This window comes from Mobula birostris, chromosome 8 (genome assembly GCF_030028105.1).
Source record: "Mobula birostris isolate sMobBir1 chromosome 8, sMobBir1.hap1, whole genome shotgun sequence".
Taxonomy (NCBI): domain Eukaryota; kingdom Metazoa; phylum Chordata; class Chondrichthyes; order Myliobatiformes; family Myliobatidae; genus Mobula; species Mobula birostris.
In genome coordinates, this window is record NC_092377.1 from 23,686,605 (window position 1) to 24,840,037 (window position 1,153,433).

Sequence of the window (1,153,433 nt, forward strand, 5' to 3'; positions counted from 1 at the left end):
TCAATACGCTGTGTTTGTATGTATTAACAGCTGAAGCATCCAAAATAAAACAAGGAACCATTCAATATAAAAACCAGAAATTCTGCAGATGCTGGAAATCCATAGTAACGCACACAAGATGCAGGAGGAACTCAGCAGGTCAGACAGCAGTTATGGAAATGAATAAACAGTCAATATTTCGGGCTGAGATTCTTCTTCAACTGGAAAGGGGGAAGACGACAGAATAAAAAGGTGGGAGGCAGGGAAGGAGGATAGCTGGAAGGTGAAGTCAGGTGGGTAGGAAAGGTAAAGAGCTAGAGAGAAAAGAACCTGATAGGAGAGAGTGAATCATAGGAGAAAGGGAAGGAGGAGAGAAACCAGGGGGAGGTGATTGGCAGGTGAGAAAAGTTAAGGGGCCGGAGTGGGGAATCGAAGAAGAGGGGAAGGGTAGGGAATTTTACTTTAGCCAGAAAGATAAATTGAGATTCATGCTTTCAGGTTGGAGTGCTGGTAACTAGACAATCATTATATTGTCTTGTAAACAGCACTTCCAAAATGTTAATGAGCAGCAATGTTTGAAAGTTCAGACCCATTGTCAGCACTGGACCAACAGAGGACAATATTTTAGGTGCTGTAATGTTTGATGGTAAGTCTTCTGATGTGCCTCCCTGTGGTGAGGTGTATTTCATACCAGAAGCATAAATGAGATGAAGGAAGCTGCTGCTATCTACAGAACAATAGTTGTGATCAGGCAGCACTATTTCCTCATTGTTAACACAGGACCCAGTCACCTCGGAGGGGGATGGAAAAGAGCAAGGGGGGGGGTGGAGGGTATTGCTGATACCTGTGAATTGCTTCACATAAGAACAAAATTACATCCAAATCCTCACAGGCCTCATTCCAAAATAAATGATGAGATAACATAAAAAAGGAATTTGCATGACAATGTTTAAGAGTAGCTGCTTTAGCCCCTCCAACATGTATTCTTTTGAATACGAAGAGGAGACCAGTGTAGAAGTAGGAAAGGTTTTGGTCAAGTATATAGTGACTCTGTAGTTGTATCTTAGCTTCCAGCGTAGGTGTGGGCACGTGGCCAAGTGGTTAAGGCATTGGACTAGCGACTTGAAGGTCGTGAGTTCGAGCAACGTGTTGTGTCCTTGAGCAAGGCACTTAATCTGCAGCAACACTGGTCCTAATGCCTTTCCCTTGGACAACATTGGTGTCGTGGAGAGGGGACTCTTGCAGCATGGGCAACTGTCGGTCTTCCATACAACCTTGCCCAGGCCTGCGCCCTGGAGATTGAAGACTTTCCAGGCACAGATCCATGGTCTCACAAGACCAACGGATGCCTTTAATGTAGGTATGCATGTGTTCTGCTGCTTCAGAAAGCCAGAAGAGTTAACTTCTTGCATGTAGCCGTTTTCTTCTGTGCAGTAAGAGATATTGTCAGTCAGATCTCCCAGAGGCTTCCAAAACGAGCTGTCAAGGTTGTTAAGGTCAGCCGGGGTTTCACTTACAGATGAGCTCTGTCACTTGGAAAATGACTCAAAAGGATCCACAAGCAAGATATCCTCCAAAAACACAGCAGTGTTCTGCTGGATTTTGAAAAATCTAATTGCTGCTACGCTGTTAATTTTATCTTTCATAAATAGAAATCTTTTCTTGTAGAATTTTAAATCATGGAGAAGAATTAGAGATAACGATTAGCTTTATTTGGCGCACGTACATTGAAACATACAGTGAAACACACTCAACACACACAAAAAATGCTGGTGGACGCAGCAGGCCAGGAAGAGGTATAGTTGACGTTTCAGGCTGAGACCCTTTGTCAGGACTAACTGAGCTTTCAGTTAGTGATTAGTGACAACTCACTAATCCTAATCCATACTCTACATTTTTGGAATGAGGGAGGATATCAGAGCACCCGGAAGAAACCCACATGGTGGTTGTGTATTTAATATTTCAGTTGTACTTGAGTGGAAGGAAATTGCCTTTTAAACTCACAAGAGAGCACAGGCCATCAACTTTTTGCTGTTGATGTTTCTGTAGCAGGCAATTTCTTTTTTACGGGGTCGAGCTGCTAGCTCGATGCTCAACCCAGCGCAGGTGGAAAGCGTGCCTGGGGAGCCGGTGGGTTCGAACTCACGAGCCTTTGCTCCGAAGTCCGGCGCTGATGCCACTACGCCACCAGCAGGCTAGTATTTGAGTAATTGTGTAAAAATATTGTTTGATTAAGCTCTCTTGTTCATTTAAATAATTCACTATGGGTTAAAGGTAAAAATACATGTATTGCCTATGTCATCACCCTACCATGTGATATGTGCACACCTCGCTTAAAGTAAACATGAATTCAGACTTATGAACACGAGCTAATCGGCAGATGCTGGAAATCCAGTGCAACACACACACAATGCTGGAGGAACTCAGCAGGTCAGGGATCATCATGGAAAAGAGTAAATATTAACGTTTTGGGCCGAGACCCTTCATCAGGACTGGAAAAAAAGATGTGATGTCAGAGCTAGAAGGTGGGGTGGGGGGAAGAAGAACAAGATGGCAGGTGATAGGTGAAACCGGGAGCAGGGAAGGGCAAAGTAAAGATCTGGGAAGTTGATTGTTGAAAAAGATAAAGGGCTGGTGAAGGGGGAATCTGACAGGAGAGGGTAGAAGACCATAGAAGAAAGGGAAGGGAGAGGAGCACCAGAAGGACGTGATGGCAGGTAAGGAAATAAGGTGAGAGAGGGAAACGGGAATGGGGGAGTCGTGAGTTGGGGGGGGGGGAATTACTGGATGTTCGAGAAATCAATGTTCATGCCATCAGGTTGAAGGCTACCCAAGCGGAATGTAAGGTGTTGCTTCTCCAACCTGAGTGTAGCTTCATCATGGCAGTAGAGGAGGCCATGACTGACATGTTGGAATGGGAATGGGAAGTAGAACTGAAATGGGTGGCCACTAGGAGATCCCCTTTTTTCTGGTGGACTCGGTAGATTTTTGATTTTTCTCTCCATTTAGAAAATTGTCTACCCTTTTATTTCTTCTATCAAACTGTACGACCATACACTTCCCAACACTGTATTCCATCATGTCTTCTTTGCCTATTTTCCTAACCTGTATAAGTCCTTCTGTAGCCCCTCTAGTTCCTCAAAACTGCCTGCCCCTCCACCTATCTTCATATTGTCTGCAACCTTGGCCACAAAGCTACCAATTCTGTCATCCAAGTCATTGACATATAATGTAAAAAGAAGCGATCACAACACAGACACCTGTGGAACATCACTAGCCACCAGCAGCCAACCTGAAAAGGCTCTCTTTCTTCTCACACTTCCAATCAGCCACTGCTTTATCCATGCTAGAGTTTTTCCTGAAATACTGTGGGCTCATAGCTTGTTATGCAGCATTACGTGTGGCACCCTGTCAAAGGCCTTCTAAGAATCCAAGTACAAAACATCCACTAATTCTCCATTGTCTATCATATGTGTTACTTCCTCAAAAAATTCCAATAAATTTGTCAGACAGAATTTTTCCTTAAGGAAACCATGCCGACTTTGGCCTATTTCATCATGTGCCCCCAAGCACCCTGAGACCTCATCCTTAACAATTGACTCCAACATCTTCCCAACCATTGAGGTTGGGCTAATTGGTGTATAATTTCCTTTCTTCTGCCTCCCTTCCTTCTTGAAGAGTGAAGTGATACTCGCAATTTTTCAGTCCTCTGGAACAATACCAGAATCAAGTAAATCTTCAAAGATCATTACTAATGCCTCCACAATCTCTTCAGCTACCTCCTTCAGAACCCTGGGGTGTACACCATCTGGTCTATCTATCTTCAGACCTTTCAGTTTCCAAAGAACCTTGTCTCTAGTAATGGCAACTTCACACACTTTTGCTCACTTGCACTCTCGAACATCCGGCATACTGGTAGTGTCTTTCACAGTGAAGACTGATGCAAAATACTTATTTAGTTCATCGACCATTTTCTTGTCTCCAATTACTACCTCACCAGCATCATTTTCCAGTGTCTGATATAAACTTTGGATATCATTTTTAATATTATTGGCTAGCTTACCTTCATATTCCACCTTTTCCTTCTTCATGACTTTTGAATTGCCTTCTGATGGTTTTTAAAAGTTTCCCAATCCTCTAACTTCCCACTAATTTTTGTTTTATTACATACTTCTATGTTGGTTTTGACTTCTCTTGTTAGCCACAACTGTAAAGCATTCTTGCCTTTAGAATGCTTCTTGGTCTTTGGGATGTACATATCCTACAAAATACACCTTTCCACAGAATCCCTCCAACTTGTGCCAGGAGGTAACCATCAGGAACAGCTCTCCAATCTTGTTGATTTGCTTGAACTACTGTTGGTACTTGGCCTTCCCTGGCTATCTTGACTCAACCCACAGATCGATTGGTCCCTAAAGGTGCTTCAAGAGGAGGGACCAGCATGCCTGTCTACCTGTCTGGGTCCAGCTCAAGCCCCTGTAAGCATATCCCCTCCAATGCCAACTGCTGGTGTCAACCTGTCTGACATTCCAGCTGAATATGCTGACCTCCTTGAGGTTTTCAGTAAAATGAAGGCCACCTTTCAGCCTTCCCACTGCACCATTGATCTCTTACCTGATACCAGTCCTCCCCAGGGATGGCTCTTTTCTTTTTCTTATCCTGAAATGGTGGCCATGGAAGAGTACATGAAGGAGGCATTGGCTTTAAGATTTATCTGTCCGTCAAGCTTGCCTGCAGGAATGGGCTTCTTTTTTGTCAGTAAGAAGGATGGCAACCTCCATCTCTGCATTGATTATCAGCTGCTCACAATGAAGAACTACTACCCTCTTCCCCTGCTTTCTCTGCATTTGAACATCTCTAAGGAGCAACTATATTCTCCAAGATAAATCTGTACAATGCTTGCAATCTGGTTCATATCAAAGAAGGGGACGAGTGTAAGAAAGCACTCAACACCTCAACTGGCCACTATGAGTACCTTGTGATGCCCTTTGTTCTGGCCAACGCCTTTACTGTTTTTCAGTCCCTGGTGTGACGGGGTCCTGAATTACCCCTATGAACTGTGTTTTTGAGGAGAGAGAGAGAGGGTTATTTAACACAAACACCTTGTTGTTGTTAAAGAGAGAGACGAAGACTGCTTTGAGATGGTGTTATGGTTTTCCGGAAGCATGTTTACACTTTTGTAAGGACACCAGCAGCTTTCAAGTTCTTACAGAGAGAGAAGGGAGGAGCTGCTTGATGGATAGCTGGTGTTCAGCATGGTGAGATAAATAGAAGGTCAGCTGTTAGACCAACAGACACATGGTTTTGGACACTGAATGAGCTTTGTTGCGCCCACAGAAAGGTGGGTTTTGGAGGATCGATCAAGCGGATCAATCAGTGGCTCTCACAGTGTGAAAAGGGTGTGACCGGTGGGGAGCTATTTGTGTGTCCAACCCTCACCTGGGTTGATATTTCCACCGCAGGAGTACGGTCCCTTTGTTGTGGTCACAGTCGGTGACTTCTAAAGGATTTCAGAGGACAACAGGAAGATCGATGGCATCAGCTCACCTGAAGACTCAAATCTCTCCCTCTCTCTATCACTACTCAACTCAATACCACGAACTGAACTGAACTTTACCCATCATTGTAAGACTGTATTCATTTACCCCTAGACTTAAAGAAGCTTGATTTTCAAATATTTCCACACTTACTAATATATAATCATTGCTAACCTGTTTGATTTATCTGCATTTATATTACTGTATTGCATAGTAACTAATAAATACCATTATTTAATAGCAATACTGTACTCCAAAGTGTTTTCCATCTCTGCTGGTTCTTTAACTCGTCACAGAGTATGTAACACTGGTCAACGATGCACCTGGGACATGTTGAATCTATTTCTTTTTGTGTATTTGGATGACATTCTTATCTATTCGCACTCTCCACAGGAACACATCCAGCATTTCTTGAGATTATCAGATAGCTCCTCAAGCACAATATTTATGCCAAGCCACAGAAGTGTGAGATTTACAATGAGCAGGTATCATTCTTGGGGTATCTCCTCACCCCTTCCAGTGTTCAATACGTACATTTAGTGTCAGAGAAATCTTTACAATATACATCCTAAAATTCTTTTTCTTGGCAAACATCCATGAAAACAGAGGAGTGCCCCAAAGAATGAATGATAGTTAAATATTAGAATCCCAAAGCTCCCCCAACTCATCCCTCCCATACACACGCAGCAGCAAAGCAACGACCCCACCCCCACACCCACTAGCAAAAAAAGCATCGGCACCCTCCACGGAGCACTCAAGTGCGCAGCAAAGCATCAACAAAGACACAGCCTTGCAGTACCTCAATGACTACTCGTTCACCTGGTATTCAACAGACCACAGACTCTCTTGTTCCCTAATAAGGGAACAAGAGATGTCCCCGTTTCACAGCAGGAGGGGAGACATAACAAAGCAACTCGCTGATTTATGGTGTTAAAAGTTTGTTGCGTCACTTTTACCGAGCTCTGAGTCCAAAGAACTCGGGTCCCTGGGCACACAGCCAGCAGCCAGCTCGTTGCTTTTGACCTTACGTGTACTCCCACGACGCACCAGGCGGCAGCAGCGGCCTTGGGTCTGCCTGTCTCTAGAGTCACAAAAATCTGGGACCCTGAAGGCACAATTCTACTAGGCTGCATCCTTGGCATATCGAAAAGCGGCCAGTCGTGAGGCCCTGACAGTGGGTCCCATTTCCGCAAAGGACCAAAGTCAACATGTAACTCCAGGTCAGGTTCCTTAAAAGAACCTTGAAAGGGGGAAAAAGAGAGATATCAAAGATAGAAGTAAAGCTGTTTCTGAAGTGGGCCAAAATGGCGACGCTCAAACAGGTGAGGCACTTCATGGATTTACAAACTTTTATCGCTGTTTCATTAGAAACTTCAGTTCCATCATGGCTTCCATAAATGCACTCACCAAGAAGACCACTGCAGGATTCCTGTGAACAAATGAAGCAGACCAAGCATTCTCATAACTAAAGCGACCTTCACTGCCCCATTACTGCCCTGGTGCTGTGACAACCAGATGTCAGCATTGGAGCTGTACTCTCCCAGTGCCCTTCTGTGGGTGACTGGCTGCACCCCTGTGCCTTTCTTTCCCATCGCTTGTCTCTTGCTGAGTGTAACTGTGATGTTGGGAACTGAGAACTTCTGGTTATCAAGGAGGCCCTGGAAGCATGACGACTCTAAAGGGACAGAGCATCCCTTTCTGGTATGGACAGATCACAAAACCGTCTCCTATATTCGGGACGCCAAGAGACTCAACTCCCGTCAAGTCCATTGGGCTCTCTTCATCGCCTGGTTTAATTTCACCCTCACCTATCATCCTGGCAGCAGGAATACGAAGGCTGATGCCTCTTCTGCCAATTTAACATCTCTGAGGACAATGCCAATCCAGAGCCCATCCTTCCTCACTCGTACATTGCTGTTCCAGTAACGTGGGGAATAGGAGCAGAGGGGTCCAGGTGGGGTCCCCCCAATGGCTGTTAATCCGTGCCCTTGTACGCCCCAGAGTATTCAAAGTTCCAAGTATATTTGTTATCAAAGTATAGAGACAGTATGTTACCATATATAATCCTGAGATTGATTTTCTTATGGGTAATTACAGTAAATACAAGAAACACTATAGAATCAATAAAAGACTGCACCCAAAAGGGCAGACAATAACTAATGTGCAAAAATAAACAACAAATGGTGCAAGTACATAAAGAGAAATAAATAATAATAAGTTTAATAATAATAATTAAATTCATAAATCATACCTTACTTGAAATATAAGGCTCAACCAGGTTTAGAGTCAGAATCCCACAAATTGTATTATGACCAATACGTTATTACAGATAGGACAATCGATAATAACCATCTGGATATAAAAATACAGGACTAACAAGCAAGAACAACTTATTCCATAGATATAACTATTCCAAATAACTTACAGAGAAACACCAGAAATATGCTGAATTGAAAGAGGCAATTAAAAGACTTTGGAACATGAACATGGTTATTGTGCTGATAGTAATATCTACAACTGGTATCATCCCAAAGACACGACATAATAGCATTAAACAATTTGGGATACACAGCAATATCTATTTAAAACTTCAGAAAACTACAATACTAAACACCACTAGAATAGTCAGACAATTCCTAGCAACTGAGAGATGAGTGTCCTTGGCTATGCCCATACCTCAGGTTTTACCAGCTTGAGCTGAGAGAAAAACAATAATAAAGAAGAGATATTGAGAACATGAAATGAAGAGTCCTTGAAAGTGAGTACAGTTCAAAGGGAACAGTTCAGTGATGGGACAAGTGAAGTTTTCTCCTCTGGTTCAAGAGCCTGTTGGCTGAGGTGTAATAGCTGTTCCTGAACCTGGTGGTGTGGGTCGTGATTGCCCTGTACCTTCTTCCTAATGGCAGCAGTGAGAAGAGATTTATATTTTTATAAATGACCTGGATGAGGAAGAGGAGGGATGGCTTAGTAAATTTGCTGATGACACTAAGGTTGGGGTGTTGTGGATAGTGTGGAGGGCTGTCAGAGGTTACAACAGGACATTGATAGGATGCAAATCTGGGCTGAGAAGTAGCAGCTGGAGTTCAACCCAGGTAAGTGTGAGGTGGTTCATTTTGGTAGGTCAAATACGATGACAGAATATAGTATTAATGGTAAGACTCTCGGCAGTGTGGAGGATCAGAGAGATCTTGGGGTCTGAATCCGTAGGACACTCAAAGCTGCTATGTAGGTTGACTCTGTGGTTAAGAAGGCATATGGTGCATTGTCCTTCATCAATTGTGGGACTGAGTTTAAGAGCCGAGAAGTAATGTTGCAGCTATATAGGACCCTGGTCAGACCCCACCTGGGGTACTGTCCTCAATTCTGGTCACCTCACTACAGGAAGGACGTGGAAACCATAGAAAGTGTGAAGAGGAGATTTACAAGGATGTTGCCTGGATTGGGGAGCATCTCATGAGAATAGGTTAAGTGAACTTTGCCTTTTCTCCTTGGAGCGACGGACGATGAGAGGTGACCTGATAAAGGTGTACAAGATAATGAGAGGCATTGATCGTGCGGATAGTCAGAGGCTTTTCCCCAGGGCTGAAATGGCTAGCATGAGAGGGCACAGGTTTAAGGTGCTTGGACGTAGGTACAGAGGAGATGTCAGGGGTAGGTTTTTTTATGCAGAGAATGGTGAGTGCGTGGAATGGGCTGCCAGCAGTGATGGTGGAGGTGGAAACGATAGGGTCCTTTAAGAGACTCCTGGATGGCTACATGGAACTTAGAAAAATAGAGGGCTATGGGTAAAGCCTAGGTAGTTCTAAGGTAAGGTCATGTTCGGCACAGCTTTGTGGGCCAAAGGGCCTGTATTGTGCTGTAGGTTTTATCTGTTTCTAGTGCATGGCCTGAATGGTTGGTGTCCTTGATAATGAAAGCTGCTTTCCTGCGACAGCGCTCCATGCATATGTGCTCAATAGTTGGGAGGGCTTCATCCGTGATGGACAGGGCTGTATCCACTACATTTTGTAGGATTTTCCTTATAACGGTATTGGTGTTTCCATACCAGGCTACGTTGCACCATTCAATAAACTCTCTACTACACATCTCTAAAACACATGTTTGTCGAAGTTTTAGATATCATGCTGAATGGTTGCAAACTTCGAGAAAGTAGAGGTGTTGCTGTTGTTTCTTCGTAATGGCACTCCAATGTTGGACCCAGAACAGATTCTCTGAAATGCTAACATCGAGGAATTTAAAGTTGCTTTAAATTTAAATTTAAACTCTCTCCATCTCTGGCCCCTCAATGAGAACTGGCTCATGGACCTCCGATTTCCTCTTCCTGAAGTCAATAATCATCTCCTTGCTTACGTAGACTGAGAGATTGTTGTTGTGGCACCACTCAGCCAGATTTCCAATCTTCCTCCTGTATGCTGATTCGTCACCACCTTTGATTTGGCCAATGACAGTGGTGTCATCAGCAAACTTAAATATTGCATTGAAACTGTGCTTAGCCACACAGTCATAAGTATTATGTGAGTAGAGCAGGGGGCTAAGTATGCAGCCTTGTGGCGCACCTATGCTGAGGGAGATGTTGATGCCAATCCAAACTGACTGGGGTCTGCAACTGAGGATCCATTTGCACCAGGATGTAGTGAGACCAAGGACTTGAAGTTTATTGATTAATTTTGAGGCGACTATAGTATTGAATGCCGAGCTGTAGTCAATGAAGAACATCCTGATATATGCATCTTGATGATCCAGATCTTCCAGGATTTAGAGAAAAGCCAATGGAATGGCATCTGCTGTTGATCTGTTGTGATGGTAGGCAAATTGGAATGGATCCAAGTTGCTTCTCAGGCAGTAGTTGATATGTTTCATTACCAACCTCTCAAAGCACTTCATCACAGTGAATGCAAGTGCTACTGAACAATAAACGTTGAGGCATGTTATCACATTCTTTTTAGGCACAGGTGGAATTGAAGCCCGCTTGAAATGAGGGGAGGTGGGAGTGGTACTTCATATTGTCGGTGAGAGTTTAAAGATATCAATGAACAGTCCAGCCAGTTTGTCAGCACAGGTCTTTATTAATTGGCCAGGTACCCTGTTCGGCTTTCCATGGGTTCACCTTCCTGAAGAAGGCTCTCATGTCAGCCTCAGAGACTGAAATCACAGGGTCATCGGGGTCTCTGGGAGTTTGTAAAGCTGTCTCCATGTTTTGATGGTCAAAGTGAGCATGGAAGCCACTAAGTTCGTCTGGGAACAAAGGATTATTGTCATCTATGTTGCTAAGTTTCACTTAGGAGTTGATAGCATTTAAGTCCTGCTGCAGCCTTGAGCATCCTCCTGTGTGATTCGTTTGGTCCAGAATTGCCACTTTGCACATGAGGTGGCTTTTTATAGATCGTACCTGGATATCTTGTATTTAACTTGGTCATCAGACCTAAATGCCACTGGTCTGCCCCTCAGCAGATTATGGATCTCATAGTTCATCCAGGGCTTCTGATTTGGGAAGACTGAATGGTTTTGTGGGGGCACGCTTGTCTACAACTGTTTTTATAAAGTCTGTGACAACTGTGGTGTATTTGTTCGGATCCTTTGAACACAGACCAGTATACCGACTCAAGTAATCCCACAGCCGCTCCTCAGCCTCCCATGACCACTCTTTGTTGTCCTAATCTCTGGAGCCTTGCCCTTTAGCTCTGCCTGTACGTAGGTAGAAGGAGTGGCAGGAGTGGGGTTACTCCTCCTGTCTGTTGCCCAGCTGGAATTCAATGGACCCTGGAATTTATAAAGAGACGATTTTGGTGGCTTTCTATGTCCCAGGATGTCCTCACCTTCATCCTTGCCTGCCCCACTTCTGTCCAGAACAAGATGTCATATCAGTGATCCGCAGGCCTGCTCTTCCCACTGCCTGTGCCTCACCACCCCTGATCTCACCTCTTGATGGAGACACTAACATTCTGGTAGTTGTGGATAGATTTTCCAAGGCTGCCCATCTCATTGCTCTCCCTAAGCTCCCAATTGGCTCGTGAGACTACAACCCTCATAGTTCAGCACATAGTCAGGTTGCCCAGCTTCCCTCAGTACATAGTGTCTGATCGTGTCCCATTTTTGGAAGGCTTTTGATTCCTTTACAGAGCCACTGTCATCCTCTCATCCGGTTTCCACCCCTAATCTAATGGCTAGACCGGGAGAGTGAATCAACAACAAGAGACAGCTCGCTCTTCCAACCTAATGACCTGGAGTTCCCAATTTGTTTGGGCGGGGATTGTTCACAATAACCTTCAGTTGTTCTCCACTGGCATGTCCCCCTTTGAATGCTAGAAGGAATTCCAGCCACCACTATTCCCTGACTAAGGGATTGGCATGGGAATTCTTGCTGCTGAGCAGCTAGCCCAATGCTACAAGTGTATGTAAAGACAGGCCATGGCTTCTCTGCTGTTTACTCAGAAACAATATTCTTGGCAAGCAGACTCTCAACCAAGGGAGAAAGGATGACCGGTGTCTAGAGATCTTCTTTTGAAAGCTGAGAGATGCAAGGTGCCCTCATACTATGGGGAACCATTCACAGTGGAGAACGCTATCAACAAAGTCTAATGCAGTTTCACCCACCATTATCAATGAAGATTCACTTCACCCAGTTTTCCATGTTTCCCAGCTCAAGCCCATGACTTCCTTCCTTACCAAGACAGCTACTCACAGAATGACAACCCGAACCCAAATTGAAGTTTGTGGTGGAGAAGCTAAGATCAGTAAAGAATGGGTTGGCAGAAGTGTCTTGCATCGTGCTACAACTACTTTCAGAGTGACAAGCACATTCCAAGCAGGGAGAACTGGTGTCAGCCCTTGCAGCAACCATTCAGCAACTCACCACAGACAGCCACAATCAGGTGGCAGCCAATACTGCTCTCGCTGCCACAGTTCAGTAGCCTCAGCCAGGTCAGTTCCATGCCCAACATCTCCCACATTCTTCTCTTTATCAGCCTCAACAGCCTCACTCACTAATGCCTGATTCCTGTACTGCTGCCACAAAACACACTGGATATCGGTGATTTAAACCCGATTCTGATTCATCTCAGAAGCAACACAGCTGGAGTGGAAGCTTCAATCCCAATACTTAATCCAAACTTCTTCAAGTTCAAGTTCAGTTTATTGTCTTTCAACCATACATATGTATACTGCCGAATGAAACAGCGTTCCTCCAGACCAGGGTGCACATACTGTACATATAACACACACATACACAAAGTAATATTGAGTGAGTGAATGAGAGCCTCTATCAGTCAGAGCTGACCATGGATATTGCATCCTAACAGTCTATATACACAAGCCTGGGCAGTACGATATGGAGAGCAAGCTGTTGCCCATGCAGCAAGATCCCCTTCTCCACACATCTGATGAACCCAAAGGAAAGGCAGAGACTGGTACAGTTTGGTACCAGCAGTGTCACAGGAGTTGCCAGTCAGCATTGAACTCAATGTAGGACTGCCTTAGGGAGGACAGCTCCAGATTTTTCCCTTGGGGTTTACTCCCCAAGCCTTCCCCGTGAGTGGGTAGAGCTACAAGGCAGTGGAGGCTTGAGAACAGAGTTTACCTTATCCTAGATGAGCTGCCAGTCACAGTTGAAAAGCCCCATCTGCCCAAAGAATCTATTTTTAAGTTGCCAGTAATCTGCCTTTGCCCGTTCTCCTGTCAGTAGAAATGGTTCCACTAGGCTTAGTAGCTAAGCCACATGTGAAGGCCAGGAGCTGGACTTGGTTGTCAGAGGCTATTTGAGGCGCACACCATTGGGAGCATTTAATAGGTAGTGGGAGCTTGTCCTCATTACCACCCCCCAACTATAACATCCTGAAGGAAAAACAAAGTAATATTACCACTAGTAAATTAATAAATAGTAAGGTGAATTTATGACATAAGTTAAAAAGTAAACAGTATAATGCTACTGGTGCTTCATGTGTGATGAGACCTGGGTGGTGGCAGGGAGTTCAGTCATCTTATGGCCTGAGATACAAAGATGTTTCCCATCCTAACTGTTCTTGTCCTAATGTTATGATACCTCCTACTTGATAGATGGGGTCAAAGAGATTGATAGACATTTTTTTCTAATGATGTACTGTACTTGTAAAACCAAAGTCATTGTCTCATCCTTCTCTCTAATATCTCCCATCTCTGCAACATGTAGAGTTATCACTGCCTTTTGAAATTCCCCTGGATCCTCTCAAATTTAATCAGCCCACCATTGCCTTCAACCGTCAAAGACTTAACATCTGAAATTCTGCCCCAGCGCATAACCTCTCCCAGATCCTTCTCTCTATTCCCCTTTCCACTTTTAAGATTGTCCTTGAAACCAAAATCTATCAAAGCTCAAAATTCAAAGTAAAATTTATTATCAGAGTACTGATAAGCTGGCTGGTGGCATAGTGGCATCAGCGCTGGACTTCGGGGTGAGAGGTCCTGAGTTCGAATCTGGCCGGCTTCCTTGCACGCTCTCCATTCGTGCCTGGGTTGAGTGTCGAGCTAACAACTCGACCTCGTTAAAAAAAAACCTGGAGAGGGATGGGCTCTGCCATGTTTCAGATGCCCAAGACACGCCATACGATGAGCATACCAAAAAAGCTTGTCATAACGGCGCCCCAACGACTCCACCAGGAGTTAAGGGCGCACACACGCACACACAGAGTACATACACGTCACCGCGTGCAACGCTCAGATTCTTTTTCTGCAGGCATAGCAAATCCATGGAATAGTAACTGTAAACAGGATCGATGGACAACAAACTGTGCAAATGCAGACATACAGTGGCATGCAAAATTTGGGCACCCCTGGTCAACATTTCTGTTACTGTGAATAGTTAAGTGAGTAGAAGATGAACTGATCTCCAAAAGTAATAAAGTTAAAGATGAAACATTCTTTTCAACATTTTAAGCAAGATTAGTGCATTATTTTTGTTTAATGCAATTTTAGAGTGAAAAAAAGGAAAGGAGCACCATGCAAAAGTTTGGGCACCCCAAGAGACTTGAGCTCTCAGATAACTTTTACCAAGGTCTCAGACCTCAATTAGATTGTTAGGGCCATGGCTTGTTCACAATCATCATTAGGAAAGGCCCTCTGACGCAAATTTCAAAGCTTTATAAATACCCTGACTTCTCAAACCTTGTCCCAACAATCAGCAGCCATGGGTTCCTCTAAGCAGCTGCCTAGCACTCTGAAAATTAAAATAAATGATGCCTACAAAGCAGGAGAAGGCTATAAGAAGATAGCAAAGCGTTTTCAGGTACCCGTTTCCTCAGTTCGTAATGTAATTAAGAAATGGCAGTTTACAGGAATGGTGGAGGTCAAGCTGAGGTCCGGAAGACCAAGAAAACTTTCCGAGAAAACTGCTTGTAAGATTGCTAGAAAGGCAAATCAAAACTCCCGTTTGATTGCAAAAGACCTTCAGGAAGATTTAGCAGATTCCGGAGCGGTGGTGCACTGTTCTACTGTGCAGCGACACCTGCACAAATATGACCTTCATGGAAGAGTCATCAGAAGAAAACCTTTCCTCTGTCCTCACCACAAAATTCAGTGTCAGAAGTTTGCAAAGGAACATCTAAACAAGTCTGATGCATTTTGGAAACAAGTCCTATGGACTGATGAAGTTAAAATAGAACTTTTTGGCCATAATGAGCAAAGGTATGTTTGGGGAAAAAAGTGTGCAGAATTTCATGAAAAGAACACCTCTCCAACTGTTAAGCATGGGGGGTGGATCGATCATGCTTTGGGCTTGTGTTGCAGCCAGTGGCACGGGGAACATTTCACTGGTAGAGGGAAGAATGAATTCAGTTAAACTCCAGTCACACCATCTGTAAAAAAGCTGAAGATGAAAAGAGGATGGCTTCTACAACAGGATAATGATCCTAAGCACTGTGGTAAACCATGTATATATGTTGTAACTGGGTTACCTGTCTGGACACACCCCTCTGCTGACTGCCCCTGTGACTCCTCCCACAGGTCCTGTATAAAGGTGTTCGCCTTGCCCCTCCCCCTCAGTCCGGGGGCAGACACTCACTGTGGAGGTCGTATTGTACAGCGAATAAAAGCCTTTCAGTATTTTACCAAATCTCAGTCTTTTGGAGTAATTGAAGGTGCTTCAAGCACACCTCAAAATCCACAATGGACACACCTCAAAATCCACAATGGACTACCTCAAGAGGCACAAGCTGAAGGTCTTGCCATGGTCCTCATAGTCCCCCGACCTAAACATCATCGAGAATCTGTGGAGGACCTCAAAAGAGCAGTGCATGCATGATGGTCCAAGAATCTCACAAAACTAGAAGCCTTTTGCAAGGAAGAATGGGTGGAAATCCCCCAAACAAGAATTGAAAGACTCTTAGCTGGCTACAGAAAGCCTTTACAAGCTGTGATACTTGCCAAAGGGGGTGTTACTAAGTACTGACCATGTAGGGGCCCAAACTTCTGGTTCGGGCCCTTTTCCTTTTTTGTTATTTTGAAACTGTAAAAGATGGAAATAAAAAAGTAACCTTGCTTAAAATATTAAAGAAATGTGTCATCTTTAACATTATGCCTTTTGGAAATCAGGTCATCTTTTACTCACTTTGCTAATCACAGTAGCAGAGATTTTGAGCAGGTGTGCCCAACTTTTGCATGCCACTGTAAATAAATAGCAATAAATAACAAACATGAAGTAACCAACTGCCCTCCTTAAATGAATGTAGTTATCCCCTTTTGTTCAAGAGCCTGATGGGCAAGGGGTAGTAACTGTTCCTGAACCTATGCTTCAGCTGATCCTCTTATATGACACAAAGTCAAAATCAAGTTCAAAGTAAATTTATTATCAGAGTATGCGTCTGTCACCATATACTACTTTGAGATTCATTTTCTTGCAGGCATTCACAGGAACATGAAGAAAACAATTGGATTTCTGAAAAACTACATATCAACAAAGACTGACAACTAATCCACAACAGAAGAGAAATTGTGCAAATAAATAATACTGAAGTATGGGATGTAGAGTCCTTAAAAGTGAATGTGAAGGTTGTGGAATCAGCTCACAGTTTTGGTTAGAGAAATTATCCGTACTGATTAAAGAGCCTCATGTTTATAGGATGATAAATGTTCTTGAACTTGGTGGAGTCGGACCTAAGGCTCTTGTACCTCCTGCCCAATGGTAGTTGCAGGAAGAGAGCATGGCCTGGATGGAAGGTGTTCTCAATGACTGATTCTGCTTTCTTGTGGCAGCACTCCTTGTAAAAGTGCTCAATGGTGGGGAGGGCTTTCTGTAGCTTTTACCATTCCTGGCTATTGGTGTTTCCATACCAAGTGTGATGCAACAATTTAACTTACTTTCCACTGTACAATTACAGAAGTTTGTCCAAGTTTTAGGTAACATGCTGAATCCGTGCAAACTTGTAAGAAAGTCAAGGTGCTGCTGAGCCTTCTTTATGATGGCACTTACACACTGGGCCCAAGCCAGACCCTCTGATACAATAACATCAAGTAATTTAAAGCTACTGAAGCTCTCCACCTCCAATCCCTTAATGAGGATAGGCTCATGGCCTACCAGCTTCTTCCCCTGTCATCAACGATCATCTCTTTGGTTTTGCTGACCTTGAATTAGAGGTTGTTGCTGTGGCACCATTCAACCAGATGTTCAATCTTCTTCCTGTATGCTGATTCATCACCACCTTTGATTTGGCCAGCAACAGTGGTGTCAATAGAAAACCTACATATGGCTTTGGAGCTATACTTAGCCACACAGGCAGTAGGTGACAAGCGAGTAGAGCGGTGGGGTGGCTAAGCACACTGCTTTAGGGTGCACTTATACTGACGGTAATTGTGGGGGAGATGTTGCTTATCCAAGCTGACTCGGGTCTGCAAGTGAGGATATCAAGCATCCAGTTACACAGGGAGGTATCGAGGTCCAGTTCTTGAAGCTTAGCAATGGGTTTTGAGGGGATGACAGTGTTGAATGCTGAGCTGTGGTTAATGAGGATGTATCCTGATGTATGCACCTTCATTGTCCAGGTGTTCCAGAGCTGAATGAAGGACTAATGAAACATCATCTTCTGTTGATCTCAGGATTAAAAGTTCTTTGCTTTTGCTCCTAATGAATATCCTTAAAATGTTTTGCTAAACCAAACCCACAAAACAAATACAAATTATTGATATTGTAATTCCATAACCATGTTGTGTTTGAGGTCAGACATTTGGAATTTGTGGGAATTCAATTATGCAGTACTATTTGACATATTTGAGAAAATGGTTCAACAGTCAACAAGTGTTTAAGAGGGTGGCAATATTACCTTCTGGTTATTAATGCTTGAGGCCAAACTGCTCAGACCATTGAGAAGGGAAAGACTGAAAGAAATCAGTGTCCAGAGTGTCCCTGCACATGAGTCATGAAAGTTAATGTGCAGTTTCAGCGATGAAATAGGAAGGCAATGTTCATCTTTATTGCAGGAGGATTTGAGTACAACAGGAAGGATGACTTGCTTCAGTATATACAGTCCTGCTGACACTGCACCTGGCATACTGTGTACAGGTCTTGTCTCAGCAAAATTCACTAATAATTACCTGGAATGGTGGGTTGGTCATGTGATGGGAGATCAAACAGTTTTGTCTGTTTTGGGTTTATCAGAATTTGGATTAATGAGAGGAGGTCTCAAACTTATAAATTTTTTATTGGCCCGACAAGCTAGATAGAAAGTTGATGTTTACCCTGACTGGGAAATCTAGAACAAGTGGTCACAGTCTCAAAATAAAAGTTGGCCATTCAGGACGGAGAGAAGAAATGTTCTTCACTCAGAGGAGAATGAATCATAAAACACAGAAAAGTGTAGCACAGTATGAACCCTTCAGCTCATGATGTTGTACCAAACTTTTAACCTACTCCAAGGTCAATCTAACCCTTCTCTCCTACATAGCCCATAACCCTCCATTTTTCTTTCATCCATCCGCCTTTATAACTGTGTCTCTTAAATATCCCTAACATATCAGCCTAAACCACCAGCCCCAGCAGTGCATTCCAGGCATCTACCACTCTCTGTGTAAAAAAACTACCTCTGACATCGCCCCTAAACATATAAAATTTGATCCGAAGAGAAAGGCCTAGCTCGCTCAACCTTTCCACGTGTCCTCTAATCCAAGCTGAATCCTGGCAAATTTTCCCTGCTCCGTCTCTACTGCTTCCAATGGACTGAACACAAGAGCTGCTGAATAGTGTTTATGTAACACACTTGAATCCACAATTGTCTTGCAGCAATCGTGATGATTGATTCCCTATCCTTTGCTATCTCCTTGGAGACTAAGGTCATAATGGGTAACAAGATAGAATGCTTCTGTTAAGCCTTGGCATCAGTGCAAGTTTGCTTTTGCACTCAGTGAAATTATGACTTAATCCAACCATCTGTTGGAGAAGAACTAGTTTCATTACCTCTGGTTAACAGTGACACTCGTTAGGCGGAAAAAAAATACCTCTTAAATGCACTGAGGAACCCTGTTTTCCCAGTATTAAAACAATGTGAATTATTGCAGGTTTTTGATGAGCCTTGTAAAGATGATGGACCATCGCCAGTTAACTTCAGAGAGCAGCATGTGTGTTAATCACCACAGTGTTCTTGGAGCGCTCAAGAAAGATTTTGAAATATGCTGACAATCTAAGTTGTTTTCATCAATAACCTGTTATGATCAGACATTCTGAGATTATTCAGAGTAGATACTCAAATCTAGCATGCAGGTGAAATATACCAAGTGCAATAAAGCTCTCAATAATCAGAATCAGAATCAGGTTGAATATCACTGGCATATGTCATGAAATTTGTTGTTTTGCAGCAGCAGTACATTGCAATACATAATAATAGAAACTGTAAACTGCAGTAAGTATTATCATCATTATGTGCCTTGTTGTATGATGCAAGTGAGCATGGTCTACATGACCAGGATTGTTCTTGGCAAGTTTTTCAACAGAAGTAGTTTGCCATTGCCTTCTTCTGCACAGTGTAATTACAAGACCCCAGCCATTATCAACGCGCTTCAGAGATTGTCTGCCTGGCATCAGTGGTTGCATAACCATATCTTGAGATGGGCACCAGCAGCTCATACGATCATCCACCACCTACTTCCATGGGTTCACGTGACCCTGATTGGGGGGATAAGCAGGTGCTACACCTTGCTCAAGGGGTGACCTGCAGGCTACATTTAAAAAGTTGAATTAAATAAGTAGTGCAAAAATAGTTTTAAAAAAAAGGAATGAGGTGGTGTTCATGAATTCAATGTCCATTCAGAAATCTGATGGCAGAGGGGAAGAAGCTTCAGGAAGGGTAAGACGAAGGAGAGGGATCAGAAGTGGAGAGAGTGAGCAGCTTCAAGTTCCTGGGTGTCAAGATCTCTGAGGATCTAACCTGGTCCCAACATATTGATGTAGTCATAAAGAAGGCAAGACAGCGGCTATACTTCATTAGGAGTTTGAAGAGATTTGGCATGTCAACAAATACACTCAAAAACTTCTATAGTTGTACCATGGAGAGCAGTCTGACAGGCTGCATCACTGTCTGGTATGGAGGGGCTACTGCACAGGACTGAAAGAATCTGCAGAAGGTTGTAAATCTAGTCAGCTCCATGTTGGGCATGAGTCTACAAAGTACCCAGGACATCTTTAGGGAGCGGTGTCTCAGAAAGGCAGCTTCCATTATTAAAGATCTCCAGCACCCAGGGCATGCCCCTTTCTCACTGTTACCATCAGGCAGGAAATACAGAAGCCTGAAGGTACACACTCAGCGATTCAGGAACAGCTTCTTCCCCTCGGCCACCTGATTCCTAAATGGACTTTGAAGCTTCGGACACTACCTCACTTTTTTTAATATACAGTATTTTTGCTTTTGCACATTTTTTAATAACCCATTCAATATACATAATTGACATACTTGTTTATTATTATTATTATGTTTTATTTTATTTATTATTATTATTTCTCTCTCGCTGCTAGATTATGTATTGCATTGAACTGCTGCTGCTGAGTTAACAAAATTCACGTCACGTATCGGTGATAATAAGCCTGATTCTGATTCTGAATTGTTGAGTGTGTGCCTTCAGGCTCCTGTTGCTCCTCCCTGATGATAGCAATGAGAAGAGGGCATGTCCTGGGTGATGGGGATCCTTAATGATGGATGCTGCCTTTTTGAGGCATTGACCCTTGAAGATGTCCTGGATACTGGGGAGAGTAGTGCCCATGATGGAGCTGACTGAGTTTACAATTTTCTGCAGTTTACTTTGATCCTGTTCTGTGCCCCGTACCTCCCCCCACCCCCCCATACCATCTGATACACAAACAAGAGAAAATCTGCAGATGCTAGAAATCCAAGCATCACACACAAAATGCTGGAGGAACTCAGCAGGCCAGGCAGCATCTATGGAAAAAAGTATAGTCGACATTTCGGGCTGAAACCTTTCGGCAGGACCACATACTCTCAGGATTTTGGTGGAGCCGTATTTGCAGAGCTTCAGGGCTGTTGGATGTTATTTCTGTTAATACCCTCAAATAATTTTTATACATTTTTTTTCACATGCTGAACAGTCTTTTAGTTAATTTCCCAGTGAACCAGGTCAAGGCAGCACAGAATATTGGACCTCAGCAAGTTTAAAGAGCGCATGGAAAATGGGGCCATGGTCCCAGTGAGCATGGGACAGGTCGCCTGGTGAGCCAGATGCTAAATCATGGGAATTGTCCAATATTTGGAAACAGGTTCTCGAACTTTAATTTATGACGTGTGAGCCATGTTTTGTAGGTTTAGATATTTGTTATAGTTCATCTATTTGACCAGTGTCACCGATAATTGTGTTACGGAAAGGACAGAGGGACAGAGACAGGCCTGTAGGTGGGAGGGAACAAAAGCAGAGATAAAGAGAAAATCAATGGTACAAAAAAGAATGTTGCCAAGCAACATAGTTCTGACATGTTATAAGGTTAAAAAAAATGCTGAATCCAATTTGAACCAAGTAATACAGAGATCAAAGAATGACAGATTAATAAACACATTAACATGGGTTGTGATGTTTCTTTCTGGGGTTTCCCGGTGCATCTAAGGCACTGAAAGCATCACTTTTAGGCAGGCTGGTGCATTGTTTATCCCTGTAAAGATTGGAAGAATTAATCACTGAACTTCTCCAACTGAAGAGGAAGAGATCATCATCAGATGACGGGAATTACTTTGTGGCTGCTGAATCTGTGGAGTAGATGATACTAGTCATAAATCAAAAGGAGGAAACTTCAAAGTTCTCTGACAGATGAGGCAAATGGCTCTAACAATATTTGTTAAAGGACATTTTTTTCATGGAATTAGAAAACGGAGGAAATATAGAACTCTATAGGTTGCAGAATGTCATAGATTACCAGAGCACAGAAACAGGCCTTGGGCCATCTAGTCTGTGCCAGATTTAGTCTGCCTAGTCCCCTTCAACCTGAACTCAGACCACTGTCCTCCACATCCCTCACCCATCCATGTACTTATCCAAACTTCTCTTCAATGTTGAAAACACAACCATATCCACCACTCATGCCGGCAGATCATTCCACATTCCTCAGACTGAAGAAGTTTCCCTCATAATCCCTTCAGATATTTCACCTTTCACCCTTAACAACTATAGATGGAAATGTAGATTAACATCTTACATAACTACATCTGTAGATTCAGAAGTTAGTTAATATTTCAGGTCAATGGCTATTCTTATTATTGTATTGTATGCAATGGCCATTTTGGACACTTTCTAAAACACTCTAGAAATATTCAGTGGGTCAGGCAGCATCTTTGAAGAGGGAAACAGTGTTTCATTTCAGGTCAATGACTTGTCAGCAGAACCAGGAAATGTCAGAAAACACACATGTTACGTTAGTTGCAGAGGAGGGGGAGGATGGAGAGAGCATCCTCCCTCTTCTCTGGAATAGAACTCTGGAGGGCCATCTCCAGACAGGACTGGCAGCTCCATATTCCGGGGTTCCATTGTTTTAGATGTGATAGAGCAGGTAGGATGAAAGGCGAGGGGTAGCATTACAAGTCAGGGAAAATATCAGTGTCATTAGGACAGACCGGTGAACTTGTCCAGTGAGGCTTTATAGGTGGAAATGAGGAATAAGAAAGATCTGACCATGCTAATTCGGCTATATTAGAGACCACCCAACGGTCTGTGGGATTCAGAGGAACAAACTTGCAGAGTGGTCGCAGACCGTTAGCTGGCTGGTGGCGCTGTGGCATCTTCGAGGCGAATGGTCCTGGGTTTGAATCTGACCGGCTCCTTCATGCTTTCCAACCCTGCTGTGTTGAACACCCAGCGAGTTACTCGGCCTCGAAAAAAAAGATAAGTGCTGAAGAGATGGCAAGGTTGCCGCCCGATGCACCACAAGGCGCGGAGAACCCAACTCAATTCACAGACTGTTGAAAGAAACAGTTTCTTCCCCCAAACCATCAGACTCCACAATACCCAGAACCTGGACTGACACCAACCTAATGCCCTCTACTGTGCCTATTGTCTTGATTATTATTTATTGTAATGCCTGCACTGTTTTGTGCACTTTATGCAGTCCTGGGTAGGTCTGTAGTCTAGTGTAGTTTTGTGTTGTTTTATTACGTAGTTCAGTGTAGGTTTTGTATTGTTTCATGTAGCACCATGGTCCTGAAAAATGTTGTCTTGTTTTTACTGTGTACTGTACCAGCAGTTATGGTCGAAATGACAATAAAAAGTGATTTGACTTGACTTGATAAGGTCGTTATAGTAGCTGCTTTTAACTTTCCCAAATTGACTGGGACTCCCATACTGGAAAAGGGCTGGATGGGAAAGCGTTTGTCAAACGTGTTCAAGAAAATTTCGTTTAATCAGTACTTAGAAGTTCTAACTAGAGAGTGTACAATACTTGTTCGTCTTGAAGGGAACGAGACAGGGCAGGTGACAGAAGTTTGTGTAGGGGAACACTATGAATTCAGTGATCAGAATGCCATTAGTTTCAAGGAAGTTATGGAGAAGGATAGGTCTGGTCCTCGGGTTGAGATTCTAAATTGAAGAAAGGCCAATTTTGATTGTAACAGAAGAGATCTGGTAAATGTGGACTGGGACAGGCTGTTTTCTGGCAAAGGTGTACTTGGTAAGTGGGAGGCCTTCAAGAGTAACATTTTGAGAGTGAAAACCTTGGATGTACCTGTCAGAATAAAAGGCAGGGATAAATGTTTGAGGAAACCTTGGTTTTCAAGAGATATTGAGATCCTGGTTAAGAAAATAGAGGAAGTGCTTAGCAGGTATATACCACGAGACTATAAAACATAGGAGCAGAATTAGGCCATCCAGCCCATCATTCTATCATGGCTGATCCCTGATCCCACTCAACCCCGATCCCACTCAACCCCATACAACTGCCTTCTGATTTTCCCAATCCTCTAGCATATTGAAGTTCCTATTACAATTGTGTCATTGCCCTTACTAAATGTCTTTTCTAGCTCCCTTTGCAATCTCATCCCCATATCTTGGCTAGTAATTGGAGGCCTATATATGATTCCAATAATGGTATTTTCACTCTTGCAGCCTTTTAACTCCACCCACAATGACTCAACATTCACCAAAGCTGGTAGGAACAAATGAGGTACTTGAGGATTATCAGAAATTCAAGAGTACACTTAAGAAAGAAATCAGGAGAGCTAAAAGAGGCATGAAGTTGCCAAAGCAGACAAGGTGAGAGAGAATCCTAAGGGCTTCTACAGATATATTCAGAACAAAAGGATTGCAAAGGAGAAAACTGGTCTCTGGAAGATCAGAATGGTAATCCGTGTGTGGAGCCAAAATAGATGGAGAAGAACAGAGGGATTCAGGAACAGAGGCCCATAATTCATTGGAAGTGGTGTCACAGGTAGATAGGGTTGGAAAGAAAGCTTTTGGCACATTGGCCTTCATAGACCAAAGTATTGAGTACAGGAGTTGGGATGTTATGTTAAGTTGTATAAGACATTTGTGAGGCCTAATTTGGAGTACTGTGTGCAGTTTTGGTCACCTACCTACAGGAAAGATGGAGATAAGATAGAAAGAGTACACAGAAGATTTACGAGGATGTTGTCAGGCCTGGAAGACCTGAGTTATAAGGTAAGGCTGAATGTGTTAAAGCTTTACTCCCTGGAACATAGAAGACTGAGGGGAAAATTAATAGAGGTATACAAAATTATGAGGGGTATAGATGGGGTAAATACAAGCAGGCTTTTTTAACTAAGCTTGTATGAGACTACAACCAGAGGTCATGCGTTAAAGATGAAAGGTGAGAAGCTTAATAGGAATATGAGGGGGAACTTCTTCACTCAGAGGGTCCTGAGAATGTGCAATAAGCAAGTGGTGGATGTGATTTTGATTTCAACCTCTAAGTTTAGATAGGAACATGGATGGGTGAGGTATGGAGGGCTATGGTCCTGGTGCAGGTTGATGGGACGAGGAACTTCATAAGATTCAGCATGGACTAGGTGGGCAAATCAAGGGCCTGTTTCTGTGCTGTAGCTTTCTATGACTCTAACAAAGGAAATATCTGTAATAAGGTGGTAACGTTAGATGGATAAATTATGGCTGGAGCTCTAGAAGATGACTGTACTGCCCTTTGGAAGCAAAAAGCCCTTCTACGTCTCATCAAAACGATAGCTTCTCTCTTGGTACGTGCCTCGCTGCTGCACTGAGGTATCAACATTGAATACTTGTTCATGTTTCTGGGGCAGGTCTTGTAAGAACAAAAACAAAAAAAAAACTGCAGACACTGGAAACAGGCAGCATTTTGTGCTTTGAGCCTAGAACCTTCTGATTCCGTAGAGAGCTGAGGGAAATCATTGCAAGGGAACTCATAAGCATTGACCTGTTTCTTAATGCTCTGCAGTGCAGTACTGTGTCATTGATCTGCTTGTTATTTGTACCTCCAGGATTTCCTGCCTATTCATTGTACATATTTCTACACTCCTTTGTTCCCCCAAATCCCAGAAATAATACAATGAAAATAAATCTAGAATGTATTACTGATCATTTTTAATATTAAATTTTAATATCATTTTTATTGCTTCAGCTGTCAGGGAGATAAATAAAAAATGAACTTTAAATAATTGCTTTGATATTAAATAAATGAACCCATACAGATATTGAATTAACAACTAAAACTCACAACCTCTCAGGTCGATGAAAAATTTTCCTGTCAATTACTACTGTCAGTAATGGTTTTAATTTACATGAGGTGGGCTGAGCAATTCTCATTACGGAAAACATGAACACTGTTCTTCACTCATTCGTTAATCTTGGTCGATAACTTTTAAAAAAAGAAGAAAAGTGGCTATCTGTGTACTTCCACTTCACAACATAAAACTCCGGAAATCACTGATGTGCCCCTGATCTTTGCAAGAAAATGCAAGCAACAGCTCTCAGTTTTCCAAAGCTGTTTTGAAGCTGTTTAGAAACAAAGAACATAGAAAACCGACAGCAAAATACAGGCCCTTCGGCCCACAATGCTGTGCTGAACATGTACTTACCTTAGAAATTACCTAGGGTTACCCATAGTCCTCTATTTTTCTAAGCTCTATGTACCTATCCAGGAGTCTCTTAAAAGACCCTATTATACCTGCCTTCACCACCGTCGTGGGTACCCCATTTCATGCACTCAGCAATCTCTGCATAAAAAACCTACCTCTGACATCCCCTCTGTACCTACTTCCAAGTACCTTAAAACTGTACCCTCTCATGTTAGCCAGTTCAGCCCTGGGACTATCCACACGATCAATGCCTCTCATCATCTTATACACCTCTATCAGGTTACCTCTCATCCTCTGTCGCTCTAAGAAGAAAAGGCTGAGCTCACTCAACCTATTCTCATAAGGCATGCTGCCCAATCCAGGCAACATCCTTGTATATCTCCTTGGCACCCTTTCTATGATTTCCACATCCTTCCTGTAGTGAGGCGACCAGAACTGAGCACAGTACTCCAAGTGGGGCCTGACCAGGGTCCTAGATAGCTGTAACATTATCTCTTGGCTCTTAAACTCAATCCCATGGTTGATGAAGGCCAATGCACCGTATGCCTTCTTAACCACAGAGTCAACCTGTGCAGCAGCTTTGGACCCAAGATCCCTCTGATCCTCTACACTACTGAGAGTCTTACCATTAGTACTATATTCTGCCATCATATTTGACCTACCAAAATGAACCACCTCACAGTTATCTGGATTGAACTCTATCTACCGCTTCTCAGCCCAGTTGTGCATTCTATCAATGTCCCGCTGTAACCCTGAGAGCCCTCCATACTATCCATAACACCTCCAACCTTTGTGTCATCAGCAAATTCACTAACCCATCCCTCCACTTCCTCATCCAGGTCATTTATAAAAATCACGAAGAGAAGGGGTCCCAGAACAGATCCCTGAGGCACACCACTGGTCACCGACCTCCATGCAGAATATGACCCGTCAACAATCACTCTTTGCCTTCGGTGGGCAAGCCAATTCTGGATCCACAAAGCAAGGTCCCCTTAGATCTCATGCCTCCTTACTTTCTCAATAAGCCTTACATGGGGTACATTATCAAAAGACTTGCTGAAATCTAGAAACACTACACCTACTGCTCTACCTTAATCAACCTGTTTAGTCACATCCTCAAAAAATTCAATCAGGCTTGTGTAACACTAGCTTTGCCTAGCAGCTTAATATAGGGGGTGATAACCCCCTGCCCGGCCAAACTTAAGAAATCTCGTTTGGGTGGATGCTGCGCGATGTGTCCCCTGTTACAAATCAGTACCCCGAAATAACAAACAGTACACAATATGCGATTAAACAATTAAGCTTTATAATTCTTACTTTGACTATATGGTCAGTAGAGAAACAAAATATATATATTAAAAAAGGGCCCAACTCTTAGTAAACAGTCTGTGCACAAAGTTGGAGCTCACATGTGGGCCGATCGGTTCCCATCGACCTCCTCTGATCGTTGCTGCCCTTCGGACCCTCGCTCTGAGTCCACCCCGTCTGGTGGTCTACCACATCTCTCCATTCATGTCTTCTCTCTTCATCTCTCTCTCTCTCTGGCAAGAGCCTGCAAAATCAACTGCTTCCAGATTCACCAGACAGGGCAACAAAATTCTGATTGGCTAACATGCATCTACAGTCCTGTTATATCCAGCCATAACCCAAACATTGCTGCTTCAGAGAAACCATTACTTCAGCAGTGAACATGACAAAAAAAAACATTACATTAGCAGTGAAACATCACAGCGCATTATACTCTCTCCCCACTAAATTTGGTCATGTCCTCATGACATTGAGATAGTTCGCCAACCCTTCCTGCGAAACACAAAGCCCAATCCAAGTGTAAAAGGCAGTGACATAGCTCCCCAAAACAGTAGAGATCATGTCCTGCTCCCCAGGTGCTACATGGGCCAACCTATCTGCTGGTCTCCTAATTCTCTGAGACCTCCATACCTCCTCACCTAACTCTTCAGGCTCAGACGCTACTGGGGATACTTTGGGTCTACTTGGCGAGTCCCCCCCCCCCCCCCCCGGTCTATCACTCGTGTCCCCCTGCAACTCAGAACCCTCTGTCCCGTATCCAGGCCCCGATTGCTCTCCTTCAGGGTCCTGCTGTAACCCAGGCTGCCCACAGATAGGCCCTCCCACTTCACCTGACTCAGGGGGAGAAGGGCCAGGAGTCTCTGCCTCAATCAATGGGAAGTTAGCGAACGGCAGCACGTACCACACATCCAGATCATCATCCTCCGAATCAGTATCCCTCTCATGGGCAGGGCCTGGCCCAGCCTCTCCCGCTGTGGGCCCTGCAGTCGCCCTGCATTTTCGCAGAGTCCTCTTACTAGGTGTAGGATCCAAGTCGGGCTCTGGGTCTAACTGCACCTCTTGTCCCAGGGGCAACAGGTGTTTCCAATGGAGAATCTTGACAGGGCCATTCCCTTTCTCTGGTTTCACCCAGAAAACTGGTAGGTTTGGCATCTGACTCTCCACCACATAGGGTGTGGCCGCCCAGCGGTCAGCTAACCTGTGCTTTCCAGGTAGCCCCAAATTCCTTATGAGAACTTGGTCTCCCAGCAGGAGTTGGGAGAACCTCACTTTTTAATCATACCTCCTCTTATTTCCTTGATTCTGCTTGGCAGCTGTGACCCCAGCTAATTTGTAAGCCCTTTTCAGCTCTTTCCTCATATCAGACACATACTTCAGATAATGCTTCGGTGGTAAGTCACCCTCGTCAGTCCCAAAACAAAGGTCAATGGGCAACCTCGCCTCGCGCCCAAAAATCAGATAATATGGCAAGTATCCAGTAGCTTCATTTTGTGTACAGTTGTAACAGTGAACCAGATGCCCAATATGTTGACTCCACCTGCTCTTCTTGCTGATCTCCAGGGTCCTGAGCATGTCTAGCAAGGTTCGATTCAACCTCTCAGGCTGGGGATCACCCTGCGGGTGATAGGGCGTGGTCCGCAAAAGCCAGCACCGGCACCTGGGTCAGCAGCTCCTTCAGCAACTGAAAATCCTCCTCACATTTTACATCCCACCTCTGTCTAAAGGGCTCTGATGGGTTTAGATATTCTCCACCCTCCTGTTCTTTTTCCCCCTCCCTTTCTTCCCCAAGGGAGGGTAACCACACAGAAGCTGATTGAAGGGGTGACTCACTTTGGCGTAGCCCTTCACAAATCTATGATTATAACCACAGAACCCAAGGAACGAGCACAGAGCACTTACAGTCTGGGGCCTTGGCCAAGTGGTCAACTGCTTCTATCTTAGCCGGGTCTGTAGCTACTCCATTTCATGAGATTATGTGTCCGACACAGCTAACAGACGTTTTGCAGAACTGGCACTTGCCCAGGGGAAGTTTTAACCCTTCAGCTTTCAGGCAGCCAAGCACCTTCAGCAGCCTCACTTCATGTTCTTCCAAGGTGGATCCAAATACTATGAGGTCATCCAAATACACCAACATCTCAAGCAAATTCATATCCCCCACTGTCTTCTCCATGACCCACTGGAAGGTTGCAGGGGCTCCTGATATGCCCTGGGGCATCCTTTCAAACTGGAAGAATCCCAGGGGACATATAAATGCCGTCTTCTCTTTGTTGGCCTTACTCATCAGGATCTGGTAATATCCACTCCTCAAATCCAGCACACTAAACCACTTCGCACCACTCAGACAGGCCAGTGATTCCTTGATTCCTCGAGACCATATACTGGTCAGGGACAGTGCGCCTGTTCAGAGTCCTATAGTCTATACACATGTGTACCTTCCCGTTCTGTCATGGTCCGATCCATGAAGTCTGCATTCCGGTTCACGGTCTGGTCCATTGTTTCTTATTCCAGGATTTCCGGTTTTCCCTGTGTTCTGTTGGGTGCTCTAATTGAGGCACCTGATTCTCATTTTGGACTGGCTACATAAATAGCTGTTGGGTTCAGCTTCATTTGCTGGACTGTTCCCTTCCCTTCCCCTTCCTTTGGAAGCTTTTGCCTGAAGCCTTGCCTGCAACCTTGCCTGTATTATTGTCAAGTTCTACCGCCGGAGCAAGACCGGAGCCTTGCTGTGTCTAGATAAGGAACTGTTTGTCGTTGTTTGGACCTGTCTCTGTGTCCACGCCTTTGCGAGGTAGATCTGGCTGTTTGCCGCTACCTTGTGTTGGGAACCGTCTCTGTGTCCATGCCTTTGCTAGGTAGGTCCGGCCGTTTGCTGCTACCTTGTGCTGGCAACTGTCTCTGTGTCCATGCCCTCGCTAGGTAGGTCTGGCTGTTTGCTGCTACATTGTGTTGGGAACCGTCTTGTTGTGTTCAGCATTCTGTGTTTGAGTCCTGGCCCTACGTCCTGTTCCCAAGGAGGGGTCCCAGCTCTGTGCTCTGTGTCCCTGTGTTCCTGTCTCTCCCAAGACCAAGCCTCCGTGTTCCTGTCGCTTCAAGTCAAGGCTTCGGGGTCTCGTCCTGTCCTTGTGCCTCGCCCAGCCCAGGAGTACCTTGTCCTGCCCAGGAAAGCCTCAAAGAATCCAAGCCTCGTCCAGTCCTGTGGCCACATCATGTCTTCGCCTAGTCTGGAGTCCGAGCCCGAGTCAAGACCCAGTTTCTGGGTCCTTGCCCAGTCTCTGGCTCGGAGTCCATCCCCAAGCCTCGAAAAACCCAAGCCATGTCCAGTCCTGTAGCCATGTCATGTCCTTGCCTAGTTCCGCGGTCCGAGTCCAAGTCAAGACCCAGGTTCTGGGTCCTTATCTAGTCTCTGGCTCGGACTCCATGCCTAGGCTGCTAGTTCCCAGTTCCTAGTCCTGGTCCCACTCTCCTAGCCAAAGTCCTAGCGCAAGTGTGTGTTCTTGTCCCAGCTCCTAGTCACATCCCGAACTTGAGTCCTAGTCCTGTTCCTAGTACTTCAGTGTCAGTGTCTTGCACTTGGGTCTGCTCCCAACGCCACTCCCCCTCCCCCCCCCCCCAACCCCCCGTTATGACACGTTCTTCTCCGGGCCACTACTATTGGGGACGCATAGGGGCTGCGGGACTCAGTGATGATCCCAGCTTCCTTCAACTTACACAAATGCTGCTGCACGCCTTCCACGTCTGCAGGGGCCAGTCGCTGCGACCTCTCTCTAAATGGGATGTCCTTGGAGTGCTCTTGGAACAACCCACATCAAACTTGCCAATGGAAAAGACATCTTCCAGCTTCAATGTCTTCTCTACCAGCCTCCTTTTCCAACCCGGCGGCACCGGGGATTCCTTAAAGTTGAGTGACTCAGCAGTCAACTTTCCCCCCTTTTCCAATAGTTTCTCCTCGGCATGTCTCACAGGGGCACTAGCCATTACCGTCACCAGGAACAAATACGCCAGGGGCATCCTCTGCTTGAAGATCACCTCCCTCTTTGTAGTGTTCCTGACAATCACTGCCAATCTGCTCGCCTGTACAACCGAGGGCTTCTGCAATTCGAGCCTCACCAGTAGCCAAGCAGGAAATCCTGACTCCCCCTTGTGGTCTTCCAGAGCGTCCACTAAGAGGGATTCACCCTCAAGCACTCCGGGAAATTTGGGGGTCCCCATCACTCTCGCTACTTCCCTGGACCGTACCACCATTGGCTTCGACTGGGTGAACCACACAGTCCCTCGTTTAAATTCAGTATCCGGCCCAATGCTGCCACGCACTTCCTCAAAAGTAGCCCGAAACACTGGGCGCACGGACAATGTCCCCAAAAAGCTCTCACCCGCCTTCTCCTTGCAGGCCCCCATGAGACTCCTCACAAGAGGGGTGTTGGTCCCCACCAGAATTGAAACGCCTCCCTTCTCAACAGGTTCCGAACAAACCAGCACCAATGTATCAAGGACTTCAGACACTTCCACATTGGCCTCTGAGAACTCCAGTTCCACTGACAAGTAACCGTCGTATGGATAATCACCAGCACTGAGACCCCAAATCTCCAGCGCACTGAATGGTGTCAATGGTAAATGCTTCAGATACCAGTTGTAAAACCAACAGTGCAACAACGTGACCTGCGACCCGGTGTCGAGTATGGCTTTAGCATAAATACCCTCTATTCGTAGCAACACACTGGAGGGTCGTCCTAATAAGCCTTCAGGAATAGGGTCTTTTGCTTTCGGGAGTTCCTTGGTACATTGCTGGGAACATGTTCCCTCAGAGACACCAGGCTGTTCCCTCACTGGGTCTCCTCTAAGTTTTCCCAATAACTCTCCCTGCTGAGGTACCCAGGGGCTCACTCTCCTTCTGGCGTGACACTTGCTGCCAGTGGCCCTCTGCATTGTTTGTACCCTTGGGGAATCTGCCCCCCCCATCAGCTCCATCATATCGGGGGGGGGTCACACCCGCCGATAACAGCTGATGTATCTCCGTTCTCAACTCTGCCGCAATCTCCTCTACCGCTCCCTGGGGTAGGCTATCTGGGTCACTTTACCGCAGGGGACTACTACCGAGAACTGTACCCTGCTGAGCCCTCCCATGCCTCCACCGCGTTCTCCTCTTCCCGTACCTCTCTGATCAGTTCAACAAAAGATGGAGGGGGCCGCATCTTACAAGACTGTCGGAGACCCCAAGCAATCAGGTCATGGGTTGGGTGCCCTTGGCTATCTGATCCATTCTTAACTGATCCACCTCAGCCACCTGAACGACCCCTCTGCCCCGCAAACAATTTAGCTGCCTCTCCAGCCGAAAGGCAAGGAGAAAGCTTCTCCCCCTTCTCCTGACGCATGTTTTGAAACCCCACCAGGATCTCCATTGGGCTTCCAGCTGGACCAAAAGCATTGTCCAGTGCTTGCAGATAATTGACAGCTGTCGCTACAGGATAATTTAACCTGACAGTTCTGACAACGTCAGGGACCTGCACATTCAAACTTTCGACCAATCTCTGTTGCTTTTCAGCATCCGGGCACTGCCACTCATCTAACAACTGAGAGGTCCATTCCGCCCACGCCTCATACTCCTCCTCCCCTTTAGGAGTGGGCGTTATTCCAGAGAACAGGCAGAGCCTGCCATGGCTGGGACTTTGATTCTGATTTTTCCATTTATTTGTCAGAGAAGTAAGGGCGGATACTAGCTCAGAATTCTCACTCTTCACTGGGGGACGTGGACTAATTAGACATTCTAAATCCGACCATTCTTTCCCATCATTCATCAGAAATGATAGAACACTGTCTTTGAAATCTCCGCCCCCCCTCCCCCCCCCCAGCTACCTCAGCGCTGGTCTACATCAAAACGAGAGCTGCGTCTGCCATTTTACCAATCCTCCGCACACAATCGCAACTTTAACAGTACTTAACAGTGGAATTAACAATTCATCTGGAGTACGAATATCTGCCACTCGCTTCACCTAGCAGCTTAATATAGGGGGTGATAACCCCCTGCCCGGCCAAACTTAAGTAATCTCATTTGGGTGAACGCTGCGCGATATGTCCCCTGTTACAAATCAGTACCCCGAAATAACAAGCAGTACACAATATGCAATTAAACGATTAAGCTTTATAACTATTACTTTGCCTATATGGTTAGTAGAGAAACAAAATATATATATTTTTTAAAAAGGGCCCAAATCTTAGAAAACAGTCCGTGCACAAAGTTGGAGCTCACACGTGGGCCAATCGGTCCCCATCGACCTCCTCTGATCGTTGCTGCCCTTCGGACCCTCGCTCCGAGCCCACCCCGTCCGGCAGTCTACCAAATCACTCCATTCGCGTCATCTCTCTTCATCTCTCTCTCTGGCAAAAGCCTGCGAAATCAACTGCTTCCAGATTCACCAGACAAGGCAACAAAATCCTGATTGGCTAACATGCATTCACAATCCTGTTATCTCCAGCCATAACACAAACATTGCTGCTACAGAGAAACCATTACTTCAGCAGTGAACATTACAAAAAAACCATTCCATTAGCAGTGAAACCTTCCAGCATGTTACACTTGTAAGGCACGACCTGCCTTTGACAAAGCTGACTGTTCTTAATCATATTATGCCGCTCTCTAAATGTTCATATATCTTGCTTCTCAGAATCTTTTCCATCAACTTACCAACCACTGAAGTAAGACTCACTGGTCTATAATTTCCTGGGATATCTCCACTCCCTTTCTTGAATAAAGGAACAACATCTGCAATCTTCCAATCCTCCGGAACCTCCCCCGTCCCAAATGCCAGAGGCTCAGCAATCTCCTTCCTCGCCTCCCACAGTAGCCTGGGGTACATCTTGTTTGGTCCTAGAGACTTATCCAACTTGATGCTTTCCAAAAGCTCCAGCATATCCTCTTTCTTAATGTCTACATGCTCAAGCTTTTCAGTCTGCTGTAAGTTATCCCTACAATTGCCAAGATCCTTTTCCGTAGTGAATACTGAAGCAAAGTACTCATTAATTACCTCAGCTATCTCCTCCAGTTCCATACACACTTTTCCACCATCACACTTGATTGGTCCTATTCTCTCACGTCTTATCCTCTTGTTCTTCACACATATTTGTAGAATGCCTTGGGGTTTTCCTTAATCCTGCTCACTAAGGCCTTCTCATGCCCCCTTCTGGCTCTCCTAATTTCATTCTTAAGCTCCTTCCTGCTAGCCTTATAATCTTCTAGACCTCTATCGTTACCCAGTTTTTTTGAACCTTTCGTAACTTTTTGTCTTGACTAGATTTTCAACAGCCTTTGTACACCACGGTTCCTGTACCCTCCCATCCTTTCCCTGTCTCATTGGAACGTATCTATGCAGAACGCCATGCAAATATCCCCTGAACATTTGCCACATTTCTGCTGTACATTTCCCTGAGAATGTGTGTTTCCAATTTATGCTTCCAAGTTCCTACCTGATAGCCTCATACTTCCCCTTACTCCAATTAAAAGCTTTGCTAACTTGTCTACTCCTTACCCTCTCCAATGCTATGGTAAAAGAGATAGAATTGTGATCACTATCTCCAAAATGCTCTCCCACTGAGAGATCTGACACCTGACCAGGTCCATTTCCCAATACCAGATCAAGTGCAGCCTCTCCTCTTGTAGGCTTATCCACATATTGTATCAGGAAGCCTTCCGGAACACACCTAACAAAGTCCATCCCATCTAAACCCCTTGCTCTAGGGAGATCCCAATCAATATTTGGGAAATTAAAATCTCCCACTACGACAACCCTATTATAATTACACTTTTCCAGAATCTGTCTCCCTATCTGCTGCTCGATGTCTCTGTTACTATTGGGTGGTCTATAAAAACACATAGTAGAGTTATTGAACCCTTCCTGTTCCTAACTTTCACCCACAGAGACTCAGTAGACAATCGCTCCATGACTTCCTTCTTTTCTGCAGCCGTGACACTATCTCTGTTCAGCAGTGCCATACCCCCACCTCTTTTGCCTCCCTTCCTGTCCTTTCTGAAACATCTAAAGCCTGGCACTCTAAGTAACCATTCCTGCCCCTGAACCATCCAAGTCTCTGTAATGGCTACAACATCAGAACTCCAAGTACTGATCCACGCTCTAAACTCATCTGCTTTGTTCATAATGCATTAAAATAGACACATCTCAAACCATCGCGTGCCTTCTCTACCACCTGTCTATCCTCCCTCTCACACTGTCTACAAGCTTTATTTTTGAGCCAACCTCCCCTTCCTGCGTCTCTTCAGTTCGGTTCCTACCCTCCAGCAATTCTAGTTTAAACTCTCCCCAACAGCTTTAGCAAACCTCCCTGCCAGGATATTGGTCCCCCTCGGATTCAAGTGCAACCCGTCCAGTGATCCGGAAATCTGAATCCCTGTCCCCTGCTCCAATCCCTCAGCCACGCATTTATCCTCCTCCTCATTCTATTCCTATACTCACTGTCACGTGGTACAGGCAGTAATCCTGAGATTACTACCTTTGAGGTCCTGCTTCTCAGTTTCTTTCCTAACTCCCTGTAGTCTGTTTTCAGGACCTCCTCCCTTTTCCTACCTATATCATTGGTACCAATATGTACCACGACCTCTGCCTGTTCTCCTTCCCACTTCAGGATATCGTGGACGCAATCAGAAACATCCCGGACCCTGGCACCAGTGAGGCAAACTACCAATCGCATTTCTTTCCTGCATCCACAGAATCGCCTGTCTGGCCCCCTAACAATGGAGCCCCCTATTACTGCTGCCATCCTCTTCCTTTCCCTACCCTTCTGAGCTACAGGGCCAGACTCTGTGCCAGAGGCACAGCCACTGTTGCTTCCCCAGGTAGGTCATCCCCCCCAACAGTACTTAAACAGGAGTACTTATTGTTAAAGGGGACAGCCACTCTCTAGTAGGGATACTCTCTAGTATCTGACTCCTGCCCTTCCCTCTCCTGACTGTTACCCACTTACCTGTCTCCCAAGGCCCTGCTGTGACAACCACTGCTTGTTTTTTTTGTACAAATAAAACAGAACTATAAGCATCTAAACAAAGCAGCTACCGAGGTTATTAACAGCTAAAGTTTATTTATTTGTTTATTTAGAGATAAAGTGTGGAACTGGAAGAGGTCCTTCCGGCCCAATAAGCTGCACCAACCAGCAACTTACCTAATGGACAGCCGCCTAATCACGGGCCACTTTACAACGGCTAATTAACCTGCTAACCGATACGTCTTAGGACGATGGGAGGAAACCGGAGTACCTGGAGGAAACTCGTGTAGTTTATGAGCTGAGCACGTAGGCTCCTTACAGATGGCGATGGAATTGATCTCCAAGACACACTGAACTGTAATAGCATTACCTTAATCGCTATGCTACTATGGGTTAATTCTTTGATTCTTCTCCACAGATGCTCACTGTTCATTCTGGCTCAACAACCTCTCTGACAAAGGACATGCTTACACACCTGTACACAAGGAAATAAGTATGCTTACACACATACCAACATTTATACAGGCACAGCCACACGTACATACCTACACAGCCCTTACACACATGCACACAATGACTTTTTTGTTCTTTACTAACTTGGAATAGAAAGACAACATTTTGTGCAGGTCACAACAACAGTATGTCATCGCAGAATATATCTTCAGTATATAGAAATGCACGTGGATGGAAATTAACCCTCAACTGTTTTTGTGTTGAAATTGAAATGTAATGGCATCTGCAGGTTAAACACCAATTCTAGAATTTGAAATTGATGGCCTTGAATTTCAAAAGTATAGTTCAACAGACATTCTTTACTATATTGGGGGTTGAGTACAGTCAACAGATGACAAATTTCGATCCCGTACTCTCTTAAAAACAAAAATGCAGAACAAATAACGTAGAAAAGGGACACATAGGTAAATCAGTTTTTTCAGCACCTGTTGTCAATCTTAACCACATTTATCTGACAACGTTTCTTATGCCTGCATCCCCACTTCTAGCTTCAAAACTGAGATATGGGACACAAATAGAACTGCAAGAGAATCAAAACTGGATGGGGTTTCTGGTGAGGTGGTTCTTGGTTGTCACCAAAAAATGACAAATTAACCACACAGTTTTGTGGTGTCCACAGAAAGCGGGTTGCTGTACGTTGGAGATTCAGGTTGCTGTGATGAAATTTAAATGTGCTGGAATGGGAGACCAGCCTAAAGTTAAATCTACTCTTTTCCATAGATGCTGTTGGCCTGCTGAGTTCCTCCAGCATTTTTCTGTGTGTTGCTTGGGTTTCCAGCATCTGCAGATTTTCTCATTTGTTTCTACTGAGTAGAGACTTTTCTAATGTCATCTATGGCAGGAACAAAGAAGCCAGATGTTGTTTATTTAACATTTCAGTAATATTTGAGTAATATTGCAAATATATCATTTGATTAAGCATTCTTTGTTGTTTACATAATTCATTACAGTTTATATGTGAAAGTATGTGAATGGCATACATCATCATGCCACCATGTCGAAGGTGCCCTGAGTAAAAACAAAGTAGAAACATGCTTATCCATGGGTTTTTCTTTCACTTAGTTTTATGTTCTGGAGTATGAAACACAACAACAGCCACCGACAAGCATTCAAATCATGGCCCCCTATTTGCCTGTTTGGATTTCAACAGGAGAATTTGCTTTTCAGATTGATTTTCTAGTATTTATTCTGCTTTTGCACCCTTTCTAAGCACTCATGTTAGGTTTTGTTGTTACTCGTCTATCTGCTGATGTGAATTATCATTTATTTACTTAGAAATACAACATGCTAACATGCCCATTCAGCCAACGAGCCCAAGCCACCCATGTGACCAATTAACCTACTAATCTATGTCTTTCGAATGTGGGAGGAGACTGGAACATTGATGGAAACCCATGCACTCCTGGGGAGTACGTGCAAACTCCCTGCCGAGAGAAGTGGAATTCAACCTGGGTCACTAGCGCAGTCATAGGGTGATACTGACTTCTATGCTGCCATGCCACCCAAAGGAGAGGGGGAGGTTGCTGATAAAATTCATTGATTGTTCAGCTTCTTAGAAGTGATAGGGTGTTGTTTGTTAGTGGCTTACCAGCTCATCTCCGATTGTCCTTGTGAAGGAGCTGGTGGGCGTCTTAATGAACGACTGCACTAAATGTAATGAAAATATTTGGTGGAGGATAAAGAGAAAAACATTATATTCCAAAGTAGATAGTGACAGCCAACATGATTTTGGAAACTGCTTGTGAACTTACAATATTCAACGTTAAGAGCAAACATTTGCAAAGCAGGTTGTAAGGAAACATAAAAATTATAAGGAAAAACATAAAATAAGCTGGGACACAGTTATAATGGCTTGGAAATCTGAACTGCTTTATTTCATAAAGACTGTTTTTAAATAATTTTTAATTCATTGATGTGTGCTTATTTCAGAATTTAGTCACTTCTTTTAATGAATGCTGTTTGTTCAGCTGAAAAATACACGAATCCCAGCTTAGTGCCACACAAGGAGTGCTTTTCTTCCCCCCGATACTCGAGGTAATTATGCATCACAACAAACTACATTCACTGGGACAGAGGTTATCTTGTGATTGGTGGTAGTTATCTGTGCTGCAGATTAAAGTGTGCCAAACATATGAAGCTAACGGAGAAAGAAACGGAGAACTGAAGAGTTCCTTGGTAAAAATACCAAGGGCCAAATACTGGAGATATTGAGTTTACAACCATGTACACTGAGAGAAAATAAAGACTTACATTTACAGGCAGAACTTCTTACGTCACTTCCTTGCAAAGTATTTGTAACCAAATGTGCACTTTTGATATGTGGTTGCTATTTCGGAAAACTAGTAAAAAATTGTGCATAGCAGGCTCCCAGAAATTATACTCTTCTAAAGTTAAATCAAAGAATCAGCTACTAAGCCAGCATTTAGTGCTCATCCCTGACTACCTCTGAATTTTCAAAGCGTAATTAAGAGTTCATCGCATTGCGGTGGAATCAGGTGTAAGTTAGACTAGGCAAAGGTAGAAGTACAATGTTGGAAAGTGTATGGTCATGCACTTTAATGGAAGAAATAAACGGGCAGACTATTATTTAGATGGGGAGAAAATTCAAAATGCAGAGATGCAAAGGGATTTGGGAGTCTTTGTGCAAGATGCCCAAAAGGTTAACCTCCAGGTTGAGTCAGTGGTGAAGAAGGCGAATGCAATGTTGGCATTCATTTCTAGAGGTATAGAATATAAGAGCAGGGATGTGATGGTGAGACCACACTTGGAGTATTGTGTGCCATTTTGGGCTCCTTATTTTAAGAAGGATATATCGATATTGGAGAGGGTTCAGAGAAGATTCACAAGAATAATTCCAGGAATGAAAGGGTTACTGTATGAGGAGTGTCTGGGAGCTCTTGGGGTGTATTCCCTGGAGTTCAGGAGAATGAGGGTGGATCTCATAGAAACATCCCATATGTTAAAAGGCCTGAGTCTCTTGGGTATGGCAAAGGTATTTCCCATGATGTGGAGAAATTACTTTAGTCAGGGGGTGGTAAATCTGTGGAGCAAGATCTCTCAAACAACAGTGAGATGAATGATAAATTAATTTGTTTTGGTTAGTGTTTTGTGAGATCTTGCTATTTTGGAATCTGTTGCCATTTACATTGATGTGAACAGGGGAATTGGATATCCTGTGAATCATAGGATAAAAAATTCAATTACTTCCACGAGTGCTGATGTACATCTTTCATTATTTTGTACCTCTATTTTGTAGCAAAGTAAAAGGTTCATTAGAAATGCTGGCTGTTCCATATTATGAGCTGCAGAGACTTACTCCTGCTGGGTGCCAGAAAATTCAGGGTTCTTGCAGAAATGCTAATTTGCTGACTGATGATTGCAGGCGATTTGTTACTTGTCTTCCAATACTGGATTCCAGCAGTGGAGCAGGAAACTTGGGATATTACATCAAAGAATCTGTCCATTGAACCTGTGCCAGGGCTGGCGACTCCATTCTTTACAATGCAGAAGAATAGTAATTCATTACAAATAAAGTGTCAAGCACTAAGCTATTTATAACTTTTTGAATTATGAATTTGCTTTAATGTTTTAAACTACAAGTGATCATTTTAAAAGTGCAAATTAATTTTGTTTCAATAATTTCTGGTAATTTTTCTCACTTTTCTCTTTCTCCTTTTTTCCATTCGCCTCTCACCCTTTTTTTTCTCCTCACCTTCCTCTGGTCCCCCTTGTCCTTCACTTTCTCTCATGGTCCATTGTTCTCTCCTATCAAATTCCTTCTTCTTTAGCCCTTCTCCTCTTCCACCTGTCACCTTCTATCTTCTCACTTTATCTCCCCTCCTTCACCCACCCACCTTCCCTTTCACTGGGTCTCACTATCACATGCCAGCTCGTACTCCTTCCCCTCCCCGCACCTTCTTATTCTGGCTTCTGTCTCCTTCCTTTTCAGTCCTGATGAAGGTTCTCCACCCAAAATGCTGACTGTTTCTTTTCCTCCACAATACTGCCTGGCCTGCTGAGTTCCTCCAGCATTTTGTGCACGTTGCAATGGATTTCCAGCATCTATAGAATCTCTTGTGTTTATAATTTTAATAATTGTTGCATGTTTCTGGACTTCAGAGGTATTCAATATTTCTGACAGTTGGCACCAGAGAGATGTGTGGCTTCTGTAGCTGTCAAAAGTTTCCTCAGCTGTTTTCATTGTAATGCTTATCGTGGCCTGACAACATAATGATGGTTACATCAAGAAAGGCCATGATCAGGACTTTGCCATCTTTCATTGGGAAAGCACTTAGCAGAGGAACAGATCAGGGATATAGGTCCACAGTTAGTAAAGAAGTCATCAGTGAGCAAGTGTAGAAAATTATGGCTGATTAACATGAACATGATCAACACTGTGGAATGAGCTTCCAGCAGAAGTGGTTGAGGCAGGTTTGATGTTGTCATTTAAAGTTAAATTGGACAGCTATATGGACAGAAAAGGAATGGAGGGTTATGGGCTGAGTGCAGGTCGGTGAGACTAGGTAAGAGTAAGTGTTTGGCACGGACTAGAAGAGCTGAGATGGCCTGTTTCCGTGCTGTAATTGTTATATGGTTATATGGTTACTGGCGTACCTCAGGGGTGTGTACTTAGCTCACTGCTCTACTCTCTGTATACACATGACTGTGTGGCTCGGCATAGCTCAAATACCATCTATAAATTTACTGATGATACAACCATTGTTGGTAGAATCTCAGGTGGAGACGACAGAGCATACAGGAGTGAGATACGCCAACTAGTGGAGTGGTGCCGCAGCAACAACCTGGCACTCAACGTCAGTAAGACGAAAGTGCTGATTGTGGACTTCAGGAAGGGTAAGATGAAGGAACATGTACCAATCCTCACAGAGGGATCAGAAGTGGAGAGAGTGAGCAGTTTCAAGTACCTGCGTGTCAAAATCACTGAGGATCTAACCTGGTCCCAACATATTGATGTAGTCATAAAGAAGGCAAGACAGTGGCTACACTTCATTAGGAGTTTGAAGAGATTTGGCATGTCAACAAATACACTCAAAAACATCTATAGTTGTACCGTGGAGAGCATTCTGACAGGCTGCATCACTGTCTGGTATGGAGGGGCTACTGCACAGGACTGAAAGAAGCTGCAGAAGGTTGTAAATCTAGTCAGCTCCATCCTGGGCACTAGCCTACAAAGTACCCATAACATGTTTTGGGACTGGTGTCTCAGAAAGGCAGTGTCCATTATTAAGGATCTCCAGCACCCAGGGCATGCCCTTTTCTCACCGTTACCATCAGGTAGGAGATACAGAAGCCTGAAGGCACACACTCAGCGATTCAGGAACAGCTTCTTCCCCTCTGCCATCCGATTCCTAAATGGACATTGAAACTTTGGACACTACCTCACTTTTTTTCATACACAGTATTTCTGTTTTTGCACATTGTTTAAAATATATTCAATATACATAATTGATTTACTTGTTTATTTATTATGTTTTATTTTATTTATTATTATTATTATTTTCTCTCTCTGCTAGATTATGTATTGCATTGAACTCCTGCTGCTAAGTTAACAAATTTTACATCATACGCCGGTGATAATAAACCTGATTCTGATTCTCTGGAATTGATACACTATTTTAAATTTATCAAAATAATTAAGCTGGTGGCATACATGGCAACTATTTGAAGTACCCAAAATGTTTGACCAGAAGTTTTGGACAGGTATATGGAGCTCAGAAAAATAGAGGGCTATGGGTAACCCTAGGTAATTTCTCAGGTAAGGACATATTAGATTTCTTGCATTAAGAAATGATACAATGTTCCTCCAGAGTGATATCACAGAAAACAGGACAAACCAAAGACTAACACTGACAGAACCACATAATTATAACATATAATTACAGCAGCGCAAAGCAATACCATAATTTGATAAAGAACAGACCATGGGCACGGTAAAAAAGAAGTCTCAAGTACCGATCAACTCCTGAGTCCCCGATAACAGGCAGCAAAAGGGAGAAGCTCCCTGCCATAAACCTCCGGGCACCGACAACTTGCCGATGCGTTGGTAGCACCTGACAACAGCCGACATTGAGTTCGTCCATCCGAAAACTTTGAGCCTCCCACCAGCCCCTCCAATACAGCCTCCCAAGCGCCATCCTCTGCCGAGCGCCTTTGACCTCGCCCCGGCCGTCGAAACAAGCAAAGCCAAGGATTCGGGGCCTTCTGCTCCGGAGATTCCAGTTACCACACAGTAGCAGCGGCAGCGAAGCGGGCATTTCAGAAGTTTCTCCAGATGTTCCTCCGTACTCTCACGTCTGTCTCCATCAAATCAGAATTGTGCACAGTCCCCTACTTGACAGGTTACAGATATCATTCACCGGAGAGGTCGCGCGTGCTGCGTCGCGCCACCATCTTCTCCATCTCCTCCTTTGTGGGCCAAAGAGCCTGTATTGTGCTGTAGGTTTTCTATGTTTCTAACTTTCTTTTCAAAGAGGATTTTGATGCAAGGAAATATATAAAATATTTATTTTAAATTTCTTATCCTTACATTGAAGGACCTGTTTATTTTCAACTCATACATTTATCTTTTAGAGCTATAGAGAGACACAGGCCCTGTTTTGGGTATAGTCTGGAGTTTGGGTACATTGCAGATATTAACTTCACCAGCAGCCAATCTTCAAACATGAATGTGGACTGTAGAATAAATTTGAAATGCAGCCCTGGAGAATAATTTCCTGGAGCGGTGGACACCAGATGATTGAAAACCCAGACAACGCTGATTTTGGGTGTCAGTGTGGGTGCGATGAAGGAAGTGTGTGAAAACTATGTGGAATTCAAAGGAAGTATTGTAGATACATTGTAACTACAGAATTGTCCTGGTGTTACCTTTGATCTTTAACATATTAAAAGTCATGTAATATTGGGTCATAAAGGCTCCAAGACTGTCTCATTTTGTTGAATAAAATACTTCTGTATCCACTAGACACAAAATGCTGGAGTAACTCAGCAGGCCAGGCAGTACCTATGGAAAAAAGTGCAGTCGACTGTACTTCTTTCCATCGATGCTGCCTGGCCTGCTGAGTTCCTCCAGCATTTTGTGTGTGTTGCTTGGATTTCCAGCATCTGCAGATTTTCTCCTGTCTGTATCCACGAGCTTCAGTGTTTCTCTGGTGACTTTGTTCACATTACAACAGACCCTTTGGACCACTGAATCAATGCCAACCCCAACCCATCTACATGAATCCCTACATTAATCCCAAATTTTACTCTCCCTTTTTGCACATCGACTTCCTCCAGAGTCTATCACTTTAGGGACAATTTACAGTAGCCATTCAACCCACTAACCAGCACATCTTTGGATAAGGAGAGCTGCAAACTCTACACAGACAGCTCTGCAGATTGAGATCGAACCCGGTCTTTGGCAAAACAGTGGCCCTGCCAACTGCACCACTGTGGCCTCTACCTGCTGGCTGGCCAGCCCTGCTTTAAATGGGCAGACAGTAACCGCATGTGTTCCCTGACATCAGCAACAGAGGATCCATCTCGTGACAGGCAGTTTCCTGAGCTTTCTAGCATGTGTTCATTGGCAACTTTTTGAGGCAAAACTTCTGCTCTTCTTTTCTGTTCTCTTGAGCCTTTACCGCTGTGAGAGAGATGGATAAATTACTCTCGGAAAACACACATTCTTAAATCGGGGCAGTTCCCATAGAAGCTATTCCTTTATGACTGCTTCTGTCACTACAGCAAAAAGTTCGGTCTTGCTCACAACTTGAGCAGCAGGACTGAGACTCAAGAATTTGACAGCTGTGGACACTGAACTTGTACACTCTCTTGAATATGTCTTTTTTCAACTCCACAATACATTCTGATGCCTGCTTTCCTTATGCACAAGTCAGGTCTGCTGATCATTGTTGCTGATGCCACATCCAAACTTGCCACTAGGAGGTACACGAGACTAGTCTGATGCTCCAACAAGCTGCCAGTTACAATCCACTAGGCTCCCTGTGAAATTACGTTCAAAGGACTGTGTCAGAGTGCTTAAACATAAACACTTGTAAATACAGTAAACCATTGGTCACTGTCTTATATTACTGACTCAAATCCCTTGGCATTTTATGATTATTGTGAATAGGGATAAAAACATAAGAATTGTTTTAAATTTTATTTTTATTTACAGATACAGCTTAGAACAGGCCCTTCCGTCCCAACGAGCTGCTGTGCCCAACAACTCATCTATTTAACACCAGCTTAATTATTGGATAATTTACAATGACGAATTAATCTACAAACAGGTATGTTTTTGGACTGTGGGAGGAAACAGTAGCACACATTGGAAACCATGAGGCCACAGGGAAAACTTATAGACGGTATCTAATCAGACATAGGAGCAGAATTAGACCATTCAGCCATCGAGTCTGCTCCGCCATTCTATCATGGCTGATCCCGGATCCCACTCAACCCCATACACCTGCTTTCCTGCCATATCCTTTGATGATCTGACCAATCAGGAAATGATCAATTTCTGGCTTAAATATACACATGGACTTGGGCCCCACCGCAGTCGGCGGCAGAGCATTTCGCAGATTTACTACTCTCTGGATAAAAAAATCAGAATCAGGTTTATTATCACCGGTATGTGACGTGAAATTTGTTAACTTAGCAGCAGCAGTTCAATGCAATACATAATCTAGCAGAGAGAGAAAATAATAATAAATAAAATAAAAGATAATAAATAAACAAGTGAATCAATTACGTATATTGAATAGATTAAAAAAACGTGCAAAAACGGAAATACTGTATGTTTAAAAAAAAGTGAGGTAGTGTCCCAAGATTCAATGTCCATTAGGAATCGGATGGCAGAGGGGAAGAAGCTGTTCCTGAATCGCTGAGTGTGTGTCTTCAGGCTTCTGTACCTCCTACCTGAGCGCTGGGCAGCAGGCTGAGGGTAGCAGACACCAACAGAATCAACAAACTCATTCGTAAGGCCAATGATGTTGTGGGGATGGAACTGGACTCTCTCACGGTGGTGTCTGAAAAGAGGATGCTGTCCAAGTTGCATGCCATCTTGGACAATGTCTCCCATCCACTACATAATGTACTGGTTGGACACAGGAGTACATTCAGCCAGAGACTCATTCCACCAAGATGCAGCACTGAGCGTCATAGGAAGTCATTCCTGCCTGTGGCCATCAAACTTTACAACTCTTCCCTTGGAGGGTCAGACACCCTGAGCCAATAGGCTGGTCCTGGACTTATTTCATAATTTACTGGCATAATTTACATATTACTATTTAACTATTTATGGTTCTATACTATTTATTATTCATGGTGCAACTGTAACAAAAACCAATTTCCCCCGGGATCAATAAAGTATGACTATGACTTTGTAATAGTGAGAAAAGGGCATGCCCTGGGTGCTGGAGGTCCTTAATAATGGGTGCTGCCTTTCTGAGACACTACTTCCTAAAGGTGTCCTGGGTACTTTGTAGGCTAGTACCCAAGATGGAGCTGACTAGGTTTACAACCTTCTGCAGCTTCTTTCGGTCCTGTGCAGTAGCCCCTCCATACCAGACAGTGATGCAGCCTGTCAGAATGCTCTCCACGGTACAACTATAGAAGTTTTTGAGTGTATTTGTTGACTTAGCAAATCTCTTCAAACTCCTAATGAAGTATAGTCGCTATCTTGCCTTCTTTATAACTGCATCAATATTTTGGGACCAGGTTAAGTCCTCAGAGATCTTGTCACCCAGGAATTTGAAACTGCTCACTCTCTCCACTTCTGATTCCTCTATAAGGATTGGTATGTGTTCCTTTGTCTTACCCTTCCTGAAAATTCCTCCTTACCTCTGTTCTAAAAGATTACCCCTGAATTTTGAGGCTGTGCCCTCTAGTTCTGGATACCCCCACCATAGGAAACATTGTCTCCACATCCACCTATCTAGTCCCCCTGCATTCTTCTAAACTATATAGTTAAAATTTTAGATAATTTTGTTTAGATATTTCTGAACAAATACACATTGAAGGCAGATTATACACAAAAAGATTTGGAAAGATTGTTAAGTAGTTAATGAACGCCTAACACAAAATGTTCAGCAAAGGACAAACATTTTAATCACTACTGTTTGCAGTATTTGTTATTTTATAATTATATTTAACAGATTATTAAAGAAAGAAAAGATTTACATGTATGTGCATTGTGTGGTAATGAGCTTAATAATCCCACCTGACAAACTCATCTTTCAACCAATTATGGGAGTCTCTGGCTTCCCCCTTTCTCTGGTCATTGACCTCCCTCAGCCCCTTCAGGACATACTGATGTCCCTACATTTCCCTTCTGATTGCTCCCAGGGCTCCTGATATCTCTCTCAGGTCTCTGGTTAACTCCATTGCACATTGTTTTTAGAATTCTTTGCAATTATTAGTGTAAGTATAACTTCTTCATACTTTTATGTCCTGCCTGCAATGCAACCAGAATTCTCTGAAATTCATTCTGCAATTTTAGAAAACTTCCTGCTACCTTTACTCAAGAGTTTATTACCTGCCAGGAATCACCAAACACTGCTGGGTATAAACTCGACCTTTTATGATGATTATCAATATAAGTGTGAATGGCTGGTATGAGCATTGTTTTGGTGGAATCATAAGGTACGTACATACCAATTTGTATTCTTCATCTCAGGACATGATACATAATTCCTTTCCACATCCTCCATTTTAACAAGACCCTTGCTCTCTTCCTCTATATCTGAATTTAATCACTTTACCATTGACAGATGCACCTTCAGCTGCCTAGACCTTAAGCAATGGGATTTCCTCCTCACATCTGACTAGCTCTCACTTCTTTTGAGATGTTCTTAATAGCCATGCCTTTGTTGAGATTTTGTACGTCTCTCCTCAGATTTGCTTATGTAACTCTGTTAAACATCATGCCTTCTGAAGATACTACATTAATCTCAGTGGCTACTTTATTAAGTACACCTGTTCATTGATGCAAATGTCTAATCAGCCAATCATGTGGCAGCAACTCAATGCTTAAAAACATGCAGACATGGTCAAGAGGTTCAGTTGTCGTTCAGACCAAACATCTGAATGAGAAGGAAATGTGATCTAAGTGACCTTGATTGTGGAATGATTGTCGGTGCCACATGGGGTGGTTTGAGTATCTCTGAAACTGCTGATCTCCTGGGATTTTCATGCACAACTGTCTCTAGTTTACAGAGAATGGTGCCAAAAATAAAAGACATCCAGAGAGCGGCAGCTCTTTTGGTAAAAATACCTTGTTAATGAAAGAGGTCAGAGGAGAATGGCCAGACTGGTTCAAGCTGACAGGAAGGTGACAGTAACTCAAATAACCACACATTTTTAAAAGTGTACGTATCTCCATTGGCATGGCTGGAAGAACACCAAGCCAGGCTGAGATGCAGAGGCATAAAACTCCCTCACACCCAGCACCTTGTTAGCAAATGTCCAGTTGCTGGAGAACAAGATTGAGGACCTAAAGGCACGATTGCTGTATTGCAGGGAAATGAGGAATTGCTATGTTCTGTTTTTCACAGAGGCATGGCTTACTCTGAACATGCCAGATGCATTGGTAAGACCCAAAGGCTTCTCCATACTCAGAATGGCCTGAACTGCTGATTCAGGGAAGGCAAAAAGTGGGAGTCTGTGTTTCATGGTAAACATTTTGTGGTGCTCGGACGTGGTGGTTTTGTTGTACTCTAGTTCACCCGACCTAGAACATCTAACCATGGTGGTGCATTCAGATGTAGCGACCTCTCGGGGGCCAACCAAAGGTGTTTTTATCTTCTTTACGATTGCAGAACAATGCTGGACATCAAGAACTTCAGGTCCTGCAGATCTACCACATCAGCAAGCTGTTCATTGGTGGAGCAGCTGGAATTGTTGTGGTATCTGTTACTGCCTGCTTTCAGAAGCCAATAGAGTTGGTGCGTGAAGGTGGTGTGCAGTCTGATTGCGAGCCATTGTCTTGGACATTTTCTTTGTGATCACAAGATCCTATTGAACATTGATAATGTAAAGTGCCAGAAGTCCACTTCCCTTATTTATTGGTGAGACAGACGTCGAGGGAGATGTGTGGCCTCTGAAGTAGGCCTCAAGCTGCAGGGAGTTAGACAATATATCTATATATATATATATATATATATATATATATATATATATATATATATAGAGAGAGAGAGAGAGAGAGAGAGAGAGAGAGAGAGAGAGAGAGAGAGAGAGATATTTGATAAGTCAACAAATGTATGGAGGGGCTAATGCACAGGACCAAAGAAGCTGCAGAAAATTGTAGATCTAGTCAGCTCCATCTTGAGTTCTAGCCTACAAAATACCCAGGACACCTTTAGGAAGCGGTGTCTCAGAAAGGCAGCACCCTTTATTAAGGACCTCCAGCACCCAGGGCATGCCCTTCTGTCACCGTTACCAAAAGGCAGGAGGTACAGAAGCCTGAAGGCACACACTCAGCAATTCAGGAACAGCTTCTTCCCCTCTGCCATCCGATTCCTAATGGACATTGAATCTTGGGACACTACCTCACTTTTTTTTTAATAGACAGTATTTCTGTTTTTGCACGTTTTTTTCAATCCATTCAATATACGTATTTGATTTACATGTTTACTGTGAGGCTAAGCACAGCTCCAATGCCATATTTAAATTTGCTGACACCACCACTGTTGTTGGCAGAATCAAAGGTGGTGACGAATCAGCATATAGGAGGGAGACTGAAAATCTGGCTGAGTGGTGCCACACAACAACCTCTCACTTAATGTCAGCAAGACCAAGGAGATGATTATTGACTTCTGCAGGAAGAAATCTGTGGTCCATGAGTCAGTCCTCACTGGGGGATCAGGTGTGGAGAATGTCCACAACTTTAAATTCCTCAGTTTTATAATTTCAAAGGATCTGTTCTGGATCCTGCACATAAATGCCATAATGAAGAAAGCACAGCAGTGCCTGTATTGCTTAGAAGTTTGTGAATATTCAGCAAGACATCTGAAACTTTGACAAAGTTCTATGGATGTGCCGTGGAGAGAATTTTGACGGGTTGCATCATGGCCTGGTATGCCCTTGTGGTTACAACTCAGTCCATCACGGGTAAAGCCCTCGCCACCACTGAGCACATCTACATGGAGTGCTGTTGCAGGAAAGCACATCCATCATCAGGGACCCCCACCATCCAGGCTCTCTTCTCGCACTACCAACGTGAACGTGGTACAGGATCCTCAGGGCTCACACCACCAGCTTCAGGAACAGTTATTACCCCTCAACTATCTGGCTCTTGAACCAGTGGGGATAACTTCACTCACCCCATCACTGAACTGTTCCCCCAGCCTATAGACTCACTTTCAAGGACACTTCATCTCATGCTCTAGATATTTCTTGCTTATTTATTTTTATTTTTTATTATCTTTTGTATTTGCAGATTTGTTGCCTTTTGTTTGTCTGTCCTGTTGGGTGCAGTCTTCCATTGATTCTATTATGGTTATTGGATTTATTGAGTATGCCCGCAAGAAAACAAATCTCAGGGTTGTAAATGGTGACATCCATGTCCTTTGATAATAAATTTGCTTTGAGCTTTGTTACAATGGTGGTGTGCAGAGGAGCATCTCTGAATGTACAACACATCAAATCTTGAAGTGAATGGGCTACAGCAGGAGAAGTCCATGAACATACAGTCAGTGGCCACTTTATTAGATACAGCATGTACCTCATGAAGTGGTCACTGAAGGTAAGTTTTGTATGCTCGCTCTGTTGAACTATTTAACAGGTGGCCTTGATATTTTAGATTACATTATGCCTTTCTAGTTGGAGGTCACTCCTAGTCCCTCAGACCTATAACCCCCTAAATACTTTAGAGTAATTAATGTTATGATTGCAACCTGCTGCTCTTCAGTGCTTTCCAACTTCCAGGAAGTTATTCAGCATTTAACTTGGAATGGCTCCTTCTTTTGCTTTTACTATTATTTTCCAGGATGATCAAGATACCTTTCGGTGAATCACAATACTCCTGATGTTCAGAATCATTTCTCCACCTAACTGCAATTGCTATGATTATCGGTGGTCCCTGCATTATGGAGAGGGGCAGCACTTCCCAAAAACTATCATGATTTTCTGTAATGAAAAGCCACATTGTCCGTGCTTGCACCAGAAATGTTTAGGGAAAAAATGGCAGTGAATTTCCATCTTCTGAACTGCCATAACATATGGGGGTTGCCTGTATATAGGCCATAGTGAGTCTGTACATGGAGAATTGTGCAGTTTTGTCAATGAAAGAATGCAGAGAAGATTCACCAGATTGGTCCCAGACATGTGGGCTGCCATATGAGAAACTGTGTATTGTGCATAACTTGTGTTTTTCTTGAGGATGTTGCTTGTCTGACGCAAGTAAAGTTTTCATTACACCTGTATATACATACAGTATATTTGTGCATATGACAATAAATTCGACGTTGACCTTGAATTGAGTGGAGTAGGCTTGTATGCTCAGGAGTTTCGAAGGATATAAAGCAACTTCATTGAATTTTGCAAAATTCTGACTGGACTTGACAGGTTGGATGAAGATATTTCCCCAGCTGATAACTACAGGTTACTGTCTCATAATAATGGGCATATCATTAGAGAGTGGACTGCGGAAAAATTTCTTGACTTGGTGAGTAGTATATCTTGGGCATTCCCTACCCTGAGGACAGTGGAGGATCAATCACTCAAATCAGATTTCTGGATGTTAGGGGAAACAAGGGATAAGGGGATGGAGCAGAAAAACTAGAACTGTGGCAGATCAGCAATGATCTGGATGAATGGGACAATGCACTCTTCCCCTCCTATATTTCTTGTAACAATTTAATGAAGAGCATTTGATTGTGTATTTGGACTGGTTGTGATGGGGGAGGGATACGGAGGCCTCTTTTACAATGCACGGTTAACATCTGAAGTAGGAGCAGGAGTAGCCACTCAGATCGTCCATTCCTTGAGACCATGGTTGATCTGACCACTATCTCAACTCCACATCTGCCCCACCCATGACTCAAGGGCCTGAGTTACAGGGAGAGGTTGAGCAGGCTAGGACCTTATTCCATGGATACTGGAAGGATGTCTCCTCAGCTGAGAGGAGTTCATATGGAGACGTATAAAATCATGAGGGGTATAGATAAAGAGCATGCACACAGTGTTTTCCTGGGGTAAACTAAACAGCGTAGGTTTTCAGTGAGAAGGGTAGATTTAAAAGTGGCCTGAGGGGAAACTTCTTCACACAGAGTCCGATGCTTACATGTTATAAACTCCCAGAGGAACTGGTTTGAGCCAGGTACAGTAACAACATTTAAAAGGCATTTGGATAAGAGCACAGTTTAGAAAGGTTTCGATGGATATGGGCTAAGGGTAAGCAAAAGGCATTATTTTACCTGTGGACACCAGTGACTGCAGATGCTGTAATCTGGTGCAACAAACAATCTGCTGGAAGAACTCAGAGGGCCAAGCTGTACTGTATCGGTGGGCGGGAAGAATTATTTACCTTTCCCGTGTGAGAACCAAAAACAGGGCCAGGATCAGTTTTGCTGCAGGGTTCTCACCCGGAAGATGACCAATACCTTTCCTCCCACAGAAGCTCTTGGGCCCGCTGAGTTCCTTCCGCCGACGGTCTGTTTCTGTAGTTCGGAAGGTTTCTAGTTGGGAACGTACAAGCTGGGCCGAAGGGCCTGTTTCCGTGATTTATAACCCTCAGCCCCGGTAACCTTTCACTCCTCCAACCAAAGAGGACTTGCTGTGGTGGAGTTGTGGTTGGTTGGGAGACCCACCTGCCTGCGTTGCAGGTCTTTCCTCACTGCGGATGAGGTCTCCTGAGCGGCGCTTTACATTGCGACAAAGTTTAAAAGCACAGCAGAGAAGAGGGAGGGAGGGAGGGAGCGAGATAGAGAGAGAGAGAGAGTGACGGGGAAGGAAGGCGGGCGCGCCAGTGCGCGAACGCGCGCACGCCCACCAGCAGGCAGGCGCGTTCTCGACCCACATACACACCAATACAGTATTTCTGAGCTGGAGAGAGGCGATCAGAGAGCGAGGGAGGGAGGGAGAGAGGGAGGGGGAGAGAGAGAGAGAGCGCAAAGGATTTGCAGCTCTTCTGTTAATAGGAGCCCGTAATCCAGCAGACAGGCAGCGAACTACAGCTTCTCTCCCGGTTCCTCTGCAGCCATGGCTGAGGTGGGAGAAGGAGAGGACGAAATCCAGTTCTTGCGAACTGTAAGTACCCAGTTATTATTTATACTTATCCCTTACCTTCACTCCTTCCCCGTCCATTAAATAATCACACCTCGGCCACGGTAAAGGGCAGTGAGATACACGCGTGGATTTATATCAGCCGCATTTGAATCAATGGGTATTAGTGTTGCACTGCACTTAACTGATGCGCTGACACCAACTGCATGCTTTTAGCTCCGTTCGCAGTGATTTCATATTTAATTATGTTATCAGCTTTTACTGTTTTCTGCATTTTGAGGGAAAATATTAGCATAAATAAAGTGTCCTCTGCCCTTCCTCCTCTTGTTGAAGACACCTCTATGTCCCCAGTGAAGATGATGTGACAATCAGCAAATGTGTTTAATTTAATTTTGTCATTGGCTGGAGTTAGTGCTGCTGTGTTATTTTAACCCCCTCCCCCCCGCCAAAAGACAGCGCGAGGCTACTGAAAGAGTTGGTGGAATGCTGTTAATTCTGATAGCCTGTCAGGGAATGCCTCCGGTGATCTGGGCTGTGTCAGATGGACAGAGGTAAGGTTTGATGCTCGGCGTTGCTCTAATGAGCGTGTTTCATGCTGCAGAGACACACATACGGTCACCGTCTCTGCCGATGATAGCTCAGTTTATAAGCAATGCAGTTGTCCCATTTCCCATGCTGCAAACATCTGCCTTGCAAGCCAATTGTAACAACCGATCCATTTCTTGTTTAGTCGCTTTTGCTGGTGTTGTGTTCTGTCGTAAGCCGATGCAGTTAATTTCCACAGAACATCGACTGCCAAAGCAGAATGGCCGTTTGTGTTTGACTGTCCAATCTAAATGCTGATCACTTTCCTCAAAGATACCTGCTTGTGCAAAACACATAATCTATGTAATGTCAAAATGAGTGGAATTTATTTAAAATTTATCATTAAACAACGAGTTGTAAAGTGCTAGTGTTTTGGATTTGGATTTGGCATGTCATGCGCACGTATCTTTTAACGGGACGTCTGTGCTTCTGTGCCAACATTTAGGGACTTTAGATTGGATATTTACTAGTTTCTGAGGGTCGGGGTGAAAAACGACTCCACGAAAGTAGAGGACCGTACATAATTCGAATGCTTATTGAGTTAGAAGTTTTCGTCCTCTGCCGTATGTTCAAAGCAACACCAACGCTGCAATACTTGGCAGCAATTAGATCACACAAGCAAGGCGAAACTAATGAAGGTTTCGGTGCGGGTAGCCCCCTCTTCCCCCGCACCCCCCCCCCCCGCACCCCGACCCAAATTTTACCAAACTTAGTGAAATTACCTTGAACCAGAATCTTTTAAAGATCTGCAAATAAAATCTTCATAACCTCTGGCGTGTGTTTGGAATATTAAATGACAGATGCTCAGGCTGAAGACAACTGGACGCAGCAGAGATAGATCGTTTTATTTTATTTGGATGAACGTTATTAACATTGCTTTACAGTTGAGGCAGAAATCACTAGAAACCGCTTTTCAACGTTTAAAATTGCCATCCTGTAAATCATCTCTATAAACACCGGCCAGTTTGGGGGAGAACAATGCTGAAAATGAGGTGGCTTCTCAAAGTGTCTATTAAAATCCGACATCGTGCTTGGTTTATCAGTCAATACTGTAGGTTAAATATGTAAAGCCTCTTTTAAAATATGCAGGTATAAAAGGTAAATATACTGAAATCTGGTTAAATTTTACCAACAATGTTTCTCCTGCTTTTCATATTTTTTATTCTTGTCAGCCAATATGCATGCCTTGGGCATTGATAAGTATATACTGTAGGCACGACAAATGAACATGTGAAAATGTTCCTCTTTATAATTGCATTCACATTTTATTTGTCAAGTAATCATCACCTATCATGCATAAAATTAGCACCTTTTTGCCACCCGGGAACAGGAATCTGCAAATCATTTTCTCAATTGTGTATTTCTACCAGTGACCTTGGAAACACTCCGGTGATGCACTCAACTTGGCGTGTCTGCATCCTTTTTTGTTCCTCAAGGATTCCCACTGTGTTGACTTTAAAACTAAATTCTCAATGATCTGAGTGGATTGAACAGCAAAGATGCAAGGGAACTAAGCCCAGATTGATGAGGTTTGATGTAATATTTGACCTGTGCAGAAAGATGATTTTCTTTGGTCCTTGATGGAGATGCCCTCCCTCACAAAACTTCAAGATGAAAGCAATTAAGTTTTCCCTGCACTCATGCTTGTTTTCAAGCTTGGAGACGAGTGGGAACTGTGTCAAGGAACTGATGTACCAGTTCTCTGTGCTTCAAGCTAGCTTGAGGCTTCTCACTGTTATTGCTCTTGGTATTCTTAGAAATAAAAGTAATTTCTAGTGATGGTTCATGAATTTTAAATCAATAATTGTATGCTATGTTAAGCAATTGCCCCTTGATTTCCATTGCATGGAGTAAGTATGTGTAAAATGGCGATGTGGTAACTTAGTGGTTAGCACAATGCTTTACAGTACAGGTGATCTGGGTTCATTTCCCGCCACTGCCTGTAAGGATTGTGTATGTTCTCCATGTAACCTCGTGCATTTCCTCCAGGTGCTCCGGTTTCCTCCCATAGGCCAAAAGTGTACTTGACCAGTGATTAGGCTAGGGGTAAATCAGGGGTTACTGGGCAGTGCAACATGAAGGCTCAGAAGGGCCTATTCCACGCTGTATCTCAATAAAATAAAATAATAAAGTGTAAGTATGATTTCATAACAATGTGTTATTTTGTTGTGGGTAAAACATAACTGTTTCCATAAAATGATAAACAAGCTGGGTATGCTGAAGACACAAGAGATTGTGTCTGCTGGAATCTGAAGAAACACATCTTGGAGATATTCAGTTGGTCAGGCAGCATCTGTGGAGGAAAACACTGGGTTTTCAGCCTTCAAATGAAATAAACTTCAAACAAAACAATCTAACTGCTCCTCAGCACTTTCAGTCCCTTATCTCTTTCACTGAATAGTCTACAGCAGTGGCCTCATCTTTGTCCCTCTCTATCCCCATCTTAATCAATTCTAAGCCAAATACGAGGGGTGATTGATAAGTTTGTGGCCTAGGGTAGAAGGAGTCAATTTTAGAAAACCTAGCACATTTATTTTTCCTACATTTACACACTTAGTTCAGTGGTCATGTAGCATATGGATCCCTTTTTTGTACAAGTTGGCATCTTGGACCTCCAGAAGTGGTCCACAGCAGGGGTGATTGATAAGTTCGTGGCCTAAGGTAGAAGGAGATGAATTATTAAGTTCAAACTTTCTGCATTTTCACTCAAAGAGTTGAACTGTATGTGCATGTAACAAAATCTGTATAACTCATCTTCCTCTACCTAAGGCCACAAACGTATCAATCACCCCTGCTGTGGACCACCTGGAAGTCCAAGACGCTCTCGTTACATGCACGTGCAGTTCAACTCTTTGAGTGAAAATGCAGAAAGTTTGAAATTAGTAACTCATTTCCTTCTGCCTTAGGCCACAAACTTATCAATCACCCCTGCTGTGGACCACTTCTACAAGGAAGGGATCCGTAAGCTCCACAACCGCTGGACGAAGTTGTCTACGTGTAGGAGGGGACTATGTTGAAAAATAAATGTGCTAGATTTTCTAAAATTGACTCCTTCTACCCTAGGCCACGAACTTATCAATCACCCCTCGTATGTAGGTGAAATCTTCTTTCATGGCCCCTTCCTCAGTGCTCATTTCTCTCGCCAAGGGGTTTTAACACAGACCGTGGACCATTTTACTTGTCTCCAGAAATCATGGTCCACTAGCCGCTTACCCTTCTGAATTGTGTATGGTTTTTTTGCTAACTGGTGACCCACCATTGTATCTGCCTTGATACTTTCACTCTCCTCACTGAGCTTACAGCACCCTCTCACCAAGAACTGACACTGATAATATCACCAACATGCTGATGAGGTTAGTGCTGTTGTGATATGGTGAACAGACCTCTGACAAACATTGCATTAACGTTTATCTTTAAAGCCAAATGTTAGCTCACAAGTACATCACCATATTTCCCTCTAGACACTGATCTGGTTCCACAACCTATGGACTCACTTTCGAGAACACTACAATTTATCTTCTGTGTAATATTTATTTATTATTACGTGTTTCATTTTTGTGTTTGCACACTTGGTCTTCTTTCGAACTTTGGTGGCCTTTGTGAGTAGTTTTTCATTGATTTGATTATATTTCTTTGTTCCACTGTGAATGCCTGCAAGAAAATGGATTTCAGGGTAGTATATGGTGACGTGTTCCTTAAGGTTGTTATAGCCGGGAGTGGTAATGGGAACAAGCTCCCAGTACCAATTAAAAGCTCTCAATGGCGTGCCCCTCAAATAGCCTCTGACAACTAAGCCCAGCTCCTGGCCTTCACGTGTGGTTTAGCTGCTGAGCCTGGCAGAACCATTTCTACTGACAGGAGAAGGAGCAAAGGTGGGTCTCTGGTGCTTTAAAGCCAGTCGCTTCGGGCAGATGGGGCTTATCAGCCGTGGTTGGCAGCTCTTCTAGGAGAAGGAAGATTCTGATCTCAAGCCTTCGCTACCTTGTGGCTATACCCACTATTGGGGAAGGCCTCGGGAGTAAACCTCGAGGAAAAATCCAGAGCTGGAGTCCAGAAGGCAGTCCTACATTGAGTTCAATACTGACTGGCAACTCCTAAGACGCTGCTGGTACCAAACTGTATTGGTCTCATTGACTTCCTCAGAGAATAGGCTTGTGACAAATATATATTGCAGGCCTTAGACCCCCACATCTATCTCAACTACATTTAGTCTCATCCTACTTTCTGTAAGGATTTCATTCCTTCACCCAGTTACTGCCTCTCTATTGCATTTGCTCCAACAAAGGTACTTTGGGCACAGGTGCCTGTGAGATGTCCTTCCTTTTTCCAGAACCATGGTTTCTCCTCCTCAATGGTAGACTAAACCCTTGGCTCCTTTTCTCTGCCTCAACCCCCACCTCTCCTGGACAGAACAAGGTTCAGATTCTATCCTTATGGCCTTCTCATTCAGATCTTTTTTCCATCAGCTCCAACAGAATTCCATAACCAAACACATTGTACACTTGCCTCCCTTTTCAGCATAACAACAAGAACTCATGGTCTACTCTTCTAAGTTCACCAAATATTCACCTTACATTATTTTCCCATGCAATTACAGAAAATCTACCCTTTCCACCATGCAACGACCCAAACAATACTTTCTGATGAAGTAGCAATTCACTTGCATTTCTCCAAACCTCATGCATTGCATACAGTCTTCACAATGTGGTCTCTCAAAATTTGGAGAAATGAAGTGCAGAATAATTGGCCTTTTTGCTGAGCATCTATTTTCAATCTTCAGGGACAAATCTGAGCTCCTGGCTGCCTGCCACTTGAATTCTCCAATCCATTCCCACTCTGATCTATCTGTCTTCTGCACCATCATAATGATACTCAACGTAAACATTAGAGACAGTTCCTTATTTTTCAATTTGGTGTTGCAGCCTTCTGTACTCAATATCAACTTCTTTAGTCTGTAAAGAGGCCCCAGCGGCCTCAATGACTACAGACCGGTGGCATTGACCTCCCACATCATGAAGACCCTGGAGAGACTTGTTCTGGAGCTGCTCTGGCCTATGGTCAGGCCACACTTAGATCTCCTCCAGTTCGCCTACCAGCCCCGACTAGGAGTTGAGGATGCCATCGTCTACCTGCTGAACCGTGTCTACGCCCACCTGGACAAGCCAGCGAGCACTGTGCGGGTCATGTTTTTTGACTTCTCCAGTGCGTTCAACACCATCCGCCCAACTCTGCTGGGAGAGAAGCTGACAGCGATGCAGGTGGATGCTTCCCTGGTGTCATGGATTCTTGATTACCTGACTGGCAGACCACAGTACGTGTGCTTGCAACACTGTGTGTCCGACAGAGTGATCAGCAGCACTGGGGCTCCACGGGGGACTGTCTTGTCTTCCTTTCTCTTCACCATTTACACTTCAGACTTCAACTACTGCACAGAGTCTTGTCATCTCTGGAAGTTTTGGGATGACTCTGCCATAGTTGGCTGCATCAGCAAGGGAGATGAGGCTGAGTACAGGGCTACGATAGGAAACTTTGTCACATGGTGTGAGCAGCTTAATGTGAAAAAGACTAAGGAGCTGGTGGTAGACCTGAGGAGAGCTAAGGTACCGGTGACCCCTGTTTCCATCCAGGGGGTCAGTGTGGACGTGGTGGAGGATTACAAATACCTGGGGATACGAATTGACAATAAACTGGACTGGTCAAGGAACACTGAGGCTGTCTACAAGAAGGGTCAGAGCCGTCTCTATTTCCTGAGGAGACTGAGGTCCTTTAACATCTGCCGGACGATGCTGAGGATGTTCTACGAGTCTGTGGTGGCCAGTGCTATCATGTTTGCTGTTGTGTGCTGGGGCAGCAGGCTGAGGGTAGCAGACACCAACAGAATCAACAAACTCATTAGTAAGGCCAGTGATGTTGTGGGGATGGAACTGGACTCTCTGACGGTGGTGTCTGAAAAGAGGGTGCTGTCCCAGTTGCATGCCATCTTGGACAATGTCTCCCATCCACTACATAATGGACTGGTTGGGCACAGGAGTACATTCAGCCAGAGACTCATTCCACCGAGATGCAACACAGGGCGTCATAGGAAACTTTACAACTCCTCCCTTGGAGGGTCAGACACCCTGAGCCAATAGGCTGGTCCTGGACTTATTTCCTGGCATAATTTACATATTACTATTTAACTATTTATGGTTTTATTACTATTTATTATTCATGGTGCAACTGTAACGAAAACCAATTTCCCCCCGGATCAATAAAGTATGACTATGACTATTTATAAGACCATAAGATATAGGAGCAGAATTCGGCCATTTGGTCCATCAATTCTTCTCCACCATTCCATCATGGCTGATTTATTATCCCTTTCAGTCCCATTCTGCCTTCTCCCCGTAACATTCTAATCAAGAACCTATTATGCTCCACTTTAAGGAAGTCTCAGGTAGCTTGCTTTTTCTGCATCTAAAGTTGTGATTTCTATTGTAATTGAGCTTTCTGTGATACGAGCTGAATTTTTCTCTCTTCATTTGCTCAGTTTAACCTAGGATAAGTTCTCGTTTTGTGATTTGAAAATCCTTTGTCAGTACTCCAACTCTCTAACAACCCTCGTCTGATAGCTTTTGCTCAATTTTTCTAGCTCTAATTTCCCCATGAATCCCTTGATCAGATGACCTCCATACATATCTCCACGGCAACCCTGTTCTCATCCTATCATACATATTTCCTTTGACCTACCTATCCCTTCACCACCTTCTCAGTAATGTATAACTCAATTGATTTCTCTCTTTCCCAGTTCTGGCAAAGGATCCTCCAATTAAAATGTTAACTCTGTTTCTCTCCATGGATTCTAGCCTGACCTGCTAAGAGTCAGCAGCATTTTCGGTTTTTATTTCATATTTCCAAGGCCTGCAGTATTTTTCTATTTTCATATATCCAGCTGTACTTGCAGTCAGGAAGCAATGGAAGCTCTAAGTGCATATTTGTCATCTGATTATGTGTTTTAATAATCTGCCAAGAGATGTGACAGTAACTCTAGGCTGTCTTTGTTTTACCCAATCAACCCACTTCAGCTACAGTGTAAGCTCATAATTTGTGGTGATAATATCACTAATCATATTGTTTAGATGCATTGATTTATCTGTAAAGGATAAATCCTCTCTACTATCAGATTCAATGTGCTTCCTTTTCCACTTCATCAGCAAACTTGTGTAAAATCCTCAGAAATAATATAGCTGTAATTATCTCTAGTCTTAGGTCAAACTAAAAAGAATGTACACTTTATTGACTCTGTTCTAGATAAATGTGTTTTAATTGACTTTTTAACGTATGTTGTCAAATTGGAACTGTAGGAGGATGGTGCTTAATCTATTAGAGCAGAGGTTCCCAACCTTTTTTTATGCCATGGACCCCAACAATCAGCTGAGGGCTATGTGATGCCAGGTTGGGAACCCCTGTATTTGTCAATGAAGGTTAGTTGGTTGAGGTTGAAGCAAACTAGTTCAGTGGAGGAAAAGATATTGGAAAAGCTGACGAGTGCCATGAATAAGGGAGAGAAGGAGCCAGAAGCCATGTGTGTACAAGAGGAGAAATGAAAAGGCGAAGAGAACATGTTTTTTTGGATTTTCTTGGTATGCCACTACAAGGCAAAACATGGCTTTGAAATCCATTTGCCTTACAAAAGGAAATAAGGCTGTTTTGAGATTAAAAATTGTTGATTGTAAATGAGAATAGCATAATAAAATGTGCTTAGCTTTTGTTATGTGCATGATAAATTGTATTTCAATTATCGATGAGCAAGTGCATGAACATCTTTAAAATATTCAATATTTAAATCAATGCTAGTTGATGCGTAACATAATATACTCCAATAAGCAACAAAACCCTGAATATCCAAAGAATACGGGCTACAACATGGAGCTGGTATAATAAACTGGCATTTTAAAATGCAGTGGATTCCGGTTCATTGGAATATATGGAGACCAGTTCATTTTGGCCGAATTAAGCGGCTGCCCTAATTAGCTGCAGTTTCATGGAAATAGTTAAAACGGTATAAAAAAGATAAACTGATTAACGAATTATGTATTTAAATGAAATACAGAATAATTTAGAACAATAACAATACTATAAAACCGTGTATTAATTCCTTACAATAATTGACGGAGGAAGTCATCCGCATCACGTTCTCTTTACTGTAAATGAACAAAATCAGCGCAGATACCCAGTGCAGATAATGGACTGCCTTCATACAATGCTGTTGATAATTGCATTCTCCAAATCTTCATTTTCACTGTAATATTCAAGATGATTGTCGATACCTTCAAATTCTTTGTAGCTTCTAATTTGTTGAAGTAGTGAAATCGTTTCATTTTTGCACCTGGCCATTTCTGACATGTCCAAGCCTGAATGCTTGAAACCCCAGTGAGCAAAACAGTTCTGAATTATCTTACAGCTTATTCCTTGCCAAACATCAGTGACAAAAATCGCTGCACTTTGAACACAAACACACACTGTTTAAAACCTATTCGCTCGAAGCAGCATTGTGTCTAACGCCCACGTGAGTGCACATGACTGATGCTAGATGGAAGCCGTTCACCAACACTGTCCTGTCCCAATTAAGTGGTATAGTATCCAAATACATGACGGGAATCCAGCTATTTTCTTGATTAATTTTTGTTGTCCCAAATAAGGGGTACCCTGATGCTCCAATTAACCACAATCCACTGTTTTTAAATTTAAAAATTGAATTTTATAACAGCAGTTTAAATTTAAATTTAATTACTTAGAAACTTGATGTTGACTTTGGCTTGTTTTCTTTTTATGATATTTACTTCATGTTTCTTTAGGTTCTTTTGAGTTTGAAACTGTTTGTCTTAGGAAGATATTCATATGATAAGAACTCTGTGCACTGCAAATAGGCTGATAAGGACAATTTAATAATCTGGTTACATGCCATTGAATTCCTAAAATGTACTTACAGGACAATTTGTACTGATAATGAGCATAAATGTTCAAACTGTTAATTTGCAATGCCATTTTATTTCAGGAGTTTTTTAAAAGATTGCACTTTGAATCAAATAAGCATTGATGTAGAGGGATCCATGCACGTGTTTTCTTGAGAAGCATTTTGGGGAGTGAGAAGGTTAATCTTATATTTGTGTTGCATAAAAGGTTTTGAATAGTAAGAATAAGCATTTAACATTTATGCAGTAGCATTCCTGCCTTTGACTCACACATAATACTTTGCAGCCAGGAAAATAGTTTTGAAGAGTAGCTATTGTTGTGACATGAAATCATAGGATTAGCATTTGTGTTTGTAATAACCAGTTTAAATCACTTTAAAAAGATAATAATCGGCTCACTGGGAGAACTCTGTAACACTGTGTCAGAAAGTGACATTAAATCTTTTACATCATCAGAGAAGAGAGGTGGAGCCCTGGCTTAATGATGGATCTGAAAGTTGGTATGTCCATTGGGGCATCACTCCCTCACTAGGTGTTGTTCGTCCATCGTCGACGTCGATGGGGACCTCGACACCATTATGATGGTGTCGAGACTAGCGCGTGATTTGGATTTAAGTGAGGGAGAGTTGCGCAGCGTCAGCCTCACTCTCTCTTCTCAATTCCCATCTGGATCCAGTGGCAAGACAGAGTCTAGACGGCTGGAGATGGAACTAGGCGTAGTGGATGACCAGGACGTCTTCTGTGTCTTGTCCTGCTCTACACGTTCCACGACGCTTGCAGAGACTACCTTCTTGACCGTTGGACCTTCCATAGGTCTCGTCCGTTCAATCCGCGGGAGTCTGTCTTCACATGCTGGGATAGACAACTCCCTATCTCAGCAAGGGTTTGAGACCCGTCGGCTACCCTCACCTGGTTTAGCCGGCTTGTCGAAGCCGTTGCCCGGGGTGTGGCTGCTGTCGCATGCAAACAGCTACGGGGAGCCACAGGTGAGAGCTGAGTGCCAGGTGGGGACCAAAGGTGGACTAACCGCCCTGAAAAGGACGTGACATGTTCCCCCACCAGAGGTGCTACCCCTCCCTGACACCCCAGACACCTCACTAGGTAATACACTAGATTACTGGCATAAGCCTGTACAGTGCCACTTGAACCCTCAAGCTTATCGGGGAAGTGTGTGACTGACATCAACTGACTCTGTGAACTGTTACTCAAGCACCAAAGTTTACTTTGCAACGGATGTTAAATTTAATTTCCTATCAAGTATTATCCAACATTGCTTTAGAATAAGGAATACAAGATAGAAATTCAAAAGATCTTTAAGATAAGCTTTATTTGTTACATGTACATCGAAACACCAAAACATATTGTGAAATGCATTGTTTGCATGAAATCAAATCAGCAAGGATTGTATAGGGGGCAGCCTGCAAGTGTAGCTGTGCTTCCAACGCCAACATAGTGCTCCCACAACTCACTAACCCTAATCATAACCGTTGATTTTTGGAACGCAGGAGGAAACCGGAGCACCTGAAGCTCATGCGCTCAGGGGGAGAACTCCTTATATACAGCGACGGGAAGTGAACCCGGGTCAGTGATCATCGATGCTGTAAAGCTTTGTGTTAACTGTTAACAAACATATATTTTCTTTCAATTAATCAACTGGCTCTGGTATTGTTCTTAACACAGAGCCTCTGAACATCACCTCAGAAGTGTGCTGATCAAGATTCTATGTGGATTGATTAATACTTACTGATTTTTATATACTCCAACTCTTTTCATAAAACCCACAATCCATTAAGTTGAGTCAGTTGAGTTACTGCTTTAAAATGTCGTAAACTTGAATCCTCAGTTCCCTCTGTTTTTTGTTTTATAATTCAACTTCAAAAGTAAAGGAATGTGACCCTTGTCTTTCTATCTTTTGTTCTTTCTCCCTTCTTCTTTGTAGCCTCATCCTGCTTCTTCAATCTTCATTATGCCATACTTACATTTTCAGTTTTATTTTGAAAATTCAGAAACTCCCTGATCCAGATTGGCTTAAGACCAGCTGAAGTTGACCCAGGACACAATTAAACAAAATTATTCTGTATAGTTAGAGACATTCAGAGGCCCATCTCTGCCACTGACTATTCTGAGTCACCTTGTTTAATCCCCATTCTCTTTCCCCTCTAACCACTTGTGTTTAATTATGCCACACATGAGGCTACTTAACAAGATAAGAGCCTATGGAATTACGGGAAAGTTACATATGTGGATAGAGCATTGGCTGATTGGCAGGAAACAGAGAGTGGGAATAAAGGGATCCTATTCTGGTTGGCTGCCGGTTACCAGTGGTGTTCCACAACGGTCCGTGTTGGGGCTGCTTCTTTTTACATTGTACATCAACGATTTGGATTATGGAATAGATGGCTTTGTGGCTAAGTTTGCTGACGATATGAAGATAGGTAGAGGGGCCAGTAGTGCTGAGGAAACGGAGAGTCTGCAGAGAGACTTGGATAGATTGGAAGAATGGGCAAAGAAGTGGCAAATGAAATACAATGTTGGAAAGTGTATGGTTATGCACTTTGGCAGAAGAAATAAACGGGCAGACTATTATTTAAATGGGGAAAGAATTCAAAGTTCTGAGATGCAACGGGACTTGGGGGTCCTCGTGCAGGATACCCTTAAAGTTAACCTCCAGGTTGAGTCAGTAGTGAAGAAGGCGAATGCAATGTTGGCATTCATTTCTAGGAGAATAGAGTATAGGAGCAGGGATGTGATGTTGAGGCCCTATAAGGCGCTGGTGAGACCTCACTTGGAGTACTGTGGGCAGTTTTGGTCTCCTTATTTAAGAAAGGATGTGCTGATGTTGGAGAGGGTACAGAGTAGATTCACTAGAATGATTCCAGGAAAGAGAGGGTTAACATATGAGGAACATTTGTCCACTCTTGGACTGTATTCCTTGAAGTTTAGAAGAATGAGGGGAGACCTCATAGAAACATTTTGAATGTTGAAAGGCATGGACAGAATGGATGTGGCAAAGTTGTTTCCCATGATGGGGGACTCTAGTATGAGAGGGCATGACTTAAGGATTGAAGGGCGCCTATTCAGAACAGAAATGCGAAGACATTTTTTTAGTCAGAGGGTGGTGAATCTATGGAATTTGTTGCCACAGGCAGCAGTGGAGGCCAAGTCATTGGGTGTATTTAAGGCAGAGATTGATAAGTATCTGAGTAGCCAGGGCATGAAAGGTTATGGTGAGAAGGCGGGAGAGTGGGACTAAATGGGAGAATGGATCAGCTCATGATAAAATGGCGGAGCGGACTCGATAGGCCGAATGGCTGACTTCTGCTCCTTTGTCTTATGGTCTTATAGTCTCTCTTCACTTGGGTGGAAACTAGTGTCCATGTATGATGTATTTTCTCTTGCTGTCTGTTCTTCATACAATTCAACAAGTTTGTCCTCAAGCATAGTTCTATTTTCTGAAATTTATTTTGTCCACTTAATTATTTTCCTGCATTGCTTATTCTTAATAATTTCATATTAAGGACCACTAAGAATTACAGTGTTTTACTGAGGGGAAGAGAAGGTTAACAGAGGCTGCATAACCAAGTGTGTATACTAAAAAGTCTGTGATACTGAAAAAAACAAAATTGAACAAATATCTTCAGTTTTGTTAATTGACCAGACGTAGAGTCGATAACTTTAAAGATTTTGAGTTACATTTTCTTCACCAATTATTGCTGCATTGATATATTTAGTTGTGATTGCTGATGCCTGATGTTTGCTGCTCAGTTGACGTGATTTGTTGTAGTCAGTAAGCTGGCAGTATTTGAATGTATAATGTTAGTATTTTCATCAATATTGGAGTGCAACCAGGTCATTGTTGTGTTGAAACTGAGGAGCTGCTTTTGAGATCTTTTAGCAGTCCCAGGATAGCTTTAATTTTAATCCTGTTCATGGAATGTTTTTGAATCTTAAGTTTAGTTCAATAATCCAAGCTTCTACTATGGTTGCAATGTAAGTTTGTGCATGTTTAAAAGAACCTTTACTCGAAGACTAGAATAATAAGGTAAGGTTACAGAAACTGGGTTGTATTCATTAGCGTTTAGATGACTAAGAGGATAATGTGGTTGAAGCTTTTAAAATATGAAGGGAAAGTAGTAGGGTAATAAGAGAAATGGCTATTTCTGTTGGTTGGGAGCTCAGGGTGATTGGTCTTAAAATTACAACCAGGTCTTTTGTAATTGAAGTCAGGAAAGAGTTTGATGCCAGAAAATTATATCACACTTGCACAAATGACAATGAGTCATTCATTATCAGCCCACTCATTATCATTACGATGCACAAGACTTGATGTGTAACAGCCGGTGTTTAGAGGGCAGTGCAAGAATATCCAATTGTTCTCTTTGCCTTTCCAGGAAGATACTTGAGTTTAGTGCCAGGCAGGCTTGTAGATTTTGTCTCCAACTTCTGTAGTGCAAAATTCCATTCCTAGCACAGATGAGCCTAATGTGGACAACTTAGTGCTTGGCCTCTTTGAATGTAAATAAAATATTATAACTGCAATATGAGGAGACTTTATTTGGATGCATTTTTCCTTCCCAAGTTAGCAACATAACAATGCTTTCCATGTTTTCTGTCTGTAGGTTTTGGTAACTGTGATTATTAAATGGCAGTCTTTGTTCAAGCTTGCTTGAAAGGCTGCTCCTAGTTCTAACTAAGTGTTACTTAGCATCTAGCCTGTCCCTCAGAATTTTGTACATTTTAATGTGTCCCATCATCCTAGGAATTAATCTGGTAAAACTTTGATGCACTTCTTCCATGGCATGCATATCTTAGGTAAAGTGACTACATCTTCACACAGTACTCCAGATAGAAGACCATAAGAAATAGGGGCAGAATTCGGCCGTCTGGCCTGTTGAGTCTGCTCTACCACTCTATCGTGGCTGATTTATTATCCCTCCCTGTAACCTTTGATACCCTTACCAATCAAGAACCTATTAACCTCCACTTTAAATATACCCAATGACTTGGCCACCACAGCTTTCTGTGGCATTGAATTTCACAGGCTAAAGAAATTACTCCTCATGTCTGTTCAAACTGGACATCCCTCTGTTCTGGTCCAGTATAGGAAACTTCCTCTCCTTAATGGCGCTGCATAAATGTAGTAGGACTTCCTTGCCCCTGTGCTGAATCTCTTGCAATGAAGGCCAGGATATCATTGGCCTTCTCATTTGCTCCTATGTTTTCAGTGTTAGTTGTACAAACAATCGGAACCCATTTCCCAATCTGTCACCACTTCAATAAAGCTCAGTCTTTCAGGCTTCCAGACCAAGTGAACAATCTTACATTTATCCACGTTGTACTGCCTTAAGCATGTATTTTTATTTTATCCAGATACGGTGCAGAAAAAGCCCTTTGATCTGCACACACGGCCCAGCAGTCCCCGACAACCCTAGTTTAACCCTAACCTAATCCTGGGAGAAATTTACAATGACCAGTTAACATACCCTTTACACCTTTGAACTATAGGAGGAAGCTGGAGGATCTGGTGGAAACCCAAGCATTTCACGGGGAGGATGTACAGACTCTTTACGGAGGTCGTCAGGATTGAACTCAGAAATCTGACAACCTGAGCGATATTAGCATTGCATTAACTGCTGCCCTACCGTGGTACAATCTATCTACCGTACTTACACTCGTTCAGCCTCCAAATAATCTCGTGGCCTCTTTGCATCTTTTGCACCATTATGAAAAATTAAGTCATTAGTTGAAGCATTTCTGTAAATAACCAAAATGCATAGACCTTTAAAATAAATAGTTTCAGAAGAATACTCACAGATATTAATAACAAGTTTTGATTATTGCAGGGGATTGTCAGATTGTTCTGAAGCAAACTTGCAGAATTATTTTTTTCCAGAACAATTTAAACAGCCCATTGCTCTGAAATCGCCGCACTAGTAGATTTCAGTTGGATGAGTTGAAAGTTAATAGAAGATCGGAGAGATATTTCACATCACTCACCTTTCTAGGTGAGAAGGTGATAACTTCATCTGGTAAGGGATTAACAGGTTGCTTAAGAGAGAAATTAATGGTCATGCATGAATCAGAAGTAACTAGCCTGATAGGCTGAACAATATATAGTAACTACAAATATGAACTTTTGCTTAATCTCTTATTGACTATTTTGGGTGCAATTCTTTATCATACAAAGCAATTATTCATTTCAGTGTATACATTCTCCATGTTAGCATTTCACTGAACTGGAATGCCCATAACAGATTTTGCCCACTCCTTTTGATTTACCTACTTGGGTACATATGTAACCAATTGGGTACTTGCTTACAAAATATATTCAAGGAACATAACTCTTCAAAAATCACAGATTGGCTGGGGTCTTCCGTTTTCTCTTCAGATGAAATGAATAAGAGGTGCAATGTTATTCCAAATATAAACTGTATTTTTAAAAATTTCTCTGTTTTGTAGGGACTGATAAGTTAGTTATCACTGTGGATTTTTTTTATTAAGCTGTTAGAATATAATAACAAGTTGTTGGACTCCTATCTGGGGGCCTGGGTTATTAATCCACTGACAACAGTAGGAATTCCACTGCGGCAGCAAAGTGAATTTATGGAATATAATTTTATTTATTTATGTAGAGGTGCAGGATGGTGCCAGGAATGTCCTTCCCAAATAGTCCACGCTGCATGGCTACATGCATGTGACCAATTAACCTCTCTCGCGTACGCCTTTGGAATGTGGGAGGAAACTGGATCACGCAGAGGAAACCCATGCAGGCCTGGGGAGAACGTACAAACTCCTGACAAACAGTGTGGAATTAAAGCCGGGTTGCTGGCAATGTAATAGCGTTGTGCTAACCGTGCCACCGGATCGTTAGGACCAGTAATGATGATTGACAATCAGGTTGTTGTTAAAAACTCACGCAGTTCACTGATGTCCTTCTGGAAAGCGAATCTGTTACCCTTATCTGGCATGGTATGCATGTGTCTCCAGATCCACTATCATGCATCTTAACTAGCTTCAGAAATGGCATCCGTCAGAGTTAGACGGGAATTGATACCTTGTGGACATCCTAACCTCTATGCAACTGAATGAAAAAAAATCAAAAGGAGTGGGAGCAAAGTAGTACGATTCATGCAAGTTTTGTTAACCTTGCTAATAAACAGAATTATCTCACTGAGACATACCAGTCCAAAAATGTTTTAATTCACTGACTAAGCAGCATTTATTTTACATTTAATTTTTGCTGTGTCCTTCAAATTTTGCTTACACAATCCAAAATTAAAAACAAAGTGTCAAATAAAGTTATTCATTTTGTTTGATTTGAAGTTCTTTGACAATTTTTATGGGATTTTATTACATATATATATTTTATACCTACAGTATTTCTGAACTTCCATCTGAAGCCAATTACTGCTAGATCTTCATCTCTTCATCTGCCCCTTCCCCTGTTGTTGGGACTATTGGTCTCAAAATAATCCAGAAAGAGAGAGAGAGAGACAATGTTTCATCAAGCATGAAAAGTGGTGGCCTTAGAAAGTGCTAAATTAAAACAAGCCATTTGTAGCATGTCGGATGACCAGGAACACTTTCACAGTTGTTGCGGGGGGTGGGGTGGGGGAGTGACACAGTGGCGAAGGTAGGTGATGATTATCTGGACAAGGGGCATTTGGAAATGGACTGTGAGCAAATGAAATAGTAACGTTTTCCTGAACGGCATTACTATGCCAGATGACCGGATGAATGGATTCAAAGGCAAAATTATTATAAATCAGCTTCTCAGCATGTAATTTGCAACAAAGCTTAAAGGTAAGTGAATCAAAATGATTTGAGCCAAAGTCCATTTGCTCAGATAGCTATTGTAGCTTTTCCAGTTATTAAAATGTCTCATAACATTTTATAAAACCCTTGTCATTTTTGTTTATAATTGAAATATTTACAGCACTGGAGCACAGAAGAATAGCTTATGGACCATTGATATTGGGACAAGGGGATTCTAACTTGTTGGCGTTGACTCATATGATTTGTTGGATGGGTTCCCTTAGTCAGGGAGACAGTGCATAGATTCCACTGTTGGATAAGAATCCAAAATTGTTTTTTCTCTTGTAGTTTAACCTACTTTAGGTTTGCTTATATTTTCTATAATGACCTATATTTTGTGCAATTGTTCAGTGAATTTTCAGTAATTGTAGTATGGCTAATCCTGTATTTTCAGCAAGTTTCACTGCAGTCTATATCATAGAACATAGGACAGTACAGTAGAGTACACAGGCACTTTGGCCCACGACGTTGTGCTGAACTTTTAACTTGTTCCAAGACAAATCTAATATTTCCATCCCACTAACTCTCCCATTTTTCTTTCACTAATGTGCATATCTAAGAGTGTCTTAGTAGTCCCCAATGTATCTGCCTCTAATACCACCCCTGGCAGTGTGGTTCCTGGCACTTATCACTCTCTGTATAAACAAAACTACATCTGACATTACCATCCCCCCCTTACTTTCCTCTAATCATCTTTCATATTAGCTATTGCCACCCAAGGGGAAAGGCACTGGCTCTCCACTCTATCCATGCATCTTATCATCTTAGACATCTCTCATTCTCCTTTGCTATAAAGAGAAAAGATGCAGCTCAGCACTGAACCTCATTTTTTCATTGGTTACTTCTCATCAACGGAATGGCCTTTTTCTTTCTAGCTTGAGCTAGTTTTTAGTATAATGCAACTGCAAATCCTTTCTTCCTTTTCTTTGTTTTCTGTTCTCTCCGTTCCTTACAGTCACGTAAATTGGTTACTTTTATTTCCTTGTTAATAGAACAGCTATAACCACAAGATTTACATCTCATTCTTCACTTCTGGATTATATCATCCCCAGACGACACAACTTCTACCTATAAAATTTTATGTGAAATGTTAAGCAGCATTCTTGATGGGCCAAACAATCTCTCCCATATTATCCCTCTGCTGTGCTTTAGAATAGTGGATGGACACAAGCCTTCGTGCAGTACTTCCTGCACCTGTAGATGGTGCCGTAATGATAATTTTCAACAGATTCTTTAGTCAAATAAACTTTTCTCAGGCTCCCAGTTGGGCACAGGTATTGCTTTTAACCAACATTTCGATGACAATCTCTGCCATCTTCATTGTGAAGGTGGAAGCCCGAGAAGAGCTTTTTGTCATATATGCTGGGAAAGTACTAGCTCCTTTTCAGGTTCTTTAGTGTCTCTATAGAACATAGAGCAGGCCTTAGCCCACCATGTCTGTGCTGAATAAACATGATGCCAAATTAAACCAATTCTCTTTTGCCTGTACATGATCCATATCTTGCCACTTCTTGCAAAGCATTGCTTGATATTCTTCTCCATGCTACTTTCAAACATGTATGCATGTTGAGAGAACAATGGCTTGTACTTCCTTTCCCACTGTGAGGAAAATTGGAATGTTACCAGCAAATGCCCTCTGAAGAGCAATATCTGAGCTCACCAGATCCTTGACACTGTTACTGCTAGCTTCCTCAGAGACTAAAAGAGCTAAGGGGTTCACCTTTCCAATGTCCCCAATTCCTTCATTGAGATAATTATCAAAAATAGTCAGTGAAATTTGTTACTCTGAACCCCTTTCTCTAACTGAGTGTAAATAATTTTTGTTGCTCTGCCCCTTTCCCTCACTTGTTCACTCTCTCCTCTCCCCAGCGTCATCCATCTGGCACCTACCTGGACCCATCATATCAGTGCAATTGCAGAGAGAGCATGAAAGTGCATCAGGAGTCTGCAGAGATTTAGCATGTCATCAATAGCCTGGACAAACCTGCAAATGGAGGGGAAGGTAGTTCTGAGAAAATAGAAAGGCTACAGAAGGACTTAGATGGATTAGGAGAATGGGCAAAGAAATGGCAGATGGAATACAGTACTGTATCAGGAAGTGTAAGGTCATGCACTTTGGCAGAAGAAATGAAAAGTTTGACTATTTTCTAAATGGAAAGAAAATACAAAAACTGAGGCGGAAAGGACTTGGGAAGATTCCCTAAAGGTTATTTTGCAGGTTGGGTCTGTGGAGAGGAATGAAAATGTGATGTTAACATTTATTTCAAGAGGACTAGAATATAAAAGCAAGGGTGTAATATTGAGACTATAAAGCACTGATGAGGCCTCACTTAGAGTATTCTCAGCAGGTTTGGGCCCCTTATCTTAGGGAGGATGTGCTGAAACTGAAGAGGGTTTAAAGGAAGTTCACGAAACTGATTCCGGAATTAAATACCTTCTCATATGGGCCTGCATTCACTAGAATTCGGAAGAATGAGGGATAACCTCATTGAAACCTATCGAATGGTGAAAGGCCATGATAGAGTGGATGAGGAGAAGATGAATTTCTTATGGTGGGAGAGCTTAAGACCAGAGGACACAGCCTCAGGATAGAGGGGCATCCTTTTAGAATGGAGTTGATAGGGAATTTATTTAGTTGGAGAGTGGCAAATTGGAGGAATTCTTTGCCACAGTCAGCTGTGGAGGCCAAGTCTTTAAGTGTATTTAAGTAGAAATTGATAGATTCCTGATTGGTCAGGTCATGAAGGGATATGTGGAGAAGGCAGGAGAAAGGGGCTGAGAGGAAAATTGGATTACCATAATGAAATGGCAGAGCCGGCTCAATGGGCAAAATGGCCTAATTCTACTCCTATATCTTATCGTTTTATGGTCTTATGTGTGGTGGAAAGTGTGCTGACTGGCTGGCCTGGTATGGGAACACCAATGCCTTTGAGCGGAAAATCCTGCAAAAGGTAGTGGATTTGGACCAGTATATCGTAGATAAAGCTCTCCCAACCATCAAGCACATCCCTCATAGGGGCCACTGAGTTCATCTACCAATTTGAGCATTGCTCTAGATTACTGACATCTGCAGCTTCTCTTATGCTTCCACCTTCTCTTTTCTCTCTCTTCTGGCTCCCTTTCCTTAGCAATTCCCTCATTTCCCACTCGTTCTTCTCTCTCTTCCCTTTTTCTCTCTAAATCAGTAAATTATCAAATTTATTTATTATTCTCACATGTACCAAGGTACAGTGAAAAACTTGTCTTGCATACTATTCATACAGATATCAACAGAAAAAGTTGTATGTAGCAGAAGTAGGCAATTTGGCCAGTTGAGGCTGCTCCACTATTCAATAAGCTGATGGCAGATCTGGCTGTGGACTTGCCTTTTCTTTCCTTCTTTTCTCAATATTATTATTTATTAAATTTCATATACATAAATACAGAATTCATAAGGCTACTTGTTATAAATTAAAACAAGGTAGCACATAATGCACTATATATAAATCACATTGATACAATCAAGGTATCCCATATTCATGATCAATCAAATAAAATAAATTGAATTATGAAATACAATAATATGGTTAATTATATTATTTAAAAAAATCTACACCCACTACCAAGACAAAGCTGGTTGGTTAAAAAAAGAGTACTTTACTATATAGTGTTTTATAATAATAGCCCAGATCTATATTTTAATAACAATATCAATTCAAAGATCTTCAAAATAGTTCAGAAAGGGTCCCCGTAACGTTTGAAAATCTTCATTAGAATCAGAAATTGAACAAGATTCAAGATTCAAGATTCAAAAAACTTTATTGTCATTCTAACCATACATCAGCTCTGCAGGGCAGAATGAGACAGCGTTTCCCAGGAGCAGTGCAATCGTAACATAACAAACGCAACACTAAATAATAAACATAACAATAAATAGTAAAACACAACAGCTACATGTCAGTTAAAATCAGTTATAAGTGTCCAGTGCAAGTTAAAAGTGTCCAAAGCAGAGTCAGGTAGAGCAGCTATTTAGCAGTCTGACTGCCTGTGGGAGGAAGCTGTTTAGTAGCCTTGTGGTTTTAGTTTTGATACTCCTGTAACGTTTGCCTGATGGCAGAAGAACAAACAGTTCATGGAGAGGGTGCGAGGGGTCTTTAATGATGTACCGTGTCTTCTGGAGGCATCGACTCTGTAAGAGGTCTTGGACAGAAGGTAGGGAGACCCCAATAACCTTCTCTGCTCCCCTAACCACCCTCTGCAAGGCTTTTTTGTCGACAGCACTGCAGCTGGAGTACCAGGTTGTGATGCAAAAGGTCAGCACACTCTCAACCACGCTTCTGTAGAATGTAGTTAAGGTGATAGTGGGGAGTGATACTTGTTTAAGCTTCCTCAGAAAGTGCAATCTCTGCTGGGCCTGTTTCCCAATCCCAGTGGTGTTCCTGGACCAGGTGAGATTGTCCGAGATCTGCACCCCAAGGAACTTGATGTTTTCCACTCTCTCCACTGTGGAGCCGCTGGTGCTGAGGGGTGTGTGCTCAGGCTGAAACCGCCTGAAATCAACGATCATCTCCTTGGTTTTGGTGACATTAAGCATCAAGTTGTTATCCCTGCACCAGCTCTCTAGGTGTTTGATGAATCTTCTCTAAATTTAAACATGACATAACATCGCATAACCATTGAGCATGTGTGTTGGGGGCGGGGGAGCAACCTCCTTCCGTTTAAGCAAGATCGCTCTCCTAGCCACAACCCTTAATTCCCCTGCTATGCAAAAATCTATTTAACTGTCTCTTAAATATATTTAGTGACTTAGCCTCTGCTGATTCCCTGTGCAGAAAATTCAACAGATTCACTGCTCTCTGGGAAAAGTAGTTTCTCCTCATCTCTGTCCTAAATCTATTGATCCAAATCATGTCTCCTAGTTCTAGTCTCTAGCCTCTAGGCACAGGAAACAACTTTGCTGCCTCTATCTTATCCATCCCTTTCATAATTTTATGTGTTTCTCTGAGATCCACTCATTCTTCTGAATTCCACTGAGCATAGTCCCAGGCAATTCAATTTCTATTCATAGGTTAACCACCTCATCTCTGGAATCAACCTAGTAAACCTCCTCTGCACTGCCTCCAAAGCCAATATATCTCTCTTCAAGTAAGGAGGATAGAACTATATGCAGTAGTCCAGGTGTGGCATTACCAATACCCTGTATAGTTTAGTATGATCTCCCTGCTCTTAATTCAATCCTTCTAGCAGTGAAGGCCTACATTCCATTTACCCTCTGATAACCTGTGGCAAACCCACACACTCCCAAGTCCCTCCCAGAGAAACACCCATTTATTCTAACTATCTTCTATTGGTTAACCAATTCTCTACACATGCCAATACATCACCTCCAATTCTAGCAACACACATAAAAGTTGCTGGTGAACGCAGCAGGCCAGGCAGCATCTGTAGGAAGAGGTGCAGTCAATGTTTCAGGCCGAGACCCTTCGTCAGGACTAACTGAAGGAAGAGTTAGTAAGGGATTTGAAAGTTGGAGGGGGAGGGATAGAGCCAAGAGCTGGACAGGTGATTGGCAAAAGGGATATGAGAGGATCATGGGACAGGAGGTCCGGGAAGAAAGACAAGGGGGGGGGACCCAGAGAATGGGCAAGAGGTATATTCAAAGGGACAAAAAGGAGAGTGAGAGAAAGAATGTGTGCATAAAAATAAGTAACAGATGGGGTACGAGGGGGAGGTGGGGCCTTAGCAGAAGTTAGAGAAGTCGATGTTCATGCCATCAGGTTGGAGGCTACCCAGACGGAATATAAGGTGTTGTTCCTCCAACCTGAGTGTGGCTTCATCTTTACAGTAGAGGAGGCCGTGGATAGACATGTCAGTTTGGGAATGGCATGTGGAATTAAAATGTGTGGCCACTGGGAGATCCTGCTTTCTCTGGCGGACAGAGCGTAGATGTTCAGCAAAGCGGTCTCCCAGTCTGCGTCAGGTCTCGCCAATATATAAAAGGCCACATTGGGAGCACTGGACGCAGTATATCACCCCAGTCGACTCACAGGTGAAGTGTTGCCTCACCTGGAAGGACTGATTGAGGCCCTAAATGGTGGTAAGGGAGGAAGTGTAAGGGCATGTGTAGCACTTGTTCCGCTTACACGGATAAGTGCCAGGAGGGAGATCAGTGGGGAGGGATGGGGGGGACGAATGGACAAGGGAGTTGCGTAGGGAGCAATCCCTGCAGAATGCAGGGGGGGGGGGAGGGAAAGATGTGCTTAGTGGTGGGATCCCGTTGGAGGTGGCGGAAGGTTACGGAGAATAATATGTTGGACCCGGAGGCTGGTGGGGTGGTAGGTGAGGACTAGGGGAACCCTATTCCTAGTGGGGTGGCGGGAGGATGGAGTGAGAACAGATGTACGTGAAATGGGGGAGATGCGTTTAAGAGCAGAGTTGATAGTGGAGGAAGGGAAGCCCCTTTCTTTAAAAAAGTAAGACATCTCCCTCGTCCTATTATGAAAAGCCTCATCCTGAGAGCAGATGCGGCGGAGACGGAGGAATTGCGAGAAGGGGATGGCGTTTTTGCAAGAGACAGGGTGAGAAGAGGAATAGTCCAGATAGCTGTGAGAGTCAGTAGGCTTATAGTAGACATCAATGGATAAGCTGTCTCCAGAGACAGAGACAGAAAGATCTAGAAAGGGGAGGGAGGTGTCGGAAATGGACCAGGTAAACTTGAGGGCAGGGTGAAAGTTGGAGGCAAAGTTAATAAAGTCAACGAGTTCTGCATGCGTGCAGGAAGCAGCGCCAATGCAGTCGTCGATGTAGCGAAGGAAAAGTGGGGGACAGATACCAGAATAGGCATGGAACATAGATTGTTCCACAAACCCAATAAAAAGGCAGGCATAGCTAGGACCCATACGGGTGCCCATAGCTACACCTTTAGTTTGGAGGAAGTGGGAGGAGCCAAAGGAGAAATTATTAAGAGTAAGGACTAATTCCGCTAGACGGAGCCGAGTGGTGGTAGAGGGGAACTGATTAGGTCTGGGATCCAAAGAGAAGCGTAGAGCTTTGAGACCATCCTGATGGGGGATGGAAGTATATAAGGACTGGACATCCATGGTGAAAATAAAGCGGTGGGGGCCAGGGAACTTAAAATCATCGAAAAGTTTAAGAGCGTGAGAAGTGTCATGAACATAGGTGGGAAGAGATTGAACAAGGGGTGATAAAACCGTGTCGAGGTATGTAGAAACGAGTTCGGTGGGGCAGGAGCAAGCTGAGACAATAGGTTGGCCAGGACAGGCAGGTTTGTGGATCTTGGGTAGGAGGTAGAAACGGGAAGTGCGGGGTGTGGGAACTATAAAGTTGGTAGCAGTGGATGGGAGATCACCTGAGTGGATAAAGTCAGTGATGGTGTGGGAGACAATGGCCTGGTGCTCCTTAGTGGGGTCACGATCGAGGGGTAAATAAGAGGAGGTATCCGCGAGTTGTCGCTGTGCCTCGGCAAGGTAGAGGTCAGTACGCCAGACTACAACAGCACCCCCCTTATCGGCGGGTTTAATGGTAAGGTTAGGATTAGTGCGGAGGGAGTGGAGAGCAGAGCGTTCCGAAGGAGTGAGGTTGGAATGGGGACAAGGTGCGGTGAAGTCGAGACGGTTGATGTCCCGTCGGCAATTAGCGATAAAGAGATCCAGAGCAGGCAGAAGACCAGAGCGGGGTGTCCATGAAGAAGAGGAGGGTTGAAAACGGGAGAAGGGGTCATCAGTGGGGGTGGAAGAGTCCTTGCTGAAGAAGTAGGGTCGGAGACGGAGACAGCGGAAGAAGAGTTCCGCATCATGGCGAACACGGAACTCGCTGAGGTGTGGGTGAAGGGGGACAAACGTGAGGCCCTTACTGAGAACAGAGCGTTCTGCCTCCGACAGTTGAAGGTCGGAGGGGATGGTAAAGACCTGGCACGGATGAGAGCTGGGATCAGAGGCGGGAGGGGGGAGGCTGGGGGTGTCAATGGAGAGGGGAAGGTTGGGGTGAGAGGAAGATGGAGCCCCTGAGGGCCCAGGAGTTGATGGTGGGATCTGAGGAAGATGGGGCTGCGGAGTGGTGGTGGGGGAAGGGGAGACGGGAGTCGCAACAGCAGCACATAAAGACCCGGCCTGGAGTTCAAGGCTGGAGTTCAATTCTATGTACCTTCATCTTATGGATAGGTCTTTCATGTGGCACCTTCTGGATTTCCAAGTATACTATATTTACCTGTTTCCTTTAATCTGCCGTGCTTATTATATCTCAAAAGAACTGCAGGTAGTTTGTCAAACAGGGCCTGCCCTTCCTGAATCCATGTTGTATCTGCCTGATGGAACTACTTCTATCCAGTTGTCTCACTGGCTCTTTCTTTAACGGTAGCTTCATTCATTTTCCTGTCTACAGCTATTAAGCTAACTGGCGTATAGTTACCTGGCTTTTGCCTACATCCTTTTTTAAATAGTGGTGTGAATTTCACTGTTTTCCCATCCACTGGGACATGCACAGAGAATCCAGGGAATTTTGATAAATTATCACAGACGTGTCTACTATAACTTCGGCCATTTCTTTCAGTACGTTGGGATGCATCCCATCAAGACCAGGGGACCTGACTACATTTAGGCCCACTAGTTTGCTCATCACTGCCTCATTAGTGACAACAATTGTATTGAGGTCCTCACTCTTATTGCATACATAACATTTCCTTTTGGCATGTTAGATGTGTCCTCCGCTGTGAAGACTGACACAGAATATTTGTTCAAGGCCTTGGTCATTTCCATATTACTCAATGTTAATTCCCTCTTCTCATTTTCCAAGGGATTGGCATTCACTTAGGCCATCCTTATCCACTTTACATAATTATAAAAAACATTTAATATCCACTTTACATAATTATAAAAAACATTTAATATCTGTTTTTATATTTTTTGCTAGTTTATTTTCATGATCTATCTTCCCTTCGCTTATTGCTTGCTTTGTGGTTCTTAGTTGCTTTTTAAAACTTTCCCAATCTTCTAGTTTCCCACTACTCTTGGTGACTGCATGTCTGAGCTTTTAGTTTGATGCCTTCTTTTATTTCCTTCGTTATCCAAGGCTGGCTCTCCCCATCCTTACTGTCCTTGCTTTTAACTGGAATACACTTCTGTTGAACACTCTGAAAAATCTCTTTGAAAGTCTTCCACTGTTCCTCAACTGTTCCACCATATAGCCCATGTTCCCAGTCTACACCAGCCAGCTCCTTCCTCATCTCGTTGTATTATCCCTCATTTAGGCATAAAATACTGGTTGTAGGTCGAACCGTTGCATCCTTCATGTGTATGAGAAATTCAGTCATTCTATGCTCACTCTTTTCAAGAGGATCCCAGGCTCTTGGTGATGTTCGCTCCTAGGAACTTGAAACTGTCAACCTTCTCGATCTTAGCAGCACTGAACTTCTCTTTTCTGCTCAACAAATCCACAGTCATTTAACTTCTGCTCTTGAAGTCTGCTTGACAAATTAATGTACTTTTAACCTGACCCCTTTCTAAAGCAACATGTTTCCTGTTCCTTTGCTTAACTGCTTACACTCGTGGATTGAGTCGCAGATTTGATGTACGGAGAAGGTCTCAGAATTTTTCACTATTTCACTGTCAAACCTTTCATTGTTGGCAGAGGGCAGTTTCTCAGAAGAAAAGCTGAAGCTGAATCTTCAGTGCTGTTCCATGTCAACCTCAAGGTTCAAGATGCAGTGTGTGGTCTCCTCCCAGGAGTTGTAAATGGAGACAAAGCTGAATTATTATGACAGATTGCTTCTAAGTCTATTCTGTGTAAACTGATGGCTTTGGGATTGTAGTTGTGTAAATGGTTGAAGATATCACTGGTAACTGCAGTAACAGGCATAATGATTTAATGGTATTTCAGGTAACGTGTACTGACTCACATTTTCTTCATCATCGTTGGCATTGCGAGTTAAGAAATGCATTCTACAACACTTAGGTCACTACCCCCTGGATTAAGGACAGTCAGATAAGCTTGAGTGAGGGCTTACATATGCCTTCCCCTGCAACACTATTGATTTCCTTGCTCTTTCTTTATTGAGGCCCACTCCTTCCTCAGCCTCAGCTGCTGATAGACAAGTCGGGAGACAGCTGTTTCCTCCTCAGTATCACTGCTGATGCTGATAACTTGTGATTGTGGCCATGGATACCACAGCACGTTCCTATTCCTGTGCATTCTATTTGCAGCAAGACTTGTGTGGGAGTGGGATCAAGAAGAGAGAAACCAGGTCTTATTTTCACTGGTTAGTTCAAACAAGTAAGCCTGTTATCCAACAGACTGAATATCAAGTGTGAAATATGTAGGTTATCATCTACACTAATGGGCAGCTGATCCCACACAATGTGGGAATTGGGTATATTGTTGCCACTGGTTCACTGAAGAGTCTTTGTCAGTGGGTGATGTTGGTCGGATCAGTAAGAGTGAACTTTGTATGAGTCTTTTACATGATCTTAGCATCGTTGATACTGTCAGAAGCATAGAAACTGTTCCATTCCCTAGTACTAGCTTTCCTTATCCTAAGGAACATAAATAGTTACCATTTTTAATAAAATATTTTTTGGACTGTCTCGACAAAACTTTTTGGCACTTAACTATTCTGTTATTGTACAGACTAATTAAGCCCAAGGTACTTTAATTACTTTTTACATTAATCCTTCATTAATCATTGTAGTTGATGGCTTCCTGGCCACTTTCATTTCGGCCTTGTAGATTAAGATTGCCTGGCCAGGAGACTGAGAATAAGTTGTTCAGTCTGTGGTTCCGCAACTTCACTGCATTTGAATTTAGAAACATGGTTCATTTTATTGCCTAGATCTGTGGGTGGAAATCTGAAAAACAGTTATTTCAGTATTTTTAGTCACATTTTTAATACAAACTTTTGATATTGATTAATTGAGGTGCCATTGTGCATGAATACATATATTTAATTACATTATGGTGTAAAATTGCCTTTTTCAAATCCATTTCTTTAAGCATTATTGTTTCTGTTGGATTTCAAGAAATAAATTCCATTGCCTTTAGATCAAGCCAGAGGTGGATGGACTTTTATCTATTAAGGAAATGAAAGTATAATGCAGTTGGTGCAGGCAAGTGACACTGAGATCAGCCACAGGGTCATTGAATGATGGGGCAGGCATAAGGGCTTGATGGCTAATCTTGTTTCTATTTGTTATGTTGTTGTGGTCACTGCTCACACAAAGGCGTTAATCTGATCCTAGCAATTCAGATCCAATCAGCATAGAACGCCCAACTGGTCCATGCCGACCTGGGGTCCCATGTAAGCTAGTCTGATTTGTTTGTGTTTATCCCATATTCCTCTAAACCTTTTCTATCCATGTACCTATCCAAGTGTCTTTTAATGTACCTATCTCAACCACTTGCTCTGGAGGTTTATTCCAAATACTAACCATCATTTGAGTGAAATAATTTTCCTTCAGGGTCCTATTAAGTCTCTCCCATCTCACCCTAAACTATGTCCTCTAGTTCTTAATTTCCCAACCATAGAAAAAGGTCTGAATGCATTCACACTATCTGTGCCCTTCATGACTTTATACGGCGATACGCACAACACACTGGCGGAGCTCAGCAGGTCAAGGGGCATCTATGGATGGGAATAGCTGTTTATTCTCATCCATAGATGCTGCCTGATCTGCTGAGCTCCTCCAGCACATTGTGTGTATCGCTCTAGATTTCAAGCATCTGCAGTACCTCTTGTGTTTATGATTTTATACACCTTTATGCACCTCCATAATGTCAGCTCTCATCCTCACATTCTCCCAATCTGCTCTACTGTCCTCCATTACTTAGTCCCCTCAAGACCCAGCAAAATCCTTGTAAATGTGCTCTCCTTCAATGACATCTTTGCACTAGCAGTGTGACCAAAGCCAGACACAGCATTCCAAATGTGGCCTCACCAATGTCTTGTAGGACCTGATATGCCATTTGATTATCTTTCCTAATCTCTAATCCCTAATTGATCCTACATATTCAATTGACAATGATAGGTGCAGATTGCAGTTAATGAGAAGATCAAGATACACTTTAAATATTAAATGTGGTAATTTGAAATAAAGAGGTAATTTAAGAGTCAGAGAATGTGAATGAAAATGTAATTAAGGTGAAATCAATCAGGTAGATACTTAATTCATATGCAGTTTTATTGTGCAATAAAAAGTCAGGTTATTTAAATTGATTCTCATTTTTTAAAAGTCACGTTCAATTAAAAAAAGTGTTGCCTTTGGAAACTTGAAAGCAGAAAATGTAGATCACAATGTGGAGTGACACCATCGGATAATCAGCAGAAAATTGCCAGTGAGTGGTTTCATGGCAACACTACTAGAGAAAGGTGTGGGGAATGCGGTATGTGTCACTTCACTGGAATACTATATACTTTGGTTATCTCCTGCAGGGTCAGGGTATCCATGAAAATCTCACTCAGACCCGAATGCACCATTTTTTTTGAAAGCAGTAAATCCAACTGCAAACACAGTTCTGCTGTCAAGTTATCTGGAGCAAACATCACTATGTACAACCTTGCTCCAATAAATATTATTACGTTCAAAAGCTGATGTACATTTCTTCAAGGGCAGAAAATTTTCCCTTTCTTTCCCCTTTATTGTTTTCTCTTATTAGTCTTATGTGCTTTAGATGTCATTTATTACCACTCTGCGGAGGAATGTCCACTGTATCAAATGCTTTTTGTGTATTTTTTGGCGCGGACATATTCAATTTAAGGAAGCCATAATTACTCAGGGAGAGCCTGTATGGGTTTCCCAAGGTGGAAAGTAGGAAAATGTTAATTTTATCTGTAAGGCAGATTGCTTGTAATGTGAGTGTTACAGTTATGCCTCAAGTTTACATTGAGGACTTAGTATTTTGGATTTAAGGGTCTTGGTACTCACAGGTCAGTGATATTACATCAGGACAGGGAAGAGGTAGAAATGAATCAATTTTGTAAAGATAATTTTAGGTAGCAGGGGAAAACAGGAAAGGTCTGCTTGTAGGTCGGCCTTTATGTAATTCCAGACCCACCACTGTGGTTAACTTTGAACTGCAAGTCATTGACAATTTAGGGACAGACACTAAATTCTGTCCTATGAGCTAATAAACAAAGCAGCAGTTGACATTAGGATGGTCTGAGACTCCAGTCCATTTTTTCCAGTGAGCGACTTGGAGATGCTCAGCTGGCATCTGCAACTGGCCATTCTTAAGTGAGTCAGGCTCTCGGGCCATTTGCTGTTTCTCCCTGCGAGGCACGTTCCACAGGGCTGTTCCCCTGTGCCCAACTTCTAACCCAGTTTCCTTGCTATATTGGGCAAATCCCTGGAATCCAGTCCGCTTTAAGCAGTAAAATAGGGTTGTTACCATCCTTTATGATTGCACTCTTAGCGTGCACCTATTAACGCTATCCCTAAATGTGAAGTGAAAATCAGTTTTCAGAGTAATGAGCAACAAATACTTAATGAAAAGAATCACAGCTGTTCATGGGTCTCACCAGATGCTCTAATTGCAAGTTAAAATGTGAACAAATGGCAAGCAATACATTGTAAACTTAAACAGTTGTTATACACCCCCAACATAGTCACATCAGCCAATTTCTAGGTGATTGTCTTCTGCTCGGGCATAATTCACTAAACATCCATTAAGAGGCACCGACAAACCAAAGGATGAATCACAAACTCTGTCAATCTTATATATTCATACATGCTCAAAATAAAGCTGGTGGGATCTGTACACTTAATGACTTTGAGCATTGAACTTTGGTTGCATGAAACGATGGAAGACATTTTCTAAAGTCTCAGGGGGCCATAGACAGCATGGGGAGGGAGGGAGGGAGGGAGGGAGGGAGGGAGGTGGAGGGGCAGGGGAGAGAGGGAAGGAAGGAGAGGTGGGGGGCAGGGGAGAGAAGGAGGGAGAGAGAGGTGGCGGGGGGCAGGAGAGAGAGGGAGGGGGAGAGAGAGAGAGAGATAGATATTTACATTTCAGATCAATAACCTATTGTAAGATAAATCTGACTTCTTCCTCTTGAAAAGATTCATTCTAGTCTAATTTAGCACCCAGACATAGTTTTAAAAGTAAAGACATTTTTTTTGGGATAAGACATGACTTTAAGGTTAGAAGTAATTTAAAATACCTCTGGGTTCAGCATATTCTGGAACTATTGATTAGATCTCTTATACTGTGGAACCTGTAGTAATGCACCTTGTTATATTGAGGTTTCAGATATACTATAGATATTATCACCAAGACAGAAATTGGGTAAGTATCACTTATAAAGTGGGCAAGTTATAATGTGAGTGATAAAATTGTTCCCCTGGTACCCATACAGTACTGAGTTGGTACGATATTTCAAACAGTTTGCATGTTTACCGGTTAGAGAGGTATTTTCCTGTGATTTGAGAATGACGGAAAATAGCCAATGTAAATTACTGTGAATGATGGGAATAATGTCACTTAAGGTGGACTTTTTATCCCTTGGGTGTTGAAGTGAAATAGACTAATAGAAAGCTTTGAGTGGATTATACTGGGTACTTGCTGATGGAGTTTGGGGGCCGAGTAATTTGGGTAGATGGTGGGTAGAAGGAATTGGGTGGAGAAGGGGAAAGAAAGAGTCTACCTGGAGGAGTTGGAAAGAAGAGGGCTTCTTTCTCCCAAAATGCGGATCGTCTCTTTGCTTTAACAGATGCTGCCTGAACTGCTGATCCCTTTCAGCAGCTATTTCCAATGGGAGAATTCTACAAAAGCCCAGAATGTCAGAAAGATTCTGCAGAGGGAGGGGAAAAGCCAAAACTAAGTTAATACTGTATTCTGGATAGATAACCTTAGAGGAAAACTTGTCAGATCTAATAATAATGGAAGAAAGAAGTTATCACAGATTGTTGAACAGGATACTGAGGCCCAAAATCTGAAGCCCAAAGAGGAGAGGAGATGCTGTTGCTCCAATTTACGTTGGGCCTCACTGAAACAGTGCAGGACACCACAGAGAGAAAGGTCAAAGTAGGAATGGGTGGATGACGTGCCAGAAAGAGAGGCAAAATTGCATTTCTCTGGTGCTTCTCACTATATCAGACATTCTAAAGTGCTTTGTTGTCCATTATCCATACAGGCAAGACTAATAAGATGGAAAGAGTACAGAGAAAATTTACAAGGATATTGTCTAGTCTTGAAGACCTGAGTTATAGGGAAAGGTTGAATTGGTTAGGACTTTCTTTCATGGAAGTGTAGGAGAATGAGGGAAGATTTGATAGAAGTATACAAAATTATGAGCGGAAGAGATAGGGTAAATTCAAGCAGGCTTTCTTCACTGAGTAAACACAAGACATTCTGCAGATGCTGTAAATTCAGAGTAACACACACAAAACACTGGAGGAACTCAGTAGGTCAGGCTGCATCTATGCAGAGGAATAAACAATCAATGTTCTGGACTGAGACTCTGATAGAAGGTGTTGGTCCGAAACAGCACCTCTTCATTCCTATTTATAGATGCTGCCTGACCTGCTGAGTTAGAGTTATAGAGAAGTACAGCGCAGAATCAGGCCTTTGGCTCATCTACTCCATGCTGAAAATCATTTAAAATGTCTACTCCTAAAGTCCATAACCCTCCATACCCTACCGTCTGTGATGCCTTGGTTAAGATTTCTACTGCTATGCTGTGAGCTAATTTTGATTTAGCAGTTTTCTGCAAAAGCAGTGTCTCAGCTAAAGATAAGGAGCCATTTTGTCCAATTTAGGAAAGTTGTGTCAGCCAATCGGGGTTGTCTTGGTGTGTGTTGAAACTTTCTGCCCGGTGGGATGCTATGGAAGGTTTGAGAGAGCTGGGTGGGATCAGATTGCTGAAGAACAGTAGCCTGGTTTGGGGTCTGTGGCGAGGAGCTGTGGAGCACAGGGGAGGATGCCTGCAGAGTGCCGTTGGAAGGAGAGACCCCGTTGTAAGAAGTGCTTTGTACAGATGAATGGTTCCAAGGAGGAAGTGCCTACACTCGTGAGTTAGTCAGTTCGTTTGAGATGGTCTTCGAGGGAAGTCTGCACTGTGGCTGGTGCCTTTCACACAGAGCTTGGGTTCAGCGTGAGTAGAGTGGTACAGCTGACTACCTCAGATATGAACTCCAACGTTTGTGTGTACATTGGACTAGTTTAACTCTAATGGGCACTTTTACTTTTCTTTGTCTTTTAGTTATTTGTTGAAGTTGAAATATTGGTAAATATATTTTCTTTGTAATTTTTTGCCGGTATATGATCTTTTTTTTTCTGGTGAACAATAACTTTGTGGGAGGCAGTTTTTTAATACAGTATTCACAACAATCATGTTCCTCCCTTAAACATTCCAACTTTCCTTTTTGATGAAACCCTAAATCATACTGACCCTAGACGTACATTGCTTTTGAAAAGTGGCCTTCTGAACGCTGTCACAGGGCTGTGAGCCGAGTTAGATAATGCGCCAAGTTTGTATACGAGCCTGGTGAGAGGGTTGCATATCCGTGTACCTAGCCGAACTTCACTTAAACATTGAAATCAAGCTCGCATGGATCACTTGTGCTGGCAGCGCATTCCACATTCTCATGACCTTCTGAGTGAAGAAGTTTTCCCTCATGTTTCCCTTAAACTTTTCACCTATCACCCTTAAACCATGACCTCTGGTTGTTGTCCCACCCAACCTCAGATGAAAAAACCTACTTGCATTTACCCTGTCTATACCCCTCATAATTTTGTATACCTCTGTTGAACCTCCTCTCAATCTCCTACGATCTAAAGAATACAGTCCTAACCTACTCAATCTCTCCTTATAACTCTGGTCCTCCAGAGACGGCAACATCCTTGTAAATTTTCTCTGTACTTTTTCAACCTTGTTTACATCTTTCCTGTAGGTAGGTGACCAAAACTGCACACAATAATCCAGATCCAGGTCTCACCAATGTCTTATACAACTTCAACATAACATCCTGTCTCCTGTACTCAATGCATTGATTTATGAGGACCAACGTGCCAAAAACTTTCTTTATGACCCTATCCACCTGTGATGCCACTTTCATTGAATTATGCCCTACCATTCACTGTGTAAAACCTACTCTGGTTGGTCCTACCAAAGGGCAAAACCTCACACTTGTCGATATTGAATTCTATCTGCCATTTTCAGGCCATTTTCCCAGCTAATGCAGACCCCTCTGCAAGACATGATAGCCTTCCTTGCTGTCCATTACAGCCCAAATCTTGGTGTCATCCACATATTTGCTGATCCAGTTAACGACATTATCATCCAGATCATTGATGTAGATGACAAACAACAAAGGACCCAGCACTGATCCCTGCAGCACTCCACTAGTCACAAGCCTCCAGTCAGGGAGGCAACCCTCTACTACCACTCTCTGGCTTCTCCCACAAAGCTGATGTCTAATCCAATTTACTACCTCATTCTGAATGCTAATCAACTGAACCTTCTTGACCAGCCTCCCATGTGGGACCTTGTCAACTGCCTTACTAAAGTCCATGTAGGCAAAATTCACTGCCTTGCCTTCATCCACTTTCCTGGTTGCTTTCTAAAAAAAAACTATAAAATTGGTTAGATGTGACTTACCATGCACAAAGCCATGCTGACTGTCCTTAATCGGCCCATGTCTATCCAGATAATTGTATATCTGGTCCCTTAGAATACCTTTCAATCACTTTCCCACAACTGATGTCAGACTCACCGGCCTGTAATTTCCTGATTTCTGTTTAGAGCCTTTTTTAAACAGCGGGACAACATTGGCTATTCTTCAATCTTTTCGTGTCTTTCCTTTCAGTAAGGATGTTTTAAATATCTCTGCTAGGGCCCTGGCAGTTTCTACACTTGCCTCCTGCAGGATCCAAGAGAACACCTTTTTTGACCCTGGGGATTTATCCAGCCTGATTTTCCTCAGGGTAGCGAACACCTCCTTTTCTGTAATCTGTACAGGATCCATAAATTTGCTGCTTTGTCTTACTTTTATAGACTCTGTGTCTGTCTCCTGAGTAAATACAGATGCAAAGAATTCATTTAAGATCTCCCCATCTGTTTTGGCTCCACACATGGATTACCATTCTGATCTTGCAGAGGACCAATTTTGTCCCTTGCAAACCTTTTGGTCTTGAATCCCTTAGGATTCTCCTTCACCTTGTCTCTCGAGCAACTTCATGCCTTCTTTTAGCCTTTCTGATTTCTTTCTTAAGTGTTCTCTTGCATTTCTTCTGCTCTGTAAGCACCTTATTTGTTCCTACTTGTCTATACCTGCTAAACACCTTTTTTGCTCTTAACCAGGGCCTCAAAATCTCTTGAGAACCAAGTTTCCCGACACTTGTTATCTCCACCTTTTATTATGACAGGCACATACAAGCTTTGTCCTCTCAAAATTTCATTTCTGAAGGCCTCCCATTTTGCAAGTATGTCTTTGCCAGAAAACAGCCTGTCTGAAACCACACTTGCCAGATCATCTGACAGTATCGAAATTGGCCTTTCTCCAATTTAGAATCTCAACCCATGGATCAGACCTATTTCTTTATATATTTACTTTGAAGCTGGATGCAAAATATTCCCCTTCACAATCTTTTAGCACCTGCCTTGTCTCATTCCCAGCATTGTGTGTGTGTTTTTCCACCAAGGTTGGATGAGACTAAAACTAGATGTCATGAGTTAAGGTTGAAAGGTGAAATGTTTAAGAGTAGCATGAGAGGGAACTTCTTCACTCAGAGGGTGGTGAGAGTGTGGATTGAGCAGCCAGCGGAAGTGGTGGATGCAAGTCAATTTCAACATTTAAGAGAAGTTTGGATACATATGTGGATGAGAGGGGTATGGAGGACTATGGTCTGGTCGCAGGGCATTGATGCTAGGAAGAATAATAGTCTAGTCTAAATGGACTAGATGGGCTGAAGGGCCTGTTTCTGTGCTGTAATGCTCTGTGACTCCCAAAGCACTGGCATGTTGCATAGTTTAGAGCAGGGCTCATTTGATCTGGCCTGGGAATTTCCAATTAGCCCAAGGATAATAAAGCAACTTGTATTGGTTCTGTTGCTTGAAGAACCAAGAATAACTCATCCAATGACCATCCTTTACATGTAACAGCTGGGCACCAATATTTACTGCAGTGAGTTACTGCAGGAATAACTAAGGCTGGCACAGTGTTTTGTATTCTGCTGTTTTTATCCTGCACCTTCCTCTACATATTGGTGAACTCTGAGGAAGGATTTCTATCATTGTATTTAAATTTAGATTGCTCGCATCTCAGCTTCCTCCACAACTTCTAGAGGCACTTTTTTTAGATATTTATCCAACTGTTTGGGAGGTTCTTGGATTAGTTTTAGCTATCACCTTGTGTTGTTAATGGTGTCAGTTACCCTTATCAGTAGTCTATATGATTACCTTTTATGGAAGTTGGTTCGCTCTGTCTTGAGTCTTTTTTTGTGTGAAGTAACCCAGTAAGTGAAAGAGCATTAATCTCCTGATGACTCTAACCAGATATTTGCCTTTCAGCAGGCGATTACATACTCAGTTCCTCCTATAAAAGACAAAGGGAAGGCTTGGTGAGATGTGATGTGAATTGTTGAGACAGTTAATTTTGCAGTGAGTGAACACGCAGAGAAACAGTTACAGTCAGATTCACTTTGTTAAATTGGCACAAAATAATGTGAAGTATGTACACATTATTCTGCCTAACATTGGTGATTCACCTGGCTTGATGAGCAAAGTGATGTCAGACAACTTGCCCCTGCCTTCCAAATTTCTTGTAGCTTGCTGCTTCGCTCACGGCATTCAGTTTTAGAGGATGACTGTGTGTCTTGTGTTTATCTTTTGCTTTTCACAGCCAAAATGTGACTGCCAATCAAACAGCTTGCTGAGAATCCAGACAGGTGATTTTTATTTTCCCCCCTACCACCTTCACCTGTTCAACTCTTCAGAGACTGCTTGACATTTCCATGGCTGCCCTGGACAGTTGATTAGCCTTAGGTCTTCTGTGTCATGCTTTGTGGGACCTATTTTAAGGTGTTTTTCTCATAAGTAGAACAAACAGAAATAACCAAAGAGGAGGTTACATTAATAAAAGAAAGACAATCACCTTCCATTGTGGGAGTGAGGATCAGCTCTGTGGACTATGACGGTGTTGATTAAGTCTAGCCAGGATACACTGGACAGCAATTTTTTTCAAAAGTGTTGCTGCCTTAGAATTTTTTTTCTTTGTGATAGTTTGAAGCTGAACATAAATATAATTTAAGATACTACTTGTATCATATAGGAATTTGGAGAAACAAGAAGTTAACTTTTATTGAATATAAGGTGTTTAATTGCATAATGGTGCTGATGCTTTGCAATTGTTTAACTAAGCTAAAAGTGTTTTGTTGATGATTTTCATTTGCACTCATTAACTGAGGCTTCTCACTTGTGTCCAACAATAATCAGATAGCATTGATGGATTCCATTTGCTGTGATACTGTTTCTCCATGACCACAATGTCCTGGTGAAACCATTCACCATGCTCATCACTGATAGTGCCAAGATTTGCAGGGAAGAAATCTAAATGGGAATGTAGAAAATGAATCCTTAGTGATGTGTTGCACTTCATAGTTTTGTATGCTTGAAGCATGTTGTCAACCACCTGCAAGTGGATTGGTGCTCTGTAGTTGCCAAGAAAATTTTCAACATCCTTGAATGCCTTCCATGCAATTTTCTCCGGTCCCGCCAGAAGTTCTACGAATTGCCTGTCATTGATGACCTCTTTGATTTATATACCAGCAAAAATGCCTTCCTTAATCTTGTTATCAGTTATTCTGGGAAACATCTGTCTCAAATATCAAAATTCTTCACAAAGTTATAGCCTTAATTAAACCTTTCCTGCCATGCAGCATCCTCCCTGCATAAATATGCCATGAGACAAGATAGAAAACTTCTCAGCTTTCATTGTGGGCAACATTTTAATTGACTTGAATAATGAATTGAAATAACAAATACAGGCGATTTGAAAGAAATGGCATGTGAGAGGTAAATTTCATGGTGATTTTCATGATCACCAGCCCAAACTCTATAAGATACACCAAAACATACTCAGGAAGCAAAGTTCATGTCCAGTGATATTTTTGTCTACCATTACACCTGTTACTCTTGCGACCTGGCTTAGTGAATCATTTTACAGTGCCAGTGATCAAAGATCAGGATTCAATCACGCTGCTGTCTCAAAATGTTTGTACTTTCTCCCCCTAACTGCATAGGTTTTCTCTGGGTGCTCTGGTTTCCTCCCACATTCCAAAGACATACAGTTAGGGATAGTGAGTCATCGGCATGCTATGTTGGTGCGAGAAACATGGAGATACTTGTGGGCTTCCCCCAGCACAATACTCGCAGATTTGATTTGAAACAAACAGCATATTTTCACAGAATATTCTGATGGAGCTCAGCAGGTCAGGCAACATCTATGGATGGGAATAAACAGTTGATATTTTGGTCTAAGACCTTTCATCAAAACATTAATGATCATCTGTTGGTACTGGATAAAGTTTTTAAGTAAAATAAACTTCAACTAATACTGTATGAATGGACAACCTGCTTAAGTTGCCATGCACATTTAATTTGTCTAATGAAGTATGCATGCAGAGGTCTGTAGCATTTTATTGTAGGTGAAAGTCTTCAGAGAACTTTGAAGGTTAATGCTGACCTTTCTTTATGTTTTGTTGAATCACTGACATGAGAAGACAGTGACCTTTACTAATATTTATGCATTAGTACATAGAACAAAGACTTGCTTTTGAATAATCTATCTTGTCCTTTACTTTAAAGGAAATAGTGGATTAGCTTTTGACAGAGCATATGTGTATTGCATTTTTTGGGAAAGTTGTTCAGAAGTACAGTAAATGTTATTGCATCATCGGGGTTTCCAATTTGCTCATTGTGAAAGATGGAATCTGAATATAGTCATCTCCCTTTGTGGGAGATGACAATATGTTTGATGCAAATATACTCAGTGGCCATTTTATTAGGTGCAGGAGTGGAACACGGTGTAGCCCTCTGCTGCTGTAGCTCGTCCAATTCAATGTTCTACATGTTGTGTATTCAGAGATGCTCTTCTGCACACCACTGTTGTAATGTGTGGTTATTTGAGTTACTGTTGCCGTCCTGTCACTTTGAACCTGTCTGACCATTCTCTTCTGGCCTCTGTCATTAACAAAGCTTTTTTGCCCACAGAACTGCTGCTGACTGGATGGTTTTTTTTTTGTACAATTCTCTGTAAACTCTAGAGACTATTGTGGGTGAAAATCCCAGCTGATTAGCAGTTTCTGAGATACTCAAACCACCCCGTGTGGCACCAACCATCATTCCAAGGTCAAAGTCACTTAGATTGCATTTCTTCCACATTCTGCTGCTTGGTCTGAACAACAACTAAACCTCTTGACTTTTATGCTTTTATGCATCGAGTTGCTGTGACATGATTGGCTGATTTGATATTTGCGCTGACAAGCAGTTGTACAGATAAAGTGGTCACTGAGTACATGTCACAGTTACAAAACGTGTTCGAGGGAATGATCTTAAAACTTCCACTTCCTTGAATTCCACGTGCAAGTTGTTTTTCAGTTTCTCAGTGAATACTTTTTGTATTTCTTATTGTCATTCTGCATGTTTATTTAAATAAAAAGTGTTAAGAATGTTTTGTTCCCACTCCCATTTTGATGGCCACCCCAAAGGGGGCCCGACCACCAGTTTAAAAATCCTGGCACAAAGTCTTTGATCTTGAAGAGCTACTTGGTGATGGATAATCCATTAAATCATTCTCACATGGATTCTGATAGCTTGTTTGTTTGTTAGTTAATTTTATGGAACAGAGATTCTTATTGACAGCAACCTGTTGGCTGAGTTTGTTTGAAACTATTGATTAGTTTATGTTGCTCTTTTTGTTGGGAATGAATTAATTTTATGTTAACCAAGCTCTATCCACAGGTTCCCAAACTTTTTTATGCCACAGATCCCTACCACTAACCGAGGGGTCCAGGGACCCCAGGATAGGAACCTCGAACATTCCTTCTTTAACACATGCTCCGAGAACTAATCGAGACCTGCCGGATTATTGTGGTGTAATGAAATGCAGAATAAAGCCCAAATTCAATTACAGTTGATCTCAATGGCAAATTTCATTTTGTAAAACTTAATATAATTTTTATGACATTTGCATTTGGTTGCTTTGGTCATGACTACATGTAATTGTGGCAGGATTTAACCAATGCATCTCACTTAGAAGGAAAAGGGAAACTATTGGTTTAATCTGGATGGAATTGGCAGTGATTGTGTACGTCAGTCAAACACAGAAAACAGGAATGTCTTGCATTAAATTTCTTCTAGTCCTTCGGAAGCTTTTTTTCCCAGAGACTTGACACTGCATTGCATACCCACAAAATATGTTGGAGAATTGCTGGTGGTTGTTTTCACATGTAAATAGATTTTTAATAACATAACACATAATAGAATTAAATGACTATTTTCTTTCTCTTTTCACCTCTTCCATCTCTGTCTCGGAATCGAATCGTACCCTCTCTCTTTTGTGATTTGACATGAAGTATACTTTCCTTGCTTCAGGCTCTGCAGAACTTTGAAAGGATTGTTCATTTAATTAGTTAGATGGACACAAAGTCACTAGTCTTATGAATATGGGTTCCTGGTCCCCCAAAAAAGTCCCAAAAGTGTGTGGTTGATCAAAATGGATTTAAAGTTCCTACAAGTTGCAAAATAGAAGCCTGCAGATGGACTAGGATGTAACTAATAACTTGATGTGGCTGGAGTTAAGCAATCTTTTTACAAGTAACATAAGTCAGCAGGATCAGATTTTCCTTGGGCATCTACTGCAGTATGTGCCGAGACAAAACAGAATATGTGTGACTGCTTACTAAAATCCATTTATTTCATTACTTATGTGAGGTTCAACTTTTTTTGTAAATTTTCTGGGGTGAATCTGTAAAACTCAGTCATTTCTGCAGCATTATACTAATATGTGCCTCACAGCCGTAAGTTTTTGTCAATTTCAGTACCACTGATGAATAAATGTGAAGAATTTCATATGAACCCAACATGTTCATTACCAACATCATAGAGCACAATCTCAAATGAATTTTTACAGTGTGGAAGGGAGCAAAATAATAGAAAAGGATTCTGTTGTCTCTTGTTGCTCGACAGGACGGCGATTACTTCTCTGCAGAGAACTGCAGTATTCTTATGTAATCTGATTGATCGGGAGAAGCAGTATGCTGGGTATAAAACGGTTGATGGAAGGCATGTGGGCGCAGCAAACTAACAGCAGTAGTTTCTTTGCAAAATATCCTTTCACTTGTGGTTTTTAGTGAGTGAATTGCCTCTCAAGCAGTATTTATCTTCCATGATTTGAGTGCTAATTTGTTGGAAAATGGGCTTCATGCAAAGTCCATGAGAAGGAAATCAGTGTCTGTGTAGTGGAAATGTAACAGTCTGTTGTTGCTCTTGTTCTGTAACAGTGATTTACAACAGCAAAAGACAATACACTCGGGGAAAACAAACTGGAGACAAAAGTGTGCAAACAGTATTTCCTAGTAATCAGCTGTATTATTTTGAAAACAGAAGTCCTGATCATAATTTGCTGGAAGCCTTCAGTTACTGCAGATTTTGAAGGAAGTTACTGTGACAGTGGAAAGATCTTCTGCTTAATTTCAGAAGATAATTCTATTCACATTTTTGTCTGCTGATGGCTGACGTTATTACCATAATTCCTGATCTAAACTATTGGATCATTAAACTTGCTGTCAGCCAACATTTCAGTTACAATCTCCTATAAACATCGGGGAAACTGTTAATAAAAGTATTAAAAGATTGTGATCATCTGGAATTCCATCTCATGCCAACCTGTTTGAAGAGGTTCAAATGCCGTCATTCTATTTTCAATGATTTAATTAAGTCACTGTGGATTCACTTTTACCTGCCTAGAGTATTTGGCATTACAATTGACACACCGCGATTTTCTTTTCCAAAATCGATCACACCCCAGGCTGTGTTCTGAAAAGTACTCCACAACCTAGACGTAGACAAATGCTCATCAGACTACCAAGGAAGATGACAAGGAGAACAACTGGGATGAAAGCTCCTCAAAGCCTCTTCTCCTTTAAGCAAATAAATGCAAACATGCTGGGGATGTGTGGCTCATTTAGTGCAGTGGTAGAACTCCGGATACAAACACGCGGTGACTCAGATTCAAACCTGACCTCCCGTGCTTTCAAGACATCCTCGAGGAGCGGTGCCACAGAAGGGTGATGACCATTATTAAAGACCCCCCCATCACCCAGGACATGCCTACCATCAGGTAGGAGGTACAGAAACCTGAAGGCACACACTCAGCGATTCAGGAACACCTTTTTCCCTTTGCCATACGATTCCTAAATGGACATTGATCCTGTGAATACTGCCTCACTTTTTAAAAATATATATTACTCCTATTTTTGCACTTTTTTAATCTGTTTAATATACATATATATACTTACTGTAATTGATTTACTTATTTATTCTTTTTCTTTCTATAATATCATGTATTGCATTGTACTGCTGTTGCTAAGTTATCAAATTTCACGACATATGCCGGTGATAATAAATGTGATTCTGATTCTGATTCCGATTCTGTGTGAACTTTATGTGCTTTCGTCCAATTGCCTAAGTTTGCCTTGGATGCTTCTATTTCCTCTCCTATCCCAAAATGTGCTGATCGGTAGATTAATTGGTTACCATAAATTCCCCCTAGATTATAGATGAGTGGAAGAGTCTGGAGTAAGTTGATAGGAAGTTGGGAAATGGGAATTGTGTAGGATTTGTGTAGATGGTTGCCTGATGGTTGGTACACACTCAGTTCGTTAAGTGCTGCATGGCTGTGTGATTCTAAATGTATTATCAGAGCAGTCTGTTAGTAATAAACACTGTTGCATGCCAACAGGACCATCTCAGATGGCTGCTGAGTGAGCTTCCAGATGGCCATGGATCAAGATGTGTGACCCATAAACCAATGTTGCTGGGACACAAGCCAGGGCCTGATCAACCCTGGCTGGGCCGCCTGGGTGAAGGTGTCTGATGTTGAAAGACCGAAAACACCCGATGACCCCAGGTTACATCTCTGATAATGTGTCCCAGGGCACCCCGGGATATATCTCAGCATCATGCAATGAAATAAATTCACAGATCAAGTCATTCTCTCTGAATATAACCTCCATTAAAACCTTCACACCAGCACATGCCTGTCCCCCCACCTCAGCTCATTTATACCAAGTAATGGTGTACAACCTGCCTTTGAACTTACCTCTTCAGTATCATTGAAACCTGACAGAATTTGCGCTATCTACAAAGATCTTATCCCTCATATTACTGACTACTTTGCTAAATCTTTCCTCCCCTCCATTCTCAATTAGTTCAGTAGTGTCAGGGATATTCAGTTCCTTCCCACTTCCAGAGTCAATGTCGAGTTTTTGTCACATGCACAAATACCTGTATGTACAGCTACAATGAAAAACACCTGGAATCAGATAAGTAGCAACCACAAGGAAATAACATACATTAAGCATGAATTATATACAATTTTTACAAGGAAGAATGCAAAAAGAGAGAAATCCATGGTGTGCAAGGTGATCAAAGTGGTTGCAGTGTTGCTGTGCTGAGGTAGTGATTAGGGTTATGCTGGTTGGATCACAACTTGAACCTGGTGTTGTGGGACTCTCCTTGGCATGTCCCTTCCCAATTCCTCAAATAACTATTGCTTGTTTTCTGTCCTTCCATCTCATGGAAGTTTGCCTTCCCTTCTCTGCTATGCTTGCCAAGTTATTGATTCCCCTGTGAATGCCTCTCATGTGTGAGGAGGCATCTTGTCCAACTGCATGCACCTGGAGCAAGGAAGTGTAGGGTCAGTGGGTGGGGCCTGCGGGCTGTTGATCTGATCATGGACAGGAAGATCTGGCCTGTTACTGGCCAAAATCTCAGCATGGCCTATAGTTTTGGATACATTGTGTTTCTAATGTGTTATTTAATCCCATGGTGTATCAGTTTAGCTCACAGAACACAAAAACAGACTCTGTGATTTGTTCAGTTCCTGCTGATCATCAAGATCAATCTATACCAAGGATTTCCAACTCTTTCAAAGCCATGGACTAATATCATTAAGCAAGGGGTCCATGGAGCTCATGATCTATACTAATCCTACTGGTTAGCTCCTGATTCATAACCTATGATTCAAGTGCGTATCTACATCTTCTTAAATCTTCACCATGTCCTATGCAAAGTGTACCACATTGGGTACAGAAGTTCATTCAATCAACTTTATTTCACACCTCCGAAACAATCAGTATCTGATCTTCAGGTGACAGTCCTAAAGTTCATGGGCTGAAATAGATGAGAACTGTAATGTATCAATCTATTTCTTTTGCAGCAATGACCCCTCACCCTTAGAACTACGTATTGATCTGTTGTCTGTGCATGCGCTGTTGTCCACACATGCACACTTTTCTCTCTCTCTTGCTGCAATGTGAATACACCAGCTAAAGCCATCTCCCGCATGCTTGCTTTAATTTACTTGATATGTGGCTGTGCACAGACACTACAAATTGGCACCGAGTACGAACCTGAATGTCATAAAATATAATGAACAGCACCCGCAGTGTGCAAGGCAGACAAAAATCACAACTGAGTGAAAAGTCTCAAACACAAAACTAAGCAAATGCATAAATTTACCCAATGTAAAACAGAATCAGACAACATAGAGTCTGACAAAGGTTAACCGTCATGCCTAGAACTGCATTGTATAACTGAAGCTGATCACAAAGTCATTTGGATCACAATAGATGTGTCCGGTGTAAAACTGAAAATAGAGCTGGATACAGGGTCAACTTTGTCCATAATTCCAGAGGCTGACTACAACACGCTGTTTCCTAAGATATCATTAGATAAGATCTCAGTGATGCTTAAGACCTACACTGGTGAAAAAGTGTCTCCCAAAGGTGAACTGAAATGAATGTGACGCATGGAGTCCAAACACAGCAGTTAGAGCTTTACGTATTGAAAAATGGAGGGCCAGCACTTTTCAGATGTAATGGTTGAGAAAAATCAAACTAGACTGATACTCAATCATAGCTCTCAGTGTGGCATCAACAGGCAATGGCAGCCCAAATGGTAGCACTAACCAGAGACTATCACAGCCGCTTAATGCTAATGAGAAGGTGTTTGAGAAGGGGACTGGTAAACTCAAAGGCACGAAGGCCAGAATTGAATTGAATGAAGCAGCAACACCAAGATACCGCAAAGTGCGTCTAGTGCCTTATGCATTACATCCTAAAGTGGATGCTGAACTGCAGAGCTTGGAGGCATCTGGAATTCTCTGCAAGGTTGAGTGGAGCGATTGGGCCATGCACATTGTCCTGGTGATCAAAAAAGGGGAGGCCGGAGCCGCTCGCATTTGTGGGGATTTCAAGCTGAGCATCAACCTGGTGGTGTGTACTGTGCAGTATTCCCTGCCATAAATATGAGATAGTTTTGCATCTTTCACAGGTGGGGATAGGTTTTCAAATATTGTCTTGTCACAAGCCTATCCGCAAATGAAGTTCCTCACAATCAACATTCACAAGAGACTGTTTCGGTATAATCTGCTCATCTTTGGTGTGGCATCAGCTCCAGTTATTTGGCAAAAGAAATGGACCAGGTGTTCCAAGATATCCTAGGAACACAATGTGACCTTGATGACAGCATCATGACTGGCAAAGACGATGAAGAGCACCTCCAGAACCTTGGTGAAGTGCTTACCGGGCTGTGTGAGTACGGTCTGCATGCAAAGAGAGACAAATGTGAGGTTTTCAAGAATGAAATCTCATATTGTGGACATATCATTGACAAGCATGGCATACGTAAGTCATAAGAGAAGATTGAAGCAGTGCTACAGGCACCCAAACTGGAAAATGTGACACAATTCAGCTTATACTTGGGCCTTGTAAACTACTACCACTGGTTTCTACCAACCATTGCTACAGTGCTGCACCCATTGAATGCACTGTTACAGACAGGAGCAAAGTGGGAATGGTCAGAAAGATGTGAAAAATCATTCAAGGAAACAAAGACTCTAATCACATCCAATGAACTGCTCACACATTATGACCCATGCCTGCCCATCAGACTGGTGTGAAATGCGTCCCCTAATGGCATTAGAGATGAATTGTCACACATTACAAAAGATGGATCTGAATGTCTGATTGCATTTGTTTCAAGGTCACTGATGAACACAGAATGCAGCTACGCACGGATCGAGAGGCCCTTAGTCTAGTAGGGGGAATAAAGTTCCACCACTACCTCTATGGATAAAAGTTAGAGATCACCAGCCCCTTGTGATCATTTTCAATCCCAGGAAGGGAATTCCAGTAATGACTGCTACCCAGTTACAACGTTGGGCATTATTCCTAGGGGCCCACTCTTTGGACAAGGGTACCAAATGACAAAGCTGTGTTGATGGCTTGTCATGTCATCCACTTTTGTTAACTGAACAAGAAAAGCCTTCATGACACATGCCAGTGATAATAAGCCTGATTCTGGTTGTTATTTTGTGTATGTTTATGATGCCCATATCTGGTGTTTATTACTTTCACTTCTGTTTAGACATGGAAGTATTTTAAGCTATTGTCTGTGGTGCCCTTGTGTTTATTATTAAATAATATCCTATTTCCTGAAGCAAAAAGGAATCAGGTCAAACGCTGCTATCTTAAAATTAACTGCACAGAGGAACTCGGTGTCTTTGAATCCCAGGAGAATTCAGGAAAAGCACATTCTGCTATGGGAAATGTTCATTTGCTTGTTATCTCCGAAATCAGTGTTTTACTTAAAACTTAAATCAATGTTATTGTATATTTTTAATTAACTCATGTTTTAACATTTATTGAGTAGTCCTTAATGTGTAAGGAGCTCCCTCTTTAAGAGCGAATATCAGAGGAATAGAATGAAGCCATTTTGCCCCCAAGCCCTTCAGCTTGATCTTAAACCATGCTTCACTTTGATTTAAACACATTTGCTTCATATCCCTTGATAATGTTGCTGAATAAACTCTATCTTCTTCTTGAAAGGTCTGGTTGTAATAATGTGCATACAGTTCTAGGGTGGTAGTTCTAAATTTATGTGATCTTAGCGCAGAAAAGAAAATGCTTTCTGGTTTACTCCCCTTTCTTTGATTACCACCAGAGAAGTTGTTTATCTTCATTTGTCTTAACAATATATTTTAATGCTTTGGTTAAGTCAGGGTGTAAACACCTTGATCAAATCACTCCTCAGTGCCCAATCCATAAGATATAGGAGCAGAATTAGGCCATTTGGCCCATTGCATCTGCTCTGCCATTTCATCATGGCTGATCCAATTTTCTTCTTAGACCCATCTCTTGCCTTCTCCCCATATCCCTTCAAGACCTGACTAATCAATGATGTATCGACCTCTGCCTTAGATGTACATAAAGACTTGGCCTCCACAGCTACCTGTGGCGAAGAATTCCACAGATCCTCTGAATTCAGGTCAGTGCAAGTTAGATTAACGCTCATTACTGTACCTTCCCAACTCAGGTGGGATTCCACTGAGTTTGTATTACACTTGTTTCACGGCACCATTTCTTTGCTGAAGATTCAAAGCCAAAAGCCAAAAGCAAAACCCAATTAGAGATCGAGGTGTAACTTTTTAACTGTTGTCATCCACTCTTTTCTTCCACTTTAACATCATGTTCCATCTTCTCTTTTAAAACCTTGCTGCATTCTTTCATGTACTTTTCAACTGTTGCATTCCTTTGACCGTGATCTTCCTCTTTCAATGCCATGTTTTAATAGTTTCTGTGAGCAAAAGTCAGTGATGCCTCTCCTTAACTGGAAAGAGTTAAGGGGTGGTACGATAGTGTAATGGTTAGCGTGATGCTATTACAGCGCCAGTGACCCTGGTTCAATTCCTGCAGCTGTCTGTAAAGAGTTTGTACATTCTGCCCGTGATCACATGGATTTCTTCCAGATGCTCTGGTTTCCTCCTACATTCCAAAGACCTACAGGTTACTCAGTTAATTGGTCACACGAGTGTAAATGGGTGGCATGGACTCATTGGGCCGGAAGAGCTTGTTACTCTCAATAAATAAATTTTAGCTGCTGCCATGAACCTATAAATCAGATGTTCTTGTTTACAGCCTATCCTCAAGGCAACCTCGGCTACACTATAGCCCTATCAGTGATATTCCCTTTCTCCTGTCCATCCTTCTACCACACTCCCTGTAACTTAATATGTGTTTTTTTCTCACCCTGCCCAATTGTGACAAAATGTCTTTGATCTGAAACATCAACCTTGTTTCTCTTTCCACGATGTTACCTGACCTGCTGAACATCTCTACCATTTTTTATTTTTGTTTCAGATTTTCAGCATCTGCACTTTTTAAAAGATTTTGATGGCCCATATCCTCTCCTTTCTAACGTAACTGCTCCCCTATCATCCTTATCATAATTATACTTCTTCCTCCTCTTTGTATTTTGGCCTCTTTTCTCACCAGTTCAGCCCTTTATTCTGAAGGACGTGTTTTTCCTTCATTAAATCGCTTTGCATCCATTTACTTGCTTCAGTACTTTCTATTTCTAATCTCTTTGTTCCTCTGTGGTGTTTCATCTTCCTATTTGCAGTGTTCATTAATTTTCTTGTGCCTGAAAAGGTTGACTTGACACCTGTCCACAATTAACACCTTGCACACCTACTTGTTTTCTGCTCCCACTGCCATTCATACCACTTGCATTTCCTCTGTACTTAATCTTATCTGTGGACCTGGATATAAAAACTCTCTATTGTGATAGTGTTAGACTGAACAGCCACAGGAAACTTGGCTGCAGCATAAATCTTTTCAATTTATTTTGCTATAAAGATGCATGATTATTTAACATTAAAATTACACATGCAGAATTAAATCAATAATAACACCCATCGGCCACTTTATTAGGTACACCTGCTTGTTAATGCAAGTATCTAATTAGCCAATTATGTGGCAGCATCTCAGTGCATAAAAGCATGCGGACATGATCAAAACATGTGATCTGAAGTACCTTGTCAATGGAATGATTGTTGGTGCCTGATTCCAAAGACCTACAGGTCTTTGAGTGGTTTGAGTATCTCAGAAACTGCTGACCTCCTGGCATTTTCATGCACAACAGTTTCCAGAGATAACAGAGAATGGTACATAAAACCAAAACAAATATCCACTGAGCATGGGTGGAAATGCCTAGCTAACGAGAGAGGTCAGAGGAGAATGGCCAGACTGGTTCAAGCTGTCAGGAAGATGACACTAACACAAGTACTCGCGTGTTACAATAGTGATGTGCAGAGAAGCATCTCTGAATGCACAACACGTTGAACCGTGAAGTGGATAGGCTATAGCAGCAGAAGGCCTCAAACATATACTCAGTGGCTACTTTATTAGGTACAGGAGATAGTACCACCTGAAGTTTCAATTGACTTTAACAGCTCTGTTGTGAATGCTGATTGATAATTGCGAGTAAGGAATTCAAACGTATACAATTTACAATGATCAATACCCATAACTGATAAGCCAATTCTGTATAAAAATAGCAGTTTTCTATCCTGACTTCAGAATGGTGTGGGTGACGGGGGCCCACACTGTTCTCCTTGTGCACGAGTAAAATAAAAAGATTGCTTGAGTTGTAAGAGAGTGTGTGTGTGTGTGTGTGTGTGTGTGTGTGTGTGTTCTGGGCCCAGTTATTTCAGTTATCTTAGTTATGTTATTATCACAATGACATAAGGAAACAGCCTCTTGTATCTACTATCCTTCAGAAGCTAGTCAGATTCCCCTGCATACCTCCTCCCTCAGGGGACCTTCCTCTCTACTCTCTCTTTGTTGCAACATGCACTGATTTCTTGGGACTCTCCGTTTCAGTTTGGAATTGGAAGTGGTTCATTATTGTCACCTGTGCTGTGATACAGTGAGAAGCTTTTCTTGCACACTCTTTGTACAGATCAAATCACTACACAGCATTGAGGTAGAACAAGGAAAACAACAACAGAATGCAGAATAAAGTGTACCAGCTATAAAACAAGTACAGTGCAAGTAGACAGTAAAATGCAAAATCATACTGATGTAGCTTGTGAAGTCAAAATCCATCTTAGCATACCAGGTAATAGCTTATGGTTATGAGGGGAAATTGGATTGGCCGAGCTTGTTTCTGTTGGAGAGGTAATGGATAATGACTTGATGAAATATTCAAGCAATTGAGGAGCATTGAAAAGGCAGGCAGGGAGAGACTCTACCCCTGCAGAGGTATTTATTACAAGGGCATGGGTTTATAGCAAGGGCAAGGAGGTTTCGAGAGCATTTGAGAGAGATTTTTTTTTCATTCTGAGGATCCCCAGAATCAGAGTACACCACCCAAGGGAAGGTGAAGGCAGGTATTCTAACAATAATTAAGAATTATTTAGATGAGCACTTGGAACCCCAAGTCAACACTGAGGGTCAGTTACTGGAAAATGGGATGGCTGCTTGGCGACTAGCATGAAGGTGATGAGTGGCCTTGTTTGTTTCCAGCCGGTAGTACTTTATGATTACATGACAATAGTCCTTAGTAGCTTAGGAAGCTCATGTTGTGCTATGACCCCCCCCCCCCCCCATGAGGTAGATGCTGAGGTTAGATTGATGAGGAAAGGTGCTCCAAATATGGAAAATTAAACCACCACTAGGGGATGTTCTTGAAGCAGGGTAGCATTATATGAAGGAACCCACTCACACCGTCTTGGAAATGGTGCTAAGGTTTCGTAGAGGTTATTTTGGACATTATTAAGTCAGTTTTAACAATTGAATAACACTGCACACACTTTTCATTATCTTTCTGTCCTAGCTGGAAGCAACATACTTTGTAAAATGATTCATGTGTGCCTTGGATCCACAGTACTTGAGGCAAAATATTTGTTATTGAAGGAAAGAGAAAAAGTTTGATTCCATTGTTCAAGGTATATACTTGTTTCTTAGCCAAATTTGATCAATAGACTACTTCATGAATTTAGTTATGTTTTGTTCGTTCAGCAACAGATTATGCAATGACTAAGGATGCTGTTAGTGCATTAGCACTGGGAGTGAATCAGCTGCACCCTGAGAACTAGGTGGCCACAAAAGGGGTCAATTGGCATGTGGAGGTGGTGGGACAGAAGACACGGAATTGGGCACAAAATCAAAAATTATGGCATCCACAGCTAGTAGAACTGAAGTGTGTCCTGAACATGAGTGATATTACAGTATTTTCTTGCATTACATGGAGGTTGCATTCCTGGAGAAGTCTCCGTATTATGATTTCCTGTCATGCAAAATCAATTGTATTATACTTTGAGCAACAATAATTTGAAATTGTTTGCTAATTGTAAGGATTTTAAAAAATCTGCTGGAACGATTCAAAGCTTCCTGTCAAAGTAAAGTTTCTCTCTCCTACTCACTGGAAGTGAGAGGATGCTATCCTTAAAAATTTCCAAAATGACACTGCTGTTTGGTAGTCAGCTTTTCCTTGGGACCTATTTTTAATTTTAATGTCATATTTTGTAGCATCTATTGTTAGAACATCTTATGCATGATTGGAAAGCTCAAATCTTCCAGGATTGCCTTGACATTTCCCGGAACTAAAGACAAATATCTGGAATCTCCTGCACAGGTTTCCTATCATCATTGGACATGATGGATAAGCACCACTACAAGGAAGAAAGAATCTTGAGGGCAATAAAACGTTATAATGTTCTGTATAACAATGTAAGCTTTGAGATAAAAGATTTCTTTGTTGTTGGTCACAGAGTTTTGCAATAAATTCTCTCCAATGTGTGATTGGCTTTGGTGGTTGAGAGTGGAAATGTCATGGGTGTCAGACTGAAGACACTGTGGTGGAAGGTTACGTGATAGCCTCCAGGAATTGGGATGCTTAAGCGAGAGTTGAGAACCCTAAGCGAAAGGCAGTCATCTGTGCCTGTTCTGGTTGATAACATTGCAGCAGGCTGTGCCAGAGCATGAATCCTCTGTTGTCACTGTGTGTTGAGCTTTAGCGATTTGGACATCTGCTAAGTCAGGTTTGCGCTGTCAGCTGCTGAACCAAGTTGGTGCTGACAACTGCTCAGTCAGGTTTGTTGCGGCATTGTTGCTCCACATTCATTGTAACAGCTGCTTTTCCCGCGTTTTATTGTAACAACTGTGCAACCAGGTTGAATATAGGCAGTCCTTTTTGACACATGCCAACCCATTTTGTGACTGCTCTGTGACATGCTTGAAGAGAAGAGTAATTTGTTTCCGGTGACACAGTAAAATAAATACTTTTGTAAAGTGAGATCCACTCTTTAACCCTGAGAATACACCAGTATATCTGTATTTTATGTTGACCCTTACAATATCAGTGACAGTACTTCAAAAGTGAGTCATTGAAATGAAAACATTAGATCAAGATTATCCTGAAGAAGGGTTTCAGCTTGAAATGTCAACTCTTTATTCATAAGACCATAAGATAATAGGAGCAGAAGTAGGCCATTCGGCCCATCGAGTCTGCTCCGCCATTCAATCATGGGCTGATCCAATTCTTCTAGTTATTCCCACTGCCCTGCCTTCTTCCCATACCTTTAATGCCCTGGCTAATCAAGAACCTATCTATCTCTGCCTTAAATACACTGACTTGGCCTCCACAGCCACTCGTTGCAACAAATTCCACAGATTTACCATCCTATGACTAAAGTAATTTCTCCGCATCTCAGTTCTAAAAGGACGTCCTTCAGTCATGAAGTCGTGCTCCCTTGTCCTAGAATTCCCTACGATGGGGAGTAATTTTGCCATATCTAATCTGTTCAGGCCTTATTCCTTTCCATTGATGCTGCCAGACCTGCTGAGTTCCTGCAGCGTTCTCTGTTGCTCTGGATTTCCAGCATCTGCAGAACCTCTTGTGTTCAAGATTATCTTTGATAAGGTACAGCTCCAAGGGGAGGTTGGACAAGCCTAGATTGTTTCCTTGGAGTGTCAAGGCTGAGGCGAGACCTGATAGAAGTTTTTAAAGTTATGGGAGTCAGAGATAGGGTAGATACCCAGAATCGTTTTTCCAGTGTTAACAAATGCTAAATCAGAGAGGGCATGGCTCTGGCAGACGTTCCCAACCTGGGGTCTACCGACCTTTGTTTGAAGGTATTAATCCAGGCATAAATAAACGTTGGGAATCCCTTCCCTCAGGTGAGAGGGGGAAACGTTAAAGGAGATGTGCAAGGCATGTTTGGTTACAGAGAGAGAGAGAGGGGAACGTGCTGTCAGGGTGGTAAGAAATCGGAGAGAGTGGAGACATACCAGTGATATAGATCACGTACAGACAGAAGGGATGAGTTTAAACATAGAACATAGAATAGTACAGCACAGTACAGTACAGGCCCTTCGGCCCACAATGTTGTGCCGACCCTCAAACCCTGCCTCCCATATAAGCCCCCACCTTAAATTCCTCCATATACCTGTCTAGTAGTCTCTTAAACTTCACTAGTGTATCTGCCTCCACCACTGACTCAGGCAGTGCATTCCATGCACCAACCATTCTCTGAGTAAAAAACCTTCCTCTTATATCCCCCTTGAATTTTCCACCCTTTACCTTAAAGCCACGTCCTCTTGTATTGAGCAGTGGTGCCCTGAGGAAGAGGTGCTGGCTATCCACTCTATCTACTCCTCTTATTATCTTGTACACTTCTATCATGTCTCCTCTCATCCTCCTTCTCTCCAAAGAGTAAAGCCCTAGCTCCCTTAATCTCTGATTATAATGCATACTTTCTAAACCAGGCAGCATCCTGGTAAATCTCGTCTGTACCCTTTCCAATGCTTCCACATCCTTCCTATAGTGAGGTGACCAGAACTGGACACAGTACTCCAAGTGTGGCCTAACCAGAGTTTTATAGAGCTGCATCATTACATCGTGATTCTTAAACTCTATCCATCGACTTATGAAAGCTAACAGCCCATAAACTTTCTTAACTACCCTATCCACCTATGAGGCAATTTTCAGGAATCTGTGGACATGTACCCTGAGATCCCTCTGCTCCTCAACACTACCAAGTATCTTGCCATTTACTTTGTACTCTTCCTTGGAGTTTGTCCTTCCAAAGTGTATCACCTCACACCTCTCCGGGTTGAACTCCATCTGCCACTTCTCAGCCCACTTCTGCATCCTATCAATGTCTCTCTGCAATCTTCGACAATCCTCTACACTATCTACAACACCACCAACCTTTGTGTCGTCTGCAAACTTGCCAACCCACCCTTCTATCCCCACATCCAGGTCGTTAATAAAAATCACGAAAAGTAGAGGTCCCAGAACAGATCCTTGTGGGACACCACTAGTCACAATCCTCCAATCTGAATGTACTCCCTCCACCACCACCCTCTGCCTTCTGCAGGCAAGCCAATTCTGAATCCACCTGGCCAAACTTCCCTGGATCCCATGCCTTCTAACTTTCTGAATAAGCCTACCGTGTGGAACCTTGTCAAATGCCTTACTAAAATCCATATAGACCACATCGACTGCTCTACCCTCATCTATATGCCTGGTCACCTCCTCAAAGAACTATATCAGGCTTGTTAGACACAATCTGCCCATCACAAAGCCATGCTGACTGTCCTTGATCAGACCATGATTCTCTAAATGCTTATAGATCCTATCTCTTAAGAATCTTTTCCAACAGCTTTCCCACCACAGACGTAAGGCTTGCTGGTCTATAATTACCCGGACTATCCCTACTACCTTTTTTGAACAAGGGGACAACATTCGCCTCCCTGCAATCCTCTGGTACCATTCCCATGGACAACGAGGACATAAAGATCCTAGCCAGAGGCTCAGCAATCTCTTCTCTCACCTCGTGGAGCAGCCTGGGGAATATTCCATCAGGCCCCGGGGACTTATCTGTCCTAATGTATTTTAACAACTCCAACACCTCCTCTCCCTTAATATCAACATGCTCCAGAACATCAACCTCACTCATATTGTCCTCACCATCATCAAGTTCCCTCTCATTGGTGAATACCGAAGAGAAGTATTTATTGAGGACCTCGCTCACTTCCACAGCCTCCAGGCACATCTTCCCACCTTTATCTCTGATTGGTCCTACCTTCTCTCCTGTCATCCTTTTGCTCTTCACATAATTGAAGAATGCCTTGGGGTTTTCCTTTACCCTACTCGCCAAGGCCTTCTCATGCCCCCTTCTTGCTCTTCTCAGCCCCTTCTTAAGCTCCTTTCTTGCTTCCCTATATTCCTTAATAGACCCATCTGATCCTTGCTTCCTAAACCTCATGTATGCTGCCTTCTTCCACCTGACTAGATTTTCCACCTCACTTGTCACCCATGGTTCCTTCACCCTCCCATTCTTTATCTTCCTCACCGGGACAAGTTTATCCCTAACATCCCGCAAGAGATCTCTAAATATTGACCACATGTCCATAGTACATTTCCCTGCAAAAACATCATCCCAATTCACACCCGCAAGTTCTAGCCTTATAGCCTCATAATTTGCCTTTCCCCAATTAAAAATTTTCCTGTCCTCTCTGATTCTATCCTTTTCCATGATAATTATAAAGGCCAGGGAGCGGTGGTCACTGTCCCCCAGATGCTCACCCACTGAGAGATCTGTGACCTGACCCGGTTCATTACCTAGTACTAGATCTAGTATGGCATTCCCCCGGTCGACCTGTCCACATAATGTGACAGGAATCTGTCCTGGACACACTTAACAAACTCTGCCCCATCTGAACCCTTGGAACTAATCAGCTGCCAATCAATATTAGGGAAGTTAAAGTCACCCATGATAACAACCCTGTTATTTTTGCACCTTTCCAAAATCTGCCTCCCAATCTGCTCCTCTGTATCTCTGCTGCTACCAGGGGCCCTATAGAATACCCCCAATAGAGTAACTGCTCCCTTCCTGTTCCTGACTTCCACCCATATTGACTCAAAAGAGGATCCTGCTACATTACCCACCCTTTCTGTATCTGTAATAGTATCCCTGACCAGTAATGCCGCCCCTCCTCCCCTTTTTCTCTATCCCTTTTAAAGCACTGAAATCCAGGAATATTGAGAATCCATTCCTGCCCTGGTGCCAGCCAAGTCTCTGTAATGGCCATAATTCCATGTATGTATCCAAGCTCTCAGTTCATCACCTTTGTTCCTGATGCTTCTTGCACTGAGGTACACACATTTCAGCCCTTCTACCTTACTGTCTTTACGCCGTTTATTCTGCTTCTCTTTCCTCAAAGCCTCTCTCTATGTTAGATCTGGCTTTACTCCATGCACTTCTTTCACCGCTCTGGGTCCCATCCCCCTTGCAAATTAGTTTAAACCCTCCCGAACCCTGCTAGCAAACCTACCTGCAAGGATATTGCTTCCCTTCGAGTTCAGGTACAACCCATCCAATCTGTACAGATCCCACCTTCCCCAGAAGAGATCCCAATGATCTAAAAATCTAAAACCCTGCTCCCTGCACCAACTCCTCAGCCACGCATTCAACTGCCATCTCCTCCAATTCTTACCATCACTGTCACATAGCACTGGCAGCAATCCTGAGAACACCACTCTTGAGGTCCTGTTCTTCAGCCTTCTGCCTAGTTCCTGAAACTCACACTTCAGGACCTCATCCCTCTTCCTGCCTACGTCGTTGGTCCCAACATGTATCACAACTTCTGGTTGCTTTCCCTCTCGTACCAGGATGTTGTGCACCCGCTCAGAGACATCCCGGACCCTGGCACCCGGGAGGCAACAAACCATGCGGGTGTCCTTCTCACGTCCACAAAATCTCCTGTCTGCTCCCCTGAGTATACAGTCTCCAATGACGACAGCTCTCCTCTTCTCCGTCCCATCCTTCTGCACCACAGGGTCAGACTCAGTGCCGGAGGCCCTGCCACCATGGCTCACACCTGGTCGGTTGTCTCCGCCAACAGTATCCAGGACGGTAAACTTATTATTCAGGGGACTGGCTACAGGGGTGCTCTACACTACCTGTCTGCTCACCTTCGCTTTCCCCCCTCTGACTGTCACCCAACAACCTGCTTCCGACAGCCTAGGTGTGACTACCTCCCTGTAGCTCTCATCTATGACTGCCTCATTCTCCCTTATGAGTCGAAGGTCATCCAGCTGCTGCTCCAGATTCCTTACGCGGTCTTCCAGATCGCCCAGCCGTATGCACTTCTGGCAGATGTGACTCTGCGGGAGAGGGGCGTTCCCCCAAGACTGCCACATCTCATATGAGAGGCTCATCACCATCTCAGGAGACATTGTAAAAACTAACTGCGAGCAAGCTTGTCCTCTGCCTCTTCTCGTCGAAGCCTCAAAGCTCCACTCCTTCACTGGCCCACTCACGCACTGATACAGCACCATGATAGGCAGAGACAAGATGGTTTGAAGTAAGGTGGTTGACAGAAACAGAAAATCGAGCATTTAACTTGGTATTAGTTCAGTAGTATTAAGTGTTATTTGGTAATTGGAAAGACATAATATGCAATACTGCCTAAAAGTGTTAGGCACATGTATATAGCTAGGGTGCCTGAGACATTTGCACAGTCCTGTATATTGGTTAAAAGTGGTTGGGAAACAGAAATGAGTATTTAGCTTTGTATTAGTGCAGCAGTATTAATTGTTATTTGGTAACTGGAAAGACATAATATGGGCCGGCTGGTGGCGTAATGGCATCGGCGCCGGACCCGGGAGCGGAGGTTCCCGGGTTCGAAACCAGTCAGGTCCACTCCCGAGTACGCTTTCCATCTGTGCTGGGTTGAGTGTCGAGATCGCAACTCAACCTCGTAAAATAAAGGGAAAATACTGAGAAATGTCTGTGTGAGGAGTGACGTGCCACGCAGTCTCTCTCTGTCTCTCGTTCCGCACCTTGTAAAAAGCCATGAAAAGGGCATCATCAGGGACGCATGCACGCACACGCAGACGCACAGACTCGCATGCATACAGGCACAAACCAAAAAAAAAAGGAAAGACATAATATACAGTCCTGTGCTAAAGTCTTAGGCTCCCTCGTTGAATTCTGTGATTCTCTGCCTTCCTCCTACGTTGCATTGTTGGGTCACTTTTAATGAACAAATATCGGAATGTCCACTGCATTTTAATGCTATCTGCATCGAGTGTTTCTCTCCTCACAACTGCCACTGAACATGCTGTGTATTTAAATCAGTTACTACCGTTCATAATATTAAGTCAATACATATTTTACTGTGACGTACATAGTTTTCTATTGTTTACAGAGAAAATGCAGTACAGCTAGATAATGTGATACAAGGTTATAACAAGGTTGATTGTGAGGTCAAGGTTCCATTTTATCATACTAGGGAATAATAAGCTTATAACAGTAGGACTGAAGCAGTGCTTGAGCCCAGTGTTATGTGCCTTCAGGCAATCGGCCAGTAGTGTACCTGTGTGAAGGTTAGAAATATTGTTTTGTGTTAGGATGTTCAGGCATCCCTTCAGACTTGAGGCTGGGAGGGTTGGCGGGATGGGGTGGGAAACAACACCAGAACACCCTCAGAATTGTGGGAGAAGTCGCCTAAATCTGGCATCAAAAGAAACAGAAATCTGTCTTTTTTTACTTTTCCTTTGAAGGCCTTGGTTATTAAAATGCCATCATTTCTTCATAAGTCATAAAGGTCTGGAAATGCAATATCATTATGTCTCTGATATATTTCTGGGAAGGATCCTTTATCCTGTGTAGGTTTTTACCCTTGAGACATCTGAGTGTTCAGATCGTTCAACACAATGACATAATGGTTTTGACTGTTGGCTAGAATAATTGTATTGAATGCTGTATTTTGGATAATTGTTGAAACTTATCATGGTTTCTTGTTTTAAGTCAAAACTTATTTTTTACTCACAAACAAGGGAAAATCTGCAGATGCTGGAAATCCACGCAACACACACAAATTGCTGGAGGAACTCAGCAGGCCAGGCAGCATCTAGGGAAAAAAGTACAGTTGATGTTTCAGGCTGAGACCCTTCTGAAGAAATGTCGACCGTACTCATTTCTATCGATGCTGCCTGGCCTGCTGAGTTCGTTCAGTGTTTTGTGTGTGTCACTTTTTAAAAATTCTTTTTCAACACACCCACAGGAACTCATGAAGTCAGGGAGCATCTATGCAAGGGAGTAAGCAGTCAATGCTTTGAGCCAGGACTCTTTATTAGGACAGGAGGGGAAGGGGGATGAAGACTGAGTAACAAGGTGAGGGAAAGGGGAAAGATTTACAAGTTGGCAGGTGATAGGTGAAACCAGGTAAGGTTTGACTGAAGGGCTGAAGAAGAAGGAATCTGACAGGAGTGGACAGTGAACTATGGAAGAAAGAGAAGGAAGGGGGGCACAAGAGGGAGGTGATGGGCCCATTGGAGAAGAGAAGGGGTGAGAGGGGAACTGAAATAGCTCTGTTTTGTTGTGAATGTAATATATCAGTAATATTTGAGTAATATTGGAAATACAATATTTGATTAGGCATGCTTTGTTTAAATAATTAATTTCTGGTTATATGTAAAAGTACGTGAATGGCATACACCATTACGCCACTACATCAAATGTACGTGCCTTGCTTAAAGTACAAACAAAGTTAGACTCGTTATTCCTGACTCTGTGTTTTCCTTTCAATTCATTTTGTGTATTGGAGTTACAAAACATAACATGTTTTTTCAGTTTTGTACACCTATTTTACTAATGGCCAGTTTATTTATTCACCTTTATCTATCTGACCTCTATCTATTTTTCCATATTTATCTCTTCATCACTATCTCTCTCTATCTACTCATCAGTCTCTCTCTCTCTCTCCCTCTTTTCCTGTCTTGCAAGAAAGGAGAAAGGCTGACAAAGCTTCATTGCAAGTGCAAGGAGGCAATTTCAAATTGAAATGGAAGCACAAATACCCACTTGACCGCTGTGGCAGGGCCTGCACAATATAATGCCAGCTGCTTCAATAAGACATCTATTGTACTGGTGCTCAAGAAGAGGATGGTGACCAGTCTTACATCAACTGTAATGAAGTGCTTTGAGACGTTGGTTATGGTGCATATCAACTCTTGCTCTACTGCTGCAGTCTAGCAACATTATGACCACTCTGATCACTTTGCACTAAAATTGTCTGTTGTTCTAATTATGTTGCTTTTCTTGTAAAAATTATGCATTATTTATGTCTTTCTTGGAAATGCTGCTTATATGATGTTATGTGTCTGTGATAATACTGCAAGTAAGTTATTCATTGCATCTGTGCATATGTGTACTTGTGAGTATGACAATAAAATCAACTTTATGATGTGACAAATTTCCTTTACTTAGTTGCCTAGGTTATACTAATCATCCTCTCCAGCAACATGGGTGTTGACATTGCTACTCCCTAGATTTACAGAAGGGTTATTAGTACAAACTCCTCAGCTTAGAGAACTGAAATTGCAAATGTTTGGAGAGGTTTATAGACAAGATCTGGCCGGCTGGTGGCGTACTGGCATCAGCACCAGACTTTGGAGTGAAGGCTCCCGAGTTCGAATCCAGCTGGCTCCCTTGCATACTTTCCATCCGTGGTGGGTTGAGCGTCGAGCTAGCAACTCGGCCTTGTAAAAATAAGAAAGTCTGCTAAAAAACGCTGTCATTACAGCGTCCTGATGACTCCACTCGGAGTTAAGGGCTTTCTTCTTCTGCATAGACAAGATCACTGACCTGAGAAGAATTTGGGTTAAAAATGGGTGAAGTGGTTTTGTAGCGACCTGAGGTGCGTTGCTTGGGTGGATGGAGAACCACCTACTATCCAACTGTCAAATATCAGTGGCAAATAACTGGTCAAACTCTTAGTATCTCTGGAAGCTCTCAATCATAGTAAGTCTTGTAGGAACTCATGGAAACTGTTAAACCCAAGGACAATTCCTCTGCCCACAGTGTTTGTGTTTCACAGAGGGGCCACTTCAATTGCCTATTAAATCAAACTTCAAAGTACATTTATTATCAAAGTATATATACTATATAAAACCTTGTTACAGGCAGCCACAAAACAAAGAAACCCAATAGAACCCATTAAAAAAGGAGACTGTCAAACACAATCTGCAGAAAAAACAAGGGAAAATCTGCAGATGCTGGAAATCTGAGTAACACACACACAATATTGGAGGAACTCAGCAGGCCAGGCAGCATCAATGAAAAAAAGTACATTTGACATTTCTGCCTGAAACATCAACTGTACTATTTTCCATAGATGCTGTCTGGCCTGCTGAGTTCCTCCAGCATTTTGTGTGATGTGCAGAAAAAAGCCCAAATCATGTGAACAGTAAAAGTAAGCATAATACATTCAGAGCTGAAGTTCATAAAATTGAGTCCAGAGACATGAAGCCAGTCATCACTACAGCTGATTCAGGAGCCCATTAGTTGCAGGCCATAGGCTTAGTTCAGCACAGAGATGAGTAAACCTCACGGAGCAGTGAGCTGAATGCTGTCCTGTCCCTCTCCTTTGGCATTGACACCCTGACCTTTTCAGTCTGGCCTGTCGCTTAAATTGGCCCAATCTGGGGTCATTCCTCTTTGTTGGTCCCAGGTCCTGCCACTTTGAAATGCTTTTGGTCCCAGGCCCCAGTGCCTTGACTCAGTTGTACCTGACCGTTTTCCAGTCTGGGTCAGTGCTTAAATCAGTCAAACGGCAGGTGATTTCTTGCTCTGGAGTCTGGGCCCCACCACCTTGTCACTTCAAATCGCCTCTCAGACTGCTCCAGCAATGGCCAAACATTGGCTCATTCCCCCACTCTCGGGCCTGGGCCCCGCTGCCTCGATGTGGCCTGTACCAGCCACGCCACAACCATCCTGCACTTCCAGTGCTTCAGTTCACACCGCAATAACGCCAAGTCGTGCAGGCAGCTCAGAAACTCAACTCCGAAAGAGAGGTTACAGGCTATTGATTGCATTGATCGTTTCCCAGAAGAAATGAGATTAATAAGGTCGTTAATAGTTGTGATTGCTACCAGCAAGTTGTTGCTGTGCTTCACCAGCGCCATCTTAAATTGGTTTAAGTGTCAGCAAATCAATCTGTTTACGTCCAAGAGTCATCTATAACAGCTTATTGTTGGGTCAGGTATAGCTCACCCTTTTTTCCCTTTCATTGAGCTCAGTCTGAAATATGGAAATTGGGTAGAATATATCAATTATAGATGATTCAACATTGCCTGATTTACACCATGGCTATAATGACTTCAGCCAGACTCTATGACAATCAACCTATAACTTTGGTGTAGGGTTGCTTTTACTGTTATTAGGAGACACTTGGTTATTGAATTTCTCTTTGGTCATTTATTCATTGAACAAGAGAATGGAATTCTGTTAATTTTCATTTGCATTAGTAGCTTGGACTTGACCTGCCACTTGGAACTGCGTGTGGTCCCCACACACCAGCACTTGTCTGGACCAGATGCACAGGGAGGTCTTGCTGTCACTCCACACCCTTTGGAGATGGGGATCCCATCCCTGACGGAGTTTGACAGAAGGCAAAGCTCTGCTTTCTGTCTCAGCTCTCAGGAATTCTGACGATTTTAAAGTGGCATTGACATTCAGAAATAAAAAAAATAAAAGCACAAAAATTTTAAAAATAATGTTTTACTTCAGAACAATAAGCCAAAGCAAAATAATTGAGATAAAAAAGAAACTTACCATTTCCTTTGCCTCCCACAGAATAAGATTGTTGTCTGGTTATGTGCTGGGTCTGACTGGTGTGACGTGGAGAGGCAACAGCATTGGGAAATCCCAGCAAGACTGAGTCCAGCCATTGGACTCCATGTGGAGACCAGTGACAGAGTCGAGTGACAGATGCAGCACCATCTGTCCGTCAGTACGCTCGGACACTTGTGTTACCTTGGAATCAGCATGCACAGTCAGCACGACCCAGCTCGCTATGCAGGGATAAAGCTGAGGTTCCTTTTCAATATGCTCATTTCACAATGTGGAGAATGGTCACTGAATCTAGATTTGAACATTCTAACATCAGCGACCCCAAGGTGTGACCAGGTAGGTGATGGAAGTTCACCCAAACAAAATTCAGGAATCACTACCCAAAAATCCGAGGTGTGGAATAAAATTAATTATCATCGAATTTGTAAATAAATCAATACAAAATTAATTTTTTCAACTTGCGTCTCTTGACACGTGCAGCTCTGATGCAGATTGACATTACAGAAGGTTGTGATATGATTCGTTTTCTAGGAATGCACTTACCCACTGTAATGTGAGGATACAATCCAGACTTCAGCATTCATGTACAGTATAAGGCTTCAAAGTTATCCATTATATAATAGTGGATTCAACACACTCCTTTTGAGTCTTATTTTCTTCTCAAGTTGTTTTAAAACATTGTAAAGTCAATAGTGTTTTAATTAATGTCTACCTGATATGAAAATATAACTTGAACATGCTATTTGATACCAGCCCTATTGGTTACATTGCTTATCTTGACAATATTGTCAGCTGACAAGGTGATACTGATTTTATTGTTTCAAAGTTCGGGCTGTTTATACTTCATCACACATGTCACAAGTTGGATTCAAAGCTATGTGTTCATCCATCAGAATATTTTACCAGCATTTCCTTGAAATAAATTCAAATTAATTTAATTTAATTTGTTTAAACCAAGAAGTCCAAGCAAAAATAACAATTGCCACAAGACTAATCAACTTATAAATTCTGATATTATGAAAGAGATTAACAGCGATGTTAGGTGTATTTAAGCAAGAGTGCCATTTTATCTGCTGCATGGTGCCAAAATTAGAAAAAAATGCTGGACTATGTTCTTGGTTTAAGGGAACTGTGGCACCTCACTGGCCACTGGTATTTATAGAAAACACAGAGACCATTCATCATTCAGCACAGGATGAATATTTGAAGCCAGCTTTTACTTTTCCCTCTGTCTCTCATGCCCTCCCCCTTCCCCCTCTCTCTCTCTCTCCTCATCTCCTTCCATCTCTTTCCATCTCCTTCCATGTTCCTTCCTCTCCCTTCCTTTTTCTCCCTATCCTTCCCGATCTCTCCCGATCCCTCTCTATTCAAGCTATCTCCATTCACCTCTATCTATCTCTGTCTTTCTATCTCATTGCTCTTGACCTCCATTCTTTCTAGTATGGCGTAGGTGAGGTGTTGCACTAGTTCCTACTCTGAGCCAAATGTGGAATAGCATCTGATGGGTATTAATGTAGTGATCATGGTATCAAACAGTTCGTTCTGCTGCTGTTAATAAGAAAAATAGAAATTTGAAATCAGGTATCTGGTTTAATTAGAATTATAAAAGCACATTGGAAATATATTGAAAAAAAGTATTTTACAGTTTCCTCTGTCACTTAACCACACTAGTTAAAGCAGTAGCCGCATTCTCAAAACAGATGACACAGCCTGTTGTGAAAAGCTCCTCATTCTCACTGCAAAATGCACTCAGCCAAAAAAGAAAATGATAAATACTTGTAGCAAAAGAGTTTAATTCATTTAAAACAGTTGCACACAGCATTCCATTGCGTACACATGCAAGCACCCATTGGGGTGGCATGGTGGCACAGGGGTTAGCCCAGCGCTTAACAGTACCAGCAACCTGGGTTCAAATCCGGCTACTGCCTGTAAGGGGTTTGTATGTTCTCCCTGTGGCTGCGTGGATTTCCTCCGGGTGCTCCGGTTTCCTCCCACAGTCCAAAGGCGTACCGGTTAGCAGGTTAGTCGGTCACTGTAAATTGTCGTGTGATTAGGATGGGGTTAAATTGGGGAGTTGCTTGGCGGCGCGGTTCAACGGGCTGGATGGGCTTGGTCCGTGCTTTATCTCAATAAAATAAATCAATAATCATTGGCAAATTACTGACAACCCTTCTCACTGAGGCATAACATTAACAGTATAGTCAGTCGTACAGTGTGATGCTTGTTGCCTACTGTATATAATGCCAGAGATCAGGGCATTTAGTCCAATATTGTAAATACAACTCCAGAGCATTGAAGGACAAACACAATGAGATGCAAGAATGTAAACACAAAATCTTCATTGTAATCTCAGCAGTTTAATATCTGTTGCTACATAACAAAATTGCTTATACCTGTCAGGAAAAAAATCATATATCTCTGATTACAGAGATATAGTACAATAATGGTCATCCTTGATCTGTTCTGTCCCTAATACTGGGCCACCGGTTTTCATCAAGATCACATAGAATGTGCTCCCTAGCGACGCAGCGGGGGACATACCTCCTGGAATGCCTAATGCAGCCTTGGCAGTCTAATATGATGATTATCTGACAAGACTCTGTCATAGCACCCATCAGCGGGATTTGGTCAAAGAATGCTTATCATAGACTTTCCATCTCTAGGAGGAAAAATCTTCTCAGTAGGATTGAGGAACATGGAGGCATTTCATGGGTACGTGTGCATGAGCTTGAAACGAGTCTATCATTGCAGATGAGTGGTGGATAGGCACATTGTCCCGTATGATAACACAGTGTGGGCAATTGATCCTGGCATCCTGTTTCTCCTTGGACACCAAGACTTGTTTGTAAGAATGTGAAAAGGCATGGGGTGTTACAATGTATGGCCCAGTCATTGAGATGTATGCCAGAACACCAGTGACTGATATGACTGCACACGTGGGAGTGTCGAACCTCCCTGGCATGGTACCGGGACTGTCATCGTTTGCTCTTTGCTCAGACAAGGTTGGTTTATGAACAGATTTGTAATGATTGCTTATTTCCTTGCAAAATGGAATCACTTTGAGTCAATGATTTGGGATTGATTGCTGTCAGCCGGGGGTATTTAATTGTGTTTTGCTTGACCTGACATTTTCAATTGAATGTTTGTGTGTTCTTTGCGTCATCTGATGATCTCTGAGTCTTGTGTTTTGCAAGAAATTCATTAGCAATTGAGACTGGTGAATTTGCAATGAGAAATGGTTGACTGTTGTGCTGAGGTGGTTGCTGTTTTGTTTAGAATTGACTACGTGCTTGATCAAAGTATTTAGCCAACTGAGAAAAGCTGTAATATCTATTGCTGCATTACAGTCTGAGAAAATGGAACATTGCCACCAGGGGTCCTTTACCAACGAGTGATGAAAGTGGAGAAGGAGTATTTATGGTGTCACTGAAGCCCTGTGTAAACAACAGAATGTATGAATCCTGAACTGCCTCTCACCTGTCCTATTAGGTACCACCAGACCAAGGTGTGTAAAAGCCACAATCACCACCTGAGAATTCAAAGAACAAGAATTAAAACAAGTTGTCCTCCATCCCGAAAGACTGGCTATGAAAAGAAAGGAAGGAGGTTTTGCCATATTTTTTCCAGTGGACAATCAAATCTCAATTCATTAGCAAGGGCAAATAAAAATAAGGTAGGGACAAGTGGAGTGGCCATTGTTGCAGAGGACCTGTGTTAGAGTGGGGAAGTTTCTTCTTCATTCTTCGTCTGTTAGTGCATAGTTAGAGCAGTGAGCATGGTTTCAGAAGCTATGTTGTGTTCTTCGTGTGAGATGTGGGAATTCTGGGAGGCCTCCAGCCTCTTGGATAACCATATCTGCAGCAGGTGCATTGAGCTGCAGCTCGTCAGAGAACGTGTTGAGGAACTGGAGCTGCGACTCAATGACATTCGCCTCATATTGAAAACCAAAGAGGAGCCACAGGGAAGTAGTCACCTTTAAGTTGAAGGAGGGTGATTGTGAGGAGAGGGAGAGGAAATGGGAAGCTAGTACAGAGTACTCCTGTGGCTGTTCCACTCAGTAATAAGTACACCGCTTTAGATAGGTAGAGGAGGGTGACCTCCTGGGGGGGGGGTGTGGGAGCTGCAGCATCGGGGTACCTGACACTGTCGCTCAGGATGGAAGGGCGGGGGTGGGGTGGGGAGAGGTCTGCAGTAGTGATAGGGGATTCCATAATTAGAGGAGCAGACACAAGATTCTGTGGACATGAAAGGGATACCCGGGTGTTATGTTGCCTGTCAGGTGCCAGGATCAGAGATGTTTCGAATCAGGTAAAGGGGAGGAGAGGTGATGAGCAGCCAGAAGTCTTGGTACATATTGTCACCAATGACAAAGGTGGAAAAAGGGAGGAGCTCCTGAAGAGAAATTTTCGGGAGTTAGGTAGAAAGCTGAAATATAGGACCCCCCCCCTCCCCATCACCACCCCCAGGGTACTAATCTCTGGATTGCTGCCTGTCTCATGTGCAGTGAGGGTAAGAAGAGGATGCTTTGGCAGATGAATGCATGGCTGAGGAATTGGTGCAGGGGTCAAGGCTTCAGATTTCTGGATCCTTGGGTCTCTTCTGGGGAAGGCATGACCTGTAGAAAAGGGACGGGTTACACCTGATCCCGAGGGGGAACCAGTATTCTTGTGTGCAGTTTTGCTAGAGCTATTTGGCAAGGTTTAAAGTAAATTGGCAGAGAGATGGGAACCAGAGCAATAGAGGCTGAGGATGGGGCAGTAACATAATTAGATGCAGTGAGACTATCAAAAAGGACAGGCAGATGAAAATGGGTGACTATCAGGAGAAATGGGCAGCCAGTACAGAGAACCCCTGTGTCCATTTCCCTCAGGTTCCCCTGTGAAATGTATGACCTGTACAAAAGGGATGGATTACACCTGTACCTGAGGGAGACCAGTTTCCTAGCAGGCAGGTTTGCTGGAGCAGTTGGGGAGGGTTTAATTTGGCAGGGCAATGGGAACGGGAGAGACAGAACCGTTGGTTTACAAGCAGAGACAAGTAGGACAGGCAGGGCAACATAAGAACATAAGAAATAGGAGCAGGAGTAGGCCATCCAGCCCGTCGAGCCTGCCCCGCCGTTCAATAAGGTCATGGCTGATCTGTCCGTAAACTCAGCTCCATCGACCTGCCTTTTCCCCATAACCCTTAATTCCTTACTATGTAAAAACCTATCTAACTGTTTCTTAAATTTATTTAGTGAAGAAGCCTCAACTGCTTCCCTGGGCAGAGAATTCCACAGATTCACCACTCTCTGGGAAAAACAGTCTCTCCTCATCTCCGTCTTAAATCTTCTTCCCTGAATCTTGAGGCAATGTCCCCTAGTTCTAGTCTTACCTACCAATGGAAACAACTTTCCTACTTCTATCTTATCTATCCCTTTCAAAATTTTGTATGTTTCTATCAGATCCCCTCTCCTTCTTCTGAACTCCAGAGAGTATAGTCCCAGGCGACTCAGTCTCTCCTCATAGGTTAACCCCTTTATCCCTGGAATCAACCTGGTGAACCTCCTCTGCACTGCCTCCAAATCCAGTATATCCTTCTCAAGTATGGAGACCAGAACTGCACACAGTACTCCAGGTGCGGCCTCACCAGTACCCTGTATAGTTGCAGCATGACCGCCCTGCTCTTGAATTCAATCCCTCTGGCAATGAAGGCCAACATTCCGTTTGTCTTCTTAATAACCTGTTAACTTTTTGTGATTCATGCACAAGCACTCCCAAGTCCTTCCGCACAACAGCATGGTGCAATTTTTCACCATTTAAATAATAATCTGCTGTTCTAATATTCCTTCCAAAGTGGATGATCTCGCATTTACCAACAATGTATTCCATCTGCCAGACCTTGGCCCACTCCCATAATCTATCTATATCCCTCTGCAGACTCTCCACATCCTCTGTACAATTTGCAGCTATGGGATCAGTTGCAGTGTAACATGGGGACAAAATTGAAAAGGGTGACAAACACAGGACTGAAGGTGTTATATTTGAATGGATGTAGTATATGGAATAAAATAGATGATCTTATTGCGCTGTTTGAGATAGGTGGTAATGATGTTGTGGGCATTACTGAGTTGTGGCTGAAAGAAGATCATAGTTGGGTGTTTAATATCCAATGATACATATTGCATCAAAAGGATAGGCAGCTCGGCAGAGGGGGTAATAAATGAAATCAAATCCTTAGAATGAGGTGATATAGGATCAGAAGATGTAGAACCCTTGTGGGTAGAGTTCAGAAACTGCAAGGGTTAAAACATGATGATGGGAGTTAGATACAGGTCTGAAAAATAGATAGATTGTGAGCTAGAAATTACAACGGGGAATGGAAAAGTCATGTTAAAAGGGCAATGTTATGATAATTATGGGGGATCTCAATATACAGGTAGTTCAAAGTTCAAAAGTTCAAAGCTCAAATTAAATTTATTATCAAAGTACATGTACAGTATGGTAACATATACAATGTTGAAATTTGTTTTCTTGCAAGCATACTAAATAAATCCGATAATCATAACAGAATCAATGAAAGATCACACCCAATAGGGTGACAGCCAGTGTGCAAAAGACAATAGACTGTGCAAATACAAAAGAAAATAAAAGATAAATAACATATAAATGAATAAATAAATAAAAAATATCGAGAACATACGATGAAAAGTCCTTGAAAGAGAGTCCATAGGTTGTAAGAAACAGTTCTATGACGGGGCAAGTGAAGTTGAATGAAGTTATTCAAGAACCTGATGGTTGAGAGGTAATAACTCTTCCTGAACCTGGTGGTTTGCATCCTGAGGATCCTGTACTTTCTTCCTGATGCAGCAGCAAGAAGAGAATATGAACTGGGTGATGCGATCCCCGATGATGGATCTGCTTTCCTGTGACAATGCTCTGTGTGGATGTGCTCAAAGCTGGGTAGGGCTTTACACACGATGGACTGGGTTATATCCACTACTTTCTGTAGGATTTTCTGTTCAAGGGCATTGGAGTTTTCATACCAGGCTGTGGTGCAGGCAGTCAATACATTCTCCACCATACATCTATAGAAGTTTGTCAAAGTTTTATATATCATACCAAATCTTCGGGAGCTTAAGGTAAAGGAAGCTTTAGGAGGCAGCGATCATAATGTGATAGTCTTCACCCTACAATTTGAGAGTGAGAAGCCAGAGTCAGATGTATCAGTATTACAATGGAGTAAGAAGAATTATAAAGGCATGAGAAAGGAGCTCACCAAAATTGATTGGAAGAGGACACAAACAGGGATACTTTATAGTTTATCCTTTATGACAGCCAAACAGCTGTGGCTGGAGTTTTTGGGGAAAATTCAGAAGGTGCAGGATATGTAAATCCCAAAAGAAGTACTGTAAAGGTAGGATGAGGTAATCATTTCTGACAAAAGAATTCAAAAGCAGCATAAAAGCAAAAAAGAGAGCATATAATAGAGCAAAAATTAGTGGGAAGTTAGAGCATTGGGCATCTTTTAAAAAGCAATAGGAGGTAATTTAAAAAGGCATAAAGATGGAAAAGATGAAATATGAAGGTAAGCCAGTCAGTAATATCAAAGGGGAAACCAGAAGTTTTTTTCAGATCAAAAAAGATTAAAAGAGAGGCGAGAATGAGTAGGTAGTAATGGGGTACAAGGAAACGGCAGAGGAACTAAATAACTATTTTGCATCCATCTTCACAGTGAAAAACACGAACAGTACCGGAAGTTCAAGCACGTCAGAAAGTGCAATTGCTATTACCAGCGAGAAGCTGCTTGGGAAGCTGTAAGGTCTGAAGATAGATAGGTTCCTTGGACCAGATGGACTACGCCCCAGTGTTCTGAATGAGGTAGCTAAAGAGATTGTGGAATCTTTACGTAGAAGCAAAGAAAATCTACAGCACAATACAGGCCCTTCAGCCCACAAAGTTGTGCCGAACATGTCCCTACCTTAGAAATTACCAAGGTTACCCATAGCCCTCTATTTTTCTAAGCTCCATGTACCTATCCAAAAGTCTCTTAAACTACCCTATCGTATCCCCCTCCACCACCATTGCCGGCAGCCCATTCTACGCACTCACCACTCTCTGCGTAAAAACTTACCCCGACATCTCCTCTGTACCTACTCCCAAGCACCTTAAACCTGTGCCCTCTTGTGGCAGCCATTGTGCCCTCTTTAGTAATGATCTTTCAAGAATCATTAGATTCTGGCATGGTTCCAGCCGACTGGAAAATTGAAAATGTCACTCTACTGTTCAAGAAGGGAAGGAGGCAGAAAAAAGGAAATTATAGGTCAGTTAGTCTGAATCAGTGGTCAGGAAGATGTTGGAGTCGACTGATATGGATGAGGTCTCAGGGAACCTGGAGGCACATGATAAAATAGGCCAAACTCAACAAGGTTTCCTTAAGGAAAAATCTTGCCTGACAAATCTGTTGGAATTCTTAGAGGAAATAACAAGCAGGATACACAAAGGAGAATCAGTGGATTGTTGTGTGCTTGGATTTTCAGAAGGCCTTTGACAAGGTGCTGCACATGAGGCTGCTTAACAAGGTAAAAACCCATGGTATTATTGGAATGATACTAGCATGGATGCAGAATTGGCTTATTGGGAGGAGGCAAAGAGAGCCTTTTCTGGCTAGTGGTGTTCCGCAGGAGTTGGTGTTGGAACCATTTCCTTTGATGTCAGATAATGGAATTGATGGCTTTGTGGCCACGTTTGCAGGTGGTACTAAGATAGGTGGAGGAGAAGGTAGTCTTGAGGAAGCAGGGAGGCTGCAGAAGGACTTAGATCAGTAGAATGGGTAAAGAAGTGGCAGATGGAATAAAATGTCGGGAAGCATATGGTCATACGCTTTGGTGAAGTAACAAAGCAAAGACTATATTTAAATGGGCAGAAAATTTTAAAAAATTAAGTTGCAAAGCGACTTTGGAGTCCTTGTGCAGGATTCCCCAAAGGTTAACTTGCAGCTTGGCAGTGAGGAAGGAAAATGCAAGGCAAGCATTTATTTCAAGAGGTCTAGAATATGAGAGCAAAGATGTAATGCTGAGGCTTAATAAGGCATTGGTCAGACCGCACCTGGAGTATTGTGAGCAGTTTTGGGCCCCCATATAAAAAAGGATTTGCTGATGTTAGAGAGAGTTCCGTGGAATGATTTCAGAAATGAAAGGCTTAATGTATGAAAAGTATTTGAAGGCTGTGGGCCTGTAATGGCTGAAAAATGAGGGGAGGATCTCATTGAAACATCTGAAATATTGAAATATAGGTAACATGGATGTGGGGAAGATGTTCCCTATGATGGAGGAGTCCAGGACCAGAGGGCACAGCATCAAACCAGAGGGATGTCCATTTGGAACAGAGATGAGGAGGAATTTCTTTCACCAGAGGGCAGCGAATCTGTGGAATTCGTTGCCACGGACAGCTTTGGAGGCCACGTCCTTGGGTGTATTCAAAATGGAGGTTGATGGGTTCTTGATTAGTCAGAGTGTGAATGGTTATCGGGAGGAAGCAGGAGAATGGGGTTGAGATAGGAAATGGATCAGCCAGGATGAAATGGCAGAGCAGACTCGATGGGCTGAATGGCCTAATTCTGCTCCTATCTCTTATGACCTCAAGGTTTTATATTTAAAAGTCTTTACCAAGCAAAAACATGTGCAATGTGTTTGAGTACTAATTTTATGGAAGTAAATTGATTGTATCCTTACTCACTTCCAAGGTGATTTGACACAGCTGAATATACAAGGGTTTTCATTTAATAAATTCTGTTTCTCCTCTTTTAAGTTCACTCGCCATGATGACTTTTCTTATCCATATTTTAGAGATGATTTACATAGTTTTGGCTGTCACTGTCATTCCCTAAGAGTAATGTAATCACAATGAGTTAGAAACAGGTCTCAAACCTTGCCGATGTCTTTCAGGAGATGTATAACTGTCACAGTTTTATCTGTGAGTTTAAAAGCCATTAGGCAAGCCTCTTTACTGGCTGATCCCTCATTTATCTCACACTTGAAATGACATAATGGTGGCAATTTCATTTCTCTCCATCTTCTCCAATGAAATTACAGACAAGTAGCATAAATATCCATGTCTATCCCAATAATTTATATCCGGTCCCTTAGATTCTGGTACCTTTCCTGTAGCTAAATATTTCTGCAAGTACTCCAACAATTTCTGTGCTTGCCACCTGTAGGGTCAGAGAGAACACCTTGTCAGGCCCTGGGGATTTATCTCAGGATAGCAAACACTTCCTCCTCCTTCATGTGCAGGGTCCATGAAGTAGATGCTGCTTTGCTTCATTTCTATAGACATTGTATGCATTTCCTGAATAAATGCAGATGCAAAAAAAAATATTTAGGATCTCCCCCATCTGTTTTGGCTCCTGACATTAATTGCCATTCTGATCTTCCAGAGGACCAATTTTTTCCCTTGCAATCCTTTTGCTCTGAACATCCCAGTAGAATCCCTAAGGATTCCCCTTCACCTTGTCTGCTAGAGCAACTTAATGCCATCTTTTAGCCCTCCTGATTTCTTTCCTGTGTCTGTTGCGTTTCTTATACTCCATAAACATCTCATTTGTTCCTACCTGCCTATACCTGCTATGCTGCTCCTTTTTTCTCTTAACCAGGGCCTCAATATCTCTTGAAAACCAAGGTTTTCTACACTTGTTATCTTTACCTTTAATTCTGACAGGCCCACACAAGCTTTGTACTCTCAAAATTTTGCTTTTGGAGGCCTCCCACTTTCCAAGTACACCTTTGCCAGAAAACAGCCTGTCCCAGTCCACACTTGCCAGATCATTTCTGATACCATCAAAATTGGCCTTCCTCGAATTTAGAATCTCAACCTGTGGACCAGACCTATTTTTTTGAATATTTACTTTAAAACTGATGGCATTATGATAACTAATTGCAAAGCGTTCCCCTATACAAACTTCTGTCACTTGCCCTGTCTCATTGCCTAATAGCAGATCTGGTATTACACTCTCTTCATTGGGATTTCTATGAATTGATCAAGGAAACTTTCCTGGACACATTTGATAAACTCTACCCCGTCTAGTCCTTTGACAGTATGGGAGTTTCAGTCAATTTGTGGAAAATTAAAATCAGACATCCCTTCCTGCAAAAACTCATTTCAGGGAGGTAGCACCATCAATTTGTGGGAGACTCTGGGAACTTCTGGGAGAGGTGGGATGTCTGCAATAGAGTGGCTCCTTAGCTGCTAGCCAGCTAGTTTAAATAATGTTAGCTATGCTAATGAACGAATGACACCTGTTAAACTCACCTCAACATGTCTTTTACAGTCCTAACCCACCATGGGCAATAGAAAAGTCATAGTTGTAAACAGTGCAGCGTGCAACACTGTCATTATTTTTGACCCCTATTAGGCAGAGGTTCACTTTAGTGTAGTCTGGGGTGACGTACGTTTTATATTTTCTTTTTTTGGAATACTCTGCCATGGCGCGTGCGCGCGCTCTCTCTCTCTCTCTCTCTCTCTCGCACTCTCTCTCGCTCTTTCGCTCTCTTGCTCTGTCTCATGCTCTCTTGCTTTCTCTCGCTCTCGCGCTCTCCCTTGCTCTCTCTTTCTCTCAAAAAAATCGATTTTTGGGATATTGTATATAATTTGCGGGCATCAGGGAGCCGCTATCAATAGGCGGGAGACTCCCAGAACCTCCGGAGAGGTGGGATGTCTGTTAAAATCACCTACTATAACAACCTTATGTTTCTGACAACAATATGCGATCTTTCCACAAATTTGTTCCTTTAAATCCTGTGGACTGTTGGGTGGTCTGTAATATAGCTCCATTAATGTGGTCGTACTTTTCTTATTTCTCGGTTCCACCCATAGCACCTCACAAGACAAATTGTTCAATCTGTCCTGACTGAGCACTGCCATGACATTTTCCCTAACTAGTAACACCAGCCTTCTCCTTTAATCCCTCCCGCTTTGTCACGTCTAAAACGACTGAACCCCAGAGTATTGAGCTGCCAGTCCTGCCCCTCCTGCAACCAAGTCTCACTAATAGCTACAATAGCATAATTCCAGGTTTTGATCCATGACCTGAGCTCATCCACCTTTCCTACGATACTTCTTGCATTGAAATATACGCAGCTCAGGACACCAGTTGCAACATGCTCAACCTTTTGATTCCTGACTTTATTTGAGATCTTACCAACATTTGACACTCTGGTTCCCATCCCCCTGCAGCTCTAGATTAAACCCCACCGGGCAGCATTAACAAACCTTCCTGCTAGGATATTAGTCCTCCTCCAGTTCAGGTGCAAACCGTCCCTCCTGTACAGGCCCCACCTTCCCTGGAAAAGGGCCCAATGATCCAAAAGTCTTCTGCACTCCCTCCTACACCAACTCCTTAACCATGTACTAAACTGTATAATCTTTCTATTTCTGGTCTCACTAGCATGTGGCACAGGTAGCAATCCTGAGATCACAACCCTGGTGGTCCTGACCTTAAACTTAGTGCCGAAGTCCCTGAATTCCCTTTGCAGAATGTCATCACTTGTCCTACCCATGTCATTGGTACCTACATTGACGTGTAGGTTGTACACCCTTCCACTTGAGAATGCTGGGGACTCCATCTGAGATATCCCAGACCCTGGCACACAGGAGGAAACATACCATCCAAGAATCTTGTTCTCACCCACAGAACCTCCTGTCTGTTCCCCTAACTAATGAATCCCCTATCACCATAGCTCTCATCTGAGACACAGAGCCAGACGCAGTGCCAGAGACCCGACTATTGTGACTTTCCTCTGCAAGGTCATCCCGCCCAACAGTATCCAAAGTGACATATCTGCAGCTGAGGTGGATGGCCACAGGGGTACTCTGCACTGTCTCCTTAACCCCTTTCCCGTTCTTGACTGTCACCCAGTTTCCTGTGTCCTGCACCCTGGGTGTAACTACCTCTCTAAATCACCCCTTCAGCCTCCTAAATGATCTGGAGTTCATCCACTTCCAGCTCTGATTCCTTAACACAAATGCTAGAAGTTGCAGCTGGATGCACTTCTTGCAGGTGAAGTCATCAGGGACACTGGATGCCTCCCTGCCTTCCCACATCCCGCAAGAGAAACATTCCACACCCAGCCTGACATCTCTACTGTTTTAACTGAGCAAATATGAAGAAGGGGAAAAACTTCACCTACAGCTCTTTTGGACTTTTCTGACTGAAGCCTCAAAGTGCTAAAGCCTCAGGATGTCCACTCTGATGATGGCCACTCTGCTTGCCCCTGCTTTACTTTAATTTGTTCTTGCTAATTAATCCCAATTGCCAATTGGCCACTGCTCAAAGCTCCAAAAAAAAAGCCCAAAATCGTTGCCTTTAATTGCCAGTCAGCAAAAAAGCTTCTGATCTCTCCAATTGTTCATTGCTGAAGCTGAGAGCAGAGCCAGAATTCTGTGAAGATGCAGTTTTATTGAAAGGAGTAAGTTAATGTTTTTTGGACACAAGGGAGACTGGAGATGTTGGAAATCTGGAGCAATGTGCACAGAGCGCTGGAGGAAGTCAGCTGGTCAGGCAGCATCTGTGTAGAGAAATAAACAGTCGATGTTTTTGGCCAAGACTTCTCATTGGGTTTGGAAAGAAAGGAGCCAGAAGCCACATTAAAATAGTGTAGGAATGGGTGTGGGGGAGAAGCATGAGCTGGCAGGTGATAAATAAATCCAGGTGAAGAGGGAAGGTTGGAAGGTGGGAGAGGGAATGATGTGAGAATCTGGGAGGTGATAGGTAGAAGAGGCAAAGGCTAAAGAAGATTGAATCTTTGAACCTGATTGGAGAGGATTGTGGACTGTGGAATAAAGTGAAGGAGTGGAGAACCAGAGGAAGGTGAAGATGAAGAGGATAAGTGCGGAAGGTGAAGGAGTTAGGGTAAAGGGGCCGGAAGAATAAAGGAAAGCAGAGGTAGCAGAGGTGGCAGTGGGGGGACAGAGGGGAATTGTTACTGGCACAGAACTCAATGCCGATGCTGTCAATTTATCCATCAATACGTCAATCCACACGTTCCTTCCTCCCTCCTTCTTTCCCAGAACAGGTCCTTCCGGCCCAATGAGATACGTAGCCCAGCAACCCACTGATCTAGTCCTAGCCTAGGACAATTTACAATGACCAACTAACCTACAGTACTAACCAGTACATCTTTGGACAGTGGAAGAAAATCAGAGGAAACCCGGAGGATGTTCAAACTCTTACAGAAGGTGTCAGAATTGAACTCCGATCTCCAACACCCTGAGCTGTAATAGCATTGCGTTAACTGCTACACTACCGAGGCACCCTTGGGAGGTTGGAAACAGAATTTGAGGTTCTGCTTCTGCAATGTGTGACGGCCTCAACGTGTGGTAGAGGAGGCAGACTTCTCAGTGTGGGAATGGGAAGTGGAATTAAAATAATCGCTTTTTTTTTGTAACAGGGCTTTTTTTTTGATGCATGCTTGCCCAATGATGGAACATAAGTATTTTCTAGTATCCAGCTTTCATTGAAACCACTTTCTACCAGGCTTTGGTCCTAGAGTGAATCCACTCCAATGAAAATCTGCAAGCTACAGCATGAAACTGGGTCCAGCATGTTTAAATGTCTGTCAGTGTTACTATCATGAGACTATTCTTCCACTGCAATCCCTTTTACAAAGAATTCAGAAAATATGTCAAAAAGGAGAAAGGGGAGATTACAATATTTTTAATTATAAACTTACAGAAGTATACCTGTTCGATGATTGCAACAGAAATTGGGAGTCCGGAACTTTCTCATTTAGACAGTGCTGTATTTATCTCTTGCTGCCAGAGGCATATTCTGGCTTCCAGGAAGTTTTTATTAAAGTGAGAAACAGCTTCAGAAAATCAAGGTGAGAAGAAATGAAGGAACAACATAAAAGGAGGTTTGCCCCTCAAGCTAGAACTTGCACACAAGCGAATTTCAAGACATGCAGGTCTTGTGAAGATCTTCATAAAGGGAAGTAGATAAGCAATGAGTGTATTTGAATGAAGGCAGGCATAATTGTGGGTTCTCTGTCAACCCCAAGAAAGGTGAGATGGTATAAACACCACCTCTTGTTTTTTTTATGTGGAAGTAGATTGCCACCACTGTAGGGACGAGGGCAGCATTTACTTTCTAAATTGTGATCTGTCTAATGTCATCAGGAGCCTTTGGACAACATGTGACCAATTCAGTTTCGGTGGAGTTGGGAAATTTATCCGATGTTCAAAGTTCAAATTTCAAAGTAAATTTATTAACTAAGTATGTACATGTATGTCATCACATACTATCCTGAGATTCATTTTCTTGTGGGCATTCACAGTAGACACAAAGAAATACAATGCAATCAGTGGAAAGTTACACACAAAGGGAGACAAGCAACCAATGTACAAAACAAGACAAACTATGCAAATACAAAAACAAATTAATAATAAATAATGTGGAGAACATGAGTTGTAGAGTCCTTGAAAATAGTCCATAGTTCGTGGAATTAGTTCAGTATTGAGGTGAATGAAGTTATCCATGCTGGTTGTGGAAACTGCAGCCTGCAATCTACTGAGGGTCAGATTGGAGGCCTTCAAGTTTAGCAACCAAGAAGGTTGGAAGAGGTCATTTCATAGACGAAGTGCAATGCTGGATGAAACTTGAATCAGTGAAGGATGCTCGACAGATGTGCAGGGCTTGAATGCTATCAACTCTGACAAAATTAAATCAAGCAACATAGTTGACAACAGAGCTTCACTTCCAGGTGAGCTTAATGCCCTCTATGCTTGCTTTAATTGTCAAAACGTAGAGGAAACATTATGAACTCCTACAGTACATGATGATCCTGTGATCTCAGTCTCTGAGGTCAATGTGAGAGCGTCCTTCTGGAGGGTGAACCTACGGAAAGCATTCAGCCCAGATGGGTTACCTGGCCAAGTACCAAAGAACTGTGCTGTTCAGCTGGCTTGAGTGTTCACTGAGATCTCTAACCTTCTGCATTGGCAGTGTGTAGTACCCATCTGCTTTAAGCAGGCTTCAAATATACTGGTTCTGAAGAAGAACATAGACTCACAGAGTCATGGAAAAGTACAGCACAGAAACAGGCCCATCAGCCCATCTAGTCCATGCTGAACTACTTTGAACTGCCTACTCCCATTGACCTGCACTGGGACTGTAGCCCTCCAGATCCTTCCCACCCATGTACCGATCCAAACTTCTCTTAGATGTTGAAATTGAGCTTGCATGCACCACTTGTGCTGGCAGCTCATTCCACACTCTCACCACCCTTTGAGTGAAGAATTTTCCCTTCATGTTCCCATTAAACTTCTCACCTTTCACCCTTAACCCATGACCTCTGGTTGTAGTGCCACCCAACCTCAGTGCAAAAAGCCTGCTTGCATTTACCCTATATATACCCCTCATAATTCTGTGTACCTCTATCAAATCTCACTCTCAATCTTCTACATTCCAAGCAATAAAATCCTAACCTATTCAATCTTTCCATATATCACTGGCCCTCCAAACCTGGTGCCATCCTTATAAATTTTCTAGGAACTTCTTCAAACTTATTTCCATCTTTCATGTAGGTAGGTGACCAAAACTGCACACAATGCTCCAAATTAGGCCTTACCAATATCCGATACAACATCAATTTAACATTCCATTTCCTGTACTTAGTACTTTGATGTATGAAGGCCAATGTGCCAAAAGCTTTCATTACGATCCTATCTACTTGTGACACCAGTTTCAAGGAATTATTTATCCGTATTCCAAGATCCCTCTGTTCTACTCAGTGCCTTACCATTCACTGTGAAAGACCTTACCTGGCTTGTCTTACCAAAGTACAACACTTCGCACTTGTCTGCATTAAATTCCATCTGCCATTTTTCAGCCCATTTTCCCAGCTGGTCCAGATCCCACTGCAAGCCATGATAGTTTTCTTCGCTGTCCATTACACCCCTAATCTTGGTGACGTCCGCAAAATTGCTGATACAAATGGTAATCTGCCTCAGTGATCATCATCCATTGGCACTTAATCTAGAGTGAAGTGTTTTGAGAGACATTTCAATTCCTGCCTGAGAAATGACTTGGATCCACTCCAACTTGTCTAGCAGCACAACCATTCTAAAGCAGATGCCATTTCATTGGCTTTTCGCTCAACACTGGGACATCTGGACAACAAAGATGCATACACCAGAATGTTCTTTATCGAATAGAGCTTGGCATTCGATATTATTATCCACTCAAAACTAATCAATAAGCTTGAAGACCTTAGCCTCAATACCTCCTTGTGCAATTGGATCCTCAATTTTCTCCTTGCAGACCCCAGTCAGATTGGATTGACAGCAACATCTCCTCCACGATATCCAGTAGCACAGGTGCACCTCAAGGCTGTGTGCCTAGCCGCCTGCTCAACTTGATTTACACTTATGACTGTGAGGCTAAGTATAGCTTCAATGCCATATTTAAGTTTGCTGACAACACCACTATCATCGGTCAAATCAAAGGTGGTGGTGTATCAGTATAGGAGAGGGAGATTGAAAACCTGGCTGAGCTGTGCCACAACAATAACCTCCAACTCAATGTCAGCAACACCAAGGAGCTGATTATTGACTTCAGGAGGAGGTCCATGAGCCAGTCCTCATCAGGAGATGAGATCAGGTGGAGAGGGTCAGCAACTTTAAATTCCTAATTGTTATCATCTCAGTGAACCTGTCCAGGGATCCACACTTAAGTGCAGTAATGAAGAAAACACCACAGCACCTCTACTCCTTCAGGATCTTGCAATGATTTGGTATGACATCTATAACTTTGACTAACTTCAACTTTGACTAACTTTGACTAGCTTGACTAGCTTTGTGTCTTGGAGAGTATATTGACTGGCTGCATCACAGCCTGGTATGGAAGCACCAATGCCCTTGAATGGAAATTTCTGCAAAAGGTAGTGGATACGGCTCAGTTCATCATGGATAAATCCCTCCCCACCATTGAACACATCTGCATGGACTTTTGTTGCAGGAAAGCAGCATCCATCATCAGGATCTCCCATGATTCAGGTCGTGCTTTCTTCCCACTTCTGCCATCAGGAAGAAGGTGCTCACACCACCAGATTCAGGAACTGTTATTACACTTCAACCATCAAGTTCTTGAATCAGAGGGGATAACTTCACTCAACGTCCCTTGTCCCATCACTGAATGCCATTGTGTAGCAACTTTCTGGTGATACCAGTTGTAGATATTACTATTGGGACAATGTATTTCCTGTTCATATTCCATAGTCTTTCAATTTCCTCTTTTAATTCTGCATATTTCTAGTGTTTTTCACTCTAAATTCTGTATGTTATGTGTGTTTGGAATTGCTATATCTATTAAGTAAGTTGTTCTTGCTTGCTTATCCTGTAATATTATATGTGGATGGATATTATGGGTCATCCTATGGATCGGTCATAATATAATTTGTAGGAGCCTAACTCTAAAACTGGATCAGGCTAGTATTTATAGTAAGGTATTTGTTCTAAGGCAAGATTTTGGTGAAAGAGGTTTGCCACTTGATCGTGCCTGTGTAAGTAATCAGATTGAGTTAAACTGCTGCAGGATCCTGTAATGCGTTGGATTAATTCTAGTTTCTCTTTGCATTTTCTGTATTTATCATCTTGAATTTGTTAACCTTTTATTTTGTATTTTTGATCATTTTTTATGTTAAGCACCTGGTTGTGTATTGCCGCAAGGAGCCCCTCTGTTTCTGGGACAAGCTCTCCAGTTCTGAGCCAGGTGTTTGACATATCCTTGTTGACATCTAGTCCGGGGATTTTATTCCTGAACCTAGTGGTGTGGGACCTAAGGGTTCACTACCTCATTCCTGATAGCAGCAGCGAGACAAGAACATCGTCTGGATGTTGGAGTCCTTGAAGATGGATGCTGCCTTTTTGTGGCAGCACCCCTTGCAGATGTGCTCAGTGGTGGTGAGTGCCTTACTTGCGACGGTCTGGGGTGTATCAGTACATTTTGTAGGCTTTTCCATTCATGAACTTTGATGTAGTTATAGTGAAATGGGGCTATAAAAATGTACAGATTGCATGGGTTCATATGAATTAGACTGCACTTCGTTCTGCAGTTAAACAGCATTTTATTTCCTTCTATTTCCAACTTCCTGGACAGATGTCTATGACAACATTTAAAGAATGATGTGCGGTGATATGAGATTTAATACTTTAAATTCAACCCTTAAGTCCATTACTATGAAGTAAAAAGCTCATTGAAATGTATATGGTATATTATATACATGTCTCTGACATTAAATTGGACCGTTGAACCTTTGAAATAAATAAGTTGCGGGTGATGGAGTGTTCAATTTGGAGAACGAACCTTTGGAAGAGAAGTAACTGTGGAGTCATCAGTGAGACCTTCTTCCTAGTAGATGGTTATTGACAGAAGTGTTGGATTGTTAAACGTGATCTTACGCTGTCTTCATTTGTCATCAGGAGCTCCACAATATGCTGCAATTCAGTGCAAATTGATGTTGTCAATTTTCAACAGTACAACCCTGGACAGGCCATTTGTCTCACAGTGCTCTGCTGATTTTGATGCCAGTTCAGACTGAGTACCCTCCTCCTATGTATCATAGATATCCCACCATTCCTTTCATATTTGTGTGCCCATCTAAATACCTCTTAAACATCACCAGACTGCCTGCATCTGCAACCACCCTGGTATCCCATTCAGGCACCGACCACTCTCTGCATAAAAACTTGCTCTGAATGTCACCTTTAAACTATCCCCCTCTAACCTTAAAAGCATATCCTATGCTGTTTGACACTTGCACCTTGGGGAAAAGATTCTGAATGCCTACCCATCCATCGCTCAGAATCTTTATCCCAAATTCCGAACCATGGATTTGCTGGGAAGATGCCTGCTGTTTTTTGGAGTGGTTTCACTTAAGTCTGTGAAAATGGCTGCAGGGTGCTGACTAGAATTTGAAATTATTGCAATTGTATCTGTTTTAGGATTGTTTTTCACAAATGTCTTCATTTTTCTTATTCTAAGAAATAAAGAATCCTTTAACTAGGGACCCATCTTAATATATATCAGATGTACTTGTATCTACTTACTGTAGTTGTGCAAATATTAACCATTTGATTTGAGCATGCCATCATATAAAAATAAGTATTTTTTAATTTTTCTGTGGAATTGAAATAAAACTGTGTGACTTGAATACATTTTCTCCTTCAACACATGGGATCAAAATCAAACTCTTATTTTTCCATACACCCTTTCCTAATTTCATGCTACTTACTTACTTGCTGCGTGTTATGCCACTTGCGTTTAGGCCGGCCATGAAGGTCCTCCGTCTCTGGTGGAGTGAGTTCAGCGCTTCCTCATCATGTCAGTAGCTTCCTCTCAGTTTTCACGACTGACAGCCATGCAAGTTCTGGGTGGAGACTCAGGAATACCATGACACTCAGATGTAGAAGAATTATTCATTGCTGTTTTTTTTGTAACAATTTTGTTTTACCGGTCAGGGTTGTTAGCCCTGAGCTGAGCCCCCTGAACCTGGATGACCAGTGGACCACTCTTAGTCTGGCCTCTACTCTTTGACCTGTTTGGCATGGGTGACCCTACCGAGAGCCAAAGCATAAGGCCCCGACTCCAGCCAACGTAGCTCTCCGGGTCATTGAGGTACACAAGCCTCCAAATCCAACGACAAGTTTGTGGTCCTCTTGGAGGATTTAGCATCTACGTTAACGGCTATTTCCATTGGCAAAAGCAATTTGAGATAGCATTCCTGAGAGGTCCCCATTAGCTACATCTGTCAGAAATTTGCCAATGGGGGAATATTGACCTATCATGGCCTATTCGCAAAACTGCACTGCCTTTTTTCCCTTCAATTAGATTTTGGAGTCTTATGGCAGCTGTTTCGTTTACAAAGAAGACGTTATCTTTCCTTTCTTTCATTGATTTTTCAGATATGTTTTTGGGTTGAGATCCTTCGTCAGGGCTCACACTTTTGCTTTTTTCTGTGATGCTGCCCGGCCTGCTGAGCTGCTCCAGCATTTTGTGTCTGTTGCTTTGAGCTTTCATGACTTTGATCTGGATAGTGTACTGCATCTCAGTCGATGGTCATTTTTACATGTTTTGCTTTCATCAATGTTTCAAAATTCAGCATTCTCCAGTAACAAAAAGCAACTGTATCATTAATATCCTATCCAGTACCCCAAACATTAATTCTCTTTTTACCAAGACCTTAGTCTGAGCTACTTTCAATATGCACTTCAGGGACTTAGAAAAGTTTCTTTGATCATGCTTCCCAAACTCTTGATCTCTGCTGTCTTGAAGGATGAAGGAAGCACACACATATCATCTTGACTTGAAAATGTTTTGGTGATCCTTCATTATCAGAAGTCCAAATCCATCACAACTATTCAAGAAGATTGATGACTGCTATCCTGCTGAGGACAAATAGGAAATGTTATTAAATAGTCGCAAACTGTGAATAAATTAGAAAATCACCAGGCTTTCTGGCTTACAGGTTCTTCTGCTATTTATTCACTAGATTCATGGTTCAAGATTCAGGTTTATTTACCAGAAGTACATTGAAAAGAATTTACGAAATTTCAAATGGATTGAACAAGCTGGTGCCGAGCTGTGGTCCCCATCGAGGTCGTGGCTGAGAATTAGTTCTTTTTTTCAGTTATTTTAGGCTCGTAGGGATGGTTTTGGGGACAGAGAAAGCAGTTAGGGGTCCGGTTAAGGTTTATGGACATGGATGTGGGGGAACTAGAGGCCAGGCTGGAGTGTGATCCTCCACTCTGCGTTTTAAGGCTAGCGATGTATTTGGTGATCGGCGGGTTCTAGGGTCGATGTTGCGGATTGAAACCGGAAGATTGATCAGAAATCTGGAGGTTGAGGCCTGATGGACAGAACCCCAAGCATGCGAGTCTCTGCTGGGCCACCAGGGAATTCGAAGGCCCTCGAATGAGTCAGAGCCCATTGGAGGATGGAAGTTGAAGATGCCCTGCCCTGGGGTTGGAGGAGTGCATGGGTGGGTGGAACAGGGTTTGTTTTACTGTTGTTCTGTTTTATTTGTGCTATTTTGTTCTGTCAAGCATTATGGATATGCTTTGTTGGTGGCAGCAGTTGCAGGCTTCTCCCAGTGCTTCCTTGGGTACCGCAGCTTTCAAACACGCAGAAGTCATAAGTTGGATCAAGGATGGAATCCATAATATAGGTTAACATTTCTGTGCAGTGCTGATGGTGCTTCACCCTTGGATATGTCATTGACAGTCAAAATGTGAGGGAAGATCCTGCCTGTAAAAACATACCATGATATTATCTGTAGGAATTTTCCTGTTCTTCAGTCCATCCCTCAAATAGCATCATAATTATAAACTATTCAGTTACTTACTGCCAGTAATTGTACTGCAAAATTGCTTAAGAATAAAAGGTGTAAAAGTTTTTTATGCATAGCTTTCATCAATGCATGAGCTGTGTGTTATATTATTTTTAGTGTTGATAAAGCTTCCACATTTGAAATGATTGCTGCACAGCTCTTTAGTCACCTTTGTGTCCTACCAGCTTTTGAATGTTCTTTCACAGTGAGTATGTCCAGATTTAAACTTACTTCATCCATTTTTTTGGGAATTAACATTAGGGAAGAGTGTGCCATGAATATACAAAGATTTGTATGAACTTAGATCTAATGTTGCAGATGCTACTTGTCCACACTCCCTTTCAGTGCCATTGCACAGAAAAAAGTGAGAATCCCAGAGCTCACAATCTGAACTCCTGAGATACATTATATTCACAGTAGGACAGCTATTACTCTATGTAAGTATTATTATCTGTAAAGCCGTTTATGATTAGAGATCCGCAGAAATGAGATGAAAGCATAGTCATCAAGAAATGATTGGTAGCTCTGAAGTCTGAATGGAGAAATTCTAATATTGCACCTTTATCTCCTGATTTATCTGCTTTATTCCTTCCACTTCAGGGCAGATTCTAAATTAAGTCCCATCTCACATGTGAATCTGAGAAAGGAAGCAAGAAAGATTATCTTTATTGTCACCTGTACATCGAAACATCAAAACATATGGTGAAATGCATTTTGCGTTGACGACCCTCGTAGTCCAAGACTGCGCTTGGGCAGTCCATAAGTGTCGTCATACCTTGGGTACCAACATAGTATGCCCATAGCTCACTAACTCTAAATGTATGTCTTTGGAATGTGGGAGGGAACCCAGGTGGTCATGGGGAGAACGTACAAACCTCTGGTGAAACCAATCTAACTGAGGCATAATTGGAAGGTGAAAGCCAAGTAAAGGAGATTCAGTAGCCCATATGATGTGCAGTAGTGTGGTGTGAGGGAAAGGATATTCATGCTGGAGTAAAATTCTCTCATCATGTACATCCAGATCTGCGTTCAAGGCATCAAGCTTAACTCACTAGGTCTTGCTGGTGATGTAGATATCACAATAAGTTTGATACAGCACAAAGACAATTTACAAGGGAATGCCAGGTCTTGAGGACCTGAGTTATAACAAAAGATTGAGTAGTTAGGACTTTGTTCACTGGAGTGTGTGAGAATGAGGGGATATCTCTTAGAAGTACACAATATTATGAGAGTTATAGATAGGGCTGGCCGGTGGTGTCGTGGTCTCAGCACTGGAATTGAGTTCGAATCCGGCCGGGTCCCAACCTGGGAAGCAGCAGAATCTGCATGGAAGAAAGGCCTGGCAATCAACTTCCATATCTTGTCACGAAAACATGAGGGACGACTACAGTGTCCATAGGGTCGCCATGAGTTGATGATGACTTGACAGCACTCAACAACAACAACAATAGATAGAGTGAATGCTTGAAGGCTCTTCTCCCTCAGGTTGGGTGTGAAAGGTGAATATGTTTGGGGAATCTGAGGGGAACCAGGATGGCGCGACTGTGGAACAAGCTGAACTGTGGAGGTGGTGGTTGAGGGTTCAATTGTCACATTGAAGAGAAGTCTGGATAGGTCCGTGGATGAGAGGAGCATGCTATAGAAGACCATGCTGGCAAGGGCTGAAGGGCCTGTTTTTGTGCTGTACTGCTCTATGACTTAAAGTGTGGGATAACAGTAAACCAGCGACTCCTTGCTTGGAAACATCATCTTGGCATTTAGAATTTGTGCCTCCTCACTGCAGCTATCTAATTTATCAATAGACAGTAGGTGCAGGAGTAGGCCATTCGGCCCTTCAAGCCAGCACTGCCATTCACTGTGATCGTGGCTGATCATCCACAATCAGTTGTCCTTGTCTTCTCCCCATATCCCTTGACTCCACGATCTTTAAGAGCTCTATCTAACTCTTTCTTGAAAGCATCCAGAGAATTGACTTCCACTGCCTTCTGAGGCAGAGCATTCTTCAAATCCACAACTCTCTGGGTGAAAAATTTTCCTCAACTCCGTTCTAAATGGCTTACCCCTTATTCTTAAACTGTGGCCTCTGGTTCTGGACTCCCCCAATATCAGGAACATGTTTCCTGCCTCTAGCGTGTTCAATCCCTTAATAATCTTATATGTTTCAATCAGATCCCCTCTCATCCTTCTAAATTCCAGTGTATACAAGCCCAGTCACTCCAATCTTTCAACCTATGTCAGTCCCGCCATCCTGGGAGTTAACCTTGTTAACCTACACTGCACTCCCTCAATGGCAAGAATGTCCTTCCTCAAATTTTCCTTTCCCTTACTGAACTCTGAAAGATACCACACAAGGAGGGGGCTGCATCAGATTTCTTCAGCTGTGGATTTCCTTTTCGGTGATGCTAATTTTAATCTACTCTTTTCATTCATCTGTAAGAATGTCCTTAACGCAGTGTTAAAGTGAGAAAAAAACATATATTTAAAACATATTGAATTGTTTAGGACTTTATAATTATGATTAATTGTGCCAGTGGAGACCACCATTTCAAATTACAAATACCTGGGGATACGAATTGACAATAAACTGGACTGGTCAAAGAACACTGAGGCTGTCTACAAGAAGGGTCAGAGCCGTCTCTATTTCCTGAGGAGACTGAGGTCCTTTAACATCTGTCGGACGATGCTAAGGATGTTCTATGAGTCTGTGATGGCCAGTGCTATCATGTTTGCTGTTGTGTGCTGGGGCAGCAGGCCGAGGGTAGCAGACACCAACAGAATCAGCAAACTCATTCGTAAGGCCAGTGATGTTGTAGGGATGCAACTGGACTCTCTGACGGTGGTGTCTGAAAAGAGGATGCTGTCTAAGTTGCATGCCATCTTGGTCAATGTCTCCCATCCACTACATAATGTACTGGTTGGGCACAGGAGTACATTCAGCCAGAGACTCATTCCACCGAGATGCAACACAGAGCGTCATAGGAAGTCATTCCTGCCTGTGGCCATCAAACTTTACAACTCTTCCCTTGGAGGGTCAGACACCCTGAGCCAATAGGCTGGTCCTGGACTTATTTCATAATTTACTGGCATAATTTACATATTACTATTTAACTATTTATGGTTCTATTACTATTTATTATTTATGGTGCAGCTGTAACGAAAACCAATTTCCCCCAGGATCAGTAAAGTATGACTATGACTATGACTATGACTATTTCATAAGTCAGTGCCCTATTTTGATGTGACATTGTGTTATCTGTGACAGGTTTAATTAGTATTAATAGGAGGCCTTGATCTTAATAAACAGGACATTTCTATTTTGAAGCAACATTTCTTTGAGCAAGAATGGGATTTATAAATTTCACAAAACTAATTTGGATATAAAGGGCAATAATTAATAATTAAGCATTGGTGTTTTGCAGTGTGAGGAGACGTTTTATGCATCCAATTTTCTCCTATGTTGAAAGGATTAAAAAAAAAATTTGCGAAGTTCTTTTCACAAGTTAAAGATCTTGCAAAGTATTTTGCATTGTAATAGAGGAAACGAGGCATCCTCCTGAAATGTGACGATAACCTGATTGTCAGCAATGATAATGGAGGGATTAAGTATTGGTCAGGAGATCCAGGATAAGTGTCCTGATCTTAGGGATGGTTCCATGTAATGTCCACCTGAGAAGGTTCACATTGATTTAATTGTTAATTCCAAAGATGTCACTGCCAGCAGTGCAGAATGCCTGCAAAGTGCTGCTGCAAAGTCCTGAACTCAGCATCTGGAGTGGGGCTCGATCTCATAATTTGGGTGGGTTTGGCACATAGCATAATGGATTTACAGCATCAGTGATCTGGGTTCAATTCCTTCTGCTCTCTGCAAGGAATTCGTACGTTGTCCCAATGAACGCATGGGTTTCTCAGGTTTGTTCCTACATCCCAAAAACATGTGGGTTAAAGTTAGTAAGTTGTGGACATGCGATGTTGGTGCTGGAAGCATGGTGACTCTTGCAGGCTGCCCCCAGCACATTCTCGGATTGTGATGGATGTTGATGCAAAATGACGCATTTCAGTTTCGATGTGCAAATACAGCTGATCTTACCTTGTTGAACCTGTGGTGCAAGTAGCCCCAGGGAAGGGACTGCTTCAGGAGGGTGGCAAAATCCTGGGGAACATTCATCTTTGAAAGTGCACCTAGTCCAAGGGTGAGTCTTTTGAAGATTCTTGTGCTGTGGAAGCTTGTAGCAGATGGTGATATTCAAGAAGAGCGTCTCAAAAAAAAAAAAAAATGCCCAGCTCTGCAGGCACAATGTGGGTACTCTCATGGTGAAATTCTATGATTCATTTTCTCAGCTGGATAAAAAAGCCCAAAGTGTTTTTCAAAACCACCCCCTCCATCTACTATGCAATTGCTCTCTCTCGCTCTCTCCCCCCTCTCTTTTTCCCCTCTCTCTTTCCCTTCCTCTCCCCCTATTTTCTCCCACTCTCTCTCATCCTCTTTCTTTTTCTCCCTTTCTCTCTCTACCCTTCTTTCTCTCTCCCCCTCTCCACATCTCTCTCCTCCTCTCTTTCCCCGTCTCTCTCTGTCTCTCTTTTCTCACTCCCTCTCTCTCTCTCCTCCTCTCCCTCTTCTTCCCTCCCTCTCTCCCAGAGCTTGTTAGGCGACTTGACATCTCCCTGGCTTCCAGGCGAAGTTATTGTGAAATCCAAGGAAGAAACTCATGAACTTGTCAGAAGTAACAGAAAGCCTGAGGATTGGAGGCAGTTTAGAATTTGACAGAGGAGGATCATGAGCTTGATAAAGGGCAAAACAGGTAATGGGAATATACCAGCATGAAACACAAAAATGGAGGAATTGGAAAAGTAGATGGCTCAGAGAGAAACATATAATGCCAAAGAATGAAGTGGCAGAGACACTAACAACTACTTTGTGTCTGTATTTATAGACTGTCACAAAAGTACTGCCAGCTATAGTAGAGAACCAACTGTGAGAATAAGGAAGCAAAGGATTTAGTATTAGAGAAGCCAGTGAAACTGCAAGTTGATTAGTAAAAAGGCTCTAATGAACTACATTGTGGATATTTGAAGAAGGTCACTCAGAGTGGGTTCTCTGGTTGTCATCTTTCAAAATTCTACAGATTCAGGAATTTTCCTGTGGATTGGAGCTTACCGAATATGACCTTACAGAAAAAAATGAGAGAGAAAAGGAGCGGTTAATGTTTGCCTCAATGTCAGCTGTGAAGAAAATGCTGAAATCTATCACGTAGGATGCAATAGCAAAGAAATCTTGAAAAAGTACTGATTGAGAAGACTTGGCATGGATTTATTAAATGAAAAATTATCTTTGACTAACCTGCTGTCATTCTTTCAGTATATGAATAATGGAATAGATAAGGAGGAAATAAGTGGATTTTTATAGAAGGAGAGCAGTTAGCCCATTTGGTCTACACTGGCTCTCAAAGTATCATCCTCAATCCCATTCCCTCATTTACTTCCCACTAACCTAATTGTCTATTTGGAATATAATGTGGAAAATATGAAGTTTATCCATTTTGATGCAGAAAGTAGAAAATCATATGATTTTTTAAATGGTGAGAGATTGGGTAATGTTAATGTTGAGGGAGATCTAGGCATTTCTGCAGAGGTGCCTAGAAATTAGAAGGTTGTTGATCTTCATCAAAAAGAATTTGTTTACACAAATAAAGATGTCTTACTGTAACTAGTTGCGAGTCTAGAAATAGGGATCACAGTCTAGGAGTAAAACACAAGCCATGTAGAATTGCTTAGTTACCTCCTGTTATACCACTGGCGTTTAGGACAGCAACGAAGGTCCTCCATCTCTGGTGGTTTTTCAGGGCTTCCTTCATCGTGCCAGTAGCTTCTGCTTGTCAGCCATGGAAGTGCTGGGTGGAAACTCAGGAATACCTTTACAGTCAGATGTAGAAGGATTCTTCATTGTTGTTTCTGTAACAGTTTTGTTTTACTGGTCAAGGTTGTTAGACTTAAACTGAACCCCTGAACCTGGAGGGCTGGTCGACCACTCTTAGTTTGGCTTCTACCCTTTGATCTGTTTGGCATAGGCGACCCTACTAAGAATGAAAGCATAAAGCCCTGACTCCAGACAACATAGCTGTCCAGGTTGCCACATAATCTTCCAAACCACAACAAGGTTGTGGTCCTCTTGGAGAACGTAGAATTGAGATGAGTTGATATTTCCCAAGAGTGTTAGATCTTCAGGATTACTCCTCATAAAACTGTGCTGGAGTTAACCATCCAATACAGTAAAACCTGTAACACTCAAATTAATAAAATACACAGTTCTACCAGAGTAACCATTAATTCACCAATATTCATCATGTCCATCTAGAAGGCTCTGGAGGTTCAGTCATGAGTTTATTCAGAAATTATGACTGATAGGCATTAAGGATATTAAAGGATATGAGGGTAATGTTGGTCAGTGGTGCTCAGGTATAAGATCAGACATGAACTTGATGAATGATGGAGCAGCCCTGAAGAGCCAAGTAGCCTATTCCTGCTCCTATTTCTTCTGTTTTCCTATCTGATCAATTAAGTAACTTGTGACCCGAGCAACGTGGTTGCCTCTCAGATGCTTTTGATATGTCCCCTGCAAGCACCCAGTCCAATGATGATCAGGGACTGGCAGTAAACTTTAAGTCCCACACCGCCAGGTTCAGGAACAGTTTTTACCCTACAACCACCAAGCTTCTGAACCAGCGTGGCTAACTTCAATCACCACAACTCCGAACTGATTCTACAACCTACAGTTCACTTTCAAGGACTCTTTACAACTCATATCCACGGTGTAATTTTGTGTTTTCACAGCTTGTTTTTCTTTTGCACATTAGTTGCTTATCAGTCTTTGCTTAGGTAGAGTTTTTCATAAATTCTATTGTATTTCTTTTTCTTCTGTAAATGCCTGCAAGAAAATGAATCTCGAGGTAGCATACAGTAATACCGTGTATATGTGCTTTGATAATAAATTTACTTTGAACATTTGATATCTACACCTCAGGGCTGAATGAATGGCTGAGTTTATTTACAACAGGCCTGCAATATAGAACAAACATCTTCAGAATCCTTGATAATAAGAAACATATTTTTGAATTTATTTGCTCTTATTGTTCTCACTTTAGGCTTTGTTAGAGGTTCTTCTTTGCATGGTATAAATCAAAGTATATCTCCGGTTAAAAGCACTGAGCAGCCAGCACAGTGACAACTGTGTGTTGCAGGCACAGCATCATGACATGTCTCTCTGTGGAAATTGGGCTGAAATTTGTCACTGTGCAGTCCTGATCTGCATCACATCATGTGAGGAATTGCTGGCTTTTATGGTGCTTTCCCCTCTAAGTCAGCTGCAGGCACTGGTGTGCAGAAGCGGCAAAATTGTGGTGACTATTCTGCAGTGGATATTGGGTATCTTAATGGAAAATGTGTTTCATATGTAGCCTGGGGAAAAGTACACGCTCAGGACAACAAAGACTTTTTCGGGTTTTAATTCCTTTATTGGTTTTTGATGTTTAAGTGCCAGAAGAGGGTCGCGAAACAAAACGAACGAATTTACAACCAGTTCTTGCCGTTACAATCGCAGTTTAACTTTCGATCCACACCCTTGTGTATGAACAGAATTGCATATGCAGTATAAAAATACCAGAACTAATACGGTACAAATATGGTAGTGGCAATCCTGAAGGAACACAATACAAACAACATTAGAATCCCATCCACCCTGCATTTTATACATAACAATGAAAAATGTAAGCGAATACATCTCATCTCAGATGTACACACGTGCTGAACTTTTGAACAGAGACTAAACATTCACGTTCCGCGGTTACATACACAATCAGTCCTGGTTCGATAAAGTTAGACAAGAGGTACACTTTGGCACAACTTTTACAAGGTATTGCCTGGTAGTTAATTTACTGGGAGACTGACCTACTTGGCTGGTGAGGAACTTTGCCCAAGCCACGCGATCCAGCGTTGAGTCACTTACTTGAGAAAATCTAAAGCATCCACATGTAAAACATGTCAAATTACCGATATTCTCGATCTGCCAACAAGCATGAACGAATTCACATGGATATTGTCAATTAATGCTCACCTTTCCTCACCATGCCCAGCACACTCTGGGAAGAACCCAATTTCCAACACCTAACCACGTCTTCAGCAGAAAGCAAAATGGTCTCCCCGCTATCCCGCGCGTGTGTAATGACATCACCGTCTCCCTTAAAGGCACAGACAACTATTCTAGCATTACCCGGATGGCTGCCTAAGTACACTTATAACGATACTGAATAAGATCCGACGGTCACCCGGTTACACATAGGTTCTGTTCTTGATAATAAACCAATAAAAATTTCCAGAGACGTGGTCAGATAGATTATTTGAGGTTCCATAATGAGAAAGAACCACACTGATCTGATTTGGTAGTGTTGTGAGGAAGGAATGGGATAGAGTCTTAACCAACAGTGAACAATTAATGTGCTGAAAAACAAACAGAATGTCTTCTATTTATTGTGACCTTGTTATATGCAAATTGATTGGCATGTTTGCTTACAAGACTGCAAAAGCAGTATACTTTGAAATAAAGGTGCTTGAGAAATGCTCTTGGCAGTTCTGGGTTTGCTGAGGTTGGTATATAACTGAATTATTCTTCAGTTTATTTGTATGTAAATCAGAAGTGATTTTTATTATCATCAGACCAAATATTCACTGTGTTCTATAATCTGTCAACTAGACATGCATGAATTTCCTCATTGGCTCTATTGTACTCTTGCTAGCATTGGGCATGTCAAAAAAGAAATTTGGGTATAAGTTTTTCATTGACTTGATAACCGATGTAATGTTGGTTAAGTTATCAATAAAACCATGAGACTATAAGATATAGGTGTAGAACTAGGCCACTTACCACTTAGCCCATCAAGTCTGCTCTGTCATTTCATCATGACTGATTCATTTTTCCACTCAGCCCCAATCTCCTGCTGTCTCCCCGTATCCCTTCATGCCCTGACCAATCAAGAACCTATCAATCTCTGCCTTAAGTATACCCAATGCCTTGGCCTCCACAGCCGCCTGTGGTAATGAATTCCACAAATTCACTACTCTGTTCTGAGGCTGTGTCCTCTGTAACCTCCAGAACTCTGGAAGAATTATCCTGCTATTCTTCCAACTGTACTACAGGCCTTTTATATTCTTCTAAGAATAAGGACCCCCGTGAGAGTACACAAATGCACAGTAATTGGTAAAGAAATTAGAGGAAAATGAGAATTTTGTTTCAATACAGTAGATCTATGTTGCAGTGCCTGAAAGAGAAACTGGTTCATAATACATTTCAGAAGTGAACTGGGTGAATATCTGGGACACAGCCAGGAAAATTGTCATTGGTATAAGATTCATCACTATGAATGAGCTTGAATTTTTCAGGCAGAGTTTATATCATGCTTGCCATCTTTGTCCACTGAGCTGTGTTGAGCAAAAGAATTTATTGAGAGTCAAATAGTGGTAGGTAAAACTTATGGGTGCAAACACTATTCAAATAGTAGGAATATACCTTTTAACATAAAACAAGAATAAAAGAAAAAATGAAATTCTTAAATAATTACATCAAAGTAACCATCAATTTAAATCACTTAAGCAGTACATAATAATAAGCAATAAATAATTTAATATATAATGTAGGGAAACACGGTAGCGAAGTGGTTAGCATAATGCTATTTCAGTGCAAGTAAATACCGACCATTGGTGCCAGTAATCAATTCCTGCTGCTGCCTGTAACAAATTTGTACGTTCTCCCTATAACTGTATGGATTACCTCCGGGTGCTCCGGTTTCCTCCCACACTGCAGATGTACAGTTAGGGCTAGTGAGTTGTGGTCATGCTATGTTGGTGCCAGGAACACGGCAAAACTTTCTGACTGGCCAGCACAATCCTTGCTGATTTGAGGTTCTGTAAACAACACACATTCCACTGTATGTTTCAATGTGCGTGTGATAAATGAAACTAATCTTTCTTTAGAAGATAATAAATGCAATGGGCTCTCTGTTTGCAAAGGCTGCATTCACTTTTCAATATTTGGTAAGTTACATACTTAATTTGTAATGATTAATAAGATACAGGAACTACTAGAGTTAGTTAACATACCAGGGAGTTCTGTAGAGAGGGAAGGACCAGGGCTAAATGATCAGCAATGGATCTACGTGCAAACATGACAAACTGAGAGAGAGACCATGAGAAGTTTAAGAAGAGAGATGGGAGAGCAGATGCTTATTACAGTGATTATCATAAAATTGTTATTTGTCATTTTATATGGATTATATATTTTTGGTAGGCTTCCCAGATTAATGTCCAGTCACCTTACTCCTTTTTTAAAATTATTGTGTTCTTTATCTTAATTGTGTTTTTTTTCCTGTGCTGGAGTAACAATTCTTTCGTCCTCCTTTACACTTGTGTACTGAAAATGACAAAGAATCTTGAATCTCGAATCATGAAGTGCTCTCAAGAGATTTGAACATAGCATTGCTTGGGGATAGAGTGTTCTTCCCTTGGGTTTCTAACAGTTGTTGATAGGATGTGGTGAAGGAAAGAGGATTCCTTGTGAAAGTTCAGTAGAGACCGGCTGAGCCTTTTTCAGTGCATAGAACTCAGTAAAATGTTTATTATTTTATTAGTTTGAATGTGATCGAAGAGTCCTCCAAATCACAATTAGAATTCAAGAGGAATGTTTGAAAAATTTGTACTGAATGTCAAAAGTAACAATTGGGTAACCTAGATTCAAAAATCGGCTGTCTTCAGCTGATTAAGAAATTAATCTTGATGGACATTCTTCAGTGGACCAATAATACACCTCCGAAGAAGAATGTCATTCTTATTTTTACCTGCTTTAGATGATGTTGCTCATTGATGTTCAGGAGAATGTTAGAGTAAAAGCGAACAGTTATACCATCGATACTACGTTACAGAAATTATTTTTATCTCATGATTTGGATGGGTTTCCTTCTGAGTGAATAACTCAAATACTCAGCTAATCATACAGTATTTGGTTCGTGTTCAGTGGCACTTTTAGGCAGCCATTCATCAAAGGTATGATGGCCAGCAAAGACAACAGATTGATAGTTAATTATTTGTTACTCTTGAACTTTCCAAGTTCAATGGACAATCAGTGCAATATATGGTCAATAAAATCATACTTTATGCTGATATACTGGTGCTTTTGTCATTTGTGTGATGGATGTGTGGGATTTTCTCAAGAAACACTCAAAATGAAGGGGACTTGCAATAAATACCATGCCACAAACCAACAATTGTTATTGATTGCCTATCGACAGGATAATATGAAAATAACATAATGCATCTCCAACATGTGAGAAACTCAATCTGTAACCAGTTTAGAAAGCTTTATATCTACAGTGACTCAGTGTTAACCATATCTAAATGCAAAGCACATGAGATATTTAACTGTGGTTGTGATCTATGACTCAGATTCATTTTCGACTGAGAAAGATTTCCATTTCAAAATCTACTTGCTTGGATCATTTCCAGCTGATGAAGTATATAGTTCAATGAAGACCTATCAGCTAGTTATTGATGTATCCTCACAGATTTTATTCTGCATTCTCAGTACAGATTTTATGTAAGACACTGGCAGACATCAACTCATTATTTTGGTATCCTTTTTTATGCCATTGTCATGATATGTGGTGGGGAATTTAAAAGGTTCCTTTGGGAGACATTAACCATGCGTTGATGTTACAATATGGAATCATTTAAAATAACTGATTTCCATGCTTGAGTATTCAGGGATCTGAAAGAAAAACCCAGATGAATGCTTCGGATCAGATCTGCATTTATGATTCATGCACATCTCACGTGCAGCTGAATCAAAAGCAGTGACCTACACTTTACATGAGAAAAAATACTTATTAACCCAAAGCAAAATGCTTCTAGAGTCTGATTAAGCCTTCAGGGCTCAACACTGAAATCAACAAATTCAGATAATTAGCCTTGCATATCTCACATAATCAGCCTTGTGTCTCACTTTTAATTTTTAACATATCTTGTAGTAATTTTAGATTTTGGAATTAATTTCTGTTTACACACTCCCAGACACACTTCTTGTTGTTCACTAACTTTTACTGCCCTGTTTCAATCAGCACCACCACCCCTTGTGTCATTCAGGATCTACTGTTCTTCACCCTTCTATAGACCACCCTTCTATAGACACCCTTCCATAGATCATCATTCCATAGAACGTCCTTCCATAGACCACCCTTCCATACGCCATGCACAGACTATCCTTCCAAAGACTACCCTTCCATAGACTACCCTTCGATAGACCATCCTTCCATACATCACACATAAACCATCCTTCCAAAGGCTACCCTTCCATAGACCACCCTTTCATAGACCACCCTTCCGTAGACCATCCTTCCATTGACCACCCTTCTATCGACCACCGTTTCATAGGCCAGCCTTCCATAGACCATCCTTCCATTGACCATCCTTCCATACACCATGCTTAACCATCCTTCCAAAGACTACCCTTCTATAGACTACCCTTTCATAGACCATCCTTCCACAGATCACCCTTTCATAGACCACCCTTCCATAGAACATCTTTCCATAGACGACCCTTCCATACCCCACACACAGACTATCCTTCCATAGACCACCCTTCCGTAGACCACCCTTTCATAGACCATCCTTCCGTAGACTATCCTTCCATAGACCATCCTTCCATACACCACACATAAACCATCCTTCCAAAGAATACCCTTCCATAGACTACCCTTCCATAGACCACCCTTCCATAGACCATCCTTCCATAGACCATCCTTCCATTGACCACCCTTCCATACCCCACACACAGACTATCCTTCCATAGACTATTCTTCCATAGACCATCCTTCCATACACCACACATAAACCATCCTTCCAAAGATTACCCTTCCATAGACCACCCTTTCATAGACCACCCTTCCATAGACTATCCTTCCATTGACCACCATTCTATAGACTACCGTTTCATAGACCATCCTTCCATAGACTACCCTTCCATAGACTACCCTTCCATAGACCATCCTTCTATTGACCACCCTTCCATTGACCACCCTTCTATAGACCAGCCTTCAATAGACCATCCTTCCATACACGATGCTTAACCATCCTTCCATAGACTATCCTTCTATACACCATGCACAGACCATCCTTCCAAAGACTATCCTTCCATAGACCACCCTTCCATAGACCATCTTTCCATAGACCATCCTTCCATTGATGACCATTCCATAGACCGTCTAGCCATACACTACGTATAGACCATCCTTCTTGCACCTGACCCATTCAAAACCTATGCATCTCCTTAACCACCCATTTCAATGTGTTAATATCCTTCCTCTCTGGCTTCAGTCTTTGCTGTCCCCTTTTTCCATCTGGGTTCACTACTACACTTGCCAGTTTCACTCATTCAATTTGAAAGGAAGCAGACTTGAGTATACCTGGCAAACAGATTGTTTAATCCTCTTCACTTGCTTGTTGCACTCCTTTGACGACTATTAAAATCATTTAATACCCTGTGAGGGCCCTCAAATGTATAGATTATCTTTATTTCTCAACTCTATCTTCTCCCTTAAATCCAGCCTCTTCGTCCTCATTTCCAACAACTGCACAGAACTTATGGACATCATTTCAGTAAGACTGGGACTATTTGTTCAAACTTCAAAGTTAATGTATTATCAAAATACATATACGAGGGGTGATTGATAAGTTTGTGGCCTAAGGTAGAAGGAGATGAGTTATGCAGCTCTCGTTATATGCACATGCAGTTCAACTCTTTGAGTGATTATGCAGACAGTTTGAAGTTAATAACTTATCTCCTTCTACCTTAGGCCACAAACATCAATTGCCCCTACTGTGGACACTTTCTGGAGGTCCAAGATCCGTATACTCCACGACTGCTGGACTAAGTGGTAAATGTAGGAGGGGACTATGTTGAAAAATAAATGTGCTAGGTTTTCTAAAATGGACTCCATCTACCTTAGGCCACGAACTTATCAATCACCCCTTGTATGTCACCATATACAACCTTGAGATTTATTTTCTTGCAGGCATACTCAGTAAATACAAGAACCATAATGGAATTAATGAAAGACCACACCCAACAGGGCAGACAAACAACCAATGTGCAAAAGACAACAAATTAAGCAAATACGAAAGAGAGAAAAAAGTAATAATAATAAATAAATAAGCATTAAATATCAAAAGCATTTGATGAAGAGTCCTTGAAAGTGAATCCATAGGTTGTGGGAAAAGTTCAATGATGGGGGAGAATGAAGTTATCCCCACTGGCTCAAAAGCCTGATGGTTGACGGGTAATAACTATTTCTGAACCTGATGGTGCGGGCCCTGAATCTCTGCCATTTCTTCACTTTCTCCTTCCTGCTTCATCGATTTTTAAATTAGGGCAAAATTATGAAGCTATAAGAAGAAGGTTAATTGATAATTTGTCCTTCATTATTACATCTTCACTCATGGAGTATTAGGGTGTTGGACTATCTTAAAATCTCCTTTGATTGAATGTGTTCTGAAATCAAGGGTGATCAACCACATTGTCACATGGAGGGCATATTAACTACAGATGGGAGATGCTTTCCCATTCATGAACAAGCTGGGATTTTTTTGTGACAATGCGGTACTTTCAGGGGCACCATTTTAAATAATAACCTTTTTATTCTATATTTATTTAATTACTTTCAATTAAATCTCGGCACTGTTTTGGTGAGATTCAAACTCAGGATTCTAGATCAAATGTTCATGTCTGTGAATAATCACTCAGGAACTGCATGAAATTCTTTCTTGCAGTTCTAGAGAGTGGTGATGTTTTTGGTTATGATATGTTCCAAAGGCAGCTAAGGCACTTCTGATTACTTAGCTTTTGAGACTGGGAAGTCATCTGAGGCAAAGCAGGTTGAGGTGGAACTTGTTAGAAATTTCTTTTACAATAACCATCAAAGTAATAAGATTACTCCTGTGGGACTCTGAATGACTACTGTGGTAAAAGGACGTACCTTGTCAAATATCTTTGCTGCTGTTCTTTGTAGTCCTTTACTTTGTTTTGGAACAAAATGCTAATACTTTCTGTACCTTGGTGTGATTTGAACCACATTATGTTCTCATTTCTTTAGTTCTCTCAAGAAAGCTATCCATACTATAATACTGCCTGATCTGTAGTGTGTCCCTGCTTCTGTTTCAATACAAATAACAATCAGATTTGAAAAAAATTGTGCAGGAGTCCTAATGTTGATTGTTAGAACAGCACCTACAGCAGAGGAATCAGCACAATTGGGCCAACTAGTTCACACTAACCCCATGGTGTTGAAGATCATACTTTCACCCTTCACTATCCAAGGCCAGCAGTACATCCTTTGTCACTGTTTTTTTTCGTTTAACATTGCCTCAACTGCATCATGGATGGTCACCTCCATTATACCCAGCAGGAGCAAATTCATCTGTCTATCTGTCTGTACTAACAATTTTCTTTTGCCAGCAAGTCCAAGGAGGTGATTATTGACTTCAGGAGGAGGAAACTGGAGGTCCATGAGCCAGTCCTCATAGGGGGATCAGAGGCAGAGAGGGTCAGCCAATTTAAAGCCCTCGGTGATACTTTTTCAGCAGATCTACCCTGGGTCCATCAAGTAGGTGCCATTATGAAGAAAGCATGGCAGCACCTCTACTTTCTTAGAGGTTTGCGAAGATTTGGCATGTCATCTAAAATTTTGACAAACTTCTAGAGAAATGTGGTGGAGAGTATATTGACTGGTTGCATCACGGCCTGATATGGAAACACCAATGCCCTTGTGTGGAAAAGCCTACAAAAAGTAGTGGATATGGCCCAGTCCATCACTGGTAAAGCCCTTCCCACCACTGAGCACGTCTACATGGAGTGCTGTCACAGGAAAGCAGCATCCGTCATCAAGGATTCTGACCCTCCAGGCCATGCTCTTGTCTCGGTTCTACCATTATGAAGAAGGTGTAGAAACTGCAGGATGTGCACCACCAAGTTTAGGAACAGTTATTAACCCTCAACCATGAGGCCCTTGAACCAGTGGGAATAACTTAAAGCAACTTCACTTGGCTCATCACTGAACTGTTCCACTTTCAAGAACTCTTCTTCTCATGTTCTCAATATTTATTGCTTATTTATGTATTTATTATTATTATTATTTAGTTTTTTCTCTTTCCTTTTGTATTTCCAGAGTTGGTTCTATTTTTTTGCACATTGGCTGTTGTCCATCCTGTTTGGCACAGTCTTCCATTGATTATTGTGTTTCTTGTATTTACCGTGATTGTCACAAGAAGATGAGTCTCAAGGTTGTATATGGTGACATATATGTACTTTGAGAATAAATTTACTCTGAACTTTGAACTCTAGACTGGATTTATTAGTGGCAATGTTGGGTTTAAGGGCACTTGTCTTATTTTCTATAAGTGAGCCCTCTTAACATCTACCATTCAAATTTCTTTCATTGTGTTCAAGCTGAGTACTTATCTGTTTACTTTGCTGTCCTCTTACAGAAGTCTAAAATTGGTTTGCAGTGAATTTGAAAATGTGAGTAATTTGTTCATCCTCGTAGAAGGTGTTTTCCAAAAACTTCAAGCAAAAAGCATGACGTCATTTCAAAATGCCTGATAGATCTGATGTTCATTACAAAACATTAGATCTTGAATCATATCAGATGGGAAGGGACTTACTCTATATTTGATGTTATATTTACCACATTTTCTTTTTCAGATCTTTGAATTTTTTTCTGGCTTTTAATTTAAATAATGTTAATTAATTTTCCTGAGTTCTAATTTTAGGCAAGTGATTCAATTCACTAAACTTAGATTAATTAACATTTTAAATTGTTGTGAAAGCTGTTGTGTAATACTGTTGGTTACTGTCTGAAGAGTCTCTCCTCTGGAACTATGGATCAGGATGAATTCTGTCGGAGAGCCGTCCAAATGATATGGTGTGAAAAGCATCCTGTAATCTTATTTTTTGAATAATGACTGAAAAAATTGCTATTCCTGTATTGCATTGGTTGCAGAGTGCTTTGAGAAGTCCTGAGATTTTTCAACAGTTTGATACAATTTTTATCATTTAGCCATTTTATTAAAATTAATCTGGTAAAAATTGTGTGCCTGTACTCTCTCTTTATCATTCAGGTAGTGAAAATGCTCACTAGTTTCCTTGACCACAGTGTAAACTGGTATGAAATTGGTACACTTGCATTTGGTTTACTATTCTCACACGTACTGAAGTACTGTCATGCCTCAGTCTGACAACCTGGGGCTGCCAGATTCCTCCAGGCTCCAATGCCCCTGGTCCCATGATTACTATTTGATTATTTTCACCTGTGTCATGTTTCAGTTATCAGTGCGCCTGTGCCCTGTTTTGTCTGTCTTTGCTCAGTTGTCTGTACTGTCCTCGCTTGTGTTCTCGACTAACTAAGCCGTAAGTAAAGATTGTTTGTTTGATTCCATCCTCATCTCTGGTCTCCTCTGCACTTGGGTCCACCTGGTCTAAGTCTGTCCTGGTAGTCCACGAGTTAAAGATACAGAGCTTCACTACAACAATCCTAGTTCAAATCCAGTCTGGCAGCCCTACACCCCTTCGCCTGTAACAGGTACGTTGAGAGCCTGTTGTTTTTTTTGAGATACAGCATGGAACAGGCTCTTCCAGCCCAGTGAGCTGAACTGTAACCTGTCTATTTAACTTCAGCCTACTCACAGGACAATGCACAATGACCAATTAACGCTGAATGGAAAATCCTGCAAAAAGTCGTGGATATGGCCCTGTTCATCACGGATAAAGCCCTCCCCACCCCACATCTACAGGGAGAGTTGTCGCAGGAAAGCAGCATTCATCATCGAGGACCCCTGCCGCGCAGGTTGTGCTCTCTTCTTGCTGCTGCCATCACGAGGAAGGTTCAGGAGCCTCAAAACTCACACCACCAGGTTCACGAACAACTATTACCCCTTAATTATCAGGCTCCTGAACCAGAGGGGATAATTTCACTCAACTTTACTGCCCCATCACTGAACTGTTCTCACAACCTATGGACTCACTATCAAGGACTCTTCATCTCATGTTCTTGATATTTATTTATTTATTATTATTTCTTTTTTTCTTTTTTCGTATTTGCTCATTGTTGTCTTTTGCACACTGGTTGTTTGCTCTGTTGGTGTGGTCTTTCATTGATTCTGTTATGGTATCAGAATTATTGAGTATGCCCACAAGAAAATGAACCTCAGTGTTGTATATGATGACATATAAAACAGCACATCAAATGCTGGAGCAACTCAGCAGGTCAGTCGGCATCTATGGAAATGAATAATCAATCGACGTTTCAGGCAGAGACCCTTTGCAGGACTGGAAAGGAAATGGGAAGACACCAGAATGAAAAGGTGGGGAGGAAGGGAAGGAGGATAACTAGAAAGTGAAAGGTGAAGCTAGGTGGGTAGGAAAGGTAAAAGTGGACCATAGGAGTAAGGGACCCAGGGGGAGCCTTTTGGCAGGTGAGAAGATAAAAGAGGTTCAGAGTGGGGAAAAGAGAAGAGGAGAGGTGGAGGGAAATTTTATTTTACCAGAATGAAAAATCGATATTCATGCACTCATTTGGCGGCCACCCAGATGGAATGTAAGGTGTTGCTCCTCCACTCCGAGGGTGGCCTTATCTTGGGAATCGGTATTAATGTGTTTGGCCACCCGGATGGTCCACTTTTGGCAAATAGAACGGAAGTGCTCAATAGAGCAGTCCCCCAGTTTATGATGGGTCTCACCAAGATAGAGGAGGCCGCATCAAGAGCACTGGACACAATGGATGACCCCAGCAGATTCAGAGGTGAAGTGTTGTCTCACCCAGAAGGACTGTTTGGAGACCTGAATGGAAGTGAGGAATGGGCAGGTGTAGCATTTTGGCCATTTGGCAGAGATGTGGGACATAACCAGTCTCTCCAATCATTCCCAAGAAATGAAGATTTCAACCCTCTTGACCTCAACAGCATTGATGTAAGCAGAAGCATATGTACTCTCCTCTCTCCTGAAGTCAATGACCAGCTCTTTAGTTTTGCTGATATTGAGGACAGGGCTGTTTTTATGACACAATTTCACTTGGGTCTCGATCTCCTTCCTGTCGTCTGACTCGTTGTTATTTGAGATTTGGCTCACTATGCAAATTTGTAAATTTGTAGATGGAGCTTGATCAGAATCTGGACAGCAGTTGTGAGTGCATAGAGAGGAAAGGGCTGAAGACACAGCCTTGTAGGACACCAGTGTTATGGTTTGCTGCCAACACCTATTGATTGCGGTCTGTTGGTCAGAAAGTCAGGGGTCTAGTTACAAAGAGGAACGCTGAGTCCCAGTTCCAGGAGTTTGGAGAAGAGTTTGCTTGGAAAATGAAAAATAGTATTTTGAAAAACAAGCTATAGTCAAAAGTAGATGCCTTTGCTGTTCAGATGTTAAGAAATTTCTTTAGGGCTAGGAAGATGGAGTCTTTTATGGGCCTGTTTTGGTGGTCGGGTAGTTGCAGTTGACTTGAGGGCAGAAGTTGACGTGTGCCCTCACGTCTCTTGAAGCACTTCATGATAGAGGATGTCAGAGCTACTGTGTGGTAGTCATTAAGACACTTTACCTTATTTTTATTATCTACTGGGATGAGAGTGATCTTTTAAAGCTGGTGGGAATCTCGGATTGAAGTAAGGAAAGGTTAAAAATGTCTTGAAGAACCTCTGCTAGCTCATCTGCACACCAGCTGAGAACATGAGGAGAGCTTCTATCCAGGCCAGATGCTTCCTGTGTGTTCACTTTCTGAAAGAGTGATCCTATGTCTTGTAGTAGTGACTGTGGATTCAGGAGCATTGAAAGGCTGCTGGGGCGGGTGGTGACATTCTATTCCACTTCTGTTCAAAACAGGCGCAGAATGCGCTCAGCTCATTAGGTGGGGATGTGCTGTTGTTGCCAATGCTTCCCAACTTTACTTTATAGCTTACTAAAGCATGAAAGCCCTACCATAGCTGAAAGTTGGTCTGGAACTTGACTTTGGACTGGCCACGCAGATCCAAAGTCAGTGTTGCAATTACTGGTGACCTGAGAAGTGAACCACATAGATGCAAACCTTTGAAAAAGTTCACTCAGTATGTTACCCCAAATTCAGTGATCAAAGTTTGGAGCAAGTTTTTTGCGTCCAGCACTATTTACTAATTTTCAAGTTTGGATATTCAGGATAAAGCTTTCAAATGTTAAAATGCCATACAAAAGAATGCAGGATTACACTTTTTCACTTCTCACTTCTTTGCAAAATTCCCTGTGTAGGTATCTGTACGGTTGAATAGCAAGGATGAGCGGTTGCCTTTTGCTTTGTGTAGATTCTCCTTGCAGCTGGGAAGATGAAGTACTTGAAAATCACTTTCAGTAGTTGCTTCGATCATTTTGCAGGTCAACAGCACTTTGCATTTCTGAAACATCTTTACTGCTGCCAGAATGGGACTTCAGAGGAACGTTACCAAGCAAACATGGGTGTTGGTATTCTGTTGGGAGTGTTGCTACATTCAGTTCCAGTTGCTGACCACTCAGAGTGATTGGAAAGGTTAAGAAAAGCAATGATGAGGTAGCGCTGGGGTTGTTAATTAGCCTATGTAGACTCGCTTTCCAGTGTTGGTGCTGATAGGTAGTAGGGTGATGATAATTGGGAGGGTGGCTCCCAAGGCTTCAAGGGACACCAGAGCTCCCAGCTCTGAAGCCATGCTAAGGGAAGCAAATGCTATGATTCTGTGGTAATTATATGATAGAGGAAAATGTAGTCAGGTGACTGTGTTCCCATACCAGCAGAAGGTGGTGGAGGAAGATCAGGCAAGGATATTGTGGCCAATTGTACCACAGGTTGCGGACAGCTGAGAAGGACATGGAGGATCAGATTATCTTTCTCAAACATCTCTGTATGCCATTAGTGATTTAATCAGACCCATTTTTTGAGGCAAGAAATGGAAATAAGGAGTTTAAGTCAAGAAAATCATGAATTTGGGAGGGTATAGCTTGTTCAAGGAGAGCAGTAAATTTTCCTTTAAACATCACCCCATACGCCATTCCTTTCGACTTCTCTTGAATTATTCACTTCTCCCTTCTCCCATTTAAATATTCAGATGAAAAATAATAGCTTTAACCTAAAGAAATACAATGATCTAGCTTCAGCTGAGGTTGTAATTTAGGCCTGGAATCCTCTTGATTGAAATTCAGCATGATACTATCAGATTTAAATGTAATTGAGTGGAGAATGTGAGATAGGTGGCATCATGTGAATTCTGTACAGATCCTGGTATTCTACATGGTTCTTGATATGTTTCACTGCTTTTCTGCCTAGATGTGCACTTTATTCTCTTTGCTCATTGTACAGGCCACTGCTGCATGCAAAACCTTTGTGAATTTAGCCTTGGAAACAAGAACCAGTCTTTTAACTTTTCAGCTCGTGCTCATGTTTTAATGATCTCATTTTGAAAAGCCAATATTTTCACCAAGCATTAAAATATTCATGCTATAGCTCCACGTTAGATGCATGTTTCTGTTCACTGATCTTCTTCTTGTTTAAATAATCTCTAGCTACTTGATGTCACTCTATGTTTATGCATAAGAACAAATTGGTGACATTTTCTCTATTACTCAGCTGGTAGGATCACAAACACAAAGGATTTTGCAGACGCTGGAAATCCAGTGTAACATGCTGGAGGAATTCAGTAGGTGAGGCAGTATTTAGGATGAGGAATAAAGAGTCAAGGAAGGGCAGGCAGATGATACGACAAAATTGTAGCCAGCAGGGTGAGTATCAGTGCATTAGGGATGCCGAATCAAAAAGGGTAGCAAATACAGTACTCAAAGTGTTATATCTCAATGCATGGAGTACAGGAAATAAGGTGGATGATCTAGTTGTACTATTACAGGTTGCCAGGTGTGATGCTGTGGTCATCACTGAATCGTGGTTGAAGGATGATTGTAGATGTCCAAGGTTACACATTGTATTGGAGGGATAGGAAGGTCGGCAGAGGGAGTGGGATTGCTCTGCTGGTAAAGAATGGCATCAAGTCAACAGAAAGCTGTGACATAGGATCGGAAGATGTTGAATCCTTGTGGGTTGAATTAAGATACTGCAAGGGTAAAAGAACCCTGATGGCAATTATATATAGGCCTTTAACCACCACTTGTAGAACACCACTAGTCACGGACCTCGAGGCAGAAGATTCTCCATCTACATCCACCCTCTGCTTCTGTGACCAAGCCAATTCGGAATCCATGCAGACAGGTTTCTCCAGATTCCATGGCTGCTGGCATGCTGAGTGGGCCTACCATGGGGAACCTTGTTGAATTCCTTACTAAAATCCATGAACACCACATCCGTTTCTCTACCTTCAACAACTTATTTTGTCACTTCCTCTCAAAAAGTCTTTCAGGCTCGTAAGGCATGACCTGTCCCTCATAAAGACATGCTGTCCACTCCCAATCAGACCATGCTTCCCTAAATGCTCCTGAAACTTGTTTCTAAGAGCCCTCTCCAATAGTTTGCCCCATCACTAATATCATACTTACTGGTCTTATAATTCCCACATTGCATTTCTTGAAAAAAATGGAATATCATTTGCAATCCTCCAACTTTCTGGTCCCACTCCTGTAGCCAGTGAGAACACAAAGATCACTGCCAATTACACAGCAATACCTACCTGCACTTCCTGTAGTAACCTGGGGTACATCCTGTCCAACCCCAGGGACATACCTATCCTAATGTTTCACTTTGGAGGATTAAGAGCGGGAGTGAGATTTGTGCGAGAGCCGGAACCATTGAAAATGGCAAGTCTCACTTGGGTCAATGAAAGGAAGTTGGGCTGAAGAGGAGCAGCCAGAATGGGGAACAAAGGCTTTGATGAGAAGAGGTGGAGACCAAGGTGAATCCTCTTGCACAGTGTGGGATGTCAGGGTGACCTCCATTGTCCCTGATGGCTACAAATGCAAGAAGTGCATACGGCTGCAGTTGGGAAACTGGAGTAGGAATTCTGGATCATTTGGGAAAATGAGGAGTTGATAGATAGAAAATACAGGGAGGCATGTCACAACTAAGCTGCAGGAGGAAGGTAGGTGGGTGACTTTCAGGAGAGGGTTAAGGGAGTCGTCAGATATACATAATACTGCTGTGACCATTCTGCTCAATTACAAGTATACTGCTTTGGATACTGTTGGTGGAGGTGACTTACAAGGGGAAAGCCACAATGCCCAAATCTCTAGCATTGAATGTGGCACTGTGGTTCAGAAGGGAAGGGAAGGGAGAGAAGAGGAGAGCAGTGATGGTAGGGGATTCAATAGATAGGGGAACAGACAGGAGATCCTGAGGATGTGAAAGAGATGCCTAGATGGCACGTTGCTTCCCGGGTGCCAGGGTCAGGAACATCTGAGATCATGTGTACAGCATTCCTAAGGGGGAGGGAGAGCAGCTAGAACTTGTGGCAGATATTGGCACCAACAACACAGATAAGAAAAGTGTTGAGGTCCTGTTGAGCGAATACAAGGAGCTACAAAGGGAGCTAAAAAGTAGGATATTAAGGCCAGTAATCTCGGGATCACAGCCAGTGCCAGACACCAGTGAGGGTCAGGGTAGGATGACATAGCAGATCAGTGAGTGGGTGATGGTGCAGGGGGCAGGGTTTCAGATTTGTGGATCATTGAGATCTCTGATGGGGAAGGTATGACCTGTGCAGAAGGGAAGGGTTATGCCTGAGCTCGAGAGAGATTAATGTCCTTGCAGGAGGGTTTGCTAGAGCTGTTAGGGAGGGTTTAAATTTGACTTCTCCAACTTCTGGTAATTTCTCACCCCTCCCTCTTCTCTCCTCCTCCATTCCGGCTCCAGTCTTAACACCTCTTGTCTCCTCACCTGCAGATCACCACCCTCTGGTGGCCTTCCTCCTTCCCTTTCTCCAATCTGCTCCTCTCCTATCATGTTCCCTTATCTTCAGCCCTTTACCTTTTCCACCTATCACCTCCTGGCATCTCACTTCATCCTCCCTCTCCCGCCCACCTAACTTCCCCTCACTTGCCCATCACCTTCCAGCTTGTACTCCTCCCCCCCCCCCATCTTCTTAATATGGTTTCGACCATGAGACCACAAGACATAGGAGCAGAATTAGGCCCTTTGGCCCGTCAAGCCTGCTCCGCCATTCAATCATGGCTGATCCTTTTTCCCTGTCCTCAACCCTACGCCCTAGCCTTCTCCCCGTAACCTTTGATGCCATGTCCAATCAAGAACCTGTCAAACTCTGCCTTAAATACACCAAACAACCTGGCTTGTAGTAGCAAATTCCACAAATTCACCACCCCCTGGCTAGAGAAATTTCTCCACATCTGTATTAAATAGCTGCCCCTCTATTCTGAGGCTGTACCCTCTTGTCCGTGACTCCATGGGAAACATCCTTTCCATATCTACTCTGTCTAGGCCTTTCAACATTTGAAAGGTTTCAATGAGATATCCCTCATCCTTCTAAATTCCAGTGAGTACAGGCACACAGCCGTCAAACATCCCTCATATGATAACCCATTCATTCTTGGAATCATCCTTGTAAACCTACTCTGTACCCACCAATGCATCTTTTCTTAGATGAGGAGCCCCAAAGCTGAGATTTTATAGGTATATAAGATGATAAGAGGTGTAGGCAAAGTGGACATCCAGCACCCTTTTCCCACAATGACAATGGCTAATGTGAGAGGACATACTTTCATGGTATTGGAGGAAAGACTAGGGAGGATGTTGGGGTAGGTGTTTTAGAGAATGGTAAGTGCATGGATTGCTCAGCTGGGGCCGGTGGTTGAGACAGATACTTTAGAACCATTTAAGCGACTCTTAGACAAGCACATGAATGAAAGAAAAGTGGAGGGCTATGTTGGGTGGAAGGGTTAGATTGACCTTGGAGTAGGTTAAAAGTCAACATAACAGCATGGGCCAAGGGGCCTTTACTATGTTATACTTTGCTATGTTCTCTGATCTCCTTTGAGCCCTCAGAAAACTGGAGGGACTCCTGAAGACGAAGTTCCTTGTGGTCAACATTTTGGGAAAACTTCAGTAGCCGTGTCTTTTGCTGTGAGCTGTGCATGTTTGTTGGTGGATTCATGCCAAAGAAGGGCTCGCTTTCCTTCTGAATGTAGCAGACAGTAGCAAGATATCCTGTGTACATTATTTCCCATCAGTGTCTTAGGTGGCACAATTGATCAAAGTCCAGGATGTGGTGGTGTTCACTGCTACTAATAGTGGCACAAATGACTGCCTGTTTATGAACCGGTGAATCTTGTAGCTCTCTGTTTAGTCTTAAATAACCTTGACCTTCCTTTGGTGAAGTTCATGCCATGGTAGAAAGAGCTCATTCCATGAATCATGTGCCTCTGATTTGTCTGGAGAGTACAATCTCCTGAACCTGCTACCGGTCTATTTGCTTTGAGCAGTAGTGACATTTCTAAACCTTTCCCTTCATTCAACTGACTTTGATTGAATGATGCCTTAACCTTTTTCCTGACTGAGGTAAACTAATTCAGCACAGACTGGCAATTAGTCATGGAGGTAGACTGTTCCATTAGCAAAATTACCCATTTTTGTCCTGGTGTGTATCAATCCAAAGATTTGGAATTTGACATTTGGACTGGTTAGATTGATCACTGATCCTTCGATTCCAGCAGTAATAGCATTATCATGACTTGGCTTTAATTATTAAGGAAGAGATAGGTGTGTTTGAACCATAAACAAATGCTAAATTGGTTCATTGGTAAATTATTTTATTGTTTTCACATGTACCGAGATGCACTGAAAAGCTGTCTTGCATATTGTTCGTACAGATTTGACACACGGATGTTTGAAAAATAGAGTGATCAGTACTCTTGATTGATCCTAGAGTAAGTTCAGAGGTTGGCAGAACATCGTGGGTCAGAGGGCCTGTACTGTACTGTAATATTCTATGTTCTTCATCCATCATCAAGAACTCCCACCATCCAGGTTGTGCTCTCTTCTGGGCCCACAGCACCATTTTCAGGAACAGTTATTACCCCTCAGTCATCAGGCTGTTGAATCAGAGGGGATAACTTCATTCGTCCCATTACTGAACTGTTCCCACAACCTATGGACTCACTTTCAGGGACACTTCATTTTTTGTTCTTCATATTTATTGTTTATTTATTATTATAATTTTGTTTGGTCCTTCTTCATTTTCCACTTGCACAAATTGTTGTCTTTTACCCGTCTTGCTGTTTGTGGCTTTTAATTGATTATATTGTGTTCCTTTATAATTTACTGTAGATCACAAGAAAATGAATTTCAGTAGCGTATGGTGACATTTGATTATAAATTAACTTTGAACTTTTACCTAGATCAATTCATTACAACAGTACAATGTAAAAAAGGAACTGAATGCAGAATACGCGAACAACAGGAATTCTGCAGATGCTGGAAATTCAAGCAACACACATAAAAGTTGCTTGAATGCAGAATACATTCTGTTCTTAGGTGTCATGGTAACGTAACGGGACACTATTTTGGCTTGGGGCTTTGGAGTTCAGAGTTCAATGCTGCAATCCTATATAAGCAGTCTCTGTGCATCCTCCCCATGGAATTCATTGGTTTTCTCCAGGTCCTCTGGTTTCCTCCCACAGTCCAAAGATGCATCGAGTAGGTTCGTTGGTCATTGTAAATTGTCCTGTGATTAGGTTAGGGTTAAATTGGGGTTGTTGGGGGATTCTGGGTGGTGTGGCTTGTAAGGCCGAAAGGGCCAACTCCATTCTGTATCTCCAAGTAAAATAAAATACAAAAATAAATTGCTACAGTTGCAGTGCAGGTCAACAATGAGGTGCAAAGTCATAGTGAGATAGCTTGTTAGGTCAAGGGTTCGTCAATACTTAGGAACCATCAATAGTCTTACATCAGCAGGAACGGAAGCTGTCCTTGAGCCTGGTTCTATGTGCATTTGGGCTTCTGTATCTTTTGCCTGATGAGAGAGAGAGAAGAAGAGAGAATGTCCCGGGGTGGGTGGGGTCTGTGCTGTCTGCTTTCCTGAAGCATCAAGAACTGCACAGAGCCCTTGGAGGGGAGACTGATTCCCGTGATGTGATGAGCTGTATCTACAACTCTCTGCAGTTTTTTTGCAGTCATGGGCAGAGCAGTTGCCGTACCAACTTGTGACATGTCCAGATAAGAATGCACTTTCTATGGCGCATTGGCAAAAAATGTTGAGGGTCAAAGGAGATGTGTTAAATTAAAGCTGCACACAGTATGCCAAATGTGGCATAACCAAAGTCTTATACAGCTGCAACAAGATTTTTCAACATTTATACTCAGTGCTCCTACCAATGAGAGGCTGAGTAGGTTAGGACATTTTTCCCTGGGATGTAGGAGAACGAGGGGAGCTTTGATAGAGGTATACAGAATTATGAGGGGTATAGAGAGGCTAAATAGAAGAAGGCTTTTTCCCGCAGAGGTTGAGTGCGACAAGAAATAGAGCTCATAGTTTAAAGGAGAAAGTTGAAATATTTAAAGTGAACCTGATGGGGCACTTCTTCACTCAGAGGGTGGTATAAGTGTGTAACAAGCTGCCAGTGGAAGGGTTTGATTGTAATGTTTAAGAGAAGTTTGGATAAGTCTGCTTATGGATGAGGTATGGAGGGCTATAGGCTGGGTGCAGGTCAATGGGGCTATGCAGAATAACAATACGGCACAGACTAGATGGGCCAAAGAGCCTGTTTCTGTGCTGTAGTGCTCTATGACTCGAATGAATGCAAGTGTATCCTATATCTTCTTGCCATATTGCTACTGTGGCCACTTTCAGGAAGCTAGGAACTTGCATGCAAAGATCCCTCTGTGCTTCAGTGTTGCTATTTCCAAAGGGCCTTGCCATTAACAGTATACTTTCCTCTTAAGTTAGTTGATTTTGGTAAAACCTCATTGAGAGTATTATGTTCAATTTGGTTTCCTTCCAAAAAGTGATGTACGTTGCATAGATGGAGTGCAAAGAAGATTCATAGATTGTTTCTACAAAGACAACAGGTTTGTCCAGTGAGGACAAATAAAGTAGACAAAGCCTATATACTCTGTGGTTAGCAGAATGAGCGATGTCGTTAAAATTTATCATCATCATCGTCAGGTGTCATGCCCAGATTGAGCTTTGACTGCCATGGCCCACACACTTCTGTTCCGGGTCAAGTGGATCAGTTCATTGGTATTCATTTCCAGTTCTCTGGCTGCTGTCTCCATCATCATTGTCTTTGTCTTCCTCTTGCTTTCTTTCCTTCAATCTTTCCTATAATTACCATGCATTCTAACTCCTCTTCCCTAATCACATGTCCAATGAAGTTACGTTGCCTTTTCATGATCTCATACATTATTTCTCTTCTTGTGCTTGCTCTGTTCATGACATGCTCGTTAGATATTCGTTTTGTCGATGATATTCTTTGCATCCTCCTCAAAAACCACATCTCTGCTGCTTCAGTTCTTTTCCTCATGTTACTAGATATTGTCCAACATTCTGATCCATGTAACATAACTAGATAAACTTGACGTCTCAGTGCTCTGAGGTGGGTTGTCATGCCTAGTTTAGTATTGGTCAGTATACTCTTCATTCTCGTAAAGGTATCTTTTGCCATCCCTATTCTTCTTTTGATATCCATGTCACACCTGCCATCTGATGTCACCCAGCTTCCTAAGAAGTAGCACAAGTACTGTATTTGTTTTATGTCTTCCCCGTTTATTTTCAGCCTGCAGATAGGATTCTCCTTCTTTTTGGATATCACCATACATTTCGTCTTTTTGCGATTGATAGATAGACCCATTTTTGCACTTTCTTCAACAACTATATCAATTAACTTTTGTAGTTCTTCCTCCGTACTTGCAATTAATAGTGTCATCCACATATCTGAAATTATTGATGTTTTCACTGCCAATTTTGATTCCCAAGATATCTCTTATTTTTTGTAATATTGTTTCACTGAACACATTAAATAAATCAGGGGAGAAAACACACCCTTGTCTAACGCCGCTCTTGATTTTCATAAACTGACTCACTTCTCCATCTATTCTTACAGCGGCAGTTTGTTCCCAGTACAGATTTCTGATTAGGCAGAGGGCTTTCGAATCTAGATCTAGAGTTTCCTGTAATATTTCAAATAACTTTTTGTGCTTCACTTTATCAAATGCTTTTGTGTAGTCAATAAAACAAACAAACCAATTAAAATTTATACTTGGCTGTTCCAGTGTCCAAGGAGCCGGGAGCAGGGGCCAGAATAAAGTTTAAAGGCCTTTTAGGATCATTTCTTTTCACTCTCAGACGGGGTGAGTTCTTTGAAATTGTCTCTCTGGGAGGCTGTGAGGTTCACTCAGTGAGTTCATTCAAATCAAGTATGATAGATTTCTGGACATGATGGGATTCAAAAGCCACTGGTATTGTACAGGTAAATGTGGCTGAAATAAAAGGTTAGTCATGAAATTGATGAACGGTACAGCAGACTTGATGGGCCAGGTGGCTGACTCCTGCCTCTAATTCATGTGTTCTTACTGCTCAGAGTCAGGAATAAATGAGCAGAGGTACACTGTTTATGATTGAATCATGCATTACAGAGGGTAGCACACATCTTTGAAACTCTTATTCCTGAACTTGTAAACCTAAATCTCCCCAGGTAACACTTTGGTCTATTTCAGATACTCAAAAATATGTGGCAACATACTCCAGCCTGGAGGCATCTGCAAATTTCAAGAATGCGATCTAGAATGCATAAGTGAGGCTGAACCTCTGCTTAAATATTGAGAACATTTAATAAACACAACACATTCAATCGTTTACTTCAATTGCCAGACAAGTTTTGGAAGTTGCAATCAAGGATGCAGACGAGCTGCACTTCCTATTTAATAACCTTTTTACCAATGTTTAATTTTGCCAGGACCATCTGGCTTCAGACCTCCTTGCAATCTTGCTCCAAATATGGACCAGGGAGCTGAATTGCTGAGGTGAGGCCTGCTATCTTTGACATCTAGGCAGCACTTGATACGAGTGTGGTGTCAATGAGTCCAGGCAAAACTAAAATTGTTAGAGATTTGCTGGAAGTCAATCATTCCAATCCCAGGATATTTCTGCCCCACCATCTTCAGGTGCTCATTAATGACCTTCTTTCCGATGTAAGTTAAGTACATAGGTAGGAGAGGTTGAGAAGGCAGATGGGACTAGCTCCCTGGGCAACACAGCCAGCACGGATGAGTTGGGCCAAAGATCCTGCTTCCATGCTGTGTGACTGTGACTCATCATAAGGTCAGCTGATGAGTGCACAATGTTCTGTTCCATTGGCAACTTCCCAGAAAATGGACAGGACCACATCTGCACAGAGCAAGACCTACTTTCGATCATGGGCCCGAAAGGGTTAAGCAACATTCACATCACAAAAGTGACAAGCAGTGGCCAACTCCAGCGACACGCAGTCCAATTTCCTACTCTTGATACTCAGTGGCTGAATCCTCCACCGTCACTGTTGTGTCAGTCACCATTGACCAGAAACTCAGCTGGACCAGCCTTTCTCAGGATAGCCATGGAGTACCTTTATGAGAAAATCTACATCAATTCAAGGAGAGTAAGGGATGGACAATACATGCTGGCATTTGCAAGCAATGCCACATCCTGGGGAAAGAAAAAATAATCAGAATCAGGTTTATTATCACCGACATGTGACGTGAAATTTCTGATCCCCCTATGTGGATTGGTATGTGTTCCTTCGTTTTACCCTTCTTGAAGTGCACAATCAGCACTTTCATCTTACTGACGTTGAGTGCCAAGTTGTTGCTGTGGCATCACTCCACTAGTTGGCATATCTCACTCCTGGTATGCCCTCTCGTCACCACCTGAAATTCTACCAACAATGGTTGTATCATCAGCAAATTTATAGATGGTATTTGAGCTATGCCTAGCCATACAGTCATGTGTATATAGAGAGTAGAGCAGTGGGCTAAGCACACACCCCTGAGGTGCGCCAGTGTTGATTGTCAGCAAGGAGGATATGTTATCCCCATTCCGCACAGGTTTTGGTCTTCCGGTCAGGAAGTCGAGAATCCAATTGCAGAGGGAGGTACAGAGGCCCAGGTTCTGCAACTTCTCAATCAGGATTGTGGGAATGATGGTATTAAATGCTGAGCTATAGTCGATGAAATAAAAGCAAGGCCAGATGGAAATACTAGAAAAAGGCAAATATTGTGTTTCAAAGCTTAACACCACCTCAAAAATCTATCAGGATAATTCACTAGGTAATAAAAGATACAGAAAATAACAAGAATTCACAGTTCCCTTCTGGAAATCGCATAAAGTAAGTCAAATGTTTCTGTCAACAGAAGCAGAGTGTGTTACTCTCCTGTATTGTGGCTACCATTAGGAGTTGTGTTTTTAAATGTTAAGCAGATGTAACTAATAAGTTTCTAAGGAAGTGACATAACAATGCATGCATGTATCTGTTGTTTGATAACATTTATTGAAGATATATGAATAAGACCTCATGAAGGGCCTCGGCCCGAAACATTGACTCTTTATTTCTCTCCGTAGATGCTGCCTGACTTGCTGAGATCCTTTAGCACTTGGTGTGTGTTAATAAGAGAGTATTAATAGCTTTGAGAAAAATCTCTCATTGGACTTAAATTAAGAATGGTAATATGACCACAAGGCAAGTTTGAAAGCTGGAAGTAATGGGGAGGAAGAGGGAAAGGGCTGTTGTTTCATTATATACATGGAAAATCATCCCAAGGTTGTTCTGATCATCATTTTTACCATTATCTACTGTATCCATATTAATTTTTGGGAATACAACCTGTTATATCTCTCCTTTTCCCATTTCACAATAACCAGAGGACTTGTTCCAAGATACCAACCAGGCTGCCAAGTTGAAGGCTTGGGGCATTTTGCTGTCTTTCAATTTTCCATGCCTCCCTCCAGTGGGAAGTTGTGTTCATTTCCTTTGCCAAGAATGTACATTGGCATTATCGGCTTCATGGTGTGGCACCTTATCGCCACCTTACGTATCTGATTTATGAAGGCATCAACACAAAATACTCCATCCATGATAAATCTCTGCTGTTTAATCAATACATAGTTCATTTGATACCAAAGCTCCTTTGATTGCTGCCTGCAGTGAGAGATTTATGATAGCTCTCCAAATGTATTAACAGTAATTTGTTTTTTTCTTTTACCGTTGAGCAAAGATATTATCTGCAACTTTCTACAGCCCTATTATTTAGGAACAAATATTAAGCACAGTCGATGAAAGGAGTGACTTTCTGTTTTACAAGTATAATTAGGACAGGATCCTCAGAAATTAATCTAAATATTCTCGATTCACACGGTGAAATAAAAAGGACTGCAGGCACATTTTGTTATGAAGTGGATTGATTCAGCAACTTTAATTTAAAAGGTATTAATATTGGAAATATGTGTTACATAGTTGGAATGTTTTCTCGTAATCATCTTTTCTCCTTGGAGCGACGGAGGACGAGAGGTGATCTGATAGAGGTGTATAAGATGATGAGAGGCATTGATCGTGTAGATAGCCAGAGGCTTTTCCCCAGGGCTGAAATGGCTAACACGAGGGGGCATAGAAGAAGATACAAGGGAATGTCAGAGGTTAGTTATTCACACAGAGAGTGGTGGGTGCGTGGAATACACTGCCAGCGACAGTGGTAGAGGCAGATACAATAGGGTCTTTTAAGAGACTCTTAGATAGGTAAATAGAGGACTATGCGGTTGGGAAATTCTAGGCAGTTTGGGTTGGTTACATGCTTGGCACAACATTGTGGGCCGAAGGGCCTGTAATATGCTGTAGATTTCTATGTTCTACACCTGTACTGTTATAATTTGGGGTGGATCCCAGTTGATTGATTTTGGATTATAGGTCTCAGGGTCCTTACAGATGTTGAAGGGATCTTCAAAATTTAAAAGGTTGCATTTACCTTTCAGACCAATTGCGATACCACACGGATATTTGTTTCCCCTGGATTTGTTGGGCTATGGCTACGTAAAAGCAGAGAAACAGTGTGTAATAAAAGGGGAATGGGATAGAATTTAAGACTTAATTACTGATCCTATTACTGCAAAGAAAATACTGCATTAATTGAAGAAAGGTATCTAGCTGTGTGGAATGGATTGTGGTAGTTTGAGATTGTCCTTGAATGGAAAATAACCAATTGCCAGTGCACTACAGCAATGTCTCCACGACGTTTTCAGTGGATCCCAAATTTGGGATCACAAAGATAAAAAGTGTAGCAGCAAAGACACTTTGACAATGCAATATTATTTTGATTTTTTTCCACTTGACAGGTTATCTGATTAACTACCACCAGTGAAAACAGCAGCAATATTGTAGGCAGTGATGTTGAACTGAGGTCTGTTTATTACAGTTTGATCTTTTTTTCCCCAATGCCTCACTATAATGTAGTTATCCATAAAAATTTTTGACAGTCTTTGTTGAAAATCATGAAATTCACAACACAAAAATTTTAGAAATTAACTTACAATATAAAGACCATGAAAATCCCCATGGTTCTAGTGACTTCAGTACTGTCTCTGTGGAGTTTGTTTGGACTTCTATTGATTGCTTAGGAATCTTCTGAGTGCTCCAGTTTTCTGTCCTCCTCCCCCCTTCCCACCGCCATCCCATCCCAAAGGTTGATGGGCCATTGTAATTTTCCACCATTGCATAGAGATAGAAATATGGGGAGAGCTGATGGGAAATGTGGAGAGAATAAAATACAGTGATTGGTCTTTGATAATTGGTGTGGACTTGATCAATCAAAGGCCCCGTTTCTCTGCCTTATCACTGTCTCTCTGTAACTTCATGCAGTGCAGTGCATATAGATGACATGTTGCTTGCTGGTTGATGGCATCATTAAACTATGTTTCATAGTTTAACTGGAGCAATTGCTAAGGAAATCTAGTACTTTAAGGAGGGCATCATGTGAGCCCAGGGGACAAACAGTAGAAGAGTAAGAGTGCCACATTTGCTTATCTGTATGTTGCAGAGCAGTCAACAAAGAATCAACCCTCCCTTATGTTACTTTGAATGTTTTCTGCTTTCAGGTGATGACAGTGAAAAATAGATTTATTATCTGCTTAATATTTTCCTACAGCCTTTCTTGATATGGATAAGTATTTATATTTAGTCTGAAATTGACATAGATTTTGTTTTTAGATGCAAAAGATTCTTCAGATTCTGGAAATCCAGGTCAACAGACAGTATGCTGGAGGAACACAGATCAGGCAGCATGTATGGAGGGGAATAAGCAGTTGATGTTTTGGGCTGAGACCCTTCATTAGGACTAGAATGAAAAGGGGCAGAAGACAGAATAAGGGAGTGGAGGAAGGGAAGGAGTACAAACTGGCAGATGATATGTGAGACCAGTTGAGGGAGAAGATGGGTGGGGGTGGTAGAAGTAAGAACGTGGGAGATGATTGGTGGACGAGGTAAAGGCTGAAGAACTGGGAATCTAAAGGAGAAAACAATGGACTATGGAAGACGAGAAAGGGGGAGGGAAACCAAAGGGAGGTGATGGGCAGATGAGGAGAAGAGAAGGAGTGAAAGGAAAACCAGAATGGGGAATAGAAAAAGAGAAAGGGAGAGGGTAGAGAAATCACCAGAAGATTAAAAAATCGATGTTTTGTCTATTTCTCCCTTCCTTTTCAGTTTCAGCTTGAAATATCAACAGTGTATTCCCCTTCATATATACTACCGCACTCTTCCTTTCCAGTCTTGAGGAAGAGTCTCGACCAGAAACGGTGACTTTTTAATTCCCCTCTGTAGATGCTATCTGACTCTACTATTAGATTCCTTCTTCTTCAGCCTTTTATCTCTTCCATTTGTCCCCTCTCAGCGACTTACTTCATGCCCTTTTCGCCTCACCTGGTCTCGCTTATCACCTGCCAGTCTGTACTCCTTCCCCTCATTAATCTCACTTCTGCCCCCTTTCTTTCCAGTCCTGATGAAGGGTTTCGGCCTGAAAGATCAACTGCTTGTTCCCCTCCATAGATGCTGCTTGACCTGCTGAGTTCCTCTCACATCTTGTGTGTGTTCCTTGAGGTTTAATTGTCACCTGGGACCAATTGGTGCAAAATGAATTTTGCACAGTCAAACTTAATATTCGTTCATGTGTTTCTTGGCATATTATCGGTGACATTCACAGGACCCCAAGATTAAAATGAACATAGATTAATCTTTGAAACTCCCAGATAAATGAACCTGGTAATGCCTGTCTGCAAGCTGCTGAACTCTGCAGTGGAGCAGAGCTTGTCAGAGAGCGCCGACGCAGCTCTGCTTCACCAGCAGCCTACTATTGCCACGGCTGTTTGACACAGATGCATTCAAATGCCCCTTTCTTGCTTTAGCGCACACTGCAGTGAAAGCATCAAAAATTCCCACTTATCCGACCTTTGGCGCTACAGCTCTTCTGTTTGTGATTAGACATCGAATTCCACCCTCCCCTCCCCAGCTCAAAGAGCTGCTGAACCATTCGTCAAATAAACATTTCATATCTTGACACTGTTCGATGAGAATTAGTGAGTTACATAATGATAACACATAAATATTGAGCAAACATTGTACAACTGGATAACAGAAGAAGCTAGCGGACCTGAAAGGCTCATGTCCTTGTGCTTCTTATTAGTTGTCTTGATCTGATATAAAATGAGGTGAAACTATATCAGGTCTTGTGTAGATCCGGGGAAGGATTTCCTTCACCTGCTGCGGTTTGTTAAATTATTATTAATGTTTGGATTCACTATTTAATTACTTATTGAGATGCAGCTCGGAATAGGCCCTTACAGCCCAGCGACCTCCAATTTAACCCTAGGCTAATCACGGGACAATTTACAATGACCAATGAACCTACTGACTGGTATGTCCTTGGACTGTGGGAGGACACCGGAGCACCCGGAGGAAACCAGAGCACCCAGAGGAAACCCATGCTCACAGTAGTAGAAATGTATTTAAAAGAAGAAGTGGTTTTGTGAACTGCCTGAAGGATGTTGCTGCTCGTTGCATTGGTCACTGGCGCCATCTTGCTGGTGATGATATTGATACAGAATTGATAGGTTTACTTGGTATGAATATAACATTCATTCAAAAAGTGGAGCAAATGCTTGCAACTGAGAGTCATACCTTGCACAAGGTATTTATACTCTATCATTGGTTCTTGGATGGAGAAAGCCAATTATGTGGCGGTGATGTACTCTTGCAATTTCTCTTGCTCTCATGCAGGCATTTACCTTAACCACTTGAAAATGGTAGTTTTTCTGTAAATGTATCTCTGCTCAAGAGTACAACAATAGCTAAGGAATGTTTTAAAGTGACAGCGCCCTCAACTGTAATTATACCAACACAAACACTCAGTGGCTACTTTTTTAGGTAGAGCTGTATACCTGCACATTAAAGCAAATGTCTAATTAGCCAAACATGGGGCAGCAACTCAGTGTATAAAAGCATGCAGACATGGTCAAGATATTCAGTTGTTGTTCAGCCCGAACATTAGATTGGGGCAGAAATGTAATCCCTGTGACTTTGACTGTGGAATGATTGATGGTGCCTGATGGAGTGGTTTGAGTGTCTCAGATATTGCTGATCCCCTAGGATATTTATGCACAACAGTCTTTAAAGTTTACAGCGATTAGTATGAAAACCTAAAACATTCAGTGAGTGGCAGTTCTATAGGTGAAAATGCCTTGTAGTTGAGGGAGGATGGCCAGACTGGTTCAAGCTAACAGTAAGGCAACAGTAACTCAAATAACCACATGTTACAACAGTGGTGTGCAGATGAGACTCTCTGAATGCACAACACTTCAATCCTTGAAGTGAATGGGTTACAGCGGCAGAAGCTCATGGACCTATACTCAGTGGCAGGAGGTACCCATGGTCATGAATCATGATAACCTTGTGATTACTGTGTACCCAGAGTTTAACATGGAGATCTCAGAATTGCCGCTGGTGAATCAGCCCTCCATCAACGATTTATTATCAACCTTAAGAATAGTAGAACCTTCTGTATAACTTGCATTGCCATTCCATTGTTATCGATGCCCTCTCATGGTCAAGAGGAGATAAAGATGGTTCATACTTGAGAAAGTGATTGTTGATCTTGTGGTGATCAGTCTTTATCTTATTTAGTGATGCTTGAATTCATTGATGGATGGCCATATAGTATTTCCTAACCAGTCTCTGAAATGTTGCTGTATACTTTACACCATGAAGTCTTGCTGAATATTAATAGCATCTATGTGATAATAGTTTCTTCTCTGATCATGAGATTTATTTTACATGAATGATTTGAAACTCCATTGAGTAGATACCTTTTTATGATATTTTAGATTTCACCTTAATCATTGGTGTATATTCCAATCTTCATAAATTTCTCCTGAAGTTTAAAGATTAATTAACAATGGTGGCCTTCCCCTGGTTTGATGTCCTGTGGGGATTCTTTAATCTGATTGGCTTTTGAGCAAGTTCACAGTTGATAAATGTTATCAGTTTCATACTCAAGCTTGTAACCTCAGGAGCATTTGTTAAGGTTTTGATACCAGAAACGCTTCATGTTAATTATTAGAATGTGTTACATTCTCGTGTAGGAATATCAACTTACAGCTCTCAGCTGTGGATAACAAATGATTTAAATAAAATAACATCTCAAGAAAACAATGCTTTCAAGACTCAGCTATTGATAATTAGAAATTCTAAGAATAGCGCGAGGCAGGAATTATCAGCGACTTCATGGGGCACAAGGGAACAGATTTTTACTTCCACGTTCTTGAAGTGGCCTGGGCAAGGGGGCTTGTTCAGTCTCTGGAGATGCTATCCAACCATCATGTCAGTGATTTCCATTTCAGGCGCAGTCAGTGTTCACAAGTTCATTCTGGGATTGAGTTATGGGGGGTGGGGGATGGTGGAGTGGTACTATCCCGTGAGGAGAGATTAAGCATTCTGGGTTCATGGCAGAATGAAAGGTGATCCTATTTAGACAAAGTTCTCATAGGATAGATGCATTGATGATGATTTCTCTGGCTGGAGTGTTCAGAATTAGGATCTTCTTTCTCAAAACTAGGAAATTATAGGTTGGTAATCCTTGTAGCGAGGAAAGGAAAATTACTGGAGAAGATTCTTGGGGAAGTGATTTCCTCAGATCTTAAATAGGTTGGATTTATTAGAAATAGCATGGATTTGTGCAGGGGCAGTATGTCTGACAAATGGACTTATGCACAATTACACTGATGTTCAAGTGCAGTGGAAAACTTACTTGCAACAACATCACAGGCACAGAGCATCAGATAAACATTATTCATAAGAAAAATAAAAAGAAACAACATATTATACACAATCTTAGCAAGAATGAACACGATTAGAACAAGAATAGTCCATTATAGTGCGATATACTCAGCAGTTATAGTGTTGTTATATTGAGTTAGTGATAAGGGTTATGCAGGTTTGTCCATGAATGGAATAGTTGAATGGAAGTAGCTGTCCTTGAACTTGATGATATAGGGCTTCAGTGTTCTGTACCTACTGATGGCATTCGTGAGTAAATGGCTTGGCTGGATGGTTGGATATTCGAGGAAAGATGCTGCCTTCTTGAGGCAGACATACTGTCAATGGTGGGGATGGATGTGCCTGTGCTTTCCCAGAGCTCATCAAAACTTGTTCTAAGCTGGCCAAAAGATAGTGCGTTCTTGTGAGATTCGTCACATATCAAGGCAGAATGTGAGCAGGGAGCTGTGGTGGAATGGAGGTGATCTCTCAAACTGAGCTCAGCTGTGCTGGCATTATTTAAGGTCCAGGGAAGGTCATGAGAATGAATGCAGGAATGATAGGGTATGCAGAGCGTTTGATGGCTCTGGGCCTGTAGTCAATGGAGTTTAAAAGAATGATGGGGGATCTCATTGAAACCCATTGAATATTGAAAGGCCAAGATAGTGGATGGAGAAAATATTTCTGATAGAGGGGGTGTCATAACAGGGGGAGCTGGGAGCGGACCCATGCAAGACACAGACTCTGAAGTACTAGGAACAGGAATAGGTGTGGCAAGCAAGCAAGGGAAGAGGGAAAGAAATAACGCTGGACAAGACACATGCCCTGGACGAGGCTAGGATATAGGGCCTGGGCTAGGACTAGGGATTCATACACAGAACACTGAGAGACAGATCTCCACTCAAGGTAGCGGCAAACGGCCGGACCAACCCAGCGGAGGCGAGGGCACAAAGAGACGGCTCGCAACACAAGGTAGTGGCAAACGGCCGGACCTACCTAGCGAAGGCGTGGACACAAAGAGACAGTTCCAAACAACGAAAGACAGTTCCTTATCTAGACACAGCAAGGCCCTGGTCTTGCCCTGGTGGTTGAACCTGATGGCGTAACAGGCAGGGACACAGGCGAAGGTAGCAGGCGAGGCTTCAGGCAAAGGAAGGGGAAGGGGAGGGAACAGTCCAGCAACTGAATCTGAACCAAGGAGCTGTTTATGTAGCCAGCCCAAAATGAGAATCATGTGTCTCAATTAAGGCACACAACAGGAGAAGGGAAAACCAGAAAACCTGGAATAAGGAATGACGGACCAGACCATGAACCGGAATGCGGAATTCATGGACCGGACCATGATAGGGGGAGTCTTGGACCAGAGGGTACAGCCTCAGAATTCAAGGATGTCCCTTTAAACAGAGATGAAGAGGAGTTTCTTTAGCCAGAGTGTGGTTAATCCTTAGAATTCATTGCTGCAGACAGCTGTGAAGGCCAAGTCAGTGGGTAGGTTTAAATCAGAAGTTAATAGTTTCTTGATTAGCAAGAGTGTCAAAGTTTACAAGGTGGAGGCAGGAGAATGGGTTTGAGAGGGACAATAAATCAGCCATGATGAAATGGTGGAGCAGACTTGATGGTCTGAATGGCCTAATTCTGTTCCTTTGTCTTATGGTCTAACTTTGATTGAGCTCTTTGACGGATGTGAGGGTACGACAGTGAATATTCTCGACATGGACTTCACTGAAGCATTTGACAAGGTTCTTCATGATAGATTATTTCAGAAGGTTAAGGCACATGTAATTCATGGAGACTTGGCAAATCTGATTCAAAATTGGCTAGATTTGGGGGTATGTCATTCTGATTGGAGGTCTGTGGCCAGTGATGTTCCACAGGGATCTGTGCTGGGACCTCTGTTTGTAAACGATTTGGACAAAAGGTAGGTGGTCTGATTTGTAAGTTTGCAAATGACACAAAGATTGGTGGGGTTCTGGAAAGTAAAAAAAAAAGTTGTCAAAGGAAGTAGATAATTTGGAAATAAGGACAAATAAATGGCAGATGGAGTTGAATCTGGACAAGTGTGGGAAGATGAACACTTTGGAAGGTTCAATGCAAGAAAAAAATACTGTAAATGGTAGAACCATTAGGAGGAGTGATGTACATGGGGATCTCGGCATGCAAGTCCATAGCTTCCTGAAAGGGATGACACAAATAGATAGGATGGGAAAGTACGTGCATGGTATATTCATATTCATCAGCCAGCACACTGGGTATAAAAGTTGTCAAATCATGATGTTGCTGAAGAAAACATTAGTTCAGCCGCATGGGGAAGTTTGTACAGTTCTGGTTGCCACATTACAGAATGATGTGGTGGTTTTGGAGAGGATGCAGAAGCGGATAATCGGGATGCTGCCTGCATTGTTTCATTACAGCTGCACCAACCAATAATAGAGCATAAATATTCTTTGTGGTTTTTGTATTGCTATATTTATGCTCTATTCTTGGTTGGTGCGGCTGTAACGAAACCCAATTTCCCTCGGGATCAATAAAGTATATCTGACTATCTATTGGAGAGTATTAACTACAAGGAGAGGTTGGACAAAATTGGATAGTTTTCCGTGTGGTGTTGGAGGCTGAGAGGAGACTTGATTGCAAGTTTATAAAATTATGAGAGACATAGATAGGTTCGATAGCCAGAGTCTTATTCTCAGGTAGAAATTTCAAATACTGGAGGGTGTACCTTTAAGGTGAGGGGGGAAAGTTTAAAGATGATGTACAATGAAAGTTTTTTTACAGAGTGAGAGGTGGGTGTTGCTAGCAGAGGCTGTGGAAGCTGATATGATAATAACATTTCAGAGGCATTTAGACAGATACATGAACAGGTGGGTGATATACACACAAGGGCAGATGGGATTAATTTGGATACCATCATGGTGAGTACTGACATTATGGGCTGAAGGGCCTGTTCCTTTTCTGTATTGATCCATCCAATATGTTCTATGTTAAACTGCGGGGTTTGCTATTCAGAACAAAGATGAGAAGGAGTCCTTTACATCAGTGCAGATTCTCTCCGCAGGAGGACTGTGGAAACCCAATTACTAGTGTATTTACGACAAAGATTACTAGATGTTTGGATTTTATGGGAACTGAGTGGGAGCCACGGTAGTTGTAGCTGTTAGTACGACACTAGACAGCTCAGGGCATTTCAGAGTTCAATTTGGAAGTAGTGATCATAATATGATTGAGTTCAGTTTCAAATTTGAAAAGGAGAAGCTGGTATCAGGTGTATCGATATTTCAGTGGAACAAAGGAAATTACAGTGGTATGAGAGAGGAGCTGGCCCAAGTCGATTGGAAAAGTGTGCTAGATGGAGGGACAGTAGAGCAGAATTGGATGAAATTCCTACAACTAATAAGGAAAGTGCAGGAAAAATATATTCCAAGAAAAAAGAAAATCATGAATGGAAAAATGGCACAAATGTGGCTAACAAGAGAGGTTAAGGCTAAAATAAAAGCAAAAGAGATGGCATACAAGGAAGCAAAAATTAGTGGGAAAACTGAGGACTAGACGCATTTTAAAATCTTACAGAAGGAAACTAAGAAAGTCATTAGGAAAGAAAAGATGAGTTATGAAAGGAAGTTGGCAATCATATAAGTTTGCTGATGACACAACAATTGTAGGCCGTATCTCAGGTAATGATGAGTTTGAGTACAGAGAGGAAATTAAGAACCTGGTGGCATGGTGCGAAGACAATAACCTATCCCTCAACATCAGCAAGATGAAGGAATTGGTTGTTGACTTCAGAAGGAGTAGCGGACCGCACGACCCAATTTACATTGGTGGCGCGCAAGTGGAACAGGTCAAAAGCTTTAAGTTCCTTGGGGTCAATATCACAAATGACCTGTCCAGCCAAGTAGAGTTCACTGCCAAGAAGGCCCACCGGCGCCTTTACTTCCTGAGAAAACTAAAGAAATTTGGCCTGTCCCCTAAAACCCTCACTAATTTTTATAGATGCACTATAGAAAGCATTCTTCTAGGGTGCATCACAACCTGGTATGGAAGTTGTCCTGTCCAAGACCGAAAGAAGCCGCAGAAGATCGTGAACACAGTGCAGCACATCAGACAAACCAATCTTCCATCCGTGGACTCACTTTATACCGCAAGCTGTTGGAGCAGTGCTGCCAGGATAATCAAGGACACAACCCACCCAGCCAACAGACTTTTTGTCCCTCTTCCCTCCGGGAGAACGCTCAGGAGCTTGAAGACTCGTACGGCCAGATTTGGGAACAACTTCTTTCCAACTCTGATAAGTCTGCTGAACAGATCCTGACCCGGATCTGGGCCGTACCCTCCAAATATCCGGAGCTGCCTCTCGTTTTTTTTGCACTACCTTACTTCCCATTTTTCTATTTTCTATTTATGATTTATAATTTAAATTTTTAATATTTACTAAATTTAACTGTTTTTAATAGCTTTAATATTTAATATTTGTAATCCAGGGAGTGTGAAGCGCAGAATCAGATATCACTGTGATGATTGTACGTTCTAGTACCAATTGTTTGGCGACAATAAAGTATAAAGTATAAAGTATGATTAACATTAAAAAGGATACTAAGGGTTTTTTTTTAAATATATGAAGAGTAAAAGAGTGACACAGGTAGATATAGGACCGATTGAAAATGATGCTGGAGGAATTATAATGGGTAACAAAGAGATGGCAGAGGAACTAAATGACTATTTTGCATCAGTCTTCATAGCAAGATACCTGATAGCCAGAGGTCTCATGGAACAGAATTAGGTACAGTCAAGATTACTATAGAGAAAGTGCTTGGGAAGCTAAGTGGACTAAGAATAGATAAGTCTCCCGGACTGGATGAGGTGCGGCCAGGGGTTCTGAAGGAGGTGGCTTTGGAGATTGTGGAGGCATTGGAAATGATCTTCCAGGAATCAATAGACTCTGGCATGGTTCCGGAGGACTAGAAAGTTGCAAATGTAGTTCCGCTGTTTCAGAAAGGACGGAGGCAGCAAAAAGAAAATTACAGACCTATTAGTCTGACATCGGTAGTTGGAAAGTTATTGGAGTCAATCCTCAAGTATGAGGTTATGAAATACCTCGAGGTGCATGACAAGATAGGCCCAAGCCAGCATGGTTTCGTGAAGGGAAGATCCTGCCTCACCAACCTATTGGAATTTTTTGAGGTAATGTCGAATAAGATTGATAAGGGAGAGGCTGTGGATGTTGTGTATTTGGATTTTCAAAAGGCCTTCGATAAGGTGCTACATAAGAGGCTGCTTAATAAGGTGAAAGCCCATGGAATTACAGGAAAGATATTGGAATGGGTGGAGCATTGGCTGATAGACAGGAAGCAGAGGGTAGGAATAAAGGGATCCTATTCTGATTGGTTGCCAGTGACTAGTGCTGTTCGGCAGGGGTCAGTGTTGGGGCCGCTTCTTTTTACAATGCATACCGATGATTTAGATTATGGATTAAATGGTATGGTGGCTAAGTTTGCGGATGACACCAAGATAGGTGGAGGAGCAGGAAGTGTTGAAGAAACGGAAAGGTTGCAGAGAGTCTTGGTCGGTTTAGGAGAGTGGGCAAAGAAATGGAAGATGAGATACAATGTTGAGAAATGTACAGTTGTACATTTTGGAAGAAGAACTAATCGGGCAGATTATTATTTAGATGGGGAGAAAATTCAAAAATTGGAAGTGCAAAGGGACTTGTGGGTCCCCGTGCAGGATACCCTAAAGGTTAACCACCAGGTTGGATCGGCAGTAAGGAAAGCGAATGCTATGTTGGCATTCATTTCAGAGGAATAGTGTATAAGAGTAAGGAGGTGTTGATGAAGCTCTATGGGGCACTGGTGAGACCTCATTTGGAATATTGTGTGCAGTTTTGGGCCCCCTATCTTAGAAGGGATGTTCTGATGTTGGAGAGAGTTCAGAGAAGATTTACGAGGATGATTCCTGGAATGCAGGGGCTAACATATGAGGAGCGTTTGTTGGCTCTTGGACTGTGTTCATTAGAGTATAGAAGAATGAGAGGGGGTCTCATAGAAACATTTCGAATGTTGAAAGGGTTGGACAGAGTAGATGTGGAAAGGCTGTTTCCCTTGGTGGGTGAGTCCAGGACAAGAGGCCTCAGTCTTAGAATTAGAGGATACCCAGTTAAAACAGAGATGAGGAGAAATTTTTTTAGCCAGTGGGTCATGGATTTATGGAATTCGTTGCCACATACAGCTGTTGAGGCCTGGTCATTAAGGGTGTTTAAGGAGGAGATTGATAGGTATCTAACTAGTCAGGGTATCAAGGGATATGGGGAAAAACGTGGAAATTGGAACTAGATGGGAGAATAGTTTAGCTCATGGTGGAGTGGCGGAGTAGACTCGATGGGCCGAATGACCTACTTCTGCTCCTTTGTCTTGTGATCTTGTGAATTCTGGCACTGTTCTGTAAGGAATCTCTGTATGTTCTCCCCTGATGCTCCAGTTTCCTCCCAAAGTCCAGAGGTGTACCAAGTAGGGTAATTGGTCATTTTAAATTGTCCCAAAATTAAGTTAGGGTTAGTTGGAGTTGTGGGGTTGCTTGGCTTATAGGGCTGGAAAGGCCTGCTCTGTGCTACATAAGGACATAAGAAATAAGAGCAGGAGTAGGCTATCTGGCCCATCGAGCCTGCCTCACCATTCAATGAGATTATGGCTGATTTGTCCGTAAACTCAGTTCCATCTACCTGCCTTTTCCCCATAACCCTTAATTCCCTTACTATGTGAAAACCTATCTAACTGTTTCTTAAATATATTTAGTGAGGAACCCTCAACTGCTTCCCTGGGCAGGGAATTCCACAGATTCACCACTCTCTGAGAAAAACAGTTTCTCCTCATCTCCATCCTAAATCTTCTCCCCTGAATCTTGAGGCAATGTCCCCTAGTTCTAGTCTCACCTACCAATGGAAACAACTTTCCTACTTCTATCTTATCTATCCCTTTCAAAATTTTGTATATTTCTATAAGATCCCCTCTCATTCTTCTGAACTCCAGAGAGTATAGTCCCAGGCGACTCAATCTCCCCTCATAGGTTAACCCTTTCATCCCTGGAATCAACCTGGTGAACCTCCTCTGCACTGCCTCCAAAGCCAGTATATCCTTTCTCAAGTATGGAGACCAGAACTGCACACAGTACTCCAGGTGTGGCCTCACCAGTACCCTGTATAGTTGCAGCATGACCTCCTTGCTCTTGAATTCAATCCCTCTAGCAATGAAGGCCAACATTCTGTTTGCCTTCTTAATAACCTGTTGTGCCTGCAAGCCAATTTTTTGCGATTCCTGCACAAGCACTCCCAAGTCTCTCTGCACAACAGCATGCTGCAATCTTTCACCTATTAAATAATAATCTGCTCTTCTATTATGCCTTCCAAAGTGGATGATCTCGCATTTACCAATTTTGTATTCCAACTGCCATACCTTGGCCCACTCACTTAACCTATCTATATCTCTCTGCAGACTCTCCACATCCTCTGTACAATTTGCTTTTCCACTCAGTTTAGTGTCATCAGCAAATTTTGCTATGCTACACTCAGTCCCCTCTTCAGAATCATCAATGTAAATGGTAAACAGCTGTGGGCCCAGCACCGACCCCTGTGGTACCCCACTCACCACTGACTGCCCACTGGAGAAACACCCATTTATACCAACTCTCTGCGTTCTATTGGTTAACCAATCCACTATCCATGCCAATATACTTCCTCTGACTCCATGCATCCGTACCTTATTTATAAGTCTATTGTGCTGTATCATTAAATAAGAATAAATAAATATGGGGTTAGTGCAGAGACATCATTGAGTAGAAGATCAGCCATGAACTGAACGGTGTAGCGGGTGCAAAGGGACAAATCCCCTTCTCTTGTTTCTAATTCTTTGAGTTGTTATACAGTAGCTGGATGAGTATCTATATCCATTTATACTCCCGGCAGGGTAGGGAGAAATGTGTCCCCATGTTGATGCGAGCTCTGGAAGGGTGGGCGAGACAAGAATACTTTCCAGAGAACTATTAAATATGGAGATGTGAAAATATTCATGGTCTTTGGTATTCAGGAGGCACAAAATAAACATGCACCTAATTAAAAATGGTTTTGGTGTACTTGTATAATTTTTCTGGCGGCTTTTCTAGAATTATATCTCAGTTGGTAGAAACTGATCGTTCCCAGTGACAGAAGGACTTAATTACTTTGCTCTGCAGATATTAACGTTTTCAGTTTGGTTGAGTTTTGAATTATTCCATTCAGAATTTTGTTGCAAGTATTGCGAAGTGTTTGCATCTCTCAACAATATTCCTGACCCAAGCTGTACCTAATGCCCGTTATACTGCTGGCGTTTAAGGCAGCAATGAATGTCCTCCATCTCTTCCGGTGTTCAAAGCTTCCTTTCTCGTGTCAGCAGCTTCCTCTTGGTTTCACTACTGTCAGCCATGTAAGTCCCAGGTGGATACTCAGGAATACTGTCGCGCTCAGAGACAGGAGGTAGAAGGATTCTTCATTGCTGTTTCCATAACAGTTTTACCAGTCAGGGTTGTTGGCCTGAGTTCACACAGGCCACTCTTCTGAACGCAGATGAGTTCCACAGTGAAGGAATTGAACAGAGGAATAGTAAGTTTTAGAAAGTGACCAAATCCTCTTCTGCCAATTCTAAGCCACACTTTTTTTTAATGATCGTGTGGCATAAAAGAAAACTGCAAATGTAGGGTTCTTAGTAATATTAGATGGACTGTTACCTGTTAATTATCTGGCATCAGCAAGGGAGATGAGGCTGAGTACAGGGCTACGGTAGGAAACTTTGTCTCATGGTGTGAACAGAATTATCTGCAGCTTAATGTGAAAAAGACTAAGGAACTGGTGGTAGACCTGAGGAGAGCTAAGGTACCAGTGACCCCTGTTTCCATTCAGGGGGTCAGTGTGGACATGGTGGAGGATTATAAATACCTGGGGATACGAATTGACGATAAACTGGACTGGTCAAAGAACACTGAGGCTGTCTACAAGAAGGGTCAGAGCCGTCTCTATTTCCTGAGGAGACTGAGGTCCTTTAACATCTGCCGGACGATGCTGAGGATGTTCTTCGAGTATGTGGTGGCCAGTGCTATCATGTTTGCTGTTGTGTGCTGGGGCAGCAGGCTGAGGGTAGCAGACACCAACAGAATCAACAAACTCATTCGTAAGGCCAGTGATGTTGTGGGGATGGAACTGGACTCTCTGACAGTGGTGTCTGAAAAGAGGATGCTGTCCAAGTTGCATGCCATCTTGGACAATGTCTCCCATCCACTACATAATGTACTGGTTGGGCACAGGAGTACATTCAGCCAGAGACTCATTCCACCGAGATGCAACACAGAGCATCATAGGAAGTCATTCCTGCCAGTGGCCATCAAACTTTACAACTCCTCCCTTGGAGGGTCAGACACCCTGAGCCGATAGGCTGGTCCTGGACTTATTTCATAATTTACTGGAATAATTTACATATTACTATTTAACTATTTATGGTTCTATTACTATTTATTATTTATGGTGCAACTGTAATGAAAACCAATTTCCCCCGGGATCAATAAAGTATGACTACTACTACTACTACTACTACTAATTGCCTATTACAAAATGGCTTCTCTGAAGTGTTAAAATAAAATGGTTTCTTGTACTGTTAACTGCTGAGTAAGGAGTTCTCTGTGGCAGTGTGTTTGGGTTATACTTAGTGATAATGGAAATTGTATTCGTTTGCTAGCCAATGGAAGTCATGGTATGCTATGTTGTATGCGTGTGCTGAGCTGAGAATTGCGGGTTTTTCGGGAGGAGAACCGAAGAGGAAGGACGTGCTGGATGCATGCTGGTCGACCACCCTGGTTGGTCCAGGTGGAGGGTCGAGGAGGTTGGAGGGAATCGAATGGTGGAACGAAGACCCTGTTAATTGAGCTCCAACGGTTGTGCACGAAGTGGTTGAACTCTGATAAGTTTGGCACTTTTTACTTTCCTTTTATATTGTATCTATTAATTACATAGTTCCAGTAAGATCTATAAAGTGTACTCTGTAAATCGTACATTGTGTGCTGTCTGATATTTGATGTGTGAGTTTGTACTAGGTGGCATTACACCGCAACTACGCAAACGTGAGACATGGTTTGGCGGGCAGACAGGGTTTCCCCGAGATAAACAGGAGCCGATAGCCCTGAGCGATACACAAAAATAAACTGAATTTCTCATGGATCAGTGAGCCCAGTGGATTATGCTTTTGTGTGTAGCTATTTGACCTGATGTGACTTGTTTGAGGATTTTATTTGAAAGCACCACAGTTCCCATATTATGTGCATGATTGCTTCATTGGAACCTGATATATTATGTGAAGACTTGATTCTACATACTGTGTATAATAATTGCTGCTGGTTTACATGCTGAATTAGTGAGTTTAGACTTTGTCACTAACTTTTTGACTTTATTTTCTCTTAGAATTCATCATTATTATGTGCCATGTTGCATGATGTGGGTGATTGTGGTCTATCCATTACCATGATTATTCGTGGCATTTTTTTCCCCAGAAGTGCTTACCATTGCCCGCTTCTGGGCAGATTCTTTACAGGACAGGTGAGCCCAGCCATTACCAATACTCTTCAGATATGATCTTTCTGGTGTCAGCGATTGCATAACCAGTACTTGTGATATGCACCAGCCGCTCATACAACCATCCGCCACACCACCACACCAGTGGGGGTGGGGGGTGGAGGGAGGCTAAACAGGTGCTACACCTTGCCCAAGGGTGACCTGCAGGCTAGCGGAGGAAAGGAGTGCCTTACACCTCCTTTGGTAAAGACCACCTCCACTCTTAGAGTTATATTTTGATAATTTGTTTTCTGTTTGGTGTCAGGAGATTGATGAATTGTTACAAGGCTGAAAATGAACATACTACAACATGCTGTTGGCCTTTCTTACGCTTGTAGGTTGTTTTCTCTTCACTCTCATTGTTTGATACGATGGACTCTTGACCTTACACCTCATTATTTGCTTGCTCTATACTTTTTCTGCAACTGTAATCGTTCATTCTGCATTTCTTGTTGCTTTTCCATTGTACTGCCTCAGTAAATAAATGTGATGAAATGATCTTTTTGGATGGAATGCAACACCTAGTTTTTCACTGTGCCTTGGTACCATGTGACAATAATAAACCAATTTAACTTCCATTCACCTTAGCATGAGAATCAATTGACTCCCCACATTGAGTGATGGTTGTGTGGCCTGCTTGGTGCACACATTTACCAGCTATTTGTAAATGAGGCCCATCTTTAAGATGGTATATCTGCCTCCCACCAAATGCTGGGAGGTTGTAATCATTCTCCGTGAATATTGATGCAGCTTCTATGTTTTCTTCATTTCTGAGGCTTTGCACACCATGGGGGTCTCTCAAATGTTCTTTCTGTCGCAAGGAAATGGTTGACGAAACCATAGAATATTGAGACAGATGGTTTGGATATGCTGAGCAACTATCCTTCATAACCTTTTTCGACTCTTCCCTATGAGTTGATGTACCAGCAACTTCCAGCACTGAATTTTGTTTTCTTGTATTGAAAACACAAACTGAAGGTTTCTGTATTGATGGCGAAAGACACTATTGAGAAAGTATTGAAGTTGAATCGAGCAAGTGGGACAAAAAATGTGGATGCTAGAAATCTAAAATAAAAACAAAGATAACGCTGGAAATACTCAGCAGGTCAGACTGCAAATGTGGAGAAAGAGTTAACTTCTCAGGTCAAAGACCCTTTGTCAGAACTGTGAAGAAGCCAAGATTTGTTTCTATCTTGTTTTTCTATGAAGAATTGAGGCAGCTTTATTTCTGTTGATAAAAGTCTACCAACAAACTTTGCAGCAGCAGATGGAGGACAGAGGGTTTGCAGGTGTTCTATATTTGTCAATGGCCTCATTTTTTGTTGAAGGGAAGGCTGAGCTAAATCCTTGGGGAATTGCATTCAGTGCAAACCTTTTGTTCTCCAATATAATTAAGATTGCACAAAATACCAGATTTGATTAGCTTAGACAATGTGAATTATTATCGGCCTACTGTGGGCAGAGAGTGTATGTTTATACAAAAACGAAAGTTTCAGAACAAAATAGGAATGGACACCCTTTTTTACAGCATTAAAATCTATCAGCTGCAAGATTCACAAGCAGGTATTGTTCGGTGAAGAGCCTGGTAAAGGAGTTTCAGTCTTTGCTAAGTGGGTATCTTGTGGCAAGGCTGGCGTTAATTTACCATCCCCGATTGCATTTGGGATGTGGCTGCTGATTTACCTTCTGGATAAATCAACATTTTCCTTGGCATTTTGGAGTACAACTCGAAGTCAGTACAAGTGCATCTGGAATCAAATATAGACCAGTCAGTACAGATGGTAGGTTTCCTTCTCCAAAAGCAACCAGATGGATTTGCACAACTATCTGGCAGTTTCATCGCCATGTTTAATGGCACCAGCTTCTTATTTCAGACTCATTTACTTAACTTTTTTAAAATTTTCCCAGCTGCTGTGAATTTGAACTTGTCTATCCAGATTGTTTGGCAAGACCTCTGGAGTATTAGTCCAGTAACAACCAGGTGTTATGTTATATTCCCTAAACATAGAGAGAAGATTGGCCACGATATCCAATCCTGATTGAGATCGTCAGTGGTACACTTTGTAGCTGGAGGCTGTTTTACTTGCCGTCAAAGTTAACATAATGGAAGTTAGCATGGCTGGTTTCATTCTGTGGCAAATGAACCAATTCAATACATTTACATTTCCCAATGACTTTCTGTGGGATTTTGCATTGAAGCTTGGGTGTATTTGGAGTGCTATTTCAACATATGCCTTCAGCAGATGAGCTCTGTCCTGGCTGAAGAGTGCAGGCAATCTTCTACCTTTTTAAGCAACCACACTAAGGAATTGGTAATGAACAAATACAGGATTAGAATCAGGAAGTATAGCTTATCTCAAATAGCAACAGAAAATGAAGAAGAGTAAAGATCAAGAAAAAGGGTAGATAATTAAAAAGTAAAAAGATCCTATTTTTTTGAAGTCATCAATAATGATTCGCTGTACTTCTACATGAATGAAGGAATCAACATCGAAACATTCAACTACCTCTCTGCGATTTCCCTTGGTAGCGATGAGGCACCTTCCTGAACTGCTGCAGTGTTGTAGTAAATATTTTAGCTTGCCCGCTTATCAAAAGCCACGCTGCCGTGGGAGGTAGGGACTGGCTTTTAGCTGATGACATCATGGTGCCGGTGGGTTTTAGCTCTGATGTGCAGTAATCATGCGGTCTCTCTTTTATGTTGGGTCACCATGGATCAGGTCGATGAGGGTGCTGCGAAAATGGTAAACATTTGGGGGTATGCTGTAGTGCAGAAGGCCTGTGTGCACCCTCCTGTTAAATGTTTGTCACTGCGTGGATGTTTAGTGTTTGTTTTGTCCTGTCACTTCAGATGCTCGGTTTGGATAAGACATTGTAACTGAGGTTAGCTTGAAGGGTCATTGACTGTTCAGTGTTGTGGTCATAAAACTTAGTGGGCTTAGATAAGTACTTGTTTGACTTGGAAGTATGGTTGAGTGTTTTACTGTTCGTCTTGTAAATAAGTAGCTAATGTGCTTACCCTCAGTCAGAGTCTTCTGTCCTGCTCACCAAATGTGCGAATCTGCTTTTCCGCAGCATAAAGTCCGTGATAAAGGTATGTTGGGTTATGAGGTATAATGTTTAGATCTGGCAGTGAAAGGGAATGTTGAAATCTATCTGCTCCCCTATCTTCTTGTGGTTGGGTGGATTTCGAGAGAGAAAAGATGCTCTGCTTGACCATGCTCTTCCTATGATTGAATGATTTAGCAAAGGTTTCTGAATTAGACCATAGACCATAAGACAAAGGAGCAGAAGTTGGCTATTTGGCCCATCGAGTCTGCTCCACCATTTTATCATGAGCTGATCCATTCTCCCATTTAGTCCCACTCCCCCGCCTTCTCACCATAGCCTTTGATGCCCTGGCTACTCAGATACCTATCAATCTCTGCCTTAAATACACCCAATGACTTGGCCTCCATTGCCGCCTGTGGCAACAAATTCCATAGATTCACCACCCTCTGGCTGAAAAATTTCTTCGCATCTCTGTTCTGAATGGGCACACTTCAATCCTTAAAACATGCCCTCTCATACTGGACTCCTCCATCATGGGAAACAACTTTGCCACATCCACTCTGTCCATACCTTTCAACATTCGAAATTTTTCTATGAGGTCTCCCCTCATTCTTCTAAACTCCAAGGAATAGTCCAAGAGTGGACAAACATTCCTCATATGTTAACCCTCTCATTCCCAGAATCATTCTAGTGAATCTTCTCTGTACTCTCTCCAACATCAGCACATCCTTTCTTAAATAAGGAGACCAAAACTGCCCACAGTACTCCAAGTGAGGTCTTACCAACGCCTTGTAGAGACTCAACATCACATCCCTGCTCCTATACTCTACTCCTCTAGAAATGAATGACAACATTGCATATGCCTTCTTCACCACTGACTCAACCTGGAGGTTAACCTTAAGGGTATCCTACACGAGGACTCCCAAGTCCCGTTGCATCTCAGAACTTTGAATTCTCTCCCCACTTAAATAATAGTCTGCCCGTTTATTTCTTCTGCCAAAGTGCATAACCATACACTTTCCAACATTATATTTCATTTGCCACTTCTTTGCCCATTCTCCCAATCTATCCAAGTCTCTCTGCAGACTTTCTGTTTCCTCAGCACTACTGGCCCCTCCACCTATCTTTGTATCATTAGCAAACTTAGCCACAAAGCCATCTATTCCATAATCCAAATCGTTGATGTACAACGTAAAAAGAAGCGGCCCCAACACGGACCACTGTGGAACACCACTGGTAACCGGCAGCCAACCAGAATCGGATCCCTTTATTCCCACTCTCTGTTTCCTGCCAATTAGCCAATGCCCTATCCACATACGTAACTTTCCTGTAATTCCATGGGCTCTTATCTTGTTAAACAGCCTCATGTGTGGCACCTTGTCAAAGGCCTTCTGAAAATCCAAATATACAACATCCACTGCATCTCCCTTGTCTAGCCTACTTGTAATTTCTTCAAAAAATTGTAATAAGTTTGTCAGGCAGGATTTTCCTTTAAGGAAACCATGCTGAGTTCTGCTTATCTTGTCATATGCCTCCAGATACTCTGTAGCCTCATCCTTGACAATCGACTCTATCAACTTCCCAACCACCGATGTCAAGCTAACAGGTCTATAATTTCCTTTTTGCTTCCTTGCCCCCTTCTTAAATAGCAGAGTGATATTTGCAATCTTCCAGTCCTTCGGAACCATGCCAGAATCTATTGACTTTTGAAAGATCATTGCTCATACCTCCGCAATCTCCACAGCTACTTCCTTCAGAACACGAGGGTGCATTCCATCTGGTCCGGGAGATTTATCTACCCTTAGACTATTCAGCTTCCTTAGTACTTTCTCTGTCATAATTGTGACTGCGCACACTTCTCTTCCCTGCCACCCTTGAGTGTCCAGTATACTGCTGATGTCTTCCTCAGTGAAGACTGATGCAAAATACTCATTCAGTTCCTCCGCCATCTCCTTATCTTCCATTACAATTTCTCCAGCATCATTTTCTATCGGTCCTATATCTACTGTCACCTGTCTTTTACTCTTTATGTACTTGAAAAAGCTTTTAGTGGAAGCCAAACACCTCACATCATCAAAAACACACCATCCCTACTATGAAGCATGGTGGTGGCTGCATCATGCTGTGGGGATGCTTCACTGTAGCAGGCCCTGGCAAGCTTATGAAGGTAGAGGGTAAAGTGAATGCAGCAAAATACGGAGAAATCCTGGAGGAAAACCTGATGCAGTCTGCAAGAGAACTGTGACTTGGGAGAAGATTTGTTTTCCAGCAAAACAATGACTCCAAGCATAAAGACAAAGCTACACAGAAATGGCTTAAAAACAACAAATTTTATATCCTGGAACAGCCAAGTCAGAGTTCAGATCTCAACCTAATTGAAAATTTGTGACTGGACTTGAAAAGGGCTATTCACTCACTATCTCCATGCAATCTGACAGAGCTTGAACAGTTTTCTAAAGAAGAATGGAAAAAGTTGTGGTGTCTAGATTTGCAAAGCTGAAATAGACCTATCCACACTGACTCAAGGCTGTAATTGCTGCCAAAGGTGCATCTACTAAATACTGACTTGAAGGGGTGAATACTTATGCAATCAATTCTTTTGTGTTTCATATTTGTAATTAATTTATATCATTTTGTAGAGATCGGTTTTCACTTTGAAATGAAAAAGTCTTTTTCTGTCAATCAGTGTCAAGAAAAACATATGCCATTCATTTCTAGAGGAATAGAGTATAGGAGCAGGGATGTGATGTTGAGGCTCTATAAGGCGCTGGTAAGACCTCACTTGGAGTACCGTGGACAGTTTTGGTCTCCTTATTTAAGAAAGGATGTGCTGACGTTGGAGAGGGTACAGAGAAGATTCACTGGAATGATTTCGGGAATGAGAGGTTTAACATATGAGGAACGTTTGTCCGATCTTGGACTGTATTCCTTGGAGTTTAGAAGAATGAGGGGGGTCCTCATAGAAACATTTTGAATGTTGAAAGGCATGGACAGAGTGAATGTGGCAAAGTTGTTTCCCATGATGGGGGAGTCTAGTACGAGAGGGCATGACTTAAGGATTGAAGGGCGCCCATTCAGAACAGAGATGCGAAGATCACTTTGTAGAGAACTGTTTTCCCTTTAACAAGAAAGAGTCTTTTTTTTTGTTGATCAGTGTCAAAAAAAAGGCAGGTTAAATCCATTGTGATCCAAGGTGTTCGTGTGGGCACGTGGCCAAATGGTTAAGGCATTCGACTAGCGATCTGAAGGTCGTGAATTTGAGCCCCAGCCGAGGCAGCGTGTTGTGTCTTTGAGTAAGGCACTTAATCACACAGTGCTCTGTGACGACACTGGTGCCAAGCTGTATGGGTCCTAATGCCCTTCCCTTGGACAACATCGGTGGCGTGGAGAGGGGAGACTTTTCAGCATGGGCAACTGCTGGTCTTCCATACAACCTTGCCCAGGCCTGCGCCCTGGAGATTGAAGACTTTCCAGGTGCAGATCCATGGTCTCGCAAGACTAATGGATGCCTTTATTTATTTATTGATTCAATGTTGTAAAACAATAAAATATGAAAACTTCCAAGGGTGGTGAATGATTTTTATAAGCACTGTAAAAGCAAGGATGTTAGCGTTCATTTCAAGAGGACTAGAATATATTGACACTTTATAAATCACTGATGAGGCTTCACTTGGAGTATTGTGAGCTGTTTTGGGCCCCTTATCTTAGAAAGGATGTGTCAAAATTGGAGAGGGTCCAAAGGAAGTTCACGGGTAAAGCTATCCTCACCATTGAGCAAATCTACATGGTGCACTGTCACAAGAAAGCAGCATCCATCATCAGGGACCTCCACCAACCAAGTCATGCTCTCTTCTTGCTGCGCCATCACGAAGAAGGTACAGGAGTCTCAGGACTCACACCACCAGGTTCAGGAACAGTTATTACCCTTCAATCTTCAGGCTCTTGAACCAGGGAGGAAAACTTCACTGAACTTCACTTGCCCCATCACTGAACTATTCCCATAAACTAAAGGCTCACTTTCAGGATCTCCTCATCTCATGTTATTGATGTTTATTGCTTGTTTATTATTAAGATTCCCTTTTCTTTCTTTATGTATTTGCACAGTTTGTTGTCTTTTCCACTTTGGTTGTTTGTCCAGCCTTTTGGGTGCAGTCTTTCATTGATTCTATTATATTTCTTGGACTTACTGAGCATGTGAGCAAGAAAACGAATCTCAGGGTTGTATATGGTGACATATATGTACTTTGAACTTTAAGTGTCAGGATAACTTCAGTGTACCATGAAAATTTCAGAAGTATAGCACGCGCACTCCATACCAGGAGTGGAAGGCTGCCCTTCAGTCTGGGTGTCCTGAGTATCTGCACACCGCAGAGTTGAGAAAATCCTAATGGCTCTTGTGTTTTTCAAGGAGAGGGAGAGGGTCTGACGAATACTGTTTTGAGTATACTTGCCATTTTCTTTATATCATTTTATCGGTTGATTTATTCTTTTTTGTGTGGAATTTATTGTCACAGGCAGCTGTGGAGGCCAAGTCTTTATGTATATGTAAAGCAGAGGTTGATAGATTATTGATTGTTCAGGGCACCAAGAGATACAGAGAGAAGGCAGGGTACTGGAGCTGAGAGGAAAATGGGAACAGCCATATTGAAATTGCAGAGCAAACTCGATGGGCCAAATGGCCTAATTCTGCTCCTATATTTTATGGTCTTATGAAAGTGTGAGGAGAAGATGGCAGCGTGATACAGCGCGTGCAGCTCTCCGGTGAAATGATATGGTATCTGTTAAATAGGGGCTGTGGACAATTCTGATTTGATGAAGACAGACGTGAGAAGCAGAGGAACATCTGGAGAAATTTCTGAAATGCCTGGTTTCACTGCCGTTGTTACTGTGCGATCAAGAATCTCCGGAGGGAAGGCTCCAAAATCCCCAGCTTTGCCAGCTGCTGGCAACCGAGGCTGAGGTCGAAGCGTTCGGGTAGAGATGGTGCTCGGTACTCGGTGTCTGAGGGCTGATCAGAGCTCGAAGCTTTCGGACGACTCAGAGTCGGACTGTGATCGGGCATGGCAGGGAGCGTTTTCTTCCTTCTCCCGTCTGCGTGAGATGTGGGACTTTTGAGAGACTTTGAACTTTTTTACTGTGCCATAGACTGTTCTTCATCAAGTTATGGTATTGTTGCACTGTTGTAACTATAGGTTATAATTATGTGGTTTTGTTAGTTTTTCAGTCTTGGTCTGTCCTGTGTTTCTGTGATATCACGCTGGAGGAATATTGTATCATTTCTTAATGCATGCATTACTAAATGACAATAAAAGAGGACTGTGTGTCCTCATAATCTAATCTAATCTGATCTAATCTTATTAGAAATATCTCCTCCATGTCCACACTATCCAAGCCTTTCAATATTTGGAAGGTTTCAATGAGATGCCCCCTTATTTTTCTAAACAACAGTGAGTACAGGCCCAGAGTCATTAAATGCTCCTGATATATGAACGTTTAATTGGAGGCTGTTATCAGTAAAAGTAGATCATTCATTGGAAGATGGTGACAGCGAACAATGCAACTATGGTGACATCCTAGAGGTAATTCACGAAACTACTTCTTTCACTTCCTTTACATCTTGTTCTTCTTTCGAATGTGGTTCTGCTACTGTTGGAGCCTGTGATCTACATACATTTTGGCGATGTGTTTTTGAGCTGATTGAGTGAACTCGTGCTTTGCTGCTTCTGAGAGGATTCCGTGAAACCTTGCGTGAAGTGTGTGGCCTCCAGGCCAAGTAGCCCAGAGATGGGGCACGAGCCCATGATCGACTTCATTTCTTGCCGATCTCACTGATTAATGCTCTGTGGAAGATAGAAATCATCGAGGCGGGTGCTGTTGGTGAATGGGTGTTCAGCGCTGTCTACCAGCCTCTCACTGACTGCTGTGGAAGGAAGGTATCTGCGTGTGACAGTCTTTCTCTCTGCCTCCTGCTTGCTGCTCCCAAAGAAAGGTCCCTGCATTCGAATGGTCTCTCTGTCCCTCAGTGCTCGGTTTGTGGACTCCAGTTCACAATATAACCTGTTTCTGGTTTCTGGTCGCTCCTTTTGTTGTTGCTAATTTGGGCGATTTTGATCAGGGCAGCCTGCAGAAATGAAGTGAGCTGAACAGGATACGCTTGGACTCTTTCTATTTAGTGTTTCATATTCTGTGTTTTCGCTCTTGTGGCTGTTTGCATGATATTTTTGTGTGTGGGGGGAGCACATTTGATGTCTTTCTTTGTGTTATGGCAGTCCATGGGGAATACAAGTCACACCGTGTATATTGCACACATACTTTGATAATAAATATACTTTGAATCTTTTATGGTGAGATGGTGTAGGGGCCCACCCATGTTTAGGCTGACTCTTGGCAAATCATCGGATGCTGCAGTCTCAACTTGACGTCTCTCCAGCAGACACAGTTTCAGTTTGGGCATAAGCCCCAATCAAAATCATGCTATCTTTTTTTTTAGAAGAGCGTCAGATTTTGTGAGAAGCTTTCAAGAACATTCAAGGCAATCTCATTTAACATACATGCAGAAACAGTGTTTTCACCATGAAGTTCACAGCAGACCTTCCAAGCCTAAACAAGCACTCCACAAATGAGAAAAAAAGATTGCTTGAAGCTGAGGTTCTGGATTCTACTGAAAGCATCCTAATTGTGATGTATGAATGTGATATGATCCGTGGAATTAATTTTCAATATTTTAAGTGGTTATTGCATTTCAAACTGCACTTTTATGTCTTGATTCTACCCATTAATCTAAATATAAGCAGTGTGACAAAGATTAACATCTTGCATTGTCATCATCAGAGTTTTCATCCTTGACTCCTTCATCTTTCTCATTTATCTGCATTATTTCAACGGCATCACAGCTTGTATTAGTTTCCTTAGTTTACTAATGAAATCTTTCTCATCACTGTATCACTTCCACCACTGGCTGTCACATATCAGGTTCAAAGGTTCATTTCATTACCAAAGTATACAACTCTGAAATTCCTTAATTCTCCAGGTAGCCATGAAACCAAGAAAGAAAGGAGAAGCAGCATGAACATCAACCCCCAAAATCCCCCCTTCGGCACAAAAACGGAGCAAAGCAGATCAGGCATATTGACACCCAAATCCCTCAGCCTGCAGAAAAACCAAGCAAAACAGATCAGGCACATTGACCCCCAAATCCCTCCTCCCTCAAAATAACCAAGCAAAACAGATCAGGCACATTGACCCCCAGATCCCTCCTCCCACAAAATAGCCGAGCAAGACAGATCAGAATCAGGGTTAGAATCAGGTTTATTATCACCAGCATGTGTGGTGAAATTTGTTTACTTAGCAGGAGCAGTTCAATGCATAATATAGAAGAAGAGAAAAAAAAATAATACTAATAACAACAATAATAAATAAGTAAATGAATTACAGTATACATACATAGAGTAGATTAAAATTAGTGCAAAAACAGAAATAATATATATTAAATAAGTGAGGTAGTGTTCACGGGTTCAATGTCCATTTAGGAATCAGATGACAGATGGGAAGAAGCTGTTCCTGAATCACTGAGTGTGTGCCTTTGGGCTTCTGTACCTCCTTCCTGATGGTAACAGTGAGAAAAGGGCATGCCCTGGGCGCTGGAGGCTTTCTGAGACAACGCTCCTTGAAGATGTCCTGTGTATTTTGTAGGCTAATAGCCAAGATGGAGCTGACTAAATTTACAACCCCCTGCAGCTTCTTCCGGTTGTGTGCAGTAGCTCACCAACCCCCCTCCCCCCATACCAGACAGTGATGCAGCCTGTCAGACTGCTCTCCACAGTACATCTATAGAAGTTTTTGAGTGTATTTGTTGACATACCAAATCTTTTCAGACTCCTAATGAAGTATAGTGGCTGTCTTGCCTTCTCTATAACTGCAGCAATATGTTGGGACCAGGTTAGATCCTCAGAGATCATGACACCCAGGAACTTGAAGCTGCTCACTCTCTCCATTTCTGATCCCTCTATGAGGATTGGTGTGTGCGTCTTCGTCTTGCCCTTCCTGAAGTCCACAATCAACTGTTTTGTCTTACCGATGTTGAGTGCAAGGTTTCTGCTGTGACACCACTCCACGAGTTGGCATATCTCGCTCCTGTACGCCCTCTCGTCTCCTTCTGAGATGCTACCAACAATGGTTGTATCATCAGCAAATTTATAGATGGTCTTTGAGCTACGCCCAACCACAAAGTCATGGGTATAGAGAGAGTAGAGGAGTGGGTAAGCACACACCCCTGAGGTGCACCATTGTTGAGCATCAGCGAGGAAGAGATGTTATCACTAATCAGTGCAGGTTGTGGTCTTCCGGCCAGTCACATTGACCCCCAAATCCCCCTCCCTGCACAAAAAAACCCAAGAAGATCAGGCGATAAAACACAGAATATAAAAACTGTGAGAATGAAAAAACGATTTTATAGTCCAAGTCCACGTCACAGATGTGGGGGAAAAAAACCTGGGCACAACTTCCCACAGCAGCAGGCTGTCCCTTCTCTGGTAGTATAGCATAGAGATCAAAAGACAGACAGCTGGTGCTCACCCTCTGTTGTTGGACGTTAGAACTCCTACCTCATTGGTGTTTAGAAAATATGTGATCTTATTGAAACATAGGGGATCCCATGGAGCTTGACAGGGTAAATGCTGAGAGGATGTTCTCCTAATTGGGTTCTTAAGACTAGGGGACATGGTTTCAGAATAAAGGGTAATTTAAGAAAGTGATGAAAGAATTTTTTTCTCTTAATCATCATAAATCTTTGGCTGAAATATTGAATATATTCAAGCTTGGTAGAGACTAGAGTTTCTATGACAAGAATTGAGGATCATGGAAAATCGGCAAGAAAGTGAAATGGAGGCAAAGATCCCACTGAATGGTGGGGCAGAATGAAAGTTTTGCAACCACCGGCTTCTGTCTGTTATGCTGCAAGTTGCAGGGGATGTATGGACACTGTTTTAGTATCTGCTGAATTATCTACTCCCTTTCTGCAGATTCCACCCCTTCAACTGGTCACTCATTCTTGATCTGAGGATGTAGTGTCACATCCTGTTCACAATGACTTTCAGGTTTTGGTTTTTTATTGCCAGTTTGAATATTGGCAATTAGTTCTATTTTAATTCGAAGTGTTGGAGGGAAATCTTTAAATGAAGAATCTTCACTGATTTTCAATATACTGAAGAAAAGGTTCTGTAGATGTCTATTGTCAGCAAGTGATTCTAGATTAGTTTTCAGCACATTGAGTCCAGTCCATCTCCTGTAAGACTTCACCCAATCCCTTGTTCTTTGACCATAGCCCTACAAATTATATTCCCTCAAGTAACTCTCCAATTCTTTTTGGAAGGCAGTGACTGATTTTATTTTTCTCCAACTCCCTTGAGGCAATAAATTCCTAATCTTAACTAACTTTTAACAACTCAAGATATTTTCCCTCATGTTGACATTCACCCAAGATGCAGAATTGAACACAAGTGTCAGCTGACCATTCATAATCAAAGATACATTATATTTTGTCTCCATTTCCAATGTATGTACACATACAGTTAATTTGCAACTTTGATTGAATTACTCCATGCCTTTATCTTACCTTAGAGTAAGTTCTAAATTTGCTGTTTATTGAACACTTGTTACTTTCTTGTTAATTTAACACTTTTTAAAAAATATGTCCACTTCTCCTGCTTCAAATTCTTGTTCTCCACAGTTGGTCGAAACTGTGCTCTAAGAAAGCGGCACTCTTTGCAAAAGCAAAATCCACTCAGATTTGGATTCAGATTTATTTGTCACATGTATAATTGAAACATTCAGTAAAATAGATCATATTGTTAACAACCAACAGACACAAGGATGTGCTGGAGGCAGCCCCAAGATTTAATATATATCCCCTGGGAGAAAAAGTTGGTTTTTTTTGTAATCATTAACTTGTTTACAATTAACACTGCAACTGCAATATAATGCTAAGAAGTTCCAACACAAAACTCAGACGAAGTTTAGAATTAAATCACTCTCATAAATTCCCTTGCTCTCTAAATGCCTCCTCTGTGCATGAGTAGAAGCTGCACTCTGTGGATAATGAATGTTGAGCTGTCAATGTTGCTTTCCTTTATTTAGATTGCTGAATATCAATCTAATTTAATAGTTTCAAATCACAAAGCCCGAAGAAGATTTATTTTCCTATATGGACATGGAAATGCATCTCTATGTTGGCATTCAACTTTCCTTCCTAAGACAGCAGAACTAAGCCATTCAGCCCATCAAGTCTGCTGTGCCATTCCGTCATGGCTGATTTGCTCTGCCTCTCCACCCCGTTCTCCTGCCTTCCGCCCCCATCATAATTGACACACTGGCTAATCTGGAACTTATCAACCTCCACCTTAAATATACTGTATTCAATGACTTGATTCTACAGCCGTCTGTGGCAATGCATAACACAGGTTCAACACCTATTCTAAGGCTGTCCCCCTGGTCCGAGACTCACCCACCGTAGGAAACTTCCTCGCCACATCCATTCTATCCAGGCCTTTCAATAATCCATAGGTTTCAATGAGATCCCTCCTCCATGCTTCTAAACTCCAGTGAGTACAGGTACAGAGCCCTCAAAAGCAAATTATCTGTTAACCCTTTCATCCCTGGAATCATGCTCGTGAAACTCCTCTGGATCCTCTCCAATGTCAGTACACCTTTTCTTAGGTAAGGGGCTCAAAGTTGCTCACAGTACCAATTGTGGTCTGACCAATGCCTTATGAAGACTCTGCATTACATCCTTGTTCTAATATACTAGTACTCTCAAAATGAATGCAAACATTGCATTTCCCTTCCTTACCACTGACTCAAACTTCAGGTTAACCTCCAGGGAGTCTTGCATTCCCCCAAAGGACCCCCAAATCCCTTTGCACCATTATCTTTTGATTATTCTCCCCATCTGGAAAATAGTCTACACTTTTATACCTTCTACAAAAGTGCATGATCATGTACTTCTCTACACCACATTCCATCTGCCATGTTTTTGCCCATTCTTCCAATCCATGTCTTTCTGCAGACTCCCTGGTTCCTCAACACTACCTGCCCTTCCACCTAGCTTTATTTTGCCTGAAACTTGGCCACAAAGCCATTAAATTCATCATCCAAATCATTTACATCTAATGTGAAATGGGGTTGTCCCCAATACTGACCACTGTGGAACACTAATCACTGGCAGCCAACCAGAAAAGGCCTCCTTTATTCCGATTCTTTTGCTCCTGCAGTCAGCCAATCTTCTCTCCATGCTAGTATCTTTCCTATAATAGCATGGACTTTTATCCAAGTACACAGCATCCACTGACTCTCCTTTGTCTATCCTGCTTGTTACTTCGTCAAATAATTCCAACAGATTTGTTGGGCAAGATTTTACCTTAAGGAAACCATGCCATATTTTATCATGTGCCACCAAGTACTCCGAAACCTCATTCTTAATAATGGACTGCAACATCTTCCCTAACACTGGAGTTAGGCTAACTGGACCATAACTTCCTTTTTTCTGCCTCCCTCCTTCTTAAAGAGTGAGTGATGTTCGCAATTTTCCCCTCCTCTGGAACCATTCCAGAATCTAGTGATTCTTGAAAGATCATTACTAATCCCTCCATAATATCTTCAGCTACCTTTTTCAGAACACTGGGGTGTAGTCCAGCTGGTCCAGTTAATTACCTACCTTCTCCTTAGTAATACAACAACATTCAGTTCTTCCCCCTGACAGTATCAAATTTCTACCAAAATGCTAGTTTCTTTCATAGTGACAACTGATGCAAAATATTTGTTTGTCTGCCATTTCTTTGCCTGTGTTACTACATCTCCAGCCTAATTTTCCAGCAATTTGATATCCACTTTTGCCTTTCTTTTACTCTTTATATATTTGAAAAAGAACTTCTGTTATCCTCTTTTATATTATTGGTCAGCTTCCCTTCATATTTCAGGTTTTCTCTCCTTATGGCTATTTTGTTGCTCTTTGTTGGTTTTTATAAGCTTCCCACTCCTCTAACTTCCCACTAACTTTTGCTATATTATATGACCCTCTCCTTTGCTTTTATGCTGCCTTTGACTTCCCTTGTTATTCACAGTTACCTTCTCCTACATTTAGAATACTTCTTCATCTTTGGGATATATCTATCCTGCGTCTTCTGAATTGTCCCCAGAAACTCCAGCCATTGTTGTTCTGCCATCATCCCTGTTAGTGTTCCCTTCCAGTCAACTTTGGCCAGCATCTTTCCCATACCTCTGTAATTTCCCTTTCAAACTGCAAGGTGGATTCTATCACATTATGATCATTGATTCCAAAGGGTTCCTTTACCTTAAGCTCCTAGTCAAATTTGGTTCATTACACAACACCTAATCCATTTCTATATATAAGATTTCTATATCACCTTGTAATTTGTATCCCACCTCCTGGTTACTATATGGAGGCCTGAATTCAACTCCCATCAGGGTCTTTTTACCCTTGCAGTTTCTTGACTATCCATAGGATTCTACATCTTCTGATTCTATGTCACCTCTTTCTAAGGATTTGATTTCATTTTTTATTAACAGAGCTACCCACTCCCTCTCTCTATCTGCCTGTCCTTTCGATACAAGGTGTATCCCTGGATGTCAATCTCCCAACTATGATCTTCCTTTCAGCCGTGTCTCAGAGATGCCCACAATGTCGTACCATCCAATCTCTAATTCCACTGCAAAATCATCTACTTTATTCTGTATATTTACTGTGTGCATTCAAATATATTCATTACCCTTTTCGATTTTATCTATGTCACACTTCAACTCAGCCCACTAACCGAAATTACCCGTCCTCCCTCACAGTCACACTGCACCCCGAACCTACTTGTATACTAACAGGCCCATCCTCAATCCCACCTCTCCATTTCCCATCTGGAGTTTTCACTTTTTGAAAATTGACTTTTATTTGGAATGTCAAACACAAGCATTTCAGATTTTTTGGCATTCAGAGCAATTCATTGTATTTATCCAAAACACCAGTAGTTCCAGCTCTTTGCCGTTAAAGAGAATTTTACTCCCCTATTCCTGCAAGCTGTGTCATTATTACAATTTGATTGAATGCTTACCTCTTTAAAACTTCTCCAAACATCTCTCAGTCCCAGATGGAAGAGGAATTAGTGAACCATTTGCCACTTGTTACTTAATGATAAGTATCTGGGAGTCAAGGTCAGGCAGCAAGTGGGTGGAAGTCCACCTTCTGCACTCGTAACAAGGTTTCTTCTCTCGTTGCGGTTCATTGCCAAGATGTGTCCTTCCAACAGACAGGCTACCCATTTAAAGCTAATTGTGATACTTCTGTGATTCGCAGAACAATTAAATCATTATTGCTGATATAATGCAAATTTCCATATTTACATACAGCATAGGAAGAGGCAATTGAACCTTTCTTCCAGATTCTTCCATAGATTTCCCTTGTAGGCAGTCTTCCACACATTCACAACAGTTCTATTGCGCACCTGCAGCGGTACAGTTTGCAGTAGCTGATTAACCCGCACATCGTTGGGATGTGGGAATAAACTGGAGGACATGGAGGAAATCCACTTGAACGTGCAGACTCCTTACAGACTGTCCAGCAGGTCAGGATTGACTCTGGATTGTTGAAACTGTGGGGCAACAGATCTGGCAGCTGTGTCGTGTCATCGCCTGAAGTTAAATGAAAAGCAATAGACAATAGACAATAGGTGTGGGAGTAGGCCATTCGGCCCTTTGAGCCAGCACCGCCATTCACTGTGATCATGGCTGATCATCCACAATCAGTATCCAGTTCCTGCCTTATCACCATAACCTTTGATTCCGCTATCTTTAAGAGCTCCATCCATCTCTTTCTTGAAAGCGTCCAGAGACTTGGCCTCTACAGCCTTCTGGGGCAGAGCATTCCATATATCCACCACTCTCTGGTTGAAAAAGTTTTTCCTCAACGCCGTTCTAAACGGCCTACCCCTTATTCTTAAACTGTGGCCTCTGGTTCTGGACTCACCCATCAGCGGGAACATGTTTCCTGCCTCTTGCATGTCCAATCCCTTAATAATCTTATATGTTTCAATAAGATCCCCTCTCAGCCTTCTAAATTCCAGTGTGTACAAGCCCAGTCGCTCCAATCGTTCAACATATGACAGTCCCGCCATCCCGGGAATTAACCTTGTGAACCTATGCTGCACTCCCTCAATAGCAAGAATGTCCTTCCTCAAATTTGGAGACCAAAAATGCACACAATACTCCAGGTGTGGTCTCACCAGGGCCCTGTACAGCTGCAGAAGGACCTCAGAAGCAATTTGATTTTCATGTGATATAATCTTTCATTTGGATTCTGAATTAAGCCTTGGTAAAATGGGACTGTATCAATTTGAAAGCTTTGAATTTTCCACAAAACTGAATGATTGAATAATAAAACAGAACAAAATGAGTTGTGTCTGTAATATTCAGTGATTAACGCAGCAAAATTGTTTCACAATTACTGCTCAGATTCGGGCCATTTGTTCGAATGTGTTCTAGTTTATGTCCAGAAGTCAATGCCTGAACAAACACAGGCACAATGTCAAAGTGTCCTTGTGCTCCTCCCCCACTCCCCTACCCCTGCCTTGTTCTCCAAGACCAGAGCAAGTGCAGCTGGCTTTTTTCTCAGGTTGAGCTTAATTGAAGTCGTATTGAATTGAGACTGACAGCATGAAAGTGGAGTTTACCAGGCGTTGAAAGAGAGCTGATCTGACCGCTGAGATACACGCATCAGTGGACATCTGAAGTCACTTTATATTGATTCAAACAACATAGGTATGACTGCTCTTTCACTTTTAAAAAAAGAACAATATTGTGGCAGAATTGTGTAGGGTAATACACTGGGAGACATTTTAGATGGTGTTTAAAATGATCATGGAAACAGAATTAATAGTTCAAGGTTTTTAAGTGGACACACAAGTTCAAGGTATGCAGGAATACGGATCGTGTGCAGGTAGAAGAGATTAGTTTAATTTGGCATAATCGAGGCACAGACATTGCAGGGCTAAGACCTGTTCTTGTTCCACACTGTTCTCTGTTCTATGCATTCATCTTGTAATAAATGTTAGCACATCGCTTGCCCTCTAAATCTCTTACTGCATCTGCATGCAAACAAGATAACAGAACATTATAGAGATGATAAGAATACTAAATCATTATTCAGCTTTGGTATTTATCCGGGCAATGGAACAAGCAAACATGAAATTGGATAATGAGACCTAATGAAGTAATTACAATTGAAATGAGATGAAGAGGATATATTAAACAAGTTAATCAAACTGAAAGAGTCTAAAATCCTGTCCAAATCGTTTGATCCACACATTTTAAAAGAATATAAGGAAGAGATTGCAGAAATATTGGTGTGCACATCTAATAATTTGTTAGATAAAAAGGTGGTGTTTTCCCAATATTTATATCTGAGAAGGGTTGCAGAACATGTCGGCTAGTCAGCTTAACAATGGTGGCTGAAAAAACAAATCATGGAATCTTCCCTAGGGGAATGAATAGAAGAACCTCTAAGTTTCAGGAAATGTAGAGGAGGCTTCACCACAACATAGAGCAGCAGAGCCAATTTAGCGGTGAGCGATAACTTTAATAATAAACTGCAAAATAACAAGCCACACAAGGCCACAAAGCAAGGGAGAACAGATACATAACTCGACAAGGTAACTGAAGGCTTGGAGCAACTGGTTAAGGCTGGCTGGTTCAATGGATGAACAAGGGCTGTGGATGAGAGCTGGGATTAGAAAGACTGCAGGGAATGAGTTGGAAATGAGTGGCAGGTGACTCCTGTTCACTGGGTGGAGACAGGAAGGACCCCACTTGTTCAGGCCTGTGAGAACCCCCTACCCCCCCACCACACTGACTTGCTGCTGATGGCCCATGATGATCCAGGTGGGTCTGGTGGAACCCCTCGATCATCAAAGGTATAACTGGATGACACCCGAGATCTCGCCTCCTGGTCATATTCCTTCCTAGTTGACCAGATACTGCACACACCATCCACGACAACATGCATCCTTCAACTGGCGAACCATGTACACTGGACTATCTTCCACCATCTTTGGTTCTGGAAGTGTAGGCTCAGGTGGGCTGAGTAGTCCAGGGACAACTGGCTTGAGGCAGGACACGTGGAAAGTGGCAGCTAGAGACACTGAATGACTGGATTGAGTCACTGAGTCCCAGAGGGCCACTGGTTTGGAGGAACTGGACTGAGCACAATGAGGATAGGCAGCAATGAACTGACGTACATCTGCGATCATGGTGGGCATCTGGAACCTGTGTCGCAGAGGATCCAGAGTCCACCGTGTGCCTGGACGGCCAGAGAGGGGTGAGGAGTGGATCCTCTGGAGTGCCTCAGAGTGTATAGCTGCAGGCACGAACATGCGGTTGTCAGGCGTGTTGGCTAGAGCAGGCTCTTGCTGTAGGCCCCCGTGGATCTGGTTCTCAAGGTCCTCGGTGATTGGGGCGAGGATGCAAAGATGGGCTGAGGGTCAATCTCCATTTCAGCTAGGTCAAGCTGTCGTGACAGGGCGTCTGTGCTTATGTTCTTGGAGCCGAGTCAGTAGGAGATTCTGAAGTTGAATTGCTGTAAGGAGAGGGCCCAATGAGCTTGATGGGGGTTAAGTAGCCATCTGTTGAATGGATATGAGGTTCTGATGATCAGTCCAGATCAGGAAGGGCTCCTCAAAGGCCCATTTGATGGTAAGTAGCTCCCTGTCTCCTGCTCCTTAACAGTGTGGTGTAGATTTTAACTGGCATGAGAGGGGGCATTAGGGTGTGTCTTTCCATCTGGTCCTCACTGGGAGTGGATCGACCCAGCACCCACATCAAATGTATCCACATCTATCACAGAAGTTTTGGGGGGTTTGGATGGTGGAGAATGGGAGTGGTGGTTAAGTGTCTCTGGAGCCCCATGTAGGTGTGGTCTGAGGCAGCAGACCAGGTTATCCATGAGGTAGGTGACTTGGTGAGGGAGGTGAGAGGAGTGGTGATTAGGCTATAGTTTCTGATGAACTGGCGCTAAAAGTTCAAGAAGCCCAAGAAGCACTGTAGCTGTTAGAGGAACCGTGGTTGAGTCCATTCAAAGATGGCATGCACTTTCTCTGGGTCCATGGTTCTGCCTATGGTGAAAGGATGTAATCCAGGAAGGAAATGACAGGGGTGTGGAACTGGCATTTTTCTAACCTGCTGTACAGTTGGTTTTTGAGGAGATACTGAAGGACTGATCGGCTATGACTGACATTGTCTTGAGGGTCCTTAAAGAAGAGGAGGATGTTGAGCACATACTTGTGTAGCATGTTCCAGAAGATCTCATTGAAGAAGGCTTAGAAAATGGCTGAACTCTTGGGAAGTCTGAAAGGCATCACCAAGTATTTGTATTGGCCAGTTGGTGTTACTGATGCAGATCAGGTTGTACGCACTCTGTCGGTCCAATTTGGTGAAGCTCTGAGCCCTGCGAAGTGTTTCGAGTGCACTTTCTATTAAGGGGAGAGGGTATCAGTTCTTAATAGTGATTCTGTGAGTCTATGGTAATCAATGCAGGGACGATGTTCCCCGTCTTTCTTCTTGATGATGAAGAATCCTGACCATTCAAATGAAGCCGTTCTGTAGTGCTTAGCAATGTGCTCATACATGGCTTGGACCCCAGGAGGGGAGAGGGAGAACAGGTGACTTTGGGGAGGGGTAGTGTCCAGGAGGAGGTCATTTGCAGTCATGTGATCAATGAGGTGGCAGGTTGCTGGCCTCTGTTTTACTGAAAGCGATGGCTAAGTCTTGTTATTCATGAGGGAGTTTGGTGAGGTCGAGGGTTTCCTCTGTCTCCACAGATTTATGGGGTGAGTTCAACTGAGGTTGCTGGCAGGTGGTCTGGCCAGGGGCTCCCCAGCTCAGCAGTGAACCGGATGACCAGGTGAAGTGAGGGTTGTGAGTGGAGAGCGAGGAGGAACCCAAGATGAAAGGCATCTTGGGTGCGTTGATCAGGAGAAATTGGATGGAGTCATGCTCATCGATTTTAATTATATCCATTGAGACGACAGCTGCTACTCGAGTCGTGCCTAGGCGCCCTGGAAGTACGCCGTCAGGATAGATCTATAGGGTCTCTCAGAAGCAGAGGTGGAAGAGTATGCCTCATGATCAACTCTTCTAGGTGCATAGATATATCAATGCTGTCCAATTCTGCTCACCAGACCTGGAATATGTAGCTGTAAAGTGCTGTCCTTTTTTACCTACCACAGGCGTTCTCTGGGGTCATTTTGGTAGCAGTTTACATTCTACCTCAGGCCAATGTCAAGCAGGCTTTGGATAATCTGAGTAATAGGATCAACATGCACGAAACAGCGCACCCTAACGCCTTCACCATCATTTTGGGAGATTTTAACCAGGCCAGCCTGAAAAAATCACTAAGCAACTACCATCAACAGATCACTTGCAATACTAGAGGAAACAACACACTGGACCATTGTTACACAACTATCAAGAGTGCCACCTGTGCTATTCCAGGCCCTCACTTCAGGAAGTCTCATCACCTGGCTGTACTTCTACCCCCTGAGTATAGGCAGAGACTGAAGACTGCAGCACCAGCAATGAGGACCAAGAAGGTATGGACAAGGGAAGCACAGGAGCTTTGTGTCGGTGGACTGGACTGTATTCAGGGACTCACATTCGAACCAGGATGAGTATGCTGCAGTTGCTATCGACTTCATTAAAACCTGTGTGGATGAGTGTGTGCCTACAAAGACTTACTGTACATTCCCAAACAAAAAAGCCGTGGATGAACCAGGAGGTATGTCATTTGCTGAAGGCTGGATCTGTGGCATTCAAGTCTGGCGACCCAGGCCTGTACCAGAAAACCAGGTATGATTTGTGGAGGGCCATTTCAAGGACAAAGGGACAACTTTGGATGAGGTTGGAGGTGAGATCAGATGCATATCACCTCTGGCAGGGTCTGCAGGACATTACTTTCGACAAAATGAAACCCAATAGCATGAATGGCAGTGATGCTTCAGTACCAAATGAACTCAATGCTTTCTATGCACGCTTTGAAAGGGAGAACACAACCACAGCTGTGAAGATCCCTCCTGCACCTGATGACCCTGTGATCTTCGTCTCAGAGGCCGATGTTAAACTGTCTTTAAAGAGAGTGAACCCTTGCAAGGCAGAAGGTCCTGATGGAGTACCTGGTAAGGCTCTGAAAACCTGTGCCAACCAACTAGCGGGAGTATTCAAGGACATTTTCAACCTCTCACTGCTACGGGCAGAAGTTCCCACTTGCTTTAAAAAGGCAACAATTATACCAGTGCCTAAGAAGAATAATGTGGGCTGCGTTAACGACTATCGCCTGGTAGCACTCACATTGACAGTGATGAAATGCTTTGAGAGGTTGGTCATGACTAGACTGAATTCCTGCCTCAGCAAGGACCTGGGCCCATTGCAATTTGCCTATCACCATAATAGGTCAATGGCAGACGCAATCTCAGTGGCTCTCTACACGGCTTTAGACCACCTGGACAACACAAACACCTATGTCCGTCCTGACGAAGAGTCTCGGCCTGAAATGTCAACTGTACCTCTTCCTAGAGATGCTGCCTGGCCTGCTGCGTTCACCAGCAACTTTGATGTGTGTTACGTCAGGATGCTGTTCATTTACTATGGCTCAGCATTTAATACCATCATTCCCACAATCCTGATTGAGAAGTTGCAGAACCTGGGCCTCTGTACCTCCCCCTGCAGTTGGATCCTCAACTTCCTAACCGGAAGAACACAATCTGTGCGGATTGATGATAACATCTCCTCCTCGCTGACAATCAACACTGGCGCACCTCAGGGGTGTGTGCTTAGGCCGCTGCTCTACTCTCTATATATACATGACTAGGCATAGCTCAAATAACATCTATAAACTTGCTGACGATACAACCATTGTGGTGACGAGAGGGCGTACAGGAGTGATATAGGCCAACTAGTGAAGTGGTGCCACAGCAACAACCTGGCACTCAACGTCAGTAAGACGAAAGAGCTGATTGTGGACTTCAGGAAGAGTAAGACGAAGGAACACATACCAATCCTCATAAGGAGATCAGAAGTGGAGAGAGTGAGCAGCTTCAAGCTCCTGGGTGTCAAGATCTCTGAGAATCTAACCTGGTCCCAACATGGTGATGTAGTTATAAAGCAGGCAAGACAGCGGCTATACTTTATTCAGAGCTTGAGGAGATTTGGCACGTCATAGATGTACTGTGGAGAGCATTCTGACAGGCTGCATCACTGTCTGGTATGGAGGGGCTGCTGCACAGGACCGAAAGAAGCTGCAGATGGTTGTAAATCTAGTCAGCTCCATCTTGGGTACTAGCCTACAAAGTACCCAGGACATCTTTAGAGAATGGTGTCTCAGAAAGGCAGCGTCCATTATTAAGGACCTCTAGCACCCAGGGTGTGCCCTTTTCTCACTGTTACCATCAAGTAGGAGATACAGAAGCCTGAAGGCACACACTCAGCAATTCAGGAACAGCTTCTTCCCTCTGCCATCCAATTCCTAAATGGACACTGAATCTTTGGACACTATCTCACTTTTTTTTTAATATACAGTATTTCTGTTTTTGCACATAATTTTTTATCTATTCAATATGCGCAAATTATTATTGTTTATTTATTATTATTTATTATTACTTTTTTTTTCTCTGCTAGATTATGTATTGCATTGAACTGTTGCTGCTGAGTTAACAAATTTCACATCAGATGCCGGTGATAATAAACCTGATTCTGGTGCTCTCTGATGCTCGTGCACAGGCTGTGTGCATGCTCTGGCCTTCCCAGACACCAATCTACAGTCATGCCACTCAGGGACTTGGGCTATATATATTTTTTTCTTTGTGACTGTCTGTTTTCTGAAATTGTAACCATATGTGCTGTTTGTGCTCTTTGCTATTGGCAATTTGCAGTCTGCCGTTGGTAATGTGTTTTGCATCTTGGCCCCAGAGGAACACTGTTTTGTTTGGCTGCATTCATGGGAATTCCTATATGGCTGAATGACAATTAAACTTGAGCTTGTACTATTTGAGCGAGGAAACAGCCAGCAGAATGGATTGTGAGCTGGCTAAAGGATGGTAGAAGGGAAGGGTTGCTATTCGCAGCAACTGAAGGTGGGTGGTGGTGTTCTGCAAGGATCAGAATGGGGGCCAGTGCAGTTCATAATATACTTTCTCAACCCAGACTCCTGAAACAAAACAGCAATTTCTAAATTTGCTGATGGTAACAAGTCATTCAAGTTTAAGTTTTATCGTCATTCATTTTTGAGCAATACATGCACATGTGCACAAAATGCTCGAGGAATTTAGCAATTCAGGCAGCATCTATGGTGAGGTGGTTGTTTATTCCTCTCCTTGGATAGTGCTTGACTTGCTGAGTTCCTCAAGTATTGTGTGTGTGTGTGAGATGCAACAGGTCACTTTTGTGCTGTGCAGACACAGAGCAACCTTGTAATGCATTCACGCAAATGTCTTTTTGATCCCAGCTTAACAACCTATGCTTAGATTAAATGGAGTGTTTTCTCGCTTTTACAATGTTTATAAAAGTGAACAAAAATATGCCAAGAGAAGCCTGTTTCATTTGTAGAGATGCGACAAGAAACTGAGAAACTTTAGAAAGAGAATTGCAGGTGGAAAGAGCAATATTTGTTCAAGATTGCATCACCAATCAGGAAGCTGAGAGAACAGGTTGGGAATTAGACTGGTTAGGCAGAAGGGATGTGTCCGTGAAGTATTGCCCTGATTCTTTGATTATTCATTCATTCGTTATGTGCCATGTTGTATTACGTGGGCGATCAAATGGTCTTTCCGTGATTGTTCTCGGCAAGTTTTTCTGCAGAAGTGGTTTGCCATCACTGCTTTCTGGGCAGTGTCTTTACAAGATGGTTTACCCCAGCCATCATCAATACACTTCAGAGAGTCAGTGGTCGCATAAGCAGGACTTGTGATATACACCAGCTGCTCATATAACTGTAATGCCCTGGATAAGATTTCTACCACTGTGCTGTAGGTATTTCATTTTAGCAGTTCTGTAAGAGTAGTGTGTTCTGCTTTCAGTCTCTTTGGGTTTGAGCTTTACTGTTCAACTTAGGAATGTGGTGTCAGCCAGTCTGGATGGTGGAATTGGGAAAAGGTTCTAGAAAATGTTGGGTTGAGGTCTTTTATGGTGAGGTCTGGGAGAAGGCAGGAGGGAAGATGGCTGAGGATGCCATCCCCGTTGCATAAGGTGCTTTGTGCAGATGAATGGCTTCGAGGAGGAAGGACCAGTACTCCAGTGGGAGAGCCCGTTTGTTCGAGATGGATTTCGAGTGACATTCGGAAGGTGGCGTGTGCTTTCACGCAGACTGTGGGTCCACGCGTGAGTTACAGACAAGTTCAAGATGAGCTCCAATTTAAGGGCATATTTGTCTGTAATTTTAATGGGCCATTTTTGTTTTTTTTTTCTTTTCTTTAATAACTCTTTGGTTAAGTTAATGTTCATAAATATATGTTCTTTGTAATTATATTCTTTGTAATTATATGCAGTGTACATTCTGATATTTCTTGCTGATGAGCAATTACAGGGGAAGGTAAATCACACAGCATTCTCACAAACCGGGGTTTGTGTGGGCAGGACAACCCAACCTCACAGGTTTGGCGGGACCAAAGTCGTATACACCCTAGTTGTACGGAGCCTGAGAAAGGTGGATTCTCGCCGCGGAATCCAGTGGCTGTTAGTGAGGGGCTAGTGAGCCACATTTCCAGAGACGCCCAGTAAAAGGGGGTTTCACAACCATCCACCACCTGCTCCCATGGCTTCATGTGACCCTGATCAGGGGGCTAAGCAGGTGCTACACCTTGCCTAATGGTTATCTGCAGGCTAGCGGAGGGAAGGAGAAACTTATACCTCCGTTAGTAGAGATGTATCTCCACCCTACCACCCAACTTTGATTGTAAGAGTTGAAATGTTGTTGAGTTCAAATTAAGTCCTGTGGCTAAAGAACAATTCAGCCCTCTTGCTTTGGCCTCCCATTCACATTCCGTCCCACCATCACTTTTGTTCACTGGTTTCAGTGTACTTCATCAACAAAACACATTATAGGCACCCAGCTACTTCACGTCAAAAGCCCAGGAACTCAATCACCAATGAGGACAAGATGATATTACCAAATGCAGGTTCCTGTCCAAACATACTCCATCTATGAAAAATTTCTCATTGTTGGTTTAAATCCTGGAATTCAGGAATACCTTCTTCGAACGGATGGCAGTGGTTCAATGTGACAGCTGACCATTGCCTTCAGGTCAGGGATGGACGATAAATCTTGTCTAGCCAGCATGTTCCTATCCAGTGAATGAGTGAGGATGAGAAGAAGGGATAGGTTCAGGCCGCAGGAAAATTTGTACAGTAACTGGCAATTTGCAAGCTTTGTATTATAAAGGAGACAGAAAAGAAATAAATGTTGAAATTCAGTTTGATTTATGGAAAATTAATTTCAATAAGCATAATGCTGTTGATATCAGCAAGCACTTAACCTGTTTTATATGGACTGTAACATTGCCCTATAGGGTCGTAGATCAGAAGCATAAAATCTATGATATTGCACGTGTGCCCAAGTGGATTTCAGTTCAAACCCATTTCACACATAATCTCAATGCAAGACAGCGGTTATATTTCATTAGGAGTATGAGGAGATTTGCTTTGTCACCTAAAACACTCAAACTTCTATAGATACACCATGGAGAGCATTCTGACAGGCTGCTTCACCATCTGATCTGGGTTTAGGGGTGCTACTGCACAGGATTGAAAGAACCTACAGAAAGTTGTAAGATTATTCAGCTCCGTCATGGGTATTAGCCTCCATAGTCTCCAGGACATCTTCAAGACGCGGTGCCTTAGGAAGGCAATGCCCATCGTTAAGGACCCCCACCACCCAGGACATGAAATCTTCTCATTGTTACCATCAGGAAGGAGGTACAAAAGCCTGAAGGTGCACACTCAATGATTTAGGAACAGCTCCTTCCCCTGCCATCCAATTCCTAAATAGACATTCAACCTATGAACACGGCCTCACTTTTTTATTATCTCTGTTTTTGCACTACTATTTTTAACTTAATTATTTAATATACATATATATACTTACTGTAATTGATTGATTGATTGATTTTTTCCCTATATTATCATGTATTGCATTGTACTGCTGCCGCTAAGTTGACAAATATCACAACACATACCGGTGATATTAAACCTGCTTCTGATTCTGATTCGGATTCTGAATAAAACAAAAAAGTAAGAGATATACAGTAAATCAGACTCTATCTGTGCAGAAGAAACAGAGATAATATTTTTCGGTTAGAGGTAAAGAAAATTTTATGTCAGGAAGAAAGTGGCAGGGCTCAAGAAACGAAAAAGATGAAATGAGCGAGAGGGTGATGATCTGGATATTTGGTGGTGGAAGCAGGTCAGGCTGGTAAAGGACAAACTGTATGGCAATCCTGGCCATAAGTAGGGGTGGTGAATAAGATGAAATTACACAAAATGAGAAAGGAAGCACATTGTAAAAATAAGAAATGAGGCTGGAATACCTGTTTGGCTATTGAATTCGGAGCCACACAGGGGAGAGCATTTATATAGGCTCTATTCTCTCTTGTTCTCCACTTACCTTTGGGAGGAAGGTCATCAGTGCACTCTTCTTGTCAGTTGTAAACGAATTGAACATTTTTCTTCAGCCTCTGATGCTACTGGAATTGATTGTTTATTTATTGTGCGGGATCCAGGTTTTGCTGCCACGCCCAGTATTTGTTATTCATCCAGAAGGTGGAGGTGCTGAGTTCTTCCAGCATTTTTTTGTGTTTTGCTTAGACTGCTTAGTCCTGGATTGAGATTTGGAATTGCATTCATTCAGGGAGAATGCAAAACATCACAGGGTTCACTTGGGGCTTGCAGATGGTATAGCTCTACCTTTAGAAAAAAATTACTGAGGCAAAAGGATATTTTATAACCTGAATCATTTACTGTATGATACCGGCAGGATATATAACCTCTAACGCTGAATGGAGTCATGAGAGATTCTGCAGATGCTGGAAATCTTGAGTAACACGCACAAAATCTTGGAGAAACTCAGGAAGTCAGGCACAATCTAATGAGGCAAATGAATTGTCAATGTTTCAGCCCAAGTCCTTTTAATGGGTCTCCAAGGACCCTTCATAAGGACTGCTACCAGTTCTGATGAAGGATCTCAGACCAAAGCATCGATTGTTCATTTCTCGCCATGGATACTTTCTGACCTGTTAAGTTCCACCAGCATTTTGTGTGTCACGGTCTTATAGCCACTGCCTTTCAATGGCTGGTCTAGTTGAATTAATGGTGAACACTATGTCATGGATCACAGGGGACTCAGCAAGCGTCATTGAATGTCAAGGGCAGGGTGTTGGACCTTTTCTCACAAAGTGGTGTTTGTCTAGTATTTCTGAGATGTGACTGACACTTCCCGCTTATCAGCCCATGCCTTAATGAATCAGAATTAGGTGTATTATCACTGACGTATGTTGTGTAATTTGGTGCTTTGCAGCAGCAGTCCAGTACAATACATAAAATTTATTATGAATTACGATAAGAGAACAAACAGAGAGCAAAGGAGTGTTGTCCTTGCCTTGCTTCATGCAGGCATGGATAGCTTCAATCACTGGGAAATTGAGGCTACAGCTGAACATTGTACAATTATCATTGATCATCTCTCTTTCTGAACTTACTGTTGAAGTAAAGTCATTAGTGAAGCAAACAAAGATTGTTAGACCTTAGGCTTGCCTTAAAGAACAAGTGGATCTCTTGCAACCTCAACCATTTCCCTTGTGGACGGTGTAGCTCTAACCAGTGGAATGTTGACAGAGGATCTGGTGCTTTCCCAGCATATATGACAAATAAACTCTTCTTGGCCTTCCAGCCAGGTACAGGTATCGATTATAACCAATGTTTCAAAGACAAACTCTGCCATCTTCATCAGGGATGATGCCGGGGCATGTCTAGTCCAGAGGTATTTGTACCCCCTTAGTCTGTCCCTCCTGATTGGTTAGTCCTCAACCAATCAAGTTTCTGCTCTCCCACCTTGTTTACAATTGAATTCCAGTTCTTACTTAGAGTGAGACCTTCACCTTTGTTAAAATTCTTTTCCTCTAGTTTTATTTCAATGGCTTCCTTTACCAGGCCCAAAAGCCACTGGTGATGCACATTAGTTTTGTGCCATCGTATTTGATCCTATGGCCATTGCGAATGCAATGTTCTGCTACTGCCAATTTCTCTGGGTAACCCAAATGGATACACCTCCTGTGCTCCTTGATGCGGGTTTCCACTGTGTTTCCCATCTGGCTGATATATGATGCTCCACATTCACAGGGAATCCTGTAAATACCAGCCGACCTGAGTCCCAGATCATCTTTGACCTGCATAACCTGTGATATGAGCTTCCTTATGGGTTTGTGGGTGGTATCAATCCAGTATTTTTTCAGGATCCTGGCGATCCTCCCTGACAGTGTGGAAATATAGGGAAAACAGGCAGTAGTGATGGGTTTCTCCTCGTTGTTAGGTTTCCTCGTTTTTCCATCACGTCTTTTAAGGGCCCAGTTGATTTCCTGCAATGTGGGACTCAGGTTGGCTGGTGTTTACAGGATTCCCTGTGAATACGGAGTAGCATATATCGGTCTGACAGGACGCATGTTGGAAACTCACATCAAGGAGCACCAGACGTGTATCCATTTCGTTTACCCGGAGAAATTGGCAGTTGCAGAGCATTGCATTCTCAATGACCATAGGATTGACTTCGGCACAAAGCTATGGTGTCACGCTTTTGGGATCGCCTGGTGAAAGAAGCCATTGAAATAAAACTAGAGGAAAGGAATTTTGACAAAGGAGAAGGTCTCGCCCTAAGCAAGAACTGGAATTCAATTGTAAACAAGGTGGGAGAGCAGAAACCTGATTGGATGAGGACTAACCAATCAGGAGGGATGGACGATGGGGGTATAAATACCATTGGACTAGACATGCCCAGGCATCATCTCTGATGAAGATGGTGGAGCTTGTCATTGACACATCCACTGTACCCAGCTGGAAGCTTGAGAGGAGTTCATTCATCAGTGGAATGCTTTTCCCTTGGCACCCAGTGACTTGGTTTTACCAGCATTCCTTGATGCCACCACACTCAGTCAAATGTCATCTTGATGTCAAAGCCTGTCACTTCCACCAGCTTCACTAAGGTAGCACGTACTTTTTAGGTATTATAAATTCTTGTAATTTTTGTAATTCTTCTCTCACCACATCACTGAACGAATCATTGACACATCCTATAGACTCACTTTCAAGGACTTTACAACTCATGTTCCCAGTATTATTTATTTACTTATTTTATGATTATATATTTTTATATTTGCATAGTTTGTCTTCTTTTGTGCATTGGTTGCTTGTCAGTTTTTATTCGTGTGTAATTTTTCATTAATTCTTTGTTCTACTGTGAATGCCTGAAAGGAAATCTCTTGAACTTACTTTGAAGTTTTTGAACTTTATTGGTGATGTCCTTGGCATGACCTACAGTATTTCTTTGTTCCACTGTAAATGCCTGAAAGATAATGAATCTCAGGGTAGTATATGGGGCTATATACATAATTCGATAATAAACGTACTTTGAACATTTGCCAGTTATGTCCAATAACAGGACTTTGTTATTGTTGCTTCTACCTAGAAGTTCTTGAAGATACTTTTGATATTTCTATTACTTCTTTCAATTATAGTTCACATTCTACGGCATCTGCCTCATTATGAAGTTGCACCTTTCTCTTTATTGTACTGCACTTTCTGTAACTGTAACATTTTATTCTGCTTTCTGCATAGCTTTACCTTGTTCTACCTCTATGCATTGTGCATTGATCTGATCTGTATGGACAGTATGCAAGATAAGCTTTTCACTGTATGTCAGAACATGCACCAATAGTAATTGAATACCAATTCTAATTTCAAAAGTTGTACGTGTGGAGTTAACCATCAGAGGGATGATGGTACGGTGGGGGTATTTTGCAGAAGGTTCCCTTGTTCATTTCTGACCTAATAACATGAGATTTTACGTGGCCCGGATTCAAGGTTGAGTATTCCAGTAGCTACTTCATCCCTCCTGTGTGCTACCTCTGGTGTGTCTGCCCTGCCAGTGAGTACGGCATACTCAAACGTTGTGATGGAGGTGTCTGGCACATTGACCTTGTAAATTATTGATGATCATCAATTATATATGCAATCGCCCATATATAGGCTTCAGACTGTAATGTCATCTCCTGCTATAAAAGGCTTAGGTCTATACAGAACTACTTTCTATATAGAGCATGTCTTTTTTTTAGCTGGAGATGACATTTGTTTCTTCCCTCATTTTCTTATGAGCTGGATACCTTTGTTGTTCATACAAAATACTCTGCAGTTGCTGGGGTCAAAGCAACACTTAAAACATGCTGGAGGAACTCAGCAGGTTGGGCAGCATCCGTGGAAACAATCAGTCAATGTTTCGGGCTGAGACCCTTCATCAGGACTGAAGAGGGAAGGGGCAGAGGCCCTATAAAGAAGGTGGGGGGAGGGTGGGAAGGAGAAGGCTGGCAGTTTCCAGGTGAAAAACCAGTAAGGGGAAAGATAAAGGGGTGGGGGAAGGGAGGCAGGGAGGGGATAGGCAGGAAAGGTGAAGAAAGAATAGGGGAAAACACAATGGGTAGTAGAAGGCGGCGGAACCATGAGGGAAGTGATAGGCAGTTGGGGGAGGGGGCAGAGTGAAATAGGGATAGGGGAAGGGAGGGGGAGGGAATTACCGGAAGTTGGAGAGCTCTATGTTCATACCAAGGGACTGGAGACTACCTAGACGGTATATGAGGTGTTGCTTCTCCAACCTGAGTTTAGCCTCATCATGGCAGTAGAGGAGGCCATGTATGGACATATCTGAATGGGAATGGGAAGCAGAGTTTAAGTGGGTGGCAACCGGGAGACCTTGTCTACTGTGGCAGACGGAGCGGCGGTGCTCGACAAAGCGGTCCCCCAATCTGCGTCGGGTTTCACTGATGTAGAGGAGGCCGCACCGGCAGCACCTGATGCAATAGATGACCCCAACAGACTCACAAGTGAAGTGTAGCCTCACCTGGAAGGACTGTTTGGGGCCCTGAATGGTGGCAAGAGAGGAGGTGTAGGGACAGGTGTAGCACTTACGCTAACAGGGATAAGTGCTGGGTGGGAGATCTGTGGGGAGGGACGTGTGGATCAGGGAGTCGCGGAGGCACCGATCCCTGCGGAAAGTGGAGAGAGGTGGAGAGGGAAAGATGTGCTTAGTGGTGGGGTCCTGTTGAAGGTGCCGGAAGTTGCGGAGGATAATGTGCTGGATCCAGAGGCTGGTGGGGTGGTAGATGAGGACAAGGGGAACTCTGTCCCTGTTGTGGTGGCGGGAGGATGGGGTGAGGGCCGAAGTGCAGGAAATGGAGGAGATGCGGGTGAGAGCATCATTGATGGCGGCAGAAGAGAAACCACGATCCTTAAAGAAAGAGGACATTTGAGATGTCCTGGAACGGAAAGCCTCATACTGGGAGCAGATACAGCGGAGATGGAGGAACTGGGAATAGGGAATGGCATTTTTGCATGTGGCAGGGTGGGAAGGGGTATGGTTAGGTAGTTGTTCCTTGTTCAGGACCATAAGGCCATAAGACACAAGAGCATGAAGTCTGCTCTGCCATTCTATCATGGCTGATTTATTACCCCTTTCAACCTGATTCAACTACCTTCTCCCCAAAACCTTTGATGCCCTTACTAATTGAGAACCTATGAACCTCTGCTTTAACTATACCCAATGATGGCCTCCACAGCCACCTGTGGCAATGAATTCCAGAGATTCACCACTTTCTGGCTAAAGAAGTCCATTTTCATCTCTGTTCTAAAGGGACATCCTTCTATTCTGATGCTGTGCCGACCATACCTAGACTCCCCCATGACAAGAAACATATTCTCCTTGTCCACTTTGTCTAGCTATTTCGATATTCGAGAGGGTTCAGTGAGATCACTCCCTCATTCTTCTAAACTCCAGCAAGTACAAACCTGGAGTCTTCAAATTCTCCTCATACATTAACCCTTTCATTCCTGGGATAATTATCCCGAACCTCTCCAAGAGCAGTGGCTGCATTCTGAAACTGAAGGAAGTGGGCGCTTGTGACAGATATTCACTGTCCAGAGCCAGGGGGGCTTTCTTTTTTTTTTGCCAAGCTTGGCTTTCTAAAACCAGCAGCTGACACTTCTAAAGATCTAATTGTTGACATTGAATAAGTTAAACTTCAGACAAATATTCTTTTTTAGTTGCTTGTTCCAAACAGAGCCAGACTTCAGTCCTTAATATAAATGGCAAAACAATAATCGTAGCACCTGGGCTAACTACTGAAGAAATGCAGTGTAATTCAACTGGGTATGTTAATTTGACTTGTTTCAAACCAGAATCACTGGCTAAGTTATTTAGTTCAATGTAGCTTGCAGACCAGATTAATATCATCAGATAGCATATAAAATTGCTGATCTATTAATCGTTGTAATGTTTGTATACTCAAACAAGTCAACTTCACAGCATTAGTTGTAGGTATCTGGGATCACTGTCTCTATAAGCTTTCAGATCACTTGTGTAAAGCGGTATCTGAAAAACTATCACGTGTGTGGAGTCATTCAGGTGACAAAGAAATGGTATAAATATAGAGAACATTTCAAGCTTTTTAGGAAAAGTCAAAGAACATCAAGAAGAATGGCAGAAACATGGGGCGAATTAGAATCCCCCTCCTTTGAATTCTGTGACGGATGGCTTGTGGGCATATCTTTTTAGCTTATAGAAGTTGTACTTGTGTTTTGGAAATGTTTTGTGTTTTAAAAATAGCTTGTAATTTGGAAGTCTTTTGTAAGATAGAACCCCACTGTGTTTTAAATGTGTTTTTAAAATGACCTGCTGAGTCTCTCCAGCATTTTGTGTGTGTTGGGTTTGGATTTCCGGTATCTGCAGACGTTCTCATTTTTAAGAATGTAGTTTGGATTTAAACATGTATCACTAAAAATAAATGAACTGTGTTTAATCTACATTTGTACTTTATTAGCTGGAAGTATCTCTTCCTTGGTAGTGGTGAGTGGTGGGGGGGGGGAGCTCACTGCTCAAATAGTGGGTATTGGCACCTAAACTCATGAAGGATAAACAGGGAAGTGAACTAGTCTCTGAAGATTGGATAGTCACAGTACAATCTCCCTTTTGTGAGAGTGCTTGTGGCTATTAGACAAAGATTTAAGCCCCATCTGATATAAAGTCTTTGTTTTGAGTATAGAACTTAACAGTCAGCAAACTCAGTACAAATGCACCCTGAAATTGAATGAATACCCGCCAATCATTTTGAACAACATGCATGGAGAGAAATCGTAACGAACATGGTACAATGGAAACCATAGCATGTTCCCAGCTTTTGGAGATGAGAACATTCACAATGCACATATTTCAATGAAATTCCTTCAATGGAACAATGTGGCCCACCTTTTTGCACAGATTTTATCGATCATGAAGTAGCATCAGATTTGGCTTTTTTGAGTTGTTTTGTTGCTTATTGATTGCATCTCAAGTTTTTCAGTGGCAGGGGTTTTGTCACCATTGAAAAAACGCGATTGTAGATCATGTAGAATGCACAGTTGTCATAGTTTTCCTCATTATACCTATGAATGTGCTGGAAAACTAATTGGTTGCCAAATGCCTCGGGACATGCTGAGGCCAGAAAGAGCAGTGTGAAAATGCCCGCTTGAGCTTTTTCATCAAAAGCTACGTGCATGAAGCCTTACTTCAGCCACTGAGCCAGTGGATACAGTGGCAGAGGGCGTCTGCAAAACCATCATCCTTATGCCATGAATAGCCAAAGCAACTATTTCCCAAATACGTGCTATTTATGTATTTATACAGCTTTTCTAGATCTAATAACATAATTTCTGCATAGGATTCAAGGATGTTTAGTGAGTGATTCAATGAAAGTGTGAATGTGTACGTTTGGCTGTGCTTGCAGTGTCTTCAACATGTGTCTGAACTGCATGGAAATAATCTTGGGACTGTGCCAATCTCAGTGAAGAATATGAGGGATTACAAATCGCACTTGCTCTGCCATGACTGTTTACTGCAATAATCTTCAAAACAAAATGAGATAAACTTTGTCCAAGTCAGGGAAGATAAATTATATTTTCTCCATCTTAACTAGTGCACATTTAGGGGGGGAAATAAAGTGCTTCTGAAAGTCAGATCAATACCTCTTGTGCCTAGAGCTCTGTAAAATTAGATATAACTCTTTGATTTATTGCCTCATTTTTGCTGAAAATCAAGATAGCGACAGGCGAATGAGTTACATACTGTAGGTTTCAAAATGTGTCACAGATAGGAAATAACTGTGTTAGGAATTGCATTCTTGTTCTGAGGCTGATAGTAATGTAACCCTTTCAGTGTATTTGTCAATATATGTTAGTTATAAATTTAAATTATCACCACACATCGATCAAAAGCAGAGAGCATGCATGATATGCTTAACAACTTGTCCTGACCTTGAGTACCAGAGGTCTGACAGAAACATGTGTCTATGTCTCATTATGCTCAGGCTTCAATCCTTCATTTTTGTGATCCGGATGCCTTTGGAAGATCATTATTTATTGCCTCTTCCGAACTGCTGTTTCGAAAGTGTTGGTCAGTCATGTTCCTGAATTGGCGGCAACTCTCAGACCCCATACCTGACCATCAGGAAACTGTCTTAAGCACTATCACTGACCTCATCCACTCTGGAGAACTCCCATCCATAGCCATCAAACTCATAATTCCCTTACCCCACACTCCTTCCTTCCATCTCCTACCCAAGATCCATAAACCGGATGGTCTGGGTAGGCCTGTTGTCTGTCCCTACTCCTGCCCCACTGAACTTGTATCCTCATATCTCGATCCCATTCTACCCCCTTTGGTTCAGTCCCTTCTCCCCTACATCTACACTTCTTATACCCTCGATCTCCTCAGCAACTTTCAATTCCCTGGCCCTGACTGCCTCATCTTCAGCATGGATATTCAGTCGTTATACACTTCTATCCCTCATCAAGAAATCCTCAAAGCTCTCCACTTTTTTCTTGACAAGAGAACCAACCAATCCCCCTCCACCAGCACCCTCCTCCATCTGACAGAACAGGTCCTCACTTAAACAATTTTTCCTTTGGCTCTTCCCACTTTCTCCAAACTCGAGGGATAGCCATGGGCGCTCACATAGGCTCCAGCTATGCCTGCCTCTTTGTTGGCTACAAAGAACAATCCATTTTTGAAACCTTCCCCAGTTATACTCTCCAACTCTTCCTCCATTACATTGATGACTGCATTGACGCTGTTTCATGCACCCATGCTGAGCTCATCAATTTTATCGACTTTGCACCTAACTTCTATTCTGCCCTTAAATTCATTTGGTCCATCTCTGTCACTCCCCTCCCCTTTCTCGATCTCTCTGTCTCCATCTCTGGAGGGTAACTGTCAACCGACATCTTTTATAAACCTACTGATTCCCATGGTCATCTTGACTATACCTCTTCCCACCCTATCTCCTGTAAGAATTCTGTTCCCTTTTCTCAGTTTCTTCATCTCTGCTGCATCTGTTCCCAGGATGTGGCTTTCCATTCCAGGACATCAGAGGTCCGACCACTAAACATATCTTTACCTCCCCCCCGCCCGACTTTCCACACAAATTGCTCCCTCTGCAATTCCCTTGTCCATTTATACCTCCCCACTAATTTCCTTCTGGCACTTATCCCTGCAAGTGGCCTAAATACCACCTGCCCATACACCTCCTCTCTCACCTCCATTCAGGGCCCAAACAGACCTTCTAGGTGGGGCAACACTTCACCTGCAAATCTGCTGGGGTCATCGATTGCATCTGCTGCTCCTGATGTGGCCTCTGCTACCTTGGTGAGACCTGTCGTAGATGGGGGTACCACCTCATCGAGTACCTCCGCTCCATCCGCCACAAGCAGGACTTCCCAGTGGCCAAACATTTCCATTCCAATTTCCATTCCCATTTTGACATGTCGGCCCATGGCCTCCTCTCGTGCCAAGATGAGGCCATGAGGCGACCCTCAGGAGCAACAGCTTATATTTCATCTGGGTACCCTCCAACCTGATGACATGAATATCACTTTCTCCCCACCCTTCCTTTATTTCCACATTCTGACCTTTTACTTTTTCTCACATACCTATGACTTCCTCTTGGGTCCCCTCCTCTTTCCCTTTCTCCTATGGTCCACTCTCCCCTCCTATCAGATCCCTTTGTCTTCATCCCTTGACCTTTTCCACTCACCTGCCTTCACCTCTGACCTTCCAGCTGGTCTCCTTCCCCTCCCCACACCTTTTAATTCTGGCATCTTTCCCCTTCCTTCTCAGTCCTGAAGAAGGGTCTCGGCCCCAAAACATCAACTATCTATTCACTTCCATAGATGCTGCCCGACCTTGAGTTCCTCCAGCATTTTGTGTGTGTTGCTAATGTTTCTGAATTGCTGCATTCCTTTTGGTGAAGGCTGATTGACTCTGTAACCCTAAGGTACTGCAACAGTATTGGTGGTTGTGATGTTCCAGGATTCTGACCTTATAACATTGAAGATTTGCTGATGTAAGTAAATGGCAGGATACTTGGTAGTGTGGAGGAGCAGAGGGACCTGGGGGTTCATGTCCACAGATCCCTGAAAGTTGCCTCACAGGTGGATAGGGTAGTTAAGAAAGCTTATGGGGTGTTAGCTTTCATAAGTCGAGGGATAGAGCTTAAGAGTCGCGATGTAATGATGCAGCTCTATAAAACTCTGGTTAGGCCACACTGGGAGTACTGTGTCCAGTTCTGGTCGCCTCACTATAAGAAGGATGTGGAAGCATTGGAAAGGGTACAGAGGAGATTTACCAGAATGCTGCCTGGTTTAGAGAGTATGCATTATGATCAGAGATTAAGGGAGCTAGGGCTTTACTCTTTGGAGAGAAGGAGGATGAGAGGAGCCATGATAGAGGTGTACAAGATAATAAGAAGAATAGATAGAGTGGATAGCCAGCACCTCTTCCCCAGGGCACCACTGCTCAATACAAGAGGACATGGCTTTAAGGTAAGGGGTGGGAAGTTGGGAAGTTCAAGGGGGATATTAGAGGAAGGTTTTTTACTCAGAGAGTGGTTGGTGCGTGGAATGCACTGCCTAAGTCAGTGGTGGAGGCAGATACACTTGTGAAGTTTAAGAGACTACTAGACAGGTACACGGAGGAATTTAAGGTGGGGGCTTATATGGGAGGCAGGGTTTGAGGGTCGGCACAACGTTGTGGGCCGAAAGGCCTGTACTGTGCTGTACTATTCTGTGTTCCATGTTCTATGTTCTATGTAATTCCAAATGAGGATTGTGTGTGAAGCTACGGCTAGTGGTGTTCCCATGCTCCTTTTCCCCTTGCCCTTGGTGGCAGTGGCTATTGGCTTTGGCGTTGCTGATGGCAGAGCCTGATTAACTGCAGTGCATCTTGTAGATGTTACACACTACAGCAGCTGTGCATGCAAGGAGCAGCGGAAGAAGCCCAGGATGGTTGGTGGGGTGTTAATCAAATGGGTTGCTTTGTCCTGGAGTTTCCTGAGAGTTCTTGGTGTTGCACTCATCCAGGCGAGTGGAGGATACTCTATGACACTCCTAACTTTGTGTTGCGTGGATGGTGTTAATGCTAATGGTAGGAACTCCGCAATTGTAATGTAATTGAACTGCAAGAGCTGGTGCTTTGATTTGCTCTTGTTGGAGACTGTTAGCACTTAACATTTCCTCTTCTGCATATTTCTCCACTTGGTGCCGAGAGGTGAAGAAACTTCTCCTCTGTTCTGTCCTGATTGTCTAACCAACTCAGCCCCCGGGACAATCCAGCTAATAGAATCTCTCGACTTGTTCTTCCAAACTCCAGTGCTACCGAGTCACTCAGCCTAGTACAGTTCATTAATCCCAGGAATCAATTTAGTGAAACAATGCTGCACTGACTCGAAGGCAAATATGTCACTGTCACGGTGCATGGACTAAAACTGCCTGCTCTATACTGAATATTACTGGATCCATGTACTGCTCAGTACATACGCTGCCTTAATGACTATCGCCCAGTAGCGCTCACATGTACAGTGATGAAATGCTTTAAGAGGTTGGTTTTGACTAGACTGAACTCCTGCCTCAGCAAGTACCTGGACCCACTGCAATTTGCCTACCGCCACAATAGGTCAATGACAGACGCAATCTCAATGGCTCTTCACATGGCTTGAGGCCACCTGGATAATACAAACACCTAAGTCAGGATGCTGTTCATCTACTATAGCTCAGCATTTAACACCATCATTCCCACAATCCTGATTGAGAAGTTACAGAACCTGGGCTTCTGTACCTCCCTCTGCAATTGGATCCTCGACTTCCTAACCGGAAGATCACAATCTGTGTGGATTGGTGATAACATCTCCTTCTTGCTGACGATCAACACTGGTGCACCTCAGGGGTGTGTGCTTAGCCCACTGCTCTACTCTCTCAATACCCGTGACTGTGTGGCTATAAATACCATCTATAAATTTGCTGATGATACAACCGTTGTTGTCAGAATCTCAGATGGAGATGAGAGGGCATACAGGAGTGAGATACACCAACTAGTGGAGTGGTGTCACAGCAACAACCTGGCACTCAATGTCAGTAAGACCAAAGAGTTGATTGTGGACTTCAGGAAGGGTAAGATGAAGAAACACATACCAATCCTCATGGAGGGATCAGAAGTGGAGAGAGTGAGCAGTTTCAAGTTCCTGGGTGTCAAGATCTCTGAGGACCTAACCCGGTCCCAACGTATCGATGCAGCTATAAAGAAGGCAAGACAGTGACAATACTTCATTAGGAGTTTGAGGAGATTGGTATAGTCATAGTCATAGTCATACTTCATTGATCCCGGGGGAAATTGGTTTTCGTTACAGTTGCACCATAAATAATAAATAGTATGTCAACCAAAACAGTCAAAAACGTCTGTGGATGTACTGTAGAGAGCATTCTGACAGGCAGCATTACTGTCTGATATGTGGAGTGAATGCACAAGGACTGAAAGAAGCTGCAGAGAGTCGTAAATTTAGTCAGCTCCATCTTGGGTACTATCCAAAAAAGTACCCAGGACATCTTCAAGGAGCGGTGTCTCAGAAAGGCAGCTTTCATTATTAAGAACCTCCAGCACCCAGGGCATGCCCTTTTCTCACTGTTACCATCAGGCAGGAGGTACAGAAGCCTGAAGGCACACACTCAGCGATTCAGAAACAGCTTCGTCCCCTCTGCCATCCGATTCCTGAATGGATATTTAACCCGTGAACACTACCTCACTTTTTAAATTTATATTACTGTTGTTTTTGCATGATTTTAATATATTCAATATACATATACTGTAATTGATATACTTATTTTTACTTTTTTTCTTGTATATTACGTATTGCATTGACTGCTTAACTGCTGCTAAGTTAATAAATTTCACGACACATGCTGGTGATATTCTGATCTTAAAAACAGCGAGCACCAATTTGTGTCTGGGCTGATCCCCTACATTATTCTCTGTGTGGTGGAATGAGATCAAATTTAGCTGCTTGAAATCTTGATCTGACATAAATTCCTCTGTGCTACAAAAGGAACTGCACGGGTCTCTGGTTATCATTACCCAGGAACTTCCATGAAGATACATAGATGTAAAATTACCAAAATTGAAGGAAAAAAACGATGTGTTTAATTAAATGTACTGTATATATAACTTTTACACGGAATTTAATAAGCAACATTCCTCATTTTCTCTGGAGACAAATCAAATTCCTTAATGGAATGAGTTTTTCTGGAGTGTAGATATCAATTAGATAGTTGAGTAAACTCAGTACACAAATCAAACAGTTTTTGTAAAATATGCCTTTAAGAATTAATTCCATTAAAGAAAATGAAAAACAAAATTAAAATTTCTGGAAGATTTAATTAGGATGATGGTAAAGTGATTTCTCCTGCTGTTTTTGAAGATGTTGCTGTCTGGACACAACACAGAAGATGTATTCAACAGCAGACTGGAGACTGCCCTTTATGATCCAAGTGCAGCCCCCAAATCTGAAAATTTCAGCAAGGTTCTTCCTCTCTCTCTCTACATTTCATTAAAATGTAAGAATACAACCTCCAGATCTGGAGAAATGAGTTTCTGTTGCTGCAGCCTGAAGTACCTTTTCCCTGAAGCCTGCTCCTGCACACCTCCTCTGGCAGTTCACTTTTGCGTGCCCAAAGTGCTTTCTACATCATCCACATGTGAGATGCCATCAGTTCTTGTCTCACACTCCTTTTGAAGAATAAGAAGCAACTTAGCTTTGTTTGTCACAAGCACATCAAAACATACAGTGAAATGCGTCGTTTGCATCAACGACCAATACAGTGTGAGGATGTGCAGGGGTCACCATGCATGTGTCACCATGCTTCCGATGCCAACTTGGCATGCCCACAGTTGAATAACCCTAACCCGTCTTTGGAACGTGAGAAGGAAACTAGGGCACTCTGAGGAAACCCACGCAGTCATGGGGAGAACATACAAAACTCCAGTGGACAGCGGCAGAATTGAAACTGGGTTGCTGGTGCTGTGTAAGGTCGTCAAATGATGGCAGAAGAATAAAGTTGAGAAGGAAAATAAAATAGCCATGATTGAATGGTAGAGCAGAGTCGATTCCTTGTATGGCCTAATACCTCTCCAATATCTTATACTTTCATGGTCTTACCCATAATTGGCAGAACACTGCGGAAGTGGAGAGATCTGCAGATGGCCTTAGAGGATAACCATGAGCATCTCGGCTAGAAGCCCTAGCCTCACAGTTTGCTATCTGCTGTGGAGTGCTGTTTGAGCTGAATTGATCCAGGCAAACGGAGAGCTTTCTATAACACTTCTGACTAGATAATGGAATGCCTTTGAGAGTCAAGAATTGGAAGTCCTTTGCTGCAGACCTCTGAGTCTCTGCACCCTGATAGGTACAATATTAATGTGACTGAGGGAGCCAAGTTTCTGGATACTAGTGGCACTGCAGAATATTAATGGTGGTGTTGCTGCAATAACAATGTTGTTGAAATTAGCTTTATTTTGTCTTGTTGAAGATGGTGATTGATTGGCACTGTGTGGCTTGTAGCTTTCATAATTTATTGGCCCATTACTTTTCTTGTCTAGGAGAGGGAAATTCAAAGGTAATTGTAAAAACTGGGTGAAAAACATTACAGGTATTCTGCTGGGTGGAAAATGGCATGTGAAAAATACATTTTGTAAATTGGAGAAATGTAGTCCAAGGTGTCTGTGGCATTATGGTGAAAATTCATAAGTTGAACACCCATAAAGTCAGAGAGCCATAGAACACTACAGCACAGAAACAGGCCCTTTGGCCCATCTGGTTTGTGCCGAACTATCAATCTGCCTAGTCCAATCAACCTACACCCAGACCATAGCCCTTCATACCCCTCACCCCCATCCATGTACCTATCCAAATTTCTCTGAAGTGTTTTAATCAAACCCACATCCACTACTTGCACTGGCAACTCGTTCCACCCTCTGAGTGAAGTTTCCCCTTAAACATTTCACTTTTCACCCATAACCCATGACCTCTAGTTGTCGTCTCACCCAGTCTCAGTGGAAAAAGCCTGCTTGCACTTACTTCAACTATACCCCTCATAATTTAGTATACTTCTATCAAGTCTCTCCTCAATCTTCTACATTCTAGGGAAATGAAGTCTGAACTGATTCAACTCAGGACCTCAAGTCCCAGCAACATCCTCGTAAAATTTCTCGCTTTCAATTTTATTTCCATCTTTCCTGTAGGCAGGTGACCAAAACTGCACACAATGCTCCAAATTAGGCCTCACCAATATATTATACAATGTTAACATAATATCCCAACTCTTATACTTATTACATTGATTTGTGAAGGCCAATGTGCCAAAATCTTTCTTTATTACCCTCTCTACCTGTGGTGCCACTCTCAAGATATTAGGGATCTGTATTCACATATTCCTCTGATCTACCGCACTCCTCAGTGCCCTACCAATCATGATGTTAGAGCTACCCTGGTTGGCCGTCCCACAGTGCAAGACCTCACACTTGTCTGCTTTAAATTCCATTTTTTCCATCTGGTCCAGATCCCACTGCAAGCCATGATAGTCTTCCTTGCATTCCACTACATTCCCAATCTTGGTATCATTTGCAAATTTGCAGATCCAGTTTACCACATCATAATCCAGGTCACTGATATAGATGAGCCAGCACCGACTTCTGCGGCAGCTTTACTAGTCACAAGCCTCCAGTTAGAGAGGCAATGATCTTCATCCACTCTCTGGCTTATTCTATGAAACCAATGTTTAATCCAATTTTGTACCTCATGTTGAATGCCAAGCGACTGAACCCTTTTGACCAACTTCCCAAGCGGGATCTTGTCAAAGGCCTTGTAAGGTGCATCTGCTACCCTGCCTTCATCAATGTACCCGGTAACTTCCTTGAAAGACTACAAGTTTGATTAGATGTGACTTACCAGGCACAAAGCCATGTTAACCATCCTTAATCAGTCCCTGTCTATCTAAATACTTATATATATGGTCCCTTAGAATACCTTCCAGTAACTTTCAGATCACTGATGTCAGGTTTTCCAGCTGAAAATTTCCTTGCTTATTTATAGAGCCTTTCTTAAACAAAGGAACAGCATTAGCTTTCCTCCAATCAACCGGCACCTCACCCCTGGCTAAGGGTGTTTAAGATATCTGTTTTAGGTCCCCAGAAATTTCTGCACTTGCCTCCTAGGTCTGAGGGAACACATTGATAGACCCTGGGGATATATCCACCATAATTTTCCACTAGGCAGTAAACACCTCCTCCTCTATAATCTGTATCGGGTCCATGACCTTGCTACTACGTTGTCTCACATCTATAGACTCTGTGTCTGTCTCCTGAGTAAATACAGATGCAAAAAATAATCCATTTAATCATTCTTTCGGCTCCACGCATATAATACCACTCTGATCTTCCAGAAGACCAATTTTGTCCTTTACTATCCTTTTGCTTTTAATATACAGTTGAAGTCAGAAGTTTACATACACCTTAGCCAAATACATTTAAACTCAGTTTTTCGCAATTCCTGACATTTAATCCTAGAAAACATTCCCTTTCTTAGGTCAGTTAGGATCACTACTTTATCTTAAGAATGTGAAATGTCAGAAGAGAGAATGAGTTATTTCAACTTTTATTTCTTGCATCACTTTCCCAGTGGGTCAGAAGTTTACGTACACTTTGTCAGTATTTGGTAGCACTGCCTTTAAATTGTTTAACTTGGGTCAAGCGTTTTGGGTAGCCTTCCACCAGCGTCTCACAGTAAGTTGCTGGAATTTTGTTCCATTCCTCCAGACAGAACTGGTGTAACTGAGTCAGGTTTGTTGGCCTCCTTGCTCGCACACGCTTTTTCAGTTCTGCCCACAAATTTTCTATCGGATTGAGGTCAGGGCTTTGTGATTTCCACTCCAATACCTTGACTTTGTTGTGAGACGGGGTCTTGAATTACCCCTATGAATTGTACTTTTGAAAAGAGAGAGAGAGTTATCTAACACCAACATGTTGTTTTGAAACGAGAGAGAGAAAAAGAGAGAAAGATGAAGACTAACTGTTGGACTGTCACTTTAAGGCATGAGAAAGAACTGGCTAACTTTTAGACTTCTGCTGAGTTGGAGACAGCACCGAGCAGCTAGTAAGTTGCTATGGTGATCGAGGGCGTTATTTGATGGAAAATCGATGTTATGATTTTTCGGCAGCGTGTTGATACTTCTCAAGGACATTTGCCTGCTTGCATTTCTTACACAGAGAAAGGAAGGAGGAGTTACTTGAATGACAGTTGATACTCAGTACGGTGAGCTAAATAGGAGGTCCGATGATATAGACTTCAGGCACATGTTTTGGACACTGAATGGGCTTTGTTGTGCCCGCAGAAAAAGTGGGTTTTTGGAGGATCGATCAGGCAGATATCAGCGGCTCTTGAAGTGAAAAGGAAAGGCAGTGACCGGTGGGGAGTTGTCCATGTGTCCACCCTTGCCTGGGTGATAGCTCCACCACAGAAAACCGGTCCCCTTTGTTGTGGTCACAGTCGGTGACTTTTAAAGGATTTTGGAGGACAACGAGAAGATCGACGGCTCCAGCTCACCTGAAGACTCAAATCTCTCCCTCTCTCTCTCCCTCTCTCTCTCCATCACTACTCAACTCAATACCATGAACTGAACTGAACGTTACTCATCATCCTAAGACTGTATCTTTTTACCCCTAGACTTAAAGAAGCTTGGTTTTTCATACATATATTTCCACACTTACTGATGTACTTACTTACATGTAGAATCATTGCTAACCTGTTTGATTTATCTACATTTGTATTACTGTATTGCGTAGTTACTAATAAATATTATTAGTTAATAGCAATACTGGACTCCAAAGTGTTTTCTATTTCTGTTGGTTCTTTATTCCCGTCGCAGAGTACGTGACAGTTGTCCGTAAGCAATTTTGCCACAACTTTGGGGGTATGCTTGGGGTCATTGTCCATTTAGAAGACCCATTTGCGACCGAGCTTTAACTTCCTGGCTGATATCTTGAGAGGTTGCTTCAATATATCCACATAATTTTCCTTCCTCATGATGCCATCTATTTTGTGAAGTGCACCAGTCCCTCCTGCAGCAAAGCACCTCCACAACATGATGCTTCACAGTTGAGATAGTGTTCTTTGACTTGCAAGCCTCACCCTTTTTCCTCCCAACATAATGATGGTCATTATGGCCAATCAGTTCAATTTTTGTTTCATCAGACCAGAGGATATTTCTCCAAAAAGTAAGATCTTTGTCCCCATGTGCACTTGCAAACTGTAGTCTGGCTTTTTTATGGCATTTTTGGAGCAGTGGCTTCTTCCTTGCTGAGCAGCCTTTCAGGTTATGTCGATGTAAATACTTTTTTTTATTATTATGTGCAATTGTGAACAATAGCAAGATCAGAAATATACTTGTCTAAAGTACTTGTCTACCTGTTTCCTCCAGCATCTTCACAAGGTCCTTTGCTGTTGTTCTGGGATGGATTTGCACTTTTCGCGCCAAAGTGCGTTCATCTCTAGGAGACAGAATGCGTCTCCTTCCTGAGCGATGTGACGGCTGCGTGGTCCCATGGTGTTTATACTTGCGTACTACTGTTTGTACAGTTGAACGTGGTACCTTCAGGTGTTTGGAAATTGCTTCCAAGGATGAACAAGACTTGACATCATTTTTTGACCTCAATCCGATAGAAAATTTGTGGGCAGAACTGAAAAAACGTGTGCGAGCAAGGAGGCCTACAAACCTGTCTCAGTTACACCAGTTCTGTCTGGAGGAATGGAACAAAATTCCAGCAACTTACTGTGAGAAGCTTGTGGAAGGCTACCCTAAATGTTTGACCCAAGTTAAACAATTTAAAGGCAATGCTACCAAATACTAACAAGGTGTATGTAAACTTCTGACCCACTGGGAATGTGATGAAAGAAATAAAAGCTGATATATATTATTCTCTCTACTATTATTCTGACGTTTCACATTCTTAAAATAAAGTAGTGTTCCTAACTGACCTAAGACAGGGGACGTTTTCTAGGATTAAATGTCAGGAATTGTGAAAAACTGAGTTTAAATGTATTTGGCTAAGGGATATGTAAACTTCTGACTTCAACTGTGTCTGTAGAAGCCCTTGTAATTCTCTTTCACCTTGTTTGCTAGAGCAACCTTATGTCTTCTTTTTGCACTCCTGATATCCTTTTTAAATGTTCTCTTGCATTTCTTATAGTCCTCAAGTACCTTATTTGTTCCTGCCTGCCTATACCTGCTCTGCACCTCTTTCTTTTTCTGAACCAGTACTTCAATCTCTCTCTAAAGCCAATGTTCCCTAAACCGATTATCTTTGCGTTTTGTTCTGACAGGCACATACAGGTTTCGTCCTCTCAAAATTTCACTTTGGGAGGCCTCCCATTTACAAAGTACTCCTTTGCCAGAAAACAAGCTGTGCCAATTCACACTTGCCAGATCCTTTCTGATACTATCAAAATTGTCCTTTCTCCAATTTAGTATCTGAACCTGAGGACCAGACCTATCGTTTTCCATAATTACCTTGAAACTCATGGCACTATGATCAGTCCATGCTAACACAAACTTCTGTCACCTGCCCTGTTTCATTCCCTAATTGGAAATCTGATATCACAATCTCTCTGGTTGGGACTTCTATGTACTGATTAAGGACACATCTGACAAACTCTTTCCTATCCAGCCCTTTTACAGTATGGGAGTCCAGTCAATATGTCGACATTTAAAATTACCTACTATCACAACCTTGTATATCTTGCAACAGTCTGTGATCTCTCTACAAAATTGCTCCTCTGAATCACGTTAGCTTTTGGGCGGTCTATAATATAATCCCATCAACATGGTCATATCTTTCCTATTCCTCAGTTCTACCCTTAAAGCTTCATTAGACGAGCTCTCAGCCTAGCCTATGACATTGACATACTGTGACTTTTTCCCTGACAGGTAATACCACCCATCCCCCTTAATCCCTCCCACTCTATCACGTCTAAAACAACAGAACACCGGAACTCTCAGCTACTTGTCCTGTAACCAAGTCTCACTAATAGCTACTACGTCATAATTCCACTTTTTGATCTATGCCCTAAGCTCATCCGCCTTCCCTACAATACTCCTTGCACTGAAGAACATTAGTTGTACAATGCTCGACCTTTTGATTCCTAACCTTGTAAGTAGGCTTAACAAAACTTTTCTCCTCAACCACTCCACTACCTGTTCTGCTGGGTCTGTTTCCATCCCCCACAGCTCCAGTTTAAACCCCTCTTTGCAGCAGAGTCAGACTCAGTGCTCGAGACCTGACCGCCGTTGCTTTTCTCTGCCTGGTCTTCACCCCTTCACAGCATCCAAAGTGTCATTCCTGTTGTTGAGGGGAGTGGCTACATGGATATTCTGCACTGGCTGCCTTTCCCATTTCCCCCTCCTCAGGGTCATCCACTTACCTGTGTCATTCACCTTAGGTGTAACTACCTCCCTGTTTGTATTTTCTATCAACTTCTCAGCCTTATGAATAATCCAAAGTTCATCCAGTTCCAGCTACAACTCCTTAATGTGGTCGTCTGTTAGAAAATGCATCTGGATGCACTTCTTGCAGTGAAGTAAGTAGATACTAGAGGCCTCCCTGCCTTCCCACATCCCACAAGAGGAATATTTTAGTATCCTGTTTGGCAATATGAAAGAACAAAAGAATAAATAATTAAAAAAATATCTACCTACAGCTTAGCCTCTCCTCTTTAAAGCTTTGTTGAGCTGAAACCTCAATTCTCCATTCCAACACTGGCCCACTCACACAATGGCCGCCCCACTTAAACCTAACTTCTTTTTTTAGTGCCTGCCAAGTGCCTAATTATGCATAATCCAACGTTTCCTCAGGACTTTGGTACACAAAATGTGCTGACTGGCCACACTTGCTTCTTTTACATGTTCTCTCCCTCTACATAATCTGGTGTTTCCTCAGGGCTGTAGCACACAAAAAAGTTGCCGGGTTTGAGGGACCTGAGTTATATCAGATTACATACAAAATTATGAGGGGTATAGAAAGAGTAAATGCAAACAGGCTTTTACCTCTGAGGTTGGGTGGGACTACAACCAGAGGTCATGGGTTAAGGGTGAAAAGTGAAAAGTTTAAGGGGAACATGAGGGGAAACTAGGGGCTGTGAGAGTGTGGAAAGAGCTGCCAGCACAGGTGGTGCATGTGAGTTCGATTTCAATGTTTAAGTGAAGATTGGATAGATACAAGGTTCGTCCATCGTCATCGATGAAGACCTCGACACCATTAGTACTTCTTATGAAGTCGAGTTGCTAGCTCGACACTCAATCCGGCACTGATGGAAAGCGTTCCTGGGAGCAGCTTGACTGGATTCGAACTCGGGAACCTTTGCTCCCGAGTCCGGTGTTGATGTCACTGTGCCACCAGCTGGCTTGATGGTGCCAAGACTAGCACTTAATTTGGATTTAAGTGAGGGAGATTTGTGCAGCGTCAGCCTCACTCTCCCTTCCTGATATCCATCTGGATCCAGTGGCAAGACAAGAGTCGAGACGGCTGGAGATGGGACTAGACGCAGTGGATGACCAAGACATCTTCTGTGTCTTGTCGTGCTCTACACGTTCCACGACGCTTGCAGAGACCGCCTTCTTGACCGTTGGACCTACCATTGGTCTCGTCCGCTCAATCCACTGGAGTCTGTCTTCACATGCTGGGATAGACAACTCCCTATCTCACCGAGGGTTTGAGACCCGTCGGCTACCCTCACCTGGTTTAGCCGGCTTGTCGAAGCCATTGCCCGGGGTGTGGCCACTGTCGCATGCAAACAGCTTCGGGGAGTCACAGGTGAGAGCTGAGTTCCAGGTGGGGACCAAAGGTGGACAAACCGCCCTGAAAAGAACATGCGTGTTCCCCCACCAGAGGTGCTACCCCTCCCTGACACCCCATACACTCCACATGTTTGGATAGATACATGGGTGGTAGGGGTATGGAAGGCTATGTTCCGAATGCAGGTTGATGGGAGTAGACAGTTTAAATGGTTCAATACGGACCAATGACATTTATTATTTTAAAGTGGTGTCTGATGAAATTTCACTTCATTTTATTTTGACTAGTGTTCATTTCTGTGATGATTACCTCGCAATTTCGTAATAGTTTGCAGAGCTGGCTGATTTAATGCTACGTTAACTAAAGAATTCAGAAGAATGTGTAGCTTTATATTTGATACTTCCTGGATTTGTGCATTGATAAATGGCCATTGGATGAAATAATGAAGGATTATTGGTGCTTGTGGAACCAAAGATGGTTCCAAAGGAGTGAAAAGACTCAGATAAATAATGTTCATGTATGATTAGCTAATATTGAGGAGATCAGTAGAACTTATGAAAGGATTGATAAGGGACTGTTAGGACTCATGTAGGTTTTGACATCAGAGGTCATAGAGTCATACTGCTTGCAAACTGCTCCTGAAACCTATCAAATCCACAGTGACAGGACCTTCACACGAATCATACTCGCATCCTGCACTATTCCCACCTTATTTCCTCCACGTTCTCGTTAACTCTCGCCAGATTCTATCACACATCTACACTCAAGGAGCAAGTAACATGTCCATGGAATGTTGGGAGATATGGAGCACCTGTGGTCACGGGGAAAATGCATAAATTCCACACAGACAGTTCAAGAACGAACCCAGGCTATTGGAGCTATGAGCCATTGGTAATGTGGTTACATTACCTGATGATCGATCTGTGGAATTCCCCACCACAGAAGGAAGCCAGGTTGTTAATTCAAGATGAGTAGATATATTTTTCAATGTTGAAGGATCAAGGGATATGGGAAAAAGTGGAAACGGGACTGAAGTGTTTGGTCAGCCAAGGTCAGGTTGAACTGTGGAAAAAGAACAAGTGGCTTCACTTGCTCCTATTTTTCCTGCTTCTAAATTATGCAGGAATTATGGCTTTCAGTAGAGTGCATTCCTTCCTGACGTCGATAATTACCAGCCTATTAATTGCAAACCATTGATCAAATTTCTGTTGCCAGCAAATGAATGGGGCCTCAGGGTGAGACCTCAATAGGAGATGAGAGTAAACAGATCTGAGTGCATGAAATATATATAGAATGTCTATTAAAAATATTCAACCTGCTTGGAAGTTTTCACATTTTATTATTTTACAATGTTGAATCACAGTGGATTTAATTTTGCTTTTTTTGACACTGATCTACAGAATAAGACTCTTTTGTGATAGTTTGTGGTCCTCTATAGTACTGTGTAAAAGTCTTAGGCACGTACTGTATACCTGGCTAGGCTGCCTAGGACTTTTACACAGTTCTGTTATTGTCAACATGGAGCAGAGAGCAAGTTTGTGAATCTGGCAGGAGCAGAGGATGTTGGGGATGATGAGGGTGGAGTGCCGCAGGAGTGGTGTGGGACAGATGGCAGAGGGGGAGTGCCAAAGTTGGGTGGGGTGGCACGGGTGCAGACACACCCAGTCCTGAGACACCAGGCAAGGTTATTTGATTCCAAACAATTGGTTTATTGGTCATTACAGAATGTCTCTCTGGTGCTCCCTGCTCCCTCCCCTCTCCTTTCCGTTTGTCCCAATCATGATTCCCCTGTCCTTGTCCCCTTCCCCCTCTCAGTCTACAACAGAGACCCAGATCAGAATCAGGTTTATCATCACTCACATATTTCATGAAATCAGCTTTTTTTTTGATTGGCAGCAGTACAGCGCAGTGCGATATATAAAATTACTCTTTTGTGAAAATGCAACACAAATGGATCCATTTTCTTAGCGATAACATTTGAGGTTTGGAAATCGATGGGTCTCAGCAAACAAGATTCATAAAGGAAGGATAATTACACTAAAGATCTGCTGAACTTACAAGTTGTCATGCAGAGAGAATCATTATTGGAGAATAACCCTGTGCCGTCTGTGCCTACTGTCATCAGAGGTACTTTAATGTATTGAAGGTATCAGTGTCCATCCATGATAGTTGATAAATTCCCAGTTGTGATATTAAACAAAGGATCAGAAACTTATTTATTTACAGGATGTGTTTGACACCACTGACACGCTCAGCAAAAATAGGTAATTGCTTTGAATTAAAGTCGTCGCTCAGAGTTATGCTGAATGCTGTAAATGGGATTTCAAGAGTCGTCTGATTAGGGGTCACTCAAATGGATATATTGTTCTGTATTCTGGATACCCAGATTCATTTTACAATGTTTGTGTTTCAGTATAATCTGTGCAACAGGAGTCAAATCAGGGCTACCTGATCTATATTAGCATAAATCATACATCATCATCATCATTATTAGCATAAATCATACATCATCATAATCATTAGCACACAAAACCCTGTACAAATGTTACCATCATTAAATAATCAATAACTTTACCATTTTGTTTCCTAATGGACATCTCAATACATATTGTGATACTATGTGATGAACATTTGTTTTGATGATTTGTGGCTTTAAGAAGATTGTGGTGATCCAACATCTTAAACCTTGGTGTTCTTCTTGCAAGTGCACTCCCACAATATTTGAGTCAGGATTTCCAGCATTTGGCCCGAGTGACAATGAGAGAATGTTGATAGGTTTTCACTTCAGAATGAGGTGTGATTGGGAAGGAATTCCAGGTGATAGTGTTCTTCTATGTCATTTGACCATTTGTCATATCACTTCTGTAACACAAGCCTTACTTCTCACTTACCAGTCCACGCTAGAACCTTGCTGCCTGCAGTCATGGACTATGTCATTTGTTGACATCCATCTCCAGCAGCCACAATCACCTATTTCTGTACAAGTTATGATTCCAACTATTTGAGTGCTTTTCTCTTGATGCCCATTGGCTTCAGTTTTACCACGGCTCCTTGCTGTCACACAGGGTCAAATGAAGCATTGATATTAAAGGGCATCACTCTGAGCTAGCCTTAAGTTCATGCTCGGACTAAGGCTGAGGTGCTATCTGGAGTTGAGAACTCCTGACAAATCCCAAACTGACATCAGTTGGCAGGTTATTGGTGAGAAGGTTGCATTTTCCACCCACTTCCCTTGAGAGCTCATTTGTACAAAAAGGTTGCCCCTCACGGTTCTATTACACCTTTCCCCTCTCACCTTACATTTTTCCCTCTACATCTTGATTCCCCAACACTGGGGGGGGGGGGGGGGGTGGGTGCGGATAAAAGACAAAATGCCTTCACCCTATCTATACCCCTTCTGGTTTTATACACCTCTATCAGCTCTCAGTCTCCAACATTCCAAGGACTCTCTGGCCTCCTTCAAGTCTTGCCAACGTTCTTGTAAATATTTACTGCACTCTTTCCAGTTTAATAAAATCTTTCCTATAGCAGGCAGGGTGCTTGTGGGAAAATAAAAGTTTGTTGGGAAGGGGCTGAACAGCTTTAATAGAATTGTGAACTGTTAGAGATCACTCAGGCTTCATTTGGTCTGCACTGTTTAAGCATTGTTGACATTTTTTGATTGGGTTGGAAAGAATTTAATAATTCATCCGTCAGGTTCTGGTCTTTTGGGGTAAGAAGAAAGTGGCAGAAGAAACAACTAATTAATTCAGTCCTAAAGAAGGGTCTCGGCCTGAAACATCGACAGTTTGTTCCTTTTGACAAATGCTGCCTGACCTGCTGAGTTCCTCCAGCATTTTGTGTGTATTGCTCTGGACTTCCAGTATCTGCAGAATTTCATGTGTTTACAACTAATTAAAGCTCATTTTCCAAAACCAACACTCATCAGAATTTGCTTTAAATTAGTGATACTGAAACCCTTGAGTAAAACTGTGCAATTAAGTCAAACACATCCAATGGAGTTAGAAACGTTATATATCATGTTTGTGAAATACTTAGGTCTAGTCAGCAGTTTTGGAGCTTTTCTACATTGTGTCATAGGTGAAGATGTTAATTCAGAAGACAATGCATGCAGCTCCAGATTAATAAAACTATTTCTTTCTTTATTTGTTGAGATAAAGCGCAGAATTGACCTTTCCGGGCCTTTGAGCTGTGCCGCCCAGCAAACCCCCGATTTAATCCTAGCCTAATCTCGGGACAATTTACAGTGACTATTTACCCTACCAACTGGAGTGTCTTTGGACTGTGGGAGGAAACCAGAGCACCCGGAAGAAAGTCACGTGGTCACGGGGGGAACATCATGGGAAGGAATTGAACTCGGGTCACTGGTACTGTGAAGTGTTGTGCTAACCGCTACCTGCTCTGCTGCCTCACGGGATCTGGATCTGGGCATCACAGACAACATTTATTGTCCATTCCTAAAAGCCCTTGGAAAGGTCATGTTGAGCTGCCTTCTTGATCCTCTGCAATCCTGCTGCTGAAAGTATTCCCCTAGTATTATTGGATAAAGAATCCGAGGACTTTGACAAAGTGATGATGAAAAACTGATGGTGTATTTCAAAGTCAAGTTAATGAGCAAACTCTGTCGGTTTTAAAAAAGATGGCCCGTAGTTCCAGGAGAGGGATGGGTTCCTCCAGGTTTCAGGTGCCCAAGACATCTACGATAAGCATACCAAGAGCTTGTCATGATGGCGCACCAATGACTCCACCAGGAGTGAAGGGCGCACGCACACTCACTCACACACACACACACACACACACACACACACACACACACACACACACACACACACACACACACTGTTTCCAGGGGATGCTTTGAAGACTATGTTTAATTATAAGGTTAGCAAGCGTTTTAAGAAGGCAGCAATGGTACTTAGAAACATTTTCTTGTTAAGTCTAATGTAATTAAGTTTCTAGATTGTATTCGGTTTATAGATTGCTATTTATTAATTTATTGAGATACAGCGTGGAATAGGCCCTTCCAGACCTTTGAGTCGAGCCACCCAGCATTTAATCCTCGCTCAGTCATGGGACAATTTACAAAGGCTAATTAACCTGCCAATGGGTACATCTTTGGACTGTGGGAGGAAACCAGAGCACCCAGAGGAAACCCACATGGTCAAGGGGAGAATGTACAATCCCCTTACAGGCAGCGGCGGGATTATACATCTAAGCGTCATCTATACATTTGTAGAACCTACACACACATGCACGCAACACACACACAACTGAGCACCACTCCACTCCCTTTGCAACTTTTGCTCATTTCTTTCTCAATTCCTGCTAAAACATTGTTTACATTTACATTTACATCATGTATTATTATATTGTAATTTGTCCTTTACTGTGCTTATTGTCTTGTTTATTAATTATTGTGCTGTCTTGCACTGTTTTGTGCACTTTATGTAGTCCCATGTAGGCCTGAAGTCTAATGTAGTTTTGTGTTTCAGGTCGTCTAGTGTAGTTTTGTGTTGTTTCCTATAACACCATGGTCCTGGGGGATCGTTGTTTCGTTTTTACTGTGTACTGTACCAGCAGTTATGGTTGAAATGACAATGAAAGCGACTTGACTTGACTTGAGCTGGATAACTTTGGACATGTTGCAAGTGATCTGAGGTAATTTGTGAAGGAAAGAAGTCACTGCTTCTGGGTCTCTGCCAGCCGTTAACCAGCACAAGACTGGCAAACCTCAAGGGTGTCTGTAAGGTGGAGGCTGTGATGGGGTTGAAATCAAGCAGAAAACATCTTCTCCTCCTGCCATAATAATTTGAGCAACGTGTTGACATGTTCACCCATAATACTGAGGATGCAGAAGCCTGCCTTGCCAAAGGCCAGCAGGCTTATTTCCCTACATATGCCTGTGGCAAATTCAGCCGAGTGTAGACTAACTCTGGGATTTAGTGGACTTTAGCACTTGAAATCCATTACATTCAAAACAATACAGCAAGGATGACACTGAGGGATTCCTACTATATGTCTATTAGATTAAAAAGTGGAAATCACATTTAAGTTTCTGTTTATTTTAAATCTGGTATAACATATGCTTGTGTAGAACCAACAACTGGGATTTCAGGACCTATGGCTGTTATTAGGAAAGAAGTAGAGCAATTGGAGGCAAATATCTTCAAAATTTTAAACAAAAATCTGTTCTCTTTGCAATAATATGACATGTGTCAGGATATCTTGCAGGGTATTTCTTTAAATTTCTTTCAACCATCAGGCTCTTGAACCAAAGGGGATAACTTCACTCAACGTCACTTGGAACATTCCCACCCTGTAGACTCTTCATCTCATGTTCTCAATATTTATTGCTTATTTATTTATTTATTGTTCTTACTTCTTTCTTTTTGTGTTTGCAGTTTGTTGTCTTCTGCATTCTGGTTGAACATCCAAATGGGCTGTTCTTCCATTGGTTCTGTTACGGTTATTATTTTATAGAGCTATTGAGTATGCCCACAAGAAAATGATTCTCAGGGTTGTATATATGTACGCTGATAATACATTTATTTTGAACTTTAAATTTTGGTTTACCCTCTTGAATGTTACTCTGGATTATTGGCTGCAAACCTTGACTATTTACCTATTATGACACATAGGAATTCAAACCCAAGTGTGGTGTTCAGGAGAAACAGGGCTCGAGGCAGATGAGAAGGACCCATAGAGGTTATTTGGATCCAATGCAAATAGTCTTCTATTCTTAGTTTTATACTTCTGCTACCATTGGCTTAGTCTAATCCTCTTGCCCCTTGTCTTCTTGTAGATTAATCCTGTTCTCCTGTCCTGCGTGACATCACAGTGCCTTCGTTGAAAGCAGGGCACAACTCAATATGGTATTTATGTTTTCCATTCTAAATATGGTCATGTGACTGTGATGCTAATCTAAACTGATCTATTTGCCCAATGCATACCTCCATACACCTTTCCCATCCAGTACATCTCCAAATGATTTTTGAATACTGTAATAGAACTGCCTCCACTACCTCCTCTAGCAGCTTGTTGCAGATATTCATCACTGTCTATGTGGAGAAACCTACACTCCAGATCACTTTTAAGTTTCCCCCCTCTAATCTTAAACCTTTGACCTCAAGTTCTAGAATCCCTTGTCCTGGGAAAAAAATTCTGACAATCTGCCTTATCTATGCCCTTCCTAACCTTGAAAACCACCTCAAGGATGCCCCTCAGCTTTCTATATTCCAGTGAGAATTAATACAGCCTATTTAAACTATCCTTAAAATGTCCAACCCATAGGTTCCAGGTATCTGAAATTTTGGTGCAGCTGAATTAAAATGGAGCTGTTACTCTCATGGCGCTCTGTCCCCATCTTTCCACAAGACTAATCAATGCAGTTTAAGAATTAATGACATGCATATGTCACGTCGAAACAGCATTTTACTAGAGTATTTTGGGCTGTGACATCTGTAGAGATCCTGACTTGTGAGAGTGAGTATTATGGATGGAAGTTTTGAGTAATTAATGTTCAGTTATCTTGAGAGCTAAAATATTTGAGTACTTGGGCACTCATCCCATAAAAATCCTTCTTTCAAGTAATTTAACATCAGTGCAGATAAAGGCAAATGATAAGCTGAATATTTTGAGGAAATTTCCAGGAAAGTTGATGAAGGCAAGGCAGTTGATGCTGTCTACATGGACTTTAGCAAGGCATTGGACAGGGTCCCGCATGGGAAGTTGGTCAAGAAGATTCAATAGCTCAGCATTCAAGATGAGGTAGTAAATTGGATTTAACATTGGCTTTTCCAGAAAAGGCAGAGGGTGGTAGTAGATGGAGCTTATTTTGCCTGGAAGTCAGTGACCAGTGGTGTGCCATAGGGATCTGATCTGGAACTCCTGCTTTTATGATTTTTATTAATGGCTTGGATAAGGATGTGGAAGGGTAGGTTCACAAACACAAGAAACTCTGCAGGTGCTGGAAATCCAAGCAAAACACACAAAATGGTGGAGGAACTCAGCAGGTCAGGCATCAGGCATCTATGGAAAAAAATAAACAGTTGACGTTTTGGGCTGAGACCCTTCATCAGGACTGGGAAAAAAAATGATGAGAAGTCAGAGCAAGAATGTTGGGGTGTGGAGGAAAAAGTACAAGATTGCAGGTGATAGGTGAAACCGGGAGTGGGGAGGGGTTGAAGTAAAGAGCTGGGAAGTTGATTGGTGAAAGAGATAAAGGGCTGGAGGAGGGAGAATCTGACAGGAGAGGGTAGAAGATTATGGAAGAAAGGGAAGGAGGAGGAGCACTAGAAGGAGGTGATGGGCAGGTAAGGAGATAGGAGAGAACAACCAGAGTGTGCCACACCTGCCCCTACACCTCCTCCCTCACTACCATTCAGGCCCTCAAACAGTACTTCCAGGTGGGGTGATTCACCCCTCCCCCACTTTCCAGTTTCACCTATCACCTACTACCTTATATTTCTTCCTCCGCTCCCCACACCCCCCGACCACTGCTCTGACTTCTTATCTTTTTTTCCAGTCCTGATGAAGGGTCTCAGTCTGAAACATCGACTGTTTACTTATTTCTGTAGATCCTGCCTGACCTGCTGAGTTCCTCCTGCATTTTGTGTGTTTTTGAAGTAAGTTTGCAAATGAAACAAATGTTGGTGGTGTTGTGGATAGTGTGGACGGTTGTCAAAGTTTACAAGGGGACATTGATGGAATGCAGAGCTGGGCTGAGAAGTGGCAGATGGAGTTCAATCTGGAAAAGTGTGATGTGATACTCTGGAATTTCAAACTTGAAGCCAGAGTACAGGGTTAATGGCAGAATTCTTAGCAGTGTGGAGGAACAGAAGGGTCTTGGGGTCTGCATGCATAAATTCCTCAAAGTTGCTGTGCAAGTTGATAGGGTGGTTAAGAAGGTGTATGGTATGCTGGCCTTCATTAGTTGGTGGATTGAGTTCCTGAGGTGTGAGGGAATGTTGCAACTCTACAAAGCGCTGGTTACACCACACTTGTGTCAGTTCTGGTTACCTTATTATATGATGGATGTGGAAAATTTAGAGCGTGGAGAGGAAATTTAGCAGGACGATACCTGAATTTCTTCCCCCAAGCCATCAGACTCCTCAATACCCAGAGCCTGGACTGACACCAACCTACTGCCTTCTACTGTGCCTATTGTCTTGTTTATTATTTATTGTAATGCCTGCACTGTTTTGTGCACTTTATGCAGTCCTGGGCAGGTCTGTAGTCTAGTGTAGTTTTTGTGTTGTTTTTCGCAGTTCAGTATAGTTTTTGTATTGTTTCATGTAGCACCATGGTCCTGAAAAATGTTGCCTTGTTTTTTTCTGTGTACTGTACCAGCAGTTATGGTCGAAATGACAATAAAAAGTGACTTGACTTGAGAGCATGTCTTATGAGGAAAGTTTAAGTGAGCTAGGGCTTTTCACTTTTTAGCAAAAGAGGATGAGAGGTGACTTGACAGAAGCATGAAAAATTAGGAGGAATAGGGTGAATGCAAGCAGGTTTTTTCCACTGAGGTTGGGTGAGTCCAGAACTAGAGGTCCTGGGTTAAGGGTGATAGGTTAAAAGTTCAATGGGACCTTGAGGGGGAACTTCATCATTCAGGGGGTGGTGAGAGTGAGGTATGAGCTGTCAGAAGTGGTGGATATGGGTTCGTTTTCAACATTTAAGTGAAATTTGATAGGTAATGGATGGAAGGGATATGGAGGGCTGTTGTCCGGGTGCAGGTTGATGAGACTAGGCAAATTAATAGTTCAGCATTGACTAGATGGGCTGAAGGGCCTGTTTCTGTCCTGCAGTGTTCTATGACTCTCGGTACATATAAGATAATAAGAGGTATTGATAATCTGGACAGCCAGTGCCTGCCTTTTCCTCCTGGGCAGAAATTGACAATACGAGAATGCATAATTTGAAGGTGATTGGAGGCAAGTACAGGGTGCCTGTCAGAAGTTGGCATTTTACAAAGAGTGGTAGGTGGAATGAGTTCCCAGGGATGGTGGTAGAGGCCAATATATTAGTGATATTTATGAAACTCTAAGAAAGGCACATGGATGAAAGAAAAATTGAGGTCTGAGTTGGGGGGGTGGCGTGCACTTTGATCTTGGAGTGGGTCAAGAGGTCGGCACAACATCGTGCACTGAAGGGCCAGTACTGTGCTGTACTGTTCTGTGTTCTCTGTTCAAAGAAGGTTGTGTTTCCTTAGCAACGGTCACAGTGTTATGGCAGGAATATTTTCTAGTTAATGTACGAGGAAAAGTATCCCTCAGGGCATATCTCCTCGACAAAAAATGATTTTAAAGTAAAGAACAGATAATGAAAAGATTATGCAGATGTACTAAACAGCACGTTCAGAATGGCTGTTTTCTTTGTGATTTATTTCAAAACCATGCCTCTGGGACAAAAAGACACTGCAGGTGGTCTTTGACTTTAACACGTTGAACAAGGGTGAGGACAGTTCCAGCAACCTGAACCTGAATTGCTGGCAGATTGCTTACAAACATTTCATGAACTTGTTCAGTGCTATGTCTCCTAGGTAGTTGAATAAGGTTATGCTGAGTTTACTCATGAAGAGAAGGCTAATTGGTATAGGTATTGGTTTATTACTGTTGGATGTACCAAGCTATCACAAAAATCTTTTATTTGATTTTCAATTCAGACAGATACTGTAAACATAATTACGTTGATGTGGAAAACAGAATGCAGGATATATTGTTTCAGTTATAGAGAAAGTGCAGTGCAGGTAGACAAATGAAAGTATGAGGGCCACGATGAGGTAGATTGGGAGATGAAAGGCTCAAGAGATGCACTATACTCAGTGTGTCGGAGGGCTGGTCAGGTGTCTGATAGCAGTGAGTCAGAAGCTGACTGGTGTTTGTATTCTCAGACTTTTGTATCCTCTGTATGATGGTACAGCGAAGAATGGAGGATGACTGGGATGGGAGGAGTCCTTGACTATATTGAGAATTGACTATATTGAGAAGAGACTATGCTGCTCTGAGGCATTTGGCGTGTAGACAGAGTCAGTGCAGTGGAGGTTGGTTTATGCAATGGACTGCATTCACAATTCTCTGCTGCTTCTTGGAATTCAATCTTTGTTTTGTTGAACAAAAAGATACAGGTTGTAGTCAGCTGAATAAGAGTGAGGACTGGCTTTCCTGTCATCTCACCTATCTTAGAGACTGCCGACATCCCTTCTTTCCTCAGGATTTAAAAAAAAAATTCTCAGCTGCAGTTTTAAGACCAATCTATCCAGCCTGTGGCTGGATGAAGAGAGTATAGCTGATGTCAAACAGAACCAGAGACACAGGTTCGATTCTGATCTTGGGTGATGTCTGTGGGAGTCTGCATGTTTTCTTCTTAATCAACTGGGGTTTCCTCTCACAGTCCAAAGACTTGCAGATTTAGTAGGTTAATTGACCAATTGTAAATTGCCTCTACTGTGCAGGTGATTGGTAGAATACATTGGAAGTTGATGAGAATGTGGGGGAGGTTAAAAAATGAAATTAGTGTAGGATTAGTGTAAATGGGCAGGCAAGTGCAGCCAACATTAAATATCTGGAGGTCTGTGGGCCAGAGTTAACTGCCATTAAAAGGTGCATCAAGATGCTTTCTTTGCTGACCGTGAATCCCAAAAGTGTTTCATGCTCTAGATGGGGAAATGGAGGGAGAGGATGAAGGCCAGGAGAGCGAAAATGTGAGGCTTGCTTCTGGTGGTCTTCTCCCTCAAGAAACCAAAGAATGTTTTTTTTTTGGGTTCTCTTCTGTCATTTGCTGTAGGCTTTGCTCATCTAGGAAACCCATGTTGCTTTCCTGCTTTGACTCAGCATCAATACAGTGTCTTATTTTATTCATGAGGATACCTCTTCTGGGAAAGCATATTCTTGCCAGCTACAATCTAAAATTGTAGTCAGCTGAGATAGTTGCCATTTTAACTGCATTAGAAATGGCTTCAGCCAGCAGAGTAAAATAAAGAACTCTGTGCTCTATTCTAAAATTCTCTTGATCATCCCACCAGCCAGTGCCTCAGTTTATATTGATACTGTCCAAGGTAAGACAGTCTGCATAACTGGCATCCCTGTCACTGAATGCAACAAAATGTGGGAATTTTCCAAGACCTTTTCAACAGTATTTCCCACATTCTTAGCTGGTAAAGTCAAAGTCCGGTAAAGTCAAGTGCATTGTGACACCACTAAACCATAGCCCTTGACTTTGAAATGTTTCGTTAAACAACCTTCCATATCTGGCACTGGACATATCAGCCCTTTGGAAGTATCTTGACTGTAAGGTACCCAGCTTCTGTGGGGTACTTAAGGATGGACAATAAATACTGGTACGTACAAATTGAAAATAAGTGGCTATTTAGCTACATTCAAATCTCTCCAAATGTCATACCCTTTAAGGAGGTTCATGAAAATGATTCTGGGATTGAAAGGCTTGTCATATGAGGAGTGTTTGACGGTTCTGAGATTCAGAAGATTGAGGGGAGATCTCATTGAAACCTCTTGAATGTTGAAAGGCCTTGATAGAGTGAATGTGGAGGGGATGTTTTCTATGGCGGAAGAGTATAAGATCAGAGGACACAGCCTCAGAATAGAAGGACATCCATTTAGAACAGAGATGAGGAGGAATTTCTTCAGCCAGAGAGTGGTGAATCTGTGGAATTTGTTGCCACAGATGGCTGTGGAGGCCAAGTCATTGGGAATATTCTCGATTAGTCAGGGAATGAAGAGACACAGAAAGAAGGCGGGAGACTGGGTCTGAGAGGAGCATGGATTGGCCTTGATGAAATGGCACAGCAGACCCGATGAGCCAAATTGCCAAATTCTGCTCTGATAACTTATGTATTTATGGTCTTAACACACTCATTCTGACGGCCCAAGTTGATATGACCATATTATGAATTTAAAAATGTTATTGTGCACAAGTGAATTAATGTGGCTTTGATAATTTTTCTGCTGAGATTTTGAAATAGGAGGATCAGTCACAGTTTTCATTTGGTTAGTTGCCGTGCTTTAATTTGGTTCCTGAGACTGCTTTGAAAGGGTTTCTGTCTATTAAGAAAAAGGAAAAAGCTTGTATTCCCATGTTAGCTTCCATGACCTTGGAGCATCCAAAAGTGCTGAATGGTTATGAAGCTCTGTTGAAGCGTATTCGCTGATCCAATGTGGCAAAGATTATTTAATACCGCCTGCTGATTTGCATTGATAATTGCACACAGTTTCTTCTGGTTTTTGCATAAGTATTAATTTACTGTCAGACATAAAATTATAGAGCCTGATCATCCTTAATTTTAAACAATATCTGTTGCTTTTAGATTCAATTTAGTAATTTGCTTGATAAAATAATTGTTTTCATCAAATTGCAGTTAAAATTCTCTTCAATGTTAGAGTTGGCACACATGCCAATATTTCATGATTAAGTCTAAAAGTATTATCAGATTCATGTTTCTGAAATTCACCACATGATCCAATTGAAGAAGTTTTAATACATTGACTCAGTGTGTAATATTTTGGGTTATGTATTTTTTGTGTTATATTTTATCTTTCTTTATAAGACCATGAGACATAGGACCAGAATTAGGTCACCTGGCCCATTGAGTCTGCTCCGCCATTCAATCATGACTGATTCATTTTCCTTCTCCTCTTCAACCCCAGTTCCCGACCTTCTCCCTGTAACCTTTGATATCATGTCCAATCAAGAACCTATCAATCTCTGCCTTAAAAACATCCAGCGACCTGGCATCCACAGCTGCATGTGGCAACAAATTCCACAAGCTCACCACCCTTTGGCTAAAGAAATTGCTCCGCATCTCTGTTTTGAAAGGGTTCCCCTCTATCCTGAGGCTGTGCCCTCTTGTCCAAGACTCTCCCAACATGGGAAACATCCTTTCCACATCTACTCTGTCTAGGCCTTTCAACATTTGAAAGATTTCGATGAGATCCCCCCTTCATCCATCTGAATTCCAGCGAGTACAGACCCAGAACCATCAAATGTTCCTCATATGATAACCCTTTCATTCCTGGAATCATCCTTGTGAACGTCTCTGGAGCCTCTCCAATGACAGCGTATCTCTTCTAAGATGAGGGGCCACAATACTCAAGGTGAGGCCTCACCAGTGCCTTATAAAGCCTCCACATCACATCCTTGCTCTTGTATTCTAGACCTCTTTGAAATGAATGCTAACATGGCACTTGCCTTCCTCACCACCGACTCAACCTACAAGTTAACCTTTAGGATGTTTTGTACAAGGATTTCCAAGTCCCTTTGCATCTCAGATTTTTGGATTTTCTCCCAGATTAGAAAGTGTCCACACATTTATTTCTACTAGCAAGGTGTATGACCAAAAGGAGACAGCAAAGGATATCACTCCACCCATTCATTCCTATTCCCACACTCATTTTCCATCAACCTATTCTCTTCCTCATGCGCAGAAACTTGTTGCTGCTTTTCCTATCAACTAGCGACACTAGGGTCAATACAGTTTCAATTAACCCACCAATCTTCTTGCAATTACCATCAGGCAGGAGGTACGCTCACACCACCAGGTTCAGGAACAGCTACTTCAGTTCAAACATTTGGTCCTTGAACCAAACTGCGTAACCGTAACCACTACCACTGTATACCAACACTATGACCATGACTACCATGTTGCACTCACATCTTTCATCATGAAGTGTTTCGAGAGGCTCGTCATGAGGCACATCAAAGCCCTGCTGCACCCTTCACTGGACCCCCTGCAGTTCGTGTACCATCCCAACCGTTCAACAGACGACGCCATTGCCATCACCCTCCACCTGGCCCTAACCCACCTGGACAAAAAAGACACGTACGTTGGAATGCTGTTCATAGACTTCAGTTCAGCATTCAACACAATCATTCCTCAGAAACTGATTGGAAAGCTGAGCCTACTGGGCCTGAACACCTCCCTCTGCAACTGGATCTTAGACTTCCTGACTGGGAGACCTCAGTCAGTCCAGATTGGAAGCAGCATCTCCAACACCATCACACTGAGCACGGGGCCCACCAGGGCTGTGTGCTCAGTCCAGTGCTGTTCACTCTGCTGACCCACGACTGTGCTGCAACACACAGCTCGAACCACATCATCAAGTTCACTGATAACACAACCGTGGTGGGTCTCATCAGCAAGAACGATGAGTCAGCATACAGAGAGGAGGTGCAGCGGCTAATGGTCTGGGGTGCAGAACCAACAACCTGTCTCTGAATGTGAACAAAACAAAAGAGATGGTTGTTGACTTCAGGAGGACACGGAGTGACCACTCTCCACTGAAGATTGATGACTCCTCTGTAGAGATCATTAAGAGCACCAAATTTCTTGGTGTTCACCTGGTGGATAATCTCACCTGGTCCCTCAACACCAGCTCCATAGCAAAGAAAGCCCAGCAGCATCTTTTCTTTCTGTGAAGGCTGAGAAAAGTCCATCTCCCCCTGCCCCGCATCCTCACCACATTCTACAGAGGTTGTATTGAGAGCATCCTGAGCAGCTGCATCACTGTCTGGTTTGGAAATTGCACCATCTCGGATCGCAAGACCCTGCAGCAGATAGTGAGATTAGCTGAGAAGATCATCGGGGTCTCTCTTCTCGCCATTACAGACATTGACATCACACGCTGTATCCGTAAAGCAAACAGCATTATGAAGGACCCCACGCACTTCTCATACAAACTCTTGTCCCTCCTGCCATCTGGCAAAAAGCACCGAAGTATTCGGGCTCTCATGACCAGACTATGTAACAGTTTCTTCCCCCAAGCCATCAGACTCCTCAATTCCCAGAGCCTGGACTGACACCAACCTACTGCCCTCTACTGTGCCTATTGTCTTGTTTATTATTTGTTGTAATGCCTGCACTTTATGTTGTATTTGTTATAATTTGTGCACTTTATGCAGTCCTGGGTAGGTCTGTAGTCTAGTGTAGTTTTTGTGCAGTTATGGTCGAAATGACAATAAAAAGTGACTTGGCTTGACTTGACTTGACCAGTTTGTACGGCATTGGAACTTTAAAAAAATCTGATTCAAAGTTCAAAGTAACATTTATTATCAAAGTACATTTCGTCTCCATATACAACCCTAAGACTTATTTTCTTGTGGGCATACTCAGCCAATCTATAGAAAAGTAACTACAACCTACATTAGAAGATTGGCATGAAATCATTTTGGAAATATTTAAAATAGAAAAGATGACCTACTCTCTGAGAATTAAAAAGGAAAATTGTTTATCAAATTTGGTATAAGTGGATTGAATTTATAACCCCAGAGCAAGCAGACTTTAGATGACTCTCCGAATGGTTAATACTGTTTGTCTCACCAACATAGTAATAGTGTTATTGTAAGCACCCTTGGCTTGAATGTTTACTGTTTTTTTTTTGGAAAATGTGGAATAAACACAAGTAAAGAAAAGATCTGGGGAAATTTTGGACCAGAAAGAAATGGACCAGAGGAGATACATGGAAATTAGTATTCAACCACTATTATTAATGTTTTTATAACAACTATTATCATTATTTAGTTTAATAGAGTGGAATTACAATTGCACATAAACATCTATTTGAGTGCCTAATTATTTTCTATATTATTTTAATGTGCACTTGTGAATGTACAAATTAATATAGATATACTCACATATTGGAGGGAGCAGAAGATGGCGACGCAATGCAGCGCGCGCGGCCTCTCCGGTGAATATCGTATTTGTAAGTAGGATGCTGTGCACAATTCTGATTTAATGGAGACAGATGTGAGAAGCACAGAGGAACATCCGGAGAAACCTCTGAAATGCCCGGTTCGCTGCCACTACTACTGTGCGATCGAGAATCTCCGGAGGGGAAGGTCCCAAATCCTCGGCTTTACCTGCTGCTGGCGGCCAGGGCTGGGGTCAAAGCACTCAGCAGAGATGGTGCTCGGTGCTTGGTGCTTGGTGTCGGAGGGCTGGCCAGAGGCTCGAAGTTTTTGGATGGACTCAGAGTCGGACTGTGGTCGGGTGCATCCAGGATGCTGCATCGGCAAGTTTGCGGCGCTGGAGGTTCATGGCAGGGAGAGTTTTCTTCCTTCTACCGTCTGCGTGAGATGATGGGACTTTTGAGAGACTTTGAGACTTTTTTTTACCGTGCCCATGGTCTGTTCTTCATCAAATTATGGTATTGCTTGCACTGTTGTAACTATATGTTATAATTATGTGGTTTTTATCAGTTTTTCAGTCTTGGTTTGTCTTGTGTTTCTGTGATATCACACTGGAGGACCATTGTATCATTTCTTAATGCATGCATTACTAAATGACAATAAAAGAGGACTGCGTGTCCTCATAATCTAATCTAATCTAAAATACAGAAAAGGTTATATATGTAAAAAAGTTTGTGTATTACTTGTGAATACCTTATCCAAATAAAAATAAAATTTAAAAAAAGAGAAGTAACTATAACAGTATCAATGAAAGATCAACCAGAGTGCAGAAGACAACAAACTGTGCAAATGCAAATTTTAATAAATAGCAATAGATAATGAGTTAAAGAGTCCTTAAAGTGAGACCATTGGTTGTAGGAACATTTCAATGATGGGGCAAGTGAGTGTAGTTATCTCCTTTTGTTCAAGAGTCTGATAGATGAGGGTCAGTAACTATTCTTGAACCTGGTGGTGCAAGTCCTGAGGCTCTTGTACCTTCTACCTGGTGGCAGCAACGAGAAGAGGGCATGACCTGGGTGGTGGGGATCTCTGATGATGGATGCTGCTTTCCTACAACGGTGTTTCATGTAGATGTGCCCAATGGTTGGGAGGGCTTTACCTGTGGTGTACTGGGATGAATCCACTATCTTTTGCAGGATCTTCCATTCAAGGACATTGGTGTCTCCATACCAGGCCATGATGCAGCCAGTCAATATATTCTTCACTGCACATCTATAGGAGTTTGTAAAAGTTCTAAAAGTCATGCCAAAACTCCGTAGACTCCTAAGGAAGTAGAGGCGCTGCCATGTTTGCTTGGTAATTGTATAATTTAAGTTAAATTTATGTTTTTCTTGAAAATGTTGCTTGTCTGATCCTATGTGCCTATGGTGCTGCTGCAAGTAAGTTTTTGTTGTATACTTGTGCATATGACAATGAACTGGACTTTGAGATTGAATCCGTGGGAGGAAGTTGGAACACCTGAGGGAAATCTAAGTAGGTGTAGGGAGAATGTGTATGATCCACACAGCCAGCAGTGGATGTCAGGATTGAACCTATGTCACTGGAGCAATGAGGCAGCTGCCTGGCTTTAGATGTTTGATAAGCAACAGTTAAAACCTGTGGGAAATTTGCCTGTGGTTGCTTCCTGCTGTATGCTGTATTAGTGAACTCTGGAGTGTGTTTGGGGAACAGTAGGCCAGAGGAGACATTATTCTGAAATTTGCTGCCAGAGACAGTCCAACTGTGGTCACTGCCAGCATACTGTGTAGACTGACCACGCATTTACCCTTCCAGCATCCTCCCAGGTCGTCCATTTACAAAATAATGAGTAATTACTTCCATCTTAAATGCTTCTGAATGTTGCTGACATTCAGAAACACTGAAAAACTATTCATTAATTTCACCATATACATTCACAAAAAAGGATGAAAGCCCTCATTTAAGTATCAGTGTGGTTTCAAGTCCCTTTGGAATGTTATGTGCATCTTCAGGAAGTTATTCTGTTCTGTCACTATTAGATTTCCTGTGGTTGCTGACTGGATGCCCACTTATTGCTTTGTTGCTCACTGTATTAATGCATACTTATTACTTAATGTTGGCTCAGATGTAATGGTCAAATCCTCACTGAGTGACATTGTGATCAATGCAATCACTGGTAGTCATTATCATTATGAACCGTGATATGTAACATAGAGGATCATGGTTTTATCCATGACCATAATTGTTCCTGGTGAATTTTTCCACAGAAGTGGTTTGCCTTTGCTTTCTTCTGGGTGGTGTTTTGACAGGATGGGTGTCCCCAGCCTTTATCAATACTCTTCAGAGATGGTCTGCCTGGAGTCAGTGGTTGCATAATAACCAGGACTTGTGATATGCACCAGGTATTCATTCGAGCAACCAGCACCTGCTTCTATGGCTTCACCTGACCCTGGTTGTGGGAGGGGGGAGGGGAAGGCAGGTGCTACATCTTATCCAAGGGCGACCTGTGGACCAGCAGAGGGAAGGAAAGCCTTACACCTCCTTTGGTAGAGACATATCTCCACCCCACATTGATTGTACCTTAGTAAAAGTTATTTGTGCTATGCATTTGCTTTTGATACTGTGCTTGGGGTTAGGTTCCTGATATCTTACGTTGTACATTGCAAAACAGTTTGGTCTTAGTCACCGCTGTTAAAAGGACAGGACAAAACTCTCTATTCCAACATTTAGTGATCCATCAACTCCCATAGTTCAGCATGTTTTGAACCTGTAGTACAAATCTTAATGAATAATTAAGATGAACAAAGATTCAAAAAAAATTCTCTGTTAATCTATTAATTATTTTAATCGAGAAACTCCTGCAATCTCACCTGACAAAGCTTCTGACTTACAAAAACTTAGACTTACCCACTGCTTATGGAACCCTTATGAGACCCAGGCAGTCTCTACTCAAAAGGAACAGTTCTCCTTCTCAAGGAAGATGATTAGGAGCAATTTCTGTGGGTCAGGTTTACCTGTGGACCGATACCAGTTAGATGTTAAGGGAGCTGGAGTAGTATTTCAACCTGTATTTTATCTATACACCTCCAGAAGCAGACCTCAATCATGCTGTTTGAATTCTGGTCCACAGCAGAGGCAATGACGCATGGAATTTTTCAGACACACAGAAGTGCGCAGGATTGTAAGAAGGTTGAAGACTCAGTATATCACAGGCACAAGCCTCCCTACCATTCACAATGTGCAAAGGAAGTGCCTGAAGAAGGTGCATCCATTACTACGGACCCTGACCGTCTGGGGCTTGCCCTCTTCCTACTACTACCATCAGGGAGGAGGCACAGGAGCCTGAAGACCCTCACCCAACATTTGAGGAAGCGCTGCTTCCCTTCTGCCATCAGATTCCTGAATGATCATGAACACCAGCTCATTATTCCTATGTTTATTTATTTTTTTATTGTAGCTCAGAGTAACTTGTTATGCGTGCACTGTACTGTTGGACCAAAACAGCAAGTTTCATGACCAGTGTCCGTGATAGTAGGCCTGATCCTGATTCTGAAGGCTCCATATTGACAGAGTCATGGAGTCACACTGTGTGGGAACAGGTCCTTCGGCCTGCTCTGTCCGTGCTGACCAGTTGGCATTCCTCAGTATTAATCCTGCCTTTCAGCGCTTAGCCCATAGCCTTCAATGCCCGGGAGATCCATGTGCTTGTCTAGATACTCCTTAAATGCTGTCAGTAACTCTGCTTCCACTACTCCTTCAGGCAGGTTTGGTTATGGACTCTCCACTCTCTGATTCACCCTTACTCTAAATGTATGTTTTCTAGTTTTATCCATTCCTGATGTAGGGAGAAGTTTACTGCAATCTCTGCTATCCAAACCACACATGATTTTATATACTTTAGTCGTAAACCCCCATAACCTCCTGCTGCAGGGAGAACATTCCCACCCTCTCTGCTCTCTCCTCATAATTAAAGCCCTCTAACCCAGGCAACGTTCTGGTGAATGTGAGGCACAAGAGATGCTGGAGATCTGTGCAAGTGCACACAAAATGCTGGAGCAACTGTTGAGTTTTTTTTTTCGCGTGTCGCACCAGACAGTCAGCCATTCTTGTCTGGCGCATGGTGTCAGGATTGGTTTCCTTTCAGATTAACCGGGTCACGATATGTACGTCCTGACTCGACCCTTTTTTTTTACGAGGTCAAGTGGCTAGCTTGATGCTCAACCCGGCATGGATGGAAAGCGTGCTCGGGAGGTGGCCCGACTTGGATTTGAACTCGGGAGCTTTCGCTCCGGAATCCGGCGCCGATGCTACTGCGCCACCAGCTGGTAGAGTTGATCCTGGTGAATCTCCTCTGCATCCACTCTCTGTTCTTCATGTCCGCTGATTTCTTCGTAATCCGGAAGCTAGGTATTTTCATTCTTGCCATTCCCTTCAGTGATTGGTTGTGTTTAGGAGAGCAGCGAGGGCTGATGATGCTGAGAGTCCCAAATTAGATCGAGCTGATGAGACATTCAGAACATATCCTCTCAGAAGGATATATAATAGGTACAGTGGGAGATATAGGAATGGGATATTGCCCAACAAAGAAACATTGCAAAGAAAGCACAGAGTGAACAGAGTTAATTTTACCCTGCTCTGCTGGGACCATTTCCATTCACATCAATGGCATCTGGCTTTGACTTGGTGGATTGAAACATCTGTCTCTTTGACCTTTAACTCAATGACGCCAAATAATTTCAGTGATTCATTGTTCTCTGAGAAGAGGAGTTGTTCCTCATCTTCATCAGCAACCCCCCCCCCCCCATGAGAGTTATTCTAGGACTTTTAAGTGTGCCCACTTGACTAGATTTTCCTGCTTCCAGCCAACTGATCTCCATGTCTGGTCTCTGATAAAATAGGATGTGGAAGGAAGGCTGAGCATCTAGACTAACACATACAAGATGCTGGAGGAACTCAGCAAGCCATGTAGTATTTATGGAAAGGAATAAACAGTCGATGTTTCAGGCAGCATACATAAAGAGGTATAGAGTCAATGTTTTGGGCCAGGCCCCTTCATCTGGACTGGAAAAGAAGGGAAAAGAAGACAGGATAAGAAAGTTGGGGGAGGGGAAGGAATATAGACTAGAAGGTGACAGATGAAGCCAGGTGGGTGGGGGAGAGGCAAAGAGTGAGAAATTGGGAGGTGATAGGTGGAAAAGAAAAAGGGCTGAAGAAGAAGGTATCTGATTGGAGAGGAGAGTGGACCATGGGAGAAAGGGAATGAGGAAGGACACCAGAAGGAGGTGACAGGCAGCTAAGTAGAAGAGAAGAAGTAAGAAGGAGGGGCGGAGTAGGGAATGGAGGAAGAGAAAGGGTGATGGGGAAAATAATCAGAAAATAATAGAAATCAATGTTCACGCCATCAGATTTGAGGCTACCTAAACAGAATCATTTCATGCTGGTTCCATATTTATAGACCAAGCAAGTGCGGATACTTGAATTAAAAAGTTTTGAATCAAGAATATTTTCCAAGGTAGTCTCATCATAGTCGTAGAGGAGACCATGGACCGACATGTCAGAATGGGAGTGGGGATAGAAATTACAATGGTTGGTCACCAGGAAATCCTGCTTGGTGATGTCTGTGCCAACTCTGCACAGCATCTGGGGCTGGCATTAAACCTGGGTTGATGGGGCAGCGAAGCAGCTGGACAACCTGCTTTTCCCTGTGCCACTCGACTGCATTGCACAAAACCAATTCATGTTGTTTGTGACACAATGTTAAGAGGACGAGCAAGGGTTTCAGTCAGTGCTGTGAATACAGCAGGAATTGACTGCCATGTGCATGTGTATAATCTGGTCCGAACATCGCACTGTATTTGCTCATTGTGGAAGTGGGCTGTGAAAAGAATTAAAGACAAAGGCAAATGATGTAGAAAAGTAGATGTCCCAAACCAATGAAACATTTTCTTTGGAGGAAAAAAAAACATGGAGAAGGAAAAGAAGCTTTCCTTTGTGTCAGGTAGAACTAAAGTTAAGAGCAGAAACCTCCAGTATTTACTTTTTAACATGCTTAAAGACCATCAGGATTTAAAAAAAGTTATGCTAAACCTGTATCAAACTTTGCTAAGACCACACTTAAGAGTAATGTACATAGAACTGCTTGCAACAGCTTGAAAAAAGATCTAGTGCAAGAGTTCCCAACCTGGGTCCACAGACCCCTTGTTAATGGTAAGGATCCATGACATAAAAAAGGTTGGAACCCCTGCTTTATAGGGACAGGAGGGAGTACAGAGAAGATTTACAAAATGATGGCAGTAATGCATGGGTGTACATATCAGCAAAAGATAAACAGTCTGGGTCACTTTTCTCTTGAGGAAAAGTGGAGGGGTTACCTGAAAGATGTTTAAATAAGAAAAGATTTTGATAAAATGCAGACAGAGTGAATATTTCTACTTTTGCAGAACAGAATAACCAGATGGCAAGAAAGGAATTCAGAAGAAACTTATTTCCCAAAAGAATGATAAAAATGTTACCACAGGGGAGGTTAGAGTGATGCCATTCCTTGCAGAAGAGCTCAAGTTTGATCTCTCTCATTGCATTTATGGTTTCATCCTGACTCTGGATGCTGTCCATCGACATCACTTCCATGTGTTTCATGTTGCACACTCCCTTCTCCTTTCACATCACTAAGTGCTGGCTTAGTTGGCTGCCAAGAATTACTCCTTCGTGAAGGTTAGTGGCAAAAACAATTGGAGGGGAATGGCCTGTTGAGGGAGAATAAATTTTAGTGGTGCAAGGAAATATGTAGAGGGAGAATGGGACTAATGGAGTTGCTCATCTGGGGTTCAGAACTAAGTTTCTGTTTCATTATCTAGAAAGTTCCACCTCTACATACAAACTCTTGCCAAGATTAATTCGAACTATAGGGGCAGGTTTTGTCTGTGTAGCTCTCAATAACCTTAAAAATCTGAAGATTAAATGTTGTTCTTTTGGACGCACATTTATCAAAACGTACAGTGATATATGTCTTTTGGGTCAAATCAAGTCATCAAGGATTGTGCTGAGCAACCTGAAGGGTCACTACACTTCTCCCACCATTATAGCATGCTCACAACCCAATAACCTTAACTGTACATCTTTGGAATGTGGGAGGAAACTGGAGCACCCAGAGGAAACCCACATGGTCATAGGGAGAATGTATAAAGCTCCTTACAGACAGTGGCGGGAATCGAACCCTAATCTTACAGCTGGTACTGTAAAGCAATGTGTTAACTGCAATGCTGCTATGCCTCCCTACAGACCTGCAGACCTATGCATTGCTATTCAACAGCCTTTTTACCTGCAAAGTTTGACGAAGCTTTAATTTCTTTCCTTAGAACGTTTGTAAATCCTTTGTGCTCCTCGAGGCCTCTGCTCCAATAATCCCGCTCACTCTAAACACAATTTGAATCTGCTGGTCAAGATGGAGGAGAGCCCAATGTGCTGTGACTGATCTTCCTTTGGGTCTGAATATTGTCAGGTATTGGGTGTTAGGTTTTGTAACTCCAAAACATTAAACCAATTCAAAGGAAGGGGAGGGGGGGGTCCAAAATCAGAATCAGGTTTAATATCACCGGCATATGTCATGAAGTTAGTTGTCTTTCCATAGAAAAACTGTGAATTATAATAGTGAAATAAGTAGTGCAAAAATCATCATCCTCATCATCAGGTGCGGTGCCCAGTTTAAGCTTTGACTGCCATGGCCCACACACTCCTGTTTCAGGTCAAGTGGATCAATTCATTGGTATTCATTTCCAGTTCTCTGGCTGCTGTCTCCATCATCATTGTCTTTGTCTTCCTCTTGCTTTCTTCCCTTCAATCTTTCCCATATTTACTATGCATTCTAACTCCTCTTTCCTAATCACGTGCCCAATGAAGTTATGTTGCCTTTTCATGATCTCATACATTATTTCTCTTTTTGTGTTTGCTCTGTTCATGACATCCTTGTTAGATGTTCATTTCATCCATGATATTCTTTGCATCCTCCTCAAAAACCACATCACTGCTGCTTCAATTCATTTCCTCATGTTAGTAGATATTGTCCAACATTCTGAGCCATATAACATAACTGGATAAACGTAATATTTCAGTACTCTGAGGTGGGTTGTCATGCCTAGTTTAGTATTGGTCAGTATACTCTTCATTCTCATAAAAGTGTCTTTTGCTATCCGTATTCTTCTTTTAATGTCCAAGTCGCACCTGCCATCTGATCTCACCCAGCTTCCTAAGTAGCAAAAGTTCTTTACTTGTTTTATGTCTTCCCCATTTATTCTCAGCCTGCAGATAGGATTCTCCTTCTTTCTGGATATCACCATGCATTCTGTCTTTTTGCAATTGATAGATAGACCCATTTTTGCATTTTCTTCAACAATTGTATCAATTAAGTTTTGTAGTTCTTCCTCTGTACTTGCAAAAATAGGAAATAAAAAAGTAGTGAGTTAGTGTTCATGGGTTCAATGTCCATTCAGAAATTGGATTGCAAAGTGGGGAAGAAGTTGTTCCTGAATCGTTGAGTGTGTACCTCCTTCCTGATGGGAGAAATGAGAACAGGGCATGACCTGGATGATGGGGATACTTAACGATGAACATTTTGAGGCATCACTCCTTGAAGATGTATTGGATACTATGGAGGCTGGCACCCATGATGGAGCTGACTAATTTTACAATTCTCTGTAGCTTATTTCGATCCTGTGCAGTAGCCCCCCCGTGCCCCCTGCCAATACCAGATAGTGATGCAGCCAGTTACAAGGCACTTCATGGTACATCTGCAGAAATTTGTGAGTGCCTTTGGTGACATAAGCATGAATTTCAGAAATAGACACATCATTGCTCCTTACATTAGAATTACATTCTTCCTGGAATTCTGGACCACATTCTTTGACTACCAATAATGTATCTTAAGGGGAGTTTGAAATAGATTTTAATATATGAATAAACCAAACACAGCAGAGTAGCAGAGACCACAGAATTATGCAGTGTGAAAAATAAATGGCACCCAAAGACAGAGCTGTAATTGCAATATTCTGAATGAATTTATAATCATTTTTATAATAACAAAGTATAAAATCAGAGAAATAGAATAGGCAACAGTTAAATGGGAGCATCATCTTCTCAAGTTTCCCCATCTGACTTAGAAGTATGTTGTTAAATCTCTAAAAGCAATTTGCCGAAGATTTTGAGCATCCAGTCCAACAGTGAGAAATAATTCATTGCATGAACTGTTACGATTCAATAAGGCAGCTCACAATTAGCTCCTTCAAGTCAGTGAGGTGTGGATATTAAAACTTGACCTTTCCAGTAATGTCCACATTCCAAGAGCTGTTGAAGAATACTTCGTTCATCATACAGGTATAAGTGAGATCAAAACAAATGCCAGCAATAATGCCAAGTACTATCGAGATTACTTATCAATGGTGCATTGGAGATCTTGGTGTGCAGGAAAAATAGCAGAAATGGGGTATGAATATCGAAAGCCCTAGATAGAGTGGACATGGAGGGGATGTTTCCTCTGGTAGAGGAGTCCAGGAACAGAGGCTACAGCCTCAGAGTACAAGGACATCCCTTTAGACCAGAAATGAGAAGGAATTTCTTTTGCCAGAGAGTGGTGAATCTGTGGAATTCATTGCACAGATGGCTGGGGAGGCCAAGTCATTGAGCACATTTAAAGGAAATGTTGATAGGTTCTTGATTAGTAAGGATATCCACTGTTATGGGGAGAAAGCAGGAGGATAAGATAGAAAGGAATAAAACTTCATTGTCATTGCTCAAGGCAATGAGATTGTGGTGATACTCCAGTCCGTGTAAAGCAGATACTTACAATGCATGTGATATTACAATCCCATAATTACATGCAACAAGTGACTTTGATAGTCCATACCACTCAAAGGCCATTGGCAAGCTGGGGTGGTTTCAGCAATCAACAGTGCTCGGGATGAAGCTGTTATTCAGTCTTACTGACTTGGCTGATATTTCTGTATCTCCTCCCAGATGGCAGGTGATTGAACAGACAGTGTCTGGGATGGAATGGGTCTTTAATGATGTTACGAGTGTGCCTTAGCGATCGAGAGTTGTAGATTGTCTCCAGGTCTGGTAGTTGAGTCTCAATGATGTGCTGAGCTGTCCTAGTCACTTGTTGGAGTGCTTTGTGGTTGGTTTTGCTGCAGCTAGGGTACCACACTATCATTCCGTGTGCTCTCTATTGCACATCGTTAAAAGTTGTCAGATTAGCTCCCCTTCAGCACCTCAGATAGTATAAGCGCTGTTGTTCCTTCCCTACTATCAAGGTTGTGTTTTTCGGACCAAGAGAGCTCCTCAGTGATGTTCACCCCAAAAATTTGAAACTGAAGTCTCTTTCCACTACCTCACCATTTATGAATGGTGGGGCTTGTTCAGGAAATCATGCCTTCCTGAATTATCATTTCCTTTGTCTTCTTGATAAGGAATGTTAGGTTGTGGTTCCTGCACCAATCCAACAGTTTCAGCACCTCCTCCCTGTATGCAGATTTGTTATTGTTTGTGATTCAGCCAATTACAATTGTGTCATTTGCAAATTTGATGATTGAGTTTGTAGCATGAGCAGTCACAGGCGGAGAGAGAGTAGAGAGGTGGGCTCTGTACACACTCCTGTGGGGCACCGGTGTTCAGGTTTCAGGGAGTTGATGGGCACTTGCCTAGTTTCACCATCTGACACGATTAATGAGGAAGGCTAAGGTCCAATTACAAGTTGATGTGCTGAGATCTAGACTCTGGAACTTGATTGTCAGCTTGTTCAGTAGTATGGTGTTAAAGGCAGAGTTGTAATCAATGAAAAACATCCTGGCATAGGTCAGGATGCTTTTCTATTCTGTTCGATTCTATTGGAACGTAAGGAAGATGATTGACTTCTTCCTCAAGGAAGATTCTGCTTTATGGAGATACAAGAGGCTGCAGATGTTGAAATGCGGAGCAACAAAAATATGCTGGAGAGAGTGCAGCAAGTTGACCTGCCGAGTTCCTCTAGCAGTTTGTTTGACATAACACACAAAATGCTGGAGCAACTCAGCAGACCAGGCAGCATCTATGGAAAGAGCAAACAGTCGACGTTTCGGGCTGAGACCCTTCTTCCGGATTGGTGAGTTCCTCCGGCATTTTGTGTGTGTTGCTTTGGATTTTCAGCATCAGCAGAATTCTTGTGGTTGCTTGATAGAATAGCTTGTTTTAGATCTGCCAACAGAAACATCTCACTGTTAGTTCGAGGTTTTGCAAATATAGCACAGGTATTAATAGAAAATGTTATGGCTATTGTTATATAATGGTGTACAAACCTTATAGGTAAACTGAGAACCCATTCTTTTGCATTTCCAATGATTCACTGTTGGAAGCAATGTGAGGTTGTAATATTTATAGTAAAAATGATGCTTTTTTTTGCATTTGTGTGAAATACCAACCATAGAAAGTTGATTTGTTTCCATTCATTCACTGACTTGGATATCATTGACATTTATTGTCCACATCTGGTAGCTTCCAACTGAAACAGGTAAGAGCTAACCCCTTTGCTAGGTCTGAAAGATAGGTTGTCCAGGATGTCCCTTGAACAATATGAATGACCCAAATAGGGTTTTAATCGCAGTCCAATAGTTTCATTGTTGTTGTTACTGAGCCTAGACTTTGTATTAATTGCATATTGAATTTAAATTCTTTACCTGTCATGAGAACTCATGCCACTGCATCAATGGACTCCCTGTTAGAACAGTGACTTTACAAATTGTATTGCTATTCTATAAAGCTTTCAAATGAATGGACATAATGTTCTTTAAGTGGTTCCACCTGTTATAAATCACAAGTAATGGGAAAAACGGGCTTTTATTATTCAGCCCATTAAACTATATGCAATTTTTGCTCAATTTCTTCTGGTCAGCTTCAAACATTGGTTTAGGTAGTAGAGCCACTGCCTCAATACTCCAGTGACTGGATGCCATACTGACCTCTGGTGCTGTTTCTTCGGAGTTTCCACCTTGTCCCCATGACCACATGAATTCCTCAGGTATCCCCAAATACCAAAGGCATGCAAGTTCGTAGATTAATTGGGCACTCAGCGATTCAGCAACAGCTTCTTGCCCTCTGCCACCCGATTTCTGAATGGACATTGAACCCATGAACACTACCTCACTACTTTTTTTATTTCTGTTTTTTGCATGACTTATTTAATTTATCCATTTGATATATATATTTACTGTAATTCACATTTTTTCTATATTATCATCTATTGCATTGTACTACTGCTGCGAATTTAATAAATTTCACGACATATGCCAGCGATGTTAAACCTGATTCTGATACTAAAGGCATGCAGATTGGTAGATTGATTGGACACTGTAAAATGACCGAGGCAACTAGGCAAACAGCTGTTTTTGCAGGATGGTCATAAGATGGCATTTTGCATATTTAATTGATGCCTCATCGTTGCAATTGCTTCTTTCTGTCGGTATTCTTGTGTTTGCTATATATTGCCATAGTTTGAAAATTCAACACTTCACATTAATTTGTTTAATATTTCAATACTTAAAAAGTAAATTTAATAATCTGGAGGTCTAATCAGTGGCAGGAGCAGAGCACTTTGACGAGGTTACGTGCAGGTCGGCGAAGCTTGATAAAAGGAGAGCTTCGCAGGTGTTCATATATTCCTGAGGCGCAGTCAGCGGCAGGAGCAGAGCACTGCAAAGTAAATAAAAGTACAGAAGGGAAAAGTGAGGCGGCCATTGTTGGGAGTAGGCCAGTGGTGAGAGTAGGAGCGTCAGGCTTTGACTAAAGTGGCTTTGACGAGAAGAAGCTGAAGCCAAAAGAGACAGGTTAGAAGGGTCAGTCTTTCCTTTTGTTATTGCTGATCTGGTCTTGGTTGCCCATTGTACAATGCAGGCAGGATGGCAGATATGGCAGTGGAATGCTTCTCCCGTAGGATGTGGGAATTCATGGAAACTGATGGCCTCCCTAATGAGTACAATGTGGGAATTGCAGCCAACTCCAGCTCCTGAAAGACCACGTTAAGGAGCTGGATGAACTAAGGATCATTCGGGAGGCAGAGCAATTGATAGATAAGACTTTTGAGCAGGTAGTTACACCCAGAGTGCAGAATTCGGGGAGTAGATGGGTGAACACCGAGAGAAGCAAAGGGAAAAGGAAGTCAGTGCAGGCTATTCCCCTTCGCAACATGTATACCCCTTTGGATACTGACGAGGGGGATGACCTATCTGGGCAAGGCAGCAGCAGCCAGACCAATAGCGCTGTGATCGACTCTGAGCCTCAGAAAGGTAGGGTGAAGTCAGGCAGAGCAATAGTCATAGGGGACTCGATAGTTAAGGAGACAAACAGGAGATTCTGCTGCTCAGAAGAGACACCAGGATAATGTGTTGCCTCCCAGGTGCTAGGGTCTAGGATGTTCTGAGCAGTTGCAGGATATTCTTGAAGGGGTGGGTGAACAGCTAGAGCTTGTGGTACATATTGGTACCGATGACACAGGCAGGAGAGGGGTAGAGGTCCTGCGCAGTAACTTTAGGGAGTTAGGAAGGAGGCTGAAGAGCAGGACCTCCAAGGTGGTAATCTCCGGGTTACTTCCTGTGCTACGAGCTAGGGAATGTGAGAACAGGAAAGGGTTCAGATAGGGTGGCGATTGTTGGGTGTGTTCAGGAAGGTTTCCTGACGCAATATGTAGATAAGCCAAATAGAGCAGAGATGATGCTTGATCTGGTATTCGGAAATGAACCTGGTCAGGTGTGAGATCTCTTGGTGGGAGAGCATTTTGGAGGTAGGGGTCACAACTCTTTCTCCTTTCCCTTCACGCTGGAGAACATTTGGGAAAACATTTACTTGGGGTAGGGGGAAATATGATGGTATTAGTCAGGAATGTGGGAATGTAAATTGAGAGCAGATGTTCTCAGAGACTTACAGTGGCTGAAATGCTTGAGTGTATAGATATTAAGAAAACGGATGTGCTGGAACTTTTGAAAGGTAGTAAGTTAGGTAAGTCAGTGGGAGTGGACGAGATGTATCCCAGGCCGCTATGGGAAGTGAGGGAGGATATTACTGTGCCTCTGGTGATGATCTTTGCATCATCAAAAGGGATGGGAGAAGTTCCGGAGTTGCAAATGTTGTCCCCTTGTTCAAGAAAGGGAGTAGAGATAACCCAGAAAGTTATAGACCAGTGAGTCTTACTTCAGTGGTGGGCAAGTTGTTGGAGAAGATCCTGAGAGGCAAGATTTATGAGCATTTGGAGAGACATAATCTAATCAGCAATACTCAGCATAGCTTTGTCAAGGGCAGGTCGAGCCTTACGAGCTTAATTGAATTCTTTGAGGATGTAATAAAACACATTGATGAAGGTAGAGCAGTGGATGTAGTGTATATGGATTTCAGTAAGGCACTTGATAAGGTTCCCCATGTGAGGCTCATTCAGAAAGTAATGAGGCATGGGATCCAAGGAGACCTTGCTTTGTGGATCTAGAATTGGCTTGCCCACGGAAGGCAAAGGGTGGTTGTAGATGGTACGTATTCTGCATGGAGGATGGTGACAGTGGTTTTCTGCAGGAATCTGTTCTGGGACTGCTCCTGTTTATGATTTTTACAAGTGACCTGGATGAGGAAATAGAAGGGTGGGTTAGTAAGTTTGCTGATGACACAAAGATTGGAGGTGTTGTGGATAGTCTGGGGGGTTGTCAGAGGTTACAGCATGACATCAATTGGATGTGGAACTGGGCTGAGAATTGGTAGATGGAGTTCAATCTAGATAGGTGTGAAGAGGTTCATTTCAATAGGTCAGATTTGAAGACAGAATATTGTATTAATGGTAAGACTCTTGGCAGTGTGGATGATCAGAGAGATCTTGGGGTCCGTGGCCTTAGGACACACAAAGTTGCAGTGCAGGTTGACAATGTTGTCAAGAAGATGTATGGTGTGGTGGCCTTCATCCACCGTGCCATTGAAGTCAAGAGCCGTGAGGTAATGTTACAGCTATATAGGACCTTAGTTAGACCCACTTGGAGTACTGTGTTCAGTTCTGATCACCTCACTATGGGAAGGATATGGATACTATTGAGAGAGTGCAGAGGAGGTTTACAAGGATGTTGCCTGGATTGGAGAGCATGCCTTATGAGAATAGGTTAAGTGAACTCGGCCTCTTCATTTTGGAGCAACTGAGGATGAGAGGTGACCTGATAGAGTTGTATAAGATGATGAGAGGTATTGATTGTGTGGCTAGCCAGAGGCTTTTTCCCAGGGCTGAAATGGTTAACACGAGGGGGCATAGTTTTAAGGTGTTTGGAAGTAGGTACCAGGGGGATGTTAGATGTAAGTTTTTCACACAGAGATTGGTAGGTGCGTGGAATACACTACCAGCGAATTTGGTAGAGGTGGAAACAGTTGTTTTTTTTTAAGAGACTCTTGGGTACATGGAACTTAGAAAAATAGAGAGTTTGTGATAGGGAAATTCTTGGCAGTTTCTGGAGTAGGTTACATGGTTGGCACAACATTGTGGGCTAAAGGGCCTGTAATGTGCTGTAGATTTCTACGTTCTCTGTTCTAATAGTGCAATGACCTATGCCATTATACTGCTAAGCAGATGATACGAATTTAGAGGACACTACTTAGGTTCAAATATAGGATCTGCTGTATGTTTAGAGGTACACTTGAGAGGAATTAAATAAAAGTGCTGATAAAAAGAACTGCAGGTAATGTAAGTAGATTGATGCATTCTCCCATTTACTATTATGGTTGCACAGAATGTTTAATATTGATTAATTAGATCTGAAAAACTTGTAGGTCAGGAGTACTGAGAGAAAATAAGAAGATAATCACTTACATGGCATTTAATTTCAGTGGTTTTTAAATGAGGCCAGACACAGGCAAAACTTGCATTCAAACCTCGTGTGAAGGAGAACAGGACGTGAAGTGCAGAAGGCATATTTGAAGCTTCATGTTGGGTATCTTTTGTTTGTTGCAAGGCAGCCGTCTGACATTATAATTAAAAGCTTCAGACAATGTAATTAACCATTATCTGCTGTTAGGGAGGGTTTCTTGCCTCGCAAGTAGTTCTGGATACCAGACACACAAGTAAAATCTATCTTCAAAGATCTCAGTTGGTTTGAATGAGCACCTGAAGTAGTTTGGAGTTGTGGTCACTGTAGTAATGAGAGAATGGAAGGCACTGGTTTGCCTGAACAATGTGACCCATCAGACCTTAATGAAATAAATGATTGGCGTAAGTATCAATTGACCACAGTCTGTAGCAGTTGTCTCCTGTTGCTAACTGATAAAGGAAGGGAAGTTTATCTACTCCAGAGAAAGATCATCAACTTCAACAGGAAAACCGACCAATACTCGTGCATGGACCGGGGCGGGTTCTATTCCTATCGCACAAAGGCATGCTGTCAAAGATCACCATGGGAGAATCTAAACTCCAGCATGGGCATTCAAGAGCATTACCATCACTGAATCTTCTATCGGCAACAACATCTTAAACCAGAAACTTAATTGGACCTGCTATGTTAATATTGTGCCTACAACAGCAAGTGAAGTGTTTGGTATTTGGGGAAGAATAACTCATAGATGACAGCATGAGATCATGACTCATGTGCAGTTAAAGAAGGAGACTGCCCGGAGTAAGATGTAGGAGAGCTGAAACATGTTGGGCTCTTTAACCAAACACCAAAGGTTCAACCATCTGGCTGCAGCCTGTTTTATTCCTTGAGGTCTATACCACTCCCATATGCACAAAGGTGCAGTGTTTGGTTTGAGTATGCATGTTCAGCAGCCTCCATGTTACATGTATGGGAACTGTACTGGAGTGATATCAATGCACAAAATATCGGATAGTATAAAAATATTGCTTGTGATTAAAATTCTATTGTGTGATGTATAAAAATATTGGCACTGTGATATTGTTCTCAGGGGCTTTATTTTCAGGCTCCCTATCAATGTTTACGGGGCCAAGTAATTTTTAACTATTGTGTAGGTAAATAGGTGAATTCCCTGGAACGTAAAAGCTAGAATTGAAAATCATCATCTGAAGTCTAGTTATAATAACTGAAACAGACCATCCATCTGAGGGATTTCCACCAGCCCTGGAGTATTTCTTTCTGAATTAATTAACAAGCGTTTTTCGATGAACATCCGACAAAATCCGCTCTGACATACAGTCTTCACCACTGCAGTCTCACTCAGCCTCTGATATTATATTTCCTGCATGCCCAGGGAGATTTCGGAAGCAAATACACAATGTCATCATTTCCTTGCATTGGACCAATTAAAATGTAATTTTCTTGTTATAAGACAATTAAATATGAAATTGGAGTTTAGCATGAAACTTTGCTTCGATCTTTGGTTATAAATTGTTTTAAGTTTCAAAAAAATCACGAGGATGAACTCATAAATATGAAGATGATATTGAGTTCAGGGTAAAACTCGTCTTCATTTCCTGTAGGATGTTAAAGACTCACCATTATTCTGCAAATTTAGTATTTTTTTTTGATATCATGAATTGTTTTATTCGTAGTGTTTAATAACATCCAACAAAATGAAAATAAGTACTTTTAAATGAGATAAAAAGTAAAAGGGTGCATTTTTCTTTTTTAAGAAAGTTTCAAAAGCAAACCAAACACTGGTAAAGATCAAGGCCCATTTCTGTAGAGAATCTTGCATCAAGACGAGGGAATATTCATTTCTTATTCTGTTGATGCCTCGGGGGATAACTGCTTCTTGGCAATATTGTCAGCCAAGCTGACTGAGAAAAATCATAAGGATTCCTCACCAGGTGAAATGGGTCTGCTGTGGCTCAGCTGGTAACTCTGGTATAGTTGTGTGTTGAAGCCATTCTCCAGAGGATTTAGGGTGATGCACCAAATCCCAGTTATTGGTGTAATTTTGAAACAGTAGTCACGATTGCACTCCAAATTGTTCTGATTATTGGAACACACTACAGTGATGCTTTGGCAGCTGCTTTGAACATTGGTGCAGCACACAGATGCATGTTAACTGGCAGCAATGTAATCATCTGAGTAGCTGCTCAGACTATTGATGAAGGCTGTCTGTGGTGCAGTGTGTGGAAATATATCTGTAACTTTGAACTTTTTATGAATTTGTAACTCTTGTAAAATGTAATGTAACGAAATGTGGTCTATGAAATCCCAAGGTGCTTTGCCGGTTTGGGCGAGAAAAATTACAAGTGTGTTTCCATTATATGAGAACAATCTATTTTTTTTTTGATGACAGACAATATGTTTTATTCTCAGAGGGGATGTTTTGATAAGGGAGGGAAACAGGATGGAGCTTCCAAAGATCAAATGTGAGAACAAGATAAGGATGAAGATAACAGAGGAAATGTAAAGTTATGGAATGGAGCAACCTAATCACTGTTCTTTGTTTAAAAAAAGTATAAAATTTGAAACAGAAGATTGGAGCTATGTTTCCAGACAAAACTTGACTGGAAGTATATCTCCCCTTGCAAGTAAAATAATAAGTGCATTAATCATGTGATCCACTCTGAAATTATTGTAGTTTGTTTCTTTATATTAGAAGACCAAGCTGAATGGTACACAGCAAGTGTAAACTGTGACAATACCCATCTGGGTTCCACAGGTGTGTTGATGGAGGTGACTTCATGGAAAAGATGGCAGCAGATTCTGTGCAATGTTCTCTGGAAAGCTGGTGTTAAATTCCTTATTACTGAACCCATGAGCACTACCTTACTTTTTCATATTATTTATTTTTTTGGACTATTTTAATTTAAATACTTAGTATACAATACATATTGTCACAAGGGCGGGGGCATTGGGAGCAAGGGTGGACCCAAATACAAGACACATCTTGTGAGGTTAATTAAATTCAGTTTATTGTTCGAAACCAGGAGAGCAAGGCAGGAGTAGGAATAGCGGACTGAGGACTACGACTGGACTGGGACCAAGGGTCTGGGCTAGGACTCGGAATCGGCTCCCAGAACTAGAGGAGACATGAAGAGGCTAGGGTATGGACTCCGAGCCCGAGACTGGGCAAGGACCCAGTACCTGGGTCTTGCCTCGGGCTTGGACCCCAGAACCAGGCATGGACATGACATGGGCTTGGGAGAGGAGGAACATGGAAAACAGAGCCTCGGTCTCGGGACAGCAGGTACATGGAACCATGGACACATACACAGAACACAGAGTCGGGACCCCTCCTTGGGTACAGGACATACGGCTGGGACTCACACACAGAACACAGAGTCGGGACCCCTCCTTGGGTACAGGACATAGGGCTGGGACTCACACACAGAACAGAGAGCCGGGACCCCTCCTTGGGTACAGGACATAGGGCCGGGACTCATGACCCCCCGCGGGGCAATGGCAAGACGGCCAGACTTACCCCACGGAGGCGAGGACAAGACAAGACAAGACATGACCCACCCTCGCGGGGCAACGGCAAGACAGCCAGACTTACCCCACGGAGGCGAGGACAAGACAAGACAAGACATGACTCCGCGCGGGGCAACGACAAGACGGCCTGACTTACCCCACGGAGGCGAGGACAGGACAAGACATGACTCCCTGTGGGGCAATGGCAAGACGGCCAGACTTACCCCACAGAGGCGAGGACAAGACAAGACAAGACCAACACGAAAGAACACCAGACAGTACCTATCTAGCTCCGGCAATAGAACTAGACCGAAGTGCAGGCGAGGGCTGCAGACGAGGGCTAGAGACGAGAGGGGCAGAGAAGGGATTCAGACAGGGGGATAGGACAGGAATCACAGACCGCCAGGCCCAGGACTTGACTAGGTACTCAGATGCCGCCAGGGCCAGGACTCGACTTGGTACTCGGATGCCGCCAGGGCCAGGACTCGACTTGGCACTCGGATGCCGCCAGGGCCAGGACTCGACTTGGTACTCGGATGCCGCTAGGGCCAAGACTCGACTTGGTACTCGGATGCCGCCAGGGCCAGGACTCGACTTGGTACTCGGATGCCGCCTGGACCAGGACTTGGACCTGGTACTCGGATGCCGCCTGGACCAGGACTTGGACGTGGAACTCGGATGCCGCCTGGACCAGACTTGGACGTGGTACTCGGATGCTGCCAGAGCCAGGACTTGGACGTGGTACTTGGATGCCGCCGGAGCCAGGACTTGGACGTGGTACTTGGATCCTCCGGGTAGTGGCGAGCTCTAGACTCGGCCCAGGAATAGTAGACAGTGGCTTCTGATTCTCTCCGGCGGGTTAACTGACAGACCCATCTTGATGAGGAAACTTTGCAGGCTTGCTTCGGCGAGGTAACTGGACAGGGTTGCTCCAGTGAGGAAGGGCGAATTACCGGCACTCGCTTCGGCAGAGGCTAGGCTTGCTCCGGCCAGATGACATCGGCACACCGTACCTTTGATGACTTTGCAGATGCTCCCGCACCGAATGGCTGAGAGCTGGAGACTATAAACTACCGGTTCAGCTGAGCGTTAATTGCCTCTAATCACCAAAGCCAAGGGACACGGGAAAACAGGGAATCAACGGTCTGGATCGTAACATCAACGAGGTAAATTTAAAGGGACCCCGATCCGGACCATGACACATATATTTACTTGCGTAATATACCTTATTTTTTTGATATTGTGCTGCTGCTACTAAATTAACAAATTTCACAACATATAATGGTGATATTAAACGTGATTTTGATTCTGATTATTGAGTGCTAACTCTCTGTTGAAATTTCCCATTTCTCAAAGAATTTGGGTGTGATCATGGCGTAGTTTCCCCTCCGTAAACAATGCTTACTTCATTGTCATGGGGGCGGGGGACGGTTCGGTAGCATTGTAGCACATTAACATGAGCTTATTACAGCTCAGAGTGTCAGTGGTCAAAGTAAGAAGTTTGTACCTGTTCCCTGTGAACGCAATGGAGTTCCTCCCGATGCTCCAGTTTCCTTCCACATCCAAAGATGTTCAGGTAGTTTGTTTGTGTACTCCTCAGCATTTTTTCCCCGGTCCTGCCATAGGCTTTTGGCCTGAAACGTCGACTGTACTCTTTTCCATAGACACTGCCTGGCCTGCAGAGTTCCTCCAGCATTTTGAGTGTGTTGCTCAGGTAGGTAGAGTGATTGGCCATTGCAAATTTCTCCGTATGAGAGGTAGAAACTGGTGGAAGATGAGGGAATGTGCTATGCTTTCCTCCCACAGTCCAAAGGCATCTCAGTTAGTGGGTTAATTGGTCATAGTAAATTGTCCTGTGACTAGGCTAGCGTTAAATAAGTAGGTTGCGGGTGATGCGGCCTGTTGGTCTGGAAGAGCCTGTTCCACGCTGTATCTCTAAATAAGTAAATAAATCATATGCTTCATGCTTGACAACAACATTTTGCAGGGAGTTAAAGGAATACAATCACATTTACCTATTTTTCCATCTATTTTGCTTTTGGGCACTTTGTTAGATTATTTCCAATGCTCTGATGCCTTCCCAGAGTCCATTGACTTACTCCATTTGAATGCCCATGCACTCACTGTCATAGAAATTAGTCCTTGGGTGACTGCCAGTGGCTGTAGAACTGTACTGCAGTGTGATTCAAGGACACATACTGATCAAAACAGAGTTATAAGCAAGTTCCAGCAGCCTGCTCCCACTGTGCAAGAGTACGTTCAATGTAATTCATTACATTGTAAACTATTACAGCGTCAGGTTGAGGTGATGCTGTCTCATCATTGTTAGGATTCTCAGTAAAATATATTGTTATTTGATGTCTTAATGCAGGAATATTTCGTGGAATGGGTGCAGAGAGATTGTTAGGCAGCAGTGGGAGGGCTGGATTGCATTGTCTGCCCAACAGGAAGATTGATTTTTCTTTTGGTCTAGAATCATTAATGAAAAGTCAGTGAGCTCTTGGTACCACAGGAGCACATTCAGGCAGCTAACCAATCTCCAAGACAGGCTGTTTAGGAAATCCAGTTGTTCTCTTTGTTGCTGAGACAGGAAACTCTATTGAACAGGAGGTTAGAGGGGGTGAAAGGGGGCAAAGTAGACATTTCTGACAACAGTATTTTTTCAGTCTGGCCTCTCGGTTCTCCAGAAATTATTGAAAAATTTGCTAATGTTGTTGCCAAACTGGCATATGTATATCTGATTGCTGATTTAGTTGTGTATAGCAGGCAGGGTCCAGCAGTAGATGAGAATCCATCTCTTGACTCCAATTTATTTGGTTTAATGATTTCGCAAGTTGGTTTATCTGACATTTATTGACTTACTCGTTTAAAGATACAGCACAGAGAATGCTCTTCTGTCCTTCAAGCCCAGCAACCCTTGACAAACCCAATTTAACGTAAAACCTAATCATGGGACAATTTACAAGGATCAATTAATCTACCCGGAATGTCTTTAGACTGTGGGAGGAAACCGGAGCACCCGGAGGAAAGCCACACATTCCACGGGAAGGACATACAGAGACTCCCTTCAGGCGGGCAGGAATTGAACCCTGAACTCCAATGTCCCGAGGTGTAGTAGCTTCTCGCTAACCGCGACACTACCGTGGTGATTTACTTATTTTTTTGGTCACATAAACTGAAGGCCACTTCAAAGTCACAGAAAAACTAAATGTAGATAAGGAAGTGGTTAAGTAACTGAATCAGATTCTTGAGGCTCAGATCCAGAGGTAGGAGTTTGAATCACACCATGACAGCGTTGAATTTAAATTTAGTTAAATGAATCTGGGATTGAAATTTGGCATTAGAAATGGAGACTCAAGACTCCATTTTGCAGCGAATGGAGTGAGATGCGTTTTTCATCGCGGCTCTACTTTTTATATCTTACATTCCACTGATAGAGCTGTTTTAAGTTTGAAGATTCACTATTTTTGTTGAAGGAATTATGACTTAACTACGATGGCAGGAAGTCAATCCGGTATTGAATTCAGAGGTGGCAAGACCCTTCCTGAAACAGAACAAACGGAGCAAACAAAGAAATCGGAGGAACTTTCTACTCTCTTCAATACAAGATATGAAACTTGAATTTGGTTTGCTTAACACTAAGATTGATAAGCTGTTGGATGCTAACAGAAAGCTTGAAAAATCCATCTCTACTGTTCAAGAAATGGAGACTCAAGGACATTTCTGGTTCACCAACGCCCTTAAGGGAAGAAAACCTGCCATCCTAATTCCGTCACATCTGAATCATTGTTACTCCTGATGCGAAACAAAAACAAATCACAATAAGATAAAGAGCACAATAATAATAAGAACACCATAAATATAAATACATAAGAAAGCTTATATTCATTGGTTGTTTGTCCATAAAGTGACACTAGGCACAGGAGTATCAGTAGTGTATGTTTGTGGTCTTTTGCTGGTCTAGCCGATCCACTTCAAGGCTTGATGTGTTATGCATTTGGAGATGCTCTTCTGCACACCATTGTTGTAATGCCTGGATATTTGAGTTGCTGTTGCCTTCCTGTCAGCTTGTACGAGCTTGGCCATTCTCCTCTGACCTCTCTCATGAACAAGATGTTTTTGCCCACTGAGCTGGCACTAACTGGATGTGTTTTTTTTTGTTTCTTGCACCATTCTCTGTAAACTCTAAAGACTGTTGTGTCTGAAGATCCCATGGGATCATCTATTAATGAGATACTCAAACCACTCCATCTTGCACCCCAGTCGTTCCATAGTCAAAGTCACTTAGATCACATTTTGTTCCCATTCCGATATTTGGTCTGATCAATTACTGAACCTCTGGACCATGTCCGTATGCTCTTATGCATTGAGTTGCTGCCACATATTTGGCTGATGAGTTATTTGCGTCAATGAGCAGGTGCATTAGAAAGTAGCCGCTGAGTGTACGTGTATTTAAACAGAACACTTAGGTTGCCTCTCACTCTAAACCTGAGCACTCACACACAAAAAACCATGGGCTTATTGGGGGTAGTCAGCAAGCCTTCGTGTGAGGCAGGTCGATGGCTGATGAAATTGCTCAAGTTTCCTGAGGAAGTGACAAAGGAAATCAATGCATGCTGGGGTAATGAGTGTTGCCTGTGTGGACCTCAGTAAGCACACATGGGAGCTGCAGGTTGGAAGAATAAGGGGGGAGGTTAGGTTATCCTGAATCCAAGTTGAAGAGGGAGGAGCAAAAAACATCTTCTGCAGATCAAAGTTTCTTATAGTATCGTCTTGCAAATTCTGTATCAATTCTAACAGTATTAAGTGAAAGCCATACAGCATTACAAGTCTTTTACACCCGGTTTACTTTCACTCTCAGAAACTATGGAATAAAGCAGCAGGCTCAGTATAACCATTGTCGGCTGGTTCTGGAGAAAATTAATGTTTATAAAGGGACTGGGATTCCAATCGAGCAGATGTTTTGCTTACGCTGGTGTTAACATCTCTGGGTGTTCCAAGTAGAAGGTTTTCTGTTAAGCTTTCTATGAATTGTGCATTGTAAACAGTACCTTGTTAATGGTTTTGGGGTGTCAGTGGGGGAATCACTTGCCATAGAATATCCAGCCACAGATCTGATTTTTAACCAAAGTAATTCTGTGGTTGGCTGCCTTTTATTTATTACAATAGATAATGTTGTTAATTTCAAACATCTAGCATATGAGTTAGAAAACTACATTCCAAAGACATGAGCATTATCTTCAATGTTTACTGTGACTTCTGTGTTAAGATGCCACATGATCAAGGTTGTTTTTTTTTTGATGAGATAAATCCACATCCCTGTCAATGGGATTGTTAGAGAAAATCCTGCCACACTTCTGAAAGAACACTATCAAGATTAATATTTGATAATGTGTCTCTATTTGTTTGTGCGGGTTTATTATTTACAAATTCCTGTCACAGTTCTACATTAGAAAATAAGGAAACTTTCTTAATTGGTCAAGGATACGGGGAGAAGGCAGGAGATTGGGGCTGAGAAAAAAATTGCATCAGCCATGATGAAATGGCGGAGCAGACTCGATGGGCCAAAAAAGCTTAATTCTGCTCCTATATCTTACAATCTAATAGGTAGTCCTTAACGTTAAAGCACTCTTTCCATCAGTGGTGCAGCAGTGGAACTGTGAGCAGGTTCAAACTTCTGGGAGAGCATATCACATACAACCTTTCATCATTCCAGAACACATCCTACACAATCAAGAAAGCTCACCAATGCCTCTACTTTCTGAGGAAGCTGAAGAGACCATAAGAAATAGTAGTAGAATTAGGCCATTTGGACATTGAGTCTGCTGTGCCATTTCCCTCTCAGCCCCAATCTCCTGCCTTCGTTCCGTATCCCTTCATGCCCTGACCCATCAAGAATCTATCAACCTCTGCCTTAAATATGCCCAATATCTTGGCCTCCACAGCCACCTGTGGCAATGATTCACCATCCTCTGGCTATAGAAATTCCGCCTCATCTCCGAGAGCCAGACTACGCACATCTGTACTCACATCCTTCTACAGATGCGCAGCAGAGAGCATCCAAACATGCAATTTCATTCCATTGATTTCAATGCAAAAATCGATGTGTGCCTTCAGGCTCCTATACCTCCTACCCGATGGTAACAACGAGAACAAGGCATGCCCTGTGTGATGGGGGCCCCGAAGGAGAATGTGTGACTCTGAAGGAAATAGTACAATTTTATTCCTTTAAATGGGAAGAATACTGGATGGCTGGCTTCATACCCAAGTGGTTTGACTTGTTACAATGTCCAGTATTTGTCATAGTCAGCTGCACACTCAGGAAAATACCCCTTCCTCTGTGTTAAGCACATATAAAAGAAATCTGTTGGGCATGGTGTGAGCTGCAAGGTTCGCAGGCAGCAGTAAAAACAACTGCAAGCAGTTTAAAAAGCTAAATCAGCCTTGTTTCCTACAGGTTAATAAGTGTTTCTTTATTATTTTTTAATCAAAATTGTAGGGAAATCTGTAAAACCATATGTAGTTCATGCATGTGCTTTAGATAAATGGGATTGTTCGTGGGTCTGAAAGATAACTTCTCATTCTGCCTTTTATAATGAGTTTTAAACACCCACTAGGGTGTGCAGTACTTCTGTCGTCAGTATGCAGAGTACAGGTTTGCTGTTATGATCATTTAGCTCGATATTGAGCAATAAAAATCCCAGTTTGGATCCATAAGGATGAGAGACCCGTGTAGGGGAATAATTGGTGATATTCATCATGAGAAAATTATGACCCCGTATATCACTGTCACATAATGTGAAATCACCTCCTGCACCACTATGCATCCATTACTTCAAATGCACTGACTGGGATTACTGAGCGAGGAACGTAGGTTTACAATTTTAGTCTTGCTGAGGTGAGACACATCACCAGAAGTTTCTTTACTTGATGCAATGGATGAAGGAGTGTAAATCACTGCCCTTGAAGAACGTGTTGTACCCGGTTGCTCTATACTTGTCTCAGCACGTGAAGCATCCACATATACACAGTGATGTCAACTGGCTGTATCACATTTTGTCATCACTTGCACGTGATTGTCCCTCAAACATCTTAAAGGGAACCGACCTGGCCTAGTTCCTGAATTTAATGTTTGCCGTATTGAGCTTCCCTTTAAAATTTGTGAAGCATCATTCCCAATGCATGATGCCCTCAGGTCAGAGGTGGTGGGGAAGAGATGTTCACCCACTTTGTTGCAGACTGTAGATGTGCTAACAGAGTATGTAGAAGGATGCAAGGGTCCTTGTCTCAATTGATCCCAAGCAGCTACGTTAACAGACTCTGATGTATGAGCTGTTCCCAGGGCACACACTGACATAGACATCAAGTGCTGCTGGAAGATCACCAACTCTGTGCATAATTCTCTTTGGTCTGCCCAGAACTTTTGGGTCTTCCAGCACGTTGATATGTCCCTATAAGATGGCTGCTGAATGACACATTCCAGTCTGCAGGAGTATGTCCCAAGAGATGCACTTAAGCTTGGTGTAGCCAATGCAAATTTTCGGTGGGGGAAAGAACACATTCTCAGGCTTCCACTGCTACACATGGAGGGACTGAGTTGGGGGAAAACCCCTCAGATATTGAAATGGTATATTACACTGGGAAGCTGCAAGAGTGAGAGTGGTGCTGTTTTAGAGAAAAAAAACAAACAGAATGCATTGACCAAATAGCAGTAAAATCTTAAAGAGTATCTGCACTGATTTTTTGTGTTATATATGTGTTCTTTTTCTTTTTTTCTTTGTGTTTTTTAAATATATATATCAAAATGCTCTGAAGGCTGTGTGGAGGAAGGCAATGATGGTTCCTCTGGGATGGTTTTGCGAGCAGGTTGTCTTTTGGTAGAATGCCTCATCACCAGATATTTCAAATAAGTGCCTTGCTTGGCTGGTGGTGAGAAAGGCCCTCCTTGTCAGGTTGCTCAAGCACAGCTAGAGCCCAGCACAACTGTACTCTGACCTCATGAAGGCTGCACTGGCGATGAGTGCGTCGTTCCTTACCTTCCCAAATATATGGCTGTCAAAGTGCAGAAAAAGGTGCAGCGACGACTTTCACGCTGGGCTTGCCAGTGCAGGTTTGCATCAAGGACTGTTTCATGCAGCTGACTAAAAGTCAGGCTCAGTCAGTGCCCATGGCTACGCTTTTGCAGACAGTGGGTGAATCAAACTGTAAGTTGATGATGGTAAGAACAAGTTCCGCCCAGGCTGTTGAGAGTGTTAGTAAAAGGGAACTGTATGGGGCTTTGTTCCAGAATGAAGTGAAGGGACTAAGACCTTTCTGATGAGGGAATGGGCATGTACTGAGACACATAAAGATGAGGTGAGTAGGACCAGGGAATTTGGAAGTTTTCAAAATGGTAGAGAGCTGAGAGGTATCCTTGATGTATGTAGGGAGAGGCTGGACAATGGACTATAGGAAGGAAGACAGAGTTAAGGTAAGATATGATAAGTTCAACGGAGCCAGAGCAGACAGAAACAGTTCATGATTCCTCAGCCAAATGCAGCATGACTCAGAGAATATCAAGTGCTTGGCTAGTATGTGAAAAGTCACATTCTGGTTTTGCCTTCTCTTCCATGAACGGTATTTCTGAGTTAATGAACGTTTTTCTTTTAAGATTGTACGTGTCTTTGTTAGAATGTGCTGATGATTGTTTTGGAATTTAATAGGTTGCTGTTTCTAAATGACTTTAAATGAATGTTCTGTGTTTTGTGTGGTGTGAGCCAGCTGGATGGAGAACCCTAAATCATGTGTGTGTTTTGTTCCTCTTCTTGCAGAATGACGAAGTTGTGCTGCAGTGCAGTGCCACTCTCCACAAAGAGCAGCTCAAATTCTGTCTCGCTGCTGAGGGTTTCGGCAATCGACTCTGTTTTTTGGAGTCTACCTCAAATTCTAAGGTGAGCCTCGTTGTATCCTCATTGCACCTTCAACACTCACAGTGGGTTTCGGCGTCCGTAAATGACCATGTGTCAGGACTGGATCCTTAAGGCCACGTGTTACAGACTGGAGTATAATCGCAATCATATTGCAAGAGAAGTCAGAAGTAAATTTATTGGTGATTGAAAATAATGAACAGCTACATTTTCAAACTTAATCTTGATGACCACAGTTAACTATTTAATGATTTAAAAAGTAAATATTGAAAAGGATTTCTTGTTTAGTTATACAGCCTTTGTCTTTCGGGTTCATTTTTTATTGCAAGGTGGAGGGGTGCAGACTGTTCCCTTTGTAAACTGAATAAAGCTATGCAGACAGGCAGGATAAAAGGAGGATCATATAATGTCATAGAATACTACAACACAGAAACAGGCCCTTCAGCCCATCTAGTCTGTGCCAAACTATTAGTCTGCCTAGTCCCATTGAATTGCACCTGGACCATCGACATCCATACCCATCCCATTTATGTACCTATCCAAATTTCTCTTAAATGTTGAATTCATCACTTGTGCAGGCAGCTCATCGACACTCTCACCACCTCCTAAGTGAAGAACTTCCCCCTTATGCTCCCCTGAAACATTTCACCTTTTACTTTGAGCCAATGCTAAGAATGTGCCTTAATAATGTTTGCCTTTCTGGTTTATCTCTCATAGGAGAATCAGATGCAAGAAAGGTTGGCTGAGACATGCAACAGTATGAATGTGTTCTCTTCGTGCAGCTGTATTGTTTTTCATTGAGATTTTTTGAGCTCTTTCCTTCTTTCATAGATATTGACTACTTTGCAATGAAATGAAAATAGAAAATGATTGAAATACATGACATGTTGGGCAGAATATGAGGAAAGGCCAAATTCACTCAATTTCACTTGCCCCATCATTGGAATGTTCCCACAAACAATGCACTGACTTTCAAGGACTCTTCACCAGATGTTCCCGATAGTTATTGCTTATTCATTTGGTATTGTTCTTTCTTTTTGTATTTGCACAGTTTATTGTCTTTTGTACACTGATTGTCTGCCCTGCTGGTGCAGTCTTTCATTAATTCTATTATGGTTATTATTCTATGGATTTATTGATGGTATATGGTGACATATATGTACTTTGATAATAAATTTACTTTGAATTTGACCTTCCTTGAAACATCAACTCTCCACTTATTCATTATTTGAAATGAAAATACTCCAACATTGATTCCTTGCTTGTCTTTAATTCAGAAATTATATATCTTCTCATACTTTATCGCTGTGGCCATGATACACTCAGTTGTTCCTTTTCACACCTTATGGCACATTGGGTGGCAATTTTACTGTTTCCATAGCATTTGACTGTTTTTACTAGGCCAAGTTGCTAGCTCGACGCTCAACCCAGCACAGACGGAATGCGTACAAGGAGCCAGCCTGATTCGAACTCAGGACCAAGTCGGGTGCTGATGCCACTACACCACCAGCTGGCTATTATACACTCACTGGGCCCTTTATTAGGTGCATTTCATGGTCTTCTGCTGCTGTAACCCATCCACTTCAACGTTCAATGTGTTGTGCATCCAGAGATGTTCTTCTTCACACTATTGTTGTAATGTATGGTTAATTGAGTTACTGTCGCCTTCCTGTTAACTTGAAACAGTTTGGCCATTCTCCAGTGACCCCTGTCATTATCAAAGCATTTTTGCCTACCAGACTGGATTTTCTTTTTGTTTCTCACACCATTCTCTGTAAAATCTAGAGACTGTTGTGTGTGAAAGTCCTGTACTGGATAGGTTTTCCAGTTTTGCACACATCTCTACTTACCGCTGGCGATGTAGCATTGTATTTTTTTTCCAAACACTGGGTGTGTGGCAGTCTTTACGTCTTTCAGTAAAATCAACAGTGGCTGTGAACGTAAACTTAGTGCCTTTCTTACAGCACGATCTCCATTTTTCTCTAGGTTTATCAGGCAATTTACTTACGACAATCCTCATGCTAGCAGGCATGTCCAACTCACACATGTCCTGCACTTCTTCCATGGATTTACAATAGCTTTCAAGAAAAAGACTGTAATCTTGTAGAGGTTTCACATTTTCTGATTTGATAAATGGCCTTTTTCCATGTAGGCCTCAGCAATTTTGTGCTCATCACCAAAATGTTCCTGCAGTAAAGCCTTTAGATATCTTTGCTCCAGGCTGGCCTGCTGATAACTTTTGACAAGCTCTCTAGGGTAACCGCCAGTGAACTGTTCGAGAAAATAGAGATGGTCATCATAAATATCAGTCAATGCTATTCTTGAAAGCCCTCATAAATGAATGGTACTGCAATGCATCGCTGTTGAAGATTTCTAGGCAGAGATGCAACGCACTGTTCATGCATTACTATGCTTGTTATTGCCTTTCACGCCCTTATGGCTTCCAGTGCAACATTCAGACCTATATCATCTGAAACACGAGTGTCATCATTCTGTAAATCAATGTTCTCAGAAGCACTTTGTGCTTTTGGATATGGCATAGATTCAGAGTGCCTCCTTGGTACAGGCTAAGAGTAAATACCCTGAATTTACCTCTTAGGGTTCAAAGTCATGGCTTATAGACTTCTGATTCTCAAATGTATCCACCTTGACATTGAATAGGCTGGATTTCCTCTGTTCCATGTCAACATAGGAACTCTCACTGTAGAACTGTCCTGCTGGAGCATGTTTAGCAACCACAGCACTTGAAGCCCTTAGCACTTTAACTCGGCTGTCTTGGCCACAGTTTCTTTCTGTAACTTAAGCTGCTCCATCTTTCTCAGAAGTTGCTCTTCCACCTGTTCCTGGTTTCTTCGAAGCTGTTTCGCCTGTTCTTCCAATGCGTGTTTATCCCTCAATATTTGTTGTCTTGCTTGATAGTTCAGCTAAATCAGTCTGGTTCTAATGCGTGCTGCTGGGTTATCAGATGTAGATGTGTATGCACATTTGACACACTGTCTTTAACTTTGTACTTATTCATACCCTGTCCTATGGCTTTGTAAATATTTTCATTTCTTCCAGAAATCTGAACTTCAATATTGCATGTTGGTTTAATTTCTCTCAGTCTTGACTTCATGGCCACTGCTTCCAACTGGACACATGTTGTTTCACTGGCGCATGAAGCAGACAACACAGCAAATTCAATTCAACTGTCGGTGGCCCAAGTAGTTTCAATTTAGCATTTCAAAAGAACCAAGGGTTGAAATCTTCAGTCAAGCACCACTATACAGCATATAGCTTTTGGTCCTCAATTGGACAAGCAGTGCTGGCCATTCAAAACCATGTTTCAACCCCAAACACACAGCACAAGCCAACAAAAGGTCATTACATGCCTCAAGCTTCTCCAGGCTGTGGTGTTCCTAAATATCACGGTCACCTCCGAATCCTGCTGTTCATTTGATATACCTGTTGAAAAACGTTTGCTGATAGAATGTAATGCCAAAATTCAACCTAAAACTAAAACTACAACTAAATCAATTGCCACTGCCTGCGACCCTACAGATCTGTTATACTGGCTTGTCCCTAAGTGTAAGCTAAGTGAAAGAAAGGTTATTGAGCAATATTGAGTGGTCAGCAAAAGATATGACATCCTCTGGTCCCAAGCTACAAACGGCAATGAAATAAGCAAGGAAATGTGACTTATTCCTTTTGCTTTTACCACGCTATAATCGTGATTAGTTACCAAAATAAACCTAATAAATGTAAAATAAGGAATACAATGCAGATAGAGAACAGATGTGAGGCTCCTACATACCTTAAGCAATGATACTTAGTGAAATACTGTACCTGTTTTGATATTTGAAATCAAAAGACAACAGGAAAATTAAAAGTGGAGAAGTGATTGAGGTTACCAGGCCTTCAAGTTAGTTTGAAGAAGCCAGTTTTAAATGTTCTTAACACTAATGCTTCACTGGTGCACATTTTGTTCTGGCTGCTTTGTTTTACACACTGAGTGACAATAAGTCTCAACTTCCATGCATTATGGTAAGCTGCTTTCTGCAAGTGGGTTTGAACTGTCAACCAGTATTAATTCTGCAAAGGAATATCACAGAGACACCGCCTGATGATGATGGTGCAAGTTGAGAACGTGATTTTCACTCTAGTGGAACCAATGCTTTGCAGTGGAAATGCTTTTCTAATGTGGCAGCTTTCTGTTGACAGCAGGATCAGTTGGAAGTGACTAACCAGGAAAATTATAATTCAACAAATTCTTGGAAATCATACCATTCTAAGTTAGAAAATGTTATTGCCCTTGAGACTGTTCGGATGTCAAAACCTGATCTGCAGTGTTTGCTTACGGCCACATTTTATTTAACAGCCGGTTGAATCGGTTATAACTCAGTGCATTTAGTGGAATTTGTTCTTGATTTCACTTCCCATTCCCATTCCCACATGTCGTTCCATGGCTTCTTCCATTGCTAACCTCAGGTCAGAGGAGCAAAACCCTCGTATTTTACTGGGGTGGCACGGTAGCCTAGTGGTTAGCACAACGCTTTGCAGTAGCAGCGACCCGGGTTCAATTCCCACCGCTTCCTGTAAGGAGTTTGTACGCTCTCCCTGTGACTGCATGGGTTTCCTCCGGGTGCTCTGGTTTCCTCCCACAGTCCAAAGACATACTGATTGGTAGCTTAATTGGTCTTTGTAAATTGTCCCATCATTAGGCCAGGGTTAAATTGGGGGATTGCTGGGTGGCAAGGCTCAAAAGGCCTGAAGGACATATTTTGCACAATGGTTGATGGTTGATTGCTGGCTGGCTGGTAATTCACTTCCGAAGATCTGGAGGGACGAAGAGTCCTCAGGAATGGCGACACGATTGTTAGTGATTGTAGAGGCCAGTTCTGGATCTGCAGACTCTGGAGCAGTAGGGACATGTGAACAGCTGGATGCAGGCGCTTGGGTAGTAGGATCCTTCCTGCATCTCCTCTTCTCTTCAACAGTTGCTCTTCCGGATTCCTCAGAATTCCTGGCTGCTCCATGGATCAGCATTTTACAGTGGTCTCTGTTACAAACCAGCTGCCACTCATTGACCTCGATATTTCCCTCAGAGAGCAGCTGCTTAAGTTGGTCTTTGTACATCTTGCGCGGGGCACTACGATCTCTCTTGCCCTCAGAGAGTTCTCTGTGGAGTACTGCTTTTGGTAACCAGGAGTTGTCCACATGGCCTGAGCAGCAACTTGGCTTCAGTGCTTGGAAGTTGAGCCTTCACCAGGACCTCATTGTTGGAGACACGATCCTGCCAGCTGACACCCACAATGAAGCAGAGGCAGCACTGACAAAGTGCTTGAGCAACCATATTTGCTTGCAGTATAAGACCCAAGCTTTGGAGCTGTATAGCAGGGTTGTGACAATGGCAGCCTTGTACACGTGGACCTTTGCAAACAGATGCAGCTGGTGGTTCTTCCGCACACGTTTCTGGAGGCGCCTGAAGGCATTGCAAGCTCTTGCAAGTGGATTGTCAATGTCCCTTACTGGTGTAGCATTGTTGGAGATGATGCTGCCCAGGTAGGGGAAGTGCTCACCCGTGGTGAGAGGTTGGTCGTCAGTGGTGATCCGGGATGGGTAGTAAACAGACGAGGGGGCTTCTGGTGGAGGATCATTGTTTCCGTCGGACTGATCATTAACCCGAAAGCCCTTGTAGCCTCGGCCAACTGAGTGACTGCAGCCTGTAGCGTGTCCTCTGTGTGCGTGAGAAGAGCACAGTCATCTGCATGTAGTTGCTCGAGAATGGGCTCTTACATGGTTTTTGTTTGGGTGAGAAGGTGGCAGAGGTTGAAGGTATTTCCATCCAGTGAGGAACCGAATGTAGATGCCCTCAAGGTGTTCACTTTCACTTCCTGTAGCATCATGCTGAAAAAGATGACAAAGAGCACTGGTGTTAAACACAGCTTTGTTTCATGGCGGTACTGATGGAGAATTGGTCAGACAGGTCACTGTTGTGTTCAACCTGACCACTTTGCCTTTATGAAGCTACTGCAGTACGGTGAGGTATTTTGGGGGATAGCCGAGCTTCGACAGAATCTTCCAGAGTTCTTGTCTCCTTGTACAAGAACAAAGGGGAGAAATCAGAGTCGTAAACCTGCTGTCTACCGCCGGGAAGATCCTCGCCGGAATTCTCTTGGACAGAATCATCCCTATCATTGCGGATGGCAGCCTCACGGAGAGTCAGTGCGGATTCAGAGCAAACAGAGGCTCATCCACCGCGATCTTCGTCCTGCACCAGATACAGGAGAAGTGTCGTGAACAGGATATGGCACTGTCTGTGGCGTTTATTGAGCTGACCAAGGCCTTTGATACAGTCACCTGCGATGGTCTGTGCTGCACTGTAATAACAAGCAAACAAATAAAAAAATAATTATTCCATTTGGATAGCTTCCAACGTGACAGTATGAGCAGTGATTTTTCAATTTCTAATAATTTCTCCATTTCCTCTTCTCCGAGGTGGTCTCTTTCTCTCCTTTTCCATTCTTAATTATGACACCTCTCTTAACTCTTCTCTTCTCCTCACCTGCCTATCAACTCCCTCTGGTGTCCCTTCTCTTCTCTGTCTCTGTCATGGTCCACTTGCCTATCAGATTCCTTCTTCTTCAGCCCTTTACCTTTTCCAGCTTCTCACTTCATCTCCACATTCCCGACCCACCCACCTCCCTGGCTTCACCTATCATCTTCTAGCTTGTACTCTTTCCCCTCTCCCCATCTTCTTATTCTGGATTCTTCCCCCTTCCTTTCCATTCCTGATGAAGGGTCTGGCCCAAAACATTTATTTCTTTTCCTCTCCATAGATGCTGCCTGACCTGCTGTGTGTTACGCTGGGCTCCCAGTATCTGCAGAATCTCTTGTGTTTTTTTCCTTAGTCACTGAACTTTATCAATAGAGAGCACTACACAGTGTGTTGGAGGGACTCAATGGTCAGGCAGCATCTGTGGAAGGAAATGGACAGTCAACATTTCAGGTCGAGACTCTTTGTCTGGGCTGAAAGAAATATAGCCAATATTAAAAGTGGAGGGAAGGTGTGGAACAAGAACAAGCAAGTGACAGATGGACCCAGGTTTTGGGAGTGTGGTAGGCAGGTGAGGAAGGGAGGGGAGAGTGGGAATAATGGCAGAAGCTGGAGATGATACAAGTGGCGAAAGGCTGAAGGTGATGAAATCTGATAGGAAAAGAAGGTGGAGAATGAAAAAAATAGGGAGGGTTCCCCCTGGATCCCCTCCTCCTTCTCTTTCTTCTACAGTCCACTCTCCTCTCAGATTCCTTCTTCTTCAACCCTTTACCTTTCCCACCCACCTGGCTTCACCTATCACCCTCCAGCTGGCCTCTTTCCTCTACCCCCACCTTTTTATTCTGACATCTTCCTCCTTCCTTTCCAGACCCGAAGAAGGGTCTCGGCTTGAAACGTGGACTGTTCATACATTTCCATAGATGCTGCCTGCTCTGCTGAGTTCCTCCAGCATTTTGTGTCTATTACTTTGGATTTCCAGCCTCTGAAGAGTTTCTCATGTTTCTTAAGGGAGGGAGATGGGGAGGGGAAACAGTGGGAGGAGTATGTGAGTGGTGGGCAGATGGAGAGGAGGGGAGGGGAAAGAGAAAGCTGATATTGGCTAGTTGGATCAGGAAGAGGGAGAAAAGGTAAATGGGGAAAGGGGACAGAGGAGAGCAGTTATTGAAAGTTTGAGATCTCAAAGTTCATGCCCCAATATAGGAGACTGCTCAGTCAAAATGGAGGTGCTGTTCCACTCATTTGTGTTTTTAGCCTGGACCTGGGAATGGAGGAGACAACAGACAGACATGTCAGTATGGGAATGGAAATGGGAAGGGGGAGTGGAATTAAATTGGCTGGCCACCAGGTGATTAAAGCTGAGAGACAGAGTCAACAGAGTCAGGTTGCTTGAGTGGGTAGGGGAGGGAAGGGGGAGGAGGGAACATCGACTCAGACCATGAGAGGCCTGCGTCGGGCATTTTCATGCCTTACAAGGTGGGTAGAGATCTCCATAAACTGAAAATGTCTGCATCCAAACCAAGAGCACTCCCAATATGAAAATAAAGTGCAGTTTCTCAATCGTGATTTATGATTAAATGAGCATAATCATATTGGGAGTGCTCTTTCTAAAAAAGTAAATATTTGCCAGAGGCTAGCTATTAGCAGAAGATGGATGGATTGTCAATTCTGCGCTTGACGGGCAGAGCAGTCCTCTGCAAAGTGAACATCCAAGAGAGAAATTGGTCTGTAATAACTACAGTGAGTAAGTCAGGCTGGTGCCTGGAGCTTATGAGCTGCCTGCAGGATCCCTTTCAATGACCCAGTAAATGAGCAAGGAGTTATTTTTGAAGTTGACAGCACTGTCATGTTGGGATATGCAGCTGTCCTTTTGTGGAGAATTGGAGCAAAGCTCTGGCTCTTCGTCCTGCATGGCACTTTCTTATCACCACACTGTTTTAAAGCTGCATTGATATGTCTTTGAAGTGGTCAGGGTGGTGATGTGTAACCTAATTCAGTCTCTTGAAACATTCCAAGTGAAGGAAAGCAGTCCTTTGTAATATAAAGCAACACACACACAAAATGCTGGAGGAACTCAGCAGGTCGGGCAGATGGAAACAAATAAAGCAGCCGACATTTTGGGCTGTGACCCTTCTTCGGGTCTGGAAAGGAAGGGGAAAGATGCCAGAATAAGAAGGTGGGGGGGTGGGAGGGGAAGGAGCATAGCTAGAAGGTGATAGGTGAAATCTGGTGGGTGGGAAAGGTAAAGGGCTGCAGAGGAAGGAGATTGGACCAAAGGAGAAATGGAAGGCAGAGAGGACCCTGGGTGAAGTGATAGGCAGGCAAGGAGAGGCTAGAGTGGGGAATAGGGTAGGGGAAGGAAAAATATTTTTCACCAGAAGGAGAAATCGATGTTCATACCATCACTTTGGAGGCTTTCTACAGTAGACAGAATATAAGGTTCTGCTCCTCCATCCTCAGGGTGGCCTCAGGATGGAATGAGAAGGGGAATCGGAATTAAAATGTTTGGCCACCAGGAATTTCCACTTTTGTCGGATGGAGCGGAGGTGCTCGATGAGGCGGCTTCCTAATTTTATAATATAATTAAATAGCTTTACGAAGAAAGCTTTACAGATATCTCATGCAGCATTAATGTGTATAATTTAAGTGTTAGGTAGTATATAAAAATATCTGAAAAGCAAATAGTGTTACTAGTTTAGATTTTTGTTTACTACTCCAAAGGAATTCTACCCTATAACAAGTAATGCTATTTACTTAGTTCTTATCAAAGTTCAAAGTAAATTTATTATCTTCTTTTCATGTTATATGTCAATGATTCAGATGGTGGCTTTGCCCACAATACAACGATAAGTGGAAGGGCAAGTAGTGTTGAGAAAGCAGGGAATCTGCAGAGGGACTTAGACAGATCGGGATACTGGGCAAAGAAATGACAGATTGAATATAATGTAGGGAAGTGTATGGTCATGCACTGTGATAGGAGGAATAAAGGTGTGAACTATTTTCTAAAAGGGGAGAAAATTCAAAAATCAGAGGTGTAAAGGGAATTAAGTGTCTCTGTGCGGGATTCCCTAAAGGTTACCTTAACAGGTTGAGTTGGTGGTAAGGAAGGTAAATAAAATGTTAACATTCATTTCGAGAGGACTAGAATATAGGAGTGAGAATGTAATGCTTTATAGGGCATTGGTCAGACCACACTTGGAGTATTGTGAGCAGTTTTTAAGATCAAAGTTCGAAGTAAATTTATTATGCAAGTACTTGTATGTCACCATATATAAACCTGAGATTCATTTTCTTGCAGACATACTCAATAAATCCAATAACCATAATAGAATCAATGAAAGATCACACCAATATGACGGACAACCAGCCTAAAAGTTAACAAACTGTGCAAATACAACCAGAATGAAAAAAAATAATAATAATAATAAGTAAATAGGCAATAAATCTTGAGAATATGAGATGAAGAGTCCTTGAAAGTGAGTCTATATGTTGTGGGAACAGTTCAGTGATGGGGCAAGTGAAATTGAGTGAAGTTATCCCCTTTGGTTCAAGAGCTTGATGGTTGAGGGGTTGTACATTTCCTGGATCTGGTGGTGTGAGTCCTGAGGCTCCTGTACCTTTTTCCTGATGGCAGCAGTGAGAAGAGAGCGTGACCTGGGTGGTGGGGGGTGGATCCCTGATGATGGATGCTGCTCTTCCTGCGACAGTGCTGCATGTAGATGTGCTCAATGGTGGGGAGTGCTTTACCCAGGATGGACTAGGCAGTATCCGCTACTTTTTGTAAGATTTTCCATTCAAGGGTACAGTATTGGTGTTTCCATATCAAACAGTGATGTAGCTGATCAATAAATTCTCCAGCACACATCTATAGAAGTTTGTCTAAGTTTTAGATGTCATGCAAAATCTTCACAAACTTCTAAGGAAGTGGAGGCACTGCTGTACATAACTTTGTAATTGCACTTAGGAAGTACAACGAGATCTCGGTGTCCTTGTTCATCAGTCACTGAAAGTAAGCATGCAGGTACAGCAGGCAATGAAGAAAGCTAATGGCATGCTGACCTTCATAACAAGGGGAATTGAGTATAGGAGCAAAGAGGTCTTTCTGCAGTTGTACAGGGCCCTGGTGAGACCACACCTGGAGATTATTTATGTCCTCCTTAGTGAAGACAGAACCAAAGTAATTATTCAATTGGTCTGCCATGTCCTTGCTCCCCATAATCAATTCACCTGTTTCTGTCTGTAGGGGACCTACATTTGTCTTTACCAGTCTTTTCCTTTTTACATACCTATAAAAGCTTTTACAGTCAGTTTTTATGTTCCCTGCCAGTTTTCTCTCATAATCTTTTTTCCCCTTCCTAATTAACCCCTTTGTCCTCCTCTGCTGAACTCTGAATTTCTCCCAGTCCTCAGGTGAGCCACTTTCTCTGGCTAATTTGTATGCTGCTTCTTTGGAATTGATACTATCCCTAATTTCTCTTGTCAGCCACGGGTGCACTACCTTCCTTGATTTATTCTTTTGCCAAACTGGGATGAACAATTGTTGTAGTTCATCCATGCAACCTTTAAATGCTTGCCATTGCATATCCACCGTCAATCCTTTAAGTGTCATTTGCCAGTCTATCTTAGCTAATTCACGTCTCATACCTTCAAAGTTACCCCTCTTTAAGTTCAGAACCTTTGTTTCTGAATTAACCATGTCACTCTCCATCTTAATGAAGAATTCCACCATATTATGGTCACTCTTACCCAAAGGGCCTCTCATGACAAGATTGCTAATTAACCCTTCCTCATTGCTCAAAACCCAGTCCAGAATAGCCTGCTCTCTAGTTGGTTCCTCGACATGTTGGTTCAAAAAACCATCCCGCATACATTCCAAGAAATCCTCTTCCTCAGCACCTTTACCAATTTGGTTCACCCAATCTACATGTAGATAGAAGTCACCCATTATAACTGCTGTTCCTTTATTGCACACATTTCTAATTTCCTGTTTAATACCATCTCCGACCTCACTACTACTGTTAGGTGGCCTGTACACAACTCCCACCAGCGTCTTCTGCCCCTTAGTGTTATGCAGCTCTACCCATATCGATTCCACATCTTCCCGGCTTATGTCCTTCCTTTCTATTGCGTTAGTCTCTTCTTTAACCAGCAACGCCACCCCACCTCCCCTCCCTTCATATCTATCCCTCCTGAATATTGAATATCCCTGAACGTTGAGCTCCCATCCTTGGTCACCCTGGAGCCATGTCTCTATGATCCCAACTATATCATAATCATTAATAACAATCTGCACTTTCAATTCATCCACCTTATTACAAATGCTCCTTGCATTGACACACAAAGCCTTCAGGCGCTCTTTTACAACTCTCTTAGCCCTTATACAATTATGTTGAAAAGTGGCCCTTTTTAATGATTGCCCTGGATTTGTCGGCCTGCCACTTTTACTCTTCTCCTTAGTACTTTTTGCTTCTAACCTCACTTTACACCCCCCTGTCTCTCCACACTGGTTCCCATCCCCCTGTTGTGATCTAACCTCCTCACGCCTAGTAGGGGACAGAGGGTCCAGTGAGATGGAGGAACTGAGCGAAATACTTGTTAGTAGGGAAGTGGTGTTAGGTAAATTGAAGGGATTGAAGGCAGATAAATCCCCAGGGCCAGATGGTCTGCATCCTAGAGTGCTTAAGGAAGTAGCCCAAGAAATAGTGGATGCATTAGTGATAATTTTTCAAAACTCGTTAGATTCTGGACTAGTTCCTGAGGATTGGAGGGTGGCTAATGTAACCCCACTTTTTAAAAAAGGAGGGAGAGAGAAATTGGGGAATTATAGACCGGTTAGCCTAACGTCGGTGGTGGGGAAACTGCTGGAGTCAGTTATCAAAGATGTGATAACAGCACATTTGGAAAGCGGTGAAATCATCGGACAAAGTCAGCATGGATTTGTGAAGGGAAAATCATGTCTGACGAATCTCATTGAATTTTTTGAGGATGTAACTAGTAGAGTGGATAGGGGAGAACCAGTGGATGTGGTATATTTGGATTTTCAAAAGGCTTTTGACAAAGTCCCACACAGGAGATTAGTGTGCAAACTTAAAGCACATGGTATTGGGGGTAAGGTATTGATGTGGATGGAGAATTGGTTAGCAGATAGGAAGCAAAGAGTGGGAATAAACGGGACCTTTTCAGAATGGCAGGCGGTGACTAGTGGGGTACCGCAAGGCTCAGTGCTGGGACCTCAGTTGTTTACAATATATATTAATGACTTGGATGAGGGAATTAAATGCAGCATCTCCAAGTTTGCGGATGACACGAAGCTGGGTGGCAGTGTTAGCTGTGAGGAGGATGCTAAGAGGATGCAGAGTGACTTGGATAGGTTGGGTGAGTGGGCAAATTCATGGCAGATGCAATTTAATGTGGATAAATGTGAAGTTATCCACTTTGGTAGCAAAAATAGGAAAACAGATTATTATCTGAATGGTGGCCGATTAGGAAAAGGGGAGGTGCAGCGAGACCTGGGTGTCATTATACACCAGTCATTGAAAGTGGGCATGCAGGTACAGCAGGCGGTGAAAAAGGCGAATGGTATGCTGGCATTTATAGCGAGAGGATTTGAGTACAGGAGCAGGGAGGTACTACTGCAGTTGTACAAGGCCTTGGTGACCACACCTGGAGTATTGTGTGCAGTTTTGGTCCCCTAATCTGAGGAAAGGCATCCTTGCCATAGAGGGAGTACAAAGAAGGTTCACCAGATTGATTCCTGGGATGGCAGGACTTTCATATGAAGAAAGACTGGATGAACTGGGCTTGTACTCGTTGGAATTTAGAAGATTGAGGGGGGATCTGATTGAAACGTATAAAATCCTAAAGGGATTGGACAGGCTAGATGCAGGAAGATTGTTCCCGGTGTTGGGGAGGTCCAGAACAAGGGGTCACGGTTTGAGGATAAAGGGGAAGCCTTTTAGGACCGAGATTAGGAAAAACTTCTTCACACAGAGAGTGGTGAATCTGTGGAATTCTCTGCCACAGGAAACAGTTGAGGCCAGTTCATTGGCTATATTTAAGAGGGAGTTAGATATGGCCCTTGTGGCTACGGGGATCAGGGGGTATGGAGGGAAGGCTGGGGTGGGGTTCTGAGTTGGATGATCAGCCATGATCATAATAAATGGTGGTGCAGGCTTGAAGGGCCAAATGGCCTACTCCTGCACCCATTTTCTATGTTTCTATGTTTCTATGTGTACAGTTTTGGTCTCCAAATTTGAGGAAGGACATTCTAGCTATTGAGGGTGTGCAACGTAGGTTCACGAGGTTAATTCCCGGGATGGCAGGACTGTCATATGTTGAAAGATTGGATCGACTGGGGTTGTATACACTGGAATTTAGAAGGATGAGAGGGGATCTGATTGAAACATATAAGATTATTAAGGGATTGGACACGCTAGAGGCAGGAAACATGTTCCTGATATTGGGGGAGTCCAGAACCAGAGGCCACAGTTTAAGAATAAGGGGTAGACAATTTAGAATGGAGTTGAGGAAAAACTTTTTCACACAGAGGGTTGTGGTTCTGTGGAATGCTGTGCCCCAGAAGGCAGTGGAGGCCAACTCTCTGCTTTCAAAAAGAGTTAGGTAGAGCTCTTAAAGATAGCGGAGTGAAGGGATATGGGGAGAAGGTAGAAAAAGGATACTGATTGTGGATGATCAGCCATGATCACAGTTAATGGTGGTGCTGGCTTGAAGGGCTGAATGGCCTACTCCTGCATCTATTGCCTATTGTCTATTGTCAGTTGCATATTGGGCCCAGGACAGATCGTCTGAAATGATAACACTGAGGAATTGAAGTTATAGTGGTAGTATTCTCATTTCTGAGTCAGAATGCTGGTATTTTTGGATTTGTGGCATGTGCTTCGGAAGTGCAGAGGAGGCTTGACCCAAAAGTAGAGCAGCAGAGACGATTTAGCAGTGAGCAATAATTTTAATAATAAACTCCAAAATAAGCCATGAGGGGGCCACAAAGAAGAGAGAACAGATGCTAATCACCACAGGCAATAAGGTGACTGAAGGCCAGGAGCAACTGGATGAGGATGGCTGGTTGGATGATTGAACAAGGACTGTAGTTGAAAGCTGCGTTTATATAGGCTGCAGGTGATGAGTTGGAAAAGAGTGGCAGGTAATTGCTGTTAGCTGGGTGGAGACCGGGAGGTGCCTGCCTTTGCAAGCCTGACACTTGCAGTAGCCATCTGCTGTTGTTTTGGAAGAGACAGGTAGCTGAGGTTGAAGCTTGTGGAATCAAAGGCTATTTATTGACAGCTGGGAATCTGGCTGAGTTGTAGAAGGCAGGCTAAAGATATCAGTGGTCTAAAAAGCAGTATGTGACTAATAGTATCCTGCAAGGATCCGTGATCAACAGATTTATAAATAACTTAAATAATGGGATAGAAAGCCACAAAGCCTGTTGACAACACAAAGGAAGGTGGTATTGTAAGCTGTGTGGGTGGCAGTATTAATTACACAGTATTATTAATAGGTTGAGCAAATGGGGGAAACTGCAGGAAATGGATTTCATTATCGACACTAATGAGATCATCCATTTGAGAATTAAAAAGGATAGAAGGGAGCTCTTTCTAATGAGGGAAAAGTGAGATGTAATGGATGGGAGACTTGGTCCTTGTACAATGAATACTAAATTGACATGAAATGCTGAAAACAATAATGGAGGACGCTAGTTCACCAGTCTTTATGCTTGGAAGACTGGATCACAAGCAGATATAATTTAACTTATGTAAGGTCCTACTTAGACCATAACTGGAGCATTGTGAGCAGGTCTGTGCTCTAAGGATAAAACAGTACAGGATAGGAACAGGCACATGATCTTGTGGCAAACTAATTAAATTAGTAATTAAATGCCTAATTAAATAAATCCTTCCTGCCTACATATTTTCTATACCCCTTCATCCTCTGCAGGCACCTAACATTCTCTTTATTAAAAAAAAGTCCCTGTATCACCATAAATGTATGCCTTCTTGTACTGATATTTTGCCTCTTGGCTGTCTACTCTGCCTATACCTTTCAAAGCCTTATAAACTTCTATCAGATCTCCTTTCAGTCTCTGCTGCTCCAGAGAAGACTACACAAGTATGTCTAACTCTCCTCAGAGCACGTGTTTTCTAATCAAAGCATCCTGGTATCCTCTTCTCCTCCCTCTCTGAAGCCTTCACGTCCTTCCTATAATGGGGCAAGCAGATATGAGTGCAATGCTCCAGGTGTGGCCTAACTAGAGAGTGTAAAAAGCTGCAGCATAACCTCCTGCACATTGCACATTTAGATGGAGATGTAACATAAAGATTTTTACTCCTCATGTATGTGAAGGATGTAAGAAATAAAGTCAATTCAATTCAAGTCAATTCTAATAAATGCAAGCATGGCATATGCAACACTCTCAGGAAGAACTCAGCAGGCCAGGCAGCATCTGTGGAAAAGTAAAAACCAGTCGACATTTCGGGCCGAGACCTTTCTTCAGGTATATGCCTTCTTTACCACCCTGTCAATTCGTGCAACCACTTCCGGGGAGTTCTGACTTGGAAACTAATAGTGGCCTTGAAGGGAGTGCAAATTCCAGAGGTTAAATCACAAGGAGAGATGGAACCTAGTATTGTATTCCCTGGAATTTAGATTAAAGGGTAACTTAAGTTAAATATTTTTGCTATAATTAGATAGAGAAACCCAGTCCAGATGAAGGGTCTCGACCTGAGACATCAACCATCGATTCCTTTCCACTAATGCTGCCTCCACTGAGTTCCTCCACCAGCTTGCTTTTTGCTTTGGATTCCAGTCTTCTGTGTCTTCTAGATGGGCTGGAATGAAATGAGGAAACACTTCGGCACCAAGACGGCAGGAGGAATTTGGAACACAGCCAAATGTTAATTTTAAACATTGTTAGACTTTTTTTTGTCAGGCAGGGAAAGGGCAAGTTATTTTTATATAAATCTTCTACTTAAGTATTTTCAATTATTGTGCTTTTACTTAACTTTTTTTTAAGTTTAAAAGACTTTTTTGTTTAATTACTAACTTAAACTTTATTAGATTATAACTATACTTCATTAGCAGCAGAACGTTTTGGGCAGAACTGAGAGTGTAGAGATGCTATGTCAATGAAGATCTTTCTTTAAAACAAGCTGAAAACACATGAAACTAGTCAGTAGTATGGAGGATTTTACTGGGTTGGAAGGAATTAAAAGCCACTTTAAGTTGCGCTTTCTCTAATATGAATCCTTGTATTTAATCTTATATCTTGTTGCTTTTATTACAGAATGTTCCTCCGGATCTCTCTATCTGCACCTTTGTGTTGGAGCAGTCCCTCTCTGTCCGAGCTCTTCAAGAGATGTTGGCAAACAATGAAGAGAAAGCAGAAGGGGCAAGTAATTTTAAAGCCTGGAGTAACATTTACCATCTGAAGTGTAGAGGCTGACATTATGTTAAGAGGCCATTCAGCCCCCCCCCCCCCCGGGTCCATCCCTACAAAAATATGGGCTTTCGCTTAATCCCATATCCCAAATATGTTCATAACCCTGCAGGTTCTAACTCTTCAAGTGTTCATCTAGATATTTTTTAAATGAACTGAGGCTTTTTGCCTCCATCACCTCATCAGGCAATGAGTTCCAGACCAGGACTACGTGTCCTCAATTCTCCTTTACTCTTTCTATGAATTAAATTAAAGCCAAGGTGTTGTCCTCCTTGCTGAAGGAAAGAATCATATTGTCAGGGTCACTCATCATTTTATACACCTCAGTCTATTCTCTCCTCACTCGCTTTTGTTATAAAGTGAACTAATCCTGCCTTTCACACGGTTATTCCTCAAATTCTGATGACTGGATGTAATTGTAAGTCAACTGCATGCCACTGAATAGAAAACAATAATTGCCCTTCCAAGAAAGGTGGGGAACAACTGAACTGAAAGGGAATGATCCCTTTAAATTCAAGATGAACTAATGTACAGATGTTGGCCATGTTTTCTGCTATTAGGACCTAGAACACAAAGTTTTATTATCCCCGATTGAACAGTAGTATCAATGCTGGAGTTCTAGTTCAAGATAAAGTTCAAGTTTGTTGTCATAGTCATACATGGTGGCTTTCCATCATGTCTGACAATGATAGGAAACCTGTTCTGGAGAGTTTTATAACATGGAAAAGCTGTTGCACTTGAGCAGTTCCACTTTCTCAACCTCAGAAGTCTAGGTTCAGTGGTAGGAGGAAACGTCACAAACTGGGGTCTTCTTTGGTTGCAGTGGATGGCCATGACGCCTTCCATGGCTTGTCATGTCCTTCGCTCTCTGCGGAGTGTTGCAATACCGTTTCTCCGGCATTCGGATCTCACTGTATAGATCCCATCTGCCCAATCTGCCGAAGCTGACTTGCATGCTGGGACAGGCATGTCTCCTATCTCACTGAGGTATGAGGCTGCCAGCTACCCTCACCTGGTTTAGCCCGCCTGCCTAAGTGGTGTACCGGGCTGTGGCAGCTGTTGCAGCTATTTGGAGCTACAGGTGAGAGCTGAGTGTCCAGTAAGGACCAAAGGTGAGTGAGATGACCTGGAATGGACATGACAAGCATCTTTACTGGAGGTGCTGTCCCTCCCTCGACACCCCTTACACCCAACAGACATACGTACATGGACTATAACTGACGTGGAAGTTAGTTGTTTGCAGCAGCAGCATAGTACGTTATAAATATGATGAGCATAGGTTAACGTGAACTTAAATTAACAAAAATTATACATAAGTTGCAATACAAAATAAACATTCTGACACTTTGTGCAAGTTGAAAGAGCGGAGAAGGAATATAGCCCGAGGAAGTATTACAGGCTTTCAATTTGGTTTGAGAATCTGATGGCAGTGGTGAAAAAGCTGTTGTTGAACATTGAGGCATGGGTCTTCAGGCATAGGTACTGTGTGCCTGATGGTAGACTCAAGAAGAGAGATAGGACAGAAATGATGGAGGGGGTCCCTGATGATGTATGTCTAGGGACATCTTGATCCATTGCAGTGGATGTTCTTGGTGGTGGAGAGAGCTGTACCCCTGATGGACTGGCTGAGTCCACTAATTTCCTCTGGCCACTTGTGTTCCTGTGCACTGGAGTTTCACGATACAACCAGTCAGAATACTTTCCTCTGTACATCTAGAGAAATTTGTCAGAGTCAGTGATGACCCATCAAATCTCCTGAAGCTTCTAAGAAGCCTCCTTAAACTTCTAAAAGTAGTTTTCAGTTAATCATGATTGTTAGTCTCAAAACCCCAGGTCTGCCACAGGCCATCCACCCCAATCTGCAGCTTCTGTGCAACATGTGGTGATAGTCAACCAAAGGTAACAAGTTTAGGACACCAGCAGTATGCTTATCGACCAGCCTATAAACATGGTCATGGAGAACAGAAGACTCCAGAATGGCACTGCAGTTACTCCCCAGTATACATGATACACAGGATGAAAACCTTGGTAAATCATGAAAATATTTGTGAAAGATCTCTAATTTAGTCATACATAAGAATGAGCAATGGAGTGAAGTGTGAGCAGTTACCCACCTTTCAGCATAGTCCACCTTCCACAATGTTTTGTAGTGTCTGTTTGAAGGCCTGATCATAAGTTAAAGCCCAAGGCTTGGGGGGTTGGCAATTCAACACAGAGGAAGTATTTCCAGTGAAAGATCAGAAATGAGGATTAGAAAATTAAGAGCTTTTGCAAGGTTTTGAATTGAGATTTTTAATAAACGGGATTAAAAGACCTTCAAAGGACATTCTGATTTTTTTTTCACAAAGCAGAATGCTGGAGAACGTGCTCAAGGTATTAATTATGCCATCTTTGTATTCTGGTCCAATAAATAAATAAAGTTACAGGAATGGGAAAACATCAGATATACAGTTACATGCAAAAGTTTGGGCATCCCTTGTCAAAATTTCTGTTACTGTGAATAGCTAAGTGAGTTAAAGATTACCTGATTTCCAAAAGACATAAAGTTAAAGATGGCAGTTTTCTTTAATATTTTAAGCAAGATTACTTTTTAATTTCCATCTTTTACTGTTTCAAAATAACAAAAAAGGAAAAGGGCCCGAAGCAAAAGTTTGGGGCACCCTGCATGTCTCAGTACTTAGTAACACCCCCTTTGGCAAATATCACAGCTTGTAAACGCCTTCTGCAGCCAGCTAAGAGTCTTTCAATTCTTGTTTGGGGGATTTTCGCCCATTCTTCCTTGCAAAAGGCTTCTAGTTCTGTGAGATTCTTGGGCCGTCTTGCATGCACTGCTGTTTTGAGGTCTATCCACAGATTTTTGATGATGTTTAGGTCAGGGGACTGTGAGGGCCATGGCAAAACCTTCAGCTTGCACCTCTTGAGGTAGTCCGTAGTGGATTTTGAAGTGTGTTTAGGATCATTATCCTGTTGTAGAAGCCATCCTCTTTTCATCTTCAGCTTTTTTACAGACGGTGTGATGTTTGCTTCCAGAATTTGCTGGTATTTAATTGAATGCATTTTCCCTCTACCAGTGAAATGTTTCCCGTGCCACTGGCTGCAACACAAGCCCAAAGCATGATAGTTGCACCCCTGTGCTTAGCAGTTGGAGAGGTGTTCTTTTCATGAAATTCTGCACCCTTTTTTCTCCAAACATACCTTTACTCATTGTGGCCCAAAAAGTTCTATTTTTACTTCATCAGTCCACAGGACTTGTTCCAAAATGCATCATGCTTCTTTAGATATTCCTTTGAAAACTTCTGATGCTGAATTTTGTGGTGAAGACGCTGGAAAGGTTTTCTTCCAATGCCTCTTCCATGACGGTCATATTTGTGCAGGTCTCATTGCACAGTAGAACAGTGCACCACCACTCCAGAGTCTGCTAAATCTTCCTGAAGGTCTTTTTCAGTCAAACGGGGGTTTTGATTTGCCTTTCTAGCAATCCTACGAGCAGTTCTCTCGAAAAGATTTCTTGGTCTTCCAGACCTCAACTTGACCTCCACCGTTGCTGTTAACTACCATTTCTTAATTACATTACGAACTGAGGAAACGGCTACCTGAAAACGCTTTGCTATCTTCTTATAGCCTTCTCCTGCTTTGTGGGAATCATTTATTTTAATTTTCAGAGTGCTAAGCAGCTGCTTAGAGGAGCCCATGGCTGCTGATTGTTGGGACAAGGTTTGAGGAGTCAGGTTATTTATAAAGCTTTGAAATTTGCATCACCTGGCCTTTCCTAACAATGACTGTGGACAAGCCATGGCCCTAACAATATATTGAAGGCCTGAGATCTTGGTAAAACTTATCTGAGAGCTCAAATCTCTTGGGGTGCCCAAACTTTTGCATGGTGCTCCTTTCCTTTTTTTCACTCTAAAATTGCATAAAACAAAAATAATGCACTAATCTTGCTTAAATGTTGGAAAGAATGTTTCATCTTTAACTTTATGACTTTTGGAGATCAGTTCATCTTCTACTCACTTAACTATTCACAGTAACAGAAATTTTGACTGGGGGGGGGCCCAAACTTTTGCATGCCACTGTATGACCTAATAAATGTTATTAAATTTCTCTATTTTTAGGCATGCGGGAAATGTAATTATGGACTTTGTAAGATGAGTAGCATTATGTACCTATGAGATATTCCAATTCTTGCTATTTCTGCTATTGCTGTGTTTAATAATTAAAGCTGGTAGGCGTTGTTTGGCTCATTGCAGTGCTTAATTCCATTTCAAATAATGTCAATTATCCACATTGTCTCAGCTGAAATTATGTTAAGCTTTTGTCTCAACTTGGCACCTTAGCTACTGAACTTTAGCCAAATTATCTGATGTAAGTTAAATTCATTCGGTTGAGACTCTGAATTTGACAGTCATAAGTAATCTTTGAGCCTTTGTAAATTTAATATCATTGCATGAATAATAAACATTTCTTTCAGATTTTTCATTTGCTATTTGGAAACAAGGACTCAATTATGTTGATGTTTTGACGCAACAATACCAATTCCTCATATGTTAATTTTCTAAGTTTCTGGGTTGTGAATTTTCAAGGTATTAGCTCAGAGTTTATCATTCAGAGATGATGGGCAAGCGCTTAATATTTTCTAATGAAATTCTTCTGTTTAGTCATTCTGCACAACCTTAAGTTTGATTCTATTAAATGACCCAAGGCAATGGATGTCTGGAGTGTTTGATAAAATCATTGTAGGTTCAACTCAATTGTTAAAATTTATTTTAGGCAGTTCCTAACCATAAGAGGTTTGCCAAAATCTGCAACTGATAGGATTTTCCAAATGTATGTTGGTCAAATTTTCACCCTTGGTATGTCGTTTTTGCTTGCACATTTTAAGTCCTGGTTTTGCTGGTGCTGGAAGCACCCTGAACTGAGAAAACAAAAGTCTATGCAGTCAAGCCTCACTTCAGTGAATGGAAGGGTGTTGAAAATGCATTAGGTTGAGCCACTAAACCCTGGACCTGTTAAAACCACTGTTCAAGGAAGTGCGGTGGGCTCTTCTCCACTGTCCTGGTTGGAAGTTATTCCTGAGGCACTCAGTAAAACAGATTATTTAGTTTTGCTTCACATTTCTGTTAATATAATTTTACTGAGAAGAAATTGTTTCCCTTGTTTCCTTAAATACAATTGTACACTTTCACAGAGTCATAAAATTGTTATGGTATCAGAGGAAGCTTCTTTTAATACATTTACTTCTGTCTTATTCCTCTACTGTTACCTCAAACCATGTGAGTTATTTGCTTTCAAGGATTAATTCAGTTCCCTTTCAATTGATTCTTTTTTGACTACTTCTAGAAGAAGGAAGTTCAAGATTGAAATTCCAAAATAAAATATTTCTCTTTACTACATCCCACATTATCTCTCTCCCCATATACCCTTGGGCCACAGTTTCAAATCTGCGTCTCATGGTTCATGAATCATTCATCAATAGGAACACATAACCTTCACTTACCATGCCTCAACTAATTGTGATCATGTACCCTTTCATCAAACTTCCTAGTGATTCTCTTTGCTTCGAGGAGAATGACATCATCTTCACCATTTTAACTTTTAAGATGAAATCTCTGATGCCTGGAACTATTTCAGTAATTTCTTATCTGTACGTTTGCCAGGGCCTTCACTTGTATCCTAAACTCAGGTAACCACAGATGTTTAAACTTAACTGGATTTTGCCGACTTACACTTTGCACAACATAACTTCCTTACATTTGTACTCTATGCCTCTGTTTATGATTAAAAAGGACATCATAAACTTTTCAAAATTATGTCAGTAAACAGCTTTGCAATTTTATGAGGATGTCATAGACCAAAAATAATCAATTCTTTCCTTCCTTGTTCCTTTCACACACTGTTGCACAATAACTTAATGTCCCATTTTAACTCTTCAATCCCTTTGGGTATTGCATCTTGTATTGATGTCAAATGATGCACTCGGGCTATTTAACCACAGGGGATAACTTCACTCAACTTCACTTGGCCCATCTTTGAAATGTTCCCACAACCAATGGATTCTCACTCAAGGACTCTTTAACTCATGTTCCTGATACGTATTGCTTATTTATTTATTATTATTATTATTTCTTTTGTTTGTATATGTGCAGTTTGCTGTCTTTTGCACACTGATTGAACACCCAAGTTGGTGCCGTCTTTCTTTGATTCTGTTATGGTTATTAATCTATAGATTTATTGAGTATGCCCGCAACAAGATGAATCTCAGGGTTCTATATGGTGACAGATATGTACGTGATAATAAATTTACGCTAAACTTTGAAATGAACTGCATGAACAGTTCTCTCCATGAACTGTTTGTTCTCCTGCCATCAGGCAAACGTTACAGGAGCATCAAAACTAAAACCACAAGGCTACTAAACAGCTTCCTCCCACAGGCAGTCAGACTGCTAAGTAGCTGCTCTACCTTGGACACTTTTAACTTGCACTGGACACTTACAACTTGATTTTAAATGACATGTGGCTGTTGTGTTTTACTATTTATTGTTATGTTTATTATTTAGTGTTGCGTGTGTTATGTTATGATTGCACTGCTCCTGAGAAACACTGTCATTCTGCCCTGCAGAGCTGATGTATGGTTAGAATGACAATAAAGTTTTTTGATTTTGATTTGATTTGATTTGAAATGATTGCCTCTAATTTAAAGCCCATTTGAGTCTTTCATTAGAGAGAATCCAATTTTTAATTTTATTTTAAACTATCATTGACACAACTGATCATCTACAGAGATGGACTGTTAGTGATTAACATTACCCAGAAAATGCCTACAATATAAGTTTGACTAATTGGAGAGGAACTTTAAACATATTATGTACAAAGATGCATGAGCATGTGCTTTTAATATAGACAAAGTTCATGCTGTCTGACCCCTCTCTCTCATCCTCTGCCAGCACCCCCTCCTCATACACACCCTATTTATGAATGAAGACAAACTAGACCTGTTTGGATTCAGCTGAGATCTCATGGTAATTTCCGTAATTGATAACATACGAATACAGCCATATATCTGACACAGTCATCGGATCTGAGCTCTTGAAAACATTCTGTTGAGTAACACTCTCAAAATAAAGGAGAGCCATCAGTCAAATCTAAACCTATTCTGATGTTCAATTTTTAATGCTCAGAGTACAAACTATTTTTGTCCACTGCTCAACTTCAATTAAACATGTACAGCGTTTCTTATTTTTTTCTCTGCTCAAGCTGGTAAACCTGAGGTAGGGGCATAGCTAAGCACACTCTTTTCTCGATTGCTAGGAATTTTCAGGCTATTCTAGTGGTGTTTAGTATTATGGCCTTCGGGAGATTTGCATAATAATTCTGTATACTGTTGGTCTAATTGTCTAATTGTATGGTGACTTTGGGATGATACCAGTTGTAGATATTACTATTGGAACAATGTACAGTGTACCTTGTTCATGTTCCATAGTCTTTCAATTTCCTCTTTTAGTTCAGCATATTTCTAGTGTTTTTCACTTACTGATTTCTGTATGTTATATATGGTTGAAATGGCTATATCTATTGAGTTAGTTGTTCTTCCTTGTTTATACTGTAATATTATATCCGGCAGGTTATCATGGATTGTCCTATCTGTAATGATGGATCAGTCATAGTATAATTTGTTGGATTCTGACTCTAAAACCAGCTCAGGCGTGTATTTATATTAAGGTATGGTGTCTTTTGTGAGTTTGTATTTTAAAGTAAGATTTTGATGAACGATGTCTGCCAGTTGATTGTGCCTGTGTTAGTAATCAGATCGAGTTAGCCTGTTGCAGGATCCTGTAAGTGTTCGATTGTTTCTGTTTTTTTCTTGGCTTCTTCTGTATTTATCATCTTGAATTTGTTGGCCTTTTATTCTGTATTTTTGATCATTTTTTTGCATTAACCACCTGGTCCTCTATTATTGCTATTAGTTTCTTCATAGGACTTTAGGTGCCATCAGATTCTAAATTTACTTGACAAGGTAAATGCTGGAAGGATATTTTCTTTCATGGGAAAGACATAGTTTTGAAATGAGATGTCACTGTTTAAGCCAGAGGTGAGGAAGAATTCCTTTTCTCAGAATGTCATGAATATTTTGAGTTTCATATCCAGCTGTTGATGCTGAGTCATTGGGGCTTGGATTGCAGGAGAGTCATGGAGTAATGGGGAGGTGGAAAATCAGCCAAGATCATATCAGCTGTTGGAATAAAATAAATGTGTACAAGGCTGGAGCTGACAAACAGCACTGAGTGACTGGTTATTTAAAGATCTAGCATTCTTGTTCACCAACGAGTTGTGCGTTAAAAATGGGGGTTTGGTAATATAGATCAGGTAGGCAAACTGGTTGGCATGGATAACTTGGGCTGAATGGCTTGTGCCTATGTTCTAGAATTCTGTGACTCCGTGGACATAACTGGATCCAAAGGCCTGGGCATCTTGTCTAGAGAACATCATCAAAAATCTTATCAGTTCACAAACTGAATTTCCCATGTTGAAAGTTGTTATACTGTACCTCAGATCTCAAGTGGTTTGAGATACCCTGATGTTTTGGAAGGTCCAAAATAAATGGAGATAGTCTTTTTATTTTGATTTGATAAATTTATCAGGTATTAAAGGCTGTCATCAGTCCTCCACTACTCCAGTTCTCAATGTTGTTGGGTAGGAAGAAAGCCATGCTCTGGGTACGGATGCAAGGTGTAGAGGATTATTGGAAGGTGCTGAAAATGCAGAAGGGAAGCCAAGGAATTGAGGGTGAGGGAAATCACTGGTCAATCAAACAATAATGACGAGCTCCGATCTTACATTGACGATAGAGGTCCAAACCCATTGTTATTTGGAATTTCCTTTTAGTTCACTCAAGAAATATTTCAAGAAGGTCAAAGGATTAAACTTTAAAATTAACTTGTCAAAATCCAGAATGTCAGAATATGGATCAGAAATAAAAGAAACCCTAAGTTAATATGTAATCCCAATGAAATTATTAAACCATATTTACTAATGTTTTAAAATATAGACCCATGTTTAGATTTTAGCAGAAAAACCATGATTACCTACGTCATACAACACGGCACTTAACAAACAAATATTCCCCAGCTTGTTAATTTGTTCAGAATGATTCAGAATTATGTCAAGTTTGTAGTCATAGTGACTCAAGATGGGATGTTATCCTGGAGATTGGTAAGAATGTAGAGAATGTCCCAAGGTTGAGAAATTTGTAAGTTTCAAATGTTAGATGGGTTTTAATGGAGGACATACTTTGATTTTCCTTTCTGGAGATTTTCTTTCCATAGTGAGCCCTATCGACAGGCCACTTGCTTGACAGATATGTAAGAGGCTGCGTGGAGGAGTCAGGGAGTAGAAAGTCTGAGGCTGGCCATGTGCAGGGGAAATGCACAATGCTTTTAATTGAGCAGTGGAGGTCAGGATTAAGGGCATTAGGTCTTGGTTACAAAATAAACCAGAAGATATTGGAAACACTTGACAAGTGAGGGAAGCATCAGTGGATAGAGTTGATGAGGTTTTGTCTTCTACTGAATGTGAGGAAACTTTAACACAGTTTCTCATTCCACAGGTACTGACCGATCTGACAAACATCTACAGCATTCCTTGTATTGATTTCAGCGTTCCAGTATCTGCAGCTTTTTGCTGTTTTGGTTCCGGGGATGGGTGATCAGGACGAGTCCAGCCATAGGCTGAAAGACATGTCGTTAAGCCGTCTCATTCCTAGAGTGGGCACAAGGCTTTAGTGTCTATCTTGTTGGTTGTTGGTACCATGCCTTTTTGGCAGTGATATGTCAGATTCCTATCTTGTCAACTGCTTTCACCTGGACTTGGAAACCTGCCTGTGGTTAAGTGTACATTGTAACAGAGAACAGTACAGTAGAGGGAAAGATTCTATGTCCCGCAATGTTTGTGCTAACCATGATGCAATATTAAACTAATCCCATCTGCATGCATATGATTCACATTCTTCATTCCCTGCATATTCATGTATGACCATGTACATTCTCAAATTAAAGATTTATCACCTCATTAAAATACTAAAGACCATAAGACATAGGAGCAGGGTTAGGCCATTTGGCCCATCGAGTTTGATCATGGCTGATTTACTATCCCTTTCAACCCCCTTCCCCTGCCTTTTTCCTTATTAGTCAGGAATTTATCAACCTCCGCATTAAATAACCTCAGTGACTTGGCGGCCCACAATCAACCATGACAATGAATTCCATGGGTTCATCACCCTCCCTTTAAACCTTTGATCCGCCTCCAACTGCCTCCCATACCTTGTCTCACCTCTGTTCATTTGGAAATGGGTCTGTTGCAGGCATGTGGGCTGTCTTCCAGATTTTTAGCTCTTCCCAAAACCAAGCCCACCTGCCCTTGGGGGATAAAATCCTCTCTCCATACTTTAGGAATATCCCATTATCTGTGTAGCACTTTGGGATATTGTAAGATCATGGGAAAAAAAACCTAAATAAATACAAGTTCTTCTTCATGAAAATACTAATTTGCAAGCTGCCCAGCCTTGCACAATGCCCTAGGGACTTTCCCTATACAGAACTAGTGGAAAGTAAACTCGCACACTGAAATGAGAGATTACAATGCCAGTTCATTGCAAACCCAAACACGTTTGCAATCCCCAGAACAGTAGATTGGAAAGCATGAGAGTACAAAAGGAACCAACAGACATCCACAGAATTTCTTGTACCTCTATATATGTTTGCTTGTACTTTCATTTTTGTAAATTCTTTTATAATAGCTGTGGTGAAATTAGGTTGCTAGTTTTTCACTGTGCTACACCACAGATGTTATAAAGGATTTTATAAATGTTTGAAATTCAATGTTTACTTAAAAGTTAGCCTGAACTCATAAGAAATTATCATGCAAACTCACTACAGATTTTTATATTCATGATCATCTGATGAAATATTACAGTGTTCCTTGGGGAATACTACCCTGAGAAACTCAAATAATTCAGACTATCATTAGCTGTAATTAATTTGGCCTAAACAGTAAAGACAAATGTTTTGGAGTTCACCTGACAGTTCATTCCATGATAACTTTGGTTGAACCAATTGAACTTCTACTCGAACCGATGTACACTAGGCCCTGACATTGAATGACTGAGGCTGAATTTTTGTCCAGTCCTTCTGAAAATGTATCTCTGTTTATCACAAACATAACTACAGAAATATGGTCAGCACTGTGGATTAAGTGCTGTGTGCATTCTCCTGGCCTTGGATTTGCAAAGCCCTGATGTACGTTCAGAGGCTAATAGCACCAAGTCAGAAGAACCATCAAGGTGATTCCCACTGTTAAAAGTCAATTCTCTTTGACGGCTTGGTTGGGAGCATCAACTAGATCTTCAAGGCATTCTCTTTTGCAAACTTTACTGTCGATCAGCTCAGTTGCAAATGTTCTGAGAACGTTTGAGAGTCTGAATCTTGAGAGATTGCTTCCTCAGGCCAGAGTCTCAAGGACTAGAGGCCGTAATCTAATTTCAATTTAATCAGCCATTTCAAAAGGTTCAAAGGTTCATTTAGACAACATGAAATTCTTCTTCTCTGGATAGCCATGAAACAAAGAGAGAAAAGAAAGGCAGCATGATCATCAACCCCAAAATCCCTCCTCCCGCACAAAAAAATGGAACAGGCACATCAGCCCCCAAATCCCCCCCCCCCCACAAAAAAACAAGAAAGACCGGGCAAAAACCACAGAATACAAAAAAATTAAAAGACTGAAAAAAAAATGCCTGTAGTCCAGGTCCATATCCAAAATGCAGAAAAACTCGTGGAGCACTCTCCAGGCCCAGCGGCAGACCCTTCTCTCTCTGGTACAGTGCAATCAGAAGACAGACAGCTGGCACTCACTCATCACATTCGCCCCGATGTCTCAGTCCCTCATTTCTTTAATCGGTGAACAATGGAAGCTTTAATCGGCGTAATGGAGTTGACAGTGGCTTGCACCCTGTCCCACAGCCTTCCTGCCATGAAGTTCACACAGACTGTCTCAGTCTCCCGGAATCCTCTTGGAGACTGTAGAGCACTGAAACACTCAAATCATCTCCAAGCCTCTGCATTCACCTCAATCTCCCTTGTTGCTCTAATTGGCGAACAATGGAAGATTCAATTGGTGAGATGAACATACAACATAGAACATACACAGCACAGTACAGGCCCTTCGGCCCACAATGTAGTGCCAACCCTCAAACCCTGCCTCCCATATAACCCCCCCCACTTTAAATTCCTCCATATACCTGTCTAGTAGTCTCTTAAATTTCACTAGTGTATCTGCCTCCACCACTGACTCAGGCAGTGCATTCCATGCACCAGCCACTCTCTGAGTAAAATACCTTCCTCTAATATCCCCCTTGAACTTCCCACCCCTTACCTTATAGACATGTCCTCTTGTATTGAGCAGTGGTGCCCTGGGGAAGAGGCGCTGGCTGTCCACCCTATCTATTCCTCTTAATATCTTGTATACCTCTGTCATGTCTCCTCTCATCCTCCTTATCTCCAAAGAGTAAAGCCCTAGCTCCCTTAATCTCTGATCATAATGCATACTCTCTAAACCAGGAAGCATCCTGGTAAATCTCCTCTGTTGAACACCAGCTTGCAACCTGCCCACCATGAGGTTTCCAACATTGCCTCTGTCTCTGCCTCCTGGAATCCTGTTGGAGTCTGCAGAGCGCTGAAACACCCAAACAACCTCAAAACAGCAAATCACAGGCTCCAACAGTTCCAGAATCACATTCAAGATGAAAACCAATGTAGAAGACATAAAATAAATGAATTATATGGTTTTGTGATCTGTCCTAGAGATGTCGACCAAAGGAACATTGTATGTAGATTATCTTGACTCGATACTATCCCCTCAAAAAAAATTTTTCGGACAAATATGAGGAGAAGTTATTGAGAGACTTATAATTGTTTGGAACTTTCTGCCTCAAAGTGTAGTTGCTCTGTTACTGTATACAGTCAAGTTTGAGATGCTAAATCTTTGGATATTAGAAGAACTGAGTGATATTTCGATCTGCTGGGAAAGTACATTTGAAACATAACAGTCAGCCTTGATCTTTTTTGAATGATAGGCTTACGGAACCATATATAGTTATGAAACCCCTGGTTTCCTTCCTGCATAAATCTTGGAAAGACAACCTCCAGCCCCGCCAAACTCATGAGACTGAGGTGCACTCTCACCCCAAACCGCTGTTTGTGTGGATGCTGTGTAATTTACTATCCTGTTACAAATTAGAGCCACGAAATAACAGTACACCACATATGATTAAAAGATTATCTTTATGATTCTTAGTTTGACTAAAGGGTTAGTAAAGAAGAGAACAAAAAAAGAAAAGGGCCTATTTTAATGTATCCGTCGAATGTGCACAAGTTGGAGCTCATGGTTTCTCCAAGTCACCATTCTCAATCGATCTCACGCTGGGCTTCATCAAATCATGGTCCTGCTCTGGGTCGAATCAAAGAACCTCTTATCTCCTGTGTCTTCCCTCTTCATCTCCTCTCGAACAAAAGCCCCAAGCCCAACCTTGGTGTCCCTCACCAGAGAAACCTCCCCTTAATCCGACCATCCTAAATGAATGGCACACAGTTCTCCTCATTTATTCAACAATAACCCAAACAAGCTGTCAAAATGACATACATACTGCATAACAGTAAAAACATGAACCAGGGCATTACACTTATTTGTTAGAGAATCACACAGATAGAGAATGGAAGCAAGCCATGATTAGAATCTGACTCAACTAATTGAAATTGAAGCGATAGTGATAAGCGTGGACGCTGAAAAGGCATTTGATTCGGTTAATTGGAATTTTCTTTACAGAGTTTTACATAGATTTGGTCTACCTGATACAATTATTAAAACTATGCAGGCACTATACAACAATCTTACTGCCAGGATTAAAATCAGTGGATATTTATCTGATAGCTTTACCTTAGAAAGGGGCAGGAGACAGGGTTGTGCATGGTCACCGCTACTCTTCGCATTATATCTGGAACCATTAGCTCAATACATCAGACAAAATAAAGATATCAGGGGAATTACTATTAAAGGGACAGAGCATAAATTGGCCTGTTACGCGGATGACATTTTGATCTATCTAGAGCAACCAACATACTCTTTACCTAAATTGATGCAATCCTTTGAACAATATGGCCAATTATCAGGATAGAAGATCAACATAGATAAAACCCAACTATTTTCATATAACTATAGCCCATCAAGAGAAATTGAAAGTAGATATACTTGGGCATGGCAAACAGAGTCCGTCAAATATTTGGGTATCATTATGCCAAAAGATTTGGCAAAATTATCAGAATGCAATTATCAGCTTATATATTAAAAAATTAAGGAAGCTATAACAAGATGGAACCTTGTTCCATCTTTTCTTGGTCTCAGTTCAAGGATTGAATCTATTAAAATGAATATACTGCCCAGACTACTGTATCTCTTTCAGACCCTACCAATAGAGATTAACCAAAATCAATTCAATGAATGGAACAAGATGCTATCAAGATATATATGGCAAGGTAAATGCCTAGAGTTTGTCTCAAAACTTTGCAATTAGTTAAGGAAAAGGGGGGATGGGGCCTACCTCCTCTTAGAGATTATTATTTTGCAGAACAGTTGAGAGCCGTGATATACTGGTGCAACCCATCATATGACGCTCAATGGAAAAACATTGAGGAGAGGATACTTTCCATCCCCATACAGGCAATTTTGGCTGATAACAACCTACAAAGTTACATAAATAATATTGACAACCCATGGGTGAAATGGACTCTTAAAATATGGAAAACTATTATAAAAGAATATAAACTGGAGAGAGACATTGCAATTCTTAAATGGTGTGCAAATGACTCGGATTTTACGCGGAATAAACTGGATACTAGATTTAAGGACTGGACAGCTAAAGGAGTAACAGGTATTTGCAATATAATGAAAGAAGGAATACTGTTCAGTTTTGAAATGCTCAAAGAAAAACACTTATTAGAAAAGCAAGACTTTTACCGGTATTTACAGATGCGACAGTATGTTAATAGGATGGTTAAAAATGTAGCCAAGGCAAGTGCATGTCTGATAGAGCTATTTAGAAAAGTATATAATTCAGACAATGGTAGTAGAATAATTTCAAGCATGTATAAGGGTTTGTCAAATCTTAAAACACATTTGACTTCATACATTAAAACAAAATGGGAGAAGGAAGGAGGAATAATAAAATCTGAGGAAGAATGGACAATAATATGGAGGTATCAATGGAAGTGTACCAGTTCACAGAAATGGAGGGAGTTCGGGTGGAAAAACTTGATTAGATATTTTATTACACTCTCCCAGAAATCCCATTATGATAGTAACCCCCCCTGCTTGCTGGAGAAATTGTGGAAATCAAAATGCAAACCATTATCATATTTTCTGGGAATGCCCTGTTATCAAAGACTAGTGGAGTGGGATATATAATGCCCTACAAGACATCTTTAAATGGGAAATACCCTTAGAGAGTAAGACCATATACTTTGGGTATATACCTCAAGAATGGTTGAAAAGAGAGAAATATTTAATGAATATACTGCTGGTGGCTGGTAAAAAGACTCTTACCATGAAATGGTTATCACAGGAGAGCCCAACTTTAAACGTATGGATGGAAATTACAATGGACATTTACAAAATGGAAAAGATAACAGCATCTGTTAATCATAAGTTGGAACAATTTTATTCATACTGGAAAAAATGGTTTAACTATATAACACCTCATAGGCCTGACTTTATTCTCACAAGTCAATGAATATGTTGTAAAAAAAATCATTCCCTACTCTGTACATAGTTTTTTTCTTTTGATTGTTCTTTCTTTCCTCTCCTTTCTATGAGTGTATACCTCAGATAAGTATTATGTGGAGATTTGTGCTAAACATGTCACTATGTTTTGATATCCAAATGTTAGATGTGCTCTGGTACTGGAGTAACAAATAAAACCTCCTCTCTCTTCCCCTGTATCTCCTTGGCCCAATACTTATCGATTTCTCTTCTATAGCTTGTTGGATTCTAATTTACCCTACTGCGTTTATGTTTCAGTTCTCAGTGTTCAACTTTTAAACAGATATATTATCGATTAACAAAGGGTCAGGCATCCCCTTTATTCTCGCAGTTCCAACAAGTCTTGGAACAAAAGTAATTTGAAGATGAAGGCCAAAGGAGCTTGTCCAATGTATGCAATATTTGTTCAACAAATCCCAGGTCAATTTGGGCTGACAAATTATTATTATCTGTTAGCCCAAATGGGTCTGACATCATATCAGTTGTGCATTCCCTGCAGCAAGGCAGAGTGGCAAGGAATTTTTCCCTTTTTTTTCCCCCAATGCAGTTTTTCACTCAGCAACTAAGAAAACTGCACATCAGAGTTTGCGTGCCATCAGGTTGCTTTGCAAACTCCTCAGTCCAGTTGGCACGATCAGCATTATAAAGGAGCAAAAATAATTTATTCTGAACATTGCACACATCAATATAACAGATTTTTGTCTGTCTTGATCTTGCTATTTGAAGTAGAAACATATTTTGTCTTTACCTCTATTTGCCCAATTTATACATTCCATTTTTCTGCTCAGTAACACGTCACAGATGGCATAGCACTTGCTTCTGTTTAGTGATCTATTTGTGTAGCAGGTAATAAAACAGAAGGAATTCCTCTCCCTGCACTTACAAGGCAGCGCATAAAATAGAAAACATTTGCATTTGGCAATGTGGTGCAGCTTGTAGAACTACTGTCTCGCAGCACCAAAGACCCAGACAAAATCCTGATCTTCAGTGCTGTCCGTGTGGAGATTCTACGTCCTCTCGTGTGACAACATTAGTTTCCTCTGCGTGATCTGGTTTCTACCCACATCCCAAAGACCTAGGGGTTGGTAGGCTAAATGACCATTTAAATTGTCCCAGGTGGCAAGGGAGGAGCAGAAACTGGAAGGGGGGGGGAGGTGGGGGGGACTTAATGAGAATGCGGAGAGAATATGAGATGGGATTAATGTAGGATTAGTGTTTTTTTTTGGTCAGGGTGGACCTGATCAGCCAAAGAGCATATTTTGGGGCTGCAAATCATAAACACAAGAGATAATGCAAATGCTGGAAATTCAGACCAAACATGCAGTAAGTGCGGGAGTAACTCAGCAAGCTGAGAGTACACTTACTATCAAAGTATGTATATTATATACTGCCTTGAGATTCGTATCCTTCCAGGCAGCCACAAAACAATGAAACCCAATGGAACCCATTGAAAATAAGACCGTTAAGCACCCAATGTGCAGAAAAAGAAACAAATCGTGCAAAACAATAAGAGTAAGCAAATAACATTTGGAAGTGAAGTTCACGAAAGTGAGTCCGCAGCTCGAAGCCAGTTATCACTGCAGCCAATCCAGTCTCAGCTTGAAACGTTAACTGTTTATTCGCCTCCATAGCTGCTGCTGGGCCTGCTGAGGTCCTTCAACATTTTGAGATGTGGCCTTTTATATATTGGCGAGACCCGACGCAGACTGGGAGACCGCTTTGCTGAACATCTACACTCTGTCCGCCAGAGAAAGCAGGATCTCCCAGTGGCCACACATTTTAATTCCACATCCCATTCCCATTCTGACATGTCTATCCACGGCCTCCTCTACTGTAAAGATGAAGCCACACTCAGGTTGGAGGAACAACACCTTATATTCCGTCTGGGTAGCCTCCAACCTGATGGCATGAACATTGACTTCTCTAACTTCCGCTAAGGCCCCACCTCCCCCTTGTACCCCATCTGTTACTTATTTTTATGCACACATTCTTTCTCTCACTCTCCTTTTTCTCCCTCTGTCCCTCTGAATATACCTCTTGCCCATCCTCTGGGTCCCCCCACCCTCCTTGTCTTTCTTCCCAGACCTCCTGTCCCATGATCCTCTTGTATCCCCTTTTGCCTATCACCTGTCCAGCTCTTGGCTCCATCCCTCCCCCTCCTGTCTTCTCCTATCATTTTGGATCTCCCCCTCCCCCTCCAACTTTCAAATCCCTTACTCACTCTTCCTTCAGTTAGTCCTGACGAAGGGTCTCGGCCTGAAACGTCGACTGCACCTCTTCCTACAGATGCTGCCTGGCCTGCTGCGTTCACCAGCAACTTTGATGTGTGTTGCTTGAATTTCCAGCATCTGCAGAATTCCTGTTGTTTTCGAGTGTGTTGCTCAATTTTGTTGCAGTCTCTCTATGACTGTTGTTTATGATGGTGATATATTCGCAAATATCATGATGTGCTCAGGATAAGTTGTTCTATTGTCAAAAGGTGTATAATATGGAAACAATTGGTCTATTTTTGGATGTTAGGGTTCCAATTTTCCCCTCTAGTTTGATCTCACCACACTGGGGAAGCATATTAGCGCACCGTAATCCTACAGAGAGCTACTCCTCACTGTGTTGTTTCACTACGATGCTCTGGGATTTGCAGTCTGACATTCACAGGTATATAGTCATCTTCACAGGTATATAGTCACCTTCACCTTCCCTTTCCTTTTAAAAAAAAGAGACATCCATTTGGGCTGTGCCAGGATCTGGCATACACCACTGCCCTTCTCACTGTGTGCACTGGCTACCTGGCACACATCAGGCTCAGTGTGGAGAGGCTGACTGGGGACGCGGGGCTGGATGTGGATGCAGCCGCTCAGCACAGAGGTGTTTGCCCTTGCCCGCACAGTGAGTATGTACATTGCTGGAATCTGGTACTACATACTCAATGTCTTGACAGACCACAAGGATCCTTTCATCTCTCACATCACCTCCCAATGGATGTGATAGAAGCTACTGTGCTTTGGATGCACAACTCTCCTTATCCTTGAGATTTCAATGCAATAACTTGCAAGATGGTAACCATCACTGAGCGTGTTACCTTAGAGCAGGGTTTCCCAGCCTTTTCCATGCCATGGACCCTGACCATTAACCAAGGGGTCTGTGGGAATGCCTGCCTTAGAGGGCAAATTCAGTGTCAAATACAGTAACAGAAATATTATTTGCACTGGGTTGAAAAAGAAAATCACATGGAGGCCAATCACAGAACATAGAGCAGTACAGGAAAACAGGACTGTGTACAAAGGGTAGGTAGAGTGGCTAGCAGCGTGGTGCGAGCACAACAACTTGAGACTCAATGTGGACAAGACCAGAGAGATGATTGTGAACTTCAGAAAGGTACAGGGTGACCACTTCTCACTCTACATACATGGCTCATCTGTGGAGAGAGTTGGGAACTCCAAATCCTTCAGTCCAAGATGTTGTGCCAACCTCTTAACCTACTCCTAGATCAATTTAACCCTTCCCTCACACATAACCCTCCATTTTCCATTCCCTTCATTCAACCTATTGTGAGTATGGCATGCTACTGCTTAATCCCATTGTCCAGCACCACATCCCCTGGCCTGCAGGTCACAGCCTCGTCATGCCCATGGTAGGGGAGTCTGGGACAAGAGGGCACCACTTCAGGATTGAAGCTCGCCCATTTAGAACAGAGATACGGAGAAATTACTTCAGTCAGAGGGTGGTAAATCTGTGGAATTTGTTGCCACAAGCAGCTGTGGAGACCAAGTCACTGGGTGAATTTAAGGCAGAGATAGATAGGTTCTTAATTAACCAGGGCATCAAAGGGTATGTGGGGAAGGAAGGGGAGTGGGGATGACTGGAAGAATTGGATCAGCCCATGATTGAATGGTGGAGCAGACTCGAAGGGCCGAATGGCCTACTTCTGCTCTTATATCTTATGATCTTATGGTCTTATGCCAGTTTAAGAATTTCTATTCTGTTTCATGAAAAAGCCTGCACTGCAAGGCTGGCACCTATTAGTGTGTGATTAAAATATCATGGACGGACTAATATCCTTCTGGAAGAAAATCAGTCATAGTCATAGTCATAGTCATACTTTATTGATCCCGGGGTAAATTGGTTTTCGTTACAGTTGCACCATAAATAATTAAATGGTAATAAAACCATAAATAATTAAATAGTAATATGTAAATTATGCCAGGAAATAGGTCCAGGACCAGCCTATTGTGTCTGACCCTCCAAGGGAGGAGTTGATGGCCACAGGCAGGAATGACTTCCTATGACGCTCTGTGTTACATCTCGGTGGAATGAGTCTCTGGCTGAATGTACTCCTGTGTCCAATCAGTACATTATGTAGTGGATGGGAGACATTGTCCAAGATGGCAGACAACTTGGACAGCATCCTCTTTTCAGACACCACTGTGAGAGAGTCCAGTTCAATCCCCACAACATCACTGGCCTTACGAATGAGTTTGTTGATTCTGTTGGTGTCTGCTACCCTCAGCCTGCTGCCCCAGCACACAACAGCAAACATGATCGCACTGGCCACCTCAGACTCGTAGAACATCCTCAGCATCGTCCGACAGATGTTAAAGGACTTCAGTCTCCTCAGGAAATAGAGATGGCTCTGACCCTTCTTGTAGACGGTCTCAGTGTTCTTTGACCAGTCCAGTTTATTGTCAATTCATATCCCCAGGTATTTGTAATCCTCCACCATGTCCACACCGACCCCCTGGATGGAAACAGGGGTCACCGGTGCCTTAGTTCTCCTCAGGTCTACCACCAGCTCCTTAGTCTTTTTCACATTAAGCTGCAGGTAATTCTGCTCACACCATGTGACAAAGTTTCCTACCGTAGCCCTGTACTCAACCTCATCTCCCTTGCTGATGCATCCAACTATGGCAGAGTCATCATACATGGTCCCATTCTACATTATAGCAAGCTCCTCTCAAGTGACCTTAACACAAGTTACAATGTTGACTTTTTCAGAACTGAAGGATGACAGTAGGTTTTATTATATTTGATTGTCATAAAGAGGGTGTTGGTGCCAAGGATAGCATTATCCTTTGTCCTTCACGCAATTTAGAAGAATTAATTATTTGCAACTTCAGAGTGGGTTGTGATACATTGGAATGTGACAATGAACCAAAGGTTTCTTTCCAAAAGGATGTTAAAACTTTGGTATTTTGGTCTGGCTGTATTTTAGTCTTGGTTGTATAACTTGTGATGTCAACTTTTCAGTTAAGATATTCTTAGTAAACTAAATTCAAGTTCTCAATCTGCCTTATGACTTAGCTTGCATTTTCTTGATAATGTTCTTGGCGTTGGAATTATTCAGCTAGCAAAATAACCATTACGCTGTTGCACCCACGGTTGCCTTACATATGCAAAATCCTTCAAACTATACTGAAGCAAAATCACAAGATGGCTGTATTTCTTGTGATTACATTTGAGCAGGAGCTGTTGGCATATTAATTAATTGGAAGTTTCTTCCATCCAAATGCAATCGTCATATCTAGCAATGTACACTCAGTGGCTACTCTATTAGGTATCTTTGTAGCTAATAAAGTGGCTACTGAGTGTATGTTCATGGTCTTCTGCTGCTGTAGCCCATCCACTTCGAGGTTTGTTATCTTGTACATTCAGAGATGCTCTTCTGCACACCACTGTTGTAATGTGCGGTTATTTGAGTTACTGTTGCCTTCTTGTCACTTTGAACCAATCTGGCCATTCTCCTCAGACCTCTCTCATTTACAAGGTGCTTTCATCCACAGACCTGCCACTCACTGGATGTTTTGCTTTTGTTTCTCACACCATTCTCTGTATAGTCTAGAGACTGTTGTGCATGAAAATCCCAGAAGACCAGCAGTTTCTGAGATACTCAAACCACCCCATCTGACACCAACAATCATTCCACAGTCAAGGTCACTTTGATCACATTTCTTCCCCATTTTGAAGTTTGGCCTGAACAACAACTGAACTACAAGACCATGTCTGCATGCCTTTATACATTGACTTACTGCCATATGATTGGCTGATTAGATATTTGCATTACTGACGGGTGTACGTAATAAAGTGGCCACTGCGTGTAATTCTCTGTCAATCCAGTCAACTTTTTAACATCTTATATGCTGCATCCAATAATTGTACAGGTTATAAATTCTACAGGCTAAGAAACAGAACATGTTTTATTGATATTATTATTTAATATTTCAAACGATTTGATATACAAGCTGTTAAGAGAAGTATTTTTCCCACTGCTGGTGAAAAGCTTGAGGATGCACTTTACAGCTTAAGGTCGATATTGCCAGTTATGTAATCAGTACTAATGATAAATACGTTTGCTCAGTGTTTTCATAATGGATATTTCTATAATTGATATTGATCTGTTCCTTGTTCGCATGATAAAATTTTAACCCAGACCAGATCTCCATATAAAAGGATTATTAATGATGTTTATTAAAGTGCAATTTTAGTTGATGAGCTTATCTTTATTAATGCAGCCTTTATAAAATGGATTTTCTTTAATATATTAGGATATGTTAGGGACAAAATAACATGTGAAGTAAATACTCTCTTATTTCCTGTAACAAGAAATTGTAGAGGTGATAGTTACATTTATTACAATTTTAGGAAATGATGCTAGTGCTTGGAGCTTTTCAAATAAGATACTTTTGGAAATTAATCTTTACAATTATTTCATAATGCTTACACAGAAATTGATGAAGTTAAGCTGAAAAAGTATTTCCCTGGCCCTTGCTCTGCTTGAAGTGCTCTAAAGCATGCTTATGAAGTGCATTAATTAGGATTTGTAACTCTTCTGGAAGCATACATTCACAGGCAGTTGATAGTGGAACTGATTTTGTAACACATTCCCATCATTGAAATTTATGGCAGAGAATAAAGTCATTCGTGGTTATCGATGCCAGACGAAAGCGAGAATCCAGCCGAAGTCTTCTTTCTCATCTCCTGGTTTGCTGCCATGATGTTACAGCACTTAGTCATCCAATTAATTTTTAATCTGATGTCCTTACCAGCCTGGCAGGCCATGAGATGTAGATTTTCACCATTCTGTCAGTGAATTATTTTTCCTCCATATCTGCTAATCCTTTAAACCAGTTTTGTAAGCTGTGCCCTTTGCACTTTCTTTAGACCACATACCTTTATACACCTCAGTTAAATCTCTTCTCAGACTATGCTGGTCCAAAGTAAACACTTCGAGCTTTGTCGGTCTTTATACAGTTTTACAATGACCTTTCTGCTGTCAGTTGCATTTCTCATCCGAGAAAAGAAAGCATCTTTCAACAAGCTTATCCATCTGCCGTTTACATGGATCTATGGCCAGGAGCACTCTCTACTTTGCTGCACTCCTCACTGATTATTATATATTACCCGACTTTATTTTCCTCCCTCAAATGAATATTGTCACACCTTTCTGGCTTCAGTTTGATTTGTTACTTACCTACACAACTATACTCCTCAATACTCAATCACTTTTGTATCATTATTAGCTTAACTTCAAATGTTTTTTTTACTGCCAACCGTTGGTGAGATACCGAGTCTCCTCAAACTCCTTATGAAATATAACTATTTTGCCTTCTTTGTAAATGTTGGGCCCAGGATAGATCTTCAGAGATGTTGACACCCAGGAACTTGAACTCGCTCAACCTTTCCACTGTTGAGCTCTCAAAGAGGAGTAGTGTGTGTTCCCTGACATCCATTTCCTGAAGTCCACAATCAATTCTTTGGTCTTACTGATGTTGAATGCAAGGATGTTGTTTTGGCATCACTCAACCAGCTGATCTGTCTCACTCCTGTATGCCTTCCTGTTACCATTTGAAATTCTGCCAACAATAGTTTTGTCATCAACAAATTTATGGCATTTGACCTGTGCCTAGCTACACAGACATGGGTATAGAGAGTAGAGCACTGGACTAAGCACACATCCTTGAGGTGTTCCAGTGTTGATTATCAGTGAGGGGATGTTATTTCTGATTAGCACTGTATGTGGTTTCCTGGGACAAGGACCCAGTTGCAGACGGAGGTACAGAGGTCCAGGTTTTGGGGCACAGTGATTAATACCGAGGGTCTGATGGTGTTGGTGTTGGCGCATAGCCAAGTGGTTAAGGCGTCGGTCTAGTGATCTGAAGGTTACTAGTTCGAGCCTTGGCTGAGGCAGCGTTTGTGTCCTTGAGCAAGGCACTTAACCACACATTGCTCTGCGACAACACCGGTGCCAAGCTGTATGGGTCCTAATGCCCTTCCCTTGGACAACATCGGTGGTGTGGAGAGGGGAGACTTGCAGCATGGGCAACTGCTGGTCTTCCATACAAACTTGCCCAGTCCCTGGAAACCTTCCAAGGCGCAAATCCATGGTCTCACGAGACTAACAGATGTCTATATATATGATGGTGTTGAACGCTGAGCTGTAATCCATAAATGACATCCTAACATAGGTATTGCTGTTGTCCAGGTGATCCAAAGTCAAATGGAGAGCCAGTGAGATTGCGTCTGCTGTAGACCTATTGTGGTGATAGACAAATTGCAGTGGGTCCAGGTCCTTGCTAAGGCAGGAGTTGATTCTAGCCATGACCAACCTCTCAACGTACTTCATCACAGTAGATGTAAGTTCAACTGGATGAAAGTTGTTGTCTGCTCTTCTTGGGCACTGGTATGATGGTCACCCTTTTGAAGCAGGTGGAAACCTCTGACTGCAGCAGTGAGAGATTGAAGCTGACCTTGAACAGTCCTGCCAATTGGTTGGCACAGGTTTTCAGAGCCCTACCTGATACACTATCAGCACATGATGCCTTGCGAGGGTTCACCCTCATGCAAGCTTTTCTGATGTCGGCCTCCAAGAAATAGTCCTGGAAACACTCCCCCCATCTCCCTTGACCATACCTTGGTCCTCACCACTGGTGCTGTGGCCTTTAGTCTCTGCCTATGTGCTCGGAGTAGAAGTACAGCCAGCTGATTGGACTTTACAATGTGTGGCCGTGGATTGGCACAGTAAGCATTCTTGATGATGGTCAAGTGTGTTAGCTCCTCTGGTTCAAAGGTGATATGTTGGTGGTAGCTATTCAAAGACTCCTTCAAGCTGGCCTGGTTGAAGCCTCCCATAATGCTAAGGAAGATGTCGGGCTGTGTTGCACATGGTGCTCAGGTCCTCCAGTGCCTGTCCGACGTTGTCCTGAGGTGGGAATGTACTTCGCTACCGGGATGAATGCAGCAAACTCCCTCAGTAGATAAAATAGGCGACACTTGATCACTAGATTTTCCAGGTTGGGTGAGCATGGCTGAGAAAGAACTGTAACATCTGTGCACTGGGATCTCCTCGACCCTTAAAAGACTCAACTGACCTGTCTTTCCAGAGAATGGTGAAGCCGTCAGGCTGTAGTAATGCGTCTGAAATGGTGGAGGTGAGTCATGTTTCCGTGAAGCAAAGCACACAGCAGTCCCTGATTAACACACACAAGATGCTGGAGGAACTCAGCAGGCCGGGCAGCATCTATAGAAAAGAGTAAACAGTCAATGTTTCAGGCTAAGACCCTTCATCTGGACCGGAAAGAAAGAGAAGTCCTGATGTCCCTCTGGTACTGTAATCTTGCTCTGAGGGCTTCAGTTTTATATTCCAAGGACTGTAAATTCATCACCAGGATAGTCGGGAGTTGGGACCTAAGGCCTTTGTGTTTTAATTGTACCCATCTCGGCTTCTGTTTTCTTAAAGGGCAACTGACTCACAACCTGACTGTATCATCTGGATCCGTTGATCTTGAGGATTGGTGGAGTTTTTAAAATGTCTTAAAACAAGATTGCTTAATGAAGTACTCATGACAGTGACTGTGGGTTTCAACTGTCATAGTCCTTAAAGAGAATATTTGAAGATTCCCCCTCTGCCATTTATTTAAACGATGAGGGGTTGCAGAGATCTGAGTTGCAAGGGGATTTGAGTGAATCTCATGTAATTAGGAAATTTAAATGAATTTTGTAATTCATTGTGAGGGCAAATTCAATATAAAAGGGAATCATAAACACGAACACGAGAAAATCACAAACACAAGAATCACAAACATGAGACCTGATGAAGGGTCTCGGCCCAACACATTGACTGTTTATTCATTTCCATAGATGCAGCCTGACCTGCGGAGTTCTTCCGGCATTTTGTGTGTTTTGCCATAACAGGGAATCTTCAATTTTTTAAGGGATTGTTGAGACTGTTTCTGGAATGTTGTTGTAAGTATTGGTATCATACTTAAGGAAGGATGCTAATAGGAGCAGTTAGGAGGAGATTTATTGGACCAATAGAGGAAAAGTAGGACAAGCTGGGAAACCTGCTGAAATTAGAAGAACGTGAGACTGGATTTAAACTTACAACGTCCTGGAGGCTCTTGACAGGATAGATGTGCTGAAGACATTTCCTTTTATCGGAAAGAATCAATTTTATTACCATTGTTAATATAGCATCAAATCTGTTGTTTTGCAGTAACAGTACAATGCAAACATATGAAGTTACTATGAATTACAAGATAAATAAATAACACAAGTATAATGGGAGAATATTGAACACTGTTAAAAATAAGGAGTCACCCATTTAAGACAAAGATAAGTTGGATTTTTTTCCCTCAAAGGTATGCGAATCTTTTATAGTAACCCTTGGAACATATTTAAGGTAGAGGTCGATAAATTCTTGGTGAACAAAGGGCTGAGGTTGCTTAGGATGATGGGCGGGGTGAGGGGGTGGGCACGGTTGGGGTGGAAGAGTTAAGTTTACATTGAAATTGGCCAGGATTTTATTGAATGATGCAGTGGGCTTGAGGGATTGAGTGGCCTACTCCTGGTCTTAATTTATGTGTTTACTTGTAAACTGAGACAAATAAGATGGCAGTACATTGTATGGAGTTTAGTGGAGCTATATCATGATATTTTTCCTACATGGTGACATCCAGATCTCAACTATGTCAGTGGGTGATTTTTGGAAGGTGAACGGCTCATTGTCTCAACCACTCAAGGCTGTCTTTGTGTGACTCCCTGCTGCAAAGAGAAAGCTGGGCAATAGTTAGAATCCTGTGATAGGTTATCTGCCTGTCCCTCAAGTTTGGGCACAGCCTGGTGCTTGAAATGCTTTAATTTACTAATCTTTTATTTTGGAAAATTATTGACACTCAATAAAATTCCCTTTTTCAACTCATATTCTGGGATTTTGAATCACTTGGATGCGAAGTTGGGCGTAATTACACAGACAAAGGACTGAATGTTACACAGTCCAGACTACGCTCATTTTGGCATTTGATTATCCGGTTGGTTTATGAGCTCAATTTCTGTAGCAATTTGAGGCTCTTGTTACAGTATCTTCTGACTGTGCCACTTAAATTAAGCCGCAACAGAGAAGGGGAAGAAAATATAGGAAGTAACTGCACCAAGGCACGACACAAAAGTGCCTTCAGTACTCTTCACTTCTATTTGAACCTTTCTGTATAATTCATGTGTTGTGTACAATAGATAACTTTGATCCTGATGGTTTAAACTCCTGGGAATATAGTCACTACTTTGAAAGATTACATAAGATCATTGTTTCAAAAAATCATCGATATTTATTTTATTTTCACTTTTCGTATCTGCAATATTAAAAAAACTGGTCCATTCTTTCCTAATGCTCCCAGGAGGTAGGTGGAGGGGCAGGTAGTTTTGAGAAAGAGAGAGTGACAGGCCATATACATATTAGGAAAATGGACGATGTTGAGCCAGACAGAATACAGTCTGGGGAAGTGTATGGTCATGCACTGTGGTGGACGGAATAAAAGAGCAGACTATTTTCTAAATGGGGAGCAAATTCAAAAATTGGAGATGAAAATGGACTGGGGAGCCCTAGTGCAGGATTTCCTAAAAGGCTAACTTGCACTTGATTGAGTGGTAAGGAAGATAAATGCCATGTGAGATTTCATTTTGAGAGGACTAGAATATAAAAGCAAGGGTGAAATGCTAAGTCAGTTATCACATTTGGTGTATTGTGAGCAGTGTTTGGGCTTGTGTCTAAGAAAGGGTGGGCTGGTATTGGAGAGGGTGGAGAGGAGGGTTACGAGAATGATCACAGGAACGAAAGGGTTACCTTTTGAGAAGCATTTGATGCCTTTGGGCCTGTACTCACTGGAGTTTAGAAGAATGAGGGGGGATCTCTATGAAACCTCCTGAATATTGGAAGGCCTAGATAGAGAGGCTGTGGAGAAGATATTTCCAATAATGTGAAAGATTAGGACCAGAGGGCTCGGCCTCAGAACATTAGAAGGACCCTTCAGAACAGAGATTCCTTGAGATAGAGGGTGGTGAATCCATGGAATTCATTGTCGCAGACAATTGTGTGGGCCAAGTCATTAAAGTGGAGGTTGATACGTTCTTGAATGGTAAGGATGTCAAAGGCTATGAGGAGAAGGCAGGGTAATGGAGCTGAGAGGGAAAGTAAATTAGCCATGATCAAATGGAGAAGCAAAACAGTCCAGATGAAGAGTCTTGACCTGCAACATTAATTTCCTTCCATAGATAACGTGTGACCTGCTGAGATCTTCTCGTGCATTGTGTGTTCCTCAGTTCGAAAATGATGGATCATTGTTCTGATAGAGGTGATGCTGTTTGTTCACTTTTCAGGAGGAGGACAGACCAGCACCTCTGAGAAGGGGAGTTTCGCCAGAGTAATGCTAAAATCATGGTGGCTTGCTAAGCAAATGGCAGGATTTGTAACAATGCCAACCTGAAGCTGCTCAGTTTGTGCATGTCTTATGCATGTTCATTGTTGTGAAATCAAGACATCTGATTAATACTGATATCCTGCAAATAGCAGATGTTTCTAGTGTCAGAGAATTAAATCAACCAAACATATGCCACCAGCAATGTACATTCTACCAGTGCAGTGATTTTTTTTGCTACGTAGCTTATCCAGATACACATAATACAATTTTCCTTTTCAGTAAGTCTGCTACATAAAAATCAGTGAAGTAATGTTATGATCCATTATATGTTATTTTGCAAACTGCTTTTTGATATCGTTGAAACACAGAATTGCAATGCTGATCCATTTGGTCTGACTTACTAATTACTTACCTGTAATTCAAGTTGAAATGAACACAAAGGCACTTCAATATTTGTGGTCAGATAACAGTAAATTCTAACTGAGCTTGAGCCCTATACCAGGATATACAGGGTGTTAGTACAAGAAACATTGAGTGGTAGCACACTTGGATGCCTGGAGAAGTTATGGAGCAAGTAGCTTCCTCACTTGGTGTTTTAGAGTCACACTGCTTCGATGTGAATGTCTGGTTAGTATGGGTCAGTTGGGTTGAAGAGTTTGTTTCCATTCTGTAAGACTGAATGGCTTTTTGCACAGAAATAGGTCCTTAGGCCAGTCATAATTATCATTGTGCCTAACTATGCTAATTCCATTTCCCAGCACTTGATCCAACACCTTCTAAACCCTTGTGATGCAATTACTTGTCCATATATGTTGTGAGAGTGCCTGGCTCCACCACCTTCTCAGGCAGTATATTCAAGTTTCCAACCACCCTCTGGATGAGAGGAAAATCCTCAGATCCTTTCTAACTCTCTTACTCTTCATCTTAAACTTATCTCCTCTGGTTTTAGATGCTTCTGTTATGGTTAGAGTTTCTCACTATGGATGCTCTTCATAATTTTGTACACTTTAATGCTAGGCAACATCCAAATAAATTCTTGCATCTTTCCAGAGATTTAAGACCTTCCTGTATTGTTTCATCTGAAACAAAACAACTGTGTAAGATGAAACATCTCAATAAATTAGACTCATTGAGATCATTGTAAGGTTAGCTGTATTAGATTGGAGAGCTGGATTAATTTGCTATTTTTTTGCTTGACTGTGAGTATTGTAATTTCCACCTAAACAAGGAGTTTATTGAGATTTTCTGTTTAGAGTTACAGTATATGACTTTAAATCATCAGTAGTCTTCATGATCAGAAATGGCATGCATTATTTTTCATAGCTTATACACTCATGTTTCGTGAATATGATTGGCAAGGCTGAGACTGTCATCTATACCGACTCCCATTTCATAATGTGGTTGACAGCCAACAACATTTCTGTGGGTCCACTTTGGGTGAAGGTGAAAATTTCCTTCTCTGAAGGTGATTTGGGAATAACGTAGGTATTTATGGCAATTATGTGGTTTCACAGAACCACAGAAAATTTATGTCACAGATTGTGGCTTCTTGGGCCATTGTATTCAGCTCAGTTAACCAAAGAACTAACCAACTAACACGATGCAACCTCATGCCTGTGGCCTTGCTAGTCACATATTTGAGAACACATGCAAGTTTTTTTCTACATTTTTATATTTCATGAAGGCTACTACCACTATCACCCTTTTACCTTGCTACATGTGACAATAATAACCAACTTGCCAATATAGTAAATTAGTTACAGACTCCTACCACTACCTGAATGAGGAAAAGATTTTTCCTTATTTACCCTCCAATCCTTCAATAGTTACCACGCCAAAAGCCTCCACAGCCAACACACCATTCTCTGCAACTTCCACCATCTCCAAAGGGATCCTACCACCAAACATATCTTTACCTCTGCCCCCCCCACCCGCTTATCACATGAATTGCTCCCATATGTAATTCCCTTGTCCATTTGTCTCTTTCTACTAATCTCCCTCCTGGCACCTCCCTGCAAACGGCCTAAGCACTACACCTGCTCATTCTCCTCCTTCCTCACCTCAATGCAGGGCCCCGAGCACTCCTTCCAGGTGAGGCAACACTTCACCTGTGAATCTGCTGGAGTCATCTACTGTATCTGGTCCCGATGTGGCCTCCTCTACTTTGGTGAGATCCATTGTAAATTGGGGGACCGCTTCGTTGAGCACCTTCGCTCCAACTGCCAAAAGTGGAACTTCCCCATGGGCAAACATATTAATTCCAATTTCTATTCCTGCTCCAACATGTCGGTCCATGGCCTCCTCTTGTGCCGCAATGAGGCCTCCCTCAGAGTAGAGGACTAACACCTTATATTTCATCTGGGTAGCCTCCAACCTGATAGCATAAATATTGATTTCTCCTCTGGTAAAAAAAATCCTTCCTCCTCCCCTCTTCTTCTATTCCCCACTCTTGCCCTTTACCTCTTCTCACGTGCCTATCACCTCCCCCTTGGTCTCCCACCTCCTTTCCTTTCTCCCATGGTCCACTGTCCTCTCCTATTAGATTCCTTTCTCTCCAGCCCTTTACCTTTCATTCTCACCTGGCTTCACCTACCAGCTTCTAGCTATCCTCCTTCCCCTCCCCCTACATTTGTAGGGCACCTTCCCCTTCCTTTCCAGCCTTGAAGAAAGGTCTCTAAGTGAAATGTCGACTGTTTATTCATTTCTGTAGATGCTGCCTGATCCGCTGAGTTCCTCCAGCATTTTGAGTGTGTTGCTTCTAATAGTTACTTTGAAGCTATATTCCCTTGATTCTTGATCACGTTTGCTCAGACTATCTTTTTAATCTCAGGTTTATTTAACTCTGAATTTGAATTCCTCAGTGGCTATAGTAATATTCAAACTATTGTCTCTGGATCAGTGATTCTGGCCCCTGGTTGTTGCTCCAGTCAATTAACTACCCTGCTACCATGACCCTTGGGTAGTAGCATACGCTGTAAAATACAGTCAGTAATCTGAAGTAAAGCATTGAGCTAGCTGATAAATTCACACAGGGCAGCAAAATTCACCGCTATTTATAATCATACTTTTAAAAGTTGACCTTTTTTTTTGCTTTATTTTTGGATTGAAATCGGTGTCATCCTTTGTTGGGGGAATTTTAAGTGATTGGTTTTCTAGTTCTTCACGGTAGTTTTGGCAATCCAGCGTCTGGAGGAATACCTTAAACAGCAGTAACGTGTTTCCCACAGTGTGTTTCTGAGTTGCGGCCATTGTTGCAGTGGAAGACAGGAAATCCCTTTGCAATGGTAGTGCCATCAGCTCTATTTAGTCTATAAATATCGCTCTTTTCTTCAGGATTGTGTTTTTATGTACAATATTTAGGAAGGTATGAAAAGAAATTTGGATTTATCTAGGACAAATTTTTTTGGGGGGCTGTATTTTGCGATTATATCATCCAACCTAAATATCAGGACAGGACATCTTGTTTTCTTTCTGCACTTTCACAAATAGTGCTATTTTCCAAGACCCTGTGGTACTCCACTAAAGGCATGCAGGTTGTGATGAAGGTTTGGCTAGAATTATTTCCATAGAGGTTTTAACATAAATGATGCATTTCACGATATGTCTTCAAGATTCAAGATTGTTTAATGTCATTTCCCGCACACAAGTGTACTTACTTACTGTCTGTTACGTCACTGGCGTTTAGGGCAGCAGTGAAGCTTGACAACTCAATCAAGTTGTCAAGACATGACCTGACCTGCCATGCACAAAGCCACACGGGCTCTCCCTAATTAGGCCATTCATTTCTAAATGCTCATATATCCCATCCCTAAGAAATTTCTCTCGCAATTTCCCTACAACTGACATGGGACTCACTGGTCTATAGTTCCCAGGATTTTCCTTTGTTGTCTTTTTAAATAGAGGTACAACATAGCCACTCACCAATGCCCCAGGACCTCACCTGTGGCTGGAGAAGGCATGAAGATACTGGTCAATGGCCCAGCAATCTTGTTTCTTGCCTCATTCAATATCCTGTGGTAAATCCCATCAGGCCTCGGGGACTTATCCATCTTAAAACTCCTTAGGAGGCCCCACACTTCCTCGTCCTTGACCTCTAAACATCTTAAATATTCATGCACTCAGTACTGACCTCCTGGTCCTTCATATCCATTTCCTTGGTAAATACTGAAGCAAAGTACTCATTAAGTACCTCACTCACATTCTCTGCACCCCCTTTTTCCTTGCGTGGTCCCACCCTCTCCCTCGTTATTCTTTTACTCTTAATGTATGTATAGAATAATTTGGGATTCATCTTAATCCTACTTGCCGAGGACTTTTCATGCCCCCCCCACCCCCCACTTTCCTAATTCCCTTCTTTAGTTCTTTTCTGGCTTGTTTATACTCCCGATGTGCTTCATTTGGTCTTGACTTCCAAAGTTTTACATGCTGTTCCTTCTTGATTAAATTCATCCCCTCTCTGGACATTCATGTTTCTCTTATCTTTCAATCCCCATACTTGCTTCTCACAGGACCATACTTTTGTACTCTATGCAGTTGATCTTTAAACTTTCTCCAGTGTCTGTTCTCACGTGGACTTGCCAGAGAAAAGGTGTTCCCAATTAACACTTCTTAGTTCTTTCCTAATGACCTCATTATTCACCCTATTCCAATTTAAAACTCTCCCACAAGGATCATACCTATCCTTTCCTATAGCTATCCTGAAAGATAAGGAGTCACGGAAAGGTCAGTCACCTGGCCAGGCTCATTACCCAACACCAGGTCCAGTGTGACCCCCTCCTCTCGTTCGATCATCCACATACTGATTTAAGAAACTTTCCTGGATACACTTAACAAACTCAGCCCCATCTGAATCCCTTACACTGAGAAGGTCCCAGTTTATATTAGGGAAGTTGAAATCCCCACGACAGCAACGCTATTATTTTTGCACATTTCCTTAATCTGATTACATATCTGTTCCTTAATATCCCGGTGGCTTTTGGGGGTGGGGGTCGGACTGTAGTACAATTCCATCACTGTGATTACATCCTTCCTATTCCTGAGTTCCACCCAAATGAACTCGATGTCTGAATCCTCCATTATGTCTCTGGGTGCGGCTGTGATATTATCCCTCTTTCGCAGTGCAACACCACCTCCTCCTCTTTCTTTTTTAAAACTTCGAAAACCTGGTGCATTAATCACTCATTCCTGCCTCTCTCTCAAGCAAGTTTCAGTCATGGCCACAACATTGTCGTTCTATGTACTGATCCATGTTCTCTTAGCATTGAAATGTACACATTTCAAACGACCTATCCCAACTGCAAGACCAGTTTAAACTCTCCCGACTAGGACCAGCAAACCTCCGGCCAGAACATTGGTTCCCCTCCAGTTCAGGTGCAACTCTTGTACAGGTCTCCCCTTCCCTTCCACAGAAAAGGTTCCAATGGTCTAAGAGCTTAAAACCCTGTACCCTGCACCATCTCCACAGCCACTCATTCATATATGCTATCACCCCATTCCTACCTGCACTAGCCCGTGCCACAGGGTGTAATCCAGAGACTATAACCTCAGCTGCCCTTCTCTTCAGCCTCTTTCCTAACTGTATAGGAGCTCTTCCCTTTTTCTGACGATATCATTGGTGCCAATATGCACCATGAGCTCTGGCTGTTCCCCTTCCCCCTTAAGAATACAGAAACGTAGAAACATAGAAAACCTACAGCACAATACAGCCCTTCAGCCCACAAAGCTGTGTCGAACATGTCTCTACCTTATCCTGAAACAGTTCTGATATGTCATGGACCCTAGCACCTGGGAGGCAACACACCGTCCCAATGTCTCATTTGCAGCCACAGAATCTCCTTTCTGTCTTCTTAATTATTGAGTCCCCTTAACTACTGCACTGCCTGTCTTTACCCTTCCCTTTCGAGTCTCAGAGCCGGCCAGGGTACCACCAGCCTGGCAGCTGCTGCTGTGATCTGCTGGTTCATCTCCCCCAGCCAGTATCTAAAGGGGTATATTTAGACCATAAGACCATAAGACAAAGGAGCAGAAGTAGGCCATTCGGCCCATCGAGTCTGCTCCGCCATTTTATCATGAGCTGATCCATTTTATCCTATTTAGTCCCACTGCCCCGCCTTCTCATTATAACCTTTGATGCCCTGGCTACACAGATTCCTATCAATCTCTGCCTTAAATACACTCAATGACTTGGCCACCACTGCTGCCCGTGGTAACAAATTCCATAGATTCACCACCCTCTGACTAAAAAAATTTCTTCGCATTTCTGTTCTGAAAGGGCGCCCTTCAATCCTGAAGTCATGCCCTCTCGTACTAGACTCCCCCATCATGGGAAACAACTTTGCCACATCCACTCTGTCCATGCCTTTTAACATTCGAAATGTTTCTATGAGGTCTCCCCTCATTCTTCTAAACTCCAAGGAATACAGTCCAAGCGCGGACAAACGTTCCTCATATGTTAACCCTCTCATTCCCAGAATCATTCTAGTGAATCTTCTCTGTACCCTCTCCGACGTCAGCACATCCTTTCTTAAATAAGGAGACCAAAACTGCCCACAGTACTCCAAGTGAGGTCTCACCAGCGCCTTATAGAACCTCAACATCACATCCCTGCTCCTATACTCTATTCCTCTAGAAATGAATGCCAACATTGCATTCGCCTTCTTCACTACCGACTCAACCTGGAGGTTAACTTTAAGGGAATCCTGTACGAGGACTCCCAAGTCCCGTTGCATCTCAGAACTTTGAATTCTTTCCCCATTTAAATGATAGTTTGCCCATTTATTTTTTCTGCCAAAGTGCATAACCATACACTTTCCAACATTGTACTTCATTTGCCACTTCTCTGCCCATTCTTCCAATCTATCCAAGTCTCTCTGCAGACTCTCCGTTTCCTCAGCACTACCGGCCCCTCCACCTATCTTCGTATCGTCAGCAAACTTAGCCACAAAGCCATCTATTCCATAATCCAAATCGTTGATGTACAATGTAAAAAGAAGCAGCCCCAACACTGATCCCTGTGGAACACCACTGGTAACCGGCAGCCAACCAGAATAGGATCCCTTTATTCCCACTCTCTGTTTCCTGCCAATCAGCCAATGCTCTATCCACATATGTAACTTTCCTGTAATTCCATGGGCTCTTATCTTGTTAAGCAGCCTCATGTGTGGCACCTAGTCAAAATCCAAATATACAATATCCACTGCATCTCCCTTGTCTAGCCTACTGGTAATTTCCTCAAAAAATTGTAATAGGTTTGTCAGGCAGGATTTTCCTTTAAGGAATCCATGCTGAGTTCTGCCTATCTTGTCATATGCCTCCAGGTACTCTGTAACCTCACCCTTGACAATCGACTCCAACAACTTCCCAACCACCGACGTCAAGCTAACAGGTCTATAATTTCCTTTTTGCTTCCTTGCCCCCTTCTTAAATAGCGGAGTGACATTTGCAATCTTCCAGTCCTCCGGAACCATGCCAGAATCTATCGACTTTTGAAAGATCATCGCTAATGCCTCCGCAATCTCCACAGCTACTTCCTTCAGAACACAAGGGTGCATTCCATCTGGTCCAGGAGGTTTATCGACCTTTAGCCTATTCAGCTTCCTGAGTACTTTCTCTGTCGTAGTTGTGACCGCGCACACTTCTCTTCCCTGCCACCCTTGAGTGTCCGGTATCCTGCTGTCTTTGTTTCTGAAGGGAACCCTTCACCGACTTCTTAATCTCCTTACCTCTCCTGGTAGTCACTCATGTGCTGTCAGAAACCTGCAGTCTGGGTGTGATCACCTCTTCAAAAATCTCGTCTATAATATCTTCACCCTCCCGAATGACCCTGAGTACGTTCAACTCCAGCTCCATCTCCCTGATCCGGTCGGTCAGCCACTGAAGTTGGGTGCACTTCCTGCAGATGTAGTTGTGTGGGACACTGTCAGGTATCCCGAATTCTCACATCTGGCAGGATGCATTGGGCAGTTTTGACAACCTGTTGTAGAGCCTTCTTGTTAGCTTTGATGTGCATGTGATGAATAAATTAGAGAGTCTATTATACTTACATTAATCTTGCAAGGGATTACAGTATATTTTGAGGGCATTGTTGGGCTGCGATCACAGTACGTTCCAGTGGCCTTCGCACTGGAAAATGTACTTTGCGTCATTTACACGCAGAAGGAGGAGGGACAGTGGGAGGCTGCAAGAAATCAGATTATTCAAACAACTCTCAGGGAGAGTCTAATTATCTTGGAAGTTGCCCATTGGTCATGATGCTCAGGTGCAGAGTTTTGGCAGGAGCTTTTGCCTGAGGAGCCTGCGCACCAGTTTAGAATTACACTGAATTACATTGAGAGTAAAGCACAGAAATTTACCATTAACTCCAATTGGTCCATATGAAACTTCTCCCTCCAGATCCCCTTCAACAATCCAATCAACAGAAACTTTAAATCCTCCCATGCATGTATTTAATTTTCCATAAGTTATATCTTTAAAGCAGGGCTTCCCAACCTTTTCTATGCCATGGACCCCTACCATCAACTGAGGGGTTTGTGGACTCCATGTTGGGAACCCCCTGCTTTAGAGGGGCAATATACAGTTAGAGTGAGCTCCTCTGATTTAGCCTCTACTGGATCTAGTACCACGATGCAGAATTCTATTTGCTTTCCTGACTGCAGAGTGTTTTTTTATTAATTTTTATGCGTTTCTACAATAGAGCTACAGAAAAAAAAATCTACAAAATGGAGATTTATATAGTGCAAAACAAACAAGTCCAATATATAATTCATAACAATAAAAAAAGCACCCAAAATAAAATCATGTAAGATTAGTATCCACCCCAACCTCCCACTGAAAAAAAACTCAGGCCAATCATTTCTGTGTGTAAAAGAAAAAAAAATTAATCGGAGCATTCAACTCCAGTCAGTCAGTGGGTGCCGTCCCGAATCCGGGGTTGGCGGCTGTGCACCTCCATCTTCCTCAATCTTGCGACAGCACCGAGTACAGCCTCTCCTCCAGTTTGTTCTCGCTGGCCGCCTTGGCGCCGCCTGCCGCCGCCCCGCCGGACTCGAGCCTGAGGCCATGTCAGCCTCCAGCCACGGCCGCTTCAGGCCTTGGGCAGGTCCAGGCACACGGTGCAGCGCCCAACAGAGCTGTAAATATATGTAAGAAAATAGAAGGTATGATGTCGACAACCAAAACTATAATGTAATTCACAACAAAAAACCGTAAAACTTACGGAATAAAAAGCTGAAAGTAAGGGATTGTAGCATACAAAAAAAGGATAAACTTAACCTAAAGAGGAGTTATGAAAATATTCAAGAAAAGGTCCCCACACTTTATGAAACTTCATGTCTGCATTAAGAAGTAAATAATGAATCTTTTCAAGGTCTAAACAGGACATAATATCACTAAGCCCATTGAGTGTGAGTGTGTGGGGCTGCATCTTTCCACCTTATAAGAATTAACCGTCTCGCCAAGAAAGAGGCAATAGATAATGTTCGAAGTTTAGTCTGACTCAAGTGCATGTCTACTTCACCCAAGGTGCCAAAAAGAGCAACCAGAGGGTTAGGTTCCAAATGGCAATTAAGAATATGAGATAGGGTTGAAAAAACTTTTCTCCGGAATTTCTCAAGACTAGGACAGGCCCAGTACATATGGATAAAAGAAGCCTCAGCCCCTTTACATTTATCACAAACGGGACTATTATCAGGGTAAAACCACGATAATTTAGTTTTAGACATATGAGCCCTGTGTACAACCTTAAACTGCAAAAGGCAGTGGCGAGCACATAAAGAGGTTGAGTTAACTGACTTAAGAATTGAATCCCAAACCACATCAGATACGGAGATATTTAGATCATGTTCCCAGGCAGTTCTAATTTTATCGAAGGGGGCACGCCTCAAAATCACTAACTTATCCCGAATAGCAGATATTAAACCTTTACCCAATGGATTGATACAAGGAAACACATCCAGGACGTTTTTCTCAGGCATCTCAGGAAAGTTTGATATTAAAGGGTTAATGCAATGTCTAATTTGAAGATATCTAAAGAAGTGAGTATTAGGTAGATTAAACTTTACAGACAGTTGTTGAAAAGTTGCAAAACAATTATCTATGAAAAGATCTTCGAAGCACCCAATACCCTTTCTATACCAATCGTAAAATGTTGAATCCCGCATAGAAGGTAGGAAAAGATGATTGTGTAAAATAGGGCTAGAGAGAGAAAAACCATGAAGACCATTAAATTTTCTGAACTGAGCCCATATTCTCAGAGTATGTCTACTAAGAGGATTAACAAGGAAGTGTGGATCCGAGAAGTGCAGAAATGGAAAGATTCTTACTAGCATTCAACTCCATTGCCACCCATTTTGGGCAGTCAGACTGATTATGGAAGAAAGACCAAAAAATAAGACAACGAATATTGGCTGCCCAATAATATAAACGAAAATTAGGCAAGGCCATACCACCTTCCCTTTTAGATTTTTAAAAGTGAGCTTTATTAAGTCTAAAGCGTTTACCCTTCCATAGATAGGATGAAATAATAGAATCTAATGCATCAAAAAAAGCTTTAGAAATAAAAATTGGTAAAGACTGAAATAGATATAAAAATTTAGGAAGGATATACATTTTATTAACATTAACTCGACCTAAAAGAGACATAGACAAGGGTGACCACTGTGTCAAACTCTGTTTTGTAGATTTTAGAAGATCAGTAAAATTTTCTCGAAAAAAATTCTTAAAGTTCCTTGTTACTGTAATACCAACGTAAGTGAATTGATTGTTAATGACTTTAAAAGGGAGGTCATGGACTACTAAAGCGTGTGCTTCTCTATTAATTGGAAAGAGTTCACTCTTATGTAAATTAAGTTTATAACCGGAAAGCTGACTAAATTTATTAAAAAGTGAAAACATTGGGGACAAGGAGGTAGTCAGGTTTGATATAAAAAGTAAAAGATCATCAGCATAAAGGGAAACTTTATGCTCAACACCTCCCCTCCAAATCCCCGTCAATTCAGCACAGCTATGGAACACAATCGCCAGTGGCTCTGTAGCCAAATCGAGGAGTAAGGGACTTAAAGGGCAACCTTGACAAGTGCCACGTTTGAGGCTGAAAGACTGGGATTGCCGAGAGTTGGTCAGAACAGAAGCGGTGGGACATGAATATAACAATTTAATCCATGCAATAGAACTTTGTTCAAAATCAGATTTTCCTAGAACTGCAAAAAGGTAATTCCACTCCACACGATTGAACGCTTTCTCTGCATCAAGAGAAATAACACATTCAGGAGTCCCAGTTGAGGGTGAATATAAGATATTAAATAAGCGCTGTATATTAAAAAAGGGAAGGCGATTTTTGATAAAACCAGTTTGCCCTGCAGAAATAACAGAAGGTATAATGTTCTCTAATCTACGAGCCAAAATTTTAACATCGACATTTAATAAAGAAATCGGCCTATATGAAGAACACTCTGTCGGATCTTTACCTTTTTTAGCTAAAAGAATGATACATGGCTCGTTAAATGATGCAGGCAATTTACCATGTTTAAACGAATCAGATAGAACTAAAAATAATTGAGACGAAAGCAGTGAAGAAAATGATTTATAAAATTCTGCAGAAAAGCCATCAGGTCCAGGAGATTTACCCGACTGTAATGCAGAGATGGCAGATGATATTTCCTCTAGTGATAATGGTTCATTGAGTTTTGCTTTAAAGTCGGAGGAGAGCGAAGGAATATTTAAAGTATTTAAAAAAATGCTCAACAGAGATACTATCATTTAAAGATTGAGAGGTATAAAGTTGAGAATAATAGTTCTTAAATGTATCATTAATATCAGAATGATTCGAAGTAATGTTCCCATTTCCCATGCGAATTTTTGTAATTTGTTGTTTAGCTTTAGAGCGTCTTAGTTGGTTAACTAAAAAAAGCGTTTAAAAGGACAAATAAATTATCGGAGATTGTAACACATAGTAGAGTGCCTTGTGTTTTATTTGCTATAAAACTCTTAACATTATCATCATTTACTAAACAGACAACGCAGGGCGGTGGCCATCGGACACTTCTGTATGGACACGCAGTATTGCTCAGGCACTCGTACAGTGGAATGGTAAGTTACTAACTTCTGTGAACTATTTTACGCCCAGATTCACAAATGGAATTCAAATTTTTTATTATTGTGGCGCTCATACAGAAGAAAGTATATCTAATCTGACATATATTCATAACGCCCAGCATGTAAATGTCAGCCCAGATCAGAGGTGATTGCTGATTGTGTCGCCTCTGATCTGGGCCGACATTTACGTGCCAGGCAGCACCAAATTAATTAGCTTGTTTATTTCGGCTTTTTTCTTAAAGATGTGCTGGCTGCATTCCGGCCACCGCTGCACCGCTGCATTCTTCGTGGCAAAGTATCGATCCGTGGCCCGGAGGTTGGGGACCACTGGTTTAGATAGCAAAAAAACAGAAAATACTTGAATAAGGCAGCATTTGTAGAAAGAGATATGGAGTTAACACTTAGGGTCAATGATCTTGGATGTTCCTTCTGTTTTTCCCTCTAGTGATATCATCTGACCTGCTGATTATTTCTAATATTCTCTGTTTTTATTGCTAATTTTCAGTTAGTGGCTTGAATTGATTTAGAAAGATTGAAAATTCCTCGTCAGTGACCTGCTGTTTGCTATCATTCTCATGTAAACCGTCACCAGTCTGAAATTTTAACCCATTGCTTTCCTGCCTTTTGTTTCCAAGTATCTTTCTTGTTTGTCCACATCTCGATCTTCAACAGACAAGTTGGCCTTTGACGTCGGATTGCAGGAAGATACAACTGGTATGTTTAAAGGAAGTATTACTCTTTCTTTGGTTAGAGAAGAGAACATAGGATTTGTTTCTCTCTTTCATGTGGCAGGTTGACTTGTTTTGCTAGCCCTACCAGTAGTGCAGCACATGAGCTGGTAGGAGGAAAGCGGGTGCAGCAGGCTCACAGCAAAGCCTAACCTTCATTTGGGTCATTATGGGATGTGTGTGCATGGGGCAGCTTGTATTAGACATAGAAGTGCATGGATTTGAAAGACAAAGCTATCACACCACACCTGAGAGGTGAGCGTGCGTTGATGACTGGGCCTTAGGGAATCAAAGGCTGTTAAACTAATTTGAAATATCCCTTCACTATTCAAATACCTGTGTTTAAAGTATTTTAAAATGTTAAGAGAAGATGCCATTTAATTAAATCATGTTTAACTGTCAATAAATAATTAAAACTGAGTAAACCAGTGCTAGTACTTACTGCTGAGGAAGCCCCAGCCACGCAGTGATCTTTAGGACTAGAAGTGTTTCACACCATCTCCCTGCTCATCTGGGCTCAGTGGTAGGTTGAGTATACTGGCCTCTGGCCTCCAACATGTCGTCAGCTATTGCCTCTGGCCCTCAGTCAGCTCGTTTCAGGTCAAAGTATGTGTGTTCCCCCAAAGGCAGTCAGGATTAAAATCCTGAAACAGGCACATGGTGCAGGACGGCCTCTTCCCTGCGGACTTGTGCAGACTGCAGTGGTGCTGAAGGAAGTGGAGGCAGACCCTAAGTGCACGGCCAGCTGAAGAAGGTCTCTCATGCCGTGTTGATTCTAAGCAGTACCACAAATGTGTCTATTACCTGCCAAGCTTTTGTTGCAGAAATTGTGATTACAAGGGTTACATTTCTACAATCTGAAATGTTCACTTCCACAGGGACTTAAAATGAAGGGAGACACTTATACAGTGGAGTTTAAAATTTTGGCAGATTCCAAAAGTTGAAAGACAACAGAACTTTTGCTGAGAAAGGTCCCAGACTTAAAATGAGCATTGCATCAACAGCAATGTAAAATTCATTATCAAAAGACAGATGTATTTACTTCATGAGCCGTACTATTAAAAGGTCAGCTTATGTCTTTGAACCCAGAACTCGGACTATGTTTCAAAGTTTCACTTTATACCAGTGGCACCCGTATGGAAAATGAATGTGTGCTGCAAGGGAGCATTGTTTTAACACTCCTGTCTGTGTAGGGGAGGCCTGCTGGTGGACCATACATCCAGCCTCTAAACAACGCTCAGAAGGAGAAAAAGTACGTGTTGGAGATGACCTTATTTTAGTCAGCATTTCCTCAGAGCGGTACCTGGTGAGTAAAACGTCTCACTGATCACTTTTCAGTGCTTGCAAGGAAGCATGCTATGATTTTCATTCTCTGATTAGGCCGAATTAGCAGAAATCAAGCAAAGCCCAACGAAGTTCGTTTACATTCCTTTTTGTGTGTAAGATGGTTAGTCCAACTTCAGTTTCCATAGGACATGGACGATGTTTAAATGTGCTTTCAAACCAAAAAAATTACGTCTGCTGGTTAAGCTTCTGTGTTGCGAGCCATTATAAAGATTCAATTGTCTTACACTCTTAGCTACTTTTGATTGGCAGTGAAGCTTTAAGTCCTAAACCTAAAGTTAATGAAAGCCTTACCATCCAGAATTTCCACTCCCATTGTTTGTGGACGTTGATGTGAGGATTAAGGTAGGAATTGAAGGCTTGTGTTAAGGATACCTTATGATGGAGAGACTTCACATGGAGCACGTCTACTCTTTGGATGATACTTGTAGAAAATGTGCCAGGGGCCGGAGAAAGAAAAGAGAGAAGGTAAGGGTGGTGTGGGGAGGTTTTACAGTACAGGAGGGAAAATGGCAGTAAAAAGAGAAACAAAGTCCCAATAATGTTTGGGGATTAGTTATTTTGCAATTTTGTCAGAAACTCGCTCACATTTTAATTGTTAGATTTCAGATGTGAAAGAAAGTCCAGAGGTTGACAAATTCATTGCTGGCGCCATACATGCTATATTGATATTTCAGCATGTTGTAGTTCACATCCAGAATGGAATGAACTTTGGAGAGGAAATACAGTGCACTGTTGTGACTGACTAGCACGTTTAACCTTGCTCACTGACAGAGAATTTCAGGACAAATATGATGGGTAACCTGGAACACTTGATCAGCCTTAATGTAATGTTTTTTATGCAATATCTGAAACATGTGGCTGTGATTGATGTAAAAATGCTTACTTTTCTATGTATCTAGAAGATGCGATGCAATGTTGTCTGAAACCAATAATGTTAGTTAAAGTGTTCAAATATATTTAAGAAAATCTTCATCTACTTGTATTATTAAATAATGATAGAATAAATTCTTGAAGCATCTTTGAAGGCCGCTCTGTTTACACTTTGAATGTCTTGAGGGGATGCCATGTCTGAACTGGCCAGTTTTTTTTTTATAAATGTACTTAAGCTTAGCCTGCAGTCTTGAGCTGATGCTGAGCTGATCTGTTCTCTTGCAGCATTTGTCATATGGCTATAGCACATTACACGTTGATGCCGCATTCCAGCAAACCCTCTGGAGTGTTGCTCCAATTTGCTCTGGAAGTGAAGTGGCGCAAGGTAAGATTGGTTCCATTCCCCCCCTCCCCTCCTGTAGTAACAATGCTGCACTAGTGTCGCTGTATTTACAACCTGCTGAAATACCTCAGAAACACATTGCACCATGAAATAACACCACTCCCCGATGGTTTTAGAGCAATTCTTTCCTTTATATTGTTTTTAATTGACAGTCAGAATTTCAGTTTATTTTACCAATTTCTTTTCTCTTTCACTGGCCTTTTTGCGCTTCCCTCTACATCATGCAGCATACCAGACATGACCAAGCAGAAATGTACCAGATTGGTAACAGAGTTATTTACTATTAAGCATATTCCTATTCCTACTGCGGAAAATCTTAACTGATGAACACCTTACCAAGAACTTCAGCTTAGATAATGCACCACAAATTCCCAGTTTTTATTGCAGGGATTCCCAACCTTTTTTTATGCCATGGAGCCTTACCATTATCCAAGGGGTCTGTGGATCCCAGTTTGGGAACCCCTGTTTTTGACATTCCAGTAATGAGGGGTAGAAGGAACATAACTTGGCTGTAGAGCCCTCTCTTTCCTACTCAGGACTCAGTGAGATAATGATTAATCTATTTATGGCTTCTGCTAGACTTTCTCGCTTGATCCCAATCACTCTTGAACTGAAAAGATCTAATCCTTTGTTGCATAATGATACAGCCAAATTTTGAGTCAAAGATTTGATAAATGAAAAAAAATAGGAGCAAGAGTAGGCCATTCAAGACTCAAACCTGTCCACCATTTAATAAGAACATGTCTGATCTGTTAACCTCAACACCAGTTTTCTGCACTATTGTTTGATTCTACTGATAACGAGGAATCAATTAACCTCCTGGAACTCAATAGTTCAGACAGCATCTGTGGACGGAAATAAACAGCTGATATTTCGGCCTGGGATTTTTCATCATGTCCTGATGAAAGGTCTTAGGTTGACTGTTTGTTTCCTCTATAGATGCTGTCAGACCTGCTGATGTCCTCCAGCATTTTGTGTATGTTTCTCAAGATTTCCAGCGTCTGTAGAATGTCTTGTATCTATCAACCCTTGGTTTAAATGCAACAAAAAACTGAGCATTCAAAAGTCTAATAGGGTAGAAAATTCTAAAAATCCACTGCCCTCTTTTCTCCCCCATTTTCAGTGTTCAATGATCTGTCCCCTATCTGGGTCTCTTAATTTGATGTTCCTCAAACTGGTGAAACATCCTCCCTGTTTTTTATATGTTTCAATAAGGTCATCTCCTTCCAAACTCTAGAGTAAAGTGCCATGCTTGCACAATCTCTCCACAGTTAATAACCAATTATCCCAATAATCAATCTTTTGAGTCTTCACTGCGCTCTCTCCTTAAAGGGCTTGTGGTAGATGTTTAAGCTGTGGTGCTGTGTGACACTGAGTCAGTATTCCCTCTAATTTGTAATGAGTGTGCACAAAAATCTTGTGCTGTGCAATTTTTGCCCAATGACAACAATGTGAGTGCACCAAATTTTTTATATGTAGAAGTATTCATTTCAACAGCTAGCGAAACACTGTCAATAAGAACCTTGATCTCCTCTGGGTTTGATTGTTTTTGCTCCCATTCATCTGCACTCTCACAAAGCATATGTAGCAGAACTATAGCGGGTAACGAAAGATTCTTTTGCCTGAGCTTTTGCACACCATTCATATGTGATTTGCTTTTGCACTGTGACAATACATGCAGAAAAGACCAGTTTCTGTATTGTACATAAATATTTCTTATCGCATGCTCCTGACCTCATGAGCTTTCAGTGTAGCAGTTTCTACTGTTTCATTAACGCAATCCACTTAAAATAAACTAGCAGTTCTTTTGCACTTCACGCCCTTTGCTTCTTTGGAATTCGACATAGTGAATCAATAATTTCTCCAATGAAAACAGTATAAACAAGCCATTTCTAAAATCTACAGACAAATCATCACAAACTCAACGTTGTCACCACCATCCACATCAGATTGCGTTCAATTGTGAGATATACTTAACATGCCAACGAGGCAGAGGGCGGCAATCTTTTGTGAGCAGTTTAAATTCCTTTGTGTGCTAGTAGCAAAAGATGTGTGTACGAGCACACATGCACTCACCTTAGAGGGAACATTGCATGGAAGGCAACATGAATGGTAATTTTCCATGCACCTGCTACCTTGTCTTTCTTCACGGTAGAGGTCATTGCTTTTGGCAATTGACCATATGCATAATTGTCTTTGCCTGATACTTCTTGGATGCAAGTGCTATTTGCTCTTTTTCATTCTATGTCTGATTGTTTTCCAAGTCTTGCAGGAAGCAGGCTGGGTTTGCTCCAATGTCTTATGGTCTTATGGTCATTTGCTAAGGAGATGCAAGTGATCATACATCTGTGCTTTTGACGCTATGATGAAAGGAAGGCCATTACTGAAGCTTCCTTTAGGATTCCACTACAGCTTTCTCAGTGGGAGATGAGGGGATGGTCTTGCATCATTACTTCCAAATTTCAGCATCTTAATATTTTAAAGCTGATTGACAAACCATGCTGGTTAAGTGTGACACACATCAAAGTTGCTGGTGAACGCAGCAGACCAGGCGGCATCTCTAAGAAGAGGTACGGTCGACGTTTCGGGCCAAGACTCTTCGTCAGGACTAACTGAAGGAAGAGCTAGTAAGAGATTTGAAAGCGGGAGGAGGAGGGGGAGATCCAAAATGATAGGAGAAGACAGGAGGGGGAGGGATGGAGCCAAGAGCTGGACAGGTGATTGGCAAAAGGGATATGAGAGGATCATGGGACAGGAGGCCCAGGGAGAAAGAAAAGGGGGAGTGGGGGAAAAAACCCAGAGGATGGGCAAGTGAGAGAGACAGAGGGAGAAAAAGGAGAGAGAGAGAGAAAGAATGTGTGTATATAAATAAATAACGGATGGGGTATGAGGGGGAGGTGGGGCATTAGCGGAAGTTGGAGAAGTCAATGTTCATGCCATCAGGTTGGAGGCTACCCAGACGGAATATAAGGTGTTGTTCCTCCAACCTGAGTGTGGCTTCACCTTTACAGTAGAGGAGGCCGTGGATAGACATATCAGAATGGTAATGGGATGTGGAATTAAAATGTGTGGCCACTGGGAGATCCTGCTTTCTCTGGCGGACAGAGCGTAGGTGTTCAGCAAAATGATCTCCCAGTCTGCGTCGGGTCTCGCCAATATATAGAAGGCCACATCAGGAGCACTGGACGCAGTATATCACCCCAGCCGACTCACAGGTGAAGTGTCGCCTCACCTGGAAGGGCTGTCTGGGGCCCAGAATGGTGGTGAGGGAGGAAGTGTAAGGGCATATGTAGCACTTGTTCCGCTTACAAGGATAAGTGCCAGGAGGGAGATCAGTGGGGAGGGATGTGGGGGATGAATGGACAAGGGAGTCGCGTAGGGAGCGATCCCTGAGGAAAGCAGAGAGCAGGGGGGAGGGAAAGATGTGCTTAGTGGTGGGATCCCGTTGGAGGTGGCAGAAGTTACAGAGAATAATATGTTGGACCCGGAGGCTGCTGGGGTGGTAGGTGAGGACCAGGGCAACCCTATTCCTAGTGGGGTGGCAGTAGGATGGAGTGAGAGCAGATGTGCGTGAAATGGGGGAGATGCGTTTGAGAGCAGGGTTGATGGTGGAGGAAGGGAAGCCCCTTTCTTTAAAAAAGGAGGACATCTCCCTCGTCCTGGAATGAAAAGCCTCATCCTGAGAGCAGATGTGGCGGAGATGGAGGAATTGCGAGAAGGGGTTGGCATTTTTGCAAGAGACAGGGTGATAGGTGGAATAGTCCAGATAGCTGTGAGAATCAGTAGGCTTATAGTAGACATCAGTAGATAAGCTGTCTCCGGAGACAGAGACAGAAAGATCTAGAAAAGGGAGGGAGGTGTTGGAAATGGACCAGGTAAACTTGAGGGCAGGGTGAAAGATGGAGGCAAAGTTAATGAAGTCAACGAGCTCAGCATGCGTGCAGGGAGCAGCGCCAATGCAGTCGTCGATGTAGTGAAGGAAAAGTGGGGGACATCTGCTCTCACTCCATCTTCCCGCCACCCCTCTAGGAATAGGAATCTCCTGGTCCTCACCTACCACCCCACCAGCCTCCGGGTCCAACATATTATTCTCCATAAGTTCCACCACCTCCAACGGGATCCAATCACTAAGCACATCTTTCCCTCCCCCCCCTCTGCTTTCTGCAGGGATCGCTCCCTACGCGACTCCCTTGTCCATTCGTCCCCCCCATCCCTCCCCACTGATCTCCTCCCTGGCACTTATCCTTGTAAGCGGAACAAGTGCTACACATGCCCTTACACTTCCTCCCTCACCAACATTCAGGGCCCCAGTCAGTCCTTCCAGGTGAGGCGACACTTCACGTGTGAGTCGGCTGGGGTGATATACTGCGCCCAGTGCTCCTGATGTGGCCTTCTATATATTGGCGAGACCCGACGCAGACTGGGAGATCGTTTTGCTGAACACCTACGCTCTGTCCGCCAGAGAAAGCAGGATCTCCCAGTGGCCACACATTTTAATTCCACATCCCATTACCATTCTGATATGTCTATCCACGGCCTCCTCTACTGTAAAGGTGAAGCCACACTCAGGTTGGAGGAACTACACCTTATATTCCGTCTGGGTAGCCTCCAACCTGATGGCATGAACATTGACTTCTCAAACTTCTGCTAATGCCCCACCTCCTTGTACCCCATCTGTTATTTATTGATATATACACATTCTTTCTCTCTCTCTCCTCTTTCTCCCTCTGTCCCTCTGACTATACCCCTTGCCCATCCTCTGGGTTTTTTTCCCCCCTCCCCCTTTTCCTTCTCCCTGGGCCTCCTGTCTCATAATCCTCTCATATCCCTTTTGCCAATCAACTGTCCAGCTCTTGGCTCCATCCCTCCCCCTCCTATCTTCTCCTATCATTTTGAATCTGCCCCTCCCTCTCCCACTTTCAATTCTCTTACTCACTCTTCCTTCAGTTAGTCCTGACAAAGGGTCTCGGCCCGAAACGTCAACTGTACCTCTTCCTAGAGATGCTGCCTGGCCTGTTGTGTTCACCAGCAACTTTGATGTGTGTTGCTTGAATTTCCAGCACCTGCAGAATTCCTCGTGTTTGCGTGGTTAAGTGTGAATCATTTTTTCCCATCTACATATTCAATGCAAATAGTGGCTCTTCCTACAAGGAAATCCCCATGTTGTGTGGGCTGTTCATTTTATACAGTGTTCAAATGGAACAGATGCTTCATGATTGCCTGGCTGCTTGTTACTAAACTTTGACTCTTAAAGCTGGGTCCAGCTGTCACCTGCAAGTGACTTTTGTTTCCTTGTTTGACTGTTGTTTCTGCATCACCTCTGACATTCTGTTCCCTCCTGGTAATTCCTTTCAATGCAGGAGTTCTTTCACAGTCATTCATATAACACTGAGCCTGAGGCATGTTGCCCAGATTTGGAGGAAGAAGGACCATTTAGGCAAAAAGAGGTAGAGTAGAAACACTGTCATCACAGGTTATAGAATCATAGAGCACTATAGGACAGTAAGAGGTCCTTTGGCCCATCCAGTCCATGCTTGCCTCATTCCCTGCCTAGTCCCTACCTGCACCCGGACCAAATCCCTCCATACCCCTCTTATCTATGTATGTATCGAATCTTCTCTTAAAAGATATAATTGAACCCAAATCTACCACTTATATTCATTTTCTAGTGTTAATATCCACTTATATTTAACCCCAGAATCATCATTTCAATCTGTATTTACTGACCTGAGCATGTCTGAAGAGACTGGCATTTGATACTCCATGTCTGCTTCCATCCGCAAAGTTATAGCGTCATAGAAAGTACAGCACAGAAACAGGCCCTTCTGCCCATCTAGTTTGTGCTGAACCATTTAAACTGCCTACTCCCATTGACCTGCACTGGGACTATACCCTCCATACCCCTATCCAAACTTAAAGTGTTGAAATCAAGTTTGCATGCATGCACCTTGTTCCACACTCCCATGATTCTCTGAGTGGAGAAGTTTCCCCTTGCATTCCCTTAAACTTTTCACCTTTCACTCTTAACCTATGACCTCTAATTATTGTCTGTCCCAAACTCAGAGGAAAAAGTCTGCTTGCATTTACCCTCATAATTTTGTATATCTCTATCAAAGGAATAGAGCATTCCTATCCAAGGAATAAAGTCTGAACCTATTCAATCTTTCCTTACAACTCAGTTCATCTAGACCCAGCAAAATCCTTGTAAATTTTCCCTGTACTCTTTCAAACTTACTTACTTCTTTCCTATAGGTAGGTGACCAAAACTGCACGCAGTACTCCAAATGAGGCCTCACCAATGTCTTGTGCAACTTCAACATAACATCCCATCTCCTGTACTCAATACTTTGATTTATGAAGGCCATTGTGGCAAAAAGCTTGCTTAATGACCCTATCTACCTGTGGTGCCACTTTCAATGAATTATAGATCTGTATTCCCAGATTCCTTTGCTTTCAGTGCCCTGCCACTCACTGTGTAAGACCTATCCTGGTTGGTCCTACCAAAGTGATGAAAGGTGTCATCTGGTGCTATCAAGCGAGACTAAACCTCCTGACTGATGCCCAGTTTTGGAATAACTAGAATAACCACATCACTGTCTTGCCCCCAATCATTGACCAAATAATTAAATTCTATAGGTGAAATGAGACTTACTGCCCCTGACATCAAGGTCTAGCAGGACTGAGTTATAGGGAGACGTTGGCCACATTGGATCTTTATTCCTTGGAGCATGGGACTATGAGAGGTGACCTCATAGAAGCTTATAAAATGATGGGGTGTATGGATATGATAGATGGTTATAACCTTCTTCCCAGAGTTGGGGAGTCTAAAACTAGGGGTTACAGATAAAAGATAAGAGGGCGAGGTTTAAGAGACCTCAGAGGTAACTTCTTTACACAGAGTGTAGTGAATATTTGAAATGAGCTGCCAGGGGAAATGGTGAAGGCAAAATTGAAGAGGCATTTGCATAGGTACATCGAAGAGAAGGTCTTGGAGGAGTATGGGCAAACATGTGCAAATGGGGTGAGCATGGAGAATGCTGTCGTGGGCATGGACCAGGTGGGCTGAAGGACCAGTTTCTATGCTGTATCACTCTGAGTCCATTTGACTAGATGGGACAACAAGGAGTTCTGGATAAATGGAAGTCAGTGGGCATCAAGGGGTTCACACTCCAGCGTTGGAGTTGCATCTTGCATAAACAAAGATGGTTGTGATTGCGATGTGGATCATCCCAGGTTCAAGCCATTACTGGAGGCATTCCTCAGAGCAGCTTCATATTTTTAACTGCTTCGTCAGTAACTTACCTTTCATCATAGCTTCCAAAGCAGGGATGGCTGCTCCTGATACACAACTCCTCAGCAATGAGGCAGTTCAGGCCTGTGTGCAGCTAGACCTAGATAATATACAAGCATGGACTGATAAATAGCAAGTAACATTCTAGATGCAAAAGTACCAAAGAATGACTGGCTTTGATTACAGTTTTGCTCCAATTCCCTTGAGAAGAAAATGAGAAAGTAGCAGCCAACAACAGGAATTCTGCAGATGCTGGAAATTCAAGCAACACACATCAAAGTTGCTGGTGAACACAGCAGGCCAGGCAGCATCTCTAGGAAGAGGTGCAGTCGACGTTTCAGGCCGAGACCCTTCATCAGGACTAACTGAAGGAAGAGTGAGTAAGAGATTTGAAAGTTGGAGGGGGAGGGGGAGATCCAAAATGATAGGAGAAGACAGGAGGGGGAGGGATGGAGCCAAGAGGTGGCCACACATTTTAATTCCACATCCCATTCCCATTCTGACATGTCTATCCACGGCCTCCTCTACTGTAAAGATGAAGCCACACTCAGGTTGGAGGAACCACACCTTATATTCCGTCTGGGTAGCCTCCAACCTGATGGCATGAACATCGACTTCTCTAACTTCTGCTAATGCCCCACCTCCCCCTCGTACCCCATCTGTTACTTATTTTTATGCACACATTCTTTCTCTCACTCTCCTTTTTCTCCCTCTGTCCCTCTGAATATACCCCTTGCCCATCCTCTGGGTTCCCCCCCCTTGTCTTTCTTCCCGAACCTCCTGTCCCATGATCCTCTCATGTGCCTTTTGCCTATCACCTGTACAGCTCTTGGCTTTATCCCTGCCCCTCCTGTCTTCTCCTATCATTTTGGATCTCCCCCTCCCCATCCAACTTTCAAATCCCTTACTCACTCTTCCTTCAGTTAGTCCTGACGAAGGGTCTCGGCCTGAAACGTCAACTGTACCTCTTCCTAGAGATGCTGCCTGGCCTGCTGCGTTCACCAGCAACTTTGATGCGAGAAAGTAGCAGCCTCCATTCTCTGAAAAGGTCCTGAACACTAACTCAGAATCATGTATGTGTAGGTAAAGTTTTTGTTCCAGTGATATTGGTCCACAGGAATGTGATACTGCAATAAACTGCCGGCAGCTTCAATTTCTTTAGTTCACAGTGTCTGTATTATTTCAAACGTTATCACTTTTACAGACCATTAAAATTGGTCAGCAGAACCTGAAAGGAACTCTTATTAGGCAGGTAACAACCCAGCAGTTATTAAGTTAACAGGGCAGGGTAGAAAGTGTAATGCCAGAAATAGGTTGAAAATGACCAATTTCAGTGCAATCCTGCAACCCACTGAGCAGAAACCCTGCACCCCGAGAACCAGCAAAAGGGAGATGGAGAGGGAAGCAAGCTGGAAGAGACTGGCGGCAAAACCAACATGTCAATAGCAGGTAGTTATTGCTGAACATCATTCTAAATGTACTCTCTTCATTGTACACATGCTCTACATGATCATGGTTAGCTATATAACCACCCACTGTCCACAATGCTCACGTCCTCCTTCAGATAATACACTGACAGAGGAGCCACTATCTCTTTATTTCCTTCTTTATGGTGCGTACCTGCACTGTAAAGTTTAGATCTGTGGCAATTGCCCTTGGTGAGAGTATCTGGTTTGAGCCATCTACCGGCTGATCTTGTGTCTCCTCTAAGCCAGGGGTTCCCAACCTTTCTGCGCCATGGACCCTTACCGTTAACCGAGGGAGTCCGTAGATGCCAGGCGGGGAACCCTTCGTCTGAGCGTGACCTCATATGGCAGCTCAATGGGAGCCATGAGCTATGAGACGAAGCGAGTAACTGCGGATGCTGGAAATCTGAAACACAACAGACTGGGAGCATTCAGCATTTCAAGCTGCATTATTGTGGAGGGAAACCTTGAGCAAAGTGATGGCCCGTGAATGCACTATCTCCATCACTGGAAAATTGCTCCTTATCTATTATAGATTGTCCAAGGGAGTGATGGCAGATTTCAGATGGCCAACGACCTGAGAGCTAGAGCTAAAATGCTGGATACTCCTTGCAAATCAGAATCAGAATCAGATTTAATATCACCTTGTCAACTTTATGACAGCAGTACAATGAAATACATGATAACTAAATATAGAGAAGAGAAAACTGAATTACATTAAGTATATAAGTATATACACTATATATCCATTAAATAGTTAAGTCAAAATAAAACAGTGTAAAATAACAGAAATAAAAGAGTAGTGGGGTAGTGTTCATGGGTTAATGTCCATTCAGAAATATCACTAAAGCTTGGTAACATCAAAATATCGTGAAACTCCCTTTTTAAGTAAAAGTAACTGTTCACTGCTGTGATATCATTTTGAAGCCCAGACACATAGCATACTGTATGTAACTCAAACCAAGAAAAAATGATAATTCATATGTCTGCCTGTCTACTTCTCTTTCTGTGAACAAACACTATGTTATCTGTGATTCCTCATTTTAAGTCTTGGTTTAAATCATTTTCCATTAGGATATTTAAAGGGAGGGGATGTGCTGAGGTTACCACATGGACACATGGATGAATGTCTTACGGTTCCATCAGGAGAGCACGGAGAAGAACAGCGCAGGTGATTACGGGACACAAGCTAACAGTCTGCTGAGATTGTGTGGAAACTGAAAGAGCACAACATTGAACAGAGTAGGAATGATGTAATGTCTTGAATCTCTTGCAAAGGCCTGTCAAGTGCACATCAAACAATATAAAAAATGAAATGTTTCTTTGTGGGACAGATTGATGTAAGTCTTAGAGCATGATGATGATATTAGATGTACTGTATGAATGCAAGTTGTTGAGTTAATGGTGAAGTATTTAAAATCCCATGACTTGGATACTTTGGGTCAAAGCCATTCTGATGAATTGACAATTTTTTTTCCACCACAGATGCTGTTTGACCACAGAGTTCCTCCAGCTGTTTGCTTGTTGCTAAGCTGGGCAAATTGGAATACAAAAGTGAGAATAAGAATATTAAACTCGAAGGTGCAGGGAACAGGTTTCGCTGGGAGAGTGGGACTGAATGCTGGAACAGATACTGTCAGCCAAATCTTGGATGAGTTGAATTTAATCAGTGATGGGGGGCTACTAGAGAACTACAGTACACTAAGTCTTAGTTATTCATGAGGGATAGAGGAACAGACTTACCAGGGATAAAAAAAAATGGGTATACCGCACCACCTAGGCTGCTGATAATAACACTAAGACGTGCAGTGATGCATCTCTCCATAGATAGGACAATTTTTATGTATGATTTATCCTGTTTTACAATCACTCCGAACGCCAACTCTGGATGCAGATCTACACATGTTGCTGACTCCCATGTGTTCCTGACCACAGACTGAACTTTTACACTGGGAAAGATGTGGATGTGGAAGCTCAGTTTGATATGAAATTGGATTCTGAGTTTACAAATAATCTGGGCCAACGAGCAAAGGAGGGAATGGAATCATTAGCAAGGCGGCTGAGTTATGCTAATAATCATGAGAATCTGTTTAACAGGAGAAAATCAGAGGACATTCAGGATTGAACACCGAGGGACTGGTAAAATCGAGAGAAGGGGCTGCTATTATTTTCCGGGAGCAACCCGATCCATGTCTTCGGAAGAGGCCATCTAGGAGCCATTTGCAGAAGAAAAGGAAGTTGATGAAGAATATTTCTGTGGAGAATTCGCGGAGAGATATGTTGATGGTGCCTGAAGCAAAGTCACTGTTGGAGATGCGTAGGCTGTTGTTAACCCAATGAAGGCAGGCCTGTTGAAGGACTGAAAATGGAGAGTCACTGGAAAAAACATCATGTGATTAAGCATCTTAAAATCCATAGAATAGTTGGAAAAAGCTTGGGGAGGGATACTGCATACAGGACATGGTTTATATTTTTTTTCGGAGTGCTTCAGAAAAACAGAAATGATTACAGGGGTTGAAATGTGTTAGGAGACAAAGTGAATTAGGATTTAGGAGAGGAAAGGAGACAAGGGAGATATGAAGTGGGAGCAGTGGTTTTCAGTAAATAAAGAGGCATGTATGGATAAATTATGGAGGGAAATTACATAATTGGAAGGGGGAGCAGGATGATGGTGTTTATTTAAGGGAGGCCAGGAAGTAAAGAAGGATGGCCATCCGTATGGATGTAATATCGTCAGGAGGATTTTTGGACAAACAAATCCACTTGAAAATATGGCTACCAGATTAACAGATTGAGTTATATCTTCATATCATGTTATTTAAAGGTTTTAGTAATCAAGTACACATTGCAGGCTCCATGAAAAGTTGATTACTTAAAGTTTTAAATAACCTATTACATGTTGGAGTAACCATGAAAAGGTTTGAAGTTGACCATAAATTTTAATCATACGCTTGCAAACTTTTAATGCCACATTACAGGATCCAAAGAGAATTTGATGTTGTTAGCCTACTATTTAAATGTAAGGATGTGATGGAAACAATGCAGGTCTATTATTCTTATTGCTTTTTGTGTATGGTATTTAACATGAATATATAAATAGAGGAAAACAAAAGTGAAAGGACTGGGTTAATTAAAAATTTCCTCTTGTACAGTGAGATGCCCAAAAATATCAGCCCAGATTTTGCATCTAAATCTCTGGAATAGGTCTGTCATCTCATCAGCTTCTGACTATGAAACGTAGGTTTGCTACCAGCTGTGTTGCAGCTTATATTTATCCTTGAAAGCTGCTGACTATGTGTTCTGAGGAACCGAGCATTCTTTCAGTGTTTTCACAAATGTAAACATTGGCTGAGAAGCCATGAGGAAAGGACAAGGTTGGAGGAGGCCTTGAAGACCATGGTAGCCTAGCATTAAATGGACACTAGAAAAGTCATTGTGTGCCTTAGTTTAAGGAATTCAAAAACGAACCCTCCATTTATTTGTAGACTGACCCAGATTGCAAAGATTTTTCATGAGCCTTTGCAGCAAGTATTATACTGCTAATCTAGACTTTTAATTCAGTATTGTAGTTCACCTTGATTTGTTTTACTGGCTTGCTGTTTTTCCTGTTTAACCTATAATTATGTGACATATACAGTATTCTACAGGGTATGGATATCTTCAGTAACAATGATTGTGTATCAAATCAGTCTGTTCCTGGTGCTTTTTCCTGTCCATTAGACTCCAGTTAAGTTAGATAGTACAGACTGAAGAAAAGAAGTTAATTATAAACCAACATTTAATATGCTGAAACATGTTCACCAATGAAATAAACAAAAGACTAGATATCATTCTCCCAAAAAGGCAGCCCAACTATATTCAGGGGATTCGAAGCAAATGAAGAAGATAAAAACAAATATTTGGCTTAATGAACTTAGTTTAAATAGAATTTCACTAAAATTCACACCCAAAGGAATTGTGCTTTGCTCAATGTGCTGTGAATTTATTAGTGGGCATTGGAGCAGCATAGTTAATTTAGAAGAACAACAGACAGAGATCTAGATTATTGACCTGAATTTTTAAAAAAATTTGTCTAGTATAGGTAAAGGTAACCTTGAAACTCCTGGACTGTTGTTAAAGAAAAACACTGGTTTGCAAATGTCCAGGAAAGGAAATCTGTCTTCTTTACTCAATCTGGGTACAGGGGTTTTCAAACTTTCTTTTTGCCGTGGACCAAATCCATTAATCAGGGGGTCCGTGGATCCCAAGTTGAGAACAGCTAGTTTAGAGACTGCAGACAACTATTGCATATGATTTGTAATTCCTTACCAAATAGGGCCAGTAGACCACTCTGTCAGAAACAATTTGATGTTGGTAATAAATGATAGCTTTCAGCTAATATCATTACCCACACTGTGTGGAAAAATAATTTATTTAAAGCATTGCTTGGCTCAGCAGTAAAATGTTCAATGATTTAACAGTTGGGCTTGGTCTTTCAAGGCATCTCAGGTGCTACATGTATCTCCTTGGCACCTCCTGCCTTAATGGGAGTATGATGTCCATTCTCAAAAAAGCTGTTCCAAGACAGTGTTTATGCTTCCCTGATGCCAAAACAGCAAAACCTCCAGTCTGAAACTTCAGTAACATAAGGTAATGGATGCTGTTCAGCCCGCTTACTGAGGTGTAGATAAGAGCGACCATAGCCATGTTGACAAGAAGATCCAGGAATCTAACCTCGATATCCTGGCCCATACTCACAGTACTGTGCAAAAGTCTTAGGCAAATGTAAAAGAATTCTGTAAAGCAAAGATGCTTTAAAAAATAATGAAATAACGAATGTCTAAATATCAAAAAAAAACATAAAGAGCAGAAAATAGTAAAAAAACTAAATCAAATGAATATTTGATGTGACCACTCTTTGCCTTTAAAAATGCCTCAATTCTCTGGGGTGCACTGTCACGCAATTTTATAAGAAAATTGGCTGGTAAGTTGTGCCAAGCCTTTTGGAGGTCTTACCGCAGTTCTTCTGCAGACTTTGGCTTCTATCTCTCCAGGTAATCTGATGTTGAGATCAGGGTTCTGTGGAGGCTATACCATCTGAAACCATATGACAAATCTGTGGACTTTTGCAAGGACTGTATCTCTCAATCCATATTCTGTAGGCTGACTATCACACTGCTGTATGTAGAACTCTGCTCTGTGCAGATTGGCTGCTATTTCCTACAGTGCAACAATGATAACACAAATATTTCATTGAGTTACACACACCAAACAAAGTGCTGCAGGGACTCAGCAGGTCAGGCGGCATCTATGGAAAAGATTACAGTTGATGTCTTGGCCTGAAACCTTGACTATGCTCTTTTCCATAGACACTGCCTGGCATGCTGAGTTCCTCCAACATTTTGTATGTGCTGCTTGGATTTCTAGTGTCTTGTTTTTATTTGTTACAGAAATGCCAGTGATGTCCACATCCTTTGGTCTTCCTGGCAGGAATATGTAAAGGAGTTTAATCTTCCTGACTACTTGGCATTGAAGCCAATTGTAAGCATACATACACACTACAAATCCTGAGCATACATAATTATTGTTCCACACAGTACTGGGAATAACTGTATCCCTGTTGGATATGCCCCTGCTAATGCCATGTGCCCTTTTAGGGCAATGAGCTATGTCTCCACAGCCAGTAGAGAGACTTAATTAATCTTTATCATTGATACATGCTTTTTTATCTCGCTGATCAGACTACTCTATTCACTCTTTTCAGGACTGCCTCAGAAAGTTATAACTTGGTTGTCGCTTCTTCAAAATGCAGCAGCAAGAATCTTAACTACGAAAAAGAAAATCTGAGCACTTTTCACCAGTTTTGGCATTATTACACTGGCTGCCTGTGACCTTTAAGATCAATTTTAAAATTCTCTTAATTGTATATCAGGTTATGAGTAATCTAGCTCCTCCATATACTTTGGAGTGTTTTTCCCCTTACATCCCTAATCATTATCTTAGATCCATGAATACTGGTTTACTTAGCATATAAGAACAGGTGATGAAACCTTTTGCTCTTATGCACCAAAAATTGGATTATTCTACTGACTAAGGTACGCCAGACGAGTACAGTGAAACAGTTCAGAATACTTCTAAAATCCTACTTTTTAAATTTGGCCTACTTATAGGATAACTTAATGCCTGTTGATGTTAATTACATTTATTTAAGTTGGTATATTCGATTACATTTTATTCTATATAATGTTTGCCTTTAGTTCTGATTTATAATTGAGTCTTGTATTTTTATGACTATATTAATTATTTTTACAGTCTGTGTAAAACACTTTGAGCTTGCATCTTGATGTATGGAAAGTGCTATATAAAGTTTATTATTATTTATCAAAGAAATTACATAGGAAACAGGCCAGTTAGCCAAATGCTGTGTGCCAGCATTTTGTTCCACACCAACTTTCTCCTGCATTGCTCCATCTAATGTCATAAAATACAATCCAGCTACTGGGACCTTTTTCCCTTGTGTGTCAAAGAAAGCTAATGGCACAAAAGGATGTCATTAGTCTTTCTGATTGTGCCAGTTGAGAAAAAGCTGTGCAGCCCATTTCCACTTTTCAGTATGAGGTACATTTCCTTGCAAGTTATTATTCTTCCATATACTATGGAGTGTGGTGAAAGCTTCTGCCAGAATCACACATTGAAACAATGCGCTCCAGTAGTGATTATTCCCAGATGGGAAAATATCTTCCTCATCTCCGCTTTCCTTCTTCTATAACTACTATAAATCTCTGTCCCTTCTCCCCTTCCCCCCCACCACCACTGAAGTTTTGAAATCCTTCCTATTTATTATGGACACAAGAGATTCTGCAGGTGCTGGAAATCCAGAGTAACACACACACAGAATGCTGGAGGAACTCAGCAGGTCTATGATGTTTCAGGCTGAGATCCCTCATCATGGTGAAGGGTCCCAGCCCGAAACATTGACTCCTTATTCTCCTCTGTAGATGCTGCCTGCCTGGCTCTCCAGCAATTTTTGTGTGTGTGAATCATAATTATTATGGAGCTGAGCAGGGCTCTTATGATTGGACTATATTGAACCATGGATCACTGTTTTAAAATAAAAGGACAGATTTGAGAGCTTATTAAATCTATTTGCAATCCTTTATCCAAGATCTCTGTGTGGAGAGAACAACAGATTTTTATAGAATATTGGCTAAAACCAGAAAATGTGGCTAGGTAAAAGGTCAGTTATCATCTCATTGAAAGATAGAACAGGCACACGGTACTGAATGGCCTATAACTGCCTTTGGTCTCGACTTTTCGTTGGTGGTTCCATAAAAACGTTTGGATTGTCAATGTGCACCTTAATGGCTGCAATGCAATGTACATATTATGACTTTGTGGGTACGCACAGCTCCAAAGCCATATTTATGTTTGCTGATGACACCATTACCATTGGCTGAATCAAAGGTGGTAATGAATCAGCATATAGGAGGGAGATCGGAAATCTGTCTGAGCAGTGCTACTGCAACGACCTCTCACTCAATGTCAGCAAGACCAACGAGCTGATTACTGACTTCAGGAGGAAGAAACTGGAGGTCCATGAGCCAGTCCTCATCAGGGGATCAGAGGTGGAGAGGGTCAGTAACTGTAAATTCCTTGGTGTTAGCATTTCAGTGGATCTGTCCTGGGTTCAGCACGTAAGTGCCATTATGAAGAAAACATGGCAGTGTCTCTACTTCCTTCGAAGTTTGCGAAGATTTGGCATGGCACCTACAACCTTGACAATCTTCTATAGATATGCTGTGGAGAGTATATTGACTAGCTGCATCACGACCTGATATGGAAACACCAATGGCTTTGAATGGAAAATCCTACAAAAAATAGTTGATACAGCCCGGCCCATCATGGGTGAAGCCCTCCACGCCACTGAGCACATCTACATGGAGTGCTGTCACAGGAAAGCAGCATCCATCATCAAGGACTCTCACCATATAGACCATGCTCTGTCCTCACTGCTGCCATCAGGAAGGAGGTACAGGAGCCTCAGGACCCACACCACCAGGTTCAGGGACAGTTATTACCTTCAACCCTCAGGCTCCTGAACCAGAGGGGATAACTTCATTCAACGTCACTCACCCCAACTCTGAACTGTTCCCGTAAACTTTGGACTCATTCTCAAGGATTCTTCATCTCATGTTCTTGATATTTACTGCTTATTTATTTATTATTAATATTATTACTTATTTTTCTTTCTATTTGTATTTGGACAGTTTGTTGCCTTTTGCACATATGTTGTCTGTCCATCCTGTTGGGTGCGGTCATTGACCCACAACGAAACACATCTCAGGGTTGTATATGGTGACATATATGTACTTTGATAATAAATTTACTTTGTACTTTGAACTTGGATGTTGGGAACATGGGTGTCAGGCCCAGAGGTAAGTTGGTGAACAGGGTGTCCAGATAAAATTCATATTTGACTCCTCAGCTGTACATTTACTGATAATAAAAGAAATGGTAGAATTCTCAGGCAGTATCTATGGAACAATAAACAGGGTTACTGTTGCATATCAAAGGTACTCTGTTATAAAGGTCTTTGACCAGAAACGCTTATGAAGGTCATGCCTGGTGCATCTAGAGTTCACCTGAGTGGAGTTAACCACTTTAAAAAGCTGAATATAGATTTATTTATGCTTTTGTCCTTTCTTTTTATGTTTTTAACTAATTAACAGCAGTTTAAAGTATTGTTAAATAAATATATTATTTAAAAAAAATTTTTATTCATTAATTTTGAATTAGCTGCTCTGGGTTGAGGAAGGCTTGTTTTCACACCAGTTTTGTGGGTTCTAGGAAAGATGATGAGGCAGTCAAAAGCTCAACTAACTCTTGCATATCTCGGGAAGAAGGTTCCTGTAAGTGCTATTAGACAAGTGAGTATATTTAGATTCTAGCTTCTAAATGCTTCTGATAGTAGAATGGGCAAAGAAGTGGCAGATGAAATATAATGTAGAGAAGTGTATGGTCATACACTTTGATAAAAGGAACAAAGCCATAAACTATTTTGTAAACAGGGAAAAATTTTAAAAATCTGAGGTGCAAAGGGACTTGGAAGTCCTTGTGCAAGATTCTCTGAAGGTTAACTTGCAGGTTGAGTCGGTGGTGAGGAAGACAAATGTAATGTTAACATTCATTTTGGGAGGACTAGAATATAAAAGTAAGGATGTAGTGCTGAGGATTTGTAAGGCATTGGTCAGATGGCATTTGAAGTATTGTGAGGAGTTTTAGGCCCCTTATCTAAAAAGGATGTGCTGGCAATGGAGCGATCCAATGGAGGTTCACGAGAATTATTCTGGGAATGAAAGGGTTAATGTGTAAGGTGCGTTTGATGGCCCCGGGCCTGTACTCACTGGAGTTTATAAGAATGAGGCAGATCTCATTGAAATCCATTGTCTGTTGAAAGACGTAGATAAAGTGGATGTAGAGAGGATTTTTCCTGTAGTGGGGGAGTCTAGGATTAGAGGTTACAACATCAGGTTAGAGGGACATCCATTTAAAACAGAGATGAGGAGGAATTTCTTTAGCCGTGGGTTGGTGAATCTGTTGTATTCATTGCCACAGACAGCCATGGAGGCCAAGTCATTGTGATTATTTGAAGTGGAGATGATTGGTTTTTGATTAGTCAGGGTTTAAAAGATTAAGAAGGGAAGGCAAGAGAATAGAGTTGAGAGGGATAATAAATAAGCCATGTTGGAGCAGACTCAACGGGCTGAATTCCCTAATTCTGCTCTTATGTCTTATGGTCTCATTTGAGATTCTCAATGCCTCTTGAATACACTTGGCCAGAGCCTTTTAGTAATCAGCAGATTTGTTGCATTTCTCAAAACATGCTTTATGAACCTACTTGAATCTTTTTCTCAGTCAACCTATTAATCTCTTTTTGTGATGGTGATCAGAAATGAAGTGGAATAGAATTTGCTTCTTTTGGTCTGTGATAATGATCATAATTCAGTTGGATTCACGTTAATGACATCTAGGTCTTCTGCACATAATGGTTTGCATTTTTTTAAATATTGCTATGTATTGTGTATAATAGAATTTTGTACCTGAAACATATAGCATCCTATGGCCCAAATTGAGAAGGAATATTGCAAAGTATTTCTTTTAGAGAATTAAAAAAAAAATACATGCAATGCCCACTTTATTAGGAACCTCCTGTACCTAATAAAGTAGCCACTGAGTATATGTTTGTAGTCTTCTGCTTCTGCATCCCATCCACTTCAAGATTCTACATGTTGTACTCTTCCGTACGCTACAGTTGTAATGTATTGGGGTGACATGGTAGTGTAGTGGTTGGCACAATGCTTTACAGTACCAGCAGTCTGGGTTCATTTCCCACTGCTGCCTGTAAGGAGTTCGAACGTTCTCCCTGTGATCGTGTGGGATTCCTCTGGGTGCTCCAGTTTCCTTTCAGAGTCCAAAGACGTACTATTTGGTAGGTGAATTGCTCATTGTAAATTGTCCTGTGATTAGGCTGGGAATACATGGGGGTACTGATCGGTGGTGCAGCTCAAAGGGCCAGAAGGGCACTATATGTGGTTATTCTGCATGTGGTTATTTGATTTACTGTCACCTTGAACCAGTCTGGCCATTCTCCTCTGACCTCTCTCAAGGCATTTTTGTCCACAGAACTGACACTCACTGGATGCTTGTTTTTCACACCATTCTCTGGAAACTCAAGAGACTCTTGTTTGTGAAAATCCCAGGAGATGAGTATAGTCATCAGGATCACAGAATATGAAAGATTAAGTTGTTTAAAACAACGTACCACATTTTTCAGGGAAGTGGCAATGTATGCCTTTTGCTCTGGTAACACTGGTGTAGTAATTCTCTGGCTCAGGTTACACATGGAAATAACTGATTCCAAACACTCAACACCAGGGGTTCTCAACTGGGGTTCCACAAGAGATTGTGATTAAAAAAAAACAAAGTTTTTTGAACTTCATGCGATGCACGATGCTCGCGCTCACAGTGATGAGCAGTGACTGAGCAGCCCTGTTAGCAATTTTGTTAGCAATCTCTCAGCCCATTTTGACCATGTTTATTGGTTGAGTCCAGGGGGCAGGACAGTTGGCTGATGAGGAGCGTGAAGTGTGTTTTCTGGGCTTTGAATGGAATCACCCAACTTGGGCTGTGATGTCAGCCTCTCCCTGTGTAAAATAGACAGGGGTATTTTATTAACCCCTGTGTTTTACAGACATGTCTGATGGTCCAATGTGGTGATTTTTGAAGAGGAGATGTGAGAGGGAAGAGGAGAATTCTAGGCCTAGGCCTACAGACAATTCTAATAAGGTTCATGACAATCCTGGTAAGGTTAATGATGAAGAATTACAATCTTCTGAGTCATTTCACTGCACTAGTGCAATAACGGATGCAGAAAAGTCCATCTTTACAGTGAAAGCTACTTATTGATGGGTTTTCTATGGACTGGTGATCCAAGTTGTCCAATTCCATTCTGTCTAGTCTGTGAAAAACAACTTACAAATACAGCAATGGCTCCTGCAAAATTGAAAAGACACTTAACTATGAATCACAGCCATATGACATGTAAAAGTGCTGATTATTGTAAATGGCTATTGAGATCTCAAAACAGAGTAAAGCTTTTGTTAATAAGGTCATAGTCAGTAAAAGGATTCAGGAAGCAAGCTATTTAGTATTCATTACCCAGAAAAGGAAAAGTCACACAGTTGGTGAGAACCTAATAATGCCAGCATGTAAAATTATAGTGGGTAAAATGCTAGGACAAGATGCAGTATGAGAAATTGAAAAGGTTTCACTCTCAAACAGTACGATAGGTCGACGTATTGGTGACATGTCACATGATGCTGAACAGGTTTTGAGTGATAAACTGAAAAACAACAGCTTCTCTGTCTAGGTTGATGCGTCAACAGATGTCACCAATAAATGTCATGTTGTAGTATTTTTAAGATGTGTAAATGATAGTGAAATCCAAGGAAACTTTTTTCTACTGCAAAGAGCTGCCTGAAACAAGCAAAAACCGAGATATATTTGAATAGCTCGTACCAGTTACCTGACTTGTGGACACAGAAAATAAATCCCACTCTCTTGCTTTCTTCCTCTTTATTTTAGTAATTTCTTTGTTTAATAAAGCATTCAATTCTGTGAGAAGGCCGTCACGGACACTAACAAAAGGGTGAGTACAGCATGGTACACAGTGAAAGATGCACTGAATTTGAAGTGAAAATAACGATGGCCTTAGTCAGGAAAGTTGACAAATTTGATATTGCTAATGAAGGCTGGGAGTAGTCTATTGAGAGGGTGGAACTATATTTTCACGCAAACAACATGGATGAGCAAAAGAAAGTCCCTATGCTTTTTAGCTTAGTGGGTGCAAGAACGTACAGTCTCTTATACAACCTAGTAACCCCTGCCCCCTGCAAAGCCAGTAAGCAAGACGTTTGATGAATTGTTACCATTTTGCAAAATCACTTGAGCCCTAAACCACTGGTAATAGTCGTGAAATTTAGATTTTACAAAATGAACCAGTCAAATGATAAAGGTATTTCTGGGTGCATTGCAGAACTGCACAAACCTTCCCAACAACACACATCAAAGTTGCTAGTGAACGCAGCAGGCCAGGCAGCATCTCTAGGAAGAGGTACAGTCGACGTTTCAGGCCGAGACCCTTCATCAGGACTCACGAAATTAGGTGCTGCTGACACGTAATTGTCGGCCCAGATCAGAGACAACGGAATCGGCAATCGGTACTGATTTGGGCCGACAATTACGGGCGGCACCTAATTAATTAGCATGTTTGTTTCAGCTTTTTTCTTAAATATGTGCTGAGTACCTCCCGGCTACCGCTGGACCCCTGCATGCTTCGCAGATCGGTATCGGTTGGTGGCCCAGAGGGTGGGGGCCACTGCACCACCCAGCCTGCGATGACTCAGTCTAACACACCATCATCAGTCTGCTCGGCACTGTCTCGATTCCGGTAAGTGATACTACACTGTACATACATTATTTCTACTTTATATAGGCTGTGTATTTTTAGGTGTTATTTGGTATGATTTGGCAGCTTCATACTTAAAGGTTACTGGAGAGAGTGTTCTTGCCAACAGCACTTGCGTGAGATTTTTGCTACGGAGAACAGTTCAGTAATGATTGTGGAAAAGTATTTCTACTTTGTATAGGCTGTGTATTTATCATATCATTCCTGCTTTTACTATATGTTACTGTTGTTTTAGGTTTTATGTGTTATTTGGCATGATTTGGTAGGTTATTTTTGGGTCTGCAAACGCTCACAAAATTTTCCCATATAAATAAATGGTAATTGCTTCTTCGCTTTACGACATTTGGGCTTACGAACCGTTTCATAGGAACGCTCTACCTTCGGATGGCGGGGGAAACCTGTACTGCAGCTTTAGAGATGGACTTTCTGATACATTAAGGGGCAGGCTTGTATGTAGCATGTATAGTCAATGCACTCAAAAGAGGCTATTATCCGAAAGACACCAAACCTCAAAACAGGCATTGACTGTTGCATTATTGTTAGAGACTGCAGCAAAGGATGCAGTAGAACTACAGAAAAGGAGGTTAGAATGTGAAATGCACAAAATGTCCATGAATGGTGCAAAAAGCCAAAGATGTTATCAATGTGGCAAATCTCCCAGGATGCAAATAAATGACTGTTAGTTCAAAGAAAAAGTCTGCAGAAAGTGTCACAGACGAGGTCACAAAGAGAGAATGTGCAAGGCAGACAAAAAGCACAACTGAGTGAAAAGTCTCAAATACAAAACGAAACAAATGCATAAAGTTACCGAATGTAAAAAAGAATTGGCCAACATAGTCTGACAAAGGTGAACTGTTTTGCCTAGAACTCCATAGTATAACTGAAGCAGATCACGAAATCATCTGGTTCACAATAGATGTGTCCAGTGTAAAACTGAAAATGGAGCTGGATACAGGATCAACGTTGTCCATAATTACAGAGGTTGACTACAACAGACTGTTTTCTAAGATACCATTGGAGAACACCACAGTGATGTTAAAGATGTACACAGGTGAAAAAGTGTCTCCCAAAGGCAAACTGAAAGGAAATGTATCCTATGGAGGCCAAACACAACAGTTAGAGCTTTATGCATTGAAAAGTGGAGGGCCAGCACTTTTCAGACATGAATAGTTCAGAAAAATCCAACTAGACTGGTACTCAATCAAAGCTCTTAGTGTGGCATCAACAGGCAACAGCAGACCTGGCACAACTGCTTAATGCTAATGAGAAGGTGTTTGAGAAGAGTGTTGGTAAACTCAAAGGCCATAATTGAACTGGATGAAGCAGCAACACCAAGATTCCATAAAGCCTGTCCAGTGCCTGACACATGACGTTCTAAAGTGGATGCTGAACTGCAGAGCTTGGATGTCTCTGGAATTCTCTGCAAGGTTGAGTGGAGTGATTGGGCCATGCCCATTGCCCTGGTGATCAAGAAAGGGAAGGCCAGAGCCGTTTGCTTATGTGAGGATTACAAGGTGAGCATCAACCTGGTGCTGCATACCATGCAGTATCCCCTGCCATGAATAGAAAACATTTTTGCATCTTTGGCAGGTAAGGTGAGGTTTTTAAAGATTGACTTGTCACAAGCCTATCTGCAAATGGAGATTGAGTAGTCAAGCAGGAAGTTGCTCACAATCAACACTCACAAGGGACTGTTCCTGTCATCTTTGGCATCACAACAGCTACAGAAAATTGGCAAAGGTCAATGGACCAAATGCTTAAAGTTATCCCAGGAACTCATCATGACATCATTGTGACTGACAAAAATGATGAAGAGCACCTCCAGAACCTTGGTGAAGTGCATACCAGGCTGAATGGATGTGGTCTGCGTGCAAAGGGAGAGAAATGTGAGGTTTTCAAGAATGAAATCTCATGTTGTGGTCATGTCATTGACTAGCAGGGCTTATTTAAGTCACAAGAAAAGAATGAAGGAGTGCTACAGGCAGCTAAACCGGAACATGTGTCACAACTCAGGTCATACTTGGGCCTTGAAAACTACTAACACTGGTTTCTCCTCAACATTGCTACAGTGCTGCCTATATTGAATGCACTGTTACAGACTGAAGCAAAGTGGGAATGATCAGAAAGATGTGAAAAAGCATTCAAGGAAACAAAGAGACTAATAACATCCAATTAACTGCTCACCCATTATGACCCATCCCTGTCCATCAAACTGGCATGTAATGTGTCCACTTATGGTATTGGAGATGTTTTGTCACATATTAAGAAAGATGGATCTGAACGTCTGACTGCGTTTGCTTCAAGATCACTGATGAGCGCAGAATGTAGCTATGCACAGGTTGACCGAGAGGCCCTTAGTCTAGTCTGGGGAATAAAGAAGTTCCACCACTAACTCTGGTAAATAGTTCACAGTAGTGACAGATTACCAGTCCCTGGTGTCCATTTTCAATCCCAGGAAAGGAATTCCAGTGACGACTGTTACCCAGTTACAACACTGGGTACTATTCCTTGGAGGCCTCTGTTACGACATCGAGTTCAGTGCTACCAAACAACACAGCAACGGTGATGACTTGTCACTGTAGCAACTGAAGAAGAAAAGTCTTCATCCTGTGACCCAGTGGAAGTGTTCCACACTACGTTGGCGGACCAGTTGCCGGCAACAAATTCTGAAATACAAAGGGAATCATAGAATAACCTCATATTGTCAAAAGTCTATGAAATCACCATGCAAGGATAGCCAGTCCATGGTAACCTTATGTTTCCAGACTTCTCAGCTTGACAAGACCAATTGTCAGTATGTCAGAGAATGCTGATGTGTGGACCTCATGTCGTGGTTCCCTCTAAAATGTGCACCAGAGTGTTAGAGTATCTGTATGAAGGACACCTGTGTACAGTCATGATGAGGAGTCTTGCCTGGAGCTACGTGTGGTGGCCGGGAATAGATAGACAGATTGAAGACTTGGCCAAAAGCTGTTTGGGATGCCAAAAAGTTCAACATGCACCCCCATGAGCACCATTATGCCCATGGGAGTGGCCGTCTTCACCATGGCAAAGAGTACATATTGACTTTGCTGGGCCATTCATGGACACCATATTTCTGATTACTGTGGATGCTCATTCAAAATGGCTGGAGGTTATACTGATGAAATCAACCACCTCAGCAAAGACTGTCTCCACCCTGAGGATTATCTTTGCCAGAACTGGCTTACCTAAACAAATTGTGAGTGACACGGGCCACAACACATGTCAGAAGAATTCCAACTGTTCATGAAATGGCATCAGTCATTTCAATTCAGCACCTCGCCACCCAGCAACGAATGGGCTAGATGAAAGGTTTGTGCAACCCTTCAAGAAGTCCATTAAACTGATGGACAAGGAGGACATTTCTCTTCAGCACAAGGTGGACAACTTCCTTTTTGCATATCGAATCTCTGTTCATGCGGCGACAAATCAAACACCTGCGATGCTGTTTATGAGCAGGAATCTGAGATCCAACGTAGACCTTCTGAAACCAGATCTATGGAGGGAAGTGCAGAATTAACAGTTCTGCCAGTTGCCATTGAATCCACAAGGAGCTTCGAGATTGGACAGGAAGTCCTAGTGTGTGATTACCGACAAGACAAGTGGGCACCCGGTAGGATAGCTACAAGAACTGGACCACTAATTTACACAGTGAGTGTTTGAGATCAGACATGGAGACATCATGTGGACCAAATACTGGATGTTCAACCGAAAAACACAGCTGCGTCGACTGCATCCAACAAGATGGACACATTACTGTCACCGGACTCACCTCTCAGTGATGATGACACTGACAGCAACGTGACAGTGAAAACTGAAAATGTTCTCTTAGCCAAGACTCTGACCAAATCTGAGGCCACTCCACAGGTCCAGAGGTGCAACAAGGACATTATTGTTGACGAGACCCCTGCCAAACCTGGTGCCACTCCACAGGTCCAAAGGCGCTACCCTGAAAGTAATGGGGCACCACCCAAAAGACTGAATCTAAAGCTGCGAAGTTACTTATGGACTGTTATTGTGAATGCATAGTTATTTGGAATAGGAGTGTATGAAAGGGAAATCAAATGTTTTGTACATCTACAGTTTTATCTTGCATTAGTCTAAAGGGAGAGGAAGTGTAATGGATCTATTTCCTTCAGAGCAATGATCCCACTCCCCCCCCGCACTACGTATTGATCTATATGCGCTGTTGTCTATGCATGCACATTGCTCTCTCCCTTGCTGCAATGTGAATACATCAGTTAAAGCCATCTTCCATGAATGTGCCTTTATTTAATCGATATGTAGTTCTGCACAGACACAACATCCTGTACACAAGTGTAAGAAGAATTAAATAATCAATACTCTGGATCTGATGCAGCACAAAAAAATTACAGAAGATGAAGAACAATAACACTAAAAAAAGACAATAAATATAAATACATAAGATAGTTTATATGTATATTGATTATATGTCCACAAAGTGATGCTCAGCTGTACACAAGGTGACTGATGGGAAATAATAATGTAGTAGTGGAGTTAGTGGTTGGAGATGTGAGAAAGTGCTTTACTTTCTCTTCATGGTGTCACCGTACTCATGAACAGGGACAGTTCATCTACCAATAAGGGACTTGTACGATACATATACTACACACAGAGGTGAGAAATCTTCTGGTCTCTAGGCAGCCATGCTGTTCATTTACTCAATGTATTACAAGCTGGTGAGAAACAGCACAACCAAAATAGACTTCACAAAGGTGTCAGTACACCTTGATAAATAAATTATGTTTGTAGGGTACTGTATGTGAGCAAATAATTAATATGTTTGATATGACATTACATTGTCTGGTATTTATGGAACAAGCTGGTTGACTTAATTGGTGGATACTTCAGCTAAAATATTGGACAAGGGATTATAGAGTGCCCATATTAAAAGTGTACTGGTGTGGTAAACCATGTATTTATAGGTTGTAATTGGGTTACCTGTCTGGACATGCCTGGACACACCCCTCTGCTGACTGCTCCTGTGGCTCCTCCCACAGACCCCTGAATAAAGGCGATTGTGTCACTGCTCCTCCCTCAGTCCAGGGCAGATATTCAGCATGGACGTAAGTCCATTTTACTGTTAATAAAAGCCTTTCAGTATTTACTCTACTTCCAGTCTTTTGGAGTAATTGATAGTGCATCAACCGGCTAATATTAATACTGATAAGCTGTAAGGTACAAAAGCAGAGGGAGATTTTCAAATCATGCTCAGTGTTGGATGCATCGAACAAGTAAGGAAGTCAAATGCTCTTAGAAAATCACTGATGAGAATTTCTATAATGGAGAAAAGTTTTTTTATACTTTTCAATTGCTAACTTTGAATAAACCCGTTATTGATATACATTTACAAGGAATATACCAGCATGGTAAATATTAATTTGAAATTTGAATGAATTTTCATTTTTTTTTTCCTTTTTAATTGAAAACCAACTCATATGTCTGACTTAATGTTATCAAAATAATAGTGAGGTACGTTGGGCTCGACCTGGGAAAATGCTGTAATAATAGTGTAAATGCAGGGGGACACAATGGGCCTAAATCTATTTAGGTTGTGGATCTGTCATTGTAATATTGAGTAGCACTGAAGGCCTCAGAGCCAACAATGACTCATGGGGAATGATTGTTTCCCTTGAGCTCGTGAAGTCCAACAACATTGGCATCAAGCTAAGAGAATGGGGGTTTAGAGTGGGTGCTGATTATAGGCCGGGTGGCCTTGGAATCTTCTGATTTGAGAAAGTAGGAGTTTGGGATGGGATGGGGGAAGGCTTTCGACATGGTGTGGGTCAGATCTTGTGGATGGGCTGTGGGAGGTTTGTGACTGGGGGCTGGTATTGGGATGAGTTAGGGGATGAAGAGTTGTTTCTGTGTGGGGTTGGGTCTGGAAACAAAGGTGACTTGAGTCTTTTAACTTGAATTGAGAGTTAAGAAAATGTGGTGATTGTAGCAATGACCATTCCAGGAATGATGTGATTCAATTTCAGGAATGTTGCACATGAGAGGATGCCATTAGAGAACAGAGTGAATAGCAAACAGAAATACATGGTGGCAGTTAATCGATGCAGCAATGCAGTTAACAGCGAATATTTTGTAACCTGCTGATCCATACTAGACCTTGCTATCCTGAAAAAAATAGCAGTAAGGTGTGATATAATATCTAGGTCATTGTTTTGAATTATTGCATGAACCTATTTGTAAGTAATTGATCAGAATCAGAATCACTTTATTGCCAATATATGAAACATACCAGAATTGATTGTGGTTCAGTGCCAAGAATAAAAACACAGGACAATACCATAACAATCAACACAAAAACAGCCAACAATTTACAAGTCAATAGTGCAAACAGCCATGAGCAATCAAAAATTAGCGCAAACATCAATAATCAAATAAATGTGAATATTTGAACAGACTAAATAATTATCAACAAACAGAAAGAGCAGGAAAGATCATTTAATGGATGTTGTGTGGGGGCAGTTAGAATGTTACACCTAAGTGAGTTCTGTTGAGAAGCTGGACAGTTGCAGGAAAGAAGTTTCGGAGAAGTGAGTCGGTGGAGTCAGCAGTAATTTTTCCATCTCTTTTCTTCACTCTGGCAATGAACAGGTCTTTAAATGTTGGTAGCTGATGGTCAATTATCTTCTCCGCTAATTAGATATGATTAGTTACAGTATGTTATGACACATTTAAACCAAGACCGCTCAATTATAAATCTCTCCAATGCTTTTTCCAGGACAGTCCATTATGAGGGAGGAGCAGTATCTATTCATGCTCGATCCCTGTGGAGACTGGAGACACTGAGGGTTGCGTAAGTAGCAAACTTTATTGTTTAGCCCTAACATTGAATTAAAAAGAAAGTTATACGTTAAATCTTACCTTCCAATTGCAGATGAATTGGGGCTGTGTCATAGTTTACCTTGCCGAAGATCTGAATTATGAATGAAGCAGTCCATGCCCAGTTGTAACAGATGCAGCATGAATGGTGGGCAGCCAATCATTTAGCAAAAAACTGCAAGGACATATAAACATTATAATGAGGTGAACTTCCTTCATTTTAATGGTTGTTTAATTTTTAATCAGGGGTTGACAGATTTGCTTGCAGGAGCAGTCGGAATATTTTTAACTGTGTTTTTAACTCGTCCCACCAGCGCCACTTTCTCTTCCTGACTATCATCGGAAATTTGACCACTGAAACAACTCAAACCTCTACCTCAAACAAGAGGAATTCTGCAGACGCTGGAAATTCAAGCAACACACATCAAAGTTGCTGGTGAACGCAGCAGGCCAGGCAGCATCTGTAGGAGGAGGTACAGTCGACGTTTCAGGCTGAGACCCTTCTAGTACTAGCTCTTCCTTCAGTTAGTCCTGACGAAGGGTCTCGGCCTGAAACGTCGACTGTACCTCCTCCTAGAGATGCTGCCTGGCCTGCTGCGTTCGCCAGCAACTTTGATGTGTGTTGCTCAAACCTCTACCTGCTTGTGCAGCCCACTCCCCCCATTACCAACATGAGACCACTATCCATGAGAGTGCTGCTGAGATAAAGGATCAGATTGTTCAATGGTAGAAGAGACACGGAGGTCAAATTGCCTTCTCCTCGTTTTCTATATCTGCAGAACAAGGAACCTGATTCTGATGACCAAAGACATTCTTACGACCTTGATATCTCCATGTAGAGAGGAATGCAAAGGTCCCTTTAGGCGCTGCTAATTATTCTGAATAACCTCTGGGTGTACAGGCAAGCTACATTGTCTACTGATACTTCAAGGATGTGTATGCATGTTACAGAACCTTACTTAATATATTCAAAGTGGGCTGTTCCTTACAACATCCAGATGTCTGGGCTTCTGATATGAAGCTATCTGGAAATTGCCATGCCTGTTCTGAGAATGAAATACATGGGCTTCAGACATTGCCCATCCAAGCTTGCTGCTAGAAAGAATTACATATTGTTCCTTAAAGAGTTTTTTACATGAACTTAGTACAAAGCAACAGACCTACACTTTACCAGCAGATTTTGATGCCCTAACAACTGAGAGGCATTATTGTGTGAGTGGTCAATGCTGCTCATTTTAATATTTGACTGGGATAACAGGCTTTTCCCAATTTCAACAAATCCCCCCATCAAATAATTACAATTCAACAGCCAAATACCACAATCTGTTTGACTGATATTGTGATTTAATCTCCTCTGCCTTTCACCCTATCAACAACCTTCTATCTTGTTCTTTTCTTCTCCTTCCACTTTCCTCTGTATTTAAAAGATCATAGACTTTTAACTATATTCACTTCTGATGAAGGATCATCAAATATTTCCTTTCTGCAGCTGCTGTCATATCTGCTGAACACTTCCAGCACATTATGGCTCAATGCCACACAGCTTTAATATCAATGCTGATCAGGATTTTTTTTAGAATGAATAACATAAGCTTCCAGTTTTCTAGCTTGGATTAACTTGGTAAAAAGGATCAAAAGTATAAACATTAACATAAACGTGAAATGGCTCACTAATCTGTTCCATGGATTTGAGACAACTGGGGATTTGGTTTAGTCACATTAAATAGGGATAAATCGAGATTGTACAGCTAGTTTTACTCCCCTATGCACATTGTCATTCATTCCTGAAACTTGAACTCTTGGTCGACTTAAACTCATGAACCAACGAAAGCCTTTTACTTTCAGAGCTGTTTGTGAGCTGTGAATTTTCACTGCGTGTACTGCCACTGGGCTGGATCTTTCACCTTGACCTCAGGATTAACTCCACAGCTCACCCATGTTTGTCAGTAGAAGGTTACAATACTGGCTTCTGACTAAGCTGGTTGCAAATTCTTTCACCAAGCCTGTGTGCCTGACTGGCGGTCTCCTTGTGGAGATCAATTGGGCTGAGCTTACATCTGTGGTTTCTAGCTCACAGGCTAGCAAATCTGTCCACGGAGGGTGCATTAGGTTAAAGCTGGCACACACACAACAGTACCCTTGTAATAAATAAGAAATGTCAGTTGCTGAATCAGAATCATAATCAGGTGTATTACCAATGGCATACATATGTTGCGGAATTTGTTGCTGTGCAACAACAGTACAGTACAAGACATAAACATTGCCATAAGTTACAAAATAATTAAATAGGTACTGTAGTTGTTAGTCTTGTGAGACCATGGATTGGCGCCTTGGAAGGTTTCCAGGGCGCAGGCCTGGGCAAGTTTGTATGGAAGACCGGCAGTTGCCCATGCTGCAAGTCTCCCCTCTCCACGCCACCGATGTTGTCTAAGAGAAAGGCACTAGGACCGATACAGCTTGGCACCAGTGTTGTCGCAGAGCAATGAGTGGTTAAGTGCCTAAATAATTAACAAGGTAGTGTTCGGAAATCTGATTGCAGAGGGGAAGAGGCTGTTCCTAAATTTTAAGTGCGGGTCTTCAAGCTCTTGTAACTCCTTCCTGATGGTAGTAATGTGAAGAGGGCATGTTCCAGATGGTGATGGTCTTTAATAATGATATCTGCCTACTGAAGATGTCCTCCATAGTGGGGAGGCTTGCACCCATGATAGAACTGAGTCTACAACCCCCTTGCAACCCTTTGCATTGGGGTCTCCATACCAAGCATTGATGCAACCAGTCAGAATGCACTCCATAGTACATCTGCAGAAACTTGCGAGCATTTTTGGTGACATACCAGATTCCCTCAAACTGCTAATGAAGTAGAGCTGCTGCCATGTTGTCTTTGTGATTGCATCAATATGTTGTGCCCAGGTCTGATTTTTCCAGAAACTTAAAGTTGCTCACTCTTTCCACCACTGACCCCTTAATGAGGGCTGGTGTGTTTTCCTGACTGGGGAAAGGGAAATGGAGTTTACTTTGTGATATACTCAGTCACCACTTTAGTATGTACCTCCTGTACCTACCAAAGTGGCCACTGAGTTGATGTTCGTCATCCCTCTTCAAGGTTTGATGTATTGTGTGTTCAGAGGTGCAGCTCTGAACACCGCTGTTGTAACTCGTGGTTAGCTGAGTTACTGTTGCCTTTGTGTCGTCTTGAACCAGTCTGGTCATTCTCTTCTGACCTCTTTCATTAACAGGGCATTTTTGACCATGGAAATGCTGCTCACTGGATTTTTTTGCACCATTCTCTGTTAACTTTAGAGACTGTTGTACGTGAAAATCCCAGGAGATCATTAGTTTTCGAGATACTCAAACAACTCCGATTGGCACCAACAATCATTTCACGGACAAAGTCACCTAGATCATATTTCCTCCTCATTCTGATGCTTGGCCTGAACAACAGCTGAATCTCTTGAATCTACATCGCCTCTGAGGGTATAACTAAATTAGCTTTTATGATCTCAGTTGTCTGTGTGTGTCTTTCAGAGCTTTAACTTGGGGGAAAATTTATATTTCACATGACTATTTCTCTTCTTGGACAGGGCATCATTGCTACTAATAGTGAATTCAAACAAAGTTAATGAACAATATCCTCATATTTAAAAACATTTCACTGAAGAGACATAACTTTAGAATTTGATCCTAATGTATCGACTGATAGTTTGCACTGGAATCAATTCTTTTCTGGTGCGGCACCCAAGGAACGATTTTCCCTGGTGTAACGTTGGAGAACCTCAGCCAGTCTTGATGATTGCATGGGGAATTGATTGGATTAATTAGTGAGATATGGCTTAATATGTTATCAAGGTGATTGTTTACACTGGTATTGACACTTTCTCGTTTATAATCAGATCAGATGGAGCATGTTGCGGATAAGAGAACAAAGTATTTTTCTGAAGCAGCTGACTTTGTCATCTTGGTAGGAAGATTGTGATTAAAGTGACCTTTTGTATTGCATTTATGACTGTGAAAAACAGAGGCATTCTTTCTGTTATTTGTATGATGTGACTGGTAAATTGAGTCAGATATGTATTTTCTAACTACCCTGCACTTTGGCCAAGTGGGAGTAGTCTCCAAATTGGTTTTTCCAAAAATAATTGCAAAGTTTTCACTGGCACCTGTTCTGATCTTCAAATGTTGGATTTTGAGGAAGGCCACTGGGGTAAGACTGAGGCCTAAGTGGTGAAAGTAAGGATGAATAGTTCACATAAACTCTTTATTACTTGCCTAATTTCCACCACATTCCAACTTGCACTATCAAACCATTTGACTTAACCTCCCTTGTTGTCCACTGTATCATTTACCCTTCTTCCCTTCCTTTCCCGTTTCTTCCGCACATCTGTTTATCTCTATTACCAGTTCTGTTCAAAGATGAAGTTGAAATATTACCCTTATATCTCCCTCACCAACTGAGCATTTTGAACACTTTGTATTTGCTTGAGATTTGCAATATCTGCTCTACTTTTGTATTCATAGATGCAGCATTGTAGTTGATTCCTCACTTATAACAACAAGTCCTGCATAGAGCGAGAAACAATCACATTGTATGTCAGATTCAAATTCAGGTTCATTTGTTTATCACATGACATCGAAGCATACAGTGGGATGTGTCGTTTGCATTAACAACCTAAAGAAGTGCTGGGGGCAGCCGGCATGCTCGAGTGTTACCCAGAATTTTCTCTCTGATGGACATCATAGTTAAAGCTGATCCTTTTTCCACCCCATTAAAGTCTTTTGCAATTTTGGGTAGAATTGGGATTTCCTCAAGGTTTCTTTCCTTTTCTTCTCCCACCAAAATCAGTAAACTGACAATCAGATCAACAAAAGATCGATGGCTCAGATCGTACCTATCTTTTGCTGGCAGTTCTACAGAGAATTGCTAGTGATGTTTTCTTGCAGGCAGACTAACTCTGATACAGTGCAATGTGGGGATAAACAGCAGCTGTTGGTCAGATGCTTGCAGGCCTGACCAGGACTCTGGTGCTCGGTCCCAGGGATGGAGCACCGATGCCTTGAGCTGGCATATCAGTGGCCAATCTCAAATGGAAGGTAAGTGTAACAAGCGTTTCCTTGTCAACTGTACATTACTAAATTATATGATTTTAAAATAATTTAAGCATTTTCTTTCTTCATAAACAAGTTATTATAAGGTTGTCAGGTGCTCAGGGGTGGGGTTTTGGGGAAGAAGTTGGGGGCAGGGCCAGGGGTCCCAAGGCTGATCCACCATCTTATTTGTGTCACGAGAACTATTGGACCCACAAGGTCAAGAAAGTGAAGCACTCACAGGAAAAATATTGGGATTGGTTGTTGGCAGCAGTTTAGATTGAGCATAATTCAGCCCTTTATAGATCCCAGTACCTACAGCAGCACAATACAATGTGTCTGGGGAACTGTCTGTCAGAAACAAATTGGGCAATACCAACATTATTGATCAAGATTGCAGCAAGATACAACCTGAAGCTGAAATCTATTTGACCAAAAAGGAATTGAGTACTCGAGGTAATTGGATCTTAATGAGGTGCTGTTTACTTATTGAAGACATATATTATTCAAGTCATTTCTGAATAATACAACCCTACAACAGTTAAAGGTGATTAAGTGTATGTTAATAATTGCATATTAATGAGATACAAACTACCTCCTGAACACCTGTCTCTGCCCAAAATACATGGACTGCTTCATATGAACAATGTCACAGCATAATTAGCTGCGGCGGAAATGGCAAATAGTTGGCATTAATGACTAATTTGAATAATTACCCATTTTCAGTATCTCTAGCCTGAATCTCTTTAAAAATATATTAAAAAAACTGTAATTGACATCAATGTTCCCATTGATAGAGGTGGTCAAGACCCAGAGAACACAGCTTTTAGATAGTTGGCAGAAGAGCCTAAAGTATTCATGAGGAAATTGTTTGCATCTGGATTTAACTACCTAACAGGGTGATGGAGGCAGATTTTAGTAATGGAACTGAACTTTAAAGGAAAAAAAGTTGCAAATTTCTGCAGAAGGGTCAGGAAATAAGGCCAGCTATGTTGCTCTTGAAGGGATATGATATAACCCAATAGCCAATGGCTTCCCACTGTGCTATTATCATTCTGTGATTCATTCTATGAAATAAAACTATATTAAAATGGTTTTGTGTCAAAGTGGTGATAACAAAGAGAAAACATCCAAGTTCCTACTGTCACTGTATAGAGACTGGGTTGTGTTTTATTTGTTGGATTTTGATTGTCTTTTAGCTGACTTTATTTTGAATGGATATTATGCAGAAAACTGTTAGAGTAATAGAACAATACAGCACAGAAACAGGTCCTTTGGCCCATCGAGTTCATGCTGAAACATTAGTTTGCCGCATGCCATTGACCTGCACCCAGAAGTTACTGTAGCCCTCCATATCCCTCTCATCCATGTATCTATCTAAATTTCTTTTATATCAAAATTGACCCTGCAACCACCACTTGTCCGGCAGTTCATTCCACATTCTCACCACCCTCTGAGTGAAGAAATTCCCCTTCATGCTCCCTTAAACATTCCACCTTTCACCCTTAACCCATGACCTCTGGTTGTAGTCCCACCTAACCTCAGTGGAAGAAGTCTACTTGCCATTACCCTATCTGTACCCTTCATAATTTTGTTTACCTCTATCAAATCTTCCCTCATTTTTCTACATTCTAGAGAAGGAAGCCCTAACCTATTCAATCTTTACCTATACTGTAAGCTCAAGTCTTCAAGTCCTGGCAACATCCTTGTAAAATTTCTCTATACTCTTTCAATCCTATTTACATCTTTCCTGTAGGTAGGTGACCAAAACTGGACATATTATTCCAAATTAGGCCTCTCCAATGTTTTATACAATCTTAACTTACCGTCCGACTCCTGTACTCAATACATTGATTTATGAAGGCCAAAGTGCCAAAAGCTTTCTTTATGACCCTATCTACCTGTGATGCTATCTTCAAGGAATTATGCATCTGTATTCCCAGATCTCTCTGTTCTACTGCATTCCTCAGCCCCTTACCGCTCACTGTGTAAGCCCTAGGCTGGTTGGTCCTCCCAAAGTGCAACCCCTCATACTTATCTGTATTAAAATCCATCTGCCTTTTTCCAGCCCAATTTTCCAGATCCTGCTGCAAAGTTTGATAATTTTCTTCACTGTCCACGACTTTCCCAATCTTGGAGTCATCCCCAGGTTTACTGATCCAGCTTACCCACATTATCATGCGGATCATTGATATAGATGACAACAGACCCAGCACCTGATCCCTGCGGCACACCATTAGTCACAGACCTCCAGTCAGAGAGGCAATCATCTGTTACCACTCTCTGGCTTCTTCCATGAACCCAAAGTCTAATGCAATTTACTATCTCATCTTGAATACTAAGCAACTGAACCTTCTTGACCAACCTCCATGTGGGACCTTGTCAAAGGCCTTGTTAAAGTCCATCCACTGCCTTGCATTAATCAAATTTTCTGGTAACTTACTCAAGAAACTCTAAGATTGGTTAGACATGACTTACCATGCACAGAGTCCTGTTGACTATCCCTAATCGGTTCTATTCAAATAATAATTGTCCTGACCCTTAGAATACCTTACAATAACTTTTCTACTACTGATGTCAGACTCTCTGCCCTATAATTTCCTGGCTTATTTTTAAAGCCTTTCTTAAACAACAGAACAACTTTAGCTATCCTCCAATCTTCCGGCACCTCACCCGTGACTAAGGCTGTTTTAAATAGCTCCGCAAGGGCCCCTGTAAGTTCTGCACTAGCCTCCAACGTTGTCTGAGGGAACACATTGTTGGACCCTGGGAATTTATCCACCCTAATTTGCCTCAAGATATCAAACACCTCCTCCTCTGTAATCTGTATGGGGTCCATGACCTCATTGCTGCATTGCCTCACATCTACAGACTCTGTGTCCTCTCCTGAGTAAATACAGATGCAAAAAAAGATCCATTTAAGATCTCCCCCATCTCTTTCAGCTCTATGTGTAGATTACCACTCTGACCTTACAAGGAATCAAACTTGTCCTTTGCTATCCTTTTGCTTTTAATACATCTGTAGAAGCCCTTACGATTCTCCTTCTTAATTGTTCCCTTACACTCTTCATCCTCCTCAAGGACCTCTTGTTCCTGCCTATCTACATTTTCTATACACCTCCTTCTTTATTTTAACCAGGGCCTCAATATCTCTCAAAAACTATGGTTCCCTAAACTTGTTATCCGTGCTTTTTATTCTGACAGGTACAAACAAATTCTTTTCTCTCAAAGTTTCACTTTTGAAGGCCCCCCACTTACCAAGTACACCTTTGCCAAAAAAAACAAGCTATCCCACTCCACACTTGCTAGATCCTTTCTGATACCATAAAAATTGGCCTTTCTTCAATTTAGGATCTCAACTTGAGGACCATAATGGCATTATGATCACGAGATGCGAAGTTTTCTCCTGCACAAACTTCTGTCTCCTGCCATGTCTCATTCCCTAATCTAGTTTTTCCACTCTCTCTGTCTGGAACTTCTACATACTGATTAATGAAACTTTCCTGATCATGTGACAAACTGTTTCCTATCCAGCCCTTTTACAGGATGGGAGTCCCAGTCAATATGTGGAAAGTTAAAATCACCTACTATCGCAACCTTATATTTCTTGCAACAGTCTGTGATCTCTCTGCAAGTTTGTTCCTCTAAATTCTGTGGACCGTTGGGTGGTCTGTAATGTAAAACCATCAATGTGGTCATACCTTTTTTGTTCCTCAGGCCTACCCATAAAGCATCACTAGACAAGCTCTCAGTCAGTCCTGACTGAGCACTGTTATGTTATTTTCAGCTAATGTCTCTTAATGATACCAATTTAAATTACAGGCTCCTACTGTCATCCACACAGTGACTGCAGGAACCTGTACTGTCTGTTGCTGCGTTTCTGTCACTGACAGCATCACTTTGGCACTCTAGCACAAATAATTTTCTTTCACAGAATGACGACTGCATGGAGGAAAGCCGCTGGTCTATTATTCGTATGCTACATCTTTCCAAGAGCGATGTAGCTGGTTTCTTTCTCTGCCCTTTCTACAGAGCCATACAACCTTTATTTTCTTTTAAATTTTAAAACTGTGCTCTCTGGTACTTGACATTGCCTCCCTGACCAAAATTCTGACTATCCGCCCTATCTACACCTCAATGGCTTTGTACTCGAACTTTGATCAGATTAATTTCAGTATCTATCTTTTGTCACTGCTTCATCTGTTGTAATTAACTTCTTGCAGATGGAGTGGAAGCCATATCAGGTGGGGCCAGCCGTTCAGACTGAGACATGTTACAACTGGAAACTACTTAAGTCTCATTGATGACAAAGGCCTTCTTCTGATGGGCAAAGAGAAAGCTGATGTGAAAAGCACAGCTTTTTGTTTCAGACCATCCAAGGTATGTTACAGCAATTAATGCAGAATATCGAACACAGAACTATACAGCACGCTCTTGATCCACTATGCCTGTGCTTAGCCAGAAGCCAATTTAAACCAAAATCCCATCTGCTTGCATATGGTCTGATCTGTATTCTCCCATTCCTTGTCCGTTCATGTGCCTGTCGAAATGACTTTGAAACATTTCCATTGTATTTGTTTCCACCCATCTCCCCTCGCACCTATCACTCCCTGTGTAAGAAAAATTGCTTTGTAAATTGCCTTTAAAATTTCTCCCTCTTACCTTAGAAATACACCCTCTGATACGTGATGTTGGCACCCTGACAAAATCTCTGTCGTTCTACCCTATCCATATCTGAGTTGCTTTGTGCTCTAACAAAGGGACTTGGGAGCCCTTGTGCAGGATACCCTAAAGTTTAACCTCCAGGTTGACTTGGTGGTGAAGAAGGAGAAGGTGAATGCAATGTTGGCATTAATTTCTAGAGATATAGAATATAAGAGCAGGGATGTGATGTTGAGGCTCTTTAAGGCACTCATGAGATCATACTTGGCGTATTGTGTGCAGTTTTGGGCTCCTTATTTTAGAAAGGATATACTGACATTGGAGAGGGTTCAGAGAAGATTCACGAGAATAATTCCAGGAATGAACTGTATGAGGAATGTCTGGCTGTATTCCCTGGAGTTTGGGAGAATGAGGGGTGAAACATAGAAACATTCCCAATGTTAAAAGGCCTGAACAGATTAGATATGCCAAAGTTATTTCCCATGGTGGGAGAGTCTAGGACAAGAGAGCATGACTTCAGGAGTGAAGGACATCTATTTAGAACAGAGATGCAGAGAAATTACTTTAGTCGGAGGGTGGTAAATCTGTGGAATTTGTTGCCACGAGCGGCTTTGGAGGCCAAATCATTAGGTGCATTTAAGGCAGAGATAGATAGGTTCTTGATTAGCCAGGGCATCAAAGGGTATGGGGAGAAGGCAGGGGAGTGGGGATGACTGGAAGAATTGGATTAGCCATGATTGAATGGCAGCGCAGGCTTGATGGGCTGAATGGCCTGCTCCTGCTCCTATATATTATGGTCTAACTTTGATCAGCTTAATGTCATCATCTAGCTTTTGGCACTGCTTAATGTGTTTACACCAGAGTCCGGAATGATGTGCTTAAAGGCTTGGACAGAAAACTTGAGCTGACAGTTAAGGACTTGTCCTTTTAGAAAAAGTGTCCACAAAGAAGCCAGTCTAGATTGGACCGATCAGTCAGTAGTGGAAGCAGATGCCGTTTTTTAAAAAAAGACAAATTTGAGGTCACAAACAAGAGAAAATCTGCAGACGCTGGAAACCTGAGCAACACACACACAAAATGCTGGAGGAACTCAGCAGGCCAGGCAACATCTATGGAAAAAAAGCACAGTCAACGTTTTGGGCCGAAACTCTTTGGCAGGACTGGAGAAAAAACCCGAAGAGTAGAGTTAAAAGGTGGTGGGGGGGAGAGAGAAATACCAGGCGATAGCTGAAACTTGGAGGGGGAGGGATGAAGCAAAGAGCTAGGAAGATGATTGGTGAAAGAGAGAGAAGGCCATGGAAGAAAGAAAAAAGGGGGTTTAGCACCAGAGGGAGGAGATGAGCAGGCAAGGAGATAACATGAGAGAGGGAAAAGGGGATGGGAAATGGTGAAGGTGGCCTCCTTCACTGTCGCGATAAGGCCACACTTAGGTTGGGGATGAACATTTTATATTCTGTTTGGGTAGCCTTCAACTTGATGGCATGAGCATTGATTTCTCAAACTTTCAGTCATGCATCTTCTCTACTCCCCCCTTCACCATTTCCCATCCCCTTTTCCCTCTCTCATGTTATCTCTTTGCCCACCCATCACCTCCCTCTGATGCTCCTGCCCCCCATTTTCTTTCTTCCGTGACCTTCTGTCTCTTTCATGAATCAACTTCCTAGCTCTTTGTTTCATCCCTCCCCCTCCAACTTTCACCTATTGCCTGGCATTTCTCTCTCTCCCGTCCCCTCAACTTTCAAATCTACTCCTGGGCTTTTTTTCTCCAGTCCTGCCGAAGGGTTTCGGCCCGAAACATTGACTGTGCTTTTTCCCATAGATGCTGCCTGGCGTGCTGAGTTCCTCCGGCATTTTGTGTGCGTTGCACATGTTTGAGGTTGAGGATTTATATTAAGAGGAATTTATTGGCATTTTAATTTTAGTTATGAAATGGATTTTAGTTATAATATAAGCTGCATTACATAACCTGTTGAATGTGACTGTTACTGATCATTGGAAAGGAAAAAGAATTAGAATCATTTAACCAGTGGTTACATTTTATACTGCTATAAAAAGTGATAATTCCCAAATTATGCCTTGCTTGCATACTGGATTTGTGCTGGGTGTTAGGACTCCTAATGAGTTTATTGTTTTAAACAGCAAGACTAAAACTTTTACATCAAAGATGATTCAGCACACAGCTTCTACTTTAACATACTCGTTTGACTGAAATTTAAATAAACTGAATAACTTTTTAGTGGATATTATTCTTGCTTCGAATTAGGGATTACATATAATTGTTATTCAGTGGCACAACTGAGTTCACGTTGGTGAATTAATGTGTCTATTTGGAGCACCTCACTTCCTATTGCGTCTCTGTTGGATTCTTTTCAAGTGGTTATAACTGGATCCGTCTCGTGTGGGCGTTCTTCAACTGATAGGTTGGACATTAAAGGTTTTTTTTTAAACACAGATGCCCCCTCCTACCCACATGCTGACATAAGCTGAATGCTGTTGTGAATGGATTGTTTAATTTCCCTATATGGCGAACTGCATCAAACCTCACCTCTTAACAGTATTCTACATAGAAAGGTTCTGTGGAATATTAAGGCTGAAGAACTGAAAGTGGACATTGGCAATTGACATCAAAGTGGTATTGATTTATAGTAAACACAGGATATTGGTTTATAATGAGTTGTAAAATTTAACTTCTGTTTTGCTAATGATGGATCAAAGCTCATATTGTTACGTACCAGAAGCAATAGATCACAAATTGAGCCAGGTTTCATTGTTAAAATCTCTATTTTTATTAGTATCTACTCAAAAATATAAAAGATTAAACGAAATAAACAGAAGTTAACAGTGTTATGCGTGTAAATGTGTGTGTGTGGCTCCCAAACTGTCAAGTTTAGGAACAGTTCTTAAAGTCTTAAGATTCAGACGGCAAAGTAGAAAGGTTCAGTAATTCACAGAGTAAATGAGTGAGGGGAGTGATTTGTAAAATGTAGAGAGAAGGCAATTACGAAGAAATTTCACAGGTTCCACACTAGGTGAACGAAATAACAGTCGCCGAAGATCTTATCTGTAGAGTCGTTCCGAAATCCACATTGAAATATCAGCAGGTGACAGTCACAAAGTATCCTTTCTTCCAAGTGGTTACCACGTAACACACCCGAAGCCAGGTAAGGGTTAACAACAGTGGTCCCACAGGATATACCAAGAGAATCCACGTATGGATTATACGAAGTGACAAGTCACACATCCAATGCACCATGTTCCGTTGAGCAACCCAGTCCTTTGGGCATGGGGAAGTATCAGACTTTTGCCATTTTGCAGTTTGCAGTTCAAAGTCCTTCTTTTCTTTCTTTCTTTCTCTCTCTCTCTCTACCTCTCTCTCTCTCTCTCTCTCTCTCTCTCCTCTCCTCTCTCCCCTCCCCCCCTTCGACCACCACTGAAAATCTCAGCAGTCTGTCGCAACTTGTTATACTGATTTCGTAGTCCCGCCTCATTCAGGTGTCTCTTAAAGTGACAGTCCACAGTGAACGAAACCCGTAGTCATGTAACAATATTTTTCTCATTATCAACTGCAGCATAAACTCAAGGTGTAACAAAAAGAAAAGTGAAGTAGTAGGAATGAATAGGTAACACCATGCTTGAACTTGTTAGAAATTTGACTCAGGAAGTACCTGATATTTAAAAAAAAGTATAAATATTTTTGAAAATATCTCCAATGCAATAGTTCACCACTGTTGTTCAGATATAGAATAGAGATAATGGACTGATAATTAGCAGAATTTGACTGCTAGGGAATCGATTGGTTGCATGTTTGTTGCTCAGGGTGATGTGAAAGATGATCGTACATCCAGTTTTGCCAATGTCACAAGAAAAGGAGACATTGTATACTGTATGGAGGGAAGTGTTAAACAAAACAGAAATATTAATAGATTGTGAAAGTTGGAAGACAGAATGGCAAATGCCTGAGTTTTACACCTAAAAGGTAAGCAGCAGAAAAATTCTAGAGAGATTTTATGGTCCATGAATATAAATGATTGAAACGTCAGCTTCTTGGAAGTCCGTTGGGAATAACAATGCCTCTGATGAGAATGCTATGAAGGGCCGAGAGCTCTGGCACAGAGGCACTGATCGTGAAGGCTCAACTTTGATGGGTTGGACATGTGGTCTGGATGGAAGACAACCAATTTCCAAAGATGGTATTCTTTTCTGAGCTGGCACAAGGCACCAGAAAGCAGGGATCCCAACAAAGTGTGATAAAGACTGTGTGAAAACGCCCTTGAAGGCATGCAATATCCTTGTGATTGTTTGAGAGGCCTTGGCCAAAGACCGCAATGGCTGGTGCCTGGCAGTCTACAAAGGCACCAACACATTCAAAGAGCAGCTGGCTGAAGGACCTCAATCAAAAGCTCCAAGACCAGGAGGGAGAGACGACCTGACCCTTCAATGGCAGTAATGTGCCCGACCTGTGAAATTACATAGATAAACACAGAAAGTATTTGAAAGACATATGAAAATTTGGCATAAGTATTTAGAGGGCTAGACCATAAGACCACTAAATGCTCATTGAGTCTGCTCTACCATTCCATCATAGCTGATTTATTTTCCCTCTCAACCCCATTCTCCTGCATTCTCCCCATAACCTTTGTTACCCTTACTAATCAAGAACCTACCAACCTTCACTTTAAATACACTCAATGACTTGGCCTCCACAGCTGTCTGTGGCAATGAATTCTACAGATTCATCATTCTCCAGCTAAAGAAATTATTCCTCAAGTCTGTTCTAAAGGGATGTCCTTTTGTTCAGAGGTAGTGCCTTCTGGTCCTGGACTCTCCCACAATTGGAAACATCCTCTGCATTTCCACTCTAGGCCTTTTTATAGTAGAAGCAGAAGCCCTGTCACAGCTATACGAAGTGTTGGCTAGGTGAGATCTGTGGAACGGTGATTAATTCAGGCCAAGATTCCTCAGGAATGAGGACATCTTGTCCTTGGAGAGAGTGCATTACAAATTTACCTGCATGTTACCTGGACTTCAGGGGCCCAAATAAGGAGAAATTACAAAACCAGTATGTATTCTCTGACATTTAAAAGATTAAGGATAATTTGATTGAAGCTTTCAAGATTTTATGGCAAGTTTTAAGGGAATTTACTTCTGCTGGTTGATGAGCCAAAAGAGTACAAAAATGAGACTATGCACTTGTGATGTAGAAACTAGGCTTGATAACCCAGAGTTCAAATCCTACCACAGTGCCTGAGAAATTTACCTTCAATGAATTCTAAATTGGTGACCATGAACCTACAGTACTGGTTTGCCATAAAATCCCATCTGGTTCATGCGGTTTGCCATCCCTACACAGTCTGGACTCTTAATCCAGAGTAATGTCCTCTGAAATCACTTCACAGCTAGTTCAGAATAGGCAATAATAGTAGGATTTCACCTGATTAAAATCCCTATTGACTCAGCAAAGGGTAAAATATTTGTTCTTGTGTCCTTTTTGTTGGGATATTTTGGCAACAGGCCCATGAGTAGTTTATTTCTGTAAAGAATGGAAATGTTTTCTCTTTATGCACTCATTGATTGCAAGGAGAAAATATATTTAATACGAATGCCAGAATACCAATGCAAAAGGCCCTTGAGTTTGGTTTCTTTTTTATTGTATTCTGATTGCCAGTTTAGTGCAATCAGCATACAAGTTGCAGGAAAATATGCGGCTGGAAAGACTGACTTGTCTAATTGTTAGATGCATCCCTTCTGACCATCTTGATCTCATTGTATGAAATACGGCTTGGCTTATTGCTTCTTTTGAAATTGTAGTACGTTTATAAAAATGTGTCATTGGTCAGTGTGGCTCATGAAATCCAATGTTCCCCCTTTACACATCAGTGTAGCACTGCTTATATCTACTTCTCTGTATTCAATAACTCATGATCAGTTAAATATTACTAAAGTTTTTCCTGAAAAAATACAAACACGAGGAAATCTGCAGATGCTGGAAATTCCAGTAACACACATCAAAGTTGCTGGTAAACGCAGCAGGCCAGGCAGCATCTCTAGGAAGAGGTACAGTCAACACCTCAGCCCGAAACGTCGACTGTACCTCTTCCTAGAGGTGCTGCCTGTCCTGTTGCGTTCACCAGCAACTTTGATGTGTGTTCCTGAAAAAATACATGCAAGAAAGAATTGCTTATTATCTTAAATGCTACTGATGTTAGCCAAGAACATTCCACTACCAACTAGAATTTCTTTAAAGGGTGGGGGTTCTGGTTGACGAAATGATGAGGGAACATACGCAAAATGCTGGAGGAACTCAGCAGGCCAGGCAGCATCTGTGGAAAAGAGTAAGCTGTCGATATTTTGGGCAGAGACCCTTCAGCAGGACTAGAGAAAAAAGATGAGAAGTCAGAGTAAGAAGGTGGAGGGTGGGGAGGAAGAAGTACAAGGTGATAAGTGAAACCATAGATGCTGCCTGGTCTGCTGAGTTCCTTCAGGATTTTCTGTGTGTTGCTCGATTTCCAGCAGCTGCATATCTTCTCTTGTTTGCAATGGTGAGGGAAGATTGATGGAATATGCACACCCTTCTTTGTTTATTGTTTTCACTGCATTTAGAGCAGCTATCTGGGACTGTTCAAGAAATTCCCATTATACATCCTTCTGCATTTAATTCTACATCTCAATTTTTAGAACAAAATTTGTTTCCATAATTACTGCAAATGTTAATTCTAATCTTTTTGCATATTTAATCCCCGGCTGAATTTCTTCAAGAATAAAATCCTCCGGATGACTAACTTTTTAATTAGGTTACTTATTCTGAATATCACAATGAATTGTGATGGATGTGTTTCACCTATTATTTTGCAATGTCTTCTTGTAAACATTCTGTGCTGCTCCTTTGGAATTCATCCTGTTGTATGTGCCGGACATATGGTGCAGCAACATATGTGTATTGAGGAACTCTTATAACCATATAACCATATAACAATTACAGCATGTAAACAGGCCATCTCGGTCCTTCTAGTCCGTGCCGAACTCTTACTCTCACCTAGTCCCACCGACCTGCACTCAGCCCATAACCCTCCATTCCTTTCCTGTCCATATAGCTGTCCAGTTTAACTTTCTGAAATATGGATCTATTTTGAAGAGGAGTTTGATGGAGCCATGGAGTGTCACTGACCAATACAGTGAGAATGCAGGTCCTTTGGCCCAACCACAAAGACCATCCAGCTGGCACCAATTTCCTGCATTTGGCCCATAGCCCTCCAAGCCCTTCTCTTCCATGTACCTGTTTGAGTGCATGTGTCATTTCATCTTTTGTTTAGAACACATAACGAAGGGTGGCTTTTAACTCCATTATCTTTTTGTTGCTGTGTAGTACCTCACAGAACCATCCAATCAGCATAATGGAGCCATAAGAACAAGTGTTGTGCAGCTGTTGGATCAGAGAAGAATCTGATTACTTTCCGACTCGACCCCTGCACCAGTTCATTTGCAGACAGTAGTTGTGAGAGTAGCCAGGAACTGCACAAGTCGTTCCTGCCTTTTGTCTTCCCCCTGTGGATCTATTGAAACCAACTACACTGCTGTGATGTTGATTAGGTTAAGTCAAGTGGCTGCTATTGTGTGATCCAGAATCTCCAGAGGGGAAGGCCCCGGGTCCTCGGCTTTGCTTGTTGCTCGGCGGCCGGGGCAGGGTTGAAGCACTCGGCAGAGGATGGCACTCGGTGTCGCAAGGCTGGTTGGAGGCTCGAAGTTTTCGGACGGACTCAGAGTCCGCTGCGGTCGGGTGCTTCCAATGGTGTGGCATTGGCAAGTTTGCGGTGCTTGGAGGTTCATGGCAGGGAGAGTTTCTCCCTTCTACCGTCTGTGTGAGTTGATGAGGCTATCGGAACTTTGAGACTTTTTTTTACCGTGCCCATGGTCTGCTCTTTATCAAATTACGGTATTGCTTTGCATTGTTGTAACTATATGTTATAATGATGTGGTTTTGTCAGTTTTAGTCTTGGTTTGTCTTGTGTTTCTGTGATATCATTCTGGAGGAACTTTGTATCATTTTTTTATGCATGCATTTCTAAATGACAATAAACAAGGACTGAGTGTCCTCATCATCTAATCTAATCATTAGGACTTGGATGTCAAATTGGGACTTAATTCTGAAATGGTTCAATAACCTCAGTTGTTTATAATTACTGCTCCATTTGTTCATTTCTCTTTGTTGAAATACATCTTGAGGATAAAGCTGAGTTCACATTACTATCAAAGCCATTTTATTTTGCTGTGGCTGTTATTTCCCAATGTGCAATTGTTGGTCCAAACTTGATGTTCTTGTAGCATTTTAATTTCTGTGTGGGAATGACCAAGGTAAGTTAAATGGACTGTGCAAGGCTCAGGAAGCGGCCCTAACTAGCGAAGAGGACAGTGATCTATTAATTTCACAAGGTTTAAGTAACATTAAAAATACACTGCAAGTTGTATTCATTTCTGGATTCAATAGTTGTTCAAATTGTTGACTATACTTACACCATCACGTGAGCATGATCGTATATGTGATTGGTAAATAAACTATAATGGAGAAAGTGGTGGGAGATATGATAAGCAGATGCCGAGGAGGGGATGCTAGCATTACCAGAAATAGGTCAGAAAATTGTCAACAATAGAAATGGAGCAGGAGAAAGTCTTGGGCCATTCTCCCTTTCTATATGATTGATCTAATCTTGGTCAAGACACTACTTCTCTGCTTAGCCCTGTGATTCTCAATTCCCTTATAATTCAAAACTTATCTGCCCTTCTAGGCCTTAAACGGATGCAATAGTTCAGTCTCCACGACTCTGTGGGGCAGAGAATTTCAAAGATTGCTAACCTCTGAGAGTAGATATTGTCATTTGCATTTGAGAATCCTTATCTTGAACCCAGGGGAGTAAAAAGGATGAAGGAATTGCATTTCTCAATATAGATTAAGCTGCAGGAAAGTTAATGATATTCATCGGACCACTGACAATCACAAAAATTAACTTCGTCCATATTTTAAAGTTGTCTTTGCTCATTAATTTTAACCCATGGAATTTTGAACTGAATTCTGAGAGTAATTAGACTCTACACAGGAAATAGGGTACTATAGTGGTTAAATTTGTATCCACAAAGGTTGACAAGGTAGCGTGGCAGTTTACATATCACTATTACAGCCTGTTGCGCCAGAGTTTGGAGTTCAATTCCGGTGTCGTCTGTAAAGAGTTTGTCCATTCTCTCTGTGACCATATGCGTTTCCTCCCGCAGTTCAAAGATATACTGGTTAGTAGGTTAATTGCTCATTGTAAATTGTCCCATGGTTACACTAGTGTTTAATAGGTGGGTTGCCGGGCAGTCAGTGTGTCTTACTAGGCCAGAGGGGACTGTTACGTGCTGCATCTGTAAATAAAATAAATTTTATCCTATTGTTCTGAAACCTTAAGTTCAAATACCATTGCAGCAGTTGGGGAATTTAAATTCAGTGATGCAAAGCAAGTATTGGTAATGGCAAAACGGAACCAATGGTTTGATAAAGAACTCTTTCTGTTTTACTAATGGTCATTGGGGAAGGAGACCTGTTCTTCTTATCTGCTTTAGCCTCCATGTTATTCTGGACTCTCTTGAAGATGACTGGGCTAACAGAGAACTCTATTCAATAATAGTCATGGCCAATAAATGCTGTCAGTTCTGTACACATTCCATGAATTGACTGCAATAAAATTTCTAAGTTTAACTCCAAATTTCAGACACTATGATAGTAATTGTTAACAGATTCATTATTATTACACAAACACGAGGAAATCTGCAGATGCTGGAATTTCAAGCAACACACATAAAAGTTGCTGGTGAACGCAGCAGGCCAGGCAGCATTCACCAGCAACTTTTATGTGTGTTGCTTCATTATTATTATCTTTGATTCTGGACTCAAAATAACCCCTTCAGATTTGAAAATTGCAAAGGAGAATTTTGAAAATTGAAAGGGGGACGGGTTGAAAATGGACAACAGAGGCCAGTTTAACTTAATGTATGGGCGAGTGAATGATTTCTATTATATGCAAAATACAGCATATGGACTTTTTAAATGTATTTATTCTGCAGATGTGGATAATGCTGGAAATGTTTGATCTCTAGTTGCTCCTAAAGTGAGTTTAAAATGCTTTGGTTGGTGTTGTTATGGCAATTCCAGTATTTTTCCCAAGATAGTTTGCTCTGTTGACTTTTGTGACACTGTAATGTAATCTGTCAATTAATTTTTTTTAACTGAAGAAATGTTTAAGAACAATGTGATTCATTTTCAGGAAAAACTGGATGCAGGAATAAGGAAAGAAGTGGACGGCATGGGGTCTCCAGAGATAAAATATGGTGATTCTGTGTGCTTTATCCAGCATGTAGACACGGGACTATGGCTCACCTATCAGTCTGTAGATGCCAAGTCGGCTCGGATGGGAACGGCTCAACGTAAAGTAGGTTTTTTGACCTGGATTTACTGACATGGTTGAGTTTCTCACATTGTTCATAAGTTTGCCTTCACGAATATCATGGTCATTGAGATAGCTGCTCAAGTATGATGTCTCTTGGTGTTGGTTTAGAAAATTCAAAGGCAGGATGGAATCCTTTCACATACAATGTGCCTCAAGTCACCCCTGGAAGTAAACATGTACTCTGAGTGTGATGTTATACTCGTTTCCTCATCATCCATTTCACCGTGAGCGTTACGTTTAGTACTGGACTCATGGTGCTTTTTTTGCTGTGGATCTGTGCTTGTGTGGGATGACAGAGAGTTTGTCTGAATTCAGAGGTGACACTCATTCAAAATGAGAATTGAATTCAAAAGAAGAGTGAAGGATAATAAGCAATATTTACCTTGTGCTTTTGACTATTTCAGGCCATAATGCATCATGAAGGTCATATGGATGATGGATTAACTCTATCACGCTCTCAGCATGAGGAATCGAGGACTGCGCGTGTTATACGCAGCACTGTCTTTCTCTTTAACAGATTTATTAGGTATGATTTTGAGTTAGATGTAGGATGGGTTCCTGGAGTTTTTGCAACTTTAGAGATTTCTCTGCGTAGCTTTGAAAACACCAACTCCTCCTTTGTGTGGAGTCAGTACAAAATGTTGAAATGTACACCTTGTTGCAAGTTTGAAGGAGTTTCTACACCAGTAAGAAAGCTAGCATTCATGAAACACACCGTGCCTGATTTTCATGTGTATAAGGATTGTACTTTATGGTGTTTAATGCTTTGGCTTGATGTTTATTTATGACTTAAAAAGAGACCACTGATCTTTTATTTAAAATGACTTGATCCATTCATTAAAACAGCAGATAGCAAATTATATGAGCATGTTAAGCACTTTTAAGCTAATCTACTATTGAACTTCAAAACTAGAATTAGATTTATTACTACTGTCATTTGACATGAAATGTCTTGTTTTGCAGTAGCAGTGCAGTACAAAGCTATAAAATTACTATATATTAAAAATTAAACAAATAGTGTAGAAAAGGAATAATGAAGTAGCATTTATGGGTTCACGGACCATTCAGAAATCTGATGGAGGAGGGGAAGAAGTTGCGACTGAATTGCCGAGTGTGTGTCTTCATGCTCCTGTACTTCCTGTCTGACGGTAGTGATGAGAAGAGGGCATATTCTGGATGGTGTTGCCTGTATTGATGGATTCCCCCTTCTTGAGGCACTTTCTCTTGAAGATATCCTCGATGATGGGGAGAGTTGTGTCCATATGGAGCTGGCTGAGTATTCCGTCTCCTGTGATCCTGTTCACTGGAATTAACTAGCCAGGTTGTGATGTAGCTCAGGGGTCCCCAACCTTTTTTGCACTGCGGACCGGTTTATTATTGACAATATTCTTGCGGACTGGCTGATCCGGTGGGGGGTAGGCTTGCCAACAGACAAGAGTCGCAGTCAAATACCAAGCAACACACATCAAAGTTGCTGGTGAACGCAGCAGGCCAGGCAGCATCTGTAGGAAGAGGTGCAGTCGACGTTTCAGGCCGAGACCCTTCGTCAGGACTAATTACCCCGAGAAAGACTACCATGACCATGAAGCCTTGCGCGGGCACATGTGTGCGCATGCGTGACTTGTGCATGTGTGTACGTGCCGATTTTTTTCTACAAATCGTTTTTGGCTATTCTGTTTGGGGGGGGGGTGAGTTTGTTAATCACAACCAGAATATAGGTGATAAGTGGCTAATACACTCAATTTCGTTTCTAAAAGGGTTTATCTAACAAATTTAATATTAAACACACAGCGCATATTTTCCTCGCATGAATATAGTGATAAGTCAATTATCAGTGGAGGACAGGGGAGGTTGAAGTAAGTGTTGAATGAACTTCCAGTAGAAGTGGTAGAGGCAGGTTCGATATTATCATTTAACGAAAAATTGGATAGGTATATGGACAGGAAAAGAATGGATGGTTATGGGCTGAGTGCAGGTTGGTGGGACTAGGTGAGGGTAGTGTTCGGCACGGACTAGAAGGGCAGAGATGGCCTGTTTCCGTGCTGTAATTGTTATATGGTTATATAAGTCACTTATAAGTCAATAGCATCATAACATTTTAAGTAACGTTTGGATATTAAACACACAGGACGTATTTTCCCCGTATGAACATATAAAATCATTGCAACACACCAATATCGCTGAATCAGTGGGAGCCCTGGGCTTGTTTTCCTGCAACAAGACAGTGCATCGAGGGGTGATGGGAGACAGCGATACTCGAAAGGGGTTCCTTGTGTCCAGTCTATTCCGCAATTTAGTTTTCGTTGCATTCATTGCAGAGATATGTTGGAAATGGAAGCAATGTTTTCAGTGCTTTCATGGCTATCTCAGGATATTTAGCCTTGACTTTAATCCAGAAAGCCGGCAGAGATGTTATGTCAAACATACTTTTCAGCCCAGCGTCAGTTGCAAGCTCGAGGAGTTGATCTTATTGCGCTGACATGGATGACGCGCGGGTAATGACCTCACGTGCGTTCAACCTCACGTGCGTTCAAGTGACTGGGAATGAGGAAAGGTGCAGCTGACTCATATCGCCAAATCATATCGTTTCTTTGCGGCCTGGTAGCGCATGCTTTGCGGCCCGGTGGTTGGGGACCGCTGATGTAGCTGATATAGTGAATGCTCTTCACCGTCCATGTATACAAATTTGCAAACAGTCTTTGCTGACATACTGAATCTCGTCAAATTCCTAATGAAGTAGAGCCACTGGCATGCCTTCTTTGTTATTGCATCAATGTATTGGGCCCAGGATAGATTCTCAGTGATGCTGACACACAGTAACTTAAAGCTGCTCACTCTTTCCACCTTTGACCCCTCAATGAGGGCTCATGTGTGTTCTCCCAATTTCCTCTTCTTGAAGTCCACAATCAATTTCTTGATCTCGCTGCTGTTGAGTGTAAGGTTGTTGTGACACCTCACAGCCAGCTGATCTATCTCAGTTTGAGTCACCTCCTTGTTGCCATCTGAGATTCTATCCGCATCCTCTGGCCAATTGGACTGATTGGAGTGTCGCTTGGCTCCTGAGAAGTGTATTAGGCAGAGGCATCCACTGTTATCAGGCATTGAGAGGCTTTTTGTGCAGCTTAATTTCGACAGGAAGATATCTCAGAATTTGAATAGCATTATTGGGGCTAAAATCTGTCAAAAATAAGCAAAGGCTACTTTACACTCTCTACCACCTTAACAATGTAATTTCATTCTTTATTTCTCACCATTTTCCAGTTATTTTAAAACAGTATTCTGATATTAAATCTACATCTCATGCGTAATCTGCTGGGCTAATCTTTATTCTGTGCTCGATGTTCCATGAGTCCTCGGTTACCAGATGTGTCCACAAACAAAAGGGATCACTGATTCACAAGTTAAGATTCTTTTAGATGTTGTACCGATATGAAATTTGTTGCATTTTCAGGGGCCTCGATGCTCTCAATAAACAAGGAAAGTCCGTGGCTATTGATTTACCCATTGAATCAGTCAGCCTGAGTCTGCAGGATCTGATTGGCTACTTTCAGCCCCCTGATGAACATCTGGAACATGAAGAGAAACAGAACAGATTGAGAGCATTGAAGAACAGACAAAATCTCTTCCAGGAAGAGGTAAACAGTTAACCCTTGGAAATACCTGAGCCCTCATTACCATTTTGTGCCAAGGTATTTAGTTGGTGGTTATACTGATGCATTATGCTTGAAAAACTGCATGTACGAATTGCAGCTCCTGTCTGTAGCATTTTATTCTAAAGCCTGTCTGATGTCAATCTGGTGTTAACACTGTCGCATGAGAAATAAATAAGTGCCAAGCAAATTTAATGGACAAAATAGCGGGGAAGAGAATCCGAGGATTTATCTTTATTAATTCTCTTTCAGGGAATGATTAACCTTGTTCTTGAGTGCATTGATCGTCTCAACATGTATAGCAGTGCGGCCCATTTCACTGATGTCGCTGGGAAGGAAGCAGGAGAGTCCTGGAGAGCAATTCTAAACTCACTCTATGAACTACTCGGTAAGATCTCTTAGTATTTTTCTTAATCTGTATTGATGTGTTTCTTTCAGCAGATCACACTCAGGTATTTTAACACAGTAATTGACAGTGTTTCCCAATAACAATCCAGCTGAAGGATTTTTCTGAGACAAGTCTTAAGATATTTTGAAGGCTATCCTGGGTATTAAATGATTTTATTGTAAAGTCAACTGCTGGGCAATTAGTGAAAAGCATCATTATTGAATGCATGGCTTGTGAGATCCTCTAACTTCCTCACAAAGGATAGAATTATTCGTGCTTTGGAAGGAGAGTGTGATGTAATTAGCTGCTTGATGGTCTGAACACCAGTGGAGCTGAGATGGACCCCAGCAGTGCGACTGGGGAAGATCTGACTCGATGGCCATTCATGGACATTTGAGAACCACACACTCTTGCAGTTCAAACCATTGTCTATTTGCTGAGTGTACAAGGCTCATTGATGCGATGTTTCTGACTTGAAATGCATAGCAGAAGCAGAATAGAAACAGCCACTCCTCTGTGCACTCTGTGTGTGCCTCTCACTTCCTCTGTAAAGCAGCCAGCATAATGCAAGACCCCACCCAGCCTGGACATTTTCTCTTCTCCCCTCTTCCATCCAGAAAAAGATACAAAAACATGAAAGTATGCTTTCATTAGACTCAAGGACAGCTTCTATCACTCTGTTATGACAACTAAATAGTTCCCTTGTGTGATGAGTTAAACTCTTTACCTTATTGTTTACCTGCATTGCACTTTCTCTGTTGCTATTACACTTTATACTGCATTCTGTTTCTCTTTTATCTTGTACTACATCAACACACTGTGTAATGATCTGATCTGCATGAATAGTATGCAAGACAGGCTTTCCACTGTATCCCTGTACGTGTGAGCACATTGGAATCTTCAAACTCCAATTCCAATTCCAATGGCCTGGATCTTCTCCCTGAGCACCACCGTTCCTTGGAGTGGAAACTGGATGAAGATTTAAACAATTTTCCCCAGGATTAATAAAGTATGACTATGACTATGAGGATTCAGCACATAAACCAGTTTCCAGCTGATAGGTTCAGTATTGACCTTTTTGGCCACCACGAACGAGCTCTGCACACAAAATGTTCAAACGACAACTGGAAAGACAATCATAAGCAGACAGCTAAATACGTGCTGCTCCGTGAGAGAAACTATTTTGATTTCAGAATCAGAATCGGGTTTATTATCACCGGCATGTGTTGAGAAATTTGTTAACTTAGCAGCAGCAGTACAATGCAATATATGATAATAGGGAAAGAAAAATCAATCAATCAATTACAGTAAGTATATATATGGAAATTGAGTAGATTAAGAACAGTGCAAAAACAGAAGTAATATATATTTAAAAAAATGTGAGGCAGTGTTCATGGATTCAATGTCCATTTGGGAATCGGATGGCAGAGGGGAAGAAGCTGTTCCTGAATCACAGAGTGTGTGCCTTCAGGCTTCTGTATCTCCAACCTGATGGTAACAATGAGAAGAGGGCATGACCTGGGTGATATGGGTCCTTAATAATTGTCGTCACCTTTCTGAGGCACCGCTCCTTGAAGATGTCTTGGATACTATGGAGGCTAGTACACAAGATGGAGCTGACTAATTTTACAACTTTCTGTGTCTGCTTTTGGTTCTGTGTGGTAGCACCCTCCCCCCACACCAGACAATGATGCAGCCTGTCAGAATGCTCTCCACGGTGCACCTATAGACATTTTCAAGTGTTCAAGGTGATAAAACTAATCTCTTCAAACTCCAGTGAAATATATCTGCTGTCTCGCCTTCTTTATAGCTGCATAAATATGTTGCATCCAGGTTAGGTCCTCAGAGAACTTGACACTCAGGAACTTGAACTTGCTGACTCTCTTCACTTCTGATCCCTCTATGAAGATTAGTTTGTGTTCCCTTGACCTACCCTTTCTGAAGTCCACAATCAGGTCTTTGGCTTGCTGACATTAACTGCCAAGTTCTTGCTGCAACACCACTCAACTAGCTGGTATATCTCACTCCTGTATGCCCTCTCATCTCCACTTGTGATTCTACCAACAATGGTTGTATCATCAGCAAATTAAAAGATGGTATTTGAGCTATGCCTAGCCACACAGTCATGGGTATAGTGAGAGTAGAACAGTGGGCTAAGCACACACCCCTGAGGTGCACTGGTGTTGATTGTCTGTGAGGAGGAGATATTGTCACTAATCTGCACAGATTGTGGTCTTCCGGTTAGGAAGTCAAGGATCCAATGGCAGAGGGAGGTACAGAGGCCCAGATTCTGTAACTTCTCAATCAGGATTGTGGGAATGATGGTGTTAAATGCTGAGCTATAGTCGATGCACAGCATCCTGACCTAAGTGCTTGTATTGTCTAGGTGATCTAAGGCTATATGAAGAGCCATTGAGATTGCATCTGCCGTAGACCTCACAAGTACTCTTTTCCAATTGATAATCACAACAACATTGTGCTGGTGCTAAAACTTCTGTTATATCACATCTTCCCCTTTAATTTGGCTGAAAACATTCATAAGATAAGAAAACAAAAAATAGATATGGTACATATACTGTACCATCCAACAGTAAAACTGAACAGTTAAGCTCACAGTTCTCTATTTACAGGTCAATCTGTATTATGATTTATGTGCTTGTTTCAAATAATACTTGTTGAATATATTGGAAACATTGCCAGTGTTTGGTGACATCTCATTTTGAGCTATGCCATTTTTCACTCTGTCACTTGCAAGGTAGTGGAAATTAAGGTTTGAAATGGTGACCACGTGCTCTGAAATCATGTTGTTCTTTCCTTTTTGCCTTTACCAATAACACCAAAGCCAGAAACCATCAAACTTAGGTTTGTCCCAACATGTGTCTGCCCATTGATACCAGGCACTTGGGTCTATATGATGTATTCCAGTTGGGACATCAAAAGCTTAAATTGTCCTTTCTGCCCAGTGTGTGAGGGTGGATGGGGTGGAGTGTATGCAAGTGACTGACATTCTTCCTCAGAATTTCTGCAAATCCAGCACCACAGTGAACTTGCTTCCATTGCCTATCACAAATGAGTTATTGGAGTGAAATTGTCACTTAAGATGAGGAAATGTTTGTAGGGACTCGTTCTCTCCATTTGAACTATGCTTCCACAGTTAAAAAGATAAAGAGAAGATCCATGTACCTTAATCCATGGACAGGGGTGGTAGCTGAGTAAAGCTGCTGGTGGATTCTTACAATGTTGTTAACATTCCTTCACAGTGACATTCTACTGCTTATTGATTCCAAGCCACCCCACAAAGAAAATTCTGGCAACACACACAAAAAATGCTGGAGTAACTCAGCAGAACAGGCAGCATCTATGGAAATGAATAAACAGTCGACATTTTGGGCCGAGATTTTTATTTAGGACTGAGAAGGAAGGGGGAAGATGCCAGAATAAAAAGGTGGTGGAGGGGAAATAGGCCAGCTGGAAGGTGAAGGGTGAAGTCAGGTGGGTGGGGAAAGGTCAAGGGCTGGGGAAGAAAACAGTCATGGTGTAATGAGTGTAATGGACAGCGAAGAAGACTGTTGTGGCTTGCAACAGTATAGAACTGTAGAGACACGGAAAACCTACAGCACAATACAGGCCCTTCGGCCCACAATGCTGTGCCAAACATGTACTTACTTTAGAAGTTACCTAGGGTTACCCATAGCCCTCTATTTTCCTAAGCTCCATGTACCTTTCCAGGAATCTCTTAAAAGACTCTACCGTATCCGCCTCCACCACCATCACCGGCAGCCCATTCTATGCACTCACCACTCTCTGTCTAAAAAAACTTACCCCTGGCATCTCCTCTGTACCTCCTTCCAAGCACCTTAAAACTGTGCTGTCTCATGCTAGCCATTATCTGGACCAGGTGGAAAAATGGGCTGAAAATGGAAGTTAATGCAGACGAGTACGACGTGCTGCACTTCAGTAGGACCAACCAGGGCAGGTCTTACACAGTGAACAGTAGGGCACTGAGGAGTAGAACAAAGGGATCTGGGAATACAGGGCCATAATCCATTGAAAATGGCAGCACAGGTCGATAGGGTCGTAAAGAAAGCACATTGACCTTCATAAATCAAAGTATTAAGTACAGGAGATGAGATGTTATGTTGAAATTGTATTGGTCACTTACATGCAGAAATGATGTAAATAAGGTTGAAAGGGTGCAGAGAAAATTTACAAGGATGTTTCTGGGTCTGGAGTACCTGAGTTATATAGAAGATTGAATAGGTTAGAACTTTATTTCTTGGAACATAGAAGATTAAGAGGAGGCATGATAGAAGTATACAGAATTATGATGGGTATAGATAGGGTAAATGCAAATAGGCTTTTTTCCACTGAGGTTGGGTGGGACAAAAACTAGAGGCCATGGGTTAAGGGTGAAAAGTGAAAAGTATAAGGGGAACATGAGGGGAAAGTTCTTCACTCGGGGTCATGAGGGTGTGAAATGATTTGCCAGTGCAAGTGGTGCATGCGAGCTCGATGTCAACATTTAAGAGAAGTTTGGATAGGTACATGGATGGTAGGGTTATGGAGGGCTATGGTTCCGGTGCAGGTCAATGGAAGTAGGCATTGAAGTGGTTTTGGCGCTGGACGAAAGGTCTGTTTCTGTGCTGTACTTTTCTATGGCTCTAAAACATGGTTAACCTGTTGGCAGTATTGCCAGCTGCTGTCATGGCATTATTCAGTGTATTCAACCAGCAAGTAAAAACAATGCTTGTAATTCAGCTGTTAAAAAATGCCCTGTGTAAGTAGCTATTTTTGTTTGATGTGTACAGGTCCTACTGGGAGCTTTGATAACAGTAGATTCTCTGAGGCTTAAGTCCGTCTAATACACCCACTCACGCAATTGCTTTGACACCACTCGGCCCCTCCCCTGACTTGCCAAAAGTCAGTGAAATTAAAGTCTTATGAATGTTTGCAACATTTAACTTTGAAACTTATTCGACATTTAAGAAGGTTACTATCTTTTAAAAAATGATTATTTTCAAAAATTAATAAAATAGAATCAGTTCGTTGTGGTGGTGAAAGAAGTTATCCAAACCTGTTCAGGATTAGGTTTCTACACCTCCTTCCTGATGGTACTGTAGTAGCAAGAAGAGGGCGTGGCCTGGGTGGTGGAGGTCGTTAATAATGGCTGCTGCTTTCTTGTAAATTGACTCAGTGGTCAGGAAGGCTTTGCCTGTGATGGACTGGACTGTATTCTCTACATCCTGTAACCTTTTCCATCACAATTCGTTGCCACAGGCAAATGTGGAGGCCAGGTCGTTGGGTATATTTAAGGCAGAGGTTCATAGATCCTTATTTAGTAAAGGCATGGGGGGATGCGGGGAGAAGGCAGGGATCAGCCATGATGAAATAGTGGAGCAGATCGATAGGCAAATGGCCTAATTTTGCACTTATTATCTTATGGTCTCCCTGTTGTGCTGTGATAGAACCAGTTAGAATACTATCCACTGTACAACAATAGAAGTTTCTCAAAGGTATTGGTGATGCAGTGAATCTATACAGAGTTCTAAGAAAGCAAAGGCACTGTCGCGCCTTCTTTGTAACACTAATGTGCCATCAAATTAGCTCAATTGCATGTGAGATGTAAATTTCCAAATCAAAATTGGCAGAAAGTTACGGTCCAATCCTGGATTCCCCATTGAACTGTCAATGTATTCATGGAGTATTCAAGCCATTTTGACAATTGTCTGCCAAGCCTGATGTGCATGAGAAGCCAATGTAATCGTTATACATTACAAACGATCTGACATTTATTATAAACATTATCACATTAATTTCCTATTTGCATGAGGATCATAAGCCAAGTTATTCACCAGCTGTCAGTAGGTGGTTATTATTTCGGAAGTTTGTGGACTCAGACTCAGTAAAAATAATGTTTCGCAATTCAAATTGCTTTGACATTATTACAAGCATTCTTCAGCTCACTGAAAGGGAATTATTAAGAAGTCAATGTTAACATTTAGTGGATTTTTCAGTGTTACTCTTGTCCACTTTATATTTTGGGTCAAGAATTAGATTAATGAAAGTTCGTCTGTAAAGAGCCAGTAATGGAAAGACCCTTAACAATGCTAATGAGCAAAGGGATCTTGTGATCCAAGTTCATAGTTTCTTACAAGTGGCTATACAGGTTGATTGGGTGGTTAAGAAGAAATATGGCATGCTTGCCTTTAATTAGTTGAGACATTGAGTTCAAAAGTCAGGAACTTATATTGCTGCTTTATAAAACTCTAGTAAGGCCACCACTGGAGTATTGCATGCAGTTCTGGTTGCTCCTTTTTAGCGAGGATGTCGAGGCTTTAGAGAGGGTGCAGAATAGGTTTACCCCCCCCCCCCCCATAATGCTGCTTGGATTAGAGGCTGTGTGTTGGAAGCAGATTTTGGACAAACTTGGGTTGTTTTTTCTGAAGTGGTAGGGGCTAAGGGGAGATCTGATAGAGGTTCGTAATATTATGAGAGGCATAGATTGAGTCGACAAACAAAATGCTGGAGGAACTTTGCAAGTCAGGCAGCATCAATGGAAATGAATATATAGTCGGGCCAAGACCCTTCATCGGGACTCAAATTGCCTGACCTACTTAGTTCATCCAGCACTTTGCTCTGGACCTCTAGCATCTGATGACTCTAAAGTTTCTAAAGTGTCAGATTGTATTATACTGTCGTCATGAAATAATTCAACATTATTACGTCTTGATCAGTATAAATGTTAAGTTTATCCTTGATCAATTTTGTATCATACGTGAAATGCCACTTGTCGTAAGTATTTTGTACAAACGTAGGCCAATCTCCAAAATTCTACTGTGAAGGGGAGTTTAAGTGAAAAATATATGGGAAAAAATGTTGCACATGGAAGATTAATGAGGAGTATACTGTTTGATGTGTAACGGAGCATAAATTTGTAAGTAATTGTTAATTGTTTGGTTTTAGCTGCCCTGATCAGAGGAAATCGCAAAAACTGTGCCCAGTTTTCTGGTTCTTTGGACTGGCTGATTAGCAGACTGGAGAGATTAGAAGCCTCATCCGGTGCGTATGAATCCTTCACAATCTCACCGTTATTTAACAGGTGATAAGCAGGTTATTTCACCATTCAAAAGTGTGCTTTACATTCAAAGGGAATTTTGAATATCTCACGTAATACTGAGAGCAATATTGTAGGCATTTCCAAAGATTGCATAATTTAACTCAATATTCTGTCCAATTAATTTTCTGGGCTGAATTCTGTTTGGAGGTTTGGATTCTGAAACAGTTTTATTTTGATAATTTGCCAAAAGGTACTGGGAGCAGGTTTCATTTGCCAGCTGCCACTTCCTTGCCTGAAATGCAAGCTGTCAACAGCTAACAGAAAGGTGCAAGCAACATACTCACCTCTATAATTCCCAACCTGTCTGCTGAATTTTCAGAGGTGCCTATAAATAAGAAACAATCGAAGGAGTAATCCATTCAGCTCCTTGTGCATGCTCCATCATTCAATAAGATTAAATCTGATATTTACTTCACTTTACTTATATCTCTTGATTTCCTTCCCATACAAAAATATGTCAGCCCCTCTCTTGTATATGCTTGGTGACTGAGCCCTCTTGAATGGAGAATTACAAAGGTGATGTCTCTCATCCAAGGCCTTAAGTGGCCAGCCTCTTATTTTAACACTGATCCCAATGGAAAAGGGCCTCAGTATTCAGTTTGAGGCTGTAATCTAGTTAGCGAATAAACTGTAGTTTCGAAAGGCAAATAGGACGTTGGCCTTTATTACAAGGGGTATGGAATTGATATGGAACGGGTAGAATGTGGCTACTGCTACACAGGGCTCAGATCTCATCTGAGTGCAGCATTCTACTTTGTCTCCTTGTTTAAGGAAAGATATAATTGCCTTGGAGAAAAGTTTAAAGAAGGTTTGCTCAATTGAATCCAGGTATGAAGAGTCTAATGAAGGAGAAATGAGCAGATTGCTGCCAAGCTCTCTGGAGGTCAGGAGATTTTATTGAAATATATAAGAGTCTCCGGGAACTTGACAGGAAGCATGTGGTTTTCTCTAGTGGGGGGCTCTAGAATTAGAGGGCACAGTGACAGGATAGGGGATTTAGGCAGAGAGGCAAAAGAGTTTTTAGGGTTGTGAGTCTTTAGAATTCTTTACTCATTAACTCTTTATCTTAAAGCTGAGATTAATTCTCAGAAAGCCTAAAAAATTATGGTTATAGAAAACAGGCAGGAAAGTGGAGTTGAGGCCAAGGACAGGATCAGCTTTGATATTGCATGGTGAAAAAGGTTTTGAGGAAGTATGTTTATAGGGTCATGAAGCATGGAAACAGGCTCTATGGCCTACTGTGTCCACTCTGACCATCAGGGACCCATCTGCGCTCATTCCATTATCCTTTCCCTCTGGGATTCCTATCAAATCCATCCCCAACCCAGTTCTCATGTGGGCGTCCCTACACCGGGATTCACTTCCAGCGGCTAATTAATCTCACAAGGCAGCATGTCTTTGGGGTGTGGGAAGAAACCGGAGCACCAGCGGGTAACGTGTGGTCACGGAGAAAACATGGAAATCAGACAGGACCCAAAGTTATAATTGAACTCAGGCCTCCGAAGCTATAAGGCAGGAGTGTTAACTGTTGTGCCAGTCTGTTGTGTCCACAGCCCTCCCATCCATGAACTAATCGAAGTTTCTTAAATGTTGAAATTGTACCTGCATCCACCACTTTCACTGGCAGCTCATTCCACACTCTCAACACCCTCTGATTGAAGAAGTTCCCCTTAAACGTTTTGCCTTTAACCATTAACCGATGACCTCTTGTTACAGTCTCACCCAAACTCAGTGGAAAAAAAGCCTGCTTGCATTTTCCTATCTACACCCCTTCATAATTTTGTAGACCTCTATTAAATCTCCCCTCAATCTTCTATGCTGTTGGAAACAAAGTCCTACCCTATTTAATCTTTCCCTGTTCCTCAAGTTGTCAAGTCCCGGCGACATCCTCATAAATTTCTTCTGCACTCTTTCAATCTTACTGCTATCATTCCTGTGGACCTTTCCAAATTAGGCCTCACCAATGTTTTATATAACTTCAACATAACATCATAACTCCTATACTCAGTACTTTGATTTACGAAGATAACTGAGCCAAAAGCTTATTTACAATCCTATCTACATGTGACAACACTTTTAAGGAATTATGGCTCTGTATTCCCAGATTCCTCTGTTCTACCACACTTCTCAGTGCCCTATTGCTCACCATGTAAGTTTTACCCTGGTTTGTCCTCCCAAAATGCAGCATTCAAACTTGTCTGCATTAAATTCCATCTGACATTTTTCAGCCCATTTTTCCAGCTGCTGTAGATACTGCTACAAGTCTTCCTATTTATGATTAGTAGCTGTCCACTATTCTCCTAATCTTGGGGTCATCCGCAAATTTGCTGATTCAGTTTACCACGTTATCATCCAGATCGTTGATATAGATGACAAATAACAATGGATCCAGCACCAAGCCATGTGGCACACCACTAGTCACAGTCCTTCAGTCACAGCTGTGATTATTTACTACCACACTCTGGCTTTTATGATGAAATCAATGTCTAATCTATTTTACTTCCTCATCTTAAATGCCAAGTGACTGAACCTTTTTGACCAAATTCTCTCCCATGCAAGACCTCGTCGAAAGCCTTGCTGAAGTCAATGTAGACAACATTCACTGCCCTGCCTCTGTCAACTTTCCTGGTAATTTCCTCGAAAAAGTCTGTGGGATTGGTTAGATGTGACCTACCACACGCAAAGCCATGTTTAAGTTTATGTTTCATTGTCATTCAACCATACACATGAAACAGTCAAACGAAACAGCAAGGTGCAAAATGCAGAGCCAACAGTTACACACAGCACACAGCACATATAAAATTATGACAACAAAAAAAATGTAGTTTCAAAATAAATATTAAACATGTTATAATATTGCTCAAGTCCCTGAGTCTCATGGCCTGTAGATTGATAGTGTATTGGATGTTGTCCTGGAGCCAAGCTTCTACAAGAACAGCCCACAACAGTTCCTCATATCACATAGTACAGCCGCAGACAAAGGCATTCCAGCTTGTTTCCCACTGAGTGAACACTAGAGAGTACCCCGATGGGAGGGGCGAGCCCCCAACCCAGTGTGAAATCCAGTAGCACACGGCCAGCTCTGGAGAAATCTTCCTCAGCGGCTGCAACAGACAAGCTTGAGACATGGATGACGGCCTGGACTGTGCCACACTGGGGACATACAGCTCTCACACAGTCAGTCTCGCCAATGAACCATTGAATTGGAATCACCGTATTCTACATTACCAATATCCAACAGGGTCTTGTGACCACTGAAAAACGTCTCACAGTGTCCGTTAAATCAAGCACCACCTCCGCGCACCATCACTCACTCTTTCTTCCCTGGGTGGCTGAACCAGGCTGCAACATGGTGCAGGACAAGTCCAGCTCCAGTGCTATCCATCAGCTCAGTAGTCCGGTAGACCTGAAGTACTTGGTGTTCTGAATATTCACCAATGTTTAGTGATCGTGGAAAAAGCTTAAAAGATGACCAATCACACCATGATCTGGACCTAGCGAGTCTTCTGTGTCCAAGTGTACCACCCCCTTACCAGAATAATCAGTCCCTGTCTATGCAAATACTTAGATATCAAGTTCCTTGGAGTTATCTTCCAATCGGGTTCCTTAGACTTAGATCTTTGAACCACTTCTGATGTCAGGCTCACCAGCCTATGATTTCCTAACATTCTTAGAGCCTTTCCTAAGCAATATTAGCTATCTCACCCTTGGCGAAGGGCGTTTTAACTATCTCTGCTACGTCCCCTGTAATTTCTGTGCTACCCTTCCACAGGGTCCGAGGGAATACCTTGTCAGGCCCTGGGAAGTTATCCACTCTAATTTGCCACAAGACACCAAACACATTCTCCTCTGTAATCTGTATATGCTCCATAACTTCACGGCTGCTTTGCCTCACTTCTGTAGACTCTGTGTTAGGCTCCCAAGTAAATATAGATACAAAAAATCTATAAATCTCCCCCATCTCTTTTGGCCCTTTGCATAAATGACTATATCTGATCTTCCAGAGGACAAATTTTGTCTCTTGCTATTTTTTTGCTTTTAATATATCAGTAGAAGCCCTTAGGATTTTCCTTCATCTTGTCTGCTAGAGCAACCTCATGCCTTCTTTTAGCCCTCCTGAATTCCTTCTTAAGTATTCTCTCGTAGTTCTTATACTCCTCAAGTACCGCATTTGTTCCTGCCTGCCTCTACCTGCTATCCTTGCCTTTTATTCTGACAGGAACATACCACCTCTATATCTGCAAAATTTCACTTTTGTTGTCCTCCCACTTACCAAATACATCTTTGCCGGAAAACAGTCTGCCCCAGTCGACGCATTCCAGATCCTTTCTGATACCATCAAAGTTGTCCTTTCTCCTATTTAAAAAAATCTCAGCCAGAGGACCAGACCTTTCCTTCTCCATAATTATCTTTAAACTAATGGCATTATGATCACTAGATGCAAAGTGTTTCCCTTCACAAAATACTGTCACCTGCTCTGTCTTATTCCCTAATCAGAGATCTGGTATCACATTCTCTCTCTTTGGGACCTTTATGTACTGATTAAGGAAACATTCCTGAGCATGTTTGAGAAATTGTATCCTGTCCAACCCTTTTACTGTATCAGAGTCCCAGTGAATATGTGGAAAGTTAAAATCACCTACTATCACAACCTTATGTTTCTTGCAACAGTCTGTGATCTCGCTACATATTTGCTCCTCTAAATCCCGTGGACTGTTGGGTTGTCTATAACATAATCCATTAATATGGTCATCCCTTTCTCATTCCTCAGTTCTACCTGGGTAGCCTCAGTAGACAAACTCTCCAGTCTGTCCTGTCTGAGCACTGTCGTGACATTTTTCCTAACTATTTTTGCCACCCCTCCCCCTTTAATCTCTCCCGCTCTAACACGTCTAAAACTATGGAACCCTAGAATGTTGAGCTGCCAGTCCTGCCCCACCTGCTACATACCAAGTCATAATTCACATACTGGTCCATTCCCTAAGATAGGTACATGGGTGGGAGAGGTCTGGAGGGTTATGGAGTGGATGCAGGTCAATGGGACTAGCGAAATAATGTTTCGGCACAGACAAGAAGGGCCGAATGGCCTGTTTTCTGTGCTGTAGTGTTCTGTGGTTCTTTGGTTCTACCTGTGTTTCCTACAATACTCCTTGCATTAAAATATGCAGGTCAGAACACTAGTCCCACCACGCTCAAACTTTTGGTTCTTGACTTCGTATGTCGTGTTAAAACATCTTTCCCTACTATCTGCTCTGGCACTCTGGTTCCCAACCCCCTGCAACTTTAGTTTCAACTTAAGCCCTCCCCACTGTACCCCCCCCTCCAGCCCCTATGCAGCACTTAGCAAACCTTTTCACTCAGAAAGGTTCTCCTACAGTTCAAGTGCAAACCATCTCTTCTGTGCTGGTCCCACCTTTCCAGGAAGAGAGCTTAGTGATCCAAAAATTTGAAGGCCTCCTTCCTGTACCATCCTCTGAGACATGTGTTAAACTGTATAATCTTCGTATTTCTGGCATCACTACCATTTGGCATGGATAGCAATCCTGAGATCACAACCCTGGAGGTCCTGTCCATTAATTTAGCACCTTGTACTCACTTTGCAAGACCTTGTTACCCTTCCCACCTATGTCATTGGTACTGACATGGACCACAACCACTGGTTGCTCACCCTCCCACAGAATGCTGTGGACTCGATCTGAGATGTCTCTGATCCTTCTCCCTGGCAGGCAATAAACCATCTGGGATCTTGTTCTCATCTGTTGGACTTCCTGTCTGTTCCCTTAACTAATGAATCTTGTCTCACTACAGCTCTTCTACTCACTTCCCTCTGAGCCGCAAAGCCAAATTTAATGTCAGAGACCTGCCCGCCTGTCATTTTCCTCTGCTTGATCACTCCCTTCAAAGATATCCAAAGCTGTATGCCTATTGTTGAGGGGAAGGGCTACAGGGGTATTCTGCATTGACTGCCTATCGCTTTTCCTCCTCTTGATGGCCACCCAGTTACCTGTGTCCTGCACCTTGGGTGTAACTACTTCCCTGTGAGTCTTGTTTATCAACCCCTCAGTCTCTGTAATGATCTGGAGTTCATTCAGTTCCAGCTCCAATTCTTTAACACGGTCTGAAGGAAGCTCTAGGTGGATGCTCTTCTCACAGGGGTAGTCGACGGAGACACTGATTGTCTCTCTGCCTTCCCACATCCTGCAAAATGAGCATTCCACTATCCCGCCTGGCATCCCCACTGCTTTAACTGTGCAATAAGAAAGACAGGAAGAAAAATTACACAAACCTACAGCCTCTGACTCTCTTTGTCAAAGCCTCTGTGAGCCAAAGCCTGAACTCTTTTTATTAGCCCTTGCCAAGCGCCTAATGATGCACAATCCAATGTCTCTTCAGGAACTGTGCTGTGCAGACTGTCCCGACTGCCCCCACTCGCTTCTTTTGAATTCTCTCTCCGGCTATGCAACCCAACATTTCCTCGGGAACCGTGGCATGCAGAATTTCTTATGTTCACATGTACAATGGGTGGAACACATTAGTAAGCACCACTGGTTTGTGTTCAACATTAGGGTTCAGCAACCTAATCATCCGTTCACCCACCAAAGGCCCTTTTGTTACACCCTCTCAGCCGCCGTGCTCAGTGTCTTGTGTCCCTGCTAAACTGCTCTGCAAAGCACCTTTTTCCTCATTGCTCAAGGCTGGACCCGCAGGCACTGTGAAATGTTAACGTGTCTCAGTGCCAACTTCAACTAGTGTGCCAACATTGCACATGTTTAGAGAAGATGTTAAAAATTGGCCACTTCGAACGAAATTCCAGCTGAAAACGTTATAGCTATTATTATATGATATTCCACGAGGGTTTCATGCCATGAAAAAATGTTTGAATGTCAAATTGAGATTGTTAATTGTTGTAATCTCATTTCCTTAGCAGAAATCTGCCACTGTTTCAGACTAACATAATGATTAGTTGGATATTGCCTGAGTCACTGTCTGAGCATTGAGACAATGATGCTGTAATTTTGCAGCAAACATCCAATGTATTAGGGCCAAGGAGACATAGTGACTGTGGATGTAGATTCTTCTCTCCATTCTATACAATCATAGGCATCCTCTGTATCTGTTTCATTCCCCATCTCTGCAGCCCTTCACTGTTTACATTTTCCACATAATTATATTCTATTTCCTATAACTTCATTATCCCACATTCCACCCTACCTTTGTCTAATTCACTCATCTGCCTCTCACTAAATACACCTAACACTGCTAGCTCTGGTTTCTTTGACCAACATTTCCCCCGGCCCCCTCCTACCACTCTGTTATAATGAGGCACCCCCTTCCCTCCTCTCTCGGTTCAGATTAAGGTCCTCGGTCTACATTGATGCTGAATGGCCTGATGCTGAGTTCCTCCAACAGCTTGTGGTTTGCTTCAGATTCTTCTGTCTATTTCAAACTGAGCCTGATTGCTGGGACAAAGTTTTCCCTTCCATTTGGTATCATCACTGACAAAGAAATGGTCCTGGGCAGTTGTAATCCAATGTTCAATTGTCTCATGTCTGCAGCGCCCACAGTTGCTAAAGTGATGTAGACTGAGGTAGTGATTAGGATTGTGTAGGTTGGTTCAAGAGCTGAACGGCTGAAGGGAAGTAGCTGTTCTTGCACGTTGTGATGTGGGACTTCAGACTTCTGTACCTGCTAGCTAATAGTAACTGCAAGAAGAGGAACAGTGGGGATCTTTGATGATAGATGTTTCCATCTTGAGGGGATGCCTCAGATAGGTACGATCAATGACGGGAAGAGATATGCCTCTGGTGCATTGGGCTGTCCGCTGCTCCCTGCAACCTTTTATGTTCCTGCTTTCACCCCTGGTATTTCAAAGATATCTTAATTGTGCAAAAAAAAAAGTTTTTGCTTGTTTTTGAGTTATTTTTTATACTCCTGGATCCAATTCTTTCTGCTGTTGGTATTTTGTCAGTCCTGTTTTACAGGTTCATTTACTTGACATTTTCAGGTATGAAAACATCACATGTTAAGTTTCTCAGACATTTGTATAAAAATATGCAGTTATCTGAGCTTTGCTTCCATCACAGTGAAGGCTTTCTGAAACTTTGCTGAAAATTGCTGAGACTCTTTGTTAGTTTCATTAATCGGAGTAGGGAAATACTGAATTCTAGAACTAATATAGTTTGTTTCTATAAAAATAGAAGATGTGGGAAATGTTAAATAGGGAGGCCACCTCACAGGGAAAAGTAAGAAGTTGAGGTTTCAGGTTGAAAATCCCTCTCACACCTTTGGTATGTGGGAAAGAATCTCTGTAGTCACAAGAAGAACATCTAAACCAAGGTCATCTGAATATTTTCAGTATCTTCTGTTTTTATTTCCAGAATCCCTAGCTTTTTTAGTTTTTAATATATACTTTTTACTGCCCTGTATGAAGACATTCAATGGCATGTACCATTGGGATATAGCTAGTCTGGTGTCCGTTTCAATGGATTAGACTCTGTTTTTAATTGATTCATCACCTCAAGACAATTAATGTAAATTAACATAAATTGCATGTGAACAGTTGTTTCTGGTAGACCTTGTATGTCCGTATTGGGTAGATTAGTGAATACATAAAATCATTAAGTGGATAGCTACTTTGTTGAGAGAACATATTGGGCGCTTTCGGATTGAACATTTGAGTTTCAACATATGTTGAACTCTCTTGTGAAACTGTTGAGAGTTAATGGAGAAGCAGATGAATTTGCTTACTGGTGCATCAGTCCCTTCCAAACTTAGCATCGTTACAGGCCTGTATTAACTACTGGCTCAACCCAACCTGAAATTTCAGATTTGCATGCCATCTCTTCTTAAAATACCCAATCAAACCTTTCTCTGTGATAAAATGCTTGATTACTTCTACCAATATCTGATTCTTTGTAAACTTCCTGAATACTTTGCTCCTTGAGCAACCGTCAAGTTACTTTTCTATCAAGAAGTCAGATAAAGTAAATTGTTGTATGCCAGTGTTCTCATTTATGCAGTTATATTACATTTTTGAGTAGGTTTTCTAGTTTGGGAGAGCACTACTTTCCACAGGGGCAAAGAGATCTTATACAGAACAGGTGTTGGGAACAATAGGAAAGTGTGTTAATGTGAAGTTTATAAGCTCAGTGAAAATAGCTTGTCCTGCCTTGCTTCTTAGTAATCAAATGTCCATGCATCACAGACATTTGGATGACAATGGATACCTACAGTCGGAGGTATCTATTATGTTATGCACCAAATGTATGATTATAGTCTAATGAAGTACGGTACTTGAGCGAGCCAGCGTCAACCATGAGTCTATTTATTTGGTGACCGGTGGCAAGTATCAAAAAGTGCATGTTAGTTAATAAACTTTTCTCCAGAGTATCTAAGAACTGATGGAGCATGAAGTCTTGCTTGGTGATAGTAAATGACTGAGCTTCCTTTCATGAGTTAGTCTTAAACAACAGTCATGCGAAGTGCATAAGGCATCAGTAAACAGGCTTGTATAAAACATCATCCCTTACCCAAAATTAGAGCCCAATGGGTTGAGAAACTCAGGCTACAGCTTTTTTACACTTTTCGATTGATCCTCCCATGCTGGATTTGAATAAAAAATGATCTGTATATTCCATCATCAAGCATGCCTGAAGCATGATGTTGTGAGCCCTGGACGTTGGCAAGCAATTGATCCAGGCTGCTTTAAACTGAACTTTACAGACTCTCTCTGCTGACAAGGGATGCCTACATTTGCTACATCCAGCATCTAAATTGGATACATTACAGAATCGGCATGTTTCCCTTGTCAATAAATTTGTGTGTTAGCAAGTGCTGTTTATATTACTGACCTAGCCTCCTGCATTTTTGGGGATCCTGATGGATTGTAACTCAGTGCATATTTCTATCCCTGTGCTCCCAGATCCTCCCAAAGGGTGTGGAACTGCAAAATCTGCAACTTTAAATTCCTGTATCAGCATTGCATTTGATATGCACCAACATGGTCTCACTGTGGTTCTCCGTATTCTAGTGCATCATATCTTGTTTATTTTCCAGATACAGGGATAATCAAGGCAAATAAATTTCAGTGTTTTGTTCCACTGGGAAGGGTAGTTTAAGGACGTGCTAATTGAAGAATAAATAAGTAAATGCTTGCTCTATTCTGTGTTGCATTGTGATCATTTATAATATGATTATGGCGCTGATTTAGATTCTGTTGGATGTGATGCAAAACTAGCCAATGAATATAAAGCCAGTCTGCGAATCCTGAACTTTTCAGTTTGATTTCAAATACCTAAGTGAGTGATTGAAAAGCATGTTCCAGCCTTTATGTTTGAATGATCTTTTCTACTTGGTGCAGATTTTCAATGGTGGACTGTCATGAGACTAGGTAATCCTGTAATCTTCGGTTCTGGACTGAAGTGCTTCAAAAGACAGTGAAATTGTCCTTTCTTTAATTGTGGCTTCGAGGAGACCACCAGGGAAATCTAACATAAAGACTGTTCAGCTGATTAGAACTATTAACCTTGAAAACCAGTCATGTAATTAGAATAAACTGAGTTAGCTTTTTGTAACTAATGCGAGTTGTGCTTGCAATAACACAGATTTCATGAGGGATTGAAGGTACTTTATTGGGATTCCACTTGTATATGGAGAATATCTTTTTTACTCTTTTTTCCATTCACATTATTATTCGTTGCAGTTGTCTAATGTTTAATGTTTTCTAGGCACGTCATTCTAAAGCAGTTGGACTCGCTGTGGTGCAATACTTTCTTTCCTTGAGCAGGGCCATTTACTTCTTGATAGAAACCAGTTTCACTGTAAATGCTACTTATTTCTTAAGAATTAGGAAAATGGCTCAAAAGTGAAGAACCATGAGAGAAGTATAATGCAAAACTATTTGATTTTTAAAGTCTAATTCTTTTATTCCATTTTATATGGTTTACTTTTCTTGTGGTTAACTTTTGGCTCAGATTCTCCAATCACCAGTGAACTGCCCATACTGGCTACTGATATTAGGAGGTATTTTCATCAGCTGTTTTTAGTCCTCCAGTTGTAAACTTGCTGGAAGGAATCGCCCCCCAAACTCGGTGGGTTAACTCAGCATCACAGTAGACCCTTATGTACATAGTCCCATTGTGTGGTGCTTTGGCATGGGGAGTCACAGATCAAATCTCCTCATAAAATTGTTACCTGCTGCTTAAATCATACCTTCAACATAAAGCTTAGCTGACTGGCGTAGCTTTGAATTCTTCTGACATGCATAAGTATTCCAAAAGTATTAAAAATTAATCAATTAAAAAAAAGAAATCATTTGGGTATTGGAGCAACACACGTCAAAGTTGCTGGTGAACGCAGCAGGCCAGGCAGCATCTCTAGGAAGAGGTGCAGTCGACGTTTCAGGCCGAGACCCTTCGTCAGGACTGTTTGCATTTGGGTATTGGAATTGGATTTGGTTTATTATTGTCACATACATTGAGATACAGTGAAAACCTTGTCTTGTGTATTGTTCATACAGATCAAATCGTTACACATTGAGGTAGAATAAGGTTAAAAAAAATAAGAGAATAAAATGTAATATCTGCAGAGAAAATGCAGTCCAGGTAAACAATAAGGTGCAAGGTGATTATGAGGTAGATTTAAGTTATTAAGTGCAACTATAAATGCTCTTGAATCTAGTGACTCTGTTCTCTTGAGAAATTAGTGGAAGGATTTACCTGGGTCATGACTAACCTGGTAAACATTGTTTAGACTGACATTGATGAGGGATTTCTTTGCATTTATGATCCACTGCTGCTCTCCAGTTCTGCAGTCACTTGTGAACAGCTGCCAATAAAATTTGATCTACCTTATTCCTGAGTTTATGTCTAAGTGCTTGTCAATAATTTAATTCGGTAGTTCTTGTTCACATGCTTTATTTTACATTTTAATACCATACTTCTGTTCCCTGCAGCACAGCATTTCAAAGCAGCATATTAAACAAGCAAACCAGGTCAATTTCTGCAATTTATTACTCAGCTTATGCAGCGGGGGCAATAAGCTGGAAGGATAACTTGAAAATCATGGGAAATTCAGTTAGATGGAAAGGTTTGGGAAGTTACGCTTCTTAAAATAAATAACGTTAAAAGAAAATTTAGTAGTGTGTTAAAATCATCAGTGGTTTTGATAAGGAGAAATTGTTTTCAGATTGCCAAAGGATGTATATTTAATTTGGTTGATAAGAGACAGAGGCAACAGAAGGAATCTTATTTTCTCTTAATTTAAATGCTGTGATCTGACAGCTTGAGACAGATTGAATAAACACAGAAGACTACAGATGCTGGAAATCCAGGGCAACACACACAAAATGCTGGAGGAACTCAGCAGGTCAGAAGAGGAATAAACAGTTGATGTTTCTGGCTGAGACCCTTTATCATGACTGAAAAGTGAGGGTGAAGAACCCAGAAAAAGAAGGTGGGGGTGGGAGTGGAGGGGAGGAAGTTAAAAGCTGGAAGGTGATAAGTGAAGTCTGGTGAAGGGGGAAAGTGGGTGGGTGTTTATTCCTCTTCACAAATGCTGCCTGTCCTGCTGAGTTCTCCAGCATTTCGAGTGTGTTACAACAGATTAACACAAACTTTAAAGACTTGCTTTCAAATACTAGAAAGGAAGACATTTGCAGGTTTGCAGAGAAAGTAAGGGTGAAGGAAACCTGGCTTGCCATTAGAGGCTCTTCAATCCAAATGGCCCAGTGCTGATCAAAAGTTCCATCTCTGCTCGTCCCATATGATAGGGTGACTGACTTCTTTTGCTGTGTTCCATGATTGGATGACAGAGAACGGGTTCACCTTTGATACTCCATTATAGTGAACGACTAGATCAGAGGTTCCCTACCTTCCTTATGCTGTGGACCTTTACCATCAAGCAAGAAGTCTGTGGAACCCAGGTTGGAAACCCCTGTCTTAGATGGATCAGTGAATTCAGGTACACCATTCCAGCACACCTGCATAAATTACAGAGTGCCATTGACTGCAGCCTGTCACAGGCTGGCCAGGCTGCTTACACTCTAGTCAGGGTGTTTGACCAGAGCAGGGGTGTCCAATCTGGGGTCCACAGACTCCATGCTTAATGGTATTGGTCCATGGCATAAAAAAGGTTGGGAACTCCTGGTCTAGAGCCATGAATAGGATACCTGGAACTGATGATACACAAAAATAACCCTTCCCAGATAAAAGTAAATGAAAATAGGTTTACTCATCATTGAACTAATTCATATCAATTTTTATCAACCAGGAATTCTGGAAGTTTTACATTGTGTTCTTGTGGAAAGTCCTGAAGCTCTGAACATTATCAAAGAGGGGCATATTAAGTCCATTATTTCTTTGCTAGATAAACATGGAAGAAATCACAAGGTACCCTTCAACATTAACAATTATTTTACTTCTTGCTAAGGCATGTTTCGCTGCATGTAAATGCAAGTTTTCAATATGTGGATATGTTAAAACTTTTATAAGACGTTTAGATTTATTTATTTGGAATTTTGAAATGAAAAGGAAGTAGAGCATATCAGCCTCAATGTAGTTTGAATTTCTATTAGTTTTATTTCTGGAAAATGATTTTTACTTGAAAATTCTTACCCATTTTTTAAATTAAAAAGTAAAAGGTAAAAATTAGTAATTTCATAGAAATAGATGCTTCTAATTGGCATCAATTTTTTCAAAATGTGGTTGTTGAAGACTGAGATATTCCTTCTTCTTTATGTCTCTTCAAAGACACAACAATTTGTAGCCTACTCTGGTGTCAGCTCTTAAGGCAGTGTTGTGCTGTCATCAGAGTACTGGCAAGAGTAGCCCATGGCAACCCAATTTTATTTATTCCATCCTCCTCTATCTTCATGTCCTATTCTCCAAAGGAGTACTTGGCTTCCCCATTCCGCCTTCTTCCAGTAATTTGACTTCAGAATAATATTATTACCATTGTCATTATTCACTTTACATTAGTACTCATGAACTGAGTCAACCACAATTGCATAATATTTCATTAAAATTGCAAATGGATCTTAAATGAGGATTAACTCTAAAAAGGTTTGATAATTAGTACACTCTATTCCACAATGCTTTGGACAATAATTGCAGCTGAATTATCATTTCTACATTTCGCATCGACAAAAAAACCTGTCCAATGACATGCTGAACATTAGTTTTCAAGTGTATAACAAGGTATTTGAGCCCATCGATCATGCTCTGTCCTTAGGACTGTGTTTGGTTCCAGTTTCAAATGTAAGAGCCACTTACTGGGCAGGTTGTGCTTGGCACAGATTGACCCTTGGTCCTTTCCCTATGCTTCCTTGCAAGTCTGGGCTGAACTTCTCTAGATAAACGTGCTGACCCTCCAGACTTGAGAGATGCCCTGTAAATAGCTCAAATGGACTGTGGGTCACATACAGATGAGGCTTGCTGCCATTGTGCCTGAGGCCTTTTAACTGTCTGTGTAGTAAAGCTGAGTATATCTGGTTGATTGGGACCTTCCCTCCGGTGCATCAGCCATCAACCAAGGGGCTCTGTGCCGACCTCAGCAGCAGGACAAAAGATCAGATGTGTGGGCATCTGACTCCTTCTTAAACACAAAATAATCTACAGATGCTGTTGTCAAAGGAACACTCACAATGCACTGGAGGAACTCAGCAGGTCAGTCAGCATCAGCTGAAAAGATTAGTCGACGTTTCGGGCCGAAACCCTTCATCAGGACTGAAGGAAGAACTTTGGGGAGGGTTTGCAGAATGTTGGTAGTTGAAAAAAATAGTAATTTGAAAGATAAAGGGGTGGGGGAGGGGAAGCAGGGAGGTGATTGGCAGGAGAACAATGTGCTGTAGTAGAAAGAGGCGGGAGGTGATGTGAAATAGGAATAGAGGAAGGGAGGGGGAGGGAATTACCAGAAGTTGGAGAATTCTATGTTCATACCAAGGGGCTGGAGACTACCTAGACGGTATATGAGGTGTTGCTCCTCCAACCTGAGTTTAGCCTCATCATGGCAGTAGAGGAGGCCATGTATGGACATATCTGAATGGGAATGGGAAGCAGAGTTGAAGTGGGTGGCTTCCGGGAGATCCTGTTTGTAACTTGACTCCTTAACTAACTCGTCTTGACTCCTTCTCACCCCAGACTTGTGAGTTTGGCTGTATGTGCAGGGAGAACTGACAGCCATCAGTCCTCTGTGGAAGCATTGGCCGTCAGTCAGGCTGATTCCGTCCAGCAGCTGAGATACCTTCCCATTGCCTGCCTCCTTGCTTTTATCTTCAGAGTTTCTTAATGACCTGCAGGCAAGGAGAAAGAGCTCCAAATACACTTCTCAAAGGGAAAAGAGCATCCATGCCAAACAGTTGTAAGAAGACTAGAATAACTCTGGTGCGTGCCAGGTTGCTGGAGCCCTTTAGCTCTTGATAATAGCCCAGTATGTAGTGGCAAGGAAATATGTCAAGAATAATTAAATGGGGGAAATCCCCTTCTGTCCTCCATGCACACTGAAAGGGTTGAGCAGCCAAGGTTCCCAAAGTTTCCGTTCTTCTACTTACTGGATACCTTGAAGGGTATTCAACTCTGATAGCATAATTTACAAGTCACAAGTATTTGAGAAATGCAGCATAGTAATTGACAAGGGCTAGCAGAATATATGATGGAATCCACTTCCTTGAATTACGAGGGGTGATTGATAAGTTCATGGCCTAAGGTAGAAGGAGTCAATTTTAGAAAACCTAGCACATTAATTTTTCCTACACGTACACACTTAGTCCAGCGGTCGTGGAGCATACGGAGCTCTTCTTTGTAGAAGTCGGCGTCTTGGACCTCCAGAATGTGGTCCACAGCAGGGGTGATTGATAAGTTCGTGGCCTAAGGTAGAAGGAGATGAGTTATTAACTTCCAACTTTCTTCATTTTCACTCAAGGGGTTGAACTGCACATGCATATAAACTCCTTCTACCTTAGGTCACAAACTTAACAATTGCCCCTGCTATGAACCACCTGGGGATCCAAGACACTCTCGTTACATGCACATGCAGTTCAACTCTTTGAGTGATAATGCAGAAAGTTTGAAGTTAATAACTCATCTCCTTCTACCTTAGGCCAAGAACATGTCAATCACCACTACTGTGGACCACTTCTACAAAGAAGGGATCCGTATGCTCCACGACTGCTGGACTAAATGTGTACATGTAGGAGGGGACTATGTTGAAAAATAAATGTGCTAGGTTTTCTAAAGTTGACTCCTTCTACCTTAGGCCACGAACTTATCAATCACCCCTTGTACTTCAGATTTAGTTCTGAAGTTTCTTCATATTTGCATTTATTTTGCACTCTTTTTGCACTAATTTAATTTACTTTCTTAGTGTATATATTTCTTATTGTAATTTATTGTTTTTTATTAGGTATTGCAATGTACTGCTGCAGTATAACAACTAATTTCACGATATATGCCAGCAATATTTAACCCATGACTTCTCTGTCTTGCTCCAAAGCAGGCAATTATGTACACTGAGCTTCCGTTCCTACCGCCCACCCATGCCCCCGCCAGATAGTACACCTCTTTAAAAAGGTCTTGTACAAGTTTCAAAGTCTTGCCTTTAATCCTTCCCATGTTAAACCCAAACTTCATATTTTGAAGTTTCCATTAAAGTATGCAAACATTTAAATATTCCTTGTAAGCAGTGATTATAGAAATGCTTGAAATGACTGTTATTACAACTTAAAAGTGCTGCTGTTTTAAATGGAATGAAACAAACCAAATTAATGTTCAAAGATAACCCCTTCAAGCAAGTAAAACATGTAACTTGAGCTTTGATGTGCATTTACTCTGAATTTTTTGTGAAATCCTCCAATTTCATTGAGCTTATGATAGATCGAAATGAAATTGCTTATCGATTGTTTTCTAACGATCCCAGAATTGGTACTTAATTGAGGCAATTGTACGAATACATGCAGATTGGGATAAATAACTTGAGATCCCTCAGTTTTCAGCAATTGCCCTTGCCCGGGAGTTGAATGAAGTGTTGTTATTCTGAACTTGTGTTGTTTATACCATCAAATTTCTGAAATGACTATGCAGAAGAGGTGTGCTGTTGGAACAGTGACATTTTATGGACACCTATGGTAACTGATGTGATGCAGAAGGTCAGAACCAACACAATTAATTTTTTTTTGACGTCCAAGGTTTTGGATGTATTATGCTCTCTGTGTGTGTGCCATGGAGTTGCTGTGCGATCTAACCAGCATCTAATTTGTGACAACTTGCTACCTGGAAGAGACTTACTGTTGCAAACACAGCTCATCAACCATGTCAGCAGGTAATGCTATCAACCTTCTGCAGGATATGCAATCAGAAAGAATGTATTTTTAAATGTCAAGGATGTAGCAAAGCAGTAAACTGATAGATTAATTTCTTCCAATATTTTTATTAATCAACAAGTATGCTTTGCTGATTCTCATATGAGCTATAAAAATTTATATGAGAACTTAATGATATCTAAACCAAAGCATCGTGCTCTTGTATTAATATTCTGTTGTAACTTGTATTTTCTGTGCATGGATTGGTGGGGGAAGGTGGCAAAAATGTAATGAAGCTGCTGTCCTATATGGTCGCTTCAATATTTCTCCTATAAGACTTTGCTGTACCTCATTAGGTAATGGAGTTTCTAAAAAAGGTTGTCATCTTTAGTCAGTGCCTATGTTGTGACCAGATGTGTGCTTGGAACTTAACTGGATCCACTCAAAGTTACTAAAGTTTGGACGGCCAGAAAAGGATACATGCCTCCATTGTTGGGGATGAGCTTGAATTTGGGGAATCAAGGAATGAAGTTGTCCACTCAAAGATATCCAAAGCAAATGTATCTTGGAGATGTTCAGCAGGTTTAGACAGCATCTCTGAAAAGAAAGTCTATTGATTTTTTGTACATATAATCTCTTCAGAGGGATAAGAGTTACAGAAAACTTTCAAGCATTGGTGCTGTTTGACCTTTTATTGATGTGGATATATCTTTTCCTTCGAAGAGTACAGTTTATCTTCGCTAACCAAATGAGTAACTAGTAATGATGTGATTTCTTAAGATTCAAAGTACATTTATTATCAAAGTATGTATGCAGTACACAACCCTGAGATTCGTCTTGCCACAGACAGCCACAAATCAAAGAAGCACTTACTTACACAAATTAAGTACAATGTGTTGACCACCACACCTTTCAGTTGGATCATGGCTTCTCAGTGCATCAATTCCACCAAATCATGTTTAGTCTATATTACAAGATATCCACATTTAACAGAAAGCAGATAATGCCAGTTTGAGTTGTCCATGCATCACAGTCTTTTGGGGAACAAACTCAGGAACATTTGAGTGGAAAGTGTGCATCTTTCTTTTTGCTGCCACGTGACTGGATTTTAAGGATGCACCATTTATTCTGGTTTTGCAAATCAGAAAGAAAGAGAGTTGTCCTAATATTTCTTTAAACATTTATATGGGTTTGATCACCAAGATAAAATCACAGCCACCTATACTCAAGGCAATGTGAATTAATTTTAATTCTATCTTACCTCGCAATTGTTGCTTGGGGAGTCATACCAACCATAGCTGGCACTTCCCAAAGGTTCTTCTTAAAAATATTATGATACAAAAATTGAGATGAACTCAATGTTCAAGTAATATAGAATAAAACCAATAAATGCTGGCAACAGCCTGGTGAAGCAGCAAGTCATTGATTGCCACAAATGCTTGCTGACCAAATGAGAATTACCAATGTTTTTGGTCTTATTTCTGTTAACTACTACTACTACATCGACTCAGGCCGAGGGGGCGTCGTCAGGCAAAGAGGATGATTAAATGCCATGTTTCTGTTAAGGGGATGATTAAGTGCCACATTTCAATAGAAACTTAATTTCTACTGTGAGAAAAGAATGATGAACTTAGATGGTCATGGATTTTTTTTTTCATCCCACAAGTCCTGTGCTCCTGTAACGGCTGGGTTTTATGTTTTTGTCCTGGCCAACCTAAGCTTTCTAGCTACAAAATTCAATGGGCAGAGAGTAGAAGGGAGAAAAACTGGCCGTATGGCTGGACAAGGATGGGATATACGCATCTCATAAAGGTTAATGAATCAGAATTTCCATGGGATGGATCTGGGATGAGATTGCACATTCTTCCCTGGATCTTTTATACTATCTAGTGTTGTGTATTTACATGGAAGCTCCTGCCTTTTTCAGTGCCAGCGTCATACCTTCAGTAAGTAGCTGGCAAGATTTTGCAGTCATGACTTGGACTGACTTCCTTTTGGCAGCTGGATAAATAGATTGAGAACTCTGTGCAATTAAGTGCAACAGCCACAGTAGCTTAGAACTTAAGACCTGCAGTAAAAGCTTCTCTAATAAAAGAGCCCATTTTGTCTTTTCTTCTTTCAGCATGCGGCCCAATATCTTCCTCGGAATCAGCGATGGTGCTGCCCAGTACAAGAAGTGGTACTTTGAACTTATTGTGGACCACGTTGACCCCTTTGTAACCACAGAAGCTACACATCTTCGGGTCGGTTGGGCTTCAACAGATGGTTACTCACCCTGCCCTGGAGGGGGTGAAGGATGGGGAGGAAATGGTGTAGGTGATGACCTCTACTCCTATGGATTTGATGGATTGCACTTGTGGTCAGGTAGGTGGTAATGATTATTCGAGTCAATAATATTGTAAATAACCCAATTACAAATGTAATCTTGCATCTGCTGCTAGGCAGCAAATCTTCAACAGAACAAAATGCTTCTTAGTTTTAAAAGAAATTCACAGATGTATGAAAAAAATTGTCAGTTGTTGTGTCGTGTTCCATGAATGGCCTTTCAATTAGAAATCCTGAATGGAAATAGATCAATAGTTACTTTCCTGACAATTATTTTGCATGAATTTGTTATTATAATGATGGAGTATTAATAGTAATATAGGTTTGTATGCAGCATTTTGCTGTTTTAAGATGATATAGCCGCAGATGTGAGCTTAGTAGAAATCTGCTCACCAGTGTTTCTGTTACTTTGGGTTGTGTAAGTATTCATTAAAACATAAAATAAATTTCATATAGTTACATCATAATTTATGTTTTTTGAGTTGAGATCATTTGTGTGATTGGCATAAAGAATTTAGTGCATCTAGCATTTGAAGAAAATATAATGGTTTGCCACTGGGAAATTCTGCTTTGGCAGATGTAATGGAAGTGTGCGACAAAGCTGTCCCCAATTTACATTGGGTCTCACCAATGTACTGGAGGCACTGGATACAATAGATGACTCCACAGTTTGGCAGATGAAGTGTTGCCTCACCTGGAAGGACTGTTTGGGGCCCTGAATGGAGGTGAAGGAGGAAGTGAATGGGCAGGTGTAGCATTTCGCTCCTGGCAGAGATATGTGCCAGATGGAGGGATGAATGGACAAGGGAATCATGGAAGGATTAATCCCTGCAGAAAGCAGAGGGGTGGGGGCAGAAGAAGTAAAGATGTATTTGCTGGTAGGATCCTGTTGAAGATAGTAGAAATTGGGAAAAATAATGTTGTTGAATGTGGAGGCTCATGGGGTGGTAGGTGAGGGCGAGAGGATCTCGATCCCCTTTAAGGTGGCAGAAAGATGAGCTGAGCGTGGATGTCTGGGCAATGGAGGAGATGTGGGTGAGCGCACCAGAAATGGTGGAGGAAGGGAAACTCTGTTTATTGAAGAGGGAGGACATCCCTGATGTCCTGGAAAGAAAAGCCTCATGTTGGGAGCAGGTGCTGCAGAGAAGAAGAAACTGAGAAAAGGGTGGACAGGGTGGGAAGAGGTATAGAAAAAATTCACTGTATTTCGGTCACATGTCCCGAAAGAGAGTGAAAGACTGTCTACTGTCCATACAGGTCAATTCATTACAATGGATTGAGATGGTATGAGGTAAAGCAACAATAGAATGAAAAGTGAAGAGTTACAGTACTGAGAAAGTGTGATGCAGTGCAGGTAGACAGTAAAATACAGTGTCACTATTGAATGCAACACATAAAATGTTGGAGGAACTCAGTAGGCCAAGCAGCATCTATGGAGAAGGGTAAATAGCTGACGTTTCAGGCTGAGACCCTTCATCAGGACTAAGCAGAAGACCAGAGTGGGGTGCTCAGGAAGAGCATGAGAGTTGAAGACAGGAAAAGGGGTCATCGGTGCAGACTGGAGAGCCCTTCCCAAAGAAGTAGGCATGGAGTCGGAGGGTACGGAAGAAGAGCTTGGCATCGTGGCAGGCACAGAGGGACAAAGGTGAGGCCCTTAATGAGGATAGAAAGTTCTGTCTTGGAGAGGAGAAGGTCAGAGAGAATTGTGAAGACCCAGCACGGATGAAGGCTGGGATCAGAGGGCAGAAGAGGGCTGGTTATGTCTGAGGAGAGAGGAGGGTTTGGGTGTTCAGGGAAGGTGGGGTGGGAGGAAGGTGGAGTCTCTGGGAACCCAAAAGTTGATGGTGGGACTTGAGAGACATGGGATTGAAGAGTGGTGGTGGGAGAAGGGGAGACAGGGGTTCTAGAGGCAGTGCATGAAGTCTCAGCCTTGATGTGCTTTTGGTCAAGATCTGGGCTGGAGTCGGAGTTAGAGGTTGTGCAATTAGCAGTTTGAAGGTGTCCGGGGTCATTAGAACTGACATTGACAGCGGTAGAATTGGGGTTCTGAATCCACTGTGTATTATTGGATCCAGTGTTGGCGATGTTAGTGTCACCGGTACGGAGGAGTCCCGAGCCGTCAGGGCTGGGGATGGATTCGGAGAGATACGTAATCTGGGGGCATCCAATAGTATTGAGATCAGCAGCAGGAATCGTGGTCTGAAGTACTGGCTGTGGAGACACCAGGTTCTGCAGTCTGCTGGATGCGAGGAAGGTGAAGAATCGGCGATTGAAAGCATGGATCCAGCAGAGAGTGAAGTATAGGAGAGGTCCATTGCATACGGAAAAGAGAGAATCTCAGAGCTGTGGTATCTCCTTATGGCAGAAAGGCTAGCACATAGAATGCAGAGGGAAAAGCAGTCAATTGAATGTGCGTGCCTGGGGCCCTCAATGGGTCCAAATTGAGAAGCTTGAAAGCAGATCTGGAAGCCACGTGGCACAAGATGGCGGTGAAGGCATTCCCTGGAAGGATACATGGCTATGGTAGCGGGTCCGGGTGAGCACACGGTTGAAGAGTCAGAGGGCAGCAGAGATCGCAGAGGAGGAGCAGTGAGATAGGGTTTCACTGAACTCCCATTCAAGGGAAAATTTAAACTTCTTCAGGATAGTTATCCCTTGAAAAGGCTTCACAGTTGGAGTAGTAGTATCACAAACAAGAGAAAATCTGCAGATATAGGAAATTCAAAATGTTGGAGGAACTCAGCAGGCCAGGCAGCAACTATGGGAAAGAGTAAACAGTTGACATTTTTGGCTGAGACCCTTCATCAGGTCCTGAGTTCCTCCACCATTTTGTGTGTGTTGCTTTGGATTTTCAGCATCTGCAGATTTTCTCTTGTTTGTGTCACTATTGAATCCTCCCCTTGTTCGACACGATGGATGCTTAACTTCACAGCCTGCCTTGCGGTGGCCTTCCACTCTATTGTCTATCAGTATTGTACTTTCTCTGTAACTCGAGGGGGGGAGAAGATGGCGATGCGATGCAGCATGCATGGCCGCTCCGAAATGATATCGTGTTTGTTAAGTAGGGGCTGTGCACAGTCCTGATTTGATGGAGACAGACGTGAGAAGCATGGAGGAACATCTGGAGAAACTTCTGAAATGCCTGCTTCGCTGCCGCTGCTACTATGCGATCAAGAATCTCGGGAGGGGAAGGCCCCAAATCCTTGGCTTTGCCTATTGCCTGTTGCTGGGGCCAGGGTCAAAGCACTCGGCAGAGGTGGTGCTCGGTGCTCGGTGTCAGAGAGCTGGTCGGAAGCTCAAAGTTTTCGGACGGACTCAAGAGTCGGCTGTGGTCGGGTGCTTCCAGGGTGCTGCATCAGCAAGTTTGCAGTGCTGGAGGTTCATGGCAGGGAGAGTTTTTTTCTTTCTTCTACCGTCTGCGTAAGATGATGGGACTTTCGAGAGTCTTTGAGACTTTTTTTTACCGTGCCCATGATCTGTCCTTTATCAAATTATGGTATTGCTTTGCATTGTTGTAACTATATGTTATAATTATGTGGTTTTTGTCAGTTTTTCAGTCTTGATTTGTCTTGTGTTTCTGTGATATCATTTTGGAGGAACATTGTATCATTTTTTAATGCATGCATTACTAAATGACAATAAAAGAGGACTGCATGTCCTTATAATCTAATCTAATCTAACTGTAACGCTTTATTCTGCATTCTGCTACAGCTTTTCCTTTGTACTTCCCCAATGTACTGATGTAATGAAATGGTCTGTGTGGATGACATGCAGGACAAGTTTTTCACTGTGCCTCGGTACACGTGACAATAATAAACCAATTTTACCAGATCGTGGAATGCAACAGGATTGTCTCAGAGAGTGGAGTGATTGTGCAACGAGCTGCCAATGGAAGTTGTGGATGCAAGTTTAATTGCTATGCTTAAAAGAAGTTTGGATAAGTACAAGGATGGGAGGGCTACGAAGGCTGATGGGACTAGGCAGAACAACAGTTTAGCATGGTCTAGATGGGTCATAGGGCCTGTTTCTGTCTGCAGTACTTTCTGATTCTCATTCACGGTCAGTAGTCTGCACCTAGCACAAATGTTAATGCCAGGTTGTGGAATGAATATTTGTACTGAATGGATTTATAATTCCATCTGCTAAGTCTTTTTAAAAAGCAGCAGTTTCTTGACACATGTTGTATATATTACAGCTCAGTGACCGTTCAGCCCTTTGGGTGCAGGAGAGCAATCCCATTAATTCCTTTCCTTCTCACATTTCCCTGTAAGTCTACACTTTCCTCCCATTCATACTCTTTTCAATCTCAGTAACCTAGATTGAGAGGTAGTTTGCAGCAGGTTATTACCTCACCAGCATGTGAGAGGGAATGGAGCTACTCATGGGGCATGGGGAGAATGTGAACACTTGGAACTGATAGCACCTGAGGTGAGGATTGAACCTGAGCTACAGGAGCTGGGAGGCAGTCAGCACCAACTCCTGTACCGTGTTAATTCCTCTGACAGCCACCACTGGCAGAGTGGGGCTGGGTTGTCTTTTCCTGTGCATCAAGTTGGAATGTAGAACAGTCTGTCACAGGAACAGGAATTGCAGCCCACAATGTTGTGCCAAACCAATTAAATTAGTAATCAAATGGCTAACTAAACTAATCTCTTTCTACCTACATAATGTCCATATCCTTCCATTGACCTCACATTTATGTGCATATCTAGAAGAAGAAAGCCCTTAACTCCGAGTGGAGTCATCGGGATGCCGTCATGATGGTGTTTTTTTTTAGCAGGCTTTCTTATTTTTACGGGGCCGAGTTGCTAGCTCGACGCTCAACCCAGCACGGATGGAAAGTGTGCAAGGGAGCTGGCTGGATTCAAACTTGGGCACTAATATATCTGCCTCTACTGCCACCTTAGGCAGCGTATTCCAAGCATCCACCACTTGTTCCTTACGTCTCTCCTTTAAAATTGCCTTCTATCATCTTCAATGCATGACCTCTGGTATTAGACATTTCAACCCTGGGAAAAGGATACTGTTTATCTACTCTATGCCTCTCATAATCTTATAAACCTCTTCCAGATTTCACCTCAGCCTCTGCCGCTCCAGAGCAGACAACCCAAGTTTGACCAACCTCTAGTTACAGCAGAAGTTGCAGGCAGAAATTGATTCTTGACTTCTCAGGAGGGCTGACATTGGAAGTTGGTTCATGTCCTTGACTTTGGGGTCAGCTTCATTCTGCATTAAGACCTGATATGTTGCTTTGTTGGGCTACCAATTTGGGTAGTAGAAGTGCATGATTGGGATTATAGAGACATGAGGGTCTGTGAATGTTGGAATATGGAGCAACAAGTGAAATGCTGGAGGAGTTCACTGGGCCAGGCAGCTTCTCTGGAAGGAAATGGACTGTGGATATTTCAGATGAAAACCCTCCTCAGATGCTGCCTGACCTTCTGAGTAATTCCAGAAGTTTGTTACTACTGGGAATATTTCCAGTGTACTGTTCAGCTCATCATTTCAATACAATTTGTTCCTCTTTTGATGTGAATTGGATTTTAATTGGTATGTTTGCATTGCAGGTGTAGAGATATGTATCTACCAAAGGAGGTGTAAGGTGCTGCTTTCCCTCCGCTAGCCTGCAGGTCATCCTTGGGCAAGGTGTAGCACCTGTTTAGCCTGCCTCCCTCCCCCCCCCCCCCCACTGATCAGGGTCACATGAAGCCACGGGAACAGGTGGTGGTTAGTCGTATGAGCAGCTGGTGCATATCACAAGTTTAGGTTGTGCAGCCATTGGTGCCAGGCAGACAATCAATAAGAGTATTAATAATGGCTGGGGTCACCTATCTTGTAAAGACACTGCCCGGAAGAAGGCAATGGCCAACCACTTCCATAGAAAAATTTGGCAAGAACAATCAAGGTCAAGACCATGATTACCTATGTCCTATGACATGGCACATAATGATGATGATAACATTCTTAGTGCATTCTTTCCTTCTGCCGAAAAATATCTGTCTAAAGGAGTTTTTGGAAAGTTAGGAAACAGATGTTGAAATTCTCTTCACTTGTTGTTTTTCTCCTTTTAGGCTGCATTGCCCGGACAGTAAATTCACCAAACCAGCACTTACTAAGGGACGACGACGTTGTCAGCTGCTGTCTGGATTTAAGCGCTCCAAGTATTTCCTTTCGAATTAATGGACAACCAGTTCAGGGAATGTTCGAAAATTTTAATACCGATGGGCTCTTCTTTCCAGTGGTCAGCTTCTCTACAGGAGTAAAGTCAGTGATTCTCCATGTCTGCTCCCTCTCCATGTTGATTTCATGTTGTTCTTTGTCTAACAGTAGTCAGTTTTTGACCCATATTTGAGGCATGTAAGAATAAGTCAAAAAACAGTAGGTGTTCATTTATTTTGCACCTACAATGTCAAAAAGCACAAAGTAAACTCACTGAAATAAATAAGCTGAAAATAGTTGTTTTCTCTTGCAAGCCAATGTCTCATGCAACAGAGTGGGATTGCCACAGTTGTATGTTAGGTCAGAGCCAATACAGGCTTGGGAGTGGATTTCCATTTGTGGAGCAGGGACACCAGTGGAATATTACACTAGCTGTTGGGGTCCATGAGGAATCCACAGGAGTGCCATAGCAAGTGAGAGAAAGATAGAAGATGTTGCTATTGACTTCAGCTGACACCAGTACTTGTAACTGGAAGACTTCTGCAGTGATACCTGGGTAGGTCTTGGCACTGGCAGAGGTCTAATCCTAAATCACCACAGGAACAAGTACAGGCTATGATAGATTAGTAGTCTGGGTTTGAAATAGTCATTCAGAGAATGTGAGAATTACTGGTGAGGTCCTGGATCTGTTCCACATGCCCAACTGCCTTACTCTGCCAATCATTGTCTGTCATTCCAGAGCGTAACTAAAAGTCAGCCACATTGTTGTGGATCTGGAGTCACTTCCAGACCAACCTGGTTGAGAACATCCTATTTTCTTCTTTAAAGAACATTTTGAAGCAAATAGTTTTATGGCCATCCAATATTTTTATGGTCAGCAAGACTAACGAAAGATCTTCTATTTAATTTAAATTTCCCTTTGAATTTGAACCCAATTCTTTGGAATATTGGACCAGGTTTCTGAATCGCTAGTCCATTTAGTTAACCACGCTGCTCAAAATTACCAGCCTATTAATTTAAAACAATATGTCATTTTCCCCACCAACTTCCCACTGGGCCCATTGATATCAGCACTAGGAAGAGATGTATCACACTGCCATATATTTATTGTCTGTTCATCTTTGCTGGCTGTTTATGCTGGAAATCACCATCCTACAACGTTCTTGAAGTACCACCAACAGGATTGCAGTGAGATAAGATGACAATGCACCATCACTTGCTCAGGGTTCTATTGGAGATAGGTAATGAAGGCCTGCCTTGCAGTTATGCCCACAATCTGTATGTGGAATGACAATAAATCTCAGGAGTTTTGTCTGAACTTAATAAATATCTGAAATCAAAGACACAGTTGCCCCAGGAGTACAGGTAATCCCAGCACTCTTAGAGATTCCCTTGGAAAAAAATGAATTTGAATTCTGCAAGTAAGGAAATCTATTGAAGCAGCTTTGTGATGTTATTGACAAAGGCAGTATTATTGAAATTGGGGCGGGGGGAGGGACTCAAATTTACTTCCCAAACAAGTGTTGAATGCTACCATTCAAAACACAGTGAGGAATTTTTCATTTGTGTTTCCCGTGACAGTCTGGTTCGCGCTGTGAAAGAAGAAAGAGAGGATATTCTGAACATGACCCACATAACAGTCTTCTCACTCCACTCTGTTAATACAAGTCAGAACGGCTAGTGTGTTCTCAATAAAACATGCAGAAACTTAAACAAAAACTGTTTTAAACAGTTGAAATTAGCGTGTGAATTTCAACAAGATCACCTTTCTGATGGAGATCTTTGCTTGAAGTGCAATAAAACTCAGAGAATCTCATACCCTTGTGAATTTGGTGATGTCAGACAAGCAGACACACAAGACGACTGGATGTTTCTCTGAAAAGTAATGAACACATTATTTCATTTTTACAATGTACACAGTTGGGTAACAAATAACTGCTTTTTGAAGTTTTATTGCAGTTTGGTGCCCCCTGTGCCTTCTCTACCTAAGAAAGTGGCCACTGAGTGTATGCTTGTGGTTTACTGCTGCTATAGCTCATTCACTTCAAGGTTCAGTGCCTTGTGTATTGAGGGATGCCCTTCTGCCTGCCACTGTTGTAACTTGTGGCTATTAGAATTATTGCCACCATCCTGTCGGCTTCAACCAGTCTGGGCAGTCTCCTCTGATCTCTCCCATTAAAAAGGCATTTTTACCCACAGAACTGATGCTCACTGGATGCTTTTTGTTTCTTACATCATTCTCTGTAAACTCTGGAGACTGTTGTGCCTGGAAATCCCAGGAGGTCCGCAGTTTCTGAGATACCCAAACCACCCCATCTGGCACCAACAATCATTCCACAGTCAAAGTCACTTAGATCACATTTCTTCCCCATTCTGATGTTTGGTCTGAACAACAACTGAATCTCTTGACCATGTCTGCATACTTTTATGCATTGAGTTGCTGCCACATGATTGGCTGATCAGATATTTGCATTAATGAGTAGGTATTCCGGTATAACAAATGAAGTGGTCACTGAGAGTATCTCAGAGACAGGGTTCTTATTTTATAGTCCGGTTTCCCTTTGAGCAATTTTGATGAGAGTTTAGTTGCATTGCTGCATACAGAGTGACATCATTTTTGCTCTTCGGTATTCTAACCCATCTATTTCTTCCAAACAACTGTACTTGTGTCTCCCTAGAATTCGTTTCTTGCTTGGCGGTCGCCATGGGGAGTTTAAGTTCCTCCCCCCTCCTGGGTACGCTCCGTGCTTTGAAGCCTTGCTGCCAAAAGAAAAGATGAGGGTAGAGCACACGTATGAATATAAGCAGGACCATAATGGTGTGCGTGACCTCCTGGGGCCTACCATCTCGCTTACGCAAGCCGCCTTTACGCCGATGCCTGTGGATACCACTCAGGTACTTGTTTTGCGTTGTCGTTTGTTTTGCTTTTCCCTCTGTGTGACAAATGTAAGCTCATAATGTGCATCAGAGCAGCATATGAAGGGACATGATTCAGTTGAAATAAAAGATTTGGAAACGCTGTCTGATACGGATCTTCGATATCACTTGTTGCTTTGGGACTGCGCTATGCTCTGTGTTGCTGGGTGCCTTCCATTACATCTCTGCTGAACCCAGATTTAAGGATGATATGTCAGTGTCATGGAACAGGACCTTCTGCTGAAGTAGGCCAAGTGAGTTTAACCAAAACTCAGCAGCTCCTTGGATATTCCTGGGTACCCTGGGTCTACTGACAGAATTTTATGGCTGTAATCAAAAACCAGTTACCGGTTCAAAAAGCAGAACATAGAGTACAGACCAGGAACAGGTTTTTGGGCCATGCTATCTGTGATAACCGTGATAGCAAACTAATCTAATTTCCCTGCAGATGATCCATACCCCCGTTCCCTGTGTGTTTATGTGTCCATGTGTGGGCTCTGATTACTTCAAGACAATGTGAATGTAGAAAGTAGCTTCCTGTACGAGAAGTCCAAGTACGACCTAAGGAAAGCTATTGTGTTAGTGAAAAGGCAATTCCCTTGTGAAGTCAGAGGTACAATGCATGTCAGCTGTGGTGGGGTTTGCCTGTCATTACTTCCTATAAGGTGAAACCTAATAGTATAACAGGCAGCGATGTTTCACTCCCTGGTGAGAATGACTTTTATGCACACTTTGAAATAAGAATAAAACTGCACCTGTGTGAATCCCTACAGCTACAGTATCTGGTGACCCTGTGATCTGTCTTGGATGCAGATGGGGGGAATATCCTTCAGGAGGTGAACTTTGGCAAGGAGTTAGGCCCCGATTGGTGTAACTGGCAGGGTACCGAAAGCCTACGGTGTTAACTGGCTAGACTGTTCAAGGGTATCTTCAACTCCTTACTGTGGCAGTCAGAAGATTCCTCCTGCTTCAAAAGAGCTTCAGTCATACTGGAACCCAAGAAGAGCATGGTGAGCTCTTCCTACGGTTAATTGCTGGAGCATTCAAATCTGTTGAGATCGAGTGCTTTGAGAAGTTGGTCACGACTAGAATTAACTCCTGCCTGAGCAAGGCCTTGGACTGGCTGCAATTTTCCTACTATCACGGCAGGTCTACAGAGGGAGCCATCTCATTGGCCCCTCCCTGGGCTTTGGAGTACATGGACAGCAACAATACCTACTGTACATAAGACTGTTGCTTATTGATTACATCTCTTTGTTCAACCCAGTCATCCCCTCAGTGTTAATCAACAAACTTCAAAACCTGGACCTCTGGACCTCTTTCTGCATCTGGATTCTTGACATCCTTATCAGGAGCCCACAGTCAGTACCAGTTGGTGATAACATCTCCTCCCTGCTGATGACCTATACACAATCACCTCAAGGTTGTGTGTTTAGTCCACTGCTCTGTTCTCTCTACATTCATGACTGTGGGGTTAGGCACAGCTGAAACGCCATCTATAACTTTACCAATGACACCACTGTTGCTGGCAGAATGCAGATGGTGACAAGGAGGTGACAGGAGCAAAATAGACTGGCTGGTTTAGTGGTATTGCAACAACTTTGTACTCAATGTCATGAAGATCAATGAATTTGTTGTGGATTTCAGGAGGAGGAAGTCAGCAGAACACACACCAATCCTCATTGAGAAATCAGCAGTGGAAAGGGTGTGCAGTTTCAAGTTCCTGGGTGGCAACATCTCTGAAGATCTATTCTACGCCCAACATATTGATGCAATCATGAAGAAGGCACACCAGCAGCTGTACTTCCTGAGGAGTTTGAGGAGATTTGGTACATCACCAAAGACGCTAGCAAATTTCTGCAGATGTACTGTGGAGATCATTCTGACTGGTTGAATCACCATTTAATATGGAGGCACTAATGCACAGGATTGTAAGAGGCTTCAGAGGGTTGTAGACTCAACCAGTTCTGTCACTGGTACAAGCCTCTTCTTAGTCGAGGTTACCTTCCAAAGGCAGTGACTCAAAAAGGCAGCGTCTATCATTAAGGATCCTCAACATCCAAATATGCTCTTTTCTCATTACTCTTAACAGGGTGGAGGTACAGAAGCCTGAAGACACACACTCAACATTTTAGGAACATCTTCCTCCCCTTTGCCATCAAATTGCCGAAAAGCCCATGAACACGTGAACACTACCCTTTTATTCCTTTTTTGTACTAATTATTTATTTGTATTGTAACTTAATTTGATATGACCACGCTGTACTGCCGCCATAGAATAATTATTGCCACTTATGTCAGTGACGGTAAACCTGATTCTTATTCTGATTGACCTCAAGAAAGCTCAAAATCATAGTAAGTCATCTCACATGTTGCATGCTGCTCTCTCGAAAGCAAGCAGCAGAGTTGAAAACCCTAGATAGCTCCAATATAGTAAGTTGAGTGTTGCTTCCTAAATGCAAATGGAACTGGATCATGATGCCTGCAGACTTTGCTAATGCTTCTGCATATTTTTGAGGAATAATATTTTGTATGATTACTTAGAATAGTGAAAATTCCTACTTGAATCCATTTCAGATCGTACTTCCACCTCACCTAGACAGAGTACGAGAAAAGCTTGCAGAAAACATCCATGAGCTCTGGGTGATGAACAAAATCGAGTTGGGGTGGACTTATGGACCGGTACGTTCACAAAATACAATTAATTGTTGAGACGATTTGGTGGCCTTGAATTGATACTTTTCTTCTTTTGGTTTAGCTAAAACAAAAACTTACCGTGCCTTTGTTCTGTCATGAATAAGTGGATGTTAATATTTTTTGTGTTGTGGCAAGGGGCATAGATCGATTGAATGCACTCAATCTTTTCCCAGATCTTGGGAACCAAGAACTAGAGAGCATAGGTTTCAAGTGAATGGGGAAAGGTTTAGTGGGAACTTGACGTACAAATTTTATACATAGATGGTATGTACATGGAAGGAGCTGCAGGAGGAAGTGGTTGAGACAGGTGCAATGACAACTTTTAAACTACAGTCAGACAGACACATGGATAGAAAGTTGAGAAGGATAGGGGCAAAATGCTGGGAAATGGGACTTGTTTAGATGAATCAGCATGGACCGGTTTGGCTGAAGTGCTGGCTATATGACTGTCTAACAAAAACAACTCTATAGAGGAGTACCAGAATATAGAGAACCACACAATTAACAGGCAACCTGTACATTATCTCATAAATGGGTCTGTAATTCAACATGGTGGAAACACAATTTCCTAATTAGAAATAAGGTTAGGCCTTATTTCCAAGGCTGTAGGCACATTGTACATCTTGATGGTTGGAAAGATTGCTTAGTCACAGTGCTCACCAATTGATGAGGCTTGAAGAAGGACGTGGTCTTGGTAATGACTCCTGGGCTACTGTGGGCAAATATTCAGTGGGCCAGGGTTGATGAACAAGCTGCATGAGGAAAATGAGGGACAAAAACCTACAGCCTCCAAATAAAAGATCTAATATTCATTATTTAGGCTTTTAAACATGTTATATTAATGGGCAGTCTGCATGGTGCACCAGTCTAAATTTTGTGTCAGACTTCTTTGTATATTTAAGCACGTTATGCAAAGCTGGGTGCTAGCATGGACTGTGAGGAGGATGTAAAAGGTTTCACGCATTGTAGACAGACTGTGTGAATTGGCAAGGGTATAGCATGCGGAATAAAGAGTTAGGAAATATGAAGACAACCCTCTTTTTAGTAAAGATACAGTGGAGTTATTATTTAAAATTGTACGAGTCTGAAATGTGTGAACTTTAAGAAATTACATCCCGAGAAGCCTGTGCAGGCTCTGGCCCTGCGTATGTTTGAGACAGACTGCGAGACTTTTGGGTAATAATGAAATTAAGAGAAAAAGGAGGTCGCTGCATGAAAGTGAGCCGAGGTAAAAGGTCAGCTATGATCTCAGTGAATGATGGAGCTGATACTAGAAGCCCATAACTGCTTCTATGTCCACCTGACAACTGGGTCTCAGTGGAATGGCTGCTATCATCTTTCAGCACTGCACAACTAGCCTCTCACATTCTCCAGATGAAAATGTGTGTTGTCAGGTGAAAGACACCCCTCTTCTTCTCTGATTGGAACAATTAATAGAGCAGTCATGACACATGGCGACCAAGTACATTGGGAGGTAGAAATTCCTCCTTGCCCAAATGTGATTGGCCTGTGATGCAGTCACATACGCAAATTACATTGTGCATATGAAATTTGCTTACAATGGATGTGAATTTTCCAAAGTACGCTGTTTAACTTGTTGGAGAAAATATTTACTTTGTTGTTATTGAATTAATTATTAGATGATGAATATGTCTGAATAGAAAAATAATTGGTTTAAAGTTAAATGGCAGAAATGTAAGCAACACACATCAAAGTTGCTGGTGAACGCAGCAGGCCAGGCAGCATCTCTAGGAAGAGGTGCTGCCTGGCCCGCTGCGTTCACCAGCAACTTTCATGTGTGTTGCTTGAATTTCCAGCATCTGCAGAATTCCTGTTGTTGGCAGAAATGTAAGTTTTTTTGTTGTTATTTTAGCTCAAAATGAATTTATTAACAAATGCTCCTCAGTGAATGTGAGCTTAGAATGAGTTTTCATCTAAGCTGCCTTAGATTCAATTTAGATTATATTATTGCTGCAGTTTAAAAAAAAGAGTTCTGTCCACAATAAATGTGGCTTTTTCCCTGCAGATCCGGGATGACAACAAACGACAGCACCCTTGCCTGGTAGAATTCTCCAAGTTGCCGGAACAGGAACGGAATTACAATTTGCAGATGTCACTTGAAACTCTCAAGTGAGTTTGTTCTTTTATTTAATCATTTTCTTCATATGAGGAAAAATGTTGGCATAAATGATTTTTTTAATATATTTAATACTTTTTTTGTAATTGCTGTGTTTCATGAAGTTTATCCTTGTTATTTAGACCATGTGATATCTTCCTAAAAGTCATAGAAATCTCCACCAATAAACAAAAGAAGTCTGAAATACTCGAAATATTCCACCACGGACAAGAACTCGGCAAATTTTAGCAACTAAGAGCTCAATGAGCTATGCTTATTGAGCAAAACCCCTGAATTATTTTTGAAAATCTGAGCCCAAAGGGGCTATGAAAACTGTTGATGAAATTCCAGACAAGAGACTGATGTTTATATCTTAAAGGAATGAAGGGATATGGAGTTGATAAAGGAAAGTGGCACTGTGATCAGACATCAGCCAGTACCTTATTTATATATTTAGTACATACAGTAAAGCACAGTAACAGGCCCCTCCATCCATGATCCTTTGCAAAAATAGCTAAACTAGTAATTAAACACCCTACTAACTAATCACCTGCCTCCACGATGTCCCTCAGTTCTCTGTAATTTAGTGTGCCCATCTAAGAGCCTCTTTATCGTGTCTGCCTCCACTACCCCTTTGGCAGCATATTCCAAACACCTCCACCTCACTCTCTCTATAAAAACAAAGCTTGTCTCACACCCTTCACTTTAAATGCTTGCCCTGTAATATTAGACATGTTAATTCTTGGAAAAAGATACCAGCTTTCTACGCTATCTTCATAATCACATAATGCCTGCATATCTCTTCCTGAATTAAATAGTATAACAGGCATCACCTGGTCTACCCCTGCTTCAGTTTCTCCTGTCCTTGTGTCCTAATGTCGGTTCAGTAGTTTGGAATGTGATTTATGGCCATCTCAGATTTAGTAAAATTTATGTCCAACACACAATTGTCACACATGGTTGCATGTAGAATTAGTCTGTTGGTTTTCAAAAGTAACAAAGATAATTTAATTTGGTTCCCTCTTTGTTCTGATTGGCAGAATTACAGCTTTGTGCTAATATTATGTTGAGTACAACTCCTCCCATCTTGATTGAAAAGGCTGTTTCTGTTATAGGAGTAAAACTGGACACTGGAGGCTATAGTAGAACAAAGGTCCCTGTGGAAAATCCTGGCAGTTCTGGGCAATGTTTCTCACCCTCTGCGTGCCACCTTGGCTGAACAGAGGAGCACTTTTAGTAAACAAAGTCTCAGCCTGTAACATCGACTGTACCTCTTCCTAGAGATGCTGCCTGGCCTGCTGCGTTCACCAGCAACTTTGATGTGTGTTGCCAGCACTTTTAGTAATAGACTAAGACAACTGCACTGCTCCAAAGAGTGGATTCTTATTCTCAGCCATTAGCCTCTCTAATGAGTTAACATATAGCTGGGGAAGTGACGCCCTCCTGTTTGAGGTTACTTATTCTTTCTTACTTCGCTTCTAATATTTGTATATCTGTGCACTTGTAATGCTACTATGACACCGTAATTTTCTTTGGGATCAGTAAAGTGACTATCTTATCTTCTGAGGTATCCATTCCATTTTCTGTCTTTTTTAAATTTACGCTGCCAGATAGATCAGCTATCATTAAAAGCCATTCATTTCTGTCTCCCGCTAGCACTGGCATCAGTCATGTCACTGTCCTGCCTTGGTCCTTGGCCTGGAGCAAGTACTATTCTCTTTGTCACTTCCCTTCTTCCCAGCTTGGGGCAAGCCAGTTTTCTGACTTTTCCGGTTCTCCCTAAAATCTTAACTGTTACTCTCTGTACAGGTGCTGCCTCACCTGTTTTCATTTTAGATTTCCAGTGTCTTCTATTTGATTTATCAAACCAAAATTGACTGTTTTGCTAAGATTAACAGAGAGAAATAAGTAAATGGGCAATTTTCAGCAGTGTGCTACTGGTGATGAAAATTTCCGTTGCATAAAATTTCAAATAATTATTGTTTGCATTTCTTAAATAAGTTAGCAGGCACTTTTAATAAAAAAAATTCTAAATGAGTTCAGGCTGTTGATTTACTTAGATTGCTTGATTTTACCAGCTGTCAATTCCTTGCAAGTCCCTAGACCCTCTGTAATGTGACCGGTCTGTTTCTGAGGCAGGGACTTTTTTGAAGTAATGATACTGTTGCTTGGTGAAGTCAATGCAGTTCATCACTATGCATCACTTGCTTGAAATCCATAAAATGAAAATTATGTCATAACACTGCAGGTGGTGCAAATTACCACTGCATCTTGTGACTGAAGGACTAAAAAGCAATGCGAACAGTTTGCTATAATTACGTGGGAAAATGCATCTCCATTTAGATAGAAACAATTGCCTAGCATTAAAATATAAAAGGAAAAGACTAAATATTTGCAGTGGAGCATTTGTATGAAATCACAGTTGTCTATTTAATCCGGTTGTGGCAATCTCACAAATTTCAATTATTACCTCAGTATCTGGAATTAAGCCGACTTAGACAAAAGAGATCAAGAGACTGCAGATGTTTGAATATGAAGCAGCAAACAATTTGTTGTAGGAGCTCAGTAGGGTCAAGCATCATGTATGGGATGACGTGAATTGTTGATGCTTTGGGTCAGACGCTGCATCTGGAGTCCTAGTTGACCTGCTTAGTTCCTGTATCAGATTGTTGATCGTGTGTTTGTGTGTGTGTTCTATGTATCAATGTGACGTGATGAGACCCTATAAAAACCTGTACTCTTTTAAATTAATAAATTGTAAAAGTGTTACTTTAGTGATGACTTTAACAACTCCATAATTAAAATAAGGATTTTATGTTATAAATACATCTTTTTTGTTGTATAGAACTAGATGAAAGGCTTTAGCTTAGAATTGATTGTTGAAATATAACCCACATATTCATACAGAGTTTGGTAATGCACACTGAACAATGGGACCGAAAATTGATAGGCTGCATGCTGACTGCTGAATGGTTTTGTGTTTTTATTTTTTTATTTATTCATTAACAAAATGTGGATATTTCTGGCAAAGCTGCTCTTCGTTCTAATTTTGCTTTCACAATTAGCACCTGGCGAGACTGCTGAAGACTGTAGTTGAAAACAGCCCTGTGATCTGGTGATACAAATGGGCCAGTCAGGCCATGATAGCAAATTTCCTCCCCTGAAGATCATTAATAAACTTGCTTCTAGATCTCGGGATACCAGTTTAGTAGAGTGATTGGTGACAAGGAGTGGTTGAGGTGATTAAACTGCATGCATTGAGGGGGAAGTGGCTCAGGAGGATGAAGTAGAAGGATCTGTTGGTGGGAAGAAGCTGATGTGAGACACCTTGGACTTGTTGCCCAACAGCATGTCCTTCTGTGCCATCAGTACCACGTAGTGGCGATTCTTGGTGTAGGCTGACGTGTTACTTATTCCTCCATGTTTACTTTGCAGAACCCTACTGGCTTTAGGCTGCCATGTTGGTATTGCTGATGACCAGGCAGAAGAGAAGGTGAAAAAGTTAAAGCTTCCCAGAAAGTGAGTACATTGAGCAAGTGTGAATGTGAGTGTGAGTGTGAGTACATCTATGCATGTTCTGCTTCTGCTTCCTGAAACCTAAAATTCCACAGTATAGATTTTTTGTTTTCCTTTCCCAGTGTAACAGAGATTCGGGTATCTTTAATAACTTGTAAAATTCAAAGCACACATAATTTGCTGAATGAGGTTTACTTGAGATTTTGCAACACTTGTTCAGAGAGACACGTTGACAGAAGTTGCGTTTAGAGTGGAAAGTGATGTTAGCTTGCTGCGGCTAATAACTTCAATGCTGTATGTTTGAGTGCACTCCTTCCCCACTTTCCCTTCCTTCTCATTGAGTTCCAGGCTGATCATCTAACAATAGGTTGGTTTTAAATTTTTTACCTTGTTTAATTTTTGTTCTCTTTCCCAATTCTGTTCTTCCTTCAGCTTCCACAGTCTTAGCCTGCTCAGCCTAAGTAGAGCCTGATTTTTATCATTTGAGTTTTGGCACTCATTCTGGCTGCCAAAATGCTGAGCTCTGAAAAAGCACCCTGAATTTTAAGCTTCTCTCTGTCTCCCTGTCTGTCTCCTTCTATCTCTTTCTTTTTCATTGTCTATCTGTGTCTATTTCTCTCTTCTGTTTCTGACTCCCTTTCTCTCCTCCCTTTCTCTCCTCCCTTTCTCTCCTCCCTTTCTCTCTTCCCCTTCTCTCCTCCCCTTGTCCTCCCCACCCTCTCTCTTTCTCCCCCCTCTCCCCCTCTCTCCCCTTCTCTCCCCCCTCTCTCCCCCTCTCTCCCCAACTCTCCACTCCTTCCTCTCCCCTTCCCCCCTCTCTTCTCTGTGTGTCTGTCTCTCTGTGTCTCTGTCACTCTTCTCTGAGTCTGTCTCTCTGTCTCAGTTTCTCTCTTCCTCTCTCTGTGTATCTGTCTCTGTCTCTCTCCTTCCCTGTGTGTGTGTGTGTGTGTGTGTGTGTGTTTCTTTCTCTCCCCCATGCTCCCACCCCTCTAACTCAGGCAATCACAATCTGTGCTAACTCTAGCATAGTACGAGTTATTATTGTAGAGACGAAGCATTTTGAGTGAGTGTAATGAAGTACTGTACTGACATGGTTTGTACTTTGTTGGAAAGAGCATTATCTTCCAAGGCCATTGAGCAGGTTTTGTTCAATTGCTTGGCCTCCCATGATACCCCCATTGCTGCAGAGATGGTGATAAGTGAGCTAAAATCAATGCACACTGAATGAGCTGCATTCTGAGGAGGAAAGCAAATGCTGAACACGTTTGTCTTGCTCATATCACTGTACAAACTCAAACCATTTACCCAGTCTGGCAGGTTGAGACTATAAACGAGAATGAATGCTTTTTCAAAAAAAATTGATATCAACCACCAATGATACTTTATTTACCTGCATGTAAAGAATATATTTATGATTTTGAGAATTCACACACAATGCCAACACTCCCAACCCCCTCTCCATATAAAGTCTACTGTACAATCTCTCAGGTTACTCACTGTGAAAAGGAAATTGCTTTTAAAGGAAAAGGAAATTATTTTTAGCGACAGCAACATGCATATTTTCATTCTGAGGGTTGTTGAGATTGTGACTTGGTTATAAGCTCAGTATTGGTGTTTGTTGATGCTATGCCAGACCTCCTAAAGGGGGTTGAAGACGATTAATTCATCTTCTGGCAGCTTGACATGTTGGGGACCTGTACATCTCCTCCATCTGAATGGATAATTCTCCTGGTTCTTCTGATGCCCTTTTGATGAGATAAGATAAGCGACAATGCGTGGTAAAGTATAATTAACAGAACAGTTAGCCTGGTTCTGAAGCAAAGTAAAGATCAGAGAAGGCCTGTTGACTTGGTTTATCTATTTTCTTGCCTAATTCCACTAATCCTGACTGAAATTAATCCTTCATGTCCAATCTGGATGAAGGCTGAAGGAAAAGCCATCTGCAATTATTCTGCTTTGGATGGCATGAGGCTCCTTAGTTTTGAAATAAAATGATATTTGGGGGATTTACAGCTGAGAAAATCAATTGGGTGGCTCACATTTTATTCACCCTGCTATTGAATTGAGCTGTGAAGTTAATGGATGAATGTGGTTTGGACTTTGAGAATGCATAATGCAGTCTAGCACTGTGAACTCCAGAAGGTCTGGTAATGTCATGCACACTGGAAATGTGGCTGTGATAAAAATCATGGTGTTAACTTTTGTTTACATGTAATGCTACTGGAAACAATTTGCATCTGGGTACCTTCCAACCTGATGGTATGAATATCAATTTCTCCTTCTGGTAAACAAATCCCCCCCCCCCTTTCCTCTTTCCCCACTCTGACCTTTAATTTACTTATTCTCACTTGCAAGTTATTTAATCCTCTTTTCCCTTTCTCCTATTGTCCACTCTTCTCTCCTATCAGATTCTTTCTTCTCCAGCCCTTGACCGTTCCCACCTGCCTGTCTTCACCTTCCAGCTAACCTCTTTCCCCTCTCCCCATGTGTATTTATTCTGGCATCTGCCCCCTTCCTTCTCAGCCCTGAAGAAGTGTCCTGGTCCAAAACGTCAACTTTTATTTTTTTTTCCCATAGATGCTGCCTGACCTGCTGAGTTCCTCCAGCATTTGGTGTGTGTTGCTTTGAATTTTGAGCATCTGCAGAATTTCTCATGCTTGTGATAACAGGTCTCATTGGGTAATATCTGGAGGTGCCACAATCTCCTTTGTAAATGTGCATAAGTTACAGGAATATACATTGGTTTTCATTGAGCCATAGAGATGTCTATCACAGAAGTAAGGCCTTCGGTCCATCATGTCAATACCAAACCTTTGCCCAACCACACTATTCCCATTTGCCTCCATTAGGACTGTATCCTTCTATACCTTGTCTATTTAAATGTCTAAATCTCTCATACATGTAGTAAATACAGTTGCACAATTAATTCTTGGTGCTATTTATGACTTGTACAGGCCTTCTGCCACACTTTGTCAATTCCCCTAAGTCAATTACTTTCTGTTCCTTTCTACCTCATACATTTATCTAGCTTTGCCTTGCAAATTGTTTCCGATGGTGGTCATAAAGTGCTGGAATATCACTCCTAGTTTTTGTATCTTATTTATACCAGTTTCAGTTACAAAAATATTGGTTCAGTATTTTCACATGTTCCAAGATACAGTGAAAAGCTTGTCTTGCATATTGTTTATACAGATCAAATCATTACACAGTGCATTGAGCTAGAACAAGGTAAAACATTGACAATGCAGAATAAAGTGTAAAAGATTCCAAAAATTACTGTGCAGGTAAATGATAACCTGCAAGATCATAACAAGGTAGAGTCCATCGTAGTTTATACCAGGTGCATTCAAGAGTCTGTTCCGTGTGGGATAGAAGCTGTTCTGGAGCATAGCTTCAGGCTTTTGTATCTCCTGCCTTATGGGAGAGGGGAGAAGAAGGACTGTCTGGGGAAGGTGGAGCCTTTGATTATACTGGTGAGTGATATACTGATTATACTGTGATGTGCTGAGCTGTGTCCTCAACCCTCTGCGGTTTCTTGCAGTCGGACGCAGAACAGTTGCCATGCCAAGCCATTGTGCATCCACACAGAATGCTTTCTATCATGCATTAATAAACATTGGTCAGAATCAATGGGAACATGCTGGATTTCTTTAGCCTCCTGAGGAATTCGAGGAGTTGGTGAGCTTTCTTGGCAATGACATAGATGTGGTTGGATCAGGACAAGCTGTTGATGATGTTCTCATCTAGGAACATGAAGCTCACTACCCCTCAACCTCGGCACTGTTGATAGACAGGAACATGTGTGTCACCTCCTTTCAGAAGTCAAAGCCCAGCTGTTTTGCTGGTACTGTGGAAAAGGTTGTCGTCACGTCACTAAGCTCTCTGTCTTCCTGTACTCTCGCTCATTTTAATTAGGGATGAGACTAATGTGTTAAGTATAATTGTTTGACACTTACGGTGTCAGAATGCCATCATCGTAAGAGCATGGAGATGGATGAATCAATGGAATTTCCAAATTGACGCCAACAGTATGATCAACATTTATGGCAGCATTTTCAAATACTCCTGGTATAATTCTTTCCATTCCCTCACACTAATCTGGTTCTCACTTCTTTGTATCCTGGCCACCTGCCTGAACCCTTTATTGCAGCAGCCTCCACGTGCAAAGAAATATCTGAATTCCTTACTGGATTTATTAGTGGCTTTCATCAAATTATGTCCCCCACTTTTGCACTCCCTTACTCTGTCTTAAATAAACTAAGAATTGCAACAATGAACCCTGCTCGTAAAGCTATGCATAATAAAAAATAATATTCATGAACATCAGAGGATATTATTGGCTTAGCGGCAGTTATAAATTATTTGCTTTTTAAGCTCATGGTTTTTTAGCAGGACTTCAACCCTTTATTAGATGAGAGTTCTTGAACTCTTTCTGGTGCATCTGTTGTCCTTTTTTGTTGAAGAGTGTAGGCGGCCTGACATGATGCATATTGACATAATTATTAAATTCTGAGAGTTGTTCACAACTCAGATTTTTACTTCAGTTGGCTTGTTTTTCTAATACATAGGGCTGCATGACATACTGAATTAACAAAAAGAAAGATGTAATGCGCAGTGTTCTGTAAAACAAGGTTGAAAACCTTGCAGCGGTACAAGAAGGCAGGTCATCACCACCTTCTCAAGGGCAACTAGGGATGAGCAATAAATGTTAGCTTAGCTGGCGACACCCACATCCCTGTAAATGAATATAAAAAAAACTCTACAGAAATAGGTGAAAGTTGAATATTAAATTCCATGTGATCTCTGTGTAACTTCTTCAAAATTCTTCACTTGATGTACTCATGAAGGGTTTTGGCCCAATAGGTGCTGCCCGACCTGCTGAGTACCTCCAGCATTTTGAGTTTGTTCCTCTGGAGTTCCAGCATTTGCAAACTCTCTTGAGTTAATGTATACAACAGGAATTCTGCAGATGCTGGAAATTCAAGCAACACACACAAAAGTTGCTGGTGAATGCAGCAGGCCAGGCAGCATCTCTAGAAAGAGGTACAGTCGATGTTTCAGGCCGAGACCCTTCGTCAGGACTAACTGAAGGAAGATTGAGTAAGGGATTTGAAAGTTGGAGGGGGAAGGGGAGATCCAAAATGATAGAAGACAGGAGGGGGAGGGATGGAGCCAAGAGCTGGACAGGTGATTGACAAAGGGGATATGAGAGGATCATGGGACAGGAGGTCCGGGGAGAAAGACAAGCGGCGGGGGGGGGGAACCCAGAGGATGGGCAAGGGGTATAGTCAGAGGGACAGAGGGAGAAAAAGGAGAGTGAGAGAAAGAATGTGTGTATAAAAATAAATAACTGATGGGGTATGAGGGGGAATGTATTACTAGTTTTCAGTTTTGCACTTTCTTGCTGAGTCAGAGCAGTTCAGAAAATACCCAGAATGTGTGGGCTGTCTTATGAGGAAGTGGGCAGGCAAGGTTTGTATCCACTGGAGTTTTGAAGAGGAATATGTGACTTGATTAAATCCCAAGTCTTTTACTGAGAGTCAATGACCAGGGAGAAGTGTTCAAAAATAAGTGTTTACCTACTTAAGGCAGACATGAGGTGAAATTCCTTCTCTCAGAGGTTCTTGTGTGCTTGTAACCCTTCCTTAGATGCTGGTAGAAGCAAAGTTTTTGGATATTTTTAAGGCATAGCTAGAGAAAATCTTGATAAGAAAAGGAGTGTAAAATTGCTTTGTGTAGACTGGAAAGGAGAATTGAGGCTATAATTTAATGGTGAAGAGCAAGTTCAAGAGGCTAATATTTCAATACATTATCTAGACTGGGTAATGTGAGCCACTGTAATTTTGCATCTGATTTGTACTAGTTCTGGTGAAAGAGATAATCTGTCATATAATTAAAAATGGCATATATGCTCAATCTGGCAGTTTTTTTCAATATGTTTTCTTACAATGTAGAGTGGCCATTAAGTTTATCTGTCTCTCAGAGAAGTGCTATCATTCCCAATAATTTATTCTCCCTGACATGCTTGTCAACAACCCCGATTCTCATGCCATCCACAAGCCAAGCGGTAATTTGTGAAGTCAGTTAACCCACCAGCCATCGTGTCTTTGGGCGAGGGGGGGAAACCAGAGCACTGGGTGGATCCAAAGGGAGCCTAACAGCAGGGAGAACTGTCATGGGGTACACAGAAGATATGAAAACTTAACACAGAAAGTGCCACAGACCATGATTGAACCTGGGTCTCTGAAGCTGTAAGACATCACTGCGTCAAGCCTCATTATAGAACAGAGAACATAGAACATAGAATAGTACAGCACAGTACAGGCCCTTCGGCCCACAATGTTGTGCCGACCCTCAAACCCTGCCTCCCATATAAGCCCCCACTTTGTATTATATCACTTTGTGGCCGGCATTGCCCATGTCTAGTTGTTTTTTTTAAATTCCAGAACTGAATATAGGTAACATTGCTACAATAGTGAGCTATAAAGACAAGTCTCTATTACTGATTCAGGTCTCTCAGTTACTTTTTCTTTAACTGCTGTGTCACAGTAAGGAGCGGTGGCAGAGTATAAAGTCAGGAAAGAAGATATCAGGGCACAAGACAAAAGTCTGATCAAAGATCATAATTGTAAGGAGTGATGATGGTGTGTAAAGTTCAAAGAGTTAACAACCAAACTGAGTGTTTGCAGTTGTACCAGAGATGAAGATGTCAGTGCTCTGAAACAGCCAGCTGCTTCTGACATCCACGCCTGCAAATTAAGATGGGAAACCCAGTGTTGATCTTGCAACAGCACACTCTCTGCAGGGTGTGTTCTTGCATTCTTCGCTACTCCAATCAGCTTTGAATTACTGATTTGACACAGACTTTAACATTTTACGGAATACTCACCATGAAACTGTTTTGCTTTGTTGAGTAAGCGTGGGTAAGTTTTTAATACTGCAGTAAGTCATAATTACGTCTGACATCAGAAACTGAGAATTATCCCAAAATATAAAGGAAGCTCTGCAAAGTCCTCTGGATAGAATTGAATTGATTCACACAGAGTGGTGGGTGTGTGGAATGTACTGCCAGCGAAGGTGGTATACAATAGGGTCTTTTAAGAGACCCTTAGATAGGTACATGGAGCTTGGAAAAATAGAGGGCTATGCAGTAGGGAAACTCTAGGCAACTTCTAGAGTAGGTTACATGGTTGGCACAACATTGTGGGCTGAAGGGCCTGTATTGTGCTATAGATTTCTATGTTTCTGTGATGCATGTTCCACATTTTGCTGGATGATTTTCTGACAAGTCGGCTAAAATTGGAACAGTTTTATCCTTCTCATGGTGTCTGTGAAGCAGAGAGCTTTGACATTACCCTTCAGCAGGAGTCCCAACCTGAGGACCATGGACCCCTCAGTTACTGGTAGGGGTCCATGGCATAAAAAAGGTTATTCCAGTTGTAACAGCACATCCTTGCAACCATCTCTCCATCCTGTTTTTTCTATTTAATCTTTTATATACATCTCCCTTGATTTTCATTCTAGATATTTATCGGATCTGCTATTTTGATTTATCCCATTCCTTTTAAAATTTTAAACATCTTTGCCAAGTGATTCTTTAATGTCGTTCTCCTGCTGTCACGAAACCAGTTCCATTTCAACATTCAGTGACTTGGGGCAACAGAGTTCTGTATGTCCTCAAGCTTTCGTGAAAATGCTCAGGAAGTTCAAGGGAGTTTGAGGAGATTTGGTACGTCACCAAAGACACTTGCAAATCTCTATAGATGTACTGTGGAAGGAATTGTGACTGGTTGGATCCTCCATACCAGCCTATGATGCAATGTGCACGATTGCAAAAGGCTGCCGAGGATTATAGACTTAACAGCTCCATCATGGGCACAACCCACCCCAGTATCAAGGATATCTGCAAGAGGTGGTGAAGTCATTTGTTGAAGTGACAAATGCATCAACATGGCAACTGCTGATGAATTGAGGCAGGGGAACATTACAGGATGGAGAAGTGATGACACAGCCTAGACATCTTGGATGAGATGAGACTGCAAAATTATGAACAGGCTGGTTCAGTTTAGGAGAGCTGCCATGGAGATGGATGGAGTTGGTGATGGGGAATGGAGTTTGTAGAGGGGCTTCGTAGAGGAAATATCTGCTCATCCTGTGAAGGTTGGCAGGCCAGACAAAGGAGGTTCACCGTCTCCTTCCCACGGGCAATTACAAATCAGCAGCAAATGTTGGCTTTGCCAGTGTTAAAAAATTGACTGAAAATAAACCTGTCAGCAATTAATGTTAATTGAGGCATGTAGCTGGTGATGTCTCAGTAAATACTTTATCATTTAATACTTTTAGCAAAAACACTTCAACTAAGGTCCTCATGATCTGTTGCAGCTATGCTTTCTCAGTCGATGCAGTCCTTAGGAATGCATTCAAACTCCACACAGACAGCAGATGAGATCACGATTGTGAGATTACTGCCTCTGCGTGCTAGCAGCTCCACTGGTGTGCCACTATACCACCTTAGCATAAATTAATGTTAAATCGAACAGAGGAATGTTGGACATTTAAATTTTTTTCCCCATTTCGATAGGTAACATGCGCATCTGTTGGCCTGTAGATTGGGGGAATGAGGCAAAGCAACAACCAGGAACATTTAAATCCCTTCAAGACTGTGCCTAGTGCTTTTTTTGATGCATAAGCACAGTTGCTGCTCTGCTATGACATGGTTTATAATGGCAGATGTTCACGTTTACCCTGCAGCATTCAAAATTTGTATTTAGCAATAAGCAGCAATACATTTCTAACACTTAAGACCAAAGTGATGATCTGAAACAATATAAGAGGCATAATGCTTCCAGGTCCACTTACTGATGAGTGGAAAATGAAAGAAATCTCAGAAATAAGGAGATACCCCTTAGGCAACGAGAGCATATGAAAAATAAAATTATTGGATGAAGAGTTCCAATAAAATCTGACTGCTTACCAGACTTCGAAGCAATGCTTTCTTGAGGTCTTTGAAAGGTTGCTAATAATTTGCAAATGGTGTTCACCAGGAAATTGACCATGCTTGCTTTAGGTCTATCAATAATAAAGTCATTCAACGATCTGCAGGCAGTAACTTTAATTTCTCAAGACCTTCTACAGAAAATGAGCTCATATATTTATTTGTATGTTTTCATTTCTTGGGGTTTGAGCAACACTGGCATGTCGAAGATACACTCACCATCCCCAATGTATCTCATATCCCCTGTGACCAGATAGGTTCCCCCTCTTACTCTCTCCTCCACCCCTCTCTCCTCCAACCCCCTCCTTGCCCACTTCTCTCCTTCTCCACCCCGCTTCTCCAACCCACCTCTCCAACCCCCCTCTCCAACCCCTCTCTCCTCACCCTCTCCACTTGCCCCTCTCAATCCCCCCCCTCTCTGTGCCTGTCATTCTCACTTCTCTGAAATTCAGCTGTGAGGTCTATGTTTGGACCAATGTTATGATGATCACTCCAGTTCATTTGCCCTGGGAAAACCCAAACTGGGAAACAGTGAGCAGGTGGCTCTTAATGTTCACTGCACCAATAATTCAGGGTGCATTGATTGAGCAATTATTTGCCCTTCTTTGTGAACAGGATGTGGTGTGCTCACTTGAGTCGAGTGTTGTGTTCTCTCAAGGAGTTATTCCCTTCATGGAGAATGCCTGTGCATGACTTTGTTTAACATGGGTGGGGGCAGCTGTACAGGCAGCCACCACACGGTCCTTTACAGAGCGGGGTTAGGACCTAGTGGCAGGACATGCAAGATAACTGGGAACTCGTCACTTCTGCAGCCTTCCTCCACCTTCACTTCTGTTGTGATGTGTCATCATTTGCCGCCAGCTCCACCGTTGCAGCCTTGGTTGGATCTCTCTTTGTCTGGAACCTCCACCTTGACCTTACCACTAGGGGTGCCCCTATCAGATGGCTTCAGTCTTAGGGTCTCAGGAACTCACAAGAAGAAAAAGAAGACAGGATGCACCTGGACAACTTTTCATATCGTTGGGTGGATGCGAGTGTTATAATGGTGCTAGAACAGCTTAGCTAGATGCTGGTTCCAGGGAGTAAGTCTCAGTCTGACAGCCAGACTTGGTTTGGCTTCATAGCTTTGCAGTATCCAGTTTTCTTGTTATCACACGGAATTAATCAGGTTGGCTGAAGACCAGCTTCTGTGATGCTGAGAATCTCAGGAGCAAAGGGAAATAGATTCTTGGCATTTCTGGCTTTTGATTGTGGTGGACACTTTAGTCTTCACCACTTGCCCATGACTTGCTGTAACAGAGAATGGGAATACTGTTGGTGCCTCCTCTTTCTGTTAACTGTTTAATTGCCCACCACTATTTCTAGATGTGGTTGGATTGCAGAGCTTTGATTTGATCTGTTGGCTATGGGAGTGTTTTGCTGTATTTATTGCATGCTTCATAGGCTTTGGTGCGTTTTAACATGTGTGCCGCCCTGTGCTTCAGCTTCACCTGGTTAGTGCCTTATTATTAGCTATGCTGCTTCTGGTGTTGCTCTATGCAGTCCAATTAAATCATGAATATCTCCCTAGCTTGATTGGGATGGCAGAGTGAGGAAGATTCTGGGCCATGAGGACTTGAATTGCATTCGTTTTGAACTACCAGAACTTCTCTGAATTGGTCTCATTTGTTATGCCATACAATGTGATGTAGCATAAGCTCAGTATGAAGTCAGGACTGGAGGATATCTGTTCATTGGTTACTTCTATCCGGGGCAGATGCATCTGCAACAGGTAGGATGGTTAGGATGAAAGCAAATTGGTACACATCTTGTGCTGGTTCGCTCAATAGCACCTCAGAGGTTTCAAAATACATTTATACTTTGATAATAAATGTACTTTACAACCCTGAGATTCATCTTTCCACAGACAGCCATGAAACAAAGAAGAACTATGGAACCTGTTCAAAGAAAAGGTATCAACCCCCTCCTCCACAGGCAAAACACAAAATAAATTGCACAATGGCAAGAGAAAAAAAGAACGAAAGCACAGAATGTAAAGCACAAAATCAAAAGGCATACTTCAATTCAGCTCGATGTTCATTATCTACAAGCCACCCCAGTTCAAAATCACCCGAACTAGCAACAAGTAAAAGGAGCAACCAGGAAACTAGAAACACATCTTCCGTGAATTTGAGTCCAATCCACAAACTGCATTGACTAAACCTTGCTCTTGTACCAACCTCCGACAGCATCGAGGGAGAGAGGGTGATTATTCAAACACAAGGACTTTCCCTTGGGAACAGTGAGTGAGAGAGAGACTGAGAGAGGCCATTTTATGCAGACACCTTCCTTTGGTAGCAGTGAGTGAGAGGCTGGTAGACAGTGCTGAACAGCCTCTGCACCGCCGCGATGATTTCAGTCTTAGGCGCTTTAATCGGTGAGATCAGCAAGACATTCTGATAACTGACCTTCAGAACTCAACCAGCTTGACTCTGCCAAGTGAATTTTATGGTTTGTTTGTGAAACACCTGACTAGATCCATCATTTTGTCTCCCCTCTTGATTACTTTGCAGACTGTCGACTTCTGGTCAAAGGGGGTTCATCTGCACAAGTTTTTATGATACAGTCCAATTCCTGACTTCACAATCTAACTTGTCATAACCATTGCACTTCACTGTCTGCCTGCACTTTCCCTGCAACTGAAACTTTGCATTCTGTTATTACTTTTCCCTTGTACTACCTTGATGTATTAACCTTGTGAAATGAGATGTGTGGATGACAAACAAAATGAAGTTGTTCACTGTACCTCAATACATGTGACAATTACAAACCAATTATCAATTACCAGTTAAGGGAGTGCTCCACAGCAACATGGCCAATCATGTCCCCAGGCAGGTAGAACCACTGCAGGTAGTGAGACCTGTGCATTGCCAGAATCAACACATAGAGCACCATCAATTTGTGGGAGACTTCCGGGAGAGGTGGGATGTCTGCAATAGAGTAGCTCCTTAGTAGCTGGCCAGCTAGTTTAAATAACTTTAGCTATGCTAATGAATGAATGACACCTGTTAAACTCACCTCAACATGTCTTTTACAGTCTTAACCCACCATGGGCAATAGAAAAGTCACTGTTGCAAACAGTGCAGTGAGCAACACTGTCATGATTTTGACCTCTGTTAGGCAGGGGTACACTTTAGTGTAGTCTGGTGTGACGTACGTTTTATATTTTATTTGGAACACTCTGCCATGGCGTGCTCTCGCTCGCGCTCTCTCTCTCTCGTGGTCGTTCGCACACTCTCAAGCGCTCTTGCTTGCTTTCTCGCTCACTCTCTCGCTTGATTTTGCTCTCGCTCGCGCACTCTCGCTTGCTTTCTCTCTTGGTCGCTCTCTCGCTCTCTTGCTCGCGCGCTCTCTCTCGTGGTCGCTCTCATGCTCTCTCTTGCTTTCTCTCGCTTGCTCTCAAAAAAACTGATTTCCGTGATATTGTATATAATTTGTGTGCATCAGGGAGCCACTATTAATATGCGGGAGACTCCTGGAGCTCCCGGGAGAGGGGGGATGTCTGCACACCCCTAGTCATTAGGATGAAGGCCACCATGAGCATACTGTATTTGTACACTTTTCTCTGTATTCCATGCCTCTGTAGACACAATCCATTGTTGTTCTCAGATAAAATTGAAAGGCTGACTAGTTTCTCAGCGGAGGGCTGTGAGCTACATCTGTTCCATGAGTAGTAACAATGAGAGCATCTTGTACCTGATGACTGTGACCTTTCCCGTGAATATGATGAAGTGCTGTTCATACAAAACTTCTTCCTGCTTTCCCTTGACAATATACTTCAGCCAATTACTGGTGATTGTCTTGACTTCTCTGAAACATATTTCTGGTGCCTTCAGGTATTCAGACCTGAGCAGTTTCTTTGCTTGCTCAATGACTGTGACATTCTTCAATGCTGAGTTGGAATTTGAGTGAACCGTCCAAGAACTATATTAATTTGCCCAATGGAGATATGAAGTGAAGGGGATGGTTTTAAATATTGCAGCTCTTGCTTAATGTGTTCTATCATTGTTACTAAAACAACAGCAGACAGAGACTTGTCAGATTCTGCTAAATTGGAGACATGCCCAATCTCAACAGCTGTGCCAGAAACACGCTGCAAAATGCTATTTTCCCTTTAATTGTTTCGATGAGTTGTTTTATTTTCTAGTAAATGATGTTTGCTCATTCATCGAATTCACACTCTTGTTGTCTAATTATTTCCGAGTACTGAGCTGGTCTAGGCAAGAAAACATGATAAATGTTTAGCAGGAGAGGAAAGAGTGGGAATGGAAATCATTTCTCATCTGATTGGATCTTAGCACAAACTAAATAACATTAGTTTAGAGCTTGACTCAAGTTGCTTTCCAGGACTTGTGGTGTTCCTGGAGTAACACATGCAAATTGCCGGAGTAATTTTGCAGGTCAGGCAGTATTTATGGAAAGGAATAAATAGTCGATGTTTTGGGCTGAGATCCATCGTATATGTTGACTTTAATACTCTGCTCCCAAATCTCCCATTGTTGGACTAAGTAATTTATGGAGGACTAGAAGATCCTTCACACCACTCCAAAACAGTAGTTGCATCTTAAAATCTGCTTAACTTGCAGCAGGGTGTTTTGCACGTCCTGATTACGTTAGGGAGATAGATAGGTACTTTATTGATCCCAGAGGAAATTACATAGTCATAGTCATAGTCATAGTCATAGTCATACTTTATTGATCCCGGGGGAAATTGGTTTTTGTTACAGTTGCACCATAAATAATAAATAGTAATAACACCATAAATAGTTAAATAGTAATATGTAAATTATGCCAGGAAATAAGTCCAGGACCAGCCTTTTGGCCTCAGGGTGTCTGACCCTCCAAGGGAGGAGTTGTAAAGTTTGATGGCCACCGGCAGGAATGACTTCCTATGACGCTCTGTGTTGCATCTCGGTGGAATGAGTCTCTGGCTGAATGTACTCCTGTGCCCAACCAGTACATTATGTAGTGGATGGGAGACGTTGTCCAAGATGGCATGCAACTTGGACAGCACCCTCTTTTCAGACACGACCGTCAGAGAGTCCAGTTTCATCCCCACAACATCACTGGCCTTACGAATGAGTTTGTTCATTCTGTTGGTGTCTGCTACCCTCAGCCTGCTGCCCCAGCATACAACAGCAAACATGATAGCACTGGCCACCACAGACTCATAGAACATCCTCAGCATCGCCCGGCAGATGTTAAAGGACCTCAGTCTCCTCAGGAAATAGAGGCGGCTCTGACCCTTCTTGTAGACAGCCTCAGTGTTCTTTGACCAGTCCAGTTTATTGTCAATTCGTATCCCCAGGTATTTGTAATCCTCCACCATGTCCACACTGACTCCCTGGATGGAAACAGGGGTCACCGGTACCTTAGCTCTCCTCAGGTCTACCACCAGCTTCTTAGTCTTTTTCACATTAAGCTACAGATAATTCTGCTCACACCATGTGACAAAGTTTCCTACCGTAGCCCTGTACTCAGCCTCATCTCCCTTGCTGATGCATCCAACTATGGCAGAGTCATCAAAAACTTCTGAAGGTGACAAGACTCTGTGCAGTAGTTGAAGTCCGAGGTGTAAATGGTGAAGAGAAAGGGAGACAAGACAGTAGCATTACAAGTACACAGATATACAAATATTAGGAGAAATAAGAAAGAATAAAAAATAAGTTACCTCCTACAGTCTAACAGGAGGGGTCATCACTTCCTCGGCTATAGGTTAACTCATTATAGAGCCCAATGGTCGAGGGTAAGAGTGACCTCGTATAGCACTCTTTGGTGCAGTGCATTTGTCTTAGTGCACACTCCAACTATTTTTCATTTATGCAATGACAATTTACCCTATAATTCCCTAGAGTATAGAAGAATGAGGGGAGATATGATAGAGGTATACAAAGTTATGAGGGGTATACAGTAGATAGGGTAAATACAAGCAGACTTTTTCTACTGAGGAGTGGTGAGACCAGAACTAGAGGTCATCGGTTAAGATGAAAGGTGAAATTTTTAAGGGGAGCATGAGGAGGAGCTTCTTCACTCAGAGGGTGGTGAGAGTGTGGAACGAGCTGCCAGAAGTGTGGGCGTAGGTTTGATGTCAACACTTAAGAGAAATATAGATAGGAGAAAAGGGGTTGTAATGCTGAAATTGACACCACCAGGTGCAGAGCAGCTTCACACAAACTAACAACAAACTGCTGAAATGTCAGTCTTATAATGGAAATGTTCACTCTCCATGTGGCTTTGACAAACAATATTTGGGGGTGACCAATGCCTCTGATATTTTTACACCAAAATATAGTTATGGAGCAATTTCCAGGCTAGCATGTATTGACAAATCAATCTGCATCTTCCTTGTAGAATTTTTCCTCCAAACCTCTTTTCATGGTACTTACTTCAAGGTCACTTGCTTCTGTATTTGTGTTATACCTCTTGTCTGTCTTGTGTAATTTGAGTTTTTTCTTCGTATTTTCCTCTTCCGTAGGTGTGAAGTGTGAGAGATGAAGGGAGGGATTCGGCACAACATTATGGGCTGGCAGTCCTGTTCCTCTGCTGTACTGTTCTATGTTCTATGATTGGCATGCATAATGGCTGCTTGCAGTGGACATTGGGTTGAAGATGTGAATTGGAATTAGGGCAGATGGCACCAATGTTAAATGACATAGATGATGTAATGCCTTCATGACAACTTCCCATATTTGCTGCTGTCTCTACAATGGAGCATGAGGATACACTGTTACTATCTTTCAAAAGTATCTTCCATAAATTATGCGATAGTTCCTGTGGTTGGAAGGTAGTATAAGCACATTAATTATGGAGTCATCATTATTGTTATGTGCCATGTTGTATGATGTGGATGATCATGGTCTTCCATCTGTCCTGAATCTGAGAAATTCTGGTAAGCTTTTCAAAGCTTTTGCCTGTCCATCCCTTGATATAATTCATGAATGTCATACACTGCCGACCACAACTTTTTCTTCCATCAATTTTCCCCATCTCTGTAAGACACTCGAGCAACTCTTTTCTCAGTACATGTCCCAGAAATTCCAGTTGCCCTTTCCTGATTGATGATATCAGCTCTCTTCATATTCCGGCTTTTCGCAACACCTCCTCACTTGTTCCTCTGTCATTCCATGATGTTTTCATCATTCTTCTCAAAAACTACTTTTCTGCAGCTTCTGGAGGAGGGAGATAGAAAAGGGGGAAATAGTGATCAGTTAACCCGACATCAGTAGAAGAACAAATGCTGGAATCCATGAATAAAGTGGTAGAAGGGGACTTAGAAAATGATAATAGGATTGGTCAACACAGTTTTATGGAAGGAAAGTCATGTTTGATAAACCGATTGGAAGCTGGGACAGGTGCAGGATGCTGAGAGGATGATAGCTCGTTGGCGGGTGCACGGGCATTTGTGAAGTTGGCAGGTATAAATTAATATGAGAACAACGTAGAAAGTTTCAGGATTACTTTTGTGGCGTTAGCCAATAATAATCAGATTTTTATATTGAACCTGCACAAAATATAGTATTTATTCTATTTTTTTAAAATTTTATTGACAGCACGGTAACAGGCCCCAGCAACCCAATGAGCCTCTGCTGCCCAATCACACCAATGTGACCAATTATCCTACTAGTCCAAGCATCTTTGGATTGTGGAAGGAAACCTGAGCAGACTGAGGAAACCCACGCGGTCAGAGGGAGAATGTCCTTACAGACAGCGGCAAGAATTGAACCCGGTCACTAACACTGTCATACTACTATGCTACTGTCCTCCCTAGGTTACTGAGTTGTAGATGTGGCTGTGAACCATGTTCCCTCATGGCAGATGGTGCTTACAGCCCCGCAATAGCCCTGCAAAATCCATCCTACCGGACTCCCAAATGGTTGGCCGTATGTACGGGTTGTATGAAAGTTGGGTATTTGTAAGCTGGGAAGGACCCATGGAGCTTTCCATGCTATGCAACAGAAGCAATTAATGCTTGTTATGTTATAGTTAACACATCTGTCCAGATGAGTCAAAATAGAACCATTAAACATTAACTGTTGTGTTATGTACAATTCTGATTACTGTACTTTAGGATAGTCGTAAAGGTTCTGGAGAGGATGCAGATGACCATTTGACATTTGAGGTTCACTGGTGTACGGCTGAGGGGCCTGATGAGAAGTGCTTCTGGACTTGCCTCTCAGAACATGTGCTGCACTGCTGACTCAGTGGTGAGCTGAATGATGGGGCACGAGATCAGATTTATTGACCTCATTGGCTCCATCATTCCCCCTCTGTGAACAGCAGTGGAAGAGCGGAGGTCGTAGGCCTCTGCCTTTGGAACAGGCGACTGGAGGTGAATCTGATCTGGCTCACTGAACATAACTTCTGATTTTGGCATCTGCTGCTTCACAAAATCATCCCGGAAATCCCAAGAAAAGGTTTCTGTGGAGCTCTTCGGAATAATATACTGAAATGAGTACTGCTGGGGGCATTTCTGTGAATGACTATGGGAAGGATTGATTAGCACAGTAGCAGGATCTGCATGCTGCTTCGGGAGGTTTGTTCAGTCACTTTGTTCCTCAAGCTCTTGAAGAGTGCCAGGGGACACATAGTAATGCAGCCACATCACCCTGTCTCACAAAGTCAAGCCTCACAGGTGCAGCTAAGATACTGCAGCATAATTTCCCCTGTCATTTCCAGTTGGAATAGGATCAGGGCTTATTCCCTGGTCCAATGGAGAGTTCAGGCACTCTTCCAATAGTGGATATACTCTAGTTGCAGTGGAATTTAATTGCATGGGATGCTGCAGGAAGCTCACACTCTCGCAGAAGTGTGAACAAGCCATCACCAAGAGACAGATATACATACAGAGAATACTTTAGTCATGATGCTGCAGCTGTCATGAGCCTTGTTGTTTAATCTGCTCCCTTCCCAAAAGGAGAACTCAAAGAATATACTTCATCTTTCATTGGCTACATCAGTAAGTGTGCAAAGATGTTGGTACCTTACAGGCCAACCAGAAGCCCTGGCTGAATGCTGGGATGTGCTCACGATTAAAAGCCTGATTTGCTACCTTCGTGTCTGGTGACAGAACAGCTCTGAGAGAAGCCAGGAGAGACCTTATCTTATGCAGTAAGAGGGCAAAGGTCATCTATGCACAAAAAATTCAGGAGTACTTGTCTGATAACAATCCCTGGTGTATGTAGCTGGGCATCAAGGGCATTACTGACTGTGCAAGGAAAAACAGTATCAACTGTACCAGTGACACCTCCCTCCCTGATGCTGTAAAGATCTTTTATGCATGCTTCGAGGCATGCAGCACAGCGCCAACCATGAAAGCTACCCCTCACCCGGGTGAGAAGCCACTGTCTGTAACAGCAGCTGATGTGTGACGGACTCTGCAGAGACACTGTAGCAGCCGGGCTAGACAACATCCCGGGCCAAGTACTCAGGGAGTGTGCACACTAGCTCACTGATGTCTTCACAGACATCTTCAACACTTCGCTCATCCAGGCTGCTGTCCCTGCATGCTTCAAATCAGCCACCATCATCCCTGTACCAAAGAACTGTGCACCTTCAGAATTAAACGACTACTGCCCAGTGGCAATGACAACAATCATGAGAAAATGCTTTGAATGGCTGGTAATGGCACACATCGAAAACTCCATTTCTGCCGCGTTGGACCCTCACCAATATGCTTACCAACAGAACTGTCATAGTATCTGTCATGCACCTGGTCTGGACACACCTAGAAAGCAAAGACACTTAGGTCAGAATGCTGCTTCTGAATTTCAGTTCAGCATTCAACACTATTGTCCCACAGATCTTGGTGAACAAAATCTTACTCTTTAGTCTAAATACACCACTGCGCAACTGAGGTTGGTCTTCCCAACTAAAAGACCTCAGATAACTGGGATGCACAACTGCGCCTTCCTTGCCATTATCCTCAACACGGGTGTCCCCAAGGCTGTGTGCTGAGCCCATTGCTGTACACTCTGTTCGTGCATGACTGCACGGCCAAACACCAGAGTAATCACATTGCCAAGTTTGCTGATAACACGGCAGTGGTGGGGCTCACCACCAACAACGATGAGATGGCATACAGAGAGGAGGTGGAGGAGCTCAGGTCCTGGTGCCAGGCAAATAACCTCTTCCTCATTGTCAACAAGACAAAGGAGATGGTTACCGACTTCAGGAGAGCTCTCATCACTCACAACCCTCTTTACTTCGGTGGCACAGTAGTGGAAACCGCACTGCAGCAGACGGGAAGGCGCTTCAATAGGCAGTAGAAATTGCCCAGCACATTGCCAGCGCCAGCCTACCCACCATCAAGGACTTCGAAACAGAAAGGTACCGGATAAAGGCCAGTAACACCCCCCCCCCCCGCCCCACCCCTGCTCATGGACTGTGCGTTCTATTACCATCAGGGAGGAGGCTACATAGCATCTATGCTTGGACCATGAGACAGAAAGTCAGTGTAACCCCCAGGCTCGGTGGGCTGCGTTAATCTAGGGGAAGACAGTTGCCACCCCCGCCAAACTGATGAAATCTCGTTTGTATGGATGCTGCGTAATGTGTTCCCCTGTTACAATTCAGTACCATGAAAGATCAGATGGTACAGCATATGCAATTAGACAATTAAGCTTTATAATTCTTAAATTGGCTATAGGGTTAGTAAAGTAAACAAAAAAAGGTCCATTTTATTGGAACAGTCTATCGTGCACATTGGAGCTCACGGTTTTTTGTCTATTAATTCCCCATCGATTTCCCCTGAGCGTTATTAACTCCTGGACCCTCACTTCAAATCCACTCCACCCTGCAGTCTACCAGATCGCTCCTCTCGTGTCTCCTCTCTTCATCTCTCACCGACAAAAGACCACGAATACCTCCTCTCAGACACACAAGAAAGAAGCAATATGCCTCTCATTGGATGGCACACATTCCAAAGCCCCCGTTATCTCTAGTCATAACCCAAACACTGCTGCTGCAGAGAAACCATTACATTGGCAGTGAAACCATACAGAGAAACCACTGCATTAGCAGTGAAATGACATTAACCAGGCTTGAATTCTTGCCTGGTAATCTGGTGGCTACAAATCTGAAAATGACATGGAAAATACACAGCAGATTGTCAAATGAAAAGACTGTAATGCTGCAGTTTTACAGAGTTTTTCACATAGTTTCTCCAGACTGAAAGAAAGTAAGTGAAATTCAGAATTTGAGTGCCGAGGCTCTCAGATAACAGCCTTTTGGGTTAGGAAAAGTATAATACACTGGGGAACATCGTCCCTCCCCCACAGCCATAATTTCGGTCCTGATTCTATTGAACTCCTGATTTTGGTTCTGTTAGGTACTCACGGTGGTGGGTAGTGCAACCGTTTACAGTGTCAGCAATTGCTGTTCAGAGTTCGATTCCCGCTATTGTTTGTAAGGAGTTTATACTTTCTCCCCATGGCTGCATAGCTTTCCTCAGGCTGCTCTGGCACATTTGACATTAGTAAATTGTGGGCATAGTATGGCGCTGCCAGAAGTGTGTCAATACTTGCAGGCTGCCCCCAGCTCAATTCTCGCTCATTTGATTTGATGCAAAACATGGCATTTCATTGTATTTTCGATGTGCATGTAACAAATAAAGCCAACCTTATGTTAAAACTAATTCACTTTTGATAATTTGTGAGTCACAAACAATGTATTTCATGACCCAGAAAGACTCATGAAATGGTTTTCCCCATCGACATTCATTCTGAATGTTCTACTAATATTAGCAAAAGAAAAGCTGGAGATGCTAGAAATCCAAACTAAAATGACAAAGTGCTGAAAATATTCAGCAGGTCAGGCAGCATTTATGAAGAAGGCTACGAACTGTAACCTTTTATATTAACAATCCAGCATTGAAATTGGAGAAGTGAACAAATAAGCATCAATTAAGTTGCAGGAGGAGGATGGGCTGAAGAGAATAAATGGAATGCCTGTGATAGGACAGAGACTGAGGTTAACAAGAAAACAGCTTCTAAGAGAGGAGGTGCAAAAGGGAAATCAAAAGAGTGTGAGCAAGCTCCACTACTCATAAAAAGTGAAGCAGTAGAAAGGGTCTCCAGCTTGAAATATTTGGGAGCGAACATCACAGAGGAGCTCTGTTAGACCACAACACCTCCCAGATAGTAGGGAAGGCTCAGTAACACCTATATGCTAACTTAGGAGTTTAAAGTGAGCAAATCTGCCTCAAAAGCCGCTAGGAAACCTTTATCAATGAGCATACTGACCTACTGCATGACAACATGGTACACTAGCTGCAACAAAATCAAACAGTAGTTCTTAGTGAATCTTACTTCAGTGGTTGGTAAGTTGATGGAGAAGATCCTGAGAGGCAGGATTTATGAACATTTGGAGAGGCATAATATGATTAGGAATAGTCAGCATGCATTTGTCAAAGGCAGGTCGTGCCTTACGAGCCTGATTGACATTTTTGAGGATTTGACTAGATGTAATGCCAAACAAAATCAAACAGTACTTCTTAGTGGAATTCATTGCCACAGATGGCAGTGGAGGCCTAGTCAATGGATTAAGAAGGCTAATGGAATGTTGGCCTTTATTACAAAGGGAATTGAGTACAAGAGCAAGGAAATCCTTTTGCATTTGTACAGGGCCCTGGTGAGACCACACCTGGAGTATTGTGTGCAGTTTTGGTCTCTAGGGTTAAGGAAGGACATCCTGGCTGTGGAGGAGGTGCAGCGTAGGTTCACTAGGTTAATTCCTGGGATGTCTGGACTGTCTTACGCAGAGAGGTTAGAGAGACTGGGCTTGTACACGCTGGAATTAAGGAGATTCAGGGGGGATCTGATTGAGACATATAAGATTATTAAGGGATTGGACAAGATAGAGGCAGGAAATTTGTTCCAGATGCTGGGAGAGTCCAGTACCAGGAGGCATGGTTTAAGAATAAGGGGTAGGTCATTTAGGAAAGAGTTGAGGAGGAACTACTTCTCCCAGAAAGTTGTGGAGGTGTGGAACACACTGCCTCAGAAGGCAATGGAGGCCAATTCTCTGGATGCTTTCAAGAAAGAGCTAGATGGGTATCTTGTGGATAGGGGAATCAAGGGTTATGGGGACAAGGCAGGAACTGGGTATTGATAGTAGATGATCAGCCATGATCTCAGAATGGCGGTGCCGGCTCAAAGGGCCGAATGGTCTACTTCTGCACCTATTGTCTATTAAAGCAGATGTTGATATGTTTGTGATTAGTCACAGTGTCAAAGATTACAGGAAGAAGGCAGAAGAATGGGGTTGAGAAGGATAATAAATCAACCATGATGGAATGATGGAGAAGACATGATGGGCCAAATGGCCTAATTCTGCTCCTGTGTCTTATGGTCTTCCTTTGCAGTCCTGATGACGGGTCTCAGTCCAAAACATCGCCAATTTGCTTCCCGCCATAGGCGCTGCCTGATCTACTAAGTTCACCCAGCATGCTGTGTGTCTTGCACAGGAAATGCTGGCAATCTGAAATTATTGGATTCAGTACTGGGTCCGGAAGATTCCAACAAACCCTAAACAAGGTGCAGTTCCTCAAGAGTTTTCTGGGAAATTCCTTGAGTTGTCATCTTAAGTAATACAATGCATTGGTGGCTGGAGAATCTGAAGAGCCACTGTCTCGGTTCTTAGTGCCTAAATAACATGGCACAATGTAAATAACTGAAAATGACTAATGATAACTACTATATTTTCTGACACAGCTACCAGCTGCCCAGTGGCTACAAGCCAGCTCCTATGGATTTGAGCCACATCAAATTAACCTCAACCCAGGAGGCCATGGTGGATAAGCTGGCAGAAAATGCGCACAATGTTTGGGCCAGGGACCGCATCAGGCAGGGTTGGACGTATGGAATTCAGCAGGTAAGCCATGTCCTGTCCGTGTTTGCTATGGATGTCACATTCTGAGTTGGTACCCTGAGGGGCTTGCTGCTGATTAGACAGAGTGAAAGCAATGGAAGTTTCAGCAGCTTGTGAAATTTTAATGAGCCCATTGCCAGATGAGTGCATGGCTGCAGCACTTTTATCCACCTTTTCTGCTGCAGAAGTTGTGTATTTGTAGGGAAGTGCTTTTAGCTTTAATACCGCACTATGCTGCAGACTTCCTCTGTGTAGAATGAGGATAGGCCGTACTGCACTGGTCAGTCTTCAGCACCTTACTGAGTAGTTTTAAAGGTTGAAGGCTCATTTATTATCAAACCATGTATCCATATAAAGTTGTAGGTAAAGCATTTAAAGTTGTAACAACAGGAATTCTGCAGATGCTGGAAATTCAAGCAACACACATCAAAGTTGCTGGTGAACGCAGCAGGCCAGGCAGCATCTGTAGGAAGAGGTGCAGTCGACGTTTCAGGCCGAGACCCTTCGTCAGGACTAACGGTTAGTCCTGACGAAGGGTCTCAGCCTGAAACGTCAACTGCACCTCTTCCTACAGATGCTGCCTGGCCTGCTGCGTTCACCAGCAACTTTGATGTATGTTGCTTAAAGTTGTAACAAGTGAGTTTTCCCTGGGATATCCAACCTCTGTCAGCTAGGCCTGAGGTGCTCGCACTGGGATCTTCCCTTAGAATGCCACTACCAACAGAGGTGGGATTTCAATTCATACATGAATTGTATACTTCATTGTTTTAATAGAAAGCCAGAGAGGTCTAGGAGGATTATTCTGTGAGTGAGTCAATGCTTTCATTCACCTGTGCAGCCTTAAATGCAGTTTGGGACCTATATGGATCTCTCAGTGGTATCTCATAATTACCTTAGGTATCCTAAACACCAACATGTATGGACCAAACAAGTTTCAAGTTGCATGTAAGTAGACTAAAGACTTTCTAATTTCAGCAGGTTTTGGATTAGCTCCTACCTAGAACAAAATCCAAAGCATTTGGATTCATGTTGAAAGGACTAGATAAGGTGGATGTGGAGAGGATGTTTCCTATGGTGGGGGTATCCAGAGCTAGAGGGCACGGCCTCAAAATTGAGGGATGATCTTTTAGAACAGAGGTAAGGAGGAATTTTTTTTTAGCCAGAGAACAGTGAATCTGCGGAATGCTTTGCCACAGACTGCGGTGGAGGCAAAGTCCTGTGGGTATATTTAAAGCAGAAGTTGATCGTTTCCTGATCGGTCAGGGCATCAAAGGATATGGCAAGAAGGCAGGTGTATGGGGTTGAATGGGATCCGGGATCAGCCAGGATGGAATGGCAGAGCAGAATTGATGGGCTGAATGGCCCAATTCTGCTCCTATGTCTTATGGTCTTAAGGTTTCTGTGTAGTCTCCACCTTCACCCTATACCACGCACACTGGCAAACTCCAAGTGAATTATTTTGTCTCAGATAACATTAAAGGTGTTTTACTGCAAATTCAACAAGTGATTGATAAGTTATGAGAAGATTTTGCATAGATTTGTTTTGAATTTCCTTCAGATTAGTAAAATTAATTTAATCTCATTAATGATCTTGAAAATAGTGAAAGAGCACAATATATTTTCATCCATTTGTCCTTGGCTGGGATATTGCTGGCATTACAAATATTTATTGAATACTGCTAATTTCCCACTGAGTTCCTTACAAGGTGATTTCAGATGGCACTGCATATGTGGATCTGGAATCATTTGGTCGCCTTACTGAGTAAGGATGGTATATTCCAGTCCCTGAAGAGCAGAACATACAGAGAAACTTCTTACTTTAATCATATCAAATGAAAATCAATTATAAATTAATGATGTGTCTTTTAGGAGAGCAATGTTGGATGCTGTGGGCAAAATCTAGTCTTTTCTCCTCCAAAACATTGTGATGCCCAGAAAGAAAACAACGGAAGTATAAAATATTTTTTTAAATGAAAAAAATGGTTCGGGAGGGTTTAAACTAATTTACAAGGGGGATGGGATCCAGAGCGATAGAGCAATGAAAGAAGTGCATGGAGTAAAGCCAGATCTAACATATAGAGAGGCTTTGAGGAAAGAGAAGCAAAATAAAGGGTGTAAAGGTAGTAAGGTGGAACGGCTAAAGTGCGTGTACTTCAATGCAAGAAGCATCAGGAACAAAGGTGGTGAACTGAGTGCTTGGATACATACATGGAATTATGATGTAGTGGCCATTACAGAGACTTGGCTGGCACCAGGGCAGGAATGGATTCTCAATATTCCTGGATTTCAGTGCTTTAAAAGGGACAGAGAGGGTGGAAAAAGGGGAAGAGGGTGGCATTACTGGTCAGGGATACTATTACAGCTACAGAAGGGTGGGTACTGTAGCAGGATCCTCTTTTGAGTCAGTATGGGTGGAAGTCAGGAACAGGAAGGGAGCAGTTACTCTATTGGGGGTATTCTATAGGCCCCCTGGTAGCAGCAGAGATACAGAGGAGCAAATTAGGAGGCAGATTTTGGAAACCTTAACTTCCCTAATATTGATTGGCACCTGATGAGTTCCAAGAGTTTGGACGGGGCAGAGTTTGTTAAGTGTGTCCAGGACGGATTCCTGTCATGGTATGTTGACAGGCCGACTAGGGGGCATGCCATACTAGGTCTAGTACTAGGTAATGAACCAGGTCAGGTCACAGATCTCTCAGTGGGTGAGCATCTGGGGGACAGCGACCACCGCTCCCTGGCCTTTAGTATTATCATAGAAAAGGATAGAATCAGAGAGGACAGGAAAATTTTTAATTGGGGAAAGGCAAATTATGAGGCTATAAGGCTAGAACTTGCAGGTGTGAATTGGGATGATGTTTTTGCAGGGAAATGTACTATGGACATGTGGTTGATGTTTAGAGATCTCTTGCAGCATGTTATAGAATAAATTTGTCCTGGAGAGGAAGATAAAGGTGGATAGATAAAGAGGAAGATAGGGTGAAGGAACCATGGGTGACAAATGAGGTGGAAAATCTAGTCAGGTGGAAGAAGGCAGCAACCATGAGGTTTAGGAAGCAAGGATCAGATGGGTTTATTGAGGAATATAGGGTAGCAAGAAAGGAGCTTAAGAAGGAGCTGAGAAGAGCAAGAAGGGGGCATGAGAAGGCCTTGGCGAGTAGGGTGAAGTAAAACCCCAAGGCATTCTTCAGTTATGTGAAGAACAAAAGGATGACAGGAGTGAAGGTAGGACCGATTAGAAATAAAGGTGGGAAGATGTGCCTGGAGGCTGTGGAAGTGAGTGAGGTCCTCAATGAATACTTCTCTTTGGTATTCACCAGTGAGAAGGAGCTTGATGACCGTGAGGACAATATGAGTGAGGTTGATGTTCTGGACCATGTTGCTATTAAGGCAGAGGAGGTATTGGAGTTATTAAAATACATTAGGACGGTTAAGTCCCCGGGGCCTGACGGAATATTCCCCAGGCTGCTCCACGAGGTGAGGGAAGAGATTGCTGAGCCTCTGGCTAGGATCTTTATGTCCTCGTTGTCTACGGGAATGGTACCAGAGGATTGGAGGGAGGCGAATGTTGTCCCCTTGTTCAAAAAAGGTAGTAGGGATAGTCCGGGTAATTATAAACCAGTGAGACTTACATCTGTGGTGGGAAAGCTGTTGGAAAAGATTCTTAGAGATAGGATCTCTGGGCATTTAGAAAATCATGGTCTGATCAGGGACAGTCAGCATGGTTTTGTGAAGGGCAGATCGTGTCTAACAAGCCTGATAGAGTTCTTTGAGGAGGTGACCAGGCATATAGATGAGGGTAGTGCAGTGGATGTGATCTATATGGATTTTAGTAAGGCATTTGACAAGGTTCCACACGGTAGGCTTATTCAGAAAGTCAGAAGGCATGGGATCCAGGGAAGTTTGGCCAGGTGGATTCAGAATTGGCTTTCCTGCAGAAGGCAGAGGGTCGTGGGGGAGGGAGTACATTCGGATTGGAGGGTTGTGACTAATGGTGTCCCACAAGGATCGGTTCTGGGATCCCTATTTTTCGTGATTTTTATTAATGACCTGGATGTGGGGGGTTAGAAGGGTGGGCTGTCAAGTTTGCAGACGACACAAAGGTTGGTGGTGTTGTAGATAGTGTAGAGGATTGTCGAAGATTGCAGAGAGACATTGATAGGTTGCAGAAGTGGGCTGAGAAGTGGCAGATGGAGTTCAACCCAGAGAATTGTGAGGTGGTACACTTTGGAAGGACAAACTCCAAGGTAGAGTACAAAGTAAATGGCAGGATACTTGGTAGTGTGGAGGAGCAGAGGGATCTGGGGGTACATGTCCACAGATCCCTGAAAGTTGCCTCACAGGTGGATAGGGTAGTTAAGAAAGCTTATGGGCTGTTAGCTTTCATAAGTCGAGGGACAGAGTTTAAGAGTTGCGAGGTAATGATGCAGCTCTATAAAACTCTGGTTCGGCCACACTTGGAGTAGTGTGTCCAGTTCTAGTTGCCTCACTATAGGAAGGATGTGGAAGCATTGGAACGGGTACAAAGGAGATTTACCAGGATGCTGCCTGGTTTAGAGATTATGATCAGAGATCAGAGGTTAAGGGAGCTAGGCTTTACTCTTTGGAGAGAAGGAGGATGAGAGGAGACATAATACAAGTATACAAGATATTAAGAGGAATAGATAGAGTGGATAGCCAGTGCCTCTTCCCCAGGGCACCACTGCTTCAGTACAAGAGGACATGGCTTTAAGGTAAGGGGTGGGAAGTTCAAGGGGGATATTAGAGGAAGGGTTTTTACTCAGAGAGTGGTTGGTGCGTGGAATACACTGCCTGAGTCAGTGGTGGAGGCAGATACACTCGTGAAATTTAAGAGACTACTAGACGGGTATATGGAGGAATTTAAGGTGGGGGCTTATATGGGAGGCAGGGTTTGCGGGTTGGCACAACAATGTGGGCCGAAGGGCCTGTACTGTGCTGTACTATTCGATGTTCTATGTAAAGCCCATATGTGAACAAAGAATGACAAACAGCAATGTTCAAAAGAAGACAGACTGTGCAAATAAAAAATACTGAGAACGTGAGTTGAAAAAGTCCTTCAAAGTGAGTCTGTAGGTGACAGAATCAGTTCAGAGTTGAGGTGCTTGAAGTTCTTCATGCAGACTCAGGAGCCTGATGGTTGTAGGGTAATAACTATTCCTGAACCTGGTGGTGTAGGATCGAAGGCTTCTGTATTTCCTGCCTGATGGTAGTAGCAAAGGGCGAGCCTGGCCCGGATATTGAAGGTCTTTGATAATTTCTTGTGCTTTCTTGTGGCTGCATCTTCAATGAGATGAAACTTCTAACCATCCCTTTCTGTATCAGTGTCAGCCTACATTGTGGGCTGACATCTCTGAATGATGTCTTTAACCTTCTGATACAGTTTTGCAGATTCACCGCTGTCCATTGGTGAATATCTAGCTGGGATCACCATTAAATAAGGATACTATAGCATGATGAGAAGTTAAGTAAAAACCTTATGACTCTTGTTCCTTACAGACATTAACTCAAACTTGCTTACATCTGTATTAAACATAAGGGCATTTTGCTTAGTTGTATCATGTTGTACTAATTGCCAATATTACTGGGAAAGGGCATACGAATAGTCGTGTATGTGGCTTTGAGGGTTAATTAAGTTTTTAAAGCGAGGTGATTAATGGAGACGGTGAAAAGATAGACTTGTGGGTTTGATATTAATAAAGGAAAGAAAGGTTATGAGGACTTAATGCCTTTTACTTGTTCCTGCAGATAATTATGTTCAAATGAATCATATTGCATTTAGAATTCTACTCAATTTGCTTAAAATGAAATTGTTTTACCAAGGTGGATATCAGTGATTTATACGGTGTTGAAGTCAGAGTAGAAATGTGGACACACAGGAATTTATATGTGAGGAGTGCTTTGATTAATTATGTATATTAATATTTATTGCCAGCTTAAAATAAGATCCTTCAAATACAAGAAAAATCTGTAGTGTTTCAATGAGTCAAATTAGATACAGTGTATTACAACATGGAAAAATTAGGACATCAAATTTACCTTCAAGATTGTAGTGTAAAGGACTTGAAGTATTAGAATGAGGTGCCATTCATCTTCATGTGATTAATCTGCAGTAAAACTGCACTCTATTTGATTAAAGAATGTTAAAAGTCATGTCCTATTTCACTTCTGATAAAAATAGAATGGGGCTGACGAAATGTAACCAATACCGTGAAGAACTGCATTTGCGTGTTACGACTTTTTAATTACGTTGAATAAATATGTTATTATCAGCAACTGAGAATTGGAAGAAAAAGTCCATTTCATTCAGCATCTGTGTCAGTCTACTGCCAACTCCATCCATCCCAGCAACAGCGCGTTTAGGTTGAGTCCTGTGATGGGGAGCTTCAGAGATCTGACTAGAGGTGATTGATCTGAGATGTTGATTCTTCTCCTTCATCAATGATGCTCCTTGATCTACTGAATATTGCTGATATTTTCTGTTCTAATTTGACTTCAGGATTTTAGAAATAATTCTTTAGAGATATGGCACTGTTACAAGCCCTTCCGGCCCAATTACACCCATGCAACTATTAATCTACCTACCTGTAAGTCTTTCGAATGTGGGAGGAACCTGGAGCACTTGGAGGAAACCCATGTGACCGCGGGTAGAATTCCTTTTGGACAGTGGCGGAATTGAACCTGGATCGCTGTCGCTGTTGCAGCATTACACTAATCACAACGCTCCCATGCAACCCAACTATTTCATAACATATGTCCGTGATAATAATAAACCTGATTCTGATTCTCTCGAACCTTGCCTAAAATATCACACATCTGGTAATCTCAAGCACTGCCTTGTCTCTAGCTTCCATGAAATGTATTGAGCTCCTTCATTAGATGGCAGAGCTAGAAACTTAGACTTAGACCATAAGACATAGGAACGGAATTAGGCGACCTGGCCCGTCAAGTCTGCTTCGCCATTCAATCGTGGCTGATCCTTTTGTTTTTCTCCTCCTCAACCCCAGTTCTCTGCCTTCTCCCTGTAATCTTTGTTTGCCATTTCCGATCAAGGACCTATCAATCTCTGCCTTAAATACACCCAATGACCTGGCCTCCACAACTGCATGTGGCAAACAAATTCCACAAATTCACCAACTTTTGGCTAAAGAAGTTTCTCCACATCTCTGTTTTGAAAGGGTGCTCCTGTATCCCGAGGCTGTGCCCTCTTGTCCTAGACTCTTCTCCCACAGGAAACATCCTTTCCACATCTACTCTGTCTCAGCCTTTCAACATTTGAAAGATTTCAATGAGATCCCCCCCCCCATCCTTCTGAACTCCAGTGAATACAGACCCAGAGCCATCAAACGTTCCTCATATGATAACCCTCGTATGAAATCATCCTTGTGAACCTCCTCTGCACCACCTCCAATGCCAACACATCTTTTCTAAGATGAGGGGCCCAAAGCTGTTCACAATACTCAAGGTGAGGCCTCTCCAGTGCCTTATAAAGCCTCAGCATCACATCCCTGCTCTTGTTTTCTAAACGTCTTGAAATAGTCTGCATATTTATTTCTATTACCAAAATGCATGACCATGCATTTTCCAACATTGTATTTTATTTGCCACTTTCTTGCCCATTCTCCTAATCTAAGTCCTTCTGCATCTTACCTGTTTCCTCAACACTACCTGCTCCTCCACCAACCTTCCATCATCTAAATCACTTTATACAGCATAAAAAGAAGTGGCCCCAACACCGACCCCTGCAGAACACCACTAGTCACTGGCAACCAACCAGAAAAGGATTCTTTTATTCCCACTTGCTGCCCCCTTCTAATCAGCCAATGCTCTAACCATGTTAGTAACTTTCCTGTAATAGCATGGGCTCTTAACTTGGTGAGCAGCCTCTTGTGTGGCACCTTGTCAAAGGGCTTCTGAAGTCCAAATCTAGAACATACACTGCAAAGGTCAAAGGTTCAAAGGTCCAATTTAATGTCAGAGAAATGTTTACAATGTACATCCTGAAATGCTTTTTCTTCGCAAACATCCGTGAAAACAGAGAAGTGCCCCAAAGAATGAACGACAGTTAAATGTAAGAACCCCAAAGTCCCCCCCACCCCCCCAGCTTCCCTCCCTCCCGCACGTAAGTGGCAGCGAGCAACAATCCCCACTCCCGCCACTGGCAAAAAAAAGCAGGCATTGGCTCCGCCACCAAGCACTCAAGCGTGAGCAAAGCAATAGCAAAGACACAGACTTGCAGTTACCCGAAAGACTTCGCGTTTCACCCGGCATTCGACATACCGCAGGTTCTCTCTCTCCCTAATAAGGGAGAAAGAGGTGTCTCCATTTTCCCAGCGAGGGGAGAGACATAACAAACAACTCGCTCGTTTATGACGTTAAAAGTCCGTTACGTCGATTTTTTCAAGCTCTGTGCCTGAAGATCGTAAAGTTCTCAGGTGGATTTTCCAGCTCCCCCGACGACACACGGGTCTCCTGCCGTGACACTGACCCTTGATCTGCCCATCTCCAGAGCCCCGAGATCTTAGGCTTCCGAATTCGAGCCGGATTCTCAGGCCGAACCCTTGGCATGCCGAACAACGGCCAATCCCGAAACCCTGAGAGTGGGTCCCATTCCTGCAAAGAACTGAAGTCAGCGTGTAACTCCAGGTCAGCGCCTTCAAAACAACCCTGAAAGGGAAAAATAAAGATATTAAAGATGGAAATAGAGCTGCTTCTGAAGATGCAAACAAAGGAGTTGCCGTTTAGCGCCATCTTAACTTCACTCTACATCCCCTTTATCTATCCTACTTGTCATCTCCTCAAAGAATTCAAACAGGTTCGTCAGGCAGGATTTTCCCTGAAGGAAACCATGCTGACTTTGTACTATCTTATCCTATGTCAACAAGTACTCCATCACCTCATCCTTAACTATTGACTCTAGCAGATTCCCATCCACTGAGGTCAGAATTTTGAAGTTCTCCCTTATCCTGAAATCCCAGAGGTCCTCACTGCAATTGTTTTGGCCTTATGACATAGTTGTCTGGATAGCCTCTAACCTGATGGCATGAATCTCGATTTCTACTTCCGGTTAAAAAAAATCCCTCCCCCCCTCCCCTCTTCTTCTATTCCCCACTCTGGCTTCTTTTCTCATTTCACCCGCCTATCACCTCACCCTGGATCCCCTCCTCTTACCCTTCCTCCTACAGTCCACCCTCCTATCAGTCCTTTATCTTTCCTACCCACCTGGCATCACCTATCACCTTCTATTATCCTCCTTCCCCTCCCCACCAGCTTTTTATTCTGGCGTCTTTCCCCTTCCTTTCCAGTCCTGAAGAAGGGTCTCAGTCCAAAACGTCGACTGTTCCCTTACATACATTCTCCCTGATCTGCTGAGTTCCTCCAGCATTTTGTGTGTGGTGCCCTGGATTTCCAGCATCTGCAGACTTCCTTGAGTTTATTGGGGTTGTGGTGTCCAGATCTTTTTTAGAATCAAGCAAGGCACTATAGGAATCAAAGAGAGAGAGCACTCTGCTGTTGGGTCTGCCTCCATGTATTATTGACTGGTTTTAAGTCACAGTTTTGTTCCTTGGCCAACAGGAATCAGAATAGTCATAAGCGGTTCTTTCTCTAACTGGCAATGTCTGGTAAGAGTTGCACTTTGGGAATGGCGCTAGGATATTAACTTCTTATAACTTACGTAAGTTCCTTGACTGAAGACACCAAACATGATTGCTAAATTTGCTGATAACACATTAATAGGAGAATACATTGTTAAAAGGATATAAAGAAACTTACAAGTGATATAGATTACGTGAGTAAATGTCAGCATAATGTGGGAAAATTCAGAATTGGAGATTCTGGCAGGAAAAATAAAAAATAAGTTTATTGTCTCTGTCCTGGTGCATGATTTTCATAATTCAGAAAAAAGCTGGTAGTACAAATGCTACTTATACTACTAGCTTAACAATTCAAAAAGCTAATTGTTTATTGTTTAGGGAGCTAAGTAGCAAAGTACAGAAGTAATGCTTCACTTGTACAAGGCACTGGTCAGATCATATCTGGAGTCCTGTTCACAATATTGGTCTCCTTATTTAAGAAAGGATGCTAATATATTGGAAGCAGTTGTGAGAAAACTTTCTTGACTAATGTACTGCTATATCACTTAATACACAGGATATGTTCCCAAGAATAGGAGTGCTAATGGAATCCAAGCTAAAAGGTGTCATTATATCATTATATATAGACACGTTTTACCAACAGTACTGCTCTGCTGGGAAACTGACACCAATCCTGTAATCCTTGCTTCAGCATGCTGCTATTTCAGGAACCTGGTGTGATCTCCTGCCCTCCCTGCACCCGTGTTGCTCTTCAGGGAACCGGATGTGAATCCAGCGCAGAATCTGCCATTGCTCCAGATGGAGAAGTTGTCCATGAGGGCTGGTGTTGGTTGGCAGGTGTAAGCGGTGTGGCACTCTCTACTAACGCTGCTGGGCTCAGGATAGCCAAGCCCGGGCAGCTCGGTGAGTGTGGCCGTGGCTGGAAACTAGCAGCAGCTGCTTCATGTGTTCAGACACTGCCTGGATCCTATGATCTCTCTCACCAGTTTCTGTGGATGTGATAAAAGCTGTGGTCTTTCCCTTATTATGTTGGGTGCATGGCTTTTCCCTTCTCAAGTTTTACTGTCTGATCATAAGCTAATTGGTGGCCAGCTTCCATCTTATCCATTTGGACATGATGAGAGAACCTGTACAACCTAGGCATCCTATTAACACAACAGGTGTTGTTAGTCCTTAGAAATGGCCTACACACAATGTATGCATTTTCTTACCCAATCCCTATTATAGACAGTAGGAATTCCTCGAGGTTGTTATGGCCGGGGTGGTAGTGAGGATAAACTCCCACTACTTATTAAATGGTCCCAATGGTGTGCATCTAAAATAGCTTCTGACAACTAAGTCCAGCTCCTGGCCTTCATGTGTGGTTAGCTACTAAGCCCTGTGGAACTGTTTGCACTGACAGGAGAAGGGGGAAAAAGGCACATTACTGATGCCTTAAAACCGGTAGTTTTGGGCAAATGGGCCTCGTCAGCCATGGTTGGCAGCTCATCTAAGTGAGGACAACTCTGATCTCAAAACCTCCACTGCCTTGTGGCTATGCCCACTCATGGAGAAGGCTTCAGGAGTAAACCCTGAGGTAAAATCTGGAGCTGGAGTTGCTAAGGCAGTCCTACATTGAGTTCAATGCTGGCTGGCAACTCCTGCAATGTCACTGGTGCTAAATTGTGTTGGCTTCTGCCATTCCTTTGGATTCACCAGGTGCATGGAGAGAAGGAGACCGCTACATGGGCAACAGCTTGCTCTCCATATTGTACTGCCCTGGCTTGCATACTGGCTTGTGTATCATGTAGACAGTTGGGACACATATTCCATGGTTGACCCGGACCAACGGAGGATCCAATAATAGAAAGCTCACCTCCTAATTCTCCAAAGTCTAGTCCGCCATGGGAAGTGTGATGGAATACTTACCACTTGCCTGGATGAAACTCAAGAAACTCAACATCAGGTTATCAAAGGTTACAGAGCAGTTTGGATCAGCTGGGTAGATAGGCCCAGGATTAGCAAATGGCTTTAGGTAACATGAAATGTTGCATTTTGGGATGTTAAACCAGGGTAGGACCTTTGGAGTCATGGATGTATTTAAAGCGGAGGTTGATCGGTTCTTGATTAGTAAGGGCATCAAAGATTATAGGGAGAAGGCAGGGGAATGGGGTTGAGAGGGCTCATAGATCAGCCATGATCGAATGATAGAGCAGACTCAATGGGCTGAATGGCCTAATTCTGTTCTGATGTTTTATGGTCTTTCGGTTATATACTAGCTTGGATTGAGAATTATCTAATAGAGGACAGTCAAACAAAATGGCACATTTTTTGGTTCACAAGATGTAACTAGTAGAATGCCTTGGAATAATACCTTAAGCCAAAGAATTGGATGAAAGGAGTAAGATTCTTGTCACAAAATTTACTGATGAATTGAAGGAAGAGATGTGGGATCACCTTGTGGGGGAGACATAAAAGGCAATGATTTGGATTCATTAACACTGATGTTCATGCACAAATTGTAAATTTTAAATATACTGTAGATTAAATAAGATTAGTTCATGATGGGGAGCATTTCTGTATGATAATACTGGTAATGAGGGAAAAGATATTTCCAGGACCAATCTATTGTAGCATGACAAACTAATAATTAATATCACAGATCACGTGCTGTATATTTTCTCCTATGCAGACATAACTTGGAATTTTAAGACGCAATCTACAACCTTTATTTGAAAGTGTGAAACTCTAGAAGCAAGGTCCACTGAAATTACCAATAGACTATCTATTAAAGGGTCTCTATTCTGACATTAATGTCTTGCCCAAAACATTTTCCACCTCAGTTATCAATGCTGAGGATATTTGAAACCTCATTACAGGTTGCTCCATCATTAATAACATGTGTAACTGGTCTCAGAATTATGTCTCCATAGGAAGGCAAAGAAGACATTTTTAGATTATGTTTGGATGGAAGGTCTTCAGCCTGAAATGTGACCTCTATTTCTTCCTCCATATTTGCTGACTGACCTACTCAGTGTTCCTGTTTTTGTTCCAGCATCTGCAACAGTTTGGTTTCTGCATTTTCATATTCATTTCTTATTGACCACTCACGGCTACACAAAGTATGCAACATTTTGTACTGTAAGCTGAAGTGCCCACAGCATGAAATGACATTTGTTATAGGAGATATTTTTTAATTATGTCAGGGCATGTTGGACCAAATGTTATGATTTGAAAAGTATTTGTGATGCAAGCTGTTGCTATTAAAGTTCAACTGACCACCACCCATTTCCCAGTACTAAACAGTGTTTACAGGGATTACAGCAAACGGTTGCTGAGAGCTCCAGCCTCCCCACCCCATACCAAAAATCATCTTTACAAAGTATCCAACTTGAGGTCATGGACTGGTCTGCACATATTTTCCTGGGATATTAATGGCATGTTTGCAAGTGTGAAAACACTTCCAAAGCTTGGTGATTTTAAATTCCTGTGTGAGTTCTCATCACGACAAATATAACCTTAGAAATGTGGCTGTAGATGAATCATCATTATCTGATGGGCTCCTGCACCCACAGCATTGTCCTTTTTATTACTCCAATGAGAAAAATTATATTTTTAGAGATATTAAGTGAAGCTTAAATAAAGCTGGTGTTCTTCAACATATTATGAATGAGAGAGAAGTCTCTTGATATCCCATTTACGGCTCATTAATAGATTGCAGGGAGTTGCATGCTGAGAAAGATGTACTTTCCAGAAAGGAGTAACTTGCTGAAGAACCAGTTTGAATCATTGCATGGTACATTAGCTTGTTAAAAAATACTGACTTTGCTGTATTAATTAGGCAGAGAAGACTAAGCAATTGCCTATCTATTTCCAATATTTGGGAAGGTTAAATGAATCTTTTTTTGCAAATTTATGGGAGCATTGATTTATTGGTAGGAAGCCAGTTACTGATAAATACAAGAGCTTCTGCAGATGCTGGAAATCCAGAGCAACACACACAAAGTGCTGGAAGATCTCAGCAGGTCAGTCAGCATCTCTGGAAATGAATAAGCAGTCGGCATTTGGGGCCAAAACCTTGGGGACAGGGGAAGACACCAGAGTAAAAAGAGAGGGGAAGGAGGGCCAGTAAGAAGGTGATAGGTGAAGCCAGGTGTGTGGGAAAGGTAAGGACTGGAGAAGAGGGAATCTGATGGAACTGAACCAAATGATTGGTGGATTTGTGTGCACTCAGCACCACAGTAAACTCCTGGCAGTGTCTTTCAGATCAATTTATATGTTTAATAAAGGTCACCTATTCTCTCAAAAAATAATGGAGCAAAGCCAAAAGAGTTTTCTCATCTTTTCTTCAACCATTATAACAAAGACAAAGCTATGACTTCGAAAACTGCACTGCGGAACTACTTTTTTGGCTTGGGGTGTTGTGAAAGGGATTAAATACATGCAAGATTATTCCTTTTAATACTTCACATTCACTGATGAAATACATAGTGAAATATTTAGCCCTTGAAATTATAAAGGAATCCCGTGGGGTTTTCAATGTCCAACACCTCACATGCTGTCTCCTATTAAGCAGTGAGATGCTGCCTTACTGATAAACTCCATAGGAGATTAATTATTAGCATATGCATATTGGAAGTTTGGCTTGAAGCCAGTTTGTGTAGCAGTTGCATCATCCTTTTTTTCCCATTTTTCCCCCTTTACCTCTTTATTTCATGAATACCAAGTCATTCAGCGTGTTGTCCAAGTGATATTTTTTTCAGGAGTCTGGTGGGAAGTTATGCGTTCATGTGGGGAATGGCAAACAGCATTCCAAAGGGAAGGGCAAATGGCTTCCGTTGCCCTGGGATTTAAGGAGGAGGTTCATAGGTTCTTGATTAGCCAGGACATGAAAGGTTACAGGGAAAAGGCAGGGGAATGGGGTTGAGAAGAAAGTAGATCAGCCATGATGAATTGGCAGAACAGACTTGAAGGGTTGAACGTCCTAATTCTGATACTATGTCTTATGGTCTTATTTCAGAACCTCATTCTAGTTTTAAACAGAATTTCCTGCAGGGAGATCAGCAAATGATCTCCTGGTCATATTCTGAATACACAACTATATTGGAATGGTTGAATTGAACTGCCCTGTGGTGAACACAGCACAGCTGACCCTCAGCATAATTGGAAAATAACAGATGGGACATACAGTTCTATTGAGAATATTTGGTTGCTGTCTAAACTACCCTCCCCCACCCCATCCCATTGGGCAGAAAATACAAAGCCAGGAAAGCATGTACCATCAGCTTCTATCTTACTGTTAGAAGTACTAAAAAATGGCTCTCCAGTACTCTAAGATGGCCTCTTGAATGTACATATACTTTGATATGACCTTGCCCCTTATTGTGTACTTACACTGTATTTCCTCTAACTGTAATACTTTATTTTTCACTCTATTATTGTTTTACTTTTTATTACCTCAATGCAATGTGTAATAAATTGATAAATATGAGGGGAGGGAGGGAACGTTGACTCAGACCATGAGAGGCCTGCGTTGGGCATTTTCATGCCTTACAAGGCGCAGATTGGAAGTCTGTGTGGGGCGCCACTCCTTGCACAGACACTAGAGCAACGTGTGGCTTGCACAAGGATACAAACATGCTGCCACAGCTGAGGTTCGAACTAGCGACCTTCAGATCCCTAGACGAACGCCTTAACCACTTGGCCATGTGCCCAACACTATAAATATGAAATGTGCTATATGTAAGGCAAGTTTTTCATTGTACCTCAGTACATGTGATAATAATAAACCAATTTGCATTTATACTTTCCCCATGGTCTCCTTATGACCTGCCTTCCCCAGCCAAGTCCCCTGTGTCCTGTGCATCAGTGCTGCTGCTTCAGTCCTCTGGTCAGTTCAGCTCAGGACAACTACCTCTTGCCCCGACATAATAGTTACCTTGGGGCAGCACGGCAGCCTAGTGGTTAACGCAATGCTTTACAGTACCAGCGACCCGGGTTCAATTCCCATTGCTGCTTGTAAGGAGTTTGTACATCCTCCCTGTGACTGCATGAGTTTCCTCCGGGTGCTCTGGTTTCCTCTCATGGTCCAAAAGCATACTGGTTGGTAGGTTAATTGGTCATTCTAAATTGTCCCATGATTAGGCTAGGGTTAAAGGTGGCACAGCTCAAAGGATCTACTCCATGTTAAATAAATAGTTACACCTTTCACCAAAGTGAAGTCCGAGTTATTTTATGTGCAGGTATACACATTAAAGTTATCAACTTGCTACCCCAGGTCTCATGTATTGCAAGCAAATATCTTATTTGCCCAATGTAAACTTGTGAGCAGGTTGGACTTGGTGAGAACTCGTTTGCAATTAGCACTTAATCACACATCTCACCTCATCTCCCTGTACTGAATCACACTTGGGCAACTTTATCTTCAACCCACCCCCCAAATGTGAAAACTAATTAATGAGTGTGACATGCAAGACACCAAACCTTCAAAGGTACCGTGGGCAGCACTGATGTCTATCTTGTTACAGGATGTCAAAAACAGAAGAAACCCCCGCCTGGTTCCCTATACCCTGTTGGATGAGCGCACAAAAAAGTCTAACAAAGATAGCCTGCGTGAAGCAGTACGCACACTTCTTGGGTACGGATATAATCTGGAGGCACCAGACCAAGATCATGGTATGTATTCATTTCTTTCTTCCTGCAAGATTATGCATAGCAAATGAAAGACTGTCAGCTTCATCATTGTTGGGGAAACTATTCACTAGATGTGTTTGGTTGGTGTGTATGTTGTTAATAACCATTCCCTCATTCCTCATTGCTTCCTGCATTGTGGACTGAAGCTGAATTGAGAATCAGGTTGCAAATTAGCTGCCAGGCATCTGCCATTATTGCTCTAGAGCTGATAGTTAGGAAATGAGGGAAAGTTGATGATCATCACCTTTAGAAAAGCATATGTCACTCTTTTTTTTGGTTTCAGCAAAGACTAACGTAGAAAGTTATTGAGAGATAAATTGTCAGTCAAAGCCAAAAACTAATAAATAATTACTTTTCTTCATTCTACATATAAACTATATATTGGACCAAGTTGGTCAAGTAATAGATATGCATTAAGGAACCTCTGAGAAAGCAAACAAAAATAGACACTAACAATTATCTTTGATACATGGAGACAAAGAAGCATGCAGCAATACTGCAAGAACTCGACAGGTCAGGCAGTATCTATGGAGGGAAATGGACAGTTGACGTTTTGGGTGGAAGCTCTTCAACTAGACCATCCATAATTGCTGCCTGTCTCACTGTTCCTCCAGCGCTTTGTGTGTTGATCTTTGACATATAGTTGGCCCATACTGTGATGACTCAAAATCCAAAATGAGTTTACTTTAATTAAATCTAATTTATTGGAGAAACGAAATCTGAAAATTCCCCACCAATTGAGCAGGCTGACATTTGATCTTGGGTAATAAAGGATGTGTCTCAAATTAATGAAGTTAGAGATATTTTGTATTTACACAGTACCTGGCAGACAGTCGTATCAATATGGACTGCCCTCAGTGAAGTTACTCCTCGGGTATGCTTTTCTTTCTTTTGAATGAAAATTGATATAAATAGGATGACTGAATTAGGTGCTTTTGCATAAAGATTAGAGGGATGCAAGGAAGTTAATTAACAGCGGAAGCCATTCTTTTAATTATTCATTCACAGGATGTGGATATCACTGCATTTATTGTCCATCCCAAACAATCCCTTGAACTGTCTGGCCTGCTATGCTAGACAGTAGACACTAGAATACTACAGCACAGTACAGGCCCTTCAGCCCTAGATGTTGTGCCGACCCATATATTCCTAAACAAAAAGTAAGTACGAAACCCACACTACCCTGTAACCCTCTATTTTTCTTTCATCCATGTGCCTGTCCAAGAGGCTCTTAAATATCCCTAATGTTTTAGCCTCCACCACCATCCCTGGCAAGTCATTCCAGGCACCCACAACCCTCTGTGTAAAAAATTTACCCCTGATGTCTCCCCTAAACTTCCCTCCCTTAACTTTGTACATATGCCCTCTTGGTGTTTGCTATTCGTGCCCTGGGAAACAGGTACTGGCTATTCATCCTATCTATGCCTCTCATAATCTTGTAGACCTTTATCAAGTCTCCTCTCATCCTTCTACGCTCCAAAGAGAAAAGTCCCAGCTCTGCCAACCTTGGCTCATAAGACTTGTTTTCCAATCCAGGCAACATCCTAGTAAATCTCCTCTGCACCCTCTCCATAGTTTCCACATCCTTCCTATAATGAGGTGACCAGAACTGAATACAATACTCTTAAGGGTGGTCTCACCAGAGATTTACAGAGTTGCAACATGACCTCTCTACTCTTGAACTTAATCCCCCTATTAATGAAGCCTAGCATCCCATAGGCCTTCTTAACTATCCTATCAACCTGTGCAGCGACCTTGAGGGATGTATGGATTTGAACCCCAAGGTCCCTCTGTTCATCCACACTCTTAAGTAACCGATCATTAACCCTGTACTCAGCTTCTGGTTTGTCCTTCCAAAATGCATCACCTCACACTTATCCGGATTGAACTCCATCTGCCACTTCTCTGCCCAACTCTGCATCATGTCTATATCCTCTTGTAACCTTCGACAACCTACAGCTCCATCCATAACTCCTCCAATCTTTGTGCCATCTACAAACTTACTCACCCATCCTTCTGCCTTTTCATCCCGGTCATTTATAAAAATCACAAAGAGCAGATGTCCCAGAACAGATCCTTGCGGCACTCCACTAGTCACCGACCTCCAGGCAGAATACTTTCCTTCCACTACTACCCTCTGCTTTCTTCCTGTAAGCCAATTTTTTATCCAAACAGCCAAGGTTCCACTGATCCCAAGCATCATGACTTTCTGGATGAGTCTCTCATGGGGGACCTTGTCAAATGCCTTGCTAAAATCTATGTAGACCACATCTAATGCCCTACCCTCATCAATTTCTTTTGTTACCTCTTCAAAAAACTCTCAGTTAGGTTCGTGAGGCATGACCTTCCCTTCACAAAGCATGTTGACTATCTTTGAGTAGACTGTACTTCTCCAAATGCTCGTAGATCCCGTCCTTAAGAATCCTTTCCAATAGTTTGCAGACCACCAACTTAAGACTCACCGGTTTATAGTTCCTGGAATTCTCCCTATTACCTTTTTTAAACAACACTTGCCATTCTCCAATCCTCCGGCATCTTCCCTGCAGCCAAAGAGGATTCAAATATCATAGCTACTGCTCCAGCAATCTCTTCTCTCACTTCCCACAGCAACCTGGGGTATATCACGTCGGGCCCTGGGGATTTATCAATCTTGATGTTTTTAAGAAGATCTAACACTTCTTCTTCCTTAATCTCCACATTGTCCAGCACACAGGCCTGGTCTATTTCAACCTCACCCTGATCAAGGTCCTTTTCACTTGTGAATACTGAAGCAAAGTATTCATTTAGGACCTCCCCAACCTCCTCCGCCTCCAGGCACATGTTGCCTTCTTTATCCTTTAGCGGCCCCACCTTCATTCTTGACATCCTTCTGTTCTTCACATACACATAGAACGCCTTGGGGTTCTCCTTAATCCTGCATGCCAAGACCTTCTCAAGTCCCCTTTGAGCCCTCCTAAATCCTTTCTTAAGCTCCTTCCTGGCTACTCTATATTTCTCATGAGCCCCTCCTGCTTCTTGCTTCTTATATCTAACATATGCTTCCTTCTTCCTCTTGACGAGTTGCCTCACATGTTTCGTCAGCCACGGTTCCCTTTTCCTACCATTTTTTCCTTGTCTCAGTGGGACAAACCTATCCTGAACCCAGCACAATTGGTCCCTAAACTTCCACCACATTACTTTTGTGCTTTCACCCTTGAACATCTGTTTCCAATTTACTCTCGCTAGTTCCTGCCTCATCCCTTCATAGTTAGCCCTTCCCCAGTTAAGCACTTCCCCATTTTGTCTGTTTTTATCCTTTTCCATAGCTATGCTGAAGCTAAGGGAGTTGTGGTCACTCTCACCAAAATGTTCCCCCACCAAGAGGTCTGCCACCTGACCAGGTTCATTACCCAGAACTGGATCCAGTATGGCCTCTCCTCTCGTCAGCCGGTCCACATACTGTGTCAGGAATCCTTGAACGCACCTGACAAATACAGCCCCAACTATTCCCCTTGCAGTCAGGAGGTGCCAGTCAATATGAGGGAAGTTGAAGTCACCCATAACTACAACCCTGTGTTTCCTGCACCATTCTAAAATCTGCCTGTTTATCTGCTCCTCGGTGTCCCGAGGGCTATTTGGGGACCTATAGACTACTCCCAGCACAGTGATTGAGCCCTTCCTATTTCTGACTTCCACCCACACTGACTCAGTGGACACTCCCTCTGCAGCATCCTCCCTCTCTATAGCCGTGATACTATCCCTGAGCAGTAATGCTACTCCCCCCCCCGCTTTTCTACCTCCCATCCTATTCCTTTTAAAACACCTAAACCCCAGTATCTGCATCAGCCGATCCTGCCCTTCCTCCAGCCAGGTTTCAGTAACGGCCACAACATTGTAGTTCCACGTACTGATCCATGCTCTAAGTTCATCCCCTTTATTCCTAATACTCCTAGCATTGAAATAGACACATTTCAACCCCTCTAGCTGGCTACATTTATGTTTTTTCCCCTGCCTGTCCTTCCTCACCAACTCAGAACACACAGCATCATGCCCTTGTCCTTCTACCCCCATCTCTGCACTCACATTCTGATTCCCACCCCCCTGCTAAACTAGTTTAAATCCTCCCCAACTGCTCCCTCAAACCTGCCCGCCAGGATATTGGTCCCTTTCCAGTTCAGGTGCAGCCTGTCCTTTTTGTACAAGTCAGACCTTCCCCAGAAGAGATCCCAACGATCCAGAAATCTGAACCCCTGCCCCCTGCACCAACTCTTCAGCCACACATTCATCTGCCATAACTTCCTGTTCCTACCCTCTCTGTCTCGTGGCACAGGCAGCAATCCTGAGATTACCACCCTTGAGGTCCTGCTTTTTAACTTCTTTCCTAACTCCCTATATTCCTTCTTCAGGACCTCATCCCTACTCCTATCTATGTTATTGGTCCCCACGTGGACCACGACATCTGGCTGCTCACCCTCTCTCCTGAGAATACCGAGAGCTTGACCCAAGATATCGCGGACCCTGGCACCAGGGAAGCAACAGACCATCCAGGATTCTCGATCTCTCCCACAGAATCTCTTTTCTGTCCCCCTAACTATCGAATCCCCTATCACTACTGCTATGCTTTGCCAGAGGACACGAGCGAGCCACATTGGTGGCTCTGTGATGGAGATGCAGAGCTTTGATCTCATCCATTGGTTGTTGCATACAGATTTCCTTCCCTGGAGGTCTTTAGAGAAGAAGATGGGTTCTTAATACAATCTGTTAGTTTTACAGTCAATGTCACTAATGCTTACTATTTTTGTCGACCCTCAAATCTCAGAGCTGAATTTGGCCATTTGGCCCTTTGAGTCTGCTCCACTGTTCAAACACAGTTCATTTATTTTCCCTCTCAGCCCACTCTCCTGCCTTCTTCCCATAACTTGTGATGCCCTTATTAATAAAGCAACTATCAACCTCTGCTTTAAATATACCCATTGATTCAGCCTCCACAGTGGCAGAGAGTTCCAAAGATCCACCACCTTCAAGCTAAGGGAATTCCTCCTCATCTCTGTTCTAAAGTAACGTATTTCTATTTTGAGGCTGTACCCTCTGGTCTTCGATCCTCATGGTATCAGGATCAGAATCAGAATCAGGTTTATTATCACCGACACGTCGGGAAATTTGTTAACTTAGCAGCAGCAGTTCAATGCAATACATAATATAGAAGAAAATAATACTAATAAATAAGTAAATCAATTACAGTATACATATATTGAATAGATTAAAATTGTGGAAAAAACAAATTTTTAAAAAAGTGAGGTTGTGTTCAAGGGTTCAATGTCCTTTTAGGAATCGGATAGCAGAGGGGAAGAAGCTGTTTCTAAGTCACTGAGTGTGTGCCTTCAGGCTTCTGTATCTCCGACCTGATGGTAACAGTGAGAAAAGGGCATGTCCTGGGTGCTGGAGGTCCTTAATAATGAATGCTGCCTTTCCGAGACACCGCTCCTTGGGGATGTCCTGGGTGGTTTGTAGGCTAATGCCCAAGATGGAGCTGACTAGATTTACAACCTTCTCTGCAGCTTCTTTCGGTCCTGTGCAGAAGCCCCCACCCCGCCCCAAGACCAGACAGTGATGCAGCCTGTCAGAATGCTCTCCACGGTACATCTATAGAAGTTTTTGAGTGTGTTTGCTGACATACTGAGTCTCTTCAAACTCCTTATAAAGTATAGTCACTGTCTTGCTTTTTTTTATAACTGCATCGATATGTTGGGACCAGGTTAGGTCCTCAGAGATCTTGACACCCAGGAACTTGAAACTATTGGGAACATGGGTAGATTTCAAAGAGATCCCTCCATGTTCTTCTAAACCATTTTGTATAGGCATAGAGCCATCAAATGCTCCTCATACATTAACTCTTTCATTCCTTTGATCATTGTCGTAAACATCCTGTGGGCCATCTCCAATGTTCTTAATTGTTGCTTACTTTTCAGATGTAACAATCTGTGCCTTGTAAGGCATGAAAATGCCCGATGCAGGCCTCTCATGGTCTGAGTCGACGTTCCCCTTTCAGATGTATGTAATTGCTTGAAGTTAGGTTCCTCAGATTCTGGAGTAATGTATCATACAAATTTATGTGGCTCTGTAACTCGGAAGGGAAGAGAGTAGAAGAGGTGAGAGAGGATTCATTAGTTAGGGGAACGGGCAGGGGGTTCTGTGGGTGAGAATGAGATTCCCAAATGGTATGTTGCTTCCAGGATGCCAGTGTCTGGGACTTCTCGGATTGACCCCTCAGTGGGAGGGTGAACAGCCAGAGGTTGTGGTCCATGAAGGTACCAATGGAATGGGTAGGACGAGTGACAAGGTTTTGCACAAGGAGTTCATGGAATTAGGTGCTAAGTTAAAGGGCAGGACCTCTAGGGTTGTGATCTCAGATTTGCGACCCATGCCATGTGTCAGTGAGGCCAGAATTAGGAAGGTTATACCATTTAATACATGGATATGGAGTTAGTGCAGGAGGGAGAGCATAAGGTTTTTGGATTATTAGGCTCTCTTCCAGGGAAGCTGGGACCTGTACAAAAGGGACACTTTACACCTGAACTAGAGGAGGACTAATATTCCAGTGGGAAGGTTTGTTAATGCTGCATGGTGGGGTTTAACCTAGAGTTGCAGGAGGATGGGAACCAGAATGCCAGAGGAGTTATTGGAGAAGTTGTGGAGGCAGATGTTGGTAAAACCTCAGACAAAATTAGGAACTAAAAGCTTGTGAATGGTGTGACTAGTGTCCTGAGATGCATATATTGCAATGTAAGAAGTATCGTAGGAAAGGCAGATGAGCTCAGGGCTTAGGTCAACATCTGGAATTATGACATTGTAGCCATTCATGAGACTTGGTTGCAGGAGGAGCAGGACTGGCAGTTCAATATTCTGGAGTTGTTTTAGACGTGCCAGAGCAGGTGGGATTAACCGAGGAGGGATGGTGTTACCAGTCAGGGAAAATGTCACCGCAGTGCTCCATTAGGACAGACTACAGAGCTCAACCAGTGAGGTTTTATGGTGGAACTGAGAAATAAGAAAGGTATGACCACATTAATAGGGCTATATTGTAGACCACCCAACAGTCCTAGGGATTTGGAGGAATAAATTAGTAAAGAGATTGCAGACTGTTGCCAGTGACAGAAGTTTATGTAGGGGCACATTTTTCATCCAGTCTCCATAATGCCATTAGTTTCAAAGTAAATATGTAAAAAATATGTCTGGTCCACGGGTTGAGATTCTAAACTGGAGAAAGACCAAGTTTGATGGTATCAGAAATGATCTGGCAAGTGTGAACTGAGTTAGGCGATTTTCTGGCAAAGGTGTACCTGGAAAGTGGGAGACCTTCAAAAATGAAATTTTGAGAGTACAAAGCTTGAATGTGCCGGTCAGAACAAAAGGTAAAGATACAAGTAGAGGGAGCATGGGTTTTCAAGAAATATTGAGGTCTAGTTAAGAGAAAAAAGGAGGTGCATAGCAGGTATAGACAGGAAGGAACAAATGAGCTGCTTGTGGACTACAAGAAATGCATGGGAACACTTAAAAAAGAAATCTGGAAGGTTAAAAGAAGGCATGAAGTTCTTCTCGCAGACGAGGTGAAGGAGAATCCTATAAGGGATTATACAGATATGTTAAGAGCAAAAGGATTGCTAAAGACAAAATTGGTCCTCCAGAAGACCAGAATGGTAATCCATGTGTGGAGCCAAAACAGATGTGGGAAACGTTAAATGAATTCTTTACATCTCTATTTACTCGGAGATGGATACAGAGTCCATAGACGTGACGCAAAGCAGCAACAACTTCTTGGACGCTGTACAGATACAGAGGAGAAGGTGTTTGCTACCCTGAGGCAAATCAAGGTGGATAAATACTAAGGCCTGACAAGGTGTTCCCTCTGATCCTATGGGAGGCAGGTGCAGAAGTTGTCAGGGCCATAGCAGAGATACTTAAAACATCCTTAGCAACAGGAGGGGTACCAGAGGATTGGAGGATAGCCAATGTTGTTCCACTATTTAAAAAAAAGGTCTCCAAACAGAAACCAGGAAATTAGGCGGATAAGTCTGACATTGGTGGTGGGAAAGTTATTGGAAGGTATTCCAAGGGCCCAGATATACAAGTATTTGGATAGCCATGGACAGATTAAGGACAGTCAGCATGGCTTCGTATATGGTAGGTCATGTCTAACCAATCTTATGGAGATTTTCGAGGAAGTTATCAGGAAAGTGGATGAAGGCAAGGCAGCAGATGTCTACTTGAATAAAGCATTTGACAAGGCCCTGCATGGGAGGCTGATCAAGAAGTTTCAGTCCCTCGGCATTCAGGATGAGTTAGTAAATTGGATTAGACATTGGCTTAGTGGGAGAAGGCAGAGAGTGGTAGCAGTTAGTTGCTTCTCTGACTGGAGGCCTGTGACTAGTGGTGTGCTGCGGGGATCGGTGCTGGGTCCATCGTTGTTTGTCATCTATATCCACGATGTGGATGATAATGTGGTGAACTGGATCAGTAAATTTGTGGATGAAATCAAGATTGGACATGTAGTGGACAGTAGGAAAGGTTATCATGGGTGCAGAGAGATTTGCAACATCTGGAAAAATGGGCTGAAAAATAGAAGATGGAATTCAATGCCAGCAAGTGTCAGGTTTTGCACTTCAGTAGGACCAACCTGGGTAGAATAGAAGATGGGATGTTATATTGAAGTTGTATAAAATGTTGGTGAGGCCTAATTTGGAGCATTGTGTGCAGCTTTGGTCACCTACCTACGGGAAAGAAGTAAACAAGGTGGAAAGGGTGCAGAGAAAATTTACAAAGACGCTGTTGGGTTTAGATAATGTAAATGCAAGCAGGCTTCTTCTGCTGAGGCTGGGCGAGAGCACAACCAGAGGTCATTGGTTAAGGGTGAAAGGTGAGATGCTAAGGGGAATATGAGGGGAAACTTCTTCACTCAGAGGGTCATGAGAGTGTGGAATGAGCTGCCAGCACAAGTGGTGCAGGCAAGCTTGATTTCAATGTTTATGAGGAATTTGGATAGGTACATGGATGGTAGGGGTATGGAGGGCTATGGTCCCAGTGCAGGTCGATGGAAGTAGGCAGTTTAAATGGTTTCGGCATGGACTAGATGGGCTGAAGGGCCTGTTCTTCGCTGTAATTCTCTGTGCCTCTATGACACTATGATTCAGCATTTTAGGAATAGTTTCTTCTCCTCTGGCATTATTAGATTTCTGAGTAGTCAGAAACACTACCTCACTATTTCCACTATTCGTTTATTTGTATTTCTTATTGTAACTTATTGCAGTGTTTAATGTATCGCGCTGTATTACTGCCACAAAACAACAAATTTTATGACCTATGTCAGTGATCATAAACCTGATCATGATTCTGATTCTGATTACTATTGAAAGATCAACAGCTCACTTTGTAGGTCGTCCAGTGTGAAGAAAATTCCACAGGTGAATGCCGTTGACTGGTATACTCCAAGGTGTGCAGGATGAGACAATGGCTTATTTGATTGGGCTTGCTTCAAAACAAACAATACTAGCTAAGCTATTTAGTTCAAGGAAGCTTATAGACCAGATGGAGACAATCACTTGGCATATCAATAACTGATCTATTAATGTTATGAGTTTCATGTACTCAAGAAAATTCATGTCACAGCATTATCTGTGATCGTCTAGGATCTGTGTCTCCAAGAAGCTTTTCGACCGTCTGTGTAAAAAGGGTCTCTAAGAAGATATCGTATACATGTGAAGTCACCCAACTGGCAGAAAAAAAAAGTTATATATGTGTTGGGAGGAGATCAGGCTTATAGGGAATGATTATATCAGGAAGAATGATTACATCAAGAAGATTGATAGAAAGGCAGGGTGACTAGAATCCATTATATTATCCACTACAGTATTCATTTGTCTTTGTTGTTGGTATGTCTTTTTAGTTTTTCGGAATTATACCCGTGTTTTGGGAATGCTTCCTGTGTTGGAAATGGTTTGTAACTGGGAATGTTTGGGGAGACAGAAAATCCTCTGTGAATTTTAAATGTGCTTTACGAATGTTGTTTGAATTTAAATGTATATCACTGAAAATAAATGAACTGTTTTAAACTATTTTGTTAGCTATAAGAATCTTCTCCTTGGTAGGGAATGGGAGGATTCACCACTCAAATTGTGGGTATTGGCAGCTAAACTCGCCATGGTGAATAAACAGGCAGTGAACTAGTCTTTGAAGATTTTGTAGTTACAGTATGATCTCCCTTTACTGATGGGACTAGTAGCTATTTATATCCAATAAAGTCTTCATTTGATTTTCGAATTTCATGATCAGCAAACCCAACGGCTTCACAAAGTAAGGGTGAAATCCAATTCTTTGGCAAATTATTATCTTCTTTCAATTAAGGAAAGAAGTTACAGTGTTATACAACATAAAAATGCCTCACAAATTGTGTGCCAACAATCAGCCACCTATTTACAGTCATCTGTATTTTATTTTATCAACATTCCCATCAACACTAAGGAAATATGGCATTTCCCTGTTTACCCTTACCATAGAAAGCATTCTATGGCTAGTACAAGGTTCTGAGTTGGATGATCAGCCATGATCATACTGAATGGCGGTGCAGGCTCAAAGGGCCGAATGGCCTACTCCTGCACCTATTTTCTATGTTTCTATGTTTCTATCTGGATGCTCAATGGCATCTGCTCTGAACGTGACTTTGACAAACCACAGAGAATTGAGAACAGAACTCAGCACATCGCGAAAACCAACCTCTCCTCTATGACCTCTGCCTATACTTCTCACTGCCTCAGTAAAGTAGCCAGCATAATCAAAGACCTGACCGACCTTGGACATTTTCTTTTCTCCCTTCTTCTCCGGAGCAGAAGATAGAAACGCCTAAAAGCACATAACATCAGGCTCAAGATCAGCTTTATCCCACTGTTATCAGACTCTTGAATGGAACTCTTGAATGATAAGGTGGATGCTTGATCTCAGACCAATCTCATTATGAGCTTGTCTACCTACACTGCCCTTTCTTTGTAGCTGTTGCACTTTATTTGCATTGTTATTGTTTTACCTTGTTCTCCCTCTGTACACTGTGTAATTGACTGATCTGTGTGAACAGTGTGCAAGGCAAGCTGTATCTTGGTACATGTGACAATAATAAACCAATTCCAATTCCTGTTGCAGTTTAAATCTTTGCTAAGGTTCTATCACTCACCTGCACAGTAGGTGCAATTCATAATTGTACTGTATCAGATCGTTTCCAAGAATATGGCAAATGTGCATGCAGGCACTTGAACTGCAAACCCACCTAACGTTGGGATGTGGGAGGAAGCCAAAGGAGACCCATGCGGTAACAGGATAAATGTGAACTCCAAATGGACAGTGCTGGAGATCCAGATTAAATCTGGATCTGGATCTCTGTTGCTGAGAGGCTGCTCACTGCATCACTGTGGCACTCTGTTGTTCAAAAATGAGCGAGAAGCTCCCTCAGGAGAGACTCCTGAGTATGAGGAGTCTGCTGTCTCCTTTGTCAAGCATCAGAGAAAATATAAATCTGCAATGAAAAGTGGACAGTTTTCAGAAGAAACCTACCATCTACTCTGCCTATAGCTCATTACCCATAAAGAAATAGCAGGGAATAATGTGTTAATAAGTAGCTATTAGCTGTTAGGGATGGAGGCACTTGCAGTTTCTGTAGCAATCAGTCTCCTGCCACTGACATAAGTTGTTAAATGTTCCTGAACCAGTATGTCTGCAATCAGAACTGCTTTGCCAATGTCTTTGCAAACTGGAGCTTGCAATAAAGTCTTGATTATCCATGGAATACAGACTAACTTCAGCCTAATTACTGGTCTGGCAAGCTTCTCCAGTTGTCTTCAGCACTGTTTCTCAAAATGTTATTGATGAATATAGGAAGAACCTTTAATGTTTGGTTAAAGTCATTCTGGCTCTTGCATTGTTAGTGCCTCATTTGCATTTACATGGTTTGACAATTAGGCACAATTAACGAGCACCCAACATCTGCAGACTATCTTATGCCTGACGTTGTTTTCCACACCTCCAGTTCCCCTCAGCCTTTAACCAAATGACTTCTCACATGGTAATTTTATGCAGGAGGTCATTTATTTAAAAAAAAAGAGTGGTGTTGGAGGTGTAGAAAACAACATCAGGCATAAGATAATATTTACCTGCATGAAATTCGTGCATGCACATCACCAAAAGACTTCCCTTGTCCAACCACGAAGATGCCATGGCCAAGAAAGCTGATCAGCACCTCTACTTCCTCGGGAGGGTATGAAATTTGACCCTTTGACTGTCTTCAATTTGTATCGATACTCCATAGAAAGCATCCTGCCTGGATGCATCACAGCTTGGGATGGCAACTGCTATATCCATAACCGCAAGGAACAACAGAGTTGTGGATACAGCTCGACATATCAGGGAAACCAGTCTTCCCTCCATAGATTCTGCATATACCTCTTACTTCTTTGGTAAGGCAACCAGCATAATCAAAGATCTCACCACCTCAAGACATTCTCTCTTCTCTCAGAAGGCAGAAAAACCTGAAAGCAAGTAGCACTAGATTCAAGAACATCTTCTACCCCACTGTTATAGGACTATTGACTGGTTCCCTAGTATGATATGATTTTCCCTAGACCTCACAACCTACCTCATTATGACCTTGAACAACAGGAATTCTGCAGATGCTGGAAATTCAAGCAACACACATCAAAGTTGCTGGTGAACGCAGCAGGCCAGGCAGCATCTGTAGGAAGAGGGGCAGTCGACGTTTCAGGCCGAGACCCTTCGTCAGGACTAACTGAAGGAAGAGTGAGTAAGGGATTTGAAAGTTGGAGGGGGAGGGGGAGATCCAAAATGATAGGAGAAGACAGGAAGGGGAGGGATAGAGCCAAGAGCTGGACAGGTGATAGGCAAAAGGGGATACGAGAGGATCATGGGACAGGAGGTCCGGGAAGAAAGACGGGGGGGGGGACCCAGAGGATGGGCAAGAGGTATATTCAGAGGGACAGAGGGAGAAAAAGGAGAGTGAGAGAAAGAATGTGTGCATAAAAATGAGTAACAGATGGGGTACGAGGGGGAGGTGGGGCCTTAGCGGAAGTTAGAGAAGTCGATGTTCATGCCATCAGGTTGGAGGCTACCCAGACGGAATATAAGGTGTTGTTCCTCCAACCTGAGTGTGGCTTCATCTTTACAGTAGAGGAGGCCGTGGATGGACATGTCAGAATGTGAATGGGATGTGGAATTAAAATGTGTGGCCACTGGGAGATCCTGCTTTCTCTGGCGGACAGAGCGTAGATGTTCAGCAAAGCGGTCTCCCAGTCTGCGTCGGGTCTCGCCAATATATAAAAGGCCACATCGGGAGCACCGGACGCAGTATATCACCCCAGTCGACTCACAGGTGAAGTGTTGCCTCACCTGGGAGGACTGTTTGGGGCCCTGAATGGTGGTAAGGGAGGAAGTGTAAGGGCATGTGTAGCACTTGTTCCGCTTACACGGATAAGTGCCAGGAGGGAGATCAGCTCCCCCTCGTACCCCATCTGTTACTCATTTTTATGCACACATTCTTTCTCTCACTCTCCTTTTTCTCCCTCTGTCCCTCTGAATATACCTCTTGCCCATCCTCTGGGTCCCCCCCCCTTGTCTTTCTTCCCGGACCTCCTGTTCCATGATCCTCTCGTATCCCCTTTTGCCTATCACCTGTCCAGCTCTCGGCTCCATCCCTCCCCCTCCTGTCTTCTCCTATCATTTTGGATCTCCCCCTCCCCCTCCAACTTTCAAATCCCTTACTCACTCTTCCTTCAGTTAGTCCTGACGAAGGGTCTCGGCCTGTCATTATGACCTTGCATCTTTTTGCCTTTTTACACTGCGCTCTCTCTGTAACTATAACACTTTATTCTGAGGGTTCATTTGCTCGTTATTATCATTTGAGTTAATTGATAGGTTTCCTCCACGATCTAATTGTAAATTTTTGGTATTTTTTTTTCTTGCTGGCGGACTGATGTTTATCTTTAGAAGCTTTTTTTGTATGACGCATGGCTCCGGGTTGTACACCCAATGGGGTTTTCTTTTCCCACTTTTTCTGCTTAGTAGAGCTTTTTTTATTATCACCAAAAATTTTTCAATCCTTAAAATAATGCTTTTTTTTCCCTTGAGACATTGTAAGTGTTGTTTACTTCGATGTACTTGTGTTATTTTTGAATAATATAATAATAAAAAGATTTGAAAAGAACACTTTATTCTGCATTCTGTTAATGTTTTACCTCGTATTACTGCTGTAATGAATTGATCTGTATAGACTGTTTGCTAGACAAGTTTTTTTTAACTGTACCTTGGTACATGTGGCAATAATAAACCACTTTATCATTTGGCATGTCGGAAAGGCAACTGGGATTTTGAGATGATTAGATAGAGCTGAACTAGAGATGCAATGAGGCTGTAAGCATTGGGATGTTGTTCCATTTGAGGGTGATATGAGAAGAAATGGTTGCTTTGTTCTTGGCTTGAAATATTAAATGTATAGGATAATAAGGATAAGCTGTTCTTTGCTTTTCATTTTTTTGAGGACTGAGAGGTGAAAACTTATGCTTGCTAAATGGAAGGATGCCATTTTTCTGCAAATTGGCCGCACTCTATATTTTCCAAGCCTCGGGCTGTGGATTGACTTCCTAGGTACTGCTATAAGGGTTCAGACAGAAGGGAGCCTCACATCTGAATACCTCCATTGCTATAATTTCACTCTGCCACAGCTATTAGGAGACGAATCTTAGACCCACCATTAACTTCTTAAAGAAGGAATTCCAAACATACTTTAATGATCCTGCCCAATGGTTCCAAGAAGTCTACTTTATTTTTGTTTTTTCACAACTGCTTTGCAGAAATAAATTTTAGAAGGGTCATCTGGAAGCTCTGACTCCGTGATTCTCTCTCCATAGATGCTGCTTGACTTGCTGAGTATTTCCAACATTTTCTGTTTTTATTTCTTTCTTGTGTTTATTTATTTATTGGTAAATTGCAGCTGCACGATCCGCTCAGTCAAACAACGCGGCTCAACGATTTCGTATATTTCGTGCGGAGAAAACCTATGCTGTGAAAAGTGGGAAATGGTACTTTGAGTTTGAAGCGGTGACTGCGGGCGACATGCGCATTGGCTGGACCAGACCTGGCTGCCGCTCAGATCAGGAGCTTGGGACCGATGACCAATCCTTCGTGTTCGATGGTTTCAAGGTTTGTATTCTATGAGACGAGCCATTCAGGAATCACAAAGACATAAGCCATTAGTTTAAAGTTGCATTATCAATTTCTACATTTTAAGAGAAATTTGCTGGAGAAATATTCCATAGAGGTTATGACTTACAGATTCCCATCAGGTTTTAATGGTAAGTGTGGATATCTGCCTGAGTTACTGTGATGAGAGTGTCATTGAATCACAGATCCACATGGGCCCTTCGGTCTATTGAGTCTACAATGAGCACCAATCACTCATTTCCATTAGTCATAGAGTCGTAAATGAATACAGCTCAGAAATAGGCCCCTCGGCCTATCTGGTCCCTGTTGAAACATTTAAAATGGGGTCTCCCATTGAGCTATAGAATTGTAGAGAAATACAGCACAGAAATAGGCCCCTTGGCCTATCTGGTCCCTGCCAACCCATTTAAACTGCTGACTCCCATCGAGCTATAGAGTCATAAAAAATACAGCACAGAAACAGACCTACACCAAAACCATACTAATCTCATCTTATTCTCCCCATATTCTCATCAGCTGCTGTTCAATGTGGACAATTTATAGAGGCAAATTAACCTACTAACCTGTAGGTCGAGTCGTAGAGTCTTACAGCATGGAAGCAGCCTCTTTGGCCCAACCAGCCCTTACTGACCCAGATGCACATCTGAGACAGTCCCGTTTGCCCATGTTTGGCCCCTAACTTTGTGAACTTTTCCTATCCATGTACCGTCCAACTGTCTTTAAAAAGTTGGTTAGCCCAACGCTTTACAGTACCAGCGACCCAGGTTCATTTCCTGCCGCTATCAGTAAGGAGCTTGTACGTTCTCCCCGTGACCCTGTGAGTTTGCTCCAGTTTCCTCTCACAGTCCAAAGATGTACTCGTTGATTGGTTAATTGGTCATTGTAAATTGCCCCCTGATTTGACAAGGTTTAAGTTGAGGGTTGCTGGGCGGTGCAGCTCGAATGGCTGGAAGGGCCTGTTCTGCACTGTATCTCAATCAATCAATAAATAAATGAGCGAACCAAAAGCTCGCAATATGAATGTGCAGACTCCACACGGACAGTGCCCGATGTCAGGATTAAACCTGGGTAACTGAAGATGTGTGGCAGCACCTTTACTAGCTGCATCACTACAATGCACTTGAACTGGGGAATGAGAAACATCGCTTATTTTTGTATAGCTGCAGATCGGTACAGCACAGCTACCTAAACTCTCTGTGTACCATTCGGGGAATGCACCCTATCTACCCTTGGCCCACTACAACATACCCTGATACATGTGCTATTTTTTTTTCCCACTTACCCACACCAGCAATATGTGAGTGTATCATGTTGGCTTTCGGCAGCTGCTTAAACCTGCTTTGAATGCTCCTTTTTGTCTGTTTGCTTTTGCACTTCCGTGCCTGAGCTGCTGTTCCCTTGAATCTCTGCCAGAGTTATACCTGACAGAGCCTAGTTTTATTTCTTTCCCTCTGTGTGTGGAGCTGTCAGACCTTTACACTAAACTGGTGGCTGGAAGCACGGTTGAGGTTGCAATCTGACTGCATGGGAGGTTTGCCCTGGCATTTGCACAGTGGTAAACCGCACACAGCCCAATCCACCCTGTAAACCAGCCTCCCCTCCACTGACTTCCTCTACACTACCTGCTGCCTTGAGAAAGCAGCCAAAATAGTTCCAAGTTCAAGTTTAATTGTCATTCAACTATACATGAATACCAACGGATACAGCCAAACAAAACAGCATTACTCCAGGGCCAATGTGCAAAGCACAGTGCCAATAGTCACACGCAGCACAAGGCATATTTAAGATAGCAAACACATATAAGATAACAGTAAGATACAGTCACACAAAAAAATAGTCCAAGACCCTGAATGCATGAATGTTGCAGCAGTCTGCAGGTGAACACAATACAGCTTGTCTTCTGTCGAGCAACCACTGGGGGCAGCACCAACTCCAGCTTGAATGCAGTGCCACAACACCTCTGGTGTCAAACGAGAAACACGCCCACCCAAGAAATTCTCTCTTCCACCACTTCCCATCAGACAGAAGATTCAAAAGCTTCTGGAGTCATGGCGAAATACAGCAGAGAAACAGACCCTTTGGCCCAACTGGTCCATGTCGACCACAACATCCTCCCTGTTAGTCCCAGTTGCCTACATTCAGCTTGTCACCCTTCAAACCCTTCCCCTCCATGTACCTATCTAAATGCCTCTTAAATGTTTAAATTATACTTGCCTCAACCACAACCTCTGGCAACTGAATCCAGGTGCTCGGAGAATAGGTTTCAAGGAAAATTGGGGGTGGGCTGGGGTAATTGGTGTATGGGATTGCTCTGGTAGGCCAATGTCATGTCATGTTAAAATAGCAGCATCACCAGGAGCATTGAAATGATGTAAATAAGAAAGTTTATTCTTTACTGCTTGATTAAGAAGGTTGTGTGTGTAAGCACGTGTGTATGTGTGTGTGTGTGTGTGTATACTGTGCTTTGCCATGGTTAACACTGACTGTACAACAGTGTGCACTGAGCCTTTTGCCTTGTGACCATCTATACTCGATGTCTGCTACAGGCCCAGCGGTGGCACCAGGGTAACGAACACTTTGGCCGCTCCTGGCAGGCAGGAGATGTCGTCGGCTGCCTGGCTGACATGAACGAGAACACCATGACATTCACTCTGAACGGAGAGGTCCTGCTGGATGACTTGGGGTCTGAGCTTGCGTTCAAGGATTTTGAAGCCAGTGATGGTAAGGGGTGCAGTTTAGTAAAAATCCTTATCATTAGTAGGTGTTTGTTTAGGTGTAAAGCCTATACAGAATATTATTTAATTCTGGAATATGGAGCTGCTGTTCGACCCCCTGAGATCCTTCAGCAGACTGCTACAAGAGATGGACTGTTGTAGCAATGAGAAGTCCCGTTAGGCTGGATTGGTTTCTTTGGAGTGGTGAAGGCTGAGGAAGGGGGTACTTGACTGAACACACTGAAAGTGACATTATTTATACTTTATACTTTATTGTCGCCAAACAATTGATACTAGAACGTACAATCATCACAGCGATATTTGATCCTGCGCTTCCTGCTCCCTGGATTACAAATCGATAGTAAATATTAAAAATTTAAATTATAAATCATGAATAGAAAATAGAAAAATGGAAAGTAAGGTAGTGCAAAAAAACCGAGAGGCACGTCCGGATATTTGGAGGGTACAGCCCAGATCCGGGTCTGGATCCATTCAGCAGTCTTATCACAGTTGGAAAGAAGCTGTTCCCAGATCTGGCCGTGCGAGTCTTCAAGCTCCTGAGCCTTCTCCCGGATGGAAGAGGGACGAAAAGTGTGTTGGCTGGGTGGGTCGTGTCCATGATTATCCTGGCAGCACTGCTCCAACAGCATGCGGTGTAAAGTGAGATACAGCACGGAATATACCCTTTGGGCCCTTCGATCCGCGCCTCCCAGCAATCCAACCTTTTTGCCTCTGTGGGCCAGATCATGTATTAATGAGCGGATGATGGGCCAGATAAATGCCATAAAAAACTTGAAATATGGGAATTATCCATTTAAGTACATCTAGTTATGTTTTGCCTTAAATTAATGAATAATGCATATTAGAAAACCATTTGTGCTTAACCAAGGATGCCAATTAGTATCAAAGAACTCAGTTTAGTTGCAATTTATTTCAATCAAGGCATCTTTTGAATCTATTAAAAGGACACAAACAACAGGAATTCTGCAGATGCTGGAAATTCAAGTAATACACAGGTCTGTCTAGGAAGAGGAACGTCGACTGTACCTCTTCCTAGAGATGCTGCCTGGCCTGCTGCGTTCACCAGCAACTTTGATGTGTGTTGCTTAAAAGGACACAAAGAATCTTTAAACATGAAACGTATGAACATGATGCATTGAATGGTGGTAAATTAAGTATAATAAAAAAGAAAATTTTAATGCAAACAGTCGATAGATCAGTGTGAAACGATGCTGTTTGTTGCTTCATAGCTTCTCAATATTGGGTGACAGACTTGTTGATGCCAAGAGCAAGACGTTATCCAGATGGACATCAGTCAATCTTCTTCTCAAATGGTTCTTGGTGTGCTTCATTTTTGATAATAATTTCTCACTCAGTTATTCAACAAGTATTGTAGCACATATAGATATCTGGATATTTAGCGTGGATTTCTTGTTAAAACACAGTGACACTGTTTCTGTTTACAAATTTGAACAATCCCATCTGAAAACCTGTGCGTGCACAGAGAGTATCTAATACATATTAATAAGGTAGTCTGCCTTCCCGTCATTCGTATATATCAGTGTTTGGTTTGGAACAAAACGGAACCTGGGGCCAGTGTAACAAGACGCCATGCATGTCCATCAGTGTGGTCGCGTGAAACACTCAGAATAAGGAAAAATCGCTCGTGGGCCGGATAAGCATAGTATCCCAATATTTGGTTGCGGGCCGGTCAAAATACTTATGCGGGCCGGATTTGGCCCACGGCCGTAGGTTACATACCCCTGCCATAGACCATAAGATATAGGAGTGTAATTAGCCCATTTGGCCCTTCAAGAAGGGCTGCTCTGCCACGCAATCATGGCTGATCCTTTTTTCTCCTCCTCAGCCCCACTGTCTGGCCTTCTCCCCATAACCTTTGATGCCATGTCCAATTAAGAACCTGTCAAGCTCTGCCTTAAATACACTCAATGACCTGGCCTCCACAGCTGCCCGTGGTAACAAATTACAAAAATTCACTACCCTCTGGCTGAAGAAATTTCTCCACATCTCTGTTTCAAATGGACGCCCCCATCCTGAAGTTGTGCCTTCTTCACCCACCATTCGAAACATCCTTTCCACATCTACTCTATCTAGGCCTTTCAGTGAGATTCCGCCCCCATCCTTCTAAATTCCAGTGAATACAGACCCTGAGCCAACAAACGTTCCTCATATGATAACCCTTTCATTCCCAGAATCATCTTTGTGAACCTTCTCTGAACCCTCTCCAATGCCAGCACATCTTTTCTTAGGTGAGGAGCCCAAAACTGTTCACAGTACTTAAGGTGAGGCCTCACAAATGCCTTATAAAGTCTCAGCATCACATCCCGGGTCTTATATTCTAGACCTCTTGAAATGAATGCTAACATTGCATTTGCCTTCCTCACCACAAAGTCTGCCTGCAAGTTAACTTTTAGGGTGTTCTGCACAAGGGCTCCCAAGTCCCTTTGCATATCAGACTTCAGGATTTTTTCCCCGTTTAGAAATAGTCTACACATTTATTTCTACTATCATGCATACTACCAAGTATGACCATGGTAGTATGCATGCTCTGCTCTGTATGATAGAATGAGAGTCATTGGATATTAGTGTTGTTTAGAATAATGGAATTGATTAATGTGTTAATGTTATCAAGTAACACACACGTGATGCTAGAGAAACTCAGCAGGTCAGGAAGCATCTATGGAAAAGAGGAAACAGTCGCTATTTCGAGCCAAGACCCTTCATCAGGACTGAGAAGGAAGGGGGAAGATGCCAGAATAAAAAGGTAGGGGGAGGGGAAGGAGGCTAGCTGTAAGGTGATCGCACAGAGAGGAAGGAATCTGATAGGAGAGGAGAGTGGACCGTAGGAGAATGGAAAGGACGAGGAACCCAGGGAGAAGTGAATGGCACGTGAGAAGAAGTAAAAGATTAGAGCAGGGAATAGAGGAAGAGAGGGTGAAATTTGTTTACCAGAAGGAGAAATCGAATTCATGCCATCGGGTTGGAGGGTTTCCAGACAGGTTGCTTCTTCACCCTGATGGTGGTCTCATATTCTTGAGGAAGATCTATTAATAGGAGAAGAATGGCAGCGGGAGGAGAAGATGGCAGCGCAATGCAGCTCGCAGTGGCCACTCCGGTGGTGATGTCTGTTATTTGTCAAGTAGGGTGTCGTGCACAATCCAGATTTGATGAAGACGGACGTAAGAGCACGGAGGAACATCTGGTGAAACTTCTGAAATGCCTTATCCAAGTTTAAAGGCACTTATTACAGATTCAGAATGGGAAGAGCTGAATTTAGTTTATGTATTTCAGTGGATTACTTTCTGAAAAAAAGCTGTAAACTATAATATAGAAACAGAAAATGTTGTTAATACTTAGCAGTTCAGGCAGATTAACGTTTCAGGTCAATGAACCTTCAATCAGAAGTATAAAATATAATATAGTGTAACACTATGCTCTGTGTGTTTAATGATTAGATTAGATTAGATTAGATTATGAGGACACACAATCCTCTTTTATTGTCATTTAATAATTCATGCATTAAGAAATGATATAATGTTTCTCCAGAATGACGTCACAGAAACACATGACAAACCGACTGAAAAACTGACAAAAACCACATAATTATAACATATAGTTACAACAGTGCAAAGCAATACTGTAATTTGATAAAGAACATGGGCACGGTAAAAAGTCTCAAAGTCTCTCGAAAGTCCCATCATCTCACGCAGACGGTGAACCACCAGCGCCGCAAACTTGCCGATGCAGCATCCTAGAAGCATCCGACCACAGTCCGACTCCGAGCCTCCGACCACCTCTTCGACACCGAGCACCAAGCACCATCTCTGCTGATGCTTTGACCCCGGCCCCGGCAACAGGCAATAGGCAAAGCTGAGGATTTGGGGCCTTCCCCTCTGGAGATTCTCGATCGCACAGTAACAGCAGCAGCAAAGCGGGAATTTCAGAAGTTTCTGCAGGTGTTCCTCTGTGCTTCTCACGGCTGTCTCCATCAAATCAGGATTGTGCACGGCCCCCTAGTTAACACATACGATATCTTTCGGAATGGCCGCACGCGCTGTGTTGCGCCACCATCTTCTCCTTCCTCCTATAATGAGATGGGAGAAGTTTAGAACATGGAGTGTAGATTCTCCCAGTTTCCAGCAGATACTTTCTCTGGGTAGTCAGCCAGTACAAGAGTGTGGCAGGAATAGGTTTCAACTTGGGTGTCAATACCTCTGAAAATTTATCCCGGACCCAACATAATGAAGAGCTTTCCGACTGGTTGCATCATCGTCAGGTATGGAGAGGCCAGTGCACAGGATTGGAAAAAGTTGCAGAGGGTTGTAAACTCAGCTAGCTCCATCATGGGCACTAGCCTCCTCAGCATCGAGGACATCTTCACAAGGTGATCTCCCATCCATCATTAAGGACCCTCACCAACTGAGACATACTCTCTTCTCACTAATAACATCAGAGTGGAGGGACAGGCACCTGAAGAAACACATTCAATGTTTTAGGAACAGCTTCTTCCTCTCCACCATCAGATTTCTGAATGGACAATGAATGCATCAACACTATCTCAGTATTTTTGCTGTCTTTTTGCATTACTCACTGCTTTTGTCATATATATTTCTTAGTGTAATTTATAGTATATTTTACGCATTGCACTGTATTGCTGGTGCAAAACAACAAATTTTACAATGTTTGTCAGTGAGAATAAACTTGGTTCTGATTCTGAGGTTTGGAGGAAAGCAAAATCCATGGCTGGAGAGTCTGGGTGTGGGTGGATGGACTGCAAGGAAAACATGATGGTAGCTTGAAAGGGTTGAGATGATGGTCAGAGTGTGAGAGGGCACTTCTTTGGCCCAACATTACTAAACTCAGGTGTCCTGGATGATTTGTACATCACCAGAATGAACTGCTATCTGGCTTCCAGTGCTGTCACTGTATTTTAGGTTTATGATGCCATCACCTAACACCCCAGAACCTTAAAGGCTCTCTAACCTATCCTCGACATACTTTATGTCATCCTGGTGATAAATTATCAGTGGGAGCAGACGTGCCTCAGGAGCGTGGAGGCTTCTGCGAGACTCAGAGTTTCCAAGGACATACCCTTCAACATTGCGGGACATTTATTCAGCTCCCAGTTAGCTAATGGCTTGATATTAAAATTAGTATCCTAGTTTTCAAATTACTTCTTGATCTTGTTTCTCTGTATCACTGCATCCTCCTCCAGCTATCCACCCCATTGAAATATATCTCCTCCTTCAATTCTGGCCTCTGGAACATCCTCAAGTTATTTGTGGTAACATTAGGAATTCCATCCCTAAGCCTTTCCTCCTCTTATTTCTCATTTAAGATCTGACTCAAATTTTGTCTCTGATCAAACATTGGCTTTCTGGCCTATCACCCTTTTCTTGGCATGGAATCAGTCATTCCCTGATTTTCTTAACACTTCTGTGCAGCACCTTTAGAGCTTTGGGCTACATTTCTAGATGCTGTATAATTGGATTCCACTGTGCCTTTGGCAATACAAAAAGCAATGTTGTCCAACTTACATATTTTCCAGCTGTCACAGTTGATCAGTATTTGTTATGCTCTTTGTCTCTGATGTTGATGTCCCTTTAGATTAGTGGACTTCACATTTTTGTGTTGCTGCAGAAACAAGTTCATTGTAACTTCAAAGCACATTGTAACCTAATTTCATTTGACCTTTTATAAAGTCAGTTTAGGTTTTGCCTGGGGAATTAATCAGCTTGGTTAGTTTCAGTAGCTTATTGCATCAGGATGACTGCCTTTGCTGACGTTTCTGTACGGTCATGAATAATTTGTTGAACATCTTCTGTATATTTTTGATTTTCTTTTGCATCATTACTGTGGCTTCAGCCTGTCTCTGAACTCTCCTTTTCCAACTAGATTGGAGTTTTGAAGTTTTTTATTTACTCACCCTTGTACAATGAATGAGAAAATAGTTTGTATTGATGGGTTCCCCAGCTTACATAGGTGCTTGAACCTGGCAACCAACAGACAGAGGGTAAACGACTCTGGGCAGCTAGCAAAAAATAGTTGCAACTTTTCAAATATCCTTTCACCAATCCATGGGCAACTTTTGACAGGACTGTCTTTCTTTTTTGTCTGTTTTAGTATATAGACCATGGTTCTTATAACAGTACAGAAGAGCAACAGGCCCTTTGCCCCGTGATGTTGTGCCAAACTAATTAAACTAGGAATTAAATACCTACCTCAGCTAATCTGTCTGCACAATGTCTATATCCCTCCATTCTCTGCACATACATGTGTCTCTGTCTAAGAACCTATTTTAAATACCTCTTTTTGTATTGGCTTCGTAGGTATCCATCATTTTCAGTGTTTGTAAAAAAACCTGGACATCTCTGTGGGACCTACCCCTCTCACCTTAAATACATATTTTTTAGTATTAGACATTTTAACACTGGGAAATAGATACTGGCTGTCTACTATTTCCATGCATCCAATAATCTTATGAACCTCTGTATAGTTTTCCTTCAGCCTCTGCCACTACAGAGAAAACAACCCTAGTTTGTCCAACCAGACATTATGGCTCAGTCCTCTAATCAGTCCTGATAAACCTGATTTGCACCTCGATCACAGCCTCCATATCTTTCCTACACTGGGGCCACCAGAATTGGGTGCAACACTCCAGATAAGAACAGACGTTTTAAAACTGCAACATAACTTCCTGACTCCTCAACTGAGTAAAGGCAAGCATGTGATTTGCCTTTTTTACTGTCCTATCAACTTGTACAGACACTTTCAGGGAGCTATGGACTCTCTACATCAGCATTATGAAGAGATCAGCCATGAAGAGTGCACTGCCCCTTTATATTTGGTTTCACACTAAATGCAATACTTCACACTTAGTTGAATTAAACTTCATCTGTCATTTCTCCAGCCATATCTGAAAGGTATAGTGATCTACTATCCTGCTGTATCCTTTGCCACTCTTATGTGCAGTTCACAACACCAGCAACCTTTGTATTGCCTCTGAACTTAGCAACATGCTAACCATGTTTTCTTCCAAGTCATTTACTTATGTCACAAACAGCAGAGGTTCTAATTTGGATTACTGCAGAACATCTCCAATCATGCACCTCCAGCCCAAATACATCCCATTAACCATTAACCTCTGTCAAGCAAGTTCTGAATCCAAATGGCAAAGTCACTGTGCATCCCTGACATCTCAATCATTTGGATTAAGTTTGTAAATAGCAAAATGTCAAATTTCCTGGTGGAATTATTTAAAATTTATACACTCAGAGGATAGTTAACCTTTGGAATATTATACCCCAGAGGGTTGTGGAGTCTCTCAAAGCTGAGACTGATACATTTTTGTATATTAATAGATATTGAGATAGGGTAGGAAAATTTTGTTCAGTTATGATTTTGTTGAGTAGCAGAAAATGATTGAGTGTCGTCTTGTATTTTTTCTAGCTTCAATTTACTCTCAAATTACTCATAGCCTTAAATTCTGTTTTATACCATGGACATGAAAGTTGCTATTTAAATGTGCTAACATTCTCAGGATCAGAGGTAGCTTCCTTTACTCTATAAATGTTGACTCCCCATTGCCCAGGTGCAGGAAATGATGGACAGGCACTGATAGGGAACAAAATCTACCGACCTCAGCACAGAATCTATTCTGGTTTGGTCAATCCAGCCCTGTCCCAGGTCTGCTTCAGGTTTCTGCCGTATGTCATGAAATTTGTCATTTTGTGGCTGCAGTATATTACAATACACTATATTAAGAAGACTAAATTACAAGAAGAAATGTATATAAAATATTGTTAGTAAGCAGCTCAAAAAGAGAGCAAAAAAATCGTGAGGTAGTGTTCATGGGTTTATTGTCCACTCAGAGATCTGATTGCAGAGGGGAAGAAGCTGTTCCTGAAACAGTGAACATGAGTCTTCAGACTCCTGAATCTTCTCCTTGACGTAGCATTGAGAAGAGGGCATGTCCCTGATAATGAGGGTCCTTAACGATGGATGCTTGAGGCATCGTGTTTTAAAGGTGATCTTGATGCTGGGGAGGCTAGAGCCCATGATTGTGCTGGCTGAGTTTACAAGTTACTGCACTTACTTCAGTCCTGTGCAGTTGTTCATCCATGCCAGATTTTGATGCAACCAGTCAGAACAATCCCCATGGTACATCTGTAGAAATTTCCGAGAGTCTTTGGTGACTTGCAAAGTTTCCTCAAACTCCTAGTGAGTATAGCCCATTGTGCCTTCTTTGTAATTGCATCAATGTGTTGGACCCAGGATAAACGCTTAGAGATGTTGACATCCAGGGACTTGAAACTGCTCACCCTTTCCACTGCTGATGAGGACTGATGTGTGTTCCCTCAACTTCCCTTTCCTGAAATCCACAATCAATTCCTTTGTCTTAAAGATTACTGTTGTGACACCACTCAACCAGCTGGTTTATCTTGCTTCTGTGTGTCTCCTCACCATCTGAAATTCTGCCAACAATAGTTGTGTCATCAGTAAATTTATAGATGTTGTTTGAGCTGTTACTAGCCTCGCAGTCGTGTGTAGAAAGAAAGAGCAGTGGGCTAAGTATTCATTCTTCAGGTATGCCAATGTTGATTATCACTGACTGGTCTCCTCCTGGTGAGGAAGTCAAGGATCCATTTGCAGAGGGCGCTCCAGAGGTTCAGGTTTTGGAGCTTGTTGATTAGAACTGAGGGTATGATTGTGTTGAACGCTGAACTATAGTCAATAAAAGGCAGTCTGATGCAGATATTACAATTGTCCAGCTGATCCAAGGCCGACTGGAGACCTATTGTGGTGATAGGCATGCCTTATTTTTTTGAATAAGACAATAGGCAAATTGCAGCAAGTCCAGGTCCTTGCTTAGGAAGGAGTTGATTCCGGCCATGACCGACCTCTCAAAGTACTTCAATATAGTAGGTGTGAGTGCTTCTGTGCAATAGTCATTGAGGCAGCTCACCCTGCTCTTCTTGGGCACCGGTATGATTGTCGCCCTTTTGAAGCAAGAGGGACCCTCTGACTGTGACAGTGAGAGATTGAAGATGTCCTTGAAAAATCCTGTCAGTTGTTTGGAATAGGTTTTCAGGGTTTACTTTATCAGGGCCCGGTGCCTTGTGAGGGTTCACCGTCTTGAAAAATATTCTGGCTTTGACCTCCAAGACAGAGATCACATCGTCATCAGGTGCTGCAGTGATTTGTGCATGTGGAGTTTTATTCTCCCTTTCAAAGCTGAGCTCATCTAGGAGTGAAGCATCACAGCCATTTATGATGTTATGCTTCACTTATAGGAAATAATGGCCTGCAAACCCTGTCCGATTTTGTGTCTAACTGCATGGGAATAGTTTTTATGTTCTTAAAACAGCATTTTGTAAGTCGCACCTGGACTTGTTGCATAGTTATGGATCACTGGTCTTGAATTCCGCAGATCTAGCCCTCAGCAGACTAAGAATCTCATGGTTCATCCACAGATTTTGGTAAGGCATACACTTATCCACACAGATCTTGATGAAGTTGGTGACAACCTTGGTGTATTCATTCATATTTGAAGATGAATCCATGGACATTGTCCAGTCCACTGACTCAAAGCAGTCCTGTAAGTGCTCCTCCGCCTTCCTTGACCTTACCTCCTTGGTCCTCATGACTGGTGCTGCAGTCTTTAGTCACTGTATGTACACCGGGAGAAGTTCCGCAGTCCTGTACCGGTCCTGCAATCTTGCTTTAAGGTCTTCAGTTTTATTTTCCAGAGACTGTACATTCTCCAGTAGGATAGTCAGGAGTGGGGGTCTAAGGCCTCTGCATTTTTAATTGTATTTGCAGACCTGCTTGTCTTCCTCATTTCTGTTTTCTTAAAGGAGAAGTGCACTTGTGATCCAAGTCTGCAGTCCGGGATCTGCCAACATCACAAGATTAGAGTATTGACAGATTTTTTAAAAGGCTTAAAACTATGTTGCTGACCAAAGAACCCATGGCTATGACCTGTATTTCAGCTGTAGTAATCGTAAATGAGAATATTTGATGATTCCCATCGGTGCTGCACGCAGAGCGTCGCCACTTATTGGCGCACCTTGGTTGGCTAAAGCTCCCTTGCTTCCCCCATCCACCATTCTAAATTTGAGGAGTCGCTCAGACTAAAAGGGGGAATTGGCTTTAAGACTAAATTCAGGATGTTGGTTTTGTTTGTAGTTGGCTGCGTGTGTTCTGCTGAACATCGCAGGCACACTATGTTGGCGCCACTTGTGGGCTTCCCCACTGTGTGTACGTGTGATTAATGAAAAACTCAAAATCTGAGCTGGACTCCAGTTCTTCTCTGCCAGTTTGCAAATGCACGTCCAAATTTCTCAAGAAGGAACTGCTTATTGAGGTGGAGAATCCAAAGCTTCTGTCGGAAATTTTTCAAAGAGGTGTCATCATGTGCTTGTTGTCTGTCTTTGACAGCCACACCCCCCCCACACCCACCCAGTTGGTTTGGTATTTTCCCCTATAGGCCCTTAAGCTTGTTTCATTTGATTCTGAATCAGATCAGTTCAGTCTGTTGTTATATACACCAGGATGCAATGAAATTCCTTTCTTGCTCGCATGAAACTCACAGAGTAAACATGGTAATAATAAATGCAACAATGACAGGCGCTAACAGCAGAATGGTGCAAAGATTCTAGTACAAATCTGAAGTAGTGCTAAAAGAAATGCTGACAATAATGGGGTAACTGAGAGATATGCAAGTACACTGCATTTCCTGGTGGCATTTGAAGCTTATTCTTAAATCTGTTTCCATCACCTTCTCCTTAGTGTGTTTAATATCACAAAACCTTCCAGAAACAATCCAGAAACACTTTCAGTGAAGTACTTAAGTGGATTTTCATGAGGACTTACTTTTTTTGGAATATCTTAGTGCATGAGAAGAAATGTGTATTTTCCACCCTGCAGAATCATTCTGAGGTATGTTATCTAGTGGGAGATTAAAGTCCACCTCCAGGTGCCAGTGAAAAGTAGGAGGCATAGGAAATGATCAAAGAGATGTGGAAAACAAATAATACAGTACCCAGAAGGAAAAACAGTAGGCAGTAATGGACAGAGGTGGAGGAGAGGGAATGAGATGAAGAAAGAGAGAAGCACTTAAAAGTTGGAGACTTGATCAATACCTGCAGTAAGGAAGAGTAAACTTGTCAGAAGAATGCAAGTTCATCAAACAACAGGCATAATATGAGTGGGCGATAAGCAGAGACAGTGAAAGGAAATGGAATTAAATAATGAAGCTGAACACTGTGTATGCTGCAATCTAAAATTAAAACCAGAATGGTTATATTGTGGCAATGTCAGAGCAATGTAGGATGGAGGTGACTGTGTAATTCCCCTGTCACTTGCACTTGGCGATCACACTGCTATATGCAGTTGAGGTCGACTCGATACACATAATTTGTACTTGCTGCAGGTTGAGGACAATTACACGCATTTTCCTGGAGAAATTACTCTGCTTTTATTCAGGAAAGTTGATGTAATTTCTGTTTCCTCCACTCTTTAAATAGACTTTGTTTTCTGAGTAAATTGACATGTTGGCTGCAAGTAGGCTGTTTGATTTGAATCCTACACACTGCCCCAGCATTCCTGCAACTCAGTAATTCAAATGGTATTGTCATTAACCACTCTGAAACAGAAAATGCTAGAAATTCTCAGTGGGTTAGGCAGTATCTGTGAAGAGAGAACTATACCGAGGTCAATAACATTCCATCTCAACTGTTGAAAGGAGATCACCAGCTGCTGATTATGGACCACCGTTGCATGTTCTTTCTGCACCAGGGAGAGTGAAGTTTTAGCGATGACCGTCAGATTGACATTGTGCAGTATGAAAGAAATGAATTATTCAAAAGCAAAGTATTATTTGCCCTGCCAAATCCTTGTAACGAGCCGTATATGAACATGGCTATGTTGTCAATATACACCAGAAAAATATCAATCAATTAATGAAAAAAACCTCTTGATTTTCAGAACCTGGAATTGTGGAACTGTTGAGGTGACCTAGGAGGACTGAGAAAATTTAAAGATTTTGTTTTCCAATGAGCTCCGTGTTTTTTATAGCTGTTTATTATAGTGGTAATATTTGATATATTGGAAGGCTAGAATGGTAAAGTCAAGGAGGACTGGAGATCAAATGTTTAGACTGGATGGGCCAAATGGCCCATTTCACTGCTGTGAAATTTTACAATATTTCAAGTTCAGGTTTAATTGTCAGAACCAGAATCACTTTATTGCCAGTACGTGAAACATACCAGAGTTGATTGTGGTTCAGTGCCAAGCATAAAACAAAGGACAATACCATGACAGACAACACAATACCAACCAACAATTTACAAAACAATAATGCAAACACCGTGAGCAATCAACAATTAGCACAAAGGTCAATAAGCAAACTTAAATAAATGTGAACTTATGATTATATTTAGTCATATGACATATGACTAAATAACTATCGACAGGACAGGGAGAGCAGGAAAGACTCATTTAACAGATGTTGCGCAGGGACAGTTAGGCTATTACACCTAAGTGAGTTGTGTTGAGAAGCTGGATAGCTGCAGGAAAGAAGCTTCAGAGATGAGGAGCTGGAGGAGCCCGTTTGCAGCCCCCAGGAGAGAGGCACCGGAGTCGGTGCTGGGAGGGTGGTGATGGATGCGTACCGCCTCCCTGATGACAATTTGGTGAATGTGTGACTGCGAGGGTGGGTGGATGGATTATCATGAATAAAGCATTCCTCCGAGGCCAAGGTACAAACACAGTACTGACAGTCATGCGCAGCACAAGACACATATAAGATAGCAGTATACATACATTCACGCAAAAAATAAGTTCGAGTCCCTGAGTCCATGAATGTCGTCAGTAAAAAGCAAGCCCGCAGCAGTCTGCAGACGAACGCAATCCTGTTTGTCTTCCACTGAGCAAGCACTGGAGGCAGCTCTGACACCAATATGGATGTCGCGCCACACTGCCTCCGGGCACCGACTCCGACGCCTCTCACCTTGGGTCTGCAGACAGGTGGCTCTGTGGCACGTGGCCTGGTCCTTGCTACAACCGAGGTCACACAGCTCCCCCCCGCTGTTATTCCTGCCAACAAACCAGTGAACCAGACCTGCAGCATTCCATATTACCAATGTCCACCAGGGCCTTGCAATCACAAGAAAATTACTAAGACAATCACTCACTGTTTGACTGAAAGCCACCTTTACACACTGACACCAACGCCTCTCTGTTGTAGGCAGCAGCACAGTCCGTGCCAAGCCCAACTCCTCCAGCTCCTCCGCTAACGAGCAGTTCGCTGATGGGGTTGACCGCTGTTATACCCAAACTGCATTTTGGTGAATGTGATCACTTATGGCCCCTGTCCTACCTGTTTGCAGGCAGAGGCTAAAGAGCAAAGCTCCAGAGATTAGGACAACAAAGAGGTGGTTACAGCAGGCAGACGAGTGACTATAGTATTGCTTTGAGTCCGTGGACTGGACCATGTTTGAGGACTTATCTGTGGATCTGAATGAGAACACCATGGTTGGCATGGACTTTATTAAAACAATTGTAGGTGAGTGTGTCCCCACAAAATCATTCAGAGTCTTCCGCAACCAGAAGTCCTGGATGAACCATGAGATCCGCAATTTGATGAGGGCCGGGTTAAAAGCATTCAAGTCTGTTGAGCAAGAAAGTTACAAGAGGTTCAGGTACGGTCAACAGAAAGCCCTGTTACTGGTGATGTGGCAATTCTGGACTAAACCTGAATCAATGAAGGATGCTCAACAGTTGTATCGGGGCTTGAAGATTATCACCTCTTACAGTATAAAGTTAAACCTAATGACAGCAGAGCTTCGCTTCCAGTTGAGCTCAATTTCTCAATGCTCACTTTGACCATCAAAACATAGAAGAACTATCACCAACTCCCACAGCCCCCAACAATCCTCTGATTTTACTATCTGAGGCTGACGTGCAAGCAGGCCTCAGGAAGTTGAACCCAGGAGAAGCATTTGGTCCAGATGGGGTATGTGGCTGAGTACTAAGGACCGGTGCTGATTCAATTAGCTGGAGTGTTCACTGAGATCTTTAACGTCTCACTTCGGCAGTCTGAGATACCCACCTGCTTCAAACAGGCTTCAATTATACTGGTGCCTAAGAAGAACGTGGTGACCTGCCTCAATGACTGTCATCCAGTAGCATTTACATCGGCAGTGATGAAGTGTTTTGAGAGCTTGGTGATGAAACATATCAACTCCTGCATGAGAAGCGACTTGGATTACAGATGCCATCTCATTGGCTCTCTCTCAATCCGAGAACATTTGGACAGCAAAGATGCATACATCAGGATGCTCTTTATCAACTACAGCTCAGCATTCAATACCATTATCCCCTCACAACTAATCAATAAGCTTCAAGATCCTGTGGAATTGGATCCTCGATTTCCTCACTTGAAGATCCCAGTCAGTTCGGATTTGCAACAGCGTCTCCATCATGTGCTTAGCCCCCTGCTCTATTCTCTTTAAACTAATAACTGTGTGCCTAAGCACAGTTCCAATGCCATAATCAAGTTTGCTGATGACACCATTGTCATTGGCTGAATCAATGATGGTGACAAATTAGCATACGGGAGGGAGATTGAAACCTTGTCTGAGTGGTGCCACAACAACAACCTCTCACGCAATGTCAGCAAGACCAAGGAACTGATTATTTACTTCAGGAGGAAACCAGACGTCCATGGGCCAGCTCTCATCAGAGGATTAGAGGTGGAGAGGGTCAGAAACTTTAAATTCCTTGGTGTTATTGTTTTGGAAGACCTGTTCTGTGCCCAGCATGTTAGTACAATTATGAAGAAAGCATGGCGGCGCCTCTACTTCCATAGGAGTTTGCAAAGATTTGGCATGACGTCTAAAAATTGAGACACATCTATTGGTGTGTGTTGGAGAGTATATTGACTGGCTGCACCACAGCCTGGTTTGGAAACGCCAATACCCTTGAATGGAAAATCTTACAAAAAATTAGTGGATTATCCGTTATCCAAGAAAGTGCCATCCATCATCAGGGATCCCCACCACGCAGGACATGCTCCCTTCTCACTACCGCCATCAGAAGGAAAGTACAGGAGCCTCAAGACTCACATCACCAGATTCAGGAAAAGTTATAACCCCAACTCTCAGACTTTTGAAGCAAAGGGGATAACCTCACTTAATTCACTTGTCCAGTCATTGAAATGTTCCCACAACCTGTGAACTCGCGTTCAAGGACTCTCCATCTCATGTTCTTGATATTCGTTGCTTATTGATTTATTATTATTATTTTTTTCTTTTTGTATTTGCATGGTTTGTAGTCTTTTGCCCACTGACTGAACTCCCAAGTTGGTGCGGTCTTTCATTGATTCAATTATGATTATTATTCTATTAGAAACATAGAAAACCTACAGCACAGTACAGGCCCTTCGGCCCACAAAGCTGTGCGGAACATGTCCTTACCTTAGAACTACCCAGGCTTACCCATAGCCCTCTATTTTACTAAGCACCATGTATCTATCCAGGAGTCTCCTAAAAGACCCTATCGTTTCCACCTCCACCACCGCCGCCGGCAGCCCATTCCACGCACTCACCACTCTCTGTGTAAAAACCATACCCCTGACATCTTCTCTGTACCTACTCCCAAGCACCTTAAAACTGTGCCCTCTCATGCTAGCCATTTCAGCCCTCGGAAAAAACCTCTGACTATCCACACGATCAATGCCTGTCATTATGAATTTATTGAGTATGGCTGCAAGAAAGTTCGTGAAGTTCAAAGTAAAATTTATTATCAGAGTACATACACGTCACCACATAAAACCCTGAGATTCTTTTACTGCGAGTATACTTAGCAAACCTATAGAACACTAACTATAAACTGTAAACATCAGAACTTAAAAACAGACTGTGCAAATGCAGATATAAACAAATAGCAATAAATAATGAGCATGAAATCACAATATATCAGGGTCCTTAAATGAGTGTAGCTATCTCCTTTTTGTCCAAGAGCCTGATGGTTGAGGCATTTAAGAATACAATTATACCTTTGGTTGGCCCCTCAGAGGTCACTGCTTTGCCATCTTACCACTTTGTTCATACTTAGACTGCCTCTTGTTTTACGGACCAGTTCTCTGCTTGAACAACATGACTGCCAGTTAATGCCTATGTTGTTCCAATTCAATTATACAGATTTCAGTAATCCCTAATTTCAGGACCTTAAAGCCAATAACATCATGATAGTTAAAATGTAATTTTAAATAAGCTACGGTTTGCATTTGTTAGCTGCCTTCTCCTTCATGTTGCTTGTTCTTTCTGTTACCTGCTTATATCACATTAATTGTTTGAAAATCTTGCTTCTGCTGCAATTAGAACTGAGCAGTTGTTAACTGCCTTGCTCAAATCTAGGAGTGACACCACATAACTTCAAAGATAGTTGTGAGATCAATTCCAGCACACCGTTCAGTGAGTGGTGTATGTCAGTAGTTCATAGTCATAGTCATAGTCATACTTTATTGATCCTGGGGGAAATTGGTTAATGTTCTGAGTAGTCTTTGGAAGAATCAGTGTTTCTGGTCTGCCTATTGGGATTCCTATTGACAGAGGTTTCTTTCCTCGAGTGCCTTTGTGTGTTAGAACTATTGGATTAATAAAGTTAGACCTTTCTCATAGCACACTGGCTGAACAAAATCTGTGACTCAGGATGTAGTTCTAATGCTCCTGTTTTATTTCACAGCATTAGTTATTTGTACTTAGAATGTTTTTTGTTTCATTTGGCGTTTAGTCATCTGTTCAATAAATTATCATGTGTATTTGTGCAGTAAATCAGAGACAATATATCAACCCAATCATATGACTTGTTGTCAGTCTGTAATCCAATTCGTACACAATATGCATAGTGGCCCACAGTACCATGTAGGAGCAGAATGAGGCCATTGGGCCCATCGAGTCTGCTCAATCGTTCTATTATGGTTGATTTATTATCCCTCTCAACCCCATTGTCTTGCCTTCTCCCTGTAAATTTTGATGCCCTTAGCAATCAAGAACTATCAACCTCTGCTTTAAATATACCAACTGGCTTAGCCTCCGTAGCTGTCTATAGCAATAAATTACACAGATTCGCCACCCTGTGGCAAAAGACATTCCTCCTTATCTCTCTAAAGATACGTCCTTCTTTTCTGAGGGTGTGAATTCTGGTCCTAGACTTTCCCACTGTTAAAAAACAATCTCTCCACGTCCACTCTATCTGGACCTTTCAATATTCAATAGGTTTCAGTGAAATCCCCCTCATTCATCTAAACTCCAGTGAGTAAAGGCCCAGAACCATCAAAGATCCAGCTTCTCAGATTTAACCCTTTCATTCCTAAGATAATTCTTGTGAACCTCCTCTGGACCCTCTCCAGTTGCACAAGGGGTGATTGATAGGTTCGTGGCCCAAGGTAGAAGGAGTCAATTTTAGAAAACCTAGCACATTTATTTTTCGACATAGTCCCCTCCTACATTTACACACTTAGTCCAGCAGTCGTGGAGCATACGGATCTTGGACCTCCAGAAAGTGTCCACGGCAGGAGTGATTGATATGTTCATGGCCTAAGGTAGAAGGCGGTGAGTTATACAGCTTTCGTTACATGCAGTTCAACTCTTTGAGTGATGATGCAGAAAGTTTGAAGTTAATAACTCATCGGAGGTGATTGATAAGTTTGTGGCCTAAGGTAGAAGGAGATGCATTATTAACTTCAATCTTTCTGCATAATCACTCAAAGAGTTGAACTGCATGTAACGAGAACTGTATAACTCACCTCCTTCTACCTTAGGCCATGAACTTATCAATCACCCCTGCCGTGGACACTTTCTGGAGATCCAAGATCCGTATGCTCCGCGACTGCTGGACTAAGTGTGTAAATGTAGGAGTGGACTATGTTGAAAAATAAATGTGCTAGGTTTTCTAAAATTGACTCCTTCTACCTTAGGCCACAAACTTATCAATCATCCCTCGTAAGTTGAGATGGTGCAGTGAACCTGAACTAGATGCATTTTCTCTCTTTTCCTGTGACTGGGAGAGGTTCAATGCCCGTTAATTTTGAGTGCTTCAAGGGAGGCATGTGGAGACCTTAAAGTGCATGTCCTTGGTCTCCAGTGATCATTCTGAAAATAGAGTTCTTTTGTCCTGTTGTGGTCTATGCTAAAGGCAGCTTTATTGCTGACCTTGCTGCTGACCCAGCCCTGTTCATAGAATCTGCTGGGAACATTACCAAAATTAAATTAACTGACCTTGAATGACAGAGCAAGGTCAACTCACAACTCCACAAGTATAATTATGGAGCTGCTGAATCACAGCCACCGAGGCGGACATCTTCAATCAAGCTGTAATTAAGTGCAGTGAGAAATATCCAAAGACATTTGAGCATAGGAATTGTTCACAATTTGTACATAAGGTTATGGCAGTAGCAGCTGCATGAATCCATACCTTTTAGTCATATTGTGATGCTGTAGTTATCTGGGTGGGAGACAAAAGATTGGAGAATATATAAATTGTGAAGAGATCAGCCAGAATCTTACTGAAATGGAGATGAAGTGAAGGGTCTCGGCCCAGAACGCTGACTCTTTACTCTTTTCCAAAGATGCCGCCTGGCCTTGTGTTTGTGTGTTGCCTAGGAAGCTGAAGAAACTGTGTGGCCTAGTTTTGCTCCTGTTTTTAATCTCGTAAGCTGTTGTAAACAAAAAGGAAGGGTTTTGATGTTGGTCAATAATACAGGATCTGTTCTACAACGGCCCTGGGCTCCATTGCCACTAATGTTAATGAAATTGAAAAATTGGAGTAATTTTTTCTTAGCAGTTGATGTGCCATTTCCACGCTGTTCCAACTGTCGCCTTGTAATTGTGTCCTTTCTTCACCATGTATTATTTTCAAGGCTGCTATAATATATTGCTGCCATGTTATTTTCTTTCTTTTGCTTTGCAGGGTTTATTCCAGTGTGCAGCTTAGGGCTCTCTCAAGTTGGCAGAATGAACTTTGGCAATGATGTCGCTACGCTTAAGTACTTCACCATCTGTGGTCTGCAGGAAGGATATGAGCCCTTTGCAGTGAACATGAACAGGGACATCACGATATGGTTTAGCAAGAGGCAGCCCCAGTTCATCTCTGTGCCCGCAAACCACGAACACATCGAGGTAGGGGTTAATGAGGAAATGCAGAATTATCGAGGAATGGGGAAGAGTTAGGATGAACGTTAGCTGGTTCAGTAAAGTTGTGTATATGTAACCCAGTGGCAAGGTGCCTCTCACATTGATACTCGTTGGCTTTGAAAAAAATGGTGACACTTTAAAAGTACTTCGCAGCTCAGCTTTTGGATCTCCTGCCTGACTCCTTCCCATTGTGCAGGTGATTCTCCTAACAGCTTGCAATAATTCAGTGATCCTAAAGAGGTGGCTGCATGGGATTGCAAGTAGTATTATCACCTGATGTAGTTTCTGAAAGTGAATGCCAGATTGCTGAATCAATGTTTGAATATAAGACCATAAAACAGGAGCAGAATTAGGCACTTGGTTGATTGAGTCTGCTCTGCCATTCCATCTTGGCTTCCCTTCTCACTGTAACCTTTGACACCCTGACTAACCAAGAACCTATTACCCTCTGCTTTAAATATACTCAATGTATTGGGTTACACAGCCGTCTGTGGCAACAATTGCTCTTATCCTACACATTAGTGTAATTGAATCCACAGACTGAAAGACAACATAGCTGAGGTATATGAACTGATAATGACCTCAGTAAAGTTAATAGCAAGGTCTATTTTCCAAAAGCAAAGGGGTCCAATACAAGGGTGCAAGGATTTAAAGTAATTGGTATAAAGATTGTAGAGCAGGAGTATTATTTTCTAGAGTGAATCTATTGCACAACTTTATTGCACAAAGAGATCCTTTTCACCCAGAGAATAGCTGGGTACCAGACCTGACTATCTTAGCAGGTGATAGAAGGCAGAAAATTTCAATCCCCTTACACAGAACTTGCATGCGTCCTTGAATGTACAGGGCTATAAAACTTGTGTTATAAGGTGGGAAATGTTTGGATGAGTCAAGTGACCTCCTTTAGGGCTGTAAATTTTCTATGATTCTAGGAACCTGTTATGAGTGAATCAGTGGGAATTTTCCTATTATCTGTTAGCATGTCCAACTTTAATTAATTTTACAGTGTCTGAATTAGTTAAAAGGTAGTTGTTAGGTTTCAGTAATAAACTGAAGTACTGCTTCTAATTAGGTGTACATTTTTGACCCGAGAGCAGATTGCCATGGGGTTTCTATTATTTAACAGTTGTTCCTTAAAGAAGAAAACCTCTTACCCTCTTTGTGACTGCAGATCCATAGCACTGTTTTTGACTCTAAACCTTTCCCTGAAATGCCCAAGCAAGACATTATATGAAAAATCAGTAAAACTGGACAAGCCAGTTCGTATCAACCGAATTATCTAGGTTGGGTTGCTCTATAGAATCCTCCTAACACAAAGTACATTTATTATAAAAGTATGTATACTATATACAACCTTGGGATTCTTTTCTTCATACGTAGCCACAAAACAAAGAAACTCACGAAGGCCCATTAAAAAAAAGACCATCAAACACCCAGTGTGCAGGAAAAATACAAATTGTGCAAACAATAACATTCAGAGCTGAAGTTCATGAAAGTGAGTCCACAGCCTCAAAGCCAGTCATCACTGAGGCCAATCCAAACAACATTCTTGTAGATTCACATTGCCATCCAAACTGCCAGCCTTCTATGTGGCTATCTTTTCCCTTTGTCAGCAGAGACTCACCAATCAGAATTGGTACTTAGAGTTATTAACATTGACTCAGGAGTCAAATAATTCTTACACCTTTAGGTTAAAGCCGAAGAAACCTTTGTACACTGTCCTCTCTCAACCAATGAAGCAATATTTCACAATTCTGAAGCAAACCTGGAAGAAGCATTTAGCATAGCAAGGGCCTGGAATGTAATATTCCTTGGCCACTGTCAAGAGTACTCCAAGAGGACCACAGCATTTTAGTAGGGTTTGGAGGCTTGTGCGCTTCAAAGACCCGGACAGTTATGTTCGCTAAAATCAGGACTTTTTGTTTTGGCTTTTGGTTCAGTCACCCATACCAAACTGGTCAAAGGGCAGAGGCTAGACTAAGAGTGGCCCACCAGTCCTCCAAGTTCGAAGGTTCAGCTTGAGGGCTAACACTCTGACTGGTGAAAGCAGAACTGTTATGAAAACAGCAATGAAGAATCCTTCCACACCTGAATGTAACGGTATTCCTGAGTGTCCTCCCGGAACTTGCATATCTGACAGTAGTGAAAACCAAGCTACTGACACGATGAAGGAAGCCCTGAACACCACCAGAGATGGAGGATCTTTATTACTGCCCTAAATGCCAGCAGTGTAACAGGCAGTAGAAAGGTACTGTCAAGGGTGACTCAGTAGCCTCAAGTAGGTCAGTCCTGAAAGATCTAGTTGTCAGGGAAGGTTTATGTGACTACTAGTATGAAAACCAACCATGAGGGGGAGAAAAATACCTTCATGATCTTGTCCTCACCAGAGTAACTGTTGAATATTCAACAGTTCATTACCGCATTGATAGAAGTAACCAGGGTTCAGTCCTTATGGAGATGTCACTATGGCTTTTCCCTCAAGATGTCCTCCATTTTGCCCTGTAATAAGCCACAAGCTAAATAGCTCTAACATTAACAGCAGCTGAAAATTGTGTATCTGGGAAGAAATCTGAGCTTTCAGCAGCATCAGTATTCCGCCACACCTCACACGAACATCACCACTGAACCTGCTACAATGAACGGCGCCGAAGTGAACACCAGCAGGTGTTTAAAAAAGAATTTTGAAGTTCAAGGCTGACTGGATACTGAAGAGCGAAGCTATCCCACAACTGCAGGGTCAAGTCAAAGCACTGCGGTTCTGTCACATCCAGTTGTCCAGAGGAGAGAGATAATTACAGAGTTATCAGGAGGAGGCCTCATCACAGAAAGGACAGAGGCCAATGAGAAGTGCAGAACGAGAATCCATCTCAGTCTGCTCCCACAAGTCGCCTCGAAGCCAGCTGTCGCTCATTCATTCATTTCACTCGATATTAGGAAATGACGGAATTTACTGTATTTAGCAGAGGCGATGAGGCAAGGCCACACCCGCAGCTAGTGCCAGACGAGACTTTCCAGAGCAGCTCCTGTTCATTCAATTCCATTACTATCCCTGAATCCCCATCATGGATAGCCAGCAGGTCAATAGTGGTGAATAATTTAACAGTAAAAGCAATATTGGTATTCTTGTTACATAAACAGTTAAGAGGCTGGATGTTCTGTGGCAAGTGATTAATGTCCTAATTCTTAAGAACAGAGAAGAAGGAGCATCTGCTTAGTTTCTCAAACCTGGTCCATCATTCCATGCAATTTTGATGGATCTGTCCATCTAACTCCATATTCCTACTTATGCCTTAAAAATCCTCAGCACTTAGTTCTCAAAAGGCTATCAACTGAACTTAATATAAAGTCAATAATTGACCTGACATCAACTTTCATTTGCTATTCTTACACACTGTGCAGTAGATGTATCCACAAACCTCATTTTTGGATGACCAAGATCTAATATGTGGATTTCTGCTTTTTCATCCTGAGTTCCCCAGCCAGTGAAATCATTTTTTTTCTTTTTAAACCAACTGGTTTCCCCTTACTGTCTTAGAAACTTCCTGTCAAAGTCAGCAGTTCAAAAAGACACTCACTTCAACTTTATTAAAAGCAAATTGAGATGGACAATATCTTCTTATATTGCCAATCATGCTGACATCCTGTGGTAGAGTTATGAAATGAAAATAATACCACATGAGGGAAGCTGACTGTACACGCAAATGCCATCAGCAAGTCCTGTTGCGGTAAATATTTTATAGTCAGTTCCATGTAGGTTCCAAGGTTATTTAAATAAAATGTCAGCCCAAATATTTATGACCTGGTATTTGAAAGTAAACCTACAAGTAAAATGTCTAATAGTCATTCAGAGTAAATAAATGCCATTATTGTTTGCTACAGGAGGCTTATTTTGATTGATAGATGTATCAATCCAAGTGTACTGTTGTTATGTGTTGTCTTTTATGAATTTAAATGTCAAAATCAAGGATTTATTTGTGAATCCTTCTGTTGCATATCTGTACCAGGTGATGAGAATAGATGGCACAGTCGATAGCTCACCCTGCTTGAAGGTCATACAAAGGTCTTTTGGCTCTCAGAACAGCAGCACAGACATTGTATTCTACCGACTGAGTATGCCCATTGAATGTGCAGAGGTGTTCTCCAAAATGCCCATTGGTGGTCTGGCAAACACCAACATACTACCTCAGAAAAATGAAATCGAGGACTATGACGCAGACTCTGATTTTGAGGTTCTAATGAAGACGGCACATGGGCATCTGGCCGCAACCACGTCAGAGAAGGAGAAAGAAAGTGCCAAGGCAGAATTCAATAACCATAAGGACTACAATCAGGAAAAACCTTCTCGGCTAAAGCAGAGGTGAGTGGTAGCGTGGTTCCTGCTGGTTACAATTTTGACTGGAATGTTTGCACACTGTCATCTTATTTTTGGCAACCTAAGTTGATTCTTTTTGAGGAGTTGTGAAGAAATGCCTGTACTACTATCACTCTTGGGGTTGAGGGTTCTTTTATTTCATCACCATTCTTTGCATTCTTGGGTGCAAAGGAGACCAATGTTGAGTCTACTGACTCTGCCCCAGATAGGTCAGAAAATGCTGAGGGGTTGGCCAGCAGCAGGGATTTGGTATCTTGTGGTGTATGCCTGATACTATTTACTTCTGTTTTCTGTATGCTCTTGACAAATGGACTTGAGGCCCTCAATGCCTGGTTGAATGTTCCTTCACCATTTTGAGCAGTCAGTGGCCAGGGCTTTCCATAAATTGATGGGGGTATTATACTTTTTTGAGGGAGACTTTGAGAATGTCATTGAATCATTTCCCTTGTTAACCTGGTGATCTCTTGTTGTGAAGAAGTATGCTGGATCAAATACCAAATAGCAACATTCTGTTGGGCATTTACCGAATTAGAATCAGTTTTAATATTACTGGCGGATGTTGTGAAGTTAGTCACTCTGTGGCAGCTGTACAGAGTAATGCATAAAAATACTATAAACTACAATAATATATAGGGGTCTCTCTCTCTCTCTCTCTCTCTCTCCCTCTGTTTATTTATTTATAGATATAGATATAAAATTAAATAAATCGTGCAAAAAGAGCATAAAAATAGTGAGGGCAGCATTCATGAATAGGTTCATTGTCTGTTTAGAAATCTGATGGCAGAGGGGAGGAAGCTGTTTCTAAAACATTGAATGTGTGCCTTCAGGCTCCTGTACCTCTTTACTGATGGTAGCAATGAGAAGAGGACATGTCCTGAGTTGTGGGAGATCTTAATGACGGATGGCACTTTTCTGAGGCATTGCCTTTTGAAGATGTCCTCGATGCCGGGGAGGCTGGTGCCCATGATGTTGACTAAGTTACAAACCCCTGCAGCTTTTCCCAATCCTATGCAATGTCCCCACCATACCAGATGGTGATGCAGCCAGTTAGACTGCCCTCCACAGTACATCTGTAGACATTTGTTTTATTATCTTGTGACATACTCCAATTTCTCCAAGTATAAACCAACTTGTGGCAAAGTGGCTGATCGGAAAGGAACTTAAAGGTGATAATTTGTTGAAGAAGTGTACTATGTCCTTGGTTTACACATAAAGGATGACGTATTTCAGTTCGACATTTCCCTTTTCTGGACTTCTTAGCATTGGTTGGTCATAGTTTTTCTCGCTCTTTCTCTTGTTCTCCCTTGATAGATTTCCATTCTTATTGCTTATTGATTGGAAGTGTTTGGAAGGTACTGATGAGAATGCCCCTGTGGCTTTGACTCTGGGGTGCAATATGAAAAGTGACAGGCTCTTGAGTTCATTATTACCCTAGTTTACGAATTGGGGTGATGAAGAACCTGCACAGAAGATGAAATGAGGCCTGGCACAGATAACTTGTGCTCGTATTGACTGGAAGGGTAGACCTGAGGGGCTGTGATTTTCTTGTGTATGTCAACTAGGTGGTGAAATTACCCAGATAATGCTTGAGGAGTGTCCATATCCCAAGAATAAAAATATTGTTTACTCTGTTAAAATTTGAATGATGTGCATTCCAGGTAAATCACAGAATCATGGCATAATTATCACCAGGGATTTTTATCTGTTGGGCATTGTATGTTGAGGAAAAGATGATGCACAGGGTATCAGATTAAATAGATGACAAACGGTTGGTTACTTACAGACCAACTTGAATGCAATGGTGCTGTTTCACTAGGAGGAGCATAACATTTTAAAAGTGGAAAATATTTTAAAGGACAACATTTCAACATTTCCCTTTGTATTTTTCAGTGTTTGTAGTTACCTCATGTATCTGATAAAGTAGCCACTAAGTAGTTCATAATCTTCTGCCGCTGTCAGACATCCACTTTAAAGTTCAACGTGTTGTGCATTCAGAGATGCTCTTCTGCACACCATTATTGTAACATGTGGTCACTTGAGTTATTGTTGCCTTCCTGTCAGCCTGAACCAGCAGCCTTCTCCTCTGAAGTCTCTTGCATCTTTCTCTATAAACTCTTGAGACTGTTGTGCATGAAAATTCCCAGAGATCAGTAGTTGCTGAGATGAAGTAATAGAGCATTGACGATGACTCCTCGTATGGTGACAAAATATTTGCAAATGACTTGCCCAAATTGGAGAACAACTCAACCCAAAGATCAACCACCTGAGCTAAACATTTTCCAAATTACTTCCAACAGACTTGATGGGCCAAACAGCCTGCTTCTGTGTTGTGGGGAAACATAAGAAGAAGTTCTTTAGGTCTTGATGTTCTGTGTTGCACATCTTGGAAATATCAAGTCATTAACATTGGTGCAAGGACTAATGTATATCAGGATTCTGTGGAATAATAGTGAACTTTACATCTACAAGTGTAACTTAATACTGTGGATAATCATGACTACTGACAGCAGTGAGCACAATCTGACCAAGCTTTAAAATGTTTTATTCATTACTGTGTTGGTGCTTCCGCAGTAACTGAATGGAAGCATTAATCAAAATGTATTTTGAGAAATTTTCCCATTTATGGAGCTATCATGTGCAGAGATTAAAGAAGTGAAACGAGTAGAATTGTTGAACTGACTGTTTTAAGCTGATTGCAGTGGGAATGTGATATCAGCAGAATGCTGGTGAAAGTTACATTCCCTTTAACAATACATTATGCAATTTGACTCTGTTGTCTGGTATACACCAGACTTGACAGATGTCCAGTTTACCTGATGTCAGCCCAGGCACTCCTCCAAAACTGGCCCTCCATTGCGCTGGTCCTTACCTTTCCCTACCCCACTCGTCACGGGCTCATGAATTCCATGTGAAGAGCTGATTACTGCAGTGAGTGGTTGGTGAAGTGTTGAATCAGCGAGGTTTTATGGTCGGATGCTTTTTTTTATGTAGGGTTGGCATTTCCTTTCTTGACTTTCCTTTGAGGAAGTGACTAGTTTGGCTGGGAGACCAAAGGAAAGCTTGATATAAGGTGTTGAAGATTGTGAAAGGGCTTCTTCAGTGGAGAAAAGAGTTCCACTTATTGGGAAGGTCAGAACAAGACAGTCACATATATACCTGGCCAGGAATCTGGGAGTATCTTGGGGAAAACACAATGGGTAGTAGAAGGAGGCAGAACTATGAGGGAGGTGATAGGCAGCCCCTTGGTATGAACATAGAATTCTCCAACTTCCGGTAATTCCTTCCCCCTCCCTTCCCCTATCCCTATTTCACTCTGCCTCTTCCCCCAGCTGCCTATCACCTCCCTCATAGTTCGACCTCCTTCTACTACCCATTGTGTTTTCCCCTATTCTTTCTTCACCTTTCCTGCCTATCACCTTCCTGCCTCCCCTCTCCTACCCCTTTATCTTTCCCCTTACTGGTTTTTCACCTGGAACCTACCAGCCTTCTCCTTCCCACCCTCCCCCCACCTTCTTTTATAGGTCCTGGGCCCCTTCCCTCTTCAGTCCTGAGGAAGGGTCCTGGCCCAAAACGTTGATTGATCGTTTCCACAGATGCTGCCCGACCTGCTGAGTTCCTCCAGCGTGTTGTGAGTGTTGCACATGAAAGAGTCTAACTGGTGAATTCCTAGTGTGTCTGAAATAGCACAGAAGTGTTCATAATCACATTTCACTCTAACAAGAGCCTCTTCAACAATCTCCTCCAAATGCCTCTTGGGTCTCTCAATCCAAGGGGGAAATAACAGATCACAAATAAATGTCAGCCTTGCCAATCACACCTACATATCAGAAATGAATATCTTAAGATACTAATTTACACTTACTCAGTATCCAGGTTGTTTATTTGTTTATGATTTTGTCAGTTGCTTCATTCAGCTTTGATGTGTTGATCCATCCATTGCTGTACAATTTTTTATTAACACACTGCTCCAATAGCTTGGTAACTCATTGCTCTGCCTGTTGGTGTGGGGATTCATGAATTCACTGTTGGCCACTCAGTATTTAACTTGCAGTTGCCCCCTCTCATGTCAATCATTTGGTTTCCTGGTACCCATGCGCTACCATGTTATTTATAATTTGATACTTGTCATTCCAATGTACTTTATTCATTCAGTGAATTTATTAGGTTCTCGTGATTATTGTTTTAATATTGCTGCTTTCTAGGGCTCAGTTTTCCATCATATACTCGCCTGGCCCGGCTATGGAAGGTTGTGATTTTGGCATCCAGTGCTCTTCTATTCAGGGCTAATTAATGTAACAATCTGATACTCTTTGTCTGCATCTGTGATGAAGGAGCCAATTGCATTTGCTTCCTGTCATTTAAACTACTGAAAATATTTAGGATCATGTTGAGTACAGAATAATTGAGTCTAAAAATTCTAGCGCCTGCTCCTTCGTACAAAACCATTTAAATGATCCATCTTCTACTGTGATTCTCAGTCGAGCTGGAAAACAAAGAGAAGGCTTAAAATTGTGGCTGTATAGCTCCGCCATAACTTTTTTAAACTTAACACATTCTGTCGTAACTTCTGATGAAAAATCTTCAACAATATGAATCGTCTGACCTTGGTAGTCAATCATACATTTTCCACGGGCATCACAAATCAGATGGTCCTTTACTTGAAATTCATGGAAACATATAATGACTGATCTTGGTTTTGATTTTGAAGTCGATCAGTAGATAGGTGATCTGTGAGCACGATTAATCAAAGGCAGAGACTTTATAATATCAGGGAATAATTCCATCAAAAGGTTTGTGAAGAATTCTTCAGGATTATCTCCTTCCGTTTGCTCCTTAAGTCCCAAGATTTGTAAGTTGTTCCTCCTACTTCTGTTTTCCAAATCAATAATCTTCTGTCTCAGTATTTCATTGGACTTGGATTGTTTTTCATACAGCTTTTGCAAATCATCCATTCTCTTGTCCAGTAAAGTAATAACCTCTTCATGTTCCTTTATCTTCTTATCAAGCTTGGTTAGAGTTGCTTGAATATTATCTAATTTCGTACCTATTTGTTTAATTTCAATGCTGATTTGTTGCAAATCAGCCGACATTTCTTTTCTGAGCTGTTGAAACTCTTCAGTAAGCTTTTGAATAGCTTCCAAAACTGCTTTGGCAGCCATAGTGATAAAATAACCCGTCTAACAGTAGTATTTCAAAAGGTTGGAGACAAAAGTAAGTAAGTTAGGAGCACCAGCAGAGAGTTGTTACTCCATCAGTGGCCACCAGGCAAATCACAGAATAATTGAACATACTGCTGCATCTCGAGTCGGGATAATCTCATGAAAATTATGGAGACATAAACACAGAGTATGCACCCATTTATTCCCATAAGCTTCCCATAGATCCTATGACATTCCCACACATTGGGGACAAGTTGTAGTTACTGACTAACATGCTATTCTGCACGGCTTTGACACTTAGGAGGAGGGGACCACATGATAACTATGTAGATGACATCCAAGGTCAGAGTTTAATACAGGTCCCAGCAGTGTTAAACTCTGACCTTCGATGTCATCTACATAGAGTTATTATGTGTTATAACAGCTGGTTTGAAAGTTTGCTATTGGTATTATTGACACATGTACCAACATACAGTGAAAAGCTTGACTTGCATACTGTTCATACAGATCAAATCATTACACAGTGCATTGAGCAACAATAAGTTAAAACAATAACAATGCAAAATAAAGTGTAAAAGCTACTGAAAAAGTGCAGTGCAGGTAAACAATAAAGTCCAAGATCATATTGAGTTAGATTGTAATGTCCATCTTATCATACAAGAGGGCCACTCACAAATCTGATAAGCAGGGTGATATTTTAGACAACCTGTGGCAGCAGCTGAAGAGAAAGCAGGAAATTGGGGCCACAGGGCACATATCTGCCTTTCGCAAGCTGTGGTTTTATTGAGAGGCTATCCCTGTTCGGTAAGACCATTGCCAGCGGTTTTGCTCCCTGTGGTCAGTAGTTAGACTGGCACCCAACAATCTAGCCCAGTTCCTTCCTGCAGACAACAGTTTATGTCTGCAGTTTCAGTCAGTCAGTGGATTAGAGTAGCTGAAAACAAAACAGTGACACCACAGCCTGACCATATGCCTGGTTGCACATAATGCAGGTTCCTGAAAGTGAACTTACCTTAATGTTTGGTCTTTCCTTACTTCAACATGCAACCACTGTGTGAATGCCAGTATTGTATCAAGCAGACTTTTCTGCGTTCCAGACCTGTCTTCGTGCTTTTGTATGGTGTCAGTTTCCATCCTCTCTGTTGTACATTTAATATTCCAATAATATTTGAATAATATTGTAAATATATTGCTTGATTGCACAGTTTTTGTTGTTTACGTAATTCATTACAAATTATATGTAGAAGTATATGAATGGCACATGTCGTTATGACATCATGTCTTAAGTGTGTGCCTCACTGAAGGTAAAAGTGAACTAAGGACACGTTATCCCTGGCTCCATGTTTTTCTTTCAATTAGTTTTAATGTTTTAGGGTTACAAAACATAACAGTGCCAGCAAGTATGATTTAAAATTAACCCAAGATGACTACCTCCTTGTTGAAGCGCAGCGAGATGTTTGATTTAAAAATGCGTAGCATGTTTTCTTCACAAGTGGAGAAAAATGGTTGAGTTAAAAAAATAGTGTAGCGCATGGTGTCTTTGGAAGAGTGAGACAGTCGAGTTAAAAAAGGGAAGAAAATGGACGAAATTCACAGGTTCATAAACTATGACTACTGGGAGATAATAATCATAAATTTTTAAAAAGAGCAGACATAACTGGCTACATCAGAAAGATAAGGATGTTTGATTGCACAGAAGATAAATGGGTATTGTATATGGAACAATTGTGCAGTATCTTAAAGCAAATGGAATAGCCAATGAGAAACGAGTGAATCATTTGCTGAGTGCAATGGGTGGAACAGCATACAGTTTGCTTAGAAGTTTGATTGCTCCAACCAAACCAGCTGAAATGAGCTTTGCTGATATTGTGAAAGTAATGCAAAAACAAATAGAGCCAAAACCATTGTTGATTACATAGCGCGTTAGGTATAAGAAACCTAAAGGCATAAGAAGTGAAATCAAAAGATAAAGGAGTCCATTTCAGCATACATGGCTGAATTGAAGAAATTGTCTGAGCATTGTCTGTTCAGTGATGGGCTTCATGATGCACTGAAAGATTGTTTACTTTGTGGAATCTTACAAGAAAGTATTCAAAATCAGCTCCTAACTGAAGCACAATTCACATTTGAAGAGCAGTCGAAATCATTGGATAGAAACAGCAGACAGAGAGACAATTGAGCTGCAGTCAGGAATGACAGTGAGTGAACAAAACTGCAAAGTCTAAACAGAGGCTGGTCTGGCCGAACAAATTGTATTACCGTTGTGGCAGAGGCTCATATACACCAGAACAATACAGGCTTAAAGGCAAAACTGGCAGAAAATGCAACGAAGTAGGATATATACAAAAAGCATGTAGGGACAGTGCAAGGAAGCGAAAAAGAATAAAATGTCAAGTTGCAGTTTCAAAAAGAGCATGGATCTGCATGCTGTTGATGAAAAATCTGTTAATGTTGAGAGTGTCTCAGGATTGGGTCACCCTGTGATGTAAATATGAAAACAAATTAGAGACAAGCAATATGGCTTACACCAGAAATGAACGGCAAATTAACTAAAATGGAATTGGACATTGGCTCACCTGTTTCAGTCATTCCACAAAATAAGTTTAAATGCCATTTCAAAATCTCTGAACTGAAGCCTGCAGATATCCACCGAAGAACTTGTACTGGAGAAAAGATAATTCCTGCGTGGGGGGGGGCACATAATAAGGGTAATGTCACAATTGTAATGGGGGACTTGAAAATGCAAGAGGTTTGGGAAAATTAGGTTGGTGTCGGATCACAAGAGTGGGAATTTGTTGTAATGCTTACATGATGACTTTTAGAGCAACTTGTGCTGAAGCCAACAAAGGGACAGGCCATCTTAGATTGTGTGTTATGTAATAACCTAGATCTTTTTAGGGAGCTTGATGTAAAGGAAACCTTAGAGGAGCAGTGATCATAATATGATTGAATTCATACTGCATATTAAGAGGGAGAAACATAAGTCACGTGTATCAGTATCACAATAGAATAAAGGGAATTCCAGAGGCATGAGAAAAGAACTTGCCCAGGTGGATTAGAAGGGTATACTGGCGGGGATGACGGCAGAACAAAGATGGCTGAAGTTTCTGGGATAGATCACAAGGCACAAGATAGATAAGCCCCACAGAAGAAGTAGTTCTCAAATGGCAGGGTTAGGTAACCATGGCTGACAAGGGAAGTTAAGAACTGCATAAAAGCCAAGAAAAATGCATACAAGTTTGCAAAAGTGAGTGGGAAGTTGGATGATTGGATAGATTTTAAAATTCAACAAAAGGCAACTAAAAAAGCTATAACAAAGAAAAAGATGAAATATGAGGGCAAACTAGCCAATAATATAAAGAAGAATACTAAAAGTTTTTTCAGTTATGTAAAGAATAAAAGGGAAGTGAGAGAAAATTATGCTGGTGAAGTAGTAATGGGGGACAAAGAAATGTCAGATTAACTTAATAAGTACTTTGCTTCAGTCTTTTCTGTGGAAGGCACTAACTGTATTCCAGAGGTCCATGAGTATCAGGGAGCAAGAATGAGTGCCATTGCTATTAAAAAGGAAAAAATTCTAAGCAAACTGAAAGGTCTTAAGGTGACTAAGTCACCTGGACCAGATGGAATCCATCCCAGAGTCTTGAGAGAGGTGGTTGAAGAACTGATGCATTGGTCATGATCTTTCAAGAATCAATTGATTCTGGCATGGTCCTGGAGAACTGTAAAATTGCAAATATCACTCCATTTGTAATTGGGAGGAAGGAAAAAGGGAGGAAATTATAGGCCAGTTAGCCTAACCTCAGTGGCTGGGAAAGTGTTGGAGTCTATTATTAAGGATGATGTTTCGGGGTACTTGGAGACTAATGATACTAATGATAAATAAGTGAAAGTCAGTATGGTTTGAAGTGACAAGCAGGGTGGACAAAGGAGAGGCAGTGCATGTCATTTATGTGGATTATCAGAAGGCATTTGAGAAGGTGCCACACATGAGGCTGCTTAACAAGATAAAATCCTATGATGTTACAGGAGGATTACTGGCATGGATAGAGGAATGACTGACAGGCAGGAGGCAGCATGTGGGAATAAAAGGGGCCCTTTATGCTTGACTGCAAGTGACTAGTGGTGTTCCTCAGAGGTCAGTACTGGGACCGCTACTTTTCACATTGTTTGTCAATGATGTAGATAATGGAATTGATGGCTTTTTGGCAAAGTTTGCAGATGATATGAAGATAGGTGGAGGGGTAGGTAGTGCTGAAGAAACAATGAAATTGCAGTAGGACTTGGACAGATTGGAATAATGGGCAAAAAAGTGGCAGATGGAATACAATGTTGAGAAATGTATAATAATGCATTTTTGTAAAAGGAACAGAAGTGCGGACTATTACCTAGATGGGGAGAAGGTTCAAACATCAGAGGTACAGAGGGACTTAGGAGTCCTCGTGCAAGACTTCCAGAAGTTTAATTCACAGGTTGAGTCTGTGGTAAAGAAGGTAAATGCAATGTTGGTATTTATTTCAGGGGGAATAGAACATAAAAACAAGGAGATAATGCTGAGGCTTTATAAAACACCAGTTGGGCTGCAGTTGGAGTACTCTCAACAGCTTTGAACCCTTTGTCTTAGAAAGAATGTATTGACATCGGAGAGAGTCCAGAGGAGGTTCACAGGGATAATTCTAGGAATGAAGGGGTTAACATATGAGCAGCATTTGGCAGCTTTGGGGCTGTACTCACTGGCATTTAGAAGAATGTTTCGGGATCTCATAGAAACCTACCAAATGTTGAAAGGACTTGATAAGGTGGGTGTGGAGAGGATGTTTTCTCTGGTGGGGGTATCCAGAACTAGAGGGTACAGCCTCAAAATTGAGGGGCAACCTTTTGGAACAGAAGTAAGGAGGAATTGTTTTAGCCAAAGAGTGATGAATCTCTGGAATGCTCTGCCACAGACTGCAGTGGAGGCCAAACCTGTGGGTATATTCCAGGCGGAGGTTGATCGATTTCTGATTGGTTGGGGCATCAAGGGATATGGTGAGAGGGCAGGTGTATGGATTGAATGGGATCCAGGATCAGTTATGATGAAATGGCGGAGCAAGCTCAATGGGATCTGATATCATCTGAAGACGACACATTGCTCAACTGAGGAGAGCATATTCAATTATTCAAGAAGAAAGGTGACAAGAGCTGTCAGAACCACTTCCTGCAGTCCCAGAGTCAATTCCTACAACTGCAACAGAGGAGGCCCCAGAACCTGAGATTGTCTCATCCACCAAGCAGAGTGACCACCCACCACCACACCCCCACCCCGCCCCCCCTGGTCTGGAGTTTGTTGCTAAGCAGGGAACAGTGTAGCGTGTTTAATAGTTCAGTATTGTTTGATTATGTATTCGTTGTTGTTTACATAGTTCATTATGGGTTATATGTAAAAGTACGTGAATGGCATACGTCATCACACCACCGTGTCATAAGTAAAAATAAACTAAAGGCACGTTATCCCCAGATTTGTGTTTTTCTTTTAATTAGTTTCATGTATTGTGCTTTCAAAACATAACACAGTCAATCTGCACCCGCAGCAGGATCTGCTTGCTTGATGAACAAGGACTCAGCACTTGACTTTTGGCCAAGATCTCCCCTCAATAGCTAACCCTTTGAACATTCAAATTCACATGTTGACTGGAGATCGCATCATTTCAATCGACTCACTGCAGGAGTCCGTCGGTTTACTCAGTGAACTCCACTGATTTTTCTTTCTGTTCTTCAAATATGGATATTGTTTCTCCTCGCGTGCAACAAAACCTGGACAAGAGTGAGGTTTGCTCTGACAGGTGGCACATTACACTTGGGCTGCACAAATGCCAAATAATAAACCCTTTCAACAAGAGTGAAGTGAGCCAACTCTCCAGCCTTTATTGAATCCCCCACGATTAACATTCTGCAAGTGACCTTTGAGCAGAAACAGGAAGTAACCCTATCACAGTGATTAGTCACAAGTTGTAGGACTTTGTTCAATGACACGTAGTTGTCAGGTGATTGGAGGAAAGTATGGGGGCGGGTGCATGTTGGAGGTATGTTCTTTACACAGAGAGTGATGGGTGCATGGAATGCCTTGCCAGGGATGAGGTACAGGCAGATACATTGGGGGCATTTAAGAAACTCTTAGATAGAAAAATCAAGGGCTATGAAGGAGGGAATAGTTGGATTGATCTTGGAGTAAGTTAGTAAATTAAACTGTACGCACAACATCATGGGCCGAATAGCCTGTACGATGCTGCAATGTTCTATTGTCTATGTTCTACAATAGCTGCAACACATGGCACCACAGTGACTGAGGCATCCTTAATAAGATGAGTTGCTGCAGGTTTTAAAAGAGTGCTCCAGATAATATTACAGTTCTCATAAAAACACTTCTTTTTTTTCAGGTTTATGTTGAAGAGAACGAAACCTGATTATAACTTAACACACTCTTCAACACGACTCACAGAGGAGGTGTTAGCTGATGATAGGGACGATTATGACTTCCTGATGCAGACAACAACAGTAAGTGTCTATAACGGACACAAAAGGATTAACCGTTAAGTTAATACATGCACTTGAGTAAATAGGATGAAAAAAAACTGGGTTCCTTTCACTTATTGACATTTATCTGGTATTAATAGTTTAACACTATTTGATGTGAAATAAAAGTTAATAATAAACAACTGAATCATATATCATTTACTCATTTTTCATTTCTCTGTAGAAGTAGGTGTTTATGTAGAAAAATGACTTGTGTTTCTTACACTTAAAATAAATCAAATTAAAATAGTAATTTTATGTGGAACATTGCCCTGTTTATAAATGATTGCATGGATAAATCATTGCTGACATTGATACTTTTTCTCGCATTTCCCTTGCATATTATTTTTGTTACTGCAATACTTCTAAACTTTTACAATTACCATGCTGCCCATGATCTCTATTTTCCTTATTTATTTTGTAACTTAGAGAACAGGAGCAGTTTTTTTATGGTGAAGGTGACCTTGATTTTAATGATGTGAAACCCTGTAAGTTGTGGAAATTTTGAAGAAAAAAATATGCGAGAAGTAATCAACAGAACAAGCAGCATCTGTGGAGAGGGGAACTGGGACCGATCTTGTGCATCAGTGCTGATGATAACATTTGGAATTTACTTGGGTGACCACACTTGATTCCTAATTTCTAACAAGGATCTAAGTTGGTTGGGGCTTCTGTCCAGCTCTTGCTGACTGTGTCAGGTCCTGTGTGGAGGGCTATGGTCCAGGTGTGTGTCAATGGGACAAAGTAGAATAACAGTTTAGCATAGACTAGATAGTCTGAAGGGCCTTTTTCTGTGCTGCATGCTCTATGACAGAAGCTTACCATTGAGGTTAAACCTGGTTGCAATCATGGAACTTGAACCTTATTCAGAAAAAGGGCGGTAAAGCTTTGGAATGGCTGTGGATAATCAGTCATTGAATCAATAAAGAACAGAGGCATTTGGATGTTAAGGAAATCATTGGATAAAGGGATAATGCTGGAAAAAGGTATTAAGGTAGAACATTAGCCATAATCTGCAGATGTGCAGAGCAGACTCAATGGCCAAATGATCCTCCTTTTTCTTATCATACTAAGTTCTTTGAGTAGAACTTGGTTTTTAAACAAGGTGTTTCTTTTGTGTCTGAAGAAAGTCTTTTCAGGGCAGAATACCTGTTGAGTGAACTACACAATGAGCCAACGTTCTAAATCTCTGGTCCATTGACTCTACTAACTCATCTACATCTTGCATCTCTGAGTGGTGGTCCCTAACCTTTTTTTTGCCATGGACACCTACCATTAACCGAGGGATCCATGGACCCCAGGTTGGGAAACCTTGGTCTAGAGAATGGGACATTCTCCTTGAAGAAAGTGACAAGAGTTGTGCTTTGGCATCAAATTCTGTGCTGATTAAAATTTTCTGTATTTTCAGTATTATTATTCTGTGAGAATATTTCCTGGTCAGGAACCAACCAACGTTTGGGTTGGTTGGATTACATCAGATTTTCATCAGTACGACACTGCCTATGAACTGGAGAAAGTTCGCACTGTGACTGTCACTCTGGGAGATGAGAAAGGGAAAGTTCATGAAAGGTAAGATATGGATATTGTTAAGAAAATATTGTTGTACACTGTTGCACTCATAATTCAACTGTAGGGGAATCTCCAATGGCAATTAACCAAATTGGGAAAGTGATAATTAGTGAAAGAGTGTCACCAGATAAGGGAGATCTTCCAATTAGAATCTCCATCGACAATTGTCCTTGTCTTTAAAAGGGTTTGGAAAGTCTATCAGGACTCATGGCAAATAATCAATTGTACAACAAACATTGGTTTACCTGGAGAACTTTAAATATCAAAAGAAACAGGTCTCCTGAAAGAAGGTTCAGCAACTTCTCTGAATAAAGGCTGAAACACTTTGGCAGACAAGTGCAATAAATGAAGAATAATTACCTGAACCCAGTCAGTGTCACTTACAACACTGCAGTCATCAAGGTTGATTGACAGTGGAATTACCCGGTGCCCCAGTTCTGATGTAAAATAGTGTAGTCATTATCTTCAGTCTTTTTATTGATATGAGGAGGAACCATCCACTCACTCAGGGGAGATCCCTCCCTATTATTGGGAATTCTGCTAGAAACTTAGGTCTTCACTGGAAAAAGAGACAGCGACTCTTGGCATGGAAGCAATTCCAATCCCTTTTAGTAACACTTTTTAAATGGCAGAAGGATCAGGACTGTCACTAGATAAGGCAAACGGAGGACTGTCAGAGGTAGTGGTGCCGGCAGCCTTGTGAATGGAGCTGGGTCATCTGCCAAATTCAGGTAACTGAGTGTCTTGTGTTTTTTTTCAAACAGAAGAGATGAGGGTCTGAAAATCCATTGGACGATGGGGCATACACATTAAGGTTGTGATTGACAGCAACTGGCATTATATAGACTTTTAACATCATTTTGACAAGAACAGGAAGTAGTTTGTTATTACTGAGTTGTTAGGTTAGCTGTATGGGAGAAGATATCCTCGAATCATAGAATGGTTACAGCGCAGAGGGAAGACATTTGTTGCTGATTTTTCCTTAGCACATACTTATGCAGCTCCCTCTTGAAGGACATGATGTATCCTCCCTCCACCACATCTGCTGACAGTAATATGGTTGGGTCATTAACTGCTAAGCCCACTGGGGCACTGTAGATGGCTTTTTGCTCCCAGGCAAGAGAAACAAAAATCCAACATTTCCATTCCTGTTAGATACAAATTGCACATCAGAAAGTGGATGGATAACCAATCAAATGGTAGGGGGGGTGAGTGCCGATGACCAAACTGGCTGAGCTGAGAGCCTTTTGAAGTTTTTTCAGAGCCTCCACACCAGACAGTGATGCAGCCAGTCAGAACGCTGTCCATGGTACATCTGTAGAAATTTGGTAGAGTCTCCGGTGACGTACCAAAACTCCTCAAACTCCTAATGAACCATGTTTGCTGGCATGCCTTCTGCATAATTGCATCAATGTGTTGATCGCTGGATAAATCTTCAGAGATGTTGACACTGGTAACTTAATGCAGCTCACTCTTTCCATGGCTGATCCCCTCAATGAGAATTGCTGTGTTCCTGTGATTTCCCGATTTCCCCTTCCTGAAGTCCGCAACCAATCTCTTGGTTTTACTCATTTTGAGAGGCAGTTCACAATGTTGTTAGTGCTTTACAACACTGCATAGGACTAGAGGCAAAGAATGAGAGAAGAAATCATCCAATGAATCTCCCTTTCAGTTGCTGGGCTGAAGAACGGCTTTGCAGAGAGACAGAGACAGAGAGATAGTTCACTGTAGATGGGCTGCACCTACAGCTGGAGGGTTTCATTCCAGGCATCATTAAATCTGCCCACACACATTACAGTGCAGCACTGACAGATTTTTCTCTGTAAATGTTTTTCCATTGCAGCATTAAGCGAAGTAACTGCTACATGGTGTGGGCAGGAGAATGCACAAGCCCTGGACAAGGACGCAATAACAATGGGTTGGAAATAGGCTGCCTAGTGGATACTGCTAGTGGCTTACTGACGTTCACAACCAATGGCAAGGAATTAAATACCTATTATCAGGTATGTTGTAGGAATCAAATGTAATGAGGAAGGAGCTTTTCCTTTTTGGAGTATGAAAGCGCTAGTAAACTGACTCTTTGCACCTGTTCTGCGTTAAATCAGATGGTTCACCTGTACTTTAGTTCCATTTACCCATTCAGATCCCTTGGATTTAATTTTAGTCTGGGTTGGAATGGGGTAAGTGGGGTTTAACTGAAAGCTGCGAAGTGCACAACACAAAGTGGAAGTCACCAGAGCAACCAAGAAGTTTAAATACAAGAGATTCTGCAGGTGCTGGAAATCTAGAGCAACACACATAATATGCTGGATGAACCCAGCAGATCAGGCAGCATTCATGGAAGGAAAGAAACTGTTGACGTTTCAGGCCAAGACCCTTCATCAGGACTGGAAAAGAAGGGGGAAGAGCCTGAATGAGAAGGAGGGAGGAGGGGAAGGATTACAAGCGGGTAGATGGTTAGTGAAATCAGGTGAGGGGAAGGTGGGTGAGTGTGGGGGGGTGGAATAAAGTAAGAAGCTGGGAAGTGATAGGTGGAAGAGGTGAAGGGCTGAGGAAGAAAGGATCTGATAGGAGAGGACAGTCAACCATTGGAGAACGGGAAGGACAAGGGGCACCAGAAGAAGGAGAGGGGCAGATGAAGAGAACAGAAGGGGCAAGAGGGGAGCCAGAATAGGGAATGGAAAGAAGTGAAGGGGGAGGGGTGAGAAATTGCTAAAGTTAGAGAAATTGATGCCCATTCCATCAGGCTGGAAGCTACGCAGACGGAATATGAGGTATTGCTTCATCCGCTGCAAAGGATGGGATTTCCTGGTGGCCACACATTTCAGTTCAACTTCTCATTTCCATTCCATCATGTCTGTCCATGACTTCCTTTTCTGTCACAATGTGGTCACTCATTTCCCCACCCCTCCACCAGCCTTCTGTTGATATCCATTGTTCCAAATTGTTATGAATATATCACTTGTGTTTTGCATAGTCTTTTGGAAGAGTCAGTTTGAAACCCTTTGAAAATATCCTTGCTAATGTAGTTATTCACAGGCATAGGAGATTCTGCAGGTGCTGGAAATATTGAGCAACACACACAAAATGCTATAAAATACCGAAGGAACTCAGCAGGTCAGGAAGCATCAATGGAGGGAAATAAAACAGTTGTATTTCAGCTTGAGATGTTTATTTCCCTCCAAGTTTGACCTGTTGTGTTCCTCCAGCATTTTATGTGAGTAGACATGTACATGAACCTTTGTAACAAAACACAGACAATAATAAAAGCTTCCTTGTTAATGATGTGTAACTGAGCTAGTTGAGAAATGGCAGAGTGATGCCAGTTGTAAGACTTCACCCAGGGGTCCACATACCCCTCAATTACTGGTAGGGGTCCATGGCATTAAAAAAGGTTGGGAACCCCTGCCTTGACATCATAAATAGTCCAGGAAGGCCAGTGAACCTGTGGGATTCAGTGTGCAAGGCACCAGAGAAGCCAAACCCACCGTGCTGCTTTCAAGCTTGACATGTAATCCATCATATATGAAGCTACTGTAGGGTTACTCCTCCACCATCCATCATCTTAACAAAGTTACAAATGATTAACTTGCAAAGCAACTTGCTGGTCGCAGGAAGTGCTCAACAAATGAGACTTAAGATCTCTTCCAAAAATAAACTGAAGGATTTTTTCCTGATTAATGGAACTTGCTTGATATACAAGTTAATAGTAAAACAAATTTCACACTTATTTGAAACATGAGTGGGCACAGCAGAGTTGTATTCATCATCTTAGTCCATTATCTTGAGATTTTTGCTTGTTTATATCTCTTTTCAGTGTCACTTGTTTGCTCATTTCAATTGATATTTTGAGCAATATATTACCGCACTGTAAAGATATCTTGCTTGCACGTTTGCACCTCATGTGGCTCATTGGCCAGTGATATATTGAAGCACTAAACCGCGAAACCCTGATTCACACTCTGTTTGAATGAGACTCCTTCCTCGAAGTATACTTACTTACTGACCGCCTGTTATGCCACTGGTGTTTAGGGCAGCAATGAAGGTCCTCCATCTCTGGAGATGTTGAGGGCCTCCTCCTGGTTTTCACCACTGTCAGTCATGCAAGATCCGTGTGGAGACTCAGGAATACTGTCGCACTCAGAATGGAAAGTTTCTTTGTTGCTGTTTCCATAACGATTTTGTTTTAGCAGTCAAGGTTGTTAACCCTAAGCTGAACCCCCGAGCACTTTGACCTGTTTGCCATGGGTGACCCTACCAAGACCGAAAGCATAAAGCCCTGACTCCAGTCAACATTGCTCCTTGTGTCATTGAAGTACCCAAGTCTCCAAACCATAACAGGGTTGTGGTTCTTTTGGAGGTTCCTAGAAGTATGAAATCAATGAATTTCCCTTTCCTGATTCTGTTCTTCCTTGAATTATATGATATAATGCCACTTAAATATTTTGAAGGCCAATATGATACATTGTGTGATTAAAAACTTCATATTCAGCCCTGCCTGACTTCTGATTTCCTACAATATTTTGTATGTGTTACTCTGGATTTCCAGCATCTGCAGAAACTCTTCTGTTAATGGCAGGGCTAAGATAGTTCCAAGGACATATAACAAGCCATCATGTGCTTAGACCAGAGGCAGAATTGGGTTCCAGATTGCCTGGGTTGTAATTCAGATAGGTACATCTTAACATAATTTTAATGAGTTGAAGTCTGTGTGTTCGTCTTACCTTTTTAGCAAGTTTTAAAGTATAAGCTTGCTGTATGATTGCATTGAGAAAGTGCTGTTTTACAGGGAGGATTATCACAGTAGGCATTTTCATTGTACAAGGGCTCTTGACTGAAAATGTGTCTGTGGCAGGATGGTTGAAATTTATATTTGTGTTTACGAAAAAAAAAGCTTGTTTAATTGGCTGCAGCTAGCCCTGAACAGTGGAAAGCCATTTCATATATCTTTCGAAGGATAGTGTGGGTTGTTTTAAACAGCCACGCTCTCACTGCATGGACAACTACCTTACCAATTATAAAAGTGAACAGCACACTAGATTGAAACTTGAGTGGGCAGAGTAGAGTTATTCATGATTTGGTTCCATTGTCATGGGCTTTTTGCTAATTTATATCTCTACGTAGGTTGCTCTTCAGCAAAAACATATTCAAAGTGGTTACTAGAGAGCATAACATTAATTTGCCTAACACCATGATTGCTTCCAATGTCAATGTGACAGAGATACAACTCAGTACCTATTGTACCTAATAAAGTGGTCACTGAATGTATATTCATAGTCTTCTGCTGCTGTAACTGATCCAATTCAAGGTTCAATGCATTGTGCATTCAGAGATGCTCTTCTGCACACCACTGCTGTCTGAGTTACTGTCGCCTTCCTGTCATCATGAACCAGTCTGGCCGCTGAACTCTGACCTCTCTCATTAACAAGGCATTTTAGCCCACAGAACTGCCACTCGCTGGATGCTTTTCTTTTTTTTTGCACCGTTCTCTGTCAGCCCTAGAGACTGATGTGAACAAAAATCCCAGGAGATCAGCAGTTTCTGAGATACTCAAACCACCCCGTTTGGTACTGACAATCATTCCACAGTCAAAGTCACTTAGATCACATTCCTTCCCCATTCTGATGTTTGGTCTGAATAGCAACTGAACCTCTTGACCATGTCTGCATGCATTTATGCATTGAGTTGCTGCCACATAATTGATTATGTATTTGCATTAACAAGCAGGTAGAACTAATACAGTGGCCACTGACTGTATTTGTAGCGCTTATATTCAGTTGGTTGGATCTTCTGTTTCCAAACAGCGAGACTATTGCATGTGGCTTTCCCACACATGTACCAATATATGCGTGGTGCTCACAATACATACTGTATGATGACAATACTGATCCAATGCTCCTTATTATCTCAAATAAAATACCGAGATGTAGCTATCTTCAACCACTTGTATCATCAGTCATTCTTTGATCATTTTCAATGCAATGAAAATGAACTGACAGAAAAATGGCTGAATTAATTAAACATTACTCAGAACCTTACTGAAAGTTTCTTTGGCAGTGATGCTCCTGTCTTTCTGTCTTTAGGTGGAAGCAAGCACAAAACTATTTGCAGCAGTATTTGCACAAGCCACCAGTCCGAATGTTTTCCAGTTTGAACTGGGAAGGGTTAAGGTAAGTTACTTCCAATGAGACTTGCTTGAAGACTTTGGGGGAGGCCTGCAAAACTGAGAGTGTAGAATGAGTAAGTTTATCCTGCTACCCACGTGAATGAGTTCCATTTATTTAACATTATGATTAATCAACATGTTGGATTGTATTAATGTGACAATGCAAATTTATATGAGAGCCCCATGTACTCAATCCTCAAATTAGAACAGCACAGCAAAGGAACAAGTGCTTCAGCCCACGATGTCTATGCTGAAAATATGCTTTCATCTACAGAGTTTACTTTGTAAGTAATAGGAATGACCTGAATGGGGACTGCATGAAATTAAAGATTGTATTTTGCATAGATTGGGATTCCTTTCAGTGGGAATTCAAAGCAATGGTTTCCTTTATATAATAAAAATGTACTCCAGCTTTTCTATAATACCTGTGATGGTAATTTTGTTGTACCTTTCCAGTGAGCTCTGTTAGGCACAGCTCCCTTCTCTATTGTTCCTTGTAAAGCTGTTGCTGCATTTTAGACTTCCCAAAATTTCACTCTTGTCCTGAAACCAGAGTCACCAATCAATTTTTACCTGTTTTCTTTCATCTCCTGGCCACTGCTTTGTTTGTTCATTTAAAAATCAGCATTTAATCTCTAAGGATAAAGGTGATCTTTATGATTTCATGATATACTTTTTCATGGGTTATTGAACCAATGCACTGTAAAGCTGCTGGTAGATTTTGAATCTGGAGTTGGTATAATCTTCCTAGACATGCACGTTCTCAGCTTATTGGCCTTTATTAGCTCTGCTGCGTTTGTTATGGATCTGACAGCAATGGTACTTAGCAGGCCAGGCAGCATCTAAGGAAAAGATTACAGTCGATGTTTTGAGTTGAGACCCTTCAACAGGGCCTGCCGTCCTGTTGAAGGGTCTCAGGCTGAAACGTTGGCTATACTCTTTTCCATAGATGCCGCCTGGCCTGCTGAGTTCCTCCAGCTTTTTGTGTGTGTTGCTTGGATTTCCAGCATCTGCAGATTTTCTCTCATTAGCAATGATACTTTGTTGAGTTTATCCCCATCTAGTGGGCAGGTATGGTTTAGCATGTTATGACAAATTTGACTGGTTTTGATTATCAGTTAAACACGTTTGCTTTTCCAAGCCACGTGTTACAAGCAATAAACAGAACATAATCAGGATTAAAGGCCTTTCTTTGACTAAAATCTCCATGTTCTATGCAATAAGTGAAATGCTTTGGTCATCATTCTACTTTAAGCTGTACTGGAATGTCTGCTTTTAAGTTTGAGATGAGTACTGTTGGCTTGGAGTTCACTGCAACGATTTTGGTCAGATGTTGTGAGTTTTTGTGGAGCTGGATAGGACAGGCACATGCCACCCTTTCTGGGTCCACAGTGACAGGCACTGGCACCCTGTCCTGTTCCCTCCTTTCTACTTTGTGGAACATTCTGGGGAAGAAAGCATGGTGGCAAGACTGCTGACATTCAGTCTCGGAGAGGCTCCAGAAAGACGTCTTGCTTGAGTACCACTTTAAAAAAATCGGTTGAAATTCCATGAATAGAATTAATGCAGAAAAAAATGCTGTAATTAGGAACACCCAGGAGATCACTCAGCAGACCATGAGCTTCTGTGATAGAGAGAAAAAGAATTTCACTTTTAGATCTTTCATTAAGTATCGCCTAACCAGCTGAATATAATTTAGCTTTAGAGCCACTGTGGTACTTTGGTTGTTATGATTTGTCAAGGGTCATCTGAACTTTATAGAATCTTTGGAAACTTGCTATTATTAAGGATTTGTTGTTTTGATCATGTTCGGGATAATTAGGCTGCACTGCAACCTGAATCTGTTTATTTCCAGAACGTTATGCCACTCTCAGCGGGGTTGTTCAAAAGCGAGCGCCGGAATCCGATACCGCAGTGTCCTCCTCGACTCCACGTCCAGTACCTTACCCCAGTGCTGTGGAGCAGAGTGCCTAATGAATTCTTAAAGGTGGACGTCAGTCGCGTTAGTGACCGCCATGGATGGCAGGTGCAATGTACAGAACCCTTAAGATTCATGTCCTTACATATTCCCGAAGAGAACAGGTGAGCATTCAAGAGCCTCTTTGAGGCCTTAATCAGCACTCTGTGATAAAGTATGTGCTCTAATCACGGTCAGTCACAACAGTGCACATCTAACATAAACATCTTGATTCCCACACGTTGAACATAATCCATTTAACAATCCATTTGTGTTCTGATGCATACAGCTGGGAAACTGTCCTGAGCTTCTGTGTGGGAGTTATGAAAGCTGTGAGTGTAACTAGTGTTTAACTGAGGCAATGTTACAATTGACGAAGGGTTAGGTCAAAAGCTGGTAAAAACAGGTGGTCAAGGAATATGTGACAAGATTTGCACAATGGATAAGAATAATAGTTTTTCTACAGTGAGACTGGTTGGGGCGAATGACCCTTTCCTTGTAATTTTCATGCAATTCTCCTAGAGCTTGAATCATAGAATCATTGATGTATACTGCATGGAAATAGACCCCTCATCACAACTCCTCCTTTCAACCAAGATGCCCACCTAAGCTAGTCCCATTTGCCTGGGTTTGGCCCATGTTCCTCTGAACTTTGCCTGTTCCTGTACTTGTCCAACTGTCTTTTAAGTGTTGTAATTGTACTGCTTCTGCCACTTCCTCTGGCAACCCATTCCATTCACCCACCACCCTCTGCATGATAAAAAAAACTAGCCCCTCAGATCTTCTTTAAATCTGTTTCCCTCTTGAGATAAACCTTTGTTCTCTTATTTTACTTGCAGAGAAAAAGATTGCAACCATTCACCCCATCCATGACCCTCATGATGTCATAAACCTCTGTAAGGTCGCCCCAGAGTCACCTTTGCTCCAGGGAAGGAACCCTTAGCCTGTGGAATCTCTCCTTATAACTCAAGCCCTCCAGCCCAGGGAACACTCCAGTGAATCTTTCCCATATCCTGTCTAGCTAAATTACATTTTTTTTTGTGGTGTGGTGACCAGAATTGCTTAAAATACTCCCAAGTGTGGCCTCACTATCTTGTACAAATGTACAATGATGTCCTGACACTTAAATCCACTGCCACAGCAAGTACACCTTCTTCACCACCCTGTTCACCTGTGATTAAACATTGTCAGCCAAAGTGTTTATTGACTCAGAGACTTTGCCTGGGTTGGAGAGGGGGCATGTGATGTGAACTCTGGCCTTCTCTAACTGGCCTGAACTTCTGTGCATTCTGCTTTAAGGAGGAGGCAGGAGGCTTGCAGAGGAAATCATAGTTACTGTAAACAATAACCTTTCTTTTGGTTCTTTATGACGTGTAGGGCTTTGGATATCTTGGAGCTCACAGAACGTGAGGACCTGCTGAAATTTCACTACCATACCTTGCGTTTGTATTCCGCAGTTTGTGCTCTGGGCAATAACCGAGTGGCCCATGCCCTTTGCAGCCACGTGGATGAGTCTCAATTGCTGTACGCAATAGAAAACAAATATGTCCCTGGCTTGCTGCGGACAGGTTACTATGATCTACTTATTGACACTTACCTCAATACCTATGCCACGGCCAGGCTGATGATGAACAATGAATTCATCGTTCCCATGACAGATGAAACCAAGAGTATTACTTTGTTTCCTGATGAGAACCGCAATCACACTGTCCCAGGAGTGGGCCTCAGCACTTCGCTCAGGCCCCGGATGCAGTTTTCCTCAGCCAGTTTCGTCACTGTGACTGGGGAGTGCCTCCAGTACAGCCCAGAATTCCCACTGGACATCCTGAAGGCCAAGACGATTGAAATGTTGACAGAAGCCGTGCAGGAAGGCAGTCTCCATGTGCGGGACCCCGTCGGTGGCAGCACTGAGTTCCTCTTTGTACCCCTCATCAAGCTCTTCTACACACTCCTCATTATGGGCATCTTCTGCAGCGAGGATTTGAAGCACGTGTTGCAGCTGATCGAGCCCAATGTGTTCTCTGAGGAGACTGAGGCCATTGAAGAGAGGAGTGAGAAGGATGTAACCAAAGACGAGCAGAAAACAGAAGGAGGCGATGAGGAGTTCAGGAGTGAACATGTTCCCAAGGAAGGGTTGTTGCAGATGAAGCTTCCTGAGCCCGTCAAGCTTCAGGTGAGAATTATGTTGATGTGCTCTTGCCTGTGAGAGAGGACAAGCCTGCCCAGCATTCATCCCTTGCAGGATGCTCCCCTCAGTCACAACTATTTTTCGTCACCATCTTGGAATTACTAATGCCATTTGTTTTTATGTATAATTTCACCCTATTTATATTGTACTTTAGGTTATTTAGATAACCATTACTGTTATATACAGTATTATGCTTAAGAATGCAAGGAACAGAAGAAGTAGATTGCCAATCAGTCATTAAATGATGCAGCATAGAAACAGGCCCTTTGGCCCAACTGGTCTATGCCAATCAAGATGCCTACCTAAGTTTGTCCCTATTTCCTGGATTTGGTGAATATCCCTCTATATCAGGGGTTCCCGTCCTTTTTTATGCCATGGACCCCTACCATTAACGGTGGGCCCCAGGTAGGAAACCCCTGCGCTAGAATGATGTAGAAGCAGATAAAGTTAAGGTACACACACAAAATGCTGGAGGAGCTCGGAAGGCCAGGCAGCATCTGTGGAAAAAAAAGCACAGTCAACGTTTTGGGCCGAGACCCTTCTGCAGGCCTGGAGAAAAAAAAGATGAGGAGAAGACTTAAAAGGTGGGAGAGGGGCACCTGTACTTCTTTCTGTAGATGCTGCCTGGCCTGCTGAGTTCCTCCAGCATTTTGTGTGTTGCTTGGATTTCCAGCATCTGCAGATTTTCTCTTGTTTGTGATAAAGTTAGGGTGTAGTGAATTATGGAATAAGTTTAATATACTGATGGCTTACTCTGGCTCGCGAATCAGTAGGAAGATTTCAGCCACTTTGACTGGCATGGGTCACTGACTGGTTCTGTAAAGTCTTTGAGTCAAGTTGATTCTGGATTTAACTCTGTATCAAGTTGTCACAGCACAGTGTAGGCTGATAGTCTCGTGTAATCAACAGAATGCTAATAGAAATGCTATCCTTGAAATAAAATTATAGTTCTACAAATGTACATGTTAAGAATAACAACGTGCCTCAGAATAGCAACATAAAGGTGATTGAATTGTGATTGGACACACTGTCCATGTGCTTTGAACCTACTCTGTCATTTCATAAGATCATGGCTGAAGCAAATCTTGGGGTCAACCCCACCCACCCTGCTTTCTCGCTATAGCCCTTAAACTCATTGAAATTCAAACGTTTGTCACTCTCAGCCTTAAAACTATTCAGTAACTCTGATTCCACAGAATTTCACATAGCCTGGATCTTCTGAGAGGAGAATCTCCACGTCACATTAGTCTTAACTGTGATCCCTTATTCTGAAACTGTGCCATCTATTCTCAATAGATAGACAGATAGATTCTGCCAAGCTGTGATACAACCATGTTGACTCCTGACTGATCGTCGTATGATTTCATAAGCATTCTGCTGTTGCCTCTTTAAGAAAGGATTCCAACATTTTCCTAATGGCAGACGCTTATGTGTTGGATTGTCTACCTGCGGGTGGGTTTTTAAAAAAATGTCATTTGTTCCCAAATATCTCATAGATTTCACAGATATCGACCTGAATATCTATCTATCTATATATATATTTGATGAAGCAAACTGAAATGCAGGTTCCCAAGTGTTTCCCGAGTGAGACCATGATCTGGGGTTCAGTCATGCACAGAGTCAGATGCAGTGGAAGGAGCTTTGCATACATCGGATGTCAAAACCCTATCACTTTCTGGCTCCTTCCATTGTATTTGTGTATTTATTTAGTGATACAACATGGACTAAGCCCTTCTGGCCCTTTGAGCCGCGTCGCCCAGCAACCCTCGATAACCCTGATGTCTTTGGCCTATGAGAGGAAACCAGAGCACCTGGAGAAAACCCACAAGGTCACGGGGAGGACATGCAGAATTCATATTGTGTGATGAGTGAAGAATCAGTGTGGAATTGGGTGAGCCATGCAGAACAGTGTGCTGGAGAGGTAGATATTAGATCAGGGCAGAAAGGCAAGGGATCAGAATGGAGACTGCAGAGGGAGAGACGGGGGAACTGCTTAGACCTTAAGCTGCATTGTCGTGGCGGTGCAGATGAACCCAGATTCACATTATCAGCCTTAATTATTCTTTCAGTAAACAGATATCAAAAGCCTACAGGTGCTGGAGGTCTGAAACAAAAACGTTAGCTATTGACAAGGTCAGGTTGCATCTGTAGACCAGTGGAGCTGGAATTGGTTTATGTACTGAGATATAGTGAAAAGCTTGTCTTGCATACTGTTCATACAGATCAAATCAGATGACTTCTCACTGCTGCTATCAGGAAGAAGGTACAGGAGTCTCAGGACTCACACCACAGTTATTATCCCTCAACCAACCGCTTCTTAAACAAAAGGGGATAACTTCACTTGCCCCATTATTGAAATGTTCCCACAACCTATGGACTCACTTTCTAGGGCTCTTCATCTCATGTTCTCGATATTTATTATTACTTCTTTTTGTATTTACACAGCTTGTTGTCTTTTGAATGCTGGTTGAACACCCAAGCTGGTGTGGTTTATCACTGATTCTATTATGGTTATTATTCTATTATGGATTTATTGAGTATGTCCACAAGAAAATGAAGCTCAGGGCTGAATATGGTGACATATATGTACCTGTGAGTGGTGTGGTGGAGATACATCTCTACCAAAGGAGGTGTAAGATGCTCCTTCCCTCCGCTAGCCTGCAGGTCATCCTTGGGCAAGGTGTACCTCCTGCTTAGCCCCCTGCTCTGGGTCACGTGTGAAACCATGATAGTGGATGGTCGTATGAGCAGCTGGTGCATAATCACAATTCCTGCTTATGCAAATACTGAAGAGTATCAATCACGGCTGGGGTCACTGTCTTGTAAAGACACTTCCCAGAATGAGACAATGGCAAACCAAGAACAATCAAGGTCATGGAAAGACCATGATCACCTATGTCATAGGACATAGTATATAATGAATGATTGAATGAATATGTACTTTGATAACAAATTTACTTCAAACTTTGAAATCATTACACAGTGCATTGAGATAGCACAAGCAATAACAGGATACTGAATCAAATGTAAAGCATACAAAGAAAGTACAGAGTGGGTAAACAATAAGTAGAAGATCATAGTAAGGTACCTTGTGAGGTCAGGAGTCCACCTTAAAAGAAGCAGAATTAATGTTTCAGGTCAAAGATCTGAATCCTGATGAGTCCTGCTGAAGGCTCTTCAAAATATTGATGCTGTTTCTTTTTCCAGATGCTACCTGACCTGCTGAGCATTTTCTGTTTTGATTAGCATGATTCTTTCACTTGAGTGGTTTGAGAGGTACTTTTCAACTTAAGAATTTAATCTCTTTGCAAGTTTAATAGCAGAAGTTAAAGTGGGATAAACCGATGAGCAACTTGAGATCAAAAGGCATTTTGATACTTGACTTTTGAAATGACTAATTAAGTGCATCTGTAGCTGATGATGAAGTAGGGTTATTGTTCCTGTGTTTGCAAATAAATGTAAATTATAGCAAAAGTTGCTTTAAGCTTGCAAGAAAGAATCTACAGTGACACATTGCATGGTTTATCGTTACCTAATCACTCCTTTTTTTTAAAAAATGAAGATGCTATTACTTCACTAATTAGGTACCAGTCTGCTAACATTTGGGTCTGTTCCCACGCTTTTCTCACTTGTGGGCGTTTTAAAGTCTTATCTCAATGAGACGTTGGAATTGAATGCCTGTCAGCCAGACGTACAGCCCCCTTACTATCAAAGACTGAAATATATATAATACATTGAAAGAGAATGCGAATTAATGCTTAGTATGTGGGCTTAACAGTGCACACTTAAAGTAAATTACTCAGTTGTGTTTTTGTGAGACAACTACACAAAGTTATTGAATGTTACTTTTTATTTCCACTTGATGTTCCTGCATAGGTATGGATTATTTACTGGGTTCCACTGGTTATCAGTTCATAGTCTAACAAAATGTCACCTTTGTCAAAAGGATACTGGGGTGTTATAAAATGGGCAATTTGAATCTGAGATTCAAAAAGATTCCTGAGTTACACTCTGTGGTGTAATTTCAGATAATCAAAACCATGCAAATATTGAAAACAGGAACAGGAGTAGCCCAATTTATGTATGCTTTGCCATACAATACAGTTATTACTGATCATGCTGAGCACTGTATTCCAATTTTCTTTTTGTATTATTTGGTCCATTTAACCCTCAGGGTAATATCTAGCTCATAGCGTCAGTGCTCATACATCATGGAAATGGGCCTTTGGCCCTACTGGTCCATGCTGGCCACAATTCCCATCCAAGATGGTTTCGTTTGCCCATGTTTGTCCCACATCCATCTAAATCTTTTCTGTCCATGTAACTTTTCAAGTATCTTTTGAATGCTGTTAACGTACCTGCCTCAACCACTTCCTTTGGCAGCTCATTCATGTACTGGATGAAAAGGTCGCCCCTCAGGTTCCTATTCAATCTGTCCACTCTCACCTTAAACTTCTCCCCTTAATCCTTGATTTCCCAATGCTGATGGAAAAGACTGCACGTATTCATCCTATTTATACCCTTCATGATTTTGTACACCTCAATAAGATCATCCCTCATTCTCTTATCCTCCAATAAAGCAAGTTCTAACCTGCTGAAAATCTCTGTATAACTCCACTTCTCAAATCCTAGTAACATCCTCATGAATCTCCTCAGCACTCGTTGCAGATTAATGCCATCTCTCTTATAGCAGTACAACAAAAACTGAATACTAAATTCCAAACGTGGCCTCAATAGATTCAGTAGGTTTCAATAGGTACATTTAATGTCAGAGAAATGTATACAATATACATCCTGAAATTCTTTTTCTTCACAAACATCCACGAAAACAGAGGAGTGCCCCAAAGAATGAGTGAGAGTTAAATGTTAGAACCCCAAAGTCCCCCCAATTCCCCCTCCCACACATAAGCAGCAGCAAAGCAACAACCCCCCCCCCCCACCAGTAAAAAATCATTGGTCTCCCTGCACCGAGCACTCAAGTGTGCAGCAAAGCATCAATAAAGACATAGACTTGCAGTACCCAAAGACTACTTGTTCACCTGGCATTCGACATACCACAGGCTCTCTCTCTCTCCCTAATAAGGGAAAAAGAGGTGTCCCCATCTCACAAATGTCTTGTACAACTGCAATGTAATATCTTAGATTCTATACAGAGTGCCCTGACTGATGAAGGCTAGCATACCAAAAGCCTTCTTTACAACCCTCTCTAACTGAGGCACCATTCTCAGGGAACCATTTGCTTGTACTCTCAGGTTCTCTGTTTTAAAACACTCCTCTAGGGTCCTACCATTGACCATGAATACCCTACCCTGACCTGTCTTCCCCAAATACAACTAGTTGAACATACTTAATGACTTGGCATCAGCTACTTTCTTTATGATAGAGATTTTCATAGGTGCTCCAATCTCTCGGAGAAGAAATGTCTCAACTTGGACACATTTAGCATTGTGGGGGTGGGGGGAGGTAGTTGAGGACCAGGCTTTTTATCAAAGGAGAAGGGATAAGCATGCAAGAATTTTTTCTTCATCTACTCTGTCCAGCCCTGTTAGAATTTTGAAATTCTGTCTCATCCTTCTCAAATCCACTTAACATAATTAGCCCAATCTCTCTTAATCCATCAGTCTTTCCAACGAGGAATCACTTCGGGAAATTTTCACTGAGCTCATTCCCATGCTGGAGATAGACTTGCAGAACTGCCTCCATTGTCAAGTTACATGTGACTGTAATTGCCATCAGGAATTCACATGGCCACATCCAGTGTCTAATTTTGGAGACCTTTGAAACATAGTGATTATGCATCTGGCTAAGAGGAGCCTTAGTTCCAAATTTCATCTGGAAGCTGATGTCTCCGACAATGCAACATCCCTCTTTATTGCAAAGGGATGGAATCTTAGATTTTGACATCAAATGTTATAACTATATAGGACCTTGGTCAAACCCCACTGTGCTTGGATTACTGTGCTCAGTTCTGCTCACCTCACTTTAGGAAGGATCTGGAAACTATAGAAAGGGCGCAGAGGAGATTTACAAGGATGTTGCCTGGGTTGGGAAGCATGCCTTATGAGAATAGGTTGAGTGAACTCAGCCTTTCCTCCTTGAAGTGGCAGAGTATGAGAGGTGACCTGATAAAGTTGTATAAGATGATGAGAGGCATTGATCATGTAGATAGTCAGAGGCCTTTTCCCAGGGCTGAAATGGCTAACACGAGAGGGCACAGTTTTAAGGTGTTTGGAAGGAGGTACAGAGGAGATTTCAGAGGTAGGTTTTTTATGCTGAGAGTGGTGAGTGTGCGAAATAGGCTGCCAGTGATGGTGCTGGAGGCAAATACAATAGGGTCTTTTAAGAGACTCCTGGATAGGTACATGGAGCTTAGAAAAATAGAGGGCTATGGGTAACCCTCGGTGATTTCTAAAGTACATGTTCGGCACAGCATTGTGGGCCGAAGGGCCTGTATTGTGCTGTAGGTTTTCTATGTTTCTATGTTTCTAAAGCTCTGAAAAGCACAACATAAATTAAAATTAATAGTATTGCTAATGCTGGAGCTCTGAAATAAGAACAAAATCAAAAGCACAAAATGCTCCACTCCACAGGTTTGGCAGCATCTGAAGTTAAGAAGCAAAGTTAAAGTCTCAGGTTGAAGAGCCTTTGTCAGAATTGCTGAGTGTTTTCTTTTTGAACTATATAATTTATTCTTTCTTTCACCTAGTCACCTCACCATAATTCTCCTCCTCCTACCCACTTCCCTCATTTAAGTTAAGAGCAAAGCTAAGGAGAACGGGTCCAATATGAGAGAAACATAGAAACAAATTCTTTGGAACACACTGCCCAGAGATGACCAAGGAAGACTACCTTGCCTGCATTTGCTCCCAGTTCATATGCTGGGATGATCTTGGATGCAGGACTGGAAGAGGGAGATGGTAGGGTGATGGGATTTAGAGATTAAGAAGGATGGGTGGATGATAAGATGGTGGGGACGGTTTGAAAGCAACAAGATGATAAGGTGTGTACAATGCCTGGTGTTTGAGAATAAAAAAGAGCATCAGATCCAAGATCAAGAGGTCCTGGTGGGCTGACTAAAAGCAGGGAATTTGGTTACAGAGAAGGAGAGCAAAAATGATCACGGACAACCATTTAACTGGCAATATATTAATGTTCCAATTTGTATTCCCACGCATCAATCAGCTTGATGTAAAATGGACAGTAGAATCCACATGATCTGAAAGCTTTTTATAATAATAATTGTCATATCACATCTGCGTAAAGGTGATATTTAACTTAAGTTGTCATTTATTTATCTGATACTGATATCCTTCATCTCTGCTACATTTTTGTTCACACCTTAAATTTGCACAGATATTGAGAATGATAACTTACTATTTTTTTGAACATCAACTCTACTACCATATGTGGAAATTTATGATGATTATCTACTTGGCGGTTTTATTTAAAGATTGAAACTGAAATTCTTAATTTTATATCTTTTAAAAAATGAATCCAAATTTTATTTTGCATTATAACCTGATATATGGACGTTACATTAAAATCCAAAAATATTCTGTTTCCTTTGCTCTCATCAAAGAACAAACAGTTAGCTTCTATCAACTTTGATGTCATTTCCTGTTATAATAAAAATCCCTGGACAAATGGTTAATGCATTTCATAATCTTTCCTTCGTAATGGGTGATCTAGTTATCATTTACTATGTACCTTACAATTAGTCTTGCATGTTCCACTGTCGCATTTTATCATTAGCAAGTAAAAGATATGCTTGGGAATAAGATTACAACCCAATCCAAGTTGAAGACTTGTCATTTTATTAATTCCTGACTCCACCCTGAATTACTATTGTACAGAAAATCAAGGGCTCACAGCATGGGTGTATCCTACCAAATGCTGAAGGTTCTCCCAAACACTAATGTGAGGAAAACACATGCTGTAGTTAGGGCATTTCAGCATGATGAGATGTCACCTGGTCCAGTATGTTTTCCATACCCAGCCTTACTCAACCCAAACCCAGCAATACAGTTGTCCCCCATTGGCCACCAATCAAATCACAGGGCTCAAATGCAAAATGGAAAAAGAAGGCATTTGAATAAAGATTTAGAGATTGGTTGCCTATTGTGGTTAAATATTCAAAAGAGGTACAACTCTCAAAAATATTATGCATAAACTCAAAGATTTACCACTCCAAAGCAGCTAGTAGTAATTTTGTTGCAGTGTCTGATCATCATCAGAGACAGTAGGAACAAACAAGTCTCTCTAAGCAAATTTTCCCAGAAATATTTGGAAGTAGAATAAGTTCTATATGAATTTCTAGGATCTGGGTATCATTAACGTGGCCAGTATTTATTGTTCATCCCTAACTTCTAAGGAAAATTGGGGTAGATCATTTACTTGAAGTCATTCCTTATGGGGTGTTGTTGGATAGTTCCAAGATTTAGCTCCAGCGATGACAAAGAACTGACAGTATATGTTCAACTCAGAATGATGCACAACTTGGAGAAAAGCCTCTAAGGCGCTAGTGATTCCAGATGTCTGCTGCCCTTATCTTTCTTAGTGGAAGGTCATGGATTTGGGATGTGCTGTTGTAGTAGCCTTGGTGAATAACTACAACGTACACTGCAGTCATAGTGAGCTGGTGGTCAAAGGAATGAATATGCAGAAGTGCCAGCAAGGAAGTATCGAGCTTCTTGAGAGCTGTTGGTGCTGCTTTCCGATAAGTAGTTAGTTCTTCATCTTTCAGCTAACTTGTGTCTTGTAGATGATGGAAAGGACAAGTCACTCGGCCCAAGATGTGTAGCTTCTAACTTGTTCTGGTAGCCCTAGTTTTCTGTGGCTGGCCTACGTGACTTCCTAGCCAATGGTGGCTCCCAGAATGTTGATAGTGAAGAACCTAGTGAATAATAATAATAATAATATCTTTGAAGGTGCTTGACACATATGTCACATAAACATCAGTCTTTGCCTGCATGTGTTCTTCATACATGTGCTAAGGTAGGAAAACCTCCCCTTTCTTAACAGAAATGTAAATGTCTAAAATAGGTGCAGAGTACAGAAAAAAGAGGGATTCTAAAGGTCTGAGAAAAAGAATGTATAATCTTTGTCTCTCTCTTAAGAATAGGGTGTGAGAGGATCTAAAAGAAGAGCAGATGATGAACTGGACAAGTAACAATCTTCTGGAGGAGCTCAGTGACTGAAAAGGTATCTCTGAGGGGAAAGAAACCATTGATGTTTCAGAAAAAATCCTGCATCATGACTGAAATGTGCAGAGTTCTCATCCTAACCCTGATGCTGCTCGATTCTCTAAGTTCCTCCAGCAGGTTGTATTTTTGCTCCAGATTTCAGCATCTGCAGTCTCTTATGTGTCCAAGTGGATGAGACAATTTGGAATAAATAGGCCGATGGGAGGTGGAGATCTGAAGATGTCAATGTTTTGGAGTTTTTTTTTGTAGTTTTAGTTGGAGCTGTCAGAACAGAATCAGTAACTGTGTAATTCATACATAAATTTTCTTTGGCCTGAATTTCATCTTCTCAAGATTTGCTTGTGGTTAAAGCAATTAAGAATATTTAGAAGAGAGGATTTCTCTTTCAATAGTTTGTACAAAGTAGATTCACTTTGTGAACAATTTTTGCTTCAAGCTAAATATTATGAAGACCTTGCAGAACATCTGTGTTTACATAGTCACCTAACGGGAGAGGGATCCATGATTCCTGCACCACCTACTGTGAAGAGATTCTGCTGTAAATATTGACTTTCTTTTTTACAGATGTGCCACCTTCTGCAGTATTTGTGTGACTGTCAACTCCGCCATCGGATTGAAGCCATTGTTGCCTTTTCCGATGACTTTGTGTTAAAGCTCCAAGAGAACCAGAGGTTCCGATACAATGAAGTGATGCAGGCATTAAATATGTCTGCAGCATTGACTGCCAAGAAAACCAAAGAATTCCGATCACCTCCACAAGAGCAGGTAGGAAAATTGCACTGGGTGTTCTGAATATTTAATTATCTATGTCTAGTCATCATTAAAACATCTAATTAAAAGTACTGAATCCCTGTAGATATTTTATTATTGCTGATTTTAAGTTGATTTGAAAATTGGGCTGGGTGTTTATTAGAAATGTTTTATATAGAATCATAGAACCTTTGTAGAATTCGGCCCATCAAAACCATACTCTCTCTGAAAAAATTAATCCAGTCGCCACCATTCTTTCCTTGTACACCTGGAAATTAATTTCTCTACCCAATACCCTTGAGAAAATCTTGGTTAATCCTGTTACCAGCTCATTGTGCATTCCAAAGGAAGACCTCACTGTACAAATAATTTCCCGAAATATATTTGAATTCTGAATTATTACTGTGAATTATTTCTTGATTGAAAGCCAATGGAATGAAAAAATTCCACCTGCTGTTTTTAAACTTGGTACCATATTTTATCTCCTATTGCCATATATTCTGGGCTCTTCAATCATAGTTGAGTAATCAAAGTAGTAACTGATGAACTGGCTGCTTCTCTGACTAAAATTTATTGAAGCTATCCATCTTGACATGAGGAAGCACCACCTTTGCTTTGAGGTGTTCTGTGTGCTTCACATTTGAACAGAGTCTTAACTGGCATGTTGGTACTAAGTAGATGCTTCAGTGTTGTAGGTGTTGACTTTCATATGAGACTTCAATGAACTCAGGCCCTGTGTGTCAATCAAATCAGGGGAATGTAAAAGTCCTCCATTGCACTGTTTGTTGATGACCAGGAGTTCCCGAGGAGACGTTGCATTGTGTAGCAGGAGAGAGTTCAAAAGAAGTGAATGGGGGCAGTCGGAACATTCTGTGAGCCACAGTTCCTGAGGAGATATTGGATTGTACATAATTAGGCACGTGGTAAGAGCACAAAAAAAAGTTAAGTTAAAGCAGAGCAGCCTTTGTGGGAGTGGGCCAGTGTTAGAGTGGAAAGCTCAGGCTTTGATTTATAGAGGCTTCAATGAGGAGAGGCAGAGGCTGTAGGTAGATTTTTTAAAATTTAATTTCTTTCCCTCTTATTGCATGGTTAGAGCAGTGGGGATGCCAGGCAGGATAGTGGAATGCTCCTTTTGCAGGATGTGGGACGATAGGGAGATCTCCAGTGTCCCCGTCTACTTTACCTACAATAAGTGCATTCAGTTGCAGCTTACACCCAGGGTGCAGGACACAGGGAATTGGGTGACAGTAAGAAGGGGGAAAGGGGACAGGCAGCCAGTGGCCATTCCCCTCAACAACAGGTATACTGCTTTGGATGCTGTTGTGGGGAGGGGGAATGACCTGGCAGAGGAAAACCACAGTGGTCAGGTCTCTGGCTCTGTGGCTCAGAAGGGTAAGGGGAAGAAGAGGAGTGCTGTAGTGACAGGGGATTCTATAGTTAGAGCAACGAGCAGGAAATTCTGTGCACGCGAAGGAGGCACCTGGGTGGTATGTTGCCTCGCAGGTGCCAGGGTTGAGTCCACAGCATTCTAAAGGGGGACAGCTGAAATTCGTGCTACATATTGGCACAAATGACATAGGTAGGAAAAGGGAGGACGTCCTGAAGAGAGCATTTGGCAGTTAGATAGAAAGCTGAAAAGCAGGACTTGCAGGGTAGTAGCCTTTGGATTGCTGCCTGTGCCACACACCAGTGAGGGTAAGAATGGGATAATTTGATAAATGAACGTGTGGCTTTCACGCGTGGCTTTTGACAGATGAATTGGTGCAGGGAACAGGGTTTCAGATTTCTGGATCATTGGGATCTCTTCTGGGGAAGGTATGACCTGTACAAAATGGACAGATTACACCTGAACCCGAGGGGGACCAATATCCTTGCAGGTAGGTTTGCTGGAGCTTTTGGGGAGGATTTAAACTCATTTGGTAAGGGGATGGAAACTGGAGTGATAGGGCTGAGGATGGTGCAGTTGGTATATCGTACAAATAGATGCAGTGTGTAGTGAGACTGCCAGGAAGGACAGGCAGATGAGAGGGTCAGTGGGATGAGTTGAAGTGTAACATGGGAACAAAATCTAATCGGGTGACGAATACAGGACTGAAGGTGTTAAATTTGAATGCACGCAGTATACAGAATAAGGTAAATGATCTTTTAGTGCAGTTAGAGATTGGCAGGTATGTCTTTGTGGGCATCACTGAGACGTGACTGAGAGGGGATCATAATTGGAAACTTAACATCCAAGGATACACATTGTATTAAAAGGACAGGCAGGTAGGCAGAGGGAGTGGAGTGGCTCCTTAAAAAGAGATGACATAGGATTGGAAGATGTAGAGCCCTTGTGGATAGAGTTAAGAAACCATAAGGTCAAATAGACCCTGATGGGAATTATATACCAGCCTCTGAACAGTAGCTAAGATGTGGGATTCAAATTACAACAGGAGATAGAAAAGGCATGAGAAAAGGGCAATGTTAAAATTGTCGTTATGCAGGTAGATTGGGAAAATTAGGTTGATGCTGGATCCCAAAAGATAGAATTTATAGAATGCCTATGAGATGGTTTTTTTTTAGAGAATCTTGTGGTTGAGCCAACCAGTGGAAAGGCAATGCTGGATTGGGTGTTGTGCAATGAACTGGATTTGATTAGGGAGCTTAAGGTAAAGGAACCCTTTAGAGGCAGTGAGCATAATATGATAGAATTCACCCTGCAGTTTGAGAGAGAGAAGGCCAAAGTTGATTGGACAATGACACTATCAGGGATGATGCCAGAACTGCAATGCCTGGGAGCCATTCGGAAGGCGCAGGATAGATATATCTCAAAGATGAAGAAGCATTTTAAGGGAGGATGAGGAAACCATGGCTAACAAGGGAAGTCAAAGAGAGCATAAAAGCAAAAGAGAAGGCATATAATACAGCAAAAAATAGTGGCAAGTTACAGCATTGGGGAGCTTTCAAAAACCACCGGAAGGCAACTAATAATAAACACAAGAGATTTTGCATATGCTGGAAATCCAGAACAACAGATACAAAATGCTGGAGGAACTCAGCAAGTCAGGGGAACGAACAGTCAACATTCCGGTCCATGAACCTTCATCACAACTGGATAGGAATGGGGAAGTTGACAGAATAAGAAGGCGGGGGAGTGGAAGGAAGACCAGCTAGAAGGTGATAGGTGAAGCCATGCTGAGCCAGTTTGGGATAAGGAGGATTAAGTAAGAAGCTAGAAGGTGATAGGTGGAAAAGATAAAGAATTGGAGAAGAAGGAATCTGACAAGAGTGGAGAAGAGACCATGGGAAAAAGGGAAAGAGAATGGGACCCTAGGAGGAGGTGATAGACAGGTGAAGAGTAGAGTTAGGAGACCAGAGTGGGGAAATGAAGAAAGAATGGGAAGGGGAAAAAACTGGAAGTTGTAGAAATTGATGTTCATGCCATCAGGTTAGAGGCTACCTATACGGAATATAAGCTGTTGTTCCTCCAACCTGATAGTGGCCTGATCGTGGCAGAAGAGGAGGTCATGCACTGACATGTCAGAATGGGAATGGAAATATGAATTAAAAAGGTTGGCCACTGGGAAATCCTGATTTCTGTGAATTGAGTGGAGGTGTTCAACAAAGCAGTTACCCAATCTACAGTGGATCTCACCAATGTAGAGGAAACTGCACTCGGAACACGGGATACGGTAGATGACCCCAAGAGATTCACAAGTAAACTGTTGCCTCAGCTGGAATGACTGTTTGGAACAATGAATGGAGGTGAGGGAGGAGGTGAAGTACATCTTCTGTTTGCAACAAGTTTTTTCAGATATATAAAGGATAAAAGAGAGCTGAGAGTGGATATCAGGCTGCTGGAAAATGACACTGGAGAGGTAGTAATGGAGAAACAAAGAAATAACAAACAAATATAAAGGGCATTTTGCATCAGTCTTCACGTGGAGGACATGCCAGAAATTTGAGAATGTGAGGGGGCAGTTGTGAGTTTAGTCACTATTACTAAGGGGAAGATGCTTGGGAAGCTGAAAGGTCTGAAGGTAGGTAAGACACCTGGACAAACAGACTACACCACAGCATTCCAAAAGTGGTAGCTAAAGAGATCACAGAGGTATTAGTAATGATCTTTCAAGAATCAATAAATTCTGGAATGGTTCCGAAGGTCTGGAAAATTGCAAATGTCTTTCCACTCTTCAGGAAAGGAGGGAGGGAGAAGAAAGAAAATTATAGGCCAGTTAACTTGACATCAGTGGTTGGGAAGATGTTGGAGACGGTTGTTAAGAATAATGTTTTGAGATACTTGGAGGCACATGACAAAATAAGCCAAAGTCAGCATGGTTTCCATCAGGGGAAATCTTCCCTGACAAATCTGTTGGAATTCTTTGAGGGAATAGCAAGCAGGATAGACAAAGGAGCATCAATAATATTGTTCACATAGATTTTTAGAAGACATGAGACTGCTTAACAAAATTAGAGTCCATGGTGTTACAGGAAGGATACTAGCATGGATAGAAGATAAGCTGACTGCCAGGAAGCAAGGAGTGGGAATAAAGGGTGCATTTTCTGGTTGGCTGCCAGAAGTTGGTGTTGGCATTGCTTCTTTTCACATTATAAGTCAATGATTTGAAGATGGAATTGATAACTTTGTGGTCAATTTTACAGATAATATGAAGACAGGTGGAGGAGCAGGTACTGTTAAGGGAGTCTGCAGAATGACATAGACTAATTGGGAGAATAGGTAAAGAATTGGCAGATGGAACATAGTGTAGAGAAATGTATCACCATGCACTTTGGTGGAAGGAATAAAGATGATGACTATTTCTAAATGGGGAGAAAATTAAAATATCAGAGGTGCAATCAGTAGATTAAAAAGATAAACAACAGGAATTCTGCAGATGCTGGAAATTCAAGCAACACACATCAAAGTTGCTGGTGAACGCAGCAGGCCAGGCAGCACCTCTAGGAGGAGGTACAGTCGACGTTTCAGGCCGCTTGGATCTCCCCCTCCCCCTCCCACTTTCAAATCTCTTACTAACTCTTCCTTCAGTTAGTCCTGACGAAGGGTCTCGGCCTGAAACCTCGACTGTACCTCTTCCTAGAGATGCTGCCTGGCCTGCTGCATTCACCAGCAACTTTGATGTGTGTGGATTAAAAAGATAGATGCCTCTATATATGCAACTTCCAAGTTTTTGCCAGGTGAGTTTATAACATTAAACTGAGCATGAGATCTACTCCTCATTTGACATCTCAGAGCAATTTTTTAAGAAGGTACATTTGGGTGGCTCGTTGGTACTACTGGTAGAGCTGCTGCTTCAGACCTCGAGCAGCCTGGGCTCAGTCATAATCTCTGGTGCTGTCTATGTGGAGTCTGCATGTTTTCCCTGCGACTGCCTGGGTTTCCTCCAGGTGCTTAAGTTTCTTTCCACATCCGAAAGGTGTGTGGGTTGGGAGATTAATTGACCTCTGTCATTGCTGCTGGTGTTTTAATGAGTGGTGGAAGGTAAAGTTGGTGGGAAAATGGTGAGAAAGAGAAATGGAATTAGTGTCAAATTAGTGCAAGTGAGGTCTTAATGGTTGGTGCAGACTCAGTGAAAAACTATCTCTTAAGCTCATTGAAAACATTCAAAAGATGACCCACAAGAAATCCTGGATGTTTGTGTATACTTCCTTGATAGATAGCCTACACATACCTGCCAAGCATAGTTGATAAAGACCCAAATGATGGTCACAGAAATAGTAAAGATATGTATGTAATTAATGATTGACTTAGATATGTTGGGCTGAAGACCCATATCTGTGATGAATTTGTGACTTTAATTCTGGTTCAGATGGGAAAAGAATGAAAGACTCAAATGTAGTTTGAGTATTTTGCAAGAAATGGTACTCCGTCATCTACACAGTGAGCTTGTCCTGATTTTTTACTCCAGCAATATAAGAGCTTCGTTGTAAGAGTAATATATCTATTTTATTTTCAGATTAACATGTTGCTAAGCTTTAAAAATGACAGACGTGAGTGTCCTTGCCCAGGAGAAGTACGTGAAGACTTGCTGGATTTCCATGAAGATCTCATGGCACATTGTGGTTAGTGCCCATTTTGAAAGTATCCTTCCTATAATTGTAGGCACACCAAGCCAAATTCACACAATATACAGTAGCAGTAAAATGTGATTCTGTGGGAAAAGTGGAAATAAATGAACATGAATGTATTTGAAGAGTAATTGCAACTAATGTCACTATTTGAAAATAAACAAGTTTGGTTAAACTTTGAAGCTCAGTTGTGAGGGTGAATCGTCAGTGTTGACAGAAGACAATCAGGTTACTGCATCTTCAGCTGGGGATGGGTTGCAGTCAGGGATTGACCATTGGACAGTGAGATTGTGCTCATCAAAGAGGGTAAAGGTCAAGTACTAGGGAGAGGTTGGTGTTCGGTCAGGATGGGTTGGGTGTTAGAGGAGGGTGTGTTTGGTGTCAGACGAGATTGAGTGAACCAGAGGGAACTCACTTTGGTGTTTGCAAATCTTATTGATGTTTTGAAGAAAGCAGCGTCCAATTTTATTGATTACTTAGAAGTTGAATTAATCAATACAGCAGCATGAGATTTTTCATGGACTTAAGTAGGGAAATTAAAATGGTCAGTTTAAAACTGTTCTGGTCACCTACGAACAGGAAAGATATCAATAAGGTTGAAAGATTGCAGAGAAAATTTACAACAATGTTGCTGGGATTTAAGGATTTGAGTTACAGGGAAAGGTTGAATAAGTTAAGACTTTGTTCCCCAGAGTGTAGGATAAAGAGGGTAGATTTGATAGAGGTATTGTATATAAAATTATGTGCAGTATAAATGGACAAAAGCCAGCAGGCTTTTTTCCACTGAGCTTGAGTAAGAAGAGAACTAGAGGTCATGGGTTAAGGGGTGAAAGGTGAAATGTTTAACGGGAATTTGAGAGTGAACTTCTTCACTCAGAGAGTGGTGAGAATGTGGAATGAGCTGCCAGGGAAGTGGTGGATGTGGGTTCAAATTCAACATTTAAGAGAAATTTGGGTATGTACATGGATGGGAGAGGCTTGGAGGTGAGGTACAGGTCAATGGAACTAGGCAGAGTAATAGCTCAGTACAGGTTAGAGGGACTGAAGGACCTGTTTCTGTGCTGTAGTACTCTATGCCTCAATGATTCTATCCATCTCAAAGTTCATCAGTAACAAGAAAAGTGAAAGCTATAACATTCAGGGTGAACTTTCTGTGACCCTGCGACTCGAAAACAATGATCCCTCTTCCTTGCTTTGTTTTCTGAATGTCATTAATTGCAAAGTTCAAAGTAAGTTTATTATCAAAGTACCTCTATGTCTGAGATTCATTCTCTTGTGGGCATTCTCAATGAATCAGAATCAGGTTTATTATCACTGGCACGTGACGTGAAATTTGAAACTTAGCAGGAGCAGTTCAATGAAATACATAATCTAGCAGAGAGAAAAATAAAAATAATAATAAATAAAAAGGTAAATCAATTACATATATTGAATAGATATATGTATATTGAACGCAGTCCTAATGTCCCTCTGATTCAGCACCCCAGCTATGAGATCATCGATTTTATTCACCAGACACTGCAAGTTTGCCAGCAAGATAGTCGGTATAGGGAGTTTAAAACCCCGTTTCCTTAAACGCACCTGTAACCCTGATCTACACCCGCACTTTCTCTGAGGTGTCCTCCGTGGGCGCTTCTGATCACAGTCGGTGTTGTTTCTGTCGGTTTTAAGCAGCGGTAGTTTTTTAAACGCATTAAGACATCTTTGTTGACTGTACTGAATTTGGAAGTAGTTGTGCTTTTTAGCTGTATCAGGCTGAAATGGGAATATTTAATCGTATCCATTGAGAGTACTGCTGCTACTCGAATTGCGCCTAGGCACCCCATGAAGTCCGAGAACCATAACAGAGTCACTGAAAGACTGCACCCTACAGGGCAGACAAACAGTGTGCGAAAGAGAGCAAACTGTGCAAGATAAAAGAAATACTAAATAAATAAATAGATAGATATATAAATAGATGGATAGATAAATAAATAAATAAGCAAGCAATAAATATGGAGAATATGAGATGAAGAGTCCTTGAAGGTGAGTCCATAGTTTGTGTGAACAATTCGGCCAGTGGAATTAACCTCCCTGGTTCACGAGCCTGATGGTTAAGGGGTAATGACTGTTCTTGAACCTGGTCTAGTGAGTCTTGAGGCTCCTGTACTTTCTTCCTGATGGCGGCAGTGAAAAGGAAACATGACCTTGGGTCTTGGGGGTGGGGGGGGGGGGGGGTCATTGATGATGACTGCTCCATTCCTGCAAGAGTGCTCTGTGTAGATGTGCTCAGTGGTGAGGAGGTCTTACCAGTGATGTACTGGCCCTTATCCACTACTTGTTGCAGGATTTTCCATTCAAAGGCATTTTTGTTTCCATACCAGGCTGTGATAAAGCCAGTCAATATACTCTCCGCCACACATCTATAGAGATTTGTCAAAATTTTAGGTGTCAAGCTGAATCTTTGCGAACTTCTAAGGAAGTAGAAGCGTTGCTGTGCTCTCTTCGTAACTGCACTTAAACACTGGGCCCAGGACAGATCCTATGAAAAGATAACACCAAGGTATTTAAAGTTGCTGATCCTCTGAGCAACCCCCTCCCGCCATGAGAACATCTCATGAACCTCAGGTTTCCTCTTCCTGAAGTCAGTGATCAGCTCCTTGGTGTTGCTGACATTGAATAAGATGATCCCCTCCGACCTTCAACTGTCTGAGGCAGAACGTTCTGTCCTCAGTAAGGGCCTCACCTTTGTCCCCCTTCGCCCACACCTCAGCGAGTTCTGCGTTCGCCATGATGCGGAACTGTTCTTCCACTGTCTCCGTCTCCGAGCCCCTACTTCTTCGGCAAGGACTCTTCCACCCCCACCGATGAGCCCTTCTCCCATCTTCAACCCTCCTCCTCTTCATGGACACCCCGCTCTGGTCTTCTGCCTGCTCTGGATCTCTTTATTGCTAACCGCCGACGGGACATCAACCGTCTCAACTTCACCACACCTTGTTCCAATTCCAACCTCACTCCTTCTGAACGCTCTGCTCTCCACTCCCTCCGCACTAATCCTAACCTTACTATTAAACCTGCCGATAAGGGGGGTGCTGTTGTAGTCTGGCGCACTGACCTCGACCATGCCGAGGCACAGCGACAACTCGCGGATATCTCCTCTTATTTACCCCTCGATCGTGACCCCACTAAGGAGCACCAGGCCATTGTCTCCCACACCATCACCGACTTTATCCGCTCAGGGGATCTCCCATCCACTGCTACCAACCTTATAGTTCCCACACCTCGCACTTCCCGTTTCTACCTCCTACCCAAGATCCACAAACCTGCCTGTCCTGGCAGTCCTATTGTCTCAGCTTGCTCCTGCCCCACTGAACTCATTTCTGCATACCTCAACACGGTTTTATCCCCCCTTGTTCAATCCCTTCCTACCTATGTTCGAGACACTTCTCACGCTCTTAAACTTTTCGATGATTTTAAGTTCCCTGGCCCCCACCGCTTTATTTTCATCATGTATGTCCAGTCCCTATATACTTCCATCCCCCATCAGGAAGGTCTCAAAGCTCTCTGCTTCTTTTTGAATTCCAGACCTAATCAGTTCCCCCTACCACCACTCTGCTCCATCTAGCGAAATTAGTCCTTACTCTTAATAATTTCTCCTTTGGCGCCTCCCACTTCCTCCAAACTAAAGGTGTAGCTATGGGCACCCGTATGGGTCCGAGCTATGCCTGCCTTCTTGTTGGCTTTGTGGAACAATCTATGTTCCGTGCCTATTCTGGTATCTGTCCCCCACTTTTCCTTCGCTACATCGATGACTGCATTGGCGATGCTTCCTGCACGCATGCTGAGCTTGTTGACTTTATTAACTTTGCCTCCAACCTTCACCCTGCCCTCAAGTTTACCTGGTCCATTTCCGACACCTCCCTCCCCTTTCTAGATCTTTCTGTCTCTATCTCTGGAGACAGCTTATCCACTGATATCTACTATAAGCCTACTGACTCTCACAGCTATCTGGACTATTCCTCTTCTCACCCTGTCTCTTGCAAAAACGCCATCCCCTTCTCGCAATTCCTCCGTCTCCGCCACATCTGCTCTCAGGATGAGGCTTTTCATTCCAGGACGAGGGAGATGTCTTCCTTTTTTAAAGAAAGGGGCTTCCCTTCCTCCACCATCAACTCTGCTCTCAAACGCATCTCCCCCATTTCATGCACATATGCTCTCACTCCATCCTCCCGCCACCTCACTAGGAATAGGGTTCCCCTGGTCCTCACCTACCACCCCACCAGCCTCCGGGTCCAACGTATTATTCTCCGTAATGTCCGCCACCTCCAACGGGATCCCACCACTAAGCACATCTTTCCCTTCCCGCCTCTCTGCTTTCCGCAAGGATCACTCCCTACGCAACTCCCTTGTCCATTCGTCCCCCCCATCCCTCCCCACTGATCTCCCTCCTGGCACTTATCTTTGTAAGCGGAACAGGTGCTACACATGCCCTTACACTTCCTCCCTTACCACCATTCAGGGCTCCAGACAGTCCTTCCTGGTGAGGCGACACTTCACCTGTGAGTCGGCTGGGGTGATATACTGTGTCCGGTGCTCCCGATGTAGCCTTCTATATATTGGCGAGACCCGACGCAGACTGGGAGATCGTTTCGCTGAACACCTACGCTCTGTCCGCCAGAGAAAGCAGGATCTCCCAGTGGCCACACATTTTAATACCACATCCCATTCCCATTCTGACATGTCTATCCACGGCCTCCTCTACTGTAAAGGTGAAACCACACTCAGGTTGGAGGAACAACACCTTATATTCCGTCTGGGTAGCCTCCAACCTGATGGCATGAACATTGACTTCTCTAACTTCCGCTAATGCCCCGCCTCCCCTTCGTACCCCATCCGTTATTTTTATACACACATTCTTTCTCTCACTCTCCTTTTTCTCCCTCTGTCCCTCTGACTATACCCCTTGCTCATCCTCTGGGTTTTCCCCCCCTCCCCCTTTTCCTTCTCCCTGGGCCTCCTGTCCCATGATCCTCTCATATCCCTTTTGCCAATCACCTGTCCAGCTCTTGGCTCCATCCCTCCCCCTCCTGTCTTCTCCTATCATTTTGGATCTCCCCTCCCCCTCCCACTTTCAAATCACTTACTAACTCTTTCTTCAGTTAGTCCTGACGAAGGGTCCCGGCCTGAAACGTCGACTGTACTTCTTCTTAGAGATGCTGCCTGACTTGCTGCGTTCACCAGCAACTTTGATATGTGTTGCTTGAATAAGAAGTGGTTGTCGTGGCAACGCTCAGCCAAATTTTCATTCTCCCTCCTCTATGTTGATTCATCAGCACCTTTGATTCAGCCAATGACAGCAAATTTAAATATGGCATTGGAACTGTGCTTAGCCACACAGTCATACATGTAAAGCGAGTAGAGCAGGGGGGCGAAGCGCATGGCCCTGTGGGGTTCCTGTTTTGGTAGAGATGGTGGAGGAGATGTTGTAGCCAATCTGAACTGACTGAAGTCTGCAAGTGAGAAAATCGAGGAGTCAATTTTGAGGCCAAAGTCTTGAAGTTTATTGATTAGCTTTGAGGTTCTGGGGTTAAATAGAATATTTATTTTTACTCTGTTTCAGGAATTGAGTTGGAAGAAGAAGAAGCAAACAATGATGACAGTGATTCCACAATCAGGGGCCGTCTAATGAATCTGGTAGAAAAAATGACTTACTTAAAGAAAAAGCAGAAAGAGAACCCAATAGAACAAGAAGTGAAGAAGTCCAGTGAGTGTTTTTAATGTTTCACACAATGGCCATTCTCAGGATCTCAATTCTAACCCCATCTTTTATAACTATCTCACTATAGGATGCCACTCCTTAAATTTACCCTGTAGCTGATCTCTGTACCTACAGAAATTATATATATTTTTTTACCCAGCAATGTTTGGAGCAATGAGGTTACCATATCAACATGTTGTTACATCTGTTGGTTCCAGAATAACTTTGGTGTCGGTTGTTCTCTGGCTCTTTGACCCAATTGGAGGGTGGAGTAAGAATGGTAGAGGAAGTAGTCTGGAGGAAAAGTTCCCAACCCGGGGGTCTGTTGACCCTTTGATTAATGGTAGAGGGCCATGGCTTAAAAAATTGGGAACCTCTGTTTGAAAGAGAGACAACAATGGAAATATTGGCAAAGAATGGAAGTAAGATGTAAAAATTTTGAAGATTCAGTAGAATTAGTCATGAGATACAGAGAAAGTCCAATGAATTGATGGTAATATGAAACAGAAAATGCCAGAAATCCTCACCAGATCAAACAGTGTCTCTAGAAAAGAAAAAGGAGTTAATGTTTCTGTTCAGTGATCTTACTTCAAATTTTCAACATTGGGAGTTTTTTGATTTTAGAATTATTTGTAATGTTATAACAGTGCCACTCAGATGACCTGTATGGACATCAAAGACAAATAATGGCAACATTCAAAACGTACTACATTTCAACACCAGGCGTGCACAACAAGAAAGCTTCACTCTTGCAGTCTTTATCATATATGAGAACTTAATTGTAGTTTTTACGGAAAGCGCAATGTTTCTCCTAGTATTCTGCAGAGGTGCTTGATAAAGTCAATTGAAATTAATGTCTGATTTTGATTTATTTTCAGCCAATCTTCAGCAGTTGATTTCTGAGACAATGGTACGATGGGCCCAAGAGTCAGTGATTGAAGACCCGGAGCTTGTTCGAGCCATGTTCGTCTTGCTGCATCGGCAGTATGATGGCATTGGCGAGCTTGTTCGTGCTTTACCCAAGACCTACACAATAAATAAAGTATCTGTGGAGGATACAATAAACTTACTTGCTTCACTGGGCCAGATCAGATCTCTTCTCAGCGTTAGAATGGGTAAAGAAGAGGAAAAACTGATGATCCGTGGGCTTGGGTGAGTGAGAAAAAATAGCCTTTGTTTGATTCAAGTAGGTACATAATGTGCACTACAATACCAAAATTAATTAGAATTTGAATTCTAAGGTGTGATATAAAGTTATGTCAAGAAATGTCTCCCTAGCTGTTAGTGTCACCGAGTATTACTCTGTGACTCAAATCTATTGACCTCAATAGAATGAATTCTGGAGCAAAAGTAGAATGTGTTGATGTCACCATATAATGCATTATCTTCACTATTCTGGTGAATTACTCTGCACAAACTGTAAAGCAATTTTAATGTAATGCAATGGATATTGAATGGTTACTCTTTTTGTATAATGTTCATCCTTCAAACTGTCTTGGCATGCTGGAGCTAGCCCATTTTTGTCGGTGGTGTGGTGTAGTGCAGAAAGGATGAAATTTCGCTGATTTCCTTGGCTGCGTAAGTCTAGGGAAGACACACTCTGGTCCCGCTAAACCCGTGAGATTGAGATGGCTCTCCCACCCCAAACTCCTGGTTTGTGTGCATGCTGTGTAATTTGCAATCCTGTTGCAACTCAGTGCCAAGAAACAGCAGACAGCACACTGCATATGACTAAAGGAATCTTAACTAAAGGGTTAGTAAGGAAAAGAAAGAGAAAACAAAAGGAGGCCATTATAATTAAACAGCCAAATGTGCACCAGTTAGAGCTCAATTCTCGTTGTCTGGCTCCATCGAGTCACGATCTCCCCACCGGGTCGTATCCTACAACTGGTCCTCTCCAACATCTTCTCTGTTCATCTCATGCCAAACAAAATGATCCAACTCGCATTCCAAAGCACCCGTTATCTCTAACCATACCCCAGACGTGGCTTCTACAGAAAGACAATTACGTTAGCAGCGAAACCTTTCCCAGTGTGTTACAAGGACAATAGGCAAGTGTGTTCGTCATGTCTACCCATTCCTGCACAGGGTCACATTAAGACCAATACTTTCAAAGTAGGGGAGGAAGACCTTATCGTTAATTGCAACTTGCTACTGTTTACTATTCTCTGTTGGAGGTGATTTTAACTTAATCCATCTCTGGGGAAATGGATAGACATTGAGTAGAACCATGACTTATGCTCTGTCTTACTATACTCATTTGGATGAGATGTATACAAAATTTTACCCAAAGCTGAGGATTTCCAACCTGGTGAGCTGGATTAAAGCTATTCCCACCTGTTAGGTGGGAGGGTTTGTGGAAATAGAGAAAACCAATCTACAAAAAGTTCTTGCAAAGGAGGTTAGCTGTCTTCCAAAAACTGACTACCAAGTTCTGAATATGGTGAGGGGATGAAGTATCATGGCAGGACAAACAGGCTGCCTTTGAAAAGTTCTAATTTGTTCCTCAACCAAAATGCATGTATGTGAGAGCTCAGTGATGGTGGGGATCTGAGAGGACAAACCCAATGTATGTATTGGAGATGTGTTTACACCTCCCACACCGTTTGCAGGGGGGCTGGGGTGGGAATGATAAGTTCTTGGTCTCCGATGAAGTGGACTGCAGAGCTACTGAGAATTCATGCTAACGTTTAGTCTAGGCATTAAAAGAACCACCTTAGGTACGATGCAAACATCTTTGAATTTGGGCATTACGGAGTTGATAATAAATATATGAGAAACACACATGAAATCTGGAAGAACTCTGCGAGGACTGATGACGTGTTCGGCTCAAAATATCAACTGCTTATTCCCCTCCCCTGCTACCTGACCTGCCTCCAGCATTTCGTGTTAGTTGCTCAAGATTTCCAGCATCTGCAGAATCTCTTGTGTTAATAGTAAATATGTATTTGGTATGAGAAAAGAAAGCAGGCTTCTTGACAGCTGCTTTATCAGTGGAAGAAATGTGGCTGTTTTGGAAAAGACAGTTTCAGCTGAGGAGAAAAACCATATATAGGGCCAAATAGATTTTAGCTGGTCAGCTCTGAGGGAATAGTCTCGTATTTTTTATTGCTCATAACAGTGAACGGGGCTATTCAGCACACCGAATGTATACTGGGTCTCAGTACTATCCTATCAATCCCATTTCCCTCATCTATCCCAATCGACCTTTAATCTCCCAATTAACTACTCTACCTCACATACCTGTAGACCACCCCCCCCCCAAACAATTCTGCTGCCACTCACCTTGCACAAGTGACAACCAACCAGCAGCACACAGTTTGAACGTCCTGGGGAAACCCACGCTGTCACAGGGAGAACACAGACAATACCTGAGATCAGGATGGAACCTGGTTGCTGTTAACCACTGCAACATCATCTTTCCCCCATGTGATTCATGAACGATGTCACTTCATCCATCAATTCCACGCTGGATTTGTGCAATGGAGATGATAGGTGAAAGAGATAAAGGGCTGGAGAAGGGGGAATCTGAGAAGAGGAGGAAGAAGACCGTGGAAGAAGTGGATGAGGGAGGAGCACCAGAGGGAGGTGATGGGCAGGTAAGGAGGTGAGGTGAGAGAGGGAAACGGGAATGGGAATGGTGATGGGGTTGGAGAACAATTACTGGAAGTTTGAGAAATTGATGTTCCACTGGGAACTCTGCAGCCTTCTGACTAATCATCGATTTCTTAAACTTCTTGCCTGCCCATTACCTCCCTCTCCTCCCCCTTCGCTTTTTTTCCATGGTCTTCTACCCTCTTCTCACAGATTCCCTCTTCTCCAGCCCTTTATCTCTTTCCCCTATCAGCTTCCCAGCCCTTTATTTCACCCCTCCCCCTCTCCCGGTTTCACCTACAACCTACCACCTTGCACTTCTTCCTTCCCTCCCCCCACCTTCCTGCTCTAAACCCATCTTGTTTTCCAGACCTGACGAAGGGTCTCGGCCCGAAACATCGACTGTTTATTCTTTGCCACGGATGCTGCCTGGCCTGCCAAGTTCCTCCAGCATTTTGTGTGTGTTGCTCAGATTTCCAGCATCTGCCGATTTTCTCGTCAATAAATTTACTTGATTGGTAGCACACAATATTGATATTCAACCAATATCTTCTGTCATTTGATTCATATCACATCTCTCAAATTTCTAATATTATTAGTCTGGGCAATATTCCTGTGCAAAGTACTGCCTGAGTTTCAGTCCTTATCTCCCTTCATTCCCTCTGATTCAGAAGGCTCTGGGTTGCATCCCACTCCAGAGACTTGAACAGTGTCTCCTGGCTGATATCTCTGCAGCACCAGGAACGAAGTGTTACACTGTCAGGGGTGCCATCTTTAGGATGAGACATGAATTCAAGTTCTTGTCTGCACCCTCAGATGAATGTAAAAGAACAATTCCATTCTGTGACAGAGCAATGGGACTGCGAGGCCTGTGGCACAGAGTTGGTTGGTCAAATGTTCTGTTTCTCAGTTGTAAAGATTCTGTGAATCAGACTTCTCAGAACATTTATTTGTAAAGTGCAATAGTGCAACAAAAATAGTAAATTAGGTTGGCTTGTTGCAGAAACGAAGTAAATGAGAACTCCCAAAGTAAAGGGACAATCTCAGAATAACTACAATGTAATAGACATCTAAATCTATGTACATTGTGAACACTTAGTTCTTAATGACTGTTGAGTCAACAGCCCTTTTCATTTTGAAATTAATTTTCAGCTGCAATTCAATTTTATAGTATCTTGTTTAATATTTGACAAAAATTATTTCATTTACTTTTCAGTGGTTCAATGCCCTTTAATTTTAAATAGAACATAATTATTTCTGCTATACCTGTCATTTAAAAAAATTTTTAAATCAACAATCAAGTAATAGTAGAGGACTTTTCAGAGCAGTTGATCAATACCCATTTGTGTTTAATCAGTATGTTGTTCTCTTGTGTTTTCCATGAAGGGACATAATGAATAATAAAGTGTTTTACCAGCATCCCAATCTAATGAGAGCCCTGGGGATGCACGAGACAGTGATGGAGGTGATGGTGAATGTGCTCGGAGGTGGAGAATCTAAGGTAGAAATAGTTAGATTTGATTGGAATATCACTGCCACTTTTCTTCTTCTGTGTACTTCTTTCTTCTGAATGTATTTTCCAAAGAAAAATTAAAACAGAATTAGTCAATGTACATCATTTTTTTTCCTGTATGAGAAGTTATTTTCTCTTGAGATGAGTTATTGTTTCGTTCAAACAGAAGTCAGAAATTACATTTTACCCTTAAGGGTGCCCTAGATAGATGCTGCATATACTTGCATATACCAAGCCCAACTTGGGTGGGGGGGGGGGGTCCACTAAATAGAGTACACACAAATGGGAAAATATTCACCTTTCAAAAGAAAAAAATCATCTCTTGGTTTTCCGCCTGATTGCTGCATGCCTGGTGGCAGACTCCTGCCGAGATCACAGCTGCTGAGTCTTTGCTGCTTGGATTCATGGGGAGCAGTTCTCAGACTTAAAGGATTCTCTTCAAGGCAGAATTAAAGGCTGCCCTGGAGGTGGGAAACAGCACGTGTCTTCGGTGTGTATGGAATCAGCATTTCCTCCATTTAGAAATGTCCGCTCGGGTTGTGTCTTATACCGCTATTTTCTCTCTGCTACTGTGAAGCATGGGTTCAATATAGAGGCAGAGATCACAGTATAAGTGCTGAGGGCATGTTTGCCTGACTGGAGTGAGGACTGTGATAATGTTTATGCACAGCCTTGGAAACTTGGGGGGCAGCTGTAGACAGACACATATTTGATGCCCCTGAAAGAAACCTCTAGTTATTGTCTTCCAGCAAACCTGTAGGAAAACAAGCCATTCAGCCACCCCATCCATGTCAGCAATCGAGCATACTGCGTTTTTTAAAAGCTCCCTTCTGGAGAGCACTATAGAGTTATTTAAAAAGAACCCGCACATCGTCTTAAAACTTTCTTTCTCCAGGCAGTGAATCTGATCAACCATTCTTGTTAGCCCTTCCACCATCCCACTCTGTCTATTACCTCGGTCACTGTGCTACACTGTAAACACTTTAAAGCACCTTTTACGATGCTGTTTACATCGTAGGTGCCTGTTCATGCTAGTATTTATGTATTTGCAGACATTTTATTCCATATCCATACTTCTAACATTAATTTTGTATTTATTTATTCTTTATAATTGTTGAATGTGGTTGCGCTTTGTTGCAAGTTCCTAATGTATGTAAAAGTATATGGGGGTGAATAAAGCTTGATCTGTATTATTCCCATCTTCCAGCACTTGCCTCATATCCTCTATGCCTAGGTGATTCAAATTGTCATCTAAACAGGTCTTAAATGCCAGTAGTGACTGCTTTCCCTACTCTCTCCAGCAATGTATTCCAGGTGCTCACTACTCTGGAGGAGTCATAGAACACTACAGCACAGAAGTAGGCCTTTTGGCCTATCTAGTCCATGCTGAGCCTTGAATCTGCTTAATCCCCCATGGACCTCCATATCCCACCCATCCATGCACCTATCCAAATTTCTCTTAAATGTTGAAATCAAACCCACATACATTACTTACAGCAGCAGCTCATTCTCCCCTCTGAATGTAGAAGTTCCCCTTCATGTTCCCCTTAAACATTTCACCTTTCACATTTCTCCTTTCACCTTTAATCCATGACCTCTAGTCTCACCCAACTGCAGTGTAAAAAGCCTGCTTGCATTCACCCTATCCATACCCCTCATAATTTTATCTACTGCTATTAAATTTCCCCTCAGTTTTCTTGGTTCTAGGGAATAAGATCCTAACCTTTCAACCTCTCCCTATAACTCAAGTCCCGGCAAAATCCTCGCAAATTTTCTTAGCATTTTTTCAATGTCATTTACATATTTCCTAGAAGTCAGTGACCAAAAATGGACACAATACACCAAATTAAACCTTATAAATGTAGTATAAAATTTCAACATAACATCCCAACTGTTGTACTCTATACATTGATTTATGAAGGTTAATATGCCAAAAGGTTTTTTTTTATGACCCTGTCTACCTGTGTCTCCACTTTCAAGGAGTTATGAATCTGTATTCCCAGATTCCTTTGTTCTACCACACTCCTCAGTGCCCTGCCTTTTACTGTGTAAGACCTACCCTGGATGGTCCTCCTAAAGTGCAACACCTCACACTTGTCTGCATTAAGTTCTATCTGTCATTTTTCAGCCTATTTTTCCTGCTGGTCCAGATCCTGCTGCCAGCTTTGATACTGTTCCCCACTGTCCATGATATTCCCAATCTTATGGTCATCTGTAAATCTGTTAATCCAGTTTACACATTATCATCCAGATCGTTGATATAGATGACAAACAACAATGGACCCAGCATCGATCCCTGAGGCAGACCATTAATTACAGGCCTCCATTCAGAATGGCAACAATCTACAACCACTCTCTGGCTTCTTCCGTGAAGCCAATGTTTAATCCAAGTTACTATCTCATCTTGATTTTCTAGTGACTGAATCTTTTTGACCAACTTCCTGTGTTAGACTTTGTCAAAGGTCATGGAGAGAACACCTACTGCCTTTCCTTTATGAACTTTCCTGGTAACTTCCTTGAAAAGCTCTATAATGATCTACCTCACACAAAGCCATGTTGACTATCCCTAATAAGTCACAGTCTATCCAAATACTTAAACAGTATATCTGGTCCCTTAGAATACCTTCCAATAACTTTCCCACTACTAATGTCAGGCTCACTGCTCTATAATTCCCAGACTTATTCTTGGAGTCTTTCTTAAACAACAGAACAACATTAGTTATCCTCCAATCCTCTGGCACCTCACCCATGGCAAAGGCTGTCTGTGTAAAAAAGATTATCCTCAGATCCCCTAAGTCTACACCCAGTTTACCTATTTCTGATATGAGGAAAGGTTTCCTGCAGTCCAACCTGTCCAGGCATCTCTAAATTTCATACGCCTCATTATGAGTTTTTTGTAATTTTTTTTTCTGTAACTTAGGGTAAATTTTACATCTTGCACTGTACTGTTTGCACAAAACAACAAATTTCATGCATATGTCGGTAATATTAAACCTGGTTCTGATTCCGATTTATCCATGTCTCCCCTGAACTTCCTGCAGTCCTAGGAAGGACAGTTTCTCCATATGACTTAAAGTCAACCTCTCTGGCAACATCTTGATCAATCTCCTCTGCACCCTTTCTAGCAGCATCACAACTTTGTTACTTATTTTATTGAGAATTATAATCTGGGGTCACAGGGTGAATATTATTGCTTCAATTTTCATGTCTAAGACAGAAATGACTGCTGCACGACTTTGACATTATCACATGCATAGATAGAAGCAGGAAGTCTTCAGCCATGTTAAGGCGAATAGTGCCTGGAGGTGCCTGGTTTAATTTTCTGAAAGGCAGAAATGGTCTTTAACCTATGAAAACATGAGAAAAATGGATTTTGTATATAATCTGTGTTTTAGAGAATAGTTGCTTATAACTATACCTTTAAGGATTATTTCTTTTGTCTGTGGCTGAGATATCCTGTACTAAAAAGATTGGACTCAATTTCTTTTGAAGTTATCTGTATCTAATGCTGAACCCAGAAAACTATTTCGATGAATCAGTTTTTTCACTTCATATTTATGTGTTTAAATTTGAAATATGTAAGCTTGGGTAAAGTAAAACAATAAACACAAATGTACTTAAATATTTTTTCTAGCTTTAAGGCAATTGTTTCTGATATGAAAAAGATACGAATCCTTTCATCACAGCTTTACTGAAAGGAACAATGTCTTTGATGCTCCTATGTATATTAACCATGTATGGCATTTCTAGGCATTGACAATTTTGCTTCTCAGTTATTTTTCATTAAAAACTGCAAAAATAATATGAAATAAATAAACTGAGATTCTCTTGGCCTCTGAATCTGTTCTTTTAGGAAATAATCTTCCCAAAGATGGTGGCCAACTGTTGCCGTTTCCTGTGCTACTTCTGCCGAATCAGTCGACAGAATCAGAAAGCAATGTTTGACCACTTGAGCTACCTGTTGGAAAACAGCAGTGTTGGATTAGGTAACGTGCAGAACATTTATTCCATTCTAGATCCTACTATATCAGGAATTAATTGGGTATTTAATTTAGATTCAGTTTGCAATTTTGAACAAAATCAATAATATCTAGATCGTTCAAGATTTTATCTGAAGGTATTTAAGTAAGTAAGTTGAATGACATGAAAATTAAATTGAAATGTTAAGGTTTTTTGTGTATGTTTTGCAGTAAACTGTTAAAAATTAGTGGCTTTACTGAATATTGGATGGAACTAAAAGATTCAAGATTCAAAGTTCAAGATTTTGAATCATGAAAAGTAGCTTTCTGTAATTTGGTGATAGAGATTCTGAGCAAATAGAAATGGAGAACAAATATTAAAGGCACAATACAATTCATACCCATGGAATGAGCTTCAAAAACTGAACAATACCAGAAGGATGTTTGTGTTGGAAAGGAATGTGTCTCAAAGGTGCAATAAGGTATATTCTTCTGAGAAAGCTGTTCATGTTCACTCCTTGGGAAGAATTGATAAAATCATGAAAATAAACAGTTGGATCAAATGCTGAGTACAGAATATATTGACCTTCAATTCCTCCCTTGATTTTTTTAAACAGAAACATAAATAATTCTGAATCAAATAGTTTAATTTTACCATAGAATTCCAAATTTTAAAAAAACCGAACTGATCTAACAAATCATAGTCTCTGTATTCATCTTTAACTCAAGCTCTACCTGAGAAAGAAGTTCTAACCACTGGTTGCAATGAACCCCGTTTTTCAATTCACAGCTGTGAACTTCTTTAAGAAAACTATAATCAATCATATATTAAGTTCTTCAGTTGTACTTTAAGATGGATCAGCCACCTTGGATTGGTGTAATAATAAACACAAAGTTATTCCTTTTCATAGATGCTGCCTGACCTCCTGAGTTCCTCCAGCATTTTGTATCTGTTGCTTTGGTGTATTAATGGTGTTATATTTTGCATGCTGGGTAGACATGAATAAATTTGGACAAAGCTTTTGAAATTCACTGTCTTTGTGAAAGATGAAAAAAATTCAGTCTCTGATATTGATTAGTCAAGTGAGAAAGAACATAACCTAATAGCCCAAATGTTTAAATTTCTCACAGGGACAAATACATATATGTCAGTTACTTTGTTCACCATTGCTGTTCACTGATGTTTAATGGGAACATGATTTGATAATTAGCACACAGCCTCAAAGAGCAAAATTCACACTGAAAGTAAACTTTCACAGCTTTACAATCCCCTTTGAAATCACTGAGGTCCCTTATCCTTGCACAGCCTTCAAAGAGCAGAATCAAAAAGCAAAATGCTGCACACACTGGAAATCCAAAATAGAAAAATAGAGGACTATGGGTAACCCTAGGTAATTTCTAAAGTAAGTATATGTTCAGCACAGCATTGTGGGCCGAAGGGCCTGTATTGCACTGTAGGTTTTCTATGTTTCATGGTTCCTCAGTTATTATTACAGTACTAACGATTGGATTAAAATAAAAGCTAATCATCTTTGCTTTCTCTATTTTATTTAATAGAAGGTAATTTACACCCAGATTATTTTGTGAAATATTGAACACATAAAAAATTAATAAACCTGTTACTCATTTTTCCCAACAGCCTCTCCTTCCATGCGAGGTTCTACTCCTTTGGATGTTGCTGCAGCATCTGTGATGGACAACAATGAACTTGCCCTGGCATTGCGGGAGCCTGATTTAGAAAAAGTAATTTCCACTCTTGCAAATCCTGTTATTGGTGATTAATTTCATTATTGATTCAGATAGATTTTTTAAAATCCACACAATGTTCTGTTTGAGACTTGGAAAGTGACCTGAAATCACATTTAACAATAACATTAGATCTATAAGAAAAAGGACACAATATAATGGTGAAGTGGCCAAATGTTCTCCAATTTATGTTGGGAACATCTGAATGGGTCTCCCTAAGGTAATTTTATATTCCCAATCACATTACCTCTTTTATTTGATGAACTCCACTTTTTCTGCTGAACTTTTTCCATTCTCATAGAATCAGGTGCCTCGCTCTCTTCAACCTTTAGTTATAGTAGGTGAGAAGTATGAGCAAATAAACACAGTCTGTTTTTCATTAATTTGTACTTGGCTAAAGAGCAATTAGTTTTGTTTCTGATCATTTCCGTCAGTTTGTTCACTAATCATACTTGCAGAGTTACATGTTTTGCATCCTTTTTGAACTCATCACTGCTTGTGGCTTTTCCCATTGTTACCTATATTGCTCAGCCATCTATTCTTTTTCTAGATTAAAAATATTGACACATTTCCTTTCTCAGTATAAGCTGCATTTTAATTAAGAAGCATGTTTTCTGTTCAATGGCTGAACTGTCAGAACCAGAAGAACACTACTGACATTTCCACTGACTCAGGAGTCCCTAAAGTGGTGGTCACAATTGCCAAGGCAAGTCTAGAGGCTTCCTCCAGCACACTCAGTGAAGAGCAGTCAATAACATCGTGGCTTATAGCATTATTCGGTCAACAAATAAACCCATTATTTCCTAGATTTTGATTTTGAAATGAAATGATTCTACATTTTAAATAGAAACGATGCAGCCAAATTGCATATAATCAGAAATATTTGCAAAGTCCTTTACATCAAATTCTTGTGCCTTTTAAAAAAAAATCATCATGCCAGCCTCCTGCCAAGGTCTACACGGATCTTCAGGCAGATGTGTCCACAACTGTGCTATTCCCTTGCAGAGACTCCAGTCCACTCTGCAGATGCCACCCTCAGAACCATGCTTTACATTTCAGTGTACCTGTGTTGTTCAATGGAGCAGTGCAAACTTCTGCACGAATCTCAGCTCCCAGTGTAGGAAATTCAAGTGCTGGGTTTGTGGCAGCTAAACCTATAATAAGTCCAGTGGGCCATCAGAAATGAATGGGAAAAATCATTAGCTCATTGAAAGTTAAGCAAAGCTTTTAAAATACACAAACCAATCTTCCGTCCTTGGACTCACTTTACACCGCACGCTGTCGGAGCAGTGCTGCCAGGATAATCAAGGACACAATCCACCCAGCCAACACACTTTTCATCCCTCTTCCCTCCGGGAGAAGGCTCAGGAGCTTGAAGACTTATACAGCCAGATTTGGGAACAGCTTCTTTCCAACTGTGATAAGACTGCTGAACGGATCCTGACCTGGATCTGAGCCATACCCTCCAAATATCCGTAACGGCCTTTCGGTTTTTTTGCGCTACCTTACTTCCTATTTTTCTATTTTCTATTTATGATTTATAATTTAAATTTTTAATATTTCCCATCGATTTGTAATCCAGAGAGCGGGAAGCGCAGAATCAAATATCGCTGTGATGATTGTACGTTCTAGTATCAATTGTTTGGTGACAATGAAGTATAAAGTAATAATTAAGCTTATTTAAATGTTCTTAATTATAATCTTTTATATAATTTTGATTTTAGTAGATCCTGAATAATGTTGTGTTTGTAAATGTCAGAATGTTGTTTCACTGAATGAAATGGTAGCTTTAAGAATGGGAGATGTCTCACCCCCATTAAAGCTATGTGAATGCAGAACTATCCACTGCTGGTAGCCTCACCTATGAGCCCCAGTGGAAGATTGTGAACAGGATCATTCCAGTCGTTATCATGGGCAACAAGTGATTGTGGGGCAGTGGAAAATCTCCATATTATTTAGCCTTCATGCTTGATTGTACTGTGGGATCATCTCCTTCAAGATCCAATGTCCTTTTATACGTTGTCTTCAATACCATTCTAGAAGTTGAAGGCTATTTTGAGAAAACTAAACAGTTTCATGAACATCATCAATGCAGAATGGAGGTGCGAGGTGATTTCTGATCATTTTCTTTCCCTAGGTTGTTCAGTATTTGGCTGGATGTGGCTTGCAGAGCTGTGCCATGCTGGTTGCCAAGGGTTACCCAGATATTGGGTGGAATCCTGTAGAAGGGGAACGATATTTGGATTTTCTCCGTTTTGCTGTATTTTGTAATGGTAAGATTCTATCTAAAGGTATGTTTTGTAGCAGTGAAGATTGTATAGAGCAGGGGTTCCCAAATTTTTATGCCATAGAAATTTATGGTTAACCGAGGGGGTCTGCGGACTAAGTTTGGGAGCCCCGGAGTAGAGTAATAAGCTGCAGTCACATTGTGAAAAGGGAGGAATGAAACAGAGAGGACATGATGCTCTTTCCCTTTATTTATTTGTTGCATATTGAAAGATTAGTACAAGCAGAAGCAACATGGCTAAAAACAGTCATAATCTAATACATGCCAGTTAGATACTGAAGCTTTCAGAGAACAGTACCTGCAGGGATATGGAAAGCAGCCCACCCTGCAGAGGTTTGACATGTTATTTTAATCTAGTTTATTGTACATGAGATAAGAAACATGTTAGCCAAATGAGATGGGCAAAACATGAACATATTTTGTTCATTCTCCATCGGGGATGTATAGAGTGAAAACATTTGACATTATATAGGTAAGGGTGAGAGAAAAAGATCATTTACAGATGAAGTTGAATTACTTCTGAGGATACAATATGGAGAAAAGTATACGTCAATAATCAAGTCACAACCTGGAATGGATCTGTGACTGTGTTTCCAATATCCTGGATAATTCTGCAAACAATGATTAAGTATATATTATTCATTTGTTCCTTTGAGATTATCTGAGTACCTACACATAATTTTCTAGGTCACCTTTAAGGAGCACTCCCTTGAAATGGCAGCTCCATCAATAAGGACCCCCCCCCCCCACATCTCCCAGGACACACCCTGCTCTCATTGTTACAATCAGGAAAGAGATACAGGAGCCTGAAGGCACAAACTCGACAATTAAGAAACAGCTTCTTGTCCTCTACCACCCAAATTCTGAATGGACATTGAACCCATGAACACTACCTCACTATTTTTTAAAATTTAAATTTTTATTTAATTTACTACTTATTTAGTTTAACTATTGAATATATATACTTACTGCAATTGAGTTTTTTTCTGTTATTATGTATTGCATTGTACTGCTACTGCAAAGACAACAAATTTCATGACATATGCCAGTGATATTAAATCTGAGACTGATCCATTTACTCTACAAATAGAATAAATCGGCAACATGATCTAAATGCCCATGGCAAACTGATGAAACCCTACCTTACCAAGCTCTTTCAAAATACTTCCAGAAGATCCAGGAGTGACACAGTGCCTCTGCAAGCAGAGATGTTCCCTCAGTGCCAGTGACTATCTTCATGCCCCTGACTCTGGTGTTGTCTGTGTGGAGTTTGCAGAGGGATTTCCTCTGGGTGCCCTGGTTTCCTCCAACACCTCAAAGATGCGCAGGGTTGGGAGGTTAATCAGCGTTTCTAAGTTTTCACTAATGTGTCAGTGAGTGGTGGAATCTTGGAGCAGCTGACGGGAATTAGGAGGGAATAAAATGGGTCAGAGTAGGACAAATGGTTTTTGTGACTGAAGAGCCAATTTCCATGCTGTGTGCTGATGAGATGGTGAGTTCAATGGATTCTCAGGCTAATTAAAGTCAACATGAATGCTGCTTTCTTTGGCATTGCCATCATTATACCTGTTAATAGGAGGTTAATTCTGCCAGGCAGAAGGGTTTTAATGGCTTAGTCTTTGCCTGCACATGGAAGCAAGGCCACCCACACCTACTGAGGCTGTGTTCACTTGATATCAACCCAGCATTTGGAGTCTAAGCTCTCATCACTATGAACTGAGAGCATCTGTGACAAGGTCTGATCCTGATGCCTTCTGGCTCAGAGATGGGACTATAGCAGGGCTGAGGAGGAAGTAATTTAGCCAGAGGGTGGTGAGTCTGTGGAATTCATTAGCTGCAGAGGCCAAGTCATTGGGTATATTTAAAGTGGAGGTTGATATGTTCTTGATTAGTAATGGCATCAAAGGTTCTGGGGAGAAGGCAGGAGAAAATCCTGTGGAGAGGGCTAATAAATAAGCCATGACCAAATGGTGGAGCTGATTCAAAGCTCTAGTGCCTTGTGGTCTCATGGTCTAAAATCTCTGAACCAAGGGCTCATTCTGAGTCAGTGGTGGCTTCAGGTGAATAATGCAAATTTTTACAATTTTACACTCCCTGATCAGAGTTCTGTGGCTGCAAACTTATCTAGCTTGATTATAAACATACCACACAACCAAAATTTCCACTGAGGGGCCAGAGTCCAGAGACTTCCCCTACGTGGCTATGTTTCATTTGTTAATTGTTACGTGTCATCCGCAAACTTGGAGATGCTGCATTTAATTCCCTCATCTAAGTCATTAATATATATTGTAAACAACTGGGGTCCCAGCACTGAGCCTTGCGGTACCCCACTAGTCACTGCCTGCCATTCTGAAAAGGTCCCGTTTATTCCCACTCTTTGCTTCCTGCCTGCCAACCAATTCTGTATCCACATGAATACCTTACCCCCAATACCGTGTGCTTTAAGTTTGCACACTAATCTCCTGTGTGGGACCTTGTCAAAAGCCTTTTGAAAATCCAAATATACCACATCCACTGATTCTCCCCTATCCACTCTACTAGTTACATCCTCAAAAAATTCTGAGATTCGTCAGACATGATTTTCCTTTCATAAATCATGCTGACTTTGTCCGATGATTTCACCACTTTCCAAATGTGCTGTTATCACATCTTTTATAACTGACTCTAGCATTTTCCCCACCACCGATGTCAGGCTAACCGGTCTATAATTCCCCGGTTTCTCTCTCCCTCCTTTTTTAAAAAGTGGGGTTACATTAGCCACCCTCCAATCCTCAGGAACTAATCCAGAATCTAAAGAGTTTTGAAAAAATATCACGAGTGCATCCACTATTTCTTGGGCTACTTCCTTAAGCAGTCTGGGATGCAGACCATCTGGCCCTGGGGATTTATCTGCCTTTAATCCCCTCAATTTACCTAACACCACTTCCCTACGAACATGTATTTCCCTCAGTTCCTCCATCTCACTGGACCCTCGGTCCTCTACTATTTCCGGAAGATTATTTATGTCCTCCTTAGTGAAGACAGAACCAAAGTAGTTATTCAATTGGTCTGCCATGTCCTTGTCCCCCATGATCAATTCACCTTTTTCTGACTGTAAGGGACCTACATTTATCTTAACCAATCTTTTTCTTTTCACATATCTATAAAAGCTTTTACAGTTAGTTTTTATGTTCCCTGCCAGCTTTCTCTCATAATCGTTTTTCCCTTTCCTAACTAAGCCCTTTGTCCTCCTCTGCTGGACTCTGATTTTCTCCCAGTCCTCAGGTGTGCTGCTTTTTCGGGCTAATTTGTATGTTTCTTCTTTGGAATTGATATTTTCCCTAATTTCCCTTGTCAGCCACGGGTGCACTACCTTCCCTGGTTTATTCTTTTGCCAAACTGGGATGAACAATTGTTGTAGTTATGTTATGTCTCTCCAAATGTGCAAAGGTCCTACCTCTCAGGATCTTTTCCACCAACTTACCAACCACATGAAGTAAGACTCACTGGTCTATAATTTCCTGGGCTATCTCTACTCCCTTTCTTGAAAAAGGGAAGAACATCTGCAACCCTCCAATCCTCCAGAACCTCTCCCATCCCCATTGATGATGCAAAGATCATTGCCAGAGGCTCAGCAATTTCCTCCCTAGCCTCCCACAGTAGCCTGGGGTACATCTCGTCCTGTCCTGGAGACTTATCGAACTTGATACTTTCCAAAATCTCCAGCACATCCTCTTTCTTAATGTCTATATGCTCAAGCTTTTCAATGCACTGTAAGTCATCCCTACAGTGGCCAAAATCCTTTTCCATGGTGAATATTAAAGCAAACTATTCATTAAGTACCTCTGCTTTCTTCTCCGGTTCCATATGCACTTTTCCACTGTCACACCTGATTGGTCCTATTCTCTCATGTTTTATCCTCTTGCTCTTCACATACTTGTAGAATGCCTCGGGGTTTTCTTTAATCCTGCTTGCCAAGGCCTTCTCATGGCCCATTCTGGCTCTCCTAATTTCATTCTTAAGCTCCTTCCTGCTAGCCTTATAATCTTCTAGATCTCTACCATTACCTAAGCTTTCATAAGCTTTTCTTTTCTTCTTGACTAGATTTTCAACAGCCTTTGTACACCACGGTTCCTGTACCCTACCATCCTTTTCCTGTCTCATTCGAATGTACCGATGTAGAACTCCACGCAAATATCCCCTGAACATTTGCCACATTTCTGCCGTACACTTCCCTGAGAACATCTGTTCCCAATTTAAGCTTCCAAGTTCCTGCCTGATAGCTTCATTTTTCCCTGTACTCCAGTTAAACGCTTTCCTAACTTGTCTGTTCCTACCCCTCTCCAATGCTATGGTAAAGGAGATAGAATTGTGACCACTATCTCCAAAATGCTCTCCCACTCAGAGATCTGACACCTGACCAGGTTCACTTCCCAATACCAGATCAAGTACAGCCTCTCCTCTTGTAGGCTTATCTACATATTGTGTCAAGAAACCTTCCTGAACACACCTGACAAACTCCACTCCATCTAAACCACTTGTTCTCGGGAGATGCCAATCAATATTTGGGAAATTAAAATCATCCACTACGACAACCCTATTATTATTACACCTTTCCAGAATCTGTCTCCCTATCTGCTCCCTGAAGTCCCTATTACTATTGGGTGGTCCATAAAAAACACCCTGTAGAGTTATTGACCCCTTCCTGTTTCTAACTTTCACCCACAGAGACTAGTAGACAATCCCTCCATGACTTCTTCCTTTTCTGCAGCCGTGACACTATCTCTGATCAGCAGTGCCACGCCCCCACCTCTTTGCTTCCCTCCCTGTCCTTTCTGAAACATCTAAAGCCTGGCACTCTAAGTAGCCATTCCTGCCCCTGAGCCATCCAAGTCTCTATAATGGCCACAACATCATAGCTCCAGGTACTGATCCAGGCTTTAAGCTCATCAGCTTTGTTCATGAAGCTTCTTGCATTAAAATAGACACATCTCAAACCATCAGTCTAAGCGTATCCCTTCTCTATCACCTGCCTATCCTCCCTCTCGCACTGTCTCCAAGCTTTCTCTATTTGTGAGCCAACTGCCCCTTCTGCTGTCTCTTCAGTTTGGTTCCCACCCCCCAGAAATTCTAGTGTAAACTCTCTCCAATTGCCATAGCAAACCTCCCCACCAGGATATTGGTCCCTCTCAGATTCAAGTACAACCTGTCCTTTTTGTACAGGTCACGCCTGCCCCAAAAGAGGTCCCAATGATCCAGAAATCTGAATTCCTGCCCCTGCTCCAATCCCTCAGCCACACATTTATCCTCCACCTCATTCTATTCCTGTACTCACTGTCGTGTGGCACAGGCAGTAATCCGGAGATTACTACCTTTGAGGTCCTGCTTCTCAACTTCCTTCCTAACTCCCTGTACTCTGTTTTCAGGACCTCCTCCCTTTTCATACCAATGTTGTTGGTACCAATATGTACCACAACCTCTGGCTGTTTACCTTCCCACTTTGGGATATTGTGGACGCGATCAGAAACATCTCGGACCCTGGCACCTGGGAGGCAAACTACCATCCGTGTTTCTTTCCTGCATCCACAGAATCACCTGTCTGACCCCCTAACTATAGAGTCCTCTGTTAGCACTGCCTTCTTCCTTTCCCTAGCCTGCTGAGCCACAGGCTAGACTCTGTGCCAGAGACGTGGCCACTGTTGTTTCCCCAGGTAGATTGTCCGCCCCAACAGTACTCAAACAGGAGTACTTATTTTTCAGGGGGTCAGCCACAGGGATTCTCTCTCGTATCTGACTGTTGCCCTTCCCTCTCCTTACTTATCTGTCTCCCGAGGCCTCGGTGTGACTACTTGCCTATAACTCCTCTCTCACCTCCTCACTTTCCCGGACCAGATGAAGGTCATCGAGCTGCATCTCCAGTTCTCTAACGTGGTCCCTAAGGAGCCGCAGCTTGACGCACCTGACGCAGATGTGGCTTTCCAGGAGGCTCAGTGTCTCCTGGACCTCCCACATCTGACACCCATTACAGAACACCGGCCTCACAGACATACTTCCTGTTTCTATTCCTCGCAGGTAACTTACCTCGCCTCGACCCGTTATCACCAAAGCCTGAATGAGCCAAAGCCCTCCCACTCTGCCTCATTTCACTCTGTCGATGACCGCTCCTTTGATGACTGCTCCACTAGGCAGTGTCTCCCTTTTATGCCTGAGCCTTCCCTGCTATCTATCTCACGATTGCTGCTCCAGTTATAGCCGTTGATAGGCCACGTACAATGGACAAATGCTCTCGAAGCTCCCTTTTTAAATAACTGCTGCCGACCTGCGAGAAATCCCTCTTGGTAAAGCTCTGTTGACGCTGCTGATAGGCCACGTACAAATTGTGAATTTGAGTTATGGATAACATAGCAACACACACAAAATGCTAGAGGAACTCAGCAGACCAGGCAGCGTCTATGGAAAAAAGTATAGTCAACGTTTCGGGCTGAGACCCTTCGCCAGGACTGAAACGTCGACTGTTCTTTTTTCTGTAGACACAGTCTGGCCTGCTGAGGCCCTCCAGCATTTTGTGTGTGTTACTCAGAATTCCAGCATCTGCAAATTTTCCCTTGCTTCTGAATAACACAATAAATCCTTGAAATAGGAGAATATGAAGTGAAGGCTTGATTTGCTGGTTGTTCTGCCCCTGAAAATTGTACTGCAGGAACTTATTAACCTATTAATAACAAAATAATACTTTTTAAACCTTTGCTTGCATAAATGGAAATGTGTTATTTCATAGCAACTTGGTGATAATAGAGTGCTGTATGTTTGACATGCTCTCATTGGACAACTGCTGGAGTCATAGCTTTATGATCCAGTAAATTGAACTCAAGAATAAATGTGCTGGAATGTGTGAGTTGGTAACACCACACACCAGGTACCGACTGACACTTCTCCCATGTTAAGCTCTGAGTAATGGCTGTGTGCCTTGTTACCGACTGTGATGAACGAGTGCACTTGGCTGGTATGCCATACAACTATGTAATAGAGAGCTGATATTCAATTGCTGTGGTGCAGTGATGAAGGGGCAAAGTTGTCTTTCATTTAGTTTTTCATTGTAGTTGGCTGTAAAACCTACTTTAAAGTCACAAGTCTACCATTAGAGCAATGTACTCAGTGTTTAATGACACTGCTGTACGATTATGAGCTTTTATGTTATGTGCACCATTGTACTTTAAAATTAAAATCATCAGTAACATTCAATGCAATTCTGTTACGTCTATTATGCAAAAGATATATACAGCTGCATGCTGAACTGAATGTATTCATTTAATAATTCCATGTTTTTATTTATTTTAGGATTTATTATGAACAAACTAATTTTCAATTTGCACATACTTAATGTTTACCTGTTTTAGGAACTCATTTGATATCTTCCAGGTTGTTCGTTTTGTGTTGCAACATCTACTTATTTGCCCGATGTTTTGAAATACATTGTGATTTATAGGTAATTTGTTTTAATGCATGTGATATCTCAACCCTATACTGTTTCTGCCGTTTGCAGGTGAGAGTGTGGAAGAAAATGCCAATGAGGTTGTGAGACTGTTGATTCGGCGCCCTGAGTGCTTTGGCCCAGCTTTGCGAGGAGAAGGTGGGGATGGACTTCTGTCTGCCATGGAGGAAGCCATAAAGATCTCTGAAGACCCTGCGAGAGATGGCCTTTCACCAACTGATGAATCTCGGAGAAGTCTGTGAGTCTGCAAAGTGACTTGTCCATCAATATCAAGCATTAGCTGCTCCTAGGTGATAAGGCCATGCCACTCTGAATTATTTTAATAGTTATCCCCTTATCTTGAAAGAAACATTACTGAAGCTTCCAATCTAATTTTGTTTTTGGTGGGTCAACTTTGATCAACAGTATAAAGCATCAAAAGTCATTAAAGAAAATACTGGAAAACTCATTTGATCAGGCAAAATCTGGTGGAAAGAAAAACATTAATATTTTAGGTCTGGCCTTGAAAGGGATGCAGATTCAAAACTTTGATCATTTCTCTTTCTACAAATGCTACCTGATCTGCTGAATTTTTCAAATTAAAGAGGCTAGGCGAGAGGAGGTTAGTTCACAACAGGGGGATGGGAACCAGTGCAGAGAGACAGAGGGGTGTAAAGTGAGGGTAGAAGCAAAAAGTAGTAAGGAGAAGAGTAAAAGTGGCAGGCCGACAAATCCAGGGCAAGCATTAAAAAGGGCCACTTTTCAACATAATTGTATAAGGGCTAAGAGAGTTGTAAAAGAGCGCCTGAAGGCTTTGTGTGTCAATGCAAGGAGCATTTGTAACAAGGTGGATGAATTGAAAGTGCAGATTGTTATTAATGATTATGATATAGTTGGGATCACAGAGACATGGCTCCAGGGTGACCAAGGATGGGAGCTCAATGTTCAGGGATATTCAATATTCAGGAGGGATAGACATGAAAGAAAAGGAGGTGGGGTGGCGTTGCTGGTTAAAGATGAGATTAACGCAATAGAAAGGAAGGACATAAGCCGGGAAAATGTGGAATCGATATGGGTAGAGCTGCATAACACTAAGGGGCAGAAAACGCTGGTGGGAGTTGTGTACAGGCCACCTAACAGTAGTAGTGAGGTCGGAGATGGTATTAAACAGGAAATTAGAAATGTGTGCAATAAAGGAACAGCAGTTATAATAAGTGACTTCAATCTACATGTAGATTGGGTGAACCAAATTGGTAAAGGTGCTGAGGAAGAGGATTTCTTGGAATGTCTGCGGGATGGTTTTTTGAACCAACATGTCGAGGAACCAACTAGAGAGCAGGCTATTCTAGACTGGGTTTTGAGCAATGAGGAAGGGTTAATTAGCAATCTTGTCGTGAGAGGCCCCTTGGGTAAGAGTGACCATAATATGGTGGAATTCTTCATTAAGATGGAGAGTGACATAGTTAATTCAGAAACAAAGGTTCTGAACTTAAAGAGGGGTAACTTTGAAGGTATGAGACGTGAATTAGCTAAGATAGACTGGCAAATGACACTTAAAGGATTGACGGTGGATATGCAATGGCAAGCATTTAAGGATTGCATGGATGAACTACAACAATTGTTCATCCCAGTTTGGCAAAAGAATAAATCAAGGAAGGTAGTGCACCCGTGGCTGACAAGAGAAATTAGGGATAGTATCAATTCCAAAGAAGAAGCATACAAATTAGCCAGAAAAAGTGGCTCACCTGAGGACTGGGAGAAATTCAGAGTTCAGCAGAGGAGGGCAAAGGGCTTAATTAGGAAGGGGAAAAAAGATTATGAGAGAAAACTGGCAGGGAACATAAAAACTGACTGTAAAAGCTTTTATAGATATGTAAAAAGGAAAAGACTGGTAAAGACAAATGTAGGTCCCCTGCAGACAGAAACAGGTGAATTGATTATGGGGAGCAAGGACATGGCAGACCAATTGAATAATTACTTTGGTTCTGTCTTCACGAAGGAGGACATAAATAATCTTCCAGAAATAGTAGAGGACGAGGGTCCAGTGATATGGAGGAACTGAGCGAAATACATGTTAGTAGGGAAGTGGTGTTGGGTAAATTGAAGGGATTAAAGGCAGATAAATCCCCAGGGCCAGATGGTCTGCATCCCAGACTGCTTAAGGAAGTAGCCCAAGAAATAGTGGATGCATTAGTGATAATTTTTCAAAACTCGTTAGATTCTGGACTAGTTCCTGAGGATTGGAGGGTGGCTAATGTAACCCCACTTTTTAAAAAAGGAGGGAGAGAGAAACCGGGGAATTATAGACCGGTTAGCTTAACGTCGGTGGTGGAGAAACTGCTGGAGTCAGTTATCAAAGATGTGATAACAGCACATTTGGAAAGCGGTGAAATCATCCGACAAAGTCAACATGGATTTGTGAAAGGAAAATCATGTCTGACGAATCTCATAGAATTTTTTGAGGATGTAACTAGTAGAGTGGATAGGGGAGAATCAGTGGATGTGGTATATTTGGATTTTCAAAAGGCTTTTGACAAGGTCCCACACAGGAGATTAGTGTGCAAACTTAAAGCACACGGTATTGGGGGTAAGGTATTGATGTGGATAGAGGATTGGTTAGCAGACAGGAAGCAAAGAGTGGGAATAAACAGGACCTTTTTAGAATGGCAGGCAGTGACTAGTGGGGTACCGCAAGGCTCAGTGCTGGGACCCCAGTTGTTTACAATATATATTAATGGCTTGGATGAGGGAATTAAATGCAGCATCTTCAAGTTTGCGGATGACACGAAGCTGGGTGGCAGTGTTAGCTGTGAGGAGGATGCTAAGAGGATGCAGGGTGACTTGGATAGGTTGGGTGAGTGGGCAGATTCATGGCAGATGCAATTTAATGTGGATAAGTGTGAAGTTATCCACTTTGGTGGCAAAAATAGGAAAACAGATTATTATCTGAATGGTGGCCGATTAGGAGAAGGGGAGGTGCAACGAGACCTGGGTGTCATTATACACCAGTCATTGAAAGTGGGCATGCAGGTACAGCAGGCGGTGAAAAAAGCGAATGGTATGCTGGCACTTATAGCGAGAGGATTCGAATACAGGAGCAGGGAGGTACTACTGCAGTTGTACAAGGCCTTGGCGAGACCACACCTGGAGTATTCTGTGCAGTTTTGGTCCCCTAATCTGAGGAAAGACATCCTTGCCATAGAGGGAGTACAAAGAAGGTTCACCAGATTGATTCCTGGGATGGCAGGACTTTCATATGAAGAAAGACTGGATGAACTGGGCTTGTACTCGTTGGAATTTAGAAGATTGAGGGGGGATCTGATTGAAACGTATAAAATCCTAAAGAGATTGGACAGGCTAGATGCAGGAAGATTGTTCCCGATGTTGGGGAAGTCCAGAACGAGGGGTCACAGTTTGAGGATAAAGGGGAAGGCTTTTAGGACTGAGATTAGGAAAAACTTCTTCACACAGAGAGTGGTGAATCTGTGGAATTCTCTGCCACAGGAAACAGTTGAGGCCAGTTCATTGGCTATATTTAAGAGGGAGTTAGATATGGCCCTTGTGGCTACGGGGATCAGGGGGTATGGAGGGAAGGCTGGTGCAGGGTTCTGAGTTGGATGATCAGCCATGATCATAATAAATGGCGGTGCAGGCTCGAAGGGCCGAGTGGCCTACTCCTGCACCTATTTTCTATGTTTCTATGTTTCTATGTTTTATTTCAGATTTCAGAAAAATAGAGGGCTATGGGTAAAGCCTAGGTAGTTCTAAGGTAGGGACATGTTCGGCACAGCTTTGTGGGCCAAAGGGCCAGTATTGTGCTGTATGTTTTCTATGTTTCTATTACCAGAATTGCAGATTTTTTAATTTTCATGGCCTTTATAGGTTCATTCATAGGTCTATTCAGAATGAACATCAGACTGGAGCGGGGCATGAAGTGTGTTGGCCTCTTCTACCAGCCAGAGAGATTTCAGTGAACTCTTCATAGACCCATTTTTGTTCCATGGTCATTAGAACCAGTCGCTCTTAAGTTTGAAATCTCCACTGGACCCAGCTTTTTGGAGAAGAGAGCTCATAATCCTTTTTATGAAGCTTTGCTTCCTGGAATCATTCTTGTTCCCAATCACTCAACAGCAATTTTATGATTACATATAAAATCTTGGAGAAAAATCACTCATTATCTACTCTTGTATCAAATAAGTTCTGAATAGAGTGACTTGTCATTGATGAATTAATAAGGCCAGCAATGTGGGAGAACTGAATTAATGTCAGCAGTCATGGTAATATGTTTAAACAATTACAGTATTTCAAATAATTAAATTCTTTCACGCTGTTTAACTTGGAGTAACTTCACAAGGGAATGTTCTGAACTTGCATTTTACCATGAAAGATGAGGAAGATCACTAAAACTTAACTCCATTATTAAAATGACTTATTTTGATAATGGCCTCAACCTTGAATGTTGAAATCTTGCATTCATGAAAATACCATACTTACAAATTACAAATTATGAGGTGAACTCCTTTCTCTAAAAAATCTGGAAAGTCCCTGCTTTTCTCAATGAAATACTTAAACCAATTATATAAAATATCACTCCTTAATTCCAATCAGTTTGTTTAACATTATGAGATTCAGGTTTAGTATCACCAGCATGTGTTATGAAATTTGTTTTACGGCTACAAGATGTAATAATAATATACAATAAATAAATATATATAGTACCTATAAAAAGTATTCACTACCTCCCCGGGAAGTTTTCATGTTTTATTGTTTTACAACATTAGCTTCAGTGAATTTAATTTGACTTTTTTGACACTGATCACAAGAAAAAAACTCTTTCGTGTCAAAGTGAAAACAATTCTCTACAAAGTGATTTAAATTAATTCCAAATATAATACACAAAATAATTGATTGCCTAAGTATTCACCCCCTTGATTAAAGGCATCCGTTAGTCTTGCGAGAGTAAGTCTTGCGTAAGTCTTCACTCTCCAGGGCGCAGGCCTGGGCAAGGTTGTATGGAAGACCAGCAGTTGCCCATGCTGCAAGTCTCTCCTCTCCACGACACCAATGTTGTCCAAGGGAAGGGCATTAGGACCCATACAGCTTGGCACCAGTGTCATCGCAGAGCAATGTGTGATTAAGTGCCTTGCTCAAGGACACAACACGTTGCCTCGGCTGGGGCTCAAACTCACGACCTTCAGGTCGCTAGTCCAATGCCTTAACCACTTGGCCATGTGCCCACATACCCCCTTGATATGACACACCAAATCGTCACTAGTGCAGCCATTTGGTCTTAGAAGTTACATCATTAGTTAAATGGAGATCACTGTGTGCAATCAAGGTCTTTTAATTAGTTGGAGCAAAAATACACCCGTATCTGGAAGGACAAATGCTAGTGAGCCATTATCCTGGCAAAAACTATGTCATGAAGACAAAAGAACACTCCAAACAACTCCGTTAAAAAGTTATTGAAAAGCACGTCAGGAGATGGATACAAGAACATTTTCAAGTCACTGAATATCCTTTGGAGTACAGTTAAGTCAATCATCAAGAAATGGAAAGCATATGGAAAGCAGTTGTAAATCTGCCTAGAGCAAGCCGTCCTCAAAAACTGAGTGACTGTACAAGAAGGAGGTTAGTGAGGGAGGCCATCAAGGGACCCATGATAACTGCGGAGGAGTTACAAGCTTCAGTGGCTGAGATGGTAGAGACTGTGCATACAACAACTATTACCCAGGTGCTTCACTAGTTGCAACTTTATGGGTGAGTCACTGGGAAAGTCACTGTTGAAAAAAAACTCACATGAAATCTGGGCTAGGGTTTGCCAGAAATCATGTGGGAGATACTGAAGTCAGCTGGAAGAAGGTTCTATGGTCTGATGAAACCAAAATTGAGCTTTTTGGCCATCAAACAGTGCTATGTTTGGCATGGACTATACTTCATCAAAAACACACCACCCCTACAGTGAAACATGATGGTGGCTGCCTCATACTGTGGGGATGCTTCACTGCAGCAGGCCCTGGATGGCTTGTGAAGGTAGAGGGTAAAATGAATGCAGCAAAATACAGGGAAATCCCAGAGGAAAGCCTGATGTAGTCTGCAAGAGGACTGTGACTTGGGCGAAGATTTGTTTTCCGGCAGGACAATGACCCGAAGCATAAAGCCAAAGCTTCACAGGGGTGGTTTAAAAACAACAAAGTTAATGTCCTGAAGAGGCCAAGTTAGAGTCCAGACCTCAATCCAACTGAGAATCTGTGGCTGGATTTGAAAAGGGCTGTTCACTCATGATCCCCATGCAATCTAACAGAGCTTGAGCAGTTTTGTAAAGAAGAATGGGGAAAGATTGCAGTGACCAGATGTGCAAAGCTGATAAAGATCTACCACAGAGACTCAAAGCTGTAATTGCTGCCAAAGGTGCATCTACTAAATTGTGACTTGAAGAGGGTGAATACTTATACAATCAATTATGTTATGTTTAATATTTGTAGTGAGGCAGTGTTCATGAATTCAATGTCCATTCAGAAATCTAATAGCAAAGCGGAAGAAGTTGTTCCTGATTTGTTGAGTGTGTGCCTCCCCAATGGTAGCAATGAGAACAGGGCATGTCCTGGGAGATAGGGTTCGTAAATGATGGATGCTGCCTTTCTGAGCGTGCCTATGATGGAACTGATTGAGTTTACAACTTTCTGCAGCTTATTTCAATCCTGTGCAGTGCTCCCCACCCATTCCACACAGTGATGCAGCCAATTAGAATGCTCTCCATGGTATATCTGTAGAAAATTCTGTAGTAATTGTACATGTTGTTACTTTATAATATTCTTCTTGAATCTTATGTGTTTGTGTACTAATTGTTCTTATGCGATACACAGCTTTTGTTGGTTCAGATGACATGGTGTGACATGCTGAACTATTACTCATACTTTTGTTTCATAGAGAAATTGAAGAAGAGGAAGATGATACCATTCATATGGGGAATGCTATTATGACCTTCTATTCAGCTTTGATTGATTTATTGGGTCGGTGTGCACCAGAGATCCATGTAAGTAATAAGTCAGCTCTCTGAAGAACTTCAATAATGGTCTGAAAGTTACCAAGTCCAAAGTTTTTATTGATAGTTTCACACTAATTAAGTTCTTTGAGGAGAAATTCCACATCATTAATTCTTTCAAATGTGAGATTGAATATACCTAATTCTGAGACTTTTCCTCAGAACCAAATACAGACTGCCATGTCTTTTTCCAAACCTGAGAATGTAATACAAGCAAATAGAGGATTCTGAGTGGATTCTCTTGGGAAACAAAATGTTAACCATATTAACTAAGTACTCAGTAAAGCAAATTTGATTGACGTTAAGTTTTCGGCCATGTACAACTGGAACCGTTCTTGTGTCGACATAATGAGCAGCAACCAGAAGTACTTTTGTAAAAGATCAAGAGTTTATTCAGTATTTAACAACAGACTGCAGTTGACAAATTATCTCACAGCCCTTGATCCTTGGAGCCATTCGAACACAGGTAAGATTGTTTTTGGTTTTCCATGAGTTAGGATTGGTAAGCCCCCTAGAGTTTGAAAAAGATTATGTGTCAATTGATTGTAACTTCAAACCTGCACACCTCCATATCCCAGTAATACTGAGTGCCTTGACTTATCAAAATCTATCAACCTTTCATGCAGTCCTTAAGCCAGTAGAATCTAAGGATTAGATTTATCCTTCATTTGCCAGGCAAAGACAACTCAATCAATACCTATTTAAAGCTCACATGGTTCCATTAGCTCTAATAGTCAAAAATGCCATTTCAAAGTCAAAGTCAAATTTATTGTCTTGCACATTAGTGCACGTCTGCAGAGATGCAATGAAAAGCTTAGCTGCAGTAGCATCGCAAGAAGCATTCACAAGAAAAATAGAAATTAAACATAAATTATATACATTTTGTATTAAAACACAATAAGAACAAATAGAAAACCTGTGATTAAAGTGGTGATAGTGTAGCTATATTATAGTGATCAGAGTTGTGATTTCTCATGTCCATTGAGATTAGCACCTCATGACTATTGTTAACCAGTGCCTCCCTCACATGGATCCATTACCTTCTCCACAATAAGGAAGACAACTGCTGATTGCATTAAGAGGTTCCATACCGAGCATATATCAAGGGTTATTACATAGAAGAGCTACTTTAACAATGAAGTGCTTGTAACACAGAACAGTTCTGTGGTATCTCCTTTGGTAACTGCAAAATCAATGGTCCTTTCTGAGGTCATTAGAAATATCCAGCTCCAGTTATATTGGTTAAACAATTCTTTAATCCTTAATTTACCTGGCCCAGTTTCCCATCATGTCCGAGTTTTCTCGAGCATATTGTTCAGAGATATCCATGAAACAATAGTGACACAGACCAGAAGTTATGAGAAGGGAATAGCCTTGGTCTTCATTTTCTTCTAATATATTCTTCGTGATTCCCTTGCTTATCTTTGCTCAAAATCAGGGATTCCCAACCTGGGGTTCATGGACCCTCCTAGTTAATGGTAGGGGTCCATTGCATAAAAACGTTCGGGAAACCCCACTCTAAATGAAGGCAAAGCCCTTGGTTTCCTGCAGAAACCCACAGATCCAGTACTTGGGTTTAGAATTAAAAGTAATTTTAAGCAGATCCTTGTTTCTTAAATCCCTCAAGGTAAGGTCGGCAATTTGGGAACAGAGTTCCAGTAAACAGGTCAAACCATTTCCTGGAACAATAGGTTTCAGATTAGCATTGGCAAAAGACTGATATCTCATTTAGTTCCTGGTGTTGATGCAGGAAGGAGAGGCTCAGGGAAGGGAAGAGTAAAAATTACACAGAAATAGGAATGTCCGCCTTACTAAAACATATTGGTAATCTTGTCACACCGTTTGTGTGTTGTTTCCCAGATTGAAGTATCTCAACTTTCATTTGTTTTGTTTTTATTGCAATAGCTCATAAATGCTGGTAAAGGTGAGGCAATACGGATTAAATCCATTCTCCGGTCCTTGATTCCTCTGGAAGACCTGGAAGGAGTTATCAGCATTCCCTTCCAGATGCCAACTGTTGCTAAGGGTGAGTTAGCCACCCTGAAAGAAGGCTTTATATTAACTGATTTTATTGTAGATGATGAAAAAGTTACAATATCATGTCTTTAGCAGATTGCAATTCATGAAATGGAAGTCAACTTAGAAGTTTTTTGGACCTCAAGGAAGAATAAGAGATAATGTATTGGTTAGGGTCTTGAAATAGAATTGATGAAAATAGTCTCTGATAATTTACAAAGTACTAATACTGCTCAAAGAGAATTATTGATTGTTTGAAGCAATGATTGTATGATTATGTTCCAGTGTCTATTAATATACATTTGATGAGAGGGAACAGATCAAATAAATTATTCTCATTGGCAGTCACAACTTGTAATATTAATGGCTCAAGATATGGTATTTAACCACGTTGGTTTGCAGACAGCTTTGATTGACAATTCAATTTCTCAAACTGAGTGCAAAAGAGATGCTTGAGAGTTTAGTGAAATTAGAGTGGAAAGAACAAATGCAAAATAAACTTGAAAATAAGATTATTTTCTGATTCAAAAAAATTAAAAATGTTGGAATTAATTCATGTTGCGTCTTTGAAGAGAAAAACAGAGATGATGTTTGAAATGTATGACCATTCACTTGGTCTGTTGCTTATCAAAGTGATTTTTACTTGCCATTGTATTGGGGTCCTCCGTTGATCAGGGCTAATCATGGATATTGCATTCTAGTTGTCTATGCGAATGTAAGTCAGGGCAGTTAGATATGGAAAGCAAGTTGTTGCTCATGCAGCAGGTTCCCATGCAGCTGATGAAGCCAAAGGAATGGCAGAGACCAATAGAGTTTGGCACCAGCAGCATCACAGGAATTGTCAGTCCACGTTGAACTCAACGTAAGGACTGCCTTAGGGACTCTAGCTCCATATTCCTCCTCTGGGTGGGTGGTTACAGCCACAAGGCAGCAGAGATTTGAAATCAGAGTTTTCCTTCTCCTCGATGAGCTGGCAACCATCGCTGATGAGACCCCTCTTCCCAAAGTGACTGATTTTTAAGGCACCAGTAACCCACTACTGTTCCTTCTTCTCTCAGTAGAAATGGTTCCTCCAGGCTTAGAAGCTAAGCCACATGTTAAGACCAATATTGCAAAATAGCAGTAATATAGCTTAGTTGAAGAAATTTATTTCACTTTAATACAGTAGCTCAAAATTTTAACTCTTATAGCTTGTTCAAAGTATTATTTTGAACAATGAAACGCAATTTGATTTAGGGTGCCAAATCTTGGTGAAGTCATTTATTTGAACTGCATTGAAACAATGCGTGCATACCAATTATTTTCTTTAAGTGACATTTTTGGCATATTGCAGATAAACTATAGCTGGCTGCAATTTGTACTAAGTATGAATGACGTACATAGCACATTACAGTGAGATAACAAGCCCATTTAAAATACGGTCACTGCCTCTCATGTAATCAGACTTAAAACCCTGAAAACAGAGTCAGATAAAATACACTTTGGTTCACAAAACGTAAATGGCAAATCAAAGGATTTGGCCTGATATTTATTCCCAACAGTGTAACTGAATGGCATAACTTGAGTACCCGTGCAGCAAATCAGTTAACTTTGTGTACTTTACATGGAATGAGAATTAAATGCTGTAGGTATTTGCTCTGACTGAATGCAGTCCTCATGGTGAAGACACCTTTTCCTATTTATTCAATTATTGTAATTTTTTATCTGCTAGATCTGTGGAAGATAATTGCTAATATTGATTGATCTTTCAATTTGAAATCAACCCCTTATTATTTTATTTGTTCTGAATTTATTACTACAGTAAATCATTGTACAAATTAGGTTTGCAAATATGTGGGGTTTTGCAATCAGCAAGACTGAAAAATATTTTACGGATGTGGGTGTTGTTGGCTGCGCCTGAACTTATTGCCCATCCTTAGGTGGTAAGCGACTCTATTCAAACCTCCAGTCCTTCAGAGTTATAGAAAAATACAACACTATGTTATAGAAAAATACAACACTACGCTAGTGGCGTAGTGGCATCAGCGCTGGACTTCAGAGCGAAGGCTCCCAAGTTCGAATCCAGCCGGCTCCCTTGCACGTTTTCTATCTGTGCTGGGTTGAGCGTAAAAATAAGAAAGCCTGCTAAAAAAAAAAAGCTGTTATGACTGTGTCCTGATGACTCCACCCAGAGTTAAGGGCTTTCTTCTACAACACAGAAATAGGCCCTTCAGCCCATTTAGTCCGTGCCAAACCACTTAATCTTCCTAGTCCTATCGACCTGCACCGGGACCGTAGCCCTTCATACCTCTACCATCCATGAACCTATCCAAACTTCTTTTGAATGTTGAAATTGAGCTTGTATGTACCACTTGCACTGGCTGCTCATTCCACACTCTCATGACCCTCTGAGTGAAGCAGTTTCCCTTCAGCTTTTCACCTTTCATCCTGAGCCCTTCAGCTGAAGGGACTCTCACCTTACACTTGAGTAAGGAGTTCCAGGATTTAGATCCAGCTGCATTGAAAGGCTGGTGATCTATTTACCAATCAGGTGTGTGTTTTATTTGGAAGGGTACCTTTAGATTGTGATCTACCCATTTACTTGCTGCACATGTCCTTCCTGGTGGTAGAGAGGTGTTGTTGGAGTAGCTGAGATGAGCATCTGCAGTGCATTTTCTAGATGTTACCCACTGGAGCTGTGTGATGCGCCAGTCGCAGAGGGGGCAAATATTCAGGCTCCTAAACAATCATACTACATTTTCCTGGATGGTGTTGAGCTTCTTGTATGATGAACTCATCTGGGCAAGAGGAGAGTTCCATTGTATTCCTGAATTGTGAAATTCCTTGTGTAACCAGGACATGAGTCTTTTACTACGGGATACCCATATTTTAAGTTGGCCTTGCAGATGCAGTATTAATTAGTCTCATCCAATTAAATAACCTGCCAATGATGAGATCCAGGTTGTTGATAGTCCTTTTCCAAGGAATTGGCTGCAGAAGTCCAGGTTGACTGCTCAAGATCACATAGGGTATGTCACTGTGGAGGCACAAGCTTTGGGAAGAGATATTTTGACTTATACCCACCTTGAATGAACACTTGTAACCTACTGATTGCTGGGCAGTGAGATGGGTCTAAGTGGCTCATCTTTTGCTGGTGTGAACATGACGGACAGGATTTATTATTTGTGGCCATAAATTGCTTAGATCATATCACTTCTCCATCCTCTCAAATAGAAATGTAACACAGTCGGCCCTCCATATCCATGGGTTCCGCACCCGCGGATTGAAAATATTCGAAAATAAATAATTCCAGAAAGTTCCAAAAAGCAAAACTTGAATTTGCCACGCGCCAAACACTACACTGAATCCACACGAATGAAGTGATGTGTAGGCATACCCTGTTGTAGCCTCCCACCATTTCACAGATCCTCAGGCTCTCTCCAGTACTCATTGTTTGAGCATTGTTTGCCTCACGCCTCGTTCGTTTGCTACTTGTGTTGTGAACGAGAGGAAGGAGTTTAAGGTTAGTAAGGGATGGCTGGCTAGCTATGTAAAGCACTACAGCTTCAAGAACTTAAAGATCACGGAGGAATCAGCATCGGCTGATGCCGAGGTAGCACCAGTGTTCCCAGAAGAGACACGATAGTGGCGTCTGTACTGAACATGTACAGACTCTTTTTTCTTGTCATTATTCCCTAAACAATACAGTGTAACAACTATTTACATAGCATTTACATTGTATTAGGTATTATAAGTAACCTAGAGATGATTTAAAGTATATGGGAGGATGTGCGTAGGTTGTATGCAAATACTACGCCATTTTATATAAGGGACTTGAGCATCCGTGGAATTTGGTATCCGCGGGGGGTCCTGGAACCAATCCCCTGTGGATACCGAGGGACAACTGTATCACAATGCTATTTTGAAACATGACACTCTTTCTTAATATCCTAACCAACATTTATCTCTTGCAAAATTACTAAAGCTGTAAATACTCTTTGTGGCAGCTTGCTGTGCTGTGTTTGGCTGTCATGTGTTCCAGATTGTGACAGAAATTGCCCTTCAAATGTACTTCAGCTGTAAACCACCACTTTTAGACCTCTTAAGGCTGTGAAGGATGTCATACAAGTGCGTATTAGCTCTTTCACAAATTTAGTGGAGAAAACTCTGAAATTACCTTGAAATATTTAGTAAATACTGTTATTTTCTTCCAGATGGGACAGTTGTGGAGCCAGACATGTCAGCTGGATTTTGCCCTGACCACAAGGCAGCCATGGTTTTGTTCCTAGAGAGGGTGTATGGGATCGAAGAGCAGGATTTCCTTTTACACCTGCTGGAGGTTGGCTTTCTGCCAGATCTCCGTGCTGCTGCCTCACTGGACACGGTGGGTAGATGAGTGACCCCTGAGGTTTAAATGACATTATGTCTTTTCGTGTTTCTGTCAATGCGGTGTGTTTAGAAGTGGTTTGGAATTTCAGCTACTCGTACTGAAAATAACACTTAAAGAAAACAAGCTGATACGAGTCGATAAAAAGATAGATTAATTATTGTTCTTGCCACTCAGAATTAGCTGAAGCACAGTGGTGAATGTGAACGTAAAGCAGTTCTCCAAATTCCGCTCCTGTTTGTGACAGATGCGGAGATGCGAGAGACGGCAGAGGCCAGACCCTGGAGCAATTAAGTAATGTGCTGGAGTAACTCAGTGAGGCCGAGCAGCATCGGTGGGATGAAGCTGTAGCTGCGGGTTATGGAAACCGCCATAATGGGAAAGGAAGCAGGTGTGAAATGAGTGACCGCGAGCTGGCCTCGCTGACTCTGTGCTGTTATGAATACTCCCTGTTGTGGGGGAGCCCAAGGGCACAGCCTCAGAATAGAGGGACGTCCATTGAGAACGGAGATGAGGAGGAACTTCTTTAGCCAGAGGGTGGTGAATCTGTGGAATTCATTGCTGTGGAGGCCAGTTCATTATGATTGTTCGAATTGGGGGAAGTGGTGGGAGAGAAGGCTTGTCAGGGAAATGCCGCATTCCACTCCACACAGCAAGTGGTGAATGCAGCCCTGCGAGAGTTGGAAAATCCATCCCACCGGTCTCCCAAACACTCATTTGTACGAACAGGCTGGTCATGAATCGGGTAGTTGTTACCTACAGCTTTCTACACTACCTTACTTTAGGAATAATATTCATCAGCATTTTCTTAGGAGTATGCGCAGATAAAACATCAATAACATATCCGCTTGAGCGGAAAGTGTGTTGGAATAATTATAGAATTTGTCTTCTCTTAGAATCTGACTGGAGCAAACATTTTAAATGGCTCATACACAGAATTAATTGCTAATGACTGCCACTGGTAAATTTTAGGTGATAGATGTAGAACCTCACTTGGAAAGATGCGCAATGGTGCAGCATTGAAAGCTGCTGGAAAAATCACATAAGTCAAAACTTATTGCTGTCTGTAAATATCAAATGGAGACACCACGGCTGGATCATATTATCATGTAACAGCTCTGCAAGTCTAATCTGTTTGCAGTAGCAGCAATGACATTTCCTAAACAAGGGGTGTTTTCACAAAGTACCATTCCCAATGTTGAATCTTTCCCATGGTGACAATTTATTTAAATTTGGGCAAATGCCCACCCACCATACTCTCATTTTTTGTCCATTTAATTCAATGCATTTCCCTTCCACTTTTAATCATAAAAGTTTCCACTTAGTAGCATAGTAGGAAATAAATTCAGCACACCAGAACCTCTGTTTCCTCAGAAGGCGTAGGACATTCATCATGTCCCGCTGACCCTCATCAGGTTTTAAATGTGCACCATGGAAAGCATCCTATCCAGATGTATCACAGCCTGGTATGACAATTGCTCTGCTCAAGATCACAAAACATTGCCCGCAGTAAAAGAATCTCGGGGCAGTATGTGGTGACATGTTTGTACTCTGATAATTAATTTTACTTTGAACTTTGAACTTTATTGCTCCAGATTCTGGATCTGCAGTATCTTGTGTCTCCAATTTGATATTAGGGATCTGGCAGTTTGTAGTCTCAGGGATAGGGTGGTTCGTATAGAGGTTTGGGAAGCTGGGGAGTGAAGCTGATTGTATGTCTTCATCTGAAGACAGCAGAGATTCAATGGGTTGCATGGCCTCTTTCTGTGTTGTTACAGTTCCGTGATTTTATGGGAAGGACTTTACCTGTGTGAGAGTACACAGGATGGCAACTAGGGTGAGACGAACTCGCCAATACCTGCTTAGATAGGATTTCTATTTTATTTGAAGAGCATATAATATTGCTGGAGCGGGGTAATTAAATCCAGTGACAGTAAGCATGTCTGCTCTCTTTTCTTAATCCTTAGGTTGTCTTGAGTGCTACGGATATGGCATTGGCGTTGAACCGATACTTGTGCACTGCCGTTTTGCCCCTGTTAACGAAGTGTGCCCCCCTCTTTGCTGGCACTGAGCACCATGCATCCCTCATAGATTCCTTGTTGCACACTGTCTACAGGCTTTCTAAGGGATGCTCCCTCACCAAAGCCCAGAGGGACGCCATTGAGGAATGCTTACTTGCAATCTGTGGGTAAGTTTAAAAATAAAGGGGTAGAAAATTATACTTAACCGGTGGTAAACGAGCATTATACTCTGATTTCAGCGTTAAACTGGATTTCTTTTAATCAGGCTGAACTTTGGATGTACCGAATTGCTACATGAGTTTAGCACGAACAGCTGTCACTAACAATCCTAATAAAGAATAACAAAATATATTTTGGCCAAGCTATGTATGGCAATGGGATAAAGTATTTCATTACTTTGTGCTTGTGGTGCCATCAATTCTCGATTTCCAGTAAGGATGACAGAAATCACACTGTGTACATAGAACATTACAGCACAGTACAGGCCCTTCAGCCCACAATGTTTTGCTGATCTTTTAACCCTACTCCTTCCCTCCTACATAGCCCTCCATATTTCTACCATCTATGTGCCTATCTTAAATGCCTCTCATGTATCTGCCTTGACCATCACCCCTACCACTTCTGTGTAAAGAACTTACATCTGACGTTCCCCCTGTACTTTTCTCCAATCACTAAACAACAATGCCCCTTGGATTAGCCATTTATCTCCTTGGAAAAAGTCTCTGGCTATCCACACTAACTAAGCCTCCTATCATCTCGTACGACTCTATCACGTTAGTTCTCTTCCTCCTTCGCTCCAAAGAGAAAAGCCTTAGTTCGCTAATCTGTCTTCTTAACACATGCCCCCCAGTCCAAGCAGCATCCTAGTAAATCTCCTCCGAACTCTCTCTCTAAAAATTACACTTCCTTCCTATAATGAGTGACCAGAGCTGAACACAATACTTCAAGTGTGGTCTAACCAGAGTTTTATTTGGATTGACAAAGCTTTGCTGCTTTGGTGAGAGGAAGAAGGGATTCTACTGAAAGATCATCCCATCAAATTTCCTTTCCACACAGACAATTACGGCCATCTGTGATGCAGCACTTGCTGAGGAGACTGGTGTTCGATGTTCCTCTGCTGAATGAACATGCAAAGATGCCTCTAAAAGTAAGTTTATGTTTCATTTGGATTCAATCAACTTTTGCAAACCTAGCAGCAGATATTAGTGGGTTGGTACTTGAAAGTTTCATGCTGCATTTCTGCATCGGTGACTTTCAAGGGCGACAAGTCTACTTTTACATGAATTAAGAATTGCCTATTTTTATTGTCTAGAATTGGAATTGCATATAAAATACAACATTAGGACAAAATGAAATAGATTGTCCTGCTCGCGCATTAAATGAGGAAAACCATGTTTTATAATTGAAATAGAGGTCAAGACTTTTGAATCTGACTTGACCATTAACAACCTTAATATTAGTAGCATCCTTAAGTTCTTTGTCTAAATTCAGGGGAGAGTCGATGAATAAACCTCAATTATTGGGCCTCAATACCTTCTTGTGCAACTGGATCCTCAATTTCCTCACTTGCAGACTCCAACCTGTTTGGTTCACTGACAATATCTCCTCCACACTCTCCACAGGTGCACCACAAGGCTGTGTGGTTAGCCCCCTGCTCTACTCACTTTATATTTATGACTGTGAGGCTGAGCACAGCTCCAATGCCATATTTTAGTTTGCTGATGACACCATTGTCAATGGCCAGATCAACGGTGGTGATGAATCAACATATAGGAGGGAGATTGAAAATCTGGCTGAGTGGTGCCACAACAACAACCTCTCACTCAACATCAGCAAGACCTAGAATCTGATTACTGACCTCATGAGGAGGAAACCGAGGGTCCATGAGCCAGTCCTCATTGGGGGATCAGAGGTGGAGAGGGTCAGCAACTTTAAATTCCTCCATGTTGTCATTATCTATCTTGGGTCCAGCGCATAAGTGCCACTATGCAGAAAGCACAGCAGCACCTCTACTTTCTTAGAAGTTTGTGAAGATTTGGCATGCCATCTAAGACTTTGACAGTCTTCTATAGATATGGGATGAAGAGTATATTGGCTGGTTGTATCATGGCCTGATATGGAAACACCAATACTCTTGGATGGAAACGCTGACAACAAGTAGTGGGTATGGCCCAGTCCATCTTAGGTAAAGCCTTTCCCACCATTGAACACATTACACAGAGTGCTGTCCATCATCTAGGACCCCCACTTCAGGCCGTGCTCTCTTCTTACTGATGCCATCAGGAAGGAGGTACAGGAGCGTCAGGACCCACACCACCAGGTTCAGGAATAGCCCTCAACCATCAGACTCTTCAACTAGAGGGATAACTTCACTCAACTTCACTTGCCCCAACACTGAGCTGTTCCCACAACATATGGACTCACTTCAGAACCTTTTTGCTTGATATTTATTTCTTATTTATATATTAAACGATAGCAATGAGTGATGACAAAGAAATGGTGGGCAAACTTAATAAGCAGCTTGCGTTAGTCTTCACTATGCCAGAAATTTGAGAGTATCAGGGGCAGAAGTGAGTGTAGTTGCTATTATTAAGGAGAGGTGTGCTTGGGAAGCTGGAAGGTCTGAAGGTAGGTAAGTGAGCTGGGCCAGCTAGACTACCTTAGGGTTCAGAAAGACATAGGAAAAGAGATTGTGGAGGCATTAGTACTGTAATGATCTTTCAAGAATCACTAGATTCTGAAATGGTTCCAGAGGACTGGAAAATTGCAGATGTCACTCCCCAGTTTATGAAGTGAGGGAGGTAGAAGAAAGGCGATTATAAGCCAGTTCGCCTGACTTCAGTGGTTGGGAAGATGTTGGAGTTCATTATTATGGATGAGGCTTGGGGGTATTTAGAGGCGTATGATAAAGTTGGCCAAAGTCAACATTGTTTCCATCAGGGGAAAGCTTGCCTGGCAAATCTGTTGGAATTATTTGAGGAAATAACAGGCAGAAGAGACAAAGGAGTCAGTGGATGTTGTGTACTTGGACTTCCAGAAGGCCTTTGACATGGTGTTGCACATGAGGCGGCTTCACAGACTAAGTGCCCATGGTATTACGGGAGAGAAACCAGCAGGGATAGAAGATTGGCTGACTGGCAATAGAAAAGGCCTTTTCTGATTGGCTACCCGTGACAAGTGGTGTTCTACAGGGGTCGATATTGGGATCATTTCTTTTCACATTATAGGTCAATGATTTGGATGATAGAATTGATAGTTTCAGGGTGTCAGATGTGGGAATCCTGGGAGACCTCCAGCCTCCCTGATGGCCACATCTGCGCCAGGTGCACCGAGTTGCAGCTCCTCAGAGACCGTGTTAGGGATCTGGAGCTGCAGCTTGATGACCTAGTGCTTATCAGGGAAAGTGAAGAGGTGATAGACAGGAGCTACAGGGAGGTAGTCATCCCTAGGCTACAGGAGTCAGACACTGGGTCACTGTCAAGAGAGGGAAGGGAAATGCCCGGATAGTGGAGAGCACCCCTGTGGCTGTCTCCCTCAGCAACAAATATCTTGTTCTGGATGCTGTTGAGGGGGATGACCTGACAGGGGACGCCCACGGTGACCGGGTCTCTGGCACTGAGCCTGGAGCTGTTGTGCAGGAGAGAAGGAGGGAGAAGAGAAATGCGGTAGCCGTGGGGGATTCCATAGTCAGGGGAACAGACAGGAGATTCTGTGAGCCTGACAGAGATACCCGCATGGTGTGTTGCCTCCCAGGTTCCAGGGTACGGGTCCTGAATATTCTAAAGAGGGAGGGTGAGCAGCCAGTTGTCTTGGTACATGTTGGTACCAATGACATAGATAGGACAAAGGAGGAGGTCCTGAAGAGAGATTTCCAGGAGTTAGGAAAGAAGCTGAGAAGCAGGACCTCCAGGGTAGTAATCTCGGGATTGCTACCTGTGCCACGTGCTAGCGAGGGCAAGAGTAGTCGGATCAGGCAGATGAATGCCTGGCTGAGAGACTGGTGTAGGGGGCAGGGCTTCAGATTCTTGGATAATTGGGATCTCTTCTGGGGAAAGTATGACCTGTTCTAAAAGGACAGGTTACACCTGAACCCAAAGGGGACCAATATCCTGGTGGGAAAGTTTAATAGAGCTGTTAGGGAGGGTTTAAACTAATTTGGCGGGGGATGGGAACCGGAACGATAGAGCGGAGGAAGGGGAAAACAGAAATAAATCTAAGATAGTGAGCAGTAAAGATGTCAGGAAAGACAGGCAGGTGATGGGGCAAATGTGTAGCCATTGGGATGAGTTGCAGTGAAATCAAAGCAAAAAGTATCAAATACTGGTCTTAAGGTGTTGCACTTAAATGCACACAGCATAAGGAATAAGGTGGATGATTTTGTCGTACAGCTACAGATTGGCAGGTATGATATTGTGGCCATCACTGAGACCTGGCTAAAGGATGCATGTCTCTGAGAGCTGAACGTCCAAAGATACATGGTGTATCGGAAGGATAGGAAGGTAGGCAGAGGGGGAGGCGTGGCTTTATTGGTAAGAAATGATATTAAATCATTAGAAAGAGGTGATATAGGATCGGAAGGTGCAGAATCTTTATGGGTTGAGCTAAGGAATAGCAGGGGTAAAAGGACCCTGATGGCAGTTATCCTCCAAACAGCTGCAGGGATGTGGACTACAAATTACAACTGGAAATAGAAAAGGCTTGTCAAAAGGGCAGTGTTATGATAATTGTGGGGGATTTTAACATGCGAGTAGATTGGAAAAATCAGGTCAGCACTGGATCTCAAGAAAGAGAATTTGTAGAATGTCTGCGAGATGGCTTTTTAGAACAGCTTGTTGTGAGCCCACTAGGGGATCGGCTGTACTGGATTGGGTATTGTGTAATGAACCGGAGGTGATTGGAGAGATTGAGGTGAAGGAACCCTTAGGAGACAGTGATCATAATATGACTGAGTTCACTGTGAAATTAGGAAAAGAGAAGCCGAAACCTGATGTGTCAGTGTTTCAGTGGAGTAAAGGAAATTATAATGGCATGAGAGAGGAACTGGCCAAAGTTGACTGGAAAGAGGCACTGGCGGGAAAGACGGCAGAGCAGCAGTGGCTGGAGTTTATGCGAGAAATGAGGAATGTGCAAGACAGGTATATTCCAAAAAAGAAGAAATTTTCGAGTGGAAAAAGGATGCAACCATGGTTGACAAGAGAAGTCAAAGCCAAAGTTAAAGCAAAAGAGAGGGCATACAAGGAAGCAAAAATTAGTGGGAAGACAGAGGATTGGGAAGTTTTTAAAACCTTACAAAAGGAAACCAAGAAGGTCATTAAGAGAGAAAAGATTAACTATGAAAAGAAACTAGCAAATAATATCAAAGAGGATACTAAAAGCTTTTTCAAGTATATAAAGAGTAAAAGACAGGTGAGAGTAGATATAGGACTGATAGAAAATGATACTGGAGAAATTGTAATGGGAGATGAGGAGATGGCAGAGGAACTGAACAAGTATTTTGCATCAGTCTTCACTGAGGAAGACAGCAGGAGACCGGACACTCAAGGGTGGCAGGGAAGAGAAGTGTGCGCAGTCACAATTACGACAGAGAAAGTACTCAGGAAGCTGAATGGGCTAAAGGTCGATAAATCTCCTGGACCAGATGGAATGCACCCTCGTGTTCTGAAGGAAGTAGCTGTGGAGATTGCGGAGGCATTAGCGATGATCTTTCAAAAGTCGATAGATTCTGGCATGATTCCGGAAGACTGGAAGATTGCAAATGTCACTCTGCTATTTAAGAAGGGGACAAGGAAGCAAAAAGGAAATTATAGACCTGTTAGCTTGACGTCGGTGGTTGGGAAGTTGTTGGAGTCGATTGTCAAGGATGAGGTTACAGAGTACCTGGAGGCATATGACAAGATAGGCAGAACTCAGCATAGATTCCTTAAAGGAAAATCCTGCCTGACAAACCTATTACAATTTTTTGAGGAAATTACCAGTAGGCTAGACAAGGGAGATGCAGTGGATGTTGTATATTTGGATTTTGACAAGGTGCCACACATGAGGCTACTTAACAAGATAAGAGCCCAAGGAATTACAGGAAAGTTACGTACATGGATAGAGCGTTGGCTGATTGGCAGGAAACAGAGAGTGGGAATAAAGGGATCCTATTCTGGTTGGCTGCCGGTTACCAGTGGTGTTCCACAGGGATCAGTGTTGGGGCCGCTTCTTTTTACATTGTACATCAACGATTTGGATTATGGAATAGATGGCTTTGTGGCTAAGTTTGCTGACGATACAAAGATAGGTGGAGGGGCTGGTAGTGCTGAGGAAACGGAGAGTCTGCAGAGAGACTTGGATAGATTGGAAGAATGGGCAGAGAAGTGGCAAATGAAGTACAATGTTGGAAAGTGTATGGTTATGCACTTTGGCAGAAAAAATAAACGGGCAGACTATTATTTAAATGGGGAAAGAATTCAAAGTTCTGAGATGCAACGGGACTTGGGAGTCCTCGTACAGGATTCCCTTAAAGTTAACCTCCAGGTTGAGTCAGTAGTGAAGAAGGCGAATGCAATGTTGGCATTCATTTCTAGAGGAATAGAGTATAGGAGCAGGGATGTGATGTTCAGGCTCTATAAGGCGCTGGTGAGACCTCACTTGGAGTACTGTGGGCAGTTTTGGTCTCCTTATTTAAGAAAGGATGTGCTGACGTTGGAAAGGGTACAGAGAAGATTCACTAGAATGATTCCGGGAATGAGAGGGTTATCATATGAGGAACGGTTGTCCGCTCTTGGACTGTATTCCTTGGAGTTTAGAAGAATGAGGGGAGACCTCATAGAAACATTTCGAATGTTAAAAGGCATGGACAGAGTGGATGTGGCAAAGTTGTTTCCCATGATAGGGGAGTCTAGTACGAGAGGGCATGACTTCAGGATTGAAGGGCGCCCTTTCAGAACAGAAATGCGAAGAAATTTTTTTAGTCAGAGGGTGGTGAATCTATGGAATTTGTTGCCACGGGCAGCAGTGGAGGCCAAGTCATTGGGTGTATTTAAGGCAGAGATTGATAGGAATCTGTGTAGCCAGGGCATCAAAGGTTATGGTGAGAAGGCGGGGCAGTGGGACTAAATAGGATAAAATGGATCAGCTCATGATAAAATGGCGGAGCAGACTCGATGGGCCGAATGGCCTACTTCTGCTCCTTTGTCTTATGGTCTTATGGTCTTATGGCCAAGTTTGCAGACAATACAGAGATAAGTGGAAGGGCAAGTAATATTGAGGAAACAGGGAGTCTGCAGAAGGACTTGGACAGGTTGGGAGAATGGGCAAAGAAGTGACAGAAAGAATATAGTGCAGGGAAGTGTATGGTTTTGCACTTTTCTAGACGGAATAAAGGTGTAGACTATTTTCTAAAAGGGAAGGAAATTCAAAACTCAGACATGCAAAGTTTTCTAAAGGTTAACTTGCAGGTTGAGTCGCTAAGGAAGGTAATTGCAATGTTTTGAGAGGTCTAGAATATAAGGGCAAGGATATGACGCTGAGGCTTTTAAGGCATTTGTCTGATTACACTTGGAGTATTGTGAGCAGTTTTGGGCCCCTTATCTAAGAAAAGATGTGCTGGCATTGGAGTGGGTCTAGAAGAGGTTCATGAGAATGTTTCTGGGAATGAAAGGGTTAACACACAGTATGAGAAGCATTTGATGGCTCTGGGTCTGTAATTGCTGCAGTCTAGATGCATGAGAGGGGATCTCATTGAAACCTATCGAATATTGAAAGGCCTAGGTAGAGTGGATGTGGAGAGGTGTTCACTATAGTGGGTGAGTCTAGGCCCAGAGGGCACAGATTAGAGGGACATCCATTTAGAACAGAGATATGAAGGAAGTTTGTTAGCCAGAGAGTGCTGAATCTATGCAATTCATTGCCATAGACATCTGTGGAGGCAAAGTCATTTGGTATATTTAAAACAGAGATTCATAAGTTCTTGGTTAGTCAGGGTGTCAAATGATACTTAGAGAACGCAGGAGAAAGGGGTTGGGGAGGATCATAAACCAGCCATGTGGAATGGTGGAGCAGAGTCGATGGGCCAAGTGGCCTATTTTTGCTCCTGTATCTTATGGTCTTATTTTTTTTTCTCTCATTTTGTTTTCTTTGGCTCATTGGTTGTTTGCTGTCTTTGGTATGTTTGCTGTTACTGGGTGCAGTCATTCACTGTATTTACTGTGAATGCCCACTAGAAAATGAATCTTAGGGTTGTATATGGTGACATATATGTACTTGGATAATAAATTCACTTTGGACCTTGCACCTGGGCTGAGAGTGTAAAGAGAAGATAAGTAATGTTCCTTTTCTCCAGATTATAGCACCTGCAGTCGTCTCTGTCTTCATTTAGAGAAATCCTGCTCACCTCCACGCTGGTTCATTGGCACTTTTGCGCTTAAACAATACCGGCCTTTCAACCCATTGAGTCCATGCTGTCCAAGTTTCCTGAGTTCTTCCCATATGCCTCTAAGTCAGGAGTTCCCAACCTATTTTATGCCGTGGACCCCTAATATTAACTGAGAGGTCCATGGACCCGAAGTTGGGAACCCCAGCTCCAAGTCCTGCCCCTCGATGTAGCTAACTAAGTGCTTCTTAAGTGACGCAAACACGAGGAAATCTGCGGATGCTGGAATTTCAAACAACACACATAAAAAGTGATGGTGAATGCAGCAGGCCAGGCAGCATCTATAGGAAGAGGTACAGTAGACTGTACCTCTTCCTGTAGATGCTGCCTGGCCTGCTGCATTCACCAGCACTTTTTATGTGTGTTGCTTGTTCAGTGACATAGTTGTAGCTGCCAATCTCCCATTGTGCTGCACTTGAGAGAGATTTGGACACTGATCTGTTGCTTGCTTTCTCAGGTAAAAATAGGAAATATCACAGAAGCAGCCATTTGCCCCTAGTTCCTGTTCCACCATTCAGCAGGGTCATGGCTGACCTTTTATCTCAGTATCACTTTCTTGGTCTAACCTACATTGTTCATTCAATTAATAATCTAAAAATCTATTGACTTCTGTCTTGAATAAACTCCACAACTATGCTCCCCCACCCTCTGCATAAGTACATTTCTTCTCTCTGCCTCTAATTTTGTTATCCCAAGTTATAGGTGTCCCAGCCAGGGGAACTATCTAGTCTGCATCTATCTTGTCAAGCTCCGTGAGAATTCTGTAAGCTTTAAAGTGAAGTAAATAAAGAAAACTATTCTTTGCTCTGTAACTAACTGCAAATCTTCTCTTTCAGCTATTGACCAATCATTATGAAAGGTGCTGGAAGTATTACTGTCTCCCTGGAGGTTGGGGAAACTTCGGCGCTGCTTCTGAGGAAGAACTTCATTTGTCGAGGAAGTTATTCTGGGGAATTTTTGATGCCCTCTCCCAGAAGGTACCTTAGAAAGAACAGTGTCTCGGGCTTCTGGCTGAGCAACCATCACACCAATACCGTAGTTCTTTTTAAACAGTTTCCTATGCTAATTAATATCAAACCTCACTGAAACCATATCAACAGTGCTAAAAATAATCGTCAGTCATCTTTTTCATTTTACTTTCTAATAACTGTGGCCTATACCTCTCAGGGTGAAAATAGTGGAAAGGTTTTAACTATCAGTGAAGAAAATAAATTGCTGCAACACATATCAAAGTTGCTGGTGAACGCAGCAGGCCAGGCAGCATCTCTAGGAAGAGGTACAGTCGACGTTTCGGGCCGAGACCCTTCGTCAGGACTAACTGAAGGAAGAGCTAGTAAGAGATTTGAAAGTGGGAGGGTGAGGGGGAGATCCAAAATGATAGGAGAAGACAGGAGGGGGAGGGATGGAGCCAAGAGCTGGACAGGTGATTGGCAAAATGGATATGAGCGGATCATGGGACAGGAGGCCTAGGGAGAAGGAAAAGGGGGAGGGGGAGGATAAAAAACAGAGGATGGGCAAGGGGTATAGTCAGAGGGACAGAGGGACAAAAAGGAGAGAGAAAAAGAATGTGTGTATATAAAAAAATAACGGATGGGGTATGAGGGGGAGGTGGGGCATTAGCGGAAGTTAGAGAAGTCAGTGTTCATGCCATCACCCGTATGGGTCCTAGCTATGCCTGCCTTTTTGTTGGGTTTGTGGAACAATCTATGTTCCGTGCCTATTCTGGTATCTGTCTCCCACTTTTCCTTTGCTACATCGACGACTGCATTGGCGCTGCTTCCTGCACGCATGCAGAACTCGTTGACTTTATTAACTTTGCCTCCAACTTTCGCCCTGCCCTCAAGTTTACCTGGTCCATTTCTGACACCTCCCTCCCCTTTCTAGATCTTTCTGTCTCTGTCTCTGGAGACAGCTTATCCACTGATGTCTGCTATAAGCCTACTGACTCTCACAGCTATCTGGACTATTCCTCTTCTCACCCTGTCTCTTGCAAAAACGCCATCCCCTTCTCGCAATTCCTCCGTCTCCGCCGCATCTGCTCTCAGGATGAGGCTTTTCATTCTAGGACGAGGGAGATGTCCTCCTTTTTTAAAGAAAGGGGCTTCCCTTCCTCCACTATCAACTCTGCTCTTAAACGCATCTCCCCCATTTCACGTACATCTGCTCTCACTCCATCCTCCCGCCACCCCACTAGGAATAGGGTTCCCCTGGTCCTCACCTACCACCCCACCAGCCTCCAGGTCCAACATATTATTCTCCGTAACTTCCGCCACCTCCAACGGGATCCCACCACTAAGCATACCTTTCCCTCCCCCCAGCTCTCTGCATTCCGCAGGGATCGCTCCCTACGCAAGTCCCTTGTCCATTCTTCGCCCCCATCCCTCCCCACTGATCTCCCTCCTGGCACTTATCCGTGTAAGCGGAACAAGTGCTACACATGCCCTTACACTTCCTCCCTTACCACCATTCAGGGCCCCAAACAATCCTTCCAGGTGAGGCAACACTTCACCTGTGAGTTGACTGGGGTGATATACTGCGTCCGGTGCTCCCGATGTGGCCTTTTATATATTGGCGAGACCCGACACAGTCTGGGAGACTGCTTTGCTGAACATCTACACTCTGTCCGCCAGAGAAAGCAGGATCTCCCAGTGGCCACACATTTTAGTTCCACATCCCATTCCCATTCTGACGTGTCTATCCACGGCCTCCTCTACTGTAAAGATGAAGCCACACTCAGGTTGGAGGAACAACACCTTATATTCCGTCTGGGTAGCCTCCAACCTGATGGCATGAACTTCGACTTCTCTAACTTCTGCTAAGGCCCCACCTCCCACTCATACCCCATCTGTTACTTATTTTTATGCACACATTCTTTCTCTCACTCTCCTTTTTCTCCCTCTGTCCCTCTGAATATACCTCTTGCCCATTCTCTGGGTCCCCCCCCCGTCTTTCTTCCCGGACCTCCTGTCCCATGATCCTCTTGTATCCCCTTTTGCCTATCACCTGTCCAGCTCTTGGCTCCATCCCTCCCCCTCCTGTCTTCTCCTATCATTTTGGATCTCCCCCTCCCCCTCCAACTTTCAAATCCCTTATTCACTCTTCCTTCAGTTAGTCCTGACGAAGGGTCTCAGCCTGAAACGTCGACTGCACCTCTTCCTACAGATGCTGCCTGGCCTGCTGCGTTCACCAGCAACTTTGATGTTCATGCCATCAGGTTGGTGGCTGCCCAGATGGAACATGAGGCGTTGTTCCTCCAACCTGAGTGTGGCTTCACCTTTACAGTAGAGGAGGCCGTGGATAGACATATCAGAATGGGAATGGGATGTGGAATTAAAATGTGTGGCCACTGGGAAAATAAATTGCTTATTATTTAAATGTTTATTCACTGATTGGTGACACAGTAGTGCAGTGGTTCACACAACGCTTTACAGTACCAGTGACCCAGGTTCAATTCCTGCTACTGTCTGCAAGGAGTTTGTTTATTCTCCCTGTGATGGGTTTCCTGTGCATGCTCCAGTTTTCTCCCACAGTCCAAGGACCTACCAGTTGGTAGGTTAATCGGTCATTGTAAATTGTCCTGTGATTAGGCTAGGATTAAATCGGTGATTAGACTGCCGGTTATTTTAGATTGATTTACAACTGTATATGACATTAACACGCATATTTTTAAAATAACATTTAAAAAGCATGCTGTATTAAAGCTCCAATAATCCAAATCCTCAGAATTTCACCCTCAGCTTTTGTTGCATATTGAATACCCCTCCTATGTGAAAAGGATTCTGACTACGCTCAGTTGCCATTTTATTAGGTACCTCCTGTACGTAATAAAGTGGCCACTGAATGTATGTTTGTGGTCCTCTGCTGATCATGCCCTTAAAGGTTCGATACGTTGTGGATTCAGAGATGCTCTTCTGCACACCACTGTTGTGGTGCATGTTTATTTGAGTTACTGCCCCGTTCCTGTCAGCTGAACTAGTATGGCCATTTTCCTCTGACTTTTCTCATTAACAAGGCACTCTTACCAACAGAACTGCCACTCACTGGATGTCTTGAATTTTGCGCCATACCACAAACTCCAAGGACAGCTGTGCATGAAAATCCCAGGAGATCAGCAGTTTCTGAGATACTCAAACCACCCAGACTGGCATCAACAATCATTCCATAGTCAAAGTCACTTAGATAACATTTCTTCCTCATTTGGATGTTGTGTCTGAACAACAACTGAACCTCTTGACCTCCCCTTGAGTTGCTGCCACATGATTGACTGATTAGATATTTGCATTAAAAAGCCGGTGAACCTGTTTATCTAATAAAGTGGCCACTGAGTGTGCATGCACAGTCGATACCTCTAATAGTTTTAAATACCTCTCTCAGGACAGCCCTCAGCCTTCTGTCTCCAGAGAAAACAAATGCAGCCTATTCAACTACTTACCAAAACTAAAACCCTGTTGAATCTCTTCTGCACTCTCTACAGCATGACAACATATTTCCAATAGTGTGGTATCCAGTACTCTACACGATACGCCAAGTGCAATCTATCCAGTATCTTGCAAAGTTGTAACACTTTGTCCCAATTTTTATATCCTTTGCCTCACCCTATAACGGCCTGCTGGTGGTGCAGTGAGATCAGTGCCGGACTCCGGAGCGAAGGTTCCTGAGTTCGAATCCAGGTTGGGCCACCCCAAGCAGGCTTTTCATCCATGCTGGGTTGAGTGTCGAGCTAGCCACTCGGCCTCGTAAAAAATACAAGGGTCGAGTCAGGAACGTTCATAACATGACCCGGTTAATCCTGACACCACGTGCCAGACAAGAATGACTGAATATCTGGTACAGCATGCTTAAAAGAACCCCTACAAAAGCAAGCATGCCTTTTCACTACCCCTTCTTCTTTCAGGGAACTTTGGACTTAAACAGCAAAGTTCCTCTGTTCATCAACACTCTGAAGCACCCTGCCATCTACTGAATATGTCTCCCTGCTATTTGACTTTTGAAAATGCATCACTTCAAATTTGGGGTATGTCTTCCAATCCCAGAAATACAAAGTAAAACCTGTGCCAATATCACTGACAGGCACTTCCATCAGACAGAAAAATGAAGCTCTTTGAAGATGTGGTATTCAGTATGAGTCAGGAAGGCTTCAATGTGCCGAGGTGTTGTTCCTCAAGCTTGTCTTTGCCCTCTTTGGGTTAGAGTGGGAGTTGGTTGGGGAATTAAAGTGGCAGGCAAAGGAAAGCTCAGATTTATCCCTGTGGACTGAACACAGGTGCTCCACAATGTGACTACCCAGTCTGTATTTGGTTTTTCCAATGTACGTACAAGAGACTAACCAGTGAACATTAATGTACTGCATCGGAATGGAAGAACTGCTAGGGAACCACTACTTCACCTGGTTTCCTGGATGGTGGAAGGGAAGAGTTGAATGACAAGTATTTCATTGCCCACACATTGACTTTGGTTGGAAGATGCTCATTCACAAGAAAGCCATCAGGTACAGGAGCGGAATCAGGCCATTCAGCACATTATGGTCAACTCCATCATGGCCACTTGCCTTCCCAGCATCCAGGACACCTTCCAAAGGTGATGCCTCAAAAAGTCAGCACCCGTCATTAAGGACCCCCGTCACCCTCTTCTGATTTCTCCATCAAGGAGGAGGTACAGGAGCCTGAAGGCACACACTCTCAATGTTTCCAGAACAGCTTCTTCCCCTCTGCCATCAGATTTCTGCATGGACCATGAACCCATAAACACTACCTCAGCATTTCTTCTCTCTTTCTGCACTACTTATTTATTTAATTTATAGCAATTTATATATTTTATTATTATGTATTACATTGTACTGCTGCCACAAAACACCAAATTTCATGACAAATGCCAGTGATATTAAACCTGATTCTAATTTTGATTCTGATTCCAGTCTGCTCCACCATTCAATCGTGGCTGATTTATTAACCCTCTCAACCCTATTCTCATGCCTTTTCCCCATACCTTTGACAGCCTGATTAATCAAGAACTTACTGACCTCTGCTTTAAATATACTCAATGACTTGACCTCCACAGCCATCTGTGGCAATGAATTCCACAGATTCACCACTCACTGGTTAAAGAAATTGCTCCTCATTTCTGTTTTAAATGAACATCCCTCTGTTCTGAGGCTGGACCTTCTTGCCCCAACCATAGGAAACATCCTCTCCACATCCACTCTATCTAGCCCTTCCAATATTTGAGAGGTTTCAATGAGATCCCCCTTCATTCTGCTAAACTCCTGCGAGTACAGGCCCAGAGCCATCAAATACTCCTTGTACATTAAGCGTTTAATTCCTGGAATCATTCTTATGAATTTACTCTGAACCTTCTCCAATGCCAGCACACCTCTTCTTAGATAAGGGGCCAAAAACTGCTCACAATACTCCAAATACAGTCTGACTAATGCCTTAAAAGCTGCAGCATCACATCCTTGCCCTTATATTCTCAACCTCTCGAAACATCGTATTTTCCTTCCTTACCACCGACGCCATCTGCAAGTTAACCTTTAGGGAATCCTGCACAAGGACTGCCAAGTCCCTTTGTACCTCTGATTTCTAAATTTTCTCCCTGTTCAGAAAGTAGTCTATGCATTTATTCCTTCTATGAAAGTGCATGTCTGTACACTTTCCTGCACAATGTTCCATCTGCCACTTCTTTGCCCATTCTCTCCATCTGTTTAAGTCCTTCTGCAGACTCCCTGCCTCCTCAGCACTGCCACAAACATGGAATAAAGAACCGACTGACATTACTGTTGCCAAATGCCAGCCCTTCGAGCCATATGCCATTCAGTTTTCTCTTTCTGTGACTCACCAGCAGTGTACCGATTAATTATACGTGTGTTAGAATGAGTGGGCAGGTAATATTTTTACGTTTTCTGAACATAAACTTGCAAAAAATAGAACTAGTAGCATATTTCGGAAAAGCTCTGTGATTGGTTTTTAAAATAAACATTGATGAATGTATACCAGCCTATAACCGAAAAAATTAATTCCTAATGTCAAGACTTTGAAGTTGACATGCAAAAAGAGCTAGACTAGATCAGATTGGCTGGCCAGATGATAAATCATAACAACTGCCAATGGGGCAAACAGGCCTCGCAGGACCAATTACAGCTGCTTCCCTCCCCGGCTCAAACTGTCTAGTACGTACTGGAGAGGGTGGGGGAGAGGGAGGGGGGGGCAATCACAGCTGCCCTCTGATCAGCAGTAGCACAGCAAATCCATGAGGACCACTCCTCTCCTCCCATCCCCCTCTCCAAAGGACGTTGAGTTGAAAAAATAAACTCACTTAATTCCTTTAGACCATCCCATAATAGTGTCAATAGCCGATAGGCTGGTCCTGGACTTATTTCCTGGCATAATTTACATATTATTATTTAATTATTTATGGTTTTATATGGCTATATTTATACTCTGTTCTTGGTTGGTGCAACGGTAAAGAAACCAAATTTCCCTTGGGATCAATAAAGTATGACTATGACTATGACAGTCAACCAAACCGAAGATCTGTCCTGCATTTGACAAGCACCATGGAAGAGTTTGAAGCTGACCCAGGACATGACGGAGAATATTCAAGAGGAGCAATTATTGCTTTTGGGCAACATTGGTAAAAATAGAAAGGCCATTCTGAAACCTTCGGATCAGGCATAATCCAAAAGGCATTTTACACACAAGACATGTTATTCTCTTCTGTATAGTAAGTTCAACTGAGATATTAATGGGATAGAAATTATGTAAAATGTGATTTTTTTTAAAGAAAACATACTGCAACTGTTCCACTTACGGAGAAAAAAGATTATTAATTTGATTATAAATGCCCTGTAAACACAACAAATTACTTCCTTTCTGAAGCTGACCAAATGAAAGTGCGTGGGTGGAATGGTAGACAGCTGAGTTTTATTTTCAAGAAGAGATCAAGTGTAAGGTTTGGTGTTCCCTTGTGTCTTACTGCAGAGATATGAACCAGAGTTATTTAAGTTGGCTTTGCCTTGCCTGAGTGCTGTTGCTGGGGCCCTGCCTCCAGACTACATGGAATCCAACTATGTGGCAATGATGGAGAAGCAGTCGTCAGTGGATACCGAAGGAAACTTCAATCCCCAGCCTGTAGATACATCAAGGTTCGATTGTGTTATGTTTGAGCACTCAAGCTTTCTTAAAACTAATTTAAGGTCACTCGTACCATTCTGAGCAGGAGCAGCATTACCTGGGCAGACAGATGCCTTTAAATTCTCAGTGATAGCTCAATTCACCTTCCAGAGAAAGGGAGAGGAAGCAAGAGGGAGTGACAGAGGAAACAGTTTAAAAGATTTCTTTCATCTTTTACCAAGGTTATCCCATCCAGTATTTTACATTCATTTGCTTAACCACAACTTCAGTGCAACCTCCCTCTTTTAGGAGTTGAGCCAATCATGTACAAGATATGAAGGTTCAGATAGGATAAAATGGTGAAATTATTCCCATGGTTCAACTGGGGACACATTAAAAATGATGCGGAAGTGATCCAGGGGCTTGTGCAAAAGGCTTAATTTTATGTTGAACGATTATGGTCCAAAACTACCTGGCCACAAAGGTGGTAGAAACTGGAGGAATCAGACCTTTCAGCAGGTAATTGGATGGCTTGCAAGGGAAGATACTTTGGAAGTCTGAAGGAAAGGACAGGGGGACAGGATGGACTAGATTGGATTGATGGGCTGAATGGTCTCCAGTGCTGCAGTGATTGCGTAATTCTGTAATTTGGATCAAAATTTCAAAATGTTGTATGGGCTGCACTCTGCACTCTCTATGTGAAGCATAGACTAACCCTGAAGGAGATGGTTCCAATGGATAGAGGATGCATTAACACAGATGAAACAGATGTCACCTTGCATCTCAGTAGGCGACCTTGGTTGGTGCTCTGCTTTATGGGTTCCTTTAGTTAATTCATACGCATACAGCTAGGGAACACACTAAACAGTAGATGTTCTGCAAATGGTAATTACTGAGGAACCATGGATGGGTTAGCAGAATGTGAGGCCAACATCGGTGTCCCAGCTTTTGTCCTTCAACAAATTTGACAAGAGTATCACAGAATCACAGAAGTTAAGAAATACTTCGAATCCGTTCTGTTTTTCTTCTGGGCTACCTTTTCATTCCCAACCGTGCCTCATCTGCATAGCAAAAGCAACTCATCTTGCTCCTTGACTTCCCAATGGAAAGGAAGTCACATGACCTGAACAGTTGAGCCCATGATTAGATGTTTTGTACAGCATCCTATTGAAGTAAAGGAATGGGAGGGCATTATCATAATAATTCTGCTCCAGGTGGAAGACTGGATTGATAAAATAAATTTAAAATATTTTTAACATTTCTGGTTCCAGAAATAACCAGTCTTGTTTGTTCAATTTCACTGTCAGTGTAACACTTCCAGAAAAGTTGGATTACTTCATCAATAAATATGCAGAACACAGTCACGACAAATGGACAATGGACAAGGTAAGGCAGTTTATTTAATGGATATTCTTCACTTGGTTTTACAGTTCAGCCCGTGCATCGATATCACTTTTTATCGCTGTATCTATTCTCCAATCCATTTGGTAACTGCTCATCATATCCTTCTTACAGTTCAGCTGTGGTCACCAAGTTAGCGGACGATGGACGGAACCTGCATCTCACCACCATTATGTGTGTGAAAGCTACAGCTCTAAGCCACAACATACAAATATTACCTAGGTTTGCAACAATGGTTAAATTCATTTTGTTCCCATTAAACTGCAGGTTATTCTATGTCCATAAGACCATATGATATAGGAGCAGAAGTAGGCCATTCGGCCCGTTGAATCTGCTCTGCACCATGGGAGATTTATTTAACCATGGAGGTTATTTTTCACAGGCAAGTAGGAAGCCACGCAGTTTTGGTTTAAATTTTGTCTAAACTTTGATGTCTCCTAAGCCACGGCCTATTTCCTGGTCAGAGAGTAGGCATAGAGTTTACTCCTAAGCTGTTGCTAGTGTTGAGTCAGTTACAATTGAGGAGAAAGAGACATACCATGTGGACTCTTAGTCAGTGAACAAGATCCTTATCATTGTGTAGGGTAGTTGAGAGCAGTAGGTTCCACATACAAACGTAGAAACATAGAAAACCTACAGCACAATACAGGCCCTTCGACCCACAAAGTTGTGCCGAACATGTCCCTACCTTAGAAATTACTAGGGTTACGCATAACCCTCTATTTTTCTGAGCTCCATATACCTATCCAAAAGTCTCTTAAAAGATCCTATCATATCCGCCTCCACCAACATTGCCGGCAGCCCATTCCATTACCCCTGACATCTCCTCTGTACCTACTCCCCCAGCACACCCTGTGTGTCCTCTTGTGGCAACCATTTCAGTCTTGGGAAAAAGCCTCCGACTATCCACATGATCAATGCCTCTCATCATCTTATACACCTCTATCAGGTCACCTCGCATCCTTCGTTGCTCCAAGGAGAAAAGGCTGAGTTCACTCAACCTGTTTTCATAAGGCATGCTCCCCAATCCAGGCAACATCCTTGTAAATCTCCTCTGCACCCTTTCTATGGCTTCCACATCCTTCCTGTAGTGAGGCAACCAGAACTGAGCACAGTACTCCAAGTGGGATCTGACCGGAGTCCTATATAGCTGCAACATTACCTCTCAGCTCCTAAATTCAATTCCATGATTGATGAAGGCCGATACACCGTATGCCTTCTTAACCACAGGGTTAACCTGCACAGCTGCTTTGAGCGTCCTATGGACTCGGACCCCAAGATCCCTCTGATCCTCCACACTGCCAAGAGTCTTACCATTCTGTGAAGCACAGAATCAAATATCGCTGTGATGATTGTACGCTCTAGTATCAATTGTTTGGTGACAATAAAGTATAATGTATAAAGTATTAATACTATATTCTGCCATTGTATTTGACCTGCCAAAATGAACCACTTCACACTTATCTGGGTTGAACTCCATCTGCCACTTCTCAGCCCAGTTTTGCATCCTATTGATGTCCCGTTGTAACCTCTGACAACCCTCCACACCATCCACAACACCACCAACCTTTGTGTCATCGGCAAACTTACTAACCCAACCCTCCACTTCCTCATCCAGATCATTTATAAAAATCATGAAGAGTAAGGGTCCCAGAACAGATCCCTGAGGCAGTCCATTGGTCACCATCCTCCATGCAGAAAATGACCTGTCTACAACGACTCTTTGCCTTCTGTGGGCAAACCAGTTCTGGATCCACAAAGCAATGTCCCCTTGGATCCCATGCCTCCTTACTTTCTCAATAAGCCTTGCATGGGGTACCTTATCAAATGCCTTGCTGAAATCCGTATACACTACATCTACTGCTCTTCCTTCATCAATATGTTTTAGTCACATCCTCAAAAAATTCAATCAGGCTCATAAGGCACGACCTGCCCTTGACAAAACCATGCTGACTATTCCTAATCATATTATACCTCTCCAAATGTTCATAAATCCTGCCTCTCAGGATCTCCTCCATCAACTTAACAACCACTGAAGTAAGACTCACTGGTCTATAATTTCCTGGGCTATCTCTGCTTCCTTTCTTGAATAAAGGAACAACGTCCGCAACCCTCCAATCCTCTGGAACCTCTCCCATCCCCATTGATGATGCAAAGATCATCACCAGAGGCTCAGCAATCTCCTCCCTTGCCTCCCACAGTAGCCTGGGGTACATCTCATCTGGTCCCGGCGACTTATCCAACTTGATGCTTTCCAAAAGCTCCAGCACATCCTCTTTCTTAATATCTACATGCTCAAGCTTTTCAGTCTGCTGCAAGTCATCACTAAAATTACCAAGATCCTTTTCCATAGTGAATACTGAAGTAAAGTATTCATTAGTACCTCTACTATCTCCTCCAGTTCCATACAGACTTTCCCACTGTCACACTTGATAGGTCCTATTCTTTCACATCTTATCCTCTTGCTCTTCACATACTTGTAGAGCACCTTGGGGTTTTCCTTAATCCTGCCCAACAAGGCCTTCTCATGGCCCCTTCTGGCACCCCTAATTTCCTTCTTAAACTCCTTCCTGTTAGCCTTATAATCTTCTAGATCTCTCACATTACCTAGCTCTCTGAACCTTTTGTAAGCTTTTCTTTTCTTCTTGACTAGATTTATTAAAGCCTTTGTACACCACAGTTCCTGTACCCTACTATAACTTCCCTGTTTCATTGGAACATACCTATGCAAATCTCCCCACAAATATCCCCTGAACATTTGCCACATTTTTTCCGTACTTTTCCCTGAGAACATCTGTTCCCAATTTAAGCTTCCAATTTCCTGCCTGATAGCCTCATAATTCCCCATAGTCCAATTAAACGCTTTTCTAACTTGTCTGTTCCTATCTTTCTCCAAAGCTATTGTAAAGGAGATAGAATTATGATCACTATCTCCAAAATGTTCTCCCACTGAGAGATCTGACACCTGAGCAGGTTCATTTCCCAATACCAAATCAAGTATAGCCTCTCCTCTTGTAGGCTTATCTACATATTGTGTGAAGAAACCTTCCTGAACACACCTAACAAACTCCACCCCATTTAAACCCCTTGCTCTAAGGAGATGCCAATCGATATTTGGGAAATTAAAATCTCCCACCACGATAACTCTGTTATTATTACACCTTTCTAGGATCTATTTCCCTATCTGCTCCTTGACATCCCTGTTACTATTGGGCAGCCTATAAAAAACACCCAATAAAGTTATTGACCCCTTCCTGTTCTTAACCTCCACCCACAGAGACTCTGTAGACAATCCCTCCATGGCGTCCAGCTTTTCTGCAGCCGTGACACTATCTCTGATGAACAGCGCTGTGCCCCCACCTCTTTTGCCTCCATCCCTGTCCTTTCTGAAATATCTAAAACCCGGCACTTGGATGTCCCTGAGCCATCCAAGTCTCTGTAATGGCCACCACATCATAGCTCCAAGTACTGTTCCACGCTCTAAGCTCATCCGCTTTGTTCACAATACTCCTTGCATTAAAATAAACACATCTCAAAATGTCAGTCTGAGTGCGTCCCTTCTCTAACACTTGCCTATCCTTCCTCTCGCACTGTCTACAAGATTTCTCTATTTATGAGCCAACTGCCTCTTCCCCAGTCTCTTCAGTTCGGTTCCCACCCTCCAACATTCTAGTTTAAACTCTCCCCAGTAGCCTTAGCAAATCTCCCCGCCAGGATATTGGTCCCTGGGATTCAAGTGCAACCCGTCCTTTTTGTGCAGGTCACACCTGCCCCAAAAAAGGTTCCAATGATTCAGAAATCTGAATCCCTGTCCCCTGCTCCAATCCCTCAGCTATACATTTATTCTCCACCTCACTCTATTCCTATACTCACTGTCACGTGGCACAGGCAGTAATCCTGAGATTACTACCTTTGCGGTCCTGCTTCTCAACTTCCTTCCTAAGTCTCTGTAGTCTGTTTTCAGGACCTCTTTCCTTTTCCTACCTATGTCATTGGTACCAAAATGTACCTCGACCTCCGGCTGTTTTCCCTCCCACTGCAGGATATCGTGGACGCGATCTGAAACATCTCAGACCCTGGCACCTGGGAGGCAAACTACCATCCGATTTTCTTTCCTGCGTCCACGGAATCGCCTGTCTGACCCCCTAACTATATAGTCCCCTATCACTGCTGCCGTCCTCTTCCTTTCCCTACCCTTCTGAGCCACAGGGCCGGACTCTGTGCCAGAAGCACGACTACTGTTGCTTCCCCCAGGTAGGCTGTCCCTGCCAACAGTACTCAAACAGGAGTACTTATTGTCAAAAGGTACAGCCACAGGGGTACTCTCTAGTACCCGACTCTTACCCTTCCCCCTCCTGACTGTGACCCACTAGTCTGCATCCCATGGCCCCAGTGTGACCACTTGCCTATAACTCCTTTCTATCACCTCCTCACTCTCCTTGACCGGACGAAGGTTATCGAGCTGCATCTCCAATTCCCTAATGCTGCAGCTCGACACACTGGGTGCAGATATGGCCATCGGGGAGGCTGAGAGACTCCAGGACTTCCCACATCTGACACCAAGCACAGAAAACTGGCCTCACACACATACTTTCCGCAATTAACACAGGTAAACCTACTTGCCTTGTTATCGCCTAAGCCCGTTGAGCCAAAGCCCTATCACTCTGCCACCTCTCACTCCGCTGCCCACTAATTATGGCGGTCTTTTTATATTTTTTCTGCTCTACTGGCTGACGTCACGCGCCTGTGCAATCTTGCCTCTCTTTTACCCCGAGTAGTAAAACTGCCTTTGCTCCGGAAATCCTTATCCATTCACCCACAGACTTCTTGCTCCGAATCAAAAACCGCTGAAAATTTCTTGCCTTTTTAAACTTTTCCCGCTCTACTGGCTGACGTGAGTCACAAAGATCAATGCTCTTTCACTATTGGTTATCAATGCAATGATGAAATGTTAAGGATATAGTTACAGAGCATAGGTACTGGCCTTTCAACCGAATCTGTCCATATCAATTGTGAGACACCTATCTGCACTACTCCCACTTGCCTGCATGAGGCCCTTGTCTCTCTCTATCTTCAGTTAATCCAGACTGCAGTAGATGCTTTTGTTTTTTTCAGTTTACAAATGGATGGGTGTACGGTGAAGTAAACAACGAGACCGCCAAGGTTCATCCTTTGCTAAAGCCATTCAAGCTTCTGTCTGAAAAGGTGAGTGGGAAGCCAAACTTATCTCATACATCCAGTTTTATTACTAAGTTGATGCTCACCTGCCGTTGAAAGTTACTCCTGTCAGTTAGGTAACAATAGCAAAAGATTCTTTCTATCACTTTGCAGAGTGAATCATGATTTAATACCTCAAATGAGCTTGCAGATGTTTCTCTTTGTTTCAAAGCAAATATGCTATGGAATAGACACAGAAAATACTGGAAATGCTCAGATTTCACATTTCAGATCAATGACTTTTAATCAAAATGAATCAATTCTAATAAAAATTCAATTATCTGAATCCCTAACTCCACATCGACTGAGTATCACATAAATCCTGTTTTAATGTTAGATTTCTGCAGTATTGTGCTTTTTGACATGTGCCATGAAATTGATTAGGCTACTTTTATGCAACACACACAAAATGCTGCAGGCCAGGCAACAATAATGGAAAAGAGTTAACAGCTGACATTTCGGGCCGAGACTCTTCATCAGGACTGGGCAAAAAGATGAGGTTAGATCAAGAGGGTGGGGGGACGGGAGGACGAAGTACAAGGTGGTAGGTGATAGGTGAATCCGGGAGAGGAGGAAGGCTGAATTAACAAGCTGGGAAGTTGATAGGTGAAAGAAATAAAGGGCTGGAGAAGGGGGAATCTGATAAGAGGGGGTAGAAAGGGAGCGAGGAGGTGATGGGCAGGTAAGGGTTAAGGTGCAAGAGGAAAGCAGGAATGGGAATGGTGAAGATAGGGGTGCAATTACCAGAAGTTTGAGAAATTAAAGTTCGTGCCATCGGGTTGGAGGCTACCCAGACAGAATATAAGGTGGGGCTCCAACCTGTATGTAACCTCCTTGCAGCAGTGGAGGAGGCATTAGACTTACTTGTCAGAATGGGAATGGGAAGTAGAAATTAAATGGGTAGCCTCCAGGAAATCCCGCTTTTTCTGGCAGATGGAGTGTAGGTGCTTGGAGAAGCAGTCTCCCAATCTATGTCGGGTCTCACCGATATACTGGAGGCCACAATGGGAGCACCGGATGTAGTAGGTGACCACAACAGACTCACAGGCAAAGCGTCGCCTCACCTGGAAGGACTGCTTGGGGCTCTGAATGGTAGTGAAGGAGGAGGTGTGGCACTTGTTCTGCTTGCAAAGTTAAGTGCCAGAAGGGAGATCAGTGGGGAGGGACGAATGGACAAGGGAGTGACATAGGGAGTGATCCCTGCGGAAAGCAGAAAGTGGGGGGGGGTTGTTTGGAGGGAAAGATGTGCTTGGTGGTGGGATCCCGTTGGGATGGTGGACTTTACAGAAAATTACATGCTGGACGTGAAGGCTGGTGGGGTGGTAGGTGTGGACAAGAGGAACCCTATCCTTGGTGGGGTGGTGGGAGTTTGGAGTTCAGTTCCAGCATCCTCTCTAAGGAATGCCTGTACGTCCTCCCTGTGGAATGCATGAGTTTTCCCCGGATACTCCAGATGTCCGAAGATGTACTGGGTAGGTTAACTGTTCATTGTAAGTTGTTCCGTGATTGAGTTAGGGTTAAATAGGCATTGCTGGGGGCTGCTGGGCAACATGGCTCGAAGGGCTGAAGGGCCTATTCCACACTGTATCTCGCAATATAAAACATTTAATTCCTTACCCTCCAAGGCCTGCTTTACCCACTGTGTTCCTCCAGCAGATGTTTGGATCTGTGTCTGCTAGTACCTCACCTGTTGTGAATTCATTCCTACCGTGCTGCCTCTAAACCCACTGGGAATGTGCAACTGCATGATCTCTAATCTCATTCGATATCTGCCTTTGGTGCTCCCTTTAAAGTCATGGGGCTACAAGTGTTTAGATCGTTGCCGAGATCCAATTATTTTAATTTTATTAACCTTTTACTCAAAGTCTGCAAGGGCAAGGAGCTGATTTTTGACTTCAGTAGGAGGAAACCAGAGGTCCCTGAGCCAGTCCTCCTGGGGGATCAGAGGTAGAGAGGGTCAGCAACTTTAAATTCCCCAGTGTTATTATTTCAGAGGACTTGTCCTGGGCCCAGTGTGAAAGTACAATTGTGAAAAAAGCACAGCAGCGCTTCTACTTCCTCAGGAGTTTGCGAAGATTCAACATGACATTCAAAACTTTGATAAGCGGTGAAGAGTATATTGACTGGCTGCATTGCAGCCTGGTATGGAAACACAAATGCCCTTGACTGCGAATTCCTACAAGAAGTAGTGGATGGCCTGGTGCATCATGCGTAAAGCCCTCCCCTCCATAGAGCACATCTACTTGAAATACCGTTGTAGGAAAGCAACACCCATCACCAGCGACCTCCACCACCCAGGTCATGCTTTTCTCGCTGCTGCCATCAAGAAGAAGGAACAGGAGACTCAGGACTCACACCACCAGATTCAGGAACAGTTATTCCCCCTCAACCATCAGGCTCCTGAACCAGAAAGGATAACTTCACTCAACTTCACTTGCCCATCACTAAAATATCTCTACAATCTATGGATTCACTTTCAAGGACTCTTCATCTCATGTTATCGATACTTATTGCTTATTTATTATTATTATTCCTTTCTTTCTTTCTGTATTTGTACATTTTGTTATCTTTTGCTTGCTGGTTGTCCACCCTATTGGAGCAGTTTTCATTGATTCCATTATGTCTATTGGATTTAAAGAGTATGCCTGCAAGAAAATGAATCTGGGGATTGCATACTGTTAAATATATGTACTTTGATAATAAATTTACTTTGAATTTTGAACTTCGAAATAGAATGCAACCAGCTGTGGTGAAATATGCTTGTGGATTATTACTTTAAAGTCCTTCTTTGAGATATGTTTGGTGATTTTTGTCTTCTACTTAACAGTGTTGCCATCTTGTGATGGTATTGTTTTTGCTGACTGCAAAGTTCTGAACTCAGATGAAGACTTTAAGCCCAATTAGATATAAGTAACTATGAGTACTCACACTAAAGGGAGATTATACTGTAACTACCCAATCTTCAAAGACTAGTTCACTTCCCTGATTATTCTCCATGATGAGTTTAGCTGCCACTACTTGAGTGGTGGGTCCCCACTCCTTGCCAAGGAGAAGATACTTGCAGCTAACAAAGTAGTTTTAAACACAGTTTCTTTTTTTCAGTGATGCGCAGTTAAATCCAAACAATACTCTTAAAACACATTTAAAACTCACACAGGATTTCTATCTTAAATGTCTCCCAATTACAAACTATTTCTCAAATGCAAAGCACAAAGGTCAAACTTCAATTTGTTTACTGCTTTCCATGTACTTCTTAAGAACTGAAGATTGATTCCTTTTTACAAGCAGAAACTATACAAAGCAATATTAGTTGAAGGTTTACTTGCAACTGTTTGTGACCTTACATGAGGCAGTTGTTGTATATCGAAAGCGAGCTTTGCAAAAAACTAAGGGACCCGGGAAGCAAATAACCATCACAATCTGTTCCTAGAAATGCATAAAAATTGAATTGGTATCTCTACAGATAATTTTCTTAGGTATTACATACTTTTCTGATGAATTTTCAGGACAAAGAAGTGTATCGTTGGCCAATCAAGGAGTCCCTGAAGACAATGGTTGCTTGGAGTTGGACAATAGAACGAACTGGTGAAGGAGAGCCCATGGCATTACACCATAGAACACGACGGATCTCTCAATCAAGTCAGGTATTTTTCCACGGAGCAATAACCTCACTATTCTGTTATCCCTAAGGATTTAGAATTCTTCATTCATTTAAATCACTGGGAACTTCAAATTTCAATTAATTGGATTTTATGATGAGCTTTCAATTTCTGCTCAGACTTTTTTTTCAAAAATTGTGAATTAAAAAACAAAACCTGAATACTGATTTTGGAAAGCCTATCTGACATCAGCAGTCTGCTTTCTCCCCCCCACCATCTCAGCCTCTCCCCATTACCAGTAAAGTTTGCCTCCATCATCTTTTTCCATCCTCAACAGTGCAGACTGCAACTCACCCCCTCATGAACAGCACAGTCTGCCCCACCCCCATCAAAGACACAATCGTCCTCCCCATCAGAGACAGTCTGCCCTTCCTCCTCATCACGTATACAGTTTTACCCAACCCCCATCACGTACAGGGTCTGGCCTACCCACCCCTCACATACGCAATCTGATCTCCCAATTTCAGATGGTCTACCCTTTGTCCTGCCACAGACACAGTCTGCTCTCTCTCTGAATCATGTACACAGTCTGACCCCCCCCATCATGTGCACAGTCTGACCACCCCATCATGTACACAGTATGGCCCACCCACCCCCATCACAGACACAGTTTCTGAATTACATACACAGTTTGACGCATCCCCACCACATCTCACTGGCAGAAGCTGCTGCAGACCCAGTGGTAATTGTTGGCTGCAGTCAACTCCTTTACTGCCTGGTACCCCGGGCTGTTCATTCTGACAAAAGAATGATATCCTTAGGGAATCAATAAGCAAAGATTAAAAGAAAATGCAGTTAAAGAATTCTGAAGTTGGAATGCTTTATTCAAAAAAAAACCCTGGATAAATGTACAGGGCATTGCTTGGGTGATGTGGCAAAGGGCTGTTAGAGAAGATGGTGCAGAAACAAACACATATGTATATCAAATAACAATCTGGTTTGCCCAGTAATTTGCTTTTCCTGCACCTGATGTATGAGGTGCGTTTGTATGTGCGTGTTTATTCTTTGTACCTACCTTTACAAGTGTGTTCCTGCTTCTTGCTCAGGTTTCTATAGATTCCGCACATGGTTACAGTCCTCGGCCGATCGATATGAGTAATGTTTCCCTTTCCAGGGACCTGCATGTAAGTTCCACCCCTTACACAGGGTTTGTGTCTCAGTCGATGTCTTGGGTTTCTCTTGAGGAATTACAATGAGGTGCTTCTGCTTTGAAGTGGTGTTTCTTATTGTAAGTTTCAACTGCTCCAGCATTCACAGATTTTAGTATAAATACTGGGATGGACGCTCGTTTTTGTTGGACTCTGGATTATCTTCTCTTTGGGGCTTTGCTGTGCTTGCATGGTGGATGGTGGGGCTGATGCTCTTCACTGAAAGGAGTGGGGGGAGTGTTGATGGTTTTGCTGCTGCTTGTGCTTGGGGGTGGGGCTTCGGGGTTCTTGCATTTTTTTTCTATGGTTCATTCTTTGGAATTTTCTTCTGTTTCGTGGATGTCTGCAGAGAGTAAGAATTTCAGGTTGAATATTGTATACCTTCTCTGATATCAAATATAACCATTGAACAGTTCAGTGGGAAGCCATTTCATGTACTAAGCTAATACTCGCTCTTTCAATGAGCTATTGAACTGGTTTTTCTTTCCTTACTGGGAGTGAATATCCAAGTCCCAGGATCCTTTCTTATTTTTGCCTATCCAAAAGATTAAAATTGCTCTGGAATATGTTGAGAGGAACTCATTTCTCTCTATCTGTCCCCTTGGATGCCCTGCAATGATACATATTGTGATCAGATCATCTCTCAGCTTTCTAAACTGACAGGAATGTGATCTTTCAGCCCAGCCATCACTGTGGTGAAACTGTGCATCCCCCACTCTAAGGCCAGACACAACTTTCCACAAGTATGGAAGGTATAATTGATGCATTACTTTTTTCTAGGTTTCCAAAGGTGGAGCAGCCCCTCTAAATACTTAACACTGAGTGATTTACTAAAATAAAGATAAAGCGCTGTCAAAATATCTCCAGAAAGCTACTTTAGGAAGGCTGAGCTTTCTGGCCCCAGACATTGGCTTCTCCTGACCCCTACCAACATGATTGAGAGCCCAGTGATGGGACAATGGTTGATTGAATGAGAAGAACTTGGTGGGGGGGGGTTAGGGTTGGTGGGGGGGGGGGTAAGTGCATCACCTGAGCCCTATTGAAATTCATCTATTTCAACACTGGCCATCAAATTGACTGCCTTTAACACCCTTGCTATTCAATAACCTATCAAATTCTACTTTAAATATACCCAGTGATTTCGCCGCACAGCTGTCTGTGGCAAAGAACAGATTCACCACCTTCTGGCTAAAACCAGTTCCTCCTCATCTCTGTTCTAATTTATCACATGTACATCGACACATAGAGTAAAATGTATTGTTTCCGTTAACAACCAACACACCGAAGGTTGTGCTGGGGGCAGCCAGCAAATGCCACCACACATTCCCGCTCCAACATAGTATGTTTGTATACCAGGGCCAGTCAATAGTACAATTATGGAACTGAAACTTGTAGCCCCTTATGGACCAGAAGACAAAGAAAGATTGAGTTTATTGTCAAATGCGCAAGTACATATACGTTTGATCCTGCTGTCTTTGATCCGAGGTTCTTCATAAGTCGGGAATGAGGCATAAAACCTCTTGCTTGTGATCATTTATTAAGCATTATGAGAACAAGGAATGTGGGAAGTAAGATGAAATATGAGGGGAGAGGGACAAGACCCTAATATCAGGGAAAAGATCAAAAGGGACAGAAAACGAACCAATATTGTAATTCCACTGGATTTCTGTAGGCACCGGTGAGACACAGCAAGACCTGCTGGCAGCAAACACAACTACTAATTACTCTATGAATCACACTTTTTTTTGGGAAAGTATTGCTGCAACCAACAAGCTGTAAATTCCCTTTTGGAGTTGAGTTTTTGAACTACTTGTACGACCTGGCATTTTTGTGGTGTGAACTAGAATCTTGGAGGCGCAGTAAGGTTGCGGTGTAGCATGTTTAGGGTGAGTTGAGGTGTCGGGGCCCAGGCCTGAGAGTGGGGACTGAGACAATGTTTGGCCGTTGCTTGAGCAGACTTGGGGCTGATTCAAAGCGGCAGAAGAGAGGCAAGGCAGAGTCAAGGCGGCAGGGCCCAGCCTGAGGGTGTATAAAAGTGGTCGGGCCTCAGCCTGAGGGTGTATAGAAGTGGTCGGGCCTCAGCCTGAGGGCATATAGAAGTGGTCGGGCCTCAGCCTGAGGGCGTATAGAAATGGTCGGGCCTGGGTACATGTCCGAGAGCTAAGAACAACACACTGTTTGGCTGATTTAAGCGCTGGGGCCAGATTGAAAACATCGGGGCCGGAGGTGAGGGATGGGCCACTGTTGACTCACTGCCCAGCGAGGTTTACTCGTCCTTGTGCTGCGGCCTGCAAACTAATGGGCTCGTGGCTGTGGACTCGTTTTTGTGAACTTCAGTTCTGAATGTTAATTACTTCTATAGTTTGCACGATTTGATTTTTCTCTGCACATTGGGAGTTTGATGGTCTTCTTTAAAGGGCTCGATTGGATTTCCTTGCTTTTGTGGCTGCCTGTAGGACAATGAGTCTCAAGGTTGTATATAGCATACAAACCTTAATAATAAATGTATTTTGAACCTTGAACATTCCATTTAGATCCAATTGCTTGAATGAACCAATAAGATAGCCCCTATTCTAATAATGCGATAATCACAACTGCAAGCAAGGTGCTACAAAAGTAAATGCAATCATGAAAAACACACTGAACAAATGTATGCAGGGAACCATATAAAAACACAATCATACGAAAGTTAAGATACTAAGAATGATCAGGTCTTATCCAACACAGAGATGCAATGGAAAACATATTTGCAGCAGCATGACTGGTACTTAGCATCAGAGAAGCAGCTTTTACAAAAACAATATAAATTATACACAATTTTTTACAAGAATGAGGCAATACTCACATTTTGGGTGAATGACTCTGGTTAGTAAATAACTAATATTTTAATCTCCGCCTCCCAAGGCATGTTTTCCGTTTAAAGTCGTGGCATCTGCCAACGTTCCTTTGCGATTTTCTGCAGGCGATGGCGGAACTGCTGGCTGAAAACTACCACAATATCTGGGCAAAGAAAAAGAAAATCGAATTGGAGGTTAAAGGTAATTTGCTGTATTAGTAGATCACTGTCAACTTACTGGATTCGAAAAAGATTTTAATGACTAAGATCTTACCCTGATTATTTTAAATAAGCATCTAAAGTAAACGGTGGCTTGTTAAAAATCTGTGACAGAGTGCTGAGTTTGTCTTATGCATTTTGACATTGAATGAAAAATTTGCAGCTTCAAATTAAATCTGATGTCTCAGGTTGTGGCAGGTTTTGAACTTATGGAAAGATTGCTTTGTCACCTCACATAATTTAACCAAAGAACCTTGATCAAAAGGAAACAATCCTAAGAAATAGTTACTGAAATATTCAGCTTTGCAATGTCAACAGAGAAATAGCCAGAATATCATAGAGTATAAGACTAATTTTCCTTGAAAGGACACTTGTTTTATCTTTCTTTGTCTCTGTGTATACACTACCTTTGTTGTTATGCTATTCCTATCATCCACTCCTCTGTGGCACCTCTCTCCAGGGAGCACCCTTACCCAAGACACTCACAATGTAAGATTTGCACAGCCATGTTAGACTTAGCAGTCTGAAAGCATATTTCCCAAATGGCTGAGCTTTTGCTTTTCTTATTCTATGATTTTGTCGTGGTGTGTGCTCACAGACGACTGAACTTAGGTGCAGAGGAATGACAAACTCCCATGTTGAGACAGAAATAGGAGTTTATTCATCAGAATTTGAAAAGAGCATCAGCGGTTTGACTGAGTGACACCACGAGCCAAATTATTCTCAAAACACACACAAGGACCCCACGATCAGCGCTAATCAGGAGTCTGCTCTAAATAATCACAGTATGCAGAAAACCCATGCCAGTCAAAATAAACTTGACAAGATTAAACAGAAAGGACAAGGGCTTAACGACTCTGATTAAGACAACAGTTAATAAACACAGGTGCACAGGGCTACAGAGCACATGGCAGATTTATTGTTTTACCTTCACTGAGTTGTTGTGCAAATGGGAAATGTTGGGAAGGCAGAAAGTTTTAGGAAGAGTGAAAGATTGTTCTAGAGCGTCTGTGATTTGTGATCTGTTTGCTCCTTGCTTTTCACGAAGGAGGAGGAAACCACCCTTTGTTGGTGCCATATGACACACTGACAGCCAAAGAGAAAGCCAAAGATCGGGAGAAAGCACAGGAGATTCTCAAGTTTCTGCAGATCAATGGCTATGCAGTCTCAAGGTATGATAAGCAGCACCAAGAAGGCTATAGTATCAGCCATAATTCATGTGCGAAGCATCACTACCAAAACAACATTACAATTAAAAATATGCTTTAAAAAAATCTCCAAGTTCAACACCTTAATGGATGGCAGTTGTAAAATTTGTGCTTGTAAATCTAGCTGATCCCTCCACTGTCTCTAACCTGCTTGGTGCACATCTAAGTGAGAGAAAATTTCACCTCGCTAAATGTTTGGAATAAATATGTTACTCAGTCAGCTTCATCAGCTTCCTTCTGAATTCAGTGATCCTCTGTCTCTGCAACAAAGCCAGACTGTCCATATCTTTGGCATCATATTTCATCCTTGACTGACCTTTGGGCTGTCTGTCCTGATTTCTGCTTGGGTGATCAGCCAGGCTTCATGATCGATGGGTAGATGCCAGCCAGAAATCTGGGAGGTCGATAGTGAGGCAGTTCGTGTTGAGGAGAGGATCAGCTGTTGGAGCTGGTGACTCTAGGGTCAAAGGCCAGTACACAGAGTTAGTTTTAGTTCTCTAGGTCATAACCATACACGTGGGGAGAGTTTTGAAGTCAGATTACAGGGGTGGGGATGAGATTGGAGTTGGGGAAACATGAGAGAGAGAGAGGGGGGGGGGGGGGGGGGAGAGAGAGAGAGAGAGAGAGAGAGAGAGAGAGAGAGAGAGAGAGAGAGAGAGAGAGAGAGAGAGAGAGAGAGAGAGAGAGAGAGAGAGAGAGAGAGAGAGAGAGAGAGAGAGAGAGACAGCCAGCCAGCCAGCCAGCCAGCCAGCCAAGTGGGCATATTATTTATCTGTAGCAATGTTACAGCACTGTTCTCCTTTAAGCTACATTCTATTTTTTTGATATTAATTCCTGCCAAGACACAGATAATTAGTTTCACTGCTTCCTTTGAAGTAAATATTTCTTCCACACAGGAGGTGAACATTTTAAGTGACTGCTTACTGTACAAAGAAGATATAACAGAATAACTGAAGTCATTTTATGCCACAGGGGTTTAAAAGACATGGAACTGGATACACCCTCTATTGAAAAGAGATTTGCCTACAGCTTCCTTCAGCAACTGATCAAATATGTTGACCAGGCTCATGAGTACATCCTGCAGTTTGGTAAAGTGCACTTTTACATGTTATAAATGTATCAGATTCCAAATGGGAATGGTAGTGTCATGGTTATGTTACTATGTAAATAATTAGGCTCCTGGACTGACTTGAACGTTTTGGAATTCACAAGAGTGGCTGGGGAATTTAAATCCAGTTATTTAACTGAACTGCTCAGATATTTAATGTCATATTTTAAAATCTCTTTGTCCATCCCCAATTCTGGTACCCCTCATACCTCTTCTCTTCACCTTACCTGCCTATCACATCTCTCTGGTGCTCCTCCTCCTTCCCTTTCTTCCATGATCCACTCTCCTCTCCTATCAGATTCCTTGTTCTTCGGCCCAATACCTTTTCCACCTATCACCTTCCAGCTTGTACACTTCCCCTTCCCCCACTGTCTTATTCTGGCTTCTTCTGATTTCCTTTCCAGTCCTGATGAAGGGTCTCAGCCCAAAATATCGACGCTTTATTCCTGTCCATAGATGCTGCCTGACCTGCTGAGTTCTTCCACCATACCCGTCAACAGGGGAAATCTTCTATCCTTCCCCAATCTGTGTCACTCCTGAACCAAGGCAATATGGCTGACTCATCAATGCCCTTAGACATGGCCCTGTGGGCCAATAAACAAGGGTAACCAAGACTTGGCCCTACCACACTGTGTATCAATTTGAATGAAAATTCAAATACTTTCATGTTGATTTTTTTGCTTGTCATTCCCATATGTGCAACTATTTTTTAGGTTCTGTAATAGCTCAGTTGGCCGAATGGTGTCTATTGTAGAGAGCTAGTCAGACGAGGCCTATGTGCAGAATATTAGGGCATCTGGACAGTATGGTTAAATTGATACAACAATGTCCAGATGTTGGACAGTTGATCCTAGAGCAAATTCAAATCCTACTGTTGTGGCTGGGAAATTGAATTCAAGTGTTTCACCAAATTTGAAAATGAGAATGAAAAGCATCAGTAATGATGACAGAGAAAAACGAAGTACGAAGTAAATTTATTGTCGAAGTGCAAATAAGTCACCATATACAACCATGAGATTTATTTTCCTGCAAGCGTTTACAGTAAGTGGAGGAAACACAACAGAACCAGTGAAAGACCTCACCCAACAGATGACCAATGTGCAAAAGACAGCCCTGATCTTAACATCATCGAGGCTGTCTAGGATTACCTGGAGAGACAGAAGCAAGCAAGACAGCCAAACTCTGCAGAAGAACTGTGGCAAGTTCCCCAAGAGCTTGGCACAACCTACCAGCCCATTTTCTTACAAAACTGCACGATAGTGTACCTTAGAGAATTGACAAACAAGAGGAAATCTGCAGATGTTGGACCTCTGAGCAACACACACAGAATGCTGGAAGAACTCACAGGACAGACAACATCAATGGAAAAAAGTACAGTCAACGTTTCAGCCCGAAACATCGACTGTACCTTTTTCCATAGATGCTGCCTGGCCTGATGAGTTCCTCCAGCACTTTGTGTGTGTTTCTAAGAGAATTGATGCAGTTTAAAGGCAAAGGAGGTCATGCTGTATTGATTTGATATAGTTTTTTTACTGTTTACTGCTTTTTATGGTAATGTCTTAGATATTTAGAAACTTTTCATTTCCTTATTATGAAAGCATCTTTGCTTTACAGAACTTTTACATGTGTATAAGACTTTTACACAGTACTGCATGTAATGCAAAAAAAAGAGCAAATATAGTAAGGTAGAATTCAGAAGTTCATGTACCATTCAGAAATCTGGTGGTGGAGAGGAGAAAGCTGTTGTTAATACGTTCAGTAATTTTCTTCAGCCTCCGATATCTCCTCTCTGATAATGAGAAGAGGGCATGTCTCAGATGGAGAAGGTCCTTAATGATGTATGATATTTTCTTGAAGTACCTTCTTTTGAAGACGTCCTCAATGTTGACCATGGTGGAGCTTACGGAGTCTACAACCCTTTATTGTCCCAAAAGATAAATTATCTGCAATCTGAGACGCAACATCGGGTTGCTGGAGGACCTATCCATCCAAATGCAAGTACGTTTTCATCTCACCTGGAGATCAGACTTCTCAGAGATTGGAAGGACAATGCCATGCAGCATCAAAGTGTGCATCCTTTAAACTGGCTGAGTACCCTGTTATACGTCATGTTCCTGCAATGGGCTGGGTTGATCAGACCCAAGCAATTCGAGTGCCCAGGTGATGTGGTAATAAGCGTACAAGCGCAACAAAGTAACTTAAGCCTAATTTATTATCATAAAAATAGAAAGCACCAATAAACCACACAAAATACTATTTAGTAAGTCACTAAGATTTCAGGGCTCGTGATTCTTAGTCACCACTTGATTGTTGCTGTTGTTAGGGGAGCCCCAAGTTCTGACTCACTGTTGAAACCACCCCTGGGTCCCAGGCACTGATCGCGATTTCCCAGTCTAAGTGAAGTCCAAAGAGCCAAAAGAAAAGCACCCCAATAAATACGAGTTCAACAAGTGAAGAGAGACACATAGAGATAGACAAACTCTTTGATCATTTGTTCTCATACCATTAACTCAGCCTGGTTTCTTTCATTCGAACAACTCATTGTTACAGTACACTCATTAACACAGTGCTCAGCAGACCCTTATAAATGAATTACATACTTTAATGGTCACTCCACCAATGTTTTGGATTTAACATTCGTTTAATTACAAAAGAACATTTATATTACATATAAGCAATAAACTCGAATCCAAAAAGAACCCATCAAACCCATTTGACAGACACTAAGAAAGAATCCATCTCAAAGTGACCAACAGACTAATGACTGTTGGTCATTAAAAGACATCCTCATCTTAATGGTGCCTGGGACTAAGAAAGAATCCAGCTGCTATCAGCAAACCTTAGACAGTAACAGTGTTTACTTTGACAGACATCCCACAAGCTGTAAACTCACAAAGAGTTAAGTTGTCATTTTGAACTGGTCAGACAGTCATCCAGTATTTCACAAAATTTAATACATCACTGTTCCTTCCACCACTTCCCTCCCTTTTGCTGTCATGGAAGAAAATAATATTGTTGTAAAAACAGAAACCACTGCAATTTCAGATCAGCTTTCATATATCTAGAGCCAATTTTTTAAAAGAATATGTAATTGTACATATGCATCACAGGAGATTCTGAAGATGCTGAAAATTCTTGAGCAACACACACTAAATGATGGAGGATCTCAGTTGGTCAGACAGCATCCATGAAGGGAAATAAACAGTCGATATTTTGGGCCGAGTCCTGATGAAGCATGCTGCCTGACCTGTGGAGTTCTTCCAGAATGTACTGTATCTGTGTTCTGTTTATTTATTATACTTATTGCAACGTCTGGGCTTTCTTTTGTTACCTGAATATAAGGATGTTTCTAATTCCACGGTTGCTATTTTATTTATGTTAACAGTTGATGTGTATCTGATTGCTTGCCTTTATGCTTACTTCCAGATCTTTGTTGCACAAGTAGAGGGGAAAAATTTGTGCATGAGCAGGAAATCAAGTTCTTTGCCAAGGTACTGTGTGTTTGGGAGTAAAGTTGTAAGGTATTTAAGAAAATTAAAGCTGATTGTATCTGATTCCACAACCTTCACTGACAATGAGTTTGAGATATTAACTACTCTCCATGGAAAAAACGTGTTCCCTACAAATCATCTTTAAAGCAACTTCTTTTCATCTTATACCCTTTTGTTATTTTGATACTTCTACCATGAGAAAAAAGTAATGATCATTACCCTAGCTATGCCTCTAATAATTTTATATGCCTCAATAAAGTCAACCTTCAGCCTCCTTTGTTCCAGGGAAACCAAGCTCAGCTTGTCCAATTTCTCCACTTTTTAATAACTTTACAAAACAATCTACTGACAAACTTCAACTCATTCAGAATATTGCTGCTAGACTTTTATCCAATACCAGGATGAAGGAACGTATCACTCCCCAACTAGCTACTCTGCATTGGCTTTCTGTACCTTTTAGAGTTTATTTTAAAGTTCCCTTACTTATTTTTAAAGCTATTAATGGTTCGGGACTGGAGCACATCACAGAATCATTTTTGTTTTATAATCCTGCTCGAGCTCTCAGTCAACTTCTCCCTCAAAAGCCGGTCAGCTTTTTTGCTATTTGCTCCTAAGTGTGAGAACGTAAGAACATAAGAAATGGAGCAGGAGTAGACCATCTGGCCCGTTGAGCCTGCTCCACCATTCAATAAAATCCATATGGAAAACTATAAGGGATGCAGACTCAGTTGACCCTCAGCTCAAAATCTGCTTATTTAACCTTGCTTCTAATGAACATCTTTTGTCTGTTATTTTCATTTATCTTTATTTTTATTTTCATATTTGTACTTTTATCCCATTGTAAAGCACTTTTAACTACATCGTCTGTATGAAAAGTGTTCTATAAACAAAGATATGCATTATAACTAAAAACTTTCTATTTAGTTGACATCCTTGCGAATCTCCTCCCTATTGCATGGTGACCAGTGATGCATAATATATGTTAAGTTTGGTCTAATCAATACTTGGCAACATAATATCCCTATTTTTATTCTATGTGTTCCAATCTTTGACAGCAAGCATGCTATAAGCCACCTTCAACAATGTAAAAACCCGTGTGGCCACTTTCAGGGATTTATGGACCTTAAACTCCCTCTATTTATCAATATTCCTTAGTGTTCTACCATGATCTACATTTGCTCTACTCCTACTCCTGACGAAGGGTCTCGGCCTGAAACGTCGACTGCACCTCTTCCTAGAGATGCTGCCTGGCCTGCTGCGTTCACCAGCAACTTTTATGTTTGTTCTACTCCTAATAGTTTTCCAAAAATACATCATCTCGCAGTTGTCAGAAATAAATTCCACCTGCCATTCTCTGCCCAACTTTCTATCTGATCTCTGTCCTGCTATAGCCTTAGATAAGCTTTGTCACTGTCTACATCACCAACAACTTTATGTCATCCATCTATTTCACCTCAGGGTCAGCTGTATGGTAACTCATAGAGATTAGTTGGCATGATTAGTTAACAGTTTCAGTGTAAGAGGGAATCTGCAGATTCTGGGAATCCAAGCAACACATACAAAATACTGGAGGAACTCAGCAGGCCAGGCAGCATCTATTTCGGACTGAGATGTCGACTGCACTCTTTTCCGTAGACGAAAACTGCTGAGTTCCTCCAGCATTTTGTGTGTGTAGCTTGGATTTCCAGCATCTGCAGATTTCCCCTAGTTTGCGATCGGATTACTACTCTGCTAAGTCTCTTCCAGGTATGCCTACCCATCCTGAAGAAGTTTAAACCTTCCCTTCCAGTCCTGCTGAAGGGTCTCGTCCCAAAATGTCCACTGCACTTTTTCCCACAGATGCTGCCTGGCCTGCTGAGTTCCTCCAGCATTTTGCGAGTGTTGCAGACAATAATGAATTTTTGCTTACTTAGCATGCCAGGCAGAAGCTGTAGAGCAAGAAAGTAGGAGCATTGAAAAATGGTGATTATCTGTGTTGTCAGACGTATTAAACGTTCTTCATTTTTGCAGGTCGTTCTTCCTTTAATTGACCAATATTTTAAGAACCATCGTCTGTACTTCCTGTCCACTGCAAGTAGTCCTCTAAGCAGTGGGGGGCATGCATCCAACAAAGAAAAGGAAATGGTAACAAGGTAATATTTGATTGTGTTTCGCTATATGAGTTGTGGGGTGGGGCGGGGCTGAATAACATGCCAAAATTTTCATTGTAGTTTTGCTATTTCAGACTAAGGACTTCCATCATTTTAACAGGAAGTAGATAAGGGTTGGGTAAGAATTAGGATGCTGCACAAGTATTAGATTTACATCGAAATATATAACTGATAAACTAGCAGAGTGTTACATGGTTTGCCTGGGCTCAATAGCAAAATTGAGACTGAAATCAGTTCAGTCTGCGTCTAAAGTATGCAGCACTGTTTTCTGCTTGGTAAATACCTGAAATGTCACCAGATCTTAACACAAAACATCCCAACGTTTCAATGTATGTTTACAGCTATGGCTCTGAGCTTTTTTTTGGAAATGAAGTTTATTCTCACTGTCGCCAGGAAAGACAGCATGATTTGAGTTAAGCTTGCAATGGAACCAAACGTTAGCTGATTCATGGCAAGATCAGCTCAAATGGGAACAGATTGGAAATGTGTAAAGTAAATAGAAAGTTGACCAGACTAGCTACATGCACTGATCTGTACATTGGAACTAGAATTGCAAATGGTTTATTATTGTCACATGTACTGAGGTACAGTGAAAAGCTTGTCTTGCATACTGTTCATACAAATCAAATCATCACACAGTGCATTGAGGTAAAACAAGGTAAAAGGATAACAATGCAGAGTAGATAGTAACAGTTAGAAAGTAAGTAGAGTGCAGGTTAACAGTAAGGTGCAAAATCATAACGAGGTAGATTTTGTGGTCAGGAGTTCACTTTATCAGACTAGGGAAATATTTAAAAGTCTTATAAAAATGGGGTAGAAGCTGAACAGCGCATACAGCAACCACCGGGTTGGACTTTAGTTTGTGAGGAATTTGTGAATTTTAGTTCAAAGTTCAAAGTTCGAATTTATTATCAAAGTATATCATACACAAGCTTGAGATTCATCTTCTTGCAGGCACTCACAAAGCAAAGAAACACAATAGAATTTACCAAAAACAAAGATGGCCACTTAGCCAATTTGCAAAAGAGGACAAATTGCACAAATAGTTTTAAAAAAGTGAACAAAACACATGGAACACCAACTGCATAGTTGCCGAAAATGCGGAGCCCGTTCAACACTGAGGCGAGTGAAGCCTGCTGCTGAACCTGGAGACGTGGGTCTCAAGACTCCTGCACCTCCTGCCTGACAGTAGTGGCAAGAAGAGAGGGAGACTGGTCAAACGCAGGCAGACGGCACTGAGCGCCTGTTCATTTTCTGCTCTCATCCTCAATAATTTTAATCTTTCACAGCGCTTTAATTGGTGCAGACTAATAGAGCCGACCATGGGTTTGTCTTCCGCTATCAGACGCAATGCAGCATCCACCCTCAGCGATGGCCTCCCCGGCTGCACAGGCACTCTCAAGAGTCTGGATCACCAAATCTTCCAGGAGATCATAAAAACATCAAAAGTACATTCTTAAAAGGGAAATTGCAGACTGCAGCGATCACAGTGCAGAAGAAGAAATATATCTACTGGAATATCTAGTAGTTTTGTGAGCTGTCTGCAAAGCGTTGCCATTGATCGCCAGCACCATCTTAGCTTAGATTGCTTCTCCATTATTTATAGATTGGAATGTTTCTCTATTATTTTCACTGAGTAACTGTGATTGCAAAGGATAAATACTAGTTTTTTGTTAACATAAGTTGTTCGAGTGGATTTAAAATTTTTACTGATTTTTTTGGGCTGGAACATTCTTTATAAATTTTCAAAACTTACAGATGTTTCTGAATAGTTTTGAATACCTGAAAGATTCATTTGACATTGTGATAGCTGACTGAGCCATGAGTATATGATTCTCCAGGTTGTCAATATCTCTTCAGTGGTTTTGGGGTGGGTCTTCTGTTCTGCCTTCCTCCCTTTATGTGACCCAGAAAGGCCTCAGTGCAGGGGATTGAACCGGGTCTGAGTCATTAGTATGCAAGATTAAAGTTCACTGCTGATATCAGATTATATGTCAGGTCCTCATATTTGACTTTAAAACCTTAATAAAACTATTTAGGATATTCAGGTGTGATAAAGCCATCTCTATTTTTAAATCCTGATTCTATTTGTAATGAGTGGATGCATTTGAATGTTAATTATTCAGTTTTCTTTTGTAACTAAACCTCTTGCACTTCATGCAGGCAGGTCATAGCCAGTAAATCAGTATCTCCCTGATTCTCTGTAATTGGGATGTGCAAAATTAAGCATTAATATGAAACTGAACAACTTATTTGGCAGATACAAGCCATCTTTTATTAAGGCAAACAACTTGTTGAACTGTAGATTATCTGATCTTTATATGAATATTTAAATTTTTATGCAATCTTTGGAAGATGCAATTTAAACTCTTGCATTTCCAAGCAGAGGCCAAGTCACAGGAGAGGCAATTCTTTCCATATCATGTGATTAGAGTACCATCTAGTGGAGGGATTTGGTAAATGGTGAATACTTTTATCAGAAGAAGCAATATGAGGTAAATGGGACAATTTATTAACTAAACAGATAGGGCTTTATGTTTTGTTGGAGAGGCAGTGCGTTAACATTGTCCAAGTACCATACTGGAGGGCAGCCTTGATTTTCAGGTCTCTGGAGTAAACCTGAACGTACAGCCTTTTGGCACAGAGGTGAGCGTGCAGCTGACTGACTCTCTGCTGTCAAAGAGGTTAACTGGAAATCCTATTCAATGTGAGATAGTTATCAATAAAAGTAAAGATTCGCCAAGTCCAGGATAGAGTTCTATTTCAAAGAAGTAGATATACCCTGTTCTTTAAGAAGGTTCTGGTGAACAGGCAGGGAAGTGGAGTTGAGGCCAGGTTAAGATCTTCCATCATGGTATTAGAAGATAGAATAGGGTTACTAGCTCTTCCTTCAGTTAGTCTTGACGAAGGGTCTCGGCCCGAAACGTCGACTGTACCTCTTCCTAGAGATGTTGCCTAGCCTGCTGCATTCACCAGCAACTTTGATGTGTGTTTGCTAGAATAGGGTTTAGTCCTACTTCTCCCATTCCCATAGATTGTAGAACCCGTTGGGTTGCCAATACAGGCAAACCGACACCAGTATCCTCTTCCAGGCTAATTCCCACAATGCTGAGTTGGGAAAAAAAAACTTCACAAGGACATTCCACACCTCACTGTAAAAACATAACAATGCTGTTGAAATGTAAATCCCTTACCTGAGACCACTCAAGTTAGAGGAGATGCTTCAGGAAATAAATTGTGTGAAGATGAAAGTGGAGCAAGAGTAAGTCTTATGCCCCTTTGAGCCTGCTGCTTTCAATGACCTCATTGCAAGGGACTGAACCGGATCCCAGCCAATTGTACTCACTGGTAACCACACGAAGATAATTGGCAGCTTTAATCAGCAGTCACTACGCAAGATTAAAACTCACTCGTCACATTTCAGGTAGTATCTCTGGATCTCCTGTTTACCTTTAAAATCCTCATAATAAACTACAGCCTAGGAAGGCTGTTCACTCCACCTTCCTATCCAAAACATTCCAAGCGCTTCTCGTGTCTCCTTTGAAAGTAGATAGAGGCTGTTCTCAAGAAGCTGAAAGATCATTTGACCCAGCACCTAATCCAATCAATCTCTAGTGGTGGAATATACAGATCAGGTACAGGAGGATTAGTTAATTCTGAATTCATGGACTTGTAATGGAAGGGAGGTTTCCTAAGTCTTGAGGAACCACCACAGAAGCAAATCAAAGTTTAATCTAGAGGGATTCAAGTTGAATTCACATTGTATCTGAAGTTTTGTCATTGGCAGATAATGGAGAAGGTGTACAGAGCAAAGGCCAAGGCATTCTCCCGGGATGGCCAGGAATGGAAAAGTCCTACCCTAGCCATCTTTTCTTCTGATAGCTGTTTGTTTAGGACATTGGGTACTGAGCTCGGGACAGGTGACATTTCCAAGTTCTGAGCCAGTAAACAGTGTGTAATGATGGTTAACACTGGTGAATTCAGAGTGCTGGGAAATTAGATAATTAAGTGTGAGTTGGGAAAAAATAAGGAAAAACTGTCATTAATGTAACAGATTAAAATTAGCATATGTGGTGTGAAATTTGAATGAATCAAGGCAAAATAATACCTTTTCTTTAATGAGCTTTTATTTACTAACACAGAATCTGCTTGTATCATTTCAATGAAAGCTTTGCTTTTGGCTTTACTTGTGATTTGCATATCTTTTGTGTTCTTGTGTTACAGACTCATAATCCAGATAGCAGCATTTCTCTAAAGTTCTGTAAAGGTTCCTCGCTGTTCATTTAGAGTTGCTTTCTTCATGGTTATCACTATACTTAGTAGGCTTTTATTTCAGCCGTTTCCTTCTTTTGTTTCTCTTTCCCTTCTCTTCTTTCTTTCCCCCTCACTACTTCAGCCTCTTCTGCAAACTTGGAGTGCTTGTCAGAAACAGGATATCACTGTTTGGTAAGCAAAAGGCATGAATGGAAGCATGAATGAAGCATGGCACCATATTGTCTTCTCACCATGTGTTTTCACCTTTTGCATGGAGAGCTTCGCATATAACAGCTTTGGCTCTCAGAAGTACTAGGATCCTTCCCTTTGCATCCTGGTCCACCAGCAACACTGTCGCCTCCTGTAGTGCTTTGCCCTTTGCTTCACCCACTGTCTCGCTACTGATAGTTGTTTGTGCTGGTTTCTTGAAACTTAGCCTTCTTTCGGTAGCCTAAGCTGTTCACAGAAAAAGAATAATATTTTATCTGGCTTGTTAGTAGCAGGTGTTGTCTGTGACTGCCATTTTGTATTTCAGACTTCCAAGTATTTACATTAATTGAGTCAGTTTTTTTAGGTCAAAAACAACTATTTAAGACTATGCATGACAGCCTTATTCCCCTTGTGACCTCTATAACAGGGGTTCCTAACTTTTTTAATGCCATGGACCAATACCATTAAGCCAGGGGCCCATGGACCCCAAATTGGGAACCCCTGCTCTACACGGAGGCCATTCAAATGGTCATTCTGTAACAGGCAGTCAGTATTCGGAAATGTGTTTAAAATGGTGATCAGTAGCCTATCTGATGAAAATGATCATTGAAAATCAGTTCTGAGAAGCCTGGGGAATTTACATGATTCTCAGTGATCTGTAAGCACAGGACACATCAAGTATGCTCAAGAGAAGGGTTTCAGTAATTGTGTGGGTATCTCCTGTTACAGCTGAACATAGTATCATGTTGCCTTGTATTTCCACAGGGTTTGTTCTACCTCTGGCCATAACCCCAGCTTTTACTTAGGCCAGGTATCCAGGGTTCCAAAGTTACACTGAGAGGTTGGGCAACATCATTTGAACTTTCACTCAAACATAATTATCCATAATGTGCTGGTTTATCAAGGAGATTTGTTAAAGATACAGACACAGGACTACAGTGGAAGTTAGTGCCGTATAAGAAACGTATAGATGATAAGAAGCATATTTAGAGCGGACAGCCAGTGTCATTTTGCAGAGTGCAAATGGCTGAAATGAGAGGACATAATTTTATGATGATTGGAAGAAAGTATAAGGGGGATGTCAGAGATAGTTCATTTTAACGCAAAGTGAAAAGTGCATGGAATGCCCTGCCAGGAGACGTGGTAGAGGCAGGTACTCCAGGGAGATTTAAGAGACTCTTAGATAGGCACATGGATGGAGGAATATGTGGAAGGGAAGCATTAGATTGATCCTGGAGTAGGTTAAGGGCCTGTTCTGTGCTGTATCTCTAAATGAATAAATAAATAAATAAATAAATAATGTCATCACGTCATTGTGGGATGAGGGCCTGTGCTGTTCTATGTTCTTTGTAACAACATGAACCCTGAAAACCTGGTGTACTTCTGAAAATATCTGTGTACGTGCACTAGTTGGTGGAACCTATGGTCTAGAATTCCATCTGCATTTGATACAAAGAGCCATGAGTGTGTGTATGCACTGCTTCTGAGCTTTGGTTACCATTGAGCTCAAGGGAGATGAGAAGCTGAGGGGGATGCTCCATAGCAAACTAGCCCATGAACCCACTGTGGGTCAGCTTTAGAACTGTGCGTAGTTCTGGGAAGTACATTACACTGAGGATATGATGGCAGAAGGGAAGGTGCTGAGATTTGCCAAAGACGTTGCCAGGGCTGGCGAATTTTAGTTGTAAGGCGAGACTGTTAGGTTTCGGTCATGCTCTTTGCAACAAAGGGCACTGAGAGAAGATTAATGTGAGATTTATGTCACTAAACAATGAAGGATGCATATGCAGGTCAAACTCTGAGTGATGATGCAGAAAGTTTGAAGTTAATAATTCAACTCCTTCTTCCTTAGGCCACAAACTTATCAATCACCCCTGATGAGTTATTAACTGATGAGTTATTAACTTCAAACTTTCTGCGTAGTCACTCAAAGAGTTGAACCGCACGTGCATGTAATGAGAGCTGTATAACTCATCTCCTTCTACCTTAGGCCACGAACTCATCAATCACCCCTGCTGTGGACACTTTCTGGAGGTCCCAGATCCGTATGCTCCACGACCGCTGGACTAAGTGTGTAAATGTAGGGGGGGACTATGTTGAAAAATAAATATGCTGGGCTTTCTAAAATTGACTCCTTCTACCTTGGGCCACGAACTAATCAATCACCCCTCGTGTAGTTATGAGAAGCAGACAGAGTAAACAGAAAATCAGAAGAGAAAACACACCATTGGGGGCACTGATTGAGGGTAATTGATTGAAAGGTTTGAAGGAACATGAAGAAAGATTAAACTGGGATCTGGGACTCGCTGCCTGAATTAGTGGTGATGCCAGAAGCCCTCATCTCATTTAGAAGATACTTGAGTGAGTATTTAACGAGCTGAAATCTGTTGGGCTATGGACCAAGGGCTGGGAGGTTGGATTTAACTGCTGCACGTCTGCATAGCATGGTCTCTTCCTGTGATGTAATTTCCAGAATATTTGAACCAAACTGCATGTGGCTTAATCCCCCATAATGTATCTAAACATAAGTCATGCTGGTTTTATCGAGTGAAATTCAAAAGCTATACAATTACTAGTTGTGGTATTTACTTGATACTTAGCCTCTGTTTTATTGCACAGTTAATATGATTTGTTGTTGTGCATCTTGTGCTATGAGAGGTTTTGGACTACCTTTCGAAATAGGATCCATTTTGCCCAGGAAATTTAAAGCAATCTTATTCTTTCACGCAGGGAGTGATGCCACCTCAATTGTAAACTGTCTTCACATACTGGGTCAAACTTTGGATGCCAGGTAAAATATACAGTTTAGTGATTTTTAGATAAACTTGGAACAATGATTCCAGAGAAATGGGTTCAGCTGGCCTGTGGATATCCAAGTGTCTATGATAGGGTTCTAAGCCCTTTAATCCCAACTGGTCCACGGTGAGTTAAACAGGATCCCTGTGACTGTTAACAGACAGAGGAAGAAGCTTTGGCTGGAATCTCAGGGTAAACTTAATATTTTTCTATTGAGCTGATTGATTCCTGGCCATTCACCCGCCACTCACCTTGCAGTGGTTGTCACGTGACCCCAGGTGGAGTTGGTGCCATCCAGTTTGCACTGGTGCATGGGGCAGGTCAGGTACCAATTCCTTGCCCTCGCTGTTGGAGTAACCCCCATCGTTCCACAGGTGACTGTCATGGATTGACACAACATCCTTTATGATGTTTCTGAGCCATGTCCTTTACTTCTTCCTCTCGCAGGGACGAGGCCTTTGGAGCTTCGGCTGGCGTTTCTGTAGCACTGGGCTTTTACAGGATGGGGTTGCCAGCCTCATGCCCAACCCTCCTCCTTGAATTCACCTACCTTAGGAAATCCACTCCTCTGCCAAAGCAGGACACGGTATTTGTCTACTTAGTGCACAGAAACTGAATCAAAAATTTGTTCCAGTTTGCCCTGATGACATGGGCCTCTCAGCCTCACACAAAAGTCAATTTAATTGGAGATTTGAGCCGTGCTCTGTTTTAGTTATTGGAGCCAGTCTTACCTGCTCTGTTGCTTTTAAGATTAGGGCATAGATCTCCTGTTGGGTAGGGCTTCTTGCTGTTCATTCTGACTTCCTTACCCATATCTTTGCTGCTGATGTTGTCTGAGTCCACATTCATGTCTCCAACTGATCCCATGCATCTTTTCTTTTCCTCTTCTTCACCACCAGAATTTGGGCTTCATGTTGTGCCTGAGACCCCTCTCCCCTCACACCCTAGTTTTCTAGTCACATGTCTGACCCACTGCGTTCCTAACAATTCAGCCCTTTGTTGCCTCCACCAGTCTCTGTCATTATTCCCACCCTTCCCTCCCCTACCCAACTCCATCTGCCAATTGCCCATCCTCACCTGCCGTCACATGCCCCACATCCACCATCTACCCCTCACTTATTTATACTGGTTATCTCCCTTGTCCTCTTTTAGTCCAAATGAAGAGGCTATGATATTGATTTTCCATTCCCCTCTGCAGATGCTGCCTGATGTACCTTCCCCTGCTATAATCCGTTGTCCTGTTGCCACAATTTGTATCAATTTGGACTTCAGATCTGATATTCCTAACACTCACTTACCCTCTGCTCAACAATCTCTTGCTCTCTCTTGCTCTCTCTCGCTCTCTCCCCTCTCTCTCCCCTCTCTCTCCCCACTCTCTCCCTTCTCTCCCCTCTCCCCTCTCCCCCCCACTCTTCCCTCTCCCCCTCCCCTCCCCTTTCCCCTCACCCCTCACCCCTCTCCCCCTCTCACCCCTCTCACTCCCCTCTCAACCCCTCTTCCCCTCCTCACCCCCCCTCTATACCCCTCCCTCTGATTATCCCCAGGTCCCTCTATCCCTCCCCTTCCCCTCCCCTCCCCTCCCCTCCCCCTCCCCTCCCCCTTTTCCAACTCTCTTCCCCCTCTCTTCCCCCTCTTTCCCCCTCTTTCCCCCCTTTCCCCCCTCTTTCCCCTCTCTTTCCCCCTCTCTTCCCCCTCTCCCCCCTCTCCCCCCTCTCCCCTCTCTCCCCCCTCCCCCCTTACCCCCTTTCTTCCCCCCTCCCCCCTTACCCCCTTTCTTCCCCCCTTTCCCCCTCTCTTCCCCTCTCTCTTCCCCCTCTCTCTTCCCCCTCTCTCTTCCCCCTCTCTTTCCCCCCTCTCTTTCCCCTTCTCCCCCCTTTCTTTCCTCCCTCTTTCCCCCTCTTCCCCCTCTCTTCCCTCCTCTCTTCCCCCTCTGTTTTCCCTCTCTCTCTCTCTTCCCCTGTCTCTTCTCCCTCTCTTTCCCCCTCTCTTCCCCCTCTCCCCCCTCTCCCCCCTCTCCCCCCTCTCTCCCCCTCCCCCCTCTCTCTCCCCCTTCCCCCCTCTTTCCCCCCTTTCCCCCCCTCTTTCCCTCTTCCTCCCTCTCTTCCCCCTCTCTTCCCCCCTCTCTTTCCCCCCTCTCTTTCCCCCCTCTCTTTTCCCCCTGTCTCTTCCCCCATCTCTTCTCCCTCTCTTCCCCATCTCACACCCTCCCTCTCACCCCCTCCCTCTCCCTCTCACCCCCTCCCTCTCCCTCTCCACTACCACCACCATGCTTCTTCCTTCCTTAGATCGGCACTTAACTAATGTCCTATGCTAGCCCCACAGTCCTCCAAGAGGACCACAAACTTCTCAATGCACAGAGAGCTATGTTGACTGGAGTTTGGGCTTAATGCTTTGGATCTTGGTAGGATCACCCTTGTCAAACAGGTCAAAGGGTAGAGTTCAGACTAAGAGGTCCACTGGTCCTCCGGGTTCAGCGGTTCAGCTCAGAGTGAACAACCTTGACTGATAAAACAAAATTGTTACAGAAACAGTAATAAAGACTCATTCTATATCTGTGTGCCATGGCATGGACAGACAGAGACAGAGGACTTTTATTGCTGCCCTAAACGCCAGTGGCATAACGGGCAGTAAGTAAGCAAATCCCCAAAGTGGCAGAGTTCATGGAGGAAATAGCATATACTATTTTCCCCACACAATGCATGATCATGTGACAAGCCAGAGACTGGAGGCACAAATGAATATAGGGTTTCACACCAGTCTTATCCTTGATCTTCCCAATCACACGGTAGTGTTAAATGATGATTTTCAGGCATAGTGTCTTTCTTAAGCTGGGGTTTCGAATCAGGTTTATTGTCAGTGGTGTGTATTGTGAAATTTGTTGTATTATGGCAGCTGCACATTGCAACATATTAAAAAAAACTACTAAAATTTAACATAAAATATGTAAACAACCAACAAATAGATAATAGTGCAAAGGAGGGAGGTGATGTTCATGGATTGGGTGGTGTTCAGGGAGGTGATGTTCATGGATTGGGTGGTGTTCAGGGAGGTGATTTATGAACGGATCATTCAGAAATCTGTTAGCAGAGGGGAAGAAACTAAAATGTTGTGATGTCACAACACTACAATGAAGGTCTATTTTTGTTAAAGAAGAGGAGCTCTTTAGGACTTCAAAACTCAGAGGCCTTGACTGCCTCTTCCTCAGGTCTAAATAGGTGTTTCAATTCACACAGGACGTTGATGAAGACTGGCCTGGAGTCTGTCAAGTTGGCTCTGCGGGCATTTTTTGAAAGTGCAGCAGAAGATCTGGAGAAAACCATAGAAAATCTCAAACTGGGTCAGTTCACTCACACAAGGACGCAGCCGAAAGGAGTGACCCAGATCATCAATTATACCACAGTGGCACTGCTGCCTGTCCTGTCATCGCTGTTTGAGCACATCGGGCAACACCAGTTCGGCGAAGATCTCATCCGTAGGGTTCTCTTTTTAATGTTATTTATGAACAACTGTGATATTTTCTGTAATATGTCTTAACATAAAATGTTTCATTCCTTTCCTCTGGGTGGATGTTCTTTTGAGTGGCACACTGACTAAACCCCGGTACACCCAGCAGCTTTTCCTGCCCTTATAACAGCCAGGTCTCTGTAATGGCCACAACATCCTAATTCCCTGTACTGATCCATGCGCTAACATCATCACACTTAATTTTAATGCTTCTTTAATTAAAGGCAATGTATTTCAACCCATCCAACTGTCTGCATTTATGCCCTACCACTGTCTATCCTTCCTCACAGTCTCTCTACACATTGCATCTTCCTTTACCACAACTGCTCCATCATCTGACCTGCACTCTGATTCCCTGACAACCTACTTTAAACCCTCCCCAACAGCTCCAGAAAACCTGCCCACAAGGATTTTGGTCCCTCTGGAGTTCCGGTCCAACCCATCCTTTCTCGTACAGGTCATACTTTCCCCAGAAGAGGTCCCAATGATCCGCAAATTTGAAACACCACACCAACTCTTCAGTCACAAATTTGTCTGCCATATCTTCCTATTCTTACCCTCACTGGTGCGTGACACAGGCAGCAATCCAGAGATTATTACCCTTGAGGTCCTTTCTTAGCAACCTTCTCAAGTTCCTCTTAAATATTTCACCTTTCAGCCTTAATATATGACCTCTAGTTCTCGTCTCATCCAACCTCAGCAGGAAAAGGAAAAAGCCTGTATGCATTTACCCTACCTATGCCCTCATAATTTTGAATACCTCTATCCAATCTACCCTCATTCTCCTATATTTCAGCGAAAAAAGTCCTAACCTATACGATCTTTCCCTATAACTCATGTCCTCCAGTCCTGGCAACATCCTTGTGTATTTTCTCTGTACAATTTCAAACCTATTGATATCTTTCCTGTAGGTAGGTGACCCAAACTGCATGCAATATGCCAAATTAGGCTTCACCAACATCTTGTTGAATGTATGTTTAACAATGCCGGTACACAATATTTTGGCTTATGGAGTGCCAATGTGTCAAAGGAATAGAAAACTCAAGGCTCATGAACGTGACCAGAACCCACTAAGCACCTGTTCTTGAAACTTTATTTGATTACTCAGAACAATCTCAACTGCTGACATAAAGTGGTACAACTTTAAATTTCTCTGAGGAGCTCTGTAACAGAGTGGAACCATAAATACTGCCCGTGATTAAAAGCTGCAGTGACTTTGTAAGCTTTCTCAACCCCAGGAACAAGCATAAACCTGTATCTTTAAAAGGGTGGGTGGAAGGTGCTGAACTTGCAATAAACTATTATCAGCTGCTGGTTCTTTTCTCTTGCAGTGGATGACGTCCAAGTTTCTGGTTACCGAATATTAAACAGTTTATACGCACTGGGTACAGGAAAAAGCATATATGTTGAAAGGTAAGGACATCGCAAATGGAAGTATTAAACATAGACCACATATATCCATATTACAAACACATAGATGTTATTGCAGTGTGGAGATCATAATGAAGTTTCCAGAGGAACTTTATCAATATTGAGATATTGTGCTGGATTTTGCTGGCAAAACCATTCCCAATACTACACCGGTAGCGAGTATTTAAAACATTCTGACATGTACTGTCAAATATGAAATTCTGGAATTGCTGGTAGTTTATTCATTTATTGAACTTCACATATTTGACCTGGTGATAGATCTAAGAATGTATTTCAATGGAATTTCCAAGGCCCCAGATTTGAAATAATATCTGCAGACGCTGAAATCTGGAGCAAAGCAAAAAAACAAATTGCTTGTTCTGCTGAGTTCCTCCAATTTTAAAGTATTTTATTGTTTTCAGTAACCTTTTTTACTTCATAACAATATTTGTATTTTGGTTATTTACTTCAGTTTTAAGGATGTTGATGTCAGGCGCGCGCGCGTGCACACACACACACACACACACACACTTACTTTATGCCTGTGAGAATTTACCAGTTTTAAAAATCTTCAGAGAAGATGTGGGGTGGACCAGCACAAAGTGATCTGAAAACTAATGGATCAGAACAACCTTCTGGCTTGAATTTCTATCACATCTACTCATGGTGGACAATTAAAAAGGTAGGAAGACAATTAGGGTAATAGGTACTATGAACATCTCCAACCTCAATGATAGCAGAACCTCAGACAAGGCTGAAACATTTGCACTTTTGGTCTGCCTGTTGAACAGAGTGAATAATCATTCTTGTCTTTCCTATGAGTTACCTGTGCATTACAAAAGCAAGTCTTCAGTCAAGTTGATTCATCCCTCCAAATGTAATAAAAGTTCATCAGCCTGAACTGTTAACTCAGCTTCTCTCTCAGTGTGCACTGCCTGACCTGCTGTGTATTTCTACCATTTTCTGCTTTTGGTGGAATTCCATTTGCTGGAATGTGGAATTAAGATACTCTGGTAAAACAGAAATCCATGACCATCGAAGGGAAGACATTCTAGGACTGGATTTATACCTGCACAAGGGCGGCTGGTTGTGGTCATTGGAAAACTAGTCTAGTTCAGGACGTTGCTGCAGGAGTTCCTTAGGGGGTAGATTCTAGGCCCAAATATCTTCATCAACTTTATCAATGCCTTCCCTCCATTAGGGAGTCTGAAGTGGAGATATTTCACAGATGACTGCACAATTTCTGTTCCATTCCTAGCTCTTCAGCAAATGATACAACACGTGGCTGCATGAAAGAAAACTTGTAAGTTTTTGTGATTTACATGGCTACATGTACATCCACATTATGTGATAGGTAACTTTCATGCCACAGAAATACGAGGCAATGACGATATCGCATAAGAGAGAATATAACTACTTTCCCTTGAGATTCTTGGCACACCATTGCCAAGTTCCTCACCAACTTCCTGGAAAGTGACATTGATTGAACATCCACAGGACTATGCACATAAATACCATGGCAACAGAGCTGGTCAGAGACTGGGTATCCTACAGCAAGTGCCTCACCTCCTGAAGCTCCAAAGTCTTCAATCCACCTACAAAGCAAAAGTCAGGAATGTGATGGAGTACTCTCCTTTTGGCTGCATGAATACAGCTCCCAGATGGCTCAAGATCCTACCAGGACACAATATTTACCAAATATGAAATGTACTGCAGTTATTCAAATGGTTTGTTTCAATGGCATCTTCGAAATTCTCAAGGGACCCCACTATTCAGGCCACGCTCTCTCCTCGCTGCTGCCATTGGGAAGGAGATACAAGAGCCTTAGTACCCACACCCCCCAGTTCAGGAACAGGTATTCCCCTTCAAATAGCAGGCTCCTGAACCACCGTAGACAACTCAACACTGAACTGATTCCACAACCTGTGGACTCACTTTCAAGAACTCTACAACTCATGTTCTTAGCATTACTTATTTGTTATTTGTTTTGTTTTTCGTATTTCTTTTGCACATTGGTTGTTTGTCAGTTTTTGTGTGTAGTTTTCATTGATTCTATTGTATTTATTTGTTCTACTATGAATGCCTGCAAGAAAATCAATTTCATGATAGTACATGGTGACATATATGTACTTTGATAATAGATTCACTTTGAACTTTTGAGCTGTAAATTCTTGACCTCTAACACTAAATGTCAAAGGGTGCAGGTGCATGGGACCAGCACACTCTGCAGTTTTCCTTCTAAACCATTCACCTTCTTGAGCTGTTCCTTCATTATTGCCATGTCTAGATCCCAGAATCCACTCCCACCTCCCCTCCAATAGCACTATAGGGGTACTTGGAGTACTTTAATCTCATTATGAGTTTGGAAGTCTTTTATTTCTATGTTACTTAAAATTTATTTTATATATGCTGATGAACATTTTTTCTATCTCTTTGTACCAACTTTGTTATTGAGTTTATAATTTTGAAAAACTAATAAAAAGATTTGAAAAGAAAAAGGCCAGTTTCCTGGCCTGACTGTTGGGTTTCCAGGAAACGTCTCACTACCACCATTTCAAAGGTAATTAATGGTGGGCTTTGGCAGTGACACCCAAATCTCAGGTAAATGAATACAACAGGATAAGGTACAATGTGAATGTAATTTTGCAATTTTTTACCTATTGTAGTGTGATAATCGATGTAAACTTTCGACTTATCCCACGGGAAAAGCACATTATTAGAGAATATTTGCAACTAAAGGACGCATCTTGTGATAGGTGCCCTGGGTTGAAAACATAATATGTTTGGAATGATCTCAATGAGGGAAGAACTCTAAAGAGGGAATTCCATGTGTTCAGGGTTCATTAAACATCCTTTGTAAGGATAGTGTATCCTTAAGGACATCTTTGAAGTTAATCACTAACAGAATTCCATTCCTATCCACAGGCAGCGTCCAGCCCTCGGAGAATGTCTGGCAGCATTTGCTGGGGCATTTCCTGTCGCCTTTCTGGAAACTGACTTGAATAAGCACAATCCATTCTCAAGCTACAACACCAAAACACCAAAAGATCTAGCAGGTACATTAACATAACAGCAAAGTACTGCGGATTCTGCCTAAGAACTGAAAATGCTGAAAATGTTCAGCTGATCAGTGTTGATGAAAGGTTTACTCTGCTTCTTTCTTCACAGATGCTGCCTGACCCACTGAGCGTTTCCAACATTTTCTTTTTCATACCAGATACAGTGGATTAACTGTATGCAGCCCGTGACTTGCTCTTGTACATTTTTTCATCTGATGCTGTGTGATTTTTAAAAAAGTTGCAAGATACAATACTTGATGTTCTGGTTTGTTATTTCATGGGAATGGAAAGTTATCAGTAAACCCAATAACTCTGCTGATGCAATCTCTGATAAATATGAGCAGTGGCATCAAGGGTAACCTTTGCGTTTGGTTCTTTTACTTGAAGGAAATTAGAAGAGGCAGCAGCTCTATCTCTAACAATCACTTCCATGTTTCTATCCTGCTGTTTTCCATCCAATCGCCTTCCACTTCCCAGGATATTCCTGGAACACTGCTTTAAGAATATTTTCTCTTATTACCAATTCCGTTAAACATCTGTTCTTCCTTAAACATAGCTTCCTTTCTCTTGTAGTGGACAGAGCCAAAGCTCACATCTCATCTATTTCCTGCACCTCTGCTCTCAGCTGTTCTTCCTTCCACACCCCCTCCGTCCCAGGACAGAACAAGAAAAGAGTTCTGCTGGTCCTCACCTACCACGTATGTACCATAAGACAAAATATAGGAGCAGAAGTAGGCCATTTGGCCCATTGAGTCTGCACCGCCATTCAATCATGGGCTGATCCAATTCTTCCAGTCATCCCCATTCCCCTGCCTTCACCCCATACCCTTTGATGCCCTGGCACCATCAAGAACCTATTTATCTCTGCTACCCTTATGAATTGCCATTACATCCCTACCTATCCTTTCCTGCCATATACACTTTACCCACAACTGCTGCATTTGCAAAATTAGTTCTGTCACCTCTTCCCTTCCCACCATCCTAGTACGCCAGGACTACAACAGGATCAAATTAACCAACCCCAGTACCTCCTCAGCCTTTCACTGCTACATGAGTTCACTCTTTGAAAGAAATCCCCTTGGTTTCACCCGACTTTGCTACTATCCAGACTGCCTTAATTCTCTCACTCTCCCAGATATGATGAAGAGTCTCATGTCTGAAGCATTAATTATTTCTCTTTCCATGGATTTTGCCTGACCTGTGTTATTTTCCAGCATTTTCTCTTTTTTTGTTTCTTTTTCTTCTAATCCTGCACACTGAAGTCTAACTCACTGAGGCAAGTCCCACTGCCTAACCATTAATAACTCATTACCCAGGCCCAGTTGCTCAATGTCCACATTAAGTCATCTCAACTCATCCTATGACAGACATTCCTTAGTTGCATCACTCTCACCCCCTGCTCCCATGATCCGAAACAGTAACTATTTTTCTTTCCTTAGTTACTACCTAAGTTGAGTTTTTCTGGTTTTGTTTCAGATCTCTAGCATCTATGATTTGTTTATAATTTTGGATATGTGCGCTTAGTTTATGTTGCAGGCTAATATACTATTATTCAATAAATATTACAGGCCAGTATCATGGGTGATGGGGTGGAGATACTTCTCCACCAAAGGAGGTGTAACATGCTCCTTTCCCCCGCTCGCCTGCAGGTCACCCTCGGGCAGGGTGTCGCACCTGCTTAGCCCCCTGCAGTCGTGGTCCTGTAAAGCCATGGGAGCAGGTGGTGGGTGGTTGTATGAGCAGCCTGTGCATATCACAAATCCTGGTTATTTGACCACTGACACCAGGCAGACAGTTTCTGAAGAGTATTGATAACGGCTGGGGTCACTCATCTTGAAAGGACACTGTCCAGAAGAAAGAAATGGCAAACCACTTCTGCAGAAAGATTTGCCAAGAACAATCATAGTCATGAGACCATGATCGCCTGCGCCATACGACATGGCAGATAATGATGATGCCAAAGTTATTGTGGCATATTTTCCTCCTGTTAAGCTGAGATAAATCATGTGGGTTTGTTATTCCTTCTGAACCCACGGCGTCAATTGTATATTTTGCTTCATTCGTCCCTGACAGTTATCTCTGTTCTTACATTAATCTCTTCTCTACTACCCCCTTGTGTGGCGAGTGGTCTGAATCAACATGTAACTGTAATAGAGATGATCAAAAATATGTTATTATCATTGGAATATACTTCAGAAGGAAATGGGAGATTTAAAAATATAAAAAGACTGAATATGCTAAAAGCTTGCCAACAAGTTAGTTTTAAATAGTTAGTTTAAAGACAAGCACATAAGTTTAGCTATCACTTATCAAGAAATTAAAATTGATTTTTTTTTGTATGCTTTAGCACTGAATTTGCCAGCCAAAGTAGAAGATATGTATCCCAATATGCCTTCCCTGGAATGTCTGCTGGAGGAGATAATGGAGCTGGCAGAATCTGGTATACGTTACACACAGATGCCCCATGTGATGGAAGTCATTTTGCCCATGCTGTGCAGCTACATGTCCCACTGGTGGGAACATGGGCCAGAGAACAACCCCGAGAAAGCAGAGCTGTGTTGCACTGCCCTCACCTCCGAGCACATGAATACCCTCTTGGGCAACATTCTGAAGATTATTTCGAACAACTTGGGCATCGACGAAGGAGCATGGATGAAAAGACTAGCAGGTACCAGTGTTTCTGATTGGTGCTCTTTATGAAGGCTTAGCACGTTTTTATTGATTTTCTGGCAAAATCTACATTTTTATCCATGTTCAATTGTCCTTAAACTAAAGAGGCAACTTAAGAATCAATAGCATTAGTTGGTTTGGTTCACATATATTCCAGCGTGAGTAAGGGCAGTAGAAAGGCCTAGATAGAGCGAACATGGAGAGGATGTTTCCAATAGTGGGAGAGTCTAGGACCAGAGGCAACAGCCTTTGTATGGAAGGATGTCCCTTTAGAATAGAGATAGGAGGAATTTCTTTAACCAGACAGTGGTGGAATTCATTTCTATGGATGGTTGTGGTGGTAAAGTCACTGAGTGTATTTGAATCTGAGGTTGAAATGTTCTTGATTAGTAATATTGCCAAAGATTATGGGGGGAAGGCAAGAAAAATGGAATTAAGAAGAAAAATAAATCATCAATAATTGAATGGTAGAGCAGACTCGATGGACTGAATGGCCTAGTTCTGCTCCTATGTCTTTTGGTCATTTCCTTCCATGAAGGATATCAGTGAATCATGTGGGTTTTAATAATAATCCGATAGTTTCATGGTTACTGTTGCTGCGCAGGAATAAAGAAAATGATTCCAGATTTATTTCATTATACGATTTGAAATTGCCCAGCTGGGTTATGGTAAGACTCAAACTCATGTCACTCTGAGTGCAGAATGCTGGATACCAATCCAGCAATTTAACCACTGTGCTAGTTTATTGGACAGATACAGTATGGGGCATGAAAACAAAGCTGAAGATCACCAACAACATTTTCAGCTGCTTAATAATTGGATGGAAAGTGCAGGGAAGAATTTCCATATTTTTCACCTCAGACAAAGATGAAGGTAGATTCAGAAAATAGACTATATTCTGTAACACCATTAAATGCGACTTGCCCCTTATGCTATTAGAGACAAATTTATTTTCCCATTGGGGAATCTTTACTTATCTGACATAGTAACTAATGCACTTGTTTGAGTCATCTTCATTCCTAATAATATATGATATTTCTACTCTACTAGTCAGCCTTAAAATTGATACTTGGACTACAGTGTTGAAAGAAATACTAAAATGCTCTGCAGACATCCATTCATATTGTGTGCTCAGAAGACATTAGCTGCAGGAGAACTCATCAATTAAAATGGGAATTGTGCCTTTGACTGAAGCCAGACTGAAAAATGTGTGTGTGCGAAAAAAGCAATGGTGTGCAGAGTTACAGCGATAAACCTTTTTTAGTGCCTGCATGCTCATGTGTCTGTCTGGATGCCTCTTAAATGTTTCGATTTTATCTACTTTTACACTTTATTTTTACATATTTTTTTCTCCCTTGTAGTACTGCAATGCACTGTTGTAATGAAATAATCTATCTCAACGGCATTGCAAACAGGGTTTTGACTGTACTTTGGTATGTTTGACAATAAAGAGCCAAGTTACCAATTTGCCCTCCTGCATCAGTCCACTTCAGGTACCTACCACACTCTCAATGTAAAATAAAATTGTCTTGCCAATCTCTTTTAAACTTTCACCCTTCAATCTACGGCCTCTTGTATTTGACATTTCCACCCTGGGGAAGAGGGGTACAATTAACTACCCTGTCTATGAAGAAGAAGAAGAAGAAAGCCCTTAACTCCAAGTGGAGTCATTGGGACACCATCATGACGGCATTTTTTTCGCAGGCCTTATTTTTACGAGGCCAAGTTGCTAGCTCGATGCTCAACCCAGCACAGATGGAAAGCGTGCAAGGGCACTGGCTGGATTCGAACTCAGGAACCTTTGCTCCAAAGTCCGGCGCTGATGCCACTACGCCACCAGCTGGCATACCCTGTCTATGCCTCTAATCATTTTGTATACAGTACACTTATCAGTTCACCCCTCAACCTCTAAAACTCCAGAGAAAATAATCTATGATTGTCCATTGTGACGAGAATACACATAGATGTTAGCTGTCCTGTGAGATCAGCAGTTGGTCTGCCACCTGTCCTCAGGGCAAGGAGAGATAAGGAACAATGAAGCAGCATCTGGAGATGTGTAATGAAGGGACGGGAGAGAGAGCTGTCTGGAGCGGCTCCCCCTTTGAACCCTGAACTGTTTGAAGTAATGGACAGGCGATACCCCAGCAGGGGGATAAAAAGGGACAGGTTCGCTAAGGTAGGACACACACGACACCCGAGGTAACGAGACCCTGGAAGCGGTGCGCCTCTCACGAGTCGGTGGGAAGTACCGGACCTTAAATGCACAGGGTGGAAAGGTACGATCAGCGGGAACCCGGTGTGTGTCCACCCTCGCTTGGGTGCCGGGTTCACTGCAGAGGATCGACCGCATCTGGAGGAGGGGTCACAGTCGGTGACCTCAGGTGACATCGCAAAGGACTCGCCTGAAAGCTGCTTGTGAGCAATATCGCCGGTCTGTGAGTGGAAGCCGTTTCTGAATGATCAGTCGTTCTCGTTCTCTCCCTCCCCCCCCACGTTGTCCATTGCCATGGCAACGATTACTGCGAACTGGACTTTTATGTCACTTTGAAATTGGTCATTTACCCCTAGACAACGTTAGAGCTTGATTGATGCTGTTATCTTAATTCTGTGCACATGTGTGTTTATCATTGCTGAACTGTTGCATTTATTATCCTTTTGATTACTGTGTTGCTTGTTTCTTTAATAAAACTTTCTTAGTTCTAGTAATCCAGACTCCAACTGAGTGATCCATTTCTGCTGGTTTGGCAACCCAGTTACGGGGTACGTAACATAAGTGGGGTTCTCGTCCGGGATTTTGAACGCTAAATTTGGGACGGAGTAAATTGATTGGGTTAAAATTCCCGAAAGAAAGAAAAGACAAACAGCAGAAATGGAGGCTGAGGAATTTATAAAGGCGCCGACCTTGGAGGCATTAGAGGATGCCAAGAAATCGGAATTGGTAGCTGTGGCCAAACTGTTGAATCTTGCTAAGGGGAAGTCGACAATGAGGAGAGAGGAGATACACAGAGCTATCGTAGAGCACTATGTATCTAAAGGTGTGTTTCCCCAAGGCGAGCTGGAGGTGGTGTTTATTGAAAAACCTGCTGGAGACGCGGTACAGGTGCAGCTTGAAAAACTGAGACTCGAGCACGAGTTCCGGGTAAGGCAGTTGGAGCGAGAAGAGAAGGAGAGGGACAGACAGTTACAGCGAGAAGAGCAGGAGAGAGAGTTAGAAAGGCAAGAGAGAGAAAGACAGTTGGAGAGAGAGGAGAAACAGAGAGAAAGGGAATTCGAATTGGAGAAGTTAAGGTTAAGGGCAGAGCAGGGGCTCATGCCGAACCAAGGTGGAGGGTTCCGGGCGACCCAGGAGGTTAGGCTGGTTCCTCCATTTGACGATACCAACGTGGATCGATACTTTCTCCACTTCAAAAAAGTGGCTATAAGTCAGGACTGGCCGAGGGATAAGTGGGTTGTTTTACTTCAGAGTGTACTGAAAGGGAAAGCCCAAGAAGCTTACTCCGCTTTGTCCGCGGAAGATGCCCAGAGGTATGAGGTGGTGAAAGAGGCCATCCTCAGGATTTATGAGTTGGTCCCGGAGGCATACCGGCAGAGGTTCCGGAATGCGAGGAAGCAGTGGGACCGCACGTGTTTGGAGTTTGCCCGTGAGATGCAGACATATTGTGGGTGTTGGTGCGCCTCGAAGGGGGCAGAGGGAGATTATGACAGACTGCTACAGCTGATCCTGATTGAGCAGTTTAAAGGTTGTGTCCCTGAGGGTATGAGACCCTACCTCGATGAGAAAGAGGCAGCCACGTTAGCCGCAACTGCTAAGTTAACGGATGAGTATGCGTTGACGCATAAAATGAAGTTTGCCCCGAGTAAAGTCTACCAGAAGGGTAGTCAGGACGACGGGGAGAGTCCGCCGGAAAAGTCAGAAAGTAAGCCGGGGACTAGTGAGAAGAATAAGGTAGACCGGGAGCAGTCTGGCAGGAAGTCTCCTGGGGTCGTCTGTTATAATTGCGGGAAAGTTGGACACTTTGCGTCCAGGTGCTTTGCCCCAAGGAAGGAGACGGGGAAAGGAAAAACGGGGGTTCCGAATGACTGTATCGAGCTGTTAAGTGAACCGCTAGGGAAGGACAGGTCTGCCAAAGTCCAGGAAGGGCGTGAGAGGTTTATCTCGGCCGGATTGGTGTCAGTGAAAGAGGGGTTAAAACCAGTTCCAGTGCGGATCTGGAGAGACACGGGAGCGTGTCAGTCACTAATACTGAAGAGTGTATTAGAGTTTAGCTCAGAGACCCAGACGGGGGAGGTAGAGGTCAAAGGTGTTGGGGAAGGGACAGAGTCAGTCCCTTTGCACCAGATACACTTACAAAGCAACCTGGTCTCTGGACTAGTCACGATCGGGGTGAGGTCCGAATTACCGATGAAAGGCGCGGAAGTCTTGCTCGGTAATAACATCGCCGGGGGAATCGTGTTCCCAATCGTGGGATTGACAGGTCAGCCTGCCAGCAGTGAGGCCCCGCCCATGGACTCACAGGTTCATCATGGGGCTGCGGTAGTGAATTTAGCTGAAACGTTTCTGCCAGCCTTGTACGAGACGGGGGTAGAAAATGAAAAGGAGTGTAGTGGGACAAGAGGTAGTGAGGGAGCTGGGACAGGCGTAGCTGTAGCCAGGAAAGAATTTGTGCAGATGCAGGAGCGAGACGAGGGGCTCATGGTTTTGGCAGAGACAGCTCTCTCTGACACAGCTTTAACAAGGGAACTAGTAGGCTATTGTGCGGAGGAGGAAGTGCTAAGGAAGAAAGGGAAATCAAGTACAGTACCCGCGGATGAAGAGTGGGGGGTGGTGTAAAAGAGTTATGAGGATGAGATTTTTAACCTGGCCCACAAGGTACCCCCCGGTGGACATCTTGCGGTGCTGGAGGAAACAGTTGGTGGAATCATGAAAGAGGTTTACCGGCTGCCCAGGGGGAAGGATGTTATTGATCATGACCGACGCGAACTGAGACGGTCACAGGCTTTTGATATGCTAACAAACCTAGTCGGTGTTAGCGTGGAAATCAATGAAGCTAGGGGCCCCCTGATAAGAGAAAAAAACCATTTTGAAAAGATTAGTATGGGATCGATCAGATGGGAGAAGGCTATTGTTTTGGCCAGGTCTACTGATAAGGTCTCTCCCTTAATCCCCGAACAAAGCGGCTCTTTAGAAGCAATTTAATACGGCTGTCTGAAGCCAGCTTGATAGTGAACCTTGAAAAAAATGAATTCGGCCACACGAGGGTCACTTACCTGGGAATTGTGGTGACACAGGGGCAGCTGGCAGCGATGCAAGCTACAGTGCGGGCTATCTCTGACATCCCAACCCCGACAGACAAGAGGGCCCTCAGAAGGCTCTTGGAGATGGTGGGATACTGTAGGAAGTTTTGCAATAACTCTGCGGTCAATACCCCTCCCCCTCCTACTAAGCCTTTGCGAGAGAAAACTAAGTCGGAATGGGATGACCCTTGTTATTGTGGTCCGGGACAAAACCAAATGAGAGGTTACATTGATCGCAATTCATCAGTGTTTTTGGCCACTATGAAGTTTGCTGAGTTGGAGCCTGGTCTAAGGGATTACTAATAACACATATAAAAGGAACAGAAAATGTGATGATTGTCTGTCAAGGTGTTGACAACTTCAAACTCGCTGTGTTAGCCAAATAGCTGATAAAGATGTATATCTGTGTGTATCAAATAATGTATTCATGTTTGTAATTTTTACCTCCCGGTAAAAATCCTTAAAGGGGGGAAGTGTGACGAGAATACACATAGATGTTAGCTGTCCTGTGAGATCAGCAGTTGGTCTGCCACCTGTCCTCAGGGCAAGGAGAGATAAGGAACAATGAAGCAGCATCTGGAGATGTGTAATGAAGGGACGGGAGAGAGAGCTGTCTGGAGCGGCTCCCCCTTTGAACCCTGAACTGTTTGAAGTGATGGACAGGCGATACCCCAGCAGGGGGATAAAAAGGGACAGGTTTGCTAAGGCAGGACACACACGACACCCGAGGTAACGAGACCCTGGAAGCGGTGCGCCTCTCACGAGTCGGTGGGAAGTACCGGACCTTAAGCGCACAGGGTGCACAGGTACGATCAGCGGGAACCCGGTGTGTGTCCACCCTCGCTTGGGTGCCGGGTTCACTGCAGAGGATCGACCGCATCTGGAGGAGGGGTCACAGTCGGTGACCTCAGGTGACATCACAAAGGACTCGCCCGAAAGCTGCTTGTGAGCAATATCGCCGGTCTGTGAGTGGAAGCCGTTTCTGAATGATCAGTCGTTCTCGTTCTCTCCCTCCCCCCACCACGTTGTCCATCGCCATGGCAACGATTACTGCGAACTGGACTTTTGTGTCACTTTGAAATTGGTCATTTATCCCTAGACAACGATAGAGCTTGACTGATGCTGTTATCTTAATTCTGTGCACATGTGTGTTTATCATTGCTGAACTGTTGCATTTATTATCCTTTTGATTACTGTGTTGCTTGTTTCTTTAATAAAACTTTCTTAGTTCTAGTAATCCAGACTCCAACTGAGTGATCCATTTCTGCTGGTTTGGCAACCCAGTTACGGGGTACGTAACACCATCCTCTCCTTATCGCTAATATAGACCAATCCAGGCCGAAGTTTTGTACAACCCTCAGTAAGTGAAGGCAAACATGTATATGCCTTCTTTCTACTTGTATTATCACTTTCAGAGAACTACGGACTTGCTGTACAACACACACAAAAATTGTTGGTGAACACAGCAGGCGAGGTAGCATCTACAGGAAGAGGTACAGTTGACGTATTGGGCCAAGGCCCTTCATCAGGACTAACTGAAAGAAGAGATAGTAAGAGATTTGAAAGTGGAAGGAGGAGGGGGAGATCGGAAATGATAGGAGAAGACAGCTCTCACTATCTCTTCTTTCAGTTAGGCCTGACGAAGGGTCTCGGCCCGAAACGTCGACTGTACCTCTTCCTATGGATGCTGCCTGGCCTGCTGCGGTCGCCAGCATTTTTTGTGTGTGTTGCTTGAATTTCCAGCATCTGCAGATTTCCTCGTACTTGCTCTACAAGATCGTTCTGTAAATCTGTGCTCCTAAGTGTCCTGCTATCTACTGTATACTTTTCTCCTGCTTTTGGCTGACATCTTTTATACAAATACATTTGCTTTTCTATAGAAAAGAAGAAGGGGTGTCTAAAGTTAGAGGACACAGATTTAATGTGAGAATGGGGAGATTTAGAAGAGATCTGAGGTATGCAGACGTGGCTGCCAGAAGAGTTGATGGAGGCAGACAAAGTATCGATGTTGAAGAGGTATTTGGACAGGTACTTGAATGAGAAAGGCACAGAATCAAGTCAAGTCGAGTTTATTGTCATTTTGACCATAAGCTGCTGGTACAGTACACAGTAAAAACGAAACAACGATCCCACAGGACCATGGTGCTACATGAAACAACACAAAACTACACAAGACTATGTGAGATAGCACAAGGCTACACTAGACTACGTAAAACAAACATAAAAACTGCACCAGACTACAGACCTGCACAGGATTACATAAAGTGCACAAAACAGTGCAGGGCAGTACAATAATTAATAAACAAGACAATAGGCACAGTAGAGGACAACTTACAAAACAATAATAAATGATGTACAAAAGTTTGTAGATGTCAGTCTAGACTCTGGGTATTGAGGAGTCTGATTGCTTGGGGGAAGAAACTGTTGCACAGTCTGGTCGTGAGAGGCCGAATGCGTCGGTACCTTTTGCCAGATGGCAGGAGGGAGCAGAGTTTGTATGACGTGTGCATGGGGTCCTTCATAATACTGTTAGCTTTGCAGGTGCAGCATGTGGTGTAAATGTCTGTAATAGTGGGAAGAGAGACCCCAATGATCTTCTCAGCTGGCCTCAACATCTGCTGCAGGATCCCGCGATCCGAGACGGTGCAATTCCCAAACCAGGCAGTGATGTAGCTGCTCAGGATGCTCTCGATACATCCTCTGTAGAATGTGGTGTGGATGGGAGGTGGGAGATGGACCTTCTTAGCCTTTGCAGAAAGTAGAGACGCTGCTGGGCTTTCTTTGCTATGGAGGTGGTGTTGAGGGACCGGGTGAGATTCTCCGCCAGGTGAATACCAAGAAATTTGGTGCTCTTATCGAACTCAGCGGAGGAGCCATCAACGTTCAGCGGAGAGTGGTCACTCCGTGCTCTCCTGAAGCCAACAACCATCTCTTTTGTTTTGTTCGCATTCAGAGACAGGTTGTTGGCTCTGCACCAGTCCGTTGGTCGCTGCACCTCCTCTCTGTATGCTGACTGATGGCTAAGTGGGAATAGAATGATGGTCAGTGTGGATACAATGGGATGAATGGCCAGTGTCTATGCTGTACAACTCTTAAGAGTTTATGACTGTAATAACTATAAGTAAGGTTATTGAAAAGAGTGTATGTTTTCAGTTGTGTGCATTCTTTTGCTGCGTCGGTGGTCTTGGTGCCGTGCAGCACTGAAGGCAGACCTAAATCCCATTCAGCCCGAGCTACTTCATCAGTCTCAATTCCCTTCTCTTTCCCCACAGTCTTATGATTTGCCTTGTGTATTAATCTAATTCCCCCTCAGAAGTTCCAATGGAATGTGCTTCCAACCAGTTTCTCTAACTCGTTGCTTTGCTTCCAACAGTATTCTCACTGCCGATTATCAGCAAAGTGAAACCGCAGCTCCTTAAAACTCACTTCCTTCCCTTGATGGAAAAACTGAAGAAGAAGGTGGCCACAGTGGTTCTGGAAGAGGAACACCTAAAGGCTGAGGGCAGAGGAGATATGTCTGAAGCTGAGTTGCTAATTCTGGATGAATTTACCGTGCTGGCTCGAGACCTTTATGCTTTCTACCCACTGCTGATCAGATTTGTGGATTATAACCGGTAAGGTAGTTTTATAAATATTGGGCTGCACTGATTTAAATAAGTAACCATTGTTGAGGGTCACACCTGGCACACAGTTTTCATTTATTTACAAAGCTGCAGAACAGCGCCTGAATATTAAAATTCTGACCCTTTTCAAAATGCATCATATCTCACCCAATACTCCTCACTACAAAAATGAAACTCTATGACTGCATCCAATCAGAAGATTGTAAGCAATAATATATCACACAGATCTTCCTTGCTGTGCCATGCAACAAAACTATGGATGGTCTTCTTCCTCAGTTACACTTTACTGCCTAACCTCCCCATGTTTGTTTTAACAAGGATTCCAAATAGCTCATCACAACGAGATAATCGACAGCTGAATACACTCAAAGTTGGAGTGTCCACAGCCTTCTCTGGCAGATTGAGCAACTATGACAAAGAACCCTTCAGCACCTACTCTGCCAAATCCCTTTGGAAACATTATCTTTTGGTGAAGTCACTACTGAGCTGTAGGGAGTATCTGCTACTTCTACTCAATCTTCTCCCATAGATCATCTCTCACAACCCAGACTCAATCTAAAGTGGTTATTAGATTGATCAAGAAACAAATAACCCATTCCTGATACAAGTATGCACAACTCCAAATCTATTTTCACTAAAGAACTGCACAGTTGCAGTAAGGCTCCTTACTTTTGCACTTGAAACCTTTTGGCAATACAAGCCAATGCACCATATTCCTCCCTAATTAGCTGACCCATAAAGCCCCTGATCTTACTCGACACTCTTCTTTTTTTGATCTCTGTCATGGTAACATCACAGATGCTGTTCCCATCCTTCTTTGAGACTTGATGTCAGACGTTGTTTGGCAGTGCTCCTCTAAAACTCCTTGGGATGTTTTACCATGTGAAATAAACTGAAAAACTAAAGCAGGGTCAGGATGGATGACCTCTTGAGCCTGCTAAACAATTCAGTGTTCATGGCAAAATCCATAAACCCTCTTTCCTGGATCTTCTGATTCTTTTAAATCTCCAAGAATCTATCAGTCTCATGCTTGAATAAACTTGGTAACCAAACAGACACTTGAGTGAAGGAGTTTCAAAGGTTTACAATCTTCTAGGTACAAACCTTTCCTTGTCTAAATAAACAACCCCTTATCCAGAGATTTTCCCCAAGTTCCAGACTCAGCATCGTCAGTAATCCTATAAATGTTGCCTTTTTCAATGAGCTTGTCTCTCTTATGGAAAGAAAGGTGAAAAAAAAAGAGCTGTATACGTTAGTATGCTGCCCGGCCCGCTGAGTTCCTCCAGCATTTTGTGTGTGTTGCTCGGATTTCCAGCATTTGCAGATTTTCTTTTGCTGTATAAAATGAATATATAAAAACAGGATCTAGTGCTTTATTGGCGTATAAGATGAATAAACTCTTCTTGGGCTTCCAGCTGGGTTCAAGAGTCGACTATAACTGACGTTTCAATGACAAAATCTACCATCTATATCAGAGATGATGCCTGGGCATGACTCGTTCAGTGTTACTTATACCCCCGTAGTCCATCCCTCCTGATTGGTTAGTCTACATCCAATCAGGTTTCTGCTCTTCCACCTTAGTTTACAATCGAATTCCAGCTTTTACTTCGAGTGACACCATCATCTTTGTTAAAATCATTTTCCTCTAGTTTTATATCACTGGTTTCCTTTACCAGGTGGTCCCAAAAGCCATTGGCAGGGCATAGTATCTTTGTGCTGTCAAAGTCAATCCTGTGGCTATTGTGAATGCGGTGTTCTGCTACCACCAATTTCTTCAGGTAACCCAGAGGGGTACACATCCTGTTCCCCTTGATGCAGGTTTCCATCGTGCCAATATACACTGCTGCACTTTCACAGAGAATCCTGTAAGCACCACCCGACCTGAGTCCCAGGTCATCCTTGACTCACATAAGTTGTGATTTGAGCTTTCTTATGGGCTTGTGGATGGTATAAATCTGGTATTTCCTCAGGATCCTGGTGATCCTTCCAGGAACCATGGAAATATAGGGAAGACAGTGAATATAGGAAATATAGGGAATTTTGACGTGCAAAAACCATTTTGGACGGAGAGTCTCCCCGAAGAAATAAGACAATTACGCATGATGTTCCTATAGAATGGCTACAAGATGAAGGAAATCAATAGGGCCCTCTCATTCCACCAAGATGCAGCACTGAGCGTCATAGGAAGTCATTCCTGCCTGCGGCCATCAAACTTTACAGCTCCTCCCTTGGAGGGTCAGACACCCTGAGCCAATAGGCTGGTCCTGGATTTATTTCCTGGCATAATTTACATATTACTATTTAACTATTTATGGTTCTATTACTATTGATTATTTATGGAGCAACTGTAACGAAAACCAATTTCCCCCAGGATTAATAAAGTATGACTATGACTATGACTATGACTAAAAGGCCTAACCAGGAAACCTAACAATGTGGAGGAACCCGTTGCTACTGCCTGTCTTCCGTATATTTCCACTGTGCTGGGCCAATGGCTTTTGGGACCGCCTGGTGAAGAAAGCCATTGAAATAAAACTAGAGGAAAAGAATTTTAACAAAGGTGAAGGTGTCGCTCTAAATAAGAACTGGAATTCAATTGTAAACAAGGTGGGAGAGTAGAAACCTGATTGGATGAGGACTAACCAATCAGGAGGTACGAACTATAGGGGTATAAATCCCATCAGATTAGACATGCCCAGGCATCATCCCTGATGAAGATAGCAGAGCTTGTCATTGAAATGTCAGTCATAATTGACACCAGTACCTGACTGGAATCTGAAAAGGAGTTTTATTTGTCAAATAAGTATAGCATTCTACTTGGGCTTGATTGCCGTGTGGTGTTCAAACTTTTGGAAACACAGCAGAAGTATCTGTAATTTTTATGCACATTAGCAGAAAATTCTAATGTTTGATTTGGGTCTTGGAACATATGGAATAAGAGCAAGAGTAAGGTCATGTCTGGTCATATTTTTGGTAAGAACTGCCACTTGGTTTGTCTATTTCAGCCTTGAATATACTTGAGTGACTCAGCACCCACAGCTCCTTCCTGCATAGTGGATGCCAGTGACTCATGGTCTTTTCAAAGCAGGAAACCAGTCCATCTGCTTTTTCCTATCTGATCTCATTTTGAATTGCCAGGTTGTTGTTTAATGCCACACCATCTCTGCGTTTCCAGTTCAACTCTTCCAGTGCTCTCCAGGTAATGGAGAGATTTGTAAGCATGGCATCCAGGAAAATTGGCTTATTCTGAGCACAATTATCCCTTTGCATACTTAAGGTAATTTCTGCAGCTATGAATTTTTAATTTTTTTCCCCATAGTCCTGATGCCTACAGGTGCTTTGCCTGAAATGTCAGATCATAAGTTGTGCTTTGTCAGCACCTCTTTCAGCAGGCAGAATGCTCAAAGAGAAAATTTGGAATTCTAGGCACACACATAGTCATGCATGCGGTTAACAGGAACAGAGGTGACAAAAGCAGTGCCAGGTAGCACTTAAGAAATTTGAGCACCTCAGCCTTCTGCCCTCCATAACTCTGCCTCATGCTGTGAGATTCAGGGATGTTTTGGGCTTTGACTCAGCAGAATTCTGTCTCCTTCTGTGCCTTGATTCTATCACCTGTGTCATCCTTTCTGACTACATGACCTGGAAAGTCTGGCAGTAGACATTCTTTACAAGCGTCATAAAAGGTTTGAGGGGAGAGACTGTGGATGTTACTTGAGTCTGAAGTGAAGGAGTCAAGCTTTCATCCTTATTGGGCTGCCTTCCACTGCATTAACAAGACTCACAGTTTGCCCTACCTGGTCTTAAAGACTACACACCAACTTTCTAGGATCTGCAGCAGTAGACTCCTGATCTACCCCAAGTGCCAGTCCAGTAGGTGTGGGTGTGAACAGACCCAGTAAGTACTAATGTCTTCTACTCATCAACCGATGTAAATGACTGTGTAATGGTGTAACAATTTATTGCAGGTTATTTCCTTTTTTTTTGTCAGAACTGACTAACACCATTCCGTTCATTGTTTTACTGTTTTCACAACCATAACAATCTTTGGCCAAAAGTGGAACTCATGAGCATAGACAAAAAGGAATGCGGTATTTTTTTAAATCATTCACTTCCAGAATAAAGAAGTTGCCGCAGAGCTAAGCATGTTCCTGCCTTGTAAAGATGGGGGTGACCTTGATCATGCAGCCTACCCAGCTGTAACATCACTTTCTTGCTCTTATTCTTAATACTCCAACCAATGAAGATAAACAAACCTTTGTTACCACCCTATTTTCCTGCCTGGTCACCAACATGGATCCAAATATACCTCTGTACATCAGTGTTGTTAAGCTTTGTGCTTTCCCCTTACATTTGATCTCCCAAAGCGCAATATCTTACATTTGGATTAAATTCCTTGTTGCTGTTCTTCTGCGAAGACAGTGTTGTTGGATAGGGAACTGTTAGTGTGCAAAACTAACCAAGGTGAGCAATTGCCATGCAGTTTTGTAGGTAGCACACAAAGTAGGCACTGTGGTGAAGAGAGTGACTGTTTAAGGTTTTGGACAGATTGTCAGTTAGCAACCATTCTTGCCCTAAGTACAGTGTGGAGCTTCAATCATTCAAATTACATTTATTCATTCAGGGAATATAAGCTGTAGTGGAGAAACAAGCAACTCTGATGCTGGTTTCTGGAGCTGCAAACATCTGAGAGAGGAAAGGTGTTGTCAACGTTTGGGAATGGGACCTTGCATTTCTCCAGACTCCAAACTAACTTTTAACTAGCCACTCATTACATCCTGAGTGTTCCTCAGGATACTGTGTTCTTCCAGCATAATGTTTGTTGGTTGTTATAAGGTGCTTTACAGACCACTCTTAGTTGCAAACAAATAACTTAATTATGGTAAAGAACGAAGAGAGTGCAGGTTGTGTAATCTGGAGCAAAGCACAAACTACAGATAGGACTCATCAGTGGAGGTAGAGGGAGAATCAACGTTTTATGTCAAAACCATGCATTAGGACCATAGTTAACTTGCTTAGCTGAGAGTCAGAATGGGGGTTTGAGAATGGAGTAATATAAAGGCCGGGTCAAACTAGGAAAGGATGACAGACTTCCTGCACCTGAAAAAACAAAGGATGGGTGTTAGTGAACCTGATAAGCCTTTATGTTAATTCAGTGGTCTTAGGGTTACCATTACTGATGCCAATCATTTTCATTTATTTAATTTGAATTTAAATAGTATGGTGGGATTTGAACTTATTCTTAAAGATCAACAGCTGACCTGTTGATACGAGTGTGGTAATATAACCACTATGTCAGTGTACCAATTGCGCTCTTGATTTCTGATTTGTAGATGTTGGAAGACTACCCAGCTTCTCCTGGTCACACTGTTTGCAGATGAACCTGGTATTCCTTATTAATTTCAGTAATTCCTTAACACCTTTATACATGACTGTCTTTTCCAAGTGGCAGCCAAATTGCATCTCATAATACTTAATTTTCCATCTATCGACTGATGGGCTTCCTGGAGCTGCACTCTTCCTTCCCACAGGATGACTTAGCCCTATTTTTGATTCCAACATGGATTGATACACGACTTCTCAAATTTACCCATGAATTCTCTTCTTGTTCCATTTCAGTGCAAAATGGCTCAAAGAGCCAAATTCTGATGCAGAAGAGCTTTTCCGTATGGTGGCTGAAGTTTTCATTTACTGGGCAAAATCTCACGTGAGCAATTATTCAATTATAACACTAGCATTTAAAATATTCTCAATAAAGAAGTTCATATTTTATCAATCTCATTCTCTTTCAACGTGTGTTTTTTCGTAGAATTTCAAAAGGGAAGAGCAGAACTTTGTGATTCAGAATGAAATCAACAACATGTCTTTCCTCATCACTGACACAAAATCCAAGATGTCCAAGGTTCCAAATTTGTGATGTTTTTTTCTATATTTGATATCATCTAAGAATGTCTACTTTTGTTTTAGGTAGCATTGCATTGAATTTAAAGTTACAGGTATATGTATATTTTATTAGACATTACTTCAGTTCACTGGATGGCTGAGCTTAAGACCATTTATACATCTGAAATATCCCATGAAATAAGACCCTCATTTACAAATGCATGTAACGTTCTTGCTCCATGATACCATGTAAAACAATCAAATAGATGAATTATTTGTTTTATGAATCTACCAATTCCCATGGTTATCTTGCCTATACCTCTTCCTACCCTATCTCTTCCCACTAATCCTCCTGGCACATATTCCTGCACGTGACAGATATGCTACAGTTATGTTACCTCCATTCAGTGCCCCAAACAGTCCTTCCTGGACTGGAATCTGGTGGGGTTATCTATTGTATCCAGTCCTTCCAATGCAGGCTCCTCTACATTGGTGAGACCTGACGTAAATTGCCAAAAGCAGAATTTTCCAGTAGCCAAACATTTTAACTTTCTCCCAATTCCTATTCTGACAAGTTAGAACATAGAACATAGAAAATCCACAGCATATTACAGGCCCTTCAGCCCACAATGTTGACCCAACCATGTAACCTACTCCAGAAGCTGCCTAGAATTTCCCTCCTGCATAGCCCTCTGTTTCACTAAGCTCCATGTACCTATGTTGGACCATTGCCTCCTCCTTTGCAATGATGAGGGCACTCTCAAGGTGGAGGAGCAACACCTCATATTCCATCTGGGTAGTCTTCAACCTGATGGCATACATATTGGTTTCTCCTTCTGGTAATTTTTTTTCCTCCCCCTTCCCTCTCCTTCTATTCCCCCCCTCTGGCCTCTTACCTCTTCTCCTAACCTGTCTATTACCTGCCCCTGGTGCCCCTCCTTCTTCCCTTTCTCCCATGGTCCGCTCTCCTCTCCTGTCATATTCCTTTTTCTCCAGCCCTCTACCTTTCCTACCCACCTGGCTTCAGCTGTCATCTTCTAGCTGGAACTCCTTCCCCTCCCTCAATCTTTTTATTCTGGTGACTTCCCCCTTCCATTCCAGTCCTGAAGCAGGGTCTCAGCCCAAAACGTTGACTGCTTATTCATTTCATCAGAGATTCCCAACCTGGGGTCCTCAGATCCTTTGCTTAATGGTATTGGTCCACAAAATTTAAAAAGTTGGAAAGCCCTGCTGTAGATGCCGCCTGACTTGCTGAGTTTCTCCAGCATTTTGTGTGCGTCGAGCTGAATTACTTACTCTCCTGTTGTCCTATGAAGGTTGGTCTCAAAAAAGATGTAACCAAATAAAGGGCAAAACTATTATTTCCAGATTTATGTGCAAATTAAGTTCAGAGTACTCAAGCCTGACTTCTCCATTGCAATGGTACATTATTGATTATACAGTACCAATAATTTTATATTGGTCTGCTCTGTGTTGGAAGACTTTTCAAGGCTGCATGTAATATCAAGTCTGTTGCCATAATAAATTAACATAATTGAATAATTCTCTTGTTACTTAAACCGAGTGACACCCTATCAGTGACCAAGATGGATTTATACATGATTTAGTTATCCTGTCACTACATTGATCTGGAGCAGTTATTCTACTTTTATTGGGCAAAGGTGCTGGGGGATGTGTTTCCTCAGTTCTTTAAATAAACTCTGTTTACTGATTAAATCGACTTGGTAAACTATTTGTCATGAGTAGTGGGTCCTGGCCTTTCCCCAGTTCATTAATGAAGTTGTCATGAAGTAGGGCGGATGAGTATAGGGCAGCAGGTGTTGTCTATATGGACTTTGTACGGCCTTTGACAAGCTATTGTGTGGCTGGCTGATCTGGAAGGGTCGGTCACATGGGAATCAGGGGGAGCTGCAGAGGTGAATTCAGAATTGATTTAATAATGGGAAGCAAAGGGTGAATTGAAAGTGAATTCCTAACTAGAGGGCTGTGGCTAGTGGGTGCCTTAGGGGTCAGTAATGGGACCTCTGTCATTCATTACTTATGTAAGCAATTTGGATATGAATATACATGGTACAATCAGCAAGATTGCTGATTATACTAAATCAATGTCTTGTTGATATTGGGGGAGATTACAATGATTTGCAAAGAGATCTTGATCAGTTAAGGACATGGGCTGAGGAATGGCAAATGGATTTCAAATGCATTTCAATTTATTTTTGGACAGTCAAACCAGTGTAGCACCTGTACAATGAATAACAGGATATTGACAAGTGTGGTGGAACAAAAGGACCCGGGAGTACACATTCACAATTTGATGAAAACAGCTCCATAAGTAGACAGGATGGTGAAGAAGACATTTAGCTTGCTGGCCTTCAGCACTTAGGGCAGTGAGTTTAGGACTGGGGACATTATGTTGCAGTTATACATGTCATTAGTGAGGCCGCACTTCGAAAATTTTGTCCTGCTTTGGCCATCCTTTCAGAAGAAGGATATTGTCATGCTGAAAATGGTGCAGAAAAGATTTATGAGCATGCTGCTGGACTAAACAGCCTGAGTGATAGGGAGAGGTTAGCCATGCTAGATCTTTATTCCTTGATCTGCAGGAGAACAAGAGGCGACATCACAGAAGTTAATGAAACCATGAAAGGGATGGATAATGTTGGCAATCATAGTCTTTTGCCCAGGATTGGGGAATCCAAAACTAGTACAAGATAAAATGGGGGAGATTTAGAATATAGAACACAGAAAAAAATTAAAAGATACCTGAACTATAACTTTACACAGAAGGCAGTGAATACCTGGAATAAGAGAGAAAGTGATCGAGGCAGGTACAATTGCAAAACTTAAGAAGCATTTGGATAAGTATATGGAGGAGAAGGGCTGGAAGGTTATGGGCCAAACATGGGCAATTGAGACCAGCAGGGAGGATGTACAAGAGAGACTGCAGATACTGGAAATCTGGAGTAGCATATTCAAAATTCTGGAGGAACCTAGCAAGTCAGGCAGCACCTATTGAGGGAAGTGGACAATTGTCATTTTGAGCCAAGAGCATGGACAAGAAATGGACAATTTCCCTTCCTAGATGCGGCCTGACCTGTTAAGTTCATTCGATATTTTGAGCCTGTTGCTAGCAGGGAGGATGGTGTTGTTGGCATGGACCAGTTGGAATGAAGGGCATGTGTCATGCTATAAATCTTTGATTCTGGTCTGTACTTTCTGATTGTGCCATGGATCAACCTATTCTGAGTTCCTGTCAGGGTTGAATCACCATAGTGCCTATGCTTCCTGCTCTGGCTGTTGAATTCCTCTCCTCTGGGAATGCTGACAGAATGTTCAGATGCCTTGCCCTTAAAACGTGTGACAGCAACACCATGTTTTTTTTATCTGTTAAGGAAGTCAACTATATTTCTATTTTCACAGGGAAGTGTGTCTGATCAAGAGAGGAAGAAATCAAAGAGGAAAGGAGACCGCTATTCCCTGCAAACATCCCTCATAGTTGCAGCACTGAAGAGACTACTGCCTATTGGGTTAAACATTTGCGTGCCTGGTGACCAGGAACTAATCTCATTGGCCAAAAATAGGTTTAGCATGGTAGGCACACTACAAATTGGATTTGATTACCAGTAATGTCTAATTGCCATGCCTTCAACCATTTTAGTATATTGACAAGAAAGTGCCCATGGTGTTACTTTGGAGCCTTGTATGTACAACCAGATTGCAAAGAAAATCGTTTTGACTCAGAATAGTTATGATCAGGAATTTACTGCCCATTTAGGTGCTGGAAATTGAATCATATGGTGCTTCATAGGGAACTTTGATATACACTGGATAATGAATAATGTGCAGGGCTCTGGAGAAGGAGGATGGAATGATGGGATTGCTTTCTCAGCAGCCAATCTCGTTTGGCCAAGTAGGCCTTGTTCTGGGGCCTTACAGTTTTGCGTTTTAATTCTGCAATTAAAGAGGGCAGCTAAGCAGCTAGGATTGAAGGAATGCTTATATCTTGGGGGTTACACAGAAGAAAAGGGTGAAGCCTTTTGAAGAATTTGAAAATAAAAACACTAACTTTATAATCTGGGCTTCACTTAAATAAATCCAGTTCAGCAAGTACAGAGGTGGTCTATGGACCTGGTCCAAGCTACAATGAGAGTAGTTTTGGATGACACTATGTTTACCAAGAAGTGGTTGGCTGAGAGTATGGTGGTGCAGTCAAGATTAGAAGTACCACGTATATTGGTGATGAAGATTTTACTGACGGCTGAAACTAAAACAGAACTGCAGTACCTGTGGAAAAAGAAGTCAGTCGCCATTTAAGGTCAGTAACACTTCCACGAAACTGGGAGGCTGTGTGGGGAATTTAGATGAGATTAGATTAGGTTATGAGGACACGCAGTCCTTTTTTGTTGTCATTTAATAATGCATGTATTAAGAAATGATACGGTGTTCCTCCAGAATGATATCACAGAAACAGAAGACAAATCAAGACTGAAAAACTGACAAAAACCATATAATTATAACATATAGTTACAACAGTGCAAAGCAATACTGTAATTTGATAAAGAACAGACCATGGGCTTGGTAAAAAAAAAAGGTCTCAAAGTCTCTCGAAAGTCCCATCATCTCACGCAGATGGTAGAAGGAAGAAAAAAAACTCTCCCTCCCATGAACCTCCAGCGCCGCAAACTTGCCAATGCAGCACCCTGGAAGCACCCGACCACAGCCGACTCTTGAGTCCGACCGAAAACTTCGAGCCTCCGACCAGCCCTCCGACACAGAGCACCGAGCACCATCTCTGCCGAGCGCTTTGACCCCGGCCCCGGCAACAGGCAATAGGCAAAGCCGAGGATTTGGGGCCTTCCCCTCCGGAGATTCTCGATCGCACAGTAGCAGCGACAGCGGAGTGGGCATTTCAGAAGTTTCTCCAGATGTTCCTCCGTGCTTCTCACGTCTGTCTCCATCAAATCAGGATTGTGCATGTCCCCTGCTTAACAAATATGATATCAATTCGGAGCAGCCGCGCGCGCTGCGTTGCGCCGCCATCTTCTCCTCCCCTTTGAATCTATTACCTTCAAAGCAGGGCCGAGGGAAAGAGTGAGTGTGTAAGACTAAAGATTATATGGAGGTAGGCTGAGATAGATCAAATGATTACAGAACCGGAGTGCTGACTATTAGCGTGACATCTTAAACAAATTGGGTGAGAAAGGAGGTTGAGCACGATAGTGGGGAATGATGCGAGAGCAGTTTACCTGAAATTTCAGGCTTCAACGTTCTTTCTGAGAAGATTTCAAACTGCCAACATTGAAGATAGGTGCTGTTGTACTATTTTTCTTTGTGCCTCACCATGACAATGAAGGAGGGGACAGGCAGGCAAATTGGAATGGGATTGAGAATTAAAATGGCGTGCAACAGAAAGCTGAGGATCACACCTGGGGATGCCCTCCGAAGCTGAAAATGCTACTTGAGTTCTTCCAGCATTTCTGCTTTTGTTTTATGTTCTAACATTAGTGGTGTTATTGTTTTTCAATTTTCCATTGAACACAATGGGCTGAATGGCCTAATTCTGTTCCAATGTCTTACAGTCTTATATATATTTAAAGCTGATTTTGACAGGTTCTTGCTTAGTAAGGGTGTCAAAGGTTACGGGGACAAGGCAGGGGAACAGGGTTGAGGGAGATAAGAAATCCCTCTCAATTACACTACCATAGGGCAGCACAGAGGCGTAATGGTTAGCACAATGCTTTACAGTCCCAGTGACCCGGGTTCAATTCCTGCTGCTGCCTATAAGGAATTCATACATTCTCCTCAAGACCATGTGGGTTTGCTCGGGATGTTCTTCCCACAGTAGATTAATCGGTCATTGTAAACTGTCCTGAGATTAGAATTAAATATGGGGATTGCTATGTGGTGCAGCTTGAAGGGCCGCAAGGACCTGTTCTGCACTGTATCTCAATAAGATAAAAAAAATTTAAAAACCAGCCATGACAGATCCGACTCTAAGGGCTGAATGGCCTAATTCTTCTCGTATGTCTTATGGTCTTGTGGGACTGAGGCAGATTCTCTGTCCCAACGATGATTGCTGGGACCCTCAACTTTCTCTGTTTTCAGTATGAACTCACCTTGATAGTTTACTGTTTGTGCCTCCTGCCTTTGAAAAATAACTCAGTAAAGTTGACGGATGTAGGCCAACAGTTTCTTAGTGCAGAAGCATCTGTAGTCAAAGAAATCAGGATGATATGGGACACAGCATCTCTGTGTATCCCGAATGTAAATGCAATTAGTCCAAAATGCCCTCCAATGCCTTGTGGTGATGCTGAATTTCGTTAAGTAATGGATTAGTAACCTACATTTCTGATGCTGTTATAGCATAAGAGGGAAGTGATCCATCTGTTCTGTGCCTCTATCTGCTCTCCTATTTCTTCCCATGACTACTAAAATGTCACCTTCGTTCAGCAGAGACATAAACTTAGTAGTCAGATTCTTACTCTGCTCAGGGTATGTAACGATAATTGTAGTGACACGTCTGCAATTCATCTGTTGTTTCCAGTTACAGGTTACAAGTACTTTTGTGCAATTCATCTGATATCCAGGGTTTAGGCTTCAGCGTGAGGGTCTTGGGTTCATTTATAGGCTGCAGACAGTAATTCACATATTATCTTTAATGGATGGAAACCATTGGCTGGGAGAGCAGGGAAATAGATTAAATTGACCAGTGTTCCGAGCTTGTAACATTGCTTCTGCAATCTTTATGGCCATTTTCTACCCCAATATATATCTTGATTCCTTTATTCTTAAATGTAATAATCAGCTCTAATTTTGGAGGAGCTCCTGCTGGTGAACCTCGGGCACATTCTTTGAGTCACACATTGTTGTCTTGATCTCCTCACATTCCCTGTGGGCACATGGCACCTCTCAGTGATTTTGTTAAAAGTGAGTCTGCTGAGCCCCTGGCGATGTAAAGTGTGATGAGTTATCTCTCCTTTATTATCTCCAGTGCAGTCTCTGTGACTGTTCCCTTTCAATGGAAATTGCCCTGCAGTCAGCTGTTGGATATGCTATACTGTTTTAAAAGTGTCTCTACAAACAGCTGCTCAAGCAGCGTAGTTAGTGATGCATCTTTAACTGTAGTCCATTCCTTGTTCATCAGAATTCCCACAATAAAAAATCGTCATTCCTGAAGGATCTTAAACAACAGTGTTTTATGAGTAGTTTCTTATATAGTTAAATAAAATAAGTAATGCACAGCAGGTACTGAGGTAGTGCTCACGGGCTCAATGCCTATTCAGAAGTCTGATGGCACAGGGGGAAGAAGCTGGTTCTGAATCGTTGAGTGTGTGCCTTCATGCTTCTGTACCTCCTTCCTGAATGAGAAGAAGGCATGTCTTGGGTGGTGGAGGTCCTTAATGATGGACACCACCTTTCTGAGATACCACTCATTGAAAATGACCTGGATGCTATGAAGGCTAGTACCCATGATGGAACTGGCTAATTTTACAACTCTGTGCAGCTTACCTCAAACCCCGTGCAGTCGTACCCCCCCACCACCACCCCACCTTCCAGAGCAGACAGTGATGCAGCCAGTCAGAATTCTCTCCTTGATACATCTGTAGTAACTTGCGAGTGTTTTTGGTGACTTACCAAATCTCCCCAAACTCCTAATGAAATATAGCTGCTGTCTCGCTTTCTTTATAGCTGCATTGATATGATAGGTCCAGCTTAGGTCCTCAGAGATATTGACACCCAGGAACTTGAAATTGCTCTCTCTCCATTTCTGATCTCTCTATGACAACTGGTATGTGTTCCCTCGTCTTACCCTTTCTGAAGTCCACAATCAGTTCTTTGGTCTTACTCACAATGAGTGCAAGGTTGTTGCTGTGACACCACTCTACCAGCTGGTATATCTCGTGTATAGCTGGTACATATAAATAACGGGTATAGCTCAGTAATAACCCTTTGTGTGAAATGACAAATAATATTAGACGTATTCTTGTTCTTTCAATTCTTGAGAGAGACTATCATTTTGACAGCTGGACTTTTATTGTTTGAGCACATCTCTGTAAAATTCTCAAAGATGTGAAACATCATGTACAAGTATTTGAAAAAAATAAGATCATTAATTGTTCTCCCAATTATACTGCAACTGTTTTATTGATCAAGTAAGGAAAAATGCATGACTTTGTGAATCTGTGAAAGGTAGTTTGTTAAAATTTAATGACTTTTTCATTCTTGAAACAGAAAGACACGGAAGATGAAGTTAGAGAAATAATTCGCAATAATCTACACCTTCAGGGAAAAGTAGGTTTCTGGCATGACTGACTGGCCAATTGCCGTTTTAATGCGTGTTGTAAAACTGCTACTCTTTGATTTACTCTGCAGTGTTAGAGCTTGGATCTTAAGCATGCTTCAGTGAACATGGTGCTTGGTGATTACATCTTTTATCTGTTAAATTCACACATGTTTGACTCTTTCCCCCCTGCATGTCTGCATGCTACTTTTGAGTGACAATTCTTTTATTATAAGGAATTGCTGAAGAGACCAATTGTCATTCAGAAAAAGATGCATGACAAATCTTACAAGATGTATGACAAACCTTACAAATCCAGTTTGAAGCTCACTGAATCAAGTCCACATTTCTTAACTAGACCATGTATTCAAAAGAGCTTGACCTTGTGAAAGTGTTTTGCTCCAGTTGGCATTAATCCTAGAATTCCTGGATTCCCACTGAAACAAACTTCACTCTTTGACCACTTACCCATGACAAGGCAAAGACCCAGTCAAATTGGTTTGAGATATTGGCTAGCAAGACCAATAAAACCCTGAAAATGGAAGGGACCACCACTGTAAATGATTAGTTTAGGCACAAGGAACTGTTTGTAGATATGTGGGATAAATGTGAAGTCAGAATAATCTACATAGGTAACTAATAAAAAGAGATGGCACCAATCTTCTGTGAGGTGCTGATATTCAATTGTGTAATTTTATTTTACAATAGACCTGGTTTTCACATAGCTTTATAAAAAGGATTGCATTTTAGTCAGATACTGTCAGAATTTATACTTAAATATGGTAAAATATTTAGTTCAAATACAAGTGAATACATACATTTCTATCTATTAGTGCATTATTAGATTGCATTTCTTAGAGAACAAAATCCCAGTATTGGATTAAGAAAAAGTTCACTTAACCAGAGGATATGCTTGGCTTTTTATTTTAGAATAATTTTGTTTATAAATTGATGTTAACCAATCAGATTCTAGGACATAGGCCATAAAACAGATTAAAATAACAAGAGTTTGCTGTATATCAAATATATTAGTTTAATTTTTGTGTCTCCAATGTTTTAATGGTATATCCTATAGAGGTCAATCATGCAGGTTTCGGTTACAGTTTAGATATGCTGTCTACGAATGAAACAAACATAGGTGCTAATACAGGTTTACTATGTACTCTAAAGCTACAGCACCCTACTGAAAGACGATCACCAAAAAGGGTGTATTTTTATGTAATTATTTATTATGCAAGTTCCAGGTCACTTATCACCCAGCTTCCTTCCCTTAACCTTCTGAGGACTGATTCCTCACAGGCAGAAGCTTTTCAGTGGAATGCTTTCCATCAAGTATTGCTGACACATACATAGTTGCCATTAACCCAGTGAAGCACCTGTTCCAAGAAATATCCAAAGTGAAATAAAACACTCCCTTGAAGTGGGACAAAATAGTAAAAAAATTAAAGTGTCATGCCATTAATCCCAATACTACATATTCACCTCAATGTGGATTCTGTGACCTTTTTTTGACCTTTGTAACCTCTTTTGTGATCTATTTTTTAATCTTTTTTTTCTGCAAGTATTTCTGTGTACCTGAATATTTTGGATTCCAGGGTTGTGTGCTTTGTAATAATTTATGGGTATTGGCTACCTTTTTCACCTGATTTTTATAAATGATACTGTGGTTTCTTATTGATTTCAATCACTTAATAGCCTTGGTTTTACATTGTATTGTTTAGAGAAATATTGTGATGAAAAATCTGAATGCATTCCATGTTTTGATTATCAGAAACTATTCGAAACTCCTGTTATCAGCTGAGCTACTGACATCACATAACCCTTGGTATACCTTCAGAATATTCATGTTGTGGAAATGTGTACAACAGTTTAAAAAACCTTTTCTCGATCTTCTTTCATCCTATTTTGCCAATCTGCTGTTTTAACTTAAGTTGATCAGAGGTAATTATGTTTTAATGGCAGTGGATTGTGTGATTGGTTAGAGTACGGGAAAGATTTATTCCATGTTGGTTTAGAAATATTCTATACTAAAGGAAAGTCATGTATGAGCTTTGGAAAAGGAACATACTGGGCTTTGTGGATGATGTGGATGATATGTGATAACTGACACTTGTTCCTTTCCATAGCTGGAAGATCCTGCCATTAGATGGCAGATGGCCCTTTACAAAGATCTACCCAACCGGAATGAAGATACCTCTGACCCAGAGAAAACAGTGGTGCGTGTGCTGGACATTGCCAACGTGGTCTTCCACTTGGAACAGGTCTGTTCCTTACTTAGTGTAAATGATGAACAGAAATCCTCTGCAGCTTCGTTCAGTGCAGGATATTAAGAGTAATGTGGGGAGATGCTAATGATTGTGTAAGGCATGAGAGCAGATATGGAGAGGCTGACAGTAGGTAGGAAGGGAAGAAGAAACAAGAGACTCCCAATTCTGGAATATGTAGCAAAAAGAAAACAGGTGGAGGAACTCAACCAACATCTGCGAAGGCAAAAGTAATTTTGGGTCAAGGCCTTGCATCAGGACTTATTGGTGGCTGATGGGGAAGAGGAAAGGTGGCCAATTTTAATCATGTGGGAACAGGGTGCAACAGGATTCATGCAACCTTCTAAATGTTTCCTATCCATGGACGTGTCTTAGGAACTGATAGATGATGTAATATGAGGTGAAAGGACCATGGGTGGGGCAGAAGGCCACCTGAAACTGGAAAATTAAATGTTCACTTGGGCTGCAGGCTACCTAAGTGGTGGTGTTGTCCTTGTTTGCATTCACCCACACCATGGCAGTGGAGAATGTTGAGAGCATCAGGCTGGTGTGGGATGGGGTGGGGGGTAGTTGAACCGGCATGCCACCGGAGATGGCTGTTACAGACAGAACGTAAGTGCTCTGTCTGGTCTACATTTGACTTCACTACTGTAGAGGTGGCCAGAATGCAATAGGCCAGGTTGGGAGAGGTATATGTGAGTCTCTGCCTCACCTGGAAGCTTTGTTTAGGTTCCTGGATGGTAGTGAGGGGGGAAAATGAGCGAGAACATTCCAGAGGATGGGGAGGATTAGATGGGTGGAGATGAGTGGACAATGGAATCCATAAGAGATTGGTCCCTGCAGAAAGATTGAGGGAAGGAAGATGTGACTGGTGGAGGGATCTTGTTGGAGGATGATGTGCTGGTTACAGAAGTTAGTAGGTGAAAAGTGAAGTGCATGTGAATTCAGTCTCTCTTTTGCCTGAGAAAAAGGGGAGATGAGAGAAGCCATGTGAGAAATGGGGGAAATGCATATGATGGCTCTGTCAAGTATAGCAGAGATGAAGGAAGAAGAGCTCAGTATCATGTTAGGCACGGACCTCATTGAGGTACAGATGCAGGGTTACGGGAAAAGCTTACATCCTGTGTTCCCTTCCCACTTCCATCAATCCTCTTGTACTCTGTCTCTCTTTCTATTCACATTTTGTGGCACTCCTCATTCCCCTATCTGATTCCACCTATCACCCACCAGCTTCTGTCCCATTCCCCCCACAGTTTTACATCTTTCTTTTTCCTCTCTCCCTCTTTCCCTCTCACCAATTCTATGCAGATTCTTGACCTGCAACATCAACACATCTCTTTTGTTTCCACAAATGTTCCTTGACCTGCTGAATTCTTCTTGAAGTTTGTTTTTTGTTTGTAATAGCTGGGAAGACCATTTGGCAATTAGAGTGTTTTTTAAAATTTTCATGCCTTAAACAAATGATTAAAGAATGTGCAGCCTATGGATCAGACTAATCATTGCATTGTATTCTATTTGAGTTGGCTATTCATTTATAAAATTCCAACGTAAACCCCCAATGACATAGCTTTCTTTGACAGAGATTTTGATCTTATATGTCCAATGGTGTTTGGAAATGGCAATAGGAACAGGAGAATGGTGATTGTAGGGGAGGAAATTAGGTGTATGAAGCACTATGGTTTTTTTAGGATGACCACATCATTACCACTCCCAATTCCATCATCTGCATCAAAGGTTTTTTCTGAAAATATGTACACAGTGGAAAATGTTGGATTGTGAACAAGTGACAAAGGCCTTTCAGCCCATCTCAATCATCCAGTCCCAAACTCTGCCCAACTGTATCTAAGCATTGCACATGCAGCCCTCCTTTCAGGAGGACATTTCGTGACTTCAGTCCAAAAATGAAGGTTTATAATCATTTTAGTTGCCAGCACCACAACATGTGCAGTTCAATTTCTACTGGTCTTCCTCCTCCCTTCCATTCTCTTCAAGCCTCCTTCATTTGTCCAGAACCTACGACATTTCCCAGTACTGAAGAAAGGTCATAGAGAACTGATAAGGTAGCTGTTTCTCTCTCTATAGGTGCCACCTGACCTGATGGGTATCTCCAGCATTTTTCAGATTTATTCCTGATTTAAATCTATCATTCCCAATAATGAGAAGGTGTGTCAGAGTATAAAGTCAGAGAAGGGCAGAATGGATGGGGAACAGTAGTGGTCTCCTAGTCCCCTCCCCACTGATCTCCCTCCTGGCACTTATCCGTGTAAGCGGAACAAGTGCTACACATGCCCTTACACTTCCTTCCTTACCACCATTCAGGGCCCCAAACAGTCTTTCCAGGTGAGGCAACACTTCACCTGTGAGTCGACTGGGGTGATATACTGCGTCCGGTGCTCCCGATGTGGCCTTTTATATATTGGCGAGACCTGACGCAGACTAGGAGACGGCTTTGCTGAACATCTACGCTCTGTCCGCCAGAGAAAGCAGGATCTCCCAGTGGCCACACATTTTAATTCCACATCCCATTCCCATTCTGACATGTCTATCCACGGCCTCCTCTACTGTAAAGATGAAGCCACACTCAGGTTGGAGGAACAACACCTTATATTCTGTCTGGGTAGCCTCCAACCTGATGGCATGAACATCGACTTCTCTAACTTCCGCTAGGCCCCACCTCCCCCTCGTACCCCATCTGTTACTTATTTTTATGCACACATTCTTTCTCTTACTCTCCTTTTTCTCCCTCTGTCCCTCTGAATATACCTCTTGCCCATCGGCTGGGTCCCCTCCCCCCCCCGTCTTTCTTCCCGGACCTCCTGTCCCATGATCCTCTCGTATCCCTTTTGCCTATCACCTGTCCAGCTCTTGGCTCCATCCTTCCCCCTCCTGTCTTCTCCTATCATTTTGGATCTCCCCCTCCCCCTCCAACTTTCAAATCCCTTACTCACTCTTCATTCAGTTAGTCCTGACGAAGGGTCTCGGCCTGAAACGTCGACTGCACCTCTTCCTACAGATGCTGCCTGGCCTGCTGCGTTCACCAGCAACTTTTATGTGTGTTGTCTACATTTTTAAGTCAGTTTTATGTTTATGAGCCCATTTTAAAATGTTGTTCGAAATGGGCGAATATCGCTTTTACGAAAACAACTGAAGGATTTCTATACCAGCAGGTAACATGCAATGTAAACCAATGTTGCACAGAATGCTTTCATCTCTGGTTGGGCTCAAAGCTGTCATACGTAAATCACTTCATAGACAAACTCTGTACAATCACACTCCAGCAGGAACAATGAGGACCAGTTCAGGAGCTTAAGCCAACTGATTATCATTCCATTCAAAGTTAGTCACACAGTTGTGGTAGTAAGATTGACTTTTGTCTCTGTACTTAATATTTCAGGTTGAGCACCCACAGAGATCTAAAAAAGCTGTCTGGCACAAGCTGTTGTCCAAGCAACGTAAACGGGCAGTTGTGGCCTGCTTCAGGATGGCACCGCTTTATAACTTACCTCGGTAGGAACTGATTTATTTCCCTCTTGAGCCCAATAAGAGAACTGGTATTCAATCTTTGCATTTTCTCTGCAGCACCAGGAAGAATTCACAACATTATAAATAGATAGTACTTGCTCCAAGTAACAAAAGAGTACAATTTTTATTTGACCTGCACAAATTTAGCTAACTAAGTTTCGAGCACTTCACACATAGAAATTAAATATAGAAAAGTCAGCAGGATTGGTGATGAAATGGATGTTCAAAAGACTTTTCTGGAATCACAGAAGAAGTTATGAGTCAAAGGTAGCTATGCAATGTTCTAGGAATTGAGAGTGATTGAAGATCCAGCCATTAAAGGGGGAAGAGAGAGATGAGGAATTTATAGGAAACTGTTGTAGGAGTCTCATTAGGAAGAATCTTGGATGTGGGTTCATGAAGCCGGCAATACATCGGTTGGCCAAGACCTTGGGGGGATTTATAATTGAGGATGGGGACTGTGAATTCAGAATGAGAATCAGGTTTAATATCACTGGCACGTGTCATGAAATTTCTTGTGATGTGGCAGTGGTATATTGCAATGCATTATAGTAAAAACTGTATATTACAGTAAGAAGTATATATATTTATTTAAAAGTCAAATACATAGTGCAGAAAGAGACAAAAAAGTAGTGAGGTGGTGTTCACGGGTTCAATGCCCATTCAGAAATCTGATGGCAGAGGGGAAGATGCTATTCCTGAATCTCTGAGTGTTGGCCTTCAGGCTTCTGTACCTCTGCCCTGATGGCAGTAATGAGAAGGGGGCATGGCCTGGGAAGAGAAGAGTGCAAGGCATGAGAAGCTAGTAATGGGCACCAAGAGTACAAGGGATCTTCTTGATAAGGCCAATGTAAGGTTTATAAATTGAGTTTCTAACACTGGCGATGGGAAAGTCTATTTCGATTTAGGTGGCAGTGATTTAGAATATTTTTGGTGGGTATGGAAAGCTGTAGATGTGGTAGTGCCAGAGTGGATTAACAGCTAAAGCTCTGAATCATTAGTTCACTGATACAAGTTTGAAATCCATCATGGCAGTTGGGGAATTTAAATGCAAGAATAAGTGCAACTAATGGTAACCATGAACTGCTGTATTGTTGTAATAACCCCGCCTGATTCACCTAAGGGAAGGAAATGTATCAATTATCCTTACCTGGTTTGGTGTATACGTGATCGACTTGGAACTGCCTCTTCAGTTCTGGATGGGCAATCAATGCTGGCTTTGCTATTGTTGTCCACATCTCTTGGATTAGTATGTAAAAGGTATTGATTGTGTAAGTGGCTGAGAAGGTGATAATAGCAGGAATAAGGGAATAATGATAAAATAAAACAAAAGTCATTGCCCCTATGATGATCCCCCAATGACTGACAGTCTGGGTTTTTCTCATAGAGACAGGCTTCATCATTCAGGATTCATGACACCATCAGCAGCAACCAGTAGCATTTTCATTGTACTTAGTGCCTCTGCCTTCTTGGATGCAGAATGAATCACCCGTACGTTGCTGTGCAAGCTTTGTTAAGTTTTATTTTTACAATGCATCCGGTGCTCGCCCTTGTTAACTCTCCCAGTAATGCTACGCTGGAAGTGGGGCTGAGAAATCCAGTCAGTTCATGCAGCTAAAGCTTGCACTGGAGTAAAACAAATGTGCGGTTGGAAATCAGGTCACTCGGGTTCTCATTCACAAAGAGCAGGTGCAGGTAAATAGCACCGCTCACTCTTCACAGCAGCTTGGACAGTGCAATCTCATGGACCTAATAGTACACCCACACCTCAAGGACTGTAGTCAATCAATGGGGCAACTCTCCACCACAACCTCAAGGACAATTAGGGATAGGCAATTGAATACAGACTTAGCCTGTGAAGCCCCCGTCAATAGAGTGTGGCAAACAGAACTGCATACTCTACTCCATGCAGTCTAACTACAGTGGTGTTTTGTAAATTTGCATAATAATATCCCAACGTTTATATTCTATGCCTTGACCTAAGAAGGCATGCATGCAATATGCCTTCTTCACAACCCTATCCACATCCATTGCCTCTTTGAGGAAACAGTGGACTTCAGCCTCAAGGTCCCTCTGTTGATCAACATCCCTTAACGATCTACTTTTAACCCCTCATTAACTCTCCCAGCAAGAAGTGGGGCTAAGAAAGCCAAGAACAGTTTATGCAGATGAAGCTTACTTACTTCCTGCCCTTTACAGCACTGGTGTTTCAGGCAGTAATAAAGGCCCTCCAACTCTATCTGTACAGTAGGATTCTTCATTGATGTTTCTGTAACAATTGTTTTTTGACCAGTCAGGGTAGTTAACTGAGCTGAACCCCTGAACCTGGAGGACTGGTTGACCACTCTTAGTCTGGCCTCGACCCTTTGACCTTTTGGCATTGGTGATCCTACTAAGAGCCAAAGTACAAGGCCCTGACATCAGCCAACATAGTTCTCTGGGTTATTGGGGCATGCAAGCCTCTAAATCCTATGGTAAGGTTGTGGTTTTCTTGGAGGAGATAGAGCTTGAATTCGAATAAAGCAAACGTGTGCCTAGAAATCAGGTCATTGAAGATGTTGTAAGCTTAGATAGCCTTCCTCATTATCCACACCATCAACTTTATGTCATCCACAAACTTACCAATCACATCTGCTGTGTTCACATGCTAGTTGTTAATATATATTGCAGACAACAGTCCCAGCAGCTATCTCTGCAATACAATACTGATCACCAACCAGGAAAGCATCTCTACACCACTACACTTTATCTCCAGCTATCAAACCAATTTTGGATTCAATTAGCCATCATGTATCCCATGAACTTTGAACTACTGGATGAGCCTACCTTGTCAAATACCTGACTGGAGGCACTGCGTCCAGAACATGTTAAATGCCATTTCAGACATCATCTTTGTCTGCTGGATAGCAGATCAGAATCAGGTTTAATATCACTGGCCTCTTGTGAAATTTGTGAACTTTGTGGCAGCTGTAAAATGCAATACATGATAAATGAACAAAAAAGATCTGAATTACAGTAAGTGTATATATATATATGTGTGTGTGTATTCAATTGTTACATTAAGAGAAGTAGTACAAAAAACAGAAATTTTAAAAAAGTAGTGAGGTAGTAAGACCTCGGCTAATGTACATCAAAAGCCTAGCCAGGTGGCTACACATCGAGGAAATGGAAGTCATCCAAAAAACGAAGGATAGATCTATATGGAAAACCACGGTCACCAAAGTCTGCATCGGATATGGTACCTAGACAGACAGACAGTGAGGTAGTGTTCATCGGCACAATGTCCATTTAGAAATTGGGTGGCAGAAGGGAGGAAGCTGTTCCTGAATCACTGAGTATTTGTCTTCAGGCTTCTGAACCTCCTTCCTGACGGTAACAAAAAGATGAGGGCATGTCCTGGGTGGGTGGGGGTCCTTGACGTTTGAAGCTGCTTTTCTGAGGCACTGTTCCTTGCAGATGTCTTGGATACGACGAAGGTTAGTACCCATGATGGAGCTGACTAATTTGACAGTTCTTTGCAGCCTGCTATGATTCTGTGCAGTAGCCTTCTTCTCCCTGCACCCCCCCCCCCATATCAGACAGTGATGGAGCCAGTCAGAATGGTCTGCAGAAGCTTTCGAGTTTTTCAGGTGACGAAACAAATCTCCTCAAACTCCATGCTCTTGATGTCAAATATTCATGGTCAAATTTTCTTGCACAAGCATGTTTCATATTTTACTAATTGAATTGACTTTATTTCTTACACCCTTCATGTGCATGAGGGGTAAAAATCTTTACGTTACGACTCCATCTGAATGTGCAATGTGCAAATTATAGTACTGTGTAACAAACAGTGTACAGTAAAATATACAACAGTCAATATAGCTTAGAATATATTTTAGAAGAACAAATGTAAATGCTGTGTAATTATAAAAATACATTTACAAACCTAAATTTAGATGTGAGATTAATAGCCAATTTATGTTGGTATACACATTTTTTCTATTATTAAAATTGACCCTGATTGAAGCAGATAAAAAAATCTAGCTTGAGGTGGTAAATGTTCAAACTCATTGCAACAGATGCTGTTAGTTGACAGGGAAGTGTTACAAAGAGGGCCTTCACTAACAACATTTATTTTGTTAATCAGTTTAATGTTAGTAGCAATGATATCCAGATCTGATGCATTAAGTAAAGCAAGTAACACGGTCACTGGATTATTCTTCTTCAGGCATCGAGCTGTCAATCTCTTCCTCCAAGGGTATGAGAAATCATGGATTGAAACCGAGGAACATTATTTTGAAGATAAGCTAATAGAAGATATAGCTGTGAGTAACACTTTGTAGTTGATTCCTGTGGAGCTGGATTTGCATGAAATACAATAAAACGTTAGAAATATAAAGCATACCATGCTGAAAGATTATTCTATTCTCAGCGTGATTATTTTTCCATCACCACTTATTTATCTACAGTAAACACTTCCCACAGAGATTACTGCTTGATATGTGCATCCACCATTTTGATCCTGGATTTCAGTAAGTAGGTTGACATAACAGAAGGCTATCTATGGCGTTATTGTGTAAGATATGGGACATAACATCTGTTAGGTGGTAAATGATGGAATTTCAGGCAAATATATTAATGACACTGTGAAGATCGTACAGCAATGTTGAAGGAGGATGTTTTCATTTACTAAAATTGATTTAGAGCTTCTCTGTACAATCACAATTTTACAGAAAGGTTACTAACAGCACCCTTGCTAGTTGGAATCTCTGAACAGATCAGTCGCATCGGTCACTTGCTTCCATATGATCCCTTTACCGCAGCAGCATATTCCAGGATATCTTCACGATTAATGGGAAAGAGGAAGGGTCTCCATGTGGTATGGAGAATGACAGGTAAAATTATACAGATCTCTACAACATCTTGGGCACAACAGTGAGAACTTGTCACTGTGTGTCCAGCAAAGTTGTTTTTGCAAGTAAAATATGGAAGACTGCCAATGTATACCTCATTGACAAAAAGTAAGGCAAATTGGACCAGTCAGATCCCACGTGATCGTTTGCAAAGGAACAGAAGAAATATTAAAACAAATGTTGCTCAGTGATGTTCAGACTGAATTTTGCCCGAGGTCTTGTTACACACTTGGACCAAATTCTTAAGGTGAGGTGCTGCGTTCACCAGCAACTTTGATGTGTGTTGCTTGAATTTCCAGCATCTGCAGAATTCCTCGTGTTTGCGTTTTCAAATGGAACTGTTCTTCATTTCGGGGCAGCATTGACCAAGTATAGTATCGAAGTGCCTATTAAGGTTGTCAAAGAGAATTGCGGACTAAACTTTCCATCAGTTTCAATGATAAAGAAAAACAGTTATGGCTGTTGGAGGATAACAGCCTCATCCTGAGGATATGAGCCACAGGAACTCCTTGGGGCAACATAGCATGCTGAAACTACTTCAGCTTTTTCATCCATGATTTTCACTTTATCATAAGCTTATAGGTGAGCTGTGGTTCCTTAAGGTTGTTATAGCTGTGGGTGGTAATGGGGGACAAGCTCCCACTCCCTATTAAATTCTCCCATTGGCGTGCAGCTCAAAAACCCTCTGACAACCAAGTCCAGCTCCTGGCCTTCACATGTGGCTTAGCCACAAAGCCCAGTGGGACCGTTTCTACAGTCCTACATTGAGTTCAATGCTGAATGGCAACTCATGCGATACCACGGGTGCCAAATTGTATCAGTCTCTGCTGTTCCCTTGGATTCATCAGCTGCATGGAAAGGTGGACCCTGCTACATGGGCATCAGCTTGCTCTCCATGTCATACTGGCTTGCATATCACATAGAGAGCTAAGATGTGATATCCACAGTTGAACCTGACCAGTGGAGGGCCTCATAGCTGGGCTGATGGTTGTGTACTGTTCTGTTCCAATGACAACTACTCAGAAGAAGCAAGAAAACAACTCAACAATTTTTCAACTGCATCTGAGGAAGTCAGTGAGTGCCAGCCTTGTTCACAATGTTCACATCCGAAGGAACTAAAAGTAAAAGGCATTGGACCTTTTAGAGGAAGAAGCTGTAATGGGTTGGGGTGCAGGTATTAATTTGAAGTGATGTGTAAAACTAATAAAGAACAAATTAGCATGAATCAAAAATAAATAAAAGTTAGACACATCCTAATCAGAGAGCAAGGACATGAGAGGCAAAGCTAAGATTCAGAACTCTCTTCAGAAGTGGGATCTGTACTGGGTCCAATGTTGTTTGTCATATACATTAATGATCTGGATGATGGGGTGGTAAATTGGATTAGTAAGTATGCAGATGATACTAAGATAGGTGGAGTTGTGGATAATGAAGTAGGTTTTCAAAGCTTGCAGAGAGATTTAGGCCAGTTAGAAGAGTGGGCTGAAAGATGGCAGATAGGGTTTAATGCGGATAAATGTGAGGTGCTACATTTTGGTAGGACTAATGAAAATAGGACATACATGGTAAATGGTAGGGCATTGAAGAATGCAGTAGAACAGAGGGATCTAGGAATAATGGTGCATAGTTCCCTGAAGGTGGAATCTCATGTGGATAGGGTGGTGAAGAAAGCTTTTGGTATGCTGGCCTTTATAAATCAGAGCATTGAGTATAGGAGATGGGATGTAATGTTGAAATTGTACAAGGCATTGGTAAGGCCAAATTTGGAGTATTGTATACTGTTCTGGTCAGCGAATTATAGGAAAGATGTCAACAAAATTGAGAGAGTACAGGGAAGATTTACTAGAGTGGTACCTGGGTTTCATCTCCTAAGTTACAGAGAAAGGTTGAACAAGTTGGGTCTTTATTCTCTGGAGCATAGAAGGTTGAGGGGGGACTTAATAGAGGTATTTAAAATTATGAGGGGGATAGATAGAGTTGACATGGATAGGCTTTTTCCATTGAGAGTGGGGGAGATTCAAACAAAAGGACATGAGTTGAGAGTTAAAGGGCAAAAGTTTAGGGGTAACATGAGGAGGAACTTCTCTTCTCAGAGAGTGGTAGCTGTGTGGAACGAGCTTCCAGCAGAAGTGGTTGAGGCAGGTTCAATGTTGTCATTTGAAGTTAAATTGGATAGCTATATGGATAGGAAAGGAACGAAGGGTTATGGGCTGAGTGCAGGTTGTTGGGACTAGGTGAGAGTAAGAGTTCGGCACGGACTAGAAGGGCCGAGATGGCCTGTTTCCATGCTGTAATTGTTATATGGTTATATGGAAAGAATGACTCCCCTCTTCTCTGCTCTTTCTTCATAGATGGTGGGTGAGCTGCTGTTGCTCCCAGCTTTGTTTGGAAAGTCGTGCATACATCAAGAATCAAAGCAGTTTGTTCTACCAGAGACAAACTGAAGGGGTGCAGTGTTAACCAGAGCGCGTCCAGCACCTCTTTAAGAAAAAAGCTGAAATAAACAAGCTAATTAATTAGGTGTTGCCCAGGGTGATTTGAGTATCTCGGAACTGCTGATCTCCTGGGATTTTTACGCACCACAGACTCTGGAGTTTACAAAGAATGTTGCCAAAAGCAAAAAAAACACCTAGCGAGTGGATTTAACAGGATGTTTTCGCTCACAGCACAGCCACTTGCTGGATGTTATTTTTATTTTTGGCACCATTCTTTGTAAACTCTAGAGTCTGTTGTGCGTAAAAATCCCAGGAGATCAGCAGTTTCCGAGATACTCAAATCACCCTGCGTGGCACCTAATTAATTAGTTTGTTTATTTTGGCTTTTTTCTTAAAGAGGTGCCCGACGTGCTCCAGTGCGCTCCGGCTAGCACTGCACCCCTGATAAACTGTACATTTCTGGTGAACAGGAAGCTGCTTTCCGAGCATTTAACTTTTGTGTAGTGAAATACATATTTTAATGTTTTAGATGGAATCTAAATGTATTTATAGTATTGTGCTGGAATAACAAAGCATTAATCGAATTCCAGTTTTCTTAGAAGCTTATCTGTTTCTTTCCTTAGAAACCAGGGGGAGAGAAGCCAGTGGAAGAGGAGGAGGGGAACAAACAACTTGACCCTCTTCACCAACTCATTCTCTTGTTCAGTCGAACGGCTCTGACAGAAAAATGGTAAGTTTAAGAAAATTCCTCAATTAGCATTGAAACCAGAACTGCTAGAAATATACAAGTGGTCATGTAGCAGATGTGGAGAGAGGAAGATAATTCATTGAGGTCAATTACCAATAAACAGAAGCAAAAAATTAATCAGAGATGTAATTAGTTTTAGGCAAAAATGATTGAAAGGGAGGGAGGGGAGAACAAAAGGGAAGGTTTGTGATAGAATGGAAGAGGGAAGGGATTAAATGACAGGATGGGGCAAATCAAAATGAAATTGTTGTGGATTGATAAAGAATTTTTTTAAAAAACTGACCCCCATCCCCCAAATGAAACTAACGTAAGCAAAATCATGACTAGTAGAAGAAGCCTAAACATTTGAATCTGTGGGATGTGTAATGCTTGGCTTACACACTTTGAGAATGTGTGTTCTCACCTTTTGACAGCTCCTCCTCTCAGTATTCAATGTAGGTTCTTCACCGTGACTAGTTAAATCTCCCACTACCTCAGCTGGCTGCATCCCAACACTCTTAATTAAATAGGTGTGGAGATAAGAAGGCATTGGTGTTGGTGCAGGGAGCACGGACCTGAACAGCAGTGACTGTTATGCTGCACCCTCTCTGATAAATAAAGAGTTCAAAGGCGTGGAGTTTCCGAAGCTCTCATCACTAAGATAATGGACATTCTGTGGAATGATCTTTGTCGTGCTCTTGAGGCTACATGATCTTTGTAAGCCGTGGATCTCTGCCAGTTTTCTCACTTCTGAGACAAACGTCTCGGAAAAGGAGACATTTCTGAGTAGCTCCTCGAAGTTCCTACTCAGAAATGTCTCCTTTGATTGCAGTGGGGCTTGGTGACATATTGAGTACTGGTATTTGCCACTAACATGGGTTCCCAAGAGAGCTGTTAGCCACTTCATGACCATATTGAGTACTGGAATTTTCCCCTAACATGGGGTTCCCAGGAGAGCTGGTGGCCATTTCATGACCCTATGAGTTCCCCTAAAACAGACCCTATTGTAAACAGGAAGTTTGTTTCTCTCTCTCAGACATTTTCAATAGCCAGCACTGTCCACTGATATGAAACTTGGGGAACAAGGGCTACCCTTCAGCTTCAGAAACCAAGGAATTCCTAATTACAGTGGTGGAGTGTAGACACAAGAGCCACATAACTATTGGGCTGGAATTGTTTTATTATTGTTGCGTATGCCAATATATAGTGAAAAGCTTGTCTTACCTACTGTTCATACAGATCACTTCTGCTCTGGGGTACTGTAAATTAAAACCATAACATAACAGCGAGAGAAAGGTAACAATAAGATACAAGGTTATAACAAGAATGACTGTGAGATCAAGAGCCCATCTTATCATTGCAGGGAAGCATTCAATAGTCTTATAACAGGGGATGGAAGCTGTCCTTGAGCCTGGTGGTACTTGATTTCAGGCTTTTGTATCTTCTTCCTGACAGAAAAGGGAATTCCAGGTGGGTGAGGTCTTTGGTTATGCTTGTTGCTTGACTGAGGCAGCAAGAAGTACAGACAGAGTCCGTACAGTGGGGTTGGTGGTCTGGTTTCCATTATGTGCTGTGCTGTGTCCGCAATTCTCTACAGTTTGTTTATTGACATGTGTACCAATTGCCATCCAGACAGGATGCTTCCTACAGTGCATCGATACAAATTGGTAAGGGTCGAAGGAGACATGCCAAATACCTTTAGGCTTCTGAGGAAATAGAGGCTTGGTGATCTTTCTTGGTTGTGGTGTCTATGTAGTTGGACCAGAACAGGCTGTTGGTTAGGTTCATTTCTAGGAACTTGAAGCTTTTATCCCTCTCATTCTCAACAACAATGATGTAGACAGGAGCATGCACACTCCCCACACTCCCCAACCTTCCTGTAGTCAATGGCAACTCTGGTTTTACCGACATTGAGGGAAAGGTTGTTGCCACGACACCATGTTACTGTCTCCCTCCTGTACTCTATTTATCTCCTTCTCTCTACCTCCTCCCTGTACTCCAACTCATTGCTTTTTGAGATGCATCCCACTGCAGTGGTATCATCTGCAAACTTGCAGATGGATTTCGAGCAAATTCTAGCCACACAGCCGTGAGTATCAGGTTTGTACTGAAAAATGCCACTGGTCAGCTGAAGTTGAGATTCTGCTGCTGCCTCAGTTTGAGGGTGCACTGCAGTACACGGCAGAAAGCTGTGGAGGTTGCATTATCATCTGCTGCATGGAGATCGAAGACTATGTCTGCTGATGGAAGAAGAAAACAAAGGAGACCTGAATTTTGAGTGCTTTGTAGTCTGGGAGTCATAAGGAACAATTGGTGCAGACTCCTTGGGGATATGCCTGCTCAGTATTCAAAGCCCCATCTCCAAGCAGTATGGAGGAGCATTCATTGATTGCACAGGGTATGAGGGACTGACTAAAAGAGTTTCAACCAGCTTGGTTTATGAAAATGCAAATCATGTTTGAAGATGTATTTGAACTTGTTACTGAAATCACAGAGAAGGCTAATAAAATGAATGTTCTGGTCATTTGACAATGTACCACAAGTAGGTCTTGTTAGCAAAACTGAAGGTGATGGGTTAAGAGAATCAAATTTTAAAAAAGCCAGTTGAAGGCCAGAAAAGTGAGTCATTGCAATGAACTATTCATTTCACACTGAAGTATGATAGACTGGAACGTTGTCCAAGGAGCATTGTTTTTATAGGTATTGGAAAAACAGTAAGATTTCAAATATTGGTATTGAAAGCAGACCTGGAGTATGATACCAATTGATTACAAAAAACAAGCTGTTGGACAAACTGCTTGAGTTCTGATGCTAATCTCAACCTACACAGCATTAGGAGACTAGTGCCTATTTTGGAGCTGGTTGAGTTTACTGCTTTCTGTGATCCTGCATGGTGGCCCCTCCACACCAGACAGTGATGCAACCAGTTGGAATGGTCTCCATGGTTTACCTACAGAAATTTATGAGTGTTTTTGGTGACATATCAATTTTCCACGAGCTTCTATGAAATATAGCCACTGCCCTGCTTTCTTTATAATTGCCTCAATATATTGTGCCCAGGATAAATCTTCAGAGATGTTGACAACCAGAAACTTGGAGCTTCTCACCCTTTCCGCTGCTAATCCCTCTATGAGGACTGGTGTGTGTTTCCTTGACATCTCTTTCCTGATGACCATAATCCGTTCCTTGTTCTTACTGACACTGAGTGCAAGATTGTTTTTGCAACTCCACTCAGCCAGGTGACCTATCTCACTCCTGCATGCCTCCTCGTCACAGTTGAAATTCTGCCAACATTAGTTGTGTCGGCAGTAAAATGATAAATGGCATCTGAGCTGTGCCTAGCCACATGGTCGAGGGTGCGGAGAGAGTGGAGCAGTAGACTAAGCATGCATCCTTAAGGTGTGCCAGTGTTGATTGTCATGGAGGAGGAAATGCTATTACTGATCTAGACAGACTATGGTCTCCTGGTAAGGAAGTCAAGGATCCATTTGCAGAGGGAGGTACAAAGGCCCAGGTTTTGGAACTTGTTGATTAGAAATGAGTGTATGATTCTGTATGATGCTGAGCTGTAGCCTGATGTGGGTATGGTTATTGTACAGGGGATCCAAGGTTGAGTGGCGGGCAAGAACAGGAAGGCAGATTACTATCTGAATGGTGTCAAGTTACGAAAAGGGGAAGTACAAAGAGATCTAGGTGTCCTTGTTCATCAGTCACTGAAAGTAAGCATGCAAGTACAGCAGGCAGTGAGGAAAGCTAATGGCATGTTGGCCTTCATAACAAGGGGAGTTGAGTATAGGAGCAAGGAGGTCCTTCTGCAGTTGTACAGGGCCCTGGTGAGACCACACCTGGAGTATTGTGTACAGTTTTGGGCTCCAAATTTGAGGAAGGACATTCTAGCTATTGAAGGAGTGCAGCGTAGGTTCACGAGGTTAATTCCCGGGATGGCGGGACTGTCATATGTTGAAAGATTGGCTTGACAGGGGTTGTATACACTGGAATTTAGAAGGATGAGAAGGGATCTGATTGAAACATATATGATTATTAAGGGATTGGACACGCTGGAGGCAGGAATCATGTTCCCGATGTTGGGGTAGTCCAGAACCGGAGGCCACAGTTTAAGAATAAGGGGTAGACAATTTAGAACGGAGTTGAGGAAAAACTTTTTCACATAGAGGGTTGTGGTTCTGTGGAATGCTCTGCCTCAGAAGGCAGTGGAGGCCAGTTCTCTGGATTCTTTCAAAAATGAGTTAGATAGAGCTTTTAAAGATAGTGGAGTGAAGGGATATGGGGAGAAGGAGGGGAGAAGGCAGGAAAAGGGTACTGATTGTGGATGATCAGCCATGATTACAGTGAATGGTGGTGCTGGCTCGAAGGGCTGAATGGCATACTCCTGCACCTATTGTCTATTGTCTATTGCCAGTGAGATTGCATCTGCTGTTGACCAATTAGGGTGATGGAGTGAAGCATCTCAGCCACTTATGATGTCATGCTTTGCTTTGTAGGAAGCAAACCCTCCCAGAGCAGATGTATATCCGATTCCATCTCTAACCTCAAATGGAATTCTTTTCTTTTGCTCTATGAGGTGGTGTGCTGGGGCAATGGCATCAACATGGGTGACGCCGACGGGCTCAATAAACTAATTAGAAAGGCTGGCTCTGTTATGGGAGTCAAATTGAACACATTAGAAGCTGTGGTAGAATAAAGGACCCCACGGAAAATCCTGGCAAATCTGGACAATATTTCTCACCCTCTGCATGCCACCTTGGCTGAACAGAGGAGCACGTTTAGTTATAGACGAAGATAACTGCGCTGCTCCAAAGAGCGCTATCTGAGGACATTCTTACCCTTGGCATTAGGCTCTATAATGAGTCAACCTATAGCCAGGGAAGGATGACCCCCTCCTGTTAGACTGTTTGTGGTAACTTATTTTTTATTCTTTTTACTTCTCTTCTAATACTTATAGCTGTGCACTTGTAATGCTACCGAAACCCCCTTTTTCTGGGTGTGTCTCGAAATGCAGCTGGTTAGCCTCTCGCTAACAGCCGCTGGATTCCGTGTTGACGAACTCGCTTTTCTCCGGTTTCATGTGCCTAAGGTGTATACGACTTTGGCCCTGCCAAACCTGTGAGACTGGGATGTCTCACCTACCCAAACCCTTATGTGTGTGAATGCTGTGTGATTTACTGCCCTGAAACAGCCAGTCAGCATAAAATTACAGATCGCACACTGAATACAATTATAAAGTATATTTGTGAATGGTAACTTATCCAAAGAGCTAGTAAAGAAAAAGAAACAAAAGGGCCCATTATAATTAAACAGTCAAATGTGCACAAGTCGGAGCTCAAATATTCCAAAAGCCATATTCACCGATCCTCGGCAGACCTCCGCGCCTGGGCTCCATCGAATCGTATTTCCTGCAACACACATAAAAGTTGCTGGTGAACTTCAGGCGAAGGGTCTCGGCCCGAAACGTCGACTGTACCTTTTCCTAGAGGTGATGCCTGGCCTGCTGCATTCACCAGCAACTTTTATGTGTGTTGCTTGAAATTCCAGCATCTGCAGATTTCCTCGTGTTTGCGTTTTTAAAATCGTATTTCCCCACTGGATCGAATCCTACGACCAGTTCTCTCTAGCATCTTCACTCTTCATCTACCACCAAACAAAAACAAAGACCTGCCACCAGTGTCAGTCACAAAACCGCTATCCCAGCCTTCTCCAGAACCTTCCTCTCCTTCCACTTTCCTGATTGGATGACCCGCATTCCTAAACATCCCTTATCTCCACAATAACCCAAACAATGCTTCTACAGAAAAACCAGTACATGAAATAACCTACAGCATTAGCAGTAACACCCTTACACTACTGTGACACTGTAATTTCTTTTTGGATCAATAAAGTATCAATCTTAAAATAGCCTTCCCTGTGTAGTAACTGGATTTTAAAAACATAGAAAGCATACAGCACAATACAGGCCCTTCGGCCCACAAAGCTGTACCGAACATGTCTCTACCTTAGAACTACCTAGGCTTTACCCATAGCCCTCTATTTTTCAAAGCTCCATGTACCTGTCCAAAAGCCTCTTAAAAGACCCTATTGTTTCTGCCTCCGTCACCGCCACTGGCAGCCCATTTCACACACTCACCGCTCTCTGTGTAAAAAAAACTTACCCCTGACATCTCCTCTGTACCTACCCCCCAACACCCTCTTGTGGCAGCTATTTCAGCCCTGGGAAAAAGCCTCTGACTATCCACACAATGAATGCCTCTCATCATCTTATACACCTCTATTAGGTCACCTCTCATCCTCTGTCGCTCCAAGGAGAAAAGGCCGAGTTCACTCAACCTGCTTTCATAAGGCATGCTTCCCAATCCAGGCAACATCCTTGTAAATCTCTTCTGCACCCTTTCTATGGCTTCCACATCCTTCCTGTAGTGAGGCGACTAGAACTGAGCACAGTATTCGAAGTAGGGTCTGACCAGGGTCTTATATACTTTATACTTTATTGTCGCCAAACAATTGATACTAGAACGTACCATCACCACAGCGATATTTGATTCTGTGCTTCCCGCTCCCTGGAGTGCAAATCGATAGTAAATATTAAAAATTTAAATTGTAAATCATAAATAGAAAATATAAAAATGGAAAGTAAGGTAGTGCAAAAAAACCGAGATGCAGGTCTGGGTATTTGGAGGGTACAGCCCAGATCCGGGTCAGGATCCATTCAGCAGTCTTATCACAGTTGGAAAGAAGCTGTTTCCAAATCTGGCCATATGAGTCTTCAAGCTCCTGAGCCTTCTCCAGGAGGGAAGAGGGACGAAAAGTGTGTTGGCTGGGTGGGTTTACCTCTGGGCTCCTAAATTCAATTCCATGATTGATGAAGGCCAATACACCATATGCCTTCTTAACCACAGTCAACCTGCGCAGCTGCTTTGAGCGTCCTATGGACTCAGACCCCTGGGATCCTGCACATTGCCAAGAGCCGGACTATTTCCTATTTAGTTCTGGATCACCAGTCACGTTTCTCTGAGTTCCTCTAGCACTTTGTTTAGTTTTGCTCCAGATTACAGCATCAGTCAGCTGACTCTCTTCAGTTTAAACAGACTGTAGTAGGGCACAGATGGGCTTGCAGAATAGGTCGAAAAGTGGAAGATGAAATTTAACTCAGAGAAATGTGAGCTAGTGCCATTGCAGCAGTGAGAAATAGGATGTTGACCTGGATGTGATGGCGTTCTAAATTGGCTGCAGGAACAGAGGGACCTATGTGCATAGATGTATGAAAATATCAGAACGTGTTGAGAGAGTAAGATCTTGGCTTCATATGGTACAAAAGCCACAAAGTTATATTGAAACTTAATGATGCTCTGGTTAGGCCACAACTCCAATATTGTGTCTTATTGTGGTTTGCGGTGATCACACATTATGAAGGATGTGGAGGTCCCGGAGCGTCTACAAAGGAAGTATACCAGAGTGGTTTCAGGATGTGAAAGTTCAGGGTTGAGATCGGCAGACATGCCTAACATTACAGAGAGTTGAGTTAAGGTAAACAAAGAAAAATTGCCCCCATTAAGTGAAGGGACACAGATGAGGGTGTAGAATTCTGAGTTTTTGGAGCTGAGATACAGATGAGGACTGAGAAAGAATACTTTATGCAATGAAGAGTAAAGACCTTTAACTCACTGTCAGTGAGGGTGGCTCAAAAGGAGACAGTAACTGATTTAAACACAAAATTTCAGAGACATTTTTAGAAGGTGTTTGCAGGGCTGTAGGGATTGAGCCAGGGAGTCAGACTGAGTGGATTTCAAAATTCAAAGTATGCATATTATGTACAACCTTGAAAATCATCTTCTTGCAGGCAACCACAAATACAAAGAAACCCAATAGAACCTCTTGAAAAAGACCGTCAAACACCCAATATGCACAAAACACTACGTTGTGCAAACAATTAGAAGTAAACAAATAGCACTCAGAACTGAAGTTCACGAAAGTGAGCCCGCAGCCCTGAAGCCAGTTCATCACTGCAGCCAGTCGACAGCCCATTTGTTGCAGGCCACAGCCTCAGTTCAGCACAGAGGTGAGTAAACCTCATGGAGCAGCAATCTAAATACCAGCCTCAGCCCTGACACCCTGACCTTTTCAATCTGGCCTGGCGCTTATATCGACCAGGCATCAGCTTGTTCCTCACTGTTGGAGCCCAGGCCCTGCCGCTCAATTTGGCCATAAGTCTACTCCAGCTGTGGGCAGACATTGGGTCGTTTCTCGCTGTTGGGCCCGAGCGCCGCCGCCTCGATTTGGCACGTACGTGCCACACTGCATCTTTGAAATTCTAATTCACCGAATCCCCCAGAAGACTGCAAAAATGGCCAGGTTGCACAGGTGGTTCAAAAGGGAAGTTACAGGCTATTGACTGCAGTGACAATTGTCCAGAGAAAGTGTGATTAATAGAGTAGTTAGTAGATTTGTTTGCTGCTAGTAAAGCATCACTGTGTCTCACTAGCGCCATCTTAAACCAGAAGATGGACTAAATGGCTTCTGTGACTTCATCTTCCTGTTTTGTGACCAGGTCAGAGAATTGTAGCTGAGTCAGGGACACCTAGAGTGGGACTGTGTAGAATGACGAGAATATGAATAGAAACCATAGAACACTACAGCACAGTAAACAGGCCATTCGGCCCTTCTAGTCTCTGCCAAAACTTTATTTCGCTAGTCCCATTGACTTGCACCCAGTCCATAACCCTCCAGACTTCTCCCATCCATGTATCTACCCAATTTATTCTTAAAACTTAAGAGTGAGCCCGCATTTACCACGTCAGATGGCAGCTCATTCCACACTCCCGCCATTCTGCGTGAAGAAGTTCCCCCTAATGTTCCCCCTAAACCTTTCCCCTTTCACCCTAAAGCCATGTCCTCTCATATTTATCTCTCCTAATCTAAGTGGAAAGAGCCTACTCACATTTACTCTGTCTATACCCCTCAAAATTTTGTAAACCTCTATCAAATCTCCCCTCATTCTTCTATGCTCCAAGGAATAAAGTCCTAACCTGTTCAATCTTTCCCTGTAACTCAACTCCTGAAGACCCGGCAACATCCTGGTAAATCTTCTCTGCACTCTTTCAATCTTACTGATATCCTTCCTATAGTTAGGTGACCAGAACTGCACACAATACTCCAAATTTGGCCTCACCAATGTCTTATACAACCTCACCAAACATCCCAACTCCTATACTCAATACTTTGATTTATGAATGCCAGGATGCCAAAGGCCTTCTTTACAACCCTGTCTACCTGTGACGTCACTTGCAGGGAATTATGTATCTGAACTCCCAGATCCCTTTGTTCCTCCACACTCCTCAGTGCTCTACCATTTACTGTGTATGTCCTACCTTGATTTGTCCTTCCAAAATGTAACACCTCACACTTGTCTGCATTAAATTCCATCTGCCATTTTCTGGCCCATTTTTCCCTCTGCAAGCTTTGAAAGCTTTCTCGCTGTCCACAACACCTCCAATCTTAGTGTCATCGGCAAACCTGCTGATCCAATTTACCATATTATCATCTATATCATTGATATAGACAACAAACAACAATGGTCCCAGCACAGATCCCTGAGGCACATCACTAGTCACAGGCCTCCAGTCTGAGAAGCAATCATCCACTACCACTCTCTGTCTTCACCCACACAGCCAATTTCGTATCCAGTTTACATCCTCTCCGTGGATACCTAGTGTCTGAACCTTCTGAACTAACCTCCCATGTGGGACCTTGTCAAAGGCCTTACTAAAGTCCATGTAGACAACATCCACAGCCTTTCCTTCATCGACTTTCTTGGTAACCTCCTCGAAAAACTCTGCAAGATTGGTCAAACACAATCTACCACGCACAAAGCCATGCTGACTATCCTTAATCGGCCCTTGGCTGTCCAAATACTTGCATATCCGATCTCTCAGAACACCTGCCAATAATTTACCTACTGCTGATGTCAGGCTCACTAGCCTGTAATTACCCGGTTTACTTTTGGAGCCTTTTTAAATCAATGGAACAACATGAGCCACCCTCCAATCCTCCGGCACTGCACCCGTGGCTAAGGACATTTTAAATTTTTCTGCCAGGGCCCCTGCAATTTCTACACTAGTCTCTCTCAAGGTCCAAGGAAATATCATGTCAGGCCCGGGGGATTTATCTACCTTTATTAGCTGTAAGGCAGCAAGCACCTCCTCTTTTTTAATCTCTATATGTTCCATGACACTACTGCTTGTTTCCCTTCCTTCCATATACACTATGCCAGTTTCCTGAGTAAATTCTGATGCAAAAAAACTGCTTAAGATCTCCCCCATCTCATGAGGCTCCGCACATAGATGACCACTCTGATCTTCTAGGGGACCAATTTTGTCCCTTACTCTCTTTTTAATATACTTGTAGAAACCCTTCGGGTTTGCCTTCACATTATCTGCCAAAGCAACCTCATGTCTTTTTGCCTTCCTGATTTCCTTCTTTAGAATTTTCTTACATTTTCTATACTCTTCAAGTACCTCATTTGTTCCTTGTTGCCTATACCTGCTATACACTTACCTCTTTTTCTTAGCCAGATTGCCAATATCCCTTGAAAACCAACATTCGCTATGCCTGTTGACTTTGCCTTTAATCCTGGCAGGAACATGCAAACTCTGCACTCTCAAAATTTCACCTTTGAAGGCCTTCCACTTACTGAACACATCCTTGCCAGAAAACAACTTATCCCAATCCACTCTTCCTAGATCCTTTCTCATTTCCACAAAATTGGCTCTTCTCCAATTTAGAACCTTAACTCGAGGACCAAACCTATCCTTATCCATAATTAACTTGAAACTAATGACATTATGGTCACTGGACCCAAAATGTTCGCCTACACATAGTTCTGTCACCTGACCTGTCTGGTTCCCTAATAGAAGATCAAGTATTGCATCCTCTCTCATTGGTAGCTCTATATATTGATTTAGAAAACTTTCCTGAACACATGTGACAAACTCCAAACCATCTAGCCCCTTTACAGTGTGGGAGTCCCAGTCAATTTGTGGAAAGTTAAAATCCCCTACTGTTACAACTTTCTGTTTCTTACATCGGTCTGCTATCTCTCCACAGATTTGCTCCTCCAATTCTCTCTGACTATTGGGCGGTCTATAATACAACCCTGTTAGTGTGACCACACCTTTTTTATTCCTCAGGTCCACCCATATGGCCTCTGTAGACGAGCCCTCCAGGCTGTCCTGCCTATGCACAGCTGTTATATTTTCCCTGACTAGTAATGCCACTCCTCCCCCTTTCATCCCTTCCCCTCTATCACGTCTGAAACAACGGAACCCCGGAACATTAAGCTGCTAGTTCTGCCCTTCCTGTAACCAAGTCTCAGTAATAGCAATAATGTCATAATCCCACGTGCCAATCCACACCTTAAGATCATCTCCCTTACCTACAATACTCCTTGCATTGAAATAGATGCACCTGAGAACATTTCTATGTCGTACAAACCTTTGATTTCTGTCTATACTTGCAGTCCTTGCATGACCTTTGTCCTCCTCCAACTCACCATCTGCTCGAACACTCTGGTTCCCCTCCCCCTACAAATCTAGTTTAAACCCCCTGGAGCAGCACTAGTAAACCTACCCACAAGGATGTTAGTCCCCCTCCAGTTCAGGTGCAAACCGTCCTGTCAGAACAGGTCCCACCTTCCCTGGAACAAAGCCTAATTGTCCAGAAACATGTGAAGCCCTCCCTCCTGCACCATCTCCTTAGCCACGTACTCAGCTGCACAGTGGCATATCTAAGGTATGGCAGGTATGGCATGTTCCCTGGATGCCACTTGAAGGGGGTTGCCACTGAGCAGTTTCTATTAAAGTCAGACAAGCCATCCTCAGATAGTGAAAAAAGAATTTTCTTCAGATGTATGATCTGTCTTTGATTATCATGGGTGAGGAGCACTATGATGGCCTTATTTCAGGGCATTGTGTAAGAAGACCATGAAATGTTTCTTCACCAAGTAGAGGGAAAGTGGAGCTGAAGGATGGAAGAGACGAAAGTTGGAGGCGGAGGAAGCCAAGAAGTCGAGCAAATTCTTCATGCCCTTCTTTGAAAAGTCTAGAACAGGTAGTTTGACATGTTCCATGGAGTCGCCTGTACCTGCTACAAGCTTGTTAGAATTCAAAGGTGGATCAAGTACAAGTGCGTCACAAGCCGAGGAGGAGGTCAAGTCAGATAAATCTGAGTATGACGAGATTAAGAGTGGGGCTGCAACAGAGAACGTGGACATGACAGGAGGGGAAGACAATGGTGGTGATGAGTTTATTGACGGGATTTTACCTGACGAGATTGAACCTGATGACACTGAACCTAGTGAACTGGGTGGTGTCGAAGAGCCTCGAACTGTTATACCAGAAGTGATTGAACAGCATGACATTGGACTTCTGAAGTTCGACAAGGATACTGGAAAAGCCATTCTGCCTGACGTGTTGAGAACAGAAATAATAAAGTTGGGTTCGAAGTATTTTCAGAACAGTGAGGGGCCTTTCCTACCAACAAATAACCGCTCAATGAACAAAACTTGGTTCAAGAGGAAATTGGGAAATGGTCGTGGTGAGGAAGTGACTCGCTCATGGCTGGTCTATTCCCCTTCTAAAAAGTCTGCATTTTGTATTTGTTGTCTTCTCTATTCCCGGTCAGACCATCAATCCTCATTGGAGCAGGAAAGTGGCAAGAATCATCGGGAATGCTTCACACAGTGGAAAGAAATGGAAAGAAATTTAGCTGGAAACAGAGGAGTTATTGACGTGGTATTTCAGTCACAGATTGAGAATGAAAAGCAGAAGTGGCATGATATCTTGACGAGAATCCTTCACTGCATAAAATTCCTTGCAACTCAGAACCTGGCTTTGCGAGGACACAAGGAGTCACTTCAGCTAGTCGATGACTCCAATGTGGGAAATTTCCTTGGCTTACTGAAACTACTGGCCACCTTTAACCTTGTCATAAAAAAACACCTCACTCATTTGGAAAATTATCCTGGATCCACGTCTTATCTTTCACCGGGTGTCCAGAATGAATTCATCCACATGATGGCACACACTGTTCACCAGAGTTTACTGAGAAGCATTTGTAAAGCCAAGTACTATGATCTCATGTTTGATTCGACTCCTGATCAGGCACACAGTGAGCAGTTGTCAGAAGTCGTGAGGTATGTGGAAGTTGATTTTGAGAGGAAAACAGTCCATGTTAGAGAGTCCTTCCTTGGTTTTATCCAGATAAGCCAGAAGGATGCTGAGAGCTTGGTTGAAGACATCTTGAAACAGCTAGAGAAGGACGCAATGGAGCTACAAGATTGTTGGTCACAGTGCTATGACAACGCTGCTGTGATGGCTGGACACAGAAGTGGTGTTCATCAAAGAATAAATGAGAAAAACAACCCGGCGGTGTTTGTGAATTGTGACAATCACTCACTCAGCTTGATGGGTGTACATGCAGCCAAGCAGGATACAATGATGGTCATGTTTTTTGGAACCATTAAAGCTCTCTATCTGCTTTTCTCTTGTTCAACACAGCGCTGGGAAAAACTCAAAAAAACTGCGCCTGTGGTTGTTAAGTTGGAGTCTGAAACCAGGTGGAGTGCAAGGACAGAAGCAGTGAAGCCCGTCAACAAGTACCTTGAGGAGATACTTCAAGTTCTCCAGGACATGGAAGACAATGAAAACGAGACCAGTGAAACAAGAAGTGATGCAAGGCAGCTGTACAACCACATGTTGAGTTATGATTTTCTGATTTTGCTAGGATTTTGGAACAAAGTCCTCATTTGCATTGACCGTATTCAAAAGAGGCTGCAGGATCCTAGCATGAACTTCCACGATGCTGCCCTGGATTTGAAAACCGCCTGAGATCATTTTTATGTTGAAAGAGAAGTGTTGGTCAGTGAGTCACTCGAAGAAGGAGTTGATCTCTGTCAAGAATGGAATATTGAAGTTGAAAGACGTCAGAGACAAAAGAAACGAATGGCTGATGAGAACTCAAGAGATGCTGGGTTAGCAGCTAAGGAGGAAATGGAAAGAGTCATGAACGGAACGCTCGACCGTCTTCACAGAGAAATTGACAAAGGTTCGCTCATTTACATGACACTGCTGCCAAGTTTGGGTTCCTTCTCAATGTCAAGGGACTGTGTTACGGTGCCGACAGTAATGACCTAAAGAAGAAGTGCGAAAATTTGGGCGAATTGTACAGCTCTGATGTTGATGGACAGCAGCTATATGAAGAAATTTTGGATTGCAGAATGTTGCTATCAAGGCAGGTCAACATGAAAATATCAAGACCTGAAGAGCTTCTTGAATTCATTGTTCAGTATGGAGATGAGAGCGTCCTCCCCAATCTTCGCATTGCTATTCAGATAATGCTAGCCATTACAGTTTCCATCACCAGCTGTGAGAGATCATTCAGCAAGTTAAAAGTAATACTTTCGTATTTGAGAGCCTCCATGGGTCAACGCAGATTCTGTGATCTTGCTCTGCTGAGTGTAGAAAGAGAAGAAACTGAAAAAACTGACTTTGATCACAACATAGACCAATTTGCATCAGTGAAAGCAAGGAAGGTGCAGTTATCATTTTCATGTAGTGCCATAATTTGTTAATCAAAAGATTAACAAGCTTGACTTGTATTTTTGAGCTGATATTATGGTAAAGTTATCAAAAGATGGGTGTCAGATGTTTGGACAGGGGCACAATTTCAGTGCTTGCCATAGGCGCTATTTTCCGTATACATGCCCCTGCAGATGTATTATCTTCCTATTTCTAGCCTCACTAACACGTGGCATGGGTAGCAATCCTGCAATTGCAACCCTGGAGGTCCTGTCCTTCAACTGTGCACCTAACTCCCTAAACTCTCTTTGCAGGACCTCCTCCTCCTTCCTATTCACGTCATTGGTCCCTACATGGACCATGACATCTGGCTGCTCACCCTCCCTCCTGAGAATACCAAGAACTCGATCTGAGATATCACGGACCCTGGTACCAGGGAGGCCTCAGACCATCTGGGATTCTCGATCTCTCCCACAGAAACTCTTATCTGTCCCCTAACTATTGAATTTCCTATCACTACTGCTCTCCTCTTTTCCCTCCTTCCTTTCTGAGTTGAGGGTCCAGTCTCGCTGCCAGAGACCTGACCACTGCAACTTGTCCCTGGTTGGTTGTCCCCACCAACAGTATCCAAAATGGTATAATATGTTAGAATAACTTGGGCTCTACGGTTTCACAACAATGTAAGTGATGGGTAGACTTAATGGAAGTATGTACAGTACTAAATGGCCAGAAAATATATGAGACTGCATTGAATTATGTATATTAAAAGTAACCAAAGAACACAGATACAGACTGGCAAAAGACATGTTAAATGCAGATACAAACTGATCACTGTGCATTAGCAGGCCGGGTCTTTATGTGCTGCTATTGTGACTCCCGTCTCCCCTTCCCCCACCAATACTCTGCAATCCCGTCTCCCTCAGATCCCACCGTCAGCTCCTGCGCCCTCAGAGGCTCCATCTTCCTCTCACCCCAACCCTCCCCTCTCCACTGACACCCCCAGCCTCCCCCCTCCCCCCTCTGATCCCAGCTCTCATCTGTGCCGGGTCTTTACCATCCCCTCCGACCTTCAACTGTCGGAGGCAGAACGCTCTGTCCTCAGTAAGGGCCTCACCTTTGTCCCCCTTCGCCCACACCTCAGCGAGTTCCGTGTTCGCCACAATGCGGAACTTTTCTTCTGCCGTCTCCATCTCCGAGCCTACTTCTTCGGCAAGGACTCTTCCACCCCCACCGATGACCCCTTTTCCCGTCTTCAACCCTCCTCTTCTTCATGGACACCCCGCTCTGGTCTTCTGCCTGCTCTGGATCTCTTTATCGCTAACTGCCGACGGGACATCAACCGTTTCGACTTCACCGCACCTTGTCCCCATTCCAACCTCACTCCTTCGGAACGCTCTGCTCTCCACTCCCTCCGCGCTAATCCTAACCTTATTATTAAACTCGCCGATAAGGGGGGTGCTGTTGTAGTCTGGCGTACTGACCTCTACCTTGCTGAGGCACAGCGACAACTCACGGATACCTCCTCTTATTTACCCCTCGGTCGTGACCCCACTAAGGAGCACCAGGCCATTGTCTCCCACACCATCACCGACTTTATCCGCTCAGGGGATCTCCCATCCACTGCTACCAACCTTATAGTTCCCACACCTTGCACTTCCCGTTTCTACCTCCTACCCAAGATCCACAAACCTGCCTGTCCTGGCCGACCTATTGTCTCAGCTTGCTCCTGCCCCACCGAACTCGTTTCTGCATACCGCGACACGGTTTTATCCCCCCTTGTTCAATCCCTTCCGACCTATGTTCGTGACACTTCTCACGCTCTTAAACTTTTCGATGATTTTAAGTTCCCTGGCCCCCACCGCTTTATTTTCACCATGGATGTCCAGTCCCTATATATTTCCATCCCCCATCAGGAAGGTCTCAAAGCTCTACGCTTCTTTTTGGATTCCAGACCTAATCAGTTCCCCTCTACCACCACTCTGCTCCGTCTAGCGGAATTAGTCCTTACTCTTAATAATTTCTCCTTTGGCTCCTCCCACTTCCTCCAAACTAAAGGTGTAGCTATGGGCATCCGTATGGGTCCTAGCTATGCCTGCCTTTTTGTTGGGTTTGTGGAACAATCTATGTTCTCTGCCTATTCTGGTATCTGTCCCCCACTTTTCCTTCGCTACATCGACGACTGCATTGGCGCTGCTTCCTGCACGCATGCAGAACTCGTTGACTTTATTAACTTTGCCTCCAACTTTCACCCTGCCGTCAAGTTTACCTGGTCCATTTCCGACACCTCCCTCCCCTTTCTAGATCTTTCTGTCTCTGACTCTGGAGACAGCTTATCCACTGATGTCTACTATAAGCCTACTGACTCTCACAGCTATCTGGACTATTCCTCTTCTCATCCTGTCTCTTGCAAAAATGCCATCCCCTTCTCGCAATTCCTCCGTCTCCGCCACATCTGCTCTCAGGATGAGGCTTTTCATTCTAGGACGAGGGAGATGTCTTCCTTTTTTTAAAGAAAGGGGCTTCCCTTCCTCCACTATCAACTGTGCTCTTAAACGCATCGCCCCCATTTCACGTACATCTGCTCTCACTCCATCCTCCCGCCACCCCACTAGGAATAGGGTTCCCCTGGTCCTCACCTACCACCCCACCAGCCTCCGGGTCCAACATATTATTCTCCGTAACTTCCGCCACCTCCAACGGGATCCCACCACTAAGCACAACTTTCCCTCCCCACCTCTCTCTGCATTCCGCAGGGATCGCTCCCTACGCAACTCCCTTGTCCATTCGTCCCCCCCATCCCTCCCCACTGATCTCCCTCCTGGCACTTATCCGTGTAAGCGGAACAAGTGCTACACATGCCCTTACACTTCCTCCCTTACCACCATTCAGGGCCCCAAACAGTCCTTCCAGGTGAGGCAACACTTCACCTGTGAGTCGGCTGGGGTGATATACTGCGTCCGGTGCTCCTGATGTGGCCTTTTATATATTGGCGAGACCCGACGCAGACTGGGAGACCACTTTGCTGAACATCTACACTCTGTCCACCAGAGAAAGCAGGATCTCCCAGTGGCCACATATGTTAATTCCACATCCCATTCCCATTCTGACATGTCTATCCATGGCCTCCTCTACTGTAAAGATGAAGCCACACTCAGGTTGGAGGAACAACACCTTATATTCCGTCTGGGTAGCCTCCAACCTGATGGCATGAACATCAACTTCTCTAACTTCCTCTAGGCCCCACCTCCCCCTTGTACCCTATCTGTTACTTATTTTTATGCACACATTCTTTCTCTCACTCTCCTTTTTCTCCCTCTGTCCCTCTGAATATACCCCTTGCCCATCTTCTGGGTCCCCGCCCCCTTGTCTTTCTTCCCGGACCTCCTGTCCCATGATCCTCTCGTATCCCTTTTGCCAATCACCTGTCCAGCTCTTGGCTCCATCCCTCCCCCTCCTGTCTTCTCCTATCATTTTGGATCTCCCCCTCCCCCTCCAACTTTCAAATCCCTTCCTCACTCTTCCTTCAGTTCGTCCTGACGAAGGGTCTCGGCCTGAAACGTCGACTGCACCTCTTCCTAGAGATGCTGCCTGGCCTGCTGTGTTAACCAGCAACTTTTATGTGTGTTACTGTGCATTAGCTGCCAGGATTCAACAATGTGGACCTCTTTTATGAAAGCTGTCAGATGTTATGATGCATTTCCACCCAAAAATGAGCCAGAACCCTATCTTTGCTCAGTAAATCCAGGTCAACTAACTTTTCAGTTACAGAGTATTGGAATTTCCTCAGGCTTGCTTCCAGACAATAATCATAAATTTACATTTAAATGGGTTTCCCGTGTCCCTTCTGGCAATGTTGAAACCCAGAAATGGGGTATTTTCAAGCATATGTGAGTGATACCAATTTTCTAAACTTTTTTTAATAATCCCCTGCAAATAATAAATCAACCTCACTATTTATGAATATGTGTTTTATTTTGCAATTCTCAGTTTGATGTTTATGTTACACCTCTTGGTAGCTGCTGTGACAATTCGGGTAAAAAGTATAAGGTTTGTCTTGACATACTTTTGTTGCTTTGAAGTGCACAAGTTCCCTTTATATTACTTTTTGTCAGAGAACTTTATTGTAAATCAAAGTTCAGAGAAATTTATTATCAAAGTACATATATGTCACCATTTACAACCCTGAGATTCATTTTCTTGCAGGCATACTCAGTAAATCTATAATAGAATAATAACCACACTGAACCAACTTGGGTGGTCAAGACTACAAGCTGTGCAAATACAAAAGAAAGAAATAATAAGAAGAAATAATTAAGCAATAAACATCAAGAACATGAGATAAAGAGGCTCTGAAAATGGGTCCTTAGGTTGTGGTAACATCTCAATGATGGGGCAAGTGAGGTTGAATCGTTCCTCGTGTTCTTAAAAGGGGCAACTGTAACCACGAAATGAATTAACTGACAAATAATATACTCAAAAATAATCTTCTTTTAATTTTTAGCAATCTTGAAGAAGATTTCCTCTACATGGCTTATGCTGACATTATGGCAAAGGTAATATTTGAATAAATATTCAACATTGCATTTTGTTGCATTTCTGTGATAAATTTATTCAATCCTGAGGTAGAAGAAGGTTTTCTTTTGGAAGTAATTTAGTCAAATGAGCAAAGTAGCTTGAAATAGGGAGGTCAAAAAATTTGGGTTAAGAATTCTAGTTTTTGCTCTTATGTGGTTGTAAATTGAATCACATTTCATCGGATATTTCAATGTTCTATTATTGCAGAGTTGTCATGTAGAAGAAGATGAGGATGGTGAGGAAGAAGTTAAAACCTTTGAAGTAAGATTAATCTCTCAACTGATACATACAAGTCTATTATTCATTGCTTTCATGTCTAAAACTAATTATTTTTTGTAGATATCTTTGCTTTATACGAGGCACTGTGAGCTTTCTCCTTTGAAATGGCTGCACATTTTAAGTTCGACATAATGTTCAATTCTAACACAGTTAATCAATTACAAATAGTGTGGGTCGCATTTCTGTTTGGCAACTGAATGTCTATGCCATGAAGATAAACAAATACCTTCTCAAAGAAAATGCTATCATTCAAAGCTCAAAGTAAATTTATATTCAAAGTATGTATGTGTCACACCATATACTACTCTGAAATAGGTTGCTCTTTAAATTAGATTACATCATTGCAGATTCTGAGATCTTTCACACCGTTACATTCTTTCGAAGATAAACTGATCACCATTTAGGGTGTATGTGGTAACAAGAGTCAGTCAGAGAGCTAGAGCGCAAATCAGTTATTGAATCACTGAAAAGATGTAATCTAATAGTGTGCTCAGTAGAAGTATGCATGGTTTCGATTATTGTTAGAAAGTGACTGTAATCCAGCTCTTAATTTGTCGTGTTTAATGTTGCACTGCACTTTTTTGAACCATAATGGGTGGATCTCAAAACTGGATAAAAGATCCAATAGTGATTTTTTTTTCTTTTTGGAATACCAACAATTTTTTAAATTTGGTATACAATATTTTATGAATCTAGTCCTTTTCATATATCCTGAGCAAAGCTTATTAAATGGAGTAGTTCGATTGTTTGATTGGCACTTATTCCACAATGCCTTAATAGTGCTCTCACGATTTACAGAATAAACCTTCAGTCCATTCACAACACCCAACAGCTCCTGAACGGTCAAGACATAAAGAAAAAGGAATCGATACAAACAATCCTCTCAACAAAAACTAGAATAAAGCATGAAATAATCTAAGTTTCTGGAGATATTGTTTCAGAATTCCCTATTAATAACAGTGAGGCTCATGCGTTTCGTGTTCTATACTGGCCATTTACACAGCAACTTCAGCTGAGGGAAGTCATGATGTTAGCTGTGTTGAAATAGAAGATATAGTCCAATTGCACTGTTTGGAAGTTTGTGTGTGAAGATATCATCATTGTTCAGTGGGGAATTCCTGTATTTGTGCAAATGATATGAAATAATCATCAGTATAAATTAGTTCTTCCTCATGTCATTCCAGGAACCTTTTTAATGTTGTGATATGTAAATTAATCTTTCTGGCACTAAAAATGAATGAATTATCAATGCAGAACTCAGCTTTCAATTGGTGGAGATCATTTCTTTATTTAAATTGCTTTTCATTATTTATTTCTACCTCTTTTTCATCTTTCTTTCTTCATCCCTCAATATTTCACTGTCTGCACCTGATCTTGTGTTTAATTTGTTACCCCTGTTACAAAAAAAAATGTATATAGTTTATTTCACAGTCAGCTTATCTGTTTTTGGAGATCTATAGTTGCTTTTATGGTTTACCTGGCTTACCAGTGCCTTTTGGAGGACATTGTAGTGTCTCTGTTTTCCATTTCCACCAACTTGCAGTGCAAGATCTCATTGATAGTATAGTAGTGTAGTGGTTAAGGTACTGAGCTGGCAGTCAGAATTCTGGACTACTGGTCAAGAGAGATGAGTTTGAATCACAGCATGGCATCTAGAGAATGTAATTTCAAGCAATTTAACTAAAACCCGGATTATTTTATTTTTTAAAAAGCTACAAAACAACTCGGTTGCTATGGAAGTCCTTCTGGCATACCATTATCCTTCACTCATTTGGCCTGTATATCAACAAGAGTAGGGATGACCAACATGCCTGCTCCACTTTGTTTTAAGGTCGTGGCTGGCCTGTTATCTCAACATCAGTTTCCTGTGCTAATCTCATGTCCCTTGCTTCTGTTAAAATCCAAAAACCTATCATTGAGCCTCCACTGATCTCTTGGGTTGTGAGTTCCAAAGATTCACCACCCTCTGAGTGAAGGAAATCTCTGTGATAAAGACCAGCTCCAACTTTGAGACAGTAATTCCGGGTCCTAGACACTCTAGCCAGGAGAAATGTCATTTCCACATTTTTCCATAAGAACTTCAACGTTTCATATGTGACTCCATATCCATCAAAGTAGTTGACTCATCTCAGGGGCAAGTAGGAGCGATATTACATCCTCACAAATAATACAATGCCCACAATCGGTCAACGAGGGAGGAAAATAAAGAACACTCTTGGCTCGAAATGTCGACTGTACCGCTTCCTATAGATGCTGCCTGGCCTGCTGCGTTCACTGGCATTTTTTGTGTGTGTTGCCAACGCTTAATTTATAGCAAGTAGCTTTTGATGACTAGTTATAGGAACTCTGAAGTGTTAATTGGATGGCCTTTTTTATTTAGATTAATGAAATACTTTCCATGCATAAATTAAAAACAATGTTATGAGTTTTAATTATTTACACTGGAGAAATATTTTATGGAAATATCCCATGCTATATGCCATCAGTCCCTCACCTCAACAAACTGTTTGTACAGCACCTTATTTCCAAACTCTTTTCCAGAGATTTCACCGTTGGGGAACTTGAGTCAGGTATGGAGAGCCCTCTCGTGTGAAGTAAAATAAAATCAAGGAAGAGAGATTACATAAAATGCAAAATCCACCCATGAAGGCTACAAAAGAAATGCTGCAGCTTTAATAAAAACAAAGATTACTTTACTTTAACAAAAACAAAGAATTTTTGTTTTCTTCACTGTGTGGCTACAAAGGAAGGAGTTGAAAATGAAGGCAAAACTATCAGATATTGGCATGGCTAAGTGAAGTAAGGCTGCGTTGTTTTAATTTACGCTCCCATTTTAGACATCACCATTTTCTTCCAGACTTAAGAGTTCTTGCACTCCATGGAAATGACAAAAACTGATCGATTTTGTTTTTGCAGCGTGGTATAATCAAAGATTTGCGAAACAAATTTGGCAGCTTCTGGGAAACATCTCTGGTAAAACCAAAAAAAAAAGAAAAGAAAGCAAACAAAAAAACTCTAATTGTTCTGTGTTAGTGTCATCTACTGTTTTACAAATTTTCATTTAGTTTCCGGTTCATTACCTTGTTCATTTGTGCCATTGCTTTTTTTTCGTAGCCCCTTTCCTATCAGAGCCTCCCTTATCTTTAACCTCTTCCATTTGAACACTTGGTTGTTCCAATGTGTTCCCGAATGGATTTGGAAGAACATAAAGGCAGCAAAGACGACTTCATTAGGGCTGCTCTTCTGCTGCTGCTGCTGCTGCTTTTTGCTGCTTCGCTGCTGCTGTCCATAAGTCACCCGTCTCTCAAATTCTTTTTGTCTGGACATGATGTAGATCTAATTGTTTCATGCCCCATTTTCTCAGCTTTGAGCTGCACCATTGAACACTCAATACTGTTTGCAGGGCTCTAAACTGTCTTCTGTTGGTCCCTCTTGTTCCATCCAAGCTGTGGTATCCTCCTTTTTCAGTTGACTTGCAAGGTGTAATTCCTCAGGAGTTTGGACTTACTAAGGCGTGCTTAATCGTGTGGGTTTTGTCAGGCCTATTTCAAAGGCAAGCTGTTGAAAGGAGTTGTTCCTATGTTCCTAAACAGAATCTGTAGTTGGAGTGCTCCTGTGTGTGCTTCATCGGTTGTGTTCCAGTATAAAGATAGTTTCCAATCACATCCTTAATAACTTTGTCAGCATCTTGCAATGTTGGACTGTACACAGATACCAGAAAAGTTAAAATTACAATGTCAGGCGTCCAATGTGCCCAGTCTGAGAAGTTAGCTTGGAGCCCAAGGTTTAAAAACAGAAAAGCCTTCTTGTCAGAGAACAGAAATGTTTAATTTTCCCCCATTCAATTGCTCGGCATCTCTGTTTAGGAGAAGACAATGGTGAAGCAGAAGCTTCTGTATTAACCGGCAAGACTTGATGATGGAGGTGCTGCTGAGATGGTGCTGCAGATGAAGTACCAAGTCATGGTCAGCTCATACTCAAACTCGAGATAACAGCATTCTAGTGATAAAAGTTAACCTTTAAAACAGCCAGGTTCAACCTGTTGCAGAAAAAATGAGAAGCTTCTAGAAAATACAGCATCAGCTGCCAAAAATTTACTCAACAATTACACATATATTATGTGATTATATGACAATTATGAACAAACACTGGAAAGTTAAACTTTAAGAAAATTTTGGAAGAATAACAACTTTATACCCTAATCCTGCAATGACTGTGGGATGTGGGAAATGCTTACTACAATTGCATTTGTCTTTACCTTGAAGATGGACATGGCTACTGTGCCTCTAAAGTCATCTAAAGTTACATCTTCCTCCTCATGGACATGGGGAATCAGATGGTGAATTTGTGACTCGAGTTTGAAAGTTTCTGTTTCCAAGAACTTACTGTCAATCAGTTGGCCTTTATAACTTCTTGACAGGTGTGCCATCAAGACAGAGTGAATAATTCCCTGAGGAATGGAGTCAAAGGTGCTAATATCACAGCTGAGTTCCTTCCAGTGGACCTTGACTCCCTTTCTGTCCTTGATAAATTGCCTGTCATTCTTGGCTCAGTGAGAAGTGCTTTGACTCCTTGGGTGCATATGGCCTTAACGACACTGAATGACCCAAGCACGTTATAGCTGTCCTGCCCTCTTCTCACCGCCCATCTATTTGTTAGATCATGGGTTTTCTTTCAGACTTCAGTCCTCACATGTCTGAAGAACTGTTCCTTTTTTCCCTTGAAGAATCATGGTGTTGCAATCCAGAAACTTATTGCATTTGCAGTTAATATCTCTGGTTATTTTCATCAACCTGTCCTGAAATTTTCTGCTGGAGGACCTGAAATCTCTTCACAGATGATAGTTATGTTGGATTAATTTGTTTGTATTTTTATTTTACTTAGAAGTACAGTGTCCATTGAGCCATAGTACCTAGCAACCCGCTGATTTCATCATCACCATTATGTGCCATGTTATAAGATGTAGACAATTGTAGTCTTTCCATGGCCATGGCTGTTCTTGGAAATTTTTTCTACAGAAGTGGTTTGCTATTGCCTTCTTGTGGGAAGTGTCTTTACAAGATGGTGATCACAGCCATTATCAATACCTTACAGAGATTGTCTGCCTGGCGTCAGTGGGCACATTACCAGGACTTGTGATATGCACCAACTGCTCATATGACCATCCACCACCTGCTCCCATGGCTTCACATGACCCAGATTGATGGGGGGGGGGTAAGCAGGTGCTACACCTTGTCCAAGAGTGACCTTCAGGCAAGTGGAGGGAAGGAGCGCCTTACACTTCCTTTGCTAGAGACGTATCTCCCCCCAACCCCCAACCCCCAACCCCCAACCCCACCTATTTAATCCTAGCCAAATCACAGGACAATTTATAATGACCAATTAACCAGTTTGTCTTTGGAATATGGGAGGAAATCAGAGCACCTGGAGGAAACTTATGTGCTCATGGGAAGGACGTACAAACCTCATACAGACAGCCTCAGAATTCCACTCTGAACTCTGAAGCCCTGTGGTGTAATAGCATCGCACTTACCACTACGCTACTGTGATGCCCCAGGGACTTCAGGGCAGTCCAGATGATGTGGAATATGCCAAAAAGGACAGTGGACACCAAGTCTTTGGGTATATTCAAGGTCTCAATTTGTACAGGGGAGAAGGTGAGAGAATGGGGTTAAAAACAGTCAGGATTGAATGGCCAAGAGACTTGACCTAATTCTGATCCTATATCATGCACCTATTTAACAAGTGCATGGACAGGAAAGGTTTAGAGGAATATGGGCCAAACCCAAGCCAATGGGATTGGTTTGGATGGGAATCTTGATCGGCTATAACCAGTTGGGCTGAAGGAACTGTTTCCATGCTGTGAATCTAATTCATTTTCCATGTAATGAGATGTACCAATTCTGACATATAGACAACCTAAAATATCTTCCAGCTGGCTCAGATTGTACTCTTCTAAAACATGTGTACCACAATAGGATTAGTGGAAACATGGAGCTGTACAGATGTTACAGATGTTTTGATATTTTCTTCGGACACATTCAATTGAAGAAAGTATTTTCCTTATGCTGCAATATATTTTTTAGCATCCTGTAAGAATAGTAGCCAAATTTCCGGCTTGCATAAGGTTTGTTTTGGGTCATTTTTGAATGCAATCTACTCAAAAAAGGATACTTCAGCTTATTATGATGGTTGAAGAAGCCATTAACACTATTTAAATGTGGTTGGGCGGTTGCCTTGACACCTTTGTCAGCATCTTGCAAAGATGGACTGTACCCAGGTATCAGAAAAGTTGAAATCCAAAGTGCCCAGTCTGAGAAGTTAGCATAGAGCCCTAGGTTTAAAAACAGAAGAACATCCTTGTCAGAAAAAGAAAGAAAGTGGTTGACTTTGCCCCCCATTCAATTGTTTGGCTTCTCTGTTTAGGAGAAGGAAATGGAGAAACAGAAGCTTCTGTATCAACAGGCAAGACTTCATGATCGAGGTGCTGCTGAGATGGTGCTGCAGATGTTAAGTGCCAGCAAAGGTAAGGCAGCTAAGTGTTACACAATAAATAGTCATTGGCTACTTTTTTGGTACACCTGTACCTGTCATTAGATAATGCAAATATCTAATCAGCCAATCACGTAACAGCAAGTCAATTCATAAATGCATGCAGATATTGTTAGATACGTGGGTTATGACCAAAGAAAAAAATGGCTGGAATGGCTTAGCACTTTAGTGCAAGGGTGTTTATTAGGGATGCATCTAAAATCAAACTTCAAAAAATTAGTGAAAAGAAATATGCCAATATTTACAAAATGATATCTTCAAGAAAACACAACAGGTGTACTTATTCTTATCCAATGTGAACACCTGGCAGCCCCTATCTCTCTCTCAAACTGCGAGCGAAGAGCTCCTTTTATAGGCACTAGGACATACCATCTTTAATTAACAACCAACCAACTTCAGACTACACATGAATTAGAATATGATGCAACCCACAATGTATTTACAATTATATTACAAAATCAGCAGAAGTCTCTATTTTATTCAGAAAGTTAGAAGGCATGGGATCCAGGGAAGCTTAGCCAGGTGGATTCAGAATTGGCTTGCCTGCAGAAGGCAGAGGGTGGTGGTGGAGGGAGTACATTCACACTGGAGGATTGTGACTAGTGGTGTCCCACAAGGATCTGTTCTGGGACCTCTACTTTTCATGATTTTTATTAACGGCCTGGATGTGGGGGTAGAAGGGTGGGTTGGCAAGTTTGCAGATGACACAAAGGTTGGTGGTGTTGTAGATAGTGTAGAGGATTGTCGAAGATTGCAGAGAGACATTGATAGGATGCAGAAGTGGTCTGAGAAGTGGCAGATGGAGTTCAACCCGGAGAAGTGTGAGGTGGTACACTTTGGAAGGACAAACTCCAAGGCAGAGTACAAAATAAATGGCAGGATATTTGGTAGTGTGGAGGAACAGAGGGATCTCGGGGTACATGTCCACAGATCCCTGAAAGTTGCCTCACAGGTGGATAGGGTAGTTAAGAAAGCTTATGGGGTGTTAGCTTTCATAAGTCGAGGGATAGAGTTTAAGAGTCGCGATGTAATGATGCAGCTCTATAAAACTCTGGTTAGGCCACACTTGAAGTACTGTGTCCATTTCTGGTCACCTCACTATAGGAAGGATGTGGAAGCATTAGAAAGGGTACAGAGGAGATTTACCAGGATGCTGCCTGGTTTAGAAAGTATGCATTATGATCAGAGATTAAGGGAGCTAGGGCTTTACTCTTTGGAGAGAAGGAGGATGAGAGGAGACATGATAGAGGTGTACAAGATAATAAGAGGAATAGATAGAGTGGGTAGCCAGTGCCTCTTCCCCAGGGCACCACTGTTCAATACAAGAAGACATGGCTTTAAGGTAAGAGCTGGGAAGTTCAAGGGGGATATTAGAGGAAGGTTTTTTACTCAGAGAGTGGTTGGTGCGTGGAATGCACTGCCTGGGTCAGTGGTGGAGACAGGTACACTAGTGAAGTTTAAGAGACTACTAGACAGGTATATGGAGGAATTTAAGGTGGGGGCTTGTATGGGAGGCAGGGTTTGAGGGTCGGCATAACATTGTGGGCCGAAGGGCCTATACTGTGCTGTACTATTCTATGTTCTATGTTCTATTAATGAGACCATACAATCAATATATACACATCCCCATTACTGAAGAAATTAAATATTCTGCCAGGTGTGGGGGAAAGGCACCATGAAGCCAACCTGAGTGTATCAGCTCAGTTTAGAAATAAACTAAACTTTGGTGTCTGACCCTGAGTGCATGTAGCAATGCGGAGGTAAAATGGTGGGTTAATTATGAGAATATACCGGGGAAGACATTGAAGAGCGTGCACTCACCACAATGACAGTAGAATGACAAGGCAATGTTTGTGTGTGTGTGTGTCAGGAATGCATTTACCGAGTGCTCTCTGTCACAGACATGGTCAGGAGGTACATTTATTGTTCAGACCAAATGATGGAACGGATAAGAAATGTGATCGAAGTAACTTCAACTGTGGAATGTTTGTTGGTGCCAGGTGGAGTGGTTTGAGTGTCTCAGGAACTGTTGATCTCCTGGCATTTTCAAGCACAACAGGGTCTAGATTTTCCAGAGAATGGCGTGGAAAACAAAATCAACATCCAGTGAAGGCAGCTTTGTGGGTGAAAACGCCTTGTTAATGACAGAGGTAGGCAGAGAATGGCCAGACTAGTTTGAGCTGATAGACAGGCGACAGTAACTAAAATAGCCACACGTTACAACAGTGGTGTGCAGAAAAGAATCCCTGAACACACAGTGCGTTGAACCTTAATTTGGACGGGCTACAGGAGCAGAAGACCACAAACATACACTCAATGGCTACTTTATTAGGTACAGGAGTTGCTAATAAAGTGCTCACTGAGTGTAATCAACAGATGGTGTTTTAAAAGGGCCACCATGGAGTTCTTGCATTACTGGCCAATTTCCAGAGGATGTGACTTTGAATCCCATAATTAAAACTAGGGAAGTTAAGTTTAGTTTAATGAAACAAAAGAAAACTAATGGCAAAATATTGTTCTAAAAACCTACCTGGCTTACTGATGTTGTTTAGGAGAGAGAACCAGCATTTTAATATGGTTTGGCCTGGACATAATCTAGAGTCCTGGCTCTCTACAGAGGCCACAGTTCCCCCCACTCAAAGCAATTAATGATGGATAATAAATGTTTCTCAGCAAAAGAATGAAATTGCAGTTAATGAACTGATTTCAGGGTCACAAGGTCTGAAGGGAAATATAGTGAACAGAGCTTTTGTTCACTGAAGAAAACAGAACAATTGAAATAAAAACATAAATCATGGTTGCTGTGGGAGAAATGGGTAATGCTGTTATAGATTTGAAATAGATGGAGTATTTTTGTTTAAGAATGACTGATTGTGGCTTTCATTATTCTGACACGGTACATAAACAATTTCTCACCTGATGTTATGTACCAGCCACATTCATTGATCTTGTGGCTTTTTTGTGCCCACTCGTTGCATTATTTATGGAGCTGTGAAAGTTTTCTTTCATTTACCTCAGGTGAAATGGGACCAATGGTTGCATCCACACTGAAGCTAGGCATTGCTATTCTGAATGGTGGGAATTCCACAGTTCAGCAGGTAAATCAGACCAAATGCGGAAGAACGGTATTGGTGATGACTTTGTACCAGTTGTTAGTCTGGCCAAAATTAAATACAGCTTGAATGAATGGCCATGCACTTGACTGGCAAGAAACCCTTCTTTGACAGTTTTGACATTTCACAAACCATCAATTTATGTCCCTAGCCAGACTGTTTATTGTATCATTGATCTTTATGTCATCAGCAAAGATGGAGATTAAACTGCATTGCTTCATCTAAGCCATGAATAAATAAAATGGATCGTGGAGACCTGAGTACATTTTTGTCTTCTCTGCCTTCTGTTGCTTAATCAATCAAGGTCAATATTGTGTCTTTTATTTCACTTGCTTTTATTTTTAACTTGGATTTTCTTCAGTGGAAAATTATAGGATCCCTTCTGCGCTTCAGTGTGATCCACATTGGCCAATATTCTACTCTTCATTAGCTTAGTTATTTCCATAGAAAATGTAGTGCTCAGTCATTTTTTTTCAGAAGCATGAGCATTCTGCAGTCTGTTCAGATTTAACTAACTGTTGTGTTATTCTGTCCTTAATAAAGTCGCAAACAAAGGTAGATTATGGATTCCGGTAACAAATAATAGGCAGTGCCTAAAAATAGATTACTTAGCTTTATTCACACATTATAAGGTCATTCCATTGTGTGCCCATTTCTGACGCGTGCCTTATTGTGAAATTGGACTAGGCCAGTCTTGTCATGATCTTGTTCAGTTCAAGCATTGGTCCCCTCTTGTATTTTGTACCAGATATGATGTCATGCATATGCATGGTAGTTTTAATTACCCAAAGACAGAAACCAGATCAAACGATCACACTATAACAACCACCATGAATATCTAATATGATGTAAATCATGTCAGAAATAGGGATGCAGAGTAAATTAAAGTGACCCTCGCAGGATGCTGTGTTGTGGCGGATCATCTCCTGTAATTTCTATTAAAGGAAGAACTGGTGCCATCAGTTCATTGTGAAGATTGAATATTTTGTAAACAGACCAAGTGCAACTAATAGACCCCTGATTAGTTGTTGAGTGTGGGAGCACAGGGTTACCTGGACCATGAGGTGTGTTTCATTACAAGGGTGGTTTGGTTGTATGTTACAACCAAAGAGACTCAAGTACTATTTGCTGTACATCCCTTTCCCAGCATTTTCCATAACTCCACTTTGTTTCCCTTCACACCACACCCCCATAATGAGACCTACAGGCAAATGAACCCAGGTGTGGAATAAATTCAAGACTCAAAGGTAGAAAGTAACAATGAGGATTTATTCAAAGTCATAACAGGGAATAACAAATAACTCAGAGAGTACTTTAGAGGGCTGTAGTACACAGAACGTTAGTTCACTCGGGGGTGAATGTTAGTCATGACAAGTTTAAATAGTGCCTATAGCATGAGAATCCTGTGTGCTTCAAAATCAAAATTCAATAAATTAAAAACAGGATGCATGAGGAATCTGCTTTCAAAAAACAAATGACATGAAAAACACAAGGAAAACTTAACGACTAAACCAGTTACTTAACAAGTTCTCGTTAAAACAAATGAATGATGTTCAGGTGTGTCAGAGTGCTGAAGCTTAATGCTCTCTGGCGCCCTGCGCTGGTCTGAAGAGTTCATGACACCCCATCCCTATGTTCTTCTATTGATAGCCACAGACTGATCTCCTGAAAGTTTCTGCAAACGATACAGTACTAGCCTATCAAGAAAGCAACTGACATTTGTGAAATGTGCAGGTCAGGACAATGTACTGATAGTACAGCATACCACAGCAATTGCTTGAAGAAGCATCTTAATAAAATAGCCTCATTTAAGCCCACTGTTCCCAGCAAGACGACATTGATTGAAGGAATACTTTTGGTAAACTGCTCTGGTGCTGTTAAATATTTCATGGTCATTTGACGTAGCATGAATGCAATGAACCAAATGGCCTCCTTCTGTCATGTAATCATCCTGTGCTTCCATTCCTGACATTGGAGGAATCCAAGACTGGAATTCACTGAAAAGAAAAGGTTTAATTATTTCCAGTCCTTAAGATTGGAAAGGTGGAAATATTAACACTATCACTGAAGGGACATGATAAAGTGAGAATTCTTGGTTTGGATTGATTCTGAATTTTAGGAATGAATGGAAAATCATCATTTTTTTCATTTTGAAGACCATTAGTAATTATTCAACAGATTTAACATTTATTCACTCTTATTTGCAATTTTACATTACCTGCACCTGAATCTTCAGTGAAATGGACAAGAAATACTTAAGATCAGAATATCAAAAGTAATAATTTGCTCCCCAACAGCTTTGACTTTGAGATGCTCAAATAAGGTTGTTTTATTGATAAAATATTTCGGTCTGTGCTAAATAAGACACAAACTAAAACAGATCTAGTCACATATTTATTATACTGTCTAAGGCAAATGATCAATGGTTGAAATTTACTTCAATTCATTTGAGTGATTGACATTCCAGCTGTTCATATAAAGTAAGCAAATAGCTGCGCAAGTTTTTTGGATCACTCAGGTGCTGAATGTCTTTTTTTCCTCAATAATGTTAGTTGACCAATGCACTGTGTTGTGTCTAAACAATAAGATGGTTGTTAACCTTTCACATAAGGTTTGTTTTTCATGTTCTGCAGAAAATGCTTGATTGTCTCAAAGAAAAGAAAGATGTGGGTTTCTTTCAGAGCCTGGCAGGTCTCATGCAGTCTTGCAGGTAAGGATATCATGCACTTTGTCACATTGAGTTTAATCGAACCACTGCTCGAACTTGCAGCTGGGAAACTTATGATAGTCTGTACAGCCCTGTTGGACTTCATGAGAAGTCCATCAGCTTCTACTCTGTTTGGCGTCCAAAAGCCAAACAGAGGATGTAGAGCAGGGGTTCCCAACCTGGGGTCCATGGACTCCTTGGTTAACGGTAAGGCTCAATGGCATGAAAAAGGTTGGGTACCCCCGATCTAGAGATACATTATCCAGAACAAAAAGAGAAAACCTACACCTTTGGATTTGAGTTTCTCTTCAATATACAGTAGTTTTTATAAGGAGCTAATATCAAGTATTAAATACTTGAGGCATTCTATGTTTGGCACATACATTATTTGGATTGTGGAGTTTTTATTTAAAAATGACCCAGTTTGAAAGGTACATTTGAAGTTTCATTGCTAATGATGCTGACTATATGAAATGGTAAAACACATCATACCACCTAGTTGTGTCACTTAGAATATATGTGTCTCTGGAGTCTTATCATTGTCAATATAATCATACATTGTATTCTCACTTTTAGGAAAGCTAAAGAAACTTAAACAACTAAACCATACTTATTTACTTTAAACACAGTGTACTTGATCTAAATGCATTTGAACGGCAGAACAAAGCAGAAGGACTTGGCATGGTGACGGAAGAGGGATCAGGTATATGCTGAAGCACCTTTATGGTATTCTAGTCATATTTTATATGCTTTGAGAGAAAAAATTATGTCATGCAATATTATGAAATAATTACGTAATGGAAAACTAATGTGAAAATGCGTGATGCATTTGTACATGTCTCCCTCCACTACCTTAGAAGTGGTGTTATCCTAATTTTTAGGCTATGAGGACCATTAGAAATGAAAATAAAAAATCATACAAGTATGTCACATATTTATGGCACAATTTTAAAACTGATGATAGTGATAGCTAAAAGGATATTGCTTCAGCAACGCTAATTCTTAATACTTTTTAGAACTAAAAGTACAAACATAACTTTTGTAGTTAGATTTGACAAACTGACAATATTTGCACTCTTTCCACTAAAAAAGTAGAAGTAATTTCAATTTATTTAAGGTCTCGGAATATACGATTCTGGAATGTAACAAAATAAATGCTTTTGGAAGGGTATTGCTGCTACAGTAAAGACTCATGCAAAGTATCTTTATTATTTCAAAAAGAGTTGACATGACAGGATTTACTTCTGATTCAAAGACATTTTATTTAAGTTGTCCATTACAGTGAAGGGATAGAGGCAATGCAACTATTGCATGTTGTAGGGTGAGCACAGTCAGTGAATGTTCATCTGCACTGTCAGCCACCTGATTTGTCCAAACGGCCCTTTAAGAATGAATTTCTATACCACAGAGAAAGGGAAATCTTAATACTTTTGCGATGTCTGAAATTTTCATCAATGTTTATTCCTGGGGCTGTTAGAAGCACCAACATTTTAAATGCTTAATTTAGGTAAACCATGTCGGGGTGTCGCGGTAGTGTAGTGGTTCGCGTGATGCTGTTACAGCTCGGGACATCACAGTTCAGAATTCTTTTCTGGCGCCACGTGTAAGAAATTTGTTTGTCTTTCTTGTGATCATGTGAGGTTTAATCCCACAGTCCAAAGACATACCACCTAGGTTAATTTGTCATTGTAAATTGTCCTATGATTAGGCTAGGGTTAAACAGGGGCTTGCTGGACAGTGCAGCTTATAGGGTCCCATCGGTATCTCTGGATAAAAATAAATAAATGTTTATAAAGACAGAAAATAGTCATACTAAAATTATTGAACCTAATTTTGATCGCGTAAAATCTATGTTTACAGTCAACATTGAGTAACTCAGATTTACTGTGAGATTGACAGGGCATTAAGCACTGTAGAACTAATGTGAGTGAACTGATTTAGTTTATAGAATATTCATGATCGCATGAAATGGTGGTATGGTTTGAAGTGCTGAATGGCTTACTCTTCTCCGTGTGCACTTAACGTTATTAGCATATGAATAGCTAGCCTGTTGAACTGGCATTCCTACATCAATACATTTTAGTCCCTTTAGTTTGAAATACAATTATAAATTTTTAGTAAAATCAGCAAATGAATGTCATACATGATGCATTATTATAGATGACTCTGGGGGCAACAGGTGTCCGAAGTTCTTTTCAAATGTTCCTTGTTCTTCAGCTTAACCAAACAAGATAATATTACGTATTCATAATGCAAAAGCTGGAATTCAGCGACAGTTATCAAAAGATTATGCATTTTACTTTTTCAGCAACAAAATATCCTGTTTAATCCAACCTTTGATGTATCCAGCAAAAGGTATCCTTTGTAGGTGAAGATCCAAAGTTTAGCTGCTATAAAAAAACTGTAAATACTTTTTGATCCTGAAACCTCTTTTTTGCTTGGGCTTTAGCCAATCATACTGCTGCATTTTCCATTTTCAAATGTTGTGATAATTTTTGTTTGATCCCTTCCACTTAGTTTTTGAATCACTCGTCATTATAATATTCCGGTTATTGTTGAACAATCATAGTCATCTTGTTGTGATTATAGCTATCACCTGTACTTCTGTTGTGTCATGTGACTTACCAAAAACACATATTCAATGTTCCTTGAAAGATGGATGGCCATGCACCAAATTACAAACGGCAATTAAATAAAAAATAGATTTTCAGGAGGCTATAGGATCGGATATTAAGTGATAAATGAGGAAGACTTTTAACTGCGCAGATTCTTCAAGTACTTTTCCAATAGCAGTTTGTATAAAGTGTGTGTACCTGTGCAGAGGGATATGTACGTGTGTGCATGCTTTTATATGTCTATAATTTTTTTTGAAGAAAGAAATTGTGTTTAATTTTTCTTTGCGTAAATGTTAAATAAACACGGGGTTTGTCAGTTATTGAAAATACCTTTGATTTATCTGACATAACCCCTTTGTTATTTGGTTTTAACAAAACAAGGAGATCTGTATATTCTCTGTTTATTAATATATAGTTTTCCTTCGGTGTGATTTTTAAAATTCTGTTTTCCCTGTTCTTTCAACCTACCTGATTCTTAAAAATATTTAAATGAAGTTGAGTATAATTTCGAATACCTAATCTCATCTTTTTTTTTCTTTTGATTTCAATTGTTCTGTCTTTCCCCTCCTCAGTCATCACTCATGAGCGCGGTAATTATAATTGCCATTTCCTTTGTTACCTTGTGTCAGCACTGTACAGGTCCTGAACCCTGTCAATTTGCACTAGTAGACATTGTGCATCATCTTGAACGAAAAAGAATAAAAATAAAACAAAATATCTTTCCTTTCTGTCCTTGCTTTAGAGGAGTTTAAGTCTTTTGATCACCTTTATGTCTGTTTTGCCTCTTTCAGGATTTGCACAGTAACTGACACATTAGATGTAAGAACTGTGAGCCGTTCAGTGGCGTAGTTTTTTGCAGTGGTTGGATGCGCCAAATTGTGGTGTACATTTACTGTAGTATTTGTTGTGTACTCAATGTGGCTTTATGGCTGCACCCATTAATGTGCAAGTAACACATAAGGGATCTTTGGTGTTAAAGTTTGTACCTAATTTAAATTTTCAGTTGCTTTAAAACTGATGTGCAATGGTGCTGATTATTTTTGTATTGAAGATGATATTCTTTGTGTGAGTTCTCTGCTGTGTTTTATGAGTTAACTCTTTTTGCAACCCAGCTGGATTGCTTTGCATACATTGTATTGTAAATTTCAGGCTTGTCAGAGGGGTTTCTGATTAATTAGGTTCAGCCCATTAAAGATAAAACTCTAGAAGTCAGAATTGCATACTGGTTGCAGAAACAGACTAAAGCTTCATAAGACAATAACATATTGGTCTTTAGTGTGGGAAGATTAAATTACTCACAATTAAAGTGTCAGTGATCAATGCCTCTGCGAGAAACTTCAGTATTGACTGATTACATGAGTCTGAAGTTACTTCAGCTTGAAGTTACTCTCGTGAGATGTTGCTTTGCTTGAGCGGTCTCAAGAGCTACTGGCAGCAGAAAAAAAATTACATTTTTCCAAAACTAAAAAGAGCCGAGAATTACAAAACAGGTCCTAAAGTCCTCTACTAGTTTTTCAACACCAGAGCAGGGAACTGCATACGATATTAGTTAGGCCAATATGTATAGTTATGGTTACCTCAATGCAGGAAAGATATGATTGCACTGGAGAGAGCAGAGGGAAGATTTAAGGATGTTGCCAGAACTGGCAAAATTGGAGCTGTAGGAGATGACTGGAAAAGCTTGTGTTCTTTTGAATAGAAGAGAGAGTCAGGGAAATCTTAGTTGAGTGGATAAAATTGTGAAGAAGCAAAAAAAACAAGGCATCAAAGAAATTGGTGAAAGGAATGTGGGTAAATACTTTTACTTGAAAGGGTGGAAAAGGCAGAAAGCTTCAACACCTAAAATTCTACTTGAACTTGGGTCTGTAGGGCTGTGGATCATGTCACCTTTGATAGGCTGAGTGAGTTAAGGCTGTAAATCTGTTCACTTTGGAGCAAAGGAGGATGAGAAAGTGGCTTGATGGAGATGAACAAGATGATGAGAGGCATGGATAGAGTGGGTGGCCAGAGACTTTTTCCCAGGGCCGAAACTGCTAATGCAAAGGGGCATAATTTTAAGGTGATCAATTGAAAGTATGGGGGTGAGGGATGTCAGAGGTATGATTTTGCACAGAAAGTGATAGGTGCGTGGAATGTGCTGCCAGTGGAGATAGTAGAGGAAGATACATTAGGAACATATATGAGACTCTTCAAAATGCACATGGATGAGGGGAAAATGGTGGGCTATGTGCAAGGGAATGGCTAGGTTGATTTTAGAGTAGGTTAAAAGGTCGCCACAACATGGTGAGCTAAGAAGGGATTTGTACTGTGCTATGTTCTAAATGCCAAAAAGTGTGATTCTTCAGGGTCGGCATTTTTGACTGGTATCGATATGGTGGTTTTCTTTGTAAATACTCAATGACTTTGCATAAACTTATGGCAGAAGGCAAACTCTGTCTTCACCCGATATAGGTGTATTTGGAATATTGTATCATTGTAATTTTGCTCACTTTGACAGTTGCTAATCACTGCAATATCACGTGCATGAGAGGTTAAACCTATCAACATTCTCGCTCAATTCTCAAGCAGAAAGTATTTCTTGTTACATCTCCTGGTTACCCCTTATAGTCCTTGTAAGTGTTTTGGTGTAGAGTTTCTGCCACTCTCGTGCTAGAGAGTGAGTTTGGAAAGACTCAGTGGAAATTACAATTCCAGTTTTAATCTTTATTCTCTTTTGCTCTGTTGGTTAGAAGTTACAGCTCTCAGAATGTCTGTATTTCTGGATCCAGTATGCTCTTTCAGCCAGGACATTTCAGTAATTAAATTCACATCAAAATAATCTTTTGTTTTTTTTGTTTCTCTGTGATGTCGTTCACTCACTGTACTCCATCTGTAGTACACACCTAAAAAAAGCCCCATGTGAAGTCATAAAGCCATTTTAGCATTAGCTTTTTTTCCATCAGCCATGACTTGTTGTCAGTGGTCTTCATATTTTAGAAATGTTGGCATGGTTCAGAGCAACAATTTGATATATTATTGGTTCTAATGACTAGTTTCAGTGTTTAAAACTGAGCTTGGACAAGCCCTGCAATTATATTAACTCCTCAGCTCCGTTAACAGGTGGAGACTGTAAGTGTTCACTTTGAATAATTCCTCTTATCAAGGGAGTACATTCTGGAAACTATTCTTTAGGACATTCCAGCTTTATTTTCATGACATATATGCACATATATGCACACATTGCTCCAGATCTTGGCCACAGATTGCTCGCTTGTCCTTAACTCGACTGGATGTGGAGGCACGACTTTGTTGGCTTCCACATGCTGGAGTCCAGTAGCATGGCCCGAACAGTGACAGAGTTCCAGAGTTCCAAAGTTGGGTGCTGTGCTTTGTCAACTGTAGAAATTGTCACTCGTGTCTAGTAGGCTTTGGATGTCTCTGAGATATAAAACTTATGAAAATGATAAAAAAAATTAACAAAACCAATAATGTGTAACAGCTAAAGAGAAAGCGCAGTGCAGGTAGACAATAAGGTTCAAAGTCATACCAAGAGAGGTAATGAGTCTCTCTTGATCTCATAATATACCAGGGAAAGATTTGAAAATTGAATATTTTTAGTGTAGTAACTTGTGAGTCCTAAAATTTTACCTGTACTGTCTCCATTGATGCCTCCAGTGTCTCAGGTCCTCAAAGGGGTTCAGCTCACTCAGGTTCTCAGAGGTGATTCACTGACATAAAGCTTTCCACTGAAACATGCATATGCACTGAAAACAGATGAATGCTGGCAGTTATAGTCAGAAATATTTGCAAAAGCCAGCAAACTCTAGCTTATAATGTCTACCCTCTCACCTATCATATTTAGAAGTTTTTCACCAGGTATTTGCAAAGGTGGATGGCTACTCTTCAATTAATTGCACAACAGCAGATTTGCAGCCAGGCAGCGCGGGCTGCACAGTTTTGCCCTCTATGCCCCTGACAACCTACTACTTGTCTTGCCTCTCCAACTCCATGTGGCAGATGTTGAGCTCACTGGAATAGAGCAAATAGGTTTAACTAATTAATTATAAACAATATTCCATCATCCTATAATATTTGGTTAAGAAAACATATTCTGGAAGTAAGGAAATAAAAACAGAGGTTGCTGGAATTACTCAACAGGTCAGACAGCATCTGTGGGGAGAGAGTTAACATTTCAGTTCCGTGACATTTCATCAGAATTGTAACAATGCAGCTGAAACAATTTACACTTGAATCTTGAAGATTGTTCTGAGTGTCTTCCCAAAATATTGTATTATTTATTTATTTCTAATGTGTTTTTCTTTCCTTTCTAATGTTTTCAAGTTTTGCTTCAGAGACAGACTTATCCTTCATTCCTGCTAATGCCCATGTTCTCCCACTGCCTTTGTTAACTACTGTCTATTTTAATTCTAAATTCAAGCACCTTGGCTTTCTATATATACAACAAAATGCTTAAGATGAAAATAGTGTAGAATTACTAGTGTATCCAGGTTTTGATAAAACTGTTTCTTTATACAAAGCATACAATTCATTTTAAACTTAATTTGCTTCACACCATGCTGAACCTAAAATGTACTGAGAGAAAGAAAACAACATAAAGTATAACTCAACACCAAAGACTTGGAGCTTGTTATTGTGGGTTTTGTTCCATGTGACTATTCTTTTTGACTTCCTTTTGATTAGCTTCATTCCAATGAACTTAGATCTGCAGAACTGCCATTCCTGAAACTCTTCCAATCCCAGCATCAATCAACTAATTGACTAACTTCATTAACCATTGAAGCCCCACTGTAATGAACTGTACCTATTGAAGCTTTGCGGGTCAGCTACGTGTTTTAACTTAACTTGGTGTTGTTCAGGGACGACTACAGAGTGTACACTTACACATTACCACTCTAGTTCTTATAAACAGAAAGCTCTCACAAATTTAAACATATAAATTTAGAAAGATCAGTCTTTACTGGCAAGAGCCATGTCAACTTCTAAAATAGTTCTGTGTGTTTTGTTTTGAGTTGTTTCAGGTTTCATTTTTGTAGGCATATTCTGTGTGTGGCTGTTTTTCACTTGTTTTCTATCTGTGAAGTGCACCGTGTGGGCTTCTGATAGAACAGTAGATATGATTAGCATCTATTGGGAATATCGGAAGGATATGTGTATGTAAGCAAACAAGAAAAATGCAAGGTTTTTAGATGTAAGATGCACATGCCAGGTTGCTGGTACTGACACACTGCAATCTCGCTCTCACTGACGTCTTGTAGGTGAGAAGGTGATGCAGGATGATGAATTTACGTGCGATCTCTTTCGATTCCTCCAGCTGCTTTGTGAAGGTCACAACTCAGGTGTGTAACAGAGGTTCTGCGTGTTTCTTGGACATGGCACATGACATTTACCCCACCCTTAAACAGCTATTGTTGTACTTACGTTTAATTCAATTCCACACTTTGAGTGATAACACAAAGTTAAAAAGAACTTCCTTCTAAAATCATTGAGATTGGGACTGTGCAAACTTGTGGTGTTAACATCCAGGTCAGTATTTCAAAACTAGTGTATTTGCCTGTGTAGAGAAAATTAGAACCAAAAGAAGTACCTGGGTAAACACTTAAACAGCCGAAACCTGCAGAACTTTAGACCAAGAACTGAGACTGTGGTTTCAATGAAAAGCCTTTTTTTTGGCTGGCATGGACACAAAGGCCCAGTGAACTCCTTCTGTGCTGTGAACATCTGACTCCCATAAAAAAAATAAAGTTAATTTAACCTACTTCAGTGCAAGACTCCAAACATCATATTTTGGAGTTGCATACATCAAACTGTGGGAGTGCAAGGAAAATAAAAGTACAATCCATCATGTACATAAAATAGAACTAGCACAAATCTGAGATCACCAGAAACGCAAGGAAATGGTACTATGCCGTAAAGCACAGACTACTCAGTCATTACTAGCAAGAGCTTGTTACATAATAGAAAAAAAGCACATTCCAATATATAGAAGCACAAAGGCATTCACTGTGGAAAAGTAGCAAAATTTACCAAATCCATGATAAATGAGATCTTCTCTCACTCAAAACTCATCAACTGTTTACAATTAGGAAGTCCCCTAACCCAAGTCCCCATGTAAAAAATTGGCAAAACTGCATGCAAATAAATATCATTTCTTGAACATTCCAGCTTTTAGACAGTCTGTGAAATACTATTATCTCTTGGTTGATAGTTCATTAATGCAGAAATAGTGCACAATAATTTGGATTGCTGTTCATTTTTTAAAATTCTGATTTCTTTGTCTGAAGATTTCCAGAATTACCTGCGAACCCAGACAGGCAATAACACAACAGTCAATATCATCATTTCAACGGTGGACTATCTCTTAAGAGTTCAGGTACTGTGTGTGAGAAATTAATACTTTTATTTAATTTTGATGGGAACTGATGTTCGAGAAGATGTTATGAGAAACTCTACAAGTGATGGTAAAATATCATTTTGGATGGGCAGAAGACAGAGGGTGAAGTCATGAAGCTGCAACCGGAGATTGCTGAGGCTTGTATGAATCAACTCAAGACAGGTGAGGTGACAGTACGACTAAACGACATACAAGATGATTCATTTAAGAAGCAGGAAGCTCATGGTCATAGGGATAATTGGATAAATTGGAGCAACTTAATATGAGACCCTCTCTCCCTGTTCCCTCTCTGTGGTTTCTGCAGCAGTTTTTGTTTGTTGCATTTCCAGTTTCTTGCATCTGAGTAAATTATGGCCTTGTCCCAGAAGAGCACTAGTGGCCCAGTGGAAAAATTCATAGTCATACAACATTGGGTCCATGCTGACCATCAAGCACACATTTTTCCCAATCCTAAATTAATTCCTTTTCTTCACTCTCCCCACATTCTTATCAGCTCCTTCTTTGCCCCAGATCCTATCACTCACCCGCATATGAAGAGCAATTGACAGTGATGAATTAACCTCCCAACCCATGCATTTTTGGGACAGGGAAGCAAGCAAGCACCCAAAGGAACCCCACATGGTCACAGGTAGTGAAAACTTTGCACAGCCAGCAACTGAGGTCAGGATGAAACCCAGGTGTCTGGCACTGTGAGATAACAGTTCTATTAGCTGCACCATTGTAATTGTTCCAAAACAAACTTACTTGTTTCTCAAGTTCTCTTTGATGCCTTTGACTGTCAGGAGCCTTCTGTTTGGCTGAACCACAATTAGATTTACAAGACGTTAGGATGAGCTTGACTACATACTCGAAGTATTGCCTCACTCTGAGATCATCCAATTTCAACAGCAGTTTGATTTTCATGGCCTACTATGTTTGTAAGTGATCCTCATTATTTAGTTGGAGTTGAGCTAGAACCAATTTGTAAACTAATCTTTTTATCAAATGAACCCTGAGGTTTCAGCTTGGATGTGAACTTGGTGAGCAGTAAGCCTGAAATCATGGTTTTTAAACACAGGATTAGGTAGATCAGGTCCGACTCACATTCAAACCTGCCACCAGTGACATCAGACCAGTGCTGGAAGTTAAGAACTGGAACTGGACAGCCACTCAACTGGTGCCCATTAGGACCGGTGGAAAGCAGTGTTCTATGATTCCACCTGAGGAATATCCATGCCCTGGCTTCAAAAGTTTAAATGTAATGAGGCCTGAATGGTCTGGAGAGATGGTGACTTGTTGCTCAAAGTGCACTTGCTAGTTATTACATTGGCACCACAAATCTTTCATCATCAGTAAACTTGAATGTAGCCTTCAAAAAAATATTTTATTGATGTTGCTCTCTCATGATGAAGGGTCTCAGCCCGAAACATCGACTGTTTGTTCATTTGCATGGATGCAACCTGACATGCTGAGTTCCTCCTGCATCTTGTATGTGTTAGTCTGGATTTCCAGCATCTGAAGAATCTCTTGTGTTTTCCTTCCACCTGCTTTGCATTTACAGAAACAACATATTATCGAGTGTCTCTTTTTCACCTGATGATTCAGTGTCCAGCGTTAGATGACATCTCTTTTTGATGAACTTTTTCATCACCTCTATAATTTGATAGGTTATACATTATTATTAGAATAGAATTTCTAAGGACCTTTAAAAGCCCCTTTGTTCCCTTTTTTTTACCTTCGGTATTTCAACAGTTTTTTGCTTGTTTTACTTGCCTTCACACTGCCAGGATTCAGGAACCCTATCTAATTATTAATGGCCGACGATGAGCAATTTTGTATGGATATTGTAAGCAGTCACTAGATCATAGCATTTGCCTTGTTTCAAATCTATGTTTAGTCATGAATTATTTACAATCTCTGATCATAGGTTGAAATTATATAGTGATAAATCAATAATTAATATTAGAAGAATTGAAAATATGCAGAAGGATTCATGTCCTTGTTATGTATGAGGTTGGGAATGCCAGTGGAGGATTAGTTACTGGTGCTAAGCATAAGTACTTAGAGCATTGATCAAAAATGTAATCATCTCCAGACATTCGGTTAAAACCTGTTCACAGCTTAAATTCATTTGTGGTGAATGAAACCAATCATTCTAGTTTTGTCCCATTGAAACAACACAGGGGAAGACAGTAGATTAATGTTCCTGCCGTAAGCACATAAAGGTGTTGCCTGACACTTATAAGGAGAGATCGTGGAGGCAGGTACTGTTGCAAAATTTCAGAAGTATCTTGCTCAGTTCATGAATTATTTCAGATCTGGTCAATTGCTGGAAAATCGGATTAGTAAAGATGGGCACTTAATGGTTGGCATGGTGGTCTACAGGGCATGATCAAGACCATACACCATTCTTCCAAACATCTGGGTGAAAAGACCTAACACTCTTGATCTTTGCTCCTGAGACAACTCCTTTGAGGCAGGAAACAATCTATTTAGATCTGTTTCCAGTGCAGTTGTTTCCCTCTTTAAATAAGCTGAGTGAACCTTGCACTGGGAATGATAATGGACTCAGAATCAACACTACTACGTGGTGGATTGGCATGTTCGTAATTGTACTTTGTGGACTCAATATCATAATTAGCTATTATCCCTGGTAGCTCATGAACACTTTACCAATTATCCATTACATTAAATATTAAGTTTGCAAATACTGTAAATGAATTAAATATTTTCAGGTTAAGATGTTAGCCGCAATTTGATAACAACTAATTGATCATAATGGGTATCAAAGTGTAAAAATAAAACAACTGAAGATTAAAATGTAAGACAGAGAATGCATGACTGAATTCTGGATCACAGCTTCTGTCCAAGACTATTAGCTGCCTTGAGATGCAGCTGAATTTCTCAAATACGTTAACACTTTATTGCAACACATATTGGGGATGAGTAAAAATCTAACACAGATTAATTAGATTGGTAGACCAGTTCATTGGTGCAAAGTTTTGTTTTGCATGTCATCCATACATCTCATTCTTTACAATTGTGCATTGAAGTAGTGCAAGTTTAAACAAAAACAAAATACAGAATGAAGTGTTACAGAAAAACTGCAGTGCAGCGAGACAATAACAACACCTTATATTCTGTCTGGGTAGCCTCCAACCTGATGGCATGAACATTGACTTCTCAAACTTCACTAATGCCCCACCTCCCCCTCGTACCCCATCCGTTATTTATTTATATACACACATTCTTTTTCCTCTCTCTCCTTTTTCTCCCTCTGTCCCTCTCGCTATACCCCTTGCTCATCCTCTGGGCTTCCCCTTCCCCCTTTTCTTTCTCCCTAGGCCTCCTGTCCCATGATCCTCTCATATCCCTTTTGCCAATTAACTGTCCAGCTCTTGGCTCCATCCCTCCCCCTCCTGTTTTCTCCTATCATTTCAGATCTCCCACTCCCCCTCCCACTTTCAAATCTCTTACTATCTCTCCTTTCAGTTAGTCCTGACGAAGGGTCTCGGCCTGAAATGTCGACTGTACCTCTTCCTAGAGATTGCTGCCTGGCCTGCTGCATTCACCAGCAACTTTTATGTGTGTTGAATAAGATCTTAATCTCAGCTATGCATATTTAATGTTATTAGTTAGCAGCAAGAACTTTTATAGGGTTACAATACATTTCAAGAATGTAGTTAGTAAGTGGATCATTTGCTATTTATGAAATAATTCCAACGGAGTTATTTTGAATACTTCCAATTTCTATTATTAATAGATTATGATGAGCAATTATTAAAACGCAGCTTTACTTAGGAAAGTAAAATGGACAGAGCTGCATATTTCTATAAATGTGTAAAAAGAAAAAGGCAAGATAGGTAACCAATTTAACACACCAAGGATCAACATCAAATCATTTAATTACTGAAGCTTTTCTGGCATTTAGCAATTTGTGTCTGTAAGAATCACAACTCTTCTTTCTTTTCATGCAGGAATCGATTAGTGACTTCTATTGGTTTTATTCTGCAAAAGACATCATTGATGAACAAGGACAGCGCAATTTCTCAAAGGCAATTAATGTGGCGAAGCAGGTGTTCAACACACTGACAGAATACATTCAGGTAGGATCAAGGAAAAGTCTTGGTACTTAGCAAAAATTAGATTTATTTGTTAGGTGACAGGAAGAGGCATAAGCTGCACATTCATTGCCTCATGGATCCTGGTTTTGAGTTCTGCCTGGGTGGAGTCTCAATGTTCTCCTTGTGACTGTGTCGGCTGAGTACAAATGCTTTACCTTCTTCACAAGTGCCAAAGACATTGAAAATGTTAGTTAATTGGTAATAGTAAATTGTCCCTAATTTATGTGAGTGCTTGAAGAAACGGTGGAGTTGATGTGAAAGAGAATAATTGCAGGAAAAGAGGTGGGGGAATGATATTGCATTGCTCTGAGGGCTAGTAGCATGGACTCGATGGGCTGGATGGCTTCCTACTTCATAAGAATTACGAAACATAAGTATAAGAAGCATCTCATGGAGAAGTGAAATACCTCTGTGGGATTCATCATATTATCCTGTATATACTGAAGTGTCAACGAGCTTTGACAATCAATTTTCCAGGAAGATGGAAATAAAGTTTATTTTTGAGTTTGGCAGTTCAGTTATGTAATAATTTTTAAAACTGAAGCAACTCGTAGAAAGGGGAAGAGTATAGGTTCTCTAGAACATGTTTATACTACTGACCTGTCCCCAATCTATGGATTCAATTTTGTTCCCTATCTCAATATAATCTAAATTAACAAAATTATACATTTGAAGATTTCTTCCGACCCAATATCCATGGGTGGGCTCTTACAATACCACACTTTCAAAGAAATTTTCCCTGATTTCACTTCGACCTGATTCAACTCCAGTTTTAAAATTATGCTTCCATGTTTTGGTGAAATATGGGAAAATGTTTTTTTGTATCTATCATCTCAAGTTCCATTTACCATGTAAAAGTGCAAGCTGATTCACTCCTTAACCTTCAAAGTACAACCAAAATTAAACCAGGTTTAGACAAGCTATCTTCACCTTCGAGGCTCCAGTATGATTCTGATGAATCTCCACTGCACTCCTTCCAGGGCCGTTATACTTTCACTGAGTTGTGTTTGCTACTATACCTGGAAAGCTCAGTGATATTTGACCAGTGGGATACTGTGCGGTTGACACATCACTCATATTTACATTTCAGACTTCATGAGTCAAAGGCTAATATTAATCATCCTTTTTAATTGTATTTTATACTAAGGCATTAGCTTTTACTGTATTTTTATGTGTAGACATCCATGGATTGATGAATTTGATTATTTTTCTCAGATCCCATATCATTGATATTTCATTCCCTACACTGGATTCTTGATTGTAGTTGCACTCTTCACAAACAAGAGAAAATCTGTAGATACTGGAAATCCAAGTAACACACACAAAATGCTGGAGGAACTCAGTAGGCTAGGCAGCGTCTATGGAAAAAAGTACAGTCGATGTTTCAGGCTGAAACCCTTTGCCAGTCCTGTCAAGCATTTTGTGTGTGTTGCGTTTGTACTCTTTCCTAGTTTGTTTGAAGAGTCTGCAGTCTTGAACATTAACTGTATAAATCTACAGATGCAGCTTGACCAACAAGTGCTTTCAGCATTTACTCTTCTTAGAAACTTGACCCAACTAGTCCATGACAACCAGATTTTCAGCCTAGTCCCATCCACCTGGACCCAGACACTTTTCCTCCAAACCTCTCCCATCCATGTACCTTCCCAAACATCTTTTAAATGTTACAGTTAAACCCGCATCCAGCATTTCTGGAAGCTTGTTCCACACTTTAACCATCCTTTGAGTGAAGAAGCACTGAAGCATTATCATGTTTAAGCCTGCTAAGTTCTTTACTTCTAAAAGTCCATATCAACATCAAATGCACACCATTGATCAACTTTCACTGTTAACTCAATGAAAAGTTAAATCTAATTCGTTAGATTTGCCTTTAACAAATCTGTAATTGATTGGACTATGCTTTTTACAGGTGAAAATTGAAACTTATATATGTTTTAAACATGTCACTTTTAGTTATCACTGCAACAAGTTGAAATGATCTCTTGACGCCAATATTTCAAATTAATATTTTTTATTGTCGTGCAGGGCCCGTGTACTGGTAATCAGCAGAGTCTGGCACACAGCAGGCTGTGGGATGCAGTGGTTGGTTTTCTTCATGTCTTTGCTCACATGCAAATGAAGCTGTCCCAGGTTAGTTAATGATGAACCAAACAAGGATGTTACAATAGATTCCAAGTTGAAGATACACACCAGCTTCAGGGCATCTCTTCCTTTTGAAAGGCAGAAGGGGCCTTCCAAAGCAAGAGACATATTAACTGGGAAAAGCATAACACAGTTAAGTTTCATTGCAACCCTTTTAAATTCATGGGACTATATTTTATTGATTTTTTTACTAGGCGATAAATATGAAGAGTTATCTGCAATAATCCCCTCACAATCTTGTACTGTGAACGGATCCTTCATCACCAAACACCTTCCAGAAAATTTTCACAGCTTGACAATGAAAAAAATGTCACATAAATTTAGAACAATGGTCTATCTGGTTGGCTGGCCAATTGGCCAATGTAAATTGCTCCTATTATGTTGTAGAGTGGTAAAACGTGGGGAGGAATTAATGAGAATGTGGCAAGCAATTTAAAAAAAGTCGAATTAATGTAGGAATAACATCAATGAATGGTTGATGACCTGCAAGGTTTCGGTGGGCTGAAGGGCCTGTCTCTATTCTGAGAGTGTCTTTGACTCAGTGAAGTTCATTATAATGAAATTATCTATTAAAGTATCTTCTTATAATTTTAGGATTCCAGCCAGATTGAACTACTGAAGGAGCTAATGGATCTTCAAAAAGATATGGTGGTGATGCTGCTTTCAATGTTAGAAGGTGGTCTGTCTGATAAAATTCCATTAACTTTGACTTAATTATGTAAAAAAGAGGTTGTGATGTATTCTTACGACTACCCTTGTTTCAGCTTGCTCTTTTTGCTTGCCATTTATTGCCCTTTCTGTTTTCAAATCAGATTTTGTTTTCTACTAGAAACAACCTGTGCCCGGTAATCAGATTTCATCCTTCTTTGGTGTACCGAATGTGTGCTGTATTTAGTATTGACTTTCCACTGCAAACAAAGCCATGAAATTGGCCATACATACATTGTAAATGCAAGTATGGAGATTGACATCCCAAATCATGCACCAAAAACCTGTGTGGAGTTGCACAGAAATCTGGGAACTGCCGTGTCTTTGCTGAAATGATCATTGTGTGGAGCATCGAACCACTAAAATGACCTCCCATTTGCAGCCACAGAAGAGCTGCATACAAGGCTGTGATGCAAGTGAGCGTAAACAAAGGGGAGTACAACATGCCCTCTTGCGTGTCAAGGCACCTATCATATGATTTCCTGACCTGCTCAAGAACCATATTTCAGATGGCCCCATACCACTATGCAGGGACTGAGATGGCTGATGTCACAACCAGCAGCTCTGGTGTGAACTGCATGTTGTGGTCTGTGATGGGCCACAGTTATTATTGATTACAGCATATGAAACTGAGGCTGAAAGATCTTGTACGCTTGGTTGCAGAGTGAAAATCACTTAACTAACAATTTATAGTCTCAGTGCGATATCCTGCTAGTTATTTTGTGAGTGTTAAGTGTAGTTTGTGGTTTGTACTTAAAAAACCAATTTATGCCAGCAGTTGTTGAAACACTTCTAATATCATTACGACGAGCTATTTGGAAAGTCAATCCCTCAACTGTATTGTTTTAGAGTAAAATTGACATTTCTATTTATTGTACATTACATCCTGTTCTTGCTTGGTTCCAGTGGTTAAGATTACCCTGTTTATAATATGTTTGTTTGTCTGGAAGGACAAAATCTGATTGGGCCAAATGAACTAAGTCATGAATATTGCACAAGTAAATGTCTAATGTGCTTGAGAAGAATAGTTAATTGACCAAATGTAATTCCACATATATTGTTTATTTAAGGCAATGTTGTCAACGGGACAATTGGAAAACAGATGGTGGACATGTTGGTTGAATCTTCGAGCAATGTGGAAATGATTCTCAAATTCTTTGACATGTTCCTTAAGCTAAAGAATCTAACCTCATCTGATGCATTCAAGGAATATGATCCCGATAGCAAAGGGCTGATCTCTAAGAGGGACTTTCAGAAGGCCATGGAGAGTCACAAACACTATACGCAGTCAGAAACCGAATTCCTGCTCTCTTGTGCAGAGACAGATGAGAATGAGATGCTGGATTATGAGGAGTTTGTTGAAAGGTTTCATGAACCTGCAAAGGACATTGGCTTCAATGTTGCCGTACTGCTTACCAACTTGTCTGAGCACATGCCCCATGATACTCGGCTACAGACCTTCCTGGAGTTGGCAGAGAGTGTTCTCAACTACTTCCAGCCATTTCTAGGCCGTATAGAGATTATGGGAAGTGCTAAACGGATTGAGAGGGTCTACTTTGAGATCAGTGAATCTAGTCGGACTCAGTGGGAGAAGCCTCAAGTAAAGGAGTCCAAGAGGCAATTCATCTTTGATGTTGTAAATGAAGGAGGAGAGAAAGAAAAGATGGAACTCTTCGTCAATTTCTGTGAAGACACCATCTTTGAAATGCAATTGGCTGCACAGATCTCAGAGTCAGATTCTAATGAAAGGTCAGTGTGTAAAGGAGAAGCTCTAAAGGACAAAATAGAGGAAGAGGACCCCAGAATGGGCTTTTTCTCCATTACAACAATTAGATCTGCCTTAATGGCTCTCAGGTACAATGTGATGATCCTCATGAAGCTGCTGACAACCAAAAGCCTCAAAAAACAGCTGAAGAAAATGAAAAAGATGACAATGAAGGATATGGCCATGGCCCTGTTATCCTTTTATTGGAGTTTATTGATTGGGTTTTCCCATTTTGTCTTCAGTGTTTTCCGTGGGTTTTTCCGCATCATGTACAGCACTTTCTTGGGTGGAAGTCTTGTTGAGGGGGCCAAGAAAATTAAGGTGACAGAACTTTTAGCGAACATGCCCGATCCAACACATGATGAGGTACGGGGTGAAGTTGGAGAGAGGGAGGGGAAAGTTCGTCAGCCAACCCTGCCCTCTGAAGACCTGACTGATCTGAGAGCTATCACTGAGGAGAGTGATTTCTTATCCGATATTTTTGGTCTGGACTTACGGCGTGAGGGAGGACATTACAAACTAATTCCACATAACCCAAATGCCCGCATGAATGATCTGATTGGGCCACCTTCTCCTACTCTTTCACTGCCAGAACTTCAGATTGGCTACCAGGTGATGTATGATATTGGTTATGCCTGGCAATATTTATAGTAGGTTTCATTTTCTTTCTGGCTTTCAGTCATCATTTAAATGCAGCTTGTGGTGAATCTGAGCTTGGCCCACAACATATATATATATTTCTCCATTCCACACTCATTTTGTATAAATTCTCTGCTTTCAGGATGGAAGTGCTGAAAATAAATGCAGATAGTTTTCCATTTCAATTTGTATGGAAACTAGGGTTCGTCTGCCTCTTACCTTGTACATTAAAAGTTACAAGTGTCAAGATGAGGCCACCCTCAGGGTGAAGGAGCGACACCTTATCCCTTATCTGGCTACCCTCCAACCTGGTGGCATGAATATTGATTTCTCCATCCAGTAAACAAACACACTGCCCTCCTGCCCCTTGCTGTAATCCCACTTCTTCTTGCTCCCAGGTCCCCTTCTTCCCTTTCTCCTGTGGTCCACTTTCCTCTCCTGTCAGCTCCCTTCTTCTCCAGCCCTTGACCTTTCCCACCCACCTGGCTTCACCTTTAACCTTCCAGGTAACCTCATTTCCGCCCCCCCCCCACCTTTTTAAACCTAGGCATCTTTTCCCTTCCTTCTCAGTCCTGAAGAAGGGTCTTGGCCTGAAACAGCGATTATCTATTCATTTCTATAGATGCTGTCAGAGTTCCTCCAGCACCTTGTGTGTGTTGCTTCGCAGTTAACAGTTTCTCATTTCACTTTGTTTGGAAACTAGGGTTAGTCTGCCTCTTACCATGTAAATTAAAGCTTTTGAATTTTGCAGTATTTCAGAACAACCCAGTAATGCATGGAATTAGATGTTTCATTCTGTCACTGGCCTTGCTATTATCAGTATAGGTTTCAAATTCTTAATGCTCTGAGTCTTACAAATCTATCTTTTCCTGCAGTGAAGTTCTGTCCAAGCTTCCAATGCATTGGCCACTTACTTCCTACTGAATATCATTCCACTTGTCCTGCACACATCCCTGTTTTGCCCTCCATTCCTCACAGAATCTGATTATTCATTATTCTGACTTACCTTTTGCTCTGTTGGGAATTCAGTTCGATACAGTAGTGGAAATTTTCCTTGGGTTAGTAAAACAGAAACATGATTTACTCAACTCAAAAGAAACATACATTTTTTTAATATATTGCTAGACTGAAGAAACAAAGGAAGATGAGACAGAAGAGAAGGAAGAATATAAAGTTGAACCAGAGAAAGCTGAGTGAGTATTTTGCTGAATCCACATCCTTTCATTTTGAAATTGAAGCAGATCGTGCAGGAAATTCTTGGCAGACCAACAGCCCCTGCTCCTTTACAAAGCGATCATTTATCAAACAAAAGAGACATAAGGCTAAATTATAGCTTCTCTTTTTGCATTGTAACTTAGCATATGGAAAACATATAGTCTTTGTGGTTCATTACTGCCCAGGCAGTAAAGATGAAGATTTAGCCACGAATAATGCTGATGTGATTTGAATGAACTAAATTGAAACAAGAACTTTTCCTTGATGACACAGTGAGTTGGAAATGAATGCATTCTTGACCACTTAGTAACCCTCTGGCTTCTGCATTTTCTGCATGGACTTGATCAGTGGTCCCCAACCTCTGGGCTGCGGACTGATACCGGGCCGCGAAGATGCAGGTGTGCAGCGGTAGCCAGAACACACCCAGCACATCTTTAAGAAAAAAGCCGAAATAAACAAGCTAATTGATTAGGTGCCACCCGGCACGTAAATGTCGGCCCTGATCAGAGGCGTGTGGCCACTGAGTGCACACAGCATGATGATTTGGTCTGCTTGTGTTGAAGTAGAGGCTGCCACCACTTTGTGCTGGATAGGATCACTTCTAGGCTCTGTGAAAACCCACCATGATTCTTGTCATTCAGCGCATGTAATTTGTAATATACCGTACTGAGTGACTTGGCCCATCAAAGCCTGGATTTAAATATTCTGAAATGGAACAGCAATTAAGTGACATGCACGTATAACTCAGTTACGTACACACATTTATATGGAATGTAGCGTATGTTCTCTGTAAGTCTGCAAAAAAATATCTACCTGATGTTACTTGGAGTTTGTAATGGATAGTACTAACCAGCACTAAGAGTCTGGCTCCTTCACCTCTTCCAAACAAAGAAGTAGCCTTTTTGCTGCCCCTGTCTGCAGTCCATTTAGACCCAGTGTGTCACCATGTACGGATGACCTATCCAAGCTTCTCTGTAGACTGTTGTAAACATACAGTCCCCAACACCGATACACACACTGTATGTTATCTACTAAATGCACTGCAGAAACCCACATAGGACACTCTGACAACACATTCCTATATATGACTGCTGTCATCAAGCAGGATAAAAGAAATTGGTGTACTGAAACATGTCTGCTATTAGACTGCACACCATCCTGACTAGTACCTCATCGTCCGGAGGACTTGTCTCTGGAGTGGGAGATTGCTTGGGTTAATAGAAACTATGGTTAATTTGCAAGGGACAATAAAAAGAAGCAGGGCTTGAGTGGAGCAGCCATTGTGTTAGTGGACAGTGTTAGAGTGGTCGGGCTTTGGCTCAACAGGCTTGAGTGAGAACAGACGCAGGCTGGAACTTAAGTGTGAAAGTTAGGGGCTCAACAGGTATAAGTAGGATGGTAGTTCAGACAGTGGAAGGTTTCTCCTGTGAGATGTGGGATTTCAGGGTACCTTATGGTCTCCCTGATGACTACATCTGCAGGAAGTGCACCCAATGTCAGCTCCTGACAGACAAAGTCAAAAACTCAAGCTGGAGATGGATGCACTCAGGACCATCCGGGAGGCTGAAAACTTAATGATGAGTTTCACTCAGGTGTCCCGCTTGGTGGCGCAATAATATCAGCGCCGGACTCTGGAGCGAAGGTTCCCGAGTTCGAATCCAAGTCAGGTTGAGCGTCGAGCTACCAACTTGGCCTTATAAAAACAAGAATAGCTTGCTACGGAAACACCGCCATGAAGGTGCTCTGATAACTCCACTGCCGAGTTATGGGCTATTCTTCTTCTTCTTCTACTCAGGTGGTCACACCAAGAGTGTAGGCTTCAGATAGTAGATGGGGACCTCTAGGAGAAGTAATGAGAATAAGCAGTCTCTGCAGGGTTCCACTGTGGCCATTCCCCTCAGCAACAAGTATACCCCTTTGGATACTGCAAGGGGGAGGAGTGGTATGACCTATCTGGGCACAGCAGTGGCAGCCAGGCCAATGGCACTATGGCTGGCTCTGGGGCTTAGCAGGAAAGGGTAAAGTCAGGCAGTGTGGTAGCAACAGGAGACTTGATAGTTAGGGGAATGGACAGGAGATTCTGTAGCCGCAAAAGAGAAGCCAAGATGGTGCATTGCCTCCCAGGTGCTGGAGTCCAGGATGTTTCAGAGCAACTACAGAAGATTCTCAACAGGGAGGATGAGCAGTTAAAGATCGTGGTGCATATTGGAACAAATGAAATACAATAGGTAGAAAGAGGGAAGAGGTCCAGCACAGTAAGTATAAGGATTTAGGAAAAAAAGGCTGAAGAACAGGAGCTCCAAGGTCTTAATCTCTGGATAACTCCCAGTGCTATGTGTGAGTCAGATCAGGAGTAGAATGATAGTACAGATAAATGAGTGGCCGAGGAAGTGATGCGGGGGGCAGGGTTTCAGATTTCTGAATCTTTGGGATCTTTTCTGAGAAGGTATGACCTGTACAAAAATCTTAGATTACTTCTGAACCTGAGGGAAGGGGTCAATATCCTTGGGGGCAGGTTTGCTAGTGCTGTTGGGGAGGGTTTAAACTAAGTTGATAGGGGAATGGGAACAGGAATGATCGGACTGAAGATGGGGTAGTTGACATAGAAGTTGATGCAGTGTGCAGTGAGACTGTGAGGATGCACAGGCAGACGATAGGGCAAAATTGCAGTCAGTGGGCTGGGGTGAAGTGTAACATGGGGGAAAAATTGAAAAAGTGGTGAATACAGTACTGAAGGTGTTATATGTGAATGCATGCGGTATACAGAAGAAGATCGATGATCTTGTAGTGCATTTAGAGATTGGCAGGTATGACTTTATGGACATCACTGAGACGTGGCTGAAAGAAGATTACAATTGGAAGCTTAACATCCACAAATACACAATGTATTAAAAGGGCAGGGAAGTAGCCAGAGGGTGTGGGGTAGCTCAGTTGGTCATAAATGAAATCAAATCCTTAGAAAGAGATGACATGGGATCAGAAGCTGTAGAATCCTTGTGGCTAGAATTAGAGAACAGCAATGGTGAAAAGACCCTGATGGGAATTATATGCAGGTCCCTAAACAATAGCCAGGATGTGGGATATAAATTTCAACTGAAAATAAAAAAGGCATCTGATAGGGGCAATCTTACAATTCAATATGCAGGTAGATTGGGAAAATCAGGTTGGTGCTGGATCACAAGAGTGGGAGTTTGTAGAATGCCTGTAAGATGGTTTTTTAGAGCAACTTGTGGTTGAGCCCACTAGGAGAAAGATAATTCTGGAATGAGTGTAGTGTAACGAACCAGATTTGATTAAGAAGCTTAAGGGAATTCACCCTGCAGTTTGCGAGAGAGCAAATAAAGTCAGATATATCTGTATTACAGTGGTGGAAAGGGGAATTACAGAAGCATGAGAGAACAGCTGGCCAAAGTTGATTGGAAGGGGACACTAGCAGGGATGACAGCAGAACAGCAGTGGCTGGAGTTTCTGGGAAAGTTCAGAAGAAGCAGGGTAGATATATCCCAAAGTTGAAGAAAGGGAGCGTGAGGCAACCATGGCTGACAAGGGAAGTCAAAAGACAGCAGAAAAGCAAAAGGGAGGGCATATAATATAGCAAGACAATAATGGAAGGCAACTAAAAATCCATAAGGAAAGAAAAGATGACATATGTAGGTAAGCTAGCCAAAAATATCAAAGAGGTTACCAAAAGTTTGATCAGATATATAAAAAGTAAAAGAGAGGTGAGAGTGGATATTGGACCACTGGAAGATGATGCTGAAGACATACTAATGGGAGACTAAGAAATGGTGTTCAAACCTCTTAAGTATTTTGCATCAATCTTCACTGTGGAAGACACTAGCAGTATGCCAGAAATTTGAGTGTGTCAGAGGGCAGAAGTGAATGTAGTTGCTATTACTAGGGAGATGGTGCTTGGGAAACTGAAAGGTCTGAAGGTACATAAGTCACTTGGACCAGATAGATGACACTTCAGGGTTCTGAAAGAGGTAGCTGAAGTGATTGTGGAGTCATTAGTGATGAACTTTCAAAAATCACCAGTTTCTGGAATGTTTTCGGAAGATTGAAAAATTACAAATATCATTCCACTCTTTAAGAAGGAAGGGAGACAAAAGAAAATAGATTGTGTGTCATGCAGCCTGATTTCAGTGGTTATGAAGATATTGCAGTCTATTATTAAGGATAAGGTTTAGAGGTATTTGGAGACTCATGATAATGTAGGCCAAAGTCAGCATGGTTTAGTTAAGGGGAAATATGTTAGAATTCTTTGAGGAAATAACAAGCAGAATAGATGACGGAGAGTCAGGGATATTGTTTACTTGGATTTTCTGAAGGCTTTTAGCAAGGTGTAGCACATGAGGCTGCATAACAAGATAAGAACCCATGTTATTACATGAAAGATGTAATAATTCTTTCAGCATTGAAAGAAGTTCGGCTGATTGGCAGGAGGCAAATGGTCAGAATAAAGGGGACCTAATCTGGTTGGCTGTAGGTGACAAGTGGTGCTTGCTCCTCAGGGATCAGTATTGGGTTCACTTCCTTTCACATTATATGTCAGCTATATAGATGACAGAATTGATGGCTTTGTGGCCAAATTTGCAGACAGGTGGAAGGGCAGGTAGTGTTGAGGAAGCAGGGAGTCTGCAAAAGGACTTCATACAGATTGGGAGAATGGGCAAAAAAGTTCTAGATGGAATATAGTGCAGAGAAGTGTATGGCCATGCACTTTGGTGAAAGAATAAAGGTGTAGTCTATTTTCGAAACAGGAAGAAAATTAAAAAATCAAACGGACTTGGGAGTCCTTGTGTAGGATTCCTTAAAGGTCAACTGGCAGGTCGAGTCATGGTAAGGAAAACAAATGCTATGTTAGTATTCATTTTGAGAGGACTAGGTAGATAGATAGATCCCAAAGGAAATTACAGTGTCATGTAGCATTACAAGTGCACAGATATACAGATGTCCCCCGCTTTATGAAACCTCGCTATTACGAAAGACCTGCATTAGTTACCTGATTTTGCTAACAGAAGGTGTTTTCACTGTTACGAAGAAAGGAACTTCTTTAGCCAGATGCTGATGAAGCTGTGAAATCCATTGCTATGGAGGGCTGTGGAGGCCAAGTCATTGAGTATATTTAAAGCAGAGGGTGATACATTCTTGGTTAGTCAAGACATTAAAGGTTACGAGGAGAATGGGATTGAAAGGGATAATAGTCAGCCATGATGGAATAGCAGAGCCGACTCGATAGGCCAAATGGCCTAATTCTACTCCTATTCTGCAGCTGGCAGTAAGGACTAGATCAGATACTGGCCTTCTCATTGGTGTCCAATGTGGAAAGTAGTTTAAAATAATTATTTGAGCTGGTAGGGTTACTATTCTCCTCAACCTTAGTGAACACAGCAGGTCAACTGTGAGTTTTGGCTGTCGGGAGAGTCAGCTGTCAGGAGAGAGTCTACTGTCAGTGGACTTCAGTCCTAGTTAAGCGAGAGCAAAGGATGGAATGGCTTATACCACCAGCAGTTTCAAATCAGAAGGGACTAGGGGATGAGATGAATTATCTACAAGGATATAGCCTACTGAATGATCTCCAAACCACTACACCCTCAATCTCAGTGGCTCTCCTCCACGTACATTACTCACATTTTGAGTTTTGAATGCTAAAATTATGCCTATAGCATGTTAAATAACAAATATCATTCTGGTTTAAAGTGGAGAGGATGGCGAGAAGGTGGAAAAAGTTGCTGAACAGAAGCCTCGACGAAGAAGGAGACAGCGACATGCTGAAAAAGTCGATGAACCCGAAGTACAAGAGTCTGCTTTCTGGAAGAAGATTACAGCTTACCAGCAGAAGCTACTTGTGAGTGTGATGTTTGACTTTATGTTGATACTGTCAGTGTAGAATAATTTGATTCTTTCACCATTTCAATCCTAAAAAGTTGACTTTTCAAACAATTTTCTCCCTGTTGAATTTTTATAGTACAGAACAAGGTCATTCAGCTCATCAACTCTTGGTACAGAAATCTCTTGTGTTTTCCCAATGTCCAGCAAAGCTTCCCTTTTGAAAATATCTACATTCAATGAATTCCATATCATAGCCACATGACAGAGGTGTAGATACAGTTATATAGGATACAGGATCTCCCTGGGTTACAAACGCCGGAAGTATGGGTACTCATACATGCTGACAAGCTCCCAGAAATATTATTATCTTCAAATGAGAGCCAGTCTTGAAATAAAAGCCTACCTATATGTAACCTCCCACAGTTTTCAGATACTATTGTTTCTTAAGAATGCAGGCTGCTCATTTCACCATGGGAGGTCAGTTAAGAAAGTTGCTTTGGAAATTGGCAAGCAATTGTTTCCATTGAAACTCGCAATAATATTCTATTAAGCAATGTCACATCCACTGATACTGAAAGGCCACTGAAAGCAGCCATTGCATTTGAGACATCCTGACTCACTGCCATTGTTCATTGGTAGGGGCAGACAATAAATATAAGTCCACATTAATTGACTCTTATCAACACCATTCACTCCGGTACTGTGGATGGTTCTTGTATAAAGTGATTTTTTAGATTAGATTAGATTATGAGAACACTCAATCCTCTTTTATTGTCATTTAGAAATGCATACATGCATTAAGAAATGATACAATGTTTCTCTGGAGTGATATCACAGAAAACAGGACAAACCAAAGACTAACACTGACAGAACCACATAATTATAACATATAGTTACAGCAGTGCAAAGCAATACCATAATTTGATGAAGAACAAACCATGGGCACGGTAAAAAAAAAGTCTCAAAAGTCCCCGAGTCGATTGACTCCCGAGTTCCTGATAGCAGGCGGCAAAAGGGAGAAACTCCCTGCCATAAACCTCCAGGCACCGTCAACTTGCCGATGCCTTGGAAGCAGCCGACCACAGCCGACACTGAGTCCATCTGTCCATAAACTTCGAGCCTCTGAACAGCCCCTCCGATACAGCCTCCCGAGCGCCATCCTCTGCCGAGCGCCTTCGACCTCGCCCCAGCCGCTGAAACAAGCAAAGCCGAGGATTTCGGGGCCTTCTGCTCCAGAGATTCTGGTTACCACACAGTAGCAGCCGCAGCGAAGCGGGCATTTCAGAAGTTTCTCCAGATGTTCCTCCGTACTCTCATGTCCGTCTCCATCAAGTCAGCATTGTGCACGGTCCCCTACTTGACAGATAACAGATATTCATCACCGGAGAGGCGGCGCGCACTGCCGTCGCACTGCCATCTTCTCCTCTTCCTCTATATTCTATATTGTCTATATTCTGACATATGGTCAAAATTTAAGCTTTGGATATCTGTAAAAACTGAACCCATCTATAACTCAGGGATGGCCTGTACAGAAAAACAGTTTTCTGCCAATATTTATGTACTGCATATACCTCCTGCAATCCTCCTGCCTATAAAACTATAAATGTACCCTCTATTCTTTTCCCCTTTAAATACCTGTCCAGTTTCCTCTTGAGTGTATCTATACTATTCACTGTAAACTTTCTTCTTGGAGAAGGGTTCTCAGTATTTTCTCCCCATTAAGGAAGTACTTTATCTCCCTCCTTATATACCTGCATCATATTTTAAATCATTATCTCGAGAAGAACTGCTGCATGGAATTTGTTACTTCAACAGCATCAGTTTAAGGCAAAGTTAGAGAGCTGCAAATACTCTATGATTATAATTCATTGCCCACAATTCCCTGCATGCCAGAAATTTGTTTCTATTACTTTTCTGGATATTGTGAAGTAATTTATCTGACTTTTATTCTTGTAAAGAAAGGGGATTTTTAGTTATTAGAAGCAGTGCTAAATGAGACACTGAAATTGAAGGACATCTAAAATTCAGGGAAAGAAATATGAGAGTAAAGAATGTGATAAAAACAGACCATGTACACTTACTGTGGAGATAAACATGAAGGCGACTGAGTTGAGATGCAGGTTTAATATCACTGGCATGGGTCGTGAAATTTATTGTTTAACAGCAGCAGTACAGTTCGATACGTAATAATAGATATCTATACATTGCAATAAGTATACATAAAAAATTAAATTATTTAAGTCATACAAAAAGGAAGAAAAATAAGTTAGCTAGTGTTCATTGGTTCATTTTCCATTCAGAACTCTGATGGTGGGGAGCAGGAAGCTGTTCCTGAAACGGCTGAGTTGGTGTCTTCAGGCTCCTGTACCTCCTCCTTGATGGTAGCAATGAGAAGGGGGCATGTCCTGGGTGATGGGGGTCCTTAGTGATGGGTGCCACCTTTTAGAGGCATCACCTTTTGAAGGTGTCCTTAATGCTAGGGAGACAAGTGCCCGTGATTATGCTGCCTGTCTTTAGAATTTTCTGCAGCTTTTTCTGATCCTGTGCAGCGGTCCCTCCATACCGGACGGTATTGCAACCAGTTAGAATGCTCTGTATTGTACATCTGTAAAAGTTTGCCAGAGTCTTTGATGTCATACCAAGTCTGCTCAAATTCCCAATGAAATACAGCTGCTGTCTGGTGTAACTCCAGGATAGTTCTTCAATGCTGTTGACACCAAGGAACTTGAGACTGCTCACCTTTTCCACTGCTGATCCCTCAGTGAGGAATGGTGTGTGTTTACTCAACTCCCTTCCTGAAGTTCACAATCAATTTCTTGGTCTTAGTGTAAGGTTGTTGTTGTGAGATCAACCAGCTGATCTGTTGTACTCCTGTACACTTCCTTGTCACCATCTGAAATTCTTCCTACAATATTTGATTCAATAGTAAATTTATAGATGGCATTTGAGCTGTGAGGGGCCATGCAGTCATGGGGATAGAAGGAGGAGAGCAGTGGGCTAAAGCACACATTCTTGAGGTATGCCAGTGTTGATAGTCAGTGAGGAGCAGTTATTATTTCTGTTCTGCACTGAGTGGTCTTCTGGTTTGAAAGTCAAAGATCAGTTACAGAGGAAGGTACAGAGACCCAGGTTTTGGAGCTTGTTGATTAAAACTGAGGGTATGATTGTGTTGAACATTCAGCTCTAACCAATGAACAGCAGTCTGAGGTAGGTGTTGCTATTGTCATAGAATAGGATCATAGTATTGTGGCTCTGGTCAGAAGAAAGGAGGCATGCATTTTGGTGTAGTCAGTTGGGATTAACTGAGTTCCATGAGCAGTATAAGGGATGTAGGAGTATACTTGAGAAGAAAATCAGGAGGGCAAAAGGGGAAAAAGATATTCCATTCTGACATATCAGTTCATGGTCTCTACTGTCACAATGAGGCTAATCCGGAGGAGCAACACCTCATATTCTGTTTGGGTAGCCTCCAACCTGGCGGTGTCAGCATTGATATCTCTAACTTCCTGTAATTTCTCTCCCCTTCCCCTTCTCTCTTTTTCCATTCCCCACTCTGGCTTCTTCATGCCCCTTCTCCTTGTTTTATCAACACGTCTCTCTGGTGCCTTTCCTCCTTCCCTTTCTCCCATGGTCGATTGTCCTCTTCTATCAGATTTCTTCTTCTTTAGCCCTTCATTGCTTCCACCTTTTCACCTCCCAGCTTCTCACTCCATGCCTCTTCCCCCACCCACCCACCTCCCCCCTCCCCCTCAGGCCTCGCCTATCCCCTGCCAGCTTGCACTCATTCCTCCTGCCCTCGCCTTCTTATGCTGGCTTCTGCTTCCTTCCTTTCTCATCCAGGTGAAGGGCCATGGCCTGAAATGTTGATTGTTTATTCCTGTTCCTTTATGCTGCCTGGCTTGCTGAGTTCCTCTTGCATTTCGTGCGTCTTGCTCAAGAACCTCTTGTGCTGAAGATTTGCCTCATTGTTGTTACAGTCATTAAGTTCTTGGGTATATGAAGTTTGAATTTTATTCTTTATAATTAGCTTCCTGTTTCACTCTGAACCTCTCTTTCCAGAATTACTTTGCACGCAACTTCTACAATATGAGGATGCTGGCGTTGTTTGTAGCCTTTGCAATTAACTTCATTCTCCTTTTCTATAAGGTAAGAAATTTGTTTTTTAGGTTTTGTTTAATTTTCTTTAACAGTTCCTGGGGTGCTGAAGGAGTTGTGTGTGTTGTGGGGGGGGGGGGTTGGGGAGTAGTGGCGTTTTGTGACAAAACTTAATGGATTCCTTGCCAAAATCCATCAACCACACAGAAGGAAAAGATTAGCAAATACACTGGAATGCGACCAATTGCAGGCTCTCTTTGTAGCTGCTATCCTGGAAATATATCAGTTTCCTCATCATGGCTAGATGTACATCATGGAACTTGATTTAGATCCAGGGATGTCATGGGACATTGCTGGATCTGCATCGTGGAATCTTCCCAGTGATCTCCTAGGAGTATCTTCACTGGAAGAACTGCAGCAATTCAATAAGGTGGCTCATCTCCAACTTCTCAAGGGCAGTTAGGCACGGGCAACAGTTCCTGGTCTTGTCAGTTAATGTCCATGTTCTGTTAATGGAAACAGGATTTTTTTTTGACAGTATTATAGTGTTCCACCCCCAGACTCTGCATTCCACTGATATGAATGATGCAATTACAATTTTTCTCTTTAATCATCAAAATGTGAGACTGTAGTTGACTATTCTCAACTGGTCTAAGTTTGGTAATTCACTACACAACTATTAATTAATCAAAGCTCCCACTTTATTGTCTCTGCACAAACAACAACGTAACTATGCTGACACTAGGCCAACAACTTTAAACATGAATATTACTGTAAAAATATTCACTCAGACCATTTCTCCAATCTATAACACTGACACAGACGATCTCCCGTTGACCAGATGATTGATTCTTCTTCTCTCAGCCTCTGGCATGAGGTTCTCCCTCGCGACAGTTAGTCTCCAGAGTTCTCACCACTTTGTATTTGAAGCCCTTTGTTCTTATAGGCTTTCCTTATCAGATCATATGTTGCTTTCAATGTTGTTGATGCAAGGTCATCGGACTGATTCCCAATGGACGTAGTCCAAGCCAGCATTAGTTTATTGCCTTTCTGCAAATGACAACTTGTAACTAATGTCTGTTTCTTCTGAATCAGCCAGCTACTAGACATGAGCTACTCAGGCCTGACACAGGCTCCCCTATTCATAAACCTGCATGTTCTATCTTACCAAAGAACGCCTCACAAATGATTTCCTATTTGAAAATGAACTCTAGCTCAGCTGATTATCAGAAGCATCACTGTGTCAACTTTAAAGCACTTTGATAGAACTATTCCTGAGCACAAAACAGTTTACGAGACAGCTCCGAAAATGGAGGTTACAGGGCAGCTTCACAAAATGGCAGCCTCTGTTCCTTTAAGCACAAGGCAAGAACAAAGATAATTGGTTTGTCTTCTTCTTCTCTCCTTGACCATTCGAGTTTGATGTTTTCTTCCATAATTTAATTCCTTCAAGGCAAAAACTATCAATGTTTATTAGTACATTTCTTAATTTAGTTGAATGTTCGACGACAGTAAATTGATTGGCCTTATCTCAAACAATATTGAGGTAGTCTACAGGGAGGCAGTTATCTCTCTGACACAGTGGTGTCAAGAAAATAACCTCTCCATCAATGTCGCAAAAACAAAGGAGCTGGTTGTGGACTACAGGAGGAATGGAGACAGGCTCACCCCTATTGACATCAGTGGTTCTGGAGTTGAAGGGGTAAACAGCTTCAAGTTCCTCGGCATCCACATCAATGAGGACCTCACGTGGTCTGTACTCACCAGCTGTGTGGTGAAAAAGGCACAACAGCGCCTCTTTCATCTCAGACAGTTGAGGAAGTTTGGTATGGACCCCCAAATCCTAAGAACTTTCGACAGAGGCACAATTGAGAGCATCCTGACTGGCTGCATCACTGCCTGGTATGGGAACTGTAGCTCCCTTAATCGCAGGGCTCTGCAGAGAGTAGTGTGGACACCCCAGAGCATCTATAGTTGTGAACTTCCCACGATTCAGCATATTTACGAGGACAGATGTGTAAAATGGGCCCGTAGGATCTTTGGGGACCAAACCCATCCCAACCACAATCTATTCCAGCTGCTACCATCCAGGAAGCAGTACCACAGCATAAAAGCCAGAACCAACAGGCTCCAGGACAGCTTCTTCCACCAGGCCATCAGACTGATGAACTCACGGTGATTTGAGTGTATTCTACTGCAGCCCCCCTGGCCACCCTCAGGGTCGCTCGGCTCGCTGTCGTCTAGGGAAACAACCCTTGGCCCCGCCAAATTGGGTAATTAGTTTGTGCGGATGCTGTGTGATGTACCCCACCCCGCCCAAATAACAGACAATACACCATACACGATTAAATGATTTACAGTTTATAGATATTACTGGAACTATATAATTAATAGAGAATAAAATATAAAAGGAAAATAAAAGGTGCCACACTTATCAAAGTTCAATCTCTTCGTGCACAAAACAGTTGGAGCTCAAGAACCACCTTCTTCACCCTGCGACCCCTCGGACCACCTCGACCGGCCACCTGGGACCATCAACGATGGTCGACCAGATGCTCCACACGAGTCTGTCTCCGTCTCCCCCACTTGCCGAACGCCCCGCTCGGGGTCCGACCCCGTTAGCGGACTCACAGCACCTGGTCCATCCTCTCTCTTTCTCTCCCACCTTCTGCCCCAAAAACCCCACACATACAAAAACTTCCAGATACACCAAAGTCATAACAACTATCCCAACTGGTTCATAACATCCTCTTATCAGCCCCTAACCCACAACAAGCTGCTAGCGCAAAGCTTTCTTAGCGTTTAACATAACAAAGAAGCATTCCCGATTATAACATGACAAAGAAGCCATTTTAATTGGCCTCCGCAGTAACATAACCCCCTTACGCTCTCCCCCCACCAAATAAAGTCATGTCCTCACGACTTCTAAATAACTCGCCAACCAGTCCTGCAGACACACATACACACAGTGACAGTGCTCCCCAAACAGTGGACCTTACTCCCATCCCACGGGCGCTACATAGGCCAACCTATCTGGGAGCTTCTTAACCCTCCGAGACCTCCGTACCCCCTCACCTAAACCCAAAAGGCTCAGACACTACTAGGGATACCTCGGGCCTGCTTGCCAACTCCTCTCTCACTCAGGCCACCACTACAGCCCGGAGCCCCTTGTCCCGTGTCCAGGGCCCCGCTTCTTTTCCTTCCTGATCCTGCCGTAACTCAGATTGCCCACAGCTAGCCCTCCCCACTACACCTGACTCAGTGGGAGAAGGGCCAAAGGTCTCTTCCTCAATCACGGGGAAGTTAGCGAAAGGCAACATGTACCACATGTCCAGCACATCATCCTTTGAATCCGTATCCTTCCTCATTCCCTTGATCGGTAGCTGCTGTTTGAGTTTCTCCAAACTGGAACATTTAGCTGGGGCTACCCCTTCAGCCTCCTGCAGTCGAGACGTCAGCTTCAGGTTCCTTTCAAGCGTTTGCCTCCCTTTTCCGAGGTCTGTCCTCTGTTTCTTCACCTCCTCGGGAGTGTAATCAAACTCCCCTCCCTGGGCTCTCGGTTTTCTGTTGGCCTTGGTCAGAACACTTCCTTGATCTTCCCCAACCTGTAAGTCTTCCAATCTTTTCTGAATCGACGTCTTGAGTTTCCGCTGATCCCTTCGAAGGTGGGTCATTGTTTCTGCTCACTGGATTAATTCATCAGTACATGACCACAGTGTCAGCTCGGAATTCCGTTGCTGCTTCTCCACGATGACGAGCGTGAATTCCAAGTCTGCAGTGGTCGTCCCACAAGTGCGGCACTCGGTCTCCAGCCGGCATTTCTGATCGTTCAGTTCGACAGTGCAAATCCCCTCTCTTCCCTGTGTCTCATTCAGATTGATGACCTGGGCTTCCATCCCCAGGTCCACCGCCGTCTGTTCCTACACCAGGAAGTTCAACTTATATGTCGGGTCATTTTTCTCACATTGCACCAAATTCCTCCGGCCAAAAACTCCTCCACATTTGACACTTCGCTTCGGTCGCCCGGGCTCAGCCACTCGCCTCGCCTCATAGTCCCCCCAGGCGAATCCAAGCTCTAGGCGGTCATCCACATACGCCTAAACTCCACACACCTTCACTTCCCCCATGGTCTTCCTCATGCCCCGCAGGAAGGATGCAGGGGCTCCAGATATGCCCTTGGGCATCTTTTCGGATTGGAATAATCCTAGGGAACTAATAAAGGCCATCTTTGGCTCAACAGCCGCACTCCTCGGGATCTGGCAACATCCACTCCTCAGATCCAGCACACTAAACCATGCCGCATATTCCACACACACACGGCCTCCATCTTCCACTGCGCCAGGGTCCAGTCGCTGTGACCTCTCTCTCACTGAGGTGTCTTCAGCGGTCAACTCCCATCCCTCGTGGTAGTTCAGAGCGACTACTAAGGGGGTCTCACCCTCAGCTACTTCCCCCAGGCCGTACCACAGCTGGGTCTCGTTTAAATTCGGTACCGGCTCAAGGCTGCTACACACATCCTCAGAAACAACTCGACACGCTGGGTGCCCAGACAATACCCCCATGAACTCCAGGGTCATTAACCAATTATCATCTTCTGGATAACTACTGGCACTGGTACCCAAAATCTCTGGTGCCCTTGCGGTTGTCAAGGGTAAATGCTTCAGACACCGGTTGTAAAACGAACTGTACAACAACTTGATCTGTGCCCCGGGGTCGAGGATGGCTTTAGCATCGCTTCCCTTTATCCGTAACGACACCCTGGGGCGTGGTCCCTCTAAGCCTTCAGGAATAGGGTCTTTTCCTTTCAGAAGTTCATTGGTACATTGCTGGGAATGTGCTCCCCCAGAGACCCCAAGCCGTTCCCCAACTGGGCCTCCACTAAGTTTCCCGACACCTCTCTGATCAGCTGAACAACTGAAGGAGGGGCTGATCCCCTGAAATGATCCCCCTGGCACTGCAAGCAATTTAGCTGCCCTCCTAGCCAGAGAAGACACACTGAAAACTCTCCCCCCTCTTTTAAATAACTGACAGCTATCACTACGGTGTAAGTGAACCTGACAGCTCTAACACCGTCACCAGCCTGCCTACTTAAACTTTCAACCAATCCCTGTCGCTCTCCCTCAACCGAGCACTGCCACTCATCTAACAACTGAGAGATCTGCTCCGCCCACGTCTCGCTAGTCTCCGCCCCTCTTGGGGTGGACACTATCCCAAGCGCCAGGTGGAGCCTGCCAGAGCTAGAACATTTATTCACAGACCCTACCTCCAAATCAGACCACTCTTTCCTCTCTCTCCCGACCACATGGACAGCCCCGAGTGCCATCTCCAACTCGTCAATGCCAGCCTGAACTTGAACAAGGACCGCACCCACAACGCATACAGCAATCACCAGCAAATAACCCACAGAGACACACATTACAGATTTAAACGGGGCACCCACACAGCATACCAGTAGACCCAATCCCGGACAAAGCCCCCACAATGCAGCCCCCCGGCTACCCTCAGGGTCGCTCAGTTTGCTGTCGTCTAGGGAAACAACCCTCGGCCCCGCCAAACTGGGTAATTAGTTTGTGTGGATGCTGTGTGATGTACCCCACCCCGCCCAAATAACAGACAATACACCAGATACAATTAAATGATTTACAGTTTATAGATATTACTGGAACTATATAATTAATAGAGAATAGAATATAAAAGGCGCCACACTTATCAAAGTTCAATCTCTTAGTGCACAAAACAGCTGGAGCTCAAGAACCACCTTCTTCACCCTGCGACCCCTTAGTCCACCTCGACCAGCCGCCTGGGACCATCAATGGTGGGCGACCAGATGCTCCACACGAGTCCGTCTCCGTCTCCCCGCCCTCGCCAAACGCCCCGCTCGGGGTCCGACCCCGTTAGCGGACTCACAGCACCTGGTCCATCCTCTCTCTTTCTCTCCTACCTTCTGCCCCAAAAACCCCACGCATACAAAAACTTCCAGATACACCAAAGTCATAACAACTATCCCAATTAGTTCATAACACCCTCTTATCAGCCTCTAACACACAACAAGATGCTAGAGCAAAGCTTTATCAGCGTTTAACATAACAAAGAAGCATTCCCGATTATAACATAACAAAGAAGCCGTTTTAATTAGCCTCCGCAGTAACATAAAAGACGAAACCCCCTTACAGTACATTACATTGATTGTTCTATTTATTAAAAATTATTATAAATTACTATGATTGCACATTGCACATTTAGATGGAGCTATAACGTAAAGATTTTTACTCCTCATGTATGCGAAGGATGTAAGAAATAAAGTCAATTCAATGTTTTCATCAATCTAAACAAAATTTAGAAGCATAGAAACATAGAAAACCGACAGCACAATACAGGCCCTTAGGCCTACAAAGCTGTGCCGAACATGTCCTTACCTGAGAGATTACCTAAGGTTACCCATAGCCCTGTATTTTTCTGAGGTCCATATACCTGTCCAGGAGTCTCTTAAAAGACCCTATCATATTTGCCTCCACCACTGTCGCTGGCAGCCCATTTACCACTCTCTGTGTTAAAATGCTTACCCTGACATCTCCTCTGTACCTACTCCCAAGCAACTTAAAGCTGTGCCCGCTCATGCCAGCCATTTCAACCCTGGGAAAAAGCCTCTGACTATCCACACGATGAATGCCTCTCATCATCTTATGCACCTCCATCAGGTCACCTCTCATCATCCGTAGCTCCAAGGAATTGGTTCACTCAACCTATTCTCATAAGGCATGCTCTCCAATCCAGGCAACATTCTCGTAAATCTCCTCTGCATCCTTTCTATGCTTTCCACATCCTTCCTCTAGTGAGGCCACTAAAAATGAGCATAGTACTCCAAGTGGGGTCTGACCAGGGTTGTATATAGCTGCAACATTACCTCTCGGCTCCTAAACTCAATCCTTTCTTAACCACAGAGTCAACCTGTGCAGCAACTTTGTGTGTCGTATGGACTCGGACCCCAAGATCCCTCTGATCCTCCATACTGCCAAGAGTCTTACCATTAATACGATATTCTGTTATAATATTTGACCTACCAAAATGAACCATGTCACATTTATCTGGGTTGAACTCCATCTGCCACTTCTCAGCCAAGTTTTGCATCCTATCAATGTCCCACTGTAACCTCTGACAGCCCTCCACACTATCTACAACACCTCCAACCTTTGTGTCATCAGCAAATTTACTAACCCATCCCTCCACTTCCTCATCCAGGTCATTTATAAAAATCACAAAGAGTCGGGGTCCCAGAACAGATTCCTGAGGCACACCACTGGTAACCAACCTCAATGCAGAATATGACCCGTCTACAACCACACTTTGCCTTCTGTGGGCAAGCCAGTTCTGGATCCACAAAGCAATGTCCCCTTGGATCCCAAGACTACTTACTTTCTCAATAAACCCTGCATGAGGTACCTTGTCAAATGCCTTGCTGAAATCCATATACACTACATCTACAGCTCTACCTTCAGCAATGTGTTTAGTCAAATCCTCAAAAAATTCATTCAGGCTCGAAAGGCACGACCTGCCATTGAAAAAGCCATGCTGCGATTCCTAATCATATTATGCCTCTCCAAATGTTCATACATCCTGCCTCTCAGGATCTTCTCCATCAACTTGCCCACCACTGAAGTAAGGCTCATTGGTCTATAGTTTCCTGGTTATTTACAACAGCCTTTGTACACCACGGTTCCTGTATCTTACCATCTTTTCCCTGTCTCATTGGAACGTACCTACGCAGAACACCACGCAAATGTCCCCTGAACATTTGCCACATTTCTTCCATACATTTCCCTGAGAACATCTGTTCCCAATTTATGCTTCCAAGCTCCTGCCTGATATCCTCATATTTCCCCTTACTCCAATTAAACGCTTTCCTAACTTGTCTGTTCCTACCCCTCTCCAGTGCTATGGTAAAGAGATAGAATTGTGATCACTATCCCCAAAATGCTCTCCCACTGAGAGACCTGACACCTGACCAGGTTCATTTCCCAATACCAGATCAAGTACAGCCTCTCCTCTTGTAGGCTTATCTACATATTGTGTCAAGAAACCTTCTTGAACACACCTAACAAACTCCAGCCCAATCTGAGCCCCTCGCTCCAGGGACATGCCGATTGATATTTGTCACCAGTTGGCCTGTTGTCTCATGTAACCACCAGGTTTCACCCTACCTATCCTATACACATGACAGAATATGATGATATCCCACCTCAAATATAGACGTGAGGCTTCAATTTTCACGCTCCTGCTGCAGTCTTGCCCATTCCCTCTCTATCTAATGATGTGGGGGAGCTGGTGCCAAAAAGGAGACTTTGAATCTTGGAGGTTTCCTTTCCAACACCAGGTCTCCCCACTGTTTAGGCTTCTTTTGACACTTTTGGGAGAGTATTGAGGTGAAAGACAGCTGATTACTGGGACTTAGTTTTTTTTCCGTACCTCCTGTAGTGGTGGGTCTGGAAGTTAAATATTTCTTTGGATTTGTGTCCTCACCAAGAGTTCGAACCTGAGCTATTTTTTTTTCCTCTCTCTCCTTCCCTCTCACAATAACTCCTTACCTGTTCTCCATCTGCCTCTGGCGCTCCGCACCCCCTTTCTTTCTTCCAAGGCCTTCCGTCCATGATACTCCCCCTTCTCCAGCCTTGTATCCCTTTTGCCAATCAACTTCTCAGCTATTCTGGACTATTCCTCTTCTCGCCCTGTCTCTTGCAAAAACGCCATCCCCTTCTCGCAATTCCTCCGTCTCCGCCGCATCTGCTCTCAGGATGAGGCTTTTCATTCTAGGACGAGGGAGATGTCTTCTTTTTTTAAAGAAAGGGGCTTCCCTTCCTCCACTATCAACTCTGCTCTTAAATGCATCTCCCCCATTTCACGTACATCTGCTCTCACTCCATCCTCCCGCCACCCCACTAGGAATAGGGTCCCCCTTGTCCTCACCTACCACCCCACCAGCCTCCGGGTCCAACATATTATTCTCCGTAACTTCCGCCACCTCCAACGGGATCCCACCACTAAGCACATCTTTCCCTCCCCGCCTCTCTCTGCATTCCACAGGGATCGCTCCCTACGCAACTCCCTTGTCCATTCGTCCCCCCCATCCCTCCCCACTGATCTCCCTCCTGGCACTTATTCGTGTAAACGGAACAAGTGCTACACATGCCCTTACACTTCCTCCCTTACCACCATTCAGGGCCCCAAACAGTCCTTCCAGGTGAGGCAACACTTCACCTGTGAGTCGGCTGGGGTGATATACTGCGTCCCGTGCTCCCGATGTGGCCTTTTATATATTGGCGAGACCCGACGCAGACTGGGAGACCGCTTTGCTGAACACCTACGCTCTGTCCGCCAGAGAAAGCAGGATCTCCCAGTGGCCATACATTTTAATTCCACATCCCATTCCCATTCTGACATGTCTATCCACGGCCTCCTCTACTGTAAAGATGAAGCCACACTCAGGTTGGAGGAACAACACCTTATATTCCGTCTGGGTAGCCTCCAACCTGATGGCATGAACACCAACTTCTCTAACTTCCGTTAATGCCCCACCTCCCCCTCGTACCCCATCTGTTACTTAATTTTATACACACGTTCTTTCTCTCACTCTCCTTTTTCTCCCTCTGTCCCTCTGAATATACCCCTTGCCCATCCTCTGGGTCCCCTCCCCCCCTGTCTTTCTTACCGGACCTCCTGTCCCATGATCCTCTCGTATCCCTTTTGCCTATCACCTGTCCAGCTCTTGGCTCCATCCCTCCCCCCTCCTGTCTTCTCCTATCATTTTGGATCTCCCCCTCCCCCTCCCCCTCCAACTTTCAAATCCCTTACTCACTCTTCCTTCAGTTAGTCCTGATGAAGGGTCTCGGCCTGAAACGTCGACTGTACCTCTTCCTAGAGATGCTGCTTGGCCTGCTGCATTCACCAGCAACTTTGATGTGTGTTGCTTGAATTTCCAGCATCTGCAGAATTCCTGTTGTTTGCAACTTCTCAGCTCTTGGCTTCATCACTCCCCCTCCTGTCTTCTCCTATCATTTCGGGTCTCCCCCTCCCCCTCCCACGTTCAAATCTCTTACTATCTCTTTTTTCCATTAGTCCTGACGAAGGGTCTCAACCTGAAACGTCGACTGTACTTCTCCCTATAGGTGCTGCCTGGCCTGCTACGTTCCACCAGCATTTTGTGTGTGTTCCTTGAATTTCCAGCATCTGCAGATTTTCTCATGTTTGCTAATTCATGAACACTCTTTACCTCCCCTATTTCCTTGGTTTCAGTCTTAGATGAGCTCAATGCCTTCTATGCTTGCTTTAACCATCAAAACATGGAGGACACTTCATGACTCTCATAGCCCCAGAAGAAGCTGTGATTTCAGTCTCTGAGGCCAACATGAGAGCATCCTTCAGGAGGGTGAACCCACGGAAAGCATCCAGTCTGCATGGGATACCTGGCCAAATACCAAACACCTGTACTGATCAACTGGCTGGGGAGTTCACTGACATCATTAAACTCGGCAGTCTCCACTACACGTCTGATTCAAGCAGGTTTCAATTATAACGGAGCTTAAGAAGAATGCGTTAACCTACCTCAATGACTATCATCCAGTCACAGTTAGATCCCATGTGATGAAGTGCTTTGAGAATTTGGTGATGAAATATATCAACTCCTGCCTGAGAAGCAACTTTGATCTGCTCCAATTTGCATGCCAGCACAACAGGTACGTAGAAGATGCCATTTCATTGGCTCTCCACTCAACCCTGGAACATCTGGACGGTAAAGATGCATACATCAGAATGGTCTTTATTGACCACAGCTCAGCATTCAATACTTTATCCCCTCAAAACTAATCAATAAACTTCAAGTCCTTGGCCTCAATACCTACTTGTGCAATTGGATCCTTGATGTCATCACTTGCAGATCCCAGTCAATTCTGATTGGCAAAAAATATCTCCTCCACAATCTTCATCAGCACAGGTGCTGGAGCAGAAGTAGGCCAGTTGGCCCATCGAGTCTGCTCCACCATTCAAACATGGGCTGATCCAATTCTTCCAGCCATCCCCACTCCCCTGCAATCTCCCCATACCCTTTGATGCCCTGGCTAATCAAGAGCCTATCTATCTCGCCTTAAATGCACCCAATGACTTGACCTCCAAAGTGGCTGGTGGCAACAAATTCCACAGATTTACCACCCTCTGACTGAAGTAATTTCTCCACATCTCTGTTCTAAATGGATGTCCTTCAATCCTGAAGTCATGCCCTATTGTCCTAGACTCCCCTACCATGGGAAATAGCTTTGCCATATCTAATCTGTTCAGGCGTTTTAACATTCGGAATGTTTCTATGAGATCTTCCCTCAATCTCCTGAACTCCAGGGAATACAGCCCAAGAGTTGCCAGATGTTCCTCTTACGATAACCCTTTCATTCCTGGAATCATTCTCATGAATCTTCTGTGAACCTTCTCCAATGTCAGTATATCCTTTCTAAAATAAGGAGCCCAAAACTGCACATAATGCTCCAAGTGTGTTCTCACGAGAGCCTTATAGATCCTCAACATCACATCCCTGCTCTTATATTCTATACCTCTAGAAATGAACACCAACATTGCATTCGCCTTCTTCACCACTGACTCAACCTGGAGGTTAACCTTTAGGGTATCCTACACAAGGACACCCAAGTCCCTTTGCCTCCCTGCATTTTGAATTCTCTCCCCATCTAAATAATTGTCTGCCCATTTATTTCTTCCACCAAATGCATGACCATACACTTTCCAACATTGTATTTCATTTGCCACTTCTTTGCCTATTCCCCTAAATTATCCAAGTCTCACTCTCTGTTTCCTCAACGCTACCCAGTCCTCCACCTATCTTGGTATCATCGGCAAATTCAGCCATAAATCCATCAATACCGTGGTCCAAAGCATTGACATACATCGTAAAAAGTAGGGGTCCCAACACCGACCCTGTGGAACTCCACTGGTAACCGGCAGCCAGCCAGAATAGGATCTCTTTATTCCCACTCTCTGTTTTCTGCTGACCAGCTAATGCTTCACCCATGCTAGTAACATCCCTGTAAATCCATGGGCTCTTATCTTGCTAAGGAGCCTCATGTGTGGCACCTTGTCAAAGGCCTTCTGAAAATCCAAGTACACTGCATCTACTACATCTCCTTTATCTACCCTGCTTGTAATTTCCTCAAAAAAATTCTGTAGGTTAGTCAGGCAGGATTTTCCTTTCAGGAAACCATGTTGGCTTTGACCTATCTTGTCATGTGCTTCCAGGTATTCCGTAATCTCATCCCTAACAATCGAATACAACAACTTCCCAACCACTGATGTCAGGCTGACAGGTCTATAGTTTCCTTTCTGTTGCCTCCCACCCTTCTTAAATAGCGGAGCAACATTTGCAATTTTCCAGTTATCCAGAACAATGCCAGAATCTGTCGATTCTTGAAAGATCATTGTTAAGGCCTCTGCAAACTATCCAGCTACTTCCTTCAGAACTCGAGGGTGCATTCCATCAGGTCCAGGAGATTTATCCACCCTCAGACCATTAAGCTTCTTGAGCGCCTTCTCAGTCATAATTTTCAGTGCACATACTTCACTTCCTTGACACTCTTGAATGTCCAGTATACTGCAGATGTCTTCCACTGTGAAGACTGATGCAAAATACGATTTGAGTTCCTCTGCCATCTCTATGTCTTACATTACAATATCTCCATTGTCATTTTCTATTGGTCCTATATCTACCCTTGATTCTCTTTTACCTTTTATATGCTTTTAGTATCTTTTTTGATATTACTCTCCAGCTTCCTTTCATAATTCATCTTTCCCTTCTGAATGACTTTCTTAGATTCCTTCTGCAAGTTTTTAAAAGCTTCCCAATCCTCTACCTTCCCACTAACTTTGGCTTCCTTGTATGCCCTCTCTTTTTGGTTCTACTTTGGCTCTGACTTGATTTGTCAGCCTCTGTAGTGTCCTTCTTCCATTGAAAAATTTCTTGTTATTTGGAATATATCTGTCTTGCACTTCCTTCATTTTTTGCAGAAACTCCAGCCATTGCTGCTCTGCTGTCCTTCCTGTTAGTGTCCCTTTCTAGTCAACCTTGGCCAGTTCCCCTCTCATGCCATTGTAATTTCCTCTATTTCACTGATATACCGACATATTGGAATTTAGTTTTTCCTTCTCAAATTTCAAAGTGAACTCGATCATATTGTGATCACTGCTCCCTAATGGTGCCCTAACCTTAAACTCTCTTTTCACCTCCGGATCATTGCACAACACCCAATCCAGCACAGCCTATCCTTTAGTGGCCTCAACAATAAGCTGTTCTAAAAAGCCATCCCTTAAACATTCTACAAATTCTCTCTTGAGGTCCAATACTGACCTGGTTTTCCCAATCCACTTTCATGTTAAAATCCCCAACGATTCGTAAGGCCAGTGATGTTGTGAGGATGGAACTGGACTCTCTCACGGTGGTGTCTGAAAAGAAGATGCTGTCTAAGTTGCATGCCATCTTGGACAATGTTTCCCATCCACTACATAATGTACTGGGTGGACACAGGAGTATATTCAGCCAGAGACTCATTCCACCGAGATGCAACACAGAGCATCGTAGGAAGTCATTCCTGCCTGTGGCCATCAAACTTCACAACTCCGCCCTTGGAGGGTCAGACACCCTGAGCCAATAGGCTGGTCCTGGACTTATTTCATAATTTACTGGCATAATTTACATATTACTATTTAACTATTTATGGTTTTATTACTATTTATTATTTATGGTGGAACTGTAACGAAAACCAATTTCCCCTGGGATCAATAAAGTATGACTATGACTATGACTATGATTATCATGACATTGCCTTTCTGACATGCCTTTCCTATCTCCTGTTGTAATTTGTAATCCACATCCTGGCTGCTGTTTGGAGGTCTGTATACAACTGCCATTAGGGTCCTTTTACCCTTGCCATTTCTTAACTCAACCCATAGAGACTCTACACCTTCCGATCCTATGTCATTCCTTTCTAATGATTTCATATTATTTCTTATACACAGGGCCACACAACCCCCTCTGCCTACTAACCTATCTTTCCGATACACTGTATATCCTTAGATATTGAACTCCCAATGGCAGCCATCCTTTAGTCGAGTTTCAGAGATGGCCACAATGTCATTCTTGCCAATCCGTAGCTGAATTTCAAGATCGTCCATTTTATTTCTTATGCTGCGTGCATTGAAATACAACACTTTCAGTCCAGTATTTGTTGCTTTCTATTTTAACTGCACCATGCCTCTATTGCCCTGTATCTCCTCCCACTGGCTGTGATTATGCTTAATCTCCTGCCTGTCCTTTCTATCATCTCTGTTCTATCAAGGATGTGTGAGCTTTCTATCATCTCTGTTCTATCAAGGACTTGTGAGCTTTCTATCATCTCTGTTCTATCAAGGATGTGTGAGCTTATTCCCCAGCTGTACTTGCTTTATTCTTATGACCGTGAGGGTAAGCACAACTCAATTGCCATAGTTAAGAGTATTGATGACACCATTGTCAATGGCTGAAACAAAGGTGGTGATGACTCAGCATATATGAGAGAGATTGAAAATCTGTCTGAGTGGTGCCACAACAAAAACCTCTTATTCAAGGTTAGCAAGACCAAGGAGCCGATTACTGATTTTAGGAGGAGAAAACCAGCTCTGTTATCCGTGAGCCAGTTCTCATCGGGGGATCAGAGGTGGAGAGGGTCAGCAACTTTAAACTTCTCAGAGTTATAATTTCAGAGGATCTGTCCTGGTCCCAGCACATACCATTATGAAGAAAGCATGGCAACACCTCTACCTCCTTCGACGTTTACGAATATTTGGCTTGACATCTACAACCTTGACAAACTTCTAGATCTGTGTGCTGGAGAGTATATTGACTGGCTACATCACAGCCTGGCATGGAAACACCAATGCCCTTGAATGGAAAATCCTACAAAAAGTAGTGCATATGGCTCAGTACATCATGGGTAAAGCTCTCCATGCCATTGAGCACATCTACACCAGGTGTTGTCGCAGGAAAGCAGCCTCCATCAACAGGGACCCCCACCACCCAGGCCATGCTCTCTTCTCACTGCTCCCATCAGAAAGGTGGTACAGGAGACTCAGGCCTCACATCACCAGATTCAGGAACAGTTATTACCCCTCAACCATCAGACATTTGAACTAGAGGGAATAACTTCACTCAAATTCACTTGCCCCACTACTGAACTGTTCCCACAACCTATGGACTCACTTTCAAGGACTCTTCATCTCATGTTCTCAATATTTATTGCTTATTACTGTTGCTATTTTTCTTTCGTTTTTGCACAGTTTGTGGTCTTTTGCACTTTTGTTGTTTGTCTGTCCTGTTTGGTGCAGTCTTTGATTGCTTCTATTGTGTTTCTTGGATTTACTGTGTATACCTGCAAGAAAATGAATCTCAGGGTTATATATGGTGATATATATGTACTTTGATAATGTAGTTACATTGTACTTTGAGCTCTTCCTTACAGCTTTTATACCCTTGAGCAGGGGTCCCCAACCTTTTTTGCACCAGGCTTGTTAAGCCGTTCCAACAGCTGTGCTTCGATATCCTCCACTATGTCATCGATTCTCCTTGAAACTGTGGTAGCTGAAAGAGAAACCTGTGCCATCTTGTTAGCTGCAGCTTTTCCCAACAGTTCACGGCACATGTCCTTGGCAGCAGGCAGAATCAATTCTTCACCAACAGTGAAAGGCTTCTTGGCCGTAGCAATACGGCTAGCCACTAAGTACGACGCTCTCAGAGCAGCAGCATTTGTGGCAGTGGTGGCTCTCAGCACTTGCTTCTGTCCCGCTTGCTCACATTTTTTTCCACTCAAAAAACTCAACAGGTTTGTCTTTCAGTGCAGGGTGCTTGGACTCAAGGTTCCGAAGCAGTTTTGAGGGCTTCATTGCCTCATTAGACAGCTTGTTTCCACATATCACACACAGGGGGCTTGGAGCGTGCGAGTCACCTGTTGCAATAAAGCCATATTTTATGTATGACTTGTCGTGTTTTCTGTTGAAGGAAGCTTTCCTTTTTTGCAGTCTCAGCCTCAGCTGTCTCTGCGTTATCATCATCGTTAAGCCTTTTATGTCCCTACCATCCCTTCCGAAGAAACTCTCAAGCGGCGTTTGTTTTTTACTCATCGAGTAGTTGTAGGTTAATGACCGACTGATGTCCTCGCGTGGGTAATGACCTCATGTGCATTCAAATTCAACCATGGGCGTGACAGGGGATGAGGAAAGGTGCAGTTGGCTCATATCATTTCCTCACGGCCCGGTAGCACATGCCTTGTGGCCCGGTACCGGTCCGCGGCCCGGTGGTTGGGGACCGCTGCCCTTGACAGACCACCTCCATCTTCAACACTCTATACTTTCCATATGCTTCCTTGTCCTCTTTATTCAAACCTTGATCAAAGTCAAAGTACATTCATTATCTAAGTATGTATATAGAATACAACCCTGATATTTGTCTTCCTGACGGGCAGCCACAAAACAATAAAAACATCGTGGAACCCGTTCAAGAAAACATCAAACATCCAACGCATGAGAAAAGAACAAATTGCGCAAATGGTAAAAAAAAATACGAGTGAACAACATATAGAATATCAAACCAGGATCCCAGTTCAGTTCAGTGCCTCACCGCATGCCCGCAGCCTGATATTCAAGGTTCCTTGTATTTTTAACCCTTCTTACAAGAACATGGTGACCGTGAACTGGTGTTATCTCCTTTGATTGCAGCAATAAGATAAGAAGACAGAGTACTGAGATAACGATGAGCTCTTTTTAATTAACTCTTGTTATGTTGGCTAAGAAATGCAGTAAGTGCCATGAAATGTGTGCATGAGTGAAATTGAACAGAATCAGAAGTTACTACCTCAAGCTGTTTTGCCCTTGCCTATTTCCCACATTACAATAGCAACTAGACTTTGAAAGTACTTTAAAGCTCTTTCAGACTTGCTGAAAAGGCATTGAAGACTGAGTGCTTATGCAGGTAGTTCTTATCCAAATGGGCAAAATTATTCACTTCTGAGAGTTCCATGGAAGCATGAAAGTGGCTCAAATTGAACATGGTGGAAAACACCTTTGGCCAATCTTTGTATAGGGGGATGCTTATAATACAGTAATGATAGTCAAATTTGAAATACGTTATGAATTTTGTGAATGACAGCATCAAGGAAAGTAAGTCTTCATTTTTTTACTCTCTGACCAAACGCCCACTAAGAGAGTGACATAAAAAAACTCAATTTACTTCCATCAGAACCTTTGAATAGTGAGTATGAATAGTGTTGGGAATTTTGATCATTGTTGGCCAGCACCTGTTGCTAATATGTAATCTTCAACAGGTATCAACGTCTCCATCCATAGAAGAGAAGGAAACCGTAGTTGGTGTTTACAGTCAAGAAGGTGGAAGCTCTCGATGGAGTGGCGTGGGAAATGGACATAGGGTCACAGTACATTACGTTCTACAAGAAAGCAGTGGCTACATGGAGCCCACTCTGAGAATTCTGGCCATCCTGCACACTGTCATCTCCTTTTTCTGCATCATTGGTTATTATTGTTTAAAAGTAAGTCTCCAGTCATTTGCAAGCACTTCACAAAACAAATATTCTATGGAAAATGTATGTACAGATTGATTACAGACCGATACGTTTTTCAATGATCAAACTAATATTGAGGTATCTTTATAAAATGTGGTAACTTAATCAGATTTTAAAAATAAAAACTGACAGTCTTCACATAGAACACACACAAAATGCTGCAGGAACTCAGCAGGTCAGGCATCATCCGCGCAGCAGAATAGAGAGTCAAAATTTCGGGGCAAGACACTTTATTCCTCTCCATGGATGCTGCCCGACTTGCTGAGTTCCTCCACCATTTGGTGTGAGTTCTGCTGCATTTCCAGTATCTGCAGCATCTGTTGTGTTTATGATTTGCTGCTCTATGCAAAGTCTCTTTGAGGTATGCCTACCCTGAAGAAATTTTTACATCTTATTTTAATAATTAGATTCAACAATTTTTATTCAGTGATTTGGATCTTCCGCATTGTTATTTTAAAAACCCAAATTTTACAGGGACCATGAGGATGGTGTTCATATATTTTCCAGTCCACAGCAAATGAATGGGTATTACTGGACACCTTGGAATGACTATAAGAGAGAAATCATCAAAAAATTCTGCCAACATTAACAAACCAATGTCAAAGAATAGTTTATAGACATCATCTGAAACCCAGCATTAGATTACATAATTAAAATTGCTTTTATTGCTCTGTGCAGTAAGTGTTCAGAAAGATATTGCAGATTAGTTTTGTACCATTAGCTTGTCTTATTTCTTTCTATAGCAGTGGTGGAAAAGATGGAATAATTATAATTTATTAAGATACTGTTTGGTTGGTTATCATAACTGAAGATAGATTATGCACATTTCATTCTGAAAATCTTGTACATAATTTACTGTTTTTGACCCTTAGCTTCAGAGTGACATTCTGTTCAATGGCATGCAATGTAGGCAATACGTTTCCACATTGATGGAATTTCCACGTTTCCAACATCGGTGGAGAGGAGAGAAAGGTTAATTGGCTAGAATTTGTTGATTTCCAAGGTAAACTGAATTTAAGCTTAGCTGATCCTCCCTGCAAATACCAGCAATGGAAAGCCAACCCGATCCCTAAATAGAGACCCCACATAGGGAAAGGGCATGGAGTTTTACAATGAGGAATTCTTAGGAGGGTCAGAAAATAACTGCATACAAGGAAGGTGAAAACATGTAGTTAGGAGGGTCAAAAAAATAGCTGCACACAAAGAAGTTAAAAAAACATGTAGAAAAGCAAAAAAATAACAAAAATGCTGGAAATCAGGACTCATGCAGCATCTTTGAAGAGGGAAACAGGGTTAATACTTCAGCCCAGTGACATTTTATCAGAACCCAGCACAGCATTTTACCGTCACGTACTCGGTTTTCCAATTCCTATGAAAAATATCTTAACCGCTAGTCAAACTATTTCCCCTGACCAGTTTTGATGTGACAGGTCATTAAATTAAAACATTAACCCAATCTCCTTCTCCTCAAATACCGTCTGTCCTGCCAGGCCAGATGAAGTGTCTTGAAGATGGTGACATAAATAAACTCTTCTTATCTAAAGTACTTAATCTATCACTTTGCTGTTATATATCAGACAGAATTCCACAGTTGTTCAAAGCCTTGTTACGTTTGTATTGAACCATCAACAGTGGTGCCAGTTCCACAGCTGGCTTTCTTGCATGGGGTCATAAATGATTCTACAGTCAAATGATCAGAAGGTCCACAGAATGGTGGAACACTGGCCATTGAAACTGGGCTGGGACCAAATTCTGACGAGCTTGTCCAATGATTTTGTCCACGCAGGTTCCTCTGGTTATTTTCAAACGAGAGAAGGAGGTTGCCAGGAAGTTGGAGTTTGACGGATTATACATCACAGAACAACCTTCAGAGGATGACATTAAGGGACAGTGGGATAGATTGGTTATAAACACGCAGTAAGTCACTTTGGTGCAGTTTGACTTTTTGATGCAATTTTATCAGAGCATGCATAAAAGACAGTAAAACAATTTGAGAAGTGGCTCAGTGGATAGAATGAGGATTAATACCAAATGGATAAGATTAATTTCTTAAGGCTGCCAAATTCCAGGAGAAATACAGGGAACTGCATCAGGTGCCAGACATTTTTATTTTGACTTTATAAAAGACTTTCATTCTGTTACCAAAAGGGGCTATGAAGCATCACTTTCAAATTTGGGTAGGCATGGAAAATTGCCTCCATGTTACTTGTGCTTTCTGAAGACATGCCAGAAGCAATGAGTCTGTAACATACCTGACCTTTGTGCAGAAAGATGAAAACAAGGTTGAGCCATCACACCAATGCTTTTCTCAGCCTTCCGCTTTGCCATGATGCTGCACCATACCTGTGGCATTTGTGCTGTTATTGGTGGAGTCCTCCCGACTTTGAAGCATCAGATGGGAATGACGGCTGGGTGTGAGGATGTTACTCTGCAGTTTGTTTAGCCGGCTAGTGTAAAATTCCAATCTACCCTCCAGTTCTATTTACTATTTTCATGTGCCTTCATTGAATGGCTGGTGTAAAATAATATAGAAGTTTGATGTAAGTGTGTAGACTGAGATTTTAACGAAGGAGGAACAGACATCTCCAAATTTTGAAGCATTCAGGCCACATGTATTTTGCAGCATTACCATTAAAATTATTGAGAACTGCAGTAACATTAATGTGTGTTGGTGGAACCAAATTTCAGCCGCAGGGAAAAACACCCAGATGAGCTCTAGCTCCTTTAAAGAATAGACACACATTGGCCACACTCGAGAACGTGATCACATCAGCAACTGCTCTGGAAATCCCCTCCCTTCACCACAATTTAGAAAACAAGGCAATAAATGCACTTTCTTTTAGCCTTCCCTGGCATCGAGTCCACATGGCAACATCTGCCTGCGGAGTTTGGCACGTTTATAATTTTTATGATCTGAGCATCACAGTAGAGAAGGATTGATAATAACACTGCACACCTTTTTCCAGATCTTTCCCATACAACTACTGGGACAAGTTTGTGAAGAGAAAGGTAAAGACCACTTTCAGATATACTCTGTCTGTGATGTTCTTTCATTTTGTTCTCCATGGGTTAACTTTTAATGCAGGAAAACATGTCAATTATTCTGGCTACAAAGTGCCCATGCTTCCATCCTCAAGCCCAATGCCTGGCCTGTAAGGCTTTGGAATCATTGAACGTCATCAGTTGAACTGCAAAGGTGAAATAGTAAGGGCGTACTGGTGAGGATTTATAAGGCATTGGCTTGACCACATTTGCAATGTTGTCAGCAATATTGGGCTCTGTTTGCCTCTGGAGAGGGTCCGGGCAAGATTCCAATGAATAATTCAATGGCTTAATGTGAGAGGAACATTTTGATGACCTTGGCCAGTGCTCCAAGGAATCAGAATGAGAATTGGGTTTATTATCTCTGACATAGTTCATGAAATTTGTTTTTATGGCAGCAGGATTGCACACAACATAAAAATTAACTATAAGCTACCATAATAAAATAAACTAAGTAATTAGTGCTGAAGGGGAATGGTGAGGCAGAGTTCATGGGTTCAGGGACTGTTCAGAAAGCAGATGCTGGAGAGGAGGAAACTGTCCCTAAAACTCTGAGTGCAGTTCTTCAGCTCCAGTATCACCCCGCCCCCCCCCCCCACCCCCGATGATAGTTATGGAAAAGAGGGCATGTTCCGGATCATAAGGGACAACATAATGGATGCCACTGTCTTTTGAAGATGTCGATGGAGAGGAGGCTTGTGCTGGAGGAGTCTCCAAGCCCATGAAGCTTCTATTGATCCTGTACATTGGAGCCTCCACACTAGACAGTAACAGGACCTGTCAGAATGCTCTTCACTGTACATCCATAAAAATGTGCCGACGTTCAGGAGGATGAAGGGGAAATTTCATTGTAGCCTGCCAGATACTGAAAGTCTGGGAGAGAGTAGTTATGGACAGGATGCTTCCATTAGTGAGAGAATAGAGAATCTGGAATCTGATGGCACAAACTCAGAATAAAGAGATGTCCCTTTAAATCTGAAATGAGGTGGAATTTCTTCAACCAGAGGCTGGTGAATCGGTGGAGTTCATTGCTGTAGCGCAGGGGTCCCCAACCTTTTTTGCACCGCGGACCGGGGGGGTGGGTGGTGTTAATCACAACCAGAATATAGGTGATAAGTCAACTATAAGTCACTTATCAGTGACTAATACACTCAATTTCATTTCTAAAAGGGTTTATCTAACAAATTTAATATTAAGCACACAATGTATAGTTTCCTCGCATGAATATAGTGATAAGCCAATTATAAGTCACAAGGGGGTTCCTTATGTCCAGTCTATTCCGCAATTTAGTTTTCATCATTGCAGAAAACCACGCTTCTCAGGGATGTGATGTTGGCAATGGAAGCAACGTTTTCAGTGCTTTCGTGGCTATCTCAAGATATTCAGCCTTGACTTTGATCCAGAATGCCAGCAGAGATGTTATGTCAAACATACTTTTCAGCCCACCCTCATTTGCAAGCTCGAGGAGTTGGTCTTCTTCCTGCGCTAACGTGAATGATTCACCGGGGACATTCACAAATGGGTCATGGACCCATTGCTTTGCACGTCTTGGCTCATGTGCGGTTGGGAAGTAACGCTCGAAATCGTTCAACAGTGAAGATAGGTGTCCGCGCACCAGCTGTGAGAAGGACGGTGCAGCGTCAGTCTCTCCCAAAATCCCAGCTAATGTTGGGAACATGTCAAATATGCCCCTGTCCACTTGCCGTCCCCACAGTTCTAGTTTGGCTGTGAAAGCAGACACTTTATCTGCCAACTTGAAGACAGTTGTCATTCTCCCCTGAAGTGACAAATTGAGTTCATTGGACAGGTTGAAGATGTCACACAGATAAGCGAGTTTTGCTATCCACTCCTCGTCATTGAAGTGTGCTGCCAGTGGTGACTTTTTTCCTGAAAGAAATCTCTGTAGCTGCTCTCTTAACTCAAAAACCCTGGCCAGGGCTCTCCCGCTTGATAGCCACCTGACTTCAGTGTGTCAGAGAAGGCGTTTGTGCTTTGCATCCATTTCCTCGCAAAGCTGCTCAAACAAACGTGAGTTAAGGGCTTTTGCTTTGATGTGATTGAGAGCTTCAACAACGTCAATCAATATGCTATTAAGATCAGGTGACATTATTCGGCTAGCCAGCATTTCCCTGTGTGTGACATGGTGTGTAGACTGGCATCCAGGAGCAGCCTCTTTGACTCGGGTAGTGAAACCAGACTTGTTAAGCCGTTCCAACAGCCGTGCTTCGATATCCTCCGCTATGTCATCGATTCTTGAAACTGTGGTAGCTGAAAGAGAAACCTGTGCCATCTTGTTAGCTGGCAGCTTTTCCCAACAGTTCATGGCACATGTCCTTGGCAGCAGGCAGAATCAATTCTTCACCAACAGTGAAAGGCTTCTTGGCCGTAGCAATACGGCTAGCCACTAAGTACGATGCTCTCAGAGCAGCAGCATTTGTGGCAGTGGTGGCTCTCAGCACTTGCTTCTGTTCTGCTTGCTCACATTTTTTTCCACTCAAAAAACTCAACGGGTTTGTCTTTCAGTGCAGGGTGCTTGGACTCAAGGTTCCGAAGCAGTTTTGAGGGCTTCATTGCCTCATTAGACAGCTTGTCTCCACATATCACACACAGGGGGCTTGGAGCGTGCGAGTCACCAGTCGCAATAAAGCCATATTTTATGTATGACTCGTCGTATTTTCTGTTGAAGGAAGCTTTCTTTTTTTTTTGCAGTCTCAGCCTCAGCTGTCTCTGCGTTATCATCATCATTAGGCCTTTTATGTCCTGTACCATCCCTTCCAAAGAAACTCTCAAGTGACGTTTGATTTTTACTCATCGAATAGTTGCAGGTTAACGACCAACAGATGACCTCGTGTGGGTAACGACCTTGCGTGCATTCAAGTTCAACAGTGCACGTGATAGGGAATGAGGAAAGGTGCAGTTGACTCATATCGTTTCTTCACGGCCCGGTACTGGTCTGCGGCCTGGTAGTTGGGGACCACTGCTCTAGCGTGCTGTAGAGGCCAGGTTATTGGGAGGTTGATATATTTTTGATTGGTGAGAGGGTTAAGGGCTATGGGGAGAAGATGTGAGAATGAGGTTGAAAAGGAAAATTAACAGTGAATGGTGGAGCAGATTCGAGGGCTCAGTGGCCTAATTCTGCTTCTATATCTTATGGCCTTAAAGCACTAAATGTTTGCACTGGTGAATATCACCAAACTAAGAGCTGAAGTTTTGACCCACCCAATCTGTGGGCATTAAGGTAAGCTATGAAAGGGTACCTGAGCAGATTGCCTCAGGACATTCCTGCTCTTGCTTCTCCCCCCAAGCTCCACAGAAAAATTGATCGTTTTTTCTTTAATACGTTCACAGGCTGTGGACCTTGCTGACATGTAACATCTATCCTCAATTGCCCTGCAGCGATAGTTAAGAGTCAATCACTTAAGTGGGTGTGGTGGGTGGGTGGTGGGGGTTGGTGTTGGCAGCATGGTAGTGCAGTGGTTAGCAGAAGACGATTATAATGCCAGCGACCCGGCTTCGATTCCCAGCACCCTGTGTAAAGGGTTAAACATTCTCTCTGTGACCATGTAGGTTTCCTCCAGGTGCTCCTGTTTCCTCCCACAATCCAAAGACCAGGTTAGTAAGTAAGTTGGTCATATGGGTGTAATTGGGTGGTGCGCGTTCGTTGGGCGTGAAGGGCCTGTTACCATACTGTGTCTCAAAAGAAAAGATTTACATCTTGCCCAGGTAAATTCCTTTCTAGGCAGGATATTGGACCATTCCCCTTGGGATTGATCAGAGTCAATATGTGATAGTGCAACAGTTTCTCTTTGGAATGACTGTCAGCTCCCTCATTACACAATTCAGCTGAAACCTTCATAAAGAAAGGAGCCTGCCGGCTGAGTGAGGGCAGCCAGCATTTATGCACCAGCAATAAACATTCTGTCAAAGGAACTCAGCGGATTGAGCGGCTTCTCTGGGAAGAAAGGAATTGGCAGTGTTTTGGGTCGAAACCCTGCATCAGCACCGAGAATCGCAAGGCAGGATGGCAGATATAAAGAGGAGAAGGGGAGGGGTGAGAAAGGAGTTGGAGGTGATTGATGGACTGCACAAGCGGATGGGGGTAAGGTGACATTTAAGTCTACATGTTGCTTTGGGATTCACTGTATTTCGTGAGTTCTGATAGTCCTGCCATTATTCTCATTGTAAATCCTGATACATAATTTAATACAGCAGTGAAATATTTTGTTGACAGTTTCCCTTGCTTTACCTGCAGGTCATGGATAAGTATGGAGAATTCTATGGTAGGGATAGGATCAGCGAACTGCTAGGAATGGAAAAAGCTGCTTTAGATTTCAGCGACGCACAAGAAAAGAAAAAGCCCAAGAAAGAGAACTCCTTCTGTACAGTGTGAGTAGAATTTGCATCTACCATGAAATTATTCAAGTGTAAGAACACATTGATTTACGTCATGTGGATTGATCCTTCATGAGAAGTGAGGGAAAATGGAAGGTGAAAGTTTCATAGGAGTGTACAAACTGTGATCTATTTATTTTTAAAAAAAATTTATGAAGTGTATATCTTGGGGCAATAAAGATAATGATTTCTTTCAATAGCATATTCAAAAGCAAAATGGCTTTTTTTTCCCTCTTGATACCAGTATCAAACAACATATGTTGCTGAGTTTCTTAATAGATGGCCAGAAGATTTAATTGAGATTTTTGTTGAGGGGATTATTGTTGCTCTTTGGCAAAGAATGCCTCTGTTACAATGGTCCGTAGAGGCAGTAAGTCGTCTGATGTACGTGGACGCACAGTAATGGAGCAGAAGTGGACCCTCCTAATCCACGGCACCACTTACCTCCCAATCCATGAAATGCTGACGGCACCACTTAGCTTGTATAAGCGAAATCAGAATTCTTTGACTATCAGCACACACTCCAGAACCAGAAAACGTTCCCACTGGTTGAACTCCAATCAATAGGAATTTAGTGCACAGCGCTTATGCTTGAAATTGCTACTCATGCTTTCAGCCATAAGCAGCCTTGGTAACACATTAATTTCACCGAGGACTGAACCACATGCTACCATGCAAAATAAGGATGATGGTGTGATTGCAGAAGAGAATTGTAGATAGCAACCTTGTACTCAGTGAAGTCACAGATGGCAAAGCTTGCTGAGCAATCAGAATCAGAATCAAATTTAGTATCACTGGCATTTGTGGCTGCAGTACATTGCAAAACATAGCAATAAAAACTATAAATTACAATATATATAACCAATTATGCATGTAAATGAAATATCGAGCAAAGTAGAACACTACCACCTCACTACAGGAAGGATGTGGATACTATAGAGAGAGTGCAGAGGAGATTTACAAGGATTGGAGGGTGTACCTGCGTTTTGCATTCATTGCCATTGGAATCTTTTTCTTCAATCTTATTTCAAAACGCGAGTTATTCAACAAGTATCGTAGCACATGTAAATATCTGGATATTTAGCGTGGATTTCTTGTTAAAACACCGTGACGCTGTTTATGATTACAAATTTGAACGGGCAACGATCCCATCTGAAAACATGCGCATGCACGGAGTGTATCTAATACATAGTAATAAGGTAGTCTGCCTTCCCGTCATTTGTATATACCAGTGTTTGGTTTGGAACGAAACGGAACCTGGGGCCAGTGTAATAAGACGCCATGCATGTCCATCAGTGTGGTCAGGTGAAGCATTCAGAAAAAGGAAAAGTTGCTCACGGGCTGGATAAGCATAATATCCCAATATTTGCTCGTGGGCTGGTCAAAATACCTTCGTGGGCCGGATTTGGCCCATGGGCCGTAGATTGCCTACACCTACAATAGGGTCTTTTAAGAACTTCTTGGATAGGTGCACAGAGTTTTGATAAATAGAGGGCTATGCGCTAGGGAAATTCTACGCAGTTTCTAGAGAAGGTTACACGCTTGGCACAACATTGTGGGCCAAAGGGCCTGTAATGTGCTGTAGATTTCTATGTTCTATGTTCCATGTTGCTACCAATACTACGGGTGTTTGTCCGTTGTATCTGATGTAGACGGGAAAGCTGTGTGGAAGAGTCTTTAAGGTGGTAAAGCCGTTGCACTGGGGCAGTTCCATTTTCTCCACCTCAGAAGTCCGGGTCCAGAGGTATGAACAAACATCACAACTGGAGCCTTCTTTGGTTGCAGAGAATGATGGTGACTTCTGTGTCTTATCATGCCCTTCACTCCACAAAGCATTGCAGAACCACACTCTCGGCCAATGGACCTCACTGTAGATCTCACCTGCCCAGTCTGCCAGAGCTGACTTTGCATGCTGGCACAGGCACATGCCTGTCTCACTGGGTATGAAGCTGCCGGCTATCCTCTCCTGATTTAGCCTGCCTGTTGAGTGGCATACTGGGGTGTGACCACTGTCACATGCAAACATCTACTTGGAGCCACCGATGAGAGCTGAGTATCCATTGGGGGCCAAAGGTACCATTCAAAATGATTGTCAATACCTACAAATTCTTCATAGCTGCTGACATACTGAAGTAGTGAAATTGTTTCATTTTCACTCACGGCTGTTTCTGGCATCTCCAAGTCTCAATGTTTGAAACCACAGTGTGCATAACAGTTTTGAATTGTCTCACTGCTTATTTCTCACCAACTATCAGTGACAAAGATCATTGCTTTTTGAACACATACAATTGACACTATTTTAAAAACTCTTCACTCTAAGCACAGTGTAGCATCTTATCAGCTACACAAGTCTGCACAACTGACGCTAGTTAGTACCTGTCTTGAAGTCTCTTGCCCAATTAAGAGGCATCGTGTCCCAAATAAGCAAAGGGAATCACGATAATTTTCTCAATTTGTTTTTGTTCCTTCAGAGTTGTCCCAAGTGGCTGCCCTGGTCAGCCAATAGCCCAATTCACCAGGGTCCACAGGATATAAAATATAAATTAAATGGTAGTGCAAAAAGAGAGGAAAAAATGCTGAGATAGTGTTCGTGGGTTCATGGTCCATTCAGAAATCTGATGGCAGAGGGGACAAAACTGTTTCTGAAATATTGAATGTGTTATCTTCAGGCTCCTCTACCTCCTGGAGAAGGAGGCATGTCCTGGGTGATGGTTTCCTTAATGATGGATGCCAGCATTTTGAGGCATCTCCATTTGAAGGTGTCCTGGGCTCTGGGGAGGCTAGTGCCCATGATGGAGCTGGTTGAGTTTGCAATCCTCTGCAGCCTTTTCAGATCCTGTGCAGTGGCCCCTCTGTACCACACAGTGATGCAGCCAATTAGAATGCTCTCCACGGGACACCTGTAGAAATTTGCAAGTGCCTTTGAAGACAGACCAATTCCCTTCAAACTCCTAATGAAATATAGCTGTTGCTCTGCCTTCTTTGTAATAGTATCAGTATGTCGTGCCCAGGATAGATCCTCAGAGATATTGACACCTAGTAACTTGAAACTGCTCACCCTTTCCACTGCTGGTCCTTCGATGAGGACTGGTGTGTGTTCTCTTAACTACCCCTTCCTGAAGCCCACAATGAATTCCTTTGTCTTGCTGGCATTGAGTGAAAGGTTGTTACAAAAGACAGCATGAAATGACAGCATCTCCCTTTGTCAATTTTCATGCATTTCCCAGAAGGATGAGAAAATGATGACTTTAGCTTATGATGTTATTTATCCAATTCACTGAACAATAGGATTAATGTTTAGGAGTAGACAATCTCCTAGTGGCAATGCACTCTCAAGGATAAACTTTTATACTATATATATTTTTACATGTGATAGAAATTTGCTGTGGTGTATTCATCAGTGTGTGACATGCAACACAAAACAGCAACATTCAACATTATATAAAAATAAAAGTAGACGTTAAAGTATGGATATGGAATAGGATGTGCATAAATACCAGTGTGTATTTACAATGTAAACAACATTATTAAAAAGTGGTTTAAAGTGTTTTCTGTGTTATGCAGTGACTGAAGTAATAGAGAGCAAGCTCTCTAGAACGATTGATCAGATTAACTTCCTAGGTGAAGAAACTTTTAAGACAATGTGATGTTTTTGTTTTAATAGCTCTATAGCACTTTCCAGAAGGAAGCTTTTGGAAAAACCTGCTTGCAAGGTGGGTAGTGTCCAATGATTTTTCTGGCCCACATCTTTGTCCTTGACAGTCCTGCGGTGATGGTAGATTGCAGCCAATTACCTGTTCTGCTGATCTGACAGTAGTTTTCATCTATTGTCGAAGGAAGCCGCATCAAACCAGATAGTATAATGGCTCTCTACCTTTCGTCTGCTGCATGCTTTACAAATTGCTTGACTTCCTGCTGTAGGTGCCATTCTAAATATTAGTTGCTTCTTTTGTCCTTCCAACACTTGTTGGCATCTCCATTTAGGTAGGCTGGATAGAATGACTGAGATATGTCCTTGGCTGCCCCATATTTTTGACCAACTGGAGATGATGATTTATATAAAGCAGGAACACTGCAAAGCTCACAAGTCACAGCAGAGCCAAGATTGAGCACAATCCAGTTTTTGTGCTGACATGGTCATATACAAATTCTGTAAAGTAGCAAGTCTGTCCTTCACTTGAATAAAAAAAAACTGAGGTTTGGTTTCCATGCAAGGCAGGTATTGATGTCACTTTAATGATCCAATAATTCAAAAGGAATGATACACACTAATTAACTCTCAGAATGAGACAGATTAGGAATAATTAGTTATATGGTTTTGTGTGACTTCGTGACAAACGTTTGATGAGATATAGACACAAGAGATACTGCAGATGCTGGAAACCTACAGCAATGCACACATAGATGGGAGGTGTATGGAGGGATATGGTCTGTGTGCAGGTCAGTGGACTAGGCAGAAAATGGTTCAGCACAGCCAAGAAGGGATAAAAGGTCTGTTTCTGTGCTGTAGTTTTTCTATGGTTTCTATGTGCTGGAGGAGCTCAGCAGGTCAGGCAGCGTCTAAAGAGTCAACATTTCATCTGAGACCCTTCACCTGTCCTGATGCATGGTCTCGACCGGAAACCTCGAATGCTTATTCCCATCCATTGATGCTGCCTGACCTGCTAAGCTCCTCCAGCACATTGCGTGTATTGCATTTGATAAGATGTACTTCGATCTGAATGTTCATTGAAATTTTCAGTTGAATGAAGTCTTCTGGATTAAAAGTTAATGCATCAAATCCTTTTTTTTATAATTTTGAATGTTTTGGTGTCAATGAATATGTTAACAGCCATTGTTCATTCACACACATGATGTTCTAATGTTTCTGCATGAATCTGATCATAGAATAAAACTACTTAAAAATTCTACTACCCTGCAATGACTTTATGGTTATATTAGGGTCTCAAGTCTGACTGCAGTAAAAGTGATGTTATTGTGGTCTTTAGGAATGTTTGAACTAATTAGTTATTGACTCTATAACACCGACGCTGGTGAGGATATTTTAGAATGTGGTTAGGAGTTAACCATTTCAATGGGTCTTGAGTCACACTTACTTAAAAAACAAGAGCAGGTGTAGACTTATTGGCCCCTTGAACTTACTGCACCATTCAATTCAAGTATGGCACAACACAACTTACCCACTTTCTTCCCAGATCTCCTGACCGTCTTCTAGTGCTCTACCTTGAATATACTCAGGTCCAGTCTCCACAGATCCCTGGATTAGAGAGTTCCAAAGATTCACAACACCCAGAGGAAATAAATTTTTCCTCGTTGCTCACCTGAATAGGTGACCCCTTATTCCAAACCTATGCCCAAATCATAATTCTGCCACTAGGGAAAACATAATCTCAGCACCATTCAGTTAAACCTCCTCAAAACTTTGCATATTACAATTAAGATCACCTCACCTCTCATTCTTCCTCAATTCGCTGAGCTCCGGCAAACCTGCTCAAGTAATCATCGCTCGGCGGCTTGTTCATCCTATGAATGTGCCGAGCAAATCTTCTCTGCCTCTAATTCAAGCACATCCTTCCTTAAGTACAGAGACCAAAACCGTACCCTGTACTCTATGCATGCACTCTAATAAGTCCCTCTTAAAGCAGCATCAAGACTTCTCTACTTTTATGCAACATTCTCGTTGCAAGCAGTGCGGTGGAGATACTTCTACCAAAGGAGGTGTAAAGGGCTCCTTCCCTCTGCTAGTTTGCAAGTCCCCCTTGGGCAAAGTGTAGCTCCTGCTTAGCCCCCCACCAACCCGATCAGGGTCACGTGAAGCCATGGGAGCAGGTGGATGATGGTCGTATGAGCAGCTGGTACATATCACAAATCCGGGTTATGCGACCACTGACGCCAGGCAGACAACCTCAAAAGAGTATTGATAATGACTGGGGTTACCTGTCTTGTAAAGATATCGCCCAGGAGAAGGCAATGGCAAATATCTTCTGTAGAAAAACTTTCTAAGAATAATCATTGTCATGAGACCATGATCCCGTACATCATATGACATGACACATAATGATGATGGGTCCTTGTTAATTTTCAATAACATTCTTTGCCTGAATGCTTTTTTAAAAAAAAATTCATGCATGAGGGCTCCTAAATCCCTCAGTGCCATAAAATGTTGTAGTCCTACTCTGTTTTATAATAATTTGTCTTGTAAATCTCCTTTTGAAGTGGATAATACCATATTTTACAACACATTACTCAACCTGTCCACTTATTAAACCTCTCTATACATCTCTACAGACACCCTATACCACGCACAATCTGTTAACCTTCTGCCCTTGTACATCTATTTTCTCTTCTCTATTCCTTCTGTCCCTAATATGGATTATAAATAACTGAGCAACACACATAAAAGTTGCTGGTGAACGCAGCAGGCCAGGCAGCATCTGTAGGAAGAGGTACAGTCGACGTTTCGGGCCGAGACCCTTCGTCAGGACTAACTGAAAGAAGAGATAGTAAGAGATTTGAAAGTGGGAGGGGGAGGGGGAGATCCGAAATGATAGGAGAAGACAGGAGGGGGAGGGATGGAGCTAAGAACTGGGCAGATGATTGGCAAAAGGGATACAAGAGGATCATGGGACAGGAGGTCCAGGGAGAAGGAAAAGGGGGAGGGGGGGAAAACCCAGAGGAGGGGCAAGGGGTATAGTGAGAGGGACAGAGGGAGATAAAGGAGAGAGAGAAAAAGAATATGTGTATATAAATAAATAACGGATGGGGTACAAGGGGGAGGTGGGGCATTAGCGGAAGTTTGAGAAGTCAATGTTCATGTCATCAGGTTGGAGGCTACCCAGACGGAATATAAGATGTTGTTCCTCCAAACTGAGTGTGGTTTCATCTTTACAGTAGAGGAGGCCGTGGATAGACATATCAGAATGGGAATGTGACGTGGAATTAAAATGTGTGGCCACTGGGAGATCTTGCTTTCTCTGGCTGACAGAGTGTAGGTGTTCAGTGAAACGGTCTCCCACTGGGAACACCGGGCGCAGTATATCACCCCAGCCGACTCACAGGTGAAGTGTCGCCTCACCTGGAAGGACTGTCTGGGGCCCTGAATGGTGGTAAGGGAGGAAGTGTAAGGGCATGTGTAGCACTTGTTCTGCTTACAAGGATAAGTGCCAGGAGGGAGATCGGTGGGGAGGGATGGGGGGGATGAATGGACAAGGGAGTCACGTAGGGAGCGATCCCTGCGGAAAGCGGGGGGGTGGGGAAGGGAAAGATGTGCTTAGAGGTGGGATCCCGTTGGAGGTGGCGGAAGTTACGGAGAACTATATGTTGGAGCCGAAGGCTGGTGGGGTGGTAGGTGAGGACAAGGAGAACCCTATTTCTAGTGGGGTGGCGGGAGGATGGAGTGAGAGCAGATGTGTGTGAAATGGGGGAGATGCATTTGAGAACAGGGTTGATGGTGAAGGAAGGGAAGCCCCTTTCTTTAAAAAGAAGGACACCTCCTTCATCCTGGAATGAAAAGCCTCATCCTGAGAGCAGATGTGGCGGAGACGGAGAAATTGCGAGAAGGGGATGGCTTTTTTGCAAGAGACGGGGTGAGAAGAGGAATAGTCCAGATGGCTGTGAGAGTCAGTAGGCCTACAGTAGACATCAGTAGATAAGCTGTCTCCAGAGATAAGAGACAGAAAGATCTAGAAAGGGGAGGGAGGTGTTAGAAATGGACTAGGTAAACTTGTGGGCAGGGTGAAAGTTGGAGGCAAAGTTAATGAAGTCAACGAGTTCAGCATGCGTGCAGGAAGCAGCGCCAATGCAGTCGTCGATGTAGTGAAGGAAAAGTGGGGGACAGATACCAGAATAGGTTTGGTACATAGATTGTTCCACAAAGCCAACAAAAAGGCAGGCATAGCTGGGACCCATACGGGTGCCCATGGCTGCACCTTAAGTTTGCAGGAAGTGGGAGGAGCCAAAGGAGAAATTATTAAGAGTAAGGACTAATTCCGCTAGACGGAGCAGAGTGGTGGTAGAGGAAAACTGGTTAGGTCTGGAATCCAAAAAGAAGCGGAGAGCTTTGAGACCTTTCTGATGGGTGACGGAAGTATATAGGGACTGGACATACATGGTGAAAATAAAGCGGTGGGGGCCAGGGAACATAAAATCATCGAAAAGTTTCAGAGCGTGAGAACTGTCACGAACATAGGTAGGAAGGGACTGAACAAGGGGGGATAAAACCGTGTCGAGGTATGCAGAAACAAGTTCAGTGGGGCAGGAGCAAGCTGAGACAATAGGTCTACCAGGACAGGCAGGTTTGTGGATCTTGGGTAGGAGGTAGAAACGGGAAGTGCGGGGTGTGGGAACTATAAGGTTGGAAGCAGTGGATGGGAGATCCCCTGAGCGGATAAAGTCGGTGATGGTGTGGGAGACAATGGCCTGGTGCTCCTTAGTGGGGTCATAATCGAGGGGTAAATAAGAAGAGGTATCTGCAAGTTGTCGCTGTGCCTCGGCAAGGTAGAGGTGAGTACGCCAGTCTACAACAGCACCCCCCTTATCGGCGGGTTTTATAGTAAGATTAGGATCAGTGCAGAGGGAGTGGAGAGCAGAGCGTTTGGAAGGAGTGAGGTTGGAATGGGAACAAGGTGCGGTGAAGTCGAGACGGTTAATGTCCTGTCGGCAGTTTGCAATAAAGAAATCCAAAGTAGGCAGAAGACCAGAGCGGCGTGTCCATGAAGAGGAGGAGGGTTGCTAGATGGGAGAAGAGGTCATCGGTGGGGGTGGGAGGGTCCTTGCCAAAGAAGTAGGCTCGAAGACGGAAAAAATACATAAATAACTGAGACTATCTCGGGGATTAGTCTGGTGAACCTTCGCTGAACTCCCTCCATTGCAAGAATTTTCTCTCTCACATGAGGGAAGGGTGAACAATAGTGCAAAACTACACACAGTATTCATTGTGTGTTTTTATCAAGACCTTGTACAATCTTCCTCATAACATGTAGATCTGACCCTCGTGAATGGAAAGCTATCTTCTTCTTTCCTGCATATATATAAAAAGAGGTCCTGTCAAGGTTTGCACATGCCCTGCTTTAATTTCTTGTTCTGGGTGTAAAACATCCCAAAAGCTGTTTCAAGCTGGATTTTAGCCCATTCTGAGATTTTAATTTTTTCTTTGCAGGAACCTGACTGGCCATCGATGTTCAATGTAGCCATTTCTTTGCACAGCAGAAATAGGTGTAATCCTTTAATGTTTTAAAACATTTCATCTTAAAAATCTGTTAGTCCTTTCCTGATCTGAAGATAGTAATATTGAATTTATCCTTTACTAGTTCAGAAAAAAAGTATCTTCTTTAGAGTAATGAAACCTCTGCGGTTCCTTTGATTATGTTTCATAGTACAATCAAATGAGCCTCTCTTTTATAGTTCATGGTCTTTCTAGACTGGGACATCCTTATGAGTACAAACTACATTTGAAGTGATGTACCCCGTTAATATTTATTCTAGAAAGAAAATGAACCAAATAACTTGTTCAATTATTTGTTAGAATTTGGCTCAATTTGCGGAACAATGCTAATATTAACAACCCCTTTGAAATCCCTTCACGGTGCATGTTTTCATACATGTTTTCATAGACAAGATTTTCAAAATTGCTTGACAATGGGACCATAGCAGTTAATGGCAAAACCCAATTAAATTGTTGAAAAGAAATGTTCTCCTTTTATTTTTGTAAGAAATGTTCTTTCATATTTGTGATTTGGTCTGCTCAATGATAAACATTGAAATTATCCCTGCGAATTCCTTTGAGTTTTATTTGGTTGATCCTTCAAAGCATATTAATCTGACGACTTTCTGATTTCAAAATTCTTTAATGTCATTTTCAGTCCACAGATATAAAGGGGAAAGAAATAATTGTTTTTCTGGATCTGGTGCAGCACAAAAAGAAACACAATAAGATAAAGAACACAATAATAATTAAAAAACACAAAAATATGAATATCTAAGATAGCTTATATACATAGATTGAGTGTCCATCCATAAAGTGCCACTAGGCACATGAGTATCTGTATATAAGGTGACTGACAGGAAATGATAAAGTAGCGGTGGTTGGGAATGTGGAAGGTGGATTGGTGGGTGGAAGTGTTGATCAGCCTTACCATTACGGTAAAGTAACTGTTTTTGAGTCTGGTGGTCCTGGCATGAATGCTACATAGCTTCTACTTTGATGGGAGTGAAACAGATATTTCATGAACAGGGTGGATGGGATCCTTCATGATATTACTTGCCCCTTTCTGGCTCCTTTGAATGTCCTTGATGGTGGGTAGGCTGGTTCCAGTGATGCCTTGGGCAGTTTTGACTACCTGTTATAGACTCTTTCTGTCCATCGCAGTGCAGTTTCCGTACCATGCAGTGATGCAACTTGTTAAGGTGCTCACGACAGCGCATCTGTATTCCTTCAGTTTAATGTTTGGATTTAACTAATTAAAAATGATAGGTTAGCAACTGCAGTGTATGATTCTATGCATCAAATTCAGTGCATATGAACACCATCCATTATCTAAGGCTTTTGTTTCAATTTGCGTTTTTGTGGATTTATTGAAGGGACATGGACTGCAGTGTGAGCCAGTATTTAATTGCCAACCCTTATTGCCCCTGAGAAGAACAGAGCACCTGTTGAAATCAAACAATTGTATTTATTTATTTAGAGATACAGCATGGAACAGGCCCCTCTAGCCCAATGAGCTGCATCCTCCAGCAACCCACTTACTTAACACTAGCCTAATCACAGGACAATTTAGAATGACCAATAAGCCTACTAACTGATATACCTTTGGACTGTAGAAGGAAACTGGAGCACCTGGAGGAAACCCACACAGTTACAGGGAGAATGAACCAACTCCTTATAGAAGGTGCCGGAATTGAACTCCAGAATGCCCGAGCTGTAATAGCATTGCACTAACAGATGTGCTGCAGTGGCACCCAGCTAGCTGTGACTGATCAGTTGTTGAATGAAAGCAATGGGACTCGAAAACCAAATTTCAGAAGAATTTGACTCCTGAATGTCATTACACCAGGCAAACAACCGAGGGCCAATTTCTTCATCCTTTGTCCATGAATAAACAGGCTTAAAATTAGTGAATGTTGAAATTCCACAACATAAAACACATTACTCATCAGCAACTTTATCTCTTTCTTGATTTTACACAAGCTGAAACTTTGCTATTGCCTTTGAAGATTCAACATAATTATTCATGAAGTTTATACATATTTCTTCAAGACATTTTCAAACAAAAACTACTTCAAGAGCCACAGCTTAATTTTATTTAAGATGAATAACTGGAGAACTTGTATATGTCAGCATCAGAGATCCTTGGGAGGAGTTTTAATTCTGCTGCAACCCCCACCCCCCATGCCAGCTCACTCATCATCCTGTTTGTTAAAGTGCTTTGAATAACATTGGTACTGAAATCTGGCAGTGCTAAACAAAGTTCAAAGTAAATTTATTATCAAAGTACATATATGTCACCCTGAGATTCAGTTTCTTGTGGTCAATAACCACAGGGTAGTAGGACTTACTCCCTTCAATAAAGCTAGATGACTCTGCCAAGTCAGTAACAGAATATACCAAGTTTATACCAAGAGTACAAATGACTTTCCATCTCTCTGTCAGAGGCATGTAAAAATTAAAGAACTTACTTCAATTATTATTTTTATCAAATTAATTATTCCCAGTTTTCTTGGTTTTCCTTCAGTGATTGCTGTGTTGCTGCAAATGACAAAGTTCAAATCCTTACCAAGGTATCAAACAACTGAGTCTAATATAGGCTTATGAAAACTGGACTTGTTTTTTTCCTTGAGATCATCGCAACCCTGTTAAATCTTGCTGATTTATTTGGAAATGGATCATCAAATTTCAATGCAAAGTGTTCCTTTCAAAGTAAAACTGCTGATTTTTTTTTTGCTTAACCAGCTCTTAAAACAAATCCACATACAAGTGCAGATTTGCGAATTGTCAGCCATTTTGTTTTTAAATAGTGAACAATTTTATTCTTTTTAGTTATGATTTTCATTATTTAATAAGTATTTTAATTAACAGTGTCTAGGGTTCTTTATAGCATTGCTATCATGGAAGCAAGTGTTTGAAGAGCCAAGTAAATAAATAGATGGGTACTGGATGGTCGACATGGGTATGGTGTGTCAAAGGGCTAGTGTCTGTGCTTATATGACTCCACACCTCTTGCAGAGGACATGGAACTTATGCTCAGCAACAGTCACTGACATTTAGTAGTTGTTCTGAGAAGCCAGAGATTTCTTTCTTGCATAATAACTATTACTTTATTGTAGAAGTTGATTTTAACTTTCCACTTATTGACTGGGAGTCCTATACTGTAAAAGGACTAGATGGGATAGAATTTGTCAAATGTCTAGTACAGACTGTAGAGAAATCCCAATGAGAGAATGTTGTGATACTAGATCTGCTATTCGGGAATGAGGCAGGGCAGGAGACAGAAGTTTGTGTAGGGGAACACTTTGATTCTATTGACCATTAGTTTTAAAGTAAATATGCAAAAAGATGGGTCTGGTCCACTGGTTGAGAGTCTAAATTGGAGAAAGTCCAACTTTGATGGTATTGTAAATGATCTAACAAGTGTGAATTGGGAATTGGTGAAGGTGTACTTGGAAAGTGGAAGACCTTCAAAAGTGAAATTTTGAGAATAGAATGCTTGGGTGTGCCTGTCAGAATAAAAGGTAAAGATAACAAGTCTGGGGGATATTAGTTTTGAAGAGGTATTGAGGCCCTGATTAAGAGAAAAAAAAGGAGATGCATAGCAATGCAGGTATAGGCAAGTAGGAACAAATGAGGTGCTTATGAAGTACAAGAAATGCAAGGGAACAATGAAGAAAGACATCAGGAGGGCTAAAAGAAGGCATGAAGTTACTCTAGCAGAGAAGGTGAAAGAGAATCCTAAGGGATTCTACAGATATGTTAAAAGGACTGCAAGGGACAAAATTGGTCCTCTGGAACACCAGAGTAGTAAACTATGTGTAGAGCCAAAACAGATGAGGGAGATCTCTACATGCATCCTTCGCATCTGTATTTACTCAGGAGATGGATACAGAGTGGCATCAACTTCATGAACTTCATGAACCCTGTATAGATTACAGAGGAGGAGGTATTTGCTACCCTGAAGCAAATCACAGTGGATAAATCCTCAGGGCCTGACAGGGTGTTCCCTCAACCCCTATGGGAGGCAAGTGCAGAAACTGCCTGGGCTCTAGCAGAGATATTTAAAACACCCTAAGTGACAGGAGAGGTACTAGAGGGCTGGCAGATAACCAATGGTGTTCTGCTGTTTAAAAAAAAGCACTAAACAGAAATAGGAAATTATAGGCCAGTGAGTCTAACATCAGTTTGTGGGAAGGTTATTGTAAGGTATCCTAGGGACTGGATATACAAGGATTTGGATAGACATGGACTGATTAAGGCAGACAGCATGGTTTTGTGCGTGGTTGGTCATGTCAAATCAATCTTAAAGAGTTTTTCAAGCATGTTTGAGAAAATGTATGATAATGCATTTTGGTAAAAGGAAATGTGGACAGGCACGTGAATAGAAAAAGGTTTAGAGGGATATGGGCCAAACACAGACAACTGGGACCTGCTCGGGTAAGAATTTGGACCAATTGGACAATGGGCTTGTTTCTGAGCTGTGTCACTCTGAGCCCATGATACTAAATTCAATGGCTGTGTGATAAACCATTGAAATCCATGGTGATCTCACAAAATGACTTAATTCAGGTAACAGAGTTAAGACAGAAGGAGCAGAGTAATCTAACATTCCAGAACTTGTTTGTTTCTAACATGAGTGTAGCACAAGGAATGCCGGAATTGCAGGCAATCATTATTGCTAGTCCAGATTGATGGCATCAAAGAGTAATTTTCTGACCATCAACTTGGCCTTTTTGTTTTCAAATTTGTTTTTCAAAATGTGGACATCAATAGTGAGGGCAGCACACCTGCATTCCCCCTGAACAGAATGGCCTGGTATAACATTTCACTCAACAACGTTTCTGTTGGTCTCGTTATACATTGGCCGAAATGGTGAGGACTTTACATTTTCTCTCCCAAAGAAATTCAGGTTTCAAGATTCAAGTACATTTATTATCAAAGACTGTATAAATTATACAACCTTGAGATTTGCTTGCTTACAGGTAACCACAAAGCCAGAAACCTGAAGGAACCCAATTTAAAGAAAAAAAAGAATAAAAATAAAAATAAAAAGCACTAGATGCGCATGAGAAAGAAAAAAAAATACAAATCATGCAAAAGGATTGTAAGAGATAAAATTGGTCCTCTTGAAGATCAGAGTGGTCGGCTTTGTGCGGAACCAAAGGAAATGGGGGAGATCTTAAATAGGTTTTTTGCATCTGTATTTACTAAGGAAGCTGGCATGAAATCTATGGAATTGAGGGAATCAAGTAGTGAGACCATGGAAACTGTACAGATTGAAAAGGAGGAGGTGCTTGCTGTCTTGAGGAAAATTAAAGTGGGTAAGTCCCCGGGACCTGACAGAGTGTTCTCTCGGACCTTGAAGGAGACTAGTGTTGAAATTGCGGGGGCCCTGGCAGAAATATTTAAAATGTGGCTGTCTATGGGTGAGGTGCCAGAGGATTGGAGAGTGGCTCATGTTGTTCCGTTGTTTAAAAAAGGATCGAAAAGTAATCCGGGAAATTATAGGCCGGTAAGTTTGACGTCGGTAGTGGGTAAGTTATTGGAGGGAGTACTAAGAGACAGAATCTACAAGCATTTGGATAGACAGGGGCTTATTAGGGAGAGTCAACATGGCTTTGTGCGTGGTAGGTCATGTTTGACCAATCTGTTGGAGTTTTTCGAGGAGGTTACCAGGAAAGTGGATGAAGGGAAGGCAGTGGATATTGTCTACATGGACTTCAGTAAGGCCTTTGACAAGGTCCCGCATGGGGAGGTTAGTTAGGAAAATTCAGTCGCTAGGTATACATGGAGAGGTGGTAAATTGGATTAGACATTGGCTCGATGGAAGAAGCCAGAGAGTGGTGGTAGAGAATTGCTTCTCTGAGTGGAGGCCTGTGACTAGTGGTGTGCCACAGGGATCAGTGCTGGGTCCATTGTTACTTGTCATCTATATCAATGATCTGGATGATAATGTGGTAAATTGGATCAGCAAGTTTGCTGATGATACAAAGATTGGAGGTGTAGTAGACAGTGAGGAAGGTTTTCAGAGCCTGCAGAGGGACTTGGACCAGCTGTAAAAATGGGCTGAAAAATGGCAGATGGAGTTTAATACTGACAAGTGTGAGGTATTGCACGTTGGAAGGACAAACCAAGGTAGAACATACAGGGTTAATGGTAAGGCACTGAGGAGTGCAGTGGAACAGAGGGATCTGGGAATACAGATACAAAATTCCCTAAAAGTGTCGTCACAGGTAGATAGGGTCATAAAGAGAGCTTTTGGTACATTGGCCTTTATTAATCGAAGTATTGAGTATAAGAGCTGGAATGTTATGATGAGGTTGCATAAGGCGTTGGTGAGGCCGAATCTGGAGTATTGTGTTCAGTTTTGGTCACCAAATTACAGGAAGAATATAAATAAGGTTGAAAGAGTGCAGAGAAGGTTTACAAGGATGTTACCGGGACTTGAGAAACTCAGTTACAGAGAAAGGTTGAATAGGTTAGGACTTTATTCCCTGGAGCGTAGAAGAATGAGGGGAGATTTGATAGGTATATAAAATTATGATGGGTATAGATAGAGTGAATGCAAGCAGGCTTTTTCCACTGAGGCAAGGGGAGAAAAAAACCAGAGGACATGGGTTAAGGGTGAAGGGGGAAAAGTTTAAAGGGAACATTAGGGGGGGCTTCTTCACACAGAGAGTGGTGGGAGTATGGAATGAGCTGCCAGACGAGGTGGTAAATGCGGGTTCTTTTTTAACATTTAAGAATAAATTGGACAGGTACATGGATGGGAGGTGTATGGAGGGATATGGTCTGTGTGCAGGTCAGTGGGACTAGGCAGAAAATGGTTCGGCCCAGCCAAGAAGGGCCAAAGGGCCTGTTTCTGTGCTGTAGTTTCTATGGTTCTATGGTTCTATGGTTCTAACTGAAGTAAACAACAACATTCCAAACCAAAATTGAGACCTCAGATCTGAACCCAGAGCAACCTGGAGTAGGCCTAAAGCCTTGCTTATCAGTTCATCATATTAGCGGGCACAGAGCACAGCTACCGGGGCACTCTTTCTAGCCTCAGCACTATGGAGAGAGGAGTGACCATTGCAGAGAATGAGCGAAGTCTGCTCTCGTCCCAGATCCCGACACCCCTGTCTTTTCAGTCTATCTGGGCTGGCATTTAAATTGATCAAGCAACAAACAGTGAAATGCTCTGGCGCCCTGGAGAGAGGAGTGAAAACCACGGAGAGTGTACGAAATCGGCTCTCGCCTTCGATCTGGGTTGGAATTTAGTCTATCTAAACAACGCATTGTACCTCACACTAGGACTCGAGCACTGCTGTTGCGAAAGGCTCCAGGCCTAGATTACACCACCCAGCAACTCACTCTGGTCCCAGATGTTGTGTTCCAGCCTAAAGCCGTTCTCAGGCTCTTCAAGTCAGCTCGCTACCCGGAGCGATCCAACCTCGCAGCTGGGCCAGTTTGGCGGGCATTGGAACTCCATCTGCAATGATTCTGCAACACACCATCTCAGCTCCTCATTCACCCCTTCACTGTTTGCAGCAATAATTGAACACAAGTTACCTCAGAAAAGGTACTTTTAGCAATGTTTTTAGTCAGACTTCTTATCTTTTGAACTACCAGAGTACAATCGCCTGCGTTTGGTAGCACCATCTTAACTGGGCGGGTAGCTTTCCAGTTTGGGGTGTGGTGCACTCTTTCCACTGATTCCATGAGGTTTTTGTAGCTCCAGATGCATGGCTTTGTGGTTCTCAATACCATCTCAATACTCCTCCCTTTGAGTGGTCAACGATCATTGACTCGGAGGAAGCCTTTCGTCAGGGAAGCTTAGAGGACATTACATGAATCCAGCCAGTAATCTCTTTCCATGACAGAACTTAGAATGGAGCATCAGATATAGACACCTGTTGTCAGGCTGTTGTTAATAGTGAGGTATGAAATGGCCAAGCCAGTGATGGTTCAGTGACATAGCTTTGTTTGGTTCCAGTCTTCACAGAGGTTGGTTCTGTTGTAAACCCTTTTGTTAGTATCATGATCTACAGGCTTTTGTAGAGGAAACAGAAAACGAAGATGAATTTCTGTGAGCAGCTGAATTTGAAGTGGACTCTCTACAGACTTGAAAGAGTCAAAGGCTTTACTGAGGTCAAAGTGCTACCAATGGTAAAATAAGGAGAGAATGGATAGGCTGGGGCTACTTTTTTTCCCTGGTGTGCAGGAAGCTGAGGTATGTCTTTATAGAGATATACTGTATAAAATCATAAGGGTCTTGGATAAAGTCTTTTCTCCTAGGATAGAGAGAGTTTTAAAGTGAAAGGTTTTATTAAAAAATGGGGGATCTGTGGTGTATGTTTTTCACATAGATGGTGCTGGATTTATGGAAGAGGAGGTGAGTACAACTATAACTTTAGAAGGTGCTTATGCAGGTGCATGAATAGAAAAGACTTTGAGAGATAGGAGCAAAACACAGGAAAAAGAGACTAATTCAGATGGGAAATTTTGTCAGCATGGGTGTTGAGCCAGAGATAAGATTCCAATTTTAAAATTTGCTTTCTTTTAGAGATCCCTTCTAATCTTCACTTTCCCTTTCTTCACCCTCTCCACTAACTCTATAAAACCCTGGAGTCTCGGTACTTTAATTCTCTGATCTCAGTCTTAATCCCTACACCTAAAGGATTTATTTGTTTGTGTTTGCAGTATCCATTTCCATTATGACCTTTATTTATCCCATGTCTCAATGGCCTTCTCTGTGCCAGAATCAGGTTTAATATTACAGACATATATTGTGAAATTTGTTATTTTGTGGTTGTTGCAGTGGTACAGTGCAATACCTTAAAAATATACAAATTACTCTAAAAATACAGAAAATATATATATACCCAGGCTAGATCTTCAGAGATGTTGACACCCAGGAACCTGAAATTGCTCACTCCTTCCATCCTGAAGTGTTTTCCCTTGACCTCCCCTTCCTGAAGTCCACAATTAATTCCTTGATCTTATTATTACTGAATGTAAGGTTTTTGTCCTCAGTTTCTTTAGTGTATCAGCATAAAAATTCTATTTGCCACCTGACCTATCTGGAAGGGTTAACCTTCAACTGACTTTCTTCGATTCACTAGAATTTGCCTTTTCTACACCTTTCTATCACCATGCATTCAATTATAACATTGAATCTAAAAGGGGGACTTGAACAAAATATTCAGATGTTATACTGTACTGTATGTAAAAACATGGAAACATAGAAAACCTACAGCACAACACAGGCCCTTCGGCCCACAAAGCTGTGCCGAACATGTCTTTACCTTAGAAACTACCTAGGGTTACCCATAGCCCTCTATTTTTCTGAGCTCCATGTACCTATCCAGGAGTCTCTTAAAAGACCCTATCATTTCCACCTCCAGCACCGCTGCAGGCAGCCCATTGCACACACTCAGCACTCCCTGCTTAAAAAAACTTATCCCTGACATCTCCTCTGTACCTTCTTCCAAGCACCTTGAAACTATGCCCTCTCATGCTAGCCATTTCAGCCCTGGGAAAAAGCCTCTGACTATCGACATGATCAATGCTTCTCATCATCTTGTACACCTCTATCAAGTCACCTCTCATCCTCCGTCGCTCCAAGGAGAAAAGGCTGTGTTCACTCAACCTATTCTCATAAGGCATGCTCCCCAATCCAGGCAACATCCTTGTAAATCTCCTCTGCACCCTTTCTATGGTTTCCACGTCCTTCCTGTAGTGAGGCAACCAGAATTGTGCACAGTACTCCAAGTGCGGTCTGACGAGGGTCCTCGTTCTTGAAACTGGCAGCTGGTGAGAACACAGACACAAGAGAATCTGCGGATGCTGGAAATCGTGAGCATTGCACACCATTTTTTGGAAGAACTCAGAAGGTCAGGCAGCATCTATGGAGAGAAATGAACAGTTGATGTTTAGGGCCAAGATCCTTCATTTGGAATAGAAAAGTAGAAGGCAGAAGTCAGAATAAAAAGGTATGGGGATGAGCAGGAGCATAAGCTAGCAGCTAATAGGTGAGAGAGGGAAGGTAGATGGGTGGAGGAGAAGGGATGAAAATGAATGATATGAGAGGCTAGGAAATGAAGGTTGGAAGAGATTAAGGGCTGAAGAAGATCTCTGATAGGAAATGACAGTAGACCATGGAATAAATGGAAGGAAGCAGGAAACCAGATAGAAATGATGAATTGGTCATAAAAAGTAGGGGTGGGCAAGAGGATAGACGGGGCCCATTGGAATGAGAGAAAACAAAAGGGGAGCGGTAAAGGAAAGCAGAGGGAGTGATTAATTGAAATTAGAGTAATCGATGTTGATGCCATCAGGTTTGAGACAGAGATAGAATATGAGGTGTTTCTCCTCCAACCTACTTCTAGCTTTAGTGTGTCAGTAGAAGAGGCTGCCACGTGTCGATGTGGGAATGGGTGGCCATCAGGAGATCCTGGCTGTTGTGTCAAATGGAGCAAAGGATAGTAGTGTAGTTGAAAGATCCTATAGGATAATGGAACTTTATAAATAGACTATAAAGCCTACAAAGTCATGATGAATTTTAATTAAGCACTGGTTCACCACAATTTACGAAAGTTGGGAAGTCTTTGGAGAATGTGCAGGAGAGAATTACTAAAAATATTGCAGCAGCAGGAGACCTTTAATGATGTGGATAAACTGAAACATCTCGGGATGTTCTCCTGGGCACAGTGAAGGCTGTGGGGAGTTATGATCAAGATCATGAAGGATTATGGATAGAGTAAACTGAAGTAAATTATTCCCGTAGATTTAAAATGTCAAGTCATGCGATTACAGAATAAAAGTGACTGGCAAAAGTGATGTTAAAGATATTTTCATGCTGTGAATAATGTGTGAACTGCACTGTCAGATGTAGTAGTAGAGACAGATTAATGGTGTCCGAATAGAAAGAATTTTCAGGGCCAAGGGGAAAACACAAGGGCTGAGATTCATCTGCATTTTTCTGCAAAGAGCTGGTCCTGACTTTACGGGCTGAATGGTTTTCTGTGTTGTAACCATTCTGTCATTGTGATTCTGTGAAGTCATTTCTTAAATCTGGCCACTGACCAAGCTGCACATAATAATATCTTCTTATGTAGCTACCTGTCAAACTTTGTTAGAAAATATTCCTATGAATTACTGTCATAAAGCATTATATGAATGCCATTTGCTCTTGCTGTGTTGTATCAATACTATAGAATACGGTCCACACTGAAGAATCAATATTATCCCTGTGGATTTATCTGTTCGTAACGAATGGATGGTTATATAGCTTTAACTTGTCTTTCAATCTTCCAGTGAATAAAAGTTCTAATCTTCCTCAGTATTTTCCTCTGGCCAATTTTCTGGGAAGTATTTCTTATCGATTTGTGTCTTTCAGTTTTTAAATCTAATTCAACTGAATTTGTTTTGTTTCCTACAGACTTAACTCTATTGATATCAAGTATCAGATCTGGAAGTTGGGAGTGGTGTTTACGGACAATGTAAGTAAAAAGTGGATGCCAGAAGCTAAACTTTTTCCTGAGTAAAATATTTTTCAAAAATACAAGGGTAATATTCAGGTATAAGAAGTGTCATCATAAACTAATGATTGTTTCATGGTTTCAGCCAGTGCTGTTTTTGCATGTGTGTGTTTGTCTGTGTGCCTTTTCACAATTATATTTTCCCTTAAACTTTCGCAGTTACACTTCATTTTAGAGGTTACAATGGCTAGAAACTGTGTGAAAATCAATGACATTCTCCTTAGGGATGTTTTTGAGAGGGTGCTTTAATCATTGTTGGCAAAGATAAAAGTCTATTAGATACATGCGGACAAAATGTGGAAGATTTATTTACCCAATTTGTCTAGAGACACAGTGTGGATTAGGCCCTATTAGCCTTTCGAGTCGCCCCACCAGCAACCCACTGATTTAACCCTTGCTTAATCACAAGAAAATTACCATGACCAATTAAACTACTAAATGGTATGTCTTTGGACTGTGAGAGGAAACTGGAGCAGCCAGAGGAAACCCATGTAATCCACATACAAACTCCTTACAGAGGACACTGAAACTGAACTCCAATCTCTGACGCATCGAGCTGTAGTAGTGTTGCACTAACTGCTACATTACTATGATGCCTGAGATGTAATAATGTAATGAAAAATAATGCTGCTTTTCTTGAATCCTAGAAGCCACACATGAATGCTCTGTTTTCAACAGTTGGATGAGTTCTTTGTCCAACCCATTTGGTAGGCTAGGTGGACTGAATATCCACAACAACCGTGGAGGACCCGACTGCACTTGTCTTTTTCTACTCCCATCACATCAAAAACAGATTATCTCCTCTCCGACTCAGGCAGGGAAGTCTTTGAGAAGGTTTAATTAGTCTCCTTTTGGGATTCTGGGCAGGGAATGTTTGAAGTCAGCAGCTTACAGAATGTGCAGCTCAGTTGGAACAAAAGTGTATCTGTGCAGCCCAGAATGAATGACGTGGAGTTCAAAATCTGAAAGGCTGGAAGGAGTGTCTGGAAAAAGATACATGTTGTTTTGGATGCAAGAGGGTCCACTAATGTGAATTTTCACTCTTTTCTTGGATTGTTCCAGTGTTATTCAATTTCTTCTGAGTTTGACCACCACATTGAACAATTTTCACAAGCTATTACACAAATGAGTGCCCTAGATCAGTGTTTTCCAATCTTTTTCATCTAATGCTCCCCAAAAGCACTTTCATACTTGCCAACCCTCCCCTAAAGCACCTTCATATCTACCAATGCCCCTGTTAGTGACAATATACTTTCCGGCTCCCATAGTGTAAAGGCATATGCTAACATGAGAAAAATGATAGTGCTTTAAATTTTTATTTGTCTTTGAACTTAGCTTTCACAGTATCTGTTTGCTGTACAGCAGCTTTGATATCAATGTGATCCATGAACTTGATGGTTTTTAGCAAGAGTTGAAATATCTGATTTAAGTTGTGACAGTAAAAGCCTTAATTCCCCATATGTAACAATATCCAAGTGGTTTCTGTTTTTTGTGAGCATGTGGTTCACTGCACTGAAGGCTCAACAAGGTAGAAGGATGGAAATGCAATGAAGAGTAGCTTGGCTCTTCTTCAAAGACCAGGAAACTTTGTATGACAGTGTAGCTACATTTCCACAAAAGCCAACATTTTTGAAAAGCATTTTTGCTTCTTTATTCTGAATTGTGATAAATTTTTCTTGCAGTCTGTCTTCCTGTTCTTCTACCTTAAAAAGAAATGGGTTAATTACCCAGTCCGGAATTTCAAATCTTTGAATCAATTCTGAAAGTCCTTCTTCAGTGACTGCAGGTGTAAGCAGTACTCTAGCAAATCACCATCTGTGAAAGAGCATGCCATACTTTCCATGCAGGGAAATTGTAAGAAAGTTTTTCTCCCAATGATTTGCTTGTATATGTCCAATTTTCTGATAAATTCTGTTTGCAGCGAGTTGACACTGTTGGTCAGGTCTCGTGTCTCAAGTTAGGGTGTTGCATACCAACCCCCCCCCCCCAAGAATCTTGAATACACTTGACAACTTCTATTTCCCCTAACATTCCATTAAGAGATGTAGCCACCCCCGTTACGAATAACTGCTTTAGATGAAGCATACAAGGGGACAGATAAGCTACATAGAGCCATGTGCCAAGCTTAGTAATGAACCTTTCCTGATCCACAATGGTTAGCAGAAATCTCTGATGCTGTAATGCCTTGTGTATCATAATGTACCAGGAAAGTTACAAGCTGTGGAGCATCTACAATCATAGAGTCAGCCCATGAGCTAACAGCTGTGCAGCTTCCTGCACTCTCCCCTGCAGTGAGAAACACCGCACAAATTGGACTAGAGGCTCGAGCCAGTAATTCTTGGTTTACTCGGGCAGAAGTTCTAGGCCAGCATGTTTTTCATACTGAACATGCATGATAAGTTTCTGGTAACAAGTTTTGAAGCCATTCTTCCAATGATGACTCCACCACCATCCTACTGCCAAACCTGGGCTGGACTGCACTTCGAAGTGGAGTTCTAAAGTGATATGCCATTACAGCTGGTTTACGAGGAAATGACATGGAACTGTATATACTTTATGATCAAGTTGTTGAAGAGGATTTTTGAGAGACAGTTGAAGAGGTTGCCAGAGTCACCCATTATGTGCCCCTGAGGCAGCTGTCCAAGAAAATTCATGAAGGCAAATTGAATTGGAGATGGGAATGAATGAGAATGATAAGACCTCCTTACAGGACATGCTATGAGCTGTTTGTGCATAGTATGAAGCTATACAAAGTGGGGCTACTTGAGTGGTGATCCTGAGGGTGCTTGTGTATTGACGGGTGTATGGAAATCATCCAGATTATGCTGGCACTGATTTCTGTTTGCTCAGGACATTAGAAATCCGATAATGTCCTGCTTACCGTGTCTGAACAGCAGGCTAAAGCTGCTCACAACTACATTGAAAGGTGTCCCTCTTAGCAGATGCAATTCATCTTCTTTTGACTGGTATTGGAGTGTTCCCTTCTGCTGATTGATCACCACTCGAAGTAGTTGGAAGTGTTGTCCGTCAGGCTGAGCAGTTTATGGAATGGCCCACTGACGGAGTCAGATCAGTAACTCTTGGGCTAGCCAAGGAACTGGATTCCAACAATAGAGTCAAGTCAAGTCAAGTCACTATTTATTGTCATTTCAACCATAACTGCTGGTACAGTACACAGTAAAAATGAGACAATGTTTTTCAGGACCATGGTGCTACATGAAACAATACAAAAACTACACTGAACTATGTAAAACAACACAAAAACTACACTAGACTACAGACCTACCCAGGACTGCATAAAGTGCACAAAACAGTGCAGGCATTACAATAAATAATAAACAAGACAATAGGCACAGTAGAGGGCAGTAGGTTGGTGTCAGACCAGGCTCTGGGTATTGAGGAGTCTGAGGGCTTGGGGGAAGAAACCATTACATAGTCTGGTCATGAGAGCCCGAATGCTTCGGTGCCTTTTGCCAGATGGCACGAGGGAGAAGAGTTTATATGAGGGGTGTGTGGGGTCCTTCTTAATACTGTTTGCTTTACGAGTGCAGCGTGTGGTATAAATGTCTGTAATGGCGAGAAGAGAGACACCGATGATCTTCTCAGCTAATCTCACTATCCGCTGCAGGGTCTTGCAATCCGAGATGGTGCAGTTTCCGAACCAGGCAGTGATGCAGCTGCTCAGGGTGCTCTCAATACGACCTCTGTAGAATGTGGTGAGGATGGGGGATGGGAGATGGACTTTTCTCAGCCTTCGCAGAAAGTAGAGATGCTGCTGGGCTTTCTTTGCTATGGAGCTGATATTGAGGGACCAGGTGATATTCTCCACCAGGTGAACACCAAGAAATTTGGTGCTCCTAACGATCTCTACGGAGGAGTCGTCAATGTTCAGTGGAGAGTGGTTGCTCCGTGTCCTCCTGAAGTCAACAACCATCTGTTTTGTTCACATTCAGAGACAGGTTGTTGGCTGTGCACCCATCCGTTAGCCGCTGCACCTCCTCTCTGTATGCTGACTCATCATTCTTGCTGATGAAACCCACCACGGTCGTGTCATTGGCGAACTTGATGATGTGGTTCGAGCTGTGTGTTGCAGCACAGTCGTGGGTCAGCAGAGTGAACAGCAGTGGACTGAGCACACAGCCCTGGGGGGCCCCTGTGCTCAGTGTGATGGTGTTGGAGATGCTGCTTCCAATCCGGACTGACTGAGGTCTCCCAGTCGGGACGTCTAGGATCCAGTTGCAGAGGGAGGTGTTCAGGCCCAGTAGGCTCAGCTTTCGAATCAGTTTCTGAGGAGGAATGATTGTGTTGAATGCTGAACTGAAGTCTATGAACAGCATTCAAACGTATGTGTCTTTTTTGTCCAGGTGGGTTAGGACCAGGTGGAGGGTGATGGCAATGACGTCGTCTGTTGAACGGTTGGGACGGTATGCGAACTGCAGGGGTCCAGTGAGGTCTGCATGTTTAAATAATGAAGCTGCAATTCATGCAAGAGAGGTCTGCATGGTCCACATGTCATCACTTGCGTTGTTTTTGCTGAAGTGCAGGGCTATTCTGCAACCCCTCCTCACTCCAGGATATTCCCAGCTGAGATGCTAATGTGTCAATAGTTGAAAACATGCCTGAATTTCATGCAGCCTAATCTGAAATGACAAGTGGGAGAAAGGAGAGGAGTCAAAAGGGACTTTTGTAAAATATCTTCTGAAAATCCCAACAGCCAACATGAACTTCATTCCCTCCATCATTGTTCTGCATTACCTCATTAACCTTATGGGCACCAACATTTATTCCCACATGGGAATTTAAATTTGACTTAGCAAACTTCCATGCTGGTGATTAAACTTGTATTCTCAAGAATCTTTGTCCTTATCTGTCCCAGAACATAATCAGAGCAAAACACTGGAATTGTTATAAGCTTGACCTCCAGAGCTTACAGGCGCCAGTTTTATTTCATACTCATTATGATTGGGGTGCTATCGTTACCATGACACTATTATAGCTCAGGCATCGGAGCTCAGAGTTCAAATCCAGCGCCATCTGTAAGGAATTTATATATTCTCCCCTTGAGCACTCGGGTTTCCTTTGAGTGCTCTGGATTCCTCCCACAGTCCAAAGACGTACCGTTTAGTAGGTTAATTGGTCATTGTAAATTGTCCCCTGATTAGACTAGTGTTAAATAAATGGGTTGCTGGGTGCCATGGTTTGTTGGGCCAGAAGGAACTGTTCTGTGCCAGGGGTTCCCAAACTTTTTTATGCCATGGACTCCTACCATTAACTGAGGGGTATGTGGAGCCCAGATCTGAAACCTCTGTAAATCTGTGCTGTATCTCTAAAAATAAATTTTTTAAAAGTTATACTGGAAGGAAAATTTGATATCCTGGAAGTAGCAATTGAGATTGGACGTTGAGTGACAGTATTTGCTATAAACTGACAAACTGTTCATGTAAACAACAACCAAGCAAGATAATTAATGTTAAAATCATTCTGTACTCATTTCCTTAAACTAGAGTCACAAATTAAGCACAGTTTAAGCAGAATTTCAAGAATAATTTGATTGACATAATCTCAGCATATATATTTCTCAATAGGCAATCAAATAAAGAAGAATTCCAGGTGTGATTTTGGTACAATTTCCAGTGATAATATGGAATTTCCCTTCATTTCTTCTCATTTTCAAATCCCATTTACCCACATGGGAGCCATGCAAGCAAATGGGGCTATTTACCTTTTCTAGATATGGTAAATGAAAATGGTTGGTTTTCATCAGTTGTCGACTTAAGCAGTACTTTCAAAAATTAGAAATGCAATTATAAAATGTTATACAAGAATATTTTGGCCTGGATTTCCTATGTGATACTTTACTTATCTCACTATAGTTTTACTAGAAATCATCAATATCTAGTCAACAATTCCCATGGCAGAAAACACAGGCAAATTCTATTTATTATATATAGGACAGTGTTGGAATGTATTGTGGAACCCATTTAGAAACCTCATGTGATTGTTTTGGTTTCCTGGAATAACAATAGCAGCTATTCCATGGAATTGGTTTGGGAAATGGCTGCTGTGGAAGTCTTGAAGACCACAAGACCATAAAGTATTGGATTAGAGTTAGGCCATTTGGTCCATTGAGTCTGCTCTGCCATTTCATTGTGACTGATCCACTTTCCCTCTCAGTGCCAATCTCACCATATCCCGTCATGCCCTGATCAATCAAGAATCTATCAACCTTTGCCTTAAATATACATAAAGACTTGGCCTCCACAGCCACCGGTTCTAACAAATTCCACAGATTCACCAATCTCTGGCAAAAGAAATTCCTCTTTATCTCTGTTATAAAAGGATGTCCCTCTATTCTGAGGCTGTGTCCACTTCTCCCAGACTCTCCCACCATAGGAAACATCCTCTCCATATCCACTGTATAGAGGCCTTTCAACATTCGGTAGGTTTCAATAAGGTCACCCTCATTCTTCAGAATACCAGTGAACACAGGCCCAGAGCCATCAAACACTCTTCAGATGAAAAGCCGTTCTATGCCGGAATGATTTTCATGACCCTCCTTTGAGCACTCACCAGCGTCAGCACATCCTTTCTAAGATAATGGGCTAAAACTGCTCACAATATTTCAAGTGGGGCCTCACCAGTGCTTAATAAAGTCTCAGCATTACATCCTTGCTTTTATAGTCTAGTCTTCTTGAAATGAATGTCAACATTGCATTTGCCTTCCTCACCATTGATTCAACCTGCAAATTAACCATTGGGGAATAGTGCACTAGGACTCCCAATTCCCTTTGCACTTAAGCTTTTTAAATTTTCACCCCACTAGAAAATAGTCTACCCTTTTATTTTTTCTACTAAAGTGCATGACCATACACTTCCTGAAAATGTATTCCATCTGCCTCTTCTTTGCCCTTTCCAATCTGTCTAAGTCCTTCTGTAGCCTGTGGAACTAGTCACTGGCTGGCAACAAGAAAAGGCTCCCTTTATTCCCACTCTTTGTCACCTGCCAATCAGCCACTGCTTTATCCATGTTAGAATCTTTCCTGTAATACCATGGACTTGTAGCTTGTTAAGCAACCTCATGTGCAGTAAATTTCAGAAGGCCTTCTGAAAGTCCAAGTACACAACATCAACTGATTCTCCTGTCTAGCCTACTTGTTATTTTCTCAAATAATTCCAACAGGTTTGTCAGGCAAGATTTTCCCTTAAGGAAACAATGCTGATTATGACCTATTTCATCATGTGCCTCCAAGTACCCTGAACCCACATCCTTAACTGTGGACTCCAACATCTTCCAAACCACTGAGGTCAGACTAATCGGCCTGTAATTTCCTTTCTTCTGCCTGTCTGCCTTCTTGAAGAGTGGAGTGACATTTGCAATTATCCAGTGTTCCGGAACCATTCCAGAATCTAGCGATTCTTGAAATCTCATTATAATGCTACCACAATCTCTTCAGCCTCCTCCTTCAGAACCCTGAGGTGTACATCATCTCGTCTAGGAGACTTATCTACCTTCAGACCTTGCAGTTTCCTTTGTTATAACAACTTCATACACTCCTGACCCCTGACAACCATCCTGTTAGTGTCTTCCACAGTGAATACTGAGCCAAAATCCTTCTGAAACTCATCCGCCATTTCCTTGCTCCCCATTACTACATTACTACCTCTCCAGCATTGTTTTTCAGTGGTCTGATATCCACTCTTGTCTCTCTTTCACTTTACGTATCTGAAGAAACTTTTGGTATATCTTTACTCTTATTTGTTAGCTTACTGTCGTATTTCATCTTTACTGTACAGTGTGCCATCTGCTTTCTATTTATGCTGGAAGCTGACTGTGCGCCAAGGGTTTTGTTTAATTTATTCATGTTTTTGGGATTTGGATTTGTAGTCAAGGCACTTGAGAAGGTGGGGATGAGCCACTCCCTTGAATCACTGCAGTACAGCGGAAAAGACAAAATTAGAAATTTGTAAGACAACTTGAACAGCATGCAAATAAATAACATCTTTAAAGAACAGAAAGTTGGTGCTGCTAAAGGTTTCCAGGTGGAATATTAATAATTGTTCTCTTTCTGGATATCTATAAGTATAATCAGAATTTTACTACATTCAGTAAAACTTTACTGCATGTTGTCACTGCATTTCTGCTGTTGTCCATTTGTAATTTCTATTTCTTTGTTTGCAGTCCTTCTTGTACCTTGCCTGGTACATGACCATGTCAGTTCTGGGACATTACAACAACTTTTTCTTTGCTGCTCATCTGCTGGATATTGCGATGGGATTTAAAACTTTGCGGACCATCCTCTCTTCGGTGACGCATAATGGAAAACAGGTACCACAATATGGTTGGTGTGTTTTTACATTTAAAATCATGATAGGTGATTACTAGACGAATGCAAAATCCCCTAATATCATGAGATAGGTCTTACCAGGTAGCTCTTCAAACTTAAAATGAAAATCACGAAGATCTTCATATACTAATTTAAGTACACACGTTATTAAACAATGCGTCAGAGGAATTCAGATTTATTTATCACAAGTACCTCGAAACATACAGTAAAATGTGTCGACTGCATCAACAACCAACTCAGCCAAGGACGTGCCGGGAGCAACTCCCAAGTGGCACCTTACATGCCAGCACCAACATAGCGTACGCGCAGTGTTCAACAGAACAGCACAAGCAGCAACAACTACTACTCCAGAACAGAAAGAAGACAACAATAGTGAAAACAAGCTCCCTACCTATTCTCTCCCTCACATAACAGACAGGCACCTCCAGGCCACCAATCGTTGGGCCTGGACAATATTTATAATTAATATTAAATATGGAATTATATGGTATGGAAACAGCTCTTTGGCCTATGCTGACTGTCAAGTAGCCTTTTATACTCGTCCTGAACTAATCCCCACTTACCCCAGAATCTGTCATGCAATAGGGAAAATTTACGGCGACCAATTAACCTACCAAGCCAAGCGTTTGTGGGATAAAGGGGCGAAATGGAGCACCTTGGGCAATCAAAGGGAGAATATGCAAATTTCATGCAAAAGTCACTAGAGGTCAGGACTGAACCTGGGTCACTGGAGCTGTACAACAGGAGCTCTACTTGCAGCATTACTGTTCCGTTCCTCAAATATGGCCAAAAAGAACCAGGCAAACACGAAATGAATGAATGAAACATTAAGGAAGAATTAAAAAGACCTCTCCCCAGATTGTCTTTTTAAGTTGCTTGCAAAACAGTCCACTGCAAACAAACCATATGCTTTTTTTGTAATATATGAACATTAATTTTTAAATACTGACTTGACATTGCAAATCTCTCCTTACTTCCATGCAGCTGGTTTTAACCGTGGGCTTACTAGCTGTAGTGGTGTACCTCTACACCGTGGTTGCTTTTAATTTCTTCCGGAAATTCTACAACAAAAGTGAAGATGGAGACACACCAGATATGAAGTGTGATGATATGCTGACTGTAAGTGGCCTCCTGTTTGTGACCGAGTTCACTAACTAATTTGTGTTTGATTTTATTCCTAAACCATACAAGAGAACACGGGGAATAGGAGAAGGAGTAGAGTAGGCCATTTAGACTGTCACTCCTGTTCTGCTGTTCAGTAAGATGGCGGTTGATCTGACTTGAGCCTCATCTCCACTAATTTACCTGTTTCTTATTACTCTTATAACCATATAACAATTACAGCACGGAAACAGGCCATCTCGACCCTTCTAGTCCGTGCCGAATGCTTACTCTCACCTAGTCCCATCTACCTGCACTCAGCCCATAACCCTCCATTCCTTTTCTGTCCATATATCTATCCAACTTAACTTTAAACGACAACATGGAACCTGCCTCAACCACTTCTGTTGGAAGCTCGTTCCACACAGCTACCACTCTCTGAGTAAAGAAGTTTCCCCTCATGTTACCCCTAAACTTTTGCCCTTTAACTTTCAACTCTTGACCTCCTGTGTCAAAAAATCTGACCATCTAAGATCTTCAGTGTGTCAGTCTCCCTGGGATGTAGAGATTCATGTCCCACTGAGAGAAAACATTATTCATATCTGATTTAAGTGGGAAGCTGCCAATTTGGAAACCATGACCCCTTGTTCATGTTTGTTTGTTTATTTATTTATCTATCTCTCTATCTTTTTTTTAACTTTAATTTATTTATTGAGATACAGCACAGAATAGGCCTTTACGGCCCTTCGAGCCTCATCACCCAGCAATCCCTCGATTTAACCCTCGTCTAATCACAGGACAACTTACAATGACCTTTAGACCATTTTTGCACTGTCTGAGGAGAAATGTTGGTGAAAAATCCTCCCTTCTGTATTGGCAACCCCCACAGACTGTCGTATGTTTCCACAGGACCACTTCTCATTCTTCTCAACCCCGAGGGACCTAGGCTCAGTCCAAATTCTCCTTTTGATTCTCTTCATCAGATAACTCCTTCCTCTTAGCAATCATCACAAAGAATTTTCTTTAATCTGCCTCAATGCTGGTTTATTCTTGTCTTTTATCTGTAATTCCCATGCATCTGAAAAAGGAAACATGACAAATGAGCTAATTCAAAGAAGATCTGAGCCCTTCTGCCAGAACTGTGAAAGAGAGAAAACAAGTTAATTTTAAATTGAGATGAGCTGGGGTGAGGGACAGCTAAAACAAAGGAATATCTTTGATGGGGGTGAGACCAAATGAGTTAATGCAGTGATTAGAATGAGATTTATGTTTTTCTTCTTGCATTATGTCATTGCCATTCCATTTCCAATTGTCCAAAGGATATATCACATTCCCAACAATTTTTACAGAGTCACAATGTGTATAGATCAGTGAGTAGTTTCGGTTTATGTTATTTCTTGCGGCTTTTTCCCTGAATTTTTTCTCTGAATTTTAATTGAGGAGGAAACCCTCAATGAAAATCCACCTCGAAGCTGCAATGCAAGTGGCTTTTAGAGACATATGACTGAAAAGCAATTTGTGATTACCAACACCATATGTAAAAATTTGGTAGAAATTTGGAGGTGGTAGAAAAGTGCAAATATGTTGGAAATAGCTTCATGGAACCTTTGAAATTTACTGAAAGAGACTGTAATATGTTCCTTCATTGTGTCCATGTCAATTCACTGTTAAAAATGATGTGCAAATCTTCCGACTGTGAATTTTCTAGTGTCAGTTCTGTTGAAATGAAATGATAGTTGATCATGTTTAGTAGAAAGGAATGACAAAGTGGAGAGTATAGAGATCTCTCTGGTTATGACAAGCTGTGCTTTCTTTTGCAGTGTTATATGTTCCACATGTATGTGGGTGTCCGTGCTGGTGGAGGCATCGGTGATGAGATTGAAGATCCTGCTGGGGATGAATATGAAATCTATCGAATCATTTTTGACATCACCTTCTTCTTCTTTGTAATTGTCATCCTGCTGGCCATCATTCAAGGTATGACATTCTGTGTTGGAACATTTTATAACTGATTAGTGGTGTTCACAATCTTATGACTTTTTATCCATATTAGTACTTCTCTCTAAATATGGTTTTGGAACATAAGACAGAACAGTGCATCCCAGGAACAGGCCATTCAGCCCAAGGTGTCTGTGCTAACCATTATGGCCATTTAAACTAATGCCATCTGCCTGCGCATGGTTTGAAACTCATTGTCTTCATTTTCCTGTCGAAATGCAACTTAAATGTTATCATATTTGTTTGCTGCACCTCCCTACATTCCAGGAACCTACCATTCTCTATATTAAAAAAAAATCACGCCTCATAATTTTTTTGTCATTGCTATCATCAGGAAGGAGGTACTGGAGCCTGAGGCACACACTGAATGATTCAGGAACAGATTCTTCCCCTCTGCCATCTGATTTCTGAATGGACATTGAACCCATGAATACTACCTCACTACTTTTTTATTTCTATTTTTGCACCAATTATTTAAGTTAACTAAATTAATAAACTACTTCAACTACTTAATTAATTTAACAAAATATATATACTTACTGTAATTCAAGTTTTTTTTCTTTTCTATTCTTATGCATTGTATTGTCATAAAGCTAACAAGTTTCATGACATATGCCATAAGACCATAAGACAAAGGAGCAGAAGTCAGCCATTTGGCCTATCGAGTCTGCTCCGCCATTTTATCATGAGCTGATCCATTCTCCCATTTAGTCCCACTCCCCTGCTTTCTCACCATAACCTTTGATGCCCTGGCTACTCAGATACCTATCAATTTCTGCCTTAAATACACCCAATGACTTGGCCTCCACTGCCGCCCGTGGCAACAAATTCCACAGATTCACCACCATGATGTTAAACCTGATTCTAATTCTCCTTCATCTTTTCCCTTCTCAGCTTAAAGCCAAACCCTCCAGTACTTCACATTGAATATCTTTCCTACCTATGCCTGTCATAATTTTAAGTAATTCTATCAGATTGTCCCTCATCCTCTGACGATCTAGTGAAGACAATCCAATCTTGTACAACTTCTCCTTAGAGATAATATTCTCCAATCCAAGCAACATCCTCGTGACACACATAAAAGTTGCTGGTGAACGCAGCAGGCCAGGCAGCATCTCTAGGAAGAGGTGCAGTCGACGTTTCAGGCCGAGACCCTTCGTCAGGACGAACTGAAGGAAGAGTGAGGAAGGGATTTGAAAGTTGGAGGGGGAGGGGGAGGGGGAGATCCAAAATGATAGGAGAAGACAGGAGGGGGAGGGATGGAGCCAAGAGCTGGACAGGTGATTGGCAAAAGGGATACGAGAGGATCATGGGACAGGAGGTCCGGGAAGAAAGACAGTGGGGGAGGGGACCCAGAGGATGGGCAAGGGGTATATTCAGAGGGACAGAGGGAGAAAAAGGAGAGTGAGAGAAAGAATGTGTGTATAAAAATAAGTAACAGATGGGGTACGAGGGGGAGGTGGGGCATTAACGGAAGTTAGAGAAGTCGGTGTTCATGCCATCAGGTTGGAGGCTACCCAGACGGAATATAAGGTGTTGTTCCTCCAACCTGAGTGTGGCTTCATCTTTACAGTAGAGGAGGCTGTGGATAGACATGTCAGAATGGGAATGGGATGTGGAATTAAAACGTGTGGCCACTGGGAGATCCTGCTTTCTCTGGCGGACAGAGCGTAGATGTTCAGCAAAGCGGTCTCCCAGTCTGCGTCAGGTCTCGCCAATATATAAAAGGCCACATCGGGAGCACCGGACGCAGTATATCACCCCAGCCGAGTCATAGGTGAAGTGTTGCCTCACCTGGAAGGACTGTTTGGGGCCCTGAATGGTGGTAAGGGAGGAAGTGTAAGGGCATGTGTAGCACTTGTTCCGCTTACACGGATAAGTGCCAGGAGGGAGATCAGTGGGGAGGGATGGGGGGGACGAATGGACAAGGGAGTTGCATAGGGAGCGATCTCTGCGGAATGCAGAGAGAGGCGGGGAGGGAAAGATGTGCTTAGTGGTGGGATCCCGTTGGAGGTGGCGGAAATTATGGAGAATAATATGTTGGACCCGGAGACTGGTGGGGTGGTAGGTGAGGACCAGGGGAACCCTATTCCTAGTGGGGTGGCGGGAGGATGGAGTGAGAGCAGATGTACGTGAAATGGGGGAGATGCGTTTAAGAGCAGAGTTGATAGTGGAGGAAGGGAAGCCCCTTTCTTTAAAAAAGGAAGACATCTCCCTCGTCCTAGAATGAAAAGCCTCATCCTGAGAGCAGATGCGGCGGAGACAGAGGAATTGCGAGAAGGGGATGGCGTTTTTGCAAGAGACAGGGTGAGAAGAGGAATAGTCCAGACAGCTGTGAGAGTCAGTAGGCTATCATCCTCATGAGCCTTTTTTGCACCTTCTCCACGTCCTCACTTCCTACAATGTCGTGACCAGAACATTGGTCCTGATGTGGCCTAACCAAACTTTTATACAAATGAACCATGAGTTACCATATTTTATACTTATTGCCTCAGGTAAGTAGGCCATGCAGCTTTTTTACAGCACTGCCTACCTGCAGCTGCCACATTCAGAGAGCTATGGACTTGTACTCCAAGATCCAAATATACTTCAGTGATCCTAAGGATCAGTGCCATATACTGTATACTTACCTTTTGCATTTTCCCTTCCAAAATGCAGCACCTCATACTGAATTATATTAGGAAAAAAGTTCAAGCTTTCAAAGCACAGATTTGCTACTCTGGAAATCTGAAATATTTTAAAAAATAACAAAACATGCTGGACATCTTCAGTATATCGGGCAGACGTGGGCAGAGAAACAAGGTGATGGCCCTTCATCAGAACTGAAGATGAATGTTTACTGAACGGAAGCTTAGCTCTTCTTCTCTCTCCATAGACGCTGCCTGGCTTCCTGAGTATTCCCACTACCCTTTTTTCACATTTAACTTATCTGGAAGGAGTCTTTGTGCCTCAAGATAGTTGGAAATGAGGGCACAAAAGAGTAGATGTTGCATCTGCATTGGATGTATGTGAATAGTTGGCATTGGTCACTACCGCTACCTTCCAACACCATGTTTGCAGAGGTGTTACACCTAAATTACTTTCATGCCATAAAGTTTCTGAAATTTTCCTCACTATCTCTACAAGTAAAGACTCTTTAAATATTTCAGTGTTAGACTTCATGCTGCAGAAGGACAGATTCAATCCCTAGTCCATATCTAGAAAGCTCTCTTCAGCTGGTACTTCAAGAGTTAAAATTGGTCCCCAGTGCCTTTGAGCAAATGAAAAGAAAAATCAGACACAAGATTTGTGATTCACTGAAAATTTAGTTGTGTAGATAACAGTCTACAATTGATCGGAATTGTCATCCTGATGAGGGGTCTCAACCTGAAATGTTGACTGTTTACTCCCTTTTCCATAGATGCTGCTTCGACTGCTGAGTTCCTCCAGCATTTTGTGTATGTTGCAACAATTGAGTGGGGCTGAATTTAACTGCCCAACCCACACCCCAACCTTATTTAAGTAACAACAGAATTTGTGATTCAGTGCTATGAAAATGTACCATAGAACCGTGGAAGATTACAGCACAGAAACAGGCCTTTTGGCCCTTCTTGGCTGTGCCAAACCATTTTTCTGCCTAGTCCCACTGACCTGCATCTGGACCATCTCCCTCCATACACCTTCCCTCCATGTACCTGTCCAAGTTTTTCTTAAATGTTAAAAGTGAGCCCGCATTTACCACTTCATCTGGCAGCTCATTCCACACTCCCACCACTCTCTTTGTGAAGAAGCCCCCCCATAATGTTGCCTTTAAACTTTTCCCCCTTCACTCTTAACCCATGTCCTCTGTTTTTTTCCTCCCCTAGCCTCAGTGGAGAAAGCCTGCTTGCATTCACTCTATTTATACCCATCATAATTTTATATACATCTATCAAATCTCCCCTCATTCTTCTACGCTCCAAGAAATAAAGTCCTAACCTATTCAACCTTTCTCTGCAACTGAGTTTCTCAAGTCCCGGCAACATCCTTGTAAACCTTCTCTGCACTCCTTCAACCTTATTTATATCCTTCCGGTAATTTGGTGACCAAAACTGAACATAATACTCCAGATTCGGCCTCACCAATACCTTATACAACCTCATCATAACATTCCAGCTCTTATACTCAGTACTTTGATTAATAAAGACCAATGTACCAAAAGCTCTCTTTACGACCCTATCTACCTGTGACGCCACTTTTAGGGAGTTTTGTATCTGTATTCCCAGATCCCTCTGTTCTACTGCGCTCCTCAGTGCCCTACCATTTACCTTCTATGTTCTACCTTGGTTTGTCCTTCCAAAGTGCAATTGTCTGTTTTAAACAACTTCTGCCATTTTTCAGTTCATTTTTCCAGCTGGTCCAAATCGCTCTGCAAGCTTTGAAAACCTTCCTCACTGTCCACTACACCTCCAATCTTTGTATCATCAGCAAATTTGCTGATCCAACTTACCACATTATCACCAAGATTGTTGATATAGATGGCAAATAACAATGGACCCAGCACTGATCCCTGTGGCACACCATTAGTCACAGGCCTCCACTCAGAGAAGCAATCCTCCACTACCACTCTCTGGCTTCTTCCATTGAGCCAATGTCTAATCCAATTTACTCCTCTCCATGTATACCTAGCGACTGAAGCTTCCTAACTAACCTCCCATGCAGGACCTTGTCAAAGACCTTACTGAAGTCCATGTAGACAACATCCACTGCCTTCCCTTCATCCACTTTCCTGGTAACCTCCTCGAAAAACTCTAATAGATTTGTTAAACGTGACCCACCACGCACAAAGCCATGTTGACTCTCCCAAATAAGTCCCTGTCTATTCAAATACTTGTAGATCCTATCTCTTAGCACTCCTTCCAGTAATTTACCTGCTACCGACGTCAAATTTACCAGCCTATAATTTCCCGAATTACTTTTAGAGCCTTTTTTTCTGTTTGGGAAGGAAATCTCAGGATTAAAGGTTGATAATTTAAGACCGAGACAAAGAGGAAATTTGCTGCTCAAGATTTGCATGTGTTTTGATTTGTACCCTTGACGGCTGTGGGAGGTGAGTGATTAACTATTTACAAAATTGAGATCAATGAAGAGTGAAAAGACCTTGCTTTGTTTAATTTGGCTTGAGGCCAAGAACCACAGAGATAATGCTATTGTCAACAAGAGTTAGAGCCAGCTCTTCAAACTTTATTTAGCAATGAATAATACATAGATTACTTTCATGAAGAGAATATAAAAACAAAAAAAGCATGTGGCAATAACTATGCCCGATATAGTAACCAAAATTGCAATGAATATGTCCAAAACTTTATGAGGCTACTCCTGTAACTAATAAAGTGTATGTATCGTTCAATCCACAAGATTATGATACTGAACTCCTTTCAACAGTGCAATATTCAGTCCTTTTTTAAAACATTAGCAATTACACTGAAAATAATTGTTTTTTGCAGGTGTCCTGGAAGAACGTTACTATTCATTAGAATCAGATGTAATAATATCACTGGCGTATATTGTGAAATTTGTTGTTTTGCAGTAGGAAAACATTGCAGTATAGAGTATAATAAAAATATAACTTACCATTAGTATCGCTAACAAAAATTAAATTAAGTAAGTAGTGCAAAAGGAGGGAAAAAAGTAAGCGACACCCACAAAATGCTGGATGAACTCAGCAGGCCAGGCAGCATCTATGGAAAAGCGTACTGATAATGTTTTGGGCCGAGACCTTTCATCAGGACTGGAAAAAGAAGATGAGGACTCTGAGTTAGAAGGTGGGGGGGGGGGCGCAGTGGAGGGAAGGAAGAAACACAGGGTGATAGGTGAAACTGGGAGAGGGAAGGGGTGAAATAAAGAGCTGGGAAGTTGTTTGGTGAACGAGATACAGGGCTGGAGGAGCGGGAATCTGATAGGAGAGGACAGAAGACTGTGGATGAAAGAAAAGGGAGAGGAGCACCATAGACAGGTGATGGACAGGGAAGGAGATAAGTTGAGAGAGGGAAATGAGAATGGTAAAGGTGGGGGCATTTCCAGAAGTTTGAGAAATCAATGTTCATGCCATCAGGTTGGAGGCTACCCAGATGGAATATAAAGTGTTGCCCCTCCAACCTGAGTGTGACCTCATCGCAACAGTAGAGGATGCAATGGACTGACATGCCGGAATGGGAAGTGGAATTAAAGTAGGTGGCCACTGGGAGATCCTGCTTTCTCTGACAGATGGAGCATAGGTGCTCAGCGAGGCAGTCTCGCAGTCTGCGTCGGGCCTCACCTATATACAGGAGGCCAGACCAGGAGCACCGGATACAGTAGGTGACCCCAACAGACTCACAGGTGAAGTGTCGCCTCACCTGGAAGGACTATTTGGGGTTCAGAATGGTAGTGAGGGAGGAGGTGTAGGGGCAGGTGTAGTAATTGTTCTGCTTGCAAGGATAAGTGCCAGGAGGGAGATCAGTGGGGAGGAATGAATGGACAAGGGAGTTGTGTAGGGAGCATTCCCTGTGGAAAGCTGAAAGGGACGGGGGTGGGAAAAATGTGCTTGGCGGTGGAATCCCGTGGAGATGGGGAAAGTTATGGAGAATAATGTGCTGGACACAGAGGAGGTGAAGACAAGAGGAACCCTACCCCTGACGGGGTGGTGGGAGGAAATGGAGAGAGCCGTGTGCGAAGTGGAAGAGATATAGATGAGGAAAGCATTGATAGTGGAGGAAGGGAAGACCCTTTTTTTGAAGGAGGATAACTCCTTCATTCTGGAATGAAAAGCCCCCTCCTGAGAGCAGATGCAGTGGAGACAAAGGAACTCAGAGAAGAGGATGGCATTCCTACAAGTTATAAGGTATAGTCCAGGTCACTGTGAGAGTCATTGGGTTTATAATAGACATCAGTAGATAAGCTGTCTCCACAGATATAAACAGAGAGATCGAGGAAGGGGAGGGAGGTGTCAGAAATGGATGAGGGAAAATTTGAGGGCAAGGTGGAAGTTGGAGGCAATGTTGATGAAGTTGACGAGCTCGGCATGTGTTCAGGAAGCAGCACCAATGCAGTCATCAATGCAGCATAGGAAAAGTGGGGGCCGGTCACCAGTGTAGGCTTGGAACATAGACTGTTCCATGTAGCTGACAAAAAGGCAGGTAAAGTTGGGACCCATGCGAGTGAGAGGAGCCAAAAGAGCAATTATTGAGAGTGATGACAAGTTCACCAGATGCAGGAGAGTGGTGGTGGAGGGGAGCTGGTTGGGTCTGGTGTCCAGAAAGAAATGGAGAGCTTTGAGACCTTCCTAGTGGGGGATGGAGCTGTATTGGGACTGGACATCCATAGTGAAAATAAGATGCTCAGGGCCAGTGAACCTGAAATCATTGAAAAGATCAACAGTGTGTGAAGTGTCACAAATGTAGGTCCGAAGGGACTGAACCGGCAGGGGGATAAGACTGAGTCGAGTTATGCAGGTATGAGTTCAGTGGTGCAGGAACAAGCAGAAACAATGGGTTTACCTGGGCAGGCAGGTTTGTGGATCTTGGGTAGGAGGTAGAAAAGGAGGTTTGAGGTTGTTGGCAGAGTTAATAAGGTTGGTGATGGTGTGTGAGACATTGGCCTGGTGCTCCTTAGTGGGATCCTGTTCGAGGGGTAAGAGGCGTTAAAAAGTGAGGTAGTGTACACAGATTCATTGAACATTTGGAAGCTGTTCCTGAATCATTGCATGTGTGTCTTCTGGCTCCTGTACCTCCTCCCTGATGGTGGTAGCAAAGCAAAGAGGGCATGTTTGGGTGATAGGGATTGTTAATGATGGATGCTGCCTTTTTGAGGCATTGCCTTCTAAAGGTGTTCTCAATGCTGGGGTGTCTAATGCCTATAAAGTTCAAAAGTTCAGAGTAGCATTTATTATCAGAGTAAATACATGTCATCACGTCAACCCTGAGGTTCTTATATAATGGAGCTGGTTGCATTTACAACTTCCTGCCACTTTTTCGGATCCTGTGCAGTGGCCCCCCCCCCCATACCAGACAGTGATAGAATGCTGTTCACAGTACATCAGTAAAAATTTGCAAGTGCCTTTGGTGACATTCAAAGTCTCTTCAAACTCCTAGTGAAATATAGACGCTGTTGTTCCTTCTTTGTAATTGCATCAATATGTTTGGCTCAGGATAAATCTTCAGAGATATTGACACCCAGGAACTTGAAACTGCTCACCCTTTCCACTGCCGATCCCTCAGTGAAGACTGGTGGTGTGTGTTCTTTCGACTTGCCCTGGCTGAAGTCCACAATTCCTTGCTTTTACTGACATTGAGTGCAAGGTTATTGTTCCGAAACCATGCAACCTACTGATCCATCTAGCTCCCGTATGCTTTCTCGTCACAATGTGAAATTCTGCCAATAATAGTTGTGTTGTCGGCAGATTTAGAGATGACGTGCCTAGCTGTGCCTAGCCTCACAGAGGTGGGTGAAGAGAGAGTAGAGCAGTGGGTTAATCGTGCATCGTTGAGGTGTACCAGTGTAGGTAGTCAGTGAGGGGATGTTATTTCTGATCCGCACAGACCGTGATCTCCCAGTAAGAAAGTCAAGGTCCAGTAGCAGAGGGAGGTACAGAGAGCAATGCTTTGGAGCTTGTTAATTAGAACTGAGGGTATGTCTGTGTTGAGCATTGAGCTGTAATCAAACAACAGCCTGACATATTTTCCAGTTGATCCAAGGCTGAGTGGAGAGCTAGTGTGATTGTATCGGCTGTAGACCTATTGTGGCGATAAGCAAATTGTGATGGGTCCAGGTCCTTGCTTAGGCAGAAGTTGATTCTAGCCTTGACCAACTTCTCAAAACACTTCATTAAAGTAGATGTGAATGTCACTAGTTAACCTGATCTGCTCTTCTTAGGCACTGGTATGACTGTCGCCCTTTTGAAGCAAGAGCGACCCTCTGACTGCGACAGTGAGAGATTGAAGATGTCCTTGAACACCCCCGATCGTTGGTTGGAATTTGGTTTCAGAACCCTTCCATGTACACCATTAGGGCCTGAGGCCTTGCAAGGGTTTATCATCTTGAAAGATGTTCTGACATCAGCCTGCACTCACTACAGTTACTGCGGTTGGTTGTTGAAGAGCTTTAAAAAGCAGGAGGTTTTTAAACAGAAAACAAAATACAGGGAGTTAGGAAGGAAACTGAGAAGCAAGACATCAAGGGTAGTAATCTCAGGATTGCTCTCTGTGCCATGCAACAGTGAGGATAGGAATAGAATGAGGTGGCAGATAAATGCATGGCTGAAGAATTGCAGCCAGGGGCAGGGATTCAGATTTCTGGATAATTTCTGGAAAATTTTTAATTGGGGAAAGGCAAATTATGAAGCTATAAGGCTAGAACTTGCGGGTGTGAATTGGGATGATGTTTTTGCAGGGAAATGTACTATGGACATGTAGTCGATGTTTAGAGATCTCTTGCGGGATGTAAGGGATAAATTTGTCCCGGTGAGGAAGATAAAGAATGGTAGGGTGAAGGAACCATGGGTGACAAGTGAGGTGGAAAATCTAGTCAGGAGGAAGAAGGCAGCATACATGAGGTTTAGGAAGCAAGGATCAGATGGGTCTATTGAGGAATATAGGGAAGCAAGAAAGGAGCTTAAGAAGGGGCTGAGAAGAGCAAGAAGGGGACATGAGAAGGCCTTGGGAGTAGGGTAAAGGAAAACCCCAAGGCATTCTTCAATTATGTGAAGAAAAAAAGGATGACAGGGGTGAAGGTAGGACCGATTAGAGATAAAGGTGGGAAGATGTGCCTGGAGGCTGTGGAAGTGAGCGAGGTCCTCAATGAATACTTCTCTTCGGTATTCACCAATGAGAGGGAACTTGATGATGGTGAGGACAATATGAGTGAGGTTGATGTTCTGAAGCATGTTGATATTAAGGGAGAGGAGGTGTTGGAGTTGTTAAAATACATTAGGTCAGATAAGTCCCCGGGGCCTGACGGAATATTCCCCCGGCTGCTCCACGAGGTGAGAGAAGAGATTGCTGAGCCTCTGGCTAGGATCTTTATGTCCTCGTTGTCCACGGGAATGGTACCGGAGGATTGGAGGGAGGCGAATGTTGTTCCCTTGTTCAAAAAAGGTAGTAGGGATAGTCCGGGTAATTATAGACCAGTGAGCCTTACGTCTGTGGTGGGAAAGCTGTTGGAAAAGATTCTTAGAGATAGGATCTCTAGGCATTTAGAGAATCATGGTCTGATCAGGGACAGTCAGCATGGCTTCGTGAAGGGCAGATCGTGTCTAACAAACCTGATAGAGTTCTTTGAGGAGGTGACCAGGCATATAGATGAGGGCAGTGCAGTGGATGTGATCTATATGGATTTTAGTAAGGCATTTGACAAGGTTCCACACGGTAAGCTTATTCAGAAAGTTAGAAGGCATGGGATCCAGGGAAGTTTGGCCGGGTGGATTCAGAATTGGCTTGCCTGCAGAAGGCAGAGGGTGGTGGTGGAGGGAGTACATTCAGATTGGAGGATTGTGACTAGTGGTGTCCCACAAGGATCTGTTCTGGGACCTCTACTTTTCGTAATTTTTATTAACGACCTGGATGTGGAGGTAGAAGGGTGGGTTGGCAAGTTTGCAGACGACACAAAGGTTGGTGGTGTTGTAGATAGTGTAGAGGATTGTCAAAGATTGCAGAGAGACATTGATAGGATGCAGAAGTGGGCTGAGAAGTGGCAGATGGAGTTCAACCCGGAGAAGTGTGAGGTGGTACACTTTGGAAGGACAAACTCCAAGGCAGAGTACAAAGTAAATGGCAGGATACTTGGTAGTGTGGAGGAGCAGAGGGATCTGGGGGTACATGTCCACAGATCCCTGAAAGTTGCCTCACAGGTGGATAGGGTAGTTAAGAAAGCTTATGTGGTGTTAGCTTTCATAAGTCGAGGGATAGAGTTTAAGAGTCGCGATGTAATGATGCAGCTCTATAAAACTCTGGTTAGGCCACACTTGGAGTATTGTGTCCAGTTCTGGTCACCTCACTATAGGAAGGATGTGAAAGCATTGGAAAGGGTACAGAGGAGATTTACCAGGATGCTGCCTGGTTTAGAAAGTATGCATTATGATCAGAGATTAAGGGAGCTAGGGCTTTACTCTTTGGAGAGAAGGAGGATGAGAAGAGACATGATAGAGGTGTACAAGATAATAAGAGGAATAGATAGAGTGGATAGCCAGCACCTCTTCCCCAACACAACACAAGAGGACATGGCTTTAAGGTAAGGGGTGGGAAGTTCAAGGGGGATATTAGAGGAAGGTTTTTTACTCAGAGAGTGGTTGGTGCGTGGAATGCACTGCCTGAGTCAGTGGTGGAGGCAGATACACTAGTGAAGTTTAAAAGACTACTGGACAGGTATATGGAGGAATCTAAGGTGGGGGTTTATATGGGAGGCAGGGTTTGAGGGTTGGCACAACATTGTGGGCTGAAGGGCCTGTACTGTGCTGTGCTGTACTATTCTATGTTCTATAATTGGAACCTCTTCTGGGGCAGGTGGGACCTGTACTGAAGGATGGTTGCGCTTGAATCCGAGGGGGACCAATATTCTTGCAGGCAGGTTTACTAGAGCTGTTGGGAGTGGTTTAATCTAATATGGCAGGGGGATGGGAACCAGTATGATAGGGCTGAGGATGAGCCAGCAGGTTTACAAGTCGATGATGCGTATAACATGAATGTAAGGAAGGAGAAGCCAATAATTAGGTACAAATGCAGACAGAGCAAAGAGTTAAATTGTACAACAGGGGCAAAATTCAAAAGGGTGAAGAATGTGGGACTGAAGGTGTTGTATTTCAATGTGTGTAGCATTCAGAATAAGGTTAATGAGCTCATGACACAATTAGGATTGGTCGGCATGACGTTATGGGCATCACTGAGTTTTAACTGAAAGAAGGCCATAGTTGGGAGCTGAACGTCAAAGAATATACTTTGTATTGAAAGGACAGGCAGGAAGGCATAGGTGGTGGTGTGGCTCTGTTGGTAAGAGTTAGAATTACATCCTCAGAAAAAGATGACATAGGGTCAGAGAATATCGAATTTTTGTGGGTGGGGTTAAGAAACTGCAAGGGTAAAAATCAGAATCAGGTTCATTATCACCAGCATGTGACATGAAATTTGTTAACTTAATAGCATCAGTATAATATAATACATAATATAGATGGAAAAAACCCAAAATAAAATAATAAATAAATCAATTATATTAAATAGATTAACAATTTTGCAAAAATCAGAAATACTATAGATTAAAAAAGTGAGGTAGTGTCCAAGGGTTCAATGTCCATTTAGGAATCGGATGGCAGAGGTGAAGAAGCTGTTCCTGAATCACTGAGTGTGCACCTTCAGGCTTCTCTATCTCCTACCCATTGGCAACAATGAGGAAAAGGGCATGCCCTGGTGCTGGAGGTCCCTAATAATGGATGCTGACTTTCTGAGACACCGCTCCTTGAAGATGTCCTGGGTACTTTGTAGGCTACTAGCCAAGATCCCAAGATGGAGCCATCTTGGTCTTCCAATTGCACAGGGAGGTACAGAGGCCCAGGTTCTGCATCTTCTCAATCAGGATTGTGGGTATTAAATGCTGAGCTATAGTCAATGAACAGCATCCTGACATAGGTGTTTGTGTTGTCCAGGTGGTTTAAAGCCATGTGAGGAGCCATTGAGATTGCATCTGCTGTTAACCTATTGTGATGATTGGCAAATTGCAGTAGGTCCAGGTCCTTGTTGAGGCAGGAGTTCGTTCTAGTGATGACCAACCTGTCAAAGCATTTCATTACTGTAGATGTGAGTGTTACCAGGTGATAGTCATTAAGGCAGCTGACATTATTCTTCTTAGGCATAATTGTGGTATGATTGTTGCCTCTTTGAAGCAAGTGGGAGCTTCTACCTGTAGCAGTGAGAGGTTGAAAATGTCCTTGAATACTCCCACTAGTTGGTTGGCACAGGTTTTCAGAGCCTTACCAGGTACTCCATCGGGACCTTCTGCCTTGCGAGGGTTCACTCTCTTTAAAGGCATCCTAACATCAGCCTCTGAGACAGAGATCACAGGGTCATCAGGTGCAGCAGGGATCTTCACAGCTGTAGTTGTGTTCTCCCTTTCAAAATGGGCATAGAAGGTGTTGATTTCATCTGATAGTGAAGTATCACTGCCATTCATGCTATTGGGTTTTGCTTTGTAGGAAGTGATGTCTCGCAAATTCTGCTAGAGTTGTTGTGCATTCAATGTCGCCTCCAACCTCATTCGAAATTATCTGTTCACCCTTGAAACAGCCCTCCGCAACTCGTACCTGGTTTTCTGGTACTGGACTGAGTCACCAGACTTGAATGCCACAGATCTAGCCTTCAGCAGACGACGTACCTCTTGGTTCATCCATAAAAAACAATTCTGAGAATCATATATAGACCTCCAAATAGTAGCCAAGATGTGAGGTTGAGATTGCAAAGGGAGCTGGAAAAGGCATGTAATATGGGTAATTGTAATGGGGGACATCAATATTCAGGGGGATTGGGAAAATCAGATTGGGTATTGTGTAATAACCCAGGTCTTACTAGGGAGCTTAACATAAAGGAACCCTTAGGAGGCAGTGATCATAATATGATTGAAATCATACTGCAGTTTGAGAGGGAGAAGCACAAGTCACATGTATCAGCATCACAATAGAATAAAGGGAATTACAGAGGCATGAGAGAGGAGCTTACCCAGGTGGATCGGAGGAGGATAATGGCCGGGATGACGGCAGAGAAGAGGTGGCTGAAGTTTCTGGAATGTTTCACAAAGTGCAGGATAGATATGTCCCACAGAGAAGTTATTCTCCAATGGCAGGGGTAGGCATCCATGGCTGACAAGGGAAGTCAAAGACTTTATAAAAGCCAAAGAAAGGGCATATAAGGTGGCAAAAGTGAATGGAAAGTTGGATGATTGAGAAGCTTTTAAAATCCAACAAAAGGCAATGAAAAGAGCTATAAGAAGGGAAAAGATGAAATATGAGGGCAAACCATCATGTCCATCCCACGCTCTGGTGCTGTGTGGAGATTACTGCGCACTCAGATTACTGACCTGAAACCTTCACTCCTGTGTCTTTCCTCACAGATGTGGTCTGATCTGCTGAGTATTTCTAGCATTTTTTGTACTTATTTTAGATTTCAAGCATCTGAAATTTTATCTTCCTTGCTAAATTCACAGTTTCTTCACTCCCACGAATGCCAAAACTGGCGAAGCTTTGCTTGTTCTCTGACAGGATTTTTGTCTGTCTCTCTTGTCTTGTTCACTCTCAATGCTTTCTATTCCCATTCTTTGAAAAATGGTTCAATCAGAGACACTGACTCTGTTTCTCTTCCCACAGACGCAGCCTAACCTACTGAGTATTTCCAGCAATTTCTGGTTTTCTTTTAGCACAGGCAATTATCGATCAGTCTCTCGGCAAGAGCATGACAATAATTTGACACAAATAGCTGAACAGCAGAGAGATGCCAAGGCAGTCACATGGTACCAGAAGAGCGAGGCAGTTGGACCACTGCAGCAGAATTGGCCGAGCAATGAAGAAAGTTCCTTTTCATTGACTTTGGGTCTCGTGCCCACTCGCCCCTCAGGCACTGCACTAACATTATGCTGTGGGGTAAATCTCAGGGACATCAGTAACATTAGTCATTACACTGTGCAGAGACACATTAAACAAGAGAAAGATTTGTTGCTTACAAAATGAATGCATTTTATCCCCTGCATCTTGCATGACCTGTTAAAGGACGTAGGGACCTTTTCATTTTAGGCAGTGGCACAAGTCCAAGGTGCCATGAATTCCTCTGTCAGTCTTTTGATCTTTTCAGTGCTCTCACTGAGTAGAAATGTGTCCCGCTCTCAACAAGAAATTTGTTTGCAGTCCACAACACTGCACATTACAAATGAAAACTCCTGCAGGGGCTGCTGTAAGTCAAAGGAAATTTATTATCGAAGTACATCAAATTTAAATGTAGAATATGGTAAGAAATATGTACTTCCTGCAGGAAAATAAAGAAATACAAAGATATTTATGAAAAACTATGCAAAAAGTATACTTTAACTGCAAAATTAGTGGATATGGCGCAGTCCATCAAGGGTAAAACCTTCCCCACATGAGCATATCTGCATGAAACGCTGTTGAAGGAAAGCAGCATCCATCATCTGTGGCTACCACCACCCAGGACATCCTCTCTTCTCGATGCTGCCATCACGAAGAAGGTATAGCAGCTTCAGGGCTCACACCACCAGGTTCAGCAATAGTTATTACCCTTCAACCATCAGGCTCTTGAACCAAAGGGGAAAACCACTTAAATTCACTTACCCATCATTTAAATATTCTCACAGCCAATGGACTCGCTTTCAAGGACTCCTCATCTCATATTCTTAACATCTATAGCTTATTTAATTATTATTATTATTTCTTTCTTTTTGTATTTGCACAGTTTGCTATCTTTTGCATTCTCAACACTCAAGTTGGTGTGGTCATTCATTGATTCTGTTGTGGATATTATTCTATTATGGATTCACTGAGTATGCCCATAAGAAAATGAATCTTAGGGTTGAATATGGTGACATATGTGTATTTCGATAATACATTTACTTTGGACTTTAAGGAAAGACTTACAAATGTGCAAAAGACACATTGTGCAATAAATAAATAAATAATACTGAAGACATGAGTTTGTAGAGTCCTTGATCTCTAAGTTGTGATATCAGCTCAGAGTTGTAATGAGTGATCCATGCCTGTTCAGGCGATTGATAGTTGTAGGGTAATAACTGTTCCTGAACCTAGTGGTTGGGACCTGAGGCTCCTGTACCTCCTGCCCAATGGTAGTAGCAAGAAGAGAAGATTGCTTGGGTGGTGGTGGTTCTTGATGATAGATGCTGCTTCCACGCATTTGCGCTATGGTGGACAGACTTTGTTTGTGATGGAATGGGCTGTATCCACTGCTTTCTGTAAATGTTTCCCTTCCTGGTCACTAGTGTTTTCCCATCAAACCAGTTAGGGTACTCTCTACTCTGCAACTACAGAAGGCTTTACTTTACAATATGATCTTATTCTTGTTTTTAACTCAGGTCTAATTATTGATGCCTTTGGTGAACTAAGGGACCAGCAGGAGCAAGTGAAAGAAGACATGGAGGTAAGAGCATCAACACGGGGAATAGCAATGCCAGGAGTTAGGCTCTGTGCATCTGGCCATGGAATATGTGCCCTTGTCTCAGGAGAGAACTCTGGGTTGAGCTCTTCTGGCCCTCACATTCGATCGTCGCAGTGGAATTTCAAGGTCAGATTCTAGAAGAAGTATGATGGCAATTTTGCAAAGCTTATTTTCTGAATTCACGAAGAGTGCCACTTCCCACTGCAGATAATGGAGATCACATGAGTGTGTCTCTGTGAAAGCTAGTACCCTAATGAATACAGTTCAAGCCACTAATCTCCTACAAATGTCTTCGGTAACAGAGGGTAAAGGGCGGATATTTGGCTTAGATTTTTCTGGAACGTGCCAGCTTCTCTTGGTCTTCGGCACATGTACAATGAAACACAGAAGTCCTGAACTTACTCACCCATAGTAGGCATGAGAACTTAGTTGGCAGAGTCCTGTGGCAGAACTGAGGTACCCCAGCAATTATCAGGGAACTTGTGGATTCTGCATCTAACCCAAGCACAATTCCATTTGACTTCAGTGGTCTGTGCTACTTCAGGGAAGAAAAGAAAGGAAGTGGTAAGTCTGATTTTGCCATTTAGAAACAGTGAAATCCCCTGCTAGCATTGACAGCAAACACAGCTGGATGTGTGTTTTTGTTGACTGGCAAAAAGGAAAAGTCTTTATGAAGTTACTTCATTGTCACGTTCCCACTCTCGGACACTGGGACATTTCCATCTGGCCAGCTGGGTGCTCTATATCCAGAGCAGTTAAATTCACAAGTGGGGAGACTTCATTGTGTGAGCCAGTTGTAACATTAACTTGAACAAACCAATACCACTGCTGGCAACCACGTGTAGTAATCATCTTGTATGTCGCACCTTCTGATCAATCCAATAATAATGTTCCATAATTCGAAGAGGTGTATTTGATCATTTACTAGCAACTCACAAAACGTATAATCTTGAAGCAATGTAATTAAGCGATGTAAGTGGTCAACGAAAGATATGACACCCAATGGTCCCCAGCGCTAAAAACTGCCCAGAACAAAGTGCGAGTACGTACCTAAGCCCTTCCCTTTTCCCACACCCCACGCACATGACTACCTGCCATAATAAATGCACAACACAGAATACAATACAGATGCATGGCTCCTACACTACTGCATTGCTAAAATAGGGCATCAGTCGAGGATAAGCACCAGTGGGAATTCAAATTTAATCTTGAAATATATATTTAGAATTAAATTGCCTTCAGTAAAGCAAGCAAGTCAAAACCTCTTTCAAAGAAGCACTACAGATACAAGCCAAATTGCTTTGTGGTGAGCCCAGAAGTTCCATGGTCATAAGCTCATGGGAACCCTTCTCAGATTCAAGTTAATCAGAACATGTTGTTCTCCATTAGTTTTGAAGAAGGAGAGAGTTATGTATGATTTTATTTATCACATCCCTTCCCCTTAGACATGAATGTCAGCAAATACCCAGTTATGTGTTCTGTGGTAATTATATTGACCAGGTTTAAATTGTTGAACAAATAATTTTGAGTTCAATTTAATTTCAGATATGCAAATATCTCAAACTTCTTTTCATAACTTTCCCACAGTTTATGTGACCATACAGAGGTAATTCAGGAATAAAGACCGAGTTGGAGGATGATTGGATAAAACATGTGACCGAAGCCTTGTGCTTTTCCCAGTGACTGATTAAAGCCATCAGATAATATTGATCTGCAATCTTCCTTGCCAGTCTATCTTATCATCTTCTTCTCTCCTTCCAGACTAAGTGCTTCATCTGTGGAATTGGCAATGACTACTTCGACACGGTGCCCCATGGCTTTGAGACTCATACACTGCAAGAGCACAATTTGGCAAATTACCTGTAAGTACTTCCATTTCCTGCAACTCAATTACCCCAGAGACAGGCCGACAGTCTGGGTTTTAATCAGCAGAGTGGCCACAAAGAAGATAGGAAAGCAAACTCTCTCAGTCAGTGGTGCACTTATAAGGGAAAAATGCAATCTGACAAATAAAACAATCCCTCCACAATGCAGAGTTTCATTGAACACCCTTTTATGGATAGACATCATTTTTATCACTGAGCATTGCCAATTCCCTTTGTACCAGCAGATGGAGGCAAATGACCTGCCAAGAAAGTTACTATACTGTTAAACCAGCAGCTTCATAGTTTGAATGATTAAATAGGAATACACACAGATTCATCACAGCTATAAGGCAAGGGATTTTTACCCTTTAATGAGGATTCTGTATATGTTCAAAGAGGTTATGTGGACAAGGATCATGAAGCATCAGAATTTATATTTTCAGAGTGAAGAATAGGTAAGGCTCCTTTTGACTACAGCTCTGCCTTTAATACCATCATTCCAAATAAACTGATTCCTAAGCTCCGGAACCTGAGCCTTAGTACTCAGATCTGCAGCTGGATCTTCAGCTTCCTCACAGACAGGACCCAGGCTGTAAAAATAGGGGACAAGTTCTCCTCTACAATCACTCTGAGCACTGGTGCCCCACAAGGCTGTGTACTCAGCTCCCTGCTGTACTCACTGTACACCCATGATTGTGTAGCCAAGTTTCCATCGAACTCAATATATAAGTTTGCTAATGACACAACAATTGTAGGCCGTATCTCGGGTAATGATGAGTTTGAGTACAGAGAGGAAATTAAGAACCTGGTGGCATGGTGCGAAGACAATAACCTATCCCTCAACGTCAGCAAGATGAAGGAATTGGTTGTTGACTTCAGAAGGAGTAGTGGACAGCACGACCCAATTTACATCAGTGGTGCGCAAGTGGAACAGGTCAAAAGCTTTAAGTTCCTCGGGGTCAATATCACAAATGACCTGACTTGGTCCAACCAAGCAGAGTCCACTGCCAAGAAGGCCCACTAGCACCTTTACTTCCTGAGAAAGCTAAAGAAATTTGGCCTGTCCCCTAATTTTGGCCTGTCACTAATTTTTATAGATGCACTGTAGAAAGCATTCTTCTAGGGTGCATCACAACCTGGTATGGAAGTTGTCCTGTCCAAGACCGGAAGAAGCTGCAGAAGATCGTGAACACGGCGCAGCACATCACACAAACCAAACTTCCGTCCTTGGACTCACTCTGCACCGCACGCTGTCGGAGCAGTGCTGCCAGGATAATCAAGGACACAACCCACCAGCCAACACATTTTTCGTCCCTCAACCCTCCGGGAGAAGGCTCAGGAGCTTGAAGACTCGTATAGCCAGATTTGGGAACAGCTTCTTTCCAACTCTGATAAGACTGCTGAACGGATCCTGACCCGGATCTGGGCCGTACCCTTCAAATATCCGGACCTGCCTCTCGGTTTTTTTGCACTACCTTACTTTCCATTTTTCTATTTTCTATTCATGATTTATAATTTAAATTTTTAATATTTACTATCGATTTGTACTCCAGGGAGTGTGAAGCGCAGAATCAAATATCGCTGTGATGATTGTGCGTTCTAGTACCAATTGTTTGGCGACAATAAAGTATAAGGTATAAGCATAAAGTATAGGGGTGATGCAGCTTCAGTTGCTGAGGGATGAATGCAAAGGAATTGCAGCCATAATCTTCCAAACATCTGTGAGTCAGGTGTGGTGGCTGACAGCTGGAGAATTGTAAATTCCAATTATCATCTTCTTTACCTATTGGATTACATCGTTTTGTGTTCCTTCTCATCTTTCTCCAGCAGCTATCTCCCACCTTCACCCTGCTCTCCCCCAGCTTTGCTCTAGTTTATATCCCACTTTTTCTGCCGCTATCTCTCATCTACCTGCCCTTGTCTCTAAACTAAACCCTCTTCTCTCCCTTATCTGTTGCAACTCGCCTGCCGTCATACACCCTTCCTAAGTTCACAAATCACTCCTTCCTCCCTATTCTCTCTCTCCTATTTACAATGGTCATCTCACTTCACCATCTCAGGCTGATGCAGAGTTTCAATCTGAGATATTGTCAATTCCTTTCCACTCACCGTTGCTGCTGGAACTGCTGAGCTCCTCTAGCTCAGTATTTATTGATATAAATTTTACACCCTTGTTCTTGAAGGGTGGCAGGGTGAAGATATGTCTGTCCCAAAGGAGATGTAAAGCGCTCCTTCCCTCCGCTAGCCTACAGGTCACGCTTTGGCATGTTGTTGCACCTGCTTAGCTCCTTGATCAAGGTCATGTGAAGCTATGGGAGCAGCTGGTGGATATCACAAGTTCTGGTTATGTGACCACAGACGCCTGGCAGACAATCATTGAAGCGTATTGATAATGGATGGGGTCACCCTACCATTATCAATACAACACCTGATAAAGACACTACCCAGAAGAAGGCAATGGCAAACCACTTCTGTAAAAAGTTGGCAGATAAGGAACTGATGAAATGTAATACTGAGAAATGTCAAGTGCTTCATGTTGATAGGAAGAAAGTGAAGAGGCTATAATAGGTAATGGGCATGACTGAAAGTGTACAGGAAGAGTGAGATCTTGGCATGTATTTTTGCAGAACTCATTGGAAAGTAGTCAAAGAAATGTCCAAGATACTGTACTTTATAAATAGAGTTCCGGAGTACAAAACCAAGAAAATCAGATGCATCCTAATAAAACATTAGCTTGGTCACATCTGGAAAATAGTGTCCAGTTCCAGGTGTCAGGTCTTAGATGAAAAGTCTTTATATAATTTGCAGAAAAGATATACTAAAAGTATTCTGAGGATGAGGACCTTATGTTATCTGGATACACTTGAGAGGCTGGAGTTGCTCCTCTTGCAAGAGAATTATCTAGAGGTATTTAAATAGTGAAGTGTAAAGATGAAATGGATAGAGTGGAACTGTTCCCATTACCTGAAGGGTTGTGAACTTGGTGAGGTAGAATGAAAGCACCTGAGAAAAGAACCAATAGTGATATGAGGACTTTGTCCTGCTGAGTGGTTGGCTTTTGGAATGTACTGCCAGGGATTGCAATGGAAAAGATTCAGTTGTAGTATTCAAATAGGAGTTGGACAGATGTCTGAAATGAATGAATGTTTAGGGTTATGGATGGAATGGTACAATCTAGATTGCACATATAGAGCTCCTGCACCAACTCCTTAGATCTGGTCTCACTAGCACCTGGCATGGGTATCAGTCTTGAGATCCCAACCCTCAAGATCTTGTCCTTTAACTTATCACCTAACTTTTTGAACCGCTTTTCAGGACCTCATCACCCTCCAATCCACGTTATTGTTACTGACATGGACCACGACCTCCGGCTGTTCACCCTCCCACTTAAGAATGTTGTGGACTTTGGGGTGAGCTTTGAGAAAAATGTTACTGTGGCCTTCAATGCAGATCGCATCTCACAATGATTTTACATTTCTGCTTAATCTCTCGTGTATTAGAAATCAATACTTCACATTAAAAAAGCAAGAATGCATTCTGTAATTGATATTGAATTTGAATATAAATGTTGTTTCAAGTCAGATTGTGTGTAAAGCTTATTTAAATGATGCTGACTGATGTCTTTATTCCTCCAGATTTTTCTTGATGTACCTTATTAATAAAGATGAAACCGAGCACACCGGACAGGTAAGAGCCACCACTTTCTGATAAGATCATACAACATAGGAGCATAACTAGGCCATTCAGCCCATTGAGTCTGCTTCTGAGTAAGGGTGGATGGGTGTAGGGCTTAAAGACACATGATACCCAGATTCTCAGCAAATGCAATATTAGCATTCTTTTCAAGAGGACTAGAATATAAAAGGAAGAATGTAATGCTGAGTCTTCATGAGGCATTGGCCAGACCACACTTGGAGTATTGTGTGCAGTTTTGGGCCCTTTATCTAAAAAGAGGTGTTCTGACATTGGAGACTGTTCAGAGGTGTTTCATAAGAACAATTCTGAGGAGCGCTTGATGGCTCTGGGCCTGTACCCACTGCAGTTTAGAAGAAAGCAGGGGGATCCCATTAAAACCTATTGAATATTGGAAGGTCTAGCTAAAGTGGATGAGGAGAGGATGTTTCCTATAGGGGTGAATCTAGTTCCAGCGGGCACAGCCTCAGAATAGAGTGATGTCCCTTTAGAACAGAGATAAGGAGGAATTTCTTTAGCTAGGGCAGTGAATCTGGGGACTTCATTGCCCCAGATGGCTGTGGAGGCCATGTCATTGCGTGTATTTAAAGCAGAGGTTGATGGTTTCATGATTAGTCAGGGCATCAAAGGTTACGGGGAGAAGGCAGGAGAATGGAGTTGAGGGGGATAATCAATGAGTCATGGCTTGATGGGGCAAATGGCCTAATTCTGCTCCTATGTCTTATGGTCTTATGGTCTAAAAGAGAGATTAAGCTGGAAGAAATTATTATTCACCATCATAGCAATTATTTTTTATTAATATTAATAACGGAAAATAATAAATATGGTCAGTGCATGAGATCCCTCATTGAAGATCAGCACTTTCTTGTTTGCTGGCAAGCCCTGCTAGATTTCTAACATTTTCTTATACATGCAATATCTGGGAAGGCAGCAAATACTTTCGAACTTCATTGTAGAAGATCAAGGTTAGAATGGATTGAAATAGAAAGGAATTATGCCAAGAATGCTATTTTTACCATGGCACGTTTGCTTTGGCAAGTTTCATGCGATAAATAACTCACAGTGCCGTCTACAAAGTCTATCTTTGTGTTTTAAGTAACTCTGGTGCTCTAATTGTCTATTTTCACCAAATAATTCTGTCTAATGTGTGGGAGCTTAACTCTCTTAACAATCCTTTTTAGTTGGCATTTTGTTAAACTTTAGAAATTTGGCACAGTGCTGCCTGGATTATTGAATACAGAGTGACATACAGTGGCCTGCATAAGATAACATTTTAATTTTATCTATTAGGAATCCTACGTGTGGAAAATGTATCAAGAACGATGCTGGGAATTCTTTCCAGCTGGAGACTGCTTCCGCAAGCAGTATGAAGACCAGCTCAACTAAATAAGAACTAAGCTGGCCCACAAGCATTAGGACAACCTACAGATTTCCTCTTTGAATGCTTTCAAGCCTTTCGTTGTGTATAACCTGCTCAGTGTGCACATGGAACACTGAAGCTATAGCTCACTGAGTGCGCTGTCAGCACATCTGCTTTCAAATTGATGTAGAGGGAAAAAAAACGTATTGATTTCAAACTGTGTGCCGATACATTTTAAGACATTTCCTTCATCCTGTGAGCACATAAGTGGAAGATGATAAATTGCTCTCATCCTAAACATTTATGTATTTCTTCATCTGGAATGATATTGTATACTTTTTTGATGTCCAGAGCAACCTGCTTACGGACACTGGGCTGTGATGAGGAAATAGTGCCTTACTATATGTGGGTTGAGCTATGCAAGAGGTTGTGTGCATGACCGTGTCACACTGTAAATCGATCTTTTGATGTACATGCTTCTGTCTGACTGCCATGCGTCTCAGGAGAAGCGCCGGACATTCACATAAACCCATGTTGTTAGTTATTTAGCTCTTTATTTTGGTAATGCTCTTATGCAATACAGCAACAGTCTGAATAAAGGATTCTTTCAAAGGAACAAAAAACTAAAATTATTCTATTGCATGTCTATTATGCAAGAACAAGAGAAAATAAAATGGCAAGCTGATTAATGTGACAGCTATTTTTTAGGTTTAAGGTTATTGATTACTCTGTAGTTACAAAGTGTTGTGTACCTTATTGTAGATTCAGAACCAGTTTCATCAGCCAAGAATGCTGTGTTTAAACTCGGTTGTTGTCTCACATATTTCCTGCCACTTGTGGTAAATATAGTGATTGAGGAATAACTGTCCACCCATTTCTGACTGAAGCTGAAGCAATATCCATTCAGGGATTTCATCAGACACCATTGTAAAGTAATTATGTGTAGAATACTTCATTTGATTTGTTTTAACTTGTAATGCCAATCTTTCGAAATAAAACATTCGGAATAAAAATTGAGCATTTTTTATTGCTTCAGAAAGCTGAAGAAACAATTTTTAACAAGGCTTCTCTCCCTTCTCTGATTTTGCCCGTTTTCTCTTTTGGCAACATTAATTCTGACTGGGTGATACCTGCTCGTGTGCTGGTTGCTTCTGGTACTGGTGGAAGATGCACAGACCTTTATCAATCCTGCTATCATGATGTTTCCTACGGCCAATTTCCACAGTGCACAGTCTGACCACGCAATGAGAAGCAGTATGTTTGTTCACATAGAACTATATAGAACTTTATTGCTATTTATTTATATTTGGATTTGCACAGTTTGTTGTTCATTGATCCTGTTTATGGTTACTGTTCTATAGATTTGCTAAGTATGCCCACAGGAAAAAGAATCTCAGGGTTGTATGTGGTGACATGTATGTACTCTGTCAATAAATTTTACTTTGAACTTTGAACTTACAGCAGAACCCACTGAGCCTGCTACCACCTCCCCTTATCTCATCCAATCCGCAGAATCTTCAATTTCTTTCCCTCTCGGCTCCCCAGGAAGTTCATCTGTGCCAATTTTCCTCACTTAGTCCTTGTGGGAATAAGCTCCACACCCTAATCAACACTCACAACACGCTGGAGGAACTCAGCAGGTCAGGCAGCATCCATGGAAAAGATCGGTCGACGTTTCGGGCCAGAACCCTTCGTCAGGACTGTAGGGGGAAGGGACAGAGGCCCCATAAAGAAGGTAGGGGGAGGGTGGGAAGGAGAAGGCTGGTAGGTTCCAGGTGAAAAACCAGTAAGGGGAAAGATAAAGGGGTGGGGGAGGGGAGACAGGGAGGTGATAGGCAGGAAAGGTGAAGAATAGGGGAAAACACAATGGGTAGTAGAAGGAGGCGGAACCAAAAGGGAGGAGGTAGGCAGCTGGGGGAGGGGGCAGAGTGAAATAGGGATAGGGGAAGGGAGGGGGAGGGAGTTACCAGAAGTTGGAGAATTCTATGTTCATACCAAGGGGCTGAAGACTACTTAAACGGTATATGAGGTGTTGCTCCTCTAACCTGAGTTTAGCCTCATCATGGCAGTAGAGGAGGCCATGTATGGACATATCTGAATGGGAGTGGGAAGCAGAGTTGAATTGGGTGGCTACTGGGAGATCCTGTCTGTTGTGGTTGTCACCATTCAGGGCCCCAAACAGTCCTTCCAAGTGAGGCAACACTTCACTTGTGAGTCTGTTGGGGTCATCTATTGCATCCGGTGCTCCCGCTGCGGCCTCCTCTACATCGGTGAAACCCGACACAGATTGGGGGACTGCTTCGTCGAGCACCTCCGCTCCATCTGCCAAAACCTCCCTGCCTCCCCTCCCCCACCCCTTTATCTTTCCCCTTACTGGTTTTTCACCTGGAACCTACCAGCCTTCTCCTTCCCACCCTCCCCCCACCTTCTTTATAGGGCCTCTGCCCCTTCCCTCTACAGTCCTGACGAAGGGTTCCGGCCCGAAACGTCGACCGATCTTTTCCACGGATGCTGCCCGACCTGCTGAGTTCCTCCAGCATGCTGTGAGTGTTGCTTTGACCCCAGCATCTGCAGATTATTTTGTGTTTACACTGTAATCAATCTTTGTGGTTACAAGTTCTACATTCTAACCAAATTTTGTGTCAATGTTTCTTCCAAATCCTTTAGAGGTTTTTATCAACACCAATCCTGTATTTATAGAACTCTCATTTGACTACTTGCAAAAAGAATCATATTCTCTACAATTTCCCTACCGAATTATTTTAAAAGACTTAAAAACTTCTGTTAGATTATCCTTCTCTTTTGCAAAGTTTTTACTGATGGGATTCAACATCTCCTTTCTAGAATTGCCCCTGCACTCATGTTTGTATTTATGGATTGCAGGAATTACCAAAGTGCAATAATCCTTCAGAGAGTAGTGATAAGTCACCTGCTTGAATTGCTACAACCCTGCTGTCAAACATACTTTCAAGTAAGGCAGGATGTTCCATGATTTCGATCCAATGACAAAGAGAGAATGGTGCCATATTTCCAAGTTTGGATGGAATTTGATGGAAGGAAATTTGTATGTAATAGAGTTCCCTTTTCCAAATGTCCTTGTTCTTTTTGGATGTTGAAATAACTTGGACAATGTGTTCCTCAGTTGATGGTTGGGTTGAGTTGTTCTTTGATCTTGGCAATCCATTTGCAAACGTTTCATCACTATATGAGAAGGCATCATCAGTGCACTGTTCATTTGTGCTGTGTTTTCCGAATGTTTGGCCTTTATATTCTTATCAATCTATTAATTGGTCATCATTATGGAAGCTCAATTGTGACAAAGCGATGGGGTCTCGTCGCTGATTGGATGTGTGGCAAATTCTGTGTATTTTTTGGAGTTTTACCCACATTGGCTTAGAAATGGGATCAAGGTCTACATGTTTGCTTATAGAAGTGTTTGCAGAAGACCATGCTTCCAGGAATTCGCTTGCATGCCACACATTTGCTTGTGCCATGACTTTGACTGTTGCCCAGTTGAATTTGTGCCCCTCTTGATCTTAATGGGTAGGGACTAGGGAGAGTTGGTCATACCGCTTACAGCCAGTTGATGCTCATGGATCCTTGTGGATGTGTTCTCCCAGCTGGCCAATGCAATATTTGCTGCTGTCCCTACATTGGATTTTGTAGACCACTTTGTTCTTGTTCAATAGCTTGGTTTGTTCTTTAGATTCGCAGAATACTTAATCTTGCTGTTGGTTTATGAGTGACTGAAATTCGATGTTCTTGGAGGAATCGGGATGTCATTTCAGAGATATTTTAAATGTAAGAAAGGACAACCCCTTTTGTCATGATGGAAACAGAAACTGAGGGGAAACTGGCATTCTTGGAAACACAGGTGGCACGTTAGAAACACCTGTTTATCATAAAGGAACACATACAGATGAGATCCTGCACAATCACAGTAACCATCCTAATGCACACAAGAAGAGCTGATTCAAAATGTTGTTCTGAAGAGTGGAAACACACTGCAGCACAGTGGAGCTGAAGGATAAAGAGGAGAAACGACTCTTCAAAGTATTTGCACAATGCCTACGAAGTCGACAAGGCACCAACCAATAAGGAACCAAATTGGTTGCCCTTCGACGCATTTGAAGTATCTCAGAAATGACAGCCTGACTGCTCCAAGAACGTAGAATTTCAGCTGCGCATAATCCAACAGCAGGATTGAGGAGAGTACTCTGCAGACCAAAAGAATGAACCAAGCTTTTGGACAAGAACAATGTGGTCCATAAGATCCAATGCAGGGACTGCAGCAAATATTACATTGGCCAAACTGGGAGAACACATCCACAAGGATTCATAAACATCAACTGGCTGTAAGCAGCATGACCAACTCCCCTTAGTCCCTACCCATGGACTGAGAGGGGCAGAAATTTGACTAGGTATCACTGAAAGTCATGGCACAAACAAACACACAGCATGAAAGAGAATTCCTAAAAGCATGGTTTTCTACAAACGATTCTATAAACATACATATAGACTTCAATCCCATTTATAAGCCTACGTGGGCAAAATTCCAGACAACACACAGAGTTTGCCACATAACCCATCAGCAATGAGACTCCCTCCCTATATCACAATCGATCTTCTGTAATGAGGACCAATCAACTGATTGATAAGTACGTAAAGGCCAGTTATTTGGTGGACACACAAGTGAACAGTGACCTGATTATGTGTCCTCATATGGTGATGAAATGTTTGCAAATGGATTGCCAAGATCGGAGAACAACTCAACCCAAACATCTTTTTGGATGCGCTGCATTCCTTGAAAATGGTGCCTATTGCAATCTTCCACAACATGACGCTGCATTATCACCACACAGGTCAATAAATTACAAAATAATATCTGTACTTATTTACTTATTTATTTTTCAAATGAAGTCCATGACAGCATATTAGATTCAGGATCTCAAATCTTTGGGTAATAAATTGTGAATTGTGAAATGTTGAATTGCAGTGTGCGCAAATTTATTATTACTGTTCCCTCTAAGCTGCCCGGGTCTGCGGCTGTGCAGTAACTGAAAAGCTCTTGTGAATATAGCTTTTGTTGGCACGCAGCTGGAATTTTCTTTTATATAATGTTAATATAAATTTGCAATCTATATTAATATAATTGTGAAATATCCTGTAATTATGTGTTAATGAATATATCCGTAAATTTTTAAAATAATAAATGTACCTTTACTTTGAAACATTTTAGAGCTTCAGTATATTTACATTGTCAGTGTTTCAAGTTATAACACTGTTATAAATTGTAACAATAAAAACGGAATGGAAGTCGGTAGCTGATTGTTAATAAAGACATTCACTGATTTGTTGAACTATGTTCATAAAAGCAAAGAATTTGAAGAACTGTCAATTCTTGCTGACATTGTTGGAACATTTCAATCTTCTAGTGCTGACTGCAAACATCAGTTCGGTCTTATGAATTTAATCAAATATATATCCAGAAACAGAATAGAAGTGGAACATTTGGATGATCTAATGAGGACTAAGATGTATCTTTCATCTGGATGTAAAATTAGTCTGGACAATGTTTATAGAGAATGGATCAGTAATAAAAACAGATGATAAAAAGTTTCAAATCAATTATTTGTTTTACTGTCTTTCATTAGACCCTAAGATTAACCAAAAAATCAAAGGTATGTGAGTTTTCAATTTTCATTCTTAATATTACAGAAAGAAAGCATTTAAAATGCTGCACAGTTTTCAGGACATGTAAAAATTTCCTGCTCAGAGCAATTATTGGTCTGTGTAACTGTAAAAGAAATTAGAGGGAATGTTGGTCTTTACCTGTTCTGATGGTGAAAATATCTTCAACCACTTTTTATAAGACGATCTGGCTGTCCAACTTGTGCAATAAACACCTTTGCCTTTGTTTTTTTTCTTTCCTTGATTACATTACCACTTCAGTTAATGCAAACATTCTCAGGAAGAGCAGCCATGTTGTCTAAGTGTAGTGTTTAAGTCTTTCAACAACAAACTGCATCAACCATGTTTAAGTCTTTCATACAATAAACTGCATCAACCCTCAGAAATGATTTGAAAGATTGCATAAGGTTTATGCTGTCAAGAATACTCTCAATAGAAACAATAATTAGAGATGTAATTGCCCAATATCTTTCAACGGGTTTCTGATTAGAGTAGCAATTGTGCTTGGGGACAATTGTCTGCAGCAGTTAATTGCAGCTGAGATTCAATCAGCACTGCTTCCCCCACATGGGGTGTCAGGTCATCAGAATGAGAATTAAATTTGATTATAGATAGCAACAGTGAATTGTGTGAAGAATGTTCATGTTGTTTCCACCTTGTTATCCTCTAAAGATTTGCAATATGTTTGTATGAATGATCATTAAAGTGGATTTGAATTCCCCTATTTTCCTTAGCACTTTGGCCTCTAACAACTGGGTGGGGAATCTTCTTGTCACCATCTCAAAGGGATGAATTGGTAAACTATTTCTAGAGAACCCGAAGAGTTTTATCAGACCTGCCCCATTCATGAGGACCCTGATGTATAAGCATGGAATTTCCAGGTAAACTGGCTTGTCATTTTTTTTTCTTCTTTATTCAGATGCATGTTCACTTGTAATTAAGAAGATAACATCAATTTTAACACTCATGTTTTTCTTTTATCTTGATTGACTTAATTGTATGATTGATCTGTTTTAAAGAAGAATATGGTACAGGGCTACAAAGACAAGGAAATTTTAGTTTGAACAATTACAGTATGCATCATTTTTAATCAGAGTAATAAATATTCCTTAATTTATCATTTTGCAAGACATTAAGAAGATAATATCAGCATTTTAAATCCTGCAGCACATTTGGATTTTATTTTATTACATTATAATACAAATGATTGGTATCTGCGCTAATTGGCTTCTAAATTTTATTTTTTTGTTTCTATTGCAAATGCTTTTGCTAACAAAAATGAAGGAGGTAAAGAGATCTAAAAATCACCATTGAAGAAACTGTAAAGGTTACACTTGTCTGACAGGTACATGACTTTTGCAGGCTGTGTGGATGAGAAAAGATTGCAGGGAGGATATGCAAACTGATCAAAGCACTGTGTAACAAAGGTCCCTTCAAATTGGGGTGGGGAACAGTATAGATTGGGGGGGAGTGGAGGATAGGAATGTGGTAAAGTATCAACTAAGAAGCATAAAAATAGTCAAAGCTTTTATAGATTTCTGGAAAGGAAAATATTTGTTATGGTAATGTGGATCCTGTACAATATGAGTCAGGAAAGCTATATCGTAGAATAGGGAAATAGCAGTGAAATCAGGCAGATATTGTGTGACAGTTTTGTGGAACACATAGAAAACCTCCCTGAAAAAAATAGGAAACACTATGTGCAGAGTGAATGATGTGGTGAAAGAAATTAATGTGACTAAAAGCCAAGCAATCTCCTGAATAGGATGTCTTGCACATAGTTTTGGAGGAGGTTGTTATTGATGATAATGGTTGCACTGGTTATCCTCTTGAAAAATTCCATGTATTCTGGAATTATTCCCACAGATTGAAAGATAGCAAATATAAGAACATAAGACATACTGTAGGAGCAGAATTGGGCCAATCAGTCCATCTAATGCTCTGAAATTCCATCATGGAATATTTATTATCCATCTCAGCCCCATTACTTTGCCTTCTCCAAGTAACCTCTGATGCTCTGACTGATTAAGAAACTAAATGAATATGCCTCCACAGCTATTTGTGGCAAAGAATTCCACAGACTCACCACATTCTCGCTAAAGAACCTCCTCCTCATTGTTGTTCTAAATAGGCATCCCTCTACCTTGAGGCTATGCCTTCCGGTCCTAGATTTCCCCACTATCGGAAGCATACTCTCCACATCCACTTTATCTAGACCTTTCAATGTTTGATAGGTTTCATTGAGATCCTACCTCATTCTTCTAAACTACAGTGGGTACAGGCCCAGAGCCATTAAGCTCTCCTCAAATATTAACCCTTTCACTCCCAGAGTTTTTCTCACTGACCTCATCTGGACCCTCTCCAATGCCAGCACATCTTTTGGTTAATGGGCCCAAAACTGCACACAATACTCCAAGTGCAGTCTGACCAATGCCTTATAAAGCCTCAACATCACAACCTTGCCTCCAACTCAACCCACAAGTTAACCATTATGGAACCTTTGCACAAGTCCCTTTGCATCTTTGATTTTTGAATTTTTTACCCATTTAGAAAACAGTCTACTTCTTCATTCCTTCTACCAAATCTTCCTGCACTATATTCCATCTGCCACATCTTTGCCCATTCTTCCAATCTGTTTAATGCTTTTGTAAACTCCCAGCTTTCTCAACACTACCTGCCCCTCCAACCATCTTCACATTGTCTGCAAACTTGGCCACAATTATGTCATACAAATTAACATATAAAGTGAAAAGAAATGGTCCCAATATCAACCCTGCTGAACACCACCAGTCACCGACAGCCACACAGAATAGGCTCCTTTTATTTCCACAATTTGCCTCCTGCCAGTCAGCTAATCTTCTAGCCGTGTTAGTATCTTTCCTATAATACCCTGAGCTTTTATCTTGTTAAGCAGCCTCATGTATTCTATCCAATCAAAGGCCTTCTGAAAATACAAGTGAACAATGTCCACAGACTGTCCTTTGTCTATCCTGCCTGTTATTTCCTCAAAGAATTCCAACTAATTTGTCAGTCAAGACTTCCCCTTAAGGAACCCATGCTGCCTCCAAGTATCCCAAAACCTCTTCCGTAATAAAGGACTCCAACATCTCCCCAACTACTGAAGTCAGGCTAACTTTCTTCTGCCTCCCTCCTTTCTTAAAGAGTGGAGTGATAAACAATTAAACAATTAAACAATTTTCCTGTCCTCAAGAACAATTCCAGTATATAGTGATTGTTGAAAGAACAAACAAAGGCAAAAGTGCTTATTACACAAGTTGGACAGCCAGATCGTCTTATAAAAAGTGGTTGAAGATATTTTCACCATCAGAACAGATAAAGACCAACATTCCCTCTAATTTCTTTTACAGTTACAGTTCTACCTTCAGACCTTTCAGCTTCTCAAGAACCTTCTCCTTAATAATTGCAACAACATTCACTACTGGCCCTGACACTCTTGCATTTCTGGCATTATGCTTGTGTTCCACAGTGAAGACTGATGCAAAATATTTATTCAGTTCATCTGCCATTTCTTTTTGCCCAATTACTAAATCTCCAGTATCATGTTCCAACTGTCCAGTATCCACTCTCATCCCTCTTTTACTCTTTAGATATCTGGAAAAAGTTATGGTATCCTCTTTTATATCATTAGCTAGCTTTGCGTCATATTTCATCTTTTCCCTCCTTATGGTTTTAAAAGTTGCTTTTGTTGATTTTTAACAGCTTCCAAATCCTCGAACTTCCCACTAATTTTTGCAATATTTTATAACCTCCCTTTTGCTTTTATGCTGTCTTTGACTTCCCTTGTCAGCCACGGTTGCCTCATTCTCTCTTTAGAACACTTCATCTTTGGGATGTATCTATCCTGCACCATCCAAACTGCCCCCAGGAGCTCCAGCCATTGCTGTCCTGCTGTCATCCCTGATAGTAACCCCTTTCAATCAACTTTGGCCAGCTCCTCTCCCATGCCTTTGTAAGTCCCTTTACTCCACTGCAATACTGATACATCTCCCTCTCAAACTGCATGGTGAATTCTATCATATAATGATCCGTGTCTCCTTAGGCTTCCCTTACCTTAAGGTCCCTAATCAAATCTGCTTAATTACACAACACTCAGTCCAGAATTGCCTTTCCCCTAGTGGTCTCAACCAGAACTTGTAGGCATTCTACAAATTCCAACTGTTGGGACCCAGCACCAACCTGATTTTTTTCCCCAATCTACCTGCATACTGAAACCACAACCCCCATGACTATTATAACATTCCCCATGACTATTATAACATTCCCCGTATTACATGCCTTTTCCATCTCCTATTATAACTTATATCCCACATCCTGGCTATGACTCAGAGGCCTGCACTCCCAACAGGGTCTCTTTACCCTTGCAGTTTCTTAACTCTGCCCACAAGGATCTTCTGAATCTATGTCGCCTCTTTCTAAGGATTTGATTAAGATTATACCAACAAAGCCAGCCCCCCACCCCCTGCCCCCCTGCCTCCCTGCCTGTCCTAACTATACAGTGTATATCCTTGCATGCTGAGTTCCAAACTGTCTTCTTTTAACATCACTCAGTGATGCCTACAACATCACATCTACCAGTCTTTAACTGCATTACAAGATCATCTACCTTAAAACTATAAGACTTAGGAGCAGAATTAGGCCATTCAGCCCATCGAGTCTGCTCCACCAATGTGCACCATGATCTTTGGATGCTCACTGTCTATCTTGAGAATAGTATGCAGCTACTCTGAGACATACTGGACCCTGGAACCTGAGAGGCAACACACCATCTTGGCACCTACTTCGCAGCCACAGAACCACTGTCTGTTTCCCTGACAACTGACTCTCCTATTGCTATTGCGCTGCCTGACTTTACCCTTCCCTGCTGAGCCTCAGAGCTGGCTATGGTGCCGCTGGCCTCATTACTGCTGCAGTGCCCTAATAAGTCATAGTAAGTCATTCACTCAACCCCCCACCCCCCAGCACTATCCAAAGAGGTTCACTTGTTGTGGAGGGTAATGGCCACAGGGGAACTCAACACTGGCTGATTTATACTTCTGTGTTAAATAAACACCGTAACCTACGCAAGGGACCTATGCACGTTTTGAGCATCTATACTTGTGCGTTGGTGTGTCTGCGTTGCTCTGCAATTCGGGCACATCGCGCATGCGCACACACCTGCCCCTGCAAGGCTTCATGGTCATGGTAGTCTTTCTCAGGGTAAACAAGTTTAAAGCGAGAGTCTTTTTTCGTAAAGCGAAATGTGTCCTCCATAATTTTGGAGGTCTGTAAAGCTTTATGGAAAGCATTGCAGCCAGAGCTCCTTCCCTGCCCTTCAGTCGCCCAATGGGAAGCTATTGCAGCGTAGGAGGAAATGCGATGCTACCAAGCGGACCAATCACAGTTGTTGCGGTCATTTGTGGTCATGTTACATTTTGGGAGAGGTGCGCGTCAGGCTATGGTGTAGGGATCCATGTAGGCTCTGCGTGGGGTTCGCAGCTACGCCGTACCTACGGTGTCGATTTGACGCACAAGGATAAATCAGCCTTTACTCCTCTTGCATCTCCCGGTATTCACCCTTCTGTAGCATGCACTCTGGGTGTGACCACCTCAGTCGAAGTCTCATCTCTGAGGTTTCTGCCTCCTGGATGACTCAGCTCCAGCTTCAGCTCCTTGAACTTGTCAGTCAGGAGCCGAAGAAGGATACACTTCCCACAGATGGAGTCATCGGAAGACCGTTAGGTACACTACAATCACCCATCTCACAGGAGGAGCATTAACTACCACCTGTTACATCCCTAACTTGTCAAGCTTAAGTTCTAGCCTGCACCTGTTCTCACCTAAGTCTGCCCACTCCAACACTGGCCGTTCCACTTACACCTTGCTTCTTTTTATTGGCCACCACTACGTGCCTAAGAGATGATTATGATTGCAGCCCACTGAAAAGCTCTGAAAGGACTCCAGCTCTTTTTAAGCCTCACACTGCCTAAGCAATGAGCATCTTCTCACAATGTTTGCAGCCCGCCGCTCTGTTCTGAAAGACTCTAAAGTAAACGTAATCCCTCTGTTTGGGAAAAGTGGGAGAGAGAGAAGGGGAAATGAGAAAAAAGTTAGTCTGACATCAGTGGTCAGAAAAAAAAACAGAATCTCTTGGTCAATAGTAGTTTAAATAGATTGGGCCCATGTTGGTTTGACTTTAGCAACATGAGAACGGAAACATATGAAATTCTTACAAGGATTGACAGGGTAAGTTTAAAATTTTTTTATCTTCCATGGCTGCAGTATCTAGAACCAGGGGTCACAGTGTCAAAAGACAACATTACGAAGAGCCAATTTTACTTGAGAAGTAGTGTAACTTTGCAATCCTATTCCAAGAGGGCTGTAGATACTCAGTCAGTCATTCTATATACTGAAGGTAGACACTGATGAATTTTTGGATAGAAAGTGAATATTCGAGATGGATAATGATGTGTTCTTGAAATAGCGGATGAGATATTAATGCATTGAATTGCAATGCAAGTACAAGTAAGTGAAAGACTCATTCTTACTTGTATGTGTTTTTTTTTTGTTAATAACCCTGATTTCATTCTGCTACAGAGCAATTTACAGTTTTATATGCTGTCTGATTCAGATTTATTTATCATATGTTCAGGTGCATCAAAACACATGGTGAAATGCATTGTTTGCATTATCAGACATCCCACCCTGCAAAAACTCATTTCAGGGAGGTAGCACCATCAATTTACAGGAGACTCCAGGAACTTCTGGGAGAGGTGGGATGTCTGCAATAGAGTAGCTCCTTAGCAGCCAGCCAGCCAGTTTAAATAACTTTAGCTATGCTAATGAACGAATGACACCTATTAAACTCACCTCAACATGTCTTTTACAGTCTTGACCCACCATGGGCAATAGAAAAGTCACTGTTGCAAACAGTGCAGTGAGCAACACTGTCATTATTTTTGACCCCTGTTAGGCAGGGGTACACTGTGGTGTAGTCTGGGGTGACGTACGTTTTATATTTTCTTTTTTTGGAACACTCTGCCATGTCGCGCTCTTTCTCTCTCTCTTACACGCGTGCGCTTTCTCTCTCGCTCTCTCTCACACACTTGCTCTCTCCCTCTCGTGGTTGCTCTCTCTCTCTCTCGTGCTCTCTCTCTCCCTCTCTCGCTCGCTCTCAAAAATTGATTTCCGGGGCATTGTATATAATTTGCGGGCATCAGGGAGCCACTATTAATATGCGGGAGACTCCCGGAACTTCCAGGAGAGGTGGGATGACTGCATTAACAACCAACACACCTAAGGGTGTGCTGGAGGCAGTCCACAACTAATGCCACATTCTACTGACAACATAGCATTCTCACAGTGTTAAGCAGCAACACAAGCAGCAACAACAAAAAATAACAAAAAATAACAAAAGCAAAATAAGCCCTCCTACCTACTCACACACACACAGACAGGCCTCCAATCCCAGGACAAGCCACCTCCAGCCTTTGGTCCTGTGGTAAACCATATATATATATGTTGTAACTGGGTTAACTGTCTGGACACGCCCCTCTGCTGACTGCCCCTGTGGCTCCTCCCACAGAATCCTGTATAAAGGTGTTTCGCCTTGCCCCTCCCCCTCAGTCCAGGGGCAGACACTCACCATGGAGGTTGTATTGTACAGCGAATAAAAGCCTTTCAGTATTTACCCTACTTCAGTCTTTTGGAGTTATTGAAGGAGCTTCAATTTTATTTGCTGTACATTTTAAAGCATGGAACACACTCTGAGACCCGACAAATTAGACCTTGACTTGCAAACACCGGAAGCTGGAAACGCTTTTGAACTCTGGCTGGCTTGCTTCGAAGCGTATCTAGAGGAGATTAAAGCGACCGATCCCGTAGCGAAGCGCAGAGTTCTACTCTCCAGGGTCAGTCCACGGGTTTATTCGCTGATCAGAGACCAGCAGAGCTACGATGGTGTGATGAGCGCCCTCAAAAGACAATACCTGCGACCATATGCACCCCCTGTTGGAACTCCCTCTTCCCAACACCCTCAGAGCCCTCAAAAGGTGCCTGGGCTTCTTTTCATATTATGCCCAATGGGTCTCTATGCAGACAAGGCCCGCCCCCTGGTCAAGTCCACCACATTCCCCCTCTCTGCAGAGGCCCACGCGGCCTTCAACCGCATAAAAGGGGACATTGCCAAAGCAGCAATGCATGCGGTGGATGAGGCCATTCCCTTCCAAATGGAGAGTGACGCCTCCGACTTTGCGCTGGCTGCTACCCTCAACCAGGCGTGAAGACCAGTGGCGTTCTTCTCCCGTACCCTTCAAGGCCCTGAAATTCGGCACTCCGCGGTGGAGAAAGAGGCCCAGGCCATAGTGGAAGCTATTAAGCACTGGGGGCACTGTCTCGCCGGCAAAAGGTTCACCCTGCTAACTGACCAACGCTCAGTCGCATTCATGTTTAATAACCAACAGCGGGGTAAAATCAAAAACGATAAAATTCTGAGGTGGAGAATCGAACTCTCCGCCTACAACTATGACATCATGTACAGGCCTGGGAAGCTCAATGAGCCCTCCGATGCTCTATCCCGGGGAACGTGCGCCAGCACGCAGATCGACCGGCTATACGCCCTACATGTAGATCTTTGCCACCCGGGGGTCACCCAGATTTTCCACTTTGTGAAAGCCCAGGACCTGCCCTACTCCCTTGAGGAGATCAGGATGATGACCAGGGACTGCCAAGTCTGCACAGAGTGCAAACTGCACTTCTACCGACCCGAAAAGGCACAACTCATCAAGGCCACCCACCCCTTTGAGCGACTGAGTGTTGACTTTAAGGGTCCCCTTCCCTCCACCGACCGCAATGTGTACTTTCTTAACATTATCGACGAGTACTCGCGGTTCCCCTTCGCCATCCCCTGCCCCGACACCACTACCACGTCAGTTATAAAAGCCCTGTGCAAGCTCTTCACTCTGTTCAGATACCCATGCTATATCCACAGTGACAGAGGGTCCTCGTTTATGAGTGATGAGCTGCACCAATACCTGCTGGCTAGGGGAATTGCAACTAGTAGGACCACGAGCTATAATCCCCGGGAGAATGGACAGGTAGAGAAGGAGAATGCCACGGTGTGGAAAGCCACACTCTTAGCCCTCAGGTCAAAGGGATTGCCGGTCTCTCGCTGGCAGGAGGTCCTTCCTGAGGCACTCCACTCCATCCGCTCCCTGTCATGCACGGCCACCAATGCCACTCCTCATGAGCGGCTCTTTTCATTTCCCAGGAAGTCGACCACCGGGACCACCCTACCAACTTGGCTGACGTCCCCGGAGCCAGTGCTGCTCTGGAAACATGCGAGGTGTAATAAATACTCCGCGATGGTCGAGAGGGTTCACTTACTTCATGCGAACCCCCAGTATGCCTACGTGGTTTTACCTGATGGGCGGGAGGACACGGTCTCCATCTGCGACCTGGTGCCCGCAGGAGCTCCGGGCCCCTACCCTGAACACTCCGTGGTGACTATTGACCCCGTACCCACCGATGTGTGTACCCACGAGACACCGCGCACTCCAAACCCTACACAGACACCACACGACACTCTCATACCAGGCGCGACGCACACGCAAGAGGGATTAACAATGCCTAACGTGCTGACAACTCAAGTCAGGCTGAAACCAGCACAACCACCGTCGCCGATGCAATCACCACTGGTGCTACGTAGATCACAGCGATGGATTCGTCCGCCTGATAGACTTGACCTGTAAATATACTTTTTTAAAATATTGTCAGTCACATCACCCCGCGGGGACTCTTTTTAAAAAAGGAGGGATGAATGTGGTAAACCATGTATATATGTTGTAACTGAGTTAACTGTCTGGACACGCCCCTCTGCTGACTGCCCCGTGGCTCCTCCCACAGAGTCCTGTATAAAGGTGTTTCGCCTTGCCCCTCCCCCTCAGTCCGGGGGCAGACACTCACCGTGGAGGTCGTATTGTACAGTGAATAAAAGCCTTTCAGTATTTTACCAAACCTCAGTCTTTTGGAGTTACTGAAGGTGCTTCAGGTCCTGTACTCACGGAGTCAGACATCGGGCCTCCAACTTCCTGTCCCTTGCCTGGATTTGCAGATCTTAGGCCTCTGATCCCTGGACTCATTAACTTTGTTCTTCACCCTTGGGGCTTGTAACTGCAGACACGCTGACCTCTGAACCTTGACTTTGTCATCCATTCTGCACCGATCTCTGGGTATTTACCCCTGGACTCACTAATCATGGGCCTTTCCCTTCAGGCCTAGACTCATCAACCAAGGAACTTTGATCTTCAGGCCTCACCCTTTCGACTCTGAATGTACCTCCAACTCTGGAACTCACTGACCTGGGGGAATGGTTGTCACAGGTCCCTTGTACCTCCTGCCCAAATGGAACTCCAGCCCAGAACACATCAGCCTGCGGAACACTGGACTTCGTTCCCAGCATCTGCTGACATGACATCCATCCTCAGTGATCACTGGCTATTGACTCTTGAGGGCTCTGACTCAGATTCCAAACACCAGTTCTTTCCCCTGACACTTTATTTACTGCCCCTGACTAACTCTCCCTCATCCCTGTCTCTAAACCCTAGCCTGACCCGAGTCCACATGCTGTTTCAAAATCAACCCTGTGAACCAAAAAAAAACTAAGTCTGAGCCATGACCTTGACAGACATTGCAGCTTGGTACCATCTTGATTGTTTAATCAATATGATTTGTAATTCAAGCAACAGCAGATTTATAACCGAATCTTACAAAACTCAGAACATTCAGAAATAAAGCAGATTGAATACAGCTCCTCAGTAAAATATACAATGCTATACTTTTCTGCAGCTCGTTACCTTTAACCTGGTGTAGAATAAATTATCCACTGTTACTCGTGCCTTCTCTAGCTGCATTAAATAAAGAACTTTATATTTCCTTTGCAGGAGTGAGATTAGATTATCCTGACCTGAAAATGGATCAGTAAGAACACATCTGTACTTCTTACCCTTAAGTGTAAAGTTGAAGGGGGAGAGAAAAAAGAGATTTGAGCATTTCTTGAAGTGTTTGCTGCCATTTACTGTTGGAGGTCCACTTTTCATGGAGCTGGACCATACACTTCTTGTCAAAATGCACCCTATGTGGGTATCCATCTCCCTTTGTTCTCCACACGGTCAATGATCTCATCAAATGTTTATGACGTCCATTAGTTATTTATCCACAGAAACTAATCATAAGATCATGAGCCTTAATCTTCATACTTAGCTCTCAGTAAGATAAGGACTAGCTGGTAGTTACCGTGATTCTCCCTGCCATTTTCCACTATCTCCTCAGCTTATTGTCTGTGCTGTACAAAGGAGACTGTGTCCCTCATGGAGAGAGTTGTTTAATAGCACTGCCACACATCTCATGATCAGTGTGAAAATGATGCAACAGCTGTCAGCTGTGGGACAATTAAATTTTTGCACTTCTTAAATGGAGGAAAAAATGAGAGAAACTTTTTGAAAGCAAGGATATCCCAGTTCTGTCATACTTTTGATGACATTTAATACAACATTGGGGAAAAATGTAACACCTATTAGTGCAGCAACAATGGGTAAAATCCAGCTCAAGATTCTGATCTGCAAATGAAATGCCTTTATAACATCTTCCAGGCAAACTACAAGTGGCTACTGTCATCGCTAGACTGTCAGGCATCATTGCAATTTATAAATGGAGGTCCTTTTGTCAAGATATCCAAGGCATTGGTGATTGTGGAGCACTCGATAGGTATCTGGATTTTAAATTCCACATCTTTCCAATACAGCCATTAGTAGAATTTTCTCAGAAAAAGCAGCTATGATTTTTAAAGCACCTTTAACATTAGGGGAGGCAATAGTAAGCTAGGCCCCATTGCAGATATTACTGTAACCAGAGGTCACTAAAGCATAGAGAAGTTATAAGGTAGACTTTTATTTAGAGGGTGGGTGGAATTTGGATTGTACCTTCTGAGAGGGTGGAAGAAGCAGAGACACTCACAATATTTGAGTAGTGCCTGTTTGAGAACTTGATTTGCCAAGGGCGACTGAAGTGTCTGCTTCTGTGCTGTATAATTCTATGGTTGCACAACAACATATCCCCAGGTAGGTGACATCATTCAACAAGCAGCAGTTCTAGCCACTATTTGGGCAGATGACTAAACGCTTGCTCTAAGACTGAATATGGAGAATTCCAACATCCATCCTTCACTCAAGGCAAGGTCCTTATCAGTGTTGCTGAGCAGAGAGATCTTGGGCTCCTTGAAAGTGGCTACACAGGTCGATAAGGTGGTTCAGAAGGCTTATGGAATCCTTGCTTTTATTAGTTGAGATGTTGAGTTCAAAAGGCAGGAAGTTATGTTGCAACTATGTAAGTCACTAGCTAGGCCACATCTGGAGTATTGCATACAATTCTGGTTGCCCCACTATAGGAAGAACTTTGATGCCTGGGAGAGGGTGCAGAAGAGACTCACCAGGAATGCCGCCTGGTTTAAAGGACATGAACTATCAGGAGAGGCTGAATAACATACAACCTAGAAAAAATGCGAGAATAAATGTGAGTTTTTTTTTTCTCTGGAGCATCAGAGGCTAAGGGGAGATCTGTTGGAAGTTTCCAAGGTGATGAGGGGCATAGATAGGGTGGACAGGGTAGAAATATCTAATACCAGACAGCATGCATTGAAAGTGACAGGGGGTAGGTTCAAGAGGGATGTGAGGAGTAAGTTGTTCTTTCTCTCCGAGGGTCGTGGGTGTCTGGAACGCGCTGCCTGGTATGGCGGTAGGGGCAAATACGTCAGAGGCTTTTCAGACATGCTTGGATAGGCACACGGTAAGGAAGATGGAGGGATATGGACATGGTGTCGGTCGGAGGGATGGGTGTTTGGGTGCTGTTGATTTGCTCTTTTGCTGGTTCGGCACAATATTGTGGGCCAGGTGGCTCGTTCCTGTGCTGCAATGTTCTATGTTCATGCTGCCACTGTTTGGTTTACCTGCTGAGCTGTCAAGTGGGCAGTCACTTATCTGCTCGCTTCCTCCATTCGGTTGACTCAGTTCAATTCCAAACAGGTTCTGAAACACAATCATAAAGTGCTGAAGGACTCACTCCTCTGCAGCACAACAGCACGGTTGTGTTTACATGATGGTGGCACAGTAGTGTAGTGGTTAGTGCAATGCTTTACGGTATCGGTGATCGGGGTTCGATTCCGGCTGCTGTCTGTAAGGAGTTTGTATGTTCTCCCCGTGACTATGTGGATCTCACCTGGATTCTCTGGTTCCCTCCCACTTTCCAAAGATGTAAATGTTATTACGCTGTGATCATGCTGCCAGAAGCAAGGCAACACTTGTGGGCTACCCCCAGCAATAGCTAGGACTGCGCTGGTCATTGATGCACATAGTGCATTTCGCTCAGTGTTTTGAGGTATATGTGATACTAAAACTGATCTATCAAAACTAATCTAATCTTGTACAATCAGTATCATATGGTCTGATATAAAAAAGGCTGCTGATAAATCAGCTGAATGAGCAGAGTGGTGTACTTACCATAGAAACCATAGAAAAACTACAGCACAGAAACAGGCCTTTTGGCCCTTCTTGGCTGTGCCGAATCATTTTCTGCCTAGTCCCACTGACCTGCACACGAATTTTTGTCTAACAGGTTCTGTGACTTGAGTTCAAGTCTTGATCCCAAAGTACTCTCTGTGTGGGTTGCCTCTGGGTGCTCTGGTTTCTTCCCACGTCCTAAAGATGTTACATTAACAGACCATTCTTTCTGGAAAAACTAATGAAATGGGAATAAAGAGGGAGGAAACAGATCAAGGATCTATTTTATTTTCTCTTGCCACAGTCTTTGCCAACTTTCATTAGCATACTGGAGAGATCAATAGTTACTTTGATGTGCCATTGTTATTTGTAGATCAATGTGCAATCACTATGGTGACATATCGAAGTCGTGACCGGAAATTCATGGAGCTATGTACCAGAGTCAGGTTTAATATCACGGAATATGTTGTGAAATTTGTTAACTTTGTGACAGCGGTACAATGATGATATAGGGAAAAAAGAGTAAGTGTGTATATATGTATGGGTGTGTATGTATATATAGTAAGTATATGTGTATGTATGTGTATATCAAGTAGTTAAATTAAATAAGTAGTGGAAAACATAAATTGAAGAAAGTAGTGAGGCTCAGTGGGTTCATGGGCTCAATGTCTATTCAGAAATCAGATGGTAGAGAGAAGAAGCTGTTCCTGAATCGCTGAATGTGTGCCTTCAAGCTCCTGTACCTCCTTCCTGATGGCAACAGTGAGAAGAGGGTGGTGGGGACTCTTCATGACGAATGTTGCACCATTCATTCCTCAACATCCTCATGGAACATAATAATTTATTTTTATTTATTGAAATACAACATTAAATGGGACCTTCTGGCCCTTTGAGCTGCATCGCTCGGCAACTCCAATGTAATCCAAGCTTAGACATGGGACAATTTACAATGATCAAGAAATCCACCAACCAGTATCGTGGGAGGAAACCTGAGCACCCAGAGGTAACCCACATGGTCACGGGGAAAAGGTGCAAAGTCCTTACGGAAAGTGTCAGGTATAGTACCCGGAACACTGGTTCTGCAAGGTGTAGTGCTACCGGGCCACCTTAATAAAAATGCATTAAAGCAGGGATGTCCAACCTTTTTTTATGCCATGGACGCCTCCCATTAACTCAGGGGTCCATGGACCCCGGCTTAGGGACCCTTGCATTAAGGGAACTTTTAAAAAACAGAAACTCTGGAATTACTCAGCAGCTCAGACAGGATCTGTGGAGAAAAGGGCAGAGTTAACCTTTCAGGCTGATAACTTTCCATCAGAACTCTCTCATCGGAGTTCACCCTTTCTCCCTCCTCATCGTTGATAGGGTGTGGATGATCTGCTAGTAACTCCCTGCTCCAACAGCTGCTGAAATCTAGCCGGACATTTTCCCCATTCTCTGTTTTATTTCAGATTTCCACCAGCTGTGGTATTATGAATGTGCAAGTGAATAATGCACCACTTCATGTAAAGTAAATTGCTGAATAGTGATGTAAGTAACTCTGACTGGCTACTTAGACGCATCTGTCTGACTTGGGATTTGTGCCCAGAGAATGAAAGTAATGCACCTGACATGTGAACCGTACAAGTGTAGTTGTTGTGGTACAGACAGTAAACAAATACACAGCATTTGGATGAAGGCCAGCTGAGTAAAGAATAGGAATATGGATGAGTGAATTAATTGGATTAGTTAAAAGAGAATAGTGCAGCTTTCAGAATTCTTTCAAAACCCATTAAAATCAAGGTCATTTCAAAGATGCGTGCAAATCTAATGAATAATTCAGATCTGTAATTAAAGTAATTTAACAGGAGAAATACCAGACAGCTAGTCATTGTACTGAAGGGGATAATTTTTCACAACTATACCTGCTTTATTTTTGCATCCTTCCATTCAAACTTATCAGTTCAAAACAGGGCAAATGTAATTACAGGTCTTGTATTAAAGCTGGATGTGCAGAAAACAATGTCAAATTTGTGAGATTTGGTGTCTACTTTGGGAGATCAAATGTTAAGGGACTGTACACTGTTAGTCAAGTTTATTGTCATTTAACTATGTACATACGTACGGTCAAATGTGACAATGGTGGAGGATCAGAGGAATCTTGGAGTCCGAGTTCATAGGCACTCAAAGCTGCTGCGCAGGTTGACTCTGTGCTTAAGAAGGTATACGGTGCATTGGCCTTTATCATTTGTGGGATTGAGTTTAGAAGCCCAGAGGTAATGTTGCAGCTATATAGGACCCTAGTCAGACCCCATTTGGAGTACTGTGCTCAGTTCTGGTCGCCTCACTACGGGAAGGACATGGAAACCATAGAAAGAGTGCAGAGGAGATTTACAAGGATGTTGCCTGGATTGGGGAGCATGCCTTATGAAAATAAGTTGAGTGAACTCGGCCTTTTCTCCTTGGAGCAACGGAGGATGAGAGGTGACCTGATGGAGGTGTATAAGATGATGAGAGCCACTGATCGTGTGGATAGTCAGAGGCTTTTTCCCAAGGCTGAAATGGCTAGCACGAGAAAGCACAGTTTTAAGGTGCTTGGAGGCAGGTACAGAGGAGCTGTCAGGGGTAAGTTTTTTTTTATGCAGAGAGTGGTGAGTACATGTTATGGGCTGCCGGCAACGGTGGTGGAGACGGATACGATAAGGTCTTTTAAGAGGCTCCTGGGTAGGTACATGAAGCTTGGAAAAATAGAGGGCTATGGGTAATCCTAGTGTGACGAAGGCCCGTCACTGACTACGGACGGCACATGGCACACTCAGTAAGACACTCATCCCCAGCAGTAATAGTGACTGGGTCTGAAACAGAGCTGCTGCATGGAGCTGTCTCGTGTAGAGGCAGCAGCAACCTGCACAGGTGTGCTGATGGCGGTGGATACCAGCTTTAATTGGTTAGTTGAGTTAATTAGCTTTTGGTTGGTCTAGGGGGAGGGGCTTAGCAGTTATAAGCCTCAGGTTACCAAGGCTTTGGGGGTGAGTTTTTTTTTGTGTTTAGTCTGAGGGTGGTGCCACACTCACACACTCACTCTTTTCCCAGTTTTTGTCTTGTTCTGAGGTAAATAAAAGCACCTCAATCTAGTTTTGTGACTCAAGCCATCTTGTTATTTTTCTTAAACAATTGACCTAGTTTTTTGTGACACCTAGGTAATTTCTAAGGTAAGGATATGTTTGGTACAGCTTTGTGGGTTGAAGGGCCGGTATTGTGCTGTAGGTTTTCTAAGTTTCTAATGTTTCTCGAACCAGGGTGTAAAGCACAGTAGCATTCATAACACACATGTAGCACACAATAACTTAGGAAAGTAAGGATAAAATTGGCAGATGAATTATGCATAAATAAACAAAGTGCATAAATTAAATATTGTAAGACACAGAACAGATTAACTAGTGACAATTTGAATGCAATGTGGCAGGGAGTTCTGGAATGTCGTGGTCTGAGGGAAGAAACTGCTTCCCATCCTGACTGCTCTTGTTTTAATGCCTGATGGTAGAAAGTCAAAGAGGATGCTGAATGGATGGGTAGGTTCCCTGATAATACAGTACTAAGGGCCCTGTGTACGCAGCACTCCTGATAAATGTCCCTGATAGATGGTAAGGAGACCCCTGTGATCTCTCAGCTATTCTCACAGTTTCCATAGTGACTTCTAGTCCAATGCTTGGCTGCTCCCATACCAGATGGAGATGCAGCTTGTCAGGATGCTCTCAATGGTGCTCTTGTAGAATGGCAAGATGCTTAACAGTGTTGATGTGCAGAGAGATCTTTGGGTCCAGGTCCACACCCCTCTGAAAGTGGCTCCACAGCCTGGTAGGGTGGTAAAGTTGGCATTTGGCATGCTTGCCTTTATTAGTTGAGAAACTGAGTTCAAGAGTTAGAAAGTTACGGTGCAGCTTTATAAAATTCTGTTTTGGCTGCATTTGGAATTAGCATTCAGTTCTGATTACCCTATAATAAGGCAGCTTTGGAGAGTGTGCCAAAGAGGTACAGCATACCAGGATGCTGCCTGGGTTAGAGGGGGAGGGTGGACAAACTTGGGTCCATTTCTCTGCAGCAGCGGCTGAGAGAAGATCTGACAGAGGTTTATAAAATTGAGAGGCATAATCTCAGCTGGTAAATTTCTCCCAGGGTTAAAATGTCTAATACCAGAAAGGATGCATTTAAGGTATGAGAGGGTACGTTCAAAAGGGGTGTGCCAAAGGAGAAGTTTTTTTGTACACACACACAGCGTTGAGTGCCTAGACTGCACTGCCAGAGGTGCTGGTGGAGGCAAATAAAATGTACTGAGTAGGCAGAAGGAATTACTTTAGTTTGGCATTTGATTACTAATTTAATTTGTTCAGCACAGGGCCTATTCATGTTCTGTACTGTTCTATGCTCTAAATTCTGAGGCTACGTCCACACTAGACCGGATAAATCCGTAACCGAAGCTTTTTCTCTTCGTTCTGACCCTCCGTCCACACTGAAACAGCGTTTTCCTCCCCCAAAAACAGAGCTTTCCTAAAACACTTTCCAGGGTGTTTAAGTCTGAAAATGCCAGTCGGGCGTTGTACTGTGTACGGGGTAACCGGCTAATTTTAAAACCGCTGTCACGACGTGCCGGAACAAATGGTGGCAGCAGCACGGCATTTTATTGTTTTCTTGAACGCAACCTCCAACACCACAACAACAATATCTAACAATAGATGTGTAACAGCCTCATGTAACGTTGTATGGAAATACAAGTTAACACTGATGGAGACATGTTTTATACATTTAACAAGGTGCTTTATTAATGTATTGCTTGTACAAACATTCAATAGATGCAATTGTCACTTTTGCCCAGTAACTTGTTTTATTGCACATGTTAAATACAGCAAAATAATACAGAAAGACATGGCAAAAGTAAAGGCAAACAAATGAGGTAACAGCAAATTTCACTTTTGCCCAGTAACAAGCCTTATTGCATTTAGTTATAGCTGCCTCTTCTTTCATCAGTGAAGAGACTCTGGCTGTAGGAAATGTTTCTGGACAAACGCGCACCAAGTATACAGTTTCCTCTTCGCTTGTTTTCTGTGTCCTGCGCATGCCCAGTAGGAGGAGATTCACCCAAATACCCGTTTTAATGTAGATGGAGGTATTTTCAAAAACGCCTGGAGTGGATGCCCATCGTTTTTACATGAAACCAGTGTTTTCAAAATTATCCGGTCTAGTGTGGACATAGCCTGAGGTGACATACTTATGGAATGAGGAGATTATTTTATGAAGAGCAATTGAGGAAGATTGATTAGTGCTCAGTGAAATGTATTGGAACGAGAGGCAATCTCACTGAGACATTCCAGGGACATTAGATCTGTAGATATCAAGAACGTAGCGTGATAAAGAAACATAATGACCCAACTGCTATACTCAGTGCCCTGATTGATGAAGGCAAACATGCTAATGACTTTTTCACTTCCCTGTCTATCTGTGATGCCTGTCAATCTGTGATAACAAACTATGCACTTGGATGTCCAGGTTCCCCTGTTCCATTAAATTCTCTCATGCCCTACCAGTCAAAGAATGTCATACACTGATTTTCCAAAAAAAAAATCAGCTCACTCTTATTTGTATTGAAATCCATTTTCCCCTCTTTGCCCCATTTTCCCAACTGATCAAGATCATTTTGTAATCTACAATAACCTCCTTCACTATCAACCACATCTCATAATTTTGTGTCATCTGCAAATTTACTGATCAAATCCAAATCATTTATATGAATAACAAGTTTAAAAAAAAATCCCAACACCAACTAGCAGTGCACCACTAGTCACCAGTCTCCATTCCCAGATACAACTTCAATGGCTGCTTTTTCTGCTTCCTGCTTCCAAGCCAGTCTTGAGTCCACCTAAATGGTTCTTCCTGATTTCCATGGGTCCTATCCTTCCGGACCAGCCTATCATATGGGACGTTGTTGAAGATCATGCTAAAGTCCAAGTAGACAACATTCACAGCTCTATCTTAATTTGCACTTAACCTCTATATACAGGTGTCCCCCGCTTTTCGAACATTCATTTTATGAAACCTCGCTGTTACGAAAGGCCTATATTAGTTACCTGTTTTCGCTAACAGAAGGTGTTTTCACTGTTACGAAAAAAGGCAGCGCGCGCCCCGAGCAGCCAAGCTCCTCCCCCAGAACTGCATTCTAGCCGGCAAGGCTTAAACACGTGCCTGTGAGCAGCCATTAACAAGATGGGTTCTAAGGTATTGGAACAGCCTAAAAGAGCTCGTAAGGGTGTTACAATTAGCGTAAAACTAGACGTAATTAAGTGTTTCGATCGTGGTGAATGAAGTAAGGACAAAGTGAGTTTGGCTTGTGGAAGTTGACGAAGATGATGTTGAAGAGGTTTTGGCATCCCATGACCAAGAACTGACAGATGAAGAGCTGATGCAATTGGAAGAGGAAAGGATAACAATTGAAACTGAATGCAGTAGTGAATGGACCAAAAGTGAAGTCAAACAGGAACTGAATGTGAAGCAACTGCGTGAGATGATAGAAAAATGCGCGAAGCTAAGCAGTCAAGCATACTTTCGTTTTTCAAGCCTTCTACATCAGCCACAGCAGAGGATGAACCTCGACCTTCGACATCGAGGCAGGCGGACATAGAAGAAGATGACCTGCTTGCCCTGATGGAAACAGACGATGATGAGATGATACCCCAGTGTCCCACCACCCCAACCCCCAGGCCGCGGACCGATACATTGCCGCGGAGAATGCAACGGTAGCCGGGGCACACCCAACACATCTTTAAGAAAAAAGCCGAAATAAACAAGCTAATTAATTAGGTGCTGCCCGGCACATAAATGTCGGTCCAGGTCAGAGGCAACTGCCGAATGCGTCCCCTCTGATTTGGGCCGACATTTCCTTGCCAGACGGCACCTAATTAATTAGCTTGTTTATTTCGGCTTTTTTCTTAAAGATGTGCTGGGTTCGTTCTGGCTACCGCTGCACCACTGCATGGTTCATGGATCGGTATCAGTCACTGCCCAGAGGTTGGGACCACTGCACCACCCCACCCTCCGACGACTCAGCCTAACACACCATCATCAATGTGCTCGGCGCTGTCTTCCCAATTCCGGTAAGTGATACTACAATGTACATACATTATTTCTACTTTATATAGGCTGTGTATTTTTACGCGTTATTTGGTATGATTTGGCAGCTTCACAGCTTAAAGGTTACTGGAGAGAGTGTTTCTGCCGAGAGCGCTTGCGTGAGATTTTCGCTACGGAGAACAGTGCGGCAATGATTGTAGAAAAGTATTTCTACTTTATATACGCTGTGTATTTATCATATCATTCATGCTTTTACTATATGTTACTGTTATTTTAGGTTTTATGTGTTATTTGGTATGATTTGGTAGGTTATTTTTTGGGTTTGCGAACACTCACAAATTTTTCCCATATAAATAAATGTTAATTGCTTCTTCACATTACGACATTCCGGCTTACGAACCATTTCATAGGAACGCTCTACCTTCGGATGGCGGGGAAAACCTGTATTGGCTTGGGGAAACTTTCCTGGAGACATTTCAGAATTTCCACCTTGTTAAAACTCTTAACACTCCCTGTGGCTCAGTGAAGATCAGGGAATTAAAAATCTCCCACTAGTGCAACCATTATTCTTAAACTGTGAGCAATTTCCCTGTACACCTGCTACCCCAGTTCCTGGTGGCTTATTAAAGGGGAGAGGGGTGGTGGAGAATGAGTCCAAAATACAGTCCCAGGAGAATGACTCCCCCCCCCCCACCCCCGCTCCAAAGTTTTACCCATGGTAAATATAGAACAGCAGAGCGTAGGAAGAAGCACACTGAAGCATGATGAAAATCTATCCCATCCCACCTGTCCATACATGATCCGTATTCTTCCACTATTTCTTGCTACATTCATATCCTTCTGCACTGTATAGTGAGAGAGGCTGTTGATAGTGCAAAATTGCAGTCAACAGGATGAGATGCAAAGTAAAGGATGGACAAAATTGAAATGGATGAATACAGGACTGAAGGTGTTATATTTGAATGTGAGCAGCATACAGAATAAGATGAACTCGGAGCACAGTTGCAGATTAGCATGTATGATGTTGTAGGCATCACTGAATCATGGTTGAAAGGACAGGCAGAAAGGCAGAGGAGACGGCATTGTTCTGTTGCTAAAGTAATGAAATCAAATCATTAGAAAGAGGTGACATAGGGTTGGAAGGTGTTGAATCATTGTGCATAGAGCTAAGGAACTGCAAGGGTAAAGAGACCCTGATGGGAGTTGTTGACAGACCGCCTCCCCCCTCCCCCCAAAACAGTAGTAAGGATGTAGCGTACACATTTCTACAGGAGATAGAAAATGCATGCCAAAAGGGAGATATTACAATAGTCATGGGGGACTTCAATATGCAGGTAGATTGGGACAATCAGGTTGGTGCTGGATTACAGGAGGGGAAATTTCTAGAATACCTATGAGATGGCTTTTTAATGAAGCTCATGGGTGTGTCCACTAAGGGATAAACTACTCTGGAATGGGTGTTGTGCAATGAATCAGATTTGATTAGAGAGCTTAAGGTAAAAGAACCCTTAAGGGAAAGTATCATAATATTATTGAATTCACTCTGAAATTTGAAAGGAGAATCTAAAGTCAGATGTACCGGTATTACAGTGGAGTAAAGGAAATTAGAGAGGCAGGAAAGAGGAGTTGGCCAGAATTGAAGGGAAAAGAACAGTGGCAGGGATGATGGCAGAGCAGCAATGGCTGGAATTTCTGGAAGCAATTCAGTTGACACAGGATATATATATATATATATATATATATATATGGAATGGACCACTGTAAAATGCTGCTGGAGAGGTAGTAATGGGGAAAAGGAAATGTCGGACAAACTGTCAAAGTATTTTGCATCAGTCTTCACAGTGGAAGACACTAGCAGTATGGAGGCTGTTCCAGGTGTCAGGGGTAATGAAGTGTGTGAAGTTAGCACAATTAGAGAGGAGGTTCTTGGGAAACTGAAGGGTCTGAAGGTAGATAAATCATCTGGACCCTCTGTACACTCAGAATTCTGAAAGGGATAGCTGAGGAGATTCTGGAGGCATTGGTAATGATCTTTCGAGAATCACTATAGAACCACAGAACATTATGGCACAGAAACAGGCCTTTTGGCCCTTCTTGGATGCGCCGAACCATTTTTCTGCCTAGTCCCACTGACTTGCACCTGGACTATATCCCTCCATACACCTCTCATCCATTTACCTGTCCAAGTTTTTCTTAAATGTTAAAAGTGAGCCCGCATTAACCACTTCATCTGGCAGCTCATTCCACACTCCCACCATTCTCTGTGTGAAGAAACCCTCCCTAATTTTCCCTTTAAACTTCCCCCCCCTTCACCCTTAACCCATGTCCTCTGTTTTTTTTTTCTCCCCTAGCCTCAGTGGAAAAAGCCTGCTTGCATTCACTCTATCTATACCCATCATAATTTTATATACCTCTATCAAATCTCCCCTCATTCTTCTACGCTCCAGGGAATAAAGTCCTAACCTATTCAACCTTTCTCTGTAACTCAGTTTCTCAAGTCCCGGCAACATCCTTGTAAACCTTCTCTGCACTCTTTCAACATTATTAATATCCTTCCTGTAATTTGGTGACCAAAACTGCACACAATATTCCAAATTTGGCCTCACCACTGCCTTATACAACCTCACCATAACATTCCAACTCTTGTATTCAATACTTTGATTTCTCAAGGCCAATGTACCAAAAGCTCTCTTTATGACCCTCTCTACCTGTGACACTACTTTCAGGGAATTTTGTATCTGTATTCCCAGATCCCTCTGTTCTACTGCACTCCTCAGTGCCCTACCATTTACCTTGTATGTTCTACCTTGGTTTGTCCTTCTAATGTGCAATACCTCACACTTGTCTGTATTAAACTCTATCTGCCATTTTTCAGCTCATTTTTCCAGCTGGTCCAAATCCCTGTGCAAGCTTTGAAACCTTCCTCACTGTCCACTACACCTCCAATCTTTGTATCATCAGCATATTTGCTGATCCAACTTACCACATTATCATCCAGATCATTGATATAGATGACAAATAACAATGGACCCAGCACTGATCCCTGTGGCACACCACTAGTCACAGGCCTCCACTCTGAGAAGCAATCCTCCACTACCACTCTCTGGCTTCTTCCATTGAGCCAATGTCTAATCCAATTTACCACCTCTCCATGTATACCTAGCGACTGAATCTTCCTAACTAACCTCCCATGTGGGACCTTGTCAAAGGCCTTACTGAAGTCCATGTAGGCAACATCCATTGCCTTCCCTTCATCCACTTTCCTGGTAACTTCCTCAAAAAACTCTAATAGATTTGTTAAACATGACCTAACACGTACAAAGCCATGTTGACTCTCCCTAATAAATCCCTGTCTATCCAAATACTTGTAGATCCTATCTCTTAGTACTCCTTCCAATAACTTACCTACTACCGATATCAAACTTACTGGCCTATAATTTCCCGGATTACTTTTAGAGCCTTTTTTGAACAAGATGAGCTACCCTCCAATCCTCTGGCACCTCACCCATAGATACCGGCATTTTAAATATATCTGCCAGGGCCCCTGCAATTTCAGCACTAGTCTCCCTCAAGGTCCGAGGGAATACCCTGTCAGGTCCTGGGGATTTATCTACTCTGATTTGCCTCAAGACAGCAAACACCTCCTCCTCTTCAATCTGTATAGGTTCCATGACCTCACTACTTGTTTGCCTTATTTCCATTGACTCCATGCCAGTTTCCCTAGTAAATACAGACGCAAAAAAAACATTTAAGATCTCTCCTATTTCCATAGATAGCTGACCACTCTGATCTTCAAGAGGACCAATTTTATCCCTTACTATCCTTTTGCTCTTAATATACCTGTAGCAGCTCTTTGGATTATCCTTCACCTTGACTGCCAAAGCAACCTCATGTCTTTTTTTTAGCTCTCCTGATTTCTTTCTTAAGTATTTTTTTTGCACTTTTTATACTCCTCAAGCACCTTATTGGGTCCCTGTTTCCTATACATGTCATACATTTCTCCTTCTCTATCAGAGTTCCAATATCCCTTGAGAACCAAGGCTCCTTATTCTTATTCACTTTGCCTTTAATCCTGACAGGAACATACAAACTCTGCACTCTCAAAATTTCTCCTTTGAAGGCTCCCACTTACCAATCACATCCTTGCCAGAGAACAACCTGTCCCAATCCACGCTTTTTAGATCCTTTCTCATTTCTTCAAATTTGGCCTTTTTCCAGTTTAGAACATCAACCCAAGGACCAGATCTACCTTTATCCATGATCAAGTTGAAACTAATGGTGTTATGATCACTGGAACCAAAGTGTTCCCCTACACACACACTTCCGTCACCTGTCCTAACTCGTTTCCTAATAGGAGATCTAATATTACATCCTCTCTAATTGGTACCTATATATATTGATTTAGAAAACTTTCCTGAACACATTTTACAAACTCTAACCTGTCTAGACTGTCTAGAATACAGTGTCAGGAATGTATGGTCAAACATTTTGGTTGACTATTTTCTAAAAGGAGAGAAAATACAAAATATTGAAGTGCAAAGGGACAAAGCAGTTCTTGTGCAGAATTACCTAAAGGTTCATTTTCGGGTAGAGTCTGGTGTGAGGAAGGTGAATGCGATTTTTAGCATTCATTTCAAGAGGACTGGAATATAAAGGGAAATGTTGAGAACTTGTGAAGCGCAAGTGAGGCCTTACTTGGATATTGAGAGCTGGCTTGGGCCCTTATCTTACAAAGGGTGTGCTGAAACTGGAGAGGGTTCAAACGTTCATGAAAACGATTCCAGAATGGAATGGCTTGTTATATGAAGTCCATTTGATGGCTCTGGGCCTGTATTCATGAGAATTCAGAAGAATGAGATGTGACCTCATTGAAACCAATCAAATGGTGAATGACCTTGATAAGAGTGGATGTGGAGAGAATGTTTCCTATGGCAGGAGAGTCTAAGACCAGGGGACACAGTCTCAGAATAGAGGGGTGTCCTTTTAGAATGGAGATGTGGAGGAATTTCTTTAGCCAGAGAGTGGTGAATCTGTGGAATTCATTGCCACAGGCAGCTGTTGAGGTCAATTCTTTATGTATATTTAAAGCAGAGGTTGATAGATTCAGGGCATGAACAGAAATGGGAAAAAGGTAGGAGACTGGGGCTGAGAGGAATATTGGATCAGCCACAATGAAATGGTGGAGCAGACTCAATGGGCCAAATGGGCTAATTCTTCTCCTATAACTTCGTCTTATTTCCTGTGTAAAATAAAAAAAGAGAAAAAAATCCTCAGAAATCTTCTTTAAACTTTTTCTCTTCTCCCCCCCCCCCCTTACCTCAAAGAGATGCCCTCTGGTATTTTACTTTTTCACACTGGGCAGTCTTTTGAAAGGTGCTTGAGATTCATCTGGTGACCCAAAAACAGCTCTTTTCTGTGGAGCCGACAAAGCGGTAGATCTAGTAGAACTGCTGCCTCACAGTTCCAGTGACTCAAATTCAATTGTCATCTTGTGTGTAGACTCTGTGGAACTTGTACATTTTCCCTTGGACTGCGAGGTTACCTTGCGGAGGTCTGCTTCCTTCCTATGTCCCAAAGGTGGTGTTGGCAGAGGTTAGTTGATCTCTATAAGTTGCTTCTAGTGTGCAAGTGAGCAGTTGAACCTGGGGAGAGCTGAAGGGAATGGGGGGGGGGGGGGGGGACAGTGAGGAATAACATGGGTTAATTAATTGTAAATTGATGCTTGATAGTTGGCATGAATTTGATGTGCTGAGGTCTGTTTCCGACTATATGACTGTAAGCTTGAGCTCTCTTGCTTGGTTAGCAATTCTTGCACATTGGATTGCTTGTCTAAATTAATTACAAGAAGAAGACTTGAGTTTGCAGGACAAAAAAATTCATTTGAAAGTATGCTTACTTGGAAAAACTGCAGTCAGTAGCCTTTCAGAATAAAAATCAGTTTTATTATCACTGTTTTATAAGATGTAAAATTTGTTGATTTGTGGTAGCAGTGCAAAGCAAAGAGGTAAATTACAAAATAAATTAATAGTGCAAAACAAAAGCCCAGCGTAATGAGTTAGTCTTCATGAGTTCATGGACTGCTCAGAAATCAGACGATGGAGGGGAAGGGTGGTAGAAGAAGCTCTTCTTGAATTGATGAGAACATGTCTTCATGCACCTCTACCTCTTCCCTGATGGAAGTAATGGAAATTGAACTGATGTAATTGCTCTGATAGGCAGCACAGTGTCAATGTCTCCCATCAAAACCACAAGAAAATCGGCAGTATATACCGAATGGATTTCAAAGTTCAAAGAACATTTATTATCAAAGTATGTATACCATATACAACTTTAAGGTTTGTTTCCTTACAACCAGCCACTAAACAAAGACACCCAATCAAACCCATTGAAAAAGACCATCAATCACCCAAGGTGCAGGAAAGAAAACCCAATTTGTGCTGCCAATAAAGGTTAGCAAATAGCATAGAGCATTCAGAACTGTAGTTCACAAAATGAGTCCACAGATATGAAGCAGGTAGCCAGTCATTTCAGGAGCCACAACCTCAGTTCAGCGCAGAGGTGAGTAAACTTCACGGAGCAATGAGTTGAACTGGCCCGTCCTCATCTCCAGCCTCGGTACTTAAGCCTTTTCAATCTGACCCGGTGTTTAAGTTGTCCAAACCTTGGGTGGTTCAGGTTTAATAGGATAAGATACCACTATTTTAATAGCATATAATTGAAGGCAGAAGCAGTGACAATACATTGCTAAGTAGCGGGCGCTGATGAAGTGGCCTTCTGGCCAAGTTAAGTTGGGTTTGTTGACATGTGAGCAGCTGTGGTGAGGTATAGGTACAACAAAAAAATCTTGTTTGTTGCGGCATCACAGGCACATAGGTATAAAACAATGCACGGAGTATGAATTATGCAAATAAAGAGAGATAAAAATGTGCAAAAACAAGACCTTGGTCCAAAGAAAGATGTACCATCAGCCTTGTGTACAGAGCACAGATAACACAACGAGGAATCTGGAATGGACACTGTACAAATAGTGAGCACAAGCAATGCTAATAATCTCTGGTCCTTTACCAAGTCTCTTGGTTGCATGATGAACACTTGTGAACCAGCTCCTATGTTAAAGATCATCTCAGCATTCAGCATAGAAACCACGTCAGGCAGTAAACTCTTTACAATATGTAACATAAATCTAAAACCTACATGCAGACTGCACTTCAGATTGACTCACAATTTTCAGAGTTTGGTTTGGCTGTCACATTTGAAAATTCTCTTCTTTTTCCAATTCTCAGTAAGAGATTCACCACTCTTTATCTCTGTTATGCCCCCCACAATCCTCCTTTGAACACTCCAAAATCTAATTGATCATTCTTTGCAATTGTGCTTCAAAAGCCTTAAACGCTTAAACACTCTGCCTTTTGATCCATTTTTAAAATTTACTACTTTGATCAAGCTTTTGGTCTTTTCTCTCGGAGACTCAATTTGAAGCTCAAAATATATACTTTTTGTTTTATTGTCATTTTCTGTGAACGATCTTGGTATTTTGATTATGTAGGTGCTCCTTAAATTGAAGTTGTTGTTGCAGTCAAATATGTTCAAAATCTATTTCATTGAAGAATTGTTGGTAGAAGATGCACCATGGCCTGCATGCATAGTCTTGATGAAATATGTCCAGAAAGTGATTAATGATTGCAGCCAGATTGACCTGACGAGGTGAGCCATTAAAAGATTTATTGCCATAATAATAAACACTAATTATTCTTCACTCCAAATTGTCTGTTTCTACCTCCCAAGCTTGTTTGATTTATTGGAGTTTGTATCATTTTTTTTATTAAACTCATTCAAAAGTTAATTGTATGCCTGATTAGGCAGACAAGAAAGGCAGTAATGCAATATTCTGTTTGACTTCCTGTGTGGCTGTGGAAAATTTGAGAAATGGCTTTCATTTTCAATAAATCCAATAGTATGTTAAACTTTGAACCCTTTAAACTTGATGAACAAAAGCCTTTTATGTTATGTTCACGGCAAAATAGTTGTCTTTCATTTAATGACAAAGATCCAAAACTCAATTATTTGCAAAGTGCAAGACTGCTGTCAATATTGCCATGGAGCAGAATAGGACATGGGACATTCTGAATAATCCTGGGGAAAGTGCAAGTCTTCAAGGAAAAAAAAAACACAACAGTTTTGTCACTGAAGACAGAGCAGATAAATAGATTTTTGTAGTAAAGAAAGTTTACGGTTAGCTCTGATTTAAAGGAAAAAAAAATTCTGTGTGCCACAGTTCCCAAGGGCACATTTGATTGTGAAGCAAGAGACAGAGTTATTCAAAAAAATAGCAGACAGTCAGGACATTTTGTGCACTACAGTTCTTGAGGAGACCATAGGATATAGGAGTAGAATTGGGCCACTTGGCCCAACGTGTCTGCTCTGTCATTTCATCATGGCTGATCAAATTTTCCTCCCAGCCCCAACCTTTTGCCTTCTCCCCATATCCCTTCATACCCTGACCGATCAAGGATCTATCAGCCTTTGCTTTAAATATACATAAAGACTTAACCTCAACAGCTGCCAGTGGCAAAGAATGCCACAGATTCACCACTCTCTAGCTAAAGAAGTTCCTCCTCATATCTGTTTTAAAAGGATATCCCTCTATTCTGAGGCTGTGCCCTTTGGTTTTTGACTCTCCATCTTAGGAAACATCCTCTCCACATCCACTCCATCCAAGGTCATTCACCATTCAATAGATTTCAATGAGGTCACCCCTCATTCTTCTAAATTCCAGCAAATACAGACCCTGAGCCATTGACTACTCTTCATATGACAAGCCATTCAATTGTGGAATAATTTTTGTGAACCTCCTTTGAACCCTCCCCAGTCTTAGCACATCCTTTCTAAGTGGCCCAAATCTGCTCTCAATACTCCAAGTGAGGCCTCATCAGTGCTTTATAAAGTTTCAACATTACATCTTTGCTTTTATAATCCTAGTCCTCTTGAAATGAATGCTAATGTTGCATTTGCCTTCCTCACCACAGACTCAACCTGTAAATTAACCTTCGGGAATTCTGCATAGGAACTCCCCAAGTCCCGTGGTGTTGCAGTTTTTGTATTCTTTTTTCTCCATTTAGAAGATAGACAAAACTCTTTCATTTTGTCTATTAAAGTGAATGACTATACTCTTCCCCACATTATTCCATCTGCCAATTCTTTGCCCATTCTCCTAATCTGCCTGAGTCCTTCTGTAGCCTGTGTACTTCCTCAAAACTACATGCCCCTCCACTTATCTTAATTTTGTCTGCAAACTTTGCAACAAAGCCATCAGTTCCATCATCCAAGTCATTGACATACAGTATAACGTAAAAAGAATTGGTCCCAACACAGATCCCTGTGGAACACTGCTAGTCACCAGCAGCCAGCCAGAAAAGGCTCTCTTTGTTCCCACTCTTTGTCTTCTGCCAATCAGCCACTGCTTTATCCATGCTAGAATCTTTCCTGTAATACCAAGGGCTCATAGCTGGTTAGCAGCTTCATGTGTGGCACATTCTCAAAGGCCTTCTGAAAATCCAACTACATAACATCAACCGATTCTGCTTTGTCTATCCTGTAGAATTTAATCTATTCAATATATGTATACTGTAATTGATTTCCTTATTTATTATTATTTTTATTTTATTTAATTCCAACAGATTTTTCAGGCAAGATTTTCCCTTGAGGAAACCATGCTGATCACCGCCTATTTAATTATGTATCTCCAAGTACCCTGAGACCACATCATTGATTATCGACTCCAACATCTTCCCAACCACTGAGGTCAGACTGACTGGCCTATAATTTCTTTTCTTCTGCCTCTCTTCCTTCTTGAAGAGTGGCTGACAATTGCAATTTTTCTGCCTTTCAGAAGCATTCCAGAATCTAGTGACTTGTCTACCTTCAGAACTTTCAGTTTCCCAAGAATCTTCTCTCTAATTGTGGTAACTTCATGCACTTCATCACCCCTGCCTGATACCTGGAACATCCTCCATACTGCTAGTGTCTTCCACTGTGAAGACTGATGCAAAATATTCTGACAGTTCATCCGACATTTCCTTGTCCCCATTACTACCTCTCCAGCGTTGTTTTCCAATGGTCCAATATCTACTCCTTGCCTTGATGTTGGACTGCTCATAATTAAGCATCTGGCAAGGGACAAAAAAAGAAGTTTGTTTTAAGCAGGGTGGGAATTATTGGAGGGGGCCAGTGTTAGAGTGGGGAATTCAGGTTTTGTCTCAAGAGGTTTTGTTTAGAAAGGGAGTAGATTTTCTACATTTAACTTTTCTTCCTTTCTTTCCTATTCCACAGACAGAGCCAGGAAGGATAGTGGAATGCTCCTCTTGTTGGATGTGGGAATGCAGGGAGACCTCCGGTGTTCCTGATGATTACACCTGCAAGTACGTCCAACTGCAGTATCTTTCAGACTGTGTTATGGAATTTGAGCTGGAAGTGGATGAACTCTGGATCATTCTGGAGACTAAGGGATTGATCAACAGGACTTACAGGGAGGTAATTACACCCAATGCACAGGACACAGGTAACTGAATGACTATCAGGAGGGGAAAAGGAGATAGGCAGCCTGTGAAGAATTCCAATCTGGCTGTTCCTGTTGTGTACTTAATATATCAGTAATATTTGAGCAATATTGTAAATATATTGTTCTTTGTATGTTTACATTATTTGCTATGGGTTATTTGTAAAAGTACTTGAATAGCATACATCTTTACATCACCACGTCATATGTGCACACCTCCCTAAAGTTAAAAAAAAATTTGGTCTCTGTGCTTTTCTTTTGATTAATTTCAGGTGTAACAATATATAACAGTGGTGATGAGTAAGTTTTAAATCAAATCTGAGATGACTGTCTATCTGTTGAACCATAGCAAGACTTTTGAGATTAAGAAAAAAGCACAATGTGCATTCTTTGCAAGAGGAGACACAGTTGAGATTTTTTAAAAAAAGCAGAGCATGTGTGTCTTCAGAAGACAGATGGTAGAGTTGAAAAAGGCACAAAGTGGGTTCATAAATAGTAAGTACTGGGTGAAAATAATAGTAAGTAAAAGACAGCAGAAATGGCTGGCTATTTTGAGATAGACATGTTTGATAGTAGGAAAGATAACTGGATCATGAAAGCTGAGTGAATTGAGCAGTATTTTGAAGCAAATGAAATAACCATTGAGAATAATTTTGCTTTTGGCACATTGACCTTCATAAATCAAAGTATCAATTTAAATCGTGCCTTGAAAAATGTACTGGGTAGATAGAACTAAACACCCAATGGGGTAGTTCAATATTTCGTTTAACTCTTTGCATGGCTGTGCAATCTTTGCAAAATGGCTTCTGTTAGCCCAAAAGAATATTAAACTTCAACTACTTTCAACTCAATGAACATAGTATTTCTCATCTGAAATCTGCTTTCATTTTCAAACACAATCTTAAATATTGTGCAAATACAGATTGAGGTCAATTTCTCCCCAAGTATCTCACCAAACTGTATGGTACACTCCCTAATCCCAACTTGTTATCAGAATGGAGGGAGGTGGGATAATATCAATAATGTAAGAGAATGTTGCAAACACTGGATTGATGAGGGGATTGCAGCCGGGGATGCTGAGGAAACAGTCACACTTTGAGACAAGGATGAAAAGTGAGACCATTCGGTTCTGCAGAAAGATGAGCAGTCAGAGGTATAAGGTAATTGGTGGAAGGATGAAAGTGAATCAACTGAAGACTTGTACTCAACTCCTGGAGACAAGTAAAAACTATTCATTCTTAACACCAACAAACTTTAGTTGGATTGTACTTTTGACCTAACTAAAATGGCTTGGGGTCAGAATCAGAATCAGGTTTATTAACACCAACACGTGGCGTGAAATTTGTTAACTTAACAGCAGCAGTTCAATGTTATATATAGAAGAGAAAAATAAATAAAATAATAATAAATAAATAAGTAAATCAATTACAGTATACATATATCAAATAGATTTAAAAATGTGCAAAAAACAGATTATTTTTTTTAAAAAAGTGAGGTAGTGTCCAAAGCTTCAATGTCCATTCAGGAATCGGATGGCAGAGGGGAAGAAGCTATTCCTGAATCGCTGAGTGTGTGCCTTCAGGCTCTGTAGCTCCTATCTGATGGCAACAGTGAGAAAAGGGCATTCCCTGGGTGCTGAAAGTCCTTAATAAGGACGCTGCATTTCTGAGACACCACTCCCTAAAAGTGTCCTGGGTACTTTGTAGGCTAGTGCCCAGGATGGAGCTGACGAGATTTACAACCCTCTGCAGCTTCTTTTGGTCCTGTGCAGTAGATCCCCCCCCATACCAGACAGTGATGCAGCCTGTAACAATGCTCTCCACGGTACATCTATGGAAGGTTTTGAGTGTATTTGTTGACTTACCAAATACACTGATTCTGCTTGTACTTTTCACAACTAAAATGGCTTGAGATGGTTCACAGAAGTATTCCAATCAAACATTGAATCCTCAGCCACATAAGGCTATAGTCAGGCATGTGAACAAAACAGGTAGGTTTCAACGAGGAAAGCAATATTGCAAGGTGGAAGTGTTTACAGAGAGAATACCTTGGCAATCAAATGTGCACTTATGTGAGATGGTTCAAATGAATTCAAGGAAGCATGGCAAACTGGAATTGGGAATTCAGAGGTATCTCTTAGGATGATGGGTCTAGAGGAAACTACAGAGGTGCAGAGGTGTGAGACTTGGAAAGAATTGAAAATTCAATGAATAAAGTACTAGTCGACCCAACCCCTCCCTATAACTCAGACCCTTGAGTGCTGGCAACATTCTCAAAAGTCATCTTTGCAATCTCACCTGCCCAAGTGTCTTTTAAATTGTCTTATTGTAAGTGCATATCATGCCAAATGATATTTCCCCTGAACAGACCTGATTTTAAAAAATACTCATTATAAATGAGCAGTACCAAGAAAACATGACAAGAGTGGAATTTTGGGCACAATTCAGGTTTGTGATTGAAGAGCATTGTCAAGGAGAGTAAAAATCTGCTAATTTGTAACTTTATGTAACAGGTAATAATCATGTGATTGATTCCTGGGGAAATGGGTATCCTGCAGTTAAAAATATTAACAACATAAGGATTTTTGAAGTTCACCGGTTTTGAGTTTCTGAGTGGGTTTGGCAGATTTCTTCAAATGCCTGCAGTGTATGCATGAGTTCTTTTTAACTTCAGTTATCGGGGGGTTTTGTTCAAGTACATTTAAATTTTATTTACTTGTTCATGTTGGACACATGAAACTGCAGAGAATTGATGGATATAGATTATATGCATGCAGAAGAAACTTAGTTTGATTTGGCATCTTGTTCAGCACAGAGAAAATACAACAGACCATAAACACCATGAAACAGAGGAGCAGAATGAGGCCACTTGACCAGTCAAGTCTACTCCATCATTTCATCACGGCTGGTCCATTTTCCCCCTCAACCCCATTCTCCTGCCTTCTCCTGTAACCTGTGATGCCCTGACTAATGAAGAACCTATCAACCTCTGCCTTAAATACACCCAAAAGCCAGGCCTCCACTGCCGCCGGTGGCAATAAATTCCACCGATTCACCACTCTCTGGCTAAATAAATTCCTCATCTCCATTCTCCTGTATTTTGAGGTTGTGCTCTTTGGTCCTAGACTCACCCATTATAGAAAACATCCTCTCCACAACTACTCAATTGAGGACTTTCCATATTTGATGGGCTCAATGAGATCCTGCCTTCATTCTTCTAAATTCCAGTGAGTCCAGGAGAACAGCCATCAAACGCTCCTCATATGATAACTCTCTCATTCCCGGAATCATTCTCATGAACCTCCTCTGAACTCTTGTTCAATGTTAGCACATCCTTTCTCAGATAAAGGGCCAAAACTGCTCATAATACTCCAAGTGAAGTCTCACCAATGCCTTATAGAGTCTTAACAATACATCCTTGCTTTTATATTTTGGTCCTCTCAAAATGAATTCTAACATTGCATTTGCCTTCCTCACCACTGACTCAAGTAACAAGTTAACCTTTAGGGAATCCTGCACAAGGACACTCAAGTCCCTTTGCACCTCAGACTTTTGAAATTTTCTGCACTTTGAGAAAATAGTCTACGCTTTTGTTCCTTCTACCAAAGTGCATGACCATACACTTCCTGCAACTGTATTCCTATGCCTCTGCATTGAACAAATCTGTCAAAGTCCTGCTACAGGCTCCCTGCTTCCTCAACACTACCTCCCCCTCTATCTTCATATCATCTGCAAGCTTGGCTGCAAAACCATCAATTTCATCATCCAAGTCATTAACGTATAACGTTTTTTAAATAAAAAGTCCCAATAGCAACCCCTGTGCATCATCATTTGTCACTGGTAGCCAACCAGAAAAGGCTCCCTTTATCTTTACTCTTGGCCTCCTGCCAATCAGACAATTCTCTACCCATGTTAATATCTTTTCTGTGATATCCTATGTTCTTATCTTGTTAAGAAGCCTCATGTACTACACCTCGTCAAAGCCCTTCTAAAAATCCAAGTACACAACATCCACCGATTCTCCTTTGTCTATCCTGCTTATTATTTCCTCAAGGAATTCCAGCTGATTTGTCAAGCAAGATATTCCCATAAGGAAGCCACGCTGATTTTTGGTCTATTTTATCATGTGCCTCCAAGTTCCCTGAGTCCTCATCCATAACAATCGACTCCAACATCGTCCCTACCACTGAGGTCAGACTGACTGGCCTGTAGTTTCCCTTCTTCTGCCTCTCCCCCTTCTTGAAGAATCAGGTGACAAATGCAATTTTCCTGTCTTTTGCAACCATTCCAGGATCTAGTGATTTTTGAAAAAGCACAGAGACCAGACCAGTACAGCACAGCACAGTACTGGCCCTTTGGCTCACAATATTGTGCTGAACATTTTAACATACTTCAACATCAATCTAACCTTTGCCTCTTACATATCCTCCATTTTTCTTTCATCCATTTGCCCATCTAAAAGTCTCTTAAATGTCCCTAATGCATCTGCTTCTACCACCACCCCTGGTGGTGTGTTCTACATACTCCCCATTCTCTGTATTTTTAAAAAAAAAACCTACACCTGACATCGTCCCTCCACCCCTGAACTTCCCTCCAAACACTTTACAATCTTGTATTAGCCATTGTCATCCCCGAAAGAAGGTGCCCTGTATATCTCTATCTCTTTGTTTTATACACATCTATCAAGTCACCTCTCATCTCCAAGGCTTCCACTTCCTTCTTATAATGAGGTGACTAGAACTGTACATGATGCATCAATGGTGATCTAATCAGAGATTTACAGAGCTGTAGCATTACCTCACAGCTTTAGTGACCTGACTAATGAAGGCCAACACACTGTAAGCTTTAACACCCTCTCAACTTGCTCGGCAACTTTAAAGAATCTAAGGATGCGGACTCCGAGATCCCCTGTTCATTCATGCTGCTAAGAATCCTACCATTAACCTTGTACTCTGTTTGACCTTGTAAAGTGAATCACTTCTGGATTGAACTCCATCTGCCACTTCTCAGTGCAGCTCTGTATCCTATCAAGCTCTGTCTGAAACCTACGATAACCTTTTACACTATCCACAATGCCATCAACCTTTGTGCTTTTTACACTTCCTCGTCAAAGTCATTTATCAAAATCTCAATGAGGTCTTAGAACAGATCCCTGTCATGGACCTCCATGCAGAAGGTGATGTGGTAGTGTAGCAGTTACTTGTACACTACCACGGCACCACCAGTGACGTGGGTTCAATTCTGCTGCTGTCCATAAGGGATTGGTACATTCTTCCCATGACCCTGTGGGTTTCCAGCTGCTACAGTTATCTCCTACATTCCAAGGACACGAGGGTTAGTAGGTCAATTGGTGACATGAATGTAACCAGCTAGTGTGCGCTTATTGGGTCAGAAGGGCCGTTACCGTGCTGAATCTCGAAAATAAAAAGAATATGCTCCATCTACTACCACCCTCTGTAGCAAGCCAATTCTGAATCTCTGCTACACAACGTCCCTGCATCCTATGCTTCCTGACTTTCTGAATGAAACTACCATGGGGACCTTTTTCAAATAATTCACTAAAATCTATATACACCACATTCACCATTCTACCTTCATCAATTTGTTATTCCACTTACTCAAAAAATTCATTCAGGCTCCTGAGGCACAACCTGCCCCTTGCAAAGCCATGCTGACTGTCCCTAATCGGATTAGGCTATGCTTCTCCAAATGCTCATAAATCCTGTTTCTAAAAATGTTCTCTCTCAGTTTTCCCACCACTGATGTAAGAATCACTGGTCTATAGTTCAAAGGATTATTTCTATTACCCTTTTTTTTGGACAAAGGCATAACATGTGCCACCTTCCAAACTTCTGGTACAAATTCTATGATGAGTGAGGATGACAAGACTATCACCAAAGGCACAGTAATGTCTTCTCTCAGTTCCTGTAGTAACCTGGGTACATCATGTCAGGCTCTAGGGACTTACTTATCCTAATATTTTTCAAAACCTCCAGCACATTTTCCTTCTTAATGTTAATATGTTCCGGCATATCAGTCTGTTATAAAATTAGCTTTATTTGTACATCAAAGCTTACAGTGAAATTCGTTGTTAGCATCATTATTTGTGATACACTGGGGGCAGTCGCCAAGTATCGCCATGCTTTTGGGTCCAACATAATGTGCCCACAGCTTACTAACTCTAACTCGTGCATTTTTTTGGAATGCAGTAGGAAACAGGAACACCTATAGGAAGTCAATGCGTTTGTGGGGAGAATGTAAAAACATTGACCTTACATTCATCAAGATACTTCTCGCTTGTGAATACTGAAGCAAAAGTATTATTGAGGATCTATCCTACATCCCCTGACCCAAGGCACACGTTTCGTTTTTCATCTCTGATCTGTCCTAGTCATCCACCTGTTCTTCACATACATGTATAGGTTTTCGCAAATAAAACAGTGGAGGTGTTTATTGGTTCAGAAAAGCTGTCACAACTCAGTAATTGAACACCAAAAAACTGAACAAAAAGCATGCTAAAAACTCTTTATGTAATTCCGTCATCACGTCAGGCCAGCCTCTTAAAATGAAACCCCAACTCAATGTTGGTGGTTGTGAATTACATACATATCCACCAATTACGCTGCAACCCCCCCACCCCACCAGAATTCACTAACACCAGCATTGTAGCTTTGTGAACCTGTCCGGAGAGCTCGGACGAGCCCGGCTTGGGTCCTATGTTCCAAGGGAGGAGGAACCACAGGTGCCTCTGGCTCATACAGAAGTGCACTGACATTCTTATGGTCATATCGTGAATCCTCCAAATCTTGGTGGGCTGGTTTAAGGCAATCTACTGAAATTCATTCATCAAAGGTTTACCCTGCTTACCTTTGATAAAAGTCTTTTCTCCCCTTTCCAAAATGAAGAAATGGAGAACGGGCCACTGCAGGCGGTGGTCTAAAGGGATTTGGTAAGCATCATGGCAGATGAGCCCCTTGGTATGAACATAGAATTCTCCAACTTCCGGTAATTCCCTCCCTCTCCCTTCCCCTATCCCTATTTCACTCTGCCCCCTCCCCCAGCTGCCTACTACCTCCCTCATGGTTCCGCCTCCTTCTACTACCCATTGTGTTTTCCCCTATTCCTCCTTCACCTTTCCTGCCTATCCCCTCCCCCACCCTTTGATCTTTCCGGTTTTTCACCTGGAACCTACCAGCCTTTTCCTTCCTGCCCTCCCCCCACCTTCTTTATAAGGCCTCTGCCCCTTCTCTCTTCAGTCCTGACGAAGGGTTCCGGCCCGAAACGTTGACTGATCGTTTCCACGGATGCTGCCCGACCTGCTGAGTTCCTCCAGCGTGTTGTGAGTGTTGCTTTGACCCCAGCATCTGCAGAGTATTTTGTGTTTGGGTCAATAGCTTGGTTGGCTGCCATGCAGGCACAGTTGACCCTTACGTGTATGGCCTCATTGGTTGTTCATGAGAGGTAATCAGCCACTGCATTATACTTCCATCACATGCACATAGGGTTTGTGGTCAACGAATGCTCTGAAATGATGACCCTCTAAAAGAAAGTGAAAATGGTGGACAGGGAGATAAAGACCGAGAACCTCACAGTCATACTTGCTGCACTTCCTTTTGGGGGGAGGCGCGGAGCTGGCAGCTGAAGAAGACAAGCAGCTCCCACATGCCTGTGACTAACTGTTCATGCATAGCACCCACAGCGTAGTTTGAAGCGTCGGTAGTAATGACTATGGGTGCTTTGGCGAGCAGGTACAACAGCGGGGTCATGCTGGAAAGAACTTGTTTGATCTCATCAAATGCCCTGGTCATGTTTGCTGAACCAGTCAAGCATGTGGTTAGGGGTGTTGCCTTTAAGTACACTATACAGGGGAAGCACAAGTTCAGCATTTGTGAAATGAAATGGGTATAGAAATTTACCATGTCTGAAAACTCCTGTAGTTTTTTAGTAGTACGGGTTAGTGGGAAATTCATAATAGTGGCTACTTTTGATGAGAGAGGTTTTTCACCTTCTGCTGAGATGTGATGGCTGAAAAAGTCAATAGTTGACAACCCAAACTGGCATTTAGTTGGGTTAATAAGCACTTGAAAAGTGTGCGGAGGTGGAATTCGTGTTCAGATTTGGATGCACAGGTGACAAGTATGTCATCCAGGTAAACAAAAAGATCTAAGTCTTTTACTACAGAGTCAATCAGCCGTTGGAAAGTCTGCTGCATTTTTCAGGCCATTGGCACGTGCAGAAATTCAGAGACCAAATGAGGTTATTAACAGCTGTTTTGAGAATGCCCTCTGAGCACACAAGCACCTGATGGTAGCCCCCAACTAGATTGACTTCAGAAAAATTTGACCTTCAGGCTAAATGTTTTGAAAAGTCTTGGACGTGTGGGACCGGGTAATGATTGGGAGTGGTGATCTCATTAAGGCATCAGTAATCACCACATGGGAGGAAACCACCATTGGACTTAGGGACCATATGGAGGGGTGAAGCCCAGGGTCTATTTGACCAGCGTACAATGCCAAGTCTTTGCATATTGGCAAACTTAGCCTTTGCGTTTGCCATCTTTTCTGGGTTCAGTCTGCATGCAGGGGCATGGACTGGCGGGCCAGTCGTGAAAATGTTATGTTCATCCCCATGTTTTGTGATTGTCATGGAGAATGTAGGCTTAGTGAGGTTTGGGAATTTACCCAGCAGTCGAGTAAACTTACATGTGGTGGTGCATGCGCCTGACAGAGTCATGGGAAACTTACTGGGGGAGTAGGGTAATGACCCAAAGTCCTTGGCATCCACAAGCTGAGACTTCTTAATATCAACTAACAGTCCTTGGGCACACAGGAGATCTGCACTAGGTAGAGGTCTTGTCTCTTCAGCCAGGACAAAGCCCCATATGTAAAGTTGCACAATGAAGCAGAGTGTCACCCATTGTATCCCGTAAGTCTGGGTCTTGCTGCTGTTGGCGGCCTCCAGTGAAGTTTCATCACTCTTTGCCTTCTCATCAATAGGCAATGCTGGCAGCACACTCACTTGAGCACCTGTGCCACACAAGCATTGCCCTGAAAGGGTGTCCGTAATGAACAGTAGATGACCCTGGCAGCTGCAACCCACAGTGTTCACAGACCTCTGACGCATCGATGTGCTGGCACTGTCAAAGCTGCACGGTGGTCGACACTTCCTAGCGTTCGTACCACAGCTGCTATGCAGCTGAGGATGACCTTATGATGGGGCTGTTGCTATCTGAGCTAGAGAAAGGAGGAGGAATGATGCAAGAGTGTACACTATCAGCCATTTTAGCAAGCTCCTTATAGTCCTTCACGGGTGCATTAACAAGGGCTATGTGAATTTGATCAGGTGTTTGCTGCATTAAGAGTTCTTTTAAAAATAAAACAAGGATGGTGATTTGCCAGGAGAGCCAGCATGTGGTCCACTAGCTCTGAAGCCTAGCATCGCCAAAACTGGGCAAGGAGATCAACCGTTGGGCACGCTCAGAATAGGATAATCCAAAAGTATGCAGAAGATTGAGTTATCAGCAATTGATATTTATCATGCTCAGGCAAGCGTTGTCAGCAGAGATTTCTCGAAACACAAATTGAGCTTACACAAACCAAGTGAAGGTATTTTGCTCTGAAAACTCTGGCATTTTCAAAGTGACTGTTGGCCAACACATTCAATAACTTTGGAATAACTCGAATTTCGTCCTAGAGCATCGGGGTCACCAATGTAGGTTTTTGCAAATAAAACAATGGAGGTACTTTATGTCTCAGAAAAGCCATAGTAACTCAATTATTGAACACCAAAAAACTGAACACAAAACGTGCTAAAAAACCCTTTACATAATTATGTCATCATGTCAGACCAGCCTCTTAAGTGAAACCCCAACTCAATGTCTGTGGTTGTAAATTATGTACATTTCCACCAATTACATTACCCTACACATAAACAATGCTTTAGAGTTTTCCTTAATCCTGCTTGCCAAGGTCTTCTCCTTCTAGCTCTCCTAAATCACTTCCAAGGGAGCTGTGGTCACTATCTCAAAGAGATTTGTCGCCTGACCAGGTTCATTGTCAAGTACAAGATCTAGTGTGGCCTCTCCTCTCGTCAGCCTATCTACATATTGTGTCAGGAATCCTTCCTGGGAACACCTAACAAACTCTGCCTTTTGCACCATGGAGGTACGGATCAATATTAGGGAAATTGACATCACCTCCTGACACAACCTGTTATTTTTACACCTTTCCAAAATCTGCCTTCCAATCTGCTCCGTACTGTCTCTATAGCTATTGGAATACTCCCCATGGAGTGATTTCTCCCTTCCTGTTTCTGACTTCCACCTCCACTGACTCAGTAGACAGTCCCTCTACAACGTCCTCCCTTTCTACAGCTGTGATGCCATGCCACACCCCATCTTTTTACCTCCTCTGTACTATCGAAATATCTAAACCTCAGATCATCCAGCAGCTATTACAGCCCTTGTGATAGCCAAGTCACAATGTTACACAATAGCTCCAAGTACTGATCCATGCTCTAAATTCATCACCTTGTTCCTGATACTTCTTGCATTAAACACATCTGAACTCATCTAATTGACTGCATTTATACCCCAGCCATTGCCTATCCATACCCTTCCTCAGTCTCTCTACACTTTGCCTCTACTTTTACACCAACTGCTCCATCACCTGATCTATTACACAGCTTCCAATAGCCCTGCCAACCTAGTTTAAACCCTTCCCAACACACTCGCAAACCTGCCCTCAAGGACATCGGTCCGTTTTGTGTTCAGTCATCTCTTTTGTACAGGTCATAACTTCCCCAGAAGAGATCCCAATGATCCACAAATCTGAAATCCTGCCCCCTGTACCAATTCTTCAGCCACACATTCATCTGCCATGTCATCCTATTCTTGCCCTCACTGGGTCATGGCACAGGCTGTGGTTCAAAGATTACTACCCTGCTTTTTAGCTTCCTACCTACTTCCCTTATATTCACTCTTTCAGGACCTCATCCCTTTTCCTATCTATGTAGCTGGATCCAATGTGTATCACAACATCTGGCTGCTTACCCTACCCTTGAAAATTGCTGCTGACCTGATCTCAGACTTTGCTGACCAAGGCACCTGGGTGAGTCTCTATCAAATCCATAGAATCTCCTGTCTGTTCCACTAATTATTGAATCCACTAACCAAAATATCCAAAATGGTATACTTGTTATTGAGGGGAAAGACCACAAGGAGTACTCTGCACTGTCTGGCAACTCTTTCTCTAGTCTGACAGTAAACTAGATATCTGCCTCCTACAACTTTTGTGCTCTTATCTATAAACTCTGCATTCTCCTGGATGTACTGTTCTATATTGTGGATATTTATTTATTTATTGACATACAGCCCGGAATAAGGCCTTCTGGCCTTTCAAGCAAACCCCAATTTAATCCTGGCCTAATCCTGGGACAATTTACAATGACCAATGAATCTACCAATTGGTATGCCTTTGGAATGTGGGAGGAAACCAGAGCATCCAGAGAAAACCCACGCGATCATAGGGAAAATGTACAACCTTCTTACAGGCAGTGGCGGGAATTGAAGCTGGGTCGCTGGTACAGTAAAGTGTTGTGCTAACCACTACACTAATGTGCTGCCCCATGGGTATTGTTGCAAAGGCAATATTTACTGCATGTCCCTCATTGATCTTGAGGCTAAATGGTTTATTCGGGTTGATGGGTTTGGAGTCATATATCGGCCAAGTACAACAAGGTTATAGATTTATTACTATTATTGTTTTCTGTGGCTGGAGTGAAACACTGTGTATCTGCAGCCTTAAAAGCAGTGATAGAAAGGACTTACTTGATGGATCCAATCTTATGCAACCTTCTTTTACCTGCTGAGGGCTTGGAAATTTGGCCAAGCTGGGCAAAGATTAAAGCCCTCTAAAAATAACTACATGCAGCTTCACCTGAGATTCAGCACATTGTCCTGGTCTCTCTATTTAAGGAAGGATATTAATATATTGGAAACAGTTCAGAGAAATTTTGCCTTTTCAGGTGGGCCGGCGAAGTAATAAATTCTGATATAAGATGTTAATACATTAACCTCCTGCCTTATGTCACCATAGGACAGCAGCCAATTCAGAGCCCATAATATCTTTAACTTAAGCACTTTCAGCATATTTATTTTAAACTGAACTGATATAGTGTTCAGTGGCTCTGATGTGGAAAACACCAGCTGTGATCGATGGACTTTTTCTTACCTACTCAGAAATGGCACATGGATGCCAGTCTCAAGGCTTGTCCTTATGTTTCATCTCTAATTATCATCGAACTGGAAAGACATGAGTCTTGGGTTACATATTAAAGCCAACACAAATGAAGTCAAATTTGAACTAACTGAGTGTTTTACAACAACTGTGTACTTTCCTGCTTATTATTCCAAATGTATATCATTATTTTTATAAATAATTAAAATCTAAACAAGCTAATTTCTGCGGTTCCAGTCCTCTGAATGCTAGTCTAGTAATTAAGCCACATTGCTGCTATGTCTGAACACATTGTTACTACATCCACCTTTCATCCTGAGCTGACAGCTAAGCCAATAGAGTGCAAAAACAAACCCTTCACCCAAACTAATCCAGGCCAACCAAGATGCCCATCTTAGCTAGTGCTATTTGCTCACTTTTAGTCTATTCGTTTTGCAAAAATTCTAAGCCACAGAACCGGTTACTTCCAACCCCTACATCACCACAGACACGGAATTTTTAAATTCCTTCAACTCGCTGTTAAGCATGCAGTAATGAAAGTTTGGAAAATTTAATATTATCATCATCATCATGGGCCATGTCATATGACCATGATTATTCTTGGAAATTTTTTTTACTGAAGTGGTTTGCCATTGCCTTCGTCTGGGCAGTGTCTTTAGAACACAGGTGAACCCAGCCATGACCAAAACTCTTCTGAGATTGTCTGCCTGGTGTCATTGGTTGCATAACCATGACTTGTGATGTGCACCAGCTGCTCATACAACCATCCACAACCTGCTGTCATGGCTTCACGTGACCCTGATCAGGTGGGTTGGGATAAACAAGTGCTGCATCCTGACCAAGGGTGACCTGCAGACTAACAGAGGAAAGGGGCGTCTTACACCTCCTTTTGTAGAGACATGTCTCCACCCTGCCACCCTTATTCAACAGTACTACTAAAACAGATGTGTTAACAGAGCTTTACCAAGAGGGATTTCTCGCAGGTCGGCGGTGGTTATTTAAAAAGGGAGCTTCGAGAGCGTTAGTCCATCGTACATGGCCTATCAGTGACTATAGCCAGGGCACTAATCTTGAGTTCAATAGCAGGGAAGGTTCAGGTATAAAAGGGAGACACTGCCCAGTGGAGTGGTCATCAACGGAGTGATCTGAGGCAGAGTGGGAGGGCTTTGGCTCATTCGGGCTTTGGCGATAACGGGTCAAGGCGAGTTAAGTTACATGTGAGGAATAGAAAAAGGAAGTATGTCTGTGAGGCCGGTGTTCTGTACTGGGTTTCAGATGTGGGAAGACTGGGAGACTCCCACCCTCCCGGATGGCCACATCTGCGCCAGGTGTGTCGAGCTGCAGCTCCTTAGAACCAGTTTAGGGAACTGGAGATGCAGCTCGATGACCTTCGTCTGGTCAGGGAAAGTGAGGAGGTGATAGAGAGGAGCTATAGACAAGTAATCACACCGGGGACTCGGGAGACAGATGAGTGGGTCACAGTCAGGAGGGGGAAGGGGAAGAGTCAGATACTAGAGAGTACCCCAATGGCTGTCCCCTTTAACAATAAGTACTCCTGATTGAGTACTGTTGGGGACGACAGCCTACCTGGGGAAGCAACAGTGGCTGCACTTCCGGCACAGAGTCTGGCCCTGTGGCTCAGAAGGGTAGGGAAAGGAAGAGGATGGCAGCAGTAATAGGTGACTCAGTAGTTAGGGAGTCAGACAGGCGATTCTGTGGAAGCAGAAAAGAAACGCGGATGGTAGTTTGCCTCCCAGGTGCCAGGGTCCTGGATGTTTCTGATCATGTCCACGATATCCTGAAGTGAGAAGGTGAACAGCCAGAGGTCATGGTACATATTGGTACCAATGACATAGGTAAGAAAAGGGAGGAAGTCCTGAAAACAGACTGCAGGGAGTTAGGAAAGAAGTTAAGAAGCAGGACCTTAAAGGTAGTAATCTCGGGATTACTGCCTGTGCCATGTGACAGTGAGTATAGGAATAGAGTGAGGTGGAGGATAAATGTGTGGCTGAGAGATTGGAGCAGGGGGCAGGGATTCAGATTTCTGGATCATTGGGACCTCTTCTGGGGCAGGTGTGACCTGTACAAAAAGGACAGGTTGCACTTGAATCCGAGGGGGACCAATATCCTGGCAGGGAGGTTTGCTAAGGCAATTGGGGAGAATTTAAACTAAAATTGCAAGGGGGTGGGAACCGAACTGAAGAGACGGAGGAAGGAGTGTTTGGCTCAGAAATAGAGAAAGCTTGGAGACAGTGCGAGAGGGAGGTTAGGCAGGCAGGGGTAGGCTCAAACCGATGGTTTGAGATGTGTCCATTTTAATGCAAGAAGCACCATGAGCAAAGCAGATGAGTTTAGAGCGTGGATCAGTACTTGGAGCTGTGATGTTATGGCCATTACAGGTACTTAGATGGCTCAGGGACAGGAATAGTTTCTTTGAGTGCCAGGCTTTAGATGTTTCAGAAAGGACAGGAGGGAGGCAAAATAGGTGGGTGCATGGTACTGCTGATCAGAGATAGTGTCACGGCTGCAGAAAAGGAGGAAGTCAAGGAGGGATTCTCTACGGAGTCTCTGTGGGTGGAAGTTAAGAACAGGAAGGAGTCAATAACTCTACTGTGTGTGTTTTTATAGACCACCCACTAGTAACAGGAACATCAAGGAGCAGATAGGGAGACAGATTCTGGAAAGGTGTAATAATTTATGGGGTAGTGGAGGTATAATTTGTCCATCAGTGCTTATCACCCCATCCTTGACCTAGCTGTTCCGCCGTGAACATGATCAGCTATAAGTCGACATGATGCTTTCAGATCAGATCATCCATAGCACATACCTCTGCTCAGGTGTGTTTCTGGGGTAAAGGGGCTAGCGACCCTTGTGCCTGTTATTCTTTTGTGTTCTATCGCTGAGCAACTGTGAACCATCTGATTGGCCTATCAGAGTTCTCTTTGGGAACTAGTTGACTTGATCAGCATTTTTGATCTGGCTATTGTTCACGATTGCACTTAATAAAAAACAATAACAGGGTTGTTGTGGTGGAAGATTTTAAATTCCCGAATATTGATTGGAATTTCCCTAGAGCAAAGGGTTTAAATGGGGTAGAGTTTGTTAGGTGTGTTCAGGAAGGTTTCCTGACACGATATGTAGATAAGCCTACAAGAGGAGAGGCTGTACTTGATCTGATATTGGAAAATGAACCCAGTCAGGTGTCAGATCTCTCATTGGGAGAGCATCTTGGAGATAGTGATCACAATTCTATCTCCTTTACCATAGCATTGGAGAGGGATAGGAACAGACAAGTTTGGAAAGCTTTTAATTGGAGTAAGGGGAAATATGAAACTATCAGGCAGGAACTTGGAATAATAAACACAAAATAATCTGCAGATGCTGAGGTCAAAGTAACACTCACAACACGCTGGAAGAACTCAGCAGGTCGAGCAGCATCTGTGGAAATGTTTCGGGCCGGAACCCTTCATCAGGACTGTACAGGGAAGGGGCAGTGGCCCTATAAAGAAGGTGGGGGGGGGGAGGAGAAGGCTGGTAGGTTCCAGGTGAAAAACCAGTAAGGGGAAAGCTAAAGGGGTGGGGGAGGGGAGCCAGGGAGGTGATAGGCAGGAAAGGTGAAGAAGGAATAGGGGAAAACACAATGGGTAGTAGAAGGAGGCGGGACCATGAGGGAGGTGATAGGCAGCTGGGGGGGGGGCAGAGTGACATAGGGATAGGGGAAGGGAGGGGGGAGGGAATTACCAGAAATTGGAGAATTCTATGTTCATACCAAGGGGCTGGAGACTACCTAGACGGTATATGAGGTGTTGCTCCTCCAACCTGAGTTTAGCCTTATCATGTCAGTAGAGGAGGCCATGTATGGACATACCTGAATGGGAATGGAAAGCAGGTTGAAGTGGGTGGCTACTGGGAGATCCTGTCTGTTTTGGCGGACGGAGCGGAGGTGCTCAACGAAGCGGTCCCCCAACCTGTGTCGGGCTTCACTAATGTAGAGGAGGCCGCACCGGGAAGACCGGATGCAATAGATGACCCCAACAGACTCACAAGTGAAGTGTAGCCTCACTTAGAAGGACTGATTGGGGCCCTGAATGGTGGCAAGAGAGGAGGTGTACGGACAGGTGTAGCACTTGCGCTTACAGGGATAAGTGCCAGGTGGGAGATCAGTGGGGAGGGACCAATCCCTGCGGAAAGTGGGGAGTGGTGGAGAGGGAAAGATGTGCCTCGTGGTGGAGTCCTGTTGAAGGTGGCGGAGTAATAAATTGGGAACAGATGTTCTCAGGGAAATGCACGGCAGAAATGGGGCAATTGTTCAGGGGATATTTGTGTGCTGTTCTGCATAGGTACGTTCCAATGAGACAGGAAAAGGATGGGAGGGTACAGGAACCATGGTGTACAAAGGCTGTTGAAAATCTAGTCAAGAAGAAAGGAAAAGCTTATGAAAGGTTCAAAAAACTAGGTATGATAGAGATCTAGAAGATTATAATGTTAGCAGGAAGGAGTTTAAGAATAAAATTAGGAGAGCCAGAAGGGGCCATGAGAAGGCCTTGGCGAGCATGATTAAAGAAAACCACAAGGCATTCTACAAGTATGTGAAGAGCAAGAGGATAAGACGTGAGAGAATAGGACCAATCAGGTGTGACAGTGGAAAAGTGTGCATGGAACTGGGGGAGATAGCAGAGGTACTTAATGAATACTTTACTTCAGTATTCACTATGGAAAAGGATCTTGGCAATTGTAGGGATGACTTACAGCGGATTGAAAAGCTTGAGCATGTAGATGTTAAGAAAGAGGATGTGCTGGAGCTTTTGGAAAACATAAAGTTGGATAAGTCTCTGGGACCGGAAGAGATATACCCCCACTCTACTGTGGGATGCAAGGGAGAAGATTGCTGAGCCTCTGGCATTGATCGTTGCATCATCAATGGGGACGAGAGAGGTTTCAGAGGATCATAGGGTTGCAGATGTTTTTCCCTTATTCAAGAAAGGGAGTAGAGATAGCCCAGGAAGTTATAGACCGATGAGTCTTACTTCAGTGGTTGGTAGGTTGATGGAGAAGATCCTGAGAGGCAGGATTTATGAACATTTGAAGAGGCATAATATGATTAGGAATAGTCAGCATGGCTTTATCAAAGGCAGGTCATGTCTTACAAGCCTGATTGAATTTCTTGAGGATGTGACTAAACATGTTGATGAAGGTAGAGCAGTAGATGTAGTGTATATGGATTTCAGCAAAGCATTTGATAAGGTACCCCATGCATGGCTTATTGAGAAATTTTAGGAGGCATGGGATCCAAGGGGACTTTGCTTTGTGGATCCAGAACTGGCTTGCCCGCAGAAGGCAAAGAGTAGTTGTAGACAGGTCATATTTCGCATGGATGTTGGTGACAAGTGGTGTGCCTCAGGGATCTGTTCTGGGACCCCTTGTCTTAGTGATTTTTATAAGTGACCTGGATGAGGAAGTGGAGGGGTGGGTTAGTAAGTTTGCTGATGACACAGAGGTTGGGGGTGTTGTGGATAGTGTGGAGGGATGTCAGCGGTTACAGCAGGACATCAATAGGATGCAAAACTGGGCTGAGAAGTGGCAGATGGAGTTCTACTCAAGTAAGTGTGAAGTTGTTCACTTTGGTAGGAAAAATATGATGGCAGAATATAGTATTAATGGTCAGACTCTTGACAGTGTGGAGGATCAGAGGGATCTTGGGGTCCGAGTACAGAGGACACTCAAAGCCGCTGTGCAGATTGACTCTGTAGCTAAGAGTATACAGTGCATTGGCCTTCACCAACTATGGGACTGAGGCTACGTCCACACTAGACCGGATAATTTTGAAAACACCGGTTTCATGTTAAAACGACAGGCATCCACATAAGGCGTTTTTGAAAATACCTCCGTCGACATTAAAATGGGTATTTGGGGGAATCTCCTCCTACTGGGCATTCGCAGGACACACAGAATACAAGCGAAGAGGAAACGGTATACTTGGTGAGTGTTTGTCCAGTTACAGACTAGAAAAAATTAAGAAGAAATTGTGAAATGACGGACAGCTTTTGGCTCTCGTGCAAGAGGACTTAAAGCTAAAAAAATAAATATTGGAGTGTATGGAGGCAACCGACAGGGAGTTCACGGACAGTATGACCCGGCTGACGACGAACATTGAAAAACTGACTAACTCTGTTGCAGAGGGATTTGCAATAATGAGGAATATGATGGCTCCCCCCCAGTACTTTTCACTGCCACAATACCAGCCTCACAGCCACTACAATAGCTACACATAAGGACACACAGACCCCCGGGTGGCCCCAACAACATCTTCCCCACTCCCAGAGGGGTCACCCTGGAAACATTTCCTACAGCCATAGTCTCTTCACTGATGAAAGGAACGACAGCTACAACTAAATGCAATAAGACTTGTTAATGGGCAAAAGTGAAATTTGCTGTTACCTCATTTGTTTGCCTTTACTTTTGCCATGTCTTTGTGTATTATTTTGCTGTATTTAACATGTGCAATAAAACGAGTTACTGGGCAAAAGTGACAATTGCATCTATTGAATGTTTGCACAAGCAATATATTATTAATGTTACACGAGCGTGTCGGTGGAGGAACACAAGTGCAGAACATGGGCGCGGGGGCAGAATTGGGAGGCGTTATTTCTGTAACGAGTGTGGAATCGGTTTCCAGGAGAGTCTTTACCCGAAGTCTTGGGTTTGGAGAGAATCCAGGAGCGATGCTAGACTTAGAACTAACAGCCCTAAGAACCATGAAACAAGGTTACTCACACCGGAGTCGACCAACAAACTGGCAGTTCCTTCTTCTTCTTCTTCTATTTCCGGCTGTTTAGACGCATTTAGGTGTATTACAGCCCTCCGCAGGATGTATAATTAATTATAAAACTTCAAGGAACTCAAATTCTGGAATACAACGTAGTCTCACGTATAAACAATGATAGGCTCTTCAATCAGATGTTGATTCTCTTGATGGCCAAAGATTTAATAGAAAACCAAAATAAATTTAAGCCAGATAGCCTCTTGAACAGCACGCTTCTTTCAATTTTGTGTCGATTACAGCTCAGCAAAATGTGCTGGACTGTCTCTGGACTACCACAGTCACATAATCCAGTAGAATGTTTTCCTATTATCTTTAAATAATAGTTTAGCCCACAATGCCCCAACTTAAGTTTTGTAAATTTCACCATATCTCTATGACTTAAAAGGTAACGGTCTGAGACCTTTTTAACTAGTGGGTGACTAGAAAAATAATGCCTGCCCCTTAATTCATTTTTGCAATCCTCCTGCCACTTCTTCACTATACCTTTTTTAATCCTACTTCTCAATTCTGCTCTGCCTAGGGGAACTCTAATCTCTATTTGCCTGCTCTGTAAGGAAGACTTTGCAATGCCATCCACAATTTCATTTCCCTCCACCCCAGCATGCCAAGGTATCCATGAAAATCTTACTGCATAACCCATCTTCCCTACTCTAAACAACACTAAGAGAATCTCAATAACTATGTCAGGACGAGCTTTTGATTTACTCCCTTTTATAGACTCTAAGGCAGCAGCAGGATCCGAACAGATCATAACCCTACGTGGTTGAGAGTCTTCTATCCACCATAAGGCCCAGAGGATTGCTAGTAATTCTGTTGCAAAGACAGAAACACCATCTGAAACCCAGTGACCAATCTTAACTCCAAGTTAAGACACATACATCCTAAATCCTGTCCTACTGCTCTCTGGGTCCACTGAGCTATCAGTGAAAATCTTCAGATAAGATCCCCATTTATTATTTAAATATTCATTTGTGATCAACGCTGATGAAATTGCACTGCTTCCTTTAAGCTGAAAAAAGAGGAATAGGTCTACTTCTGGTTCTGGAAAGAGCCAAAAAGGGATGGGTGGCAGGCAAATTTGACCAACTATGTCTTCCTCAGTCAGTTTCAATTTCACAGCCCAGTTATTAACCATATCTAAAAATGGGTGTCTTTTAATTTTACTTTGGCACTCCAACTTCCCCTTCAAAAGATACTTTGATAGACAGCTGTGATTAAATCCATTTGGTTTTACCCAATACTTGGCAGTTCCTTGTTGTAATCACAGGGTCTTTATTCTGCACTTTCTGATGGAAAACAGGTGTGTGTAGTTAGTGAAACCTGGGAATAATTGGAAATTAAATGAGGATTGAAGCCCAATTCCTGAGGTAAATAGTAAGGTGGGGGATTGCCAGAAGGGACCATGACCAATAAAGCGCCTTGTCAAATGTATAAAACATGTCTGCATCAGTGTTATCTTGTATTTCCTTACAATGTTACATTAGGCTGTTACACATCTGTTGTCAGAGAAGTACTTACATAAATAGGTAAACCACCTTCATACAAGCAAGGGCAGAAAACAGGGCAAGGTGAGTATACTTATTTATTCAGTAAACTATAGGTCAAAGTATTTGGTGAGTACATTTCTAACTCTTCTGGCTTCAGTCTCGTTGACGTCTGTTATGAAATTGTTAGGTTGTGTGGGGGATTGTGTTCAAGAAAACAATGAAATGCCGCGATGCCCCCATCTGTTCCGGCTCGTCATGACAGCGTTTTAAAAAATATCCGTTTACCCAGTCCACACTGCTCTGCACAATCGGCGTTTTCAAATTTACACAACCTGGAGGGCGTTTTAGAAAATCTCTGTTTTCGGGGGAGGAAGACGCTGTTTCAGTGTGGACAGAGGTTCAAAACAAAGAGAAAAAGCTTCAGTTACAGATTTATCTGGTCTAGTGTGGACATAGCCTGAGTTTAGGAGCTGGAAGGTAATGTTACAGGTATATAGGAACCTAGTCAGAACCCATTTGGAGTACTGTGCTCAGTTCTGGTCATCTCACTACAGGAAGGATGTGGAAACTATGGAAAGGGTGTAGAGAAGATTTACAAGGATGTTGCTTGGATTGGGGAGTGTGCCTTATGAGAATAGTTTGAGTGAACTTGGCCTTTTCTCCTTGGAGCAGCAGAAGATGAGAGGTGACTTGATAGAGGTATATAAGATGATGAGAGGCATTGATCGTGTGATAGTCAGAGGCTTTTTCCCAGGGCTGTGATGGCTAACACGAGAGGGCACAATTTTAAGGTGCTTGGAAGTAGGTACAGAGGAGATGTCAGGGTAAGTTTTTTACACAGAGCGTGGTGAGTGCGTGGAATGGGCTGCTGGTGACGGCGGTGGAGGCAGATACGATAGGGTCTGTTAAGAGACTCCTGGATAGGTACATGGAGCTTAGAAAAATAGAGGGCTATGGGTAACCCTCGGTGATTTCTAAAGTAAGTATACGTTCGGCACAGCATGGGCTGAATGGCCTGTATTGAGCTGTAGGTTTTCTATGTTTCTAACCCAGTGTAACACACACAAAATGCTGGAGGAACTCAGCAGGTCAGGCTGTATCTAAGGAAAGGAATAAACAGTCAACATTTCAGTAACTGCCTACATATACATTCTTTGATAATAATGTTACTTTGACCTTGATATATTAAGGGGTTAGGGAAAGTAGAATGACTGGAGAGCTGTGCTTTATACAAGAGAAGAAAAAAAGAGTCAGAAATGGGGAAAAATCAGTGAAAGTGATGGCGAGCATTGTTCAGTGGATATTACCAGTCATAATTATAGGTTGAACCTGCAGCTAGGTCCAGTGGGTTGTAATCAGATGAAATCATTACCTTTGCAAACCATGAAGAGCTAATTTCTAGTGGGGGAAGCCCAGAGGAGCTTTGGCATAGATTTCCATTGCCGCGGCTCTGCATGTCAAACAATAAGTTTGAGTGAAAACAAATGACTACTTTCGGCATTTTCACAGCTGTTTCTGCCAACACTCTTTCAAAGTGACAAATCATGCAGTACATTGCATTTTACAATGCTGCATCAAGCTCTTTTAATTTGTCATTGGCTGGAACTGGCTACCACCTATGTAGCCATCTTGGGTGGCAATGATCCTCTGCCATTCTTAAAGGGGGTAAAACGCACATATGAAGTGAGTATGTTTGGCCTTTTCTCTTTGGAAGAAGGTAACTTGCACAAGTGCTTGAAAGTATTAATAGGTTAGTCATGATGAAAATGTTTCCACTTGCATGCAAAACCTAAATTAAAGACAATAAGTACAAATAGTTTCTGGTAGCAAACAGGAGAATGAGAAGTTTTATTTACTCTGAAAACCGGTAAAGGAAATTCAATACCAAGAAGAAAGGTTTATTCCTGTACTGTATTTTGAAAACATCGAGAAGCAAATAAGCATATGAGGAAAGAGGGAATGGAAAGATGTAATGAAGTGGATTGAATGGGAGAATATTCATATGGTGTATACACACCAGACGGATCATACAGCTGTTCTTGAAGTGTTTATTTCATGTGGTTTTATGTAACAATCAAAGGCTACGATCTTAAACCAGTTAATCCAAAAACTAATTTATAACCAAGTGCTGTTTAATATTTGAAGAACCGCTTAGGTTTTGTCCTCTGTCACCTGAAATTCCTACATCTTATGTGCTGTCACTATTTGATGGCATGTTTGGTTTAGTCTCATTAATGATTTCAATCATTTCACAACTGCTTTTACAATCACGGCTGGTTTGTTATTCCAATGTGAGTGTAGGTCTTGTCGTGACCAACAATGTTGCTTTATATGGGTTTGCTGTGGTACTGCACAAACCCATTAATAGTCAACAGAGAGAGATTTATAGTGCATTACAAAGCAATCTTGCCTCTGCCACGCTTTCTATACATGGTCCTGAGTCTAGATCTTGAACCTTACTTTTCATGCTACCCTTTAATATTGAATAGCTGCTCAATACTTGGTAAAATAAATATTTGTTTTATTGAGATTGTGACAAACCACAGAAACAGATTACCCAACGGCAAGGTTATTTGTGGCAGTCGTTCATTCAGTCTGCTTGTGACCAAGTAGGAAGTGATTTTCAAATCCAGAAATCAGATATTTTTGTGAGCTGTTAGTTCCTTTCTCCACTAACCTACTCATCATAACTTTTCCCACCCAGTCTGTTTCTCTGGTTAATCTTTCAACTATTGTAGTGTGTGATCTTAACACCAGCAGAAAGAATAGCTTCAGGATGCAATTACAGTGTTCTCGGATGCAAGGAACATGTTTCCTGCATCCAAGAATACTGCTTTGCCAATCCAATTTCAAAACTGTGTAATGTGAAAATTTCTTTTTCTGTCTTGAGATCCTGTTGAGAAAGATTGCCCATAACGTGACCGTGGCTAAATTTCTGATTGCATCACCAGAGCAGATCCAGAAGCAGATGAGATCTCATTTCACATCCATTAGTTTCTTGCGTATGAGAGAGGGGGTTGGGGTTTGATGTTATTCTCACTGTTTTCCTCATGTCAGACACATACTTAGGATACGTCTTCTCTGGCAAGTCTTCACCGCCGGCTCCATAACAGAGATCTATAGACAATCTCACTTTGTGCCTGAACATCAGATAGTACAGAGCATATCACACAAACCAATCTTCTGTCCTTGGACTCACTTTACACCACACGCTGTCGGAGCAGTGCCGCCAGGATAATCAAGGACACGACCCACCCAGCCAACACACTTTTCGTCCCTCTTCCCTCCGGAAGAAGGCTCAGGAGCTGGAAGACTTGTACAGCCAGATTTGGGAACAGCTTCTTTCCAACTGTGATAAGACTACTGAACAGATCCTAACCCGGATCTGGGCCGTACCCTCCAAATATCTGGACCTGCCTCTCGGTATTTTTTTGCACTACCTTACTTTCCCTTTTCTATTTTCTATTTATGATTTATAATTTAAATTTTTACTATTTACTATCGATTTGTATTCCAGGGAGCACGAAACGCAGAATCAAATATCGTTGTGATGATTGTACGCTGTAGTATCAATTGTTTGGCGACAATGAAGTAAAGTATGGCACAAATCCAGTAACTTCATTCTGTGTATAGTTGTAGCAGTGGACCAATTGCCCAATATACTGACTCTATTTGTTCTTTTTGGTGATATCCAGGGTTCCAAACATGTCTAACATTGTCTGGTTGAACCTTTCGGGCTGGGGATCACCCTGAGGATGATGGGGCATGGTCCTCGACTTCTTGTCTTCAAGCATGCTCAATAACTCGTGTATGAGCCGACTCTCAAAACCCCTTCCTTGATCTCTGTGTATTCTTTTTGGGAGGCCATAATGAACAAAATACTTCTCCCATAACACTTTGGCAACTGTGGATGCCCTTTGATCCTTTGTGGGGTAGGCTTGAGCATATCTGGTGTAGTGATCAGTGATGACCAAGACATTTGCAGCATTGCTGGAATCAGGCTTTATTGGAGGGGAGATCTATACACACTGAATCACGTGGCTCCGTACTTCGTAAATGAGATAATGGAACCACCCTCGTAGGCAGTGTCTTCGTCCAAAGATATTGAATGCACGACTTGCTGTAGCCTTCAACCTCAGGCTTCATTTGGGGCCAATAGAATGGATCTTGGACCAATCCGTAGGTCTCATCAAACCCCAGAAGACTGGAATCATCATGAAGTGACTTCAACACAATCCTTCAATGCTTTTCAGGCAAATCCAACTGGAAATGCCAAGGCCTGCCTGGAGGAGACGTGACCCTGTATAAAAGAACTGGTGACCCTTATAAAACCTGGTTCTTCAACTCCAGTTTGTTCAATTCTCTCAGCAGTAGGGGTATGGTATCATGCTTTGTCTTTTCAACTTGAGCCACATCCCCTTTTGCAACAGATGACCAAATGGCACCTATACAGGGGCCATTTCACTGGGCTGCTGCAAATGCTGCAAGACTCAAGGCAGGCAACTGTTTCATATCCCGAGTGGTCAAGTTGCAATAAGCTTGTGGAATGGCATCATGAGAGACTACCAAAAGATCCACAGCTCTATCATGCCTCTGATTTCCCCACTACGGAAAACTGGCACATTGCTTTAACACCAGAGGCAGGAACGGTCCTCCACTCTCCGTCCATTTCCAGTACCTCATGTAAGCATCGAAACAATGCATCCACATCAATGTTCTGGCTCCCCGGTCGGTATTTTGGGCTGAAATCATAAGCAGACAATGCTGACAACCAACGATGACCTGTGACATCCAACTGTGCTGAGGCCAGGATATAAGTCAATGGATTGTTGTCAGTCCTCGCCACGAACCTGGCTCCATATTGGTCGTCATTTAACTAATCCACCACAGCCCATTTCAATGCCAGAAAGTTCAATTTGTGCATCGGGTAGTTTCATTCAGAGGGTGATAGACTCTGCCTGATGAGAGCATCACACACAAAATGCTAGAGGAACTCATCAGGCCAGGCAGCATCTATGGAAAGAAAACACAGTTGACATTTTGGGCCTTTGTTACTTGGATTTCCAGCTTCTGCAGATTTTCTCTTGTTTGTGGGCTGATGAAATCAACTGGTCTCAACCCTTTGCCATGAACCTGATATAGAGCACCCCCTCAACCCTCACGGCTGGCGTCAGTATGCAGTACATACGGCAACTGGAAGTTTGCAAAAGCCAACACAGGTGCTTCAGTCATTAACCCTTTCAGCAGCTGAATGGCCTCTTCACACTTTGCATCCTATCTTTCCCCGAAAGGCTCCAAACGGCTAAGACAAACTTTACCACCTTTTCCTTTTGTTCTCCTCTTCTTCCCCAAGGGAGGGTAACTGCACAGAAGATGATTCAAGGGATGGCTTGCCTTGGAGTAGTCTTTCACAAATCTCCAGTAGTAGCCACAGAATCTAAGGAATGAGCTTAGGGCACTCACATTCTTGGGCCTTGGCCATGTGGACTCCACCCCTACCTTGGACAGATCCGTAGCCACAACATCTTGTGAAACTCTGTGCCCGATGTAATTGACTGACATGTTACAGAACTGACACTTGTCCAGTGGCAGTTTTAACCCCAGGACTAGTTCACAGGGTGCAGGATAGATATGTCCCACAGAAGAAGTAGTTCTCAAACGGCAGGGGTAGGCAACCGCGGCAAACAAGGGGAGTTACGGACTGCGTAAAAGCCAAGGAAGGGGCATATAAGGTAGGAAAAGTGAGTGAGAGGTTGGATGATTGGGAAGCTTTTAAAATCCAAGAAAAGGCAACTAATAATGCTATAAGAAGGGAAAAGATAAAATATGAGGGCAGACTAGCTGATAAAATAAGGCAGGATAACAAAAGTGTTTTTCAGTTATATTGAGAATAAAAGGGAGGTGAGAGTTGATTTTGGACCACTGGAAAATGTTGCTGGTGAGGTACTAATTGGGGACAAAGAAATGGCAGATAAATTTAATAAGTACTTTGCTTCATTTTTTACTGTGGAAGACACTAACTGTATTTCAGAGATCCGTGAGTGTCAGGGAGCAGGAGTGAGTGCCATTGCTATTACAAAAGAAAAGGTGCGAGGCAAACTCAAAGGTCTTAAGGTGAGTAAGCCACCTGGACCAGGTAGACTACATCCCAGAGTCCTGAGAGAGGTTGCTGAAGAGATAATGGATGTATTGGTCATGATCTTTCAAGAATTACTTGATTCTGGCACGGTCCTGGAGGATGGAAAATTGCAAATGTCACTCCACTCTTTAAGAAAGGAGGAAAAAAAGAGAGGAAATTGTAGACCAGTTAGCCTACCCTCAGGGGTTGAGAAAGTGTTGGAGTCCATTATGGAGGACAAGGTTTTGTGGTACTTGGAGACTAATGATAAAATAAGTCAAAGTCAGCATGGTTTCTGTAAAGGGAAATCTTGCCTGACGAACTCTTTGAGGAAGTAACAAGCAGGGTGGACAAAAGAGAGGCAGTGGATGTCAATTACTTCGATTTTCAGAAGGCTTTTGATAAGCTACCTCGCATGAGACTGCTTAACAAGATAAAATCCTATGGTGTTACAGGAGATATACTGGCATGGATAGAGGAATGGCTGACAGGCAGGAGGCAGCCGTGACTTTTCACATTGTTTGTTAATGATTTAAATAATGGAATTGATGGCTTTGGATTAAAGTTTGCAGATGATACGAAGACAGGTGGAAAGATAGGTAGTGCTGAGGAAACAATGCAGTTGCAGCAGGGCTCAGACAGATTGGAAGAATGAGCAAAAAAATGGCAGATGGAATACAGTGTTGGGAAATGTATGATAATGCATTTTGGTAGAAGGAACAATAGTGCAGACTATTATCTAAATGGGGAGAAAATTCAAACATCAGAGGTGCAAAGTGACTTAGGAGCTCTCGTGCAAGACTCCCAGAAGCTTAATTCACAGGTTGAGTTTGTGGTGAAGAAGGCAAATGCAATGTTGGATTTATTTCAATGAGAATAGAATATAAAAAGAAGAAGATAATGCTGAAGCTTTATAAGACAGTATTCAGGCCCAACTTAAAGTATTGTTTACAGTTTTGGGCTCCTTATCTCAGAAAGGGTGCATTGTCATTGGAGAGAGAGTCAAGAGCAGGTTCACAAGGATGATTCTGGGAATGAGTTAACATATGAGGAGTGTTTGGCAGCTTTGAGCCTGTACTCACTGGAATATAGAAGAATGTGGGGGATCCTATTGGAACCTATCAAATGTTGAAAGAACTAGATAAAGTGGATGTGGAGAGGATATTTCCTCTGGCGGGGGTATCCAGAACTAGAAGGCACAGCTTCAAAATTGAGGGGTGACCCTTCAGAACAGAAATAAGGAGGAATTTTTTTTTTAGCCGAAGAGTGGTGAATCTGTGGAATGCTATGATACTTACTGCTGTAGAGACTGCCCCAAGGTATATTCAAAGTGGAAGTTGATAGATTCCTGACTGGGCAGGGCATCAAGGGATATGGTGAGAGGGCAGGTGAATGGGGTTGAATGGGAACTGGGATCAGCCATAATGAAATGGTGGAGTGGATTCAATGGACCGAATGACCTAATTCTCCTCCTATGTCTTATGGTATTTAATAATTGTAATAAGAGCAATTTGTAGAAATTTGTTTTCACTTTTTTTGTAATTTATTTTTTATTGAATTTCATCATCAAACATTTCCATAAGATGTATTTCAGATACTGTACATATATATCATATAACCATATTTGTCACAAATATCCACATAATATTTATCTGAGGTATACATTTATTGTAAGGAGAGGAAAGAAAGAACAGACGAAGGAAGAAAGCTATGTACATAGTAGGGAGTGATTTTTTTTTACAACATATTCATTGACTTGTGAGAATAAAATTAGGTCTATGAGGTGTTATGTAGTTAAACCATTTTTTCCCAGCGTGAATAAAATTGTTCCAACTTATGATTAACAGATGCTGCTATCTTCTCCATTTTGCAAATGTCCATTGTAATTTCCTTCTATACGTTTAGAGTTGGGCTCTCCTGTGATAACCATTTCCTGGTAAGAGTCTTTTTACCAGCACCAGCAGTACATTCATTAAATATTTATCTCTTTTCAACCATTCTTGAGGTATATACCCAAAGTATATGGTCTTACTCTCTAAGGGTATTTCACATTTAAAGATGTCTTGAAGGGCATTATGTATCCCACTCCAATAGTCTTTGATAACGGGGCATTCCCAGAAAATATGATAATGGTTTGCATTTTGATTTCCACAATTTCTCCAGCAAACAGTGGGGTTGTTATCATAATGGGATTTCTGAGAGGGTGTAATAAAATATCTTATCAAGTTTTTCTACCCGAACTCCCTCCATTTCTGTGAACTGGTACACTTCCATTAATACCTCCATATTATTGTACAGTCTTCCTCAGATATTATTATCCCTCTTTCCTTCTCCCATTTTGTTTTAATGTATGAAGTTGAATGTGTTTTAAGATTTGACAAACCCTTATACACGTTTGAAATGATCTTACTACCATTGTCTGAATTATATGCTTTTCTAAACAGCTCTATCAGACATGCACTAGCCTTGGTTACATTTTTAATCATCCTATTAACATACTGTCGCATCTGTAAATACCGGTAAAGGTCTTGTATTTCTAACAAGTGTTTCCCTTTGAGCATTTCAAAACTGAACAGTGTTCCTTCTTTCATTATATTGCAAGTAGCTGTTATTCATTTCACTGTCCAGTCCTTAAATCTAGCATTCAGTTTATTCAGCGTAAAATCCGAGTCATATGCACACCATTTAAGAATTGCAATATCTCTCTCCAGTTTATAATTCCTTTAAAATAGTTTTCCGTATTTTAAGAGTCCATTTCACTCACTGGTTGTCAATATTATTTATGTAACTTTGTAGGTCGTTATCAGCCAAAATTGCCTGTATGGGGATGGAAAGTATCCTCTCCTCAATGTTTTTCTGTTGAGCGTCATATGATGGGTTACACCAACATATCACATCTCTCAACTGTGCTACAAAATAATAATCTCTAAGAGAAGGTAGGCCCCATCCCCCTTTTCCTTGGCTAATTGCAAAGTTTTGAGACGAACCCTAGGCCTTTTACCTTGCCATATATATCTTGATAGCATCTTGTTCCATTCGTTGAAATGATTTTGGTTAATCTCTATTGGTAGGGTCTGAAAGAGATATAGTAGTCTGGGCAATATATTCATTTTAATAGATTCAATCCTTGAACTGAGACCAAGAAAAGGAATTAGGTTCCACCTTGTTATATCTTCCTTAATTTTTTTATACATAGGCTGATAATTGCATTCTGATAATTTTGCTAAATCTTTTGGCATAATGATGCCCAAATATTTGACGGACTCTGTTTGCCATGCCCAAGGATATCTACTTTCAATTTTTCTTAGTGGGCTATAATATGAAAGTATTTGGGTTTTATCTATGTTGATCTTGTATCCTGATAATTAGCCACATTGTTCAATGGATTGTATCAATTTAGGTAAAGAGTCTGTTGGTTGCCCTAGATAGATCAAAATGTCATCAGTGTAACAGGCCAATTTATGCTCTGTCCCTTTAATAGTAATTCCCCTGATATCTTCATTTTGTCTGATGTATTGAGCTAATGGTTCCAGATATAATGCGAAGAGTAGCAGTGACCATGCACAACCCTGTCTCCTGCCCCTTTCTAGGGTAAAACTATTAGATAAATATCCATTGATTTTAATCCTGGCAGTAGGATTGTTGTATAGTGCCTGTATAGTTTTAATAATTGTGTCATGTAGACCAAATCTATGTAAAACTCTAGAGAAAATTCCAATTAACCGAATCAAATGCCTTTTCAGCATCCACGATTATCACTATTGCTTCAATTTCATTTTTTTAAATATGATCCATAATGTGAAGTGTCCTTCATATATTGTCTTGTGTTTGGCGTTGTTGTATGAAACCTGTCTGATTATTATGTATCAGTGTGGGTAGAAACTCTTCTAATCGTTTCGCCATGATGGAGGTAAATATTCTATAATTCACATTAAGAACAGATATTGGTCTAAGTGACCCACATTCCATTTTATCCTTGCCTTCTTTTGGTATAGCTGAGATTATCGCCTCCTTCCAGCTGGGTGGCATTTGTGCCTTTCTCAGGGCCCAGTTCAGTGTGGGGAGTAAAACAGGGATTAACTCACTTCTAAACTCTTTATACCACTCTGCTGTATATCCATCTGATCCTGGTGACTTGCTTAATTTAAGCCTACTAATTGCAGTTTTTAGTTCAGCTTCAGTTATGTCAGCAGTCATCGCTCTATTTTGTTCTTTGCTTAAAGTGGGTAACTCTAAAGAAATCAGGAAGGTGTCAATTTGGGTTAAGTTTCCCCCCTGTAACTTTGGAATATAGAGTTTTGTAAAACATTTCAAAACCTTCATGAATTTCACTTAGCTTATTTTTTTTATCACTTTTGTTCTTGGATCCCTAATTCTATGAATTGTATTTTCTGCTATTTTTTTTTCAGTTTCCATGCCAGTGTTTTCATAGATTTAGATCCACTTTCGTAGTGTCTCTGTTTCAGAAATATTAAATTTTTTCTAATTTCTTGGGTAGCCAAACTATTAATTTCATTCCTAATTTTTAAAATTTCCTCTAGTATATCCTGTGCCAAACTGAATTTGTGTTTTTTTCTAGTTCCTTCAGCTTATTTTGTAATTCCTTTAATGTTCTATTCCTTATTTTTTTCTTATATGAAGATATTACTATAATTTTTCCTCTTAAGACAGCCTTCTGACTATCCCATAGAATGGGAGGTGAAACCTCTCCATTATCATTGAATTCTAAGTAAAGACCAATTTCTTTTTTTAATTTGTTCCTTAAAATAGGGATCATTGAATAGACTTGAATTTAGTTTCCAAATAGTATTCTTTGGTTAAAGGTCAAAATCAACAGATAAATATGTAGGTACATGGTCATTTACATCTATTGTCCCAATTCCACAGGTGATTACTTTGTCTCTATCTTTTCCAAATGTTATGAAATAGTCTATTCTTGTATATACGGGGGGGGGGGGCGCAGAATAATAAGTGTAATCCCTTCTGTCGGGGAAAAGGTCCCTCGATATATCAATTAGACCAACATCCTCAAAAAGAGTGTTAACTTTCTTATGTAAGGACTTTGTTTCATAAGTTTTCCTATTGGAGGAGTCTAACTTTGGTTGTAATTGTAAATTTAAGTCTTCCCCCATATATCAAGAGACCTTCTGTTTCTGTTACCATAATATTAGTAATTTTCCGGAAGAAACTAATATCACTTCCTGGGGGTGTGTAGATATTCAATAAAGTATATTTTATACAATAAAGTATATAGATGGATTTCCATCTATATTCCCCCTTACCAGAATATATCTGCCCTCCTTATCTCCCATTTTGAATACTTTTTCAAAATTTAGCTTACTTGAGATGAGAATAGCAACTCCTCTTCTATGTCCTGATTTATATGAGGAGAAAAACAAATTAGTGAAGCCCATTCTCTTTAATTTTCCATGCTCATTATTACTCGAGTGAGTTTCCTGTAAATATACTACATGGGCTTGTTCTTTTTTCATTTTTAATAGAATTTTACTGCGCTTGACTGGATTCAACAGCCCACTGACATTAAAAGAAATGAATTTTACTTTGTCCCTAGCCGTGTGTATTTATCTGTTAGTATATCATTGAAATTTGCAGAATATAACTTAATCGATCTACTCCCTGAACAAATAAGAGCCAAGGAACGCAAATAATAAAAAAAAGGTAACAAATGTGTGATTCCAAGGCTGTGGTCTCTAGATGACCCTGGGTTGGGCTAGAAGAAAAGTCTAGCTGTGGGGGATAGTCCCTCCTACCTGTGGGTTGAGTGTCCCCATTGCAGTACCTATAAAGGTAAGTGAAAAAAAAAAGCTGTGGTTCCATTGTTTAAAAAGGGTTCTAAGAGTAAACCTAACAATTATTGGCCTGTGAGCTTGACGTCAGTGGTGGGTAAATTGATGGAAAGTATTCTTAGAGATGGTATATATAATTATCTGGAAAGACAGGGTCTGATTAGGAACAGTCAACATGGATTTGTGCATGGAAGGTCATGTTTGACAAATCTTATTAAATTTTTTGAAGAGGTTACTAGGAAAGTTGATGAGGGTAAAGCAGTGGATGTTGTCTATATGGACTTCAGTAAGGCCTTTGACAAGGCTCCACACGGAAGGTTAGTTAGGAAGGTTCAATCGTTAGGTATTAATATTGAAGAAGTAAAATGAATTCAGCAGTGGCTGGATGGGAGACGCCAAAGAGTAGTACTGGATAACTGTTTGTCAGATTGGAGGCCAGTGACTAGTGGTGTACCTCAGGGATCTGTACTGGGTCCAATATTGTTTGTCATGTATGTTAATGATCTGGATGATGGGGTGGTAAATTGGATTAGTAAGTATGCAGATGATACTAAGATAGGTGGCAATGTGGATAATGAAGTAGGTTTTCAAAGCTTGCAGAGAGATTTAGGCCAGTTGGAAGAGTGGGCTGAAAGATGGCAGATGGAATTTAATGCTGATAAATGTGAGGTGCTACATTTTGGTAGGACTAATCAAAATAGACATCCATGGTAAATGGTAGGGCATTGAAGAATGCAGTAGAACAGAGGGATCTAGGAATAATGGTGCATAGTTCCCTGAAGGTGGAATCTCATGTGGATAGGGTGGTGAAGAAAGCTTTTGGTATGCTGGCCTTTATAAATCAGAGCATTGAGTATAGGAGATGGAATGTAATGTTGAAATTGTATAAGGCATTGGTAAGGCCAAATTTGGAGTATTGTGTACAGTTCTGGTCACTGAATTATAGGAAAGATGTCAATAAAATTGAGAGAGTACAGAGGAGGTTTACTAAAATATTGCCTGGGTTTTATCTCCTAAGTTACAGAGAAAGGTTGAATAAGTTAGGTCTTTATTCTTTGGAGCATAGAAGGTTGAGAGGGGACTTGATAGAGGTGTTTAAAATTATGAGGAGGTTTGAATGGGTTGACGTGGATAGGCTTTTTCCATTGAGAGTGGGGGAGATTCAAACAAGAGGACATGAGTTGAGAGTTAAAGGGCAAAAGTTCAGGGGTAACATGAGGGGGAACTTCTTTACTCAGAGAGTGGTGGCTATGTGGAATGAGCTTCCAGCAGAAGTGGTTGAGGCAGGTTCGATGTTGTCGTTTAAGGTTAATTTGCATAGATATATGGACAGGAAGGGAATGGAGGGTTATGGACCCAGTGCAGGTTGGTGGGACTAGGTGAGAGTAGGAGCTTGGCATGGAGTAGAAGCTCCGAGATGGCCTGCTTCCATGCTGTAATTGTTATATGGTTATTACACAGGAATGATTTCCCTGTGTATTCCTCCCATATATATATATTTTCATTTAGGTGGGGAAAAAGGAATGACTAAATGAATTTTTTAAAAATTAATATAAAAACCACATTATAACACATATTTCTCAAGATAGGTTTATCACTGTCTATTTTTGCTTCCGTTTAGTTTATCAGCACTTTTAAAGTTAGCCAAACCTTATGGCTCTTCTGGAGGAGGTGAGGGTTGTCTTCAGAGAACTCACAGTCTCTTCTTAATATCCTTCTCGTCCTGGCCCCGTCCCTTGCTTTCTAGGTTCTCTTACTATTTCCCAAGCAGCCCGAGACAACTGCTCAGCCAGGCTTTCCCTTGGTTTGACCATGCTAATGGACAGTCCTCGGTTGTTCATGTCTGTAGGCGCCTCTTCCACCACCTGGTACAGTCGTATCCCTTCTTGGTAAAATACTCTCAGTTTAGCAGGGTACGGGATTTGAAATTTAATCTTTTCCTCCTTTATTATTTGTTTCGCTTCGGAATACTCCTGTTTCTGTAGGACCGCTGGGGGGTAATCTTGATCGAAGTATATTAACTTCCTGTTCCAAAAAACCCTCTTCTTACCCCAAGCCCTTTGTAGAATATCCGCCTTGCTCTTAAATCGGAGAAATTTAAGTACAATGAATGGTGGTTTACTTTGTCTGTCTCCGGCAGGCCGCTGGGCCAGTGAACGATGTGCCCTTTCTATTTCCATCTCCATATTCGGGGGAATCTCCTGCGCTTCCCGCAGCAGCTTGCCTACAAAGTCTATCATCGACAATCCCTCTGCTCCTTCGGGAACATTATAAATCCTGACATTTTTCCGTCGTGATTTTCCCTCTTGGTCAAGCAATTTACTTTCCTGTTGATTTAATATTTTTATCGTCTTACGTAGTATCTGTTCCACGTTTTACACGCGATCTTCCACCTTCTCATTTCGAGTCTCTGCCTTCACTATTTTCTGATTGACGTTGGCGAGCTCTGACTTTATATCATTTAGTTGCCTTTTTATATCTTTTTGGACTTCCCTTATCTCTTCCAGAATCTCCATCATATTTGCTGCTTCGCCTGCATGAGGCCCCGTGTCAGCCTCGCTGCCATGCCGCCACGTGCTGCACCTCTCTCTTCCATAGGCTCCGCAGTGATGCTTTTTTTTATCTTCATTCTTTCTCCCCGTTCTTGCCCCCCTTATCAATTCAGGTATGTTCAAAAGATCTTAGATTTGATGCATTAATGGGGCAAAATATCCGTTTTTCTGGAGGAGGTGTTGATTAAAGCTGCCATTCTGAATGATGATGTCACTGGAACCTTGTTTTCACTTTGAAATGAAAGGTGTTTTTTTCCATTTATCAGTGTCAGAAAAGCCAAATTAAATCCACTGTGATTCAATGCTGTAAAACCATAAAACATGAAAACTTCTAAGGGAAGCGAGTGCTTTTTATTGGCACTGTATCAAGAGCCTCAGCTACTCCAACATCTGCTTCAACGACATGGGTAACTATCAGTACTGAGGCTCCAAATATCTAGGGCATTGAGTAGTGTCAATGCTAAATGTGCCAAGTACTAGTTTTAAAAGGGTCTGTAGGGTACCTGAGAACCTCTGTCAAGTATGGCTGTAGCATAAATGCCCTTAATCCATATGGATACACCCAAGCTTGGCCCTCCCAAGCATTCGGGAATAGGGTTTTGTACTTTAATGTTTTCCTGATACATTGTTTGGAATGAGTACCCCACCCACCACCGAGATGCCTGGATGTTCTCTTATTGGGTCTCTCTAAGGTTTCCTGTCTTCCTTGTCTAGTTAAGTAACCACTGGGTTACTTTCTGAAGGTCTTCCTGTCCTTCATACTCCTGCTCGAAATGTCCATCCTTGCCATAGTTGTAACAAAAAATATCGGTCGCTTTCCTTGTCAATAGCAGCCCTCCACTCAGTACGTCCTACCGGTGGGTCCAGTTTCCTATCGGACTTGTCACACTTGGTGGCAGCGCTAGCTGACATCAACTGAGCTACCTTGGCTTGCAGGTTTTTCACTACATCCTGCAAAACCTCTGCTTGTGGGTATCAGGGGTCACTTTGGCAACAGGTTCTATCACCGAGGACTTTGCCCTGCAGATGGAGGCCTCCTGCTCCTCCATCATGTTTTCCTTCTCTCTTAATTCTCTGATCAGCTCAAGCAATAGTGAGAGTAACTGTCCCCAATACTTTCACAGAACTCAGCAGTCTAATTAACGAATCATCAGGGCTGCAGATATCCACCCCACTCAGAACACAAGCTTTTTTTGTGGGTAATCTTTGAATCATACCAAAGCTTAATCCTTGTAGCATCCACAGTAAAGTACCTTAATCACTTTACATGACAGTAGTTTAAACACAGGCTTAAACACACAAACTGCTTAATCAATTCTTAACAGTAATTACACATCTAGTAACATTCAAGTTGATTGGTGATACCTTCAAATTCTTTGTAATTCCTAACTTTTTGAAGTAGTGAAGTTTTTCATTTTCACTCCCGTCCGTTTCTGGTATCTTCAAACTTGAATGCTTAAAACCATGGTGAGTGAAACAGCTATGAATTGTCTTTCTGCTAATTTTTCGCCAACTATCAGTGACAAAAACTGCTGCTTTTTGAACGCGCGCACACACACACACACACACACACACACACACACGCGCGCACACACATGCAAATGGCGCTGTTTTAAAAACTGTTTGCTCTCAGTACAGTGTACATTCTAACAGCTACACAAGTGCACATGACTGACACTAGTTAGAAACTGTTCGATAATAGTCTCCTGTCCCAATTAAGTGTTATAGTGTCTCAAATAAATGTAGGGAATCCCAGTTATTTTCTCAATTCATTTTTGTTCTTTAAGTGTGATCCCAAATAAATGGCTGCCCTGATTAACCCATGGCCCAATTAACCAGAATCCAATGTTCTCCCTCTGTAACTGTTGACATGAGTGTGCTTAATATCGGATTGCCATCGGCTAACATCCATGCCTGATACTGTCAAACTCTCTGCATTTGGATCAGCAGGATTGTGCTTCCCATAATCACAAGAATTATTGACTGAACACTTCAAGCTTACAGCTGTGGTTGGTTCTGCTACTTCAAAATGACTCAGTCATGCTTGTTATTTACTTAGTGGAGGGTATTAGATTTTCTGCCACCGTTTATTAAACAAAAACAACCATTACCAAATGTTTTTACATGAGTTTGCTGAGAAATTTGCTAGAACACCAAACAAAGAAAAAAGGCACAGGATTTATTATTATATCCTGACAATCTGGCAGAAAACTTTAATAATACATTGGCTTTAAACAATACTTTATTTTGGGAATTGACAGGGTCATTTTTCATTGCAGATTTATTTTTATGCCTTAATGTTTATTTCAATTCAGTAATTGGCTATTTTCTAGTAATCTATGTGCATGGGTATCCAAGGAGGGGTAGCACCTCTGATGAGGGGGTTTGTCCTTTCCATTCTGGGCAGTTCATTCACCTTTTCATTCACTGGACACTCACTTCTCACCTGTGGCTCCAAGTAGCTGTTTGCTTGAGACAACGGCCACATCCCAGTGCACTACTTTGACAAGGCAGGCAAAACCAGGTGATGGTAGCCAGAGGGCCTCATACCACATTGAGATAGGGACATGCTTGTCCTAGTTTGTAAAGTCAGCTCAGGCGGACTGGGAGGATGAGATCTTCTGTGAGATCCATGCTCCGTGGAGGGTGAAGGGAATGATGAGGCACAGAGAAGTCATGGTCATCCACTGCAAGCAGGGAAGACCCCGTTGAGATGACTACTTGTAACATAGGATCTGGATTTAGAAGATCAAGAGAGTTGAACTGTCCTAATCCAATGAATTTTCCACTTTTAAAAACTTGCCTGCACAGGTCTCCTGCCATCATCGGATAAAATGGACAACCACCACGAGCAATCTAAAATATTGTCCTTAAGGCACAATTTCCATGGATACTTATCTGTTCCCTGTGGAGTTCATGAACTGGAACCATCTTCCTCTCTCTCTTAAGAAGTTTAGTGAAGATGAAAGATTAGCTTTATTTGGAACAAGTACATTGAAATATCGAAATATACAGTGAAATACATTGTGAACGTCAATGACCAACATAGTCTGAGGATGTTCTAGGGACAGCCCACAAGTGTCACCATGCTTTTAGAGTCAAATTAGCATGCCCACAATTTATGAACTGTTACTAACCCATACATCTTTGGAACGTAGGAGGAAACTGGATCACACAGAAGAAACCCATGTGGTCATGGGTAAGCGTAAAAACCCCTTACAGACGATGGTAGGAATTTAACTCCAATTGCTAGTGATCTACATCATTACGCTACTGCTAAAGCCTATCCTTTTTTTAATCAAGCCAGGTATCTCTCCCTGTGACTTTTTTATTGCTGATATGATAAAAAAAATCATTGCTGTTATCGTTCACTTTTTAAAGATCATTTAAATGTCTTCAAATTTTTATCAAATAAATTAAAAAAAAACATTTAGCCTGCTTTTGAAAAATAGTATGAACAAAATTTAGATGTTGCATATGGTATATTGGTATTTCCAATTTCAAATTTATTGCCCTGGGCAACGAAAGTTAGCCTTTTGCAGCAGCAGAACAGTACATTTCAAAGATGACAAACGTAAATCAGAATTGGGTTTAAAATCACTGGCGTTTGCCATGAAATTTGTTGTTTTGAGGCTGTAGTATTTTCAATACATAATAAAAACTGCAAATTTCAGCAATAAGTATATATATTTAAAAAGTTAAATTAAATAATCAGTTCAAAAAGAGAAAAGCAGTGAAGTAGTGTTCATGGGTTCAATGTCCATTCAAAAATACGATGGCAGAGGGGAAAACGCTGTTCCTGAACCATTGAGCGTGTACTTAATCCTTGATGGCATGTCCTGGGTGATGCGGGTCCTTACGGATGGATGCTGCCTTTTTTGAGGCATCGCTCCTAGAAAAAGACTTGGATGCTCGGGAGGCCAGTGCCCATCATGGAGCTGACTGCGTTTACAGCCTTCTGCAGCTTATTTTGATCCCGTGCAGTGCCCCCACTCCCCCGCTCCCCTATACCAGACAGTAATCCAACCAGTTAGAATACTCTCCGTGGAAATTTGCGAGTGTCTTTGGTGACATACCAAACTGCCTCAAACTCCTAATGAAATAGAGCCACTGTAGTGCTTTCTTTGTAACTGCGTTGACATGTTGGTCCCAAGATAGATCCGCAGAGATATTGATACCCAGGAACTTGCTCGCTCTTTCCACTTCTGAAGCCTTGATGAGAACTGGTGTGTATTCCCTAGTCTTACCCTTTCTAAAGTCAATGATCAATTCGTTGGTCTTACTGGTATTGAGCGCAGGATTGTTGCTGTGACACCACTCAACCAGCTGATCTGTCTCACTCCTGTACGCACTCTCATCACCATCTGAGATTTTGCCAGCAATGGTTGTATCATCAGCAAATTTATTGATAGCTTTTGAGCTATGCCTACCCACACAGTCTTGGGTGCAGAGAGAGTGGAGCAGTGGGTGAAGCACACATTCTAGAGCTGTGCCAGTATTGATTATTAGCAAGAGGGAGGTATTATTTCCAAGCTGCACAGACTGTGGTCTTTGTGTAAGGAGCCACTTGCAGAGGGTGGTACAGAGGCCAAGGTTTTGGAGCTTTTTGATCAGAACAATAGAATTTATTGTGTTAACAAAACATAAAGTTATATTAATGCAAACAACAGGAATTCTGCAGATGCTGGAAATTCAAGCAACACACATCAAAGTTGCTGGTGAATGCAGCAGGCCAGGCAGCATCTCTAGGAAGAGGTACAGTCGACAGTCGACAGGCCAAGATCCTTCATCAGGACTAACTGAAGGAAGAGTTAGTAAGAGATTTGAAAGTGGGAGGGGGAGATTCAAAATGATAGGAGAAGACAGGAGGGGGAGGGATGGAGCCAAGAGCTGGACAGGTGATTGGCAAAAGGGGATATGAGAGGATCATGGGACAGGAGGTCCGGGAAGAAAGACAAGGGGGGGGGAACCAGAGGATGGGCAAGGGGTATAGTCAGAGGGACAGAGGGAGAAAAAAGAGAGTGAGAGAAAGAATGTGTATATAAAAATAAATAACAAATGGGGTACGAGGGGGAGGTGGGGCATTAGCGGAAGTTAGAGAAGTCGACATTCATGCCATCAGGTTGGAGGCTACCCAGACGGAATATAAGGTGTTGTTCCTCCAACCGGAGTCTATCTTTACAGTAGAGGAGGCTGTGGATAGACATGTCAGAATGGGATTGGGATGTGGAATTAAAATGTGTGGCCACTGGGAGATACTGCTTTCTCTGGCGGACAGAGCGTAGATGTTCAGCAAAGCGGTCTCCCAGTCTGCGTCGGGTCTCGCCAATATATAGAAGGCCACATCGGGAGCACGGGACGCAGTATATCACCCCAGCCGACTCACAGTTGAAGTGTCGCCTCACCTGGAAGGACTGTTTGGGGCCCTGAATGGTGGTAAGGGAGGAAGTGTAAGGGCATGTGTAGCACTTGTTCCGCTTACAAGGATAAGTGCCAGGAGGGAGATCAGTGGGGAGGGATGGGGGGGACGAATGGACAAGGGAGTCGCATAGGAAGCGATCCCTGTGGAAAGCAGAGAGGGGGGAGGGAAAGATGTGCTTAGTGGTGGAATCCCATTGGAGGTGGCGGAAGTTACGGAGAATAATATGTTGGACTCGGAGGCTGGTGGGGTGGTAGGTGAGGACCAGGGGCACCCTATTCCTAGTGGGATGGCGAGAAGATGGAGTGAGAGCAGATGTACGTGAAATGGGGGAGATGCGTTTAAGAGCAGAGTTGATAGTGGAGGAAGGGAAGCCCTTATATTAATATATATTATACATAATTTCCAAGACAAAATAAACAAGATTAGATCTAATCACATTGATGAAAATTGTGGGATATATTCTGAGGTAGAATTAGAGCTTTTTAGATTGGTTCAAGAAGCTGATGGCAATGTGGAAGAAATCATTGTTGAACCTTGAGGTGTGGATTTTCATGCTCCTGTACCTCCTGCCTTGGAATCAGAATCAGGTTTATTGTCACCGGCATATGATGTGAAATTTGTTAACTCGGCAGCAGCAGTTCAATGCAATACATAATCAAGCAGAGAAGAAAAATAATAAAATAAATAAATAAATAAACAAGCATATCAATTACATATATTGAATAGATTTAAAAAAGTGCAAACACTGGAATTCTGTATATTTTTTAAAAAGTGAGGTAGTGTCCAAAGATTCAATGTCCATTCAGGAATCGGATGTCGGAGGGGAAGAAGCTGTTCCTGAATCGCTGGGTGTGTGCCTTTAAGCTTCTGTACCTCCTGCCTGAAAGTAACAGTGAGAAAAGGGCCATGCCCTGGGAGCTGGAGATCCTTAATAATGGACGCTGCCTTTCTGAGTCACCGCTCCCTGAAGATGTCCTGGGTACTTTGTAGGCTGGTGCCCAAGATGGAGTTGACTAAATTTACAATCTTCGGCAGCTTCTGCAGCTTGTTGGCAGTAATGAGAAGAAAGCATGGTCCTGGTTAGTAAGAATTATTAAATTTATATACAAATTAATTGGGATTCTATAACTATATTTTAAATTGCTGGTGCATGGTTTGTCTGCCGATGCAATGCATATGGGCTACTATTGAAAAATTCAGGACATACACCGAGAGGGAATGTCCTTCCATGCACATCTGTGCTGTGGGATATTTGAAGGGAATTAGGCAAGAGGATGGAGAGGTTGTATGAACTGGAGTTGGAGGTTGATGAGAGCCTACAGCAAAGTGGAAGGGTTGAGGATCGTAAGTGTAATGCCCTGGTTCACATCTTTACTGTTATGTTGTAGGTGTTTCATTTAGCAGCTCTGTAAGAGCTGCCGTTCTGCTTTCAGCCTGTTTGGGTTATTGTTGAAGATAAGGGATGTTGTAGAATGTGAGGTATCCAATTAGCAGGAGATTTTCTTGGTGAGGGACAATAAGGTTGGGCTTGGGGCTTTTGTTCAAGAGGATATGAAGAGAGAAGTTGCTGGGGAGAACTGGTCGTAGCATACGATCCAGTGGGGGACCCGTTTGTTCGAGATGAATTGCTCGTGACATTCGGAAGGTGGTGTGTGCTTTCACGTTGACCGAGGGCCCAGAGCGTGAGTGACAGAGAAGTTCAGGATGAGATTTGACTGTTTAATTAGAATGGGCCATTTTCTTTCTGCTTTTCTTTACTAACCCTCCAGTTAAGATTCATAAATACAATTCCTTAAATCATATGCAGTGCACTATCTGTTATTTTGTGGCATTAATTTGTAGCAGGGTAGTAAATGACACGGCATCCACACAAACCGAGGTTTGGTGTGGGGTCAAGTGCACCTCAATCTCACAGGTTTGGTGGGGCCAGAGATTGTCTTCCCTAGACTTACGCGGCTGAGGAGACCAAGGTGGTTTCATAAGAGAAGTTGTTGAGTTGTGACCAACAGCCAAACGGTTGGTCGAAGAGGCTGGTGGATGGGTTACACCAATGGGAACTGGACAATCAGTTGGAAGGAGGTAGGATCTAGTCTTGAGAAATCATTCTTGGGTTTGGCTAAGAGGTCTTGGAGATCTTTGGGGGATTAGCCAAGTGGCTTGGGAGGTTGATGAGGTTGGGCACAAAGGGTTCAGGAAGTCGGTCGAGGTTTAGGCTGAGAGGTTCACATGGTCTGTGATGGGTCAGGCTGTAGACTGATGTTCAGAAAAACATGGGGAAGGCCAACCTTTCTACCTTTGATTTCCAAATAGCTGGAGGTCTTTTATCATTAACCTCAGTCTCCCATTCGAAAACTTAAAATAGATAGTTATCTCACAGTTCAATTGAAAAGAATAACAAAGGAAAATGAGGTGAAGAGAGATAAAAGTTCATGGAGAAAATGAATAACTGGCATTCTTATTTAATTCCTGAAAGATTGAAATTTAGATAGAAGAAATTAATAGACTTAGCTTTTGAGTATAAGATTAATTCCAAATCATTAATAATCATCCTTTCATTAAAAATAAGCCTAGACAGGAAATCAGTTAATGACTTTCCATGAATGAGCTTGTTGGTCAATTAATGTGGAAATAAGACCATAAGACATGGGAGCAGAGTTAGGCTATTCAGCCCATTGAGTCTGCTGCACCATTCAGTTATGGCTGATTTATTATCCCTCTCAACCCCGTAAGCTTTAACACCCTGACTAATCAAGAACATATTTGTCTAGCTATCCATCCTATAGGATGATGATGGTTCCTTTCAGTCAGTTAGTGGGGTTTGATATGTCCATCCTGGAGTGGCTGTATAGGCTGATAGTTGACAGGCTCTGCTTGCCACATTCTTGGCAGGTGAGGCCTGGAGGGGCAGCAGGGGCAGAAGCTTCCTGTGCTTTTCCCCTGTTGCCTCGTTGAGCTTGTTCTCAGCAGCGTCCACATCTTTTGTGATGGTGTCCCTCCACTGTGAGCGATCTTGAGCCAGATCCTCCCATGTTGTTGGGGCAATGTCGGCTTTCTTGAGGCTCCTGTGCAGAATATCCTTGTACCGTAGTCGCTGGCCTCCTCATTTTTGGGTACCACTGGACAGTTGGCCATACAAGATGTCCTTGGGCAGTCTTCTGTCAGGCATTCTGACAACATGTCCTACCCAGTGCAGTTGGGCTGACATCACCAAGGTTGAAACTGCTGGCATTCCAGCTCGAGAGAGGACCTTGGTATTGAAGACCTTGTCTCGCCAGGTGATCTTCATCAGAGAATGTAGGTGATGCTGCTGCAGTTTGTCAAGCTGGCGTAAGTGTCTCTGATATGGGCATCATGTCTCACATCCATATAACAAGGTTGATATGACAACAGACCTGTATACCTTGCACTTGGTGGCCAACCTGATGTTCTGTGACCAACTTTCAGCTGACCAAAGGCAAAGCAGTCTTTTCTGGTTCTTGACTCAATCTCTACACCCAGAGAAGCTGAGGATGTTATTATGTTTCCCAGGTAGCAAAACTTGTTGACAGCATTGAGACGAGTGTCATCAATGAGGATAGACAATAGACAATAGGTGCAAAAGTAGACCATTTGGCACTTCGAGCCTGCACCGCCATTCTGAGATCATGGCTGATCATCTACCATCAATACCTGGTGCCTGCCTTGTCCCCATAACCCTTGATTCCCCTATCCATAAGATACCTATCTAGCTCCTTCTTGAAAGCATCCAGAGAATTGGCCTCCACTGCCTTCTGAGGCAGTGTGTTCCACGCCTCCACAGCTCTCTGGGAGAAGAAGTTCCTCCTCAACTCTGTCCTAAATGACCTACCCCTTATTCTTAAACCATGCCCTCTGGCACTGGACCCTCCCAGCACCTGGAACATATTTCCTGCCTTTATCTTGTCCAATCCCTTAATAACCTCATATGTTTCAATCAGATCCCCCCTCAATCTCCTTAATCCCAGTGTGTACAAGCCCAGTCTCTCTAACCTCTCTGCGTAAGACAGTCCGGACATCCCAGGAATTAACCTAGTTGGTTAATTAGTTAGTTCTAATAGTTGGATAGTTGGTTCTTCGTAGCTTGAGCCAGGAGCCGTTTGGTACAAAACTTCTGTCTTTTTCAGGCTGATTGTCAGTCTGATGCTTTTGGCTGCACTGGCAAAGTGACTGGTGATCTCCTGTAAGACTTCGAGAGAGTGGGCAACCAGTGCACAGTCATCAGCAAACTGTAGCTCATGTGCCACAATGTCCCTGACTTTTGTTTTTGCTCTCAATTATGTGAGGTTGAGGAGCACGCCATCATCCTCGTTTGTAGGAAGACCCCTAACTTCAGGTCTGAAATGGCATCCTGAAGAACAGCAGTGAAGAATAGTCCAAACAGAGTAGGAGCCAGAACACAACCCTGTTTTACACCGTTGCTGATGGAAAATCAGTCCTTCCATGCCTTTGCGGAACTAATGGATGATGTTGGTTAAACGTGGGGGGGCAACTGAATTTTGGCAGGAGCTTCCACAGTTCATCTCTACCAACAATGTCAAACGCTTTGGTTAGATCAACAAGTGTGTCATAGAGACTTCTCTGCTGCTCAACACGTTTCCCTTGGAGCTGCCTCAGTGAAAAGATCATGTCCACTGTACTGCGGCCTATTCAAAAACCACACTAGCTTTCTGGAAGGATGTTGTCACTGATGTTGGACACCAAGCGTCTAAGGATGATCTTTGTGAGGCATTTTCCCACAACTGACAAAAGAGAGATGCCACGGTAAATGTTGCAATCTCTCTTGTCTCCCTTGTTCTTGTAGATGGTCACAATTGATGCGTCTTTGAAGTCTTGTGGTAGTTCTGCAGCTCCCCACAACTTTGTGAACAGCTTATGCAGGCATGATGTCAGTGTGTGACCAGCATACTGATAGATCTCGGCTGCGATACTGTCAGGCCCTGGTGCTCTGTTGAGTTTTAGCTGCTTGATGGTTTTGATGACCTTGTGAAGAGTTGGGGGAGCATCTAGCTCGAACAGTATGGGTCGAGGGTGTACTCTGCCCAGTGCTTCATCGCTGATGGTTTCTGTTCTGTTCAGCAGCTCGTGGAAGTGTTCTTGCCATCTGTTCATGTGCTCTGACTTCTCAGTGAAGATGGACGTACTGTCCTTGCTCAGGAGTTGTGAGGTGCCTTGTTTTGAGGGACCATACACAACCTCGATTGCTTCATAGAAGCTTCTTGAGTCATTACAGTCAGCGAAGGCTTGTAACTCCTTGGCCTTGTTCGCCCACCACTGGTCTTTCATAGTTCAGAACTGCCTCTACAAAGTTGATTTTGCACTCAAAAAGGCACGTTTTTTGGAACTTGAGTTTGGGTGTCGAAGAAGAGCCTGGTGTGCAGCTGCCTTAGCTCTTAGAAGGTCTTGCACAGATTGGTTGCTCTCATCAAACCAGTCCTGATGCTCGCGCTTGGCTTTCCCCAAGGTGTCCTGGGCAGCGCTGTAGACTGTTTCTTTGAAGGCATTCCAGTGCTCAGTAATATCGTCTGGTGGATTCTCAACCAGTCTGCTTAGAGCAGTTTCCATAGAGGATTTCAGGGCATCAGCACACCCACGATGTTTCAATTTGGTGGTGTTCAGCTTTTTGGGTGGTTTGGCAGCATTCAGTCTGCATGGAGGTTTGATCGATAGACATAGGTCCGACCACACCATTTGATGATCAGTTGAGCACTCAGCTCCACGCTTAACCCTGGTGATACAAACGTCAGAGATGTCTCGTTGTCGGGTGATGACATAGTCAATGAGATGCCAGCTTTTAGATCGTGGATGCATCCATGTGCATTTGAGCTTGTCTGGCAATCTGAACAGTGTGTTAGTAATGCACAGTTTGAATTCTGTGCACATCGAGAGGAGCAATAGACCATTACCATTACTATTGCCAACCCTTAGGCGTCCAGTCATACCAGGCCACACAGTGGGCTCCTTGCCAACCCGAGCATTAAAGTCTCCCTGCAACAGCAGCTTATCGGAAGTTGCCACGCTGCTGATGGTGGTTTTCAGCTCAATGTAGAATGCCTCCTTGACTTCACTTGGATTAGTCAGAGTTGGGGTGTAAATGTTGACTATGGTGAGGTGGCAATTTCCTCGCGAAGGTGTATGCAAGGTCTGGATTCGGTCATTTACTGCAACAGGCAGGGTTGGTAGCTTTGCTGCGAGGCAGTTCTTGGTAGCCAAGCACACACCAGATTCCCTTTGTTCTTCTTCGGGCCTGCCAGACCAGAAGAATGTGTACCCTCCTTTCTCTTCACAAAGCGTGCCCTCTCCAGTGAGTCAGGGCTCCTGCAGAGCTGCAATGTCCACTCTGTAGTCCTTGAGCACACGAGCAACAAGTGCAGTGTGTCTCTCTGGGCAATCTGAGTTAGCATTGTCCAACAGAGTTCGTATGTTCCATGAGGCGACGATCAGATTGTGATTCTTACCGCCAGCAGCGGCAGACTGGCCAGGTTGCTGTGAGCGGGCTTTGTTTGAGCCACCTTTTCTAGGCCCTTCCCTAACTGTAGGGTGAACAGTGCCTCCCTAAACAGGGCTGCTCAGATGCAGAGGGCGCTGCCTCATCGGATCTCCGCTCTGTAATCCATGTGCAGCCACTCTCCCCCTGCCACCTGCATGCAGATTTGTGACTATCTCTCACAGCTGGTCAAGCCTACTGCTTCATCACTTGTCCGTTGCTACAGGACCCGGGTGTGTTGAGGATACCCCACTCCTCAGAAAGGAACAAGAACCTATCAGCCTCCGCTTTAGGTATATTTAATGACTTGGTCTCGAAAACTGTCTGAGGCAATGAATTCCACAGATTCTCTATCCTCTGAAATTTCTCCTCCTCTCTGTTTAAAATGGATGTTCCTCTATTCTGAGTCTGTGCCCTCTGGTCCTACTCACCCACGATGTGAAACATCCTCTCAACATCCACCCTGTCTAGGTCTTACACATTTAATAGGTTTCAATGAGATTCCCTCATTCCATTGAGTACAGGCTCAGAGCTATCAAACGCTTCTCATGTATTAACACTTTCATTCCCAAAATCATTCTCATGAACCTCTTCTGGACCCACTCCAATGTCAGCATATCTTTTCTTAGATGAAGTGCCCAAAACTGCTTACAATATTCCAGGTTCCGAATAATCAATGCCTGATAAAGCCTCTGTCTGCATCACATCCTTGCTCTTACACTCTAGTCATGTTATAATGAATGCTAACATTGCATTAATCTTCTTCACCACCGACACAACCTGCAAGTTAACCTTTAGGGACTCCCAAGTCCACTTGCATCACTGATTTTTTGAATTTTCTCCCCATTTAGAAAATAATCTATGCCTTTATACCCTCTATCAAAGTACATGACTATGCACTTCTGTTGGATCTGATGATTTATTTATATTTGTCAATTTCTTTGCAGCTTAACAATCAATTATCTGCTTGTACTTTAAATAGCCTTTAAATGCGTAACAGTTTAATATGCCTCTAGTGGTTATTCTGAAGTACGATATTGGAAGCTTCTAAAAGAGCTTCTTTGTTATCTGCATTAATTGGCGAGTATTTTCTTATTGGCTGATTTTATTGCAGGATTTTCCAACTGGATTATCCTTATCAATGGAAATCTGTTATCTTTGGATATAAACGTAGCTGTATTTTGCTCAGCACCTGCTTTCTTCCTTTATATCTCTTTTCAAGTAGTAGACCTATCCTTGTTTATCCCAAGTTTCCTTTGTTCTCTCAACTCAGAAAAACATGGAGCAACAAGTTTTATGCCTTATTCCTGACTTCCTAAAAAAAAACTCCAATTTAAATAGCAGAACCTGATACCTCCCTACATTATATTTCATCTTACTGATACAGGATACTGACGGATTTTTACCGCTGTACCATTGAGAGCATACTCACCAACTGCATCTCAGTGTGGTATGGCAATTTTCCCGTATTGGACTGCAAAGCACTCCAGCGGATGGTGAAAACTGCCCAGCGGATTATTGCCACCCAATTGCCCACCATTGAGAACACCTGCCATAAACGCTGCCTGGGCAGGGCGAAAAGCATTATCAAGGATGCATCTCACCCTAACAATGGACTTTTTACTCTCCTCCCATCCCGTAGGCGCTACAGGGGTCTCCGCTCCCGCACAACCAGGCTCAGGAAGAGCTTCTTCCCTGAGGCTGTGACCCTGCTGAACCTCACATCACAGTGTTAAACAGTATTGCACCCATATTGTACTGTCTCAGTACTTTTATGTTTGTGTGCTGTAGCACTTACTTTTTATTCACAGTTATTTTGTAAATAATACTATCCTTTTGCACTTCTGGTCAGATGCTGATTGCATTTCATTGGCTTTGTATCTGTACTTGGCACAATGATAATAAAGTTGAATCTAATCTAATCTAAATCTAATCTTCCATTTCTTTGTCCATTCTCCCAATCTGTCTAAGTCCTACAGACTTCCTACTTTCTCAACACTACCTGTGCCTCCCTCCACCTGTATTTGTATCATCTGCAAACTTGGCCATGATGCTATCAATCCCATCATCCAAATCGTTGACATATACAATGAAAAGAAACATCCTCAATACCTTTTGCTGCAGAACTCCACTAGTAGAGGGGCAAGTAGTATTGAGGTAGGAGGAAGAATACCATAGGACTTGAACAGGTTGGGAGAATAGGCAAAGAAGTAGCAGGAATTGGTATTGGTTTATTATTATCTTACTGAGAAATAGTGAAAAGCTTGTCTTGAGTAAAAGAGATTCTGCAGGTGCTGGAAATCCACAGTCACATACACAAAATGCTGGAGAAACTTAGCAGGTCAGGCGGCATCTATGGAGCGGAATGAAGAGTCAATGTTTTGGGTGTAGACCTTCTTGTCTTGCATATTATTCATATAGGTCAAATCATTACACAGTGCATTGAGGTGTACAAGGGATAATAGCAGGATGCAGAATAAAGTGTACTTGCTTCTGAGAAAGTGCAGTGCAGGTAGACAATAATGTGGAAGATCATAACAAAGTAGATTGTGAGGTCTAGAGTTCACTTTATAGGTCTTTTAATATTCCTACAGTAGAAGATTAGAAACTGTCCTTGACCCTGTTTGTACCTGCCTTCAACCTTTTGTATTTTCTGCCCAATGGGAGAGGGGAGAAAGGAGAATGTCTGGGGTGGGTGCGGTCTTTAATTATACTGCTGCTTTACTGAGGCAATGAGAAGCATAGACAGAGACCATGGAGGGAAGGTTGGTTTCTGTGATGTGCTGAGTTGTGTCCTTATCACTCTGCAGTTACTTGCGGCCATGTGCCAAGCAGTTGCCATTCTAAGCCATGATGCATCCACATAGGATCCTTTCTATGGTGCATCAAAAAAAATTGTTCCGGTTCAGCAGGAACATGCCAAATATCTTTAGCCTTCTGAGGAAGTCGAAGCTTTGATGAGCTTTTTTTGGCCATGACATCCACGTAATTGGACCAGGACAGTTTAGGAACTTGAAGCTCTCAACCTTCTCTCCTTCAGCACTGTTAATGTAGATAGGAGCCTGTGCACTGCCTCCCTTCCTGAAGACCAGGACAAGCTCTTTTGTGTTGCTGATATCAAGTGAAAGGCAATGCCATGGCACCTTGTCGCTAAGCTCTCTATCTCCTTCCTGTACTCTGACTCAACATTATTTGAGACATGGCCCACTATGGGAGTATCATTTGCAAACTTGTAGGTGGGATTAAAGCAGAATCTGGCCATTGGTCATGACTGCACAGGGAGTAGAACAGAGGTCTGAGGATGCAATCTTGTACAGCACCATTGCTGAGAATAACTGTGGCGGATGAATTTGTTGCGAAATACCCTGAACTGATAGTAGTCTGGTGGGCAGTTTGTAGTTTGGGGATCCATTTGCAGAAGGAGTTATTGACTCTAAGGTATCAGTTTCAAAGTTCAAAGTAAATTTATTGTTGAAGTACATGTCATTTCAGATTCATTTTCTTGCATGAATTTGTAGTAATACAGTAGAATTGAAGACTGACTGCACATAAAGACTGACAAACAACCAATGTGCAGAAGAAGACAAACTGTGAAAATGACTAAATACATAAATTAATAACGCAGAGAGCATGAGCTGTAGAGCCCTTGAAAGCGAGTCCATAGGTTGTGGAATCAGTTCAGAGTTGAGGTAAGTGAAGTTATCGATGCTGGTGATGAGTTAGCTTGAAACTGTAGTATTAAAGGGGTAGCTGTAATCAATAAACAGTAATCTGATCGAGGCTAAGTCCATCATGAAAACACACCTCTGATCAAACACCTTGTTGATTTTTAAAAAATTCTCTTTCATACTCAGAATTCTTTTTGACTATTCATCTGTGCAATTCTTTGAAATACCTAATGCGTTAAGGCTGCTGTGTGATTAGAAGTTATTATTTGTTAACCTGTGATGAATTATGTGCCAAAACAAATCTCCTTTAGATGCCTTTTATGGACATCATTCCAATAGAGTTCAAACACTCAGTGAATTTAGGTTGATTCTGGCTCTAGTTACGGGTCATTATGGTGGTGTTGAACAGCAGATCCATCTAAGTCCTGGCTCAGCTTCTGTTTTTCCAGCAAATTTGCAGCCTTGGTAATAAATGGTCAGAATTTGCATGATTAGGGCACCTCTCAGGGAAGACCGTGAACTGGATCATGATTTCCCTCGCCTATTAGACCGAGTTATTTTTGCAACAGATGGGCAGAAGTGTGAATTGGTAAGAACACAATGCAAATGCTGGGATTATCTACATATTGGGTCACAGCCAATGGACTGCGACTATGGAGGAAGAGTCTGTAGGGGGCCAAAACGTGAAGCAGAACAAATGGAAAAATGAAATTAAAGAAAGAGGAAGGAATAAGGTGCGTGAAGGTAGATCGGAAAGGGAAGTATGAAGTTCAGAATAAAAATGCAACCTGATATTTTCAATTTTTTTTTATGCACCTGAAGTTAACTGGCAGTATAGGATCATAACTCCTAAAGTGAAAACAGACCTCTTGACAAATACCATCTCGTAAATGGCTGTGCAAGATTCAATTGGACTTAGGGCACACGTCCAGCAATTTCTTGGTATTCATCAGGGGGTTAATAGCAATCTTTCACTCAGCAGAAGCTGTTCTAGTTATCACTTGATTTATCTCTTATTTTAAAATAGAAAATGAGGCTCAAATCTCTGACAATAAGAATCAAGAATGGCTGAGTCAGCAGCATTCTTGTCCTTGACTCTGGAGGATATTGATTAAGGGCTTACTCTCTGAACTGGGGAAAACATGTGGACTGACACTCCACTCTGTTCCACAAATGAAGCAATGCTTATTCTTGGTGATTCCTGGATGAGACACTAAACTGATGCCCATCTGCACTCCAAGACTGGCAAAAACAATCTAGTGGAACTATTCACAGAACGATAGAGAGTTCTGTCACGTCTCAGTATCATAATGAAAATCATATTAGTACTTGTGATGATTAGCAGCTCCTGAGCTATCTTATCCCTGCCAGGATCTGCTGTGCTGTTTACATACAAAAGATGACACGAGCCAGGAACTCACTTGACACTTTCTACCAATTTCTCAGTTTAACAAGACACTGGATATAAAAATAGCAGGTCAGCATTTATATTATATATCGCAAACATTTTGTGGTCCTCTTCATAGAATCTTTTCAAAAACTTGATTGTGAGATAAAGTGGGTATTAAGTGTTGGAGATTAAATGTTCCTCCATGCATATCAATACAGAGGCTCGAAGATGAACAGTGACATTAAATGTCATGCAAAGCAGATTCTGATAACTTATTCAGAATTATGTTACACCATTCACAGAGGTTTGCATATTGGAGCAATTATTTAAGGAGTGCATTTATGAAGTCATTTAGGGCAGCAGCGTGGCAACATTTGGTTGAGCTCCTGTCTCACCACTTCTGTCACTTGGGTTCAATCCTGACATGTGGTGCTGTCTGTGTGGGGCTTGCATTTTCTCCTGTACCTGCATGGATTTTCACCACATGCTCTGATTTTCCTCAATATCCCACCAACATGCAGGTTGGTAGATATTTTGCCATTGTAAATTGCAGCAAGTGTGGAAATGAGTGTTAGAATGGTGGACAGAATTGCCGAGAGTGTGAAAATCGGTCACAGGAAAAAAAACCTACGGAGGAGGCAGTTGTAGTTACTCTCTGAGCAGGCATGGACTTGATGGGCTCAATTATTCTTCTTTTACATTTCAAAGAAGCAGGGAAATGTATGAGACATGAAACTCATTTGCCTCTCGTCTTCTGCCACGAATTCCCTGCAATGATGGAAGCGTTTTGATGAAAGGTATTTGGCTGGAGCCAGTTCCTTCACACACACCACCTTGGCAACATATTACTGCCAGGGACCCTCACTAGGGGAACACGGTAGCGTAGTGGTTAGCACAACACTTTACAGTACAGGGGACCCAAGTTTAATTCTTGATGCTCGTTGAAAGGAGTTTCTCCCCCATGACCGCACAGGTTTCCTTTGGATGCTCCAGTTTCCTCTCACAGCCCAAAGATGTTCCAGTTCTTCTGTAAATTGTCCCATGATTAGGCTCAGATTAAAAATCAGGGGATTGCTGGGCAGCGCCGATCAAAGGGCCAGAAAGCCTTGTTCCGCACTGTATCTCAACAAATAAATATTATGCTCATGTTCTGTTGCCTTAATGTGCCTTTTCAAGACTCTTACATTTTTTTAGTTCAGACACCCCAGCAAAATTACTGATTGGAGGACTGTTTATAGAATCAATTGTGTTATTCTAGAACGCTTAGTTATTCTTAATTATTCTTCTTAAATATGCAGTGGAGTTTGATTGAAGCTCACTTCCATATCTAAGCTCTTGTCTGTAACGAAAAGAGTGGCGAGGAGTGGCACCCCACACAGACTTCCAATCTGCGCCTTGTAAGGCATGAAAATGCCCGACGCAGGCCTCTCATGGTCTGAGTCAACGTTCCCTCCCTATAGCTTATGAATATGAGAAAATAAAATGCAGATAAAACAAAAAGTTAAAAAGTCAGAAATTATCGATCAAAAATTCTAAATAGGATCAGCACAATGTTTGAACTAAAAGTGGAATGAATACAAAATGATGAAGGAACTCAGCAAGTCAGATTGTTCCCCCCCCTCCCCCCATTCCTTCCCACCGTTCTCCCTCCTGGCACTTAACCTTGTAAGCGGAACAAGTGCTACACATGCCCTTTCACTTCCTCCCTCACCACCATTCAGGGCCCCAGTCAGTCCTTCCAGGTGAGGCGACACTTCACCTGTGAGTCGGCTGGGGTGATACACTGCGTCCGGTGCTCCCCATGCGGCCTTCTATATATTGGTGAGACCCGATGCAGACTGGGAGACCATTTCGCTGGACACCTGCGCTCTGTCCGCCAGAGAAAGCAGGATCTCCCAGTGGCCACACATTTTAATCCACGTCCCATTCCCATTCTGATATGGCTATCTACAGCCTCCTCTACTGTCAAGATGAAGCCACACTTAGGTTGGAGGAACAACACCTTATATTCCATCTGGGTAGCCTCCAACCTGATGGCATGAACATTGACTTCTCTAACTTCCGTTAATGTTCCACCTCCCCTTTGTACCCCATCCGTTTATTTATGTATGTATGTATGTGTGTGTATATATTTCTCTCTCTCTCTCTCTCTCTCTCTCTCTTTCCCCCTCTCTCTTTCCCCCTCTCTCTTTCCCCCTCTCTCTTTCCCCCTCTCTCTTTCCCCCTCTCTCTTTCCCCCTCTCTCTTTCCCCCTCTCTCTTTCCCCCTCTCTCTTTCCCCCTCTCTCTTTCCCCCTCTCTCTTTTTGTCCCTCCCACTATACTCCTTTCCCATCCTCTGGGCTTCCCCCCTCCCCCTTTCTTTCTCCCTAGGCCTCCTGTCCCGTGATTCTCTCATATCCCTTTTGCCAAACAACTTTCCAACTCTTGGCTCCATCCCTCCCCCTCCTGTCTTCTATCATTTCAGATCTCCCCATCCCCCTCCCACTTTCAAATCTCTTACTATCTTTTCTTTCAGTTAGTCCTGACGAAGGGTCTCAGCCTGAAATGTCGACTGTACCTCTTCCTATAGATGCTGCCTGGCCTGCTGCGTTCACCAGCAATTTTTATGTGTGTTGCTTGAGGGGAATAAACAGTTGTCACTTCGGACTGAGGGCTGCTCTGGGTTTCCAGCATCTGCAGAATCTCTTGTATCTATGAAGTAAAAGTGGGTTCAAATTTAGCATAGAATGTGGAACTGCACAGAAATAGCCCTCTAATGACCTCTAATTCCTTCTATCTACACATGGTCCATATCCCTCCATACGTTGCATATCATCTCCCGATAAGATGGTGGAGCAATTTGATGCAGCAGTCTCTCTGAGACCAATTGAAGGTGTTTTTATCTCTTTTTAAAATGTCTTTTTTTGCAATTGCAAGGCAATGCTGGGCATTAAGAACTTCTAGTAATGCAGGCCCAGCTCAGCAGCGAGTTGAACTTGGTGTGGATCATTTTTCTTCCTGCTACAGAAAGATATCAGAGTCAGTGCATGAAGGCAGTGTGCAGTCTAACAGCAAGTGATTGTCTTGGACACTTTTCTTGTGAATGCAAGACCCTGCTGCACTTTGGTAATGTAAAATACTGCAAGTCTGATTCACCGGTTTATTGGAGAGACTGACAGCAGGGGAGCTGCATGGTCTCGAGTTTGGGCCTTGTGCCACGGGCTTGCCTGCTGCAGCAGTGCAGAAGGGGAGACCCTATAGGTGATGCGATGCACCGTGCATGCCGGAGTAGGGGCTGGCCCCTCCTGTCAGTGGTACCCTCCAGTGTTCGCTCGGTGGAGCACAAGTTGGATTACATGTGTGCATGCGTACGTTCATCTGTGGACTGCTGAGAACTGCTGGCTCTGGCTGGCAAAACCCATGTGTTATGTTATGTAACTCCAAAGCACAAAACCAATTGAAGGAAAAACAAGGGAGCCTGAAAGATGCATATAAACTTTGCTTTTTTTTTACTTTAGTGAGATGAATGCACTTATGACTTGGTGGCATAATGACATACACCATTTACATGCTTTTACATATAACCTGTAAAGAATTATGTAAACAACATAGAATAGTTAATCAAACAATATATATAACATATTATTCAAAAATGAAATGCACAATACACTTCCCTGCTTAGCTATAAATTCCAACTCAATATAGAATGAATCTCAAATATATACACAGTATACTATATAATAAATCTGCTATTTAGACATCCACAACAGAGTAAATTTTAAATTGTCCCTTTCAGGCCTAAAGATTTAAAGGATTTTTTACTCTTGTGGCATAATGTCTTTCCTGATGAGAGAGGTCATTCTGCTTGACAGGTGAGACTTGTGGCTGTGAAACAAACTCAGGTCTGGGCCTCCTCCGTGGTGGTTATAGGAGTTGACTTTGGAACTGCAGGAAGTGGTTTTGACAGCTCTGAATAACCTTCTTTGGGACATGTTTGCATCCCAAGCAGTGCATAGCAACCTGCTCGATCTGATGATCATTCCCAGTTGTAGGTGGTCAGCATGTAGCTCTTCCAACACTTTAGCTCTCAGCTTGGATGTTACACTGATTCTCAATCCCTACAAAAGGCAACCCTGGCAAGAACAAGTTCACTCTACACCAGTGAAAATGGACCAATTAGGATTTCTGCTGGAAGTTCCAACCATTTTGGATTGCCATGTAGACCTGAGACAGTGTGGGGTCCTTTCTGGTTTGCCTTTGTATCATTTGATTTGCTTTAGATCAAGAGGTGTGTTCTCTTTTGTAAATTTTCAGGTGTTTTCTTTTCCAAGGGTTAGTGGGGCAATCCATTAGCATTTCCTTGGTTAGCCGTCCTCTTGAATTTGAATTTGAATTTGTAATTTGAATTTGAATTTGTAATTGTGTCCTCCGAGAAACAATGTCCATCTCTGCTGCTGTTAGTGGAACACCTTTTTGTGGATTGAAAATGTACACTCATGGTTGATGATCAGTAATGAGGGTAAATCTCTCCCATACAAGTACTGGTTGAAACGTTTTACATCCCAAACCAGACTCAAGGCATCTCCATCAACCCGTGTGTAATTTGTATGTGATGCAAGGGCTGTGGGGCATTCAATTCTATTAGTTGTAACACGTGACATGACTGCATCAATACCATAAGGTGATGGGTCACAGGCAAACTTCACTAGATAATGTGGATTATAATGTGAGAATGCAGTATCTATTGTCACCCTTTTGAGTTTTGGAAAGCCACATCATTGGGAAAATCAGATTGGCACTGGATCCCAAGAGGGGCAATTTCCAGAATGCCTACGAGATGGCTTGTTATAGCAGCTCGTGGTTGAGCCTATTAGGGGAACAACTGTTCTGGACTGTTTGTTGTGCAATGAATTGGCATTAATTAGAGAGCATACGATAAAAGAACCTTCTGGGGCAAGTGATCATAATATGATGAAATTCACCCTAAAATTTAAGAAGGAGAAGTGGAAGTCAGATGTGTCAGTATTATAGTAGAGTAAATGGAATTACAGATGCATTAGAGGAGCTGGCCAGAATTGATTGTAAAAAGAACACTGGCAGGGATGATGGCAGAGCAGCAATATCTGTAATTTCAGGAAACAACTTGAAAGGTACAGGATAGATGCATCCCAAAGAGGAAGAAGTATTCTAAAGGAAAGGTAACACAACCATGGCTAACAAGAGAAGTCAAAGCCAACATAAAATTCGGAGAGGGCATATAATACAGCACAGATTAGTGGGAAGTTAACGGATTGGGAAGCTTTTAAAAACTAGCAGAAGGCAACTAAGAAGTCCATTAAGAAGGAAAAAATTGATTACAAAAATAAAGTAGCAAATAAAATCAAAGAGGATACCAAAAGTTTCTTCAGATACATAAAGTGTAAAAGAGAGGTGAGAGTGGATATCAGAGCGTTAAGAAACAATGCTGGAGAGAGAGATAGACTATAGGACTATAAGACATAGGAGCAGAATTAGGCCATTTGGCAGATCGTCTGCTCCACCATTCAATCATGGCTGATGCTTTTTTCTCCTCCTCAGCCCCACTCTGCAGCCTTCACTCAGTAATCTTTGATGCCGTGTCCAATCAAGAACCTATCAAGCTCTGCCTTAAATACTCCCAATGACCTGGCCTCCACAGCAGCCAGTGGTAACAAATTCCACAAATTCGCCATCTTCTGGCTAAAGGAATTTCACCACATCTCTGTTTTAAATGGATGCCCCTCTATCCTGAGGCTGTGCCTTCTTGTCTTAGACTCCTCCACCATGGAGAACATCCTTTCCACATTTACTCTGTCTAGGCCTTTCAACATTTGAAAGGCTTCAATGAGATCCCCTCCTCCTCCTCCTCAATTCCAGCAAGTACAGACCCAGAGCCATCAAACGTTCCTCGTATGATAACCCTTTCATTCCTGGCATCATCCTTGTGAACCTCCTCTGAACCCTCTCCAATGCCAGCACATCTTTTCTTAGATGAGGAGCCCCAAACTGTTCAGAATACTCAAGGTGAGGCCCCACCAGTGCCTTATAATTCCTCAGCATCACGTCCCTGCTCTTGTATTCAAGACGCCTTAAAATAAATGTTAACATTGCACTTACCTTCCTCACCACCAACTCTACCTGCAACTTAACCTTTAGGTTGTTCTGCACAAGGATTCCCATGTCCCTTTGCATCTCAGATTTTTGGATTTTCTCCCCATTTAGAAAATAGACTGCACATTTATTTCTACTACCAAAGTGCATGACCATGCATTTTCCAACATCGTATTTCATTTGTCACTTTCTTGCCCATTCTCCTAATTTGTCTAAGTCCTGCAGCCTACCTGTTTCCTCAATACTACCTGCCCCTCCTTCAGCCTTCGAGGAAACAAAGGGGCAGAGTTCGAGAGTGTCAGCAGTTAAAAGTGTGTGAAGTTGTCTACATTAGGAAACTGAAAGGTCTCAAGGTAGATAAGTCACCTGGACCAGATGATCTCCACTCTAGGGTTCTGAAAGAGGTGGCTGAAAAGGTTGTGGAGACACTAGTAATGACCTTTCAAGAATCACTGGTTTCTAGAGTGAATCCAGAAATCTAGGAAATTGCAACTGTCACTCCACTCTCCAACAAGAGAGAGAGGTAGAAGAAATGAAATTATAGGCCAGTTAGTCTGAACTCAATGGTTGGGAAGATGTTGGAGTCAATTGTTAACAATGTTGTTTCAGGGTATTTGGAGTTATATGATAAAATAGGCCTGTTTCAGCATGGTTTCTTCAAGGAGAAATCTTGCCTGACAAATCTTTTGGAATTTTTTGAAGAAATTGCAAGCAGGATAGACAAAGGAGAATCGGTGGATATTGTGTACTTTGCTATTCAGGCCCTTATCAAGGTGCCACATGTGAGGCTGCTTAACAAGTTAAGAGCCCATGGTATAACAGGAAAGATACTAGCATGGATAAAGCAGTGGCTGATTGGTAGATGGCAAAGAGTGGGAATAAAGAGAGCCTTTTCTGGTTGGCTGCCAGTGGCTTGTGGTGTTCCACAGGGACTGCTCTTTATGTTATATGCCAATGACTTGGATGATGGAATTGATGGCTTTGATGCTAAGTTTGTGGATGATATGAAGATAGGTGGAGGGACAGGTAGCTTTAAGGAAGTAGATAGGCTACAGAAGGACTTAGATGGAATACAGCACTGGGAAGTGTATGGTCATGCACTTTTGTAGAAGAAATAAAAGGGTAGACTGTCTTCTAAATGAAGAGAAAATTTGAAAATCTGAGGTGCATAGGGACTTGGGAGTCCTTGTGCAGGATTCCCTAAAGGTTAATTTGCAGGTTGAGTCTCTGGTGAGGAAGGCAAATGCAATGTTAGCATTTATTTCAAGAGGACTAGAATATAAAAACAAGGAAGTAATGTAGAAGTTTTATAAAACACTGGTGAGGCCTCACTTGGAGTATTGTGGGTAGTTTTGGTCCCTTTTTCTATGAAATTTTGTGCTGACATTGGATAGAGTTCAAAGGAGGTTCACAAAAATGATTCTGGGGTTGAACAGCTTGTCATATGAAGAGTGTTTGATGTCTCTAGGCCTCTACTCACTGGATTTCAGAAGAATGAGGGGTGGCCTCATTGAAACCTATTGAATGTTGAAAGGCCTTGATAGAGTGGCTGAGAAGAGTATGTTAACTCTGGTGGGAGAGTCTAAAACCAAAGGGCACAGCCTCAGAATAGAGGAGTATCCTTGTAGAACACAGATGAGGAGGAATTTCTTTAGCCAGAGATTGTTGAATCTGTGGAATTTGTTGCCACAGGTGGCTGTGGAGGCCAAGTCTTTATGTATTTAAAGCAGAGGTTCATAGATTCTTGACTGGTTAGGGCATGAAGGGATATGGAGCAGGAGATTGGGGCTGAGTGGAAAAATAGATCAGCCATGATGAAATGGCAGAGCAGACTTGATGGCCAAGTGGCCTAACTCTGCTCCTATATCTTATGGTGTTATACTTCTTTGTCCATTGCCCTTTCTTTAAGCAATGAGTTCAAGGGGTGGAGCACAGTCACCATGTTTGGCAGGATCCTGTTATATTAACTGACAAATCCTAGAAAGGACTGCAACTGTGACATGGCCTTTGGCCTTGTGGCGTCCAACACTGTTTGAATTTTAAGAGCCCATTTGTGGCAATTTGGTGTGTCACTGGTGTTATCACTGTAAGTGATGCTTTGATCAAAGAATTCACACTTTATGTATTGTGCTCTAAGCCCATAGTCTAATCATTATAACACTATTTTGAGATTTTAGAGAAGTTCCTTGTCATCTTCACTGGTAACAATGATGTCATCCAGATAACACTGAGTGCCTGACAGCATTGCAGCACCTGGTCCATAGTTTTGTGCCAGAGCACAGTTTCAGATGCTACTCCAGGAATAAACCTATTATAGAGATAAAGCCGTTTGTGAGTGTTTATGATGGGAAACACTTTGGACTCTTCTTCTCTGTCCATCTGTAGGTAGGTCTCAGTTAAGTCCACTTTTTTTGAAGTGTTTCCCTTCAGCAAGTTTTGCAAAGAAATCCCTCATCTTGGGCAGAGGGTATTGATCTACTTTCAGTACTGAGTTGATGATGACCTTAAAATCACCTCACATCGATTTTTCTTGGTTACTGGGTCCACTGACATTGCCCAGAGGCTTCATTCACCCTTGGAAAGAATTCCTTCAGCCTCCCTGTGATTTAGCTCACTGGCTACTTTATCATAGATGGTATAAGGGGCCAAATGGGCTTTGTAAAACATGGGTATGGCATTTCCATTTGACACTATTTTACCCATTATATGTTTGGGTTTTGCAGTGCCATCCTTGGACACTGCTGTGGCGTCATCCAGTGCATTTCTTACTTTGCTTTCAGTTGACTCTTGCAGGGGATGTGGCATGAAACTGGTGGATGGATCTGCTGCCAAGTTGTAGTTGTTTCAGCCATCCATGGCCCCACAATGCTGGTGCTTCTATTTGTTTTTACCATATACAAGCTCAATGTGGCTTGTTGCATGTTGTATTTCACTGTTACAACTGTCATTCCCACAGCAGTTCTCTTTTCTCAGTGTAAGTTCTTAGCTGGATATCTGCTGGCTTCAGTTCATTTTCCTTGAAATGCCATTCAATCTCATTTTGTGGAATGACTTATAGAGATGAGCCAGTGTCCAATTTCATTTCAATTAATCTGCCTTTCACTTCTGGAATAAGCCAGGTTGATAGTCTGTTGATAGTTTTCACATTGTAAATCCAAGGGCTATCCAGATGTGCATCACTCTCATCCCATCGGAGTTTCATCAGCACCATGCAGATTAATGCCCTTTTTAATGACTTTTTTTCATTTTCCTGTGCAGTCCATTTATTTTGCTCTGCCCTTCATGCTCTTTGTATGTGTTCTACTTTGTTGTATCTTCTACACGTTTCTCCTGTAAACCTGCGTTGGTCTGGTGTATGTGAGCTGCTGCCACAACAGTAACACAATTTGTTCTGCTAGGGAAGTTTCTGTTCAGATGTTGCAATTTTGTTCATGCTCATTTTTATTCCTGACTGCAACTCAATCACATCTCTGGCTGCTGTTTCCATTGATACAGCAATTTCAACTGCTCTCTTAATTGTGAGTAGCGTTTCAGTAAGGAGCCATCTTTGAATGCTTTCTTGAAAGATTCCGAAAACTAACCCATCAGTGCATCAGTAAGCCATGCATGAACTGAAAATTCTCAGACAACTTCTTCAATTCAACTTCATATGCTAAAATGGACTCCCCTACCTTTTGATTCCACTTATGAAATCTAAAGCATCCTGCAATCAACAATTCTTTTGGTTTTGAATGTTCCTGCATTAATTTTGTGATATCAATACAGCTCATTTCAGCTGGCTTGGTTGGAGCAGTCAAATTTTTAAGCAAATTGTATGCCTTCAAACTCAATGCACTCAGCAAAATTGGCTTCAAAATACTGCTCAATTCGCTCAGTGTTCAATATCCAATTTTCTCTTGTGCAAGTGAATGTATCTATCTTTCCAATACGGCCCGCCATTTTTGCTTTTTTATGATTATTATCACTGGTAATCACTGTCTATGAATCTAAGAATTAGTCCATTTTCTGCCTTTTTTTAACCATAACCATATCTGTCTCCTCCTGGAGAAGCATGCGCTGCATTTATTTCTTTTACTTAACTGTTTCTCGCTGGGCTTTTTTTTTAAACTCAGTCTTGCTGCAGGTAAACAGGAGGCACCCATCTCGGGGTTATTTAAAAGTCCTCTTCACCCCTGTTATGTTTTGTAACTCTAAAACATAAAATTAATTGAATGTGAAAGAAGGGAGTCTGAGAAATGTGTGTAAACTTTGCTTTTCTTTCTTTAGTGAGACATGCGCAGTTATGATGTGGTGGTGTAATGACATATACCATTTATGTACTTTTACATATGACCCATAATGAATTTTGTAAACAGCAGAGTGCTTAATCAAACAATATATCTACCACAAACAACACACACAAAATGCTGGAGGAACTCAGCAGGCCAGGCAGCATCTATGGAAAAGAATACAGTCGATGTTTTGGGCCGAGACTCTACCACATTGTTCAAATATGAACAAAATGTTAAATATACAACACTATGCACCATCAATTTACAGGACATGTCACTCAGGGACTTGGGCTATATATATTTTTTTTTGTGACTGTGTGTTTACTTGATATCTTACTTGTGCTATATATGCCTTCTGCTGGGTATTACTGCATTCACCACTCTGTGTAAAAAAAAAAAAAAAAAAAAAAAGTACTAACTTGTACATCCGTTCTGAACTTTTCTCCCATTTTACCTTAAAGGTATGTCCACTAGTATTAGCCATTTCAAAAGCACAAGTGATTCAGCAGATACGGTGATGCTGAGTAACACATACAAAATACAGAAGAAACTCAGTAGGTTAGGGAAAGTTGATGTTTCGGGCTGAGACCACTCATTGGGACACCAATCTGAGAAAGGGTCTTGGCCCAAAACATCAACTGTTTTGCTTTTTCAGCCCAAGGGAAAAAAATATATCTATGTCTCTGCTACTCTTATCAACTTCTTCAGGCCTTCCCTCAGACCATGTTGCTACAGAGAAAACAGCCCAAGTTTGTCCAACCTCTCCTCGCAGCGCATGCTCTCTAATCCAGGCAACGTCTTCATAAACCTGCTCTGAACCCTCTCCATAGCCTCCACACCCTTCCTAGAGAACTGCATACAGTGTTCCAGAGCAGCCTAACTGAAGTTTTATAAAGCTTCAACATACCTTCCTGACTCTTGAACTCAGTGTGTCGACTAATAAAAGCATGCATGGCATACGACTTATTTACCATCCTACCAATTTGTGCAGCACCTTTCAGGGAGCTATAGGCTTGGTCTCAATGATGCCTCTACATCCATGCTGTTAAGTGTCCTGGCATGAACTTTGCACATACATTTTTCTTCTGAAATACCCCCATTGATGATATTCCACCCACTGAGTTTCCCCACATTCCAGCAATGACAGTCTCCGGTGTCTTGAGGATGAACTGTAGTTAGCTTCATAATTTAACCACATGATGGCAGACTAGGAAATGACTTCAACAAAATGTGGTGATGTCAAACATTGACCCATTCAAATTCAAATTATGTTTAAATCTCAGCCAATCTATCATGACAAAACAAGAAAGCAATCAAGCAAATGCTGAAATTTATGCTCTAAATTATGAATACTTCCTGCTCTAATTCAGCACTAGAAATTATTGTGAATTGTTTGCTCGGCTCATCAATCATTGTATCTTGGTACGATATAGAAATTTACCAAGCGGTATGATGATTGCCATAAATTGAGGCCACTAGATCGGTAAACAGTTGATACCATTCTTATTTACTATGCCATTTTTAAATATTATAATCTGTACAATTGTGCTCTCTGAAGCAGATTGAAACCATCCAGCCATCCTGAATTTGTCCTTGCTCTTTGATCAGAAGGTATTTGTTTCATTGGACTTGTGCGATAAAGTCAAAACTGAATCCATGTCTATTCTTATAGAATCATGGAAAATTTATAGGAGGCCATTCATCCCATTGTGCCCATGTCAGTTGAAAAAGGAATGCCCTATGTAATCCCACTTCCTCCAGCTCTGTATACGCATGGCCTTTCAGTGACTCATATTGAACCTTTCCAATGTGATGACGGATTCTCCTTCCGCCTCTCTTTCAGGCAGTGAGTTCCACAACCCTTACTATCACTTCAACGCTTCTCTAATCCCTCCACCCAGTACAGATTGAAACTTTACAGTCTGGTACCCTTGAAACCTGACTGTTACTGGACCACAGAAAATCTCGTTCACAGAAATTGCCCACAATCATCTTCCACTGAGCAGGAGAACTTGAGTATAGATTATGGAAGGGTTCCAGGAATTTTCCGTAACCTGAAGTGTCTGTGAGTCAGAAACCCTGTGGGCTGGGATCACAAAGGTTGCACTGTAGGTTAACCATCTACACCACCCTTACACAGTGGTGTCAGGAAAACAACCCCTCCCTCAATGTTGCAAAAACAAATGAACTGGTTGTGGACGACAGGAGGAATGGAGACAGACTAACCCCTATTGACATCAATGGATCTGGGGTTGAGAGGGTGAACAGCCTTAAGTTCCTCGGCATCCACATCATTGAAGATCTCATGTGGTCTGTACATGCTGGCTGTGTGGTGAAAAAAATCCCCACAACCTAAGGACAAGGGCACAACTGAGAGCATCCTGACTGGCTGCATCACTGCCTGGTAAGGGAACTGTACTTTCTTCAATCACAGGACTCTACAGAGAGTGGTGTGGACAGCCCTGCGCATCTGTAGATGTGAACTTCCCACTATTCAGGACATTTACAGAGACGGGTGTGTAAAAGGGGCCCAAAGGATCATTGGGAACCCGAGTCACCCCAACCACAAACTGTTCCAGCTGCTACCATCTGGGAAATGGTACAGCAGCATAAAAGCCAGGACCAACAGGCTCCAGGATAGCTTCTTCCATCAGGCCATCAGACTGATTAATTCATATGATACAATTGTATTTCTATGCTATATTGACTGTCCTGTTGTACATACTATTTATTACAAATTACTATAAATTGCACATTGCACATTTAGACAGAGACATAATGTAAAGATTTTTACTCCTCATGTATGTGAAGAATGTTAGAAATAAAGTCAATTCAAATTCAAATACAGATTATTTCAGAAATTAGTTAATTTTAGATCTTAATTAGAGTTGATTAAATAGCATAATTCCACACTACAGATTCAAGGCATCTCAGACCATGGGAGTTGCCAAATCACTGCATGATTTCAACATGTATTTTAATTCTGTGCCTCCTGGTCTTTGATCAAGAGCACAAGGGCTTTGGGTCTTTCTATAGGCCCTCCTAAATTTATGCATCTCCCTCAGCATTTTCTTCCCCCAAAAATTTCTATTTTTCTACTTTTATCCTATAGCTAAAATACTCTAGTTCCAGTAACATCCCTGAAAAATCTCTGAACTATCTTGATGCAATAATCTCTTTCCTGTATTGTGCTGGGTAGAACTGTTACTCAAGCTGTGGCCCAGGAAGCGTTGTTAACAACTCTAGTGTAGCTGTCTGTTCTCCCATGCTGTGTCTCCATTTATAAAGGGAAGCATACTGTATTTCATTTTATCTGCCTGTAAGAATCTGTGGATGCATACCACAACGTTCATCCTTTCCTCCAGACTTCTCAGTATTCCACCTTATGCTTTATATTCCCACACAGGGAAGGAGAGTAGACAGTTTAATAGTTTGGCACAGACTAGATGGGCTGAAGGGCCATGAGAGTTTCCTAGAACTTTCCCCTTCTCTGCAAACCTCATTACCCACTTTGGTTTGGGGTGTGGTAAAGAAAGATTTAGCAGCTGTGTTCTGTGAAATGGATGCCAATTATGCTATTGGCTGTAAGAATATAAAATGATTTTTAAATTAAGACTCTGTTGTAATGTATCATGCAGTTAACTTTTTTTTCCTGAATCTATGTTGTCAGTGATGAAACTTTCAGAGCCAGGCTCTCAGAAACAACAATTATGCCTTCTGAGACCTATGCAAATTCATTCAGTACTTAAACTCACATTCCAGCAGAGAACCCAGATGCCACTTCATTGATAACGAAGCCATGCTTAACAAGGCCATTAAACCAAGATCTTACCACAAACATAAAGTGAAGCCAAATGTGAAATGGTCAGAAGATGAAGAACATACGATGATCCAAATGGCCACCATATGTGCATTGTGAAATATGATGTAGATAATCCATGCAGTGCATAACTTCCATTGCACCGTACCTCGGCAGGTCATCACCAAGTGTCACCATGAAGGTGACAGTGAAAATGAGGAAAGCAGCTGGAAAGGCAGACCATTAAATGTGCTGACACCCAAGCATCAGAATCGATCAAATGAAAGTGTTGAATTGGGAATTGGACAGGAGTGATGAGTGGAAGGAGTTATTGAAAGCACAAATCTGATGAAAACGAGCTAAGATCTAATAGGATCAGATAAGAAGCCAATGGTTCCCCGAAAGAGAATAGAAAGGAAAATATCTCATGGTATCAAGATTGAAAAAGGGACACTTTTATCATTTATTACATCTTCTCGGAAAGTCACAATGCATATAATTCAAATCTCAGTTTCACTCCTTCCTTTATTCAGAATTAATTACTTTATGACCCCATAACCATGGAAAGAGCAGAGTGAGACCCCACAACTTGCCTAGAAATGAATGATAAGAAATACAGATTTCATCTGCAGTAGTGAAAGAAAAACATGTTCTCTTTGAATATTTAGCAATGACCACTCTTTGAGTCTGCTTCTGAATTCTCAACTGAAATACTGAAACAGGCAAACAAAATTAACATGGCATCCTCCATGTAAGATGGTTTCTCCAATGAAATAATGCGCCCTCAGTTCTCACATAAACCTGACTAAAAAGAATGTGAATGAAGAGAATGAAGCAATATTAAAAGAAGATCAAGAGGCCGCAAGTAGCCTGAATTAGAATACCTCCCAGGAACTGTATTGAATTAAAGATAGAAATGACAATGAAAATTATTTTGTAAGTCTTAAAATTTCATAGAAAGAGGTGACATAGGATCGAAAGTTGTAGAACCTTGTGGGTAGAGATAAGAAACAAAGGGTAAAAAGACCCTGATGGAAGTTATATATAGGCCTCCAAACAGTAGCCAGGATGTGGGCAAACAATAGGAGATAGAAAAGGCATTTAAAAAGGGCAATGTTGCTATAATCATGAGGGATTTCAATATGCAGGTATATTGGGAAAATCAAGTTGGTGCTATGTAGAATGCCTATGAGGTCTTTCTAGACTAGCTTGTGGTTAAACCCATGAAGAGAACCACAAATCTGGATTTAGTGTTATGTAATGACCGAGATTTAATTAAGGAGTTTTAGGTAAAGGAAACCCTTAGGAAGCAGTGATCGTAATATGATAAAATTCACCCTGCAGATTGAGAAGGAGAAGCTAAAATCAGATGTGTCGGTATTACACTGGAGTAAAGGGAATTGCAGAGGTAGAACAGCAATGACTGGAGTTCCTGGGAGCAATTTGAAAGTTGTAGGATAGATACATCCCAAAGATGAAGAAGAATTCTAAAGAAATGATGAGGCAACGTGGTTGATGAGGGATGTCAAAAACAACATAAAAGAAAGAAATTCATGTGAAGTTAAAGGATTGGGAAGCTTTTAAAAACCAGCAGAAGGCAACTAAAAAGCCAGAAAGAGGAAATTGATGAAACATGAAGGTAAGCTAGCTAATAATATAAAATCGGATATGAAAAGTTTTTCCCGATATATAAACAATAAAAAAGGGGTGAGATTAGATATTAGAATGTTGGAAAATGACACTGGAGAGGTAGTATTGGGGGAAAAAGCAGAACTTAATACATATTTTGCCTCAGTCTTCATTGTGGAAGGCACTAGCAGAATGCCAGAAATGCAGGAGTGTCAGGAAGTCGAAGTGAGTATTGTTGCTATTACTAAAGTGAAGATGCTTAGGAATTTGAAAGTTCTGAAGGTAGATAAGTCACCTGGACAAATGCACTACATCGCAGGGCTCTGAAAGAGGTAGCTGAAGAGATTTTGGAGGCATTTGTAATGATCTTGCCAGAATCACTAGATTCTGGAATGGTTCCAGAGGACTGGAAAATGGTAAATGTCACTCCACACTATAAGAAGGGAGGGAGGCAAAAGAAAATAAATTATAGGGTAGTTAACCCAATTTCAGTGGTTGGAAGGACGTTGGAGTCTTTTATTAAGGATGAGAGGTTCTTGGAAGCACAGGATAAAATTGGCCAAAGTCAACATGGTTTTCTTAAAGGGATATCTTGCCTGTCAAATCTGTTAGAATTCTTTGGAGAAATAATGGGCAGGATACAAAAATGAGAGTCAGTGGGTGTTGTTTACATGGATTTTCAAAAGGCCCTTGAAGCTGTTTAACAAAATAGGAGACCATGATATTACAGGAAGTACAAGCGCATGGATCGAGACAGGCTAACTGGCAGGAGGTAAAAAGTGGGAATAAAGGGGACATTTTCTGGTTGGTTGCCAGTGACTAATGGTTTGATACAGAGGTTGGTGTTGGGACCACTTCTTCTGATGATGAAATTGAAGGCTTTGTGGCCAAGTTTGCAGACGATACAACGATAGGTCAAGGGTCAGGTTGTGTTGAGAAAGCGGGTTGTCTGCAGAAGGACGTAGACAGATTGGGGAAATGGGCAAAGAGGTGGCAGATGGAATATAGCAGGTTGAGTCTGTGGTAAGGAAGGCAAACACAATGTCAGCATTCATTCTGAGATAACGAGAATACTAAAGCAAGGGTGAACTGCTGAGGCATTATAAGGCACTGGTCATAACACACTTGGGGTACTGTGAGCAGTTTTGGGCCCCTTAACTAAGAAAGGATGTGAAGGAAATGGAGAGGGGCCAGAGGAGGTTCATGAGAATGATCGCAGGAATAAAAGGATGAACATATGAGGAGCATTTAATCGCCTTGGGCCTGTACTCGCTGGAGATTAGACGCATGAGGGGGATCCTATTGAAACCTATTGAACGTTGAAAGACGTAGGTCGAGTGGATGTTTCCTTTAGTGGGTAGTCTAAGACCAATGGGCACAACCTTTGAACTGAGGAATGTCCATTTAGAACAGAGATAAGGAAAAATTTCTTTAGACAAAGAGTGGTGAACCTGTAGAATTCATTGCCAGAGACAGCTGTGCAGACCAGTTCATTGGGTATATTTAAGGCGGAGATTGATAGTTTCTTGATTAATCAGGGAAGGACAGTGGGGTTAGTATTAAAAGGTTTTCGGAAAGCCATCCCATTTACTCATTAGTTATGGTTGGTGGTGCAGTGGCATCTGTGCTGGACTTGGAAACAAGTGGCTCCGCATTCGATTCTGGCTGGCTCCTCGCACGATTTTCCATCCGTTCTGATTTGAGCATCGGCCTTGTTAAAACAAACAGACAAAATGCTAAAGAAAGGGCAAGGTTGTCACCCTTGCAACACAAGGCATGGAGAGAGACAACAACTCATCAGTTATGTGCACACTGATGTGTGACATGTAAACATTTAGTGTTGTGTAACCATTCATTTTGTGATGCATTATTCAACAGTACATTGTTGCAGGCCTGCTTAATTTATCTGTTCTCAATTATTGGTGACAGACGTTATATTGAGATTCAAGGGATGAAAAAGACATGGAATGATTTATGAACACAAAATATTTAACAGATGCTTGATATCCAGAGCAACGTACTCAAAATGCCAGAGGAACTCAACAGGTCAGGCAGCATCTATGGAAATGAATAAACAGTTGACGTTTCAGGCTGAGATCCTTCTTCATGACTGGGGAGGAAAGCAGAAGTCGCCAGAATAAAAAGTTTAGGGGAGGGGAAGATGGACAAGTTAGAGCAGCCTTTCTAAACTTTTTTGCCCTGGAGGAACCCTTGAAATAATTTTCAGGTCTCAGGGAACCCCTGCATAAAAATTATTGTATCTACAGCTCACGGTACATTAGCATGATCAGTAAGTTGTAGATACGATAGTCCAAAAATAATTGTCGATGCTCTTTTGAGTAGAGAGTTAATCTTGAGCCAACTTTGCTTGAAAAATCAGGTAGTTAAGCTTAGCTTACCTTTCTGGAAATTAATTTCTTTTCCCTTTCATAAACTTTAAAAACTCATAAGGGAAACATTATTAATTTCCATTGACTAACTGGCTTAAGCCAAAATGGGATTTAACTTTTCAAAGGGGAGGCTCAGTTGTTTTAATTTAAATAAAGGCTATAAATTGATTTTAAGTAATGCTACTTACAACATGAAAATTTATTGACAATGTTGAACAGTAAACATAAGAACATAAGAAAAAGGAGCAGGAGCAGGCCATCTGGCCCATCAATCCTGCTCTGTCATTCAATAAGATCATGGCTGATCTGACCGTGCATAACCCTTAATTCCCCTACTATGCAAAAACCTATCCAACCTCATCTTAAATATAATTACTGAGGTAGTGCCCACCACTTCGTTGGGCAGAGAATTCCACAGATTCATTTGGGAAAAGCCATTCTTCCTCATCTCTGTCCCAAATTTACTCCCCTGAACTTCCCTGCCTCTATCTTATCTGTCTCTTTCATAATTTTATATGTTTCTATAAAATCTCCTCTCATTCTGATTCCAATGAGTACAGTCCCAGGCGACTCAATCTCTTCTCATAGTCTAACCTCCTTGTCTCTGGAATCAACCTGGTGAACCTCCTCTACACCACCTCCAAAGCCCGTATATCCATCCTTAAGTAAGTAGACCAGAACTGCAGGTGCGGCCTCACCAGTACCCTGCACAGTTGCAGCATAACCTCCCTGTACTTAAATTCAATCCCTCTAGCAATGAGGACCAACATTCCATTTGCCTTCTTGATAATCTGCGGCACCTGCAAACCAACATTTTGCGATTCGTGCACAAGCACTCCCAAGTCCCTCTACACAGCAACATGCATGCAATCTTTTGCCATTTAAATAATAATCTGATCTTCCATTTTTTCTACCAAAGTGGATGACCTCGTATATACCAACACTGTACTCCATCTGCCAGACCCTTGCCCACTCACTTAACATATCTATATCTCCCTTCAGACTCTGTATCTTCAGCACAATTGGCTTTTCCACTCAATTTAGTGTTACCAGCAAACTTAGATACACTACACTTGGTTCCCTCTTCTCAGTCGTTAATGTATGTCGTGAACAGTTGCAGGCCCATCACTGACTCATGCGGTACACCACTCACCACGGATTGCTAACCAGAGAAACACCCATGCATCCCAACTCTCTGCTTTATATTGGTTAACCAGTCCTCTATCTGTCATAATACATCACCCCAACTCAATGTACCCTTACCTTATGGATAAGTCTTTCCTGTGGCACCTTATCAAATGCCTTCTGGAAATCCAAGTAAATAACGTTCATCTGTTCCCCTCTATCCACTGCACTCATCATATCCACAAAGAACTCTAATAAATTTGTCAAACAGGACCTGCCTTTGCTGAATCCATGTTTTATCTGCCTGATGGACTTATTTCTTTCCAGATGCCTTGCTATTTCTTCTTTAGTGATAGCTTCAAGCATTTTCCCAACTACAGATGTTAAAATAACTGGCCTATAGTTACCTGCCTTTTGCCTACATCCTATTTTGAACAGTGGCATGACATTTGCTATCTTCCAATCTGCCGGGACCTGCCCAGAGTACAGACAATTTTGGTAAATTATTGCCAAAGCCTCTACTATAACCTCTGCCATTTCTTTCAGTACTCTGGGATGCATTCCATCAGGACCAGGGGACTTGTCTATCTTTAGGCCCACAAGTTCGTTCAGCACTACCTCTTTTGTGATAGTTATTATATCGAGGTCCTCACCTCCCATTGCATCCATATCATCTCTCTTTGGCATGATAGATGTGTCCTCCACCATGAAGACCGACACGAAATAGTCATTCAAAGCCTCGGCCATTTCCTCATTACCCAATATCAATTTCACCTTCTCGTCCTCCAAGGGACCTACATTCACTTTAGCCACCCTTTTCCGCTTTATATAATTATAAAGCTTTTGCTATCCATTTTTATGTTTTATGCTAGTTTATTTTCATAATCTATCTTTCTTTATTGCTCATTTAGTGGTTCTTTGTTGCTTTTTAAAGTTTTTCCAATCTTCCAGTTTTCCACTACTCTTGGCGACTCTGTATGCACAAGCTTTTAGTTTGATTCCTACTTTTATTTCCTTAGTTATCCACAGCTGGCTCTCCCCACCTTATTGTCCTTGCTTTTAACTGGAATATACTTTTGTTGTACACTGTGAAAAATCTCTTTGAAAGTCTTTCACTGTCCTTCAACTCTCCCACCATATAGCCTGTGTTCCCAGTCTACCCTATCCAACTGCTGCCTCATCCCATTGTAGTCTCCATTGTTTAGGCATAATACACTGGTTTTAGACTGAACTATTGCACCATTTGTATAAGAAACTCAGTCATACTGTGATCACTCTTTCCAAGAGGATCCCTAACTACTAGATTGATAATTTTACTTGTCTCCTTGCACGGGACCAGACCCAAGGTAAGGTGGTCCTGAGTAGGTTCAGTAACGTGCTGTTCAAGAAATGCTATCATGTATGCATTCTATAAAGTCTTTCTCAAGACTGCCTCAACCAACTTGATTCACCCAATCTACGTACAAGTTAAAGTCCCCCAAGATAACTGCTGTTCCATACTTACATGCCTGAGAGATTTCTCAGCCTGTGCCACCATAATGTTATTATTCAGTGGCCTCTACACAACTCCCACCAGTGATTTTTTTCTCTTTACTATTCCTAATCTCTACCCAGATGGATTCAATATTCTGCTCCTTAGCTCTTATATTGTCTTTCACTATGGCCCTGATCTCATCTTTCATTAAAATCCCACCTCCCTTACCTTCCTGCTTATCCTTCTGTATTACCTGATATCCTTAGATATTTAATTCCCAATCCGCTCCACACTGCAACCATGTTCCTGCAATGACTACTAAATCATACCCGTTTGTACTGATTTGTGCTAACAAGTTTACTGACCTTGTTTTGAATACTCAAGGCATTCAGATAAAGTGACCTTACACCCATAGTGCTTTTCAGTAGGCTTCAATAGGTACATTTAATTCAGAAATGTATACAATTTTCATCCCAAAATTCTTTTTATTTGCAAACATCCCCGAAGAATGAATGACAGTCAAGTGTTAGAACCCCAAAGCCCCCCAACTTCCCCCTCCAATGCACAAGCAGCAGCAAAACAATAACACTCCCCCTCCCCACCACCAAAAAAGCATCTGCACCCTCCACCGAGAACTCAAGCGTGCAGCAAAGTATCAATAAAGACACAGACTTGCAGTACCCCAAAGACTACTCGTTCACCCGGTAATTTGACATACCACTGTGTATGTGTGTGTGTGTGTGTGTGTGTGTGTGTGTCTGTCTGTCTCTCTCTCTCTCCCCCTCCCCCTCCCCCTCCCCCTCCCCCTCCCCCTCCCTCTCCCCCTCCCTCTCCCCCTCTCTCCCTCTCAAGGAAAAAGAGGTGTCCCCGTTTCACAGTGAGAGGGGAGACATGACAAAACAACTCACTGATTTTTGGTGTTAAAAGTCTGTTGCATCGTTTTTTCTGAGCTCTGTGTCCAAAGAACTTGGGCCTCTGGGCACCCAGCCAGCAGCCAGCTCACTGCCTTTGATCTTCCGTGTAGCCCCATGACACCGCAGTTTTCCGTGGCGGCACCAACCTCGAATTGGCCCGTCTGCAGAGCCACAAAAATCAGACACCCTGAAGGCGCACTAGTCTTCCAGGTCGCTTCCTTGGCATATCCAAAAGCAGCTGGTCATGAGACCCTGAGTGCGAGCACGAGGAATCCTGCAGATGCTGGAAAATCAAACAACACACATCAAAGTTGCTTGTGAACGCAGCAGGCCAGGCAGCATTTCTAGGAAGAGGTACAGTCGACGTTTCGGGTCCAGACACTTCGTCAGGACCCTTCGTCCTGACGAAGGGTCTCAGCCCGAAATGTCAACTGTACCTCTTCCTAGAGATGCTGCCTGGCCTGCTGCGTTCATCAGCAACTTTGATGTGTGTTGCATAAGGCCTTGAGAGTGGGTCCCATTCCCATAAAGAGCCGGTCAGCGTGTACTCCAGATCAGGGTCTTCAAAAGAACCCTGAAAAGGGGAAAAAAAGAGATACTAAAGATAGAAATAGAGCTGTTTCTGGAGATACAAGCAAAGGAGTTGCCGCTAGGTGCCATCATCCTAAGCTCCACCCTCTATCCTTGATTTCAAGATCTTGTAAACTTTGTTTCTTTTGCACTTGACATTTCTGCATTCCACCCTTACTTTTCTCTTTTTTAACTTTTGCTTTATCTTCATCCACATTTTTCTCTTTATCCATTCTTCTCCAATCTGCTGAACTCACCTCCTTGCTATTTAGTTTAAAGCCCTATCCTCAGCGCCTGTTATGCGACTTGCCAGGATCCAGGTCCCATCAGGGTTCAGGTGGAGCCCGTTCCAGTGGAACAGCTCCCTCCTTCCCCAATACTGGTACCAGTTACTCATGAATTCAAACCCACTTCTCCCACACCAATCCTTGAGCCACGCATTTAAAACTCTAATCTTCTTGACTCTGTGGCAAATTGCATGTGGCTCAGGTCATAATCCGAAGATTACCACCTTTTTTGGTTTTGCTTTTTAATTTAGTCCCTCGGTGCTCAAATTCCCTTAGCAGAACCTCTTTCCTTGTTCTTTCTACGTTATTGATACCCACATGGACCATGACAACTAGATCTGCCCCTCCCACTGCAAATTCCTTGGCAGGTCAGAATTATCTGAAAATTATAAGCCAAAGCAATATGAATAAAAATATAGCCTAAGACACAATTCGAAAGGTTTGAAAATACATTTTCTTACTAAGTGACATGATCAGGTTCAAATATAGGCCTAGAATGTGAAACATGTGCTTGTTTTTTGCTGCACAAATACTCAATTGTGTGTCGAACTTGAGATAATCTCACGCAGATTCAACAGGTGATTCAGTCGGTGGTTTAGAGCTGTGATCTGAAAGTGGACACAATTCCAATAGCCAGCACAGGGGAGCAGGAAAGTGTTGTTGCCAAACCGCACCAACTGGAGGTAATTTATTAATTGAACTGCAGAAGAGAACTTCGTGGGGACAGCCTGTGGAGAGAAGGTACTGGAGATGCACAGTGAAGCATTTGGTGCTTTGGACAGCCTGCCTGAGAGCTTGCATTCCATAAAAGAGTCCAACACCGACATGGCGCAGGACTTGTGCGCAAGTGTCTGCAGGTATCAGCTCGCAAGTTTTGCCACACATCTCGGCACCAGTTAGCATGCCCACAGAACAACACAAGCAGCAGCAACAACACTAACAGTAAATCAAGCCCTATTCCAATCCCACCCACACCCCCAGTCAGACCTCCAACCCTCCGACAGTTTTACTCTGCATCTCCAGTCCTTGTCCCGATTTTCAGACCCAAAGATATCCGGCCCCAGGAACGCCAAACACAGGTTTGACCTTCGGGCCTCCACTTTTGAACTTCTGTATGAACTTTCTGTAGACAGAGCTCACAATGCATCAACAAACAGTGACAGAGTGATAAGTTCTCAGAGAATGGAGGGAGCTATCAGTGTTTGCACCCATTAGACATTTTTTCAATGGCGATGTTGAGTAACTGGTAATTAGTGTTATTCATCATCATTAATAAAAACTAATAGATATCTTTTGAAAATGAAATACCAAACAAATTTTCTCTACTGAATTTTTAATGTAAAGCATTTAAAATGTCAACATAAAGAGGAATACATCATTAAAATTACTGGGAAGTGATCCATCATGTGAAATTATGAATGTTTTATATAGGTACCCAGACAACCCAGCTTTCTAGCTGATTGAAGGCAGGAAGTTAGTTCCTAATTACGTGAAACACCAAGAGTCATCTGGCAACCCATATTATCTGCCGTAGATGAAAGCATATCTTTCTTGCAACATTTTCTATTCAGTATTTAGTTCATGTAACGAGGTTACTTCAATTACGTGCAGGTGTTCAGGTTGGGGTAATCATAATGCAAAAGAGTGAATAAATTATAACAGATCAAAGTGAGCATTTCTTTACACAATGTATTACATAAGAGAGGCAACCAGGAAACAGACTGTCGGACAGAGTTCCTTTTTGTTGTTTTATCTCTCTTCGGAGCACATTGCTAGTTTTGTGTATTGAAAATTCTTATCCTCCTTTTTGTAGCCACCTACTTAAACTGTATTTAAATGCTGAATTGATCTCTGCTTCAGTCATTAACTCCAGAAAAAAGATATGAAAAATACATTCTCTATCCTAAATCTCTTAGATATAACTTTTTTTATGGTACCATTGTTTGATGTTCCTCAATCGTTGCAAGTCTCTATTTTGTATCTACCCTGTCTTATCCTTTCTTATTTCAATGCATTTCTCTCAAATCATCCAGTAAACTGTTCAGGATTTGTGTTTCCTCTCTACCAATATCTTACCGAATCTGCATTGAAGCTTCTTTTATGCTTCAGCATCATGCATATGATGTTGAGCTCAGAGCTATATACAGCACCCTTATCATACTTTTACATGTTTGCTGTTGCATCTTCACCCAGACATTCAATAGTTCTTCCCACGAAACTCATTATTCAGCTTGCTTTCTGATTATCTTAGACTTTTGAAATGCTGCTTCCAATGTCTTACAAAAATGTATTGAAACATCACTATCACCATTGAACAAGGGAACATAGTTACAAGATATGGGCAACACACACAAAATATTGGAGAAACTCAGCAGCCAGGCAGCATCTATGGGAAAAAGTACTGTCAATATTTTGACCCAAAACATCAACTGTACTTTTTTCTTCCCCCCCACAGATGCTGCCTGGCCTGCTGAGTTCCTCCAGCATTTTGTGTGTGTTGTTTGGATTTCCAGCGTCTGCAGATTTTCTCTTGTTTGTACAAGATAAGGGGCTAGCTATTTTAAAAGGTGGTGGATAGAAATGACTTGTAAAGGATGAGGAATTTTAGGAGTTCTGTGACCAAGAGAGTTGTGGAGGCTTGATCATTGGAATTTTTTAAGATAAAGGAACATAAATCTTTGAAGAATCGGGGGATTGAAGGTTATGAAAGTGTGGTTGAGACCAGTATAGATCAGCCATGATCATTTTGGGTATCTCAGAATTTTTTAGAAGCTATTGTAATATCTTTAATCTTTTCTAACTTGTCAGGATTTGTATTCCTGTTATCAATCCCATTTATATTTGAGGAACCAGACATAGAACAATGGGACATAGATTCACAACAAGTGGAAGTTCAACTTGGAGGGAGATGAGGATGATTTTCTTCTCTCAGAGGGAGCGTGGAGTTTTGGAATTCTCTATGCTAGAGAGTTATTGTTAGGACACTGGAGCAGGGATCCAATCACAGATCCAGTACTGTGCACCCAGTGATATTAATTGAGTAACAAATCCCAAGGTGCAAACAAAATCAGCATCAAAGTTCAGGTAGAGATCAAAACATCCAGAGAAATCCAAAATATCAGAATCAGGAAACAGGCAGAGTTAATATTCAGACAGACAGAGTACAGATACAAATGCTGGCAAGGCTCAGGAAAATTCACTGGCACAATCTAGCAACAAACAGGTGAAAACACAGGACTGAAATATACTGAGCAATAAACAGAGAGGCAGATGTTAGGTGGAGCACAATGAGACACAGGTGTCAGCAGTACAGGTAATAATGAGAAACAGGTGAGAGACAGAGTACTCAGTAATACAGGGGCTGGAATAGAACAGGAACACTTGGCAACACAAAACCAAAGTCTGATAACTAGGGGGAAACACACAAAAAGACAGAGTTCAAGTGGAGGTACTGACAGTTATGGAGGATCTTGATTTTATTCAAGGATATTATAGGCCAATTTGGACTGTAGGTGGGTGAGGATTATGGGGAGAGGCAAACAAATGGAGGTGAGGCCATGTTCTAATCATTCATGATCTTTCTTCCATCCCAGATATGGAATCATCAAGAAACATAAAAAAAGTACATTGAGCAACCTTTGTAGAGTGGATTATACCCCGAAAGAGAGAAGTCAATAACAAGTAGACATGGATTCAAGGCAATTGCTATTAGGAATAAATGGGAACTAAGGAAATATTTTTTACTGGAATGATTGTATGGGTGCTGAACTCACTGAAATGATGGTGGGGGCAGACACTTACAACATGCTTTGAAGTATTTTAAGTAGCATTAGCCCATATGGCTGTACACCAGTAGTTTCTTATTTAATCAGCATAGACATGATTGGCTGAATGGCCTCCTTTATGTGGTAATTACAGTCATGTGCAAAGGTCTTGGGCATCTATACTGTATATACCTAAGACTTTTGCACAGTGCTGTATTTGTCAACATGGAGTGGAGAGGGAGTTTGTAAATCTGGTGGGTGAAAACAAAGGATGCTGGGAATGGTGAGGGTGGAGTGCCACGGGAGGGGGGCAGGCCAGGTGGCAGAGCAGAAGTGCTAAGGGTGGGGGGTGGTGAGGGTGCAGACACACACACCCCTGAGATAACAGGGGAAGTAATTTGATTCCAAACAATTGGTTTATTGATCATAACAGAATGTCTCTCCGGTGTTTCCCTCTTCCTCCCCTCTCCCTGCCCCCTTCCCACTCCCGATCCACTGAAGAGACCCATATCAGAATTAGGTTATCATCACTCACATATGTCATGAAATTTGTTTCTTTTTTTTTTGCAGCAGTACAGACCTATACATGAAATTACCACAGTACTGCAAATATCTTAAGCACCCTTGCTATACTGAAGACTTTTGCACAGACCTGTTGATATGATTCTATGGCAGGGAAGAGAACATTTTATCTATCGTGGCCAATGTATGTTTGTCACTTTGTCCCTTCATTGGATGACCTTGCAACGAATGATGATAGGGAGGAAATTTATTAACAAGGAGTATTCTTTCAATTACAGTGTCTGATTCTTGTTTTACTTGGTTCTTACTCTATCTAGTCTCAGCTGACCCTCTGAGATGCTTTACTGTAAAATGATTTTGAAGCTTCAATGGCTCATCGTCACCTATCTACTCCAAGCAACAATTAACAGGACATTTCCTGCTGTTCAGTGAGGTGAGGAAGGATTCTCACTGCTGTAAATAGGGAAAAAGATTTTTCTTTTGTTTAAGGTGATAATGTTCAATGGTGGAGAATGAGATATAATGCAAGAGGGCAATAATAGAACATACCCTAACAATTCAACCTGAAGGTTAAACTTCAAGGAAAGTCAGCTGTGAATCAAATGACTTACTGCATTTTCTTTGTTATGAGAGCAGAGAAGCAGGAGTTCATTTGGTTGACTGAAGTAAACCTTCCAAAAATTACTTCATTCTTGGAATGTCCAATAAAGTTGTTCCCGGCACCTCAATGTTATGCCACCTGAGTTAGTCTCAAATCTAAGTTTAAGCATATTGTTCATTGATACTGTAATGTTTTATGGTTGAAGGATTGCCTGAAATAGTGTGGCATAAACCATAATTTAAAATGCTCTGAATGAATAAAATTGTACACAGACTTCTTATGACAGCTTCTTAAAATTAACCAAAGAGTTTGCATTAAAAATTTCTTCAGAGTACCCCGTTATAATAGATTGGAAAGGTTCAGAGGGACATGGTCAAATGAGAATCTTCACCTGCTTCTGAGGTGTATATCTCTGTCATTTAATGTCTCCATGACAATGGGCACATCATCTTGAACTAAATGCGGCAATTTTTTATTTATTTTGCCTACTAGACACCAAAATTTACTATCCAAAGGGGGAAAGAAGTCTTTGTTTACTTTTCAATAGCCCCTGCTTAGTTCACTCAATGTCATCAAGAGAATTGGGCATTGTTTTCAGGAGAAGGTATAGAGTTCATGGTCCTGTCTGATGGATCGAAAAGGCCAGGTGTCGGGACCAGAGGCGAGGGTTGGGCCACTTCTGATAGCTGCTGTGCAGCGTTTATTCCCCTCTTTGCTGCACTGAAGCTGAGGCTGTGGGCCTGCTCCGGCTGCTCCAGGCTTGGTGTTTGTGGTCTCCATGACGTTTACTCCACTCTGTGATGAACTGAAGCTGAGGCTGTGGGCCTACTCTGGGCTTCGTGTCTGAGGACTCACTTTCCTTCTAAATGCTGTTTGCTTACTTTTATTGTTTGCATGATTTTTTTTTTCTCTCTGCACGTTGGACATTTGCTGATTTTTTTTTAAAGGGTTCTTCTGGGTTTCTTGTTTTGTGGCTGCCTGTAAGGAGACGAATCTCAAAGTTGTATTATGTTTACATACTTTGATCATAAATGTACTTTGAACTTTGTTTACATCAATGGTGCTGAGGTGCTTGGGAGCCTCGGGTTCCTTGATATAAGCATCACAAACAGCTCTCTGGTCCAACCACATAGTTGCCATGCGCAAAAAAGAGCACAGTACTTCTACATGCACTGAAAGAAGTTCTGCAGGCTCCTGTAGGGCTTCACTAATTTTTATAGATGCACCATAGAAAACATCTTACCAGGATATATGACAACTGCTCTGGACAAGATGGCAAGGAACTGCAAAGAATTGTGGACAAATCTTGGCATATCACAAAAACAACCTTTACCTCATGAACACTGTTTACACTTCAGCAGCCAACGTAATCAAAGATTCCTCCCACCCTCGACGTTTTCTGTACTCCTCCCCTCCCATCAGGCAAAGATATAAAAGAATGAAAGCATGTACCACCAGGCTTAAGGACAGGAGGTCATTTCAAGAGTTTTACATCAGTAAACCAGCTACGGATCACTGATATAAGATTCTTGATCGAGCCCTTTGTACAACAAAATGGATTCTTGACCTCATAGTCTATCTTGCCATGGTATTAAACTTATTGTCTTCCTGCACTGCACTTTCTCTGAACAATATTCTGTTTTCTGTTACTTTATTACTTTTCCCTGATACTAACTCAATGTACTGATGTAATAAAACAAACTCAATGGATATTAACTATACCTCAGTACATGTAAGAATATGTACCATGAACCAATCATCAATTACCTGCAACCTGATTTAAATAGGGGATAGAGTGTTCATTCCTTTTTATACTAGAGAACTGCAGGTACATGAGGAACAGAAGGGTAAGGGTGAGGGTTGGACTGCTCAGGGGTAAAAGTGGAAGCATGTAGCTAGAGGCAGAGAGAGTAGGGAATATCCTTCATGAATATCTTGCTTCAGTATTCACCAAAGTGAGGAATAAAGCTCTGACAAAGGCCATTGCCAACACGGTCAATCCTGTACTAGGACTGGTGATCCATCTGGACTAAACTTGTGTTGTACTTGGCAGGAAGATCTTTGAAGGTCTCATGCTGCTGGGGACACCATCACCTAAGTGCAGGACAGGGCGGGGGGGTGGCGAATGTCTGCCTGATCAGCTTGGATCACGAGAAAGTCCTCGACAGGATAACACACACATACATGACGGACGTACTCTACAAAATGGGCTTTGGGGAGGGAATCAGGAATTGGATTCAACTGCTCTACACGGGCATCTGTAGTGCAGTCCAAACTAGTGGGTGGAAAACAGATAGCTTCCCCATCAGGTCTGGAGTCTGGCAGGGTTACCCACTCTCCCCTGTCTTGTCAGCGTGTTGTAGAGAATCATTAGCCAAAGCCATTTGGAATAATGGGAGCATAAGAGAGCTGACACAGCCGAGCAGTGGAAGGACCCAATTGAAAATCTCCCTGTTTATGGGTGACACCATCATCTTCTGCTCAGATCTGAGATCAGTTCATAGCCGGTCAGCATCTGCAACCAGTTTGAACTGGCATCAGGGGCCAGAGTTAACTGCATGAAGAGTGAGGCCGTGCTCTTCAGCAGCTGGCCCAACCCATCCCACTTCCCCTTTACCATCAGGTCTGATTACATGAAGGTGCTAGGGGTCTGGTTTGAAGGGGCTGAATCATGCACCAGGAATTGTCTGGAGTGGACTGCAAAGGTAAAACAGAAATTGGGACTGTGGGGAGGGTGCTCCTTTTCGATAACTGGGAAGAACCTGGTCATCAGGTGTGAGGTGCTCTCAGGGAAGCCATACTTGATGCAGGTGTGGCATGTCCCCCAACTCCTCCGGCTGGGGTATCACCCAAGCTATCTTCAGATTCATCTGGGGATCCAAGATGGAATGAGTCAGATGGGAAACAATGCACATTCCTGGACAATAGGGGCAAAAACGGTACCCAATGTCACCCTTACCCTGGTGCCACCTTCACCTGTGGCTGCACCAGGCTACATGTGGAGCCTAAATACATGGGCAACAAGTACCACTACGTTCTGAGGTCCTAGCTGTCCCTGGTGTTGTGATGGATGGGCCTGGCCTTGTTGCCCTGCAATATCCCCATTAGCTGGACATTGCAGTTTTTCCATGAACTGACCTTCGTGGAAAAGTTCTTCCAGACCAACACCATAAATCATGAGTTCATCAGGCTGTGTTCAGCATGGAATGTCTTGCAGACACTGCAGGAGAAGGACTGGATGGATACAGTGGGTGGTTTCCTGAGCAGTCTGTCCAGACCATCTCACAGAATGCCTCATCTACAGGCACCAAGACCTTGCATGGCTGACAGTGAGGGGGGCCCTCGCAGTCAGGTGCATCCTCCATGCGTGGAGCACCACTCCCACCGTGTGCTGCCCCTGGGATGACTGCAGTGGGGAAGAGCTGGTAGCTCACCGCGTTGTTGACTGTGCGTTTGTGAGGAGGGTGTGCAGAAAGATGAAAGAGCCCGTGTTGCACGTCACCTCAGCAGCTGTTGACAGCGGACTCTCTGATCTACGTGCTGTTTCCAGGGACACACTAGGAGACAAACATCATGTGCTGCTGGCAAATCGCCAACTTGGTAAAAGACTCTCTTTGGTCTGCCTGAAGCTTGTTGGTCTGGCAGGATTTTGAGATGGCCTTGGAGGAATGATGCCAACTGGCACATCAAGGACTACAGGAGTACGTGCTGAGCGATGCACTGAAGCTTGGTGCAGCCATTGCAAGGGCTCGGTGGGGAAGGACCACAGTGTATGATTCTTCTCCTACTGGAGAGGGACAGGCCGGGTTTGGGGGGCTAGCCCCTCAATTATTATTGTAGTAGCATACCACGTCAGAGTATCACATGAGTGGCAGCACTGCTATTGATGTGTACGAGTTTAATACAACAGTACAAAAAGCTTTGACTATGAATGTAAAGAATAAAAAGGCATTGAACTGTTTATTCTTGAATTAATTTTTTTTATTATGAATAAAATTTATTTTGTTAAAAAAAATTTGAAAAACGTGAGGTCAACTTACAATGGGCTTATGTGCTGAAGCATGTTGAAGTTAAGAAAGGGAGGCATTGGAGCTTCAGAAGCACATTTGGATAGGTAAGTCTCCGGAGCCAAACGGGATATACACTTGGCTACTATGGAAAATGAGGAAGGAGATTGCTGTGCGTTGACGATGATCTTTGTGCTCTCCCTGGTCGGAGGAGTAGTACCATAGGATTAAAGGATGGCAAATGCTGTTCCGTAGTTCAAGAAAGATAATAGTGATAATCCCTGGGAATGACAGACCAGTGAGTCTTACATCAATGGCTGGGCAAACTAATGGAGAGGATTCTTAGGAACAGGATTTATGAGCATTTGGAGAAGCATAGTCTGATCCGGGATCGTAGGCATAGCTTTGTGAGGGGCAGGTTGTGTCTCATGAGCCTGACTGAGTTTTTTGAGGAGGTGGCAAAACAAATTTATGAAGGTAGAGTGGTTAGGAGAGAGGTGTCATGATCTTTGACAGATGCCAGTTTGCTTGCTCACCATTTGGACTGAGTTTGCAGATATGAACAAACTTTATAAGGGATGTTAGTCAGGCTGCACCTATTTTGCATGTTAACATATACTCAGTGTCCACATTATTGGATGCCTCCTGTACCTAATGAAGTGGCCATTGAGTGTATGTTCATGATCTTCTGCTGCTGTAGCCCATCTACTTCAAGGTTCAATGTATTGCACATTCACAGAAGTCCTTCTGCATTCCACTGTGATAATGCATGTTTATTTGAATTATTGTCACCTTCTAGTCAGACCATACTCTTCTGACCTCTCTCGTTAACAATGCGTTTTTGCCCACGGAACTGCTACTCACAAGATGCTTTTTGTTTTTTTGCACCATTCTTTGTAGACCGCAGAGGCTGTTGTGTGCAAAAATCCCAGAAGATCAGCAGTTTCCAAAATACTCAAACCACACTGTATGGCACCAACAATCATTCCACAGTCAAAGTAATGTAGATCACATTTCTTCCCCATTCTCATGTTCAGACTGAACAACTGAACCTCTTGACCATGAATGCATGTTTTTATGCATTGAGTTGCTGCCAAATGATTGACTGATTAGATATTAGGGGTACCTAGTAAAGTGCCGATGGATGTATAATAGTGAAAAACTTATTTCTCATCCTAGAGTCAAGCAACCTGGACCATTTGGACCATCGTGCTGACTCTAATCATCTAATTGCAATGTATTTTCCTTGTACATATCAATTCATTTTAGATTCCTCCAGAGTTGCCTTATTTAAGATTGTCTTGAATACTCCCTTCAGATCTTGAACTTGCATATGAAATTCAATCACATTATGTTTGCAAGAATATTCTTTGCAGTAAGTTTTCTGATTATTTGCTGTTTATTACTCAACACAAAATCTAATTTGGCCATTTTCCTTAATACTTATGTGCTGCTGTTCCACGGTGTAATTTCTAAGTCATGGTGAAGAAATTAAGTTATTAAGGTTAATCATAAACTTAAAAGTAACGGCGTAAAGGCTGAAGGCACCTATCTGCATTTAGTTGTGGATATCACGTAGCCGAAGCTTTGTTATGACAGAGCACAGATGATTTCCTATTTAGGAACAGCAAGAACATTTTTACCCCAAGCTGCTGCTTTGAGGAGTTCAGGAGGAAATTACAGGGGATTTGCAATGTCTCTTTCTACAAACCAAGAAAGACAGAAAGCCACTTAGCTTGCAATCACCTCAACAGAAACTGAGTGAAATCCTTCCAAACCAAATCGCACAGACTTCTTGACCACACAAAACATAAATATACAATTCCAAATAAGGTTTGCAAAGCCAAAGAATATTTTGCAGATCACCTGAACCAAAATGATTAGATATATTACAACATTTTTAAATGCAAAGATAAAAGAAAACATTTGTACTGATGAAATGTAATGGTCTTTAATTTTGCAAGCAGAATTCTCAATATAAATATTTACTATATTGCCATATAACAATGTGGTCTGCTGAAATCACATGCTTAACCCAATCTAATTTTGGATTCCATTTTGTCACTAAATGATTAATGCATCAACCATAAAACAACCAACATAAGTCATTTTCACATGAACAGGAATGTTTTCAGGAAATATTTCCCTGAGAACATGAACACATAAATTGTTGATGTCGTGATGATATCCGTTCTCTGTAATTGGGAATTGGCTACTGGTCACATACACCAGGACACAGTGAAAAGCAGTTCATTGCATGCCATTCATACAGATCATTTCATACATTAGTACATTGATGTAGTACAAAATGAAAAATGATTTTTTCATGGTTACATTTGCTATGGTTGCAGAGAAGTCACAGTGCAAGTGGGCAGATAAGGTACAATGGGCCATGACAGGGTAGGGTGACAGTTCAAGACTTCATCTCGTACAAGAAGTCCATTCAAGTGTCTTATATCAGCAGATGGGTGGCAGGGTGGAGATAAGCCTCTACCAAAGGAGGTGAAAGGTGCTCTTTCCCTCCGCTAGCCCGCTGGTCACCTTTGGGCAAGGTGTAGCACCTGCTTAGAACCCCCCCCAATCAGGGTCAGGTGAAGCCATGGGATCAGGTGGTGGATGGTCGTATAAGCAGCTGGTCCATATGCCAACCCTGGTTATGTGACCACCAACGCTAGGCGGACAATCTCTGAGGAGTATTGATAATGACTGGGGCCACCTGTCTTGTAAATACACTGCCCAGAAGAAGGCAATAGCAAACCACTTCTGTAGAAAAATTTGCCAAGAACAATCATGGACAAAGACCATGTCACTCACCACACCATATGATATGGTAATGATGATGATACCTGCAGCATAGGAACTATCCTTGAGCCTGGTGGATTGTGCTTTCAAGCTTTTGTTATCTTCTGCCCAATGAGACAGGGTCAAAGAGAAAATAACTAGACTGGGAGGTGGGGGGGGGGGGTTTGATCACATTAGCTGCTTTAATGAGGTAGTGGGAAGAGTATGCAGAGACAACAAAAAAGAGATTGGTTTTCAAGATAGATTGGTCTATTTTCACAACTTCGCAATTCTTTGAGTTCTTGGTCAGAGCAGTTGCCATTCCAAGCCATAGTTCATCAAGATATGGTACTTTTTATTGTTCATCTTTAAAATGGTTAACCACCTGCTTCTAAGCAATGATTCCGACACATACCAGTGGACAAGTAGGATCAGTCCATGTATAAGTACCAAGTAGAGCAAGTAACAGGAAGAGATGTGACCTACACACCAATTGCATGCACAGATTGTGTGCCTGAATTCACAGAACTGGTTACAGAATAGAGTTGTGGTAGCTGGGGAATTGCTCAATGTATTTATGGGATTCCCAAATTTCCTGTACTAACTAGTAGCAGGTCAGCTATTATAATTTACTTCAACCATTATCTCCTCTGTAACGCTCAGCTGTATTGGCTCGTATATATCTAGGGGAAACCCCGTCCGCCCAACGCCTGGTCTCCCGGTTGTGTTGGTTGCTGTACAACTGCCACCGAGATCAGCTTCAAACATCAATCATCAGCCAGCACGCACTGTACGTTTTACCAAGTACACTTTATAGATATTACTAAGTCTATGATATTAATATAAACTCAATACAAAAAAAAAGGAATGGAAAAGGCGCCAGACTTATCAAAGTTCAGTTTCTTCGTGCACACATTGGAGCTCAGGACCCTCTTCGGGACCCCTCTGACCCCAGCGACTCGCGGCTCGGAACCACCCGGAGTGATCGAACTGAGCCTTCCTGCACGTCCGTCATCCTCACGGTCTCTCCTCCAACTCCCCGCCAAAAGCCCCTGGTTCCCAGTCATGTGAGTCAGCATATCACCCCAAGAAAGAATAACGTGGACACCTATTGGCTGATAGTACCTCTGCTGTCTGTATAAACCCGAACAAATTTCTAGCTAGAGACTTTCTCAGCATTTAACATAACATAGAAGCCATTTTAATCCACATACGCAGCAATTTAAAAGATTAACATAACAAAGAAGCTATTAATCCATGTATGCAGCAGTTTAAAAGATTATCATAACAAAGAATCCATTTTAATTTTAACATAACAAAGAGAAACCCTGTACACCTCAAAACCTTGTTCAGATTGATATCTGGAAAGCCGTTGGAGAGATGCTAGTGGCTACACCTGACACTGCAGGTTGTGAGGGTGGAGGAGGGAAGGTGAGGATGGGATCGTATATATCACTGACAATGCAACAGGTAAAATCAGCAGGAAGAGGGAGGTTTGTGAGTTTACAGACAGTGCTGAAGAGACAGAATCTGCAAAGTCTCAGAGAATGCTTGTAGAATCACTAAAGGCATGAGGAAGGATTGGAGAGCTGCAGACACAGTATAACAACAAGGCATTGCAATGCTCTGGCTGTGATAAAGAACCGGCTAACATAAAATACAGGAATGCAAGAATGCTTTCTAACTTTTTATGGTGATAAGATGTTTTCGAATGAGAGGGAGATATATAAATAACAGATGGATGTGTTGACTGTGCAGGGACTGTGGGTGGTGTTGATCATTATTGTTGCTTGATTGAGGAGAATATTGTAGTACTGGGAACATAAGATGTCCTGGAAAAGCTAAGCACTGATGACAAATAGATGGGGGAGAGAACTTTTGAAGTGTATTCAGGAGAACATTCTTGGTGATGACGTCTTCAGTCCAAAGCAAAAGGAAATGTTGATGTACTCAGTCCTGAAGAATGAGTCAAGTGGAGGAAGGATCAGTGGGGGAGTATCTGGGGAAGAACAATAATTGGGAAAGTTCAAAGTAAATTTATTATCAAAGCACATATGTGTCACCTAATATAACCCTGAGATTCATTTTCTTGTGGGCAGACTCATTGAATTTATAGAATGACAACAATAACAGAATCAATGAAAGACTGCCCAACATGAGTGCTCAACCACAGTTGAATGAAAGACAACAATTTGTGCAAATACAAAAATAAATAAATAATAATAATAAACATAAGCAATAAATATCAAGAAAATTCGAAGAAGAGTCCTTAAAAATGAGTCCATTGGTTGTGGGAATAATTCAAAGATGGGGCAAATGAAGTTGAGTGATGTTATCCCCTTTATTTCAAGAGCCAGATGATTGAAGGGTAGTAATTGTTCCTGAACTTGGTGGCGTGAGTCGTGAGGCTCCTCTACCTTCTTCCTGATGGCAACAATGAGAAGAGCTGGTGGATGATGCTTTCCTGCGACTGTTTCATGTAGATGTGCTGAATGGTAAGCAGCACTTTATCCCTGACACACTGGGCCATACCCACTACATTTTGTAGGATTTTCGGTGCAAGGGCATTGGTGTTTCCATATCAGGCTGTGATGCAGCCAGTCAATATGCTCTCCATTACACATCTATAGAAGTTTGTCAAAGCTTTAAATAACATGCCAAGTTTTTTCGCGAACTCCTAAGGAAGTAGAGATGCTGCCATGTTTTCTTAGTAATTGCACTCACATACTGTTCCCAGGACAGATCCTCCAAAGTAAGCTTTAGAATAGATTTGGAAATAGATATAGGCTGCTCTAGATAACCATAATCAATCAAATAAGAGTCATGCAAAATGCTGGTGGAATGCAGCAGGCCAGGCAGCATCTATAGGAAGAAGTACAGTCGACGTTTCGGCCCGAGACCCTTCGTCACGCTCAATGGATAAGAATGGATTGGTCTGTATAATAGGAACCTCATATTAGAGTGCAATATTAAAAAAGTGGGATATCTTTTAAGTGAAGATGTTTCGGGTGCATTCGAGGTACTGAGAAGGCAGAGAAATTAAAGATGACTAAAATGTCAGATGCCAGATTATGAATTCAATATGTATGAGGAGCAGACTGAATATAAAAATGGAATAGAAACAAAAGAGGCGAAGATAGAAAGCAAACCCAAAAAGAAAACAAATAATTGTATAGGCATATAAATAATAAAAGTATGGTAGATGTACTTAAGGAGCTATAGGGCAAAAGTGATGTACAAAATGAAGAGATTGGTCTTTACCAAGGAAACAAAATGCTTGAAGAGTGTGAGCAAAAGGAGGTGTGATTTTACCTGATTGATCATGTTTACCTTGGCGTTGGAGTAAACTGTGCAGAGGATGATAAAGGATTTCAGGAAGGTATGTGTAGGCTGGTGAATTAGCAGACCTGTGTCAGGTGCAATTTAATGCTAATAAAAGCACGTGTTTGATTGTAGAAAGAAGATCAAGAAGATGAAATATAAACTTAAAGGTACAATTTAAAAGGGGTCAAAGAAGCAAAAAACTTGGGGGTGTCTGTGAGAAGAAGGTTGCAAGTAGCAGGGCAGTTTGAGAAAGTAATTAAAAGAAAACATGGTATCCTAGACTTTTTTAAAAAATTGAATAAAAGATAAGCAAGTCACTGTCAAACCATATAGATGATTAGTCGAGTCTTAATTGGACTATAGCATCCCATTCTGGAAACCATACTTTCAGAGGGTGATGCACCATCAATAACTCCAAAAGACTGGAAGTAGAGTAAATACTGAAAGGCTTTTATTAGCAGTAAAGTGTGACCTCCAGCATGTTGAGTGTCTGCCCCTGGACCGAGAGGGGCGTGTCCAGACCGGTAACCCAGTTACAACATATAAATATGGTTTACCACAGAGGGCATAGAAATAAATGTAAAGTATAAATAGTTTTGATCATTCCACTTGGTATATATCTAACTGAGCTGTGAAATAATTGCCCTGTAATATGAAGCCCAGGATTAGAATGGATGCATTCACTGATTGGCAGGTTTCCCCACTGTTTCATCTTACATTTCAGTGTAGTATTTCTGTTTATTTCACTCAGACACAATTAACCCTTAAGATAGAGAGAATCACTTCCGTCTGGGGAGAGATCAAAAGGCAGGCATAGAATAAATAAATAAATTGGCAAATGAACCAAAAGGAAATGAGAAAAAAAGTCTCAAGCTCTTACACAAGGTTTGTATAGATGTAATTGGACAAATGTTTCTTTCTTCACTGCAACATCTCAGTGCTGAATCAGAGAGGGATCTGGTCACTGCAGAGGAGGAGTTTGGACAGGGCCAAATATGGAAGCTCCCTCACAGAGAAACGGGTCCTGCTTCTCACTGAAGATATTTCAAATTACATTATCATAAAATCAGGGAGATTTACAACATAGAAGGAGATTGTTTGACATATCATGTCCATGTTAGCCACTAAAAATGCTATTTAGGCTAATCTTACTTCACAATTCTCTTAGGCCATGGTTCTTCAACAGCTCATCCAAGTACTTTCTAAACATGGTGAGATTTTCTGCCACTCTCGCCTCTTCACTCAGTTCCAGACGAACTGCACATTGGAGAACATTCTTTTATTTAACACCTTTGAATAAATTCCTTCTACCTTGTATGGATGACAATGATTATTGATGTCCCTGCTGCTGGAAAGGGGTCTGAGCTGTTTATCTTGCTTCAGTCTCTCATGATGGAAAATACCTTTGTTATGTCTTCCCAGAAACTCTGCTGTTCCACAGGACACACACACAGCCAAGGCAATGTCTCCTCATCACTAAAATGCTTCACTTTGGCATTAGTTACCTCACAGATTCAGTCAACCTCACCTCCATTTAATCGCTCGGTTTCTTAAGCCTCACTACAATATACAGTATATTATAAATTACTTATGTAGACAGGGCTATGGAGCAGAGATGGTTAAGTAATGTCCCAAAAAATCAAATTTGGCTATGTGAGTGACTGAGGCTGATTTTATGTATATTATTTATATATATCTAACCTACTCTCACTGAATTTTTATGGGGAAATTATGCTGTATTTTTCCAGACAGAAGTTCCTTCAGTTTGTTGATTCTGTGCTTTAAATAGAGCTCGTTTACACAGGAAACTGATTTTGCTTGCTGTGCATTACATTGTTTCCGGTGAGTTCAACATCACCCTCCACTCCCTGCTCACTGTCTCACAGAATGTTGATAATATTTCTTGATTAGTAAGAGCATCAAAGGTTACCGGGAGAAGGCAGGAGAATGGGCTTGAGAGGGATAATAAATCAGCCATGATCAGACTTGTTGGAATGAATGGCCTAATCCTGCACCCATGTCTTTATAAATGTACTTATATAAAACTACAGATAAAATTAAGGTTCCTAGGAAGATTTCACTAACAGACCCACCTCCTGAAAAAGGATTGGGCACTTGCCTTCCGACCTCTCTCTGCAAAAATTCAGAAACAGTTATCACCCTTCAACCATCAGGCTCCTGAACCAGCACAGATAACCTCCCTCGCATCAACTCTAAACTGACACCACAACCGATGGACTCGCTTCCAAAGACTCTACAACTCATGTTCTGAGTATTATTTATTTATTTATTTATTATTTTTGTATTTGCACAGTTCGCCTTCTTTTGCACATTGGTTGTTTGCCAGTCTTTGTGAGTAGTTTTACATTGTTTAGAAACCATAGAAACCATAGAAAAACTACAGCACAGAAACAGGCCTTTTGGCCCTTCTTCGCTGTGCCGAACCATTTTCTGTCTAGTCCCACTGACCTGCACATGGACCATATCCCTCCATACACCTCCCATCCATGTATCTGTCCAATTTATTCTTAAATGTTAAAAAAGAACCCGCATTTACCACCTCATCTGGCAGCTCATTCCACACTCCCACCACTCTCTGTGTGAAGAAGCCCCCCATAATGTTCCCTTTAAACTTTTCCCCCCTCACCCTTAACCCATGTCCTCTGGTTTTTTTCTCCCCTTGCCTCAGTGGAAAAAGCCTGCTTGCATTCACTCTATCTCTACCCATCATAATTTTATATACCTCTATCAAATCTCCCCTCATTCTTCTACGCTCCAGGGAATAAAGTCCTAACCTATTCAATCTTTCTCTGTAACTCAGTTTCTCAAATCCCAGCAACATCCTTGTAAACCTTCTCTGCACTCTTATTAATATCCTTCCTGTAATTTGGTGACCAAAACTGAACACAATACTCGAGTTTCGGCCTCACCAATGCCTTATACAACCTCATTATAACGTTCCAGCTCTTATACTCGATACTTTGATTAATGAAAGCCAACGTACCAAAAGCTCTCTTTACGACCCTATCTATTTGTGACGCCACTTTTAGGGAATTTTGTATCTGTATTCCCAGATCCCTCTGTTCTACTGCACTCCTCAGTGCCTTACCATTTACCCTATATGTTCTACCTTAGTTTGTCCTTTCAAAGTGCAATACCTCACACTTGTCTGTATTAGACTCCATCTACCATTTTTCAGCCCATTTTTCCAGCTGGTCCAAGTCCCTCTGCAGGCTCTGAAAACCTTCCTCACTATCCACTACACCTTCAATCTTTGTATCATCAGCAAATTTGCTGATTCAATTTACCATATCATCATCCAGATCATTGATATAGATGACAAATAACAATGGACCCAGCACTGACCCCTGTGGCACACCACTAGCCACAGGCCTCCACTCTGAGTTTCTAGTGTTTTTTCTTTGTTCCACTGTGAATGCCTGTAAGAAAATGAATCTCAGGGTAGTATATGGTGACATATATGTGTTTTGATAATAGATTTACTTTGCACTTTGAAAATGGGAAGTGGATGGTATTGAGGCCAGATTCAAGATTTTCTTTATCTTTAATGCTTGAGGGTTAATTGTCCCACGTGATGTGCCTGAGTGAGACAGTCGGACGTGCTGTAGCGAAATGTAAGATGAGGGAGTGGGAGAACATGATGATCAGTATATGCACCAGTTGTGAATCTTGGTTAAACCATTAATATTTTCAGCAGAATGCATCACTGTGTTGAATGATCCAAAAGAATTTACAAGAGCAACATCAATACATGCATATGTTTTACTGCATTTTTATACCATCTTGGTTAAGGTTAATGAAGCATCTTGCTGAAGGTGAACCCAGCCTGAATTATTCATCCCTAATTGCCCTCGAGAAGGTGATGGCTCACCGCCTCCTTTAATTCTAGTGAAGGTACTGCTATACTGCTGCTTGGGAGGTAGTTTCAGGTTTAGACAATTAATTTACATAAATAGCAACACACACAAAATGCTGGAGGAACTTGGCAGGTCTGGCAGTATGTATGAAAGGAAATAAACAGTCAAAATTTGGCATTATATTTCCAAGTTGGTAAGACGTGTGACTTGAAAGTGATGAAATTTCCATAGGCCTGTAGTCCTTTACCATCTTGGTGGTTGATGCTATAGTTGGGAGCTACTGTCAGAATAGCCTAAACTTGTAATTACCACGTAGTGTTCAGACAGGATACACTGCATCTATGGTGACAGGGAAATGAATGATGAGAGTTGTGGATGAGGTGCATTTTCCTGGAGAGTTTTGAGCATTTTGAATCTTTTTGGAAAAGACTAAGGAGTTATGAGGTGAGTGGCCTAGCCCCTGATGTACTCTCAGAGCCACAGCACTTTTCAAATTGATCCAAGTCAGTCAGCTTTGATCAATGTTGATGATTGGGGATGTAATGTGGCCTTGAAGATGAAAGGTAAGAGCTAATGTTCTCCCTTGCTTTGTACTTCGTGTTACATGAACACTATAATGACCAGAATATAAAAGCAAGGATGTATCATTGACACTTTATAAAACAGTGATGAGGCCTCACTTGGAGTATTGTGAGCAGTTTTTGGCCCCTTATCTTAGAAAGGATGTGCTGACACTGGATAGGGTTTAAAGGAGGTCCATGAAAATGATTTTAGGACTGAACGGCTTGTCATATGAAGAGTGATTAATGGCCCCGGGCCTGTGTTCACTAGAATTCAGAAGAATGAGGGCTGACCTCATTGAAACCTATCGAATAGTGAAAGGATTTGGTAGAGTGGATGTGGAGAGGATATTTCCTGTGATGGGAGAGTCTAAGACACAGCCTCAGCTTAGAGGGCCACCCTTTTAGAATGGGGATGAGGAGGAATTTCTTTAGCCAGAAAATGGTGAATCTGTGAAACTCTTTGACACAGGTGGCTATGGAGGCTAAGTTTTGTGTATATTGAAGGCAGAGGTTGATAGATTCTTTATTGGTGAGAACATGGAGGGATACAGGGAGAAGGCAGGAGATTGGGGCTGAGAGGAAAATTGGATCAGCCTTGATGAAATGGCGGAGCAGACTCGGTGGGGCATAAGGCCTTATTCTGCTCCTATGTATTATGGTCTTGGCTATTACTTTCTACTTGTTTGAATATTCCTGAACGTTGTTCAGATCTTTTCATCTTCAGTTTTCAGCTGCTTTGTTCTCTCATGAGCTGTTTGCAAGAAGCCTATATTCACATAGCTTTTGTTGATTGTGATCTGAGGTGATTAGTGAAAGGAAGACAGATGTTCATCCTAAAACCCTATTAATGCAATGGGTACTGACAACATGTTTGTTCAATGTAAATTAGTGAAAAAAGACAAAATCTATTTTTAAAAAAAGTTTATTTTGAGATACAGTGTGGACCAGGCTCTTCCAGCCTAATGAGCCGCACCACCCAGCAACACTAGTCTAGTCACAGGACAATTTATTATCCATTGGCTGCAAATTATCAGCTGGAATTTGCAGCTAATTTCCTCCAGAGGTCAGGAATAGAAAGGGTGAGCAGCTTCACGTTCCTGAATTTCAACATCTCAGAGGGCCTATCCTGAGCCCAACACACTGATGCAATTACAACAAATGGCTATACTTTATCAGGAGTTTGAGGAGAATTGGTATGTCACCAAAGACTCTAGCAAATTTCTACAGATGCACCACGGAGAGCATTTTGACTGGTTGCATCACTGCCTGTGGCCGGGGGGGAGGGGGTTGGGGCTATATGCACAAGGTTGAAAGAAGCTGTAGTGGGATGTAAACTCAGCCGACTCCATCATGGGCACGAGGACTCTCCGTAATTGTGATCATCATCAAAACGCAGTGTGCCTCAAGACGGTGACATCCAATATTAAGGGCCCTGACCATCTGGAACATACACTCTTCTCATTACTACCATCAGCTGTGATGGTATTGGGTTTGCAGACCGTGAAGTTCTAAACTTAAACAAAGACCTTAAACCAATCTGATATGGATAGCTATAGGTACTATCATTAAAGGAGATTGCACTGTAACTAGCTAATCTTCGAATACAAATTCACTTCCCTATTTTTACTCGATGGTGAGGTTAGCTGCCAATACCCTCAATGTGATTGGTGGTTCCACCCTCCCTACCAAAAAGATACTTCAAGCTACAAAGAAGTTTAAACTTAGTTCATTCATTTTCAGTGATACGTGCTTAAATTCAAACAACATTTAAAATTCACAACGGATTTCTATCTTATAAAAGATTTCCAAATTACAAACTTCTTGTGAAAACACAAAGGATTTCCAAAACACAGGTGCATTTTCTACAAGCTGAAATGACATAACATCATGCCACCAATGAACTAGCCGTTCATTACAGTAAACAAAGACTGAAGAAAGGACTCAAGATCACCCTGCGTTTCTATTACTGTTCTTGATGTTCCTGGAACCATTCCTAATGAGCCTGAACTGATTTCTTGATTGATATTGTCCTTTTGCCACTCTGGAGACTTCATACTGTCACGTACCCTGTTACAGGTTAAAGAACCAGCAGAAATGGAAAACACTTTGGAGTTCAGTATTGCTATTATCTAATATTATTTATTAGTAACTACGCAATACAGTAATATAAATGCAGATAAATCAAACAGTTTAGCAATGAATATATATGTATAAGTGTGGAAATATATGAAAATCAAGCTTCTTCAAGTCTAGGGGTAAATAGATACAGTCTTACGATGATGAGTAAAGTTCAGTTCATGGTATTGAGTTGAGTTTTGATGGAGAGAGTGAGAGGGAGAGACTTGAGTCTTCAGGTGAGCTGATGCCGTCGATCTTCCTGTTGTCCTCCGAAATCCTTTTGAAGTCACCGACTGTGACCAAAACAAAGGGGACCGTTCTTCTGTGGTGGAATTATCAACCCTGGCGAGGGTTGATACACACAAATAACTCCCCACCGGTCACTCCCTTTTCACACTGAGAGAGCCACTGATCAGTCTGCCTGATTGATCCTCCAAAACCCACCTTTTCTGTGGGCACAACAAAGCTCATTCATTGTCCAAAACCATGTGTCCCCAGGTCTATCATCTGACCTTCTATTTATCTCCCCGTGCTGAATACCAACTGTCTCTCAAACAGCTCCTCCTTTCTCTCTCTGTAAGAATTTCCAAGCAGGCAGCATCTTTGCAGAAAGTATAGATGTGCTGTGAGCAGTTTTCACCTCTCTCTCTCTTTCTTTCTCTCTCTCTCTTTTTAACAAGGTGTTTGTGCCGGCCACCTCTCTCTCTCTCTTTTCAAAAGCACAGTTCATAGGGATAATTCAGGTCCCCTGGGATATTATTTCAGATACCTTTTAACATAAGCGGTCTAAAAGCTTCTGGAGTCAGCAATCCCAGGTATCCACAATTAATGCTGTGAAGCTGACTCTTTGAGTATACAAGCATTCCAACTTATTAATAGATCAACTATTGATAAGCTAAATGATATTATCCAACCCATTTTCAAACATGTTTGAACTAAATAGCTTAAACAGCATTGTTTGTTTTGAAACAAGCCAAATAAACTAGCCCATTGTCTTGTATTGCACCTCTTGTATTGAGTTCTAACCTCCATGTACCTATCTAAAAGACCCTATTGTATCCGCCTCCACCACCTTTGCTGGCAGTGAATTCCACGCACCCATCACTCTGTGTGAAAAACTTACCTCTGACATCCCCCTCGTACCTACTCCCAAGCACCTTAAAACTATGCTCTCTAATGTTAGCCATTTCAGCCTTGAGAAAAAGCCTCTGGCTATCCATACGATCAATGCCTCTCATCATCTTATACATCTCTATCAGGGCACCTCTCATCCTCCTTTGCTCCAACGAGAAAAGGGCAAGTTCACTGAACCTATTCTCATAAGGCATGCTTTCCAATTCAGGCAACATCCTTGTAATTCTCCTCTGCACCCTCTCTTTAGCGTCCACGTCCTTCCTGTAATGAGGTGAACAGAACTGAACACAATACTCCAAGTGGGATCTAACCAAGGTCTTATATAGCTGTAACATTATCTCACGGCTCTTGAACACAATCCCATAGTTGATGAAGACCAAGATACCATACCTTCTTAACAATACTGCCAACCTGCGCAGCAACTTTGAGTGTCCTGTGGACATGGACCCCAAGATCTGGCTGATCCTCTCCACTGCCAAGAGTTTTACCATTAATAATATATTCTGTCTTTAAATTTGACCTGCCAAAAAGAATCACACTTATCTGAGTTGAACTCTGCCACTTCTCAGCCCAGTTCTACACCCTATTGATGTCCCACCCTAAACTCTGACAGGCCTCCAGACTATCCAATACACCCACAAATTTTGTATCATCAGCAAACTTACTAACCCACCCTTCTACTTCCTCATCCAGGTCATTTATAAAAATCACAAACCGGAGTCTCAGAACAGACCTTTGTGGAACACCACTGGTCACCTTCCTCCATGCAGCATACGAACCATCCACAACCACCCTTTGCCTTTTATGGTCAAACCAATTCTGGATCCACAAAGCAAGGTCTCCTTGGATCCCATACCTCATTACTTTGTGTATGAGCCTCACATGGGGAACCTTATCAATTGCCTTACTGAAATGTATATGCACCACATCCACTGCTCTACCTTCATCATTGTGTTTTGTTACATCCTCAAAGATTCAATCAGGCTCATAAGGCATGACCTGCCCTTGACAAAGCCATGCTGACTATCCCTAATCAGATTATGTCTCTCTAAATGCTCATAAATCCTGCCTCTCAGGATCTTCTTCAACAACTTGCTGAAGTAAGGCTCACTGGTCTATAATTTCTTGGGGTATCCCTACTCCCTTTCTTGAACAAGGGAACAATGTTTGCAACCTTCCAATCCTCTGGTACTTCTGCCGTCCCTACTGATGATGAAAACATCATTGCCAGAGGCTCTGCAATCTCCACCCTTGCTTCCCACAGTAGACAGGGGTATATCTCATCTGGTCCTGGTGACTTATTTAACTTACTACCTTTCAAAAGCTCCATCATATCCTCTTTCTTCATGTCTATACACACGAGTGTTTCAGTCTGCTTTAAGTCATTCCTACAATTGCCAAGGTCCTTTTCAGTGGTGAATACTGAAGCAAAATATTCATTAAGTACCTCCGCTAACTTCGCCGGCTCCACTCTCACTCCTGATTGGTCCTGTTCTCACAGGGCTCATCCTCTTACTCTTCACATACTTGGAGAATGCCTTAGGGTTTTTCATAATCCTGCTCACCAAGACCTTCTCATAGCCCCTTCTAGCTCTCTTAATTTCATTCTTGAGCTCTCTCCTGGCACCCTTGTAATTTTCTAGCGCTCTAACAGTACCTAGTCTCTTGAACCTTTCATAAGCTTTTCTTTTCTTCCTAGCTAGATTTTCTATATCCTTTGTACACTATCGTTCTTTTACCCTACCATCCTTTCCCTGCCTCAATGGAACATGACCCTACAGAACACCATGCAAATGCTCCCTGAACATTTGCCACATTTCTGCCATGCATTTCCCTGAGAACAACTATTCCCAATTTATGTTCCCAAGTTCCTGCCTAATAGCACCATATTTCCCTATACCCCAATTAAATGTTTTCCAAGTTTTTTGCCCCTATCCCTCTCCAGCGCTATGGTGAAGGAGATATAGTTGTGATCATTACCTCCAAAATGCTCTCCCGCCAAGAGATCAGACACCTGACCAGGTTCATTTCTTCATACCAGATCAAGTACAGCCTCTCCTCTAGTTGACTTAGCTACATATTGCATTAGGGAACCTTCCTGAACACACTTTACAAACTCCACTTAGTTGGAAGTTTAACTTATTAAAAAAACACTTTGATCTTTCTAAGTGGCAGCTGCTGTGTTTAGATAATGGTGCTTGGCAAAATCAAGACTCCCTGACCCAAGGACTTTGAATATTCATCACACAGGAAGAAGGCACAGGAGACTGATAACACTCACTTAACATTTCAGGAACAACTTCTTACCCACTTCCATTGGATTTCTGAATGGTTCCTGACCTCATGAACATGACCTCTTTTGTAGTATGTAATTATTTTAATTTTTATTGCAACCTATTGTTATGAGCTCCTCTGGCCTGTGCAGGGTGCTGGAGAGTGTTAGGCGACGTCCACACTAGACCGGATAATTTTGAAAGCACCGGTTTCACGTAAAAACAATAGGCATCCACACCAGGCATTTTTGAAAATACCTCTGTCCACATTAAAACGGGTATTTGGGCGAATCTCCTCTACACATCTACAGAAAACAAGCAAAGAGGAAATGATATACTTGGTGCGCATTTGTCCAGTTACGGACTAGAAAAACTTAAAAGGAAATTGTCAAATGAAAGACTTGGTGCACATTTGTCCAGTTACAGACTAGAAAAAATTAAAAAGAAATTGCCAAACAACGGGCAGCTGTTGGCTCTCGCGCAGGAGGACTTAAAACTGAAAAAATCAAATACTGGAGCGTATGGAGGCAACCGACAGGGAGTTCATGCTCAGTATGACCCAGTTAACGACGAACATTGAAAAACTGACTAACTCAGTTGCAGAGGCATTTGCAATGATGAGGAATATGCAATGATGGCTCCCCCCCCCACCCCCGCCAGTACTTTTCACTGCCACAATACCAGCTTCACAGCCACTACAATAGCTACACATACGGACACACAGACCTCTGGGTGGCCCCACCAACATCTTCCCCACTCCCACAGAGGGGTCACCCTGGAAACATTTCCTACAGCCACAGTCTCTTCACCGATGAAAGGGATGACAGCTACAACTAAATGCAATAAGGCTTGTTACTGGGCAAAAGTGAAATTTGCTGTTACCTTATTTGTTTGCCTTTACTTTTGCCATGTCTTTCTGTATGATTTTGCTGTATTTAACATGTGCAATAAAATGAGTTACTGGGCAAAAGTGATTTTATTTTTACCTGAGTAAAAGTGAAACTTACAATTTTTCCTTTTTAACCTTAACATTTTCACACCTATGCCAAACATAAGCTACAACTTAAAAATGACATTTTGGAAGTAGTGACAATTGCATCTATTGAAGGTTTGCACAAGCAATACATTAATAAAGCACCTTGTTAAATTTCTAAAACATGTCTACATCAGTGTTATCTTGTATTTCCATAGAATGTTACATTAGGCTGTTACACATCTATTGTCAGATATTGTTTTTGTGGTGTAGGAGGTTGCGTTCAAGAAAACAATGAAATGCCGCGCGCTGCCACCACCATCTGTTCCGGCACGTCATGACAGCGTTTTTAAAAAGCTCCGGTTACCCTGTACACACTACACCGCCCAACCGGTGTTTTCAGATTTAAACACTCTGGAGAGCATTTTCGAAAAGCTTTGTTTTTGGGGGAGGAAAATGCCATTTCAGTGTGGACAGAGGGTCAAAACAAAGAGAAAATGCTTTGGTTTCGGATTTATCTGGTCTAGTGTGGGCATAGCCTTAGGCTCCTAAATTTCTCGAGCACCTAGATTTGTTAATTGTTGTTTTAACGAGAGTCATTAATCCCTTTTGTGCTTCCTGTTTACTCATGTTGTTAATTTCACTTGCATAGGTTTTTCACGTTCTGTGATTATTTAAGCAGACTCCTCATTAGTGCTTATCCCAGGGTCCTAGTTTTGAGAATGATATATCTCTCAGTTTTGCTTTGCTGAGCAACAGGTGTTTTGTTGGAACTCTTGTGAATAAACTCCGGTCATCGTCTCTACATGGTAGTCTGTATATCCTCTGCACTTGTGTTCAATCATTGCCAGTGCACACCATGACAAAAGGACACACAATACAATGGACCCAGTGGAGGTTGTGTAGCATCATCTTAACATCAGTTGGCTTCTGAGTGTCCCTGGTCTACATTCCGTGGTTCTCTAGTCCATGTTCCGAGTTCACATTCTGAGCTTCTCTAGTCTTTATCGAAGACTTTTTCTAAGGTGTTCAACATCATCAAGGGTCTCCCGTGGCCTTCCAGGTTTCTGAGGATTATTGGTTTACAAGATGTATTCCATGTTTCTTAGGTTTATTCAATGTCTTGAGTTCCCCATGTCTTTCTCGACTTCTCTAGGTCTGCCTCACGTTCCCCAGGTCTCCTTGGGCTGTCAGGTGCTGGCCACAGGAAGGAGGGCAATGTTATGAGCACCTCTGATCTGTGTGGGGAGCTGGGGAGCGCCAGGCATTGAGGTTTCCAGAACACCTGAATTTGTTATTTGTTGTTTTAATAAGAGCCATTAATCCCTTGTGCCTTCTGTTTAATTTTGTTAAGTTAATTATAACAGGCATGGTTTTTTTGCATTCTGTGATTATTTAAGTGGATTCCTGATTAGTGCTTAACACGGGTCCCAGTTTGAGAATGTTACATCTCACGGAGACATTTTGCTGAGCCACTGAACTTTGTTGGAACTCTTATGAGCAAACTCTGGTTGCTGTCTCCACACGGGAGTCTATCTTTCCTCTGCACTTGGGTTCAGTCTTTGCCAATGCACACTGTGACACTTACAGTAATTTTTTAAAAATATTGTATACTGTACAAAAACACTCACAAAACAACAAATTTCACATCATACTGCATGTCAATGATAAAAACCTGACACTGTCTCTGTTTCACTATCTTGCCGTATAACCATCCTACATTCCTCTTGGTGTAAGGAAATGTAGGGGAGTCTGGAACCAAACACAGAGCAGCAGGGACAATGTAACAGAAAGTGATCACTTTAATAATAAACTGTAAGATAGTAAGTCTTCAGGGGCCACAAAACAAGAGAGAATGGATACACAGCCTAGCATGGCAAAAAGATAACTGAAGGCTAGGAGCAACTGGTTAAGGCTGGCTGATTCAATGGGTGAAAGAGGATTGTGGATGAGAGCTGGGTTTAAATAGGTTGCCGGTGATGAGACGGAAATGAGTGGCAGGTGCCTCCTGTTAACTGGGTGGAGACCGGGTGTTCCTACCTGTGCTGGTCTGACACTGAGATGTCTTCATCGTACTCAACTCCACTAATGCTTAGAGTCTCCTCAGCAGTGGGATCCATTCACTAAGCCTCCCTGCTTCTCTTTCTCCTACTTTGCTGGTCATTAAAACAAAGTGATCTAACTGTCCTTGATCAACTTTCTGGCCATCTGTTCTAACATCTTTTAATTTGATTTGATAGGTTTACAGGTACAGTTACTATGTAAATGCAGTATATAAATTTAAGTTGCTTTTAGCAAGAGTAAGTTCCCTTAATGGGAGTTACAGAGCACGTGAACAGTATGGTTTAGTAATTTAAATGGTACCGTATGTTAACTAAGCTGAGTATGGTGGGAAAGAGCTAATCAGCCATTTAAGATATGATAACAACAAGTTATTGAAGCAGTTGTCGTCAACAGATAGAATTTAAGTTTTCTTTTAAATGTTACACTAATTGCTCTCTTAAACCAAGTTCTCGAATGCTTGGCAAACACCTACTAACAAGATGTAGTTAGGCATCACTAAGTAAGGCTCTAGGGCTGTAGGAAATGTAAACATCATTGTAACAAAACAGTTGCTGACTTGGATCACAGCCCTTCAGCATATGTGGCAACCTTCAGGCAAAGTAAATACAGATGGTACTTCTGTCAGTCATCACTTAAACCTTTCAGATTACTTAAGAAAGAATAGTCTGCTGAGTGAATAACATGGAATGATTTAATTTTTAGCAAGTTAATGGAGACAGATGGAAGGTAAAAAAAGACTACAGTGTTTGCACAAGAGTTGCATACTGCTGAATACAAATGTTGTGATAGGGAAGAATATAGCTTAAGTGCTGAGAAGTGGAATGGTTACCATGGACATTCTGGACAGAAGGACCTGTCTGCATGCTGCACGACCCTCTGGTAAGCAAGTTGCAGGTGATGTAGACAACCAAGCCAGTGAAATATTTATTCAGAATATACTTTAATGTTTAAATGCATTTTCCACTGTTAGCAGTTGACGGCTGGCTACCACAGAGTTGCTGAACAACAATAAATGAAATTAAGTCAGAATCAGAATCAGGATTATTATCTCTGACGTAGGTTGCGAAATTTATTGTTTTGCAGCAGCAGATAATAGAGTCATAGAGAAGTACAGCACAGAAACAGGCCCTTCAGCCCATCTAGTCTATGACAAAACCATTTAAATCTGCCTACTCTCATCGATCTGCACTGGGATCATAGACCCCCATATCCCTACCATCCATGTACCTATCCAAACTTTTCTTAGGTGTTGAAATTGAGCTTGCATTCGCCACTTGTGCTGGCAGCTCATTCCACACTCTCACAACCCTCTGAGTTAAGAAGTTTCCCCTCATGATCCCCTTAAACTTCTCACCTTTTACCCTCAACCTATGACCTCTAGTTGTAGTCCCTATCTATACCCCTCATAATTTTGTTTACCTCTATCAAATCTGCCCTCAGTCTTCTACATTCTGAAGAACATAGTCCTAACCTATTCAATATTTCCTTATAACTCAAGTTCTCCAGACCCAGCAATATCCTTGTAAATTTTCTCTGTACTCTTTCAACCTTGTTTGCATCTTTCCTGTAGGTAGGCACACAATACTCCAAATCAGGCCTCACCAACTTCTTTAAAAACGCAAACACGAGAAAATCTGCAGATGCGGGAAATTCGAGCAACACGCACAAAAAATGCTAGTGAATGCAGCAGGCCAGGAAGATGAAGGGTCAGTCCTGACGAAGGGTCTCAGCCCGAAAAGTCGACCGTACCTCTTCCTATAGATGCTGCCTGGCCTGCTGCATCCACCAGCATTTTCTGTGTGTGTTGCTCACCAACCTCTTATACAATTTCAATATAACATCCCATCTTCGGAACTCAATACATTCATTTATGAAGGACAATGTGCCAAAAGCTTTCTTGAAACCCAATCTACCTGTGACACCACTTTCAACGGATTATGGACCTGTATTCGCAAATCTCTTTGCTCCACCACACTACTCAATGACTCAATGCCCTTTGATCAAAAAAAATGGAGGCACTTTTGCAAACTCCCACAGCCCCCGATGACCTGTGATTTCAGTCTCTGAAGCCAACGCGAGCACATCCTTTAGGAGAGTGAACCCACAGAAAGCATCAAACCCAGACGGGGTACGTGGTCGAGTACTAAAGAACTGCACTGATCAAATGGCTGGAGTGTTCATTGAGATCTTTAAATTTCAAGCAGGCTTCAATTATACTGGTGGCCAAGAAGAATTTGGTAACCTGTCTCAATGATTATCATCCAGTAGCACTTACTTCCACAGTGATGAATTGTTTTGAGAGGTTAGTGATGAAACATATCAACTCCTGCCTGAGAAGTGACTTGGGTCCGCTCTAATTTGCCTATTGTTACTACAGATCAAAAGCAGATACCATTTCATTGGCTCTTCACTCAATCCTGCAACATCCATACTTCAGGATGCTCTTCATTGACCTTCACTACTATCATCCCTCATAACTAATCAAAAAACTTCAAGTTTATAATAAACTCCTGCAAAGCTGGCGGTGCAACGCAGCTCGCAGTGGCCACTACAGTGGTGATGTCTGTTATTTGTCAAGTAGGGTGCCGTGCACAATCCTGATTTGATGGAGACGGACGTGAGAGCACAGAGGAACATCTGGTGAAACTTCTGAAATGCCTGCTTCGCTGTTGCTGCTACTGTGTGGTGCAGAATCTCTGGAGGGGAAGGCCCCGAGTCCTCGGCTTTGCTTGTTGCTCGGCGGCCGGAGTGGGGTCGAAGCTCTCGGCAGAGGATGGTGCTCGGAGAGGCTGCGTCGGAGGCTCGAAGTTTTCGGACAGACTCAGAGTCCGCTGTGATCGGGTGCTTCCAAAGGTGCTGCATCAGCAAGTTGCGCCGCTTGAAGGTTCATGGCAGGGAGAGTTTCTCTCTTCTACAGCCTACGTGAAATGATGAGTCTATCGGGACTTCGAATTTTTTTTTTACTGTGCCCCTGGTCTGCTCTTTATCAAATTATGGTATTGCTTTGCACTGTTGTAACTATATGGTATAATTATGTGGTTTTGTTAGTTCTAGTTTTGGTTTGTCCTGTGTTTTCTTGCGATATCATTCTGGAGGAACGTTGTATCATTTTTTAATGCATGCATTTCTAAATGACAATAAACGAGGACTGAGTGTCCTCATAATCTAATCTAAGTCCATGGCCTCAATACTGCCGTTTGCACCTGGATCCTCAATTTCCTCAGTTGCAAACCCCAGTCAGTTCAGATTGGCAACACCATCTCCCCCACAATCAATATCAAGTCAAGTCAAGTCACTTTTTATTGTCATTTCAACCATAACTGCTGGTACAGTACACAGTAAAAACGAGACAACGTATTTCAGGACCATGGTGTTATATGAAGCAATACAAAAACTACACTGAACTATGTAAAACAACACAAAAACTACACCAGACTACAGACCTACCCAGGACTGCATAAAGTGCACAAAACAGTGCAGGCATTACAATAAATAATAAACAAGACAATAGGCACAGTAGAGGGCAGTAGGTTGGTGTCAGTCCAGGCTCTGGGTATTGAGGAGTCTGATGACTTGGGGGAAGAAACTGTTACATAGTCTGGTCATGAGAGCCTGAATACTTCAGTGCCTTTTGCCAGATGGCAGGAGGGAGAAGAGTTTGTATGAAGGGTGCGTGGGGTCCTTCATAATGCTGTTTTCTTTGCGGATGCAGCGTGTGGTGTAAATGTCTCTAATGGCGGGAAGAGAGACCCCGATGATCTTCTCAGTTGACCTCACTATCAGCTGCAGGGTCTTGCAATCTGAGATGGTGCAATTTCCCAACCAGGCAGTGATGCAGCTGCTCAGGATGCTCTCAATACAACCTCTGTAGAATGTGGTGAGGATTGGGGGTGGGAGATGGACTTTTCTCAGCCTTCGCAGAAAGTAGAGATGCTGTTGGGCTTTCTTTGTTATGGAGCTGGTGTTGAGGGACCAGATGAGATTCTCCGCCAGGTGAACACCAAGAAATTTGGTGCTCTTAACGATTTCTACAGAGGAGTCGTCAATGTTCAGCGGAGAGTGGTCCTCCTGAAGTCAACAACCATCTTTTTTGTTTTGTTCACAATCAGAGACAGGTTGTTGGCTCTGCACCAGTCCGTTAGCCGCTGCACCTCCTCTCTGTATGCTGACTCGTTGTTTTTGCTGATGAGACCCACCACGGTTGTGTCATCGGTGAACTTGATGATATGGTTCGAGCTGTGTGTTGCAGCACAGTTGTGGGTCAGCAGAGTGAACAGCAGTGGACTGAGCACACAGCCCTGGGGGGCCTCCGTGCCCAGTGTGATGGTGTTGGAGATGCTGCTTCCGATCCAGACTGACTGATTTCTCCCAGTCAGGAAACATATAAACATAGAAAATAGGTGCAGGAGTAGGCCATTCGGCCCTTCGAGCCTGCACCGCCATTCAGTATGATCACTGCTGATCATCCAACTCAGAACCCTGTACCAGCCTTCCCTCCATACTCCCTGATTCCTTTAGCCACAAGGGCCATATCTAACTCCCTCTTAAATATAGCCAATGAACTGGCCTCAACTGTTTCCTGTGGCAGAGAATTCCACAGATTCACCACTCTCTGTGTGAAGAAGTTTTTACTAATCTCGGTCCTAAAAGGCTTCCCCTTTATCCTCAAACTTAGACTTAGGAAGTCTAGGATCCAGTTGCAGAGGGAGGTGTTCAGGCCCAGTAGTCTCAGCTTTTCACTCAGTTTCTGAGGAATGATTGTGTTGAATGCTGAACTGAAGTCTATGAACAGCATTCCAACGTACGTGTCTTTTTTGGCCAGGTGGGTTAGGGCCAGGTGGAGGGTGATGGCAATGGTGTTGTCTGTTGAACGGTTGGGACGGTATGCGAACTGCAGGGGTCCAGTGAAGGGGCAGCAGGGTCTTGATGTGCCTCATGACGAGCCTCTCGAAACACTTCATGATGGTATCAGCATAGGTGCACCACAAGGCTGTTTGCTTAGCCCCCCTGTACAACTTGCTTTGCACTTATGACCGTGAGGCTAAGCACAGCTCCAAAACCATATTTAAGTTTGCAGATGACACCACTGTTGTTGGCCAAAGCAAAGGTGCTGACAATCAGAATATAGGAGGGAAACTGAAAATCTGGCTTATTGCTTCCATAACAACAACCTCTCACTCAATGTCAGCAACATCAAGGAGATGATTATTGACTTCAGGAGGAGGAAATTACAGGTTCATGTGCCAGCTCCCATTAGGAAATCAAAGGTGGAGAGAGTCAACAACTTCAAATTCCTCAGTTTTATAATTTCAGATGATCTGTCCTGGGTCCAACACACAAGTGTCATTATGAAGAAATGTCTCTGCATGTCATCTAAGATTTTGAGAAACTTCTATATATGTGTGGTGAAGAGTATATTGACAGCTGGCATCACAGACTGGTATGGAAATACCAATGCCCTTTAAATGGAAAAATCTACAAGGAGTAGTAGATATAGCCCAGTCCATCATGGGTAAAGCGCTCCCCATTATTGAGCACGACTGCACAGAGCACTGTTGCAGGGAAGTAACATCCATCGTCAAGGACCCCCACCATCCAGTCGATGCTAACTTCTCACTGTTGCCATCAGGAAGAAGTTACAGGAGCCTCAAGTCCCACACTACCAGGTTTAGGAACAATTATTACTCCTCAACCATCAGCCTCTTGAACCAAAGGAGATACTTCACTCACCCCACCACTGAACTGTTCCCACGGCCAATGAACTCACTTTCAAGGACCCTTCATCTGATATTCTTGATATTTATTGTTTATTAATTTATTATCTCTTCTCTTTCTTTTTGTACTTATACTGTTCATTGTCTTTCAATTTTTTTGCATGCGTATTGGTTGTTGTCTGCCCTGTTGGGTGTGGTCTTTCATTGACTCTATTGTATTTCTGTAATTACTGTGATTGCCTGCAAGAAAATGAATCTCAAGAGTGTATATGGTGACATTTATGTACAGTACTTTGAACTTTGGTCCAACTTGCCCATGTTTGTTCAAGACATCTATCTGAACATTTAGCACACACCTCTTTAACCTTTCCATTTTGTCGAAATATTCTTCAAGCATTGTAATTGCACCTGCTTCACCACTTCTGCCAGCAGGTTTGACTATCCTGATGCAGAGTTTGACGGAAATATTAACAATACCTCTCCTCCCATATTCTCCTCCCTTGGCCCTCTGTGGTCCTCTAGCACATTGTTTGTTGCTCCCTCTAGTTGAGTTTTCTCTCCTGATAACTCAAGTTCACTAGGCAAGGCGACATCTTTGAGAATCGTTTCTGTACTCCCTCTAGCTTATATATAGTTCTACAGTTTCCTATAGTTTGGTGATGAGGATTGCACACAATATTCCAGATGCCATCTAACCAACAGACCACACAGCTGTAACATGACATCCCAAACCTTGTACCCAGTGCCCTATCTGATTAAGATAAATGCGCCATGAACCTTCTTCACCACTTTTGTCGACCTGTATTGCCATTTTCAGCAGACTTTATACTTATGCGGCTCTGGGGCGCTGTTTTACAATGTTCCCCAAAGCTCCGTCATTTAAGTTGAGTAACAACTTGTGTAAGTTGTGCCCTGGTTTAACTTCCCAAGTGGGGAGAATAAAATGGGATTACTGTAGAATCAGTGTAAAATGTGAGATAGATAGTCAGCACGGTCTTAGTGCTGCCTTTTTAGCTTGCAGCTTGAGTTCTGGGTAATTGAAAGCTATAATTGAAGATTTCCTCATGATTAACAATGTTATTAAGGCTGTTAACTTTTAAGATCTAGACTGCAAGGATCCATTAAATAATTTATTTGTGTTTGGAACCTGGGCTGCTCATTAAGAGCTGAATTTCTTGTTTGATCTTGTTCGAGTGCTCAAAACAAATGATACAAAACAATACTGTACATAAAAATTTCACACCTATCCTTGGGTGTCCAGCACAATGTGACCTGTAACTCAGCAGTAGCTGTTGTTAATCAATAATTATATAATTGTTGAATGAGTATAAAAACAGGCTCTTTGACCCATCAGGCACACTCTTACACAAATATAGGCCAATTGCATTTTGGTCTCCCTACAGTTCTGTTAACTTGTTCCAGATTCTCCCATCTACTTTGTACATTGAAGGCAACTTGGTGTGTGTGAACAATTAACTTACCAATGTGCACATTCCTAGGATGTAGGAGGACAACAATATAGCTGAAGGAACCTGCCAGGGTCACAGGGAGAACAAATCAACAGTTACACAGGCAGCAGCAGAGAACAGGATTGAACCTAAGTCAGTGGAACTGTGAGACAGCAGCACTACTAACTTCACCACTGTGTAGTCCCAGAAAAGGGCCATTCAGCTGACTCCTTGTAAACAATTTATTTACGCTCTTGTGTGGAACGCCCTGCTAGCAGTGGTGCCAGTGGCAGATACATAGAAACATAGAAACCTACAGCACAATACAGGCCCTTCAGCCCTCAAAGTTGTGCCGAACATGTCCCTACCTTAGAAATTACTAGGCTTACCCATAGCCCTCTATTTTCCTAAGCTCCATGTACCTATCCAAAAGTCTCTTAAAAGACCCTATTGTATCCCCCATCCATCACCGTTGCCAGCAGCCCATTCCACGTACTCACCACTCTCTGAGTGAAAAACGTACCCCTGACATCTCCTCTGTACCTACTCCCAAGCACCTTAAACCTGTGTCCTCTTGTGGCAACCATTTCAACCCTGGGAAAAAGCCTCTGGCTATCCACATGATCAATGCCTCTCATCATCTTATACACCTCTATCAGGTCGCCTCTTATCCTCCTACATTAGGAGCATGTTAAGAAACTCCTACTAGCACATGGAAAATGGAGGGTTATGTAGGAAGGAAAGACTAGATTGATCTTAAAGTAGGTTAAAAAGTCAGCACAGCATCATAGGCCCAAGAGCCTGCACTGTTCTATGTCCTATGTCCTATGTTCATTCCCCAACACTAGACCTGTAGCCCTTCAAGTTATTTCCCTCGAGTTCTTGAATTAAATGGCAACCTGCTGGCAACCTGCTGCAAATTGTAAATGTAATGTGTTATCCTTGTGCAATTCTGCTTTAAAATTAATATTGTGTGGAAATGGAGAGTAGAATTGAAAATAAGCAGCACACAGCAGATCAGGCAGCATCTATGGAAAAGAGTAAACAGTCAACCTTTCAGGTCATGTCCCTTCACTCAGGACTGTCCTGATGAAGGGTCTCAGTCCGAAATGTCGATTGTTTACTCTCCAGCATAGATGCTGCCTGACTTGCTAAGTTCCTCTACTATTATCTCTGTGTTGCTATGGATTTCCATCAGATTTTCTCACATAAAATGGACACAACTCATTTCTCCCACAATCACCTCTTTCCAAAATATTTTCCGATTTAATGAAGCCAGAAAACGACCAAAAATTCATGGGAAATTGTATGTTAGACAGTGAAAAATAATTTCAAGGCTTTATAATAAGGATTGCATAAGACCATAAGACAAAGGAGCAGAAGTCGGCCATTTGGCCCATCGAGTCTGCTCTGCCATTTTATCATGAGCTGATCCATTCTCCCATTTAGTCCCACTCCCCCGCCTTCTCACCATAACCTTTGATGCCCTGGCTACTCAGATACCTATCAATCTCTGCCTTAAATACACCCAGTGACTTGGCCTCCACTGCTGCCCGTGGCAACAAATCCCACAGATTCACTACCCTCTGGCTAATTGCTTAGCTCATGTCATACTAATTCCTTCAAGAGGAAACTATTTTGATAAAGTAACTTTAATAATGCCAGAGAGGGAGGATAAATACTCAAAATGGCGCCGCGCATGCCGGCCGTGTTGCAAGCTCCCTATCAACTTTACAGTGTACTGCTAATTTCTGCAATTTCCTTCGCATTTCTTGTTCAAGAAGTTGATAGCCACATCAGATATGATAGACTGACTCTTCCGAACATTGGGAAGATGGCATTTGCCCACAACATGCCATCTTTTCTACACTGGGAATTACTGCTTCCGTGATCCATGGGAGGCTCATTTATTACGTCGCCGCTACCTCGGTAGTGGCGCCAGAGGCAAAGGAGAAGGGCAGGTGCCTTGGTGAGGCTGAGACAGCGTGCTAATCAGATGCCGCATCCTAGCATACTCCTGGCTAACGTTCGGTCCCTGGACAACAAGCTGTGTGAACTGAGAGCCAGAATCTCCTATCAGCGGGAAACAAAGGAATGCAATGCTTTGTGCTTCGTGAAGACATGTTTGACAGAGGAGATAGCAGATCACGCCATCGAGCCTGTGGGTTCTCCCTATCCCGGCACGACAGGTGTAAAAACCTCTCTGGGAAGAGTAAAGGAGGTGGGATATGCTTCATGGTCAATAATGCCTGGTGTAACTTCCCGGAAATGCATGCTCTCAAATAATTTTGTTCCTCAGATCTGAAGTACTTGGTATTGCTGTGTAGACCTTTCTGGCTGCCTAGTTCACGGCTGTTACTAGCACAGCTGTGTATATTCTGCCGCAGGCTGATACTGGCCTGGCTCTCAAGGAACTGTACGAGACCATCAGCATCCTGGAGACTGCACATCCAGAGGCTACTTTCATCATTGCTGGAGATGTTAATAGAGTGTTGCTGTCTAAAATCTCCGAAGTTTTGTCAACACATCCAGGTGAGCACACGGGGGATAGCATATTCAACCACTGCTACTCTCCCTTCTGCAACGCTTACAAAGTGCTGCTCTATCCACCGTTTGGGAAGTCGGATCACTCCTCCACCTTGCTTCTGCCGATGTACAGGCAGAAGCTGAAACAGGCGGCGGCCATAGTTGAAGCCGTCCACTGCTGGTGGGACCAATCGGTCACCATGCTACAGGACCGCTTTGATGACCTCATCTGGAATGTCCTTCGTGATGTGGATGTCTCCGAGTTCACGGATGGGAGCACGAGTTTCATCCAGAAATGTATCGAGGATGTTGTCACTCAAAAATCAGTCAGGGTCTATCCAAAGCAGAAACCTCGGATCAACAGTTCCGCGTGAGCAGCACTTGCCACGTGACACAGAGCTTACGTTGCCGGTGACCAACAGGAGCTCAAGAAATGCAGCTACGATCTACGCAGAGTCACCAAGGCAGCAAAACAACAATACAGGGACGAGATCCAGACTCAACTTTCCACCAACAACATGTGCAACTTATGGCAAGGTCTGCACACCATCGCAGACTTCAATGCTAAATGCAGTGGAGTTTCCAACATCACTGCCTCGCTCCCAGATGAGCTAAATTGTTTTTTATGCTCGATTCGATGTTGCCAATACTGAGCCCCTGAGGAGAGCTGCTGAAGTAACCTGAACCTTGGTCAGATCTGAGGCTGAAGTAAGCAGGTATATCCAATGAGGGGACAGTCGCGAGGCCATGGGACTGGATAGCATCCCAGGGCAGGTACTCAGGATATGCACCAGCACAACTGGCAGGTGAGTTTACAGACATTTTTAATCTCTCCCTCTCCCAGGGTAGCGTGCCCTCCTGCTTCAAAACATCCACCATTGTTCCTGGACCTCAAAAGACATGCCTGAACGACTGGTGTCCCGTCGCGCTCACCTTAATAATAAGCAAATGCTTAGAGAGGCTGGTCAGGGACTACATCTGCAGCTTGCTGCCACCCAATCTGGACCCCCGACAGTTCACCTACCGACAGAACTGATCGACAGACAACGTAATAGCCACTGCTCTACATACCATCCTTACACATCTGGAGAAGAAGGATGCTTATGTGAGAATGCTGTTCTTGGACTACAGTTCAGCATTCAACATCATAATGCCATCCAGGCTCGACAAGAAGCTTAGGGGCCTTGGCTTTCACCCTGCCTTGTGCAGCTGGATCCTGGACTTCCTGTCAGATCACCAGCAGGTGGTAAGAGTGGGCTCCCTCACCTCTGCCCCTCTGACTCTCAGCACAGGTGCCCCTCAGGGCTGCGTACTGAGTCCCTTGCTTTACTCTCTCCATACCCATGACTATGTTGTCACTCACAGCTCCAATCTGCTAATTAAATTTGCTGAATTTACTACATTGATTGGCCTTATCTCAAATAATAACAAGGTAGCCTACAGAGAATAAGTCTTCACCCTGATGCAATAGTGTCAAGAAAACAGCCTCTCCCTCAATGTTGCTAAAACAAAAGAGCTGGATGTGGACTACAGGAGGACTGGAGACAGGCTAACTCCTATTGACATCAATGGATCTGGGGTTGAGAGGGTGAACAGCCTTAAGTTCCTCGGCATACATGTTACCGAGGATCTCACGTGTTCTGTACATACTGGCTGTGTGGTGAAAAAAGCACAACAGCACCTCTTTCACCTCAGAGGGTTGAAGAAGTTTGATATGAGTCCCCAGATCCTAAGGACTTCCTATAGGGGCACAATTGAGAGCATCCTGACTGGCTGCATCACTGCCTGGTACAGGAACTGTACTTCTCTCAATCGCAGGACTCTGCAGAGAGTGGCTCGGACAGCCCAGCGCATCTGTAGTTGTGAACTTCCCACTATTCAGGACATTTACAGAGACAGGTGTGTAAAAAGGGCCCGAAGGATGATTGGGGACCTGAGTCACCCCAATCACAAACTGTTCCTGCTGTTACCATCTGGGAAACAGTACCGCAGCATAAAAGCCAGGACCAACAGGCTCCTGGACAGCTTCTTCCACCAGGCCATCAGACTGATTAGTTCATGCTGATACAGTTGTATTTCCATGTTATATTGACTGTCCTGTTGTACATACTATTTATTATAAATTGCACATTGCACATTTAGATAGAGACATAGCGTAAAGATTTTTACTCCCCATGTCTGTGAAGGATGTAAGAAATAAAGTCAATTCAATTCAATTCAGTGTGACTAATAATGAAGTTGGTCAGGGAATTCAGAAGGTAGAGTTGTTGTAGTCTCAGTTCTTGTACGTTAAAAGAAGTATGAGGTTCTTACAGCAGGAGGGGATGAGAAAAGAGACTGCAGAGTGGGTGAACAAACTGACCACAGCACTGTGGTGTTGGGGATTGTTCAAGTTAGGGGAGATGGTGGTGGAATTCAATCTAAAAATCTAAACTCCACTGCGACTGTTGACCTAAATTTGTTTTTATGTATATATAACACAACAGGACCATCGAATAATTAAACATAATATCAGAAATAAGAACTATGCCTCAGCTATTTCTATTATGTGTGCAGAGGTGGAACATTAATGAGTGGATTGAATTATCATCTTTATAATGAACAAACAAAACCCAATGATTATCAAATGCTAACAACACCTCTATCTTTTCTGCACTTTTATAATAATCCTCTAGTTGCTAGTTTTGAAGGGACTATGCCTCACTGGAGCCTTTAATGGAAGATGACTCTATTTAAGTGCTGACTGTATTGAAGTGGATGAATAGCATTCGGATATACTAATTCTGAGTACTCCCAAGTGCGTCTTCAGTCCCAAATGTTTATTCTTTGTGCTCACAGGACAGTGTCAGCTGATAGTTCAACAGTGGAAGTCACTGCAGGTTGTGGATGTGATGCTCTCATCCAACAGCCACATCTACCAACCTTCTGCAAAACTCCCATTATGATAAAGAACAAGAATTGAGACTTATGTTGTTTTGCTTTGAGTCAATCTGCAGTTTCAATTTATACTAAGATGTTGACATAAATGTGTATATACATACAAAGCATAAACCATGGCATAAAGATTAGATTTGTTTATCACAGGTACATTGAAACATACGGTGAAATGCATTATTTGCATCAACGACCAACACAGTCTAAATATATATCGGGGACAGCCCACAATTTTCATCGTGCTTCTGGCGTGCCCACAACTTATTAACCCTACCCTATACATCTTTGGAATGTGGGAGGAATCCAGAGCAACTGAAGGAAACCCAGATGGTCAATGGAAAACGTATTAACCTCTTACAGACAGCAGCTGGAATTGAACTTCAATTGCTGAATGCCGGCACTGTAAGAGTGTTACACTAACCACTATGTTATCGTGCCGTGTGTGTGCATAACTACACACACAGTTGAACGCAGATCATAATTTTAATGCTGTGGTCAAGCTTAGAGCCACCAGCTTTACGTCTGTTAACCGCTCTTCCCCCTGGAAATCATAATGTTACCTGTTCAAAACCTACTCTGGCATGAGCTCAAAGATCAAATTGTTGTTCTAGAGCAGAAGAACCATGGCACTGTCTGCATGGGAAACAAAACCAATCACTGACTAGTCTTTACAGAAGAATATGTGGCACTATGGCAGGATTCTTTCCCAGAATCACTGCTGTTTATACTAAGGCCATTTCACAAAGTTTTAAATTGTGTTGTATTTAATTAGTAGCTGAAAGGCACCATATAAATGTCACTTTTTTCCCCCTGACTAATTCCTTTTGGTCTTGCTACTTTTTAATAACTTTACTATCTGTAATGATCTATTATTTTTGAATTTTGCTGTGCTATTTTGTAATTCAAGTAATCCATCATCAGAAATATCCATGCCTGTCACATGTAATTGAACCATAGAGACCTTGCTGTTATGTAGCACACACATACCCAAGTCAGTGCTACGTCGAACTACTATTTCCAAAAGCAGAAATTTGGTATCTGGAAAACAATGGACATTCAGTGAGGTATAATTTATGCCTGTTTTAGCTGGCCTATCACCAAAGCTTTTTTTCTTTATGCAATCCTTTAACTTTAATTTAAATCAGTAAATAAAAGCTTCATACCCAAAGGTTCACATGAAACTTGTTATCTTTTGCTCTGACTTTCCCTCAGTCTAAGCTGTTGAACAAAGGGAATGTCAAGTATTCCAAAATTATGGCATTTTATTTCATTACCTTTTAAATCAATTACGTCCAGTCGTAATGTTGGAAAGAATGTGAGCAGCAAATTTGATGTTGCTTTAAAGTTCAAAGTTCAGAGTAAATTTATTTTCAAAGTATATTTATGTCACCATATACAATCCTAAGATTCATTTTCCTGCGGCACTGCAGCTCCATAGAAAGTCACCAATGATCGCAGGTGTCCTCTTTGTTCTCCAGCGGTAGATGTGTTGTGTCACTGTTTTGAAGATCAGGCAAACATGTTCATTTGGAGAGTTCAGTTGAAATCCTTGTAAAGTGACAGAGAATGGAATCATTGTATACACTGACTTGTGTCCAGGACAAAGGCACCAGGGCTCTACCTCCCTCTCTGGCTCAGGAAGCCCAGCAAATATAATATGGTGCAGCAGAGTGTCTCAGTGCCTCACACCTCCAGCCACTCAGTTTCAGTCCTGATCCCGGCTGCTGTTAGTGTGGAGTGTGTACGTTCTCCCAATGAATACATGGATTTCCACCTGGATGTCCTAGCATCCTTCCACACCAAAGATTTGCTAGTTGGTAACTTAACCGGCTACTACGAGACTCCTCTTATTTAGCTGCATGGTGAGAGAATTGGGGAAGAGTCGTAGTTGGTTTTTGAAAGATCACTACGAAGGCCTCCACAATTTCTTCAGCTACCTCCTTCAGAACCCTGTAGTGACGCCATCTGGCCCAGGTGCCATATATTTTCAAACCTTTCAGCTTCTCAAGCATCCTTTCTTTAGTAATAGTAACTACACTCACTTCTGTCCCCTGATTCTCTTGAATTTCTTGCATACTGCTAGTGTCTTTCACGGTGAAGACTGATGCAAAATACTTAATAAGTTAGCCTGCTATTTCTTTGCCCACATTACCATTTCTTCGTCATACTCTAGCGGTCTGATATCCATTCTCAACTCTCTTATATTCTTCATATATCTGAAAAAACTTTTTGTATCCTCTTTTACATTATTGACTATTTAATCTTTTCTCTCCTTGTTGCCTATTTAGTTGCCTTCTGCTTTTTTCAAAAGCTTTCCAATCCTCTAACTTCTCACTAATTGTTGCTCTTTTATATGCCCACTCTTTTGCTTTTACGTTGTCTTTGACCTTTTGTTGTCAGTCATGGTTGTGCAATCCTCCCTTCAGAATACCTCTTCATCTTTGGGATATATCTATCCTGCGCCTTGCGAATTGCTTGCAGGAACTCCAGGCATTTCTGTTGCTCCATCATCCCTGCTAGTTTCTTTCCCCTTCCAATCAACTTTGGCCCGCTCTTCTCTCAAACCTCCATCATTCCCATTACTCCACATAGTAGCTTGAGATTAATTTTCTTGTGGGCATTTATAGTAAATACAAAGAAACACTAAAGAATCAATGAAAACCGCACACAACAAAGACCGACAATCAACTAATGTGCAAACGACAACAAACTATGCAAATACAAAAAGAACAATAAGAAATAAATATCTCAATAAATATTGAGAACTTGAGATTGTAAGCCGATAGGTTATGGAATCAGTTCAGTGTTAGGTTGAGTGATGTTCAAGAGACTGATGGTCGAGGGGTAATAACTGTTCCTGATCCTGGTGGTGTGGGACCTGAGGTTCTCGTATCTTCTTCCTGATGGCAGGAGTGAGAATGGGGCTTGGCCATGGATGCCATGGGTTCTTGATGGTAGACATTGCTTTCCTGTGACAGCACTACTTGTAGATGTTTTCAATGTTGGGGAAGGCTTTACCCTCGATGGACTGGGCTGTATTGACTATTTTTTATAGTTTTTTCCATTCAAGGGCATTGGTGTTTCCATACCAGCTTGTGCTGCAGCCAGTCAGTCAGTACACAGTGTGTATCCTTGGCTGTTATGCTTCCAGTTATGATCTTCTTACAGTCATGGCTGAGCGATGCTCTTCCTGACAATCTCTAACTGCACTTCAAGAGTATCTACCTTATTCTGTAAACTGTCTGCAGTCAAATATAACATCTTCAGTCCTGATTTCATTACCCTTTCTGATTTTGCTCCCATGTTACACTTCAGCTCATTCCACTGAGTGCAATTTTGCCCTGTCGTCTGCTTGTCCTTTCTCACAACCTCACTGCACACGGTATCCTCAGTCCTGTCACTCAGGTCCTCACCCTCCTGCCAAATTCATTTATACCCTCCCCTACAGCTCTAGCAATCCTCCCCGCATGGATATTGGTCTGGCTGTTCTCCTTCATCTGTAACCCATCCTTTTTGTTCAGGTCAGAGCTTCCCCAGAAGAGATCCCAATGACCCAGAAATCTAAAACCCTGCTCCCTGCACCAATTTCTCAGCCACACAATCTGCCAAATCATCCTATTTTTACTCTCACTAGTGTGTGGCACAGGCGACAATCCAGAGATTACTACCCTTGAGGTTCTGCTTTTCAGTTTTCTACCTAGCTCCCTAAATTCTCTCATCAGGACCTCATTCCTTGTCCTAACTATGTCTTTAGTACCAATATGTACAGTACCATGTCTTCTGGCTGTTCACGCTCTGCCTTTAGAATGCTGTGGACTTGATCTGAGACATCCCTGACCCAGGCACCTGGGGGGCAACATATTATCCCAGTGTCTCACTCACGTCCAAGAAATCTCCTTTCTGCTCCTCTAACTACAGCATCCCCTATTGCTACTGCACTCCTCTTCCCTTCTCTTCCCTTCTGAGCTGTGGCTTCACCTTGAGAGGTCAATCCCCCCCTCCTAACAACAGTATCCAAAATTGTATGCTTATTATTGAGGGAAATAGCCACAAGAGTACTCTGCACTGGCTGTCAATTTCCCTTCCCTCTTTTGACAGTCATCCAGGTTGCTACCTCCTACAATTTAGGAGAGTCTACCTCCTTGTAATTCCTATCTATCACTTTCTGGTTCTTCTGTATGAGCTGATGTTCATCCTGTTGCAGCTCTAGCTCCTTAACGTGATCTCTAAGGAGCTGCAGCTTAATCAACTTCACACAGATTTAGTTAGGGAGAGTGGAGTTCTCCCAGAGTACCCACATTTTGCATGAAGAATGTACCACTACAACTGGATCCATTCTTACCACACTAGTTATTTACTAATTAACAGAGAATGAGGAACAAAAACTTACTAGAAACTTACTTAGAGCCTTCGCCTGTTCTTGCCTAAGCCAAAGCCTGGTCATTCTAACACTGGCCCACTCACATTATGGCTGCACCTAGAATAGCCAGTCTACTTACACCTTTAAGTTACCCATCTACTGGAATATGATCATATGGACTAATTTAATTTAAGTAAAGGCATCTGCTAGTCTTGCGAGACCATGGATCTACGCCTGGAAAGTCTTCACTCTCCAGGGCGCAGGCCTGGGCAAGGTTGTATTGAAGACCAGCAGTTGCCCATGATGCAAGTCTCCCCTCTCCACGACACCAATGTTGACCAAGGGAAGGGCATTAGGACCCATACAGCTTGGCACCAGCGTCGTCGCAGAGCAATGTGTGATTAAGTGCCTTGCTCAAGGACACAACACGTTTCCTCGGCTGGGGCTCGAACTCACGACCTTCAGGTAGCTAGTCCAATGCCTTAACCACTTGGCCACATGCCCACACATGGACTAATTAGGATGATGGACAATCATTGGGGATTTTAACATAGGGGTTCTGCCAGACACTGACATTTTGATCATTTCATGAAAGATTAAACAGGCTAAAGTTCTTTTTTGTAGATTAATAAGTATGAAAAATGACTTGAGGGAAATCTTTAAGACAGATAACAGCCTTGATGAGGCAGATGCAGAAAAAATATCTGAACTGGAAGGCACACCAAAATCAGCATTCTAAATATAAAACAGACACCATAAATCCAATAATGAGACATAAGGAATTACAGCTGCTGAGATCTGGTGCAACAGATATCCTGCTTGCAGAACACAGCAAATCGAGCAGCATCTGTGAGGGAAGTGGATTGTTAATGATTTGGGTTGAAATCAGTTATCAGGACTGTAATTCCGACAGGCAATTCTGAATAATATGTCTTTAACCGAGTGTTGATTTCATCTTGGACTTCATGCTATAGGAAAATTTGAAAGAGGGTATATAGAATCTATTATTGAGCATTGAAAGGTGAAAAGTATGGAACTTTAAATGAAGGAGAGAGTTTGAAGAAGCTTTAATAGGATATATTTACCAGGTGACTGTTGAATATTATGTTTTAATTGCTAAAAATAGCTGCCTGTGTCTTTAAGAGAAAATGGTGATGTCATTTTGTTTGGGTGGAGTAGAACGAAGAGTTGGCATGTTCTAGAAAGGATGACATTTGAATGCTTTTCCTAGGTTTGGTGAGGAAAGGTGAATAATATTTGATAATATCCATGTAATTCATTTATACTTGTTTGTAAATCTAGAATATCGATAATCTGGCATGTTTTACATGTGGATTGTTTAGATTTTCACGAATAGATTGATCAGTGCTGGATTACGTGATTGGGTGATGTTCCTTATCGGTCTACTAGGCTAGTCTTTTTAGTAATTCAACTACAAGGCAATATATTGAAAAAGTTTATTTCTCTTCCTTTATTGTTTCATGACCGAATGTGAATGGAACAGAGAATTCTCTGTTCACGTAGCATGAGCGAAGAGAACTCATTTCAAGGTCTAGCCTATATGTATTTGGTAGTTAAGCACATGCGTGCCAAATGTAAGTATATCTCTTAGTTAAGATGAAATGTATTTATACATATTTTCAATGTTGTGTATAAAGTACAGGGTTGGTGAGATTCTAACATTGTTTGTATTGTTTTCTTTTAGTATTGGCACTACTGTATTGGTTTTGTATATTTTGATTTAGTTATTTTCATACTATATACTTAACAAGGGTGTGGTCTGAAGTTAAGATGAGATTGTAATAGCGGGAACTGTTTTTTAAAATTTATTTTGTTGTTTTTATTTTGATATCCTCTTTCTGAAATAAAACATCTCAGACAGATAAAGGAATTTTAGACCCGAAAATGTATCTGTTGTCCTGCGTGTGTATTTTTCCCCAGGCTGCAAAATATAAATGCAAGCGTGGAGCAGATGGATCAAAAGAATCTTTTCTTGTACTGTAGGAGCAATAAAACTATATGTGATTATTTCACAATGTGTGCTTTTATTACTGTTTGGGGGATGTGAAGATTTATAAAAAAGAAAAATAAGGCAATAAGCACTCTTTAAATGAGAGTTTTCCAAATATTGTCATAATTTACAGTATTTACAAACATACTTATTGCAGTTAGTTTTTAAAATGTGATTGTAAAGTCTTAAAACTAATCACAAGCAGAAATCATTCATGGATGTTAGAAGATCTGGAAGATGAAGTCAATGTGCCCAACTCCCACTGATGGCTAAAGTTCTGAAAAAGAGCAAATATATTCAAATTCATCAGCTGTGCACATACATCTATTGATGCTTCTGGACACATCTTCAGTGATGTTCCTGGAATCATCGGGTGTTTCGGGTCTTTCAACATCATACACCCTCCTCCAGGTGACCCAGCCGGGGCTGATCAGACCCCAACTTGTGTCCAGATGGCTAGCTACTTATGACTCCATGGCTCTCCTCTTTTGAGCCACAGCCATTTTGAGGCCCTCTCTGCCGCATCGGTGGTACTGCGGATGGCTTTCCTCTTCCTCTCTCCCTCGATGCCCAAAACGCTGAAGGCTCTAACTGAGGAACGGGCTACGAATCCCCTACAACCAACCTCCACTGGGAGACACCTCGCTCTCCATCCAGCCTGCTGACAGTTGCTGACCAGTCCTGCGTACTTGGAGAGCTTCCTTTCAAAGGCCTCTTCCAAGTGATCTTCCCATGGGACTGTCAGCTCCAGCAGCACCACTTGCTTAGTAGACTCAGACACTAGGACAATGTCTCGTCGCAGGGTGGCGGCTGTGATATGGTTGGGGAACTTCAGCTGCCCTTCGAGGTCCACCAACAGCTGCCAGTCCCTTGCAGAGGTCAGAATGCCTGCAGATGTTCTTTTGGCAGGTATTGGCTGCTTCCCAGCTCTGACAAAGGCAATAGTCTGCTTGGAGGGTTGGGATCGCTTCGCCCACTCAACGCCTGCACTGACGGCTTCAGCGATGGTCTTCAGGAACTGATCATGCCTCCACCTGTACCGTCCCTCACCAAGTGCCCTTGCGCAGCCGCTCAGGATGTGCTCCAGGGTTCCTCGCTTGAAGCACAGTGGGCATGCAGATGACTCTGCCTTGCCCATGTGTGCAGGTTTGATGGGCTTGGAAGCAGATCATACACTGCCTGGATGAGAAATTGGATGCGGTGTGGTTCGGCTTTCCAAAGATCAGCCCAGGTCACTTTGCTCTCAACCGCATTCTCCCATCTTGTCCAAGCTCCCTGTTGCTTCATTCCAACCGCCTTGCAGGCTCTCATCTCCTCCACTACTGCTCTCACCTCCTCCTGAACTAGATGACGCCTTTCCTTCCCTCTGGTGTCCATTTGGGGAGTTGGATGTTTTGGAGCCTTCCTTCTCCTCTTCTCCGAACCGTTCAGCTGCGATACTGACAATAATTGTTGTCATGGCTTGCAGCTTCCTATCAACCCCTCCCTTCGCCGTTGCCTCCAGAATTTGGTAGACATCTTCATCAAACTGCTTCCACAGTGAAGTCATGTTAGCTGCAGGCCATTTGATCCGCCTCCTGTTAGACTTCATGTTAGAGGGATTAGTTTGCAACACTTGGAGGTTCCGGGCACTATGCGGTGACTTCGGGCCTGGCCCCTCCTTCGTCTCACGAGGTTGGACACCTGCGTGTTGTGCTTCTCCTGCTCCCGCCAAACACTTCATCCTCGCTTGGTGGATCTTCAAGCCACGATCGTTCTTGCAGATTTTGCCACATGCACACTGCTTCCTCATCGTCGTTTGTTCATTGCCTGGGTCTGATGTTGTTGCTAATAACCTCAAAGATTTCATTTTAATCTTCTTTTTCATCAGTTTCATCATGTACTTGAAACAGAAAATGCTGCTCCAATATTTTCTGTTTTTATTGAAGTACCTGTGGTGCTTTGTTCTAGGTGAAATAATATAACACCTCCAAAGAGCTAATAAGAACTGAGGCATCACTTATGTTTTTCTGGGCTATGGACCACTTTAATACACCTGCTATTTTGTGTGAGTATCCAGTGTTCCCATGGCAGAGAGAGTTACCGCCTGGTATGGAGAGGCCACTGCACAGGATCAATAAAAACTACAAAGAGTAGTATGAACTTGGCCAGCTCCAATAGTCTCCCCAGCATCGAGGACACCTTCAAAAGACAATGCCTCAAAGTGACGGCATCCCCCATTGCCCAGGACATACTCTCTTCTCATTACTACCAACAGAAGAGGGCTACAGTGGTCTGTAGACTTACAGTACACTCAGTATTTTAAGAACAGCTTCTTCCTCTCTGCCGTCAGATTTCTGAACAGACATTGAACCAACCCATAATGATACTTAAATATTTTTGTTCTCTTTTGCTTTACTTATTTAATTTTTATATGAATGTTTCTTCTTGTAATTTATGGTAATTTTACGTATTGCACTGTACTGCTATCGCAAAACAATATGTCACCAGCACTGACGCTGCCCTCACCCGTATCTCCTCCATTTCCCAGACATCCGCGCGTGCCCCATGTTCCCACCTCCTTAACAAGGATAGAGTTCCTTTTGTCCTCACCTGCCAGCTCATGAACCTTCACATTCAACACATCTTTCTCTGCAACTACGGTCATCTTCAATGGGATCCTACCACCAATCTCATCTTTACCTTTGCCCACCCCACCCTCCACTTTCCATGAGGATTGCTTCCTCCATGATTCTCCTGTCCATTTGTCCCTCCCCCCCCCCATTTTCTCCCCACTAGTGACCAAAATGCTACACCTGCCTGTTTACTTCCTCCCTTGCCTCCGTACGGGGCCCCAAACAGTCCTTCTAGGTGAGGCAATACTTCAGTTGCGAATCTGTTGGAGTCATTTACTGCATACAGTGTTCCTGATGAGGCCTCCTCTGCACTGTGAAACTCGATGGAAATTGGGGGATCACTTTATCCAGCACATCTGTCCCATCTGCCCAGAGCAGAATTTCCTGCTGTCCAACCATTATAATTCCTATCCCCATTCCCCCTTCTGACATGCCAGTCCACAGCCTCCTCTTTTGACATGATGAAGCCACTTTCATGGTGAAGGAGCAACTCTTCAAATTCCGTCTCGGTAGCTTCCAGCCTGAAGGCATGAACATCCACTTCTCCTTCCAGTAAAAATTTCCATCACCCTTTCCCTCTTCTTCTGTTCCCCACTTTGGCTTCTTAGTTCTTCTCCTCACCTGTCTATCACCACCCACTGGTGCCCTTTCTCCTATGGTCCACACTCCTTTCCGATTTGTTCCTTCCCATCCAGTCCTTCACCTTTCCCACCCATCTGGCTTCACTTTCATCTTCTAGCTAGTCTGCTTCCCCTTCCCCCCACGTTTTTACTCTTGTGTCTTCCCCCTTCCTTTCCAATTCTGATGAAGGGTCTTGGCCTGAAACATCGACTGTTTATTCATTTCCGTGGATGCAGTCTGACCTGCTGAGTTCCTCCAGCAATTTGTGTGTGCTGCAACATTTGCAGATTCTTGTGTTTGTATTTCATGACATACATCGGAGATAATAAACCTGATTCTGATTCAATGCTGAAGTGGGCTAAGACAGCCTAAGTTCACTCTGTGTCAGAAATTTCAGTTAGAAAACATTCCATCAATCTGGTTACGTTCAAATTAATTGTGAAAGGACTATGTGCTAAAACTACTCCAATATCAATCCCACCTGTTCTCCCATATGTTTAAATCATCAGCATTCTCAAGATATAAAGTGCCAGATATGGAACTTTATTTATGAACATAGGAGAACAAAGGGACAGAGTCAAAAACATGAGCATATCTGTTGCAAGTTCATAATTAGTAAGTAACAAATAAAATGCTTACTGAACCACGGCAAATTAAGAGCACAGATCAAAATAGTTTTGAGGTGATGCTAGAGTCTAATTTGTTCAATCATTCTTTAAGAGCTGCATATAATTCCTCAATTCATGACCTGAAAGTGAGCACATTTATTAGTTTTAAAAAGTACCTGTGAAATTTCCTCTTCCAGCATCTTGTGTTAATATTAAACATATTTTCATTTCTTTTCATCTCCTACCATCTCTCAAACTTCACACCAGCTTGTTTTGCAAAATGGTTTGAGATAATTGAAAGTAATGAGCCCCTGAAGACAGAAAGCAATGACTGGGGTGGGAAGTAATTTAGTCTGATGACAGTAATGTTGAGGGTTTAAGGTTTAAGTATTGATTTGGATCGATTAATGCAGCTTCTCTTGGGCAAACGCTGAAAGACACCAATTAATAGAGAACAGAGTTAATAGACCACAGGAGGTTACTGTTTGTCAACGAGTAAATAAAAGATGGTAATATGCAGCAAGAGGTTCTTGTAAAGAATTCCTTACATTTTGACTTGTGAACAAGGAAAAATACAAGTAAGTGCTTTATCATTGGTGTTTGAAAAGCATGATTAGAAATAATTTATTATACTGCAGCACTTATCTACTAGTTATGTAATAGCATAAACGGAAATTTTCAGCAAGGTTTTGACCCTCTTCATGCCTGCATGAAGAGAATCAAAGCGTTCTAAAAATATATGGACTTTTAAACAGTCTCTGTTCTGTTTTCTAACTCCAAAACATTAACTTAATTCAAAGGAAAACAAGAGAGCCAAGAGATATGAGTCTTAGTTTGTTTTTCACTTTAAGTGAGGTGCGCATGTATCACGTGGAGTGTCATAATGAATGGAATTCACTTACTTTTACAAATAACCCATAGTGAATTATTTAAACAAACAATACTGCTTAATCAAACAATATATTTCATTCATTCAGGTACCTTGCTGTTCGGCGTGGGCGATCATGTCTCTCCATCCATCACGGTCCCTGGCCCTCTGAATTGTAGTTGTTGCCTCCCCTGTTTCTAACCATAATGTTATTCCATCTATCATTTTCATTCTCTGTCTGCCTCTGCTTCTTTGTCCTTCCAGCTTTCCAGTTGTAACTAAATGTTCTAATGTCTCTCTTCGCATGATGTGTCCAAAGAATTTTGATTGCTGTTTTCTGATTTTTTGAAGTAATGTAAGTTTTGTTTTCGTTTTCCTGTAGAACTTAGTTGGTTATCCTGATAAATATTTACAATATTACTAAAATAATAAATACACAACTTCTCTATTTTATAACATCACAGAGCACTACAGCAAAAAACCAGGCCCTTCTGTGATTTTGTAAAGTCATAGAATCATGGAGCACACGGAATCAGGACTTGTCTAAGGTACAATCAAGAAAGTAGATGGTTGATTCTAAAGTTATCACAGAAAAAAATACAGTTTAACATTAACAATATTTTGCAGAAAGGATCACAGGATTATTGCTTTAAATCTATAGTGCAGTTCCTTAAGAATATAGGACTTTTTTTTATATAGAATTTGATACAGTTCAGAAGGTGGTGGTTATGCACTTTAAAGCTGCTTGCCAACCACCAGAAAACCTCAGAAGAAGAAGAAACAGACCCTCCTGTACAGCTAGTCCATGCCAGCCTGGTCTTCTGCCTAGTCTCATCTACCTCCTTGTTTTTGTCACTTTAAAATCTCTATGTTTGCAGTATTTGAAATATTGTTAGTGTTCTTTTAAAAGCACCCAGTCGATTGAATTGAAACTAATTGGAGAAAAAAGGGTTTCCTTGGGAACAAACTGATTGATTCTTGTAAGGTGCATGGAGGGAGTGGAGGGGTGTCACTGCAGTTGGGGCTGAGGCATCTGTATTTTATTTTCTTCGCCTATGCAGTAGTTTACAGTAGATCTGAACCACAGTGTTTTTGACCTCCTTGATGTCCAGTGCACCCAAATTACAGTTGGCTGATTTCTATCTCACTTCTGCCTTTATTTTGACTGGCTTCATGTGACCTCAGAACCACACGTTGTGGTTGACTTTAACTGCCCCTCGGTGCAGGAGACAACTAGTTATGAAAAATACATGTGTTGGCCTTCTCAGCCACATGCAAAAACTGTGGATGGATAAATTAGAAAAAAATACATCTGTAGGAAGAATTGGTGATATGCGTATAAAGCGTTTAATATTTTTCTCTTGTTATAAAGCCATAAGGTACAAAAGAAGCTGTAAAGTGCCAGCACTAAGTATCTATTAATACTATTTCTCAGTGTGTGGCCTGTAAACTCCTATGTTTCAAGTCTGAACACACTTTAAGTGTTCTTTGCCGTGTCATAACAATCAGAATGAGGTTTAATGTCACCAGCAAATATCGTGAAATTTGTTCACTTAATGGCAGCAGTACAATGAAATACATGATAAATAAATACAGAGAAAATAAACTGATTTACATATGTACGTCCATTAAATAGTTGAGTTAAAATAAGTAGCGCAAACGTCCGTTTAGAAAACAGATGGCAGAGAGGAAGAAGCTGTCCCTGAATCACTGTGTGTGTGCCTTCAGACTTCTGTACCTCCTTCCTGACAGTAACAGTATGAAGAGGGCATGTCCTGGGTGGTGAAGATCCTTAATGATGGAAGCTACCTTCCAAAGGCTCCGCTCACCGCTCACTGCTCCTTGAAGATGTCTTGGATACGAGGGAGGCTGGTACCCATGAAGCAGCTGGCCAATTTTACAAGTTTCTACAAATTTATTTGCATCTTGTACGGTAGCACCACTCCCCGCCCCCCCCCCCATACCACATGGTGATGTAGCCAGTCAGAATGCTCTCCACGGTACATTTGTAGAAGTTTTCAAGTGTTTTAGTTGACAAACCAAATCTCCTCAAACTCCTAATGAAATATAGCCGCTGTCTTGCCTTCGTAGTAGCTGCATCAATATGTTGCTTCTAGGTTAAGTCCTCAGAGGTATTGTCACCCAGGAACTTGAACTTGCTCACTCTCTCCACTCCTGATCCCTCAAGGAGGATTGGTTTGTGTTCCCTCGTTCTCACCTTCCTGAAGTCCACAATCAGCCTTTTGGTCTTGCTGACATTGAGTCAAGGTTGTTGCTGCGACACCACTAAACTAACTGATATACCTTGCCCCTGTATGCCCTTTTGTCACCATCTGAAATTCTGCCAACATGGTTGTATCTTCAGCAAATCTGGATGCTGCTTCTGCCCGGAGGAGCAGTTTACCACCAAGTATCCTCCCTAAGCCATTCACAGTTTTGTATCCCTCCATCACATCATGCCACCCTCTCCCCTCAGCTTACTCTGCTCCTTGTTGTGATGAATGAAGACTTTTATATCACCAGCTCCAGTGTGTCTCGGGTGTCTTTGATCACCATCACAACAGTGGTGTCCAGCTGTGGCCTCAATGATATTTTCAGGGATCCTTCAGCATGTACACCAAGTTCCTTATGTTGTGTTGGCTTTCTCACCACCTCGTCTGCCCGCGATATCCTTGAGAGGGCAAAAGAGACTGCAGGTGTTGGAGTCTGGAATAATAGTCAGAACACTGGATTAATTCAGCAGCTTAGGCTGCATCTGTGGCGTTGTAGGGTTTGAGACTTGGCCACTGGATCATTGGTCCTGTTGTTGTCAAGTCATCACTGCATCAGAACTGTGTCCGTACGATAAGAGGACATTCCTTCTGTTAGAGTAGATTTCTTTTTGGGTAGATGATTTGTTTACACTTAAATGACTTTGGCCACCAGACTTCTATTTTAACTGTTTGACAAAGGACTGTGGATTGAGTCCACCACAATGGGCTTCCTAAAAGGTGTGAATACCAGATGCTCCTGGTAGTTTGGCCTGATGCTGTAGTTTCGAAGACAGTATTATCTATACATTAAAAATATTAATTGTCTTCTATGTTAGCACGTAAAATGCCAAATAAATATATTGTGGATTGAACTAAAGGCTGTGGATTCCTACCCAGACATGTTGGCGTCAGAAGGAAAGGATGAAATCCGAAGGTGTGATGTTTGCATGTAGTTTCAAAAGGAAGCATTGTCTATAACTTTTAAGTAGCGATTGCCTTTGTGTTTAGCATATAAATATTGAGTCCACATTGAGCTAACAGACCTTTCCGCGGAAAGCATCTCCATCCGTAAGAAGCCTACTGTACCTCGTTGTGTCGAATAAAGAAGTTGCTTTGTATCTACCAGTGACTCTGTCTCTCCGGTAATTTCATCCATGCTACAACACCTTCCATCACACTCATCTCAGTGCTCGTTCCAAACTGCAACAAGTTTCCAAACAGCAAACAAACTGCAGCTGAGGAAATGTGAAATAAAAATGGCCAGTGCTGGAAATGCTCCACATGACAGCCTCATCCACTGAGTATTTCCAGCCCTGTCTGTGGACAGTGTAGTAACAAAGTATGATGATTTACACACCAGCATTCGGAAGATTAGAGCAACACACATCAAAGTTGCTGGTGAACGCAGCAGGCCAGGCAGCATCTGTAGGAAGAGGAGCAGTTGACATTTCAGGCTGAGACCCTTCGTCAGGACTAACTGAAGGAAGAGTGAGTAAGGGATTTGAAAGATGGAGTGGGAGGGGGAGATCCAAAATGATAGGAGAAGACAGGAGGGGGAGGGATAGAGCCAAGAGCTGGACAGGTGATAGGCAAAAGGGGATACGAGAGGATTATGGGACAGGAGGTCCGGGAAGAAAGACAAGGAGTGGGGGGGACCCAGAGAATGGGCAAGAGGCATATTCAGAGGGACAGAGGGAGAAAAAGGAGAGTGAGAGAAAGAATGAGTGCATAAAAATAAGTAACAGATGGGGTACGAGGGGGAGGTGGGGCCTTAGCGGAAGTTAGAGAAGTTGATGTTCATGCCATCAGGTTGGAGGCTACCCAGACAGAATATAAGGTGTTGTTCCTCCAACCTGAGTGTGGCTTCATCTTTACAGTAGAGGAGGCCGTGGATAGACATGTCAGAATGGGAATGGGATGTGGAATTAAAATGTGTGGCCACTGGGAGATCCTGCTTTCTCTGGCGGACAGAGCATAGATGTTCAGCAAAGCGGTCTCCCAGTCTGCGTCGGGTCTCGCCAATATATAAAAGGCCACATCGGGAGCACCGGAAGATTAGATTTTGATTCCCATTGCTGTCTGTAAGGAGCTCAAATGTTCTTCCCGTGACTGCTTGGATTTCCTCTGGGTGCTCCAGTTTGCTTCCTATGTTCCAAAAAAAGATGTACAGGTTCGGGACAATAAGTTGTGTGCTAACTATATTGGCAATGGAAGCACGGGAACACTTGTGGGCAACCCATTGTAACTTTGGGCTGTGTTATTTGTTGATGCAGATAATGCATTTCACTGTATGCTTTGATGTTTCAATGTACATGTGAGAAATAAAGCTAATCTTCAGTCTTTATTGCAACTAACTTCTTCCTTGATCTTTGAATGTTCTATTCTCTTCATGGGTCTGTTTCTGTTCTTGTGAAAACCATTCTGGTTAATTTCTCATTGTCACAGGGTTCATGTCATTGAAAGGGTGCCAAAAAGATGGACATGGTTGTTACCAGGACAAGAACATTAGAAAGTTGAGAAAGTTTTTGACAAGAACGGGCTATTTAGCCCCACAAATTTGCCAAATTCCTGTTCACATAGTGTGTTGAAATAACTGTCGAGTTTAGATTTGAAAGTCTCAGCTACTACTCTCAACTACACAACTAGGTAGTTTGTTCCATATGTTTTCAACTTGCTTTGTAAAGAAATGCTTCCTGATGTTAGTCTGAAATCTCCCTTTAAACAATCTCTACCTATGTCCCCCTGTCCTTGATAATGGATTAATTTTGAAGTAGCACCTGGCATCCACCTTATTTATACCCTTCATGATTTTGAACATTTCTATCATGTCTCCTCTCATTCTACATCTACTTAGGCCAAAGAAATGTAATTATTTCTATCTTTATTCATAGCTCATACCCTGCAGACCTGGAATGAGCCTAGTTGCCCTTCTCTGGACTCTTTCCAGTGCTTTCACATCCCTCACACAATATGGAGATCAAAACTGTACACAGTGTTCAAGATGTGGCCTCACACGCACATTATACAGCTGAGGGAGAACGTCTCTAGACTTGAACTCCACTGAGTACATTATATAGTCCAACATTCTATTAGCCTTCCCAGTCACTTCGGTGCATTAACCAGATGTTCATAGTGAGGAGTCCACCAGGATGCTCAAATCCTTCTCACACGATGCACTCTTTAACTCAAGACATAGAGACATAGAAACATAGAAAGCCGACAACACAATACAGGTCCTTTTGCCCCACAATCCTGTGCCAAATATGTATTTACTTTAGAAATTACTTAGGGTTACCCATAGCCCTCTATTTAAGACCCCTCACTGTATGTTTATATCTAACATCTCTATTTCCTATCTGTAAAACTTTACAAGTATAGGTGTCCCCTGCTTTTCAAATGTTCGCTTTACGAAACCTCACTGTTACGAAAGAACTACATTAGTACCCTATTGTCGCTTTCAGAAAGTGTTTTCACTGTTACGAAAAAAAATTCAGCGCGCGATAAAAGGCAGCGCGCCCCGAGCAGCCGCTCTCTCCGGATTCGGAACTGCTTGCTTTAACACATGCCTGTGAGCAGCCGTTTGCAAGATGAGTTCTATGGTATCAGAAAAGCCTGAAAGAGCTCGTAAGGGTGTTACACTTACGGTAAAACTAGACATAATTAAACGTCTTGATCTTGGTGAACGAAGTAAGGACAAAGTGAGTTTGGCTTGTGGAAGCTGACGAAGATGATGTTGAAGAGGTTTTGGCATCCCATCACCAAGAGCTGACAGATGAAGAGCTGATGCAATTGGAAGAAAAAAGGATAACAATCGAAACCGAATGAGTAATGATAAAGTACGACTTTAATTTTGAAAGGGTATGTCTGTTTGGGGAATATTTGCAGGATGGTTTGAGTCCTTACAAAGAACTGTGTGATAGAAATATGCGCGAGGCTCAGCGGTCAAGCAAGCCTTCCACATCAGCCACAGCAGACGACGAACCTCGACCTTCGACAACGAGGCGGGCAGAGATAGAAGAAGATGAGCTGCCTGTTCTAATGGAAATAGACGACGAGATGACACTCCAATATCCCACCACCCCAACCCCCAGGCCACGGACAGATACCGATTTGTGGAAAATGCAACGGTAGCCGGGACACACACAGCACATCTTTAAGAAAAAAGCCGAAATAAACATGTTAATTAATTAAGTGCCGCGGACACGTAATTGTCGGCCCAGATCAGAGACGACGCAATTGGAAATCGGCACTGATCTGGGCAGACAATTATGTGTCGGGTGGCACCTAATTAATTAGCTTGTTTATTTTGGCTTTTTTCTTAAAGATGTGCTGTGTGCCTCCTGGCTACCGCTGGACCCCTGCGTGCTTCGCAGCAATGTATCGCTCGGCGGCCTGGAAAGTGGGGGCCACTGCAGCACCCAAACTGCGACAACTCAGTCTAACACACCATCATCAGTATGCTCGGTGCTGTCCCAATTCCAGTAAGAGATACTACATCGTACATACATTATTTCTACTTTATATAGGCTGTGTATTTTTACGTGTTATTTGATATGATTTGGCAGCTTCCTAGCTTAAATGTTACTGGAGAGAGTGTTTTTGCCAACAGCGCTTGCATGAGATTTTCTGCCGATGGCGCTTGTGTGAGATTTTCGCTACGGAGAGCAGTTCAGTAATGATTGTGGAAAAGTATTTCTACTTTATATGGGCTGTGTATTTATCATATCATTCCTGCTTTTACTATATGTTACTGTTATTTTAGGTTTTATGTGTTATTTGGCATGATTTGGTCGGTTATTTTTGGGTCTGTGAACGCTCACAAAATTTTCCCATATAAATAAATAGTAATTGCTTCTTCACCTTACGACATTTTGGCTTATGAACCATTTCATAGGAATGCTCTACCTTCGGATGGCAGGGAAAACCTGTACTTACATTAAGTTTCATCAGCCATTTATCTACCCACATCTGGATTTTGCTTAGATCTAACTGTATTGATTCCACTGCCTGAATGTTATCAGCCCATTGCCCTAATTTTGTGTCGTCGGCAAACTTTACTAGTTTTATTTCTTATATGCTTACATAAATCATTAATGTAAATTTAAAACAGCAGCAGTCCCACTCCCTGTGGAACCCCACTTTTAACATCTTCTCGGTGTGAAAATGATCCTCTCACCAAAATTCATTATTATCTGTTTTTGAGCCAAATTATGCACACATTTCCACACCTTAACATGAATTCCTTCCTTCTGTAATTTGATTCTGAACCTCAGTGGGATACCTTGTCAAAAGCCTTCTGAAAGTCCAGGTAAATGATATCATATTGCTCTATTGTTATCTTAAATGCAGGTGAGTTATAAAGAGAGGCTGGATAGTTTAGGGTATTTTTCCCTTGAGTGTAGGAGGCTAAGGAGTGACCTTAAAGGGGTTTATAAAATCATGAGCAACATATATAAGGTGTGCCAGAGAAAGCAGGATCTCCCAGTGACCACACATTTTAATTCCACGTCCCATTCCCATTCTGATATGTCTATCCACAACCTCCTCTACTGTCAAGATGAAGTTACACTCAGGTTGGAGGAATCACACCTTATATTCCGTCTGGGTAGCCTCCAACCTGATGGTATGAATACTGACTTCTCTAACTTCCGTTAATGCCCCACCTCCCCCTCGTACCCCATATGTTATTTATTTATCTATCTATCTATCTATCTATCTATCTATTTATTTATTTATTCTTCTCTCTCTCTCTCTCTCTCTCTCTCTCATTTTTCTCCCTCTGTCCCTCTCACTATACTACTTGCCCATCCACTGGGCTTCCCCCCTCCCTCTTTCTTTCTCCTTAGGCTTCCCGTCCCATAATCCTCTCATATCCCTTTTGCCAATCAACTTTCCAGCTCTTAGCTTCATCCCTCCCCCTCCTGTCTTCTCCTATCATTTCGGATCTCCCCCTCCCACTTTCAAATCTCTTACTATCTCTTCTTTCAGTTAGTCCTGACGAAGGGTTCCGGCCCGAACCGTCGACTGTACCTCTTCCTATAGATGCTGCCTGGCCTGCTGCATTTGCTTGAAACTCCAGCATCTGCAGATTTCCTCGTGATTGCATTCTACCAACAATAGTTGTATCGTCAGCAAAGTTATAGATGATATTTGAGCTATGCCTAGGGCTATGAACCAGCAGCAACAGATATGAAACTGAGACAGGGTTTATAAACAATCCACGAGATTTATTAACCTCTGCTCAAAACATCGAAAAGTAAACGAACGACTAACTTAACCAGAAGTTAACAGTTAGGCGACTATATCGAACAAACAGTCAAACTTATAAACTGTTCTCAACGAGTTCTCATCCAAGCACAGACGTAATGTGGTACATTCAAAAGTCTGTGTGATTTATACAGTCATTCCCCGAAACAACGATTCTTTCAATGTAATGACGAGTGTGTCAATCATAGCCGAGAGATGCCTTGTCCAAAGTAAAGGAACTGACCTTTTGACTGGAGGGTGGTCACTGCACAAACCTTCCCAACCTTGCAGGGGTTTCACTCAAATGTGCATGCCACAATTCCTGAACGAAGATTAAAAAGGTCTGTCATTCCCAAAACATTAACTTTACTCAAACCTTTGAACTCGGATAACTCTGGTAATGCTATCGCTCCCCGATACTGGACTGCAAGGGAAAAATAAACGTGCAACAACCAAAACCGGTGGTGTCTCCAAACGTCTGACCGGCAACAACAACGTTGCACAAAAATAAAAATGAGAACTGCGTCACAGTGGCGGGCTTTGTTTAAATACCGTTTGGAACATGCCATCACGTGACATAACATCATCCCATGGTCATGAGTCACTTACATCATGCCCATCATGAGATAATGACATAATGCTCACAAGATTATTACATTAAGCTCGCATCATGCTCACGGGATATGTAACACTATCCACACAGTTATGTGTATATAGAGAGTAGAGCAGTGGGCTAAGCACACACCCCTGAGGTGCGCCAGTGTTGATCATAAATAGTTGTGACTCCTTCTCCTTTTTTACCAAGTAATTTTACATTTCCTAATATTGATTGGCATCTCCTTAGCACAGAGGGTTTAGATGGGGTGGAGTTTGTTAGGTGTGTTCAGGAAGGTTTCCTGATGCAATAAGCCAACATTAGGAGAGGCTGTACTTGATCTGGTATTGGGAAATGAACCTGGTCAGGTGTCAGATCTCTCGATGGGAGAGCATTTTGGAGGTGGTGACCACAATTCTCTCTCCTTCACCATAACACTGGCAAGGGATGGGAGTAGGCAGCCTGGAAAAACATTGAATTGGGGTGGGGGAAATATGATGCTATTAAGCAGGAACTTGGGAGCATAAATTGGGAACAGATGTTGTCAGGGAAATGCATGTAGAAATGTGGCAAATGTTCTGGGAACATGTTAATTGCATTCTGCACAGTTTTGTTCCATGGAGGCAGGGCAAGGATGGCAGGGTTAAAGAACTATGGTGTGCAAAGGATGTAGAAAATCTAGTTAAGAAGGAAAGAAAAGCTTACAAAAGATTCAAGAAACTAGGTATGGTTAGAGCTCTAGAAAATTACAAGCTTACCAGGAAGGAGCTTAAGAATGGAATTAGGAGAGCTAGAAGGGGCCATGAGAAGGCCTTGGTGTGCAGGATTATGGAAAACCCCAAACCATTCTACAAGTATGTGAAGAGCAAGAGGATGAGCTGTGTGAGAATAGGACCAATCAGGTATGTTAGTGGAAATGTGTGTATCGAGTTGGAGGTGGTAGTGGAAGTACTTAATGAATACTTTGCTTCAGTATTTACCAGGGAAAAAGACCTTGGCAATTGTTGGGATGACTTACAGCAGACTGAAATGCTTGAGCATATAGACTTTAAGAAAGAGGTTGTGCTGGAGCTTTTGTTACGTACCAGCAGCAATAAATCACAAATTGAGTCAGGTTTTAATGTTAAAACACTATATTTATTAGTATCTACTCAAAAATATGGAAAATTAAACAAAATACAGGATGAGAGGTGACCTGATAGAGGTTTATAAGATGATGAGGGGCATTGATTGTGTGGGTAGCCCGAGGCTGTTTCCCAGGACTGAAAAAGCTAACACGAGTGGGCGTGGTTTTAAGGTGCTTGGAAATAGGTACCGAGGGGATGTCAGGGGTAAGTTTTTCACACACAGAGTGGTGGTTGTGTGGAACACACTGCCGGCAACGGTGGTGGAAGCGGATACAATAGGGTCTTTTAAGAGCCTCTTAGATGGGTACATGGAGCTTAGAAAAATAGAGGGCTATGTGCTAGGGAAGTTCTAGGCATTCTAGAGTAGGTTACATGGTCAGCACAACATTGTGGGCCGAAGGACCTGTAACGTGCTGCAAACTTCTATGTTCTGTCTTCTGTGTCCTATTTCAGCCTCTGTTGTAGAGACTAACAGGAAATTGTATTGTGATCTGCATGATGATAAAATGTAAGCCCTGTTTTTTGTTCTCAATGATTTGATTGGGGGGCTGGGGGGCAACCACCTGCGTGTTTTGTCCAGGACCACAATAGTAGAAATTGTGTTGACTGATGGTAGGATTGAGCCATAACTAAGGAAACTGTGGTTTGAAGGCTGAATCCAGGCCATTACATCTCTCTCCAGAAATACCATCTTACCTGCTGAATCATTCATGCATTTTCCATTGTTATTTTTTTTAAAGCAATCAGATCAAGCATTAATTTTCTAAAGTTTCAATGTAAAGTGATCCTCTATGTGCAGTGAGAGGCTCCGGATTAATTTGACTAGCAATAAGAACTTGGTTTATTCACAAATTTTCTTAGCATGATATCAAAATGCTTCAGTTGTTCTGAAATGACCCAGTTGTACAACAGTTGACCCAACATTAAATTGTTTATTATCTTTAAGGTTTTCTGTGGCATAATTATGTGAAACTCATATGTCGAGTAGTTTACTTATGCATACTTTTCTCTTTTCCCACTACTAATCTCCAGTCCAATATTTATGTTGATTTAAATGATGTCCCACTTTCAAGTCTTCATTAGAATGAGCACTTGACATCTGGCCAAGGTATAAATTGCCTTTCCTGCTTTGCAGAATATGTTTGATATTAAAACAATTGGTAAATGAGAATGTTATGTTGTCAGGAAGACCATGATTACCTATATCATACGGCACAGCAGATAATGAAAGAACAATACAGTAAGGGTAACCAATTGTCTTGACATCCTACTTCGCTTTCCAGTAAACCCCAATGAATCCTGTTCAGACACTCAAACCCAGTCTGAACTCTATTGATTGAATTGAAAACCACATCGACTCCAAATTGTTCTGAAAAGATGGCTAGAAACTGTGACACAATGTGTGAGTGAATAATCTTGAGATGATAAATAAACATGGACTCAGAGAAGACTAGGATCAAACTCGCTTTAGTTACAAGATATATCATGAGGTGTCCACCTCACAACCTTTCAATCCAAATAAGCAGTGGAAATTTCCTTCTTATATACAATACAGAAGCACCATGTTTATAATTTTAGTCTTAACCACACAAAAGAAAAACATAGGAGCAGATAGGTACATCTGTAGCGCAATGTATTTTTAATCAAAGAACAGACAGTAACTTAGTCATATGGATGTAGGTTCCTCTTTTTTGCACTCAGTGTTGCATCCTGCTTATGAAAGATTGTCTGCTGTAGGTCTAAGCTTCGGAATTTGGGTTACAAAAGTTCATTAGGTTACCAAGTTCAAATAGAAAAATGCAAGCTCGCTACTTAGTTCATTAATCCTTTTGCTGACCCTTCAGCCAGTTAGTCTGGACTGATCTTACTGATTTTACTTATTTTACAGTTGACTATGTCCAAAGTTCAGCAACAATGGAAGAATGTGGAAGTTTTATATTTTTGTAACTTTGAGGGTCGTAATGGAAAAGCACTAGAAACTCTGGTTATATCAGATAAATAATTCTTTATTCTTCCACACAATGGTTGTCTTGAAACACTATGCTTTACTCATTTTCAGAAGGAAATAACATATCTTTATATAGCAATGCTCATCTCTTAGTCATTGACCAAATAATCTCAGGTGAGCTAAATAATCTCTGTGCCACCATTTTGTGGAATGCTTCACTTCTCTTAGTTTCCAAAGATTCTTATCCAATATAGACTCAGTAGCAATAAGCCAATTTTGTCAAAGAAAAGAGAAATCCGAAGAACAAAGCTAGAAATGAAAAGTTATGAGAATGTTGTCAGGACTCGCGGTCCTCAGCTGGGTAGGAGAAATTGGCAAGCTAGGATTTTAAATCTTGGAATGTAGGAGACCGAGGGCACAATCTTGTAGAGATGCATCTCGCGTTAATGCATGCAATCTTTTTCCCAGGGAAAGGGAACAAAAAACTACAGGATATAGTTTAGATTAGATTATGAGGACACGTAGTCCTCTTTTATTGTCATTTAGTAATGCATGCATTAAGAAATGGTACAATATTCCTCCGGTGTGATACCACAGAAACAGAGGACAGACCAAGACTGAAAAACTGACAAAACCACATAATTATAACATATAGTTACAACAGTGCAACAATACCATAATTTTGATGAAGAACAGTCCATGGCACAGTCAAAAAGTTCAAAGTCTCTTGAAAGTCCCACATCTCACGCAGACGGGAGAAGGAAGAAAACTCTCCCTGCCATGCCCGACCACAGTCCGACTCTGAGTTGTCCGAAAACTTCGAGCTCTGATCAGCCCTCCGACACCGAGTACCGAGCACCATCTCTATCCGAACGCTTCGACCTCAGCCTTGGTCGCCAGCAGCAGGCAAAGCTGGGGATTTTGGGGTCTTCCCTCCGGAGATTCTCCATCGCACAGTAACAACGGCAGTAAAACCAGGCATTTCAGAAATTTCTCCAGATGTTCTCTGCTTCTCATGTCTGTCTTCATCAAATCAGAATTGTCCACGGCTCCTATTTAACAGATACGATATCATTTCACCGGAGAGCTGCGCGCGCTGTGTCGCGCTGCCATCTTCTCCTCCCGCCTTCTAAGATTTAAAGGGGAACTTAATGGGCAACTTCTTCATACAGAGGGTGGTGTACATATGGATAAGTTACCAGAGAAAGTGGTTGAGACAGATATAATAACAATATTTAAAAGACATTAAGATAATCACATGGATAGGAAAGATTTAGAGCTGGGGTTCCCAAATTGAGGTCCACGGAGCCCTTGGTTAATGGTAAGATTTCATGGCATAAAAAAAGGTCGGGAACGCCCGGTTTAGAGGGATGTGGATGAAATGCAGGCAAATGTAACTAACTTAGGTGGACATCTTGGTCATCATGGAAGAAGTTGGCTAAAGGTTGTTCCATGCTGTAGAACTCCATTACTGTATGATTCTATATAAGGTTAGAAAATGAAATATTCCTGGCATTCTGCATCTCCTTAATTCCAAAGCTTCGCTCAGCCATGCATGTCTGTTCCAATAACATAGTCCAAATTATATAATTTGAACTCATTCACCCTTTTAAATTTGTAAGTACATCCAAGTTCAAGGGCTGCAGGGATAATGAAGACCATTTCTTTCATATGACTTGCAAAGCTTGTTTGAAAAACTCAGGTAACTTTAATCCAATTATTCACCATCAAAAGCTAATATTTATATAAGTGTGATATAATAAGACGTAAATGTCAATCCTAGATATAAAAGCAAAAAATAAAGATAATGTGTACATCTGTTTGTGAAATCCAGCATGCAGAATCGAAAGGAAGCATTTGGGGAATCACACAAGCAAAGGTTAATTATCTTCTTGATAAAACCCAATGCATTTCAGCTTTTTTGCTACATAATATTCAAAGCAGAGCACTGCTAGTCTACAGAGAACACCTGCCAGATTTCACAAGACAGTTATTTGAAAATGCTTTTATCTGCTTCTTTTCATTTGCTCAGTATTCACAGACTCACTCAAGCTGCTCCCGCACCATCAGATTATCATGTACGCACTTCAGCTTTAATTGTACCAGCATGTTCTACAAAGAGCAATGATCGGTAATTTAGGAGGGGAAATTTCTGCTTTTAAGCTTGGTCATCTGTCATAGGAGAATATCAGGAATGTGTCCACTTTAAGGTTTCTGAACATAAGCACCGAAGCTGAAATCACAATGTTTGAGAAGCAAGGATGGCGAATGCTGAAGGACTCCGCAAGTCAGGGAGCATGTGTGAAGAGAGAATCGGGATTAATGCTTCAGGTGACTGAAGGAGGTTAACAAACAGTGCTCATATGCCAGCTGCATGTCGGCGACTGTCCTGAAGGAGGGAGTGTCTCTCAATCTTACGAATGAGTCAAAATTGGCGGAAGGCGACATATCAGATTTTTACTTCTATGTGGGGAATTAGTAAATACTTCTGTTATCCTTATTAAATAAAAATTCCTTTTTTTTAATTTGGGAGTAAGACTGGTGAATCAACCCTTTGTTAGCCATACAATACTGTTTGGGCCTCCCTGATATGCTGCAATACCAATTTTTCCTTCATTCTTTTCCTCCTTCTATCTGTTCTTTCTTTCTGTATTCAGCCTTCTTTTACCTTTCCCATCTTCTTCTAATAATCTTCCCACCTCCACTGAAGAAACCTTTGGCCATCAATTCCCCACATGCAAAGCTATATTAGAATGAATGTCATAATTCAGAAGAGAAAATCAAATTCCTGATTGTCAGCAATCTTCTATAAAATATGTAAGTGTCGCTGACAGAGTCCTTACATTCAAACGACAAGAAAGAAATTCTAGAGAAGTTCTAAAGGTGAGATTGGCCATTAAAAACTGCTGTGTAATTTAAGAATAAAAGAACATAAGAAATAGAAGCAGGAGTAGGCCATCTGACCCATCAAGCCTGCTCGACCATTCAATAAAATCATGGCTGATCTGACTATGGACTCATCTCCATCTACCGCATAACCCTTAATTCCCCTACTATGCAAAAATCTATCCAACCTTGTCATAAGTATATTTACTGAGGTAGCCTCCACTGCTTCACTGGGCAGAGAATTCTACAGATTCACCACTCTCTGGGAAAAGCTCCTCCTCATCTCCGTCCTAAATCTACTCCCTCAAATTTTTAGGCTATGTCCCCTCATTCTAGCCTCACCAACCAGTGGAAACAACTTTCCTGCCTCTATCTTTTCTGTTCCTTTCATAATTTTATATGTTTCTATAAGATCTCCTCTCATCCTTTTGAATTCAATGAGTAAAGTCCCAGGCGACTCAAACTCTCTTCATCGTCTAACCCTCTCATCTCTGGAATCAACCTGGTGAACCAACTCTGCACCGTCTCCAAAGCCAGTATATCTTTTCTCAAGTAGGGAGACCAGAACTGTGCACAGTACTCCAGATGTGGCCTCACCAGTACCCTATGTAGTTGCATCATAACCTCCCTGCACTTAAATTCAATCATTCGCGCCATTAAGGCCAACATCCCACTTGCCTCCTTCATAGCCTGCTGCACCTGCAAACCAACCTTTTGTGATTCATGCACAAGTACTCCCAGGTCCTTCTACACAGCAGCATGTTGCATTCTTTTAACATCAAAATAATAATCTGATTTTCCACTTTCCTTCCAAAGTGGATGACCTCACATTTAAGAGGAATTCTGCAGATGCTGGAAATTCAAGCAACACACATCAAAGTTGCTGGTGAACGCAGCAGGCCAGGCAGCATCTCTAGGAAGAGGTACAGTTGACGTTTCAGGCCGAGACCCTTCGTCAGGACTAACTGAAGGAAGAGTTAGAGATACTGCCTGGCCTGCTGCGTTCACCAGCAACTTTGATGTGTGTTGTTTGAACTCACATTTGCCAACATTGTACTCAATCTGCCAGACCTTTGTCCACTCTCTGAACCTATCTACACTCAATTTAGTATCCTCAGCAAACTCAGATACACTACACGATCTGATCGTCAATGTAGGTCGTGAACAGTTGTGGGCCCAGCACCAAACTCTGTGGCACACCACTCACCACTGATTGCCAACCGGAGAAACATCCGTGTGTCCCAACTCAACACACACAAAATGCGAGGGGAACTCAGCAGGCCAGGCAGCATCTAGGAAAAGAGTACAGTCAATGTTTTGGGCCGAAGTCCTTTGGAAGGACTGAAGAAATGTATCCCAACTCTCTGCTTTCCATTGGTTACCTATTCTCTATCCACGCTGATACATCACCCCCAACCCTATGCATCCTTATCTTTTGGATAAGTCTTTGTCGTGGCACCTTATCCAAAACCTTCTGGAAGTCCAAGTAAATAATGTCCATCTGTTTCCCTCTATCCACTGCACTTGTTATATCCTCAAAGAACTCCTGTAAATTTGACAAACAGGGCCTGCCTTTGCTGAATCCCTGCTGCGTTTACATGAAGGATCCACTTCTTTCCAGATGCCTTGCTGTTTCATCTTTAATGATGGCTTCAAGCGTTTTCCCAGCTGCAGATGTTAAACTAATTCTTCATTCATTGCACTGAGAATCTTGCATTTGTCTACTCTCAAGGGCTGTGAATGCATGATCAATATATATGTTTAGGATGAGATTGGAATATTACACAGGACAACACATTTCTTCAGAAGTGTTGCGTCTCAATTTTTTTCTTGTTTATGATAGACCGCTTGAAGCTGAACACAAATATAATTTCAGACTACTTGTATCATGTAGGAATTTGGAGAAACAAGAAACTAACTTTTATTGAATATAATGCATTTAATTGCATAATGGTTCTGACGCTTTGCAATGGTTCAACTAACCTAAAAATGTTTTGTTGATGATATTAATTTGCACTCAGTCTCTGAGGCTTCTTACTTAAATGTTCAACAATAATCAGCCAGCATTGATAGATTCCATTTGCCCTGATACCATTTCCCCATGACCACAATGTTTTGGCAAAACCTTTCACCATGCTTGGCACTGACAGCATCAAGATTTGCAGGGAAGGGTTCTAAATAGGAATGCAGAAAACAAATCTATAGTGACATGTTGCATTTCATGGTTTCAGCTTACACCGTGGGCAACATTTTAATTGACAGACTATGAATTGAAATAACAAAATTTAAAAAGAATGGTGCATGATGGGGAAATTCCATGGTGATTTTCATGATCAGCGGCTGAAAAACCATAAGATACACCAAAATATTTAGGAAGCAAAATCTTTGTTGTCCAGTGTTATTTGACACTCAGACAACCAGGAGATTTGTGCTGAGACTAAATTTTGCAAAACCCCCCTCTCTGTTTTGAAAAGTCTGCGGGGAGTTTGATGAGACTGCCTGGTAAATAGAATACTTGAAGTTTCAGAAATAAGTAATTCTGCAGCTTGACATAAAAGGAGAATTTCTGATGTAATAGGAAAGCTGCTACCTTGTTTGGAATATCACAGCAGAGAGATGGGGCTCTGATGAGGACAAGTTGGAGGCCTTGATATTGGACTTATAACAGAGGAATATTTGGATCGGGAAGACTGCCCCTCACAAAGCACAGATGCCAATTGTTTAGAAGGAGTTTTCCATCTGAGCTGGGCCGAGGCAGTCATTCAATAAATAAGCATTGAAACTGCTTTATCAAGAAATTCATATGTTTATGTTTTCACATTGTTAAAGGGGGTATTAGAATATTGCATTGTATCCTCCTGGTACTTTCCATGATTTTGCATCACAACTGAATTTTTTTCTTGGAAATGGAGGCAGCAGATGAGGATTAAACAAGCAATGCTAAACTCACCTTTCACTCCTACACCTGAGAATAAGAACTTTCAATGCTATGCCTCCTTTTTAACATTGTGAAGACTTCTCAAGGCAGTTTACAGCAGTGAAGGCAAACAAAATCTGACGATGGGTTATAGAAGGAGATCAAAACTTTGGACAGGTTTTGGGCCTCTGCACCTCCCTTTGCAACTGGATCCTCGACTTCCTAACCGGAAGACCACAATGTGTGCGGATTGGTGATAATATTTCCTCCTCACTGAGAATCAACACTGGTGCACCTCAGGAGTGTGTGCTTAGCTCTACTCTCTCTATAAGGGATAAATTTGTCCCGGTGAGGAAGATAAAGAATGGTAGGGTGAAGGAACCATGGGTGACAAGTGAGGTGGAAAATCTAGTCAGGTGGAAGAAGGCAGCGTACATGAGGTTTAGGAAGCAAGGATCAGATGGGTCTATTGAGGAATATAGGGAAGCAAGAAAGGAGCTTAAGAAGGGGCTGAGAAGAGCAAGAAGGGGGCATGAGAAGGCTTTGGCGAGTAGGGTAAAGGAAAACCCCAAGGCATTCTTCAATTATGTGAAAAACAACAGGATGACAGGAGTGAAGGTAGGACCGATTAGAGATAAAGGTGGGAAGATGTACCTGGAAGCTGTGGAAGTGAGCGATGTCCTCAAAGAAAACTTCTCTTCGGTATTCACCAATGAGAGGGAACTTGATCATGGCGAGGACAATATGAGTGAGGTTGATGTTCTGGAGCATGTTGATATTAAGGAAGAGGAGATGTTGGAGTTGTTAAAATACATTAGGACAGATAAGTCCCCGGGGCCTGATGGAATATTCCCCAGGCTGCTCCATGAGGCGAGAGAAGAGATTGCTGAGCCTCTGGCTAGGATCTTTATGCCCTCATTGTCCACGGGAATGATACCGGAGGATTGGAGGGAGGCGAATGTTGTTCCCTTGTTCAAAAAAGGTAGTAGGGATAGTCCGGGTAATTATAGACCAGCGAGCCTTACGTCTGTGGTGGGAAAGCTGTTGGAAAAGATTCTTAGAGACAGGACCTATAGGCATTTAGAGAATCATGGTCTGATCAGGAACAGTCAGCATGGCTTTGTGAAGGGCAGATCGTGTCTAACAAGCCTGATAGAGTTCTTTGAGGAGGTGACCAGGCATATAGATGAGGGTAGTGCAGTGGATGTGATCTATATGGATTTTAGTAAGGCATTTGACAAGGTTCCACATGGTAGGCCTATTCAGAAAGTTAGAAGGCATGGGATCCAGGGAAGTTTGGCCAGGTGGATTCAGAATTGGCTTGCCTGCAGAGGGCAGAGTGTGGTGGTGGAGGGAGTACATTCAAATTGGAGGATTGTGACTAGTGGTGTCCCACAAGGATCTGTTCTGGGACCTCTACTTTTCGTGATTTTTATTAACGACCTGGATGTGGGGGTAGAAGGGTGGATTTGCAAGTTTGCAGATGACACAAAGGTTGGTGGTGTTGTATATAGTGTAGAGGATTGTCAAAGATTGCAGAGAGACATTGATAGGATGCAGAAGTGGGCTGAGAAGTGGCAGATGGAGTTCAACTTGGAGAAGTGTGAGGTGGTACACTTTGGAAGGACAAACTCCAAGGCAGAGTACAAAGTAAATGGCAGGATACTTGGTAGTGTGGGGGAGCAGAGCGATCTCAGGGTACATGTCCACAGATCCCTGAAAGTTGCCTCACAGGTGGATAGGGTAGTTAAGAAAGCTTATGGGGTGTTAGCTTTCATAAGTTGAGGGATAGAGTTTAAGAGTCGCGATGTAATGATGCAGCTCTATAAAACCCTGGTTAGGCCACACTTGGAGTACTGTGTCCAGTTCTGGTTGCCTCACTATAGGAAGGATGTGGAAGCATTGGAAAGGGTACAGAGGAGGCTTACCAGGATGCTGCCTGGTTTAGAAAGTATGCATTATGATCAGAGATTAAGGGAGCTAGGGCTTTACTCTTTGGAGAGAAGGAGGATGAGAGGAGACATGATAGAGGTGTACAAGATAATAAGAGGAATAGATAGAGTGGATAGCCAGCGCCTCTTCCCCAGGGGACCACTGCTCAATACAAGAGGACATGGCTTTAAGGTAAGGGGTGGGAAGTTCAAGGGGGATATTAGAGGAAGGTTTTTTACTCAGAGAGTGGTTGGTGCATGGACTGCACTGCCTGAGTCAGTGGTGAAGGCAGATATACTAGTGAAGTTTAAGAGACTACTAGACAGGTATATGGAGGAATCTAAGGTGGGGCTTATATGGGAGGCAGGGTTTGAGGGTCAGCACAACATTGTGGGCCGAAGGGCCTGTACTGTGCTGTACTATTCTATGTTCTATGTTCTATGTTCTATATCCATGACTGTGTGGCTAGACATAGCTCAAATACCATCTATAAATTTACTGATGATACAAATATTGTTGGTAGAATCTCAGAAGGAGACGACAGGGCATACAGGAGTGAGATACACCAACTAGTGGAGTGGTGTCACAGCAACAACCTGGCACTCAACGTCAGTAAGACGAAAGAGCTGATTGTGGACTTCAGGAAGGGTAAGACGAAGGAACACATACCAATCCTCACAGAAGGATCAGAAGTGGAAAGAGTGAGCAGCTTCAAGTTCCTGGATGTCAAGATCTCTGAGGACCTAACCTGGTCCCAACATATCAATGCAGTTATAAAGAAGGCAAGGCAGCATCTATACTTCATTAGGAGGTTGAAGAGATTTGGTATGTCAACAAATGCACTCAAAAACTTCTATAGATGTACCGTGGAGGGCATTCTGACAGGCTGCATCACTGTCTGGTATGGAGGGGCGGTGGTGGTGGGGTGTGGCTACTGCACAGGACTGAAAGAAGCTGCAGAGGGTTGTAAATTTAGTCAGCTCCATCTTCGGTAATAGCCTACAAAATACCCAGGACATCTTTAGGGAGCAGTGTCTCGGAAAGGCAGCGTCCATTATTAAGGACCTCCAGCTCCCAGGGCATGCCCTTTTCTCACTGTTACCATCAGGTAGGAGGTACAGAAGCCTGAAGGCACACACTCAGTGATTCAGGAACAGCTTCTTCTCCTCTGCCACCGATTCCTAAATGGTCATTGAACCTGTGAATTCTACCTTACTTTTTCAATATATATTATTTCTGTTTTTGAATGATTTTTAATCTCCAATATTAATATACTGTAATTGATTTACTTATTATTTTTTTCTTCTATATTATGGATTGCATTAAGCTGCTGCTGCTAAGTTAACAACCTTGATAATAAACCTGATTCTGATTCTGATTCTGGAGAAGTAGGGAGATTAGAAGAGAAATGATGAGGGCTCAGAAGTTGGAGGCAAGGTTGCAGAGAAATTGAACCAGGAAAGCTGGAGATGCTGAACAGCTGAGAATCACAGCAGCTTGCCGTTCTCAGTGGAATCAGAAGCCAGGGAAGCAGTGGAAATCCATGCACACTATACAGGAAATTATTGGCCAGTTAAGCTGACTTCAGTGGTCAGCAAGATATTAGAGTCCATTATCAAAGTTTTGTGGGCACGTGGCCAGGTGGTTAAGGCATTGGACTAGTGACCTGAAGGTCGTGAGTTCGAGCCCCAGCCGAGGGAACATGTTGTGTCCTTCAGCAAGGCACTTAATCACACATTGCTCTGCGACGACACCGGTGCCAAGCTGTATGGGTCCTAATGCCCTTCCCTTGAACAACATTGGTGTCGTGGAGAGGGGAGACTTGCAGCATGGGCAACTGCTTGTCTTCCATACAACCTTGCCCAGGCCTGTGCCCTGGAGAGTGAAGACTTTCCAGGCGCAGATCCATGGTCTCGCAAGACCAACGGATGCCTTTAATTTAAATTAAGGATGAGGTTTCAGAGGCTCATGATAGAACAAGTGGAAGTCAGCACGGTTTCATTAAGGAGCAACCTTGTCTGTCAAATTTGTTGGAATTCTTTGAGGAAATATAACAAGAATGACATTAGCATGGAGAGAAGACTGGCTAACTAGCAGAAGGCAAAGAATGGGAATAAGGGCAGCCTTTGAGGTTGGCTGCCGGTGATAGGAGGTGCTCCAGAGAGGTCAGAGTTGTGTCTGTTACTTTTCATGTTATATGTTAATGATGGAATTGATGGCTATATGGCCAAATTTGCAGAGGGTACAGAAATAGATGGAATGTGAGAAAACAGGGAGTCTGAAGAGATTAGGAGAATGGGCAAAGAAGTGGCAGATGTGATACAGTGTAGGGAGTATATGGTCATGCACTTAGGCAGAAGGAATAAAGATGTTGAATACCTTCTGAAAGGGGAGTGAATTCAGAAATCAGAGGTGCAAAAGGAATTGGGAATCCTAGTGCAGAAACCCTTAAAAGGTTAACTTGTAGATGGAGTCTGTGGTAAGGATGGCCAATGCAATGTTATCATTTTGAGAGGACTAGAACATAAAAGCGGGGATGTAAGGCTGAGGCTTTGTACGGCTCTTGGAGTATTGTGCGCAGTTTTGAGCCCCATATTGAAGAAGGGATTTGCTGGCATTGCAGGGGTCCAGAGGAATCCCAGGAAGGAAAGGGTTAATGCATGAGAAGCATTTAATGGCCCTGGGCCTGTTCTCACTGGAGTTTAGACCAATGGGGGAGGGAGGAATCACAATGAAACTTACCAAATATTGAAAGGCTTAGATAGAGTGGACAAGGAGAGGAAGTTCCTAACTCTCGTGGTGGCGGGAGGGGGGGGGGGTCTAGGACCAGAGGGCTGAGCTCAGATGGAAGGATATCCCTTTAGAACAGAGATGAGGAAGAATTGTTTTAGCCGGAGAGTGGTAAATCTATAGAATTCATTGCCATAGAGGCCAAGCCATTGGGTACATTTAAAATGGAGGTTGATAGGTTCTTGATGAGTAATGGTATCAAAGATTACATGGAGAAGGCAAGAGAATGTGGTTGAGAGGAAAATCATTCATAATTCACTCGTGGAGTGGACTCCATGTCAGTGGAGGAGGCAACCGGCTTGTCACTGGAATAGCCATACAGGGTTCAGAGGAGCTACCTGCTACTGAAAGGCATCAGAGTTGGTGCACGAAGGCGATGTGCAGTGTAACAGTGGGTGATTGTCTCGGATGGTTCTCTAGCAATCACAAGACCCTGTTGGACATTGATAACGTAAGATGCCGCAGGCCTGTTTCCCTTGTTTGGTGGTGAGACACGTGGCGTGGGAGCTGCATAGCCTCTGACGTAATGTCGTCTAAGCCTCAAGCTGCGGGCTTGCCTTCTGTAGTCCAGGTGAGGACACGCCAGAGGCGGTGCAGCATGGTGTCTGTGCCTGGTTGGGGGCTGGCCTCTTCTGTTGGTGCTGCCCTCCAGTGTTCGATCGGTGAAATGACAGGCTGGATTGTGTGCATCTGCACACTGCCAGGAGACTATACCATAGATTTTCAGGATTTGTCACTCAGGGTCTTGGACTAAATATGTGTGTTTTTTGCGTGTCTATGTTTTTTTTTGCTCACCATTTTAAATGTGCTATGCATGTTTTACATCTTGGTCCCAGAGGAACGCTGTTTCTTTGGCTAGATCCATGAATAGTTGAATGATGATTAAACTTGATTTGATTTGACTGAATGGGTTAAATGTTCTAATTCTGCTACAACGTCCTGTGGTCTTATGGTCTTTCACAAATTTTTTCCAAGCAAACAATAAAGATTCAAATGCTTTTGCACATATATAAACGACATAAATATTGGAGCAAACTAGGTGAGCTTTTACAGCAGACTTCATCTCTTGTTTAGAAATGAGTAACACAGACTCTGCTATCTTCCTTATCTGAAGCCTCAGGTGAACTCAGCACTCTTCCTTAAGTAGTGCCAGAACATATTCAGAATGTACAATTTAATGTCCTATTGGTAAAATTAATTTGTTTAATGTGATTTTGAATCAAATTGTTTTATGTGCTGTTGTGATAGTGGGAGAAAAAACAACAATATTCTGATTATGACCCAACAGGAATCAAACATAGCTGCTTTTTTTTTAGATTATGAGGACATGCAGTCCTCTTTTATTGTCATTTTTTTAATGCATGGATTAAGAAATGATACAATGTTTTTCCAGAATGATATCACAGAAACACATGACAAACCGAATTAAAACTGACAAAAACCACATAATTATAACATATAGTCACAACAGGGCAAAGCAATACCATAATTTGATAAGAACGGACCATGGGCACGGTAAAAGTCTCAAAGTCTCTCGAAAGTTCCATCATCTCATGCAGATGGTGAACCTCCAGCCACAAACTTGCTGATGCAGCATCCTGGAAGCATCCGACCACAGTCCGACTCCGAGTCCGTCCAAAAACTCCGAGCCTCCGACTAGCTCTCCGACACCGAGCACCGAGCACCATCTCTGCTAAGCATTTCGACCCTGGCCCTGGCAACAGGCAATAGGCAAAGCCGAGGATTTGGGGCCTTCCTCTCCAGAAGATTCTCGATCGCACAGTAGCAGCGGCAGCGAAGTGGGCATTTCAGGAGTTCCTCCAGGTGTTCCTCCATGCTTCTCACGGCTGTCTCCATCAAATCCGAATTGTGCAAGGCATCCTACTTCACAAATACGATATCATTCGGAACGGCTGCGTGTGCTGCGTCGCACCGCCATCTTCTCCTCCCTGCTTTAAAGAAAGACTTCATTTATCTGACTGTTTTAGTTTGCCAATTGAACTGCCCGCCCTCATTATCTGTCCCTATTACTTCACTGGTCCAATAAAGTTTGTTGACATCTCATGGAGATACACATATATTTCAATTGGATATATTACAGCCTTGCTGACAACACTGAGGTCAACAATTGCAGGCTTCTCTGCTCTTCTCATCTGTACTTCTCCTAGACCATCTCCTATATCCTTGTCCTTATTGTATCACTAGGATCAAGAACGTCTTCTGTCCCATTGTTATCCTATTGAGTGAACTCATTGTACAATAAGATGAACTCTTGACCCGTTATATTCTTGCATTTTACTGTTTCATTCACTACACTTCCTCAGTAGCTTTTACACTTTGTTCTGTATTGTTATTGTTTTACCTTGTTTTATCTCAAAGCACTGTGTTTGATCTGTATAAACAGTATGAAAGACAGGTTTTTCAGCGTAACTTGGTATGTGTGACAATTATAAACCCGTACATTGTCACAATATCACCTTTTTTTCACCTGGCACCATTATTAATTCATCTTTTCCACCCTCTAGTCTGTCAGAGACCTTCCACGTTATGCACTCCTCGTCTTCATTTCTCTAAATCTTAAATCTTGCTCATAGTTAGCTTTACCAGTTCTGATGAGAGAACGTCAATAGGAAACTGCAACTCCACTTTCACCTCCACAGACACTGCTGGTCCACTGTGTATTTCATAGTCATAGTCATACTTTATTGATCGCGGGGGAAATTGGTTTTCGTTACAGTTGCACCATAAATAATAAATAGTAATAGAACCATATTTATTACTATTTAATATGTAAATTATGCCAGTAAATTATGAAATAAGTCCAGGACCAGCCTATCGGCTCAGGGTGTCTGACCCTCCAAGGGAGGAGTTGTAAAGTTTGATGGCCACAGGCAAAATGACTTCCTATGATGCTCTGTGCTGCATCTCAGTGGAATGAGTCTCTGGCTGAATGTACTCCTGTGCCCACCCAGTACATCATGTAGTGGATGGGGGACATTGACCAAGATGGCATGCAACTTGGACAGCATCCTCTTTTCAGACACCACCGTGAGAGAGTCCAGTTCCATTCCCACAACATCACTGGCCTTACGAATGAGTTTGTTGATTCTGTTGGTGTCTGCTACCCTCAGCCTGCTGCCCCAGCACACAACAGCAAACATGATAGCACTGGCCACCACAGACTCATAGAACATCCTCAGCATCGTCCAGCAGATGTTAAAGGACTTCAGTCTCCTCAGGAAATAGAGACGGCTCTGACCCTTCTTGTAGACAGCCTCAGTGTTCTTTGACCAGTCCAGTTTATTGTCAATTCGTATCCCCAGGTATTTGTAATCCTCCACCATGTCCACACTGACCCCCTGGATGGAAACAGGGGTCACTGGTACCTTAGCTCTCCTCAGGTCTACCACCAGCTCCTTTGCAGACTTCTCTGTTTTACTTCAAGTTACTGGGAATTGTAATACTTTTCTTTTGTATCACACCAATAAGAATTTCACTTACGGCAGGGGGAGAGTGGGGAGTTTTGGAAGTGGCACAGTGGCACAACTCAGAAGTGCTGCTTTACAGCTTCAGTCAGCCAGCTTTAATAATGTACTGTCTGTGAGGAGTTTGCATGCTCTCTCTCACTGTGACTGTGTGGGTTTCCTTTATGTGCACCAGTTTCCTTGCACTTCCCAAGGACATAAGATCATAAGACATAGGAGCAGAATTAGGCCTCTCAGCCTCTCGCGTCTGCAGCACCATTCTATCATGTCTAATTTATTATCCCTCTCAATCCCATTACCAACCAAGAACCTATTGCATTAAGCAACACACATCAAAGTTGCTGGTGAACGCAGCAGGCCAGGCAGCATCTCTAGGAAGAGGTACAGTCGACGTTTCAGGCCGAGTCCCTTCATCAGGACTAACTGAAGGAAGAGTTAGTCAGAGATTTGAAAGTGGGAGGGGGAGGGGGAGATCCAAAATGATAGGAGAAGACAGGAGGGGGAGGGATGGAGCCAAGAGCTGGACAGGTGATTGGCAAAGGGGATATGAGAGGATCATGGGACAGGAGGTCTGGGGAGAAAGACAAGGGGAGGGCGGAACCCAGAGGATGGGCAAGGGGTATAGTCAGAGGGACAGAGGGAGAAAAAGGAGAGTGAGAGAACGAATGTGTGTATAAAAATAAATAACGGATGGGGTACGAGGGGGAGGTGGGGCATCAGCGGAAGTTAGAGAAGTCAATGTTCATGCCATCAGGTTGGAGGCTACCCAGATGGAATATAAGGTGTTGTTCCTCCAACCTGAGTGTGGCTTCATCTTTACAGTAGAGGAGGCCGTGGATTGCTCCCTACGCGACTCCCTTGTCCATTCGTCCCCCCCATCCCTCCCCACTGATCTCCCTCCTTGCACTTATCCTTGTAAACGGAACAAGTGCTAAACATGCCCTTACACTTCCTCCCTTACCAACATTCAGGGCCCCAGACAGTCCTTCCAGGTGAGGCGACACTTCACCTGTGGGTCGGCTAGGGTAATATACTGTGTCCGGTGCTTCCGATGTGGCCTTCTATATATTGGCAAGACCCGACGCAGGCTGGGAGACCGTTTTGCTGAACACTTCGCTCTGTCCGCCAGAGAAAGCAGGATCTCCCAGTGGCCACACATTTTAATTCCACATCCCATTCCCATTCTGACATGTCTATCCACGGCCTCCTCTACTGTAAAGATGAAGCCACACTCAGGTTGGAGGAACAACACCTTATATTCCGTCTGGGTAGCCTCCAACCTGATGGCATGAACATTGACTTCTCTAACTTCCGCTAATACCCCACCTCCCCCTCGTACCCCATCCGTTATTTATTTTTGTACACACATTCTTTCTCTCACTCTCCTTTTTCTCCCTCTGCCCCTCTGACTATACCCCTTGCCCATCCTCTGGGTTCCCCCCCCCCGTCCGTCTTTCTCCCCGGACCTCCTGTCCCATGATCCACTCGTATCCCTTTTGCCAATCACTTGTCCAGCTCTTGGCTCCATCCCTCCCCCTCCTGTCTTCTCCTATCATTTTGGATCTCCCCCTCCCCCTCCCACTTTCAAATCTCTTACTAACTCTTCCTTCAGTTAGTCCTGACGAAGGGTCTCGGCCTGAAACGTTGACTGTACCTCTTCCTAGAGATGCTGCCTGGCCTGCTGCGTTCACCAGCAACTTTGATGTGTGTTGCTTGATTTTCCAGCATCTGCAGAATTCCTGTGGTTTGCGTTTTAAAACCTACTATATTAACCTCTGCTTTAAATATACTCAATGACTTAGTCTCCACACCCATCTGTGGCAATGAATTCCACAGATTCACCATCCTTTGTCTCAAAAAATTCCTCCTTATCTCTGTTCTAAATAGACATCCCTCTATTTTGAGGCTATGCTCTCTGGCCTAATATTCACCCAACATAGGAAGCATCCTCTCCACATCCACGCTGTCTAGGCCTTTTAATATGCGATTGGTTTCAATGAGATTCCCCCCCACCCCACCACCACCATTTTTCTAAACTCCAGTAAGTGCAGGCCAAAAGACATCAAATGTTCCTCATACATTAACCCTTTCATTACCAGAATCATTCTAGTGAACATCCTCTGGGCCCTCTCCAATGCCAACATATATATTCTTATACAAGGGGCTTAAAACTGTTCATATAATTGCTCTTATATTCTGGTCCTCTCCTCACCACCAACTCAACCTGCAAGTTAACCTTTAGGGAATCTTGCACAATGACTCCTAAGTCCCTTTACACCTCTGATTTTTGAATTTTCCCCCCTTTAGAAAATAGTCCACACCTTTTTTTTCCTTCCACCAAAGTACATGACCATACACTTCCCTACTTTACACTCTATCTGTCACTTCCTTGCCCATTCTGTCAATCTATCCAAATCCTTCTGCAGACTCCCTGTTTCCTCAAGATTACCTGCCCACCCACCTATCTTTGTATAGTCTGCAAACCTGGCTACAAAACAATCAATTCTGTCATCCAAATCTTTGACATCTAATTTGAAAAGAAACCTTCCCAATATGGACCCTTGGGGAACACCATATGTCACAAGCAGCCAACCAGAAAAGGCCTCCTTTATTCCGACACTTTATTTCCTGCCAGTCAGCCAATCTTCTATCCAGGCCAGTATCTTTTCTGTAATACCATGGGCTCTTATCTTGTTAAGCAGCCCCATGTGTGGCACCTTGTTAAAGGCCTTCTGAAAATTCAAGTAAATAACATCCACTGGCTCTCCTTATCTATCTTCCCTCTTATTTCCTCAAAGAATTTCAAAAGATTTATTCGGCAATATTACTTCATAAGGAAACCATGCTGATGGCCTACTTTATCCTGCACCTCCAAGTACCCTGAAACCTCATCCTTAATAATAGACTCTAACATCTTCCCAACCACTGAAGTCAGGCTATCTGGCCTATAATTTCCTTTCTTCTACCTTCCTCCCTTCTTAAAGACTGGAGTGACATTTGCAATGTTCCATTCCTCTGGAAACGTTCCAGAATCTGGTGATTTTTGAAAGATCATTACTAATGCTTCCACAATCTCTTCAGCTACCTCTCTTGGAAACATGTAGTCCATCTGGTCCAGGTGCCTTATCTACTTTCAGACGTTTTCAGCTTCCGAAGCACCTTCTCTTTAGCAATAGCAACTACATTCACTTCTGCCCCCGACACTCTAAAATTTCTGGCATACTGCTGGTGTCTTCCAAGTGAAGACTCTCGCAAAATACTTATTACATTCACTTGCTATTTCTTTGTCCTCCATTACTAGCTGTCTGGTATCATTTTCTGATATCCACTCTTTTACTCTTTATATATCTGGAAAATGTTTTGGTATCTTCTTTTATATTATTGGATACTTTACCTTCATATTTAATCTTTTCTCCACTTATGTTTTTTTTAGTTGCCTTCTGTTGGTTTTTAAAAGCTTCCCAATCCACTAACTTCCCACTATTTTTTGCTATATCATATGCTCTGTCTTTTGCTGTTATTCCGCCTTCAATTTTCTTGTCACACATAGTTCCCTAGTCCTCACTTTAGAATACTTCTTCATCGTTGAGATAAATCTATCTTGTGTCTTCTGAATTGCCTCCAGAGACTCCAGACTTTGATGTCCTACCATTATCCCTGATAGTGCTTCTCTAATGCCTCTGTAATTTCCTTTATTCTATGGTAATACTGATACATCTGACTTAATCTTCTCCCTCTCAAACCATGGGGTGAATTCTATCTTTAATATCCTTGCCTCCCAAGGGTTCCCTTTTCTTAATCAAATTCAGTTCATTACACAACACCCAATCCAGAATTGCCTTTCCCCTAGTGGGCTCAGCCACAAGCTGCTCTAATAAGCCATCACATATGCATTCGACAAATTCCCTCCCTTGGGATGCAGCACCAACCTGATGTTCCCAACCTACTGGCACTATTGTAACATTGCCCTTATTACATGCTTTTTCTACTTCCCATTGAAATTTATATCTCACATCCTGACTACTGTTGGGGGTACTGGAAATAATTCCCTTCAGGGTCTTATTAGCTTTCCAGTTTCTTAACTCTGCCCACAAGGATTCTACATTTTCCAAACCCATGGCTCTCCTTTCTAAGGATTTGATTTCATTTTTTACCAACACAGCCACCCCACCTCCTCTGCTTATCTGCCTTCCCTTCCGATACAATGTGGATATTTGGATGTTAAGCTCCCAACTAGGATCTTCTTTCTGCTATATCTCAATAATCCCAAAATTTCGTACCCGCCAATTCTAACTGTGCTGCAAAATTATGTACCTTATTCTGTGTATATGTTGATTGATAGATCTTTTTCCCAGTGTAAACTTCTTCCTGTGTGTTGGTGAGTGGTAGAATTGGTAAATTGGTATAATATTGTCACATGTTCCACAGCACAATGAAAAACTTGTTTTGCATTCTGTTCCTGCAGATCAATTCATTACAACTGTGCATTGAGGCAACACAAGGTAAAACAGCTTTGAAAAACTTGTTACAGTTACAGAGAAAATGCATTTTCGGCAGACAATGAGGTCCAAGATCTTAACATGGTAGATTATGAGGTCAAGAGTCCATTTTTTTTTGTCCTAAAGTACTGTTCAATAATCTTATAACAACAAGACAAAAGCTGTTCTTGTGCCTGGTGATATGTCCTTTCAGGCTTTCGTATCTACTGCCCAGTGGGGAGTGGAGAAGAGAGGATGGGTGGCTGCTTCACCAAGGCAGCGAGAACTGTAGTCAGAGTCCATGGAGGGGAGACAAGCAACCTGGGTGGAGATGATGAGACGCGGGAAGAGTAAGAAAACACCATGAGTTTAATTTGATATAATTGTCAGTACCCCTACCATGTATTTTTCAAAAGTCATTGAAGACAGGTGAAATCCCTAAGCACTGGGATATACTGTCCTAGTATATAAGAAGGGTGGCCATACTGACACTGGTAACTAGAGACCAGAAAGCTTAACGTGTATCGTAGGTAAGATAACGGAAACATTAATAAAGAATGAGAAGAAAAGCAGCTTATAAGAACAGGCATGTTAACAGAAAGCCAGCATGGGTTGAAAAAGGGGAAATCATGTTTTACCAATATGCTGGAGTTCTATGAAGAGGCAACTAAAGTTTATGATAACAAGAGAGCAGTTGATATAATTTATCTGGACTTTCAGAAGGCTTTTGACAAGGTGCCCACGAGAGGATAATAATCAAATTACAGGAGGTAGGGATTCCGGGTAAGGTGTGTCAATGGATGTGGAACTGCCCTAAAAACAGAAAACAACGTGTCGTGGTGAGAGGGTCAGTTTCACACCTGGAAGAGGTTAAAATGGGGTTCCACAGAGATCAGCTCTTGAGCCACTGTTGTTTCTAATTTACGTTAATGATTTGTGGAAGCACATAACAAATAAAACGAGTAAAGTTTGCTGATAACGTTCAGGCAGCAGAATCAAAATAGTTAGATCCAAACCAAAAAAAAAGATAAATGGCAGATGAAATTTAATGTAAGTACATGGAAATATTACATAGAGGACATGAGAGTATTAGATATAAATATAAAATGGGGAAGGTCAGGTCTTGAGTTAGAAAGTGCACTGTGTGAGAAGGATTTCAGCATCCTGGAGGACTCATCACTATCAACATCTAGACAATGCACAGAAGCGATGGGGAAAGCTAATAGAACGTTGGGCTATATAATGCGCTCAGTGTAGTTCAAGTCTAGAGACATTCTTCTTAAGCTGTATAATGTGCGTGTGAGGCCACGTCTTGAACACTGTGTACAATTTGGTCTCCATATTGTGTGAGGGATGTGGAGGCACAGTAGAGGGTCCACAGAAAGGTGACTAGACTCATTCCAAGTCTGCAAGGTATGAGATATGAATAAAGATAGAAAGAATTACATTTCTTTAGCCTAAGTAGATGTAGAATGAGAGGAGACATGATAGATGTTTTCAAAATCATGAAGGGTATAAGTAAAGTGGATGTCAGGAGCTATTTCAAAATTAATCCGTCATCAAGGACAGGGGGCCAAAGGTGGAGACTGGGTAAACGAAGATTTCAGACGAACATCAGGAAGCATTTCTTTACAAAGCGGCTTGTGGGGACCTGGAACAAACTACCTAGATTTGTAGTTGAGAGTCGTGCCTGAGAGACTTTCAGATCTAAACTCTGTAGTTATTTCAACACACATTGTGAATTGGAATTTGGCAAGCTTTTTTGGCAAAGACTTTCTAATGTTCTAATGTGCAAACATGTGGGCTGGAAGGCTTGTTTCTGTGCTGTATTGATCTGTGGTCTATGTAAGCCCTATTTGTTTTTTTCCTGCTTTTTTTCCATGCTCTATGACTCTACGATTCAGACTTCATCAGCTGGCACTGATGTTGTTTTGTCTTGTGTGTTGTAGTGTAAGCAATTTCCTTTGCAAGCATTCCTGGTGACACTTTATTGACTTGGAATTGCAATACACGAGTGACATTTATGGGACATGACACATTCAATTTGATCACTTACCTGCCTTGAAGTTAAAGTAGTCTGAGCATTGAATGATATTTGTGTTTCTGGTTCAGCTTAATCTATTTGAATAAAGTAGTTCAAAAGCAATTCAGCCCAGATCTCTCTGATCTTGGGCTGCCTGTACTAATCACCTGAAATGTCCCTCATCCTGAATTTGACTGATCAGGCAACCCTACAGTTGAGTAGAAAAGCTTTGAGAGCCAGCAGGGAATGTATGTCACAGTGCAGTGATACGGGTGAGCCAGAACAAACCCAGCCAGGTTCTTCTGGAACCCTTTGTCAATGGTAAAGACCTGTTCAAGAAAAACAAAAAATGCAGATGTTGGAACTCTGCAAATGTGCAAAGAGTTCACATTGAGGATACATTGCCAAAAACATGCTTGCAGTTATGTTGACTGTTAAACTTTTGTACATCTTCAAAATGTCTCTGACATTTGGAATCATTCATACCCCATAAACCTGATGCATATGACACAATAATTCTCTTACTGTACCTGGTATAGTAAATGGCGGTTGTGTGTTCTTCATGTTAGATGCTGGAGTCCTGGGAGACCCAGAGTCTCACAGGGAACTACATCTGCATGAAGTGTATCTGGCTGCCGCTCCTTGAAGACTGTATTAGGGATCTGGAGCAACAGCTGGATGACCTGCGGCTTGTACGGGAGATCGAGGAGATAATTGATCAGAGTTACAGGGAAGTAGTCACCTCGAAGTTGCAGGAGGCGAGTAGCTGGGTGACTGTCAGGAGGAATGGAAATATAAATAGGCAGTTAGAGCAGAGCACACCTGTGGTCATTCCCCTCAAAAGTAAGTATATCACCTTGGGTACTCCCAGGAGAATGCCACGGCGACCAGGTTACAGGCACTGAGCATGGGTCTGTGGTACAGAAGGGAAAGAGAGAGAAGAGGGGAGTGGTAGTGATAGGGGACTCAATAGTGAGGGGAACAGACAGGAGATTCTGTGGAAGTGAACAGACACCCAGATGGTATGTTGCCTCTCAGGTGCCAGTCTCAAATTGCGTCCACAATATTTTGGAGAGGGAGGGAGAGCAGCAGATGTTTTGGTACATATTGGTACCAATGACATAGGAAGGAAAAGCAATGAGGTCCTGAAAAGAGATTTTAGAGAGCTAGGTAGAAAGCTAAAAAGCAGGACCTCCCGGTTAGTAATTTCTGGATTTTTGCCTGTGCCATGTGCCAGTGAGGGTAGAAGCAGGATGATTTGGCAGATAAATGCATGGCTGAGAAGATGGTGCAGGGGGCAGGGCTTCAGATTCTTGGCTTTTTGTGATCTCTTCTGGGGGATCTGTTCAAAAGTGAGGGGTTGCGCCTGAGCTCAAGGGGGACCAATGTTCTCGCAGGCAGGTTTGTTAGAGCTGTTGTGGAGGGTTTAAACTAATTTGGCAAGGGGTGGGAACCGGAGTGAAGGGAATCAGGATAGGACAGATGGTAAAAAATAAAGATAGTGTGCAGTCATACTGTCAGAAAGGGCAAGCAGGGGATGGGACATAGTCACAGCCGACAGGGTGAGTATCAGTACATTAGGGATGCAAAATCAGAAAGGGTAGCAAAGACGGTACTCAAGGTGCTGTATCTCATTGCACTGAGAATAAGAAATAAAGTGGATGATCTTGTTTCACTATTACAGATTGTCAGGTATGATGTCGTGGCCACCACTGAATCGTGGCTGAAGGATGATTGTCGTTGGGAACTGAATGTCCAGGTTACATGTTGTATTGGAGGAATGGGAAGGTAGGCAGAGGGGGAGGCATGGCTTTACTGGTAAAGAATAGCATCAAATCAGTAGAAAGATATGACATAGGATCGGAAGATGTTGAATCCCTGTAGATTGAGTTAAGAAATTGCAAGGGTAAAAGGACCCTTTTGGCAGTTATATACAGGCCTCCCAACAGTGGCTGGGAGGTGAACCACAGATTTCAACAAGAAATAGAAAAGGCATGGCAAAAGGACAATGTTATGATAGTTGTGGAAGATTTTAACATGCAGGTCGATTGGGAAAATCAGGTTGGTAATGGATCTTAACAGAGTAAGTTTGCTGAACATCCGAGAGATGGCTTTTAGAGCAGTTTGTCGTTGAGCCTACTAGGGGATCAGCTACACTGGATTGGGTGTTATGTAATGAACTGGAGGCAATTAGGGAGCTCAAGGGAGAAGAACCCTTAGGAACCAGTGATCACAATATGATTGAGTTTAACTTGAAATTTGATAGAGAGAAAGTAAAGTCTGATGTAGCAGCGTTTCAGTGGAGTAAGGGAAATTACAGTGGTTTGAGAGAGGAGTTGGCCAAAGTAAATTGGAAGGAGCTGCTAGGAGGGATGTCAGCAGAGCAGCAATGGTGTGCATTTCTGGGAAAAATGAAGAAGGTGCAGGACATATATGTTCCAAAAGTGAAGAAATGGCAAAATAGTACAACCGTGGCTGACAAGGGAAGTCAAAGCTAATGTAAAAACAGAAGAGAAGGCATACAACAAAGCAAAAATTAGTGGAAGATAGAGGATTGGGAAGTTTTTGAAAACCTACAGAGAGCAACTAAAAAAATCATTTGAAAGGAAAAGATGAAATATGAAAGCAATCTAGCAAATAATTATCAAAGTGTATAGTAAAAGCTTTTTCAAGTACGTAAAAGATAAAAGAGTGAATATAAGACTGCTAGAAAATGAGGCAGGAGAAATAATTACAGAGAACAAGGAGATGGCAGATGAACTAAATGAGTATTTTACAACAGTCTTCACAGTGGAAGACACTAGTAGTTTGCCAGATGTTGTAGTGTATGAAGGAAGAGGAGTAGGTGCAGTTACTATTACAAGGGAGAAGATGTTCAAAAAGCTGAAAGATCTAAAAGTACGTAAGTCACCTGGACCAAATAAATTGCACCCTAGGGTTCTGAAAGAGATTGTAGCAGTATTAGAAATGATCTTTCAAAAATCATTGGACTCTGGCATGGTGTCAAAGGACTAGAAAACTGCGAATGTCACTCCACTCTTTAAGAAAGGAGGAAGGCAGCAGAAAGGAAATTATAGGCCAGTTAGCCTGACCTCAGTGGTTGGGAAGATGTTGGAATCAATTGTCAAGGACGAGGTGACGGAGTACTTGATGACACAGGACAAGCTGGTACAAAGTCCCGCCTGACGAACCTGTTGAAATTCTTTGAGGAGATTACAAGTAGGATAGATAAAGGAGATGTAGTGGATGTTGTATATTTGGACTTTCAGAAGGCCTTTGACAAGGCGCCACACATGAGGCTGCTTAAGAGCCCATCGTATTACAGGAAAATTACTAACATGGTTAGAGCAATGGATGATTGGAAGACAGCATCGAGTAGGAATAAATGGGTAGTTCTCTGGTTGGTGGGCTAGTGACTAGTGGTGTTTTGCAGGGGTTGGTTTTGGGACCACTTCTTTTTATGTTGTAATTAAATGATTTAAATGATGGAATAGATGGCTTTGTTGTCAAGTTTGCAGATGATACGAAGATAGGTGGAAGGGCAGGTAGTACTGAGGAAACAGGTAAAATACAGAAAGACTTTGACAGATTAGGAAAATAGGCAAGAAAGTGGCAAATGAAATACAATATTGGAAAATGCATGGTCATTCATTTTGGTAGTAAAAATAAATGTGCAGACTATTTTCTGAACAGGGAGAAAATCTAAAAATCTGAGATGCAAAGGGACTTGGGAGTCCTTGTGAGGAACATCCTAAAGGTTAAATTGAAGGTTGAGTTGGTGGTGAGGTAGGCAAATACAGTGTTATACAGTGAACGTTTGATGGCTCTGGGAGTGTACTCGCTGGAATTTGGAAGGATGAGCGGGAATCTCATTGAATCTCACTGAAACCTTTCGAATGTTGAAAGGCTTAGACAGAGTAGATGTGGAAAGGATGTTTTCCATGGTGGGACAGTCTAGGATAAGAGGTCACAGCCTCAGGATAGAGGGGTGTCTCTTCAAAACAGAGAAGCGGAGAAATTTCTTTATCCAGGTGGTGCTGAATTTGTGGAATTTGTTGCCATGTGCAGCTGTGGAGGCCAGGTCATTGGGTGTATTTAAGGCAGAGGTTGGCAGGTTCTTGATTGGACATGGCATCAAAGATTATAGGAAGAAGGCCAGGAAATGGGGTTGAGGAGGAGAAAAAAAGGATCAGCCACGATTGAATGGCGGAGCAGACTCGGTGGGCCAAATGGCCTAATTGTGTTCCTATGTCTTATCGTCTTATAATTGAGCAAAAATTGGAAGATAGAGGATTGGGAAGATTTTAAAAACCAAGAGAAGGCAACTAAAAAAGATATTAGGAAGGTAATGTTAGAATGCAAAAGTAAGCTAGTCAATAATATTAAAGAGGATACCAAACATTTCTTCAGATACATACAAAGTAAAAGAGAGGTGAGTATAGGTATTGGACTGCTGGAAGACGATGCTGGAGAAGTAGTAATGGGGGATAATGAAATGCAGAAGAACTAATAAGTATTTTATATCAGCCTTCACTGCAGAAGACACTAGCAATATGGTGGAAGTTCCAGGTGTCAGGGGTCATTAATAGGGAGAAGGTTCTTGGGAAAATGAAAGGTCTGAAGATAGATAAATCACTAGGACCATATGGTGTACATCTCAGAGTCCTGAAAGATGTGGCTGAAGAGATTGTGGAGCTAATAGTAGTGATCTTTCAAGAATCACTAGATTATGGAATGGTTCTGGAAGACTGGAAAATTGCATATGTCACTCCACTTGTCAAGAAGGGAGAGAGGCAGAAGAAAGGAAACTTTTGACCAGTTAGTTTGAACTAAGTGGTTGGGAAGATGTTGGATTCAATTGTTAAAGATGAGGCCTTAGGGTACTTGAAGGCACATGATAAAACGGGCCGTAATCAGCATCATTTCCTCAAGGGATAATCTTGCCTGACAGATCTGTTGGAAATCTTTGAAGAAATAAAAAAGCAGGATAGACAAATGAGCTTGGATTGATGTTGTGGACTTGGAATTTCAGAAGGCCTTTGACAAGGCACCACACATGATGCTGTTTAACAAGCTATGAGCCATGGTACTACAGGAAATATTCTAGCATGGATAAAGCAATGGCTGACTGGCAGGAGGCCAAGAGTGGGAATAAAGGGAGCCTTTTCTGTTTGGCAGCCAGTGACCAGTGATGTTCCACAGGGGTCTGTGTTGGGTCCAATTCTATTTCCATTATATGTCAATGATTTTGATGATGGAATTAATCCTTTGCTGCAAAGTTTGCAGATGATACAAAGGTAGGTGGCAGGGCTGGTAGTTTTGAGGAAGTAGAAAGGCTACAGATGGATTTAGACAGATGAGGAGAACAGACAAAGAAGTGGCAGATGGAATACAGTGTTGGGAAGTGTATGGTCATGCACTTTGGTAGAAGAAGTGAAAGGGTTAATTATTTTCTAAATGGATTGAAACTACAATAAACTGAGGTGCGAAGGGACTTGGGAGTCCTTGTGCAGGATTCCCTGAAGGTTAATTTACAGGTTTAGTCTGTGGTGAAGAAGTCAAATGCATTCATTTCATTTGTGAGCAGTTTTGGGACCCTTATATAGAAAGGATGTGCTGAAACAGGAGATCATTCAAAGGAAGTTCTCAAAAATGATACCAGGATTAAATGGCTTGTCATATGAAGGACATTTGATGGCTCTGGGCTGTATTTACTAGAATTCAGAAGAATGAATCCTAATTGAAACCTATTGAATGTGAAAGGCCTTTATAGAGTGGATGTGGAGAGGATGTTTACTGTGGTGGGAGATGCTAAGACCAGAGGACTCAGCCTCAGAACAGAGGGGTGTCCTTTTAGAACGGAGGTGAGGAGGAATTCCTTTAGACAGAATCCATTGCCATAGGCAGCCGTGGAGGCCAAGTCTTTATATATATTTAAGGCAGAGTTTGATAGGTTCTTGAGTGGTCAGGGCATGAAGAGATATGGGGTGAAGGCAGGAGATTGGGGTTGAGAGGAAAAAATGGATCAGCTATAATGAAATAGCGGAGCAAACAATGGGTGAAATGATCTAATTCTGCTCCAACATCTTATGGTCTTAAGGTCTTAATATCGTCATTTTTCATTAAATTTGAAATAAATCTTAGTTCAACTTACAAAAGGAAAGACTTCCAGTTGATTCACTGCTTTGAGTGGTTTTAGTGTATTATTCAAATGTTCTGAAACATTTTTAAAAAGGTCATCAGTGTGATAAGCTAGGAACCACAACAACTGTCCTGCACACATTAACAAACACGAGCAAACCTGCAGGTGCTGGAAATGTGGAAGTCGGATCCGGATAAACTCAATCAGAGACCATATAAGCATAAACCCTTTATTCAAAGCCTCCAGGGCATTCCAGTTAGTCGGTCAAACAGGAACAGTCATAGAGAGCTCGGTCCACCAACTAACTGGCAGTTCTTCTTACAGAATAGATATAGTTGTTCCGATACCCCCACACAAGACAGGCTGGAGCCAGACTTATCTATGTGCATGACCGTGCCAAGAGACTAATTACAGAATAGATATAATGGTTTACATACACAGAACAGGTTGGAGCAGTCTTATCTTTGTGCATGACTGCACAAGGAGACAAAGACCTTGAAACACTGTCTAACTCCAAGAAGAAATATGGCTCTGCATGGCATCGTACACCTGTTGATCATCAGTGGTTTCTTACAGAAAAACAGGCAGCCATTGTTTAACTGACTGTGTTAACCCTTTACATACTTTATCAGAAATCCGAGCAACACACAAAATGCTGGAGGAACTCAGTAGGCCGGGTACATCCTGCCGAAGTGTCTTGGCCCGAAACGTCGACTGCCCACATTAAGCTTTCATAATCTGCAACGATTTCAATGATAGGATCAACTTCATATAACAATATGGATTAATTTTGGTCATGCTACCAGTGAGTAGACCTGTACTCTTTTTTTCATATTCTGTGACACCCTCCTGAGAAGATCAGGAGGGACCTTGTTTCAATAACTCATTCAAAAGTTGGCACCTCCATCATTACATAACTCCCGCAATGCTTTTGCAGTCTCAGCCGGTAGTGGGACTAGAATTTAAGCACTTTCCCCCGGGATCAATGAAGTATGACTATGACTGTGGCTATGACTATGAACCCAAGGACTTCAGACCCTGCGGAGTGAGTGCTGTCCATGAATCATGGTTGACATCCTTTGATTTCCCATTTTCCGATTATTCTCTACTGTACTGAGACCTCTCTACTGAGCGGTTAATTCAGAAGAATACCCTGATCATAGGACAGCAGAGCAGTTTAAAATAAAAAGGTTGACAGAAGAGCGAGTGGTGTGGGTGGTTACATTTGTCTTCTGATTTTAATTTCCCCCTTCCCTGGATATTATCGACTGGTTAAATTTTAAATCTCTCTTATTTTCTGGGCCTTGGAGTATTAGATATAATCTCAGTCAAAATAATGAGAGCCAAATGCCATTACATTATCTTTGAAATGAACTAAAATGTAGCCAAGGTTCAAAAACTATACCACTGTGTCTTAAGATAGTGAGACCACACTGAAATGGACACAGTGCCCTTTCTGATTCATATTCCAAATGTTTTTTGAACAAGAATACAAGTAAATTGCAGCACTGATTAGGCACTTAGTCAGACTAAGTGACTGCATTCATTGGCATGAGCCCACCATCCAACCCACTTTCCTCTGCTCATATCTCCTCTCCATCCTCATTCTGTAATATCCAGATTCCACATACCTGCCTTAACTACTGAGTGCAGTAGCAAGTTCTACATCCTCACCACTCTCTGGAGGAAGAGATTTATTGGGAATTGCTGATTGCATTTATTGATTAGTAAAGTCAATCAGCATGGAAACAATGCTACTGAGCCCCCACTGACCATCAATTATCCACTGACTGACACTAATCTTACACTAATCCTATTTTGTTCTCCTCAGAATCTTGCTGCCAGAATCGACAATGTAACAACACTCAATGGCCACTTTATTGACTACAACTGTTCGTCAATGCAAATGTCTAATCAGCCAATCATGTGGCAGCAACTCAATGCATAGAAGCATGTGGACATGGTCAAGAGGTTCAATTGTTGTTCAGACCAAACATCAGACTGGGGAAGAAATGTGGTCTAAGTGACTTTGATATGGAATGTTTGTTGGTTCCAAAAGAGGTGGTTTGAGTATCTCAGAAGCTGCTGGTCTCCTTGAATTTTCACACACAACAGCCTCTGGAGTTTACAGAGAATGGTGCAAAACACAAAAAAGCATCCAGTGAGCCGTAGTTGTATGGGTGACAATGTCTTTTTAATGAGAGAGGTCAAAGGAGAATAGCCAAACTGTTTCAAGCTAACAGGAAGGTGACAGTAACTCAGATAACCAAGCTTTACAACAGCGATATACAGAAGAACATCTTTGAATGTACGGCATTTCAACGTTTGATATGGATGGGCTAAATTAGCAGAAGACCACGAACATACACCATGTGGCCACTTTATTAGACACAGGGGTCATCCAATAAACTGGTGACTGATGGTAATTCAAATGTATTAGGGCAAATTTACAGCGGCTGATTAACCTACCAACCAACCTATAAAGTCAAGATTGGGGTGCTGGAGAACACCACGTGATCACAGGAGAACAAGCAAATCCAACACAGAGAGCTCGGAGATCAGAATTAAGCCCAGGTAACTGGAGCTATGAGGCAGCAGCTCTACTATCTGCACTTTCATGTTCTCTTTGAATAAACAAGCAAAAAGTTCAGCAGAAGAGAAATTTGAAGAAGTGTATTTAAGTAGGATATGTAAAAGTGAGCCAGAGTGGTTCAGGTTGAAAAATCTATTGGTTAGGATCTTGGCAGGTATGATCAACAACTGTCGTGTCCTGGCAGGTCTGATCAACAATGTTGGAGTGTTTACATTCAGTGATGATCCAAACTCCAAAGTTGGAGGAGAGCAGAGAGTGCAAGGAACTGCAGAGAGTTGTGGAATAGCTCAGCACATCACGAAAACCAGCCTCCCATGATCTCTGTATACATTTCTTGCTGCCTCAGTAAAGAAGCCAACATAATCATAGCCTAGCTTAGGCAATCTCCTTTCCTGTCAGTTCCCCTTCACCACACTGGACAAAAGATATTTACCTTTTTGTCGGCCTGTGGTACACATTCTCTGCAACTGCAATGCTGTATTCTGCATTCTTGCACTCGGCATCATGGTGTGAGTTGAAAATGATGTAAAAAGTTTTAAAATAAAGATGTTTATTAACTGGGAAGCCAGATAAGTCAGCAAGCACTGCAAAAGATAAATGCGATAATATGGATTAGAACATGGGTAGCTAGGACTTAGAATGACCTCCTACGGAAATTGGGATGAGGAGGGCCAGCACTGGGATTGTCAAGCTTAAATGAAGCAATGAGCCTTTCAGCAAGGGAAGAGGTAAGTCAGTAACTGAGTCAGGCATGTTGCCCAGTTGGAAATAGGTTCTGCCTGTGAGTGTGCTATATGTGGTCTGAAGGGACTCGGCAGAATAACAACCTGGTATGGGCCAAAGGGCCTGTTTTTAGGCTGTAGTGCGCTATGACTCCATGACATATGACAACAAGATTATCAACTGACTGGTTTGGCCTCAAACAAATTCCAGAGAGAAGCTGGCAAGGAAAAACAAATTGTTTCAGGGATCACAAACCAGGGTTTTGTTCTTTGTCATATTTAGTTGAAGAAAATATCTGTTCATCCAGACTACATATCAGATGAAAAGACTGCAAATTTTGAGATTGGGGCTGGTGATGAAGGAAGTTTTACATGGATAATTATGTATTCTGTGGAAGTAGGCTACACGGATAATGTCATAGAAAGATTATCCTGGAATCCAAATATGCAGACCTCAATGGTTGGAACTTTATTATTTGATTGATATCATTGTTCCTTTTATGGTCACCAAAAATCTATACAGCACTTTATCATTGTTTGCATGGGTCATTAAATAAAGTGGATAATGTTTCACTGCAAATTCTGCCTATTCAAAATTTTTGTTAATGTTACTGCTTTGAAATTCAAAATAGGAAATGGAACATTCCAGCTTCACTTAAGAAAGAAAATCCACTTAAACATTCTGCAAAGACACAGGTTGATTGAAATATAAATCAAGACATGGTTGTGATTTATTATTAATTTAATGTAAGGGCATTGCAAGTAACTGATATTATCTGTGATGACATGTCCTTTTATTTCATGCCGGCAAAAAAAAATAACTTTGGAAGATTTTTATACAAAAGGAACATTTTCTGCAACGTTAGTTAGATAATCAGAGTCCAGGGTAGAAAATCATATTTCAGGGTAGAGAGTCACTCACTGCCTTTTAACCAAGGTGGAAATATTCACGTACAGGGTCGCAAGAGGCCGCAGGGGGTTATGGACTCAACTTGCTCCATCACGGGCACAACCCTCTCCACCACTGAGGACATCTTCAATAAAGCAATGCCTCAAAAAGGCAGCATCCATCATTAAGGACTCTCACCATCCGAGACGCACCCTCTTCCCATTACTTCCATCGGAGTGGAGTTACAGTAGCCTGAAGTCCCACACTCAACAACTTAGGAACAGGTTCTTCCCCTCGAAGTCCATACACCACCTTGTTACTCCTTTCTTTGAAATTGATAGATTTATGTATTTGCACTGCAGAGCTGTCACAAAACAACATGCAGCATGTCAATGATAAATAAATCTGATTCTGACAAGAACATGAACATGCAGTGAATAAAAAAATGCCGACCACGTGCAGTCAGATGGGATTAGTTTGGACTGGCATCATGAGTGCCATAGGCATCATGCTCTGAAGGGCATGTTCCTGTGCTGTACCTAGTTCAAAGTTCAAGGTAAATTTTTTGTCAAAGTACATATATGTCACCACATACAACCCTAAGATTTATTTTCTTATGGGCATTCACATTAAATACAAATAAATAGGAGGGAGGAGAAGATGGCGGTGCGACGCAGCATGCGCGGCCTCCCCGGTGAAATTATATCGTATTTGTGAGTAGGATGCCATGCACAGTTCTGATTTGATGGAGACAGACATGAGAAGCATGGAGGAACATCTGGAGAAACTTCTGAAATGCCCGGTTCGCTGCCGCTGCTACTGTGCGATCGAGAATCTTCGGAGGGGAAGGCCCCATATCCTTGGCTTTCCCTGTTGCTGGCAGCTGGGGCCGTGGTCGAAGTGCTCGGCAGAGACGGTGCTCAGTGTCCGGTGTCGGAGGCTCGAAGTTTTCGGACGGACTGAGAGTCGGACTGTGGTCGGGTGCTTCCAGGATGCTGCATCGGCAAGTTTGCGGCGCTGGAAGCTCATGGCAGGGAGAGTTTTCTTCCTTCTATCGTCTGCGTGAGATGTTGGGACTTTCAAGAGACTTTGAGCCTTTTTTTTTACTGTGCCCATGGTCTGTTCTTCCATCAAATTATGGTATTGCTTGCACTGTTGTAACTATATGTTATATTTATGTGAGTTTTGTCAGTTTTTCAGTTTTGGTCTGTCTTGTGTTTCTGTGATATCACACTGGTGGAATATTGTATCATTTCTTAATGCATGCATTGCTAAATGACAATAACAGAGGACTGCATGTCCTCATAATCTAAAATAATAATAATAATAAATTAAGCAATAAATATCAAGAACATGAGATGAAGAGCCCTTGAAAGTGAGTCCATAGGTTAGGGGGACAGTTCAGTGTTGGGGTGAGTGAAGTTATCCCCTCTGTTTCTAGAGCCTGATGGTTAAGGGGTAATAATGGCTCCTGAACCTTGTGGTCTGGATCCTACAACTCCTGTTCCTGACGGTAGCGGTCAGAATAGAGCATGGTTGGATGGTGGGGGTCCTTGATGCTGGATGATGCTTTTCTGTGACAGTGTTCCATGTATATGTGCTCAGTGGTGTGGGGGGCTTCACCTGTGATGGACTGGGCCGTATCCACTACTTTTTGTAGGCTTTTTTGTTCAAGGACATTAAGTGTTTCCATACCAAGCTATGGAAGTAGAGGTGCTTCCGTGCTTTCTTCATAATTGTAACCAATCAATATACTCCCTACTTCACCTCTAATAGAAGTTTGTCAATGTTTTAGATGACATGTCAAATCTTTGCAAACTGCTAAGAAAGTAGAGGTGATACTTTGCTTTCTTCATAATGGCACTTAAGTGCTGGGCCCAGGACGGATCTGTTGAAATGATAACTCTGAGGAATTTGAAGTTGCTGACTCTCTTCACCTCTGATCCCTAATGAGGAACTGCTCACGGACCCTTAGTTTCTTACTCCTGCAGTCAATAACCAGCTCCTCGGTCTTGCTGACATTGAGTGAGAGGTTGTTCTTGTGTCACTCCTGAGCCAGATTTTCATCCTGTTTCCTATATGCTGATTTGTCACCCCCTTTGATTTGGCCAATGAAGGTAGTGTTGTCATCAAACTTAAACATGCAATTGGAGTCATGCTTAGCCACACAATCATAGGTGTAAAGCGAGTAGAGCAGGGGCTAAACACAAAGCTTTTGGTGCCTCTGTGCTGATAACGATTGTGGAGGAGATGTTGTTGCAAATCACACTTGACTGGGATCTGCAAGTGAGGAAATCGAAGATCCATCTGCACAAGGTCTCTCTCTCTGTCTCTCTCTTTCTCTCTGCCTTTCAGTCTGGATCCTGAACTTCTTGACAGAAAGACGATAGTCAGTCCATATTGGTAACACCATCGTTTGGTCCACCACACTAAGCACCAGCACCCCCCAGGACTGCATCCTCCGTCCACTGCTGTTCATGCTCCTGACACATGAGTGTACGGCACGATCCAGTTCAAACTGAATCAAGTTTACTGATGCCACAACAGTGGTTGGCCTCATCAAAAACAATGATGAGATGGTTTACAGAGAGGAGGTTGAGCAGCTGGTAAAATGGTGCAAGCACAACAGTGTGGACAAGGGTATAGAGATGATTGTGGACTTTAGGAAGCTGCAGATTGACCGCTCCTCCCTGCACATAGGCGACTCCTCTAGGGGGAGAGTTTGGAGCACCAGCTTCCTGCGAATGCACGTAATGGGTGATTTCAGCTCATCCTTTAACGCCACCTCTTTAGTCAAGAAGGCACAGCAGGGTCTCCACTTTCCGCAGTGATTGAAGCAAGCTAGGCTCTCTGCCTCTTAATTTTTTTTTACAGGTGCATCATCGAGAGCGGTTGCATCATCTAGTATGGAAATTGCAGGGCATCTGACTGCAAGTCCCTGCAAAGGATTGCAAAGCCTGCTGAGAGAATCAGGATCTCTCTTCCACTCATCAGAGATATTTATCAGGAGAGTGCAGTGCCCTTAGCATCAACATTGATCCCTCCTATCCACCCAACAATCTCTTTGACAAATACCACCAGGAAGGTGATACCATAGCTTTAAGACAAGAACTGTTAGGATGTGAAACAGTTTCTTCCCCCAGGCTGTAAGATTACTGACCTCTCTGCCACCACCCAGGTCTCATCACATATGAAGCGCCAGTTGCATTATACCATTTATTTTTTAAATGTGTTTAAATGCACCTTATTATTTATTAACTTGTTTGTGGTAATATCACTTTATGTGTTGTGTGCAAGTTATATGGACTGTGTTGTGCACCTTGGTCTGGTGTGCAACATTGAATGACAATATCCTCAACTTGAAAATGGAACTGTATGTTTTGGTGTGCATGTTACAAATAAAACTAATCTTTAACCTTTGATGACATTGTGTGGAAAGGCTCATTTCCAAGGAAACGAAACATATAATTTTCAGCATTCTCTGTCAGGTCATAGAAAAATCTTACAGTTACCTAAAATTGTGTTGCAATGTTCTGTGGAGGGAAAGGAATGGTTAACAGTTTGGATGGAATCCCTACATCAAGATTCACTCTCCCTCAAAAGCTTCTCAACCTGCTGAGTTCCTTCAGCAGATTTTTTGTTTGCCCCAGATTCCACCAGCTGCAATCTCTTGCGCCTCAATGCCTCAGGTGGTAATCTTTCTCCCTGGAATTTGGCGGCAGAAAAGATAATCAATCATAACTCAAAGAAAATGCCCCGCTCCTCATGATAAGGTGCCACACGGCAGCACTTTAAACGTAGTTCTTAATTGGACTTTATTACTACTACACATTAGGAAGGAGAATTGATCTGTAAAGCTTAAAGTGAGTGCACCGTGAAGGTAAAACGTTGGCCATTTAATGGCTTCGCAGAAAACGATCCAGATGAGTGTTCATCCCAATTGCTTTCTGAGTAAATTGATTCCACCAGGGTGAAAATTCGCCAAGAAAGCTTCAGGCGAATTATAAGCGTTTTCTCCATATAATCATCGCTGTCAGCTGTTTATCGGGGAATCTGGGACTTATTAAGCAACCTAGTCTGTTTTCACGTAGTAGGAGTGCGCTGAGGTTTATTTTAAATGCAAAAGAAAACCTTTCAGCGTGAACCGTCGATAAAAGAAGATTTAAGCCAAGGGAAAAATAACTGCCAGATCTGTAAATGCGGAGTCACGGATGATAGCTGGGGGAGTCTTAAAATAAGACACCAAGAGGAGCAGGAGCAAAGGAAAAAGAAGAGAAGTTTAAGTAATGTGGAGAACTCGAGGCTGACCTTGAGGTGAGTTAATAAACTCTTTACTGCTCGCGTCTTGCGTGGCGCCGTGAAATAGAGTACGCCTGGGTGAGCCATTGCCTGCTGTCTAACCGTTGATGAAGTCGGACTTCGGCGAGCTGAGAATAGTTTGCAGATCCCCCCGCACCCCCGTTTAAAGTGAATCAAAGTGGTGATGTGTTATTACAGCTCCCACTGCTGCTGTTAATAGCAGAGACCAGTAATTATTTCACTAAGATGCGGACGCGCTTGCTTGTTACCCGCCCATGTGATAACTTGCTGTTAACAGTATTTGTCACAAGTGTAAGTTTGCCACAGTACTCGTGTAATATTTGATTGTTGTTGAGGGCACTGTTATTTAGTTTTTTTAAAAAAATATTTAATGAGTGAGGTTCCTGACAACACACACAAAATACTGGAGGAACTCAGCAGGCCAGGCAGTATCTGTGGAAAAAGAATATCGTCGGCGTTTCGGGCTGGGACCCTTCAGTCTTTAGCAGTCCCTGAAGTAGATTTGGTGGTGGGGGGGGGGGGAAGAATTGATTGGGAATCCCCTAAAATCAATGCAAGATACTTCTGTAAAAAATTATCATCACAACACTCTTGCAGCTTTTGAAATGCCTGTGTTTAAGATATCAAGCTCTCCAGTCACTGAAAAGCAGGAAACGACTTCGTTAGTAAGTGTTGAAGAATAGCGGTAAAACGGCGTTTACGTCCTTAATTTGTCAGAAAACCCCGAAGTTATCTGTGGACACTTGCGACAGAACTGTGCCATACATAGTTTGAAAGTATTAACGAATTAATTTCATACCCTTGTCCTTTTTCCCTGTTATTCTCTAGCTGATATTTTCCCTGAATTGATTTTCATTATTATATTATTTAATGGTGCAAAGACAAGCTTGTATCAGTTTATATAAATGTCTCAAGGCTATGGAGTATTTTAAAGGAAAATGCAAGACTACAGATCTAGATACAGAACACACTATGAAGTGGAGAAATTATTCTTAACCATGACAGATGAAAGCTTTAGAAACAACTATAAAGTCTGAAAATGTAGATTTTTAAAAAAATGCTGGAAGCAGTTGAAGACACTCGAAGTTCAAAGTAAAATTTATTATCAGAGTACATGCATGTCACCACATACAACCCTGAGATTCTTTACTGTGGGCATACTTAGCAAATCTATAGAACAGGAACTGATAACTGTAAACAAACTGCAAATGCAGATATAAATAAATAACAATAATTGAGCATGAAATAACAATATAGCAGAGTCCTTAAATGAGTGTAGCTATTCCCTTTTGTTCAAGAGCCTGATGGTTGAGGGAGTAGTAACTCATCCTGAACCTGGTAGTGTGAGTTCTGAGGCACCTGTACCGTCTAGCTGATGGCAGGCGGGCATCTTCGATGATGGGTGCTGCTTTCCTACAACAACGTTTCATGTTGATGTGATCGATGGTTGGGAAGTTATTAACGTATGTTGCAATAGGTCGAATCCACTACCCTTTGTAGAATGTTCCGCTCAAAGGCATTGTTGTTTCCATAGCAGGCTGTGATGTAGCCGGTCAGCACATTTTCTACCACACTTCTATAAAGGTTTGCCAAGGTTTTCTATGACTTGCTAAAACTCTGCAGATGCCTGAGGAAGTGTAGATGCTGTCGTGCTTTCTTGGCAATAGTATTTATATGCTGGGTCCTCTGTGATGGTGACAACCCAAAATTTAAAGTTACTGACCGTCTCCACCTCTGATCCTCCAATGATTACATCTCGTGGACCTCTGGTTTTCCCCTCCTGAAATCTACAAATAGTTCCTTATTAACATTGAGTGAGAGGTTGTTGTAATTACACCACTCAGTCAAAGTTTCAATCTGCCTCCTGTATACTGATTCATCACCCCTGTCGATACAGGCCACAACAGTGGTGTCGTTAGCAAACTCGGATATGGTGTTGGAACTGCACTTAGCCACACAGTCACAGGTGTAAAGCAGGTAGGGCAGAGGGCTAAACACACAGCCCTGTGGTGCTCCTGTGCTGATGGAGATTGTGAAGGACATGTTTTTGCCAGTCTGAACTGGCTCACTAGATAAAGTAGATTAAAGAACTAGGAATACAATCTGTTAACTCTGTTTCTCTTTCCATAGAGCCTTTCAGACCTGCTGAGTGTTTCAAGCACTTTTTTTAACATCTGTATACAAAGGATAATGAGCTTTGTTTTGTTAATGTGTTGGGACTCCAGTGAATTGCAACTGTGCAGCCCTCTGTAATTTATTCTTTAATCTGGTCTGTACAATCATTCTGTGCTATAGTGTTCTATGACTCTCCTCATTTTGTTTTGCATTCAGTTTTTCTTACAACTGCATCTCAAATGATTTGAAATTAAATGTCTTATTTTCCACTCTGCTAATTGCTTTTTGCAGGACTTAACAATATTGTTTGGCTACTATTTTTGCTTACCATCTAATCATGGTAGATAGTACTATCATGGGTAAAATGCTTATGAATCTTTAATAGCTATGCAGAAGATTTGTAGGGATATGTGTCATTAATCTATCATTGTATAAATAATAAAGAGATTTTGAAACAGGATGTGCCATCCCTCTGGGCTTCGTCATGTGTACTGGTGTTTCCTATTGCTCCAGTTTGTCATTTGAAATCTTGAGAAATGTTGGTTTTGCACTGTTTTAAGATTAACATGGGAGAAGTGTCCAGCAATTTCTTAGAACATAGAACATTACAGCAAAGTACAGCCTCTTTGGCCCATGATGCTGTGTGAGCTTTTAACCTACTCCAAGATCAATCTAAACCTTCCTCCATTTTTCTGTCATCTATGTGTGTATCTAAGAGTTTCTTAAATGTTCCCAATGTGTCTGCCTCTAGAATGACTTAATATAAAAGGAAAAAAATGAAAGCACTGACATTCCCCTTATAATTTCCTCCAATAACCTTAAAATTATGCACCCTTGTATTAGCCATTTCTACCCTTGGACAAAGGTCTCAGGCTATCCACTTGATCAATGGCTTTTATAATCTTGTACATTTCTATGAAGTCACCTCTCATCCTTCTTAGCGCAACTTATCCTCGTAAGACATGTTTTCAAGTCCAGGCAGTATTTTGGTACATCTCCTCTATATCCTCTGAGGTTTCCACATGCTTCCTTTAATGAGGGGACCAGAACTGAGCACAATATTCTGTGTGATCTTACTAGGGTTTTCTCTAAATGTAACATCTTGCGGCTCTTGAACTCAGTCCCTCGACTAATGAAGGCCAACAAATCACACAGCTTTTTAACCACCCTATCAACTTGTGCAGAAACTTTGAGGGATCTCTGTCCATGGAACTCTCTGTAACTTAACACTAAGAATCCTGCCATAACCACTCTTTCCCCTGCCCCCTGTATTCTGCTTCTTGAATTTAGACCATATGACCATAAGGTATAGAAATAGAACTGGGCCATTTGGCCTATCAAGTCTGCTCAAGTCATCATGGCTGATCCAACGTTCCTCTCTGCCTCAATCTCCTGCCTTCTCCCCACATCCTTTCATGCTCTGACCAATCAAGAATCTATCACCTTTGCTTAAATATACATAAAGACTTTGCCTCCATAGCTGCCTATGGCAAAAAAATTCCACAGATTCACCACTCTCTGGCTAAAGAAATTCCTCCTCATCTCCATTCTAAAAGGACACCACTCTGTTCTGAGGCTGTGTCCTCCAGTCTTAGACTCTCCCACCATAAGAAGCAATCTCTCCACATCTACTCCATCAAAGCCTTTGGCCATTCAATAGGTGTCAATAAAGTCACCCCTCGTTCCTCTAAATTCTAGTGAGTACAGGCTCAAAGCCATCAAATGCTCTTCATATGACAAGCCATTCAATCTTGGAATCATCTTCATGAGTCTCCTTTGAACTCTCTCCAATTTCAGGATATCCTTTCTAAGGTAAGGGACCCGAACCTGCTCATAGTACTCCACGTGAAGCCTCACCAGTGCTTTATAAGCGTTCAACATAATATCCTTGCTTGTATATTTTAGTCCTCTTGAAATGAATGCTAACATTGCACTTGCCTTCCTCACCACAGACTCAACCTGCAAATTAATATTTAGGGAATCCTGCACAGTGACTCCCATGTCCCTTTGCATCACAGGTTTTGTATCTTCATTTAGAAAATAGTCAATCCTTTCAATTCTTCTAGCAAAGTGCATGACTATACACTTCCCAATATTGTATTCCATCTGCCAGTCCATTACCCATTTTCTTAATTGAAATCCTTTTGTAGCTTCTGTACTTCCTCAAAACTACCTGCTCCTCCACCTATTTCCGTATCATCTGCAAACTTTGCATCAAAGCCATCAATTACATCATCCAAATCATTGACATATAATGTAAAAAGAATTGGTCATAAAACACAGACCCCTGTGAAACAGCAACTAGCCAGAAAAGGCTCCCTTTTATTCAGCTCTTTGCCTGCTGCCAATCATCCACTGCTTTGTCCATGCTTGAATTTTTATTGTAATAACCATGGAATCATAACTTGTTAAGCAGCCTTGTGTGGTATCCTGTCAAAGGCCTTCTGAAAATCCAAGTTTATAACATCAACTGGTTCTCCTTTGTCTATTATTATTTCCTCAAAAACATTCCAACAGAGTTGTCTGGCAAAATTTTTCCTTGAGGAAATCATGGTGACTATGGTCTAAATTTTTTTTTTCAGTGCCTCCAAGTACCCAGGGACCTCATACTTAAGTATCAGCTCCAATATCTTCCCAACCACTGAGTTCAGACTAACTGGCCTGTAGTTTCCTTTCTTTGCCTCTCTCTCCCTTCTTGGAGTGGAGTGACATTTGCAAATTAATGAATTCTGTTTTCTTAATTCGGATTTCTAATAACCTGGATCAACTTTTTTTTTCTCCTCAAAAATGAGATGAAGGTGATTTTTGTAAAGCAAAGGGTAGCTGATCACATTTTGGAATGACCAATCCATTGACACTCTCAGTCCTGTGGACTACGATGTCACCTCAAACTCGTGTAAATTAAAATCTCTGAAGTTTGATGCAAATCAATATCAGTGTTGAGCGTGGTGGTTTACCAGTATTAAATAGACAGTGATTAATAGCTCAGGAAGTTTAGCCAAGCTCTAGGGGGATGATTTCAACAACCTTGGCCTGGTATAAGTACTGTAGACTTATTCAAGAGTGAAGTAATTTCCTTTGCTGTTGGGAAGCATTTAGCATCCTCTATTTACAGTAAGTTCTATTTTTCTCCACTCTGCACTAACAAGATGCTGTCAAGTTAAGAAATGGAATGCAATTAGGAAAACAATTGAAGAGTTTGATAATGCAAAATTAGAGTTAAATCAAATTTTTTCTATTACAAGAAATGTTGACTGTCATGTTTCAAATTTCTGGTCGTAACTGCTCTATCAAGAACAAGCACAGTCAGCCAATTCATGTGCACTGCAGTGATATCTGGTGTTTGAAATGTAAAGCATAATCTTTTGCACTTTCTTCCTTAGGCTCATTGAAGTTGATTTCTGGCACCATTGTGGCTTCTCTTTCTCTTTTCTCCCCCCCCCCCCCCCCCCAACCTTTCTAGCCCTGAAGAAGGGTTTTGGCCTGAAACATCAACATCTGTCTCTGTCATATACACACTTATCTGTGGTGGAAAATTGAAACTGTTGAACATATACGACTGCATTGTGTGAATAGTGACTGACAGGTTTTCCCTCATTTACTGATGGGTTCATGGACAAGATCTAAAAAGGATGCAGGAAAGTTTTCCCTATTGTGTTGGCAAGCAGCCAAGTGGTTAAGGCATCAGTCTAGTGATCTGAAGGTCGCTAGTTGGAGCCTCAGCTGAGGCAATGTGCTGTGTCCTTGAGCAAAATACTTAACCACACATTGCTCTGCAATGACACTGGTGCCAAGCTGTATGGGTCCTAGTGCCCTTCCCTTGGACAACATTGGTGGCGTGGAGAGGGGAGACTTGCAGCATGGGCAACTGCTGGTCTTCCATACAACCTTGTCCAGGCCTGCACCCTGGAAACCTTCCAAGGTGCAAATCCATGGTCTCACGAGACGCACAGATGCCTATATGTGTGCGCGCGTGTGTATATATAATATGTGAAATTGCACTTTGCTATGGTAACCAATGCAGCAATGATTAGAAGTGTGAAATATCTTAATGGGATGAAGCAGCAGATATAGTATAAGCTGGAGAAAGGAATACTGATTGTAATGTGGTGTCAACAATTTATCAAGATATTTAATCTTCACTTTGGAATTGGAAAGGAAGTGAATTATCAAAGGACAGAAAATTGATAGTGTTTCCATTCTTTTTTAGATTGTCTCCCTTTGATTTTCTTTCTATAGTTTGCAAAGACCAAATAAATTTATAATCAGGTAACAGTATAGCTCAAGAACATGCCCGTGATGTTGGAGTTGAGAATAATTACAAATGAAACTAAACTTCTACTTATAAATCACTCCATTTCCTGAATATTCATGAATCTATCTAAAAGCTTCTTAAATGCCACTAAATGGAACAGGGTCCAGACCTTTGAACAAGGAATGACCTGATGTTTGGATGATTTAAATATTGAGCCAGGTGGATTGAAAAGGCAGGGTGCCAAGAGAGAGGTAAGTGTCAGGCTGGTTCTGCTCACTGTTCCACTCTTTGCTGCATTGTTCCAGTGGCTCCCAGCTCCATGATGTTTTGCTCCACTGTGTGATGAACTGAGTCTGTGGGCTTGCTTTTATTGTTTGCACAATTTTTCTCTCTCTGCACATTGGTTGTTTGGATTTCTTTTTAATGGGTTCTTTTTGGGTTTGTTTTATGGCTGCTTGTAAGGAGACAGATCGCAAGGTTGTATAATGTATTCATAATTTGATAATAATTGTACTTTGAACTTTGTATGCCTCCATCACTATCCAGGCATCTATCACTGGTGGAGGCAAACAAAATTTACCCTGCACATCATCTTCAAGCTGTCTCACATAAACCCTAGGATTTGACATTCCTAAGTTTGGGGGGTAAAAAGATTTTCACAGTATATTGTATCCATAGCCCTCATTTTATGAAATTCTATATGGTCTCTTTCTTGGCCTTCACTCAAGGGGGGGGGGGGGAGGAATCCTGATTTATTCAATTTCTGCTTGTAGCTCATGCCAGGAGGCTGCCCAGATTAGAAGGTAGGACTTTTCTGTATCCTTTTTAGATCTTGTCCATGAATCCATCAGTAAATGAGGGAAAACCCATCAGTCACTATTCAATTCAAGCTGTACCATTGACCCTTGATGTTGGACTGAATTAAGAACACATTTGTTGAAAAGGTGAATTGTTAATTTTTTTTGTCTAAAAGAACACCTTGGCACTGTATGACTCAGATCTTTGTATGGTTGATATGATAAAGGTTATGCAATTGATTTTTTCTTGTGACAGTTGTCGCTCCTTTTGGCTTTGTGCACACTGAGTCATCTTTTTGGCCATGATTAGAATCCTTGTTGAACTTTGTAGAATATTTTTGCCTGAAATGTCAAGCTGCTAATAATTCACTATCTGCTGTCAGCTTGAAAGATGTCACTTTAACCTTTGCAGATAAAGGATTGGTTGGATGGAAGAGTATGAAAAATGGTACTTGCTTTCTGTTAAGTGGAGGTGTTTTGACCAACTAATGCAACACGACACTGATTCCTGGAAACTTTCTCCATGACCACTCAAAATGGAAAAGGAACATTCAGTGTGGCACTGACTCAAATTCATGTTGAGTCAGATGGATAAAAGAGTACACCACCTCACAAACCAACAGAACCTGCAGTTCCCATATTAGCCCCCCTCAGGCATCTCGCAATCCACAGAAATAGTGGAAACAAGTCATTGTTGAACAAGGGAGACTAAGTTGGTGAAGAAATTCTTTGAAATGTTTTCGGTGAGATTGGGGAGTGTGGTGTATGGGCTGTGGAAAGACACAAAATCTGAAATAGAGAGGTTCATACAGAAATAAAGAGACATACAGAGAGATAGTTACACCCAAGGTGTAGAGCACAGGAGACTGGATGACAGTCAGGAAGGGGAAAGGGGGTAAGGACCCAGTGCAGAGTACTCCTGTGGCCATCCCCCTTAACAACACTTTATATCTCTTTGGATGCTATTGTGGGGGTGGGGTATGGAGAGGGAGAGACCTGTCAGAGGAAAGTCTCAGTGGTTAGGAATCTGGCTCTGAGTTTGTGACTCCTGAAGGGAAGAGGGAAGAAGAGGCACGCTGTGGTGATAGGGGAACAGAAACGAGGTTCTGTGGATGAGAACAAGATTCCTGGATAGTGTCTTGCCTCCTGGATGTGGGGTCTTGGACATTTCAGATCACGTCCTTGGTATTCTTTAGTGGAAGGGTGAATAACAAGAGGTTGTGGTCCACATAGGTACCAATGATGTGGTTAGGAAGAGTGACAAAGTTCTGCAAAGGAAGTTGGGTGCTAAGTTAAAAGGGCAGGATCTCCAGGGTTATTGTCTCAGGATTGCTACTCGTGCCACATGCTGGTGAGGCCAGAACAAGGAACGTTATAGAGTGTAATACATGGCCTAGGAGTTGATGTAGGAGGGAGAACATAAGATTTTTGGATCATTGGGCTCTCATCAGGAAAGGTGGGACCTGTACAGAAGAGTTGGCTTGTACCTGTACTGGAGGGGTGCTAATACCCTGGTGGGCTGGTTTGATAGTGCTGTACGGTGGGGTTCAAACTAGAGTTGCAGGGGGATGGGAACCAGAGTGCCAGAACAGTTAGTGGAGAGGTTGTGAAGACTGATGTTGGTAAGGTCAGAGGAATCAAAAGGTTGCGTATGATGCAACTAATATCATGAGGTGCATATATTTCAATGCAAGAAGTATCATGGGAATGGATGAGCTCAGGGCAGAGATCAACACCTGGAATTATGATATCGTGGCTATAAGTGAGACTTGGTTGCAGGAGGGGCAGGACTGGCAGCTCAATACCCTGAGGTTCCATTGTTTTGGTCGTGACAGAGTGGGGCGGATTAAAGGAGGAGGAGGGGTGGTGTTAGTAGTCAGGGAAAATGTCACAGCAGTGCTCTGTCAGGATAGACTGGAGAACTCGTCCAGAGAGGCTTGATGGGTGGAACTGAGGAATAAGAAAGCTATGACCACATTAATGGGGCTATGTTACAGACCACCTCACATTCCTAGGGATATAGTGGAACAAATTTGTAAGGAGGTCACAGACTGTTGCAAGAAAACATAAGGCTGTTATAGTAGGTGATTTTTAACTTTCTACCTATTGACTGACAATCCCATACTGCTTTTTTTATATATTAAAAAGAAAACAACAAAACAAAACTAGATAGGTTAGATTGTCATATGTGATCAGGAAAGTTTCCTTCAGTATATACAGGTCCCAACAAAAGAGTGTAAGATACTGGATCTGGTATTGGGGAATGAGACAAAAGGTTGTGAGGGGAACTGTGCAGGACCAGTGGTGGGAAAGTCGAAGACCAGAGGACATAGCCTCAGAATAGAGTGGCATCCTTTTAGAATGGCAATGACGAGGAATTTCTTTAGACAGAGTAGTAAATCTGTGGAATTCTTTGCTACCGGCAGCTGTGGAGGCTGAAGCTTTATGTATATTTGAGTCAGAGGTCGATAGATTCTTGATTGATCAGGGCATGGAAGGATATGGGGAGAAAGCAGGGGATTGGGGATGCAAGGAAATTTGGATCAGCCACGATGAAATGGCAGAGCAGATGTGATGAGCCAAATGTCCTAATTCTTCTCCTATATCCTGTGGTCTTAGTACAGAAATATTAAATATATGTAGCCCCCTGGTAAGCCTCAGGCTCGCTCAGCTCGCTTCTGTTTAGGGGGAGTAGCCTTTGGCCCCACCAAACTGGGTAATCAAATTTGTGTAGATGCTATGTGATGAACCCTACCCTGCCAAATAACAGTACACCATATGTGATTAAATGATTACACTATAGATCTTACTGGAACTGTAATTAATAGAGATACAATAGAAAAGGAAAGTAAAGGTGCCAGACTTATTGAATTTCAACCACTTTCTGCACAACCATTGGAGCTCAATTAATGGGGTCTCCCTTTCCTCCAGTCGATGTCCTCCGAACTCCACTGACCCTCGAATAGGACCACCCTTGGTGGTCGACCAAACGCTCCACACGAGTCTGTCCTCTCCTCGTCTCGTCTCGTGTCTCTCCTCGCCGAAGACCCTGGGCTTCGGACTCCCACTCGGGGTCCGTTCCGTTGCCCAGCTTACAGCATCGCACCTTCTCCCCAAAGCCCACAAAAACAATAGCTTACAGACACACAAGAAAGAATGTCTATCCCAATTAGTTAGCAAATGAATACAATTCTCTATCAGTAATTATAACCCAAACAAGCTGCTACCATTAATTTAGCAGTTAACATTAGAGAAGCCATTTTATTATAACATAAAGAAATTTGCTAATTTTAATTTTATTAGCCTTAGCAGTAACATAAAAGAAGAAATCCCTTGTACAACATCTATGACTCGCATAAGCACATTATTCCAGGTGCATTCTGGTAGATAAATTGAAATTCTTTAGCTGCCTAGGTGGGATTCTTACTCGTGTCCCTGATTCAATGGTTCACACTTCTGGGAAATAGTTCAGTCGAGTGAGTGTCTTCCATCTGAACAATATGTAAGCCAAGGCAGAAATTAATGTCCGGTTCTGTTACTGACCACTCATCGACAGCCCAACAAATACCTTGATCCCCCTGACCAACTTACTGACATATTTTGCAGAATATCAGGGTTGGTGTTAAGATGAATGATTCTCAAAAGGGAAATAGTGTGTTTACCAGGGGTGGCAGAGTCATCATCTGTGCACTGTTTCACCTGGGCAGCTGTAGAATATTAGGCTATCAACTTCCTAGCTCTTTGCTTCATCCCTCCTCCTCCCAAGTTTCACCTATCATCTGGCCTTTCTCTCTCCCCTCCCTCCCTCTCCCCCCCCCCCCCCCCCCACCTTTCAAATCTACTTGTCACCTTTTTTTCTCCTGTCCTGCCGAAGGGTTTCGGTCCGAAACATTGACTATACTTTTTTTCCGTAGATGATGCCTGGCCTGCTGAGTTCCTTCAGCATTTTGTGTGTGTTACTCAGATTTCCAGCATCTGCAGACTTTTTCCCTTGTTTGTGTAGAATATTGTTTGTTCAATGCTTAGCAGGAACGTCTACCTAGTGTAATAGAAAATCATTTCTGGAGAACTGAGACAATGTGAGCTTTTATTCCTGGGCCAGACTAAACTTCCTGATGTTTGCAAGGAAACTTTTCTTCACACTTAGTCATGCCTCTAGCATATGCCAGAAGTCATGCAAGCCCTAGGAGCATGCCCTAGACCCTACTAGTCAATGGTGGTCCCACGTCTGATGGAACACACTTTAAATGACCATAAATTTCACCAGCTGTGGGCTCTTAACTCATCCAATCAATGAAGTACCAGACAATAATCTTGCAAGGAAAATATGGACAATCATCAATTATGTGAGGACAGGCTGGGGCAGCTGTGACCTCCTGTACTACAAACAGAACAACTGGTCTTGTGACTCAGTCCATCCAAGTCTGACCATCCCCCACCACCTCATGTTCTGTTCTGTGAGCATGCTGTCTGGTGCATCCTAAGCATTCTCACTGCCTCACCTGAAGCCATGGACATGGAGTGCTAACCCTAAAGTCAAACCACCATTGTGTTTTTGATTTTTAAAAAAAAAGTGCGTCCTGTGTAGTGAACAGTATTAACTATAAATATAGCAACATTCAGTAAAAATTGAAATACTGACATATCTCCTTGAGACAGAGGCCACTTCAATCTATGAAGCCTCTGCCAGCCTGCAGAGACATCCCATTTCTATTAGAGATACAGTATGGTAACAGACCTTTCTGGCCCAACGAGTCTTCACTGCCCAGTTACACCAATGTGACCAATTGACCTACTTTGGAGTGTCATGGTCATGGGGAGAATGGGCAGACTCCTTGGTGACACTAGTGGGAATTGAACCTGGGTTGCTAGCACTGTAATACCATTGCACTGCAAGAACCTCCATGTAGTCCATTTTCCAACTTTTCTTTCCACCCCCCCCCCCCCCCATGTTGTACCTTGTGCCTAAACATCAAGTGCACTTTGGTTAATATTTAATGTACTAACTTGCAGAGTGTTGGGATGTGATGGGAAACCTGGGGGGGGGGGGGGGGGGGTGAAATCCCATGCAGTCACAGGGAGAACATACAAATTCTACACAATTGGGATAAACCTGACTGATGGGAAGAATCTCTTGGCTGTGCCATTGTGTTACTCATTAACTATTGAACCTATTCCTCTGTGATTCTGAGAGGTTCTGCAGGTGCTGGAAATCCTCAGCAGCACACACACAATACTGAAGGAACTCAGCACGTTAGGTGGTATCTGGGGAGGGGAATAAACAGTTCTGGGGCAAGACTGCTCATCAGTTTTGAGTTCCTCCAGCACTATGTTCCTTTTGTGATGTCCATTTCCACCAGGCTAAAACAACATTTATTTTGCAGTTTGATATGGAGAATGAGTTCAGAGGATCTGGTATTTAAATTCTAGTCTGACTTCAAGGTCCTATGAATACATAGATATTGTTTGCAATAATCTGAACTGTTCAATTTTCTCCAAACTTTTCTGTGGTGTGTAGATCTACAAGTTGAATAAATGACCTCAAATCTTTAATTGATGAAATGGTGATAATGGGATTGTGGTGTGTAGATCGACAAGTTGAATGACCTCAATTTAGTTGATGAAATGGTGATAATGGGATTTAAATAATATATTTGAAGGAAGTCAGAACATTCTCAGCTGAAATTGTTCTGAAGTACGAGCAAATGTTTTTGCATCTCTGGATCAAACTGAGTCACAGAGTTCAACAGCTAATGTATCTGCAGCCATACAAATATCAGAAGCTCCAACAGTGTGAAGTTGTGACTGAAGGCTGCTCGTGGGTCTATTTCCCAGCTCCTTGGATTATATCTCCCAAAATGGAGATGGAATATTGCATAACTTTGTAAATAATAAAATGGGTACATACACAAAAGGGATCACATTTTAGACAGTTTTTAACTATTAGATCCATTGAGAAAATTTTGAAACTATAACAGCTGTTGCCAATAATGAACAACAGATGACATGAAATAAGCCATATTTGATGGTCTGATGGGATTAATTTTTATCCATGGGAGCTTTTTTTGCTTCTGAAAGAAGTCCGAGTTAGAAATAGAAAAGAGCAGAAAAAGCAAAGGGGGAAGTAAAAAGTGATTGAGTCAAGATGGAAATCATGGCTGTTTTATTATTCCTCTCAACCCCATTCTCCTGCCTTCCCTTCATAACCTTTGATGCCTTTACTGATCAAGAAGATACCAACCTCCTCTATCCCATGACTTGTCCTCCACGGCCATCCGTGGCAATGAATTCACCACCCTCCAGCTTAAATTCCTCCATCTGTTCTAAATGAATGTTCCCTCTATTCTGAGGCTGTGCCCTCTTGTCTTACCCCTCCCCTCCACTACAGGAAACTTCCTCTCCACATCAACTCTATCTAGGCCATTCAGTATTTGTTAGGTTACAGTAAAATCCCCCACCTCTGTCTTCTAAACTCCACTGAGTACAGGCCCAGAGAGCCATCAAACACTCATACATAAATCTCTTCATTCCCTGAGTCATCCTTGTGAACCTCCTCTGGATCCTCTCCAATGACAGAACATCCTTCCTTAGATAAGGGACCCCAAACTGCTCTCAATACTCCAAATGTGGTCTGACCAACAGCTTATAAAGCTTTGTATTCTAGTCCCCTCAAAATGCAAGCTAACACTGCAGTTGCTTTCCTTACCACTGACTCAACCTTTAGGGAATCCTGCATGAGGACTCAAGTCTTATCTGAATTTTCTCCCCATTTAGAAAATACTCTGCACCTTTATTCCTTCTGCCAAAATGCATGACCATCCAATTCCCTACACTATACTCCATCTGCCACTTCATTGCCTATTCTCCTGGTCTGTCCAAGTCCTTCCTCAACACTACCTGCTCCTCCACCTATCTTTGTGTAGTTCACAGACTTTGGCCATTAAGCTTTTAATTCCTAAAATCAAATGACACAGCCACAGATTAAAAGGATATCCTTTCGAGCTGAGATGAGGAGGAATTTATATATCCCGAGGATGTGAAAGTGTGAAAGATATTGTCTCAGACAGCTGTGGAGGTAAAGTCATTGAGTATATTTAAGGGGAGCTTGACACTCTTACCAATGAAGAACCTATCAAGCGTAGAACCAGGTTTTGCAGACAGAATACAGAAGGAGATGGTGAAGTGAAAAGATTTCCTACCCCTTTTAAGACCATAAGATAGGTATTGGAGTAAAATTAGGCTATTCAGCCCATAGTTTGCTCTGCCATTTGATCGTGGCTTATTTATCTTCCCCTTTGATCACATTCTGCTGCCTTTTCCCCATAACTTTTGACACCCTTGCTAATCAAGAACCTTCACAGCCGTATGTGGCAATAGATTCCCCAGATTCGCCATCCTCTGGCTAAAAATTTCCTCCATCTCAGTTCAGAAGGTATGCCCTTCTATCTTGGGGCTGTGTCGTCTGGTCCTAGACACTTTCTCCCTCAGAAACATCCTTTCTGCATCCACTCTAAGAATTCAATATTTGATCTTTCAATAAGATCCTCACTAATTTATTTTCTGAACAGGCAGACCCAGCAAATGCTCCTCATAAGTTAACTATTTAATTTTCAGGATAATTCTGTAATACTTCTCTGGACCCTTTCCAATGCCAGCACAACTTGAATAGGAGGCCCAGAACTGCACACATTACTTAAGAGGGGTGTGGTCTGACCAATGCCTTATAAAGACTCAGCATTACATCCTTACATTTATATTCTAGTTCTCTCAAAATGAATACTAACATTGCATTTGCCTCCCTTACTACTGACTCAACCAGCAAATTAACCCTTGGGGAATCCTGCTCCAGGACTCCAAACAACACACACAAAATGCTGGAGGAACTCAGCAAACCAGGCAGCATCTATGGAAAAGAGTACGGTCAACGTTTTGGGCTGAGAACCTTTGGCATGGTTTCGGCCAGAAACATCAACTGTTCTCTTTTCCATAGATGCTGCCTGGGCTGCTGAGTTCCTCCAGCAGCATTTTGTGTGTGTGTGTGTTGCTTGGATTTCCAGCACCTGCAGATTTTCTCTTGTTTGTGCTGGAACTCCCAAGTCCTTTTACACTCTGGATTTCTGAATTTTCTCCCCATTTAGATATCAATGCCTTTATTCTTTCTTCCAAAGTGTGTGATCAGAAGCTTTTCCTTCAATGTATTCCATCTGCCAATTCTCCAATTCTGTCCAGGGCAGCAGGAACTGTGATCTGAATATGTTTGGCAGCATGCTGAATTGTTTTAGTCTAATATTTAAAATCTAGATCAACAGTAGGAAAGTAAGCTACAACTGAACAATTTTTAATTGGATGTTGCCATATACTGTTTTTGCTGGAGAAAGAATAGCTCTTTCATTTACTTTTTGATTCACCTATTCCTAATGGTCTGAAAACAGAATTGATATCATAAACACAAGAAAGTCTGCAGATCAAACAAGAGAAAATCTACAGATGCTGGAAATCCAAGCAAGACATACAAAATAGTGGAAGAACTCAGCAGACCAGGTAGCATCTACGGAAAGGAATAAACAGTCAACGTATCAGGCCGAGGTCCTTGTTCAGGAGTGAAAAAGAAAGGGGAAGATGCCAGAATAGAAAGGTGGGAGGATGGGAAGGAGGCTAACTTGTCGGTGATGGGTAAAACCAGGTGAGTGGGAAAGGTCAAGGACTGGAGAGGAGAGAATTAATCTGATAGAGAAGAGTGGATAATAGGAAAGGAAGGAGGAGGAGGCCCGGTGGAAGCGTATGGCAGCTGAGAAGAGATAACATGTTGGAATGGGGGGGTGGGGGGGGGAGGGAGGAATTTGTTTACTTGAAGGAGAAATCAATATTCATGCCATCAGGTTGGAATATAAGGTATTGCTCATCCATTCTGTGATCTGTCCAAACTTTTAAATTTCTTGTTTAAAATGGTATCACCAGTTTTGAAAATGTATACAATTTTAATTTGTTTAATTTCACAAAAGCAACCCAGGTGGCAACACTTTCAATATTAAATGTGGCCTGTTAAATGCAAATGTTCCCCCAATATTGGGGTTGTTGGTTACAGTTGAAGACCTATTTAAGCAATAAGTCATGATTCCAATGATTATACAAAGCTGTTTTAAGACATTCTATATTTGATGCAAGATCCACTTTGTGCCAGGATCCTATCAGTCATCAAACTGAGGCGGACTGAATGCAATCTGTCATCAATCATCCCTACCTTTTCCATTCCCTTTGGTTTGTACAATGCCTTCTGTTATGTTTTGTAACATCAAAAGATTAAACTAATTCAAAGGAAGATAATGTGAGTTTATCTTCACGTCTACTTCAAACAAGGTATGTCTCGATCGCGTAATGGGATGGCATATTCAGTTAATGTATTTTTATATATAACTCATTAAACAGCCAAGAATGCTGAATTAATACATGTACAAGATTACTCAAATGTTATCAAAATATAAATACATAACAGGGGTTGTCGCTGGGCTGCAGCTGTTTACCATTTACATTGATGATTTGGAAGAGGAGACTGAGTGTAGCGTAGCAAAATTCGCTGATGGCACTAAACTGAGTGGAAAAGCAAATTGTACAGAGGTTGTGGAGACTGTGCAGAGGGATATAGATAGGTTAAGTGAGTGGGCCAAGGTCTGGCAGATGGAATACAACGTTGGTAAATGCAAGATCATCCACTTTGGAAGGAATAATAGAAGAGCAGATTATTATTTAAATGGTGAAAGATCGCAGCATGCTGTTGTGCAGAGGGACTTGGGAGTGCTTGTGCATGAATCGCAACAAGTTGGCTTGTAGGTACAACAGGTCATTAAGAAGGCAAACAGAATGTTGGCCTTCATTGCTGGAGGGATTGAATTCAAGAGCAGGGAGGTCATGCTGCAGCTATACAGGGTACTGGTGAGGCTGCATCTGGAGTTCTGTGTGCAGTTCTGGTCTCTGTACTTGAAGGATATACTGCCTTTGGAGGCAGTGCAGAGGAGGTTCACCAGGTTGATTCCAGGGACGAAGGGGTTAACCTATAAGGCTAGATTGAGCTGCCTGGGACTATACTCTCTGGAGTTCAGAAGAATGAGAGGGGATCTTATAGAAACATACAAAATTTTGAAAGGGTTTGATAAGATAGAAGTAGGAAAGTTGTTTCCATTGGTAGATGAGACTGGAACTAGGGGACATTGCCTCAAGGTTCAGGGGAGAAGATTTAGGACAGAGATGAGGAGAAACTGTTTTTCCCAGAGAGTGGTGAATCTATGGAATTCTCTGCCTGGGGAAGCAGTTGAGGCTTCTTCGCTAAATATATTTAAGAAACAGTTAGATAGGTTTTTACATAGTAAGGGAATTAAGGGTTATGGGGAAAAGGCAGTTAGATGGAGCTGAGTTTACGGACAGATCAGCCATGATCTTATTGAATGGCGGGGCAGGCTTGATGGGCTGGGTGGCCTACTCCTGCTCTTATTTCTTAAGTACCTTGTTGAATACCTTCAGTTCTCTCGCTCAAATATTTTGTGTTATAATTCCCGATGTGGAAATAATGGAATCAGGGGATCTGAGAACAGCCCCAATTATGGGCATATTTGTTAGTGGCTGGAAGATGCAGAGTGAATGCAGATGTGTAAATTTTTATGCCTTGTCCAAAGAGTCATAATCCAGCAGGATATTTGAAATGAACCATTTACTTGAGGTCTGAATCCCCAAAATATTGCAGCTGGCTGTAAAACAACATCAAGAGATAAGAATTATTGCTTTGAAGCAAGATCAAAGTCATTTAAGCTGTTTGGCTCATCTGTACTGGTACTGTAAAGGCAGAACAGGAATTGGGAAAACAAAAATTGGCAGAGTAGGCCTCAGGCATAAAATTGATGGACAGAAATTCCTACAGGGCTTGTTGACCTCTCCATTATCATTCCTGAAACTAGAGAGCAGTGAAAACTAGTTCATAAATCTACCATTTCAGCTCATTGCTTTACTGAGAGTCCAGAATATCGGCAGAACTCTTATAATTGATATCTATTGTGCTTTTAGCTCTGATTGCTTTTGCTTCCTACAGTGCTCATTTTTCGTGTGAGGAAAGTTTTAAATTATTATTTAAAACAGGCGTAGGTCTATAAATTCAATTTGTGGCTTTTTTTTTTGGTATTAAAGTGCTTGCCATGCACCAGTGTGTTCTGTAGGAATGGCATGTACAGTATATAACTGGTTGGAAGTGGGAAAGGAAATGTAATAGGCTGCTTTTACCCATGCTAGAAACAAGCATCAATGCTTTAACCTTTTAAGCGCACTTATTTAAGGCACGCACTTAACATTATCAGGCATAGCATTTTTTTAATAATCCATAGATTAGAGAACTGCACAACATTTCAGCAGCACATTAAAATACACAACACTTTGTAGTGTATGGCAAAATATGAATCTCTTTGAGGCACTTCCATTTTGAAAGATTGAAGCTTTTCAGCTTGTTCTGCAGGTACCTGCCTTGAAGGGTACTAGCAGCAGCCATTCTAGGCTTTTGTTAGTACCAGATGCATCTTGTGCATATGTTTGAATATCTCCCACTAGTATCAATTGTTAGACCCCAATTTCTACAAACCTTCCTTTTCAAATTTTCTGCCATAATTGTTTCTGCCTTCAACTTTGAAGGCAAGTGGCAGAGCATAGCTGGATTACCTCTGACAAGTATTCTCTGCTGAAGTTGTAGACAGTGCCCACACCAGCTGCATATCCTGCTCTTTCAGAGTACTGGTGCTGAGCCCAACTGCAAAGGAACCCATCAGAGCTCTAGCTGCTGTTTGCACACTTAGAAACCAGTCTGATGTTAAAACATGACCCCTGAAGCATGAATGTGATCTCATGACCCACTGGGAGATGACATTTCATGGAGAGCTTGATATGATTGTTCTGCCTCTTCCTACAGAATTGACTATATTTCTTGTCCATGAATTCAGTAAAGCTCTTTATTTGGTTCCGGGCAGGTCCAGCAAGGATGTAATCACTATTTACCAGCAAAATCAACTAATCTCAAAGTAGTTTCAAAGATAGAAATATGTTTGCATTAATTGACTTGTAACTAATTTATGTCAAGAGTTTGCAGATTTCCATGGACAGTGTTTCAACTGCACTTAAAGACTGGGCTATCCAAGTTTTGAGTTTTTTTTTAAGTGGTTGACATTTTTACAATCAAGCAAGGTACAGTGTTTGACAAACACTGCACACAATTTTTCTTCCATTTCTTAAGTAGCTCCTTGGTGTTAATTATTTGGTTTCCTTGTACTTACTGCTCATTGTGCTTGGGGCAACAATGAAGGTTCTCTATCTCTATCTGTCTGTACTGTTACACACAGGTATGGAAGGATTCTTCATTGTTATTTCTGTAACTTTTTTTTTGACTAGTCAGGGTTGTTAGTCCTGAGCTGAACCCCTGAACCTGGAGGACTGGTGGACCTTAGTCTGGCCTCCAGCAGTTGACCTGTTTGGCGTGGGTGACCTTACCAAGAATCAAAGCACAGGACCTGACTCCAGTCAACTTCACTCTCTGGGGCATTGTGGCATGCAAGCCTCCAAATGCTACAACAAGGTTGTCATCCTCTTAGAGGTGCTTTCTCTTGTGCTCTGTGTATTTCTACAGTGGCAAAGGCTAATGTGGGAACTGATTAAACATTGCCACAGGTGGGAGAGAAGGCACTCGATGGGATGGCAGGTTGTTCATTCTGTCCAGTGTCTACCCTTCTGTATGTTCCAGACATCAGCCTGAGATCCCAGAGCTCATTGGGCATTCATGGGCTATGGTTTCAATAGAGAGGTTTTATTATTCAATGTTTCCTTTGGCTGCCTGATCTGTATACAATGTTGCTTGCTCGCTGGAGCTGTGTAGAGTATAATTTAATGTCCATATTGCTTCAGGACTTTGGTGCTCACTTACAAGTGATATGTCCTGTCATTGAAACCAACCTGGGTGTTAATTAGTGTTTCAGCACTGGAGGTGTTGTCTAGGGAAGGTTGTTCATGTTGGTTTGCTGATGCTGTTTGTGGATATATCAATTGAACACCAGTCAGGCTGCATATCTTTGCCTGCCGTAGGGTGTTAAATTCTCCTCTTGCCGAATGGTGTGACTGAAGTAAAGTTGAGTACACTCAGTAGTTCTTAACAGAGATTGTCAGGTAGTGATTGATGCTCATTATATACAAAGTCCACCAATCGGTTGTTGACTTTAGGCCCATGACTGACTTTGCTATTAGCTTTAATTATAACTTCTACCTAAAATTATCTTTTCCTCCTGTCAGCTACAAGACTTGTTGACTTGCTTTTTAATCTACAGATGCTATAGACATGGCAATTTTAATCAACAAATTAGAGATCTGCATTATACCTCAGTATCACATATTAAAATGTACAAGATTTTGTAATATATAATTTTTCTTTGAAACACTTCCAATGTAAATCTTGAAATTCCCGTTTGAATATTTGATGCATCTTTTCGGCTTGTTCTACAGATACCTACCTTGAAGGGTGCTGGCAGGGGCCATCCTGGCCAATGATTCATTGCTACCTGATACTTTGTGGTGGTGAAATGAAAGCAGGAATTATTCAAATATGAAGGCATCAGCATGTTTCAGGATCAGCATATTTTTAACCTATTTCAGATATGGTTAATTTTGTTTGAGTGTGTTCTAGTAGATTGATAGGAATGTAAGTGATCAAAAAATTTTTTTTTTTTGCTAAAGCGTGTAATGCGGACACCACACTTTGATTTCAAAATGTGTTCTTCATCATCGAAGGTCAACGCTATATGTGAATCATGGACAGTTTCATGGGCTTGCAGACCCCATCGGCTCAGGTGCACCTCCTCCGCAATCTCCATCAGCTCGGGTGCATGCTTAGCCCCCTGGTCTGCTCACTTTACACCTGACTGTGTTTCTAAGTGCTGCTCCAATGACGTATTCAAGTTTGTTGAAGACACCACTGTTGTAGGCTGAATCGAAGGTGGTGATGAATCAGCATAGAGGAGGGAGATTGAAAATCTTTCTGAGTGGTGCCACAACATCCTGTTACTCAATGTCAGCTGATTATTGACGTGAGGAGGAGGGAACCAGAGGCCCAGAGCCGGTCCTCATCAGAGGTGGAGAGGGTCAGCAACTCTTCAATTCCTTGCAGTTATCATTTCAGAGGACCCGTCTTGGGCCCAGCCCATAAATGCAATTACAAAGAAAGCACGACAGTGCCTCTACTTCCTTGGAGTTTGCCAAGACTTGGCATGACATCTAAAACTTTGACAAACTTCTATAAATGTGTGGAGGAGAGTATATTGGCTGGTTGCATCACAGCCTGGTATGGAAACACCAATGCCCTTAAAGTCCTACAAAAAGTAGTGAATATGGCCTAGTCAGTCATGAGTAAAAATCACCCCACCATTGAGCACATTGAAACAGAGTAATTTTGCAGGAAAGGAGCATCTATGATCAGGGACCTCCACCACCTGGGTCATGGTCTCTTCTCACTGCTGCCATCATGAAGAAGGTACAGGAGCCCCAGGTCTCTCACTACCAGGTTCAGGAACAGTTATTACCCCTAACCATTGGGCTCTTGAACCAGAGGAGATGACTTCACTTGCCCCATCACTGAACTGTTCCCACAACCTATGGACTCACTCTCAAGGACTCTTCACCTCATGTTCTTTATCTATTGCTTATTTTTTAATTTTTTTTGTCTTCTGTATTTGCGTAGTGTTGTCGTTTGCATGTTGGTTGGTAAGATTTTTGGATTTACTGAGTATACCTCAAAGAAAATGAATCTCGGTTGTATATAGTGTCATACATGTACTTTGATCTTTGAGTTCCACTGGGATTGCCCTGTTGCTATGTAACTGATCCAATTACACAGTTCTTTGGTGCTGAATATAAAGCATGTTTTCTCAATCTTTGAAATCTACTACACAAAAGAAATTGCTAAATTTAGTAGACCTGTCAAAGAAAATCCAATACAGCTGCTAAAATAATCTTACATGTGCTACTGTATGAGCAGCTTGTGAATAAAAATGCCCTCCAGGTAAATTATGAACGTGCTGAAGGAGTAATTTAGTCACAATATCTAATACTCAACTTCAAAAATTATATTCCCTTAATGTTAATCTGGAGACCTACCACAATATTACATGGTAGTGTAATGGTTATCCCAATCAATTTACAGCACCAGTGATCACTGATTGGGATTCAATTCTCGTCGCTGTCTGTAAGGAGTTTGAACATTCTCCCCGTGACTGTGTGGGTTTCCTCCATGTAACCTGGTTCCCGCCCACATTCCAAAGATGTACATATGACTTCAGTTAGTAAGTTGTGGATGTGTTAGTTGGCAGTGTAAGTGTGCTGGCAATTTTGGGCAGTCCCCAGCACAATCCTTGCTGAGCTGATTGATGCAAATGTTCACATTTCACCATATGTTTGGATGTAAATATGACAAATTTAAGCTCTTAAACCCTAGCTCAGTGTAATGTAGTTTACTCTTAATGCAGTAGAGACGACTGCAAGTTCTGCCTTGTTGTTATTCAAATAGCAGGTACCCTGGCGGTGATGTGTAAAAACTGCATGGTTTTTGTTGTCATTAGTGAATAAAGTCCCATCAAAGAAATGTTGTAAATGTAATCAAACTTTTCAAAATGTCTTTTTGGTGATAAACTTAATGGATATGAATGACAAACAAGAGAAAATCTGCAGAAGATGGATATCCAAAGCAACACACAAAATGCTGGAGGAACTCAGAAGGTCAGGCAGCATCTATGAAAAAGAGTAAATAGTCGATGGTCACTCGTTTTCCATCGATACTACCTGGCCTGCTGAATTCCTCCTGCATTCCATGGATATGAATGAAGTGTCCGGAATGTTGAATGGATAGGTTGCCTAATAATAATGTCAGAGCAGAACTGGAAACTAGCCTTGATTTAGATTAGTAACACTCAAAATGCTGGAGGAACTCGGGTCAGGCAGTGTCTGTGGGGTGAATAAACAGTCGATGTTTCAGACTGAGACTCTTCAAGACAGGGTTTCCAGCATCTGGAGAATTTTTAAAATTCTTGATTTAGATAGTGAAGTTATTTCTTAAAATGAGACACAGAAACATGCTCATACTTAATGAGCCCTCTAGCAGTAATGACAGTGTTAGATTGTCAATCAAGTAATAAGATCTAAGGTAATGTGTAGTTCTCAGGTAAATGTAATCTTTATGTAGAGCAGTGAAAGAAAATTGGCTTAATTTGGGGAGTGGATTTGCACAATTACACTTGGAGAGGTTTCCTGGAGCAATATATTAAAACATAAAGATTTGACAGTCTTAGGCCTAGAGAGAGGTCCTCTAATTAATCCTCTCATTGAGCTTACTGAAGGTCACAATGTGATAAAACTTTATCAAAGAGCAAAATGCTATTTGGACAGAAACTTGAGTCAATTTTGAAGAAAGCAAGTAATATAGATGAAATATGTCTTTGGGAAATTTGTAGTTAGAATGCTAAGGTATGAACTTTTCAAATTGTATAACATCTCTTTAGGTGTATTTTTGTTATATTTAGGAAGAAGTTGATAAGAATCTTTTTCCCAGAGCAGGGGGGGAGTCTAAAAGGTTTAAGGTGAGAGATGACAAATTGAAAGAAAATATGAGGGTAAAGTTTTCAGAGGATGGTGGTTATGTGGAATGAACTGTTAGAGGAGGTGGTGAGAAGCATTTGGGTAGGTACATAAGAGAGGAGTACAGAGATGTAGCACTAAAGCACGCTAATTAGAAATGTTGGTTGGGGGGTGTGGGAGGTGACTGAGATGAGAGATGGCCCGATTCAGATCACTACTCCACAACTTGGCTCTGTGCTGAACTATACTGAACAATGGGCTTCTCTTTGCAGACTTCAATTCAGAATGCTATTTGCTTGTGGTTATTGTTTGCATGATATGTTTTATTTCTCTGCACATTGGGTATTTGGCAGTTTTTTATATAGGTTTTATTTTTTCATGGGCATAATGTGTTTTTATTCTTTGCACATTGGGTGTTCAATGGGCTTCTAAAATGTAGGTTCTTTCAGGTTTCTTTGTTTTGGGGTTGCCTGTCAGGAGATGAACTTCAAGGTTGTCTAATGCATGCATACCTTGATAATAAATGTAGCTTTGAGCTTTGAAATACATTAGTATACTAAAGTATCACTGTTGCCATGGATGAGTTGGGCCACGATGGTGCATTTCTATGTGATACAACTTTAACATTAATGCTGAGTGTCAAGCAGACTTGACTAGATTAGAAACTAAAAAGATTCTTCATTTTGACGTTGTTGAAATGAGAGCTAGTGTGTTCACTTGGGAAGTCTATTTGAGCTGAAAGCAATGTCTTTTTATCGTGAAAATGATGCTTCTTTCACATCTTGGACAAAAAATACTTCCACTATGCTCTCAAGAAGCTACAAAAATGTTCAATTTGAAGTGCATTTCAAGTGTAGTCAGGTGGAGTATGTTCTATGGAGTGCAGCAACCATTGTGCATGTAGCAAGCTGTCACAGGCAGAAGTATGACAGTGACCTGGTAACCTCTGTATGATGATAGTTGAGAAGTAAATATTGGCTCAGATACTGGTGTTAACTCCCCTGCTTCTCTTCAGATCACTGCTGTGGAATCTTTTGTGTCCTCTTGAGAGATCAGTTTGCTATTTCATCTTTTTCTTCATGAAGGTATTACTTCCTGACTACTGTAACTGTAGTACTGTAACTACAGGAACCTATCAGTCTAAGTTCTTATATTAAATTTTTGAGTGGGGTTTGAACCTGCAAGTCTCTGACTGGGACATGGTTGCTATTAACTGAGCCCTGACTCTCTAAGCTTGCCACCAAAAGGATAAAGGAGAAAATGAGCACAGACCCCAAAAAGAACACTGATATTAAGATATACATTGCAAAATCTGAAAACAGGATCACTGGCATTTGTCATGAAATCTGTTAACTTTATGGCAGTACAGGTTTTCCCCGCCATCCGAAGGTAGAGCGTTCCTAAGAAACGGTTCATAAGCCGGAATGTCATAAAGTGAAGCAATTACCATTAATTTATATGGAAAAAATTTGAGCGTTCGCAGACCCAAAAATAACCTACCAAATCATACTAAATAACACACACAACCTAAAATAACAGCAATGTATAGTAAAAACAGGAATGATATGATAAATACACAGCCTATATAAAGTAGAAATACCTTTCCACAATCATTGCCGGCACAGATCTCCATAGCGAAAATCTCACGCAAGTGCTGTTGGCAAAAAAAACACTCTCCAGTAACCTTTAACTATGGAGCTGCTAAATCATACCAAATGACACGTAAAAATATAGCTGATATAAAGTAGAAATGTATGTACAGTGTAGTATCACTTACGGGAATCAGGAAGACTGAGCACACTGGTGTGTTAGGCTGAGCTGTCGGAGGTTGGGGTGGTGCAGTGGCCCCCACCCTCTGGGCAGTGACCTGATACCGATCCATGAAGAATGCAGGGGTACAGTGGTAGCCGAGGGGGCACCCAGCAAATCTTTAAGAAAAAAGCCGAAATAAACATGCTAATTAATTACATGCAGGGTGGCACCTAATTAATTAGCTTGTTTATTTTGGCTTTTTTCTTAAAGATGTGCTGGGTGCCTCCCGGCTACTGCTGTATTCTCCGCAAATCGGTATCTGTCTGTGGTCTGGGGGTTGGGGTGGTGGGACACTGGGGTGTCATCTCATCGATCAGGCAGGCAGCTCATCTTCTCCTATGACTGCCTGTCTCGATGTCGAAGGTCGAGGTTCGTCATCTGCTGTAGCTGATGTGGAAGGTTTGCTTGACTGCTGAGCCTCGCGCATTTTTCTATCATGGTTGTTTGTAAGCACTCAAACCATCCTGCAAATATGCCCTAAACCTACGTGCCCTTTCAAAATTAAAGTTGTACTTTATCATTGCAGTGAAAATCTCACGCAGTTGCTTCACGTTCAGTTCCTGGATGACTTCACCTTCAGTCCATTTGCTACTGCATTCGGTTTTGATTGTTATCCTTTCCTCTTCCAATTGCATCAGCTCTTCATCTATCAGTTCTTGGTCATGGGATGCCAAAACTGCTTCAACATCATCTTTGTCAACTTCCACAAGCCAAACTCACGCTGTCCTTACTTTGTTCACCATGATCGAAACGCTTAATTATGTCTAGGTTTACGCTAAGTGTAACACCCTTACGAGCTCTTTCAGGCTTTTCTGATACCTTAGAACTCATCTTACTCACAGGCGCGTGTTTAAGCAATGCTGGTGAGAATGGCGTTCTGAATCCGGGGGAGAGTGGCTGCACGGGCCATGCGCTGCTTTTTCTGTGCCTGCTTTTTTCGTAACAGTGAAAACACCTTCTGTTAGCAAAAACAGGTAACTAATATAGATCTTTCGTACCGGTGAGGTTTCGTAAAGCAAACGTTCGAAAAGCGGGGTACACCTGTAGTGCATTGCAATAAGTGATAAATATAGAAAAAAAACTTGCAGTGAATGTACAAAGTGTATTTTGTATATTAAATAGCTAAATTAAAGTAGTGCAAAAGCAGAAATTTTAAAATAAAGTAATAAGGTAGTGTTCATGGACTCGAATGTCTATTTAGAAATTGGATGGCAGAGGGGAAGAAGCTGTTCCTGAATCGCTGAATGTGTGCCTTTAGGTTTCTGTACCTCCTACTTGATGGTAACATTGAGAGGAGGGCATACCCTGGGTGGTGGGGGTCATTAATGATGAACACCACCTTAAGGCTGTGCTCCGTAATGATGTCTTTGATACCCCAGATGCTAGTACCCATAATGGAGATGCCTAATTTTACAACACTTGGTGGGTCAGGTAGCATCTGTGGAAAGTGAAACAAAATTGATATTTTGGGTCAGAGACCCTTCATCAGAAATGCTGAGTGTGTCCAATATTTTCTTGTTTTCAGATTTCTATAATCAGTGTTTAATTGAGAGAGTTAAACAATGGGCTGAAATATTTTTTTCTCTGTTGACATTTGTTATAGAGTAGGGGTGTTCTAAGAATTAGTATGTAACACATCCCAGCAGAAAATGAAAATTGATTGTAAGTGGTTTGTTATTGTTTTACATATCAACCATACAGATTATTTCAGAATATCAGCATATTGAGGTAGTACAAAGGGAAAAAGCAATAACAATGCAGAATAGTGATGTAGGGATGGAGCAGGGCAGGTAGACAATAAAATGCAACGGACATTAAACGGTAGATTGAGGTTGAAAGTTTATTGTGGAATGGTCTTTTCAAGAGTATTTGTTATCTATCACTAATTGACCTTGATCTGCAGTAGCTTGGCAGGTAAAAGTGCTCTCATATTGTAAGGAGAGCAATTCCTGGATTTAAAACTGACATTATTTTGAAGCCTTATCTGTATCAGTAATGCTACAAATATGGATGGGTCCATTTTGGCAAGCTGATAGGCCTGCTTTAATATGGAATTTGAATACTTACAATTTACAGACTTTTATTCAGAGCTGGTGGAAACTCTGTGCAGGTTTAAGGATGGTCTATGACATGGGTGATCATGGTCTTTCCATAACTATGATTGCTCTAGGCAAACATTTCTACAGAAGTGGTTTGCTATTGCCACCTTCTGGGTGGTGTCTTTACAAGATGGGTGACCCCAGCCAATATCAATACTCTTCAGAGTTTTGTCTGCCTGGTGTAGTTGGTCGCATAACCAGGACTTGTGATGTGCACCAGCTGCTCATACGAGCATTCACCACTTGCTCCCATGGCTGCACGTGACCCTGATCAGGGGACTAGGCAGGGGTGATACCTTGGCTAAGGGTGAGCTGCAGGCTAACAGAGGCAAGGAGCACCTTGCATCTCCTTTGGTAGAGGTGTACTCCACCCCACCACCATTGAGTCAATATAGGCTTCTATAGAATCAATGCCAGTCCCATTCCCTGCTCCTTTCCTCAGTTTCAATATTTATTTTCCCTTCATTACCTTTCTGGTTTGGAATCTGATTTTATTTTGCACCACCTTTCAAACCAGTGAGATCATAATCACTTTCTGCGTATAATAAGGCCCTTATCCCCAATGTATTTATGTACCCATCAATTTAAATCTGTCCCATCTGTGCTGATGGGAAAAGCCAGCAATGAAACGCTCTACACATGTTGCCTCCTGTGTCAACTGCCTCACAGACTCTTTTGACGCAAGAAGAATTATTTTCTGAGAATCCCCAGAGAGAAGTAATGTCAATCACAGCCATCCAGGAGCTCTCCCAGAGAAATTAGTTCTAGTTTCCATTGTGTAACTGATTTCTGCTGGCTACTTTCCTGGCCCCATCGTAGGGACTCGGTCTGGTATGTTGGGGTTCAGAAATTACAGTCTTATTTACTGTCAGAATGGGCATTTGGCCAGAGCTGTTGAAATGGATGAGTCCTTTTAATGAGTGGAAAATCAGTACATTTCTGCTTGTCCGATCAGGTTGAACCCCAGGGGCCTCGCTAACTGATGAATGATGTCCAGGTCATTCCTACAATAATGCAATAAACATTGGTATATGATAACCTTACAACTGTGTGGTTCAAATACAATGAAATTAGTGTATATTTTAATGATCTTATGAATTTAATCTTTTAAGAACATAAGAAATGGGAGCAGGAGTAGCCCATCCGGCCCATTGAGCCTGCTCCGCCATTCAATACGATCATAAAGTACAACACAAAATCAGGTCCTTTGGCCCATCTAGTCCACACTGAAACATTTAAACAGCCTATTCCCATTGACCTACACTGGGACCATAGCCCTCCATACCTCTACCAACCATGTACCTATCCAAACTTCTCTTAAATATGGAAATCGAGCTTGCGTGCACCACTTGTGCTGGCGGCTCATTCCACACTCTCATCACCAACTTAATGAGAAGGTTTCTCCTCAAGTTCCTCTTAAACTTTTCACCTTTCACCCTTAACCCATGGTCTCTAGTTGTAGCCCACCCAACCTCAGTCAGAATAGCCTGCTTACTTTTGCCCTATCTATACCCCTCATAATTTTGTATACCTCTGTCAAATCTCCCCATGTTAGAACGTGGCTGATCTGTCTGTAAACTCGACTCCATCTACCTGCCTTTTTTGCCATAACCCTTAATTCCCCTACTATGTAAAGATCTATCTAATTGTATCTTAAATACATTTAGTAAAGAAGCCTCAACTGCTTCCCTGGGCAGGGAATTCCACAGATCCACCACTCGGGGGGGGGGGGACAGTTTCTCCTCATCTCTGCCTGAAATCTTCTCCCTTAAATCTTGAGGCAATATCCCCTAGTTATAGTCTCACCTACCATTGGAGACAACTTTCCTACTTCTATCTTATCTATCCCTTTCAAAATTTTGTTTCTATAAGATCCCCTCATTCTTCTGAACTCCAGAGTATAGTCCCAGGTGACTCAATCTCCCCTCATAGGTTAACCCTGTCATCCCTGAATCAACCTGGTGAACCTCCTCTGTACTGCCTTCAAAGCCAGTATATCCTTCCTCAAGTATGGAGGCCAGAACTGCACACAGTACTCCAGGTGCGGCCTCACCAGTACCCTGTATAGTTGCAGCATGACCTCCCTGCTCTTGAATTCAATCCCTCCAGCAATGAAGGCCAACTTTGTTTGCCTTAATAACCTGTTGTACCTGCAAGCCAACTTTTTGCGATTCATGCATAAGCACTCGCAAGTCCCTCTGCACAACAGCATGCTGCAATCTTTCACCATTTAAATAATAATCTGCTCTTCTATTTCTGTTTATATTAGCATGTAAACTAATCTGAAGTAGCAGTAATAAATCTGTATGTCATTTTATAACAATGGACAGTGTGTGGCAGAAGACTTAAATTCACTTATTTTAAAAAAAAAAACTTGTAGATATTGAGAGCTACACGCTGAGAACGTTTTTGCATTGTGTGGTGTTAAATAATGAGATGGTAAGGAAACAGTTTTAACTCTCTATAGATATGGCCCTTGTGGCTAAAGGGATCAGGGGTTATGGGGGGGAAGGCTGGTACAGGGTTCTGAGTTGGATGATCAACCATGATCATGCTGAATGGTGGTGCAGGCTCAAAGGGCCAAATGGCCTACTCCACCTATTTTCTATGTTTCTAACTCCTTGAGTGTAATGAGTGTTAGGTATTCTAAGTACAGAGGAGGTTCACCAGGTTGATTCCAGGGATGAAAGGGTTAACCTATGACGGGAGATTGAGTCGCCTGGGACTATATTCTGATGTAGAGTTGGAACTGAACTAAGATCAAGGATGTTGTAGCATTGGGTCTAATGTGGGATCCAACATGGGATCCACATCCAACAATGAGTGTGGCACTGGAACTCTCTAGAAACTAACATTGTATTCAGATTGAATTTTGAGGGTTTGTCCATGAGGCATTGCAACCTCCTTTTGGCTTCAGCAGATAGATGGTTAAAAGTAAGAAAGCCATTTTGGAAAACAGTTGAAGTCAATCATAAATGAGAATTCTGCAGATGCTGGAAATCCAAGGCAACACACGTGCAAAATGCGGGAGGAACCAAGTCAAAGTAAAATTTACTGTCAGAGTACACACATGTCAGCACATACAACCCTGAGATTATTTTTCTGCAGACACACTTAACAAATCTACAGAACAGTAACAAAACAGGATCAGTAGACAGTAAACAGTGCAAATGCAGATATAAATAAATAGCAATAAATGAGTATGAAATAACAAGATAAGTTCTTAAATGATTGTAGTGTTGAGCTCTTTTGTCACAAGCCTGATGATTGAGGGGTAGGAACTGTTCTTGAACCTGATAGTGTGAGTCCTGAGGCACTTGTACCTTCTACCCAAAGGTAGCAGTGAGAAAAGAGTATGGCCTGGGTGGTGAGGATCTTTTATAATGGATGATGCATTCTATGGCATCATTTCATGCAGATGTGCTGAATGGTTGGGAGACTTTTACTCATGATGTAATGGGCTGAATCCACGACCACTCAAAAGTATTGGTGTTCCCATACCATGCCGTAATGCAGCCAGTCAACACACTTTCCACCACGCATCTATAGAAGTTAGCTAAGGTTTTTGATGACATGCTGAATCTCTGCAGACTCCTGAGGAAGTAGAGGTGCTGTCGTGCTTTCTTCGCAATTATATTTATATGATGGGTCCAGGACAGGTCTTCTGAGATAGTGATATCCAGGAACTTAAATGTACTGACCTTCTCCACCTCTGATCCTCCGATGATTAATGGCTCATTTGGACCTCTGGTTTCCTGCTATAATCAGTTCCTTGGTCTTATTAATATTGAGTGAGGGATTGTTGGATTGCACCACTCAGCCAAATTTTCATACTTCCTCCTGCATGCTGATTCATCACCACCTTTGATATGGCCCACAACAGTAGTGTTGGGGCTGTACTTCATCACACAGTCATGGGTGTAACACGAGTAGAGCAGGGGGCTGTTCATATCCCTGCAGTGCTCCTGTGCTGATGAAGATTATAGAGGAGATGTTTTTGCCAAACCAGGCTGACTGGAACTATAAGTGAAGAAATCCAGGATCTAATTGTATGAGGGGTATTGAGACCCAGGTCTTGGAGATTAGTTTTGAGGGATGATGGTGTTAAATGCTGAGTTGTAATCGATAAAGAGCATCCTTGTGTATGCATCTTTACTGTCTGGATGTTCTTGGGTTGTGTGAAAAGCCAACACAATAGTATCTGCTGTAGACTTGTCGCTTCAGTAGGCAAATTGGAATGGATCCAAGCTGCCACTCAGACAGGAGCTGATTTGCTTCAACACCAGCCTCGGTAAATGTTTCATCACTGTGGATGTAAGTGCCACTGGGAAATAGTCATTTAGACAGCTTGCAATACTCATCTTGGGCAGTGGTATGATTGAAGCCTGCTTGAAGCAGGTGGGTATCACATACTGCCAGACTGAGAGGTTGGAGATATCCATGCGTATGCCAGACAGTTAGTTAGCACAGGGCTTTGGTACTCAGCTATGTACTCCATCCAGGCTGGATGGTTTCCTTGCCTTCACCCTCTAGAAGGCAGCCTGCACATCTTCAGATACTGAGACCAAAAGATCATTGGGAGACCTGGGGGTACGCTATGACTTCTCCTTGTTCTGGTGATCAAAGCAAGCGTGGAAGGCATCGTGCTGATCTGGAGCAAAGCTCTGATGTCTGCTATGTTGCAAATTTAACTTTGTTAAATCCTACCACTGTACTGCAGCTAAGCTTTCTCATTTGGAAGTATTTTTTCATGGAGGGAAAAAAAAATCAAAAGAAAACTGTGCTTAATCTTCCACAAATCCATCAGCATCTGTAGAAAAGAAATCATGTGAATGCTCCTAGTTGATAACTTGCAATTTTGTATTTCTGCCAACTCTGTTGCAGAAACAGGGCAAAAAATAGCCTAAGACAAATATTGTGGTGTCTTGACAGAAACAAAGTGGAGCATAGCTGGGTAGCAGTTTACAAAGTCCAGCCAATCAATTTGGGGCTTGAACATTGAGGAAATCTTGAAATTCGCTGTGCTTCATAACAAGGAAGGCCAGCATGCTTAGCTACCAGCAAACTCCAGACCAGAGATCATGACATTGCCTGGGACAAGTGCCACAGTTCTGAGGAGACATTGGATTTTGCTTGATTAGGCACTTGGCAAGGACCAATAAAATGTTTGGTTTAAGTTGAGCGACCATTCTGAAAGTGGTCATTGTGTGAGAGTGCCAATTTTGGAGTCGGGAGTTGAAGTTTTGGCTCGTTGCAGCTTCTGTGAGGAGATGCATAGGTCATAAGTAGATTTTTTTTTTTTTTCCCCCTGTTATTTTTCTTTTTCTATTGCACATTTTTAGAACAAGGAGGATGCCAGACAGGATACTGCAATGCTCCTTTTGTATGATGTGGGAAGGCAGGGAGACTGCCAATGCCTACACCTGCAAAACTGCAAGATGTAAATTCAATTGCAGCTTCTGACAGACTGGGTTAAGGAATTGGAGCTGGAACAGGGTGAACTTCAGATCATTTGGAAGGCTGTAGGGTTGATGATCAGGACATACAGGGAGATGATTACGCATAAGGTGAAAGGGTCAGGTAACTGGGTGTCTGTCAGGAGGGGGAAGGGGGTAGGCAGATAATGCAGAGTACCCCTGTGGCTGTTCCCCTCAACAGTTATATAGCTCTGAATACTTTTGGAGAAATGACCTAGCAGAAGAAAACCATAGTGGTCAGGTATCTGGCACTGACTCTGGCTCTGAATGGAAGAGGGGAGAAGAAACGAGCTGTCATGATATGGAATTTGTTGGCTAGGGAAATGGAAGGATGTTCTGTGGACAAGAATGAGATTTCTGGATGGTTTGTTGCCTCACGGGTAGCAGGGACAGCATCATCTGAGTCCACAGCATTCTTAAGTGGGAGGGTGAGCAGTCAGAAGTTGTGGTGTATGTTGGTACCGATGACATGGGTAAGATGGGTGACGAGGTCCTGCAAAATGATTTCAGGGAGTTTGGTGCTAATATGAAGGACAGGACCTCCAGGGTTGTGATTACAGGATTTCTTAATGTGCCACATGCTAGTGAGGCCAGAAGTAGGAAGATCATATAGTTTTAAGATGTGGCTAAGGAGTTGGTGCAGGAGGGAGGGCTTTAGAATTTTGGATCATTGGGCTCTCTAGGGAAGGTGGGATCTGCCCAGAAGGGGAGGTTTGCACCTGAACTGGAGGGGAACTAATATCCTTGTGAGAAGGTTTGCTAGTGTTGCATGGGAGTGTTTAAACTAGAGTTTCAAGGGTATGGGAACTAGAGCGGAGTCTAGCATCTAGAAAGATGCTGTTATGGAATTGCAAGGTTGAACATGGTAGGATTAATGTTTGGAGCTGCATTTATTTCAATGCAAAGAGTATTATAGGAAAAGCAGATGTGCTTGGGGCACAGATCAGCATGAGGAACTAGGACATTGTAGCCATTAATGAGACTTGGTTGCAGGAGGGACAGGAGTGGTATCTCAATGTTCCAGGGTTCCATTGTCTTAGATGTGATAGAGTGGGAAGGCTTAAAGGGGGAGGGACAGATCACTAGGCAGGGATAGTGTCATGGCCCCTCGTTCAGTCAGGACATTGGAAAGCTTATCTAGTGAGGATTTATGGGTAGAACTGAGAAATAAGAAAGATATAATAAAATTTAATGGGATTATATTGTAGACTACCCAACAGAGGAACAAATTTTTAGGAAGATTGCAGACTGTTGAAAGAAACACAGTTGTGTTGGTAGGTGATTTTCGCTTTCCTCATCGACTGGGATTTTCATACTATAAAAGGGCTGGATGGGAAAGAGTTTCCTTATTCAATACATGGAAGCTCTATCCTGGAGGAGTGCAATATTAGATCTCCTATTAGGGTATGAGACAGAGCAGGCGACAATAGTTTCTGTAGGGGAACACTTTGCATCTCGTGATAATGCCATTAGTTTCAAGGTAATCATGGGAAAAGGATAGATCTGGTCCTCTGGTTGAGATTTTTAAATGGAGAAAGGCCAATTTTGATGATACCAGAAAGGTTCTGGCAAGTGTGCATTGGGATAGGTTCTTTCCTAGTAAAGGTGTAATTGGTAAGTGGGAGGCCTTTAAAAGTGAGATTTTGTGAGTATTCAGCATGTATGTGTCTATCAGAGTAAAATGTAAAGATAATGGGTTTAGGGAATCTTGATTTTTCAAGAGATACTGAGGCCCTGGTTAAGAAATCAGAAGGAGGTGCACAGCAGATGTAGGCAGGTAGGAACAAATGTGGTACTTGAGGGATATAAGAAATGCAAGAAAATACTTAAAGAATAAGGAGGGTGAAAAGAAGACGTGAGGTTGCCCAAACAGATAAGGTGAAGGAGAATTCTAAGAGCTTTTACAGATATGTTAAGAGCTAAAGGATAGGAAGGAAAAAAAAGTTTTGTCCTTTGGAAGATCACTAGAAATCTAGGCATGGAGGTGAGAGAGATGGAGTTTTTTCATCTGTTCTTACTCAAGAGAGAAACAGTCTATAAATGTGAAGTCATGCAGCAGCGAGGTTGTAGACTCTGCACATATACAAAGGAGACATAGTTGCTGTCTTGAGGCAAATTAGGGTGGATAAATCATCAGGGCCTGATGATATTCCCTCAGAGCCTGTGGGAGGCTAGTGCAGAAATTGCAGGGCCTGAGAAGAGATATTTAACATGTCTTTCACCTTGGATAAGGTGCTGGAGGATTGGAGGATAGCTAATGTTTTTTAATGAAAAAGCTAGGAAATTATTGGCTGGTGAGCCTGACATCAGTCATAGCCAAGTTATTGGAAGGTATTCAATGAGACCAGATACATGAGTATTTGGATGGATATGTGGACTGATTAGGAATAGTCAACATGGCTTTGTGTGTGGTAGGTCAGGTCTAATCAATCTTGGAGACTTTTCCAAGGAAGTTAACAGAAAGGTTGATGAAGACAAGGCAGTGAATGTTGTCTGCATGAACTTTATCAAGGACTTTGACAAAGTCCCACATGGGAGCTTGGTCAAGAAGTTTCAGTTGCTTGGCATTCAAAATGAGGTAGTAAATTGGATTAGACATTGCTTCATGGAAGAAGCCAAGGAGTGGTTGTAAATGGCTACCTCTCTGACTGGAGGTGTGCTGCAGAGATCGATGCTGTCATCTCTATCAATGATCTGGATGATGTAGTAAGCTGGATCAGCAAATTTGCAGATGACACCAAAATATGGGGTGTGGACAGTAAGGGAGATTGTCAAAGCTTGCGGGGGAGCTGGACAAATGAGCTGATAAATAGCAGATAGAGTTTAAGGTGTTGCACTTTGGGAAGACCAACCATGGTAGGTTTTGTATGGTAAACAGTAGGACTCTGAGGAATGCGGTAGACCTAAGAGATCTGATAATACAGATTTGTAATTCCTTGAAAGTGGCATTGCAAATAGATGGGGTCTTAAAGAAAGATTTCTGCACATTGACCTTCATAAATCAATATATTGAGTGCAGAAGATAGGATGTTATGTTGAAGTATAAAATGTTGGTCAGGTCAAATTTGGAGTATAGTGTGTATTTCTGGTCACTAACTTACAGGAAAGATATAAATAAGTTTGAAAGAGTACAGAGAAAAATTTGCAAGGATGTTGCAGGGACTTGAGGACCTGAGTTGTAAGGAAATATTGAATAGGTTAAGACTATGTTCTTCAGAATGTAGAAGATTGAGGGCTGATTTGATAGAGGTATACAATATTATTATGGGTATAGATAAGGTAAATGCAGGCTTTTTCCACTGAGACTGGGTGAGACTGCAACTAGAGGTCATGGGTTAAGGGTGAAATGTTTAAGGGGAACATAAGGTAGAACTTCCTCATTCAGGAAGGGGTAAGTGTGTCGAATAGGGTTCCAGCGCAAGTGGAATTTGCAACATTGAAGAAAAATTTGGATAGAGGGCTATGGTCTGGGTTAGCCCTGGTAAATTAAGCCAGAGTTAGGCTAGGTAGATTAATGGTCTAGCACAGACTGGATAGGCTGAAGGGCCCTTTTCTGTGCTGTAGTGTTCCATGGTTCTCTGACTAAACTGTCTGTAATCCTATTATGGTGACTATTTTCATACTGTACTTGTCAGTGTTTGAAGATGATAAATTGTTTCATCTGCCTTTTCTCTTTGGATTTCTGATTATCAAATTAAAAAAAAAAAAAATGTATCACTGGTAGGATGATATAGCAAGGTAACTATTGTTTTGGTAATATTTCAAAACTTGTAGGTGGTGTCTGAAACAATGAAACAGATTGATTTGAATAAGTATCTTTCTCTTCGTAACACTGAAGTGTATGTGGAAGCTCTATAGAGAAGCTAGGGGTAGACAGTTTTATTAAGAGAAGCAGCACATTAATGGGCTGTTCTGGCCAAACAAGCCTGTGTCACCCAGTTACACCCTTGTGACCAATTAATCTACTAACCTGGATGTCCTTGGACTGTGAAGTGAAACCGGAGCACCTGGAAGAAACCCATATGGTCACAGAGAGAATGTGTAAACTCATTAGAGACGGCAGTGGAACTGAACCCAGTCACTGGAGCTGTAATGGCATTATACTAACCACTATTCTACCGTGCTGAGCTACATGTGACCCACTCTTCTCCAGTGCATGGCAATTAAGGCATTCTTAACCAGTAAGCCAGGTATTTATCATTTTGTATGCACTTTCACAAATGCAGATTATGGAAAAGGTACTGGACCAGGGTTTCTCAACTGTTGTGCAGCTGCGCAGGTTGACTCTGTGGATAAGAAGGCATACGGTGTATCGGCCTTCATCAATCGTGGAATTGAATTTAGGAGCCGAGAGGCAATGCTGCAGCTATATAGGACCCTGGTCAGACCCCACTTGGAGTACTGTGCTCAGTTCTGGTCAGCCCATTGCAGGAAGAATGTGGAAGCCATAGAAAGGGTGCAGGGGACATTTACAAGGATGTTGCCTGGACTGGGGAGCATGCCTTATGAGAATAGGTTGAGTGAACTCTTCCTTTTCTCCTTGGAGCGACGGAGGATGCGAGGTGACCTGATAGAGGTGTATAAGATGATGACAGGCATTGATGGTGTGGATAGTCAGAAGCTTTTTCCTAGGGCTGAAATGGTTGTCCCAAGAGGACACAGGTTTAAGGTGCTTGGGAGTAGGTACAGAGGAGATGTCAGAGGTAAGTTGTTTTTTTTTTTATAAACACAGTGGTGAGTGCGTGGAATGGGCTGCTGGTAACAGTAGTGGAGGCGGATACAATAGGGTCTTTTAAGAGACTTTTGGATAGGTACATGGAGCTTAAAAATAGAGGGCTATAGGTAAGCCTAGTAATTTCTAAGATAAGGACACGTTTGGCACAACTTTGTGGGCCGAAGGGCCAGTATTGTACTGTAGGTTTTTTGTTTCTATGTAACTGGAGTTCCACAAGAGGTTGCTAGGTATTCCTCAAGAAATTATGATTAGGGGAAAAAAATAAACCATTTTTTTTTTTAACTAGGTGCGATTATATGATGTTGGTGCTCACATTGGTGGGCAATGACTGAGCAGCCCCAGTCGCAATCTTGTTAAAGATGTCCCAGCCCAATATAGTAGTGCGCAGTAGGACTTTGTTTATTTGGTTGAGTCCATTCTCAGTTTTTTACATGAGGTAGGGGAGGCTGTTGATAATTGGTGAGGAACTGTGTTGGCATCTGTACTGATGGTGCCCCATCAATGGTTCTCTCCATTAGGGGTTTCATTTCCCTTGGTTTTTAATAAAATAAAAAAAAAAGCTGAGATTGTCACAACACTTTGCTTTCTTCACACACAGGTGCTGATGTCAAAAACTCGTGGGTGGGGGGAGGGTAGTTCTGGATGATGCTACAAAATGGGTAACTTTATTAAGCAAAGTTCAGTTCACTCAAGGATGTTTTAATTAATAAAAAAAACTGAAAACCTGTACAAAGATTACACTAATCTCCTGCTACATACTGCAATCTGGTGGCTTAGCGGAGGAAGAGTCCTCAACAGGGTGTTTGAACTGAAAGGTGAATTACAGGAGTATGTTCAAGAGAAGAGTAGGCAAGATATTCCTGAATACTTTGAAGATGAAAATTGCTGCAAAAACTAGCCTACTTAGCGGACAGTTTTCATCACATAGACCAGATGAACAAGTCTCTGCAAGGCTTTGGAGAAAATGTTTTGACTTCAAGTGACAAGATTCTTGAATTTTAAAAGGAGACTGAATGTTTGGAAAAATCAAGTTGCAGAAGGAAATCTTGAAATGTTTCCCCTGCTGCTTGGGCTTGAAAGTGAGGACGGATATCAGAAAGTTTCAATAAACCACCTGGAAGAACTGAACAAAATAGAACTATTTTTTCCTCCCTTTCAACACATGTATGACTGGATGAAAGACCCTTTCTCCAAATCTTCTGCTCAGCCTGAGAACTTGACTTTGAGAGAAGAGGAAGAACATTGCGAGCTGTAGTAAGATCGTGCACTCAAGATGGGATTTACTGACCTGTCCCTGGATGAGTTCTGGAAGTCTGAAAGAGTATTCTGTCATTCATAGGAAAGCAATGTACATTTTGCTGCAGTTTTCCAGTTCTTATAGGTGTGAGGAAGGTTTTCCTTGTTTAACAAGTGTGATGAAAAACCAAGTTATCAGAAGATTGATGCTGATGAGAGAGTAAGAGAAACAAAGGGAGAGGTGTTCAAAATGTTAATGAGAGAGGGAAGAGATTAATGAAAAGAGACAGTTTAGAGAATTGACAGACCGGTGGCTTTGAACCTGAACTGTTTGAAGTTCAATGGACAGGTGATACCCCAGCAGGGGGATAAAAGGAACAGGTTCGCTAAGGCACGACAGACACCACAAGATCACGGGATAACGACACTCTGGAAGAGTGGTGTGCTCCCACAAGTTGGTGGGAGTTTGGAGGTCTGCTCGTGGGACTGACCATAGACGCACAGAGTGAAAAGTGTACGATTGGTGGGAACCTGGTATGTGTGTCCGCCCTTGCCTGGGTGCCGGGTTCACTGCGGAAGAACGGTCGTATCCGGAATGGAGGGGTCACAGTTGGTGACCTCAGAAGACATTAAAAGGGCTTGCCCGAAAGCTAACTGTGAGGAACATCAAAGGTCTATTGAATCGAAATTTGCATTCGCGCTCTCTCTCCAACGGCACAACAGCGATTACTGCAAACTGTACTCAGCTGAACTGAACTCTGCGTCACTTGAGACTGATTATTTTACCCCTAGACTGCGATAGAGCTTGATTGATTCCCATTATCCTAGTTCTGTGTACATGTGTATTTTATCATTGCTAACTTGTTGCATTTATATCCTTATGATTAGAGTACTGTGTTACTACTTTAATAAAACTTTTAGTTCCAGTAATCCAGACTCCAACTAAGTGGTCCATTTCTGCTGGTTTGGCAACCCAGTTATGGGGTACGTAACGTAAGTATCAAGAGCAAGGACAGAAATTGTCTCTCTTCAGTTGAAGGTAAAGTTCATGTGTGCTTGTCTCACGTTTGACACAGAACTGAATATTTGTGCAGTAAAAAGCAAGCACAGGTTTCACATGCTAGGCCTATATTTGAACCTGATCATGTCACTTTTAGTAAGAAAATGTTTTTTTTCAAAATCTTGCATAAAATTGTGTCTGAGTCTATATTTCTATCAGTTTTGCTTTGGCTTATGGTGTTTATTAACTTTACTATTCAACGTTGTCAATAAATGTTCATGTAAATAGTATTACTGAAAATCAATTTACAGACTTAAACTAAATCTACAGAGCCTATCTTAATCCCCTTTTGGTTTAAGCCAGTTATTAATAGAAATTTATTATATTTGTCTTCTAAAATTTATGAAGGGGAAAGGAAGATTAATTTCAAGAAAGGTAAGCTAAGCTTAACTATTTTTCCCCCCATGAAAGGTTGGTTAAATATTCATTTTCTACTCAAAAGAGCCTTGACAATTATTTTTGGATCATTATATCTACAACTTACTGATTGTGCTAATGTACCGTGAGCTGTAGATATAATAACTTTTACGCAGGAGTTCCCTGAGACCTGAAAATTATTCAAGGATTCCTCCAGGACAAAGAAGTTGACTAAGATGGTACTAGGTGCACATCATTTGAAGGTGAGGCTGACTTAAGTGAGCATACAAATACACAGGAAAAAGTTCACGGAGGCCTGAGTTGTAGCCATCGATGCATATTTTAATTTAGAAAGTATTGTAATTGTATTTGACAAGCCAGGTAAAACAGAAAATATACAGGATTGTGATAATTTAAAAGGAAAGTCATATGAAAAGCTCAAATTTGTACAAGGCTGTTGACCTCAAACTGTCTCCGAGTACCCTTCCATCTAGTGAATTAACTTTGATAGGTAGTCTCTTCTGCTAAATATCAAAGATTGACAAAAAGTTGGATAATTCAAGGAATATACTGTCTCTGGTTAATAACTGCTATTGAGATCCATGTGTTCTACTAGAAGAAGTCATTATTACTGTTTTTATTAAGAAGTATTGGTCTCAGCACAATTCACATTTCTAAATCTCATTTTAAAATAGTTACGAGTGGTAGTAGTTGTATATTTGCAAGGCATGTGATCCATGGGCCACAGCTGCTGGGACACAAGGCGTTTGCTGATCAACCCTGGCTGGGTGAGGGTGTCTGATGTTGTAAGACCCGAAACCCCTGATGACCCCAGGATATGTCATTGATGATGAATCCCAGCACATCCTAAGATGTGTCTGAGCATCATGGAAACTAAAGGAAGAGTCATAAAGAAACATCTGCTGTTAGCTGGTTTTTTTTTTTTTTTAAAAAAAAAAAAAAATAATAATTTAAGCATTTGGGAAATTAGTAAGGACAGTTTGTCTAAGTAATGGCAACTTGGCTTCATTTTGGAGAACTATTTAACAGATAAATTGTAACTGATAGCATAAGATTTGCATGTTCTTTTATAATATTTATCACTTAATGTATTTGTGTACAAAGTTAAGTGAAAACAGTGCCACAGAAATCACAATTTGTTTCGGAGGCAGGTTGCCAATAATCCCTTGTTGTAAAGGACTTTTTGTCTCTGGGGGTCTTGTCCATGAGAAGAGCCAGCTTCTTGAATAAGCACTTTGTTAGAAATGTTGGGTTGTGACCAAAGAAAGAAATGGCTGGAGTTGCTTTACACTTTAGTGTAAGGGTGTTTATTAGGTGCCTCGAAAATCAAACTCAGGAAAAAATTGTGACAATAGTGAAAGGAAAAATGCCAATATTTATGATTTGATATCTACAAGAAAATGCAGTACTAGCTGTGTACTTATTCTTGACCAGTGTGAACTCTTGGCAGCTTCTCTCTCTTAGGATGATGAACTCCTTTTTATTCAGCATGAGGACATGCTATCTTTCATTATCAACAAAGTTAACTTCATATTCTAAGTCATGTGTAATCTTAAGCCCCCCCCCAACAATGTAGTTATAATAGTATTACAAAATAAGCTTTAAATATAGTACACAAATAATATGTATACATTTACATATCCCCATTGTGAAAGAAATGGAATATTCTGCTGTGAAAGGCACATAAATCCACCCAAGCATATAAACTCAGTTTCGGGACCAGCGGAAGCCACGTGGTTTCTGGGAAACTACAGTGTGAAACAGCAGAATGCTCAACACCAACCATACACTTGAAGTACAAGTGAAGAATGAAATTAAACTAAAGCCATTTTTTTCTTCGTACTTTTTTTTTAAATATCTGACAGGCAGCATAGTGAAATGCTCCTCGCAGGACGTGGGGAAGGCAGGGAGACCGCCAGTAAGTACACTTGCCACTACAACTGCGAGAAGTACATCCAGCTGTAGCTTCCGACAATCCGCGTTAAAGGAGTTGGAGCTGGAACTGGATGAACTTGGGATGATTTGGGAGGCTGAAGGGGTGATAAATAGGACGTTTGGAGTGGTAGTAATATCCAAAGTGTAGGATTCTGGAAGCTAGGTGACAGACTGGCAGTGGAAAGGGATTAGGGAGCCTGTGCAGAGTACCCCTGTGGCCATCCCCCTCATCATTGCATGTGATATCACCACATCTTCCTTCCTTTAAAAAGAAAAACAATTAACAACATTAATCAAAGCAAATACATAATTCAGCAAGTCTCTATCAGTCTCTCTGTGGGTTTACGAACACGAGTAGACCTTCTAAGTGGTACACACAGATCTTGTGTTTCCTTGTTATTATTTACATGTTTTGTCTTGTCTGCATCAGTTAACTGAATCTCTGAAGTTGGCTCTTTCTTGAGGTCTTTGTGATGTCATCTTACCACTGCTCCCTCCTCTGTTTGGACCATGTATGATCTGGATTGTACTACTTCAAGTACCGTAGATTTCTGTGTCCATGTGTTCACTTTGTCTTGTATCCTCACTTCATCTCCCTGAAGCAGTTCAGGTAATGGATGAGAATGTCTATCAAAGTATATTTTCTGCTTTGCTTTGTGTTCATCTTTCCATCTTTTCACTTGTTCACCTTCCTCTGTTCTCAGAAGGCTCTCATCCATTGGCAGATTAGATCTCAAATGTTGTCCCAACAAGAGCTGATCAGGTGAAAATCCACATTGAAGTGGAGTACTGCGGTAGGCTAACAAGGCTTTATAAAAATCACTACCACTATCTTTTGCTTTGTGCATCAGTTTCTTGACTATTCCTACCGATTTCTCAACTAATCCATTAGACTGAAGGAAAAATGGACTAGATGTTGTATGAACGAAGCCCCATTCATGAGCAAAATGTTTCATGCATTCACTACTGAATTGTGGACCATTGTCTGTGAAAACTTAAGGTACACCATGTCTTGAAAAAAATGATTTCATGCATGTAGTTACATTTTCTGCAGTTGTTCTGCCCAGATAACACACTTCAGGATACAATGAGTAGTAATCTGTTATTAATAGATAATCTTAGTTATAAAAAGATCAACACCTACCTTCTGATTAGGTCTCTGAGGATTCGAGTGTGGATGCAGTAGCTCCTTAGGGTTGCTAAGTTGGTATTTAAGGCATATTTGATAAGACACCAATCCTGCAATCTCTTGATTCATCCTGGGCCAAAACATCACTTTCTGTGCCTTTCTCTTACATTTTTCAATGCCTAGATGGCCTTCATGAATTTTATGTAGCATTTCTTTACAGAGACTTTTAGGTATAACAATTCTACTACCTTTGTACAATATCCCATCCACAACAGACAGTTCTAATCTGTGGTTTCAATAATCTTGTACTACTGAGGTACAGTCATGCCTAATATCTGGCCATCTATCCAACACCACTTGTATTACCTGATTGAGAATTTTGTCCTTTTCTGTCTCAAGATGCAGCTGTTCCAAATTTTTGGGAGCAACAGGTACAGTTTCTATGACCATATCAATAAATACCTGAACATCAACAGCGTCCCTTGACTGTCTTTTGTTGTTGGATCCACAGCTCTGGAAAGTGTGTCAGTCGTGTACATGAATTTTCCAGGTGTTTATGGCACATTCAGTGAATACCTTTGCAATTTGATCATTATTCACTGAATTCGCAAAGAACAGTCGCTTGAAGGTTTGTTAAACAATGCAATCAAAGGCTTATCAGTTTCAACATCAATAGATTGCCCCGACACAAACCGATGAAATCTCTCACAAGCAAACATAATGCTGAGCAATTCTTTTTCAATTTGGACATACCTTGTTTCTGGATCAGATAATGACCAAGATGCATACGCCAATGGTAGCCATTCCTGATCATGTTTCTGGAGTAATACTGCCCCTAAGCCTGTTTGAGATGCATCACATGAGATTTTGATGGGGGTCTCAGCATCATAAAATTTCAACACAGGTTCTTTTGTGAATACTTGAGATTTTGCCATGCCTTCTCCTGTTCATGGTTCCAGCTCCATTCATTTCTTTTCTGTTAACTGCCTCAATCGAGCAAGCTGTTCTGAGAGATTGGGTATAAGTTTTCCCATATAGTTAACCATTCCCATAAACCTAAACATCCTCTTTACATTGCAGTCTTGGCACGTTCTTGATAGCAGAAACCTTCAATGGATCAGGACGCACACCCTCTTTGCTGATGATATCACCCACAAATGGAAGTTCAGTCACTCCTAGCTGACATTTGTCTTTATTCAACTTCAGGTTAGCCTTGTGTGTTGCCTCAAAGACTTTGTCTGAGCCTGGTGTCATGCTCTTGTTTAGTCTATCCCCAAATAATAATATCATCCATGAATGTATCTACACCCTCAGTGTGCTCATATAACATGTGAATGGTTTTATGGTACACTTCAGGAGCTGATGCAATTCTAAAAGGGAGCCTAAGAAAACAGTATCTTCAAAAGGAGTGTTGAAGCTACCTTCTCCGTGGATTGTCACCTTGTCATGGTGGAGAAGCTTCTGTGGTCCTGTGATCTCGAGAGCAATGCCGTCTGGAGCTATGCTCCTGGTCGGGCCACCCATGGTGGTAAGGTTGAGGGTGAGGTCCCCGACAAAGAACAATCCAACCAAGACCTCAATGGTGGAACAGGAAGACGAAGTTACTTTGAACTCAACAGCTGTGAAGGCGGATGAAGGCTGCAACAAATCCATTAGCTCCAATAGTCATGGTTTCCATGCCATTGGAATCAGTTGGTTGATTTGTGAAGTATTGTGTGCTTCTTGGAGTGCAACATCAAGTACACATTAAACAAATACACGCACAAGCGTCTTCACTCTGTGGGCCACTTCAGAACGAAGACCATCATCCTCGATCTTGAGGGATAGCCATGACAGATGATGTTAAAGGTACACAATTTTGAACTTGGTTTATCTAATTTGAGTTGCCAGAATCCAGAGGATGCATCTAATTTACTAAAATAATTTTCATTAGCAAACTATGACATAATTTCTTCACGAGTAGGCAATTTGAAATGCTCTCTTTTAATGGCCCAATTCAAGTCTCTTGGATCTAAACAAATCCTTAGTTTTCCATTTTTCTTATCAACAATGACAAGTGAATTGACCCATTCAGTTTGTTCATCCAGTCAAGTCACTTTTTATTGTCATTTCAACTATAACTGCTGGTACAGAACATAGTAAAAATGAGACAATGTTTTCCAGGACCATGGTGCTACATGAAACAATACAAAAACTACACTGAACTACGTAAGAAAAAACACAAAAACTACACTAGACTACAGACCTATCTAGGACTGCATAAAGTGCACAAAACAGTGCAGGCATTACCATAAATAATAAACAAGTAGGCACAGTAGAGGGTATAGTAGCCTGGTGTCAAGTCAGGCTCTAGGTTTTGAGGAGTTTGATGGCTTGGGGGAAGAAACTGTTACGTAGTCTGGTTGTGAGAGCCCGAATGCTTCAGTGCCTTTTGCCAGATGGCAGGAGGGCAAAGAGTTTATAGGAGGGGTGTGTGGGGTCCTTCATAATGCTGTTTGCTTTACAGATGCAGCGTGTGGTGTAAATGTCTGTAATGGCGGGAAGAGAGACCCTGATGATCTTCTCAGCTGACCTCACTATCCGCTGCAGGGTCTTGTGGTCCGAGATGGTACAATTTCCGACCCAGGCTGTGATGCAGCTGCTCAGGCTGCTCTCAGTACAACCTCTGTAGAATGTGATGAGGATGGGGGTGGTGGGAGATGGACTTTTCTCAGCCTTCGCAGAAAGCAGAGATGTTGCTGGGCTTTCTTTGCTATGGAGCTGGTGGTCAATTTTTTCATTTTTTTTCATTCTGTCCAGCTCTGTTTTCAGTTGATGATGTAATGCAAAAGGTACTTTCCTGCATGGATGTATAATGGGTTGCACTGTATTGTCAATTTTAACTGAGTGCTCTCCTGGAAGACAGCCAAGCCCTTTAAACAAGCCTTCATACTCTTTCATCAAGTCACTGTATTCTGACTCTGTGTTGCTTTCCAGGACTAAAATTCTTTTCACCAAATTAAGTCTTTCACAGGCAGATAAACCCAGAATTGACTGTACATTTTTTGGCATGACTGCAAATGGAAGCATATGCACAATATTTTTGTGTGATACCTTTGCCACACATGTTCCTTTTAACTGGAATGTCTGCACCTGAATACCCAGTCACTCTTATATTTGTCTAATGTAACTTTGGTCTTGGCTTTAAAGCATTAAACTCAGATTCTGCAAGAACATTTACTTGCACTCCAGTATCAAGTTTAAACAGTATATTGTTTTGATTCAATTGCAATGGAATAGTCCAGTCATTCTTACTTAGTTTATTTTCACAAAGCACATCTATATAAAATACTTCATATTCATCTTCAAGCACAGCATTTACTTGTTTCATTTTATTTTCCTTCTTTCTACTTTACAACGGTGTGAAATATTATTAATCTTACTGCAGCCATGGGAAATTTTGCCATACTGATTTGGATGATCCCGTGCACAGCGATCACATGATTTTTTTCTTTCCAATGTCATTTTGCTCTCTGGTTTTGTCAATGTATTATATTTCTTGATGTATTTGTGCTTTTATTTTTACAGCATTTGTACTGCAGTTTTCAACAAAAAGCTCTTCAACCTGCAATGTTATGGTCTCTGAAGCTTTGCAAAGTGCCAAAGTTTTTTCAAAATTTAATCTTGCTCTCTCAACAGCCTTTCTCTCAGAGCATTACCTCGAATGCCACAAAAAAGTCTATCTTTAATGAGAGAGTCCATGAGAAATCCAAACTCACATGTTCTACTATGCTTTCTTAACTCAGTAACATACTGATCAATTGTTTCAGTGGCTCTCTGCACATGTGAAGAATTTATATCGCTCATATGTTAAATGATGCTCAGGTATACAAAATACTTCAAATCTGTCCTTTATCAACTTTAAATTGAAGTTATCTCCATCTTCAAAGACAATTATTATATACCTTTACTGTGTCATTCCTGATTACATGGAGCAAAAGCACAGCTTTGGTTTTTTGATTTTTTTTCCTTCATAATCGATGGCTGATAAGTACAGTTCAAACCATTGCTTGAATATCCTCCATTTCTCAACTATATTGCCAGTCAGCTGAAGTTTTGGTGGGGGTTGAAAACATAATAAAGACGTCCTAACCCAGCCACGTGCTGGAACAGTCAGCTGAAGTTTTGGTGGGGGTTGAAAACATAATAAAGACATCCTAACCCAGCCACGTGCTGGAACATTCTGGCAATCCCGCACGTGCTCAGTCCAATCATGTACTGGCACATCACTGCATGTGATATCACCACATATACTGCTGCATGGAAGGACAGAATCATCTGATGATTATATGGAAGTGAATTTATGCACAGTGATGCAGGGAACAGTGGTGACAATGATTAGTTTAGCAGACCGGTTCTATGTGCCTGGACTCGTAATCCAGACAGAGGAATTCAAGTTCCATGAATTTTACAAATGTAAATTCAATCAATAATTTGCATTCTGTGTATTGCTTATATTCCATCAAATTCATTCTTGCACATTGTAGAGTGATGTAATGGTTAATAAAGACATTTTCAAACCTTGTCCCTTGAGGTTCAACTGGCGAGCAACTCAACATTGTCTCTTTGGCAGCGTGTCTCTGTCTCTTTATACCTCCTGGCTACCGATTTCTGGCTTATTTTTTACTAGCATTATCTATTCTGCAGACTGAGCCATGCTTGTGTACTCTTGCAGACTGGGCTTCTCTGTAAATGGTGCCCTTGTACTGATCATCAGGATTTCTGCAGCAAACACTGCTTATTCAGGAGTGTTGTCCTCTGTGTTCCAATGATTCCTTTGTCTTTTCTACAGTGTTCCAGCCTTTACAAGTCCCGTACTTCATTAACACCTCCTTGGTAGTTGTCACGTATTGTCTGAATCCCGGCAGTTTGCTTTCAATATACACACTGCAGTCTACTGCTATCTCTCCACATTCAGCAAATATGTAGTAAGCATTATTTTTGAATTGTGTAGCCTTGTTTGGCTTTGTGGTTTTAGTTTGGAGTTACTATGTTGTATTATTTGATGGCTTTAGGTCTGTACTGAGTGATGATCATAGAATGAGGTGGTATCTCATTAAAACCTATTGAAAGTTCTAAATAGAGTAGACATAGAGAGGATGTTTCCTAGGGTGGAGGAGTCTAGGACCAGAGGGCACAGCTTCAGAATAGAGGGCCATCCATTTAGAAAAGAGATGAGGAAGTACTTGTTTAGTTAGAGGATGGTGAATCTATGTACTTCATTGCTAAAGGCAGCTATGGAGGCAGAGTCATTGGGTGTATTTAAATTTGAGGCTGATATGTTTTTGGTTAGTGTCAAAGGTTATGGGATGAAAGCTGGAGAATGGGATTGAGAGGGTTAATAAATCAGCCATGATAGCGCAGCAGATCAGATGGGCTGAGTGGCCTATTTCTGCTTCTATGTCTTCTGGTCTCATGGTTGTTTTGTTTTAACAATTTTTACAACAGTTTTCTATTACAGTAATGACATTAAATCACTAACATATATTAGGACCACTAAAATATGTTTGTACATCTGAAAAATTTCACCACTTGCTGATGTTGTCTTGGACACTATTCACCACTGAAGAAGTACTTCTCCATAATGAATGAAGCTTGCAAGAAGCATTGAGAGTAGCAGGATGTACCCTGAGTGGTCGTCATCACTGACCAAGCTCGGTGTGGCCAGAGTTGATCTTTGGTAGGTTGTGTGTTAAAGGTCTCTACTGCATGGTAGTGAAGATGTCTCCATGACCAAGCACACCTTGTCATGTTGTCACATCATAGATGTGGCATAACAGACAGACTAGGAACATGCTTTGCTGCCCAGAAGTGGACAACAGTGAGTCTCTGTGGATCATCAGTAGCTGCAGAAATACTTGCCAACTCTAACAGCTTTGCCCAACATCTGCCTTGTCCTGTTGTCACAATCAAGGAATGCTAGAGTCCATTATTAAAGATGAAATAGCGGCATATCTTGATAGCAGTAATAGGATTGGGCTGAGCCAGCATGGATTTACCAAGGGCAAATCATGCTTGACTAATCCTATTGGAGTTTTTCAAGGATGTAACCAGGAAGATAGATGCAGGAGATCCAGTGGATGTGGTGTACCTTGACTTTCAGAAGGCATTTGATAAGGTACCACTTAGGAGATTGATGGGTTAAATCAGAGCTCATGGCATTGGGGGAGGATATTGACATGGATAGAAAACTGGTTGGCAGATAGAAAGCAAAGGGTAGCAGTGAATGAGTGTTTCTCAGAATGGCAGGTGGTGATTAGTGGGGTGCCACGGCTTGGTATTGGGTTGACAGCTGTTTATGATTTACATCAATGATTTAGAGGAAGGCATTGTGAATGCTGATGATACTAAGCTGGGTGGCAGTGTGACGTGATGAGGATGTTAGGAAGTTCAAGGTGACTTGGGTAGGCTGGGTGAGTGGGCAGAAACTTGGCAGATGTCGTTTAATGTGAATAAGTGTGAGGTTATTCACTTTGGGAGTAAGAACAAGAAGGCAGATTATCTGAACGGTGTGGAGTTAGGCACGGGTGAAATACAAAGAGATCTAGGAGTACTTGTTCATCAGTCTCAAGGTGAATGAGCAAGTGCAGCAGGCAGTGAAGAAGGCTAATGGAATGTTGGCCTTTATTACAAAGAGAATTGAGTACAAGAGCAAGGAAATCCTTTTGCATTTGTACAGGGCCCTGGTGAGACCACACCTGGAGTATTGTGTGCAGTTTTGGTCTCCAGGGCTAAGGAAGGACATCCTGGCTGTGGAGGAGGTGCAACGTAGGTTCACTAGGTTAATTCTTGAGATGTCCGGACTGTCTTACACAGAGGTTCGAGAGACTGGGCTTGTACATGTTGGAATTAAGGAGATTGAGGGGGGGATCTAATTGAGACATATAAGATTATTAAGGGATTGGACAAGATAGAGGCAGGAAATATGTTCCAGATGCTGGGAGAGTCCGGTACCAGAGGGCATGGTTTAAGAATAAGGGGTAGGTCATTTAGGACAGAGTTGAGGAGGAACTACTTCTCCCAGAGAGTTGTGGAGGTGTGGAACGCGCTGCCTCAGAAGGCAGTGGAGGTCAATTCTCTGGATGCTTTCAAGAAAGAGCTAGATGGGTATCTTGTGGATAGGGGAATCAAGGGTTATGGGGACAAGGCAGGAACCGGGTATTGATAGTAGATTGATCAGCCATGATCTCAGAATGGTGGTGCAGGCTCGAAGGGCCAAATGGTCTACTTCTGCATCTATTGTCTATTGAACGAATTCTATTTAAACGATTATAAAAAGTCGTGCTGAGTGCCGCACAGTTGGACCAAAATATTGAGGTGTCCACCAGGTGAAGCTGCAGTGTTTGACTTGCAACAAGTTGGTAAGGTTAGTCTGCATTCTGACCACATCTTGTTTGGAATGTGATTCCCAGGAAAAGAACACCAAAAACATCTCGTCTTCTGTGTTGCTTTGGTCCAGTACGTGAAGACAAAAATGATCGAAAGCTGATCTTTCTCAATAAATGTGCCATTCTCCAGCCTATTTGTTTCATCCCATTTGGAATCGAGAGCTAACTGAAAGCATAAGATGTAAAAAAAAAAAAAAAAAAAAAAAAAAAAAACCTCACCAACACCAAAGCAGAAAATTCCTGAAGCCAATTGTATCCAAGTCAGACAGATGGCATCTCAGTTGGACAGTGTGTCATCATGGGACATTGTGGACAGGTACTGGAAGGTTTAAACTAATTTGGTAGCATTGGCTGAAATGGGTAGTGTGGACAATGAAAGCAAGTGGTGCAAGACGGCTGAGAATAAAATGTTTTTAGACTGGACCACGTTTAGCAGTAGATATGAGGGTGGGATGTTTGCACTAGCCACAGTGGTGAACTGTAGGTGCAATTAGCTACATGCAATTTCTATGTCATGTCAATAGCAAAGGCCTAATGTAAACAAATGGTAGGAGTAATTTTAGATATTTCTGGAAACCCATATTGCACAACCCTGAATGAGAAAACCAGGTATGACTTGTGGAGGGCTACTTCGAGAATGAAGAAATAATTTCTAGTGAGGGCAGAGGGAACTTTGAACGCACGTCAACTCTGGCAGGGTTTGCACACTATTACTTCCTATAGAGTGAAACCCAATAGCATGAATGGCAGTAACATACATCAAAGTTGCTGGTGAACACAGCAGGCCAGGCAGCATCTCTAGGAAGAGGTACAGTCGACATTTCAGGCTGAGACCCTTCGAGAGGACTAACTGAAAGAAGAGATGGTAGGAGATTTGAAAGTGGGAGGGGGAGATCCAAAATGATAGGAGAAGACAGGAGGGGGAAGGATGGAGCTAAGAGCTAGACAGGTGCTTGGCTATCCACGGCCTTCTCTACTGTAAAGATGAAGCCACATTCAGGTTGGAGAAACAACACCTTATATTCCGTCTGGGTAGCCTCCAACCTGATGGCATGAACATTGACTTCTCCAACTTCCGCTAATACCCCACCTCCCCCACTCGTTATTTATTTATATACACCCATTCTTTTTCTCTTTCTCCTTTTTCTCCCTCTGACTATACCCCTTGCCCACCCTCTGGGTTCCCCCTCCCACCCCACTTGTCTTTCTCCCCGGGCCTCCTGTCCCACAATCCTCTCATATCCCCTTTGCCAATCACCCATCCAGCTCTTGGCTCCATTCCTCCCCCTCCTGTATTCTCCTATCATTTTGGATCTCCCCCCTCCCCCTCCCACTTTCAAATCTCTTACTAACTCTTCCTTCAGTTAGTCCTGATGAAGGGTCTCGGCCTGAAATGTCAACTGTACCTCTTCCTAGAGATGCTGCCTGGCCTGCTGCGTTCACCAGCAACTTTGTGTGTTGCTTGAATTTCCAGCGTCTGCAGAATTCCTGTTGTTAGCATGAATGGCAGTGATGCTTCTCTACCAGATGAGTTCAATGCCTTGTATGCAGGCTTTGAAAGGGAGAATATAACTACCTGTGTGAAGATTCCTGCTGCACCTGTGATCTGTCTCGGAGGCTGATGTCACAGTCTCCCAGACGGGTGAACCCTCGTAAGGTGACACACAGGCCCTGATGGAGTACTTGGTAAGGCTCTGAAAATTAGAGCCAAACAACTGGCAGGTGTATTCAAGAACATTTTTCAGCCTCTCATTGCTACAGTTAGAAGTTCCCACCTGCTTCAAAAGGGCAACAATTACACCCCTGCCCAGGAAGAGTAGTGTGAGCTGCCTTAATCACAATTATCCAGCAGCACTCACATCCATGGTGATGAAATGCTTTGAGAGGTTGTTCATGGCTAGAATCAACTCTTGCCTTAGCAAGCACTGGGACCCACTGCAATTTTCCAATCACCATAATGGGTCTATAGGAGGTGCAATCTTAATGGCTCTTTACACAGCCTTGGATCACCTGGGCAATACAAACATCTCTATCTGGATGCTGTTTATTGACTATAACTCAGCATTTTTAGACCATCATTCCAAAAGTCCTGATTGATGAGCTATGGAACCTAGGTCTCTGTACCTCCCTCTGCAATTGGATCCTCAGCTTCCTAACCGGAGGACCACAGTCTTTGCGGATTGCTATTAATAACTCCTCCTCACTGGCGCACCTCAGGAATGTGTGTTTAGGCTACTGCTTTACTCTCTCTATCCCCATTACTGTGTGGCTAAGCATAACTCAAATGCCACCTGTAAATTTGTTGATATACAACCATTGTTAGCAGACTCTCTCAAGTGGAGATGAGAGGGTGTATGTAGGCAGCCATCAATCCCAGGGGATCATGGGTTTGCACCTCTGGTAGACTGTCCTCTCCAGAGCGAAAGCCTGGATGGGAAGATTTGAAGAAGTGGCTGTTACCCATGCAGGGGGCTCCCTGTCTCTGTCACTGATGTAGTCCAAGGGAAGGGCAAGCACTGATACAGTTTGGCATCAGGTGTCATCGTAGAGGTTGCCGGAGTGAAGCTGTAAATACCAAACTGCCTTGGGGAGCCTGGCTCCGGATTTCTTCCTTGGGGTTTACTCCCAAAGCCTTTCCCATGTATGGCTGCAAGGCAGCGGTGGTTTAAAATCAAAGTTTTCCTTCTGGGGGGGGGGGGCTGCTGTTCAAGGCTGATGAGCCCCACCCAAGGGTGCACAGGAGCAAGATATAAGAGAAGCAACAACCTTGCACTTAATGTCAGTAAGATGAAAGAGCTGATTGTGGACTTCAGAAAGAATAAGATGAGGAAACATGAAGCAATCCTCATAGACACATCAGAAGTGGAGAGAGTGAGCAATTTCAGGTTCCTGGATGTCAATATCACTGAAGATCTGATCTGGTCCCAAAAATCATTGCAGCTTTAAAGAAGGCAAGACGGTGGCTATATTTCATTTGAGTTTAAGGAGATTTGGTTTTGTCACTGAAAACGCTCGAACTTTTACAGATGAACTGTAGAGAGCATTCTGATAAGCTGCATCACTCCCTGTTGTGAGGGTAGGGTGCTACTGCACAGGATCATAAGAAGCTATAGAAAGTTCTGAGATTAGATCCTTAGTAACCAAGGCATCTTCAAGCACTGGTGTCTTAGAAAGGCAGTGTCCATTATTAAGGACTTTCATCACTCTCTTGCCCTCTTCTGATTGTTGTCGTCAGGGAGAAAGCGCACACTCAAGAATAGCTGCTTCCCCTCTGCCATTCAATTCCTAAATGGACATTGAGCCCATGGAAAAAGCCCATTTCTGTTTTTGCACTATTTTTTATTTAACTGTTTAAAGAGGGCATATATACTTTAATTGATATACTTTTTCCCTATACAGAGGCTCCAGCACCTAGCGTCACTTTGAGAGCATACAATCAGTCTGTATACTGTAAACTAATTGTGTGTATATACGACTACACTCAAACAGTTACTTGTACATCGTGTGTGTTCTTCATGCTTATTGTGTTTTTATGCTTCATTTTGATCTGGAATAGCAATCAATTTGTTCTCCTTGAAACGTGTGTACTGAAGAATGAGAATAAACCATCTCAAATCCTGAATCTTGAAGAGAAAACCTGGGAAAAAGATTGCAGAAAATGTGAAAACAAATCCAGCAGTGTTCTGTCTGGCCTGTGAATAGAAAAAGGATTAAGAGAGTGGGTTTGGTTGCTCAGAGAACAAGAGAGGTCACACTGGAAAATGGTTAAGTAAAGTGTATGGGTAAAGTGCTGTCAAAAGGAATCTAATGTGAGAAAATGTAAAATAGCTCAATTTAAATGGAAATATTTTGTCTAATTGGTGAGAAAATGCTGAATTTAGAATTGCATGAGAGAGTTTGTCCTATTTGGCATGCTGTTTCTTGATTTTTTTTTTGTTTTAGAGCATAACAAGTCCATAACACAATCCTAGCCATAACTTGTCCTCTCCCTCCCAGTATAACTGTTCTTATTATTGGAATATGATGTTAGCCACCCTAATAGGAGGGCAAAGGGGGGGGGGGGGTTACTGCTCTGATCCACAGAAGCATATTGATAACAAAAGAATGACAAAATGGACTAAGCTCATGGCTCTGCTACCTTTGGGTTTATCACACTTTTAGTAAATTATCCATGGGGAAGAACATCGTATGTGGAATTGCAACTCCTTTGAAAGAGGAAATTGGAGGTTTCTGAATGAGATTTCATGGGCATTCTGGAATTTCCTCAAGTCTGTATGACACAGGTGGGTGAAGCAGTGAAGAAACCTTCTGGCAAGCTTGCCTTTGTAGGCTGAGGCGTTAAGGAGAAGAGTCAGGGTGTTGCAGTTGTACAAAACATCAGTTATCCTGCACTTGAAGTATTATATACAGTTCTGGTTTCCATGCCACAGGAAGGATGTTGTTGCTTTAGAAAGTCTGGAGAAGAGGTTTTCCAAGTTGTTGCCTAGAATGGTGGCTGGGTTTGATCTCACTGGAGCTTACAAAGCTGAAATGTGATCACGTAGAGATTCATAAAATTATGTTCAAAGATTGGGTAGATAGTCAGACAAGCTTTTGTTCCATGGTAGGAGAGTCTTCAAATAGGAGACACAGGTTTAATTAAGGTTGGAGGGGGGAATTTAAAGGACAACTGAGGAAATTTCCTGAAGATGGTGGTAATATGGAAGGACAATTACACATTTTAAAAGGAAATGGGGCAGGTATTTGGAAAGGAGAAGAGAGAAATAGGCAAATGTGATTAGTGTAAGTACGCATCCTGGTCAGCATGGGTGAAATTGGTCTGAGGGCTCCCTTCTGTGCTGTGCTGCTCCATGGTATTTTTCTTTCCTTTTTCAATCTTTTTATTAAGTTTCAAAATTAAACATAACACTAATAGTAATGATACATAGAGATCGGGATTACAATAATAACAGTTAACGGGTACAAGCACAGATTCCAAGTAACAAATATAGTTAGCCTCCCAATCTCAAGTAACTGACCATGAAAAAGATATTTTATAAAGGGGGGGGGGGGGGGAAAACTGCCTAAACTAAAGAAAAACTAAACTTTATATAAAAAAAAATCAAGCTTGGGCTGTCATATTACATTGGCTAAAATGATTATTTGTCATTAACTCCGCTCCTCTATACATGAAAAAAAATTACAAAGGATTCAGAAAGGGTCAAATTACATCATATGAAAATATTGAATAAATGGCCTCCAAATTTCTTCAAATTTAACCAAAGGATCTGCAGTACCACTCCTAATTTTTTCTGAGTTTAGGCATGCTATCATTTGGGGAAAACCATTGAAATGTGGGGGGGGGCGGGGGGAGAGAGATTAGAATCTTTCCATTTAAATAAAATAGATCTTCTGGCTATTAATGTAACAAATGCAATTAGACAACAAGCTGACAAGGATTAAAAAACTAGACTCTATCACTGGTAGTCCAAAAATTGCAGTAATAGGATGAGGTCGTAAATCAATATGCAGAACTACTGAAATAATATCAAAAATATCTTTCCAATATTTTCTAGAAGAGGACAAGACCAGAACATGTGTGTCATGGAAGCTACCTCAGAGTTACATCGATCACAAACAGGATTTATGTGGCAATAAAAATGAGCTAACTTATCCTTGGACATATGAGCCCTGTGAACCACCACAGATTGTATAAAGGCATGTCTGGCACACATTGAGGAAGTATTGACTAATTGAAGAATTTTTTTCCCATTTCTCTGTAGATATAGATATTTGAAGTTTTCTTTCCCACTCATACTTAATTTTATCAGATGTACCTAGATGTATTTTTGTAATCAGATCATAAATAATTGCTATTAAACTCTTCTGCTAAGGGTTTAAACCTAAGATTTTTTCTGTAACTTCAATTGGATGCGATAACAGAAAGGTAGATAAAGTACTGTTCAAAAAGTTTCTGATCTGGAAAAAGTGTGATCTAGGCAAATTACTTATTAGACAACTGTTCAAAAGACATAAAACAATCATCTATGAATCAATCACAAAAACATGTTATTCCTTTTGTTTTCCATAAAAGAAAGGCTTGACCAGTTCTGGATGGTTGAAAGAAAAAATTAGATATAATAGAACTTGACAGGATAAATTTGTTCAATCCAAAGAATGTACGAAATTGAAACCATATTTGTATTGTCTGTTTAATTATTGGATTTATCATTTGTTTATTCAATTTAGTAAGTGCAAAGGGAAGCGCAGCTCCCAGAATAGAAGCCAACAAAAATCCCTGTACAGACACCCACTCGAGGTTCATCCATCGTGGACACTGAGTTTCATCCAATTCTTGTGTCCAAAACGTTAAATATCGAATGTTGATTGCCTAGTAGTAAAATCAAAGATTCGGCACAGCCAAACTGCCGCCTTTTTTGATTTCTGTAAATATTTCTTACTTAACCTGGGATTTCTATTCTGCCATATATATGGAAAAAATTTTAGAATCAGTAATATCAAAAAAATTTAGGGATAAAAATTGATACCACCTGAAATAGATACAAAAATTTAGGTAAAATAATCATCTTAATAGTATTAATTTGACCAATCAAAGATTAGGACAAAGGGGACCATTTAGTAAACAGTTGTTTAACATGATCAATTAAGGGAAAAAATTAACTTTAAATGGATCCTTGTGCTTCTTAGTAATTTTAACACCCAAATAAGTAAAATAATCAGTAACTAATCTAAATGGTGATTATCTATAAATTGGAACTTGCATATTTAATAGGGAAAGCACACTCTTATTAAGATTCAATTTATAACCAGAAAAACTACTAAACTGAGCAAATAGTGTTATCACTGCAGGGATGGAATTCTCTGGGTTAGAGATATATAGTAACAGGTCATCTGCATATAATACTTTGTGTCCCATTTCCATGAATAATGCCAAATATATTAGGTGAGTCATGAATAGCAATTGCCAAGGGCTCCAGGGCAATATCAAAAAGTAAAGGGCTTAAAGGACAGCCCTGTCTCGTACCTCAAAAAGCCTAAAAAAAATGGGGATCTCTGATTATTGGTAAATACAGCAGCCAGATGTGTATGATATATCATTTGAATGCAGGATATAAATTTTGAGCTAAAATTAAATTTCTCAAGTATATGAAATAAATATTCCTATTCAAGTCTGTCAAATGCCTTCTCGGCGTCAAGCAAAATAGCATATTCTGGAGTTTTAACTGAAGTAGTGTATAGTACATTTATTAGCCTCCTAACATTAAAATGTGAGTAACGATTTTTAATAAATCCTGTCTGATCTTTGGAGACAATTTGTGGTAGTACCTTCTCTATTCTAATTGCTAATATTTTGGAAAAGTTTTAGAATCCACATTCAGCAAGGATATAGATCTATATGACGCACATTCAATGGGATCTATATCTTTTTTAGGAATTAATAAGATAGATGCTCCATAAAAGGATTGTGGTAATTTACCTACAGATAAGGCATATTAAAAATTCTACATAACCAGGGAGAAAGTACGTCTGAAAAAAATTTATAAAATTCAACTGTGTACCCAGCAGGGCCAGATGCTTTACCAGAATTCATTGAAAAAATTGCTTTCCTTATTTCCTGTTCAGTAATGGGTGCATCTAATGTTAAACATTCATCGACTGGTAATTTCAGAATATTTAGTTTCTGTAAAATTCATGCATTATGGTAGAATCATCAAGAAATTCTGATTGATATAAATTGGTATAAAATTCTTGAAAAGATTTATTAATTTCATCATGGTCAATTGTCAATTTATTATCCTGTCTATGAACTTTATTAATCTGACGTTTCACCAAAGCAGCTTTCAATTGATTAGCCAGTAATTTGCTTGAATTCTCACATGTATGTAAAATTGACTATTAGTTTTAAGTAATTGATTTTCAATCAGGGCTGTTAATAACAAACTGTGTTGCATCTGAAGTTCAACTCTCTCTTTATAAAGCTCCAAATTAGGAGCAATGAAATATTTTTTATCAATTTCTTCAATCTTATCAGCCAATGTATGTATTTCACTATTAATACGTTTTTTTCACTCCAGCAGAGTATGAAATAATTTGCCTGCGAATGTATGCTTTAAAGGTATCCCATAATATCCCACTGGAAATTTCTTCTGTTGAGTTAGATGAAAAGAAAAATACAATCTGTTCTTTAATAAAATTATCAAAATTTAAATCTTGAAGCAAAATGGAATTGAACCGCCATTGTCTTGTACTAAAAATTGTATCCCTAAGTTTAATTGATAATTTCAAAGGTGCGTGGTCGGAAATGGCGATTCTGTCATACTCACAGGTAGTGACAAATGAAACTAATAGAGAATCAATTAAAAAAGTAATTGATTCTGGAGTAATTATGATATACATGAGAAAAGAAAGAGAACTCTTCATCATTAGGATTAAAAAATCTCCGAGTGTCTAAAACTCCTGCGTTGACTAAAAAGGAATTAATAAAAATAGCAGATTTGTTTGGAAGTGCCTGATTGGGCGCAGATCTATCCATTATAGGATTAAAACAACAATTAAAATTGCCTCCTATTATTTACATATATTCATTTAATTTAGGAAGAGATACAAATAACTGTTTAAAGAATTCAGGATAATCAGTATTTGTTAAATAAACATTAACCAAATCTACTTTGGTTATAAAGTAAACCAGTAATTAATAGAAATCTACCATATGGGTCTGAGATTGTATCATATTGCACAAATGAGATCGAAGTGTTTACAAAAATAGAAACACCTTTCACTTTGGTCGATGAGTTTGAATGAAACTGTTCTTTCCAAAACCTTAAAAAAAAAATGCTGATTATCCTCCTCCCTCACATGAGTCTCCTGTGCAAAAATAATCTGAGCATTCAATCTCTGAAAAACAAAAAAAATCTTCTTCCATTTAATTGGATGATTCAAACCATTTTTGTTCCCTGTAACAAAGTTAATAATATTATCCATTTTCCTTAAATAAACCATATGGTAAGTAAAGGGTTAACTAAATTGCACAGGAAACTCTCCAATCAGGAAGAGGAACAAATGTTCAAAAAGAAACTCTTATGCAAAGTTGCTTGAGTGCAGTGTCACAAACATGAGAAAATTTGCAGGTACTGGGAATCCAAAGCAATGCACACAAAATGCTGGAGGAACTCAGCAGGTCAGACAGCATCTATGGAAAAGAATAAACAGTCGATGTTTTGGGCTAAGACCCTTCATCAGGACTGGAAAGGAAAGGGAGAAGTCAGGACAAGATGGTGGGGGAGGGGAGGAAGAAATACAAAGTGGCAAGAGGTAGGTGAAGCTGGGAGAGGAGGAGGGGGAGAAGGAAGAGCTGGGAAGTTGATTGGTGAAAGGGATAAAGGGACAGAGAAGAGGGGAGTCTGATAGAAGAGGACAGAAGACCATGGAAGAAGAGGGTGGAGAAGCAGCAGGGAGAGGTGATAGGCATGCAAGGAGATAGTGAGAGAAAAAGAGGGAGAAACAAGAATGATGAAGGTGGGCAGGGGGAAGGCAATTACAGGATATTTGAGAAATCAATGTTCATGTCATCAGGTTGAAGGCTACCCAGATAGAATACAAAGGAATAGGAAATAAAATGGGTGACCACTTTTTTTTGTGGTAGATAGAGTGAAGGTGTTCGACAAAGTAGTCTGATCTCCCTCCTGGTACTTAGCCTTGCAAGTAGAAAAACTACTGCAGCACCTGCACTTACAACTCCTCCCTCACTATTTTTCAGGGCCCCAGACTGTCCTTCCAAGTGAGAAGGACAGTCTCACTTACTGTATCCAGTGCTCTCGATGTAGCCTCATGTACATCAGTGAGACCTGACATAGACTGGGAGATCATTTTGTCAAACACCTTCACTCCATCAGCCACAAAAAGTGGGATCCGCTGGTAGCCACTCATCACCTGCCACCTTGTGCTGCTTCCTCTACTACCTCCCACTTCCTTACTCTGGCTTTTCATCTTTAGTTTCCAGTCCTGATGAAGGGTCGCAGCCTGAACCGTTGACTCTACTCTCTTCCATGAATGCTGCCTAGCCTGCTAAGTTCCTCCAGCATTTTGTGTGTGTTGCTTGAGAGTAGACAGTTTTCATTATCAGTATTGGGTAACCTTTACATGAAAATTTCCCCAATTTATTCACTCAACTTACCGTGTTTGTGATGCTTTGTCGAGCAATTATTACAAGCTAAGTTTTCTGTCATGGAAAGTTCACCAGAAAAGTTCTGGAACACTTTTGCAGGGTCACTAAACTGTCTTCCAAGGAAGATTGGTGCAAACCCTGGACAAATTGTGCTAATGGCTGTTTTTTCTTCTGTGCTGTTTGTCAATCAGGTGGAGGTCAAAGGAGTGATTGAATTTGTGCTGCTTCAACACCAATACCTATCATTAATTTGCTACCTATTTCATAGCTATTCACTGCAATGATTTACCTTGTTTTAGTTCCCAATAACCACCATGTACTGTCAATTGAAAAGAAGATGTGTCCTATGACACTGTAGTTTACATTTTTTAAAACTATAAGAGAAACAAATAGAACTTTAAAAAGAGTCGTTGAGGCAAAAAAAGTACAGCACAGAAACAGGCACTTTGGCCCATTGAGTCCATGCTGAACGATTTAAACTGCCTACTCCCATCAACCTGCACTAAGACATAGCCCTCCACGACCCTGCCATGCATATACCTGTCCAAACTTCTTGGCAGTGACATCAAGCTCACACGCACCACTTGGGCTGGCAGCTCATCCCCATTCTCACAACCCTCTGAGAGGAGAAGTTTCCCCTCCTGTTCCCCTTAGAACATTAGAAATGAACTCTAAAGGTAGTCAAGGTTTTATTGTACATATTTCTGGGAAGTGTATATGCAGAACAAGAATCCATTCAAATACATGATTGAAGCAGTGTTATCATTCAGTTCAACTTTCACAAAATGCTGCAGCAACACAACAGGTCAGGCAGCATCTATGGAAATAAATAAACAGTTGACGTTTTGAGCTGAGACTCTTCTTTAGGACTGGAAAGGAAGGGGGAAGACACCAGAATAAAAAAAAAGTGATTGGAGTGGAAGGAGGACTGCCTAAATGGGTGATAGGTGAAGCCAGGTGGGTGGGAAAGGTAAAGAGCTGGAGAAGAAGACATCTGATGGGAGTGGAGAGTGAACCATGGGAGATGGGGAAGAAGTACACCAGAAGGAGGTGATAGCCAGGTTGAGGAGAAGAGGTTAGAAGACAGTGAGAAATGGCAGAAGAGGGAAAGGGGAGGGGAAAAATACCAGAAAGAGAAATCAATGTTCATGCCATCAGGTTGGAGGTCACCTAAATGGAATAATATGTGTTATTTCTCCAATCTGAGAGTGACCTTGTCATGGAAAAAGAGGAGGCTATGGACCAGCGTGTTGGAATGGAAATGGGGATAGGAATTGAAATGGTTGGCCACTGGGAAATTCTGCTTGTGGCAGATGGAGCGGAGGTGCTCGACAAATCATCCCCCAATTTATGTTGGGTCTGGCCAATGGAGAGAAGGCTGCATCGGGATCACTGGATACAATAGACAGCCCCAACGGATTTACAGGTGAAGTGTTGTCTCACTTGCAAGGACTGTATGGGGGCCCTGAGTGAAAGCAAGGGAGGAGATAAATGAGCAAGTAGAGCATTTCTGTTGCTTGCAGGGATATTTGCCAGGAGGGAGATTAATGGGGAGAGATGAATGGACTAGGGTATCAATGAGGGAGCAATTCCTGCTGAAAGCTGAGTTGAGGGGGAGGTAAAAATGTGCTTGGTGGTAGGATCTTGCTGAAGATGGTGATGTTGTGGAGAATAATGGGTTGGATTTGGAGGTTTTTGGAGTGGTAGGTAAGGACAAGAGGAACTCTATCCTTGTTAAAGCAGCGGGAAGATGGGGTGAGTATGGATGTCTGGGAAATGGAGGAGATGCGGATGAGGGCAGCTACAATGGTACATAAGAACATAACAACCTAAGAAGTAAGAGCAGGAATTGGCCATCTGCTCCACCATTCAATAAGATCATGGCTGATCTGGCCATGGACTCATCTCCACCTACCTGCCTTTTCCCCATATTACTTAATTCCCTTACTATGCAAGGAACCCCCATTATTACAAGAAGGAGGACATCTCAGATGTCCGAGAAAGAAAAGACTCATCCTGTGCCTTGATATAGTGGATGTAGAGAGGGTGCTTCCTATGGTGGGAGAGGCCAAGACCAGAGGACAGAGCCTTAGCGTAGAGGGGCATCCTTTCAGAGGAGGAATTTCTTTAGCCAGAGAGTGGAGAATCTGTGGAACACTGCATAGGAATAGAGAATTGTTGGGGAAAAAAAACTCAGCAGTTCAGGTAACTTTTTTGATATCTTTTAACTTTCAGAATTAGTCATATTTCAGAGATTCACAAAAAAGATTTTGCTCCTTCAGTACTTACACTCGTAGTGAGTCAGTATTTTGTATGGATGTTATGTGATTGTATTTCAGTAAAAACCTCCCTTTTTGTTATATTCAGGTAATGCCATGAGGCATGGCCACCCATGTAGTGAACTTCCAATTAAACCAATTATTCAAAGACAGAGTTGACTTAAATAAGCCTATTAATGGTTTTGAATTACTTTCTGAACACTAGTTTATATGATCAAGGCACTTTTGGACCAGACTTTAAAATACCCTCTTTGGAAGAGCAATGCTTAGTGACATATAATTCTGTCCCAGTTGCCAATGCAATAAGCTTGTACAAATTGCTCTCAGTAGGAAGGCAATTACTAAAAGCAATTAACAAGGCGAATAGGATATTGGCTTTTTATCTTAAACGTGACAGAAGTACAAAAGGATGATATCTATTGATTACATATAGCTTGGACTGACTTCAACAACAGCACTGTGTTCAATTATTATTAGTCTTGAGAGGGGTGTTTTGTGGAAAAGACTGGGACCCTAAGGGTTAAAATACAAGGATTGATTGTAGAACTTGAATTGCTTTGAGTTTCAAAGGATGAGGTCGATCTAATATCTTTTTTAAAGTAAGATTTTGATAAGATGAAAACAGGAAACATTTTTCAGATAGGGGAAATGGGTGACAAAAGTGTATTATTGCATGGAAGACCATGTGAGGACTAGTGAAAGTATGCCAGTCTTTTACCCAGTCTCTCCATCCACTAAAGGGTGAGGAATTCCAGGTCTTTAGAATTGTCAAGATAAAAAATGACTACTGATTTATTATAAAGTCAAAATAATAAGTGACAGATTGTCTAATGGCATCAAAAATGTGGAGCAATACTGTTAATATGTTAAGACCATAAGATATAGGAGCAGAATTAGGCCATTTGGCCCACTGAGTCTGCTGTGCCATTTCATCATGGCTGATCCAATTTTCCCCTCAGTCACAATCTCCTCCCTTTCTCCCTGTATCCCTTTGTGCCCTGACCAATCAAGAATCTATCAACTTCTGCCTTAAATATACATAAGGGCTTGACCTCCACAGCTGCCTGTGGTAAAGAATTCCACAGATTTACCACTCTCTGGCTAAAGAAATTACTCCTCATCTCCTTTCTAAAAGGATGCCCCTCTATTCTGAGGCTGTGTCCTCTGGTCTTAGACTCTCCCACCATAGGAACCATCCTCTCCAATTCCACTCTATCAAGGCCTATCACCATTCAATATGTTTCAATGAAGTCACTGCTTATTCTTCTGAATTCTAGACATCAAACACTCTTCATATGATAAGTCATTCAATCCTGTAATCATTTTCATGAACCTCTTTAGAACTCTCTCCACTTTCAGCATGTCCTTTCTAAGATAAGGGGCCCAAAACTGCTCACAATACTCCAAGTGAGGCCTCACCAGTACTTTATAAAATCTTAAAATTACATCCTTGCTTTTATATTGCAGTCCTCTTGATATGAATGCTAATCACAGTTGAGACTCGGCCTGCAAATTAACTTTTAGGGAATCCTGCATGGGAACTCCTAAGTCTCTTTGTGGCTCAGTTTCTTTGTATTTTCTCTCCATTTTAAAAAGTTAACCCTTTCATTTCTTCCACCAAACTGCATAGTTATGCACTTGCTGACACTGCATTGTGTTTGTCATTTTTTTGCTCCTAATCTGTCCTACTGTCACCTCTCTACTTCCTCAGAACTACCTGCCCCTCCATCTATCTTTGTATTGTCAGCAAATTTTGCAACAAAGCCATCAATTCCATCATCCAAATCATTAACTTATAACATAAAAAGATTTGGTCTCAACACAGACCCCCTAGTCACCTGCAGCCAACGAGAAAAGGCTCCCGATATTCCCATTGTTTGCTGCCTGTCAATCTGCCACTACGTTATACATTTGACAATCTTTCCTGTTATACCATAGGCTGTTGGCTTGTTAAGCAGCCTCATGTATGCCACCTTGTCAAAGGCCTTCTGAAAATCCAAGCACACAACATCAACCGATTCTCCTTTGTCTATCCTGCTTGATACTACTTCAAAGAATTCCGACAGATTTGAGGAAACCGGGCTAACTACGCCTCTTTTACAAGGTGCCCCCAAGTGTCCTGAAACCACATCCTTAACAATTGACTCCAACATCTTCCCAACCACTGAGGTCAAACCAACTGGCCTATAGTTTCCTTTCTTCTGCCTCTTTCCCTTCTTGAAGAGTGGAATGACATTTGCAATTTTCCAGACCTCTGGAGCCAATCTAGAATCCAGTGTTCCTTGAAAGATCATTACTAATGCCTCTATTATCTCTCCAACCACCTCTTTCAGAACCCTGGGGTGTACACTATCTGGTCAGATGACTTATCTACATTGAGATCTTTTCAGTTTCCCAAGAATCTTCTCTCCTCATATTAATTTCACACAATTTTTGCCCCCTGACACCTTGAACTTCCACTATACTACTAGTGGCTTCCATAGTGAAGACTGATGTAAAAATACTTATTCAGTTTGTCTGCCAGTTCATTGTCCCACCATTACTACCTCTCCAGCATTGTTTTCTAGTGGTCTGATATCCATTCTCACCTCTTTTTTTTTACATTTTATGTATCTGAAGAAACTTTCTTCATTGACTTTAACAACCCCAGAGAGGTGGTTGAGGAATGGAAGCAATCTTTTTGCTCCAGAACCAAATTATGATGCTTGTTAGGTGCCTGAGATTGTGAATTAAAATTGCTTTAGAGATAACAAATGATAATTACAATCTGTCCAAATATTTTAAATTATTATCTGACACAAGGCAGAGCAGCTGCTGGTAAGGAGGAAGATATCTTGCAAGATGTATTTAAATTAGAGATTCCAATCTAAAGATTGGCTTTGGCTGTCATGTATCCATTAAAACAATATAGAGTGAAATAATTCATTTTTATGTCAATGACCAATATAGTCTGATGGTTGCCTGCAAGTGTCTGCATGCTTCTGGCATCAATATAGCATACCCACACCTTACCAACCCTAATATACACAAATTGCTGATGAACTCAGCAGGCCAGGCAGCATCTATGGAAAAAAAGTACAGTCAATGTTTCAGGCCAAAACCTGTCGGCAGGACTGGAGGAAAAAAAGCTGAGGAGAGGGGAATGAGAAACGCCAGGCGATAGGTGAAACTTGGAGGGGGAGGGATGAAGCAAAGAGCTATGAAGTTGATTGGTGAAAGAGACAAAAGGCCATGGAAAAAGAAACTGGGGGGGCAAGGAGATAATGAGAGAAGGACAAGCGAATGGGAAATGGTGAAGGGGGGGTGGGTGGTTGGAGGCATTACTGTAAGTTTGAGAAATCGATGTCCATGCTATCAGGTTGGAGGCTACCCAAATAGAATATGAGGTGTTGTTCCTCCAACCTAGGTGTGGCCTTATCCCGACAGTGGAGAAGGCCATGAATGGATATATCAGAATGGGAAATGGAATTAAAATGGGTGTTCGTTTGTTCTGGCGGATAGAGTGTAGATGCTTGGTGAAGTGATCTCCCAATCTACGTCGAGTCTCATCAATATTCGAAGCCACACTGGGAGCACTGGACACGGTATTTGACCCCAACAGACTCACAGGTGAAGTGTTGCCTCACCTCGAAGATCTGTTTGGGGCCCTGAGTGGTAGTGAGGGAGGTGGTGTAGGGGCAGGTGAAGCACTTAGTCTGCTTGCAAGGATAAGAGTCAGAAGGGAAATCAGTGGGGAAGGATGAATGGACAAGGGAGTCACTTAGGGAGTGATCCCTGTGAAAAGCAGAAAGTTGGGGGAAGGTGCGGTTGGAGGGAAAGCTGTGTTTGGTGGTGGGATCCAGTTGGAGGTGGTGGAAGTTTTGGAGACCTATGTGGATGTGGAGACTGGTGGATTGGTAGATGAGGACAAGAGGAACCGTATCCGTGGTAGCGTGGTGGTAGGATGGGGTCAGGGCAGATGTGTGTGAAATGGAAGAGATGTAGTTGAGGGCAGCGTTGATGGTGGATGAAGAGAAAGACCCTTTCTTGAAAAAAGAGGACATCTTCATTCTAGAATAAAAAGCCTCATCCTGAGAGTAGATGTGGTGGAGACTAAGGAATTGAGAGAAGGGGATGGTGTTTTTACAAGCAGCTGGGTAGGATGAGATATAGTCAAAGTAGATGTGAGAGTCTGTTGGTTTATAATACACATTGGTGGATAAGCTATCTCCGGAGATGGAGACAGTGAGAGCGAGGAGGAGAAGTGTTGGAAATGGACCAGATGAATTTGAGGGCAGGGTGAAAGTTGGAGGCAAGGGTTTAGGCCCGAAACATCGACTACTTTTTTTCCATAGATGCTGCCTGGCCTTCTGAGTTCTTCCAGCACTTTGTGTGTGTTGCTCGGATTTCCAGCATCTGCAGATTCTCTCTTATTTGTAACCCTAACATGTATGTCTTTTGGAATGTGGGAGGAAAACAGAGCACCCATAGGAAACTCACATGGTTATGAGGAGAATGTATGACCTCTTTACAGTGGCAAGAATGTACATCATTTGCTGATATCTGGTACTGTAAAGAGTTGCAGTGACAGCTACGCTGCCATGCAGTATTATAAAAATGCATTATTGACTGCAAGTGACAGCAAGCTACATATTGCAACAGTGTTTGTACCATGGTGAGAAGTCCATGTGCAAATTCACCTCTGATCAGTAGAGCTGAATAGACGATACTGAAGCACCATGTGTTGTGCTCCATTGTCTTAAGTTCCATTTCACTGAAGCCCATTGAGGTTAAATTCTTCAAATACTTTAATTTAACAACCTGATAGTGTCTGAATGTCCTTAGTCACTTTGCTTTCACAGGAATGAGAGCAGGGGTAGGAAATTTGGTCCCCCTTCTCCCATTTCCCCCACCCACCCTCCCACTTACCATCAAGAAAGGCAGTGGATGCCAGTGTCCTACCTGTAAGATCCCCTCCAAGTTATGAGCATCCTTAATGCTTAATCATTTATGTTTAAGAAATCCTTCATAATTTAGGTTCAAGAAATGCTTTATGTTAGAGAATTGTATGTTTAGGAAATGGTTTGTAGTTTTGAATAATGTTTAAGATAGAAAGTGTGTGTGTGTGTGTTAAGCATGTATCAAACTCAGTACTTGAACTGTGTTTTAAACTACTTTGTTTGCTGGAAGTATCTTCTCTCCAGGGAGAGGGGACCCACCACTCGAATAGTCAGTATTGGCAGCTAAACTCGCCATGCAGAATAAACAGGAAAGTGAACTTGTCTTTAAAGTTTGGGTAGTTTCAGTATAATCTCCCTTTAGTGAGAGTACTCGTGACTATTTATATGTGATAAGGCTTAGGGTCTTTGTTTGAACTCTGACTCCTTGAGCTGTAATAGTGTTGTGCTAACTGCTACACTAGCAGTTATGCCCCATGTTACGTGTGATAGTGGCAGATACAAGTGTGTGAATATACGTATCTGAGGAAGCCTCAGATCCTGAAAGTGGATGGGGGAGATCAGGGATGAGGAAGCAGGAGAGCAGCTGATGAATAAGATGGATCAAGTGATATTTGGATCATTCAGCCTTGAAGAAGGCCATTGTGCTCATTATTTTTGTGCTAGCTCTTCTGATCCAGTTTTTCCTGCTCCCCTGGAAAAAAAATCCATTTTGGTTAGTAATCCTTATACTAAAACATGCAACAAAAATCATAAAGATGCACTACAATTTGCTTTGGATTTTTGTTAATTTTTTTCCACAGCAAATTAATGAACGATGTTGTTGAAGTTTAAAATTCTTGTTAAATCACTTTCAATGTCAAGAGTAAGCAAACCACTAAATAACTGAAGTTTCTCACTCACTTGGGGGCAGTAAATAATCTCATCTACTTATTGCAGGGTCTGGTATAGAGCAAAATATAGGATGAATATAGGCAGAATTGGGTCCATTGAGTCTGCTCTACCAATCAATCATAGCGGATCCTTTTTTTCCCCTCCTCAAACCTAGTGCTGGCCTTCTCCCCATAACCTTTCATGCCATATCCAATCAAGAACCTATCAATCTCTGCCTTAAATACATCCAATGACCTGGCCTCTACAGCTGCATGTGGCAACAAGTTCCACAAATTCACCACCCACTGGCTAAAGAAATTTTTCTGCATCTCTGTTTTGAAAGGGTGCCCCTCTTTCCTGAGGCTGTGCTCTTTTGTCCTGAACTCTCCCAACATAAGAAACATCCTTTCCACATCCACTCTCTCTAGGCCTTTCAATATTCGAAAGGTTTCAATGAGATTGCCCCTCATCCTTCTGAATTCCAGCGAGTACAGGCAAAGAACCATCAAATGTTCCTCGTATGATAAACCTTTCATTCCTGAAATCATCCTTGTGAACCTCCTCTGGACCCTCTCCAATGCCAGAACATCTTTTCCAAGATGAGTCCAAAGCTATTCACAATACTCAGGGCGAGGCCTCAAAAGTGCCTTATAAAGCCTCAGCATCACATCCCTGCTTTTGTATTCTAGACCTCTTGAAATGAATGCTAAAATGGCATTTGCCTTCCTCACCACTGACTCAACCTGCAAGTCAGCCTTTAGGTTGTTCTGCACAAGGACTCCCAAGTCCCTCTGCATCTCAGATTCCTGGACTTTCTCTGTTTAGAAAATAGTCCACACATTTATTTCTACTACCAATGTGAATGACCATGCATTTTCTAACATTGTATTTCATTTGACACTTTCTTCCCCATTCCCTTAATCTAAGTCCTTCTGCATCCTACTTGTTTCCTCAACACTACCTGCCCCTCCATCAATCTTGGTATTATCTGCAAACTTGGCAACAAAGCCATTTATTCCATCATCTGTATCATTTATATACAGCAGAAAAAGAAGTGGTCTCAACACTAGCCCCTGCAGAACACCACTAGTGACTGGCAGCCAACCAGAAAAGGTTGTTTTATTCCCACTCTCAGCCTCCTACCAATCAACCAATGCTCTATTCATGTTAGTAACTTTCCTGTAATACCATGGAATCTTAACATAGTAAGTATCCTCATGTGTGGCACCTTGTCAAAGGCCTTCTGAAAGTTCAAATATACAACATCCACTGCATCCCCTTTATCTATCCTGCTTGTAATCTCCTCTATGCCAGCAGGTTCATCAGGCAGGATTTTCTGTTTCTATCTTGTCCTGTGTTACCAAGTACTCCATCACCTCAACCTTAACAATTGACTCTGACATTTTCCCAACCACTGAGATCAGGCTAACTGGTCTATAGTTTCCTTTCTACTACATTCCTCCTTTCTTAGAGTGGAGAGAAATTTGCAAATTTCCAGTCCCCTGGCGTCATGCCAGAGTCCGATGATTTTTGAAAGATCATTTCTAATGCTACTGCAGTCTCTAATGCTACCTCCTTCAGAACCCTAGCGTGCAGTTCATTGGGACTGGGTGACTTGTGTATCATGAAGTTAACTCTGCATTTTTTCAACATAGTGCAAAGGAACTTTACTGTGCCTTTCTCTGAAGGAGGATGATTTTTCAGGATAAAGCTAATTCTATGGAGAACACTTTTGGTAGCACTGGAAAGTCAAACTAAGAAATGCGATTGTGTGCCTGGAGTGGAGCTTGACAAACAGCCTCTGGCTGATCGACTTGATCCTACCAACCAGTTGATGCTGGGAGAAGGTTGAAGGTACAGAGGAATTTGAATTTTTACATATATTGGGGCTAGTTTCAAAGCACTTTTTTTCCCTGTCCTCTCAACTGATAGAACATATTTGCTGAGACATGCACCTTACTTTGGAGGAATCAAATAGCACATTGCCCTTTGCCTCCTAAGATGATTCTTCTGAATAACTGCAACTGAATTCTGGAGGCAACACAATGATAAAGCATGTGCAGTGTAACTGAATGGGAGTGCAACTCTAGTGTGTGTATTATTTTTGCCAAAACATCTGAAAGTTCAGAAACAGAAATGAGTTGAGATCTGTGCACTTATGTCAAATAAACCTATCAAGACAATCACAAACATCAAGTGATTCTACTATATTTATCATAATTTTAACTTTTATTTTCTGTGTTTTCTCGGATTTGGTTAGTTGCTCTGAACTGAGGCTGAGGCTTGCAACTAATGGGCTCCTGGACTGGATTTGACTGATTTGTGGCTGTAAATCACTCGTGAACTTCAGTTCTGAATATTATGTGTTCATTTTTATTGTTTGCAGGATTGTTTTTTTTTCCTGCACAATGGTTAGCTTTTTTTTAGTGGGTTCAATGGGTTTCGTTGTTTAGTGGCTGCCTGTAAGGAGACGAATCTCAAGGTTGTATATATTATACATACTTTGATAATAAATGTACTTTGAACTTTGAACTTTGATTTGGAATTGATCTAGTTGGGACAAAACTTCTACTTGAAGTGTAGAAGCAAACTCTCACCTGAAGTTGTTTGAGGCAAATTGCAAAAAGGCAGCAAGAAAGACTTGGTTGTGCTGGGAACATTGGAGCAGTGATGTGATGCAGCCCTGTCCCTCCCTTTTTCTTGCAAACATTGAATACTGGTGAACAATTATGGAAAATATATGTAACTACATGCATCACAAAACCCATCAGGATATAATTGGGCAAGTTGAAGAAGGATAATTAACTGCATTGTAGGGAAATCAGTGACTGAAGGGCACTCAAGAATGAGTGAGCGCTGGTCTTGGTTTGAACATTTACGGACTTTACCCAAGTATCTTCAGAATCAGGTTTATTATCACCGGCATGTGTCGTGAGATTTGTTAACTTCACAGCAGCAGTTCAATGCAATACATAGTATAAAAGCAAAAAAAAGTAAATCAATTCCAGTATTGAACAGATTAAGTACAGTATTGAATAGATTAAAATTCATGAAAAACAAATAATATATATTTTTAAAAAGTGAGGTAGTGTTCACGGGTTCAATGTTCATTTAGGAATCGGATGGCAGAGGGGAAGAAGCTGTTCCTGAATCGCTGAGTCTGTGCCTTCAGGCTTCTGTACCTCCTACCTGATGGTAACAGTGAGAAAAGGGCATGCCCTGGGTGCTGGAGGTCCTTAATAATGGATGCTGCCTTTCTGAGACACCGCTCCTTGAAGATGTCCTGGGTACTTTGTAGGCTAGTACCCAATATGGAGCCAGCTAAATTTACGACCCTCTGCAGCTTCTTTCGGTTCTGTGCAGTAGCACCCCCCTCCGCCCCCCCCCCCCCATACCAGACAGTGATGCAACCTGTCAAAATGCTCTCCACGGTACATCTATAGAAGTTTTTGAGTGTATTTGTTGATATACCAAATCTCTTCAAACTCGTAATGAAATATAGCTGCTGTCTTGCCGCCTTAATAACTGCATTGATATGTTGGGACCAGGTTCAGTCCTCCGAGATCTTGACATCCAGAAACTTGAAGCTGCTCACTCTCTCCACTTCTTATCCCTCTATGAGGATTGGTATGTGTTCATTCATCTTACCCTTCCTGAAGTCCACAATTAGCTCTTTCGTCTTACTGATGTTGAGTGCCAGGTTGTTGCTGTGACACCACTCCACTAGTTGGCATATCTCACTCCTGTACGCCCTGTCATCTCCATCTGAGATTCTACCACCAATGGTTGTATCATCAGTGAATTAGTAGATGATATTTGAGCTATGCCTAGCCACACAGTTATGTGTATACAGAGAGTAGAGCAGTGGGCTAAGCACACACCCCTGAGGGGCACAGGTGTTGATCATCAGCGAGGAGGATATGTTATCACCACTCCGCACAGACTGTGGTCTTCCCATTAGGAAGCTGAAGATCCTATTGCAGAGAGAGGTACAGAGGCCTAGGTTCTGTAACTTCTCAATCAGGATTGTGGGAATGATGGTATTAAATGCTGAGCTATAGTCGAGGAATAGCATCCTGACACGGATGTTTGTAACGTCCAGGTGGTTTAAAGCCGTGTCATGCGCCATTGAGATTGTGTCTGCCGTTGACCGATTGAGGAGATAGGCAAATTGCATGGGTCCACATCCTTGCTGAGGCAGGAGTTCACTCAAGTCATGACCAACCTCTCAAAGCATTTAATCACTGTAGATGTGAGTGCTACTGGGCGATAGTTATTAAGGACGCTCACATTATTCTTCTCAGGCACTAGTATAATTGTTGCCTTTTTGAAGCAAGTGGGAACTTCTGCCCATAGCAGTGAGAGGTTGAAAATGTCCCTGAATACTCCTGCCAGTTGGTTGGCACAGGGTTTTGGAGCCTTACCAGGTACTCTATCGGGACCTTCCGCCTTGTGAGGGTTCACTCTCTTTAAAGACAGCCTAACATCGGCCTCTGAGACAGATATCTCAGGGTCATTTGGTGCAGCAGGGATCTTTATAGCTGTAGTTATATTTTCCCTTTCAAAGCGGGCATAGAAGGTTTTGAGTTCATCTGGTAGTGAAACATCGCTGCCATTCACGCTATTGGGTTTTGCTTTGTACGATGTAATGTCTTGCAAAACCTGCCAGAGTTGCCGCGCATCTGATGTCGCCTCCAACCCCATTCGATATTGTCTCTTTGCCCATGAAATAGCCCTCGGCAAATTGTACCTGTTTTTCTGTTACAGCCCTAGGTCGCCAGACTTGAATGCCACAGATCTAGCCTTCAGCAGATGACATACCTGCTGGTTCATCCACTGCTTTTGGTTTGGGAATGTTCAGCAAGTCTTTGTAGGCACACACTCATCCACACAGGTTTTAATGAAGCCAGTATCAGCTCCATGTTTGAAGATGAATCCCTGAATACAGTCCAGTCCACCGATTCAAAGCAGTCCTGTAGGTGCTCCTGTGCTTCCCTTGTCCAAACCTTCTTGGTCCTTAGTGCTGGTGCTGCAGTCTTCAGTCTCTGCCTATACTCAGGGAGTAGAAGTACAGCCAGCTGATCAGACTTTCCAAAGTACTCATGGTATATCCCTTCACCTTATGATTATGATCTTTTAAGTTGCATTACTTCGTTCAAGTATATTTCTTAATTATGTTGTGGGAGGCCGCTTCAGGTATCAATGATTTCAACAACCATTGAGTATTCATTCTGCGTTCATTTATATTGGAGATCTAAACCAGTTTTTGTGCCATGACAGTGGTTTGCTTTTCTTTTTTCTCTCTGCGAAAGGGTTATGTGATGAGAAGCAGCCAATGAATTCCTGGCAATAAAACTTCATATGATAGTTTTAAAAGTTCTTTAAGTGTATTCCTGTGTTTATATATTAAAAGAAGTCTCTATGACCAAGCTCTTTATAGGAAACCTAGAAATGATGGACTAAACTATGGATGATGCTGAGGTGATGGTTAAAAGTACAAGGAATGAATGGCAATTTGATTTGAAAAGACAGATTTTATTCAGAAGACATCTCCCAGTACTTTTTAGGCAATAACTTGCTTTCTGAAATTTGGTCACAGTTGTAATGTAGGTAGCAAGAAAAGTGAATTGTACACTCCAAGTTCAATACAATAGATGCCTCACTTCATGTTGGTATTGTGTAAAGGATTAATATTGGTCTCAATATCACTCCTGCATGCTGTCTGAAGTATCTAATTTTATTATACAATTAAGAATAAACCTGCTTGCACTTGCCTTGTCCCCAGAACCCTCAAACTTTCTCTCCCCACCCAACACCCTTGCTGTCAAATCCATTTATTATAAAGAGCAGTAAACAGTTTTTAAAAAAAAGTAAATAAAATCACTATTTTGTTGTGACTACTCTTTGCCGTTAAAACTGCACCATTCTCTTTGTACACTTATGTGATTTTTAAAGAAAACTGGCTGGTAGGTTGTTCCAAGCATCTTGTGGAGCCTGCCACAGGTCTTCAGCAGATGCTGGCTGGCTCACTTGCTTCTGTCTCTCCAGGTAATCCCAGACAGCCTCATTGATGTTGAGATTTGAGACCAGACTTCTCTGGAGGCCATACCATCTGTTTCAGAACTCCTTGTTCTTCTCACTGAAACTAGCTCATTATGACCTTGGCTGCGTATTTGGAGACATTGTCCAATTGCAGAATGAAGTTGGGTCCAATCGGATGCCTCCCTGGTGGTATTGCCTGGTGGATAAGAATCTCCTCGCACTTCTCAGCATTGTGGATTCCATTAATTCTGATCAGATCACCAATTCCATTTGCAGAAGTGCAGCCTCAAACCTATTGGAAACCTTTGCCGAGGAATGGCCTTTTGGCAGCACATCTTCCATGAAGACCATTTTTGACAAGACATCTCCAGACTGTAGAGGGATGTTCTTGGGTTCAGAGTTCAGCTGATAGCAGTGTTGGGCTATCAGCTGATTTAGAAGGGAATTTAGTTTGATGTCTCTCTTGTTTACTACAATCAGTCTCCATGGCTGACCACTGCATTTCTGGACCTCAGCCTTGCCTGTTTCTTTGTGCTTCTTCAGAAGAGTTTGGACACCACAACTTGAAACTTGTATCTGCTGCAAAAATCCTGCTTGGAAGAGACCTTGCTGATGCAGGATAACCACTTTGTGTCTTGTTGCTGTGCTCCCTTTTGCCATGGTGTAAGAATTGATGATATGAATATTAAACTGTCACATCTACCACACTCTTACCTTTTAGTTTTGTTGTCCTTCACCAGGTTTGATTCCTTCACACCTGTTTCAGTTCCTCAGTTTTGTTCACTCAACCCATTATGTCATTGATCATTGACATCCTGCTTATTTTCTTTATTTAATCATGCACAGGGCTATATATCCAGAAAGTAATTAAGTTTTTATTTGAAATGTGATCTATTACTTAATATGTTACTTTAACAAAATACAAGAAAAAAACTAATTTTTTGGGGGAAGTGAATGTCTGGAAATGTAAAATTTGTTTTTTTTCTCCTGCCACACTAATGCAGAAGACAAAAAATAAACAACTAAAATAAAATTTGTATAAAAATACTAGGGCACCTAAGACTTTTCCACAGTATTGTACATTTAATACTAAATAAATTAACACACATTCCACTTGCATTAATCCATGAAGTTACAACACATGAGGAGGCCACTTCACCCATTGTGTCTACACTGTTTGAAAATAAGGTCTTTAGCCTAAATACACCTTCCAACACCAGTTCACACCACTTCAAACACACAGCTTAAAAACTCTCCATTTTAAAAAAAATGGAAGAATGAGGGTTACATCCTTCATTCATGGGGCTTCAAGCCTACACCCTACTAAACTTTAAAATGAAAAAAATATTATCGCTCCTCTCCATTACCTTTAAATTTATACCCCGTGGTTTCTGGTCACTCTGCTGAAGGAAGTGTATTCTCTTTAATTAATCAATATTATGAAGACAGTAGAAAGAATAAATAAAATTTTATTTCATTGATTCATTGCTGGTGGTGATACTAATTGCTTTGTATGATGATTTCACTGTGGTGCTTCTTGTCTTTGAAATTGCATTGAGTGGAAGCCAGGGTTCTCAGTGCTCCCCTGTTGGTGCACTTCAGGATCTGTTTAATACTAAAGTCCATCAACGTAATTCTGTGAGCTGTTCCGTTTATTGTTTTATGGACTGTTAGTCAATTCGGTTTTAATGAGGTGTACGATAAAATATTTTAGGTCTGTTTTCTTAATGTAGCCAATGAGTGTTTGAGGCAACGTCAACAGCACCACCTCAACAACTGCTCTGGGCTCACTTTAGTCAAGAGTTACAAAGTCTCATGAGGTGTTCAAGAATCTTCAAAGATTTAAAGTACATTTAAAGATTTAAGAATATGCATGCAGGAAAACAAATACTTTTTTGGGTCTTTAATTCCTCTATCTTTTTTAGATGCTTTAATGTAGAAGGAGCATATCAAAATAAAAATGACAAAATAAATTTTTTAAAAAGTTCATGCTGTTACAATCTTGGCTTAATTTCAGATTACACCAATTATTTTCATATGTATGCAGTATGAAAATAAATAAAACAAAATACACAAAACCAATATGGTAGTGGCAATTTTTGGCACACATGTGCTTAACTTCCAAACACATATATGCTAGACCCTGAAACAAGTTCTCCTTGCTCATGGTACTAGGCCAATAAGGAACTTGTAATCCAGCACTGATACCTTACTTGTGAAAGTCTTTCCTCACCATACGAATAGCACTCAACATCCTTTCTAGAACCTTCCAACTCTTCTTTCTGCTCCACACGTGCACAATGATGTCACCATTGTCTCTTGAAGCTGAAGGCAGCTATTTTAGCGTTGCCAGAGTGAATACACAAGTGCATTTTAACAATAGGAAATTATATTCAATGGTCACCTGGTTACATAAATTTAATATCAAAGGGTACATATTAATGATACAACCTTGAGTTATCTGCTTACAGGTAGCCATAAAGCAAGAAACCTGAAAGAATCTAATTAAACAAAAAAAAACACCCAATGCAAAGTGGGGTAAGAAAGCATTAAGCATGCAAACAATAAAAGCAAGCCACAGCATCCTGAACCAAATTCTGGAGCAGCCAGAGTAGGCTTCTATTCTTAGTCTTAGTTCATCATGTAGTAGGGTAGATCATTGTGAAGCATGCAGACACGGAGCGCAGCGCGTGGCAGCTGGAGCAGTCTCTCTGTATTGGAGAGAGAAGTGAACATCATGGAAGAATGAGTGGAATCAGCCTGACTCTCATTTCCAGCCCTGACAGTCTGCCTTTTCGGTTTATCCTGGCCAGCATTTAAATTGTCCAAACACTGGATCGTATTGCACACGAGGATCCAGGCCCTGCCAGATCATTATGCTCTGGGCCTTGACTAGGGTTGCCAACGTTGTCACTCCCAAATAAGGGACAAAAGTAGCAGTCAAATATGAGACACGTGTTTACCCAGAGAAAGACTACCATGACCATGAAGCCTTGCACGGGCACCTGTGTGCGCATGTGTGATGTGCGCATACATGACGTGTGCGTGTGTGTACATGCCGTTTTTTTCTACAAATTAGTTTTGGCTTTATCTTCCCGATTCTGTTAAGTGAAACTACACTGTACATACATTATTTCTATATAGGCTGTGTATTTATCATCATTTCTGCTTTTACTATATGTTAGAATTATTTTAGGTTTTGTGTGTTATTTGGTATGATTTAGTAGGTTATTTTTTGGGTCTGGGAACGCTCAAAAATTTTTCCCATATAAATTAATCGTAATTGCTTCTTCGCTTTACGTCATTTCAGCTTACGAACGGTTTCATAGGAATGGTCTACCTTAGCGGGTGAAATACAGGACAAGGGCGGTCCCATATGGGACAAACCAAGTTAGCCCAACATACGGGATGTCCTGGCTAATACGGAACAGTTGGCAGCCCTAGCCTTGACCTGGCTGCCCAGCCCGAAGCTGATCGCGACCTTTCCAAATTGGTTCGGTGCTTAGGTTGATCTAACCTTCACATCGCATGCCGGGGATAATAATTCTGATGCTGACCTTTCTCCTGGTTTAGGTGGATGGGTACCGAAGCTCCTCCGCTTCATTTCCTCTCCAAATTGCTTGCTTCAACTCCATCTCTGACTCAGACACTGTCTCGAACATGTTATGCACCGACTTTGCATCGTAATAACACAGCTAAACCCTTTTCACCTTTGCTCGCCTCTTCATTGTTTCTGGTGATAGTTTACCACAATTTACCTCAGAAAAAAGTGTTATGAATAATGTTTCTATTCGTATTTCTTGCCTTCTAAACTTCCAGTAAGCTGTTTCCCAACTTTAGTAGGGCCATCTTAAACTGGAATCTGTTGCTTTTATGGAATCTGAAATTGCAAGGTAGTCTTGAGCCTCTCTTATTAAACAGCACTGCAAATCAAATATTTAACTTCCTTTGCAAATTTGGTATTGATATATCCAAAAGTGTATATGCATAATTGTTAACATTTTGAATAAATTATGTATGCTTTAGTCTCTTTATTAGATGGTTTAAAAAGATGTTTGTGTGAATCTGAATCATGTTTATTGCCACTTCTTGTATGATGCGAAAGTTGTTGTTTTGCTGCAGTGGTACAGTGCAAATACCTAAACATTTTGAGAACCACCAAACATTTATGTTAGTTCTTACTTTTCTTAATCTTGATGCATTCCCCTTTCAATCAAAGTGAAGCATCTAGCACCTGCTATTGCAATATTTATAAAGCTTGACCAAGTGAGCTGTCAGTCGAAGTTTGAAATAGGCACTCAGCTCTTTGGGCCCATTTGTATAACAAATACACAAAATGGGGGAATGGATTTTGGTGTGATGGACCAAAAAGGGATACAGTTTTCCAACTGTATGAGGTTTTTTATGTTGGATGGGTGGGCTTCTGGTTTGAATGGAATACTTTGATATGAGTTGTTCAGTGAATGCAACCAAACAAAACAGGATTTAGCATTATAACTTCACAACATTGAATGGGAATAGTGTGATGCATTGTCGTAGCCAATTGGGACAAAAACTGAGGCATACAGTTGTTGTGGCATTGTAACATGCAATGTACTGCCCAGACTTGCGTATCTAGACTGCTAGGATGCAATATCCTTGGTCAACTCTGACTGACAGAGGCCTCAGATCTGTTTGAAGATGACCACTATCATCCCAGAGTAAAAAGGTGCTTTTTAGATCCATTTCCTGTCAGGTGGGATGTATATTTAGAACAGCTCTGGTCCAAGCTCTTAGCACTTCATTTGTTCATTCCCAATTACATGACAGGGGACACGCAAAATAAATCTCATCCACAGGCTCATGAAGATTTCCATTGCAAAAGAATAGAAAAAACAATCCTTTGTTCAAGGTGAAAATAGCGAATGTCGTTCAGTGCTTTTAAAGCTATTTGGTGTTGGAGAGTGATACGTCTCTTCATCGTGCTCCAGGAAGTTCCAAGGCTAATTTCTCTAATTGAGAACTTAATCATTACCCAGACCAACAGTGATGTTTATAATATGTTAATATGTATGCAATTATCGGCAACATGGTTAAAGAATCAGAGTTGCCAGTACCTACTATTAATATTCACGTTAAAAACTGTATGTACAGCTTTATGGAGTTTGGTGGTGAGTTTGCTGGAAATTATGGCTGAGCTTGTCGATAAACTATCTAACCTGGTCTGACCCAGGTGACCTTACAGCCCAGATGTTCAGGGAGTTGGTGTTTGCTGTAGTCCTGTTTCGGCATTAGGCAAGTTGCAGTAAGTTGAGGTGAGCTTTGGTTTTTGCCTTGACCAGCCACTCAATGCACTTCATGATGGTGGATCACAGAGTCTCTAGGCAGTTAGCTATTAAGGCACCTTTTTTTTCTGGGATGATTGTGGTCATCTTAAAACAGATCTGAGGCTTCTGTTGGTCAGAGTTGACCACGGATATTGAATCCCAGCTGTCTTGATACGCAAGTCTGAGCAGTATGGTATGGAGAGCAAGCTGTTGCCCGTGCAGCAAGCTTTCCCTCTCCAAGCATCTGATTAACCCAAAGGAGTGGCAGAGACTGATGCAGTTTGGTACCAAAAGCATTGCACGAGTTGCCAGTCAGCATTAATTTCAATGTGGGCCTGCCTTAGACTCCAGCTCCAGATTTTTCCATAGGTTTTACTCCGGAAGCCTTCCTCATGAGTTGGTATAGCCACAAGACAGCAGAGGTTTGAGATCAGAGTTTTCTTCTCCCAGATGAGCTGCCAACCATGGCTGACAAGCCCCATCTGCCCAAAGTGACTGGTTTTAAGGTGCCAGTAACCCAGCTTTGCCCCTTCTCCTGTCAGTAGAAACGGTTCCATTGGGCTTAGTAGCTAAGCCACGTGTGAAAGCCAGAAGCTGCACTTGGTTGCCAGAGGCTATTTGAGGTGAAAATATCCTACGAAGGTTTGGGCACAGATGGAGACCATTTGGGCCATTATATCTTACCAGCTCTCTACCAGAAGTACTCACTAGTTCCACACCCAATCCCACTCTTTCTGCTCATCATGATATTTATCCAGTTTCCTCTTGAAATGTGTAATAGAAGATGCTTCCACCCCATACTCAGGAAATTGATTTAAGAATTCAACCATTGACTGAATTATCCAAAGGACGATATCCTCATGCCACTCTTAATTTTCTGTCCTTTTATTTCTGTGAGTTCAGATCCTTAACCCTTCCACCAATGGGAACAACCTCCCACTCTCCTGTGTGCCCAAACCCTTCATTAACATTTGTATCTCCATCTTAAAAGAAGAATCCACATCTCTAATCAGCTATTATTATCTCACATATCAGGAGCATCCTTGATCTTCTCCAACACCACCTTATTCCTCCAATAGTAAGGTGACCAGAAATGAATATGTTGGCCAGGTCTCGGCTGGAGTAACATTTTATAAAGATTCAGCATGACTTCTCTGCTTTTGAATTCAAACCCGCCATTGATAGAGCTCAGAACAGTGAACCTTATCAACTGCTTTCTCAACTTGCCACATTCTTGATGTATCGAAGCCCTTAGGGTCTCTTTTAGCCCTGCTAGATTAAATACCTAGGTTGATATGTGAACAGCATTTCCAGTTTGAAATACGAGTGATGTGTGAGAACATGATAAGGTGACCTTTGTAAAATGGCTTCCATTAAACAGTTATTGGAATATTTACTTTATAAAAGAGCAATTGCCTGAAGTTGCCTTAATATATTTAAAAGTTAGGGTATACTTACCCTTCATCATAAATGTTCAGTATTTGAATAATTTAAGATAATATAATATCCTGCATTTAATTAGCTCTTTGGAATAGAGGAAGGGAGTAAGAAGGTGGAGTTAATGTAGCAGATCAGTGATGATATTGAATGATACTTCATTTCAAATGAAGACCACTTCCCCCTCCCATCATGTAGGCTATACCCTCTTCTCATAACTCCCATTAAGCAGGAAGTACACAAGTCTTGGGTACCACACCACCAGGTTCAGGAACATTTATTACCTTAGAACCATTAGGCTCCTGAACCAGCGCGGTTAGCTGCGTTCACTGTTATTCTGAACTGATTCAATGAACTACAGACTCATTTTCAAGGACTCTTTACAATTCTTGTCCTAAGTGTTATTTTTTTATTTGTACAGTTGCACATTGGTTGTTTGTCTGTCTTTGTTTATGTTCAGTATAGTTTTTCCATAAATTCCACTTATTTATTCCTGTAAATGTCTGTAAGAACATGAATCTCCAGAATTAGTATATGGTAACATATACATACTTTGATAGATTTACCATGAACGTTTGAATAAATATTATGGTAAAAGTGTTATATTTTACATTGCTACTAGGCATTGGTTTAACACAGCATTTGTTCTGTTCCATCTGCAAAGTATATTAATTTTGCTGACTGGAAAATTTGGTAGAGGCTGGTTTTACTAGATGATTAAGTGTGAAAGGGTATTTAAACAGAAAATCAAGATGCTGGAGGAACTCGGGGTCAGGCATCATCCGTTGGGGGAAATAGGTGGAATGAAAAGGGGTATCAGAGAGCAAAGTGAGCAAGTTGGCTGGGAAGGGGTTATCATTTGTAGTAGGCTATCACAGGGTTTAAATAAATAATGCCAGTTTAACATAAATAATGCCAGCGGCACACCTGAGGACTGGGAGAAATTCAGAGCCCAGCAGAGGAGGACAAAGGGCTTAATTAGGAAAGGGAAAAAAGATTATGAGAGAAAGCTGGCAAGGATCATAAAAACTGGCTGTAAAAGCTTTTATAGATATGTGAAAAGAAAAAGATTGGTTCAGACAAATGTAGGTCCCTTACAGCCAGAAACAAGTGAATTGATCATGGGGAACAAGGACATGGCTGGCCAATTGAATAACTACTTTGGTTCTGTCTTCACTAAGGAGGACATAAATAATCTTCCGGAAATAGTAGGGGACCGAGGGTCTAGTAAGATGGAGGAACTGAGGGAAATGCATGTTAGTAGGGAAGTGGTGTTAGGTAAATTGAAGGGATTAAAAGCAGATAAATCCCCAGGGCCAGATGGTCTGCATCCCAGAGTGCTTAAGGAAGTAGCTCAAGAAATAGTGGATGCATTAGTGATAATTTTTCAAAACTCTTTAGATTCTGGATTAGTTCCTGAGGATTGGAGGGTGGCTAATGTAACCCCGCTTTTTTAAAAAAGGAGGGAGAGAGAAACTGGGGAATTATAGACTGGTTACCCTAACATCGGTGGTGGGGAAAATGCTAGAGTCAGTTATCAAAGATGTGATAACAGCACATTTGGAAAGCAGACAAAGTCAGCATGGATTTGTGAAAGGAAAATCATGTCTGACGAATCTCATAGAATTTTTTGAGGATGTAACTAGTAGAGTGGATAGGGGAGAACCAGTGGATGTGGTATATTTGGATTTTCAAAAGGCTTTTGACAAGGTCCCACACAGGAGATTAGTGTGCAAACTTAAAGCACGAGGTATTGAGGGTAAGGTATTGATGTGGATAGAGAATTGGTTAGCAGACAGGAAGCAAAGAGTGGGAATAAACAGGACCTTTTCAGAATGGCAGGCAGTGACTAGTAGGGTACCGCAAGGCTCAGTGCTGGGACTCCAGTTGTTTACAATATATATTAATGATTTAGATGAGGGAATTAAATACAGCATCTCCAAGTTTGCGGATGACACGAAGCTGGGCGGCAGTGTTAGCTGTGAGGAGAATGCTAAGAAGATGCAGGGTAACTTGGATAGGTTAGGTGAGTGGGCAAATTCATGGCAGGTGCAATTTATTGTCAATAAACGTGAGGTTATCCACTTTGGAGGCAAGAACAGGAAAACAGATTATTATCTGAATGGTGGCCGATTAGGAAAAGGGGAGGTGCAACGAGTCCTGGGTGTCATTATACACCAGTCATTGAAAGTTGGCATGCAGGTACAGTAGGCGGTGAAAAAGGCGAATGGTATGCTGGCATTCTTAGCAAGAGGATTCGAGTACAGGAGCAGGGAGGTTCTACTGCAGTTGTACAAGGCCTTGGTGAGGCCACACCTACAGTATTGTGTGCAGTTTTGGTCCCCTAATCTGAGGAAAGACATTCTTGCCATAGAGGGGGTACAAAGAAGGTTCACCAGATTGATTCCTGGAATGGCAGGACTTTCATATGATGGAAGACTGGATTGACTAGGCTTATACTCTCTGGAATTTAGAATAATGAGGGGGGATCTGATTGAAATTTATAAAATTCTAAAGGGATTGGACAGGCTAGATGCAGGAAGATTGTTCCTGACGTTGGGGAAGTCCAGAACGAGGGGTCACAATTTGAGGATAAAGGGGAAGCCTTTTAGGACCGAGATTAGGAAAAACTTCTTCACACAGAGAGTGGTGAATCTGTGGAATTCTCTGCCACAGGAAACAGTTGAGGCCAGTTCATTGTCTATATTTAAGAGGGAGTTAGATAAGGCCCTTGTGGCTAAAGGGATCAGGGGGTATGGAGAGAAGGCAGGTATAGGTTTCTGAGTTGGATGATCAGCCATGATCGTATTGAATGGCGGTGCAGGCTCGAAGGGCTGAAAGGCCTACTCCTGCACCTATCTTCTATGTTTCTATAAGTGAAACTAGGATTAGAGTCACATAGCAGCAGGGAGCTTTTTTGAACTTTGCACCATATGAAAGATTTTGTAAAATGCATTGTAATTTTAGCATGAAGTGATTATTAGGCTAACTGTAGAAAGTGTTTAGTATTAATTGCTGTAATAATTCTATCCATCTTTAGCCTAATTGACAACATCTGGTGTCAGCATCATTTCACCCAGATAACAGCTGTAGCTCAATAGTGGCATGTCTCATAGGTCAGATGCTAAAAGGTTCAAGCCCTGTGTTAGAGAGGATGTTCAGGGCTGTTTGTCTTGATTTCAAATGGGTGGTGCACATCACTGGAGGTGCTGTGATTTGAATTAGACTTCTGTTCGCTTAGGTGGATCTTGAACATTCCGTGACACTATTTTCTCAGTGTCTTGCAGAGGTTTAACCCCTCAGCCAGCTTTACTAAAATAATTAGATTGTGTTAATACTTATCAACGATAATGAGCAAACCTGGTGACTCCAGATGGTATGGATCTGTTGATGTGAGAGGCAGTCAATCAAAATTGTTGTGCATCAAGAATGTCTTGCACAAAATAATACTGTTGTATTGGTCAGGTGGATATGGTATTGGGTCAAACATGCCTCACCCAAAATAGGGAATGAAGATTAGCCTAATCCATTTAAATGGTTTGGAGAAAACTTGAATGTTTTTTTTCCCCATAATTAAGGCCAATGGAAGCCTGGAACATGCTCTCCTTCTGAAGGTGAGAGGATTTTAGGATAATACCCTCTACACTTCCTGGTCCCTCAGCACCACCTCTTTAGCCAAGAAAGTACAGCAGTGTCTCCACTTCCTGAGAAAATTCTAACCAGTTTTTACAAGAACACCATTGGGAGTGTTTTTGGTGTGAGAATGGCAAAGTATCTAACCACAAGACCCTACAAAGATTGCAAGGATTGCTGATGGGATCATCAAGATCTCTTTGCAACCCATCTAAAAAAAAATTATCGGAAGTGCTATGCATGCAGGACTCTTAGCATTGTCAATGATCCATCCTATCCATCCAACAATTTCTTGGACACACTACTATCAGGAGATCACACCATAGCATGAGGACAAGAACTATTAGGACGAGCAACCGCTTCCTCACCTAGGCCGTGACAATGCTGAACTACATGCCACCAGGTCCCAGTGCCAGTAGCATTATACTGTTCACTTTTTAACTTGTGCACCTTATTATTCATAAATTTATTTATGGTATCACTTTGTTTTGTGTATGAGATATGTGCTGTGCTGGGCACCTTTGGCTGGAGATATGTTGTTATGCTTGGCAGTATACATGTATATGATTGAATGACTTCAACTTAAGTTGAGCTTTTTGGGACACTGAGTAATTTGAAAGATTCCCTGACGTATAAACAGAGCTTCAAAAGCTCTGCGAGCCAGGCTGCATCTGTGGAGAGAGGAAAAAAATAATGCTTCAGGTTAAACATCACTTCATCATAAGTTTGAAAAGTTAAAGTAAAACCAACTTTGAGAGGCAGTGGAAGGGTGTGCATGCAGGGGTTTGGGGTGCAGTGGGGGTGCAGGTGAGATGGTAAAAGGGTGGCTACTGGCCAAAGCCCAGAGGAAGTGAAAATGCAAATAACTAGAAATTACCAAAGACATTGGAAGAATATCTGAAAATAGTTATGAAGAAATGTTGATTATTTCTAACAATCAATTTTTTTTGCATCAAGAATTAGCTATTATTCCTCAATAAAATATTAGAGAGATACTGAGCATAAGAGAGCCAGAATGTAGTAACGAGGGCAAAAATTGAAGTGATAGGTATCTGGGAGTTCAGATTCACAAAAAGGACAAAGGGGTTGCCTCTGCTGAGTTGAGTCGAGATCTGGACCAACCAGCCCTGATCTAAGTAAATTGTGCAACCTCTTTTACGGTATTGAATGGCTTTCTCCTGTTCTGGTGATTATATATCCCAGATGCAGCATCGTATTTCTAAACATGCATACCCCTTTAAATTTTGGCTGTTTACCAGCATGTCTTCAATACCCACACTAGATTGGTCCTGATGTAAACCAAACTCCCTGAGGCATTCATGCTGGGTAATTAAATGAACTGACCCCAGATTATGAATAGATGCCTCGATGCACTTTGGTTTTGCAATGACGACTCGTTTCTGAGCAGCTCCATTTCAGGAGAGTGAGAAAAGTGGCCAACAGCAACATGAAATGTAACTGAAGAACCTCTGATAATTAGCAGCATTGAGAGAGACAGAAGGAAGAAAACTGGGTTTGATGTTTTTCCTTTAAGATGTCTCTGGTTGATTATTTTTTAATGATTTTACATTCTTGACAATCTAGCTGAATGCTAATTACAATATCATGAAGCATTTTATGCTGTCAAAGTGATGGGAAAATATGGAGGCTGTCAACATAAGCAACAATGTAAACATCAAGTCTAATGAAAGATCACTGACCCAACACATTACTTCTGTTTCTCTCACCACAATACTTTTCCACAGTAGTTTGCTTTTAAGCATAACAGCTAGTTAGGAAAACAGCAGATGAATTTTCCTTTTTGTGCACAGGAGATAGGTTGGCGATGGGACTGGGATATTTTGCATTCTATTTATGGATGGATTATGTAAGACCATAAGATAGAGGAGCAGAATTAGGCCATTTGGCCCATGGAGTCTGCTCTGCCATTTCATCATGACTGATCAATTTTATTTCTCGGCCCCAATCTCTTGCCTTCTCCCTGATTCCTTTCATACCTTGACTAATCAACAATCTATCAACCTCTGCATTAAGTATTGCCTGTGGCAACAAATTCCACAGATTCGCCACCCTCTGGGTTTTAAAAAAAAATCCATCTTCAACTCCGTTGCAAAAGGATGCCCCTCAATTCCAAGGCTGTGTCCTCTGGTCCGAGACTTTTCCACTGTAGGACACATCCTCTCCACATTCACTCTACCATTTGATAGGTTTCAATTAGGTCACCCCTCATTCTCCTGAATTCTAGAGAATATAGGCCCAGAGGCATAAAATGCTCTTCATCTGACAAGTCATTTCATCCTGGAATCATTTTTGTGAACCTCCTTTGAACCATCTCCAGTGTCAGCACATCCTTTCTAAGATGAGGGGCCCAAAAAAGATGGTGTGGGATGGAGAATAAGAATAAAAAAATTCACTTAGGGGTACCTCACTGTGAGCCAGAGTGCCACTTACACCAGCTGGTTATTTGACACTTACCACGATGGCAAGGGTGAAGGGGATTAAGGATGAACCATTAGTTTCTGTGTTTGACAAAGAGCTCACTGCATTGATTTTTTGAAACATAGAACACCTACAGCACAATACAGGCCCTTTGGCCCACAAAGTTGTGCCGAACATGTCCCTATCTTAGAAATTACTAGGGTTACCCATACCCCTCCATTTTTCTGAGCTCCATGTACGTATCCAAAACACTCTTAAAAGACCCTATCGTTTCCACCTCCGCCACTGTTGCCGGCAGCCCATTCCACGCACTCACCACTCTCTGAGTAAAAAAACTTACCCCTGACATCTCCTCTGTACCTACTCCCCAGCAGCTTAAACCTGTATCCTCTTGTGGCAACTATTTCAGCCCTGGGGAGAAAACTTCTGACTATTCACACGATCAATGCCCCCCATCATCTTTTACATCTCTATCAGGTCACTGCTCATCCTTCGTTGCTCCAAGGAGAAAAGACCGAGTTCACTCAACCTGTTTTCATAAGGCATGCTCCCCAATCCAGGAAACATCCATGTAAATCTCCACTGCACCCTTTCTATAGCTTCCATATCCTTCCTGTAGTGAGGCGCCCAGAACTGAGCACAGTACTCCAAGTGGGGTCTGACCCGGGTCCTATATAGCTGCAACATTACCTCTTGGCTCCTAAATTCAATTCCACGATTAATGAAGGCCAATACACTGTATGCCTTCTTAACCACAGAGTCAATATGTGCAGCTGCATTGAGCGTCCAATGGAGATCCCTCTGATCCTCCACACTGCCAAGAGTTTTACCATTAATACTATATTCTGTGATCATATTTGACCTACCAAAATGAACTACTTCACACTTATCTGGGTTGAACTCCATCTGCCACTTCTCAGCCTAGTTTTGCATCCTATCAATGTCCCGCTGTAACCTCTGACAGCCCTCCACACCATCCACAACACCTCCAACCTTTGTGTCATCAGCAAACTTACTAACCCACCCCTCCACTTCCTCATCCAGGTCACTTATGAAAATCACAAAGAGTAAGGGTCCCAGAACAGATCCCTGAGGCACTCCACTGGTCACCGACCTCCATGCAGAATATGACCTGTCTACAACCACTCTTTGCCTTCTGTGGGCAAGCCAGTTCTGGATCCACAAAGCAATGTTCCCTTGGATCCCATGCCTCCTTACTTTCTCAGTAAGCCTTGCATGGGATACCTTATCAAATGCCTTGCTGAAATCCATATAGACTACATCTACAGCTCTTCCTTCATTCAATGTGTTTAGTTACGTCCTCCAAAAAATTCAATCAGGCTCGTAAGGCATGACCTGCCCTTGACAAAGCCATGCTGACTGTTTCTAATCATATTATACCTCTGCAACTGTTCATAAATCGTGCCTCTCAAGACTTTCTCCATCAACTTACTAACCACTGAACTAAGACTCCCTTGGTCTATAATTTCCTGGGCTACCTCTACTCCCTTTCTTGAATAAATGAACAACATCTGCAACCCTCCAATCCTCTGGAACCTCTTCTGTCCCCATTCAAATATCATCGCCAGAGGCTCAACAATCTCCTCTCTCACCTCCCACAGTCGCCTGGGGTATTTCTTGTCCGGTCCCGGTGACTTATCCAACTTGACACTTTCCAAAAGCTCCAGCATATCCACTTTCTTAATATCTACATGCTCAAGCTTTTCAGTCTGCTGCAAGTCATCACTACAATCACCAAGATCCTTTTCCATAGTGAATACTGAAGTAAAGTATTCATAAACTACCTCTGCTATCTCCTCCAGTTCCATACACACTTTCCCACTTGATAGGTTCTATTCTTTCATGTCTTATCCTCTTGCCCTTCACATACTTGTAGAATGCCTTGGAGTATTCCTTAATCCTGCCCACCAAGGCCTTCTCATGGCGCCTTCTGGCTCTCCTAATTTCCTTTTCAAGCTCCTTCCTGTTAACCTTAATCTTCTAGATCTCTAACATTACCTAGCTCTCTGAACCTTTTGTAAGCTTTTCTTTTCTTCTTGACTAGATTTATTACAGCCTTTGTACACCACAATTCCTGTACCCTACCATAACTTCCCTGTCTCATTGGAATGTACCTATGCAGAACTCCACACAAATATCCCCTGAACATTTACCACATTTCTTCCGTACTTTTCCCTGAGAACATCTGTTCCCAAATAAGCTTCCAATTTCCTGCCTGATAGCCTCATAATTCCCCTTACTCCAATTAAACGCTTTTCTAACTTGTTTGTTCCTATCTCTCTCCAATGCTATTATAAAGGAGATAGAATTATAATCACTATCTCCAAAATGCTCTCCCACTGAGAGATCTGACACCTGACCAGGTTCATTTCCCAATACCAAATCAAGTACAGTCTCTCCTCTTGTAGGCTTATCTACATATTGTGTTAAGAAACCTTCCTGATCACACCTAACAAACTACACACCATCTAAACCCCTTGCTCTAGGGAGATGCCAATCGATATTTGGGAAATTAAAATCTCCCATCACGACAACTCTGTTATTATTACACCTTTCCAGGATCTGTTTCCCTATCTGCTCCTCGATATTCCTGTTATTATTGGGCGACCTATAAAAAAAAACACCCAGTAAAGTTATTGACCCCTTCCTTTTCCTAACCTCCATCCACAGAGACTCCGTAGACAATCCCTCCATGATGTCCACCTTTTCTGCAGCTGTGACACTATCTCTGATCAACAGTGCCACGCCCCCACCTCTTTTACCTCCCTCCCTGTCCTTTCTGAAACATCTAAAACCCGGCACTTGAAGTAACCATTCCTGTCTCTGAGCCATCCAGGTCTCTGTAATGGCCACCACATCATAGCTCCAAGTACTGATCCATGCTCTAAGCCCATCCACTTTGTTCACAATACCCCTTGTGTTAAAATAGACACATCTCAAACCATCGGTCTGAGTGCCTCCCTTCTCTGTCACCTGCCTATCCTCCCTCACACACTGTCTCCAAGCTTTCCCTATTTGTGAACCAAGCGCCTCTTCCCCAGTCTCTTTAGTTCGGTTCCCACCCCCCAACAATTCTAGTTTAAACTCTCCCCAATAGCCTTAGCAAACCTCTCTGCCAGGATATTGGTCCCTCTGAGATTCAAGTGCAACCCATCCTTTTTGTACAGGTCACCCCTGCCCCAAAAGAGGTCCCACTGATCCAGAAATCTGGTCCCTTCTCCCTGCCTAAATCCCTCAGCCAGATATTTATCCTCCAGCTCACTCTATTCCTATACGCACTGTCGCGTGGCATAGGCAGTAATCCCGAGATTACTACCTTTGTGGTCCTGCTTCTGAACTTCCTTCCTAACTCCCTATAGTCTGTTTTCAGGACCTCTTCCCTTTTCCTACCTATGTCATTGGTACCAATATGTACCACGACCTCTGGCTGTTCTCCCTTCCACTGCAGAATATCTTGGATGCGATCTGAAACATCCCGGACCCTGGCACCTGGGAGGCAAACTACCAACCGAGTTTCTTTCCTACATCCACAGAATCGCCTGCCTGATCCCCTAACTATCGAGTCCCCTATCACTACTGCCTTCTTCTTCCTTTCCTTACCCTTCTGAGTCACAGGGTCGGACTCTGTGCCAGAGGCACAACCACTGTTGTTTCCCCCAGGTAGGCTGTCTCCCCTCCAACCCCCCAACAGTACTCAAACAGGAGTACTTATTGTCAAGGGGTACAGCCACAGGGGTACTCTCTAATACCTGACTCTTCCCCTTCCCTCTCCTGACTGTGACCTACTTGTCTGTCTCTCGTGGCCCCGGTGTGACCACCTGCCTATAACTCCTTCCTGCCACCTTCTCGCTCTCCCTGACCAGACGATTGTCATCGAATTGCATCTGCAGTTCCCTAACGCGGTCCCTTAGGAGCTGCAGCTTGACGCACCGGGAGTCCTGGAGGCTGGGAGACTCCAGGACCTCCCACATCTGACACCGAGCACAGAAAACCCGCCTCACACACATGCTACTTCCCTTCTGCAATTAACACAGGTAAACCTACCTCGACTCATTACCGCCTCAGCCCATTGAGCCAAAGCCCTAGCCCTCTGCTACCTCTCACTCTGCTGCCTGCTCTGAATGCAGGGGTGTGGGGGGGGGGAGGTGGAATACCAAGAAAGTTTTGTGCTGGCTTCCACCATAATAAACTCAATTAAAATTTAGGTTAGAGGCTATCCAAACAATTCATTCTATCAGGTTGGATGCTTCCCAAATGCTCACTGCCATGATGAACCACTCTCAGGTTGGAGGAGCAATGCCTCGTATTCCATTTGAGTAGCTTCCAACCTGAGAGCATGAACATCGATTTCTCCAACTTCCAATAATTTCTCCCCCCCCCTTTTGCATTCCCCATTCTCCCATTCTGGCTCCCCTCTTACCTTTTCTCTTCTTGGCTGCCTATTACCTCTCCCTGGCTCTATCTCCTCCCCTTACTCCCATGGTCCACTCTCCTCTCCTGTCATATTCCTTCCTCATCCCTTTACCTTTTCCACCTTCACCTCCCAGTCTCTCACTTCATCATCCCTTGCTCCTTGACTCACCTACCTGCCCCCTTCACCTGGCTTCACTTATCACCTTTCAGCTTGTACTCCTTCCCCTCCCCTCACGTTCTTATTCTAGTTTCCACCCCCACCCATTCCTTTCCAGTCCTGATGAAGCATCTTGCCCCAAAATGTCAACTCTTTATTCCTTTCCATGGAAGTTGCCTGAACTGCTGAGTTCCTCCAGCATTTTGTGTGTGTGTGTGTGTGTGTGTGTGTGTGTGTGTGTGTGTGTGTTTTACTCTGGATTCACAGCATCTTCAGAGTATCTTCTGTTTTTAACCTCAATTAACACACTATGCCCTGGAAGACTGATGTCTTTGAATGCTGGAACTCAGTCCATGTTTGAAGCCGCAGAGACAAAGGGACGTGGAATTGACAATGGAATGTCATCAAGAAGGAAAAAATGAAGATTAGCTTTATTTGTCACACGTGCATTGAAATATACTGCGAAATGCATTGTTTGTGTCAATTCAAATCTGGAAGTGTCGAAATGCTTCTCCCCAACCCAGCATGCCCACAATTTACTGACCCTAACAGTATGTCTTTGGAATATGGGAGGAAGAAAAGGATCAAAAGTAGTACTGAAATCTATCTTTTTCTTTGCACTTGCTGTTAGCAGCCAGGCAGGTAATGAAATAATATCACATCATGTGTGTTTTAAAATGTATTCAAACCTTTTAACTTGTATGAGTATTACTATTTTTAGAAGAATATCATGTGCTTGTATGTGCACAATCTCTAATGTTCTTTTGCATTCATGTGCATTAAATATGCAACTTTTATATCAGTAATTATCATCAACTCTTAGAAATAAATTCATCAAAAAGCTGGTTTATAAAAACCTTAATTTTGAGCTTGGCTCAGTTATATTTTGTTTGCATGTTACTAGCTTGGTTTCGTTGCTCTGTTTTTAAATTCTGAGATGTTGTCATATTTCAGCAAACAATGGCAAAGCTTTAAAATGTCCATTAATCATTTGTTATATATCTGCACGAAACTGCACAGAAACAGAAGATCATACTCAATGAAACTTGAAAGAAAGTTAGAGATTCAGCAAATGTGATTGTATAATATTTATTGGGTTCTCATCTGTTTCTGTTCTATTTTATATACTTGGTGCTCTTAAATCCTGTCTCTAAAAATGGAAGTGTTTTGCATTTTGCCCCATCACTCTGTAACTTCAGACAGCGATACATGATGCCAAAATCAGATACAGCTGTCGTCCCCGTTCAGCTTTATTAGTGGGACATCCTAGCAGGATGCTCTGGATCATTCTTTCGTCTTCACCAACAGAACTTCCGGATAAGTGTGAAGTGTTTCATTTTGTAAAGTCAGATCAAGTCAAAACTTTCGCTGAACAATTGGAGTGCTCTACAACAGAGGGAACTTGGAGTTCAAGTATGTACATGGTTCCCTTCAAATACTATCACAGGTAGACAGGCATGTGAAGAAGGCTTTTGGCATGCTGATCTTCATAAGTCAGGGCAATGAGTATAAAAATTGGTAGGTCATGATGCGATTGTACAGGATGCTGGTGAGATCTCACTTAAGAGTATTGTGTTCAGTTTTGGTCATCCTGCAAAACAAAAGATGTTAAAACTGGAAAGAAAGCAGAAAAGATGTTGCTAGGACTTGAGGGACTGAGTTATTGGGAGAGGTTCGGCAGGCTAGGGCATGGAGCAGAGGAGAGTGTGGAGCGATTTTGGAGAGGTATATAAAATCATGAGGGGCATCGAAAGAGTGAATGCACTGGTCTTTACCCCAGAACTGCAGAATCAGTGACGACAGGGTTTAGGTTTAAGATGAGAGGGAATACTTTAAGTACAGGTTAGAGTGGCCACTTTTTTTCTACACTTTTCCAAATTGAACTCCCTCTGCCACTGCTCAAGTCAGCTCTGTATTCTGTCAATGTCCTGTTGTAACCTATTACAGCTTTTTCTACTATCCATAACCTACTTGCCACCTAAAATCTTCCAAGCCCACCCTTCCTCATGGACCAAGTGATGGACCTCTACGCAGAATACGCTCCATATACTACCACCCTCTACTTTCTGTGGACACGCCAATTCCGAATCCATGCAGCCAAGTCTCTATGGATCCCATGCCTCTTGAATTTCTAGATGAGCCCTGGGGAACCTTGTTAAACATCTTACTAAAATCCATTTACACAAGATCTTTCACTCTACCCTCATCAATTTGTTTTGTCATTTTCTCAAAAATAGTCGGGCTCATGAGTCACTACATTCTCATCACAAAGCGATGCTGACTATCCCCTATCAGACTAGGCTTCTCCAAATGTTCATAAATCCTGTCCCTAAGAATCATCTCCAATAGTTGACCCACGGTTATTTCTATTTCCTTTCTTGAACAAAGGACTAGTATTTACAAGCCACCAATTTCTAGTGCCACTCCTGTGACTAGTGAGGATGTAATGACATCACCAACAGCGAAGCAATATCTCCATCCTTTGCAAAGTAACCTAGGATATATCCCACCCAGCTGGATTATCATATCCAGATAATCAGTATTATTTCAAGACTTTTCCTGGATAATTTCTGATAATACTGCAATCATGTTTCTTTAGTTAGACTTGTTCAGTATTACTGCAGTCTTTCCTCTTTTTGTTACATTATTTCTCCTAGCTCCAAACCTATCACAACCATCCATGTGTTTTTTTTCCCTTTCGCCACTGTCTTTCTGCACATCCAAGGTCATTTGGTCTTTCTGCATTCCTGGTTCTGATGAAAGCCCATCAATTTGAAACGTAATCTCTGTCACTGTTTTTGCTGAGAGCTGAGTAATTTTACCATGTCCAGTACTTGGCTTTTTCAATAAAGAAAAGAGTTTACATTCTAGCTACTTTTAAAAAGTTTCATATGACTAGCTAATTTGAACAAAAGTGTTGAAATTCCCTGCTGGGTTTTGGGCAATTTCTGGATTGTGACTGACCCAATGTAATTTTATGTTATTTGATAATGACATTTTAAAGCGGTGGGATAGTGAATCCAGGGTGAGTTTCAGGGGCATTTTTTCAATTCCTGTGGAGAAATGGACTTTGATACACTTTTTAATGGAAGAGGACAAATATCAGTAGCACATGAACATTGAATATTCCCCTACCCATTCATAATGCATGCCCAAAGAATCCCACTGAAACCAGCGCAGGTAGATAAATATCATTCCACTATTTAAGAAGGGAGGGTGGCAGAAGAAACGAAATTAAAAGCCATTTAGCCTGACTTCAGTGGCTGAGAAGATATTAGAGTCCATTATTAAGGATGAGGTTTTGGGCTACTTAGAGGCACATGATAAAATAGGTCACAGTCAGACTGGTTTCGTTCAGGGGAAGTCTTGCCTGACAAACCCATTGGAATTCTTTGAGGAAATAACAAGCAGGATAGGCAAAGGAGAGCCAGTGGACGTTGTTACTTGGATTTTCAGAAGGCCTTTGACAAGGTGCTGCATATGAGGCCGCTCAACTAGATAAGAGCCATGGTGTTACAGGAAAGACACTGGCATGGATAGAAGACTGGCTGACTGGCGAGAGGCAAAGAGTTGGAATAAAGGGGGCCTTTTCTGGTTGGCTGCCGGTGACCAGTGCTGTTCCGCAAGTATTGGTGGTAGGACCTCTTCTTTTCATGTTATGTGTAAATGATTGAATTATGGAATTGGGTTTGTGGATAATATAAAGATGGGTGGAGGGGCAGGTAGTGTTGAGGAATGAGAGTCTGCAGAAGGACTTGGACAAAATGGTTTAAATCTGCACCTAGATCTTATGGTCTGATTATTTGGTGAAAAAGGCATACGGAGTTCTTGTGGCCACTAGATGGGCCAAAGAGTTTTAAGAAGGTCTTGGTTAGGTTACAACTGTAATATTGTGGCCAGTACACTATAGGAAAGATGTGGCTGTATTGGAGAAGGTGCAGAACAGGTTCAACATGGTGTTGTCCGGGATGGAAACTTTGGAAAATTTGTCTGAGGAGAGACTGCATAGGGTGTGGCTTTTTTGAGCAGAGATGACAATAGGAAAACCTGATACTTCAATAAAAATTGAGGGGCGTTGATAGGATGGATAGTAAGAAACAAAATTATGAGGGGTATAGACAGGGTAAATGCAGGTCTTTCCACTGAGGTTGGGTGGGTTTGCAACCAGAGTTTATGGGTTAAGGGTGAGACGTTTAAAGGGAACATGAGGAAAATCTTCTTCACTCAGAGGATCATGAGAGTGTGGAATGAGCTGCCAGCACAAGTGGTGCATGCAAGCTTGATTTCAATGTTTAAGAAACATTTGGATAAGACATTGTGCCAAACTAATTAAGCGAATAATTAAGATCCTAACTAAACTGGTCCCTTTTACCTGCACATCCTTGTTCCTTCATTCTCTGCACACTCATACATCTACCTTACAGCCTCATAAATGCCTCTACTGTATTTGCCTCCACTGCCATCCCCGGCAGAGCATTCCAGCCACCTACCACTCTGTTTATTTTTTAAAAAAATCCTTGTCCTGCACATCACCTGAAATGTATGCCCTGAGGTATCAGACATTTCAACCCTGGGATAAAGATAGCACGACTATTAAGGCAAAAGAGAAAGCAGTCAGTGTGAGTAGCTGAACTGTAAAACTAGAAATCCTGGCCAGGATGTGGTGGAGGGGGTGGTGGGAGATTTATTTTATTTATATAGCTACAGTACAGAACAGCCTCTTTGGTCCCCAAAAAACTGTGTTGCCCAGCAACCTACCTACTTAACCTTGGACTAAGAACAGAACAATTTACAAAGGTCAATGAACCTGCTAGCTGGCCCATCTTTGTGCTGTGAGCGCGCAAAGGAAACCCATGCAGTTATAGGAACAATGTAGAAACTCCTTACAGGCAGTGCCAGAATTGAACTCCCAACTCTGATACCCTGAACTGAAATGATGTTGCGCTGCAGGGGTGAAAGTCTAACTCATGAACCGAAACTGTAAACCTGAAGTGTCTGTTCTAATCTGTCCTATGCTCTAATGCACCTTAGACACCCCAAAAATAGAATATGCCCGATCTATTTCAAATGCTGATCATTTTCACTGATCCTAGCTCACGAAACTCGTAGCACCAAAATAAACTGAGCAAGCCATCTTTAGGGAACCTGTAATCTTACTGAGAACTGGATCAATGTCTGATGTTGTAACCAGAAGTGGAAAATATTCTGGTTGATAATTGGCATAAGTAAAGTGGAAAATAATTAAAAAGTGCAATTCAAATATTAGTGTTGGTCTGTCGTCAACAGTCTGGAATTATCCTAGCTGATATTTGAAGGCGACAAGATATTTGTTTTGAAAATGTCTGTAACAAAAAAAAATGTAGGTTTTGGAAAGAGTTGCACCTTTTGCTCTCAGTATAAATGTAACAACGTAAATAAAATCAAGTGTAGAACTCAACCATCTTCAATTATAGCCATCATGATTTCACAAGTATTCAAATAGGTCCCCTACAGACAGAAACAGGTGAATTGATTATGGGGAGCAAGGACATGGCAGACCAATTGAATAATTACTTTGGTTCTGTCTTCACTAAGGAGGACATAAATAATCTTCCAGAAATAGTAGGGGACAGAGGGTCCAGTGAGATGGAGGAACTGAGCGAAATACATGTTAGTAGGGAAGTGGTGTTAGGTAAATTGAAGGGATTGAAGGCAGATAAATCCCCAGGGCCAGATGGTCTGCATCCTAGAGTGCTTAAGGAAGTAGCCCAAGAAATAGTGGATGCATTAGTGATAATTTTTCAAAACTCGTTAGATTCTGGACTAGTTCCTGAGGATTGGAGGGTGGCTAATGTAACCCCACTTTTTAAAAAAGGAGGGAGAGAGAAACCAGGGAATTATAGACCGGTTAGCCTAACGTCGGTGATGGGGAAACTGCTGGAGTCAGTTATCAAAGATGTGATAACAGCACATTTGGAAAGCGGTGAAATCATCGGACAAAGTCAACATGGATTTGTGAAGGGAAAATCATGTCTGATGAATCTCATTGAATTTTTTGAGGATGTAACTAGTAGAGTGGATAGGGGAGAACCATTGGATGTGGTATATTTGGATTTTCAAAAGGCTTTTGACAAGGTCCCACACAGGAGATTAGTGTGCAAACTTAAAGCACATGGTATTGGGGGTAAGGTATTGATGTGGATGGAGAATTGGTTAGCGGGCAGGAAGCAAAGAGTGGGAATAAATGGGACCTTTTCAGAATGGCAGGCGGTGACTAGTGGGGTACCGCAAGGCTCAGTGCTGGGACCCCAGTTGTTTACAATATATATTAATGACTTGGATGAGGGAATTAAATGCAGCATCTCCAAGTTTGCGGATGACACGAAGCTGGGTGGCAGTGTTAGCTGTGAGGAGGATGCTAAGAGGATGCAGAGTGACTTGGATAGGTTGGGTGAGTGGGCAAATTCATGGCAGATGCAATTTAATGTGGATAAATGTGAAGTTATCCACTTTGGTGGCAAAAATAGGAAAACAGATTATTATCTGAATGGTGGCCGATTAGGAAAAGGGGAGGTGCAACGAGACCTGGGTGTCATTATACACCAGTCATTGAAAGTGGGCATGCAGGTACAGCAGGCGGTGAAAAAGGCGAATGGTATGCTGGCATTTATAGCGAGAGGATTTGAGTACAGGAGCAGGGAGGTACTACTGCAGTTGTACAAGGCCTTGGTGAGACCACACCTGGAGTATTGTGTGCAGTTTTGGTCCCCTAATCTGAGGAAAGACATCCTTGCCATAGAGGGAGTACAAAGAAGGTTCACCAGATTGATTCCTGGGATGGCAGGACTTTCATATGAAGAAAGACTGGATGAACTGGGCTTGTACTCTTTGGAATTTAGAAGATTGAGGGGGGATCTGATTGAAACGTATAAAATCCTAAAGGGATTGGACAGGCTAGATGCAGGAAGATTGTTTCCGATGTTGGGGAAGTCCAGAACAAGGGGTCACAGTTTGAGGATAAAGGGAAAGCCTTTTAGGACCGAGATTAGGAAAAACTTCTTCACTCAGAGAGTGGTGAATCTGTGGAATTCTCTGCCACAGGAAGCAGTTGAGACCAGTACATTGGCTATATTTAAGAGGGAGTTAGGTATGGCCCTTGTGGCTACGGGGATCAGGGGGTATTGGAGGGAAGGCTGGGGCGGGGTTCTGAGTTGGATGATCAGCCATGATCATAATAAATGGCGGTGCAGGCACGAAGGGCTGAATGGCCTACTCCTGCACCTATTTTCTATGTTTCTATGTTTCAAACCCATTTTAGCTCTGACATTTCTCTCAATGGGAAGATGAGCATAATATACTCCTTATAATTTATTTGCTCATAACCTAAATACTTTAAGTTCTTGGAGTTGGTCAGTATTCTAAATGTTGCTGAATCTAGCTAGGTGCATAATTATCTGCTTGTATTTCCAAATAACGTGCTGTGTTATCATCTTTAACCCCAGTTTCAATGAAACTGTCATTTGTTTGGCTTTGACTGAGGGAGCTGCATTTCACAGCCATTAACTTGGACTCTCGAAACCTTTGGGAAACGTCGTCAACCATGTCGATTGTTCAGTATATAATCTCACTGGCATGTATGAAGAGATTGAGAAAAGTCTAAGACAAGGATTAATACTGGATGGGTCCATAGTGAACAAACTTCAAAGGTTCTCAGAGGCTTTAGCAAAGGCAAATTGGGCGGATGTGTGCCTAATGAAAAGGTGACTCTATCATAGTGGAGGAAAGGCTTGTGGGAATCAAAATGGTTACAAGGGAATATGAGGTACGTTCCCTTAGTGTCCAAGACAACACAAAATCAAACATTTTACCACTTTTGACCTAACTTGTCAGGTCACAACGATTGCCTGTCCACAGCAAGTGTCTGGCCTGTGGTTCTGGTCTCTAGATCACAGAAAAGGGGTCATTGCACTATAGGGTGGGCAGAGGGAATTTGCAAAGAGGTTAACAAGATTGGAGATTGTGGTTATGAGGGAAGTTTGGAGAAGCTGAGGTTGTTTTCTTTGGCAAAGAGATAGTGAGTGAAGACTATAAAGAAGTGTTTATTTATATTATAAATTACTTGAGATAGTAGGAAGAGGAGTCAAAGATAAAGGGAATGGATTTAAAGTAGTTGGTGGAAGGATGAAAGGTGAAATGAGGAAGGCTCATTTTTTAACCCAAGAGTGGAAGGGTACGGAATTAATCACAGAGGCAGAAGTCTTTATCACTTTTAAAATCCAATAAAAGGCCTTTGATCTGAAACACTAGCTGTTTCTCTCCACAGATGTGGCTAGACCTGCAGAATATTTCCAGAATTTTCTGTTTTATTTAAGAGTTTTAAAAAGCATCTGGATGTGTACTTGGAGGTATAATCTACAGGGCTACTGTGATGTTAGCGAAAATGGAATTAGGTTAGCTGACCTTTTTGCCTGAAACAGACATGATGGCTGAAAGGCCTCATTGTCAATGTTCTTGTAAGATAATTCAGGACTAAGTCAATCTCTGTTTTTAAAAAAAAAACAAAGCTGGTGAAAGTAAGTGAAGGCCTAATTAACTTCATGTGAAGAAAGAACTCAGTCATACAGCTAATACACCTCACATTAGGCACCTCACTGTTGGTCCAACCCAGACGCATATTTCCTGCCACCATGTTAGTGCTTCTTGGACTTCTGAAGACCAATGGAGAAATATGCACGGCAATTGACATCAACACACATGCCACCTGTGTCATGTTGAAGTAAGACCATGCTACAATTCCCTGAATTGCTCTGTGAGCACCTACAATTTCCAATCATGTTTTGTGTTTGGGTTCCTGTCGGAAACCTATTGTAAAGTGCATGAAATGCTGTGTGGTGGCAGAGCTTCTGTGACAATATGCTGAAGGGTCTCCGACCTGAAGCATTAACTATCTCTCTTGCCACAGATGTGGTCTACCTGTTGTATATTTGAAGCATTTCTGTTCCCACTGATTAGTTCTGTGCTTCCATTGTATTTTTTCCCTTTAACCTGAACTGTGGGAAAGCACTATCTCCTAGCTAGAACTCGAGGAGCTTCTGTTGTTAGCAAGAGCGAACAACAGAATTTATGTTTTTTTTTAACAGTCAGGAGTAGCAGCCACAATATAATTCAGAATTATGAACTTGGTGCTTTGACTTTAGATTATTTGGAATGCTGTCATGAAGGCTATTAGCTCAATTCATCTTGTGCCCAATATATGTGGGTTGCATGGTCACAGTTATAATGATTAGGTTGGTTTGGCTTTATATGAAAGCGAAGAACAGCCAACAATGAGTCTGTTTTAACATTGCTCCCTTTTTTGGCTCTTAAAATGGAAATTGTTTCTTCTCCTTTCAAGTGAAACATCAGGCATTAATTTAGCAAAAGCACCTAAAAGTATATCACAAGTGTTCTACCAATGCACATATTTTACCAAGAAAGGGAATTACAGGATGACATTTCAAAGGAATAAATTTCAGTGTTTTAAAGGAGGACAGGGGTAATTGAAGTGCCGGGGTCTTTGTTGAAATCACGGGTGTCAGCTATAACAGGATTAAAACTGAGCCAACACTGGATCTTGTAGGCCACAAGAGGATTCGGGATTCAATGATGTTTATCATCAAAGAAGGTATAAAATATATAATCTTGAGATTTGCTTGCTCACAGGTAGCCACAAAACAAGAAACCTGAAAAAAAACAACAAAAAAAACAACACTCCATGTGCAAAAAAAAAAAGAAAAAATACAAATCATGCAAAGAATTGAAGTGAGCAACAGCATACTGAACCAAGAATGAATTCTCAGATCCGAACCCTGGAGCAACCCAGGGTAGACCCAAAGCCTCACTTATAATTCATCATGTTAGCATACCATCTTAAAGTATCCATCTATTCAGCCCCCTGGCCTCCACGCACCAACTGTGGAAAATTCCACAGTTCCCATGTTGGTCCGATCATTTGCCTCCATATCCACAAAATTGGAGTAGAAGCCAATTGTCTTCAATCCCAAGGGACTGCCCAAGAAGATAAATATCAACCATAAACATTCAAAGATTTAGTTTCTGCTGCCAGTTCAGGAAGAGAGTTTCGAAAACCTATTCTCTAAGGAATAAAGAATCTCATCCTTGTCTTATACTAAAACAATGATATGCATTTTTAGTGGAGATTCAGCAGATGCTGGAAGTCCAGAGCACCACACAAAATGTTGAAGGAACTGAGCAGCCAACCAGCATCGATTACCAGGGATTCCCAAGCTGGGATCCACGGACCCCTCAGTTAATGGTAGGGATCCATGGCATGAAAAATGTTGGGAACCCCTGATCTACAGAGAGGAATAAACTGTTGATGCTTCAGGCCAATACAGAAAACTTACAGCACAATACAAGCCCTTCGGCCCACAATGCTGTGCCGAACATGTACGTACTTTAGAAATTACCTAGGGTTACCCACAATACACATGACTGTGTGGCTAGGCGTAGCTCAAATACCATCTATAAATGTGCTGACAATACAACCATTGTTGGTAGAATCTCGGGTGGTGACGATAGGGCTTACAGGAGTGAGATATGCCAATTAGTGGAGTGATGCCGCAGCAAAAACCTGGCACTCAACGTCAGTAAGATGAAAGAGCTAATTGTGGACTTCAGGAAGGGTAAGACGAAGGAACACACATCAATCCTCAGAGGGATCAGAAGTGGAGAGAATGAGCAGCTTCAAGTTCCTGGGTGTCAAGATCTCTGAGGATTTAACCTGGTTCCAACATATTGTTATGCCAGAATGCTGTACATTGATTTCAGTTCAGCGTTCAATACCATCATCCCACAGAGACTAGTGGAGAAACTGTCGCTGCTTGGCCTTAACACTGCCATGTGTCGCTGGATTCTGGATTTCTTGATGGAGAGACCACAGTCAGTCTGTGTTGGCAGGGATGTTTCCGACTCCATCCCACTGAGCACTGGATCTCCACAAGGCTGTGTTGCTTAGCCCATTGCTGTTTACACTGCTAACACATGACTATGCAGCCAGATTCAAGGAGAACTTGATCATTAAATTTGCAGATGCTACCACAGTGGTGGGGTTCATCAGCAAAAATGATGAAACTATGTACAGGGAGGAGGTCAAACATCTAGAGAGCTGGTGCAGAGATAACAACTTGATGCTTAATGTCACCAAAACCAAGGAGATGATTGTCGATTTCAGATGGTCTCAGCCTGAGCACACACCCCTCAGCACCAGCGGCTCCACAGTGGAGAGAGTGGAAAACATCAAGTTCCTTGGGGTGCAGATCTCGGACAATCTCACCTGGTCCAGGAACACCACTGGGATTGTGAAACAGGCCCAGCAGAGGTTGCACTTTCTGAGGAAGCTTAAACAAGCATCACTCCCCGCTAACATCTTAACTACATTCTACAGAGGTGTGGTTGAGAGTGTGCTGACCTTTTGCATCACAACCCCTGGTACCCCAGCTGCAGTGCTGTCGACAAAAAAGCCTTGCAGAAGGTGGTTCGGGGAGCAGAGAAGGTTATTGGGGTCTCCCTACCTTCTGTCCAAGACCTCTTTCAGAGTCGATCCCTCCAGAAGACATGGTACATCATTAAAGACCCCTCACACCCTCTCCATGAACTGTATGTTCTTCTGCCATCAGGCAAATGTTACAGGAGCATCAAAACTAAAACCACAAGGCTACTAAACAGCTTCCTCCCACAGGCAGTCAGACTGCTAAATAGCTGCTCTACCTGACTCTGCTTTGGACACTTTTAACTTGCACTGGACACTTATAACTGATTTAACTGACATGTGGCTGTTGTGTTTTACTATTTATTGTTATGTTTATTATTTAGTGTTGCGTTTGTTATGTTATGATTGCATTGCCCCTGAGAAATGCTGTCTCATTCTGCCCTGCAGAACTGATGTATGGTTAGAATGACAAAGTTTTTTGAATCTTGAATTTGAATCTTGAATCTTGCTGTAGTTATAAAGAAGGCAAGACAGCGGCTATACTTTATTAGGAGTTTGAAGAGATTTGGCATGTCAACAAAGACATTCAAAAACTTCTATAGTTGTACCATGGAGAGCATTCTGACAGGCTGCATCACTGTCTGGTTTGGAGGGGCTACTGCACAGGATTCAAAAGAAGCTGCAGAAGGTTGTAAATCTAGTCAGCTCCATCTTGGGCATGGGCCTACAAAGTAGCCAGGACATCTTTAGGGAGCAGTGTCTCAGAAAGGCAGCATCCATTCTTAAGGACCTCCAGCACCCAGGGCATGCCCTTTCCTCACTGTTACCATCATGTAGAGGTACAGAAGCCTGAAGGTACACACTTCAGGAACAGCTTCCCCTCTGCCATCCGATTCCTAAATGGACATTGAAGCTTTGGACACTACCTCACTTTTTTTTAATATATAGTATTTCTGTTTTTGCCCTTTTTTGAAATCTAGTCAATATTTGTAATTGAAATACTTGTTTATAGAATAGTACATCACAGTACAGGCCCTTCGGCCCATAATGTTGTGCTGGCCCTCAGACCCTGCCTCCCATATAAGCCTCCACCTTAAATTCCTCCATATACCTGTCTAGTAGTCTCTTAAACTTCACTAGTGTATCTGCCTCCACCACTGACT

General features: G+C 42.1%; 1 protein-coding gene across 1 annotated transcript; it reads left to right on the forward strand.

Annotated features, from left to right (window-relative positions):
* Positions 1-52,943: 52,943 nt before the first annotated feature.
* On the forward strand, positions 52,944-838,488 carry ryr2a (ryanodine receptor 2a (cardiac)). The gene is made up of 103 exons (XM_072264911.1): positions 52,944-53,083; positions 281,876-281,995; positions 298,804-298,930; positions 314,087-314,100; positions 339,507-339,581; positions 340,223-340,301; positions 341,509-341,621; positions 342,818-342,917; positions 352,767-352,863; positions 371,474-371,548; positions 380,880-381,036; positions 391,611-391,775; positions 392,198-392,319; positions 395,245-395,428; positions 395,696-395,831; positions 402,795-402,890; positions 416,218-416,336; positions 420,128-420,261; positions 422,364-422,605; positions 428,638-428,830; positions 431,404-431,620; positions 434,218-434,322; positions 436,364-436,467; positions 439,889-439,972; positions 462,713-462,872; positions 478,987-479,134; positions 494,172-494,380; positions 496,948-497,122; positions 516,112-516,320; positions 520,340-520,692; positions 532,283-532,400; positions 533,827-533,987; positions 535,831-535,990; positions 540,071-540,157; positions 542,009-542,235; positions 543,488-544,283; positions 554,066-554,266; positions 560,206-560,311; positions 565,917-566,060; positions 566,933-567,206; positions 571,035-571,149; positions 575,015-575,147; positions 576,760-576,863; positions 579,004-579,139; positions 586,676-586,862; positions 593,534-593,639; positions 595,554-595,674; positions 599,858-600,027; positions 601,998-602,218; positions 603,108-603,198; positions 611,304-611,444; positions 618,444-618,607; positions 619,883-619,961; positions 625,092-625,181; positions 628,700-628,837; positions 629,899-629,976; positions 632,963-633,038; positions 634,104-634,227; positions 635,236-635,351; positions 638,798-638,862; positions 640,873-640,994; positions 645,409-645,458; positions 648,207-648,267; positions 651,506-651,744; positions 653,108-653,189; positions 656,112-656,242; positions 658,593-658,913; positions 667,584-667,824; positions 673,453-673,540; positions 673,643-673,735; positions 677,137-677,307; positions 681,949-682,008; positions 684,124-684,258; positions 687,656-687,768; positions 691,994-692,090; positions 695,737-695,843; positions 714,927-714,978; positions 715,208-715,261; positions 721,706-721,805; positions 724,850-724,929; positions 727,578-727,654; positions 728,281-728,354; positions 735,522-735,602; positions 736,548-736,636; positions 740,614-740,742; positions 742,786-742,890; positions 743,497-743,578; positions 744,681-745,987; positions 747,140-747,207; positions 752,933-753,080; positions 757,124-757,210; positions 774,556-774,777; positions 776,597-776,727; positions 777,777-777,819; positions 782,105-782,238; positions 802,875-802,935; positions 811,154-811,300; positions 812,304-812,438; positions 814,241-814,397; positions 830,487-830,551; positions 832,331-832,431; positions 836,070-836,121; positions 837,418-838,488. The coding sequence occupies exons 1-103, from the start codon at positions 53,036-53,038 to the stop codon at positions 837,511-837,513; spliced, it is 14,877 nt and encodes a 4,958-aa protein (XP_072121012.1). The 5' UTR covers positions 52,944-53,035; the 3' UTR covers positions 837,514-838,488.
* Positions 838,489-1,153,433: the final 314,945 nt, after the last annotated feature.

Excerpts from the sequence above, each read along its gene's own strand:
- ryr2a (XM_072264911.1), top strand. The coding sequence starts at position 53,036 with ATGGCTGAGGTGGGAGAAGGAGAGGACGAAATCCAGTTCTTGCGAACT. Across the intron at positions 628,838-629,898 it reads GGATCTCTCAATCAAGTCAG|GTTTCTATAGATTCCGCACA; the intron begins GTATTTTTCCAC and ends CTTCTTGCTCAG. Across the intron at positions 673,736-677,136 it reads CAAAATCCAAGATGTCCAAG|GGAAGTGTGTCTGATCAAGA; the intron begins GTTCCAAATTTG and ends CTATTTTCACAG.